Source organism: Spermophilus citellus (assembly GCF_964194105.1).
Source record: "Spermophilus citellus genome assembly, chromosome: 6".
In the NCBI taxonomy this organism is placed as follows: domain Eukaryota; kingdom Metazoa; phylum Chordata; class Mammalia; order Rodentia; family Sciuridae; genus Spermophilus; species Spermophilus citellus.
The window spans coordinates 106716581-107870013 of NC_138187.1; the positions used below are offsets into that span (position 1 = coordinate 106716581).

At 36.7% G+C, this 1153433-nt stretch overlaps 4 protein-coding genes and 1 pseudogene across 35 annotated transcripts; 2 read left to right on the forward strand and 3 right to left on the reverse strand.

The window, feature by feature from the left end:
- Positions 1-23493: 23493 nt before the first annotated feature.
- Positions 23494-151256, reverse strand: CEP170 (centrosomal protein 170). Of its 13 annotated transcripts, none has more exons than XM_081300505.1 (20): positions 150790-151256; positions 115062-115207; positions 109493-109582; positions 96370-96451; positions 86400-86455; positions 86144-86309; positions 85127-85261; positions 79266-79742; positions 74431-75074; positions 66820-66969; positions 63597-63723; positions 58456-60273; positions 52041-52275; positions 39448-39625; positions 36730-36900; positions 31000-31088; positions 27243-27336; positions 26431-26482; positions 24659-24784; positions 23494-24189 (listed from the first exon to the last, which is right to left on the reverse strand). In XM_081300505.1, the coding sequence occupies exons 2-20, from the start codon at positions 115164-115166 to the stop codon at positions 24179-24181; spliced, it is 4806 nt and encodes a 1601-aa protein (XP_081156631.1). In that variant the 5' UTR covers positions 115167-115207; positions 150790-151256; the 3' UTR covers positions 23494-24178. The 13 variants fall into 13 exon arrangements, with proteins under 13 accessions (XP_081156631.1, XP_081156633.1, XP_081156632.1 ...); XM_081300507.1 differs by having other exon boundaries at positions 23494-24784; positions 39478-39625; positions 74431-74724; positions 74911-75074; positions 150790-151254; XM_081300506.1 differs by having other exon boundaries at positions 23494-24784; positions 74431-74724; positions 74911-75074; positions 150790-151254.
- LOC308652062 (poly(A) polymerase alpha-like) lies at positions 123977-124836 on the reverse strand (annotated as a pseudogene). The gene has a single exon. The product of its transcript is annotated as a poly(A) polymerase alpha-like (transcript).
- A 536-nt stretch (positions 151257-151792) lies between the features above and the next one.
- SDCCAG8 (SHH signaling and ciliogenesis regulator SDCCAG8) lies at positions 151793-396520 on the forward strand. 8 transcript variants are annotated; one of them, XR_014022822.1, is made up of 21 exons: positions 151793-151980; positions 161835-161987; positions 163787-163872; positions 171316-171429; positions 178475-178609; positions 184306-184446; positions 194028-194092; positions 195516-195629; positions 197361-197549; positions 215366-215504; positions 227300-227452; positions 235701-235835; positions 238785-238901; positions 269904-270046; positions 283575-283646; positions 302829-302956; positions 305101-305209; positions 313469-313600; positions 381979-382105; positions 383709-383869; positions 392145-396520. XR_014022822.1 is itself a non-coding variant. In XM_081300510.1 (20 exons), the coding sequence occupies exons 1-20, from the start codon at positions 151914-151916 to the stop codon at positions 392172-392174; spliced, it is 2349 nt and encodes a 782-aa protein (XP_081156636.1). In that variant the 5' UTR covers positions 151793-151913; the 3' UTR covers positions 392175-396520. The 8 variants fall into 8 exon arrangements, 4 of the variants coding, with proteins under 4 accessions (XP_081156636.1, XP_081156638.1, XP_081156637.1 ...); XR_014022823.1 differs by lacking the exon at positions 283575-283646; XR_014022824.1 differs by lacking the exon at positions 195516-195629.
- Positions 395645-671682, reverse strand: AKT3 (AKT serine/threonine kinase 3). Of its 8 annotated transcripts, XM_081300517.1 has the most exons (15): positions 660090-660243; positions 623886-623947; positions 582217-582357; positions 556836-556961; positions 528466-528577; positions 514522-514666; positions 507034-507165; positions 493540-493605; positions 492321-492389; positions 463321-463443; positions 453368-453496; positions 441880-442094; positions 435830-435917; positions 404429-404531; positions 395645-397733 (listed from the first exon to the last, which is right to left on the reverse strand). In XM_081300517.1, the coding sequence occupies exons 5-15, from the start codon at positions 528564-528566 to the stop codon at positions 397648-397650; spliced, it is 1257 nt and encodes a 418-aa protein (XP_081156643.1). In that variant the 5' UTR covers positions 528567-528577; positions 556836-556961; positions 582217-582357; positions 623886-623947; positions 660090-660243; the 3' UTR covers positions 395645-397647. The 8 variants fall into 8 exon arrangements, with proteins under 8 accessions (XP_081156643.1, XP_081156640.1, XP_081156644.1 ...); XM_081300514.1 differs by lacking the exons at positions 582217-582357; positions 623886-623947 and adding an exon at positions 670801-671677 and having other exon boundaries at positions 660090-660247; XM_081300518.1 differs by lacking the exon at positions 582217-582357.
- A 233957-nt stretch (positions 671683-905639) lies between these two features.
- On the forward strand, positions 905640-914073 carry ZBTB18 (zinc finger and BTB domain containing 18). 5 transcript variants are annotated; one of them, XM_081298647.1, is made up of 4 exons: positions 905640-906079; positions 908472-908555; positions 910901-911588; positions 911701-911843. In XM_081298647.1, the coding sequence occupies exons 2-4, from the start codon at positions 908543-908545 to the stop codon at positions 911708-911710; spliced, it is 711 nt and encodes a 236-aa protein (XP_081154773.1). In that variant the 5' UTR covers positions 905640-906079; positions 908472-908542; the 3' UTR covers positions 911711-911843. The 5 variants fall into 5 exon arrangements, with proteins under 5 accessions (XP_081154773.1, XP_081154769.1, XP_081154771.1 ...); XM_081298643.1 differs by having other exon boundaries at positions 905657-906079; positions 910901-914073; XM_081298644.1 differs by lacking the exon at positions 905640-906079 and adding an exon at positions 906310-907011 and having other exon boundaries at positions 910901-914073.
- The last annotated feature ends 239360 nt before the right edge of the window (positions 914074-1153433 follow it).

The following is a 1153433-nucleotide window of genomic DNA, read 5'->3' on the forward strand; positions in this document are numbered from 1 at the left end:
ATGCTTGGGAAATTTTCTGATATTATCTCATTGAAGAGATTGTGCATTCCTTTGGTTTGAAACTCTGTGCCTTCTTCTATCCCAATAACTCTTATATTTGGTCTTTTGATGCTGTTCCATAATTTTTGGTTGTTATGTTCATGATTTCTAACTTTCTTCACTGTGTAATCAACTTTATTTTCCAGATTGTATACTTTGTCTTCCTTATTTGACATTATTTCTTCCAAGTGATCTAGTCTATTGGTTATCCTTTCTATTGAGTTTTTTATTTGATTTATTGTATCATTCATTTCAAGGATTTCCAACTGTTTTTTTCAGGGTCTCTATCTCTCTCTTGAAGCAATTTTGCTACCTGTATATATACATATATATTTTTTTCACGTGAAATATATATATTGTTGGAGTGATAAATTTTTGCCTGTATTTGCTCATTTAGGTCATTCTTTAATTCATAGATCATTTTAATTATGAACCTTCTGAACTCCTCTCTGATATTTCATCAACTTCACTGTCCATGGGTTCTGTTATTATAGTATCCTGGTTTGTTTGGGGAACTTTCCTCCCTTGTTTTTTCATGTTGTCTATGTGTCTTCCTTTTTTTGCCATGTGGATCTGAGATATTACAGTTTCTTCCCTATATTCTTGTAGTAACCATGCAGATTGTCTGTACCTCACCTTGATGTTGGGCTTCCAGATACTGCTGGTGTCCTTCAGTGTATGCAACTACATCTAGGGTTGGTGACAGCAATAGCAGAGGTAACTCAAGATAATAGTTAAGGTGTCCCAAGATAGAAGCAATGTCTTACAGAGAAGGGGCTGCAAGAATGGGCCTCACACTCCCTTTAGAATGCCTGCTCTGAGATGCCACTGCTTCTAGGCCCTGTCAATTGTCAAAAAGTTAGGGGCTACTATTTGGAGAAGGCTATGGCAATGATTGCAGTGTCCCAAGATGGAAGTGGGTTAGGCTTAGGCTCCCAGGTGGGTGGGGAGGTGGCAAACTTGGACCTACCCTGGACCTGAGTCCTGCACAAGTCAGTGTGGGCAGATCTGGGTCAGGCCTGACTCCCACGATAGTCTGCTGATCTGAAGGTGTGGTCCTGTGCCAGATGCTAGGCTCTGGCAGGTGTCTGCCCCACCAGTGGAGGGATGGACCATTGCTTACTGTGAGCCTAGGTCATGCAGGGGCTGGTGTGGGTGGTCAATAAATATTTTTTAATGCAGGAAAAAATGTAAAAATTTCTTTCTCTGGACTTGGTGATGTTGTGGATTTTTTCCTCCAACTTTTTGAAAATTATAATTTGTGATTTTTTTGTCTCACTCTAAATAAAAATTCACTTCAGTACCAAACTTTGTATTCTTTGTCTTTAACCATTAAATCCCAAAGTTTTCAATTCAATATTTCAATGAAATTGACACGGGTTCATTAAAATAGGTTGGTAATCATTATCTTGAGCTTGTATGTCATATATATGTGTGTGCATATATATAATTTATTTCACATGAAATACATATATGTGAAATATATATTTATATATATGTGAAATATGTATTTCATGTGAAATACACACACACACACATACACACACACACACAGAGAGAGAGAGAGAGAGAGAGAGAGAGAGAGAGAGAGAGAGAGAACACTCCAGTCCTTCACCTATTGCCTTTTTGGAATAGAACTCTAAAAACATAGTGTATATTTCAAACTTTACCCTAAGTGATATTTTTGTTGCTTAATTTAAGTTTTTTTTAAAGTGTCCCACATCTGGAACCAGACAATTTAATGGGTTAAAATGGCTCCGTAAATTGTATATACTTCAGGCCCACGAAACGTGTTCCACCCCTGGCAGAGCCATTTAGACTGTGGAGGTCCAAATAGAACCCAAAGTACCTTCACAGCACTTTCGCTTCCCAGGCCCCTTTGGGCAGCCTGGGTCTGAAGCCCTTCTGTGCATGCCCCGGAAAGCAGGTGGGAGGCCAGGTTCCATTACTGTGAGATGACAGGCTTCTTGAGGCACTTCCATATGCTTGATTTTGAAGGAAGCACCCACCAAAGGATCCCTACCTGGAGGGTCTCCTGCTACTCCCTGGCTTTTGAGAATGAACAGCAGAAGCTGGGATTGCGGCTCAGCTTGCACATATGGGGCACTGGGTTTGATCCTCAGTACCACATAAAAATAAATAAAAAAGGTATTGTGTCAACCTACATCTTAAGGGAAATATATATATAAGAAAATGAATAGCAGGACGTGATGCAGGCATCAAACCTAAATAAACTTAAATTTTATTATCCAAATGGAGACATTTGGGGAAGTGAAAGTGGCAGATAACTGACATGCCCCTGACTCTGCTTGTGCTAGCTCTGGGGCCAGGGGTGAATCATTGAAAATAATTGAAAATCTGCCCAGGCTTCAGTTTCTTCTCCTGGATGTCGGCAATAAGAATTACCTCCCCACATTATTTAAGAGTTAGGATTAGATAGCTAGCTCTCAGTCTCTCCCTCCCTCCCTGCCCCATTCATATTTATATAGGTATTTATAACATATATTAAAATATATTTTTTGCATATCCAAGTTGATGGATTGTGGTCTATATATCAAAGATTTACTTTTCTCTAAACCAGCCTAATTTTCATTTCAAGTACACCATCACAGCAGGCTAGGAGGATATTTGATGTTAGTCCCTGAGGTATTCCACTGCCCCCACGGATTTGTTACACAATCCAACACTGGGTCAGGTACCTCACCCCAGGACTTCCCACTGCTATGGTGAAGGTGTAGTCAAGAAAAATTCTTCCCAGGCTACCCACAGCCCTGGCTGCCCAAAGCCACATTGCACTGAAGTTTTTCCTCAAGGATGTCGTTCTCTTCAGGCGCATTGCTATGAAACTATAGCAGGTTCTACCTCTCTCTGGGGATCAGGAATCCTCATTTTCTAACAGGGAAAATATTGTTTCTTTAAATTCCTGCTAAGGCATTCTGCCAAAGTCTGAGAGTCTACTTACTTTTAGATTTCCCTAATAGCTTTAAAGGTCTTGAAAATGTTGAAACCAATCAAATTGCTGTTGTTTTGATTTCTAGCCTGCCACATTCCTCCTCCTAGGATATGAGTGTTTGAGTTGGCTAAAGGGAGAAATATGGGGAAAATCAACTTTTGAAATACTTTTCTGGTTATATCACATGGGACACATGGAAGGGGTTCAGTAATTGCTCTACCCCTTTTCCTAGAAAGTGCCATAGCCCCGGTATAATGGTCCAGCCCATGTGACCAGCAGCCAATGACATATTTCTCAGAATATATATCTTCTTTATTAAGTAATGGATGACTATACATATCTATACCGGTTAGATATGGATAGATTTCTATATGTAGATATCTAGATATTGATATCCTAACCCCAGCCATAGAAAACCCCTGTATACTTTTTATCTCTGTACATTTAGCTATTCTAAACTTTCATGTAAATGGAATAATTTGATAGACATTTGTGACCAGCTTCTTTCACTTGGTGTTTTCATGGTGCATACATATTGGAGAATGCATTGGTGGTTCAGTTCTTTTTATGTTCAAACAATATTCCATTATATAGCCCATTTTCTTTTATATTGATTGATTTTAGCAAACTACTTTCTCATGAGAAGCAAAAAATGAAAAACTCTGAGTTTAATGTGTTAGAATTTCAGAATACCTTATATTGATGTTTCTGCATCTAACCTATGAACTCCAATACTTTTGGCCTCTGGATTCTTGTCTGAAATTTATATTTACTCCAAGACAGGTTAGTACAACCTGATTAGAAATAAATCTCACTGAGGTCATTGGCCAATTTTCCATTGTGGCAGGCACAACAGATTCTTCATGAATCTCACATGTGGAAAAACAGCATAAAACAAAAGTCCATAGAGATCACCAGTCAAATATTATGATATAGTTGCATAAACTCTGGTATGGGAGAAATGTCAAAAGAAAAGAAGGCAGTTTCATCTCCTCCCATCCTCTGGGCTATTATAAGGAAGCTGTGTGCCCTATATTTCATGTATTAGAAACTCAATCCCCAAATTCAGGTTTGATAGTATTGGAGGTGGGGTCTTAGGGAGGCAATTAGTATTAGATAAGGTCATGGCATAGAGCCTTCATGATAGGTATGGTACCTTTATAAGAAGAGGAAGAGACACCTGTGTTGATACATGCTTGCCCATGGCTGTTGGTAGTATGGATGAGAAAGTCACACTGGAAACCAAAAATCTCTCCAACACAGAAAATCAGTTTGGCATAGTTTATTAGAGAACATTTATTAGAGAACACCTATCAAGAGCCAAAGTAAAGCAATTTGGTTCAATGATGGTTTTTTGCAACCGTGGTTACTTGTTTTTTGCCCTATGGAAGTCAATTTCTCAAAGTCAGATTCAGAAGTCTGCTTAATTTCTGTCTTGACCCTAGAGCAGAAGGCAGCAGGTTTGGAGAGGTTACAACACTTCCCAGTGTAGAAAGCAGGAGGAGAAGAGAGGTAAGAGCTATCACATAACTGAAAACAAACAAACAACAACAACAACAACAACAACAAAACAATAGGAATTATTTGCATCAAAGTTATAGGGGAATGAATATTCCCTTTTGAGAAATTTATATATTTTTTAAAAGCACCATTCTATGTGTATACCTTATTGAGTTTTATCAAATGCATTCACTCCTATAATTACCACCATCCCCAAACAGCCTCTTATACCCATAGTCAATTTCCTTTCCCCATCTCCCATGAGCACTGATCTGTTATCAATCACTATAAAAGTTTTTCTTTTTCTAGAATTTCACATGAATTTAGGCATACAGTATGTACTCTTCAATGTCAGCCTCTTTTGTTAACACATTTTTGAAAGTGATCCATGTTATTGCATGTCAGGGGCTTATTACTCTCGATTGCTGAATATAATCTCATTTTATTAATGCATCAATAATTTTTATCTATCCACTTATTGGCAAATATGGGTATGTGTTTCCAGATTTTGTCTGTTACAAATACAGCTTCTTATAAGCATTGTATACATGTTTTGGTGGACAGATGATTTTTTTTTCTTGGATAAATATCTAGAATTGCTGGTTTGCATGGTAGAAGTACACTTAACTTCATAAGAAATTTCTACACATTTTCCCAAAGTGATTATGCCATTTTTCTCTGTCCCTTTTTAAAAAATACTATCCAGGTCTTAAGAAGATGGCCGCTGCGTACGGGGGTTGCTGAAGTGCTGAGCGTGGTGCTCAGAACAGCGGCTTTAATCGAGATTTCGCGCAGCTTGTTAGAGCTCCTTTCACCATTAATCTGTAGCAGACCACTTTGCCAAGCAGCAGAAAGAACAAAGAGATTGAAAAAGAGACGCTTGGCTCCCGGACGCTTTGCTGCTCAGAGTCGCAGGCGCTTTGCACCCATCTGCTTCCTCTTTCACTTCGCTCCCGGCAGAGAAGCTGAATGTGTAATCAGCTGTGGATTGTAAGTACCTGAGGCAAAGAAAGCTCAGTGCGCCCGCCTTTTTTTTTTTTTTTTTTGAATATTTTCTATACAGGGAGAGTTAGTGGATTGGGATTGTTGGCTGGGCTGTGGTTTCGGGGCCGAAAATCCACTCCACGGGAGCCGCCATTTGCTTTCTGCTTGCTGTCTTGATGGCTCTGTCTACATTGTACAGCAGCCGCATCTAGAGGCTAGAACTGGGCTGCGTGCTGAGCCCTGTCCTCCGAAGGCTGGACCATGGCCTTGAGCACCTTGGTCGCCTGTTCACTGCTGCACCTTCAGGCAGAGCCTGCCCTGGGATCGTTCGGCATTCCCTGTGAGGGTACCCGTGCTCCGGAGCAGGGGGCCGGAGAGCTGCAGCGGTAGCTGCTTGGGCCCCTGGAGCCGGGCACCGGGCCGAGGAGCAGCGGAGGGCGTGGCGGTGCTGCTAAGGTCGCGGACAAGCGCGGCGCCCAAGAGCGCGGCCCAGAGGTGGAGGTGACGGCAGTAGGGTTTCATTTCTAGAAAACTGGACTGGAAACAGAAGCAGCAGTTTGTATAATCCCAAGATCTTGCTTATGCCAGGAAACTGTAAGGGTAACATGAATATCATTGAGGAGGTCTAACATGGTGGCAGACGCGGAGAGATCAAGTCTCTGAACTCTTCAACTGCACAGGCATAGGGAGCTGTAATTATCTAAAGGCTGTTTGCTCAGAATCACTAGGCAATGCTGAGCTGACGTGGATCTGGGGCATACGGTCTAGGCCTCTCAGAAAACACACACTGAGCACGGATCAGCTACATTCAAGCTCCGGTTCGCCTGCTTCTCGTGACTCAGCACTAACGATCCCACTGAAATAACTGGTCGGCCCTTCTGAACTTAGAGGTAAAAGCCAACCGAGCCTTCATAGGCAGTGGCCACAGGACTGAAACGGGGATTGGGAGAGATAGTCAGGACCCACCTGTTGCATTGGTCACCCGGCATAGGGAACAAACGGTCACCATTTGCATGGGATACCACTTTGGAAGAGAACTGACGTCACGGGTGGAGGAGATAACTGCATTGAAACCAGTGAGACAGGTGTGTAATCCCCTAGTCATCTCTCTCCACACAGCGGGGGAAACCTTAAGTGCCCCTCCCAGCTCTCCTGTGAGCGCGATAGCCAGACCGAGGGAATCAGGAGTGGTGCGGGACTCGCGGCGCGAAACTCCCAGCTACCGCTCCCACCAGTGCTGACAGATGAGGTCTCTTGCACCAGCTACCGGGGGCGTGGCTACCGGAGGGCAAGCAAATTCGCTGGGGGTTCTCAGCCGCAAGCTCTACAAACTTAGGGTCTCAGGGAGGCAAATAGGGAGAGGGAGCCCAGGTATTCATGAAAACAGGGCTCCCAGGAACAGCAGACCTGGCATGTAGCCAGAATTGTGGTGAGCATCACAGGTGAGCATGGCCTGGATTGAGGAACCACAAAAGAAGGCCCTAGGTACTCAGGATTGGAGACCCGCCCAGTCTGGGAGGAAGAGCTGCTACACAGTGATTGGTTTCCACCCATTGAGAGGAGAAGCTTGACCCAGTGGGCACAGCTCCACCTACTGGAAGAGAAGTTAATCGAACTCTTGGACTACATTTATTATTATTATTATTATTATTATTATTATCATTTTTTTCTCCTTTTTTTCCTTTTTCTTTCATTTTCAATTTTTGTTGTTGTTCTTTAATTTTTTTTAATGTTTTTAATTTTTTTGTTTTAAATTTTTTATTTTATTATTATTTTTTTAATTTTAATTTTCATTTTTTTATTATCATTATTATTTTTGTAAAATTTTTTTTCTTTTCTTTATTTATTTTCTAATTTTTGTTTGTTTGTTTGTTTTTGTCTCTTTTGTCTTTTCATTTCTTTTCAATTTTCTTATTCCACCTTCCTTGAATTCTACCTGCCTACTCTCATTCTCTTTAGTGACTTCTTCTCTGCCCTTCTAATATCCTTCCTCCCAAGCATCAAATAAATTTATAAGAGTAAACAGTAACTCAGCACTCAAACAGAACAAGAAGTAACATGAGCAGCATAAAAAAGCAAGGAAGAAAAGGAGTACAAACAATGCAGGACAGCCTAAATATTCAGGAGGACCTAGAGTCAGCAGAAAAATGGTAACATAAAGAACTCAAGGAATACCTTAGACAGATGGAATAGAACCTTAAAGAGGATATGAGACAGCAAATCCAAACAGTGAAAGAACAGATTGAAAATGAATTACATAAACAGATAAAAGAAGAAGTTAAGCATCTTTATCGGGAGATAGAGATTATGAAAAAATCAAACAATAATTCTAGAAATGAAGGAAACTATAAACCAAATTAAAAACTCAAATGAGAGTATCACTAAGAGAGTGGAGCAAGTAGAAGCCAGAACGTCAGATAATGAAGACAAAATACATCATCTTGAAAAGAGTCTAGCCAACTCAGAAAGGCTGGAAAATATCACAAGAAAAACATCCAGAAACCAGAAAAAGACACCTCAAAGAAAGAAAACTACAGACCAATATCTCTGATGAACCTAGATGCAAAAATCCTCAATAAAATTCTGGTGAATCGGATACAAAGGCACATCAAAAAATTGTACACCATGATCAAGTAGGATTCATCCCTGGGATGCAAGGATGGTTCAATATATGGAAATCAATAAATATTATTCACCACATCAATAGACTTAAAGATAAGAACCATATGATCATCTCAATAGACGCAGAAAAAGCATTCGACAAAGTATAGCATCTCTTTATGTTCAAAACACTAGAAAAACTAGGGATAACAGGAGCTTACCTCGACATTGTAAAAGCTATCTATGCCAAGCCTCAGGCTAGCATCATTCTGAATGGAGAAAAATTGAAGGCATTCCCCCTAAAATCTGGAACAAGACAGGGATGCCCTCTATCACCACTTCTATTCAATATAGTTCTCGAAACACTGGCCAGAGCAATTAGACGAAAGAAATTAAAGGCATAAAAATAGAAAAAGAAGAGCTTAAATTATCACTATTTGAGGATGACATGATTCTATACCTAGAATACCCAAAAGGTTCTACAAAAAAACTACTAGAACTAATAAATGAATTCAGCAAAGTGGCAGGATATAAAATCAACACGCATAAATCAAAGGCATTTCTGTATATCAGCAACAAAACTTCTGAAATGGAAATGAGGAAAAACACTCCATTCACAATATCCCCCCAAAAAATAAAATACTTGGGAATCAACCTAACAAAAGAGGTGAAAGATTTATACAACGAAAACTACAAAACCCTAAAAAGAGAAGTAGAAGAAGATCTTAGAAAATGGAAAAATATAAACTGTTCATGGATAGGCAGAACTAACATCATCAAAATGGCGATATTACCAAAAGTTCTCTATAGGTTTAATGCAATGCCAATCAAAATCCCAATGGCATTTCTTGTAGAAATAGATAAAGCAATCATGAAATTCATATGGAAAAATAAAAGACCCAGAATAGCAAAAGCAATTCTAAGCAGGAAGCGTGAATCAGGTGGTATAGCGATACCAGATTTCAAACTATATTACACAGCAATAGTAACAAAAACAGCATGGTATTGGTACCAAAACAGGTGAGTGGACCAATGGTACAGAATAGAGGACACAGAGACTAATCCACAAAGCTACAAGTTTCTTATATTTGATAAAGGAGCTAAAAGCATGCAATGGAGGAAGGCTAGCATCTTCAACAAATGGTGCTGGGAAAACTGGAAATCCATATGCAACAAAATGAAACTGAATCCCCTCCTCTCGCCATGCACAAAAGTTAACTCAAAATGGATCAAGGAGCTAGATATCAAATCAGAGACTCTGCGTCTGATAAAAGAAAAAGTTGGCTCCGATCTACATATTGTGGGGTCGGGCTCCAAATTCCTTAATAGGACACCCATAGCACAAGAGTTAATAATAAGAATCAACAAATGGGACTTACTTAAACTGAAAAGTTTTTTCTCAGCAAGAGAAACAATAAGAGAGGTAAACAGGGAGCCTACATCATGGGAACAAATTTTTACTCCTCACACTTCAGATAGAGCCCTAATATCCAGAGTATACAAAGAACTCAAAAAGTTAAACAATAAGAAAACAAATAACCCAATCAACAAATGGGCCAAAGACCTGAACAGATACTTCTCAGAGGAGGACATACAATCAGTCAACAAGTACATGAAAAAATGCTCACCATCTCTAGCAGTCAGAGAAATGCAAATCAAAACCACCCTAAGATACCATCTCACTCCAGTAAGATTGGCAGCCATTATGAAGTCAAACAACAACAAGTGCTGGCAAGGATGTGGGGAAAAGCAATGTACTCTTGCACATTGCTGGTGGGGTTGCAAACTGGTGCGGCCAATTTGGAAAGCAGTATGGAGATTCCTGGGAAAGCTGGGAATGGAACCACCATTCGACCCAGCTATTGCCCTTCTCGGACTATTCCCTGAAGACCTTAAAAGAGCGTACTACAGGGATACTGCCACATCGATGTTCATAGCAGCACAATTCACAATTGCTAGACTGTGGAACCAATGTAGATGCCCTTCAATAGATGAATGGATAAAAAAATGTGGCATTTATACACCATGGAATATTACTCTGCACTAAAAAATGACAAAATCATGGAATTTGCAGGGAAATGGATGGCACCAGAGCAGATTATGCTTAGTGAAGCTAGCCAATCCCTAAAAAACAAATACCAAATGTCTTCTTTGAGATAATGAGAACAACTAAGAACGGAGCAGGGAGGAAGAGCAGGAAGAAAAGATCAACATTAAACAGATACATTAGGTGGGAGGGAAAGGGAGAGAAAAGGGAAATTGCATGGTAATGGAGGGAGACCCTCATTGTTATACAAAATTTCACATAAGAGGTTGTGAGGGGAACGGGAAAATAAACAAGGAGAGAAATGAATTACAGTAGATGGGGTAGAGAGGGAAGATGGGAGGGGAGGGGAGGGGGGATAGTAGAGGATAGGAAAGGTAGCAGAATACAACAGTCACTAATATGGCATTATGTAAAAATGTGGATGTGTAAGCGATGTGATTCTGCAATCTGTATATGGGGTAAAATTGGGAGTTTATAACCAACTTGAATCTAATGTATGAAACATGATATGTCAAGAGCTTTGTAATGTTTTGAACAACCAATAAAAAAAATAAAAAAATAAAAAATACTATCCACACTATAAAGTGTTATGGGATAAATAAAAGTTCATGGTCAATTGATTTGTTTTTCTCTTGAAGGAAAGACTCTGGGATTCAACCATGGAACTAGGCTGGCAATGAAAAACAGATATGGCAAAGTTCACATATCCTCAACTGGACATGGAAGTCAACTGGAACAGTCTTGGTCATAAAAGACTTCCCATCACTGAAGAAAGTTATCTTCCTGTCACTGTGAAAAAATATCTGAAAAAAATCATCTTAAAGTAGGAAAGATTTAATTCGGTTCATGGTTTCAGTGGTTTAAGTTCATGGTAACTTGGACTTGTCACTTTAGGCCTTTGGTAAAGCAGAACATCATGACAGGAAGCACATGGTGGACCACAGCTGTTCAAATCTTGGAAACCAGGAAGCAAAGAGAGAAAGGGACAAAGTGGCTTGGATCCAAATGTATTTTCTAAGGGCATGGCACCAGTGACCTACATTCCTTAACTAGGACACATCTCCTAAAATTTCTGCCATTTTCCAATAGCTCTAAATGCTGGGGACCAAGCCTTCAATACATGAGCCTTTAGTGGACATTCCAGCCATAACAATTATCAAGTGGGAAGTAGGCAGTGTAATTTTTTTTAAAGAGAGAGAGAGAATTTTTTAATATTTATTTTATTTTAGTTTTTGGTGGACACAACATCTTTATTTTATTTTTATGTGGTACTGAGGATCAAAACCAGCGTCCCACACATGCCAGGTGAGTGCATTACCGCTTTAGCCACATCCCTAGCCCGGCAGTGTAATTTTTGAACACAAAAATTACAAAGGAAATAGCACATAGAGAAGCGAATTTTTGGCAGACAGGGTGGGGACTGGCCGGGGAAGGAGTCGTGCGCGGCTTGCCTGCGGCGGGGCCCTGTGGCGGGGCTTTGAACTGGGAGCGACGGTGAACGGAACTTTTGGAAGGAGTGCCGGCGGCTCTCCACCCCCAGGGGTATAAGGAAGGACTAAAAGAAGAAGAAACTGGGAGGAGTCCGCGGCGCCTGCGCTGAGGAGTCCGCGGCGCTCGCGCCGAGTGGCCCCCGCCGCTCGAGCGGCCCCGAGGTCCCTGGGCGGCTGAGTGTGGTTTCACCGCCGCCGCCAGGCCCGCACCGCCGGAGCCCCGCGGAGCCACTGCCTGGGACGGAGCCCAGGCCTGTGATTGAAAACATCAATCATGAGCCAAGGTGGAGGGAATCCATCACGACTTCAGCGGGAGCAGTAAGGCTGCAGCCCCAGGTGCACGGCTCTATCGGCCCCATCTCCTTCTCCTCTCCGCCTCTCCGCCTTGCTTCTCCCCTGCTGTCTCTCCTCCCAAGCTCAGTCTCTAAATCTAGATTTCAATTTCTTTCCCCCACCCCGCCCGCTCTCCCACGTGTCCGGTATCCGGGCCCCGAGGCGCCGCCTCCCCTCCCCCAACCCGCACCCCTCTCCGGGGTCCCGAAGGCCGCTGCCGCCGCCGCTGCTGCCGCCGCCTCCCACAGAGCACCATAGAGCAGACTCTTCACCGCGCGAATGAGCTGCCGAATTAAATGAAACAGCTGATAAGATGAGAGACAATTTAAAATCCAAGTGAACCGAGAACACGCACTGAGCCCTGATCCGCTGAATTCAAACTCCCGGTCACCTGCTACCCGCAGACAAACAGCGATGACTCGGCATTAATCCATCCGGCTGAAACAACTGGTCAGCCCTTCTCATCATACGAAGGTAAATGCCTACCGAGTCTTCATAAGTAGTGGCCACAGGTTTGAAACGGGGCTTGAGAGAGAAGGACCCACCCGTTGCATTGGTAGCCCAGCAAAGGGAAACAACGTCATCAGACTGCTGTGGAGGAGATAACTTCGTTGAAACCAACAGCTACAGGTGTGTGATCCCACAGCCTTCCCTCTCCACACATCGGGAAAACCTTAAGGGCCACTCCCAGCTCTCCCGTAAGGGCCCCTCCCAGCTCTCCCACGAGTGCTACAGCCAGCCCGAGGGAATCAGAGGTGGTGCGGGTCCCGCGGCGCGGATCTACTGCTCCCACCAGGGCTGACTGCTGAGGTCTCTTGCACCAGCTACGGGGAAGTGGATACCGGAGGGCAAGTAAAATCCGCTGAGGATTCTCAGCCCCAAGCTCTACAAACTTAGGGTCTGAGGGAATGGCAAACTGGAAGAGTGTGCCCAGTCGTTCATGAAAACAGGGCTCCCGGGAACAGCAGACCTGGCTTGTAGCCAGTATTGTGGTGAGAGGGGCCTGGCTAGAGAAAAAGTGGGAAGTGACTAGACACAAGAGGAGGCCCTAGACACTCAGGATTGGAGACTCGCCCAGTCTGGGAGGAGCTGCTGCACAGTGATTGGTTCCTGCGTATTGACAGGAGAAACTTGGCCTGGTGGACAAAGTGCCACCTACTGGAAGAGAAGTTAATCAAACTCTAAGATGGCATTTATTAGGTTATTTTTTTTTTTCCTTTTTCTTTTCTCTCTCTTTTTTTTTTTTGATTTGGGTTTTTCTTTCAGTTGCATTTTTTTCTTTCCTGTTGTTTAATTAATTTTTTTTTTACAAAATATTTTTTGAAAAAATTTTTTTCTACTAATTTTAATTTAAATTTCTTTTAATTATTATTAGTATTTTTTTCATTATTATTATTTTTTTTAATTATTATTATTTTTTTTAAATTTTTTTTTCTTTTTTAGTCCCTATTTTTTTCTTCTTTAGTCTTTTCATTTCTCTTATCCCCCCTTTCCTTGTATTCTACCTGCCTACTCTCATTCTCTTTAGTGACTTCACCCCTTCCCTTCAAATACCTTTCCTCCCAAACATCAAATTAATTTATAGGAGTAAACAGTAACCCAGCAGTCAAACAGAACAAGAAGTAACATGAGCAGCTTCAAAAAACAAGGAAGAAAAGGACTACAAACAATGCAGGACAGCCTAAATATTCAGGAGGACCTAGAGTCATCAGAAAAATGGTCATATAAAGAACTCAAGGAACACCTTAGACAGATGGAATGGAACCTTAAGGGGGATGCAAGACAGCAAATTCAAGCAGCGAAAGAACACATTGAGAATGAATTTCATAAACAGATAAACGAAGAAGTTAAGCATCTCTATCAGGAGATAGAGATTATAAAAATAATCAAACAATAATTCTAGAAATGAAGGAAACGATAAACCAAATTAAAAACTCAATTGAGAGTATCACTAACAGAGTGGAGCAAGTAGAAACCAGAACGTCAGATAATGAAGACAAAATATACCATCTTGAAAAGAGTCTAGCCAACTCAGAAAGGCTGGTAAAAAATCACGAGACAAACATCCAAGAGTTATGGGATAACATGAAGAAACCAAACTTACGAGTCATCGGGATAGAAGAAGGTACAGAGATTCAAACCAAGGGAATGAGTAACCCGCTGGATGAAATAATTACAGAAAACTTTCCAGAAATAAAAAAGGAAACAGATATACAAATTGAAGATGCATACAGGACACCAAGCACACAAAATCACAGTAGACCAACGCCAAGACACATTGTTATGAAGATATCCAATATACAGAACAAAGAGAAAATATTAAAAGCTACAAGAGAAAGGAGACAGATTACATTTAGGGGTAAACCAATACGGTTAACCACGGATTTTTCATCACAGACACTGAAAGCAAGAAGGTCATGGAACAATGTATTTCAAACACTGAAAGACAATGGATGCCAACCAAGAATTCTGTATCCAGCAAAATTAAGCTTCAGGTATGACAACGAAATAAAAATCTTTCATGATAAACAAAAGTTAAAAGAATTTGCAGCCAGAAAACCAGCATTGCAAAGCATTTTGAGCAAAACACTACAAGAAGAAGAAATGAAAAACAATAACCAAAACCATCAGTGGGAAGTGCCTCAGTAAAGACAGAGGGCGAGGGGAAAGATAATCATGGTGAAACAAACTAAAATTTTTTTTAAAAAAAAAAAGGATAAACAATCAATCATGGATGGAAGTTCAAACCATATATCAATAGTAACTCTGAATGTTAATGGCTTAAACTCTCCAATAAAGCGACATAGGCTGGTATCATGGATTAAAAAAACAAATCCAACAATATGCTGCCTCCAGGAGACACATTTGATTGGAAAAGACATACACAGGCTAAAGGTGAAAGGATGGGAAAAAATATACCACGCACACGGTCCTCACAAGCAAGCAGGGGTGGCCATCCTCATATCAAATAAAATCGACTTCAAGACTAAGTTAATCAAAAGGGATAAAGAAGGTCATTATATACTGTTAAAAGGAACCATTCACCAACAAGACATAACAATTATCAATATTTACGCACCAAATAATGGTGCTGTGACATTCATAAAACAAATTCTTCTCAAATTCAAGAATCAAATAGACCACAACACAATAATTATGGGAGACTTCAACACACCTCTCTCACCATTGGACAGATCCTCCAAACAAAAGTTGAATAAAGAAACTATAGATCTCAATAACACAATCAATAACCTAGACTTAACTGACTTATATAGAATATATCAACCATCATCAAATGGCTATACTTTTTCTCTCAGCAGCACATGGATCCTTCTCAAAAATAGACCATATATTATGCCATAGGGCAACCCTCAGTAAATATAAAGGGGTGGAGATAATACCATGCATTTTATCTGATCATAATGGAATGAAACTGGAAATCAATGATAAAAGAAGGAAGGAAAAATCCTACATCACATGGAAAATGAACAATATATTACTGAATGATCAATGGGTTACAGAAGACATAAAGGAGGAAATCAAAAAATTCTTAGAGATAAACGAAAATACAGACACAACATATCGGAATCTATGGGACACAATGAAAGCAGTTTTAAGAGGAAAATTCATCGCCTGGTGGTCATTCCTCAAAAAAAGAAGAAACCAACAAATAAATGAGCTCACACTCCAACTCAAAGCCCTAGAAAAGGAAGAGCAAAACAACAGCAAATGTAGCAGAAGGCAAGAAATAATTAAAATCAGAGCAGAAATCAATGAAATTGAAACAAAAGAAACTATTGAAAAAATTAACAAAACTAAAAGTTGGTTCTTCGAAAAAATAAATAAGATCGACAGACCTTTACCCATGCTAACGAAGAGAAGAAGAGAGAGAACTCAAATTACTAACATACGGAATGAAAAAGGCAATATCACAACAGATGCTACAGAAATACAGAAGACAATTAGAAATTATTTTGAAAACCTATATTCCAATAAAATAGAGGATAGTGAAGACATCGATAAATTTCTTAAGTCATATGATTTGCCCAGACTGAGTCAGGAGGATACACACAATCTGAACAGACCAATATCAATGGATGAAATTGAAGAAACCATCAAAAGACTACCAACCAAGAAAAGTCCAGGACCGGATGGGTATACAGCGGAGTTTTACAAAACCTTCAAAGAAGAATTAAAACCAATACTTTTCAAGTTATTTCAGGAAATAGAAAAAGAGGGAGCTCTTCCAAATTCATTCTATGAGGCCAACATCACCCTGAATCCGAAACCAGACAAAGACACCTCAAAGAAAGAAAACTACAGACCAATATCTCTAATGAACCTAGATGCAAAAATCCTCAATAAAATTCTGGCGAATCGAATACAAAAACACATCAAAAAAATAGTGCACCATGATCAAGTTGGATTCATCCCTGGTATGCAAGGATGTTTCAACATACGCAAATCAATAAATGTTATTCACCACATCAATAGACTTAAAGATAAGAACCATCTGATCATCTCAATAGATGCAGAGAGAGCATTCGACAAAGTACAGCATCCCTTTATGTTCAAAACATTAGAAAAACTAGGGATAACAGGAACTTACCTTAACATTGTAAAAGCTATCTATGCTAAGCCTCAGGCTAGCATCATTCTGAATGGACAAAAGTTGAAGGCATTCCCTCTAAAATCCGGAACAAGACAGGGATGCCCTTTATCTCCACTTCTATTCAATATAGTTCTCGAAACACTAGCCAGAGCAATTAGACAGACGAAAGAAATTAAAGGCATAAAAATTGGAAAAGAAGAACTTAAATTATCACTATTTGCAGATGACATGATTCTATACCTAGAAGACCCAAAAGGGTCTACAAAGAAACTACTAGAACTAATAAATGAATTCAGCAAAGTGGCAGGATATAAAATCAACACGCATAAATCAAAGGCATTTCTGTATATCAGCGACAAAACTTCTGAAATGGAAATGAGGAGAAACACTCCATTCACAATATCCTCAAAAAAAATAAAATACTTGGGAATCAACCTAACAAAAGAGGTGAAAGATTTATACAATGAAAACTACAGAACCCTAAAGAGAGAAGTAGAAGAAGATCTTAGAAGATGGAAAAGTATACCCTGTTCATGGATAGGCAGAACTAACCTCATCAAAATGGCGATATTACCAAAAGTTCTCTATAGATTTAATGCAATGCCAATCAAAATCCCAACGGCATTTCTTGTAGAAATAGATAAAGGAATCATGAAATTCATATGGAAAAATAAAAGACCCAGAATAGCAAAAGCAATTCTAAGCAGAAAGTGTGAATCAGGCGGTATAGCAATACCAGATTTCAAACTATATTACAGAGCAATAGTGACAAAAACAGCATGGTACTGGTACCAAAACAGACGGGTGGACCAATGGTATAAAATAGAGGACACAGAGACTAATCCACAAAGCTACAACTATCTTGTATTTGATAAAGGGGCTATAAGCATGCAATGGAGGAAGGATAGCATCTTCAACAAATGGTGTTGGGAAAACTGGAAATCCATATGCAACAAAATGAAACTGAATCCCTTTCTCTCGCCATGCACAAAAGTTAACTCAAAATGGATCAAGGAGCTTGATATCAAATCAGAAACTCTGCGTCTGATAGAAGAAAAAGTTGGCTCCGATCTACAGATTGTGGGGTCGGGCGCCAAATTCCTTAATAGGACACCCATAGCACAAGAGTTAACAACTAGAATCAACAAATGGGACTTAATTAAACTTAAAAGTTTTTTCTCAGCAAAAGAAACAATAAGAGAGGTAAATAGGGAGCCTACATCCTGGGAACAAATTTTTACTCCTCACACCTCAGATAGAGCCCTAATATCCAGAGTATACAAAGAACTCAAAAAATTAGACAATAAGATAACAAATAACCCAATCAACAAATGGGCCAAGGACCTGAACAGACACTTCTCAGAGGAGGATATACAATCAATCAACAAGTACATGAAAAAATGCTCTCCATCTCTAGCAGTCAGAGAAATGCAAATCAAAACCACACTAAGATACCATCTCACCCCAGTAAGATTGGCAGCCACTATGAAGTCAAACAGAAAACAAGTGCTGGCGAGGATGTGGAGAAAATGGTACACTTGTACATTGCTGGTGGGACTGCAAATTGGTGCGGCCAATTTGGAAAGCAGTTTGGAGATTCCTGGGAAAGCTGGGAATGGAACCACCATTTGACCCAGCTATTGCCCTTCTCGGACTATTCCCTGAAGACCTTAAAAAAGCATGCTACAGGGATACTGCCACATCGATGTTCATAGCAGCACAATTCACAATAGCTAGACTGTGGAACCAACCCAGATGCCCTTCAATAGATGAATGGATAAAAAAAATGTGGCATCTATACCCAATGGAGTACTATGCAGCAATAAAAAATGACAAAATCATAGAATTTTCAGGGAAATGGATGGCACTAGAGCAGATTATGCTTATTGAAGCTAGCCAATCCCTAAAAAACAAATACCAAATGTCTTCTTTGATATAATGAGAGCAACTATGAACAGAGTAGCGAGGAAGAGCAGGAAGAAAAGAATAACTTTAAACAGAGACATGAGGTGGGAGGGGAAGGGAGAGAAAAGGGAATTTGCATGGAAATGGAGGGAGACCCTCATTGCTATACAAAATTACATATAAGAGGTTGTGAGGGGAATGGGATAATAAACAAGGAGAGAAATGAACTACAGTAGATGGGGTAGAGAGAGAAGTTGGGAGGGGAGGGGAGGGGGGATAGTAGGGGATAGGAAAGGTAGCAGAATACAACAATTACTAATAGGGCATTTTGTAAAAGTGTGGATGTGTAACCGACGTGATTCTGCAATATGCATTGGGGGTAAAATTGGGGGTTCATAACCCACTTCAATCTAATATATGAAATATGATATGTCAAGAGCTTTGTAATGTTGTGAACAACCAATAAAAAATTTAAAAAAAAAAAGAGAAGCGAATTTTTTGAGTTTCTCAATTTTGGTAGAAATTTCTTTTTCTCAACCACCACTACCCTAACTCATTGCAAACTTCCATCAGAGCCCCCCTATATTTGTTATTTTATCTACAAGTGTCAGATTCCATGCTGTTTTCCCCAAGAAGGAAATAGTTCTTGCTTCACTCTATCCAGTTTGTCCTGATAAATATGTGGGCTCATGCTACTGATTCAATGAGGTGTTTCCTTTTCTCCATTTTAATTTGCCTTGCTCACAAACAAGTATTGAAACACAAAGCTTGGGAAACAAAGCATTGGTAACAGCTCTGATGTGGGCTCACTTTTTTTTTTTTATACCAGGGATTGAACCCAGGAGCACTTAACCCCTGAACATCTTCGGCCCTTTTTTTATATTTTATTTAGAAACAGGGTCTCACTGAGTTGCTTAGGGCCTTGTTAAATTGCTGAGGCTGGCTTTGAATTCGTGATCCTCCTACCTTAGCCTCCCAAACCATTGCGATTACATGATCACCCTGGCTGTACTCACCATTTTCATATTTGCAGATCTGGGGTGAACCTCTTTAAAATCTATTGTATAGCTGGTTCACAAACTGACATGGTTCTTGGCAGCATCCTCCCTGAAGCACTCAATCCAGATGTCTAGGAATTAGTTCATTCTCTCAAGGGATCTGTGTTCCACATAAGGAAGACTATTCCTAACATCTGGTTATTACTTGTCACCACTAGAGAAGTTATTAAGAGAAATGGCAGGATTTCAGATCCAGTTCTATTCAAAAGCAGAAGAAAGACATAAAAACCTCTTTAGGTTTGTGGTCACTGTTGCAGGTCAGCACAGTGAAGAGTGGGTTCAGGTTGCTAGCATGTCCAGGTTCTAGCAGCTGTTGCCAGGTGAGAACTAGTGAAGGGTGGATACAAAGAATTCAGATTTCCAAATCAATTAGACATGATTAAATCCCACCTGGAGAGTTGAATAAGTTCCTTAGCCTCAGGAAGCCTTAGCTCCTTCATCTCTAACATATGAATAATAACAGGTCATTTTCTACAAGTGAGTTGTGAGAATTAACAGACACACATTAAATAGTTTATATATTGCCTAACAATAAATAACCCTCCACCCCTTGTTCTATTTATGTCTCAATTACCTAAAATAGGGAAAAGGTGACTTAACTATATGAGGGCTAACATTTCTAGGGTCTAATACACCATGCCTCAAAATTACAAGAATTTTTTACCTTCAGTTCAAGGTGAGACCTTGTAATCGTAGTAGTACTAATAGTTACAGTGGTAATAATAACTCTGAAAGATTCAATTAACAAATGCTTGCAATATTGTAATACATGCAAGGGCACTAAAAAGAGTATTAGACATACAACAAACATCAGGTTCAGGTGGTGAAGTGTTGTGTTAGACAGAAGGGCAGCAAGGAGCTTTGACCTCATGGTAATGATGTAGAAAAGAAGGAAAAAGGGGCAATACCAGGCTAATGAACGATATACATGGAGGAAAGAAGAGAGTTGGGAACTCATTTAGATCTCAAGGAGGTTAAACAAAGCTTCAACTTAAGAGTTACAGCCCAGATATTCCTGTTAGACTCCCATTGTACTGTTCATCCTAACATTTAAATAATGCGAACACAGATTTCCTTAAAGATGTAAAGTTCCCTGGAGATGATTATTTCTTGGAGAATTTGCATGTAACTCCAGGTAGAATTCAACTGCTCAGTGAGTCCCTCAGGGATCAAGGCAGCAGCAGCACAGAACAAGAGAAGCCTCCTCAACTTCAATTAAAATCTAGTGTTAAACTTTGTAGTTAAGTGAAAGTGACTTTTGGGTCTAACTAGAGCAGAGAGGGGTGCTCAGAGGAAAAGGAGGGTTGAAAGCCAGACCACAGAAAGTTCTTGGAAACTTTAATTAAAATATACATAAGAGAATCAACATTATTGAGCAGCAATGCACTTACTTTCAAAGCACTCAATCTACTGAGAGATAGCTACATAAACAATTCACTATAACATAAGGTACAATATGGTCTTTCCATCTAATATTACCCATTTAATTAACCTTTCCTGCCTCCCTACTCTAGAATCTTAAGGTCTAAGAGCACAATGGTTTGTTTCTGTTCACTGCTAGGACTCTCTGTGATGAGAATACTGCCTGATATGTGTCAGGCATTTAGTACTAGATTTATTTGTTCAGGTCTGAGATTTATAAGATCATATTTGAGTTACAGCTGAGTCCAAGGGGGCTATGAAAACACAATGAGAATATATAAGAATCAGAGATTTTTTTGAAGGAGAAGCACTTCATAAAGTCACTTGAACTAGACCTGGATAATAAGACTTATTATTTTGCAGATCCAAACATGAAGGAAGGCTCTTACAGCTAACAGGAAATGGGCCTGGATCTAAAATATCCAAATCTAGTTTCTTTTCCTAATGTTAGAATTCTGTCATGCACAGATATGGCAAGTAAATCCAAGGGCACAAAGGAAGCAAGTTTGAAAATGTATGATCTTCTCAAGGAAATGAGGAGTATTTTAGTGACCAGAAGGGAAGACTATGTATATGTTTCATGGGAGAGGGGAAGAAAAATAAAAGTTAGTGGTGCAGTCAACTGAGGGTCAATTTCTTTTTTGCTGTACTGGAGATTGAACCCAAGAGTGTTCTGCAACTGAGCTACATCTTCATTCCTTTTTATTTTTTGAGACAGGGTCTCTCTAAATTGCCCAGGCTGGTCTTGAAGTTGCAAGCCTCCTGCCTCAGCCTCATGGGATTACAGGCATGTACCACCAAGCCCAACCTGAGGGAAGATTTGTGAAGAGAGCAGTGGGGCCTGGAAGAACAGAGGGTTATAGATAAACAGAAAAGAAGGGGAGGAAGTGGCATGTGTACAGAGGAATGAAAAGCTAGTTAAGAGCTTTACAAATCGTGGTAGAGATTGTATTAGGTATAGAGATACATAAGACCAGGGCTTCTTTATGGAAAGTCTCAAAAGGTCAAGCTATAAAACTTAGAAAAATTTTGATTAGTAATGGGGAGAGACATTCAAGATTTTTTTTTTTTAAAGAGAGAGTGAGAGAGGAGAGAGGAGAGAGAGAGAATTTTTTTTTTAATATTTATTTTTTAGTTCTCGGCGGACACAACATCTTTGTTGGTATGTGGTGATGAGGATCGAACCCGGGCCGCACGCATACCAGGCGAGCGCGCTACTGCTTGAGCCACATCCCCAGCCCCATTCAAGATTCTTGAGCTTAAATGATATGATGAAAGAAACGAATTCCCAATTGACATTTCTCAAATTTATGATGTCCAAGATATTTTAAATTTTTACTTTGCTTCCAACATATATATCATAAAGACCTTTGTATGCATATATTACATTAATGTATTAAGCTAAGTGAATTATATTTACTATAATTTGCTAAGAAAATGTTTTCTTTAGTGAAAATAATATGAGGTTTGAAAATGGTCACATATTAATTAGAACTGGAAGATTCTTTTACTAATTGATGATTATTAGTAAGTCAAATGGTAGAAGAAATAAAATATATAATCATTGCATAAAGTTCCAGAAACACTTTATTTAAAAATGGAATTGTAAATGCTTAACAAAATAACATAAGTAATAAATGTAACAAAAATAAATAAGGAGAATAATGTATTCATACAAAATAAAAATAACATAGTAAAAGGCCAAATGTTTGTAATTGAACAAAACTGTATAAACAAACAATAACGTAAGTAGAGTAAATGCTAAATTTTCTAACTCCTTACCTTCTACTTCCATGTGGATATGATCAGTACCCAAACATTAAACAAAAGAGGGAGCAATGATGATTATTTTTTCAACTTTTTCTTCAAATGGACTGACCCTGTTTGAACGTTTTATTTATTCCTTTAGTGCATTTTTATCTTTCCTTTTATGTACTTTAAAACCTTTTTTAGTCTTCCTTTATTAGATACAATGGGAAATTAGCTTTACAAGGAGTTCTTTATCTTTTGTTTGTTTAAATAAAAACATGAAATCCAGTATACAACAGAATTGTTTTTACAACTCTACAAAAAGACTCTGCCTTTTTATTAATTGATCCAATAGTGCAGGATTTTTAAAATCCTATAAAGTTCTGAAGTACACAATTACTTTGTTTCTTTAAATAAGGTAGAACCGGTTATTGCTGAAATTAAAATTAAAGACTATTTCACAAAAGTTACAGTTTAACCTTTAGGGGCTGTTGGAATCAAGGGGGAAATCCCGGTCTAAAAATATTTAACTAAGATTCACCCAAATTATAGTGTTCTGGAAACACAAAGATAATTACTTTATTTTTAAAGTCACCCAAATGTGAACTTACTGGAAGGAAAAAAAAAATAAAAAGTTTATCAAAGATATTTTTCATAGGCTTTCTGTTTAGTAGCATAAGCCAAAAGCCTTTGTCATCGTTGTCTTTCAGGGTCTTCATAAATGTGTTTTAAAACTGAGACAGGATTTACTATTGGGTCCTACAGGGAAACACACAGAAGCAATTCATTGCTTGGGAGTGAAACTATCAACTAATCTTACAACTACTGATTCTCCAAGTTTCCTAATGAAGAAAATTTTAACCTCATGATTATTTCAGGGGGAATTTTTTTCAACTGTCACATATAAACTTGGTAGCACAGGACCAATATACATGTTCTTAGTTTTAAAAATATACTCCACCTAATCTATCTGTCTAGTTTAATCTTTCTAGTTATCATTTAATCTAAAATGAGAGGACAAAATCTTATTTCCATTTAAAAAAATTGAAAAAAAGTGCCAAATTGATCTTTTTGAAAGTGGAGTAAAACACTGTGGGGTTAAAACAAATACAGTATTATCAATTTCCTATATACATAAAAGATGGTTAGTCCTTATTGATATAGATATGTCCACCTACCACTCCCAGTAAATCTTAGTGCAAACATAATGGTTAATCTCCATAAACCCCAAGACAAGTTATGTAGCAACAAAGTTATATAAATCACATCTATGCTGGAAAATTTTAGGACACAGAATGACTGTTGTAAAAGGTCTGCTTTACTGTGGAGAACAATGTCATTGTGTCCAATGGTAATGAGTACTAATATAAACCTAACATTAAGAAGCAAATAGAATGTTTAACAAATCTGTACAGATGAAGAGGAAGTCCATTTCAGGGAGCAGCTTGGCACAGGAGTCAGGGGGATATTTAGTTTGCTTGTAGGTCACAGCATGGCTTAAAAAAAAAACAAAGATCTATGAAGGGAAAGGATACAATAATTCAATTTAAAAATCATAAAACCACAAAAGGTAAATTTGCCACAATCTGCTTTTCCCTATATGTGCATCAAGTGGTTATCTAAATGGTTTGAAAGCACTACTATGACGCTTCATTTTAGGTAAAAAAATAAATAAAATTAAGAAGACAGGGATGACAAGATTGTAGTTGACCAAATTGTCTTGTTTTGTATGTCAATACTATGCTGCTTCCAATAATTCCTAGACATTCCACAGGTAATTGTTTTAACAATCAAGAGAAAGTCATTCATGTACTGTAATATCTTCCTCTTCCCCATCAGGGTTGAACCTATTGAAATGTATACTGAAATCAGCCTCAGATTCGGCATTCTCAAATTCAGCTGAGACTGAGGCAGCAGCAGGAAGAAGAACCCTAGCTTCTGGCTGGCAAAGTGTTGGTGTCTGACCCGGGCTGCTGTGGTTATTCACAGGACTGGATTTCTGTTTCGGTGGAGATGGCAAGATAGCACTAGGAAATCCCAAGTTGTTGAGAGCTTCCAAAGTTCCATCTGGGTCAATCATAGTATTGATTGCTGAGGAAAAAAAAAAGAAAAAAGAAAGTAAAAAAAGTAGAGGGAAGAAGATATAATTGTAGATGCAGTTAAATTTGATCTGGGTAATACTTCAATTATTGGTGTGTATACGATCTTAATTGTCACTAATCTTTCCAATACCATTACTATATTTAAAAGAGTATTTTAATTCTGTGGCTAATCTATATTGTAGATTATACAGACATGAGTGTTTTTTGTGGAAAATCACTTGGGCATTTCAGAAACTGTTACATAACTGCTATTTGTAGATGCAGAATTCAAGAAGACCTTTCTGAAATTTGCTTTTATTATTGTGAGAAGATAGTGAAAGTATTGGTTATGGGTTTTAATAAACACCTGAGCCCCATTTAGCACTCAGAAAATTGAGTTTGTTGCTAAGATGGGATTCAGAGTCACTTCAAGGCTGTCAAGGCCAGAAGAATATCAGCATTTTTGAGTGCTACCAGAACATGTTGTTATTTACACAGTCTCCTGCCAGGATTATCAGCTGTGCATAAGTTTTCTCTCAAAGAAGGCAAAGCATTTTCTTAGGGCCTAGATACTAATACCCAGCAGGGCAAACAGACCTTGGTACTGCTACAGAAGGGACCAAAGATCTTTGGGTAGTCAAGGGCAGTTCCCAAACAGTGATTTTCAACCTGATGTCAAGCTGAGTAAGGATTTGGGAGAAGCAAGCATCATATAAGAATCTCTTAGAAGCCTATTCAAAAATGTATTAATCTACTTTGTGAAACTGTACAATTTAGGGAGTTTTATATCATAATACTTAGATGTGATGGACCTGAATAAAGGTTAAGAACCTCTTAGGTAGGTCTAACATATTATGCCCATCATAGTCAATAAAGACTGAGTAGAAATAGCAGAGGGCCCTAGAACTTTCTTGTTGTACCACTGGGGACTTCTAGGTCAAGACAAGTATTAATGAATGATCTAGATCTGATATGAGTAAGAATATCTCTGTCAAAGTTCAAAAGGCAAACAGAGTCTCTTTCATTTTTTTTTCCCTCCTCTTCTAGTTCCTGTAGCCAATATGCATTCATATCTCATGGTTGATCTATGCAAATTTTATCTGCATTAAAACGTAAGTTCATTTGAAGTTATGCCAACAATTGTCAAATAATTCTAATTATCAATAAGCATTTTCAGCTGTATTTACACACTTTAAATATGTACCTAGAATATAACATCTAGCCTATTTTCACATCTAAGCACTAATATATGCTTAAGATTTAACTTTACTAAATTTTTAACCTTTTTTTTTTTTTAATACCAAGGATTGAACCCAGGAATGCTATACTGAGCTATACCTCCAACCCTTTTTATTTTTAAATTTTAAGACAGGGTCCTGCTAAGTTGCTAAGGTTTACCTTGAAATTGTGACCCTATTGCCTCAGCCTACTGAGTCACTGGGATTACAATGCACCCAGTTATTTTTAACTTTTTCATCAAGTTTTAAAGTTTCCCTTTTATGGGTAATTTGAATATGTAGAATGCTATATTTTTACATGTGTCATAAAACTTAATCAAACATTGTTATAATGATAAAAATATTTTAAGAAATATCTCTTAGAATGCACTTATTCTTAGCTATTAGCGCTTTATACCTAATTCAGTAGTAAATTTACCTTGTAACTGCTTTTCAACTCTTTTCAGCTCCTGTAAAATAGAAGAAATCTCCTGCAAGGAAAGCAATAACAAGAATCAGCTTATTATAAATAAAACATTTTCAAATGACAAGCAATGAATTTCACTCATTTTATTTGAAACTCTCAATATCATTTACATGATACAACTTAGTAACAACATGATATGAAATAATTATGACACTCGGTAAACAAAATTCAAATTTAGAATCTTTCAAAACAAAATTGAGTAATATTTTTCAATACAATAATGATAGAAGATAAAAAGTTCAAGGTAATTTACCATTATAGAAACAAAGATTTTGACAAAATTTGTATTGATTGACTTTATAATAACTCTATAATAAGTGTCTTAGAGTTTTCTTTGGGAAAAAATATATATAAAAACTTCAGCTTTAATATTAGAATTCTACTCTGTAGTAGAAATCTATACAAATTGTTTTAAAAGGAGGCAAGCAATGAATTAAGTAAATGAAAATAACTCACATCAACTTAATGTTTGTACTTATTTTAAAATTGCTATTTTTAATGTATAATTATTAAAAAGAACAAGATTCGTTAATAGTGAAAAAATATTCCTCCCTCTGGCCCTCTGTACTTTTGAAATTATCAACCTATTATTTTAAATTCCTTTGTGATAGTCCGATAAAGGAAAAAGATTTTTTCAAATTTGTACATTTATATCTTCTTTTTCAAATATAAACTAACAAATAACTCAAAAATAGGTATATTATCTTTCCTTAAAATAAAACTCTATTACTGAAATATCTTAATCTTAAGAAAAATTGCCATACCATGCTTGAGGTTTTCACAATAGGGACCTCACTTTCAGCTCTTAATTTGCTTTCTATTTCATCCCAGTTCCGATCTTTGTCTTTAAATAATATTCTAAAAATAAAAAAGGAATAAGCATTTTACTTTCATATTTTAAAAACCTAACATGTTTTCATTATAATGATAATTCCAAAAACAATATATCTTCTCCAAGCTACACAGGGGGGTAAAAACCTGCCTGAACTGAGAATTAAATACTAAGCCAATAGGACCAATTAATTAACACATATGAAAAACTTGTATTAAAAATGAAACTAGATAGTATCAATACATGAATAAACTCTTCAATATTCTTCTCATTCTTTTTTTGAAAAACAAATATAGAACAAATGTAGATTTGACATAACCTCCAAAATTTAACTAATATTTATAATTAACAACATAACTGTTACTAGCTGGATGGGGTGGCATGTGCCTAAAATCCCAACTACTAGGGAGGCCAAGCCAGAAGGATCAGGAGTTTGGACACGGTCTGGGTAACAGTGGGAACCTGTCTCAAAACAAAATGAAATAAAATAATGCAAAACAAAAAGGATGGATGCTTACAATGAACACACAAGTTTGTTTTGACAGAATATATACAGTATTAAGTAAAGTAAGAGTAAGGTGAAAATAGGCTGAATGAGGTATGAACAATTGTGTTAAAACCTCTATATATGAGTAGACAACTTTATTAGTGGAGCAAAGTGTAAACATTATTTTACACACTGAAAACTGAAGAACTTACTATTGTTTATTTTTGTACATCTTAATTCATGTTACTTTTTTTTATTTTTTGGCGCCAGGGATTGAACCCTGGGGTGCTTAACAACTGAGTCACATCCCCAGCCCATTTTATATTTTATTTTGAGACAAGGTCTTACTAAGTTGCTTACAGCCTCAGTAAGTTGTTCAGGCTGGCTTTGAACTTGCAATCTTCCTGCCTTGGACTCCTGAACCCCTAGGATTACAGGCATGTACCACTGCACTCAGCTAATGTTACTGTATTTATATATAATCTATTAGATTTAAGAAACTTTTTTTTTAAGAGAAAGAGAGAGAGAATTTTTTTTTTTTTTTTTGTAGATGGACACAACACAATGCCTTTATTTATTTTTTTTAATGTGGTGCTGAGAATCGAACCCAGGTCCTGCCCGTGGCTAGGCGAGCACTCTACCGCTGAGCCACATTCCCAGCCCAAGATTTAAAAAAACTTTTAAACTTTTATCTTTTTAATAAAAAAATACTATTTTAGAGATAAATATCCTATACTGGAAACTAAATTTAATATAATTTATAAAGTACCACCAAATTTTGATTTGTCTTTCAAACCTGGCATTTACCTTTATTCAATACTTTATCATCTATGAGACATGATTCAGCAGCTTTAGAAAAATGTAAATACTAACCACCATTTTTAATTTTTTAAAAAATTTCTTCAATGAGTCACTCTGGAAATGTAGCTTAACTGCCTTATGTAAAAATCAACACTGTACAACATTAAGAAAGTAAGTTTTTACTATTGATAGCTAATTAATATTTAAATAGTAAATTAATGTCCTTAATGGTATTTCTTCAAAGGTCAATATGCCATGCAATTCATGAATATACATTCAAATCTGGAACATTTACGATTACGCATAACCATACTTAATAATATAATGATGGGTCTGGAATCTGGTATAAGTATACTCTTCTGATCTATTATCAAATTTTCTAAACTCAAAAGACTAAACATCCTTGCCAGTCATATTTTTAAGAACTGTTGTGCTACTGACTGTGATATTAAGGAATAAGCAAAGTATTGTATTCTTTTGAGAGTCCTTGCAGCACTAGTACTGGGAATTAGGAAAATAACTTGTACAACTGGAAAAGTCTATATTTAGCCAGACAGTGCTAAGAATTCATAGAAGTTCTAAAATTATTAAACCACAGACATTTTACTTTGATGAAAATGGCTTAGAGGGCTGGGGATGTGGCTCAAGCGGTAGCGCGCTCGCCTGGCATGCGTGCGGCCCGGGTTCGATCCTCAGCACCACATACCAACAAAGATGTTGTGTCCACCGAGAACTAAAAAATAAATATTAAAAATTCTCTCTCTCTCTCTCTCTCTCTCTCTCTCTCCTCTCTCTCTCTCTCTCTAAAAAAAAAAAAAAAAAAAAAAAAAAAAAAAAGAAAATGGCTTAGAATACTTAAATAAGTTTCCTGATTCACCAAGAAACAAAACAAAATAAAACAAAGCCAAAACTCTTAAAGGGATAAAAAGCTTATTTTAAAGGATAATTTGTAAATATGGTATGGACTTAAGAAGCCAAACCTATCATTCAGGCTTTAAGAAATGAATTCTAGCCCTTTCTACCAGCAGACTACCGTGGGAGGTCAAGCCCAGCGACCCAGATCCACCAACATCGGCCTCTGCAGGGCCCAGGTGTACCTGGTCCACCCCTTTCCCGGCAGGGCAGACACTTGCCAGAGCCCAGCCTCTGGTGCAGGACCACCCATTCTGACCAGTGGACTACCACGGGAGCCGAGATCATCCCAGACTGCCCACACCAGCCACACGGGTTCTAGGCTCTCAGTAGGCCCAGCTCACCCCTTCTCGGGCAGGGCAGACACCTGCAAGAGCCTAGTCTTTGGTGCAGGATGGTCCCTTCCAACCAGCAGACTGCTGCAGAGGTCAAGCTCAGGGCCTCAGTTTAAAAAATAAATATACTATGTATGTATGTTCATGTATGAGACTTGTATCTTCTTCTCCTTACAACAACTCTATGAGCAGTCAATAAAAGTATACATATTCCTCTGTTCATCCCATGCTCTCCCTCCCTACCCTACTAAGAGTCAGCCTCCTTATATCAGAAAAAGCATTCGGTATTTGTTTTTTGGGGATTGGCTAACTTCACTTAGCATTGTCTTCTCCAATGGCCATTCATTTACCTGCAAATGTCATGATTTTATTCTCTTCTATTGCTGAGTAAAATAGATGAATTCTAGATAGGGCAGGGGGTGGGAGGGAAGAGGAGGGGGCAGGGAATTAGCAAGGAGGGTGGAATGTGATAGACATCATCATCTAAAGTACATGTATGAAGACATAAATTGGTGTCAACATACTTTATGTACAACCAGAGATATGAAAAATTGTGCTGTACACATGTAATAAGAAATATAATGCATTTTGCTGTCATTATTAAAAAAAATCAATTAAAAAAAGGTATACATATTCCTCTACAAGATGGTAAAACTGGGGCCAGATTAAACAAAGGGAGTATTCAAGTTCTTAGTAAGTGGCAAAGCTGAAATATCCTCAAGTGTTGTGCCTGTTAGACTAGTCTTGTCTTGTGCCTTTATTATATACATTTCCTAAGTCAAATAATGTCCCTTTTACCAATGAGGAAAATGAAACTAAAGTCTGAGGCCTTTAAAAGAACCCTCAAAAGTCTGTTAATTTAAATTATTTACTATTATTTTTGTAGAAAAGGAAAATGTTTCTGGTTATTAATACAAGTTATTAATTACAAGTCAGTGATTACAGGTGTTAATTCTCAATTATAAAGGGGCTGAATATCAAAGGCATTTGTTAGCTATGGTTATTACTTATATTTTCAAACTAAAGAAGATAGTAAAGGCAGCAGGGAGATTCAGTTCCAATGACTTTATTAATTCTTCATAGCTGTGATATCAGGCTCAAAAAAATGGAAGAGGTAACTGTTATGGAAAGGAGGTTCCAGTAACCACAAGTACCTGATTTTTCCAGCTGTTTTATCTATAGATTGTCTTATCTTTTTAGAGAACTGAAAGACAGATGACAGCAGCAGATTATCTCCCATGACCTGAAACAGACAAAGAAAAAAAGTAGATATTAAAATACTACCACTGAATTGTACAACTACTAAGAACACTATTCACAACTTAGTATACAGGTATGTAGTATTTATGCTAATTTCAATGAAAAAATAAGGAAGAACGCAATTAGAGTAATATATAAGGAAATAAAGAAAATCAAACATTATTAATAAAGGAGTTTCTGTTGTCAAGTTTCCATATTGTTTTGGTCATACTATTTTGAAGAAAAAAATTCTAATTTAGCCCATCTTTAATTACTGTCATGACTCTCATACTCCATTCAAACTATCATAAAAGGGAAGATATGAATAACGTAGAGCACACTAACTGTATTATTCATTCTTTCACCAAGTAATATGAAAACAAAGATCAAGAAGAGCACAAACCCTCCTCTCTAAACAGAATATAATGGGAAAGACAAACTTTTCAAAATTTACTCAAAATATTAAGTTTTTGTGATGGGGTTAGTACTACCCCAGTTGAGATACAGAGGTTTGACAAACCTCTGTAAGTGCACAGGAAAGATTTTAAGGGCAATATGGTTTCTACCAAAACTCAGCTTTCTTCTTGCAAAGTGAAAGAGCATTCACAAAAGATTTAAAAACATATGAATAATGCTGTGTTGTAATAAAACATTATTAAAGGTGACAGGCCAAATTTGGTCTAAGAGCTGTAGTTTGTCAAGCAATGGGATAACTCATGAAAGCAAAGCTAGTACAGTTCACGAAAAGGACTGAATTTGAGTCCAGATGTTCCAAAATCAGCCTCTTTATATTGCCAGACCTATATCAATACTTCGTAAGAAAACCCAGAAAATTCGATATGGTCTTGGATGTCAATATGCTTTGAAGACCTGTGAGAGGTGGGGATAATAGTCATATATAGGAAATATTATTAAATATTTTACAAAAAGCATGTAAATATATGCTAAATTTTGTGATGTAGTGCTGTAAGAATTCCAATGAAAATGAGTTTAGTAAGAGTGACATAAGTAGGATGTGGTCATGGAAAAACTAGAACTTACAAATGACAAGAATGTGAAGCCAGTGAAGGATAAAGTTTCTTGGGATGTGAAAAGCAACATAAAGGCAAGGAGGATAAATAGGAATAAGATGTGTGGGTAATGAGGAAGTAAGCCAAATTAAAGTGGAAGACATACACAAATAAGGAAGGAGTGACAAAAGGCAGGGTAGTCTAAGGAAAGATTATACACAGAAGAGGATCTCTCTCTCTTTTCTACCCCATAAATTGCAGTTCAGTATATTAAACAAAGTTCTGATAATAACCTTGAGATATTTTCTAGATATCTCCATCCTCTTTTACAAATAAAGATTTCTTGCACATTATTTTATTACACTTAGAGGAATTTAAATGATTTTCCTGCCTCAGTCCCCTGGGTAGCTGGGACTACAGGCATGTGTCATTGAACTAATAACATGTTCATTTTATAATAATTTAAAAATTTCTATAAACACTGGTCTGTAGGTTCACAGAATTAACCATGAATCAATATTCATGACATACATCACTGGTCCACTTGGGCAACTTTTTTTATCCTTTTAGTAATCTAATGACTCTACCACTTCTCCAAATAACTAGGATCTACCAATAATCAGTCAAGAGTAGATAGTATTCAAAATAAATGTTCACTTCTCCACTGTCTCCACCACCACTGGAGGAAGATATTTCTGTACCCTCAGACTTTGACCTTAACCATGTGACATGCTTTGGCCAATGAGATGTTCAGAGATACGACATAAGCAAAGGTTTGAAATATGCTTGCATGTTAGGGCTTCCTCTCTAATGGTACCATAACAAGAAAAAGCCCCAGTAAGCCTACTGGCCCAAGTACTACAAAAGATATATGGAATGCTAAAAGTTAGCCAATCCCAAAAAAACAAATGCTGAATGTTTTCTCTGATATAAGGAGGCTGATTCATAGTGGGATAGGGAGAGGGAACATGGGAGGAATAGACAAACTCTAGATAGGGCAGAGGGGTTGGAGGGGAAGGGAGGGGGCATGGGGTTAGAAATGATGGTGGAATGTGATGGACATTATTATCCAAAGTACATGTATGAAGACACAGATTGGTGTGAATATACTTTGAATACAGCTAGAGATATGAAAAACTGTGCTCTATACGTGTAGTAAGAATTATAATCCATTCTGCTGTCATATGTATAAAAAAATACATGAAGCAAATCTAGATGCAACTTGCAACTTTTAATTGTACAGCTAAGCCCACTATTAACTCTGGGTTAACCTCTCTGCCACAAAAACTTTTTCAGTTGTCTATTATGCAGTAAGGCTGACTGATATATCTACTTCAGTTTAGATGGTATACTCCGTCCCATCTCTCTGTCTTCCTGTTAAGGTAAACAATATCACGAATTCCATTTATCATTCTCTATCTTTCCTTTTTATGATATTTGTTAGATCAAGGCATATATTTTTAATTTTATAAATATATGACAAAGATAGCAACAACTAATAAATGACAAAGAAATGTTTAATTAGTAGAACTAAGTTATTTTCACCTATACCAGGACAGAGTTTATCTTCTTCATCTATTCCTAATTCAGTATGTTAATTCTGGGTGAAGAGAATAAACAAGGAAATGCATTTTTTAAAAACAGTTTAAAACTATGTAACAAAGAAAGAGTTAAAAATAAAATATGAAAAAGATATGATCATAACACCTTAACATTTATTTATTGTTAACAGAATGATCACGTATTATACAGACTAGAGATGTATCTTGTCATCATGCATTGAAACTGTTGTCATTTTAACTTAAGTTTATTTATGTAGAATTTTGGCAGTATGTCCTAAGTCATAGGTAGGACTGTAGATAGTAAGATCACAGATGTATGATTATCTAGATTTAGTGTTCTGTTTGTTATATTTACCATTTACTCAATTAGTTGCTCTTCTGTGTATCAGTTCCTTCATGTGTGAGTGTAATGGAGCATTTTCATGAAGTGTTTATTCTAAATGATATTAAACAAATGTCGTAAGCATTAGAAAAGGCAGCATGTGGGCTGGGGTTGTGGCTCAGTGGTAGAGTGCTTGCCTAGCATGTGCAAGGCACTGGGTTTGATCCTCAGCACCATATAAAAAAAAAAATTTTAAAAATGTCTACCAACAACTAAAAAAAATTTTTAAAAAGAAAAGGCAGCATGTGATTTATATTAAATACTGAAGTTCCAACATTATTTACAGTGTTTATTAGTGTGTAATACTGTGTAATTAGTAAACTTTTCAGAGGCAGAGTTTGGTTTCTTTTCAGATGAATAGTTGTGGCCTGTTACCACTGGGAAGTACATTCTTTTTACAGTTTGAAATTAATACTGGAGTACTAACTGTACAAATAGATTTTTAAAAAAACAATAAAAATTGCATGCTAACAAAAATATATGACAAAGAATCACATTATATATAATCTTTGGAGACTTAGTTTTTTCACTTATATTGCTAAAATTCAAACATATCATTGCACATTTCTGTAGTTTGTTTTTATTACAACTGTTCAATTTGTAAACATATCAGTTTACATATTTTTTTGCCAAGATAAACACTGATTCCAAGTTTTTGTTATTAGCAACATGATAATAACAATAGTAGTAGCAAAAGTAGTCCCCCATTATCTGTGATTTTGCATTCATGGTTCTAGGTACCTGTGGTCAACCATAGTCTGAAAATGTTACACTGAAAAATCCAGAAATAAACCATTCATAAGAATTAAAGTGTGCACTGTCCTGATTAGCATAATGAAATTTCCTGTTATTCTGTTCTAGTCCACTTGGAACATGAATCATCACTTTATCCAGTTTATTCATGCTACATACACCCCTGCCCCCAAGTCACTTAGTAGCCATGGATTATCAGATCATCTGCTGATGTTCCAATGTATGTATAAACTTACACAGTAACCTAACACTAGGTCAAAATGTTTATGTTGTTAACCTTACTTTTTCTTATCACATTGACATTGTATCATCTGAGATCACAAGAAGGATGAGGAAAGTACAATAAAGTATTTTGAGAGGCATCATGTTAAATAAACTTTAGTACAGAATATTATTATAATAGCTCTATTTTATTATTATTATATTAATCTCTTACTATACCTAATTTATAAATCAAACTTAATCATAAGTTGGGCTGGGGCCGTAGCTCAATGGCAAACACTTGCCTAGCATGTGTGAGGCGTAGGGTTCAATCCTTAGCACCACATAAAAAAATAAATAAAATAAAGGCATGCTGTCCATCTACAACTATTAAAAAAAAAAACTTTACCATACACACACACACACACACACACACACACACACACACACAGGAAAAACTAGTATTTATAATAGGGTTCAGCACCATCGAGTTTCAGATTTCCACTGGGGGTCTTAGAACTTATCAAATCATGGATAAGAGAAGGATCTACTGAATAAATATGTTTGTGTGTGCCTTGTTTGGTCAATGGAAAAAGGTTTTCCTTACATACATAGTAACAGGAAAACTGCAAGATCCTGCTACATCTCTATGTTCAAATGTAGGAAATAAGTTAACTATTTTCCAGAATGACTGCATTGATTTAACCTCCACCAGCAACATGTAAGACAGTCCAATTTAACCTCCACCAGCAACATGTAAGGCAGTCCATGTAGCCACATTCTCTTTCAATACTTAACACTTTAAGATTTTTTAATTTGTAACTGATGATTTATACTCTCACTATTGTCTTAAAATACCATTTCTCTGAATACTCATGAAGTTAAACATATCCTTCCTATTTTCTATGTCTTTGTATTTTCTCTTTTGTACAATGTTTGTTCATATCTTTTGTTTTTGTTTTTTCATTTTGTTTTGTTTTCATTTTTGTTACCAAAAATTGAACCCAGGAGCACTTAACCACTGAGCCACAGCCCAGTTCTTTTTTTTTTTTTTTTTCGAGACAGGGTCTTGCTGAGTTGCTTAGGGCCTCACTAAGTTGCCGAATGCTGGCTTTGAACTCACAATCCTCTTGCCTCAGCCTTCTGAGCTGCTGAGGAAATAGAGATGTGCCACCATGCCCGGCTGTTCAAATCTTTTGAAAATATTCATTCTATTGAGTTGATTTTGTGTTTTCTATTGATCCATAGGAATTCTTTATATATTCTGTATATTCATCTTTTGTACTATATGTGCTACACAAGTTTGTAACTTGTCTTCTTACGTTCCTTGAAGTATCTTTAAATAAAAGTCCTTAATTTTTCTGGGGCGGGGGGGGGGGGCTGGGGATTGAACCCAGGGTCTCATGCTTCCCAGCCGCAAAGTCCTTAGTTTCAGTATACTAAAATTTATCAATCTTTTAAAGTCAAACTTTTTGTGTCTTTTAAGAAATCAACCCTTATATAATGTTCAAAGATAGTTTTACCCATATTTTTACTAAGAGGTGTTATAGTTTTGCTTTTGCCATTCAAGAACTTATTTCACTTAGAGTTAATTATTTGGATATAAAGTGATGTTGGGATGAAATTTCATTCTATCAGAATAACCATTTTTTCCTCAGCCCTATGAATTAGTTTCCCCTTTTCCCACTTACAGGGCTTGCCTCCTCTGCCATATGTCAATGTCTACAGTTCACTTACTTCATCCCTGCTCCAGGTTCTCCGTCTTGTAATTGTTAGATGATCAGGAGGCTCTGTTGTTTGAGGTCTCGGATCACTAGATCGACCATTGTTTCCTTCTGGTGTTTTAGAATGAACTAATGGAGGGATCTTTCGGAAGTTGAGACTTTCATCAAAAACACGATCAACCAACTAACAGAACAAAAGCAAACCCTTATGAGAACAGAATAAATTAGAAAAGCATAGAGACTGCATAAATTTTATGATTAGAAGTTATTCCATTCTCAAGTAGTAACAGAAGCATGTCATCTTCAATAAACCAATTACGTTTTAAGTAAGCACTTCAAAAGTATTTTTTATGAAATAGATGTTCATCTACATAGATTTTATTTTCAGAATCTAAAATATATAACTATGCTAAAATCAATTAGTCTCTGAATAAAATTTTTTCAAATGAAAAATAGATGCTAAATAGAAAAAAACTCAGCTATGTAGATGGACAATAAGTTCATTTTACTCATATTGCCTTACCAGTATACAATAATGTTTCTTTTTCTTTTAGTTTTCTGTTTTTTTTTCCTTCCCAAATCCAAGTGACAAATTTCTTCATAAAATACATAAATTGCAAATTTCAATTAAATTTACAAGAGGAAAAAAATTTAAATCCACATAAATATTTTATTCTTAGATAAACTTTTAACAATGCTATAGAAATTATACCTTCTAGTAAGAATAATATACTGCCAATGATATACTACAGTGCAAATTACAGACATTCAATACTACCAAATTTGGGTTTACTGAAGAGGAAATAAACTCTAGTACAATATTCTGAAATAAAACAAAAAGGAAAAATGAAAGTCTATTTAATGAAATGTTTGAGTAATTCTACAGAGTTTGAGTGAATGTATAATCATGTTAGGTAAAATTTAGTTATAAAGCTGAAAAAATAATATTATCATTATAAATGTACCAGCGAAATGTGTATGTCTTGCCACCAAGAAGATCTTTATGTTTTACACCAATAAGGATGATTTCATATATAGTTACAATTTAAAATTGATCAATGTGGTAACAAAACTCTACACAGATTGATGAAATATCACTTATTAAATCAGACAACATATAAAGGAAAAACAAATGAAAAGTGACTATTAAAGAACTAAAAAGAAATATAACAAAAAGCAACTGAGGAAAATATCAGCTCAGATTATCAGAATTAAATTTGTCAAAAAGGTTAGCCATTTTTGGCTACTATTCAGAACATTATATTATAAAATTTAAAAAGTGGAGTCACTAGTATTGGGGGTTGGCAAAATTTTTCTGTAAGGAGACAGATAATAAATATTTCAGGTTTTGCAGTCTACTGTAGCACAGAAATAGCCATACACAATAGTTAAACAAATGAGTGTGTCTACACTGTGAAAAAATTTTGCAGAAACTGAAAGGTGAATTTCATATAATTTTAAAGTTATTAGTTATTATATTCCTTTAATATTTCTCAACAACTTAAAAACATAAAAAAGTTCAGTTTTAAATCATATAAAAACAGGAATTTCCTGTCAATAGTTTACCAACCCCTGAACTACACAAATCATTCTTTTAAATGCTGATCCTTTGCTTGCATTTCTGCTCTCTATTAAAATAGCCAACATGGCCAGAAAATATAGTCAACCTTACATATCCAGGAATCTCATCAGTTAAGTACTGAAAGTATTCTTTAAAAAGCAAAACAAACAACAACAACAAAAACCCTGTATTTGTAGACTTTCCCTTGTCATTACTCTGAAAACAATCCAGTTTAACAATGACTTATGTAACATTCACATTGTATTAGGTATTATAACTAATTAAGAAGTGAATCAAAGTACACAAAAGAATGTGCATAGGTTATATGAAAACACTATACCATTTTACATAAGGGACAGATTTTGATATGTACAGTGGGAAAGAAGGGAAGATCCTGGTATCAATTCCCCACTGATACTGAGGGACAAGAGACAATAGTACTATTAATTTTATAAATTAAAGTCGCCTTCTGGAAAACGTTTTGTAAAATGATGTCCTCTGGTTTGTGTTGCCAGAGGTCCTGATTTTTTTTGTACAGGCAATAGTCTACATACGTTAACTTAAATTTCAGAGTTTATAAGAATACTTTGAAAATCTATACATACACACACACACACACACACACACACACACACACACCCCACATACATATATAGTGTGTATATGTATACATAATATACATCTTTGTTTTTAAAAATATCCCTGTGTATATAACTGTGTATGAATTCATTAACATAATTATCACTTAAAGCAGTAAAAACTGTAGTGTTTTTATCTTTTTTTTTTTTTTTTTTTTTTGCTATTAGAGATAGTAACTCATTAACTAGCAGTCAAAACAAGCATTTATCATATCAAATTTTGGTTTGCTTTTCAGACACCATTTAGATTCACATTTCATGTAAAGCCACGGAGCAGAAATTTGCAGGCAAAGTTCTTATTCTAAATTATTTTCCACCTCCATCTTAATAGTAGACCAAATGTTAACCTTTACTGTTTTGTTACAAACACATAAAAGAAATTTGTTAAAGCAAAGTTGGAAAATGCAGAGCTTCATGCAAACAGGAAGGGTGGACATATCACCACCCCCCCAAAAAAAAAAACTGAAAAAAAAAAAAAACAAAAAAACTAAGCAAAAAGCTAAAAGCAAAAGAAATAAAGAAAAGAAAGAACCTTATGCATTTCTCCATGAAGATCTCCTACCTCTTCTCTAGTGTCTATGGCAGAGCCAGGGGTGGTGGCAGCAGTGCTTACTGTGGTACTAGGGGCAGTGCCTGATGAAGTCACTGAATCTATCTCTCCTGCTACATCGTTGATCTCCCGAGCAATGAGAGCAAGATCTTGGCTGATCCTGGTAGTAAGTTGAGAAAAGAAATTTAATTCCTTTTAAAGAGAAGCTCTAGAAACAATAATTCATGATATAAATCAGTTATATAAGTTGCATATTTAATTAAAGATTTGTATCCCAACTTAAGATTCTTTGTAAAGGCAACAAAATATTTTGATATCAAAAATCTTAGACTTTAAAATCTGGCATTTACAAAACTTAATTCCAAGTAATTTATAAGATATCATCTTGAAAAATATATTTTAAGCACCCTGAATGGAAATATGTCTTTAAGTATACACTGTTCACGAAAATAACTAGCATTAGTATATCATGGGGTTCTTAAACTTGGAGATGATAGAGTTCAAGGAGTCTAAACTTTTACGAGAAGAAACAATTACAACATAACTTTCTCTAACACCTAACTGATGCTTGGCATTTCTTTCAAATATATTAGAGTTGCTATAGGTATTTCAAAACATCATTTATGTTCATAATTTCTTCAAAAATTACTAATCATTAAGTTCACAACAACACTCTTTATTAAAAAGAACCATATGCTACCATATTACTTCAAAATAATTTGATAACTGTATTTCAATATAATTGAAATTCTTTTTATAAATATTGTATATTTATACATTCAGAACACTCTGACACAGCTCCATAAACTTTAACAGCTGTCATCTGAAGATCACAAAGTTCTTACAAGGTAAAACTTATCTGCTTTTATTAATGAGGACACATTCTCAAGAGAAGCTGAATGACTTGCTCATGACCATACAACTTAGAAGTACCTAAGGCAGGATCAGATCTCAGGTTTAGTACTCATATCCATAAAGCCACTTGTGTTTTTGACCATATGGACTGATGAATTAAGTAATTGTTACTAGTGATAATCAAAAGAGAAAATAGACATTTTTTCACTTAGCCTTTGTTTTTCAACAGAGAGGAACACAACAACCTATCATTTATAGTCCCACGTGTCTCAAGAAAGATGTATTTTCATTTCATTGAGACATGCAATTTTCCCATGTTGTGCATCTGTTGCACACAAAACTCAACTTGGTTACTTCCACAGGGAAGGTTTCAGAATGACAGAATATTCTTAAAAGTCGATGTGAAAGTTTCAACAACTTCAGAATCCAAAATAAGTATAAAATAACATTTTTAAAATTTGAATAATTTGAGTTTGAGAGACTTTTAAGGGATGCAGTAAGAGCATAAAAAAGTTTTTAAAAAGAGATGCTTAGTTGAAGCTTATGGACCAATTGAAACAATTTATGGTGAACTAATATATAAGCTTTATAAGAAATGAAAGATGGTTAATTTTTCTCTTATTTACCAATGTAAAAAGGTAGGAAAAACAAATGTTTATCAACCCCTTATTATTTGCCAGGCATTGTGTTAGTTCCTAAGGGCTACAATGGTGAAGATGCAGACAGGGGTTCCTCATGGAGCTTAGAATAGATAGTGAGCACCATTATTATCAGCACATTATAAATAAGCTTTACATTTATTAACTCATTTAATTTTCACAATCCACCTATAAAAGAAGTCCTAATCATTTGCTTTAGAGATAAGAAAACAAAGCTTAGAAGTCATGTGATCATTTTTAGGTTAAAGTCACAAAAAGAGGCATAACTAGATCTTTCCATTTTGTGATACTACATCTCAAATTACTGTTCTGAGTATATTTTTTTCAAAAGATTATGTTGATTGCTTATTTTGAAAACAAGTTTAAAGTGTTCTGTTAGATAATAAGGTTATCTGCATCTCAATTGGGAAAATAAGAATGTGAAAGACTTCAAACCCAAAACTTTGAGCACCAACATGGAAAATGCTATACTTGACCTAATATGACAGGTCATAGTAAAAAGATAGGCATATTAAAAATACTGTATAAAATTACCTTTAGGATACAAGGTATAGACATAAACGAATCTTGAGTTTATATTTGGGTCCCATGCCCAAGATATCCACCATGTATACACAAATATTCTAAGATCCTAAAAAGCTAAAAATGTGAAATACTTCTAGTCCCAAGCATACTGTGTAGGGGATAGTCAACCTGCATAGTCAATTCTTTCCTGAAATAAATGAACTAAGATGAGAAACAGAATAACCAAACTTAATGACAATTTTTAAAAGACAAGCAACAGTTTATCTGAAATTTCATTTTTTCTTTGAACTTTCTTTCTGTGGCATTTGTACAACAAAGCTTCTGATATTTGTGGAAAGCAATATAAATTAATTAGAAAAATATCAACAATAGCCATGTCCACATTTTTTTTACTTTTTTATTAAAATTCTATTTTTTTATTGGTTGTTCACAACGTTACAAAGCTCTTGACATATCATATTTCATACATTAGATTGAAGTGGGTTATGAACTCCCAATTTTACCCCAAATGCAGATTGCAGAATCACGTCGGTTACACATCCACAATTTTACATAATGCCCTATTAGTAATTGTTGTATTCTGCTACCTTTCCTATCCCCTACTATCCCCCCTCACCTCCCCTCCCATCTTCTCTCTCTACCCCATCTATTGTAATTCATTTCTCTCCTTGTTTATTTTCCCATTCCCCTCACAACCTCTTATATGTAATTTTGTATAGCAATGAGGGTCTCCCTTCATTTCCATGCAATTTCCCTTTTCTCTCCCTTTTCCTCCCATCTCATGTCTCTGTTTAATGTTAATCTTTTCTTCCTGCTCTTCCTCCCTGCTCTGTTCATACTTGCTCTCATTATATCAAAGAAGACATTTGGTATTTGTTTTTTAGGGATTGGCTAGCTTCACTAAGCATAATCTGCTCTAGTGCCATCCATTTCCCTGCAAATTCCATGATTTTGTCATTTTTTATTGCTGCATAGTACTCCATTGTGTATAGATGCCACATTTTTTTTATCCATTCATCTATTGAAGGGCATCTGGGTTGGTTCCACAGTCTAGCTATTGTGAATTGTGCTGCTATGAACATCAATGTGGCAGTATCCCTGTAGCATGCTCTTTTAAGGTCTTCAGGGAATAGTCCGAGAAGGGCAATAGCAGGGTCAAATGGTGGTTCCATTCCCAGCTTTCCCAGGAATCTCCAAACTGCTTTCCGAATTGGCCACACCAATTTGCAGTCCCACCAGCAATGTACAAGTGTACCATTTTCTCCACATCCTCGCCAGCACTTGTTGTTGTTTGACTTCATAGTGGCTGCCAATCTTACTGGAGTGAGATGGTATCTTAGGGTGGTTTTGATTTGCATTTCTCTGACTGCTAGAGATGGTGAGCAATTTTTAATGTACTTGTTGATTGATTGTATATCCTCCTCTGAGAAGTGTCTGTTCAGGTCCTTGGCCCGTTTGTTGATTGGGTTATTTGTTATCTTATTGTCTAATTTTTTGAGTTCTTTGTATACTCTGGATATTAGGGCTCTATCTGAAGTGTAAGGAGTAAAGATTTGTTCCCAGGATGTAGGCTCCCTATTTACCTCTCTTATTGTTTCTCTTGCTGAGAAAAAACTTTTTAGTTTAAGTAAGTCCCATTTGTTGATTCTTGTTATTAACTCTTGTGCTATGGGCATCCTATTAAGGAATTTGGAGCCCGACCCCACAATATGTAGATCGGAGCCAACTTTTTCTTTTATCAGACGCAGAGTCTCTGATTTGATATCAAGCTCCTTGATCCATTTTGAGTTAACTTTTGTGCATGGTGAGAGATGTCCACATTATGTAGTAAAACATGTATTAAAATGGGCAGTTCTTCATGTAAAAATAACATACATTGTTCAGGCAATAAGCATTCAAAGTATTCATTTGCTGGTATATTATATATGTGTGTGTGTGTATGTGTGTGTGTTTGTGTATATATATACATACATATATTCTTTGCATGAAAATTACTTACAGTTGACTCAGTAATACATACCATAAAATTTAAATTAACCTCAAATTAATTGCTTAAAAATTTCAGGTATGCTAAAACCAGTATAGGGAATTTTAAAAGGCAAATAAAATTATTAGGAGAAAACAAAATTTATGGCCATCCTCCAAACAGAAACAGAAGATTTATCATTCAGTCTAGGGTATGGATACATCTATCCCCATGTGGTTGCTAAGTCTAAGCTTTCAAATTAATTTTATAATGCTCCTTAGGTCACACTTATTGAAATATCTTATCATATATTTCTTTACATCTCTTGTATCTGTGCCCTGATTTAAAAACTAAGCCTACAAAGCCCTTCTTCTACACTTATTCTCCCTCCCTTTCAAATCTGCTAAAGGAAGAAATTCTAAAAATATAAAACAAACATTTTATTTGAGGTTTTATAATCTATTTGCTTCCTTTATGATATAATAGCTATTTAAGCCTACCAATTATAAAAATACGATTCAAATTTAAATCCATTTTCCTTATTACAAATTTTGAACCAGCACAAGTCTCAAACAAAATGTAAATTAAGTGATAAAGATCTTTAATTCAAACCTAATACTTCTTGAGAGCCAGAACTACTGAACCAATTTTTTAAATTCTGTAAAAATAAGTATGCATTATTTGTAAAAGAAGAAAAGAGAAAAAAAAGTTTGAGATAAGACAGATGTATTTGAAGTCATGAAGTTTATTATTTTCTTATCTCAGTAATAACACTTTTCTTACTTAAACCAGGTAAAGGCTAATTTCCACTGAAGGTTTATATGCTGGAAAAAAATATTAATTATAGACACTAGGTGTGTTGGAAATGCAAATGAAATATTAAAAATTTCAAATTTCAAACATGTGAAAACTATTTTTAAATTTTTTTAAATTGAATTAGAATTTTTAAAAACTCCTAATGCAATGTATCCCTAAATAAATATACAATTTTTGCTAAGTGTGAACTAACAAATACCATAAAAACAAACTGTCAGGGGCTGGGGTTGTGCTTCAGTGATAGAGAGCTTGCTTCGCACGTGTGAGGCACTAGATTCGATCCTCAACACCACATAAAAATAAATAAACAAAATAAAGGTACTGTGTCCATCTACAACTAAGAAAAAAATTTTAAAAAACTGTCAGATTTTGATTTGAGATGCCAATATAAAATTTTAGGTTTTAAATTAACTATAAACATTTTCTTTATCGCTTTAATGGCATATTAAGTTCCAAACTTTCTGGCTATAACCAGTGTTCCAGTGTTTGGCCTGTTTTAAAATTAAAACTGGGTCCTGGAGATTGAACCCAGGCTCTTATACATGCTAGTCAAGTGCTGTACCAATGAGCTATACCCCTATCTCTTGGCCTATTTTATTATCAATAATATTGTTCAACTTTACAACTTTCAATAAAATAAAACTTTTATAAAGACTCCAAAAAAATACAAAGAAAAAAAGACTAAGGTCAGGATATATATCAATTTGAAATAAACCATGTACTATATAACAGGCCACATCATGAGTCTCTTGAAATTTAAAAAGAAGATTTTAAGAAAATATTCTCTTCCTTTCTTTCTTTCTTTTTCTTTTTTCTTTTTTTTTGGCACCGGGGATTGAACCCAGGGTCGATTAACCAATAGTCACCCAGCCCTTTTTATATTTTATTATTTTATTTTTATATTTTTTTTATTTTGAGACAGGGTCTCGCTAAATTGATTTGGGCCTTGCTAAGTTGCTGAGGCTGACTTTGAACCTGTGATCCTCCTGCCTCAGCCTCCTGAGCTGTCGGGATTTTATAGGCATTTGACACCAAGCCTGGCAAAAGTATTCTGAAAAAATCAGATTTGATAATACAAATATAATTAAAAGATCTTCAAGAAAATTAATGCACATCTCTTTAATTCACCTATAGGTATCCAATGCTTTTTAATTTCCCAGATAACAAGTTCTATTAATTTTTTCTTCACTGTGTTTCCTTATCTATTTTTCCAAAAAGTGCTTGCCATCTTTCCCCATGTTGTCAATTGCCTGTGAATCTATGAGTGCAATACTCTTTTGTAAAAAGCAAAGCCTAGTTGAATATTTTATAAATTGTAAGAACTTAAAATTGATTCTGAAACTCCAGGTATATGTGGATTCTCATAAATTTATGAGATGACCAGAAAACTTAAAGCTCAAAATAAAGATCTAAATATGATCATATATTACTGTTTTCTCTATATTCCCCCTTTACATATAACTAACATTTATTCATAGTTTACTATATGTCAAACACCAGGTCAAGTACATGTATCTATTTGTCACCTCTCTCACATTGATACTATAATCATGAACATTTTTTGTAGATTACTGGAGCACAGTTAATTAACTTGTCTAGAGTTCACACAGACCTTGTAGTAAGAAATGGGCTTGAATCCAAATGGTCTGATTCCAAAGTCCATGCTCTTGACTATGTGGCTATAACATAGTTATGGTATCTCCCTGTAATTTGGTTTCTCTCTGTTTAGCAACATTCAGAGTTTACTCACCATTCCCTTACTTCATGATAAAATCTACTACCACTTAATTTTCTCTTTGTGAATGACTTCTATAACTACTATTCTAGCTTTCATTGACATCTTATATTTTAAAGCCATAGTTTGTCTACTAGACTTTTTCACATGATTGTCATTTAAGCATCTTAGGTCAGTATATCCAAAATATAGCTAGTTCCTTTTCCTTGCCCTTTGTGTTCCCAAATCTTACCAATCTCCCATTTGAACAACTATAGAATTATTTAAAATTCTGCCTTACCATCATGGCAATCATCAAATGTTGTAAATTGTTGTGTTTGCATCTCTCTCCTTCATTCATTCATGTATGCCAACACTATCATATTTTAGATCTTCAACACCTTGCACATTAACCTGTTTTCTTGGTTCCAACAGTGAGATGTATTTGCTCTTCTCAGATCCCTCAAATGAAAGCCTTATCAAACTTTTCTCCAAACTTGTTTTGAGAGAATCTCAATTTAAGGAGGTCCGAGTTAACTTTTTCCAGAAATTATAGTCAAGAAGCTGATCTTAACATGCAGGTCCTTCTAAGTAACAACACCTTAAGGAAAAAAATTACACTGCCCCAAATGGACCCTGTCTTTGCTAGTTACTAGGCAACTGCAGCTAGCTCTTTCATGATGGGCAGTAAGAGACCCACAGCAACGTGTACAGGCCCAGAGTCATTTCAACCTCAACCACTGACCAGAAAAAAACTACCACAAACTAGAGATGTGTGACATGAATGAATGAACCTAACAGATTCTACTCCTATACATTAGATTGACAGCTCTTAGCCTTATAATTAATATTCATGAAATATGTTCAACTTCAAGTTTCTTGAGCTGCTACTAAAACAAATTCTGAGTACATAATTTTTATTAACTGCTCATCAGAGAATATGCTATGCCCTGCAATCTTTCTTCCAACAAGAAACAACGGGATCAGAACAGCTTTTCTCTGAATTAAAAGGCAGAGTTTTAAAACACCAATTTATATGCTAAAACGTGTCATAAGAAAACTATTTGTGACAGTAAAATAATGCTCAGATTAATCTAAGTTACCAAGTTAAGGATAAAAGTTACCAAGTTAAGGATAAAAGTAACAACCAAAACCCTCATGCCTTTTCCTTTTTTAATCATCAGAGGACTGCTTTTCACACATCAGGACAAGAACGTATGCAGGCTCCCAAAGAGAAAGGTAAATGTGACCCAGTCATCTGAAAACATGTTTGTTAGACTGAAATACAAACCAAAAAGCTATGGTCCTCCTACCTCTCTTAATTGACCCTCCTCCCCACTTATGGAAAAATGCAGTTTAACTTTCCTAACCTAAATACCTAGAAATACCTCCACTAAAAATATGATTATACCTTTTCCTAAAAAGGTACCCTGCAGGCATTTAAGACTGAACCAGTTAATTCTAAGCATTTGCAGGAAGTGCGGCAAAATATCAATAATAAAACTTCCAACATCAGATCATGCAAAATCCAGAACTTTTACCCTACAGGGGTTCCTGAAATATTTTCAGGAATACAAATTGCAGCTTCCAGTAGCCACTGCCCATACCCTCTGACAAGTAGCTCCACAGCACAGATGAGTTTCAGTCCTGGTCAGCTGTACTCTTGCCAGAGTTCACATACCTCCCGGGCAAGGAAAGAAAACATGTGTTTTATTGTGCTATTTGTGACCCAGAAAAGGTCCCAGGTGGCTCACAGGATCTGAGAGATAAACACTGGATGGAAGGAATAAGTGTGAAATAAGAATATGTGGAAATGAAAAAGCTGGATTTTCTTCCAGAAGAGGAAGTAGAAGCTCTAGGAAGTAATTGAGGATCAATGACACTAGACCAAATGACAAACAAGGTTAATAATAGGGAAAATAACTTTGGCAAGAGCCCAAAAGAAAAGAGAACTCTGACCTGGAGACCCATTTCCCCTGTCAGAAGTGACCCTGTCCCAGTGCCACGGCTCATTTCCAGGTCTGTTGTACAGTCAAGCCACAGGAGTCAAAGGTTTCACACTTAACATGTCATGGAAGCTGATGGAATATGGTAGCACCAGGTTCATCATGTCCTCTTCATCAGTACCATAAGCCATGGAAATTGGCACTGGCACTGGCACTGGATGTGTTTTTTTATGAAGCTGGTGCTGCATAGTCTCCCCAGGGCATTGAGGCACATATTGAACAAACCACAGGTCTGGTATCTGTTGCTGTGAGATAATATGCAGTACTCCACAAGCCCTTCCTTCCACAAAATTTTTCTCAAGACAGTAAGGACAAGGAAAGGTATAAAGATTTGGGACATTCTGTGTCTGAAATGATGCATACTTAGTTGTGGCCTTCACACCTTCCATGATATCATCTGGTATTTGGAACTGAGGTAGTCATATGGGTTTGAATCTTAAGATAGGAAGAAATCATCTTGGCAGCCATGGCAAGATGTCTCTGGTCTCAAACTGTTGCTCTGGCTTTACAACTTGGAACTTAGGTGTCAGAGTGCTGTGATACAATCCACAGAAAGGTTTCTTCAGCTTTAGACATTCCTACAGTTATGCAGACCAAAAGATGTGCCCATAAGGCATCCTGCACAGCTTCTCAGATACCTACCTTTAAGCACCCAGGACACTTGAAGTGGCCCAGGGGGTCTGCCTGTGTCATGGGCCATAGGTAATGCCCGCACAGGGCTGCTGTTGCACTGCCATCTGGCAACTGCTGCACATTAACTTTTGACACAAATAAGTGCTCTTCTCTCAGGTTCTATACAGTGCCTTTAGTGTTACCTAGATTAGCAGATAAAATGACATGTATATTCCTTAGCTGGCATCCAAAGTCTCCCATTAGTTTAGCAAGCTTTGCCCTATCTTCAGTTTGGTCATTCCCTAACTATATACTTCTATATCTTAGTACAGATATGTGTATGTGTGTGTGTGTGTATATATATATATATATATATGTACTTTTTTAAGCTTTTATCATAGCACTTCATTTTATATTAGATATACATACCTTTGCTTTCTTTCTTTGATTCTAACTAAAGTCATCTTCATAGTCCCCTTAGACTAAGCACTCCTATTACGTTCAAAATTCTATGTTGATTTGGTGGGAACTATATGTATATATAATATTTTTAAAAAACCTAACTTTAGGCAAATTTGATCCAAAACAGAACTGGAGAGGCAAATACAAAAACAGGACACCATCTTTGCAAATAATACTCTCAGCCAACATGAGGATAAAATATTACATTGTTTTTGTCTTTTACTCTTTCTGTGTAATATATCTAATAGTGAATTATTGTCATTTCTTAAAATGAAATACTGTTGACCAGAATTCTCTCCAAAAAATATAATTTAATGATACAGTTGTATGTGTAATAATGAATCCGAAACAATGAAATATTGTTAAGCACCTTGTGATTCAAATGGAAATGATATAGTCTTCTAATATAATATTTAGGTCATCTATAAAGGCACTAATGGAACTGTTTACCCTAATATTCATAAACTACTATAATCTATCCAATTCTTACTAGCTGAACTATATATCTCTATCATCATAGAGAAACCGAGGCAAGAGCTACCAAAGCACATGCATAAGGGGTACCTGGAAGAACAGCTCCCTATTCTAAAAGACTAATTAACACTATACTTCTTTATACATTTTATATTATAGATTAATATTGCTTTGTACTTTAAATTTAAATGCAAGTAAAGAATTACTATATACACATTTACAAAGTGCTGGTTAAAGTGAAATAGCCCTGCATTCTAAACAAAAAGAATATGCCAAAACGAAAAACACTTTTGTAAACAATTAAAATTATCAATTTTGCTTTTCAATTAAAGTATCTTTACCTATTACTTATCAATAATCAGCAGATGAATTTTCTTCAAGTGAAAGTAATAGTCCATTTTTAAAAACTTATTTCTTATATCCTGTTTAGTTTGTGATTCAGTCTTTTGAAAATAATTTTTCTCACATTAACTAACTTATCACTGCCCTATGAGAAGATTAAATATCAACATTAGCTTTCTTCCTCATATCTTCTATCTTCCCTTCCTCTCCTTTTAAAAATTTCCATGAAAAAAACAAAAAGTATTCTCTGAGGTATGTGACTGGAAAACACACCTTGAAAAATTAAAATTCCAAAGGTGAGTTTTATAACATAGTGCCACTAACAAAATTTCAGAGGAAAAAGGCATGAGAAATTACTAGAAGCTGAACACCTTGGTTTGTTATAGATGACAAAATACACAGAATAGTAGTAATACAATGCACATGACAAAATGGAACCAATTAAAAATGCACATTCCAGTCAATATTCCCACTTCCCTTTTATCAAAACTCTATTTGGGAAAAAGAAAATGGATTTGGCCCACAAAAAGAGGATTGTCAGTCTTTCTAGTTTAGAGAGAGCTGAGGGAGGCCTCTTGAGAGGAGATAGACATATTTTAGTTTCTCTCGGCACCATCTGATCTTCTGCAGCTGGGTATTTCCTTGTGGGAAATGAGGAAAATGATGAAACAAGAATAAGACTGTCCAGGAGAGGTGGTGGCACATGCCTGTAATCCCAGAGGCTCAGGAAGCTGAGGCAGGAGGATCACAAGTTCAAAGCCAGTCTCAGCAAAAGGGAGTCACTATGCATCTCAGTGAGTACCTGTCTCTAAATAAAATACAAAATAGGCCTGGGGATGTGATCGAGTACCCCTTACTTCAAACCCTGGCACAAAAAAGAAAAAAAAAAAAAAGAATAAGACCTGCTATTACCAGCTATACAGAGAAGAATAGAAAATATGTCAAGATTTTCTCACTACAAGCATTTTGTGGCCCATAATTATTCATGGATCCCAAGCATATAAATTGCCTTTCTTTTAATGAGAATAACTGGCTTAAAATGCTTCAATAATTAGTTTCATGAAAAACAATTTGTATAATAAAACCAAAATGTTTCAAACCGCACAACAAGATTAGGTCATGTTCTCCAAATATAAAAGTAATTACTAGTGAATAGTCATTAAAAACAAAAACCTAAACAGTATATTAAACTAACGAGCCAGAAAACACACAATTCATAGAAGTCAACAAGGAAAAAAAAGATAATCACCAATAAATTATGGTAAAAGTATCTTGTTATTGTAAAGGCAGTTCAAAGCCAGTCTCAGCAAAAGGGAGTCACTATGCATCTATTAAATAGGTATATGTTCTTTAATAATGTTGCCAAATATAAAACTTGAAAATTAGCTACTGATAAAGGTAGAAATGATTTTAGCAAGTAAACTATGAAAATTTGGGGGTAACACATGGTATGCTGCATTAAAATTTAACCTTACAATCTTTAAACAAAAAAACTTATATTTTTAATTGCTATCATATCCATTTGAATAGAACTTCTCTTCAGCACTTATCCAGAGTAAATAATCAATCACATACACAGCATGAGATTTACTTTTTGTACATAATCTAAATGTTATAGCAATAAGTCTTAATATTTACTTATTTTATATTCAAAATAATCATATCTTTGTATATTCAAGGGTTAAATTAATAACACTTAATGAATTCATTATGGAAAAATCTGCCTACTTTAATTCTCCCCAGAGAACATTAACAATTAATCTCTAAAAGGTAGACTATTACCTCTTTGGAGGTTTAAAGGACGGTGATTAATAAGCTAACTGAACAATTTGTAATTGTGAAGAGCTACTACTACTTTTTAAAATTTATACTATTTATTCTGCATTGATACTGAAAATTAAAGACAGGAGACCAAAATAATTCCACAGTATCTTCTACAGTATGTTAGTACCACTGGCATTAAAAAAGGTAAAGATAAAAGGAAAAAAGCTGATGGACAGCAATTCTGCTGACCACACAGTTCCTCACAATGGATTTCATTTCTTCAGACTACCAGTACAAATCAAGCAAAAGCTAAATTTTGTTAGCAAGCTGAAATGTTGATAAAAATCTTGAAATCTTAAAGATAAATCTTTAAAACTAACCTAGCTATTTCTTCTCGATGAGCAGTCCAATCTCGGATGTAGTCTTCCTGTTCTTTAATCCGGTGCTTGAATGAAGAACTAGTAGGCATTGCTGATCCAGTGCTCTGCAAGCGAGTGGTTTTCAGGGCTGGAGAAGTACGTAGACGGGTATGTTTAGGGGAATTACGGTTTGATCCAAATTCATCTTCTGAGGTGGAAGCATAATCAGTAGGAAAGCGCCTCCATCTTGAATTTACTAAATTAGTTTAATTATTAAAAAAAGAATTATTATGTTATCATTTGAAGGAGATAAAATAAAAATCATGATTTCAAAGACACCATGAGAGTGTACACACAGCACAATTTTCAATAACTGACACACATACCTCACAAAAACCATAAGTCTACTACTCCTTAAATATAGAAACATTACAGTTTGGTGAATTTAAAACAATGAATAATTAAAAACAATTGAAAGAACGTGTTTTCTGCAAGTGTAGTGAATAAACATTCAGATGAAAATTTTTACTAATGATAAAAAACTAAGCAAGCTCTATTCATAAATGTTTATTTTTCAGATCCAAATATTTCTCATTAAAGATATGGATTTTTTTTTAAATGACAGCAACAACACCAACAACAAATAAATAAATAAAAACAAGGGAAAAGATATCCTCATGCCACATGGACTTTCAACACAGAGATGATAAAAATCCCTCTTTTCCCAACATACAAATGTGCATAATTCCTGCTGTGGAAATTATGCCTTTATGGCAGAAAAAAAAAAAAAACATTACCTCTGTCATTCAACATCCTGTTATGCTATGGTTGGAAAAAATCTTTTTACATGGTAAAAAACACAACAAAGCATCTTCAGTACAACTCTGCTGCTTTGACACTGAAAGCATATGGTGAAAATAGACAATGGCATAAAATCTACAAAGAGCAAAACTACAAGCTGTTCTCACAACCATCCACATTTAAGGCACAGGAGATACTGTGAATAGTCACATTAAAGAAAGTGGCAATCACTTTCTTATTCAAGGTTAGTAAAGACATTTAAAAATGGTATTGCTGACACATTTAAAAAACCAGGAGACAAATTAATGCACACACTTCACTACTACTGTTAATATGAAAATCCAACATATGAGTAATCTGTGAAGCATAAATAGAAGCTAAAATTTAAGAAAAGTATGTAATGGATTACTTAGGGTAAATGTCACAAAGGCAGAAACCTTGTCAGTTCAAGCAACTAACCTATACCTAGCACTTAGCAATGTGTCTGGCTAGTAAATATTTAATACATATTTTTGAATGAATAAATTCCTATATGTAAACCATTTGCTTTACTCAAAACTAGTAAAAAGCATAAGATATCTTTGGTATTTAAAATGATAAAACCTTAGAACCTGCCATAAGTTTCAGTTGCCACTAATATTGTAAGAGTTTTCTTTTTTTCTTCTCCATCTTTTTGTCCGTGTTTCTAATAAAAACTGATACTAAGCTGTGTAGATTGGTAAGGTCCAGAATTCTCTCATCCTTCTGCACTGGAATTTTGTAACTTTTCTATATTTTCCTCCAAAACTCTGTTTTTGCCCAAGGCTCTCTAAGGCTGAGCTGGCTCTTAGATAAAACTAACATACACTGTCTTCAGTGCTGGCTTTCCTATAGTAAGGAATATGGCATAAATTAGAGCCTACTCATTTGTCCTGATTCACACCCATATTTTGAACTTCTAGGGTTTAGATGTAGATTCATGAGTACAAAAGAATGATCATTTGCAGAAAGTTCATGGTTCTCTGTAAAAGTATACACAAATACATATGCAGAACTTTGGGTAATTGATCACAGATTCTTTGAAGGGGGGCTTGAACACAATTTCTATATGGTAATTTATTAACATAGAAAATACTTTTACCATGGTGGAAATTGACTCGTTTCTAGGCATATGCAAACTCCTGTAAATTGAAGTTACTCTGAGACTCATTGAAAACAATTTTATAAAAAGTTTGGAAATAAGAGCAAATAAATTTTAGAAAAAAGTTAAAGACATAGCAAAAAAAATCAGAAATATATGGGAAACAAATTTGTACTTTTCAATAAAGGCATTTCATTAAATGGTAAATATGAGTTTATATTGATATCTCATTATAGTATTCATAAATAAGAAAACATAATATGTTAGTTCAAATTTCCTGCCGTATGTTTGGGAAACTTCTGTCACCATGCCTATAATTGAAAAATGTGTTTAAAAGAAAACCAGTAACAAAGAGTTTTAATAAACTGCAGAATAAATGAAAGCATAAATAAGTATCATGAAACTGAATTATTAAGAATAGCATTAAAAGCTGATATAGTTCATGAGTGGCAGAGTGCATGAAAGTAGAATGAGAATTGAGTACCAAGTGTTATTAATATATGCGAAATATCAAGTTAAAATATATAAGTACAGGGGCTGGGGATGTGGCTCAAGCAGTAGCGCGCTCGCCTGGCATGCGTGCGGCCTGGGTTTGATCCTCAGCACCACATACAAACAAAGATGTTGTGTCCGCCGAAAACTGAAAAATAAATATTAAAAATTCTCTCCCCCCCCCCCTTAAAAGAGTCATTTTAAAATTAACTTTGCTGGGCACAGTGGTGCATGCCTGTAATCCAGCTACTCAGGAGGCTAAGACAGTAGGATCACAAGTTCCAGGCCATCATTGCAAACTTTGCAAGACTCTGTCTCAAAATAAAAAATGAAAAGAGCTGAGGGTGTAGGTAAGTGGTAGAGCACCCCTAGGTTCAATCCCCAGCACAGCAAATAATCATCATTAACAACATCATCATCAATAAAATACACTTTAAATTTTTTGAGTCTCAAGATTATAAAACTATTACATTTTAAGGAAAAACAGAAAAAGAGAAAAATCCATTTCATATACTTTCTACCTATTTTTAAAGGTTTATGTAGAAGTCAGGTAAGAATATTAAAGAATCTAACATTATCTTTAAAAGCAACCAAAAGAATAAGATGTATTTTAAAAATTGAGAGAGAATATCAAATTATTTTTATAAATGGAAAATGTATCCTACAGGGTGTACTACAAAGAAAAATGCAAGTTACCTCTGCACACCACTTTGCCTGTGTAACAACAGATTGAGATGGTAACTATTGGTAAAGGGCCTGGGAAAGGGAGTTCAAAGCCAGGACCTCTAACCTGTTATTTTTCAAATAATTTTGAAAACTTTTTGCTTTCCTTAATCTTTGCCTGCAAACTATTAGTAGCTATACACTTTATGTGAAGAAAATTCCTCACAACCTGCTAATGAATACAGAAGAAACTTCCAATAAGAATATCTGTTTTTTTTAAAGGGGGGTATAGGGGTACTGGGGATTGAACTCAGGGGCACTCAACCACTGAGCCACATCCCCAGCCCTATTTTGTATTTTATTTAGAGACAAGGTCTCACTGAGTTGCTTAGTGCCTCGCTTTTGCTGGCTGAGGGCGGCTCTGAACTTGCAATCCTCCTGCCTCCGGAGCCACTGGGATTACAGGCATGTGCCATAGCACCCTGCTAGGATGTTTTGAATTTTCCTCTAAACCTACTTATTTCATAAAATTTTAGAACCAAATGATCTCAGATATTAGACAATCTAAATTCAATTTACAGATTTAAGAAAATGGGTCCAGAGAGGTCTTGTGTTGCTTATGTTAAAGTGCAGGGCAGTCTACTAACTCCTAGAGTTCAAAACTCATTCCCTGCTATTCCAAGTATCTTCCAATTAGGTGTTGGAAGAGTCTCTTTTTTTCATTTCTAATAAAACTAATTTTTAAACAGTACACCAGCAACTTCTCATGGAATGACAGCTTTTCTGATATCTACTCATGTTGAAGAAAAATTTTACATCTTAACTTTATTCAGCTTAAGCTACCAATTTATGGAAATAAACTTAATTTTATATGATTAAGCTTATTTACTAAAGATTTAATGATAGATCACTAAACTGAATATTTGTACTGAAGGTGTTTGAAATGTCAATGTCTAAGAGGGTTATTGGTTGGCAAACTGCTAGATAAGTCATACATTAAAGTGAGAGAAAGTTCAAGATAGTTTAATTAATCTTGTAACTCACTTTAAACTTATTTTAGTTATGATATTTATTATGAAATTTATTTTATGTATAAAATGTGCAAAAATTCTTCTTGTGGAAATTATAAACTACTATAGTCACTATAAAAACAAACTACCAACTATGATGTTTAGAGAATTAAAAAGGGAAAAAATAGTTATTAGTATCATATATCTGTGAATGTTCTGATTTCTTTTAATATAACTAAACTTTGTTGAAACTAAAATACATGACAACTACAAATTTAGCAAATACAGCCAGAAAATACAGTAATACTTCAGAAAATACAGCCAGATATGATGAGGCATACCTATAATCCTAGCAACCTGAGAGGCTGAGACAGGAGGATAATAAGTCGGAGCTTAGCAACTTAGAAAGTTAGCAAATTAGCAAGACCCTGTATCAAAATAAAAAATTAAAAGGGGTAGAAATGTAATTCAGTGGTAGAATTCCCCACTGGGTTCAATCCCCAGTATCAAAAAAAGAGGAGGGAGACAGAAACCACACATTACTTCTTCATACTATACTGAAATATTTTAAAGAGATACTAAATCACAAACATGTTTTGCATGTATATTTATAAGCATATAGCAAAGTTTGTGGGGTAAAATCTGACAATGCTCTATTTTAGCTTTTAATTTGGAGAAAGAATTAACTTAAGCCATGCTTGCTCTATGTTTAGTTTTTACTATTTATAAATTTTGAGAATCTTTTTGACAATATAGAACTTATGATAGCTTATATTAGGATGGAAGTATACTTAAATATTTTAATGTACTTAAGTGGAGATGAGGTGATAAAGCAAGCAGTGTGGCAGAAGAAATTTTATCAGCTACATATCATAAAATGCAGCACAAAGGAAATATGAATTAAAGAAGTAGAGCCATAAGAAACAATAGAATAACAATACTGGATAAACACAAACAAAACATAGCAGTTAGTTTTCAAATACTTGGCAATAAATTCATAAACAACCAACCTATGCTTGAAGTGTAGAAACAAGGGCTGGAGTAAGAAGGAAAATGGCATCTATTCTTTTTGAAACAATGAATTTATGTTCTCTAGCTTCAGCCTATATCAATTCCTGCCACAAACTATGAATATTATTATCAAATCCCCTAACCAGCAGAGATGGAATGGTGAATAGATGGAGGAAAGCAGCAGTAAAGAAAGGATTAGGAAGTGAAAAATATATAAATATGTATATTTAAATTTATATATATATTTATTTATATAAAATATATAAATAGATATATATTTATTTATATATATATATAAAGTACCGTTAATTTGGGGTCTTGTAGGAGATATTGTGGCAGATGTAAATCAAACAAAATTAAAAAGATAAAATTGCACACCAACTTTTCTTCCACTCTCAACTCAAAACTTAGGGCTCACTTAGATGCTTGTTGACTGACAATAATCATAAATCTTCTAGTCTTTTGACAGTTGGTCTCTCCAGCCACACCCATATATGAGGCTGATTATGAAGTAATAAGACCATGCTTACACAGGATATACACATAACACTAGTCACCATGTATTCTCAATGGCTTCAGCTCTGAATATGATACGCATAAAGACAAAAATTCCCAAAGCAGTTAAATTCTGGTGAGGAATAAGACATTCTGTAGATATTACACTCAATTATAGATAATTACTACAGCTAATGCTATAATAGTATTTTATGAAATAATTCTCACAATTAACTAAATTTCTACAGCCTACTTTGACCAACATGTACTTAGTGATTGCCCCATGAATCCATCCTCTTCTACTGAAATGAACTGAGTTAAGTTTCCACTGGTTTCAACCACAAATAAATGTTACTTTAAAATGTACAAGTACATAAGACATCTCAAAATAAGTAGACAAAAAGAGAAGAAATACTGATCATTTCATTTAGCTTAAAAGAACTAATAACTGGCATACTGTTTTTCTTCAGATTCGTAAGGACTTTGGAGTATATGAGGATATTTAAAGGTTAAACACATGCTTTTAAAAGTACAATGCTAATTCCTATTATTTAAACCAGATAATAATTCCCTATGTAATCCTGACATACAAATCCACCTATGTCACTAACTGAAAAATTAAAATGTCTAAATCATTCCAATGAATTTAGAATCTTAAAATCACTATTTTTCCCCAGGACTTTAATTGGAAGTATATTAACTTTTGAATTTTCCATTTATTAATAAGAAAACAAACCCTGTCTCTTGAATATTTTGGAAAGGCAACAACTAGAAATCTAATTCTTAAAAGATGAGCCCCCAAACAGAACATGCTCATGTTATTAAAGATCTGGACTCAATTTACCTGAAGGAGAGCCATGAGTTGAGGTCATACTTTTGACCTTGGAGTCTGATAGTCGAGAGATACTGTTAGCTCTAATTCTAGGAGAAAATTTATCTGATGGTACTAATCTGGCTCCACTTCTAATGATGGCTTCTGCAGTACGTGAAGAGGCACTACTTCTAGATATTGTAGCTTCAGAGTCACTACGAGCTGATAACGAACCAAGCCTTGTTCTACGAGGCTGAGCCAATAAATCAATCCTAGAAATATTCCTCCTTCCTGTGGGTGGCTTGGATGTAGAACTTGTTGTGGATACTTCAGAAGCAACAGATGCTTTGTCGGCATCAGCAAGTTCACTGTCTGAAGCTTCACCAAGTCGTGCTCTGCGCAAGAGGGAAGTCCTGGTAGGTCGTGGCCTTGGAAGAGTAGTTGACTTACTGGATAACCCAGATGCTACAGGAGAAGTCTTAGATTTTGTTCCTTTACCTCCTTCCAGTTTGGAATGTATATGCTCATCAGTTGAGGTAAGTGGAGTCCTTCCATGAGATTTACAGGAATAAGTTTCCTGATCAGATGACATAATATCAGAGATAGCAGAATGAGGTACACTCGAGGTTTGGTCATCATCTGTTAAATCTACTGAAGGCTGTCTTATTCTTCCACTGGATTGTACAAATTTACGACCGTCTGACCTTGAACCTACATCTGAGGAACGACTTTTTGTTTTTTTTTCTATTTTCTCCCTAGCACCCGAAGATGATGATTTTGTTACATCTTTGGAAGGAGAACTTGTGGAACACCTATCTTTATAGAGGCTAGTGAAACTCTTTCGTTTTTGGGTTGACTTTCTTTCAGTCTCTCCAGTGACCAGACTGATAGTACTAGCTGTATCCACATCAGATTCTGGTGAAATAGAATTGTCTCTATTATAACTGGGAGTATCTGGGCCTTCATCAGTTTTATTATCTTCACGCAATTTAGCTTCTAGAAAAGCCATTACTGCTTCTGTGTCTTTTAAAATAAGGGTTGTGTCCATACTAGAATCAGTATCCAAAGAGTCACTTCTTTCTCGTAGTCTACTTACAGATGTTAATGCTAAAGAAGGAGGAGTAGATGAAGTCTGTTTATTTATATGAGGAATAAGTTCTATAGGTATGTTTGGGCTAGGTTTTTCTATAGTGAAGCTCCCTTGTCGCACTAATGACTTGGAGGATTCTTTCTTGTCTCCTCCCTTTGAAGTCTGAGTTTTCAGAATTTCCTCAGCTTTTCTTCTCTTGCTCTCATTTTGTATTACTCTTTCTCCTTTGCTTGTAGAATGTCCTGGAATTCTGTCTGGAGGTTGGGACTCTTGTTTAGAAGTTTCCTCCCTGCATTTATCTATCTGACCTGAAATATTTTTTGAAGATAATTTAGCAGGTGTCCACTGGAACTGCTCCTTTTGTTCTTGTTGCTGCTGAATTTTTGCTAATGTCTGCTTTACTAAAGAAGCTTCCTTATCAGGTTCACTCTTTTCCTTCCCAGAAGTAGAGTTGCCTATGTGAGGCAGGATTTTATTATCTCCACCATTTACTGTTCTATTCACTTTATTCAGGGCTCTGTCAGCATCTTGTTTATCTTTCTGGTGTAGCCCTGTTGGTGTTTCTTTCTCCTGCAGTTCTGTGTCTTGCTTTTCACCTATTTCTGACCTTTGTGCTATAATCTTTGCTCTAGAGCTCTCAAGAGACTTGTCTTCATTTGGAAGCTGGGGAAGAGTTCGTCTCCTTCTCTCTCCCTGCCCAGCCAAGGAAGCTACAGATCCAGTTCTTCTCAGGGAAATGCTAGATTCACCAATATCTGCCTCTGTAAAATAAAAACCACAATGAAGGAATTAATTAGATTAAAAAATAAAAATCAAAGTGGTATCATATTACATTAGATTTTGAAGTGTAAGTTAAAAAATGGCAAGTATAAATAGATGAACCATCATTGTTACTAAACAGTTTAAAAAGCAAGTATAATTCTAAGCAAATATAATTCTTTATTTATTAATCTAAAATATTTAGATTAATAAGCTGCCTATTTACAGAGATTCAGTAAAGCAATGTATGAGATGAAAATCAGAACCATCAGTTCCTTATCTCCTTCAACATATTTTTTAATTATCACAAACTGTACTTATACTTACAGTATACAACATAATATTCTGAATATATGCATATATTATAATGTATGCCATCTAAATGGCTAAATTAAGCTAATTTACATATCCATCATCTCACATTAAACTAATTTTTTCTTGTGTAGTAAAAATATTTAGAATCTACTCTCTTAGCAATTTTCCAGTATACATTTTTATTAACCAGACACCATGGTGTGTGTAAGAGTCATCCCTACATCTGTAGGGCAATTCACTATGGTCATTCTTTCTTTTGTGACTTTCTGTCCTTAAGGTATACTCAAAAAAAGCAGAATCTGGTATGTTACATAGAATGCCTAATAAATATTGTTTATTTGCTATACATTCAATTACATAGCAGAAAATAACAAGATACTTAGCTTATAATGTACATTATCTACTTGAAAGAATGAAAGCTTAGATTTTCTAAGTACATGGAAAATACTAGCCATATAAGGTTTTATTTTTTAAATCTAAAGCTGATTAAAATAATTTTTTAAATAGTAAGTACAAGAAAAGGACAGGATGTGTCATAAATTTAGAAATGGAGGGATTTTTAAATCATAGTTTTCTGGTATATCAAGACTACTCATGAAAATACACAACTGCTTTCTCTTTTTTCAAATAAGTAGAGATCAATGATAAAATACATACTTTGATGTTTGGGAGAATTTGAGAATACTTAAGGAAAATGTTCATATTAAAAATGGAATGGGGCTGGGGATGTGGCTCAAGCGGTAGCGCGCTCGCCTGGCATGCGTGCAGCCCGGGTTCGATCCTCAGCACCACATACCAACAAAGATGTTGTGTCCGCCGAGAACTAAAAAATAAATATTAAAAATTCTCTCTCTCTCTCTCTCTCTCTCTCTCTCTCTCTCCTCACTCTCTCTTTTAAAAAAAAAAATGGAATGTAGGGCTGGGGATGTGGCTCAAGCAGTAGCGCGCTTGCCTGGCATGCGTGCGGCCCGGGTTCGATCCTCAGCACCACATACAAACAAAGATGTTGTGTCCACCGATAACTAAAAAATAAATATTAAAAAATTCTCTCTCTCTCTCTCTCTCTCTCTCTCTCTCTCTCTCTCTCTCTCTCCTCTCTCACTCTATCTTTAAAAAAAATAAAAATGGAATGTATTTCTGAGTAAAGGGGTAAGTTTCTCAGAGAAATATAAATCAACATATAAAGCATTCTAATATTTTATGGATATATGGAGTGAAAATAATAGATAAAGCTTCTGGGGTTTTTTTTTCCTCTTTATAACCCTAAAAGACTAGCATTTAAATTTCACAAAAATATAGTGGTTATGATGGAGACAAATACTTACCAAACTGACCAATTTAAATTTAATCATGCTATAATTAATCATGCTGTATCTTACTTTGTTTATTCTTTCATGTTTACATGTCTTACCTTATTCATGCTAATTAAAGAGCCTAAAATAGAATGACTATTTTCTATTTTTGTATTTTTTCTAATGTTTACCACACTATCCTGCTCTTAATACACATTCAGTATAGGCTTAATAGGAATATTTTAGGACTTAAGTGAATTTATCACCTTATCTAAATAAATCCACTTAAAACATGATAAAATAGAAATGAGATCATGAAACCTAAATAACTGGTCTATTATTTTTTAAGAGAAGGATAGAATTTTGCTTTTCACAACTAATACTTAATAATTTTACTGTAGGTTCCTTGGTAAATTTATCTAGTCCTTCTGTCTTTTTTTTCCCCCTAAACAATGACCAGGTTATGTGAACCAATTTGCAAATGACTCTGCTCCCATCAAAGTTTTTTTGGTAATACTACCAATTACTTCTAGTTTCTATGATAAACGTTAGTTTTTCTGGTACACTATTATGTAGCTTTCTCAAAATACTTAGCTAAATAATGTTTAAAAAATTCTTAAAATAGATTTTTTAGGATGCCACAAGCCAGAGAAAAAACAAATTTGCACTTCCAAGAAAAACAAAATTACAAATACAGACTAAAAAATACCACATACAGGGGCTGGGATTGTGGCTCAGCAGTAGAGCGCTCGCCTACCATGCGCGAGGCCCTGAGTTTGATCCTTAGCACCACATAAAAATAAATAAAGGTATTATGTCCAACTACAACTAAAAAAAAAAAAAAAAAGCCACATTCTTCCTTAAGCATAATTTCTTAAAAGATTTTTTTCAACTCTGTGTCTTCATGTTGAATAAATTTTTCATTTTAATTTTTTATATTGTAAATTGGCAAGTTATAATTGTGTATACTTATGATATTTAATGACATTATGACATATAAAATGTGAAATAATGAAATCATCATTTAAAAATATCTATATATGTAATATAGATAAGTTCATACATGTACATGCTTCATCTACAAATTATTATCTTCATTTAGGATTATACTTTAATGATATCTGCATGGTTAATCAAAATAAAATTATATTATTCTAAAATAATATAATTGGCACATCAAGGAGGGTAGCAAGAATTTTTACTTAAAAGTAAAAATACAAACTTTTAAAACCATAATTTAATACCAGAAATTTATAACTAAAAAGAAAATTTCCTTAGAATACAGTTTTAAATTCTAACAGGTATCCATTCATCTATCTTTAGAAGTTTTAACTTATAAAGGATACAAAATATTAATACACATTCAATATAAATACTTTAAATAAATACTTTTGCGGCTGGGGTTGTAACTCAGTGGTTGAGTTCTTGTCTAACCTTGCATGTATAAGGCCCTGGGCTATATCCCCATCATTATTATTATTTGGAAATTTTCCACTGCTTAAAATACAAGATGCCTAATAAAAATCAGCTTTTTACTTATTAGAGAAATCATATATGCAATACAATCATAGACTATGTGAAATAATTTTAGATTTAATTTACTTCTCACTATATAAATGTTTTTCTTTTTTAAAAAACTGATATGTGACTCACAAAAATAGAAAGAGGCAAGGAAAAAGAAAACAAAGAGGAGAAAGAGAAGGAAGGAAGGAAAATACCATTTTCTGAAGGAACAGGTGCAGACAATTCTATTATTCTTTCTTCTTGATCATGTCTTGTATGATTAGCAGCCAAACTAGCCCATTGTGAAACCCAACGTTTGCTTCCAGATGAAGATGTGCCTTCCTGAAAAGAGAAAAACAAGACATTGAGATAATGCAGTCTGGTCAAATTTGATTCTTTGAAAAGAAAGAGTTTTATTTAGTCATAGGAACATGCCATACAAAACCATAAACCTTACCTTATTACATTTTCATTTATTAAGTTTTTTCATATATAGAATGAAAGTTCTCTAGGTATTCTCTTTATGATTTTATTATTTACTGAAAATGCAGTATAATTTTATGTACTTCTTAAATACTAGCAACAGCTTCAAGTGTTGGAGCTTGAAATTTACTGGTTGCTAAGATCAGTTGATACATATCATAGGTTCATGGATAGATACATGATTAGTCCTGACTCCATTAATGAGAACAGGGAGACCTATTCCCAATTTATTATCTAGGCCTCTAAATGTCTCTAGAATTCAGATTGGTTCTAGGTCTTAGGAAGTATTAAACCTACCAGGTTATGTCCTCAGTGATTTCAAAACCCAAACTTTTGACTTCTCTCTACAAAAATTTATGATTTCCAAAAGAAGCTATAAATTTTAGTCTTTATGAATTAAACTCTGAACCTAGACCTGGCTGTGTGTAGACCTTTCCTTAGGGGAAGTCATTTTTTAAAACTTAAGAGTGAAACAGAACTTAATTTATTATATGGTTCTACAGACTAATGGTCATATGTTGCTAATTCTTAGGAACAGGGCAATTTGAACAATGTGGAAGATCTAAGTGGTATATGAAAAAATATATAAATCAAGACAATACAATGATCTTGACATACATTTGATTCAAATGGGGTATGAATTCTTATTTTTCCACGTGTACAGATTGCAGGATCACATTGGTTATACAGCCACATTTATACATACAGCAATACTAGTGTCTGTTGTATTCTGCTGCCCTTCCTAACCCCCCTCCCCTCTCCTCCTCTCCCATCACCTCTCTCTATTGTCTTGAGCAACCAATAAAAATAAATAAATAAAAATAAATAAAAATTTTGTATTTGTCAACTATTTTTCTCTTATTGATCTCATTTAATTTTTATTGTAGTTTAATTTCATGATTTCTAGTTATTTAAACTTGTTGAAGATTGTTTTGTATCTCTGAATGTAGCCTATCTTTGTAAATGTTCCAATGATTATATGAAGCATGTAAATTCTACTGTTGTCACATGAAATGTTCTATAATTCTCTGGTCTATAAAGTTCAATCACATACAGTTGACTAGCGATGCTACCTAGTTCAAGTATGTCCTCATTGATTTTTCTGTCCTCTACATCTACAATTATGATTTGAGATGCACTGACTCTCCAACTTTGTCAAATTCTCTAATACTTTTTTTGCTCATATTTTTGACACTTGTTGTACACACATATATGTTAAGATTTGTCATGTTTGATTTAATAACTAAACACTTTACCATTTTGAAAAGCCTATATATATATATATATATATATATATATATATATATATATATATATATAATGCTTTTTACTAAAAAAAAAAAAAAAAAATCCAAGCCAAGGCTTCATGTTGAAACTACATAGCCACTAGGGAATGGAAAACTATGACAGAAGTTTATTTTGAACTATTTGAAACATGTTTTATTTAAAGTATCAGATTTACTATATATTTAATGATTAACAAGCTACATACTGATGAAGTTAAAGATTTCATATACTGTATGACTGATTTTAAGAATAGTAGGTTAAAATAGTAGTAGAGAGAATGACATAGATGTAGTGCAACCTACGGATACCAAAGCCTGCTGAACCCTTGAATTTCCTAAGTTTTTGTGGTACATGCCCACATATCTGAGTACCTAAGGCTAATTGCACTCACTTATGTAGAACCATTCTGGGAAGAGTTCTAATGGCCAAATAGGTGACTCCTACAAAGGCAGAAACATACTGGGACTATATAAATTTTATCTGGCAATGAATAGAGCGGACAGAGAAGAAAGCAGGGAGTCTATTTAAGTTTATGTTCATGAAAATCCTTCCTGGATTAATCAAAATATCAGCATATTGCCTTAAATAATGATAACCTGCTTTTAATAAATAAATCTTATAAATAAAAAACCAGAATAAAAATTATCCTAAGAAAAACAAAAACAAAAAAATACTAAAATACAGTTATTGTTTTGACAGTTTTCAGGAAATAGCACACCATAAATAAGTAATTTTAACATTGACAAGCAAACATACAAGTTTATTTACCTGACTATAAAATATTCTACTTCCATTTCATGCAAACATAAATAAAATGTATGCCTTACAATTTTCTTTTATTTATATTTCATATTTCTTTACTATTCATAGATTATAAATTAGTTCCTTTCCTAAGAAATAATATAGCATAATGCATAAAAGAATAAATTAAGAAATCAAAGTTGCTAAAAGTTTAAACTCTGGCTCCACAAAAAAAAAAAAAAAAGTAAGACCCAGGCGAAATAAATTTCTTTGTTACTTTAATTTCCTTATTTGTAAAATGGCACATTAAAGGCTCTGTTGAATGTTAGCTCTTATTATCTGAACAAATAATAACTTTAGTACTTTTGATTTATATAGATGTTTTACATTTCTTTTTGAAATACCAAAGTGTAATGAAATTTTGACACCATGGCTTTCTCCACCAAGCCATTCTTAATTAATCTCACATTCTAATTACAACTCAGGCTATACTATACTTACTGAAGTATATAAGATATATCCATCAGATAGTACCTTTCATATGTTTTCTGACATGGTGAATCTTTCAATTACAAACACAAACTTCCTATAAAGTATAAAATGTACATTTCTTATTTTGTCTCAGAACACCAATTAGGGCAATGAACATATAGATTATTAACTGCTTACTGAAATATTTTTTTCCTTTAAAAATATTAATTTAAAATAACAATAATAAAAACTAAGCCAGGCTTAAGGTTTTCATTAGACATGGAAAATGTGTAAAATTTTAGTTTTTGTAAGTTTCACAAGGGGGGTAAATCAATTACTTAAAACTTACAAATGATACAAAGTTTTATATATATATATATATATATATATATATATATATATATATATATATATATTATGTATATAAAGAATTAAGTACACAAGAGAGATGTGTACCTCTGAGTTGTGAAATACAGATGTACTCAGTGGTTTTCTTTCTTCCATTACTACTGCAGCAGAACTGAGAGCCCACTCTTTTATCAGATCTTTATGCTTTTCATTGATAATAGGTCTATTATAATCCTGATTGTCATCTACTCCAAATACCTAGAAGAAAAAAAATAATTTTGCAAGTGAAAATCAAAGTCTGAGTACTAGATTAACAAGTGAATTTCATATTAACTGCAGAAGCAAATAAAAATATTCTAAATGAATTTTTACTTCAATTTTTTTTTTTTGTGGTGGGGGTACCAGGGATTGAGTTTAGGGGTACTTGGCCACAGAGCCACATCCCCAGCCCTATTTTGTATTTTTTTTAGAGACAGGGTTTCACTGAGTTGCTTAGCACCTTGCTTTTGTTGAGGTTAGCTTTGAATTTGTGATCCTCCTGCCTCGGCCTCCCAAACTACTGGGATTACAGGTGTCAACCACCCTACCCAGGTGTATTTCAATTTTAATAACAAGAAGAACTTTTTAAAAGACAGAATAATACAACTGGAGTATAGCTGAAGAAGAAAACAGGCCATTGTGGTTTATGTCAGTGTGACTATTCTTTCTTAATATTTAGCAAGTATTCATATAAAAATCAGAAATATTTAGGATCTTTTTTGGGCGGGGTTACCAGGGATTGAACTCAGGGGCATTTAAACACTGAGTCACATCCCTAGCCCTTTATTGTATTTTATTTAGAGACAGGGTCTCACTGAGTTTCTTAGGGCCTTTCTGAATTGCTGAGGCTGGCTTTCAACTTGTAATCCTCCTGCCTCAGCCCCTCAAGATGCTGGGATTACAAGTGTACACCACCTCACCCGGCACATTTATTTGTTGTTACAACACCTGAATAATTTTGTTAAACATTATAATAATGCAAAGAGTTAGGAAAGATTATCTTTTCAACTTGTTTTCAGCTTGTTTCTGTGCTCTATTATTTTCAAGAAGCATGCTGAAACACGTTTATAAACACGATTCTTTTTGTCTTTTCCTTCCCTATTAAGTGCTTAACATTTACATGAGTTAAATTTATACATATTATTTTCTCTGATGCCAATCACAGATTTTATTGTATGATCTTGGCATAAAGTTTAACATTATTCTCAAACTTTATTTGCCTAACAGTTACTTAAGACCTTTCTGTGAAATGCAGATTCCTAGGCCTATACACACAGATCAGTCTTTTCAATAAGCAGATTGTCAATGGTCAACACTTTTGAAAACTTATAAATGCAGAAACAAATATTCGTGTGCTTTTTTTTTTTTTTTTTGTAGGAACTGAGTCTTACTCATTTTTGGGCACATGAAAGGCCATGGATATTGCCAAACACATTGAAAAAGTTTTGGTCAGATAAACAATCATTTTATTATTAAGTATCCAGTTTATTCCCAATGCTTATTCTTTGTAGGGCTGGAGGTATACTTCAGTTTTAGAATGTTTGTCTAGCATGTGTGAAGCCCCAGGTTCTAACCCCAGCACCTCCAAAGTTATGCATCTGAATCAGCAATTTGTATAAAGGATCTTAGAATATAACCAAAGAGAGCCTTTGTTATCTATACAAATGTGAAAATAACTAAAACTAAAATACTTTCTAGAAAAAAATTAAAAGTCATATAGTACAGCTATCTGATAAATTCTAAAGTTCATATTTAGTAAATAGGTACCAGATTTTCAAATTCACTAAAACTTAGTTTTTACCACTAGATGGCCTTATTACTTAATATTTACTTCAAACACAACCATTTTGTTCTGTTCAAGAATTGTGATTTAATATTCTATTGAACTACTCAATATTTAAATTATCTTTGAGCAAATTGTATATTATTAACTTTAAATCAATATGAATTTCAATAATATATGGAAGCACAGTGAAAAAATTTCTTCATTTTGCTAAACATTAGAATTAAATAAGTTTAAAAACAGCAGTACAAAAAACCTGAGTATCCGTATGTGCTCTGCTTTTAACATATTTGTAAAGAAAGCAAACTCGAGCCATTCAAATGAATGATATGTTTTTAAACATTAAAAATCACTTATCACAAGAATCTTTGAACTTCAAATTTATTGAAGGTTTTTTTTTAATTTTTATAATTACTAGAAGAAAGCTAACAAGTTTGGAAGTCGAAAGTAAAATTAATCATGTAAGAGTACTTACATTTTTGTATCTCTTTGGCATGTTAATTTAGAAATTACCTTCAGTTATTTTCTGATTTGGTGATATTTTGTTCTAAATCCATACTGAAACTTGATTTCTTTTAACTCATAACCACCAGAATTTTCAAATAAAATGTAATCACTTTTGACACTATTTTGAAATGACAACAAAAGGCACACAAAGAACTAATGCTTTGAAAAAGGGGAGTTCTCCAAGTACTCAGATGATTTTGTATAGATTCCTTTTAAAGTTTAAGAGACAGCTATACATGTGTAAGAAAGTAACAGTTATTTCTTTTCAAAAGAAATGATAGGTCAGGAACTCCTACTGTGCAGGGAAAGAAGTCTTCAGAGTTCACACATACTTTGCCGCAGTTTGAAAAACTTATGATAGTAATAACTGACTAGTCCATCTTGAAATATGTATCTATTCACTTCTGTACACTTGTGTACTTCAGGTACACAAACATCCACTTGTGAAAAGTTTCATGTGAAAACAAAGAGGAAATAGTTTATATTGTCTATATACTTTAAAGCTAACATACTTTTCACATTTAAAATAGCACACACAATAGCCCATACCATTTAACCCATATCTAATAATTGGATACAACTGAGAGCTACTCAAAGCAAGGCCAAGTTTGTCAGGTTTCCTTATCTTTCATCCTAGATTCTGTCCCTAGGTGAGTTCATCTACATGTAATGCTTCACTCCATTTACCAACTATATGGACGGCTGCTTACCTGTCATCTTTCCTCCTGAGTGACTCACGGTATTTCAAATGCAATATATTAGCCCCAGGCTCATGATTCTCTTCCCTTTCCTACTCTGACCTAGTTCTCAATAAAAATTCCAAACTTATTAAATATAAAATCTGGGTCTCTTATTCAGCCAAGGGCTTCTCAGGCTAGAAGTATATAGTAGGGAAAAGGATGAGTCTAGATATCTAATATTTATGCTTCCTCTCTATTGGAACTTTGCATCCCATGTTACCAGTCAGTTTCTAATTCTTTTAGGATAGGAACAAAAGGAATGAGGAGTGGGGTACAAAAATAAAAAACTTTTTGGTGGACTAGCTCAAGGCAGAACACATGCCTGGCACATACAAGGCCCTGAGTTTGATCCCCAGCACTGTAAAACAGAAATTAAAAATAACTCATTTAGGGCTGGGGATGTGGCTCAAGCAGTAGCATGCTCACCTGGCATGTGCGTGGCACTGGGTTCGATCCTCAGCACCACCTACAAATAAAGATGTTGTGTCCGCAGAAAACTAAAAAATAAATATTAAAAAATTCTCTCTTTCTCTATCTCTCAAAAAAGAAAAAAAAATAACTCATTTATTTTGGAGGTGAGGAATGGCTTTCATGTCCTCCATAGTACCTCCCTCTCCATCCTATCCCAGATCACAGACCATGTTCTCAATCTTTACCTCTGAATATATACAATTATATATAGTATCTCAGTTTGGGATTTCATGTTTGTATATTAGTGGCTATCCTAAACAAATGGGATATTTTAAAGCATTAGAGACAGCTATACACATATTAAGCAACTGTGGTATATGGTACTTACTAACTATAGGCTACAGGCTAGCTATTACTACAGGGGATTTAGATATCTTTATGTCTTAGTCCTTATTCTTTTTGTTTGTTTGTGCAATTCTAGCTTCTGGTGTCAAAGAACTCCATCAAGACGATTTAAGAGAGGAGTTTTAAAAAATTGTAAATACTATTAAATCTATTTCACTTATAAAGAAAAAAAATCCCTTAAATTCAATAGAATAAAACATTTTGAATGTTAAACACTGATTTTATATTTGTAATCAAAATTAAATTTAAAATTCAGAAAAAAGTGTTAGAAGAGCCCAGAAAGGGGTTAGGAAAGATGTTTATCATGGTTCCCCTGGTTCTGACTTGGGTCTAATTTAATTTGTTACCCCAGGATCCAGATTCTCAGCACTGACTTCCTTAATTCACTGCCACAGATATTCTTTATGTTGTGTTTCTGATCTTGTAATAGTTCTTCTCGTTCTGGATTCTTTCCTACCACCTGTTATCTCAGAACCAGCAGTGTCCAGATTCCATGAGGAAAGAGAAAGCATGCTATCAATAGGCTTTTAGGGGGAGATATGCTGATACAATAAACAGTTAATAAGTCAGGCCAGGAAAAGTATGGGACAAAGTTGATTGTGGTATAAAATTTAAGGAGAAACACTTTAAACGCACAAAGCCTCACTATCTATAATGACTAATATTTTTTCTTGATCAATGTTTAGCTTTCTGTTCTCACTTTTAAGTTTTTCCTTATTTAGCTTAAAAGTAGTAGCCCTGGCCAGCATGGTGGTGCATGCCTGTGATCCCAGAGGCTTGGGAGGGTGAGTAGGAAGATCAAAAGTTCAAGGCTAGCCTCAGCAACATAGTGAGGCCCTAAGCAACTTAGTGAGACCCTGTCTCAAATTAAAATGTAAAAACAAAACAAAACAAACAAACAAAAAAGGTAGGTCTGGGGATGTGGATCAGTGGTTAAGCACCTCTGGGCTCAATCCCCAGTACCAAAAATAAAAAATCAAAAAGTAGCCTGACAAGATTTTCCTCTTCCCTTAGTATTATCTGTTTTGAATGGAAGAGAAAGAAGAAACTGGTACTGTGATGGGTTCTTTTGAAGGTAGAGAAGAGGCAGGAGTAAATGGGAAAGAATATCATTACTGTGAGAGATGAGTTTTTTTTTTAATTCAGGTGGGCAACAGCATTTATAGTGCATTTTCATGTAAACATAGATGCAAAATTTAAGAGGTCTTTATAAATATGAGGCATGTGTCACCCTCATAAACAGTGAACTTTGGGATGTGCAAAAATATAAGGACATCATTAACAGACACAACCCAAAAATACAAACCAAACTGTTGTACTCCCTTAACTTGGGGGTTGGGGAAAAGGAGAGAACAAACACCAAAACAGAATAACAAGAATAGGGCATTTTGGCCTGGTCATTTCTTTTAAAGAGATACTATTTTAATTATATATAATTTCTTCTTCTAAGGTAAGATGCAAATGACTTTTCTGATCATCTTTAATCCCAGGTAAACAATGTATTTGTGGAAGAACTGAAAAGGTGTTTCACTGCTTACTATACTTAACATCAGTACAGTACTGCTTACTTCTTTTCCACTCTGCTTTGATTCCCAGATGACATTTCCTTTTGGTTTTCTCTTACCCCTGTCTGATCCTCTTCAGTTTTCTTTTGTTCACTCTAATACTATGTCCACCAATGTTGGTACTGCGAAGAATTTCACACTTTGTCCCATTACTCTATATAGCTTCACTGGTAGTTTCATCTCTTAGTTCTGCATAACTCCCCTCTATTCTCTAATATTCACAAATATGTATTTTTAGCTCAGTCTTCTTATGTAAGATTATGACAGTCATAACTGACTGACTGCTGGACAGGACAACAGCTTTTAAATTGCCTTTTCAATTTTGAAGCCCATTTTATTTTTTATTGAGACAAGGTCTGGCTACCCTTGAACTTGCCATCCTCCTGCCTCAATCTCTCAAGTACCTGGGATGACAGGCATAGGCCACCATGTCTGGCTTTAATTCACTTTTCTATCCCACTATGCATTCATTCTTGAAAGAAAGAACTCAGTTTTTTTTCTATTTGAATCACCATCCCTAACGCAAAACCTCGCACATTATCAATGAAATAAACCATTTCACAAATGATGGAATGAAATAGGAAAAAGACCATATGAAAGTTTTCAGGACCATTCAGATTTAGATGAACACCAGCAGATGGCCCCAACTCCTGTTCCACACACCAAAATTTCAAACAGGAGAAAACAGATGACAGTTCATCCAAGCAATTTGATATGTTGCTCATATCTACTCCAGTCATCCCAAAGCACTTCTTATGCTGTCAAGTTTGCTATTCTTGGCCTTTGTTTTCTCCACACCCACAGATTATTTCTCCAGACATTTGATTCCTGGTTCTGGGCTTTTTTGTTTCCCCCAGAGCCTTACTTTAATTAGCCTAGATTTGGTTTTCAGCTTTGATCATAAATAATGAAATCTCAGTTCTTTTATTACTTTGGTAGTCACAAGATAATGCAGTTATCCTTGTTTTCCTTTCAGTATAGTCCCAGCTTTTTTTCAAGAATAAGTAAATTATTTATCCAGTCACATAATATCATTACTTCATTAAATGAATCCTATTTTATAATTGTAGATTTCTCTATCAGTAGTGTGACCATTTCTCTTGTTAACAACCACAATAATATTGCTTACAATAACAACTATTCCACAGGCAAATGGGTCTCCAAATGTTTGGAGTTGTGCATTCCCACAGTAAAATATTTTGACCATGATACTCTTTGATAAATATTATGTTTAGAAACTATATATGTCTGTCAATATATTAATAGATTGTATACACTGGAGAAAACAGTTCAAAGTAGAAAAATTATACAAAACAGTGAGCATAAGTCTTAATATTTTTCCTGCATTCCATAGGGCTAGGTATCTTGCCCACTCCCTCAGATACCATTCTGGAAATTCGTTATCTAAACTAGTGCATCTCAACTGTTAATGTGCATATGAATTATTGGGCAGTCTTGTTTTTAGTACAGATTCTAATTTAGTATGTCTGGGGGGTTGGTTTCCTAAGTGATATTAATGTTGCTCATTTAAGAAGCACTCAACTTTTGAGTAACAATAATTTTTAAAAGAAATAAATGTTTAGACAAACTTATGCTGTTACTTTCCAGGCAGTAAAATAAACAGCTAATTTGAAAGCTGACTTTCTATTACCATGGGCATAATTAAGAAAAACTATTTTTTAAGCCAAATAATAATCATTATACACATTAATCCGTATCATCAAGAAAATTTATATAATCATCATGACTAGGCATAATCTAGCTAAAATGAACATAATACAAAAAAACTTGATTTTGTTTTCATACACTGCTTTTCTATCATCAAAGATAGCAGTGAACAGAAAAAAAATAAGGACATATTAATTAAAACATGTATTTTCATGTGCTTCCAACATGAAGTTAGTAGAAAGGAAACCTGTAGTTAACACATTTATGTTAACAATTCTAAAACTCTGTTTAGTTGTGACATAAATAAATGCAAAGTGAGTATGTCTAAAGTGTACTATTTTTAAAGCCTACTTTAAATTTACATAGCCTTAAAAGGTCCAAACAGTTTAAATGTTCAGGACCATACATATGAAACTCAGGCAAATTCAGAATAATTAAGAAAGCAATTTGGTCTTATTATTAGTCTTGCAGCTCCCTAACAAAACCCTGAAGTTCCAATAACACTGACTGCATGAGAACATTTCAGTGTTGACTCTCCAATAATTTCCAACAGTTAAATACACCACACAACTAACATTATACTCAAATTTCAGTTATTTACCTTGTCAATCATTTTTCTTGCTTCCACTTCCTCACTGTTGGGATTCTCTAACTCAATGGTATATGTACCCTTGTCACTTTGGTCATCATCATTATCCTTTTCAGAAGTAGCAGAAGTAGCTTGATTTTTTAACATTTTATCCATCTCCTGGCTTGGTCTGTGCCCAAGACTCCCTGAACTTCTTAATAATGCAGTTTGTAGGAAGGGTATTGACACCGATGGCTCCTCTGATTTCTGTTTTAACAATTTCCCATGTGGAACACCATGCCCCCCTCTGTGATGCGCAGAGCTAGTCTGTAAAGACAAAGAAACCACTTTGGCATCTGCTATTGGAGATTTTGTTTTTTCAAGTTTTGTATGTAGTGTAGAGTAAGTAGTTTCCTGACACAAGACTCCTGTACTTTGAGTAAAAGAATATGACCCTCTTTTTCTGGGATGGTCTTCATTAAAGAATGCAATTATAAAAGAAGTTTCACTTACAACAGCCTGGTCTTGATGCTTTTCAGGAGCCTGCACCTTCTGTAGCTTTTTCTGTTCTGAATGGTGGCGCCTTAAGTGTTCCTCAAGAGTTGCACGTTTGCTACAGCGCCTATGAGCCCCAGCATTCTCTGAGTCACTTTGTGTACCATCATCATGTTTATTTCCTACACAGAAAAAGAGAAATCACATAATAGAGAAGAAAATAATCCCATGTAGAAAGTTAGAAGTGTATACAAAAGTGCTATTTGTTTTGACCCCTCCCCTCCCCTTTCATCCAAAGTCATATGTTCTTTTCAGTAACCGGCTCTGCAAACTTCCCTCAATTGCAATGGTTATATTCACATTTTATCAACCAACAATGGGGGCCTTTATAAACAACTGAATAGGACTGCTTTTCTTTCTCTAAATCTCAACTTTATAATGATTAATTGATGCCTTAGTAGATAAACAATACTATCATCTGTCATAGTTTGTATTCGTAATGTCAATAAATATTAATTTTGCCTTCAAATATTAACAATTTTAACAATAAAAATGACTTTTGCATTTGAGAGGTAGAAACATAAGAAAAACAATGACACCACTAAAATGATTATGCAGAAAAGAAAATACAAATACCATAAAAATGTGATGTGATGATCAATATTTTCCAAAGTTCAGTATGACTTTCCTTTTTAATAAAGATTCACATCTGTAATTCCCCCTAATTTTTCCTATAAATTTTTCCTGTGTTGTTCTAATTATGAGAATATTTGAAAATTGCATTTGTGCTCTAAACTCTGGTACCTTAACAAGTTAAATAAAGTATTCTACCAAAGAAAAGAATAGTCTATCAAATCCTTAAATAAATCTAAGCTCCTATTGGACAAATACTCAAGGGATAATAACTATATTACAATAGTATGAAATTATTAGGAAGTCTAGAGCTATTCTATACATATTTCAGAAACATGTATAGAATATTATACATATGTAAATGAACTTAAATGAAAATGTATTTGGAAGCTATAAATCAATCTAGTACACTGTAATGCACTTTGATATATTCCAATGCTTCCAGGACAAAATCTGATTTTTAAGTTTGTCTGGGTAACAAACTTTAATTTGAACACAAGCTGAATAATGTGTTACTGAACAAAATAATGATGAAAAATGAAAGACTGGAGGGGTGGGAAGCAGAAGACATGGCTAATGAAATAGTTAAGTTTTAATGCCCATGAATAAATTTAGATGTCACCAATTAGTGGTAATAATTTAACTTAAGAGGACAAGTTATAAAAATGGAATACATAAAAGGAATGAGAAAACTGAAAAGAAAGAATGGCAGTACATGCAGAAAAGGGCGATGTTTTGGAAAAGTGATAGGCAAGGGAAAGAAAGGAAATGAATAGAATTTAAAAATGGGGCTTTGGGGAGTATTTCCACTAAAGAGATAGTAATTAATATTATAAAATAAGATTTGACAAACAAATCTTAAATTCTTTCTTCAAATTATTAACTATTCAAAATGAAACCTAAAAAGAAAAAAAATAACTGAATTAATGGAATCTCTGCCTCAGATAATGAATCCAGAGGTCATGGATAGCAGGTGGAACAGAAAACCCAAATAAAACCACTAGTTCAAATACAAAATTCATTAAAAACATTACATACATTTCAAACCTATTTCAATATTATATTGGATACACTGAAAAGGAACATAGTTTGTAAGAGCTGAAAATAATAAAACTTCAATATTTCTTGTATAAAAACGAATAACCTTTAACAAATGCGTATAAAAGTATTTTAATGAAAATATCATTTTATAGACTTTAATTCTTATTTCAATATATAAAATTTGGAACCCAGTAGTATAAGGCCCTTTCAAATATCTTTCTCGTATAGCTTAAGAATAGCCATTTTCTTTTGTTGGAAAATTATTATTCATTCTTTTATTTCTCAGTGTTATACAAGACATCTGATCAGAGATCCAATCTTCTGTTTTTTACTTAAAAAGATCCCTAGCAAACTCTCCTCACCAGTTTTTTTTTTCCCTCCCTCTGCTTGTCATTAATGATGCCTAAAGACACTGAAATTTTAAAATACTTCTTAGGATAGGTCATCTGTACCTCACCACTATAGCCAAAGAAGGTGCAACTCTCCTAAAGGGTGAAAGTGTATGGGCTTTGTGAACATTATTTTCCTCACTGTCCCAAAGCGCGTGCACTTTACTCTTGTAGGAGCAAGATATTTTTGTTTTGTTTTGCCTACTTAGAATTTTTGGACTAATATGAGTAGTTGCTGAAAGTCTAATTTTTGAAAAATTGTTACAGACTGTTATATATTTGCATTTATTTAGAGTCTTAATGTATCATCTTGATATCCTAAACTGTATAAAACTATTGTCCAATGAAGCAGTTCAGACTTCTGTATAGAGTCAAATGCCATTTATAAGTTAAGTTTGAAGAAATAAAATGGGTCTATCTTGGATCAAAAATGAGTTAGACTTGAAAAAAAAAAAAAAACATGTTTTTTGATGACTTGCAAAATGGCATAAAGTCAAATCCAAAAGGTTTCCCAGCGGCGGCACCTTATTGGAATATATGTCTACCTATTTGATTGTCTAATTCCTTAATTAATTCCTTAGATATTTTAGTTTAAAAATATCTAATGATTAATGTAGTGATACAGATAATGCAGTCCTTAATAACTCTATTTGGAATTAGGCTCACAAAAGTCTTATTCAAAATCACAGAATGTTTTCAAATAATGGCTTTAAAACTTGGGAGTACAATAGAGTAGAGGAAGAAGAAGAGAGAAATGGAAGTGAGAGGGAAAAGAGAGATACTAAGGAGTGAAATTGACCAAATTTTGTTATGTGCATGTTCAAATATGTAACAAATCCCACGATTATATACAACTGTAACGTACTAATCAAAAAACATCTAACAGAAAAGTTATAATGACTTTACAAAGTTACAAAAGGATTTAACAAAGATAGTTTTAAATGGTACCCTTTTATTAATTTAGATCATACTGTATATTTGATAAGAATGATTTTTTAAAAACAATAAATTTTCAAGTCTCGTACTACCTCTTATAGTAGAGTATCAGTATTACTTATCCAATTAATATAAATCATCAGCTTACAAATGTATGGCTTTTATTTATAAGATTTAACCTATACATGCATACACAGGTCTCGATTATGTATAATAAAGTCTATATGAATTAAAGATTATAATCACATCTCAAAAGTACATATGCCAGGTAGCCACTGATGACTACAGTGCTATAATAGGCACAAAGAATTAATCACATTATCTCACTGTCCTGAAATGTCTTAGAAGCAAACCCAAAATAAGAGTGAGAGTACAATTTCTTCATTACTAGACCTCTTATAGTAGGGTATCAGGACACAAAGTAGGCATTAAGCCAGGGTCAGTCTTGCCATGGAGAATGAATTCATTCATTGTTTATTTGAATTACTCTGTACCTATCATATGCTTAAGTCCCATATAAAGTGTTAACGATACAAGTAAAGTAATATATGGTCTCTGACCTCAAAGAGCCATTTTTAAAAACTCATTGACTCCTAATATACAAAAGAATGGCCATTAATAAACAATCATAATTAATTCAAAATCATTCCTTTATATATACCTTATTTAAATAAATATGTGAAAGTAATACAAATCTGTATTCAATTAGTTCTTTTAAAAAAGGAACTGGCAAAGTCAATAGGGAAAAATGATCAGCTGATACCATTAGTGTTTAATTATAAAGTTTTGAATATGAACATTCGACTACAATTCTCAAAGTTTAAATACTGAAAAAAATTTTAAATTAGATTAATAAGTATCCAGTAAATATTTGTAAACTCAAGTGTTTCTTAAGTAACCACTAACAACAATTTGAAGTACTCCATCAACAATGTGATTATATTATCCAAGTAGAACTCTTAGCCCATACCTAATGGCTTAAAATTTCTTTCAAAATCTAGATATTGATATTTAGAAGCATCATAAGAGAATAAAACTGGATATATCTTTTCCTTAAACAAAAGAAGTGATGGGAATTGTCTTTTAGGAAACTCCACCGATGCACTAAATTAATTTGATATTTCCATGGGGGGGCATTTAATGGCATATATAAAAATTTACAATATGGTTTTGGGAAGAAAATGAAGAAAGACTATTGTGAATAAAAGTTGGACATGAGCAGTGTGGTTTGCTTTTGAGCTTTAAAGTTAAACATAAAGTTTGAAAAAGCAGATGTCTTCTACTATATATTTACTTACTAGTAGTTTGCTAACTATGAAAACTGAATTTTCTTAATTATACAATAGGAAGTTCTGAAATGATCATTCACTTTACCTTTCAACCTTTTCAAGTATACTGGAACATCGCTTTTTATACTTTTGGAATCCTCTTCTGTTCTTTCCCATACCATTTGAGGAGGGTTGTTTTGTGCTAGCCAGTCAGCTACTTTGTTTTCTGGAGCCATCATTCCTGTTTGAATTCCTGGCAAGTCTTGAGTTCCAGGAGATGACTTCTTTGACTTGTGGCGCTGATCAGAAGTAAATTTTGTCACATGGTCTCTAATAGTTACCTTCCCTGGGGTACTGTCATCAAATTCAATGGTAAATGAAGCATGCCCTGCACCTGTTGTATGGGAACTTGTTGTGTCTTTTGTTGGGATTTCATGAATAGTACTCTCTGTTATTTGTGAAGGTTGCTGGAATTCTTTTGTAGGGATTTCAAAATAACTTGGTTCCCTACAGAAAGGAAAAAGTACATCTTCATTTGCAGCTGCAGACTGTTCCTCAACTTGCTTGGCATCTATGCTGCACCCTAATGAGAAAAATAAGAGAGAATTCAAAATATTTGGGGGTTTCTAGCATTTGAAGGAGACTGATAATGACCAGTGCATTATTTTGTAAGGATCAGAACGCAGATCATGGTCTGGATGAAAAACAATGGCATTCTATCATCAGCAAAAAATGTAATAGAGAAGAAAGAACTTGATTATAAACATGCCATTTAACTAATAGGAGATGCAATATAAGTAGTAGTAATAGCAAAGGATAGTGAAGTAGTGAAGAAGTGAACCTTTCATGGCTAGGTCCATAATTTTTCCAACTTGGATCTAGAAATTATCAAGATACAAAAGAAGTGAAATCAAATGGGGCTGGAGATTCAAGTTCTAAAGAAGAATAAATAAATAAATAAATAAATAAATAAATGTATATATATATATATACACATATATATATGAAGAGCATGGATTTCCTTATCAAGTCAGCAGGATGAGATGTCTTAAACATCTTTAAATAAATGTAGAGCTCCAATGGAAAACAGATACTCAAATGAGGATATAAAGTAAATATGTAAGTCATGTTTTAGAAGTAATGATTCCACTTACCATCATTTACCATTACATTTAGAGATATGAATTTTAGAATGACAGAAATATTACTGATGTGTGATTCCTGGAAGAAGATAGACAATCTTATAAAGACAAAAAGAGTAAAGATAAAACATGTGGTTTGCACAACAGCATAGCAATCCAAGCAGCAATATGAAAGAAAAAAGAAAAAATAGAAAATTCAGTTGCCTGCCAGTAATCCAGAAGAAAATTAGTTTTACATTTCTATATAGTTGAGTATGTAAAAGTGTTAAAAATATTTGAAGGAAAGCTGAATTATAAGCCTCAGATTATTAACAAGATGGCAAGCAGAAGGAACAACCAACCCTGGAACACTTTCACTTTTCTTTTGTTGCCTCAGAAACTAATATAAAGGTATGAAAAGAGATGCTTTATAATAAAATACATAAAGGTATATAAATGAAAATGACATTTAAAATGCTTATTTTAAGTACATATTTTAAGTATTTATTAGAGAAAGCAAATGCAAAAGAAAAAGCTTGATTAAACTGCCCTGTTGTTGAGATGGTCTATTACCAAGCAAGTTCAAATGAAATATGTTTCTCTGCTCAAAAATCCATTCTGGTTTTAAACAGACTGATAGAAAAATTGTGTACAGAAAATTTATTAGAAAGAAAAGGCAATACAAGGAAATTATGTTGTTTCTAACCCTTAAATTAAGTGAATTTTAAAATACATGTTAAATTTTAATTCATCAGGTGTTAAATAATTGACTTCTTAACAGTACTCTGAATAAGAAATAATCATAAAAACATATGCTTTTAGGTTGCAAAAGAATGGGACATTAACATCTCCATGTGCTAATGTGTGGGAAAGAAAACATAAAGCTCCAATTCCAAAATGGTAGTAGTAGTAAGCTGCTCACACACACACACACACACACACGGCTAAAAAGAAGGCAAAAGAATTATCTAAGAATAATAATTTTCAGTGTAAAATTATCTTTTACTAAAACTACTCAATTTTGTTCACTACTGAAAATGAAAGGATGATACTGGGGAAAACCCTACATTATCAGAGCAAGGGACAATCAAGAGCAGATAAATGGCCTCAAAAACATTGTATTCCAGTACCACTCAGTATATACTGGGAAGCTTTACATATTTCAAAGGCTTCTGAGGACATCATTGTAAGATATCATAATTCAACAACTGATACAAATAACGATGATTCTGAGTTAAGAGAAAAAATTTACACTATACTCAGACTTCTTTGCTCAAGTAGTGATAGGGGTAATGCATTTAACAGTAACTTAGGAAATGGTTAAACATTTTAAAAACTGTCTGTTGTAAAAGTGAAGTTTGATCACCTGAAAAATTCATTATATGTAGTCAGATTCCTTTTCCTGAAGATGATAAAAACAAATGAAATGTGTGGTCCTATTAAAAATGCCTAATAGCAAAATTAATAGGGCTTACGAATTAAGATAGAAAAAAAAAGCCAGCTTTCTTCTTTTAGAATACTGACAACATAGTTTGGAATTTATGAATTTAACATTCATTTATCTTTTAAAAGTCATTTTTGTTATATCAAATTAAACTATATACTAATTATTTGTTTATATCAATATTTTAGTAATCTCAACTACTAGGTTTTAAAAAATTATTTAACAACTGACTATGTTAGAATTAATTCTGTATATCTAAATCAGAAAAGCAACTGGTGATAACTTGCTTATGCTCTGAGGGTATTTTATGACTGTGTGATCTATCAGGGATACTTATAATGCATTCTTCTGTACTAAACTAATACTCAACTAATTTAAAATCACAGACTATAATTATCATGGCTCATTCTGCTTTAGACATCTACCCAACCTAGCCTAGTGAAGTATTTCAAATTATGAATTCTGTGAAACTCCTTTTGCTAAAAAGAAGTTACAACTTAAAAGCCTCCAAATTTAGTTTGACTGGATTTTTAAAAATCACTGTAAAAAGAATCAAGAAGCTACTACATATAGTATACATGCCTTTTCAAAATGTATACAATATTTAAAGAGCCTTTAAATTAATGTTGAGACCAAAGATTGGAGAACGCACTATAACTACATTGAAGAAAAATTTTCCTTAGTAGGACTGAAAATATTCACAGAATTTCAATAAAACTGGCTTGCTCTAATGTATACATTTGCTTCTAAGTTTTTTAGACTATGTGTCAAGTTTTTAGGAGATTCTAGACATGTGGACACACAGAGGGGGATATAAAAAATGATTAGTAACAGACAGGTTTTAATCCTTTCTGAAATATTCACCTTCCATAGTAAGTACCAAGTTTTTCAATTCTAAAAATAGGTATCCAAAAAGGAAGTCACATTTTGTTTTTACTGAATGAGTATACTTGGAGTATAAGTTATTAAATTGATCATTTATATTCCATAATTTGAAACATTTTTTAAAATTTTCTTAAAAACACTTGAATTTCAAAATAATCAAATTTAATAACAATTGATACACATTTCAAACCTGATTTTATAATTTCTGATGAATTCATAGATTATTCCAGTAAGTAAACCTCATCTTATCTTTTAATAAACTGCAAATGACAAATATTAAATGGTATTATCCTTATACTAAAATGACAAAGTAAGCAATAATCTCACTGAACTATTAACCAACAGAATCTGATAGAGCACAAGACATTAAAAAAAAAAAAAATTCCCTCTCTACCAGGTGGCTCTAGTGCACAATGACAGCATGATATGTGATACTTGAAGAAAGGAATTTAGAGATAAGTTGTGGAGAGAAGGCTTACTCAAAAATAGTGAATTAAACAGTATCACATATTAGCAATACATATATACAAATACATCATTTAGAATTTTATATTATTCAATGTCTGTGTGTATTGAAACCTGAGGGAGAACAGAACAGGCAGGAATTATCATATTTTCTCCCAAATTGGAAGAGAACACTATAACAACTGATACTGGAATAGAAGGCCCTCTAGAAAAAGTAGAGCAAAATTAGAAAGCTCTGATACATAAAACTTAAAAACATTAAAATCTATTTGGCAAGCAAATGGGAGTCAGTGTAGTTTCTTGAAAAAAATGAAATAAAGATCAGTTTAGCTTTTTAGGGCCCAAACTTAAGTTAGAAAGTTCAATTATGACTTGGTGGGGACAAAAAGGCAACAGAAGTAGGTCATATATTAGATTGATAAGTGAAGAAAAGGGAAGACAAAAACTTTCAAATAAAGTAGACATTCTTGATTGTCTTCCAGTATCTTTTTCCTGTTCCTTCTTAAAGAATGCCAACATTCTCTGGTATCCACTCTTCCCTGACACAGCTCATGTGCCTTAGGGGAAAAAAAACTCCACACTCAGCTTCAAGGCCAACAAGAGTGGTGTACAGATAATCTCCTATGTCTCACCAGGGACAGGTTCATTAATAAGCAGGTGACACACTTCTGAACCTGTGCGAGGCCAACGAGAAGACAGATGTATTGAAAACTTTTAGGAATGTTCTTCTTCCACATTCTGTGAGGTCTTCTGGAAGCAACCTTTGTTCTTTTCTGCTGGATATGATAGCATTTACCCTTGACTGGTAGGCAACCTGAGTATGAGGGGAAACTCCCTCAGTATGCAACTATTGTGAACAGTTAAGACTGAAAGATGGAGAAACTAGCTAGATGATAACAGTGTTGAGATGATGGTGGTATTCAATCATGTGAGCTAGTAAGTCCTTCTTGTTTAGTATCAGGAAACAGTTCTGTTATTTACATTTGAAGATATGTTAAATACTAAATAATAATACTTCATGGTTGGGTGTGAAGTAAACTGTGTTGGTGAAAGAAACAAGGAAACTGTGATAGAAATTTATTTTACAAAGTTGACAAATTCAGTTTGGGACACAGTAAGATTGAGTTGATAATGCCAGCTTTCTTAAGATTTTTGTGTCCTGGCCTAATAAAAGTATATCTAAAGAAACAGCATTCTTAATTCTCCAACTAAGAAAACTGTCTCACTTATTTTGTAGAACTATGATCAAAGGTAGAACACTGAAAAACTTCGGATGAAATTTATCCTTTTCTCTGTCAGACTAAGTCTTCCATACTGATCCCAGGTGCCAGTTCTGGATCTTAATCTCCTGTTGTTACAGAAATTGGCTGTTCAATCCTTCTGTTCTGATGTCTTTTCAATGTCCGTATGTGACAAACAATTGACACCTCCATTTATTTCCTGGAAATCTTGATCTGGTTTATGAACACTTAGTTCACCACCGAACTACTTCATCAACAAAAGACATATTCCTTGATTACTATTCTGAGACTCTGACCCAGAACTATTTCTTCACTCTTGAAGCTGAACACGGTAATCTTATTGCTACTATAATCCCAACAAATTGAGAATAGTGACATTTTAAAGAAGCTATAATTTCATATCACATTTCTGAACATCGTAGAAATTGTTATGTTTGTGAATCTAATGAAAAGATAAAATCCATTTGTATCTACTCCCTTGGTTAAAATTCATTTTAATAATTACTTTAAAATATGTAAAATATCCAGTTTATTAATCTGTCACCAGTTTGAACAATCTCATAAACTAGGAAAAAATACTTTAAATAAATTACTTTTTAAAAGATTGAAATTAATAATTTGAGAGTCACTCATAAATAAGAAATTTATATTAAAATAATAAGGACATTAAAATAGCCACCAACCTTTTTTTTTTTTAAATCAAGCTTTAGAGTAGCAGACCATCTCTTTTCAGAGTAGACAGATTTCTGCTTAGATTACAAATGATTCCCAAAATATCCATGTAATGTCATAGTCATTGAGATATTTTTACCTGATGTTCCAGTTTCATGATTTTTTTCTTCAGCTTTGCCATTTGACTTGAAGTCTATTTTTTCATCCACTTCATCATCCCCCCACCATGACGGCTGTCCATATAATGGAGTACCACGGGGCATAGCAGAAATGTCTGGAAAGAGGTAGGAAAAAATCTGCCTAAAGTAGATGAAATAACAACAAATGCTTTGACAGAAGGCTAGAATTGTCTACTTGATTAATCAAGTGAAAAAAAAATCCAAAGTGTAATCTAGATAGTTGAAAAACACCCGACAAGTAATAACACTATTGGTGTAATACCTTACAGAATGTTGGACACAACTAAATAAGTGCACATTTATACTGGATGATATATATCTAAGCTTTTTGTTAAAGTGTTGAGTTCTTTGGTATATAAATGAACCACTTAAAACAAATAACCTTTGACTTGCATATTTAGACAAGAAATGGTCCCAGTACAAGATGTTTTGTTGAAAGTAGGCAAAAACCAACAAGGGTACAGTAAAACCAGTCTCATCAGAAATGTCATTGATGCCAAATACAAAAGATTAAACTAGAGTAAATTGTCATGAGTAGCCATTTTCTAATTTTTTTAAAACCTAATGGGAATAGCATAGTAACTATATTTAGTTTTTAGCAGAATATATTTCTTATTTGGACAAATATAATGTCCATCGATTTCAAATTGTTTGTTTAAATGAAATTATTTATACAAAGCATTTTCATAGTTTTTTGACTTGTAAATTATACAATGATATTATTATAAAGATGGAGCATTGGATTAACATTTTTTCTTCTTTCAGTTGTTATAATTCAGAAAAATGCAAACAAACATGAAATAAAAAATATTATTGTAAACTACAATTAAATGCAGCATTGGCTGCATTATGAGGCACTCTGAAAGTATCATGATTATAAATTATTTTGATAAGCAAGTGGCCAATCTTTTGAGAACAAAGGATATAATTTCTTCAAAATCAAGTATAAATATGGGACTTTCAAGAGGTTAGCTTACCTGAGGCTTTTTCCTCAGTTCTCAGTGCTTCTGTAGGCTTGTGCTGCACTTCTGTAGGTGCATCTGCCACCTTTGAATCTATGTTTTTAGCACTTGCAGATTTTGACAATTCTGATGATTCTGAAGATTTCTGGGACAACTGAAGCTGAATGGTAAACTTCTCATGCTACAAAATACATTTAGAAAAGGAACTGAAACATCCATGAATAAAATCAACACTAGTGAATGGAAGATTGAAAAAAGGAAAAACTTTTACCTTTAGGGCTTCTTCAGGGACCCTCATTTCTCCTCTTACTACAGTAAAAAGATTTGTATGTAAACAGGGCTAAGGAAGAAAAGGACTTCAAAATTCTGGTAATCAAGCTTAAAATGGCCATCAAATATAATTGGAAACTGTCCTATGTCAAGACTTATTACAGAAGAATTACAGAATTTTCCTTAATATTAAATGTTAAAATACATTTACAATTATAAAGTTTTCATTAAAAAATTTTTATTGTTGTTGTTACTTAAAAACAGCATACTACAGGGACACAGCCACATCAATGTTTAAAGCAGCACAATTCACAACAGCTAAACTGGAGCCAACCTAGATACCCTTCAGTGGATAAATGGATAAAAAAAAAAATGTGGCATATATAATAAAAGAGAATAAAATCATGGCATTAATACTAAGTGAAATTAGCCAATCCCAAAAAAACAAATGCCAAATGTTTTCTCTGATATAAGGTGACTAGTTCATAGTGGGATAGGGAGAGGGAGCATGGGAGGAAAACTCTAGATAGTGCAGAGGGGTGGGAGGAAAAGGGAGAGGGCAGGGGGTGAGCAATGATAGTGGAATGTGATGGACATCATTATCCAAAGTACATGTATGAAGACATGAATTGGGGTGAACGTACTTTATCTACAAACAGAGATATTTAAAAAATTGTGTTCTACGTGTGTAGTAATAATTGTGATGCATTCCACCGTCATGTATTTAAAAAATAAAAGCAATTAAAAAATTTTGTTGTTGTTGTTGTAGATGGACAGAATACTTTTTATTTTCTTTATTTATTTTTATGTGGTGCTGCTGAGGATCCAACCAGTGCTAGGCAAGTGCTCTGCCACTGAGCTGCAGCCCCAGAACAAATTTTTCATTTTTAAATACTAAAAATCTTAAAATTCAGCAAGTACTTCTTACATTAGGCAATACTAGACTTCAAGAAGAAAATAACTGGGTATTATTAATCAGAGCACAAAGACATTTTTAATTTTCACAAACAATATGACATGATTACAATGAAGAAAAAAGCACCTGGATCAAATTATATTGACAGCAAGACCCAAAAATGTAAAAATGTCTCACAATGATTACCCAACAGCAAATCCTAAAGTAATTTGATTACTCTTTGATAAGCATAATAAAAATGAAGTTCACTTTGCAAACGCAAAATAAGTGCTATAATGAGGGATCATAGAGCAACCACAACCACCTCTTTGCTCCAGTATTGCATCAGGATCATATTACATTATCAAACAACTGATTGTATACAAATTAGACCCAAGTGCTAGGGATAATGAATGCTTTCATTATGGTGCCAAAAGAACAATGCTTCTGTATATTAAAAAGATCTATTCACTAAAGAGTAGAGGTCACATTTCTCAACATTACTTAACCCTGTAATGAAAGAACCTTTATATCATATACTAAATTCTATTCTATTTTTTCAATTCAATGCACTCAACAATCACTCCAAGGAAGGAATTACCATTGACTACTTGGGGGGAAAAGACTTCCCAAGCATAATGGAAGCTGTAGACATTTTAACATATAAAGTGAAAATTCTGAAATTTTTAGAATTTTGTGGAGCTTTGGAAAATATCCTGCTTAATTTTGTTAATCTTTCTTAAACAGAATCTAGTCCAGGATTTCCTTTCATTTTATATTTCTTCTTAGAGCTTTGAAATAATTTTTTTTTTCCTTTCTGTCAGGTACCTAAGCTGATGCATATGGAAATATATATCTTTTAACTAAGTATTTTTATTTAAAAAAAAAGTTTAGTAACTGTGTTTAACCTCAAAAAATTCATGAGCAGCCAAAGAATATTCATAGCATTCCTATTTTTTCAATGGAAAAATAATATTTTTTAAAAATTGACAGTCATTTCTATTTATTCAATGGATTTAGCTTATTATTGGGACTTTCTGGTAATTTAGGTTTACTTCCTATAAGTGCTTGATAGTTTTCCCCCAGGGAATCCCTTAGGCTTAGAGATTAGAAACATTTTTCAGGCATGGAAAAATTAAAGGGCTATCCTTAAGTGCAAATACTTTCCTTCCAAAAAAGGTTCCTTTGTGAAAATGAAGATGACCTCAAAGAATCCTCTAGTTTACATCATGAATTCACCTGAGAACTGTGGTAAACTACTTTTGAGACTCTAGCCCCAGTTTTTATCTCCAAAACTACCATCTTCTTACTGATGCAAACCTAAGAAAGTTGTTTTTGTGTTTGTTTTATTTGTTTGTTTGTTTGGGTACCAGGGACTGAACTCAAGAGCACTCAACCACTGAGCCACATCCCAAGCCCTATTTTGTATTTTATTTAGAGACAGAGTCTCACTGAGTTGCTTAGCACCTCACTTTTGCACAGGCTAACTTTGAACTTGCGATCCTCCTGCCTCAGCCTCCCCAACTACTGGAAGAAAGTTGTTTTTTAACTTGTTAATTGGGGAAAATGACATACTGAGGAAAAATTACTTGTGATATCAAAAAATTTAAAGGCTTATAAAAAATTTATTCCAAATCATAATTTTTTAGTCATTCCTAGGGATATGTTCTTAAAACACGGAATGTCAGATATCATTGTGAACACATCTTTCAAAACCATTTCAGTCATTAGGCTGTTCCATTAGGTAGGTATAAACCACTTAGAATAAACAGGGAACAAATATTAATTTAATTTTCCTAATATTACATAATGAACCCTTATTGATGGGGAGCAGATTTTCAGTAAATTTCAAAATGTAATTATGTGAATTTCATAATTTACATGAATATAAATATAATCTTTTCTGGAAAACTCTCACTAAAAATGTGATTCTCATAAGTTGAAGACACTGTTGTCAGATAAATGAGAATACTCGAATAAAATTATATCAGAATGGAAATATGTATTTTTACAAAAAAATATATTATGTATATGTAAATTTAAAATATTAAAAATATAAAAAGGAAAACTTTAAAATGTCTCATTAAAAGTTGTCCAAAAACCTTTTCTTTTTGGATCTTCTCATTAGTAATGTTGGAAATTTCTATTATTTACCTGTAACTGATAAGGAAATATACAATTAAGTCAAATTAGATGCTACACTCAACAAGGCAGATCCCAGGAGATGCTAAAGGTTTATAAAGCATTAATGGCAGAAAACTTCTGAAGGGAAATATTTACCTTTTTGTTTAATTTTGTCATACTTTCAGAAAAAAAAATTTATTTTTGCACATAAACATCTTTCCAACTTGTAGAAGACCCTGTTCTACAGGAACATAGTTTTCAAAGGCCTATTTTTAACTTTTCTTCTATCACTTTATTCTTTTATCCAATAGCTCTTTAAATTTCTTAAATTTTGTTTTTTTAAGCTTTGAGAAATGTTATCTATTTTTGAAATTTATAAAGTGTGTTCCTAATCTATTGTGGTTATCAATCATAAATCAGGAAAAATCTTAACATCTTTGAATGAAAAATTCTAATATTTAATTATGATCATTTTAGCATCTATTATCTGAATTGCTCAAATAGTGCTACATGTAATGCTTTAACAATGTTTTCATTTTATTATTTCCATGTTTCTAGCATGATTAACCTAATCATTTTGTGGGCTGTTATACAGCAATGAACAACTTCGTTGGAAAAATATGTGATTCCCAATTTAAAAGAAAATTTAATGACTTATATGATGGGGATAATGCTAGGGAAGGATCTTGCAATTTAACATTTGAAACCAATGTTTAAATAATTTCAACCAAATGTGTAAACCATACCGTACTCTGATTTTCCTCCTCATTTAGAAGTAATTCCTTTTTACCTTTTTCATATGTTTTGTTTTATTTTTAGTTACTCATCTCACCTACCTCTTAACATTGGATGTATCAGGCTCAAGTCCTTGGACCTCTTACCAATTTATATTCATTCTCCATGACTGCATTCAGTCTCAAGGTTTTAAGTGTTATTCATAAAATAAAATTTCCAAATTTTTGTTAGCCTGCACTTCTCCCCTGGATTCAACTGGTATGTACAACATGTCCAGAATCAACCTCTCAGACTTCTACTTTTGGAGAAAATGAAGTAAAAGGAACCAAACTTACTCTCCTACCTGAAACTAACAAAAATTGACAAAATATATGGTTTAATAAACAACTGACATCAGATTACAGGACAATGATCCATGAGAGAAAGGTAAACAAATCAAAGTGAGCCCATTAACTGCACTAACAAAACGTCCAGAGAGTTTCAAGGTCACACTGCAAGAAGTAGTAAGCCAGGCTGAGGAGCAGACCCCCTGAGTAGTAGAGGAAATGAAGCTGACGGGTTAACTACTTAAGAGAAGCTGCATACAGAAAGAATTCCACAGACCTTCAGAGAGTTTCACTCAAGTACTCAATTTAATACTGATCAGTTTATGAGGAATCTACCTAGGGCTATGGTAAGAAAATATCTTTGTTATAACTATTCAATTGTGCTGTGGTAAAGCAGCTATACAAATATGTAAATTAGGGGACATGGCTGTGTTCCCATAAAACAGGCTGAGGGCCAGATTTTGGTCAACAGTTGACTTCTGCGGTATATGAAGTATACAGAAAGGTCTTGACACAATAATAGGGAATAAGTAGCCCAGACTAATCTTAGAAGCCCAGCAAATCTTTAAAAAAGACCCAAAGTGATAAATCTACTTCTAAGTAACTTTTGTCGAAGAACAGAGCTTAAAACTATCTATAGGAATACAAAAATAGGCATATAGCACTCAACAAGGTGAAATTAACAAGTCAGCCACCTAATAAAAATTATCATGCATTCAAAAACATCAATTGCAACTAACTTAAAACTGATACAAATATTAACAAAAATGTTAAAAACAATTATTATAATCACAATCCATGTTAAAAAAGTAAGTAGAAACCCACTGGAAGATAAAAAAAAAAATACTCACTTCTCAAAAGAGGATATACAATCAATCAACAAATATATGAAAAAAATGTTCATCATCTCTATAATTAGAAAAATGCAAACCAAAACTACTCTAAAATATCATCTCACTCCAGTCAGAATGGCAGCTATTATGAAGACAATAATAAGTGTTGACAAGGATGTGGGGGAGGGCTGGAGATGTTGCTCAAGCAGTAGAGCTTGGCATGCGTGCGGCCCCGGTTCGATCCTCAGCACCACATACAAACAATAATGTTGTGTCTGTCAAAAACTGAAAAATAAATATTAAATTCTCTCTTCTCTCTCTCTTAAAAAAAAAAGGATGTGGGGGAAAAGGTGTACTCATACACTGCTGGTGAGACTGCAAATTGGTGAAGCCAATATGGAAAGCAGTACGGAGAGTCCTTGGAATCTGGGAATGGAACCACCATTTGACTCAGCTATCCCTCTCCTTGGTCTATACCCCAAAGACTTTAAAACAGCATACTTCAGGGAAATAGCCACATCAATGTATATAGTAGCCCAATTCACAATAGCTAAATTGTGGAGCCAACCTAGATGCCCTTCAGTGGATGAATGAATTTTAAAAATGTGGCATATATACACAATGGAATATTACTCAAAATAAAAGAGAACAAAATCATGGTATTTGCAGGTAAATGGATTGCATTGGAGAAGATAATGCTAAGTGAAGTTAGCCAATCCCCAAAAAACAAATGCTGAATGTTTTCTCTGATATAAGGAGGCTGACTCATAGTAGGGTAAGGAGGGGGAGCAAGGGAGAAATAGATGAATTCTAGATAGGGCAGAGGTGTGGGAGGGAAAGGAGGGTGCAGGGGATTAGCAAGGATGGTAGAATGTGATAGATAGACATCATTATCCAAAGTACATGTATGAAGACACGAATTGGTGTCAACATACTTTATATACAACCAGAGATACAAAAATTGTGCTATATACCTGTAATAAGAATTATAATGCATTCTGCTGTCATTTATGTGTTAAAAAAATTGAAAAATTATAAGGTATTTAGGAATTTATAAAACAAATGCTATTCAAAATTTTATTAAAAGCTATTTAAGTTCAAAATAAACATAATTATAGATTATATTAACAGATTTTCAGATTTCAAATTTTTCAAATTTCAACAACAACAACAAAATTTCCTAATTGAACTTTTAGAGATAAAACTATATCGTTTGAGATGAAATATATGGGTTGATGGTAAATTAGATGTTACCAAAGTAAAGAATAGTGAACTTAAAGACCCAGAATAATAACAATCCAAATCAAAACACAGAGGAGAAATATAGCTTTAAAAAATAAACAGAGTATTAGTGAGTAGGGGAAGATGGCAAGTATATATTTAATATATAATTTAAATATACATTTAACTGGGGTCCTTGAAAGTATGGAAGACAGAAAAAACAATAAACTGAAGAAATAATGGAGAAAAATTTTCTAAATTTTACTAAAACTATAATCTCAAAGATCCAAGGATCTCAACAAACCCCACACACAAAACACATGAAGAAAACTACACAAGGGTACATCAAAATCAAATAGCTCAAAACCAGGAATGAAGGAAAACAATGAAAGTAAGAATTCAGTGAAGCAAAATCTTAAATGTACTAAAAGAAATGTCAACCTAGAATTCTTTTTTAAAAAATATTTTTTTAGTTGTAGATAGACACAATACCTTTATTTTATTTGTTTATTTTTATGTGGTGCCGGGGATTAAACCCAATGCCTCATATGTGCTAAGCAAGCACTCTACCACTGAGCTACAACCCTGGCTGTCAATGTAGAATTCTATACCCAGCAATAATAACTTTCAATAATAAGATAAAATACTTATCTAAATATATAAAGGTAAAAGAACACATCACTAGCAGAGAAATGATGAAGGAAGAAAAGCTGAAAGAGATGATTCCAAATGAAAACATAAAGCTATACAAAGAAATAAAGAACACAAAAAATGGCAGCTTCACAGGTGTAAGATATGAGGTACAGTGAGTTTAACAACAAATAATTTTCAAATTATTTAAATCTCTTTAAAAGACAATTGACTTTTACTAACAACAATGTAACATTTTTGTGACATATATAAGATACATAATCACAGCAAAAAAATCAGGACAAAAGACATGAAAATGTATAATACTGTAATTTTCATGTACATTATGTGAAATGGTATTCAACTGAAGATGTAACTCCAAATTAAAGATATAAATCTAAAGCTACCACTAAAATAACTTTAATGGGGGATGATAAAGGCCAATAAGTTATTAAAGGAGTAAAATTGAATCATAAAAATAAATAATCTAAAAGAAATTAAAAATAGAGAAAGAGTACATAAATCTAACAGAACAAACAGAACATGAATGTCAATATGATAGATTTAAATCTAACCATATCAATTATCACATTAAATGTGAATGATCTAGATTGCCAAGAAAAAAAAGAAGTTATATTTGCTAAAAAATAACAACTATATGCTGTCTGCTGTAATGTAAAAACAGATTAGTAGTAAAGGAATAGAAAAACACACATTACACTAATCAAAAGAAAGCAGGAACAACTATATCAAAATTAAGGCAAGCCATATTTCAGATCAAAGAATATTATCATGAATAGGGCAGGTCATTTCACAATGATAAAAGGAGATGAATTTTTATCAAGAGGAAACAATAATCCTAAATGTTTATACATCTGAAAACAGAGCTTCAAATTATACAAAGCAAAACTTCTGCAAGGAGGAAAAGAAATCTTTTTGGTATCAAGGGTTGAATTCAGGGGTGCTTAAACACAGAGCCACATCCTCAGCAGTAACCCTCACTTTTTAAAATATTTTATTTTGAGTCTCACTAAAGTGCCAAGGCTGACTTTGAATTTGCCCTCTTCCTACCTCAGCCTCCTGAGCCACTGGAATTACAGGCATGTGCCACCACACCCAGCCAAACCTGAGATTTCAACACCTTTTCCTTTATAATTTATAGAAAACAAAACAAATAATTAAAATATAAAAAACTTTAACACTACTAAGTCAACTTGGCTAATGAACATTTATAGAGCTTCCAACTCAAAAAGAGCAGAATGCATATTCTTTTCAAGTACATACGGAACATTTACCAATACAGACCAAATCTAGGCTACAGAACAAGTCTGAATAAACTCAAAAGGATTTGAGGCATATCAAGTATGTTCACTAACTACAACAAAATTAAATTATGAATCAATAATAAAAAGAACTTTGAGAAACTCCTTAAATATTTGAAAATGAAATAACATACATATCTATAGCCAGTTTCAAAGAAGAAATGAAAAAGGAAATTAGAGAGTATTCAGAATATTAAAGCAGTATTTAGTGGAAAATTTATAGCACTAAACAACAGTACCAGAAAAAAAGTTCTCAGCTTCCACCCAGAATTACAAATAGAAAACAGAAAAATAATGACCTCAATTAAATCTAAAACTGATTTTTGAGACGATTTTTCTCATTTTTTTCCCATAAAACTGTTCTACACAGAATTCCGCAGTTAATAATAAATTCATTTTTTTCTACTGCTTAGACCAAAATCTTGACCCCCGCCCCTTGACTCTTTTTCTCACTCGCCCATCCAACCTAATCAGGATATGTTACTGGCTCCATCTTTAAAATACACACAAAATACTACCATTTTCTCACTACCTTCACATCTACTACCATGGTTCAATTCTCCTTTAAGAAAAAAAAAAGTTAGTTTGCTATTAAGAAAATACTGTACAATTTGTAAAGTCGGGGTTATTCATTAATAGTTAATACTACAAGGCATGTGACACCATGTCTAGCTTAATAGTTTATTCTTGATTTAAAATTCAAAGTTAACTTCACAGTATTTATTAAAAGCCCTTTAGTATTTTCTCATGTTTTAAAACAACTGATATTAACAGAATCAGAGATCCGTAAATATAAACTATACTTGCATATATTTTTTGAAAACATGCTGGTGGAAAATGACTCACTCGCCAAGGTTTTAATGCTAATACTTAATCATTTTATGTGTGATAATTTAAAGATTTAAAATATACAACAAATAAGCATTCATATTTAATGGTTTGACTTTTCATATAGTCCTTTAGCTCTTCAAGTGGAAACATTAAGACAAGCTATAAAACATTTTCTTATTTTAAGAATTTTATATAAGAATTTAAAATTTTATATAAGAATTTATAAATTTAAAGCTTTTAAATTTTATTTTTCATAAATTTTAAATGGTACTACAGATTTTTATAGTGTTAGTAGTACATTAACTTTCAGCATCAATTCTAGTTGAGATTACAATTTCTCTGCTAAAGTGATAAAAGTCCATCCAGATTGCCACTGTTTAATATATTCTTTAGTATCAAAGTCCAGATAAAAGTCAAAATTAAAAAAACACTAAAACTTAAAAATAATTCAGCATAATGTGGAGTATCTGTATTTTAATTAAATATAAGAAAGTCCTTTATATAAAATTTTGTGCCTTGATGAACAGAAATGTTTTCTTCTTCAATCATGTTTCTTCTTCAGGGATTCTTTAAGCTATCCTATGTAGTGTAATGTAGTAGTGTCCCTGTTCAGTTATTAGACTCTAATTTTTTAAACAAAAGAATTTTAAATTCTTATTCTTATTCCTCCCAGGAAGTTCATTTGTGCCATTGTCATCCACCTGAAAGGAACCCCTGGGCTGTACAAAAAGTAAACATTCCCCTTACACCTGTTCTCTCCAGTTAAATTCTTTGATATACAAATGACATGTGCAATAGCACTGCAGAGAGACTGCTAGTAAAACTATATAAACTGGGAAGATGAGTTCATCAACTTTTCCAGGATTATTTTAGAAACAAAAATAATAACTAAAAAAATATATTTTTAAAACATCTAGTATTTTAGTATAGGAAGTCATTGAATAAAGATTTCTAGCATATCTATATTGTGAATTTCTATGTCTCGGAAATGTTAATTTACACCAGAGTAAATATTTTTTAATAAATTGGATAAATGCACAAAATCATATAAGGATATCATATCCAAATCTCAGCTTATCTTCAAGTTTCAGGGTAATATAACTCTGTTCTGGAATCCTTATATCATTCACAAATGTCTGCAAGAAAAAGAGAAAGAAGATGTTAGGTTACATATCAAGTATTATTTCTCATATTCCAGAAAACCTGATACTGAAAAAGTACATACTATTTGGTGGCTGACAACTTCTGTATCATTAAGATATGCCATGCATTCCACAGCATGATAAAAGTATTTCATACTAAGCCCTTTTTCATTATTTCTGATAACAAAGAACCTGGTGCTGCCAAGATGAATTTAGGCACTTAGAATAATTTCTAATGATAATGCCAAGAAAAATTCATAATATTTAGCTGGCAAAATGAAAAGGGTAAAATATATCATCAGGGCTTATGTCCCTAATTTTGGTTGTTTTGAAAAAGAATTTGTGAGGACTGACCTTTCGGTACTTTTACTCTTAAAATTATTCCAAAAAGCAAAAAGAAAATTTACTCATTTAAAAATAACTGAATAAATTCCTATTTTACAATTGTTACATGGGTTCTTTAGATTCTTTTATGAATCTAAGATGTATTCTGGGATCCTAATGAATGATCTTTCCCATATGTTGAAATATTGATATTTCATGACCATGGTAATTATTTTATGTTTTCTCAATTCTTTCTAACAAAAATAACCAAAATAATGGACACAAGAGTAACAGAAAATAATGTTTCCAAGGACAAAAAGAAAATAAGGCATTTCTTACACAGTCATTCAATAAGAAGAATCATACAGTATTTTCCAGCAATAACCTGAACCAATTTGAATTTTAAAATAAATTTTAACCATATTCTTCCTGTTATTCTTTTTCCTCCACTTTGGTTCCAATGCTAATTTAATAGCGTTTGTAAATGGACATATGCTCAATACAAGTATCTACACAAAGATGACTAGAAGGAAAAAGATGATACAGAAATAAAACTGGTGGATTGATCTACTAATCAATGTTTTAGTATTATAGAAGAAAATGGCCATCCTGTCAAAATTATAAGGTGTTAAAGTTTAAAATATACCGTTTGACCATGCAAGAGTAAAAACAATTGAAATAATAAGCTAGAACCAAGCAGAAATGTACTTGACACCGGATTCAACATTTTTAAAATAGAAACATTTCAGGTGAATATATGACAAGCTGATGAGCAGTCACCTGCATTCAAAGAACATTAAACATTTTGTCTATTATGTACGTTTAAAACCCTGGAGGTATGGAATACAAATTTGAGTTTGTTGTGCCAAATTATTTATTGAAATTTCAAGTTGTTGGAGATTCCAACATGGCGGTGGGCGTGGAAAGATCAAGTCTCTGACCTCTTCAGCTGTTCGAGCATAGGGAGTCATAAACAATCTAGATTCTGTTTGCTCAGGATCACTAGGCAATGTTGAACTGATGTGGATCTGGGGCGAACAGTCTGGGCCTCTCAGAACACACACTGAGCCCGGATCAGCTGAATTCAAGCTCCCGTTCACCTGCTTCCTGCAGACAAACAGCTGTGACTCAGCACTAACCCATCCGGCTGAAAGAACTGGTCGGCCCTTCTGTTCCTATGGAGGTAAATGCCAACCGAGCCTTCATAGGTAGTGGCCACAGGTTTGAAACGGGGCTTGGGAGAGACAGTAAGGACCCACCCATTGCGTTGGTCACCCGGCAAAGGGAAATGAACTGTCGCCATTTGCAAGAGATAACACCATGGCAGAGAACTGACGTCACCAGACTGCGGCGGAGGAGATAAGTTCATTGAAACCTGCGGCTACAGGTGTGTAATTCCCTAGCCTTCCCTCTCCACACATCGGGGAAACCTTAAGGGCCCCTCCCAGCTCTCCCGTGAGCGTGATAGCCAGACCGAGGGAATCAGACGTGGCGCGGGACCCGCTGCGCGGAACTCCCGGCTACCGCTCCCACCAGTGCTGATAACTGAGGTCTCTTGCACCAGCTACCAGGGGCGTGGCTACCAGAGGGCAAGTAAAATTCGCTGAGGATTCTCAGCCCCAAGCTCTACAAACTTAGGGTCTGAGGGAATGGCAAACTGGGAGAGTGTGCGCAGTCGTTCATGAAAACAGGGCTCCCGGGAGCAGCAGACCTGGCGTGTAGCCAGTATTCTGGTGAGTGGCACCCGTGAGAGGGGCCTGGCTAGAGGAAAAGTGGGGAAGTGACTAGACACAAGAGGAGGCCCTAGGCACCTTAGACAGATGGAATGGTTCCCGCGTATTGAAAGGAGAAACTTGGCCTGGTGGGAACAGCACCACCTACTGGAAGAGAAGTTAATCAACACTAAGACTGAATTTATTAGTTTTATTTTTTCTCTATTTTTGATTTGGGTTTTTTATTTCATTTTCAATTTTCTTTCTTCTTGTTTTTTAATTTTTTTTACAATTTTTTTAAAATTTTTTTCTTCTAATTTTAATTTTTTTATTATTATTTTTCTTTAATTTTTTTCATTTTTTATTTCCTATTTTTTTCTTCATTTGTCTTTTCATTTCTTTTCAATTTCCTTATTCCCCCTTCCTTGAATTCTACCTGCATACTCTCATTCTCTTTAGTGACTTCTTCCCTTCCCTTCTAATACCTTTCCTCCCAAGCATCAAATAAATTTATAGGAGTAAACAGTAACTCAGCAGTCAAACAGAACAAGAAGTAACATGAGCAAATTGAAAAAGCAAGGAAGAAAAAGAGTACAAACAATGCAGGACAGCCTAAATATTCAGGAGAACCTAGAGTCATCAGAAAAATGGTCATATAAAGAACTCAAGGAACACCTTAGACAGATGGAATGGAACCTTAAAGAGGATACGAGACAGCAAATTCAAGCAGCGAAAGAACACATTGAGAATGAATTACATAAACAGAAAAAAGAAGAAGTTAAGCACCTTTATCAGGAGATAGAGATTATAAAAAATAATCAAACAATAATTCTAGAAATCAAGGAAATGATAAACCAAATTAAAAACTCAATTGAGAGTATCACTAACAGAGTGGAGCAAGTAGAAGCCAGAACGTCAGATAATGAAGACAAAATATATCATCTTGAAAACAGTCTAGCCAACTCAGAAAGGCTGGTAAAAAATCACGAGAAAAACATCCAAGAGTTATGGGATAACATAAAAAAACCAAACTTACGAGTCATCGGGATAGAAGAAGGTACAGAGATTCAAACCAAGGGAATGAGTAACCTGCTGAATGAAATGATTACAGAAAACTCTCCAGAAATAAAAAAGGAAACAGATATACAAATTGAAGATGCATACAGGACACCAAGCACACAAAATGACAATAGACCAACGCCAAGACACATCCTTATGAAGATATCCAATATACAAAACAAAGAGAAAATATTAAAAGCTACAAGAGAAAGGAGACAGATTACATTCAGGGGTAAACCAATAAGGTTAACAACGGATTTTTCTTCACAGACGCTGAAAGCAAGAAGGTCATGGAACAATGTATTTCAAACACTGAAAGACAATGGATGCCAACCAAATATTCTGTATCCAGCAAAATTAACCTTCAGGTATGACAATGAAATAAAAATCTTTCATGATAAACAAAAGTTAAAAGAATTTGCAGCCAGAAAACCAGCATTGCAAAGCATTTTGTGCAAAACACTACACGAGGAAGAAATAAAAAACAATAACCAAAACCATCAGTGGGAAGTGCCTCGGTAAAGACAGAGGGCGAGGGGAAAGATAATCATGGAAAAACAAACTAAATTTTTTTTTTAAAAAAAGGATAAATAATCAAACATGGCTGGAAGTACAAACCATATATAAATAGTAACTCTGAATGTTAATGGCTTAAACTCTCCAATAAAGCGACATAGGCTGGTATCATGGATTAAAAAAACAAATCCAACAATATGCTGCCTCCAGGAGACACATCTGATTGGAAAACACGTACACAGGCTGAAGGTGAAAGGATGGGAAAAATATACCACGCACACGGTCCTCATAAGCAAGCAGGGGTGGCCATCCTCATATCAAATAAAATCGATTTCAAGACTAAGTTAATCAAAAAGGATAAGGAAGGACATTATATACTGTTAAAAGGAACCATTCATCAACAAGACATAACAATTATCAATATTTATGCACCAAATAATGGTGCTGCGACATTCATAAAACAAATTCTCCTCAAATTCAAGAATCAAATAGACCACAACACAATAATTATGGGTGACTTCAACACACCTCTCTCACCATTGGACAGATCCTCCAAACAAAAGCTGAATAAAGAAACTATAGAACTCAATACCACAATCAATAACCTAGATTTAACTGACATATAAAGAATATATAAACCATCATCAAATGGATATACTTTTTTCTCAGCAGCACATGGATCCTTCTCAAAAATAGACCATATATTATGCCATAGGGCAACCCTCAGTAAATATAAAGGGGTGGAGATAATACCATGCATTTTATCTGATCATAATGGAATGAAACTGGAAATCAATGATAAAAGAAAGAAGGAAAAATCCTACATCACATGGAAAATGAATAATATGTTACTGAATGATCAATGGGTTACAGAAGACATAAAGGAGGAAATCAAAAAATTCTTAGAGATAAATGAAAATACAGACACAACATATCGGAATCTATGGGACACAATGAAAGCAGTTTTAAGAGGGAAATTCATCACCTGGAGGTCATTCCTCAAAAAAAGAAAAAACCAACAAATAAATGAGCTTGCACTTCATCTCAAAGCCCTAGAAAAGGAAGAGCAAAACAACAGCAAATGTAGCAGAAGGCAAGATAAAATTAAAATCAGTGCGGAAATCAATGAAATTGAAACAAAAGAAACTACTGAAAAAATTAACAAAACTAAAAGTTGGTTCTTCGACAAAATAAATAAGATCGATAAACCTTTAGCCATGCTAACGAAGAGAAGAAGAGAGAGAACTCAAATTACTAACATACGGGATGAAAAAGGCAATATCACAACAGATGCTACAGAAATACAGAAGACAATTAGAAATTATTTTGAAAACCTATATTACAATAAAATAGAAGATAGTGAAGACATCGATAAATTTCTTAAATCATATGATTTGCCCAGACTGAGTCAGGAGGATACACACAATTTGAACAGACCAATATCAATGGATGAAATTGAAGAAGCAATCAAAAGACTACCAACCAAGAAAAGCCCAGGACAGGATGGCTATACAGCAGAGTTTTACAAAACCTTTAAAGAAGAATTAATACCAATACTTTTTAAGTTATTTCAGGAAACAGAAAAAGAGGGAGCTCTTCCAAATTCATTCTATGAGGCCAACATCACCCTGATTCCGAATCCAGACAAAGACACCTCAAAGAAAGAAAACTACAGACCAATATCTCTAATAAACTTAGATGCAAAAATCCTCAATAAAATTCTGGCAAATCGAATACAAAAACACATCAAAAAAATTGTGCACCATCATCAAGTAGGATTCATCCCTGGGATGCAAGAATGGTTCAATATATGGAAATCAATAAATGTTATTTACCACATCAATAGACTTAAAGATAAGAACCATATGATCATCTCGATAGACGCAGAGAAAGCATTCGACAAAGTACAGCATCCCTTTATGTTCAAAACATTAGAAAAACTAGGGATAACAGGAACTTACCTTGACATTGTAAAAGCTATCTATGCTAATCCTCAGGCTAGCATCATTCTGAATGGACAAAAGTTGAAGGCATTCCCTCTAAAATCTGGAACAAGACAGGGAAGCCCTCTCTCACCACTTCTATTTAATTTAGTCCTTGAAATACTAGCCAGAGCAATTAGAGAGACAAAAGAAATTAAAGGCATAAAAATAGGAAAAGAAGAACATAAATTATCACTATTTGCGGACGACATGATTCTATACCTAGAAGACCCAAAAGGATCTGCAAAGAAACTACAAGAAGTAATAAATGAATTCAGCAAAGTGGCAGGATATAAAATCAACACACATAAATCAAAGGCATTTCTGTATATCAGCGACAAAACTTCTGAAACGGAAATGAGGAAAAACACTCCATTCACAATATCCTCAAAAAAATAAAATACTTGGGAATCAACCTAACAAAAGAGGTGAAAGATTTATACAATGAAAACTACATAACCCTAAAGAGAGAAGTAGAAGAAGATCTTAGAAGATAGAAAAATATACCCTGTTCATGGATAGGCAGAACTAACATTATCAAAATGGCGATATTACCAAAAGTTCTCTATAGGTTTAATGCAATGCCAATCAAAATCCCAATGGCATTTCTTGTAAAATAGATAAAGCAATCATGAAATTCATATGGAAAAATAATAGACCCAGAATAGCAAAAGCAATTCTAAGCAGGAAGTGTGAATCCGGCGGTATAGCAATACCAGATTTCAAAATGTATTACAGAGCAATAGTGACAAAAACAGCATGGTACTGGTACCAAAATAGGTGGGTGGACCAATGGTATAGAATAGAGGACACAGAGACTAATCCACAAAGTTACAACTATCTTATATTTGATAAAGGAGCTAAACGCATGCAATGGAGGAAGGATAGCATCTTCAACAAATGGTGTTGGGAAAACTGGAAATCCACATGCAACAAAATGAAACTGAATCCCTTTCTCTCGCCATGCACAAAAGTTAACTCAAAATGGATCCAGGAACTTGATATCAAATCAGAGACACAGCGTCTGATAGAAGAAAAAGTTGGCTCCGATCTACATATTGTGGGGTCGGGCTCCAAATTCCTTAATAAGACACCCATAGCACAAGAGTTAATAACAAGAATGAACAAATGGGACTTACTTAAACTAAAAAGTTTTTTATCAGCAAGAGAAACAATAAGAGAGGTAAATAGGGAGCCTACATCCTGGGAACAAATTTTTACTCCTCACACTTCAGATAGAGCCCTAATATCCAGAGTATACAAAGAACTAAAAAAAATTAGACAATAAGATAACAAATAACCCAATCAACAAATGTGCCAAGGACCTGAACAGACACTTCTCAGAGGAGAATATACAATCAATCAACAAGTACATGAAAAAATGCTCACCATCTCAAGCAGTCAGAGAAATGCAAATCAAAACCACCCTAAGATACCATCTCACTCCAGTAAGATTGGCAGCCACTATGAAGTCAAACAACAACAAGTGCTGGCGAGGATGTGGAGAAAAGGGTACACTTGTACATTTCTGGTGGGACTGCAAATTGGTGCGGCCAATTCGGAAAGCAGTTTGGAGATTCCTGGGAAAGCTGGGAATGGAACCACCATTTGACCCTGCTATTGCCCTTCTCGGACTATTCCCTGAAGACCTTAAAAGAGCATGCTACAGGGATACTGCCACATTGATGTTCATAGCAGCACAATTCACAATAGCTAGACTGTGGGACCAACCCAGATGCCCTTCAATAGATGAATGAGTAAAAAAAAATGTGGCATTTATACACCATGGAATATTATGCAGCACTAAAAAATGACAAAATCATGGAATTTGCAGGGAAATGGATGGCACTAGAGCAGATTATGCTTAGTGAAGCTAGCCAATCCCTAAAAAACAAATACCAAATGTCTTCTTTGATATAATGAGAGCAACTATGAACAGAGTAGGGAGGAAGAGCAGGAAGAAAAGATTAACATTAAACAGAGACATGAGATGGGAGGGAAAGAGAGAGAAAAGGGAAATTGCATGGAAATGAAGGGAGACCCTCATTGCTATACAAAATTACATATAAGAGGTTGTGAGGGGAATGGCAAAATAAACAAGGAGAGAAATGAATCACAGTAGATGGGGTAGAGAGAGAAGATGTGAGGGAAGGGGAGGGGGGATAGTAGGGGATAGGAAAGGTAGCAGAATACAACAATTACTAATAGGGCATTATGTAAAATTGTGGATGTGTAACCGACATGATTCTGCAATCTGCATTTGGGGTAAAATTGGGAGTTCATAACCCACTTCAATCTAATGTATGAAATATGATATGTCAAGAGCTTTGTAATGTTGTGAACAACCAATAAAAAAAATTTCAAGTTGTTCTTACTATCCTTTTCTTATATTTGTAAATTATTTGTAAAAAGACTTGAAAATATATATGTGTGTGTGTGTGTGTGTGTGTGTGTGTGTGTGTATGATAAAAATAATCCTTTGGACATTGATAATAAAAAGTGATGATTACTTTTCCTGGCATCACTGGAGTTGAAGACCTAGAAGTTACTAGAATTATATAGAGCACAGAACAAATGTTATACTTCATTGCCCAGAATGAAGATATTATATAAATACTTAACAAAGTTCTTTAGTAAATTGAAACTTAAAGTTACTATGCTCTTTCCTTTTTGATTCTATTTTTTTTTCCCATTCCACTTTATTTGAGATGGCCAACATAGCTTTTTTGAAAGGTTCCCTCCATAGTTAATAAGCTTAGAAGGGCCTTGAATCATGCATAGGAAAATACATAAGAGTATTATGTAATGTTACTATGGTCATATTGTCAAATTTCTGTGTATAATTAGTTCTTTGTAACATGTTATAAAATAGCAATTTTATATCTATCAAGAAATTAGAAAAGATAGCAATTTTAATTCCAATCAGATATATGTTAACAAGTGAATACCACTAATACTCAATCACACATTAGCATGATTTCTAAATAATTTCAAATCAGAAGCTTCCAATATTATACGTAGAAAAGTTAAAATGGTAACACAAAGAAAATTCAAAGGCTTCTTGGATTTATAAACTGTAATTTTAGGCTCATTACAAAATAAACTTTTCAGAGTGTTTTAAAACTCACATTTGGAGTTTACTAAAATAAGGTACAATTATAAACTAGAAAAGCTGTGAGAGATGAAGAAAACAAATAAAATATTAATGAAAATATTAATTTACTGATATTTGGTATGCAGGAAATAAACAACTAGCTACACTGTGTAAAAGATTGTAACAGTTTTGAGCCAATTTTATTAATCACGGCATATAATAACATAAAACACCATGTTTACTCAAAAGGCATAAGATGACCCTTCTAAAGTTTAAGACTGCTCAACTCTCTTAAATATAAAGCACCTACAAGGTGTTTAACATATGTAGTAGGTGATTTTCAGGGATCATGAAACACAATTTTAACATGCTGTCACTTATGCTAGAAATACTCCTTAAGGTCTAAAAAGACTTAGGAAACAAGCCAGACACAAAGGTTCAGCTCACAAAAATGCAAGTGAAAACATCTGGGAGAAAATTATCTCCTAAAAGTCTAACATTACAAAAGAGAAATTTTCAAAGACAAGAGGGGAAAACTCATTTTAGTATATCAAATATGAAGCATATTAATAAATTTCACATGGAAAAAATAAGTTTTGTTTCTGTGCCAACATCACTTAATCACACCATCATATACTATATTAATATTATGGGAAACTGAATATAGTGGCCAGAAGCACAATCTACACCTCAATCACTAGGACAGCTTTATCTTCTTCCCTAACCTTTTACACCTTCTAGTGTGACCATTCTCCACTTTGTATCACATTGGCCTAAGGTGACATTTAGGGGAGAGGGATAAAAGAGTAACAAAAGCCAAGACTGGAATGAATAGGATAGATCTGGCAGAAACCATGACATTTAACAAAGGGGTGAATGGTCCAGTACAAGGAGAAGGTAGGAAGAACTGAACACAAACAAGGGTTCCTACAGAAAGAGAGGCCACATTGGATTTGCAGAAAAATGATCTACTAAAACATTAGCAACAGAACCAGTTTCAGCTTCCTCTCACTTATTATAACTACGTTTTTAGTGAAATGTGGCAATAATATAAATATAAATTTAGGTCCCTTGGAAGTAGCATGGAGAATAGAGTAAAAGGGAGTAGAAGTAGTAGTGAACATTTTTGAGTTTGGTTGGTAAGTGCTTCATTTTAAAATACAACAGTGTGTTCATTGAAAAATACATAGGTTACATGGTGCCAAACTTGTCTTAGTTGCTTTCTGAAACAATAACAGCAATAACTTTATATACTAAATATTTTCTATTTATGTTCTAACGGAGTTTTGAAATTAACTTATATATCTCTTTACAACAAACTATGAGGTACCATTTCATTGCTTCTATTTTTTTTAATAACTAAGGAAAAGAGAAATTAAATAGTTTGTCCAAGATTACATCACTAATAAAAGTTAAAACTGGGCTAAAACCACTTAGCATGCCCCCCAACTCCTGAAATTACTATTTCTAACTTGGTGCTCAAAATTCTAGAATTACACAAATATTAAGAGTTAACAATATGTAGATTACATAGTCTATATGTTTTCTGAATAAAATAAATGATAGCTAGTAGTTCATAGAACTCTGACATTATTTGTCTACCATGTCCTTTGTGGCATGTTTTCAGCTGTTAATTAGGTAAGAGTAAATTTATCATTTGTACAATGCTTTAAGGTTCTATAATAAGCACACACTCACATTGCACTATCACATTTAATTCTTGTAACAATACTGCATAGCAGGAATTATCATTTCACTATTTTAGAGCTAAAACAAGTTTTGTATTACACCTTCACTTTTCATAAACTTCAACTCTATGCTTTCACACACTTTAGGAGACAATACCAATGTACATGAAGAAGCTGAATATTGAAGAGATTACATGCTTTGTTCCAAGTGATACAACTAATAAATTACACATGAGATTAAATCTAAGTCCTAATTCCAAGTTTAAAACACAAAACTTGCTCTCTATAGGTGATTATCTTTCACAAAATTATTGAATATAATCAAATTACAGAAATGTCAGCCTAGAAGTTCATATTTCATCTGATTTTTAAACAAACCCAACACTAAATAATTTTCACATTTGATCACAATATTTTTAAAGACTAAAAACCACCAATATAATTCTACTACATTATTTCACAAAATAATAATGTAAAGACACATAAGAACAGCCTTGTAGTCAAGATGAAACTTTCTAGGCTTAAATACAGAATTTATAACACTGAGGGCTGGGGTTGTTGCTCAGTGGTAGAGTACTTGCCTAGCATTTGTGAGGCACTGGGTTCAATCCTTAGCACCACATAAAAATAAATAAATAATATAAAAGTATTATGTCCACATACAACTAAAATATATTTACAAAAGAATTTATAACACTTATAAAATATTAAAATATTTCATATATAAATGTAGATTACAATTTTGTGCCACTTTTTTGGGAGGTGGGAGTGCATGCTAGGTACCAAACCCGGGCCTCACACATGCAAGGCAAGCTAAATTCCCATCCCAAAGTCCTTTAGATACAAAATTAATTCAATTCCATTTATAAAACATTGACTAAGTTCACATGCCATGCCTGTGCTAGGCACTGTGGTTGTAATTACATAAGCAAAGGCACATTAACTATTTAGGAGCTCATAATTAAACATAGAAACAGAGATATAAAAGCAGATTTAATATCAGGCTGATGAAACACTCAAAATAACAGATTAAAACAAAACTTTATGGGTACATAGAAGGAAAAAAGATGTTTTAACAAATAGCTGGGAATTAAACTTGATAACTTACATGCCTCATAGTTTAACAGTGTCTACCTTCTTTGCCCATCTCTACTTTAAACTTTAAGCATGTCAACAACATCAGAAGTTAATATTCATAAATACAAGAGATTTCTCTTTGATCCTTTCTGGAAGAGTAGAATTTGATTTTCTTCTAAAAATAAGTGAAACTTTTATAAATGGCAACACAGGCGAACTACTTAGTTGAAGAAAATCTAACAATATATTTGGAAAATTATTTGAAGAATGAAAGAATTATAGGAAGAAAAGAGGCATGGCAAGGGAAAGTGTGGGACCACATATATGGAAAAGTGGCTAATGCCAAAAGTGAACAACTTCAGTCCAAACTTGAAGAATCCTGATTTAATTCTATGTGCTATGATGAAATACCAAAGGCTTGAATAAACCAACAGAACATGCTTATAAAAAAATTTGTCTCAAAAACAAACAGAAAAATCCATTAATAGCAGACCAATTTAAGACCAGGAAAAAATATTTTACCTAATTTGCCAAATGTTTGCATGTTTATTCATATGAAGTTCAATACATATTTTGAAAAGCAGTAACAGCTTGAAGTAGTTGAGATTTAATTTCTGTTAAATTTATTTTAAGAATTTCAAGGGGCTAGGGATGCAGTTCAGTGGTGGAGTACTTGTCCAGCATGCCCCAAACCCTGCGTTCAATCTCCAGCATCACAAATACAAAAAGGAATTTCAAAAACACAGATATGAACAATATTATATTTGCTTATGTTAGCAAATGCATAAAAAATTAAAATAATTCAATACTTCAACATCCTCTTATATTCTATGGCTATTTATATACTGCTAAATGAAGAAAGATCAAATGAAGAAATGAGAAAAAATTAATTGCAGTAACACAAAAGTATCTTAAAGTATAAAGCCAAAAAAGCAAGAAGAAAACAACGGTGTTTAGTTAATATTCTACATTTGTTAAGGGAAATGTTATGTTTTACTTTGTTTTTGACCTTAGTATAAAAGGTCTTACACTATCTGGCCCCAAACCACTTTCCATCTTTATTTTCTAAAAGGGGAGCAGACGGGACTGGGGCTCAGTGATAAAGTGCCTGGCATGTGTGGGGCATTGAGTTTGATCCTCAGCATGACATAAAAATAAATAAATAAAATAAAGATAGTATGTCCATCTACAACTTTAAAAAAAAATTAAAAATAAAAATAAAGTGAGCCCACATTTCTCTGACCCTTAGACTATTTTCTGCATTCTTACTGCCATGACTTTATAATGTTTTCCCACCATTTTTTGCAGCCATATATATAGTAAGATAAAGCTTAGTCCTCATCTTCCTAATGAAGTCTTTAACTGTCTTAATTCCTGTATCTATTAGTTTCTTGTGAACATGTGCTAATTTCATACTCTGTTACATGGCTCCCAAAATGTGATGTGACTAGCAAGCATTTACAAGTTAAATTCAAACTAAAGAAAAAGAAAATTTAATACAAATAGGAAATGCAATCCAATTTGTCTTCATATAATATTAAATGAATATTCAAACAAGACCAAATATAAACCTGTGAACTTACCCCATTTAGGCTGCCTAAATCTTTCACCAAATGCTCATCTGTAGAGGCATCATAATTGATTACAGCATGTTGCTTATCCACACTGCGAGACTGAAAGGAATTTTTCTTAAGTTAATAAATACAACCAAATACTAGAATAAATACCAAACAAAAGATGTTTGGCTAGTATCTAACGTTAATAATATAATAGGTAAAATAGGAAAACACTGAAGTAAAGTGGTTTAAGTGTTATTATACAACACAAATTTACCATCACTCCCTGAAGACAAAAATAGCCAATTTTTAAAAATATTCTTTCTACAATTATGTTATACTTTTCAAAAAAAAATAAATCAGCTGACTTTGTTGGATATATCAAATTACAATCCTTTTATAATTTAAAACTGCTATAAGGAAATCATGTGAATTAGTGTTTTTTATGTATCTTACTGCTAAAAAGTTTACTCTTTAAAAAAATTGTACTCTCTATATGTAATAAGAATTGTAATGCATTCCGCTGTCATATATAAATTAAAAAATAAAAAAATAATTTTTACTCTTAATACTAAAATTTATAAATTACATAAGGAATTTAAAGAAAAGGGAACATAAAGGGATAATTTTCTGAATAAAATTATTCTCACTTAAAATGAGATTCTAAAACTGGTTCATGGGTGAGCTCTAAGAGTAAAAAAAAAAACTAAAAATGAGAGAAATTGCAATGACAAACTGTTTTTTGAAAGTGGCTTTGAAGCGTCCTTTAAGGTATACACACATACACACACCACAGCTTAGTGAGTAGTCTACAGATGGAAGTATCTGAACAATGTACTAAGAGCCTGTGAAAACTGTTACTGAAAGAAAGAGTTTATCAGTAAAGGCACAGGAAGAGTCAGAGAACTGATGAATCTGAACTCAATAACCATTACAGAGCAACTGCACAAAACTTTGCATATAAAAGCAAAAGTGCTATCAAAACTTGGGAAGAGATATGACTTTCAGTTTCTAGTCTAATATGTGAAGAACTTGGAAGCCATCCTTTCAAACCTCACAGAAAGAAAAATGTTGAACAAAGTAAAAATCAAAATTAATCCTAAATCAGGCACAATGTCACACACTTGTAATACCAATGACCTAGGAGGCTGAGGCAAGAGGACCCCAAGTTCAAAGCCAGCCTTAGCAACTTAGGTCCTAGGCCACTTAGTGAGAACCTGCAACAAAGATAGATAGATAGATAGATAGATAGATAGATAGATAGATAGATAAAATAAAAATTTTTAAAAAGGGCTGTGGCTGTGGTTAAGTAGTTAAGCACCTTGGGTTAAATTCCTGGGATAGGGGGGAAAAAATCTTAAAAGCTGAAGTAGTGGCACATGTCTCTAGTTCCAGCTAGTGAGGAGGCTGAGGTGGAAGGATAACTTGAGCTCATGAGTTCAGGACCTGCTTGTACAATAGAGCAAGATCGCCATCTCAAACAAAAATAAACAAAAAATCACCTTAGTTTCATCAGAGGGCAAACTACCATTAGAAAGACAAGCAAATACAGAGAAAAAATAGCTTTCCAGGAGCAGAACTCACAGCTGGAACTAACACTAGTAAGAAAACTTAAAGGTTAAGGAATTAATAGTTTAAAAACTGGAATTCTACACTCTTTTCTACCATTTCTTATGATGGTAATAAATAAACGAACCCCTACAATAATAGAAAAGACATAAAACATAAGAGAACAGAGACCACTGAATTGAGCCATCTTTCCAACTCTGGGTGTTCAGAAGAAAGGGAGATATTACATAGGACCAAGAGGGGGGAATCTTGTTTATTTATTTAATAAATAAAGTGGCAATTTTTTCAAGAGTAGTCTTATGAATTCACCTGTGTAACTCTTAAAATAGCCAATTTAAAGAAAGGCAAAATTTTTATATTTCAGTTATCAAATATATTCAAGGTATCAATTGTGGTTCAGTATCCACCATAAGAATTAGGGCAGAATAGCAAGATTATATAATATACTAGTCTAGTGAGTAATCAAGAAAAAGAGAGTATAAAGGATATGTTATTGCATCTAACCATATGAACAATAAAACCATTTTCATTTCCAGATGATCATATTCACATCTCCTCTAAATTAAACTAAACAGAGAGAAGGTATACTATAATTTTCACAACCCATTTAGATATTTCAATAAATATTTAATAATAATCATTCAGAAACAATTTAAATTTTAATAAAGACTGCTTACTTCATCAAGTCTCTGATACTAATGGAAAAACCTTAGCTGATCCAGTTGTAAATCACAAAGATAATTTTTAAAAATTTGTTCTAATTTGTTATGACAGTGGAATGTGATTCAATTCATACGACACATATAGAGCACAATTTTTCATATCTCTGGTTGTACACAAAGTGTAGTCACACCATTCATGTCTTCATACATATACTTAGGGTAACAATGTCCATCTCATTCCACCATCTTTTCTATTCCTATGCCCACTCCTTTCCTCTCCTTCCCCTTTGCCCTATCTAAAGTTCATCTATTCATCCCCATTATGAATCAGCATTCTTATATCAGAGAAAACATTTGGCATTTGGTTTTGGGGGATTGGCTTACTTCACTTAGCATTACATTCTCAAACTCCATCCATTTATCTACAAATGCCATGATTTTATTCACAAAGACAATCAATTTTGACAGGGCCTTTATTCCTGTCATAATATGCTTCTAGAAAGAATGAAAGGACTGGGGTTCTAGCTCAGTGGTAGAGTGCTTGCCTTGCAAGAGTGACGCAGTGAGTTTGATCCTCAGCACAACATAAAAAAATAAATAAAGATATTGTGTCCATCTACAACTAAAAAAAAAAAAATTTAATGTAAAACTATCCACTTACTGTCCACTTGCCATACTGTCCCTTACAAAAGTCTATGCCTCCTTCCTCTTGACTTTTACTTCTTATAAAGACCTTCTTCCCAAGGCTACGCAGTGTACTCTTTAAAGTGTGCCTTACTTTAAATTCCTCTTTGTTCTAAAGTTCTTCATAGATGGGTTATCTCCCATTATCTTCCTTTAACTCAAATTTGGCTTTTCCTCTTAGAAAACTAATTCCACTGCATTCCTTTAATATGAATGCTACCCTTCTCCCAAATCCCACATCCTGGTTTTTTTGGTTTTGATTTGTTTTGTTTTTAAATGGGAGTCAAAAGTCTTCCAATTTACTATTGTGGCTTCGATATCATGACTTATCCCCTTCAATGAAAAACCCTTTACTTTTTTGTAATGTAAAGGTCCAATTATATTACAGAGTTAGTGAGTGGTCAAGAAAAACTAAGGAAATAGTATGTTACTAACATAAAAATGGATACATTGACCAGTGAAACAGAATGGGGAGCCCAGGAATAAATCTGAACATGTACAGTCAACTAGTTTTTGAGAATGGTACCAAGAGGACAAAAGGAAAAGATCATGACTTCAACAAATGGTGCTGGAAAAGTGGATTTCTACACACAGAAGAATGAAACTACACCCTATTGTACATCATATGCAAAAATTGAACATATATAAATGTAAGTTAAGAAACTATAAAATTCTTAGAAGGGAATATAGGGGAGAAGGTCCTGGACATTCGCTTTGGCAATGATTTTTGAATATCATAACAATAGCTCAGGTCACAAAATCAAAAATAAATAAATGGGACCACAACACACTAAAAGTCTTCTCACAGCAAAGTAATCAATCAACAAAATTAAATGGCAGTTTATGATTAGGAAAACATATTTGCAAACTATGTATTTGTTAAGAGGTTAATATTCAAACTTTAAAAAGAATTCATACAACTCAAAGTGGAAACAGAACTCAATTAAAAAATGGGCTAAAGACTTGAATATGCATTTTTCCAAAAAAGACACAAAAATGGCCAACAGATATATGAAAAGGTGTTCAACATCATTAATCATTATGAAAATATAAATCAAAACCACTGAGACCACCACCTCATATCCTTTAAGATATTGTCAAGGATGTGCAAAAAGAATCTGTATGTTGTTGGTAGGAATATATTTTGCTATAGCCATATGGAAAACAGTGTGGAGGTTTCAAAAGAAATTAAAAATAGAACTAACATATGACCCAACAATTCTTCTGGGCTTATACCCAAAAGAAATGAAATCACTTATCAGAACATTTGGCCGATTTTTGGGGATTGGCTTATTTTGCTCAGCATGATATTCTCCAACTCCATTCATTTACCTGCAAAAGCCATAATTTTATTCTCTTTTAATGATGAGTATATTGTGTATATATACCACAGTTTCTTTTATCCATTTATCTATTGAAGGGCATCTAGGTTGATGCTGATCCATAATGGGGGGGGGGCATGGGAAAAATGAAGGAACTTTGATTGGGCAAAGGGGAGGGAAGAGAGGGAAGGGGTATGGGGGCAGGAAAGATGGTGGAATGAGATGGACATCATTACCCTAGGTACATGTACACATAGGGTGTGACGCTACATCATGTACAACCAGAGAAAATGAAAAGTTGTGCTGCAATTGTGTACAATGAATCAAAATGCATTCTGCTGTCATATATACATAATTTAAATAAATAAATAATTTTTAAATAAAAAATATGAAGTCACACACTATGTGACTATATACTAATAAAAATTCCAGCAGGAAAAAAAAAAAGAAATGAAATCACCACTTTGTAAAGATATCTGCATGTTCATGTATATATATATATAAAAGAATGAGCTCTTGACATTTGCCCCAACATGGATAATGAGCCTGACAGATATTATGCTAAATGAAATAAGTCAGACACAGAAAAATATTACATGACTTTTACTCATATGTGGACTCTTAAACATGTACACACACACACACCAAAAAAAAAAAAAAAAAAAAGTGGTTACCAAGGGCTGAAGACAGGGGCTAGAAGATGGGAAGATACCAGTCAGAGAATACAAAATAGTAGATATGTAAAATTAAATTAACATGTTTAGACACCTAATGCACAACATGAGGACTATGGGTAATTAAATTGTACCATTTATGAAATTCATTTTTAAATGAGTAGATTTTAGCTGCTCTTATCACAAAAACAGAAATATGGCTAACTATATTAGAGGATAAATACATTAATTACTATCTGCATATAACCTACACCACGTGGTAAAACTTAAATATACATAATAGAACTTATTTTTTAAAAAATATCAACAATTGCTATTCTCAAACTACTAGTAGGTATCATAATAAGCATATTTAAAAGAAGCAGTAAAACTAACATCCCTGAAGTACCAATGATTTACTACATGCTAGGCTAATTATACAAATTATTTACAAGTCTTATTTTTAAAATGTCTAATATGAAACCTCCTACTTAGAAATAAACTTTTCTATTTTGAGCTCTCAGTTATCAAAATGCAATCCTCAAGATGTAGAACTTATTTTTAGATAATGCAGGGATTGAAAATAATTGCACTCATAACTAGAGTTAAAAGAGAGAGTCAGAAAGTTCAAATCTAAATACTATTGTTCTCTAAAAGAGTAGGAAAATATTTTATGCTAATTTCAAGTCCTGAGTAGACACAATACCTGCAACATGAGCTCACAGTCATCTCTTCCAACAAAAATCATTTCTCGTGGCAGCCTGTGGCGAGTGCCTCCACTGCTCACCAAAAACCAGGATGTTAAGCTCATTTTCTGCTTAGCTTCTAAGTCTTTGGCAAAGCTACGTCATCCTGCAGAGACAAGAAAAACATATATTTTGACATTTTTAGTTTTAGAATCTATTCACCAAAGCCTATACATAAGAATAGAACTGCATTCATAAACAATATATAACAAATTTTCACCAGTGAAGTAAGTCCACAAACTCCACTAAGAACTGAATTAAAAACAAAGAGATTGAGCCAGGCCTGGAGGGACGCATCTATAGACTCAGATGGTCAGGAGACTAAGACAAGAAGATTACTTAAGCTCAAGAGTTCAAAACCAGCCTGGCAAACACAGTCAGACCACTGTCTTTTAAAGAGGGCAGGGGTTGAGGTGTGTGGGGAGGAGATAAAAGAGGGTCATTAAGTAGGTGGTCAACTAGTAAATACTTACACTTCTTGTTTTAGTCAACCAAAAGACCTGATAAGAACAATTTTAAGGAGGAAAAGCTTATTTTGGTGCTCATAGCTTCAGAGGTCTCATTGGAGGACTCATTCAGAGGACTCCATTCCTCAGGGCCCCATAGCAAGGCAGAACCTCATGGTAGAAGAGTGGCAGAGGAAAGTAGTAGGGGATATGGTTCCAGGAAGCAAAGAGAGAAACTTCATTTGTCAGATACAAAATATATATACCCCAAAGTCATGCCCCCAGTGAACTACCTCCTCTAGCCACTCTTCACCTGCCTTCAGTTACCACTGCTTGGTGTAAGGCTTTCATAACCCAATCATTTCACCTCTAAATCTTCTTTTATTATCTCAGACATAAGCTTTTGGGGGACCTCATCCAAATCATAACTCTCCTAAAAGGCTTTAGAATAGCTTATAAAGGTCTATAATCCTCATATAAATACTAACATTAGTACAATGTTAATATCAGAAATCAGCAATACTGTACAAATAAATGTCTTATCTATGAATGGTTTCACAAAATGAATGCACCTTATATCTGACTAAGAACTAATTATGGATGCCAAAGAAATTGCTTCTTTGACTATCAAGTATAGGACACTGAATTCAATTTCAAAAATATGCAATTTCGGTTGCTCTTTCCTCACACATATTTTACTTTCTTAATATATTTCCTTTTTGTTCTTGGAACCCTTTTATACTTAAAAAAAAAAAAGATGGACCCCTAAGAGTATTGAGTGTAATACATATCCTCTTCCTGGAGACAACTACCATACTTAAGTATACAGTGTAAGTCTATGTGTATTTCTATTTAGTCATTAGAATATTAAAAAGATGTGACTCAAGAGTCAAGAGTTAATAAAATTAACGTTTTTTCTGTTTTGATAAGGACATTCTTAAGGAAAACAGCCTTTAAAAAAACATGTAAATATGTGTATTATCTCTATATTAAACATACATATATATTTACAATATTAGAAAATAAATTAACTGATATTTATTTTCACTTTAAAGTAATAATAATGGGCCAATTTCATTTAAAAATGCTAATATTTCTATGAAAACATAAACTATATACCAAAGCAAAAGAAATTACAGTGAGAAGGATAGCAATATTTTCCACTTCGCAAATCTCTTTAATGTCTGGCTTAAAAAGATTCCCATATATGCTTTGCCTACATAGCACTGCAATCTATTGTTTATCCAGATATACATAAAGAAAACCTGGCTTCACAGCGATAAACAATTGGAATGGGGACATGTATTTTAAGTCTTCTCAAATAATTATTGATTGTTTTTTAAAATACTGCATTGAAACTTTATAAGTGGTGGTTTTCTTGAAAGTTATTTGCAATATGGAATATGAATTTGCATCAAGGAACCTTATATGCTGTTACATAAAAATCTACCTTTTACTTTGATGGGATTTTGCAACCCCATACATTGGTCCTTTGGAAAATTCCTTGTTTCCAGAAGAATGCAGGTTTTACAAATGTTGGCAAGTTTTATTATACTATTTTATAACACAATCATTAATATCATCACCCATCTCAACAGAAAATTCTTTAAATATTAGACAGCTGTTAAGCTCATAGTAGCAGAATTCTTAAATTCTAATTTTCTCTTGATAGCTTCAATTTTATTATTGCAAAAAAAAAGGATCTTTATCACTTCATTTCCTTGAGACCCACTTTGTCTGACAAATACCCAAGTCTACAAAATTATAATTTGTCAGTCAGTGTGTAAAGTAAAAGTGTTCTATGAAACCAAGTACCTAGTTCAGCTCATACAATAATACTACGATGATACTTAAGTGTACAATGTAAGTCTTTATGTGTATTTCTATTTAGTCGTTCAGAATATTAAAAAGATGTGATTCAAGGATCAAGAGTTAATAAAATTAAAATTAACATTTTTTTCTGTTTTGACAAGGACATTCTTAAGTGCAAATAGCCTTAAAAAAAAGAATTACAAATATACAGCAATGATGACTACAACAACTACTAGTACACTCCAGTGTCATTACCTTGATATATGTATGCTAAGGAACCATCAAACTTTATCGCCATTCTTTTTGTAAATCTCAGTACAACAAAAAAGGCAAATAATGCTTTGAGATCATTATGAAAAATGTTTTGACTCCAAAGACCCTTAAAAGGATTTGAGGAATTCCCAGAAGCTTGTGGATTGAGCTTTAAGAACGACTGTTCTGGAGGATGTGGCTTTAACAGTTAAGGATATAAACCTTGGAGTTAGATTGGCAGATAAATCTGAATCTTGGCTCTACTACTTTCTATTTTGCATGAACTTGGACAAGTTATATCATCTTATTTTCCTGAGTTTCCTCATCTATAAATGAGAATAGTGATGGGATCTACTCAAGCTTTTACTTAGGAATAAAAAGAACAATACTTATAAATATTTTACCATAAAATGGATTTTGTACTACACTTGAATTAAAAGTAAGCTATGCTAGCCTTTTCAACAAATGGTGTGAGAAAACTGGTAATCCAAAGAATGAAACTTGATTCCTATCTCTCACCCAGCACAAAAGTCAACTCAAAGCAGATCAAAACCCTAGGAATTAAATCAGAAATTCTACATCTGCTAGAAGAAAATGTACGCCCAACACTCCAATGTCTTGGCACAGGAACCAACCTCCTTAAGACTCCTAAAAGTACAGGAAATAAAACCAAAAATCAATAAGTGGGATACCATCAAATTTAAAAGTTTACGCACAGCAAAGGAAACATGATTGTGAAGAAAGAATGTACAGAATGGGAGAAGATATTTGCCACCTGCTCCTTAGATAGGGCATTAATACCCAGAATGTACAAAGAACTCAAATTAACTTTAACACCAAACCTCCCCAAATAACCCAATTCTTCATCATTCAGCTTAGCAACAAAATTCCTTAACAAGACACCTAAAGCACAAGAAGTAAACTCAGGAATCAACAAATGATATAGTATCAAACTAAAAAACTTCTTCATAGTAAAGGGAACAATCAAGAACATGAAGAGAGAATGTACAGAACGGGAGAAAATCTTTGCCCTCTGCACTTCATGTAGAGCATTAATCTCCAGGTTATATAAATAACTCAAAAAAGCACCACATAAAAATATATAAATAAAACAAAGGAATTGTGTCCAACCACAACTAAAAAATAAATATTAAAAAAAAACTACACGGCAATTTCATCTCAGAATGGCAATTATCAAGTAACAATAAACGTTGGTGAGGATATGGGGAAAAAGGTACACTCATACATACATTGTTGGTGGGACTCCAAATTAGTGCAACCATTGTGGAAAGCAGAATGGAGATTCTTCTGAAAACTTGGAATGGAATCACCATTTGAACCAGTAATCCCACTCCTCAGAATATACCCAAAGGATTTAAAATCAGCACACTATAGTATTGCCCCAATCAATATTGATAGCAGCTTCATTCACATAAGCATAAGGCTCTACATTTAATCCCCAGTACAGGGGGGAAAAAGAGAAATATGACAAGTGTTGGTAAAAATATAGAAAAAGAATCCTTGTTGATTAATGGTGAAGATGTAAAATAGTGCAGTCACTGTGGTTTGTCAAAAAACAGAATTTATATGTGATCCTACAATTTCACTCCTAGGTCTATACTAAAAGCACAGATGCAAACAAATGTTGTTACACCAATGTTTATAAAAACATCATTCATAATAGGCAAAGGTACAAACAACCCAAGCATCCTTCAAAAGATAAACTATAAACAAAACATGGCATATTTACATAATGGCTATTATTTGATCATAAAAAGAAATGAAACTCTGATATAGGCTACAACATGATGAACAATGAAAACATTATGGTAAGTGAAAAAAAGCCAAGCACAAAAAGACAAATATTACATGGTTCTGCAGCATCAAAAATAGGCAAATTCACTAAGATAGCCAGTAGAATAAAGGTTACAAGCAAATATACTAGGAGGGGGATGGACATTTACTATTCAAAGAGGAGAGTTTCTGTTTTGGAACATGAAAATTTCTACAAGTAGCAATGTTGGTTTCACATTGTGAATGTTAAAATCACTGAATTGTATAGTTTTGATAAATTTCATGGTAACATATCCAGTAGTTCCCTCTTTCTAAGGTTTCACTTTCCACAGTTTTGTTTACACACAGTTTGAGTGCAGAAAATTTCAGTACTTGATAAGTTTTAATTGCAAACAGTTCTTTGTAATATAATGAAATCTTGTATCCTCCTCTCCATTCTTACCCAATGCCTTACTTGCCCCATGTATACATCACACACCTTGTTCTACATCATCAAAAATGTATGGTGTCAAGGTGCCAAAAACATACACTAGAGAAAAAACAGCCTTTTTAACAAATGGTGCTGGGAATATTGGAAATCCATATGTAGAAGAATGAAACCAGACCCTTATATCTCAGTATGTATAAAAACCAACTCAAAATGAAACAAAGACCTAGGAATTAGACTAGAAACTATACAACTCCTAGAAAAAAACATGGGTCAGTACTCCAACATATAGTCACAGGCAACAACTTTCTCACTAGGACCCACAAAGCTCAGGAAATACACAAGAATTAAGTAGGAGAAAATCTATGCTAGCTATTCTTCTGACAAAGGATTAATATGGAGAATATAAAAAGAACTCAAAAAACCTAACACCAAAAATAAAAAAAAACCTTAACAACCAAAAATCAAATAATCCAATTAATAAAAGGGCAAGTGAATTAAACAGACACTTCTCAAAGAATACAAATGGCCAAACAATACACGGAAAAATGTTTAACATCGTGAGCAGCTAGGGAAATGCAAATCAAAACTACACTTAGATTTCATCTCACACTATTCAGAATGGCCGTGATCAAGAATACAAATAATAATATATCCTGGAGAGTACAAGTGGAAAAAAGGGATCACTTTTACACTGTTGGTGGCATTATAAATTTGTGTAATCACTATGGAAATCAGCTATACTACTCTCTGGTATTTATTCTAAAGAATTTAAGTCATCCCACTATAGTGATATATGCATACCCATGTTTACAGCAGCGTAATTTGCAAGAGCCAAACTGTGAAACCAGCGTAGGTGTTCATCAATGGATGATGTATAAAGAAAATTTGGCATATATACCAAGGGAGTTTTCACACTTAAAGAAAAATGATTATGTCTTTGAAGGAAAATGGACAGAACTAGAGACCATTATGTTAAGTGAAATAAGTTAAACTCAGAAACTCAAGGGTCATATGTTTTCTTTCACAGAGGAAGGTAGAGAGGAAAAATAAATGTAGGGGTGATTCTCATGGAAATCAAAGAGGAAAGGACTAAGGTGATAAAGGTATGAGAGGTGGAGAGGGAAAGGAAAATGCTAAGGAGTGACACTGACCAATATTATTTTGTGTGCAAGTACACAACAAATCCCACCATATGCACAATTATAATACACCAATAAAAAGTGGGGAAGAAATTTTAAAAAGGTCAGGCTGGGGTTATGGCTCAGCAGTAGAGCACTTGACTGTCACATGTAAAGCACTGGGTTCAATCCTCAGGATCACATAAAAACAAATAAAGGTATTGTGTCGATCTACAACTAAAAAAAAATTTTAAAACATAGATATTAAAAAAATAAAAATTCAATTCTAGGCCACAGCGCATTCTGCCACTGTTGCCCCATCTTAGGATGTGACCCACCTCCATCTTAGGAACATTGCCACTGCTAGCATAATCATCTCAAGACACAGCAGACTTGATCTTGGTACACCAGCAGGGGCCTGGAGGCCCAGTGCTCAGTTGCCTGAAGTTTTGCCATCACCTCTGGCATCTTAGGACACAGCCACCTCATCTGGGGACACCAACCAGGTCCTAGAGCTACATTATCAACATGACTGACTGCAAGTTTTATCACACCAGAGACTCCTGCTGGGTGTTCCAGTAGCCAACATCTTGCTACAGAGGCAGGAGAAAGCCAGCTCTCTAGCTTTGCAGACTCGCAGGGATGAATGGGGCTGGCTATAGCAGGGTTAGAAGGCAGGAAGTAGATCTGAGGGCATCTTGCTCTTGGTTAACTGACCCAGTCATCTCGTGCCCACAGGGTTCCTGGGGCCCAATAGAACTGACACTTGCTGGGCCTTGGCACCATCCCAGTCACCGGCTGCATCCCAGTCCAGCATCTACAGATCCCCTAGTCCTGCCAGGTCCGGAATCAGTCTGGCATCCAACAGGGCCCTCTGGCACCTCAGTCCCCAATCTCTAAATCTCTCCCTACCTCACCACCCCCAGCACCTGATCCTGATACTACCAATGCAGAGCAGCTCTTTGCAACCACTGCACAGGTCTCAGTGCTCAGCCCTCAGGACCACCTGGGAGAGAAGTGCCTGATGTCTTAATAGGAGATATTTGGTTTAAGGCTGTATATTGTTTGCACTGAGTGCTGTTAATGTGATCTCCCCCTTAAAAGAGAGATACTAGAAACCTTTAGGGACACTAAGTCTGAAGGGTAGAAACTGTGGTACCTCAGATCTACATTGCTAGATGAGAAGACACACAAACAACATGAATAAAACAAGGGAACAAAGTGACCCAAACAAACCAAGATGCTCCAATGATAAGAGTCCATTGACAACATAGCAGAAGAAATGTCAGATAAGGAGTTCAGAATGTACCTAGTTAAACTGATTAGTGACATAAGGATGATGTAAGGAGTGAAATCAGAGATAAATTTCAGGAGTTGAAAGATCACTTCAATAAAGAGGTAGAGTTTATGAAAAGAAATCAAGTAGATATCCTTGAAATGAAGAAAACAATAAACAAAATTAACAATTCAATAAAATGTACCACCAACAGACTAGACCAGTTGGAATGACATATCTTCAGGCAATGAAGACACAATATGTAATCTTGAAAATAAAGTTGACCACACAGAAAAGATAGATGGTAAGAAACCATGAACAGAACTTGCCAGAATTATGGGATAACATGAAAAGACCAAATTTAAGGTTTATTGGATAGAGGAAGGCGGGGACATACAAACCAAAGAAATGCACAATCTTTCCAATGAAATTGTATCAGAAAATTTCCCAAACCTGAAGAATAAAATGAAAAATCAAATACAAGAGGCTTACAGGACCCCAAATGTACAAAATTACAAGAGACCCATACCAAGACACATTATAATGAAAATCCCTAGCATAGTGAATAAGGATAGAATATCAAAGGCCACAAGAGAAAAATATCAGATTACATATAGGGGGAAACCAATTAGAATCTCAGTTGATTTCTCTGCCCAGATCCTCAAAGCTAGGAGATCTTGGAACAACATATACCACCCTCTGAAAGAAAATGAATGACAACCAAGAATTTTATATCCAGCAAAATTAAGCTTCAGATTTGAAGATGAAATAAAAACCTTCCATGATAAACAAAAGTTAAAAGAATTTACAACTTGGGCTGGGGATGTGGCTCAAGCGGTAACATGCTCGCCTGGCATGTGCAGGGCGCTGGGTTCGATCCTCAGCACCACATAAAAATAAAAAAGATGTTGTATCCACCGAAAACTGAATTCTCTCTCTCCCTCTCTCCTCTCCTCTCTTAAAAAAAAAAAAAAAAAAAGAATTTACAACTAGAAAGCCTGTACTACAGAACATTCTCAGCAAAATATTCCATGAGGAGGAAATGAAAAACAAAAAAGTGAAACCAGCAAAGGGAGAAACTACACTAAAGAAAGACAATCAAAGGAGAAACTAAGTCAAATTAAAAAACAGAAATAAACCAAAATGAATGAGAATACAAATCATATCTCAATAACAACCCCGAATGTTAATGGGTTAAACTCATCAATCAAAAGACATAGACTGGCAGAGCGAATTAAAAAACAAGACCCAACAATATGCTGTCAACAAGAGACTCGCCTCACAGGCAAAGGCATTCACAGACTGAAGGTAAAAGGATAAGAAAAAATGTATCACTCATGTGGACTATGTAAATAAGCAGGAGTTTCCATGTTATGTCAGATAAAGTGGACTTCAATCCAAAGGTAATCAGAAGGGACCAAAAAGGACATTTCACACTGTTTAAGGGAATTATACATCAACAAGACATAACAATTGGAAATATGTATGCCCCAAACAATGGATCATCTACATACAAACAACCCTTCTCAATTTCAAGAATCAAATAGACCACAATACAATAATACTGGGTGACTTGAACATACCTCTCTCACTACTGGATAGATCTTCCAAACAAAAATTAAACAAAGAAACTATAGAACTAAATAATACAATCAATAATTTGGACTCAACAGAATATGTATAGATATTTCATCCATCAACGAGCAAAATACACTGTATTTTTTCAGTGTCTACAATCAATTTTATTTTAATATAATCTAAACACATACCATTTAGATAATACCAAGAAAAATTTATGTACAAGAGTTGATGCTATTGCATTTGGATAAAGCTGGCAAATTTTTGCTACTAGCATAGCCCAGGAAACACCACTGAGCAAACCTAGTATATTGGAATAGATGTTGTGGCATTTGGCCCACAGTTCAACACCTCTCAGAGTGAACGGGAAGATCTCAATGTTTGGTACTAGGTTTAAAATTTCATTGGTTACCCTGCAATCATTAAGAGTTCTTACGCATCTTATATCTAAATTTTTAAGCAGACTGTCATCGCATAGGTCCAATTCTTCTAGAATAGTCTGCAGTGCTAATCTTCCAAACAAAATATCAATCTATATCCCATCAAAACAGAGTTTGATAACTGATACAAATGCCTCTTCAACAGCTCTTAATCTTTAACTTCTTGTAATTTTAATATACCATAGAACGAGGTGAAAAAAATCACTTCCATCATCATGTCTTGGTGTAAAACACAATGCATCAATATCAGCACCTTTTGAATGTACTCCTAACCTGTAAGATCCAAATGTAAAAAATGTTCCTCCAACATTTTCAATTACAGAATGTGGAATATTCTTCCTTTCACTGATTTCTCAGATCCACTCTTTCACCAAGTTATTTAATTTTCCCAAATTTAAAATCATGTGCTATAGCTCCTCTTCTGCTTCGAAAAAACACAAAGGGCTTCAGAGTCTCAATTAGAATCTAAGTCAATTAGAATGTAGTCAGTCTCCTTGCCGGCTGCTCAGCTAATAGGAGAAGTAATGCCATAGTGCTTCTGTGGAGGCTATGTTTGTTGTGATCCCTGCATTGTAATTGGAAATGACATCATCTCCTGTGCCAGCACCACCCAGTCACTTATCCTCCCCCCAAACCACCACTGCTGTCACCCTTGGCATGATCCACTGAGGCAGGAAAGAAGGGAGGACCTGCATCAGCCCTGGGTCCAACCTTGTGAATACTCTTTCATCTCAGCAGCAGATCCGTTTCTAAAATAGAACATTTTATGCCACAAATTCTTAGCAAATACAAAACAAAACAAACAAAACAAAAAACAGGGATACCACCCTGCATTCTATCAGATCATAATGTAATGAAATTAGAATCAATGATAAAATAAAAAATAGAAACTACTCCAACACCTGCAGACTCAATAATATACTATTAAATGACAAACGGATAGCAGAAGAAATCAGGGATGGAATAAAAAAAATACTTAGAGGTAAATGAGAACATCAATATAACATACTGAAATCTCTGGGATACTATGAAGGCAGTGCTAAGAGGAAAGTTCTCTGTACTGAGTTCACTCATTGAAAGAACAGAAAGTCAATGAATAAATGACCTAACATTACATCTCAAAGCCCTAAAAAAATCAATACCAAAAGCAGAAGAGAGAAAATAATTAAAATCAGAGTTGAAGTCAATGAAATTGAAACAAAAGGAACAATTCAAAAAATTGACAAAACAAAAAGTTGGTTCTTTGAAAAAATAAATAAAATTTGATAAACCCTTAGCCATGCTAATGAAGAGAAAGAGAAAGAAAACTCAAATTAGTAAAATTTGTGATGAAAAAGGAAATATCATGGTGGACACTACTGAAAAACAGAAGATAATCAGAAACTATTTTGAAAGTTTCTTCAATAAAATATCTTTTTGAATATCTTTTTGAAAATCTTGAAGACATCAACAAATTTCTACAAATGTACCTACCCAAAATGAATCAGGAAGACATACACAATTTAATCAGATCAATTTCAAGCAATGAAACAGAAGACTCCATCAAAAGCCTACCAATCAAAAAAAGCCCAGGACCAGGCAGATTCTTAGCTAAGTTCTAGAAGACATTCAAAGAAGAATCAACACCAATACTCTTCAAATTATACCATGAAATATAAAAGGAGGGAACCCTTCCAAACTCATTCTAAGAGGCTAGTATCACCCTGATATCCAAACCAGACAAAAACACATCAAGGAAAGAAAACTTCAGATCAATAACCCCAATGAACATAGGTGTAAAAATTCTCAATAAAATTCTGGCAAATCACATACAAGAACATAATAAAAGATAGTGTACCACAATCAATGGGGTTCATCCCAGGAATGCAAGGTTGGTTCAACATACGGAAATCAATAAACGTAGTTCATCACATCAATAGACTTACAGACAAGAATCATATGATCATCTCAATAGATGCAGAAAAAGCATTTGACAAAATACAGCACCACCTTATGTTCAAAACACTAGCAAAACAGGGGTAACAGGAACATACCTCAACATTGTAAAAGCTATCTATGCTAAACCCAAGGCCAACATCATCTCAATGGACAAAAATTGAAAGCATTTCCTCCGGAAATTGGAACAAGACAAGGATGCCCTCTATCTCCTTCTCCTTCTTCTTCTTTTTTTTTTTCTTTTGTACCACAGATTGAACTCAGGGCATTCAACCACTAAGTCACATCCCAATCCCTATTTTGTTTTTTATTTAGGGATAGGATCTCACTGAGCTGCTTCGTTCAGCAAGAAATTAACGGGATACAAGTAGGAAAAGAACTCAAACTATCAATATTTGCCAACAACATGATTCTATATCTAAAAGATCCCCCCCAAAAAAATTCTACCAGAAAACTTCTAAAATAAATGAATTCAGCAAAATAGCAGGATATAAAATCAATACCCATAAATCAAATGCATTCCTATACATCAGTGATGAATCCACTGAAAGAGAAAGTAGGAAAACTACCTCATTCACTACAGCCTCAAAAACAAACAAACAAAAAAACACCTTGGAAATCAATCTAAAAAAAAAAAAAAAAAGAGGTAAAAGACCTGTACAATGAAAACTACAGAACACTAAAGAAAGAAATTGAAGAAGACCTTAGAAGAAGGAAAGATCTCCCAGGCTCTTGGATAGGCAGAATTAATGTTGTCAAAATGGCTATACTACCAAAAGTGTTCACAGATTTAATGCAATTCCTATTAAATTCCCAATGACAATCTTCACAGAAATAGAAAAGGCAATCATGAAATTCATTTGGAAAAATAAGAGATCCAGAATAATTAGAGCAATCATTAGCAAGAAAAGGAAAACAGAAGGCATCACAATTCCAGGCCTTAAATTATATTACAGAGCCCCAGGAACAAAAATAGCATCATATTCGCACCAAAACAGATGCATAGACCAATGGTACTGCATAGAAGACTCAAAGACAAACCACATAAATACAGTTATCTCATACTAGACAAAAGCTCCAAAAACATTTGTTGGAGAAAAGATAGCCTCTTCAACAAATGGTGCTGGGAAAACTGAAAATCCACATGTAACAAAATGAAATTAAACCCTTATCTCTTACCTTGCACAAAACTCAACTCAAAGTGGATCAAAGACTTGCACAATATAACAAAGATCCTGCACCTAATAGAAGAAAAAGTAAGCCCAAATCTTTACCATGTTGGCTTAGGAACTGACTTCCATAACAAAACTCCTAAAGTGCAAGAAGTAAAATCCAGAATCAATAAATGGGATGGCTTCAAACTAAAAAGCTTCTTCTCAGCAAAGGAAACAAAAATGTGCAGAGAGACCTATAGAATGGGAGAAAATCTTTACCACACATACCTCAGACAGCCACCCCAGATCTCTTTACATATTGTCTATGGCTGCTTTCAACTCTATGATGGAAAAGCTGAGCAACTGGGACAGAGACTATAAGGTCCACAAAGTCTATATATTTGATTTTCTGGCTCTTTAAAAGAGAAGATTTTCTGAGGAATCTCCATATTGCTTTCCATAGTGGTTGCACCAATTTGCAGTCCCACCAGCAATATATGAGTGGGACTGAAACTGGTGCAACCACTCTGGAAAGCAGTATAGAGATTCCTCAGAAAACTGGGAGATGAACCACCATTTGACCCCACTCCCACTCCCTGGTTTATGCCCAAACGACTTAAAATCACAACAATTCATAACAACCAAACTATGGAACCAACCTAGATGCCCTTCAACAGATGAATGGATAAAGAAAATGTGGTATATATACACAATGGAATATTACTCAGCCTTAAAGAAGAATGAAATTATGGCATTTGCAAGTAAATGGATGGAGTTGGAGAATATCATGGTAAACAAAATAAGCCAATCCCACAAAACCAAAGGCAGAATGTTTTCTCTAGTACGTGGATGCTAATTCACAGTAAGTGTTGTAGGGGGGCATGCTAGGGAAAAACAGAGGTAGTTTGGATTAGGCAGAGGAGAGTGAAGGAAGGGGAAGCGATATGGGGGTAGAAAGAATAGTAGAATGAATCAAACATTATTACCATATGTACATATATGATTACACGATCATTGTGATTGTATAACATTACAACCAGCAGATTGAGAAGTTATACTCCATTTATTTATGATATGTCAAAATGCATTCTACTGTCATGTATAACTAATTAGAACAAATAAAAAATTCAATTCTAAATGTTCCATGTCATGAACTTAAAACATAACATTTTTCTGCTTAATTATTAACTCTGTTAAACTCAAAATGATTAATTCAAACAGTCTTGGTATTTAAATGAATAAAAAATAAGATGATGTTTAAAAATAAAAGGTATTATATCATCTCACAGCATTGCAAGAAGGATAAGAACATTACAAGAAATTTTGAGAAGGCTGGGGATGTACCTCAATGGTAAAGCACTTGGCCTAGTATGTGTGAGACCCTGGGTTTAATCCCCACTGCTGCAAAAAATAAAAATAAAAAATGAATGAGAGAGACTATGATCTCATGAATTTTATAATAACATATTATTATAACTGTACAATTGTTCTATTTTATATTAGTTATTGTTAATATTTTATAATATGTAGCTTAAACTTTATCCCAGGTGTGACAATACAAAATACATATAGGGTTTGGTACTGTTCATGGTTTTAGCTATCCAGTGGCGGTTTTGGAAGATATCCCCTGGGAATAAGGAGAGAATTCTGTATTTTATGATAATTTTTAATGTGATTTTTTTTTTAAAGTCATTTGGCCCTATCTCTGTTTTTAAACTGGAGACACAATAAAAAATCTTATTTCACTTAGTTTTGTATAATTTCTACTTGAGATGTTTAAAAATAAAAGGTATTATATCATCTCACAGCATTGCAAGAAGGATAAGAACATTACAAGAAATTTTAAGAGGGCTGGGGATGTACTTCAATGGTAATTACAGCACTTGGCCTAGTATGTGTGAGACCCTGGGTTTAATCCCCACTTGGCCCTATCTCTGTTTTTAAACTGGAGACATAATAAAAAATCTTATTTCACTTAGTTTTGTATAATTTCTACTTGAGATAGTTTGACTTACAATTTTTCCACCTTATAATGATGCAAAAGTGATATATTCATATAAACCATACTTCAAATGTTCATCTTTTTGTCCAGCTAACAATGTGTAATGTGACAACATTCTTATGATGCTGGACAATGGCAGCAAGCTCCAAGTCAGCCCCATGATCATGAGAATAAACAACCAATATACAGTATACTATTTCTAAGCTATGAGGTTTGGTAAGCTAGGTAAATTTAATGCATTTTGAAATGCTTATGGTGTTTTCAATTTATAATGAGTTTTAAAATATAGCCCCATTGTAATTTGAGGAGAATCTCTATAGTCATGAATCACTTAACAGGGACATGTTCTAAGAAATGAATCATTAGATGAGCACAATAGAATGTATTTATATGAACTAAGACAGCTACTATATCACAGGAAGCAACATAATCTCATGGGTCCACCACTGTGTATGTGAACTACTGTTGATCAAACCATCATTATGTGACACTGTTTGTTTCTGTCCACCTTAGGAAAAAACAACAACAACAACAACAACAACAACAACATTTTGACCACTCAAGTTTCCCAGAGAACTTGGAGTTTTTTTCTCTTAAAGAACAGATTGCCCAGAAAGGCAATTTGTAAATCAATGGAAATGTAACTGATGTGACACAGCAATCTGTATACGGGGTAAAAATGGGAGTTCATAACCCACTTGAATCAATCTGTGAAATATGGTATATTAAGAACTATGTAATGTTTTGAACAACCAACAATAAAATAATTAAAAAAAAAGAACATATTGCCTTAATATGGCTTTCTATTTTTGTAAATAAAGTTTTACTGGAACAAACCCATGTCTTTCACAATAGCTGTGACAGAGACCATATGGCTTACAAAGCCTAAAAAGCTACATATAGTATCAATACCGGTTTTTAGTTTTACTATTTTCAATGAAGTAATTTAAAGCACACTTCACATTTACCTATTTTCTACAACTAAAAATACTAAATATTCTATTTAACTTTATTAGTGGCTCATGTTTAGATTACCAACAATTCATAAACTATGTTGTAAAATAGTTACTTCCTCAGAACTTAACATAGAATATGGATGCATCTTTCCTAATACTAGGTTCCTGTAGTTATATTCTTTATGGCTTTTTGGTTTTCTACTTTCTTACCAATAGCTGTTTTTCATCTTTACAATCATATTCCCTCCTGCAATCACTTAAAAAATAATGTAAACATTCTGGAACTAGGTTTAAATTGAACAAATAAAATCTGAAAAACAGCTCTGGTGAATAATTTACAGTTTGAGCATCACTAATCTAAAATCTGAAATCTTACATGATAATCACCAAGTTATGGATTTTGGAGCACATTTCCAGATTCCAAAGGCTCAACCAGTGAAGCCTATACAAATATTTCAAAACTTCAAGAAACTCAGAAACCTGAAACACTTCTGGTCACCAGCATTTTTCACAAGAATACTCAACCTATACTTATGTTCTCATTACAGGTTTTAAAACACAAATTTTGTTTCTCTGAAGGCTTCAGTTATGCAATTTGGGGATGTTTAATTGGTAGACAGTAGAATTCTAGAAGTAAGATACTATTGTTTAAAAGAAATATCACTCTACCAAATTAAATAAGAAGACTGAAGTTCTCTAATTCAATAAAAGCAATTGGAGAGTCTGGGGATGTGGTTCAGTGATAGAGGATTTGCCTGTTTGCCTGGCATGTGTAAGGCCTTGGGTTTGGTCTCTAGCACCGCAAAAACAAAAAGAAAAAAAGAAATCTGATATATGCTGGGTATTCCTATTTAGTGTCTAATATAATAAAAGAATTTTATCTAATGAGGAATTTAAGAGACAAAAAAAAAATTTAGTATCAGGGATTGGACCACATGGCATATATTCATTCATTACTCACTAATTAATCTGTGTATGATTTAGATTATTTTTAAATAGTTATTTTTTAGTTGCAGTTGGACACAATACCTTTATTTATTTATTTATTTATTTATTTATTTATTTTTATGTGGTGCTGAGGATCAAATCCAGCGTCTCACATGTGCTAGAGGAGCACTTTATTGCTGAGCTACAACCCCAGCTCCTGCCAATGGATTTTTAACTTTTGTTTATTCATATGTGGTGCTGAGGATCAAACCCAGGGCCTCATACAGGCTAGGCAAGCACTCTACCACTGAGCCACAACCCAAGCCCCTAGATTTTTTTTTTTAATGGACACAAGCTGAGGATTGAGCCCAGAGCCTCACATATGCTAGGTAAGCACACTACCACTGAGTCACAACCCCAGCCCTAGATTTTTTAACTTTAAGTAGATTCAGGGTCCTAATAGTTTAATACATAATTTGTGAATAAGAAAACTCTAAATATTTGTTCATGTTCTGTGTATAAGAAAACAGGTAAGAGCTTTAATTACAAATAGAAAATATTCTAGGAAACCTCACTTAATAGTTATATATAAAGTAAGTCCTATTAATTATTTAGAAATAAATTTAATTTTCTTTGCTTCATTTGAAGTGATTAACAATATAACTAAAGCAAAACTTACAACTCTTGCATGTCCCACACCAGCAATTCTCATTGTTTTTTCCAATACTATAGCAACTTGATCTCAAAAGCAGAATAGAAGCTGGACACAGTGGAAAACTGTAGCCCAGCAACTTAGAGGTTCAGGCAGGAGGACTGCACTTTTAAGGCTAGCCTGGGCAATTTAGTGAGACCGTATCTCAAAAAAATAAATAAATAAAAAGGATGGGGGAGATAGCTCAGTGGTAAAGAGTCCCTTGGGTCCATTCCCAATACCAAACAAACAAAAGTAGACTAGATTATAATACAAAATGATACCAGTCTATCTTCTGTGCTTATTAAAAATTTCAATGTTTAGAAATGAATCTCAGAGTATGACAAAATACAAAAATAGCAGATTTGCATTTCTATAAGTCTGTTCCCATTTCCCCAAGGCAAAGCTAACTAGTTATTCTTGTTTTCTGTGGTACTTGTTGGGGTAAACACTACTCAGTGCCTAGGAAAGCTCATTATTCCAGGCAGAGAGATAAGGATAACAAAGGAAATGGAGAGGGGAAAGTGGCCATTTCCCTTGTCTCCAATCTTTAGGTAAGCATCAAAGGAGAGTGAACTTAGTTGTAAAGTAAAAAAATGTACTCATAAAACATCTGAAGAAATCCACCTGCACAATAGGTATGCAACCTACCTTATATAAATTCTGCCCAATAAGTGGGGTGCAGGCCTCCACTGAATCCAGGCTAGCCACCACTGAGGAGTACATGAGTAATAAAATGCCTAAAACCTCTCTGTTGAATCTTCTAAGTTTTCTCTTTGGGATTGGAAAACAGTAAAAGGGCCTTGGCAGCTCTGGGGTTGAAGAGTTCCATTAATACTTGTTCAATCATTTATTATGTTACAATTTAAACAATAATTTTTATCATTAACTACATGTTTATGCTTCTAGTTGTTAATCTCTTTGAAGTCAGGAAAACTATCTTCCTCCACCTTATCCTTCTTCTTTTTACAAACATATGGAGAAGTCTACCAAATCCAAGTACCCTGAGCATATCAGGCCCAGAAGGTCAAACAAAAGACTTTCTTGCCTCAAGGAACTCAGTCTGTAGAAAATGTTCCTCAAAGATGCCATGACAATGATAAGCCAAAAATGGTACTATTACAAACAAGAGGTTATCATTTTTCCAGATCAAATGGGGACACTGGAGATGATATTATTACAAGTTAATACAGAGCTGAAATACAGAGACATTTCTCAAGTCTAGCCCAATGTTTTCACCTATAATAAGTGCTTTGATCTTCTATTTTTAATGAAACAATGAGTAGTTCTGGAGCTGCTATAAGTCTTGAGGTGAATAAGAATAAACCAGAAATCTTCAGGGGCAGAAAGTGAGAAATTAATCATCTAAATTTTGTTAGCAATTAAATGTAGCGATTAAATCCTAGTCATGACCTTCTTCAGCCAATCTCTTTCTTATACTTTATCCCTTGTTACATATGATTCCCTTTTCAGCAGCTCTCTGATAAAAGTTTACAGTTCAAACATTTGGAAGCCAGACAGATAGACGGGAACACTAACCCAGCATCATAGTTCTATTTCCATGTTCCTAGAATTATACTGGTTTTAAAAATTGACTCTCCTGCTAGGATAGAGTTCATTTTAGGATATAATAGACTAAAATTTTAATATTTAAGCTTTAAATTCTAAACAAAAATTATACAACCAAAACAAACAAAAACCTTAGTTAAGCAGAGCTCATAGCTTTACTAAGGTCTGCTTCTTGACACTATGTATGTTTTACTCCTTTTGCTTATGTTTAAAAACATTACTTTTACTCATGTATAATTTAAACACTAATGATGGTAAGAGGGGTCTGAGTGGTTTTAATTACTTTAATACTAGGGTTGAGTGAGCTTGATATATAGTAACATTACAACAGAACTACAAAACAGTGTATGGCACAACTCATGGCAAAAAAAAAAAAAAAACTGTTCGGATTATTAGGTTTGTGGGGGGGGGGAACCTATTATATTATCAGTATATGTAGTTACTTGAGCGAAAACATATGTTAAGGACAGTGGACCCAAATGCTCTGGAAATCAGCTGATTCATCACCAGATAGCTTTACAGAGAATAAATCTCCTTTTACACCACAACTCCTATACTGCAGAAAAATAGCTGGTCTCACATTAGGACTACCAGTCCACAAAGAAAGGAAAATGCCTTCCTCTAACTTGTGCATTTCTTATTTTAAATAAAACATTATCTACTTCTGCATCCATGTGACAATTATTCTTCTGTTACTATGAGGTATAAAAGAATGATAATGATCTCTATGGGCTTGGCCTACTACTGTACAGCTGTTTTCTGACTGATGTGATTTTTCTAATTAAAATTTTTTAAAAAAAGGTAAATGTGTTAGTCAGCTTTTGGTTGCCATAACCAAAACACCTGATAAGAACAATTTAGAGAGATGGTTGTGGTGGCACACACCTACAATCCAAGTGACTCGAAAGACTGAAGTAGTTGGAAGCTAACTTTAGCAGCTTAAAATAAAAAATAAGAGGGGTTGTGGGAAGCCATTCTGACACGTGATTGGGTGACTCCCGTTAAGGGCCTGAGGCACTTTGGCTCAGTCGAAGCTTTCCCGACCCTTTCCTGATGAGAGAGCCCATCCATGTGGGGGTGTGCCTGACCACTGACCCCGGGGACCCAATCACTGACCCTGACCTTGGAGTGCAGCCCCCCCTCAACCTTCATTGGATGGAATTCTCCCCTGAATCTCTTGTTCCCCAATAAAGGGCTACTCCCAGGCGTGTTCGCTCTCTCTCTCTCCTGCTAGCCCTGAGTAATCCTCGCTGCCCTGCTGGGCAGCTAGAGGTGGGAACCAGAGAGGGGAGCCGTCTCGGACCTAGCAATATAAATAAGGTAACTGGTCTGTGTGTTTTATTTCGATCTCTTCTAACTAACTTTATGCCTAGAACCTCATTAATGAAACCACTGCGCAGGCCACGTGGTGGAAGGGGTCAAAATAAAATATAAGAAGGGTTAGAGATATAGCTCAGTGGTAAAGTATCCAGGGGTACAACCCCTAGTACCAAAGAATAAAAGAAAAATAACTAAAAGAAAAAGTTTATTTAAAGCTCATGGTTTCAGAAGTTTAGTCCATAGTTGAACAACTTCATCACTCTGGGTCCAAGACAAGGAAAGCATCATGGCAGAAAAAGAAAGCTGCTCACCTTATGGTAGTCAGGAAGCAGAGGGGGTAGGAAGATATAATCCCCAAGGGCACACCTCCAGTGACCTCATTTCTCCAACTATGCCCTACCTGCCTACAGTTACCATCCAGTATAGTAGTCCTTTTGAATTATTAATCCATAAAATTCATTAATACACTGATTAAGTTATAGCTCTCATAATCTCACCTCTGAATATTCCTGCATTATCTATCCCATGAGTTTACTGGAGAATACTTCATATCCAAACCACAACAGCAAATGAGGTGATAAGCTTCACCTTTTGAAATTGTCATCTGAACCAGCAGTAAAGTTTATAAACCATTTAAAATGAACTCATTTAGCCACAGTGTGGAAGGGCACATAGGTTTCTATAATTTGTAACAAGTCTTTTTACATCACACCAAGAACCTAAAAGGATAAGAGAAAATTTTAAAACAAATGTATAAATTCAAGATTCCTATTTCACATTTTTTCCCTTAGTCCCTAATAAAAAAAATTCCTAAAAACCTGTCATTATGGGACAGAATGGAAGGGCCCAATACTCCTGAGCATATATTTTCTTTTCTTTTTTCTCTCATCTTTGACACCCACGTATGGCCCCCAAACCCTGTGGCTCCTGAAAGATTTCTGCTGTGGCAGCATCAGCTCAGTAGCAGGTCCATCCCACAAGATTCCACCAACACAGCCTCTGTGGATGAGTCTACCTTTCTGCAGCCCATCAGCTATTCTCAATCTGTTCTGTAAGAAGCCCCTCCCCAACCTATGACTAAGTAGAAAGTCTGTAGTTAGCAGCCAAAACACTGTGCATATATTGGGTCTGAGTGAGTCTACGTATGTAGGCTTCTCATACACTCCCTAGAACAATTCAAGTACTGTTTCCCCTTATGCTGCAACATAAGTCCTAATGAAGCCTCTTTGGAATGGTTATATTTTGCCTATTCAAGATTTTTATGCCAAATACAGATGTCTAAACTGGTTCTACTAAGAGCAGGTAACACTATGCTTGGACTGAAAGTGGCCTGGGCTAGTAACACCAAGAGTGGCTATCATCCAGAGAATAACAGAGAGCAACAAAGAGCAATGGAAAGGTGCTAGCTCTGGCTCCTGGAAAACTAAGAGCTGTGAGCATTCAAGCCTAGAGTTGTTAACACTTAAGGGAGCTGTAGTTCACCTATTGTGATTTCTATCTGAAATAGAACTCTCAGTCAGTTGGTAACATTTTGACACTACTGAAAATTAAAAAATAAAATAAATAAAGTTGCATTCCAGCTAAGAACTGTATCTTTCTACTGTAGTCTTCTATTTATAACAGGAAGCATTTATTGACCACTTACTATGTATCAGACATTATTCTAAGAACTTCATGTATATGAATAGAATTCACAAACACACACACAAATTGTTTTTAACTACAAATATTTTGTAAGTTCTAGGAAATGGACATAAACATTATCACCCAATTATAGAAGATTCCAATTTTATAGATTATAAAATGAATTAGTCTTTTTTTTAATTCCTTCACACATACTATGCATTGAAGATATATGAGGGGAAAAATAGGAATAAAGACAAAAAGTTCTTAATCTCATAGAAGCAAAAACAAATACCTATATAAATAAAAAAAGACAACTTACTGACAGTGGGATGGGAAAAAAAACAGAGAAAAGCTTTATGGAACAGTTTTAGGGCGGGCTCTTTAGGATGGGTGATCAGGAGAAATATCTCTGAAGGGGACATATGCTCAAAACATATTCAAAAATTCAACTTTGCTGTATAATTAACTTGATATGGAACAGATAATGAAATATATTCAAAAAGAAAAATTTTATTTATTTTAAATCCCCACACTTATTTGTACTACAAATAAATAAATAAATAAATAAAACCACAGCTGTGCTTTTCTTGGATTCCTACCAAGATACTTACTCCATGCTCATGTGAACTCAATACTGGGAAAATTTTGCTCTCATATACTCATGGTTATTTTTGAATGAGAGCTCCAAGTTTCACCTTTACCATCTGCCATATACATTATGAATTTTTAAGTAATTAAATATGTATCAATAACAAATATAATTTGTTATTCTAACCTGAAATAGCATTAAAACTAAAACAATATACTTTTCTTTATTTTTTTTATTTTTTTAATTGGTTGTTCAAAACATTACAAAGCTCATGATATATCATCTTTAATACATTTGACTCAATTGGGTTATGAACTCCCATTTTTACCCCAAATACAAATTGCAGAATCACATCGGTTACACACTCACATTTTTACATAATGGCATATTAGTGACTGTTGTATTCTGCTACCTTTCCTATCCCCTACTATCCCCCCTCCCCTCCCCTCCCATCTTTCCTCTCTACCTCATCTGCTGTTGTTCAATTCTCTCCCTTGTTTCCCCCCCTTTCCCCTCACAACCTCTTATATGTAATTTTGTGTAACAACAATATACTTTTCATAAAAACAAGTGAAGATGACATTCCAAATACTGAACCACATATTCTGTATCCAATTTTACTATACATTTTCACAAAAGATCTAGATTTGATGAGAAAATCTAGCAATTTAATAAAACATTCCTTCATAAAAAACATTTTATAACATGTTTAAAAAATAAGAGAAAACAAGTTATGCTTTTATGTAGATTATTTAGGCATTAAAAGTTCTTGCCACATTTTCTCTGCAAGTTTATAAAAAATGTAAAGTCTGACTTGCTTTCTTTTATAAAACTGTACAACTCTTGCCGGGCATAGTGGCACATGCTGTAGTCTCAGAGACTTAGGAGGCTAAGGCAGGAGGATCACAAATTTGAGGCCAGCCTCAGCAATTTATCAAGGCCTTAATAAGCAATTTAGTGAGACTCTGTCTCAAACTAAAAAAATAAAAATAAAAAGGGCTGGGGATGTGGCACAGTGGTAAAGCGCCTCTGGATTCAATCCCTAGTTCTGGGGACAGGTTGGGGGGACTGGACAACTCTTATTAAAACATAATTTTGTTGTTTTACACAACAAACCAATTAAGACTTAGATTCAAACATCAGGTACCTCTCCTTTGTGTACTTTACTAGTTTCTTACCTTTGCATTCTTTTAACTATTAAAACAAGCATGTAAGAAAATTTTTCCTTATGAAAACCAAATTGAAAAACTTTACCCTGGTCATGAATCTAATAGTAGTAAATAAGAACAATCTATATTCAAACCTGGGACTCTAGCTATTGAGAATTAGGCTTTTCCCACAACCATTATATCCTTTATCTCTTTCTTAAATACACTTTAAAATGATGTGGGTGATAATAATTCCTAAGTCTCATATTTGCCTGATGAGTTTGAGAATGACTGATAAGCAATATATTTTTACCTAACAACATTTTCCGATGCTCTTTTTTGAGCAATAAATGCTGACAGTTTCATACAAAATTCACTCATTTCAATGTACTCTCAGCCTCCTCCTTGGCCACCAGCAAGCCCCAAGATTTTCTGACAAAGCCAAAGAATTTTAATCAGTAATTAAAACCACAGACCAAAAAATCAGCTAATTTAGAAGAATGATGCAAATTTGCTGAGTTAGGGTACAGCATGAATTAGAAACATCAGATCTGAAAGAACTATAAACTATTTCTAGATTCACTGAACAATGATGAACCTGAAAATCTCTGTCAGGTCACAAAGCACTGGTAGCAGGAAAAAGTACACAAAGCTGTCTCAAAGAATTGAAAACAAACTATACAGAGTGACAATGGGAAGAAAGCTGTACGAGTTAAGGGTCTGTAAGACCTTTTTCTGAAAGTCAGATGTTTTGATTTATCCTTCTTAGCTGACAACAATTTCTATTTCTGCCAGATGTCTTCATTGATTTTAGATATCCGATCTCACCTGCCCTATAAAAATGGTTTCTGTTTACCTTCAATACATTTTCTCATCCACTAAACATCAACTGTTTGGGAGGTCAGTATAAATAATTTTCATCAGAGTATTGATAAAACACAAGAAAGCTGAAATGCAATTTCAAAGTATAGAAAAACTAAAAAGTCTCAAGAATATGTTTTAAGCAAGAATGTTTTTAATGAACGTCACAATGCATTTTATAATAATACCATAATAATCACTAGCCTAAATAATGCAATTTTTTCTTTTTACCCTTACATTAAATTATCATGCTTATAAATATAAGCAGCACTGTGTAACAAAACTGTGATAATGGACATGTTCAACATCTAAAATATCTAATTCACTAGCCACATTCAGCACTTGAAATATAACTAATGCAAACTGAAATTAATTTTTATTTTATTTAATTAATTTTCATTCAAATATTCACATATGCCTAGTAGCTACTCTAGCTACATCAGCTCTACAAATAAATAACATGAGTATCTATACTAAGGAAGACATATATAAGCCTGGAAAATAGCTGATAAAATAATTCATGTTGGAAAGAAAAAATGCAATCTAATCAAATAAGCACAAAGAGTGTTGTTATTTTCATTTACAAAGGCGTATCATTATAATTTTTACATCAATTATTAAAGTCTTTTGGTTAAAAGTGTTCAATAAACATTTCAACTGTCACTGAATCTTTTAAGTCCATTCTTTCATAAAATTCTTTAGGTCATTCGTGCTTAAAGTGATTATGCTCATCATTATCAGGACACCATGAGGTATCTAAATGGTTCACTAGAGATATGTTGTAATGTGATAATATCTGAGAAAATTAAAATACGAGAATTTTGTTAAGGGAGGAAATCTCCAGGCCTAGCTAGCCTAAAGAATTTTGACATATTATTTCATTTGAAGAATAGCATCTGCAATTTTGAAATTTAAAAAAAAAAGCAACTAAAATAGATAAAAGATTATTGGTGTTAACAACTAACACAAAGAAGCATCCTAAGCATCCATGGAAAGATGAATAGATAAGCACAATATGATATGAACATAAAATCATACATTATTCATTCCTTAAAAGAAAAGAAATTCTGACCCATGCTATAACATGGATCAATCTCAAGAACAATATGCTAAGTAAAATAAGCCAGTCCCAAAAGACAAGTATTATAAGATTTCACTTCTATGAGGTACAAAAAGATTATTTTAACTTTACCATGAAAATGTATATGTATTTTCTAACCCCTCAACTGGATGCCTTCAGCTTGGATTGAATAGGTTAACAACATGACAGTATTAGGGACAAGGGTAGTAAGCTACAACTGTGAAAACTAAAGATTCAAACTAGAACAGATTCCAGACTACAAGAAACACAATGTGCTGATTTAGAATGTAGAGACTTGACTGGACTACAAATTGGGCTCAACAAGACAGGAAAGGAAAGGACATGTCAGATATTAGAAATTCTAGTTACAAAAGGAACCAGAGAGAGGCAGGAGGGGCAGGGAGGAAAGAAATACTTGGGAATGCTATTGGCCAAATTCTAGTGTTATGTTGTGTGTATGTACAAATATGTAACAACAAAACTTACCGTTATGTACAACTATAGTGATACAATTTAAAATATGTGCAAAAAAGTTCTAGTTATAAAACCTGATACCTGAGAGGTAGAAGAAAGAAATGGTTGTCAAGATAGCATTCTTTGATGAAGCATTCCTACATTTCACATTATAAAAAAGAGAATGAAACAACAAATAATCTAAGAATTCTAAAAATACTAAAATCTAAGTGATGTGCTTATGCTTTTTATAGCTATATTGAGAAAAAAAAATTTATAGCCTATAGACATTTTCAACTAAATTGAAAAAATAAATACTAGTACACTAGTCATCAAATAGTGTATTAAGAGATTTTTTAAACAAATTAATGAATTAAAAACATAAACTCAAAAATGATAAATCAAAAAAGCTCACTGAAAAAAAATTATTATCAACTCTTGGCAGGTTCTATTGTTCTTTCCACATTCATATTTAACTTAAAATGAAATAAGCACATACATGATATTTTTAATTCATAAAGTAATTATATAATTAATATATATATAGTTTTGTGCTTCGAAATTTGAAAATCTCAATTAAGTGAATAATCTTCTAGGAAAATTAAAATGATGAGACCAAAGAGGTAGAAACTTGAATATACCCTTAAATATACTGAAAAACACTAACAAATACTAGTAAGACACTTCAAATAGGAAGAGATAATGGAGCAATAACTGATGTGAGACCTCATGCTAAATATGCCTAAATATATTTTAGATGAATTAACACATTTGTATATACAATTTCAAATCACAAATAAGAAAAATATAGACATATTTAATAAAATTATGTGCAATGTGATGACTTTATAGGGAAATGAGAAATTTGGATACATACATGACAAATTTTTATCAGGTAAAAAATTTAAAAGACAAATAACAATCTGTAAAAAAAAAATTTACAACACCTATGACAAAGTTGTTGCTACAAGTAAAAATAATTAGCACTCCTATAGGAAAAAAAAATGAGGAATTCAAATTAGACACATGAGCAGTTCAAACTAGAAATACAATGGCCAATAAACATTTTAAAGATATTCCTAAGTATTAGTGATAAGAGAAATTTAAACAAAATTTTTCATTCATCGAGTTGGCAGAATTTAAAAGTTCTTTAAAATCCAGCAATTGGTAAAGGATTAAAGAAATCAGTGGTATAAGCATATACTGGTATAGATTTGCAGGAGAATTGCATCAATTTCATTTAAAAATTAGTAAATGGGATTCTCCATTTCTATCTGTGATGCACCTGATATAATTAATTTCTTGAAATCAAAGGAAATGAGGGTGTAGCTCAGTGACGCTTGCCAAGCATGCCCAGGCCCTGTACTGAAATAGGAAAAAAAAAAAAAAAAAAAAAGGAAACCATTGATTTGAACACAAATTCAATTAGAAATATCCACTGCAATGTTGTTTATAATTTTTAAAACACTTTTAATTTCCATAAATTCTAAGTAAATTACAAGTTTGGTAAATATAAATTCCTATGCTGCCATTAAAAATGATAGTCAGAAAAATCTAATCCTGTGATAAAATGTTATCAGATTAAACCATAACTAAGAATAAATAACAATGGTATTATTAGCTAATGAAATTATAAATGTATTCTTCTTGACTTAATGCTGTTTTTTTTTTTTTTGATTTTGTAGTTGTAGATATTATGCCTTCATCTATTTTTATGCAATGCTAAAGATCAAACCCAGTGCCTCACACATGCTAGGCAAGTGCTCTGCCACAGAGCTACAGCCCCAGCATGACTTAATGATATTTTCTATAATTTTTTGCAATGTACAAGGATAGCTTTGTAATGAGTAAAAGAGCATTAGAAAAATAAAATGGCCTTCAATTTAAAATTATTGTCCAGTGAAGTATCTCTTAAGCCATCATGGCAAATAATGATATTCTATAGCATCCTCAAGATATACACAGTTGCATAAGGTCCCCCATTTTGGAATCCAGGCAACTCGTACCAAAAATATTTGGGAGGTAAAATTGTGCCTATACTGAACATGTGCAGACTGTCTGACATCATTCCTTGCACAATAGAATACTACACCTATGTAGAAGGTTTTTGCATTGTATTAGACATTATCAGTATTCTAGAGATGACAAAGTATACAAGATTTGGAAAGGATATATGCAAATATACAATTTTATTTAAGAGATTTTGGTATCCTTGGAAGTCCTAGAACCAATTCCCCATGAATACTGAGTAGACTATGGGTTTTTGTTTGTTTGTTTATTTTTAGTTCTTATTTTTCCAGTGGTAGGGATTGATTGAACCAGGGCCTCATGCATGCTAAGCATATGATCTACCACTAATCTACACCTCCAACCCTTGTATTTTTAAGTTAGAGTCCTACTGCCTCAAAAAAGCTTACCACTGATGTCCTCTATTTGCAATGTATCTTTTTCACCAAAATAAATACAGGACATCCACACATCTTCAAGTAGGCTCTACTTCCCTTATCCTCTGGTTTCCTCAAATCAGTTTTTGTTTTGTTTTGTTTAAGCTGACTGCCTGGAGTTCAAGATTCCTAACTAATGTCTCAGCTTTGAATTTGTACTTTTTTTTTTCTATTCCATGTAACATGTGACTAGCCTTATTCTGTAGACTGCCTCCCAGGAAAAAAAAAAAAAAAAAAAAAAAAAAAACGTGTTCAAAGAGGAAAGTCCTCATTGGGGCCTAAGAGGATAGAATTCACAAAGTTTAAAAAAAAAAAAATGAAGCTATTTTTACAGAGTTAAAAATGAAAAGTATTTTTGTCACCTCTCACCCCAGGTAATATATTTCCTTTCTTACCACATTTGAGACAATTCGGAAAGGAGATCCCTATCTTGCTTTTTACATCTGATTTATTTGGTTATCACAATAAACCTCTAAGGTTTGAGTTGGTCTATAACTAGCTTTATTTTAGAGATGAAGAAACTGAGTTTCTGATAGTGAGCAACAAACAGTATCACACAAATAGTGACACTGAGGCAATTCCTGAAAAGTTCTTGCTGAACATCACTGCATCTCCTGTTAAAACCTCAATTACAGCAGCAGCCACACCCATCTACCTAGGAAACAGCAATGACCTACTTATGAATAAAACTTTGTTTAGGGCTTCAGATTTGGTAGTTTCCAAGGGAGAATAATTATGAATATTTCTGAATTCCTGTTGACAAACCAAAAAGAAGAGAGGTCTACTGAAACTACTTTCTCAGATACTGTTGTCACGAGGACATTATTTGATTTCTTAAGAAGTATTCAGGTTACCAATGGTGATATAGGTAATGGATCACTTCTTATCTCTAAAAATACTGTCTTTCCTTGGCTTCTGGGCAATATACTTCACGAGTTTACTCATATCTCCCTAGCCACATCTTTTAATCTTTCCTGATGGCTCCTTCTCTTTTGCTAAGTTTTTAATGTCCAGAGTATCAGGACTCAATTTTGGGCCTCTTCTCAAATCTATTTAACTCCTCAAGTAATCTCTTGCAGTCTACTGGTGACAGTTAAAATTTAAATATTTAGGTATTTGTAATCCAAACCTCTCCTCTGAATTCCTGACCTATATATCCCCTTTCCTACCTATTATTCCTAACTTTACATGTCCAAAATTCTTGACTTTTTAAACCAGAAGCTGATTTACTTTCACTAACACCAACACTTGTCACTTTAAACAATGACATCTTGGTCTAGATCATCTCAATTATATTTCTTAGCTCATCTTGCTATTCCCATACTTGCTCTCCTCTAGCCTATTATTTAAAAAAATAACCAAAGCCATTATTTAAATTAAAATACAATTTTTTTTGGTCATTTTCCTGCTCAACACCTTCCAATGCACTCCCTTAAAACCTAAATAAAACCAACCAATAAAATCTCTACCCAATCTCAGTTCCTCCTACTTTTCCCTTTGCTCACTCAACTCCAGTCTCAGTTGCCTCTTTGTTCTTTGAATTTATTCATCCCAGCACCACTGCACTGTGGAGTAGACCGTCCTCTTCCCAAATACCTACATGGCTTGCTTCTTTAATGAATGCAAATCTACTAAATATTACCTTCTCAGAGGGGTGGGGTGTGGGGTGGAGAGAATATTCCCATCTACTCAACAACAGCAGCCCTCATGATGTATAGCAGTGTGTAAAAAAGCTATCTTTGTGTCAGAAAGGGAAGAAAGGCTAAGAACATATTTATATTTGCTAGAGTTGAAGGATAAGGAAGAACTTATTTACTAGATGAGGGAAAGTGGTAAGTCAGCACATGAAGAACATGGGTAAAAAGAATTTTCATACTTTCTTTTTAAAATACTGGAAGAGGCCAAGTTGTTGTCCTAATTCCATTTTTGTCCTTCTAACTTGTTCTCTCTCTCCCTACCCACCCAACACATCCTCTTAAATTCAATAAACCCTGTGATAGCAAGTGAGGCTGCCCCTGCCCCACCCTCAAGCAAGAGCAATCATTTCATGACAGCTAGTAGAATAGTGATCATTTCAAGACAGGAAAATAACTGCCCCCTCAGGCAATAATGATTTCCTGGGCAAAGTCAGAAACTCCCAGAGACAATGATCAACCAGACCACACTTAGACCAAGACTGCTTGCCTAGGCATACTTCTTGCCCCTGGGCTTTTGACCTTCCCCTGTATAAACCCAAAGCTCTTGTCAGTACCCCAAGATAGGGCTTAGGATGCTGGTAGGCACCCCACCCCCATTCTCCCCAGCAGAGCCATACTGAAAAATAAATTCCATTCTGACTTCACCACCGTTTGGCTCTCTTGATTGAACTCATGAAGCAGCAGGTGGCCAAATTTGATCTGTTGGTACCCTGAGAGTTAGGCCTCCGGCTTAGGACTCCAGTAACAATGTTATTTGATTTTTGAATGATGTGAATGTACTGATGCCTTGAAAAAATTTTTTAAAGTACCAGTCTTTCATGATTCACTCTCTTTACAGATTATTTTCATAGCTCTATCTTAACTTTATATCATTTTATTATAAAATAATCCCTATCACCCAAACTCCTAGATTCACCCAATACTATACTACTGGGTGGATATAACCATTTACACACACACACACACACACACACACAATCCAGGTAGATTTCTTTGCCTTTGTCACCCTTTTCCCATAAGCATATTTTGTTTATGTAACATTTATTCTATTTAGAAGTCTGCATGGCTTTGTCCTTGGCTATATCCAGTACATAACCAGGATGAAGATATTAGAGGTCTGGCTTGTTAGGTTTATAAATGTCAAAAAGCCAGGAAGGGAAACTAATCCCTTAGATGACATGATTCAAGAAGATCTCAACAAGTTTTAACTATGGATACACTTGAGCAGATGAAATTTAATATGCAGTAAAGTAAAACAGTGCTTCAAAAACATCATCTATGTGTATATACAAAAATACAGAGATCTAGCTAAATATAAAGATGTTGGTTTATGTTGACTGCATCAGTGATTTCCAAATTTTTTTTCTAAAAAATAAATAAACAAAGAGAACCAACATACGGCTGCTAATATTTTATTGGTTAATTAAAAAGATTCAAACAAAACAAAAATCTACAACAAATAGCAAAAGCATCTATTGTACCTACTAAACATATTTAATTTTAGAAAGCCTATTTTATTTATCATTTCATTTTAGAAAAGCAGAAGAACAGCATCTCCAAAAATAACCCATTGAGTTACATAAATATAACTTTAAAAGCTATAACATATTTCTCTCAGTGTGTTTTGCTTAGAACTGGGAGATAAACACAAATAGTTTTGTTAAAGAGTTGACAAAAACTGTAAACACAAGTGTATGGTTTGAAATAAGGAAAAGAATAGTTTTACTACACTCTGAATTCAGACCATAATTACAGAATTAAATATGAAAACTAGATCAGAAAAAAAGAATAGCACTGATAAAACTAACAGAATTCAGTTGACAGAGATGAAAAAGGCAAATGAAGCCATAACATGTGAACTAGAAGTAGTGAAACATTTAATTTAGAATAAAAGAAAATCCAGCAGAGAGCTAATAAATTTGAGAAAAACTTTACAGTGTTTTACTCCAAAAGATAGAGTGCAACAAGAAGTTAGATAACAAAGAAGATATTGGCTCAATTTTTGTAAAAATCTTTCCATTATACTTTCTGAAGGGTAAATGGTCATTCTTCTATGTTCAGGGAAGTATTCATGTCTCCATGAAGGTTCATTAGGTTCATTAGTATCTAAGGAATATTAGTAGTGGGTGGCATATTTTATGGATGACTGGTTAAGCTCCAATTCAAAAAGATGAACAGAAACAATTTTGGCTTTAGTCAAAAAGCCAAAGGTTCATTTATGGGCTCTAACCTTTATATGTGACATTAAAAACAGCCTCAAATTTCTTCCACTTTAAATGTGGAATTAAATGTATTTTTATAATATGTTTATTAAGACTGCTGCATAAATTAAATGCAATCTCTCTCTCTCTCTCTCTCTCTCTCTCTCTCTCTCTCTCTCTCACACACACACACACACACACACACACACACACACACAGCCTGACATTTAGCAGGTGTTCCATACATGATAGGTATAGTTCACTTAATAAACTTTATGTCCCAAAGTACAATATTTTCTATGTAATTTGTTGATTATCAATACACTTAAATAATAATCTGTTCTTTGCTATGTATCATATGCTATTCAAATCTAAGCAATGCATGCTTGGGATTCTTTTCCACTGTATGCAATCTCTATTTGCGTGTAATTTTTATGAGGTTTTCTTTAACCTTTTGTTGGTTTCTTTTCTACCTTTGCTTATATAAAAGTAGGCTTTATAAATACAGCTATGTTATTCACTCTGAGTAAAAAAAAAAAAAAATTATACTGTTACACAATCATTTCAACTAAACTGGAAAATATACCCAGCTTAATCAACCACAGATGTTTTCTTATTCTCTTTACATATCAAAATGGCTAACTCATCGTTAAAACTCATTCCTCATGAAATAATTGAGTTAATAAATCAAAGCCCATTTCATCATGGGTAGTTATTAAAAAATCTTCATTATTAATAGTAAGATTAATAAAAAAGATGATCAGAGATTTCTCCCCATTAAAAGTAAACCTATTTCTTATAATTCTCAGGTTGATACATATTATCTACTCATGAAACATTTTCAGATAGTATGTAACTGACCTTTTGTTATATTTCTAGAATAATTTGCAACTATACAGACACTTGAGTCTGCAATTAAGTATCATCCTGTTAGATACTTATTAGCAATGTTTAACAACCCAGTGTTTAAAAGGAAGAGTTGGGTGTGATAGCACAAGCCTGTAATCCCATATACTCAGAAGTCTAAAGCAGGGAAATTGCAAGTTCCAGGCCAATCTTGGGAATTTAGCAAGACCCTTTCTAAAAAACAAAAAGAACTGAAGTACCAACAAAAAATAAAGAAAGAAAAAGAAAAAGAATTACACATTAATTATAAAGGGAAAAAAATATTTTCCTGGAAAAGAATTTTCTGAATTAAAAAAAACATATAGACAAGAAGTTTAAACAAATACAGCACTTAGTACTATATGGGAACTCATCTGATTGCTATCAGATGCAAAATAAAAACTTTTTTTCTGGTAGATAAAAAAGAATAAGAAACACACAAGGAACAAACAAATCACTAAGCATAGAATTTCAGAAAGCACCTTGATTTGATGCAGAATAATGCCTATATATACAATGTAAATTTCATTATTCTAGTGCTAAGACAGGAAACATGCAGATTAGTTATTCCCATGTAAAATAATTTTAGAACACCATGAAAGTTACCAATAAAATACATTTAAAGTTTGAGGGAATATAATTTCACACACTGAATTTAATTATGGATTATTTTCTTAAAGTTTGATTAAATTATGGGAAATAAATTTCAAAAAAATGCCTACTAAGTACAGTGTACAATTAAAGAATTAAAATTCTAAAGCAACCAAAAAGCAATGTGTAAAACTGTGAAATATGATATATTAAGAACTATGTAATGTTTTGAACGACCAACAATAAAAAAATAATAATAAAAAAAATTTTAAAAAAGCAATGTGTAATAAAAATTAACCCAATAAAAAACAAAGTTAATGTTTCTTAAAAGGTAAATTCTAGTTTAAATTGAAAATCATTAGAATTCACTAATCAAAAAAAAATAAACTTCATATATTTTTGTTATGTGAAATTTTATTTTTGCACAGTTTATAGACTTGATCATGCTATTAGAAAATCTCACTGAATTTCAAGAAATAATATTAAAATATTTTATAGTAAAGAACCGGAAAACCCTTCCAAAACTTTCTTTTTATGAAAAGCACATGTTGCGGCATCTTTCTTTATACAGGAAGTTACTTTCTGAAACTAAAGTTCTATTTCAGAAAAATTACTATTTTTACATCACAAAGATGACTAAATTAACCCAACTATGAAAATCAAAGTCACTGACACAGACAGCTTAAAGAGCATGCAGAGAAGCTTTTCATAAGTTTGTACAGGGTGGGAGGCCTAGGGTGGCACAGGAGAAACCACACTGCAGAATAGATCTTGGTTTTATTTGGCTCTGTCTTCCAGTTGAATTTGTGTCTTCCCCTGTCTGTCAAGTGTACTCAGACTCTTCTATTTTATACCACCAAAAATCTACAGTATCTACAAAGTGAGAAAAAACTGAAAGCAGTTCTGGTTTTCTTTAAAATAATGGCAAAAAAAAAAATTGTAACTTGCTATTCATCAATGCACTATTTCCAGAATTCTAAGTATTCGAAGCATAAAGTAGGGTAATTTCAGTGAAAATCTAAAAACTGTAATTCATAAGGTAACTATTACTTCATATGCTCCTCTCTGTTCTGTCTTCTGCTGGTGTAAGCTTAAGATTCAAATCATTTTAAAACAATGCATTTTCTTTTTTTATTTTTATTTTTGTAGTTACAGATGAAAAGTGTGCCTTTATTTTATTTATTTTTATGTGATGCTGAGGATTCCAGTGCCTCACAAGTGCTAGGCAAGAGCTCTACCACCAAGCTACAGCTCCCAGCCCCAAAATATGCATTTTTCAACCAAATGTATCATCTGCTTCAACAAATTCCTTCCAAATAGGTGAATTTTCATTTAATAGAATAAAAGATAAACAATTTCAGAAACAATATACCAAAGTTTTGTTTTGATTGTTAAAAAAATAAAATAAAACGGAAAGATTATCCTAATCTAGTCCCTTAGGAACAAGAATACCCACCCAATGGGGGGGGGGGGAATTCTGCTGGTTCACTTCTTGGCTACACATCAGCTTCCTTGTCAGGCCATTCCTAGCCTAGTCTTCATAGTTACCTAGTAATCTTATATCGATCGCCTTGACAGACTTGAACTCCAGCGGGTATAGTCTCTATCTTTATATTCTTAGATGGGGAAAATAAGTAAAACCCTAATGAACACCAGGAAAATAGATTATGAGATAAATCTGTATGTGATATATAAATCCCACATCTTCCCGCCCTGTGTTTGGCAGCTGCTAATATTCCCAGCTCCCTTGTAGAAGATGTAAGGGAACCACACCAAAATCCTACATTTGAATCTGAGGACAATGAAGCCCACAGGAAGCTACCCTCTCCTTCCCCGGGTTTACTACAGAGCCTCAGCCTACGCCGGGTGCAAGTCGCCTGGCTGGGTGCGTGACACCACGTCTTCCACGCCCTCCCGACACGTCCAAAAGGCGCCCCGTGTGACCTCCCCTAGCCACCTCACACCCTGAAACCAACCATACAAAAGGGATGGGCATACAGGAAAAAAATCCCTTCTCCAGCAGCAACGCAGCCATTGCCTACAAAGCCCCCCCCCCCCATCCTTCGCAAACTGCTACGGCGGAGGGGAGGGCTGCACAAAGAAGGGAGGGACCTGAAAATGATTCAATACACTCAGGGGAAGTGGACACGGTGGCGATGGGCCAGAGAAGACCAGGGGCCTCAGAACTGGAGGCCGGGGGCAGCGACAGGATGGGGGATGGGAGCCCCAGGTCAGGGGCGGTGGTGCTGTATGGAGCATCCGGAAAGCACCCCCTTGGCAGGCGGCCCCGCATTAGGCTCAGCCTCGGGCCGCGCCCAGAGTCCCTGTCAAGTATCCGTGGAGGAGGAGGAGGAAAAGCCGCTGTAGTGGCTTTGGCGGCGCCGACACCCAGTAGCCCGACGCATCACTTACCCCTCACCGTTGAGAGAGGGACCGGACGGGGGAGGCGGGGCGCGTTGCGTCCCGTGAGTCGCTAGCACGCCGTCCTCCCCCCACCCCGTCGTCGTCGTCGCCGCTGTCGTCGTCGTCGTCGCTGCTGCCCCAGCCGAGCTCCAGACCCCTCAGCTCCGCTGGGCAATAACGTTATTCTACACACGCCCCACACATAGCGGTAACGGCAAGAGCGGGCGCTTAATGCGCAGGCGCCTCGGGAAAGGGCGAGGAGCCAGGCCCTATCCTCTCAAGCCCGGTCCCAACGATTTCTTACTGCGCAGGCGCTAAGCCCAGACAATGAAAGAGGGTTGTGCAGAGGGTCTCACCCACACGCTTCCCTGGCTGCACAGTGCGCAGGCGTGCCCCTAAGACCAGCTGGAACAATGAAGAGGACCCTGGCAATAGCCCGAGCTGCAACCTACAAGGACTACAATTCCCAGCCGGCGGTGCGCCAACTCCAAGTGGAGGTCGCATTGCTAGGCATGCTAGTAGGTGTAGTGTTGGCAGCCAGAAAGGAATAGGCAGGAAGTTTTTTGAGGTTCTCCTTCTTGAGGGTGTATTTGACTTTTGGACAATGTGGCAAATGAACAGTTCCCAGAGCTTGTTATTTGCGTACTTAAGAAGGCTGAGGGATCAGCTGCAAGGCGGCACACGTTGAAGTGTCAAGGCCTCAGGGGGCTTTTTCAGTCCCTCGGACAGTCCCGACCTCAGAAGGATAGGGAGGAGGAGGGACTAAACAAGGCTGGGCTAGAGGAAAAGGGCGGAACCTCCGAGTCGGTCTCTTGGCAACCAACGCCGGCAGCCAAATGGTCGAGGTCGGCGCCCAGTGCGTAGTGCCCTCTGGTAGTTGTAGTGTAGTTGGAAGGCTCCTAGGGTTCTCGAAGCAGCGGGCCCTTAGCTGCGAACTACAATTCCCGACGTTCGCTATGAAGGACAGTGGGTAGGAAGAGCCCCCGGGAGCTCCGTCCGGGGTTCCAAGACTCCCCAGTGACAGCAGCGGCAGGAAGCAGGCGGGCGTTCAGCCGGCGCTAGGCCTATTCTCTGAAGGGAGTGCGCTGGACATTTCCCTGCGTAACTCCCATCTCTGGGGCCAGAGTCTGTGCATGGCGGACTCCCCAGGGAACTCTACCCTGGAGGAAATTCTGGGGCAATATCAACGGAGTCTCAGGGGTGAGTTGCTCCGAACCTCTGTGCCTAGCCCCTAGGTGCCCAGGTCATTAGTGGGCGGGAGCCGACCTGGTGCCTTTCATAACACCTGGTTTGGGCTCCAGCCAGGATGCGGAGGAAGAAGACGAATGTTGCTGTGATATTGAGGAGGATGAAATAGTGTGACATTGTTTTTACGGCTAAGCAACCTTGTTTCCTTTGATTTCCATAGTTACCAGAACCAACAAGGTGGACTGATCTTGACTTGGCGTCTTTCTCAGTCATTGCCAGCAAAAAGTCTTGGACAGCTCTGTCCCTTTTTTGCCCGGTTCCCATGTTTTGATGTTTAATCCAACATATTCCTGATTCACACTTTTTACACATTCAAATAATGGTGTAGTGGGTTGACTGTTACTTATAGGACCAGAGAGAATAAACGTTATTTTAATCACAGTAGCTTCTACTTATTGGTCTAGCCCACTTACATACAGTATCATTTAAAACTTAAAATAATCTTATCTGTGTATTCTTATTTTACCCAAGAGGAAATTGAAGCTCAAAAAGTTTAAATTATAGGCCAAAGCCCACACAGCAGATTAGTGGTAGAGCCAGGTATTAAATTTAGACCTGTCTGCTTTCAAAGCCTATATTTTTCTTTATTAATTAAGTCGTAATTGCTGTTATTGAAATCACATTTAACTAATGCATATTTTCTTGGTGCAGTACCTTATGAACAATTACCCGTAGAAGTGTTGTCCATATGTGCAGTCTGTAATCTTGCACAATGTCTACAACCTCTGGAAATCTCCGTTCTGTGTTTTGGAAGTTATAGTATTATCTGCAAGTTTATTATGAGAAGCAAATGAAATAATCCACATAAAGCAATGATTTTCAAACTTTAAAAAAAATTGTTACCCCATAGAAAGAAACATATTTTCAGGGTTGGGATGTGGGTCAGTTGTGGAGGGCTTGCCTGGTATTTATGAGCCCTTTGGTTTCATCCCCAGCACCACATACACGCACAATTATGTGGACATATACATGTAAACAAAAAGAACAATTTCACTAAAGATGTTTTATTCTAGTAGATATAATATACTTTATTTCCTATTCTGTTGAATTTCCAAACCACCTAGGTCATAACTAACATTTACAAAGATACTTAAGGCATTTAGAACCCAATTTAACTCAGAAAATATTAATTCAGTGCCCCTCTATGGGTTAGGCATTCTAGGTGCTGATTTGCAGTATGGAACAAGATCAAGTCCCTATCTCTATGGGTCTCTGGATTAGTGGAAAAGAAAGTAAAATAATTATAGATTATTATAATTGAAATTATAAATATTATATATGTTTTAGTTACTACAATTGAAAATGCAGTAAGGATCAGTGCTTGGCACATTATCTGCTATTTATGTTTGGTACATGGCAGTGAAATGAAGATTTTTCAAGAAGATTAGAAAGTTAATCTTCTCATGACTCTAAGCTTTGTAGGGTTATTATTTATTGTCTACATCTGTCAGTAATGCAACAAACTGTCAACATTCTCAATCAAACTGCAGGAGTAAAGGAATTGGTCTTAATAAATATTTTCATCAGACTACTGGTAGTTTGAAGCGCTATTAGATATAGAAACAGCATTTCATTTGCAAGCAAGAAAAATGTTGTGCACAATGATATGGGTGATTTTATTCGATTTTTTAGATTAGTAAACATTTTCTGTTTTCCATTATGTTTCTTTTAACCTTATTTAAAGGTTTATTATGTTTCTTTTAACCTCTCCTTTGACCTTATTTTAAACCTTTTTATAATCCCTGGAGGAATTTAATGTAAGACATTTTGATGAAGCAAAGTGGTTAATTTCAAGTTAACATCTATAATAGCTTTGTATTTTTTTCCATAATTATACAAGGAAGAGTTTTCATTCAAAGATAATACGTGTGTGTGTGTGTGTGTGTGTGTGTGTGTGTGTAGAGATTTAACCCAGGTGCACTTGGCTACTTTTCTACCCCCATTTTATCTTATTTTTTTGTTTGGCCTTGCTTTTGTTTTTGTTAATTTTTTTATTTGTTATCTTTAGATGTAAATGAAAGTAGAGTATAAGTTGCTTAGGGCCCTGCTAAGTTGCTAAGGATGGGCTTCTCCTCTCTCAGCCTCCCCAGTGATTGAGATTACAGGTGTGTGCTACTGGCCCAGCTGTCAAAGATAATACATTTTTAAATAAATTTTAATTTTAATAACAACATAAGGATAGTCCAAGCATTTCACTACTACTAAAAAGGGATAGAAAAAAAGGTAAACAATTAAAAGTTTTTAGCCATAATTTTAACAATGAATTAAAAATGGAACCTGAATTTTTAAATGGGTTTGGGATATATTATTTATGTAGCATTTTTCTTTTTATAAGTTTCTAATATGTAACAGCTTCTAGAAGAAAACAAAACCCTGAATTTAAGCACAATCAAAAATTCTTCACAAGTGTAAACTACCACTTTTAAACAGAATAATTCTCTTTAAAGTAAAAGTTTGTGTTTCTATTATCAAAGTATGGTGCATTCAGTATATGGAACTTCATTATGTTGAGTGTTCCCAATAATTTAAAAATTCTGTTACCAATATGTCTTGTCTAATTCATGCTTAATGGAAGACTAATAATAAAGTGTTGGGAATTTCTTACTGCTTATTCCTGTGATTTTGAAATAACTATATATAATCATTAATAGTATCTTTTCATTTTTATTCACCAGAAAGTTACATAAAAATGCAAAATGCTTTTATAATTTCCCATGATAGTAATTCAATTTTCTTATGCTTTGTTCTAATTCTTTACTTTAAATATAATTTGGGCATTATTATGGTATATTAAGTGTTTGGAATACTGATGTGAAAAAGCAGAGACAAAGTTGACTTTCTGGCTTTTAAAATGTTAGTGGAATTCTTACCTCTCTTTGACTCCAGTGAGGCTGAAGCATCCATGGAAATAGGAAGCCCATGTGCAGACTCCACATTTATCTCTCATCCTTTTCTTTACACTTTTCAGATGTTTTCCCTTTTGAACCTTCCAAAAATCTCTGTTGTTGTTGTTTGTCTGTTTAAAGATCTTAATTGACTTTGCATTTCTAAAATTGGGCAACACTCCGTTCCATAAAATAGATTGTGTCCCCAGATCGCTCTTGCTTTGGTTTGACTGTGACCTTTCTGCAAGAAATTAGAGAAAATAAACTGACTCTCCTTCAAAATGAGAGTCCTGGTAGAAAAACTGGAAACCTTCATTGCCTGACAGATTCATTTTGGTCATGATCCAGTGTGATAAGAAGTGTACATATTCCTGATATCTTAGCAACCACAAAGTTCAATATAGAATTAGAAGTAATTTGGGAGGTCTTCTGACAGTATGATTATGTGTTCATTTACTCTCTAGATAGCCATAATTCAAGATCCACAGAACAATTTAAGAAATACATTTGTAATTGGGGAGGATTGCAAATGCCCTTCTTCTAATTTAAATTCAAAGAATCATTGTATCAGGTCATAAAGTATAAAATATACTAGTTTATAGTCAAGAAAAATCTGAATAAAAGACAACCCATGCTCTGTTTTAAGTTCTGCACACGTTAGCATAGGAACCTGATACTAGAAAGAATAGAAATTGCTAGAACACAGTGTTCTAACCTTAATAATAGAATCATGTCTTGCCTATTGCTTCTGTGTTAGGTAATGGGTATAGCTTTATCAACAACACCTACGTTCATGACTCACCCATTCAAGTAGTAAGTACCTAGCCACTTGTGGTTGATTGGATAGGCATAAATGGAAATGAAACAAACTTTTAATGTGACAGGAACACATAGTTTTTGTATATATTCTGTATACTAGTTCTTTCTTTCCTTTCAACACTTTGATGTTTCAGCCTCTAGATGGAATTTGTGGCAAAAAGTATGATGGATTCAGAGAAGAGAATGTGTAACAAGAAAGCAGGTCACTTACATTACTGTTACTTTGCTGATAACCACCTGTGTGACCTTGATGTATTTGATTCCATTATCCCAAATGTAGAATTCCTTATAAAAACTTACATCAAGCAACAAATATACCACATATGGTAATTTTGAAGTAATTCTGTTCACAAAATCAAAAACTTGGGACTTAACAGGTTAAACAAGTTCTTAGATTCCTATTTCCTCATCTGTAAAATGAAAAGTTTGGACTAGATGTGAGAACTATTGCCTTTTAGGAGCCAAGCAGATGACAAAGCATTGGAGTGAAGGAGTCAGTGGAAGACACTTGGGAAAGGTGAGGCTTATGGCCAAACTGGACAGTTTATGCTTTTTCTAAAAACATTCCAATTTCTTTTTTGCTTACTTCTTTATTCTTCTCCCTTCCTCCCCATCTTTTTCCAAAAAGAGATCCAAGCAAAACACACTGAAGAGCCTGTTTTGCCCCTGTAGGGATTACTCTCTGACCCCTGGATCACTAATGTCCTTTCCATTAACACTTGGTTGGACTATTTCTCTTTTACAAAATGAGAGTAAGAAGTCGAACTAAGTATATTGAATGGTGATGAATATGAGAAGAAAATACATAATCTTGGGGAGTTTCCTTTTCTTTGTAATTTACTTTAGTTCAAGAAAACTGGAGATAATGTTGTTATTCTGTGTTTTCCCTGTATCTGATTGGCATATATCTCCAGATCCTGCAAAGTGTTTTCCTCCTGCCAGAGAAGGGGTTATATTTTGTACAAGGACTATGTTAATCTTACTAGCCAAGAATTTAGCTAGTGTATTAGCCAGCAGTGATGTCATCTGGACCTTTAGCAGACTTAAGAAAATGGGTATAACTTAAGTGAAAGTTCTTTTTCTGATATGTACTCATAGAACTTATTTTTCTCTTTTCTCAATATTTTTCTTTTCTTAGATATCTTGCATATGCTTTGCCACGTAATGTGTATGCATATACACATATAAGGATTGGTATTTGTTTATAAAGCTTAAATTTTATATCCTTTTTATTCATATATTCATTGCCTTTTTTAGTAGTTTTATGATCTTTTATTTTACTAAAACAAAATTACAACAGAAAAATCCCATATTTCTTTTTCCACCACTAATGAGATAAAATAGGCAAAAGACAGGATTTGTCAGGCAGAAAAGAATGTTTTACAAATAAGTATTCCTTCCTGGAATATCTAGAACCAAAATTTTGGTAAAGTGTTATAAAATTGTAAGGGCACTTTCATGTGTTTTTGGGTAGAAATATGTACAAGCTATTGAGATACTGAGAATAATTATATTCTCCCTTGGATGTGTAAAGACTTACACTTCAAATACATCCCCATTTTGTGCTAAGGTTTTCACCTTTTCATCTAGTGATAACTTTTTGGTGTCCATTGGTAAAGAAGGTAGCTCAAAATGCACATAGACATGTGCCAAAGCAACCTTAATTATGATGGAACGTCAGTAAGGCCCACTGGAATATTTAAAGCAATGGTCTTAAAGTAAATATTGCATTGTTTTAGGCCTTGAAACAAAATTAAGTTAATATGAATTCTGAGCTCCTGATTACAGTGTATATAATACCTATCCCTGCCACCTATATAAGAAGTATCCCATCATGACAACTGTGGTGTGCTCTGCCCTTTCTTCATGAAGAGGAAGCTACAGTTACAATATAATAATGTAGTGACTGTAATGGAATTATTTTCTCAAGACTGAATACTAGCTATCTTGTTTTATTGATGTCAACCAATAATTCTCAGTCAGGGTCAATTTTTCTACCAAGCAAACATTTAGTATTGTCCAGAAACCTTTTTTTTTTTTCAATTTTATTGTTACTATTCGAGGTAGAGGTGAGTGCTACTGATAGTCAGTGCATATAGGCCAGGGATACTGCTAAACATGCATAACCTAGCTCCTTACAAAAAGGTTTGTCATGGTCAAAATGTCAATAGAACTGAGGTTGAGAAACCATGATCTAGAAGTAGTAAGACTTTTCTCGTAGCCATCGTTCTACAAGAGTTATAGTTTGGTGTAATTATAATTAAAGTTACAGATTGTATTGGCTGGCGATGTTATTCACATTCTTCTGCCAGTCTAGAATTCTTTATCAGTGGAAGTGACAGGTGCATAAGTCTTCTCAGTTGGTGCCAAAGAAATGTCAGGTGTATCCTTGAGAATGGATATCGCCAATCTCATGGGATTTGCCAACTTCCCTACATCATTAATGATCTTCTAGACACTATTTTTTTAAAGATTCTACATTCTTGTTCAGATTTTCTCTTACTACTGGTGCCGACCACTTTAAGCACATTTTCGACTATTACAGTCTTATGATAGTATTTTCTTTGAGATTTTTTTTCATTTATCTGTAGTACTTAATTATTGTCTTTCGCTATTGCTGTTTACAGAGCTGACTTTGTCTGACTTTCGATTATGCTGTTTTTACCTTGGTTTTGCTATCTGTCAGTCCCTTAGAAAACCGTTACGGCAATCTTCCGAACTAGGATGTGGCCCCATTATGTGTAGACAGACACATGTTTCTCTTATCTAGCTATGGTTTCATTTTTCTGCCATCTGCCCTTGTCTAAGCTTGTGCCAGGAACTGCTGTGTATCTTATATGTCAGCCTAGGGAATGGTTCATTGCTTGTTTTCTCAGAGACAGCTGGGTACTTCATAGGGTTGGTTCCCTCTCCCCGTCACTAGGGTAATTCTCTTACACATCTCCCAAGGCAGATGGAGAATGTAGACATTAATAATTCACCATATGAATATAGTTGGTGATCCTTCTCAGACTGAGAAATTTTTACATTTGTTCAAAAACATTTTGATGAAGAAAAGCTCAATGGTGAGCTGGGAATTAGAACATAGGAATAGGGAACTTGGACTAAGAAAGTAACTAAGAGATTAAATTTACAGTCATTAGCTCAAGAAACATTTTAAGTGTTCATTGTTTTGATTGATGTTTGGATAATGGAGTAATAGAAATATTATTTACTTGCACTTATGTTCATGTGATCTGTAAGACTCAGAGGGTTTGTTTGTATTTCTGTTTATAATTAAGTTTATATTTAGCCTATTGGTGCTGGGGAGAAGAAATCAGATCATTTGGAAATACCCTACTGTCCTCTCAGGAGAGAAGAGGAAGTCAATGTCCTTTCTATCTCGGTTAGATAAAGCTGTGCCCCATTAGCAGTGGGATAGGAAATGATAACTGGAACCTCCTGTCTAATCTGGTTTTCTTAAGTCTAAGCAGCAGATAACTGCATCTATGGAATAGTGTTCATAATAAGGCTTATGGAGGCTTCAGATTAAATGTCTCCAGTAGACAAGCAATGGAATTTCATCCATCTTGAATCATCTTAGAGTTACAATTCTTCAGGACTAACTATTATTCATATTTTATAATTATGGGATGTTGCTGTGTATATGTTTGAAAAATGTATTTATATATATGTGTGTGTGTGTGTGTGTGTGTTTTAAAATGTTGTATTTATGATTTGTCAAGAGCTTTGTAATGTTGTGAACATCCAATAAATTAAAAAAAATTTAAATAAAAAAAATAATAATAATAATTTAAAAGTATCATTTACATCTTAGTTTTGGGACAGGGTCCTTTGCAAATTCCTCTTCTTCTCTAACCCTCACAACTGAGTCAATAGTTGCAAAAAAAAAAAAAAAACCCAAAGCTATGTGTATCACTCTCCTTTGGGATAGTTGTTGAATTCTATATCTCATTATTTTCACAGTATAGTCTAGGATGTCATCTTTTAATATTATGAATTTCAAAATACCAAACAAGAATATTAGAAAAAATATTTAAAGGGCCCTTAAAATACTGCCATCATTGTAATCTGAAAGAGCTCTACCTGTAGGGATTTTCAATTCTGTGATTTTTATTTCAGATTTTCTTTCTTTTTCCTAATATAGTTTATTAGCTTTTAGTTAGACCAAATATAAATAAACAATTATCCTTTGTTTTAGAAGTGAAGTCATTTTGATGGCTCCATGGAGCATACTTTTAATGTTAATAAAATCCTCTGTTTCCTTTCTAATGGATACAATAACAACAGTGCTTTATTCATAGATTTAAGTCTCTTTAGAACATTCTGAGCTGCTGGAAAGCTGTTGCTGTTCCTTATATTGAGAAAACTAGGAATACTTCTTATCTGTGCTTCTTTAAATTCAGGATAAGTAAGAAGAGACCAGACTTGGTTAGTAATCAGCACCAAGTTTGTGTTAGAAAAAGTTCTATATATAAATAGGATTACTGTAGAGAAAATGTAATGATAAATTCACTGAGTCTCTTGTGTAATTAATAAAGAGAATTTCATTGTTTAACCTAGACTGAAAGACCTGTTTTCTTTAGATTAATCAAGGTAGAAAATTACTTGCTGTAAGTCAAGAAACTCTACTACTTCTCCATTAAGTAATATCATTATGGGTTTCTATTTTAAACCTGAAAATGAATGAACTTGGAGAAAAAGAAATTTGTTTTTCAAGGTTTTATAAAATATATGTTAATAAATGTGCTTTCATACATGAATCAGGTCTTTTTTCCTGACATTGTACTTAAATGGTTGCTGACAGTGGAGTCCTCTAACAGTTACACTGGACTATTGGGGTGTAGAGTGATGGAGGTGATGAGCATCTCTCCTTCTCCATGTAGTCTCAGAGCCTTTCCTCTCTATGTGGCCTCTTCTCAGGTCTCTTCAACAAGATGAACAGCTCCTAAAATCAAACATTCCAAGATCAAGGAGACAGCAGCTGCTAGTCCTTTGTAAAAAAGATGGGGCCTGGGACTTTCATGGTGTAACTTGTGCTGGTTAATACAAATTATAGGCCTACTCATTTTCAAAATATAAGGCCACAAGGAAGGGAGCCTGGGTTCTTGAGGGAGATGAATTATCAAAGAAACAAATGTTATGTGCTACCATGTTTAACCTTCATTTCGAGGGGTTACACTAACCAAGAATGTGAGTACGATACATAAGAAACACTATACAGTATGAACTGCCACCATAATCACTTCAACTGTACAAATCTTGATTTAAACTGAGAAACTGGAATAAGCAGTTCATTCTTTTTCTCCCCCCCCCCCAGTGGTGATACTAGGGATTAAACCCAGGGGCACTCTATCACTGAGCTACATCCCCAGTCCTTTTAAAATTTTATTCTGAGACAGGATCTCACTAAGTTACCCAGGTTGGCCTTGAAACTTTTGATCTTCCTTCCTTGACCTCCCAAATAGCTTGGAATATATCTGTGTGCCACCATGCCCGGCTAGTTTATGTCTCTTGGTGAAGCAAGGGCATCAGGTCCTCAGGGATAATGGGGCTTCCCTAGGTCAGAACTTGGTGTTACTGAGTTCTGCTGGCTGGTTCTTCCCAACTCACCCTTCTATTTCCAGGTAGGATAGGGCAGTATTAAGCACTGAGAGGAAGGAGAACACATCTCCAGATCCCCAGGTTGGTTATTGCTTGAGAGTGGGGAAACTGCCATTTGACCCTCCAAAACTATGCTGGAGGTGCTATATATAGTGAATATCAGAGGGGGCTGGGAATGAAGCTCACTCATAGAGGACTTGGTGAATATGCTTGAGACCTTGGGTTCAATCCCCAGAACTAAAAATGTTAAACATAAAACAAAAAAAGAAATCAACAATTGCAGTTACAGCGACCATTAAGACTAACCTCTAATCCATGAACTTAATTTTCTCTCACTTTCTTTGGCACAATCTTCAGCAAACTAGAAACAAAACTCTCCTCTTTCCATTGAGTACCAGAAATAACTGATACTTCTTTCAAGACTGCTATCTTGAACAAGTGTCCATGTGACTGCTCACAATTTACCAGCCTTGATTTTCATCAGATGTCTGTTTGCAGAACGGGCCAGCAGAAGCATTCACCAACTGAAATGTGCCCTGAGAGAAGGTGATGTCACCATTGAAGAAGAAGCACTGGATCCTTCCTTTAGCACCAATGTAGGAAATGAGGACCCTGAGATAGCCTGGCATGAACTGCAACATAGCCATGCCGGTAAGTAATAATGTCAGTCCTAGCCTAAATGACACATAGTAAGTACTTTAAACTCTACAGAATACTGACTCCATCCCATCCTCCACTCTGCTGCTAGGATGTTATTCCTGAAACACAAATCAGGTAATACAATTTCTTCACTAAATTCTTTTTCTTTTTGACTTCCTAATGCCTATAGGCTAAAGTCCAAATATCTTAAGACGAGATAACAATATTTTGCTTAGAGAGCTGCAACCTACATTTCCAGTCTTATTTTTTTTTACACTCTCATCCTAACCATCCCTCTCATAAACCATATTTTAGGCATACAAACCTCCTAACTATGCCTCTGTACTTTTACACATGTAATGCATCCTAACTAGAACTTTTCTCCCCCTTTCTTGCTTGGTGAACTCCTGTTCACCAGGACAACATTAGCTTCTCTGTGAAAACAGGCACAATTACGTGTGTCCTCTTGTAACACTATGCATAGTTCTAAGTCTATATCCAAACTTGTTTTATTGTTCTACATCTATTAGTCTATCTTTTTTACTCACTGAATTTTAGCTCTTAAGGGGTATCTTTGTCTTTGTATTCCAAGTCAGTAGCACAATTTTTTTTTTCATTTTCATTTTTTTAATTTTTTAATTGATTATTTAAAGCATTGCATAGCTCATGATATATCATCTTTCATACATTTGACTCAAATTGTGTTTTGAACTCCCATTTTCACCCCAAATACAGATTGCAGAATCACATCTGTTACATATTCACATTTTTACATAATGTCATATTAGTGACTGTTGTATTCTGCTACCTTTCCTATCCCCTACTATCCCCCCTCCCCTCCCCTCCCCTCCCATCTTCCCTCTCTACCTCCCCTGCTGCTGTTCAATTCTCTCCCCCCTTTTTTTCCCTCCCCCTTGCCCCTCATGACCTCTTATAATTTTATGTATCATTGAAGGTCTCCTACCATTTCCATATGCTTTCCCTTCTCTCTCCGTTTCTCTCCCCCCATTCGTCTTTGTTTACTGTAGTCTTTTCCTCATGCTCTTCCTTCGTGTTCTGTTCTTAGTTGTTCTCTTTATATCAAAGCAGACATTTGGCATTTGTTTTTTAGGGCTTGGCTAGCTTCGCTTAGCATAATCTGCTCTAATGCCATCCATTTCCCTGCAAATTCTATGATTTTGTCATTTCTTAGTGCTGCATAATACTCCATTGTGTATAGATGCCACATTTTTTTTATCCATTCATCCATTGAGGGGCATCTAGGTTGGTTCCACAGTCTAGCTATTGTGAATTGAATAGCACAATTTTTGATGCATAATAGAAATTTAAGCAATATTTGTTGGATGAATCAAAGAATGGGTGGATGATGATAAGTTTTTAGTCAACTTTCTATTACTATAACAAATATCTAAGCTAAATAAACTTATCAAGTAAAAAGATTTATTGTGGCTCACAGGTTTGGAAGTTTCAGTCCATGACTACTTGGCTCCATAGTTTTGTTCCTGTGATGAGGCAATAAATACATCAAGGTGGAAGTACCTGGAGGAGCAAAACTTGCTTGCCTCATAGCAGGGAAGTAAAAAAGAGAGAGAAAGGAGTTTGAGTCCCACTATCCTCTTCAATGGTAACCCTCCAATGACAGAAAGACTTACTAGTACACCCCACCTCATAAAGGTTCCACTACCTCCCAGTAGCACTGAGCTCAGGACTATGTTTTAAACACATGGCACTTTGGGGGACATATAAAATCAAAACTATAGCGTAAACCATGGATCTCAAAGTCAATGAATTCATTTGCTTTTGCTCTGTAGTAAAACAGCTGAAAGCTATGTTGCATCAGCAAGCAAGTAAGGAAAATGAGATATCTCCATCAAGAAAACAAAAAATGCCCCCTTTGGTGAGTATCATCTTTTGTAACCTGACAAAAGTTTTCTAACTCTGTTTTGTTTTTATGTCATTTTAGTAGCATATGCTATAAGCAATTCTGATCATGTGTATAGTATAAAGCATTTGAATAAATTATTTCCCATCTGACTATTTTGACTAAAGAAAAGATACTTACATACCAGAGGGAAACCTAATTTTCTTAATTTATTATTTGCTTAAAAATGTGAAAAACCAAGGTGCACTGGTGCACCCCTGTAATCCCAGCAATTTAGGCTGAGGCAGGAGGATCTCAAGTTTAAGGCTATCCTGGGCAAATTAGCAAGACCCAGTCTCAAAATTTAAAAGCACTGAGGATATAGATCAGTGAAAGTGCATCTGGGTTCAATCCCCAATACTGAAAACTTAATAACAGTAGTAATAAGAATAAAAATAAAAGAAAGGAAGGAGGAAGGACGGAAGGACGGAAGGACGGAAGGACGGAAGGACGGAAGGAAGGAAGGAAGGAAGGAAGGAAGGAAGGAAGGAGATGTGAGAAAGAAACAATCTGGAAAATGTATTTTGGAACTGTTAGTGTGCACTCATGAGTGTGTGTGTGTATGTTTGTATGAATATGTTATTTCTTCTTTAGAGAATCATGTCTGTATTTGATCATTTAAGATGTTACTTAATTATGATCTTAACACTCTTTTATGATACTTTCAATTTGAATGTCAAAAGTAAAGTGTGTTACATTATCCTACATGTTAAAATATATAGTTATAAAAGAGTGTGATATGGGGGATGCGGCTGTACTTCAGTGGTAAAGTGCTTACCTTGCATTTGTGAGGCACTTAGTTCAATCCTCAGCACCACACAAAAATAAATAAAACTATTGTGTGTCCATCTACAACTAAAAAAAGTTTTTTTTTTAAAGAGAGAGTGGAAGAGGAGAGAGAGAGAGAGAGAGAGAGAGAGAGAGAGAGAGAGAGAGAATTTTTAATATTTATTTTTTAGTTCTCGGCGGACACAACATCTTTGTTGGTATATGGTGCTGAGGATCGAACCCGGGCCGCACGCATGCCAGGTAAGCGCGCTACCGCTTGAGCCACATCCCCATCGCCCCCCAAAATTTTTTTTTTAAAAAAGTGTGATATGAGAAGTCATGCTCTCTTCTGAGGTTGATTTTTATTTTTGAATACAGTGTATTATTCCTGATTGAAATATTTTATATGGTAAAGGGTGAGATAGGTGTAAGGGAAGGATGAAGACCAGGTCAAAATAATGTCTAGGCCTTAGATCTAAATAGGGCCTATCACATTCTCTCTCTAAGGATATTGTGCCTATTTCACAGACTTTTTGAAATAATAAAATAAGATTATATAGTTAGAATTCTTTAAAAATATTGAATTATGAAGTATGACATAAATGCAGTAATGACCACCTTTCTTATTTTCCTCCCAATGGTACTGGGACATTCCACCACTGAGCAACAATACCAGCTCAGTAAGTTGCCACAGCTGGCCTTGAATTTGCAATGCTTCTGCCTCATCCTCCCAAGTGGCTAGGGTTACAGATGTGCACCACCACTCCTGGCCCAACTTGAATTTTCAAATTGTGTAATAGTTGAATAAAAAGCCTATTGCTGTAAACTGTACAGATGTGTCACTTTCCTTCACTCACTGCTGAAAATGTCATAATAGTACCCCCATATTTGTACTTCATTCCACCTGATACATACTTATATGCTTAATTCTTACTTTAGAGGAATGTATTTTATATACATTGTTAATATTTATAGATGTTTTAATTTTAATAAAACATTTTTTTATTATTCATTGAATTTATTACTGTTGACATATGGTTTCGAGAATGCTCTTAAGCAATAGTGGGTGGGATGTTTTTAAATTTATTAGATGAATTTGCTGTATCTGTTTAATGTTCACACATGCTTATTTCACTTTTTAAAGATAAAATTGAACAGTGATATTATGGAGTTTATTGAATCAGGATAGGCAAAAAACTTTAATCAAGAGAATTTGCTTAGTATACAAATTGTTTACAAATATACTGGTCTATATGTATGAAGATATATAAAAGATTGGTACTTAGACTCTAACTGTATTCAGTCTACATGTAATGATTATAAGCCATAATAATAATAATATACTTTTTAATATTGTAGATTTAGAATGCAATTTCATAGCCAGTATAATATATCAGAAATATCTGGGTATTGAGAGTGAAACTGAGGTATTGTTGAGATGGAAAGTATATCTAGATATTATTACATTTTATTGTAATATGTGGATATCCAAACTACAATAAGCCTGTCAAAGGATGTACAGATTGTTTGTGAACATTTTCCATGTAGTATTAACTTGAATTTAAAAGATTCTTTACATTGACTTTTTCCTATGTATGCATAGGAACAAACACAGATGTCTCTCAATATCCTTGGGGATTAGATCCAGGACCCCTCGTTCGATATCAAAATCCATGAAAATTCCAATCCTTACATAAAATAGCATAGTATTTTCATATAACATATTACATTTGCCCATATACTTTATTTTTTTTCTTTTTTTTTATTGGATGTTCACAACATTACAAAGCTCTTGACAAATCATATTTCATACATTAGAATCAAGTGGGTTATGAACTCCCATTTTTACCCCAAATACAGATTGCAGAATCACATCGGTTACACATCACATTTTTACATACTGCCATATTAGTGACTGTTGTATTCTGCTACCTTTCCTATCCTCTACTATCCCCCCTCCCCTCCCCTCCCATCTTCTCTCTCTACCCCATCTACTGTAATTCATTTCCCTCCATGTTTGTTATCCCATTCCCCTCATAACCTCTTATATGTAATTTTGTATAACAATGAGGGTCTCCCTTCATTTCCATGTGATTTCCCTTTTTTTCTCCCTTTCCCTCCCGCCTCATGTCTCTGTTTAATGTTAATCTTTTCTTCCTGCTCTTCCTCCCTGTTCTGTTCTTAGTTGCTCTCATTATATCAAAGAAGACATTTGGTATTTGTTTTTCAGGGATTGGCTAGCTTCACTAAGCATAATCTGCTCTAGTGCCATCCATTTCCCTGCAAATTCCGTGATTTTGTCATTTTTTAGTGCTGCGTAATACTCCATGGTGTATAAATGCCACATTTTTTTATCCATTCATCTATTGAAGGGCATCTGGGTTGATTCCACAGTCTAGCAATTGTGAATTGTGCTGCTATGAACATCGATGTGGCAGTATCCCTGTAGTGTGCTCTTTTAAGGTCTTCAGGAAATAGTCCGAGTAAGGCAATAGCTGGGTCAAATGGTGGTTCCATTCCCAGCTTTCCAAGAAATCTCCAAACTGCTTTCCAAATTGGCCGCACCCGTTTGCAGTCCCACCAGCAGTGTACAAGAGTACCCTTTCCCCACATCCTCGCCAGCACTCGTTGTTATTTAACTTCATCATGGCTGCCAATCTTACTGGGGTGAGGTGGTATCTTAGGGTGGTTTTGATTTGCATTTCCTTGACTGCTAGAGATGGTGAGCATTTTTTCATGTACTTGTTGATTGATTGTATGTCCTCCTCTGTGCAGTGTTTGTTCATGTCCTTGGCCCATTTGTTGATTGGGTTGTTTGTTTTCTTATTGTCTAGTTTTTTGAGTTCTTTGTATACTCTGAATATTAGGGCTCTATCTGAAGTGTGAGGAGTAAAAATTTGTTCCCATGATGTTGGCTCCCTATTTACCTCTCTTATTGTTTCTCTTGCTGAGAAAAAACTTTTCAGTTTAAGAAAGTCCCATTTGTTGATTGTTGTTATTAACTCTTGTGCTATGGGTGTCCTATTAAGGAATTTTGAGCCCGTCCCCACAATCTGTAGATCGGAGCCAACTTTTTCTTCTATCAGACGCAGAGTCTCTGATTTGATATCTAGCTCCTTTATCCACTTTGAGTTGACTTTTGTGCATGGCGAGAGGAGGGGATTCAGTTTCATTTTGTTGCATATGGATTTCCAGTTTTCCCAACACCATTTGTTGAAGATGCTATCCTTTCTCCATTGCATGTTTTTAGCTCCTTTATCAAATATAAGATAGTTGTAGCTTTGTGGATTAGTCTCTGTGTCCTCTATTCTGTACCATTGGTCCACCCGCCTGTTCTGGTACCAGTACCATGCTGTTTTTATTACTATTGCTCTGTAATATAGTTTGAAATCTAGTATCGCTATACCACCTGATTCACACTTCCTGCTTAGAATTATTTTTGCTATTTTGGGTCTTTTATTTTTCCATATGAATTTCATGATTGCTTTATCTATTTCTACAAGGAATGCCATTGGGATTTTGATTGGCATTGCATTAAACCTATAGAGAACTTTTGGTAATATCGCCATTTTGATGATGTTAGTTCTGCCTATCCATGAACAAGGTATATTTTTCCATCTTCTAAGATCCTCTTCTATTTCTTTCTTTAGGGTTCTGTAATTTTCATTGTATAGGTCTTTCACCTCTTTTGTTAGGTTGATTCCCAAGTAACTCCCCTGGTGGCTGGTGCAAGGGACCTCTGTTGTCAGCCCTGGTGGGAGCGATAGCCGGGGGTTCTGCGCCGCTAGTCCCACGTCACTCCTGATTCCCTGGGTCTGGTATGGTGCTCAGTTGGCTTTTACCTCTGTGATATCAGGTGGGCCGACTAGTTATTTCAGCGGGATCGTTAGTGCTGAGTCACGAGAAGCAGGCGATCCGGGGCTTAAATGCAGCAGATTCGTGCTCAGTGTGTGTTTTCTGAGGGGCCCAAAGTGTACGCCCTAGCTCCACATCAGCTCAGCATTGCCTAGTGATCCTGAGCAAATAGGCTTTAGATAATTTACAGCTCCCTATGCCCGCGCAGTTGAAGAGGTCAGAGACTTGATCTCTCCGCGCCTGCCGCCATGTTAGACCTCCTCAATGATATTCATGTTACCCTTACAGTTTCCTGGCATAAGCAAGATCTTGGGGTTATACAAACTGTTGCTTCTGTTTCCAGTCCAGTTTTCTAGAGCTGAAACCCTGCTGCCGTCGCCTCCACCACTGGGCTGCGCTCTTTGGCGCCGCGCTTGTCCGCGACCTTAGCAGTGCCACCGCGGCCTCCGCTGCTCCTTGGCCCGGTGCCTAGCACCCAGGCCCCAAGCGGCTGCCGCCGCGCCTCTCCAGCCCCCTCCTCCGGAGCACGGGTCCCCTCGCAGGGGGATGCTGAACGACCCCAGAGCAGGCTCTGCCCCAAGGTGCAGCAGGGAACAGGCGACCGAGGCACTTGAGGCCGTGGTCCAGCCTTCGGAGGACAGGGCTCGGCACGCAGCCCATTTCCAGTCTCTAGATGCGGCAGCTGGACCGTGTAGACAGGGCCATCAAGACAGCATGCAGAAAGCAAATGGTGGCTCCCGCGGAGTGGATTTTCGGCCCCGAAACCACAGCCCAGCCAACAATTCCAATCCACTAACTCTCCCTGTATAGACAATATTCAAAAAAAAAAAAAAAAAGGGCGGGGTGTACTGAGCTTTCTTTGCCTCAGGTTCTTACAATCCACTGCTGATTACCCATTCAGATTCTCTGCTGGGAGCGAAGTGAAAGAGGAAGCAGATGGGCGCAAAGCGCCCGTGGCTCTCTGCCCATATACTTTAAATCACGGATGGATTACCTAAAACAATGTGATGCTATGTAAATACCTAAAACAATGTGATGCTATGTAAATAGTTTTTATGCTATACTATTAGGAAAAAATGACCAGAAAAAAACTCTGCACATCATTAGTACAGATTAAGTATGTTTTTCAAATATTTTTGATATGCAATTGTTTGAATCCTCCTTGGATATGGAACTCACAGACATGGAGGACTAACTGTACTTAATTCATATTTGCCTACATTCTGAACCTGTTTCTATTAATATAAAATGATTATAGGTCTGGGGTTGTGGCTCAGTGGTAGAGCACTCGCCTAGTACGGGCGAAGCCCTGGGTTCAATCCTCAGTACCACATAAAAATAAATAAATAAATAAATAAATAAATAAACAATAAATAAATAAATAAATAAATAGAGATTATTGTATGAACGTATATATGTGAGAAATGTAAAAGTGTAATGTCTTAGTTATTTAGCTTTCTACCCACCACAGGTAGTTCGTTTAATTAATGTTATTTTAGCTGGGCATGAAGGCACACACCAATTCCAGTGACTCAGGAGACTGAGACAGGAGGATCTCAAGTTCAAGGCCAATCTGAGCTACTTAGTGAGATCCTGTCTCATAGTAAAAAGGACTGGGGATGTAGCTCAGTGGTAGAACATCCCTAGGTGCAATTCCCAATACTGCCAATAAGTAAATAATTAAGTAAATAAATAAAGCTACTTTTGAGGCAGAAGATGCAGCTTAATGGCAGAGCTTTGACTTAGCATTCATGAGGCCCAGTGTTCAATTCCTAGAATCACAATACATATATATGTACATACATACATACATAAAGTTTCTTTGTTTTTTAAATTTAATATACCCAAACATAAAGGTATTTTTAACTATCTGCCTTGAAAGCTGATATTTGATTGTTCATAATTTTTGTTGAACTGAAAACCAGAATGATTGAGAAATAGAGATTGTCCATTTCAAACTTTCCTCTGTTTAACTGGTTGAACTTCATTTTTCCTTTCCCATATTTCTTCTTTTAAAAAATTTATTTTATAATAGTCATTTAAAATAAGCTAAGATATACATTAAAAGTCAAATACTTTAGGGCTGGGGATGTGGCTCAAGCTGTAGCGCACTCGTCTGGCATGTGTGTGGCCCAGGTTCGATCCTCAGCACCACATACAAACAAAGATGTTGTGTCCACCAAAAATTAAAAAATAAATATTAAAAAAATTCTCTCTCTCTCTACTTTAGGGCTCAAGTCTTGGAGGTTCTATACTCCCCCCCCCAAAAAAAAGCACAGTTTAGAATTGCCTAAGTACTAGAATCAAAAATTTAAAACAAAAAAAAATGTTTTGCTGAAGTATCTTTTTTGAAATGGAATTTTACATTATTGACATACATTTGACCTCAAACATTTATCTAAAGAATCTCTTTCTTCAGTGAGCTAATCTACAGTTTCAGCTAGCAGTTCTCTTCCATGGCAGTTTCTTAGAGAGAGCTGTCCCTCATATCACAGCATTATTGAATAGGATTTTGTATTCAGTTCAAATAGGCAAGTCATTCTAAGACAATTATCCTACCCCAGTATCTTTACACTTTCCATTGCTTTTAATAACAATCTTTACTTTCTGTCTGTAAAAAATGATATTCATATCCCCTTGTCTTGTATATTTAATTTATAGAATAGAGAAATAAATACTATTAGTTACACTTTGATCTTTGTTTACATCAAATATGTGCTGAATTAAATCTGGAGACGGTATCAGCTGATTTTTTGCAAAATCCAAACATGCATAATTTACCTTTTTTTGTTTTAGAGATCATCAGAATATGAGGAAACTAATATGCCTATTGTACACAACCTTGTTCCTATCATTAATGACCAATCTCAATACATTCATCATTTAGAGGCTGAAGTCAAGTTTTGCAAGGTAAGTTCCCTTTAGAAATTTAATCTTACAAATTAAAATTTATGTCAATTATGTCTTAAATAAGAATTTGCTATCATTAGTTTTCATGTTTGTAGCAGTCCATAGCCAATAGCTATTCTTACATTATTGAAAGACTAATGTAGTACAGGAACTTGTCTTCAGGATGATATTCTTGAACATGCCATTTCTGATTGCTTAATTTCCCAGTAGTCCATTACTATGTCTAATGATTTCACAATATGCTCTCATGTTTCAGAATTCCTCCTTTCCACTCCATTTACTTTAGCCTACCAGATGGCAAATATTTTGGAATACTAAGACCAATTATTCTCCCACAATTGTCAACTTATTGAAGCTGTGGTACAATAATTGAGGATTCTAAGCTGGTAGACCAAATCTGTTCCATTGTCACTCTTAACACTCTTACCTTGAACTTGATTAATAGTGATTCATACTGAGTAATGATTAAGAAATTGAATATTACCCCATAGTTTGTGATTCTGAAAAGTTATATTGTTTGACTATTTGCAATTTGGTGATGTCATTAATTCCATTAGAACCTTTCTACTTTTTCAAGGTAATGTTAGTGTTTCAGTTTTTGTTTTGTTTTAGTTTTTTGTTCTCATTATTTTTTCCCTTTTAGATTTTTGTATTATTTGTGAATCAGATGATGATTTTTATATGAAAAATATCTGTTACATATATAAAATAATTTTTGGATATTGTCATTTTGGTGCTAAGGATTGAATTATGTGATATTTTATGGAAATTGCTGATATTTTTTGTATCATGTATTATATTTTTAACATTTTGATGCAAGACCAGTTTGTAACTTTTTTATTATTTATTTTACTTTTTTTTTTGATACTAGAGAGTGAACCCAGGGGCGCTTTACCACTGAGCTACATCCCAAGACCTTTTATTTTTTGTTTTAAGACACGTCTTACTAAGTTGCTGAGGTTGGCCTTGAATTTGGCAGTCCTCCTGCCTCAGCCTCCCAATGGCTGGGATTACAGGTGTGTACTTTCATACCCCGTAAGACCAGTATGTAACTTAAGGAGGCTTTATATGTCTCATGATCTTGATCTTACAAAGGAGTCCCTGATCTCAACATTTAGTTTTCTCTTTGTTTTTGAAGTACATGATCATTAATATTTAGGTACTCTTGGATTATCAGTAAAACCAAAATAATATCATAATAATTATTCCATTAGCAAGAATCTCTTGATCACTAAAGATACTATAGATAAAATTTAAAATATATAAAGAATAATAAATTTACCATCTAGTTGAAAAGACAAAAAACTATTACCTATGAGCACCATAGCAACATAATAGAGAATATATGTTGTCCTTTACTTCATGGCATAAACTTTAGCTATAATATGAGAAGAAGGATGCAAAAAGCTCATGTCTTTGGGGATATTTTTTATGGGAGACATGGATCTTGAATCATTCATTAAAGGAAACCATCTAGCTCAGCAGAAGGGAAGAGAAAATGTTTTGTAAAGAACAGTAACAATTATATATTTAGGATTAGTATTGTTTGTTTGTAGGTCCCATGAGACATCTCTTCTATCTTCCTACCATGGAGTGTGTCTCATAGAAATAATGAAAATAATGCTGAACTGGTAAAATGGAAGATTATAGAAGACTTGAAAGTCAGATAAAGCATGGTTTTTAGACATTTTAACAAAGAAGGAATAGAAAGAAAATAACATTTTAAAAATTTAGAAACAAGTTGTTTAATTAATTAAAGAAGTTGTTTAATTCACCTCTGGGTCTTTTTTTTTTTAAGATCAGTTTATGTTTACCGAAAAATTGAAAAAAAATACGTAGAGTTCCCATATACTTCTCTCAATCAAAACTCTACCCCACAGTTTTCCTGGTTATCTTGTCTCAGTGTGGTACATTTGTTACAACTGATGAACCAAAATTTTCTAGTTTACATTAAATTTTCCAGTTTTCATTAAATTCAAGCATTATATATTCTATGAGTTTTGAGAAATGTATAATGACACAGATCCACCATTATAGTACCATACATAGTAGTTCAACATTTCTTGTGCTTCACCTATTCATTCCTCCTTCCCTCCCTCTCTTAAAGTCTACACATCCTGAAGTGAGGAGTGTGAGGGACACAAATGCCTAAGCCAGAGGTATCCCCTAATGCCTCCTGGGGGAAGGAGGGGGAAATTGGACCACTGAGTTTTTTGCTGAAGGAGGTTTTGCAGGAAACCAGTGGTCTACTACTCTGAATCATGACACCTTCAAATCTGGTCCCTACATGACTACATGCCATTGGTGTCACTCTAGGTCACAAGAGAGTGGGCTCCCTGAACCATTGATTCCTGAGAGCAGTGCTCTCTACTCCTCTCCTCTTTACATCCCATGCTCCCTGAAGCATAAAACTTTTATCATGGGGTTTGTGTGAGGAGATGCTCCCCCAAGCCAAGATTATCTCAGGTGCCTGTTGCCTGTCCAATCAAGGGGGCCAACTGTCCACAAGGACCTGAGATGTGATTATGCCCTCTGGCTCCTAGCTATAGCATTCTGATAGTTTGCTGCAAGATATAGTACATTTCTTCTTTAAAGCTACCTTGCTATGCAGACTGTAGGTCTTGTGTATATTTAATCTGTCTGCAGAGTGCAGCCTTCTGCACCACCCTGTGATTATAACTCTTTCTCTTTCATCTGAACCCCCTTGAAGAGTTCCCTGCCCTTGACTGAGGTACTAGACACCAAGTCCTGGATATTCTACTTGTTTTGTTGTTTTCTCCAGTCTCTGGATTTCAGCAGGTTTCATTTTTTCTGCTGTCAATTTCCAATGCTTACCCATGGACACCCACCTCCACAGGCAGTTACAAACCTGTTGCTATGGTTCTATCCTATGGTACAGCAGAGATACCTCTGCTGGGTATTTATATTTAGCCCTCTACCAATCCATTTCTTTATATTTACATTGGGCTTCTTGAAGGTATACTTGAGGACTTTTTTAAAACCTCTTATGATATGTCTGTCTTTAAATTTTTATATTTAGAAATTTAAAATAATTATTGATATAGTAAGGTTAATATCCAACACTTGTTACTGCTCCCTTTTTAGCTGATTTTTAAAAAAATAAATGACAGTGGAATGAATTACAAATCTTATTACACATATACAGCACAATTTTTCATATTTTTGGTTGTATATAAAGTATGTTCACACCAATTCCTGTCTTCGTAATGATGTCTATCACATTCCACCATCCTTGCTAACCCCTTGCTCCCTCCCTTTCTCTCCCTCCCCCTTGTCCTATCAAGAATTCATCTATTCCTCCCATGCTCCCCATCCCTACCCCACTATGAGCCAGCCTCCTTATATCAGAGAAAACATTCAGCATTTCTTTTTGGGGATTGGCTAACTTCACTTAGCATTTTCTTCTCCAATGCCATCCATTTACCTGAAAATGCCATGATTTTACTCTCTTTTATTGTTGCATAATATTCCATTGTGTATATATGCCACATTTTTTATCCATTCATCTACTGAAGGGCATCCACAGTTTAGCTATTGTGAATTGTGCTGCTATATACATTGATGTGGCTATGTCCCTGTAATATGCTGTTTTTAAGTCTTTTGGGTATAGACTGGGGAGAGGTATAGCTAGGTCAAATGGTGGTTCCATTCCTAGTTTTCCAAGGAATCTCCATACTGCTTTCCATATTGGCTGCACCAATTTGCAGTCTCACCAGCAATGTATGAGTGTACCATTTCCCCCACATCCTCGCCAACACTTATTGTTGTTTGTCTTCATAATAGCTGTCATTCTGACTGAAGTGAGATGATATCTTAGAGTAGTTTTGAATTGCATTTCTCTAATTGCTAGAGATGATGAACATTTTTTCATATATTTGTTGATTGATTGTATATCCTCTTCTGAGAAGTATCTGTTCAGGTCCTGGGAAAACTGGAAATCCATATGCAACAAAATGAAATTAAACCCCTATCTTTCACTATGCACAAAACTCAACTCAAAGTGGATCAAGGACCTAGGAATTAAACCAGAAGAGACTCTGTGTCTAACAGAAGAAAAAGTAGGCCCTCATCTTCATCATGTGGGATTTGGCCCCAACTTCCTTAATAAGACTCCTATAGCCCAAGAATTAAAACCAAGAATCAATAAATGGGATGGAATCAAACTAAAAAATTTCTTCTCAGCAAAAGAAACAATATGTGAGGTGAATAGAGAGCCTACACCCTTGGAGCAATTTTTTACCCCTCACACATCAGAAAGATCACTAATCTCTAGGGTATATAAGGGACTCAAAAAGCTAAGCACCAAAAAAAAGAAATAACCCAATCAATTGCTCTCTTAATTGCCCTCCTTTGTTTCTTTTTTTCAACTCTCTTCATGTCTTCATTGGTTGTAATTGCTTATTAAATATGATTGCGTTTTTAAATCCTGTCTTTGCAAATCTATCAATTATACATTTTTTTCCTTTTTATTTTTTTTAGAGTTTGCAATATGCACTTGCAAATAATCCATGTCTACCTCATAAGAAGTGTAAGTCATTAAATAGCTGCTATTTCTCTCTCCTGTCCTTTAAAAACATTGCTATCATTCATTTCAGTTATACATAAACTATAATTACCACTTTCACTGTTGCTATCCTGATGTTGAACAACTATTATCTGAAAAATTAATGAGAAAACTAAAATATTTGTTATCTCCATTTATTACTTCTCTAATACTCTTTCTTACTCTATATAGATGATAGGTTTCTGACCGAAATCATTTTTCTTCTTTGTGAAGAATGTCTTTTAACATTTCTTGCAAGGCAGGTGTATTATTAACAAACTCCCTCACAATTGTTGTCTACGAAAGTCTTTATTTTTTTCCTTCCCTTTCAAAGGTTAATTTTGTTCAATACAAAATTCTAAGTTATCTAGGTTTTTATTTTTTTTCCTTTAAACACTTTAAAAATTTCATTCTGCACTCTCTTTGTGTTTACATAGTTTTGGAAAAGAAATAAGAAGTCTTATATAATTCTTATTCTTGCTTCTCTATAGGTAAAGACTTGTTGTTATTATTGTTAGTGGTGGTAGTTGTATTTGTTTTACATTTTTACTTTAGTTTCTTTTAAGATCTCTCTTTGCCTTTGATTTTCTACAGTTTGAATATAATATTCCTAGGTTTAGATATTTTTGGTGTTTATCCTACTTGATGTTCTCTGAGCTTCCTGGATCTATTATTTAGTGCCTATTAATTATTTAGGAAAAATTTCAGTCACTATTGATACAAATATTTCTTCCATTCATTTTCTCATTCTTCTTTTTTGTATTCCCATTACACATATATTACATTTTTTATAATTGTACTGCAGTTTTTGGATATTCTTTTCTGTCTTTGGTGGGGTTTTTTTGTTTTTAATTTTTCTTTTTCTCTCTTCAATTTTGTTTTGGAATTTTCTATTGCCAGATCTTCCCAGTTAGTAATTGTCTTCCTTGGCCTTGTTCAGTCTATTGATTGGCAATTAAAGACATTCTTCATGTCTGTTATTGTTTTTGATTTCTAATATTTACTTATAATTCTTAAAGTTTCCATCTCCACACTGACATCACCCACCTATTCTTACATGTAGTCAACTTTTCTCATTAAAGATTTTAGCAGCCAGGTGTAGTGGCACATGCCTGTAATCCCAGTGACTTGGGAGGCTGAGGCAGGAGGATCACATGTTTGAGGCCAGCCTCAGTAACATAGCAAGACAATCAGCAACTTAAGGAGACCCCATCTCAAAATAAAAAGAAAAAGTATTGGGGATGTATCTCAGTGCCCCAAGGTTTAATCTCCAGTATCAGAAAGGAAGGAAGGAAGGAAGGGAGAAAGAGAGGGAGGGGATCTTAGCATAGTAATCTTATTTGTTTTAAAATCTGTCCTGATAATTTCAGCATCTCTGCCATGTCTGAGATTGGATGCTTATTCATTCTCTTTAAACTGTGTTTTAAGTCCCTTAGTACGCCTTGAAATTTTTAACTGAATGTCGGACATGATGTACTAGGTAATAGGAACTGTATTAACTAGAACTTTAATGTTAATTTTCATATTTATATGTCCAGAAGTTAGGCTGTTTTGACTGTTTGCTTTTGCCATACATTTCAGAGGTTAAGATTTCTTCCAGTATCCTGGTTTTTGTCTCCTTTGTGGTTTTTGGGTTTCCTTAGAAAATTCCTCTTAAATACAGTTCTTTCAGCTGAATCCCTCTGCTATAGTCTTATAAGATTAGAATGTTTAAAGATGGGATTGATGTCTTGTAAATTCATTGCATGTGAGAATGAAAATTAGAACTCTAAAAATGTTTTTTAATTACATCTTTGCTTTTTCTAAATAAAATAATTGGAAGGAATATGCATATGTTATATACTAGTTTTTTATTATATTAGTAATGAATATTATTAGGATAAGTATTACCTCATTGATATACTAATAATTTGGCATATTTTTTTCAGGTACCACTCAAGAGCTATTCTATTGTCATTTATTTATAATGCCTTATATTACACCTTGCAGGGTCAGAGGAACCCACCATACTGCTTTACTCATAATTCACTGCTATATGGCTACCAATTCATAGATAATCATTGCCTCTTTCTATCCCTTTATCTCCAAGTTTTCTCCTTTTTAGTCCACACAAGTTATTGACATTTTATTATTAATAATATCATACCTTATTTTCAGCAGTGTATATCATTCTTTAAAAACTCTTTGATAACTATTTTAATTAAAGCCTTTCTATAAGCCTTGAATCCTTGTGATGAAAAAAAAAATATCAGAAACTACAGGTTTGTGATATGGCCATCAACATGCCTTCAACTATACATTCCTAACATTCTCTCTGTTAGCTAATGTTTGGGTTACCTTTATTGTCTAAATATAATTGTAGTGTTTCAGGAAATTAACAGAACACAAACCTTCTATATTTTATATCATTCTGGATCCTTTAGTGATCAGTAAATAAAAGGATTGTTTAAAAAGCGCATTTTTTTTGGTTTCTGTTTATAGGAGGAACTCTCTGGAATGAAAAATAAGGTACAAGTAGTTGAGCTTGAAAATGAAAGACTCCAGCAAGAAAGACTCCAGCTGAAATCTCAAAGACAAGAGGAGACAATGAGGGAACAAACACTTCTGGATGCATCTGTGAGAATTTTTTAAAAATCATAAATTCTAGTTTAATTTGAATGTTCCTTTCTACCTTCTACCTTAGCCTTCTGAACTGCTTAGAATCTTTCCTTGAAGTTTGGCCAAAACACTATACTGGTATTTGCCTGATGTCTCAAAAATTAGAATTTACTAAGATGAAAGGTAACCTCAAATGAAGTAATGTAGCAATGCCTAATATTTACTCCAGTTCTTCTATGAGCATACTAATTATTATTTTTCCATATGGAAAGACTGGATCTGAAAGTAGGAAGTATGTTATGTTATGTTAAGTAGGAAACTATTCAGCATCTAACCTTAGATCTTTGATGGATTATTGTGAATTTTTCTTGAGCTCTAAAATCTAAGAAGTCTAATTAACAATATGATATTATTAATTAAGGGCCCATGAATCAAAATTAGTCTTTCAGTCATCCCTTAGGAACAATGTATTTAGCAAATAATTTTACAGGGCTTTGCCTGACTTAACTTCATGTGTAATTCCTGTATTGATAATTTGAGAAGATTCACCTTTATCAAGTTGAGAATGCAGATTCCTGGGCTCTATCCTCTGAGATTCTGATAGTTGGTCCTGTTGGGTTCTAGGAATATGAATTTTTATCAAGACCTAAGTGATTCTAATATCAGTGGCCCACAGTTTAACGAACAATAGATCACATGATTTCTTATAGTTCTGTGACAAAACTCTTGTGATGATACTTAAATAGTGTTTAAAAATAATATCTTCTTATAACTTGGAGGTACTGTTGCACTAAAAATGTTTTTCACTGTTGTTTTAGGACATAATCAATTATTGTTCTGTTTTTTGAGGCAATTTCAACTGTCCATGGGGAAGTTTTAATACTTGCCTGTTTCAGCTTTGATGGTTTTAACTTAGTCATCATTTGTAAATCAGTTCTGTTAAGAGAAAAAAATGGGAGAGTCTTAATGTTTTACCTATGTATTCTTTTGTTTTTGAAATTTTACTTTGTTTTTTGGTATTTCATCTTTTAAATGATATGTTATAATTTGCTATGGCAAAATATCTGATTATTAATTCTGAAAAGTGTAGTAAGCTGATTAGTATTTCACTTAGTATTATTACTAATACTAAAGAGTCAGTTAGTATTAGTAAGTTTGTGCAATTACATTTAAGTTTGTGATCAGTTATTTTTCCCTCACTACTTAACTTTTCTGAAGATTTACATAATTACTAATATTAGTGTTCAAAAACTCCATCTTATATTTTAATGTCAATTTGAAGAAGTTATCACCACACAAAAAGAACTTAGAAGTAGCTCATCTAAAAAATGAATGTATTCTTTTGCTTTCTTTCTAAATATATAGTCACTTAGCATGCAAGGAGTCAATTATTCATAGTCTTCAATATTTCTATAATGACAAATAAAGGGAAGTGTACTGAAAAAGGAAACTAGGCAGACCAGTGAATCAGAAGGCAAGAGAAGTGAGTAATGCAAAAGGGGAAGGAAGTGATTGTGAAAGAACACATGCCTTGCAGTGCAAGCAAAACTGGAGTCATAATCATAGAACTGACAAGGTTATAGAGATTCTCACAAGCTAATACGTAATGCAAATATTGAAATGATTGTTATAGAGATATGTAGTGATTTCGACATCTATTTTAATACTATACTTGTTTTGTTTTGTTTTTTGAGTGCTGGAGATGAACTCAGAAGCATTCAACCACTGAGCCACATCCCCAGCCCTATTTTGTATTTTATTTAGAAACAGGGGAGTTGCTCAGCACCTTGTTTTTGCTGAGGCTGGCTTTGAACTCTGGATCTTCTCCTCAGCCTCCCAAGCCGCTAGGATTATAGGCATGCACCACCATGCCTGGCTGTGTTATTTATTGTTATAAAATTATTGCTCTGCTTTTCACTTGTGTGGATGAATTGAGGCATTTCAGTAATGCATGCATGGTATTGCCCTGGGAGTTTTAATATGAATAACACTTTTTAGAATTGCTTAAATGTAAACAGATCAAGAAATATTATCTTCTTTGGCAGTAGGGAAACTTCATTAATGAGTCAATTAAAATGTTGATGCTAGGTTTTGCCAACACAATTGGCTGATTTGAGTATTGATTTTCAGTGTTTAATAATGTCCTCTTTTGAAAATTAATTGAAACAGTTACATAGTAATAACTAACATCTAATGATCACTACCTTGTTATAATGTGCTAGGCATTGTATCAAACACTATATATATGATTTTAGTTTCACAATAGTCACACAAGGCAGGTGTTATTTCATTTTCAGAGCATAAGATTAAAGTATGCAGTAGTAAAGGAACTGGTCTAATATCACAGAGTTATGAAATAGCAAAGCAAGAACTTAAACCCATGACTTTCTGACTTCTAAAATTCATTTACTTAATCCCAAATTATGCTGCTTTTCTGCATAATTTAGAAAGAGCTTGTCAATTTTGAACTGAACCATTTTTGTTTGTAAAGAATAAAGTTTCTCCTTTTTAGAGTCTTTCACTTTTTATCTCTAGAATTGAGTGACAGCCAACAAAACTTTTAGCTTTTGGCCTAGTTTATGACCTAGATATTGAAGAAGCAAGCAGATGATTTTTAAAATAATACTAAGCTATTTAAAGTATACTTTATTTCTACTTTCATTTTCCATCATTTTTTACTCTCATAAAATTTCTTTTCCTGGAAAGCTTTGTCTAGAATTCAAAAATTATAATATTAAAATGTTATTTATTAGAAATTTTGGCATGTATACTCAAAGATCTAGCAGTTTTTTTGATGGAAAATTTCTGAGACATTTCTTCCAAGGTTTGTTCTCATCCCCTCCCATACCAACACTCCCCTCTATTAAGGAATAAAGGGTTTTTAATGATGTTTAGGGATTTAATATATGGAGATGTTTTTTAATCTTGATTAAATACCATTTAAGTTTTTAAAAGCTATCTCTGGAAGAACAAAGTGTCCATTAGACCTGCACTTATTTCCAAAGAATGATGGTATTTTATACAATGAGCCAGCAATCTATGGTCCACATGCTTCCTCCGATTTCTCCGGGAATTCTCCGTAGGAAATAAGTACCTCCCTCCTTCCTTCCTTCCTTCATTGATCTCAAAGCCAACACTGAATGCAGTCAAATCTTCAGAGAGTTGAGCCTACCTACAGAATTGAGTATAAGCTTATTAGCATAGCATGCTATACTATGCAAAAGACCCTCGTTTGATTTTCTAGCTTCATCCTCTGTCACATCACCTTTTATTTTTACCATTAGTAATTGTGAATTTCCTATGAACTCCTCTGCAGGCACAAAACCTTTAAATTAATGTTGTCCTTTAATATCCTCCCTCGGTTCTGGCATAGTCCCCCAGCCACACCTCTAGCTTAGTAGTCACCTTATTAAATTGAAATTATCTGATTGGTGTTTGTCTCCCTCATTAGACTATAAATTCCTTGGAGCTAAAATTTAATCATGTTCATTTTTGTCTTCCAAGCCCTTTGTACAATGTCTGAATATAGTAGGTGCTATGCAAATGTTTGCACTAAAATGATCTTCCAGAGGATATGGAATAGAATCTTAGAATGCTACTCTGTAAGAATTCAGTTTACCACATTCTAGGATAATATGGCATTACAATATACGAGGACTAGCCCTTAGCAAGAATTCAATAATTATTTGTTGAATTAAACTAACATAAGTATTTTAGTCCTTGTTGCACACATACATTTCTCAGATCTTTGTGTTGCTTATTTCATTAAATGTTAGGGGCAGAGGTTACACACTGATGATGGTATGCTGAATACAACCCACAAATATGTTTCATTGGTTTGGTAAACATTGAGTTAATATTTAAAAATGTTTCAAATGAAGAACCAGAATCTGGATAATCTTTTAAAAGAAAATCTGATGATTTTCTGGTAATATGAATTTTTGTTCCCATATGGCAAAGATTGACTGGGACTTAGGAGTGGCTGTGTCCTTTGCATAGGACACATTTCTATGATTTGTCATCATTCCTACCACTCCTTTTTGAATCCCTGACATGCAAGCTGCGTATCACTTCTGTTTATAACAACATGTGCATTCTTTTTCTTTTGAGGATTTTATTTATTTATTTATTTATTTATTTTGTAAATGGATAAGAACATAATGGCTTGGGGTACTAAATGAAAAGAAAAACTATTCCTGTTTTTCTCCTTGTAACATTTCTGACACCAAATATTTGGGATTTTTTCCCTCTATACCAGGTCATTCTCCATTTTCTGTGGCTACCAACTGGGTGTCCGATGCCTCAATTAAATTCTGACACTAGCTACCCACAGTTGGTATCAGACCCAATCACAAGTGGTGGATCTCCAGATTATCCATAATTTTCTTTGACTTGGTTACAAACGGAGGGTTCCCACAATCTCTTCCTTATGTTTTATATTTGTTATAACAGCTTAAAAATCTTAATGAAACACTTTATTTGTTATTACTAGTTTATTATATAGGACATTACAAAAGATTCAAATGAATAACCAAATGAAGAGGTATGCAAGGCAAGGTCCAGAATGACTCCAAGTGCAGAAACTTCTGTTCCTATGGAGCTGGATGTGCCACCTCTTGGCACATGTATATATTAATCAACCTAGAAATTCTCTGAACCCCATCATGTAGGATTTTATGGAGGCTTCAGTACATAGGCATGATTGATCATATCACTGGCCATTGTTGATTAAATCAATCTCAAGCCTCTCTGTCCTCAGAGATCTGGGGTGGGGCTAAAAGTTCCAGTTCTCTAATCCTGCCTTGGTCTTTCAGGAGATCAGCTCCATCTTAAAGCTATCTAGGGACCCTGGCCACCAATCATTTAATTAGCATAAAAATACTTTTATCATTCTGGGGATACTAAAGGTCTTACATGTTCTTATGGCAGGAACCAGAATCTGAAACCAAATATTATATCAAAAGATGCTCCTGGCATTCTATCACTCAGAAAATTATGAGAATTTTCAGAATTCTGTGTCAAGAAACAAAGTCAGAAACCAAATAATATATTTCTTACTATGCCACAGGCAAGGACTGTGGACCTAGACCACCAAGGTTTAGATCCTGGTTTTGCCACGTATTAGCTGTTTTCTAACTCTGTGATCATTAACAAGTCATATTAAACCCATAAAATTGTGTCTGACACATAGTTAACACCACATATGTTTGCAATGATTACTGTTATTAGCCATGCATCTGTGAAATATGGAAAATTAACAAACCCAGGTAGGTTTATGTGTTTCAAGAATATATGTCTTCAGATGAGTGAGAGATAATTCCATTTGCTAAATATACTGACATTTAGGCCTCTTTGCTCACATTTGGATTATTGCCCATACTTATAGGATTTTAACTTTGTAACACCTTTTGTGGAATATGACTCTAATAACTTGAAAAGGTAAGACAATTCTTGACTTTAAAAGTACATGTTTTTCCTCCTTTCATTGTGAATATGAATCAATATTTATAAAGTATTCATGCTGGGTCTGGAGATGTGGCTCAAGCGGTAGCGTGCTTGTCTGGCTTAAGTACGGTCCGGGTTCGATCCTCAGCACCACATACAAAAACAAAGATGTTGTGTCCACCAAGAACTAAAAAATAAATTTAAAAAAAAGTATTCATGCTTATTTAAAATTGAATGCCAATTGCAATTATTGACCCATTTTATTTCAGGTAAACATGCAGAATTCTTGGGTTGCAACAGGTGATGATTCCAGGGTAAATGAAGCTGCCAAGAAACCATTTTTCCATGATGATGCAGATATTGGCAAAGCTACAACTATTGGAGAGGCTGAAAAATGGAAGCTAGAACTAGTGAGTATTTGGGTACTTTTCTCTTACATATCTGCTTTTGTTTTTCCCTTTTATACTTTTGAAAATTCTAGTATAATATATATAATATAAAATTTGTCATTTAATACATTCACAATATTGTACAACCATCAATACCATCCATTTCCAGAACTTTTTCATTATCCTAAACAAAACTCTATACCCATAAAGTCTCATTTTCACTTCCTCCCTGTAATCTACTTTCTGTCTTTATGAATTTGCCTATTCTATGTATCTCACATTTATGAAATCAAACAACATTTATTTTTGTGTCTGGCTTATTTCATTTAGCATAATTTTTTCAAGGTTTGTTCATATTGTAACATGTATCACAATTTCACTTCTTTTTAGGTTTGCCTATTTCATTATATGGGTATATCATACTTTGTTTTGCTTTCACCTTTTGGCTATTGTGAATAATTTTGTTATAAACAGTGGTGTATAAACATCTTTTTGAGTCCCTATTTTTAATTATTTTAAGTATATACCTAGAGTGGACTTGTTGGATCATTTGAATAATTCTTTTTTTAAAATTCTGTATTTTATACTTAATAATTTGATATTGTCCTGTCTTTGAATTAAATAATTTTTTGTTTTTCCTGCTCACATCTGCTCTTGAACCCCTCAAATGAATTTTTCAAGTCAGTTATTAACTTTTTCAGCTCAAGAATTTCTGTGTGATTCTTTATTATAATTTGTTTTCCTGATTGCCTTTAGTTCTTTGTCCAAGTTTTTCTCTTATGTCTTTGAGTGTATTTAAGACATTTTAGCCTTCACCCGGCAAGTCTGGAATCTGTGGTTTCTTAAGAATAATTATGTCAGTTTATCTTGTTCATAACCTTGCATTCCCTTCCAACTATCTATCACCCTACATCTTTGCTCTCCTTCGCAACCAAATTTTTCCTAACAGTCGTCGGTATTCATGTCTCCATTTCTTATTTTCTGTTCTTGTTTTGGCATGCTTCAATTGAACTTCAGTTCCTGATTGTCCATTCAGTCTGGTCTTTTGTTTTGTTTTTTTCCATTTCTGGGGATTGAACCCAAAGGTACTTACCACTGAGCTGCATCCCCAGTCCTTTGTATTTTTTGAGACTGGATCTAACTAAGGCTAGCCTTGAACTTGAGACCTTCTTCCTCAGCCTCCTGAATTGCTGGGATTCGAGGTGTGCCCCACCATGCCTAGCTCAGCCTGCTCCACCATGTAACAGTTTTCTATAATATGTGCATTAGTTGATAAGGCCCTCCTATTCATATTGACAGAATTCAATAAAGTACACAAAACAAAGATTAGATTTATTTCTAAAAGAACATCCATGTGTTTTTTTTCTCTAGACCAAGATGTATAACATTATCATGTTCCATGGTCTTTGTATCCCTTCTCAATCACTATTCATTCATTTCCTTAAAGCTAATAAAACTATCCTGATTTTTATGAAAATTTTGCAAGTATGTACACTAAATATTCTTTTTCAGAACTATAAGTGGAATCATGTAATAGTATGTATTTTTTTATGTCTAGGTTCTTTTATTCACTATTTGTTAGATTCATCTATGTTGTTGCATATGGCAGAAGTTTATGCATTTTCATTGATGGGTCTACTGTATGAATATACCATAGCTTATTTATTTATCCACTGTTAATGAATTTATGTTGTGTCAAGTTTGGAGCCAACATAAATAGGTAGACAACTTTCCAAGGTAGTTTTTATCAGTTTACACTCCTACCAGAGCATATAATTGGTACTATTGCCCTATGTCCTTACCAACATATGGTATTCTCAATTTTTGTAATGGACTTGTAATACTATCTTACGATTTAATTTGCATTTCCCTGATTCCAGAATATCTTTTCATATGTTTGTTGGGCATTTGATGTCCTCTTTTGTGAGTGCCTGTTCAAATACTCTGCTCATTTTTATTTAGGTATCTGAACTGTTGATTTGGGGGAGTTTTTTATATATTGTCCAATAAATACACACACATATATTTATATTTATATTGTAAATATATATTCCCACTCCGTGGCTGGTCTTATAATTCTCTTGATAGTTTATTTTCTTCCTTGTTTTAATGACTAGAATTTTAGTTTTAATTCCTTAACTGTGTAGCATTTTTGTGTCCTGATTAAACTCTTTTCCTACCTCAAAGTCATGACAATGTTCTCCTAAATTATCTTCCAGAAACCGTAGTTTTTTTTTTATATTTAAATTTATACTCTACCTAGAATCAATTTTTGTAGATGATGTGAAGTATAAGGGTCATCTTTTGTTCTTTGTCCTACATATATATATACACATGTATATTTATGTATATGTATATGTATATGTATATATCTCCAAGTGCCATTTGTTGGAAAGATAACCTCTGCCTTTGTCATAAATTAGTTGTGGGTCTGTTTCTGAATCTGTTTTCTTTAATTGCACTTATACATTACCTCTTGATTATTCTAGTAGACCATGACTTTCAGAACATCATACTTTCCTTCAGAATGTCTTGACTATTTTTGGTCTTCTGCATTTCCAAATACATTTTGAAATTACTAAATTGCAAAATGTCATTATGAGATTTTGATTTTAAATTCCATTTAAATTATAGATTATTCAAGAATTAAGATCTTTATGGTATTATATCATTTTAATCCATGTAAACTGAATATCATACTTTATGTAGATCATCCTTTTATCAATAATTTTTTGTAGTTTTCTAAGTAAAAATAATAAAGTATTGCATACTTGTTTGTCTTGTCTTTTGTTTGGGAGGTGGGAACTGGGGATTAAACCCAGGATTGCTTTACCACCAAGCTACATCCCCAGTCATTTTTATTTTTAAATTTTTTTTAGTTGTAGATAGATACAATATATTTTATTTATTTTTTATTTATTTATCTTTGTGTGGTACAGAAGATTGAACTTAGTGCTTCACACATATTAGATAAGCACTCTACCACTGAGCTACAACACCAGCTCTCATTTTTATTTATTTATTTATTTTTTTATTGGTTGTTCACAACATTACAAAGCTCTTGACATATCATATTTCATACATTAGATTCAAGTGGGTTATGAACTCCCAATTTTTACCCCAAATGCAGATTGTAGAATCACGTCAGTTACACATCCACAATTTTACATAATGCCCTATTAGTAACTGTTGTATTCTGATACCTTTCCTATCCTCTACTATCGCCCCTCCCCTTCCCTCACATCTTCTCTCTCTACCCCATCTACTGTAATTCATTTCTCTCCTTGTTTATTTTCCCATTCCCCTCACAACCTCTTATATGTAATTTTGTATAGCAATGAGGGTCTCCCTTCATTTCCATGCAATTTCCCTTTTCTCTCCCTTTCCCTCCCATCTCATGTCTCTGTTTAATGTTAATCTTTTCTTCCTGCTCTTCCTCCCTGCTCTGTTCATAGTTGCTCTCATTATATCAAAGAAGACATTTGGTATTTGTTTTTTAGGGATTGGCTAGCTTCACTAAGCATAATCTGCTCTAGTGCCATCCATTTCCCTGCAAATTCCATGATTTTCTCATTTTTTAGTGCTGCGTAATACTCCATGGTGTGTAAATGCCACATTTTTTTTATCCATTCATCTATTGAAGGGCATCTGGGTTGGTACCAGCTCTCATTTTTAAGTCAGGGTTTACTACATTGCTAAGAGTCTTGCTATGTTACTGAGTCTGGCCTTCAACTTTCAGTCCTCTTTCCAAAGCCTCCTGAGTCACTGGGACTACAGGCATGCACCACCATGCCCAATTTTTTGTATATCCTCATTAGAATTATTCCTAGCTTGTTATTTTTAATAGTATCATGAATAACATGCTTTTGAATTTTCATTTTCCTACTCATTACTGGTATAGAGAACAGCATATGATTTCTGTGTTTTGAGTAAGCCCCACTTCTTTTAGAATACACATAGTTGAGTTTTGCTTTTTTATTTATCCTGAAATATTTTCATTTTAAGTTGGGTGACCACATGATTGACAATTAATGTGATTACTTATACAGTTTAAATAAATTTAATCAGCTTTTTATTTGACTTCTTTTTATTCTTCTATTATTTTCCCTTCTTTTGAGTTAATTCTTTATAGGAGTTCCCTTTATCTTTTTTAATTGATCTGATAATCTTTAGTATCAGCATTCACTTGGTTGCTGAATTCAAAAAACCTGAGATTATTTTAAGTGTCTCTTTCCCTCTCATGTCTATTCTATTTAAATCTTAAATAACTCATAAAAATCCTTTATTTTTTTCTATTTTTTTGTTATTCTAATTAGGTATATATGGCAGTAGAATGCATTTTGACATATCGTACATAAATGGAGTTAATTTCTCATTTTCTGATTGTACATGTTGTAGAATCACACCTGTCATATAATCATATATGCACATAAGGTAATAATGTCTGATTCATTCTACTATCCTTCTTACTTCATATGGCTCCCTTCCCTTCATTCCCCTCTGCCTAATCCAAACTATCTCTATTTTTCCCTAGCCCCCTACCTAATATGAATTAACAACCACATATCAGGGAAAATATTCACCCTTTGGTTTGTGGGATTGGCTTATTTTGCTTAGCACGATATTTTCCAACTCCACTTACCTACAAATGCCATAATTTCATTCTTCTTTAAGATTCCATTTCATTCATATATATATATCATATTTTCTTTATCCATTCATATGTTAAGGGTATCTTGGTTGGTTCCACAGCATAGCTATTGTGAATTGAGCTGCTATAAACATTGATGTGGCTGTATCACTGTAGTATGCTGATTTTAAGTCCTTTGAGTATAAACCGAGGAGTGGGATAGCTGGGTTAAATGGTGGTTCATTTCCAAGTTCCTGAGGAATCTCCATACTGCTTTTCATAATGGTTGCACCAATTTGCAGTCCCACCAACAATGTACAAGTGTACCTTACTTTTGCTGCACCTGGCTAATTTTTTTTCTTTTTGATCTTTACAACTTAATTGCTTTTTTTCACATGCTTATCACCTACCTGCATATTTGCAATGACTTCTTTACTGCCTTCTCTTTCTCCATACTTCTGACTTAAGATTCAATGTAATAAAAAGTTTTCAATGACTATCCAGTGGCTTGATTATAAAAGTTGTGTAAAGAAAGGTCTTCTGGTATCGCTATATCTCCAGATTCACACTTCCTGCTTAGAATTGATTTTGCTATCCTGGGTCTTTTGTTTTTCCATATGAATTTCATGATTGCTTTGTCTATTTCTACAAGAAATGCCGTTGGGATTTTGATTGGCATCGCATTAAACCTGTAGAGAACTTTGGGTAATATCGCCATTTTGATGATGTTAGTTCTGCCTATCCATGAACAGGGTACATTTTTCCATCTTCTGAGATCTTCTTCTATCTCTCTCTTTAGGGTTCTGTAGTTTTCATTGTATAAATCTTTCACCTCTTTTGTTAGGTTGATTCCCAAGTATCTTATTTTCTTTGAGGATATTGTGAATAGAGTGGTTTTCCTTATTTCCATTTCAGAGGTTTTGTTGCTGATATACAGGAATGCCTTTGATTTATGCGTGTTGATTTTATAACCTGCCACTTTGCTGAATTCATTTATTAACTCTAGCAGCTTCTTTGTAGACTCTTTTGGGTCTGTTAAGTATATTATCATGTCATCCGCAAATAGCGATAGTTTAATTTCTTCTTTTCCTATACCAGAGGTCAAACTGTACTACAAAGCAATAGTAACAAAAACAGCATGGTACTGGTACCAAAACAGGCAGGTGGACCAATGGTACAGAATAGAAGACACAGAGACTAATCCACAAAGTTACAACTATCTTATATTTGATAAAGGGGCTAAAAGCATGCAATGGAGGAAGGATAGCATCTTCAACAAATGGTGCTGGGAAAATTGGAAATCCATATGCAACAAAATGAAATTGAATCCCTTTCTCTTGCCATCCACAAAAATTAACTCAAAATGGATCAGGGAGCTAGATATCAAATCAGAGACACTGCGTCTGATAGAAGAAAAAGTTGGCTACGATCTACATATTGTGGGGTCGGGCTCCAAATTCCTTAATAGGACACCCATAGCCCAAGAATTAACAACAAGAATAAACAAATGGGACTTACTTAAACTAAAAAGTTTTTTCTCAGCAAGAGAAACAATAAAAGAGGTAAATAGAGAGCCTACATCCTGGGAACAAATTTTTACCCCCCACACCTCCGATAGAGCCCTAATATCCAGAATGTACAAAGAACTCAAAAAATTAAACAATAAGATAACAAATAACCCAATTAACAAATGGGCCAAGGACCTGAACAAACACTTCTCAGAGGAGGACATACAATCAATCAACAAGTACATGAAAAAATGCTCACCATCTCTAGCAATCAGAGAAATGCAAATCAAAACCACCCTAAGATACCATCTCACTCCAGTAAGATTGGCAGCCACTAGGAAGTCAAACAACAATAAGTGTTGGCGGGGATGTGGGGAAAAGGGTACACTTGTACACTGCTGGTGGGGCTGCAAAATGGTGAGGCCAATTTGGAAAGCAGTATGGAGATTCCTGGGAAAGCTGGAAATGGATCCACCATTTGACCCAGCTATCACACTTCTTGGACTATTCCCTGAGGATCTTAAAAGAGCGCTCTATAGGGATACGGCTGCATCAATGATTATAGCGGCACAATTCACAATAGCTAGACTGTGGAACCAATCTAGATGCCCCTCAATAGATGAATGGATAAAAAAAATGTGGCATCTATACACAATGGAGTATTATGCAGCACTAAGAAATGACAAAATCATAGAATTTGCAGGGAAATGGATGGCATTAAAGCAGATTATGCTAAGCGAAGCTAGCCAAGCCCTAAAAAACAAATGCCAAATGTCTGCTTGGATATAAAGAGAACAACAAAGAACAGAACAGAAAGGAAGAGCATGAGGAAAAGACTACAGTAAACAAAGACGAATGGGGGGAGAGAAATGGAGAGAGAAGGGAAAGCATATGGAAATGGTAGGAGACCTTCAATGACACATAAAATTATAAGAGGTTATGAGGGGCAAGGGGGAGGGAAAAAAAGGGAGAGAATTGAACAATAGCAGGGGAGGTAGAGAGGGAAGATGGGAGGGGAGAAGAGGGGAGGGGGGATAGTAGGGGATAGGAAAGGTAGCAGAATACAACAGTCACTAATATGACATTATGTAAAAATGTGAATATGTAACAGATGTGATTCTGCAATCTGTATTTGGGGTGAAAATGGGAGTTCAAAACACAATTTGAGTCAAATGTATGAAAGATGATATATCATGAGCTATGTAATGCTTTAAATAATCAATAAAAAAATTAAAAAAAATGAAATAAAAAGTGCTGAGGATGTAAAAAAAAAAAAAAAAAGAAAGGTCTTAATACTTTTTTTCTTTTCATGGTCTAACTTTACCTATTTAGTTCATCTTTACCCACTCCTCCACCTGGTATTTTACATTCTGGTGATAAATGATCTGTATACCATCTAAAGTTGGAGTGTGATTTCTTTAGCCTTTAGGCTTTTGCTTTACTGGAAATTATATTTCTAGTCTTAGCACTTCCTCTGTGTAAACTTCTTTATTTTTTGGCTCAGTTAGGAGGTCTTGCCTCTTTTCCATTTTATCTTCTGCATACCTCACTAAAATAATTATGTATAATTGAAATTGATGATCTTTCTATTACTTCCTAGAGAATAAGTTCCTTGAGTTTTGAGGCACCTTCATCCTAGACATCCAATAAATACTTGTTAGATAAAAGAACATTTGGATACCAACTGAATGAAGTTTGTTAGATGATGTACCATTTTGGCCTATCATGTGATTTATTTACTTTTTTAAATTTTTTAATTGATTTTTAAAAAAGTAAATGACAGCAGAATGCATTACAATTCTTATTACACATATACAGCACAATTTGTATATAAAATATACAAATTGTATATAAAATATGTTCATGGTTGTATATAAAATATGCTCATACCAATTCGTGTCTTCATACATATACTTTGGATAATAATGTCCATCACATTCCACCATCCTTGCCAACCCCCTACCCCATCTCTTCCCCTCCCACCCTCTGCCCTATCTAGAGTTTGTCTATTCCTCCCATGCTCCCCCTCCCTACTCCACTATGAGTCAGCCTCCTTATATCAGAGAAAACATTCAGCATTTGTTTTTTGGGGATTGGATAACTTCAGTTAGCATTATCTTCTCCAGCACCATCCATTTACCTGCAACTTCCATGGTTTTATTCTCTTTTATTGTAGTGTAATATTCCATTGTGTGTATATATGCCACATTTTTTTTTTTAAAGAGAGAGAGAGGGGAGAGAGAGAGAGAGAGAGAGAGAGAGAGAGAATTTTTAATATTTATTTTTTAGTTCTCGGCAGACACAACATCTTTGTTGGTATGTGGTGCTGAGGATCGAACCCAGGCCGCACGCATGCGAGGCGAGCACGCTACCGCTTGAGCCACATCCCCAGCCCCTATGCCACATTTTTTTAATCCATTCATCTACTGAAGGGCATCTAGATTGGTTCCACAGTTTTGCTATTGTGAATTGTGCTGCTGTAAACATTGATGTGGCTGTGTCCCTGTAATATGCTGTTTTTAAGTCCTTTGAGTATAGACCGAGGAGAGGATAGCTTGGTCAAATGGGGCTCCATTCCCAGTTTTCCAAGGAATCTCCATACTGCTTTCCATATTGGCTGCACCAATTTGCAGTCCCACCACAATGTATGAGTGTGCCTTTTCCCCCCACATCCTCGCCAACACTTATTGTTGTTTGTCTTCATAATAGCTGCCATTCTGACTGGAGTGATATGAAATCTTAGAGTAGTTTTGATTTGCATTTCTCTCATTGCTAGAAATGATAAACTTTTTTTCATATATTTGTTGATTGATTGTATATCCTCTTCTGAGAAGTGTCTGTTCAGGTCTTTGGCCCATTTATTGATTGGGTTATTTGGTTTTTGGTGCTTAGTTTTTTGAGTTCTTTGTATACCCTAGAGATTAGTGCTCTATCTGATGTGTGAGAGGTAAAAATTTGCTCCCAAGATGTAGGCTCTCAATTTACCTCACAGATTGTTTCTTTTGCTGAGAAGGAATTTTTAGTTTGAATCCATCCCATTTATTGATTCTTCATGTGATTTATATCATTACTTTTTATCCTCTATCCAGCACACATTTATTCTGTCAAATATGCTTGAGTCAGAATAGTGATTTTACAATAGATTTAAACTTGTCCTCATGGATCTACTAATTTAACAATATATTTTTCTCTGAGTCACACTTAGAAGGGTAAGATCTGATATGTGCAATTTTGAAAGAAAAAAAGTGTCAATAATAGCCATTTTATGACTCAGTAGTTCTTTGGAGGCATTTATCCACCAAAAATTTTTAAAAATTGTGTGAGCTAAAGAAAATGTTTTCTAAGAGTAAACCGTTATTTGTGTTTGTAAAGGAAAGAAAATATTAAGTTTAATATTAATATTTTAAATGTACTTATAAAACGCAAACATGAAAAAAATGTTTTTTTCTTTTCTTGTTCTTTAGGAGGGGTTAAAACTTACATATGAGGCAAAGAGTGAAATCCTGGAATCTCAATTGACATTTTTGAGGTAAAGTGAATTATCTATTTATAGTCACAGAAAAGAATAATGATCTTAAGATATGTTTGAGTGTTTATGAACTACTGGTTTTACTCAAATTTAGAATTACTTGGTAATATTTTATATGCAATATGATTTATATGCAGTTTTTCTCACATTAGTAAAGGATGAAAAGGCATAAAATTGTGAATCCTTTTTCAAACAACATTTCTGTGTGCTAAATTATACATTTTCCGTCTTCATCAGTTGTAACATATTTGTGTTTTCTTATAGAAATAAGGATTACTAGTTGTTCTTATAAATTGTGCTTTTATAGTTAAATAGTGAAAATAAAACACTCAAGCATTAAAATTATAAGCAAGTAATTTTTTCTCTGTAGATCAACTTTATGTAATTTAAAGTTGTAACAATAATATAATAATTTGAATATTTATATGCATGATGAATTTAAGTATATTTGATGCATGTTCATCTACTTTTTATAATTCTTTATGTTATAGATCCCATTAAAACTTTGACTAATAGTTTAACCATTACTGATTTATGAATAAGTAGAAAAAGATATCATCAGCAATTAATTTTTGATAAAAGATCACTTGAAATTGTGGTAATACATGTTTTCAAATCAAGTGAATTTTAAAATATTTTTATAATTTTATTTTACTAAGTACAACTTGAAATAAGTTGGAAAATCTTCTAGTTCATGTACCAACTAGACTTACCTAGAGCAATGCAAAGAACCAGAACTAATGGCTTTCACTGTACATGCTATTACTTATTTTTAATGTACTCTTAAGTTTTAGGATTTCTATAGAGATTTTTACTTTTTCACAAAGAGCCCTAACATTTAAAAAATAGTCTAATACTTCCTGCTTTTTATCTTACTTTGTTGTCTTTTGATTTCCATCATGATTTAATTCTTCAATTTTTGAAGTGATATGTTACTAGATATTAAACTAATGAGAAGGTGACTTATTTAGTCTCACTCAGAATTCAACTATGTCATCTTTAATTACATTAGCATACCAACTTGCACTGAGTTAGACTTTATTCTCTGCATTCTTCTGTTTCTTAACTTTTTTGTAACCTAATTTAAGATTATTCAAAGAGGCATTTTTCTGAAACAAAGAAATAAAATCACTATTCAGAAATTCCTTTTAAATATTATCTTTTGCCATTCCCAGTAACCAAATCTACTTGAGTGTTTTTAGTCTTAACCCAGACAGAAGTTAGTAATAGGGCCCCTTGACTTTGGAATGTGCTTCCAAAATTCTTTTTATAAAGCCTTTGAAATTCAAACTTTCTTTATGCAATACTTAAAACGAAACATTATGTTAGAAATGCTATATTGGAGAGAGGGCATACACAGCTCCTTTATTTCCCCCTGCAAATTTTAAACCACCATTAGATTAACTTTTTGTTTAATCCTTAGACATTCTAAAAATTACTCCACCTCCTTTGGGCTGCTTGAGAGTCCCCAAATCTCAAGAGTTGAAGACGTATATTTCAGCCGGGAGGAATGGTTATTGGCGTTTCCTCTGCAACAGTGAGTGTACTAGTCAGCTTTTGATTGCGATGATTAAACCACCCAATATGAAACTTAAAAGCCAGAAAGATATATTTTGGCTCACAGTTTTAGAGGTTTCAGTTGAAGGTCTGCTGGCTCCATTGCTTTAGGCCTAAGGCCAGGCAGAATATCATGGTGGAAGGGTATGGCAGAGCCGCACATTATGGCAGTAGGGACTCAGAGAGAAAGAGAGAGAGATACAGAAAGAGGAAAAGGTTAGAACCGTGATATACCCTTCCAGGGCATGACCTCAGTGACCTGCTTCCTTCAACTGGACCTCACCTCCTACAGTTTCCACCACCTCCCCAAAATGCCATTAGCTATGAACTGATCGATGGATTAATCCATTGATAAAATCAATCCCTCATAACCCAGTTGCTTCCCAAAAGCCCCACAGTTGCTATACTGGGGACCAAACCTTCAACATATTAACCTTTGGGAAACATTCCAGGTCCAAACCATAACATTGAGCAAGTTAAAATAGTTATAGTCCCCGAGCATAGAAACGCCAACAACAGGGAGTAGACTGAGCATGAGATTGAGTGTATACCTTTGGTAGTCCAGGACTGAGCAGGACACAGTAGTAGACTGAGTGTATACCTTCAGAAGTCCAAGAATTTATAACATTGTCTCCTTTGTAAGCTTGGTAGTTGGCTTTTAAAAAATATATGGTAGGATGACACAATCCTGTAATTTGGGAGTCTAAGGCAGGAGGATTGCAAATTTGGGGCTAGCCTAGGCAATATAATGAGACCCATATGTGTGTGTGTGTGTACATCTTTTCCATATATACATGAAAAAGGACTTCTGGACAATGAGGCTCAGTTGCTCAGTTGACTTTACCAAGGCTTTACTAGAGATGAAGAAGAAATTGGGGAAATGCAACCCATGTACTAGTCACTTAATTCTTAAAATATCAATTTAGAGAAAAACTTCTTTTAGGGGTGAGTCCATAAAGTAAAAGCAAACAAATCTCTCTCTCTCTCTCTCTCTCTCTCTCTCTCTCTCTCTCTCTCTCACACACACACACACACACACACACACACACACACATACACACACACACACACACACACACAATTCTCTAGCTCTTTCTTTAGCAAGCTGCATATTTCTAGCTAATAGCTACTACTTTTGAATTCTTGACTGGCAAGTTCTCTGTAATTTCTTTCTGTGGCCCACTTTCTTTTGAAACAACTCTTTGAAGAACTTTGTGATTAGATAATCTTTTATTTTTTCCTCCTAAAGAGGAAATAATAAATAATAAGTTAGTCATGGATAAAATCCATATTCTTTGTTGAACTTTTGAGGTATTCTCTATAAATTTTATGAACCTAACTCCCAAAATAGGGTATTTCCCTTACTTCAAGGATATTGTATCATGTCATCCCACCTTTTATTAAGAGAGACTATTTAGGGTTTATATTTGGAGTTTTATTTTTGTTTTGTAGGTAATATGTTAATGGAGGTAAAATTCTATTACAGGGTATACTCTAATCTGTATTAAAATCTTACAAGAACTTGAGCTACTTAATATATTCAAGTCTAATAATCACTGCATCAGGATAATCAGACCTACGTTTCAGGGTTGTGAAGCAAAGTTGTAAGGTAAACACCCATAATGATGGTAGTAATTCATAATGATGACTGACTTGAAAGTAGAATACTTCTTCCAGGATATTTCCTAGAATTTTTTCCCCTTGTTTTTAGGAAAGACTTAGCTGAATATCAGAAAAACTGTGAAGATCTTAGAGAGCGATTAAAACATAAAGAGTCTCTTCTTGCTGCTAATATTTCCAGCCATGTTGGTGGCCTTTGTTTGAAGTGTGCTCAGCATGAAGCTGTTCTTTCCCAAACTCATAATAACGTACACATCCAAACCATCGAAAGACTTTCTAAGTAAGTATGCTTATATGTCCAAAGTCTTTGGCAACATAGAAAATTATGTGTTCTTTTATCCCCATGCTAAATAAATCACACATGGTTAGTATTAAGCCTCAAATACAGCAGATTTTAAAAGATTCCTTCAATGTAGCTTCCTTAAAGAAAGAATGGGAAGTTCTGCCAACTGTGAGTAACCATGTCATTTTGAAAAAACTATTTAATCTTTTGATTTCGGTATCATCTTGAATGGAACTAGTTAATCTTTACAATTCTGTCCAGTTATGTGACTCTATAATAAACAAACCCATCACTATTCTTAGCAAAACCAAGTATTATAGGAATTCCTTTATTTTATTTTAAACTATACTTGGATTCCCCCAGTATAGTTTAGGTACAATGAGTTACTACTACATGTTCCTCATGTGCCTGTTATGAAGAATATTATGAGCATAGTGGGAGAAGGACCCAATATATTGTAGTATTAGTATTTGAGTATTGACTAAGGACAAATTACAAATGAGTTTAATGTTGTAAAAGTTTGCAGTGAGGCTGAAATCTCATTCTCTGTGTGCATCTCCTTTATTCCATGTTCACTTTTACAAAGGAAGCCATTTCCTGTGAAGATTTTATTCATTAGAAGTTGAAAATTATTATTTATCATAGAATTCAATATTGGTTTTGAAGTGTGGGTTTTCCCATGCTCCTTGCTTTTTCTATTTTCAAAGATGCCTCTCTCTGTCTGCTATGCTCAATCTTCACTTCCTTTTAGAAGTATTCTTTCACTAGCCCTGTTCCATTTTTGTCTTCAGCCATCTTAGATTACTTTATTCTGTGATTTTATTGCATATACTTGGAGGCAGCAATCAGCAGGTTAGACATCAGCTACCAGATATATTGAATGTTCTTAGAGTCTGGAAGGTACAGAGGGGCTTCAGTATTTTTTGAGTACTTGCTATAGGTCAATAAAGTTTCCTGGTACTTGGGCCTATGGTAGACACTTAGTGTTTGCTGTTCATGTGGCAAGGCATTTATTGTTTAGCTGTCAGAGTTACTCCAGTTGCAATTGGAGTGGAAGAGTGGAATGACTATGATCATTAAAGTGAGACTGATCTTGCTGTATGTCTTGACCTTTAGACAACTAGTTCTCTGAATTTGGAATCTTCTGCTGCTTGGAGATATAATACTTACTCTTGGTATTTTACTGAGTCACCTTAGCCTTCTGACCAAGTACAGGCTTTTGAAACAGACTGCCTGGGTTCATATGCTAGTTCTATCACTGAATTACTATGCACATTCACTAAAATTACTCAACCTCTTTGTGCCTCAATTCCTTCATTTTAAAAATGGTGGTAAAATTACCTAACACATAGGGCATTTTGAAGGGTAATTGAGAATTGGTTAACTGTATGGTGCTTAAAACACTTCCCGACTTATAGTAAATATTCAGTAAATACTGAAATCACTTTGTACCTTCCAGACTCCAAGGACATTCAATATACCTGGTAGCTGTGGTTTCTACACATGACTAACCTACTAATTATTATATAAAAACTGAACCTCCAATATGGACTGAATGATAGCTTTTGTGATCTACTCAATGGTTCTGGGTTTTTGTTGTTGTTTTTAAATATTATATAGTTAAACATGTTATTAATTATTTATATATTTAATATAAGTATTCATATACGCTATATGAATATATATGAGTTCATATATATTCAATATAAATATCAAATTACATATATTAAATTTACTTTCATATCCAACTAACAAGTGGTGAACATTTATTATTTGCAAGGTTGTACCAGGCAATTTAGAAAAATAATTTTTTCTAATCTTTTTAAAAAATTATTTCAGTTGTAGATGGACACATATTTTTATTTTTTTTCTTTCCTTTGTGTGTGGTGCTGAGAAACAAGCCCAGTGCCTCACATGTGCTAATCAAGCATTCTATCACTGAACCACAGCCCAAGACTTCTAATCTTAATAAGAAATTTTGTGAGATAGTTAGGATTACCACTATTTTATACCTATGTAAAGTGAAACTCAAAGAAAGTAAAATTTTGTCTGTTTATATTTGGGGGAAAAAAAAGAGAGAATAGAACATGACCTTACAAAATTTGGGATAGTTTAAAAAGACAAATATAACTCAGAGTTTTAAAGTATTAAAAGTAAATATGGAAAAGTATCTTAATGGCCTTGGGCTTGTTACAGTGCTAAGTATAACATGAAAAGTGGAAGTCATTAAAAAAATGACACATTTGATTTCATTAAAGAATAATTTCCCTTATGATAAAGTATTTAAAATTAGTTAAAACACTCAAAAAACGTTTGCCATTTTTAATCAAAAGAGTAGTACAGTAAAGAATTTGCTTCAAAACAAACAAAAACAAAAAACTGCCCAGTTGAATGGTGAGTAAAGTAACTGGTGAGCAACAGAAGAGAAAGATGTCAATACATGAGAAGATGTTCATTCTGTTTGTATTCAAGGAAATCAAATCTAAGGAAAAAACTAACCCATCAGGAAAAAATTAAAGAAGATTGATAATCCCAAGAGGTGGTAATGCTCATAAATAATTTTCTTTCTTGCTGATGGAACTATAGGTTGGTATAACTACTTTAGAGGGCAATTTAGCACTACCATTAATATTTAAATTATGCATGACACTTTTTAAAATCTACCTTAGAGAAAAAGCTCATACATATATATAATGTGGCACTTACAGGAAATATGTTTTACAGCACTGTTTATAATAGAGTGAACAATCTAAGTATCTTCAAAGGAGACTAAATACGAGACAGAAAGAGAGAGAGACACTAATTAAACTATGATTTGGATGAACAGTATAAAAATAAATTAATGTAGATCTATGTATACTAATGTGGAACTAATTCCAACATATATTATTAAAGCAAAACAAAATAACTAAAGATAAACCAGTATGAAACCATTTGTATTTTCTAGATTTCATACACAACCATTATTCTATTTTTTCTAGGCTCTTATATATTAATAATAAAAGATTTGAAAGATTAAACACCAAATATTCAACAGTGATTGCTTCTGGAGATGTGGAAAAAGGAAATGGTATTGAAAACTTGTGTCACATAGATTTTTACCATATGGATAACTAATTTTGAAAGGAGACTATACTGATTAAAAACTTTTTAAAAGGAACAAACCATCAGACACGGTGGCACACACACCTATAATCCCAGTGGCTTGGGAGGCTGAGGCAGGAGGATCTTAAGTTCAAAGCCATCCTCAGCAATGTTGAGGTCCTAAGCAAGTCAATAAGACTTTGTCTCTAATAAAATACAAAATAGGACTGGGGATATGGCTTAGTGGTTGAGTACCCCTGAGTTCAATCCCCAGTACCCCCTGCCAAAAAAGGAAAAAGAATGTTCTATATTTTGCAGATAAAAAGAGGCAAAGGTTAAAACTAATTTAGCAAAACCAACAAATAAAATATAGGAATTTCCCCCCTTATTATACTTCCTTTCATATTATCCTTCTGGGTCATGAGAAGAATATTTCAAAAGGAAGCTGCAATATTACATTGATTCTAAGTCTGGCAGTCATTTAGAAATTAGATTCTTGCTAAGTTATGTATTCCTTTTTCTCTATCCTAAATTTGATCTCAGCCTCTTAAAGTAAACATTAACCTACTTAGTTCAATTTTCTGCTTTGTCAGCATATTATTGACTTATGTTGTGCTTTAGTAACAGAATAGAGTGAAAAAGTTTCTGCTTTTATTGTCAATGAAAATTTTTATCTATATGATTCCCTAAATATGAGCTGGCTTTCAGCTTCTTCTAACTTATTAATGCAGAATGTTTACCACATGCTGGTTTTGTAGCATGACCAAGACTTAAAGTTTGGATTTCTAGTTTTAAATGGTTAAAAGCCTGAACTCTTAATAATCTGATGTAGTAGTATTTCCTGTATGGTTTTCACATGGAATTTTTAAAAATTATTACTTAAATATGTTAAACTGGAAAAGTTTGTTGACCCCGTCTGGAAATGTGCTATTGTGACACTATTTTTAAACAACCATGTTTCATTGTTTAGCATGTTTTGAATATATGACAGAAGAATTACTTGCGAGCTGGAGTTGTTGCTCACTGGTAAAGCATACACTTAGCATGCACCAGGCACTGGGTTCAATTCCCAGCACTGACCCCCCCCCAAAAAAAAAAAAAAGAATGAATGAATACTTATGCAGTTATCAAGGAGAGTATGAGGCACAATTTGGAGATCAGACCATCTATATATTTGTGGTATTTTGTTAGGACCTCAGGGACTTTTTGGAGAGTACGCTTAACAACTGTTAACATTGGAAACATTTTTAAAGTTGATTTGAAGTCTTTGTAATGTTTCTGAACTGCCTTGCCATCAGGCCTCTTTATGATATAAGGCAGGTAAAAGTAACAGTAAACAAAACTCTTTTTCTTTATTTTTTATTTTTATTTTTTGGTATTAGGGATTGAACCCAGGGGAGCTTTACAACTAAGCTACATCCCCAGCCCTTTTTATTTTTTAATTTTAAGACAGGGTCTCACTGAGTTGCTGAGGGCCTCACTACATTGCTGAAGCTGGCCTTGCACTTGCAATTCTCCTGTCTCAGCCTCCCAAGTCACAGGGATTGTAGGCATGAACTACTGTACCTACTCCCCTCCCACCCCCAGAAAAGAATCAAAATTACCTTAAATGGTAATCAAAATGAAGCTGCTTTATATTAAAGTCCTTTCTTTAGGTCACTTCTCCAAGTTTCAGTGTACTTTTTTTTTTTTTTTTAAGAAAAGGAGGAATGATTACCATAGTAGTATCCTAGGACTTTAGTTCAGCTTGTGATTTTGGAGAGGATCACTGGCAGTATTCTGAACAGTTGGCTTTGAGAAGCTACAACAGGAACTTCCCAGAAATGAGGAACAAAAATGTCATAGTCAGCCTTCTAGACTTTCTTTTTTTAAAATACAAGTAATAATGTTAAAATTGATAACTGTGAAATAGTTTAACAATTATAAGACATTTCTTAGGATATATACACAAGATGAAACATGTATATATATCAGATCAACTATCTTCTTTGCTTATTTTAAAAACTTGGCTGAGATTACTAAGAGATTTTTCTCAGTTTTACTCTGCTCTGATTTTTGCACTAAGTTCCTTAAATATTACATGCTTGTTAGTATGAACAACTACATGCTTTTTCAATCCCAGAACTGACATTCATGCTCTTTACATCATTTTTCTGCCTCAGCTGCCTTTCATCAGGGTCATGGAATGTTGAAAAGTTAACACTGTGTTGCTTGCTTTGAGATACTCCTTAATCATATAAATCAAAACAGTCACCTGATGTTTTTAAGCACTCACTGAACTTTTGCCTGGGAGGATGGTAATTTGGAGATTCTTCCCTCTCACACTCATGTGAATATAGCATATGTATCTATACTACTTCCCATTGTGAAAGCTTCTCTCATGCCTGGCCCCAGGCTGGCCCTGTGGACTTGGGGTTTTGGAGAGGACTGAAACTGATGGATAGTTACTCTGGCTAGCTGCAGTTGCCTGTTTTCAAAGAGTAAGATAACTAATAGCACTGTTAGATCCAAGGAATGAGTGTGGGGCTGAAAAATGGTAGATCAATCAGAAGGGCTACAGTCAGATAAACATAGGAATGGAGCAGGAATCAAGGCCTAGTATTGATGAGAGGGAAAGCCAGCCCAGAGCTTTGCTTTTATTGGTATATGGAGGCTGGCCTAATTAAAGCCAAAGCAAAAAATGTAGTGATTAAGTGGATAATCTTAAAATTGCCAAAACAACTCCCTGCAAGCTTCCCAGATGATCTTAGGACTACCTTAAAGCAGATGGTGCATTTGTTTTTACAGAAAATTGAAGTGGTCAGTCCAGTGGTTGCACAAATGTTTAGTATGATTATTTTGAAGTCTGTTGCATGATGAGTTCAACAAGACAACTGTATTTTGTGGTCTATCTAATGATTTTCAGTGGTTCAGTTGTCTAAAGTTAGTGAATTTATATTCTGAAATATTTGTAAATCAGAATGTTTTGAATTAGTTTAGTAAACTAAACTGTTTACTTTCTGATTGTAAATAGTCAGATAACTTTTTCAATTTACATCAAGAATAATAGAACAGGGAAGTAGGGGGAAGGGAAGATGGCGGCGAAGGGAGTGCATCACCCCCGTGTGCCGCGTCACTGTGCGGGAGAATGACGAGTTAAAATAGCTGAAGGCTGTCTTGTTGGGAATTTCCAGCGAAATTGAGGTGCTCCAGAATCTAGTGGAGGGATTTTCATCACGTGAGGATCAGCGGCGGGCGATTTCTCCGCACGGAGGGTCGCACGGCTTGTTCGGTGGATTGCCCTGCAGCCAGAGTCTGCGGCGCGCGCTGGGAAGCGGAGAGGTGGCGGCGAGGAGGTGCAGCGCTGCGGATTCTGTGGGCTTCTGCCAGCGGTGGAATGGCTGTGCTCAGTGCTTAGTTCTGGGTTTGAGATGGAGGAGGGAAGCGGTCCAGTTCGGTTCTCCACACGGGTCAGTCCACGGAGGAGGCCAGCGGCCGCCATCTTGGAGAGCTGACGTAATCATCCCTGTTTTCTACTGATCTCAGCTCATTCAGCTACGGAACAGGTGATTTCAGGCTGTTATTTGCCTGCGTCTCGCAGACAGATAGCTCAGGCTCAGGGCTAGAGAATCCGCGGAGACGGCTTCTTGGAGCTCGCCCCTAGCAGAGCGTGCTCCGAGCTCTGAGCAGCCGGGTTCTGGCTCCCGGAACTGTTTTGGCCCAGGGCTGGGGGAACCCGCGGAGTCTGCTTCTTGGAGCCTGCTTCCAGCAGAGCGTGCACCGAGCTCGGGGCGGCCGGGTTCTGGCTCCCGGAGCTGCTTTTGCCCTGGGCTGGGGATCCCGCGGAAACTGCTTCTCGGTCTGGGTCCTGCTGGGTGCTGTGGGGGCCGGAGGGGAAGAGTGGAACTGCCACCTGCGCCCAGAACAGGCCAAGCGACCCGCCGGCGTGGTATCATGTCACCCCAACTGCAGCTGGGGCCGAAGAGAGCAGTCGCCCATGCCTGGATCAGGTCCAGTGACCCGATGGCATGGTAGTCAAGTCACCCCATTTGGAGTAGGGGCCGAGCAGAGCCGCCGCCCAAGCCTGCAAGGTAGGCAGACCTGTGACCCACCGGCAGGACAGGCCCGGTGGCATGCCAGCGTGGTGGACACGTCGCACCGATTGGAGTGGGGGCTGAGCGGGGCCACTGCTTGTGCCCGGAAAAGGCCCACCGACCCACCGGCGTGGCAGTCAAGTCACCCCATTTGGAGTGGGGGCCGAGCAGAGCCGCCGCCCGAGCTCACAAGGTAGGCAGACCGGCGGCCCACAGGCGGAACGGGCCCAGCGGCAGGCCGGCGAGACAGACACGTCACACTGGTCGGAGTGGAAGCAGAGCAGAGCCGCCGCCCGTGTCCGGAAAAGGCCCAGCGACCCGCCGGAGTGGCAGTCAGGTAGCCCCATTTGGAGCGGGGGCTGAGCAGAGCTGCCGCCCGAGCCCGCAAGGTAGGCAGACCTGCGACCCACCGGTGGAACAGGCCCAGAGGCCTGCCAGCGTGGTAGACACGTCACACCAATTGGAGTAGGGGCCGAGCAGAGCCGCCACCCGCATCCGGATCAGGCCCAACAACCCGTGGGTGTGGTAGTCACGTCACCACAATTGGTGCGGGGCCAGAGCAGAGCCTCCACCCGCGCCGGCAGGGTGGGCAGACCTGCGACTGACCGGCAGAGCAGGCCTAGCGGCCCACCAGTGTAGTAGACAGATCACCCCAATTGGAGGAGGAGCACAGCCACTACCCGCTCTGCAAGGGAGATTTTTCAACTATACAAGACCAATATAAATAAATAGGGGGAAAATTTCAAAAACACAACAGTTTTACCAAGCAGAAAGAAACGCAAGCAGTATGAAAAGACAAGGCAAGAAAGGACCACAAGCAATGCAGGTCAACTCAACTTTAGAAGAGGTAATAGCTGCAACAGATGGAATGTCAGATAAATAATTCAGGATATACATGCTTCAGATGATCTGGAGTCTCAAGGAAGACATGAGACAGCAAAATCAGACAATGAAAGATCACTTTGACAAGGAATTACATAAACAAATCCAAGAAGCAAAGGATCAATTATACAGGGAGATAGAGGTAATAAAAAACAAACAAATAGAAATCCTAGAAATGCAGGAAGCAATAAACCAACTTAAAAACTCAATTGAGAATACTACCAGCAGAGTAGAACACTTAGAAGATAGAACATCAGACAATGAAGACAAAGTATTTCAACTTGAAAAGAACATAGACAGCTCAGCAAGACAGTTAAGAAACCATGAGCAGAACATCCAAGAGATATGGGATAACATTAAAAGACCAAACTTAAGAGTCATTGGGATACAGGAAGGCATGGAGGTCCATACCAAAGGAATAAACAATCTATTCAATGAAATAATACGAGAAAACTTCCCAGACTTGAAGAATGAGAAGGAATCCCAAATCCTAGAAGCATACAGGACGCCGAATGTGCAAAATCATAAGAGATCCACACCTAGACACATTATAATGAAGATGCCCAACATACAGAATAAGGAGAGAATTTTAAAAGCTACAAGAGAAAGGAAGCAGATTACATTTAGGGGTAAACCAATCAGGATAACAGCTGATCTTTCAACACAGACTCTGAAAGCTAGAAGATCCTAGAATAACATATTTCAAACACTGAAAGAAAATGGGTTCCAGCCAAGAATCGTGTATCCGGCGAAATTAAGCTTCAGGATAGAAGATGAAATTAAAACCTTCCACGATAAACAAAAGTTAAAAGAATTTGCAGCTAGAAAACCATCTCTTCAAAAAATCCTTGGCAAAACATTACAGGAAGAGGAAATGGAAAATAACAATGATAACCAACAGTGGGAGGTAGGACAATAAAGGGGGGAAAATAATCAAAGAAGAAAACAAATCAGGTTTAGTAACATTAATAAACAAATATGGCTGGAAGAACAAACCATATTTCAATAATAACCCTAAATGTTAATGGCTTAAACTCACCAATTAAGAGACACAGGCTAGTTGAATGGATCACAAAACAAGACCCAACAATATGCTGCCTACAGGAGACGCATTTGATAGGAAAAGATATACATAGACTGAAGGTGAAAGGTTGGGAAAAATCATATCACTCATATGGACTGCGGAAACAAGCAGGAGTGTCCATACTCATATCAAATAAAATAGATTTCAAGCCAAAGTTAATCAAAAGGGATAAAGAGGGACACTACATACTGCTCAAGGGAACCATACACCAACAAGACATAACAATCATAAATATATATGCCCCAAACAATGGTGCAGCTATGTTCATCAAGCAAACTCTTCTCAAGTTCAAGAGTCTAATAGACCACCATACAATAATCATGGGAGACTTCAACACACCTCTCTCACCACTGGACAGATCTTCCAAACAAAAGTTGAATAAGGAAACCATAGAACTCAATAACACAATTAACAACCTAGACTTAATCGACATATATAGAATATACCACCCAACATCAAGCAGTTACACTTTTTTCTCAGCAGCACATGGATCCTTCTCAAAAATAGATCATATATTATGTCACAGGGCAACTCTTAGACAATATAAAGGAGTAGAGATAATACCACGCATCTTATCTGATCATAAAGGAATGAAACTGAAAATCAACGATAAAAGAAGGAAGGAAAAATCATGCATCACTTGGAGAATGAACAATAGGTTACTGAATGATCAATGGGTTTTAGAAGACATCAAAGAGGGAATTAAAAAATTCTTAGAGTTAAATGAAAACTGAGACACAGCATATCGGAATCTATGGGACACATTGAAAGCAGTTCTAAGAGGAAAATTCATTGCTTGGAGTTCATTCCTTAAACAAAGAAAAAACCAACAAATAAATGATCTCATACTTGCTCTCAAAATCCTAGAAAAAGAAGAGCAAAACAACAGCAAAAGAAGTAGAAGGCAAGAAATAATTAAAATCAGAGCTGAAATTAATGAAATTGAAACAAAAGAAACAATTGAAAAAATTGACAAAACTAAAAGTTGGTTCTTTGAAAAAATAAATAAAATAGGCAGACCCTTAGCCATGCTAACAAAGAGAAGAAGAGACAGAACTCAAATTACTAGCATATGGGATGAAAAAGGCAATATCACAACAGACACTTCAGAAATACAGAAGATAATCAGAAATTATTTTGAATCCTTATACTCCAATAAAATAGAAGATAGTGAAGGCATCGATAAATTTCTTAAGTCATATGATCTGCCCAGATTGGGTCAGGAGGATATAGACAACCTAAACAGACCAATAACAATTGAGGAACTAGAAGAAACCATCAATAGACTACCAACTAAGAAAAGCCCAGGACTGGATGGGTATACAGCAGAGTTTTACAAAACCTTTAAAGAGGAACTAATACCAATACTTTTCAAGCTATTTCAGGAAATAGAAAAAGAGGGAGAACTTCCAAATTCATTCTATGAGGCCAACATCACCCTGATGCCTAAACCAGACAAAGACACTTCAAAGAAAGAAAACTACAGACCAATATCTCTAATGAACATAGATGCAAAAATCCTCAATAAAATTCTGGCGAATCGGATTCAAAAACATATCAAAAAAATTGTACACCATGATCAAGTAGGATTCATCCCTGGGATGCAAGGCTGGTTCAATATATGGAAATCAATAAATGTTATTCACCACATCAATAGACTTAAAAATAAGAACCATATGATCATCTCGATAGATGCAGAAAAAGCATTCGACAAAGTACAGCATCCCTTTATGTTCAAAACTCTAGAAAAATTAGGGATAACAGGATCATACCTTAACATAGTAAAAGCAATCTATGCTAAGCCACAGGCCAGCATCATTCTGAATGGAGAAAAATTGAAGGCATTCCCTCTAAAATCTGGAACAAGACAGGAATGCCCTCTCTCACCACTTCTGTTCAACATAGTCCTCAAAACACTGGCCAGAGCAATTAGACGAAAGAAATTAAAGGCATAAAAATAGGAAAAGAAGAACTTAAATTATCACTATTTGCAGATGAGATGATTCTATACCTAACAGACCCAAAAGGGTCTACAAAGAAACTATTAGAGCTAATAAATGAATTCAGCAAAGTGGCAGGATATAAAATCAACATGCATAAATCAAAGGCATTCCTGTATATCAGTGACAAATCCTCTGAAATGGAAATGAGGAGAACTACTCCATTCACAATATCCTCAAAAAAAAATAAAATACTTGGGAATCAACCTAACAAAAGAGGTGAAAGACTTATACAATGAAAACTACAGAACCCTAAAAAGAGATATAGAAGAAGATCTTAGAAGATGGAAAAATATACCCTGTTCATGGATAGGCAGAACTAACATCATCAAAATGGCGATATTACCAAAAGTTCTCTATAAGTTCAGTGCAATGCCAATCAAAATCCCAACGGCATTTCTTGTAGAAATAGATAAAGCAATCATGAAATTCATATGGAAAAATAAAAGACCCAGAATAGCAAAAACAATGCTAAGCAGGAAGTGTGAATCAGGCGGTATAGCGATACCAGACTTCAAACTATACTACAGAGCAATAGTAACAAAAACAGCATGGTACTGGTACCAAAACAGGCGGGTGCACCAATGGTACAGAATAGAGGACACAGTAACCAATCCACAAAACTATAACTATCTTATATTTGATAAAGGGGCTAAAAGCATGCAATGGAGGAAGGATAGCATCTTCAACAAATGGTGCTGGGAAAACTGGAAATCCATTTGCATCAAAATGAAACTGAATCCCTTTCTCTCGCCATGCACAAAAGTTAACTCAAAATGGATTAAGGAGCTCGATATTAAATCAGAGACAAGGCGTCTGATAGAAGAAAAAGTTGGCTATGATCTACATACTGTGGGGTCGGGCTCCAAATTCCTCAATAGGACACCCATAGTGCAAGAGTTAACAACTAGAATCAACAAATGGGACTTACTCAAACTAAAAAGTTTTTTCTCAGCAAAAGAAACAATAAGAGAGGTAAATAGGGAGCCTACATCCTGGGAACAAATCTTTACTCCTCACACTTCAGATAGAGCCCTAATATCCAGAATATACAAAGATCTCAAAAAATTAGACAGTAAGATAACAAATAACCCAATCAACAAATGGGCCAAGGACCTGAACAGACACTTCTCAGAGGAGGACATACAATCAATCAACAAGTACATGAAAAAATGCTCACCATCACTAGCAGTCAGAGAAATGCAAATCAAAACCACCCTAAGATACCATCTCACTCCAGTAACATTGGCAGCCATTATGAAGTCAAACAACAACAAGTGCTGGCAAGGATGTGGGGAAAAAGGTACACTTGTACATTGTTGGTGGGACTGCAAATTGTTGCAGCCAATTTGGAAAGCAGTATGGAGATTTCTTGGAAAGCTGGGAATGGAACCACCATTTGACCCAGCTATTCCCCTTCTCAGTCTATTCCCTAAAGACCTAATAAGAGCATGCCACAGGGACACTGCTACATCGATGTTCATAGCAGCACAATTCACGATAGCAAGATTGTGGAACCAACCTAGATGCCCTTCAATAGATGAATGGATAAAAAAAATGTGGCATTTATACACAATGGAGTATTACTCTGCATTAAAAAATGACAAAATCATAGAATTTGGAGGGAAATGGATGGCATTAGAGTAGATTATGCTAAGTGAAGCTAGCCAATCCCTAAAAAACAAATGCCAAATGTCTGCTTTGATATAAGGGGAGTAACTAAGGACAGAGTAGGGACGAAGAGCATGAGAAGAAGATTAACATTAAACAGTGATGAGAGGTGGGAGGGAAAGGGAGAGAGAAGGGAAATTGTATGGAAATAGAAGGTGATCCTCAGGGTTATACAAAATTACATACAAGAGGAAGTGAGGGGTAAGGGAAGAATAATACAAGTGGAAGAAATGATTTACAGTAGAGGGGGTAGAGAGAGAAGAGGGGAGGGGAGGGGAGGGGAGCGGGGATAGTAGAGGATAGGAAAGGCAGCAGAATACAACAGACACTAGAATGGCAATGTGTAGATCAATGGAAGTGTAAATGATGTGATTCAGCAATCTGTATACGAGGTAAAAATGGGAGTTCATAACCCACTTGAATCATAATGTGAAATATGATATATCAAGAACTATGTAATGTTTTGAACGACCAACAAAAAAAAACATAATGATAAGTTATTGATTTAAGAGGATGAAAGTTACCTCTGTAATCTAGATTTTTCTTAATATAGATTGAATTCTAGCATTCTATCAAAAAAAGGGAAAAGCAGCTTTACATGTATGAAGACATGAATTGGTGTGAGCATATTTTATATACAAACAGAGATATGAAAATTGTGTTCTATATGTGTAATAAGAATTGTGATGCATTCTGCTGTCCTGTATTTAAAAAATAAAAGCAATTTAAAAAAAAAAGAACAGGGAAGTAACTTTAATTCACCTGTTTTGATGCCATCCTATAGCATTTATTCATTCATTTATTCTTTTGTCATTTATTTTGTTGAGCATCTATTGTGTAATAAACACTATTCATAACAAAAGGTTATCCTAAAAAGAAATTAAGTAGATTAAATATGTCTCCCATAAGAAGCAAGTCTGTTAGATTTTGACCTGTTGTGATCTGTTAGCACACTTATAACACTGAGAGGTTTTTTAATCCATTCTTATGATTTGGAACTTTTCCTTTGACGATGACATGTTATAAGGAACAGATAAGATCACTGAAGAATAACTTTTCTTTTCAGTAGATTTTAAAATTTGAGACAGGTGACTGATGTTTATAATGACTTCCTATCCTTAAAGAATAAATCTTTATATTCTTCTAGAATCATAAGTCCTACTAGATTACATATCCACAAAGAACCTAATTCCATTTTGTTATATGAATTTTTTAAATAGAAATAACAAAATCAATTTTGTTTGATTTGTATTGATTTTTTTACTTATAATGGAAAAGTTTAATCTTGTTTTGATTCTTGCACTTTTTCATGTAATTATTGTACTTTATTATATTTAATCAAAATTTAAATTTTAAATTTCCTTTAGGATAAAAAATTAAAATCACTTTTATCACTGTAAAGCAAATAAATCAAGAAATTCTAAAGTGAAGGTCATCTTGTTCCCATGAATGTTATATTTATAGAAATTTATTATTTTTAACAAAAAGATCTTTTATGAAACAGCTAATAATTCTTTGTTCAATAAAATGTTTTTAAAATGTCTGCTTGGAAGTGTGAATCAGGTGGTATAGCGATACCAGATTTCAAACTATATTACAGAGCAATAGTAATAAAAACAGCATGGTACTGGTACCAGAACAGGCGGGTGGACCAATGGTACAGAATAGAGGACACAGAGACTAATCCACAAAGCTACAACTATCTTATATTTGATAAAGGAGCTAAAAACATGCAATGGAGAAAGGATAGCATCTTCAACAAATGGTGTTGGGAAAACTGGAAATCCATATGCAACAAAATGAAACTGAATCCCCTCCTCTCGCCATGCACAAAAGTTAACTCAAAATGGATCAAGGAGCTTGATATCAAATCAGAGACTCTGCGTCTGATAGAAGAAAAAGTTGGCTCCGATCTACATATTGTGGGGTCAGGCTCCAAATTCCTTAATAGAACACCCATAGCACAAGAGTTAATAACAAGAATCAACAAATGGGACTTACTTAAACTAAAAAGTTTTTTCTCAGCAAGAGAAACAATAAGAGAGGTAAATAGGGAGCCTACATCCTGGGAACAAATTTTTACTCCTCACACTTCAGATAGAGCCCTAATATCCAGAGTATACAAAGAACTCAAAAAATTAGACAATAAGAAAACAAACAACCCAATCAACAAATGGGCCAAGGACATGAACAAACACTTCACAGAGGAGGACATACAATCAATCAACAAGTACATGAAAAAATGCTCACCATCTCTAGCAGTCAAGGAAATGCAAATCAAAACCACCCTAAGATACCACCTCACCCCAGTAAGATTGGCAGCCATGATGAAGTTAAACAACAACGAGTGCTGGCGAGGATGTGGGGAAAGGGTACTCTTGTACACTGCTGGTGGGACTGCAAACGGGTGCGGCCAATTTGGAAAGCAGTTTGGAGATTTCTTGGAAAGCTGGGAATGGAACCACCATTTGACCCAGCTATTGCCTTACTCGGACTATTTCCTGAAGACCTTAAAAGAGCATACTACAGGGATACTGCCACATCGATATTCATAGCAGCACAATTCACAATTGCTAGACTGTGGAATCAACCCAGAGGCCCTTCAATAGATGAATGGATTAAAAAAATGTGGCATTTATACACCATGGAGTATTACACAGCACTAAAAAATGACAAAATCACGGAATTTGCAGGGAAATGGATGGCACTAGAGCAGATTATGCTTAGTGAAGCTAGCCAATCCCTAAAAAACAAATACCAAATGTCTTCTTTGATATAATGAGAGCAACTAAGAACAAAACAGGGAGGATGAGCAGGAAGAAAAGATTAGCATTAAACAGAGACATGAGGCGGGAGGGAAAGGGAGAAAAAAAAGGGAAATCACATGGAAATGGAGGGAGACCCTCATAGTTATACAAAATAACATATAAGAGTTTACGAGGGGAAGGGGATAACAAACATGGAGGGAAATGAATTACAGTAGATGGGGTAGAGAGAAGATGGGAGGGGAGGGGAGGGGGGATAGTAGAGGATAGGAAAGGTAGCAGAATACAACAGTCACTAATATGGCAGTATGTAAAAATGTGATGTGTAACCGATGTGATTCTGCAATCTGTATTTGGGGTAAAAATGGGAGTTCATAACCCAATTGATTCTAACCTATGAAATATGATTTGTCATGAGCTTTGTAATGTTGTGAACATCCAATTAAAAAAAATGTCTGCTTTCTAAATAACACAAATAGTTAAAATTATTTTATCTTAAAAAGATTTTTTTAAATGGAGATATTGGTTAATTCAGAAGCAATTCAAACTCAGCATTTATAATCTTCTATGACTCTTAATGTTTGCTTAATAAAAAAAAATCACAGTTCCTTTCTCAGAACTTGGCAATAAAAAGGAAACTGCAATTGACCCAGTTTCCTCTTTCCTTGGTCTATACCCAAAGGACTTAAAAACAGCATACTATAGGGTCACAGCTACCTCAATGTTTATAGCAGCACAATTCACAAAAGCTAAACTATGGAACCAACCTAGATGCCCTTCAGTAGATGAATGGATTAAAAACATGTGGCATATATACACAATGTAATATTACTCAGCAATAAAATAGAAGAAAATCATGGCATTTGCAGGTAAATGGATGGCATTGGATAAGATAATGCTAAGTGAAGTTAGCCAATCCCCCAAAAAAACCAAATGTCAAATGTTTTCTCTGATATAAGGAGGCTGATTCATATTGGGGTAGGGACGGGGAACATGGGAGGAATAGATGAACTCTAGATAGGGCAGAAGGTTTGGAGGGGAAGGGAGGGGGCATGAGGTAATTAATGATGGTGGAATGTGATGATCATTACTATCCAAAGTACATGTATGAGGACACAAATTGGTGTAATATACTATGCATACAACCAGGAAAAAAAAGGAAACTGTAAGCATTTCAACTGAATTTGAAAACACAGTTTAAAATTTGAATTCTTTAATAAAGCATAAAACTGCATGTATATGACAGTCCAACATCCTTTTCTTTCTTTCCTTCTTTCTTTCTTTCTTTTTTTTTTTTTTTTTTTTTGTGTGTGTGTATATAGAAAGTTTCCAACCTCACTTTGTCTCTGTCTTTGGTCTTATGGGCATTTTTATTCATTCCATAAGTTCCAAATATCCTTATATTTGATATGGGATTTATTTAACCAATGAGATCTCATCCTTATTATATTCTATGCCAAAGCATTTTCACATTCTGTTCACTTCTATCCCCAAGAAACAGCTTTGCCCAGGAGACTTCTGAGAATTGCTGAGGAAGAGGTAGGTGTGGCCATTATCAACTCCAGTGAGATGATTTTGTTAAATTGTGTTATGTATATGACCAGGGGGGTTGAGAGTTTCCACTGTACTACCACTGAAATAATGTGTTAATAGGTCAGTGAATTTTATTGAAAGAAAAGGTAAACAGGAAGATTGGGGAGGAAGATGAAAAGGAAAGGACATTATTTTTTTGTTGTTGTTCCAGTGAATGAGAAGAATTAGTGACAAAACAGGCTTAGTTGGTTTTTTTTTTTTACATTTATTTATTTATTTATTTAGAGAAACCTTATGACATAAAACTTTTACACTTAGTCCCTTCTTAAAAACATTTATTCCTATTTTGAGATACAATATCTAAAATATCCCACTGTGTGTGGGTTTGGTTTTTTTGTTTGTTTTTCTAGCTCTACTACATTTTCCTTACTAATTTGCTCTTTTGGGGGCAGTCCTCAGTGTTCCAGCCTTTCCACAATAGATTATTGTATTACACAGATGTAGCCTTGCCATAAATACTCTCTGCCCCTCTGGTTGCTCTGCCAGCCACTCGCCAAGTGAGGACACAGGGCGAACAGTTCTCTGGGGTGTGCTTCAGTGTGTTGAGCTGGCCCTCCCTGGCTCTTTGTCTAATACATACTAATGCTTTTTTCCCTCCTGACTTAGGAGTACATGCTAGTTTGATCATTTCTTGTTTTGCTTGTTCTTTCTGTGTTAACAGAGAAAGAGATGACTTAATGTCTGCACTAGTTTCTGTAAGGAACAGCTTGGGAGATATGCAGCAAAGAGAAACAAGTGCCTATGAACAGGTTAAACAAGCTGTGCATATGACTGAGGAAGCCAATTTTGAAAAGACCAAGGCAAGTCTAATAAGATGAAAATAAAGACAATGCAGAATTACTCCTTTTTTTTTTCTATTTCTTTGGTTATTCTTTTGTAACTAAACTTTTTCCAAACACAAAGTGAAACTGTTTTAATGTTGACTTTTCTAAATTAAACAGGTTTGGTATTTGAAGGATTCTTTTTTCCTCTGCAAATGATTTTGTTATATCACTATTCAGAGATTGTAATGTAATATGGTGACATATTTTGAGAGACTTGTATGCTTAGCTTTTTATTTGCTGATAGTTTTCAATGCCGTGGAAATCTTAACACCTATAATCACTCATTTGTATATGTTCACATATGGCTAAAGACATGTTTTTCCTCTAGACGTGGAAAAATTTATAACATAAACAGGGCATAGATAATAATATATGTAGATAATAATATTTTGTTCCATCATTAGCTATGAGTTAGAATCCATTGTCAGCTAAATTAAACATATTTAAAAATAATGATAGTGACGGTACTAAACACTTAGTGATCAGACAGTATTCATATCTATGGACTTTAAATAATAGGAACTTACCATTGTTTCATTGTTGTATTTGGGGGCCACACCTTACTCCATTAAAGTTACTGTGTATTTTCTCTATACACACAAGCCATCCTTCAAGTGCTTAATAGCCACATATATCCATTGATTACCGGTAGTGGACAGTGCAGATACAGAACATTTTCATTATCACCAAAACTTGTTCTAGGAGTCTAGAGTGACAGAGTGCTTGCCTAGTATGTGTGAGGCCCTGGATTCTATCCCCAGCACCAGGGGCATGGAGGTGGCAGGGTTGGTGGCGGGGGTTGCATTGGATAGCATTGGTCTAAACCATGGACAGATTGAGCATCCCTAATCTGAAATGCTTTGAAATCTGATTCTTTTTTTTTTAAAGTACTTAGCAATGTTGCTCAAAAAAGTCTTTAATTTTGAAGATTTTGAATTTGAGGTTTTTGGATTCATATGTTCACCCAGAATCTGAAACTCTTCTGGCCAGGCATTTTGGGTAAGGGATTCTCAACATGTGGTAACGTTAATGTTTTATTAAAATGTCAGAGCTAACACCTGTAATCCTAGCTACTTGGGAGATTGAAGCATAATGAGCACAACTTTGAGACTAGTTGGGCAACTTAGTGAGACCCTGTCTTAACAAAAAATAAAAAGGGCTGGGAGTGAAGTTCAATGGTAGAGTATTTGCCTTGTATGTGTGAGGCCCTGAGTTCAATTCCTAGTACCCCGCTAGACAAAAATACACACACACACACACACACACACACACACACACACATTCAATTGACCCACATTCATTGCTAATTTCTGCACTAATGCTTCTCCTCTGCCTTTGAAACTCAGATTCAAATCTCTCACATATTTTGTTTCCTCTAGCACTCATTTCTTCATTTCCTCAGAGCTCAGTCATAATCCTTAAAATCTCCACTGAAGGTCTTTTTGTCTTTCATTTTATCTCCTGTGACTCTGATGGATGTGTTAGCCCTTATTTTCCTCATTTCTTACTGCCATGTGCAGGCCTTTGTTTTGAAATCTGCTTGGATGATCTTTTTTTTTTTGAAACTAGGTTACTATTCTTCTTTGAAATCAGCATTTTTGCTGGACCCAGTGATGCAGGCCTGTAATTCCTGCAACTTGTGAGGCTGAGGCAGGAGGATTGGAAGCTTGAGGCCAGCCTGTGCAACATAGCAAGGCCTTTATTTCAAAAAACAAAAAGGAAATCAGTGTTGTCATGTTGTCTCTCTTCTCCCTTATCATAATCAATAGAAACTAGAAGACACTCTAGGCACTTTTTAAAATCTTTAGCATCTGACCCTTTCCTCCTCCATCCTTTTTTCATCATACTTATAGCTTTCAACATTTATGCTGTTAACATGTACAACAGGAACAACACCAACCCCCTTTGTCCTTTATTGAGGTTAAGGACAATAGTCAAGAGCCACTGTTTGTTTTCTGATCCCTCAATTGTCTCTTCTACTCTTTTTAATTTTTTTTTTCTTTACCAGCCCTCTATTTCCTAAGATGAATCTCTTTTTCTAAGTTTTTGATGTCTCTTATTTCTGGGGTTTCTAATGGGCCTTTGACCTACTGGTCATCAGTTATATCTTACTTGCATCCCCCTTCTCTCTCTCACCACTGTTCCCCCACCCCATTCTATATACAGCTGTCATTCTCCAAACAAAATTCAGGCTTCACATGATCAGTATATACTTAATTTCTTACCCCCAGTTCATCATTTTACTGGCAGAGTTTTCCAAAAAGTTGTCTTTCCTAGTATCTTTCCTTTTATTTCTCATCACATTGTAGTCAGGCTTTCAACAAACTGTAGTGTAATTTTATTCTACTGAACTACTCACTCAATGATCACTAGTGACTTCCTGATTATCAAATCCAGTGACTTCATCTCAATCCTCATGCTGCTTAGACCTTGAAGTTTTGGAAGCCATTAATTGTCCTATCATGACATAATCTCTTTCCTTTGATTTATCTAATATTTCACTCTGATGAATTCTCCTTGTATGGCTCTTACCTACTCTTTTTGAATCTAGTTTAAATTGTGTTCTATAACCCCTAAATGTAGACTTTTTTTTTAAGTGTCTCTTAAAAGAGTCTTTGGGGTTAAAGACTCTTACATGGCATGTTCACTTGGCACTGGCACATTTGGTGACAGCCTTAGTGCCCTCCAACACAGTGTGCTTGGCCAGCAACCCATGTAGCTCGAGGCCCAGGACCTTTTGGATCTTCTTTCCTCAACGTGATGGTGGAGCACTTGTAGCATTTCAGGTACATTGGCTCTCCCACAATGCGCTCAAAGATGTCATTGACTAAAGAGTTCATGATGCCCATGGCTTTCAGAAGAGATGCCTGTGTCGGTTTGCACCTGCTTCTGCACCTTGTACACGTATGTGGAGTAGCTCTTCTGGTTACTGGGCTTGTGCTTCTTACAGTCGTTCTGTGGATTATACCTTCTTCTTGGAGTCCTTCCTCAGGGCAGAGTGGATTTCTATGGGTTAGGCATGGTCAGTGAGCAAAAACTGCAAAACAGCTAAATGTAGACATTATTCAGAACTAATTTCTATCCCTCCTTCCATGTTTTCCTGATTTCCTGGGATTTGTATCTCCTCTCATGGTCAAAATTTATCTTGATTTGAACCACCCCCACATTGTGTTTTTAGCACTACCTGCTCTCTTGAGCCCCAGACCTATACTTCTTGCTTCTACTAGACCTCTTTATATGGATGATATTCCATTGGCATCTACTATACAACCAAGTTATTAATTCTTTCCATCTTCCCATCTACTAATTCCTTTCCTTCTACTATTCTCTGTATTTTTTTTTTTCCAAAATCACATCATTGTCTTACCAACAGCTCTATGTTAGATTCTTTAAAATGTTTTGGCTCTTCCTCATCATGAACTTTTTTGTTTGTTTGTTTCTTTATGTTAAATGGCAGTTGAATCCAGCAATATTCTACTACTGAGCTACATTCCCAACCCCTTTTTATTTTTCAAGACAGGATCTGGCAATTGTTGAGGCTGGCCTCAAACTTGCAATGGCCTGCCTCAGTCTCCTGAGTTTCTGGAATTACAGTCATGCATCACTATGCCAGCCCAGTCACTTATTCTTTACATCCAATCATTTGCCAAGCTTTATCTCTCTTGAGTCCCCTATTTACAGGCTGTCGCAATAGTTGCTTTCTCTTCTTCCAGGTTCAGTGTGTCTTTCAGATGGCTCTATTAAGCTTCCTGAATTGTTGATCTCTCTGTTCAGCCTTTTCCCCTGTTACAGTAGAATTAAAGATAATTCTTTAGCATGACCTTCTAGATTTTTCATGGTCTGGGCCTGCTCCAACTTTTCTGGGCTTATCTTTCACTACAGTCTTTCATATAAGCTACGCTTTTTCCAGAACATGAACTATGAATGAACATTTTCACGAATTTGCTTATGTTAATGCTCTTCTACCCTGTGTTCATCTGTGAAATATCTGTTCAACAGATGAAGTTCAACTCAGGTGGCAGCTTTCCCAGAAGTTTTCCCCCAGCTTCTTCTTAATTTGGATTAATCTCTTCCTCGTCTATTTTCCCACTGACGTTTTATAAAGTGTTGGTGGATGTTTACATATCTTGCTCCACCAAGACCATGAAAATCAGGTCTGTAATGTTTATCATTGTATACTTTTTATTTGATATTTGTTTTTTTTTCTTTTTTTATTATCAGTTGTTCAAAACATTACAAAGCTCTTGACATATCATATTTCATACATTTTATCATTGTATCCTTACTTGTATTCCTCATATTAGTTGCACAATTAACATTTGTTGAAGTCAGTAATTAGTCCTAAATATTAATGTAAAGTTTTATCATTAGTGTTTCTTACAAAATTTAACAATTAAGAAGGCATTATGTGTTATGAATCTAACATTTTCACTGAATTAGTAATAATAAATACAGATTGATTACTAAGCAATTTCTAAAATGTAATGCAGGTCTAGAAGTTTCTACCTAGAAGGTGTATTAGAACATATGAATTTTGCCTTCTGAGAGTATTAAAACGGAAGAGGACATAGATACTTTAATTTTAAAGCCAACTACTTTTATTAAGTGGGAAAGACGTTTGTTCTTTAGTTCCTTGCCTTCTGTTGCCATCTAGTGTGCTATTTGTGTGTTGCATGCTAAGTAAGTATAAGGAGTTATTTTATTATTATACTGTTTATTTACACTTAGAATGGCAGTGAAAATCCCTGAGACGTTTATAAGAAAATAAATGTATAACATGAAGAGATTACAATCCCAATAACCTTTAATCAAATCCCTTCTCTTTTGCTTTTTAAATCTGTGATTTGGGTAAGTTATTCAATGTCTGAAATCCCCAGTTTCTTCAACTGAGTGGTAAAATTTCTTGAGGGAATTAAATAAATGAATCCATATAAGCCATTTAGTAAAGTATCTGGAAAATATTAAGTGCTCTATGAATACTTTTGTTTGAAAATTGCAAATTATTACAAGTAGGAATAATTTTAAAACTGAAAAACAATTGCCTGGGAATAAACAAGGGTGCAAGAATAGAGGCTTACACATTATAAAGCTTGTTAGTAAAGCTACAAGAATCAGATGCAAAGGCTAACAAGTCTTAGACCTGCCTGCTTGTCTTGGAAGGGGAATTATTGAGGGGGTGTGTATTGGAGGGTCTGGAGGCTTTGAAATAAAGTTGCCTCAAGCATATCTGAAATGAGATTCTACCTCACCTTTTTTCCCCAGCCCTGTTTATTTTATGTTATTTTTTTAAATTTTGAGACAGGCTTACAAAGTTGCTTAGGACCTCACTAAGTTGCTGAGTTTGGCCTCGAACTTAAGATCCTCCTGCCTCAGACTCCTGAGTCCCTGGGATTACAGGCATATACTTCCTTGCTGGGCCAAGATAACCCTAATAAAGAAAAAAATTAAATACCAACCATGTTGGTTGAATAAATATGTCCACAAACTTTGTTTGTGTCCAAATGATGTCCAAATCATTCTGTGTCTTGGATTATAGTAAAATCAGAAAGGAATTAGAAACCTGGAGTAAAACAACAACAACAAAAAAAAAATAGAAAAGCATTGCGCATTTGATTGAAGTCACAAGCATAGAAAATAGCACTTCTTGATATTCACATTTTCTGCTGCATAACAAAACCAAATTATAGTCATATGCTGCATAAGGACATTTCAGTCAGGGATGGATCAGATGTATGACATTGACCTTACACGATTATAATGTAACTAAAAAATTCCCTGTGGCCAATGTCATCGTCATCGTAAGGACATAGTATAACACATTACTCATGTGTTTGTGGTGATACAGGTATAAACTTACTATGCTGCTAGTCATAATTATGTTGCATACATAATGTTTGATAATGATAATAAGGGAATGTTCACTTATGTATTAACTGTATCATACTATTTATCATTATTTTAGAGTATACTCCTTCTATTTATAAAAAACATTTACTGTAAAACAGTATGTCCTGTTATGCTAGCAGCAGCCTTATACGTCTCATGTTTTGTGTTTTTTGATTGCACCAAGAGGCGATGTCACATGATTGACCTATAACATCTAGGTTTATGTAAGTGTACTTTACAATGTTTTCATGATGAAATTGCCTAATGATGCATTTCTCAGAATACGACCTTGTCATTAAATTATGCTGACTTTATCTTGAAAACTGAAGATAGGGATAGATTGATTAATGAGTTTCTATTAAGTAAGTGTTTATAACTTAAATTTGGTAGTTTGCATTATTAATGAGTTATATGCTTGAAATGTGTTGATAATCATTTTTATTTTATGGGCTTGCTTTCTTGTTTTCTTTAGTTTTGTTTTGTTGGTACTGGGGATTGAACTCAAGGGCAAATAACCACTGAAATTAACCACTGAGTCACATCCCCAGCCCTTTTTATTTTTTATTTTGAGGTAGGGTCTTGCTAAGTTGCTTAGGGCTTTGCTAAATTTCTGAAACTGGTCTCAAACTTGCAATCCTCTTGCCTCAGCCTTCACTGGGATTACAGGATTGCACCACCATTCCCAGCTATGGGCTTTATTTTGTAAAAATAAAAGCACATTGATAAATTCTAAAATTTGTTCCTATAACTATACGTTTCTTATAACAGGTTAATTCTTTAGTCATGAATTATTCTATCACTAGAATTTCTAGGAAACCAACCCTTGCGGTTAGAAAGGGCTTATTATATCCTAAAATAGCTTTCTTATTTTAAAAATTAGTTGAGCAGATACAAATTTCATTGTGAAAAAAATCTTCTGACTCCCAGACAGTATTGTATATCATTTGGTTTAATAAAATTGGACTAGAAATATTAATCCTAATACATCATATTTTGAAACAGTGTTGCCAGGATTATCATAGAACAAAGAATAAGGAAATTTCCCAGAAAAGAAAAGGGCCCTTGAGGATTGAATCTTCTGGGTAGGAGGAAAGTATAATTCCCCAGCTCCTCAAGACCTGAGCCATTTCTACAAAGGCCTTGAAAGCGGGGGGGGGGGGGGGACCACTCCCTTCAAGATTGCTGGGAGAATCAACAAATGGGCCAAGGACCTAGATAGACACTTCACAGAGGAGGACATACAATCAATCAACAAGTACATGAAAAAATGCTCACCATCTCTAGCAGTCAGAGAAATGCAAATCAAAACTACCCTAAGATACCATCTCATTCCAGTAAGATTGGCTGCCATTATGAAGTCAAACAACAATAAGTGTTGGCGAGGATGTGGGGAAAAGGGTACTGTTGTACACTGCTGGTGGGACTGCAAATTGGTGAGGCCAATTTGGAAAGCAGTATGGAGATTCCTGGGAAAGCTGGGAATGGATCCACCATTTGACCCAGCTATCGCCCTTCTTGGACTATTCCCTGAGGATATTAAAAGAGCGTACTATAGGGATACTGCCACATCAATGATCATAGGGGCACAATTCACAATAGCTAGACTGTGGAACCAACCCAGATGCCCTTCAATAGATGAATGGATAAAAAAATTGTGGCATTTATACACAATGGAGTATTACGCAGCACTAAAAAATGACAAAATCATAGAATTTGCAGGGAAATGGATGGCATTAGAGCAGATTATGCCAAGTGAAGCTAGCCAATCCTTAAAAAACAAATGCCAAATGTCTTCTTAGATATAAAGAGAGCAACTAAGAACAGAACAGGGAGGAAGAGCATGAGGAAAAGATTAACATTAAACAAAGACGAGTGGGGGGAGAGAAAGGGAGAGAGAAGGGAAAGCATATGGAAATGGTAGGAGACTCTCAATGTTACACAAAATTACATATAAGAGGTTGTGAGAGGAAACGGGGAGGGAAACAAGGGAGAGAATTGAACAACAGCAGAGGAGGTAGAGAAGGAAGATGGGAGGGGAGGGGAGGGGGGATAGTAGGGGATAGGAAAGGTAGCAGAATACAACAGTCACTAATATGCCATTATGTAAAAATGTGAGTGTGTAACCGATGTGATTCTGCAATTTGTATTTGGGGTAAAAATGGGAGTTCATAACCCAACTGAGTCAAATGTATGAAAGATGATGTATCATGAGCTTTGTAGTGTTTTGAACAACCAATAAAAAAATAGAAAGAACACAAATAACAGCAAAAATAAATAAATAAAAAGAATAAAGGTATTCTGTCCATCTAAAAATAAATACATAAATAAATAAAAATAAATACATAAGTAAAATAAAGGTATTGTGTCCAACTACAACTAAAAAATAGATACTAAAAAAATATGCTTCAGGAAAAAAAAAAGATTGCTGGGAGAAATGGCAGCACAAGCTGCACATTAACTTAATCATCTGTGAAGATCTGTCATTTAATTTTAATTGCAAGCTTACTGACACAGCCTTTGAGAAATCACTTATGTCTTTAGTGAACAAGTTATATGAGTGTAATCAGGAGATACCCAATAAGCTAGGGTTCTGGAAGATAAGTGAGGGAGCCCCAGAATTAAAAGAGAGAACTGCAGTGAAAATATCAATGAATATTTGTTTAGAAGACACAGTGTTAGAAAGGACATTTTAAAGAAAGATTAAATCAATTTTCTACTTCCAAGTGTTACTAGCACTTAATATTTTCTTCATTGTGACCAAGCATAAATTTTAAAATCAAAGCAAATAAAATTAAAAGCTATTTTATAACATGGATCATTGGTTAGACACCAATAAACACCAATAACCAGTTTTCAACCTAACAGTTTTATTCTGTATTTCATTGTTCTTTTCATACTCATCATGACCCATTATTACTGTTGGCTTATCCTTGAAATAAAGAGACCATTCACAAAACAAGACTTTGGCAATGTTTTTATTTATGTGATTTATAACATTGTACTTTGTACTTTTTGCTAAATCACCTTATCTAGGCATTTGGTCTCTCTATAATGATCATTTGTTCTTCCTTGTTCCTGAACTGATTGAATTCTTTGAATTCTTTCTTTAGTTGTTCTTCAGGTTAGCTTGGGTTTTAGGTTTTCAGCAATCTGCTCTAGTGTTCTTGTATTTCATTAATTTTTATTCAATTGAAAACCTTCTGATTGTGTCACGAGAGGGGGTCCTAACAGGCCCCTTCCAAAGAGGAAAAGGGGACCTCAACTTGGTCCATGTAGATTCTTAATATTTTCCACAGAAAAGAATTTCTGGATGTATCAGATAGGATGTCACTGACAGGTTTATTTAGTGAAAGAAAGCAATAGAGTAAGGAAGAAAGGGTGTGGATGTTCCAAAGTGAGATGCACTTTGGGGATCTAGGGTTCTTCTTTTAAAGGAAACTTTGTGAGGAGTGGGCATAAGATGAAATGGAAGAATGACACCAGCCTAGTGAACTCAGTTCTTTGATCATAGATCACAAGAAATTTATGGTGGTCTGGTCCTCTCCAGGATCTTCAGGTTGACATTGTCTCCTCTATCTGGCTAATAAATAACATTTGGAATGTGCCTATTTTATAGTTTCTTAAAATATATCTCCCTTTGTTTTATCTAATCTTAAAACATGTTGTATAGGCTTTACAGGCATATAAGCTTAAATCAAAATAAGGCAATTTGCATAGATGAGTGAATTCATATTAACACTAAGATTTGTAGATTTCTTAGGAATTTGAGAAATTTGTAGATTTCTTAGGAATTTGACCAGCTTAGAGGAAAAATAGGTCCGGGGAGTAACTCTAAAATCATGTTGCTTTTAGCTTTGTAGCTATGGTCTCTTTTTCCTTCTTTTGTGTATGTGTGTGTGTGTTTCATCCTACCTAAATTGGATATATTTATTTATATTCAATAATTATTTTATTAATTTATACCAGTGATATTCATTATGTCAGCAAAAAGTTATAGTCATTTGCATTAATTCATATAAAATGTTTTTATAAACACAATTATATTTTGAAGCACAAAAGTCACTAATATTTCAAAGCTCCAAGTGCTTTAATTATGGAAAAATTATGCTTTTTCATTTCTTTTAAAATTTCCATTCCCAGGCATTCTGAACTAGAATTTAGCTTGGGACTAACTCCCTACAGTAATCATTTTATAGTTATTCCCACCCCCGGCCCGTTAATCTTACACAGTTAAACTTACCCTCATACTTTATAACTACAAGTCAGAAATGTTCAAGAAAAGATCCCCCTGGTCCCGCCCCCCCAAAAAAAGCTTATTGCTTTTTAGATGAAGAAAGGAAAATGCATGTATCCTAGATTGATTGATTGATTGATTGATTGATTTTCCTTTTTTGCAGTTATGGGACTAGAACCCAGGGGCACTCTACCAGTGAACAATTGCCCCAACCTTTTAATTTTTTTTTTTCTTTGAGACAGGGTCTTGCTAAATTGCCAAGACTAGTTTGGGAACTTGAAATCCTCCTGCCCCTCTTCCTGAGTAGCTGGGATTAACAGCGTGAGCCACTGCCCCCAGCCCCTAGATATTTATTGTCTGTATTTATTATAGCTTTCACCAGAGGGAAGTATAATAATGCATAAAACTTACAGCATATGCTGTGACTATATCTATTTCCACTACAAACAAATGGGACTAGTAAATTTATAATCAATCAGTAACCATAAAAGACTTGGGTTTCTTTTTGTTGTTGTTGTTACTGCTGTTGTTTTTGTGGTGCTGGGGACTGAACCCAGGGCTTTGTGCATATGAGGCCCCTTGGGTTTCTTTTAACAAATTCAGGGGAAAATAAAGATTGGATGAGGGGCTGGGGATGTGGCTCAAGTGGTAGCGCGCTCGCCTGGCATGCGTGCGGCCCGGGTTCGATCCTCAGCACCACATACCAACAAAGATGTTGTGTCCGCTGAGAACTAAAAAAAAATAAATAAATATTAAAAATTCTCTTTCTCTCTCTCTCTCCTCTCTCACTCTCTCTTTAAAAAAAAAAAAGATTGGATGAAGTAGATTTTATAGATAAGAGCAACTGGGATAAGACCAAGATAAATTAGAACCTTAATTTTATTGGGGTTTTAAAAAATTGTGATTTTAAAGTCATATTTTATTATTGGGTGTTATCCATACAGGTGTTATAAATGTAGCCAAAAGGAAATTAGGACCTTTTTATTTCTGGAAATATAATGAGAAATTTAGACTAAAGGACACTTATGGTGACAATTATCATTAAGTTAAGTAGTGAATTCAGTTTTGACTCTTTCCCTAGTTTAACTTTTGATTATTAACTAATATTTACATTAGTTGTATGTTTAAGAGTAATGAACTAAATTTTAGTTATAGTTAAGAAAACTATTAATATAGTGTTAAACAATAGATGTCTGTGTGTCATGAAATACAGTATTTAACATCTCATTTTAAATTGTATATCCATTTGTCATTTAAAATATTCAAATTTTAATAAGGAAATCAGAAGTTAGTAAAATTTATATAATTATATAATATTAACATGATATATAATTTAAAATTCTAAAACACTTGGTTTTTCTGATCCATGTTTTCATTTTCAAATTCTGACTCATCTGTGGCCCTCATCAAGGTCTGTTACCTGAATTTTCTAGTTGATCAGCCATAATTGTGAATATTGAAATATCTGAGTAAATGTAACATTTGCATACTATTTTAGATCAGTAAGTGGTGTCAATAAACACAAAGTTATTCTAATGAACTTTATAGTGAATTTTAACTACTTTAAGTAAAATTAAACCTTAAATGACTCTTTTCTTTCTGTATTTTTTTTCTAAATGCTACCTCCCATGTTACTCTCTTATTCTGACAGGCTCTAATCCAGTGTGAGCAGTTGAAGAATGAACTGGAAAGGCAGACAGAAAGGCTTGAAAAAGAACTTGCATCTCAGCAGGAGAAAAGGGCCTTTGAGAAAGAGATGATGAAAAAAGAAATAACGAAAGAAAGGGAGGACATGGAATCAAAGGTACTTGAGTTGTTATGCCCACTGCTGAAAAAATGTTAGTGTTGATGTGCCTTTAGGCTGCCATTCTTGAATGGGCTTTAAATATTAAAAACCTTTATAGGTAAATTTCTTATATTTTAAGAGCTCATTAAAATGTTTTATTTTTTCTTCATATTTCTCAATGAAATTAATCTCTGACCTTTTCAAATAAAATAATCAATTTACTTCCATATTCTGCCATTCAGCTTGCCCCTCATGTTTTTTAAAGGAGATCAAGTGCTCCAAAAATACCAGCTTTTATTTCAACCTTGCCTAAATTAAGGAGAAATGACTCCCTTTTTATCCCCTATACCAAATTAAACATAAGATAAAATTTGTAAGAAACAATGTAATCAATAAAAAGTGATTATACAAATTGTATGAAATCAGTTCTGAAAAACTACATAACCAATAATGACCATAACCAGATGAATAACTAACTGGAAGGGAGAAATTGTAGGCAAAAGGAACAAATAACATGAAATGTGCAGTATTCGAAAAACAGTAACAAATTGGAATGCAGAGTTGAGTGGAACCTAATTTTAAAGTTGCTATAGTAATAAAATTGAGCAAGAAGTAACCAAAACAACTGTGTTACATTTTTTTAAGTAGACTCAAAGCTTGTGCCCTAAATACTGTAATACTCCAGTGTGTAATAATTAACTCATATAGCAAATACCTACTATGTATCTGCTGTGTACAAGGCAATGTACAGTCCTATGTAAAAAAAGAGAAAAGTCACAACTTCTGCCCAACCAGTTTTAAGTCTTCTGGATAAATTGAAGCATTTACTATAACTCCATTCTCTTCTTACCCTTTTTTGAAAGAAAACAAAAATGTGTCTGTTAAAACCTTACTGTAGGGCTGGGGTTATGGCTCAGTAGTAGAGCACTTGCCTAGCATGTGTGAGCCACTAAGTTTGATTCTCAGCACCATAATTAAATAAATAAATAAAGTAAAGGTCCATCAGCAACTAAAAAATGTATTAAAAATAAACAAGAAAAAGAAAACCCTTACTGTAGGTCAGTCTGACTGACTACCTCTCTACCTTGGATTGGTCATCTCAGCGGATGAAAATCCTACAATAGATGGAAACTTTGCACACTTGGGGGTCTATTAGTCCTCCTATGCATTCCTTTCTTTCCCATTCTTTCAGCAATCAATAGATATTAATTTTAGAAAGCCTGGGGATTTGGTAGTTTCAGAACCAGTGAAATTGCCTCATGAAGCTTTTAGACTTTTTTTAAACATTAAACAAATATTTTCATAAATTACTTTCTAATCATGATTCTTATAAAGCATTAATGGCTCAATATAGAATACTGTGGGAATGTGCAGCAGGAGAATCTGACCTAATCTAGGGCAGTCATGAGAATTTTCATAAGGAAAAGATTTTTAAATGATACTGGAAAGGTTAAGAAGGAATGGTCAGGTGAAGAGTTGATGGGAAGAGTCTCAGGTCCAGGAAAATAATAAACCAAAGACTCTGAAGCTAAAAAAACACTGGACTTTCTAGGAATTTAAGAAATGCCCAGATGACAGGAACCTAAGGAATGAGGGACAGAATCATGGAGTTTGGAGAAGTGTTCAGAGGCCAAATCTTGAATGACCTTAAATTCCTTGTGAAAGATTTTAAATTTTATCCAAAAAGTAATGAAAAACCATTTAATAGCTTTAAATTGGAAAGTGTTCTGATGTCATTTATATTTGAAAAAAATCATTTTGTCAGTAGATTAGAAAGAGAACCAGAATAGATGTAAAGATCAGGTTATAGTAGTCCAGGTGGAAAATGATAACTTGTACTCATTTTCCCATGATCATTCTATATCACTTTTGTTATCCTCAAATTCTCTGCCATACGACTTTCTCCTTCATTCTCAGCAGAGAGCTTTAATAAAGAATAATAAAGTAAATAATAAATAAAATTGAAACCATCAAGTAATATCCATCCCAAGTATTTATTTCCTCACCTCTGCCATTAAACAAATTTTCACCTATAGCCCAAACATGTCAGGATGGACAAGGCTTAATCCTATCATCATCCATTATAGATCACAGCCCCTTTCCCACCTGAAAGAGTTTATTCCATTTGTTATCCCCTATCTTCTGAGTCTTAAAACTTTTCTTTCTTTCTTAACATTAGGAAAATACTCTCAAATTCTCTCACCTGTTGAAAAAAATCTTTATTCTAATCGATCTTTACTACTCTAAAAGATCTAAAAATCTCATTGCCCAAAATATACCAAACCAGTTAATTTTTTTTTTTTTTGGCGGGGGGGAGAAAGGGTGGTTGGTTGGTTGGTTGGTTTTGGTACTGGGAATTGAACCCAGGAGTGCTTCTCATTTAGCTACATCCCTATCCCTTTATATTTTTTGAGAAAGGGTATTCCTCAGTTCATAGGGCCTCACTAAGTTACTGATGCTGGCGTCAAACTTGCAATCCTCATGCCTCAGTCTCCTGAGTTGCTGGGATTATAGGTGTGCACCACCATCTGCCAGGGTTAGTAATTTTTTTTAAGTTTCCTAGTTTATTCCAATATGCAGCCAAGAGTGAAAGCTACCTTAGTAATTCTATATCTCTCCTCACTCATTCCCTTAATTGTTAAGTTCCTTGAAAGATTATCCAAACACATCTTTATTTTCTTACTTTCCATTTATTCTTCAGTGCACTCCAAATCAGCTTTTGTACCCATAGTCCTTGAGAATACTGTTGCTAAGCTTATTGACCACCTGCCTCCCTGTACTATATTTACTGAATTTTTAGTTCATATTAAAAGATACTTGTTCCTGGATTTCTTTGAACTCATGTTTTATTTGGGAGAATGATTATCTTCACTTTGAGATAGTGAAGAGACACATTCAGAAAGCTGCTTAATAGAAAGTTCTAGAGTTTAGTAGAGAGTTATCAATTGAGTTGTCTTCATCACTACTGTAGCTTTAATTCCATGTATAGTATAGATTTCTAAATCTTTCATTTTCTACCGAGCTCCCAAATCAGGCTTACTTTCCATCTTCCTTGCCCCAGTGGAACTGCTATTCCTATAGTTGTGCGCAACAGAAATCTTGTTTTCATCCTTGTCTCTGCTCTCTACCTCAACCTTTATACCTCATCAACAAGTTCTAGAGATTCAGGTCCCTAAGTATTTTAAATTGCCATGTCACCCTTGGATTGTTCCTCCAGTCTCTTGTATCTGTGCCTTCAGTGTCACCTCCTTCCCATCTGTTCTCTTTATCACAGCTAGAATGATCTTTCTAAAATGAATTTCTCAATGTGCCAGTCTTTTGCTTTAAAATTCTTTATGTCTCCCTACAACCCTGGATAAAATTTAGGCTCCCTTAGCATAACATAAAAACTTTAATTCTTTCTCTCCAGTCTCATCTCCCTTCATTTTTCTTCCTTGCATCCCCACCATCCTGACCTCCTTGCACTTCCCCAATGAGAAAACAAGCAGTCATAATGTTTGTTTGTTCATTTCAGGATTTTGCATGTATTTTTGTCCCTTGCCTTCAGGAATCTTCCTTTACCTTCTTTGATCCTTCAGAGTTCTTGATACTACCTACTTTCAGGGCCACCCAAAGCTTTATTGCCATCTTCTGCATGGGTTCCCATAACTCAATTTATGCAAATTCTTCTTGAATTTTTTGCCTTCCTTAATTTATTGAGCCCCTTTCATGTATGATACTCATTGTTTGATTTATTCTTGTCACATTAAAATGTGCTTAAAATATCTATATTTATTGAATGAATAAATAAATGAATGTCATGTAAGGGTGGGGTTCCCATGCAATTGGAAAGACAGGTCTAAAATGCTAGAGTCATCATAAGGCATGGAGGGAGGTTAAGTTATGAATCGACTGTTGTGTATGAGTGAGAATGGTATCAATAGCAAAGATCAGCTATTGTTCATACCTAGGCAATTTTTTTGGAGGATTATTTAGTGGAAACCATTTGCCTTCCTAGGTACTTCTACTATACAAAAAGTATGTTGATTTGATAATAATTCCTGATAAGAAAGGAAGAAGGAAGGCTGAAATGGGTCTGGCAATATGCCATGTGTGTTCATATGTAAGATAACTTTATACTAACAATTATTTCATGAATAAAAATGGTAACAGAAATACAGTGTATTTTGGAACCTGAGCCATTTAAGTTTATTTTCCCCAAGAAAACTTTGGCCAGCATTTGATATCAAGATCCTATCCTAAATAAGGTTGTATGACTAAAGAGCCAACATTGATCCTAGCACTGAGTTAAATGCTTTCAGCAGGGAAAGTAGCTTTGGAGAAAAAAGGATTTATTCAACCCTAATTTGAGCTTTCTCTGATCTTGGCAATTTTTAAACCTCTCTACATTTCAGGAATAAAGAAAAAGGTTGATGGGCTGAGGATGTGGCTCAAGTGGTAGCGCACTTGCCTGGCATGCGTGAGGCACTGGGTTTGATCCTCAGCACCACAAAATAATAAATAAGTGAAATAAAGGTATTGTATTCAACTACAACTAAAAAATAAATATAAAAAAAGAAAAGGGTTGATAATGCTTATCTCAAGGCTTGATGGAATTAAATGAGATAAGATTTTGAAAATATCATAATGCTGTTTTATGGTAGGAATTGAATAAAGTTTAGTTTGTGGCTATTATACTTAATTTAGAGAAAGAAGTAGATTTATTGAATGGCTTTCTTCTTTCTTGGACCTTCATGTTAGTAAAAGTAGATAGACTTGAATTTAAGGCCTATCTTTACCAGCCAGGCATGGAGGTACATACTGGTAATCCCAGTGACTCAGGAGGCTGAGATAGGAGAATCCCAGGTTCAGGGTGAGCATTAGCAATTTAGTGAGGCAACTTAGCAATACCCTGTCCCAAAATAAAAAATAAAAAGGGCTGGGATATAGATCCCAGTAAAGTACTCTTGGGTTCAATCTCCAGTACAAAAAAAGAAAAAGAAAAATTTTAATTAAAAAACAAATGAAGTCCAGGTTTTTGTTTTTTTCTTGAATGAGCTTTGGTAAGTTACTTAGTTTTTTTGTTTTGTTTTAAATCTCATTTCAGCTAAACTGAAAATCCAATTAAATTTCTTCTCCAAAAATAAAAAAGTAAGAAAATAATGATTTCTTCTCTAAAGGAATTTAAAGGAAAGAGAATATGTATGACACTGCTTAGCAGAGGAACATAATATAGTAGGACAACTAAACATAATATTGTAAGTGCTGAGTAATTAAAGTTAGTGCCATAGCAGCCCTCCCTGCTTTCCTAAAAGTACAAATACTTGAGATCTACAAGGACTTGTAGAGGCTTTCTTTCTTTCTTTTCACTCTCTTTTCACTCTCTTAAAATTCCATTGTGTTGGAAGCTCTAACAGGACAGGTGTCTTCTATATAGACAGGTTTAAATCATTCTCCCATGAACATTGCTTTCTGTGAGTGTCCTTGGTTGGACTGACTCTCAGATTTGTTTGTTCATTCAGTCATTCATCATGTATTTACTTGAGCAAACCCCATGGTCCACACAGTTTCTCAATTGCTTCCCTTGATAATATTCCATTGCTAGAATCTTTAATTCTTGTATCTCAGGTATGTGAATTTCTATTTTGTAACTTATTCAATACACAAGGGACTGCTTTGCAAAAATTTTTTGTTAAGCTCTCCCAAATTGGGGTGTCCTTGTCTCTTCCTTGCCCCTGTCAAAGTTTAAAGGACTTACCTGATGTCAATGCCTTGGACATCCAGCAGTGTTGCAGCTGTGTCTGTGTTACTTCTGGCTCTGCAACAGATGTGGGTGGAGAAGCTCCTGCAGTGTAATGCTGACTTCCAGATGGTGGGTATGGGGAAAAAGAAGGTGTGACAACAGGAGGGGAAACCTCAGGAAGTGGGTGACAGGATGCAGAAGACAGTGAGCAGAAGAAAGAAGTGATGGGTGGCAGAGAGAGATAAGTCCTAAGGAAGGGGAGATTTGTTAACATGCTTTGTAATAGAAACTGACTCAGAATTTACAGTTGGCAAAAATAAATGTCTACATATTTGCTTCAAAACTATACAATGTTAATGTTTACCATCAGATTTATCTCCACATAACTATATAATATGTGGTTTTAAATAGTGGGTCATTGAAATTTGTTGCTATTACATGATTCCAAAAAACATGTCATTACACATTTCATGATATAAATAGTCATGAACTTGAATTCTTAAATTAAGGAAATTAAATTGATACATTTGTTCTGTTTATCTGCTTTTGACTTTTAATTTTAGGTTCAGATTGTAACATGCTCAAGGATACTTCATAGATTGTTATCAGTGAAGCCAATTTTATGTGTAAATTTGATTTGTAGACTATCTTTTGATAAGGACATGTAAACAACCAGAAGTCAAATATATAATGCTCTACAATCTTCAGAAAAGTTAATTAATTCATCTACATAAATTGGAAAATAACTACCAGGGTTCATTATTTTCCTAAGGGTCAACTTTAGCTATTTAAATAATGCAAAGGCAGACACCTATCTTAGTTTTATTGCAGTAATGCTCTTTATCAAAACTCTGGTTCAGTGCTGATTTTCTTAAAAATATTTTTTTAGTTGTAGATGGACACAATACCTTTATTTTATTTATTTATTTTTATGTGCTATTAAGGATATAACCCAGTGCCTTACACATGCTAGGCAAGTACTCTACCACTGAGCTACAACTCTAGCCCCTCAATGTTGAATTTTAATCATAGAATTTTACTTATTGATTTCATTTATAGAACTGAATTCACACATATGTCAGGGTACAATGTTAAGTTTCAAGTATCATTATTTCCAACTCATTACCAGTTTTTGTTTTAACATATAAAAACTCATAAGTACCCCATCTATTTTGCTGGAGTTAAGGTAGCATTTCTTCATTTTAAAATTGCTAATTCATCAAAGAACTAGAGAAGTTTGACTCACTGGAGCAGAACAAAACATAATTATATACAAAAATCTATAATTAAGTCTAAAATCTAGAAAGCATTTTTAATCCTGAGAATAAAATCTAAGACCAATATTCAGATAATCCCTTGGAAAAGATATTTATTCTCATTAATTTCTTATCCATTCATCAAATATGGTTCCTTTTAATGAATGTGCCCTTGAGGAACTTCTAGTCTAATGAGGAAACAAGGAGTCAACTAAAAACAGTATATAAATACTGTGATGAAGGTGCATATACTAAGGTTGTTGTAGGAGTACATACCAGAGTGACATTCAAAATATTACACAACAAGTGTAGCAAGGGAAGTAGTCTGCGAATCGATGCAAGTCAAAAAACAAGAGGCATGAGCATCTCAGTGCACATTGACTGGACAGCAATCCTAAGCATGTGTAGGATTGCCTATTTTGTGCTGAGAACTGGAGGTCAAGGAAGGCTTCCGGAAGGCAAGGAGATAATGGATGAACTGAATCCTTTGGGAAGGTTGGGGGAGTGCTAGAAAATGGGAGGGCAGGTGGAGTTTTACCAACAAAAGAAACTGCAAAAAGCCTCCTCTTTGTTGGTTTTGGGAGAGGAAAGTGAAAGTCATAGTTCTCTCTAAAGTTATATTCCTCTTTAACTCTCCTTTTATGCCCTCCATGTGGGAGAAGGACCTAAGAATTGCTTGATACCACCATACCACCTCTGAATCTGTTTATGGAAATCTGTTCCATAACTTACTGGTGTGTCTGATATCTGTCATCTTGGGATTTTAACCAAAAAAAATTTTTATCATCTTTCACATTTTACAAAGTAAGAGGTAAGGGGAAATGAATAGAAAGGAAATGCATATTTAAACTCCAGGATACATTGAAGAAGTAGAGAAGTGGATGTACCCAATCTACAGAGAAATAATAGAGCTCTGAGGCTATGCCAAGACTCTATTAATAAAATATTATTTATCAAATTATTTTATTATTAGAATTTTTGTTTCTAGGCTGGGGATGTGGCTCAAGCAGTAGCGCGCTCGCGTGGCATGCGTACCGCCCGGATTCGATCCTCAGCACCACATACAAAGATGTTGTGTCCACCGAAAACTAAAAAAAAATATTAAAATTCTCTCTCTCTCTCTCTCTCTCTCTCTCTCTCTCTCCCTCTCTCCCTCTCTCCCTCTCTCCCTCTCCCTCTCCCTCTCCCTCTCCCTCTCCCTCTCCCTCTCTCTCCTCTCTCTCTTCTCTCTCCTCTCTCTCCTCTCTCTTAAAAAAAAAAAAAAAAGAATTTTTGTTTCTTCTTTCAGATGTTGATCCTGTCTCAGAATATTGCCCAACTTGAGGCCCAGGTGGAAAAAATTACAAGAGAGAAGATTTCAGCTATTAATCAACTAGAAGAAATTCAAACCCAGTTTGCTTCTCAGGAAATGGATGCCACCAAGGTACAAAAAGATATTTTAGTTTTTACAGAAGTAAATATTTTCTTTGAAATATTTTTTATTAATGTGCAAATCTCTTTTTGTTATTAGAAAGAAGTCTTGAAATTTTTTTATTTTGAGAATATTAAAAGTCTACTTAATGGTCATTTGGCAAACATTTATTTACTATATTCAGCCCTTTTTCTGGTACTGCAAATTCCAAGATGAATTAGATATAACTAATGTCCTCAAAAATCTTAAGAGTTAAGACTTATAAATAAGAGTTATATTACTTTAATTATTAAATATTTGATAAAACTTGTATTAATTAGTGTTTTTGTTTGTTTTTTGTCTAGAGAGCATAAGGTTTGTTTTCACAATAATTTTCAAAGATATCCATTTACAACTTGAAAAGTATACTTAACATAAAAATTTCTCCTATTCTCTGGCTTCCAAAATGAAGATTCTGAATCACAAGTTCTTATTTATTGATGTTTAAGTTCATACATTCAGATTTCACAGCATCTGTGTTATGGGCATCATTAACTTCTGAACCCAGAATTAAGTTGTTTTGGGGTCTTAACTGGATAAGGTTAGCAAGATCTCTATTTTAAGAACTGATAGAAGTTCATCAAAATTTCAAGTCAGTTTCTTTCAAACTAAGAAACTAAATATGGGCATGAATAATATAATAAATCAACTTATTTTTCACCACAAAATACACAGATAACTTGTTTAAAATGCATAACCTTTCTATATTTTCCTTAATTGTTAACACACTGTTATGCCATTGTTGTTTTATAATTCAGTATTTAGAATTTATTTTAATTTATATATTTAAAAAGAGCCATTTCCCCTTTTTTCTTTAATTTCTGTAATTCTCCATTTGCTTTCTAGAATTCAAACTAGCTTATGTAGAAATTTAAGGAGCTTATATTTGCCAGTATACCTCCATTTGTTTGTATGGAGATAGGAGTGGAGGTAAAGCAATTGATGAGAGGCACAGAAATAATTAAAATTTTTAATTGTAAAAATAATGAAAACATTTAATTTGTAAATTAGATTTATGGGTGAAATCTATGGTGAATATTTTCAGTTTCTTATAGGGAAAGAACTTTCTGTTGAAAATGGTAATGTAAAGAATGAGTTTTGGGCTCTAGAGCTATCCAAAAGAACATAAACCTAAGAAGTGATTAGAATAAATAGGCTTGAGATTGCTTTCAACCCTGAGATAATATAACTCTGGTTCAGTTTAATTTGTTGACTTATTTTAAATGAAATTTAAGTGTTATGTATAAACATAGCAAATGTTAATCTGAAAGTATTAAGGAAACTTTAAAAGAAACATTAAGGAATAAAATAATGGGACCTTATGCTTAAACATTTATTATATATTAAGCTTATGCCAAGGGTGGATTTTAAACATCATGGTTGTATAATTATTATTTTTTTATATTATCAGTTTAAGATTTTTCCCACTTCATTCATAGACATAAACCAAATTGATTACAATAGTAAAGAATTGAAATAGAAAATAAATTAACACCCTGTATTTTTTTGTCATTCACTCTTAATTTTTAATTTTATTTAGTTTTATGATTAAAAGCTTTTTATAAATTTATAATTTTTTGAAGAATCAGCTCTCACATATTGATGGCAACTGAATCTCTAGTAAAATTTTTTATTTGTAATTTCCTTTCTATTTTATCTTTCTGAGTGCCACTGAGGAAAAGCTTATTGACTTTTTTTTTTGTCTTATCTGTATAAATTTGAACTTATATTAGTTTAAATTTGAATATAGGATACCCATATATTTTAAACTTTAGTATATTCTAATAACTCAATAATGATGAAACTAATTTCTAAAGTTTTCAAAATCATTATTTTTGGAGAAATACCAAATGGAAGTTTCAGGCAAGTATTACCATTTTATATATATATATATATATATATACACACACACACACACACACACACACACACACACACACACACATATATGTATGTGTGTATATATATATATACACATACACACATACACACACGTACACACACATATATGTATTCATATATAATTATATATATGTTATAATATATAAAAACCTCTATATATTAGACAGACTTATGATTTAATCACTTTCTCTACAGATTCTCAATTATCTCAAAACGCCTATAATTTATTTATATTTATCTACTAGCTTCATTTTCTATCTTTCTATGTCTGTAGAGACCCTGAATTGGGGGAAAAAAAAACAATTTTATAAAGAATGATATACAACACTTTTAAGATACTCTATGTATGCTTATTGTTTATCCATGTATTAAAGTTATTGCATTTAAATGTACATTTTTTCTTTTATGTATGTTTTGACAGAAAATATTTCTTGAGTAGTATTGTGCAATTATTATAGTAAGATTGATATTATCTAAAAAGTTAAATACTGTGTATTTTACACCTAAATATCAATAATAGACTATAGTCTATCAGCAGAGAGAAAAAAAAAAACCTTTATAAGTTTCCTTAAATAAAAGCTTGACAAAATTTTTATAATATAAAGGAATATTTAACCAGAAATTTTTCAGTAAACAATATAGCTCAATGTTTTAATTACTTATTTTACCTAACTAAAAGTTATATGCTGCTATTTTACCTAAAATAATCTTGAGCACATTATTTAAATTTATTATTTATGCACTTCTATTTCTTTAATTTAAAACTGTTAAACTGAATATACCTGAATTGTCTATGAATATTCTAATAAGAAATATTATAAAGTTAAGAGATGGTCTTTTGTTATGCTGAATTATATGAAACTTAGCAGGCTGTACTGAATAGTCTACTAAAAATGTCAGTTTTAGAAAAGTCCTATTGCATTTTATGTCTATGCCCTCTAGGGGGCAGCAAAAGATCTAATTGCAAGCATTGCCTGGAAAATTCCAACAGCTATTGATTTAGGTTTTATAATCTAACAGGTGTGTGGAGAAATGCGTTTTCAGTTGAATAAAACCAAAATGGAGAAAGATGAGGCAGAAAAGGAGCACAGAGAGTACAGAGCAAAAACTAAAAGGGATCTTGAAATTAAAGATCAGGTAAGAGATGACACAAGAATAAGCAGCAATTAAAGTTATAACTAACATTCTTTCTGAAGTTGATGGTGTTATCCCTAAATTATTTATTTCTGTTACATTGTTTCTAACTAATGCAGTGATCCAGTTTATACTATTAAAAGAAGTTCATTTATAGTTGCCTAAAATTATCACCTTTCACATGAAATGGTGAGAATACAACTGCATGCATATAAAATTCCAATATGACAGGTCATAAATATACATTTGGATATGTGTATCTATTACTTACAAAAGTTTAAGAAATGTTCTAATGCAGAGTTTGAACCTAAAATATACGTAAAGTTCTTGAAAGATGCCAACTTGCATCCAATTTTAAATGAAAAAGTTTAAAATTTGTAAGATGAGATGAGTTGATATGTAAATATGTCAATCAAATTGATTGTTGGCAGAGAAAATCCAGTTTTAACTAAGATAACCATGAATACGTTTGCTCAGGAAGCCTAAATACTGTGAAATTAGAAATGTTGGGCGGGAGTGCCACTTCAATTTCAGTTGAACAGATGTTTTATGTTGTAACTTTGTTGAGATCATACAGAGACTCCAATTTTAATTGACGATATGGATAAGTTTTTAGAGAGGCAGTTCTAATAAGCTGGCTTTTGATTTTCTATTTTTATGTTATAGTAAAGGACATTGAAGACTTGTATTCTTAATATCCAATGAAATCAGGCTTTATTTATTCTATTAAAAAATAAGTTTGAGTTCTTACTGTCAGTATCTTAAAGGAATCACTATAAATCAGAAGTATATAGATCCAAGTAAGTTTTTTTCAAATACATTTCTAACTCAAGGCTTTTATCATATTTTCCCTTTCAGCCCAATTAACTATTTATTACAGATGACCTAAAGACCATTGAATATTAAAAATGGAAGTGATAATACAAAAATTGTTCAAGATGTGACTGAAATTCTTATTAATATATTAAAATGTAGACAACCAAAATAAAATTCTTCTTTTTTTTTACCACTATAATCAAAGTGTTAGAACAAGTTTTACATGTCTAGAGGATTTTTTATTGTTAACATATACAAATAAAGCAACTGTTTCATTTCATCCAGTTGAGGGCGTGCCTGATAGTGGAATGGAAAATGCTTTCTATTAGGGACTGAAGGCCTTGGATTACTGAGTCAGAAAGAGAGAACTTTCTTTCCTAATGTATTATAATTTTCAAGTTATATTAACATACTTACTAACATTATGAAATACCTTTTATATTATAGGGCATTCTGCCAGCATAATATTTTGGACTAACTGGGAAAATACAGAAGCAAAGAGCCTCTGAGCTATTTTAAATTGCAGTATAATGTTTTAGAGGGACAAAAAAGGAGTAATACAAGCAAAATATTACCTATACATGAATAACTTGTTTAAAAGTATTTGTAATATTTGTCTTTAGCACTACATTTCATTCTAATCAACCAGTAATAATATAAAGGCTGAAGTTGCAGGATTTCATAGAAGTTTTCATTTGCAAACATTTTCTGATAATAGTGAACTATTAACAATTTTCATAATTATTTTTAGTGATACATTTTTAGATGGAGATATGCCTAAGGTCACTAGCTAGGAATAAAATCTGTGAACAGTTGCAAGATATTTGTGATGTGATGTACTTGTTACCATTTTTTCTGGGACAGAATGTGAGGAAATCTTATAGGTACTCTTTGTAACTATTTTGTATTGAATAGACAGTTTTAGAAAACAGAGTAGTGGTGTCTCATTCCATGGATGATTTGGAGTAGCAAAGCAGCAATTGTTCTTTGGTCTTTCAGCCATGACCTGACCTTCTGTCTGTAAGACCAAAGAGCTATTTTGCTTGGCCACCATCTGCACTCAAGAGAGAAATTTACATTTAACTTTTAAAAGCTGGACATGTTGAGCATTTATCTGAAATACCTAGAATAATATAAAGTATATCTAATTTTAAATTATATATCATATAATTCAGCATAACAAGAAGACCATCTCTTAACTTGCAAACAGGTGTCTTTATAATTTAGTCATTTTATTCATATAGTTAATGTGACCACTTGATAGGTTTTTAAAGTAGGTAGGAAACTGTGAGATTGAAATGTAGTGAGAACAAGAGCTTTTTTAATGTCTACAAAATAGGACAAATGGTTGACCACCAAAATAATTTTCCTTGTGACCTGAGTCTTTACTCTGGCATAATTAGAAGGAAAGGTTTGGAGAGTAACAATGACAGTTTCTTCCACCCGCTTTCTTCTTTTCTGTTTTTATATTGTGTCACAACCCATGGGCAGATTATCCTTCTTATCTCCTTTGTATTTTTGAGCTTAGAGAATGGTCAGACTCAAAAGCTGTTTCTTACACCAAAAAAGCAAGCACACACACACACACAACAACAACAACAATAACAACAATAACAATAAAACCTTTGGTATAGAGGAAAATGAAAAATCTGTGACTTGGTTTTTAGATTTTTATCAGAACTTTTCGTAGGCAACAGGTATACATACACACACTTTCATGGGAATTTTAAAACAAATGAGGGCAAAAGGAATATTAGAATGAATCCCTGCATTTTCATCACCTGTGTTTATCATTTACCAACCCCATTCCATCTATTTCAGATTTTTTTCTCTCAATTCCTTTGTGTTTATAGTTGCTACCTTCAACTTTTGTCACCAACATTTTCTTTTCCAACTTCCTCTTTCCCTGTCTTCTTTCTCCACCTGTTCTTTTTGCAGAAATATTTAAATTTAATCTCAGACACTGTATTTATTATTTTGCCCACAAATACTTTAGTGTTCATTAATTAATGATGTTTTTTTAATATAATCACTCTGGCATTATTTCAGCAAATAAACCAAATGCTTTAATATGTTGAGCTGGGGTTGTGGCTCAGTGGTAGAGTCCTTGCCTAGCATAGGTGAGGCCCTGGGTTCAATCCTCAGCACCACATAAAAATAAATAAATAATAAAATAAAGGTTAAGTTATTTTAAAAAAGAAGATCCCTTAATATCAAATAATGTCCAGTTAATGTTTAAAATTTTTTGCCTCAAAAAGTTTTTTTTAAAATCAGGAAAATAGGCATGTTTTTGTATATGTAAATACTACAGTACTGTCTTCTTTAAAGGGATTTAAAGGCAGCTGTGAGTAAAATTTTAACTTTTCTTGTTGTTTATTATATTTCATATATAACATTTGACTTTGCTTTATATTTATAAAATTACTTATTATTCTTAAGGAATATGAATTAATCTACTCGCAAACTATTTGAGGAAATGGCTACCATGCAGAATTCATGATCATGTCCAAAAAGGAGCTCCTTGGAGTCTAAAACCCTAAATACATAATTTCAAAGCCTTAATAGTTAATATTTAGAAGTATTGCAGGAAGCCATGGCATTGTAGGGGTTGACTGATCTGAAATGAGAAATGTGGATGTGGAGTCTTCTGTGTCTGTTTCCATTTCAGTAAATGAATTTCAAAGCTAATCTTTTATAGCTGCAAATCTTTCATCAGGGCCTGATGCACAGTGAAAATACAAAGCTCTTTGTTTAGAAAGCAGGAAAAACTGATGTTAAAGTGACTAAAATATAAAACTTCTTTTCTTTCTTCTTAGCTTTGCCAACCCTTTGGTTTTTTATGTGCTATTTAATTTCAAGTTTTCTCCAGTACAGGGATACACGTAAGGGAGTGTAGACTTCTTGCAGGTACCCTGTGACTAGGAGGCACATATGCGGCCCATACATTTCTGGGTTCTGGTTTCCTGCAGCCACAGGACCTAAACATCATACTCTAGTGAGGAATTGGGAGAAGTCAGCCTCCCTATTACAGGGAGATCAGACAGGTGATCCCCCACAGATTACAACCTCTACACTGGAACACATGTAGTTCCTGGATCAGAGATAGGCAAGAGGTTCTGCACTGAGTCCACTAATTGTGTGTGGTGCTGCCACGCTGGGACAGGAATAGTGTGCCAGTGTGTACACACTCAAGCCATCACCCTGCCCCAAGGGGAGGCTCAAATCCAGACTGCTGTGAGGGGCAATAACAGAACATAACGCCTCATCCACTGACATCACCTGGTCCCACCCTGGATGGAGGGCAGCATCAGTAGCAAGGGAACGGCAGGAAAGAAAGAAAGAACTGGAGAGAGCACATTTGTAAGGTCTGCCCTAGGTTTGAAGTGAGACAGGGGAAAGAGACCACACATATGAGCTGAGATTCCATTGTCCCATCAGACTTTGCTGACAAAACACATCCAAGATAATATCACAAGAATTTCAAGACATTGACCACCGAGATCTAAGCTGCAATTGTAGAACCGTTCTAAATAGTACCAGTGTGATGGCATTGATCATGTACCCAGGAAGCTGTCATGACTACAGAGAGAGGCAGATTTGGTAAAGTAATGTACTTAGATATACTCCCATTTACTTATTCAGACATCTATATCTATTTAACATGCCCATGCATACTTAAAGGAGTGTGAGTTAACTACAGCCAACAGGCCAAATCTGGCTTGCTGACTCTTTTTACAAACAGGGTTTTATTAGAACAGCTACATTGTTTATATAGTGCCTATTGCCGCTTTCCTGATAGAATAGTAGAATTGAGGAGATGTGGCAGAGACCATACAGCCCACAAAGCTGGAAACATTTATTATCTAACCTTTTACCAAAAAAAAAAAAAAAAAAAAAAAAAAAGTTTGCTAACCCTTTCTCTGAGTATGGAAATAGAACTATTTTTAAAGTTTTCTCTGCCTTACTAGAATGCCAAACTTTGTGTTTGAAGACCTATCAGTCTTAAATTATGACTTGATGGTTTTAGAATGTTTTATAGTACAATAAATGTACCACATCCCTGGTCTCTTAATCATCTAATGGCATTACCAACTCAATGTATCACTATCTGTTATATCATTATCTTATTATGATATGGCTTAATGTATACATGGTTTTGAAGAAGTTATAAAGTACATTATTATTTTTAACTTATAATTTCATTTTAAAGTTATCAACTTTATTTTTCAAAGATAAGACTGATGATATAGCTTTTCTTACTAGTGTCATATAATAACCTGGAGATGCAGCAGTCATTGAGTAAGGAAGCACTTAAGTTCAAAATTATCTTCATAGAGTAATCAAAGAAATATTTAAGAGTAGAGCACCTATACAAATGAAATAGTTCAGAATTTTTTTCCTGGAAAAATTAGGGCCTGAAAGGATTTGAGAATTGCTCATATCTATATCAGTATGATGCAGCATTCTAATACTGACTTCAAGTATGTGATGTATCAACACAGGAATTATTGCCTAAATTCAATGGACTTAATTGAACTTTTGGAAAAAGTACCTCTACTTTCTATGGCTCTATGTAAAGATGAGAGGAAACCCTGAAAGTTCTAAAAGTTAGTCTGATTTAAGGCCAGAGAAATAAAAGGAATAAAAATAAAGAATTATACCCCTTTACTTAGAAAAGATTGAAACATTGCTTCACTGTCTTCAAGGATTTGACAGATTCTTTCAAGATCACCTGATCTTGATCTTCAATACGGAAAGAACAAGAAGAAAGCAATTTAATCACAGCAACTGGAAACCACAATAGTCAGTCTGAAATAAGCCTTTTCTGACAGTGAGAAGATTGACATAGATTTCTGCCACAGTCCATGGGACTTTCTTCCGTGAAGTTTTTTATTTTAAATATTAGCAACAGTATGACTTACTTAAAGACCCAGCTATGGACTGCTGATGTCCATTGTCTTCTATTTGATTCTAGAAATATTCTAGCAATAGATCATCCTGTTAAACATGAATAATAGCAGTGTTAGTCTTTTCTACTTGTAACTAGCACCTACAGATTAAAGTAAAATCTTATTCGTTTTTATTCTCTGCTTTGTGTCTGTAAAGCTATATCCTCTCTTCAAAAGGCTGAAATAATGGATGGATTCTCAAGAGCTAGACTTCAGAGACTTATCAGCTACCACCTACAGTCTCACTTCTCTCTCTACAAAATGACTGGGAGGGGGCCACTTGGGCATGCCTTTGGCACATGTAATCACTTGGTCCTGGTGATGACAGAGCTGCTCTCCAGTGTTCTTCACACCCTCTTTCAGTGCTGTAGGCTTAGCACATTCCTGTCCCTGATCTTCATTCAAATGACAGCAGTTCCCAAGGGGTGTGGCTTTCCCAGACCAATATTCTAGACACTGGGAGAGGGTGAAGAGTAATAACTAGAAGACCAGGTCCTGCCCTTAGGGAGTTTATATTCTAGTTGAGGAGTCAGAATACACATTTGAACATGTCTTGAGAATACTTGCAAAACAGCATATCGACAAGTGCAAATTAATGTAGTGTGAACTTCATGCTGGATACAGCCCATGATAGGGAGAATCTGGTTCCATGTGTGATGCAATAAAGCTCTTTTTTTTAATAGCATTTTCTCTAAGTATGCCCTGAAGCATTGTTAAACATACTTATATAAATTTGTGTTCTTATCACAGCCTAACCAAGAAATCTAAGAAATTTCTTCAGCTTGGTGTATGTCTAATAAATCAGTTTCTTTTGTTCCTGTCCTAGGCAATATTTGAGTGACAAAACAGAATTTATTAAATTATGAAAATAGTTTTAAATAACTCTACTTAACAAAAGTCTTAAATTATTGAACTTGTTATTTTTCTTAAACATCATGCCAAGTCAGTTTCTTCCATTTTAAGTCATCATTGTGTTGGTAAAATCACAAAATTTAACAGTTAAAAAGTGAGTTTGATATATTATTTTTAATGCAAGGGAATAGTTCCAAATCAATCCAATGAATGATTCAAAATTGGAGATTCTTGGGGCATCTAGCATTTAATACTTGTTAGTGATTTGAGCAGTTGTTTTTGGTGGTAGTATACATATATATTCATAGAAACATTATGTATAAGTTCATATGCTCAAAAAAGAGACTGCTAATTTTTACTTGTAATTGGATTTTCTAGGAAAGATGACAATTCTATTCCCCATAATAATTTATTTTTTAAAAATGAAATAGATAAGCAGAAACAATATATCTTAAAATATCAACTTATGTCTATTTAGAGGATACAGGCACAAATAGGAAACAAAATATACCCTTTTAGAAATAATATGCTTATGGAATAAATACTTGGAAATGTTTGCTTTGCATAGGAATATAAAACTGTGACCTCTCAGAATACTTTTGTATTTTAGGAACATAGGTTCTATTGCTGTTCCTAAATAAATGTAATTTTTACTGTGCTTTCAATTTCAATGGATGATAAATTTTTCAGTCTTTTAAAAAAATTCACATGCTTATTTTGACTTATCAGGCTATCCTTCCAATCTTATAGGTACCAACTCTTCAATTCTGATAGCTATCAGGTGGCAAAAGTTCTTTGAAGGTGTCCATGCAGCTCAGAACTAAGAGGCACTAGAAATAGGACAGCTACATCTGCTTTTCGTATAGCCCAGAAATATTAGTACCAATATCCAGTGTTAATATTACTAATTATTACATGTGTACATAGTTTAAAACAATGTTTATTGTATAAACATAAACACATTAACAGAAGGCAATAATTTTATCATGCAATAAAGCAAATTGTTTTCATCTTTCTATTTTACCTTCCACTTTTTGTACATAGGCATATGTAATATTTGCAATAGTAAATACAGCCTAGGTATAATTTTGGCTTTTCCTTTTTTAGCTTATAATATTATTTTAAGCATTTTTCTATGTTGCTTCTTACTCTTCATAGTGATCATTTTAATATGGTCATTTATGTGTACTTTTAAAGGAAAGTTATAATAGGTGAAATTTTGAAGAAAACAATATTATAAATTTTGAAACAATATTATAAATTTTGCACTAAACTTCACTTGTTGCTTTAATTCAACAACAATATATTATGTGCATTGTGAGGTTTATAATGAATTTCTGTCAGAAGGGAGTACACAACACAGATGTGCAATTAAATACATGTCAAAGGGAAAATAGTAACTATCAGCAAATACAAAAGGGTCTGGGGATTTAGAAGAGGGAAAGATGATGTCCTGTGGGATGGTTATGATGTAGTCCAGGTCATGACATAGCCCATCATAGCCGGGAGAGGAAGACATTTGTTTAGAAAGCCCAACATGGGAGCTTAAGCAAAGGAATAGGGAACAATGATGAAGGAGAATGCTTTCAAAGAACATTTGTATCTTTCCATTCTTTAATAACTGACTTCAATATCTCAAGTGTCACCTCTCTGTTATTTCCTATAGAAAGTGGGTTTCTACAATTCTCAGAATCTCAGTATAATTTGCCTGTTTATAACATACTCCAGGCCTACAGTCAGGCACAAAAGTCATATTACATTTTGAGAATGTTTGCATCTGTTTTTCATTTCCTTTGTATTATTCTCTGTGTAATGGAGAAAAGGGTTGTTTTGGTTTTGTTCTTTGTTTCTTTTTGTTCCTCAAGGCCTCTTAGGTGCTGAGCAAGCACTGTACCACTAAGCTACACTCCTAGGATCCACTTCCCTTTTCTTGAGAAGGAGTCTTACCTGTGTTGCCTGAGCTAATCCCTAACTCTTGGGCTCAAGTGAGTTCCTGCCTCAGCTTCCCAAATAGCTAGGACTATAGGTGCACACCACCACATCTGGTGGGAAATTTTAAAATTTTAAAATTTCAGATAACATTCAGTAAAATATCATTTTATTATGACTGTTAGAGTCAAGTAGGATTAGTTTCCTATACATACAGAATTGACAATTAGATGAAACACAGATTATATTAGATACTTCTTCACCTATGAACCATGGGTCCAAAGACTTAAATTTTCTTTTCTTTTCTTTTCTTTTCTTTCTTTCTTTCTTTTTTTTTTTAAGGAAGGTGAGGGGTGCTGGTGATCAAATGCAGGACCAGCACATGTCGAACATATATTCTACTACTGAGCTACACCCCCAACCCAAAGACTTGATTTCTTGCTTTGGCTTCACAACTAACTTTGTAGGCATAATTCACAGAGCCTCAGTTTCTTTCCTAGTGATCTGAGAAGCTTAAACAAATGATGGTTAAGGCTTTCCCTAGTTCTGAATTTTTATATTTCTAGAAATAGGAAATATTTTTCAGCCCCTCTTAATTATGAATTAAGTATTAATAAAATCAAAAAATTACATGGAGTCTCAAGTGTCATTTCATGTTTTCCAGTTCTTTGCTCTCATTTTATAAAAATGAGTCTTCTGAAAGATTGTAAGAATGTATTTTTACTGTTGTCAGCAACTGTAGATTGTATTTTTATTATCATTAATAATGAAACAATAAAATATCTAACTTTTTAAACAATTGAATTTAATTACAGTACAGACAACATTTAATTTTCAATAGGAATTGAAGCCTCATTCTAAATTAAGAATTCAATTCTACTGGAAATATTATAAGTACCAGCAAACTGTCAATGGAATTTGAGGGGTAGGCAGCTTTTGTAAAACTTATGGAATTAATTATTCTTGGCTAGAGTTTCTCATATGTGTGAACTCATGGTTATAGGGAATATATCAGTGGACTTTTATTTTTAAAATGCATCATTAATAGGTATTGCTTTTACTTTCTGTTCTCATCTCTACCCTCATAAATACAGCCATGGAATGAAATTCTGTGACAGTTCTGGACACAAATGAATCAGAATGTAATCATATTACATTTTTTTAATAATCAAAAGAAAAAAAGCAGATTTTAATTTCCTTAGAGATTTGTCATATCTCAGCACATTTCTCTGACCCTCACTGAAATCCAGACACACTGCCGTAGACAGAGATTCTAGGTACAGCTCTAGGATGCTCTTGATTATTAATAAATTCCAATGTGTTTAGATTTTCATAGTACTCTTATTAACAGATGGTCAATTTTGTGTTATCCTTTTAGGTATTGGCATCTCTACTTAATTAGATAAGTTAGGGAAAAGATAAGAAAGCTGCAAGGTCTTTATTTCTGGCCTGCCTTCTTCCATCCCTGAGAATTTCTGGAGCTCCCTATGAAGAATGGAAAGCTCTTCTTTGTGTGGTATCTGTCCACTTACAACTGAATTTCTATCATCTCTCTCTCCATGATAAGTCATGCAAGTAGTAGCATTAGCCATCTTCATAAGTCAAGCTGTGATTGGAAGTTCCTGTTAACATACCAGGGAATGCTCATATCTTTTTAAAGAGAGTAGCAGTCAAGGGGAAGAGGGAGGTAAAAATAAACTTTTAGGGAGACTGTAAGAAGATGGAGGAGAAAGAATTGTTCCACTTGAAAAGATTGTCCCCTCATTGCAAATGCTGTCTTTTCTGTTAGACTCTTCTTTAGCTTGTCAGAATTTTCTGCATAGAAATTCGAATTTACTCAAATCAAGAGGCAATTGTCATTTCTTTGTTTGTATTAGAAGAAACTTTAGAGTGTTTTTTTCAACTTATCTTTCCACCTAAATTTTTATAGAATAAGAGCTGTCAGATGTGTATAGTGATTTAAGCCATATAAGTGTTTATAACAAGAACCAGATATGTTTTAGCCTAAAAAATGAGTCAAGTGTTTCATCAGCTATCCTTTACTATAGTATGTACCTGAAATAATGAGCTTATACAGAGAAAGGGTTAATTGTGACTCAATAGTTTTAGAGGCTTCCATCCATGATTGGTTGTTCCCACTGGTTTAGGCCTATAACAAAGCAGCACATCATGGTGGAAGCACATGGCAGGAAAAAAAAAATCACACACCTCATGTCAGGAAGAGAAAAAGAAGGAGACAATAGGGTCCCAATATCCCCTTCAAGGACACACCCCCTAGTGACCAGAAGACCTCTCACCAAGCCCTACATCTTAAAAGTTCCACTACCTCTCAATAACACCACATTGGAGACTAAGCCTTTAACATATGGGCTTTGGGGGAATACTTAAGATCCAAATTATAGCATTAAAACAAACTAATGGATAGATAAAATATCTAAATCTATACTTTAAAATCTACATGTGAATACATACCTTTTTATATCTTACTAATCTGTAACCAAAAAGTATGATTGTTCTTGGGCAGAGACTAAAGTTTGAAGTGTTTAAATGCTGAATTTGAACTACCTTAGTCTTACTTCAACAGCCAAGAAGAGCAAGAAGGAACCCATAATTGCCTAGCTATATGGAAAAGGAAAATAGTAGAGAGAAGAAAATGGGAAAGATTTTAGAAGAAGGCATTATAAAGATATTTACACTAAGAATTGGACTTATTCTTCTACATATGCTTCTTCAAAATCGACTGTAACTCAGAAGAGGCAACCATGACCATGGATCCATCAGCATAATCCATCAGTATTTTCAGAAGGGTAACTCAAAAATAGACTTCTTTTTTAAAATTTATTTTTATTATTTCTTAGTTGTAGATGAATACAATACCTTTATTTTATTTAATTTTTTATATGGTGTTAAGGATCAAACCCAGTACCTTATACATACAAGCAAGTGCTCTACCACTGAGCTACTAGCCCAGCCCAACAATAGGCTTCTTAAAACTATGATTGATATAACCCCTTCTCTCCTACAACGATTGTTGGTAGCTTGGAGTTTTTTAGGAGATGTTTTTTAGCTACAGCAATAAAATCTATGAGGTTGGTTGTAGATGTATCTCAGTGGCAGACCATTTGTCTAAAATGTGAGAGGCCCTGAGGTTTGATCCCCAGAACTGCAAAAATAATTTTTTTAAAGAAGGCAACTTATATTTTTAGTCTTTCCTATTTCGACGGCCATGTGTAAAGGATTGAAGAGACAGTGTCAGAAAATAAAGAATGATGCCTTGATGTACAAGAGCCAAAAAGACTAATCACTTAGTTCATTTCCTCATTTTATAGATGATTCAACTGTGGGTAAGCTGAGGATAATTATCTTATTTCTATGCATTCATCTATTTAAATAGTAGACATTGATGATATTTTATGTCACATATAAATAAGCACAAGAACTGCAATGAGAAATAAAATACATTTATTGGCCAGGTGCAGTGACACATGCCTGTAATCCTTGCAGCTCGGGAGGCTGAGGCAGGAGGATTGTGAGTTCAAAGCCAGCCTCAGCAACAGCATGGTGAGACCCTGTCTCTAAATAGATTACAACACAAGGCTGGGGATGTGGCTTAGTGGTTGAGTGCCCCTGAGTTTAATCCCTGGTGCCCCATCCCCAAGTTTGTTTATTTATTATTATTTTTTTTTCTCACAACTCTTATAAACTGGTGAGGAGGTTAAATGCAATGACAGCTAAGTGGAGAGGGTGGCCTCCTCTAGTAGGAGAGGGGTCAAAAAGATTCTACATATTTGTAGTCAATTGATTTTTCAACAAGGATAATAAGAAAACTCAATAAGGAATGTATAGTCTTTTCAATAAATGGCACTGGGAAAACTGAATACCCACTAAAAATGAAGTTAGGAGAGCTCAATGACAGAGTGTGTGCTTAACCCTTGATTCAATCATCAGCACCAAATAAAAAAAGCAAAAGAAAAAAAAGAATGAAGTTGGATTCCCCACCTCATTTTATATATAAAAATTAATTCAAAACTAATGGAAAGATAAGTATAAGTGTTAAACTTAAAAGACTCATAGCAAATACATAGCTATTACTCTTTGTCACCTTGGGTTAGCAATGGTTTCTTAGATATAACATGGAAAGCTCAATACCCAAAAGAGAAAATAAACTGAACATTACCCCTACACTTCTAAGGTTCAAAGGACACTATCAAGACAATGAAAAGACAATCCACAGGATGGGAGAAAGTTTTTGTAAATCATGTATCTGATAAGGAACTTTTATCAGGATATATAAAATAAATTTACAATTTAGTAATAAAAGACAACCCAATTTTAGGGCTGGGGTTGTGGCTCACTAGTAGAGCACTTGCCTAGTTTATGTGAGGCACTGGGTTCATCCTCATCACCATATAAAAAAATAAAATAAAGGCATTGTGTCCATCTGCAACTAAAAAAAATTTTTTTAAATACAACCCAATTTTAAAACAAGCAAATAATCAACATTTCTTCAGAGAAGATATATAGATAGTGAATAAACACACAAAAACATGCTCAATATCATAAGCTATCAGAGAAATATATACCAAAACCAAAATGAGATGCCACTTCATACCTCCTAGGATGGCTGTAATCCAAAAGAGACTAATAATTGTTGAAAAGGATGTAGAGAAGTTAGAACTCTCAAGTGCTGCTGGTAGGATTGTAAAGTAGGGAAGGTGCTTTGGAAAACAGTCTGGCAATAAATGTTCAACATAGAGTAATCCTATGACCCAGTAATTCCACTCCTAAGTATATACCCAAGAAAAATGAAAGCTGAGGGGATTAATGTCAAATTAGAATGACTGCTAATGGAGCAATGTTTCTTTTGGGGTGATAAAATGTTCCAGAATTGGTTGTTGTAATGTTTGCCCAACTTTGTGAATAAAAAAAAAATGCATTCGATTGTCTACTTTTGATGGATAAATTCTATGGTATTGAATTATATCATAAGGCTGCTATTTTATAAAAATATTTTATTAGAAAAAATATTGTATAATAAAAGTCACATATTAACCTAGTATGGAGGAGCAGAGAAGGTGGGAAGGGAAGGCCACTTGGGCAAAAGAGTGACTAGGAAAAGGCACTGTCGTCTCTCCAACAGTGAGGGGGGAAAAGAAGGTAACAGCAGATGAATATGGAAAGATGGAGGCCCAGAAAATTGAAATTACTTGCCAGAAGTGGCTGTAAAGTATTTAAAATCAGGGTCTGTATCTTATGCAGAAGGCCAGTATTATACCTCATGAAATCTTCATGGATTATTAGACTAGTGCCTTCAAGTAATGACTGAAACATAATTTCTATGAGCTTAGTACTCTTTTCCCTAGTACTCTCCTCTTCATGTTTCATATTTCTCCCTAACTCATTAACTTGGATAATCATCTGTCTTACCCCAACACAATATTAGCTTCATGAAGGTTTTTTCCTCTTCAGTCAATTCTTGACATGTTAATAAAAGCAAAATGTGAATTTAATCATATTGTTAGTCCACTAAACAACTTGCAGTGGCTTCTCATTTGCATTTAGAAACATAAATTCAAACTTTTTTTCATAGTTTATAAGGTCAGACATAATCTGACCATTGCTGTCTTTCTATCCTCGTCTCACCCATCTTCCTCTGTCTCTATTCACTGGCACCTGAATGTTTTTTTTCCTTTAGCTTCTAGACCTGCCAAAGCCTTTGGACAAACATCTACTTTGTATGTTCTCCCACTCTTCCTTTATCTAACAAGCTCTTGCTCTTTGAGTTCCATTTAAAAGTCTCTACTTCTGTACTACCGATACATATTTTACCTGTTATTCTCTCATAGTACTTTGTTTCCTTCCTTTATTGAACTAATTATTAATTTTTATTTAATTATTTGTTTGCTAAAAAAAATCTCTTCTATTGGAATATAAATTGATGGCAAAGAATCTTACTTATTATTCACTTGTATATTCCTTACTTCAGTGCCTAGCATGCAATTAGGGTCAAAGTAATTGAATGGATGGATAGGCGGTAAGTGGCCAAGAGTTCAGGACCCCAAAGTGGATTGTCTAAAGTAAAATTCTCATTTTACTACCTACTCTCTGGTGAGCTTGTATAAGCTACTTAATATGTCTATTTTCTTCTCTATAAAATGAAGATAAATGTAATTCCTATTTATAGGATTTTGTAAAATTTATAGTAATATATGTTAACCTCATAGAACTATGCATGGTATATAATAATTGCTCAACAAGTATTAAGAATTGCCATTTTACTAATGTTGTTAGGATTCTTAATCATAATCTCTTTCTTCATCCCTCTAGCTATGTTTCATTTTATCTAGTTCCTTTCTCAAATCACAATGATAACTAAATATGATACTTTGGGTATGGCTTGACCAGTATATGAAAGTGCAGCTATCAGTGAAGCTCACATTAATCTCATTTCAGAGCCAGATATTGCCTGGATTTCGTGTTCATTAGACACATAATCATTGTTATGTGCTAACACATCAGAGTTCTCACTGTGAACTTTACTGTACATAAATTCAGTTAAAACCCTTAATTCACATATCTGGTGCCCTACAATTGGGTAGTAAGTACAGTCATTTGTATTTACCTCTCTAAAACTTTCTCATTTTAGTTAGGTCTGTTATATCAGCTTAACCAAACCCTTTTGGATCCTGTTTTAGATATGTCACCATAGTAAAATTACTCCTCACAGGTTTATATCATAGGCAAATTTGTTTAGCATATCCATGATGTCCTGTTTAGACAGGACAAGTTTAAAGCAGTTTAAACAATATATAACATGAAGAACAGGGCAGAGTCCTGTGATCTATAGCTAAAGATGTCATATAGCTTAATATGTTCTAATCTCTCCTATATATGATTTGTTTTAACTGATATTTAAGAACCAATATATTTGCTCTCCTGTTTAAAAGCCAGGCTTTTTGCCTTCTTCAAAATAATATTAGTCAAATCAAAAAACTTTTTTTAAACCTAGTATGTATAATTAGTGTGCTTAGGTACTATTAAGCCACATGACAGATTACATTGATGGCAGACAATACATAAATTAAGTATTATGGTTGAATATGTGGTCAATAAATTGAATGAATGAATTTATTCCTTTATGGAGGCAATTAATTTAAAAGAACTGTGCTCAAAATATTAACTAAAGCATCTACTTCACATTTGGGAGCCACTTGCTAAAATTAGCTAGAAAATATAGGTTATTTTTGAGTTAAGACCAAGTACAATAAATTCTTAAGTTCCTCAAATAGAATTTTACAGAAATATTTATATAACCCACAGCTAAAGTGAATTTTCTAAAAACTCCCCATAAGGTGAGATCACGTACACCATGTTTCAGTACAGAAGGATTTTTTTTTCAATCAGTTATGTCTCTATAAATAAACCCAGTTTTGTTGTTAAAAGTTGCTAGTCCCTCTTCACATAAGAACATCTCATTAATTTTGGTGAAAACCTTCTAACAAAATAAGGTTAAATTGTCTAGTTTTCCAGTGGAAGAAGATTCATTTGTGTCACCAGCAAGCAGAGCAACAGCTAAAAGGTAAGTTGAACACAGACATGCTGTTTAGATGGTCAGAACAGTCTGCTTCCAAGAAATAGCGTTCAGGTTAAAGCCTGTGGATTTGAGTGTTTTAGATATGCATTCAGTAATACTCTGCCTCTACTACTCTTTTTAAGTTTTTAGAGACAGAGCATTGACATTGATGCTATCTGTAATCAAGTACACCAAGGAGTAACAGAAACTTGGTAGATGGAAAGGGAGGTGAACTCAGGTCCAGTATATCTGTATAGGGAAGAGGAGGTGTTGCATTCCATTGTCTGTACTGTTAAGTGACCCCAGTACATAAAAGGGGTTTCCATTACTCAGCTGTATGAAGTTGATTTAGTAAAAAATCAAAATGTGGCTTTCTATAAAATAAATCATTCAGTTTAAAGTGAACGACTGAGAAATCGTCAAGGAGGTTTCTTGTTTGGGGAGAAGAGAAGCATTTTATTTTGCCCCAGCACTAGCACCAAACAGTAATGTTAATAAAAATAAAACCCAAGAAAAATTTTGATTAAGAAATCACGTGCCTTATGAAACTTTTTTAAAAAATAAAAGGAGGCTGAATCTTAAATTTGACTCTTAAATCAGATTGGAAGTGATTGACAGAATTTAACCAAAAGAATACACAGAGCAAAAAGAAAAAAGTTGTTGTTGAATAACACTTGTCAAAAGAGAAACAGATGATGTGTTTTCTTTATTGCATTTAAAAATTAATTATTGCCAATAGAAATTTGTTTATGCTTGCAATTGAGCATTGTGATATGACTTTAATTCACATATGAAGAAAAATGAGTACAAACAAAGAGTTAGAGCTTGGGTTTTAGTTCAATTGAGTGGACTTGACTTTAGTAAGTAGTTTGATCTCCCTGAATCCCAGAGTTCTCATCAGTAAATAAGAGGATATATTAAGCAGATGACTGAGTGTGATCTGTCCCTAAGTGTGATTTATTCCTTTCCTTTTTTTTCCACCTTTTCCCTTCCCTTCCTTCTCTTTTCCTTTCTTTCTTTTAGTGGTGTTAGGGATCAAACTCAAGGCCATGTGCATACTAGGCAATGTACGATTTATTGCTAAAGGCCTGCATTTTTATTTAACAAACAAACTTTTGATGTAAATAGGGGAGTTCATTCCCAAATGTTTTAGAACCTTTTTAGTAGAAGCACACTTTATTAAAAAATATAACCACACAATATTTCAGGAAGAGGTATTTTGTCACATTAATATATATTAAAGTCTTGAAAGTTAGGTAAGTTAGGTACAATACAACCCCAATGTTTCGATGTTTCAAGACTATTTAACTAATTATTTTTCAGACAATTCCTACAAAAGTGACACTGGGTTACTGATGAATAAAACTCTTAGGAGTTTGAATCTGTAGTAACAGAAAAGCTATAAAAATTTATGCATTACCTAGGAGATAATATAGTTTTGCCAGAAAAGCCTGTTTTTCTGATTAAGAGTAAATTGGCTGATTTTTTAATAACTTTTAATAGCTGATACCATAACTGAAAACTATGGTTACTATTGAAATGGTGGATTTTTTTTAAGCTTTGTTTACAAATTGTGATTTTTATAGTTGTCAGTACTTTTATAACTACACTTAATTTTTTTTGATTTTGAAAGCATTCCTAAATATTACATTGATATAAATATAATCATAGTATCTGAGAGAATATTGCATTTGAAGCATAAATGAAAAATATAGGAAAGTGTTGAAATTCCACATTACAGTAATCTTTAGGCTGTTATTCGTTTGAGGTAATAGTGTATCAATTTTGAACAATTTTTTTCAAAGACTATTTGATTTAGAGTTATGAAAAGTATTCTTGTTATCCTTTAAACTTTTTCATCTCTTAATGAGAAACAATTAATAAAATTTATAATCAAAAAAGATTTTTCAGAGCTGGAAATAAATAATAAACTTTATATGTTTACATTTTCTTATAAAGTTTTCCTATGGAAAAATCTGATATGACATCAGAAGAGCAATATTTTTAACTTATTTATTTTATTTTGTGGATAGTTAAAGTATCTTATTTGAGATGCCTATTTTTCTCTTGTTTATTAAATTGTTTTAGTGTGGTTTTTATATTTACTCTTATTTTTCACATTTAGTTTTATTTCTACACATGGGGATGCTGCAGTAGCAACACCGTAATTAATAGTAATCAATGTGAACAAAGTTAATTTTTATTTTAATGTAGTAGCAGTTGAAATATTCTATTGGAAAACATTAATATTTTCAATTGAATTATTCTACTGAAAATACTGATAGCTTTAATATAAAGATATAAAATAAATAAATCCCAAAATATAGTAATATCATGTGAAACTGATGGTTTGGTTTAATTTAACATGAATCCTAGAGGCTTAATATTGATTGTCTTAGAAGATAATTTCCACTCTAAATTTTTACAAGAACTAAACTGGTGGCAATGATTTCTGTTATTTATTGTAGTCTAGATGATTAAAAGTTTGAGGGGGGAATGATATGATATATTGCATCTATATTGTATTTGCTTTATATCAAAATAATAGGGAATCAGTTTATATTTTAATAACAATGTAACACAGTGAGAAGGGTGAAACAAATTGATTATTGTACATATATTTGTATATAAATGTGTGTATGCATGTAAATTGATATGTATGTGTATGTGTGCATATGTATATATTGACTATTTGGAATGTGTGTATATATGTGTGTGTCTATAAAATGCACATAGTAGGCATATAGCGTGTATGCAAAAACATTTATTGTGTTTAACTGAGGGCTTGGGAAGGAAATTTTTTCCTTAAGAGAAGGAATTTTTAAGGAAAAAAATTAATAGTTTGCTTTCCTAAATTGGAATCATTATATATTTGCATTGGATGATTTTCTCAATTGACGATAAAACTTGTTTCATATGGTGACAAAAGTCAACAACTGAAATGGAACTCCCTTTATGACTCTGTGATATGTTTCCTGATTTGGAGGTAACTATGCATTGCTTTTCTTTAGTAACTTTTATCAACCACCTTTTGTACTTATTAGATTGTTCCTCTTATGAGAGAAAAAAAGAATATAAAACAATGTTTTAACCTTTGAAAACACAGTTCTTTTTAGATGGGGATGCCCCACCAGAAAACAGAATTTCCTATTTCTATTATAGTTCATTTTAAGAGAAACCACTCCAGATTTACTTTTCTTTTTAGTGTAGTTACTGTAGCAAAGTTATGTAACCTTTTGTTTTGTTTTGTTTTTAAACAGGACATAAATTTAAAGTTGCTATTAAAAAAAAAGAATTGTGTTAATGTGTTAGCAAACACAAAGATACCTTTGCATCAGTGACTTTCACATTGCAAACAGTGGGGTTGTCTTTACTAGCCACACCCTGCTGCCTCTCTGCCAAAGGATTATGGCTGGCCCATTCTCAGGGAAGAGTGGGAGGAGTCACAGTTTCTTCTTGGCTCATTTTTTTAAACTAATGTTCCAAAGGTTACAATTATATAGCATAAGTTAATTTAAATATATTGCATATGGTTCATTTATGCACATATGATAGATTAAGTATAGTATATATTTTAACATCTGTATATTTAGATGTTATATATAAGTATATGTATATAAAATTAATTTTATATATTAGCATTTTAAGTAGAAAAGGGTTTCTCCTTTTATTAATTTGGAATGTTGAATACATTTCCAACATAAATTTCCTACTAGAAAGTGGGAACCCAGATTGTTATTTGTTTTTAGCCTTGCTTTGTTTTAAGTTGTAACATGGAGAGTTCCTTTATATGTACACCAAGCAAAGGAATTGTATTAATATCTTTTTAGTTGTATCTTCTACACAAACATAAAAACTACCATATTTAAATATTTCAATATAGTATTAAAAACATAAAATACTATATTTTATGGCATGCAAAGAAGATTAGATTCCACAGGATTAACAGCTTTGTCAAATAAGGACCTGCCAGATATCCAGAGTACTTTGAGTTTATTGATTCCGTTAACATGGTTCTTGTGACACAGTTATGAACAAAATGTAGAAATGTTCTCTTGGACGGTAGTTCAATAGGTGGATTTGTAAGTGATTGAGCAACATGCCCAGGACATATTTACTTGTAGAATGTTAATATTTACTTATAGTAGTCCTCCAGTAATCAGGTGTCAGCAAAGCACTCAACTTGCAGCTGGGGGTTAGGGGTATTGGGAAGCTGTTATCTTTGCCATTTAGCAGACTCTTGACGTTTATAGAGACAAATACCAAGATTTTCACAAGCATTAAAAAAGCAATTCATTCTTCCCATTAAATGTAGTGAAGAAAAACTGATCCCTTTCACCTCTAGGATGTTTATAAATGTAGAACAAAAATTATTGGTGAGGCTGTTGAGATAATTCCTACTACTAAAATAAACAGTATATTTCATTATAGTAGAGTTTCATCTCAGGAGCTTCTAAATTCAGCTTGAAAAGTAAATATTCTATACGATCAAAATAACTATAAAAATCTCATAAATTGCTCATAATTTAATAGTCTCAATGGATTTGCATGGGTTGATCTTTTCCTGTATTTGGTGCCATGAATTCCTCCCACATTAGAGTATTCATACAGTCTCAAATTTTTAATTCACATAGCTTTACTTCTATGGTTGGGATATATTGCTTTTTTTAAGAGAGAGGAGAGGGAGAGAGAGAGAGAGAGAGAGAGAGAGAGAGAGAGAGAGAGAGAGAGAATGAATTTTTTTAATATTTATTTTCTAGCTATTGGCAGACATAACACAACATCTTTGTTTATATGTGGTGCTGAGGATCGAACCCTGGCCGCACGCATGCCAGGCGAGCGCTCTACCGCTTGAGCCTCATCCCCAGTCCCTATATTGCTTTTTATTTAGACTGTAATCATATAAACAAGTTGGCTTATATTTGGGGATCCTTTGGTATAAAAAATTATACCTGCTTCTTAGATGAAGTTACGTATGGTTTTGTAGAATGCTCCTCCCAAGAGAGGTATGCATGTATTGTGGAATCTACCAAGGGCTTAGTAGATTCACATCCCAGTTAAAACCCACTAACTAAGTTGAATAATGAACAAAGTCACCTAATCTTTCATTTCCCTTTTACTATTACTCACTATTACTCCAATATTCCTATAGTAGTAACATTAATGAGGAACCATCTGAATCTAGAATAAGAGTGAATGAAGGTTGAAATGTATAACATAGCAGGGTGATATGAGGTTGTATCCACTGAGGACCATTGGCATCAAACTCTAGAGCAAAACAGGGAGCTTTAAAGTAGAGAACAAAGGACTCAATCTGGGCAAGAGGTTAAGTGTGTTTCTGAAGTGATGGGTGGCTGTCTTTTTATAATTCTGCTCTTGATGAATTTTCTGGTATTGAACCAAGGCAATATCTATTCTCAGATAATTCTAAAACTCCACATTGTTGATAGTTGATAAATGGTATGATCAACAATTAGGAGATTTATAAATTAGACTCCTTTATTATTTTAAGAATTTTCCATTCATTTCAACATTGTCTTCTTTAATGTCAATTTTTAATCCACAATTTTGGGTCATCCTTATCCATTTTAATCCAGTTATCCCCATCACTTTTAGCCATGTTCATAGTACCTTATCAATTCTTTTGCAGTGCATCATTTGAAAACTTTATCACTTTTTTTCTTTTATAGTTTTTCAACAATCACATCTCATTTAAGCTTTTAGCTCACCTAGGGTTATGTTAATGTTCCTTTACATTGCCAACAATACTAAAACATCAACAGACAAAAAAGGTCAAGATTGCTGTATCTGTGGTGTTAACAGTGTAAGTGTCTAAGCATCCAATGCCTCGAATATGGTTCATATTTTCCCATTTTGGTCATAATAGAATTAAGGTCACCTCAGGGCACCTCTTTTTTAAAGAAAAAAAACCATGAAATTTATGAATGGCCTGATATTTTATCTGTGATAAAAACTTACATTCACAATACCAAGCAAGCACTTTATCTGCCTGTAGCATGCATAAAGCATGCATTGAACCAGTCCAAATGAGTAGAACTATCATCTGAACATGTAAACTGACCACAGAGCTGCACTCATTCTTATTTTTTGCCACTGAATCCCCCAGTATGACAGAACAGTGCTGTATACTTGGCTGAATCAAAAAGTCTGCCATATTGTAACAATATAAAATCAACTTTATATCAAATGTCTTCAATTCTTCTCTAGACACAGTTTTAGAAAGGCATTGCTTTCCTACAATAGTCCCATCTCATCTGTTTTGAACATGTGTTTTGACTGAGAGCTACTTTAACTATGAGTAAGTGCTTTTGATTTTAAGTGATCAGTTAATGCTACTTCTTTTAACATTATGCAAAGAAAACTATTTTTTTAAATTCTTCAAAATGTATTTCCTCAGAGTATAGGTTGATTCAGTAGTTCTATTGGAAGCAATTAAAAAACTGCAAATTTTCACAAAAATGTTACATATTTGGGAAGACTAAAAGGTCAAGTTCCATGTTGACTCATGCTGGTATGGAGTCATGATATAAAAGATGTTGACTGTGAGACCTGAGGCTGACCTCGGGGATTTCTTCAAGTCACTAACCCTAAAGTATCATGGAGAAATGCCTCTTCAAAGTGAACCATGACCAGTGCTTTGCAATTGAAATCCTTGTGTTAAGTAGCACAATATTTGATCCAGACCATCTGAGTTGTATTATTTCCCTATATCTCTATGTTATTTTGTGTCTTCTATCTATGGCAAATTGTAGACCACAACGTTTTAGAAAGCAGATGTCATGTCATTTCCTCTTTATTTTCTATTATATCAGTTTTGTTTAGGGAGAGAATATGGTATTGTGGAAGGATTATGGGACTTAAAATCAGCCTAACCCAGTTTTGAATCCCAGCTCTGACACTGTATAATCTTATATAAGTTACTTAACATCTGTGAGCTTCAGTTTTCTCATCTGTAAAACAGAAATAGGATCCTTATTTTTACAAGATTGTCATGAACACAAAATGAGACTTTAAAATACAAAATTCAAGACAGTGCCTGGAATGTAGTTAAGTACTCAAAAATGATAGCCGATATCATTGTGTCTACTAGGCCCACAATAAAAACATATTAAATCAGTGTTGTATGCCATCAACAATGATAGCTGTGAACAAGATTTCTAGAATGGTTATCTGCATCCTTCTCCATCTGCTACAGTTAGAGAGGATAATCGCTTTTGGTGATTTCTAAAATGACTACGACTTACAGTATTCTCCCCTGCTTCTACTTTGGTCAAGAGTCCAGTTTGAAAAGTCTTAGAAATAATTTTTTATATGCTATACCAGTGATATCCAATAAAATTTTCTGTGATGATTAAAATATTTTTATACCTCTAATATCCAATATAGTTGCCATGATCATCATATGGCTACTTAAACTATGATTAATGCAACTGAAGAAACATATTCTTTTTTTAGTAAGCTGAAATGTAAATAGTCACAGGTAGCTAATACATCTCTAGACAAAAAAAATGATTTGATAAAAATTGATCTTAACTTCTACAAATTAATTAAAGTGGATTTACAACTGGTGGGTTGTAAATTTTCAATGCTTACATTCTTTTTATTCACAGAGGACATGATAGAAACTGTTGTTTCTTTCCCAAATGATAGATTATTATGAATCATTTTTCAGTATCATATACTACCTTACTTTTTAAAATATATTCTATTAAAATATATTCTATTAAATTCTATTAAAATTGGTTTCTGAGTGATAAATTTACATTATCAGAATTTTTCAGCTTCAAAATCACAAGATCTTTCCTCTAATCGTGCAAGGACTTTTGGGTTCCAGTCTTTTTAAACTGCCTTAATTTTTTCTTCTATCCTCATTCCCTTCTTCTCTCATATAAATAAATCACCCTCTATTAAAATTGGTAAACAATTTTTAAATCACATAATATTTAGTAGTAGGGATGAATAACTACTCTTGGAGTCTTGTAATTCTTGCTATGCTTCTTTTGCTTTCCAGGCAAAGTTATCCTTTAGGTTTAAGGTAATATATAATTTTTCAAATGACTTTTGCAGTTATTTCTTTGGATATTTATTCCTAGGAAGTAAAGAGAAATGTATAATAGACATTCTCTTAATGAAACTCTTTCTTTCAATTTAGCTTATGTAAAAATACATATATTTTAAATCATACATAGTGCAGAATGCTTTTAAAATTGCAGGATTGTGGAATCAATTTTATAGATTGAAGCCAGAAACTTTTAAAGAAGAAGACTAGAATAAGAACAAATAGAAATTATGAGTTCATCTCACATAGTAAGGATCGGTATTGTTTCGTGAATGAAATGCTTGTTGCATTTATACGTGTGTGTGTGTGTGTCTATGAATAGTGATGCAAAATTGATTTCTTACAACTGAGCTTGGTAAAAAAAAAATTGAAAGCCATTGCATAATTCATGTTATGGTCTGGTAGAGGCAATAAAGTTAAAAGATTTGGTTTAAAGCTTGTGTATATTTCTTTGGACAATCATTCAGTGTCTTTGACCTTCAATTTCTTATGTATATAAACAGGGAAACTTATATATTTCATGTAGTTGTTTCAAAGATCAAATAAAATTCCAAGGCGATATGTAAGTTGTAACACTTCTATTGCTTTAAGATCAAAATTTTATATTGACAAAACCTAGTGACTTACATTAGCAATCATTTATACTCACGTTTATGAGCCTACAAGACAACTGAGATTTGGCGGCTGTGTTTGCCTGGTCTTGGGTCATGGGTTATCTGGGCTATGGTTGAGTTTGGTTCCTTTCCATGTGTATTCTCTCTGTGGTCCAAGCTGAAGAGGCAGCAGCTACAAGGCATGTTCCTCTTATAGAGAATTACCAGAATAGGAAAACAAAGCCAAACCATATACACATCTCTGACATCTGCTTATATTTTAGCCATGAAAATTCTATTGGCCAATTGAAATCATAGGACTAAGCCCAAAGTCATTGTGGGAAAGATACAGAAAGATACTGTATTTTGCCATCAGTGGAAGGGAAATACGAATGAATCCTTAGTGAACAGTAATCCAAACTACCCAAACTGAGTACATCCACACTTTTGTTCACTGCTTATTTTTCAAATATGAAAGGACAGTCAAGAATCATTATGTATTTGAGGAATCATCATGTATTTGAGGAAAGTATACAACATAATAGAGTGCCAAAAATAGACAAACAGGGAAGGAATAAAAGGTATCTTGCTTTGTTTTGACTGTGTCCCCCAAAAGTTTATGTTTTAGACCTTCCTTGATGCAGCAGTACTGGAATGTGGAGCTTAGTGGGAGGTGTTTGAGTGGGGGCTCTTCCCCCATGAAAAGATAAATGCTTTTCTCACATGAATTCTTGCTTTCATGGGACTGGACTAATTATTATAAGAGTGCTTTGATAAAAAAGCAAGTTGCCCCCTGTGTTCTCTCTCTCTTCTTGCACGCCCATTTGTCTTTCCACTTCTCACCATGAGCCCTAACCAGATGCTACTGTCCAATCTTGGATTTCCATCCAGAACCAAGAGCCATAATAATCCCCTTATCTTTATAAATTATTTAGTCTTTTGTATTCTATTTTAGCAACAGAAAATGAACTAAGACAAACCTGGAGGAAACAGAGTCAACATATGATAAGTAGAAATTTAAAATGCTGTAGATTCTAATAGGGAAGTAAGATATTCTATCCATAAAATAAAAATAGTATGCTATGTAAAAGGATCCGTAAAAACAAGAAATAGTAAATGGTAATGAAAAATATCGTATAATTTTCTTCTTAAATTTAATAGACAGTTGGGAAGATGAAGTAAGTGAAGTCTTAGATTCTAAAAGTTAGAATCCAAAGACAAAGAATTGAAAAATGTAAGTTAGATAATCCATCCAATAAGGCCAACAACTAATATCTAGAGTTATAGAAGAGGAAATTTTAATGTTTATGGTATCAAAATTTAACTTTAGAATTGTAATACAAGATACTGTCTTCAAATTAAGGAAAATAAGCCTCTAGATTGACAAGGACTCATTGAAAACAACACATAAAGAATGAAAAAGAGCCTATTCCAGGGTCTAACAGAGTAAAATTTTTAAAATCATGGGAAAAAAAGATAACTATGAAAGTTTCTAGGAACAAAAAAAAGTATTAGGGATCAGAAAATATAGTGCTTTTCAATTATAATATTAGAATCTTGAAGACAATGGAGTAGTTTCTTAAAAATCCTGAGTGAACATTAATTCAAATAGAACTTTATACTCAAGCCAGATTATTGAGTTTATCATATAATAACAGCATTTTGAAGCATACAAATATACCCCAAAATGTATTTTTTGCACCCTTTCTTATGAAAGCTATCTTGAGAATGTAGCTCAATCTCTCTCTGCCATACTTACAAACACACGTAACACTTGACACAAGCCAGAGATCAAAAAAGTAGACATAAAGCACCAAGGATACATGAGGGATGGTTATAAAGGAACTTACAGTTTATCCTTATTTGATCATTTGAAAAAATATTATTGATACATATTTGGCAATACTGTTTGAATACTTTGGGGTCAAATATCAGTTACCTAGAAAAATAAACTATCAAAAACTTAGACAGTCAGGTATGATGACACATGCTTATAGTCCCAGCTACCTGGGAGACTGAGGGAAGAGAACAGTTGAGGCCAGGATTTTAAGGGCAGCCTAGGCAGCATAGCAAGACCCCTTCTCAAGATAAAACAAAAGACTAGGTAATTAATTTCAGAAATAATATAGGAAAATTAAAGTAATGCTCATCTTAGTAGTGAGCAAATTTTCCATAATCATAATGTAAATGAACTACTGACTAATGATTAACCAAAAATTTTATATGGGAGCATAAGTTAGATATGTAGGGTAGCTGGTATAAGAGACCTTAATTGTTCCTTTTTTAAAAATTTTTTTAATTTATTTTTTTGAGACAGGGTTTTATTATGTTGTTGCCCAGGCTGGCCTCAAATTCCTAGACTTAAGGGGTCTTCCTGCCTCAGCCTTGTAGCTGGGACTACAAGCACATACTAAAATTAATTGTGTCACCTTTAATATAGGAAATTGATGTATAATATGTAATATTGCAAAATCAAAAAATAGCAATAGAAGCATGTCATTTAAAAATATAAATAAAAATAACAGAACAGTTAATAATGTGCCATTGGAGATTAGGTTTGGAGATAGGCCAAAAGACATTGCTCTTCTTTGCTATGAAAAATTGAGTACTATTTAGCTCATGTTAGGTGTATTACTTTAGTAAGAAAAATTAATCAATAATAAAAATAAAGTCACATATGTCCATTATTAACAAAAAACTTTCCACAGTGTGGAAAAATATTAACAGTAATCAATCTCCATTTCTTCATGTCCCATTCCTGGTACTCTTCTCCTAACCAATTTTAACAGTTCCTACTTTAAGCTGTTCTGATGGCTATAGTAATTTTTTTTTTTAGGTACTGGGGCTTGAACCCATATCCTGTACATGCTAGGTAAGGGCTTTACCAATAAGCTATGTCTTCAGCCAATCTATTCATGATTTGAAGAATAACTTTTGGTAAGATACAGAGCTATCTGGACCTCCCTTGCCCAGTTGGCAAAAGGATAATGACGTAAAACTGCATTGTAGACATGCAGGTTAATAGTGTACTTTGAGAGTAACATACAGTTGGCCTATGACTGTTGTTGGTCTTTCATTCCTGAGCCACCATACATAGCCAAGGAAACAGCCCTGACCTAGTTGGGTGAGGCAAGGGGTTATCCTGCCAGTGGGAGCATGGCATTTCTGGCAAGAGATTTCTCTTCTAACTGTTGGAGTTGGTGCCATGGCAGATTTTCCTGACACAGGGAGTAAGTGTTGAGCCCTGGTCCAGCTGGTTAGATTATTTGTTGGTTTTTGATTATCTTCACCAATAAGCTGTTTTGCTGGCATGGATAATCAGAAGCAGGTAGTAATTTTCCATCTTCCTAACAAAAAGGCCTTTTTGCATTTTAAAATTATAATAGATAAAGTTTTCTTCATTTTTTACCAAAATAATGCTCTGTAGAGGAAACAAAGGAGAATTTTTATTGAATTAAATCAATGACTTATTAAGGATAGTCAGATACTGTTAGGCAGATCATTTTTTCTACTTATCCTTTTGCCGGTCTTGAAAGATATTTTAAATAGGGAGAGAAATCAGTGGTAATAATGATACTAGCTGTCTCATATCTCTTATGTGTTCAGCACTCTGCTAAGTACTCGTCATCCTATTCAGTCTTCACAGCATCTTTGGAGCTTGCTGCAGTTATCACTTTCATTTTCTGCTGAAGAATGTATGATATTTGAGCAACTTGTCTGAGGTCACAGAGCTAAAAAGTGTCAGAACTATGTCTGAGACCTGATTGTGTTGGCTCTTGGACCTATGCTCTTTATCTCTGACTGGATTTCAGTGTAGCCTCTGACTTTTTATTACATGAAAATAAGAAAGCAGCTGATTTATACTTAAAACCTAGTTACCACTCTAAGATATATATGTTACTTTTATTGCACAGTGGTTTCAAAACTTATTGTATTTATTCTTTTTAAGAAAGCTCGGATTTTATGTTTTCTATTTCTATCATTCTTTTTGTATCCTCTCCATTCAAAATTCTGAAGTCATCTTTGGTCTTTTTCTACATTCTGCCTTTCCATTTTTTCCCCCCATAAAATCACCATGTTCTCTTCAAATTTGTGTTTAAAGTCTACTTTTCCTGTCTGGAATATTAGAACTATCTCTTCATGGCCTCCCTTCTACCCTTACTTGCCACCTTAAACTGATCATAGATATTGATCCAATTTGTAAGTGCAGCTTTTTTCATATTGCATACCTTTTCTTTTTTTGTGTACTGGGGATTGAAGCCAGGGTCACCTTACCACTGAGCTATACCCCTATGTCCTTTTTATTTATTTTTTTTTATTTTGATACAAGGCTTCCTAAGTTGCTGAGTCTGTCCTTGTACTTGTGATCTTCCTGCCTCAGCCTCCCTAGTCACCGGGATTATGGGTATGTGCCACTATACCCAGCAGTATTTCCTATTATTTATAAGAAAACTATAGCTCTACTAATCTCTTCTTCAACACCTTTCATAATATGATGTAAGCTTTCATTCCATGAGTTTTTGTACCCTTACTTTTTCACTTTTCTTGTCCATGCAAATTTATCCCTCATTTGGCATGAATTTTCTTTATAATTCATTTGTCATTGTCTCTATGACTTGTATTTTGATAGTCTTTTTGTGTATACATGTCTCATTTATCCATGTTAAATCATGTGTATAGAGATTGATACTGAGTTCATCATAGTATTTAGCACAGTTTCTTGTAAATAGAACTGTGTAAAAAAATTAATGATGGACTCCTGAAGTTTTAAAGTCAACATGTGATTCAGATTTTATACTTTGCTTTTGTTAATTTCATTTAGGCAAGTAAAACTTAATAGACTTTTCCATTAAGTTTTCATATCTTTAATTATATTTAATTATGAGATTAGAAATGTATTAGTATTAACTTAAATAATTTAAAATATTTTAAAGAAATAAATCAATTTTATTTAGTATTCTGGTCTGAAAGATATAGGAAATCTACCCTGGATGAAAGTGACACATTCATTATTACATAGGTTTTTTAAAAAAAATATTTGAGAACTTGTAATAAGTGATTGTTGGTAATGTGTAGTTTTGATGGGGATAAACTGAATACAGTATTACAAATGTAAGAAAAAATATAATGAATTGTTTAGTTTATCTTATATTATAGTGGGAGATCATTCAGAATAATGAGTAATGACATAAATTTTTTTTTAAATATATTTAAACAGTAAGTTTAAAATACTCTGCTTAAGCATAATTTTGTTTTCCAAAAGGACATTTTTTGTATGCATCAGAATTACTCCTTGCTCTCTGTTGAACTTGAAACTGTTTCTGCTCTTTTTTTTTAACTTTGTTTTGTTGTAATATAGACTAAATATTTTTAAATGTTCAGCTCTATTTTCTTTTCCTTAATTTTATAGCTGCTCTGTGATAAATATTTCTACTTAAATTTGTAAATTACTTTAAACTGTGTTCTATTTAAGATATTTCTGCTTGGAAATATTTGAGTTTTAAGGATAATTTATTCATGAAACCAAACAATAAGCTATATAAATTGTCATATGTTTATATGTTCATTTATTAGTCTTAAGAATGTTTTGTTGTGTTTTTAAATGCAAATTTTATTGTAATATTATTTTAGCTCTGAAATCTCATATTCTTGTAAGCCAAAGGTTCTCATGCTGAATTATTTTTTCCAAATAATATTCAGTATCATAATGATGCCTTCTTCTATACCTCATGTTTTCCTAAAAGATACCTAAAATATTTTTATATTTAATTTGTTTTTTATAACATCTAAATGAAACCATCAATCTATCTTTCACAGTAAAAAGTCACTTATCTGATATAAATTACTACATGTATCTGATCAAATCGCTTAGACAAAAAATGTTACATTTTAAAGATTGTGAATTTTTAAGTTTCAATGACTTTTTAAAGGGAACAAGCTTTAGAATGAAAATGCTGATTATTCATCTTGACTACTCTTATTTAATCATTTCATTTTAAGAATCAATCTTAATGTTACAATCCAAAAAAACCTCACTAATGTGCCTTTTTGGATGTGCAAATTTCCTTTGTCATAAAACAGAAGCTAGCCTAAATTTTCTAATAATTTTTCATCACATTAAAATTCATGGTAAAAATAAAAATGATCTAATTTTGAAGTCAAGTGCATATATTTGATATAGATGCTTCCCCCCACCCTTTCTCTCTACCTAAGGAAATAGAGAAATTGAGACTAGAACTGAGTGAAAGCAAGCAGCACATGGAACAGGAGCAGCAGAAGGCAGCCCGGGCCAGAGAGGAGTGCCTGAAACTAACAGAACTGCTGGGCGAATCCGAGCACCAACTGCACCTCACCAGGTACTCCCTAATCCCATTACGCACCCCAGCACTGATTTCATTCCACTGATTTTTGCCACAGGCTTCCAAACAGTTGTTAGAGTTAGTCTTAGTCATTCAATTCACACACAGCTTTCAAGCATATTAAGAAAAGTGGAGATGTGGTAAGTAAAACACCCAGACATGTGAATGATAAGTGTGGCAGGGATTTACTGATAGATTACAAAACCTTTCATTTACCATGCTCAAATATTTAAGTGATTCTCTATCAATACAAGCAAAATGACATTTTTTTCTACCACCACCACTCCTCTCCTGTTAATCCTGTGTCTAATAAAAATGTTGAAATGAAGTATCTGAGGAATATGTTTAGGAAAATGAGATACTGTCAGTAGTGAAAGGCACCGAGCCTAAGAAATCCTAAGATGCAATTTGAAATTGATACAAAATAAGGATCTGCATCTTAAAGAGGTGTAAATTTAGAGATGCTATCTATTGGCACTATTCATGGTCAAATCATTATTTCGATCATATTTACACCATTGAAGTTTCAAATTGCATTGTTTCCACCATGAAATTTGCAATGTGATCATCATTGTTGTAAACTTTAGTAAACATATAGCTCAGCCCTAGATTAAAATAAAACTCTCTAGGTTGCAAGCATTGGGAATTTGCTGTATTGGAAGCACACAAACACATGCACATACATAAATACACAAAGGGAAAAATTCAAATATAGTCGATATATCACTTTACCATGTAAGTGGTTTCTTCTCACTTTGAGTTTTAGTACAGTTTTTCAGTTTTCAGATCAAGCCTTTGGGTTTATTCATTCTTAGAGTTTTTCAGTTTGCAGAGAGAATTTTGTCTAAATACACATGTAAGTTTATGATATTTGATTTAGTTTATAAAATAGAAAAACACTGGTCTTCCAATTATAGTACTGTGTTGAATTTAAACTATGAAAGGGGACTGATCCCTTTTACATTAAATATGACAATGTAATTCTGAGCACGGTATGATAACAGATGGAGAAAAGCACCACTTGAACAGCCTGCATTTGGAGAAAAAATATTCTAGAGGTTGGTGAACCTCCCAAAGTTTTGGGTTAGTGTTAAGATGCCTCCAGTTCTGTTAAAATCAAACTTTGTTAAAAACATTTTGTTATGATAATAATCCAAATGTTTGACACTTCCCTATTTAAACAGTGAAAAGAAAAAGAGATGAAAGAAAGAGATAAAAAATCATTTATACATGTAAAAAAAATCAATAGATATAACACTTTTCAGAGTAAACATTGCTTAATACTACAGAATAGTTTCTTTTAATGCCTATTATCACTGTGAAACTGAGAACATAATATTAACATAGTACCTATAGCTATTTAATCTTAGTAGTTTCAGAATTTACTTCATCATGATAATGTAGATGTCTATTCTTTTCTGTCAGACTTCAACTGAGAACCAACCATTTTTGTGCTAAGCACTACTGACCCACAGAAATAGGACAGCTTTTAATGTCTCAGTGTAGCTCAGCTTCAGTAAATAAATATTAATGCTAGTTTTGCCCCTTTTGCCATTCTCTCTTATTCAGAGAGTTAATTTCTGAAGTCAAAGTCTGTAGAGAGTTTTTCTGAGCAGTATCAATTTGTGCTGTTTGACAAGATCAATTTCTTCCAAGTAGAGCACATTAAGATGCAGCAACTGCTGAAAATGGACGAGTGGTAACTAATTCCTTTGTTCTTAAGAAAAACTGTTTTGCTTTGGTTCTGTAGAAAGCTTTTTTTTTCCTATTGTGCTGTATTTACACTATTTCTACAAAAATTTAAACCTAGTTTTATAGGAAATAAAACACAATTACTGATTTTCTAAGTGCAATACTCTTTTTTGTAAGCATTTCATATTTAATGTTCATGGTTTGTAAAATCCATATTTATAAATTTAAAGATGACAGTTAAAATGTAAGGTATTGTACATATCTCTCCTTAGAACTGAAAATATAACTTTGTTGTTGGGTTTAATATTTTTGAAATGCTTTTTTTGTTTTCTTAAAGAGTTTGCTAGACCTCAACATTCTTTATTGATTCAGCATACCCAGGTGTGTAAATGAGAATCATTGCATCTTTTTTCTCCAGTGTGGACCAGCTGAAATATATAACTCCCACACAAATAGTCAGTTTCAAACATTTTAAATGGCATATTCTAAACAAAGTTTAAAATTGAATATGAAAACTACATTAGAAAGTAATGGTGAAATAAAAATCCAAATTTTTAGGGGAAAAAAAAATTTTTAAACTGAAGTAGAAATCTCTACATCACTCTGAAAGAAAAACAGTCTTCTACTCTTTCAGTGTTTCTCCTTATGTAAGCTTAAATTGGATTTTAAAGGGGAAAATGGAAATTTAGCATTTATTGCAGGACCCAATAGGTGAGTATAATTTTCACTTAATTTATAATATTTATTAAGCATCTATGATCTTATAAGTACTCTGACTCTGGCCTAAAGAGAATAAGAAGACTCAGTTTCTACCCTTACATTGCTCACATTCAACAAAAGGAGGCAGTTCATAATGCATTTATAACAGAGTGTGACAATAGTGAAATTCTAGAAGTAAAGATTACCACGTGAACATGTAGAAAGGAGAATTGACTTTTTCTGCATTGGAAGTAGGTGATAATCAGGGAAAGCTGATAATGAAAGGTGATAGGAAGGGGAAGATATTTGGTAACAATCTTGATAAATAAGTTCATGGGTAGAAATTCTCAAGGTGAAAAATGGTGAGGTGAATGTCACAGATAGAGGAATCTATATACGAAAAGATATGAAGATGGGAGAGAACATAAATTCTATAATCAGGGTAGGTGTTTGATAAGAGATAAGACTGAAAAGGAAATCAGTGACAAGAGGACTTGTAGGCTATGCTCTGAAGATTTGGCTATTCTAAGAGTAATTGATTGATTGTTCTTGATGCATTTTAAGCAGGTTGTTAATATGATCGACTTTTTGTGTTGTGATCCTGACTCAGACAACAATGTGGAGAGTGACTTTGGAGAGTTGATAAAAGGAAACAAGATCAGTTAGGCTATGGTCAGCAGCTATACCCTTTGGGCCAAATCTGGACCATTATCTGTTTTTGTATGACCCATGCACTAAGGATTGTTTTTATATTTTTTAATAGTTGGGGGAAAAATTAAAATAATGTGTTGTTCTGGGTGTAGTAGCATGTACCTGTAGTCCCAGCAGCTTCTTGGGAAGTTGAGGCAAGAGAATCACTCGAGCCTAGGAGTTTGAGGCCAGCCGGGACAACTTAGTGAGACTCCATCTTAAACAAACAACAAAAACAACAACATTAAGAAAAAAAAAACAGCATTTTCTAACACATTAAAAATAATACATCCATATATAAAGTTTTATTGGGACACAGGATTATTCATGATGTTTGATGTATGACACTACCACAGCAGAGTTGAGCCTGGTCCCCAAAGCCTAATAATTTACTGTTTGGTAATTTATAGAGAAAGTTAACCAGCCCCTCAGTTAGGAAGCTGTTTAGTTCAAGTAAGAAATCAAGAGAGCCGGACAGGTCCAAATATGTATTTTTAGAAGGTAACTGAAAGGCACTGTGAAACTACACTGGTTGAGGAAAAGATGTTTAACAGGTACTCAAATAGAATATAACCGCAATGGTCCAGGTAAAAGGAAAGGAAGCCATATTCAGGAGACATCTAGAGTAGCAGGTAGGAGAGGACAGAACTAAAGGTAACTATTGTTTCTGGCCTAGGTTGACCAGATGATTTTTTAATCCAACTAGGGAATTTGAAAGAGGTAGCAGAGGAAAATAATACATTTTATTTGGAAACTTGGGTGGAAATATCCAATGTAGGTGTTTACACAAAACCTATAAGACTAGAGCCTTAGTTTATATACTTCTACTTAGAGGTATTAGTTGTAGCCAAGGAAGCAGGTTGAAAGCATATAAAGAGAACCCTTTTGTTGTTGTTGTTGTTGTTTGCTTTTCTTTCTTTCTTTTTTTTTAATGTGATAATGGGGATGGAACTCAAGGCTTCAAATGTGCTAGACAAACACTGTACTATTGAACTACATCTCCTGCTGGAGAACCATGTTTTTAAAGTTATTGAAAAAGAGCCTGCAGATGAGGAGACTGAAATGGGGCCTTTCAGATATATAAGAAAAGAATAAAGAAGAATGATTCAAAGGATGCTTTGGTGAAATAACCAAATACTGTTAAAATCATATGCTAATTTTAGGGATGGTCCCCAGGCAGCCTAAGATTTAGGAAACCTTCATTACAGTGTCCTACCTAGGCATTCATTATCTTTGCATCTTTTTGATAGATTACTTTTCTCTTTAGACCTGCTACTTACCTATAAAATGAAGCGAGAATAGATGATTTCTAAATTTCTTTTTAACCCTAATAGTCAATGATTCTAACAATGATTTAAAACAACCCATTCTTAAGTTCCTATTTCTGAATATGAGGTATTTAGATTGCTTGGGGTATCTTTTGTACAACGTATTTCCTTAGTTTGAACTTCAGCAAGATTTCAAGAAATGTCACTCATATCTACCACTCATGTGTGTCACTTAGCCTCTGCTGATTTCTCACAAGAGCTCTGGGAGTAGGCTCCTTATACCCTTTCAGCCTCTTTCACTAACCACTGCCCAGTGAATATTCCTAGGCTACTGCCTTGACTATAGGCCCTACTCTCCAAACCTTTCATGGTGTCACACTATACCAGAAGGTCCAAATCACTGAGCATGGCATTTTAGGTCAGCCCATAGACACCAACCTTCCTGCCTATTTCCTTCTTGCCAATCTTCTCATGTGCTGAATTTTGCCAAATGTAAGCATATGCAGCTCCTCTTGTACTTGTGGACTTTTCTTTTGCTGTTCTCTATACCTGGAATCCCCTGTTGTCCTTCTCTGGACCTATTCTTACTTTTGTTTTTCCAAGAGCTTTCTGAAATTCTAATCTTTCTACCAAAGCCCTCCCTTATAACTCTTGCTGGAAGGGAACACTGCTCCCTCTGAATCCTTCAGCCCACTTTGATGTTAATAATATATTCATCTTAGTATCTCCCTGGTACAGTGCTACACATAGTAGCTTTTGAAAAATAATTAAAGTAGTAGCTAATAGCAGTGACTGACATTTATAGGGCCCCAGTGTTGGGTTCCAGGAACTGAGCTATGTGCTTTTCATTTAGTCTTTCTAATAATTCTATTAGATGTAGACTTTTTTTTCTATTTTACAGTTGAGGCAACTAAGGCACAGTTAAGTAAAATGAGTCATCTAAGTTCACACAGCTGATATGTTATAGAAGCAGGTTTCAAACCCCAGTAATTTGCCTGCAAAGCATATCCCTTGTCCATTTGGCTGTAATTCTATGTAAATTACCAGGGAAATGGATTAATGTGATTGTTTCCAAAAAGACAACTGAAAAAATCAATAATATAAATTTGTAATAGAAATGTGTTAGCTGGGTTGGGGTTGTGGCTCAGTGGTAGAGTGCTCGCCTAGCTTGCACAAGGCACCGGGTTCGATCCTCAGCACCACATAAAAATGTAAAATAAAGATATTATATCCACCTAAAGCTTAATAATAAATATTTAAAAAATAAATGTGTTAGCTGTTCCTTTATGCAGTGGTATAAATACATGTCAGTGAATTTTTGTGTTGGCTTAGGCTTTTTCTAAGAAACAGATTGCTTTGGCCCATTATTTGCCTTAGTCATTTAATGTATTATAATACAATTGTCATTCTCATTTACTTCTTAATTTTTGCCAAAAGGAAAAATTAATTGTTTTTCTTTTTAACATGTCCCAACATCTTTGGAGCTGCAGGATTTGAATTTCTCTCACAAAACTTCAGTTTGCATACATGTGGTCAGGTTAATATATGATATAACCTGCTAAAGCAACCATTTCTGAAAGTCTATGTGATTGATATTAACTGCTTATGGAGGCAGATACTCTTTCAGATACCTATAATATCTGTATTGAAAAACATTTTTTCAAATCTTGCATACTTTTATTGTATCTGATCTGGAAGGAACTTCTGCAGGAAGCTGTGTTTTGTTTAATTATCAGAGGATTAAAACTCTAATTGTCCTACTTGCATAAGGGATATCAGAACTGCCATTAACCTGCAGGCTTCCTCTTCTTTCAGAATGACTACCTTTAACATTCTTATTTCTCCTTTACATGTTTTGGATGAGAATATACTTAAAAACTTCTCAAGGCAGGAATCTAAGTGGGGGGGGGACATAAAATGAGTATTATGCTCTGACCTACTTTTGTGATCCTAATAGGAAGATCTGTCCTCTGACCTAGAGCTATAGGAAATAAGTATTTACATCTTTTTGAAATGGAGAAAAGAGTACAGCAGAGTAGTCACAACGCTATCCTGTTATGAGCAGATTAACTGGGGAGAGGTCATTAAGGCTTCCTTTCTAAAACATTCAGCACATTTAGCTTCCACATAGCAATTATAGTAAATTCTATCATTCTCTCTCTCCCTCCCTCCCCTATTCCTCCCCCACCCCTCTTTCTTTCTTTTGTGGTTCAGAGGATAGAATCAAGGACCTTATGCATGCTAGGCAAGAGTTCTACCACAGAGCTATGCTCCTAGCCCTGTAAATGCCCTCTTTAATTTAATTGTTTGCTGTCTCTGACTACCAGTATGAGTCAGGACTTTTTGGCTGAAGTATCAGAAACTCCCTGCAAAACTGGGAATTTATTTTTTTTTTAAATAATCAGACTCTGGAGAGTCCAGGTGTACCAGGCCTTAGGATTTCTTATACCAAAGACTCAAGTATGCTGTCAAATTATAATTTTCCATAGCAGAACTCCACTTCTGTCTGAATGTTGGCCCATTCTGTCAGATTCTTCTATACCATCCAGTCTGAAGCTGAACATAGAGGAGATGCCTTTGATTTCAAACTATGAATGTGACTTCCTAGGTTCTCCACTTCCAATTTCATGACCATCAGTTCCAGGATCACCCATTTCAAGCAATTGGAGCCACATACACACATGGCCTTTTGGATGCTGTGGCCAGCAGCCTCAGTGTACCATAGGGAACAAGAGGACAATCACACTAAGGCAGGGAAGGTACTCTTACTAGGGAAATGGTGTCAGGGTATCAGGTGTCTGTTCTTTTGCCTCTGTTGTTTTTAAAAATACAAATTCATGGCTGGCTGTGGTGGTAAATGCCTATAATCCCAGCTATTCAGGAGACTGAGGCAGGAGATATGCCAAGTTAAAGACCAGCCTGGGCAACTTAGCAAGACACTGTTGTCTCAAAGTAAAAACTAAAAAGTCTGGAATTGTAGCTCAGTGGCCGAGTGCCCCTGGTTCAATCCCTATTACCACCAAAAAAGAGTCTTTCTGTTCATGTTAACAGCCTGATATTCCCCATTACTAACATGTTTTAAGTTCACAGAGGCATAGTTAGTCCTTCAAAGGTATACTTTGTTATTTTATCTAAAGAACTCTCTGAATATAAAAAGTGAGAGGTAAAGAATGCATAGATGGGGGCTGAGGTTGTGGCTCAGCGGTAGAGGGCTCACCTAGCATGTGTGAGGTGCTGGGTTCAATTCTCAGAACCACATAAAAGTAAGTAAAATAAAGACATTGTGTCCAAATACAACTAAAAAATATTTTTAAAAAAGAATGCATAGATGAATATTGAACTCTGTACCTAGTTCCCTACAGCAGTGCTATATGAAATATGGTTCATGAAAGTTTAATCCGTGACAAGATAAGTGCAAAAGTTGAAACTAAGTGTTTGGAAAGTTTCATATCAATTTTATTTTTAAATTTTTTTTAAATTTTATTTTTGGTGCTAGAGATTGAACCCAGGGCCATGATCATAGTAATCACACATTTTACCACTGAACAACACCTCTCAATCATATATCTATTTTAAATCACAGCAATTTCCAAGCTTTATCAGTGAACCTTTCTTGAGGAGTACCTTTTTAGATTTTTCTAGTATATAATTAATTTGTATTGCATTTTACGAAACTGATGGTTTGCAAAGGATTAGAAGAAACAAATGAACAAACTGACCTTTGACTACAAGAAGTTTGAGAAGCTCTGCTTCTCAGTTCTAACATGGAGCCTTTATGGCTAAGGAAACTGAGTGATACAAGGTGAAGCTTGAAACCACACAGCAGGGAGGGAGGAGAGTAGGCTGGGCTTTAACTGGGTTCATCAGATGCCACAGTCACAAAGAAGTGTAAAAACATATTTCAAAGCTAGATGGAAAGACTTCTGGGGTTGTAAAATCTCAGTTTATGGGCCACGAAGCAGGTCTTTTTAATCTCTGTGTCACCAGGACCAAGTATGGCATCAGGCATTTAGCAGGTTCTCTATAAATGTGGAATAAATTTGCCTCTGCTCTTCATTGTTGGGGAAAATTAAGAAGGATCTGCACTCATCAATTAGTTTAGGTCAAAAAGCAAACTTTAGTTCTGTTCATTTGAAGAGGATAGTATAACATTGACATGTATTCTTGCTCTTCCACAGTGAACTTTCTTTTTTTCCCCCTGAGTTTTATTCAAGAATTTTTAGCCTAAAGTTTCCATTTAAAAGTTAAGCTTATTTTTTCTTGTACTCCTTTCATGAATAAATTAAGCAGAGAACGTGTCAAAAATAATTTTAAATGGATATATGTGCAACCAACATCTTCAAGGCTCAAAATAGATGGCCTTGGTGCTGTTATAAATTGCATCTTCTTTTCCTTCCCCCACTCAGTATCAGAGAAAACAGACTGTCAGACAGCCAGGAAAGAAAAAGCATTTCATTTTTCTCTGGTGGACACCACACTGCCTGAGCCGGCTCTTCTCCACCTGTTTGACAGGCTAGGCGCCCTAGTCTCCGTGAGGCCTGGGGCAGGAGAGGTTAGAATCAGAGGCTGCCAGGAAATGTGTGTCTGCAGGTTCTGCTTAACGTTCCCTGGCTCATTCCTCTTAGTTCTGCAAAGCCCAAATGTGTATGCAATGAAAATCTACGCTGGGGATGCACTCTTCTCCCCTGCCACACAGGCCCACAGCCTGGAGCATGGTGACAACGGCAGCCAACTCATTTTCTGAAGAAGCCCAGAGGAAAACTGAGAAAGTATTGCCCACACCACTTCCTGACTCAACAACAATGAGCATAAAGTTCAATGAAACTAGAAGGAAAAAAAAAGGCAAAAATCTAGAATTGTTACATAGTAATCCTAAATCCTGGTATTTTCCTAAAACAAAGTCCTGGTCTCCAATCTTACTTTAAGGTAAAAGGATTATAGGAAAAAAAAAACCTCATCAATTTTAATGATGGTTAATTTCTTCTTAACCACAGCCTCATAATTGGATGGGATCACCAGGTCAGTTATTAGGCATTCCTTGTTTGTTATTCAGTGTTTCCGTGTACCCCTGAGTATGTCATACAGTGAATCACTGTTTGATAAACCAAAGTTCATTAAGGATCCTGAGAAAGTAAGGGACTTGGAGAATATTCCATCTCCTCAGTGACCCATCTGATGGTAGGTCTCATGGGAACCAGGCCCATTTCAAGTAAATGTGATTTTCTTATTACTACTACTCTGTAGGTCAAATAAGCAGGGATATAGTCAATCTAGTAAATCAGAGTGGGCACTAAATAGGTTAGTAAATGTTTGTTAACAGCCCGGAAAGCCGACATCTAACTGAGAGGACATCTCTGCTCTACCTTGGTTTTATGTGGCCTCTTCCCAGCAGGCACAAGGTCACCTGGGAGAGAGTTGATCAGCTCCTACTTTGACCAAGCCTAGGGATGGAGAGAAGTGCCACACAAGTCTGCTCAGGTCTCAGAAGGATTTCTTCTTCAGAGAAGGTTGTTGTGAATAAGCAGTGTGTCCTTCTGACCCCTTTATTATGTGTACCTTCAAGAAGCCTGTTTCTGACCAGAATATTTAGCAAAAGAATATACTCAGAGTTAGAAGAAGAATTATTACATATATAGCTTTACTAACAAAAAAAAAGTATGCAAAATAAAGTAACAAGTTACCATTAGAATATGCATAGGGGTATAGGGGAGGGTATCCAAGATGAGCCGTTAAAAGTGGGTTTAGTCACCTTCCCATTTTCTAGTAACTGATCTGAAGTGTGTTTCATCAAGCAGGGCATTGCTTGATCTTGACACTTGTCCTAGTTCTGTTTCTGATTATCTTCTGTCACCTTGGGGAAAATTTCCTACCATACTTTATTTCCTACAAATTTTACTGTGTTTTTGAGGATATATAATAAGTATGTAAAATAATTTTAACACATTAAGGGTTCTATAAATCTGAGGTGTTGCTTATCTAGTCAAGGACTCCAGTGTTTATAATATGAATTCATGTAAATAATATGAATATAGTATGTATTCATATAAAATAAATTAATTAGGGTCACAGTGCATTAATCAATCTACAAAACTTCAGGTCACATGAAGGTATGATCAAATTATTCCAGCCTTTTTGGAAAGGTTATGATTTTGACAAATTAGGGACAGAGTATATTGTTAACTATATTTTTTCCTATTTTCTAAATCTTAAGTGGTCGTCTTTGTCTTGAGAGGGAAAACCATCTTGGTATTCTTTATATTAACTCTGTCAAAACAATATCTAATGGAAGCAGCTCTTGAAACCTAGGGGCCCTTTAAGTTCTGCTTTGTTGCACTGATAGCAATTCTCTATTCTTAACCTATTTCTGAAACCAGGCATTTATTCAGAATCATTCACTATTGAATTAGTCAACAATGTTTGGGCTGAGGAAAGATGATAATTATATTATGGAATAATAAAATTCATCTACAGTGAAAAGAGAGCCCATGTCAGAATTGTAGAGGAGTCCAAATTCAGATACTGCACCCAGACCAATTTGCACAAAGAATTATCTGTTAAAAGTAGAAGGAAGAATGACAGCATGAGACAACTCGTGTAACTAATAAACTTTTTAGATGCTGTTTCATATGTTTGCTTTTCATTAAATTCAGAAATCGTTGCAACTATGTTGTTGTGATTCAGTCAACATTTATTCCTATCTGTTTTTCATATACAAAGGCTTAGGGATGCCAGAAAATAAACTGTTAACGGAGAATTAACTTCTTTGGCATGCTTTCATACTTATCTTCCAAATTAAAGAAAATGAAATGGGCAGAAACAGAGTGTAGATTACCTCCTTTTTGTCAAAAATGGTGGGAATTTGAAAATTAATAATAAAAAAGGGAACAGATGCAGTAACATGCCAGAGGGAGATTAATGTGGAGAGTAAAATCTGTGAGCAACAAAACTGAAGCAAACTGAATCAGTGGGAGGTGGTTGTACAATCAAAATCAGGATAAAAGAGAAATTACAAACAACCCTGCACTTGTCAAAGTAGTAGTAATGAAATCCTGACTCTGCCAGCAGTGAGAACCTGTGTTAGCACTTTGGGGTAAGGATGGTAGCCGGGTGCCAGGTAGGAGGGCAGTGTGAGGTTGCTGGGCAGCAGCCATCTTGTGTAGAACAGATGGCATCGAAAGCTGGCAGGGGAGGGGCTCCTTAGCAGAACTAATCAGACAGTAACAGATAGGGCAGCTGGGAAGACTGACCACAGAGAGGGAGTCTGCGGGGTAGCCGAGTGCCATGATGTTTGCAGTGGTGTGCCCATTGGTCTGAGATAAGACCTTGCAATGCCTTTCCCATCTACAGAAGAACTGAAACTTTTGTTCAAAAAGGAAAATTGAGTTGAATTGTGTCAAACTTGGGTTAGGGGGTGTTGGGTGTTAGCGGAGAGATCCGAAAAGGAACAATTGTCCATCTCTGAATTTGTTGTGTGAGTTCAATCCCAGCTTCGAACTCTGATTTTTACTATTTGTATGGCTTTGCCGTTCTCATATGTGGTGTGGCACATGGAATGATCACTTTATATATTTTATGCATCAAGGAGTTTGCAGATGAAGACTATAGTTAAAATTAGAAAAGGCTTTTTGATATGATTTCTACCACATATGTCCTCCACAAACGAAAGCTAAAAACAACCATATGATACATGCATTTCTACTTAATAATCTTCATGACCTAATTTCAGCTATGTTTGATTCAGAGCTACTTGTCCTTTATATCCCCATGTTAACTGTGGATGGAACATCAAAATACAAGCACAATTTAGAGCCAAAAAAAAAAAAAAACTTAAAACAAAGATTAAATTAAATCATTTCGTAAGAAATGAAAAAAATGACATGTTAAATTTAACTACTTATTAAGAAGTCATGGCTTTTTACGTATAGAGTAGGACATTCTAGCTAAAACTGTGACTTTAACAAAGAAATCCAGATCTCCTACATCTGTTTTCGAACTTGTGTATTTCTCTTTTTCTGCAGAAGGTTTATAGCTTGGCTCAATTTATTCATTTTGGAGGGGGAGGGGGAAACATTACCAGGATTTGAAATAGGTGGTATAACAGCCATATGCTATTTATGCAGCAGTTTCTGCAATAAATCTAATTTGGTGCTGTCAAAAAATTAGACTTATTTGATATAGCAGCACATTAGTAAATGATTGTGGCAGATTTAAAGTTGTCATTTAGTCTCTTCTTACTCTTAACAGAATCTCGCAAATCCATTTCCCCCTTGATCAACCCTGTGAAATATCTCAGTTCTTTGTCCTGAAGTCCTGAAAATATTTCCACATCTGAAAGAAGGTCTTGTCTTAAGGTAACTGAGGAAGGGGGTGGAAAAATGAATATCCTCTTTTATTAAAAGACATCATGAATTTATCTGCAAACCAAAAACAATAAACCAGAGAAAAATAATAGTACTTTCATCATTTGTGGCTCATAGAAAAGCGAACCTGCTAGTCTCATTCAGAATGTAGAAAAATTAAGGTCAGTTCTTTATTAAGGAGTTTAAATGTTTTACCTTCCATCCTACATCCATATGCTGTTTTAGGAAAACTGGTATTAAAGAATGTGAACGACATCAGTTCTTGTCTTCACCTAGCAGTGCCCTTAGAAACGGCTTTCCCTTTTGTGGGGTAACCTGGCAACATTACTTCAATGCCTCTCCCCCCCCCACTGTAAAATTTGTGTTTCAGGTGTTTTTGTCAAACTATACTTTTTTTTTCTATTTAAAAGATAAAATAAGCATGTTATGCATTAAGTAAATATTTGTATTCTATAAATTCCTGAATTACTCCATCTGTAAAAGTAATCATGATGCTATTTCCCTTTTCTTTTTCTTACGTATTTATGGAAGGGAACGAGTGTGTGTGTGTGTCTGTGTGTGTGTGTGTGTGTGTGTGTGTGTGTGTAAAATGTGTGTGTGTGTATGAGCATTCATGCATCCGTGTGTGACTGTAAATGATGTTAAAATTGAGTGTTTTTTCATTTGTTTATATTCTTATCATACCAATTTTCCAAAATAAGGCTACCAGTGTGTTTTGGAAACGTAGTTTACTAAGAAAGAAAAATTCCTTCGTGGTGATTTGAGCAACCTCTATTAAACTAGCATTTTGCTAATGTTTCTTTCTTTTCATAATAGCAAATCAGACCACGGAAGTGATCAAATTACCAGCACACTCTCAATGAATGACATTGTGAAGCAGGGATCCAGGTAACCAAACTACTATCAAGCACAGATTACATTACAGGAAAAAAAAAATCAGAAAAGTAGTAGCAAACTTGCTGGGTAAATTAACTGACATTTTTTGGAATTTTCTCCACATGAAGACAAATTACTTAGAAATTATGTTTAGAAAGATGAAAAGAATATGCATATTTTAAGTTAAAAATCCATAGATTAAATTACAGTATACATTACATAAGAAGGATTTTTATGACATACAGTATTTTGAAGGTTAGTTTTTTAAAAAAAGAAATTATAGCTAAAAAGGGTGTCTCTGCACTTTAAATTTTAAGCTGTCATTTTTCCTTTTGTTTTTATATTTAGCTCACAATAATTTTCTTTAACATGTCTAAAAAATTGCCTTTATAGAATTTTTAAACAAATTATAACTATCAATCAATTTGAACTTTAAGTTCAAATTTTAAATTCTATGTTTTCTAGACTGATTTTATTAATAAAATCTGATTCAATTTTATGTCAACATAAAAGCTTTAATTTTTGTTTTTTGTAAAAAAAAATTTAATTTAAAGACCATTAATTTTATATAATATAAGCATATATAATAAGATTAAATCTTAGGATAATTCTACAAAATATAAAAGCAGCCTTATGAATGAAATCCCATTTATGTTCACATTTATGATGGTACATTTGGTTAAATTTTTAACACATATTTTCTCCTACAAAATAATCTTCCCCTTTTTTATAAGAAATTTTAATTAAATCATTGATTTTTCCTTCTAATGATTATAATTTTCTAAAATAATGGTAAATAATTCAACATAAGTGATTTCATCTGATTTATGAAAGGAAAAGTGAGTACTCAATAGCTATACATGACAGAAAATACAATCAATTGAGAATAAAATTTTCACCTAATTTCTATATGTTGATTTTTTTCATAGAACTTATCTATTAGTACAACTTATATTTCTTTAGATGGATTGTATGTTTGCTTGGCAGCATATATTTGGCCATTATTTAAGCAAAACTTTATTTTTTAGATGTTGGAATTTAAAATACACATGAATTAATTTGTATATTATGGTTTGAGTCTTTCAAAGCAGTAATAGAGCTATGTGTTAATCTATAGCTTATAATTGAAATGGTACATATTTGTACATTTTAAGCCTTTCAGTGTAAAATTTCTTAATTGGAATACTCTCTCCCTTGGCTAATTCATTAGTGAAAATATTTATTCCTCAACTTAATGCTGTATAGTATGAAGCAATTTTTATATAGTGTAAACTTGTTTGTGATATTTTGATTTCACTTTAAAACTTTTATTTTGCTGCTTATGCATATAGTTCATGCTCAATATAATAAGAAGTGCAGACACACATGAAGAAAATACATATCAGCTGTCTGGTTTTACAAATGATCATTAAAACACCATGTCTTACTACTTTGACTCCAAATTATTGTCTTCCCGAACCCAAAAGTAATTTTCACAAGTACATTACACAACAGAATTTCATCTTCTGCTGGTTAGCAGTAGAGGATTTAAATCCATGCCGACAGTTCATTTGACAATGACCTTGAGGGGCTTTACTTCTTGAAGAAGAAAGCAGAAGCTTGCGGTAAACAAAGTTCACTTCTGACAGATGGATTGAATGACAGAAAGGTTGCGAGTGCCAGAATAGCCCTGGCAGAGGAGGAAATGTTCAGTGGAATCCAACAGGAGAGGAGGTGTGAACAGGTGCAGGGTTGCTGACGGAAGGGGAACCAGATGGAAGGAGCCAGAGCCAGTTTATTTAAAGGAAAAGGCAGAAAACATTGAAAGGCTGTGCGATCAGTGGCTAAAAGTGTTCATAGAGGAAGGTAAAAATTCACAAAGCAAAACTGCACAGTGGGGTAGCTAACACTTAGCATAATGGTAGTAATTTGTGAGTTTAGTTTGGAAGTTGCAATTGAAATACATTCATCTTGGCTCTTGACACCATCAAGTATAGATATTTGAAAGTTGTTTATTTTTTTTAAGTTTCTATGCTTTTTTTTTTTATCCATCCATTAATTTAATTTTTTTCCAGCCAGAAGCTCCGTTGTGATAATACTAAAATTGTGTCGTCAGCTAGGAAAAGAAAAAAATTTAAAGTGAAGGTTAACATTCCATTCAAATTTATCTTGTGATGCCTCAGTTTTGTTCACATATGGGAAGCAAATGCATGCACTGTTGGGTGACATCTGTAATATCTAAGAAATTTGCAGTGTTAGAATAGATGCTGTTGGTTGCTTTTGTTGTTTTGAATCTCTGTTCATTTTGTGAAGTCCGGTGTGGTTATTTCAGTGGGAAGAATGCTCTTTAAAATATATGTCTGCCTGCCATGATCTTGCAGATTAATTTCTGCTGCTGAGGTTGGACTGATTTTCACTGACTTTCAGTGACCTGCCTTCAGGCAGACACCTGCAAACTGAAGTCCAATTTGCAATAGGAACAGTGTATAATAGGACGATAAAAGAGGACTTTCTCATTTTCTTAGACCCATTAAAATGAAACTTTCTGCTCTTCAAACAGAAGACATCCTTGCTAATACTCTGTCTGGGAACATCATGCATGCCCCTTATATAGACCACTGTCTTCTACACTATCCTTGAAAAGTTTCCTGCATTATCAACAAGGAGATGTCATTGAAGGAGGAGCTATTAGGAGGCAATCATCAAGAAAACAATGAAAACGAATAATTATTTGAGATTTTAAATACCTATTAAATTATCCACAAAAGTTTCTGCACATTTTCACAAGTATTAAATACACAGAGTAAATTAAATTAGTACTATACTCACATTCTCTGTCTCAGAGCAGCCTGAATGAAATAGATTGCATTCAATCAACCTGGATGTTTTGGTACATTTCAAGTTTAAAGAGAAAAGTCTATGACCCCTGGCATGCTTTTGTCAGTGAATATTAAGAATTGGAATTTGGTTAACAGAATAGAAGATATTTGTTTATTCCTGCCTATTATTGATGGAGATAAACACTTTCTGTCATTTTTGTTTCTTTTTTATAAAATATCTTTTTAGTTGTAGATGGACACAATACCTTTATTTTGTTTATTTATTTTTATATGGTGCTGAGGATCGAACCCAGAGCCTTGCATGTGTGAGGCAAGCACTCCACTGCTGAGCCACAACTCTGGCCCCTTGTTTGTTTCTTTATTGTTTGTTTGGGTAGGGTTATATGCAACTATATTTTGGAGGAAAAATAATAAGTTATTTCTTCTAATGAAAGGAAATTAGTAAACCATATTTTAAAATGACCTTCAAAATGTCCCTCTTTCTCATTTGTTTAGAAGTTTTCATCCACTAACTATTCTTATACATCTAAAATTTTACTTCAAATTGATTGGAATATTTGTATTTTAATTGTAATGAACTTATTTTATAATTTATTCTGTCATAGTTACTGAATAGCTCTATATAATAATACAACTAGCATGATGCTGCTATGTAAAATAACAACAAAACTCACCTGAACTATGGAATTCCAGTAATAGTTTTTTTTAAAAAAAAAAGCTCAATAATTAGTATCATCATTTGATATTCATACCACAGATTAAATTTCAGGCTCTTTATAGGTAGAACTAATAACCTCCCTGAAATATGTAAAGTATATTCATCCAGCATAGTACTTTATATTTTTGCAGTCTTGAGATTTTTTGAATGAAGGGATGAACATTTGATTGCTATTGAACAGGTATTAATTTAACATTTATTGAGCACATGTTCTGTTCCAGCTGTACTAGGCACTATTTACATTTTTTTAAGTGAAGAGGACATGATTCTTAGTTACAGGTATCTTACAACCTAACAGGTAAAGTTTATATTTTACACACATATATACACAAGTTTCTATAATATCTAGAAAACAGCATATAGATTTTTAAATTTACCCTAACTCAAAGATTCCATGAAAGAATTAATGAAATTGTTCATCCAGTCCACCACTGATTGTAATATGTCAGAGATGAGAGGCAGAGAAGTTAAGTGATTTGTCCAATACCAGCAGTTGTTTAGTGGCAGCAAGAGGTAGAATCTCAATCTCCTTGCTCTAAGTCTAGTGCTTTTCCTGTATTTTACATAATACTCTTTTGGTCTCATTGGTAACATGGCTTGTCTGAATAAACCCATTAAAATCCTCAGTGTAAGTCTTTTATAACCTGTTGCAGCAACAAAAAGTATTTTCTTTTTCAACTTTGGCACTAGTTCTTGAAACAAACCAAAAACAAACAAACAAAAACAAAACAGGAGCTTTAGCTCACAAATAGCAAAATGCATTCCTTGGAACACTCCTTCTGAAAATTGTAATACATACAGCTCCCCCAGGCACACTGTTTTCTCATTGACAGACATATTACCCTAATTAACTCAAATCCTACCAAATAGGTTCTACTGTAAGCCCCATTTTACAGATAAGGAAATTGAGGTATACAGAGATTAATACCTTGACCTCACAGCACTAAGTTGTGGAGTTGGGATTCAAGCCTAGGCTGTCAGGCTTCAAACTACACTTTTATCCATCATGCTCTATTTCCTCTTAAGGTGGACGTTGTGAAAAATAGGTTCTGTGGTCAATTTCTTTTGGAAAGATTTATAACAAGCTGGTCATTTCTTCATCACAGTGCTTCACAGAGGCTTTATCATATTCTCTCAGAAAGGAATTTAGTTTGCAGTGTTTCTCATATTTATATTATGTATGGGAACTTTTCCATTAAATTTCTGTATATCTCTGAGGAATCAAGTTTTTGGGAATGTACTCTCAGAAAAACTGATCTAAGTTAACTGATATTAGTTAATATACTTGTCTAAGTGGTAGGACCAGAAAATTATTGTGTCTCTCATTAGTGCATCAGACCCCCTGCTTCCCTCTCCCCTCTTCACACCACACATGTGGTTCACAGGAAGAACAGGGAGGTAGGTAACATTCCATTTAGAGTTACTCTGTACTCTAAAATGAGGCTGTAGGGTGGTGAAGCATTTTTGACCATTGCTTAAAGAGCAGCTGATAGTTCCCAGAGTCACCTTACAATAAATTCTTCCATATTTGTCCCGACTAAGCTTTTATGTGGTAATAGTGCTTGAAAATAAATTTGACATTTAAATAATTAGAGGCCAGTCTGTTAACTGAATTTAGACACTTTAAAAAATATGATTATTTGAATAAGATTTAATGGAATAAGATTTTAGTATGGATACTTGTATATATAAACCCTTTTAGACAATCTTCTGCCAGGAATTACTGGCACCAATTTAAAGTATGGGCCCCTAAATCAGACTTTGTAATAGATTTTACTTTCCTTCAACCCTCAGCATGCCAATCTTCCTCCCTTCTGTGGATCCTTTCCCATACTTTGAAGAAATGGAGCAACTCATGGGCAGTGAGCTCTACAAGTTGAGAAGTTTAGCGCTCTAATGTGTTAATTTTTCTGCAAATACACTTAGAGGTGCCTGTAATTTATAATCATTTCAAGCAGTTTCCACCAATGAATTCTATAAATAACCGTCTTATAATGATAAGGATGACTGGAATTGGGATTCTTACTTACCGTCTGTGGTCCTGGCTTTCCCACTCCCCTCCTTTTTGGATTCTCTAATTATATTTCTTCTGACAAGTGAACTTCAGCAATTTTTATAGGAGTTTGAAACCATCCACTGGCTTATTTGTATTCCTCCAGGTGCAGATAATGTTTAGCAATAAGTGAAAACTACATTAACTCACCAGGTGTTTGGGATAGTTTACTAAACTGGCTGCAGGTTGATTGACCAATATTGACTACTTGGTCCTATAGATGAAGTTTGAAAGGGTTAGTTTCCTACTAAAAACAAATAATGAATTATAGGAGGATGATTACTAGAGGAGAAGGAAAGAAATTCCTGGGGAATCTGTTATTTTCCAGTTAAAAATTATAGACTATCAAATGGTAAAAGGTTTTCTAACTATGTTTATATTCACTTATTAGTAATCTATAATCCACGTACACAACTGAATATTTTTTCTATAATTTACCAGCTTGGCTCTATGGAACAACTTTTTCCATGGTTTATAATTTCATTTTAAATATGAATATGTATATTGAGAGTTGTTCCAAACCAGATCTGATGGGGGGGACTAGCATTTACTTTGGGTGTATGTGTGCGCGCGCGCGCACGTGTGTGTGTGTGTGTGTGTGTGTGTGTTTGTGTGTTTGTGTGTTATGTGTGTGTGTGAGAGAGAGAGAGAGAGAAAGAGAAAGAGAGAGAGAGAGAGATAACCCAGGGCCTCACACATCCTAGGTAAACACTTTGCCACTGAAGCTACATCCCCAGCCTTATCATTTACTTTTGTATAATATGTAACTACTTCAGCTTTATCTATTCTCAGTGTTTTATCAGAATTATTTTCCTTTGTTTCTCCTTTCAAATAATGATGATTGGCTGGCTTAAATGAGAAACTTATCAAGGTTTAAAAATGTCATTTTACTAGTTTTTGCTTTTCATAAAAATTATGCGCTTTGATTTCTTTGTGAAGCATTAAATTTAGCAGTTTTTGGCAATATGGCTATTTGTATTTGTGGAACATCAGGATTAAAAATGATGCTTTACTATATAGAGATAGGCAAAGGAGTTCTGCTTAAATTAGAGCTATGGGAAATATAATGGAACCCACAAAATACAATCCACATATGGAATTTAAATTTTCAAATAGCCATATTTTCAAAAGTAAAAGGAAGCAGATATAATTAACTTTAATAAGGTATTTAACCCAATATGTAGAAAATAGTACTATTTCATCATGTAATCAATGTACCAGCTAATTAGAGATATTTTTTTTACTCTTTTTTTTCCCATAAGTCTTCACACTTGAGAATGCATTTCACATTTATAGCACATATCAATTCAATTCAATCTATAGCACATATCAATTCAATTCAATCTAGCCAATTTCAAATGCTCAATAACCACATGTAGCCAGTGGCTGCTGTACTAGCTAGCCATCACAACCACAGACTTGTTACTCAGTTTTCCCACCATGCCCAATGTAGATGTGGTCAAATTCTCATGAACCTAAACCCTGGTTTTACAACAATGGGAGTAATTTAATAAAACAAGAGAAGCATGTCAGCTCTTTCTTTAATGTTGGAGGCAATAGCCAGAACTCACTTTGGTTAGTCCTTTTCAGATAAACCCACCACTTTGAGGGGGAAAAAGTGGAGGTTAGAGGAAGGTGTCACTTACCAGCCATTACTTGAAGAGCAGAAGAACAAGAAACTGTAATGGCATTATATTATAACAAGTCTGATATCTTACCATCATATCCTTGACATGTTAAGAATTGTTGAAAATAAAATTGACAAGTAAATAGTTAGATGTCAGTCCATCAGTTGAATTTAGACACCTTTCAAATGGTGATCTAGGCTAGACAATACTGGTTACTTTATGTGGAACATTTCAAATAATTCTGATAATATTTAGTGAATGAGAAAACTGAGGCTGAGATTGAGATAAAGTTCTGCTTTGACATCACATAGTTGCTACATAGTGGAGTCAGAGCTGAAGCCTGGGCTTGTGTGTGTACAAAGCCCAAACTCACATCCACTGTGCAATACCATCTACCCCCTGTAACTTTTACCAGTAAACAAGGAAAATTTTTATTTTTTTCCTCAAGGCTGTTCATCTTTGTGATTATGATATTGTTTCTCTTTGAATAGCATCTTCTGGGAAATATTAATGATAAATTTAATAAGGTACTAACTACTATTTTTGAGCTTACTATGTGCCATTGTTATACTAAGAATATTTGTATTCAGTATCCTCATAATCATATAAGGAAAGGTATCATATTGACCCCATTTTTCTTTCAAGAACACTGGGTCATGGGGTATTTGACTCATTTAAGGCACACAGCTAGTGCTTGGAGGAATTGGGGCTTCCATCCCAAGCTGGTGCCCCAATTCCAGTGCCTGTTCTCAAAATTTCTTCCTCTTTGTGTCAAAATAAGTGACCCAGTCCTACTGACAGTGGTGGGATAAAGGGAAAATGGTTGAAAGTATGCTCATTTTTGGAGGTATTTTAGGATTCCAGTTTATATTCCTTTTTAAGGGCATGATTTCCTCAGGTACCTTGAGAATGAGTTTGAAGATAGATTTAGAAGAAGGAAGAAGCAGGCCATAAGGAAATGAAAGGGCATCTCTGCAGCTGTAGGAATGATAAGGACAAAGACTGAGAAATGGCTAGACAAAGAGGAAAATCCAGCAAATTCATGTCACTGAAGCAAAGGAAACAGGTAGAATTTATTAAGAATATAAATAAGAATTATTACAAGCAAGTATTCCAAAGCCAAATAGAAATAATGTTAAATCATAAAAAACTAAAGGGCAAAATGTTTTGATAAAGACCAACCAACTACCATGGCAGAATAATAGCTTTCTTACTTAAAGAGTAAGAATACTGAATGAGGAATCTGAAAACTTGGGCTCAGCTCAGTTTTCTGATCTGTAAACATAGTACTTTCCAGTTCCAGAGTTGGAGAGGTTACAGAGATGTCAACCAAGCTTTAAAAATGAGCTACTGTTATAATAGATAAACTGTGGAACCAACCTAGATGCCCTTCAATAGATGAATGGATAAAGAAACTGTGGTATATATACACAATGGAATATTACTCAGCATTAAAAGAGAATAAAATTATGGCATTTGCAGGTAAATGGGTGGAGTTGGAGAATATCAGGCTAAGCGAAGTAAGCCAATACCAAAAAACCAAAGACCAAATGTTCTCTCTGATAAATGGATGCTGATCCATAATGGGGGAGTGGGGGATGGGAAAAATGGAGGAACTATGATTGGGCAAAGGGGAGGGAAGCGGAGGAAGGAGGCTTGGGGCCAGGAAAGATGGTGGAATGAGATGGACATCATTACCCTGGGTGCATGTGTGACTGCACATATGGTGCAACGCTACATCGTATACAACCAAAGATATGAAAAATTGTGCTGCATTTGTGTACGATGAATCAAAATGGATTCTGCTGTCATATATACCTAATAATTAGAATGAATAAAGAAAGAATGAAAAAATGAGCTACTGTTATTGTTACCAATCAATAGAAAACCCACCCCTAATTCCTGTATGCAAAGAAGTTGAAAGTTTCATTTCAGAAATAAAGAAAATTCTACTGCTTTATTACAACAGTCTTCACAGAAACTTAGACGGTTATTTTATTTATTTATTTATTTATTTATTTATTTTTAATTTTTTTTTTTAAGAGAGAGAAAGGAAGGGAGGGAGGGGGAGGGAGGGAGAGAATTTTTTTAATTTTTTTTTTTTTAAGTTTTCAGCGGACACAACATCTTTCTTTGTATGTGGTGCTGAGGATCGAACCTGGACCACACGCATGCCAGGCGACTGCGTTACCACTTGAGCCACATCCCCAGCCCCTAGATGGGTATTTTAGCCATTTGAGACATAGCTATAAATTGAGATACAAATTTTAAAAAACCCTTTTAAGAAACAAATGACTATCACTAAGCCCATCAGATTTTTGATGTTAAAAAAACAAAACATGGTCTGGGGATGTGGCTCAAGCGGTAGTGCGCTCGCCTGGCATGTGCTGGGCGCTGGGTTTGATCCTCAGCACCGCATAAAAATAAAAAAATAAAGATGTTGTGTCCACCGAAAACTAAAAAATAAATATTAAAAAAATTCTCTCTCTCTCTCTAAAAAAATTACTTTTTGATGTTAAAAAAAACTGATGATAAATTATAGCAAAACAACCAACAGAAATTATAAGCAGATCATTATTCAGCTGTGTGTTTTGGTTCCTTAGAAAAGCAGCTGAGACCTTTCTTGTAACAAATGTTTTCAGGTGCTTTCTAGTTCTAGTTACTGTGTTAGGCACTTAAAGACACAATGAACTAAGAACTAAGAACACTAAGAACTTGCTAGCAGAGGAAATATCAGCAGGAAGAGTGCCTACCTTATTTTAAATTACAAGCCTTCAGTATCAACAAGAGTTTGGTATGTTTGGTGTAGTTTTCTTAAGAAAACAAAGACACAGTTAATATATTTTAGATATATTTCTACTGCAAATGGTCAGCATTCTATGGGTCCATACTTGAAAAATTCTCTCATTTAGAACACCTTACTCACAACATTCTAAATAAATAAAGCATTACTCTATCATACTTGAAAAATAAGATTATAAAAATATACATGATAATCATAATTCCCATAGTATATTTCTCAACAAATTTGATATCCACAAAGGAGCCAACCTGTTCAGAGCCTATAAATCAGATCCTATAGTAAAAGGTCCTATAAATTAATTTCTAAATCTTTTAAATAATAGAATGGAAGCTCTTCAATTATCTGTACAATTATAATGTATTGACAGGTAATATAAATGCCACTATAATGTATAATGAATCTACTGATATCTGATTTGACTGATAGCAGAAGATCTAATTTGATATTGTCATTATTATGACTAGGAATATGTAGATAAACTGATATTTTTCAGAAAAGAAAGGCAAGAATGGATCAAAGTCATTCATTTACACAAATCAGAAATGGAAAATTTCAATTTTTGGCAGTATGAGGATGCAAAGGCAAAGTCATGATCTAATTTATTTTGTGAAATAGCATATTTGTTCTTATTGTTTAGTCTGTAGAATTGGGCACATGATACTGTAAAATATAGGAGTGCTTTACTAGCTCACAGGAATTTTGCCTCCTATAATCATTTAATGATTGCCTCAGGCACCTCTGAGCTATTGAAAAGAATTTAAGGCTGAAAATTAGTGAAATGTGTGTTTTATGGCTGTTCAGTCTCAGTGTCTACCTATGGTATCTACCATATCTAAAGAAACCATTATAGAAATTGCTCTTACTATTGCTGTAGTAATAAGTGCTTTCCCTGCTTCTAATGTTGTCCCTTTCCCATCTGTTCCCCACACTGCCGCCAGAGTGATCTTTCTCAAGCACGGGTGTGATCACAACATTCCCCTGCTTAAAACCTTACATTGGCTCCCTATTTCCCTCAGGATAAGGGCCTTAAAAATAGATTCAAGTTCTGGCTCCTGCCTCCATCTCCAGTCTCATTTTTCTTCAATAATCTCCCCTCCACCAACTGCTCACTGCTGCCCTACAACATATATACTCCAGCCTCCAATCATGGCAGAACTGTTGCAGTTTTCCAAAGGCACCTAGCTGTCTCCTTTCTCTGGGTCTTTGCACATGCTGTCCACTTCACTTGTCACAATTTTTTTTTTTGCATTTTTTTTGCATCATTGTTTGGCAGATTACTTCTCATATTTTAAGCCTTGAAGTTTTTAAGCTCCCCAACGGCCTCTCTCACTGTTCCCAGCTACTTCTTTAATCCTTTGCTACTTACCTGTATGACAGCGGGAATTTGGCCCTATTTTAATATTTATCATACTATTGTAGCTGTCCTCTTTTGGAAAACTCATTCATTGTATTCACTAGGTCATAAACCTTTTGGGGGTATGCCCTGTATCTTGCATTCATATACACCCCCTTACTTTTGTGTTTGGCACAAAGTAGTTGCTTAAGTATTTGTTGAATGAATGAGCATCACACTGTTTGATTAAACAGACCCCTCATGTGATGCTGTGCCATGGAATGGAAAGAACACTGGACTGGGAGTGAGAAGACAGGTTCTGGTTCCAACTCTGACACTTGCTAGCTATGTGGCTTTGAGCAAATCTCTTAATTCCTTGAGCTTAAAGTGTTTTCTCTGTCAAACAAGGATATCTGCTCCATCTTCCTGCCTCCAAGAACTGTTAGGAAGAAAAGAGGTCAATGCATTTTAATGTGCCTTATAAAGCAGAAACCACAGACATGTGAGGAAGAGGAAATAGTAAGAGTCCATGGTTTTGTTTTAAGACCAGGATGTAACACAGTGGTACAGTACTTGCCTAGCAAAGGGTTCAATTTCTAGTATCAGAATAAAATAAATAAATAAATAAATAAATAAATAAATAAATAAATAAATGTGTAAGTAAATGTGAGTTGAGCAAGAATAATAGAAGTGGGCAAAACCCAGTCAAGTATCTCTTCCTTTGCCTTGAAGGTAAGTTTTCCAGTTATTTTAGACATACATAAGAACTTTTGGAGGGAAAATTATTTTTAGGGATGTTTCTGTGAAATATTTTTCCTTTTTATATATTCCTTTGAAAGCAGTTGACCTCTTTTCAGTTTCTGCTTTCTTTCTTAGAAGTGACTCATGTTCTGATCTGATAACTCATATTTCCACATTGCATTTAAAGTTCTGACATAGTTTGCATTGAAGGAAATAGAAGCAGTTTATTCTAGAAAATATGAACAATGCCATTACATTTTGCCAACTTAAGGAGGTAGGGATTACAGAACCTAAGTGCCCTGTAGTTTTATTCATTATATATATTTTCTGACCATACAACTATATAACAGGCTCTTGGTATACATTAGTAAGCAGAAGAAAGGTCCCAATTCTCCATGTGTTTACATTCCATGTAGATGCTCATATTTTTCCTAGGAGTCTATGACCACCTTGAGGCAGATGTGTTTTTGGTAGTTTTCAATGTTTTTTACAAAGGTCAATATCTTTCTTTGAGAAGGATGCAACTAGTTGATGGTGTCTTTGTAGAAAGAAGTGATCTAATTGCACATGGGGCAAATGGGAAGGAAAAAACAGGAAATTAGCTTGGGATTTGCCGTTCACCATGGATAATATATGTATTAAATGACACACATATGGATAATTGAAATAAGAGTCTTGTTATTTTTTTTTACTTTGTCTCATTTCTCTGCTTTTTTGATAAATAAGAGATTGAAGCACAATAATTTACTCTGTGTTTTAGGGTCATATACACCCTGTAGTAACTTGGGAACTGAAGACAAATTTTATTATTTCTCTAGGCCTTCATTTTCTCAAATGTAAAGTGAAAATAATAAGGGAACCTACCTTGTAGGGTTGGTAAAGGGTTTAAAAAAAAGAATACATGAAAAGAACTTATAGTAAATATTAATAGTAGTTTACTAAAATAATTAATTCTTTAAGAGGATTTTGTTTTTCTTTGCTTGAATGAAGAAGCCGAGTATTAAGGGAATAAAGTTACTTGTCTGTGGTCACATAGATAATAAGGAGGTAGATTCCTTTCTCTGACCCTCTAGCTCTGTGAGCTTTCTCCAATTCTCCATTGTCTCTCAAGACATAATTTTTCTAGAATACAAAAAGAACCAACTGTAAATGTTACATATATTCTTTTAAAAAGAATGAAGAAAAACAAAACAAAACTGTAAGCAAATATTTAATTCTAGTTACTAGTAGAATGGCCTTTCATAGATTAGCAATTTTGAAAATACTTTCTGGGTATTCTGAATTTGAATAAATGAATAAATATGTTGAAAATAATAGGAGTCAAATTTCTCACTATTGAGGAGGAGGAAAATTACAATTATGAAAATAAAAGAAACTAGGTTCTATCTATGATGTATCATAGTTGGACATTTCAGGAGGAATGTATATATATACATATATATGTATATATATACATATATTCAAACTTGTATAGTTATATTTATACACTTATATGTATATTCTTAGCCTAATATTATCTAGTATAAGGTAACCTAGAAGCATCATGGTGGCAATGAGCACCACCTAGTGATGGATCTTGGTTTCTAAATACCATTCTCTACAAAAATGTGCAAAAAGCGATTCTTGAACAAATGCTGCATCTTGGAATCAAGAACAGTACAACATCTTGTTGGGATGAAAATCCACAAAGTGCACAAGAATAATTGAGATATATCACATCAGAACCAGCTTGAAGTGTACTCCACTGCCCAAATCCAGGATAAGTTGAATTTACAAATAAATAATGACTATAGTGAATTATAACACACTAAATGAAGGAAAAACCCATAACTCTATGCCAATATCAGTAAATTAATAAATTAAAGGAAAGCTTTTCCTTACAGGATGATATTAACTAATATAAATAGAAAAAAAGAGTAGAAAGTCATTGGATGTAAAACTAGTAGGTAAGAGTTTGATGAGGAATGATATTTGCATAGTCTCAGCATCCTCCAACAAAGTACTTATTAATTACAAAAGAGAAAGCAGTAACTTTACAGCGGAGAAGTCTGCTAATATTTGGGACTAGCTCATGAAAGCTGATTGTGAGGATGTATTCCCAATTTGTGGTTCACTTTGGTACTTTAAAACAGGCTATGGTGGGAAATCTCTATGCTGAAACCAGATGAATCAACTAATGAGGGATTTCTCTGCCCACTCCTGAAACTAGTTGTTATATCCTTTTCAGCATCCTGATGTGATAAAACTAACCATTGTTGGGATAAGCAGACAGCTGGGAGATCCTTCCTGTTGTTTCTCTTTTCCTTCAAGAATGATTTTTAGCTCATAAGCATGTTATAAATCTTCTCCAGATTTCTTTGGTATTTTGTTTTGTTTTGTTTTGTTTTTTAATGTGTGTGGTGCTGGGGATCAAACATAGGGCCTCACACGTATTAGGCAAACACTATGTCACTGAGCTACACCCTTAGCCTCCTCTCACAAGTTTTGTCATGCAGATAGGCTACTGTCACAAAGTACTCTGTATTATAATTTAAAAAGGAAACATCTTGTAACCCAAAGGGTTGTATGTCTTATACTAGTACTTCAGACTTAAGTAAAATGGTTAATAGAGAGACATAGCATAAAGGAGGGGTGTCTTTCTCACTGCCACTATAAGGTCTTGGTTCTCAGACTTGATGCAGTCATTGTTCCTGACCTTGGCTTATTATTGAATTTTAAAATCATTAGAAACTCTTGGTCCCTCAATCTAATTGTAAAATTTAAACTGCATTTAAAAAAAAAACTCTAACAAGTCATTTTTGCTCTTTGACGTGTGTATTTTTAAATGGCAAGTTTTAAAATAATAAATTATATGGAAAGTGGGATGATAAATATCATTGCAGCCATTTTTAGAAAATACAGTCACTCAAGACTATAAATAGAAAAAAAGACTAAGTAATTGTGTATTTAGTATATGTTTGAGGCCTACCCAGTGCTGATTCACTCCTTCTGTGCTTCTACCAAGACAACATTGTCATGCCAGTACATGCATGGACTACAGGTAATATGAATAACTTGAAGAATAAAGATAGATGTTTCTATGCTAGAACATTTGCTCCTTTTAAAAATCAGCTTTATGGAGGTAAATTTAAATACATTAGAAGTCACAAATTTTAAGTGTGCAGTTATATGTGTTTTGACAAGTGATACAGTCATGGAGCCATCATAATGATACAGAGCGTATCTATTAATTCAAAAAGTGTCCTTGTGTTCCTCCCCTTCCTCCAGGACCTGGCAACACTGATCTTCTTTCTGTCACGCCAGTACAAATTAAATCATAAAATATGATTTGGGTCCTTAGGGCCTGGCTCCTTTAAGCATACTGCTTTTGAGGCTCATTTCAGTATTGTATGTAAGAGCAGTTGTTCCTTTTATTGCTGGTATTCCTAGCATGCTCTTGTAAGTCTGTACTACAGTCTGCTTATCCATTTAGCAAGTGATAGACATTTAGATTGTTTCTACTTTTCAGACATTATGAAAAAATCCTTCAGCCCATTGTAATAAATACCAAGAAAGTCTTCTTTACTGCCATCACTTTTGTTTTGATTGGCAAATATGGATAACCACAAGTTTGGTTAAAAGAGGTTATCAGCAATACATGGTGGTGCACACCTGTAATCCCAGCTACCGAGGAGGCTGAGGCAGAACAATCCCAATTTTGAGGCCAGCCTAGGCAATTTAGCAAGGCTCTGGCTCAAAATCAAAAATAAAAAGGGTTGAGGATGTCCCTCAGTAGTAGAGTAACCCTGGGTTCTTTCCCCAGTACCACAAAAATAAATCGTCAATGTTTTGAGTCAGAACTGACAGAAAACCAGTTGGGGGTAACTGGCTTAGCTATCCTTCCCAAGGCTCCCATGCCCAGTTAGAATTGATCTCTCATTTTTCTATCATTTGATAGTTTTTTTCCTCTTGCACTACTTTTCTTGGTAAACATTTTACCATCTGCTGTTTAATCTCTCTCTCTCTCTCTCTCTCTCTCTCTCTGTGTGTGTGTGTGTGTGTGTGTGTGTGTGTGTGTAAAAATCTCCATTTTGAACTCCCTACTAGGAACAAGAACTAGGTCTTATTTATCTTTATTTGACCCAATGTCCTGCAGAGTGTGTTTCACATAATAGTCATGATAAGTATTTAATGGATTGATTTGAATTCTTCTGTAGTCCTTTCCTTGGATACCTAAGTGATTTATATTAATTCTTTTAATCCATTATTGCATTATCTCTAGAGTATTATAAAATAAGTTTCCCTGAATAAAAATATTTTTAATTCTACCTTTGCATTCACTGTGTAAACTCTGAGTGCGTTTTAAATTCTTTGTGGTCCTCACAGTGGTAGTTGTTTTGAGCTATAAAGTGAGAGGATTTGATGAAACAAATTTGAAATTCCTTTTATTTCTAATGTTCAGAGGTTTCATTTAAAGCTTACCAAGCCAGAAAGAACCTGCAAGGAGAGGGAGCAATATAAGAGGGAAGGGGTAGGTGGATGGAGGTAGGATATTAGAAATATATCACGGTTGTATCTCATGATAAATAACATGTGTAGTATATCAAGTAGTGTGAAAATTGGGGAAGGATTCAAGAAACACAAGGTGTAACAACATTTGTTGGTAGAGGGCTCTTTTACATTGTTTTATTTTATAAAGAGAACTACAGTTGTGACAGTTCTTTGTTCTAGTGATTAGGCAGCTTCTCATTCTAAAACTTCATGGTTAGATTTCGCAATCCCTGTATGTTGAGGAACTGTAAGTCCCAGTTTGCAATGGGTATTCTCAGATATGACTATTAAGTTGATATGCTAATTAATAATACTCCTTTTCACTCTTAAATGCATATTGGTTTTGGACAGTACATTTTATGGTCACCCAGTTATTAGGGAACTAAGATCCTCAGGTCTGACTTGAACATGATCCAAGAGACCATAGTACCTTTTAAACCGATTCCTTTAGCAGGACCATCTCTACTTGGCAAAGCCATTCTCATCTAATCATTCTTTTCTAACATCTCTGAAAAATGTTCGCCTCCTCATCTGAGACTTAGATTCTCCAGTTTCATTTAAAGACTGCATTCTTCTTTTATCCCCATGTCAAGGGTGTAAAAACATTCAATTTTTAAACATTCACTGCCCACTTCCTATGTGCCAAACACTGAGCTGGGACTCAGGGTAGAGCATGACAAAAGGAGACAGACATGTAAACCAGTAATTAAAATGTGAAAGGCGCCAGGTGTATACAACATATATTGAGGTCATAAGGGAAGAAAAGTTTACTTAGGAGAGAGAGAGGGGGAAGAGGAGGGAAGAATTTTGAACTAGGCCCTAAAGGAATAGTATGAATGATACAGGGGAATTGGATGGGTGGGCCGGGGGCAATCCAGGAAGAGAAAGAAACATTTGTAATGATCCATAGCCAGAAAATGCGTAGTGTGATGGGAAAGGCAAAAAGTAGCCTCGTCTGACTATCCATTTGTTGCAATGTACTACTTTGGAACTGAGTGTGAGACAAGACCTTGGACCACATCCAGGGGGGTGTTGTTGTTAGAAGTACCAGACGGGACCTTATTTCACATTTAGCATGGACCCCTGATGATTCCATTTGAGTGAGGTGTGGGTGTATTTTCATTCTGGAATTTTACACTACAACATTACCACATGCATTGACCAATTTCAATACAGGCTTTCCTTATGTTGCTTTATAATTAGAAGCCAGTGAATTGAAGTTCCACAGCGGTACATAGACTGGTAGTGATAGCTTTATGGAATTGTTTATTTTTAGTTTGGCAAAGGCTAGTCAGTAAATATCTCAATTAGTAAACTAAAGCAGCATGGATGAGAAATGCCCACAAGGAGATCAGAAGATAGAAATAACTAAGTCACTTAATTGAAGGAAACCCTCATAACACTCATATTTAGAGTTTGAAGAACCAATGTAGTGTGTGTGTGTGTGTGTGTGTGTGTGTGTGTGTGTGTGTACACACGTGCATGGTACATATGCACAGTGTCTTCATCTGCAATGTTGCAGTAATAAGGTTCTTTGCATTGCTTAGGTTCTAATTGTTCAAGAAGTTTCTTTATTTAAGAGCCAGTGTGATTGGATGTTGACCTAGTAGGATAGGTCAATATCCTATCACAGTGGGATTGGATATTATCTTTGACTATAGAAGCTTTTCATCCTGCAGTTTCTTTCAGTGTGACCCAAAATAAATTTTATTATGAAGTGCTGAGGAAAGTTATTCATTTTCATATTCATATTTATATTCACATTATACGGCCTGATGTGTGAAAATATTTAACGAAAACATGCATGCAGTGCTATAGAATCATTTACTGGCCTCTAGATAGTCTCCTGTATTATATTTGAGATTCCATTTTAAGTTTTGGAGGAAAACCAGAAGTGGCCTACAAAGCTTAATTTTAAGAATTAAGATTTTGATTGTCAAGCATGGTGGCATTCGCCTGTAATCCCAGCAATTTGGGAGGCTAAGACAGGAGGATTACAAGTCCAAGGCCAGCCTGGGCAACTTGGTGAGAGACTCTGTCTCAAAATAAATAAAAAATACTGGAATGTACATCATTGGTAAAGCACCCCTGGATTCAATCCACAGTGATACAATAAAAAAAGAAAAAAAGAAAAACAAATTTTTAAGTTTTTCTCAAACTAAAAATTAAGTCATTACTGTTGCTAGAATTCTAAGATCTTCAGGAAATACTGACCATTCAGAGGATGAAAGATTAATTGACAGTGCAAGTGAGAATGTTACAAAAGGGGGGGGGGGTATGTGTACTTTAAAGTTACAGTTATACAATATCTTTATTCATTTATCATTTTATTTTAATTTTTAGAACTGTGTCCTTTTGTGCAAATGGAGTTATGGTGTGTATTCATATTGTATGATAGGTCCTTTTGAATTGCCCCCCTTCTGGGGTGGGGGTTCTGTGGAAAGATTGTTGTCCTCTTATGCTTCACAATTTACTTACTACCTATGGGCTCTCTATGGTCCATAGGGGAGTGATGGAGGTCTGTTGATCTGCAAATTACATTTCTGTATGTCTCCTTTCTGTTTTGCAGACTGGAAAAAGATAGCATTCAGCAGAGCTTCAGCAACGAAGCAAAGGCCCAAGCCCTTCAGGCCCAGCAAAGAGAGCAGGAGCTGACACAGAAGATACAGCAAATGGAGGCCCAGCATGACAAAACTGGTAGGTGGTAAGGAAAGATTAGAGCCTGGGCACTCGCTCACAAGCCAGGCCCACGCCTTACTGTGAAATGACATCAGGAACACCTGTAACCTTTGGCTGGCCGAAGGGAGCAGATGCTAACTACACCGGAGATTCCGAATTACATATTAGTTAGCGTTTAAAAGAGAAAATGGAAAGTATTGCCCACTGTCTGTTGATTTCAGAGTGCTGCTCTCACATCTGTTGCACCATCTGGATTATGAGTTTATTTACCTGTGTTCAAGAAACGTAAAGCTGAGAGAGACCACAACAAAGTAGAAAAACAAAGGGCTTGTTTTTGGCTGGGTTTTCAGGCACACATGTTATATAAAGAAAATAGCATCAGAAGCTCTGCGGGAAATGCTCTGAGCTTACAGTTAGAGTCTCCTGAATAGCATTGAACAGTTCCCACAGTACACACATTATAGCTACTCTAAAAGCCTAATGAGTTTGCTTCAGCATCCAAACTGGAGAAAAGCTTTAGCCATTAATCGGTTCTTAATTCACTGTCGCAGCTGGATGTAATTCAGTGGCTCCAAATTGATATGTTCCTTTATTTAATCTTTGCAGCTTCGAACATTTTTAGCATTTGTATGATTTCCCCACCTCCCCCAATCCAATCTAGAGTGATGTTTAATCCTTTGCATTCTTCAAGTTCTCACAACTGCTGTTAAAATTCACTAATACAAGGCATTGACCACAGCTGGCAGCTTGGCTAAAAATTGCCATCTTTCATCACATTGGCACTATTCTGCAAACTGAGTTGGCCAGTAACTCTTTACCTTTAATTTGAAAGTAAAATGCACTTTGAAAATAGGCAGTTTGATTTGTTCAGTTGGAGCATTATGTAGTTCCTTTCACTTTTGAGTTGTGTGTTCACAGACAGTGTTAGTCAAAACAAGACAGTGTCAGTCATTATAATTCCACACCACATACTCCACGCTGATTGTACTATTAAAACAAAAGTTTAATTGATCCTGTCTCTTCCAGAAAAATGTTGCTTAATTTTAGTGCCTTGATTTATTTTGCTTTGTGTGCTATATGCTTTTTGCCAATCATTAGCTAAAATTAAAAAGGAATAAAGGATCTATCACAACTTACACTTAGAGGTAATATTCACAGGATTTAATGTATATTGTATTTGATGACACGGTACAAAATTATTTCCTGTCTCATAGGTGGAAAACCACTATCATGAAATTTATTAACTTCATTAACTTTATTAAACTTATTAACTTATTAAATTTATTTACTTACAAAGAGGTAAATGTCATATTGACTCACAAAATTCCCTTCAGCACTTTCAGTAGAGATTTTCTTTTCATCGCATTTGGCGGGAAGAAATGAAAATTCACCAGATTCATGTAAATCATGTCACTAAAAACACAGAGGAAATTATAGGATAAATTATTGTTGGCCCCTACTGCTAGCAGGCTCCTAGTGATTAAAGAGTCTTGGGCAGAAAATGAGCATTAGATAAGAGTTTTTAAGCTGTTAAAACCACCTTTAAAACACTTCCATTTATTTTGCACACTCAATTTCTTTGACCAAATCTTCATGGAAGCACATACTGTTGACAATAAGATCAACATTCTAAGGAAAATCACATAGTTTATCTTCATAATTAGGAGAAGTATATCCAAGATTCAAGGGGGAGGGTGTGAGTAGTAAACTATGTGCATAAATGTGAAACATAAAGCACGAATTTCAGTGTAAAAGAGAATGCCTCGATTTTAGTTTTGAATTATCTGGTTGTGAGAATTTTGACACTGTTTATGGTAGCATTGTCAAAATAAAAATATAATATCTTGCATATTACAAAGATATAAGCATCTATGACTCCACTTGAGGTATTTGACAATTTATGAACATGCTGAAATGTTACTCTAAGCTGATATGATCAAAAATGTTACTGGTGTATAATTTTATTATGAAAATAAATGTCTCACAAGATTTAGTGTCTTACCAGTTGACAGGTCCTTTAATTTAGGACATTGAAAGTATTCTAGTGACTTCTAGGAAATATGTAGTGAGCTAACGCACTTTACCACTCTACATATGGAAAGCCCTGCAGAGCTACAACTATAAACATCTTATGTTTTTGGGGATTTATTGTTATTTTCTAGAAAATGAACAGTATTCATTGCTGACCTCCCAGAATACATTTTTGACAAAGTTAAAGGAAGAATGCTGTACATTAGCCAAGAAACTGGAACAAATCTCTCAAAAAAGCAGGTAGGTAATGTTGTATAATATTTTCAGAGCACTGTTTGTTTAATTACTGTAATTTTTCTTTAAAAAACAGCATTTCTACTATTATAATCTAATATTAAAATTAGTTATCTGTTGATATAAGTTTTCTGTGAAAATATTTTTGTATGTTTTTTCTTAATTGTTCATATAAACACTTTAATGTTTTCCATTATTTTGTATACATATTATTATCTGACTTTTTTAAAGTTTAGTATGAAATTTCAGAAAACAAAGCTTAAGATAGTAATTATTCTAATAAAGAATGCAGATAAACCAAGCAGTTTAAAAATCTTATGTTGATACAGCTAACAAATTTTAATCTATTATTATAATTTTGCACAAACACACAAAAAAACCTATCTTTAGGTCAAATAATTAGGGAAATTGAAAAGACAAAGGTGCTTCATGTACATTATTTAATTCTCACAACAGCTTGAGATAGGAATTATTATCTTTTTTATAGATAAGGAGACCAAAACTGTGTAACTGGTAAATGGGAGAGATAAAATTCTAACCTAGATCTTTCTGGTTCTAAAGTCTATATTAAAATAATTATAATATTTTATATGTAGTACTTAAGAAACCTCAGATTCAGTGGATGTGGTGGTTCTCCACTATAGTTCTACCTACTCCAGAGGCTAAGACAAGAGAGTTACTTGAGCCCAGGAATTTGAGACCAGCCTGGGCAACATAGCAAGGCCCTATCTCTTAGGGGGGAAAAAAAAAGAAAAGAAAGGGGCTAGAGCTGGGGCTCAGTGATAGAGTGCTCGCCTGGTCCTCAGCACTACATAAAAATAAAACAAATGTATTGTGTCCACCTAAAACTAAAAAAGTATATATATTTAAAAAAAAAAAAGAAAAAGAAAGAAAATTCAGACCACAATGGTGATGGGGAAGATTAGAAGGAAAAGATGACCTTTAAATTTTTATGGAGAATTGCTACCCTTCCAGCCAAGGTTAACCTGTACTCTGTGCCTGTGGACCCTATTTTTCCTCCTCTAGATTAATTTACCCTCTACAAGTCTAGTGAATTTAAACCTTGGCACCTCTCCACTCCTCTTTCTTCTTTCAGCTCCTGACCTAAAGTGTTTTCCTCTGTATCTGACACATAGGTGGCACCCAAAACATATGAATGAATGAATGAAACAAACAAACAGGTGTGTTTTTACCCCCTATACCCTGATATGATTTCTGATATCTACCTATTCTTTTGTGGATGGCAAGCAGAGTGCAAAAAAGAACAATTTGGAATTCAGAAAGAACTAGATTTGAGTCTTAGTTTGTCACTTAGCTGTGCAACCTTGAATATGTTGCCAAATCTCCCCAAAGCTCAGTTTCTCCGTCTGTAAAAACATTTCCAAAATCATGTTGCAGGATTGTTGTGGGAATTCAGACAATATATATAGGAAAGCAAACATACTTGCATATATTCTCATCCCTCAGTATCCAAGGGGGATTGGTTCCAGGACCCCTTTAGATACCAATATCTGCAGATGCTCAAGTCCCTTATATAAAAAGGCATAGTATTTGTATACAACCCACATAGCATTCTCCCATATACATACACACACACACACACACACACACACACACACACATGCAAATCACACTGTTAACATGCAAATCACACACACAAACACACACACACACACACACACACACACACACACACGTGTTTTTTCATTGCTGGGGATCAAACCCAGAGCCTCACACATGGAAGGCAAATACCCGTCTCTGAGGTATTGCAAGTATTATAGAGCTGATTCAAAATATAAAAGAGAGAGTTGTGGCCCTCTTCAGTATGCTTTGATTCATCTGTATGATACTTGCAATACCTAATACATAATATATAAATGTAATGCTATGTAAATAATTATTACACTGTATTGTCTAGAAAATAATGACAAGGAAATTGTGTCTTTAGGACAGACCCAACATTCTGGTCTGTGGTTGGTTGAATTTGTGGATGCAGAACCCGCAGATAAGGAAGGCTTGGCATGTGGCAATACATACTAGCTGCTATTGTGTCACTGGTGGCATTGTTTTAAGGGTCTTGACTGGTAAATTGGGTAACATTTCACTAGCTCTTACCCTTGCCAGGGAAGTTCTGAGTACATTTTCTGACAGATATAATGCCAGAATCACAGTGAAACCCTTTTTAAGAGTCAAGCAGCATTAGTAAAAAGTGGATCTGGTTGTGTTAGAGGTCAAGCTTTCGCACCTGGTTTGGTAAAATTGTTGGATTAAAATAGTCACCTGTTTGTAACTTTACAAGTTAATTCAAAAATAAGGCCTGAAAGTTAGTAAACAGTTGGTGAATTGCTATGTAGTATTTTTAAAATTTTAAGTGCTCACAAAATTTACAAAAAGTGCATTTTGTGTGTTTCACAAGAAAGTAGTAAGTAGGATAAATTGTGATTTTTGGTTTGTCTGTTTGTTTGTTTGCTCTTAAGTTTGTGTCAATCCAGTCTCATTTCTCCCTGGATTCCTACTATGACATTTTCAAGAATTCATTCTTGCCAAATTTAACATTCCATTTTGATGTTACCTTCTGCTTTAAAACCATCTACAGATATTGAAGGCTCAGAGTATTTCTTTTTAAATAAAAATTATAAATGTAATAAGAACTGAAGAAGCCCTTGATGAGTATGCTTTGCATACTCTGTTCCAAACTTTGATAAATAATTTCCCTGTACTTTGAGATAAGAAAAAGCCTGGAGTTTCTAAAGTTTGGTCATTGTGGAGTCTGAGTCTCCACAAGAAATATCTAATCCATATGGTAATTTTGATCCCAATTTTCCTCAGAGTACCACAGTAAACTTTTTCCTGAAAGTAAGTTTATTTATTTTTTATTGATCAGTAATTTAAAACACATATTTTAACTCTCCTTTCCTTACAGCAATATTTTTGAGTTTTATGTTATTCAAAATGCCATAAACAAATGGATTCCTACCATTTAAATAAGCTTTTTTACTCACAAATTTCATCTTTTAACAAGAGCTCATGCAAAATCACTAGAAAAGCTGAAAGCCTGGGCTCCTTGTGCCCATAAACTCTTACTCTCTGCTTAGCCTCATGCTGGGCTGCTCTGTGAAAATGTTTTGAAATGGTATCTTCGTGTGTGTGTGTTGTCTGTGGTTTCTCCCCCAAGTAGACAGTAAGTCGCATTATAACAGTGAGGATTACTTCTGTTCTCTGGAAGCCTCCATAGCGATTTGCACACACGGTACTTTCTGCACTGTGTGTATTCTACACTGTGCACGTAGTGGTGTCTGCAAGCCCAGGGTTTGTGAATGGCACATCCATTTTAAAACTAAAAATGAAATGCTGATTCTGTAAATTTTTTATAGCTTGTTTTTGACCATCAGGCAAGAGGATTAATTCCATTTTGCTTTTAATTGGCACCAGGCAGACATTCTCGCTGATTTTAGTTGAAGCTCACATAAACTTTAGCTACCCCTTCCGCCTGTATTCCCCAGTACTCCGAGAGCTTCTTACAGTTATGGGGTTGTTTTTGAAGGAGGTAAAGGGAGATATTTAAATATCTTGGTAAAACTGTGATCTTTCTTTTATCAAGGGAAGGAAGTGTTCCTTCTCCCCAGGCGCTTAGATGAATAAGCAGTAAAATGTTAACAGTGCGATTTGCATTGCGGATTAAAACCTGGCCAGGGAAGAGCTCAGAAAGGTGGACCCTGGCTGGGAGTGAGTCTCTGCCAGCCTTGAAGTGCATATGATATATGCTGGAGGTCAGCTGTGTGCTAGAGCTCAGCCTTTCTCCCCTTGCATGCTGAAAAGGACTGAAGAGGGCACAGAACCAGCATCTACGCGGTTTTGCCTCTCTTCTTTCTTTTCCGTCATTGTCACTTTCTGGGTTGCTAAGCTTGTGGATTGATGTCTAACACTGCCCATTGTGTATTTGTGATTTGCGTTTTGTAATTAAGAGGAACAATGGGAGTCCATGGGGTCTCGTTATATATAATGGTTGGTTTAATTTGTTTCACTTCTATCTTGTTAATTGTAAATTGATCATTAAGATTTGAATCCTAATCTGTCACCAGGGTTGTGAGTATTGAGGCTAGAGCAATGATCCTGGTTTTAATCACTGATGATGAGAAACAAATTTTATAATTTTGATACATATTGCAGTTCATATATTTTAACACTATATTTTATGATGTTATAAATATTGTTAAATGACTTTTAGTGTAGTTTTACTGTGTGGACTATAATGTATAAATTATATTACTGTTTTGGCAACAGTAGGTATCCAACTGTGTGAGTTTAATTGAAGTAAAGAACACACACCCGGTTGAACTGTTTTTTTCCTCTTGCGTGTTTAGATGATGTTAGGTTGGGATACCACAAAAATTATGTTCTGCAGGAGGAGAGATAGTGGCCTTCTGCTGATTATTACCAAAAGTCAAACCAGAATCTGAAAATAAAAAATGAAGATGTCATATTTTCCTTTTAAAAGCAATTATCCTTGTATTCTAAATTATAGTAGTAAAATATCTTATATTTCATGCAAATGCACTTACATAATATAAATGGTATGTAAAAATGCAAGGGAAAGTTTATGCTTCCATAAAGCCAAAAATTACCTAAATTTTCTATGAAAATGAACTGGAGTCAATTATCCTTTTATATGAGACTAGGATAATCACACCACAAATGTATCTCTAAATTAAAATAGAAACTTGTATGTTTACTCTTTGAACTCTGCAACTTAGTAGTTATATGGCAATATCATGAGCTCTACATAGGTAAAGGATATGCACATACACATATACCAAATTTTTATTGAACAATGGAAATTGCTATGAAATTACCATTGTAAGTAAAGAAAAAATACAAGAAATATTCAAAGCAGAAAAAAAATTGTCATAACAAAGCATGTTATGGAAATATGTGCTTTACAAATAATATTTTTATTTTTGTGATTATGTAACACACCTTCAGCGTAGGAAATTTGGAAAATACAAAGAAGAATTAAGGAAAAAAAATTCCTGAGCCATTAGCAGCCAGAAATAACTATTATATGCTTTATATCCTTTTGACATATTTCCATTTAATCATTTTCCATGTGTATGTAAATGTGTTATGTGCATACACATTTATATTGTGATTGAGATTATGCTACATGTACATTTTGCATCTGCTTTTCACTTAATATCTCATTAATGAACATTTTTCTATATCAGTAAATACTCTGGAAACAAAACTTTAATTGAATCATTTGTATGCATAATAATTCATTAGACATTTAAGATGTTTCCAATTTTTAGCTATTCTGAATAATAATGTGACAATAACTTTGTACATAAATCTGAATTTTTGATGATTCCCTCAGTAGAGATGCTTAAAAGGGATTGCTAGTCTAAAGACTATGAATCCTTTCAGTGTGTGTTACTTTGCTTAAATATTACACTAAATTCTCCTCAGCATATATATATAACCCATCTGAGTATGTGACATTAAAAAATGAGAGATGAAAAAAAAAAGAGTGAGAGGCAATATAGCACAGTGGGTAGAACTATCTACCCCTTTAGAGTTGGATAGACTATTAATTGTATGTGAGTCTGGCTATTTGCCATTTGGGTAACCTTAGGCAAATCATTAAATTTTGTATATACCACATGGAGAAAAGGAAATGAACAATTACCTTATAGATTAATTGAGATCACTAAAGTAAAGAATGAATTTCACTATCTGGTATAGTCATATAATAAATTTTTTATAGTAGTATCTGGTTTTATTATGAATTTCTTTGAATAAAAATAAAAGTGAATATTTTATAAATATTTGTTGACTATTTATGTTTTTTCTTCTGTAAATATTTTTCATATTCCTTGTACTTTCCTGAATTGTAATTTTGTTGGAGTGAGGTTAGCACCTTATTTAAGTACTATAATCAATCTATTGATAGATTTCCAAATATTATTGATAAGTTTCCAGATATTGGGTTGTAGAGCAAGACTTTTTTCTAGGAATAATGCTACAATAAATATTCTCACACCAACATACATTTTTCAAATATATGATTTTTATTTGTAAAAACTTTATATTTTATATTGTAAAATATTTTGTTGTTGTTGCTTTAAAGTTCCAATTCTAACTGATAAGGTGCCACCTAGCAGGTGTGAGAAGATGGTGGCAGTGGGTAGTGACTTAAAATTTAATAAAATGAGGACAGGGATATAATTTTCCTTGAATATATGTCTTTTTGATCTTCAAAGTTTGAGACTTGAGATCATCATCTAAGATGCTAAAAACAGCATATTTCCAGAAGTACATCAGTTATCAACGGATGATATATCTGTGATCCCAATGAAATTCTTTAAAGCAGAAAGGAAATTGGGATTATTGTACCTGATTTAGTGCAGCGGAGAAAGGTGAATCTTAAGTCTTTACAGAGGTGGATCCCTGTGTACAAAATAAAGTGATCTGCTCTCAACTTCAGGAAAACTTGGAAGATAGGGGCTGAAACCAAAATTGACAATTCCACCTCCACCCTGTGCAGCCAGGTGACTGCCCCTCCTCCACACAGAAAACTAGGGTTTTCCTCTTTGAAGAGATTAAGCCCAAGAGCTCTGATTATAATAGGGCGCTGAAGTTAGAATAGAGGGATTCAGAAAAGGTATGCATTCTGAAAGAGAAAATCTTCACCCCAATTTTCACCCAGTTCCCAAACCACAGAAGTCAAGGTTTCACACAAGAGCAAGAAACTCGAAGTTCCTTCTGTTGAGAATTAAAATGTCAATAGTGAAAAGAATGACATATTAATTAATGTTTGGGAGTCTCCTATGTGGAAAGATAGCTTGACACTCAATCAGCCTTTTCTAAAAGTACACTGGTTTGGAGAAAACAACTGTACACAAGTGTACATGTAATCATACTATATTGGAACGCAAAGACCAATATTTAAGTAGTTTTTATAATGTTAATACTGATATTATTACTGAAATACTGGTAATTGCATTAGAAGCTGGGAAGGAGGCATATAAAGAGTCTCATCTTCATTTGTCATAGGTCACTAGAATTTTTTCTTTACTGATAAAACAAGAGTTATGGAATGAACACACCTACAAATATAGAGATAAACACCAGGAAAAAAAAAAAAGAGCTTTACAAAAACTAATAGTATTCATCACTGCTTAGTTTGATTGAGGGGTCTCCGGGCAGGAGACTGCTGTTTCTCATTATTAGGCCACTTAGAACTTGTATTAATTAGGGTTCTTTAGAAAAACGGAACCCACATGATATCTGTTAATCTACCAATCAACAGAACAATCTAACTCTAAGTCGATCTAAATGATAGGGAAAAAAAGGTTGATTGATTTAAGAAATTTGTTGCTACCATAGTAAATGGAGGCTAGGTAAGATTGTAATCTTCAGGATAGACAGGCAGGATGGGGAGCCCAGGAAGAGATGTGGTTCACGTCTAGATGCCATCTGCTGGCAGAATTCTCTTGCTCCTGACAAGTCAGTCTTTGGAGGAGTCCTTTCCACATTATGGAGAATAATCTGCTTTATTCAAAGCCCACTGATTTAAATGAATCTCATCCACAAAATACCTTCACAAAAAATATCCAGAATAATGTTTGACCATATATCTCAATACTATGGTACAGTCTAGTTCATACATAAAATTAGCCATTGCAGAACTAGTTGATTTTTAACTGTATACCATTAAATTGGCTATGTTAACTAAAATAAACTTTTATAGAAATGAGGTATGGGATTACTTCTGGAACAGTTTGATAGCGGGGCTACAGGAAGCACTCAAGAAATATTTGTTTGATGAATTCTAGTCTTTTTTAAAAATATATTTTTATTTGTAGATGGACACAATACTTTTATTTTATTTATTTTTATGTGGTTACTGAGGATAGAACCAGTGCCTCACAGGCAAGTGGTCTACCTCTGAGTCTGAGTTACAACCCTAACCCCAAATTCTAGTCTTTTTATAAAGAGAGTTGATTATTATCACTTTTTCTTATTTCTTAGAGAAGCCATTTTATTGGAGTAAGTTATATTATTTCTGTAGAGACTTGAGTCTTTACAACACATATATCCCCCACTAGCATTTTGAAATTTCTGAAGTATTTTATTTTATATCAAATAATTTTAATTACAAAGTTATGCTAAAGTATGAATTTTAAGATAATGTTAAGATTATACAATAAAAATATGCTTTATTTTTTAAGAACATTTATTATTTCTGTGATTTTACCTCTTTAGATCTGAAATAGCTCAACTCAGTCAAGAAAAAAAATATACATACGACAAACTAGAAAAGTTACAGAGAAGAAATAATGAATTGGAGGAACAGTGTGTCCAGCATGGGATAGTACATGAGACAATGAAACAGAGGTAATAAAAGTTTAATAGTATCTGATGTGCCATATTTTGGATGTGTTTGATTCACACAGAGGAGAATTTTGAAATATGACTCAAAATCTAATACTTCTGTGTATTTATGCTCCCTCGATTTAAGTTGCTCTGATAGAGAAGAAGAAACATTTCCTTCTGACTATTCTCTATATACCTAGAATTAGATTTAATATAGAATAGTGGAGAAAATAGCCTTTAAAGCCTGAGTCGGTAATATTGTATTATGGAGAAAATTCAAAACACTTCTTCTAAAAATTAGTTTTATATGCTTTTTATAAGATAAAGCATGTGGTAGTCCTAAAGACATTAAATATTTTATGAGAGGTTGTGTTCATACTACTATAGAATCAGGATTTGACTCTAAACCCTTTGCTTCTTTCTAGTAGTGTTACTTTAGGCAAGTCACTCAATCTATCAGAGGGTCTGTGTTTTCAACTCTGTATTGATGCTAAGAATGCCCACTTTGGTAAAAAATTTGAGTAAAGCATCTGACTCATAATAACCACCAGTAAATGTCATCAGCAATTATTTTCTTCTTTTTCTGGGTGAAAAAAAAAACAGCTCAAACAGATTAATGGATATACTTAAAGTCACAGACTTCAAACTTGGATCTTGATCTTTTGACCCCAAACTTCTTTTTTTTTTTTTTTTTTTTTGGACAGTATTGGAGTTTTATGTTTACTTTCTTTTGTTTTTGATAGCAAACACAGATCTTTATTGTGTTTTATGATACCATTTCTAATTTCTGTGTGATACATGATTTCTCAAGAATAAAAATCTGAATATTGCACAGCCAATAATAAGTTGGTTTCTGCAGATTTGGACTTTTATACAACAATCAAATAACAACACTAGTCAGCCTTCCAATAAAGATCATTTTCTTGGTATCCAGCTCTCCATCCCTACCCCCATCCCCACAGCCATACCATGTCTTCTGTCTTTCAAAAATAGTTGATATAATTTAGAGAAAATTATCCTACCCCCTCCATAAACCCCTTTTATTTTTTAATTTAAAGTAAACATAGCATGGAGGGGTAGGATAATTTTATAGCTTTAATTGCTATATTGAATATATGAAAAGCAGTCAGAAAATAGTACCACTTTTAATCACTGAAATATTAAAGTACAGGTATATCTGCAAATAATCATTCATTCTTTCACTTGTTAAAATAGTCACTTAAGCCTAGCTAGCCCCTGTTCTAGGCCAGGAGTCAGCAAACTTCCTATAAAGGTAGAAAGAGTAATTATTTTAGGCTTTGCAGGTCACACAAGGTTTCTGTAATATTGTTTTTTGTTTTGTTTTGTTTTTTAGACCCTTTAAAAGGTAAAGATCATTCTTAGCTAGAGAACAAGTCAGAACAAGCCAGACATTTGGGCCCATGGACCTTAGTTTTGCTCCTTTATGAGGCAACTAAAGCATATTTCTAATATTTCTTTTAAAATTGCTATATTTCTTTACAGTTCACAAAATGTACTCATGCATATTATCTTATGTATCTTGAGGCAAACCTGTTATTATCATCTCAATTTCCAGATGGAGAACTAAGGTTCAGAAAGATAAATTTGCCAAGTAAAGGTCAGAGAGCAAATTAATGACTCATTCCTTCAACAAATATTTATTGATTGCTACTATGTGTTATGTTCTCTACCACGTGCTGATACTAAAATAGCAAAGTAGATATGAATTCCATTCTGGTGGAGCTTACATCTTTACAGGGAAGATGAATATTGACAGAAGAATTTCATGAATATCAAATTAATTACAACAATGATTTCATAAAAAAGCAATATGCTGTGTGGTACAAGAACACTTAATAAATGGTCATATTCTGATTAGGAAAAATTTCAGCGAGAAAATAACACTTAAATGTGTAAAGGATGGGGTAGGGATTATTAGTCTTCTAAAAGAGGAATTGACAAACTTTGCCCCAGCCCATAACCTATTTTTATGGCCCAGAAACATACTCTTATTCATTGACCTGTTGCCTGTGGCTGCTTTTGTGCCGCAATGCCAGGATGTCAGGGTTATAGTGAAAGACCCCCGGACCCTCAAATCACCCGTCCAAAAGAACTAGCGTCACACTGGCTGCAAAAGCAAGAGGCAAGTTTATTAATACACAGGCGCCTGCGGGTGCACAGCAAAACCTCAGCCGAAGCTTTGGTGAACTGGCACACCGGGCTTTGGGGTACAGATCTTTTATAGGGAAAAAGGAGTTGTTTTCCACCTAGCACAATAACAGATGTTTTTGAATCCAGCATACACGTCACTTAAAGGGTAAACTTGTTTTTCACTATGATAAACTTGTTTTTCACTATGATAAACTTATTTTTCACTATAGTTTCCCGAAAAACTCATTAATCTCATAGGTTTACATTGTGTTTCCTCCCTGTTCCCGCTTATGATCCCAGTTTGCTCAAGCATGTCCTGTGATGTGGTCAGGGTGCCCTTTCTAACAAGTCATGTGGTGAGCTCACCTGTTTACTGCATACTTTCTACTTTTCATAATCGGGCCTTAGGTTATGGGGCTGGGGTCTTTCATTCCCCCCCTTTTCTGTTTCATGGATATAATCCTATATCCATTGTTCTGCCTGTTCAGATTCTTGGACTAAGTTTGTGGGTGACCCTGTCTGCTGTTGGTGTAGATGATATTGTTGAGTGAGAACCATAGTTTGAATTATAGAAAGCCTTTCTTTCATGAACTGCACTAGTCGGTTAAGTATGCAGGGTCCAAGTATCAAGATTAACAGTAGAATAACTAAAGGACCCACCAGGGTGGATAGCAAAGTAGTCAGCCATGGGGACTTATTAAACCATCGTTCAAACCCTCCTTGTTGTGCTTCAAATTTTTTTCTGCCTTTTTGCCAACCTTTCAATAACCTTTTCCATGGTTTCGAGGACCACCCCTGTATGGTCTGCATAGAAGCAACATTGTTCTTTTAAAACCACACAAAGACCTCCTTCCCTACTTATTAATATTAGTGTCACCAAAGTTGGTATACAACCCCCCTAATTTGGGAACTCCTTACTGCTGTGAGGAAGGGGGACGAAGAGAATCTTTCTGGCTTCTTCAGGCTGAAAAGGGACGGCGTGGGGCAAGCAGTTTGGAGTCCCCCTTAAAAATATCGGGTCTATCGAGTGGTCCATGATAAAAGTCCAATTGAGAAGCAATAGGCTGGAGGGCCATTGGAATGATAGGTGGTCTATAAGAGAAACAAGAACTCATTAGTACTGGAACCATATTGATGCAGTAATAAATGCCACAGCACAGGAATATGCCAATGAGTATAATGACCAAGACAAAGATTAACAATGTTTTCCATCAGGCAGTACCAAGAACTAGGAGCTAAGATATTGTTTTCACCACAAAGTTGTTGAGGACATGGCTTCCATCTGAACATGTAAATCTTTAAGGATATTTGTCACATTGTCAGAAATGTCAGGGATGTAAACACAACAACTAACATTTAGGGTTACAGATGTCCTTTTTTTCTTAAGCTATAGTCTAATAATCTAATGCCATCTGATCCTGCAAAATCCTTTTACTAGTATGACCTGTGTCTAATAGAAATCTTTAATTCTGTTACCTAGGGCTGGATACTCATGCTAGCAAACACCAAGCCTACCTGTGTAGGTTAGGAATATCTGTGGGCCTTAAACTAGAAACTACTCTGGCAGTTTCTTTTGATAGTTATCAGGCATTCCTGTCTGAGAATTTTTTTTGTAGCCTCCAGTTTACTTATTTACGGAAGTTTCATTTAAGTATCATTATTATTAAAATGTCCAGGAATAGCTCTATTTTGGCTTAGACTGTCTTTGCTAAGTGTTTAAGATGAAGCAAGTCAAACTGACTTTTGTTTCAATTTATTGTTAACAGTCAGTTGAATTACCCTGGGAGTCCTCGGGAACTTCACAGCAGCTTCTCAGTTCTGCTAGTGCCATTTGCGCTAGGATGGGTCCAGGCCTTGCTTGACCATGTGGCTTCCTTCGGAAGCATCAGGGATGTCTCCCTTTTCTGATGACCCTCCTCTTCACAGCAAATGCACTGACTGGCTTCCTGTCCTCCACTGGTCTCATTAATCTCCCTGATCGGGAGGTTATGTGGCCTAGAGTTGCAGAGCCCTTTGAAGAAGTCCCCTATTCCCTGATTCAGACTGACTCAGAGGGCAAGAGCCAAATTTTTAACTTTAAAACTTAATCTTAAACATCTAGCAAATAAGTTAACAGCCTTATATTAAGAGTACTTATCTCTCTATCCTGTAAGTGATAACTCCTTGCAACACATTATCTTAAATTAACCCAGGTTGTGAGTTCTTAAAGCAGTACCTCTTTAAAATATTAACATGCAATCTTAAATCATTTATAAGAAAACTACAAGATAAAATTATCAAGAGTAAAAACATTTAGTTCATATAATAACTACCTTGAATCTTGGTGGAGTACATCCCCTGTTTGAGATCCTGGCAATCGTGACAAAAACCAACTTTTGGACACAATTTTAAATGTACTGAAATCTGGCCTACTTTTTTTATAGTCACTTTCACATGAGATGGGACATGGAGCCTTATCTCAAGTAAGGTGGGGCTCTTCATAAATCTTAAATACTATAGTTCTGAAGCTGATCTTTGCTGCTTTTTTGTTTTTTTTTTTTAAACATCATTTTATAAAGTTTACATGAATTATTGCTCAAGTTCACATGAATATTAGCTAACACAACATAATATCACATCTAAAACACGAATTAAAGAAAGGCTGAAAGTTTTTAACCTTTTGTAGAAAAGTAGCAAAGTACTTTTGTGTTTTGCAATAAAACCTTTACATAGATTAGGCTCTCATTAACTTAAAAATACATTTAAATTGTATCTCAGTGTAAAAAGTAACATGGAACTTTGCATAACTTATTGATAATAAGTACAGTTATAGAACACAAATGATATAAATGAATTTCCAACATGTTTTTCTTTTAAGCCTAAAATTACCATACACTTTTAGAATACCAGCTTGATATAATGTTCTTTTTAAAGCTTCTACCTTACAGACTTGTATACCTGGAAGATATGAACACATTAATGGCACCAATTACATTGATGTTTTTATATTAACCAAGTTTAGCTTTTAAAGAAATAACATAGCACAATTTTCTAAAACGACAGCACTTGTTTAACCAGCTGCTTAATGTCTTTAAGATTACTTGCTCAAAAACTTACACAGACCTTTTTATCATTTACTTAAACTTTTTAAATTATTTAATCATATAGACTTTTATCCAGAAATCTAGAACCTTTTAGTTTCTCTTTTTACCTGTTAATCTCCTTCTGTTCACATTTTGAAACAATGCTTGTAAATTTTTGAATTTAAGCAGATTTAACATTTTATTAAGGCCTTTTTGAACACCTAGAAAAACTTATAAGCTTAATTTTAAAGACATCTTTACTTTTATCTGTTTACCCAATTTAAATTGAACCATTTGAATCACGTGAATCAAAGATATTTGGATCCATTTTTAAATTTTTATGAGCGCTCCTCATCTGTCAATTGTCATATCACTGCAGGATACATGGACATACACACAGACATACAGATATACAACACGCAACACAAGTGTAACACATAACACAAAAGGCAAAAGAACTCCAGTTGATCAAAAATAGAACTTATCAGAAAAACATTAGCTTGTCTGTAGAATAAAAATCATGAGCTCAAAAAAACATAGAATCTAAGAAAAGGCAAAAGTCCTAGAGAAAATTGACCGGCCAGTAATTAGTAAATGTCATACAATTTACTCTTTGTTTTAATCTGGTTTGAGTTCCCATAAAAAGACATTTTTACCTTTTTTTTCCTTGGGCTTCAGATCTGTCTCTTACTGAGTGTTCTGGCTGAGGTCTGGAAGGAACTGGGAAAACTGGAATTTTGAGCAGAAACTTCATGTCTAAGGCATTTTAACCATAAGTCACAATTTTCAGGTTTGGAAGTTGAAAATATGGTAAAAGTTTAAGATATAATTTACAAAATTTTATATCTTTATATCTTTCTACACTAGAAAAACTTGCTCACACAAAACTGAAGATAGGATCTTAATAATATAAAAGCTACCACACAAGAATTTTTTTTTTTTTCAGGATCATTAAGCCACTTTCTTTGTTCTGAAGTTCTTAAAGTAGTATTAAGTTACATTAAATCGCCTGAAAAATTTTAAAAGAGAACCACACACTACCATGTATATCCAAAATTAAGCTTTTAAAAATTTCCCAAGACTGTTGCTAATTAATGTCATTTTAATAAGCCAGACCAACATTTTAATTCAGCATTTTTTTCTAAATCTTACACACTGAGAGAAACATACCAAATCATAATTTACTAATTTTCTCATGTCTTTTTCAGTCCTACAACTTGAATTGCTAACATTTCTAATCTGAGAAAGAAGGGGAGCATCCAGGAGGAATAGATACCGGGTTGGGAGTGTTGCATAGCCCATAGGGAGGCAAATGTGATTGGGGCTTTCCCTCAGTGCCATTCATCTACCGATCACCCTAGATACCCCTGGGGGCTGTCGGGAGGGGGCTCAAGAGAAAGGACTTTAGGAATACGTCTGAGAGTAGCCCAGACCGGAATTCCGCAGTTGTTCCAAACTCTTTCCTCCACCTCCACGCATCCGAGGCAGACCGGGATTCAGGACACTGTGTACTCACGCCAATTGCTCTCCGGGCCCAGACAGAAAAGTTGGAAGCGGCTTTGGCAGAACCGGTCTGGGACAGAATTTATGACTGAAAGCTTGGCTCCTATCCCCAAAGCCAATTAATGCCAATTTAATAATGAGGACAGGGTTTTGAGAAAAGTTAAAGCGAGGTCTCAAAGTTCTTAGATCCCTAGCAGGCATTTCTATTTGCATTCAAGCCGATTACGGGAGGGAAAGAAAACATTCCTTTTCCACCGATGGTCAAGGGTGAGGCTCAAGGGAGTTGTTATAGATTGCCCCATATTAGTTTCAGTCAGAGGGAGGAAATAAAGGGATAAGACAAACACAGTTAAGAAGACTGAACAGAGTTTCAGTCAGAAGGAGGAAGTAAAGGGTTAAGACAGACACAACAGTTAAAAAGACTGAACAGAGAGAGAGAGAGAGAGAGAGAGAGAGAGAGAGAGAGCTGCGCGTTGCCGGCAGAAACCGAACCGAAACCGAAACCTGACAGTTCAAGGGGGAGCCGGCATTCCCCCCCTTTACTTACGGAAACAGTGTTTCCCTTGGAAACACTGGGGTCCCAGAAAAGGAAAAAAAAAGAAAGAAAAAAATGGACCCTACAGACCCCTGGGACGTCTCCCAGGGCGGCAGGCAGGGGAGAAGTCCGAGTTCGTCAACTCCTTCTCAAGCTGCCTCAGAATACAGAGCGATTACGCGTAATCGTACAGTCGCTGCGCCACACCAAAGACATAGACACACGACACAACACACCACAGACATAGACAGACACGACACAACACAATAGCTCGAGCTGGCCAGCTTACCTCCCAGTGATGCCGAGAGTTCCTCAGGACAGGGATCTGGAGGGGGGGAAAGCTGATCCCGGACGAGCCCCCAAATGAAAGACCCCCGGACCCTCAAATCACCCGTCCAAAAGAACTAGCGTCACACTGGCTGCAAAAGCAAGAGGCAAGTTTATTAATACACAGGCGCCTGCGGGTGCACAGCAAAACCTCAGCCGAAGCTTTGGTGAACTGGCACACCGGGCTTTGGGGTACAGATCTTTTATAGGGAAAAAGGAGTTGTTTTCCACCTAGCACAATAACAGATGTTTTTGAATCCAGCATACACGTCACTTAAAGGGTAAACTTGTTTTTCACTATGATAAACTTGTTTTTCACTATGATAAACTTATTTTTCACTATAGTTTCCCGAAAAACTCATTAATCTCATAGGTTTACATTGTGTTTCCTCCCTGTTCCCGCTTATGATCCCAGTTTGCTCAAGCATGTCCTGTGATGTGGTCAGGGTGCCCTTTCTAACAAGTCATGTGGTGAGCTCACCTGTTTACTGCATACTTTCTACTTTTCATAATCGGGCCTTAGGTTATGGGGCTGGGGTCTTTCAATAGTAGTTCAGTCAGTGAGTCTTCTTGGCCCACAAAACCTAATATATTTAATTATCTGGTCCTCTCCTAAGAGAATTTGCCAATTAAAGACAACTATAAAACTGAAGATTCTGACATAGGAAAACATGGTACTTTTGGGAATCAGAAAGAACTGTGTATTTATCATAAAGAGTGACATGTGATGAGGTTGGAGAGATAGGCAAAGGCCAGACCTACAGGCATGGCCTTTAAGTTTTTTTGTAGACTTTTTATTTTATCCTGTTACTAATGGGAAGAAATTTAAAAAAATGTTTTTTAAAAATAGGGGTGAATGATGGGATCAGATTTGCATTTTAATAATAACCCAGAACAGATAATGGATTAGAGTAGAACCATAGTGATTATCTAATGCTAGGAGCCACAAGCAAATATACGATGTATGGCACCTTTGGTTGTAAAGTGACGCCAGCTAGCCACTGAGATATGATTATGTTAAGATTTACATTCATATGGAAATTGGACTCCCGCTGTTCACCCTGGCCTGCTACCGGACTCATGTTACGGGACTCATGGAGAGTTCCCATTGGTTGGGGAAGGATAGTAGGAGGAAATTCCGGGGGAGGTCCGGGGGACCCCCGGTTCCGGGGGACAGGAGGTTCCGGTAGACGCCCGCGTGGGAGGACCGGGTTTGGCTTGCCGGCGCCTACAGAGTCTTGGCGGCTTTTTCAAAATAAAGTTTTGTTCCTGCTTGAGTGGCTCGTGATTCTGTGCCCAGCCAAGACTGCGGCAATCTAAGATCAATTAGGGAGCTATTAGAGTTGTCAAGTGATGATGGTGGTGGTGGTGGCTTGGGCTTGATAATAATGGGGATGAAGAGAAGCAAACAGATTGGGAAATTACATAGGAGATAGAATCCACAGGACTTAATTAATTGGCTCTTGGTTGTGGATAGAGAAGGAGAGCATGTCAAGAACCTTGCATGAGCAAGGAGTGTCTAGTGATGTTACTTATTGAGAACTAAAGAACACTTCAAAGAAGTAGGTTTGTGGTTGAGATTGCCTGGGGCAAGGCTGGAGATGTGGCTCAAGCGGTAGCAAGCTTGCCTGGCATGCGTGCAGCCCGGGTTCGATCCTCAGCACCACATACAAACAAAGATGTTGTGTCCGCTGAATACTAAAAATAAATATTTAAAAATAAAAAAAAAATTTTAAATAATTAAAAAAAAAAGAGATTGCCTGGGTTTGGAATAAGACCAAGTGTTAAGTTTTCGCCATGTTGAATTTAATGTTCAAATGCATTGTTCAAATGGATATGTTGAATAAGCAGGTGGACTTAAAGGGGAAAACTAAGGATGTAGGTCTGGGTTGGTGATAGAAATCTCCTTTGGTCTCTGAAGGATATTCCAAACTTTGGGAATAAATAAGGTCACCATAAATAAGCATAATAGGAAGAAAGAAGGATTTATGGATCCCAAGAAACACCAACACTTTTAAAGGTAAGGTAAACATTGAAAGAAGAGATTGAGACAAAGCAACCTGAAGAAAATTAAAAACTTAAAGTGCTTGTTGTCACACATATGAAAGGATGGAAATGCCTAGGGAAAAGGAAGTGATGAATCAGATGCTCCTGAGTTAAGTTAAATAAGACTGGAAAGTATCTACTAGCCTTTGATTTACAAGCACATCACTGGTTACATTAACAAAAACAATTTTAGTTAAAGAGTAGGTGGATTCGAAACCAGATTACAGGAGTTGAAAAATTAGAGTGAGTTGAATATCTGAAATAGCAAATTTAAACCACTTTTTTATGAGGTTTGGCTGCAAAAGAAGACAGAAAGCAAGAGAAACAGAGGGACCAACTGTTGGTGGAGGCATATTTTGGAAGGACCATTTTAAGGCAGGGAATTTTTTTGATTTTAAGTTGGAATAAATGTAAACACATTAAATTCTGACTGTAAAGATCACTAAAGATGTAAAGATCAAGATTAATGATAAGGAACCTCTTGTGTCCACATAGGCAACCTAGGGAAGTCATGGCTTCCTCTCCCATTCTATTTTAAAATAATTATTGATTCACATATTTCTCCCTGGAAAATAGAACCCTGTGAGATCCCCTCAGTCTATTAGAGTAAACAAGGCCTCCAAGTTCAACATTCCATTGAACACTAGTGTGATCTCATCTGCTCTGTACTGTGTTACCAACCCCCAGCAATCCTATGTGTTGTGTCAGTTATATAGTTCCGCATAGTTCTTTTCCTTTTATGTAGTAATGTATTCTTTAAATGATATGTGTATATAAATCATTGTCTAGAGTCTAAAAGCTTCTGATTGCAATGTAACAAACTCATAATGAATTTAAATTTGAATATTCTCCTATAAACAAGCCTCAGGATGATCTTTACCAAATCCACACATTTTATTTTTTAAAGAATAATTTATCTTTTTAAATTTTTTTTTATTACCAGTGGACCTTTTATTTATTTATATGTGGTGCTGAGAATCAAACCAAGTGCCTCACACATGCTAGGCAAACGCTCTACCACTGAACTACAATCCCAGCCCCAATAATTTATTCTGCAAGAGCCAGTATTAAAATACAAAATACATATTGACTTTTTTATAATTTGACATTTTAATTTTGAAATTAAGACTTTAAGATTAATATTTTCAGTTTCAAAAATAATGCTTGAAAATAGAAGGCTGACACCTTAACCTATATTTTATAATTTAATAACAAAAAGAGAAAGCCACAATTAAACATTCAAAAACCAAAAAAATTATAAAAGCATAACAGAGCTATTTTTGTTTTAATTCTATAATATGGGTTTAATTTAAAATCTACTTTGAATGATAAAATATTTATGCTATTTGTCAGTTATACGTTTTTCTTAACACTATTAACACAGAAAGGACTTAATTTATGAAATGAAATTGTGGCATTATTTACTAAATAGGAAAGTTACTTTCAAAATAAATATCAAATTACAATCTTTATATTTATCCTTATTTTAAGTAAAATTATTTTACTAAATTTTACTCTTTATCATATATAATAATGAAGTGATTTAATAATTTTCTAAGGGAGTTCATAGAATTGTTTCTATGAAAGGGGTTCCAGAATTAATAAGAATTTGGAGATGCTGGTAGAGAAAGGCAATGATACAAGATTACTGAAAACAGAGATGGGTTGGGACACTAAGCATTGAGCCAGGGATTAATCTTGGAATAGGAGAGGAGCATCTCTTACACTGCAGCAGGCAAAAAAGAGAATATGAGCTTATACTATAAGTAGAGACCAGAGGTAGCATATTCTGTGTTTACTAGGCATCTGTTTGGTGCCTGTTTGGCCAGGGGATTCAAAGATGAAAAGACTCTACTCTGCCTCACTACCATGGTTACAGATGTCCTCTCTATCTGGGCTGGTGTGTTAACTTTCTAACAGAAGTATGTGTTTCACTATAACACATACTTCTGTTAATTGGCTCACAAAGAGAAAAGGTTTATTTTGGCTCATAGTTTTAAGAGGCTTCTGTCCATGATAGATTGACCCTGTTGTTTTGGACCTGTGGTGGCTCATTAGGGAGAAAATGCATGGCAGAGCAAAACTGTTCATCTCATGGCTGGAAAATGAAAAACAGAGAGGAAGAGAAAGAGACTGGGGATATGCTTTCCCCTTCATGGACACAGTCCAGTGACCTAAAGACCTCTCACCAGGCCCCACCTTTTAAAGTTCCACCACCTCCTAGTGGTGCCAAGCTGAGGACCAAGTCTTTAACACATGTACCCCTGGGGGGCAGCTGGTCAAGGCATCATGAGTTTGTAGTGCAGAGTAGCTGTAACACTACCTGCCATCTCCTGGGAGGTCACTCTGGGCTGTTCCCATGCCTCCAGAAACCCCAGAGGCAAAGAGAAAGAATGTCCTTGAGGACTAGCCTCACTTAGCAGCTTGGGCAGGAGTTGATTGTCCTGGGTTTTTTTTTCTCTCTGATTTATATAAACCAAAATCATTGCTAATATTAGATTTGGATATGGTTTCAAAACTTCCCCCATCCTTGAGGAATTTTCTTGAGTTGGATATTTCTCATTTAGAAGAGCTATCAAGCTCCCTGAGTAGTGACAGTTGGATGACATATCCAAAATTATAGGTCTTGTCATCAATTCTTATGGACAATTTAAAAGCGTATTAATTGATTATTAAATGATGAAATATAGTTTTTATGAATCAAAACAACTTACTAAGAATGATAATATATTATTCTGCTGGCTGCTTCTTTGCCTTGTAGAGCCCCCTGGGATGTAGTATAAACTCTCATAGTGTGACTTCCAGTGATCTGGGGGGGGAGGACATTTACTTGTTACTGTGTTATCAGTGTTGTACTGAGGTCAAATTTTGGTTTTCAAATGCTATTATTCTTGCTTTTAATTATAAATTGCTATTGATTTAGCTTCATCATCATAATAATTGAGTTTGTTTGGGGTTGTTTTGTTAACCCCCTCCAGTGCAGCATTGTAATGGTTTCCCACAAACTCCATTTCAAGTACTCTATGAATTGTAATTCAGAAGTAAATAATCTGTATCTCTTTTGCTAAAGCAGATGGATATATAATTCTCACCTCCTATCTTCCACGTCACCACTGATTTTCTGTAGAAAAGGACTCCTTTGGTGATGTGCTGTTTGCAAATCTGTGTGTTTCGTTGTTGTTTAATAAATGATGACATACTATTAAAAGTAAATCAACAAAATTCGGGTGTTATTTTAGATTTATGTGCCATTATTTACAATATAAAATTATGTTATTTTTATTAACAAAATGGCAAGTGATTCATAGATAGCTAGAAAAGGAGCTTCTTACAATTTGTTTATTTTGGACATATTCTTTGTCATTAGAGTTTGTTTCACTGACCTTGGAAATGTGTGGATTATGTAGGCTGCATCACCTGTGGGATCTAACACCAAACCACCTGAGAATATTATGTAGAAGAAAGGAAGAAGATATGATAACCATGAACAGTTTAGCAAACTTTTACCTATTCACCCAAATTATACCAATGTAAAAGCCAGTTGGGGTTAATAAGCAATCCCTTTAAAGTTCATTGTTTTATGCATTACTGATAAATCCCTAAGAGTACTTAAAGCCACATTTTATTTTATTGGGAAGACCTGAAGTCAGATTGCTGCCCTCCAAATAACACAGAAGGTTTCTACCCTTTGGGAGCTAGAATTTTGGTCTGGGAGTAAAGAATAAGTTATTCAAAACAGCCTGTGCAGTTACTGTAGATGGAACAGGCAGATGCTATAATAACTGATCACCTGAGAAAATATTAAGTGAAAAACTGACCCAATAAGAGAAACTTAGGAAAATGTCAAAGCCATATTTTTGTAATTTATACTTTTGCCCATGATAGGCCAGTCCTCAGGGGGGGAAAAAAAAGACTGCCTTTTACTTTTTATCAAATATTTACTGAGCGCTTTTTTGTGTTATTTGCTCTCTGCCACTATAATGAAATACCTGAAATAATTAACTTATAAAGAGAAAACGTTTATTTTGGCTCACATTTTTGGAGGTACCAGTCCATAATTAATCGGACCCATATGCTCAGGATTTCACAGTGCCTTTCACAGGTAAACCCCCAATAACCTCCCAATAGGCTGTACTTCCTAAAGGTTCCACCACCTCCCAGCAGTGTTATCCTGGGGTCCGAGCCTTTAACACATGGGCCTTTGGGGGACTTTCAAGATCCAGACTATGGCATTATTACATGCCACTGGTGTGCCTGTGATATATCCATGATCAAGCAAACATCCCTTTCCTATAGAACTTACGTTCTTCAAGCTATCTTCAGGTTTGAGTCCTCTACTTTTTTTTAATATCTTTATTTTTGCTTATTTATTTATTTTTTAATGTGGAGCTGAGGATCAAACCCAGGGCCTCACTCATATGGGGTAAACACTCTACCACTGAGCTACAACTCCAGCCCCTTGAGTCCTCTACTTTTAAGACCTCAGATGCAAAGTAGAGAGACAGTATGTATCATAATTAAGAGCATGCACCCTAGAACTAGAGTCTCTGGATTTTCCTCTGTTTACTACTTTATAGCCATGTGATCATGAGCAAATTTCTTCATCTTAAACTTAATTTCCTCACTTTTTATTCCTGTGAAATGTTACCTTGTAGGGTTCTGATAATTACCTAAAATAACCCATAAAAGTCTTTAGAACAGTGATTGGCACAGAGGTAGTGCTCATCCAGTGTTTTGTACTATTCATTCACTATCCTTCATTCAACATAGTGATCAGGCCTTTAATACACATTGGGCTCTGTTTTCCATTCTAGGGTGTAGCAGGAACTTCAGAGGCTTGCATTCTAGAGAGTTGTTCATTTACAATATGGATTAAATTGCCTCTTATGAATTTGTGAACCACAATGCCATGTTTACACAACATTATTTCTAAGGGAAAATGCCTTATGGATTTTTAACAACTGATTTATGGAACAACATTTTGGACCATAACTTGATACATGCCTGTGATGTTCTAAGAGAGATTGTATGTGTGCATCTATGTGTATTCTATTTGTATTCAGTGTTTGTAAGTTGTCTGTGTAAGCCCCAAATAAGATTTAAAGGGGGATGCATATACCTAGTTGTTTTTAAAAATCAAATTTTTAGCATAGTTAGGAATTAAGAGCACTTTTTAAAAGATGTTTATTTTATTTTTTTAGAGCAGTTTTAGGTTCACAGCAAAATTGTTGGAAAAATACAAAGATTTCCCATATGCCTCCAGTCCTCACACATGCATAACCTCTCCCATGGTCAGTGTCCCCCAATTATACAGTTATTGCAATTGATAAAACTACATTGGCACATCATAATCACCCCAAATCCATGATTTACTCTCGTCCTCGTCCCACACAGGTGGTAGAACTGGGGTTCCCCTTGGTGGAATGGGCTGGTTGAGAAATAAAAGCTGGGAAAAAATAGAACGACCAAAAAAAAAAAAAAAAAAAACCAGGGCACAGAAAAGAATTTTAAAAAGTAGGGGTGGGACTGGCAAGCCAGTCATACTGATCAAGCTTCTATACTCTGGCAAAATGGAGTCTGCACCTGCTTTATTTATACTGGGAGACATCATAGGCCTTCCATAAAATATTCTTCTCCAAAAAATATTAAAGGCAGGCATCCCAGTTCCCAACAGGTTATGCCCATCTCTGGAGTGGTCATGAGAGATCTTCCTAGCAGAGTGAAGATAAAGGTTATGTGCCTTGGGCAATCTATTGCATGGGAGAGCCAGGGATAGTTCCCAAGGTTAAACTTAAATTCTCCCTGGCTACTTGCCAAGAGAAGATCCTCATGTGTTTTTCACGGTGGTTCCCCGCAATTTACATTAGGTTTCACCTTGGTTTTGTATATTCTCTGGGTTTAGATGAATATACAATGATATAATCTACCATTGTAGTATCATCCAAAGTATTTTCACTGTCCTGTAAATTTTCTAGGCACAGCCTATTTATCCCTCATCCATACCATCTCCTGTCAAACACTTTTCTACTGCCTCCATAGTTTTGCCTTTTTCAGAATGTCTTATGGTTGGAATTATACTGTCTGTAGCCTTTTTAGATTGGTTTCTTTCTCTTAGTAATATGCACTTTAGTTTCCTTTTCATGGCTTGATAGCTTGTTTCTTTTTAATTCACTTGGTCCTATGGCAATCTCAGTTTTCTGTGTAAGCACAAAATGATGGATGCAGACCTCAACAGATTCAGTGAATCTGTTTATTCATTTGCAGACTTGGGCACCTAGGGGCGCATTTTCTGGATGCAAAAATGGCCTGCAGTTACAGAGGGGATTTTAGTTTTATAGGGTACAATGGGGGTGGTTTAATCATAGGAAACTCTGGACATGCAGTCAAAGGGCTGGTTGTGCAGGTTAAAACTTTAACCCAGGGAGGCAGTTGTAAAAAGGTTGAAACTCATTGTTACCTGGAGAGATAGGAACCCAGATCCTGAGAGATGAATACTCAAATCTCATGTATTGCTTTTCTTTCTCTGGGATTCATTGTTTCCCAAAATTTTGATACTTACTGTGCCTCTTTTAGGACTAATTTGCAATGGAGGAAGGTCAAAGTCCAGAGCCCAGTATTCACTAAAGGCCCCTTCCTTCAGAGCCCATTGTTACCAAGGATATACTACTGGGAGAGGTTTAAGGTTTGGCTAATTTCCCTCCCTCCTCTGATCCACACTGTTCCTCTGTTTTTCCTAGTAGCTGTCTTGTGGGAATATTATTTTTCATAACCCTTCATTCTAGCTCATGAAAAAATTATAATGTTGGAGATAGTGTGTGTGTGCGCGCGTGCCTTTCCACATTCCTAAGAGGAGAAATCCTCATTTGTTAGATGTGGAGGATTCTTTCTCTTGAATTGTAAAAATATCTATTTTGAATACTGGGGGAAGGCCACCTTTGAAGGGATTTCCCTAATAGCTTTATGCTTATCATGACCCATCCTTAACTTTTTAATTTGTTTAAGATACCTAACTTAATGACCTTTTCACCAGTCATTTTGCTTACATTAGCAGACTACTTCCATCCCTATCACTTATTTCTCTAGTTTGTATCTTCCTCTTTTAAGATTTAAGTGGTTGATTTCAACGAAGATTTCCCCAATTTCTTCATTCCTATTGTCTTAGAACTTAAGCAAGTACTAAGTGCCAAAGTTTATTTTGGAGGGAGTGAATCAAAGGTGGGACCTGGAAAAATGGAAAATAATGCAAGACAATGTGTTACCACATAGTGATTACTTATCATAGACCACAGAACTAAGGCCTTACAGTTTCTGGAAAGGCTGTATCAGAAACTGTGCTCCAAACTAGAGGGGAAAAAAGAAGAGGATTTTTATTTGCTTAGTTTTTTTCCATCTAATGGGTCCCAAGTTTCCCCATGAGAGATAATTCCCAGCACTGTGACAGCCAAATCCTGGAATGTAGGATTTGGTATACCACTGGACTCCAAGTGACAGGAGGAGCCCAAGACTTGAACTGTGCATACTTATCCCCAGGTAGCAGAAGCAAGAAAGCCACCATGGAGTCAGTGAGCTTAACATCAGCAGCAAAGAATTGAAGGCCCAGGAGAGGTCAGCACTAAGCAAATCTGATACACCTGTCTTGACTTCTCAGCGCAAGCAAGCCTACATACTACATAGTCCATGCCTAGACTTGTACTTGGTACAAACTACCTGACAAATTCCAGTCAGATTATTCTCTACAAGATTTCTGAGCAATCAGTATTTATTTCTATTTTTTATTATGAGTTTACTTCTACCATTTATATTACAAGCTTATTGCAAGTATGTCTTCTGTGGAACCGTAGCAAGTTATAAAAATGAAAAAACCTTGGATAGGGAGCAAACACTCTGAGTTTGTGGACCTGTTAACCACATTGATTTTGAACAAGTCAGATTCACATTCAGTCTCAACTTCTGTATCTATAAAATAGGGATTAAAAACTGTGCAGAATAGTTATAAGGTCAAATCAGATGATGTGTGTGAAAAGTATTGAAAAACCATGTTTTAAAAATTATTATATTTATATAACAATAGTATTATATAAATGTATATAATAATAATATTATTATGTTCAACTGAGAGCACCATAGAATCACATTATCTCTTGGGTAGATGCAATCTTGTGATCTTTAGTAAAACTTTTATTAGCAAAGAATATGGAGCAGAGAAAACACTTGAATTTTAATCACTGTAGTAATTATTTTGGGACGGTATTATTGTCTTTTGTTTTCAGAGGGGGAAACTGAGGCTCCAGGAGGTTTCATAACTTACCCACAGTCGCATAGCTAATATTGGTCTAGGAATGGAGGTTCAAATGAAGTCAGAACTCACACTTTTAAACCTAGTACTGCAATACCTGTTCTAGTTTCCCCAGCAAGCCAGCATCTGATCTGGACTTAGACTGCAAGTCCCCATAGTCTCAGTCCACAAAGCTTTCTGGCAGATTTTCCCATTCCAACTTGCTAGTGACAGTGTTACCTCTAAGAGTCAGAGTCTCTGCGAGGGGCTTTTCAGGCTAATGTGTCTTAGAGATCTCCCCAGGTTCCAGTAAAACTAAATGAGTTTTTAAAAAGACTTTTAATTACTAATTAGCATATGGTGCCTAGTGGTTGATAATAGCAATTTCTGGAGACTTTCTGCCTGGGTTTTAAACCAGCCCTGCCACTGAACCTATTGTTGACCTTGGGCAAGTTACTTCACCTCACAATGAGTCACCTCACCAGGTGTGTGAAAAGTGTTGAAAAATCATAAGTGTCTATGAAACATGGTTTTTCGTCACCTGGTCTGTAAAAGGGGGAAAGAGCAGTCCCCACCTTGTAGGGTTGTTATAAGGCTGAAGTGAACTCAGAGTCCATCTGGCACATAGAGTGTGATTTTGTTAAATAAAATAATAAATTCCTAGGTATGTATGTGTATATATATATATATATATATATATATATATATATATATATATATATTTTAGTTGTAGATGGAATAATAAATTCCTAGGTATGTATATTTTAGTTGTAGATGGACACAATACCTTTATTTAATTTACTTATTTTTATGTGGTGCTGAGGATTGAATCCAGTGCCTCACACATGTGAGGCAGGCACTTTTCCACTGAGCCACAACCTCAACCCCAAATCCTTAGGTTCTATTTTGCAATTCCAACTTTGTAGTATATCATTATTAAATTTAAGAAAAGACAAAGGAAAATACAACATGTCTTCCTTTAAAACCAAGCTTCACTGGTAGAATTGAAAACCCTCACTTTTGGGGGGAAATACTCAATTTTAAGCCATTTTTTGTGGCATTTTGTTGCAAGGACAGTTCTTTTCACCTGACCTAGAAAGGGCAGTACTGTGTGCCTATCAGAGAGCCTGTGGGTTAGTTCAAGGAAGAATTGTTGGGATCCCATGGGTGGCTAGAAGACCATTGTCTTGGACTTTACCTTCTGAGTGCTGCCCTTTAGACAGCAGTGCCCACCGTGCTCTTTTAGCTCTTTGATTTGCACAAAAGATTGAAATCTAGACTCTCCTTAACAAAATGAATTAAATGCTTTGTGGAATATCAAGTTTTGTTTTTCTTTTTTTTTTTTTACATTTCTTTGATAATTTTGAACAAAATAACTTTGGAGAGGATTACACAAGAACAATACCTTGGGGCTGGGGATGTGGCTCAAGCGGTAGCGCGCTCGCCTGGCATGCGTGCGGCCCGGGTTCGATCCTCAGCACCACATACCAACAAAGATGTTGTGTCCACCGAGAACTAAAAAATAAATATTAAAAATTCTCTCTCTCTCTCTCTCTCTCTCCCCCTCCCTCCCTCCCTCCTCTCTCACTCTCTCTTTAAAAAAAAAAAAAAAAACGAACAATACCTTTAGTGCTTATTAAAAAATGTTTTCCTTTAATGGACAAAATGTATTAATGAAGATAGGTAGGGTGTGACTGGAGGAGGTGGGTTCCTGGTGGCATGCCCTTCTCTCTCATTCCTGATCATCATGTTAGCTGCTTCCCTCTGCCACACTCTTCCACCTTGATTTCAGTCTCACCTCAAGCCCCAAGGAATGGAGCCTGCTGTCTATGGACTGTTACCTCTGACACCGTGAGCCCCCAAATAAACTTTTCCTTCTCCAAAGAAAAGAAAATGTTTTCCTTTGTTTAGTTGAATAAATATATTTGGGGGAAAGCACTTTTATGCATTATTTTGGCCAAGTATAACATGTGGTCTGCAGGTAATGGAAGTATAACAAATTAAAGAGAATGTTTGGTTGTGTGATAATATCTAAATGATATACAGTGATATTTTCTGGTTTCTTGTTTTCTATAATTAAGTGGCTTTAAATAGCTATTATCCATAAAATAATTCTTTTTATATATGAACATGTGTAGAGCCATTTTCTCCTTATCACCCACAGAAAATATACAGCATTTAAAAAGCAGGTATTTTAAAGACATTCTCTATAAATATCCTAAGCATCATTAAAGTAGCTTTGACTCACTATTTTCCACTAAATGTAAATTTTAATGTTTATATGCTAGGCATATATGCTAGGCAAATGTGTCATTAAAAGAAAGTAGGCATCCATCTAGCTGATGTGTTGCTGACTTGCTGCTAAGTGAAGCTCTCATCCAGTCTGCTGTAAATAGGGGAATGGGGGTGGATAAGTATTAAGATGCCAAACATGCTGCTCATGCTGAATTATTTCCTGACCAACCAGAGCTACTTATCTGCTATTTCTTCCCCTTCCTTTCTTTGTCTGATAGTTCCCTCATATGATTTTTCTTCCTTCTTTTCATGGTTCAGTTTCTTTGGCTCTTGATTTCTAGAATGCCACTTCATTTTTAGAATGAAATCTGTGGTCAGATTTTGTACACTCATGCAGTGAAATGGTGTGCATTGGATGTGGCATTTTATTAAAAATTCATAGTTAGGATTTTATCCAAAATCTGATTCTTAGTAATTATGAAACATGGAATTCTAATCAATTAATTAGCAGAAAATTCTGGGTTCTTTTGAAAGTATATAGGTATAGATATGTCAAATAGACTTTGGACTATCTTAACATTGATATTGTTTTATAGAAGCCAGATCAGCAGTTAGGAAGGAATCAATCACAATTGTCATTGATAATAACTTATGGCCCTCTCTAGACTTCATAAATTTGATATAGAAGAAATTACTAATATTCAGTTTATTCTTTAAAAATTCATTCAAGAAAGTTTAACAATCAGAAAATAAATCTTATTCAGTGGCCCAAATCTTAAGATATACTCTACATAACATCTATATGCATGTTTAGATTAATACTGCAAGTTTTCCATGATAAAAAATAGTTTCTTGCAAGACAGAAATCATTAAAACCTTCTCTTTTCAATTCTTAAAATATCCCAGATTTATAGCAATTAAATCCTTTATGGTTAATAGCTGAGGTATAAATGTGGCTGTATAGTAAATGGTTCATCACATTATACTCAAGAGGTGATTTTTACACCCTTATCAGCAGTGTTTCTTGATAGTGAAGGTTTGTGAATAAAATCTTAGAAGGCTGGCAATCTGGGGCAGATGTGCATCTATACCTCTGGCTGTAATTTAACTATAAAAATGTTGCAACCATCTGGGTAGCAAAACAACTAAGGTCTGCCTGTGCATGTGATTATAAGTATGGAAGGGATCTTTTGACTTCATAGACACTGGATTTATACAAAGAAGATATGTCAAGCAGTAACTCTGTAGCATGTGGCTGGGATGTGTCTGCAGCCAACTTCCTGGAGTGGCCTTCCTTTAGATATCAAGTGTAGCATTCAAGTGTGTCACAGTGCCACTAGATTTTGTTTGTTCTATCTTCAGGGTAAAGCCCAGATTTCTATAGACAATCTAATTTGTAGAAAGAAAGAATATTTCTTAAAAAGTAGAGCTACAAAATTCCTTTCTAACAATGTGTGGAACTTGCCCTTTTTTTTTTTTTTCTTCTTAAAAAAAAAAAAGTAGAGTCTCACAGTCAAATAATCTTTTAATATGGAAAGCTAAAGCTGATTTCCTCTATTTGAAAAAAATCTTGCTAACCTTTTCAGACCATTCTGGGATCAATTCTTGAGACTACAGCATCTTCCTGACTTATATAAATGTTTGGCTGTTACCTCCAGTTAGAGCTATTAGAGATTTTGCTGATTTGCTTGGCTTTTCTCCAGCAAAATAGCCCATTAGAATTCAAATCCTTTCCCAATAATTGAGACAATCAATTTACATTCAACAAGGCACGATCATAATTTTATGTACAATTTAAATTCTATAGAAAATAATCTGTGTTAGTAAAGAGGGACACTTATTTTGATGCAAAGGGATGTTTTTATAGTCGGCATTAAACAGATCTTTCATATTTTCTTTTTTTTTTTAAAGAGAGAGGGAGAGAGAGAGAGAATTTTTTAATATTTATTTTTTTAGTTCTTGGTGGACACAACATCTTTGTTTGTATGTGGTGCTGAGGATCGAACCCGGGGCGCACGCGTGCCAGGCGCTACCGCTTGAGCCACATCCCCAGCCCCGAGATCTTTCATATTTTCAAAATAATTTCCTCATTATCTTTGGTATAGAGAATCTTCAGTATAGATTCTATTTTGATGTAGGATCAAGGGTGTATCCCTGCTGCTTATTTGATAAGTAATGTGGCTTTCTCTTAGAAGCATTTAAATTGAATGGGTTGAGGTAGAATAAGGTAGAACTTGTTTCCTACCTAACGTGGAATACTTCTTATAAGAAGGTCAGCAAAGTGGATGTATGTTGTCAAGTTTATTGTTTTTGTGCCAGTGTTGGTGAAACAGACATCATTCTTTCAACTTCACCTTTCTAGGTACTAGAAACCCTAACCCTAACCCTAACCCTAACTATACTCTAGGTACCTATTGTTCTGCCAGGGATTGCATACTGGATCCTAAGAAAACCATTCAGAGGGGTTTGGGAAGGATACATGGCATTGGGGTAAAAGTGCCATGATGTGTGCCTTTGTGATGAAAAGTTGCTGGGAAAGCTTCGCACCCCTAGTGAGAAGCCTTGGGAGGCTCTATGAATGTGCCTGAGTCCTCCCCATTTCTCCTTTGAAGACTCTTAATGAGACTAGCATTGTCGGTCAGGAAATCTAGAACACTGGGGAAATATTATTAGGAAGAATACAGTAAAAATAAGGACAAGAGAGACAACAAATCCTGTCAGAGCCCAAGAATATATTTGGCTTCTGCTTGCTGTGTCTGTTTCCATAAATGGTCTAGAATAGAAACCGGATGTTTAAAATCGCTCTCCCTTTCACATGCTCTCCTCCCCTCCTGTCTTCCTTCCTCTTCAGTATTAGAAGACTTACTATTTTTATTATTTTATATTTATATTCCTAGTTTTCAATATTTGCCATTTGTGTGGATAACACATTAATTTTTAATGAAATATTTTCAGACTCTTGGAACTCTTGGAATAGCTGAATCATAAAAGAAAATTTGAAATTGATATAGACTCCAAAGCAGTGTATAAACTGAATTTTACACTTGTGTTACTTTTCCCACTCACAAATGGCAAATGATTATTTTAAAAGTTGATGTGTACTGAGATTTAGATTTCTTGTCTTTGTATATGAATCTAGTTTGTATAATTTTTGTGGCACCGAAGGTAATTCAGACACTACTTCAATTAATAATTAAAAGGAAAAAATATCAAAGCAATGTATTAGTCAGTGTGCTCTAATAATTTTCTTTTTATCTAATTTTCTTTTTATCTATTTTTGACAGACCACATTGCTGGTAAAGCAATTCAGATGTGACTTAAATCAAATCTTAGATTTAACTTTATTTTAGTTCTATTGCAGGACTAAAGATTTTAAAGAAGGAGGCACTTAGTTCTTTGGGTAGTTTATTTTCTCCAATAAATAACTGTTTTTGTTTTTTTTTAATAAAATTAAAATTGACTCTGGGAATTATTTAGACAATTTTGTGTTGCATGCTATTCCTAGAACTGCAGCTTTTTTTGTAATCTACTTTGGAACTATAATTTTTTTTTTTTAGGTTTTCGGTGGACACAACATCTTTTATTTTATTTTTATGTGGTGCTGAGAATTGAACCCAGCGCCCCACATATGCCAGGCAAGCGTGTTACCACTTGAACCACATCCCCAGCCCTGGAACTATAATTAAGAAGAATGTTTTTTACCAAAAGTTTTTTAATTATTATAAAAAGGATGAGCATTTAAGATTAATATGGATCTTTTTTCATTGCCAAATTATAAGGATATCAATATCAACTTTATGTTGATAACTTAAATCTTATTTAATCATTTATATAAATGTGGTTCATTTTGTATTCTTTTTTTAATTAAAGTTTCCAAGAGATTTAAATTTTTTCAAGTAAATGTACTTATTCTTGACATTAAGAGTGAATTCATATATTTTTTTCAAAATAGTTTTATCTATTATATCCCTAATAAATGTTTTAAGGCATCTCGCTTATCATATATGAACCAAATTTTACAGAATGGCATTTTTGAGAATCAGAAAAGACCAGAAAGATTATCTAATCCAACATTTCTAGTCATCTACACCTACTGTCTATCCTCATTCCCAAAACATGCAACTTATAGATGAGAAAACAGAGGGTCAAAGAGACAAGGTGACCTCCAAGACTATAATCCAAGTAAGGACTAAAATCTTTGTTTTCTGAATACTGGTCTAGTGTTCTCTACTGTACCCACTCAATAACTTATATGTTCCCAGGAGTAAGAAGGTGGGCTAATACTAATAATCAAAAAGAAAATAGTGAATGGCCACAAAGCAGCTTTAACAGAAGTTATCTTATGCAGTAAACTTGAGAACAGAAGTTGGATGTTTAATTAGAAGATCAGAAAGTGATGACTAATGTCAGAATAATACATTTTCTTTGATTATGGATCACCTGATTTGGAGTGCCATGTTGTTTTCTTGTATAAAGCACATCCACATTACATCCTTTGTTATACCCAATTTTGGTTTTCTTAAACCAACCAAAGACTTGGAATAAAGTATCCACACAGAATTTGATATTTTAATGACCCTTTCCCATCATGTCTTTCACATTTATTTCATGCACACCTACTTAGACAGATTTATTTTGGTGGACAAAAATTCAGCTTTGTTGAATTTTTCTAAATCATTCTATTTTGTTTTTAGAAAATCGGCATACCTTCCCTCTCTTTTTAACAATCATACTTCTGAGTTCACTAAACATTTAATAATTACATTTATTATTTAAGCAGCATAAACAAGGCTTGGGAAAAAACACAGCTGACTTTGGGAAGTATGATATAACTAGTGGGGATTAATATAACTATTACTCATTTTCTAAAGTTTAAATTAGTCTTAACTAAATAATAATATAAGTAAAATATGTGTAATCATTATAAATATTGCAAATAAGAGACTATGCACAAAAGACTCCCCAAAGCCCTGTGGAGCTATTGTTGGGAAACATGTCACCAACCTATGTATCCCCCCGACACATAGTACATGGGCCTGATTAGTTTGGGCCTGGCTGATCCTCAGTCACTCTTCCTATCCAAACCCTGGTTTTTACTTTCACTTTATTTCCCTCATACTCTAGGTTGTGATATGATTACCCTTGATAAGCTATGGGCTGGAAAAGCTGCTTATGTTATAGCTGTTGCATGTACTCTCACTGCCAAACCATGAGAGCCTCTTGTCCACAGGCAAAGCTTGGAGTGTGATTCATCTAGGACACTGGAATAGATTTAGTCAGAAATAGGTTCTGGAGGACTTTGTTGTCTCTATTACCACCCATCTGGCTATAATGAACAAGGATGGTAAACACTTTTTCCCCCCAAAGTTCATGGACTTTCAAAAGGCGTTTCTTTGTTGTTGTTTTAGTTGTTAACGTTTTATATTCTTCTGTCTCAGGAATCTAGAATCATTTCTGAATACAAATTGAGAGAATACTACTGTTGTTCATTCATTTTTAACTTTCTTTATTTTCTGTTTATACATATACTATGTTTATTAAGTTCCAACTATAACAGGAATGTGTAGTAGTTGTAAGGATCAGAAATATGCTCTTGCCCTTGTCTCAGAATTCACTGTCCATGTCTCTTGTCTATGCTTCCCCCAGCCTAGAATGCCTTTCCTTTCACTACCTGGAGACCTCTTAATTCTCAAGACCCAGATCAGATGTTCTCTCTTCATCATAGCCTTAACTCCACTCTTTGCATTACTCAAAATTTGTTCAAACAAAAGTTTGTTCAAACATACAGGATATCATAATTATTCTTTGAAATAACTTGTTAGAATGTGAACTTCTTAAGAACAGAAATCATATCTCAGACATCTTTGTATCTCTTGCATATAGCACAGTGTGTGGCACTTAGGCAGTCTTTTTGTCTTCTTTTTTTAAGATCATTTTTCTAGACAAGCCATATTGAAGAAAAGGTAAAATGAGACAAAAGCAGGACCTGGTGTGTATGTGTAACATTTATGTATATTTGAAAAATCTTACTACATATGTCTAATTACTATCTTTAAGTAATGTAAAGTTTTATTGTATAATGATGTACACCCAGTAGGTTCGATAAATATTAATCACAACTATTAAATATGCATTGATCTCATTAAAACAAGAATGGCTCTGTCTATTTAGGTCATATAACAAATCATTGTGTTATTGCTAAGTCCTGATTTTTGAAGATTTGTAGGTCATGTTTAATGGAGCTACTTACTAAGGTTGCAAGCAACTACATAAATGTCTTTGACTTTACAAATTTTATGATAGTCATTTGGAATGAGTTATATATTTTCCAAACTTTTACTTTTCCCAGTGGCCTGATATATTAAAACATGATTGTTAAGTTGCAAATTGTGACAGTTTTTTTTTTCAAATCAGCTAATTTAAATTTGGCTTTTTATATAATGCTAGTGATTTCTGTATCATAGATGGAGTTAATATAGAATTGAAGCTTGGAAACACTTCTTCTTTCACATGACCAAGCAGAACAGCTCTTGGAAGATAATCCTTGGAAAGAGATTATCATTTCCTATTCAAACCAAATATACTTATATTCTATATCTCTTCTATTTTAAAATAATTATTTTTGTGACCTATGTGTGGAAGTACCCCAGTTTTTCCTCATGGCCCTTAACACATAGTATTAGTTTTGCATTTCATAGTTTTCATTTGAATTGTGCCACTGTGTTGTTGGGCAGAGATGTCTCCTGCTAGGTCATGGAGTCCTGAAGTCTTTTTAGCTTTTTGCCTACAACAGGGGTAAACCTAAGTGACTACAAGTGGGACTTCCTAGGCAGTTCCCTTTGGCCCTTTTCCATGTACCCATCTTGGAAGTCTAGATCTGTCCACTGTAATTAATTCAGGGCTAAATGACTGTAAGGAAAGGCTTGCAAATGTGTTTGGACCAGATCTCCAGATATCTCACAAGAGAACTACTTTATCAGGATGAAGTTTTTGAGGTTTGATGGGGATAGGGTTAATAAACGTGAGCTCTCACTAGAAGCCAGCACACTCTAGGCAGATTGCCACTCCCTCTTGCTTCTATAAGTAAATGTCTCTATTATGCAACACCATAGAGCACTACAGTCATGGCTTCTTATGTCATTTCCTCAGCTGGTTGTGAGGTCTTTTGGGGTGGGAGGGAGTACTAGGGACTGAATCCAGGGGTATTCTACCACTAAGTTACATCCCCAGACCTTTTTATATTATTTTTGAGACAGGGTCTCACTAAGTTGCTGAGGTTGGCCTTGAGCTTGTGATCCTCCCACCTCAGCCTCTCCCCAGCAGCTGAGGTTATAGACCTGCACCACTGCACTCAGCAGATTGTGAGGTCTTTAATATGAACCATGTATTATCACTCTCTGAAGTCCCAATATATAAAATATATAAAACTATTTTGAATTAATGAAAAATTCTCTATAAACTGGAATTGTTTTAATTAAAAAAATTGTTAGTTAATGGTTAGGAGTAATACAGTCTGATCCACATTTATCCTCCATTCAATCAAAGCTTAGGATTTGAATTCACCTTAATTAGTTGTTTTCCAACCCTTTTAAGCTACAATATAGTTTGTTTTTTTCAAAACAAAAAAAAAAAATGAGCCAAAACAAACCCAAATGTGAAATACCTATTACATGTTAGGGACTTCAAAGACCTTGGAGATGAAGGAGAAAAATTAAATAATCCCTGACTTCCAGAGATTCTTGTTCTAATAGGAGAAAAAGGTGTAAAGTCTTTGCTCTAGCCCTGCTAACCCCTACCTCAGTAGAGATGTACATATTAGCACAGATACAAACCCAGCCTGGGAGAAGTTGGGGAATCTTCTTGAAGGAGGGGCTGCCAGAATTTGAACCTAGAGGATATGAATGAGACATGCCAGACAGGAAAACTGGAGAAAAGCCTGAAGGCTAGAACTGACATCATGTAGGGGAAGAAAACAAACAGGTCAGAGTTCCTGCAGGGGAAAGCAGGAAGCAGGGAGGCACTGGCATTCAGTAGTGAGGATCTGGCTTTTTCTTCTTCAGATTCTGGGGAGCCAATAAAGGATTTTAAGTGAGACATAATAACAGATTTATATTTTGAATAGCGTACTCTGGCATCAGCATGAGAATTAAGGGAGCCAGATTTTAGGGAGCCAGACAGAGAAACTAGATAGGACATGATGACTGCCTGATAAAAAGATGAAGAGGAGGGAACTAGAGAAATTTTAGGAAGTAAAATTGTCTCTCGAAAATTGATGGGATAGGAGAGGTGAGAAAAACAGAGGAATCGAGTGGCATTTTCTATTACTATTAGTCCCTATACCTTTGGTCTAATTTCCAATGATATTTTTTATAATCCTGGCAACAAAGCTGCAGAATACCTTAAAAGTCAATGACCTAAAAATGATATTTGTTGATTACGGATTAATTTTTCTGAAGCAAGACTACATTTTTACTTTCAAACTTACATGCCTCTTATTTCTGTACCCAAACTCAATTTATGCTTTTTACAAAAAGTATTTTAAATCTCAAGAAGTGAGTGTCAAGAATTGTATCAGAAGAGAGATGGCATCTGACTTATTGGCAATTCTATCTCTTGACTCTGAACATTGCCCAAATTTAGCCTTCCCTCACTACCCAGGCAGGCTGATCTCTCCTCCCTGCACTGTGAAGGTATTTTTATCTGTGCATTTCATTATACAGTACAATTACAATACACCTAGCACAGTCCTTGGTGCTATATAAAAGAGTCCTACTTTGTAGGACAGACACCTAAATAGATAACAACATTTAATAAACAGTATAATATTTTTTTAACCAGTTCTGTTAATTATAACCCCAAGCCAAAGTATTATTTTTAAGATTATAACATTGAAAATGTTCACATCAATATATTAAATAAATAATCAAAATGTCTAACATTAAGAGATGAGTTACATAAACATGTTATTTGAATTCCCTACAATGGAATTCTAAAATGCCAAGAAAATCACTTGTTGAACAAAAAGTGTTTACTGATATGTCAAAGTATTCAAAATATATCTTGAAGGGGAAGTAGGATTAAAGTAATATATATGTTTATGTATAATTCCATTTTTGCACACACAAATGTAGATAGATGAATATGATATATATCTAGAATGTCATATCTTCTTCATACTCTAGCTTTCATACCTCATATATGTAGACTTAAATTTTGCCCTCTGCCAGTTTATACATAAAACTCAGCATCTCTTTGAGTTCTCCAAAGACTTCATAATGCATAAAATTATTGCTGATCAACATGGATTTTCTTGAGGATACCTGAAGAAGATGGAGAACATTTGCACTATAAATTTCTTAGAAACAATGTAACAACCTGTATTAATACTTAGTTCTGTCTTCCCTAGTGATTTCCAGGCTGAATTCCCAACCTGGAACCTTTTTTTTTCCTTTCTCCTGCTCACCCTTCCCCCACTTTAACTTATTAATTCTTTGCCTTCTCATTTTCCTGGGACCCACAAATGCTTACCCCTCTATGACGCAGAAAAATTCAACTATTTGGGGCTGGGGTTATGGCTCAGCAGTAGAGCACTTGCCTCTCATGTGCAAGGCCCTGGGTTCGATCTTCAGCGCCACATATAAATAAATAAAACAAAGTTATAAAAAAAAGAAAAAGAATAATTCAACTATCCCAGCTCTTGTCTCAAAAATATATTTATTCAAACATATATATTCAAACTATCCTGGGCTCAAATAAAAAGTAAATTTAATTAGAATCTTATATACATGTATACATATACATACACATACACATGCACAAACACATATATACTAAAAGAAAGTTTCATAAAGTAGTACTTACCTTTACCATGGACTCTACAATGCACATTTTCTAGCTTTTCTCTTATATTTTAAAAAAAGGTTGATTGTGGCTTGCTAAATTAATTTTGTGGATCATGACCCAGAGTTTGAGAAACTACAATCTGATGACATTTTAGTATGCCCTTTTAGAATCTCACTTCTCAGATTATCAGATTATTTCTTCCAAACAGCTGGTGAATAAAATGTTCTCCATTTCATTATACCTGAGTGTGCATGCATGTGCATGCACCCCCACACAAAATATGACACATATTAGAATGTCCTAGGCAGTAGAATTATTGGTATATTTCCTTCCATTGCACTTTTCGATAATTTCTGTTTTCTACACTGAGCATGTGTTACTTTTATGAAAGGAATTGCAAAAGGTAAAAACAGTCTCAGTTCATGTTTTGTCTTCTAGGAATCCTTCCCTGACTAACCCCCCAAACTGAAGAGAGTGGTGGTTTTTCATTTTTGATTTCTCTCTAGCCCTGAATTTATATTGTTGCCTTATGATGATCTGTTTTTATTATGTCTTCCTACTCGTTCTTTGTTGGGGTGAAGAGGCAGGGGGTAATGGGAATTGAACCCAAGGCAGCATCCTTGCTGGGCAAGCACTCTACCACTAATCTACATTCTGAGCCCTTTTTCAAAATTCTATTTTGAGACAGAGCCTCTCTAAATTGCCCAGGCTATGATATTCTTGCCTTGGCCTCCAAAGTGGCTGGGATTATAGGTATGCACTTCTGTATTAGGCTCTGCAATGGGATTCTTAAACTGAAATCTGTATATGGACTTTGAATCTTTAGAAAATGTATGCAGGGTTTCATGTTATTCATTTCTTTCCTTGGAAGTGAATCCAATTATTGTTTGAGTAGTTCCATTGTGGTAGGCAAGGTTTGAGGTCTGACCCTTCACAGACTCTCAAAACGTTTAAGAACTGCTGAACCACTGTTTTCTAAATTCACCCCATTTATTTGTTTCCATTCTCTAGAAGTGTTAGTGCCATGCGGCAAGGACCTTGTCTATCTTGCTCATCGCTGATTTCCAACTGCTTAAAACAGAACCTGAAATATAGTAGACACACAAAAATTGTAGTGTTTTGAATATTTAGACACAATGAGACAGAAAAGATATTTATTCTATTTATTTATTTATCTCTCAACCCCCCTCCCCCCTTACTCGTGAGTGAAGGCAGGGCCAACGCTGAGCAATATTACCTGCCCTTTTTTATTTTTTAATTTGAGACAGGGTCTTGCTAAGTTGCCTAGATTGGCCTCAAACTTGTGATCCTCCTGCTTCAGGCTCCCAAGTCATTGGTATTTTAGGTATGCACCATAGTGCCTGGCTATTATTCTCATTTTTCAGTGTTGATTAAATACCATTATGTTCCTTGAGAAAGCAGGCAGTAATCAAAAGCATTCTAAGACTCTGGGGGTAGGGGGTCACAAAATTGGTCTTGGAGCAGGGTTTGATTTGACACCTGAGTGGCCTCTATCTTCTTGTTCCATAGGCTGTACTGTGTGGTCACCTAGGCCCTTTCAGACTCCAAATTATATTGTTTTTAGCTGGTTCAAGGTTCTAGCTCAAGTGTGCAGGGTCAGTACAGCATAAAACCTCAGGTTTAATGATTCTTGGATTAGAGAATATGGCAGCACTCCTGAGTGTGATTTTTTTTTCCTTCAGCTTCATTTAATATGGTTCATTTTGGTTTTGAAGGTAGTTTGTTCCATAGAAACCAGACAGGGTGTTGTTTAAATAGTAGGCTGATGTCTCAATGTAACATATTGGCCCACTGAGATCTACAAGAGTGTGAATCACAAACCCGCCTCTGTACATTTCTGATATAGTGTGAATGTTCTGGATGTAAGAAAATCCTGTTAGGAATGATCAGGTTATCTCATTTGCCATCAATGTATTTTGAAATGTTAAGTTGGTAGAATAACTGCCATTCCTGGCTAAATAGCTTCTCTCAACTACAGCAGTGTATTTTTTAAACCAGGTATTTCAGTCTCTAATCCAAATTGTACTTGTTTTTATTTTTTTCAGACGTGTGTGTGTGTGTGTGTGTGTGTGTGTGTGTGTGTGTATATATAAATAACTGGGACTTTGTGTTTAAAGTTCAGCTTTGTGTGGAGTATTCCTGTGATAATTTCAGTACATAAAGAAAGATGTTTATAAAAGCGAACCTGAGATGGATACTATGCAGCAGTTTAGCAGCACATTTCTACTCTGGATATTTAACAATAATTGGGATCTTTCTATTGACTTTACATAAACTCAGATTAGTAGTAAAATCTAAGTACCATCCCATTTGGCAAACTCTTACACTTCAAGCAGTCACAAATTTGCTTCTGATTGTGCTTTTCATTCGCACCTAGCTCAGATTTTTGCCTGATCCTTTTTTAAATCCTCCAATTTACATACTGTGGTAAATTTAAAATGAGGACAGATGAATGCTGCTAAACTTTGCTATTTCACTGATGAATATGGTATTTTGCTTCAACTATCTAGCTGTTATATATTCAATGACCTTTAAAACATGAAATACATACTTCTTTTCATATATTCTATGTGAGATGGATTATTAGTATTGTCTTGCTTTTGAAATTGTGATTCTGAGACACAGAGACCAAGCAGAGCATCTGGGAATTAATTCCCACAGTCCTGAATTTCAGTTTCCTGTTCATGAGACTCATACCCAGTCAACTGGGCAGAGAGGCCTTTTTTGTGTTTGGTAATCCTGGAGCTGTGGGAGGTGATGTGTCCACCATAAATGCATTTCTCCATACCTCAAGGCCCCAGTACACCACAGTCTGCGTTGCTGTACTCCTTGAAGGGTGAGGGAGCTTAATTTGCATAATTGTCCCCCAAATGCCATGTATTAAAGGATTAGTCCCCAAACTGTATAGCTATTGGAAGGTAGTGGAATCTTTAGTGGGTGAGGCCTATAGGAGGAAGCTAGGTCATTTAGAGGCATAACCTTAAAGGGGACTATGGGATCATAGCTCCTCCCCTTCCTTATTTTGTTTCCCAGACACTATGAGGTGAAGGGTTTTGCTTCACCATATGTTTTCTGTCATGGTATACTGATTCATCACAGGTCCAAAACAAACAGAATCAACTGATCATGAACTACAACCTTTAAAACTGTGAGCCAAAACAAACCTTTCCTACTTGATTATCTCAGGTATTTTGTCATAGTGACTAGAAGCTGATTAACCTTTATTGTGTAGGATCAAGTATGAACAAGAAAAGAGGTGGCATTTTTTGAGTGGTTAATATGAATTTAGCTCCAGCTAAGTGCCATATATTATCTCATTTATTATTATTAATAGTAATGATCTTGTATTCCAAAAGAGCAAATTAAGATTTGGAGAAATTAAATTATTTCAACAACCAAGATACCTGAAACCCATGCTCTATTGGTAACTCCTACCCACTTTCTGATTGCACACTTATGTTCCCCACTTGATTCTAGAGAGAATTCTTTTATTTGTCCCTGCATCTTCCACTTAACAATGGATGGGCCATCACCTAGTCAAGATTTCAGTACATATAATAAATGTGCCATCCATAGTGCTGGGTGTCTGGGTGACTGGAGAAAACTTCTTAGTTGAGGTAGAAATGAAATGCTTAATGAAGTAAATAGAATCCACCATCACATAGTATCATAGCAGTGTTCATTTTCATTTCAATAACCAAAATAAATATTAATTTTAAAGTTATCTACTTAGGACAAAAGCCATAATTCATAAGACAAAAATCTAGGACACATTCTTAAAGAGAAGTATAACAATTTTAAAAGAAGGAAAATTTTCTATTTTGGAATGGAGTAATGAAAACTTTTAAAAGCTTTAGCGAAAATTCCTAGGGAATTTTGAGATTTTATTTTTCTCTACCATGAAAAAAATGGGCCAGTTGCTAAACACTTAATTGCTTTGCTTCTGTCATCTTGATCACACTCGATTGCCCTAAGAGACCAGAGGCTCTGAAATTTAATAAATGACCCTAATTCAAAGTGTCTGACTCCAAATTCAACTTGATAGAAAGCTAAGCTGTTGCTACTATATCACACTTTAAGCACACCCAATATATTAAATCCATTTTACCAAATGAATAAGTTAAGTGGTCATTTTTCACCTCACACCATAATTTGTTGTAGTAAGTTTCCCTTTTAATGCTTATAAATGTAAGTCAGTTTATTACAACCCTCTGTATTTGTCACATTTCAAGTGCATAGTACATTTAATAATGTTACCCAACAAGCCAGCAGTTTCTCATTTGTCCCATATTTCCTGGGAAACAATTAGAGGGGTCAAAATTGTCTCTCCACTCAAGGCACCCAGATTATCTTTGAGCCAGGGGTCTAGGTGAGCTCAGAGCTCAGGCACCCTTTTTTCATATTTATCATCCTATTTTTTTTCATGTCTTCCAAATGCTTATCCATTGTGCCAAGGTCATCATATTAGAAAGCCCTGTTCCTCAGCCTTCTCTCTTTGGTTTGTTTCACTGACAAGGAGAGCCTGACATGATTAGGTCTGAAAAGAGTCATCAGGTTCTTTTTTCATCCTTAATCCTGCTCTGGACAGTTGGGAAATCAGCATAATTAGCTCCGTGTCTGTTCTGGATCATGTAGGTGATCCCAGGTCACTGGGCTGGTTAGGTTATTGGAAGCTAGAAGATGTGGGACACTTCAGCAGATTAGTTTAAAGAACCTGCTACAGTAAAGTCAGTTGACAAATTGGGGAATATGGTGTCAAGAGTGAATAGTATTCTTAAATACTGGATGCCTCCAATCATATTGATATAAACAATTTGATAAACTAATATGGGAAACGTGGTAGGAGAAATTAGAGTGAATTGTTTGCTCTGCCCATAATTATTATCATGTAAATACATAAAGAAAACTAGTCTTTAGTTTTTATTTTTATATGCCTAGGTATGTCACTCCTAGATGTTGATGAGGGGAGGCAATAGTGTGCTCTTTGGTTTTAGTGATGGGAATAGGTTATTTTATTCTTTTTACTTGAGGCAATCTTGATTTCTTCTTTTTTTTTTTTAAGTCTCAAATGTGTCAGTTCTTTTTTTTAGAGAGAGAGAGAGAATTTTTTAAATATTTATTTATTTTTTTTAGTTTTTGGCGGACACAACATCTTTGTTTGTATATAGTGCTGAGGATCGAACCCGGGCCGCATGCATGCCAGGCAAGCGTGCTACCGCTTGAGCCACATCCCCAGCCCTTGATTTCTTCTTTCTTGTGCTTTTCCTGGACCTTGTATTATGATCATGATTAACTTTCTATTGGAGAATTGGGCTGGAAGAGCTAGAGTTCTGCCTGAAGGTCTTAAGGTAGATGCTATTTTTTAAGTAAATGTTAAACATCTTAATCACACTGTCTTGTTAAAGTACATTTGTTTTTGAGGCTCTTTGTGCATTCATCTAGGGAGAAAAAAGCAACCAAATCTGTTCTATTCAAATTCCAAATTCTCTGGGAGCAGATTGTCACAAAATATACAGTGGTGATCTTCCAAAAGAGAAAATGGGTGAGAAAAGCTTAGGTACTTATCACACATGTTAGGAAAGTTAATACTTTGTAATAAGTGGAACTTCTTTTTTTTCTTTTTGTGAAATATAGCCTACTTTGTAACAATTAGTTTATTGATTATCTTATAATTTTTCTCTATGGAAAATATTATAAATATTCAGATTCAACATGTCTGTTCTCTTGACCATGAAGACGTTTCATTGGCAATGTCATCTCAACAGTGAAAATTATCATAAAACCCAAAATAACTCCTTTAAGTGTCTCCATTCTTTAATAATTGGATTTAGATCCAAAGCACAGTTGGTTCTTTCTTTTTCTTTTTTATATTTTGGGTGGGGGGTACCAGGGATTGAACTCAGGGGCACATGGCCACTGAGTCACACCCCCACCCCTATTTTGTATTTTATTTAAAGACATGGTCTCACTGAGTTACTTAGCACCTTGTTTTTGCTGAGGCTGGCTTTGAACTCATGATCCTCCTGCCTCAACCTCCAAAGCTGCTGGGATTACAGGTGTGCACCCACACCTGGCACAATTGATTCTCAAATGAGAATAATTTTTGTATTTCCATAATTCAACCTCAAGTATGTTTTATAAATTTTAGTTGGCACCCTCTGACCCCTCTGCTAAGTAGTTACCAAGGGTGGCTATTACTGTTTACATTACAAGGAAACCAAGAATCAGAGATTTTATTGACTCACACTGTAAGGCAGCATTGCTTATAGTCTGTTGTTCTCTTTTCTAAGTAGATACCAAATTTAGTAGCATCGCACTAGGTGTATCTGTCAGAACTACAATCATCAAGTATCCTTGTATGGATAGAGATCTCCCTCTAGGAATCTTTGGAAGCAATCCTGAAATGAAGGCCCATGAAATGCAAGACAAAGTTCTAGCTGAGCTCGATTTTGTGGGGGTCAGAGGAAGTTACTAATTGTTGGAACAATCTTATAAAGATGTCTGGCTCTTTAGTACACATCATTAGAAATGATGGTGGACTATGATGGACTTTATTATCCAATGTATATGTATGAAGACACAAATTGGTGTGAATATACTTTGTATACAACCAGAGATATGAAAAATTGTGCTCTATATGTGTAATAAGAATTGTAATGCATTCCACTGTCACATAAAAATTTGAAAAATTAATTAAAAAATAAAAAATAACAAAAAAGATATGTGCTATAAGAGAAGATCTGCCATACCTTTAACTTCCCTGGCCCAGAACCCTGGGCCCACCATCATTTTGTCATTCAAGGCTTCTCGGTTCCTGAACCACTTCTTAATTCCCCAATTTCCGTAGTTTGGTGGCATTGGACATTGTTTAAACCTCTTGCTATACCTTAAAAGTTTCCTGAGACTCTTAAAATAACAAGTATAATTATATAGCATATAATTATATAAAATAATAAATCTACAATTATCATTATAATTATTATAACAAAAAGCAACTTCAGATCGTGCTTACAGCCACTATTATAAGCACTTACTTCTATAAACCCATTAAATTCTTATAACAACCTTATGAGGCAAGTGCTACCATTATCCCCATTTTATGAATGAGGAAACTGAGGCACAAAGAGATAAAGTACTGACTCAAAATCACACAGCTATTACATGACAGAAACCAAATTAGTACCCAAATAGTATTGCTTCTAACTCTATGAAGAAGAGATGCTGATGTGAAGAATCTCCAGAATATTTTAGTTCCCATAATAGCAAAATTTTCATAGTTCTTCCTGTTGTTCCAGTCAGCTGTCACATTGTTTTAAGTTCCCATCCTCTGTCCCCTTTGAACTCTTTTCTGCCATTAAATGACTACCATTGTCCTACAAAACAGCATCTGATCAGTTTTGGAATTGCTTCCTGACATACATGCCTTAGGCTGCCACAGTACATATCTTAAGCATGAATATCCTCTATCTGTGAATGTTTTTTTCTCTCTCCTTTTCTTTCCTTCTCCTTCTCCCTCTCTCTCTTCCTCTCCTCCTCCTCCTCCTTTTTTTTCCTTCTTTTCAGTGCTAGAATGGAACCTAGGGCCTCATGCATGGTAGGCAAGTCCTCTACCACTGATCGATGTCCCCAGCCCTATGTGTGAAATTTTTATGTTCTGATAGATGGAATAAAATGTGATAAAAATATTAACATTTCAAACATGTTTTATATTACTTTAAATTTAAGGCAGATTGTTGAAGAGCAAGATGAAAAACAAGGGAAACCATCATTTGACATAAAATAATGACAGAAATAATAAAAGAAGTAATTCTTAGTTATTGACCATTTGCTTTGACATTTGCATTACTGTGTTCTACAATAGTTGTTCAAGGTTATGTTACGTCAATTTATAAGTGAGGAACCTGAGGCCCAAAAGAAGGAAAGATGACCACAGTTGTACAACCCATAGGTCGAAATCTATGCAGGCTTGCCTGACTGTAAAACTTGTGCTTCACTCCGAAAGCTTACTAACTTTCTGCTTCTAAAAAGATGGTCCAGGGCTGGGGATGTGGCTCAAGCGGTAGCATGCTCGCCTGGCATGCGTGCGGCCCGGGTTCGATCCTCAGCACCACAGAACTAAAATAAATAAATAAATAAATTCTCTCTCTCTCTCTCTCTCTCCCTCTCTCCCTCCCTCCCTCCCTCCCTCCCTCCCTCTCTCCCTCTCTCCCCCTTTCCTCTCTCTTTAAAAAAAAAATAAAAAATAAAAAGATGGTCCAATTGGACCCATAAAATCAGTGGCTGTGTTGTGGTCTATACATGTGCATTCAGATGGAGATCTGAGGCCCAGCAGGTGTTGCCAGTAACAAAAGTCACTAAAAAAATTAAAGGAGAATTACAGAAAAGATAAGAGAAGATAAAAATTACACATAAAAGGAAATAAATTATACTATCTTTTGAGAAAGTGGAGATGGAAGGTGATAGTAAAATATTTAAGAAACTAATAATTTTCTATTCAGTTTGCATGTGCTTTTGAATATGCTGTTGTTTCTCATTTATTATATGGTCTATGGTGATGTGGTGATTCAAAAGTTTTTAGGAAAACTTTGTACTACCATACATCACTACCTCACTAGAGTCTATTGCATGTATATCTTATTTTGTTTGTTCTTTTTTATGGCTTTCTCCTTCTGCCACCTTGGCAATATTAATGATATAGATCTGGGTTAAACATGATGTTATTCACCAGTGGGCAAAAATTAGATTTATAAAGAATCTTTTTAGGAGAGCAATTTATCAGGTGTTAGTGATATGCATATTTTTTGTTATTGTTATTGTTGATCACACAATATTTAGGACTCTAATTAAATTAGATAATAAAGAAGCACATTTTTTCCTCCACAAAATGGATGGTGTTTTCAACATAAAGTATGTGAGTGAGTACTGCTTCATCTAGGAGGATGTGTGGGAGGATGTGCAGCAGCCTGCTTGTCGGCTTTTTCTGAGATGACCTGTGAAAATGGAATCAGAGCCTGCCAGGAATTGTTACTCAGAATTTGCTCCACTCACAAAGCAATTGATCACCTCAGCACTGTAGGAACTGGACATTTCCAATTCTCAGAAAGTTGAAACAAAGGTCTTGAAGAATATGAACAATCATGGATGATGACGACTCAGGCCAGCATGTTCCATTTCCAATTTTTGTAACTAAGGTATTACTTTGAGGAAAAGTGTGAATGATGCCTGTTCATTATGAAGAAAGAAGTGAAAATACTGCAGGTGGGAGCATGCTTAACTCTTTTTCAGTAATGTCAAGGTCACATAGATAAATTTCTAACTTCCCCATAGATATTTCCTGTTTATTATGCATGTAGTTGTATTTTGTTACTGTTATTACCAGTGGCACTGGTAGCAGTGCCACTCCCACCAGCAGTGCATGGGGCTTGTACCATTTCTCAGGTGGTTGAAGCCTGTGGCCCCTTAGCCTGTGCCTCCCAGAATATCTGAAAGGCAACCACCATTCTCAGCAAGGCATGCCTGTTGTGTCTTATTGCTTAATTATTATACCTATTTAATGCTACTTAGAACATTGTCAGCTGTTGAGAAAAGGTAATTATCACTAGTCAAATGAAAAACACTTTTTTGGCTGCCTTACGGATACACATTTTACTGGTACCTTGATACATAATGAAGCCTGATAGCAAAACTTTTGCTTGTCTCTTCTTCAAGCCACAGCTGTTTCCCTGCTAAATTCATCCCATCTGTCTTCCCTTCCGTAAAGCTGTAGGCAGTATAGCATAAGTACAGAAGCAGTTCAGTGCTATTTTGGATAAACATAGCTGAAATTTGAATCTTTGCCATTTGCGATGCACACATTTTGTTTTACTGCTGTAAAGAGAGCTGTCAAAATACAACTACATGGATAATTTACTAAAATACAGTCAAATATAAGGTTGATCAAAGGAAAAGTACATCGGGTCAGTCTGATTATTCCAGTGTGTGCTCTGAAAAGTACTCCTGACCTTGAGGTCCCCATGAAATCTGGCCAGGGCATGCAGCATCTGAAGTCTCTTTTAATCCTGTAGAATAGTTTTTAGGAGTTACCATTTCCTTGTATCTGTAGCATGATTTGCAGAGTCTTTAAGAGGCTCTGGAAGTCCACTTTCATAATCTCAAAAATCATTTGCATTAGAGAGGAACATTTTCTTTTTCTTGGCATAGCTCAGCAGAGTTGAGTTCCATTACCATTCTCTTTTGAAATTTATTGCGTTGACATGTTTGTTATCAATGAGACAATGGTTTTCATACTACTGCTTATTTCTGGGTTATTGGTGCATCTAAGTATAGTATTGTGTGTATTTTTTAAAAAGTCTCTAATAAACAATGCTTTGGAGTCATTGTAAACATTTTTTTAGGTGAATTCCTCTTGTGAATTCTAAGACCCTTCAGTACCACCAAGACTGCTCCCCTTACACACAGAATTTCCTTTTGGGAAAAATCTTTTCTAGGCCCAAATAGGTTGTGACCTCTTTTGAGGGGAAAGACCAATATCTAATATATTTTGGTAGACACTATGGCCAAAGCTCATAAAATGTATTTGGACTTCTGTTTAAATAAATGTGATACCTACAACATCTTCTGGTTGAGGTCTCCTCCTATTAAGTGATTCTTAGATTAGCTTGCCTTTGCTCCACCACTTCTCAAACTACAACACTGTAACAGGAGGAGCTGGAAATAATCTAGAAGAGGACAAATCTGCATTGGTGTGAGCTCTAGCATTCTCTGCCCCACCATCCCTGCCTCCAGAAATAACCCTCAATATACAAATGATAGCAAAAGGCAACTCAGACATATAGAGATGTGATAGAGAGCAATATCATTTTAGGAAAGGGGCTGTGTAGCTCTGAATTGAGGACTTTCATAGATGCATCTTTGCTGACTTCCCACAAATGTTAATCGTGTTAACAAATGTACAAACTCCTTGGAGTAAAATCTTGTCTTGTTCTCCACTATATTCCTACATCCAGTGGAGAAGACATTGTAGGTATTCAGAAACATTTGTTAAACAAATCAATAAGTGAAGTATAGAACACATTAATATCGTATTTTCTTTAAATTTGCCTTAAAGTTCATGCCTTTTGGTCAGTTTGAAAACACCAGCATCTGCATTGTATATTGCATTTGTACAGTATTAGCAAAATCATAGTGCTGCTGGGCCCCCAGCTGCTGCCAATGAAATTGTTTTCCTGGAAAGTAGTCCCCAACATCTTTTTTTGCACTAAGACATTACCTTCTTTTTTTTCAATACCTTTATTTTGTTTACGTATTATTATTTTTTTTAATGTGGTGCTGAGGATCGAACCCAGGGCCTCACACGTGGTAGGTGAGTGCTCTACTACTGAGCCACAACCCCAGCCTCAAGACATTACCCTCTTTCATCTAGTTTTCTTTTTTTTTTGGGGGGGGGGGAGGGGAGAAGAAATCTCCAGTTCTTTGAAAGGCTAAAGTAACATGACTACCACAAATGCAAGCAACTCTACTTCAGTGGAAGGTAGAAATTGTAGTTTTTGCCAGTGGTTTTTTGAAAGCCATCTACATAAAAAACATTTACTGCATGGTACCCTCTGATCCAGGGCCAGTAGGTGCTTTAGAAGCATAGTTAAGTCTACTATGATGGTGTCATTCAAATTCATCCTTTCATTCGACACTCATATGTGTCAGGCACTGTGTTGGGCACTGCAAGTACCAAACTTAGTGCTGTCTCCTGCCCTAAAAGATAAGATTCAGGGAGATAACACCTTACTGCAGGAGATAAGCATTCATGGTTCACTGTGATAAGAGCTATGATAAGAACACTGAGGAAAGAATGAGAGTAGTGACACTTGGCTACTAAGGAGATGCAGAGATGTAAAGTTGGGTACTTTCTTTGGACTTTATATTTTAGATTTAAAACTAAGATAAGAAGAAACATGACTTCTGGCTGGTTGTCCAATATCATGACATTCATCTGTGCTGACTGCCTAGCCAGCCAATCTGGTGTGTACCTGTGGCTGTCGAGCTCCAAATATATCCTGACTCATCCACTTCTTATAATGCTCATATAGCACAATCCAATCACAGTGTGGGTCCATAAGCAGGTTTTTATTTTCAGAGGGATCAAATAATATACATGACAAGCAATGGTATCTGTGGTAATGTTCACTCCTTGAACTCACCATTTGATGAAGGTTTAAGTTTTCCAGTAATCAATTGTCATCTTCTCCCCATCTTTATAAGAGTAGAGCTCATGCCCTTAACTTGATTTGCATAGGAAGTATTCTCTGCCATTTCTGATAGGAAGGATAATGAGAACATTCCATCATATGTGCACATGCCTGCCTACACAGGCCATTTAAGTAATGGTTTTCCTGGAAATACTTGTCCAAGTAATTGATGTGAATTCTATGTTCTTATGAGAGTCAGCATGTATAGGTGTCTACTGGCTGGACAGAGGATGAAAACACTCCTTTATTCATAGTCTTGTGTAGAAAGTTGAGTTGTACAGTCAGTCCTCTTGAACCAAAATTGTTAACATGATTGGACAAGATTGTTTACCTGTAGGGGAACAAAAGTGGCTTTTGAACAACCATGATCCTCAGAGTAATATTTATTTTCATAAATCTCAATTTAAAGTGTGTAGTGGTATTGGTAATAATTTTTGATGTTTTTTTAATGTTGTTCACTTAGGCTTTTCAGTTATCTTAATTGCTTATGGAAGGTTACACATTCCATCCCATTCTCTGGGATGGGCCAGTTGCTATATCATGAATTTAACTCTTCTATCTGCCTCTGTTCCTATCCATGGGAGGTCACAATTTAGTGATTTTGTCTACTATTCAAGCAAATTATCTCAAATACTTAGTGGACTTACCTAGCAAGAGTTTGATTTGAAAAGGACAAAGACCGGTTAATAGTTATCTGCGCCTATACTTAACATTTCATTGTGCAAATAAGGCTGTCTTTAGTCAACTGGAATTCCAATGAGTTACTAAAAAAAATCAAATGAATACACATTATTAAACATATTTACACACACCAAAACTATTTCAAACCAGTAATGCTGGAATAAAGACAAACTAATACTGTGTATTTACATCACACCATAACACCTTTCATTAGAAAAATCTCAAGCCTTCACTAACTAACTAAACTGTGCAGCACCCTGTGAGGTGTGTAGGAAGTAAGGTAGAACAATAAACAAGAAGTTGAAAGGGAGAATGGCAAACACACTTGCAGAGGGTGAACAAGACTCCTGCTGGGTAGCCTTGTGGCATTCAAGTTCAGGTCACCTTATAGCAAGGAAACAGAATGAGAGAACCTGTAAATGTTCAAGTGATTATAGACTTTAATATGCTCCTGGATGTTGTTTTTCCAATCTAAAGTCTATATTTTACTTTTTCATTGAATGGACTAAACAAAGTCCAGAGTTAAATCTTCACCAGGCTGTAACAGTTACTCTTAATCTGATCATTTTAATTCATTGTTTAACTTTCCCTAGGACCAACTAAATGCAGTTTCTGGCTTGCTTTCTTTTCTTTTTTTTTCAGCCAGAATTTTTTTTTTTTTTTTTTTTTTTTTTTTTTTTTTTTTTTTTTACAAAAGTGTGACTGTTTATTTTCTGGAAATGCTTAGACATGGTCAGACACATGCCAGTCAATGGGAAAGGTATGCCCTGGTCTCTTCTGGGAGGGTCAAGGCTGATGGGAACAAATTCAAGCCCAGGCCTGCTTTACTGCCTGCCATGTCTTGCACCTTGCATGATGTGCCTGTCAACCATAGTGAGCATACAGATCTTACCAGAACTTCTGGGGAGCACCCAGAGAGGCCTGGAGCTTGATGCAGTAGAAAGCCAAAAGAGCTAGTGTGAACACAAAGATGTCAGCAGACCAATGGGAATAGTGGTTTTTGCATTTAGAATTTTTAAGTACCATATATTAACATCTTTGAATAGATTTTGAATTTATTATTCTAATTGATTTCCAAAAAGTTTGGTTTTGGAAATCATTCAGTTATCCTACCCATCAGATTTATTCACCTGATTCTTTGAAGGGAAAAAAAGGACTTTATCTCTGTAAGTCTTGCTCACAGTAAAGTCTATTTTGGCTTAACCTCTCAGATTTTCAGATAATTTAGGTGTCACAGATATCTAAGATAAGATAGTTTTCAGACACTATAATTTAAACGTCTCTGAAGTGTAATAAATAGAGCTTCGTCTGGGTTTTGGAAATAATGTTTTCTTCTCAAACAGCTGTTCATTTGTATTAACAATTTTCTCTGTCTCTAGAAGACAGGCAGCATTTCTTTTTTATATATAATTCCATCCCACTTTTTATTCTGTTAGCTGTATTCAGTCTGTTGTTATGGTATTTATGTTTAATATCCCTGTGCACCATGCATAGACACCTAGCCTGACTTCAGGCACTTCTAAGAAGAATTGTTTGGCCCTGGCCCATGAGGCCAGACCAATTATTGCTATCTCCCTGGGGTTGGCAAATTTCACAGCCTTTTCAGTTCATCAGAGACCACTTTGGTAAAGAAATGTAAATTACAAATGCAGTATGAACAAGTCTTTACCATGTCTTTAACTGACCAAGCTGAGGATCCTTGGTTTTTTATTTAGGGGGCTCCAATTAGCACCCAAATGATGGCAATTCATGAGGCTATGATGAAGTTGGTGACGACTGACATTTGGTACATATCAAAATTAGGTATTTATGATTTCTTATAAACCTTGTAAGAGATAGGAGAAGTATTTATCAAAATTCTATTTTACTTTGAAGACAGTCAGGCTCAGAGAGGCTAAATGTCACAATTTTCCATGACTAATAGGCCCAGCCTCATACCTTTTACTATTTAATGCCTCCAAGATTTATTATAAGGAAGAGCAGTTAACAGTGTAGGGTCTGAGACCAGACAGCTTGAACTCAAATCCTGTATTCACCACTTTTGTGCTGTGCCACTTGGGGCAACTACTCAATGAAGGCCTGAACTTTCTCATCTGTAAAATTATAACAATTGTGTTCCTCCCAAGAATGAGTCATTACACAGAAGAGTGTTCACAACAATATCTGGTGTTTGGTAAATTCTCAACAAATATTAACTCTCTGAGTTACTCAACTGCTCAGCACAGGAAACAGTGTATAACAGGAAATCAGGGTTTGTATTATGTTCTAGGAGTTAAATGTGAAATGTTATTTCAGGTCCTCTTCAGAGTGGACAAGCTAGATAAGGAAAGTCTGATGGAGAAATCCATTCTACCCATACCATTAGCAAAATTAGAATGAAACAGTTCTTTAGAACTCCTGAAAAATCCCAGCCTATGAAATTAATGAAAGACAAATAATTTAAACTGCCTGCCTCTGGGAAACAGAGTGTGAGTCTCAGTGCGACAGACAATAAATATGTAGGCTTCCAATCTTGATAACATGTTCCATAATACTCTCTAGAAAACTTAAGGATTTATATCCTTACAGTTCAAAAACTATGTGGTACCTTGTACTTAAACAGCAGTAAAGTTCAAGTAACATATCTCCATTCACAATCTTTTGTGCTCAGATGCTCATGGAAGCTTCTGTTGGTGGTCTCATAATGGGATTAAAGAATTATGAATTTGGAAGCATTGGAAAGATAGCAAAGGTTTTCATTTGTTTGTTTGTTTGAAATCCTATTTCATTTTGACTGAATTGAAGGCAGCAGTGAAATCAGGAGCTTGGAAGCTGTGGTCCAAAGGAGAGAATCAGTGAGAGGGACTCAGTTGACAGAAATCAGTCTAGCCCAAATCAGCTAAAAGAGATGCAGGGAGGGAGAGGACAGAGTGATAGAGAAAAACCTACCAGAGATTTCAGTATCCTTGTTTCTCTCCAACAGAAACAAAAGAAGACTTCAAGACAGAAACTCAGTAGTTTTATTTGGAGAGAGCTGTCTGGTTAAGCACATATGTGCACCATAAATCCAGATTTCAGTTACACCCGCTCACATTTCTTCATGTCAGCATCTGATCAGCAACTTCCAAATGTTCTAGCATCCCTTGCAAATAATTTTGATTTGGAAGCCTTCTATTGATAGTTAACTTTTACTGAAAGATTATTCTCTCGATAAGAAATTTCTGACAATTTAAGCAATATTAAATCAGATTCCAAACATATAATGACAGCTTTGTTGGTGTGTGTTTATGTGTGTGATGCATTTAAATGTATATGTCATGTCCTTCTATCTTAAAAAGAACACCACATTAATTTTTTAACTAGCACCCAGCATTCGGCCTATAGATGAATACGTACAAACATACATATGATGCTTGATCCAGAAACTTACTAGAATTTGGTAGCATGTACGGAAATTGTTAGGGACAAGGATTTTTGTACTAGGAAACTTCCTTGTCAAATACACAGTAGCTTTAGGTAAGTTCAATCCAAGGACAACGTGGTATAGCCAAAATGGCACAGGATTTTTAAAGAGAAGTTCTGTTCTTTCTGTATTCACTAATTTATACCTACTGTTAAGAGTCATGGCTTTAGGAGACAGACCTAGGATTGTGTTTCAGTTTTGCCACTGGCCATGTTTGTGAACTTATGCAAGGTATTAGTAACATATCTCAACCTCAGTTTCCTCATCCATAATATGAGGAGCGTAATAATATCAATACCTTCTTCAAAGTGTTGATGTAAAGATTTAAAATGGCTGGGTTAGAAAGGGCTCAATACTATTATTTATTGCTTTGGTTATTTTTGTTTTTAATCTAAATTACCTCATTCATTAGATAGAACAAACACATCCTACATTGCAGAGTTGTTTTCAGAATTGAAATAGATGATATACGTGAGAGTAACATCATATGGAAGCACTATTTAAAAAGTAATAATGATGATTATCTGTTGAATATCTACTAAGTGCAAGTCATTGAATATGCTATTGCTAATTCTTATAACAATCCTGTACGGTAGGCAGTGTTATTTTATATTGCAGATGAAGGAACAGACTTGTAAGAATTTTTCTAGGATCATGCTCAGATTTCAAACAGATCTGTTTTATTTTAAATTCAAACTTGTCATTCTGCATAGCCATATCTCAATGATAATAATCTTGGGAATTGTTAATAGTTTGTTGTTCTTATTGATGATAGAATTTGGTGCTTAATATATATTCTGTGCTGATGCTTGAGAAGTATGGCATCCACTGCATGTATTTATGTTAAAATATATAATTTTGATGAAATCTACTTAATACATACTATTCACAAACTTGAATATATATCTACCCACAAAAGGCAGATATTTGCAGTGCTAAGCCCTAGGCTGTTAAGGCAGCTCCAAAAAAAAGAACATGTCAGCAACGTTCTAGGCAGTGGCAGTGCATTTGAAATACATATGCTATCCTCAAGGTGAATAGTTTGAAGGGCATATTTTTTGTATGAATAAATTCCAATTTTGGTTATAATGTTTGATGCTTTTTAAGTCATTTCTCATGTTTTTACATTTCAGTTACATGAATTTTTATTCATATCATAGATTATAAGTAAACGGAATTTACAATTTGATTCCCCTGCCTGCATACTTATAGCTAGCTTATTACTCACCAGCTAATGAGTGATCTTCTCAGATTGGCATACTGGCTCCTGGGCATAGCTGTAAGGTGAAATATCTGTGTGCAAGTGTCCCTGCTACCTAGAAGTTAGCATACTATAAACACGGGCTTTTGAGTCTACCTTCTAAGCCTCAGTCTACTCATCTGTTAAATTGGAATAATAATACCTATCTCAGAGTTTCTGGGCATAAGAGAAATTGCAGATAACGTGCACAACACTCACAAATATGCAACTTCCCTATTCACCTTTTCTTAAAAAAAAAAAAAGGTCTACATATGCAACAGTGAACTATTTGCATTTTGACTATATCATATTTCCATAGGCTTGAAAAACCATATCTGGTTAACCAAGATCCAAACAGATCTACAAGGAGATTAGACACTTCGCTTTTCACCTGTGACAGAGATGGTAGCATCGGTGGGCCTTACTACACAGTGACATCCACCCAGAGGCAGATGCAGTGTTCCAGGCACCCTGATGTGGCTGAGGCAATAATAAGCCCTTTACTCCCACTTCAGGTTTTGGACCCTGAAGCCTGGCCTTCAGTACTCACATGTGTCTACCAGGCTTAACTTTTAGTTCAGAAGAAACCCATAATTTTCACCTGTGTCTTTTTGACCCCAGGCCTGATAGAATATTTTACTAAGCCTCTCCCACCCCCAACTGTTCAAAGTTACAAACGGCCAGATTTCAGTCATCAGAAGAATAGAGTGTATTTTTTTTTTTTTTTTTTTTTTTTGCAGCCTGTCTCACGGGGGCCAGATTCCAAGGAGACAGCCCATGCACTCACAGGCCAGGAGAGCCAGGATTTCAACAGTGTCAACAATCTTTGCTCATCATACCAAAAAAGCCCTGTGTCGGTGCCGACTCATTAGCATACAGCCGTGCTGTGCTTGCTAACAAAGCAGGCTCAGTATCTGCTAGTTTCTCAGCTTGTCTGTCTTCCTTGACCGAAAAAGAAGAGAAAAGCTGAGGCTAGGATGCTGTCCCCCTCCAGTAGAAGAAACTATCACAAGGATTTCCAGAGAGAGTGCTTTGAAATGGTTTTAGGTTAGCATTCTTTCAGAAAAATGTGACCATCTATCGTTTGTTTTTTTAATCTTGTTTTAAATCAACAGGCAAAACAAAAAATCGACATGTTGTCTATTTAAAAATGATTGAGCCTTGAATAATTCCTGGTCATTCCATTAATAGTTTTGTTTTTTAGAGTGCTTAAAAAGAACTGTCCGTCTAGGCAGGGGTAGACTAGCATGCCCTCTCTCAGGCTGTCTCTCTAACCCTCTTTTGTTGGGGGATGGAGGGAAGAAGAAACGTACAAGCAGATGTGCTGCTAGATCTACAGGCTTCTGCCAACCATATGGCATCTTAAAGAAAGATGGTTGGAGCGTCTGGATTAGCAAAGAGTCGGGATGGGAAGCCATGTGTCGTGTTGGTACAGGCAGTTGTTTGAGCTCTCTCTAAATGGCTTCAGGAGATTGTGTAATGGAACAAATGGTCCTGCGAGCCCAGGAACAGCCTTGCTGCTGCTGGAGAGGCAATTGGCCCTCAGGCGGGTACTGCTTCCCTTTTTTCCCCAGTATTATGTATTCTTCTTTTAACATTCTTCAAACTCTTAAGAATTGACTAGAACTTTTCAACTTATAATTACACACATTCTCCCAGCCTCTAGGTCCGCCTGAATTCTCCTCTCTCACCGTAATTTGGTAATTAATAATGCTGCCATCATCCTGGTGTTCTCTCCCCTTGGTCCGCCACAGTGGGGTACATAGATTTGGTGCATCAATTTTCAGTCCCTCTTGACAATTACCTTCTTCAGGAGTTTATCTGGCTATCAGGGTGTGGAAAGATGTATCTTCTTCCCACCACAATTCTCAGAAACCCTAGGAAATGGAAAATCTGAGAGTTTTATGTGGTCTCAGGTGCTGAGCATATGAAAGATGTGTTCCCTTACAGTTTTGGTCCTCATGTGGCATTTAAAATACATGAAATTAATTCCATATTAGTGAACTCATTGAACTATTAGATCCCACTTCTCATTTATTCAGCAGTTTGAAACCTTGGGGATCTACTCTCTAATCCAAAACTTAAATAGAGCTTTAAGAAGTGAGACACTTTGATACTGGCAACACATAGCAGTATTTCAACTATGTTCAAGTTCTCAGGTCATTGTTTCCTCTGGGAACTCAGAGGCAGGAGAAGCCCAAGACCCTCTAGCTAGAGAAAATCTGGTGCATGTGTTCTGATGGGTTCTTAGCCAAGATCTTTGGACATTTCAGGGCATACAGAATTATTTGTTGTAGTTTCAGGGTTACTGCACTTGCAGTGCCCTGGCTTGAGCTACTAGAAAAGTTAAGTCCACTTCCTCACTGGGAATGGATAACTAAACTCTGAGGCTGCAGGTGTATCATGAATCATGGTTGATGGAAGGTAAAATGGGTAGTTTATTAATCAAAGAAACAATATATCTGGCCAAATCATCAAACAAGTTTGCATTAAGTGAACTACATGGGTCATTCCCTGGTTTATGCTGCACACTAGGGAGCAGAATGCACTGAATCTTGACACCTCCTGTTATTTCTGAGTCACCACCTCCTTTTTCACACATAGTGATCCTAACTGAACAGGTGCCTCAAAATGAAATCAAGTAGGAAGTAAAGTATTCAGGTTAAAAACGAATAACCTGTGATCCACTGTAGGAAATAGGAAGAAATGGTGTCTATTACAACTTCTCTCAATGCAACTTGGAGCAATGAAAATAATTCTTACATATTTGCTATGTAACAATGCTGCAAAGCCCTCCTCTAAATAAATAAACAAACAAACAAATAAATAAATAAAATAAAACAAAAGAAAGAAAGAAAAAAAGGAAAAGAAACCTAAGGAATGTGTGACTGGGCTCCAGTAGGAGAAAAGGGCACAGTCTAGAAATCTGAAGGTGTCTTCAGAGTGTCATGATTTTTATGTACTTGTGGCTCAGCCAAACAAATTCTACTCTCTTACATAAGGTCACCTGAAAATCATTTGCAGACTCTTACCAACTTCTCAGGTCATTGTTATTTGTGAAGGATAAAATGTCATTTAGAAATTTCAGATAGTATACTATTTCATTTTTATGAGTACTTTGTATTTAAAATTGTATTCTTACATACACAGGTTTAAAACACTTTTTTTGTTCAGAGCTCATTGCATGCTGAACACATCAGGTGTTAAGGATATTCTTACTTTGTCTTCTGAGTTTAGGATCTGTGAGGGGGTCCATGAAAGCATAATTTTTATTGTTACCTACCAACATGAAGAGATTTGCCACTTTAATCCCTTTACCTTCCAAATGTACATGGTCCCAAATTTGTCAGCCTTGGAGTTTCTTGAAACAATGCAATTAAACTGCAACATATTTCCTAACATTCTTAATTAAGACAGTGACTGAAAAATGTAGATTAACAGAAGTTACTGTTTTTATCAACATATTTTCTCTCTTTCCCACCACCCTCACATCTCCCTCCCCCCCACTCCTTTTTGCTTTAAATGTCTGATGTCAGTTTGGTCCACATGTACATTATGCACATGGCACTGAAGAAACAAAGTAAAAAATTCTCTTTTAATTCTGAGCTGCATGCCCAGCGCCACATGCACTGTCTGTTACATGTCGCTTCTTATGAGGTTCATGCTGGGAGTTTCTTTTTAAAGGCAAAGTGTTTCTGAAGGAAAGAGTTCAGGTTGGGCAGATTGTGTTAGAGAAATCTCACTGTCTCTGAGTGGAATTAATATACTGATTATTCTGTGCAGGCTCGAACTGGCAGCGTGTACAAAAGTTCAAGTGTCTGGGAATTGAAATATGGAGGAGAATTCGGGAGAATGAGCAGAGACAAAGAATTGGAAGTAGGGCTCAGAAGTGAAAATAATGGTAACTTTGTAAAGAGGGGGAGCAAAATCAAGAATGAACAACTGTGTCATAAAGCAGTACTCACTGAAATATTTTTATGGTATCAGAAGTCCTGTTTTCCATGGCACATAAGACTGATCTTAAAAATCAGTGTAGTTATTGGATGGGGAGTGGGAAAGGGGGCATACACAGCACCTTTTCATTTTCACTTCTTTGAGTTCTTATGATACTTGCCAATTTCAATTAAGTCACTTGAGAAGCTTAATCACCACATAGAAATTAAAACGGGTTGTAATATTTCTTTGGCCTATTAGCCAAGATTTTTTTCCCTGTTTAATTAAAATGTGGGTCTTGTATGATTATCAACAAACAATGATTCATTTATTTGTTTACAAGTAAGGAATTAAAAAGTAAGAAAAACAAATAAAATCATGCAGCACCTCTCTTGTCACAGAGAAATCAACCTTTTTTTCTCATCGCTTCTCAGGGGAAAGAAACTGGGGCGTGAGTTCGGAGTTAATGAAGCTTTCACCCATCTCCTTTCCTCAAACTGCCATCTCGCTTTAATCCTCTCCTTCTGCCAGAGTCCAGGGTCTCGGGAGCCAGAAGCTCAGCACCCAGCCTGCCCGCGCCCCAGCCGGCTACTCGCTACTCTCCAGGTGCAGAGCTCGGCTTCGGCCTCTCCCGTGGGCCAGGAATGCTTGGCTGAGCAGCACGCTGAGATCCAGAGGCGGAGCTGGCTGGGGTCGATGGGCTGGAGACCTGGAGGATGCTCGGCCCAGAGATGGAGCCTTAGGCCACCCTGCAGCCCAGGCAGAGGGGCGCCTCCTGCTCCCCTGCTGGAGAGCGCTCTGCCGCAGCCCAAGAGCAGGTGCTGGCGTGCGTGAGGCACTCCTGGAGCCCAGTGGACTGTTCCATCTGCAGAAGCACAACTGCCCAGCATGGGGTGGTGTTCCCCTTGCTTGATGTTCCCTGGAGGCATGTGCTTTCTGCCTACTAGCAGAGTAGGGGAGGCTGGTTCATCACCCGCTCCCAACTCCACCAAATTCTAAGACTGAAGCTTTTTATTGGCAGCATTTAGATGGTAGTGGTGGTGGTGGTGGTGGGGGGGGGGATCTACCTTCTGTTTGGCAGTTGCTCTTTTGTGAAGCAGAAAATTATCTCTGGGGATGACTTAGTGCATAGGGTACTCCCTTGCCTTGTGGATCAGGAATTGGGACACCATGAGAGTCCTGCCCATGTACCTCTGAAAATAGTGTCACCCAGTCTGAGGAGATGAGCTTTCCTCAACCATGAGTCCTAATGCCTATGTCCTGTAGCCCTCTGCTGTTGTAATTTGCTTTCAGTCAGGGCCTTGCCCAACACAACCATCAAGTCACTGGCAGATAGGGATTATCTACTGTATGGATTATTTAGCTAGTCTGGAGCTTTTACTTTTAAACTCCAGGCACTGTTGTCTTTAGGGGTTTCCTGGTCTACACAGCAGGAGTAGGGGCCATGACTTGGCGCAGTGAGCTGATCTGTGAGGGGCTGGGGTAAGGGGTGGCTGCTGTGTGCTGCAGTTACCCAGTGTAGCCCCCAAGGAAGGCACTTATTTCCCTTTATTTTCTGCCCCCTAAATTAAGATTTCAGGAAATCTTAATTTAGGAAAGAAGCATATTTGCTTTTAAGGAACACTGTAAGGCCTATTGCAGGAAAAAATCCCTGTTCTTCCTCTCTCAGGCCATCCAGCAGGATATTCCTGGCACCCTGCCAGTTGAATTCCAGGTCTCCCTACCACCTCAAGGACCGCACAGTCTGTGCACACACATGGCATCTGGTTGAGACATGTAAAAGTTGATTGATGACAAAGAGATGGTGCTAACGTGGCATATTCCACAGCATTCTTAATATTTTTCTTTGCCGCCTTTCTCAAGTCTTCTGTAGCTTCCTGGGCTACCTGGGCATTGTTAACTTGTGCCATGTTAAAAAAACAAAGAAAGAAAGATAGAGTAAGGAGTGTTGGAAGCCTAGGTGGACTCTCTTGCCACTCCTTAAAAATTTCAAAAATTTACAGCCTGATTATTAAAAAATTAGACTTAGCTAGTTCCTTCTTCCCCACTGTGGCACTTAAATTGGGCAGGATCTGACTCTTCGGCTGCTGGAGCCCACTAGAAACCAAATGAGCCCTCCAGCAGGCCTAATCACTCTGATCTGTCATGGATCTTCTAGCTGGAAGAGTTATGCCATCATATTATCCCAACACTCATCACTGTGTAGAGGACCCCCTTTTACTAAATGATTTATTACTCTTCGCAGAATTCCTTTGGCTGCAGATTTTATTTCTGAGTCACTCTGTTCAGCTCAATTGGTCGTCTTCAGTTACCGTGGCAACCAGCAGATGGGGTTCTTTGACAAGGGTCAGCAGGGAAGCTGCCTCAGTATAGAGGGAAGAGAAACTAAATAAAAAGCTTTCAGCATTGACAGTTCTGTAGTGGATGGCCAGGAGTTGTTATCAAATTACTTGCATTAAAACTTAATTAAGATGTATGCCAGTAAGTGCACCATAGTGACTGAATCTGGTTACTTAGCTGTTGAGGGCTCACTCTTACTCACTCACACCTCTGTGACCAATTTGGGTACCCTGAGGATGGTCAAATATGAAGGAAATTGAGGAGGACTCACTTGATATACTCCAGGAGGGCTATAGACTCTGGAAGCAACAGAACAACTTCATTAGAGTCAAATCTTCCTGAAAACACAGTATTGAGCCCCTAAAATCTGAGATGGCAACTGAGCAGGACCTCCGGATGTCAGATAGTTCCATGTCTTCCTTTGAGCCTGTCCTTGCTTTAATTGCAAAAAGCATTCATCAAAATAAAGCTAGTTTTTTGTGGGTTTTTTTTTTTTTTTTTTAGTATTTTAGATTAAAGTGCAACTAAGTGCAAAAGATGTTTTCTGGAGGGGGCAAGAGACAGTGTTAGGTCAGTTGACAAAATTGGAATTTAGTAGATTAAGTAAAGGTTTTATATCAATGTTAAATTTACGGCAGTTGATTATATACTTTGGTTCTCAAAGAGAATACCTTTGTTTTTAGGAAATAAACACTGCAACATCTAGGAATAAAGGGTAATGATGTGTGTAACTTACTGTAAGAACGTTGGAAAAAGTACTATATATACTGGGAAACAGGGAAATTCTGGGTGTGGTCCCAGCACTTGGGAGGCTGAGTGAGGAAGATCACTTGAGGCCAGGAGTTCAAGATCAGCCTGGGCAACGTAGTAAAACTGTCTTAAAAAAATTTAAAAAAAGGAGAGAGTAATGAATCAAATGGGGCAAGATTATTACAATAGAAGAATTTAGATAAAAGGCATATGGGTATTCTTGATACTATTCTTACACCTTTTATAAGTTTTGCATTATTTATAAATACTCATTTTTTTAAAGTAGAGGTGCTTAGGTCCAGGGTGAGGTAAGGCATGAAGTGAGAGGCAGGGTGGATTTTTCTGCTGGTGCTTTTGTATGATCTTGAGCCTTATGCAGGCTGGATTCTACTCTGCAAAAATTCTAATTTTTATTTTTCTGCCCTGTTTTCTTTCTCCAGTGGGGCTATGCTCATTGTCATTCTGCTTTTGCTTTAAAAAAAAAGTAATGCTTGAAACAAATGGTCTTCTGTTTTCTTCAAATTGAATAATAATAATTATTATTATAATTATTATATTTATTGTATATTATATTATAAATATTATAATTATAATAAAATTAGTAGTAGTAGTAGTAGTAGTAGTAGTAGTAGTAGTAGTATTTTGGCAGTACTGGGAATCAAACCCAGGACTTCATGCTTGCTATGCAAGCACTGTCCCACTGAGCCATATCCTCAGCTCCAAAGTCCAAAATTCTTGACATGTTATCTCCTGTCCCTGTTGTTTCATGGTGTCAGGATCATGTATTCTCACCCAGTCCTCCCTAGGCATTATAAGCTCAGCCTGGGTCAGATGTCACTTAGACTTTAAGAAAGTGACAAGGGAGAAATGTAGCACATGTTCCTAACTGCCCTGATATCACCATCTATCCTAGCTGGCGACCTATGCTGGGTTCACAGATCTCACTATTCTAATAACTTAAGAAAATGGCGAAGAAAGAAAGCAAAGAAGTACCTTTTCAAAATCCAGGACGGCTCTCCGACCTTAGAGGTCCATGGAAAGAGAGAGTGCCATTGGAATTCTTTATTCTTTATATAGGGGACACACAAGAGGAGGTTCCATGGAACATCCTCTCCCAAAAAGGGCAAAGCAGTAGGATTACAAAGGAACGGGTGAGTGTAACTCAACCCCTCGAGGTCATGCCTACTCCTAGAGCGATGCCTCATTATCCGCGGGAAGGTAAAGTGAAAGTTATTGTGGGGCGCAAAGCTCCCCACACCCTGAGGTCAAACTGTTCCTTGTTTCTGGTACAAACACAGTTTTAAGCAGCTGGTCTCTAAGAAAGCCCCAGTGATGACTGTCAGAGGCTTCAGGGACCTGCTGGAGACAGCAGTGATACAGCCAGAATTGCTGAGCATCTCACCTTTCTCCACCTGTCCACTCACTGCATGGTCAGTGTGGCTTCTGAGCCTCTGGCCTCCCATATTTGTATCTTTCATGTTAATGTGGACTCCATCAGTACTACACAAAATATGCTCTCCAGGCCAAGACCTGTCCTCAAACTGTTATCACTCTGTGAAAAAATAAGAACCTAGATTTAGAAAGTTTAGCAACTTTTATAGCAATTAGAAAATGCTACCTTATTTTTATTATAGTTCACAAAGCCATCAAGCTACAACAGATTCAAAATTAAAAAGAATACAATACAAAACCCAAACTGGTTCTCTTCGGTGAACCTGTTGGAGAAAGTCTAGGGATTTCTTTGTCTTTTCTCATGCCCCCAAGCCTCAGAAAATGAGCCCAGATGAGCCAATTCCCAGAAAGTTATCCAGTGTGTTTGTTACCTTCCTCAGGGTCCTTCCCTCAAATCCTTATGTCTTGTTATGGAATAGAAGACTTGGTGAGTTCTTTTACACTTTTGTTGGGGGCGGGGGGCAGGCAGTGGTTGTGCTGGGAATGGAACCTAGGTCCTCATGTGTTCTAGGCAAGAGCTCTACTACTGAGTCACATCTCTAGCCCTAAAAATCCATTTCTGAAAGGCCTGGACTGATGATTGGAATTGGAGTTCCAGCCCTAGATTTCCTACAGATAGGCTGTTGTGCTAGTCACTTGTACTTTCTGGGCCTCAGTGTCATCATAGTGGGCTGAACTGAATGATCTCTAAGGTGCCTCTCAGCTCTAACATGACATGATTCATTTGGAGAGAAAAGCAGGGGTCTATCCCTGCTTCATTGCTCCCAAGCAGCCCCTGTAGGCAGCAAGGCTAATTGGGAATTTAAGAGAATGAAAAATTAAAAGGGCAGTACAGGAACATAAATTCTCTTTACTGAAGGTGTAAACTCTCCTCAGAACTGCATGATTCTCAGAATGAATTACTCTATTGAAATCATTGTTGAACAGGGTAGATTTGGGCAAAGGCCATTTAAACAGCAAAGTAGCCACTGAAAGCACCTTACTTTTCTAAGTGAGGATAAAGGCTGAGAATGAGTTCCAGCTTCTTAAGAACACTGCTTAGCATACTGCTTCTGTATGATCACATTAATGAGGTGAAATTATGTAAAATGCAGCAGCAAATTTAAGTATTGAAACAAAGTATATGACTTTAAATTAGCATGTTTGAGTCGCCAAAATTAATTACTTAAAGTGGTAATTAGGATAATTGGGTTTTCAGAACTCCAACTTGGTATATTGTTATGACTGTGTAGCTAGTGATAGTTGAATATAGGAATGTAGCAAAATTCTGTAAAGTCGTAGTTTTGTAGAAATGTGGAGCTGGAAGAGAACTTGGTTATCTTCTAGCCCTAAGGTTGGCAAACTTTTTCTCTAAAAGATCAGGTAATAAATATTTTAGGCTCTGTGGCCATATGGTCTCTGTCGCATATGGTTTTGGAGCAAAAGCAGACCTAGATAATAAATGAATGAATGAGCACTGCAGCATTTTAATAAAAGTTTATGTAGGGGCACTGACATTGGAATTTCATACAATGTTCACATATTAGTCTCTTTTTGACTTTTTTCCCCAAACATTTGTAAATATAAAATATTCTCAAAAGGCAGATGGTACAAAAATAGACAGTGGGCCAGGTTGGATTTAGTCTGTGGTCTGATGTTTGCTGAATCTCAGTTAAGAGTTTAGGAGAGGGACCTGAGATTTAAACAGGAGTTGCTTATGTTCTCATGTCTGATGCCAAAACATTTTAGGAACAGACTAGGATAGTTTTCATTTGGATGGTTGTTTTCATCAAAAATTGAAGCCACACAAAGATTATTCTCCAGATCACTCATTTTGTATGTGTGATTAATACTGTGAATTATGATGTACCAGTGGTTCTCACACTTGAGAATTCACTTGTCACCCAGGGAGGCTTACAGAAATGTATGCTGCTGGACCCACCCCAGTGTTTCTGATTGAGGAGGCCAGGAGATATTATTACCTCAGTTTTACAAATGGAGAACCTGGAATTGAGAGAGTTCAAGTCTCTGGAATAAGGCAAAAAATAGCTAGTTTATGATAGGATTTTGAATTCATGTCCCTTGCTTCCAAGCCCAACACTCATTTACCTAATTTAGGATTCTTTTGATTAATTGACAAAGTCCATACTGTATGCACATACGAATATGTAGCAACAAATCCCATCATTATATGCAACTATAATGCAACAATGAGAAATGTAGAAAGAAAAAAATTGCCAATTCCACTGTTGTCCTAAAATCATTAATTTATTTGTTAGACTTTTCCTGGAACAAAGTTATTACATATTGTAATAAATGAAACTATAGATGAAAATTGTACTACAGATGAAATCACATGTCTTATATTTGGTATAAACAGAATATATTAGAAAGTCTCTTGCTTATTCCAGCAGCTTAAATGTCAGGTACCTTTTCTAAGTACTGGAGAGGGAAAGCTGAACACGATTCTGTTCCTGTCCTTAGAAAATTCATAGTTCAGTGCGAGAGATAGAGAAGCAATAACTGTGTCAAGGGTAGAAGTGTTCTCTATGAAAAGATGTATAAAGTCACATGGAAGTGCAGAGGAAGGGCCCGGGGAAAACTTTGCAAGAATGTTTTAAAGGACTAGGAGCAGGGGTTGGCCACAAGAACTAGGGACAGAAGGCATTCTAAGCAGAGAGCACAGCATTATTGTGATGGCAGGAAGCAAATGGACATTTCTGCAAAGTGGATAAGAGTGACTGGGATACCTATGTAGGAGAGGGGATTGTAGCAGGGGTCAGATGGCAAAGAGTACCATTGCAAAGGATTCAGTGTTTACACTTCGAGCTATAAATAGCCATTGAAAATGTGACATAATGAAAGTTTTGTTCCAGAAAGATCCTTCTAGTCTAGCCATCATGGGTACTATGGATTTGAGAGGCCAAGTAGAAGAAGGTATCGCAGGGATTTGGATAAAGAAGGCTGCCAACCCATCCAATTTCAGGGAGTGAAGGTAGGAGGGATGAGTTGGTACAGGCCGGGGAGATATATAGAAGGTTTAGAGAGCTCATCTACCAAACTGGGAGACTGAGTTATGTGGGCAATGAGGGAGAAGGAGGCTGCTGTGGGACTGCCCCACCTATATGAGAGGGACACTGGGAGAAGCACAGATGAGTACAGTGTCCCATGATGAGTTTGTGGTGGGCTGAATTTCAGGTTAGGGAGCCACCTCAGGTACGCATCAGATACTAAGGACACTCAGCCTATCCACCTGGAGCCATAAGTGTAGATATTTAAAAAATGTGTGTGTGTGTGTGTGTGTGTGTGTGTGTGTGTGTGTGTGTATCAGGCAGGGAGAATGTTTCAAGTGAGAGAGAGCTGGGCCCAGCCCCCCAGCATTTGCAAGTGTGATGAAGGCGGAGGAAATGCCAAAGGATTAGGGCAGTGAGAACTGGAGAGACTCTAAGGAGGAGAGGGAAAGTAGCTCCCCTACTGCAGGGTGTCCTTAATGGCTTTAGCAATCCGGCATCTACCCTTTTAGTTCTGTGAGCTTGAGCAGATGACTTCTTTCTTTGTGCCTAGCTCTTCACCTGTACAAAATGCAGATGATAACACCCACTGTGCAGTGTTGTCATGAGAATTAAATTAGGTAATGAATGCAAACTTCTTACAATCCTGGGCTTTTAGGAAATGCTCAGTAAAGACTAGAGTATGGTACTGGGAACAGTAGAACACTGAGTGCATATTTACAGGCAAAATATTTGTACCTTTTAAATTTATATGTTGTTTAGAAAATGCCCTTCATTTCCATGAGGAGGTCCCCTCTCCCAGGCAAACTGCTGTTCTGAGCATTTTGAGAACTTATCTAAGAAGAGGAAGGAAAATCTTTGCCATTGTCAGAGTGACCACAGGGAAGGGGCTCTGGTTTTTAGAACAAAAGACATTTTACTACCACAAGCAAATACAATCCCCAAACAAAAACCCTAAAGTAAGTAGTCTGTAGGAAGCTCCCAGGTGGAATTGGTGCAAGCAACTGACACCTCTTTTAAAAAAACATTCATATTTGCCACCCCTGGGGTAGGAATTGGGGACTGGCCTGGAGAAGAAAGCCTGGGTAGCAGCCCTGTGGCACTGTACTAGGTTCCCAAGTGTTCATTTGGTTATTATATCTCATAACTTACTTATACACTGCATATATTTTGTATGTATAACATACAACATAAAAAATTTAAATATATGTATTCACTTGCTTTCACAGTATTCATAGCAAATGAATGTCTGAAGCCTAGGACCAGAGCTGGCAGCTTGCACTGCTTCTGTTTTGCATAAGATATTTTCCCCAGCCCACTCAGCTCTATAAAGTTGTTTTGTATTTCACCACTTGCTCCATCTTATCTTGAAGTCTTGCATATATTTTTTTAAATGCTGGTTCTGATAATGCTTGTGGGGTGTGGCTGACAGAATCACTGTTGGACCAATAGATATCTGCCCCAGCTCAGCACACGTGTTTCCTGTGATTTTATCTGCATTTGTACCTTTACAAACCTGGGGCTTTTTGCTTCCATAGTAAGAGCCTACTTCCCCTTAGTGCCTTAAATTCCTAGAGCTGGTTTGGCACAGAAGGGGAGGCTGTACTGGCAACTCAACCCCAACCTGGGCAGCTGCTCTTCTCTCCCAAGAGTCCTCCATCTTGCCCAGAGTTCACAGTTGTGTACTTACAGGTACTGAAGGCATGAACCCTATGCCATAGGTTAGGATAGCAACCCAGTCTGGGTGCATAGCTGCCTGAAGTGTCCTTTCTTTCTCATGGACCAGCTGACCCCACCATGCCCTGTGAGAATGGAGGAGCACAGGTGCTTCAGGGGTGAGGGGATGAGGCCTGGGTCAGGGGCAGAAGGCCTGGCCACAGCTGCTCTGGATGCCTTGACAGCACAGTGAAGATTCACACATATCCTGGGGGGCCCTAGGACAGGATGGACTCCCTGTCCAATGTAGAGATGAGATACAAGACTGGGAGAATGGGGTGGGGGAGGTCTAATTAGGAGTTGAGCTCTGAAATCTCTTGATTCTATCTTTCCTTCCTACCACATGGAGGCTAGGTGTGGTTTGCAGGATGTCAGGGGCTCCTTACCCAAATTCCTGCAGGCCCCACGATGGCAGCCCCCGCTTGCTCTGTCCACTATCTAATGCCTTGTAGAGGAAATAGCTGAAAACAAGAGACCCAAACAGAACAAAAGAAAGTGCAGTCTCTCAAAATGACAACCACACCAAGACCCAACCACTGAAAAGAAGTTTGTAGTCTTGTGAAGACCAAGAGGAGTGATACTTGGGAGGATCAGGAGGGTGGGGGTGGTATAGAACAGGTGCCCTATGAGGAGGTTAGGTAGAAGAAGGGCTGATGACATTCAATGGCTGAGTCAGGACGTCTGTGTCTTCCCAAGAGGGCAAGCTCTCAGCCTAACAGATATCACTAGCTCTGGCCAGTGCCCTTGTCCTCTGCAGCAGCCCCCTAGCTGCCTAACCCTGACTTTCCTTTCTCAGCAAACAGCCCTACCCTGACCTGAGGGAATACAGAAGCTGCTGAACATGAGCTCTGGCCACAGCTCTCCCCTTAGCTTGCCTTCCCTCTTGTCTCAGGGAGGAGGGTGCAGGTCCCCAGGCCTGGGCACCTTCTTCCCCTGGGAAGCCTGCCATCTTCTGCTTTGAGGATTTACCTTCTCTCCTCCAGAGTCCCCTCCCCACCAGTTCAGGCTGCTCCCATTCTTACTACCTTCCCCTCAGCCCAGCTCACTAGAATAATCTCCCCTTTTCTCCCCAGCCAGACAACTCTGCATGGTGCTCTGCCATCAGGTAGCATTTTACACAAACCACTCCTCCTTCTCTCCTCCCTGGACCTCCAGGATCTGCTTCTCTATTGGCTTTCTCTTACTTTCTGGGTCATCTGTCTCTGCATCTGGCCAGCTTCCTGTGTTTTGCCAGCCCTAGACTGTCCCGTGTTCTTAGCCATCAGATCATGGGAGCTTTGATACTTGCATTTTTAAAAATTTTTTTAGTTTTAGGTGGACACAATATCTTTATTTTTTATTTTTATGTGGTGTTGAGGATCGAACCCAGCGCCCAACGCATGCCAGGAGAGCACGCTACTGCTTGAGCCACATCCCCAGCCCTGATACTTGCATTTTTAACAAACTGCTCCAGTTGAAAATCTCTACCAGTCTTTCCCAGGCAAATCTTGCCCCACATCCGTGGCCTCACCTCCCAAGAAGTTTGGTTTGCATAGCTAGAGCTTTAGCTGGGCCATTCCTGGGCCTTATGCTTCATAACTATGTCCCACAAGTATCTCAGACTTGTTCTGACCCCAGATCTTCTCTTCTACCCCAGGCTTATCCCTCCTTTCACCCTTTTTTGGTAAATGGCACTACCACTGCCTGCAGGACAGAGTTCATATTTGCTACCAACCTCCACTAAGCCCAGTATTACCTTCCTCTGAGCAGCTCACAATGTCTGGACCAGCCAGAACAGTTTGAAGTTTTCAGATACTCCATAGCCTTTACAGTGCCTCCCCCATGTGGGAAGGCCCTGTGCCTGGCTCCTGGAAGAACAGTATCTACTATTTTCTCACATCCCACTTGCCAGCCTAGTAATATTAAACTAGTCATGTATCCTTTCTGTACCTTAGTTTCCTTATCCTTAAAGTGGGGATAATAATTAGCTCCTCCCTCATTAGAATTCTTGTCAATGTTAAAGATTAAAAAAAATTGTAAGCATTTAACCCATCACCCTATATATTGTGAGTGCTCAATGTAGAATGAAGAGTTCTCTCCTAAGCAAGCAGAAGCCTTCCCGTACCTTGCCTTTGCTGTATCAATCATTCCTCCTTATGCCTTCACATTGTTCTGTTTGAAGTCAACACTTATTTCATCACCTGTCATTTTCTCCTCAAATGTCTGAGAATCCCTTGAGGGCAAGAACCATTTGTAATTCTTTGTGTACTCCCAGTGTCTACATTGGTACTTGTTATGGTTGGATCCCAAATGTCTCCCAACTTGGTCTTCAGCCTATAGCACCTTTGGAATATGATAAATCCTTTAAGAGGTGGGTCCTAGTTTCAGGAAGTTAGATAATTGGGAGTGTGCCCTTGAAGAGGATATTGGGACCCTCAGTCCCTTCCTATGTCTCTTTCTTTGCATCTCAGCTGCCATGAGATGAGCAATCTCCTCTGCCATGCTCTCCCACCATGATTGTTGCTTTGCTATAAGCCCAAAGGCAACAGGACTAGGCAATCATGGATTGAAGCCTCTGAAACTATTAGACAAAATAAAACTTTCCTTTTTTAAGTTGTTTTTCTCAGGTATTTCTTGGCCAACATTGTACTTAACCCACAAGGGGTGTTTACTAAAGGCTGGTTGGTGTAGTGTATAACCTCAGTGAGTTAACCAACTGGGCACTGCCTAGATTTGACTCCAGGCTCTCTACCATAACTCTGTGTGACTCTGTGCAAGTTAACCTGTCATCTTCAGTTTCCTCATCCATAAAATGGGGATGGTCATGCTAACATGTAACTCAGATGACTGTAATAAACTTGGAATTTAATAATCAAGGTGGAGCAGTAAGCTCAAAAGCTCAGCAAATATTGATTGTGCCAAGAGTGAGAGTTGTAGCTATGACTAGCTGACACTATGGACTTATGGCATGAAAACTGAGAATAATAACACTGTGGAAAATAAAGGACAGTTTATTTATCTACAATATAGTCTTCAGAAATCTCTTCTGATGGTAGTGAAAGATCCATTACCAGAACATAGGCTGAGTTGGGCAGTATTTGGGATTTTTCCAAAAATAATTTTTTAAAAATTTCCCCAGTGTTTTTAGGAGGCCTTCAAAGAACTGTCACTGAAGTGTTTCCTTAACAAACTCCCTTTTATTAAAAAGAAAATTAACAAATGTGGGTTTAGTGTTGTTTTTACGTTTTCTGAGTTTGTAACTGACTTTACTACTGTATGTGGAATGAGGGGGTAGAACCTGCCCCAAAAAGGAAGGCATATAAATAAAGAGTGGGGGACACTCCTGTGATGAACTTTTTGGAGTTGTTCAAGTTGGTTTTAAAAATAAGTCAAGCTGGGTGGTTGGCCTGGGCCACAGTCTCAGCTACTCCCTAGACTGAAGCAGGTGGATCACTTGAGCCAGGAGTTCCAGGAGAGTTTGGGCAACATAATGAAACACCATCTCAATAAAGTGGGTGGGTGGGAAAGCAGACAAACAGAGTTTGCTTCTGCTCTTAGCTCTTCAGTGTTAGTGAGGATGCACCTCCTAGAGGAGGGGGGGTTTCTCAGAATCTGACTTCTCACAGCAGCTGGTTTTCTGCTGTACTGAGGCTCACACCCAGCCACGAGATTCAGGTGGTCTGGGTGGGGTTCCTCAACCCCCACCCTGTAACTGATGAGCTGTCCCATTGCCCGCAGTTTGCAAACTAAGCCCGAGTGAGCCTTGTCTAAGTTCTGAGGGCTCCCTAGGAGAAAGGTCTAGGTAGGAACTGGCCCCTTCTCTGGTGGCAGAGCCAGTGTGGCTTGTCCATGGCCAGCTTTTTGTGCCGCGAGAGCTGACTTTGGCTTGGCTCATAGCACTGGATGGGGCAGCCGTCCCTTTTCAGGAGCCCAAAAACACATACTGAACCCATTGGTCCGCGGGACCATTTTCCCATTTGATCCAAGCACAGGGCAAGAACATGGAGAATAGCCACTCTGGCGCTCTCTTGCAATTGAACCATAATGGTGTCATTTGTTTATCGCAAGCTTCTGTTCCAATCCTTTTCGAGCAAGCAGGAAGCCAAAGGACTTCTGCCTCAGTAGCTCTAGCCTGGGGCTCTCTCCACATCCAGGATGTGACTGGAGGGGGAAAGCCACCTTACGGGTTAGGGAGCTCAACTGCTAACGCTGTTTTTCGCCTGATTTTAATGTGAAAGTAGTACATTGTCTGCTTGAATCCCCTCCTCTCGCCATGCACAGAAGTTAACTCAAAGTGGATCAAGGAGCTACATATCAAATCAGAGACTCTGCGTCTGATAGAAGAAAAAGTTGGCTACGATATACATATTGTGGGGTCTGGCTCCAAATTCCTTAATAGGACACCCATAGCACAAGAGTTAATAACAAGAATCAACAAATGGGACTTACTTAAACTGAAAAGTTTTTTCTCAGCAAGAGAAACAATAAGAGAGGTAAATAGGGAGCCTACATCATGGGAACAAATCTTTACTCCTCACACTTCAGATAGAGCCCTAATATCCAGAGTATACAAAGAACTCAAAAAATTAGACAATAAGACAACAAATAACCCAATCAACAAATGGGCCAAGGACCTGAATAGACACTTCTCAGAGGAGGACATACAATCAATCAACAAGTACATGAAAAAATGCTCACCATCTCTAGCAGTCAGAGAAATGCAAATCAAAACCACCCTAAGATACCACCATCTCACTCCAGTAAGATTGGCAGCCATTATGAAGTCAAACAACAACAAGTGCTGGCGAGGATGTGGGGAAAAGGATACTCTTGTACATTGCTGGTGGGACTGCAAACTGGTGCGGCCAATTTGGAAAGCAGTATGGAGATTCCTGGGAAAGCTGGGAATGGAACCACCATTTGACCCAGCTATTGCCCTTCTCGGACTATTCCCTGAAGACCTTAAAAGAGCGTACTACAGGGATACTGCCACATCAATGTTCATAGCAGCACAATTCACAATTGCTAGACTGTGGAACCAACCCAGATGCCCTTCAATAGATGAATGGATAAAAAAAAATGTGGAATTTATACACCATGGAGTATTACGCAGCACTAAAAAACGACAAAATCATGGAATTTGCAGGGAAATGGATGGCACTAGAGCAGATTATGCTTAGTGAAGCTAGCCAATCCCTAAAAAACAAATACCAAATGTCTTCTTTGATATAATGAGAGCAACTAAGAACAGAGCAGGGAGGAAGAGCAGGAAGAAAAGATTAACATTAAACAGAGACATGAGGTGGGAGGGAAAGGGAGAAAAAAGGGAAATTGCATGGAAATGGAGGGAGACCCTCATTGTTATACAAAATTACATATAAGAGGTTGTGAGGGGAATGGGAAAATAAACAAGGAGAGAAAAAATTACAGTAGATGGGGTAGAGAGAGAAGATGGGAGGGGAGGGGAGGGAGGATAGTAGAGGATAGGAAAGGTAGCAGAATACAACAGTTACTAATAGGGCATTATGTAAAAATGTGGATGTGTAACCGATGTGATTCTGCAATCTGTATTTGGGGTGAAAATGGGAGTTCATAACCCACTGGAATCTAATGTATGAAATATGATATGTCAAGAGCTTTGTAATGTTTTGAACAACCAATTAAAAAAAAAAGAAAAAAGGCAGTTAACCTCTCTGCTACAGCAATCAGAGCCAATCCAGGGCTCCTTGGCAAGCAGGGGCTCTAGCAAAAGGTGGCCTGCGCAGTTTCTCCCTGCCAGGACCCCGGGCAGTGCAGGAAAGCTTCTGTCTGCTCTGCCCCAGTGGGGTGGCTTTGGAGACCCTCTCACAAGAGATCTACCCCAGCCCCCATAACTGCGTGATGGGGTGGGGTCGGATGAGCTACCCCTAGCGGAGATGCCATGGCTTCATCAGCCAGAAACTTAAGTTTTCCTTCTCCCAGATAAGACGGAGGATAGGGCGCAGTTGCAGGCTCATCTTTGCCCAGGGCTGACGGGGCACCTGGAATGTAGAGCTAAGGAGAGGCCACAGTCTGCCAGACTCAGCAAGCACAGGAGCCGCAGAACTGCGGGACTGCCTCCTGCTGCGCCGCTAGGAGGGCCTGTGAGGATGCGCAGTGTGGTGACCGCCCCACCCCTCACTCCTGCACCTGTAGGACATGCCAGGTGAGTAGTTTCCGGAAAGTGGTGTAATTGAAAACCAGGACCCCGCTGAGTGTTGGCAGTTGGGGAGTGGGGGCAGGGCGGACCCTTTCACAAAGACTGGTGAGTCCATTGGAGACTAAGAATAGCTCCTGGGAGTTGGCAGGGGACGTGGAGAGGGTTGTACTGTGCTTTGCAGAAGAGTCCTGGGAGAGTGTGAGTAAAGCTGTAGACCTTTGCCACCTTTCCCAGAATGCATTTTACCCTCCATCGCCAGATGCGAACTCACCCCAACCCAAAGGCCCGAATCTTTGGCTTTGAAAATGTTTAGTTGTACTCAGAGCCTACCAGGAACACTGACCCAGGAGATCTTGAACTGAGGGCTGCCCCAGGCTAGTCTTTGATTTGGTAACCTGGAGTTTGAAATGTACCACAAGCTATTCTTTGCTTGTGAAAATACAATTTAATTTCCCTGTGGGTGCTTTTGATTAGTGAGAGCTGTGGAATGGCACGCTGCTTTCCAGAACAGTTCTGGGTAGTTGTTCAACTCTAAATTTAATCCGAAGCCTACATTGTCATGGCTGTAGGAAGCTGTCTGTGGACAGATGAGGATAATGGTTTAAATGAATTAGCAAGTTGGGAGAGGAGAGCCCATCAGCAGAATGACAAATTTAGGGTTTTTAAAGACATCTGGTCAGCAATGCTGGAACTTGTGATTGACTGAGTGATTAATAATGGAAAACCCTTAGTTCAGTGTTTCCATCATTCCTCACCCTCTTCCCCAGCGAGGGCCAGCAGTCTGCTTAGCTTGCCAGAGAGGGTTCCAGCTGAACAATGGAGCATTTGGGCTCCTCATCTTTGGCCTTTGCTTGTGAGTTTAAGGCTTTTAGTTTTTCTTTTACTTACCCATCTTGTATCTGATTGTAACTGACAACATACTGACAAGGTTCCCAGTTCCCTTGCACATCTGCTGCTAGCCAAAGCCTCAACTCAGGGTCACTCTTGACTTCTAGTTCATAGTTCACTATCAGGAGCTTCCCTGAGATACACACTATTATTGCTTCAATGTCCTCCAGAGCCCCATGTGTTAAAGGCATGGTCCCTAGTCCATAATTCTCTTAGGAAGTGGGGTCTAGTTGGAATAAGTTAGAAAATTGGGAATGTGCCCATAAAGGGAATATCGGGACCCCAGCTTCTTTTCTCTTTCTTTTAATTTCTGGCCTCCATGATGAGGGCTTTTTCTGCCACACATTTCCACCATATTGTGCTACAATCAAAAACTGAAACCTCTGAAAGTGAGCAAATTAAAACATTTTCTTCTTCTAAGTTGATTATTTCAAGTATTTTGTTACAGCAACAAAAAGCTGACTAAAACACAGAGTAAGAGAGCCCTAAAGTGTACCATTGTCCCTTCTGATCTCCCAAGCACCCTCTTTTCAGAACCCATCTCTAATTCTGTGGTGGCTTTTTTTCCAGGCTCCGGCAGCTGGATAAGCATAGCCAGGCCACAGCGCAGCAGCTGGTGCAGCTGCTCAACAAGCAGAACCAGCTTCTCCTGGAGAGACAGAGCTTGTCAGAAGAGGTGGACTGGCTGAGATCCCAGGTACTCGGCAGACCCCAGCACAGGATGGGAGCCCTAGGGCAGCCTGCCCACTACAGAACATACAGGGGTATGATAGGGAGAACATGCACATGGGTCTCTTACTTGTTTCTTTTTCCAGGGCTGTACCTTAATAGGCTTAAATTCCCACTAGTCACCTTGGTCAGCTCATAAGCTAAGAGGGAGCTCCTGAAGATTGTGCTGAGCACAGCAGGGCACAGAGGAGTGTAAGCTGAGGCCTGTCCTCAAGCAGATCCAGGTCCATGAATCTCCCAGCCACACTGATTGCTGAGTCCTGCAAAACAGGCAGTACTACCAGGGTGCCAGAGGAGGGAGAAAGGAAGACTGCACTGGTAGAGCAGGCCTCTTGGACGAGGGTGGCTTTGATCTGCCCCTAAAGGATTAAAAAGCTTGAACTGGTTGAGAAAAGACATGTTCCCAATGCAGAAGGTATGTTGTCCTAAATTAGCTGAGGATAATTGGGCTAGGATTTTGAGTGCCTGAAAAGCACCTGGTAGTCTTACACATTGAATATGCTCTCCCTCTTTACCCTTTAACAAACCAGGAAGATTGACATTATTGGTCTCCATTTTGTAAATATGGGAAATGAGACTCAAGCAAATGTATACAGCTGGCAAGTAGGGATACATCAAATGGAACCTAAGGTCTGACTCCACACCCAGGCTTTCCCTATCAGGTTAGATAATGGAGGCAAGAGAATTCAGGTGAATTTGGAGTAGAATGAAACCTCTAAATTGCTTCTTTTCCTGCCAGAGAGGTTCTGCTTTTTGCCCCATCAAGCAATTTGTTAGGATAGGAGTTGGTCTATGGGCTGTCAGTGGCCTCTGCCTTTAATTAGGATTGCACCCAGGTGCTCCATAAATGCCCAGGGACTTTGTGAAGCAAGTGGTTAGAGGGCTGCTGAGGTCACTCACAGGGAAGGAAGAATTGACGTCTGAGCCACACGCTACACCACCACAGTTGTCTGGGATGCGTGCAACAAATGAAAGAAACCCACATTCATTCCAGGGCTGCAACTGACACATACCTAGGCAGCGTGTCTAGGATTGGGACCTAGGAACCTGCATTAAAGCTGCTGGAGTAATTCTGAGGGCCACTAAAGTCTGAGAATCTCCAGGATGTTTGGAGCTAGAACAGACAGATGATTCTAGATTGTGGCACTGTTTAAGGCCCTGGCCAAGTTACTTTTCTCATGGGCCTCACTTTCCCCATCTGCACTGTGGGAATTGGGAAAAAGATACTGGAGTATTAAGTGAGTGTCACTCAGTGGGACCTTAGGTACTTAGTAGGCTGAAGAAATGTCAGGGTTTTCCTTTCTTTTTTCTTTGAGATAGATAGGGTCTCACTAAGTTTCCCAGACTGGCCTCAAGCTTGCTCTACTCCTGCCTCAGCCTCCCTAGTAGCTGAGTTTACAGATATGCATTACCCCAACTAGCAGGATTTTTCTGTCTCATCTCCCTGCATCTTGAGAAGGTCCTGGGAGATGACTAAGGGGACATAAGCACAAGGAAGGCAGAAACCCTGTGGAGCCAGGACTGACAGGACCAACTTCACTCCTCTCTGCTCTGTTTCTCATTTGTGCTAGTGCCAAGTCCCTCATCCTTCATCCAGGCCAGAACCCAACTTGGTGGACAGGTCCTGAGGGAGGACCTGGCAATGCCAGCTTTGTGCCTGGCATCAAGGACACTGGGGCTGCTGGATTTCTAGGCTCCTGTCATACATGATGGAAGGACCATGACTTATGGCGTGAGTGAATCAAGAACTATTTCAGAACTCAGATTGTGGGGAGTCTTCTATGGAGGCTCAAAGTACCAGTACTTTCCTTTTCAGCTCATCATTACAATATGGGCTTCACCTTTTAACTCCCCATTGCCTACTTTATAGCACACTTACATCTTAGCATGCTTTTAAAAGCTGGTAAATAGTAAATGAATTGCAAAAATTGCACAAAATGCATTAAAAAACAAAACAACGACAAAAAAAAAAAAAAAAAAAAAAAACCCAAACTGCAATATATCCCCAGAAAAACTAGCAGGTCTTTCTTCCCTTGCTTGGAGAAGCAGCAGTGGTTTGCCTGTACTATCTGATGCTGGCTCATTTGGCTCATCTCCAAAAGGGCCTTTCAGGTGAAAGTATTACACGTGGAGTTATTTTAAGATGAATGTGACAAAAGAAATTTGATAGCAGAAATGTTGATTTTCAGTAGCAGATGCCTAGTAGTGATCAAAGAGGAGGGCTAGGTCGAGTTTTGCAAGCTTTCTGCCGAGTTTCTAAACTTGGAACCTGCTCTTTACATCCAGGTGTTGCAGTGGCCTCTACACGGGGGCTGTCAGTGCCCTGGACACTGTGTTTTGTTTTTTCCATAGAAAAAACTTGAATTTTGAGTTAAGTTCCAAATGAGCCCTTTGAGATAATAGGGCTGCTCTTTGACCCAGTACAGATATTTCAGAGGAAGGTGCCTTCTTGGGGTCTGGAGCAATCAGTACACTGTTTTCCTGGAGAGAGTTCTCTAGACCCAATGCTTGGGCATCTGATGTCCACAGCTGCCTTCATCTCCGGTTTGGGGATGGTTTAGCTAAAGACTTCCATTTTCTCAACACTGGATGAATTAAGCATAATAGCTTAATTTTGTGTGTCAAACTCTCAAAATCTCTGTTCAGTTAATACCCAAAAGAGAATGGATATTTTCTGGCCTGGGCAGCTGCTCTGAAGCCGAGTCATGTCCCCCCATTAGCTCTCACGTCCTGAGCCTGTTGCCCTGAGCAGAGGATCTGATGGTGGGGCTCAGGCTTGGCCTGTGGCCTCCGACAGGAAATGTCTAGCTTGTTTAGAAGGCTTGATTATTCTGAATGGCTTCTGCTTAAATTCTGAAACATGCAAAATGACATGTCTGAGGCTGGGGCTATAGCTCTGTTGGTAGAGTGCTTGCCTTGCATGCATAAGGCCGTGGGTTCAATCCCCAGCACCACATGTACACACACACACACACCAGCACCACCACCACCAACAACAACAAACAACAACAAAAACCCCATATGTCTGGTGGAAGGAGCTAGTCACAGTTGTAACTGTCAACAATGACACTTTGGCCACATTATCCCATGGTGCAGTATGCAGTGAGGCAGTGTGCACTGTGCAGAGCCCAGGGCTTGGACCTCCCAGCCTAGGCTGGTTTTTAGCTTTCTGTTCTTAGTTCAGGACTAAGACCAATGGCTTTATTAATCTTCTGCCTCACAATGAGGAAAAGAACTTCTAGAAAATGGCTTTTAAAAGATCATGAAATGGCCAGGTGTGGTGGCATGCACCTGTAATCTCAGCAACAAGAGGCTGAGGCAGGAGGATTAGAAGTTTCAGGGCCAGCCTGGGCAACTTTAGTGAGACCCTGTCTCAACATGAAAAGATAAAAAGGGCTAAGGATATAACTAAGTGGCAGAGCACTCCTGAGCTCAATCCCCAGTATCAAAAAAAAAAAAAAAAAAAAAAAACACAAAATGGCTATATTCGTGGAGAAAGACACATTAAAGCACTAACCTAACTTCACCCAATGGTGATTCCTCTTTTTCTCAGTTATAGCACAGTCTCGTCTCTGGGCAGATACTCTGCTTGTCTTGTGTTGGAGGGCTAGGCTGGACGTTAACACTTCCTGTCTTGGGAGGCAGGCCCTGGCTGGGGGAGGCTGAAACCTCTGGAGTGGTGGCAGGGGATGACATCTGGGGTAAGGGACATGGGGCCCCAGGGGGCGTTGGGCATGACCTGACCCTGACAGCTTGGAGCTGGGACAGGGGTCTGCAGCCCAGAGCCTAGGGGTTTTAACATCTGTCCAGGAAGGGTGAAGCCAGCTGGTGAGAATGTAAGTCTGTCTGGGGGAGAATGGCATCTGTGAGAGGAAGATGAACAGAAATTATCTGTCCACTGAGAGGATTATCTTAAACATGGAGATGAGTTTATGTGTTTATGTATTTATTTGGTAATGACTCTTTCAGCTGACTGGTGTGTTCGGGTAGCTGTTGCCCTGGACAGGCTGTTTGGTTTGGTGCTCAGTGTTCAATCTGGGGAGGGGATTTCCTTTTAGTCCCTTAGTATGAATCACTTACAGTTTAGAAAACAGAATAGGAAACTGACTTGTCAGTGGTTCATCAGTTGGCCCTATGACTTTTAAAGCATTCTTGGCAGTGAATTTACTTTCTAATTTGACTTAAACTTGTGCATGGATCCAGAAGCCATATGTGATTATATTCAAGATCATTGACATCCTCTCATTGCACCAAAGGACTCATTGGATAGAGCTGAAACACAAGCAGGAGAAGCAGACAGATTCTGAGAAGGGGAGGAGAGGTCTATTTGTGACCGGAAGCAAGAGGAGGAAGGACTCTGAAGATGGGGCAGCCTGGGTGAGGGTGAGCCAGGTTTGGGTCTGGCTGAGGAAGGACACATGCAAGACCCTGGCAGTGTAGGCATCCCAAGTGGAACCTGGATGTGGCCACCTAGTTGGTACTTCCTAGAGTCCAAGGGCTTTGCCCAGCTGACTTAAGGCTCCCATATAGTTAGCTACCTGCAGGACAGATGGTGCTTGAATAGAACAGCAAATACACTGAATAAAATAAATTACAAAGCCTTCTCCTGAACCAAGATTTTTTGGAAAGAATTCTAAATAGATGAAAACAAACAATTTGATTTCAACCAAATTGTTGTTTTTTTGTTTTTATCCTGATTTTCACCCGAATTGTCAGTCTCAAAAATAAACACTGATACATTCCCAGAAAATATTTTTCAAATAAAAACTGACTCTGTTAAAGTTTGCCCTGATTCTTTCAAAACTGTGTACAAGACACTGTCAACCAAAGTGACTTGCATATTTTTTTAAATAAACTTGAACATATGCAGCTAAAATGTCATTAACTCCCTGCTGCCTGAGTGTTTTTAAAGAGTGACATAAGACCCCGGTTGCTACATTTCTAACCTGAGGGTCTTGTGACCCTTGCAGAAACTTCCCCAAGAGTGACAGTTTAACTTTGTCTTCTCCACTGAGCATAAATCACACTGAAAGGCACACAGGGTTTCATTTAAGTCAGGCTTGCTCTTCTGTTAACAGTTCACTTTGTCCAAGAGTGAATCCTTTCAGAATAATAATCATGGAAGAAAAATAAGTTAAATTTTATGTTGCTTCAGATGCATTTGTTCCACTTATTGCTTCCTGAGTCAGACATTACATTTTGCAATATAAATTCACAATCAAGATTTTAAAGGGAGCTAAATATTTTAATCCAATTAGACAAGTGAACAAAACACTGAATATTACATGTAGTGTAGATAAGTGGTTCTTGCCTTTAAAAGACTGTAATTCCGTCACATTACAACCCCAAATGTCAATGTTGTCTTCGTTTTTAACGCTTTCAAACATGAGGCAGCCAGAGGCTCCACTCTCTGCTGTTGGTGACACTGTCTGTCCTCTGGGAATTCTTAAAATCTATTTACCATGGAAACATGGTTCACATAAAACACAAACACCTGCCTGTGCTCAGAGAAAGTGCTCCTGACTTACAGGACTCAAGAGAGCTGGAAGATGACAAACTCAGATCCCACACACTGTGGAAGTGTGCTCTGGAAGGGGACGACACAGTGGATGCCAGGCCCCAACGCTGACCCCTTCTGTGTATGTACAGGCATCCCTGGCCTGTGTGGGGTTGCCTGCCTGTCATACCACAAGTCCCAAGTCCATCCCAAGATGCTATTTTATAGAAAGTGCTGCCCTGTCTGCAAGACAGTCTTTCCTGCATCTGCCTTTTGATTGCTCTGGAACGTACAGTTTGGTGCCTTTCTTGGAGACCCACCATCAAGGGAAACAGGCCTTGAGCTCTGACTGCTGCCACATGGCTGTGAGGGAAGGGTGGATGCAGGTACCTGCTAACCTTGTTGTGAACCCCTGCCCTGTTTTGCAGCCAGCAATAGTAGATTCCCAGAAAGGCTCTGCAGAGCCCAGCTAGGAGGCGTGGACCTCTCAGCAAGTGCTAGGATTATTTGTGCTATGGAGGCTGAACTGCAGGGACCTGAGAGCCCAGTGCCACTGGGTTGGTAAAGCAGTGAGCCATCCTGCTATAAAGCATTGCATTTCCTCTAAATTCTGCAGAGCACGGGTAAGGACACTTTTCTCTCCGACAAATGGATGGCACCCAGTGCTCACATGTCTGGCTGATGCCAGGTGGCCCTCCAAATTGGCCCTTCTGAATTCCATAAACAGCAGAGTGGTTGTTCTGCTGTTCCTCCACTAATCTGCATGGGATAGGCGGGAGAGCCCAGTAGTAGAGTCTGGACTTGGAGGTCATAGTCCTGGATTCAAAGGAGTATATTCTGCACCACTTCAGGAAAACAAATTGTTTAGCTTCCATGTCACTTGATTCTGGCAAAAAACAAAACAAAACAAAAAACAACTCGGCTTCCCTTTTAGAGGGAGGTTTGATGTTACTCAGTTTAGAGCAGATGACCATGACAACAACAGGATTAGTAGGCTTAAAGGGGCCTTTTGAGACAAATCATTTTAATATCCTTTTTGTACAAACAGAAGAGTAAAGGCCACAGAGATGGAGTGAATGGGACTGGGAAATGAAAGGACAGGGAAAGGAATCTCTGAACTTCTTCTTGAGTGACCTGGGCCACAGGATGAATGGCCCAAGTTGGGTGTCCCAAAGGGTAAGGAGGGGAGGGCTAGAGCCCAGAGCAGCAGCAGGACCCAAGCCCCAGCCCTTGGCCACGTATAGGCAGGAGCTGGAGCTGCCCTGGGGCTGTCAGTTCAGGGCAAGCTTAGAAATGCCCAGAAGGAGCTCTAGTTAAAAACAGATGGCTAGGGGCTGGGGTTGTAGCTCATGTGAGATACTAGGTTCAATCTTTGGTACCACATAAAAATAAATAAGATAAAGGTATTTGTCCATCTTCAACTAGAAATCCTAAAAAATAAAAATAAAAATCAATGCTTAATTTCCAGAGGCATAGGGAACAGGCCCATTTTGACCTGGTCACACAGAGAGTGTACAAACAATAGAGTGCAAAGCAGGGAGCAAGAAGTTGTGGGGTGCAGGGATGTTGCCTTTGGAGGGGCTGCTGAAAGGCTGTGGCAGAGAAACCCAGAGAAGAGATTCAAGTGGCAGCCTAGGGAAGGCTGAGCGTGGTGTGCTTCCTTAAGCACCTCCCTGGCTGCCACCACTGCCCTTTCAGGCCAGCTTGGAAATAAAGCAACAGAAAAGGCTGGGGTGGGGGGTACCCTGTAGCATGGTTGCCTGGGGATCAATTCAAATCGCTCAGAGCAACCCACTTTTGAAACTCTAAAGTCAAACTTAAGAAATAAATTAGGCAAGAAGTCAGGCTGTTGTGTGGAGAGGAAGCTCTGAGGATTTAAAATGAGAAGAGATGCGAATGAATGGGTTAGCAGTGGTAGGCCTGCAGACAGGCGCTTCTATTGCCTGCAGGCAGTATTTCAGAGAGCAGCTGGCAAGGCCCCGGTGCTCACCTCTGATACAGAGGCAGCCACAGACCCCTGCAGATGTGGCCTCACACCCTGGAGGGGCACAGCAAGAGCCTTGATGGCAAGCTGAAAAGCAGGACGACAGGAAGACAGTGGCTGGGGGCTTACGCCACAGTTCTGACTGGCTCAAGTCCTACAGGCACACACACCTGTCTCCGGGACAGTGAGACCCTAATCACATGGTGTGGACAGTAGAACCAGCTCTGGAAACATGCATTACTAGCACCCTCAGAAAGGGTGGCAGAGAAGCTGGTTGTGGGAGGAACTCCTGCCTCAGCCGGCACCAGACAAGTGCAGGATGAGGAGGAACACTGAAAAGTGTCACAGAGGACTCAGCAAACAGGATGATACAGAGTGCTGCCTTCAGCGGATAAAACAGTGACATGACAAGGTGAATTATTCACTCAGCAAATACAAACTAGAGGGCTTATTAGGGGTCCAGCCCGCTGTAGGCACTTCCTGTGAACAGGAAGTGCTATAATGTGAAAGTGAGTCTGAATATGGGGCTTCCCACCAAACCAGATGAAATGTAAAACATGATGACAGGGACAGCCGGTTTGCTCCAGGGGGAGAAGTTCAGGTCGATGTCCGCGTGCTCCTGTTGAGGACCTCACATCTGTTGCCTTTTGCAGCCATGGCAGGCAGCAGGCAGCCACCGGTTTCAGCAGAGCAGTCTGAGTGGCTTCAGGGGACAGATCAGCTGATGATGAATTACTAGGTGCGCCTGGAGCCCACGGGCATTACGAAGGCTTGTTATGAGAAGTGATGCCAGTTTCCTGGGGCTTAGTTGAAAAAAAAAATAAAAATTCTACAACAATTTTACTTCTACTTCAGGTTTTTACCATGTTCTGTATTGGGTGTATGGGGTGAAGTGTCCTTTGTACCCAGTTAATTCATATTTTTCTTTTCAAATATGCCGGTGGGTTACGCTTATCCTAGTTTTAAAGTCATTGTAGAATTTGTAAAGTTAGGAAATAAGCCACTGTGTGGAGGTATCCAAGCCACCAGGCACTGCCTTTCTTGGCTAAGCCACAAAGTAGGGAGGGTCATTCAAGCCCCACTGGAAGGAAATCAGCTCTAGGTAGAGGCACTGGCTGGCTATGGTCAGATGGAGTCTGTGGCAGGCTGTGTGCTACCAAGAAAAGAAGGGAGCCCCTCTGCAATAGTAGGGTTTGGGGCACGGTATACTCCTGGTGGCCCCCTCAGCGGAAGGGCTCAGGAAGCCTAAGAGGACCCGCCCACCACCCATCCCCCTAACTTGGCATGTGCATCAATCATAACACCAGCTCACTTTGGTGGGCAGAGGGAGGCCTCCTTCTGTGCCATACCTGCAAATCCTGTGCAGCCTGTCTGCACATGGGCCTCTGCCTTGTGTGGAGATCCTCCTTCTTATTAAAAGTCACCATCAGCATCTCATACATTGCGAAATCTATGTGAAATGTAAACACAACCTTTCTTGCTTTTTAAAAAAAGGCAAGACATGAGTTTCTTATATTTCCCTTGGGTAAATTCTGATTTTGATCTCACTGTCCCAACTTGGAGATCCCCAACACTTAATCATGATTGACAGAGATATCCCTTGAATTCTGGACATGCTGGTCCACTTCTGTTTCTTTGAGATGTTCCCCGTTACAGAGACCAGGCTGGGCCCATGGCCCTGCACTGCATTACCATGCACCTTTTGAAGTGTAAACTGGGATTTGGAAAACACCTGGACTTCACACTCCTGGAGGCAGGACTGTGTTGTTACCTCACCACTTAGGGCACAGTGGAGATTCAAGGTTGTTTTGTTCAATAAAGCACCATTTAGTGCTTTCTGACGCTATTTCTTGGTATGGTTTAAACTAATGTGAACAGCCATATCAGCAGAGGCAGGTGACAGTACTAACTTTGTGGTTCTCCTTCTAACCCAATTTACATGAAGTGGTTTTGAAATGTTTAATGCCCTTGTTTAAAACCAAGAGACCACAATACCCCAGATTCCCTTTTCCAGCATGTGGGAGGTTTCCATGCAAAAATGCTTCTATACATTGCAATAAACTGTCTGCATCTAAAAATGGAAGGATTCAGCTTGTACTGCTTCAAGAATTGCTTAGGGGCTCTTGGTTCACACTGTTTTTCATCCTTTGTCCACTGTAATGTGGGATCAATTTTAGCACAAATATAACCAGAGAGGGAGAGAGATGGCTTTCTGGACATGTCCTAACATCAGATATCCTTATTCGGAGGCATAATGTTCTGTAGTAAAGGTGGCTTTTAGATTGAAAACATTAAAATAAAATTGTTAAACTTATATTCATATGCAACAAGGGATTTGATCTGTGGTCAGGATAAGATGGAAAGGTTTCATCAACTGGTAGTATGTAACTTTCTCATTTTTACCAATAGAAATTTTTTTCTCTAGAAATTTAGTAATAAACAGTGACTAAACCAGCAAATGAGAAGACAAATCACATTGAGGAACATGATCTATTTAAACTTACTTTTTATTATCATTTTTTCCAGTTACCCAGCATGCCACAATCTGATTGCTGACCTGGATGAAACAGAGTGAAATAAATGGTTTACAAAGAGATATTTACATTCATCTGATTTGTACTTAATATGCCACAACACACCGCACCTTCCCAGGGTAATACCACCTCGGACTGCACTGGGGCTGGTCCTCATGCTACGTTTTTTGTCCCTGCATTAGGAACTGGCTAGAATTGAAGTCTGAACCTGGATGAGGAGACTCCTGGTATATGTTCTCAGAAATGGCTTGAAGTTACTGTTTTTAAATATGCTAATTTTAAATACACTAGGTTATACATAGGAATTTCAATAAATGACCCTTTTTAAAGACTTAAATTGTAATGTTTCCTTTTTACCTTGTAGAAATGAACACAAAACACCAAAAAGGCACATATTTTAACTAGGCCAGATGTGTTAAGGACCAGACTTTTCCTGCCATTTTTCTTTCCCTTTTCCTGATATGTATCATCCTTCATCTTTCTTTGCTTTTAATCAGCATCCATTATTTGTCATCTTATTAATATGTGCACATTCAGGAGACACCAGGAAGCACTGTGCCTTACTCTTTCCATTCTGTAAACAACAAAAACTGACAAAAAGAAAAGCATCTTTGGCTCGGTGGTGTCAGATTTTTTTCCTTCAATAGCAGTATTTGAGCCTATAAATGTACCTAGAGAAATTAGAAAATGTCTTAGAGTATATCAAATATCTGTACACAAATTCATTATTTTTGGCCTAAAATAGTATTTCTACTATACACAGTCAAGCCCTCAAATGTTTGAAAGGAATAAAAATGGACACTGAGTCTACAGTTGGGACAATCCCCTGACCTGCTGTTCTCCCTGGCCAGCAACCCATCATTAGCATCATCACAGATCTGATAGTACTAGATGCCACTCAGAATTTGTGTGGATTAGGCTTTGGAGGTGGTGGCATGGTCCATACAGAGCAACCACTCTCGTCTCTGGAGTGTGTCAAAGGCTCAAACTTGAAACAGCAGTATTTCTATTCAGAGTGTTTGATTTCATCAAATGTGCTAGACATAAAGGCTGTCACATAAGATATTTTAACTGTCCTTAATTCTGTTTTAGGTATACCACGAATAAATTATACAATATTCTAAAAATAGCACCTTTAAAGAATGTTAGAGGTCACTTTATCTCAGCCTCCTGGATCCATCAATCTCAGTGACTCTGAGAGAAGAGCACATGTAAGAATGCCCCCAAATTTGGCTGTGTGACATACACCTACATGCCTGACTCTGGACCCTAAGCTTTTCCTCTCTCTGGCTGAGTCACAGGAGCAAAGCCAAGTTCTACAATAGTAGTTTTATGAGGTAAAATCAGAAAAAGGCCCCATCTGCAATGATTCAACATAAATCAGATTGTAGTCCAGCCATCCTACCCATCTAGGACCCACATCTAAGTTCATTAATTGCCATGAAGTACTAAGATTACACTCCTAAGAAAGTAGTATGCAGAGCAGTACATTATCAGGAAGACATTACTGATGAACTACACTCCCTAAAAATTCAAATTCAGACCATTTATTGTGAAGATTATCAGGGTCTGAATAAATCCCCATGGCCTGGCCCTCTTCCACCCCTGGCTTCACAGGTCTGTCGTAAACCCAGTGCTGAAAGGCCAGCATCTCCTCTTTGGAAGCCTTCATCAAAGTTTATACAACCGCACTATTGCCATCTTACTGAAGGAAAGATAATTCCCTGTGTTGTGTTTAGAGATAAGAGGAATTTACATAGTTTCCTGTCACATCTTATAAAGAGTAGGTTAATACCAGGTGGGGGGCTATTATATTTTTCTTTCAGAAAAGAATATTAATTTTCTGAGATTACAGAACCACATCCAACAACAACAAACAGAGAAGTAGCAGATTGACATAGTGCTTTATTTAAGCTGTCTGTACGAAGGAAAATAATGTGCATCCCTATCATATACGTGTAAAAATACTAAGGATGTACAGTGTACAAAAACAGTTTCTTGTAGTTATTTCACATCCTTGTGGGTCATATACTTAAGGAAATAAACAGTTTTAGTATGACCAACAGTAATAGTAATACAGTTTCTTGGGTTCATAGTTGCGTCTGCTTAAAATCCTTAACCAGATGACTAGATCTTGCGCGGATCTAATGAAAGAACTAGCAAGGTCAAGAAATGTCACAAACTATAAAGCTACAGGGAGGTAATTCAATTACCAATTTAGAGGTTTTCTTTTTATTTAAATAAATACTTTACATTTCATGCTTGCCTGTAATGCACTACCAGGAGCAAGATAAGGAAATTCTACTGTAGACAGTACAAACGGTAGCAGCAAAGTGTGTACATTGAGGTGTAGTATATAGACCCTGCAGTTAGTAAGGAAGGCCCTTACTTTTGTACCCTAGGAGAAGCAAGTGGCCCCTGCAAGAACAGTCAGCTTTAAGAAGCCGGAAATCAGGTACAGGGAATGGAAAACAATACTGGAATAATGCTATGTAATTAGTATAGAAAGCAAAGCTGTGAGCAATCCTGCCATCAATCCAAGCAGAAGTAGCCAATTTCCTCCAAGATGGCTGCATTATGACACGGGGTCAACTTCATGACAGTATGAGCTGGAGTTCACAAAGTTGGAATTGTATTCCAACAGGATGATTTTAGGTGTCAGGCTGTCCTGCCTGCCAGAATCCCAAACTACAACTATGGGCAACACAGGGAAGTTTCATCATCTCCCTCTGTACACCTTTCTGTGTTTCATCATGCCTCCATGCCAGCTGACTTGAGATCTGGGAGTAAAAGGAAGGGATCCTAGAAATCAAAGCCAAGAACACACCTCGTTTGACACTGATGGAGCCAAGGAGGGGATGACTGAGTCCTGCACATGGCTGAAGACTGAGGGCCAGCTGTGAGAGCAGTGGCCAGCCTGGAACATTATCAGAGCCGTCATTAATCTTTAGGAAGTATCCTTGGCCAATGTCATGGAAATCATCTTAAGATTTGGGGGAGAAAAAAACAAAACAAAAGCTATGTGCTTAGTGTACAGTGTCATACTTTCTCTCTGAAGCAGCAAATGCTCTGAACATCAGCTAGTTTCAGCTTCCTTCTTTTCCTCTCACCTGTTTCTTTCTTATATATTGGATGCAAGACAACTTAAAGGACAAACCTTCTGGTCTACTTTCTTTTCAATGTGGAACATTCAATATAATTCCCAGTAGAAAAAAAATAATTAAGCTATAGATGTAAATAAGAATGAACTACTACTTACTGTAACTTCCTACTTAATATTAAGTATGAACTTGACTCAAGTAGAAATATGAAAAATTAGGATAAAATCTATGTCTGAATATGTCTTAGCTGCCTTAGTAGAATGCCCTTTAACCCCATCAGTCCCAGTGGCCCACCCACTGCCAGCAGTGGCTTAAGAGCTATAAATCCACACTTCCAGCGTCGAGAGGCTAAGACATCTGCATATGAACATGATTCATCCTACTTAGAAAGTCACTTGCTCTTTCATACAATGCAATCATAATACTACGTCATGCTGTAGTCTTCCATTTGGGAGCTGTCAGTTTATCTAGAACACATTTCCATAATCACTCCATGGGGTGGGATGCCCTCCCACTTGCTGTAAGAAGGGACCCTGCCCTTGGACTTCATAGGCTGCTTTGGAAAATGTCAGCTCCTAGCACCAAAGGGTTTAATCTGAAGATCATCATTAATGAAGGAGAAAGATGAGGTTTGCATACATGTCTCCTCTCAGTGAAAAATGTTGGGATTTGGAGACATGAGTTTTTACAGAAAAAGAAAAGCTAGAGGTGTTCTTTTTTGTTTCATTTTGTTTTCCCTGATGGCTTAATTCAGTGATAAATGTACCTTGATCAGAATAAACACACCAGGTTCTTATCCTTTACTGCCTACTTCATAAATACTTGCAATATGTTCATTTTTCAAAGTAAAGTTCATTTCTTATCATCATTCAGGTCTCAATTTTCTTCATTATGTTATGCTGCCAGGCCATCCTAACATTTCAGTTCTCAAGTGAGAAAACATCAATGATATCTATTTGTTTCATTAACCCCTTGGGCACAGACATTTGGGGATTTTTTAAAATTTTCAGCACCACGGGGTTAAATGATAGCATCTCTTCTCCCAAAGCCAAATTCTAATCAATCTGTACAATTTCAGAACCTTATCAATTTTTTTTTTTACATAGGAGGAAAAGTGCATGATTCTCATCGATGTGTATATTTCTTGCACATGGGTCAAAAGAAACTGCAGTAAGTCTATTTCATGTAAGTTGGAGCTGCATTTGCTAACATGACATACAATTCTCATCACTAAAAAATAAATACTACTGCAATATAAAAAAAAAAACCATAAAAGGACATTCAAAGTTGTAACATCTGAGAAAAAGCTAATTCACCTAGAACTGAAAGTAAAAAATTAAAACTAATAAGGCAAACACTTGTTTACCTTTGTATACAAATTTTGGTGAAAGCAGGATCATTATACCTGTCTACATTCTTCAGCCATCAGAGGTGATAAATATCAAGAAGGAAAAAGGGTTGCCGAGCACAGGAAAAAATGCCCTCTGGCACAAAGTGTATCATGAGACCATTTAAGTGACTTTGATTTTGTGCATATGCTTCATTTCTTGGTAGAACAATGTCCATTTGCCTATGATTGCCCATGAAGTCTGGATGTCCATGTGTGATACCAGGCTTCCTCTGTAGTATCCAACAAGAATTAAAAAAAAATATATATACATATATATATATACACACACACACACACACACACACACATATACACATACATATATGTATATATGTGTATATATACATATGTGTGTATACATACATACATATATATATATATGTATATAAAATAGTTACTCAATCCTCTTTCAAGTGCTTCCTAATAAATTCCAGCCAAACCTTAGTGAATACAGACTTACTTTATGCACTGATTGGACATCCTTGACTAAATTTGTGCATATGCACATCACCATCCTTCCACAATTGCTTGTTTTTAAATATAAACTAGATTCTTCTTAGTCTAATTAGTTTTTGACTTATCTTCTAGAAAGTTAAAAAATGTACCTAGAATCAGTGTATCTCATTTAGCCTTCAATGCTGGGGAAAAACAAAAACTAATAGATTAAAAGATGACAACTGGTGCACAAATGAACAATGGTGGGCTCATGACTTCCAAAGATTGTAAAATTACTTCTTAAAGTTGCTATAATAGTAAGACAGTAGCAGCAACAGCATGAGACCTTAGACTGAGATACAATTTCATGCAAAAACAAAAACTGGAGTGTGTTTGTGTATATATGTGTTTTCATGTGAGTGAAAGATGGCGAGGGGTGAAGACCCTTGGCTGGTCTGGGATGTCGGAGAAGCCCCTGCTATCTGTAAGAGCTAGGACTGGTGATGATGCCCAGGAATCATTTTCAGTAATAAAATCTACGATGACAGTGAAGTTGCAGAATGAAAGACTTATTCTCGTCCACTTGCAGAGTAGGAGAACTGAGGGAAATGTGGCCGCCTCTCATTGTCCATGCAGTCCATGCCATCCTCGTCATCTGCAGGCAGGAAACAGCTGTCTTAATTTCACATTTATTTTTTGCAACATTATTTCTGGTCTATGTTTTTTAACTTCTAACATAAGAAGGATTAACAGGGACAAGAGCTCCCATAAACTTGTGTTTATCACTAAAACATACAGTAATTATATTTTAAAAATTACCCAATTTTTATAAACTCATGGTCTGTGCAGAAATAATACTATAAAATCATCTCCAAGGCATCAAAATCTCATGACTCAATGAAACTGAAAAAAAAAAAAAAGAAAAAAGAAAAAACTACCACTGAAGAAAACAGAATTTGTAAAGGAATAATCTTTAATAACCTTTTATTTCATAAAATCATGTATGTCTAAATTACAGAAGCCAATGAATTATACAGCACCCAAAATATCTATAAAGGATCCATTATCATGTCTTCAAGTGTTCACATTTTTTCTTTCTGGTACTTAAGTGTGATTGCAAAATAAAGCTTCATATGCAGTTTTATTCAACATCTAACATCTGCCTTAACTCACTGTTCTCAATTTTCCTATGCTAAAGTTTTAAACTAGAATAAAAGACTGAAACAAAGAAAAAGAGGAAAAGATGGCAGTATCTAAGGCCTAATTCACCAGAAAATGGATCAGGAGAAAAGGTTTAAAAGTCATCAAAGAAGGGTGCTTACGTTAGTTAAGCTGCTCCTCCTGTTCTCTTGTATTTACAAGATCACAAATGATCTCACCTCCTCTTCCCATAACTGCTGTTTGATTACAGTCCTACACTAGCAGGAAGCTCTTCCTTGGATGTGGCCATACACTTTGTTACTCAGCCAACACACATTCCCTGTGCAACTGTTTGGGGCTGAGCGCCATGCAGACCCCATCGAGGGAGTTCAGAACAAAGTTCCTGTGGTCCCTGAGCTCACCGTCTGTCCACTGGGGAAAGTGCTCCATTTAAAGTCTCCCCTGCTCCATTCTAAGCTCATTTAATTGTATGCTGTCTTACAACCAATCAAAATCAAAAGCTTTTTTCTTCAAGCAAAATAACTCTATTTCTTCAAATCCATATCAGAGGTACATTACCAATTCTTTTTACTTTCCAGCCTCTCCAGGGAATACCAACTTCATATAAGGAGAGCAAGAAGAGAGGCCAGACTTAATGTAGTGCACACTGATCCTGTCACCCCACCAAAAACGGCACTTTGCCTTCATCTGACAACAAACATCTCTGCTCTGTTTTTTCTTTTCTCCCTGGTCTTGTTTTCTGTAGCCTGTTACTAATGCAGAAGATTCTCAGAAATGAAACCAAGTTGGTAGTAACGAAAATTTGTAACTTCTAATGTACCACAAAAATATTAACTGTATAATCAACTGGCAGAATCAAAATTCAAGGCAGTATGTGTGGCTCCTTCTGTGTGGGACATGAACTCTGAGGGCCTTGCTCTGCAAACGGATGGCCAGCATTTCCAGATAGTGCTCAGGCTTAGGGAAACCTCTATCTCTATAAAATTTTGGTTCAGTACCAATCAAATCATGTGCATCTTTCTGATCAAACACCTTCAGCAATATTTTCTGCTGCATGAAATCTAGGAGGATCTGGGGAACGATGACATATCTACTACTGAGTTGCACAATATAAAAACTCTCAAGAAAAAGCAGCTGAAATCTTAATTAAGTGTTCAGACACTGACATGTGACAATCACATTTCAAAGAAACAGTTTTTCCCACTAACAGCTTTGTTTTGCTGGGTGTTTCTGCACTCAGCAAATGTGCAGTGAGCCCTGGACACCATGTGTGGGTAAGTTTGGAGCTTATCCCCCTCAGCCAGTGAAGGGCAAAGGCTTCCCTGGCTCCCTGTGCTATGACCAGGCCTCACCTTAGGCTGGCAAGGTTCAGCATTGGATTATGCAGGTACTCCTCATGGGCAGGTACTGCATTTCCTTTTGGAGGATGAATTTTTGCTGGATGTAAGCTGAGAATTAAAACAGCTTTCTTTCTGTCACTTCAGCAACAAAATTGAAAATTTCACAGATTATCTTTGGGGGTTCTATATCTTGATATTCTTTAAATCCACTGATCACTTGATCACTCCTGCTCCCTTCTGTTTTCTCAGAATTGGTAACAGTGAAGGTTGACTATCTGATCATGGCCCAACTGGGCATCAGCTTGGAAAGGAAGGCAGGAGCATCTCTTGGGCCCTCAGTGCTACTGGGGCAGGTGGGACTGTAGTATGAGTGAGGTGGGGGAAGGGACAATAAATCGTCTGAGTTTATTGCTACAAAAGGACCTCCACAGGTACAACAATAATGATGAACATGAACTACATAAACAAACACACATCTGGAAAAAGAAAACAGGATGATCAACAACTATTTCTGGATCCTTGGATCTAAGGAGCACCAGGTCCCCAATTTTCTTAGAGCATTTAACAAATTATATAGCAGTAAAAGTGACCAAATCTCAAAGAATTTCTTTTTTTGTAAGAGGAAGGCAGAGGACCATTAATGGATGTAACAAAAGACAACACATTCCAAAATCTGTTCAATTAATTAACACCAGTGAGGACAATCTGGCATGTTACTGCAGCTGTTTGCAGAAAGTGGAACATTTTGCCTTTCTTAACTGCTGATTTGTTCTGGAAAATAACTTCATTCTTTTTTATAGAAGCAAGATGGCAAGTGGGAAGACAGTTGCTGACCAACAGTACTGCTGTGGACTTTCATGAACAAAACCTCAGTGTGTGCCAGCTGTTAGAGCTGCTAGAATTTCTTACCTGTGCCACTATTCAGAGCTGCCCAAAGAACAGATTATGTTCAAATGTGATCCCAGTTTGGGTTTCACTGACTCTCCTTTTATCTGTCCCTTAAGGGAATGCAGGGTAGATCCAGGGATTATCAAACTAAAAACATTGCTCTAGTTCTAGTAGAACCTGAGACTATAGCTATCAGTCATTAAGGCCACCCTTTCCTATAGGGAGCCAGGGGAGGCATGACTAGTCAGTCCTGGGTAACAGGAGAGGGCCTGCAAACACATGTGTGCCTGTTGTGCAGAAGTGCACTCTATAGAGCACTTTCATCTGCCATCATCCCTACAGGTTCTTAATAGAAGAGTGAACCCACAAATCTACTGTGCTCTACCTGCCTGGACTATGGGGGATACTGCTGGGCTCCTGTTTCTGTATTGTCCAGAACCTCACCCTACTTCTGATATCCACAAAAGACAGGCTTCCATAGGCCTTGCAGGGGGCTGATATCCACCATGGAGATTAGTATAATGTATGGGCTTCCTGTCTCTGTCTCAATGTAGAAACAAATCTAAAATCCCTCAAAGACACTGAAGCTTATTTAGCATGACCCACATCTGAGATGACATATATTCCTTTCAGAAAAGAGGTGCTTAGTGATAAAACATGACAAATCAGGAAAAACACTCTTGTTGGCTTTCGTATTGTATCATCATTTAATCAAGCTGAGGAACTAGGTTCAAATTATGTTCTAGAAAACACTGCTGAGGGCCTTAAGGTACCTTCTAATATTTTAATCTCATTTCAGAAGTTCTAGAAACAACAATAAAATGCACACAAGTGACAAATTCTCATCAGGACAACTGCCACAAGTGCTTGGATTTCAGGATAAAGCAGATAAGATGAATTATTCAGATTTTCTGTTCTTTGACAGCGAGGGCTTTAAAATTCAAGGCAAAAATGAAATAACAACTGACTAGCTATGAAGGTCTTGATAACCATTTTTATTTAACTTATTTGTAACTTGGTAGATTTTTCAACTTTTGTTGTGGTCTTTGTAGCCTTATATTCCCTAGCATCCTACTTTAGTCAGTCTCTTCCCCACAGCCCTTCACTCACCATTATCCCCTTTAGCTACCTGTTTATTGTATTGGCCTATTGTCACTCTTCAGGTAGAAGAAAACAGAAAAAGTAACACTATAGACTGGTTAATCTAGTGACTGAGTAAATAAAAATTAGGGGTTATTCACACTTAGAGAAGTTTCTCAGGCACATAGCAAACACAGGACTCCTAGAGACCATTTATTCCTCTACTTATTTTTTCCAGAAGACAAAATGACCTGTCACATCCTAGAGCTAGTAAAGATAGAACACAGATGGTTCCTCAGGTCTGAGCCCAGGGTTTTTTCATCTTCACTTGTCTCCCAAACTTTCACTTTTAAATTTCAGAAATAAAATATCTATTCATGATTTTGCATTTACAGAGCCCACCTATTTCTATGACATCCAAAATAATATATTTAACTGTCCTGAAAAAGTGTCCACAAATGCCAAAAGCCCTGTTTAAGAAAGGAACCAGTCTCAAAGAGGCTGAAGCCATGGACATGTCAAGACCTTCCTATCCCAATGCCCACTGTGGATATGGAGTGGGGAAGCAAGCCAAGCACCCATGGGCAACAGCTCCGGGCCCAAGGCCCCCCAGCCCGTTGCCACAGTCTGTGAATTCACACCTCTCGTAAGTATTCATTGAGTACTTACACTAGGGCCAGGCTTCTAGCCAGGAGCTGGGGCAAGCAATGATTAAGAGACACTAGATCCTTCCTCTCAGAGCTACTGTGTCCCAGTGGCATAAATAGAAAACAACAACAACAAAATTAATCAGAAAAATAACAGCAAGTGAAGGTGTCAAAGTAGAGAATAAGAGTGTCAGGGGGTAGGGTCAGGAAGCCTGTTCCTTGTACTGAAAGGTTAAAGGTAGATTTCTGATGAAGTAATGTAAGTTTTCTTACAAGAAGTAGCCATTCATGCAAATATCTGGGACACAGAGCATCCTAGGCAGAAAGAACCATAAAAGACCAAAGTCCCAGGGCATAGTGAACTGTGGCATATTCCAGGTATGGCTGGATCATGGGGACTGAGCGGGAAGATAAAATAAAAAGAGGCCTGAGAGGTAGAAGGCCCAGATTTGACAGGGCTGTGTGAGCCAGGGTGAGTAATTTGGATATATAGTGCAATGGGAACCACTGGAAGGATTAGGTTGAGGAATGATGATCTAATTCAATTAGGGTTATATCCAAATGACGGGACTTAGCAAATGCTCTATATTGGTAATTGTCCATGGGTTGCTCCAACAACTCAGTGATGTTGCCCAGCATTTTGAACAATTATATTGCCACATTCCATGCTGGGGCCAGAGACCAAAGATGTCCCATTATTTCTATTCAGATGGCCTGTAAGCTACTTGCCCATGATTCCACAGACTTCTTTCTAACATTGTCTTTGGCTCTTAGTGATACTAAAATTCTAATGGCACACAGAGCCCACTTCTGCATGCTAATATTTTATAACTTAACCTTGGCATCAGCCAAGTTGGTAAGCTCTGCTCTGGCTGTGACTGACACTAACTAGAGGCCTTAAGCAGCTCAATTTCTCTCTGCATTCCAACTTCTTCACTTTTAAAAATAAAGTTTAGAGGTTCTTAACTTCTTAAAAATCTAAAGAAAGAAAAAAGAAGTGCACATGCACACATAATTATATCTTTCATCTTAGGGTGCTCACAATCTCCTTGTTGCCAGGTTATGAACTCCAGATTAGAAGGTTGGGCCCAAACGACTCCTACTTTGTCTTTCAAGACTAACATCAGTTGATTATGACCATTGCTGGAACAGTATTTCACTTTAATCTTTGCCTCTAATGGGCATTCAGTGTACATGAGCACTACCAACTAACAGAAGAGGAGAACGTGGGGAAGAGAGGATAAGGAAAAAAACACGAACATGATGTCACTGTGTGAGCCTTAGTTGTGTTCCTTGAAGAATTTTTTTAGCTATTCAAATATCACCCTGACAATCAATCCTACCCTCATTCCTAAATAAATAACAGACAGACCTTTGTCAACATGAAAAGGTTTTCAAGTTATATCTGGTAAGCTTTCCTTTAATTAAAGTCCAGTTATTTATGGTGTTTCTCAAAGTGTGGAGCATACTCTAATGTATGTGGAATAATTTGTGGTGGTACATGAACATACCGTTTAAGAAATATAAAATATAATTTATGTGTATAAAAATTAATAGCAAACTAAATTATGTCTTCACAGATATTATTGCTTAAGAGAATGATAATTTAGAAGGAGTGTCTCACCATTAAATAATGGCCAGATTAGAATTGGCACAATTTTGAATGTGGCATGTGAATGAGAAAGGTCTTAGAAATGGAGGCTATAGAATCCTTCCAGGTGATGTCAAAAGAATCTACTGGAGAATAGTGAGGAAGGGCTAATCAGTCTATAATTTCATTTACAATAATTATACATTCATTTTTTCCTTCTCAGAAAAGCTTTTCTTGCAGCCACCTTTGGTATTTACACAAAGGGAACTCCACAATCTTAAATGAAAAAGAATACAAGTCACTATGGAATCTGGTCTTGAAATAATCAAATGAACCAGGGCATGGTGGTGCAAGACTGCAATACCAGTTAATTTGGGAAGTTGAGGCAGGAGGTTTCCAAGTTTGAGGCTAGCCTGAGCAATTTAGCAAAACCCTGTCTCAAAATTAAAAAAAAAAATAAAAAAATAAAAAAGACTAGGAGACTAGGAGTATCTAGGGGTATAGCTTAATGGTAAAGTACCCCTGGATTCAATTCCCAGGCAAAACAACAATGACAACAAAAACAAACCAAATGATCTTTTAAAAAGATCTATTTTCTTCAATAATTTTAGACTATTATCAGTTACCTTCTAAATTTACTTACATTTTTCAGGTGGTGTTATTGTAATAGTCTGAGCTGTGAATTCTTCATCAAAATATCTGGTATCTGTCTCAGATGTTACTTGAGGTTTAAAAGGAGGTACAAGCTACAAGAAGAAAAGGAAGAAAGAGTGAGTATTGTTAACTAAGTTCAATTTAGGAAAATTGATTTCAAGGATAAAATTAGAGAGCAAATACAAAAGGAACAATACAAAAGACTGAGTCACAGGGTGTGTGGCTTCCCCATTAACACTCTGAAGACAGAACGGTGAGTTCTTGGCTGTTCTGTATAAAAATTTGAGAGATTATGTGAAACAGAACAACAAGGACCTATAAAATAGGGTGGGAGGAAGATACTGAAAAAGATTTCCTATTTTTGTTGTTGTTAACAAATGTATGTGCAAAGTCTTATTCATTTGACTACTCTAAGAAAATGTGGCTCTTCCTAGTGCTCCAAAAGCATAACATTGTGGCTTTTCTTTCCTCTCCTCCATGTGCTTGGCTGAAGAGGTCAGTATTAAAAATATGACAATACAGTTTTTCACTATGTCACGGGTAGTGTGCTGAACTTCATAAAGAACTCTGCATATTTGAGAGAGGCATTTATCCCTGCCCTTGGCCTGGAATAAGGACTCATGTAGCCCTAGAAGTTAGATGTAAAATTCTGCTCATAGCTTTTACTGGATACTCAAAGGGAACAGTGCCACAAAAGATATTCAGAGTAACTTCTTTAGGACTGACAGAGCTGGGCTCAGTGGGTCCCACAGCAGGCATAGGAGTGGGAAAAAAAAAAAAAAAAAAAAAACACAGGCTGTTGGAGGTTATAAAAGCCAGATCCACTTGAACCTCCACAGGCCAGGAGGTAGCTGGGCTGTCACAGGGTTCCTACTTCTCAGGGCTCTGACTCTTGGGAACAGTTCTCGAAACACTGGCCAGAGCAATTAGACAGACGAAAGAAATTAAAGGCATAAAAATAGGAAAAGAAGAACTTAAATTATCACTATTTGCAGATGACATGATTCTATACCTAGCAGACCCAAAAGGGTCTACAAAGAAACTATTAGAGCTAATAAATGAATTCAGCAAAGTGGCAGGATATAAAATCAACACACATAAATCAAAGGCATTCCTGTATATCAGCAACAAATCCTCTGAAATGGAAATGAGGACAACCACTCCATTCACAATATCCTCAAAAAAAAAAAAAAAATAAAATACTTGGCAGTCAACCTAACAAAAGAGGTAAAAGACTTATACAATGAAAACTACAGAACCCTAAAGAGAGAAATATTAGAAGATCTTAGAAGATGGAAAAATATACCCTGTTCATGGATAGGCAGAACTAACATCATCAAAATGGCAATATTACCAAAAGTTCTCTATAGGTTTAATGCAATGCCAATCAAAATCCCAATGGCATTTCTTGTAGAAATAGAGAAAGCAATCATGAAATTCATATGGAAAAATAAAAGACCCAGAATAGCAAAAACAATGCTAAGCAGGAAGTGTGAAACAGGTGGTATAGCGATACTAGACTTCAAACTACACTACAGAGCAATAGTAACAAAAACAGCATGGTACTGGTACCAAAACAGGCGGGTGGACCAATGGTACAGAACAGAGGACACAGAAACCAATCCACAAAACTACAACTATCTTATATTTGATAAAGGGGCTAAAAGCATGCAATGGAGGAAGGATAGCATCTTCAACAAATGGTGCTGGGAAAACTGGAAATCCATTCGCATCAAAATGAAACTGAATCCCTTTCTCTCGCCATGCACAAAAGTTAACTCAAAATGGATCAAGGAGCTTGATATCAAATCAGAGACTCTGCATCTGATAGAAGAAAAAGTTGGCTACAATCTACATACTGTGGGGTTGGGCTCCAAATTCCTCAATAGGACACCCATAGCACAAGAGTTAATAACTAGAATCAACAAATGGGACTTACTCAAACTAAAAAGTTTTTTCTCAGCAAAAGAAACAACAAGAGAGGTAAATAGGGAGCCTACATCCTGGGAACAAATCTTTACTCTTCACACTTCAGATAGAGCCCTAATATCCAGAGTATACAAAGAACTCAAAAAATTAGACAATAAGATAACAAATAACCCAATCAACAAATGGGCCAAGGACCTGAACAGACACTTCTCAGAGGAGGACATACAATCAATCAACAAGTACATGAAAAAATGATCACCATCTCTAGCAGTTAGAGAAATGCAAATCAAAACCACCCTAAGATACCATCTCACTCCAGTAAGATTGGCAGCCATTATGAAGTCAAACAACAACAAGTGCTGGCGAGGATGTGGGGAAAAGGGTACACTTGTTCATTGTTGGTGGGACTGCAAATTGATGCAGCCAATTTGGAAAGCAGTATGGAGATTTCTTGGAAAGCTGGGAATGGAACCACCATTTGACCCAGCTATTCCCCTTCTCGGTCTATTCCCTAAAGACCTAAAAACAGCATGCTACTGGGACACTGCTACATCGATGTTCATAGCAGCACAATTCACAATAGCAAGACTGTGGAAGCAACCTAGATGCCCTTCAATAGATGAATGGATAAAAAAATGTGGCATTTATACACAATGGAGTATTACTCTGCATTAAAAAATGACAAAATCATAGAATTTGGAGGGAAATGGATGGCATTAGAGCAGATCATGCTAAGTGAAGCTCGCCAATCCCTAAAAAACAAATGCCAAATGTCTTCTTTGATATAAGGAGAGTAAGTAAGAACAGAGTAGGGATGAAGAGCATGAGAAGAAGATTAACATTAAACAGGGATGAGAGGTGGGAGGGACAGGGAGAGAGAAGGGAAATTGCATGGAAATGGAAGGAGACCCTCAGGGTTATACAAAATTACATACAAGAGGAAGTGAGGGGAAAGGGAAAAATAATACAAGGGGGAGAAATGAATTACAGTAGAGGGGGTAGAGAGAGAAGAGGGGAGGGGAGGGGGGATAGTAGAGGTTAGGAAAGGCAGCAGAATACAACAGACAGGAGTATGGCAATATGTAAATCAATGGAAGTGTAACTGATGTGACTCTGCAATCTGTATACGGGGTAAAAATGGGAGTTCATAACCCACTTGAATTAAAGTGTGAAATATGATATATCAAGAACTATGTAATGTTTTGAACAACCAACAATAAAAAAAAAAGAACAGTAGGAATATAGCCTATTAAGAAAGCATCGGGCTGGGGTTGTAGCTCAGGGGTAGAGCGCTTGCCTAGCACATGTGAACCACTGGGTTTGATCCTCAGCACCACATAAAAATAAATAAATAAAATAAAGGCATTATGTTCATCTACAACTAAAAAAATATTTTTTAAAAAAGAAAGCACAGAGGGGGCTTGTGTTGTGGCTCAGTGGTATAGTGCTTCCTTAGCATGCATGAAGCACTGGGTTTGATTCTCAGAACCACTTAAATGTAAAAATAAAGATATTAAAAAAAGATTATTTTAGTTTTGAAACACAGGATGCCTAATTCCATAGCCTGGAGTCACACTGTATGCTCTGATAAACACAGAATACAATTCAGGACAGAATACAATTCTCATAGCAATAGGAAAATGGCAAACAAGAATGACAGAAATTAGGATGTTTTATAAAAAAAAAATTACAGAAACAAATACACAAATTGGCTTTAGATCATTGTTTTCCCACTCTCACTGTCACCAAATTTATATTAAATAAAAAAGGCAAAAGCTTTTAAATTATTCTCTAGACAGATTACTTTTTTTAAAAATTGGGAGATGAGCAGAGTTAAAAAGCATGTTTTCAAAATAGAGAACCACATTTCAGTTTATGGCACATGTTACAAAGCATTTTGAATCTTTTTAACACTTTTTCTCTGTTTGCCCACAGTACAAAAGTATTCTAAGGTCTCATTTTTAGCAAGCACTCTTTTGGGGATGGAACCAAATTCAGGTTCTATTCATTAGCTACAATGACTACTAAGAACAATATGGCTCTTCTTTCAGCATCCTTCAACCCCTCAGAACACATTTCCTTCTAGCTATTCTGTTAAGATGACTGGACATTAGCAATCGGGCCACTCCACTGATAGAAACCTTACTTTTTCCATTCATAAATCGGTGTATTCTCTTCACCAGCATAACATATATGCACACAAGAACACAGGCAATACACACTTGAGAAGTTCTGGTTTTCTTTTTAGAAACCTGAGGGCTAATTTCCTCTACCTGGCAGGAAACTGGGAGACCAAGATTCTGATTGGGAGAATGAGTCCTTCTAACTCACCATTCTAAGAATGTGCACCAAAGAGCTCTTCATTATTGCATTCTAAAGATAACAACAGTACATTCTTTTGGCTGAAATGGGCAGTGGAACTAGGCTTTACACAACTCTGACCACCATTAACATCTCCATCCTTCTGAGGTTAAAAAACCTAAATCTGCCTTCAAATTAGGGGAAAACTACTGCCCTTTTAGATGACCACCTCTAACTTTAAAAAGCTGAATCATAGTTTCAAAAAGAGTACAAAGGAGCGTAATGGTCTGTACAAATGTGAAGTTACTAGCAAGGACTTTCCTAATTATACATATCCAATACTCTCTCCATTACCTTCTATCTCACACTGCTCTAATTTCCTTCAAAAACCATTTCAACAGCTGATACACATGTATGTGCGTGCGAGCGTGTGCGCGCGCGCGCACACACACACACACAATACACACATACATACATTTGTCTACCTTCATCATCACACCACACTCCCAATAAAACACAAGTTCTATGATGGCTGGGACTTCAAAAAAAAAAAAAACAAACAGTTCTTAGGCATAATTAACACACACTATAATTAGCACATACAAAGAACACACAATTTATATTGACATACCTAAATACCCATGAAACTGTCATCACAATCATGATAGTGAACATGTCCAACACTTGCAAATGTCTTTTTGTCCCCTGTGCAGTTGTGTCCTCTATTCAATCCCTCTTCAGGCAATGACTGATCTGTCATGATACATTTGTATTTTCTAGAATTTTTATAAACAGAATCATATAAGATGTACTCCTTGTATTCTTATCATTTAATATGATACTATGCCATTCATCCATATTACCACATGTATCAAGGATTTACCGATCTTATTTCTGGGTAATATCCCACTGTATATATATAACACAATTTATCCATTCACCTGTTGATGGACATCTGGGTTGCTTCCAGTTTGGGGTTATTACAAATAAAACTGCTATGAAGCTTTATGTCCAAGTCTTTGTATAGGCATTTAAATTAATTTTGGACAAATATCAAGGGGTAAAATGGCTGGGTCTTACAGCAGGTGTACATTTGACTTTTTAAGAAACTGTCCAACTGTTTCTCCAAGTGGCTGTACCATTTTACATTAATGACAACAGTATGTTAGTGTTATAGTTGCTCTGTGTTCTTACCAAAAATGGTTTGGTAAAACCTTTTCAATATTAAACATTCTAATATGTGGCGGTACTTCACTGTGTGTGTGTCTGGCACCAGGGATTGAATGCAGGGGCACTTAGACACTGAGCCACATCCCCATCTCTTTTTAAATTTTTTAAATTTTGAGACAAGGTCTCACTAAGTTGCTGAGGCTGGCCTTGAGGATTGTAGAATCCTCCTGCCTTAGCCTCCCAAGTTGTTGAGATTACAGGCTTCACTGTGATTTTAAATTTACATTTCCTTATTGGAAAATGATGCTTAGCATTTTTCATAATTTTATTTCTTCTTTGGGTTAAGTATTCTACTATTTAGCTATTTTTCTTGTCATCAGATCTCCAGAGTTCTTTATATACCCACATGCATGTCCTTTTACCACATTTTTGATTTACAACTATTCTTCTAGTTTGTGTTTTTTCCTTTCATTTTCTTTATAATGCTTTTGAGGAAAATTAAGTTCTTCATTTTGAAGAAGCCTGATTTACAATTTTTCCTTATGAATCATGTTTTTGTTTTTTATCTAAGAAATCTCTGTACATCGCAATTATTCAGTTTCTAGTATGTTTTCCTGTAGAGGTTTTACATTAGGGCTATGATCCATTTTCAATTAATTTTATACTTGGTGCAAATTTTTAAAAATATGAATGTTCAATAAATTGAACTGTCTTTGTACTTTCATGGATAGGCAACTGACCATACAGGTGTAGGTCTATTTCCAGATTCTCAATTCTGTTGTCTTGATCTCTTTGCCCGCCTTTATGCCAATAACAAACTGCTTTGATTACTATGACTAAATGTGGAGTTTGAAGTCAGGAAGTATAGGTGCTCAAACTTTATTATAGATGTCAAAGTCATTTTGTCTACTTCCAGATCTTTGTATTTCCATATTCATTTTAGAATCAATCTGTTAATTTTTGCAAAATAGATCTTGATTAGGATTCATGAATTTATGTATCAATTTAGAGATAACTCACAAATATATCGATGCTTCTAATCCATGAACATTGACAATAAAGCTCTCCATTTATTTAAGTCATTTTTAAGTTCTCTCAACAGTATTTGTCAGTTTTCACTATGAAAGTTTTTTATATCTTTTGCAACAGCTATTAATTACCTTATATTTCTTTTGCCACTGAAAGTGATATTTATATGAATTTTCCTCTTGATTGTCTATTGCTACTGTATGAAATCACATTTATTTTTTATATTCTGCAAACTTGTATATACTTACTTTGTATCAAGAAACCCTGGATTAAACCATAGTAGCTTTTGGTAGATTCCAACAGATTTCCCACATAATCATATTGTCTACAAATAAAGACAGATTTACTGCTTTCTTTCTGATGTGTACATATTTTCTTCCTTTCTCTTGACTTATTGTATTGACTTAAATTTCCAGCATGGCGAAAAACTTTTCCTTAAAAAAGCATTCAGTCTTTCTCCATCAGCTGTGAATTTTTCTTAGATGCAACTAATCAGGTTGAAGAACATTCTTGTTCCTAAATTACTGGGAATATTTAATTTTATTTTGTTTTAAAATCAGAAGTGAAAGTTGGACTTTCTCGAGTGTTTTTTTCATCTAGTGAGAAAATAATTTCTTAGTTTGTGAATATGTATTATACAATGACTTTAAAAATTTTATTATTATTATTATTATTAATATTATTATTGGTTGTTCAAAACATTACATAGTTCTTGATATATCATATTTCACACTTTGATTCAAGTGGGTTATGAACTCCCATTTTTACCCTGTATACAGATTGCAGAGTCACATCAGTTACACTTCCACTGATTTACATATTGACATACTCATGTCTGTTGTATTCTGCTGCCTTTCCTATCGTCTACTATCCCCCCTCCCCTCCCCTCCCTTCCCCTCTTCTCTCTCTACCCCCTCTACTGTAATTCATTTCTCCCCCTTGTATTATTTTTCCCTTTCCCCTCACTTCCTCTTGTATGTAATTTTGTATAACCCTAAGGATCTCCTTCCATTTCCAAGCAATTTCTCTTCTCTCTCCCTGTCCCTCCCACATCTCATCCCTGTTTAATGTTAGTCATTTTCTCATGCTCTTCCCTACTCTGTTCTTAGTTACTCTCCTTATATCAAAGAAGACATTTGGCATTTGTTTTTTAGGGATTGGCTAGCTTCACTTAGCATAATCTGCTTTAATGCCATCCATTTCCCTCCAAATTCTATGATCTTGTCATTTTTTAATGCAGAGTAATACTCCATTGTGTATAAATGCCACATTTTTTTCTATCCATTCATCTATTGAAGGGCATCTAGGTTGCTTCCACAGTCTTGCTATTGTGAATTGTACTGCTATGAACATCGATGTAGCAGTGTCCCAGTAGCATGCTGTTTTTAGGTCTTTAGGGAATAGACCCAGAAGGGGAATAGCTGGATCAAATGGTGGTTCCATTCCCAGCTTTCCAAGAAATCTCCATACTGCTTTCCAAATTGGTTGCACCAATTTGCAGTCCCACCAACAATGTACAAGTGTACCCTTTTCCCCACATCCTCGCCAGCACTTGTTGTTGTTTGACTTCATAATGGCTGCCAATCTTACTGGAGTGAGATGATATCTTAGGGTGGTTTTGATTTGCATTTCTCTGACTGCTAGAGATGGTGAGCATTTTTTCATGTACTTGTTGATTGATTGTATGTCCTCCTCTGAGAAGTGTCTGTTTAGGTCCTTGGCCCATTTGTTGATTGGGTTATTTGTTATCTTATTGTCTGATTTTTTGAGTTCTTTGTATACTCTGGATATTAGGGCTCTATCTGAAGTGTGAGGAGTAAGATTTGTTCCCATGATGTAGGCTCCCTATTTACCTCTCTTATTGTTTCTCTTGCTGAGAAAAAACTTTTTAGTTTGAGCAAGTCCCATTTGTTGATTCTAGATATTAATTCTTGTGCTATGGGTGTCCTATTGAGGAATTTGGAGCCCGACCCCACAGTATGTAGGTCGTAGCCAACTTTTTCTTCTATCAGATGTCTTGTCTCTGGTTTGATATCAAGCTCCTTGATCCATTTTGAGTTAACTTTTGTGCATGGCGAGAGAAAGGGATTCAGTTTCATTTTGTTGCATATGGATTTCCAGTTTTCCCAGCACCATTTGTTGAAGATGCTATCCTTCCTCCATTGCATGCTTTTAGCCCCTTTATCAAATATAAGAAAGTTGTAGTTTTGTGGGTTGGTTTCTGTGTCCTCTATTCTGTACCATTGGTCCACCCGCCTGTTTTGGTACCAATACCATGCTGTTTTTGTTACTATTGCTCTGTAGTATAGTTTGAAGTCTGGTATCGCTATACCACCTGATTCACACTTCCTGCTTAGCATTGTTTTTGCTATTTTGGGTCTTTTATTTTTCCATATGAATTTCATGATTGCTTTCTCTATTTCTACAAGAAATGCCATTGGGATTTTGATTGGCATTTTTTTTTGCATTAAACCTATAGAGAACTTTTGGTAATATTGCCATTTTGATGATGTTAGTTCTGCCTATCCATGAACAGGGTATATTTTTCCATCTTCTAAGATCTTCTTCAATTTCTCTCTTTAGGGTTCTGTAGTTTTCATTGTATAAGTCTTTTACCTCTTTTTTTAGGTTGATTCCCAAGTATTTTATTATTTTTGAGGATATTGTGAATGGAGTGGTTGTCCTCATTTTCATTTCAGAGGGTTTGTCGCTGATATACAGGAATGCCTTTGATTTATGCGTGTTGATTGACTTTATATCCTGCCACTTTGCTGAATTCATTTATTAGCTCTAATAGTTTCTTTGTAGACCCTTTTGGGTCTGCTAGGTATAGAATCATGTCATCTGCAAATAGTGATAATTTAAGTTCTTCTTTTCCTATTTTTATGCCTTTAATTTCTTTCATCTGTCTAATTGCTCTGGCCAGTGTTTCGAGAACTATGTTGAACAGAAGTGGTGAGAGAGGGCATCCCTGTCTTGTTCCAGATTTTAAAGGGAATGCCTTCAATTTTTCTCCATTCAGAATGATGCTAGCCTGGGGCTTAGCGTAAATTGCTTTTACAATGTTGAGGTATGTTCCTGTTATCCCTATTTTTTCGAGAGTTTTGAACAAAAAGGGATGCTGTACTTTGTCGAATGCTTTTTCCGCATCTATCGAGATGATCATATGGTTCTTATTTTTAAGTCTATTAATGTGGTGAATAACTGATTTCCGTATATTGAACGAGCCTTGCATCCCAGGGATGAATCCTACTTGATCATGGTGTACAATTTTTTTGATATGATTTTGTATCCGATTCGCCAGAATTTTATTGAGGATTTTTGCGTCTAGGTTCATTAGAGATATAGGTCTGTAGTTTTCTTTCTTTGAAGTGTCTTTGGTTTAGGAATCAGGGTGATGTTGGCCTCGCAGAATGAATTTGGAAGTTCTCCCTCTTTTTCTATTTCCTGAAATAGCTTGAAAAGTATTGGTATTAATTCCTCTTTAAAGGTTTTGTAAAACTCTGCTGTATACCCATCCGGTCCTGGGCTTTTCTTAGTTGGTAATCTTTTGATAGTTTCTTCTATTTCCTCAATTGATATTGGTCTGTTTAGGTTGTCTATATCCTCCTGTCTCAATCTGGGCAGATCATATGACTTAAGTAATTTATCGATGCCTTCACTATCTTCTATTTTATTGGAGTATAAGGATTCAAAATAATTTCTGATTATCTTCTGTATTTCTGAAGTGTCTGTTGTGATATTGCCTTTTTCATCCCATATGCTAGTAATTTGAGTTCTGTCTCTTCTTCTCTTTGTTAGCATGGCTAAGGGTCTGCCTATTTTATTTATTTTTTCAAAGAACCAACTTTTAGTTTTGTCAATTTTTTCAATTGTTTCTTTTGTTTCGATTTCATTAATTTCAGCTCTGATTTTAATTATTTCTTGCCTTCTACTTCTTTTGCTGTTGTTTTGCTCTTCTTTTTCTAGGATTTTGAGATGAAGTATGAGATCATTTATTTGTTGGTTTTTTGTTTAAGGAATGAACTCCAAGCAATGAATTTTCCTCTTAGAACTGCTTTCAATGTGTCCCATAGATTCCGATATGCTGTGTCTCAGTTTTCATTTAACTCTAAGAATTTTTTAATTTCCTCTTTGATGTCTTCTAAAACCCATTGATCATTCAGTAACCTATTTTTCATTCTCCAAGTGATGCATGATTTTTCCTTCCTTCTTTTATCGTTGATTTTCAGTTTCATTCCTTTATGATCAGATAAGATGCGTGGTATTATCTCTACTCCTTTATATTGTCTAAGAGTTGCCCTGTGACATAATATATGATCTATTTTTGAGAAGGATCCATGTGCTGCTGAGAAAAAAGTGTAACTGCTTGATGTTGGGTGGTATATTCTATATATGTCAATTAAGTCTAGGTTGTTAATTGTGTTATTGAGTTCTATAGTTCCCTTATTCAACTTTTGTTTGGAAGATCTGTCCAGTGGTGAGAGAGGTGTGTTGAAGTCTCCCATGATTATTGTATGGTGGTCTATTAGACTCTTGAACTTGAGAAGAGTTTGTTTGATGAACATAGCTGCACCATTGTTTGGGGCATATATATTTATGATTGTTATGTCTTGTTGGTGTATGGTTCCCTTGAGCAGTATGTAGTGTCCCTCTTTATCCCTTTTGATTAACTTTGGCTTGAAATCTATTTTATTTGATATGAGTATGGACACTCCTGCTTGTTTCTGAAGTCCATATGAGTGATATGATTTTTCCCAACCTTTCACCTTCAGTCTATGTATGTCTTTTCCTATCAAATGTGTCTCCTGTAGGCAGCATATTGTTGGGTCATGTTTTGTGATCCATTCTACTAGCCTGTGTCTCTTAATTGGTGAGTTTAAGCCATTAACACTTAGGGTTATTATTGAGATATGGGTTATCCTTCCAGCCATATTTGTTTATTTATGTTACTGAATATGGTTTGTTTTCCTCTTTGATTATTTTCCCCCCTTTACTGTCCTACCTCCCACTGTTAGTTTTCATTGTTATTTTCCATTTCCTCTTCCTGTAATGTTTTGCTGAGGATTTTTTTGGAGAGATGGTTTTCTAGCTGCTAATTCTTTTAACTTTTGTTTATCGTGGAAGGTTTTAATTTCATCTTCCATCTTGAAGCTTAATTTTGCTGGATACACAATTCTTGGTTGGAACCCATTTTCTTTCAGTGTTTGAAATATGTTATTCCAGGATCTTCTAGCTTTCAAAGTCTGTGTTGAGAGATCAGCTGTTATCCTGATTGGTTTACCCCTAAATGTAATCTGCTTCCTTTCTCTTGTAGCTTTTAAAATTCTCTCCTTATTCTGTATGTTGGGCATCTTCATTATAATGTGTCTAGGTGTGGATCTCTTATGATTATGCACATTCGGCGTCCTGTAGGCTTCTAGGATTTGGGATTCTGTCTTGTTCTTCAAGTCTGGGAAGTTTTCTCGAATTATTTCATTGAATAGATTGCTCATTCCTTTGGTTTGGAGCTCTGTGCCTTCCTGTATCCCAATGACTCTTAAGTTTGGTCTTTTAATGTTATCCCATATTTCTTGGATGTTCTGCTCCTGGTTTCTTAACAGTATTGCTGAGCTGTCTATGTTCTTTTCAAGTTGAAATACTTTGTCTTCATTGTCTGATGTTCTATCTTCTAAGTGTTCTACTCTGCTGGTAGTATTCTCAATTGAGTTTTTAAGTTAGTTTATTGCTTCCTGCCTTTCTAGGATTTCTGTTTGTTTGTTTTTTATAACCTCTATCTCCCTGTATAGTTGATCTTTTGCTTCCTGGATTTGTTAATGTATTTCATTGTTAAAGAGATCTTTCATTGTCTGATTTTGCTCTCTAATGTCTTCCTTGAGACTCCAGATCATCTGAAGCATGTATCTCCTGAATTCTTTATCTGACATTCCATCTGCTGCAGATATTACCTCTTCTAACGTTGAGTTGACCTGCATTGCTTGTGGTCCATTCTTTCCTTGTCTCTTCATACTGTTCGCGTTTCTTTCTGCTTACCAAGACTGTTGTGTTGTTGAATTTTCCCCCTATATATTTGTATTACTCTTGTATAGTTGCAAAGTCTCCCGCGCAGGCGCGGGCAGGGGCTCTGCTCCTCCTCCAATTGGGGCACTGTGCCTACCACATCGGCAGGCCGCTGGGCCTGTTCTGCTGGTTGGTAGCAGGTGCGCCTACATTGCAGGCGCGTGGGGCGGCTCTGCCACTCCCAGATTGCTGGGCCTGACCTGTTGGTGGGTTGCAGGTCTGGCTACCTTGCAGGCGCGGGGGGGAGGGCGCACACCTATTTGTATTTAGACAGTTATGCGAAATGGAGGACGTAATGCTTGGGATGAAAGTTGGGGGGAAGGGGAAGGAAGGTGCTCTTGAAAAGAAAGAAGGAGAGGGAGATAGATAGCATAGAGGAGAATGGAAAGAGCAGTAAAACTTGGAAGGGGAGAGAGAGAGGGAAAAGTGAGAGAAAAAATTAAAATGAAATAGAAAATAAAATTAGGTCTTAGAGATCAATTTTCTTCTCTTCCTGTAGGCAAAGCTGTGCCCTCCAGGCTGAGTTTTGCCCTCAATGTGTCAACAGCAATCCCTGTAAGGCGGTTCCTGGGAGTCTCTCAATCCTGTTGGTCCAGAGCCGTTTCACTTCTACGGCCCCTCCTCCCCTTCCTCCTGCCAGCCAGCCAGGTCCTGCTCACCGGAGGCAGTTCCCCAAGGATTTGGTTACACTTTCAGCCCCACCTAGTGCTCTATTTCCCTAACTACTGAGCACTCTCGCTGTCATTCATCTAAGCCCCAGTGCTGTGGAGCTGTGGTCTGGGAGTCAATTGTTTAATTTTTCCGGACCCCTTTGGTGGGCACACCTTCGGAATCTGGCAGCTAAGACCATTGGTGTCGCTGCTGGTGGTAATAGGAGTTGGGGGTCGAGGATCCCCTCTACTTCCCTCAGCCCCTACAGTCACAACCACACTGCTGGCGGTAGGAGGAGTTGGGGGTCTAGAGTGTCCTCTGTTTCCCTCCGCCCCTACTGTCACACCCTCTCAGTTCGCGGTTGGGGGATTTGGGGGTGGGGAGTCTTCTCTGTTTCCCTCTGCCCCTACAGTCACGCCCTCATCACTGGCAGTTGGGGGAGTTGGGGGTCGAGAGTCCTTTGGCCTTTACGGTCACGCCCATGGAGATATTTTGAAGTTTCCCGGTTGTTTGTATCTGGTGTGGGTGGGAGTCACACACCTGCTAAAGTAGATTCCGCAGGGAAGGAATCTCTTTGGCTGAACTTTGGTGACTTCCCCTCTCTGCTATGGCAGGCCCCTGGCTCCTTGCCGGAGTGTCCGAAGGGAGGGGTGGAACTGGCTTGTCTCTGGTCTGACACAATCTCTAGTTTTAGTTCCCAGTTCGCTATTTCGTAAAGGGTTGGTTAGATTCCCTTCATGCTGTCTCAGGGCGGGAGCCGTTCGCCGGGTGGGCGGGGCTGTTAGTAGAGCCGGGAGGGCACGGGCTGTCTGCTGGGCCAGGCGGGGACACTTCTCGCTGCGCCGGGCCGCCGGGGGCTGCCTGTAGAGCCAGGCAGCTGCGGCCGCGTGGCTACAAGCCTGGCAGGCGTGGTGGCCGTTCGCAGAGCGAGAGCAGGGCCTCCCCGGGACGGCGGGATGGCGGGTGCCGTCTGCGGGTTCGGGCGGGCCGCGCTGCTCTGGGCCGCCGGCCGCTTGCAGAAGCGGCTGGTGGCTGCGGGACTGGACCTCCGCGCCCGCGTGGCCGGCCAAGATCCACTTGTCTGGGACAAACTGACACTTCTAATAAACCTACCAATTCCCAGAAGGTCCCCTCTTAACGGCATTTTGCTAGAAGTTCCTCAGTAGGTAGACTGCCGCTGTTCCAATGGGTCTTTCTGATCCCGTTAATGTGGAGACATTGGAATCGCTGCTTCCTCACCGGCGGCCATGTTGGATCCCTCCATTTTTTTCTTTTTTTTAGTTGTTGATGGATCTTTATTTTATTTATATGTGGTGCTGAGAATAAAATCCAGTGCTTCACACCTGCTAGGCAAGAGCTGTACCACTGAGCTACAGCCCAAGCCACAGTGACTGACTTCTGAATGTGAAATCGACACATATTCCTAAACCTAATCTAACTTTCCTATGTACATATATGAATACACTACAGTAAATCTGAACATCGTGTTCGTCCACAAGACTGGGATCCTGATTAGGATAAGACATACTCTGTTTGTATAAACATGTCAAAAGACACTGTACTGTCATGTATAACTAAAAAAGAAAACTTTTTTTTTTTTTAAAAAAAGCTAGTAAAAAAAAACCCATTTAGTGGGCTGGGGTTGTAGTTCAGTGGTAAAGCACTTGTTAGCACTACATATAAATAAGTAAAAAACAAAGGTCAATTGACAACTAAAAAACATTTTTTAAAAAACCCACTTAGTGATGATGCTGAATTGAATTTGATTTGCTACAATTATGTTAAGAATTTTTGCATGTAAAAAATGACTGCATATATTTTCATTAAGAAAAGTAGGCACATTAAAAATGCTGGGGAAAAAAAGAAATTGTTCTATTGTTTTTTTTTGTAATACCTTTGACTACTTTTGGAATCAGGCTGGCCTCATAGAATGAAGTAGAAAATATACCTTCATCTTCGATTTTCTGTAATAATTTACACATGATTAATACTGTTCCTTAACTGTTTGGTAGAATTCATTGGTGAAGTCAAATAGATCTGGAGTCTTCTATGTGAGCAGGAGTTCAAATACAAATATAATTGATTTATGACTTCTATGTTATCCATTTCTTCTTGGTTACTGGCGTCTTTCAAGGAATTCACCCATTTCAGGTATTGTTGAATTTAATGCCATAAAATGATACATAATATTTCCATTTATACACTGGAGCAAAGTTGCCTCTCTAATATATTAAAAATTTGTTTTCTCACCATTCTAATGGGTTAGAAAAGTATTAATTATAATGATCTTATCAAAGAACTAGTTTTACTTTTCATTAACTTTTTTTCTATTATTTTCAGTTTGTATTTCATTGATGGCTGTCCAAATCTTTATTATTTTTTCTCTTTCTGGACTTAATTTGTGCTTCCTTTTCTAGTTTAATTTGGAAGCTAAGATTATTGAACTTTGACCTTTCTTTTCTAATATAGTCATTCAGTACTATAAATTTCCCTGGAAGTATTGGTTTAGTTGTATCACAAAGGTGAACAAGTTTTGTTTTCAGTTTTAGTCAGTTAAAAATGTTTTTAAATCTCCATTCTGATTTCTTCTTTGACTCATGCATTATTTAAAATTATATTTCACTTCCAAATATTTGGGAATTTTACATGAATCTTTCTGTTTTAATTTCATTTAATTCAAAGAGAATAGGCTTTAAATTATTTGAATCCTTTATACTTCATAGAGTTGTTCTCTTCAAAACGTGTGACTTTGAAATATTTTTTGTGACTTTGAAAAGCATTAGTGTTCCCTTATTATTAGGCAGAGTATTCTATAAATATCAGTCAGATCAAGTTGGTTGACAGTACTGTTCAAATTCCCTTTACTACTTCTAGCAATTATTTGAAAGTGAGTATTTGAAGTGAGTATCTCACTTTAATTGTGGGTTTGTCTATTTTTCCTTATAGTTCTATTAGGTATTCTAAATTTTGTATTGTTATTAAGTGTGTAACTCATTAAAATTATGGTTTTTTTTTTTTTTTTTTTTGGTGCTGGGGATCAAACCCAGGGTCTTGCGCATGCAAGGCAAGCATTCTACCAATTGAGCTATATCCCCCCCCCCCTTTTTTTTTATACTGGAGATTGAACCCAGGGACACTTTACTTATATCCCTAGACCATTTTATTTTATGACAGGATCTCACTATGTTCCTGATAGTCTCACTAAATTGCTGAGGCTGATCTCAAACTTTTGATCCTCCTGTTTCAGTCTTCTGGATTGCTGGTATTATAGGCAAATGCCACTATGCCCAGATATGATATGTGATAAAATAGTCCCTTTATTATTATTATTATTATTAAATTATCTTCTTTTTCTCAGTAATATGACTTTCTTTGAAATTCACTTTGTAATATTAATATAGCCACTCCACTTTTCTTTGGATTAATGTAAGCATGGCATGTAATTTTTCCTTTCATTTGCTTGTATCTTACATTTAATATAGATGGTTCTTGCTTTTTACGTAGTCTGATAATTTCTTGTCTTTTAATTAATTATGTTATTTAGCTTATTTACATTTAATGTGATGACTAACATGACTATCATCGGGTTATGTTAAACTATCATCTTGCTATGTGTATTCCATTTGACTCATCATCTGTTTTGCACTAATGCTGATCTCCAAATTCTTAAAACACTGGTAGCATTAGCAGTATTTGTTGAGTAAATGAATCAATAACTCAATCTTAGAGCTGAGTGGAATGTCAAAGAGCATATAGTCTGCCAGTTTAGAGATAAGGAAATTAATGTAGACATTGGCAAATAACAACTAGAAGAAGAAAAACTTAGATCTTCTGATCTCAGGGGCTTTCTTATATAGCTCTTGTAATATAAAAAACTTTAGATGAAAACTGCTTTTGCTTTTGAATCCTTCTTTAGACATTAAAGTCAAGATACACATGTTGGGAACTAGGCCTTCTCACCCCTCACCATGCACAGAAGCATATTAGACCAGTCAGTGAAATATGAACAACTATAGGGGGAATCAAAGACCCTACATTATATACATGGGGAAAGTTGTGGAGTAAGGCTTGAAAAACAAATAAAATAAAAACATATCAGTATAGTACTTGAACAGAGGCATCCCCAAAAAATCATCAAGGATATCCAGACTTTGGATTTCATGATAAATTACCTGAACATATATTTTCAAGTAAACAAGTTGAACAAATTTCAAATATCTTATTATTATGAGCGAAGCAGTCTCCCCCTCAAATTCATGTGTCCAAGATATAACTCCCAGAACCTCAGAGTGAAACTGACTTTGGAGACAAGGTCTTTAAAGAGGTGACTGCATTAAAATAAGGTGTCAGAGTGGTACCAAATCCAATTTGACTGATGATCTTATAAGAAGAGGGAATTTGGATACACAAGGGGATATCAGGTGTACATATTAACTGAGGAAAGATCATATGAAGCTATAAGGAGAAGATGGCCATCCTTAAACCAAGGAGACAGGTCTCAGAAGAAATCACACCTCCTGGTAGTTCAATCTTCCAGCCACCAGAAATGTGAGAAAATGAATTCCCTTGTTTAAACTATACATGCTCTGATATTTTGTTATGGCAGTCCTAGCACATCAATATGTTAATTTTCTATTTTGGCTTTAAACCAATATTTTAATTTCTTCTTCCTTTTCCTTTGGATATCATTCCCAAAATACTCATATCAAATGATACAATGTAAATTCTCACTTAGAAGTAATAAATTCAGAAGTATTTAACTGAAAATCTCAGCTTTTATATGCTTACTCAATAAGTAGCTACAACATAATTAACTGCAAATTGACCTATTTTCCTGACAAATGCATTAACTTGGAACAGATCTTTCTTTAAGAGATAATTAGTTTTCAGAAAATGTAGTTCTTAATGATTTAAACAATAAGATCAAGGTTCTGGGTTCAAGACATCACTTTTCATTTACTGAAAAGGCACATTTAAAGTTGGTTTATTTGTGCAATCCCAGGTCCTTTTAGATGTGGTTTCTTAAATCCTTTTCACACTGATCTTCTAATAAATTTTAAATGCTACCAAATTACTTTACCACTTACCATCTTTCTAAAAGTAAATATTTGTGTGTTTCTTTGCAGTGTAAGTGAAAGAATATAAAGATTCTTCTTTTTTTTAATATTTATTTTTTAGTTTTCGGCGGACACAACATCTTTGTTTTTGTATGTGGTGCTGAGGATCGAACCAGGGCCGCACACATGCCAGGCGAGTGCGCTACCGCTTGAGCCACATCCCCCCAGCCCAAAGATTCTTCTTAAACTTGTCACAAAAATTCACTTTCGTTATTTCTGGTAAGATTGGAATGCCAACGTGGGTGTATAACACCAAAGTCTTGAATGTATCTTCCTAGACCTTTTCTAGCAAGAAATCACTTGCTATTATCTAGTATGTATATTCTTTCTTGTACTTTCAGTTTTAGGTGCTTAAGAAATAGGAAGTAGAACTTAAAATTTTCTGGGAAAACTGACATAGACAGTAATCATGGTACCTTAATTGCCTTAGAAACTGTGGTTATACTCACAATTCAGTGTTGGCATACATGAATCAAAATACTTGGAATATAGATATTTGCAGTAAAGATTGCCAACACTATTGAAAGCTTAGAATGTTCCATAGATAGTAACCTGGTGCTGATTTTTGAAAGCATAGCTAAGCTTTAAGGGGGGATTCTGCTTTGTTTAATTTCTATTGCTCCTGAAAAACTGGCTTTCTGCTGTGCATGTGTTTGTATGCATGCATACAAGAATACGAAAGAAGATTTATGTAAAAAATTTAATATATCTACAGCATATATTATTTAATTATGTTTTATGCTAAGTTTTGCCACACCAATAAATCCTTGATATAAAAATATGAACTCAAATACCAATATTCTATTCTTGCAAAACCACATAATTCTAATTGAAGTTCAGAGTGCTGACCTTAATTCTACAAAAAATTGTACCAAAGGGTTCAACATATACAAATTTATATACAAGTATAGTGTCATAAATTGGACCATCAAAAGGAATATTATGGCTATGTTAAATACTAAATGTCAATATTAAATATTAATAATTTGCTTTTCCTATTGAAATTTTGATGGACTTGTTAATATACAATATGGGCAATTTGCACTGCTTTAAAAGTAATTCCCAGAAAATTGAACTCATATTTTCATTTTTTGATACATTTTCTCATTTAAAAAGAACTTCACAAACACTCATTTCATTGACCATAGGTCTAGGGATAGGTAGTGCTGATCATAAACACCAAAGGTAAATTAAATTATTTGAAGACTTCAGTTATGATAGGAGAGGATTCACTTATTAAAAAGGGCTCTCATGGGCTGGAGATGCGGCTCAAGCGGTAGCGCGCTCACCTGGCATGCGTGTGGCCCGGGTTCAATCCTCAGCACCACATACAAACAAAGATGTTGTGTCCGCCGAAAACTAAAAAATAAATGTTAAAAAAAAGTTCTCTCTCTCTCTCTCTCTCTTTAAAAATATAAAAGGGTTACAATGAGTGAAACAAAGGGAGCTTTGAAAGGCAAGTATTAGAAACTCTACTACTACTTTGATGGTAGTGTTATGAACAAGGTACATGTAATTTAACGTCAGAACTTACTAACAACTAGTGAAATAATCTCTCTTTCCTTCATTGTCCAGCATCAGCAATGTAGAAGCTGCTAATCATTATTTCTGATTAGAAATGTGCCAATGTCTTGGCTGGGCACAAGATCACGAGCCACTCACAGCTTTGTATATTCAAACAGCAATTCTTTATTCCCGAACTCACACCAGCCTTCAACAAACACGTTCTGGGGAAATCCCAGTTCTGCTGCCGCCCAATTCACCTACTCCATGAGGCTTTCTTCCTAATACTTTCTGAATCTCACGAGAACTCAACGGGAACTCAAGCAGCAGGAATGCCCTATTCCTAGCAGCAATAATCTTCAACATCCAACTTCCCTAAAACCCATATTGTCTTAAACCGGGAAGCCTTAAACTTGTCTTAAACCGGGAACGCCCTAAACCCAAGGACCGGGATACTTCCTCAAACCTGATCAGCTCTAAACCCGGATCCGCCCTGGTCCTTGAGCAAGGTCACCTTACACACAATGTCAACAGCGAAATTCCAAGGCAAGTCCATTTAACATGGGGTACGCTGGCAAGGAAATTTCGATGCGTCATTCCTACTTGGCAATGGCCCTCAGCAGAAATGTTCAAGAACATGAGTAAAAGTTGAATTAGTATATAAACTAAGGGAAAATCACAGGTGTGCGCGCACACACACACATACACACATTATAGCCCAGTACTCAGGAGGGCTAAAAAGAGGGTCCAGGTGAAGGTGGAGCAGCTATAGGGCTGACCACTGCTACAATGCCATTTTGCTGCAATGATGGATAAAAACATGAAGGAGCTACAAAGCAGCTGCTGCTTTTACCCTCCAAATCTCCTAGGAGAATCTCACAGAGCAAATTTCCAGTTTTAGGAAATGCGGCTCAGTCTAGTCAAATTACATATTACAAAAGCCATCACACAAACAAAAATATCCTGAAAACAGCTAGTGAAATGTAACATAAAACTTCCAAGGGAATAAATATTTAAATACACACTCACTAAACTATCAACTCACAATTTTATATTCAGTGAAAATATCCTTCAAGAATGAAAGCAAAATAAAGACATAATCTGATAAAAGCAAACTTTTTTTTTTTTTTTTTTTTTTTTTTTTGCCAGCTGCAGTGTAAGGAATGATTAAGGAAATTCTTTAGGCTGAAAGGGAATGATACCAGAAAAATACTTGAATCCTCAAGAAAAAATTAAGAAACAAAAGTGTTCTGAAATTAATGGTGATGGTTGCAGAAGCCTGTGAATAACCTAAAACTACTGTATGATATGTATATGTTTTAAAGTGAATTATATCTCAATAAAGTTAATTTAAAAAAAAACAAATCAAGAGCATTGAAAATGGTAAATAAGGAGAAGAATGAATCATAAAAGTTCTAACTTAGCATCTGGAACAGAGATGAAGATTAATGTTCAAATAGGATCACAGATAATAAAAAATCAAATACAAAATTAATATAGTGAAGAATGGAAGGTTCACTTACAGAGGGGAGGAAATGTTGGCAAACTATTCATCTGACACAGGATTCATATCCAGAATATAGAAGAAACTAAGAAAACTCAATAGCAGCGCAATAAAACAAGTAACTTAAAAAGAGACAATTAATTTGAACAGACATTTCTCAAAAGAAAATATACAAATGGTCAAAAAGTGTATTAAAAACTGTTCAACATCACTAGGCATTAGGGAAATCAAATAAAAACCACAAGAAGCTATCTTCAATATTGGCTGATATCAAAAAAGAAAAATATTACAAAGGATGGTAAAGATGCAGAGAAAAAGGAACTTTCATATACTTTGCTGGCAATATAAATTAGCACAGACATTAAGAAAACATTATTGAAAGGCATCTAGGTTGGTTCAAGTTTAGCTCTTGTGAATTGTGCTGCCATAAACATTGATGTGGCTATGTCCCTGTGGTATGCTGTTTTTAAGTCCTTTGGGTATAGACGGAGAAGTGGGATAGCTGGGTCAAACAGCGGTTCCATTCCCAGTTTTCCAAGGAATCTCCATAGTGCTTTCCATATTGGCTGCACCATTTTGCAGTCCCACCAACAATGTATGAGTATGCCTTTTCCTCCACATTCTTAGCAACACTTATTGTTATCTGTATTTTTAATAGCTGCCATTCTAACTGGAGTAAGATGTTAGAGTATTTTTTTTCTTTTTTTATTAGTTGCACATGACAATACAATGATCTTAACATATCATACATTTGAATCAAATGAGTATAATTTCTCATTTTTCTGAGTGTACAGGTTGCAGAATCACATTGGTTATACAGACATGTATATACATACAGCACTACTAGTGTCTATTTTATTCTGCTGCCCTCCCTATCCCCCCCTCCCCCTTGTTGGAGTACTTTTGATTTGCGTTTCTCTAATCACTAGAGATGTTGAACATTTTTTCTTATATTTATTGACTGATTGTATAACCTAAATGCCCTTTGGTAGATGAATGGATGGTATATAAATGTGGTATATATACACAATGGAATACTATTCAGCATTAAAAGAGAATAAAATCATGACATTTGCAGGTAAATGGATGGAGTTGGAGAATATAATGTTAATAGAAGTAAGCCAATCTCAAAAAATCAAATGCCAAATGTTTTCTCTGATATAAGGATGCTGATTTATGAATGCTGATTTATGAATTATGGGGTTGAGGGCAGGGAGCATGGGAGGATTAAATGAACTCTAGATAGAGCAAAGGGGAGAGAAAGGATGGGAGGGGGAATGGGGGTAGGAAAGACAGTGGAATGAGATGGACATCATTACCCCAAGTACATGTATGAAGACACGAATGGTGTGACTCTACTTTGTGTGCAACCAGAGATATGAAAAATTGTGCTCTATATGTGTAATATGAATTGTAATGCATTCTGCTGTCATACATAACAAATTAGAATAAAAAATTAAAAAGAAAACAGTATTGAAGTCCCTCAAAAAATTAAAAACAGAATTACCAAATGATCCAGCTATATCCCACTTCTGAATATATATCCAAAGGAAATGAATCAAGTTGTCCAAGCAACAGCTGCATGCTCATGTTTATTGAAGCACTATTCACAATTGCCATGACATGGAATCAATCAAAGTGTCTATCAGCAGATGAATGAATGGATAAAGAAATGTGGTATATGTACATAGTGAAATACTATTCAACCACAAAGAATGAAATCCTGTCATTTACAACAAAACAGATGGAAATTATATTGAGTGAAATAAGGCAGGCACAGAAAAACAAATACTACATGTTCTTAATTATATATAGGAGCTAAAGCTGACCTCAAAGAAGAGAGAAGAATAGTGATGACTAGAGTTTAGGAATAAGAAAGGAAAAGTAGAGAGGAAAGAGAGAAGAAGGAGGTTGGAGAATGGGTATCAAAACATAGTTAGCTAGGAGGAATAAGTTCTAGTGTTCTATGGTACAATAGGGTGACTGTCATTTACAAAAATAAGCAGTAGATCAAAGACTTCAAACACAAATAATAAATGTATAGGGATGGAAATGCTGATTACTCTAATTTGTCATCACCATTGTATATATCTATTGAATTATCACACTGTATCCCATAAATATGAACAATTGTTAGGTTTCAATGAAAAAGAAAAAGATATGAATACTTCCATCAATCCTTAAAAAGAATGAAGTAAAATAATGCTATTTTTCATACTCTTAATCAATCTAACAGATATGTTTGTTCATAATAATAGCAGCAATAATGTATTCAATGACCACAGCTTATGGATAAGTAAAACTAATGACAGTAATATTAAAAGAGATAGGAGAAAGGAACTTGAATATTGTTATATTGAATATTGTTGTACTACCTGTAAAGTGGTACAGTGCTATCTGTAAATGGATTTAGAATAGTTATAAATGTATACTTTAAACTCAAGGGCAAGATGCAAAAATAAAGTTAAAAAAGAAGTACAAGTGATTCAGTTGATATGCTACGAAGGGGGAAATGCTGTCTTATAAAACTGTTTAATTCAAACTTGAGAAGGTAGAAAAAGAGTACAAGATACACATAAAGAAACAGAACAGGGCTGGGGATATAGCTCAGTTGGAGAGTGCTTGCCTCACATGCACAAGGTCCTGGGTTCAATCCCCAGCACCACTAAAAATAAATAGAATAAAGACAATGAAAAGAGAAGATATTAATCCAACTGTATGGATATTCACTTTAAATGTCAACAGGCTATATATATACCAGCTTGTAAGACAGAGATATTTAGGGTGAATAAAAAAAAATAAGACCAACTAACTCTATGTATAGAAAACCCATTTTAAACGTAAAGACCAAGACTAAAAGTTAAAGAGTGGAAAATATATGACACGCTCACAGTAATTAAAAAAAGTTTAGGACTGGGGATATACCTCAGTTTCGAGCACTTGCTTGGCATGTATGTGCATGATGGGGATCTGGGCTCAATCATCAGCACTGCCAATAAAAAAAAAAAAAAAGAAAGAAAGAAAAGGAAAGAAAGGGAAACAAAAAAACAAAAACAAAAACCTGGGATGGCTACATTAATCATTAATTTAAGACTAAGCAGACTTGAGAGCAAGGAAACATTATCAAAAACAAAGAGGAATATTATGATAAATGATTCAGTTCTCCAAGAAGGCATAACAATCCCTAATGTGATGTGTCTAACTGCAGAGTCAAAATATCTGAGGCAAAAATAATATAATTGAAGGGAGAAACTATTATATTTGAATATCAGTAATAGAATGAGCAGGGTGAAAAATCAGTTAAGAACAAACTCAACTGAATGGAAGCATCAATCAGATATTATCAAGTTATATAGAAGAATTCGTCCAACAACAGAAAAGTACACAATCCTCAAGCCCACAGAGAACACTCACCAATGGAGACTATGTTGTGGACCATTAAACATACCTTAACACATAAAAGAATAGAATCATATAAATGTATGTTTTCATGCCACAGCTGAATTGAACTATAAATTGGTCAGAGAAAGCTGGAAAATTCCAAATATTTGGAGTTTAAACAACAATTTTATAAATGACATATGAGTTAAAGAAGTCTCAAGAAAATTTAAAAAATGTTTTTAAGTGAACATGAAAATACAACTTGTTAAAATTCACGTGATACAGTGAAAGCAGTGCTTATAGGAAAATGTATAGCACTGTATTCACACATTCAAAAGAAAAAAGACTTAAAACAAAACTCAAAAGCTTAATCTTTGCAAAGATCAATAAAATTGATACATATCTAGATGTAAACTATTTCTATCAACTCTCTTTGAATTTCAATTTTTTTCATGTAGATACTGTTATATGGAACAAAGATTAAGTTTTTCATTGAAATTATATTATTCTCATTTATACCAAAAAATACTTACCACATTCAATATTTATGTACTGAACTCTACTTAGACCCAAATTATTATTGTCTGCTTTTTCTAAAAAATGAAATTTGACCATTAAACTTATGTTTAATATTATTTTCTCCTATTTTCAGTGTTAATTTTTTTTAGGTGAGATTCTTATAGGGAACAGTGTAGGTATATTTTGTTCTTAACCTAATTTGAAGGCTTTTAAAGCTTAAGTATTTATATCTTATGCTATAACTAATATTGGTTTTGACAGCCACCTATTTTATATCTTCAGTACAATGCCTCATGACCCTAAGAAAACAGTAGTTATAATGTGAACACCAAACTATCTAGATATTTGAAACATCTTTCTTTGACTCAAGTTTAAAAATGAGCCACCACAGAAGTGTGACAAGAAAAATCAATGTGAAGCTACCTAGAAACAAATTTTAGCCTCTAATTTCTTTCTCTGTTAGTATTCCTGTTATATACAACAATAATAATCACTACCATCTGCATAACTGCCATTACCACATTCTTCAGGTCAAAATATGTAACTAGAAAAAATAGTGAGAGTCACAATAAAGTTCTACTGTGACATTTCATAATTGATTGATACATTTTGCAAAAATGTGTCCTCATGAAGGAGAAAAGTCATGTGATTGTTGCAATGCATAAAGAAGAACATTTAATAAAATTCAACACCCATTCATGGTAAAAGAGTTCAGTAAACTAGAAATAAAAGAGAATTTCTTAAGCTGGGGTTGTAGCTCAGTGGTAGAGTGCTTGTCTTGCAAGTATGAGGCACTGGGTTCACTCCTCAGCACCACATAAAAATAAATAAATAAAAAATAAAGATATTGTGTTCATCTACAACAGAGAGAGAGAGAGAGAGAGAGAGAGAGAGAGAGAGAGAGAGAGAGAGAGAGAGAGGGGAGGGAGGGAGGGAGGGAGGGAGGGAGGGGAAAGAAACTTCTTTAACTTAATCCAGGAGGAATGAAGAAAATTACACTAACATCATACTTTAAAATATTATGCTGAAATAATTTTAAGCTTTAGAGAATACTTCTAAAAATAGTGCAGTTACCATATATTATCTGCCTTCCTCTAATGTTAACATCTTATATAGCCATATCAAAACTAGCATCAATACAATATCATTAGCTATATTACTCACTTTACTTAGATTTTCCCCCTCAAAATACTCCAGGCTTTTTTTTTTTTTTCATTTTCCCCTTACCAGCCCTAGAATCAACGACTACTTCTCCAAGGAAACTTGGTTTCTTTCATTGGCAAATGATATTTAGAAATCTATATCTGGAGCTGGGGAGATAGCTCAGTTGGTTGAGTGCTTGCCTCACAATGTAAAAGGCCCTGGGTTCTATTCCCAGTACCACACACACACACACACACACACACAAAAAAAAAAAAAAAAAAAAAGAAAGAAAGAAAAAGAAAAAAAGAAAGAAAGAAAGAAAGAAAAGAAATCGACCTCTGGCTATCTGGCTGCTAGATGTGCTCATAAACATTATATTTAACCATAAAAGATGTTCTCCCTAAGATCTGAAACAAAATCAGGACTTTGTTTGACACATGATTTCTATTCAATACTATAGAGGAAGTTCTAATCAATACAATAAGGCAAAAGAAGATAAAATGCATCCAGATTAGAAATGAAATAAAAACTGTAATTATTTACAAATGATCTGATTATGTATGTAGAGAATCATAAATGATCTTCAACAAAAGCTACTATAACCAAGAAGTGATTATTTTAAGTAAGCTCCATTTGAATTACTTATTTATAATTTGTACCAACTCTTCTTCAAGAAAAAAAAATTTCCACTTCAAAAACAGTAATATTTAAATTCAACTTTTTAAAAGTTAACTCAGTGTTTTACTGGTGTGGAGAGGGAGGGAGACAAATTTTAATTCATCTTTTCTTTTAAGGACTTAAGACATATAATGTAGGAGTATACAACCTTTAACAATTAAAAAAAAAAAGGTCACTTCTTTAAAAAATAAATAAATAAAACTGACAGACCCTTAGCCAGGCTAATGAAGAAAAAGAGAAAGAATCTCAAATTACTATAATTCATAATGAAAAAGGAAATATCATCATGGACACCATTGAAATACAGATGATAATCAGAAACTACTTTGAAAATTTATACTCCAATAAAATAGAAAATCATGAAGACATCAACAAATTTTTGGAGACATATAACGTGTCAAAATTCAATCAGGAGGACATACAAAATTTAAACAGATCAATTTCAAGCAATGAAATTAAATATGCCATCAAAAGCCTACCAACAAAGAAAAGCTCAGGAATAGATGGATTCTCAACCTAGTTCTACAAGACTTTCAAAGAACTTACACCAATATTCCTCAAGTTATTCCAAAAAAATAGAAAAGGAGGAAACTTTTACAATCTTTTTTTAATTCAAAATCTAACACATACACCCCAGTTCTCTTTACACATGCATATACCCCCACTTTTCTAAAATTAAAGAAGTGACCAAATAATAAATGAAAGCTTCCATTTGTACCATTGCATTACCCAATTTTAGGTAATGGTATGGCAACTCCTGGAATTTGGCAACATGTTGGTTGGCTTTGGCCCCTATTAAATCAGGACAAATCACTGGGTAATGAAAAATAAATAAGAATAATGATGCCTCCATTAGATTAAGACTCTTTGAAAAACTAATTAAACATATTTAATTCTTGAAAAAAGGCTTTTTCAAAGTTCAACAACAAAGACCATTTAAAATTGATTCTCTGCAAGTTTTGATACTATTTTTTCATGAATAAAGAGCTCAATTATAACTTATTTATTTAATACTTCTATTCAAGAAGGACTGTATCTTCTGGTTTTGTCAGAATGTTTTTGAGATGATTTTTTTTTTAATGCAGTGCTGGAGGTTGAACCCAGAGCTAACAAATTTGATATGAATTTTAAATAAATATTAAGAAATAACATAAAATGTTAAAGTCAGTAATAAAATTAGTAAACAGACATATTACAATAATATTATAATTTATACTATAATAATTTATAATATGATGATGATGTAAGTAAGAGCCATTATTCCAAGATAAACACATCTTAGCTCTCAAAAGCAACTTTTACAAGCTTACAGAATACAAAGTCAACATAAAAAAAATCAATTCTATTTTCTATATATTGGTAGCAAACAAAGTGAAATGAAATTTTAAAATTCTGCTTCCACCAGAAGACATTAAATACTTAAGAATATATATCTTACCAAAAATGTATAAAATCTAAGCATAAAATTATAAAATATTACTGAAAGAAATTAATGATCATGTAATAAATGGAATGATACACTGGGTTCCTGGATCCGAAAATCACTGTTAAAATGACATTTCTCCCCAATATGTGAAATTCAACACCATCTCACATAAAATCCTAGCAGATCAACAAACTGAACACTAAATTTAACTAGAAGTTAATTTAGAAATTTATCTAGACATATTCATAGTAGAAAATACACCACCAGAGAATCTTATAAAGCTTTTAAGGTACTAAAGTAATCTGCATCTTATGTGTTACTCTATACGATCAACTTGTCTATTTCCACAAAGGAAATGAGAAGCAAACCTAGGATTGGGACCAGCTCTTCTGACTTCAGTACTGTACTCTTTCAAATTATAGACCATCAATTATAATTAAGGTTAATTGACTTCCTTCTTTGCTCAGAGATTTAGTTTTCCCTTAAAGATACCAGGAACTGTAGGTTTCTTCATCTCTAGATTTGCTGTAATATTTCAAAAAATAGCCAGTAAATCATGTAATAATAGAGCTATGTAAAAAATAATAAATCTCTCAAAGCTTATTAATAAAAATTAGTAAACATACCTCTCGGAGATGAATTGACCACTTATAAATAAGTTATACATTTCAAAGATACAAGGGCCCCATCAAAATATTCAAATTTATAAATAATTTCATAATTTATAATGCCCCCCAAGCACTAAAGTTTTAAGTGAATTAATGAAATAGCTAATAGTGTTAGATTGGTTCCTTTAATTAAATATGAGAGTGATGGTATAATTTTGCAGTTCTAGAGTATTTGAGTAAACTTAAATTGCCTCATTGAACAAGCACATGAGTAAGCCTGTTAGAAGGTAACTAATCTGTTCATGGAAACTCTGCTCTTTTTGCGGTTGTGTTTTTTTGGGCAAGATACTTTAATTTTGCTCAAATTAAATGTCATGTATCTTTAACAATTAAAACAATTTAATTTCTCTCTATATATCGTATAAACTTGTTTTGAAATCTCCTTTTCCCTGACCATCTTGTTGGCGCCTCTAATTCTATTCCCAAAGCCTGGTTATCCTAATCTTAATATCACTTTCACTCTGGGCATAGCCTATCCCAGTGGGGCACAGATAAGGCAAGCCTTGCTTCTTGCCCTATCTGGTTCTCAAAGCATTCTCCAGTTAAGGCTAAATTGCATTTAACATGAAGAGCTGAACACTGATAAGGAAATCATTGCAGCATAATTTAGTGTCCTCAATAGGTTCACATTTTGTCCCTTCTTTAATTTAGCAATGCCACACTGGTGCTATAATCACTGTCTCTTAAAAAAAATTGTTTTCTTTCTTTTTTTAATGAGACCTCCTTGGACAGGGTATACTGAATGAATGATATTTAATTGTATCTTATAGTCATTTTGTGTGCCAAAGAAAACTTCTGACTATGTATTATTTCTGGGAGACACAGTAAGATCTTGATCTTTCCAGGTTCTTTTGTAGTGTGCTGATAAAAACAGTATATAGCTCATAAAAGTCTTCCTACATATGCATGAAATTCACAGGCTCATCATCAGTGATCTAAAGTAGACATAAATTATCCATATGAGAGTCATAAACATTTAGGACATTTAGGAATGGTGTGAAGGAAACAATATTTGACACAGTGCTTTATACATGACAAACTCAAAATACGTGAGTTTGGTTGAGTTGAAGTTTTGAGCAGAAGGAGTTTAACATGGTGCAATTGTTTAAATTTATAGTTACAAAAAAACAGGTAGAAAAATCACCACACTCCCTCTTACCAACAACATGAATTCCAGATTTGAAATATTGTATTATTTCCTCATAGTTAATTTCTCATTCCATCTTTATTTCAGAGTTTAACAGAGAAGAATGCTCTGCATAAATCAAACCTACATAAATGTTGATTGGTAAATGTTTCAGAGGAAAATAAGGAAAACTGGAATAAACTGAAATGGGTAGATTGACTAACAAAATAGATAAAAATTCAACATAAATTAATGAATTACATAAAAATTCCATATAAAAATTTTATAAAAGCATTTAGAAACAAATATCAAAATCAATGTCTATAGTAACAGTTGATGAAGTAGTAAAAAATAAAAAAATAGAACAGATACAATGATTTTTCTATTCCTGAAATACAGTAAAAGTTGCAACATTAAAAAAATGCAATAAGCAGATTACAATAATAATAAAGATACATAATTGTGGGCAATATAATTGTTTCAAAACAATAGAAATAGTTCCAAATAAGACAATAATTATTATTTGTAAATTTTATTGGCAGGGGAGAGTACTTGGGGATTTAACCAGGGATGGTCAACTACTGAGCCACATCCCCAGCCCTTTTATTTTTATTTATTATTTTGAGACAGGTTCTAACTAAATTGTTTAGGGTCTTCCTAAGTTTCTGAGGCTGATCTTGAACTTGAGAACCTCCTATATCAGCCTCCGAAATTGCTGGGATTACAGGCATGCACCACCATGCCTGGCCTACTTTGTTAAACATTAAATATTATAACTATATTTCTTTTGAAGAAAAGATTTTATATAAATGAATTGGAAGTATTTGCTTTAAAATTAAAAGTATGACAGTAAATTTTAAAGTTATAATTTGCCCTTCATTTTCTTACAGAAAAACATAACATTGGGTATGTTTTTTTCTTAGAGAAAAAAACTAACAAATTATTATAGGGTCAAAAAGAGAAAAATAACTTTTTGACAATGTTGAATAAAATTTTGAGAGACATTTGGGGAGTCCAAATTATAAATAAAACATACTAAGAAGTTCAATAATCACTTAAATGTTAGAGTAAAAGGGAAAATACCATTACATCATTGGATTTTATTTGCTTAAGTTTTTATGCTATAAAATTCATTTTAGTAGAGTAGTCAAAGTATAAATACACTATGCCAGGAAGATATCCTACCTTTTTATCATACACATCTTGCCAGTTTACTCCAGAAAAGAAGCTGTGTCTCATAATTTCTTTTGCATCATCTGGTCCTCCACCCAGGCTATAGAACAGAAATTTTAATTAAATGAATATAAAACATTTACATAAGCCAGTTGTATCAAAAATTTTTTGTGAAAATGCAATTTTTTTGTGATAAACAGTTCTTGGAATAAACAGCCATAAAATTAAAAAGCTTTCACTATAAGATCTAATTTTTCTAACATGCTATTAAAAACCAGCTTTAGAACATTATGGTAATGGAAAAGAGCAGAGGCTCTGGGGACCGACCTGAAAGAGGTAACCACTTCTGGGAGTTCTGTGATGTGCAGCAATGAAAAAATGCTGAACCTCGTTTTCCCACCTGTAAAGTGGGGATAAAAAACCTTCCTGGGGGTTTTTTATATTAGAAATAACATAGGTAGCACCTGGCACAATAAATCATCACTGTCAATTCTCTAACCAAGTTCCTTTTGAATGACTTAAGTAAAAATGTATCCTTGCTAATAAAAATTCTGAAATTATTAACTGGTTTGAAAATTATTGGTGTAACAATGCTATAGACAGAAATTCATGGGCTATTTTCATGTCTCAAAGGAATTCCACAGAAACTTTATTATTAATCCATAAAATAACATTACAATGTAATCTGCTATGAAACTTGCAATATGAACTAAAAATTATAAAACATACCCCCTTTACTGAAGGCATTCTTATTTAAATAATATCTGATACAATATGAAATTCAGGTGTTTTTTGGCTTACTCAACATGAGTCACTAAGAAAAAAAGAGAAAAGTGAGAGAGAGAAAGGGAAAGGAGGGAGAAAATAAGACAGAACAGGTACTGGTAAATTTTAATCAAGTCTTTGGGGAAATTACACATACAAAAATAAGTGTATTATAAACATGATCCAAAGGAAAAGAAGCACAAAATTTATAAAGAATAATAAAATACATAATGTTTCTATTGTAAATTTGTCCCAAGATTCTCATTAACTGGACATGGTGGTCTACACCAGTAATCCCAGCATCTTGGGAGGCTAAGGCAGGACGATCACTAGTTCAAAGCCAGTCTCAGCAACTTAGCAAGGCCCTAAGCAACTGAGTGAGACCCTGTCTCAAAATAAAAACAAAAACAAAAACAAAAAGGGCTGAGGATGTGGCTCAGTGGTTAAGTGTCCCTGTGTTCAATCTCTGGTATCCACCCCCACCAAAAAAAAAAAAAAAGATTCTCATAAATTTTTTTTTTTTAAATTTTTGCTGAACTCCCAAACTCCAAAAGCCAACTATGGATGATTTTTGATTAGTGGTAATACAAATATTGGTTGATATTACTATTTATATGTTAAAGTCAAAGATGAAGGTGATACTACAAAGACATTGAACTTCAGTTGTCAAACTTTACTTGTCGGTTATATGAGCGACTTTTTGCTGAATTAATTGTTAATAGTTTTGAAACAGTAGAAAAATATTTATTTATATGCTCTCTGAAATGTAACAGATACAGACACTACATGCTTTTAAATTTAATCTGCACTGTTAACATTTTTTCCATCATTTTTAAGGTCTAAATAATCAAAACAAATCAAACCCTGACTTAAAAGTATTGGCCAGTTTTGGTGGTATTAATATTCCCATCATGGCCAATTTTAAGCTACTGTAGTAGCAAATCATTATACATTATTTCCATATGTTACCCAACCTCAAAAACAAAGAAGAGTAAAATGTAACAAAATTATTAAGGGGTGATAATTTGAGTACTTATTACTTTTTGCTTTTGCTATTCTTGATTAAATTTTGCAAATTTATGTTAATTTTAAAGAATGGTTGCATTAAACATTCAGCTCACACAATTTCTGATAATTTTAACAATTGGTTCTTGTGAGCTGGTACTTAGCAATCCCACACATAACTATGTAGGAAAAAACCCAAACAGGTTATAGAAGTCAAATAATAATATAAATCTAACAAATTCTGGTTATGAGGTATAAGACTCAGACAACTGAATCCTCTCTGACACACTATCAAAATAGAAAATAAAACAATTAGCTGATATCTGAGTATCTTTGGTGATAAGTTCCCACCAGCTGCACCTCCTACTCCCAGATCTATACAGGTATACTAATAAGTCATACCCCATCGACAGGACTTTAAGATTGGATCATCTCAGAATAATGATGTTCACATTATTATGAACCTTCAGCCTGGCCATTCTGTATTTAGTTAATGCTTAGCATTTTGGTTCCTGCCCTAATTCTATTTCATTCTACTTCAAGTTGTGTCTGACAGTACCCTCCGGAGACACAAAGCTCCTTGGAAGGCAGAGATCAGTACTGGATGATCCAAAAGGCCTTCTAACTTTCTGGATAGGAAACCAGAAAAGCAGATACATGTTTCTGAAAAGAACTGAGTGTATCACAGTAGTCTGCATGAAAAAAAAAAAAAATCAGAATTCCATTGTATTCTTTTATATTGGTTGTAGCTTATTTACTTCTTTATAGTTTATAATACTGTTTGCATCAGAAGTGAACCTGAGATGGCAGATGAGATGGGAGTTGGACTGGAGAATCATAATAATTTTGTTAGGTTTTAATCCAACTTCTGTAATTCATGTTCAGGTTAAAACCTCAGTTCTTCAGCAACAATTTGGCTTTGGACACAGCCAGCAGAGTTATCAAATATATATAAATTATATATGGCCATGAATACTAAGGAAAGTTTAAGATTACAATCATAAGACTGTCATTTTAGAAGCTGAGATTCTTTAACATAAATTTCCTCAAAGTGTAAAACTGTAAAATGGCAATATCAATTGCTTTCTGATACAAAATTTAACACTTCAAAATATGTTTTGATATGAGTTATCTTATGCCCAAGTATACTGAACTCCAATATTAGAACGTTAAATCCTTAGGTCCTATGAATTCTTCATTATTAGGAACAAAGAATTCCTATTTTCTTAGTATAATGAATTCAACATGACATCATGCTTCTTCTATAAACTCTCCATAGGATGACAAAGGAAGACCAAAAGAATGATCCTAAGGTAATGGAAAATAAGAAACAAAAGCAAAATGATATTGACTTTTTGACTGAACTGATGGCAGGTTAGTAAAGAATACCAGAAAAAAAAAAAAATCAGGCAGTATTTAAAGTAGCTAAATAGGAAAAATAAAGAGGTATGTTATGATAATATCTTTGAATATGTTTCCAAAGACTTTTCAGGGTTCTTTGTTGGCTTTTTCTTTTTTCTACTTGTAAAGTTTAGCATTTCCCAGGATTCTGTCCAGGCCCTCTCCACTATTTTCTTGCCTTCAGCTACTTCCTAGATGTCCATGGCTCTATAACCCATATACTCAGTTACTGTGTTTCTTTTAAGCTGTTTGTATTATTTTCAGTTCCTTGCTTGACATTTCCATCTATATTTTCTAAAAATAAAATACATATAAAAACCCCAGGCTTGGTGTACCCCAAATTAATACCAATATCCACCCCCAACAAACCTCTTCCTTTGCTTGGGCTCCCTGTCTGCTGGAACACACACGCTCTAAACTAGTCACCCTAGGTAGAAACTACCAGGGCATCCCTGGGATCTACCCAATGTCTACCTCTTCACCATTTCAATTGCCCTTTTTTTGGAAGGGGGTGTACTGGATATCAAATCCAGGGTCTCCAGCCTGCAGTTTCTATTAATCATCCACAAAACTCTTAGCACTACTTCAGAAAGGATTCCATCTTCTACCTAGACAATTTCAGAAGCATTCTTAGCTGCTCTACCTTCCTGTCCCTCACTTTTCTAATCCATCCATCCCAAAGCTGCCAGAATTACCTTTTTATAACCCAAATCCAATTATGCTATCTCTTGCTTGAAATACCCTTATGGGTTCTCATTCCTTTCTGAAGATGAAATATTTTCATTCTTATAATCTTATAATCTCCCAATGTTACCCAAGTTCTTTACTCAAGTCACTGAACTTCTCAAATGCCATGTTCATTTGCAATTCTAGCTGAGTTACTTTACGTGTAAATTTCTCTGCTTCAATTCCTCTGCAAACTCCAATTCCTCCATAAGCCAGCACAAGTTCACTAATCCCCGCAACAGAGCTAACAATTACAATAGCAATTTGTACATGGTTTGGCCTGAATAAATTTTGTTATTATGTTTTGTGGCCCTTATCTTTCTACAGATTCCAGAGTAGAGACTCGTTTATCTTTTTCTCCTTTGTGTTTCCAATACTTTTATGCAATAGTAGAGGGCATTGAAGAAAATACCAGGTAATTCATAATATTATATCTTCTCTTGAGAACACTACCAACCTCTGAGTAGTGAAACTACATATTAGACCGCTAACACTCTAGAAATGTACCTCACATTTATTCAGCAGTTCTTAAGTACCTACTATATACTACTCATGGAGTAGGGGTGGGCTGACATAGTCAAATAAGTGAGATATAGACACGAAAACCACAAGTACAATTTTGTTCTAGCAGGCAATTATAGAAAGGGCAACAAGGGAAAGGGTAGCCAAAGAGCCTATAGGACTCAGAAAAGCAAGGGATAAATTGTTAGTTTTCTTAAGACCAAACCAAATATTATTTAGATTCCCAAACCAAAGATATAAAATGGGAGTCATAGCTCTGCTTAAAGATTACTTATTCATTATTTACTCATATTCTGCATGAATTTCCCATGAGACCCTGGGTAAATCACTTAACCCTCTCCTGTACCTTTGTTTTCTACTCAAATAGAAATGTGAGTAGTATCTCCCTTAAGGATACTATAAAAACAAGGTAGAGCAAAGATGTGAAAATACCCTGAAAAAGAAAACAAAATGACTATAAATACAAGTTACCTCAATTCTTAAGATTATCAAACAAAGCTTTTGAGTGATCCTCACAAAAGAAAACAACAACAACAAAAATGTTTGCTTATTTCTGCTGAAGTTAAAACCACATTCCTAGGCTGGGGTTGTGGCTCAGTGGTAGAGTGCTTGCCTAGGGTCATGTGTGAGGCACTGGGTTGGATCCTCAGCACCATATATAAATAAATAAAATAAAGGTCCACTGACAACTAAGAAAAAAAAAAAAACTCTCTCTCTCCTTATAAATTTAAAAGCTGAAGCATGTAATGGAAACCATTTCTAAAGTAGACAAAGCCCAAATCTTAGGATTCATTTATTTTTTCACTCATTAACCCAGTCTGACAATAAATATATGTTCACCATTGATCTTAAACAAAATGCTGGAACAAAATATTATGTGAGTTGTTTATGGATCAATCCAACAACATATGAAATCATCTATCCTCTAGATACTTAAGTTTAATAGACTTTCAGAGAGCTACTGATATGTATACATATATAAACACACATATTAAGAGACATTAAACAATTAGTAGTCATTTCACAAGATTTACAAAATGCGTTAATGAACATATATATGTGAATAAGCAATATTGTGACCCATTGAGCAAAGCAGCAAGTGCTATAGAACTCTTGATGTCATAGCTATAGCTACAAAAACAGAAATATAGTAAGTTTTTCTTTTTTTTAAGTGTCATCAATCCTTTCACCCATACATGGAAAAAATATTTTGAAATAACAATAAGATATGTTTATGTAGGTTGGGGGTGGGAGAAAAGAATAAAAACAGGTCTCTCTCTTTTTTTTTTTTCCTATAATGTAAATAATCAGAAATATAAAGGCCTGGAAGAAGAAAAGGGATCATCCTATTCCCACAAGATCAAGCAACAGGGAAATTAAAAGATTGTTCACTCATAATATGGATAATGAAAATCTCAAAATCCATATTTGAGAAACCTGCATAAAATTCCAAGTCAGAAAAGAATTGATGAAAATGTTTGAGTTTTCTATATTATGCAGTTAAAAATAAGTCAGTATATCAGTGGGAAAATGTCTATAGCAAATACATTGCTTCTTGGAGTCAGTTTTATTTGAATTAATTTCCATATCATAATCTCTAACCATATTCATCAGTAACTCACAGAGCATTATTTGAGGCTTACCGTTTATTTGGATCCTTTATCAAGAGCCCTGAAAGCAATGATTTTGCATCTGAAGAGAGAGTTCGAGGAAACTTAATGTCTTCCATTAGTATTAGTTCAAAGAGTTTCTCATGATCCTGGTTGTAGAAAGGTAACCTCCCACACATCATTTCATACATGACAACCCCCAGGCCCCACCAATCTACTGCTCGGCCGTAGTCATTATCTTCTAATACCTAAAAGTGAAATCAGTGAAATTATTAATTACTACACATTAACTTTCAAAGCATTATTCATTAAAACATAAGAGTCTTACATAAAAATGCATTTCAACTTTCCAAGCCTAGGTAGGTGTATTCTGAATTCTTGACCTCAAAATGATGAAGCATAAATCAAAAGTATAAATTATACCAAGTATGTGAAATATTTCATATGTATACATATATATATGTATACATATATACACACACATACACATGCACACACATACATAAAATGGTCAGTATTTTAAAAAGGGGACAGGTCATAAAAAATATCAGTAAGTAAATATATTTTAAGGATCAAATAAAAACACAAGCTAGCATTTTTGCGTATTTTCTTTTAGGTCTACTTAATTTTTCATTCTGAATTCACTAACATGGACTTTAAGTAACAACTTGAAGTTAGGCTATGCTGATTCTAGACAACAAAATGTTCCATTCTTGCTTTAAGAACTAAGTTAAAAAGAAAAAGAATTTAGTAATAGAAATCAAGCAGTGAAAATTAGGAGTAAACAAGCACAATATAACATGGGGAACACAGACCATGGCAACCATTAAAATAAATGTGAAAATTCTTTGGGTTCCCTCTGTGTCTCAGAAAATATTTAATTAATTAATTGAATGTAAAAGCAAAAATTATGAACTCAATACCTGGGTGGTATATATATCCTTATACTGGATTCCCAAAATGCATTAGATGTAAGAAATAATATGAAAATATCCCTGTGATTTTGTTAGAATGAACTATTCAAATCAGACACAAAAGCCTACCATCTGCTTCAGGTAAAATTTGCTTTCACCTTTTTTATCAGATTTTCTTTTCATTCAACAGAATATTCCTCATCCATATACAACTTCCAATATTTTATTGTAAATAACTATATTTGAATAATCTTCAAGCTTATTTTAATTTGATCCTCTCAAACTTTGGAAAAAACAGATTAAGAAAGCAACAGACATGAATTTCATTAATTAAAAAAAAACCACCTTAACAACTGATAAGAGAAAAAAAATATAAAAACAAAGTAGTACTTGTATTTCAAATTCTCTTGACTTGATTTAATACATTACGGAAAATGACTTACTTTTGTTTAAAATTTAGCAGTAATTTTATAGCACTGAGGATATTTTTGACAGTTATAGTCACTTATAAAAACTATGAAAGGCACCTTGGTAGAGTACTTAAAGATGAAGGATAAAATTTTAAGAAAAAATTGTGTAAACATTTTTGGAATAGCATGAAAAGATTTTTAATTCATTTTTATCAATGTTGTTTCATGGCTTAGGAAGCCTAATTGGAATTGCTTTGTAAGTTTTAAACACAATCCCACTTTTTTTTTAAAGAAATCTTTTGTAAATCACAAACTAAGGAAAATATTTTCTGAAAGAACAAATTATAGTTTTCATAATTAGTCAAAAAATATTTCTACTTGTTTAAAATGAGTAATTTGAGAACAAACTGAAAATAAGAAATAACCTAAGGAATTCTATTTATGTTCTTAAAGGAAAAGCTATATATATTACTTAAATATACCAGTGACTTTTGATGATTCAAGGATCTATCTCATGGGCAACTAGTAGACTGTACTGTTTGTGGGCCTTTATCTAATTGATACAGGATTTTAAAATGAAAAAAAAAATCTAAGTAATCTTTAACTGCATTCAGACAACACCAACAAAACAGTGGCATACAAGAAAAGGAGCCAAATGTGGTTTTTAACCTCTTTTTTCATAAAACCATAAAAAGCATAAAAGCTGGATTAACTGCCTCCCGAACCCACATTTCACCAGCCGGGTTCTCATCCCCAGCTGGCAAAACTGGCAATCCTTTATTTTTGTTTAAATACCTGGTTTGCAGCCAGAAGGGAAAGTGAGTGCATAAAAAAAGAGGGTTTTTATTTTTGAAGAGAAATAAGCAACTGAAAATTTAAAACTGCATTGTAAAAATATCTGATAAAATCAATTTTATTCAGCTTTGTAAAATGAAAACCAATTCTCAAATGAATTACAGTAGATGGGGTAGAGAGAGAAGATGGGAGGGGAGGGGAGGGGGGATAGTAGAGGATAGGAAAGGTAGCAGAATACAACAGTCACTAATATGGCAGTATGTAAAAATGTGGATGTGTAACCGATGTGATTCTGCAATCTGTATTTGGGGTAAAAATGGGAGTTCATAACCCACTTGATTCTAATGTTTGAAATATGATATGTCAAGAGCTTTGTAATGTTGTGAACAACCAATAAAAAAAAAAAAAAGAAAACCAATTCTCAAAAGTAGTGGTTTTACTTTTGAACTTTAACTGATGCTTTAACTGATATGCAGATATGATGCTGTAATTAGAACTGTTTGCCGTTATCACTTTGTACTGAACAATATTGATGTAATACATTGTCTTATTGACATACAAACTTTAAGCAGTGCTGAGAAAAAACCCTGACAACTCAATCATCCACCTCTACTTGAAAAACTTTGCTATCAATTAAATAGAAGATTTTTGTTCAACTTCTATTGCCAAACAGCTAAGATAAACACAAGAAATGAGTGATTATAATATTCTGCATGTGAATATATAATATAAAACAAGTTTTCATTATTTATATTATATCCTTTTTCTCTCCTTCAATCTAAATGGTTAAAAACATAATATACTATAAAATACTCTGGAAACCTCAAAGTCAAATTAATTATTCTAAATTCAAATAGCCTCTTTTATATTATTTTTGGATGATTTTTTCTCCCTTAACTCAAAACACTTCTCTTTTTAAAATTACAATAAAATTTGATTTCCTGTAAACATAGTTTATCATATAATTTGGAAATAGATACTGATCAAAACCTAGTTCTAGAGAAATAATCCAGTAAAAACTTGACTAATTAATCTAAAATATTTCTTTTTTCCATAAAATCAATATTACTGATGTGTGTGTGTGTGTGTGTGTGTGTGTGTGTGTGTGTGTGTTTTGCTGGGGATGGAGCCTTGCATAGGGTAGGCAAGCACTCTTAACACTGAGTTACATCCCCAGCCCTTATTACTAACTTTTAAATGGAACTCAAAGTTTAAGTATGAAAGTATGAATGTGGACATTTGATGTATCCTTCTATCCCTACTGTCCTTTGTAGTTAGATACAGCTCTGCTCTATACCTACATTTAACACAAATGTCCAGATAAGGGATGAAAATTTAAACATAAAAGTTAAAGGGTGATGAGAAGTCATTTCAAACCAAAATTCAAACAGAGCATACACTATAGGGAATAAGGCTTAGTTTTCATCTTTTTTTTTTTTTTTCCTAGCAGGAGCCAGAAACTCTTTACTTTCAGACATAATAAACCTAAAAATCAAACAGGTCACAAAAAGTATCAGTTAATCTTAGATATTCTGGTAATATTTGATGAGGACACTTCTATTTATAAAACAACCAGGTAAAGGGGAAAAATACTCCATGAGTAAGTTCTTGAATAATCAATAATTTCAAAGAAAGATTTTTAAATAACTTTGTATTTTAAAATGAGAGCATCAATTAAAGTTCACAATGTAAATACTTATTTGGCTAACAGGCATTTTCAAAAAACATGCTCATTATAATATTATTCTACCAATTGTGATTTACTGGGAGTTGAAGGGATATTTCTTTCACTTACTTGCCAAGCCACACAATGCACCCAAGGCAAGCAATTATAAGGAGCCCATATATGCCCTGGAGTGGCATACTGCTCTATCAATAATCCCAACAGAACAGATGGGGGAAAAATTAAACATCTAAACAAACTGTCTGTACACCTATGTTGTGAAAGTAAACTGCGAACTCGGATGAACCAATTTACCACTAATTCAAAAAAATTTTTATTTTTTTCTGGTAACCTTAGAATCTCAGGTAGTTGATAGGTGTATGTCTTATATATAAATAGATCTATATACATTATCATTTATAAAAGCCCTTTATATATTCTTACCATCACAGGTATTTTCTAAAAAATAGTGACTAATAAACATATATCCATATACATTATCATTTTTGAAAACCTTTATATAGTCTTAACATCAGTATTTGCTAAAAACCATGACTAATTCAGATTTTAAAATTGATTGGAATTTCAAGGAAAGTATACATTTCAATTCATAAGAACAATGGATTCCATGGTTTATCCATCTTTTCTTCATAAACATACATTTAATAACTATCTCTTAAATGCTCTAATAATTCTTAAGAGACATCACCTGATGCCATTTGCTATGAATTAGAATGTTTTAAGTATTACAGCCAATTCCTAGCATGTGCACACAAATGCTTTAACATAGCACTTTCAAAAGCAAACTCAGAATAAAACAGTAAAAATCCCTGAATAAGAGAAAAGCTAAGTGGATACAATAATGGTGAGTAAATCACAATAACATTTATCTTCACATAGAATTCTATACTTCCTTTTTATCCTGAGATAATAGACATTATGGGATTCCAAGAAACTGGGCTACTGTAACTCAAGTAGAAACAGACATAATAAAATAATATAGGTCATTATTAATGTTCCCAGTTCACATTAGTTTTGTATATGTTCTCATGCTTCAGAGAATTTAAACTTTATGCTTTAACCAAATAATCTGTTAAAGCCAAAGATCATAAAACATTGTAAAGTGTATGTGAAAAATTTGCTACAACAAGAAGTGACCTCTAAATAAGTAACAACCACTATATATAAACACCAAGAGGCATTAATTGCACATTAGTTCATATTTAAACAATATTCAATTATAGGATGAAATGGGAAGACTTTGTTAATGTTACCCGGAAACAGTACAAAATAGCACCAAAGAAGAAAATTAAATATATTCAAATATTAAGCCGACACATATAACTGAGTTCTTAAATATGAATTCTAACTATAAAGCAAACAACTCTTATTTGAACTAATCGCTTTACTCTTACAGAAAATTAAGTAAATTTAATTGTCTACTTAATATTGATTATGAGACCTTTTCAGAACTAATGGAAGAAGGTTTTCGAAAGTACTTTAGGAGGACCGATATTAAATAAATCATTAATAATTAAATAAAATGTAAGGTGTATTAGAAAAAGCTAGTAAAATAACTCTTTTCACAAAAAGCATACAAATTCTAATGCTAATTTTAAAATCTGTAGGAATACAGATTGCCTAAGAACAATCAAAATGCAACTGCGTATTACTACTTTTATCTGCAGATGAAACATGAAAATTATGATAACTTTAGCTTCATTCATTTCTGTAAAGATTTCCTAAAGATCTTACTGAAAGAGTCCATAAAATGACACCTTTCCTATTTATTCTGTGTTGGATTTAAAATAAATAAATAAAATTCCACTTAACATACTTCAATCAAATTAGCTTGTAACTACCTGCCTCTACCTGCATTACTCCATGTTAGCCTTTACTACTGCTTTTACTAACTTCTCAAGAAATTAATGTGTATTCCAATTTTTTATACAAAATTTAATTTGTATTTTGCTTTGATTTATCACAATAAAGTAAATCTTTGTATCCAAATAGTTTGACATATTTCAGATATTTTCAATGTTATGTATGAGACATTAAACAGGTTTTAAAAGAAAAAGGAATAAAATAAAGGCATGTGAATGTTTTCTAAAAATGGAGCTCTGAAAACTAAAAAGAATGTATCAAAAATTGTATTTTCAGTAACTGGAAAAAATAATTGTGCACTTAGATAAATTATACATCTTTCCTTTCAATAGTTACTACAGCTAGATATTATGTATTTCCCAACAATCTAATCATTTTTGCAATCTTTTGTTAGTTCTAACTTGATTATCAAATAATTTTTATTTTTACCCGATTACAGAAGTGCATTTCTCTAGGTTTCCAAAACCACCTTATTCAACCTTCCCCATCTGTCACCATCTGCTTCTTTTTAGCATGTACTTTTTGTGTGATCACATAAGCATGTGAAAAATAACTAACATTCAGATGATTATCTGCTGGTACATTTGAGGACTGGGCATAATAAAAGTGAACTGCCAAAACGTACTTAACACTTTTAATTTTGTTGGGTCTTGCATGTAAGCTACATTTGATTTTCAAACTGTTTTACAGTTGGAAAGTTGATCAGGTACTGCTAACTCAAGAGCAAAACTGAGACTTTAAATAATTAGCACTGCATAAAATGGTTTGAATTCAATAGAAGCCAAATCAAATAATAAAATTTAACAGACTTTATATATAATTTCTAATTTCTTTTATAATTTCTAGGTGTGAAAACATAGTATAGATTATAAAACCAAAAATCCCTGAAGATATTTTATGATCCATAATTTGTTATGGGATGAGTTTTATTTCCTTCTAACATAAGATATAATAAAAACATTCTCATTTACAATTGTAGATATAAATGCATTTTTAGAAATATTTCACACTAAATGTACAGTTTATATGCCTTTGAGGACTAAATCTCTATAACCTCTTTAAAAAACCAATAACCAAAACAATTCCTAATCCTTTTCTTTAACAAAAAATAATGCTTCTCAAGTTGGATAATTGCATAATAGGGCCCCACTCTTCATTGAAAGAGATTAAGAGAACAAATACATTTTTTTAAAAAATACTCTTTTCTCCAACAAAGAGCATATTTATACCATAAGATTTATTTTTTCTAGTGGTCTTTGACACAAGAAGCAAGTTGAGTTCATTTAAAACTTAAGTTTATTTACAAACCTACTGTGAGTCTGACATATGAAACACTTAACAAACTGTCTTGGAACTGATTTCTAACACCTTTTTGAAGTATCTTTCAAATAGCCATCATCTAACTGTATACATCAAATCATTTCTACCAGATTAAGACAATTTAAAAGGTAAATAAAGGAATAGTAATGCTAGGTGAAATAGAGGTTGCAGTAAAATCTCTACATAGTGTGTACACAATTCTATAAGAACAGAAGAGAAAATATTGACCATGCGTCATTCACAAGAGAAATAGTCAAGAATGTGTTCCAAATCTGAAACATGGATACAACTTATATTATTATCAAGAAAAGACTAGGATTAATAATGGTATATACTAGAAATTTCAAGGTTCAAAAAAGTAAGAGACATCATCTGAAAACAAGGGGAAAAAGACTCATTTCAGCTCTTGCCAATCCCTTCCTAACACTGACCACATGAATTCCACCACATTATCTCCTCTACAATTCACAAGTGACTTTCCCTTAGCCACATTATCTAAACTCCTCTGCATTCCAATTCCTACCTACTGTTCATCCTCCTCCTCTCTTTTCTTCCTGTTTCTCCTTTAAAACTGTCAGACCTCCAAGCAGGCTTAAGCATTTTCTCTCCTCCTTTTCACTCCACTGTAAAACCAGTAGAGCAGTTACTTTCTTGCACAGCAAGATATTGTCTATATCTTATCACCTTGGCAGGTAGGAAGCTACTTGAGAATAAAACCTTTTCTTACAGTATTTGCATTCCTGGCACCTAACATAATGTGCAACACTAATATATATTCAATAAATATTCTTTAATGAGTGAATGAGTGTTTTTTAGTGAAATAAATGGTTCATACTAAAAAACAGAATAAATATTTTATATTTCAAATGAATGTAAACACATTCCAAATTATTCAAATTTAACAAAAATGTAGTATATGATGCAAATATTTAAAATATAAGAATTAAAATTACATGAGAAATTAGTTATGAAATTTGTCCTCCACAAACACTAACTATAATGATCACTCTTCTACAAAGTAAGGTGTCAAGATTTTAAGTGTAAACCAACATTTATCAACCACTGATGATCACATAAGCCACTTTTAAAAACCAGACCTTTGTTGTATTTTGAAAAACATATACAGAAATGTTTTCTTAGATAATTTCTTGTGAATTGTAAACTTTCTATTTAGAACAATTGGACTCTTCTTGAATTAAATTCTTGGTTTTGTTCTTCAGTTGATGACATTTGCATAGAAAACAATATCTTTGTTTCTTACTAGATCATCTGCTTCTGAAATGAGATGCATTTATCTTCTTCAGAAATAATTTCCCCTAATTGTGACACAACTAATTTTGGTATTCTAAATATGGGATATCATCATTCATGGCAATGTATAGGAAGGGTAATTGAGTGCCATAGACACAAAGAATTTGTTTTTCATGACATTCACAAAAACAATCCTATTCTAGAAAATATGATCTTGTATTTGAATAAACAAGAACAGTGTTTCTAAAATTTTACCTAATTCAACCACAAAAATAGAGAATTTTAAACTCCAGACTTTGTAACAAAGAAAATAGTACTTTTAGCAAGAAAATAATAGTTAAAAATTGACTATATAAATGTTAGCACTATTTACAATAACTCAACATTTTTTTAAGATGTTGATGGACCTTTATTTTATTCATTTATATGCGTGCAGTGCTGAGAATTGAACCCAGTGCCTCACACATGTGAGGCAAACACTCTACCACTGAGCCACAACCCCAGCCCATAACTCAACATTTCTTAATTCCTCAATATTTTTGATATGTAAATTTAATAAATCAGCATGAGTTGTCATATCCATCTATCTTCTTTATATGATATTTAAATATCATATATCATGCCAGCATCACTGTAAACTTAATTCTACTACATAATTTCTTTTAGCCTTTCTTGTTGAAATCTTACAAAGCATCTATTTTAAAAATTATATCTGTAAGTAGCTCGAAATTGTGGTTTTTCTTGGTCTATTATGTATGTAGTTAAGAAAGTAAAAGTGGTCTTTCTGGTCAAACCCAGTTAGAATCTGATTATATCTATACCACCTCCCAGCTGTATACAGGTTACATTTAAAACAGCGGGGTGGGGGGGTGGAGGTTGGGGTAGGGATTCTCTTGTTCCTCACCTTAAAAAAAAAAAACAGTTTTGCTATGTATCACAAAAGTTAGTCCAAATATCAAATGAAGTGATAGTTGTAATGCAAATATATAGAATGTGGCTCATAGTAGATGTTCAATAAATAGAAATTCCAACCCATCAAAGATTAACACCTCCCTAGTTGGCCCTAGCCATACTAACCTTGGTGTTTGAGGGGAAAATTGAATTGTTGTTGCCTCAGGGTTTCCACACTAGCTGTTCTCTCTGCAAGCTATTCCTTTGTATCTCTGCAAAGGCTGCCTCCTCCTTATCATTTAGATCTCTGAACCAACATTATTTTCCCTGATCCTCCAATCTGAGGAAGATTTTATTTTCCAAAGATGGCTTAGAACAATATTTTCCATCTCATATGTTCTTCTACAATGCAAGGTGGTGTCTATGTCTCTAGTCTTGAAATCTATGCAGGCTTACAACTGCTTCAAGGAATAAACATGACAGAAATGATGTTGTGTGACTTCTAAAACAAGGCCACAAAAGGAGAATATTCATAGCCTCCTTACCATAGTAAAAAAATAGACAAAACTCAAAAATCCATCAACGGCTAAGTTAATAACTCACAATGTGTGTTACAGTCATGCAATAGTAGTCATAAGAAGGAAGGAAGCATCAATAACACAGTACAATGTGGATGAACCTTGAAAACCATTTGCTAAGTGAAAGAAGCCAGACACACAATACTATACAACCTCATTTATATAGAATGTTCATAATAATTAACTCTATAGGGACAGAAAGTAGATTAGTGAATGCCTGAGGGAGAGGAAGAATGGGGTGCTGATAAGTATGAGGTTTCTTGTTGGAGTAATAAAAAATATTCTGGAATTGGACAGTGGTAAATGTTGGATAATTGTGTAAACAGTTTTTTTAAAGGTCACTGAATCATATACTTTACTTTAAAAAATTTTTTTTAGTTGTAGTTGGACACAATACCTTTATTTATTTATTTTTATGTAGTGCTCCGGATCAAACCTAGCGCCTCATAGGTGCGAGGCGAGTACTCTACTGCTGAGCCACAACTCCAGCCCTGAATCATATACTTTAAATAGCGAATATTACAATATGTGAATTGCATTTCAATTATCAAAAATATACTTCAAAAATGCATTTTTGAAAAGTTAAACTTTTGATAGTTTATTAGGAATAAACAAAATAAATAAAGAACAAGGCAGCTTCTAACTTGTTCCTAGGATATTCTCTGTTAGAACTTGGAGCCAAAACACTCTGACCCTACATGAAGGGGCTATGTATCAACAGCCCTAAAAAGGTGACAGTGGACATAGAAGCAACTGTCAGATATATGGGTGAATATACTTCCAGGTGATTCTAGCTTCTAGCCAGAGTCAATTCCCTACTATAGATGAGACCACAAATATAGTGGAGAAGAAATTACTGCTGTCTCCATTTGCATTCCTGACTCAGAAAAATCCATGATCACATAAATTGCATTTTTCACCACACAGTACCGGGGTAGTGTGTTACATAGCGATAGCAACTGGAACATCTTCAATAGCTACCATATCACACCACATCCTTTCCCTTATCTTGCCTTTTTTCTTTTATGGAACTTATTTATTTTTATTCTGTCTCCTTCCATTAGTAGTAAGAGAGTATGATCCTCCTCTGTCTTGCTCCTATAATCATATTACCCAGAAAATACCTAATAAATATTTGAATAAAGTAACATATTATTGTGGAAACCTTAGCACAAGGAGGGCACCCATTTGGAACTCCTATTGACATGAACTCCAATGTAGGTAGTAATTTTCCAAATAATTTCTAGTAGTTAAGTATGACAAAATACTAGAAATCCAATAATCACTATAATCTTTGTTGTTTTATTTATTTTTATTTTTTTAGTTGTAGATAGACACAATATCTTTATTTTATTTATTTATTTTCATGTGGTGCTGAGGATTGAACCCAGTGCTTCATGAGTGCAAGGCAAGCGTTCTACCACTGAGCCACAACCCTAGCTCATAATCTTTGTTTTTAACTAAAACCTAAGATGGATTATGAAACTGTGAACATTCTTGCTGAAGTCCTTCAATTTTAATATTTTGGTAAATGAATCAAAATGGGTATAACCAAGTAATAAAATGCATAGCCTAGAAATAAAATTGATTTAATCTAATTTAGTTAGGGAATTTGTACTGATAAACTTAACTTTTATATAATCCTCGCCCTAAAATATCTCATTTTAAAAAAGTCAAAACAAAATACATTTTATTCAGCTTGACATCCAGGTAAAAGAAGTACTGCCATTATTAAGAATTAAAAAATGCTACATGGTTTACTTTATGAAACTTTCTATCAATGCTATTTTCCCTATGAATGGAACTGAAGCCTACCTCTGGTGCCAGATATTCTGGAGTACCACAGAATGTCTTCATTGTGGCTGCATCTGTGATCCCTTCTTTGCAAAGTCCGAAATCTGTAATTTTTATGTGTCCATCTTTGTCCAACATCAAATTCTCCAACTGTATATTAAAAAATAAACATAAATGGTTTTATAGACTTCAACAATAGGAAAATACAATCTTGAAAAATTATTGAATGCTGAATAGAGTATTTTGGAAAGAGAAAATAGAGGCAGTTAACAAAACTTTCAGTACTTACATTGTTGCTTCATGTGTAAAAAGAAACATTTTTTCAAACATTCATGATGACAAAAGTATTGATTTTTAAACCAAAGGAAAGAGTGGTACAGCTTTAAAGCCTAATCAACTTTTCAAGCAAATATTAATCCTCTTTTTAAAATTTCAAATAAAAGGTGATATAAACAATCCCAAAGAGATGAGTATCTTCTAGATACAGACAGATGGATTTCAACAATTTCTCTTGGGAATCTATCGCTATTACAAAATATTCACATACAGAAATGTTTTTTGGTGATGGTTGTAAACCAAACTTAAATCTCATTTTGTAAATTAAGGTGATATCCTTTTTTGCATTTTTTTTGTAATAAAGAAATACCAATTCTTTTAAACATAAAAAAGAATATTGAAGTCAAACATTCAACAATTAAAAAAAAAATATGTAGCACTAATGTAAAGTCTGAATCTCTTTGAACCTATTAACTCAAAAACACCAAAGGGAGTCTTAGATTTAACCAAGTAGCAAGACTATCTGCCTCAAGTGAAAATGATAAAATGCAAGGGGGCAGGAATGCAAAGCCAATACAACTAAAAACAAGCTTTAACCCAGACTATGATTATCATCACTATTATGGTTTAGATTTGAGTTATCCCCAAAAGCACATATGTGAGACAATGCAAGAAAGTTCAGAGGTGAAATGATTGGGTCATGAGAGCCTTTACCTAATCAGTGCATTAATCAGCTGATAGGAATTAACTGATAGGAATCAACTATAGGCAGGTAGGGTGTGGCTGAATAAACACTAAATATACTGTTGAACATTTCTTAAAAATAATTTTTAGGCAAATTCAAATATTTTACATCTTTTTTATTCTTCTCTACCAATTAGAACCTAGAAATCATGCCTAACTTGCTAAATCTACTCAAAAAGTATCAAGAGTTCCTCTACTTTTATTTTCTTCTGTTAAATCTTTTTTCTCTTCCTCCTGTCTCTGATTTCTCTCCTTTTACCATCTCTTTCAAACAACACCCCTTCATCTTACCTCCCCTAACTTTCCATAAGATAGATGTATATACTGAAGCTTCTTTTGCTTTGTGGAATACAAATCTGACTTATTCTTAAAAATATGCTGATTGTTTAAATATATGAATGTTATACAATTTTAAAATGCTGGAAAGGAGCTTTAAAAACATGACTTCCTTTATTAACATAATACATAAAATTCTTATAAAAAAACTTCAAATAATACATGATAATATTAGACAAGATGTGAATGAATTTTCTAACCCATTCCATTCACACCCACATCTTCATATGCTTTATATGCATGAAAACATTCACAGAAACATGATAGCATGCATTATTTCTCTACATTCTGACAAAGCTATTTTGAATCATTGCAACAGAACAATCATTGTATATAAACATTGTTTTTCTTTAAGAGATTATAATTATTCACAGTAGCTCAGTTCATCTTGAAAAAATCATACATGCATAGAACATGACCCATTCCATTTCAGTGCAGGTTCCTCCCCCGTCTACCCACTCCACTAATCCTCCCCTTGCTCATTCATTTATTCATCCTAGATTGGTGCTTTCCACGAACACTGATAGGTTAAATTCCTTTTGGTATATAACCTATGCACATATGTGATTTTGTTAAATTTACTCCATCTTTCTTCTCTTTTTCCCATTCCTCTTCTGTCCTCTCTATCTCCTTCTTCTACTCCACTGATTTTCTCTATATATCCATGGTTATGACCTCCCGCCTTCTTTTCCTTGTTTTACTCTAGCTTCCACATAAAAGAGAAAACATTCAACCTCTAAATTTCTCAGTATGACATTATTCACTTAGTATGGTATTCTCCATTTCCATCCATTTATTGGCAAATGCCATAATTTCATTCTTCTTATGGCTGAGTAAAACTCCACTGGGTATATATGCCACATTTTCTTAATTCATTCATCTTTTGATGGACATCTGGGTTGATTCTGTAATTTGACTATTGTAAATTATGCTGCTATAAACATTGAGGTGGCTGTATCACTACAGAATGATGCTTTAAATTATTTTGAATAAATACCAAGGAGTGAGATACCTGGATCATATAGTGGTTCCATTCCTAGTTTTTTGAGGGGTTTCCATAATGCTTTCCATAGTATTTATACTTATTTTCAATTCCACCAGCAATGTGTAAATTTATCTTTTCCCTCAAATCCTCACCAGCATTTATTATTATTTGTATTCTTTTTTTAATTGATTATTTAAAGCATTACATAGCTCATGATATATCATCTTTCATACATTTGACTCAAATTGTGTTTTGAACTCCCATTTTCACCCCAAATACAGATTGCAGAATCACATCTGTTACATATTCACATTTTTACATAATGCCACATTAGTGACTGTTGTATTCTGCTACCTTTCCTATTCTGACTGGAGTGAGATGAAATCTTAGTGTTAGATTTGTATTTTCCTGATTGCTAGAGATTTAGCGTTTTATAATGTGTTTGTTAGCCATTTGTGGTTGTCTTTTAACAAATGTCTATTTAATGCTTTTGTCCATTTATTGATTGGTTTGATTTTTGGTGTTAAGATTTTGAATTCTTTATGTATTTTGAATATAAATCCCCTATCAGAGGAGCCTTTGGCACAGATTTTCTCCCATTCTGTAGGTTCTTTATGCTTTTAATAATTTCCTTTGGTGTGTAAATGCTCTTTAATTTGATCACATCCCATTTGTTGATAACTTGGTTTTATTTCTTGAGCTTTAAGGAATGCAGTACCTGCACCAATATGCTGGAATGTAGACCCTATGTTTTCTTCTAGCAGCATCAAAATTTCTGGTCTAATTCTCAAGTTTTGGATCCATTTTGATTTGACTTTCATGTAGGATAAGATATAGGGATCTAGCTTCATTCTTCTACATATGGATATCTAGTTGTCCCAGTACCATTTAAGGCTATCTTTTCTCCAACACCTATCTTTGGCATCTTTGTCAAGTATCAGATGACTATGTGGACTTATCTCTTTCTCTTCTATTCCTTTGGTCTTCATGTCTATTTGATGCCAAAACTATGCTGTTTTTGTTATCGTTTCTCTATAGTTTAATTTGAGTTCAGGCATTGTGATGCTGCCTCTATCACTTTTCTTGCTCTGACTTGGTTAAACTATTCAGGGTCACTCATTCTTCCAAATGAATTTTAGATCTATTTTTTCTTGTTCTGTGAAGAATGTTATTGGTATTTTGATGGGAACTGCATTGAATTTGTATATTAATTTAGGTAATATGGACAATATTAACTCTTCCTATCCAAGAGTAGGGGAGGTCTTTCCATCTTCTAATGCCTTCTTTAATTTCTTTCTTCAGTGTTCTATAATTATCATTGGTGAAAGATCAAAAGACCTTTCATCTACTTAGATTAATTTTCAATTAATTTTTTGAGGTTATTGTGAATGGGCTGGTTTTCCTGATTTCTTTCTCTGCAAAATTACTACTGAATATAGGAAAGCTATGCATTTATGAATGCTGGTCTTATATCCTGCTATTTTGTTGAATTCGTTTATCAGCTCTAGAAGTCTTCTAGCAGAGTTTTCTGGGTCTTCTTGATATAGGATGTCATCAGCAACAAGTATAGTTGATGTCTTCTTTTCCTACTTGTATCCATTTAATTCCTTCTCTTGCCTGATTGCTCTGGCTAAAGTTGTTCCTGTTTTTAGAGGAAATACTTTCAATTTTTCTCCATTTAGTATGATGTTTGCTTTGGATTTATCATATACAGTCTTTATAATGTTGAGGTAAGTTCCTTCTAATCTTAGTTTCTCCAGTGCTGGATTTTATCACAGGTCTTTTCTGCTTCTATTAAGATTAACATAGGATTCTTGTCCTTAATTCTAATTATGTGGTGAATTACATTTGTTTATGTTGACCAACCTTGCATTCCTAGGATGAAACCAACTTGATTATGGTGAATTATCTTGAGGTGTTTTTTTAATGCTGTTTACTACTACTTTATTAAGAATTTTTGCATCTATGGTCATCAGGGATATTGATCTGTAGTTTTCTTTCTTTGATGTGTCTTTATTTGATCTTGGTATCAGGGTTAAACAGGCTTCATAGAATGTTTTAGGTAGTGTTCCCTCCCTTTCAATTCCATGAAATAATTTGAGAAAGACTGGTGTTTTTTCTCCTTTAAAAGTCTGATAGAACTCAGCAGAGAATTCATCTGGTCCTGGGCTTTTCTTTGTTGGAAGGCTTTTAATTCTATTTCAATTTCATTAGTTGATTGTGATCTATTTAGGTTTTCTCTATCTTCCTGGTTCAATATGGGCAGGTTATACATCTTCAGAAATTTATTAATGTCTTCTAGACTTTTCAGTTTATTGGAATATACATTTTCAAAATAGTTTCTAAAGATTCTCTGCATTTCAGAAATAAACACCATTTTAAAATATTAAGCAATATTAAAAAAGACTTGCACCTAATTTTCTATCTTGATATATATCAACTCTGAATCTCACACCAAGGGTTAAAGGATCAGAAATAAAATGTGATGTAAGGATAGAGTTGTGTAAAGAATAGGATGATGGTTATCGACTACCCCTATCAGCCAAGAACTGAGAGGTTTCTTAGAACACTAAACTTGAAAGTGTAGTCCTGGACAAACCAAGACACTTGGTCACCCTGCTTGCTTTGTAAATCAGATTTTTTTAAATTAGATGATGTAATAAGACCTAAGGTAAGCCAAAGGATGATTGTGAGATGGAATGAGGGTTATGGCAATGGGGCAAAGTCTTATAGTACATGAGAGGCCATAGGAACAAAATGGATAAGAATACTGGTTCAAGTTCAAGAGTTTTATATTAAAATCAAGCTTTACTCTTTCTTCCTATGTGATCTTGGACATGTTAATTTCTATGTGTCTCAACTTCATCTATAAAACAGAGGCAAACAATAAAAGTAATCCAATGTAAGATTCTGAGAATTCAAAGAGACTTTGACAGGAAAACTTAAATTATAAGCATTCAATAAACAATAAGTGTTTAAACATGGAGAATTCAATGGTTATTCAATGGTCATGATAAGTTATCAAAGTGTGTGCACTTCTAAACAACAAACTGTATTTTAAAAGACCAAAGTTCAGGAATACAACTCCATAAAATACTTTTGTCAGCTCAATGACTTCATTAAAAATACTTTTCAACATGCAATTTCTTTTGAATAAAATAATACACATAACTATCCCATAATTTAAGTCATTGGTCTACTTTCTTCCGTATATCACTATACTGAAATGTCATTTTGCTGAATGAAAAAACAACTTGTTATTAAAAGTACAAACCAATACAGATGCATCACCTTAAAAAACATCTCCAAAAAAAAAAAAAAAAAACCACCAGATGCAATCTTGTATAAAAATAAGCCAGGAAAGCAACTAAATGTCCACTCTTGTTACAAAGTAAATGATTATTTCATGGCAAGATGCATTAACAAAGTTTCAGGAAAATACAGGTACAAGTGTGTGAGTTATCAATCTGCAGAATGCACAGAATCACCTAAAAATCTTTTCAAAGAATATCAATGACTGAAATATTACCTAAACATCTGCAAATTACTTCCTCTGCATTTAACATTAACATAATTTGAGTGTTAGACATTTTTAGGACCCCCCTACTATTTATAAATGGTTCTTTCTTCTAAATTTCATGGCTTTCCTTCTTCCCTTCAATAGCCATAAAATGCAAAATGCACTGTTGAAGCACTCTTTATTTCTAAAACTTTAAATGCATATGTTTAAGTTATATAGTTAGTACTGGTTTTGAAGACTGAATAGAATAGTAGGCTATGATTAATGGGTGCATCCAATGATAAAAGCAGGGATGAAGTAAAATAGAAGGTTATGAGGAAAAGACTGTATATTAAAAATGTGAATAAAACTTACTATCTGTATTTGTTATCTAAAAGTTCACTTTGGGGGCTGGGGATACAGCTAAATGGTAGAGCCCTTGCCTTATGTGCACAATGTTGGGTTTGATTCCCAGCATTGGACAAACAAAACAAACCCCAAATCAAAAAACTAAAAATACAAAACAAGTTCATGCTTCTGAGGAGAGACAAGACAATACCCATTGAATTTCAACAAAAAAGGGACATCTTTAGCTTAATTAAAATGGGCAGGCATAAAGTTTTAAAAGTTTTTTGTTTTTACTGATGCATTATATTTGTACATAATAGGTGGATTCATTTGGATACAATCATACATGCATGGAACTTAATTTACTCCATTTCAGTCCCTGGTGGCCTTTCTTTCCCTCCTTTCCTTCCTTTCTCTATTCCCCTTCTCCTACTCTACTGGTCCACATTCCACTCATTATATATTTTAATATGTGCTCTATAGTATACATAAAGATAGAATTCAATGTGGTATATTTTTACTTGCACACAGTATTATTTTGTCAAATTTATTGTGGGCAGGAATTATTTGACAGAGGTCTTGATTTAGTATGTATATGAAGAAATGACAGACTTTTGAGATCTTTTTTAACCTTTTTTCTTTGTAAACAAAAAAATTTACAACAAAGTAATAAATTTCTTCCTGCTTTTCTTGGTTCCTAGAATCAAATTAAATTCTAAAAATCTTAGCTATCTTTAATCAGTGCTTTTCAATCTTTTACATTTCACAGTACAATAAAAAATAAAATTTGTGGGGCACACTCAGATTAGCTGACAGGCTGTCGGACACTGGAACTGATGGCCTAGAGGTGTCTCTGCCAAGGTTCCTAGCTGAGGAAACCTTGGACACACCTATAATGTGGCACACAGACTGGGAAGCTGTGTTCTTGCACAGGCCAGGCTATTAGAAAGTTTAAAATATGCATGGTATCATTTTATTTAAATGACTGTCACTGTGAATAAACAAAAGAACAAAAATAGTTCCTACAGGTACCACGTGTTGCAGAATTACCAGTAAACAATTCTCCTCACTTAAATTTATATCAGACTTTAGCAGAGATATATCAAACAGTTTTAGGCACCAAGACAGCCTCAGGCCCATGAAGGTAGTAAGGAATTCCTATTTTGCACATTGCATCCAAGTGCCAAAATGTCACAAGTTGATCTGTACGAACTAAATGACCATGGAATTGAGTATGCTGAAATAATGAAAGAACATTTCTTCACTTTTGACTCTCCTAATCTAGAAAAAGATTAATAATGTATAATAGTGGAGATGGTCTCCTGACTCCATAAAAGGAATGCTAAGTTATTTAAGAAATTACTACAAATAAGCGATATACCATAATAGCACAATTTGACTTCAAAGGTAAAAACTGTTCTCAACAGCAGGGGATTAAAATTTTTAGAAAAAAAGGTTGGGGATATAGCTCAGTTGGTAGAGTGCTTGCTTCACATGCACAAGGCCCTGGGTTTAATCCCCAGCACCACAAAAAATTCTAGAAAAGAAGAAATACAGTGTACAGTGTGACATGTCTGTTTAGAAGTGGGAATTGAGAAATGTGACTTAAGACTTTGCATATAAAGAAGTACGGTTTTTCTGACTGTGTGTTATTTGAGATAAAGATTAGGAGGGCCATGGTAAAAGATTCTGAAACCAACCCTTGTGTTGTCAATAAGTCTTAGAAATGATCTCAATCTTCTTTGGTGGTTTCTCATATTAATGACATAAATAGTTAAATATTCTTTGATTAGGCAGAAAATAAGATTAGATGTTCCACACATAAAACATACGAGTCATTCATGAATTATCCACCACCACCCTTATAAACTGTTGGAGAAATTAATTCTTAATGAATTCCAAGATCATTTCCCTGTTTAGTCTCATCTGTACTTGGATAGCAGTGATTACTACAAATAAAGTTTGTACTTGCAAAATAAATATAGGAAGAAAAGAAGATTTAATATATAATTTGGACTACTGAAGAGATATTGGAAGAGATTTCTTCAAAATTTTATGCTATAATGAAATAGCATCAGTTTTTGCCAACTAATCATCAGGAACTACATTTATTAATAAGCTCTTTGATAAAACACAATTTCATATCATGACATGTATTAATAAATTAAGCAAACTTACCTTCTAAAGAATGGCAAAGGTTTCAATAATATACCTGTTGCTATCAACACCAGGTTATTAGGAAATAGAAACCAATAAAATATCTTAAGCTAACCTGCAACATGAAATAAAATTTTGCTTCCAATGCTAAACTGGGAAGTAGCAAACAGGCATTGATTAGAAAAGTTATTAGATAACTTAACAATCACAGGTATTTTTTTTTTAAAGTGAGGTGGGAGTAAGGCTATAACTGTGATTTCTTAAACACATACTTCGTTTTATACAATATAGAATTCCATAAAAAAATCTCACCTAACTTCCATTTCTATAAATCAAATCATATCTTAAATAAATTAGACTTTGCTCAACAAAGCAATTCAGTCCCACATTACATGATCTACTTTTTAAAAAAGATAGTAAGGGCTAGGGTTGTAGCTCAGTGGTAGAGGGGTAGAGTTTGCACTGAGTTCGATCCTTAACACCACATAAAAATAAATAAATAAAACAAGGTATTGTGTCTATCTACAACTAAAAATATTTTTTAAAAAGATAGTAACATTTAGAATTTTTTCAAAATATGTCATGGTACAAATTTTCTTAATATAGCCAACCTTACTTATAACAGTATTTTGAATTATTATTACCTTATAAAATCTACACTGGGGATCAGTCAACTATAATGTGGACCAAATCTAACCACTACCACTTTCAGCAAATAAAGTCTTATTGGAACACAGCTCAACATACTCATTTTCATAATGTCTGGTGCTGCTTTTATACTACAATGGCAAAGTTGGATAGCTGAACAAAGATTTTTTTTTTTTTTTTAGAGAGAGAGTGATAGAGGGAGAGAGAGAGAGAGAATTTTTTTAATATTTATTTTTTAGTTCTCGGCGGACACAACATCTTTGTTGGTATGTGGTGCTGAGGATCGAACCCGGGCCGCATGCATGCCAGGCGAGCGCGCTACCGCTTGAGCCACATCCCCAGCCCTGAACAAAGATTTTATGAGCAGAAAGGAGAAAAAATTTACTGTCTGGCCTTTATAGAATGTTTACCCATCTTGAGCTATTCTTAGGGTCTTATCATAAAAGAACATTGAAAAAACAAAGCTCTATTACCAACAAAACAACACCACTGAGCTTTTATAAATAAAAATACTAAGCAAATTAATAAAAGGTTAGTTTAAAACATTTAGGTACTTAAACTCACCAAAAAGTTAACACTAAAACCATAATGAATGTTTTCTTTTTAATATTCTTATTATAAAAGTTTCTTCATCAATAAATAATGAAACATTACAATGTTACTTCTAAAGTTATTTGAATTTGACTCAGGTTTTTAACACTTCTCTAATTATAACATTAAGAGGAAAATTATTAATAGATCATAGTTGATTAGAGTAGTCACACAGAAATTTTTCTGCACACCAAAAACTCAGACATAAAGCAATATCATACACATTTGTGACTAAAATTTCCTGTCAAATGTAGTAAACTACATTTCTAAATATTGCTTTTTTTCAAACTAAATCTGTTTTTCTAAAATGATGTAACTTTGTAATTACTTTTTTGTCCCTACAGTCTTCGCAAAAACAAATTTTGATTACTTTTTTTTTTTAATTTTTACCTTGAGATCACGGTACACAATCTTTCCAGAATGTAGATAGTCCAAGGCAGAGACAATTTCTGCACCATAGAAACGTGTGCGGTCCTCAGAGAACACCCGCTCTCTCGACAAATGGAAAAACAGCTGCAGGGTAAACAGCAGGGACAGGATTGTAATAATTACTGATTTAGTGGGGGAAATTAACACAAACATAAAACACCTCTCATCACCATATTGTGATGATAGATAGTGTACTCTCAGTGGACATTGAGCACTCTTAGACAGCAGCTGGCTTATCTTTTCCAGGTTTCCAAGGGGGAAACTGCGAGCTGTTAAATCAGCGCTTTAATCAATATACCAGTCTTGTTTAAGGCATTCTGTTTGCCACCCATTTAACCTTCCGTTACCAGAGGAAAAAGTATGTATCACTAGATTGCATTTTCCCATCACTATATTGTTGCTTCACTCTTCTAAGGACTAAGTATTGGGACATTATTGAAATAAATGAACACAAGTATAAAAATGTGGTATTTTTGTTTATTTACATTTGATTTAAAAGAAAGAACTGCTGATTTGCTAAAACTGATTTATATGAACTTGATATGTTATACAACTGGTGATTCATTTTTATCTCTAGAAATAACTTTCAAAGTTTGAATCAATATTTTCTGTGGTGGGAAACTTTACGGTACTAAGTTTTAATATATTTTAATAATAGCCAAAATGGATTGAGAAGCTTTCATTATTCTTATTCTCAATGTACATTCTTTTTGTTTTCAATAGTTTTTAAGTACCATCCAACCTTTTCTCACATGATTACTTTAAACTATAAGCCCATTCATTTCCTAGTCAACCATTTAAAAGACAAACCATTCAATAGTCAACGCATATGCTAGGCAAATACTCTAACACTAGAGCTATACCCCTGAACCTTTAAACTTATTTTAAATTTCTATTTTGAGACAGTTTACTGGGTGCTGTGAATGAGCACTCAGTGCTCTCTGGCTAGGACAGCTCTTCATTTAAGAAACTACAAATCTCATCTTTCAGTTCAAAAATATGTATGAAGAAGGAGAAGGCTTTAGGAACTATGACTATCAATCTTTTGCTGTATTAAGAAACATGCCAAAAAGAATGAAAGATTATTTACAGTGCTGAGTATATTGCCAGGTATTCTGTCAAAATAGTGTCAATACATGTATCCTGTCAACACACGTCTGTGATTAAGGAAAAAATAAAGAAGAAGTCATTGTACTCCAGCCTTCAAGATCAAAAATTATGCCTTCTTATGATCACTGACGCCTAACTCACCTAGGATATTGGTAAGAATTGTAATCAACCAAGATTTGTTCCATAGACAGCAAATCATAAGCTCTAGTAACAAAAAACAGGTTGCCTACAGAGTCCTTCTTCTCTTTTCACACCCAAACCTGACCAGTCTATTATGGTTTTTTGTTTGTTTGTTTTGGGTGGTACAGGGAATTGAACTGAGGTTTCTGCATATTCTAGACAAATACTTCTTTAAACTTTACATTTTAAAAAAATATTTATTTTTTAATTTTAGGTGAACAAAATATCTTTATTTTGTTTCTATGTGGTGCTGAGAATCAAACCCAGTGCCTCACGCATGCCAGGTGAGCACACTACCACTTGAGCCACATCCCCAGCCCCAGAGCCACATCCCCCAGCCCCTACATTTTCATTTTGAGACAGGGTTTAGCTAAGTTGCCCAGGTTGTCCTAGAACCTGAGATCCTTCTGTATCAGCCTCCTGAGTAGCTGGGATTACAGATATGTACTATCAAAGCTGGTTCTATAACACTTTTAAGATAAACTTTGTGCCTGACCCATGGCCCATGGGAGCAAGAGAAAGAGGGAAAAAGAGAGAGAAGAGGAGAAAGAATATATCATCAATTGCCAAAAATGTTTTTTATAAGTCTGGAACAATATTAATTATATTAAAACTAAAGTATCTGGCAGGTAGTCTCAACTTGAATGCTCCTCACTACATTGTCATATTTTATTTATGATGTTTATATTGATTGAGATTGTATCATCATTTTGTATGATACCAAAGTAGAAAATATGATATCAATTAAAACTATGACATACCACTTTCTGATTACAAAAATGTTAAATGTGCCTTAAAAATGATCAAATGATTGCTAAAACGCAAACCAATTTATATAATTACTTAGTTATTTTAAAAAATTCATTTACATATTATTAATGCATCACTACTATCCAAACAAGAATAGGGAGTACAAAAAAGCAAAAATCCTCAATAAAATCATTCTGAAAATTTTCCAAGTTTAAATAATTCCTGCCATACATCAGTAACTTAGACAAAGGAAGCCCTATGATCTATAAATAGAGTTATAGGGTTTTTTTAAATGGGATGAAGATACTGATTAGATTTATAAATTTTCTAAAAAGAGTATCAAGCCTACCATTTGTCTACTAAAGAGCTACATATCCTCTTTAAATTAATGTAATATATTCAGGATTCTAGATCTTTATTTGGATCATATATCTTCAATTTGTCTGCCAGCCAATTTCTATAAAAATATCAGCTAAAAACTTATATGTAAGGGGAAAAATTCTATTTATTTCTCAATCCACTGCCATCTAATGTCTACACTTGCTACTTTATGGAATTTGTTCTTGCTAAGATAACCAAAACTCTTAATTGTTAAATCCAATGACCTACTCACAGTTTATACCCCTTCTTACACTTCAGGTGTACAGGATATCACTTATTGTCCTCTCTCATTCTTGAAACATGTTTCTTGGCTTTGGTTAATGCAATTGTCCTAATTTCTCTTCTATTGTCTGGATTATCCTTCTCATTTCTTTATTATTATTATTAGTTGTTCAAAACATTACAAAGCTCTTGACATATCATATTTCATACATTTGATTCAAGTGGATTATGAACTCCCATTTTTATCCTGTATACAGATTGCAGAATCACATGGGTTACACATCCACGTTTTTACATACTGCCATACTAGTGTATGTTGTATTCTGCTGCCCTTCCTATCCTCTACTATCCCCCCTCCCCACCCCTCCCCTCCCATCTTCTCTCTCTACTCCATCTACTGTAATTCATTTCTCTCTTGTTGTTTTTTCCCTTTCCCCTCACTTCCTCTTATATGTAATTTTATATAACAATGAGGGTCTCCTTCTATTTCCATGCAATTTCCCTTCTCTCTCCCTTTCCCTCCCACCTCTCCTCCCTGTTTAATGGTAATCTTCTTCTCATGCTCTTCCTCCCTGCTCTGTTCTTAGTTGCCCTCCTTATATCAAAGAAGACATTTGGCATTTGTTTTTTAGGGATTGGCTAGCTTCACTTAGCATAATCTGCTCTAATGCCATCCATTTGCCTACAAATGCCATGAATTTGTCATTTTTTAGTGCTGAGTAATACTCCATTGTGTATAAATGCCACATTTTTTTATCCATTCATCTATTGAAGGGCATCTAGGTTGGTTCCACAGTCTAGCTATTGTGAATTGTGCTGCTATGAACATAGATGTAGCTGTATCCCTATAATACGCTCTTTTAAGGTCTTTGGGGAATAGTCAAAACAGAGACTCTGCATCTGATAGAAGAAAAAGTTGGCTCTGATCTACATATTGTGGGGTCAGGATCCAAATTCCTTAATAGGACACCCATAGCACAAGAGTTAAAAACAAGAATCAACAAATGGGACTTACTCAAACTAAAAAGTTTTTTCTCAGCAAGAGAAACAATAAGAGAGGTAAATAGGGAGCCTACATCCTGGGAACAAATTTTTACTCCTCACACTTCAGATAGAGCCCTAATATCCAGAGTATACAAAGAACTCAAAAAATTAAACAATAAGGAAACAAATAGCCCAATCAACAAATGGGCCAAGGACCTGAACAGACACTTCTCAGAGGAGGACACACAATCAATCAACAAGTACATGAAAAAATGCTCACCATCTCTAGCAGTCAGAGAAATGCAAATTAAAACCAGCCTAAGATACCATCTCACTCCAGTAAGAATGGTAGCCATTATGAAGTCAAACAACAACAAGTGCTGGCGAGGATGTGGGGGAAAGGGTACACTTGTACATTGCTGGTGGGAATGCAAATTGGTGCGGCCAATTTGGAAAGCAGTATGGAGATTCCTTGGAAAGCTGGGAATGGAACTACCATTTGATCCTTCTCAATTTCCATTATGGCTTTAAAACACCTTTTAAATTCAGTATTCATTTAGTGAGCATCAATTATTTTAAAATCACTGTGCCGGCTAGGGGAAGGGAATAAAAAGGGATACAAAGATGATTAAGACATTTTCTTATGTTTTTAGCTGATTGTGATGACAGTCTTACAAGGGCATACTAATCTCCAAATTTAAGTTGTAGAAATTAAGTATGTACTGATTTTTTTGTATATGACTCATACCTTAATGAAGTTTAAAAAGCACACAAAATCCCTGCCATTAAAGAATCTGACCCAATGAGGAGCTGCATACATAAATACAAACTAGAGGGTTGTGACATATTTTCAGGTATTAACAAAGCTTTGGAGGCAAGGCATTTAGTCTATACTGGGAAATTCTAGGGAGATGTCACAGATAAAAGCAAATGAAATGTAAAGAAAAGACTTTAAAATGCTAATACTCAAGATTTATCTATCTTTGTATTTTTTAATATTTATTTTTTAGTTATGCATGGTAGGAGAGTGCTCTACCTCTGAGCCACAACCCTAGCCCCGATCTTTGTACTTTTAACATAGCCTAGCATGTTATTTATACACAATAGGTAAATAATATTTACAGAAAGAGAAAATTTTAAAGAGAAAAAAAATCCAGCAATATCAGGTATACATGCAGGAGACAATATATATGCAAGGAACAAAATACATGCAGAGAACAAATATAGCTGAAGAATAATATGTATTCAGGGCAATGATATGACTTCAACAACAACAAAAATGAAGACAGACTATTTAAAGTCTTGAGTGCTATGAAATAACCTTAAATTTTATTCTGTAAATTAGGACTATCAAAAGGTTTTGAATTTAAATCATTTTCATTTGAAAGACATCTGTGACAGAAATTGAAGAATAAAAGAACTGGAGACCACAGTCTCAGTTTTATAATTCATAAAATACAATGAATGTTATTGATCACCTATTCAATATTAGCTGTTGTGTAAATCTGTAGATACAAAGAGAGGAAATGGTACCAATCCACAAAGACATCACAATCCGCTGAAAACAGGCGCATATATAAACTATTCTACTAAAAATATGATAATTATTACAAAACAGAACATATTAAAAAATGTGGGAACATCAGGAGTTATATTTGAGCTGGATGAGAGCTTCTGAGGGATATTAGCCAAGGTGACAATAATATAGATTTCAGAAGAATCAATATTCCAGAGGGAACTAGCTTGTATTATTTGGGCTAAGGGACAGATCAAAAATTTAAAAATCAATAAATAAAATAAAATAAAATAAAAAAACTGCGGTCAACAATATTGAGGAAACGAATGGAAACAGAAACAAGTGTAGCAAAAATTTTACTTTGACCTGATGAAATTTAAAGAAGCATTTCATACAAGTTTTGTATCTATGGGTCCAAGGTTACAGAGTAGGTATGGAAGTAATTTTCATACAGGAAATTGGTTGAACCAAAGAAGTATAGCCCAGGAATTCAGTAAAACTTGAAAAAAGGAGTTTAGGGCAGGATTTTAGTGTACTGCTATATATAAGGATAGAAAAAGAAAACAAAATAGGATATTGAGATGGAATACTTTAAAAAGTACAAAGGTAACAAGAGCATAATATCTGAAGAAGGGAAAAGAAGGTTTCAGGAAGAAAAGAGTTATTTACTAGCTTTAGGTATTAGGCCATTAGTTACCCTTCAGAGAAGACATGTCATATTTAAGTGGGTTGAGCAGAGAATGTGCATTAAAGGTAAAAAAAAAAAGGTACATGATTCCTTCAGGGAAAAAAAAAAGCCAAGATATTACTGAAACTGAATTTATGGTGCAATATATTAATGCTCTCAGGAATATTGTGCCTTACTATTGTCCTCCTTCTATCTGAGGGAACATTCTGGAACATTAATGAGGAAGAAAAATCCCAAGCATAACTCTGAGGTTTCAACATTGAAGAGAAAAAAATCACATTTTGAGGAAGATGAAGTGAATGGCTTTTGCAGGACAGAACATCAGTGAGCAGGAAGCTGTATGGAATCTACATAATCAAGTGTGTCACTGAATACTAAGTAATGCAAAGTAGGGTTAAACCCTCTAAGGACAAGCAGAGTAGAACTGGGGAACTATATATCTAAGTTGCACATAGCTAAGAGACATTCAGTTTCTAAGCAATGTGCGGGGCAAGGGAAGACTATCAAACACTCAGGTATCTGGAAAGAGAATAAAAAAGTTAAACATATAATAACAAACAAACCAGACTGGAAAATATCAATCATTTTCAAATAAGAAATTAGACTAATGTCTAACACTCTTTTACGGAAGACATGAAATTGAGAAACTCACATAAAATTCAAATTACCTATTGAATGGAACAGAATAAAAAACTCAGAAAAACCCATGCATGTGTCATGAAAAAGCAATTTATAAAGGATAATATTTGCCAACCATATGCCTTATAATTTATCTAAAATATGTAGTATTTAAAATATTTAAGTAACTCCCACAACTCAATAGCAAGAAAAGAGGATCCTAAATAAACTGACTTAAAAATGAATAGAGGGGTTGGTGTTGTGGCTCAGTGGTAGAGTGTTCGCCTAGCACATGCGAGGCCCTGGGTTGGATCTTCAACACCACATAAAAATAAATAAATAAAATAAAGGTATTGTGTCCAACTACATCTAAAAACATCAATATAACATCAATGAACAAAGAATCTGAATAGACACTTCCATTAAAGAAAAAAAAAGGCGAATAGTTATAATGGAAAGTATTTAAGATCACAAATCAAAAAGAGAATAAATTCAAAACCACAATGAGATATTAATTCACATTGTTTAACAACAGGACAAGAAATAGTAAAGATGTGAAGAAAAGAGAATCCTTGATCACTGTCAGTGAGTATGTACATTGTGTGTGTATGTACATTTTGTTTTGGGTACTGGGGATTCAACTAAGGGGTATTTTGCCACTGAATTACATTCCTAGTCCTTAGAGGATCTCATTTAGTTGCTTACGCTGGCTTGAACTTGTGATCCTCTTGCCTCAGCCTCACAAGTCCCTGGGATTACAAGTACACACCACTGTGCCTGGCTGTCAAGGATACTGTCCCAGTTGTACAGTAATAGTACTGGTAGAGCAAAGGCTATCCAGACCAGTCTAACTAAACTTAAAAGCAAATCTTGAAAAGATCACATTGTGTACACATAACAAGGTAAAACACACATATAACACACACACACACACACACACATTTTCAAATTCCAAAAATTCCAGCATCCAATAATGTACAATTCAAAAGCTGGCATCCAATAAAGAAAACTATCAGGCTTAAAAAGACCTAGGAAAATATATCCTACAACAAGAAGGATGACTAATGAATAGAAGCAGACTCAGAATATAACACAGGAGACAGAAGAATGTCATAATAGAATAGTTATAGAAAACAGACTCTAAAAGTTCAAAAGGTAGAAGAAAACACAATAAGGAAATAAATGGAAATATAAAAGCAAAATGAAATCAAACTTTAAGGCATGAAAAATGCCTGAGATGAAGATATACTAGATAGAATTAATATTAACATACTGAAGAAGAAAATGTTAGAAAATTTAAAGACACTGGGAAGAAATCCAAAATTAAACACAGAGGTGGTGGTAGGAGGAGCTGAAAAAAATTAAGCACTTGTATAAGTGGATTCTCAGGACAGGGCAAGAGAAATAAAACAGGAAAAAAAAAAAAAAGAATATCCAAATTTGCCTCCTGATTTAATTAGAACCATTTGCCAATATACTCACAAAAGTTAATAAACCAATAAGGAATAGATAGAAAACAATACCAAGGCACATCATAATCAAACAGACAAGAGAAAAGTTAAAAATAGTAAGAGTAATAAGACACAAGCAGAAAGGAGAAAAGATACCTGCAGACTTCATGTGAGAAACTATATAAAAGTCATAGAAAGTAAACTGACATTTTTATAGTAATAAAACATGGAATCAGAAAATTAGAAAAAATATATATATAAAATTTTGAAGGAAATGCTTCAGGCTGAAAGAAAATGGTACCCAGTTGGAAAACTGCATGTATACAATGTAAAGAAGAGACTTAAAATGGTAATTGTGAGTAGGAATAGGTTTTTCTTAAGTGTTAAAACTTTTTTTTTTAAAAAGATAATTGACCATTTAAAACAAACAAAAACCCATTATAGCATTTATAACATTCAAAATTTAAAATGAAAGATTGTAACAGCATAAAGGGCAAAGGGGGGAAATGAAACTGTGTTGGTGAAAGGATTTGAGAATATATGTGAAATGGTAACATGTAATTTGAAAATAAAATTGGGGAAAGTTAAATGTGTTTAAAGTCAACAACCAATCCACAATAGAAATTACAGTTTCCAAAACACACACTGGTGAATCCTACCAAGGCTTCAAGGAAAAAAAAAGGAGGTGGGATCTAGCTTACATTGTGTACACATGTTTAGGAGGTGGCTAGAATTCTGGCCTACCATGTGTAAAGTCCTGGATTTGATTCCTAGTACCACAAAAAGGTGGTAATGGGTGGGGTAGTGGTGAGGCCATGAGGCCATGTATTACATTACTACAAAACATAGGAAAGTTTGGTCAGGTTCATTCCATTGTTCTTCCATTTTCCTGTACTTCCTTCTTTCCCTTCAATCCCCTTTTATTTTCATGTAATTCACCTCCCCCACCCCACTTCTGCCCTTTCCCTCAGGTTAGTTTGATCTTGTTTCCACATATTAAAGAGAAATTCAACCTTTGATTTTCTGGCTCTGGTTTATTTCATTTAGCATCATGGTGTCCATTTCAATCCATTTACCAGCATATGCCATAATTTCATTTTTCTTTATGGCTGAGCAATAACTCCACTGTGTATACATACCATGTCGTCTTTATCCATTTATTTATTGATAGGTACCTAGGTTAGTTCCATAGATCAGCTATTGTGAATTGTGCTGCTATAAACATTGATGTGGCTGCATCACTGGGAGAAAGTAGGATTGCTGGGTCATATGGAAATTCCATTCCTACTTTTTTGAGGAATCTCCACACTAATTTTCAGAGTTATTGAAATAATTTGCATTTCTATCAACAATGTATGAATGTACCTTTTTGTCACATCATTTCAACATTTATTGCTCAGTCAGCAGCTTCTCTTCTCCCTCACCTCTCTTCACCACTGTGGGCCAGGATTTTCCACCTGGCTGAGGAGACCCAAAATGGCCAATCAGAAGTTGGCATGGCAACTGACCCCAGCCACCACAGGTTCCCCATGGTTGAAGCAATCTCCCTGTCATCTCACATCAGCCCTGACCACCGGCAACAGACACAGAGGCCCCTAAACTCGGCTCTGCCAATCTACTCTAAGTAGCTGTAATTTAGATGGCCTAGGCCTTCTTACCTCCATTTCCCTTATTAGCATTATTCTTGCCTTTCTGGCCTGTGACTTCCCTGCACCTTACCCTTTCACAGACCAGGGAACCTCCCCCAGGAGCACCCCCCACCATAAACCTTTTTTTTTTGGTGCCTCATTCTTGTTTCATGGTTCGTGATCTCATGCGCTCTTTTTGGCTTTACATTTATTATTGTTTGTATTCTTGTTCATTGCCATTCTGACTGATGTGAAAGAAACTCTCAATGTAGATTCTTTTTATTTAATTTTTATTTATTTATTTATTTATTTTGGTTGTATATGGACTCAATGCCTTTGTTTTGTTTTTATGTGGTGCTAGGATCAAACGTAGTGTCTCACCCTTGGGAGGCAAGTGCTCTACCACTGAGCTACAACTCCAGCGCTCAATGTAGTTTTGATTTGCATTTCCATTATTGCTAGAGATGTTGAACATTTTTACATATATTTATTGGCCATTTGTATTTTCTCTTTTAAGAAGTGACTGTTTAGCTCTTTTCCCACTTTTAATTGAGTTATTTGGTTTTTTGGTGTTAAGTTTTTCTTTTTTTAGTTCTTTACATATTCTAAATATTAATCTACTATCCGAGGAGGAGCAGATGGCAAAGATAATTTCCCATTCTATAGGCTCTCTTTTCATGTTCTTGTTTCCTTTGCTGTATAAAAGCTTTTTAACTTGATGCCATTCTACTCATTGATTCTTGGTTTTATTTCTTGCATTTTAGGAGTCTTGTTAAGGAAGCTGATGCCTGTGTCAATATGTTGGGAGTGTTGAGCCTACATTTTCCTCTAGCAGGATGAACTTTTTCTGTAAAGGTGCCAGGTCATTCAATGGGACAAAGGACAGTCTTTTAAACAAAAGATACTGGAATAACCAAAAACATACATAAGGAGTTAAAAAAAAACCAAAAACCAAAAACCAGGAACCTTAACTCTTAGTTTACAGCATACATAAAAATTAAGTTAAAATGGATCACAGACCCAAATGTAGTAGAAACTACTTGAAACTCAAGAATAAAATATAGAAGAAAATATTTGTGATCTAGGATACATAGCTATGTCTTAAAGAACACAAAAAAGTAAAAACTATGTGAGATTAAAAACTGATAAAAGGATCTTCAAAATTAAAAATTCTCCCTTTTCAAGAGATAAAATGAAAAGGCAAATTAGAGTATAGGAGAAGCTATTTGTAATACAAATATTTGGCAAACTACATATAACTAGAATATAAAGAATATTATAATTAAATATGAAGAATATCCAATTAATAAAAAGGAAAACTACATGAATACATATGTCACAAAAATATATGCAAATGGCTGTATTTGAAAAGATATTTATTATCATTAGTCATTAGAGAAATGCAACTTAAAACCAAAATAATATAATTTTAGATACTCTCTAGATTGTCTATAATTAAAAAGACTTCCCACATTAAGTATTGGTGAGGATACAGAACAATTATAATTCAAAGCATTTACGTGGTGTTGGGGTTGTAGCTCACTTGCCTAGCATGTCTGAGGCACTGAGTTTGATCCTCAGCATCATATTAAAAAAAATAATAATTCAAAACATTGATGATTGGGAATGTCAAATGATAGTTACTTTGGAAAATAGTTTTGTAGGAGTTTCTTAAAATACAGCATATACTAGCTATGCACAACAATCATATTCCTCAGTATTTATTCAAAAGAAAACTGTACATAAATATGCATCTAACTCTTATTCATATTATGCAGTGATTGGAAACAATCCAAGTACACATCCCCAGTGAAAAAAAAACTAACAAATGAAGGCATAGCTACATAATGGATAATGATTTTCAGCAATAAAAACAACTACTAAGAAATGCAACAAGGGCTGGGGATGTGGCTCAAGCGGTAGCGCGCTCGCCTGGCATGCGTGCGGCCCGGGTTCGATCCTCAGCACCACATACCAACAAAGATGTTGTGTCCGCCGAAAACTAAAAAATAAATATTAAAAATTCTCTCTCTCTCTTTCTCCTCTCTCACTCTCTCTTTAAAAAAAAAAGAAATGCAACAAAAGGGATATCTCAAAAAATACATTATGCAAAAGTAAAGGTAAATCAAAACATTAGTATCAGAAAGCAGTTCAATTGTTGCCTATAGCCTTTATTGATACAGATAGAGAACAGGGAAGACTGACCATAGAGAGGGATGGCAAAATTTTTGAGGCAGGAGGAGAGTTCAATATCATTACTGTTGATAGAGGCTACATGCTTATGATTATCAAGACATCTAACTCTATCATGTTAATTGAGTTCTTTTTACTATATGAAAATTATACCTTAGTACAGCTGATTTAAAAAACAGAAACAATCTAAATATTCACCCTACACACACTCTAGCAAAAGGTCTCAGCCCCTGGAACCCCCGGATCCCTGACCCTGGCCCTCCTGGCCCACCCTTCTGCCTGCCACCTCCACCCCTAATTCAGAGGGTCTTCAATTGACTCCAGGAGGCCAGAAAGGTAAGTACCCAAGAGCAACAGAACTGGAAAAAGATAAGCTCTCTCACCCATGGGAGTAAAATGGACAGCTCTTCCTATCCCACCCCACACCTCTCACAAGAAGGGAAGGTAAGAAGTCTTAAACCACAACTAGCAACTCAGTGAGCAACACAATAAAATAAAAGGACTCAGTAGCCCAAGGTGCATACTCCTTGTTCAGTTCAAACCTCAAGAAGAAAGGAAAAGATCAATTTGGCACAGAGAGTGAACACATATGCTCACTGACTATTTTGTCCACCAAATGGAAATGACACCTTAATTTTTCACCTTTTTGTATCTGTGTTTTGTTTTCATGTGTACTGATTGATTCGAGGACATCTATACATTTCTTTCTTCTCATTTTTTGCCTTTTTTTGACGGTTGTTATTTTTTTCATGCTCTGTGTTTTGAGGTTGAGGGTTTTGATTAGCATATTTTGGTTTTGTTTCAATTGTCTTTGCCACTACTCTATTTCCCTTGTCTCCCCTTCTTTTTTCTATTGCTAGCAGCCAAATTCTGTTCTCTTTCATTATTCCCTTCAATTCTTTCTTCTATTTTTCCTCCCCCCTCCTCATTACTAACACATCCTACATTACCACTGCATTTGCCTTAATGACCCTTTAAAATTGCAAAACCTTTTCTATCCTCCTATCTCTTCTTTATTACACTTACTGAACCCTATCCTTAACACTTTTTAACACTAATTGAATTAAATAACATCTTCCCCTACCACCAAAGCTACAGCAATAATTAACATGGCAGAAGTCACAGACAATATCTATTGCTTGATTTTATGTCAGACATAATTTATGATTATTTACTGGTGTTACTGATGGAAACTTCTGATCCTACTATTTCTGCTTATTGTACCAATTAACACTGTCAAAATAGGAACCAAGTACGTAGTCTTCTGCTACATATTGTTTGCATAAATTGTTGCTATTATTGGGCTCCCCGGTAATCTGTGAGGTCCAGTAACACACAGAGAGATTATATGGCTGGCCTCTCTTATTCCCGTCCCCTCCCCAAATATTCCTAGTCTCTAGTGGTTACTTCCATGAGATCAACTTTTTTAGCTTCCACACATTAATGAGAACATGGCAAATTGTACTTCTTTGCTTGAATTATTTCACATAACACATCATCCTCTAGATCCATCCATGTTGTTGCACATAACAGGATCTCATTCTTTCTTATGTCTGAATAATATTCAATTGTGTGCATTTACACTACATTTTATTTTTTGAAGTGATATCTCACTATGTTGCCCGGGTTGGTCTCAAACTTGCAGCCCCAAGCAATCCTTCACCTCAGTCTCCTAAGCAGCTGGGATTAAAGGTGCAAACCACCAAGTCTGGTTCTTCTGCCACATTTCTTTAGCTGTCAGTCCATTGATGGGCACCCTAGTTGATTCCACAGCTTGGCTACTATGAATAGTGCTGCAATAAATATGGGAGTATAGCTATCTCTTTGGCATGTATTTCCTTTCCTTTGGATGTATATCTATACATCCAATAGTGGAATTGTTGGATCACATGGTAGTTCAATCTAGATTTTTTTTGTGTGTGTGAGGGGGAGGCAAGGGGTCTTATAGTGCTAGGGAAGAGATGTAGGGTCTCACCCATGAGCTGCATCCTCAGCCTGCATCTTTAGTTTTTTTTAATATACTCCATAGGGTTTTCCCTAATAGTTGTTACTTATATTTCTCAAAATCCTCACCAGTATTTGTTATTTCTGGTCTTTTTTTTTCTTCTTCTTCTTCTTCTTCTTCTTCTTCTTCTTCTTCTTCTTCTACCAGGGATTGAACTCAGGGGCACTTGACCACTGAGTCACATCCCCAGCCCTATTTTGTATTGTATTTATAGAGGCATGGTCTCACTGAGTTGCTTGGCACCTTGCCATTGCTGAGGCCGGCTTTGAACTTGTGATCCTCCTGCCTCAGCCTCCTAGGTTGCTGAAATTAGAGGCATGCACCACTATGCCCAGGTCATTTTTTTTCATACTCTTGACAGTCATCTGTACACCTTCTTTTGAGAAATGTCTATGAATAGATATTTGCTCATTTAACTGGATTATTTTTGTTGTTGTTGTTTTGAGTTCTTTACATATTTGGGATATTCTGAAGGTTGTCTTTTCACTCTGTTGATTATTTCCTTTGCTGTGCAGGAGATTTTTGGTTTGTTAAAAATCCCATTTGTGTATGTTTGCTTCTACTGCCTGTATATTTGGGGTTTTAACTAAAAAATTCTTTGCCTATTCCAATTTTCTGAAACGTGTCCCCTATGTTTTGTTCCAGCACTGTCAAATTTGCATGTCTAACATTTTAATCTTTGATCTATTTAAAGTTAATTTTTATATATGGTGAGAGGGTTCCAGTTGATTCTTCTTCATATGGATGGATATCCAGTTTCTCCAACACCATTTATTGAACAGACTGTTCCTTCTCCAATGTATTATCTTGTTTTATACCTCAAAAATTATTTATAATGATTTAATACCCATACCCCAGAAGACTATGCTCTCATTACATGCAGAAACCATCAGTCTTGTTCACGTAGCAGTTACTGGCTTTTAGCAAGCCTCAATAAATATTTTCAACTAAACTGAAATAACTTTCGATTTTTCAAAATTCTCTGCATTGAACATGGTTTGGTAATTTTACAATCTGAAAAAAGTAACTTCAAATACATGCATTTGATATGTTCTAGTTTTGTTTTATGACAAATTTAGTGCTATATTATTTTTTCCCTTGGCAGAAGCACAGGGAAGAGAGAGACTATACAATATTCTATATCATGCCTCCCTAATGCAACGCCTAGTAGATAACATATCATCTGCTTAATAAATATGTATAGCAAAATATAAGTTAAATTAAAATGCATTCTAAAGTGTTGTTTATAAGGAAAGTTAGGCTTAAAGTTTTGAAGGGAATATTTTTAAGAAGCACAAAATTTTATAAATATATATATATATATTTAAATCACAATGCTTTTGTTAAAAAGAAAAATGAGTTCTTCAGTGCTCACAAAGCATAATTTAAAATATTTAAGTGGTTTAGACAAAGACTACATTTTTTTTCTGTGTTGTCCTTAGCTAACTATAGGAAAAAGTAATGTAAGTAGGTAAATGCAAACTACTAAATATATATATATATATATATATATATATATATATATATATATATATGTATTTCATCACAAATCCAGAATATTTATTTTGGAAGTTATATCTTGAATGCAACAAGCTTTCCAACAACAACAACAACAACAACAACACACACACACACACACACACAAAGAAAACATTAGGAATTTAAAATATCCTGAGAATTATCACTACAACCTAAGTTTTAAATTCAACTATCTTTTTTTCTAGTAAACACTGCTTTTATCATTTCTAGTCATCCTTTGTAATAACAAAAGATTAGTTACATAGAATCACAAAATATTCTTCATACAAGTCTATTAATTTCAATGATTAGATACATTATTAGTACTGATTGAGCTTGGAACATAAGACTTCTAAAGAAAACTAATTAATTAAGCAATGATAGCAGTCTCTGCAGTAATGCTGATTAACACATCCTTTGGTGTCTTGAAAAGACCCTGCAGGAAAAGAATGGCTCTAGTTCACCTACAAGAAAATGAATTAAAAACACTACACTATACAATACTAATAGTATTAGTTATACTATAAGACGAACATTAAAATGCTTAAAAGTAATTCCTATTAATCATCTTCCAGATAATGCTTACCTTTTTTCACAATTTGCACTCATTGTTTACAAGCATTTTACACACACACACACAAATGCAAAATTAATGCAAAGCTAATTACATTTAGTTTTTGAGGTAAGTTTGTTTTAGAAAGGACAGCAATGTACATGAGATATAAGTTCAGCATAAAATTTCTTTAAAATATAAATAAAACCTCTTGAGATGATACAGCAAAACTGAAAAGAACCCAAGGTTAGTTTTATGGTAATACCTGTTTTAGCTATCAATTATAACATATATGCCTCCAATCTTATCCCTGCTACTTTTCTTCGTATAAGTCTGAAAATGTAACCAGAATTATAGCTCACCAACTAGGTACTTAATACCTAAAAACTAGTGTATAAGAGGGCAGTTTTAAATAACTAATGCAAAGCAAGAAAAGTGAGGTATATTTTCTGGGATTACAAAGTCAAAAGACTGTTACAATCTTAATTAGAATAAGATGTATTCCATGCTTGTATAAATATACCAAAATAGATTCTACCATCATGTATAACTAGAAGTAACAAGATTTTAAAAAGTCATCTAATGAAAGACAAAATTTTAAAAATGAAAAATGTCACCCAATGACAATATTTAATAATGTGATAAGCATAAAAATAGTTGCTTTGAAGAAAATGATCTTAAATTTCCAATCTAGGGGCTGGGGATGTGATCCTCAGCACCACATACAAACAAAGATGTTGTGTCTGCCGATAACTAAAAAATAAATATTAAAAAAAATTCTCTATCTCTCTCTCTTTCTGTCTCTCTCTCTCTTTAAAAAAAATTTCCAATCTAGTTCTATAATTAAAATATTTCATTACAACTTAACCTTGTTAAAGATTAAAACATTGCTCAGTTATACCACATGAAACAATAAGCACTGTTTTTAAATGCTGCTATTTCCTTAGCACTATAATAAGTAATTATATTATTTAATCCTCAAAGCAACCTTATAGGACAGGAATTATTTGAACTCCACAGTACAGGTGAGCAAACTAGGGCTTGGAGATGTGAAAATCTGCCAAGCCTTCCCCAGAAAGGAAGTGGCAGAATTGGGATTTCAAGTGAGATTCAGTTGGCTGTATCATCTTTTTATTATCCTTGTATAATTTCTAACAACTTGAGACTATAAATGTATAAATCATCCTATGAAGAAATTTCCTCAAGTCTGTTTCATAATGACTTGATAGAAATTGCATGACAAGCAAGTCCTTTTTCTCTAATGGAATTTTTCCCAAGTTATTCAATCCAGCCTTGGGAACAGTTGCACAGTTTCATTCAGCTGGGTGCTCCTGGCTCATTCTCAGTGGGTTTGTCTCAGAAGCATCTCTACACAAACAGTTCCTTTCCCTCTTCCCCATATTCCTTGCCATGAAGTCTCAAATTAAATGCTACTTCCTCAAAGAGATAATTTTTATAACAGGTTCTCCACTACTCTCTCTTATACCAAGGCACTATGTTCATTGTCACTATAATAACATATTTATTTGTTTCATTTTTGCTTTATTATAAAAATCAAAAACCATTTAGAAGTTAAACTACACACTTTTGGTCAAATAAAATATGACAAGAGAATCAGTACATCTACGATTAAAATAAGATTTAAGAGACATAAAATAGTATGTGAAAATAAATAACATTTAAAGTGTTACAAATGCTAACATATTTAAAATAATATAAAAATTGGTGTCAAAAAAGAAGTTTATAACATTAAATACATTAGGAAAGGGAAAAAAGGTTTAAATAAATGCTATAAGTTTCTACTTTTTTTTTTTTTTGGTACTGGAGATTGAACTGACCACTGAGCCACATCCCCAGTCCTATTTTGTATTTTATGTAGAGACAGGGTCTCACTGAATTGCTTGGCACCTTGCTTTTGCTGAGGCTGGCTTTTGCTGAGGATCCTCTCCTGTCTGGCTTTGAATTCTCGATCCTCCTGCCACAGCCTTCCCTGCCTCTGGAATTACAGGCATGCACTACTATGCCCAGCTTGTAAATTTCTACTTTACGAAACCAGGAAAAGAAGACCAAATTAAGTTCAAAGTAGTCAGAAGGAAGGAAATAAATGAAGAGCAAATATCAATGAAACAGACAATTCAAAATTGATATAGGGAAAAAAAAATCAGTGAAACCTAAAGCTGGTTCTTCGAAAATGCCAATAAATATGATTAATATTTAAATAGAGTAACCACAAATTGCCAATATCAGTAATTAAAGAGAAAATATAGATCATGCAGACATTAATAGGATAGAAAATAACATTATTTATAAAAATTGCAAATAAACTGGTAAGCAGATGAAATATATAAATTCCTGGACATAAACAAACTACTAATATTAGAAGAAGAACATGACTTAATATTATTTTTAAAATTCCAATAAATTGTTAAAAACCTTTCCATAAAGAAAATTCTTGATACCAAACTTTGAATGGTAGGCTAGGGTGAAACTGAGTGAAAGACTGCTTGCCTAGCATGCATGAGGTCCTGGGTTCAATCCCCAGAAACCCTACCCAAATGGCAAAAATTCTCATAAAATAGAAGTAGTAATGCCTTTACAACTATTTTAAGAAGTTAGCATTACTCTCAATCCAAACCCAGAGATATTACTCAAGTAGAGGGATAGGGGAACGATATCTACAGAATGATATTTCTAATGACCACAAGACTTAAAATTCTTAATAAAATTTTTAAATGAGTCCAATAATACATCAAAAGGATAATAAATTATAATCCAGTGAATTTTATCCAAGAAATGAAAAATTGGTTTATCATTCAAAAATCAATCAGTGAAATTCCAGATATTAGCAGACTAAAGATGAAAAACCACATGACCAACAAAATGGGTATAGAAAAAGCCTTTGACAAAATTAATATTTATCATGACTCTTTTAATATTTATTTTTTACTTATAGGTGGACACAATATCTTATTTTTATGTGGTGCGGAGGATCAAACCCAGTGCCTCACACATGCTAGGTGAGCACTCTACCTCTGAGCCACAACCCCAGCACCATGACTTATTTTGTTTTAGAAGCATCAAGACTTTTTAAAAAATCCCAACAAACTAGGAATACAAAGGAACTTCTTCAACTTCATAAAGGGTATCTATGAAAAACCTATAATTAATATACTTAATGGTGAAAGTATGGATGCTTTCACTGTAAAATCAGGTACAAGCAAAGATATCTTACTTCTTACTTCACCATATTATTTTAACACTGTTTTAAAAGTTGAGGTAACAGAAATGTTCTACACCATGACTGTGGTGATGTAAAGTACACTATGACTGGTGAAATTCACTAATTGCATATTACAAATGGATGAATTTTACAAAATATAAATTGTGCATGAAAATGCTGATTAAAAATATATTTATTTTATTTTTAAAAAATACATATTTTTTTGTTGTAGTTGGACACAATATCTTTATTTATTTTTTTATGTGGTGCTGAGGATCAAACCCAGCACCCCACACATGCCAGGAGAGCGCTATACTGGTGAGCCACAAACCCAGCCCCTTAAAAATATATTTAAGGAAAAATATACACGGGAAAAAAAATTCTCCATTACAAAATAAAAATACAATAGACAGACCTATTATGATACAGCATTAATATCTGAAATTTATAAACTCTTGACTATTCAGTATGAAAAAAGCCCAGTTTTTTTTTAAAAAGACCAGATTTTAACAGCTATTTCAAAAAAGATACACACATTGCAAATTACCACAGAAAAAATGTTTAGTATTATTAGTTATTTGGGAAATTAAAATTAAAACTACAGGATAACACTACATATTTACTGGATTTAATAAAATTTAAAAAGATAATACACAAAGTGTGGTGATGATGTTAAAGTAGAATCCTGGGACAGCAAAAGAATACAACCAATTTGGAAAATAGTGTAGCAGTTTCTTAAACTGAACATAGCACTGACACAGAAGATGCATTTATAGGTAGGGATTTGCCCAAGGTAACTAATGCATGTTCACATAAAGATTTGTATAAAAATATTCATAAGATCACTTTACCTAAGGGACGAAAACTACAAAGAACTAGTGGTGAATGGGTACTATATGATAGTACATACATACGGTGGAGTAAAGCCATAAAAAGAAATAAATTACTGATAGATGCAAAAATTTGGGTGAATTTTTAAAATATTATGATAAGTGAAAAATACAGAATGCAAGACTACATACTATGGTTGGGGACTACAATTTTTAATATTTAAAAATTATTTTGTGTCACAGTCCTGTTTGTCTTCCTTGGGGTCCCCAATTACACATATGTTGCTTTTCCAGTGTTTTCCCTCTTGAAATGTTCATTCTGGCATAGCCAACCTTTCTTTAAGAAGTCTGAATACCATGAAACTTCCATTCTATGCCATAACCACATGGAAAGAAATCATGAAAATAGACATGTATGGTCAATTCCTGAGTTACAGCCAACTCAGCTGAGATTCTCAATTTGAAAGTAAGCATATTTGACGCTGGCTAGTCAAGTCTTCTGATGTTTACATTGAATGCAGTCAGATCTTGGTTTAATGATTCATTTTATGAAACTGGCCTTGAAATATGAAATTATATATTAAAAATAGTATAAAAACAAAGTTTCAGCTTTATTTGCCTTGAACTTCAAATGCTAATGTGGAAATTGCAATGTATCTCTCTTGGCTTGGGAATTTTTAAAAAAGATTTGGGTGAAAGCAATAGATGTAACCTACATAAAATTTAGTATCTCAGACTCCCAACAATGACAATATTTATGTATCTATAAGCTTAGTAAAAATTTTAAAAATCATCACAATGAATATGAAATGATACTTTTAATTTAAAAATCACCACAAATCACAACTCCATAAATTAGTAAGTGGAACTGAAATGCTGACTGCCGGCATTTCTCTTATGTGAATTTAAAATGAGATGATTTTGGTTCACTGAAGACAAAATGCCAGCCAAATAATGAAAAATTTGAATGTGTATGAGAGGATTTAAAGAATGACATGAAAATGAAAGTCATGTGTAAAAATATGAATTTTATTTTATCAAATAAATTAGTACCGAGTTTGCAATGAGCTTAGATATGGACAAGAATAGTAAATAACTGAAAATGTAGGTTCCTTAGTACCTACATAAAGAAGGTAAAGAAATGTGAAGAATTTATCAGATAAATAACATGTGACTATTTTCCTTTACCCCACCTCCCAAGAAATTCCAGCCTTGTGAGAATTATCATAAAAGTCCAATTTACAGGCCTGAAAGAGATGAAGATTGGAAAAAGACGTTTGGGAAGAGTCCTAAGTGGAAACTTCCTAAACCAAATTCAACACCACTACAATAGTTTTCAGTTTACTTTTTTCTGCCCAGGATACTTTTCAGCTTCTCATGTAAATTTAGTAGTACCTAAGCTATTGAAAGAGTGGCTTCAATTTGCATCAAAATGAAACTGAATCCCTTTCTCTCGCCATGCACAAAAGTTAACTCAAAATGGATTAAGGAGCTCGATATTAAATCAGAGACACGGTGTCTGATAGAAGAAAAAGTTGGCTATGATCTACATACTGTGGGGTCGGGCTCCAAATTCCTCAATAGGACACCCATAGCGCAAGAGTTAACAACTAGAATCAACAAATGGGACTTACTCAAACTAAAAAGTTTTTTCTCAGCAAAAGAAACAATAAGAGAGATAAACAGGGAGCCTACATCCTGGGAACAAATCTTTACTCTTCACACTTCAGACAGAGCCCTAATATCCAGAGTATACAAGGACCTCAAAAAATTAGATAATAAGATAACAAACAACCCAATCAACAAATGGGCCAAGGACCTGAACAGACACTTCTCAGAGGAGGACATACAATCAATTAACAAGTACATGAAAAAATGCTCACCATCTCTAGCAGTCAGAGAAATGCAAATCAAAACCACCCTAAGATACCATCTCACTCCAGTAAGATTGGCAGCCATTAGGAAGTCCAACAACAACAAGTGCTGGCGAGGATGGGGGGGGGGGGGGGACGACACTTGTTCATTGTTGGTGGGACTGCAAATTGGTGCAGCCAATTTGGAAAGCAGTATGGAGATTTCTTGGAAAGCTGGGAATGGAACTACCATTTGACCCAGCTATTCCCCTTCTCAGTCTATTCCCTAAAGACCTAATAAGAGCATGCTACAGGGACACTGCTACATTGATGTTCATAGCAGCACAATTCATGATAGCAAGATTGTGGAACCAACCTAGATGCCCTTCAATAGATGAATGGATAAAAAAAAACGTGGCATTTATACACAATGGAATATTACTCTGCATTAAGAAATGACAAAATCATAGAATTTGGAGGGAAATGGATGGCATTAGAGCAGATCATGCTAAGCGAAGCTAGCCAATCCTTAAAAAACAAATGTCAAATGACTTCTTTGATATAAGGGGAGTAACCAAGGACAGGGTAGGGACGAAGAGCTTGAGAAGAAGATTAACATTAAACAGGGATGATAGGTGGGAGGGAAAGGGAGAGAGAAGGGAAATCGCATGGAATTGGAAGGTGAGCCTCAAGGTCATACACAATTACATATAAGAGGAAAGGAGGGGTAAGAGAAAAATAATACAAGTGAAGAAATGATTTACAGTAGAGGGGGTAGAGAGAGAAAAGGGGAGGGGAGGGGAGGGGAGGGGAAGGGGGATAGTAGAGAATAGGATAAACAGCAGAATACATCAGTCACTAGAATGGCAATATGTAAATCAATGGAAGTGTAACTGATGTGATACAGCAATCGGTATACGGGGTAAAAATGGGAGTTCATAACCCACTTGAATCAAATTGTGAAAAATGATATATTAAGAACTTTGTAATGTTTTGAATGACCAACAATAAATTAAAAAAGAAAGAGTGGCTTGAACACATTAGCAGTAATTGGTCCCATTATTCTGAATTCTGTAAATTCTATTTGTTAGTCAAGGAGCATAAAAGGCATACCTTGTACCAACTCAAAAATAAAAGAGTCTATGATATTCTGCTTAAGAACAACTAGATGTCTGATCCAATGGAAATTTGACAGTTGTTATCTTACAGGATTTAATATACTGTTAATAGACTCCTTTTAATTTCTAAGGTTCCTCTTATCTGGTTCCTCCAGCTCAGCGTCTTCCTTAGGCTTTTCTCATCACCAAAATGTCTTAATATGATACCTCCAGGCACCATTCTTGACCACTGATACTCAAATTCTACAAACTTTTCCCATAACAAACATTTCTTTACTTCCTTTGTTTTAGCACTACTGCTGACACCTATTTGTATCTCTGACCTAACTCATTCACCTCCTTGATGTCTCTATTAGATACCTCAAAGCAGGATGATTCCCAACAGAATTCACCTCTTTTTCCATGTTTTGTGTCTTATAATCAATCCAGTAGACACAAAATTCCTCAAGCAGCAAATAGGAAATTGTATTATATTTCTTTCTATATTTAGTCCTTACATCCAGGCAATTCTTTTAACTAGATAACACTATAATATGATTCCTTCTCACACTGCCTCAACTAGTGACCTTATTAATTTTATAATCAGATTGCAGAAAACCTAATTGCATCAGCTTCTGAAATATCTCCCTGCTTATGTCTGTCCTCTCTAATTTAAGCTTTGTACTTCTATGAAATATTATTTTTAAAATATTTCCTCTTAGACATTCTTCTGTGATGCACCACTACCTTCAGGACAAAATTTAATTGAAATGGGAGAGAAAAAAAAAAAAGAAATGGGAGAGAAAAACTATCCCAAAGTGACCCTATCTTCCTGTTCAGGCTCTCCTGGCTTTCCTCTGAAAGAATTCATGTATTGTTACATACTGTGCTGTATCGGGGGCAAAGAGGAGTGGGAGGCATCTACATGCTCCTGCACATACTATACGTTCTATTTGTGTACTAATGTCATTCTTCTCATTCCTATTGATAAAATTCAAAGTTATTCTTAAGGCTTAGCAGAGCCACCACTTTAAGAAGTGTTTCCTGGCATCCTCTACTTTGTTTTTCTCTCTTCCTTCTATATTAATTCAAGTGTACATTCTCTGAAATCCCATAGCAACTACTACTATTAAGGTAATAATGACACTACGAAGTCTACATATATTCTTTTGTCTATATCCCTAGCCAGACACCCATCTTTGTAAAGAAATATACTACATTTTCCTTATTTGTGAATCCTCTTAAGTCCTGCTCATAGAAGTTTCTCATTAAAGATTTAATAGGCAGGAGCCGAGATATAGTTCTGTGGTATAGCATATGCTTAGTATGTATGAGGAACTGGGTTCAATCCAGCACTGGGGGAAAAAAAGATTTATTAGATGCATGAACAATAATGAAGTAGGTTCTAAAATTAGCATGTGAATTATCAAAACCATTGTTGAAAATTCCTGGAAATAATGACCCTGGGGTTATGGTTTAGATGTGAGGTGTCCCCCAAAAGCTCATGTGTGATACAATACAAGAGGGTTTAGGATAAAAATAATTGCCTTATGAGAGCCTTAACCTAATCAGTACATTAATCTGCTGACAGGGATTAACTGGGTGGTAACTAAAGGCAGGTAGGACGTGGAGGAAGTGGATCACTACTGCTGTGCTTTGGGGTTTATATTGGATTCTTGTTGAAAGAAGAGTCTTTCTCTGCTTCCCAGTGCAATGCCCTAACCTTCCCACCATGACATGCTGCTTCACCTACAGCTCTAAGTGATGGAATCAGCCACCTACAGACTGAGAACTCTGAAACCACAAGTCTCCAAATAAACTTTTCTTCCTCTAATTGTTCTTGTCAGGTCTTTTGGTCACAGTGGCCAAAAGAAAAAAAAAAAAAAAGAGAGTGACTAAAACACCTGAAGACCAACATCCTATTATCTTTCAATATAATTAAGCCCAGAAATTTTCTATTATTGGAACATGAATATAGTTTCTTTAAATCAATACCTGTGGTTACAAATGTCCTTAATGACAATGCTTTACAAAACTATATAATTTTAAGCACCAAAATTTATATCTCATGAAAATTTTCAGAATGCTAAGTAGGAACTCACATGCAATAAAAGAAAAGCAAATGTGTATCTTGCAACTTAAGGTCACTCTGAAAATATACTTATCAAGGGGAATGACAATTACCACATTATTCAAATATGCCCACCTATCCAACCTATCTCATTGAGTGGATTTTTTTGAATATAAAATATATGATATTATGATGTATTTCTTTTGTACTGATATGCCTATAAAAAGCCAGGGTTGATTTTTCATAACCAGAATTTCTCTCATAATCTACATGCACCAAGTCTTTTTAGAGGATGAAATAAAATTTGCCAACATTATACCAATGTTCATCATGGCCATGAACATGCTAATCTCCTATGCAGTCTATTAGGCTGAAGGAAGTGCAGATACTCACAAACTTGGAAAGATCATATAAGGCAAAGGAATGTTTCAATGGTTCTATTTATAATTCAAGATAAAAATTCTAGAACGTGGCTAAAAGAATGCTATTGCTAAATAAAAATTTGCAGACAGTATAAATTAAGATTAGTTACTTTAATGAACATATTAAAGAAGCTTATTGCAGGACAAAAATTGGATATAAAGGGAGGTGAGGATGCTGCCATTTCCACAAGTACCATTAATTAGTCAGACCTTACTTTTCAATAGACCAATATTCTCCAGATCATGTCTCCTAGATAATACCCATATAATCCTCATTGGGTTAGTCATGGTGTATCCTCAACTGCTGGTGTAGATGTTTATAGTTTCCATTACTTTAATCATATTTCAGAAGTGTAATGATAATAATGACATAATTATTACCTGCATACATTTAAAATTTTAGGTCATGTATAAAATCACCTCCTTCAAATACTAAATAATTTAGTCATTATCTATAGTCTAAAACCCAAACAGGCTAAGGCAGAGGCATAGTAAGTTCATGGTCAAGCCTGTGTGTCTGTAACCCTGTCTCAAAATGTTAAATAAAAGTCCTGAGGATGTAGCTCAGTGGTAGAACACAACTGGGTTTAATACCTAGCAATGAGAAGGAAAAAAAGAAGAAGAAAAGACATACCAAACAAGAAAAATAAGATATAAATGGCTAGTCTGAAAATCTGCTTTTGTGTGTAAATTTTTTTCAACAATCATTAGTTCATCTCATAAGTACTCTAGGTTTAGAATAAAAATACAAGTATGGGTTGGGGTTGTGGCTCATGGTAGAACACTTGCCTCACATAAGTGGGGCAATGGGTTCGATCCTCGGCACCACATAAATAAATAAAATAAAGGTATTGTGTCCATCTACAACTAAACATTTTTTTTAAAAAAAGTGTAAGTACAATGTAGCTCCCTCTAGGAAACTTTTTTTTCCACTACACAGAATTATCCACTTACTGGGAAGTTCCACAACCCTTTAATTGTGTTCTGACACAGTGGCACATTCTACACTTAGTTAATTTTTGTACCATACCTTTGCCACTAGACTATAAACCCTTTGAGTTTTTAATGCCCACAATACCTACCAGAGTGTGTCTTGCACAACAATTCAATAAATATGGACTTTATATACCCAGATATTTTTACCTGCATTTATACTTTTCATTTTTCCAAAATAAATTATATAATACAATCCTTTCTATTTTCTTCCTAGTTCTTAGCAAGTCTTATTTCGTTCTCTCTCTCTCTATCTCTCTCTTTGGGGCGGGGGGGGGGGCAGCTCAGAGGAGCATTCTACCTCTGAGCAACATACCAGTCCTTTTTATTTTGAGATGGGATCTCCCCAAATTGTCCATGCCAGCCTTGAACCTGTGATTCTCCTGCCTTAGTCTCCTGAGCTGCTGGGATTATAGGCATATGCCATAGCACTAACTTGCTAACTTCTTTTCTCCCTATTCCCTAAGGTAATCTGCTCATCTATTATTTCACTCAAATAATCCAGTAAATATTTTTCAAGTACATATTATGTGCTAGGTAGTATGTAAGGTGCTGAGGGCATATCAGCAAACAAACCCCTTAAGAACCCAAAGGAACAGTGGGAATAGATAAGTAAATAGGTACTTACAAAACAATGTGGTAAGTATTACAGAAGATGTGAATAGAGACTATATAAAAAAGTAAGAGAAACATTTAAGAGTACTTTTCTCCAAGTTTTTGTCTGCGGTTTATCATTTTCTCTATATTTCTGCCCTGGTCATCCATTCATCCATCCATTTTCTCATTATTAACATATGTATGTGATACAAAATACAAATACTGCAGAAGAATACATAATTGAAATATATCTTCCTTCTACAGTGTCCCAGATGGAAGTTTATCTCCCAAAGGCAAGCTCTAATATCCAATGCATAATTACAAGATATTTAAAGCATACACAAACATATGTACCATGTGTATAGTCTTATTTTCCTTTAGTACAATAGTAGCATGCTTTATAGTCTGTATTTTGCTTTTTCACTTCTGTATCAGTCCAGATTAAGCTGCTTCATTCTTTTTAGTAGTACAGCAATTCCACTATATAACATGGATGCAACACTATATATTTAAGCAGTCTTCATACTGAACACTCATTTAAGATACTGCAATGCTCCAGGGAATATATTTATTAATATATCATTCTATGGTATATATATCTATGTCTGTAGAATAAATTCCTGGAAGTGAAACTGCTGAGTCCAAGAAAATGTACACTTTTAATTCTGACAAATACTGATATGAGGTTTCTCTAATTTCACTTCCACCTCTAAAAGTTAAATTATAACCTTTATGGTTCCCAAAATCTATATCCATAGTTCTGAACCCTTACTCTTTATGACATTTCCATATGCATTTTTCTTCAGAACCTTAGGAAAAACCTTTTCAAAATCGCATTTATAATCTTAGCCTCAAAATGTTATTTATAAAATCACTTTGATTCTTCCTTCTTTGTTTCCACCCACATTCAACAAATTGGTTAAGATGGGCCAATCCTACAATTCCATAACATTATCTTATTTTCTCAGATACTAATTGCAAACACTCAGTTCTGCATGCCTCTATTACCCAACTACCCAAGTTCTTGCCCTATGCTCACCTACCTATGCTCACCCACTCCCACCAGTAACTCTGCTCACACCATCTTCTCTGCCTGAAACACTTTCTTAAATCAGTTCCCATGTTGAAATCTCATTAAGTCTACTAAATGGCAAATCATCTATAATGCATTTTCTTTTATGAGCTTATTGACACTAGGTCTTAGCTTGATTTATAATGTACTTATAAAAGAAATTATAAACTCCATCATAGCAAGGATAATGTCTTAACACATTTAGATAAACCCACATTGCCTTATGTACTAAAAATGTGTTCACCAAATGAATGAATGAAGTTTTATAATGAACTAATTTCTACATATAAAATAATTCTATAGGAAATAATTCTATTTATTTATTTAGGAAATAGGGATCTTTTAAAGTCTGTGACAAATAAACTCCTATTTAATAATTGAATCTATTTCAGAAAGCCCACATTGTAAATACTTCCAGTTAATTATTCCTGGAAATTACATTTTTCCTCACATTGATTTCGTTCAAAAACAGGAAGGAGAAAAAATAAGGAATAAAATAACAGGTGAAATATACTACTTAAAGTGACTGTATTTCTCTTCGAAACTGTATAAGATCTCTTAACTCTATTAAATATCAACATGGTTACTCTATTACACAGGAGAAGAAAAAAGCTAAGCCACAGTACCTGTAGATTATTGTTCTATTTAGTTCAAAATACTAACATTTTAAACATGTTTCATACAAAGATTAGTTGAAAAAACTCTGTATAACACAATAAATCCAGCATTTCCAAAATTTAATAACATGGTTTCAAAAATCATACTGTGTTAAAACTTTCCACTTTAAAAAAAAAGGAAAAAAGAATATGCTTTCCGGTATATAAACATAGTTATATAAAAACAAACAATCATTAATATTTCATTAGAAATTATTCAGCTCTCTACTTGATTTTAGAAAGAGCTATACAATCTCCATCAGGTAGAGAACTACATAACTTGTATTTCAAGTAATGTTTCTAAAATCATGAAAATACTACCATACAAATGCTAGATTAACTTCTTGACTCACCTCTCCCCCATTAACATATTCCATCACAAAACACAAACGGTCTTTTGTCTGGAAGGAATATTTCAAGGACTTGAAATAAAAAAGAAAAAATGGTATATTATAATCCTATATTCTTATTATAATGGTACCCAAAATAGAACACTTAAAATTAGTAAGCATGATTAATAAAATGAACTGTTACTGTTCCTAAAAACTCTATTTCTTAAGAGTGCTCAAGTAAGAGTCTATAAGAAACATCAAACAAATTTTATTCAGCTTAGCAATAGGTATTGTTATGGGGAAAATAAAAAATATCAGTAAAATTAAACATTTCGATAAGTATTTATCACTCTATCATGTCATCTATTTAAAATTATGTTTGGTATGGCCTACAAATTACTCTAGTGGATGTTTCTCAAGAATTACAGTTACAATTGTTATAGTCAAGTAAGTCACTCATACTGCAAGTTATAATGACCAATCCCAACAAAGTTGGTTCATGCAACTTTACATGTTATAAAAAGATATTAAAGCTCTGTTTTGTTATACTTGACAATAAAACGCACAAACATGTAACAAATTAAATTTGGCTATCTAATGATATCCTTGAAAATACTTGTTTTAGCTAAACCTAAAATTTTAATAAAAGGTTTTGAAAATCTAGCTGTTACTTTTAATCTTAATATATCAGAACTGAATATATCAGAACTTATCCTAGGTTTATTGCAGTCAGTATTCCTGTATTTCTTAAAAACACTCTCTCCCTAAAACAAGTCTCATTTCTAAGAAATATATTAAGATTTCTGTCTTTTATATTTGAAAAACATGCTGATTATTTAAATATTTATCTGAAGCCATAAGCAAAAAAAACATAAACTCTACATTTAATATTAAAAAACATTTTAAAAGTCTGCTATTCTCTCAGTTAACTCCTTAAAATGCCATAGGTGATCTATAGGCTCTGTGGTTCAAGTTTTTTAATGATAAGGAGATTCTTGGGAGAAAAAAGAGGTTTTAGAAAATAATAAGTAGATAATGGGAAGGATCATAAATGCATACAAACTATATACTTAACTATGAATTCCAACAATTTTGAAAAAATGTGATTTATAAACTTTCAACAAAGAAAATGCCACACTTAAGTTATTGTTATTTAAAATGCTATTTTTCATAGTTTGGTTTCTATAACAAAATTCCCTTAAATTTAAAATGTTATAACATCCATCTTCTAGTTACTTACTGTTAAAAATGGATGTCTAGTGTTCTTTAATACTCTGCTTTCAGTAAGAGTGTGTGCTACTTCATCCTACAAAAGGAAAAAAAAAAAAAGCAAACTGTGAATATATATTCTAGGAACCCATTATATAAATTTTAATTATTTATTTAAAATCCAAAGAGTTATAAAAGGATTTAAAAACATGTTCCCATGCTTCCTTTATTGCTCAGCTTCCCCTCCACTCAAAGAAAAAAAAAATTAATGATTTATTTCAGATGGCCGGAAGGTATAAAGTCATTCATACTTGAGCAAAATAATCAATAATGATATAAAAATCAACAAAAAATTATCAGAGAGAAAAAAACATTATATTCTTCCCTCAAAAGAATGTCTTATCAGCTAATATTTTAGCATGGGTTAATATTTCTATTTGGGGAGACATAAAAGTTACATTTTAGTAGGATCATGAAATCTTCAAGTCTCCTAGTTTTAATTTTTAAAAATTTTTTTGGTTCTGGTTTGAACTCAAAGATGCTTTCCCACTAAGTCACATTTCCTTCTATTCTCATAATCTCACTAAATTGCTGAGGCTGGCTTTGAACTTGCAATCCTCCTGCCTCAGCTTCCCAAGCCAGTAGGATTACAGGCATGTGCCACTGCATCTGGCTCAAGTCTTCTATTCAAAAAAAAATTAATCATTGAAAAAGGGAACATATAATAATATAAACTTTAATTCTAAATTATACAATTTAGAAATATAAAGAAATAGCAAAAAAGTATATCTTTTTGTCTGTAATTTTTAAATGTGCTTCTTTTAAAAATAGGTCATAACCCTTGTACTGTAGGTGACAAATTCAAAATGAGAGTATATTTAAAACCAAAAATATGGAAAAATATATTGCCCCTATTTTGTTCATAAATCTCATCTTGACATCAAAAGTGAAACTGGATTTTCTTCAACATATGGAGAACTGGAAAAATGTTTCATGTTTCAAAAATAACAATATATTAAAGAAGAAAGAACGAACTAATGGAGTATCTCTGTTTTTTTGCTTCTGGCAAAAAAGTCCTTGCTAGATCAATATAACACTGTCAGTAAATCAAAATTGGATTATGAGGAAAACCGTGGAGAGAACAATATCAGGACACTGAATTACATTTATTATCTTTACAAAAGCATTTGACCTTAGTTTGACTTAGAAGATAAATGAGAAATAGATTGATCAAAGAAGGTAAGATTCTAAAGCCATTCCAGGAAGGAGAGATCAATTAAGTCTGAACAGAAAGTATAATTAACAATAAAGTATTTAAAAACCAGTGAAGCCACATATAAGCATGAAATAGGAGCCAGGCTTAAGTGCTCAATTTGAAAGTCACTGTCATGTCATACTATAATTCCTAAATTAATTATACTATTTTAATATAAACCAGAAACAGAAATGACACCAGAACTTATATTTTTTTAAGCCATAGTACTAGTATAATGATTAACATAGCATATACTTAATGTTTGTTGAACTAAACTGCTTACCAAAGGAATAAATTAAAAAATGTCACATATATGAAGCTTTTTCAGTCATTCATTCTTCCACTTATTACTTCACAAATGTGCAAAACTATGTTCTAAGCACTGTTAAAGAGGGAGAATTAAACAAGAGACAAAGTCCCTACTTTTATGAAGTTAGTCAGATGGTAATCAGGAATCAAAAAACACATACACATAACACACACACACAAAGCGGAAGAAGGGACACTACAGCTAATGAGCATCATATACTGTCTATGAAATATATAATGCAAGTGGCTATTTTGGGATATTCAGAACCAATCCTTCATTAAAAACAAAAACAAAATCCTGCTGGGCACAGTGATGTAGTCCTGTAATCCCAGAAATTCAGGAGGTTGAGGAGGACTGCCAAGTTCCAGGTCAGTCTGAGTAATTTGGCAAAAGCCTGTCTCAAAGAAGGGAAAAAAAAAAAAGGGTTAGGGATGTAAAGTACTTCTGGGTTCAGTCTTCAGTATACCACCCCACCAAAATCCCTGAGTTGTACTTAGTAAGTGCTAACAAGGACTGTGCAGGTATAAAGCGATTAAATAAAAAAGATAAAATAAGGGCTGGGGTTATAGCTCAATGGTAGAGCACTTGACTAGCATGTGTGAGGCACTGGGTTTGATCCTCAGAACCACACAAAAATAAATAAATAAAGGTATTGTGTCCATCTACAACTAAAAATTTTTTTTAAAAAAGATAAGATCCTAGAAGAGATGTAAGTAACCAATTTAATAAATAGTAAACTGATTCTGACAAATGGTATTAAGAAAAAATTAGGATTATATACTATTGTAAATGGGGTAGAGAAGGGAAACCAACACCATTGGAAGACTGGAAGCTAGGTAAGATGATGGAGTGGGAGAGATAATGGCAAAATTTATGTCTGACAATATTTACTAATGCTTCTTTGATAAAGACAGCAAAAACAGGAGGGATCAATTAAGAAATTATTATAGTACTTCAAGAGGGAAACAAGACGCCTTGAACTACTGTGGTGGAAACAGGAACAGGAAAAATGGGGATTATAAGATATCTGCCATTAACATGAGGGTGAACCAAAAGAAATATGTCTTTATAAGTAATGAGAAACAGATTCACAGGAGAGAGAAAATTTACCTATTATGGTTTAGGATGTTAAGTAGTTTTAATAACTGATTTGGGGAAAAACTAAAAATTAGTGAGTATGAAGCCCATTTGAAACCAATGAAGACGTAGTAGTGCTTTAGAAAATATTTCTAATATTTCATTTTACTTTGGGAAAACATAAGAGTTAATTTTCTATGTCACCTGGTTTCATGGACAAAAATATTTTTTTCCTGAATTCTGAATCTCTCTAAATTACATGAAAGGAATCAAGTAAAGATGCATGGAGGAAAAAAACTAAAACAATATTTGTTATTATACAAATGAAATTGGAACTAATAAAACATACATATATTTCATAAAGTAAAATGCATCTTCTATCACATTTTACATCTGATTAGTTTAGAATTTTCCCCATTAATGCAAATTTAATGGTACTGTATTTCACATACTAATTAGTTTTTGCTATGAAGGTATGTACAAGCTAAAAAGTAAACACAGATGCCAATAATTTTTAATTACAGCTAAAAGCAACATGTCAAAAACAAGATGTTAAAAATAACAGAGATAAAAAAATTAGTGGCTAAAACAATGTGAGGCTCTTCAAAAAATCAATTTGTTGATCATAATTATAAATGAAGAGTTCTAGAAATGCTTGGATATACAATATAAGTATAATAATGCTTTCATGAAAAGACTCCTGAAATACAGATTCCTACATATTCAACCATGGTAAAAGACTAATAACTTTTAAACCTAATTTCTTTCACAGAAAGGTTCAGGGGAATAGAATTTTATTTATTGAGGATATAAACAGAACAGTCCACTCTCTCCTATTTATTTTCCCAAATCCTTTCCAGTTTATCACTCACCTTCTACTGGACTTGGTCTAACTCACCCTTCATTTGCCCCACTTACTGTTTTACAACAAGTTTTTTTGAAGGAGACCAGGAATAGGAGATGACAAAGAGGAGGAGAAAGAACAACTTCTTTCTATTATCAGGGATACCAATAATGTATTTTGCCTTTGTATCAAGTTATGTTTTATTATTCTCATTTGTATAAGTAAATTGAGGTCCACAGCAGTTAAATAGCTCAAGCTGCAGGTGAAAAAGTCAATATTAATCTTGTATCTTAGTTGAAAATGAAGGGTCATTTCTATTTCACAACTGCTTTCAAATAGCTTACTCAGTATCAAATTAACTAGAATCTTTTACACTGTTCATATTATCTTCTCCATCTTGAACATGAGTCTGTAATGAATAGCTGTCAGAAGATGACTAAAATCAGGATATATTACATCTAAAGCATTTATTTCCTTCATCCTTCCAAAGCAATAAATGAGATCTAGAGGAGATGATCAAGCAGGTTGGGGAGACAGAAGAGGGTAGAGAAACATTACCATGGAATACTTATTTCTAAATTAAACTACAATGACTGCCAGTGATCATTATTCACTTGCTCACTGTCTTCATAAGCCACAAGTTACTTTTTAAGAGGAGAAATGTCACACTTACCAAGCTCTAAATTTCGGGTTCTTATTCTCCTCTATTGAAAACATGAGCACTGGCCCAACTGTGCTAAGACATCTCCCACTCTCCAATTCTCAGAATTTATTTTCACCATTAACAAATTTATATTCTAAATTTTTTTTTACCTCCAAAGAAAATGTAAGTACAATCATCTTGTTATCTATAAATACTAATATATGTATGTATTATAAAGTATTTTATATTATTTATATATATATATATATATATATATATATATATATATATATATAAAGTATTTTATTTGATAAATTGTTCTTGATGGTCCTGTTCCAAACATTACTTGGATAGAGGGTAACATACTTGCTTTAACTTTGATCCTGATACAATCACTTAAACCTGAGTCTTTCTTTAACTGGAGTGTGTGTCTGTTCTGCTCTTTCCTTCTGCCCCTTCAATTCCCAGTATTGAGACAGGTAAATCTCTATCTTCTCACCTCTTTATCTGAAAACAAAACCTCACATAAACATAAAACTAGCACCATAGAGCCCCCCTCTAATCTCAGCTAAAGTCTTCTGAGATTTCTTTCATCACCATTAATTAGGCCACTATTCCATTTCTCAAATGGTTGTTTTGAATATTTCCTAGGTCTCCTTCCAGAGCTGGTATGTATGCTGAAATATATACACTAATCTTGCCAAGCAAGTTACCTTATCTAGTTAAGCTACCGAGCTGATATTGGAACCCCATTTGATCTGGCCTTTCAAGTCTAGAATGTTTTCATTAAGTTGTTTCTCATTATCTCAACCTCCCTCCCTGACATTTTCAAAAATGTGATCTTAATTCCTACTCTGAAGAAAAGCCATGAGAAACTAACATTTAACACATTTGATCACTCCCTCTTCCTGAAAACATGTTCTTTTTGTTTCCAGGATATCATGACCTCTCAATTTTCCTCTGTTTTAGTGGTTTCCTTTTCTTTGTCTCTCATGCTGGTCTCTTTTTTCTGAACCTTTGTATAAGAAGTGCCCCCTGGCACTGAGACCACGTCTTTTAACCAGGTATACCTATTCCTTAATGAATTCTTTCAGACTTTGGCTCTAGATACTTCAAATCTAGACCTCATTCCTAAACTCAAGAAGTGCTTATTGGACATGAAAGTCTAATATTTGATTTAAACTTGGGCATCTAATAGTAATATCAAATCTGTCATGTCCAAAACCTATTTTCCCATTTGCCTTCAAATGAGTTTGTTTCTCCTACAATTATCTCTATCATAGTGAATGATAACATCATCCTTTCACAGTTGCTCAGGACAAAAACCATCCCATGTCTTCAAGTCCTTTATTTCTTTCATACTCTCCATTCAATCTCTCAAGAAATCTGGTTGGCTCTTCAACAAAATATACCCAAGGTCTGACTATTCTCCACCTCCAATATTACTACCATAGTGCAAATCACTATCATCAATTATTATTGCAGTTAACACCTAATAAGCTCCTTCTTTCTAATCCATAGTCTATTCTCAACACTGCTTCCATAGAAACACTACTGAAATGAAAACCAGATCTGATCTCCCCCTTTAAATGCCAAGTGGCACTCCCTAGATGAAGTGGCTGATATGTTACATATGCAGGCCATGCTGGATTGGATTTATGATTATCAGCATAATCATATGCCCCTTACTCAAGTTAATCAAACTGGTCTAAAATCAAACAATTCAAGAAGTTATGTAAGATTTGCTGTCAGCTTCTTCCTATGCATCTTACAGATCCTAAGAAAATTAGAGCGATTAACTCAGAGAACAGCAAAAGACCAAAAGCTAAGGAAGTTATTTAAGAAAGGTAAAGTTTTAAATGGTCACTAAGGAATGAGATAAATAAAGTGGACATTGATGAGGCTGGCAGAAATATCTTAATGCAACACTAACAAAAGTTGTGTGGACCAACGAGAGCCCTTGTTGATCCTCCAATACTGAAGAAGTTCTAAACAAACACATTATAGCCTAATTTGAAGGAACACAAAAAACTGGGAGGCAAAGCTGACACTTTTTAGTAAAATTAATCAAAATTAGGGTTGACAGAAGAACCAGGATTTCTTGGACCAATGAAAGCCATATGTACATATATGGAGAAAATAGGGGGTAAAGAAGAAAACTTCCAGGAGTTCCCTGACAGAAGTCCAATGCACCGTGATTTGAAAACCTGTTGATGAGGTTCTAACCCCGGCTACAATTAAAATGGGAGAATATGAGGATGATCTATGAGATTAAAGTTTAAAAATCTGGATGATAGCAAGAATTAGACCCAGAGGTGCTTTACCACTTGAGCTACATTCCCTGTTCTTTTTATTTTGAGACAGGGTCTTACTAAATTACTGAGGGTTCTCACTAAATTGTTGAGATTGGTCTCAAACTTGTATTCCTTCTACTTCGGCCTCCCCAGTCACTGGGATTATAGGGTTGTGCCAACATGCCTAGCAAAACCAGCAATGTCTGAATGGACTACATTAAGTGATTGCATCCTCTTTATCTGAACATGATGCTAGTAGGATGTTATATCTACCAAAGGAACATTTCAGCTACTGTACTGCAGAAGGCATACTGGTTTGCCCTTGTATTCACTAGATATGTTGAATGAGAACCTCCAGAATTTCCTGAGCCACACAGATTGTTAACTCAAAACAGTATCATGATGGATAAAAAGAGATTACCATATGAATCAATAACACTTTAGAAGCTAGAATGCTGTTACCAACAAATTTTCTGTACTGTAACTCTCTATATTCCACAAAAAATGGTGATGGCTAAGGAAGACTAACAGATCATCAAAACCAAAATAGCGTAGTGTCATCTACAACATCAGCAGTACCTGGTATGTTCTCAGCACTAAAAATACAAAGAGCTAAAGAAAGTCTGATAATGTCTGATTATCAGAAGTGTCTGATCTTGGTAATGCTTTTTTCTTAGTCCTAAAACAATAAACAAAAAAACCCCTGTAATCTCCTCAAGTGGGAATGATCCCAATTTACATTTACTTCAGGGTTGTATGAATTCATCATCTTGCTGTCATAATTGCTAAGAATAAATTTTAATTAGATGCAAGTTCATAAAAGTATGACAACATCAGAAATTTACAAACAAGCTTAGGACTGACATATAGTGGTGACACAGAAGAAAACCTTAAGCTACATGATAAATCCAGCAGATATCCAAAGGCCCACCTAAACTTTCAATTCTTATGAATAACCTAGGCATAGGCCATCCATGACATCCCATAGGAAATAAAAAATAAACAGTTCTTATTGCTTACATATGCAAGAAGCATCATACCTGCTCAGGCTGTTTGGGTTTTGGAGGACATAAATTCCACATCTGGGATTAGCACTAACTTTGATCTACAAAACTACTTGAAAGATGAACATATTTAAATGGAAGCTGAAATACTAGCAGGCTATATCTGAACTGCAGCAGCTCAGTCAGTGTATTTGGGTCCTTATGCTCCACCCTAACATATGATTTTCAGAAGTATCTCAACTCACACAGACTGGAGGAGCTTATGGCAATAAGCTCATAAATGCGGCCTAAGGTCTTACACAAGAAACATTCCATACATAGAAATACAGTGCACATCATTAAAGAGACAATTACTGGGTATTAACTGAAAATAACTCTTGACTAACAGGTACCTTTTTTTTTTTTTTTTTTTTTGGTACTGGGGATTGAACCCCAAATCATTTTACCATTGAGCCATGTCACCAGGCCTTTTTATTTTTCTAGACAGGGTCTCACCGAGTTGCCTAGGGGCTTACTAAGTTATGGAGGTTGGCTTTGAACTAGTGATCCTCCTGCCTCAGCCTCTCAATACAGGCACATGCCACTGTGCCCAGCTCAGATATCATATAATCTTGAAACCCCAAATAACCAGATTTCTTGGATAAAACCTCCCTACCCCCCCCCAAAAAAAAAAAAAAAAACCCAAAAGCAAACACTAAGAAGGCAGTGTACTTCCTCTGGAAGGCAGTTCCAAAATGGAAATGGTTTAACAGGAAAGTGCTATTGGAGGAATGTAAGGAAGTCCTCCCCATATTCAGGAGCAGGTAGTCTCTCTTGTAGTTCCTTCCAACTTTGGAGCCATCTTAGAAGCTGCCAGATGCCACTGCCACATTCTGTTGTTCACAGGGCAGGGACCTATAAAGAGCTCTCAAGTGACCAGCCAAAAAGTGACTTGCATTTAAGTATGTGGCAGTTCTATGGTGGACAGCACATCTGGAAGGTCACAACACTATAATTCAATGATGTAAAACTGGCTGAAAAAGGTAAGACCAAACTAGCTCAGGGGGCTCATTTGCATGTTGTTCTCTTTTCAGTGATGGGGGAACTGAACAACAACAACAACAACAACAACAAAAAACGTGCTGTTTGAGTATTACACTGACAAATAGTGTGACCATTTTCCTGCCTATACTGTAAGGCTGATGCAAAATGGGAAAGTAGATTATTAAAGGGATAGACTATTAATGAGGCATGCCCCCATGGAAATCACTGTGGGAAGTTAAGGGGCATACTGAAGCAGGACACATCAATGCTCATCTGAAGGATCTCCTTCAGGACCACAAGATAACTGGAGCCAAAAGATGGTGGCCACCTGCATACCTGAAGTAAGTACATATGGAGAGCTGCAGCAACATACAGATGAAATAACCATTGACATATTCCTTTCACTATAATGCATAAAATGCCCATAAGAACTGTCTTGTCATCATAAAGGCTATCTATGCTAAGCCCAGGACAACATCATTCTAAATGGAGAAAAATTGAAGGCATTCCCTCTAAAATCTGAAACAAGACAGGATGCCCTATTTCATCACTTCTATTTAAAATAGTTCTTGAAACACCTGAGATATTAGACAAAAGAAATTAAAGGGATGAACATAGTAAAAAGAAGAACTCAAATTGGCACTATATGATTCTATATCTAGAAGACTCTAAAAGTTCCACCAGAAAACTTCTAGAACTAATAAATGAATTCCACAAAGTAGCAGGATATAAAATCAACACCCATAAATCAAAGGCATTTCTGTATATCACTGACAAATCCTCAGAAAGGGAAATGAGGAAAACTAGCCCATTTTCAATAGCCTCAAAAATAAAATAAAATACTTGGGAATCAACTTAACAAAAGAGGTAAAAAGATCTATATAATGAAAATTACAGAACCCTAAAGAAAGAAGTCAAAGAAGACCTTAGAAGATAGAAAGATCTATCTTACTCTTGGGGAGGCAGAATTAATATTATCAATGACCATATGCCCAAAAGCACTATACAGATTGAATGCAATTCCAATCAAAATCCCAATGATATTCCTCATAGAAAGAGAAAAAAGAATCATGAAATTCATCTGGAAAAATAAGAGACCAAGAATAGCTAAAGAAATCCTTAGCAGAAAGAATGAAGCAGGTGGCATTGCTATACCAGATCTTAAACTATACTACAGAGCAATAGTAACAAAACCAGCATGGTATTGGCACCAAAACAGACTGGTAGACCAATGGTACAGAATAGAGGACACAGAGCCTAACCCACAAAATTACAATTATCTTATATTAGACAAAGGTGCCAAAAACATGCATTGGAGAAAAGATAGACTCTTCAACAAATGGTGCTGGGAAAACTGGAAATTCATATGCAACAAAATGAAATAAACCCCTATCTCTCACCATGCACAAAACTCAACTCAAAATGGATCAAGGACTTAGAAATAAAATAGAGACACTGCATCTAATAGAAGAAGAAGTAGGGATTAGGATCCAACTTCCTTCCTAAGACTCCTTTGGTGCAAGAATTTAAATCAAGAATCAATAAATGGGATGAACGCAAACCAAAAAGTTTCTTTTCAGCAAAAGAAATGCTCTGTGAGGTGAACAGAGAGCCCACATCATGGGAGCAAATTTTTACCCCTCACACATCAGAGTACTAATCTCTAGGGTATATAAAGAACTCAAAAAGATAAGCACAGAAAAAACAAATAACCCAATCAACATATGAGCCAAGGACCTGAACAGACACTTCTCAGAAAAGGATATACAATCAATCAACAAATATATAAAAAAAATGCTCATCATCTCTAACAATCAGAGAAAAGCAAATCAAAACTACTCTAAGATATCATCTCACTCCAATCAGAATGGCAGCTATTATGAAGACAAACAACAATAAATGGCAGCTATTGTGAAGACAAACAACAATAAGTTTTAGCGAGGATGTGGGGAAAATGGTATACTTATCCATTGCTGGTGGGAGTGTAAATTGGTACAGCCAATATGGAAAGCAGCATGGAGATTCCTTGGAAATCTGGGAATGGAGCCACCATTTGACCCAGCTATCCCTCTCCTCGGACTATACCCAAAGGACTTAAAAACAATATACTACAGGGACACAGCCACATCAATGTTCACAGCAGCACAATTCACAATAACTAAACTGTGGAGACAACCTAGATGCCCTTCAGTGGATGAATGGATTAAAAAAAAGTGACATATATACACAATGGAATTTTACTCAGCAATAATAGAGAATAAAATTGTAGCATTTGCAGGTAAATGGATGACGCTGGAGAAGGTAATGCTAAGTGAAATTAGCCAATCCCCAAAAAACAAATGCTGAATGTTTTCTCTGACTCATAGTGGGGTAGGGAGTGGGAACATGGGAGGAATAGATGAATTCTAGATAGGGAAGAAGGGAGGGAGGGAAAGGGAGGAGGCAGGGGATTAGCAAGGATGGTGGAATGTGACGGACATCATTATCCAAAGTACGTGTATGAAGACATGAACTGGATGTCAACCTACTTTACATACAAACAGAGATATGAAAAATCGTGGTATGTATGTGTAATTAGAATTGTACTGCAAAAAAAAAGTAAATGTATAAAGACATGAATTGGCGTGAACATACTTTATATACAAAGATATGAAAAACTGGGGCTGGGATTGTGGCTCAGCAGTATAGTGCTCGCCTAGCATGGGCGGAACCTGGGTTCGAACCTCAGAACCACATAAAAAAAAAAAATAAAGGCATTGTGTTGTATCCATCTACACCTAAAAAATAAAAAAATATATTAAAACAACAACAAAAAAAAAGATATGAAAAACTGTGCCCTATATGTGTAATAAGAATTGTAATGCATTCCGCTATTGTGTATTTAAAACAAAATAAAATCAATTAAATAAAAAAAACATTGAAAGATAACCTTGAAAGCCGCAAGAGAGAAACAACTTATCACGTGTTCAATGGATTGTCAATAACAGACTTCTCACCAGAAACTTGGGAATCTGAAGGCATTAGGTTGATATGCTAAAGAAAAAAATCAGAGTCAACCAAGAATCCCTTATCTTGAAAAACTGTCCTTCAGAAATGAGATAGAAATTAAGACACTCAGAAAAAAAGAAGCTGAAAGAGTTCATTTACCACTAGATCTGCTTGGAAGAAATGATAGAGGTCCTTCTAATTGAAATAAAATGGCATTAGATAGTAACCTGAAGCTGTATAAAGAAATATCTTTAGCAAAGGTAAATACATGGTCAATTATAAAAGTTATTATTGTAACCTGGTAATGAATGCTTTTTGTTTTACTTCACAATTTAAGAGACTAATGCACTTAAAAAATCAGTAGTCTCTGATTTTGAACATATATTTTCTTTCAAAAAATTGATAAACAGATTTGGTGGGGAAAGCAAGAAGAAACTATATGGATCAGAGTATCCTAACCATATTTTGTCAAATATATCCAAATCTGTACAAATACTCAGAAAAATACAAGTAGTTAACGATAACATACAATGTCTTATAGGATATTTTCAAGTCTGATGAATAGAAATTAAACAATAGAGTACAAGAATGACTAGTACATAAAAGGAGGATCAAAATAGAACTGATAGTGACTCAACTGTTTGATATACAACAGGTAGTGATAATGATAACAAATACTTATAACAATATGTTTATCTTAATTTAATACTATTTTAATTTTAATTCAATACAGTTTAATTGATAAAATTTATTCATAATGGCAAATATATTATGTTTATTTATTAAATTATTCCTGACAGCAACTCTAAGATGTGGGTACTATTATTTTTGTCATTTTGCAGATGAGGAATTTAAGGCATAAAACGTTGAGTACTTAGGGGATCATTTAGTAATTGGCAGAGCTTACTACTACATTGCAGTACCTTCCGGAAAATACTGGTTTCAGGTACTGTGCTAAACACTTTACACGTCCTAATCCTCATAATAGTCCTAAACAGTAGGATTTATCCTATCAATTTTACAAATAAAAGAAACTAAGACTCTAATGGGCTGTCCAACACACTGAAGGATATTTAGCCTTTTACTTGGTGACTGTCAGAAATATCCCTCTTCCCAACTGAGATAAGTAAATATGATCCTTCCCCCACAAAAAAACCCAAATATTTCCAACTGTTACTTACTCAGGAGTATTCTCCCTAAAATTGGTGTTAAAGGTCATTAAATGGGATGTGAACCTAGGTCTGTGCATCTCCAAAGTAAATGTTCTTCATAATAGGAGACACTGACTTATGAAGAATTTGAAGCAAATATTCAACAATGGGTGGGGTCAGAGTTTCATGAAGGACAGGGAACAATTCATTCCAGATGAGGTTTATAGTTGCAAATACTTGGAAGTGGTCTATAAAGTATAATACAGTATAGCACATCATATTACATGTATCATTTGTTGAATTAAGACATAAAGCATGGGCCAATTTATAAAATGCTTCAAAATTTGTCTTTTGAGAGAACTGTGATTCAATGTAGAATTCTGAGTGAGAAATGAGTCATTAACATGTTAATTATTTGTAAAGGTCTAAAATGAATAAAGCTGAGGGGGGATTAAGCCATTCTAAAGGAATGTAAAAGAGTCATTTCTTTTAGTTTCATCATTCTAGTGTTTTCACATCTACTTAGAATGCTTTTCCATTCAATGTTATATAATCTCTGAGTTATGAGTACAAAACCATTAATACTACCCTAGTCAATTTTTTATTTAGTAAGAAATTCAGAATACTGGGAAAAAATATTAAACAACAACACTATTAATATTAGTGATACAGATCACAAATATATAGTAAAAATACTCCCAAACATATCATTAATATCTCCATTTCCTTACAGAAATAAAATACCTTCAGTATAATTTAGGCTAACATTATTAATTTCTGAAAATATTTGATTAACTAATACTACTGCAGCAGTAGCCAACAATCAATATTTTGCTTGTTCAATGGAATTTCTACACTTTAGCATGTCTAAAAATGAACATAAGCTTGTATGTTCATGGCAAAAAAGATTTAGTATAAACTCTTCTAATCAATTACCTTTGCAATAATGACTTCTTTCTTCAGAATCTTCATGGCATAATATTTCCCACTTGCCTTCTCTCGAACCAAAATAACTTTCCCAAAAGTGCCTTTTCCTAGTAGTTTCAAATAGTCAAAATCATTCATTGTCTGAAAAACACAAATTTAAAAATCTAATATTAAATACTTGAGATAATTTGTTAGTATGAAATGTATATATCTTCAATATGCACTCAAAAACAAATTTTGCCAATTTCTAAGCACCCCTAAATGAAAAAGAATTAGATTGGCATTGGCTGTCTTATCTACAACCATGAATGTTGAAAGTGATGTAAGTAGTCTTCAGCTACTGGAGAAAATTATTTTGAACCTAGACTTCCATAGTCAATCAAATTATCAGTTAAGTGAAAGAGCATAGGGAGAAAAATGATTTCATTAATTTTCAAGGTCTCGGGCTGTGGTTGTGGCTCAGAGGTAGCACGCTCGCCTAGCATGTGGGAGGCACTGGGTTCGATCCTCAGCAACAGATAAAAATAAAATGAAGATATTGTGTCTACCTAAAACTAAAAGTAAATAAATAAATATTAAAAATTTTTTTTCAAGATCTCAAGGATTTAGTATTGCTGCTACCCTAGGATAATGGGATAAACAAAATGTCCTACATGAATACTTCCAATATGCCTAAGGAAGCAGCACTTTTGAATAAGTTATTTGAGAATGTATTTCATTAAAATAAGGATGGAATCTAGAAAATTTTTAGAAGAAATGGTGAGACCAACCCTCATTAGTGAAAAGAAATCTAAGATAGCCGTTTTAACTTCTGAAAAAGTGACTGGTACAATTAAGACCATGAAGGCAGGCAGACAGAAGAAGAGCTATTAACCTTCTAGCTTGCAATGTCATGTCTCATTCCTATTTCTAAATCAGGTGATCTCCAAGATTTCACTGGGCAGACCGACCACTTACTCTCTACAGTCTCCTCTGTGTGTACTTCTGTGTTCAACATTCTTCCATAAACTTTCAAGTTTTTTTAAATTGTTTGTCTTCCCCACTCAGCTTTTCCTTTTTTTGGACTTGTCTTCATTTGAAATTACTATTATTTTCAAGGGCTTATGGATGGAAAAGAAGGTTACTAGGTATGCTAAATTTACTTTCTTAAAATTAAACTCAGTTTAGAGCATTATGAATAACATGTTAAGCACTTGGGTTTTATCCTACAAACAGAAGTCATTGAATATTTTAGTGCCTTTTATAACTTTTTTTTTCCTATTTACCATCCATCTGAAGAAAATGTGAGAAATGTCTCAAATCAACGTCTTCAGCTTCCATCTTAGGAAACAAGGGAAAAAAGCAAATTAAATCCAAAATAATAATAAGAAAAGAAATGATCAGAGAGTAGTAATGAATTAAAATTTTAAAATAACAACAATCGAGAAAATTCAATGAAACCAAAAGGATTTTGAGAAGATCAATAACAACTGATACCCTTTAGTCAGACTGGTTAGGAAAATAAGGAGAATATACAAATTACCAATATCAGGAATGAGAGAAGTAATATCACTACAGATACTACAGATATTAAAGGGAACACAAGAGAACATAATGTCTTTATGACAATAAAATTGACACTGAGGGAAAATGAACAAATTCCCTAAAAGTCTCAAATTACTAAAATTGGAGAAAAAACAGATAACTTGAATAGCTCTATATTTATGAAGGAGATTGAATTTGTGCTCAGAAAATGTTTCAATAAAGAAACTCCAGGTCTAGAAGGTTTAATTGGTGACTCTCACAAACATTTAATGAAAACAAAATGATACCAATTCTATACAAATTCTTCCTGAAAACTGAAATGAAGAAATACTTCTCAGTTCATTCTAAGAAGTATCAGACTGATACCAAAACTAGACAAAGATATTTTAGGAAAACCATGAAGCAATATCTTTCATGTACATACACATAAACATTCTAAAACATTAAAAAATGAACACCTACATCCATTTGCAAACTAATTTGTTGTCTATAATTTTGATAGTTTCCCCAAATGTTAGTAACTATTCAATATCTCTAGTACAAAGGAAAAGATAAGCAGCAAAGAGACAGCGGGGGGGAAAATGACAAAATAGACTTATTAGTTCAACTACAAAAACATGGGACTCTACAAATTTAGAATATAGTAACAAAGCTAGTGGCACTTGGACAATAACAGGCAATCTGAGGAATATTTATCTTTAATAATAATTTTTTTTTAAAGAGAGAGTGAGGGGGGGAGAGGGAGAGAGAGAGAGAGAAAGAGAGAGAGAGAGAGAGAGAGAGAGAGAGAGAGAGAGAGAGAGAGAATTTTATTATTTATTTTTTAGTATTTGGCAGACACAACATCTTTGTTTGTATGTGGTGCTGAGGATCGAACCCGGGCCGCACGCATGCCAGGCGAGCGCGCTATACTGCTGAGCCACATCCCCAGCCCTTTAATAATAAATTTTTTAAAATCAGGGAATAGCCACCAAACAATTTGTGCTAAGTAATCCCCAATGATGGCTTCCTTCTTCCATGAAAACATGAGATCAGTTCTCTCCCTGTGCTATCCTTGTATCCTGTGTTGAATATGGACTGTGATGAAAGGTATACTTTGTCAGTTCCAAACCCAGCCTCTAAGTCTAGCAGCTTATGCTGCCTCCTCTTGGAAAAATTTACAAAGCTAGCTCTACTACTACAAGGAAGCTTAAGCTATTCTACTGAAGAGAGAGAGGGTACATAAAAAATCCCTGGAAGATAAGATACAACAGAGAGAAACCATGTGGAAAAACACCAAAGTGCCTCAATCAAGTCACCATCAAGCCCCCTGACATGTAAGAAAGTTTTCTTGGATTTTCTAGCTTAGCCCATGTGCCAATTGAAGGCAGCCACTTTAGAGCCTATACAAGATTAGCAGAATTGCCCAAACAAGAAAATCATAACACACTGCTGTCTTTTAAGACATTAAAGTTGGGGTAATTTGTTCCATGGCAATAAACATCTAAAAGATAGTATTCTCATTAACCATAATGTACAGCTCAAGGTTTCATCTGAGCAAAACCAAGTAAGTAAAAGGGGAGAAGGACTCTCATGAAGTTTGCCCTTCTGTCCACTACCCCTCCTTCTGGTGCTCTTTCAACTTCTGTAACACTGAATTAGATTTTTTTTTTCCCTTAGTGCTCAAAGCCTACCACAAAATAAGCATATAAGAAATGCTAATATATGAAATTTAGTAAAGAGGATGAATTATAAGAATATCCACATTGATAATTGTGAAAAGGAAAAATATTGTGCCTTTATTGTCATTTATAGCCAGATTTTTAACAAAAAATATAATAAACCGGGCATGGTGGCACATGCCTATAATCCCAGCAGCTTGGGAGGCTGAGGCAGGTGGATTGCAAATTCAAGCCAGCCTCAATTTAGCAAGGCCCTAAACAACTTAGTGAGACTCTGTCTCAAAAAATAAAAAAGACTAAAGATATAGCTCAGTGATTAAGTGCCCCTGGGTTCAATACCTGGTACCAAATCATCATCATCATCACCACCACCACCACAATAAAATCCTCATATATTTTTCCACCTTTATCTCTTTCAAATTTTTTTCTCTATTTAAAGTTTTTCTTTTAAATTTACATTTTCATATAAAATCCTTCCATCCACTAGACATAGAACTTCAAGTTACGGTGTTACAAATTTCCCATTTTCAAACTGTGTTAACAATATTTTATTAATATGTTAACCAGATTTTCAAGAATTTCAGAAAATTAAACTGGTTATAGCTGTTGTATCTTATTTTAAATTTTTTATCTCATCTATAATTTAAAAGATGAAATTAACTGGGACCTGACTTTAAATTCATCATCATAGTCAAATTTCAAGCTGTATACATGTGTTTACTCACATGAAAAGAAGCTTTTTTTTAAAAAAAAAAAATCTCTGAATAAGTGGATAAACCTAGAGTTTTACTTTTTGACTGAAGAAAAAGTGAGCTAAAATAACTTAAGAGATATTCAGTTCAACCAAAAAATAGAAAGTAAGTCAACAGAAAAGATTCACAGACATTTGGCTTAGATCAAGTTCAGGGTATTATCTAATTAAATCAAAATTTCAAATAAGGATAAAGTTGTGCTGTATAAGTTTACCAGGTTCATACATTTAGCACATGGAAGAGACAGAATTGTTGTTGTTGTTACTTGTTTGTTTTATTGTGGTACTAGGGATTGGGCCTAGAGGCTTGTGAATGCTAGGCAAACTATCACTGAGTTACATCCCTTTTTTACAATTTCTGGAGACAGGATCTCATTAATATTGCCTAGGCTGGTCTTCAACTCAGTTATCCTCCCAACTCAGCCTACTGAGTACCTGGGTTTATAAGTGTAGGCCAGCTCTCCTAGCTCAAGAGTGAGGATTCAAACTCACACACTTCAACCCAAAGAGTTCTTATTCACTTTTTTTTTTTGTAATGTGAGAATATTTTTATTGGTTGTTCAAAACATTACATAACTCGTGACATATCATCTTTCATACATTTGATTCAAGTGGGTTATGAACTCCCATTTTTACCCCAAATACAAGTTGCAGAATCACATCGGTTACACACTCACATTTTTACATAATGGCATATTAGTGACTGTTGTATTCTGCTACCTTTCCTATCCCCTACTATCCCCCCTCTCTTTCCCTCCCATTTTCCCTCTCTACCCCATCAGCTGTTGTTCAATTCTCTCCCTTGTTTTTTTTTCCCCTCACCATCTCTTATATGTAATTCTGTTTAACAATGAGGGTCTCTTTCCATTTCCATACAGTTTCCCTTCTCTCTCCCTTTCCCTCCCACCACTCATCTCTGTTTAATGTTAGTCTTTTCCTCATGCTCTTCGTCCCTGCTCTGTTCTTAGTTGCTCTCCTTATATCAAAGAAGACATTTGGCATTTGTTTTTTAAGGATTGGCTAGCTTCACTTAGCATAATCTGCTCTAATGCCATCCATTTCCCTGCAAATTCCATGATTTTGTCGTTTTTTAGTGCTGCGTAATACTCCATTGTGTATAAATGCCACATTTTTTTTATCCATTCATCTATTGAAGGGCATCTAGGTTGACTCCAGAGTCTAGCTATTGTGAATTGTGCTGCTGTGATCATTGATGTGGCAGTATGCCTATAATATGCTCTTTTAAGGTCCTCAGGGAATAGTCCGAGAAGGGCGATAGCTGGGTCAAATGGTGGTTCCATTCCCAGCTTTCCCATGAATCTCCATACTGCTTTCCACAAAATTACAACTTTCTTATATTTGATAAAGGGGCTAAAAGCATGCAATGGAGGAAGGATAGCATCTTCAACAAATGGTGCTGGGAAAACTGGAAATCCATATGCAACAAAATGAAGCTGAACCCCTTTCTCTCGCCATGCACAAAAGTTAACTCAAAATGGATCAAAGAGCTTGATATTCACTGTTCTAATACCAAATTTTGGGTTAGGGCAACACTTCCCTAGCATACATGAGGGCCTAGTTCAAGCCGAAAAACTGTCAAAATAATAACAAACAAAACAAAAAACATACCCACATACAAGCCAAATCTCAAGGAAAATACCTTTAATATTTGTGTTTTCCTACTTGAAGAAGATTAACATATCAAACATATTCTAAAAGGTATTTAGAGAAATGACATGTTAGACTGTTTTCAACACCCAGATATTCAGATTCATCTTAACCTACAGTTTTGTTCTTGTTTTAGTACCAGGGATTGAACCCAGGGGCATTTAACCACTGAGTCACATCCCCAGCCCTTCTCTTATTTGAGACAGAGTCTTGCTAAATTGCTTAGGGCCTTGCTAAATTGCTGAGGTTGGCTTTGAACTTGAAATCCTCCTGCCTCAGCCTCACAAGCTGCTGAGATTACAGAAGTGTGCCTCCACATCTGGCTTTAACCTACCGTTTTTTAATTAAGAAAGTTGTATTTCAATTGTATATAGCAGTAAAAAACATTATTTACAATTCCTAAAAATATAAACTGGTATTTATTCTAGAGTACCTAGGAAAAGAAGACACTGTTTTCCTCATTGGCTCAGTAGCTGCTATTAAAAAAAAAAAAAAAAGCTAACATTTTCAAGATAGCTCTTCCCAGCTGACTTTAGTGAAGTTGAAGGCACCATGCAGGAAGTATACCCAGAGCCATTCTGCTTTGGCTTTTAAGACAACATAAAATGCCAAATGAAAAAGGACTAAATCCTAAGAGAAAACTTTTCATTTTGAAGGTTCTAAAATATTAGAGAAAATACAATTCATAAAATCATATAAGGGGGTATCTTTCACATCTCCGTTATGATCCCTGTCAGTATTCAGTGCTAAAGTGCTGGTCACTTATTTGGTTTTAAGTAACAAACATTGCAGGTTTGTATGGTTAAAAAACACTCATATGCATACATAAGAAAACAGGATGACATCTCTCTGCAAATGATAGTTTCAGTATTCTTCCTTTTTTTTTAATCTTTCGGTTAAAACTGTATTTTAGGATAATCATTGACTAGAAACTTAACAGAATAATGCATCATTATTTTATAAACCTTAAAAAATTATTGATTCAGGCAAAGACTGTTAATTAGTTTAAAATCATCAGGAAAATGAGCAGGTGGAGAATTGGACATTTATGTAATGCCAAAATAACTACACATTAATTACTTTCTAGTTACAGAGGGAAATACTATTTGCAATGGAAGGATTAGGCCATCCTCAAAACTGAACCAGTGGCCAATGTTTTATTTTATTTATTTTATTGTATTTTTTGTGGTACTGGGGACTGGATCCAGGAGCACTTTACCACTGAGATACATCCGTAGGCCTTTTAGGTTTTTGAGACAAGGTCTCACCAATTGCTGAGGATCTCACAAAATTTCTGATGCTTGAACTTGCAATTGTCTTGCCCTGCCCTCTCAAGTCACTGGCATTACAAGCATGCACCACCATGCCAAGATAAATAATGATAAATAAATATGTGAGCTCCACTATTAAATATACATCATCATCTACCAAATATGCCATGGTCCTCCAACCCAAATTCATATATTAAAACCTAACCCCCAAGGTGATGGTCTTAGGTGGTGGGGACTTTGGGGGAGTGATTACATAATGAGGGCTCTGTCCTCAGGAATAGGATTGTTGAAGGCCAGGCGTGGTGGCATGTGGTTGTATTCCCAGGGCTTGGGAGGCTGAGGCAGAAGGATTTCAAGTTCAAGGCCAGTGTCAGCTACTTAGCAAGACCTTAAGCAACTTAGAGAGACCCCCATCCCAAAATGAAAAAAGGACTAGGGATGTGGCTCAGAGGTTAAGCACCCCTGGGTTCAACCCCTAGTACCAAACCAAACCAAACAAAAAACAACTAATCAGGTTCTTTCAGCGAATTGATATCATGAAAAAGGAGATAATATCAACATTATTTCTTTCAAAGAAATAGATATTGTGCTAATAGGAAAGTAAGCTAATACTATTTTCTACCTTTCTTTTATGATGGGTTGTAGAAGCATCCATTTCTTCTTCTCCTATATTATCAATTTGTGAAGTTGGACTACAATTCATTCTCTCTTCTTCTTGCCTCTGCAGTCTGTCTGCAACAGCCTGGATAGCCTCTGTCCATTCTTCCCTATAAAAATGAGTAAAAGTTCTCATTAAAGATGATGATGATACTTTAAATATTTCATAAAAAATGAAATCAACACAATTATAGTATATTCCTGGATAGCCCTCCACTGCTTTTTACCATCACCCCAAGGTGAAAATAATTCTAAAAGTATTTTAATAATATGCCTAATGTCAGAAGTAGCATTTACTTAGAGATAATAAAGTAAAAGAGGTTAAAAAAGGATTTAAAATACACTTAAAATGATTTAAAACTACAGTTAAATTTTAATTGTTTTTACACATCCTATTAAGTAAACTAACCCTCAAAAGTTTGCTGCATTTTCTGTTAATGTTTTGTTTAGCTACTGCAAGTCCACTGCAAGCAGACTCAAGATCTTTAAGTGATCCAACAGTTTTAATAAGATTTTTCAAAACCAAAACTTTTAAATTATTCACAGATTATAGGTGAGTTGTAGGAAGAAAGAAAGGAAGGAAGAAAGGAAGGAAGGGAGGGAGGAGGGCACGTGGGCAGAGTTTGTTGCTAAAAAAAAAAAAATAAGTCTCAGGGGCTAGGATATAGTTCAGTGGCAGAGGGCTTGCCTAGTATGCATGAGGCCCTGGGTTTCGTTCCCAGTACTGCAAAAAAAAAAAAAAAAAAAAAAAAAAAAAAAAAAAAAAAAAAAGTCTCGGGCTCTATCAAGCTTTATTTTTTTCAATTTTTTGTGCTATGGTAATATCAGGGTTTTTTCCCTGCAAAAAATTTTAAAATCAGCTTCTTTGTTCAAGTCCAGTAGAATGGAATTATATTAAATTTGTAGCTGAATTTTGGTGGAAGAATTGCATTAATTAATTAATTAAGGCTTTGAATCCATGAATGCTGTATAACTCTCCATATATTTAGAGCTTTAATTTCCCAATGCAATGCTTCTAATTCTCTGTGTAAAGATCTTGGCCATTTTTAATTGAATTTATTCCTAGGTATGCTTTTATACTATTATAGAAGTTTAAAAAATATATTTAATTTCTAATTCTTTGAGATACAGTTTGTGTGTGTACTATTTATTTACTTACTTACTTACTGGTGCTAGGGAATGAACCTATGGCTTTGCACCTGCTGAATAAGCACTCTACCAATTGAGATACATCCTCAGCCCAATTCCTAATATTTTTTACTTGTACTTAGAAATGTAATTGACTTTTACATTTTGACTTTGTACACTCGAGCTTTACTTCATATAATGTTTCGAATAAGTTTTATTTTTCTGGATTTTCCACACAAGCAAACTATACTATCTGCAACTAAGGGCAGTTTTACTTCTTTCTTTCCAATCTGTATCCCTTTTACACATTAGCTCCACCATTACCTCAGATTAGACCTTCGGTACAGTGTTAAATAAAAAACAAAGAGACCAGACACTCTCACTTTGTTTAAGAAGTTAGGGACAGGGCTGGGGTTGTGGCTTAGCGGCAGAGCACTCGTCTAGCATGTGCGAGGCCCTGGGTTCAATCCTCAGCACCACATAAAAATAAATAAAATAAAGTATTGTGTCCAAGTACACCTAAAAAATAAATATTAAAAAAAGAAGAAGTTAGGGAAACAGCCTTGGGCCTTTTACCCTTGAACACTATGGGAACTAAAGTTTTGTTTTGTTTTTCTCTATCCCTATCCATTAAGTTTCCCTCTATTTCTAGTCAGTCACATCTTTTTGTTAGGAAATGCTGATTTTTACCAAATGCTTTAACTGTATCTGATGAAATGACCAATGCTGTCATCTTTATTATTGGTTCTTCTATTTTATTTTATTTATTTATTTATTATTTTTTTTATTGGTTGTTCAAAACATTACATAGTTCTTGATATATCATATTTCACACTTTGATTCAAGTGGGTTATGAACTCCCATTTTTACCCCGTATACAGATTGCAGAATCACATCAGTTACATAGGAAAGGCAGCAGAATACAACAGACATGAGTATGTCAATATGGTTCTTCTATTTTAGAAACTGGTATATTCGGTTTAATCTAGCTGCTAGTTCACTGAGATGCCTACCATCATTTTCCCACCCTCTTCCTACCTCAGTTTGCCACCACAGAAGTGTTGTTTCAATTGTTCTTGGGCAGCTGCTATAATAGCATAGATTCCTCTGATCTGCCATCTTTTATGGGCATTCTTATTTTTATGCAGTTCACTTATGTAATGTACTCCAGATTGAGTTTTTTAATTCCATTTTTCTTCTCATTAGCTTGGTAGTCATCTTCATCACACTATCAACATCCTCTTAGCAGTTATTCTTCAAACTATAACACGCACCTTTGACTTAGTAAATACAGCAATCTAAGAAGAAATTAAATCCTTTTTTTTGTCTCAACCTGAATTTATATATTATTATTTCAAGTGTTCATTCTGGACATTCTGTTCTGACCTATCTTCAGAGAAGTTCACTAATTTCCTCTAATGTGAGGTTTAATTTATTATTTTTACGTAATTTTTTTATTTATATATGACAGCAAAATGCATTAAATTCTTATTACATATATAGAACATAATTTTTCATATCTCTGGTTGTATACATAGTATATTCATACCAATTCGTGTCCTCATACATGTAACTCTGGATAATAATGATCATCACATTCTATCATCATTAATTACCCCATGCCCCCTCCCTTCCATCTACTAGACTTGTAATTATAAAATATTTTATTTCAATTTTAGAGTTTCCATTTGGGTCCTTCCTGTAGTTTTTCTATTAAATCTCCTCCCATCCCAACATTCTGAACACACTGGTACACAATTTTTTAAATCACTGCTACATAGTTCCATTATCTGGAGCTATGGAAGCTTCTTGGAATCTAATTCCATTACCTGTTTTTTTTTTTTCCCATCTTTGGTTTTAACATATTTTAAAAAATCTAAGTATATCGATTTTTGGACGAGTCACAGACATTGTACATAAAAAATTTTATAATATGAGTCCTGCTTATATATAATCTTCAGTTAAAGAGTATTTACATTTGCTTTTAACGGGCTCTTAAAAGACTACTTAAACTGGACAAATTTAATACAATTTCAGAACTATAGTAATTTAAAACTAGTTTCAATTCTCCAAAGATAAGTCTAATTTCATTTACCCTTACTTAAAAGGTATAGTTCTTCTTAAATTTATTTATTCTAATTGTTAAACATGATGGCAGAATACAATTCATTCCATATTACGCATATTGAGCACAATTTTTCAAGAAAGGCTACAGTTCTTTAAGGTACCATGTTTTCTCTTTGGCAGGCCCTAGAATTCTGAAACACAGCTCCCAGGTATAGGAGCTACTCAAATCTCAAAATAACCTTTTTTGGAACTAGTAGCTCCCACTAAGGAAGAGTGAACTCATTGTGAGATTTTTCTTCCATGAGTATTGGCCCCATAAATCTTTAATCTTACTAGCTCTATGATGTCCTTTAAAAAAAATTGTTTCTTTTGGTCTAGCTTTTGTAGCAATTTTCAATTAACTACTGGCCCTAATTACTGATTAACCATAACTAAAGCAGTAACCAAACCAAAGCCTTAAAGCATACTGGGTGTAGCGTCTACAAAAGCATAGTGGACCAAAGTACCTCATTAACTGAAATAGAATATCCAATCTTTGAAGTAATGCTGGAAAATGCAATCAATTTAAAATACAGAATGTGACTCTTATGAAGCAAGCATATTCTTTTTAAAGTACTATTTACAAAAATTACCAAAGAGATTTCACAAGCTATTCATTTACTTACTAATGAATGTTCAATAAAACATCTAATATATGTGTATTAATGCTCAAATAAGCAATGATTTATGAAGTACTTAAAATTCTGTTATGGGAAATATTGGCATTATGAAATAAGTATAATATTTACAGACAAAATAATATAAAATACACATAAATACACTGGTGCTCTAATAAAGACAATGTAATATGTGATGAAAACACCCAGGAGAGAGGTGATTCTTGAATGTAGATGTATAAGGGAAGTTGGTACAGAGAAAAAGACAAGCAAAGGAGATTAGGTATTATTGGTGGTAGGGACAAAAGGGCAAGGATAACTACAGAAATGTAAAAGCATGGTATACAATCAATACTTGTAGATCAATACAGCTAGAACATGGGGTGAGCATACACGTGCACATACAGATGTTTCTCTGTATGGGGTATAAGTATAGCAATCATCATTGCAACACTGATAGTGATTAGCTGTAAGAAGGAAAATTAACCTCAGCTCACAATGTTGGTAGTCATATATTACACAAAAAAATACATGATTTAAAAAACATACTTATCAGAAAATAATTTATAGTGCATTCATTGAAGGCAGAGAAAAAAACGAGTGTATTTGCTAAGATGGAAATTGTTCAATCTTCTTTTAAACAGAAATATAACAGATAAGACTTTCGGGAATAAACAAAATTTGTTATTATCACAATGTTAGATCTGCAAAAGAATAATTGTTTAGGCTACATAATAACAAAGGTGATGGTACTGGGGTACTGTAAATAGGATGGTAAGGTACTCATGAAAGGGGTTGATGACCCTATAAAAGAGACCACAGAGAGCTCCTTTGCCCCTTCCACTATGCAAGAACACAGAGAAAAAAATATCTTCAATGAACCATGAAGAAGGCCTTCAATAACATCAGACAATGACTCTGGAAGCACGTTAACTTTGGCCTTCCCAGCCTCCAGAACTGTGACAATTGTTTCTATTATTTATAAGCTACCTACTTTAGGATATTTGTGATAACAATCTGAATGAAGTAAAACAAATCCCATTCACAAGAACATTGAAAAGAACAAAACACTTAGGTAAGCTTACCAAAGGAGGCAAAGGACATACACACTGAAAACCAAAAAACATTGCTGAAAGAAATTAAAAGCAGAAATAAATAGAACACTTCACGTTTGTGAAGTGGAAGACTTATTATTGTTAAATGTCAATACTACCTAAAGTGATCAACATATTCAATGCAATCTCTATAAAAATCAAAGTGCCATTATCGCAGAAGCAGTAAAAAGCAAGGCTAAGACTGATATGGAACCATAACGGATCCCAAAGAGCCAAAAGAATATTGGAAAGAACAAAGCTGAAAACCTCACACTTCCTGATGTTACAACACATTGGAAAAGTACAACAATTGAAACACAGCATGGTGCTGGCATCAAGGCAGAACAAAAGACAGTCCAGAAATAAAATCATGCATATATAGTCAAATGATTTTCCACAAGGATACCATGAATGAATAAAGCTGAAAGGATAGTCTCTTTAAGAAATGATGCTACGGGCTGTGGATGTGGCTCAAGCGATAGCGCGCCCGCCTGGCATGCGTGCGGCCCGGGTTCGATCCTCAGCACCACATACAAACAAAGATGTTGTGTCCGCCGAAAACTAAAAAATAAATATTAAAAAATTCTCTCTCTCTCTCTCCTCTCTCACTCTCTCTTTAAAAAAAAAGAAAAAGAAATGATGCTATGCAATTCACAATAAACTGTGGAACCAACCTAGATGGCCTTCAGTAGATAAATGGACAAAGAAAATGTGGTATATATACACAATGGAATATTACTCAGCAGTAAAAGAGAATAAAATCATGGCATTTGAAGGTAAAATGGATGCAGTTGGAGACTACAATGCTAATGAAGTTAGCCAATCCCTAAAAATCAAATGTTGAATATTTTCTCTGATATAAAGAGGCTGATTCATAGTGGGGCTGGGAGAAGGAGCATGGGAAGATTAGACAAACTCTAGATAGGTAAAAAGGGTGGGAGGAGAAGGGAGGAGAATGGGTTTAGAAAAGATGGTGGAATGAGATGGACATCATTACCCTAAGTACATGTACGAAGACAAGAATGGTGTGAATATGCCAGAGATCGGGAGGAGAGGCCCACTCACCATACCACTGCTGGAGATAAGGAGGAGAGGCCTGTCCTAGGCCCAGAGATACGTAGTGAGCCACCCTGTGCTGGGGTTCCTTATTCACTGAAGCATGGCTCCACAGCCCAACATCAGGGTACATATAGGCTTGAGGCTGCCACCACCACAAAATTGGGATATCACCGCTTATATCAAGGGACAAAAATGAGGACCTGGTAAGAAGTCACCAAGGTCCCTGTGGGTCTGGCTGCACCAAAGGTATCTCTACTAGGGGTGCTAACAGTTATCCTATTGCTGAGGTAACAGGGAGTCTTGCATGGGTTGCCTGTCTCTTTGTTTCTCCTACTGACAGTCAACTTCTTATGATTACCCTCTTACTTGTCATATAATCTAATATCTCCATATTCTAATATCCTACTTCATAAACATCTCAGCCAACCTCCCAGACCCCCTTCTACATTAGAAACTGTAAACCATTACACAAACCTATTGAATATAAGGTAGAAGACAACTGAACTCATCATTTCTGATTATAGCGACAAAACTGTAAATGTAAAAATAGAAGCTAACTGATCTATGGCTGCACATTGGGTACACTGAGTGCTGTAATATTGATCTCTCCCTTAAAAGTGAGGTATTGGTGACATAGAGGGACACTATAATACAATAGGGCAGAAGTTGTCATAACTCAGATGTACACTGCAAAAGAGGAAGACTCATAGTCATCATGAAAAAGCAAGGGAAGAACGTGCCCCAAACAAACCAAGATCACCTGGAAGTCAGGACCTCAGGAATAAAGACAAAATATACAATCTTGAAAATAAAGTTGACCTCACAGTGAAGATAGTAAGAAAACATGAACAGAATATTCAAGAATTATGGGATAACATGAAAAGACCAAATTTAAGACTTACTGGGAGAGAGAAAGGTTCAGAGATTCAAACCCTCTTCAATGAAATAATAGCAGACAATTTCCTAAGCACGAAGAATGAACTGGGAAATCAAATACAAGAGGCCTACAGGATACCAAATGTACAAAATTACAACAGATCTACATCAAGACACATTATAATGAAAATGCCTAGCATACAGAGTAGCATAGAATTTTAAAGGCTGCAAGAGAGAAAAATCAGATTACCTATAAAGAAAGACTAATTCAGATCTCAGGATATTTTCAACCCAGAATCTCGAAGCTAGAAGAACCTAGAACAACATATACCAAGCTCTAAAAGATAATGGATGCCAACCAAGAATCTTATATCCAGCAAAACTGAGCTCCAAATTTGACAATGAAATAAAAACCTTCCATGATAAACAAAAGCTAAAAGAATTTACAGAAAGAAAGCCTGCACTACATAACATTCTTGGCAAAATATTCCACAAGTAGAAATTAAAAAACAACGATGAAAACCTTAAAAGGGAAGAACTACAATAAAGGAGAAGCCAACCAAAGAAGAAACCAAGTCAAGCTAAATATCAAAAATAAACAAAAATGGCTTGTAATACAATCCATGTCTCTTTCAACTCTTTTGGATAAATTTTTACTCATAAAAATTTTAACTACAATATCATATAATTTTTCAGGTTTTTTAGAATTCATATTTTTTGTTTTCCATTTCACTTCACAAAGTTATACAAATATGTTCTTTAAAAGTTTTAGAATTTTATATTAAAATATTAAATTTTAAGATATTTAATATTTTAATATATAATTAATCTGGTATCACATTGCCTGTGATTTGAGATGAGGTATATTTTACTCTCTTATAATTTAAAATCCATTATTCAAGATTCAAGGATGAAAAAGATCAATCAGAGTAAAAATTGTTTAATAAGGTATATATAAAGGTAAGGGCCAGGTTGAGGGTAATTAACAAATTTTGTGATGCACCTTTCCTTCTATAAACTTGAAGAGGTAGGAGGTGAAATAAGAGAGATCCATTATGAAAATCTTGTAGGAGAAAGTGACCTAACTGAAGTTATTCCCACCAAAAGCATGTATAAAGCAACTTACAATCTAATAGAGTCATATAGGGAGGAATAAAACACCTCTCTCTACTCTTATATATTCTAAATTCATCTCTTTGGTGTCCCTTTCTGATGGAACTCAACAAGAAACCACATAACAAGGGGACTTATCATGCAGCCTACAGCATATGTCTCATCAAAAGGTGAAAGACGGAGAAAGGAGCCAATATGGCAGCAGTTGGTTACATGAAGCCACTCAGTATTTGAAATGTGTCCAGTATGAAATGAGGTGGCAATTGAGGTATGCTAATTATTAAATAGACATTACAGTCCAAAGAATTACTAAGACAAAGAAAATGAACATAAAATATCTTAATAACAATTATTTTCTTTGCAAATTATATTGGCAATCCATTGGGTTAAATGAAAACATATTAAAATTAATTTCTCTATTTGTTTAAAAAAAAGAAGTAAAGGAGAACAAGGTAACATATTCTGTATCTTGATAGTAGTACTATATATCCATATATATATGTTGTCATTTTTTATATTTTGTATTTGTGTTATCAAAATTCATATAACTATAAAACTAAATGGGGTAAATTGTACCATATATAAATTAAATTTAAAAAAAATGACTTTAAAAAATTTAGTTCATGAAGTGTTTTAACAGTTTTGGGCACATACTAACCACCTGATAAATAATGGCTATTATTATGATTCATTAAAACAACCAGCATCAAGTTGTTTCATAGTGGGGAAGGGAGGGAGAACATGGGAGGAACAGACAAATCCTAGACAGGGTGAAGGGATGGGAGGGGAAAGAAGGGGGTATGGGGTTAAAAATGTTGGTGGAATGTGACTGGACACAATTATCCAAAGTACATGTATGAAGACACGAATGGTGTGAGTATACTTTGAATATAACCACAGATATGAAAAAAATGTGTTCTATATACGTAATATGAACTGTAATGCATTCCATTGTGATATACAACAAATCAGAATAAAAAATAAGATAAAATTCAAAAAAGAATGGTGTGAATATACTTTGTATACAACCAGAAATACGAGAAATAGTGCTCTATATGTGTAATATGAATTGTAATGCATTCTGCTGTCATATATAACAAATTAGAATAAAAATAAAAATAAAAAAAATAGAAATGGTACTAGGGAAATTCACATTAGCCAAATTATGGAATCAGTCCAGATGCCTCTTGATAGATATGGTATATATACACAATGAAGTTTTACTCAGTCATCAAGAAGAATGAAATTATGGATTGAAATGGAGAACATAATATTAAGTGAAATAAGACAGACTCAGAAAATCAAGGATAGAATGTTCTCTCTTATATAGAAGCTAGAGGAAAAAAGGTGAGAATTAAATATCAATAAAATTGTAGGGAAGATCAGTGGAGTAGAAGATGATCAGGAGCGATGACAAAGGGGAGGAAATGTGGAATTAATTTAACAAAATCATATTAGGTGCTTATACAGATACACCTTATGTAGAAAGCACAAGTCAAAAATAAATAAATGAGTGAAAGGAAGATCAGTAGAAAAAGGAGAAGGAGACAAGGGAGTAGGGGAAGGGAAAAGTGGGGAAAATGGGGACTGAAATGGAGTAAATCAAATTCCATGCATATATGATTTTGACAAAATGAACCCAACTACTATGATAACTATAATCTCTAATAAAAAATCATGCTAGGAAAACTGGATATCAATGTGCAAATTAATGAAATTTGAGCCTTATTTATACAAAACCCAACCAAGTCACATGGATTAAACATTAAATTTGCATTAGACTGAGACAATAGAACTCCTAGAAGAAAATACAGAGGTCACTTATATGACTTTGGTGTTGGCAATAATCTCAACTGTAATACCAAAAGTGTGGGCAACATATATAAATATAGACAGGTAGAACTACATCAATCAGAAAGCTTCTGTGGAGCAAAGGAAACAAACTAAGTAATGTGAGTAAACTATATGAAAAAACATACATCTGAAAAGGGGATATGTATATACATGTGTGTATATATGTTCTACAATTCAATAGCCAAACAGACAAAAATAACCTACCCAAATAACCCAACTTAAAAATGGGCATTTCTCCAAAGCAGACACACAAGTAACCCACAGGTATATGACAAGATACACAACATTACTATCATCAGGGAAATGCAAGTCAAAAATTACAGTGAGATAACACCTCACACTGCTAAGATAGTCATTATAAAAACAATAATAATAATAGGTGTTAGCAGAGATGTGGAAAAACTGAAACCCTATGGGAATGTATAACATAGCAGTCACATATAGAACACAATATGGAGATTCCTTTAAAAATTGAAAATAGAACTACCATAAGATCTAGCAATCCAAATCCTGGGTGTTTATCCAAAGAACTGAAATGAGAAACTCAAAAGAGATATATGCCCTCCCATGTTAAATGTAGCATTATTAACAATAACAAAGAGGTGGAAACAACCTAAGTGTCTATCAACATGAATGGATAAAGAAAATATGATATACACATATAATGGAATATTCTTTAGTCTTAAAAAGAAAAGAAATCCTATTATTTAAGACAATCCAAGGTATTTGGAACTGGGGATCATTATGTTAAGTGAATTAATCCAGGCACAGAAAGTATCACATGATCTCATGCATATGGGATCTAAAGAAATTAACCTCATAGAAATTGAGAGTAGAATGGTGATCATCAGAGTTCAGGGATAATAGTGGGCAGGAAGGGACAGGGAAAGGTTTATCAATGAGTACTAGGTTACCACTAGGTATAAGCAAGAAGCTCTAGTATGCTATTAATACAGTAGGGTGACTAAATGTACAATAACCTATTGTACATTTGAAAAAGGTAGAAGAAAGAATTTTGATAGTTTTTACCTTAAGAAAATGATAAATGTTTGAGGTTAAAGATGATTTAAATTTCACACAATTTATACATATATCAAAACATTACAGAGTATCCCATTAATATGTACAATTTTCATGTTTTGATGCATCAGTTAAAAAAGAAACTTTAAAAAATAAATGCAGTAGTTCAATTCCCAATAGCTAAGCTATGGAACCAACCTAGGTGCCCTTCAACAGATGAATGGATAAAGAAAATGTGATATATATAATGTGATATATATAATGTGATATAAATGTGAGATATATATATATATATATATATATATATATATATATATCAGCCATAAAGAAGACTTCATGACCTTTGTCTGCAAATGGATGGATTGGGAAACTATCATGCTAAGTGAAATAAGCCAGTCCCAAAAAACCAAAGTCTGAATGTTCTCTCTGATATGTAGATGCTAACACACAAAAAGCAGGAAAGGAAGAATAGAGGTTCAGTGGATTAGACAAAGGGGAACGAAGGGAAGGGAGGGGTAATGGGAATAGGAAAGACAGTAGAATGAACTGGACATAACTTTCCTATGTTCATATATGAATACACCACCAGTGAAATTCCACATCATGTACAAGCACAAGAATGGGATCCTAATTAGAATAAGTTACACTCCATGTATGTAAAATATGTCAAAATATACTCCACTGTCATGTATATCTAAAAATAACAAATTTTTAAAAAATGAATGCAGTAGAACAGCTAAGAGCATTTGGTTTAAAAATAATATGGGAAATGTTGTTTAATTACAAATTGAAAGTTTTATAAAGCTTCTCTAATTAAAACCATGCAGTGCTAGTACTAGAACAACAGAAAGATCAAGAAAATATTACAAAATAAAAATCTAAAAGCCCAAGTATTTGTCTATGTGCTATCATCCATCTGAGAGAAAAGAATTTCTTATTTACTAAGACATAATAAGCTCACTATTTAGAATAGACCAATCTTATATCATTGACAATCTTATATCATGCATAAAAAAGATTAGATACATACATTTAGTTTACATTTAGACTGGTGACAGAATACTGAAAATAGTTTTTCTAACTTTTTGAGCTTCCCTAAATCTTCACTGACATTAAAGTTATATAAAACTCCAAACATCAGATTCTAGATGAATACAGACTAGCATGTCCTAACAGTAAAAATAAACATGTCGTTTTTCATTTCCACTAAAACTGTTTTTTCTTCTAATCACAAATGCAAATGAAAATTGATTGTTCAGTGGAATAGTATTATATTACAGGAATAGCAAAGAATTTTAGAGTCTTAATATTTGGCTTAAATCCAGCTTTGTGGGGTATTTAACGATGGTGGAATGTGATGAACATTATTATCCAAAGTACAGGTATGAAGACACGAATTGGTGTGAATATTCTATGTATACAACCAGAGATATGAAAATTGGGTTCTATATGTGTAATAAGAATTATAATGCATTCTGTTGTCATATATAAATTTATATATATATATATATATATATATATATATATATATATATATATATATAAAATAAAATGGTATAGTTGAAAAAAATAAATCCAGCTTAGTAAACACAAATGGAAAAATAAGTCATGCTTCAATGAGATGTTCCACTAAAAGAATATTTTCAAAGAACAAACACTGACAAAGGAGAGTTTCACTCATTCAGCCAGTCAATAAATATTATGTCAGACCCTGAACCATGTGCTGAAGATTAAAAAAATAGAAAAGAAAGTAAGGAAGACATGCTTTTTACTGTCAAGAAGCTTACAGTCTAGTGAGGAAAGCAAATAAAGATTACAGTCATGATGTAGTTGGTATAAAAGGTTCCAAGAGATATGTAAGTGTATAGCTAGGGGACCTACCTAAGTCCACAAGAGACAAAGAACTATGTGTACATTAAAGACTTCAACACATCAGCAAAGAATAATATTGGAAGTGTAGAAAAGAAAATATTAATATTAAATACAGAAGTATTACTAATTTCTATTCCCCTATTTTTCTTTATTTTCTATATTTCCTAAAGAAATCATATATCACAATTTACTCTATTGATCAAAAAGCATTATTAAAATAACACTAAAGGACTAGATTTGTAGCTTAGTAGTAGAGTACTTGTCTGGCATATGTAAGGACCTGAGTTCAATCCTCAGCACTCACTGCACAAAACAAAACAACTACAACAAAAAAAATCCCTTTTACCATTTATTAGAATTTTTTTAAAAGGTTGTTTTTGTTTTTATTAAAATCTTAGAGAAACCTGTTATAACAAAATTTACTGTATTCATTTGGAAAATAAGGCTAACAATAGCTAACTTCGCAAAATTGTTGCCTAGGATCAAATATGTTAACATATGTGCAGAAAATTTTATCATTGTTTGCTAGACCTAACTCATTTATCAGGCCACCCAATAAAAGAGTAACAAGACAAAACAAGGAGGTGGGAAGGTGGGTGCAAAACTTGACTACAGATGAAGACAATGGAAATATGGTCCTGATGGAGTTGATGAGCTAGTTCCTGATGTGTTGCTGCTACTTGATTTGGCAAAGATGATAGCAATGCTATTAATCCAAGTATAACTCCCATCCCATACCTGTACCACTGAGCTTATAACAAATCTTAAAAACCTTCTTAATGAATTCTCCAGGCAGTTACTTGGAATTAATCTATAAGCACAAGCTACTTAAAACCTTTTACTATCACTTGTATGTCAGATTTCCAATACTAACACAATTATAATTTGTTTTAAAAAGACAGTATGATCATAAAAATACTTTAGTTTTTATTTTAATCATTAAATATCTTGTATTCTCTGAAGAAATATATCTGCCAGCATTCCTAGAGGTTCAGTTTACAATTTTGTGAACCACAGTTATACATGTATTATTCCAGAACCTAAATAATAGACTATAGCATTTTGCAAATATATTTAATAAATATATTTACAAATGATGAAGTCAACTACAAATACACTTTTAGATTGAGTGTTGCTTTTTCATAAAATGAAGAAAACAAATTTTTTTACCTTTCCTCTGGAGTATCTACATGAAATGTTCTCTCTATAACAGTGGTCCACTGGAGACATCTGATAATAAATGTGTTTGGCTTTGGTCGTTCTGTTTTCATTAACTGACATTCTAGAAAGAAAATAAAATATTTCTTTAATATATACACACATATTTACACCATGAAGTAAGCAGAACTACAGAGTTCTGTTTTAAACAAAACCTAGTGCAACCTCACAGCTTTCCATGGATCTCTGCTCAAAGTTATTCACAACCTTACATTGGTATTCCTTTTTAACCCACTGCCATTCTGCCAAATCAGCTAAACTGGATTATTTAATTTTCACAAAACACAATTTGTTCTTTCCTATATTTATACCTTTGCTCCAGCTGTTACTATTATCGGTAGTATATCACAACTTTTTATCCCACCCATGTTATCTCCAGTAGTCAAAGTAATACCCATTCTTTAAGGTCCAGATCAAATTCTGCTCCTTCCATTTTACAACACCACTTCCTCATCTATAGTCTCATTATTTATTACTGTACCCCTCATTTTTCACTTAGCATAGTCTTATAACATTTTTTTATCTATTTAAGAGGATTTCATTTTATCCTACCTTCTGATAAGATATACTGCCTACAATTCTTAGGTATCCAGTGGGTAAAGCCAATCAAAGAAGCTAAGCAGACTTCAGAGAAAAGAATAGTGTTGTAGATAAAAGTATAGATTCTAAAACCAGTGTGCCTAATTCAATTTCTTTTGCTGCCAGTAACTATACAACCTTGGACAAGTTAATTATTTCTCTGGTCTTCAATAACAAGTGGGAAAAAATAAAAGTACCTATATCACAGAATTAACACTGGGACTTATAATAAATTCATGTAATACTTAGCATAATACATGACAAAAATAAACTTTCAATAAACACCAGCTATTATTAATGGATGTACATTTGAAATGAACTTCAGAAAATAAATTATCATAGATACCCAGAGATGCTAAGGTAGGATTGTCTATGCTTTTGAAAGAAATTAGCCTATTCCTAGTTGACAAATTCATCAGTGCTTATCTGTTTTGTCCTTTTTCCATCATTAACAACTATCTACTCCAGCATTAACAACCATTAACTACCACAACATTTTTGGTTTTAACGTCCAAGTAATTACTCACAATAGACTAATTCTTTATTGACTCTTTAAATTGAAAAAAAAAATAATTCAACCAAGTTTCTCTACTTAGTTTTATTCTCTTTTCCAATAACCTTTCATGGTTTCAGCCATCCCCTTTTAGTTTGTCAATTTCAAAATTCAAACTTTATTCCAACTGGAACACCATCTTAAAATACACATCAGAAAATAGGGGCATAGCTCAGTGACAGATCATGTTCTTAGCTTGACTGAGCCCCTGGGTTTCATCCTGCCCCAACCCCCAAAAGACAAACATGTTTACTTATATAGAGAACATTTCTATCTTGTTGAATTACTAGTACCATATCTGAAACCACTGATTATCTTTCCCCCAAATCCATTTTTCCTGGCTTTCTTCATTTTCCCATCACCTAGACTGAAACATGGAAAGAGATCTTCTTTTTTGATGTTGGTTAATACTTTCCTTTACCTGGGGTTTCCACTGGTGAAATTCTATTTCAGATTCGCACTGCCCAATGCCTAAACCTCTCTCACTGCCATAAAACTAGAATCTTCCTGCTCAGATATTGAGAGTCCACATATGTTATTTAAAAATAGCAACTGTGTGAGATATCTGACATGTCCTAAAAAGGAACTCCTGATCATTCCTACCCTGCATTCTCTGCCAACCTCCATGATGACTTACTCCATTTCAGATGATAAAATCTCCATCTTTTCAATAACTAAAGCCAAAAACTTGGAACCCTTTGGAGTCCTCTCTTCTCACATCATGTTCATTCCTTCCAGCTATCCTTCTGGTTCTACTTAGAAAAACATAATCCAGTTTCTGATCACTTGTCACCACTTGCACTACCTCAGACTAAGCCACCATTCTCTATCAAAACTTCAGAAAAGCTCTCCCTTGCTCCTCATTTCAATTTACCCTCAACAATGAGAAATCGTAAAATGAACATCCTCAACAATATTCTATATGTTTCAATTCACTAAGAATAGAAGGCATGGGCTGGGGTGGTGGCTCAGTGGTAGAGCACTTGCCTAGCATGTGTGAGGCACTGGGTTTGATTCTCAGCATCACATACAAATAAATGAATAAAATAAAGGTCTATCAACAACTAAAAATACATACAAAAATTATTTAAAGAGAATAGAAGACAAAGGCCTTGAAAAAGTTCACCTAGGATCCTTCATGATCTGGTCCTCCCACTTACCCCACTAAATTTCTAACCTCCTCCCCCTTACTCTTTCAAAACACTCTGCCAGTTACCATGGCTTCAATCATGCATTTTTTTTTCCCCAACAATGGGATGTACTCTCAGCTGAGGGCTTTTTGGTAAGCTATGCCCTCTGCCTGGCATTCTTTTCCCTCACATATCCCCACAGAAGACTCCCTGACTTCCCTCAAGTCTTAGATCAATTCTAATCTTCATATTTATGCCTACCTTGGGCATTCTTTTTAATACAATCTGGACCCCATGTACATGACCCCCCAACTTTTTATCGGCTCTACTTTTATGAGATGACAAACAGTATATTTCTTGTTTATCGTCTGTCTCCTCAACTAAAATGTAAGCTCCACTGACATATTCTTAGTGCCTGACACACAGTGAACATTCACTATTTTCCAAATGAATGAATTCTGGGAGTAAAAAAATCCAACAATTTTGATGATACATGAAAAAAGAGAATTTCTGGGGCAATTTTCTTATATAACAGGGAGAAATAGAATTTACTGGACAAGTAGAAAGGATGCTCTTGTCAGAAGTACAGATAGATTAGTGATGGAGCAGGAGAGCAGATAGAATAAAAGGACTCAAATGAAGTTAAGGGTATAGATGCAAGTGGGAGCTGGTAAAAATTATTTTCTCCTTGCTTCAATTTTTTCAGTGAATTAGGATACAAAGTCATCTACTAAGAACAGAACTGAAAGAGGACACTTTGGGGCTTTGAGAAAAAAGAAAATATGAAATAGCATTCTAGGAAAATGGAAGAGCAAACAGATGAGGAACATTAAGGGGCAACTTGGACTTAATGTTCAAGAATTTAAAGTACTACCAGAGATCATAGTTGTTTATTATTCCCTAGATATACTTAACTACATGGGTGCGGGTGGGGAACACTGAGAACAGAATTTAAGCAGACTGTTTTAACCAGTAAAGTTTGACAAAACAACAACCAAAATAATGGAAAAGAGTAGGAGCAGCAAGGCAAGGGAGTGATTAAGATAATCAACCAAGGAATTTAAAACGAGTTTGGAAGGAAAGGAGAACTTTGATGTGTATAAGGAAAAGGTAATGCAATTAATAGATTATAAAAATCCATTCTATCATAATTAAACCTTGTACAACAAAGTTATACATTTTTTGAATTATGAAAGTTTAAAAATACCAAATACAGTAGGTCAGTTTGTGGTGTTTGAAATATCAAATTTTTAAAATACTGGACACTATACCCATTTATACCAATAAGGAGCCACCAAAATTCCTACGACCCACTCTGCCCAGCAGACTTTCTCTCTTTGAAATCCATTATTACTTCTCATTTCCCTCTTTTTAAAGAAATCCTATTAAATTTCCAGCTGGTAGTTCACTATATTGTCCTGTATATATGTTATTTTGATCTTTTAATCAAATTACTTAAAAGTTAGGACTTAGTTGTATAGTTTTTCCTACAGTACCTAAGACTGGGACACTACATAAAGGTACATAGTTAATAACTATTGATAGACTGACTTTGTTTTTGTTTTTGTACTGGGATTAAACCCGGGGGTCCTTTACCCCTGAGCTAACATTCCTACTCCTTTATTATTATTTTAATTTCAAGACAGGGTCTTACTAAATTGATGAAGCTGGACTCAAATTTGTGATTCTCCTGCTTCAGTTTCCCAAATGGCTGGAATTACAGGTGTGCGCCACAGTGCCTAGCTGACTGACCAGCTTTCAATGCAAACAAAAGACAAAACTTTTATAAGAGGGGCAGATGTGAAAGAAATACTAGAGAGAGCACTGTGGAACAGAGCAGAAAAGGAAAGAACATCCAAGCTCAGGTTCATCCATTTTATTTAACATTCCCATTGTCATGATTTAGAAGTAATTAAGAAAACAGACTTTGAAATTAAAATACTACTTATTGATGCGTTTGGCTATTTATTTATTTATTTTTGGTGTTAAGTTTTTTGAGTGCTTTACATATCCTGAAGATTGTGTTCTATATGATGTGCATGTGGTAAAGATTTTCTCCCATTCTGTAAGCTCTCTCTTCGCATTATTTTTTCTTTTGCTGAGAAGAAGCTTTTTAGTTTGAATCTATCCCATGTATTGATTCTTCATTTTATTTCTTATGCTTTAAGTAGTTTTGTTAAGTTAGGTCCTAATCTGACATTATGAAGATATGGACCTACTTTTTCTTCTATTAGGCACAGGTCCTTGATCCACTTTGAGTTTTGTGCAAGGTGAGAGATTTAACACATTTTGCTGCATATGGATTTCCAGTTTTCCCAGCACCATTTGTTAAAAAGGCTATCTTTTCTCCAGTGTATGTTTATGGTGCCTTTGTCTAGTATAAAATAACTGTATTTATGTGAGTCTACCTCTGTATCTTCTATTTTGTACCACTGGTCTTATCATACACTATCAACTGTGCTTTCCTAGTCAAAGTACTTTACGTCTATAAATTCTCATCTTTAAAAGCACTATCAGGAATTACAGAAAAAGTCTATTTTCAGCACCACACCTAAATGAGGTTTAAGTGCTATAATTTAAAAAACTTCTCAATATTAGAATTTAAAAAGCTGTTTAAAATACTATCAGGTTTCAGGTGAGTCTCAATTATTATTATTTTAAAGCTGCTACAAACAATGGTAATTTATTTTAATTATCATTCTCAACAGACCACAGAAATACACTGTCTAGAAAAGAATAAAATATTTGTATGTATTTATGTATGGGGTGGTTTGGAAAAAATATTAAAATAAATAACATGATGACCAAGGCATTAATGCACAATTCAAATGTTTTAACTAAATTTGCTAAGTATTTGTAGACTCAACAAGATATGAAATAGTATTCCTGGACCAAACATTATATAAGAATTTGGGAATATAAAACTAAGGAAGAAACTACCAACTAACACATCATATTCTATTATTAATCATTCTACTCATGTCATTACAAAGTGGTATTTTATTAATACCATGAAGGTTTTAATCAGGTCCTTATAACGTCTCCAGACTAACAAAAATATTATGTGTAATTACAAATAGCATAATAGAAATAAATCTATATTTTATAGGTCTTAGTATAAAATACTCTGCAAGAAAATTGAATTTCTAAATAATGCTCATTAGGTTGAGACTACAGAAAAGAGAAGTGGCTACCAAGATATTCCCACTGGTAGCTGGGTCCTACCAATAGAAGAGAATATTCTATCACAGTATCCTAGGGTGTGTTGCTGTACATAAACAAGAGTAATCTGTGAAGCTGAATACAACATAGTTGAAATTTTAAATTACCATGCTAAAACAAATGACCCAGTATATAGAAAAAGGTTGGGATTTTGTTTATAAGCCATAATAAGAATTATGAAAACATTTTCTAGCTCTGTAAAAATGAAAAACAAAGGATACTAAAAAAAGTTCCAAGTTTTTAGATCATGTTGGTTGCTGATCTGAATATTTCTATTCTTTTTGTTTTGTTTGTTTTGGGGGAGTACCAGGGATTGAACTCAGGGACAGTTGAGCACTGAGCCACATCCCTAGCCCTATTTATTGTATTTTATTAGAGACAGGGTCTCACTGAATTGCTTAGCACCTGGCTAAATTGCTGAGGCTGGCTTTGAACTTGCGATCCTCCTGCCTCCGTCCGCCTCCTGAGCCGCTGGGAAATATTTCTATTCTTAAAGGGTATTAAAGAGATTCTTAAACAGCATTAGACAATACTCATTAGAAGAACATTTTTCTTTTGGTTATGTAAAGAATCCAAATCAATCCAGACCACTTTAAAACTTAGAAGTTGGAAGCTTTGGATAGAGATTCTTAATGTTATTAAACAAATGCTTGTGAATTCTGGACTCATTTAATACACATCAGTAAAGTATTCTTACATAAAATGCAAAATAACTAATTTTTATTCTATCAATGCGATATTTTTGGTTATTTGTTACAGTGGTACTTTAACAGTTATACTAGTTATACAAGTTGCTCTCCTGGGAAACTTGAAAATCAAGCTGAATTTCAAATGCTCTGCTTACTTTATACCATTCTGAATCACAGATGACAAAAGTTTATTCAAAGCTAAAATTACTCTGCAAACTTGAAAGTCAATTAGCAGGACTGCAATATACCAGATCAAAAAACAGACACACCCAAAACAAAGTTCTGGAGATTATCTGTTTAGATTTCAACCTTTAATCTTTATAATACTAATTTTATTCTTCAAAAATAAATTCTCCCAATATTCAATGTAAAAAAAAAAGGTATAGTAGTCCATTAAATCCATTATAAAATAATCCTCACAGTCAGTTATAATGACCATAAATCAAAATAACACTGGATATTCATTAATGGAGACAAAAACATTTTCTCCTTTTTCTGTTTTCTGTTTTCACTATCTAGAGACAAAAAGAGATGGTGGCTGCACAAGGTGCCTTAGGTAAGGTGAATGCCCTGGTAGAAAGTAATTCCAGCAGGAGATCAGGTGAGTAATTACTACGTTCAAGGCACTGCACCCACTAAGTAGTTCCTACACATTGATCATTCATCCCAAAGGACAAACCTAAAAAGTGTTGTTATCCTCATTCTATAAATAAGCAAATTTAAAAGACTAAAATCTGCTAAATAACTTGTTTGAAACAAGCAACTTATTAGAAACTATATAGGATTTATCCTAAGTCTATCTAAATCCAAATATGAAAAGACTATAATGCTAGGAAAAGTGCTTTTAAAAATCAATAATCCAAATGAATTTCATGATTGCTTTTTCTATTCTATAAGAATGATGTTAGGATTTTAATTGGAATTACATTAAATCTGTATAGTGGTTTGGGTGGTATGGCCATTTTGACAATATTAATTTTGCCTATCCAAAAGCATGGGAAATCTTTCCATTTTCTAAGGTCTTCTTCAACTTTTTCTTCAGAGTTCTGTAGTTTTCATTGTAGAGGTCTTTTACTTCTATAGTAACGCAGCCACATCAATTTTCATAGCAGCTCAATTCACAATAGCTAAATTGTGGAAGTAACCTAGATGCCCTTTAATAGATAAATGGATAAAGAAACTGTGGTATACACAATGAAATATTACTCAGCATTAAAAAAGAATAAAATTATGGCATTTGCAGGTAAATGGATGGAGCTGGAGAATATCATGCTAAGCGAAGTAAGCCAATCCCAAAAAACCAAAGGCAGAATGTCCTCTTTGATAAGTGGATGCTGATCCATAAGGGGGAGGGGGAGGCATGGGAAAAATGGAGGAACTTTGGGCAAAGAGGAGGGAGGGTAGAGAGGGTGCATGGGGGCAGGAAAGATGTGGAATGAGTTAGACATCATTACCCTAGGTACACGTATGACTGCACATGTGTGACACTATATTGGGTACAATCATACAAATGTAAAGTTGTGCTGTAATTGTGTCCAATGAATCAAAATGAATTCTGCTGTCATATATACCTAACTGAAATAAATAAATTAATTTTAAAAAATCAATAATACTTGGGCTAAAGATGTAGCTCAGAGGTAGAGTGCTTGTCTAACATGCACAAAGTGTCAGGTTTGATCCCCATTATGGCTAAATAAATAAATAAAATCAGTAATCTTTTGTGAAATAGGACAGTTTGGTCCCTATTCTACTTCTTCCCTATACCATTTCTTTTTTTTTTTTTAAAGAATTTTAATTTTTTTTATTTTTCTTTTTTTTCTTTTTTTATTGATTATTTAAAGCATTACATAGCTCATGATATATCATCTTTCATACATTTGACTCAAATTGTGTTTTGAACTCCCATTTTCACCCCAAATACAGATTGCAGAATCACATCTGTTACATATTCACATTTTTACATAATGCCATATTAGTGACTGTTGTATTCTGCTACCTTTCCTATCCCCTACTATCCCCCCTCCCCTCCCCTCCCCTCCCCTCCCATCTTCCCTCTCTACCTCCCTTGCTGTTGTTCAATTCTCTCCCTTTTTTTCCCTCCCCCTTGCCCCTCATAACCTCTTATAATTTTATGTATCATTGAAGGTCTCCTACTATTTCCATGTGCTTTCCCTTCTCTCTCCGTTTCTCTCCCCCCATTCGTCTTTGTTTACTGTAGTCTTTTCCTCATGCTCTTCCTTCCTGTTCTGTTCTTAGTTGTTCTCTTTATATCAAAGCAGACATTTGGCATTTGTTTTTTAGGGCTTGGCTAGCTTCACTTAGCATAATCTGCTCTAATGCCATCCATTTCCCTGCAAATTCTATGATTTTGTCATTTCTTAGTGCTGCATAATACTCCATTGTGTATAGATGCCACATTTTTTTTATCCATTCATCTATTGAAGGGCATCTAGATTGGTTCCACAGTCTAGCTATTGTGAATTGTGCCGCTATAATCATTGATGCAGCCGTATCCCTATAGAGCGCTTTTTTAAGGTCCTCAGGGAATAGTCCGAGAAGTGCGATAGCTGGGTCAAATGGTGGATCCATTCCCAGCTTTCCCAGGAATCTCCATACTGCTTTCCAAATTGGCCTCACCATTTTGCAGCCCCACCAGCAGTGTACAAGTGTACCCTTTTCCCCACATCCCCGCCAACACTTATTGTTGTTTGACTTCATAAAGGCTGCCAATCTTACTGGAGTGAGATGGTATCTTAGGGTGGTTTTGATTTGCATTTCTCTGATTGCTAGAGATGGTGAGCATTTTTTCATGTACTTGTTGACTGATTGTATGTCCTCCTCTGAGAAGTATCTGTTCAGGTCCTTGGCCCATTTGTTAATTGGGTTATTTGTTACCCAAAAGAGTCTACAAAGAAGCTGCTAGAGTTAATAAATGAATTCAGCAAAGTGGCAGGTTATAAAATCAACACGCATAAATCAAAGGCATTCCTGTATATCAGCAACAAAACCTCTGAAGTGGAAATAAGGAAAACCACTCCATTCACAATATCCTCAAAGAAAATAAGATACTTGGGAATCAACCTAACAAAAGAGGTGAAAGATTTATACAATGAAAACTACAGAACCCTAAAGAGAGAGATAGAAGATCTCAGAAGATGGAAAAATGTACCCTGTTCATGGATAGGCAGAACTAACATCATCAAAATGGTGATATTACCCAAAGTTCTCTACAGGTTTAATGCGATGCCAATCAAAATCCCAACGGCATTTCTTGTAGAAATAGACAAAGCAATCACGAAATTCATATGGAAAAACAAAAGACCCAGAATAGCAAAAGCAATTCTAAGCAGGAAGTGTGAATCTGGAGGTATAGCGATACCAGAGGTCAAACTGTACTACAAAGCAATAGTAACAAAAACAGCATGGTACTGGTACCAAAACAGGCAGGTGGACCAATGGTACAGAATAGAAGACACAGAGACTAATCCACAAAGTTACAACTATCTTATATTTGGTAAAGGGGCTAAAAGCATGCAATGGAGGAAGGATAGCATCTTCAACAAATGGTGCTGGGAAAATTGGAAATCCATATGCAACAAAATGAAATTGAATCCCTTTCTCTCGCCATCCACAAAAATTAACTCAAAATGGATCAGGGAGCTAGATATCAAATCAGAGACACTGCGTCTGATAGAAGAAAAAGTTGGCTCCGATCTACATATTGTGGGGTCGGGCTCCAAATTCCTTAATAGGACACCCATAGCCCAAGAGTTAACAACAAGAATAAACAAATGGGACTTACTTAAACTAAAAAGTTTTTTCTCAGCAAGAGAAACAATAAAAGAGGTAAATAGAGAGCCTACATCCTGGGAACAAATTTTTACCCCCCACACCTCCGATAGAGCCCTAATATCCAGAATGTACAAAGAACTCAAAAAATTAAACAATAAGATAACAAATAACCCAATTAACAAATGGGCCAAGGACCTGAACAAACACCTCCATTTCTTAACATGGCCATTCTCCTATCTCTGACGCCTTTTTCCCCACAGTGAGAAAACCCAGAATAATTGTCACCTGGTAACAAAGTTTAAGAGAAATGAGAGCACCTAGTATGCTTGTTTTTGGATCTGACCACTGAAGGTTACAGGGATATGGATTATCCCCTACCAGGATTCTGTTCCATGGCATTCCTACTTCTCCAGTTAGGACCTAGTTAGGGATATAGAAAGAGTTGGTTCAGAACAAGTTGTTGAAGGGAAGTAAGATAGTCAGGACAGCAAAATAAAAGGCAGCAGAGCCTCTGGGGTCTTTCACTGCTGGGTCATACACTCTGCAATACTAATTACGTTAATACCAATAAAACTGATCAATTACTACTGATGGAAAACTGATTCCTAAAACTGACTGTATGAATCCAGCTCAACATTTTTAGTTATTTTTGTCTGAATCTATTAGAAGGTGGAATCAGGTTTCTAATACTATATTTTATATGATAAGATGTTTTTCACTTATGATCCATATTCCAAATTCTAAAACCTTACTACTTTTGTATATACATGGGATAATATTTGTGGATTTAAACTGAATTTGAAAAAAAAAGAAATTATGACACATTAATAAAACAACACATTTTTCTTTGATGAATATGGTCACCACCGATACCACTATTTGCCAAAAGCACATTTTTAGAGCCAGCACTTTACTCATTCATATTTGTTATGGTTTAGATGTGAGGTATCCCCCAAAAGCTCCTGATAATGCAGGAATATTCATAGGTAAAATGATTATGAGAGCTATGACCTAATTGGACCATCCTAGCTTAAATGGACTGAATGGGCGGTAACTGTAGGCAGCAGGGATAAGGCTGGAGAGGTGGGTCACTGAGGTGCATCTTTCCTGGGGCCTTTCCCTCTCCCTCCCTCATCATGACAGGAGCAACTTCCCTTAGCCAAGTCCTTCCCAAGATATGCTGCCTCACCTGTCTGAACTGAAACCTTTGATCTGTAAATAAACCAGTGAGCTGTAAATAAACTTTTCCTCCTTTAAGTTGTACTTGTCAAGTATTTTGGTCACAGCAATGTGAAAGCTAACTAAAGCACTATTTTCCTATATGCCTGCCCACCAAATTCTGCCTCTCATGAAACAAACACAATCTTAAGAGTAAAATAATTTCTCTAGGAATATCCTCGGTGAGGTGAAATTTCAAGTAAAATCACATTGTAGTCATTTTGGAATAAAAATTAAAATGCAAAACTGACATGAAGCATTAGCTGAGAGAATTTTAAAAGGCAGACAACATTTAATGGACTTAAAATATGGAATTAAACATATTGGTTTCATTTTTAATTTTTTTTTGCAATATTATTGTCATGGGCCTTTTATAAAGTATGGTAAACTACATATAACAAATATATATAACATATATACACAATTTAACACTTCAACCATTTTAAGTACATGTTGTAACACTAATAAATTCACATTGTTTTATAGACAAATTATTTTTTGAACTTATTTCCTTACTTACTCCATTATACAAATCATCCATGCTTAATATAAAAAAATTCATAAATAAGGCCCAAACTATTAACCATAATCCTACCAAATATAACCACTGTTAATGTTTTAATGCATATTCTTCAGATCTTTTCAAAGTACTTTTTAAAAATGACCATAATTGACTATATTACATGTTGTGGATATTTTGCATTTCAATAAATATAGATTTTCATCATCATATTTAATGGTGGTATAAAACTTCACTGGACAGCAAATGGTAAATCTGAATTTGATTCATATTAGATAATGCTGAAGCTAAGTTCTGACTATGTTATGATTTAGATTGAAGGTATTCCCCGCCAAAAGCTTACATGTTAAACAATGCAAGAATTTTCAGACGTGAAATGATTATGAGACTCTTAACCTAATCAGTAGATTAATACACTGATATGGATTAACTGATCTGTAACAGGTAGAAAAATCCTCAGTGAGGAAATACTTATTTTATGGAATGAACTGCTGCCCAATTCTAGCAAATAAAACCAAGATTTTCTTCTACTTTTTTTTTGGGGGGGGTAGATCTAATCCAGAGTTTTGAATATAACTGAGATATACCTCCAGCCCCAACTAAGATCTGTAAACCAAGGGGGGTAAAGAGGAGACGTAAAAAAGAAAGATCTTCAATAAGTTGTTAAGGACTTTGGATTTGATATTGGAAGGGTCTCTTATGGCTTTTGCAGCCCTTCTGATTAAGCTCCATCCCCATGTGGCAAAACTGGTGTCTCTCCTTGGAGGTCCTATTATTATCTTATTCTCAACCTAGCAGAAAGTGTGTGTGTGTGTGTGTGTGTGTGTGTGTGTGTGTGTGTGTATGTATGTGTTTGTGTGTATGTTTCTTTTTAAATCTTCCAAGCTGAAATTACTTAGACACTATAGCTTTTCTATTCATTTAATTTCTGTATCATTTTCCTTATCATTCAAAAAAATCTCCTGTTTGATTCATCTCTTTCAACCCACATGGCCAAGCCATCAACATTCATGTTAACAGTTCCTTCATTTCTCTTACAACCATCCCTTCATTTCAGTGCTGACACCCAACCAGGGAACTTATAACCAAAATTTGGATCACTGAAATGGCCTCCCAGATGGTCCCCTTCTCCAGCCTTCTGCCTCCCCAAGTTGTCCTATGTACTACCAGCCAGATTAGTCTTACTCAGATTCTTATTCCATATATCATTCTCCTCCTCAAAAACATTCTACTATTTTCAGGACAAAATTCAAATTCCTTAGCCTGACTTTCAAAACTATTCATAATTACATTCTGCTAACTTCAGGACAGAATTCAAATTCCTTAGCTGGACTTTGAAACTATTCATAATTAAGTACCTTTCTTAAAAAAAAAGTTTGAAATTTTATTCCTTATCACTAAAAACTATGAGTACTTTCTATGGCTAAATATCTCTTTACTAAACCCTAACCATTTCCTATTTTTCTTAAATTTTGGATTTAGAAACACTACCCATTCTTTTTACTTAGATACTAATCATCCAAGATCTTCTCTAATTATTCCAGACCAGATACCCTACCTGTGAAAATTGACTGTACTTAAAATTTATATCCCATATGTTTGCATTTTATCATGTTTTGATTTGTTTCATGTGAAGCTTCCTTACCTGTTTTGTAAACTTCAGGGAATGTGGAATGCTTCTTTTATTCATCACAATGTAAGTATACAGATAGACTGAATCTAAAAATAAAATTTTCAAACTAGGAAATACTTCAAACACAATATAATTTATCACATCTGTCTTTTTTTCTCATAAAATAACTTTAATATTTTAATGTTTGCTCTCTTTTAGAAAAAAAAATTTACCTCATCATCTTTTCACCCCAAATCTTATATATTTCTTCAATACCTAAATGTTCCATTTTGACTACCTTGGAAAACATTAGTAATAAATATTCTAGAAGAAAAATACATGCATTAAGCTTATGTGTGTATATATGTTTAAATAAGTTCTAATAACATAATTTGATAAAAAATATTGAAGCCCTAATCACATTCTTGGTTTCAAAACAACAGCTCTAAAATTAAGAATACCTTTACTTCCCAGGGAAAGTAGTAGAATATTATATTCACAAATTTAAAAAAAATCATCCCTTTGGAGAAAACTATAAAGTCAAAAGCCCACTTATAAAGAACTGTCAAAATAAATAATGAGTTTTGGAAGATTACATACAAACAAATACTTTCACTAAAGTCATAAATAAAGAGGACCTGTCATAACTTGATTCTGATCTTTCTGGAAAATACTCTCTTACTGTTTGAAACATTAAGGAAACGGTATAAATATTTTTCTTTTCATTCCAGGAATTCTAATTCCAAATAAAGTAGCCTGATTTTAAAAGGTTTCAGTCACAGCTATAAAGAAATATCTAAGTCTTTATTAGAAAAAGGAGAAGAAGAAGAAAAAGGAGGAGAAGGAGGGAAAAGAAGAGAGGAGGAGGGGGAGGGAGGAGGAGGGGGAGGGGAAGAGGAGAAGAAGAAGAAGGAGAAGAAGAAGAAACACTTTATTTTAAAATTGGATTAACTGAGACACAGCATGCTAAATGAAGAGACCCATTAGAATCAGCTCACTCAGTCACCTTTAGAAGAACAGGAAAAGAAACCTTAAATCTTTGGCAGTTTAGGTCAATAAGGAAAGTTTACATTACACACTTCACAAAAATTATTTTTAAAATAGTCAACCAATAAGCAATTATTTTAGCATATATGAGCTGTTTTACTACATTAAGGTTTTATATACATTATTTCTCACTTAATCGTCTCAATAAAATTCTAAAGTTTTTTTATTTCTAGTTCATAAATCAAAAAGAAATAAAGCTATTTGATTTTTAAGTCACTTATTCAAAGTCATCAAGCAATTAAAGAGGTACAACCTGTATTTAAAATCCAGGTTTTCTAGGTCTACACTTTTGGCTCTTCTTTTCATAACACGTACTATATTGGGCATGCTGGCTGCTTTTAACAGGGGAAGTAGATTTTTATTTCTATAAGAAGCTTTATATATTTTACTTGCTGGTTTTAGACAAATAAATTGTTAGAAACAGGTGACTATAGAGTACTTGATGTATGTTTTTCCCAGAGAAAATTGACCAAACTTGTTACTTAGTATTCATGCACTAAAAATAATTGCCACCAACCTTGAGAATATGACATTTTAAACCACCAATGATTATAAGATAGAAAAAGTTTAAGTGATAGATAAACTGTAAATAAACAATACTGTTCCAGGATTTCTTTTTAGAAATTACATTTGGAAAATGTCTTCTGTCATGAGATTAGCTGAACAAGGCTCAGAGAATATTTATTGGTCAAAATACTAAAAACCTTGCATGAATTAATATGGTCCAGAATTGCCTGGAATCTAACATCAGAACTTATTAAGCCCTGTCACTCTAAGTCAACTTTTTTATTCCTTAGTCATATCTTAAGAATAAAGAGCCATTAATAGGAAAAAATAGATAACTTTCTAAAATAACAGAAATTTCAAAGAATTATGAGAGGTAAACAGTAAATCTATAAATAGTACAGCTTAACAAATATTTTAATATTCTATTTCCATAGAACTACTGCTAAGTTAAAAGGAAACAATTCTTATGAAAGTAATGCTATAAAGAAAATAGTATGTTTATTTTAAATTATCTTATAAGAATGCCCTGTAGAAATAGAAACTTTTTCAGTATGCTTTTGGAAGCAATAACTGTTGCTGGTTGGATGATTCAATTAACATGAACTATTCTGGCATGTTTCAAAAGCATTACCATTTTAAAACGTAAAAAAATGTCTAAAACTGCAACCATAGTAATAAATTCCGAGTGGATGGGTTGGGGGGTGAGGGAGAAAAACAATGACAAATTGGTCCAAAAGGACACTGAGACTTCATAGTTGGAAGACTATTGTGCTGACAATTAGTAACAGAGGAAGCAGAACACAAAACAAGTGAATGAAAAAGGCTGAACTTGCAATGAAAGACCTTATTATAGCGCAGAAACATTATTGTAATAAAGGGGCAATGTACTCTCCTCTATAAAACTTCCAAACAGGCATCCTAGTATCTGTTATCTTCTCCTGCATTTCATTTTTTCATTAGCATCTGCTTGATTATGTATTATTTCAAATCCAAAAGAATTCCTCTATATCTTTTCTAAATTCCAAGGTTAAAGATCCTTCTTCCTCTCTGGCCTTACGCCTAATTTAACTTTACTCAAGATATAATAAATGCTCTAAAATTAACATAAAGAAAGGAAGACCAGAAAAGGAAGTGATTTATAATTAACAACTCAGAGAAAGAAAGAAAGAAAGAAAGAAAGAAAGAAAGAAAGAAAGAGAGAGAGAGAAAGAGAGAAAGAAAAAAAGAAAGAAAAGAAAGAAAGAAAGAAAGATAGATAGATATGTGTCCCTAAAGTCTAATTTGTTTAAAATGAATGTAGTGATACACACCTATAATCCCAGCAACTCAGGAGGCTAAGGCAAGAGTATCTTAAATTCAAGGCCAGCCTAGGCAACTTATGGAGACAAGAAAAAAAAAAAAGCTGGGGAAATAGCTCAGTGGTGGAATAGCATCTCTGGAATCAAACTCTAATTACCCCGCCCCCACACAACCACACACACACACACACAAAGCAATGATTATATAATTCATCACAAATATTCAAATCATCCTGTCTTTGAAGACTGTTGTTTGCCCTATGACTCCTCTTACATAATTAGAAGAGCAATGCTATAAACTTCACATCTAGTGATTCCTCTGCATTAAGACTTAGTTTGCTCAAATGAAAGTAGACAAAAGTTCTGAAATACATCTTCATATACTAATTGAGAATGACAAGATTTGATTCATGATACTAACATACAAACTAGTCTAGAGGCATGGAATGTCCATACCTTCTGCATTGCCCACAGTAGAAAACATCTTGCCCCAAGGCCCTAAGGTGGTCAGAGATGCTATTGATAGGTGGTAAAATGGAAAAAGCATTAGCCTTGAAACGTGAAATCTGTGGTCTAGCCCCTAGTTCCACCACTGAAGACATGCATTACTCCTGGGAAATTCCATGAGCCAAGTTTCTCTAGGTATAAAATAGAATAAAGATTATTTTGAAAAAATGTTAAAAAGAATTAATGTATGTGTATAATATGGCACATAGATGCTCAACAAATGGTAATTTATTATAATTACTGCTCAATGGACTAGCCAATTTAAGAAATTATTATCTGCTTCTGACAGACAAATCACTGGATTTTAGAAGGACCTCTGAGATCCTTCAGTGAAATTCCTTTACTTTACATATGAGAAAATTCTGAGTCTCAGAATGACTGAATGTTCAGATTAAAATTATATAATGAATTTCTACCAAATAATCATCCATCATATGGACCTATATTTGTCTTTCTGTTCTAGCACGAATCTCATTACAAACAAAATAAAGGCAATTAGTAACAGAGGCAAGAGTCCACTATTAACCCACTGTGTATAATACTTGGCATACCACTAAGCTTCAATGGATGATGAAAAGAGAGTTGTTATCTCTGAACCCCAGAGATGATCAAATGCATTCAATGCCAGGCCATAGTTCAAATCATCATTCTGCCATTTGCTTGCTTTTAGACTCTGGGAAAGAATTTTAATATTTCTAGGTTTGTTTTATTATTCATTTTCAAAATAAAATTATAAATATTTATTTCAGGTTGTTCTTATGATGTCAAATGTGATTAGAGAAGAAAAGTACCTGGTACATAATAGGCTTCAAAAATATATTATTTCTCTTCCCTTACTTCCACAAATACCTCTGAATTCCCTATGTATTTAGATGGGATTAAAACACTGAATTTAATGGGTATATATAATCATGATTCTAATTACAATTTCAAAAACTACACACAATCCTCTATAGAAACTAAAAATCTTATGTTACAAAAACAATACATTGAAAATAAACATTTAACAAATAAGTCAAGTAGGTATCTACACTTAACCAAAAATTACAAATTTAACCAGTCATAAGTACTGTCAGAAAGGCAAGAAAAAAAGAATTATTTTTACCCTTCATATACGAAAGGGTATCATGGAGGAAAATGCTGGGATTAGTGATAAAATAAAAACAATACAAGGATACTTAACTCAGTATCAAAATGCTGCCTGGTGTTGAGTAGTATTATGCCTGAAAATTTTTAGCTGGAAATCAGATATACAATTTGCATTAAATAAATAATTTAATTCAGATATATTATTTGCATTAAATAAGTAATATAATGCAAGAAAAATTCTACAGTAAATCCACCACAACCACCTTGTCACACAGGTTGCAGTTCGTGATCATCAAACCATTCCCCACCCACACCACCCTGCCACTCCTACAGAAAAGGAATTAGTATTAGCAGAGAGAAATAGTGAAGACTTTTCCAATTTAAAAGCTACCATTTAAAACTTTAAGCTAAAAAGAAGAAAATTGCCATTAAGGTAGGATTTTAAAATAAAGTATTTACTTGTGTCAATAAATATATTTTATATTCTACTAGAAAATGAACAGTAATAGCACTTAGAAACTGCACATAAAACACCAGGTAAACTATAAAGTCTTCTAGAGCCTAACTCTGACCTTGGGAAAACAAAGTGTCTGTTATGACTGATGCATTCCATTAAATATTTCTTGTGTCATATTTATTTCTATCGTTTATCCTTCTTTCTCCTTTGTTATTTTTCATTCTGTAAATGGACAGGAAAATAATATCATCTGGAGCTTTTATTCACTCCTGAGGATTTCATACCCATTTAATTCAACAAGAAGACATTCAGCCAAAGTTTCTCAGAAACAATTTTTCAAATTAATTCTGTTCTTATAGTTACCTAGAATCTATCTTACCTTTGGAAATTTTAGTATTTCTCCAGAGAATTTCAATTTCCAAAGAAGTTTTCTTGATGAGCCAATCTTTAATAATACTTCCTTTACTAAACTCTAACTGCATATTTTAATAGTAAAATTTACTTCAAAACTTAACTTTAAAATTTGTCTAAGTATCAATTTTAATTGTTTGTGGCAGATTTTGCTACTATAAATTCTTCAAAGCCAAGGGCTATACTATTTATCAGTGAAATAATGAACACAGGATTTGAAGTCAGCATTATCTTAATCGTGGGTTTAAATTCTGGCTCTGCCAGTTGTCAGATAAGTGACCTTTAAAAGCATGTCACACAGCCTCTCTGAATGTCTTTAAAATGGGGAACAAAATACTTACCTCACAGTGTTGTTGTGAAGATTAAAAGAGATAACATATGTAAAAGGACTTGGTACATAGTAACTCTCAAAGAAAGGTTGGCTTCCTTCCTTATTTCCTTCTTTTTCCCTCAGTACCTGGTACAATGTTGAGAACATAATAACCCTCAATAAAATCTTTCTAAATATTCATCAGAACTTACACTTCCTAAATATATAGATAACGTTTTCAAATTGTTGTTAACTTGAAATCATACACAGACACACACACACACACAACATACACACACACACACACACACACACACACACACACACGATAGGAAATGTCAAACCAGAGTAAGTACGTAAGATTGTTACCTGGAAGAACTAGGTAAGGAAATTAAGGAAGGAGTCTGAAGTAAATGTACTTAAAAATAACTCAGTGATAATAATTATGAATAGGGTGTTCCCTTACATAAACAGCTATGGACAACTGACAGTTGAATGCTGACCTTAGGAAAAATTAAGTGACAGAGAGGGAGAGGGGCAAGCAGAGAGGAAAGGCATGGAGTGGGTTATTCGAAGAAAGGGGAAGAAAGGAACTTAGAAGGAAAAGACGGAACATTGGTTATACTGCATCTCTTTTATGTCCCGATACCACTTGATGTAAGCTATTGAAAACTGATCATTCCTTGCCTACCTTCCCCTAAAAACAATCCCCACAATCCCTCTACCTTTCAAAAAAAGTAGCAACTTAAGAGCCATATTAACTTTAATTATCCCTCCAATGAAGGATAACCAAGAGATCATCTTAGAATAGCCAGAAAGATGTTATTGCCTTTATTAAAAAACAAAACAACTTTTGACTAAAAGCTACAACGATAACCACATGGGCCCTCCTCAGCCTGCAAAAGCTTTGTCTTCCAAAGGCTAGAGAGTTTGAAGAATTTGGTTCTCACTCAGTTCCTCTAGACCTCATCCAAAGCCCTAAGGCAGAGCCAATGGTAACTCCCTTTTGGCCACAGTGGTTTTTGTTTTGTTTTGTTTTTGCCAAAAGGAGGTATAAGCAGACTTGGTGAATGTATCTCACATTGTTTAGTTATAACAAGAATTAGCCCCTAGGATCCAAGTCCATGGCATTAAATAAAACTGGAGTCTCCCCCTTTCCTCCCCAACTGGCCCAATCAAGCAATAGCAACTGGCCTTAACCGCAAGGGATTGCTGTAAAGGTTTTCCTTAAAATCTATAATGGTATTTAAAGAAAACTCAACAAAGCAGTTTCCTTTCCACTCCAATGAAATTTAGCTACAGAGAGAAGAATGACTGACAATTCAACAAATATTACTGAGCATCTTCTCATATTAATACTTCAATTTGGATAGCACCTTTCAAATTTACAGTATTTTCACATATATCATCTCATTTAATCTTGACTGTACCTGTGAGAAATACATTATTGTTATCCCTGCTGTTCAAAGATGAGAAGAATGAAGATCAAAAAACTTACGTGATTTGTCCAATGTCACAAAGCTACCGAAGAAGTTAAAAAAGAATCAAGTTAAAGTCTTCAAACTCCCAAATCCAATGATCTTCCACTATACCAGAGACTGAAACAAATGCTATAGAAAAAGTTTTAAATGTGTATATACAAGTCATCACCTTCTAGAAGTGGACTGATCTCTTTGATTCTACATAAGCCTCCATATTCCTTTATATTTTAACAAATGAGATACAGAAGATAAAGCCTACTGATGATTTTGGAGTAGATTAGGAAACAAAGATGAGAGATTCAAGATACTGGCTGTCAAACAGAAATCTGAGCAGGTCACCTAGGGTGTTAATAATTAGTGAAACTATATAGTGGGAAACTCAAATAGTACACACATAAGTTTATATTTATAAACTTTCAGAGACGCACTGGGTTGCTTTCTTACCCCTGAAAGCTAGATTTGAAAACATGACTGCCAGAGTATTTTCCAATAATATAGGGTTACACTTTTTCTTGTCAAACTGGAGTGCAATTTGAACAAAAGGGAGGAAGTGACAGTAAGGCATTGTTACCTTGTTGTCTGGGCGGGGCGGGGGGGGGGGACTTCCTTTTAAAGTGATTTTTAGAAAGGTTTTCTTCATTTTCAATTCTAAATTTGGTTAATGGGTTAAGTTTTGCAAACAATATATTAACATAACATCATTTATGATAATGAAGCCTGGGAACAAATTTAACTAAATTTACAATAAGACACTTTATGATGAATATTTAAATATTTAGTACTTACACTAAGATATACCTATTGCTAGATTTAACTTTCCATTTACCTCAAAGTTTGATCACAAGTAAGGATAAGAAAGCATCAAATCATCAAATGATCAAGTACATAAAAATGGCCTAAGAAATCAAGGAAAATAAAAACAAGATTAGAAATTCCATATGTTATTGAACCTAAAAGAATATAGCAATTACCTTCAAAAATAATGTGTAAAACATTAAGGAGTAACAGAAGAAAAAAGGAAAAGATATAGAGTATATAAATATAGTTATGATTTTGGGCAAGTGTGTTGGATATATATCATGTGGATATACAATATATAAAATAATTACAATTCAGCCTTCCCTTGTGAAAAATGGAGAATATCTGATTTTTTTTTTTCTGAGCAAGGAGATGGTATTTACAAATAACTTTTTAATTCAGAGAGGAGAATATTTGAAAGCAAGAAAACAGTTCATAGAGAACTGCTGAACTGAGCTCAGTAGGTAATAGTATGGAAAGGAAGCAGGAGTGGACAATACTTTGATGAGTGACTCATGGCCTATTTTTCTACGAATATATCCTTTCCATTGCAAACTATAACTATATAGGTCCTCCCCTACTTTTTAAAATCAAATACTGATTTGGGCACCCAAATTTTATGGTTCCTAATGGTTTTCATTAAAAGTATTAATATGTTTTTCAAGAACTTTCACTATCTGATTACATACTATCTAACCTTAATTTTTATTCCTCTCCAACATAAATTCTCTATCCATCTAGGATATTGCCTACACTATTCACAAAATAAGCAAGTTAAAATCTCTCTTCTTATGTGTGCTTAAGTTGTTAAATTTACTGACAATGCCCTCTTCTAAAAACCTACCCTTCAGGACTCATGTTAACCTTATCTCATGAATAAATTCTCACTTAGTCACTCTCTGTTACCCTTACATATTGCTTCTCTCAACTTCTACTGCATTTGTTTTAAATAAAATTCACTTACACAATTACTCCCATTTCCCTTCCCATTGCTATTTGTTCCGTACTAATATCATCCGTCCCTGCATATAAAAGCTATATAAGATTATATAAGGATCGATAAACATTTAACATTAAATTATTATGTCATCTCATAGTCCACATATTTATATAGTTTTTGGTTTTTCTAGATGTACAAGATTATTATTCTAGGTGGCACTGTATTGAGTAAGACTAAGAATCAACTCATAAGCTTTTTCCCTCTTCCCATGTATTTCCATGAAAGCATTAATGAAAATGAACTGATTTTTCTGTATACTTCAACATTTATTCAGAGATAAAGACACTTTTTGTTAGGTTTAAGCCCCATAAATTCCTTACATTTTTTTCAAGGACAGAGAGAGAAATAGGTAAAGCATAAACATTTCACTTAATTTCTAAAATTGGCCTAAAAAACGCAGACTAACCTATTTTTTTATAGAAGGGACTGAGGAAAGTTTACAGAGAAGTAAAGATATTTTCAAGGTAGGCCAGTATATGCTGTACAGAGTAAGAGAGAATTCTAGAGGTGCTTATTGAGACAAGGGCTGGCATTCTTCTCTTACACCAGAGAGTAAAAAGAAACCTTTCAGAAATAGGATAAGGCCCAAAGATAAGGCCCAAAAGTATTATGACAATATGTATATCTTACAGTATTTTTTTATTCAATGATGAGAGTTAACCTGTGCACACATGATCTTAATCATCCATCATCAGAAATCCATCACACCATAAGTCTATTTAGAGATGTACTTTGCTTAGAAAAATGCCTTTTTAAAACTTACATCTCTATAGCACTATATTTAGAAGGCATCTTTAAATCTAGTTCATATTTGATTCATTCAAAGAAGGATAAAGATCAAATATTATTACCCACATTCTACAGGACTTGACGATTTCTCATTCTGCATGCCAAAAGATACCTCATTACTTTAAATCTATAGAAAACGTGTTATACTTCGGATCTCAAATGTCCTCCAAAGTCCCATGTGTTAAGGTAAAGGCTCGATCCTGAGTTTGGCACTCTTGAGAGGTGATGGGTGGGCCTAGTAGGAAGCCTTTAGGTCACAGAAGGTGTTCTGTTGAAGGGAATTGTAGGACTCTGGTTCTTTCTCTTTTTTGCCACCTGGCCATGAGATAAGCAATTTTGCTCAGCCACATGCTCCCACATGCAAAACAGAGTAAACCAATCATGGATTGGTACAACCAAAAACTATGCGTCAAGATAAATCTTTTCTCTTTTTAAGTTATCTCTATTTGTTACAGTACCTGAAAGTTGACTTAACACAATGTCATGGTATGGGGATGGGGGAGGGAAATAAGATTTAAATGATAGTGAAGTAATATCAGTTTTAATCTTGATGCTTAACTACCATTACGTAGTAAGGCAACCTTAAAAAGATCACTGACTTTTCAAAGGCTTCATTTTTCTCATATAAAAAAAGAAAAAAAATTGGATGAAATGTTTTCAGATATTCACTCAAAAGCAGTAAGTCATTATATGTAGGCACTGGAAGCTGTATATAAGATACATAAGACTACGTTGTTTCCCCTAAAATAACTCTGAGGTATATACATGAACTACATGAACTAAACAACCAAGAAAGAAAGTAGTACAAGAAAAGATAACAGCTTGATGAAGGACCAAGAGGAATACTTTAGAAGGAACATGAAGAGGAATATAAATCTGAATTAAATCTTAAATGAAAGCAAATTATACAGGCAAATAGAGGACAGAAAAAAATTTCAACCAGAGGGAAGACATAAACAAAGGCTAACAGTAGAAAAGCAGCAAAAGTTAAATAGGTAATTATAAACAATTCAGTATTACTAAAACACAATTGTAGAACAGAAGAGACATGCAAGCAAGAATTGAAAGGAGAGGCCAGAGAGATCCTTGTATGATATATTAAGGTAACTGGATATTATCCAGTGGACAATGAAGATCCAAGGTAAGGCTTTCACAGGGGAATGGCATAGTTAGGGTGTAATATCAGAAAGATAATTTTGGTATGGGGATGGGGGGAGGGAAATAGATTTAAATGATAGTGAAGTAATGTCTGAAGGAATATGAGTGGTACAGAGGCAGAGAATCTAGTTAAGAATCCATAGCAGAGATAATGATGGTTCATTCCAGGGGAATTACAGGGAAAGACATAACAGGTTCAAGAAATAAGCAAATCAGCAGAACTACAAAGGGAATCAGGAGTTGGGTAAAGATGTGAAGGGAAAGATAACAATGAAATGGATCCAAATTTGTGTTCAGGCAGAGACAGAACTCACATATTGGATACAAGGGAAGAAACAGACAAAATCATCTTGAGTTTAGCTTAGGACATGTAAAGTCCAAAAAGCATCTAATATAGAGATGTCCTGAAAGTCAAGTGACTTTAGAAACCTAATGCTCAGGAAAGTAGCCTGGTCTAAAGAGATATAAGGGTAGGAGTAAGCTGCATATAGGTTTTAACAGAAATGCTAAACACCTCATTCAAGTGAATGTACCTCACTCAAGGAAGAGGTACAAAATACAAAGTGTCCTCAACCAGAATTCTGTTAAATACCAAAATAATGCATTATACAAAAAGAAAAATCAGGAGATATCTCAGAATATTATATAATGTAAGAGATCATCATAGAAGGAGAATGTGATCAAAAGAATAAATGAAGGCCAGATGGAAATCCAGAAAAAAATAAGAACTAAAAAATGTCTACTAGACTTAATGATGGGGTTCAGCACACACTTCCCCAAAATAACACTGAGGCATTTGAGAAAACAGTAGAAGTAGGAAGGACAGCCTTACCCTTCTCCCCTGAAGCAGGTCATAAAAACCTAGGAAGAATTCTCTGATTTTTCCTTGAAGGAGGTCTTAAGATGCTCAGTGTAGAGAGTTCCTCCCTATACCTGGAGCAAAGAAACATCCTCATCTCTAAAGACACTGTGGCCCTGTGTCTAAACAAACAGGCCTTCATAAAATACCCTCATTTATTACTACTAGATTATCCCCTTTTTCCATTCATACTTCCTTCATTTTAGCCATATCTTCATCAAACCTAAGCATAGACATATACAAGTTTATGTGTTTGTTTCCAAAGGGTCCCATGCCATGTAAAACTTACATTAATTAAGTTCATATGTTTTTATTTTCCTCTACCTTAAAAATTAAGTGGTCACTAGAGAATTCATGAAAAGGAGTTTCAATCAAGTAAATAAAGAAGGAAACTAGACTGCAGGGATTAAAAAATAGAAATCATGAGTGTAGACTACCGTTGTGCAAAATTTTAATCAGATGGGAAGGAATTAAAAATTTAATTTAAAAAGAACAATTCTAAAATGCCTTCCAGTTCTCATGCTTCACTTTATTCATATGGATAAAATTCCTAGTTTAGTAAGATTTTATTAAAACCCACATAAATGTGAAGTAGGCTTTTAATTATAAGAAAAATAGGGGACTCAGATTATAACTATCAAGGGGACATAACACTTTCCAAAACACCTTACAAATACTTTGTAAAAGTATCCTTTTTTAACTTGTTCTTTCTAGATATACATGAAAGGAGAGTGTATTTTGACATATCAAACAAGTATAATTTGTTCCAATTAGGATCCCATCATCGTAGGTATATATGATGTGGAGTTATACTGGTCATGTATTCATTCATATGGATAGGAAAGATAGGTCTGATTAATTCTACTATCTTTTCTATTCCTATTCCTCCCCCTTCTCTTCATTACCCTGTTGTGGGTTAACATCCACATATCAGAGAGAACATTCTGCCTTTGTTTTTTTGGGGACTAGCTTAGCATATCACTTAGCATGATATTCTCCAGTTCTATCCATTTACCAGCAAATGCCATAATTTCATTCTTCTTTATGGCTGAGTAACATTCCATTTTGCATATATACTACGTTTTCTTTATCCATTCATCTGTTTTAGAGCAACTAGGATGGTTTCATAGCTTAGCTATTGTGAACTGAGTTGCTATAAACATTGAAGTGGTTGCTTCACTACAGTATGCCAATATTAAGTCCTTTGGTTATAAACCGAGGAGTGGGATAACTGGGTCAAATGGCGGTTCCATTCCAAGTTTTCTAAGGAATCTCCATACTGCTTTCCAGGGTGTCTTTTTTAAAAATATATACATATTAAAGGGTGCAAGAGTGAAAGGGAAATAGAGAGAAAAGGAGACTACTGGTGAAAGAAACTTTTCATGTTCCAACTATGCCTTCTTTTAATGCTTCATAAAAACATTGTTTGTCACCTCTGCCTGGAATATTCTTCTTATAAATAATCTGCATAACTTCTATAAAATCTTCAGGGACCTGTTCAAAGCCTCCCTATAGAATCATGAACTGTGAAGGATCAAAAGGCCCTTATAAATCCATTGAACTCAGATTGTTTCCACTAGCCAAAGATGAGAGTTTCAGAGAATGACCTAAGGTCTAAGGTCATACCCATATGTATCAGAAGAAATAATGCAATTAAAAGATAAGGCAAAGTTGTTGTACAAATTTAAAATAATTCATTTATTGTAAGGTCCAAGTTAATAATATTCCTGAAACCTAAGGAACTATTCTAAATACAAATTCATTAGTTTGAGTCAAGTATCAACAACTACTTTATATAAAGATTACAGATGTCAACTAATATTTATCTCATAGATAAGTTGACTGTCAGTCACTAAATAGAATTTTTCCCCAAGAGTGCAGCATTTATTTCAGCCTCTGCCAGTGGAAGTGTTGGAGCAGATGTTGGCAGACTGTGACATACAGTATGTCTTTAAAACTTGTTGGGGTGTGAAATTTCATAAGGTCAAAAAATGCTGCATTTTGATCAGCAGATAAAGGAATTCTGCGCTTTTCCAAATTATTTCAGACAAACCAATAGAATTACTAGCAAAACGGACAAACTAAGAAACTACACTACTTTAGGTGAGACATGACAACATACATTGCTAATGGTTTAAAAGATAAATTCTATGTCTTTAAAGCAAATGTTCACCCAAAAGATTTTCAGAATAAAAGTATGTTCTTAAGTCAATACAAAATATAATTGACAAAAGAACTTAAAACATAATTTCCTACTGAAACAAACCCATTAATATCTAATGAGCATTCTGGTTGGGAAAAAAAGATGGTTTTTTAAAAATACACACTATTCTTATTTTTGTAAAAATAAAACCTCTATGTAAAAATCTACTGACATAAATGTAGAGGGCCTTTATTATAAGCTGGTATCCTTATCATTCAAATGATTCCACAAGCCCTTTGGTTTATCTTTTCCTTTAAAAATGAAATAAATAAGGATAAAGAAGACTAAGTCTCTTATAATGATAAATTGAATGTTAATAACATTCAGAAACTATCGATTTCTTGGATTTTTAAAATTGTTATTTAACTGAAATTTTTTAGCTTTAATTTTTCCTCATGTTTTTCAAGTATGGCTGAGATAACGTATGACCAAAATAAAGGCTGTCCAGTTAAAAATTTATTTTCATGATCCAGAGTCTAGCAAGCTCTCATACAAGTTGATTTTTAGTTTAACTTTAAAATGTTTTATTTCTGAATTAACACAGAAAGATCCTTTCACTGATGAATCAGCAAGTCTGAACAGCCTGAAGAGCCTGGTCATGACATATCAGTGATAACTGTCATTTTTCAGTTTATTTTGTGCCATGTTCAAATACAAAATTTCTAAACAAGTTAAAACAACTATGAACATAAAATCTCCTCGGAAAATTATTTCTAATGTAAATAATTTGTTTCTCACAATATAATCAAATGACCTAAGTTTGTAATAGAAAACTTTGAACACCTGACAAACTAAGTTCAATCTAACAACCAAGTTCAAAAGTATTCTTTTACATCTTCTAAAGAGAAACTTGTGGCACATATCTCGAAATTGTATTTATCACATGCAAATTCTAAAATGAAAAACATTAAACTATATGACACTGTATAAGATTATATGCTTAATCACGATAAATTGAAATTTCTATCAAAGCTAAAAATTTGTTATTTAAAATGGATCCAAACTTTCCCATAGGCTTCTTATATATTGTAAAATGTTAAAAATCCTATAAATAAATAAAAACAAGGTGAATCAACAATTATAATCAACTTACTTGCCACTGAAAAGTTGTTGAGGGGATAAGGTAAATCCACATCTTGAGGTTTCTCTTTATATCCTATGAATGAGCCATCTGTCTTCAAAAGGAAATATCTTGGCCTCCAGTTTTTTATATATTCTCCTACGTGAGGAAAGCATGCAATGTTAATGCTGCAAAAAAAAAAAATGAACAGCAGCCTTTACACGAAAAATAAATTATGATGCAATATATGTCCTACAACACTGGCCTTCAAAAATTTAGTTAGGCAATTTTCTTTTAACTTAGCTTACAAAAGAAAATACATAAGCCTACAATTAACATTCAATAAAAACCCAAACATGTTTTGTTTTTCATGATTTCACACTTTGATAATTCATTTGCACCATTATTCCTTCAGAGAATCATTCATCTGAGTACACATTTTGTTCAGTTTTTCATTTTATCAGATGGTTGTGAGAGCATATTTATTACCAGCCGGTTTAAAAAGCCTTGGTAAATCGGGCACACAGTATCTATGAATTTCGATGAAAACCACTTATAAGAGGAATACAAAATAGATGTTTCTCTTCCATGTGCCATTAACTAATAACATAATTTGTAAAAAAAAAATAGTTAAGTTTTCATTGTTAAATCTTGACTGTAACTTTATTTTTGGAGGAAAATAACCTTTCACACAGCGCTGTAAATAAATCAAGCACACACACAAAAAAGCATGAGTTAGTAGCACTTAAACCATATACCAACTCACACATACACACACAAACATAATTGTTAAGAACACATGGCACGGTGCCATTACATAATCCAATAAACATATACATACATAGATTTATACATAAGCTCTACTTAGCCACAAAACAGATTCTTCCTAATTCTAAGCAATACAGGTGCTCCATGATACCGCAAGAACTGGATGGCTAGCTGGTCTCATTTTCCAGCTCTCTACTGGATATTTCTAACTTGTTATTTAATCTCAAATGCTGAATCACAGAACTACAAAAAAAAAAAAAAAAAGTAAGTAGTTCAGTTTTTGATACAAATCAGCTTCTTCTCTTGACCCAAGGTCAAATCTAGCATCTGACTTCTCTGACTCTTTATCCTATCAGTAACTAGGTCAATATAGACTTCATGTATCATGAAATATAATCTTTTGCCAACATATATTTCAGCTGTGGAATCATTTCTCTGAATCAGCAATTCTCAGACTTACTTCAGAACATATTTACATCCTTAAATATTACTGAGAACTCAAAGAGTTTTAAGTTTATGTAGGTTATATTTGTGTTTACCATGTTACAAATTAAAAACAAGAAAACTTAAAACTTGTTATTACTTTCTTTAAAGGTAACAATAAACCCAGTATGTGCAATATTACATAAAATTAACTATTTTCAAAAACAATATAAGAGCAGTACTGCTTTGCATTTATGCAAATCTCTTTAATGTCTGGTTTAATAGAAATAGATTTTCTCCTCTGCTACTGCATTCACTTTGCTCCACTATGTTGTTTTAATTGAAATACAGCAGAAAAATCTGGCTCAAACAGATATACAGTTGGAAAGGAGAAGACTGACTATTCAAATAGTTATGGATATATTCTTTGATACTATACCAGATTTCAACAAGGAGTAGATTCTAAAAGGTTAGTTGCATTATGGAATTTGAAACCTTATCAATAAACTTTCTGTGCATTTTGTGAAAAAATGTTCATCTACATTAGACTTTGAATGAACCTTTTACACTGTGCATGTTATTTGGAACATTATACACTGGTCCTACAGAAAACACTTGTTTACTGACTTATGAATACCCAAATGTCGACAAATTTCACATTTACATTTTTTATCAAGACCACCATGTCTTCCTACTAGTCTCAGAGTGGTAGAAACATTTTCCAAAATTTTATTATTTCTTTAAAAGCTCAATCTTCATTATTGTAGCAAATAATGTCAGTTTTTTTCCCCTTGTATAATATACTCTGAAGTGTTCAGTCTCATATCACTCTTCACTGAGGTGCAATAACAATTCATTAAATAAACGGAGGAAATATAGGGGCATCTTTCCCACAAATATTTAAGTGCATAAAAGAAAAAAGACAAAAGAAAACTAATGCCCTTCCATCATTTTACTGAAAAAATATGGTACTAATGTCGACAGTCTCTTAAGCTAAATTCACAAAAGCAAAAAGAATTAAATTCACAGTTCCCATTTTAACAATGAAATAGTTCTTCTTATTTATCCTTGTTATTTTACTTTTCTGTTTTTACTTATGTATTCCTACATAAAATTTAAAATCCCTAGACCTTAATTCTCCAATGAATGATACAAGAGCAGACTTCAAATATTGTAAAATAGTAATATAGATTTATACTAGTACAATATATAAGTCTGTTGAGCTAAATAACAATAGTTTAATAATTATATCAAAGATAAAATGAAACTATCATTTGAAAAAATTGAAAAAACATGATAACATAATTTCTTTTTATTTTGAACAGAACAAAATACACCTATTCAGGAAATGTGAGATTAAAAAGAAATAAAAATCAGATTTTTATTTCTAAGCCTACTTTCCTTTTAGCCATAAAGTATTTACAACTTCAGATGTCAGAAACAAAAACATCACCATATAAATGAATCTTTTAAATCAAATTTTATAAATTTAAAATACTTTATGTGGTCTATAACAGGACTTCTGGTTGCCAAAAAGTTCTTCTAAAATAAATTATGCATCCCTTAAACACAGTACATTATATACAGTGAGATATTCATTCACACAGAAGAAAAATTGAAAATTTCCCTTCTTGCTAAGAGGAAAAAAAGCATTATTTCTAAGTTTTTAAAATGATTTTGAGTTGACTCAATTAACAGTTATCATACTAAGCTAAAAGTAGATCTCAAACTTTCAATAGAGATTCCTTTTTTGTTTTGTTTTCTTATCATTGTTCATCTACAATATGAATTGATTTAGAAGGTGCTTAAAGAGTATATTCATTTATTTGGTAATTTGTCGAGGTGCTTGAGATGTGACCCCCTCCCAACCTCTGCCAAAAAAAGGATGAGGTCTCTAACTTCATGGGACTTATTCCAGTATTTCACCAGATTTCAGGTGTCCCCTAAATGTTAGAGAAGGGTGCTAAGTAGTTCCTAAGAATCTCTCTTATATGTTCCCAATAAAATGCTGCAAAAAAGTTCACATAATACTATGGTATGTTGCCCTAATTAAATATTCAGTATCTAGTTCCAAAAATGGAATGAAGAGGTTGTTTAATTTATAAAGGAATGGGCCTGACAGAGGGACACAGACTCAACAGATGGGAATTAAAAATAATAACAAAATAAGCAAGCTTTCTTGTCACTTTATGGAGGACAAGATCACTAGCCTGAAAGAGTATAAAAAATTATTGCTTTTCACAATATCCAGGCAAGACACTGTGTATACTAAGGATTAAGTAAAGGGGAAAAATTGTTCTGGCAGGCTAGGGATCCTAACTGGGTTTTGACAAGTTGATCAAGGAAAAGGAACTAAACACTTTTCATCACTAGCTCAGTAGTTGAAGTAGTCAATGTTGAGCTAAGAAACATGTTCTCAGACTATTCTAAAAATATGGACAAAAAGTTCTGGCTTTTATGAAGCTAAGTACCCAAAACAAAGGTACCTCCCTTGCAACCAATCCTCTTTAGATGAACTGTTAAAAGTCAGCCACAATTTTACTTTCAAACAGAATTTTCACCTAAATTCATATTGGATGGAGTAATTAATTTTTACTATACTTTCATATTTATGACTTATAGGTTTCAATTTAAGATAGCTTGATTATAATAGAAAGTCATTTAAAAAAGGATTCATGTGATACCAACTATTCTCAAGGGATTATTCTATGGACACTCACCAGTATACAGCTAAAATTTGCATGCATTGTCATGATTAACCTTCAGTAAGCACTGCAGTCACAACTGGACAAAGTGTCCAATACAACCTCTTCTCAGCTTTTTCTATCTACTTTAATGGGTACCTCTTTTTCATCCTCTTTGCCTGGCGGTTATATCTATTTTGAAATACATGTAATACCAAAATACTTACATAGTTGTGCTTTGCTTAATGACAGAGATACATTCTGAGATACATTCTGAGAAACACATCCTTACGTGATTTTCTCATTGTGCAAACTTCATAGAGTTCACTTATATAATCTTAGATATTTAGCTTACTATACTACCTAGGCTACACCGTGTGTATGTATAACCTATCACTCCTAGAGCCATGATGAACAAAGCAACACAAGACTGAATCAAGCCTAAGAAGAAATAATGCAATTAAGAGATAAGGCAAAAAACAAGAGATTCATGAGGCTGCTGCTGGCCATACACAGTATATGATATTTTACAGTAGATACTTTATTTCAATTAAGTAGGAGGAGGTAATTCTAAAGTAGTGATTAAAAATTATAGTACAGTAAATAAACTAATACATCATTTATTGTTAAGTATCATACTGTAAATAGTTGTATGTGCTATACTTTTTGTATGGCTGACAGCACAGATTTATTCCAGCATCATCATAGACACATGACCAATATGCTGGCCTGTGGCAAGGACTTAGTTAGGTAACAGGAATTTTTAACTCCATTGTAATCTTCTGGAACCAACATGGTATATGTGGTCCATCACTAACCAAATCCAGTTGACTGTATTTCCCAAAAAAAGATCCTGATATTTTGGCTTTTATAGTAAACTGAATGATGGACCCTCAAAATATACATACATGCTAATCCCTGGAACCTGCAAATATGACCTTATATGTTCGAATATATATATATACATATATATACACACACATACATACACACACACACACATACCTTATTTAACAAAAAATTTGAAATACACACACACACACCTTATTTAACAAAAAAATTTGACTCAGTTAAGGATTTTGAGAAATGCTCCTGGGTTATCTGGGTGATCCCTAAATCCATCTACAAATATTCTTTTAAGTATGGTTTTAACACATAAGAAATAAAGGAGACAATGTAACACTATAGAAGCAGTTGGAGTGACATACCTATCACAAGCTAAGGAATTCCAAGAAGAAACAAAGAACTGACTCTCCCCTACAGCCTTCAAAGGTAATGTGGCCCTACTCAGACTTGATTTTCTAACTTCTGGCCTCCCAAATAGCAGAGAATACATTTGTGCTGTTTTAAGCCATTTACTTTGGTGTGATTTCTTACAACAGCCCTAAGCAACTAATACAGTAACTAATGCAGCTTCCAAAGACTTGTTTAAACAAACAAACAAAAAAACTACTGATTCTTTAAATTTGGGGCATAAGAGGTAATACCTCCAAAATTCAAATGAAAAAATCGATATTCTCTGAATGGTGAAGAATCCTATTTGTGAATTGTGGAATTGGAAAAAGTTCCTTTTTAGAGTTCAGTTTTACCTAGTTATGACTCCAGATTTTTCCTGTTAATATTAAAACAAATTAACAATCTCATTTTGAGTGGGTGTTAGTTATAGAAAACAAGTTACAAGTAAGTTTAAATTTGGCTCCCAGGCTTTGTCTTTAACAAAATGAGATGGGACATGATATAAGTTTAGATTCATACTTACCATCTAAAAATTTTAATATGATACTCAAATGGATCATCTTTACTGGGGTTTATATGCATTTGATACAGGCCCTCCCCTCCCCAAAATTGACAGGGCTCATTTCTTACTGCTCACCTAATGTCATTTTTTATTTAATAATCTTCAACCTAAATTAGTCCATACATGTAGATGTTATTTCATTATTTATTCTAATTAGTTATATATGACAGCAGAACGCAATTAAATTCATATTACACAAATACAGCACAATTTTTTATGTCTCTGGTTGAACACAAAGTAGAGTCACATCATTCGTGTTCATATTTATTAATACTCCACTGAGATCAAATCGATTTTTTAAAAGCTAAAGACATCAGAAAGTGCTAAAGCAGAAGTTAGGGATATGACTCTCGACTAAAAATGCATTAATTAAAATATGCAAATAGTCTTTCATATAGGACAACTAGAGAATTTCTACATTTGTTCAGACATGCAAATGGATGACCCTTAAACATAATTCAGATTTATATTCTCACAAATAGATTGAGTTAATGAATATGCTTCCATTTTGAGGCTAGGTTGTATTCTGGAACCTAGTCCTGACTAACTTCACGAATGGTTGAATGTTAGACATGTGTTGAAGTACGTACCAGTTGAGAACACTGAAGAAATATTAAAACTAATGAACACCTACCCTCTATATTAAAATAAATTATACTAAAAACATAATTAAGGTGTACTGGAATCTTATTAAAAGAAATACAGATATTATTCAATTGAAATCTATTTAACTGTAGCACCATTTTCCTTAAATCCATGATCATTTAGAATTCAATTAAACAAAACACTCAAATTGTTATTTTTTAACAGATACTGCCTTCCTAAAATATAGAAAATAAAAGACCCTAATTACTATTAGTTTGTATAGCAAACTGAAATTCTGATTTTTCTAACTCATAAAGGCAATACAGCTTTTAAAATGACCAATGGCCACTTATATTTATTATAAGAGCTTTCAAAAACCAGCCATTACTTAATATGGTGGAAGCATTTTCAAACATATGTCAGGAAAAGGAATTAATGTCATAAAGCTCGAACAATTTAAAGCTTAACTTTCCTGAGAATATTGGTTTTTAAAAATTTCATTTCCATGCTTAATCACAATCTAGGTTTTAAAATACATGACTATTTTATTTCTTCATACACCTGACAAAAAAATGAATAGATAACATCTACTCTTGATCTATGCATTAATGAAAATAATTACTTTATAATGCTCATTATTAATAGATGGAAAGAGCCACTAGTGTTTATACAAAAAAAATGGCTTAAAAAATGTAATAACATTGTACTAATTCAGGAGTATTTATATAAATAATGCAACAATGTAACAGATTCATCCCATCAGTCAAAACAATTTCTTTAAATAGTGTTAGATATGTAAAACATATATCTTACCTAAAGAAATGCAAAAAGCTATGCAATATTTAAATATAGCATTAGTTTGATTAATACTAGTAACTCTAAAAAAGTCAGACACAGGACATCAGAGGAGTGAGTAAACACTTATTGTGTGTTTGTTTTTTGAGATGGAGTCTTGTTGTGTTGCCCAGGTTGATCTCCACCTCGTGGAATCAAGCAATCCTCCCACCTCATGCTCAAATAGCTGGACTACATGTGTGCACTATTGCACCAGCTTTTCTAAAAATTATTTTTTTAAATGATATACACAAACATATATTATCATGAAAATACAAGTACTTTAAGAATTTCCAAACAGCAGCTTTCAGTAAAAAATAAGTTTAAATGCTTTAAGAAACTATCTTTGGCAATATTCTTAAATAAAAGTCCTCTTTGGTCAATTTTACTTAAGACAAAAAGAGATGTAATGTTAATTTCAATATAAAATCTATTTCATTTCATGGTTCATAATGTAGTAAATATTTAGCTCTTGACAAATGCCAAACAAATTTATACATATGCATTACCTTTAAGAAAATATGGCAAAACCTTTTCTCTATTCTAGATTTCATAAATAAATAGTACCACAAATAAAGAATATATAATTCATGATTGTGTGATACACCATACCTATTTTAAACCAAATATAGCTACAGGATAAATGCATGATGATAAATATAATCTGTAGTGTTTACAACTGCCAGTTACATTTTAATGTAGAAGAGTCCAGTTAGTTCTAAGTGGAGTCCTGTTCATGTCTCTTAGGGAATAGGAAAAAAAAGTTTCTCACTGAACTTACCTTCACCAAGATGTCTTGAAAATAATCTTGGAGATTTTATGTTATTTATATTATAATGAATTAGCATAATAATTTTCAATTGCACAATTAATATGAAATATAACTTTAAAAATGAAAATAATTTCACACACTGTAGGTCCTTTTAAAATATATATTTATGTTTTTTTTTTAAATTCTCTTTTACTGAATCTTTCAAATGTTCTTTTCTTGCTCTTGGGCAAATTAAACATGTGAAATTCTATTGTGACATCTATGCAATGTCATTGAACAACTGGTAACAACCAGTACTAGATGTGTGTTAGTTTGAATAACCTCTGAAATTTGGGAGATGTGTATGAAACATACCCAAAGCATTTCAGTTCCTTCCCAGCATTCTCATTCTAAGATGCTGTTCAATGAACATGATAGATTATGGAACACACCTTATTTAAATTGGGGGGAAATGGGCTTTAGCTGTGTCAAAATACATACAAGCACTAAGAATGCAGCAATTGATGACATAGGAAGTCAAACCCTCATAAAGTTTTAGGGAGAATGGAACACAGGAAAAATGGCTGGGGTGAATAATTTTTAACTCAACATGGAACTGATAACTTATGCCTACAGTGTCAGCTATCAAGGAAGCCGAATCAGGATTACTTAAGTTCAGGAGTTCAGGGCCAGCCTAGACAACATAGAGAAAACCTAATTTTAAAAAACAAAACAAAACTCTATATGAAAATTTCTCCCATTTCTTTATTCATTTTTGATGATCCAGAATGTCACCATAAGTGATGGCAATCTCCCTTATTCCTTGGCATTTCCAAATAGCATCATATGTGCCTTAAGAAAAAGGTGCTGGTATTTGTTGATTTGATGCATTGCTGTAGCAGAAGGCATTGGGAGGATATCAGCACAAGATTCTTCAATATTTCATAAAAGATCTCTGGTTTGCTGTGATGATGATTCCAAGATGAGGCACTGCACCCACTCCTCTTTAAGAGGTTTGTCTGCTCTCCAACTGATCAATGTCACTACTGCAACTGGCCACATAAGGTTGTTTATATTTTGGTAATTTTGTGTTGTATTTTCAAAATGCCTTAAAAGCTTTCCAGATGTACCCACATTCCTCTGCTTCATCACATATGTTCCTTCATGATTATTTTGAAAAGTATATTACAGTCAAGAATTTTTGCTTCCACTGCAATATGCATGAACTTGTCATTTTTTTAATGTTAAGTATAGTTTTCATACCTACTTCCTAAAGAAGGCTGGTGTCCATGCTTTGCTTTGAAGCTAAAGCAATGATGAGAAAAATACCTATGCAATAAATAACACAAGATGTTAGAAAGCCAACTTCTCTAAGATCTCAGTAAGGCTGATCTGTCATTCTTTATCTGCATTATTTTCTTTTGTTTTCTAGCACCTGCCTAATTTCCATCTACCTTTAAGCATTCTGGTATTTGTTTCATAACATTCTATCAATTAGTTACTCAAATCCTGGTTCCCCCTTTTAGAAAACATTATTTACACTTTAAGCCTAAAAATGATACTTTTAAATTATTTTTTAAACACAAGAACATCCTAATAGAACTAAAGTATTAAACTTTATTGAGAGTAAATAAAGCAAGATGAATGGTGGCAGGGTTGAGGGGGGAAAAGAAATACAAAGCATTTCCACAAACTAGCCAACAGAAAATAACATCTTAGCAATTTAATGAAGAATAAACTATGAGATTAGTTTACATAGCAGTAGATATGTTGTAGAGAATTACTCAATCTGTACTCTGCTTCCTGCTGGGTTAAATGTGAACTAAATTATTATTTTGCTTACATTTACACCCTTGTAAATTGTGAAAGCAGACAGAGCTTTCTTTTTAATCTGCTTTCTGCACTATAAAATCTCCAATTGTACACACCTCACTGTATACAAGTTATTACCAAACTATTTTAACAAAGTATAGTCATGGAATTTTAAACTACTGCAAAGAAAGGGAGCCATTTAAGAAGATAATTTCATTATAAATTTTATAACTTCCTTACTATAAATATTTTTCATTTTATTATACCATACTCTCTAAATATTTAAATCAATATAATATCCCACATTACATATACACTGTGGTAAGTAACCTTAATGAGTATCAAATATGGAAGTAATATGTCCATAAGATAAACCTACTCACCATGTAGGTCTAGCACCTACCACAGAGCAGGCTAACAATAACCATTAATGAATGAATAAATAAAAATTATCTCTAATCAAAATCAGGGTTAAATTTACAGAGTAAAGTTCTCTCAAACAGAGAAATCTCACTACAATATAATTATATATGGTTCTAATAATTTTTCAGTTAGAACATACTTGATGGATATGGTATACAACAATAATGGTGTCTCACTATGGCAGTAATTGGGAATTGGCCAAGAAGGCAGTAGTACTTGCCTACCAGGAGGAGGCCTGTGCCACCTGAAAAATCTCAACTGATCAAATGATTCAACCTACCAGTTTCATCCCTTTATTAAAATCACTGCCTTATGGAATAAAAATTAATAAAACAGAATAGAGTCTCACAAGTGAGTCTCTCCTATAATAAATTTCTAGTAGTATGGGATCCTAAAATAATACTGCATCAAACCCAAGAATTCTATTATTGTGAGGGTGAATCCAGGCTCTTCATAACTCTTCTCTTCTCTCCTTTGTTTTCCTTAGACAATATACTGATTTGAGCCTTGTACTGGAGCAAGTTAAACGGTGAAAAGAGGAAGTGTTGAGAAAGAGGATGAGAAGGAACTTGGAAGTGCTTTAGCCAACCACTGTCCCCAGGCTTCACCCATAAGAGACCTCTTCTCAGTAACACTGAGAGAACAGTTTAGTAGTATTCTCACCTCACAGAGCCACACTGAGGTGCTGAGACGCAGAGAACAGCTAGTATATGGCACAATTGAGATTTGAGTGGAGAGCTATTTAAACCAATAAAATCCTCCTCTACTACTCTGTTCGAATTTTCAAAATTAAGTGATATTGTACAGTGGTAAAGAGGACAAACTCTGAAGCCAAACCTCTGAGGTTCAAATGTCAATTCTGTACTCACTACTTACTGAGTGACAGACAAGGCATGTCCCGTAATATCTCTGCACCTCAGATTCCTCTTCTGAAAAATGGGAATACTAATTAAATTAGTTTTATAAAGCACATACAATAACGTCTGGCTCACAGTAAGCAATTACATAAACATTCATTAACTGAATAAAACATCTTATAGTAAAGTGAAGGAAAACGATCAAAAGACAGTGAGTCAGGCACAATGGTGAATGCCTGTGATCCCAGCAGCTCAGGAGGCAGGGGATCACCAGTTCCAAGCCAGCCTCAGCAACTTAGCAAGGCCCTAAGCAACTCAGAGAGACAATGACTTTACATAAAATATAAAAAAAGGGCTGGGGATAGGGCTCAGTGGTTAAGTGCCTCTGGGTTTAATCCTTGGTACTAAAAAAAAAAAAAAAATAGTGAGAACCTAAGATGAACAATTCATAAGACTAAAAGTAAATTAAGTTTTTAAAATAAAATGGAAGTTCCCTAATTATCCGTGTCCTACTTTAGTTGAGCAAAGTAGGGGCTGGTTTGGGGTGGATAAATTTTCAATTTTTGTATTCACCTTCCTTAAGTCCTGTCATCCCCATTACTGATAATAATGAATTGCATATCATTTATGCTTATCTCACTGAAATCTCTAGTTAAAAACTGACAATACTATCATAGAAATCCTCTTTCTTAATTTAATATCAAGTATCTCTGGGGTGAGGGAGTTAAAAAACACTTCATTGAATTTACTACTAAATATTTCAATGTTTCTTTCAACTTATCTCATAAGTTTACTACATAAAAAAAGAAAAGAACATGTTTCATTGTTTTGACATGAGGCCTTTCCCACTCTTCCTTTTTACTGCACAAGTTAATCATTTCATCTCAAATACTCTGAATTATAAGTCACATATTAAAAGTGGTTTAGGAACAATAATATATTTCATTCAACTTCCAATACCCAGTAAATTATTCTTGATTTATATTTTATTATTTCTATTTATACTGTTGCTGTTTGCCTCTGACTGAACCCAGAGGCACTTTATCCCTGAACCACAACCCATCCCTTTTTGTTTTTTGAGACAGGGCCTTGCTAAGTTGCCCAGGCAGACTTGTGATCCTCCTGCCTCAACCTCCCATGTTGCTGAGATTACAGACATGCTCCACCACATCCAGCTTTATTTATATTTTAAAGATGTGCTCATGCTTAAGTATACAAAAACTGAAGGATATGTATGCTTTCAGTGACTGTTGCTATATATTGCTAAAGTGTTGCTGTAAATAATTCTGAATATTAAAGAGTTTTATAAGTGTTGATTACCCAAATAAAATATCTTAACTTTCTCAGGTTATTTTCCTATTTTCTTTGTAATGTTGCAATTTATAACCTGTCATCTGTTATCACTTCCTAAGAACTATGCTTAAAACTTCTCACCAATTGAAGTATACAGATACATTAAATATTTTAAAAACAACAGATCAAATCAAAGAAATGAAGCCACAAATCAAACACTATTCAGTTACTCAAACAAGCCCATTCTTCTCCCCTAAACAAGCTTACAAATCAGATAAATACCAGAGAAGCTGCTGTTCAATGTTAAAAATGAATTTACTTACCTTGGCCCTCTGAGGGCAGTATTACCTAAGACACAGCCAGAATTTTCAGAAAAATAATCTTTACCTACCATTCTAATACAAACATTTTTTTAAATTAAATGGTTATAATTTGCTCATTTTACTTAAATTTTACGTCTTCATCATTATCTGTATCTCTGTGACTTTAAAAGGAAATTTTCTTAAAAGCATGACATCATGAAAGAAAATACCTTGAAGTCTCATATCATGGAAGTCATTCAAAATGCAATAATATAAAAAGTTATACAAATGATTCTGCATTATGTAAATTAAATTCCTTCAAGTAACATTCTCTGTAGACAATTTGTTTGTTTCTTTTTATTGTGGGACATAAGAATATGCAATCATTCAGTAAAGATATAGTAATTTCAAAGAGATTATATCTAGTTGCAAAATTTCTTTTCAAAAGTAGCCCAGAGCCAATCAGCTCATTTGTTACAAAATCATTCATTTATAAATAAAAGATAACACAAAGGTCAAACTAACCACGTAGAGGAAAAGAACCCACTTTTGTTCATAACTGATTCTGAAAAGTGTAAAAAATATTTACATGGCGTAAGAATTATCAATTTACTTTACGGAATCTATGTCAATGCACATTGGGTATTTTTTTTATTAAGATATTACCTATTTTCAAAAAGTAGGAAAAAAGTTTTCTACAATTCACTTTCACTTATTAAAGACTTTTGCAAAACACTACATAACCCTTGAATAATTCATTGTGTGACAGACTTTTAAGAACATAAAGAGTCCTAATTTTCATGTCAAAGTTTTATAAGTGTTGATTATCCAAGCCTAAACTTCCCACCACTAACCCTACAAACAAAACAAAAATGAACAAAAAGCTAGCCTAAAGAAACTGACCCACTGAAGAGAGAAAAATTGCAAATAGGTAAACAAAAAATTTACTTTCACAGGGCAGATCACCTGATACATGGCCTCCATTTAGTGGAAATGTACTTTCATTTGGATACTTTTTAGAAAAGTCTTTGCTTCTGTAACTTAAGGTATAAATTTCCACTCAGGATCTATGTCATTATTTAGCATAACTTGAGTAAATGAGATTTTAAATTTTATAGTATTAGTTAAGCAATTTTATACTTCTTAAAGTCTAAAATACTGTGAATATTTAAAGATCAAAGGAAAAAATTAAAATTAAATTCCAAATCTTTTTTTATTGAAATAAAAAGTAGATGAACTATCTTAACAAAGTCAGATGAACATAGAGCAAATGCAAGAAGGGAAAGAAGGTCATTTTATATTGTTTTCTATAATAAATAAATGTATACTTAAGTCTAAATATCTCTTCAGAAAGATGCCAGGAAACAACAGCTGCTGTTCCACCAGCTTTCACTTAAAAGTATAAAATTATGAACTTTGATACTGTGTTCCAGTCTCAAACAAATAAGTGACATGCTTGGCCAAAAAAATACATGAACTTCATGGTTTATGCCTTTCCCGCCTTTATATCTTGATCATGGTCTGTTCTAAAGCGTGCTACCAAGTTTACTAACAACTTTAATCAGATTTCTTGAAACTAAAACACATTAAAAATTTAAGCCAAAACATTTCACAAGATGCCTTAAAGAATATGTCAGACAGCAAAATACTCCTCTGTTTTCAACATACTGGCCAATATTTTTAAAATTACTATTCATGCAGGATTTTTCTAAGCAAAATTCAAATACATGTATATACCATTAAATAAAAAAGTTCTTAGAGGTTTCTTTTGTTGTTGTTGTTCTGAAAATATATTAAGAACAGTTTCATTGATTTTTGAAAATGCCCTCAGTATTTTTAAATAGTTTCATCCTCATCTGTGACAGAAGTCTACAAGCTTCAGAATATTCCCACTTTGTTACCTAAGTTATTTATGGTAAACACATCATCATTCTTTTTTTTTAATATTAGACCATAACTATTATCTCTGTGTGAATATTGGCATCAATCACATGTGCTGTCAAACATTAAAAATATCCTTAAATGAAACTATCACTGCACTCAAAGTGAGGTGTATTTTTCCAGTATAAGTAATTAATTCTTTAAAGATAGAACTTTTTAGGCACCACACCAGCCTGTGAACCATTCTTAGATACTGAATTAGGCAGTTTTCCCAGGTACAACATCCCTTGAATTTGCCATTCAAAATTATGGAGTAATATTTAGTAAAGGGAATGCTTGACAGAAACAATGTGAAAAGAAAGACCTTAAAGAATCACCACCTACATCTGGGTGAGAATTAATCATACTCTACCGAATTTACAGTCTCAGGCCAACCAAAGCCATTTCCCCTTTATTCCTCAAAAAAAACCAAACAAACAAACAAAAAAAAAAAAAACACAACACTCTCCTATTCCAGCACTTTCATCCCTACAGAAGAAGCCTGATCTGTTTCTCCATCTGCAAAATAAAGAGTCCTGACAATCAAATAATGCTTTAAAATGCCACAAGAACATGAGACATTATTTTTGTTATGTGTTCACTATAATCATTACATTTTAAAACCACAATGTGTTCTAAAGGCTTACTTTTAAAAAAATAATTACACCCCAAACAGTTTAAATATTGGCACAACAGAGAAAATGCAGCTCCAAAACAATTTGAGATGAATATTGATTTAAAAGGACTAACACAATTCTTTAGAAACCTTGTATACTGTCTTTAAGTAAAATAATGATTTTATAGGACAAAATATTAAATTATCAACAGTGAATAACCACTCACACCTCCAAAATACTTTTGTATTCAACAGTTTTCTCCATATACTGTTAAGTAATTGCCTGTCCTACAGATTTATGGAATAACCATTGTTAAGTCCCTAAATATAAGATTGAAAAATAAAAACAAACAAACAAACAAAAAACCCCAAAACCTTGTAGCTGTGATCATTCTTTTAAATGGCCTCTAGAACTTTGTTTGCTCACATTGCAACAGTCAGAGCATCATATAAATACTCCAAATACAATAGTTACAGACCTCTAGATTTGCACTAACACCTAACAAAAATGAAATATTAACAGCTACACCAAATTTGCTTCAGATATTCCAAATATATTATCTCATTTAGTACCTCAAGATCAATAGCAGTTATTGCTCCTTCTTTTCATAGAAGAAATCCATGCACAAATAATTTTAAGGGACTTTCATAAGTTTGCTCATTTAAGTTAAATCATGCTTAAATCTGGTCTACGTAACTTCAAAGACAATGTCTTTAATATTTCAATTACCTTACTATATATACTTGCCTGCACTACTGAAATTTGGCAAATGGCTCTGAAGAAATGAGAAATATGACTAATTAAAGCAGAGACAGACAAGTTTGCATTACAGAATCTTGCCTTTGTCAGATACTCATTAACATCCTTACCACAAACTAACCTATAAGATGCATGTTGCTTATCCCAAGCTTAGCAGGGATATCAGTACTGACTCTGAAACTACTAAATACATGGATGTAATTCTACATTCAAAGATATGGGTATATCCATAGCCTTTCAAAAGCAAGGACAAAAATAAATACATAAGGCAAAGGAGAGGTCCAGTGTAGTGGATGATTCTGTATGCCTTTTCAGCAAAGGAAGATTAGAGTCATGGAGGAAAAACTGACAGTGAGAGAAAACAGTTTTTCTAGATAGATCAGAATATTTCTTTATGAAAAGTAAAAACTACTGTGCTCAGGAAAACATTACTCTGGATGCAATGCTTTGGGCATTTTTGCTTATTAATCATGAAAAAATTATGAAAGTATGAGTTTACCAAAAATCAAAGTAAATAATCTTTAATTATTTACATATCTTTTTGGTAATATCAATTCAAATGGGGGGAAAGGAATTGAGAAAAAGAACAGTGACATGTGACATAAAAATCAGGGCTTTCCTTTTTGTTTTCTAGTTGTTTCATTTATATTGTGACTGGTTTTGAAATTTTACAAAATTTGAGTGTTCTAGAATGTATCTTTGAAAAATTCAACCTAACAGCACTGTTTCTTCTCAATTTTTTAAGGCCAAAGTGATAAAACAGATATTTAAGTAAATATATTTGCTTCTACCTACATATAAATGTTATTACAGCATTTAAAAGAATTTCAAATAAATAAAATTTCTAACACCTAATGATAAATATGGATCAGGGGGAAAGATATAACCAACTTATCAAAGCCTAATGAAAACACAGGTCTGTCATTTATAGAATCAAGGACAACCAAGAAAAAAATATTAACCAAACAGGCCAGGTTATTATATAACTCTTTCACAAGTAGAAATATCTAAATTCAAAGCATTGTGGAATTACTCAATAAAATAAATTTGGTACTAACTCACCCCTAGTGGCAGGCTATAAAATAAATCCATTCTTAATAGTTAAAATACTGAATAGTGTTAAACTGTTAATGTATGCATTGAGAGCATAGCAATTCAACTGACTGATTACTTAATCAAAAGCTCCTGTTATCTGTTAGCAGTTCACTCCTAAAGTTAACCGAATGGGCTAGCTACCATCTATATGGAGAAATAAGAAAGTTTGTATTGACATTTAAAGAAGTTGCTTTCTAAAACTAGACATGAATAAGAGAGGGAAGAGGAAGTACTAAACCCCTAAACTAATTAACGAAATAAGGGGAGGGGGGATCCAGGAAAACAATGATAATTAGTATGTACCCTTGGTTAACCAAATCCACACATACATTCATTCTGTATATGCACAAACATCAGCAGCATCATAAACCGTCTCAAGTTCTAGCCATTATTCAGTTCGACATCTGCACATGTTTATGCGTCTCTCCAAACAACCTCTTGAACACCCTGCTGGAGCTGTCATTTTTTTCTTCTCCCTATCTGGCAGATGGCAAGTCAACAATCGGCATCAACAGCAGCCGAATATCTCCCCCTCCATCCGACCCCCCTAAACAGACACAATAATAACTTCTTTGTGCTTCCCTACAATGCAGCTGCTTAAACCATTTCGCTACAAGGCTGCTTTGCCTTAATAAAAAAAAAAAAAAAATCCCTTCTGTCAAGTCTAAAAAGCAGCATAATGTTAAGCAAGCTAAAGCCACAGCACAGCTGCAAACGGGCAGACACATTGACAGCTCCTCCCTTAACAAAGCCCTGTGAATTGAAGGGGGTTCATCTGAGGCTCACACAGTAATTAGTATAAAAAAGTCCGACAGCCTCTATTATGCTAAGGGAAAAAAAAAAAACTGGACAGAACTGGGCTGCTGTTTTGCGTCAAGAGTTCTGCTGCAGAGTAGATAAATCATGTTGGGTTTTTTCCTCTCTTTTTAAAGACAGTAATAAGGAGGATGAGAGAAGCTAATTTGAAAACTTGGACACAGTAATTGTACCATATGGTGAGCATTTATCCTTTCTGAAATGCACGCTAACAGTCACTTACATGCACACTGCTTTGTTTTACAGTTGTTATTCTCTCTACCATATTCATAAAATGGATTTGAATATCTGATACTCAAGAGAAGTTGTGTGTAATTAGCAACAGAACTGCCTAGGTTTAATTTATGGGCCTTACACTGCAATCTAGTAAAACGCAAAACAAAATTAAACAATGTGTCCACTTCATAAAATGTTTTTTCCTTAACTCAATTTAAAAAAAACCTTATAAATATGGGTTCACTGGAGGGTTTCTAAGTATATTTTGAAAATTCAACCCAATAAAGTATGGTTCTTGGTAAGATTTCTATAGACCAATTTCTAAGATACGATATCACCATAAGAATGAGAATGACCTTTCATTAAGATCATCTGTTTAATTAAGCACATGTAACTCTGATTCAGACAGATAGATTAGACAAATAATAAATAAACTCAGAGGTAACATAATTTTTGTGTAAGTATAATAAAAATTTTTTCAAGGAATTGTGTCACTTATTAAAAAGCTATTAAGTAGTAGGTGCCAAACATTTGTGCTAGGCACAGAAAGTAAAATACAATATAGAAAAGTTTTCATATTTATTAAAAAATTTAAACATAAACTGACAATATTGTTTGTCTACTTCAAAAATCCTATAAAAATCTGCCTACTCTTGGGAAAAAGACTTAAATAGTATTAATGCATTATTTATCAAGGCCCAATATATATTCAAAATATTACTTTTTCTTACATAAAGATATAGAAAAAATAAGATTAATCTAAACAGAAGTAAATTCATTTTAATACTAGTTGTATGTTCCTTGAGATAAAAATAATGTTGTATTTACCTAACATAAACCATGTTCTAAACTCTCTGACACTCAACTAGAACTCATAGCAACCCCTTCATACTAAGTAGAATAAAAGCAGTGGTCTGAATTACTACAATTCACTTGTGAAGGTACCATTCTGATTAATATTTTTTGGATATTAAAAGTAAAATATTGTAAGAAATTTTTATGTTAGTCCAGAACTCAGGGTTCCCTGATGTAATCTGTGCCTTTAAAATACACATATTGATGGATAGTAATTTCCCAATACTCCTTTGTAAGATTGTGGGCCCCACAGAGGAAATTAAACATAATCACACTCACAAGAAACAAGGAATCCTCTACAAGAGCCACTGGTCATGTTTTATAATAAATATCTATTTTGGCTTAAAAAATATATAACTTGTCATTACCCCTTATGGGTACAGTAGCTTTCCTTAATGATACTAGTACTGTGTCACAAAACCAATTTACCTTAGAGAAAAATATTTCAATTATGTGACAGTTTACTAAACATTTTCAAATATTAATGGGCCTTAAAAGCTCTTAACATTGGATCAGGATTGGTTTGACATATGCAGATGTTTTGTTTGGGAAATATTTGACCAGCAACACATGCTAGTTCTGTATACTTCAAACTAGGTGAACACTACTGTATTGACAAGGTCATGACACTGGTGTTAAAAAAGGGATAAATCTACACAGAGGGTAAAATATATCCTTTTCTAAAAATGTGCAAACATCATATAATAACTATTCTGGATAATTAAATGAGGAAATATAACATTTTTATAAAAATAGGTTAAAAATATGACCAGTGACACTCCTAATATATTTGTAAGCTGAAACCTCCATTTAGTTATAATACTTAAGATGAATATAAGATCTGAAACTATACTTGAATAATAATAGGCTTGACTTCTGAAAAGCAGTTGTTACAGCATCTGGTCAATAGTTTTTCTTAGTTAAACCTATCAATTTCTAAACTATTTGAAACCATTTTGCATTGTGTTAATAACATAAGTACAAAATTATTTGTTCATAGTGATAAATTAAGAATATTTTAAAAGCTGCTTCTACTAAGAAGTATTTGCCAAGAGGATAAATATTTTTAAAAATGCCTTCTTCATGTACTCATAACTCTCACATCCTTTCCCTGGGGGGAGAACTAAATGAAGTTAAGAAAATGCTCAAAACTTAGCATTATAAAACCCAGTGATACTAGGTGTGGTAAACATTCTCTTTGATTTTCCTATAATGTATCTTTTAAGAGCTCATATATGTCACAAAGTAACGAGTTGATGATTTCTTGTTAAATATCAGTAACTGAAGACCTCAAAAGAAATTTAAGGAGTACCAAACACAATCTTCAAAGATTGTAACATACCATCAAGAAAATAATGTGGTAGTCTACTGACATACTAACAATGATGGCAAACCCTGATCCAGAAATGAGATGCAAAAAAAACTAGCGTATTCATATGGGATTACTCAGTGAAATTCAAATAATATCAGTGTATAACAAACTTTCCATTTCTATAATAAAAGCAAATCAAGCAGTAAGAATACCTGTTACAGAATTTCAAATTGAGAGGATTAAGAATTTAGAAAAGGAATGACTACTTAATATAAGAATGACTGTATAAACAATGAGGAGAGATCAAATCTAGAATGGTATTCAGATGCAGGACTATCTATGATATAACCCTGAAACCTGTCTTTAACCTTAGTGCTCTATTGGAGTTCTTTCAGTTACGAGAGGGAAAAAATCCATTGAAACTAATAATAATGATGGGTTATAATAAAGTGGGTTACTTATTGTAAGAATACAAACATTTCATCCAAGGAAAGGAGCTGTACAGGTATACCTTGTGCAAGTCAGATCTGGAAAGTGATGGAACCACACTGCTTTGTCTTGCTCAGACATTCTAGGAGGTCTATTGTTTTGCCTCTGTCTTGTCTCTCCCATCTTCACCCCTCTCATCCTAGATTCATCCATCACCCTCAGCCAGTGTGCTGCATTTTCCACACTCATCAGTGCCTCAGGTTACTCAAAGGTGTTGTTCCCTCAGCTTGCCTAGCAATTACTGAAGTTCTACCCCTGACAGTGTTATGGCTTCAATTCATCTCTTAGCTGCTTCTATATTTTTACCTCCCCAATTCCTTCCTAGAGTTCTTGGGTCAAATATACACCAATTGGCTTGACAAGGGGCAGAAATGTCTACTCCAAACAATAGGAGGAGTGGGTAGACTGGCTTCACTTAAAGAGGGAATCACTGGCATCACTAGTATACTCAGTGAGTGGGTGGGGGAGGGCAGGTAGGAAAGAAGAGAGATGTTTAAGTTTCTAGTTTACTGAATTACTCTTAACAGTTGGAAAAATTACTTGAAGATTTTAAAGAATCAATCACTAAATGTGTTAAGAAAATGAAAAACTTACCTAAAACCTGATTTTTTTTTTTTTTTGTTTGTTTGACCACTCAACAAAGACAATAAGGAAACCAGGCAGGAGTCATTTGAGTATGCTGTTTATTTTTAGTACATGTTTTTATACTATTGAATAGTTTTCATATATTCAAGAAATTAACAAATTATGTGGCAAAGGATACAAGTTACCTCCATATAATTTCAATTTGTTTTACAAACCTTTAGTCACTAATTTATACATTTGTCAGAATCCTGTCTAGTTGTTTTGAAATTGTGTGTCAGGTTTTTAATTTTCAAGGACCAGGTAATATTGAAAAACAACAAGTGCTGGCAACTGCATGTGAAAGTTAAGATAGTTAAGGTCCAAATGTTTATTTACTTGGTATACTTTGGTTTACCATTTACTTTGCCAGAGATTGAAAATTTAGCTGACTCCAGAAAAGTATTAATACAAAAGGTAGTTAATTCCTTCATAAGATATTAGTTGTAAAAGCACTACATAATAGGTTAAAATAATGGCTTCTCTTCAGCAGAGAATAAGGAGAAAATGTTTAGCTCAAAAGTTTCAAAGCTAGAAGTATCTGATGAAAGAAGAGAAATAATATTCCTATTATTTATTGAATGCCCATATTTTAAAGATATTGTAAATAAATTTCAGTTTTGGGTGACAGATTGTACAAAATTGCTACTTAGACCACTAAGATTCTAGGCTATTATGGGTGCCACAGTCTGGCTGGTCACAATTCAGGAGCCACTAGTCAAAAGAAACGAACTTTATTTTTAGAACCACACACGCCAAACAAAACAGCTCCTCAGGAAAAACCTTCAGAACCCAACTGCCACCACCGGCTTCCCACAAGCCTCTCAACCTCCCCCACTCCTCCTGCTCTTGAGGCCGATTGGCTGGGTCTTGTGGGCGGAGCCAAAAATGTCCTCCAATGAGAAGCTCTGTGGTCTGAAAGGGCAGAGAAACAGCCCAATGAGCATCACCGTAGAGGAGCCAATCAGTTGGCAGCTAGAAGTTGCTGGGGCTGCTGTGAGCCAATTATCAGCTGGCAGCTGGAAGTTTGCTGGCAGCTGGAAGTTTGCTGGCAGCTGGAAGTTTGCTGGGGCCCCTTCGGCTGTGGCTCTCAACATATGGGTTTACAATATTTTTAGGAAACATTTAGATTTAGAGCTAAATTTAGAGCTGTCAAGAGACATACCACCTATGAACCAGTTCCTTTTACTTGAAGTCCAGTGCTGCTCCAACTAATTTATATAATAAAGCATGCACTCTCAAATTTGGAATCTGAAATCTTTAGTAGTATTTCTATTTTTTAAAAAATTATAAATTGGAATTCATTTGTTCTGAACATACAATAGATATGTGAGCCTCTATACTATTCAAACTTGAGTCAACATAGAATAAAGCTCCAGTATCATTTTTTACACTGGGATTCCATGTACAAGAAGAAAGAGGAACTTTCCCCTTCAATTACAGGTTGCATTTTCATCACTAATGATACCCCAGGCTCAACTGAGATGATCTCTTACTACTTGGTTTTAAGAGAATTTCATCGGTAGCTAAAGCAGCTATGAACAATAGATACAAAAATCCACGTGTCTCTTAGTCACTGCCACAGTGCATACAACTTGGGATGCCAGTACTACTAAGTCAATGAATGCACATATTCCTTTTGATCATTTACATGGAAAATGAAAATTTAAAACATTATATCAAATAATATACTTTAAATTTCTAGCTAATATTCTTCATTTTAAAGCTTTTTTTAAAAAAACTGTTTAACCACATTTTACTTATGTATTACATCCAATTTGAGACTCAAAAAGTTAAATTTTATCTAATACAAATATAAAAAGTGTTAGTAATGTTAATTGATAAGGTTTTCCTTTTTAAATATTCTATCCAATATTTCTTCTTTAAATATTTTTAGTTGTAGATGGACACGGATATATTTATTTTATTTATTTGTATGTGGTGCTGAAAATCGAACTCAGTGCTCACACATGCTAGGCAAATGCTCTACCACTGAGCTACAATATCCAATATTTCATATATCCAAAACAAGGCAATTTTCACCTATATTTAGGTATTGTAAAAATACTACACACTAAATTTTTATATACATAAACAGTAATAATACAGCTATTTTCATGTACATGAGAGAATGACTCAACCAGGCATGGTGTCACATTTCTATAATCCCAGCAGTTTAGGAGGCTGAGGCAGGAGGATCAAAAGTTCAAAGCCAGCCTCAGCAACTTAGTGACCCTAAGCAACTCAGTGAGACCCTATCTCTAAATAAAATATAAAAAGGGGGCTGGGGATGTGATTCAGTGATTAGGCACCCCTGAGTTCAATCCCCAGTACCAAAAAATGAAAGAGACAGAGAGAGAGAGAGATAATGGCTCATTAGAGAAATTTTTCAAGTAAGAAATCTAAATTCCAGCACATGGGATATATAGGTTTGCAACATTGTTCATTCAAATACTATTACCTTTCTCTGAATACCATGTATGTCAAGATAATCACTGCAATAAACAAAAAATACACTAGCAAAATGATAAGGAATGTGGCAAAATTCCTTCTTAAAAAGATTAATAGTGTTTGCAGGGTGCAGTGGCACACACCTGTAATCCCAGTGGCTAGGGAAGCTGGCACAGAAAGATCACAAGTTTAAGGCAAGCCTCAGCAATTTAGCGAGACCCCAAAATAAAAAGGGCTGGGGATGTGGTTCAATGGTAAGTGCCCCTGGGTTCAATCCCTTGTATCAAAAAAATAAAAAGCCAAAAACAGAAAAACAAACAAAAACAAATAGCGTTTAAAATCCTATTCAATTCCCAGAGACTGGATTTTCTAACTCTATAATGTCCCCTAACTCCTCCAACTCCAAAGGATTGCTCTCATTTGTTAACACTGTAACTATCCAATATCTCTAAGGGCTTTTGTATCATTTCCCTACCACAATATTTCGAGTTATTTTCATTATCCTTTATTCATCTTTCATTGAATTCAACATGGACTCCTCCTCCAAATGGAGTCACACCCAATTTCTTATTCCCCAGATAACTGTTTTCCTGACTCCCAATTTCTAAAAAATGAGAATAAATTTTGAATGAATTATACACTCTAACCAACACTGAATTTGATGAAGGTAATGTTGACCATTGAAAGAGATAAATCATGAGATTTTAATGGATTAACCCATAGTTCATGTAAATGTTCCATTTCAGTGGGTGTTTCTCCTCCAGGTAGTGATTCGGGGACCCAAATTTTGTCCTTCTAGAGGCTCTACCATCTTCTTGGTTTCATGATTGCCATCAGAAGACAAAAGACTAACAGGATTGAACATAGGAGATGTTTATAAGTCAAGCCTGTAAGTGTCATTTATGGAGAGGCACATAAGTTAAAAAAAAAAAAAAAGAAAGAAAGAAAGAAAGAAAGAAAGAAAGAAAGAAACCATACATCTAAAAGTGTTTAAAATGGTAAATTTAATATGTATATTTAGCAAAACAGGAAGGAAGGGAAAGGGAGGGAAGAAAAGCAATCACTGCTTCTCAATTTTTTAGTAAAACTACATATAATCGTAAAAAGCATTTCACTATATAAAGTACTAAACCAAAGATAAGCTAGTGCCAAAATACACAAAAGACAAGTATAATCTTCATATGCTTTTCCATATATGTGATTTTTATCCTAAATAGGGTCTCGATCTGACTTGGCCTGGTCTAAAGATGTAAAGAAAAAAAAAAGACTTGATAATATCACAAAATTGCCTTATTTAAGAGTGAAACTAATTAAAGAGTTATTCTCAAATGAATATCTTTTAAAATTATAAAGTAGAACATTTTAAATAACTAAGGCTTAGTACAATCTGGAGCCAATCAAAATGTTAAGCATCCTTCTTTTACTTTTTAATATCTTCCTAATTATTCCAACAATTTCCAAAGGTTCACAGTATATCTCTCACAAAATAAACATACAACAACCATTCTTTTTAAAGTATATGATACAATACATTCCACTGGTAAATAATGCTTCCAAATATTATAAATAATAGTGCTCTTACAATTCTTAAATTTTTACCTCATGTGGAGAGAAGAAAATTAATAACCCTGGGAAATGTATTATACCATAGTACTAGAAGAAACAGATATTAATATAGCATTAGATAACCATTTTTGTTGCACCTAGACCAGGTAAATTGGAGGTAAGATTACCCTTCAGATAAATTTTTATAAAAGTAAAGTACGCGGGGCTGGGGATGTGGCTCAAGCGGTAGCGCGCTCGCCTGGCATGCGTGTGGCCCGGGTTCAATCCTCAGCACCACATACAAACAAAGATGTTGTGCCCGCCGAAAACTAAAAAATAAATATAAAAAAAAAGTAAAGTACGCATTATAATTTTTAATTTTATATCAGACTTAAATGTCTATATATTGTATAATAAAAATCCCTAAAAGAGCTAAGCTTAAAATATTCCAAATAATTTGTAAACATATTTTGTATGTGAATACATTTTAATTATATAGTCGCTAAAATTTACATAGCATAAAAGGTCGTGGCAGGTGTTATGTTACTTTCATGAACCAAATATTTAAAATTAAGAACAATTTATATATTTTGACACATCTTCTATATTAATGTTGCAAGATTAGACAGCAGGCTTAAACTTTTATATTATGCTTATATTTAAACTGGTTACTATTAAGAAAAAAATTCAGAGAAAAAATTAAACACATTACAATAGCAACAACTTAAATTTTGTTTGTAATATACAATCAAATTCCATTAAAGCAGATCATTCTAAATTTTATATCCAAAATATACTCTATACATGTTTGTGAGTAAAAACATACAAATAAGATACTAAGGAGAAAACAATTACCCAAATTTGCTTTACAAAAGGTAGTCTCTCTCATCACATAATTTCACCATTTTCAGTGACCACCACACCTGCAGAACAAAGCCCAAATAAAGAAGGCCCTGACACTAAGCATAGGAAATCAAGAAATTCTTTCAAACCAACAAGAATAAATTTGAAGCAGAACTACCCTGGATATTCCAATGACCTGACCAACTCCCACTAGAAAAGATGGGAATTTTCTTTCTAAGAGGCAAAGAAATAATGTAAAGACTCAGGTTTTCAATAAAATATCAACTCAGAAAAAGAAATGTGAAAAATTATATCTCAAATACTGTATTTTATTATAAATGAGCAATATTAAAACAAATACCATGATAGATACCTTGTCTAGGAAGTAGTAATCTTTCTCAAGTAATGGAAGAAATAAGTCTGGGCACCCACTTCCAAGATTATCAAATTCACTTTTCATTCAGTGTTTGTTATTTTCAGTTAAAATGTTCATGGTGAAACTGTTGATATATATGTGTTCTCTCCTTTTTAAACACATCAGTTTACAAGTTAAAAAAAATCTGAAAAAAATTTATAAAAATGACTACATGTTATTATGCTCAAAATAAAACATAAATATTTGCCCAGTACTTACTAGTTCCTTTATCAAGAAGTATTATTAAAAGAAGCTAAAAATTCAATTCCAATATAATGAAAATAATGTTGGCTGGCAGTGGAGAGTGTTTTGAAGTGCTTTCTGAATACCTCAGTCTCACACTCAAATCAGGAGCATCTGTCCACCAACTGTCAAGATAATGTCTAGCCTAGGAGTTTTCCTGAATTCATCACTATTCATAGATGCCTGTCACTACTTAAAAAAAAAAGAAAGAAAGATAGATAGAAAAAGAAAAGAAAACCATACTTTCAAAGCTATTTTCTTTTTTTGTATGTCCTAAAGATATGAATACAGAATTTACTACTGACAGCAGTCTGCTCCAAATCAACTGCCCCTCCACCTCCATACCAGAAAATGTCAATTTTTTTTCTAGAAATTACATAGATCATTAACTAGCTGTAATACTTTTTACCTTATATAAGTACTGATTCAACAATGAGATCCCTATACTCAAAAGTACTATCCAGCCATCAACCTCTATGGAAAATGGCACAAAAAAGAGTGAAATTATTTTCACTAGCTGCTTTTTATGAAACATTACAAAATTCATGTAAAGTAGTGTCTCTTGAGAAACTTCATTTAAAATTGAATCCTACAAAATGTAGTATTTTTTTTTACCTTATTTTCCAAGTCAAATATAACAATTCCATTTTATAACATAAAAATAATATCAAATTACTATACTTAGAAATCCTCTTCTGAGCCAATGTAACAATGCTGTGCAAGATAGGAACAGAAATTAGGGCCCTAGTTTCTGAAGTCCTCAAAGGCAAGTAAAGAAGTGAGAAAGCTGAGGATGTAGTTCAGTGGTAAAGTTCTTGCCTAGCATGCACAAGGCCCTGGGTTTGTACTGAAGAAAAGGAAAGAGCAGAGCTAAAACAGTATTAGGAAAAACAAAAATTAAAAAAAAAAAATTAAGGTGAGGTTTCAGGAACAATTAAGACAATAGTAAGACTACCACTTTACTAAATGTGCAAATGTACTATTTTCTGCTTTACAAAGTAACAAATTCAGTTGGTTGGATCTTTCTTTTTAGTTTTTATAAACCTACATAAAGTAGAGAACTATTATGTAAGCAAATCAGTAATCAAGATAAAGAAAATCAGTAAGTTAGTTTCCAAAGATTTTTTTTTCCAATACAAGAGGGATATTTTTCTTTTTTCTTTTTTTCTTTTTTCTTTTTTTTTTTAAAGAGAGAGTGAGAGAGGGGAGAGAGAGAGAGAGAGGGAGAGAGAGAATTTTTAATATTTATTTTTTAGTTTTCGGCGGACACAACATCTTTGTTGGTATGTGGTGCTGAGGATCGAACCCGGGCCGCACGCATGCCAGGCGAGCGCGCTACCGCTTGAGCCACATCCCCAGCCCAATATTTTTCTATACTGTAAAAATTATGGTACCTTAGTACTAATTACATTTTTGACAAAATTATATGTAACACCCTAAGAAACACATTAATTTCAAACACAAGAGAACAGGTCTTAAATTTTAGTGAAAATATGACTTTACTAAAAGTACTTAATGCAAATGTACCCATCTTCCAGATGCCAACTCTAAACATTCTAATTGCACTTTCAACAAGCATTCCAGAGCATTCAAGTTAGATGGATTATAGTCTATACTTACTTAGGAACTGAATTTCCCCTGTGAGAAGAAACTGGAATTTTAAATTAAAATACATATTTTAAATTCCACAAAGATATGGTCAATAAACACTTAAGAGGTGCCAGAAGCAGGTGAATAAAAGTCAACTAATTGGCAAGGATGTGGGAAAAGGTGTACACTCATATAGTGCTGGTAGGACTGCAAATTGGTACAACCAATTTGGAAAGCAGTATGAAAATTGCTCAAGAAATGAGGAATGGAACCACCATTTGACCCAGTTATACCACTCCTAAGTATACATCCAAAGGAGTTAAAAATCAGCATACTATAGTGCTGTAGCTACATCAAGGTTTATAGCAGCTCAATTCACAATCATTAAGCTATGGAACCAGCCTAGATGCCCTTCAAAAGATCAATGAATACAGAAAATGTGATATGTGTGTGTTTATATATATATTTATATTTATCAATATATATATTTATCAATATATTACATATTACTATAATATATAAATATACATATATATTATATATTTTAATACATTATATATTAATATATAATATATATTTATAGTATGTTATAAATAAATATATAAATAAATATATATTTATTCACACACAAACAATGGACTATTACTAAGCCATAAAAAAGAATGACTTTATGACTCTCGCCAGTAAATGAATGGATCTGGAGACTATGATGCTAAATGAAATAATCTAATCCCCCAAAACCAAAGGTCAAATGTTTTCTGACATGTGGATGCTAACACACAAGAAGTGGCAGGGAGGTAGTGGATAGAAGTTCAGTGGATTAGACAAAGGGGTATGAAGGGAAGGTGGGGGATAGGAACAGGAAAGACAGTAGAATGAATCTGACATAACTTTCCTATATATACATATATGAATATATCATATAACTGTGTCATATAATTCATATCTCAACACTATACATCTAGAAGATGGGATCCTAATTAGAATAAGATATGCTCCATGTTTGTATAAATATGTCAATATGCAGTGTACTGTCATATATAACTAAAAAGAACAAAAAAGTCAACTAGTATCCTAAGATATTTTAAAATAGAGAAGAAATCATGTACGTAAGTAACAAAGCTAGCATAAGTACAATAACAAAAGTTCTGACAAGGTGATAGCAAAATTCCAGAAGAAGAGTTCAGAGACAACACTAATAAACTCCAGCAGAAATGTGGCTTATTGCACATCGAGATTTGTAAGAGTTCAGGGTGGAGACTTGACAATGGATATCAGCTCTTCAATGGCAACTAAAGAAATTAAACGACCAGCCTGTAATCCCAGCAGCTCAGGAGGCTGAGGCAAGAGGATCACCAGTTCAAAGCCAGCCTCAGCAATGGCGAGGTGCTATGCTACTCAGTGAGACACTGTTTCTAAATTAAATACAAAATAATTGGGGATGTGGCTCAGTGGTCAAGTGCCCCCAGTTCAATCCTTGCTACCTCCCCCACAAAAAAAGAAAGAAATTAAATGTTTAAGAGATCAGATATCTTTACCTTTCTTTTGAAATATACTATTTAAATATATTTAATGCTTCCAAAACACTATGCCATAAAAAATAAGTAAAAGTGGTAACTGGCATATATGATTTAGTTACATTAATGAAAAAGATATATGCCACATATATGTGGCTAAAATCACAATTGATTTAAAGAAAATAATCAATACATACATGTGTGTGTATAAAAGAATCAATATTACAGTTTTCAAATAGTTAAAATACACACAGAAAGATGGTTATAAGTATTCATTCATCAGACACTTAGTGGAAGATCTGAAAAGCTACTGTCCCTTTTAAAAACCTTACTGCTCCTCAAGACCAACCAGTATAGGGCAGGTTTGGTGTAGGACACATCCAACATTAATGTGTCTATTATGATGTAGGTACTAATGGTCTTTTCAAGTCTATTTTGATTGTTCTGTTGCTTGGACTCTATAACAGATCTTCAGTTTGATGAATCTGGAGTTCCAATGTGAGGCTAATCCACTCTCCAATATAAAAGCCAAATGCATTTCAATTCTTTACAAAAGGTAAATAATAACAGATCAGGACTGATTATATATGTGTTAAAGGATACTCAAGTAAATTTAAGTGGCAGAAAATCTTCAGTCTGAAAAGTAAAGTGAGGTTAGTATCATTTGATCTACCTACTAAAAGTTAAATGATAAAATGAACTCAGCTTATTACATAGGTAAAAACCTAAAAATATAGCAAATATGATCTTTAGTAAATATCTAACTTCAGTTTCCATATAATAAAAACTTACAATAGTAATTTCTTAAAATAGCAGACATCAATTTTCCTGAAAAACTAGATTGTGGTTGCTCACTTTATTAATAAACATTCTCATTCTCAAGAGAAAGTTCTTAGCCAGGCATAGTGGCACACACCTAATCCCAGCAATTTGGGAGGCTGAAGCTTGAGGATTGCAAGTTCAAAGCTAGCCTCAGCAACTGAGCAAGGCCCTAAACAACTTAGTGAGATCCTGTCTCAAAATAAAAAATAAAATGAAAGGGCTTGAATGTGGTCCAGTGGTTGAGTGCCACTGGGATTTAATCCCTGGTACAAAAAAAAAGAAAGAAAGAAGGTAAGTAAGTTATTTCTCTATGAATAAGCATTCAGTCCCATCGTCACAAAAATGTTGTCAAAATAATATAGAAAGGAATATGAACCAAGAGTATGGGATCGAAAATGGGCCAGAATGCCCAAATTAAGATTCAAATTTGTCTTCTTTTTTTTTCCTCAGAGCTCTTGAGAGGCAGGGACATTCTCATAGAAAGCCAGGTAAGGACTTGGTAGAGACCAGGACAAAAAACAAAAAAGAACTCAGACGCATGTCATCCTTCAACAATATCTAACAATATAAAGTCAAAGGAAAGCAGACGTGATTCTATCAATCATGTCTGTTTAAGCAGCTGCATAAGTGGCCTAGTCAAGGCTCTCTTTCTGAGCAGAGCATAGAGATGTCAGCATGGTGATAAAACATGCCTCCTCAATTTTCAACAGATTCCTTCCACATCCCGAGGTTATCACAGAAAATGATCAATTCACAGCAATATAAATTTGAACATATTAACATTTAAAAGGAGCCCAAATCTACAGAATACTGAAGTCAAAGTCAAGACAAGGCAGCTAAACCTAACATCTGTTAAGGGAGGAAATACAAAGGGCAGATAAAGAACATTTAACCCTAGGTCGGACAGCATAAATCAGCCTACAATACCAAAAGTTTATTAGAATAAGGATAAGGATTCTTAATTGAAGCTTATAAGCTGAAATGTGCAAACTTGGAAGACCTATTTTTTGAAACAACAGTTTATGGGTACTTGGAACTCATACAAACAAATTTCATGTCCTCTGAGCCTACAAACAAAAAGAACATCCACCTTTACAATTCAGAGTATTTCTATAAAACAATCAAAAAGAGAACCAAGATAATGAAACATAACTATTTTATAAGCATCAAACTCAAAAAATTAATGGATTTGAGCTGATCTGAGTAAATAAGAAAGATAAGAAAGTTACATTACTGATTTGATGGTAAGCCACAGGGGAATATTGACATTTTATAAAGACTGGAAACTCAGCTATGTCTCTAAAATAAGTGGAAAACTGCCATTCCAACAGCTTGAAATAAAATGTTGTAATGCTGTGACATTAATAGCTTAAAAGAAACCACACACAACTTGAACACTGAATAATGATAATAAAATAACTTACTGTCTACATTAACATGACTTTTACTATTTCAGGAGATCCTGCCTTGGCAAATGGTTTGATTGTTCATTAGGGCAACTTCTGGAAATATCCATCAATCTTCAATGGTTTAAAATTCTCTGAATCTCTTACTCCCTAAGGAACTTGTATTGTGATCCTTACGCACGCACACACAAACACATACATACACACACACTCCTATGTTGATCTACCTTAAACCAAACTTGAGTTCTCAGTATATACTGTTGGATTTCAAACATATAAAAATATATGCATACACAAATTATGAAGGAAATATCACATTAATAACTTTTCTTAATTACTCCAGTGAAAATCATCATTTTTAATACCAGAATAACAATTTACTTTCATCTACTGACCTCTTCCTAAGAGCATTAAATATTTATGTTTCAAAAATACCTTTGGACTATTTCTTTTTATAAACATATAAATTTATATGTAAGTATCTTAACATTAAAGGCTATCCACCACAAAACGAAAGCAAAAGAATGGAATGCTCCGCTGTAGCTTAATATTGTGATATCTACCACCCATGACAATATCAGTCATAACAAGGCAACAGAAAATAGTCTGTAAGAATTTAGAGAACACTTACTTTCATATAACAACAAGAAAAACTGAGGGCTTAAAAAGAGATACTGGGAAAGACTCCAGTCACTGCTTTTGGAAGATCTCAAAAGAGCAATAATAACAAGGGTGAGGTAATGTTTCCTCTGCAGATAGTAAGGCCAACTTCAAACAAGGAAGTACATAGCCACAGACTTGCAATTATCAGCCACAGATATGTAAAGGTCAATGAAGAGATAGTGAGCCCTTTTTATTCAAAAACAGACAAGAAAAAGAAAAAAAGAAGGCACCAGTAATGGAACACTGAAAAATAATTTTTACAGAGCCAAATATCTCAGTTGTGGAATTATCACATTTTTTAACAAAGAGTTCTTTCCTCTTAATAGAGGACCATCTTTTTGTCAGACAGTGCAGGGTTAGAATTCAAGTACCGTAGTTTACTAAACTATACGAGCATGAACCAATTACTTTCCTATTCCTCAGGATCTTCATTTTTAATTTTAGGATTATAATAGCCTTCTTGTAGAGCTGTTAAGAGGATAAAATAAAATTGGAAGACAATAAAATGTCTGATAAGCAATTATAACTTAATAATTTTTAGTTTCGTGCCCTAAACTTCATTCACCTATCACCTTCACATGTTTGTTATATCTATATGTCACCTTTATTATTTATTTACTATTCTTCTTTTATTTAGATATACAAAATTTTCCTGAATAAATTCAGCTTCATCTTAACAATTTCTCAATGATAGGCTGAAAATAAAAACAGAACTCTGATCCACAACTAGGCCAGAACCAGTCTAAGAAGTGAAACCATTAACTCTATAGCAAAATCCCAGAAGAGTTTGGTCTGAGGCAGTGACTACCAGTTTTCCTAATTTTTGCTCCAGCTTCTATCTCAGGACCAACCAGAGACAAAGATGATGCTCCCTAAACTAATCACATAAAATGCCAAACTCCAGCTTCACCATGACAAAAGCCAGAACATACCTGAAACCTTCTCTTTTTCATTCCTCCACCTGCCTTTTGAGTCTAAAAAAGAAGTGATGGTGGCTAACTCCCTTGCTATGTAAGCTCTGAAAAAACTTTAGTCTTTGTTCTCATGTGAGTGGTCTGTGTTGATTTCCACACCAGAAGAGGACAGATCTGACAGGCTAGTCATATTCTTCCAATATATAAAAATAAATATCTGATAAAAATTTTAAGATGTCCCCTTCCATGTGCCATCTAAAATAATCCCAAATGTCACACTTTGGGAAATGCTGCATTTCACCTGGGTTATACACAGAGTGTTGGCTAGTCACTTGTAAGATTCTCAATTAAATCAGTCAACAAAACAACCTCCTGGGGAGATAAAGGTCTTCTCTATTAATACTTCCAAATCAGAATTTCTGAGGTCAGGCAGTGCTATCAGATTTTTTTTAAGAGGGAAGAAAACCACATATAGACCTCAGAATGCAATGTTAGTGAGTGACTGTCTGTCCACAAATTTATTAGGATCACATGGAAGCATGAATGATTTGAGAGTTGTGGGAGTGGGAAAGGAAAACAACTATCATAGCCTAATACCTTTTTTGGAAGGCCTATGACCCTTGTTTGCACCCATATTTCAAAACACAAAGTTTAAAGGTCCAAGTTTATTCCTAGAAAGGGGCCATTTAGCAACCTGATAAAGCTAGAACATTAGGAAATAAAGATAATACATTTCATCTCTCTCCTTACAAAATAGGTCCATGTCTTAAACCTACAGGTTTTTGTTATTGTTGCTATTGTTTTTAATTAGTCGAAAATCCTCCAGTGTGGATTGAGTTGAAGTCGAAAATCCTCCAGTGTGGATTGAGATGAGCTATCCAACACGCTTCAATGTTTCTCAATCTTTGCAATTGCTAAATATGTCAACTGTGTTTTAAAATAATAACCTCAGACCCTAGTCTACAAATTTGAGAGATTACTTGTTAGTGGTAACTTTAAAGAGTTGCTAGATGACTGACACTGGTTCACTAAAAAGAGTAAGAATAGAGTTTGTATACTGATAATAAAAACAAGTTCAGAAAATTAAAGAATAAATACCAATGAAAAAATAAGAAGCACTAACAACTATATGGTGACACATATATTGTTATGTGCATTTGCCAATCAGTATTGTTATGGTTCTACAAAGACTCCAGTGCACCAGACTGTAGCTAATTATGTATATTCAAGTGATTAGCAAGCACTTGTTGCCTCTTTCACACCACCCTCCAAACAGCAGCCTTTGAGAGGAGAATAGACTGCAAATTTATTGAGAGAACACTGTTAATCCTTTGGGGAGAATGTAAATGTAAACAGGACTACTCTACATCAAGGTGCTTTGACAACAACAATCATCTGCATAAACACATGCTCAACAACAAACAGGTGTTCTATTTCACAACTAGCACCCATTTGATGCTTTCAAGTAAGCATTATGCACAAACTGTTAGAACTACTTTGAAACCAGCTGTAATTACTATAATTAGCTGCTTTCCTACTTTGTTTCCTTTTACCTGTTCAGTACTATGCTATTCCAATTCATACACTCCAAGTAAAATGACCAGTTCAGGACTTTTCCTTTCAAGCTATGGGAAGAGGACAAACTAGATTCAATTTAAAGTACTTCAACCAGAACCTTTTGCAAAACAGCCTATCCAATAATGCTAAAATCAAATCTTGTGACTTCTGTTTTAAATCATACATCAACAAAACAAAAGTTATTTTTCAAAAGATGTTTAAAGTTCTGACTGAGAAGAAGCTCAAATAATTTTAAGAATAAGTAAAATGAAATGTTATTTAAATGGAATACTATACAGCAGTTAAAAGGCATGGCCTATTAATAATTATAGCTGTTACTAAAATGCATGAACAGAGCACAGAAACATAATGCTGAGTGAAATAAATTTCAGGATGTCCAGATATAAAAGCTAACCATCACAGAAAATATGTAATAGCATAATCACAAAAATAAATTCTAAAGTCAGGATTTTCAAATCCATTAATACAAAGCTCAGAAGATACGAAAGACAAATATGGCAGGACCTCTCAACATGAAAAATATGGCAGGGTTGATCCTCTAAATCCAATCCAGTGATACATACATGTCAAATCCATGAGGTTCAAGAATGTGTCAGCCCTGTGTGCCACTGTATCTCCCGAACCTATCAGCACCTGCAGTAAATAGTGTATCTGATCAATAAAAGGAATTCATGAATGAGTGAATGGGTCCACAAATGAAAAGCTTACAAATGAACTAAAACTCTAGAATATTAACTTATAAAAACAGTGTGAACTATGAAAAGGAAAAAAATTCCAGGCTTCTGTTATTGAATATATATATAAAGCAATTAGCATAGTATCTAACACTTACTGTAATGGGCATTCATTACACTTGAAAATAAGAATTACCCATCATTATTGGCTTATTTAATAATCAGTCTTCGGATTCCAAAAAACTCAGGTCAAAGGAAAAACAAGAGGCATCAATTGGCTATACTTGATGCCCATTGTTAATGGAACTTAGTAGGAAAAAAAAAGTAATAAAAAAAGTTAAAGCAAGTCATCCTGGAAAAAACATGAAAAGCAAGAATTAGGAAGAAAATGACACTATAAAGATTGAAGTCAAGAAAACAACAGCTATAGAGCTATTTTGGGGTTACATATATTTCAAAGGAAAAACAAAATAAGAATGGGGAATACAGTATTATAAGACAAACTCCTTTTTATTTGGTACCAGGCACTGAACCCAGGGTGTTTAACCACTGAGTCACATCCTTCTCTATCCCTTTTAGTTTTCTATTTTGAGACAGGGTCTTGCCACTCTAAGTTGCTGAGACTGGCCTTGAACTTGGGATCCGTCTGTCTCAGCCTTCCAAGCTGCTAGGATTACTGGTGTGTGACACCATGCCTGGCTTTAGGACAATCTTAAATAATTCAGGAACTTTGGAAAGCACTAAGTGCTAAGATAAAGAAATGGCAAACTAATTGCAAAAAGACAGTGTGTATGTCAATTTAAAACAAACAAACAAAAACAAGACAGGTACCAAGACCACTCAAAATACATCTTTAAAATTTTTTTCAGATAACAGTCCATCTAATTCCATCCTGATGGATGCCACCCACATTTTGCTATTTCTTCCCATCTTTTAAACATATAACAATCATGTAACTGGCACTTCATAGACACAAGTATTTGCCAAATAAATGAACTATGAGACACTTAAATAGTACATGTAAAATATTATCTAGGTATGATTATTTTCATGAGATCATTTCTTTCCTGTCCCTTCCTTACACACTACTTCCAACCTTACAAATCTACTTTCATTTCCACTAAGATTTGTGATTTCTTCCTGTCGCATTTTTGTTGGTTCCTCATCCCATAACCTGCTTCTGTTCACACTGTACTACTCTGCTTCAGGTCTCAGTTTAAACTTCACAAGCTCTTCAAAGCCTCCTTTGGCTCATATCATATACAAAATGTGCGAGCTTGGAGAAGTCACTTCATTTTTCTTTGCCTTAGTAAACCAATGTGCAAAATGGGAATATTTTTTATACCTCATAATGTTGTAGTGAGAATTAAATGAGAGAATGTAGCACCTTCAGGTTTGTGTCACAAAAGATTACCTACTCAACAAACCACAGACATTATTGCTATTTCCTGACCCCTAAGTCCAGACTAAGAAGCATTCCTTTTGCTACTACTATTTTTATGTTTTTCCTTTCCATACCATAGCATGTACCCACCAAGTGTAGACTCCATTGTATTTTGCTAAGGAAGATTAAAAAAAAAAAAGTAGAAACTAAGAAGTAAAAAAGCAAAATTGGATATTCAAGATAGGGACAAAGAGGGAAAAAGAGAAAAATGGGTAAATTTCCTTGATGTTAGTACCATAAAATTTAGCTCGCCATAAAGATTTTACTAGCTTTCCTCTTGAGCCTATAAAAATTCTTCACTAAATGTAAGACAACTATGAGAGGCCACAGGGAGAACTTATTGGATGGCAGTAATGAAAACAATATTTACTTATGAATCAGATGAAAAAAAAAATCAAGAGCAAAAAAGAATCCCCATCCTAACTTGGGGATAAAAAACACATTAAACTGATCTAGGTTGTAAAGTAGGACACACTGGTAAATTATGAAGATTCCAAAACACTGAACTACTGTAGTATCTTCCCACAAATTAACTGTTCATTTTAAAGTAATGTAAGAGTAGCATTATGATAAGAGATTGAGATAACCTAATATACTCAAATTGCACCAACTACATCTAGCCCATAGAAATTAAACATAAGAAAGCAACAATAAATAGACTCTTCACCAAAAAAGAAATGTTTGTTTTTGCAGGTTAGCTCCACCATTTTTTTCACATTTGCATCCTAATGGTTCTACTTGGTCTCCCTATTATGCAACAGTTCTTTACAATACAGCCAGCTACCCTGACAACTGGGTTCCTTTGCCAGAGTAGCTTTGTCTAAATCCTAAAGCTGTGCTTGGCTTTGCGCTTAGCCCAGTGGCTGCCTGTGATCTGAATGCCAATGAAGAGTACAGACCCTGTTGTCTAACAAGCCAGAGACTAAAAGGTCTCCTTGGGGTCAACAAACTGTCTCGACTACTTTCATAAGCTTAAGAGACTGGAAAATAAAGCTAGAAATGCATCTTATTTCTTAGGAGGACAAAAGAGGAAAAGTATTAAATGTTTAATAGGCACCTGATACTTCAGAGCTTTAACTTTAAACTAAAGAGGAGTCTAGTAAACTTTCACAGATAAACAAAGTACTTTTTCTTTAAAGAGGAATAAACTTAACAAAACAAATCAATGTAAATAAATTTTGTAGTATCAAATTTGATTAGAGAATTTATATGCTCAAAGGAATATAAACACCTTGGGTCCCACTTACCACTTAGTAGCTAGTTGAAGAAATGAGTAAATAATGACAAATGGTAAACAATTACATTGTAAAATTGGGTGTTTGGCTACTATTGAAGAAATATAAAATTGTAGTATCAATTAGTGAGTTGTTATCTACTAAACAATATTTAAAACACTTTAAAAAAATCCAAGGGTAAAAGCAGAATAACACTGTTAACAACATAATTTTAGTTAAACTGTTAATGAAAAATAACATGCTCCATTTTTGTTTGTTTACTCATATGAATTTGCTATATAGCAATTCTACATTTCCTTATATTTTTGTATTTGGAGGTTCTCTTAAGAGAGAGAGAGAGAGAGAGAAGGAGAGAGAATTTTAATATTTATTTTTTAGTTTTCAGCGGACACAACATCTTTGTTTGTATGTGGTGCTGAGGATCGAACCTGTGCCGCACACATGCTAGGCGAGCACACTACTGCTTAAGCCACATCCCCAGCCTGGAGGTTCTCTTTTTCTTTTAACTAATTCTCCATCTCTTATTTGATCAAATGCCGAAACCTGTATGTTTTATCTTCTAGGTGGCTATCAAATTTATCCACTTTACCCTGCTGCCACCACCTAGCTCAGATCATATTGATCTTCTTACCTCAGTTCTTGGCTGAGACTCCTAACTGATTTCTGACCAGAGTAGTTCACAAATACAGAATGAGACATTCGGGTGTAATTAGTCAATGCTTAAAACAGTAAAAAGAATCAGTTAAATTAAATTTCACCATATATACAAAATATAATCATTTCAACACGTAATCAATAGAAAAATTTTACACATTTTGCTGTTTTTTCTTACAAAGAATTCAGTGTGCATTTTATATGAACAATTCAGATCAAAATTACCAACAGCTTAACTGAAATGTAGTCCTACCAAAATAATACACATAAATAATTTTAGAATGTAACAATCATTCTTCAGTCATACTAGAGGTATATGTGGCTTATGGCTATCTTTTCAGACAATCAGCTCTAGATCTTCAATATTTGTGTCTTCTAACTCAAACTGAACATACTCAAAAATGCAAGTCACTGACATCATCTTAAGGCTTAAAAGTCCTTCCACCACTTCTCAGTAATTTCCTAAAACCCACCTCTTAAAAAGGGTAACAAATCCTAAGACTAGGTTCCTCTTTCTTTTCCAGCCTTATCTAGCTCCACATTCCTTTTTTCATACAATATTTATTCCAGATCCTGAAACATGCTAGGCTATGTTCCCTTTGGACCTTGTAGCATGTGCTGTTAGTTGCATTACAAATCTCTTCTTCCACATCCCTCTCAATATGCCTGCTCCAGCTCATCTATCAGTTTTCAATTTAGGATAGTTTTACCAAAGACATTTCTGCTGTACCACACTAGATCTTTAGGCAGCAGGAACTATGTTATTTTTGCTCATTAGTGTATCTCCTGCTTTTACCAAAGGCTTGGTACTTTGTAGGCACTCAATAAATATGAATCAACCCATAGAGTTAGTCTAAGCTACCTTAAGTGTATTGAAAGCATGTCCCCATGTGTTCACAGGTATCAAGAAGGACCACCTAGGAATTCATTACATGGCTTTACTGTCACTAACCAAAACCACACAGGCCATAAGGGCAACTGCCAAAACTAACACTGAAACACCAAGACTTTCAAAGTTGGAGCATGCAGTATTCCAACTTAATGCTTAATATAATGGTTTCTGTTAATATTCTTGTGAGTCCACTAGAAGGGCAGTTCACCTAAAGATCAGAATAAATTCTAGAGTTAAGGGGCTAGTAAGAAAAGCTTTCTTCTCACTTGTAATACAAAGTTCATTAGTATACTTCCAGGTTTCTTTCTCTGCCTTTAATTCTGCTAAGATGGACTATTTGATCTGATGAATAAATTTTGGGGAAATAAAGAATTCAGATCAGATCCTCTTCTTCCTTTTGAAGCCAGTGGACTACAAAAAAATGCAAATTTGTCTTTGTTGCACTATGCAAGGGATCAGCAAACTACATAGGGCTAGAAGCCTATATTTCTAATAAAGTTATATTGGAACACAGCCAGACCCACTAGTGTATTGTCTATGGCTCTTTTTGCACTAAACTCACAGAAGTGACTAGCTACAATTGTAACAAAAAAACATGTAATCTTCAAAGATATATACTATCTGGCTGGCCCTTTACAGAAAGAGACCCCTGCTCTTTAGCATTACCTTACTAACACAGCCTGAAATGTGTTAGGGAGAGTGCCTAATTCTGCAACTCAATGACACTCAGACCTCTAATTTAACCTTTGTCAACTATACAATAGATCTCCCTACGCTGGTTTAAATTTCCTTGGTGCCTTCAGTTGCCCATGGTCAATAGCAGTCAGACAATATTAAAAGGAAAATTTCTAAAAATACACAATTTAATATAAGTTTTAAAGTTTGCACTATTCTGAGCAGTATGATGAAATCTGGCATCTGCTTCATTCATCCAGGACTTGAATCATCCCTTTGACCAATGTATCCATATTATATACACTATCCACCCACTAGTCAATTAGTAGCCATCTTAATTATCAGGCCTACTGTCATGTTATCACAATGCTTATGTTCAAGTAAACCTTACAAGTAACCTAATGCTATGTCACAATTTCTAGGTCATTTACCTGCTTTCATCTCACCACTGAAACATTATATAATTTCACATCATCACAAAATATTTTCAGAAAGATACCACATTCACATAACTATTAACTATATTGTTAGAATTGTTCCTTTTATTACTAGTTAGTGTTATTAATACCTTATTATGCCTAATTTCTAAATTAGACTAACATAGGTAGGTATGCACAGAAAAAAAGCATAGTGTATATTTAGGGTTAAGGACACTAAGGTTGGTTAAGGTTGGTTTCAGGTATGCTCTGAGGGATCTTGGAACATATCCACCACAAATAAGGGAGTAGCTAATGTAGACACATTTTTACTTTATATTTTATTTTTTAACCTAATATTATACAGAACAAGTAGGAAAGAGAAAGTATTTATACCATATGTTCTTGAAACCCTAAATTCCATCTAAATAACCTTCCAGGCATATTTAAGTTCTAAGGTATAAAATCTGAAGGGAAATGTCTCAATCAAATACTTGTTCAAGCTATGAAGTGCCTGGAGATCAATTTTTTTAAGGAAGTATTAGTCCTTCATCTGAGCAATTTATATCACAAATGCTAATCTGTATGTTCCTTACACTGTCAATAAAGAAAACTAAGAGCATACACTCCAGCCTAGTTCTTCAGAGACTTCTGTGTTTTCATATTAGGTCCTTTGTTTCATGAAAACATGTAACCCTATTTTCTGCAGAAATTTTTTTAGTCTTTGGACATTAGTGATTTGTTTCTTAGAATGCTTCTCTGTCTTTCCATCAAAACACATAAATCAATATTATGCAAAAAGTAGCACTAGGTCACCTATTTTTCAGCAACACTAATAAATTACTTCAAAAATTTATTAATGAGCACTTTTTTATACTAATGTTCTTTAAACTAAGACCTTTTGTACCAGTGAAAATACTATCATATGCTTATAAAAAATTACACAGAAAAATACAAATCTTAATAATAATTACAAGGAAGTTAAACAGAGGAGATCAGGATTTTCCATTAGTAAGTTTATAGAACATTGTCCAACAATGATCCTATACATTTAACTAGGTAAATGAGAGTGTTCCATTTTCATCAGATAGACTGGGGGCTGGGTCAGAACCTAGGGCCTTGCACCTGCCACTGAACTATACCCCCAGCCCTCATTACATACTTTTTATTCATTTAAATTTCTTAACCAATTTGGTACTATTAAGAGCATTTCCTTGTACACATCTCACATTTCCATATTTTATACTGAAGTTGGTTAAGTAATTTAATACAAGAACAGTAGTAGACAGCGATAGAATAGAAGCTACTTCCTACCTAATTACTAATTCAGGTGTATTTCTAGTTTCTGGGAATATTTCCTAGAATAAAACCACATATAAGAAACAAACAAATCAGAACTTTTTAAAAAAGAAAAAAAAACATTACTTTTGTGCAAAGAATTAAAAAGCAAGAAACTTGAAGATGAAAAGGACTCCACTTTGCAAAATATTTTCTATTCCAATTAGACTGTACTTTGTGATCACAGTATTCAAAAAACATTCTTGCAGGACACAACACTTTTTAGTAAGCTTCAGAAGTCCATGTCATATACTGCCCCCTGTGAAACTTTCTAAACTGAAAACAAATTCAATAGTTAGAATCGTTTCTAATGTTTTAAAATCTATGGGATTTCATGTAGATAACAAATATGACTTTGGTAATCATAAATTTTAAACATTTGCTTTTATTATTTCTCCTCATTTGGTAGTACAGCCAACAAACTTCTATCCTTTTTTATTTTCCTATCATAAACCTATTTCTCCTCATAAGTATATTCTCCTAATCTTAGTCTCTAAGGAAACTGCAAGTGCTCTGCTCACAAAAATCAAAGCCACAAAATATTTCAAGGGCTCCAGGGGAACCTCAAAAAAATAAAAAATATATAGACTATTTACTGAAATGAAACTAAGTCATCTAACAATGAATGCTACAACAGACAAATATTAACTAAAATATAAACTCTAGAGCATATACATGTTTGCCACAACAAGAGATGTAGTTTTGAAGGAGCAATGCTCCAAAATATTGTTCAAGAAAATCCAAAACTGTGTTAAAAGGTAAGTTTATAAAAGACTATTAAAATGAAAATTTGTTAAGGCTACCTATCAAATTTAGATTATGCTTTACAATGTCTGGGAATTTTCTCCTACTAGGGCAAAACTTCTATTTGTTTAAATGATTTGATTTGGGTAGTTTTGTTTTTCAAAAACAGTAAATAGCTAGTCTTAATCATACTTAGATAAGCATTTGAAATCAATTTTTTTTCAAATATTGAGTAATTTTAAGTCAGAAAAGATTTTCAAAGAATTCCACAATTTTATCAGATACAGAGATAAACCAAGTGACTATGCCAAATGTTTTCAATAATGTTTAATTTACAATGTTCCTTCTTAACATAATAATTTAATTTTTTCAAATGCAAGTGTCATAAAATTATTAGTAATTCACATAAATAGCATATATGAAAAAGTGATCAATTTCACCAGTTAGCAAGGCAATGCAAATTAAAACCACAATGACATAACACTAAATACCCAACAAATGACTAAAATGAAATAGAAATCTTAAATGTTGATAAAGAACAAATGAAACATCAAAAACTGCTGGTGGGAATGCAAATAAACAACAGGAAATTATCCAGCAGTAACTAAAAAGCTGAACAAATGTACATATGCACAACAAAAGACATATAGCCCCAAAGTAAAATCAACCCAAATATACAACATATAAATAAATCATGGTCTAATCCTACAGTGGAACTATTTAGCAATGGGCATGAACTAAGTACACTAAACAACATGGAAAAATCTCACAAATATAATGTTGAAAAAAAGGACGCCATGATTCCATATTCAAATGCAGGCAAAATTACTTATATATATGGTAGAAGTCATTCTGTTAGCATGGTGGGGCACAGCAAATAGAGGAATAGGAAATTCTGGCTTATTATTATTTTAAGAACCCAGGGAGCTACACACATCACACATGCACAGGGTGTGGGTGTGGGTGTGGGTGTGGGGACAGAGCCCAAGGGAGTGGTGACTGAAAGCAGAAGAACCTGCTCCTGGGCTCCCCCCAGTTTTTTTGTACTGTGGGTTGAACTCAGAGGTACTTTACCACTCAGCCACATCCCTGGTCCTTTTTGTTTTTTTTATTTTGAGACAGGGTCTCTCACTAAATTGCTGAGGCTGGCCTTGAATTTAGGATCTTCCTGTCTCTGCTTTAGGATTCCCAGAGGGCGCCACAATGATGGCTAATGGCTTTAAATGTGTATTAGTTAAAATGTGTATTAGTTACATGGTGAGCTCACTTTGTAAAAATTCACAAGGCTGTATTCTTATGATTCTTTTACTTTTTTTGTATGTATCTCATACTTTTAAAAAAAGTTTACCTTAAAAAAGTATTACTGGTTAAAAAAAATTTTTTTTCATTTTATTTTATTTTTGCACCACCATTTTATTAGTTCTAATATTCCTTACTGTGTTCACTAATCATTTTTAAATGGTTATTCTCATCACCATGTAGGAATCTCATTTATAATCAGTATTCAGGAGTTCTCATTAAAAATATAATTTTAATAATTTCTCAAAGATGTGTTTACAAGTAATGGAAGTTTAAAAATTTATTGCAGTGATCTTATTGATGGTCTCAGTTCTAAAATAGAAATATGGGCACCATTAACTTTTAAGAAAATATAACACCAAAAAAATTGACTTTAAAATAATGTAGCATATACTAAAACATGTAGGAATTTTAAGAGACAAATTAGATCTCTTTTATTTTACAAAAAAAAAAAAAAAAAGTGATGGGCCCAAGATCTGGTACTCAGCTCTGCAGAATGAGAATTTATCACTCTTTCTTCTAGACCACCATACTGCCATTTAATCATTGGCACTAGGAATGGAAGTTTTACCATGCATGAATTTCCTATAGCCTGTCTTTGAAGTTGGATTTAATCAATTCAATCACATAATTATTATATAAAGTAACACCTACAGTACCAGTGGTATTCACTTTGAAAATAATTTTACCAAAATCAGTGCATCAGGCAGACCCTCAATTTAGCAAAATGTGCATTAACTCTAGAACACAACTTTAAAGCAAGCATCAACAAAGTGCAAAAACACAAAATCCCCCATGCAAAATCAAAATGAAAAAAAACTTTTAAATTGGATGTTTTTAACTTCACTTTGTTTCTATTCCCACTTAGCCCTATTTGAGTCTTGTTTTACTTACTTCAAATTCAGGCAATAGTTTATATTCTAATATATACTTTAATGTGTGTGTGTGTGTGTGTATGTGTGTGTGTGTGTATGTGTGTGTGTGTGTGTATATATATACTGTGTGTATGTATATACATATATACATATATATATACACACATGAAATATATACATAAAACTTAATTTTTATATATAATTATATCATCCATCTAACTTGACCTATCAGTCCCATGTCTGTTTATATCTTTCTTAATTATGGTTGTTATATATTTTATAATATCTAAATCATATCCTATTTAATATATAAATTCAAATATATTTAATATTTACATTTCCATAAGCTATGGGTGCTTTATTTTAAGTGATATTTTGTCCTCTAAATACCAATGTAGGCCTATATTTGATAAAGCTGGTTAAATTTTCAGAGAAAAGTTCTTTGAAAACAAATGTGTCACTAAATAAATAAATCATAAATTGCCACTTGCTAGAGTTTATTCGTACCCTCAAATTAGTCACAAGAGAACATGGTAAGAGTTTAAGAAACTTCCAAGTTTGAGGAATTGGGTCATAGACAAATTGAACTTCTGTTTTCTGGTATATTTCAAACTAACGTACTCTATAGAAAATATGAAAAGTTCATAACCTCTATATACTTAATGATTTGATATTCAATAGCTAATTTTAAGAAATAAGAAGCTTATTATATCACAGAAGGAAAGTGATCTTTTCTTTGATAATCTCCAGTAAACTTGATGAATATGCTTAATGCTTAGAATGTAAATGAATTAGGAGAAACCGAAAAAAAAGAAGGCATCAGAAATTTTCAACCCTGTGTTTTACCTCTGGAGAATTATTGTCAAAGAACATGAACATGAGGGTGGGGTGGGCCAGTACAGGAAAGGAACAACTGCAAGCTGCCATGCTGAGTTTAACAACAATCATCAAAAGGAGCTTTGGGAGCTCACCAGCTGCAAAGTTTTTGTATTAGGCTGTGATCCCATTGGGAGGATGGGAGCCCCTAAATAATGATGTCAAAGGGGTTTTTACATGCCCAGGAAGCTATTTCAAGCAAACAAAAATCTACATTTGTTCCTAATGGAGGTTAAGGCCTTTGGGGATTAGAGAGATAGAGGGTATGGATGGCTATTATCTAAAAAAAACTTATTGTTCCTGGCACAACAAAGGAATACAATCCTAAAAAGGAATATATAATATTTTCAATGTAAAATTCCAAAGAAATAAAATGAATGGTTTTCCCTTATACAAACAAAAAATTTCAGAAATATGCTTCATTTTTAAAGTTATATGGCAAAATTAATGAGAATAAAAAGGAAATTGTAGAATAATTCCAAGAAGAATTTCATCAATGGAGCATTTTTGCATCATTAATGATTTTTCATAGAGTCTGCAATTAATAGTGACTGCTTCAACAATTTTAGAAAGTAGAATTAAGATGCCACTGCTGGAAGTTTTTACTAACTTCCTCTCTTGCTTCAGCATTCTTCCCAGTACAGATCAGAAAATGAAGCATGTTAACAAAATTTATCCAAACAAGAAAAATTTCTTCTTTTCCAAGAGAGAATGAATGAAGAGATTAAAGGAAGATATAGCCCCTACATTATATAATACAGACCAAAATATTGCCTAATATTTAATCATAAAAAACAATGAAAACCTAAGTTCCAAGGCAAAGGAGAGTCATATGTACAATCCCAAAGCAAGGTGCAACAGCATCTTCGGCCTATTTTCAGTTATTATCAGTCTATGCCACAGGATCTGTACTTGATGCAAAAGGCTCTCCTGATTAATATTTTTTTTTTACATAGATTTTGCAAATGGATACCTTTCCAAATGAAAGTATCAGTATTACATTGGCAGGTACCACAGAAAACTGCATTAAATAAAACTGACTTTGTTCATAACAAAATAAAGAGATAAACTTTAAATAATTTACTTAGGAGACGTAGTGTAGGTGTTTTGCCAACATGATAAAAAAGATTTAAGATCATAAAGGATCCCAGCTTAAGTTAAGAGCAATGAAAAAAATTCTATAGAAAATACTGCAATAAACTGGATGTCGTGACACATGCCTGTAAATTCCAACGGCTCAGGTTGCCAGCCTGGGCAACTTAGTGAGACTATCTCAAAATAAAAATTAAAAAGGTTGGGGATGTAGTTCAATTGAAAAGCAGCCCTGGTTCAATATCCAGTACCACTCAGAAATAAGTACTTTCCTTAGTGCTCATAAAAACTAGAACTAATTTAGCAGATGAAAACAATATTAAGATAATAAAGTAACTTTACAAGCTTTGATGTACTAATCAGAACATTTTAAAGTTTACTGAAGGAATACTACTATTTAAAAGGTGATTAGCATAATAAAAGAAAATCAACTATGCAAAGACAGTATTAATCACATCAACTTTTCAAACTTGACATTTTTTTTTCTAGAGGAGGAATTCTCTCAAACATAGTTGTTTGAATAAGACACGTGGATAATAAGAAATTGATCTATCATAGGCCCGTAAAGATTACCTAGATATGCTGTATATATCTAACTTCAAAAACCCTGAACCTTAAGGAGTATGCCTTACCATATGAGTCAGAGTGACATCTAGTGGCAAGTCTTTAAACACTATGTATTTGATGCTTCATTCTTTGCAATTACAAATGAACAATATCTAATACATGGTAGGCACTCAAATATTGTTGCATGAATACTTTACCATTGACATTTTAAGCTAATATTCCAATTTCCTAACTTCTGCTAAACTTCCTCTTTCCTCTTCATTTACTACTTCTAGTCTTCTATTCTCTCCCTAGATTCCCAGTTGCTAAGTTTCCTTCCATTTGTCTCATTCTCTATGGAATCCATGATCAATCTATACTTTTTTTTTTACATTTTTCTTTCACTGTAAATATTTTTTTGATCTCCACTCTCGGTATATTGCATAATATATGAAAATATATTATGTTTACCCCCCAGGAAACATGGAAGTAACTAAATGTGAATAATCTCAATGCTCCAACTACCCATTTCAAACAGTCTATTTAGAATACACTTTCTTTCTCTATGTCAAAGGAAAATATATATCACCATTTCAAGAACTAACTCCTTTTCTTGTGTTCCATTTTTAGAGTTATCTTTCTCTAAACTTTAGTTGTGCCTTCTATTATAGCTCTCTTGAAACTTAAATCTTAGTCAATGTTTTAAGACTAATTCTTAACTGGTCAATTAATTAAAAAGAAGCAATAAAATATTGTTTTAAAACAAATTGACTTCCTTTTGTTTTAGCTGTTGGTACTGACACTATTAGGGTATACACATATAAAAAGTGACATAATACTTTGAAAAATATATAAATTTTCTAATTCTGAACTATTTGGCTCAGTTTTATTTCTGAAAACTGATCTGTGACAATTTACACCAAAACAAGATATAAAATTTTTTAATGCTTCTTTTAAAAAAGACTCCAAAGGGAAGAACTTCTAGAAAATTATCATCACAGAATATCATGAAGAATAACATATTTTAAATTATCTATAAACATTTTAAATGCCCACACAATTTTAAAACATGAAGACTTTTTCCACAAGGCAAGTTGTAGTGTTTGCAAAAATCCAGTCACATAACTATGTAAGATATATTTAAAGAATACCCAAGGAAATGATAAATGAAGGGGACATTCTTGCCAAATACTTAGATTTGAATTTCAGTACCCAGAAAGTTTAAATGAATAGTAACATGGTAAGAAATGCAATTGTATCTAATAGTCTTCCACATCTTTTCCTTTTATATGACAAGGTCTTTTTGTTGTGTAGTTTTCTTTATCCCATTAATGTAGTGAAGACCGTCAGGATATTTCCTTCGCTATTTAGTCCTGGCAAACACAGTCCACTGTAATGGGGAGAAGCACTCTGATAGGGCAGATACTCCAGAAATGCAAAATGGGGAAGGCAGAAACACTTATTGCTGAATGGACCTTTATATACTGGAATAGGTCTGAGACATTCATGAAGGAGCTGAAATAGGACAGAGTTATTGGGTGGGGGCAAAAAAAAAAAAAAAAGCAGCATGTGGCTATTGAGGTTGAATTCTTAGGTATCAAGGTGTGTTCTGGAGGTTGGCTAGCCTCCAGGAACCTCAGCTTGGGGCCTATAACTGTCTAAAACCACTTAGATTAGTCAATCTGCTACTCACATTGATATCTCACCCATCCCAAACTCTCCTGACTCCAGGGAAAGTCTGGCTAGCCAGATGCTGTGCTACATAATGCTGTCTGTGTACATGGTCTGAAATAGTTAGTTGGAAAACCTCTTTTTTTTTTTATTGGTTGCTCAAAACATTACAATGATCTTGACATATAATATTTCATACATTTGATTCAAATGGGTTATGAATTCTTATTTTTACCATGTGTACAGATTGCAGGATCACATTGGTTATACATCCATGTTTATACATACTTCCATACTAGTGTCTGTTGTATTCTGCTGCCTTTCCTATCCCTTTCCTATCCTCCCTACTCCCCCTCCCCTCCCATCTTCTCTCTCTACCCCATCTACTGTAATTCATTTCTCTTTTTTTCCCCTTTCCCCTCATATCCTCTTATATGTAATTTCTTTAATGTAACTGAAAGTTTGTTTACTTTTGGTTCAAACCAAAAATATTATGTTTGAGAGAACATTTTTTAAGTAAGGAAAAAAATCTCCATCTGAAAAGTACAAAAAACATGTACATGTTCAAAATAAGCATATATTCCCCAGAAAGGTATATGTATTAAACTAATATGGCATAGAAATTTTCAATTATGCTAGAAAAACTGAATCAATTATGGTAACCATGAGCAGAGCTTTCTGAACAGCTTTGATTCTGAAATGAACATTCTTTGTATTTGATGACACTAATTCAGTCTTTTTGTGGTCAAGGCTATAAATGTTACGGAAATTATGTACTGACCATGTTCATTACCTAAATTTCACATAATAATAGGTTTGTTAAATTAATTTTTCCTAAAAATAGATAAAACAATTACTCCTTATTAAGGATTAATCACTTGCCAAATTTAATTTTCTAAAACAACCTCATTTCAATTACACACATGTCTCGTCTCAGATTTGGTATTTTCAACTTTTAGTTTTATTTCTTCAAAATCAAATGGACTTTAAAATTTTAAATAATAGAACTACTTTGCAGGTAGTCCCTAGGTTTATAAATGGTCTATACTCTTAAAATTCACTATTATTCCAAAGCATTCAGACTTTTGGGGTACTCTGAATGTTTTGTTCTAGAAAATAATGCTATAAGTAGTTGTTAAATATGAGGATGTTATTACAAAGATCTATTTAACAGTACTAATCAGTATCAGCTACTTCAACCCTAGTTAGTCCTGGCAAACACAGTCCTTTGAAGAAAAGATGGGGAGGAATGAAATTAAAGCTTCTATCCCTCTTCCTAGGCACAGAATTGATCCTAAGCAGTATCTTAAATAGGCAAATAGACCTTTCCGAACACATACTCTTCTTCCATATTCTTTTTTATTTCCATTGGTTTTAAGATCTTTATACTTCTTTCACTGTTATACCCTTTGATCAGCCCAAATGTTCCTTATTTCAAAATTTACAATCATCCCTCCACCACCATTTGATCTTAGTTGCCCATAGAATACAAACTGCTTCAAAGAAGTAAAAGGACATGCCTAAACAATTAAGAGGGTTAATGAAAATTCTTAAATTTCTATTTTATGGGGTCTTAAGTAGTATAAGAAATTAAAATGAAAACAACATTTAAAAAAGAAAAACAAAGAATAAAAAGATAGGACCTTTCTAAATATAAATACCTACATAAAAAGACTAACCCTATATGAAAGCACTGTTTTTCATTTTCCTACAGTTTCTTCTCTTCCTTTTTCCTAAATATACTGAATCCCAGTATCCCCTAGCATCTTTATAATTATCCTAAAACTTGAAGAGAACAAGGGCAACAATTTTCACTTATGCATATAAAAAGCCCTTGGAAGTCTATGTTTGATAAGAGACATAGATAGTTGGTTTTATTTTAAAAGTAATTTTTTGTTAATTATGTATATACAATTCATAATTGGAGGTTGGAATAGAAATGGTTTCTTTCAGGACATGAAGGCATTTTATCACATTATATACCTAATCAAGATTTCCAGTGATCCCCATTGTCTGCAACCTGAAGTTTAAAGTTTTCAACATGTTACGGGTTTAAGCAGTTAAGTGTGGTAACTGAATTGGAATGTTGGAACCTCCAGAACTAAGCGGAAGAGCTGACTGCAGGGAACCCTCTATAAAGTCAAGATGGAAAAGTCCCCTCTTATACTAATAATATAACCAGTTTAGCACTTAATTTACATATTGTCTTGAATTATTCTCTCAGTTTTATATATTGGTCTTACTCGTTGATTATACAGTGGAAGCCAGCAGAACATTACTGAAGTCTTTATGTAGGATTTTGCCTCACTTCTACCTGTTGTCCCAGATTAATTATTAATAATGTATTCTGTCTCTCTCTCTCTCTCTTTTTTTTTTTTTTTTTGTGGTGTTGGGGATTAGAACCCAGGGCCTTGTGCATGCAAGACAAGAACTCTACCAACTGAGCTATATCCCCAGCCTCAATAATGTATTCTTTTACCCTCAAAAAGGACCGGTTTGTACAGTATATTACATTCAGTCTATGCTTAAAGTAAAAGACAATGTCAAGTTCCTGTTTTCACGTCAAATACCTACTCCTCAATAAAAACTTTATTTTTTTAGTCTGAACTCTAAATTCACTATAGTCATTATTTCCTGGGTTATAGTCTCATGGCTCTTATACTTTTCTTTTTTTTTTTATTTTATTGTTGGTTGTTCAAAACATTACATAGTTCTTAATACTTTTCTTAATTAGCATTTGTCACAGTTGATAATTTATATATATATGAATGATTAGTTACTGAATGTCTATATCTGCACCTGATTTTACTGTGAGCAATATAACTCAATCAGGAGTGGTGATTTTGCTCCCCACCTTCAGTGGACATTTGGCAATATTTGTGGAGATATTTTGATTTCTGCACGTGGGCAGCAGGATGATACTGCTAAACACTTTACAATGATGCATAGAACAGTCTCCTAAAATAAAGAAGAATTATCTGGGTCAAAAGTCTGAAAGTAAGAAACTCCATTCCATAAGGGAAAGAACCCGCTCTATTTAGACTCGCAATCTTCCCAGCAGAACAGCTTGGTATGTATCAAACTGTCAATAAATATTTGCCAAATTAATGAATAAATAAATCATTCAAGATCCTTCATTAATTTTTCTCATACTGGCTTCTTCTTGCTCCTTGACTGCCTTTAGTCACATATACAAATCCACCTGAAAGACTGGAAATTAAGGGTTAAAAACATAACTATATCTTTGAAACTCTAATTATTAGTATACTGACAGATAAGCTGTTAAGAGGGCAAAACTATTTGCTAAATAAGCTTCATAATAATCATGTTCTCTGTTAACATAATTATAAATTAAATCAAAGGAAATTCTCAGGATTCTCCAAGCTATTTTACATGTAGAATAAATTTTATTATAAGCATTGTTTTAAATTTATCATTAGATTAAGTTCAGAAAACAGCAAATTATTTTCATACAGACCAGTGTAAGACTATAACCTATCCACATTACCAAAGATAGATTCTTACTAAAACACTAATTTAGAATCCCAGTGTGAAGGTGCTTCTCTTCTTCCTTAAGTTATTAGGCATTGCCAAAGGACTTAGGAAGCAGCAGCCACTGAAGAGGAAGAGGTTAAGCCAAATCAAGAAAGTGGTCACAAAGATTTGCCCAGCATGACTGACAGCTTGGTTACATACAGGAGTCTGATGAGATAATATCACATAAACTGAGATAACTGATCCCAGGATCTCACTGGAAGTTACAAATATGGAATGGGTAAAGATAAAATAAGCTTTTTGGTGCTAATCAGGAATTGAGATATTGATGCTAACCCACTTTCCAATATACAGATTCAGAAATTAAAGTGTAAATATGCACATACATACATTAATTCCTAATTCCATTTACTAAAAGAGTCTGAGAACAGTGACACTCAGTACAATCAACACAACTAGTACTCAGATTTGGGGTTATAAATATTCTCTACAAAAAGATATGAGGGTTCCCTAGAAAACAACTGATTGCAGGGCACAGGCAGGGATTTTGCAAGATGAGTCTGGAACATCTTTTTGTACCAGAGAGTAGAAGGTGCTCAAAGTAAGAAGCATGTTAAAGTACACAGAAGTTTGAAGGACCTCCCAATAGTCAAATGTAAGGCAATTTGCATATCAAAATATGTAACAATGAATAATTAGAATTCATTAAGAATTCATGAGCCCATAGTGATGTAAATAAATGAATGAATTAGTGGGAAAATTCCCTATAGCAGAGTGTTGACGAATGAATATAGAAGAATAAGAAAACAACAAAAAGTAATAAAAAATATTAAGAAATTAAAAAATCACAACTTGATAGCTTAATCACAATTATATCAGGCAAGAAACATCAATAAATGCTAAAATTAATGGGCAAAAGTTTGATGGGAACATGATATTTACAAAGTTTCATATTATCTTCTTAGAAAGTAGTAACAGGAGGAAAGACAACCATTACAGTGGAAAAAACTATCAGTCACTACCTTCACTAAGTAATCAAAGTTAACATCATAGTAATGGGATTAAAAAAAAAAAAACTTTGACTCACAGAATATAAGAAGAAATTATACTTCAGTGATATCACTGCCAAAGATGTACAACTTACATCTAATCATGAAAAAATACCAGACAAATTCAAATTGTAGGACATTCTACAAAATAATTGGCATGTAATCTTGAAAAGCAATCAAGGTCATAAAAGTAGATTGTGGGGGGGAAAAAAATAGAGAGCTCTGACAACCAAATTCAATCTGGATTAGAATTTTGCAATGAAAGACATTATTCAAAGAACTGGCAAAATCTGAATGGGCTCTAATAAGTAGGCAGTAGTGACTGACATATTAATATTAATTTAGTGACTTAGTAACTATACTCTTATATGAGTATTATTTGTCAGGAAAATGTGCTGAAGTGTTCAGAGGAATTGGGATGTCTCTCAAATCATGGAAAATTATTCTTACAACTTTTCTTAAATTTGAAATTAATTCAAAATATAGAATGTAAATAAATATGCAAAAGTTTTATACTTCCATTATTATATAAATTTAGCTAACAAATTAAAGCCCCTGATTAAATAGGTTCTGGTAATAAATTTCATTCACTTGTTATCAATCCAACAAATACTGAGTACCTTATTCTTTAACAGACACTAGGAATACTGTAGAAAAAAGCAGACAAAATCACTGCTTCCAGAAATTTATATTTTGATGGGGGAGAAATAAATAAATAGAGTGTATAGTATGATAAGTGCTAAGGAGAAAAACATAAAATAGGAAAGAAGTTGAATATAAAGCTTTGGAAAAGAACTAAAGTTGAAAATTACAAGGTAATTGAGGACAGCGTCATTGGGAAGGTAAAATGATTAATTTCAGTCATTAATCATCATGATGATTAACAGAAGAAAAAGCTTTCTTAGCAAAGAGCAGCAAGACCTTGAAATTGGAAAATGTCTGATGTGTTCCAGGAATATAAAACAGCTGGAAGGAATGAGCCATGAACAAAGGAGAAGGAAATCAGGTGAGAGGTGATGAGGGGTCAGATTACCTACAGTCACTCTATAGATGCCAGGCTTTTACTCTGCCTGAGAGAGGAAGATTCTGAGCACAGAGCCACATGATGTGACTTAAGCTTTAATAGGATCACTAGGGCTGCTAACTGGAAAAAAGAATAAAGGGGTCAATAATCAAATTTAACTTCTCATGATAGCCAGTCCAAAATACAATAAAAACTTGGGCTACAGGTGTAGCTTAGGTAGAGCACTTACCTAATATGTGCAAGGCCCTGGGTTTCATCCCCTGCATCACAAATAAACAAAAACAAAAACTTAAATGAAACCTAAATTAAGAAATCATGTTTTAATGGGGATGCATTGTCACTCAGTGGGACAGTGCATGCCTAGCATGTGAGGCATTGGGTTTGAGTCTCAGAACCACATACAAATAAATGAATAAAAAAAAATAAAGGTCTGTCAATATCTAAAAAAAAAAAAAAAAAAACATGAAAAAAGAAGAAATCATGTTTTATATTATGCCTTTCTAAAATAATATGATGCTTTAAAGATCAACTTTACGAATTAAAAAGGATTAAAATAGAAAAGAAAAAAAACAGAGTAAAAATTCAGGGTCTTGTTTCAACTTCCAGGTTTAATTTTGAAAAATAACCAGTGAATTTATTTCTCACATTATTAATCTGAAGGCCACATCTCAGTGTAAATCTAAGAAATGTATCTAAATGAGAACAGTCAGTCATTCACTCTTAAAACAATTACTTCAAAAACCAAAGGAAAACAATAAGAGAAGGGATGGTAATATGAAAATCATGAGAAGGCAGGAAAAAATCAAATTAAAAAGAAGAGGGGAAGAAAAGGAGATTCTACCACTGTAAATATCAGATAAAGCAATTCAGATAAATACTCCACTGAGAACAATTTAAAATGTTAGGCAAATGGAAACTCTGAAAAAAAAATTCACACATTAAGCTTGAATAACAAATGGTTATTTTCTAATGGTAATGGGGAACAAAAAATAAACTAGATCTTGCATGTATATTCATGTCATCTGAGGGGACCAGGAAACCCTATAAACAATGTCCTTTGTGCAGTATATTTAGTGCCATGTTTTTCACATTTTTGTACTTTCTGTTGATGACTTTGTTGTTTAAAATAGCCCCCACATGTAATGCTGAAGTCCTGTCCTCAGCACAATAAAGTTATGCTGTGCCTTACAGATAAAATATGTACTGTTTAAACAAGCTTAATTCAGTCATGAGTGACAGTGCTTATGGCCATAAATTCACTATTAATGAATCAATATTATTTATTTGGTAGAGTATCCTTAAGTAGAAACAAAAATGAAACAATGTATGGATTACTATATGAAAATGAGACCAGAGACTTGTGGAAATCTAAACCTGTACTTGTCCTAAAAGCAATGGTCCCATATTCATGCCAGCTTCATACAACAGAAAAAATAAAATAATAAAAAATAAAATAAAATAATAAAAATCATCAATACTTATAATCAATGCCTGGTAAGCCAGGACACCAGAAACAAGAACCAATAGTACAACTTAAAGAAACAGGCCTACGGGACTTAAATATTTGAAAGAATCAGACACACAGTGTAAATAAAACAACTACACTCGTTCTATGTTCAAGGAGATAAACGCCAAACTTGAAATTTTCATCAGTGTAATATAAAGCTGTATAGCTAATATAAAAAGGGAAGAAATAAAGAAATCTGAAAACACGAAAAAATACAAATTCTGAAAAACAAGAACCCAATAGAAAAATGTAACATCATATTAAACACAAAGAAAAAAAGAAATAGCAAACTACAAGGTTATCATAAGAAACTCCCCAAAATGAAGCATAGAACAATGGAAAACAGCATGGGAGAAGATATATAAAGTACACATACAGAAGATTTTACAAGTCTTTAATTGGTATCCTAGACAATCAGAAAGCACACAGGTTAGAATTATTATTTTGAAAGTAAATGTCTAAGAATTTTCCTGAACTGATGAAAGACATTAATCTATATATTCAAGATAGTTAATGAATACTGAGCAAGGATTAAAAAAAGACAATTTCAGAGAAAAAAATAAAAACTAAAGAAAAGTTATTAAAAGTAACTAGAGAAAGATTGCCTCACAAATTTCAAGAGTTACATTAACAGCTAACATCTCAGTAATTATAGTGGAAATTCAAAGACAGAGGAATGTTATCTTCAATGAATACAATAACATAAATTTCAATCTAGAACCCACTAATCAGTAAAAATATCATTCAAAAATACAGGCAAAATAAACACATTTTCACACAAATGAAAACTAAAATATATCAATGGATAAATAGGGGAAATGTGGCATATTATATACAAACAATATTATTTAGTCTTTAAAAGGAAATTCTAACACATCCTCCAATATAGGTGAATTTTAAAGACAAGCTAAGTGACATAGGCCAGTCACAAAAGGACCAATACTATATGATCACACTTAACCATTTGAACACAATTACATGCAAAGCAATAGCACTATGCTTGATGCATGGTAAGGACTAAATGTTAGCTAAGAAAATCAGCAATAAACCTAAAGACATTAATTTTTCTTAAGAAAAATAACATGAATGTACTTTATGGAATACAATATATTCACATTATAAGAAATACAGGGCTAGGGAAATAGCTGGATAATAGAGAACTTGCCTAGAATGCAGGAGGCTGTAGGTTTGATCCCCAGCACTGTCCACCCCACAAAAGGAAAGAAATAAAAGAAACTTTTTGTTGTTGAAGCAAAAATGCACAGAATTTTGGTACCCTTATCCTGGAATCTTCTTGTCTCAACTACTGACACTAATCTAAATCCCAAGTCTTACAAGAAACAATGATTCTTGGACAATTTGTAAAAGTCGAAGAAACACATTTTTCAGGATACCTGGCAACTGTAAATGAATAAAACCCATCTTAAGTTACGTCCAAATTTTGAGTGGTAAGTTTAATATCTTCATAGTAATTCTGAGTTTTTAAGAAATTTTGTCAAGTACTTAGTAACTATATCATGTGAAATGGATAGATTTTAAATATGTTTATTAATCTTTCTTTGCTAGAGGGGAAAAATAATCATTTATTCTCAGGCTAAACTGTTGATCATCTGTTCTTAAATTTTTTTTTCATATCAGCAACAAACACTAAAATAAAAATCAAAGACAATAAATATGGTTTTTAACTGCCCCTTTGGAACTCCTTTGTAATGATTTGGTCAGGCTAATATACCATTTCACAGAAGCAAGGTATTTAAGGAAGGAAAAATAATTTCAAAATTATCTTTTTATCTGAATGATGTATAATCAATGATCCACCCTCTACAGATGGCTATGAAAGCATCCAAAAACTGCTTCTATGTGACAGAGTGCATCATGCTCTGAACAAAATGGACTGTTTTCCATGCTATTAATAAGGGTATTAATATACTTTTGCTCAAATGCTTCTTTTCAATTGTAAGCCTCTTCAATACTTACTAGGTTTCAGAAAATAATTAGATAATGAACAATTAATACATTAACTCTAGCAATTTGGCAATATAATTATGCATGGCAAGGTAAAGATTGTTGACACTGTACTTAAAATGTAAATCTCCTAATCTTCCAAAATCATTTACTTACTGTTCCAGAAACATTTCTAGAATGAACCATAGCTATCAGGAATGGGGCCAAGTATTTTAAAGTTATTTTTCAATGTTGGCTTATCGGTCTAATATCTGTCATTTACTTACTTTATAACATAAAGACAGACTTATCAGAACAGAAAATATTTTAACAACTTATGAAAGCAAAGATATCTCTTAATTACTCAACTATGAAATCAAATCAAATATTCAATTTTCCTACCAAGTGAAAAATTATCATCTTTCTATTCTTCATTAAATATTGCCTACTAGCCACACAAAATTATATTCTTCATTATTCTAATAAAGAAAAATGATACAATTTAAAGTTTACATTATTACTTTTGATAACTGAACTAAAATCAATTCAAATCATTTTATTCCACTGAAACTCCTAAAATGTTCTTTGAAATAAATAAGGCTATTCAGGATTTTTGTTTCTTAAGATTCTAATCATTATAATAATCTTATCAAGTAAAAGTCACTTAAAATTTATAGCCTGAGAATAAATCCTGAAAAGCATTTCTCAAACCAACAATCTAAATTTCAGAGAATTCTGCTACCTTTAAAACTGAGAGTTTATAGATAATTTAGGCAATAATCTACTTCTACAGATTTTATTATTAAATGAATAAAAAGCTAATGCTTTACTATGAGTCATTTAAAAATTCATCATGTTATTTACCTTAAGACTTGAGTTACAGCCCTCTCAGGCCAAAAAGATTCCACCAGCCCCTCATGAACATTTGTATTTATCTCCACTGGCTAAAAGTATACTGATTGATATGTGAAATTTTGTAACAGGTTTTTAAAAAGGAGGATTTACAGAACAGATGTTCACACAAAAATTCTTCATAGGATACTCAAATTTAAATGAAAACAATGTAAATATCAAGATGTTTAGTAAATCAATATGGGACATTTCTAGACTTGTTAGAACATCATAACTGTGCAGACATTTTTAAAGTAAATATATTTAAAAATACAGTAATGTTCTGTCCAGTGTTTTAGGGAAGAAGCCAGAATAATGTTATCAATAATTCCAGAATCTATCTATCATCTTTATTTAAGGTTTAAAATTATTACAATTTAAAATTATTTTAAAATAAAATCAATTTGAAATTATTAAGATTTAAATTTGTTTCCATATATTTCACTTAAGACATATACTACTTTTGCTTTGATTCAATTTTAAAAACTTATAAATGCACAGTCTTCAAATATTTTTTGTTTCATCAATACAATTAGCAGAACATTGAGACAGGGAAGCTAAGAGTAACACCCTCCAGTGGCTGCCTCTGCAGCACAACAAAAACATTTTCACCCTGAACTCTTATTTCACTATGTCTTTTCTTTGAAAGAAAACCTAATGCTTATATACTACATTATAATCACAAAAACTGTGGTAAAATCCCAATCTTTTAAAAGTGAAAATACAAACTATAAGTCACTATTTTAAATTGTCTTTATTTGCAAAAATTCTTACCTCAAAATTTCCTCTAACAAGGTGTCAGATATTACTTTAATAACAGAATAGTACAAAACCAATTTCAATTCTTTTTAAAAAATCTGTCATCCTTATAAAGCAATATTTGAAAACCAAGATTGTGATTATAAAACAAAAGGAATTGGAAGAAAATTACTGCAGTCAAAATGCAAACAGTGAATCCGTAAGAAAGAAAAAATACAACTATGCTGCAAATCAAAGGTAATATTTTTAGTCCTCATTCAAGGATAATCAGGGAAATGATATGAATTGACAGTATAATTCCCCAGTTATTTATTTGTGTAATACACAATTACTGTATTGTGGGGGACATGACTGCATTTTTAAGAAAACTTTCACCAGAATTGATGCCAATTTAGAAGAAAATTACATATTCACATTAATATTTTAAATATAAATTGTTAAATCTTGAGTACTGACCTCTAGAAAACATGAATTTTAGTTTAAAAATACACAGTAACAAAGAATGGTAATGAAAAACTAAAAAGTCTATATTTAACTGGCTGCTCAGTCATTAGAAAGGTGCCCCATAACTACCATATGTTACTCAAATATGTTATCACACCTACAATTTCATCATATGTCTCCCAAGAAATTAATTAGCTCTAACTTTTTCAACTTTGACAAAAACGTCTGCATCAGTCAGATTACTAGCTGTTGCAAACATTTCAAAATTCAAAGATTTCTTCAGCTTGTATTTAACCTTTTAATTACTATTAATCATTTAGCAACATTTTAGAACAGCATTCATTAGACAGATGTCTAATTCTAGAATTCTGAATAATGTAAATTCACTTATACATATATTTACTTATTAATTTTAAAATACAAAACTAATCTAAGGTTTAAAACGACTCACTGATACATCATTTCACAGCTGTATTTATGTTAAAGAGAAAAATACTTAAAATTTTTTAACTTCCTCTAAAAATCTAAAAAATCATTCATTTAGATCATATGACTTAGGTCAAATTAATTCAATGACTATAAGTTATTTAAATTTAAAATAAGAAATCTAAGGACATGTCAATTTAAAAACTTTATAAGATATAACAGTAGAGGGGGAAAAAAAACAGAGAGACTTAAAAAAATCTTTCATAAATATCCTGTTGAGGGGATATAGCTCAGCTGGTAGAGTGCTCGCTTCATAAGCACAAGGCCTGTGTTTAATCCCAGCACCACAAAAGATAGATAGATAGATAGATAGATAGATAGATAGATAGATAGATAGATAGATAGATAGGAGGTAGATAGATAGATCCTGCTGGTGACCAAACTTAAAAAAAAAAAAAACTGATTCTGTTTGATTCTTATTCAAACACCTATGCTACCCTCACTCATGTAAACCAGGTTCTACCTGATAATTCATTCCAGATATTTACTGAATAATGAACAAATCAGATAAAACTCCTGTTCTTATAAAGCTTACAGTCTACTGAAAATGAAAAAGAAAAAAAAATAACAAGTAAGTAAATTACACAGAGTATTAGTAGTACTAATACTTTCTGATTCCCTTGTTAACCAAAGACCATAAACAACAAACCTTAACTCTGGTTTCAATTAGTTCACATATAACACTGCTGAATTCTCCTTTCAATTACCTCAAATAACAAAATAATATTTAGCAAGAAACTGGATGTAAATTTCAAAGTTAATACTATGGCTGAAGTAAATGTTCAAGTCAATCGGAATGAGGGCAGCCTGAGGAATAGCCAAAATTTTCCTGATTGTAGCTATTATTTGTCTTTAGGCAGCTATCCAGGTTTTGGCTACTGCCATGAAAACCGCACCTGTGACATATACAATCCACGATTTTAAAAATATGCACAAAACTGTGCAACTATCACCATTAATTTCAGAACTTTTCATTACTCCGAAAAGAAACCCTGAACCAATTAGTAGTCACATCCAATTACCTCCTCCCTTTACTTCCTGGCAACCACTAAACCATTTTCTCTATGAATTTGCTTATTTTGGATAATTCACATAAGTAAATCATAGAATATGAGGGCTTTTGTGTGTAATTTTTCCCACTTAGCATAAGGTTTTAAGGATACATGTTAGATCATGTGTCTACCTACCTCATTCCTTTTCTGGCTGAATAATAATTCATTTTATGCAATATACCATACTTTGCTTCTTCACAGAATAGTTGATTATACATCTGAGTTGTTTTGGACTATTATGAATAATGCTACTGTGAACATTCAGACTTGTTTTATACAAACATATAATTTCAATTATCTTGGGTATATTCCTAGGTATGCAATTGCTAAGTCATGAAATTCCATATTTCAGTTTTCCAGGAACTGCCAGAATATTTTCCAAAATGCCATACCATTTTACAACTTCACCAGCATTGTATGAAGAGTCCAATTTCTTCACATCCTCACCAGCACTTTACCTGACTCTTTGATTACAGGCATCCTAATGGATTGTAATACCTCATGCAATTTTTATTTGTATTTCACTTATTACTTAGCATTTATGTATCTTCTCTGGAGAAATGTGTATTCAGACCCTTAGTGTTACTTAAATTGTCTTTTTATTGTTGAATTCTTGACCTTTTAACAGACATGTTCTGTATTTTCTGCCATTGTGTGGGCATTCTTTTCACTTTGTTGATAGTGTCTTTTGACAAGCAAATTTTTATTTTTGATGAAATCCATTTTATTTATTATTATTATTATTTGGTACTGGGGATTGAACTCAGGGACACTCAACCACTGAGCCACATCCCCAGTCTTATTTTCCCAGTCTTATTTTGTATTTTATTTAGAGACTCACTGATTTGCTTAACACCTTGCTGTTGCTGAGGCTGGCTTTGAACTTGAAATCTTCCTGCCTCAGTTTCCCAAGCCTCTGGAACTACAGCGTGCCCATCTCATTGCTTATGTTTTTTTTTTAATATTTTAGTTGTAGGTGGACACAAAGTATCTTTATTTTTTTTTAATGTGGTGCTGAGGATCAAACCCAGTGCCTCACGCATGCTAGGTGAGCACTCTACACTGAGCCACAACCCCAGCCCATTGCTTATGTTTTTAATGACAAATCTAATAAAGCATTTTCCCAATCCAAGCTTACAAAGATCTACCCTAACTGTTTACTTCTGAGTTTTATAGTTTTAGCCAACGTAGTTAAGGTCCATAATTCATTTTAAGTCAATTTTGTATACAGTGTACAATGGGGTCCCAATTCATTCTTTTGCATCTGAAAACCCTGTTATCCCATTATCATTTGTTGCAAAGACTATTCTTCTCCACTGAATAGTCTTGCCACTCTTTTTGAAAATCTATTGATTATAGATATACAGGTTTATTTCTAGACTTTCAATTCTATTCCATTGATCCATGTCTATCTTCCATTTTTCTTTTTTGACCACAGATACCAGGACATGAAAAGTGGTAAGCATTCAACAAATATTTGGTAGCTTAATAACTATTCCTGTCAATAATAAAATGATAGAATTTTTTAACTCACAAAGGCCTTAGGGAACATTCTTCTATTTAGTAACTTATTTTCCCAATATTTAATAAAGGAGAAAACTGAGGCCTAAGAGAGATTAATTGATCAGCTCAGTGCAAAGAACAAATTAATACAGACCAAAGCAGGGTCAGAATTCATGTTTCCTCATTCCAATGCAGGCTCTTGCCTTATATAACATGCTGTTTTTCAAGTGAAACTAACTGCTTTAACATTCATTACATGAGCAGATAGAGATACGTATACATGTATAGGTGCTTACTCAAAGTGGAACCCCTTTCTAAGTACATAATTCACAAAAAAAGCCATTAACAACCAAAATGGGCCAAAAAAAAAAATAAACCACAGTCAACAGTTTCCTCCAGACAACTCTTCTCTAACTTCATTTTCAGTTCAAGAACCTAGCTAGTTTCTCTTTCAATCTTCAGATTATTCTACATGAGAAAAAAAATCTGTGATGGTAAAAAATGAAAATTATCAGGTGTCTAGTTCCATTACCCTGTGCTCTTCTACGTTTCGCACCACAATTATCTATCATTCACCACTACATGCTTTAAAGAATGAAGAATCTCCATACTTCCAAAAACCAGAAAAAAAAAAAAACCTTCTACAATGTACTTGCAGAGAAGGAGATATACATGATTATGTATGATTTTGAGAAAAAGAAGAGAGGCTAAATGTTCAACCCTAACACTGCATTTGTATATACATGTGAGGGAAAACATAGTTTATATACAAAAGTTATATATGTATTACGTATGAGTAGATCATAAATTCTCTTGTGGTCAAGAAAACACTTAAGCTTTAAACTCTAATCTCTTCACCCAATCAAGTCCTTTGAGCTCAATTAAGTTTTTCTTTCTACATACCTCTAATGTGATAATTATTATAATGCATTCTAATAGTTATCTCATGTTTGTGTCGTCTCATTGAGAACAGAGACCATATGTTTTTTCATGTTGCATTTAGTCCACAATCTAAAATAGCCCTGGCACATGATAAGTACTTTAAAATTCTTTGTTGAATGAATATTTTCAAACTGTTTGTAATACTGAATACACCTGTTTAAGAATGTCAACAACAAGAAATTTGTTAATTTTTTCTATAATTCCCAAATACTCAAGTTCACATATAACTCACCAAACATTGCTTATACTCAGTATAAACTTCAGAGTTGGCTAATCTGCTTAGAAAAGCAAACAATTAAAACCCAATATATGATGATCTGAATGTTATAATTCTTCATCATATATGCTATATTCTTAGCCAAAAACACAAAGAAAAATTCAAGTAATACTAATCAAGTTATAAGCAGCATGGTCTAGTAGAGTGATTCACAAAGGAACTGGGAAAGCATTTCTCTAGAGTCATGCAAAGGAACTCTTCAGAATATGTAAAGAGACTGTCATGTGGGCTGGGGATGTGGCTCAAGCGGTAGCGCGCTCGCCTGGCATGCATGCGGCCCGGGTTCGATCCTCAGCACCGCATACCAACAGAGATGTTGTGTCCGCCGAGAACTAAAAAAATAAAATAAATATTGAAAATTCTCTCTCTCTCTCTCTCTCTCTCTCTCTCTCTCTCTCTCTCTCTCTCTCTCTCTCTCCCCCCCCTCTCTCACTCTCTCTTTAAAAAAAAAAAAAAAGAGACTGTCATGTTTGCAAAGCATGGGTAAAACAAAAGAATAAAATGACTATAAAATAATGATTTAGTGGAAAAGGCAAAGACTTTGTAATTTTAAAGTCCTGATTTTAATATGAGCCTTCATTGTGACCACTTCTAGGAAGACCACTGCATCTTTCTGTACCTCTTTTAGTTCATCTTTTAAATAATGTGAATAAGAATGTTTATTCCAGAATCTCACTTTGAGAATCACATGATAATGTGTAAAGGCCAGATAGCCAGACACCAGCATATAAAAAAATTAATTCTCTTCCTACCTGGCAAGAGGTTGTAATATGTGGGGCAGATTCAAAAAACTCTTCTCTAAACATGTTTCCCCCAACAGATGTCAGTGTTTGAGGTTTTAGCATCAGGAAATTCTATTTGGAGCTTCAAGTCCCCCAATTAAATGTAAAATAATCTATTAATGGATAATTTTAATATCCATTTAATGTCTACTCACCATGTTAAAGATTACTTATCAAGCCATAGCAATCTCTTCTGATAGTAACAAAACAGGGAAAGGCCTATGATTCATTGAGGAGATTGAAGAAACAAGAAAAAGAAAAGGCTGGAAAAGAATCTTGAGACCACCTTTTTCTACCTACTTTATAGTATTACTTAAAAACCAGTCCCACTAATAGAATAATCACAACATAAATTATTCAAAAGTTCATAAAGTCACTAGTAAACCCAGCATATTAATTTAAGATTATTTTTATGGCACGAAATATAACTACCTGCCAGACGTCATAAACTTTTCTCCTTTTGTATATGGTTCCACTTTTACAGGCTCATCTCCTTTCAAGATTATGACTTACTCCCTTTTTTACTTTATTAAAAAAAAAAATACTGGGGCTAAGGTTGTGGCTCAGTGGTAGAGCGCTCGCCTAGCATGCATAAGGCACTAGGTTTGATCCTCAACATCACATAAATGTAAAATAAAGATATTGTGCCCACCTAAAAAAACTAAAGAATAAATATTAAAAAATACTGATTTGTTGTTTTAAAAAATCATAACTTTGAGTTTATATAATGTATACTATAATAAAGTTGATCTTGGGCATGGGTCATTTTTCTTCTGAATGAAAATGTTATTTAATGATTATCTAATGTTCATATTAACTAGATACTGTCTCTGTAATTCTTCCTTATTTTTTCTAAAGTTTCATTTCTGTTGTTCTGGAAGCATATTTGCTTAAAATAGTATTTATGGATAAGAATTGAAAATGTTATTATTTAAAAAAAGAAAATCCCCAAACTATAATTTAATAAAACATCTTTCACAATTATCACCAAAGAAAAGATCTACTTTGGTATATACCATTTGCTCTACATTTCCCCAAAGTGTCAACTGTGTGCTAAGTCTCTGTGAAAGTTGATAAAATCATAGTATAGACAACATGACAGGTATGCCATATAAATCATTTTGAAATTTATATTACATCAAAACCACTATATTGTCTTTATAGACCTCACCAAGACAATGTCATATCCAAACTTAAACTTCACATTTTATTTCTGTTAAGGAGCAACCACTATGACTTTTTTTTTTCGGAACTTCTACCCCAAATTCTCAGTCACTCACCCGCCCGCCATCTTATGAATCCCGTGCTTCCTCTCCGCCTGTGGGCTCCACCAAAGAGGACTCTATAAAGTAAATGTGGAGACAATTATTGCCAAAAATGAAAGAATGGAAATTCTTAATAGTTCCAGAAAGGCTAATACATATCAGTTCCAAATTTCAACTTAGAGAGGAGAGAGTCTAAATCCTAAAGAATAAGAATAGATTATATGGACTCTAATTTTAAAATATCAAAATATGTTTGGGATTCAAAATGTTTAAAAATAACTTTTCAAATTCCAGCAAAACAAATTAAGCATTATTTGTAGGTAAAGATCTAAATGGCACTTCTGGTTTCCAAGGCTTACAAAAAAAAAAATACAATCTATCAGTGAATTTTTAAAAAAAGATTCAAATAAAAACAAATTTTAAAACTGCATTTTAAAGGTCATTTATGTATGAAGAACATCAAAGCTTTTCTTTTCTTCTACTCTTTGCATAATGAGAATACATCTACAAACCTGAAATTCATACCTAACTCCTTTGTTACTGATACAAAGAAGGAAACACTGTTCCCCACCAGCCTGCCTGCAACCTTGCTCTTCTTCCTACATTACCTTTCTTAATTCATGTTATATTTCCATGAAGGAAAAGCAGGTTTTCTTCAGTACCCCAAACAGAAAATTTATTCTAAGACGAGGACGATGATGATGATGATGATGATAGAGTAAATAAATATCACTTCTTATGTTAGAGACAAAATGCTGAATGTTTTCCATAAGTTTATGATAACTGCAATATGAGATATTGTTGTAAACTGAATGTTTGTTTTCCAAAAGTTCTTATGTCGAAGTCCTAACCCCAGTGTAATGTATCTGGAAATGGGGCCTTTGGGAGCAGATTAGGATTAGATGAGGCCAAAGAGCTTCACCATGCTGGCACCCTCAAACATCCAGCCTCCAGAATTGTGAGAGAATAAATTTCTGTTGTTTAAGCCACTCAGTCTATCTTATGTTTTCATGACAGCGTGAACAGAGTAATATGGATAGGTACTATTATTTCTCCATCTTTAGATGAGAAAATTATAGCTCAGACAAGCTGAATAACATCCCTATAATGGATTCAGGAGACAGTGGTGGAGCCAGGATTTAAACCCAACTTTTAACCAATACTGTCCCACTGATGTCTTACATGATTGAGTGCCTAAGATGTATTACCAATTTTGCTAAGTATAAGAAATAAAAATAAGTTTGACCATAAGGAACTCCTATCTAATCATAGTAAAGACAAATACATGAACTACTAAAGAATGAGTTCTTTGGGGCCTGGACCCCAATAAATTTTTATTGAAATAAACAACAAAAAAATACTACCAAGCAATAATACAAGGTGATAAGTACCTTATAAGTATCTAAAATAAAGCAAAACAAGGGTTACCAGGAGAGAGCAACTGTGAGGATGGTTAAGGTAACCAGCATGAAAGAAGTAGAGAAGGAAAAAATATGGTAAATGCAATTCAGTCAGAACAGGTAAGTCAATTACATTTGGAAGGGAATTTATCAAAGCCTGCTAGTGGAAGTAACATATAAAATGTATTTTCAAAGATGAGCAGACTCTCACTGTTGGAATGAGAGAATTCTAGGTTGAAGGGACTACATGCACAAAAACATGCAATTTGAAAATGTGGCTGGCTGTTGCAAACACTGTAGTTTATATGTTAATAGATCTCGATCTCATCTCCTTCTTTTTCAAAGGCCCCTACACAAAACATGAAAGTAATGATCTTGCTCAGATCTGACCTTATTAATTCCTCATTCAAACAAGGAATTCTTGCATTGTCTCTCACATGAGCTTTGAGGGACACCAAATATCTAAACTATAACACAAGATTCATGACTCTAGGTGAATCAAGGAAAAAAGAAAAAACAGGGACAAACTGTAAGTAGTCTAAGGAATTTAGATATTGTGGATAGAGTGGGACTGTTGAATAATATGATATAAATAATATGATAGGCAAATACACACAGAGTACGTTGAGAGAATCAATTAAGACTTGCAGAGGTTCAGACAAAGAAGATACAAAATGGTTCTTAAAAGGTGAATATGAAGAAGATAGGTAAAACATACACAAGTATGAAACTATGCTGAGGTGTAGAAAAACTAAGAAATTCACAATCACTAGAATATGAAGTATGAAGCTGGGCTGGCAAAGTATGATCCAATGAGACAGACACTGGCTATACATACTATGCTGCGAACATAATGACAGCCAGGCATGGTGGTACATGCCTATCATCCCAGCTCCTCAGTAAACTGAAGCAGAAGGATCCCAAGTTTGAGGACGGTCTGGGCAATTTAATTTAATAAGATGCAGCTCAGGCAAAATATCAAACAAAATAGATTAAAGCAAACCTTTGAATATTTTTATGTAGATACAACACTAGGTTCGATCCCCAGAACTGGATGGAAAACAAACAAATGAACAAACATGATCTGGAACTATAAAATGTAAACATGTACTGTGTCAAAACTAGGTGTAAGTCATACTACAAGTCATTTCAAAAATTTAAACAGATAATACACTCACATGTCAAAATCAAACATTAAAAAGGTATACATAAAAAGGCTCAGCACAACCAGACTGGCAGCTGTCCAGTTCATATCCTTACTTTGTTGTTCTTCCTTCCCCAGTTCCTTCATGACAAGGTAAGAAAATACAGCTAAATATTTTATTACCTCTCCTTTACAGACAAAAAGATTTTTACAATATCAAATCATGAAGGATTCCTAATGCTGATAATAGTAATGTTTGGGTAGTGGTACTATGGATACTTTTTAAAATTATATCTGTATTTCACAAATCTTTGGTGAGCATCTATTACTTTTATTTAATGAAAAATGGTCATATTTTTATTTTCCTTAAAACAAGCAAGATTCCAACACAAATTTTAACAGTGTCTGGTAAGAGCCTATTCCTCAGAAGGTAGAAGGAGCTAGCTAGCTCCCTGGGGTCTCCTTTATAATAACATTGATTTCATTCATGAGGGTTCTGCCCTTAAGACTTATCTTCTCAAAGCCCTAACTCTTCAGTACTATGACACTATTAAACCATATGTGGTTCCAACATATGGATGTGGCATAAGGGGACACAAACATTCAGACCATAGCAGAGAAGTGCAGACTCCAAAAGCAAACCCACACATAAATGGAATGATGATGATATTTTATTCAATGAAGAATTAGGACAATTGTTATACCTTAGGAAGAATATTTAAATTCCCTTCTTAATATCACAGACATATAAACACATACATACATGCTGCATTCCAAGTGAATTAAAAGCCTAAATAAGAAAGAATTTTATAAGAAAATATGAGACTTTAGAAGCTAATTTACAGGATGGCCTCCAATGATCTTTATACTCTGGTATTGAATGAAGCCCGTGATAAAATAAGAGGCTTTAGGAGCTTTGTGCCAAGACTCCAGAAGCTAGGAACAAAGACCAAATATAAAGCCTCTATAATTTCCTGAGTAAAGGGAGTATCTTTTGTTAGGATAGGATATTTAGTCTTAGTCCCAGGTCCCTAACAAAAGAAAGAAAGAAGCGGTAAATTGAGTTAATCATCAACAACCAGTTATTTGATCATGCCTACATATGAATATCTAAACTGCAGTGTTTGAAGAGCTTCCAGGATAATGAAGGCATCCAGCAGCATATCCTAATCCCACACAGAAGTTTCTGTGTTCAGGAAACCTTTCAGACCTTACCGTACATCTTCATCTGGCTATTCATCTGTATTCAGTAAAATATCCTTGATAATAAATTGACAACTGTAAATGAGGTTCTTTCCTGGGTACTGCAAGCCATTCTAGCAAATTATTGAAGCCAAGGAAGAAGTGGTGGGAACCCTCAATTTATAACTAATAGACCAAAGTACAGGTGGACCAGATTTGCAATAGACAAAAAGTGGGGAAGGGGCACTTTTGTGGAATTAAGCCCTTAATTTGTAGAGTATGCACAAATTGTGCAAAACTGAATTCAACTACAAGTCACCAGCTGCTGTCCAGAGAACTGGAGAACAGGTTGGTGTGGAAAAAATATAAACAATTATTTGGTATCAGAAGTGTTCCATGTGGAAAAACAATAAAAAGACACAGTAGTCTCCTCCAATTATGAACAGGGCGGAGGGGCAATGTGTAACTTCAAAAGATAGTTCGGAAAAGATAAGTTTCTGCCTGTTTTCCTGGATTATTTATTATGCCAGCCTTAACATTAGGACAATCGAGCAGCCCTAGTAAAGAACCATAAGAACTGACGCCTTCTACCAAAAGATAGCAAATCCTCCAACAACACTTATACTAAAATGTCTTGACTTCAGCCCTCTGATATCTTGACTACAACCTCAGAAAATACCAAAACCAGAACCACTAAGCCTTATTGCTTTCATGTCTCTGACCCACAAAAACTAAGAATTAATAAGAAATGATTTTTGCTTGTTTTCATCAAATGCATTTTGGTGGTAATTTGTTATACAGTAATATTTCTGATGTGCCAGTCATTATAACCTCAACGAAGAGAATGATGTTCTTAAGTATGATGCCAGAAGCAAAACCTGAAAGACAAGTAAACGTATTAAAGTGAAAATTTCAGTACAATGTAAGTACATTTGTAATGAATAAGAAAAGCCACAAACTGAAAGAAGATATTTCCCATTCAGATAACAAATGATTAATATCCAAAATACCTGAAGGATGCCTACAAATCAATAAAAGAATGACAAATCACATAATATAAAAAGGGGATGAGATTAGAGGACAAATCAGAGAAAAGGCAACTTACAAGGGAAATTAAATAGCAATAATCATAAGAATAGAAGAAACACAACCAGAAACAAAAGTAATGCAAATTTAAGTCACTAAACATTTTCTCACATATCCGATTTTTTAAAACTATATATGAAAAATAAAATTAAGGCAAAGGACAGTGAAATGACAAGTCTTATAAAAGTATTGGTAGAAGTGGACATTTAACAATCACTTTAGAAAACAAGATACAAAATCCGATCAAGGTAAAAGATGAGCCTGTCCTAGCACTTGAAAATTTTCCAGTCACAATAACAGGTCTTAGAAAAACTTTCACAATATTGATACTAGAAAACATTCCACATAAGGGCCATGTACAGAAACATTCATTGTACTACTGTTTGTAACAGGAAAGAATGGCAACCACCCAAAGGCCTTTTGATAGAATAAGAGTTAAGTAAAGTTTACTCAGTCAATACCACACAGCAGTGAAAACGAAGAGATTAGAATTCCATGTATCAACATTAGTGCATCTTGAAAACATGACATTTTTTTTAAGAGGACTACAGAGGATATGTGTGGTGTATCATTAAGTTTGAAAACATTTCAGTTCTATTGTTCCATTTTTATATATGCATCTATACACAAAAAAATTTAAATATAAATGTGTGGGAATGATAAACACTGAACTAGGTATACCTCCGGATAAGGAAAAAAAAGGAAAGGGACTACAATTAGAGTGACACATAAATTTCAAGTATATCTTAATTTAGAAAAAAAAAAGGATGATGATAAAAAAACAACCAAGCTAGGAAATGGGTTATTGGGCACTTATATGTTTCTATGTTCTTATCATTCTGATTATTTGAATATTCTACAACAAAAAAAATTTACAACAAAATATTCCTAACCAAAATAAGTGATAGATTATAGATAATCAATATTTGCAACAGAAAATGGTGAAAAGCATTTACACAGGGCTGGGGGTTATATATATAGCTCAGTGGTAGACACTTTCATAGCATATAAGACGCCTTGGATTTGATCCGCTCAGCACTGCAAAAATAAAAAAGCATTTACACAAAAAGAAAAAACAAACTATCATCACAGAAAATTAACAAAATTAGAAACTTCACTAGTAAATAAATACATGGCAAAAGGCACAAGCACAAGTTCATTAATAACTCACTAGTAATTTTCATTCAACAAGTCTGTTGAGTGCCTAGTATGGTCCAGGCACTATTCTTAGATCTGGGAATACAGCAGTAAACAATATTGCTCTCATACATTGAGCTTATATTCCAAATGGTAGAGGCAGTCAATAAAAATGCAAACAAAAGTATGCTGGTGAATGCTACCAAAACAAAATGGGTGATGTACAAATCAGAAAAGAATAATCTAGATTGAGTATTCAAAGATGGTCTGAAAAGAAATCTGCCCTCAAAAGTAAAAACTGAAAAGTCCCTCAAAAAGCTAAAGAAAGTGCAAAAGACCTGACACAAGAACAAACAAAATCCATTTGAGTAAGTGAATGAGGTAAGTATGTGAAACAAATTAATGAGACAGACAAAATGAAGTTCAGAGGTGAATTCAGGTCACCTCTGTAGAGCTGTAATATAATGCAAAAGAAAAGGAATACAAAATTATGAAAACAGAATTAGGTCCTAAATTCAATATTAATTTAAAATGAAAAAGGAAACTACATCAAATAACCAATTTTTTTGCAATCACATAAAAAAACCCTAAATATCATAGTACTTTCAATAATTAATTCCTTGGTACACTTTTACAGTAACTTTTTCCTACCTGTACTGGCTTTATAGTAGTTGACTACCTTTTCATATAACAATGACTTTGTAATATTTTATAGAGACAGAGTTAAAAAAATTGCATTTTCATTTGGGATGAGACTGAAAATTTGTTTTTTTTCTGATAGTATCTAAATTTTTCTAAAGTTTCTTTCAATCCCACAACTATTGGTGATGCACTATAAATGTTTCAATTACTGAATTTTAAAAGGGCTGGGGATGTAACTCAGTGGTTAAGTGTCCCTGGGTTCAATCCCTGGTATTTACCCCCCCCCAAAAAAAAAAGAAAAGAAAAGAAAGAAAAAATTTAAAAACTAGTCTGTAGCTCCACCTGCAACATTTACTTTCCCCAAAAGCTTTCTTTAGTTTATCCAGAAATTACCTGTTGAGGGAGTTTAAGATTTAGCTCTGTTTCCTAGTCCTGATACTCTCCACACTTCCCAACTCCATCATTTCAATATGGTTTTAACCTAACTTTGATTAGATCAATATTTAAGGGTTATATATCATTACCATCAGAGCTGAGCCAAGCAGTAAATAATAATCATCTTTTACTGCATAACATTTTGTTTTCCTTGGAATAACTGGTTTCTCATATACCTAGTTTTCTACATACTTTCTTTCATATACTTATCTACTATGTATTTACCCCTAGTTCACTTAGACTCTCCAATCTGAGAAATCTCTTTGAATATACTCACTCCCATCAGATTTCTATTAATTTCATCTTCTGGAAGAAGTCTTTCCCTGTCATCTGATGTATTCCTGTCTGGACTGGGGATTGTGGGCCAGGTACACAGATATCATCCTGGGTACTCTTCTTACCCCATCCTGGGTCTATATTGCTCTTGTCTCTTTTTCAGGCCTGCTTCTCCTTGATTTATTCCCGTGTTTTTTTTTTTTTTTTTTTTTTTTTTGTGGTGGTGTTTTGTTTTGTTTTTTGGTTTTTTTAGGTAACGGGGATTGAACTTAGGGGCACTCGACCAATGAGCCACATCCCCAGACTTATTTTGTATTTTATTAGGGGCACAGTTTCACTGAGTTGCTTAGGGCCTCGCTAAATTGCTGAGGCTAGCTTTGAACTGGAAATCCTCCTGCTTCAGCCTCCCAGTCACTGGGATTATAGGCATGTAACACCGCATCCAGCTTCCCTTGTTTTATTGGGCTACATTAACCAAGTTCCTGAGGAAGGATTTGTGGGTGATGAATTTGAGACCTTTTCTCTCTGAAAATATCTTTATTCTATTCTCGAATATAATTAATAGTTATATTAGTACAACTCATGTTTCTTCAGAATTTTGAAGATCTTCCTGCTCCACTGTTTCTTGCTTCCACTGTTGCTCAGTCATTAGACTGATTCCTGATCCTTTCTGATTCCTGATCCATTCTGATTCCTGATCCTTTACATGTGGGTCTATTTCTTAAATTCACAATGATATGCCTTTGTGTGGGTTTTATCAACAACCATTGTGCAGGGGGTTTAATGGATACTTTCGAACTGAAAAAAATATTTTTTTCTTCAAATTTGAATATTGATTCACTTCATTAAAATTTTCCAATTTTTTCTCATTTGTTTCTAAAAGTCTATAATTTTGATGCTGGAAATTTTCTTACTTGTATTTTAGTATTGTTTAGTCTTTTTATTCCTATTTTCCATCTTCTTCTTTTTACCTCTTCCAAGATTTTCCTACTTTATCTCTTAACCTGTCCAAAAGTATTGTTCATTCTTCTTTCTAAAGTATATTTATGACATGTGCTCAATTTGGTTAATAGAAGTATAGCATAACTTATAAGTTATAATATAGACAGAACTCTTGATAGTTTTTGCCATAATTTTTTGGTGAGGGTTATTGAGAATTAAACCCAGGAGTTCTTTACCACTGAGTCACACCCTGAGTCCTTTTTATTTTTTATTTTGCTAAGTTACAGAGGCTGGCTTTGACTTTGCAATGTTCTTATCTCAACCTCTACAGTCACTGGGATAGAGGCATGTGCCAATGTATAATATTCACTGTAATATTATTCACTATAATATTATTAACTAAAGTGAAGAATTAAGACACAAGAAACTCCTTAAACCAGCCATATTGTAATACATTTAATAGGTATGTAATAGGCATCTAAGCAAAAAAGGTATGATATGTGGCCACAGATAGTGACAATTAAAACTTAATGAGGAATCACTAAGTATCATAATGCTTTGCTTTCATTATTACTTAAATGTCACAGATGAGATAATTAGTAACCTATCCCGGATCATATCTCTGGTAAGTAATATATCTAGAATTAGAATGCAGGTTTGTCTGACTATTAGAGCACAACCTATTAAACACTTTGACAAACTGTCATAAGCTCACAAAAAAACTATTCCTAAGCATATTTTGCCTAGTCTCATTTACAGTCAAATACAGCCATCTGACTGAGTTCTAACTGATGAAATGTGGTAACCCAGAAGTACCACTTTAAGGTTTGGCTCACTAAAATATCTCCTCCGGATGATCTGCTCTTTCCTTTTCTGGCTTTGTACAGATGAACGCATGCTGACAGGAACCATTTACTGAAGATGGTGGAGTCACAAGGCAGAATGCCACTACCAATCAGGAATACTACTTTTTTATTTTGCTGAGCAAGAAATAAAATTCAAATTATACTAATCCACTGACATTGGGAGATTAGAGTATCAATACCCTATTGCCTCAAGAAACAAAAAGCTTATATAAGTGGGAGGCAACTTAATAACCATCATAACATATGTACATAGGACCAAAAGAGTAATACAGAGTTATATTTACAGAGAGAAGTTATATGTTCAGAGAAAAATAATAACCACTCTCAGCCAGAGAGATTATAGAGGTATTAAATTTAAAGTAAACTCATTTGATGGGATAGTAATTTGGAGGTCCCAAAAGGCATTAAAGTAGAAGGAATGACATATATTACCATACAGAATATAGAAAAGTAAAAATCAGGAAGTATATGGTATAAATCAAAAAGTAGTGAGGTCTAAGGCAGATGACAGATGACAGTGACTTTTGGACCACTTTCCCCAAGCAACAAGAACTACCAAAAACTTAAGAGCAGAAATCATACATAAATCATACAGTACAACACAAATTAAGTGCTAAAGGACTAGAGAGTAGGGGAAGCCTAGAAGCAAATATCACATAGTCTAGATTTAAGCATATAATAAATACTTACTGATCACCTACTTCATTGTGAATCTAAACTAAATGACCAGCACAGGGAATGGGAGAAAACTGAGAAATTATTAAGGAAAAATTAGTAGTTGGTATAGGAATTGAAGATAACATTGCATAAGAGAAAGGAAAAGGTCAGTAATGGCTGTGTTTCCAAGCTAAAGTGCCTAGAGAAGAGGTAAGACAACATTATTTAAGGGGAAAAAAAAAGCCTAGAAGGCAAAACTACTTTGGAAGAAACTACTAATCTGCTTTGAGGCAGGCTGAATAAGAGATGATAGGTTCCACTTCTCCCCTACCAATCTATTTTCAATTTACTAATTTAATCAAATGATCTGAGGCCCTCATTTTATCTAGAAAGGATTAAAAAGCCCAGAGATTCTGTAGCAAATAGCTAGACTTTTGAGACAGCATTCAAAGTTACAAGTTAGATAAGAATATTACAATAGTCCCATGTTTCAAAATTGTATTCCATGACACATTAATCATCCTCTTTCTAAACATGCTATTGCCACTCTTTCTCCCAACCTCCTTTCCCCTCCGATCCCACCCAGAAAAAAATTAAAAACAAAAAAACTGTGTCAATGAAGTTTGGAAAATCTTGCAAAGTATAAACATTTTTTGGAATTAAACAATGTACATTTTTAAGAAACCTATACTAAAGAAACTTTCAATTTTCTTTAGTCCAAGTATTTCCTAAATTTAGTCAAAGATAATAATCTACTTTTGAGGAAGCCTTCCTATTAATGATATACAATTTGGAAATGTTACACAGATAGTAAGATACTTGAGAGCAGGGAAAATTTCTTATCACTCTTTGCAAATTTATGGTAGAGTTATGTTAACAGTAGATGGCACATATCTTTATCATATCTAAAAAGCTATACCAAGGATTATATAGGTTTACAACAATTCTATATATCATAAAATATCTACCCACAAATTCATTGTAGGCAAGTATTTCTATCATCCTAATTCCACTGGATAAAGCAAACTTCTCCTTGCTTACAAAATTAAGTCCACCCTCAAAATGCAATACAACTGCGGACACCTCAACCTTGTAAAATCTAAAAAACGGATTGCTCAAAACAGAGCATTAAATAATTTTTTTTTGTTAAAAACTATGAAATATGTGTCAACAAGTTATTTTTCAACATGGATATTAGAGTATGAGCACAGGATGAGAGGCAAATCTTTGCTAATGACAAAAATTAAAATTTAAAAAAAAAGGCTTAAGTAAATGCTAAAAAAAAAAAAAAATATTTCCCCTTTCCTCTTCAACAATTCAGGTGAACCTAAATAAGCAGAGTCACTTATTCCAGTCCCCTTCCCCCAATAGGATCAAGAGGAAGAAAAACATTCTGCCACTGGGTGGGGTACAGAACAAACTGTGCCCCTCCAGGCTTCATTCACTAGCTGTGGGCTGAATGAATCAACATGTTTATCTGCTAATATAGCTGAGCTCATTTTAAAGTGCTATGCACTTGAAAGGCAACTTTTTAAAAATAGAACTAGTAAAAGAAAGTTTTTATTTTTTTTTTAGCAATTTTTGTTAGGTCCTTTGTTTTAGAAGACCAAGAGCTGATAAAATAATTCTTCCATTGTGTTAAAATACGGATTCTCAACATAAGATTTAATGAAACTTGGCTCTAAAACATTTGTTCTAAGGGTCAAGGACAGTCTGACTTCTTAGTTCTGCCAGCAGTTTTTTAAAAGTTGCTTCCTGTACTAGGGAATGTTCACTGTTCTTACACAAACAATAATAAAAGTCATTTATACAACCATCTTGATTAGTCTTTTCCTTTTCAACTCAATTTGGTAATAGCAAAAGTTACAAATTTAATCCTAATAAGCAGTTTAAGGTTTTTACTTACCATTGTATTTCTACTCAATCGTTATTTGTGGGGAAACAACGTTAATCTGTTCATTTATTTTTAAAAATATGTTGTGAATACCAATTATGTGCCAGACAAAATAATTTTTTTTTAAAAGTCAATAAAAGGTGTGGTCACTGTCCTCACTGAGCTTTCAGTCTGGCTGAAATTATGAAGTTATACACATATGTAATCCAGACTATGAAAAGGTAAAGATATCATAAAATCAAATATTGTGATGGTAGCCTGAGGGTCAGAGGACTCCTCTGGCAGTGACAAATTAACTGTGATTAGCTTTACAAACATTAACCATAAAAATAAAGTGCACACATACCCACACTCCCTATCATCTTAGAAATAAAAATGTTCACAACTATGAGGGGAGAGAAGGATTAACAAGATCAAGAGTAATATTTAGATGACTCTTAAAGGTGACAGCTTCAGGTGAACATCAAGAAATCACTTACCTATGGGGGAAGAAAAGCAATGGCCATTCCTAGTATATTTCTACTCAAAAATAGGTTTCATAGCTAGAACTGATTTCCAATGATAAAGTCAACATTAGCTATCAGTCTAATAATCTCCAATCATCTCAAATCCTCCAAACATAATAAATTGAGCTTGTAATAGTAAATGTATCACAAGCCTTAACACAAATATTTCAGGTCTCAAAAAAATGTCTTCAGCTTCACATATTACAGGATTAGAGAATGTAAGAGGAGAAACAAACTTTTAAAAAAATCACCTTATAATAAAATGCTTTCACTCTGCAAATCAGGAGTAAGACCCAAAGTGGGGAAGTAGCACACACAACATTATGCATTTAATTTGGAACAGAACAGCAGGTTAGCTAGAGCCTTGGAGGCCTGAGTTCACTCTCTATGTGCTTCCTATCAGTAATGCAATGGCAAATACACTGAATGACAAGGGACATAGCTGTTGCAAATAAGACAGAATTTAATATAATAGGAATTAAATTTCAAAAGTTTTATACATTTTTCACTGACCTACACTTGTCTTAGGCTCTACAAAAATAATGTTTCATCTTACCACATGCCACAGAAAGGTAAAAGTGAAAAAACTAACATTTATTTACCCCACAAGGTCCAGGAGGTAGGTTGAGTGCTTTAACTACTTCAATTTCACTTAATCGTCACAACTACCTTCTGATTAGATATAATGCTCTTTTTACTGAAACTCAGAAACAAATTATTTGAGGTTATGTAACAGAAAAAAGGCAGAGAAAATATTTGAATTCAAGCTGTCTGACTCTTCAGAACCCATGAAGCCATTTTACCATAATACACACACACACACACACACACACACACACACACACACACACACACTTTTCCACAAGAAAATATACAAAGTGATTAGAGCTCCCTGAGAACTCACCAATGAAGATTTAACTGCTGCTGACATATCTTTTCAAGTTTGATCAGAATATAACCACTATTTATTACAGTATTTTAAGAGGAAATATCAAGTTTAAACAACTACTTTACAAACAAAATTCAGAACATATTCTTAAATTGAAAACTGTTTGTAATTTCCAGCATTCTTTTCAATACCACTGTCAGAGCCACCAAGAAAAGCATTAGTATCTATTCACTCCTGTGAAATATTGACTCAATCACAAAAAGCAGTCTGCAATGCCTAAGACAACCATGAGAAAATAAGAACTACATTTTAATAATTCTGACTTCTCCACTAGTGAAAAGTCTATTAATAATTTCAACTGAAAATATACTGCTCAAAAAATAAAAGCTAGTAACATAAACAGAGCAACCAAATCATTAATTAAAAGAAGACCCATTTTTTAATTGCACAATTACCCCACAATAAATTGGAATAAGCTGTTGCTTTCTAATCTCTGCTAAATTAGTTAACACTCATGCATCAGTTCCTGGTTTCAAATATTTAGTTAACACTGTTCATCTGCTGTCATCTCTCACCAAGTTCTCTCAACCCTCATGGACTTATGCTTTTGTGTTCTCCTGTTTTATAGTGGAGAGAGAAACGTGTGTCTTCTCTGATATTAGAAGGATTTTTTGTTGTGTTTTCTTTTGATCTCTATGGGGTCTGTTTTCTCTCAAAGCTGCAAATAGCACTCCTTTCTCCATGTCTTTGTTTTGACCATTCTTTTTAACACTGGTAGTTTCCCCCAAAAGTCCAATGGTCTTGGATTATTAGTTCATCTTTTAAGAATAAGATTCTGAAAAGAACTGACTGCAAGACCTGTGGTAGAGGAACAGTGTTTGACAACTTGTAGAGTTCACAAGGGGCTCTCAATGCTAAACTATCAGTATCTTTAGATGCTGATAATCTCAATCTTCTGCAGGGGGTGGTCAGGACAGGCTTAACTGAAGTTCTAGGATAGCAGAGAAAGAGAGCCAAGAACTCCATAGTTCAGATGTATATTTCCCTAGATCTCCCTGTTTTAAACCTATCAGTCACCCATGCCCCTGGTTTTCAGAATCCAGGTATCTCATCTTTAACTATACAAAAAAAAAAAAAAAAAAAAAAAAAAAAAAACTTTGGTCCCAAAGCCCAGGGTTAGGGTAGAAATGACTATCCACTTGTGAGGGTACACAGGAGACAACCTGAGGATTCTATCTGCCAATGTACCCAGATTTTCCAATTAAACCCCCAGGGAAAAGTTTCCACTTTTGACCTTGACCTTCCTTAGTAACTACTGCCTTCAAATGCTGTGCCTCTTGGGAACTTAACACATAGTATTACACTTCATATGAGTATTATTGTACCTTTACAGGTACTGTGTGACATTACCTTTGTTGAGTCCGTCACTACCTGTCCATCTGCTTTGCTATTTCAAAAAAGTATCAGAATTTCTGTCTTCTGTTGTACTCTCTCCCCATTCATTTTATTTCTTCCATTTTGGCAGGGACTGGAGATGAAGAAGAGATAAAAGTGTAACCAGTCTCCCATTTTTAGTCAGAAGTCCTGATAGAGCTATTTTGAGATCAGCCAACTTAGGATACAGACTAAAGGGCTCATCACAAGGACTAAATTAATACTTCTCAAAGTCTGATCACAGACCTGCATCAAAATCCACTGGGATGCCTGAAACTACCAGTAGCCAGTGTGATTTCTTACTTTTGTTGTTAAATGAAAATCAGAGTGATTCACATTCCTGCTCAAAACTTTCAATAAACAGCTTCCAACTATACTTAGAATAAGCCAATTTCTTTCAAAGTCTGAAATGATATGGCCTATATATATGCCTACCTCTGATTCCAATTAATACCCTTTTCTCCTGCTCTTTAACCCTAACTTAGCTATATTGACCTTCCATTTATTCCTTGACAATCACAAAGTTTACTGCTCAGGGCCTCTGCACTTGCTCTTTCCTCAACTTGTAATATCCTTATTCTAGTTATATGCATGGCCCATTTCATTCTTCAGATCTCAGCTCAAAAGTGAATACACAAAATGTGGTCAATCCATACAATGGAATATTATTCCACGGAAGGAAATCCTGACACATGCTGCAGTGTGATTAACCTTGAAGACATTATATTAAGTAAAATAAGCCAGAAACAAAGACACTGTATGATTCTACCTGTAAGAGGTACCAAGAATAGTCAGCTTCACAGAAACAGAAAGAATGTTGGTTGCTGGGGCTGGGAGGTGAGAGAGATTTATTGTTTAATGAATAGCGAGCATTTCAGTATTGCAAGGGAAAGAAAGTTCTGAAGATGATAGGGATGGTATGATTTACCAAAATGCATAATGGTATGATTTACCAAATGACAGGGAATCATACACTTCAAAATTATTTAGATGGAAAATTATATATAATATATCTTACCACACATTAAAAAAATTATTATTTTAAAAAGGCAATGTTAAAAAAGAATGACCTCTTCAAAGACTCCTTCCAAGATCACCCCACTTCCTTCCTCTGCCAGGATAACTCTCTAGCACATACCATAGTTTACCTTTGTCGCAGCACTTATCAATATATGAAATTATTATTTTTATTTATTGACTTGCTTATTATCTCTGTCCTCGAAATAAACAGTAGGTAGCTGGGACATCTTTTAATACTACCTACATAAATCAAAATCACAGTATGATAGAAGGTACTCAGTAAGTATTTGGCAGATAAATTATTTCATTGGCTCTAGATTCCAACCCAGATCTACTGAATGAGAATCCTGGAATTTTCAGAAACCATTTTATAAAAACCAAAAATTTCCTATTTATGATGCAAATAGCACCTCATTCATCCCCATAGCTAACCTAAGCCATATGATACAACTAAAACTAACCCTTAAAATGGATATTTTCTGCTCTTATCAATGAAGGCTATTTGCTTTTGATTGGAGGAACAGTGGAAATGATATGAATAAAAGAGGAGTTTCTAATATTTTCATAAAGAAATACCCCATGACAGGGCAATAGAGTTGCTTTAATTTAACATATAACTATCTTTAAATGATCTAGCATATATGAGCTTCCACATCATAAATATGCTTAATGATCTATTTTATTAAGCAATTCAACAGTTAAGGTAGTTTTTTAAAAAACATACTGTCATTTATGTACTTGATATTATATAATTTCCTAAAGGGTTTTGTTCTATTATCTTCTGTCTTTCAATCTTACCTAGACAGTTCTCCAGCTCATTTCTAACAGGAAACAAACATATTTTCTCCCTATTCTAGAAAAAAAAAAAAAAAAGCTACTTGATTTTACTTCACTCAATCTTTAATCCTCTCTACTTCCCTTCACCACATCAAATTTCTTGGATGTCTACTTTCTCATTTCTCATTCACTCAATCTTCAACTCCATGATAACTAACACAGCTGTCAATCCTTTACCCCGGCAATCATTCTCTCAGTATCACCGATGAGCTCTTTCCTCCTGTTACTTATATTTCCCCATCTGCTTTAACTTCTGCTCCTCCTTCCAGATGACTTAAATTCTGTTCATCCTTAAAGGATGAGAGGAGAGGGTAGCACTGATCTAGACAGGGCTCCGTGTAAAGCTGGCTTCAACATTTATTATATTTTTCTGAACTGTCTGACTCAGGAACTGGTCTGTCTTCCAAAGGTGTAAGTAAACTAGGGCAGGCTCTATTCTCATTCATCTTTATCTCCCCAAACAGGAATACTCTGGCACACAATAGAGAACCTATAAAGGTTTGCTGCAGAAAGCAAAGAGGTGAGGGGAGAAGAGAGGAAGAAAATAGTTCTACTCAGTTTTTATACCAAAGTACACAGCAGAAATGCTAACCACAATGGAATTTGTTTACTCTAACTTAATGTATGCCTATTTTCATGAGGTTTAGTTTTGATAAATTTCACTAAATATTTACATTTAAATTCTAAGAACTGTACATTTACATTAAAGTTTTGACTGTAAAAGGCATACTATAAACTACGATTACAACTGCTGAATTATTAATAGGCAAAGTCACAGTTTTAGAAAATACTAGTCAATGAAGAATAATATACTTTAGCATTCTTCGCCTTTCTGATTGGAAAAGGGGTGAAAAGAAAACATGGTAAATCGGAGTCCATCTAAAATGAAATGAAAATAAAAAGAAAAATACTCAAGACTGAAGAAAGGGCAGTAAAACAGTTCCAACACTGTCCTAAAACTAACTTGAGCTCTATGAAGAAATTGTCATAAATGAGTTAGTTAAGTTTTAAAAGATTTTTAAGTTCGATTTCTGTTACTTAAGAAAAAAAAAGAAGATATCCCTAAATTTTAAAACAAAGTATGCAAAACAAACTGCTTTAAGTCAGTGCTCACTTATAATATGTTAGTAAAATCTATCTAGCACTTTGGGGCACTTATTCAACAGAAAAAAAGGAAAATATTTCTTTTTAATTTGAAAAGGATAAGGACAATTCCTGGAGGAAAAAAAAAATCAAAATCACCAAACTCTATCCTCATCTTTTCTTAAGCAGTTCACTAAGCAATCTCATCAACGCCAGAACAATACAATGATAAAGAACATATCCTCCAAGATCAGCTATGCATGTTTTATCCTGACTTATGAGGTGTGTAACCTTAAGCAAGTTACTAAACCTCTCTGTACCCAGTTTCTTCATCAAGAAAGCAATAACAGTACAGTACCAACCTTACAGGGCTGTTACAAGGCCTTAGTTAAATATATAGTAGTCCCCCTTTATAGGAAAGGAATATTTTTCAAAACCTACAGTGGATATCTGAAACCAAAAAGCACAGAATCATTTATTTATATATATATATATATATATATATATATATATATATATATATGTATATATACATACACACACATATATACATATTTCCTATACTTATGTATGTGTGTGTGTGTGTATATATATATATATATACACACATACATAAGTATAGGAAACAAGAATATATATATATATATATATATATATATATATATATGTGATCTTTTAAAACTTACCTAACTCATATATACATGTTTCACATGTCTATGACAAAGTTTGATTTATAATTAGGCACAATAAAGACTAGTAACAAAAACTAATAATAAAATAATTATAATAACATACTATAATAAAATTGCTAGCATCACTACCCTTGGGTTTGGGGCCATTAGTAGTAAAATAAGGGTTATCTGAATATAAGCACTACAATACTGCAACAGTTGGTCTAATAACCAAGAGAGCTTACTAAGTGACTAAAATGTAGGTTACATGAAAAGAAAAGCCAATTAGAAAAGATAATCAAAGCATATAAGCAAAGTAAAAACACAACAGCAGAACCAAAACATCTACAGAAACAGTTTGTTTCAAAAGGTCATAAAATAATCAGTGAAGAAGACAATAAATTACAAAAATTCAGTGGGAATGTAGGAAAAAGGAAAAAGATACAACTTGTAAGGGGATAATAAAACAATGGATATGGAAAAGAGGCAAAAAATATTTAAAAAATACAGCATTATTCCACCGTGATGATTAAAGAATGCTGCCAAATTTAGTCACTGTTCTTATCAAAAGATGGGTTCTATTTTTCCTTCTCTTGCATCTAGTGACTTCTTTGCCCATCTTGTGACTTCTTTGCCCAGTAAAATATACTAGGCTGGGCACGTAATCCCAGTTACTCAAGAAGTTGAAGCGGGAAGATCACAAGTTTGAAGTCAGCCTGGGCAACTTAGTGAGACCATGTCTCAAAATTTAAAAATAAAAGGGCTAGGGCTTTAATTCAGTGGTAGAGTACCCCTGGGTGCAATCCCCAATAGTGCTAAAAAGAGAGAGATATACTGAAATACTTCTGTGCCAATGAAACAGTCTGAAACAAATTTTTAGGAGAGCTAGTAGTTTCTTCTCTTAGACACAAATCACATGTGCTAAATCCAGTCTGTCCTACTGGAGAAAAGCAACCTAGAGAACTGAGGTAATCTCAGAGACAGGCAACAGAGCACCAAGGACCCAAATATGGGAGCAAGTATTTTAGGATCTCTCAGATCATTATAGTAACCATCTGGGCCACATGAGTGATCCCAGCTGAGATCACCAAAAGAGAAGGAAAATGCTAGTAGATAAATCATATACTCTATGTATTTACTTTTTATAAAGGGAATTCAAATATTATTTATAAAATGATTCAAACAACATTGGTTAAAAGTTTCTAAGACCTCAACTGGGTGGGAAAAGTTTGATATATTCAATTACACAACAGAAAGTTTTACATGACAAAAATATATCATAAAATTAAAAGGTATATCCAAAGTAGGAAAAATACTTGCAACAAAAAAATTAATATTCCATCTGGGCTCCTAACATGATTGTTAACTTCTTTGAAGCCAGCAAGGGAATATTATGTGACATAATGCCAGACAGATACATTTTATCACCTTCACCTTATTCTACTGATTAGAAAAAAAGTCACAGGACCTACTTATTCTCAAATAAGGGCTATGAAACGTAATACAAAAAACTAAGAATTTATAACATTTTGCTTAAAAAGATTTGAGGGAAGATGTGATAGCAATCTTTTTTTTTCTTTTTTAAAATTTATTTATTTTGCATTACAATTCTTAATACACCATTATACAACAATTTATCATATCTCTGATTATATATAAGGTATGTTGACACCAAATTCACATCTTCACACATGTATTTTGTATAATGATGAGGGTCTAAACTCACATTCTCTAAAATGTTTTACTCTACTTAAATTTCAAATTTAAACAAAGATTTCAACCAAAGCATCTGTTTACCTTACTCCCCAAGTTTTAAATATAGTTGACCTTAAGTCAGTAGTAAATAATCAGATAAGAAAAGAAAGGGATGTACTATTAGGAAATCCACAGTGATGCAACCCTTAATTACTCAAATAAATGAACAGAAAAGTCTCATTTTTTTTTCTCAAAGGGATGGATATTCAAAAAACATTCTGCCAACAAGTAAGTTTACAATTAGTCATTTGTTTAAGAAACCCGAATATGCCCTAATATGTAAGTTGATCATCTGATAACTTAATTGAAATCTACATCTAGAAATTTAGCTCTAAGCTTTCAGGCAAGTAGGTTTTGGTGAGAATCCTCTAGAGATCATTCAAGTGAAATGTCTTCCTCTGAATATAAATCCAGCTGTTGTCCTATCAAACAGTGAGAAGATCAAGTTGATAAAACAATTTTACAGGATACTAATGTGTTCTCCTATACCTGTATCAATATTTCAACATACCACAGTGTTGTTGTTGTTGTTGGAGGTTTTTGTAGCAGAAATTGAACTCATAGGCACTGAGCCACATCCCTTGCCCCTTTTATTTTTTGAGGCAGGGTTTAGTAAGTTGCTTAGGTCTTGCTAAATTGCTGAGGCTGGCTCTAAACTTTTGATCCTCCTCCCTCAGCCTCCCCAGCAGCATATAGTATGTGCCACTGTGCCAAGCCCTATACATACCATTTCCTTCAAGCATTCTTTTGTTTATCTACCTTATTAGCAATCTTGAAATATCCAGAAGCCTATTATATGGAAACAGAACACGGTTTTTATTGTTCAGAGGGACCAAAGAAAGGCCATCAGTAGCTGCTGAATTATATAACAGATAAGCTTTATATAGTGAGATTTCAGTTACTTACAATATCTGAGATGAATGATCTATAAGAAACAGCAGGAAACAGATTCTTATTGGCTTGCAATGTTAGGTTTTATGAACTCAAAAGAGCTTTTTACAGTTCTAAGAGTAAAGTAAATATTACCCATGAAATATGCATCACTCTTCTAGAACAATGAACAATACCATATTCCCATTCTAATGGCCCTCTTGATTTATTATGTTTATTTATATCGAATAAAACTATTTGCAAAGAAAAACAGTCAGAAAGATTCAATCCATAAACCATAGTTTTCTGCCCCTGTGGTCACAGGAACCTTTAAGAATATATTTTAGCAGAGATCTCACTGAGAAGAAGTACTCCTACTGCCTGAATCCCAAAGCACAGAACAACTGGAAAGTTCACCCTTCCTCTACTACAATCTCATTCTTGATTTAGACTGCTTACATACTAGCCCATTTTTAGGACCACCTTGTTCAGCTACCTATTCCAGGAATAATCTTCCAATTAATTCTACTAATTCTTATTACGTTAGTTTCATTTTGCTACCCACAAGACTTGAGAGACTTGAGAGCACAGTTCTAGAATCCCAATATCACTCTTACCAAAACCCTATCCTGGATACAGGCTGCTTTCATAATCAAAACTGTGATTTATTTCCTGCCTTGTTTTGTCTTAATTCTAATTCCTTGCCCTGATGATCTGTGACATACTATTTGAACTTCTAGAACAGTTATTTTCTTCCTTATTCATTTATCAAGTACTGATAAAAGAAAGGGCTGTATGTTCAAGGTCCTGGTGAACCCTATATGGAAATTAAAAGTCTGTACAGACATACTACTCCTGTCCTCAGGGAGTTAGAATGTGGCCTTAAAGGACATATGAGATTTTCACTGATAACCACAGAGGAAAAAAATATATGCCAAGCAGAAAGCCTATCATAAGGTTTAAAAAAAAAATAACAGTGTTAAGTGCAAGGTTAACACATCAGAAGATAAAAACTCTAGAATGCTATTGAGGAAAGTTTCTCTATGCCAAAGAACATTATCTATGTTCTCAGAGAAACTATGCAGAGTGACTAACTATCACAAGTTCAAAAAGTAGTTTCTCCATATGCCTCACTGGGATGTAGAGCAGTGAATGACACTCCTCAAGTAGCATGAGGAGTCCACCAGATGGAAGATACTCCCCTTTTCCATTCTCAAAGGGTTTAAAACTTTTCTACCCACTAGGTACTAAAAAATATTTTTTAAAGAAGTCCAATAAATTTCTGAGTGTCAATAAACAAACAAAACATGAAGTATCAAAGAAATCTTAGGTATTGGTCCAGCCTCTATCACTATCTTGAAAAATTACCTCAACTTTTTAAATCTCTAAAATAGATATAATATTAGGTAACTTTCAAAGTCTCTTCTAGCTAGAAATTCTAAAAGTACTTGGAAAAAAAAAACTCCAGCTATTTTTCCAGATAAGTGATTAGAACTCAGCTGATTTAAATCACTAGAGTTTTAGACAGTAGAATGAATGAATGAATTGGATACAACATTCCTATGTTCATATATGAATATGAGACCAGTATAATTCCACAGCATGTACAACCACAAGAATGGGAAGTTATACTCCATGTGTTTCAAAATACACTCTGTTGTCATGTACATCTAAAAAGAACAAATAAAAAGTTAGTTTCAAATTCTCATAATTTGTACTCCTCACTTCTCATAAATTTCATAAATTATATTCTTATTCCGAAAGTATTATATTAGATTAAGAAATAGCACTACTGAATTATAGAGCTTACTAAATTTTATATTTATACAATACAATAAAACCTTTACTTAGCAGAGTCCCATTTTCAGATGTGGTAACTCATATCAGACTAACCCTCCTATGTATGAAATTTTAAAATCTTCACAGAATCTGAAAAACAACTACTTGAAAGCAATAGAAAGCAGCAAAAGCTGATGGGGGGGGGGCGGGGGAGTAGGGGGGGCTTCCTAAGTTTGACGAAAAAACATGAAATTGATCAAAAGAGCTCAGTAAATTCCAAACAAGATAAACACAAAGAAAATAATGCCTAGGTATATCATAGGAAAACTGATAAAAATGAAAGAAAAATATTTAAATCATCCAGAGAAAAATGATATAGGGAAACATTACTAAAATAACAGCTGACTTCTCATCAGAAACAATGGCATCCCAAAGAAAATGAAATGACATATTTAAAGTGATGAAAGAAATAACATTATCAAATTAAAATTATACATACAGTGAAAAAGAAAACCTTCAAAAACAAAGATGAAATAAAAACATTTCAAAATGAGTTCACTGGTCACCAATAATTATGCTCTAAGAGAAATTCTAAGAAGTTCTAAGGCAGAAGGAAAATAATCCCAGATAAAAACTGAAATCCAAAGGAAGAAATTTTTAAAACTATAAATAAGTATATAAATATGAAAGGTAATATTTCCCATAATATCCCTGATAAGACATACAAATAAGCAAAAATTATAACATCATATCATGGGGATATAATATGTAAGAGAACAAGAGCACAAAGTGGGAATAAATGTAACTACAATATTGCAAGGGTCTTATATTTTACCTGAAATAAAATATTAATCCAGTATAGAATGTGATAGATAAAGGATGTGTATCATTGTAATCTCAAGAGAAGGGTTTCTGAACTTCTCAACTTCGGCACAGTGACATTTTTCAACTGGAAATTTTTTTGTTGTGGAAGATCATGCTGTGCATTATAGAACATTTAGCAGCAAGTTTTAGACTCTACCCACTAGATGCCAGTAGCAACCTCATATCATGTCAATTAAAAATGTCGCCTGGGAATGAAAATCACCTTGGTTGAAAATCATTACACTAGAAGAGCCACTAAAAAATAAATACAAGTTAAAAGAACAGAACATCATTTCTCAGTTTTTTCCTTGGTTCACACCCAACGACCTCTTTAGACATTTTCTCCCTAATTACTGTACCTCCTCTTTGATCTATTTATATAATGTGACCCATTGGAGAGCCACAAACAATTATACCATCTAAGTTTTCTTTTTACTCTACTCTAAGAACAATTATTGCTCTTTGAGGGAATTATTACCCTTACTGAAAATGCATACTGACAGAGGAACATAAATGCATACTAAAAAAAACAAAACCTTCAACTAACCCAAAAGAAGGCACAAAGTTATAAACAAAGGCATTTTTTCCTAAAGAGACTAACAAAAAATATATTATACAACCGTACACTAGTTATGGTTTGGATCTTAAATGACCCTAAAGGCTATGCACTAAAGGCTTGGTTGTCAGCGTTGGCACTATTGGAAAATGGTGAAACTTTTAGGAAGTTAGAAGTTAGATCAATGGGGATGTGCCCTTGAATGGAATACTGGGACCCCAACACTCCCAACCCCCACACCCCACCTCACCTCCACTCATTCTCTTCTGTCCTTCATGTGTAGTTTCCTCTGCCATGCACCACTCCCATGATGGACTATCCCACACTGAACCAAAGGCAACACAGCCAAGCAATCATGGACTGAAACATCTGACACCATGAGCCAAAAAATCTCTCCTCCTTTTAAGTTATTTTCTCAGGTATTTTGTTGCAGCAATGAGAAGCTGACTAACAGAAGATCTACTTTCAACTATATCAAGAACAACATTTTAAAATTTTTTTTTAATTTAATTTTTTTTAAATTTTAAAACATTTTTAGGAAGAAGCATAATTAAGACAATTGTAGACAGATAAATAGAATATTTAAATCTAAATATTTACTAAATATTTTTGAGGCAAGAAAACAAGAAACAAAGAATAAATGACATGAAAACTAATCCTATCAATAATTTTATTAAATATGAATAGTCTCAACAATGCCCAATTAAAAGGTAGACTGTCAAATTAAATTTAAAAAAAAAAGCAAGACCCAAACATATGCCATCTACAAAAGAAGCAATTTAATACAAAATGCTGACAGGCTGAATATAAAAAGACATTTGAAAAAGACTTGTTACCAAGTCTGGAGTAGTTATATTAATATCAGACATATGAATTTCAAAACAAAAGAGTATTACCAGAAACCAAGATAGACATAAGGAGAAAAAAAAAAACAGTAGTACATCAGTAATAAATTAAGATGTATCTATTAACAGAGCTTCAAATTATATAAAGCAAAAAGGCAGAAATAGTAAGAGAAACAGATAAACTCATAATCATAGCTGGAGATTTTTAACACCCTCTCAATAAGTGATTAAACCAAAGGGGGAAAAAATAAACCTGTCAGAAATTATATAGAATGTATGACCCACTAACAACCACTTTGACGAGGCTTTAAAAAAAAACAAAAACACACCCAAAATAGAAAATTTAGGCAGATCTCATGGTGAACCATTGGACAAAAAGTAGAGTGTCCAAATAACTGAAATCCTACAAAGAAATTTCTGTAAGTATAACCAAATATAGAAATCAATAATACTGAGATATCCAGAAAACCCCTACATATCTGAAATTTAAAAACATTATTTTAAATAATCCATAAGTCAAAGAAGAAATCACAAAGGTAAGTCAGGAAACTTTTGCACTCAACAATAATAAAAATACAATATATCAGCCAGCCATGGTAGCACACTCCTATAATCCCAGTTACCCAAGAGGCTGAAGCAGTAGGATTTCAAGTTTTAGGGAAGCCTGCACAATTCTATGAAACCTTGTCTTAAAATAAAACAGGATGGAGACATAGCTCAGTGCCCCTGGGTTTAATCTCCAGAACAGGGGCGGGGGGGGGGGGGGGGAGAAAATTATTAAAATGTGTAAAACAGTTAAAAGCAATATAGTAAAATTAATCTGTAGCTTTAAGTTTATATTTTTTGAAAAGTTAAAATGAATCACTTATTTCTACCTTAAGAAGCCATAAATATACAAATTGAAATAACAAAGAGCAAAAGCAATGACATAGGGGGAAAAAGGATAAAGAAAGTTAACAAAGAAGGGCTGGGGTTGTGGCTTAGTGGTAACCCACTTGCCAGGCATGTGTGAAGCACTGGATTAGATTCTCAGCACCACATATAAATAAATAAAATAAAATAAAAAATAAAACAACTAAAAGAAAATATTCAAAAAAAGAAAGTTAACAAAGCAAAAAGTTAGCACTTTGAAAAGATTAATAAAATGGATAAGCTCCTACTAAGATGATCAAAAGAATATAATTTGCCAATATTAGACTTCATTAAGCTGATATATTATTATAGAGCCTGTAAAACTTTAAGAGAATAAGGGAATATTAAGAAAATCTTTTTTAAAAAATCTTTATGTTCAATAAAGATAAACAACTTGGAAGAAATGACAATCCTTGAAAAATATAGATTTACCAAACATAAAATGAAACAATTTGTGAATAATCCCATGCCTATTAAAGAAAACAAATTCATTATTAAAACTCTTCCCACAAAGAAAGCGCTAATGGAGATGGATTCACCAATAAATTCTATCAAACATTTAAGGAAGAAATACAATCTATCTTATGTAAATTCCTTCAAAAATAAAAGAGGCAAGAATATTTCCCAAGCTATTTGTAAACTACAGATCAATACTCATAAATGGATGGAGGTGATGAAAAACATAATTCTTAGCAAGATATCAGTAAATCCAAACTAGCAATATGTTTTTGAAAATACATGACAGGGACTACGAATGTTGCTCAGTGGTAGAGTGCTCGCCCTAACTTGTGCAAAGACCTTGGGTTCAATCCCTAGCACCACAAAAAACAAAATTTAACAAACAAGCAAAAAGTATATGACAGCCAAGGTGGCACATGCCTATAATCCTAGCTACTTAGGATACTGAAGCAAGAGGATCACAAGTTCCAGGCCAGTCTCAGTAATTTAGCTAGAATCTGTGTCAAAATAAAAAGTTAAGCATTTGCCTAGCATGTACAAAGCCCTGGGCTCAACCTTGCACAAAAAACACAATCAGATGGTTATTCCAGCAAACATAGGCAGGAGATCTTCTGGAAGAAAAAAAAACTAAACGGCCATTAATGATAAAACAAACAAACAAAACCCCACCCAAAACATCAACTCTCAGCAAACCAGGAATAGAAGAGACTTTCTCAACCTAATAAATGTCAGCAAGAGAAAAGTAGCAACATAACAGCTAATTTTATGGTACCAAGGGGGTAAGATAAATGTTTTCCCAATACAAAAAAAGGCAAATAAATCACTCTCACCACTTTCACTGAATATTACACACACAGATCCTACCCCAGGGAAATACAATTAAAAAAGAAATTAAAGGTATAAAGATTAGAAAGGAAGAAACATTAACTGTGGATATTCACAGATGACTTGACCATCTATGTAAAAAATTGTGAAAGTAACTAACATTAAGGGCTGGGGTATAGCTCAGTGGTAAACTGTTGGCCTAACATGCACAAAGCCCTGGGTACCAACCCCAGCACAGCGGGGGGGGGGGGGGGGGGGGGGGATGTAAATAACATTAATAAGTGAGTTAAATGAAGCTGCAAGTTATGTAGTCAATACAAGTTATGTAGTGACTGGGAAGAGCTAAGTGTGTGTAACAGCAACTTTACAATTCTATAACTAACTCTCAACTACATATAAAAGCTTTTCACTTGACGGTTCTCCATTTGGTTCTCCAGGTTAAAATTTTCAAAATGAATATATGGAAACTTTAAGAAAAGTAAATTTCATATTACTGTAAATACATTACTTAAATCACAGAATTTCAATGCCATTAGAAAATAAATTTAATTTTCCTATGTTTATCCTTCTTTTATAACCTCAACAAAGTGAGCTTCTCTAATTTACTATGTGGTTTATACAGTCACTAGCACAGCTCTTTACACTTAATGGAAAAAGCTTGCTGATGAGTAGTAAACAGGAAACCACACTGTCATTTTCTTTTGCCTTAATCACTTTATAATTTGTTTCTAGTCATTTTGAGAATAAATATGAACAAAAAGAACACAAGTATGTACACAGAAAAGGAGAAGGAAAGGCCCTGAGACTAAGATAAGCACCCCCAAAATGTGTTTGTTTTCCGCAACAACTTAACTAAATTTTACTAGACCACAACAATTACACACTACAATAATTCGGCTCACAATCTATATGTTGCCAACATATATTTTGCACAACAGAATTAAGTTGTCTTGTGAGACAATTTATAAACATAAAAAATTTCTAGCTTAGAACTGCCAGGTACTAACACTCTGCTTCATCTAAATAAACCATTTCATAGAATATAAGGCAAATAGCATTCAAAGGACAAACTTTATGGATATCCCTGAACTGGAAAGCATAAGTAATAAGATAAACCAAGAAAAAAGTTGTTTAAAAGCTCAAACTGGTTACATACAAAAAACACAATAGTTCAATTTGTTTGATATTATTACAACAAAAAGTGTTAAGTGATTAACACATACATGCAGCATTTTCAACAATCAACATGTTTTTCCCATAGTTCCAGCAACTAGGGAGGCTGAGACAAGATCACTTAAGCCCACAACTAGCTCCTGAAACACAGCTAAACCCAATCTCAAAAAACAAATCTGGTTTTTGTTTTGGGCTTTTAATAAATAAATAAATAAATAAATAGGCCACCTTTTAGATTTTTAGAGCTGCAGTTTTAAAAAAGTCACATCTTTAAATGATTAACAAATAATACATGAGATTTTAATTTGTTATCAAGGAATTGACTTTCAACATTTATAACAGACTACATAACACTATGGTTTGGATGTGATTTGAATGTCCCCCAAGCACGTACTGTGACTGAAGATTTGGCAAGGTAGTAGAAATTTTGGAACTGGGTCCTTAGGGGCAAGCCCTTGGCAGGTAGTGCCCATAGAATCTCTTTAGTTCTTGCAAGAGGATTATTACAGAGGGAACAAGCCCATCACCTCCCATCCTTCCTCTGATCCTGGTTTCAGATGTGATGGCCTACACTGGCCACCATTACCATCTGCCATCCACCATGAGACCTTCAACAAAAATGAGCTCATGCAGATGCTATGCCACTGAACCTCCAAAATATGTGAGCTAAATAAATAAACACTTTTCTTTGTAAAATAGTTCAGGTATTTCATTATAGTATTAAAACACTGTATTTCTTTGGTTTTTAAAGAAACAGTATTATTAAGCAAATAAAATTTTAGAGATTATAATAAGCCTGTGATTAATATTACTGCAATCTGCTTAATTTTATGATTTAGACCGTTAGAGTTTAAAAGGTTAACTTTCCTATTTTACTAATGAACTTTCTTCCTAACAAATACTACCACTGGCCATAATACAACTAAGCAAGAACAGATCTATTGAGTTATAGACTAATTTTTGAACAAGATACTTTAATAAGAAGGTTATATATATGCAGATGCCACCTATGATAATGGGCAGCAAAGTTGTAAAATAAGAATCTCCTAGGTCAACCAAGGAGAAAAATACAGACAATACTTTTTTTTTTTTTTTTTTTTTTTTTTTTTTTGGTACCAGGGATTGAACTCGGGGGGCAGTTCACCACTGAGCTAAATCCCCAGCCCTTTTTATTTTTTTATTTCCAGACAGCCTCACTAAGTTGCTGAGGCTAGCTTTGAACTTGCAATCTTCCTGCCCCTGGGATTACAGGTGTGTGCCACCACACCCAGTGCAATAATACTTTATTCCATGTCTGCTACATGAATTTTTTATTGTTATTTCTAATACCAACAATACTGTGTTTGTAATAGTATCTCAATAAATACAATTTTTTTCAACTGCTACAGAAAAAAATAGTTTAATTATTGACATATTACTAATAACCAAGATTAGGTAAGCATTTACCCATATAATATCAATAATTAAAACTTTTATTTTCCTTTTCCAAGAAGGCATTTACTGAAAAGCAAATTATTCACTTAAAATACAAATAAAATCAGACTGTATCTAGACAGGAGCTAATTGAAAATAATTGATCCAAAAACCCTTTCCACCTGCTCCTCACAACCTTAAGATCCAGGAAATACAAAGAGTTCAAAAAACTTAACACACACACAAAAAAAAACACCCAATTAATAAATGGGCAAAAGAACTAAACAGGTACTTCTGAAAAGAAGTACAGTCAACAAATGTATGAAAAAATGTTCAACATCTCTAGCAATTGGAGAAATGCAAATTAAAACTACATTCCAGTCAGAATGGCAATTATCAAAAATTCAAGCAATAATAAATATTGGTGAGGATGTTGGGAAAGGGTATACTCATACATAGTTAGTTAGTGGGACTGCAAATTAGTACAACCACTCTCGAAAACAGTGTGGAAAAACCTAAGAAAACTAGGAATAGAATCACCATATGACTCAGCTATCCCACTCCTCAGTATACATCCAAAGGATTTAAAATCAGCATACTACAGTGACGTAGGCACATCAACATTTATAGCTGCACAATTCACAATAACTAAGCCATGGAATCAACCTAAGTGCCCCTCAACACATGAATTGATAAAGAAAATGCGGTATATATACACAATGGAGTATTACTCAGCTATAAAAGAATAACTTTACGGCATTTGTGGGTGAATGGATGGCACTGGAGACTATCATATAAGTCACCCCCCCACAAAAAAAATCAAAGGTCAAATGTTTTCTGATATGCAGAAGCTAATCCAAAATGGGAAGGGGGGTATAATAAAAAGAGGAATAGAAGTTTGTAAGATCAGAGGAGTAAATAAGAGGGAGGGATGGGATAAGGAAAAATCGGTGGAATGAATCTGACCTACATATATGAATACATCACAGTGAATTTCACCATCATGTATATCCACAAGACACTAATTTAAATATATATGTGTGTGTGTGTGTGTGTGTGTGTGTGTGTGTGTGTGTAAACAGTAGAAAAATCAATAGAAGCCAGGCGCAGTGGTGCAAACCTGTAATGCCAGCAGCTTGGGAGGCTAAGACAGTAGATCACAAGTTCAAGGTCAGCCTCAGCAACCTAGGAAGGCCCTAGGCAACCTAATGAGACCCTGTCTTAAAAATAAAAAAAGAAAAAGGATTGGGGTGTAACTCAATGATTAAGTACCATGGGTTAAACCAAAAAAAAAAAAAAAGAAAGAAAGAAAAAGAAAAATCAATAAAGTAGAGAAAAGGGAATTAGAAGGGGAAATACTAGGGACTGAATCAGAACAAATGATATTCCATGCTTTTATAATTATGTCATACTATATCCTATTGTCATATATAACTAATTAGAACCAATAAAAATATATATTTACCAAAAAATGGGCTTCAGAAAAAGTACTAATATTCAAAGAAAGGACTACAATTATAACTTTTCCCCCCCTTTGGGTTCTGGAAATTAAACCCAAGGCTTCAAGCATACTAAGCATATGCTCTATCAATGAGCTATACACTAAGTCACAAATTTTTTTATAGCTTTTCCACATCAATCTCCTTTATTAATAAAATAAATAATTTAAAAACACTTCTGTACACAAATTATCTTGTAGTGCTTACAACCATACCTTGAGGCAGATATATCTATTTTCAAAGAAGTTCACAAAAATGCAGGTGATAATAATCTGCCTAGGGAACATAGACAGTAAATATTATTAAGCTATTTTGGAAGAAATTTTTCAAACCAAAAATAGAACCAAACAACAAGAGGCTATACCATGAAATTTATTTAACTAAAACACAAAATAATACTGAAAAATATCTAAAGGAATAAATTAAGAATAGTAGACAGAGAAAAAAATGTTAAATTTCATTTCCCCTAGCAGTCCACCTAATGTTTTCAAGAGTATTGATAATACCATCACAAATCCTAATTTAGTCAATCTAACTTGTCCTAAATAAAGAAGAAAACTATAAAAATAGAGGACACTACCAGTAAACCCTCTCCTTCTCTCATAATTATACAGGCAAACAGCTATCATCAGACACCTGAAGAAAACTAGCATCTCCAAAAAAAGCACCACAACAAACAAATTGAAAGTCACTGAAAGTGGAGAAAAATCTCCAAAATTTTGGAGCTGGGCTTGATGGCCCACACCTATAATCCCAGGGTCTCAGGAGCCTGAGGCAGGAGAATCATGAGTTCAAAATCAGCCTCAGCAACTTAGTGAAGCTCTAAGCAATTCAGTGAAATTCTGTCTCTAAATAAAATATGAAAAAAGGACTGGGGATGTGGCTCAGTGGTTAAGCATCCCTGGGTTCAATCCCCAGTATGTACTAACAAACGAATGAATAAATGAATGAATAAATAAATAAATAAAAACCTAATGAGTATCCTAAGATTAAAGATGATAGCTATTAAGTGCAGGTGACTATTAAGTACAAGCAGTTCCCAAATATATAAATAGCTGAAATCAATAATTTAATAGGGATAGAAGAATCAAGAAAATTGTCCAGAACAAAAGTTTTTCTTTCTTAAAAAAAAAAGTTTGGGCTGGGGATGTGGCTCAAGCGGTAGCACGCTTGCCTGGCATGCGTGCGGCCCAGGTTCGATCCTCAGCACCACATACAAACAAAGATGTTATGCCCGCCGAAAACTAAAAAATATTTTTAAAAAAATTATCTCTCTCTCTCTCTTACTCTCTTTAAAAAAAAAAAAGTTTAAATGGTAAATCAAAATTTCAAAACAACAGACTGATTCAAAGCACAGAAAAGAGTAAATAAATACAGAAACTATACAAAAGAAGAAATTTAAAAAAAAAAAAAGGCTGGGGTTGGGGCTCAGCAATAGCGCACTTGCCTAGCATGTGTGAGGCTTTGGGTTCAATTCTCAACACCACGTATAAATACCTAAAACAAAGGTCTATCAACAACTAAAAAAAGTATTTAAAAAAGAAAAAGAGATATAAGAGATTTCCTAGAACAAAGAAACTTCATGTTCAAAGGTTCCACCAAATTTTTTACAGGACGAATAAATAAAAGACATTTTACTTTAAATTTCCCAATTCCAATGATGAAAAGGCACAAAAAGTCTTGAGAAAACAAAAACAGGTTACCTACATAGAAATAATTCATTTGAGCATCAAACTTCTTATCAGTAAAACTGGCCACTAAAAGGCAATGAAATACACCCTTCAAAATTCTGAAGGAAAACATATTTAAACTTGAATTCCACACCCAGTCAAGTTCCATATGGGGGGCGGGGGGAGGGTATGAAAGCAAAAAGGATGTTTTCAAGCATTATGCTAACAAGCACTCACACACAGTCTTCCTGAAAAATTAATTCAAGAGGTGCTCTAGAAAACTAAATAAACACCCTCCTACAAAAAAAAAAAAAAAAAAACATGAGGTTCAAAAAAGCCAAGAACTTATTTGAGAAATAAATTAAATAATGTGACAGCTGAGCATGATCTCCAGAAAAGTCAATTCATATTAGAACTTCAATGAACAGTATGATTAAAAAGCTAATTAACTGAATGATTAGGATGAAGTCATGCTCTCTTCTACAAAAAGGGGGGAAATATGGCAATTAGAAAGTCAAGGAAAAACAGTCATGGTTCAAACTAGAAGCCAAACTAAATTAAGACTGGCACAATTTTGAGTACCAATAGAATATAAGAAATTCCTTCTTTCCCTAAGAATCCCATCATACAACATTTTTAGCAATATGTATTACTTACATAATTGTAACATTGTTTACTCCTTTGCACAGTCAACAAATATATACAGTAAATCTTGACAAAATATGTGTCATAGTTGACATAAATTAAGAAGGAAATATGAGGAATTCAAGGGAAAGATGGCAAGGGTTCCTAATTTTTCACAACCTGTAAAGTGCAAGTTTATAGATAACATTCGAATATTTTCTAAAATGGTCCAACAGTTTGACATTTAACCATAAAGTCAACCAAAATTTAAAAGGGCGGGGACAGGTGTAATAGGTATTGAAAGTTCTTCATTTTTCAGAATGAAAACACACAAGATTAGGTAACAAGAGTTATCCACAAATAAAGTTGAATGTATAATATACCAATTAGGATAATGATCAGGAGAAGAATTTTAAAATCTAAAATTACTACCTCTGAGAAGAAAAAATCAAGAGGTAAAAGGATCTTCCCTTTTCAATCTGTACCATTCAGTACTATTCAAATTCTCACATTTATACAACTATTCTCAAACACACACACACACACACACACACACACACAAATTCCCCTTCTCTGACCAATGCAGAAAAAAAAAACTAAAAGAGTTCCTTTTTTTCTATATTCCAAGCACTAGATACTAACCTTCTACATCCTATTTCAGACAAGATAAAATTAATTAGACTAAAGAACCACCTTAAAAACCCTGAAAAACATAAGGACATAGTAACAGATCTACATTTATGTTAGGATTGTCAAATATAGCATATTCTGGGACTGGAGTTGTAGCTCAGCAGTAGAGTGCTTGCCTTGTACACGTGAGGCACTGCATTCAATTTTCAGCACCACATATAAATAAGCAAATAAAATAAAGGACCATCAAGAACTAAAAATATATATATATATTAAAAAAATATGTAGCATATTCATTATCTCATTTAGTCCTCACAACATAAATTTTAGAGATAAGTAAAATTTTAAAAGGTTTATGTTATTTGCCAACCCCCAAAAACCAAGGTATGAAAATTAATATAATACACAAGTTTTAAAATTTTTTTAAAACCTTCATAAGGCACTAAAACCTGGAAATATGAAAATGCTTTCCAAATTTATGAAAATAACATTGTAGAAAAACTTAACAACAAATGGTCAGCCACTCTGGAAGACAGTTTGGCAGTTTTTATAAAGTTAAACATATACTTCTTATAAATACACACTTACCATATGATTCAGCAATCTCCTTTCTAGTTTATTGCCCAAGACAAATAAGAATAACATATGAAGTCAGGCACTCATGTATTCATAAGCAGCTTTATTCATAATAACCAAAAACTAGAAAAAGTCCAAATGTCATTAACTGTTAAACATGTTACAGATAAAGAGTGATATTTCCAAACCTTGGAATACTACTCAACAATAAGAAAGAACAAACCAATGATATTCACAATATGGGTGAATCTTAAAAGTATTATGTCATGTATACATATATGATGTGGTGATGAGAAAAAGAAAAAAGTGTGTCACATTAGATTGGATACAGAGAAAGGATGGGAGAGGAGGGGTGGAGTAGGGAGGATAGGAAGGGCAGCAGAATAGAATAGACAATATGATTGAAGTATGTACATTCCATGTATGTATTATATATCAAAATGCATTCTACTGTCATGTATGACTAAAAAATAAATAAATAAAATTTTTTTTAAAAAGTATTGTGTCATGTGAAAGAAAACGTGAAAGACTATGGATCCCATGATTCCATTTAAATGAAATTCTAGAAAAGTAAAATCATCATAAGAAAGCAGATTAGTGGTTGCTAGGGTTGAGGGAATGAATGAGGACTATGACTACAAAGGGACTTGAAGGAACTTTTTGGGGTGATAGATATGTTCTGTATCTTCAATGTCTGTTACACTACATTTGCTGAACTTACCAAAGTGTAACTTAAAATTGTTTTATTTTATTGTAAGAAAATTACAACTCAATAAGGCTGATTTAAAAGTTCAATAATATACAATCACATTTAATTACTGACAACAGCTTTTCAGCATAGGTATCAGCTATAAATCTTCAAAGAATATGAAAATCAGTATTTAAGAGGTACCTTTAACCAGAAAACAGGAACTAAAAAGTCCTAAAAATGGCAGAGTCTTCATCCTACTCAACTTAGCCATGTGAGTAAACAGTAGTTGCCTAGCAACTAGTCTAAACTCTAGATTTCTAATAAATACATTGACTACATAAGCAGGTAATTTCACAGATAACAAACTAAGCTTTACATTAAAGAGTTCTTTCCTTAATAATAATAATAATGAACATTTTACTTTGAGCAGTAAATACAAAAAATAGATAATGAAAAATAAAAATATAAAACTAAAAATACAAAAAAACACAACTTCTCATTTGGCCTTTTACCTCAAGACTTTACATATCTAATTTATGGAACTGTTGATTCCATGAGTTTGTTGGTGACTCCTCACCCCTTAATTATTTTAAGTCCTTCCTGTGCCACCATCCAAATTTAACTGAATACTTTTATTTATATATTTACATATCATTAAATACATATAAGACCTCGCCTACATATTAAATGATTCTAAAGCTATCTGTGGACACCACAGAAAAATATAGCACTAATATGCATGCACATAATGTACCAGAAAGTCAAATCTCATTTCATAACTAAACCATAAATATTAAAGTCAAGAATTATAAAGAAATCCCTAATAAACAAAATCCTTACATACATGTTATATATCATTTCTCTCTTACTAGACAGCATGTTTAAAAATTTCAGGAAAAAAAGATCAACTTCTAAGACACCACTCACTGTTTAACACGATTACCAACCATATCATTTCGATTTTGTTGAGCACTTACCCCTCTTCTGAACCCAACCTTCTTTCACAATGGTAACATCGCTCATGATGGCTCCCCTATGAGCCCCAAACTTGGAGAAATGGTACTTCGTGGTATCAGCTTTAGGGTTTGGATTCTCTGCTGCTGCTGCCCTTCCCACTCTCTAGTGATGACTCAGCCTGGAAGGAAGTATTGAAGAAAGAATTTCTTTTTTTTCCATTCTTGCAACTCACATAGCAATAACAAACAACTAATTCTTTGTAAATGTCTTCAACTTGCCTGACCTCACATAAAAGTCTAGCTCTTCAAACTGCAGAGCTTATTTATTAAATATTTCTATAATGAATGCACTTCCCTGGTCTTATGACAGATTTAAAATGATAGTGAAACTTTTAAATCTAAGAGATTACAATAAAATATGTCTTAAGAAAACCACTGTCACACCTACACAAAAACATAATATAGGAAATTTGTGACATGTATCTGAAGTGAAGAAAAGATAAAATGAAAGTTAAGTGGCTTACATCTGTTAATTCCAGAAAGTTAAGGCAAACCATTATGAATATTTTTAATTGCTGTACTTTAAGAAAATATGATGTCCTAAGAAACTAATGTTTATGTATTCTTACTCAGCCTTATTCCAGGAAATATTTTAGGTAGATTTACAGTAAGCACATAATGAGAAATCATTTATTTTTTTAAAGGACATGAAGAAAGTGAAACAAAGAGGATATGAAAGTAGAAAAAAATGAGTATTCAAGATGTACTAAGCACTGTTATTGGTGCTTACATTTATCATTCTCAGATAATCTTCAAAACCCTCTTATTGGTACTGTTAGGTCGGTGGCGGCCAGGTACTATTAACTATATTTCATAGATGGGGAAAGTGAGGCTGGCAGAGATTAAACAGCTTACTGGAGTTCTACAGATCTAGTAAGTGATGGGAGTCCAGATATGAACCCAAGCTGACTGACTTCAGAGTCTACGTTTTTAATTGAAAACTACATAGTCTTAAGATAAAAGAAAATCAGAGTAAAAGTCTTTGTTTATGAAAGATGAGCCACAAATTTCAGGAAACACAACAGGTTTAAATATTTATAATAAAAAATGGAAAAAGTTGCCCAGAAACAATTCAATGCCTCCTAGGACAAAAACCAGAAATTAATTTCATGGGTCTTCTTAAGATATCATAAAGTGCAATAATTAAAAGTCCTTAAAAACATCCTTATATATAGTGGTGAGTTTATAGGACTATTTCTTATTATCCCTCTCAACCTAAAAAGGAGTTAAAGGACAAAACTGCGTTACAGCATTTCCACATTTCCAAAGAAGTGGTTCCAGCACACTGATGTTATAGTAGTCCAGGAACAAAAGTATAAATTTTAGATAACCAGAAAAATGGATGTACAGACTATATAACCATACTATCTGTCAACTTGGGTTTTTTTATTGTTATTATTTTGTTGTTGTTGTTGACTGACCTTTATTTTGTTTATTTGTATGTGGTGCTGAGAATCGAACCCAGTGCCCCACACATGCTAGGCAAGGGCTCTACCACGAAGCTACAACCCCAGCCCACTCAACTTGGGTTTTGATTAATAAAACATAGCAGTTAAGTTTAAGATCAGACTCCCTAAATAGTATTGAACTAGATTACAGGTTTTTCTCCAATGCAAATTAAGTGCAGACAGAGCCTAATCATTTAGCAATCAAGAGTCAAGACTAAACATCCTCTGAACTGCCTGACTAGCCTGACAAAGGCTCTGCAGCTTAAAAGAAAACAACCTCTTGTGCCATGATACTGAAGGCAATACCCATAGGTTGGACCAGGACTACTCAAAATCATCATAGGTATCTGCTCTTGTAGAGTCAAAAAGGGTATTAAAATCTAGGCTTGTTTTCCCAAAATATGTTTAAGAGAATACTAAATTAGAGAAATTCTGGAAAATAAAAAAGAAGTTGGGCAAATAAGTTTAGGAAATTTCTACAAACCACATCCTTCTCAAAACATCACTAGCAATGTATTAAATGTTCTAACATGTATAACTTCTTTATTCCAGCAAAGCCTAAACTAATACCACCATACAAAATGTTCACCTAATTCAAGATCAGACCCATTTCACCACTAAAAATGGCACCTCCCACCCCCCCAAAAAAGCATGCAGGAAAGAATCTAATCATCATTTTAATTTGACTGTTTTAACACCCTAAAGAACCCAGCTACATAACACAGATCTAGGTAACTGAAAGGGTTAACTCATTATACTACATAAATAATAAGCTAACACTGGGAAACACTCAGGCAAAATGATGTCTTCAAAAGATCTGTGTGGTAGCTCTTCTCTTTGACAGTACTTGTAGCAAAGAGTCCCACATCTAGTAAAGCCATCTTTTTGTGTGTTTATGTGGTGCTGGGGTTTGAACCCAGGGCCTTGTGCATGTGAGGCAAATACTCTACTGAGTTATATCCCCAGGTCCGTAGTAAAGCCATTCTTTGTGACTATAAAATTACATAATCTGAGTTCAAGAGAATTTTACATCTTATTATTCTTGACAGTGAAAGTGGACAAAGATCAGGGAAATAATTAGTAACAAAAAATAAATATCTAATAAACATATACTTCCTATTAAAATAATTTGCATTATGATATCCTTATAAAGAACACCAAGAAGTATTTTCAAAATTGAAAATAAGTGGACATTTTATAATCGAAATCTTAAAGCTGGAAGGATTTGTATTTTAGAGTTGAAGAAAAAGAAGTCAGACATATAACATGACTTGCCCAAGCTCACACAGCCACTATATGGGAGAACCAAGAGTAGACAACCAGGCATATATGTATGCTTTTTCCACTGGCACTGCCTCTTCAGTACAAAACAATAAAATGAAATACCCAGATCAATCTAAATCAAGAAATTTTGTTTTTCAATGAAGTAGTTTCTAAAAACTAATTTTTTGGATAAGTTTTTTATCAGTGTTTGTGTAAAATTTAAGCTGCTAAAAATGTACATTAAATACACAATCTTCCGGTCAATAATCACAATATTCAGCTTTTAAAACTGCTTCTGGATATTTATTGGCTAAAATAATACCTTCTTCAAAGAACTTAAAAGATGTCATAGGTCAAAAATAAGCAACAAACTATGGTCTTACCCCAAGTCATCTTTCATGTTACTAAAAACACTAGTCTATAAGATGAACTGGAACTTTTGCCACCTGTTCCCTAGAGTACAGCAAACCTCCTTCCTACACTCCTAATTTCTATAGAAATGTGTTCTATCCAGTGAGTCAAGACAAAATTTGGCTTATTTTTCTTTTAAGCCTATTGCATTAAACATTTCACTGTGGACAATCTAATTTTTCCTATTCTTATAAAATGTTTCACACAAAATTCATGGCAGATTCAATACAGAATTAATACAGAGCAGTTACATCAAAGATATCTTCATTCAAGACTATCTGAAGAATTTAACAATAATTATTATATTTGAATGCCATTTTACAATGTACAAAATATTTCACATTTTTTATTTCACTTAATTACAATATAAATTAGTAAAGCAATTTGATAGTGCCAGGGACTTAGATTTTCAACAAATATGGAATAAATGAATGAGTGAATGAATGAACAAAAATGCAGCTTTAGATAACTAATTTTAAAAAGAGGCTACCTAGGTGTAGTGTTGCACACCTATATTTCCAGAAACTCAGGAGGCTAAGACAAGATCACAAGTTTGAGGCTAGCCTCAGCAACTTAGTGAGGCCCTAACCAACTTACTGAGACCATGTCTCAAAATAAAAAATAAAAAGAGCTGGGGATGTGGCTCAGTGGTTAAGCATCCTTGGGTTCAATCCCCAGTACCAAAAAAGAAATAAAGAAAGAAAAGCAGCAAACCACAGCTTAAGCAAACAAATACTGTAAATCAATAAAGACAATGGTTTTATGCTATATTAAAAACAAAACTGAATTTAAACATCCTGGAATTTAATATGAATTTACTATTTACATCTATGTAAATAATTCAAATTATAATATTCTTTCCTATCCTTTAAAGTATGTTTCCTGCAAGATGAGTGTCAGAATGAACCCAACTACTATGTGTAACTCTAGAGCTCTTAATAAAATAAAAAAGATTAGCTGGAACCTTGCCATCCATTTCCTAGAGAACAAACTTCACCTCTCTCCTACAATCCTAACTTTTAAAGATGTGTTCTATCCAGTGAGTTATAAATGACAAATTTTGAATTTTTCTTTTAAGCCTACTGCATTTAAGCATATACCTATTCCATTAATCGCAAGGACTAGAACATGTTAAAACTATTCTTATTTGACATTTTTTTTTGGACAATTTTTGTTTTGATCATCAAGCTCCAACTCCAAACAAAATAAACATCAATACTACCCAAAAATTATCATGGGGAAAAAAAGAGGAAAGAACAGCCTATTTGCTCAATGATATTTTTTAATTTTTTTAAAAGAATATGTTTACATATAGCAATCAACCATGCAATGTTAAGCAATAATTAAACTTCAACTATATGTTAGAATATCATTCACTCAAAAAGTATGTAATATACACAGAATTACTCAGTCAACTATATATTGATTTTCTACTCTGTGGCAAAAATGATATTGAATTAAGGTAAGTATTTTTTAAAATATTTTCCAAACCTATATCAAAATCTGTCAAAGATCTTTCATTTATAAGACCTCATCTGATTCTACAAAAACTCTGTGCAGTAGTTAATGAATCCACAGTATTGAATCTAAGAAAACTATGACCAGTAATGCTGACATTTCCCCACAGTTATCATAGCAAGCTAGTAACAAGTAACAAGAGCAACCACCTACAAATGAGGTCATCTATCAATTTGATATGCTTTCTATCCATTAGTAAAATATGAACTCTCAAATATACATAATTAACATTTGCAAGTAGTTCCGAACAATTTTTATACCATATTATCTTCCAAAAGTACAAGAGCAAAACGTTTTAAACTACATAAAAAATTTAATAACTAAAGTATCACAAATGAAATTATAACAGAAGACTAAAAGTAAGTTGACATACAGTCAAAAGGTGCCTCCAGCAATTCTCTTTCATACAAATAAGAACAAAACTTCATAGGATAATAATTTCCTATATGTTAATTTCTAAGCTAAATGTCAGAATACAATTTAATAACTTTTTCTAAACTATAATAATTCTTAAACTTTGGCTATAATGCTGTCTGAAATGTACTTTTTCTATCACAGTTTTTATATACTGTATATATGCTAACCAAACTGAATAAGAACAACTAATGTTCAAATACAATGAAATATTGCTATTTAAAATACAAATTATGGTCAAAAGTATCCACAATATAATTCTATGGTTTTTTTCTGATTTCAAGAAATAGGTGAAACTAATACATGCCATAATAAGTACATGAGAGGATATAAAACTTCTAATTCTAAAATAGTCTTTCCCTTTTGAGTTGCTACGTATTAAAAAAATTTATATATCATATTCAGTCAGAGGCCCGGTGGCACATGCCTATAATCCAGCAACATAAGATCACAAAAGTTTGAGGCCAGATTCAGCAATTTAGTGAGGTTCTAATTACTTTGGTAAGTCCCTGTCTCAAAATAAAAAATAAAAAAAATTAAAAGGGCTGGGTTGTAAGTATAGCTCAGTGGTAAAGTACCCTGGGTTCAATACCTAAAACAAAACAAAACAAAACACCATATCACATTCAGAAGTAAATTACATAAACCATGTACTATTATTTTGGATTTTTTTCCTCTCATCAGAGCACAATAATACACTTAGTGGAACATTCTTAAAGCCCTCTATCAGAGATTCAGATTGTGATGGTAAAATACTTGAATAGCTATAACTTTCAGACATAATTATCAGTTCTTTAAAACTGTCACTTCTATAAAATACATCTACAAAAACTTAAAGCATTTTTCCTTTTTAGGGCATTTTGAGTGCCATTTAACCAATATGTCCATTATTAAAATCATCAGTTTGTGACTAGGTGATATATTTAATATTCTAATTTAAAACAATTAGGAAAATACTCATCGGATTCCTTTGCTTCATGAACTAAACCACTAAACAAGAGCCAGGCTTAGGGATGCATTCCTGTAACCTCCACTTACTCAGGAGGCTGAGACAGTAGAATCCCAAATTCGAAGCCAGTTTGGGCAACTTAGATATGCCCTGTCTAAAAATAAAAAAGGGCTGGTGATACAGCTCAATGACAGAATGCCCCTGAGTTCAATCCCCAGTTCCACAAAAAACAAATAAATAAAAATAAACAAGCTTCTGATAAATTATTCCATTTTTTTTCTTATAAAAAGTGTCCATTTCTCATATAAAAAGTGTTACTTGTCTCTATGTGAAGGCACCTTGATAACCTAGGTTGAGGACTACCAAAATGTCTTCAGTTATAGCTGGCCACATATTTCTAACATACATCTAAAATCTGATTTGGAGACCATTTTAATCATAAAATAAAATCTATACATACACATTAATACAATTAATATATGGTTCAGTAAATGCCAAAATCATCTTAACAATTTTACCCCAGGCTTAACTGAGAGTTAACCAGTCAAGTCTGAATCCTATAACAAAGTTCATCACAATTGTACATTAGAAAGAGCACTGGACTAACCAAAAAACTTGGTTCCCTGTTCCAGACTCTGCCCTACCCAGAGTAATGCTGTGTAAGATCCCTTTAATTCTTTAATTTCCTTAGTAATAAAGTGTTGCATTAGATGAGCTATTTGAATAGCTCATAATTCTTCCAGAACTAACATCTGATTTCTCAAAATTTATTAAAAATCTGTTTCACATATAGATGGCATCATAAGTGACAGTATCATGATTTTACATAATTCTTGTCCTCAAGAACTGAATAAATAGTTGGGAAGATAAAGCATCAAACAGCAATTCAGACAAAATTTGGTCTAAACTACAATACTGGCAAAACATCTCCCAGCCACTCAAATATGGTCAGAGGCTTTCCTCTAGAGAGGAAAAAAAAAATCTCATTTTAACATTCTCTGTGTCTTCCTTCAGTAAATCTTTCTATTTTCTCTGCAGATTAGCAAAATATACTCACTTAGAAATGTAAAATATCTAGTTGGTAATAAATATAAGCAGAGGACTGATAAAAAGCAGAACTAAAAAAAAACACACCTATAGTTCAAGAACATATTAATGTAATTACCAAATACTATTTGTAGATTACCTGGCAGGAGAAATGAGTTTATATTTAATCTGATGAAAGACTACAATGTTAAAATAAGATGTGTAAGCAGTAGAGGCATTCAATTTGGCATTTAAAACAAATGAAATGAAAAAGAATGTTAATGGGTCAGTCAACACACTTCTGTTTTTTACTATATTGATTCTGTGAAGCTTATTGTACATTATGCAAATTTAAACTCTAAGAATTAACTCTAAAAATAGGCACAAATAAGTTAGAGAAGATGCTAAAGAAAAAGTGTTCCAGAATCAGGAAAAATCAGATTTTTTTATGCCACAGTAAGTATTTTTCTCACATGAAAATCACTTTCAAAAGTGTAGCAAGAATTGCTGTGAAGACAAAGTGAATTAATACATGAAAAGTACACATAGCAGTGCCTGGCACATGACAAATACTCACCAAGCACTAACTAGCATTAACTGGAAATTGGAATCTAGACCATGACAAAACATCTGTTAACACCAAGAAAATTCAGGCTACCCTTCCAGAAAAGTGTACATTGTGTGAAACCAGGATTTTTATAATACTAATACACAAACTGAAATCTGGAGTTGAGGAATAATTTTAAATGATTTAAGTTTTATAACACAAATTTTCTACAGAAATTATCTTAAAAATGCAAGCCAAATTTCAAGAATAATTTGGTCAAAGCAAAATGAAAATGGTTTTTCTGTCCTTGCACATTGTTATTCCAATCTAAATAGTTTTAAATTATTTTTAATGATTCAGACTCATACTTTAAAAACCAGATCCTATCAAATCAAGGTAAAGATCCATTAACATATTAATAGTAAGTGTATCTTAATCATCTCAAGGACAAATTCCTGAACTAACAGGTATTAAAAACCAAGCAAACTGTAACTACCTATCTTCATAAAAATACGAAAAGTTTAAATAAAAGGTAAACTTCCACAAAACCAATTTATAGTTCCTCTTTTAAAAGAAGCCCCAATGGTTGGAAATTTTCATGTTTAAATCAAAAGCTAGAGTTTAAAAAATCTTAAATTTTTACTTTGCAGATTCCATTTTCTCTAAGTTTAACCAAACTTTTTTTTTTTTTTTTTGGGGGGGGGGTTGCAATGATTCTGAAAACAAGTTCTTTCTCACTATAGCAATCTTCTGAATAAAATATAAATATTTAAAATTTTTACTCAAACCAACCCCCAGAACAACATTCCACTCTAATAATTTGTTAAATGAATAAAACCTTAAAACTATCTTACAACTATTTTATATATAAAATTACATAACCAAAAAAGTCCAAAGCAGACCTTTAAGTGTTCTGACATACATAACAACTAAGGATCAATGTCAAGATTATTAAGCTAAATATTAATTTTAAGTTGGAAGACAATTCACTAATCATTACAGAAAGGCTAAGCATGGGAGAGAAAATGAATATGAGTAATGGTGCCACAAATTTTTTGGCATAATTAGTATGTACTTTTTAACTTTAAAATATTGTAGGAAAACATACCATAGAAAATACACAATACAACTGAAAATTAACCACTACCTGCAGTTCATCTAAATTCCAATGTTGTTTCATTCATGTAATGTATGCTTTCCCTGACTTTAAAATTTAAAACTCAAACCAGATACTGGGGTCATCCCAAGTATGAAAACAAAAAGATCTTCAAAGACAATCAAGATTATATATTGACAAAGAAAAAAGTTACATTATGTCTTGCACATAATTGTGTATTCACTCAGATATTATGGAAAAACTAGAAATTTATGAAGTAGCCATTTTCTAATAAAAAAATTTCATACTTTAGACAACCACCTCTTAGAATATTCATATTTACACATATTTTTCAAATGATACTCATTCTAAATCTCATTTCTTAAATCATTTTTATTGAACTAGTCCACCTTTGATTTTTCCAACTTTTCCCTAAGTGAATATATCATCCAATGAGCGTCTACAGAAAACAAAATGCAGTGGTTGTCTAGAGATTTATGGTTCTTCTAAAACTTATGACTTTAGAAAATATGAAACACGTCTAAAGAAATGAGTTGAGGTAATGGTCAATGTACTAACTATGAATGAAAAGTCATTTATATCCTTTAGCTTCAAGAAGCATTTTCTAAAAACAAAGTGTAAATATTTTATTAGTACTAGAAATTATTATAAATGTATAGGTTTAGTTGTCGTTTCTATTTGGAAACTATCAATTACAACCCATTGGGCTTTCAACCAAAATACCTCACTGGCAAAATGAGCTTTATTTTCATAACATTTTTTGATAAGATAAATGTGAGCATCCTAGCTTTTGACGTATGGGTGAGCATTTCCTCTGCTTTCTGAGGACAAACAACCAGTAAATAATAGCACTGGGAAAAACCTAGCCCCAAAGAGTTTCAGTATCTCTAGCCTAAAGGTAGATTCCCGGGAAATCCCAAACAAGGGGTGACCCCGCCTCAGCATCAGGGTATATCACAGCAACCACCGAGACTTCAAGTTTGGGCTCTGAAGGGCCCCACCAACATCATGGCTGATGCAGACTGATGCGCAGGAGGAGGAGGAGGTGGACGAGGAAGAGGCTGGTTTGTTTACTTGCAGCCGGAGCCGCCGCCGCCGCCGCCGCCGCCGCCGCCGCCACCACCGCCGCCGCCGCCGCCGCCGCCAGCAGCCTCCAGCAGCCGCCAGCAGCGACGGCATCAGTGTATCAGCCAAACCCAGCATCTTCCGCACATTTCTATTCTTAGCACACAACTCCCAAGCGGATCAAAACCCCACTACTATTAAAAACACAGACAAGTACGTTACCCACCTCCCACATACACACACACACACACACACACACACACACACACACACACACAGCACCCCACCCCGCGCCGTCTTTTCCTGTGCGCAGGCAGCAGGGTAGGGTGGGACAGGAAGGGGACCCCGGGGGACGCCGGTGCATCCTCGCCTTCACCCCACCCTACGCGCACAGACAGCCCCAGCGCCAGGGCAAGCGACAGACAGCCCCCTCCCCCCCAGCAACCCAAACACACTGACACCGGGCACTACCCGTTATATAACCTCACCGCCGCCCCGGGCCAAGTGGGCGCCCCCTCCCCACGCCCCGCGGCCCGGACTGGGAGGGCCGAGGGGAAGCAGCCAGAGTTGCGCAGACAGAAGGCGCCGGGCCCGGACAGCCCAGACACAGACGGTACCGCTAGGCCGGGAACACCCCTCCCCCGGCCCCCAGTGCACCACCGCCCCCCGGTTTCCCCCGGAAAGTAAGGGGGTGTCGGTGTCATCCGCGCCGGGCATCCCCTGGCCTCGCCACCCACACCCAAAGCTTCGGGTGACCCAGCCTCCGCCCACGCCCCCGGCGCAGTGACAACCCAGACGCCCCCGCCTCACCCTACCCCGCCGCCACCCCCCGCCCGAGGCCCGCTGTGAGAGGGAACCCGGCTTGGGGGGCCCGAGGAAGTGGAGGGGGGCGAGTGGGGGGCGGTGGCTGTTACCTGCAAAGGCGGCGGCGGCGGCCCCGCAGCTGCTCGGGCGGTGGCGGAGGATGGAGCTGGGGGGGCGGGGGGAGGAGAGGGGGCGACTCGGGGGTCCCCCCTCCCTCCTCCACCCCTCCTATCCTCCCCCCACCCCGCAGAGCCTCTAGCCCCCTGGAGCCCGGGGCGACCGGCGGGAGGGCAGGCGAAGGGCTGCAGGGGAGGGAGGGAGGGAGCCGGCCGGGCCGGGCCGCGGAGCTGGAGCGGGCGGCGGCGGCGGCGGGAGGAGGCGGGAGGAGGGCGGGCGGCGGCGGGGGGGGGCGAGGAGGCGGAGACTCTACATGGGAATCGGATACCGGCTACAAATTCAATTCATCACCAGAAAACACCGCTTGGGCGGGGGCCGGGTCAGGCCGGCGGGGAGGCCACAGGCGGAGGCTCTGGGTCCCTAGGCGCGACTCGCGCGGGGCGGGGGTCTGCGGCCTCGTCTGCAGGGCCCAACCGCGCCTAAGGGACCCTGCCGCCGTCTCCCCGCCCCCTCCTTCCTCCCTCGCGGGGCTGTAGCTGATCGGTTCTCGCCGCCGCCGCGGGGCTTGTTGTTGACTTTGAGGAAAACTCCTGACGTCAGGGGCTGGCTCTCGGCGACTGGCGGGAGAGGCTTCCCCGCGTCCCTGGGCCTGCCCGCCGCTTCCCTACCCGGCCCTAGTCCTCAGGCTTCCCCGTGCCCCCCAAACCCGCGGCGCCCGACGCCCCCTCTCCTCTCGCGAGAACATCCTCCCCCCCCCACCCCCAGCCAGCCAGCGCCGGGAGCCGGGGCAGTCATTCCTGAGCGGGAAGTTCTGGGTTTCCCCCGCGTGGCTCTCGGTGGACACCCGAGGCCTCGCTGTAGAAGGTCCCCTCGCGGAGGCGTCCTCTGCATGCCCACCCGCCTTGGCTAGGGCTCCCGCATCCATGCCTAAGCATCTCTGCGGCTCCCCAGGGCGAGTGGGCCCAGCGCCAGGCCACACCTGGAAGCCCCCTGGTGGGCGGGGCCGATGGGGGTAAACGGCTCCACCCCCAGTAGTGTGGGTAGCGGGGTCTCCCGGTCTGTCCCAGACGCCAAACTCGTATTATTGTCCTATCAAACATTATCAAGAACACCTTTCTGAAAGAAAGAAAACAATTTACCACACATGGTATAGGGTTGTAGTGGGATCTTAATTCACTCTTAAAATCTCCAAGAAGAGTTTCTTAGGGATATTAATTTTTGTTGACTTTGAGCCAGCCCCTACGTTTACTATTACTAGGAAGATACCGGTTTCTTTTAAAGTTCATTGCCTGAGGATATGTGCAATGGAGACACTGTTTCTGAAAATGGCCATACTTCATCATACATCACACCCCAGAAAGTTCTTTAAAAAGTTGACTTTCTCTGAGACTATGTTTCATCCTTTCTGGAAATACCTGTGTTGTAGGGACAAACAAGGCAAGGCACCAAAGATAGCAGGAAACAGTTTTATTTGGCTGCAGCCAGGTTCAGACAGTACAGCCTTTTCTGTAATCAATCAATCCCCAGCTTGTAAGGGGAGGGGCTCAGAAGTTTACACAAAAGCAGCTTTTTCCTTCACTGTTCTGGGCATGTTAACTCTTCAAGGACAACACCTGAGAAGGGGGAGCTTCATCTCCCCTTTTTTTCCTCCCCCTGCCAGCTGTTACCATGGGCCCATTTGTAACTTATCTTAAAAATGTAGACATCTCTGTGAAGCCCAGCTCAAGGCCAGAGGCCTTGTTTGCACATTTCTTCAATGTGCTATAGTTTTGTGAAAAACTAGTAAGGGGGTGTCCAGCACCTAAAGTGCTGGTATCTTCTCGGCCAGTAGCCAAGTAAACAGGGTGACATGAAAATAGGAAGTTTAACTACAATGGACTCTTTTGCTGACAATCTTAAAATCAGCCATGGTGAACAGGGCTTTTCTGTGGAGAAAGGGGGTGCCACTTCAATTCCCCCCTTTAATGATGCTCCCCATAATTTAATCCTTCAAATTTAAGAGCATCATTACCATTATCTTGGCTTAAGGCCTTATATAATGCCAAAATCTTAGTTGTTGTCATCCTTTCAACAGCAGCTTCTATAGTGGACCCAATATTTTTAATGCGCAGTGAAGCCAAACATGGGAGCAATGAACAGGTTAACAGCAGAATACCCATTACACCAGTTAAGTTTTAAATCTACCAAGAGTTGAAAACCATCTCCCAAAAGCATGTTTGGGACCCAAACTTTAATGCCCTTCTAGGTATGAACTAGGATATGTGCTAGTTCTCTTGTGTTGTTGGCTATATTTTTAACTGTTTGTCTGTTGTCATCCATTTGGATGCAACAATCTGAGCTGTTGAACTCTCCACATATGTTCTTTCCTCAGCCAGTAAGTAATCTAATGCCAAGTGGTTTTGATAGTTAGCCACTCGCATCTGGTCTGTTGTGTGGCTAGGAGGTCAAAGGCTGTGGCAGTCTGATTAATAAAAATTTCTAGTACAGCTTGTAAATGAATAATTCTGTTTAACATGTCAATAGGAGTTCTGTAGCTCCAACTGCCATTTTGTGCCCAGGTATCTTGTGCATAAGAGGCAATAATCCTCTGGGGTGGCCAGTTACTTTCACCCCAAGATTGGTTACTTCCTAAATCAAGTTACTTTCCAATGGACCTCTTTTTTTTTTCTCCAATCACCCAACTATAGCATTCCTCTAGAGGGACAGGTCCTAAATATATGTTTTACCACCTCTTAGTTATAGTGGATTGTCTTGACACATGGTTCACATGATTTCCATAGTTGGAGTAGGGCAGAATCCCTTATGGTTATCAAAGGAAACCAAACCAATGTTTTGGTTAGCATAGGTTAAACAGCATAAATTAACAAAGCCAAACTAATAACACCAAACAAATCCTAGAAAACTTATATAAACAAGATAAAAAGAAACTATAAGTGAAATTTTGTTACCCAGAGTCCAGTCAGTAAGAGTTACTGTTATCAAAGTAGTTGCAAAAACCAAACAGAGAACTGTGTATATATCTAGAAGCAAGGAGTGGCAATGCATTACAGTATAGGAACTATCTCAGAGGTTAAAAGAGTTCATTAGTTCTGGTGGGAAGTTTATCTTTCATTGATCAGCCAGTCTCTCCTGTGTGGCTGAAACATGGTCGTAGTCTCCTCAAGCTTCGGCCGTGCATAGATCAGCAGGGCTGTTGTCCTTCTGATCCTCAAGCTTCTCTGGTGCTCCTTTTTCTTCGGGATGGTCAGCTTCAAGGGTGTAGCAGCATCTGGAGAGCACTCCCAGGCAACAGCTGCAGGCGTGAGTCTGGTGTAGTGAATCCAGGGACCTATCTCCGCAAACTTTACTGCAGATGAGGTGGATAAAATAACAGTGAAAGGGCCCTTCCAAAGAGGTTTTAAAGGTTGAATATTCCATTCTTTGACCCAGACTGAATCTCCTTGCTTGAAGGAGTGTGCATCTGTGTTAAACTTACTGGCGACCTCTCTCTAACCCAATGGTTGAGAACCTGTAAAGTTTTCCCTAAGACCTGAAGCTGTGGACTCAGGATTAATTTTCCTATCTCTCTTAAGTCTCCCTGTAGTCCCCTAATAAGAGGGGGGGCCTCCTATATATTATCTCAAAAGAAAAGAATCCAGTCCTCCTAGTGGGAGTGGATCTAATCCTCAACAGTGTAATAGGAAGAAATTCATCACAATGTAATTGAGTCTCCTGACACAGCTCACCCAATTGAGCCTTAAATTCCTATTCATCCTTTGAACTTTACCAGAACTCTGCAGTCTATAGACAGTATGTAATTCCATCTGACGTTTACACTCTTGGTCAGTAATCATATCACCTCTGCCCAAAGGCTGGCCCATTTTCTGAGCCAATAGTTATTGGGACACAAAATCTGAGAATAATTTCCCAGAGAAGCATCCTAGTATTTCCCTAGCCTTTTCAGTGTGGGTGAGAAAGGCTTCCACCCGTCGGAGTATGAACACACAAAAACCAAAAGTTATTTATAGCCCCGTGAGCTTGGTAGTTCAGTGAAGTTTACTTCCAAGTCTTCAAAAGGTGCTCCTTCTATAGTTTGGATTCCTGGTGGGAGCTTTGGCTCCTGACAAGAATTGTTGTGAGCACAAACTTCACATTGTTTGCAGATCATCCAGGTGTTGCTTGTGAGCTGGGGGACATAGAAATGTTGACTCAGAACTGTCTCAAGTGCTGTATGTCCAACATATTTTCCTGTAGAACTGTCTGATAAAGACTGGGGTTAGAATCTCCAGGATGGCTTTACCAGCCATCAGAAAATCTCCACCATCCACCTGGGAGAAAATTTTCTTTTTCAGTCTTAAATCACTTACTTTCATGATGGGAGTATGTTGGCTCCCATTCTGTTAGCTAGTTGGCCAGGCAGAAGGGCATCATTTAAACCTGGGACTGGATTTTCTTCCCATTTCTTGCAGACAGCTAACCTGACCTCTCTGTAAGCTCTCCGGTTGCCCTGAGAAACCACAGTGTTTCCCTTTCCATGACCTTGGCAATATATAATCACAACCTTCCTGGGAGCCCATAGTGCATCCAAAAGTTTAAGAATTTCTTGCCCATACATCATGTTCTCCCCCTCTTTTTTTCCCTGAGTTAATTAGCCTACATAAGGCCCTATGAACATGAAGGGTAGCAAACGCATATTTTGAGCCTGTAAATATCCATATAGACTCCTGCTGTCAACTGAGGTGCTTGAGTCAAAGCAATGAATTTTATTTTTTGTGCTGAAGTTCCCTGAGGCAGAGGTTCTGCCTTGACAGCAGAGTCCAGAGTGACCATTGCATATCCAGCAAAACATACCTAATCTTTTATAAAACTGCTTCCATCTGTGAAGTACTGTGCATCAGCGTCCTTGAGAGGCTGGTCTGTTAGGTCTGGTCTGCTGGAGAACACTTCACCTATGACCTCAACACACTTGTGATCAGGTTTTCCAGGTCCAATGGACAGCAAAGTTGCTGGGTTTAAAGTTCTGACGACCTCTACACGGATACATGGGTTTTCGCATAATATGCCCTGATATATGACCATTCTTTCATTAGTCAACCAATAGTGTCCTTTATATTTTAACAATGTCAAAATTGAATGAGGAACTCTGACAACCAGTTCTTGTCCCATGGCCAGTTTATCAGCTTCTAACACCAGAAGAGCTGTGGCTGCAAGGGCCCATAAACAAGGTGGCCAGCCCTGGGCTATAGAGTCCAGCTGTTTGGACAATAAGCCACTGGACAGTGCCATGTCCCCAGCATCTGAGTCAAAACTCCTATAGGCACTCCAGACTGATCATGGGCATACAGAAAGAAAGGCTTTGTGAGGTCAGGGAGCCATAATTCAGGTGCACTGGTGAGTGCTTGTTTAATGTCCTCAAAGGCTTTTTGCTAAGTTGACCCCCATATAAGAGTATCCCATTCTCCCCCCTTTGTGGCTTCATAGAGGGCTTTTGTCATAACTGAAAGTTGGGGATCCATACATGTCTGAACCCAGTAGCCCCCAAGAATTCTCTAGTCTGATGGCAGGTTGAAGGGACTGGAATTGAGCAGATCTCCTGTTTCTTTTGAGGCCCAGTTGCTATTGTCTGTTCTGTTGCTGAGTCAGATGGTAACCAAAGTATTCGACTTTTTTTTTTTTTTTTGATAGATATGGGCTTTTAAGTCAGAGTCCAGTGCTGTCCCAATGATGGTGTACTCAAGCCCCTGGGAAGAACTGTCATTTAGGGAAGGGAGGCATACATAGAGCGTCTGGTGCTTTAAGATGCAGGAATTTTTTTTGTTATCTCCCAGTGCAGGATCGTGGCTGCTAGGATTCTCCAACTCTTAAATCTAATGTAAATCTTAGCAGAGACTGATGACCTGGGGCATCATTTGTGTAAAAGGCACCTATGTAAATCTCACGTGGGCCATCCAAGGTTGGAGGGCAGCAGTGTTGTCCCGTGTGTGGCAGCCACATTGTGCCCACCTAGGTGTTGCTCTTTGTGTGGCTTTCTCCTCTTGTCAGGTGGGAGCCTGCTCTAATTGTATGTAGCGGCTGCCCCACTTGTGTTTTGTTCAGTATGCCTGGGTGCAGGGGGCTCTGTGGACCTTTCTGCTGGTGGCTCACAGCGTGTGGCTTGGAGCCAGGGTGGCATGTCCTTTTGGAGTGAGCAGCCTATAGCCCACTATTGGCTGTTAACATGAACATATTCCTGGTTCATTTGGGGGCTTGCAGCAGCTGAGCCCTCCTGAGGCGCTGGGTCCTGTGCATCAGATACAGTTGTGTGTGTCTATGGGACCCACTTCCGAGCAACTGAGAAGAAACTGAAAGGAGGGTCTGGGGCCAAAATATTCATTTCTTCTCTGTTCTAGGCTTAGCTTTTGAGCATGGCAGTGGGTACTTGTCTTCTGGGGCCACTGGAGGCTTCCCATTTTGTCTGGCCACACTTTTTTTCCTTATAAACATTTGGACCATTGGATTTGTATTAGTGAGACCCCCCCTTTGAGTGACCTCTGGGTTTGTGGTGAGGGCAGCTGTAAGGAGATTCATCCTCTTCTTTATGTTTTTGGTCTGCCTGTCTTTGAGTCTCTGGATCTCGATTGATGAAAACTGTGGTGGCCACCTTAATCAGCTCACTGGCACACTTCTCAGTAAAGTCCTCTAGGATTGTAATTTTTGGCAAATGGCTCTCTGAGCTTATCCCACAAAGGTTGCATTGATCACCTGTTGCTTGTGCCTGTGCATTTCTTCACTGACAAACTTGCATTGCGGCTGCAATGTTTGTATGGTGCCCCTCCTCTTGCCAGGGTGCCTCTGGGCAGGGAGAGGGGTGACAGTGGGGGTGGCCTGGACATTCAGCTCTGAGTCAGTTGGGCACATCTCTTTCGATTATTGCTGCCAGTTTCACAGGGCAGAGGGGCCTTAGGCAGATGTGGGGCTGAGAGAAATGTTCAGGGCTATGGAGGGTGTGAGAGGGAGATGCTGGAGCAGCGAGAGGCTTATCTCGGCTCTGTTTGCCGATGTGCTCTGCTTAGGCTAGGGCTCAGGGCTGGCTCCAATTCCTTCTAACTCTTGGGAACAAACAGTGTGTTTTATTCTCTCTCTCTCTCTCTCTCTCTCTCTCTCTCTCTCTCTCTCTCTTTTTTCTCCTTTCTTTTAGGAGGGCTTCTTGACATCTCTTTATCTTTAGACCTTCTTCTTTGTTAAGGTCCCATCCTAGGTCTGGATAATGGGCTGCATCAGATCAGTCATGGTCCAGAGTTTCTCCATGTAGGAGGGAGTATGATTTTTCCAGCTTATGAGCTCAATGGTGGAGAAAGGCTGGCACACAAAACTGCCTTGTCTCCCTCATGTGTTTCCCTCTGGTCAATATGGGCAGGTCCTTTAGTCCCTTGCAGGGGCATCTGGAGTGCTCTCATCTGGGTTGTGGCTCTAATCTTGGGACAAATCTCCCACCTTAATCTTGGTCCTGAGGACATCACAGAGGATGGAATAGCCAGTACTGGGGGACCATCATTTGTTGCCTCTGAGGACAAGGGGGCTGAGGGGACAGTCTGCTGTCCCAGTGGTCTTGGCAAATTGATCATGGGTCCTCTTCGGGCTCACAGGGAAAACTGTTTCCTTTCCTGACTTTCCTAGTCAGGTTTTCTATTTAGCTGCTTTCCGCTGGGTCTTAGAGACCATTGTGCTCCTGGCTAACATCAGCTTGGACTGTCCATCTAGACAGGCTCTCAACCAAGGGGACTGCTTCTGTACTATCTCTTGACAGCAATCAATATAAGAGAATTGGTTCAGGGGTTCCAACAACAATCAAAAGGACCTCAGCAATGACTCTCTCATCTAAAGATCCTACTGGTGGCCAGCCCACATCTTGGGTGAGCCACTCTAATTCACAGAGTATGCCACCTTTGTGGAGTGAGTCTCACCCCACAGTTACCAGGAAAACCTTCCTAAAGGTGTCTAACACACATTTCAGAAGGCTCAGTTTCCTTAGTGTGCCTCCCATGTTCCACCCTGCATCGGTGTCGCACACTTAGAACAAAATACATTTAGGACAAGACTCTCTTCATCCATCTCTGGCCGCTCCCCTCTCGGGGACTTAGGGCCCTCCTAGCCTTGCGGGTGGTATCAACCCCCCCGACCTGGAGCTTTCACCTAGACATTGGTTGGTGAAATTCCGCCATAGACTGTATGAGGTGCCACAGAACCACGGATCAGGACTCTGCACTTGCTTCGGCCCTCGGGTTGGGTTGGAACCCTTCCCTTTGTCAGCCTCATTCACACACTTTCACACAGACATGGCCAGGACAGAATTTCTATACCGCCCAAATTCCAACAATTCCAAACCAAACAGAAAAGGGAATCACTGTTTCGCCTCTGCTCGCTGACCCTACTCGGGTGACTCCCAGGGTCTGTTTCAGCTCCAACCACTTTAGAGGGTTCTCTGGACCCAACAGAGGTTGATCAAGCCTCTCTTCCACCCACTTAGGCCTCGAAGGGGAAGTCAGGTGGGCTGCAAAACCAAATGGACCCGGGTCCTACCTGCTCAGATGGGCGGTGCTCCAAAACCCTAATTCTGGCTCCTGCTGCCTGTGGGTTCTGTTGTGCTCCAGGGAGGCAGCCCCAGGGCGCTGGGTGAGTGGATCCTCCTTCAGGCCAAAAGTAGCCTGGGGCGCCAAGGGGACCTCTGTCCTTCACAGCCCCAGGGAAACCGGTCCAGGGAAGCAGAATAGCCTTCCCTACCTCCCCTGTCCCATCTGGGTCACCAAAAATGTTGTAGGGACAAATGAGACAAGGCATTGAAGAAGGCAGGAAACAGTTTTATTTGGCTGCAGCCAGGTTCAGAGGGCACAGCTTTTGCTGTAATCAATCAATCCCCCTGAACCCCGAGTTCAGGGAGTTTCAGAGTTTTATACCCAGCTTGTAAGGGGAGGGGCTCAGAAGTTCACAGTCTGCAGAAGTTTACACAAAAGCAGCTTTTTCCTTCACTGTTCTGGGCATGTTAACTCTTCAAGGACAACACCTGAGAAGGGGGAGCTTCATCTCCCCTTTTTTTCCTCCCCCTGCCAGCTGTTACCATGGGCCCATTTGTAACTTATCTTAAAAATGTAGACATCTCTGTGAAGCCCAGCTCAAGGCCAGAGGCCTTGTTTGCACATTTCTTCAAAGTACTATACTAGATACATTTGTGAAAAACTAGTAAGGGGTGTCCAGCACCTGGAGTGCCAGTGGCCAAGTAAACAGGGTGACATGAAAATAGGAAGTTTATCTACAATGGACTCTTTTGCTGACAATCTTAAAATCAGCCATGGTGAAGAGGGCTTTTCTGTGGAGAAAGGGGGTGCCACTTCACCTGCACATTAATTCGCCACGTGGTTCTATCCTTGTTAAGGTACCCATTATTTTTTACCATTGCAAAATTCTTGTTAATGGCTTTGGGTTTTTTCCTGTAGAAGAGTTTCTCCCTATCTGAACTTCCTTCTACTTTATGTCCCCTTTTTTATACTAAATCCCCGGGTATTTGTATGGTGAGTTGCATTCGTGCATCTAGGACACATCTTTTCTCTTAGGAAATGCATGTCTTTTGGGATCGTGAACTGAAGTAGGAAACCTAATAAGAAAAAAAGGTGTTTTCTCCATTAATAAGTGAGACCTATTTTGCTTGAACATTTTAGAACAAAATTTGCCATTTTAAGATAAAAAGTTTGGGACTGGGGATGTAGCTCCGGTAGAGGATTTGCCTGGTATGCGCGATGCCAATTGTCATCTCTGCCCCCCAAAAAAGGAAAGAAAGAAAATCCATATAAGAGTAAAGTCCTCTATTGTTACCTTTCTCTTTTCCCATATTTCCCAACAGGCTATGAACTGATTAATAAACTGAGTCCTCATTCTATTCAATTTATGTATAAAATAGACATAATTTATTCCCACAATTGCCAGACTAATTCTAATAGTCGCTACTGGCAAAGTGATATGGTTGCACTTTGCTTATGTAAAACCAGCAAATGGGTCAGGTTTTTATTATGTAGTAGCCCAACCCACTTTTTATTTTTAAGAAAATGGTCTCTTATGACATAAGCACTAGAAAGAGTGTCAAGCTCTTATAAATATTTAATTAAAAATTGTTATAGTATTCTGAATTATTAGATACCTCATCAATGAGATTTTCATTTGTTTCCAATTTTAACATCAACGTTGAAAAGAACTAAATGTTTTATGAGCCAGAGTTCCTCAAAATATTTCTCCTGGTCTCATCAGATTGTATTCTCATCAGATTGTAAATATTGGGTGGATTGAATCAGCTTTAAAATTAAGTATTGCACAAACTAGACTGGATTGTATACTCTGAGCTTCAGGTATTTGAAAAATACATTTAAGCTTCTATTTCTGCTGTATTTTTGTTTTAGTACTATAGTAGTTTCCTAAATTTCTATAATAAAAACTTTTGTTATAAAATTATTAATTAGAACTATAGCACTATTCTTTCTCTTACACTTTGGCATTATGAATTTGGCAGAATCTGCCAATTTTGGTATGATGATGCTGTGGTACAAAGCATAGATTTCTCCTCCTCTTCCTTGCCATCACATCCCAATAATGTGGAGTGCAGCAGCATGTTCATTCATAGGAATGTCTCTCCTAATTTTAGAGAGAAAATCCTCATTTGTTATTAGGCTATATTTTCTTAAAGCTAGTATTTCTCAGTAGTAGTTATTTATTTGTTGTAATGAATAAATTAGATACCAAGAGCTATTTCTTTAGTACTTATACCTTTTCTTGGGAATAATTTAAATTAGAAGCACATTTAGAATTTCAGGATATCATTCATGCTATAATGGAATACCTTAGACTCTGGATCACTTATAAAATAACAGAAATTTATTGCTCACAGTTCTGGAGGCTGGAAAGTCCAAAATCAAGACACTGGCAGATTTGGTGGAGGCCCAGTTTCCTGATTCATAGATGGTGCTTTCTCACTGTGTCCTCATATGTTGGAAAGAGTAAGAGAATTCTCTTGGGTCTCTTTTATAAAGTCGCTAATCTTATTCCTTGAGGGCCCAACCATCATGATTTAATTACTTCCCAAAGGTCTCACCTCCTAAAACCATTGTCTTGGGGTTAGGATTTCAAAATATAAATGGGGAGGGGGGGAGTATAACTACTTCGGTCAGAACATCAGAGAACAAAAATTACTACTTCTCTGTCTTAATAAAAGGACATCTTAGCCCAGTATAGTTGTGCATGCCTCAGGAGGCTGAGGCAGGAGAATCACGAATTCACAGCTCAGCAACTTAGCAAGGCCATAAGCAACTCAGCAAGACTCTGTCTTCAAATAAAATATAAAAAGGCTGGGAATGTGTGGGAATGTGTTTCAGTGGCTAAGCACCCCTAGGTTCAATCCCCAATACCAAAAAAAAAAAAAAAAAAAAGGATACCTTGTCTAGGATAGAATGTGGCAAACAGCACAGAATAAGTATTGAATATGTTAATGAATGGACAAATATGTGCACTATATGTAGTTTATGTAATAGTTTCCTCTTGAGATGCAAAATGGTTTATTGAAAAGAACATAATGTGCTCTGGAGACTTGCAGATTTGAGTTTGAATCCTCTCTGTGTTTTGTGTCCTCTCCAGCAAGTTGCTTGATTTTTCTAAGATTTTAATTTCCTCGTTTGAGAAATGGCAATCACAACTGCTTCAACAACTTATGTAAAATAAATTTTGTGAAATATTAGTGCCCAAAACATAGTAAGTGGTCAGCAAGCTAAAATTCCCTTACCACAAATGTGAATATATTTATATTGATGTAATACTGACTGCTACAACACAAAAATCTGTTATTAGAAGTACATTCACATCATACTTATAAAGTCCTGAATGACAGGCAAATATTCACTGAGCATTTATTTATGGACACAGGTTTTTTGCACATTAGAGATCTGATGTGTTCAACATATAATTACAACATAAGTTGGCAGAAAAGTCAAGCATGGAAGATGGCTCAATGAAAGTTTTATGTACATCACTTCCATACACATTCCACTAGTAAGAACCCTCCATCATAACTACAAGGCAGGCCACAAAATGGAGTCTTGCTCAGAAAGAAAAAGAAACAATTCAAGGAAGAGTCGTCCAGTTTCTGCCACGGTTGGTTTCTGAAATAACCATGTTGAGTCTACAGCTGTAATTAGTGAATATTGTAGAGGATTAATAGAGAAATTTCCAAAAGAGCATAACTTAAAGAAAGGTATGAATAATATACTATGGACTGAATATTTGTGTCCTCCCAACATTTACATATTGAAATTTTAATGAGCAATATGATGGCATTAGGAGATGGAGCATTTGAGAGGTAGTTAGCTCATCAGGGTAGAGCCCTTGTGAATGGGATTAGCGCCCTTTAAGGAAAAACATGAGAACTTGCAGCTTCTCACTCTACTCTCCACCATGAGAGGACACAGTAAAAAAAATGTCTGCAGACCAGGAAGCAACCCCTCACCAGACATTGAGTGAGCTGGGGACTTGATCTTAGAATTCTCATCCTCCAAAACTGTAAGAAATATTTTTCTGTTGATTAAACTAACATTTTGTTATAGCAAAATGAACTAACCCATAATAGAAGAATCCATTGCAGTAGTTATCTGTACTAATTGTCATCTTCTCTTTTGCATAAATGTTTTTCTTAAGGCATAGGTCAAATACTTCTGTAGGAACATGAACATTCCTGAGGACAGAATATATCACTAACCTGGTATCATGTGAAACTGGAATATATAAAGCCCTGTGAAAACCTCCCTTTTACTTTATAGTCAGATTGTTTTCCTTCTATGTTACTAGAATATGAATGAATGTTTTTCACTTATATTTTCACTCTCTAACTTAGACAGCTGAGTCTGTTTGCAATTTAAGCAGTCCCTAGGTATTATAATTTATATTTCAGGATGTTTGGGTCACCAAAAGTTACTTACCAAATTAAACAACTGCTTGCGGAGTTTAGAGCTAGAGTCCATGTTCTAACTCCAAAGTAACAAGCATAATAATTATTATTCCTGGCTGTGTAGAAGACTCAATGGTTTTCAATAAAACTAATACATACACATTGTAATTCCAGAGCCTCATGTTGGTATATAATTTTATCTTTCTGAGGTTGAACATTTCTAGCTGTTTCAGAGTCTGCTCTGTGGGGACTGAACTTTCCAGTACAAGAGCTAGCAGTGAAATAGTAACAGTAAATTTCTAAACTTCACCTCAGTAACTCAATTCTTTGTTTGGTTATCTCATGTAAATACATTCCTGACCCACCTGTTCCAGAAAGTTTCCCTATCCATTAAAAAGCACAATTTCTTCTACCAATAATCAACTGGGACATTTCAAATCCATTTTTTTAAATCCACAGTGAAGTGTTTTAATTTTTAATTCTTTACTTTTTCATTAAATAATACTGGTTTACTTCTTTTTGTAGAAAGAAATGCAGCCTCAGAATTTTTCTGTTGACCTTTAGTTACTAGACAGAACTATGGCTGTTTCAAATTGCAAACACTGTCTCAATTCAATAATGATATTTTAACCAAAACTCTGAATTTGATTTGGATTGCAATTTTTCTTTAGTCTAAAGGGCTAAGAGGGTAAGGCAGGCAGGCTCAACTTCTCTATTTCTCCATCTTGTTCTCTTCTACTCCACAAGTCAGTCTGTGGGTAAAGGACAAAACAATTCTCACCCAGCTGGTACCATTGCTAGCCAGGTTTGCACTCTCTCAAACTGGCATGCAAAACTGACTACATGATTTGCAGGGCCTGGTACAAAATTAAAATGTCAAGGTTCTTTTTGGAGAAGAATTAAAAGTTTCAAAATGGTAACAACAAAACATTAAACCAAGTTTAGGACCCTGTACATTGCATGTCCATGAAACCACTGGTGTGTGCTTTCAGACTTGTTATTCAGAGGTTCTTTGAAGTGTTACTCCTGGCCCTTCTACCTATAATCCCTGTGACATGGGTGATCAACTTTTGCTTTCAGCTGTCTGTTCCTGATCTCCCCTCAGTTTCTGTTTCCTGAGCCTATTGGAGTCCTCTTGAACCCTGGCAGAAGGTCCTATGCATGATTCAAGATAATTTCAGGTCAGCTCTCTTTTCCAGGGAACTATATCAGAGCCACAAGAAACAATCAATGCTCCAGCATCCATTCTCTCCCTCTTGGTTCTACATGGAAGCAGTTGGGCACCCTATTTCCAGTATCCTGGATGGAAGTCATATCCCAATCTGCAGAATCCGCTTATTCCAGGGGACACATTTCAAGCTTTCTACATGATGCCATGGAAGCCATGAAAGTCTATGAAGACTCTCAAGCATTTGCTGAAGAAGCATCTCCTACCTCCTTTCCACAGGAAATAGAAGAGATGGTGAACGCAACTCTCCTCAGTATAATCCTATCATAAGTCTCCTCTCTCTTGAATTGTCTCCACTATTTTATATTCTTAAAATAGATGACAGCAGTTGAGTCATAGACTAGGTTTTTGCACTATTTTCTCATAATAGTGACCTCGCTTGAAATTTCACTTCTGGTATCTTGAGATCTCAGTTGAAACTTGTTTTAAATCCCTATAAAAAGCATATTCTCTCTGGAGCATATTTATTTTCTCTGTTTCTTATTTGAATATGTGCTCACATGTAGAAAAAAATTATCAGCTACTACTGAATAAAATATATTTAGGTTAACAGGTGTTCAAGACACAAAATTAATTAAAATAGTATCTTCTCTGTGTTTATTTGTATTTCTGTTTGACAAAGATGTGCCAACAAATTGCCTTTTTCATACATTATTACCTACATTAATGTTATTAAATATTTTTGAAGATTCTTGCCCTTGGTTAATTTCTCAAATTTTTTTTTTAAATTTAAAGTAGAACATGATGAAATTTTATTTCTGAAGATCCTATGATATGGATGCCACAAAATCAGGAATAAAATATAGAAGTACAGTTTATTAGGTGTTTTAGTCAGCCTTTTCATCACTATGACCAAAAGACCTGGCAAGAACAAAGTAAGAAATTTTATTTTGGCTCAGTGATTCAGAGATTCAGTCCATGGTATGCAAACTGTACAAGGTGAGGCAGAATGCCAAGGTGGAAGGGCATGACTTAGGAAAGCAGCTCAGAGAATGGTAACCAGGAAGCAGAGAGCACCTACTCACCAGTTACAAAATATAAACCCGAAAGGCATGCCCCTAGTGACCTACTTCCTCCAGCCTATCCTACTTGCCTATAGTTACCACTCAGTTAATCCATTTCAGAGAATTAATCTACTAAGTAGGTTAAAGCGCTCATAATCTAATAGTTTCACCTCTGAACCATGTATTTTTTTCATACCTGAGCTTTTGGGGGGCATCTCATATCTTAACCATAAAAGTAGGAGAGTTGGTCACTTGGACAAAGGTTATATTGAGTCATTAAAATTCTAGATTTAGGCATGAATCATTAATCAGATTGGTTTATAAAAAAGAAAACAATGTAAGCTTACTTTGATTTCCTTTTAATGTTTGTGATTACCAAAGAGAAGTTACTTTCCTTTGTTGTGTATTTGGGTATTTTTTAAAAATCAGAAAAATCTTTGAACTTCAGTGTCTAGTTTAAAGTCTTTAACTTTTTCTTGCTCCATCCAAAGTGCTACTGTGAATCTTGATATATGGTATACAAGGCTCAGAGAACTACAATTAACTAAACATATGTCATGCTTGCTATATCAGGTCTCTTTCCACCTTTTCATCTTCTGAAAAGTTACTTTCCTATAGTAAATAGCTGTTTACTTCTTGCAAATATCTGAGAAAGTCCTTGAATTAATGACATCCAGAAATCTTTTTTGTGATCAGAAGCTTCTTTCAATAATCCATGAGAGACAATTTAGAAAGGGCAAAGAAAAGGGCAAAGTCTCCCACTTTTGTTATTCATCATGCACTTTCCCCTAATGATGGGTTGTCATAACACTTTTTCTCAAATCCCTTGTCAGGGTTTCATAAAACTTACTTGTTCTGTTAGTCAGCTTTTCATTGCTGTGATCAAAATACCCAGAAGGAACGACTTAGAGGGAGAAAAGTTTATTTGGAGCTCATGGTTTCAAAGGCCTCAGTCCATTGAGGGTCCTTTGGCTCTCGGCACAAAGGGAGGCAGCACATCTTGGCTGAAGGATGTGGTGTGCTCTATTTTCCTGTGCTCCATTCATGGGTGGTAACTGTAGGCATATGGGTGGCAGCATGGCTGGAAACGATGGGTCACTGGGGGGGGTGAACCTGGTCAGTTACCACCCAGTTAGTCCAAACTAGGATGGATTGATTAGGTTTCAGCCCTCACAATCCAATCATTTTACCTCTGAACATTCCTGCCGAGGAACAACTTGTATCCAAACCATAGCACTTGCATGTTTACCTCATTCTGTTATCTTCTCTAATAAAATGTTTTAAATCTCAGACCAAATGATTCACATTTTAGCATTCACTCCAACTTAATTCCATAAATACACATTCACTCACTATACAAAGGTCTAGAGAGATAGGAGTACAATATGGAGCATATTCAAGATTCTCCATCTATGTGGAACAGCAACATAAATAAGTAACTATAATACAAATAAGTGCTACAATAGGAATATGTTACAATAGGAATATGTTACAATAGGAATAGGTGACAAGAACACACTATGGGAAACAATTAACAGTGCACTGACACAGAATGAAGAGGTCAACTTAAAGAGAGATTAATGACATTTTAGTTGAGCATTAAAATGAGGACAGAAGTTGATTGAGCACTAAAAAGTCAAGAGAAAGTAACATTAGAGATTCCCAAGAAAAAAAATAGGTTCAGGGAAGGTTTCATTGACTTGAAGTCATTTAAATTGCAGAATAAGAACAATAAGAGAAAAGAAGATACTATGTGAACATAGAATCAGTAGAAAGGGGAAAGTGTTTCCAGAATAACTCATGTCTTAAGACCCAGATGATAAGTCAAGGGGTAGGGAAAAAAGGAATGAAGGATAATTCCCAGAATTCTCCCTTGTCATCAATGTGAGAGGCATATAGTGTGTGTGTGTGTGGGGGGGTGGTAGGAGTATGCATATACTATTGTTATTATTGTTGTTATTGTTAACAGACAAGATTATGACTACAACAGAAAAAATGAGCCATTCTGTTAAAATGTAAGTATAACTGTGAGACTTCCAGGTAGATATAATAATTACTATAGTTTGGATCTTAAGTATATCCCAAATAACCATGTTCATGGGAGATGGTGGAACACTCAGGAGGTGGGGCCTATTGAGAGGTGCTTGGGTCTTTAGGAGAATGCCCTAGAAGGGGACTGTGGAACCTCCAGTCCCATCCTTCCTGTTTCCCTTCCTGGTCACAAAGTAAGTGGTTTTGCTCAACTATGGTTTCCTGCCAGGATATCCCTCCTCACCCTAAGCAACAGGACCACCCAATCAATCATGGACTAAAACCTCCAAAGCTGTGAGTCAAGATAAGTCTTTTTATATGTTTATGGTCTCAGGCATTTGCACTATTAACAAAAAGTCAGCTAACAGTAATAAACACAATAGTTGACATGACAGAGCGCTCACCCTGTACCAAGCACTTTAAACCCTCTACCAGAATTGCCCAGTTTAACAACAGAAGCATTTAGGGATTGGCAATAATGGAGTTGGTCTGGATTAGAGTGGAGTAAGTGGCACCAACCAATAAACAAAGCCTTGAGAAGCGCTAACATTAGAGAATAAAAGGAAAGAAGAGAAACAGGAGTCATGAAAGTCAAGTTTCAAAGAGAGGGCAGTGTCAATTCTACACAGAGGTCAAATAAAAGATCAATCCTTATAAGTGCCTAATGAATTATACGAATGTTAAATTATCGGTTTCCTAGATTGAAGTAATTTCATGGTGTGATGCACTGAAACCTTCATTGAACTGAGAGAGAAAATAGCAAATGAAGAAGAGCAGATAGTGGAGAGATGTGGGAGGAACTGATATTTATTGAAACATACATGGAGACAAGTTCTGTGCCAGCACTTTGCTTATGTATATAAGGACAATACAGACGGTCCCTGACTTGTGATTTTTCTCGACTTTATGATGGTGTGAAAACAATACACATTTAGTAGAAACCATACTTGGAATTTTGAATTTTGATCTTTTCCCAGCCAAAGTGCAGTACAACATTCTTGTGCAATACTGGGCAGGGACAGGGGCAGTGCCCACAACTTCCCGCCAGCTGACACAAGCGTCCACAACCGACACTCTATAGTGTTCTGTGTTGCTAGGATGTTCAGTCAGGTTTTTTTTCAATGCACTTTTGACTTACAATATTTTTCAACTTGTGATGAGTTTATTTGGATGTAATCCCATCCTGGGGCCCAGCACAACCTGGACAGCAACATAAGACTCCTGTGCGACCAGGATTTATAAGTTTGCACACACCTCTAGGCAGACTTTTGAGATTCCCATGCTCTACTAGAGAATCAGCATCATGATGCCAGTAAACCACCACATGGGGATGAAGGGACTGAGGGACAGCTCAGATGTAATTTTCAAGGATTAAAAACCAAAGGGCAATTGACATGACTTACATCTCAGAGAGTGCCTGAGAATCAAGACCAATAGCCTCTGTTTTCCAGATGAATTGCTACCAGCAGGGTCATTTTTCCAACTGTTTCCTCTCCAAAACATCATTACAACCCCAGGTGGAAAGGAAGTTTCCCACCACCTAACAAAATGAAGGCTCAAAATAAAAATGAAATTGCAATCTAGAAATAATGTGACATTTCCTACGTGCCTGAATTTGGGAAATTAATTCATATCCATTGTATATTTTCTATTTAATTCTCATTACAACTTCCTAAAATAAGAATTACTATCCCACATTACAGATAAAGAATAGAGTTCAGAGAGGTTAAAGAACTTTCCCAGGCTAGCAAAACCAGAAGCCCCCACCAAGTTTGCCTTACATCACAGCTCAGGCGTGTCCTTTCTTTTGCTCTTTGAAAAACTTTAGCAGAGAACAGGAGTGATAGCCAAAGGGGATCCAAGGTAACGAAACTTTTTTATTATTATTAACAATGAGAGAAATTAGACAATATAAATGAGGAAAGGGAAAGAGCTGATCATTTAGCAGGAAATGAAGAAAAAAGCAAATCATTTATCAAGGAATGATAAGAAGGTGGGGGAAGAATAAACAAAGGGATAAACCTTGAAGGGAAGGTGGGTACTCCTCCAAAAGTAAGAGTAAATGTAAGAGTTGAGGATGTTACACAGTGACAGAGCACTTGCAAAGCATACACCAGACTTTGGTTCCATCCCCAGCACTCCCCGCCCCCCCTCACAAGCTAATGTGAAGAGGATTTACATAGCTAAACAGCAGGATGAAGACTGACCCATAATGTCTTACATAATACTTCCTTGAACACAAGTGATACATGTTTTGCATATGAGTTCTTTCAACATATTAGTGGATGCTGCAGTCACTACACAGACCTGCAACCCACTCCTTTCAGGACAAAAGCAGACATTTCTCCAGCTGCTGGGAATGTTGTCATTGATAACCTCTTAATTAAGTCTCCTTTCCAGGAATCACCCTCTACCAAGAAAGCCACTTTATAGCAACAGATTGCACCCCCATCCCAATGATAGTACAGTCTGAGGATTAAGGTCCAACCCCTGCCTCAGTTTAGGATGAGTCTATAGGTCTATATCTACCCCCACACTGCTGACCCACCTCCAGTGAGTCAGCTAAGGTCTTTGTTGTGATGTACATTATTTTTCCATCCATCCAATCCTGCTTGCTTTACTCCTCTGCAGCTATTTATCTTGAAAACTCTCCCCACAAACTTCCCGTAGGCTACGCTCCATCTCAGAATGTCTCCCTGGGAATCCAACAGGAGCAAACACATAACCCCTTAGGAGAGCACCAGTCCCTTGGAAATGTCGTGAACACTAGGAAAGAAACCCAAGTTCAATGAATGGACAACTCTGGTGGGACAATCTTTAGTCTTCCTGCCCTTTTTCTCCCATGTGGATTAACTCCTGAACTCTCCCCTCCTTCCAGAGGATCTGATGCTTATCTGGGAAGTACCTGGGCACTTCACCTATTCACTTGTCCATTTGAAGGACAAGTTGACCCAAATTCTCTGCCTATACCCAGAGAGGTCTATCCCTTGAGAATGGCCTATTCTAGCATGTAGTTAGCCAGACAAACTCACTCATCTGCAGGTACACATGCACATTCTTCATTCTAGTTTTTATTAATGTAATGCTGATATTTTCTTCTTTAAAACCCCTTTTTGTATTATATTTCTCAACTAGGATCCACATTCACACAGGGGAAAGAGGGGGTTATTCTCTGCAATCTTTGCCCTAATGTTCTTGGAAGGGAAGGAAAACATTATTTAGGGTTTGGGTAGCTTTTTAAGGTAAGAAATGGCAAGTAAAGAGTATCAAGGAATGTAAAAAATAAACATGATGTGGAGCATAAAGAAAAATATAATAGTTCTAACACTTAGAAAATGTCCATTAATTCTGGTCCTATATGCAAAGCAGTTCCTGCCTGAGAAGGAATGAATGAATCACAGACAGAAACTACCCAGTCCCCCAATCATTAGATTTAAATTATTGTTCCTTTATTCTCCAAATTTTTGGCTTAATTCAAAAGATTCATAAAGAATCAAAAGCATTGGCTGTTACAAGAAGAACTGCATCAGCATTTTACTAAAATCAGTTTTACCATTAACTTAATTACATTTTATTACTAAAAGATAAGAATGCTAAATGAATCCTATATCAAAACATCTATTATAGGTTTGCAGAAATGTTGCTAAGGATGACATTATTTTTATTAATGCTATTTTAAAATAACTTTAATTTGACCTCATTTTACACCCAAATTACTCTTTGTTGAAATGTTTCAGGCTTAGTCCCAATTTAAGGATGGCTCTGAAATTTTTCTGTATTAATAAACTAGGTAAAACTTAGTTTGCCTTGAAAACAAACAGGAGGAAAAAAAAATTTATCTTAGACCAGTCAAATATTTTAGGTGTTACCTTTCACAGATTTTACACTTATTTATTTATTTATATTTTATTTTTTTTAAAGAGAAAGAGAGAGAGAGAGAGAATTTTAATATTTATTTTTTAGTTTTCGACGGACACAACATCTTTGTTTGTATGTGGTGCTGAGGTTCGAACCCGGGCCGCACACATGCCAGGCGAGCGCACTACTGCTTGAGCCACATCCCCAGCCCCAGATTTTACATTTATAATTCTACTTTTGATATTCATTTTTATTAACTGGAACTAATAAGGTTTCAGAAGCTAGAAAGCTTGTATTTGGCTTTTCTCATCTGTTTGGGTCAATGTTAGAATTTTTAAGGTGTCATTAAGTATCAATGAAATTAATCCATCCATCATTTGTTGCTTGCCCGTCATATTGCTTATCAATAATTTTATCATCAGTTTCCTCTAATGTGTGCAGATTTCATACAAAAGGGACTATTTTATATGCAACTGTAACTTTTCACCTTTTAAAATAACATGGTGGAGTGCAGGAAGTGGGAAGAGAGAGGGGCCTTTGATTTCCCCATCCCAATGTAATGTCCTCTGGCATGTCTGAGGTAAAGGATGTTTGAGATAACAGGATGGCCCAGCTCACAGAGGTGATGATGGGTTTTCGCTGAGCTATCGACACTCATAGCTGGGCCTCTTGTGATCAATGACACTCAATTTGGAGACGGCTGACTGGGGTTAATGGTGCAATCTGTGGCTTTGGAACAGAATTCTTCTCTATGTGAAACTAATTGGCCCATATGGGGATTAAACTGTAACAGTGTCCTCATTTGTCAACCCATCTACTGAGCATTTGACTCTGGTTGTGTTTGAGGACTGTCTCAAATTCAATCAATGTCTTTTCAAATCATACTAGCATAACTTCAGAAAGAGGAAGAAACAATTTTTTAAATATACAAGTGATTTATCAACCCAAATCACTGAAAGAAAGTCATTATAAATTAAATAATAATTATTCTATTGCCAATTATTCTTAAGTGAATAACCCTGTGATGTGATGTGATGTGGGAAACAACAGCAGGCTAGTCTGTTTCCCATTAAGCACCTTATTCCACTGGAAATTCTGGAATTGCTTCCAAAATTGTAAGACATGCCTTCATACCTCCAGTCCTGACTGCCCAGATACTACTTGGAGGATTGCCACCCCAACTTCCCAGTTCTTTCTCAAAATACCAGATTAAAACTGGGACTGGATCTTCTTTACCTCACTTCATCTTTCTCTGTTTCTGTGTTCACCAGAAGTTTTTCTTTAATCTTCACCCCAGAGTGTATTTTTTTCAAATTCATTTACCAAGTACATGAGTAATGCCCTGATTTGGAGAAGAAGAAAAAAAAGCCAAAATACTATGTTTGCCACAAAATAGAAGCCTATTCTTTAGTTTAGACTTATAGGACAGATCCCAGCAGTATAACACAATTAGCCAGGCCTGGTGGTGCACACCTATAATCCCAGCAACTTGGGAAAGTATGTCAGGAAGATCTCAAGTTTGAGGCCAGCCACTGAAATTTTGTAAGACCCTATCTCAAAGTTAAAAAAAAAAATAGAAGGAGGGGCTCGGGATTTAGTTCAGTGGTTAAGTGACCCTCAGTACTGAAAACAAAACAAAACAAAAAACTGAAACAAACAAGCAAACAAACAAAAAAGCCCAAATGTAATATAATTGAAATTCAAAACTTCTTTTTAGATTAACTTGTATTTTCTCTTTTAATTTTTCATAATTAACACAATACCTTTCTCTAGTTCAATTGATACTTAATATCTGACTTAATGCATTTAAAAGTCACTCCAATATTGTCAATAAAGTGTTCTGGGGTGCAGCCTACAGCATAGTGGAAATGAAAAGATTAAATAGGAGATGGATGATAAGGGTGACATGGTGACCACATTTGTACTCAATAGAAAAACATTTTCTTCTCCTAAATCTCCAGTTAGAAGCAACCCCCCCCCCTTGTTCCTGCAAGAAAGAATTTTAAACTAAGTGATCTTTGAGCAGTTATAGCTATGGGGAGTGTGTCCCACAAATAGTAATAAAAACTCAAATGTATGAAAGTGAGAAGCCTAGTGATATATAGTTCAGAGGTAGAACATAAGCTTAGCAAGGTAGAGGAAACTGCTGACTTAAATGAGCCAGGAAACAAACAAACAAACAAAACAAAACCAAAAAAGTATACAGGAAGTACAGAAAGTGGTTAGGACCTCACAATATCCACCTTCATGTCCCTCAGGACATGAAGAACTCCCAGTAGGTCCCACCTCCTAAAGGTTCCACCACCTCCCATAGTAGTACTCTGTGGACCTAGACTTTAACACATGACCTTGGGGGACATTGAATATACAAACTATAGCAATTGTCTTCATGAATTTTTAACTTAAAAGACTGTCTTCCTTAGATAAATATATGTATAAGATACATGTTTCCTTATTATGGCAAAATTCTAATTCTGCATGAAGACAAAATCAGCTCAATTGCTATGGTAGTTAATTTTAGGTGTCATCTTGACTGGATTACAAGATGCCCAGATATCTAGCTAAACAGTATGTGTCTATAAAGGTACTTCTAGACGCGATTAGCATTGTAGTCAGTAGAGTGATGTAAAGGATTGGTCCTCCACAATATGAGTGGGCATCAAGTAACCTGTTGAAGACCCGAATAAAACAAAAAGGTAAAGGAAGGGAGGATTCTGTTACTCTCTCCCTGACTAGTGAGCTGACACTGCCCTCTCATTCCTGATTCTCAGACATTTGTGCCAGGACTGGAATCGACACCATTGGCTCTCTGCTCTCAGTCCTTCAAACTGTACTGCTGGCATTCCTTAGTCTCCAGCTTGCAAAGTGTACATTATAGGACATTTCAGTCCCCATAACTGCATGATCGAATGCCTTAGAAAAGAATGATTTGTTTAATAATAACATGTAATGTATTATAGTTGCCTGTGAGAGAGAGCTAACATGTGTAAAATGAAAACTGCATACATGACCTTTTTTTTTGCCCTGTATTTGTTTTCCATCTTCACTTTTTAAAAAATTTATAAAATATTTATGCAGAAAGTGCATAAAACACGTAGATTGGCCAATAATTTTAAAATGAACGCCTATTTAACTGTCATATTTTGGGAAACTGAGACAGAATTCTAAGAATCATAACATAAACATTATTTTGAACTGAAAGACAATGAAAACATGACTTCTCAAAAATATGAAATGTCACAAGTGAAGCATCAGCTTCATCCCAGGAACAAAAAAAAAAACAAAGCATCAGCTTTACCCCAGAATGCACTGTGCTCTTTCCCAGAGGCAGCCCCTCTTCCCTCAAGAATAACCACTGCCCTGTCTTCAGGGATAATCACTTCCTTGATTTTCATTATGGTGTTTCCTCCACTATATTAACATACAAGTAAGTTTACTTTTGTTTGACTTTCTCCCTGTTCTCAATGTTATGTATTTAAGAATCACCCATGGTAGTTTTGTTGTTGTTGTTGTTGTTGTTATTGTTTTTGTGGTGCTGGGGATCAAACCCAGGGCTTTATACATGGGAGACAAGCACTTTACCAACTGAGCTATATCCCCAGCCCTAGTAGTTTTAGTTTTTATTTTACTATTGTATGATATTCCACTGTATGAATATATCATGATTATCATAGGAATTCGTCCATTTTGTCTAAACTCAAATTTATTGACATAAAGTTGTTGTTGTGTTTTCTTTTCTTTTCTTTTTTTGGTATAATATGTCTTCCCTTTCTTTTTAATGTCTAAGAATCTGTAATGTGTTTTCATTTTAATCCCTGATATTAGTTATTTATTCCTACTATCTCTACTGACTAAAATTCTAATATAGTCTAGAAGTACCTTTACAGACACATACTGTTAGCTAGATATCTGGGCATCCTGTAATCCAGTCAAGATGACACCTAAAATTAACTATCATAGCAGTTAAGTTGATTTTGTCTCCACGCAGAATTAGAATTTTGCCATAATAAGAAAACATGTATCTTATACATATATTTATCTAAGGAATACAGTCCTTTAAGTTAAAAATTCATGAAGACAATTGCTATAGTTTGTATGTTCAGTGTTCCCCAAGGTCATGTGTTAAAGTCTAGGTCCACAGGGTACTACTATGGGAGGTGGTGGAACCTTTAGGAGGTGGGACCTACTGGGAGTTCTTCATGTCATGAGGGACATAATGGGGGTTATTGTGAGATCCTAGCCACTTTCTATACTATTTTGTTTGTTTGTTACCTGGCTCATTAAGTAAGCACTTTCCTCTACCATGCTAAGCTCATGTTCTACCTCTGAGCTATATATCACTGGGCTTCTCACTTTCTTTCCTTCTCTCTCCTGGTTCATTTACACCAGAGGTTTGTTAATTTTGCCAGTGTTTTAAAAAATACAACTTTGGAGTTAGTTGGTTTTATTTAAGAGTTGTTTTCTAATGTGTTCATTGCTTCACTCCTTATTATTTTTCTGTTCATTTTGTAACTTCTTAAGATGAATGACTAGTACATTCATTTCTAGCCTTTCTTTTTTTTCAATGTACATAGGTAAGGCTATACATTTTTCTCTAATGATTTCTATCATGACATATCATATATTTTGAGAGATCATGTTTTCATTATCTTTTAGTTCAAAATAATGTTTGTGTTATGGTTCTCTCTTAGAATGGTATGTCTCAATTTTCCAAAGTATGGGAATATTCCTCACATGATAGTATATTAAAAATTTATTGAGGCTTACATCCATGTTTATAGCAGCTCAGTTCACAATAGCTAAGCCATGGAAATAACCTAGGTACCCTTCAACAGATGAATGGATAAAGAAAATTTGATATATACACATAATGGAATATTACTCAGCCATAAAAAAGCTTCATGATTTTTGCAGGTAAATGGATGGATCTGGAAACTATAATGCTAAAGATGAAATAAACCAGTTCCAAAAAACCAAAGGCTGAATATCCTGATATGTGAATGCTAACACACAATAAGGAGGTGTGGGGGAGAATAAAAGTTCATTGGATTAGACAAAGAAATGAAGGGAAGGGAAGGAGGATGGGAATAGGAAAGACAGTAGAATGGATTCTACATAATTTTCCTATATTTGTATATAAGTACACGACCAGTTAAACTCCACATCATGTACAACCACAAGAATAGGATCCTAATTAGAATAAGTTATACTCCATTTATGTATAAGATGTCAGAACACACTATACAGTCACGCATATCTAAAAAATAAAAATAAAAATAAAAAATAAGTTAAAAAATTACTGAGGCTTCCTTTATGTCCCAGCTTTTGGTCAATTTTTATAAATGTTCCATCTGTGCTTGAAAATAATATGTATTCTGCAGTTGGGTGTTATTTCTGTATAAATCCATTGCATTGGGGCATTTTTTTAAAAATTTACATTGTTTAAATTTTTATCTTTAATGACATTTTGCTCACCATAGTCTGTCAGTTACTCAGAGACAGAGGTTAACATCTCTCAGTATGATGTGAATTTATCTATTTTTCTTAAAGTTTTGACAGTTTTTCATTAATATATATTTAAGGCCTTTTTATTGGAAACATACAAATTTAGAACTCATGATTCCTAATGAATTCAGCATTTTTTTTTGGTACCAGAGATTGAATCCAGGGGCACTCAAACACTGAGCCACATCCCTGGCCCTTTTTTGTATTTTATTTAGAGACACGGTCTCTAATAAGTTGTTTAGGGCCTTGCTAAGTTGCTAAGGCTGGCTTTGAATTTGTGATCCTCCTGGTCTCAGCCTCCCGAGCCGCTGGGATTATAGGGGTGTGCCACCATGTCTGGCTGAATTCAGCCTTTTATCACTATGAAGACACACTCTATTTTAAAAATTTATTTATTTATTTTAGTTGTTGATAGACCTTTATTTATTTACTTATTTTTATGTGGTGCTGAGGATGGAACCCAGTGCCTCACACGTGCTAGGCAAGTACTCTACCATTGAGCCACGACCCCAGCCCACTCTACCTTTAATAATGCTTTTGACAATAATGTCACTTTTTTATATTAAAGATATAGTCATGCCTCATTTAATGATGGGGATAGTTCTGAGAAACGCCTTGTCAGACAATTTTGTCATTATGTGAAGATCATAAGATGTGTTTGCACAAACCCAGATGGTATAGCCCACTACACTCCCAAGCTACATGGTATGTGTTGGTGTGTGTGTGTGTGTGTGTGTGTGTGTGTGTGTGTGTGTGTATGACATATATGGTACAATAGAGCTGCTAAGAGTGTACTTAGTGGTAGAGCACTTGCTTAGGCTATTTGAGGTCTTACATTGATTCCCAGCATCACAAAACAAAAACAAAAACATTTGGTATAACATATTGCCCTCAGGGCCACGATGAACAAAACAACATGAGTTGAAATCAAACATGAGGGAAAATGATACAATCAAGAAAAGAGGTAAACATGAAATGTATGAGGTTGTTGCCCCTGCTGTCAAAAACACTATTTTGCAGTAGCCTTCTTGTTTATCAGTAGGATTACACTCTAAAATAAAAATCCAGTATAGTAAATAATACATAAACCAGTAATATTTATAATAATCATCAAATATCATATATGATACATAAGTGTATATGCTCAGCTTTTATATGACTGGCAGCGCAGCAGGTTTGTTTTATACCAGCATCATCACAAATGTGAGTAAATGTGATATATATAGAGAGAGAGAAAAGAGAAGATACTGAGAGTGTTATAGAACCATATATAATACATATGCATATATGGATGTATATATGTATTTCTATATATATGTACATATACATATATGAATATTACACATATCTACATATGTGGGTATGTGCCTTTGTCAACTTCTTTTGGTTACTATTTATATAGAGTATTCTTTTTTGTCCTTTTACTTTAAACTTTTCTGTACACATGTGCTTTGTGTGAATTGTTTGGAGTCTGGCAATTTTATCTTTTAACCAAAGAATATAGTTCATTCACATTTAATATAACAATTCACAAATCTGGATTTACAAAAAACAAACAGCACAACCCAAAGTCCTCCTATCCTATTTGATATTTCAGTTTGTTCTTTCTGCTCTAGGCTTCCTTGTCTCTCTCTCTCTCTTTAAACAAAAAAAAAAAAACCATGACTCTGATTTCTACCTTCACCTTCTATAGCTTAGCAAGAAGATGATTTGGAAGATCAGAGCTCAATAGAAGAACATAAAGCACTTGGTAAATATTATCAGTTGAGGCCCTTATCCTTTTAATAAGGCCATTTTCTTGATCAGTAAGTTCCTACTGTGACAGAGCTTAATTGGTATGTCCTGCTTCCTTCCAACTCCCTTATAAATACAGAGGACAGGGTTCTTTTACAGGAGCTTTGCTCCTCAATCATGTCTTTCTATGGGACAATGAGAATGGGGTCTGGGTAATATTTTCAGCTACTCTCTGCCTTCAAATATTTCTAATGAACCTGATTTTAACCCTTATATTGTCATGTTATTGGTAAATATTCATGCCCCTTATCCTAACTACTTTTTCACCTTTTTTTTAAAAAAATCTAATGACTACTTCTTATTATTTTTGTCATCTATTGATTTGGCAGTTACTCTTTTTGCTATTACAGTAATTACTTTAGAAATTGTAACAGATAAAATTGAACTTTTAACATCTAGAGATAACCAATACTTTTATTGTCCTGGAGTAATGGGAAAGACAAAAATAAACAAATTATATTTGAATCACACTCCTCTCATACTTAACAACTTCATATATTGTTTTCAGTTGTGTTTCTTAATTAAATATTATTTAAGCTGAGAGCGGTAGCACGGGCCTATAATCCAAGTGTTTGGGGAGGCAGAGGCAGGAGGATTGTCTCAAAATGAAAAATTAAAAAACAGGCTGGGTATGTGACTCAGTGGTTAAGCACCACTGGGTTCAATCCCTTGTACCATAAAAAGAAATCATTTTAAAAATCCCCACAATACATTATCATTAATATTTATAAGTCAGTAATCATTTTATTTACTCAAATATTTACCATTTTCATTCCCTTCTATTCTTTCTGCATCTTCGGTTTTCCTTCCAGAAGTACTAGTGTAGCAGAGAACTTCCTTAACTGTCTGGAGTAAGGGACCTGATTTTTTCTTTTTAATCATCACAGACTAATATTAAAAAAGAAAACAACAACATGAATTATTAGGAAAATTAAATGAAAAAATCAAATATGTACAAAATACAAACCCCACATGTTCATTATTGGACTCAATAGACATAAAAGCACCCTGCCAAATGGCTATGAAATATACTGAAAGCTTACACTCTGTCCCTAGGCTGCTCTCATCTGGACTGGTAGCAAAAACTCACAGACTGGCATTAGACAGTGAACCTCACTTTGAGTAGCACTGTTAAACTTTTTCTTTAGTGAATATCCACTGCTAGTAATGTACTCTCGATTTTTTATTTTTTTTAAATTAATTTTCATTTGTTTTAATTAGTTATACATGACAGTAGAATGCACTTATATACTTTGATATATCATACATAGATGGGATATAATTTCTCATTTTTCTGAATATACATATTATAGAATCATATTGGTCATACAGTCACATATATACATAAAGTAATAATGTCTGTTTCATTCTACTATCTTTCCTATCCCCACATCCCCTGCTTTCCCCTCAGAAGCTCATCCTTTTTTAAAAAAATTTTATTGTTGGTTGTTCAAAACATTACATAGTTCTTGATATATCATATTTCACATTTTGATTCAGGTGGGTTATGAACTCCCATTTTTACCCCATATACAGATTGCAGAATCACATCGGTTACACATCCACTGATTTACATATTGCCATACTAGTGTCTGCTATATTCTGCTGCCTTTCCTATCCTCTACTATCACCCCTCCCCTCCCCTCCCCTCCCCTCTTCTCTCTCTACCCCAGCTACTGTAATTCATTTCTCCCCCTTGTTTTTTTCCCCTTTCCCCTCACTTCCTCTTGTATGTAATTTTGTATAACCCTGAGGGTCTCCTTCCATTTCCATGCAATTTCCCTTCTCTCTCCCTTTCCCTCCCACCTCTCATCCCTGTTTAATGTTAATCTTCTTCTCATGCTCTTCCTCCCTACTCTGTTCTTATTTGCTCTCCTTATATCAAAGAAGACATTTGGCATTTGTTTTTTAGGGATTGGCTAGCTTCATTTAGCATAATCTGCTCTAATGCCATCCATTTCCCTGCAAATTCCATGATTTTGTCATTTTTTAATGCAGAGTAATACTCCATTGTGTATAAATGCCACATTTTTTTTTTTATCCATTCGTCTATTGAAGGGCATCAAGGTTGGTTCCACAGTCTAGCTATTGTGAATTGTGCTGCTATGAACATCGATGTAGCAGTGTCCCTGTAGTATGCTCTTTTTAGGTCTTTAGGGAATAGACCGAGAAGGGGAATAGCTGGGTCAAATGGTGGTTCCATTCCCAGCTTTCCAAGAAATCTCCAAACTGCTTTCGAAATTGGCCACACCAATTTGCAGTTCCACCAGCAATGTACAAGTGTACCCTTTTCCCCACATCCTCGCCAGCACCTGTTGTTGTTTGACTTCATAATGGCAATCTTACTGGAGTGAGATGGTATCTTAGGGTAATACCCACCAGATGCTGGCCTTCTGCTTCTCACACCGCCCTTAAAGTTCTCGGTTTTGTCATTGATTAAGAGTCTTGACGATCAGTCTGCCTTATGGGAAACATCATGGGAGACATGTGGCTGGTTACACTTCACCCTCCTGTAGTTTCTCCTCTGCTTCCCCTGGACCCCATCACATAGCCCCTCTCTCTTTTTCCTGGAGTCCTCTCTAGTCACTTAGTTTCAGAATTCTTTTAAAATTAGAGTTTTAACAGCACATTTGATTTAATTGGTGTTGAAATAGCCCTGAAATCTACCCATAAACCCTGAGCACTTTAAAACATGGTATAAAAATACTAACTGTTCTGTCGAATTCCAGAGAGCAGCCCTCTGACTTGTTTAACTAGACTATTGTTCTTTGCAGTTTCTTATATTATCCCTGGGTGTTGCTGTGTACAGGGATTTTTTTCAGGTTTTAAGCATTTTTTTATAACAATGAGAAGTGCCTTTTCAGAGATGAATAACTTTCAATGTTTTTTTAACTTGGTATCTCTGCCATTGTAGTTACTGGGCAGATTTCTTGGAATCTTAAATTGTAATTCAGCCTTATTAGATATGTAATTGGGAAGCTTTAAATGTTTAGAGGTTATGCAAATTGGTACTTACTTGGAGTCTGTCTGGGGATTAGAACCCAGAACCTTGTTCCTGGCCAAGCCCATATTCCACTGAACTACATCCCCAGCCTGTTGTTTGGAAAATTTGGGTTGTTAAAAAAGATTTTGTCTTTTTTTTTCCTTTCACATAAATCATTATATGGTAGAAGTGGAATTTTAAGTGTTTGTGTGTCCAGTGTGTTGCATGTATAGCCTGTTGCTGTACCCTTTCAGAGTTTGATGCTTAATTGGACTTTGAATTAATAAGTGTAAATATAGCTTTTGATCTGTAATACTTTTATATAAAAGTTTTTATTTTAATAGTAAAACATTTTGTCATAAAAAAAATAATGTACTCTCGATTTTTTTAAAAAATATATTTTATTTTTTAGGTGTAGATGGAAACAAAACAATGCCTTTATTTTTATGTGGTGCTGAGGATCAAACCCGGGTCCCGCCAGTGCTAGGTGAGTGCTCTACCTCTGAGCCACAATCCCGGCCCCCTATACTCTCCATTTTTATGCCATTTTCAGACCTCATTTTTAAAAATAAACATTTCTTATTTCATGGTAATAGTAGTAGTAGTAGCAGTAGTAGTAGTAATAGTGAGAGGAGGAGGAGGAGTAATAGTAAGAGATGCACGTATCATGAGTGCACTGCTGTTAGAATGTGGATCTGTATTGTCCCCCAAAGGCCTATGTGTTAAAGGCTTGACCTCTAACCTAAGGCACTATAATGAGGTGGTGGAAACTTTAGGAGGTGGGGCCTAGTTAGGTCACTGGGAGCATGCCCTTAAAATATTGAGACCCAGACTCTTCTTTCTATCTCTGCTTCCTGATTGCCACGAGGTGAACAGCTCCTCTGCCAAGTGCTCTGCATCATGATGTACTACTTCTGTAGGCCTGAAGCAAAAGGGCCCACTGACCATGCACGGAAACCTCTGAAACTGATCTAAAATCAACCTTTCCCCCTTCAACTTGATGTTCTCAGGTATTTTGCCACAGTGAGAGAAAGCTGACTAATATAACTGCTCAATAAATTTGACCAAGCAGAGCAGACATACTCATGTAATTATCACCTAGGTAATATAAAAACTAGCAGCACTCCTGGATTCCCCTCAAACCTCTCTAAGCCATCACCTTTCTCCCTAAAGGTAAACTGTTCTCCTGATTACTAATATAAAAAATTAGTTTTGTCTGTTTTTAAAGTTTATGTGACTGGAATCATAGTGTCTGTATTTTTAAAATTTGGTCTTATTTCTCTCATTATTATGAGAAATTCATGTGTTTTTGCCTATAGCAGTATTTTGTTTGTTGTTATTGCCATATAGTATTACATTGTATAAATCTGGCACATTTAAAGTTTAAAATCCATTCTACTGTAAATAGCCACTTGGATTGTTTTCACTTTGGGACTTTTATAAATAATTCTCCTTTTTGTATGCCATTTGACATACATAGGTATGCATTTGTTTAGAGCAAATGCATAAATGTGAAAATATGGGTATGCTCAACTTTGCTGCCAAAGAGTTTCCTTGTGTGGAAATCCACCTTTACTGGAAACTGAATTTCTGTTATTACTTTGTATTTTGTAGCAGGAGAATCTTGATTTTTTTTCTAGTTTGATTAATAATTCTTACTTAGAAATATAATCAGAACTTCAATATAAATTTTGTTAAATTCCAAATTTGTTTTGAGTATAGTAACACTGCAGCACATATGTGTATGCATGTTTATAAGCTTAACAGTTTACAGATAAATTGTTATATTTGTCTTATTAATGAATATTATTTTGCCATTTGATAAGTAAATTATTTTTAAGTAACTTATTCTCATTGGTATATTATGAAGAAACAGAGTTTCATTCTAAAGCTAAAATATTAATTAATATATGATATTTTATGTTTCTTATTCTTTAGATAGATCATGGAAGTTAGAACTTTGGATGCCAAGTTTCTCTTGTTAACAATATGTGATATAGAAGAGTAAGAGATTCACTATTCACAGTAGCCAAGAAATAAGTAGCTTTCGTATCCATTTACTAGTGAATGGGTAAAGAAAATATATATATATATATATATATATATATATATATATATATATATATATATATATATATATACACAGACCATGGAATACGATTCAGCCATGAAATCCTGACAACAGGAATGGAACTGGAGATCATTATATTAAACAAAATGAGTAGGTACAAATTTGCTCCCAGGATATAGGCTCTGTGTTCACCTCACAGATTGTTTCTTTTGCTGAGAAGAAATTTTTAGTTTGATTTCATCCCATTTGTTGATTCTTGGTTTTAATTCTTGCACTCTAGGAGTCTTATTAAGGAAGTTGGGGCCTAATCCCACATGATGAAGATTAGGGCCTACTTTTTCTTCTATTAGACACAGAGTCTCTGGTTTAATTCCTAGGTCCTTGTTCCACTTTGAGTTGAGTTTTTTTGCATGTGAAGTTAGTCAATCCCCCAAAAAACAAATGCCGAATGTTTTCTCTGCTATAAGGAGGCTGACTCATAGTGGGGTAGGGAAGGGGAGCATGGGAGGAATAGATGAATTCTAGATAGGGCAGAAGGATGGGAGGGAAAGGGAGGGGCCGGGGATTAGCAAAGATGGTGGAACGTGATAGACATCATTATCCAAAGTACATGTACAAAGACATGAACTGGTGTCAACATGCTTTATATACAATGAGAGATATGAAAAATTGTGCTGTATACATGTAATAAGAATTGTAATGCATTGCACTGTCATTTATTTTTTTAAAAAATCAATAATTTTTTTTAAATGTAGGTACAGAAAGATTAATTTCATGTGATCTCACTCATCTGGAATCTTAAAAAAAAAAAGTTTATCTTATAGAAGTTGAGAGCAGAATGGTGATTACCAGAGGCTTGGGAGAGTAGAAGTAAGGGATGGGAGAAGGAGGGTGAAAGGTTGATCAATAGGTGGTAAGTTATAGTTAGCAGTAAGAAATTTTGGTGTGCTATTGCACAGTAAGGTGACTACTGATATCAGTAATGAGCTCAATATCTCAGACTGCTAGAGGAAAGAATTTTTTAAAGTTTTTAACATAAAGAATGATAAATGTTTGAGGAGACATATTTAACATGATTTAAACATTACAAAAGGCATACATGTATAAAATCATCACATATTACCCATTAATATGTACAATATTTATGCTTTTATGTACCAGTTAAGTACTAAATTTAGTCTAAAAAATAAAAATGAAAAAATTTTAAAATGAGTAAGATATGAATGAATCCTATGATATGAGAGAAATCATAGGAGATTCTTAACATGAGAACAATATATACTGAATACAAATGTTGAATATATGAATTCTAATAGTTTCTTCCAGTTAGCCTAATAAGCTGTCTCTTCTTTCCTTTCCTTTCCTTTCCCTCCCTCCCTCCCTCCCTCCATATCTCTCTCTCTCTCTCTCTCTCTTTCTTTCTTTCTTTTTTCTTTCTTCTTAAGTACTAGAGATTGAAGCCAGGGAGAGTCTATGACTAAGCTAAATCCCCAGCCCTTTTTATTTTCATATTTTTTGGAACTGGGGATTGAACCCAGGGGTGCTTAACCACTGAGCCACATCCCAGTCCTTTTTATTTTAAGACAGAGTCTTACAAAGTTGCTGAGGGCCTCTCTAAGTTGCTGAAACTGGCTTAGAATTTTCAATCCTCCTGCCTCAGCCTTCCCAACCACTGAAATTATAGGTGGGAGCCATCACACCCAAATTTATTTTGAGACAGGATCTTACCCAGTTGCCCAAGCTGGCTTCAAACTTGCCACTCACCTGCCTCAGCTCCCAATTTGCTGGGATTACAGGCATGTGCTACTGCATCAAATTTTGTTTGTTTGTTTGTTTTGTTTTGGTGCTGGGGATTGAACCCATGGCCTTGTGCATGCAAGGCTTGCACTCTAACAACTGAGCTATATTTCCAGCCCTAAGAGTTTTCTGAAGGAGATTTTTGGGTCTTCTAAATATAGAATCATGTCATTGGCAAATAGGGATAGTTTGAAATTCTCTTTTCCTATTCATATCCCTCTATATCTTTTGCCTAATTGCTCTGGCTAGAGTTTCAAGGAGTATGTTGAATAGAAGTGGTGAAAGAGGGCACCCCTGTCTTGTCCCAGTTTTTAAAGGGAATGCTTTCAATTTTTCTCTGTTTAGTATGATGTTGGCCTTGTGTTTAACATATAGCTTTTACAATGTTTGAGTTTCTACTACGTTAATTTTTATAGTATTTTGAACATGAATGAATGCTGGATATTGTCAGATGCTCTTTTCTGAATCTATTGAGATAATCATGTGATTTTTGTCTTTCAGTCTATTTATGTATTGATTTACATTTATTGGTTCCATATGTTGAAACAAGCTGCATTTCTGGGATGAAACCCACTTGATCATGGTGCAGTATCTTTTTAATGTATTTTTGTATGTAACTTACTAGTATTTTATTATCAAGGATATTGGTCTGAAGTTTTCTTTCCCTGATGTGTTTCTGTATGGTTTTGTATCAGGGCAATACTAGCTTTGTAGAATGAGTTTGGAAGGGTTCCCTCCTTTTCCATTTCATGGAATAATTTGAAAAGGATTGGTATTAGTTCTTCTTTGAAGGTCTAGCAGAATTCAGCTGAGAATTCACCTGGTCCTGGGCTTTTCTCTGTTGATAGGCTTTTGATGGCATCTTCAATTTCATTGCTTGAAATTGATCTGTTTGAATTTTCTATGTCCTCCTGGTTCAATTTGGGTAGGTTATGTGTCTTTAGAATTTGTCAATGTCTTCAAATTTTTCTACCTTATGAAAGTATAAATTTTCAAAATAGTTTCTGATTATTACCTGTATTTTGGTAATATCCATGGTAATGTTTGCTTTTCTAATCACAAATTTTAGTAATTTGAGGTTTTTTTAATCTTTCTCTTGGCTAGCTTTCCGAAGAGGTTATCAATTTTATTTATTTTTTTCAAACAACCAACTTTTTGTTTCTTTGATTTTTCAATTTTTTTCAATTTCATTGATTTTGGCTCTGATTTTAATTGTTTTCTGTCTTCTACTGCTTTTGGTGTTGATTTGTGCTTCTTTTTCTAGGGCTTTGAGATGAAATGTTAGGTTATTTATTTGGTGGCTCTCTATTCTTTTAATGAATGAGCTCAATGCAATGAAGTACTCTTAGAACTGCCTTCTAGTGTCCCAGAGATTTTGATGTTTTTTCTCTATTCTCATTTACCTGTAAGTATTTTTTATTTCACCCCTGATTTCTTTTGTATCTATTATTCATTCAGTAGCTATTATTTAGTTTCTATGTGTTAGAATAGCTTCTATTTTCTTGTTGATTTCTGATTTCATTGCATTATGATCTGATAGAATTCAGGGTATTATCCCTATTCTTTATATTTGCTAAGAGTTCCTTTGTGGCCTACAATATGTTCTATTTTAGAGAAGGATCCATGTGCTGCTGAGAAGAAAGAGTATTTAATCATTGATATATGTCTTTTAAATCTAAACTGTTAATTCTATTTTTTTAGTTATAAAGCTTTTAATTTCTTTTTTTGGGGAAGATCTATCCAGTGATAAGAAAGGCATGTTAGTCACCCAGGATCATTGTGTTGTGATCTATTTGATACTTGAAGTTGAGAAGGATTTCTTTAATGTGTGTAGAAGCTCCATTGTTTTGGGAATAAATATTTACAATTGTTATATTTTGTTGATGTATAATTCCCTTAAGCAGTAGGAAATGACCTTCTTTGTTTCTTCTGATTAACTTTCGATTGAGGTCCACTTTATTAATATGAAGATAGAAAACCTTGCTTGTTTACAAGATCCATGTGAATGATATGTTTTTTCCAATCCTTTCATCGTCAGTCTGTGGATATCTTTGCCTATGAGACAAGTCTCTTGGAGACAGCACATTGTTGGGTCTTGTTTTTAAATCCACTCTGGAAGTCTGTATCTTTTGATTGATGAGTTTAGGACATTTACATTCAATGTTATTTTTGGGAAATGATTTATTTTATTCCCTGTCATTTTTATTTATTTCTGGTTTTTAATTTGGATTAGTTTCTCCTTGATTGACTATTTTTCCGGTGTAGTTCCTCCTTTTGCTGGTTTTACCATTTATTTTTCATTTTTTCTACATGAAATGTTTTATTGAGTATATTTTTTAGTGCAGCCTCTATTTGTGAATTTTTTTAACCTTTGTTTATCATTATTATTTCATCATCAATTCTGAAGCTTAATTTTGCTGGGTAAAGTATTCTTTGGTAGCATCCATTTTCTTTCAGAGCTTGGTTTGTATTATTTCAAGATCTCCTCACTTTGAGGGTCTGGGTTGAGAAATCATCTGAAATCTGGATTGGGTTTTTTCTTAATGTGACACACTGTCTTTCTATGGCAGCCTTTATAATTCTATCCTTATTCTGTATGTTAGACATTTTGATAATAATGTGTCTTGGTGTAGGTCTGTTGTAATTTTGTATGTTGGGGTTCTTTAAGCTTCTGGTATTTGATTTTCCATTTCATTCTTTAGGTTGGTAAATTTTCTGGTATTATTTCATTGAAAAGATTGTGCATTCCTTTGGTTTGTACCTCTGAGTCTTCATCTATTCTGATAAGTCTTATATTTGGTCTTTTCAGTTTATCCCATATTTCTCAAATTCTATTCATGGTCTCTTAACATCTTTTCTCCATGGGCAACTTTACATTCATGATTATATATTTTGTCTTTATGTTCTGAAACTCTATTTTCTAAGTGTTCTTGTCTACTGATGATACTTTGCAATAAATTTTTAATATTGTTTATCAATTCCTTCATTTCCAGGATTTCTTCCTGATTTTTTTCAGAACCCTGTATTACCTCTGATGTCATTTCTTTCATCATTCTTTACCTCACAGACCAGTTTAACTATGAACATTTTAAACTCCTCTCTGACATTTCTTCCACTGTGTTGTCAATGGATTCTGTTATTGAAGTATTTTGGTGTGTTTGGTATGATTTGTTCCCTTGATTTTTCATGTTGTTTGTGTGTCTACTCATCTAACAGTATAGATCTGAGGCAATAGAATTTCTACCCTGTGGACTTATTATGTCCCTGAAGGTTTTCAGTGACTCAGAGTTTAGGGGGAGACAAATAATAACAATAACCAATGCAAACAATATACAGCATTGAACCAAATAGTTCCTGCTGTGATGTCTACAATGTTAATTGTCACAATAAAGAGAAATTATATGATCAGTTATTTATTTATTTTGGTACCAGGGGAACTCAACCACTGAGCCTCTTCCCAAGCTCTATTTTGTATTTTATTTAGAGACAGGGTCTCACTGAGTTGCTTATTGCCTCACTTTTGCTGAGGCTGGCTTTGAACTTGTGACTCTCCTGTCTCAGCCTCCCAAGCCACTGGGATTACAGGCATGTGATACTGGACCCAGCTGTGATCAGTTATTATCCACAGTAAAAACAGTAAGTTTGCAAAAGGGTTTACAATTTCAAATGATAAACAGGGAGAAAACAGAAGTGATGTAGGATGATGTGATGATTATGAGGGAGGAGGAGAGAAAATAAAAGTAAAAATTAAAGGAAGAGTGATGGGGAGAACAATAGAGTTTGTTTGTTAGCAGAAGAAAAGCAAGAAAGAGAATCAAGGGAAACATATAAGAAAAATATATAAAACAGGGAGAAAAACATATAAAAAATTTTAAAAAATAAAAAATACAAATCAAAACTGAAATATACTAATCAAACTTCCTACTCCTCAAAATTCTGATCTATGAAAAGTAACTGCCTTCAAAACATGCTAGAAATGAGAAAAAAGAAACAGGTTTGTATAAGTTCCATGAACCATTCAAGTCACAATTTATCAGAGAAAAGAACAATGACAAAAAGAAAATTAAAAGAAATCTCAATGAAAAGTTAAAAAATTGTTTCCTTTGGAGTGCAAAAAATTCTTGGTTTCCCTTTTTAGCTGAGGTAAGTGGGACGGTTTGGATTGTGATGTTGGTTCCACTCTCAGGGTGTGGTTGCTGGAGCATGAGAGGAGTTCTGTGGTTCCTGAAGGTGGGGTTTAGGCTTAGGTAGGCTAAGATTCTTCCCTGAATGGCGATTGGTCTGAAACTAGTGCACCTCCCGAGCCCAGCAGTTGCTGATCCACACTGGGAGACTGTACCCCTGGGTTCCTCTCATGAGGCAGAGGAGTCAATCCTTAGTTCCATCCATCATCTGCAGACTGCACATTTTTTAGTCTCTCAGGTTCATTCTCCAAACTCATTCACTCCTGCCCCTGCTTTTTCAAATTCCTGGAGCATCTCTCCGGCTGTCCTGCAAGCCACTGGACTCATTACACAGGGGCACTTGTATCCCCCTATGTAAACCCCTCTCCACATTTGATTTTCTCCTAGTCACTTAGGCACTCTCTATGCCGTGCAGTATGTGTCTGCCAGGCCTGTACTTCAGGACTAGCTCAGGTTTGCCAGGAATCACTCTCTCTGCTGCAGGTCCCCCTGCTGCAGCTACAAAATGGCTTTGTCCTCTGTCTTTGGCAGGTAACCGGGAGAAATATGGTTTCTTTCCTGCACAGGGATATTGTGCAGCATGCCTTGCAGGTTAGACCAGCAGTGTCTTTGATCTCTGATCTCTCTGTGCCCAGACACACCACAGACCTCCTAAAAAATGCAGGTTCCTTTAATTCCCTTATCCCTCCACTTTGCTCATGGGGGACTGCTCCAGCTGGGGCCACTGGCGGCACCAGCAGCAGTGGTGGCAGTGGTGCTGGAGATTTCTTCCTTATTTTATTATATCCAATCTCCTCTGTCCCTGATCTGCTTTGAATGTCCAGTATTAATTCCCAGTAAAGTTCCCCCCCCTACATTTTTTTAACCCATCTTGTTGATAAGCTGCCTAACTGTTTTCTTGGTTTCCTGCCATGGAGCAGCCAGGAAAGTGACCTCCTCTATTTCTCCATCTTGAAAGACTCTTAACTTTTTTTTTTTTAAAGAGAATTCTTAATTTTAATGTAATCCCATTTATTGGTATTTTCTTATGCTTTTTGAGTCATATCTAAGAAATCTTAATATGAAGATTTTTTCTAATGTTTTCTTCTACATATTTTGTGGGGTTTGCCTAGTGCACTTAGATCTATGAATCACTTGAGATAGATTTTTTTCTGTATAGTGTGAGGCAAGGGTTAAAGTTCATTTATTTCCATGTGGATAGGAAGTTTTCCCAGTATATTACATTGAAACTACTATTGTCCTTACACTTTTGTCAAGATATCTGTGTCTATATGGGTCCATTTCTGAATTCTCTATTCTTTTCCATTAATTTATATATCTTTTATTAAGTCAGTGCCATACTCTGTTAATTATGGTAGTTTTATAGTAAGTCTCAAAATTGGGTAGTTGTAAGTCTTCCCACATTATTCTTTTTCTTCAAATTTATTTTGTCTATTTTAGGTTATTTTTTCATCCATAAAGATTTAACAGCTTGTCTACTTGTACAAAAAAAAAATCTTGCTAACCTATTGATTGGAATTGCACTGAAACACTAAATCAATGTGGAGCATTAACATCTTTAAAATATTGAGTTTCCCAATATGTGACCGTGGCAATATGGTATAGATTAAGTGTGCAAAGTTTATGTGTTGAAAACTTAGTCTCCAGTATAAAAGTGATGAGAGATGGAACCTCTAAGAGGTGATCAGGTCATGAATGCTCACCATTATGAATGCATTAATGCCATTTTCTTTTTCTTTTTCTTTTTTTTTTAAACAGTCATTTATTTATTTCAGTTCTGAAGGTAGGAAGTCCAAGATTAAGGTGTCAGCAGATGCAGGTCCTTGTGAGGGCCCCTTTCTAGGTGCCCTCTTGGTTGTTCTCCTGTGGCAGAGGGTGTGGGGAGGAAGTTCTCTGCTCCCTCTTCCTCTTCTTATAAGAACACAAATCTCATCATGCCCCCCACCATGACCACATCCTAACTCCAACATTAATGCCATTTTCATGGGAGTGGATTAGTTATTACAGAATTGAGTTTCTGATAAAAGGACAGCCCTTTTTTCTCTGATAAGAGTTTCTGATAAAAGTTCAGCCCTTTTTTCTCTCTCTCTTTTTCTCTCTTTCTTCCTATCCTCTCTTACCCTTCAGCCTTCTACCATGAGATGATGTAGCAAGAAGGCCCTTAATGTTGGCCTCTTGACTTTGGACTTCCAAGCTTCCAAAACTTTAAGAAATAAATTTTTGTACTGGTATTCTGTTATAGTAGCACAAAAATGAACAGAAATAACTTATCTCCCTTTTTCTCAACAATATTTTTTAGTCTTTGCTTTTTCTATCTGTGATTGAACTGAATGCCTTTTACATGTACTCTACCACTGAGCTACATTCCCAGTTCTGCATTTTAGTTTTTAATGTACAGTTCTTACATTTATTTGTCAATTTTATTATCATGCCTCAGGGTCTTTGAAGCTTTATACTTTTTATTTTTATTTTTTTTTAATTTTTTTTCACATTTTTTTTATTGGTTGTTCACAACATTACAAAGCTCTTGACATATCATATTTCATACATTAGATTGAAGTGGGTTATGAACCCCCAATTTTACCCCAAATGCAGATTGCAGAATCACATCGGTTACACATCCACAATTTTATATAATGCCATGTTAGTAACTGTTGTATTCTGCTACCTTTCCTATCCCCTACTATCCCCCCTCCCCTCCCCTCCCATCTTCTCTCTCTACCCCATCTACTGTAATTCATTTATCTCCTTGTTTATTTTCCCATTCCCCTCACAACCTCTTATATGTAATTTTGTATAACAATGAGGGTCTCCCATCATTTCCATGCAATTTCCCTTTTCTCTCCCTTTCCCTCCCATCTCATGTCTCTGTTTAATGTTAATCTTTTCTTCCTGCTCTTCCTCCCTGCTCTGTTCATAGTTGCTCTCATTATATCAAAGAAGACATTTGGTATTTGTTTTTTTAGGGATTGGCTAGCTTCATTAAGCATAATCTGCTCTAGTGCCATCAATTTCCCTGCAAATTCTATGATTTTGTCATTTTTTACTGCTGCATAGTACTCCATTGTGTATAGATGCCACATTTTTTTATCCATTCATCTATTGAAGGGCATCTGGGTTGGTTCCACAGTCTAGCTATTGTGAATTGTGCTGCTATGAACATCGATGTGGCAGTATCCCTGTAGCATGCTCTTTTAAGGTCTTCAGGGAATAGTCCGAGAAGGGCAATAGCAGGGTCAAATGGTGGTTCCATTCCCATCTTTCCCAGGAATCTCCAAACTGCTTTCCAAATTGGCCGCACCAATTTGCAGTCCCACCAGCAATGTACAAGTGTACCCTTTTCTCCACATCCTTGCCAGCACTTGTTTTTGTTTGACTTCATAGTGGCTGCCAATCTTACTGGAGTGAGATGGTATCTTAGGGTGGTTTTGATTTGCATTTCTCTGACTGCTAGAGATGGTGAGCATTTTTTCATGTACTTGTTGATTGATTGTATATCCTCCTCTGAGAAGTGTCTATTCAGGTCCTTGGCCCATTTGTTGATTGGGTTATTTGTTATCTTATTGTTTAATTTTTTGAGTTCTTTGTATACTCTGGATATTAGGGCTCTATCTGAAGTGTGAAGAGTAAAAATTTGTTCCCAGGATGTAGGCTCCCTATTTACCTCTCTTATTGTTTCTCTTGCTGAGAAAATCTTTTAAGTTTAATTAAGTCCCATTTGTTGATTATTGTTATTAACTCTTGTGCTATGGGTGTCCTATTAAGGAATTTGGAGCCCAACCCCACAATATGTAGATCAGAGCCAACTTTTTCTTCTATCAGACACAGAGTCTCTGATTTGATATCAAGCTCCTTGATCCATTTTGAGTTAACTTTTGTGCATGGTGAGAGAAAGGGATTCAGTTTCATTTTGTTGCATATGGATTTCTAGTTTTCCCAACACCATTTGTTGAAGATGCTATCCTTCCTCCATTGCATGCTTTTAGCCCCTTTATCAAATATAAGATAGTTGTAACTTTGTGGATTAGTCTCTGTATCCTCTATTCTATACCATTGGTCCACCCGCCTGTTTTGGTACCAGTACCATGCTTTTTTTGTCACTATTGCTCTGTAATATAGTTTGAAATCTGGTATCGCTATACCGCCTGATTCACACTTCCTGTTTAGAATTGCTTTTGCTATTCTGGGTCTTTTATTTTTCCATATGAATTTAATGATTGCTTTATCTATTTCTACAAGAAATGCCGTTGGGATTTTGATTGGCGTTGCATTAAACCTATAGAGAACTTTTGGTAATGTAGCCATTTTGATGATGTTAGTTCTGCCTATCCATGAACAGGGTATATTTTTCCATCTTCTAAGATCTTCTTCTACTTCTCTCTTTAGGGTTCTGTAGTTTTCATTGTATAAATCTTTCACCTCTTTTGTTAGGTTGATTCCCAAGTATTTTATTTTTTTTGAGGATATTGTGAATGGAGTGTTTTTCCTCATTTCCGTTTCAGAAGTTTTGTCGCTGATATACAGAAATGCCTTTGATTTATGTGTGTTGATTTTATATCCTGCCACTTTGCTGAATTCATTTATTAGTTCTAGTAGTTTCTTTGTAGACCCTTTTGGGTCTTCTAGGTATAGAATCATGTCATCTGCAAATAGTGATAATTTAAGTTCTTCTTTTCCTATTTTTATGCCTTTAATTTCTTTCGTCTGTCTAATTGCTCTGGCCAGTGTTTCGAGAACTATATTGAATAGAAATGGTGAGAGAGGGCATCCCTGTCTTGTTCCAGATTTTAGAGGGAATGCCTTTAACTTTTGTCCATTCAGAATGATGCTAGCCTGAGGCTTAGCATAGATAGCTTTTACAATGTCAAGGTAAGTTCCTGTTATCCCTAGTTTTTCTAATGTTTTGAACATAAAGGGATGCTGTACTTTGTCGAATACTTTCTCTGCGTCTATTGAGATGATCATATGGTTCTTATCTTTAAGTCTATTGATGTGGTGAATAACATTTATTGATTTCCGTATATTGAAACATCCTTGCATCCCAGGGATGAATCCTACTTGATCATGGTGCACAATTTTTTTGATGTGTTTTTGTGTTCGATTCGCCAGGATTTTATTGAGGATTTTTGCATCTAGGTTCATTAGAGATATTGGTCTGTAGTTTTCTTTCTTTGAGGTGTCTTTGTCTGGTTTTGGAATCAGGGTGATGTTGGCCTCATAGAATGAATTTGGAAGAGCTCCCTCTTTTTCTATTTCCTGAAATAACTTGAAAAGTATTGGTATTAATTCTTCTTTAGAGGTTTTGTAAAACTCCGCTGTATACCCATCCGGTCCTGGGCTTTTCTTGGTTGGTAGTCTTTTGATGGCTTCTTCAATTTCATCCATTGATATTGGTCTGTTCAAATTGTGTGTATCCTCCTGACTCAGTCTGGGCAAATCATATGACTTAAGAAATTTATCGATGTCTTCACTATCTTCTATTTTATTGGAATATAGGTTTTCAAAATAATTTCTAATTGTCTTCTGTATTTCTGTAGCATCTGTTGTGATATTGCCTTTTTCATCCCGTATGTTAGTAATTTGAGTTCTCTCTCTTCTTCTCTTCGTTAGCATGGCTAAATGTCTGTCGATCTTATTTATTTTTTCGAAGAACCAACTTTTAGTTTTGTTAATTTTTTCAATAGTTTCTTTTGTTTCAATTTCATTGATTTCCACTCTGATTTTAATTATTTCTTGCCTTCTGCTACATTTGCTGTTGTTTTGCTCTTCCTTTTCTAGGGCTTTGAGATGAAGTGTGAGCTCATTTATTTGTTGGTTTTTTCTTTTTTTGAGGAATGACCACCAGGCGATGAATTTTCCTCTTAAAACTGCTTTCATTGTGTCCCATAGGTTCCGATATGTTGTGTCTATATTTTCATTTATCTCTAAGAATTTTTTGATTTCCTCCTTTATGTCTTCTGTAACCCATTGATCATTCAGTAACATATTGTTCATTTTCCATGTGATGTAGGATTTTTCCTTCCTTCTTTTATCATTGATTTCCAGTTTCATTCCATTATGATCAGATAAAATGCAAGGTATTATCTCCACCCCTTTATATTTACTGAGGGTTGCCCTATGGCATAATATATGGTCTATTTTTGAGAAGGATCCATGTGCTGCTGAGAAAAAAGTATATCCATTTGATGATGGTTGATATATTCTATATATGTCAGTTAAGTCTAGGTTATTGATTGTGATATTGAGTTCTATAGTTTCTTTATTTAACTTTTGTTTGGAAGATCTGTCCAATGGTGAGAGAGGTGTGTTGAAGTCACCCATAATTATTGTGTTGTGGTCTATTTGATTCTTGAACTTGAGGAGAATTTGTTTTATGAATGTCGCAGCACCATTATTTGGTGCATAAATATTGATAATTGTTATGTCTTGTTGGTGAATGGTTCCTTTTAACAGTATATAATGACCTTCTTTATCCCTTTTGATTAACTTAGTCTTGAAGTCGATTTTATTCGATATGAGGATGGCCACCCCTGCTTGCTTACGAGGACCATGTGCATGGTATATTTTTTCCCATCCTTTCACCTTCAGCCTGTGTATGTCTTTTCCAATCAGATGTGTCTCCTGGAGGCAGCATATTGTTGGATTTGTTTTTTTAATCCATGATACCAGCCTATGTCGCTTTATTGGAGAGTTTAAGCCATTAACATTCAGAGTTACTATTGATATATGGTTTGTACTTCCATCCATGTTTGATTGTTTATCCTTTTTTTTAAAAAATTTAGTTTGTTTCTCCATGATTATCTTTCCCCTTGCCCTCTGTCTTTACCGAGGCACTTCCTACTGATGGTTTTGGTTATTGTTTTTCATTTCTTCCTCGTGTAGTGTTTTGCTCAAAATGCTTTGCAATGCTGGTTTTCTGGCTGCAAATTCTTTTAACTTTTGTTTATCATGAAAGATTTTTATTTCGTTGTCATACCTGAAGCTTAATTTTGCTGGATACAGAATTCTTGGTTGGCATCCATTGTCTTTCAGTGTTTGAAATACATTGTTCCATGACCTTCTTGCTTTCAGTGTCTGTGATGAAAAATCCGTTGTTAACCTTATTGGTTTACCCCTGAATGTAATCCGTCTCCTTTCTCTTGTAGCTTTTAATATTTTCTCTTTGTTCTGTATATTGGATATCTTCATAACAATGTGTCTTGGCGTTGGTCTACTGTGATTTTGTGTGCTCAGTGTCCTGTATGCATCTTCAATTTGTATATCTGTTTCCTTTTTTATTTGTGGAAAGTTTTCTGTAATTATTTAATTCAGCAGGTTACTCATTCCCTTGGTTTGAATCTCTGTACCTTTTTCTATCCCGATGACTCGTAAGTTTGGTTTTTTTATGTTATCCCATAACTCTTGGATGTTTTTCTCGTGATTTTTTACCAGCCTTTCTGAGTTGGCTAGACTCTTTTCAAGATAATATATTTTGTCTTCATTATCTGACGTTCTGGCTTCTACTTGCTCCACTCTGTTAGTGATACTCTTGATTGAGTTTTTAATTTGGTTTATCGTTTCCTTCATTTCTAGAATTATTGTTTGATTATTTTTTATAATCTCTATCTCCTGATAAAGATGCTTAACTTCTTCTTTTAGCTGTTTATGTAATTCATTATCAATGTGTTCTTTCGCTGCTTGAATTTGCTGTCTTGTATCCTCTTTAAGGTTCCATTCCATCTGTCTAAGGTGTTCCTTGAGTTCTTTATATGACCATTTTTCTGATGACTCTAGGTCCTCCTAAATATTTAGGCTGTCCTGCATTGTTTGTACTCCTTTTCTTCCTTGCTTTTTGAAGCTTCTCATGTTACTTCATGTTCTGTTTGACTGATGAGTTACTGTTTACTCCTATAAATTTATTAGATGCTTGGGAGGAAAGGTATTAGAAGGGAAGGGAAGAAGTCACTAAAGAGCATGAGAGTAAGCAGGTAGAATTCAAGGAAGGGGGGATAAGATAATTGAAAAGAAATGAAAAGACAAAAGAAGAAAAAAATAGGAAATAAAAAAAGAAAAAAATTAAAAATAATAATAAAAAAATTAAAATTAAAATTAGAAGAAAAAAATGTAAAAAAAAATGTAAAAAAAAATTTAAAAAAACAACAAGAAAGAAAAATGAAAATGAAAGAAAAACCCAAATCAAAAAAAAAAGAGAAAAGAAAAAAAGAAAAAAAAAGTAATAAATGCAGTCTTAGAGTTTGATTAACTTCTCTTCCAGTAGGTGGCGCTGTGCCCACCAGGCCAAGTTTCTCCTGTCAATACGCGGGAACCAATCACTGTGCAGCAGCTCTTCCCAGACTGGGCGAGTCTCCAATCCTGAGTGCCTAGGGCCTCCTCTTGTGTCTAGTCACTTCCCACTTTTCCTCTAGCCAGGCCCCTCTCACGGGTGCCGCTCACCACAATACTGGCTACACGCCAGGTCTGCTGCTCCTGGGAGCCCTGTTTTCATGAACGACTGGGCACACTCTTCCAGTTTGCCATTCCCTCAGACCCTAAGTTTGTAGAGCTTGGGGCTGAGAATCCTCAGCGAATTTTACTTGCCCTCCGGTAGCCACGCCTCCAATAGCTGTTGCAAGAGACCTCAGCTGTCAGCACTGGTGGCAGCGGTAGTTCCGCGTCGCGGTCCCTCGCCACCTCTGATTCCCTCGGTCTGGCTATCGTGCTCACGGGAGAGCTGGGAGGGGCCCTTACGGGAGAGCTGGGAGGGGCCCTTAAGGTTTCCCCGATGTGTGGAGAGGGAAGGCTAGGGAATTACACACCTGTAGCCGCAGGTTTCAATGAAGTTATCTCCTCCGCTGCAGTCTGATGACGTCAGCTCTCTGCCATGGTGGTATCTCTTGCAAATGGCGACAGTTCATTTCCCTTTGCCGGGCGACCAATGCAACGGGTGGGTCCTTACTGTCTCTCCCAAGCCCCGTTTCAAACCTGTGGCCACTACCTATGAAGGCTCGGTAGACATTTACCTCCATGGGATGAGAAGGGCTGACCAGTTATTTCAGCAGGATGGATTAGTGCTGAGTCACAGCTGTTTGTCTGCGGGAAGCAGGTGAACAGGAGCTTGAATTCAGCCGATCCGGGCTCAGTGTGTGTTCTGAGAGGCCCAGACTGTTCGTCCCAGATCCACGTCAGCTTAGCATTGCCTAGTGATCCTGAGCAAACAGATTTAGGTTGTTTACGACTCCCTATGCCTGCACAGCTGAAGAGGTCAGAGACTTGATCTCTCTGCGCCCGCCGCCATGTTGGACTCCGCTTTATACTTTTTATAAATGTGATTTTCTAATCAATTGTTGCCAGGATTTTAAATTTGTTAATTTAGAAATAAAACTAATATTTGTACATTGATTTTGACATAAGACTTTGCTATATTAATTTATTAATTTTTTGTAGTTTTATGTAAACTCCCTATGTGTATGATCATCTCATCTTCAATAAAGATATTTTGACTATTCTTTCAAATCTATGTGCTTTTCATTTGTATCCTTTACCTTATTACTTGGATTAAAACTTCCAGTAGATGGGGTGCAGTGGCACTTGTCTATAATCCCAGCAGCTTGGAAGGCTGATGCAGCAGGATCAAGACACAAGTTCAAAGCCAGTTTCAGCAACTTGACAAGGAACTAAGCAACTTAGTAAGACCCTGTCTTTAAATAAAATATAAAAAGGGTTTGGATGTGGCTCAGTGGTTGAGTGCCCCTGGGTTCAATCCCTAGTACAAACAAAACAAAACAAACATTCTAATACAACAATGAGACAGAAGTGGTGAGACAGAGTAGTTCACCAGTAAATAAAATTTTAGCTGTATTATTTCCATTGGTGCATTTTACAAGGTTGAAAAAATTTACTTCTATTCCCAGTTTGACAAGAATTTTTATCATACGGGCTGGGGTGTAACTCAGGGATAGAGAGTTTGCCTAATATGCACAAAGCCCTAGATTTGCTCCTCAATACTGCAAATAAAGTAATACATATTTTTGTCCTAAATTTATTTTCAGTTTTGTTAAAATATTTGTACTGTGTCTATTGGGATAATTATTTGACTTTATTCGTTTGTTCTGTTAACATGGTAAGTTAAATTAGTGGATTTTTGAATGGTAAACTGACCTTGCATTCCTTGGATAAATCCCACTTGAGCATGTTTTTTTTTATCTTTTTAAAATATTACTGAATTTGATTTTTACTTATTTATTTGTTTATTTGTTTTTGGTACTGGGTAATCCAGAGGTGCTTTTCCAGCAGCTCAACTGGATCGCCAATTCAAAGCTAGCCTTAGCAACTGCAAGTCTCTCAGCAACTCAGTGAGATCTTGTCTCTAAATAAAATACAAAACAGGGCTGGGGATGTGGCTCAGTGGTTGAGTTCCCCAGAATTCAATCCTCTGTACACCCGAACCCCTGAAAAAAAAGATTTTCCATGTTTATTGATAAAAGATATTGGTCTGTGCTATCAATTTCTTGTAAGGTCTTGCTTTCAGGGTCATGTTGCCCTCGTAAAATAAATTGAAAGCATTCCCTTTACTTTTATTTTCTGATAGAGCTCATATAGAATTAGTACTATTTCTACCTTAGGTGTTTGATAGAATTTATTTGTAAAGTTCTCTGAGTCTGAAGTTTTTTCTGTGAGAAGTGTTTTAAACACTCAATTTCTTTAATGATATGCGGATATTCAGATTTTTATATTTCACCTTGCATGGAAGACATGCATTTCATGTCTTTTAATGAATTTTTCTATTTGATATAAATTGTTGGATTTATTGGCACTAAGTTAATCATAATATTCTTTTGCTCCCCTTTTAAATTCTGTATGTTTATCATGATGATAGTACTTCTTTCATTCCTGAGAGTGGTAATTTGAGTCTTATTTATTTTTGATCAATCAAATTAGATGTTTATTAATTTTAATAAACTATTTTATCTTCTTAAAGATAAAAGAAAAAATCTATCTTTTTATAGAATAAGCTTTTGATTTCATTAATTTTCTCCATTGTTTCTCTTTTCTATTTTATTGATTTCTGTTCTTTGTGTTTCCTACTTTTTATTGCCCTGAGTTTAATTTGTTTCAGTTTCTTAAGATGGAAATTAAGTCATTAGTTTAGACCATACCTCCACCCCTGGTACTGGGAATTGAAGCCAGGGGGGCTTTACCTGCCCAGTCCCTTATAAACTTTAACTTCAGACAGGTTTCATTAAGTTTCCCAGGGTGGCCTTGAACTTGCAATGTTCCTGCCTTAGCTTCCAAAGTCTCAGAGATTACAAGTGTGCACCATATGCTTAGCTAGACACACTCTTTTTCCCTGAATTAAGTATTTAAATTTCCATCTAAGCATTGCATCACACACAGTTTGGTGTTATGTTTTCATTATCAATTAAAATATTTTCTAATTTCTGTTGTGTTTTCTTTTTGAGCATGGTTTATTTAAATGTATTGGTTAATTTGCACGTATTTTGGGTATTTAAATATCTTGCTATTGATTTGTAATTTCAATCTTTTTTCAGTATATAAACTGTATGATTTCAATCATTTTAAATGAAGTGATAATTGTTTTGTGATTCAGCCTATGATCTATTTTGTTGAAGATTCCATACTGTCTTAAAAAGAATGTATATTTTGCTGCAGTTGAAAATATTTTGTAAATGTCCATTAGGTCTACTTTGTTGTTATTTTCATTCAATATAATTACCAATTTTATGTCAACTTATTTTATTGTTGAAAGTGAAATGTTAAAATTTCCATGTGCAACTGTGGATTCAACCATTTCCCCCTTTAGATCTTCAGTTTTTTCCCTGAATTCTTCTGTAGCTTTGTAATTGAGCGCATACACATTCAGGATTATAATGACTTCTTAACAAATTGATCCTCTGCCATTATGTCTCTATATCAATGTCTTTTATCTATGAAATTTTATTATGAGTCTACTTCATCTGATATTAATATAGGCACCCCAGCTGCTTCAGGATCAGCATGTATATTTTTATTGTTCATCCATTTTAACCATTTTATATTTTTATATTTAGTATGTTTCTTGTAGACAGCATATAGCTTTGTCTTTCTTTTGTACCTAGTTTGATATTCTCTGCCTTTTAATTGGAGAGCTGAGACCAGTTTCCATTTATATGTAACCCATGAATCCCAGAACTATCCAAAGTCTCTTTATAGGTTGTTTGTATATCAACACTATTTTCATAACAATACTAGGGCTCCCCTCCACCTTTTTCACTGTGGGGATAATTGCACTGATAGTACAAAAGCCAGCATGAATCAAGGCAGTGACAAGAAACTGTACTGTAGTCATCGGCATTCAGTATGCAGTTGAAACACACAAAAAAATGTTTAAAATATCAAGTTTCACTTAAGAACCTCTTTTATCAAAGAGTAGAATGTATTAACTTTATTAATCTCATATCATTTAAATGTTCTATTTATTGAACTGGAAATACACATAAAGAACTTCTGCTATATATGGAAATATAATATACTGATTAAAAACACCTGAGATTACTTTAGTTGCAAGCTGAACTAGCTACTTTTCACTTGAAAGAACAACTCACAAAATATGGTATTTTAAACTTGGATATTTGGCAATGATTTTCTTAAAAAAGTAATGATCCTGTCAAAGGAAAACTACGGCTATATTTTTGCCAATTTAGTGTAGTATCAAACATGAGTATTCATAATTATATGAAAAAACTATTAACATACTCCTTCCTTTTCCATCTACATAACTCTGGAGAGCCAGATTCCCTTCATACATTTCATCTAAAATGACATGTTGCAACAGATTGAATGCAGAAATAGACAGGAGTAGCCAGCTATCTCCTATTAAGTCAGACATTAAAGAAATTTGCAAAAATGTAAAATAATGGTACTCTTCTCACTAAATGGTTTTGTTTTGAAAATGTAGTTCTTTTTCTAAAAAGTATGGTATTTATATTGTTTCAATTGAATGAATATATTCAGAATTTATTGCATTTTAATAACTAATATATATTAACTTATATATTTATATATGTACATATATGTGCATGTACATATTTGATTTTACACATGAATTAAAAATTCTTTTAAAATCCTCAATACAAAGGATTCTAACAGCATAATTTTGATAATTGCTAGTTTTGACTTTATATTTAATGTAATTATCTATATGGCTGGATTTAAGATTAACTTTTTTTCTTTTTTTGTGGGGGATGCTGGAACCTTTTCTTTGGTATTTCAAACTTGAAAATGATTTTCTAAAAAAAAAAAGTAATGATACTGTCAAAGGAAAACTACTGCTATATTTTTGCCAACTTAGTGTAGTATCAAACATGAGTATTCATAATTATATGAAAAAACTATTAACATACTCCCTCCTTTTCCATTTACATAACTCTGTAGACCCAGATCCCTTTTAAAGAAATTTGCAAAAATGTAAAACAATGGCACTCTTTTCACTAAATGTTTTTGTTTTGAAAATATAGTTCTTTTTCTTAAAAATATTTTATTTATATTAGTTCAATTGGGATCTTTTCTTTAGATAACAAAATTTTAATATTTTATTTTTCTCTACTGTTGTCTCATTACTTATATTTTATTGTTTTCCCAATGGCATCCACTCCTTGAAAATGAATAACCGTCCTCTTCAAAAGGGTCACGGTTCCTCCATTTTGTCACAGTCTCTATACACACGTATATTTCCTGTCATCTCCTATAGGTAATTGAATTCGGAACTCTTGTGACAGAGTCTTATACTAACGTTAGTTTAAGAACCAGAGTAGGGCTGGGGATGTGGCTCAAGCGGTAGCGCGCTCGCCTGGTGTGCGTGCAGCCCAGGTTCGATCCTCAGCACCACATACCAACAAAGATGTTGTGTCCACCAAGAACTAAAAAATAAATATTAAAAAAAAATTCTCTCTCCCTCTCTCCTCTCTCACTCTCTCTTTAAAAAAAAAAAAAAAAGAACCAGAGTAAGCCAGGCACAGTGGGTGGCACACTGCTGTAATCCCAGTGGCTCAGGAGGCTGAGGCAGGAGGATCTGGAGTTCAAATCCAGCATTAGCAAAAGTGAGGCACTAAGCAACTCAGTGAGATCTTATCTCTAAATAAAATACAAAAAAGAGCTGGAAACATGGCTCAGTGGTTGAGTGCCCCTGAATTCAAGCCCTGGTACGTACTCACACACACACACAAATACCAGAGCAATAATGGTAATAATTAGATAACCAATGTTTTTCCTCCTTCACTAAATCGCTGTTATGGCCTGAGTTCTGAGTTTTCCTTTTTAAAAAGTTTTAATATGTAGCAGAGTTATGGATAACTCCACCCTCCCCCTGCCCCGGCATTTTTTTTTTTTTTTTTTTTGGTAATAGGGTTTAACTCAGAAGGCACTTAACCACTGAGCCACATGCCCAACCCTTTTTATTTTTTATTTTGAGATAGAGTCTTGCTAAATTGCTTAGGGTCTCAAATTTGTAATCCTCCTGGTTCAGCCTCTTGAGTTGCTGGGATTACAGGCCTGTGCCACTGCATTGGGTATATTAAGCAGATTTTATACATCTTCATTGGATCCATCGTAACTAATTCAGGAAAGAAAAGCAAAACTGGCATGGGCAGCCATCTTATGAAAATATAGTTATAGCTGATTTATTCAACAAACCTTTATTAGCTTCTTACTTTATAATAGACACTTGGGTGTGCCCTGGAACTACAAATAATAAACAAATCCTGCCTTCAAAGGTCCTGTGGTCTAGAAATGGAGGAAAAATATGTACAACAGATTTTAATCTGATATGCTGAAAGCATAGTGATGGAATGATCAAACAATAGAGAAAATGTTTCCCCTCAGGGAGAAGTAAGGAATGGCTTCCTGGGCTCTGAGTAAAGATCTGACTAAGAATTTTCCAAATTGAAAACTGGCATGTTTGGGGTACTATAAGCAGTCGTGTACAGCCATTGCAGTATGTCAGTGGGAGGCAAATTTTAGTGTATAAATAAGAGGTATGGCTGAGTGATAGTGGGGGACAAAAAACACTGAAGGCATTTCATACTAAGAAATTTGGAGGGTTACAAGTACCAGGATCAAAGAGTCTTTTGTTTGGGAGCGATGAGATTGAGATCTAGATCTAGAAGCAGTGCCGAAGATGGAATGAAGAGCTACAGGAATTAGAAGCAGGTACCTTAGTTAGGATACTGTTTTTGTTTTCCTAAGAACGCATAAAGGAGATGGAGACTGAGTTTTTTAAGCTTTTTTGGTGATCCCATTGCAAAATTAGGGTGACAGCCATTTGCAGATTCTTACACCTGTTAATTTCTCTTTCATATCCACTTTGATCCTATGCTGCTTCTTCAACTACTCCTCATTCACTCATTTAACAAATAAGTATTTTATGTCTACTATGTGATAGGCAATTATGCAAGCTGTAGAGTTACACATAATCTTTGCCCTCATTTATATGAGTTTATAATCAGAAGATTAAGAACTATTAGAAATGTAAGGATGGCTTTGAATGTTTTCTTCTGGTCAAATGCCTGTTTTTCTCCTCTCCCTCTCAAAACTCCACTAAGATGACAGTAGATAAATAAAAGAGATCCAACCCAACAAGGGGAAATAAAGAGGAGAGGAAATTGGCCTATGAGAGACAATTTATTCAATGTTTGGAGGATGGAAAGATAGATACCTGCGTTAGTGAAGCAGTCGATTACAACATAAGGGCCAAAGGAAGGTGTTATGGTTTGGAATGTGAGGTGTCCCCCAAAAGCTCACCTGTGAGACAATTGAAGAAATTTCAGAGGAGAAATGATTGGCTTATAAGAGTCTTAACCCAACAGTGAATTAATCCCCTGTTGCCCCTAGACTAAGCTTGCCCCCTTCTCCCGCACCCCCATCCTTGAGCTGTGGGGGTACCAGTCTGGCACCCACTGGAAAGCTGTACAGGGCAAGTGACAACTGAGCCTGCTTCAAGCCCTATCTGGGCGTTACCTAATGGGGATGGGCAACCCCTGAAACCTGGTTCCCTTGCCTTATTTGGTGAAGAACATCCCACCAAACTTCCTTTTGTGTGTCCCCCCTATAAAAATAAAGGGAATCCTGGTGCATGCTCTCTTTCCAGCTGATCCCAGAGGTCTCAGAGCTGTCCCTGATTGCTGCAAAAGGTATTTCTGTGTGTTGTATGTGTCCTTTGCTGTTTTCTTAGTTACGGATGCAGCCAGCTCCTTTGAACCCAGCTCATGTCACCAGCCCAGCCAGCAGGTGATACCCCTTATCGTGATTAACTGAGTAGTAACTGAAGTGGTAGGGCAAGGCTGGAGGAGTTGGGAATTGGGGGCATGGCTTGGGGACATATATCTGGGGAATGGAGTCAGTCTCTCTCTCTCTCTTTCTCTCTCTCCCTCCCTCCCTCCCCCTCTCCTTCTTCCTCCATCCCTCCCCCCTCCTTTCTGATCCCCATATGAGCTGCTTCCCTCTGCTATGATGTTCAGCCTCAATTCCAGCCCCAAGGAATGGAGCCTGCTGTCTGTGGATTGAGACCTCTGCAACTGTGAGCGCCTAAATAAATCTTCCCTCCTCTACAATTGTGCTGGTTGGGTCTTTCAGTCAGAGCAGTGAAAAAGCTGACTAAAACAGAAGGGAAAACCAAGGCACTGGGAAGCAGATACTCTCCCAAGCCTTGAGATGACTCTCCTCAGGCAACCACTATAGCCATACCTGGATTCCAGACCCACAGGCTGTGAGACAATATATGTTGGTTGTCTTAAACTTCTAATTTTTTTGGGAAATCTGTTACATAGCCGTTGATAACTAACATATAGGTTGTGAATCTTTTTTTGTTTGTTTGATCATAGAACCGTTTTTTGGCTTCATTTTTCTACTTTCTTTTTTTTTCTTTACATTTCCATTTCTATTTTTATTAATTCCTTCTTTCTGCTTAGACTTTTCATTTACATTTTTAAAATTTTTTTATTGGTATAGATATTTATTTTTATATATTAATTTTTAGTTGTAGTTGGAGACAATTATTTTATTTTCATGGTATGCAAAAATTAGACTTTTTTATTAGAATCTTTTTTATTTTTTATTTTTTTAATTAGTTATACATGACAGTAGAATGCACTTATATACTTTGATATATCATACATAGATGGGATATATTTTATTTATTTTTATGTGGTGCTGAGGATTGAACCCAGGGCCTTGCACGTGAGCCATAGCCCCACCCCCGGTATAGATATTTAATTCTATAAAATTTCTACTGAGGACTCTATTAACTGTATCCTAGATTTTAATATCTTTGGATTATCATCACTATTTTGAAATATTTATGCAATTTCTTTCTGTAATTCCCTTTGAACCTAAGTGTTATTTATTGCCATTTTTTTTCAAGAGGAAAGAACTTTCTGGTTTTTAGTTTCATTATTTTTACTTGAATTGCATTATTGTCAGATAATTCTTTGGGATTTTTTGAGATTTTCCTTATGGTATAGGATGTGACTTTTCACAAGTTGTGATGAGAACTTGAGAAGTAGCGATATTCTCTAGTATTGGGCTTGAAGTTTCAAAATATACTGATGAATCTGCCTCATTGATTTTGTTCTGTGTCCTTAAAATTGTATCCCTTTGATCTTCTTGAATTGATTAGTGTGTTAAATTCTAGTATTTGCATGTATTTTGTCTTTGTTGTCCTTTTATATCCTGTGATTTCAGCTCTATGCAAATTCTTTGTTTTATTTGATATTTAAATATTTATAAATGTTATATACCCATTGACATTATAGTGTTTTCCTATATTTTTATACTTTTGTTCTGAATCTGATTGTGTCAGATATCACAATTGTGAATCCTGTTGTGTTAGTCAGCTTTTTGTCACTGTGACAAAAAAAAAAAAACAAAAACAAAAACAAAAAAACCTGACAAGAATAATTTAGAGATGGAAAAGTTTATTTTAGATTCAGGGTTTCAGTCCAAGGTCAGCTGACTCCATCGCTCTGGGTCAGAGGTGAGGTGAGGCAGAGCATCATAGTGGGAGAACATGGCAGAGGAAAGCAGCCCAGGACATGACAATCAGGAAATAAAGAGAGAGGGACAAGCCAGGAGGACAAGATATAATCCCCAAAGGCACACCCTTGGTGAGGCACCTCCTCCAGCCATGCCCCACCTGCTTACAATTACCACCCAGAGCAGAAGTCCTTTTAGATTATTAATCCATTAGGTGGATTAATCCATTGACTAGGTAACAACACACATGATCTAATCTTTTATCTCTAAACATTCCTGAATTAACACAGGAATTTGGGGGGACACCTTATATCTAAATCATAACATCTATCACTTAGTTCTTGTTCTTTGTGTAAGTGTTTATTTATGTAGTGCCCAACACTAGTCCTTGTTTTGATGTCTCTAGTTTTTTTTTGATTCTATGAAGCTCTGGTAGATTTTTCTAGAAGCCTTTATGGTCACAGTATTATGTGAATATTTGCATGTTTGTAACAGTTTATCTGTGAACTTCCTATTTGAAATGGATTTTATCTAGACTATGTTTTAGTGTGTCATTAGGGGTTGGTTTTTCTTAGCATATGATGTGCCCTTTCAATATAGTTTCAAGATATCATTTATTTCAAGTTTTCTTGAGTTATAGTGTTTAATATTTGTCCTATTCTGTTGCTTTGGATTTTCTCCTTTGGGTTCCTATTATATTTATATTGGCTTTTTTTTCTGTTCCATCTATCTAATCTTTCTTTCAAGTCTTATTGTCCCTCCCTTAATGCCTTTTAAAAACATAGTTTTAAACTTTCCCTTTTCTGTCTTCTACTTCTCTTAAAGCAGCATCCATTCTGTGATCCTTTTAGTTTTGTTTTTATTTCTAAAAATAATTTTCTTTGTTCTAATATTTTCTTTAGTTTTCTTGTCTGTTTTTGAAAAATATTTGTTTTCAACCATCACCTTATTTCTGAATTTTTTTTTTGCCTTTTGTTCTTTTTTATTTTCTGGTTTCTGAAATTTTCTAATTTTGATACATGTTGTTTTCTCAACATCTATCAGGTTTAAAAATTTTTAATTTTTTAAAATATTAAAATATAGTTTTCATACGGTCTTGTTTTTTTGGCTTTGTTTTATTGTCCATCAGTATTTTTTTTTTACTCTTTTCCCCCTTATAACATTGTGAGAGATTCAATTATAATCTTTTTTCTTGTGTTCATTGTTTAATGAAATAAATTTTTCTGCAGCAGAAGAGATTTTCTTTCTTTATAGATCTAGAAAATCTATATGGGTTTTTAAAGTTTTTTCCTCCAAAGTGACCAAAATTAATTCCTGAAAATTGTCTTATTTTCTTTCTTCCCTTTCAAACTTTTAACTAGACCTTCTCTTTATTTGCCCTTACTGTTCATTGTTTGTATCCTGTTTAATTTGGATTCTCTTTGCAGAATTTTATCCTTAGTATGGAACTTGGACTTATAGGGACATTTGGTTTGTTAATTTTGAGAGTTTACAAAATCCAGACTGCTCCATTGACCTTATTATAACATGAGTTCCTGGAATATACCCATGAATTTTGTCCTCTAAAACCTCCTATTTTGGTCATTATTCTCAGATTGGTTCATGCTTTGCACTGAGTACCACACAGTGATTTGGTGTGTGTATGGGCATGGGTGTGTGTGTGTGTGTGAGTGTGTGTGTGTGAGTGTGTGTGTGTGTGTGTGTGTGTGTATGTGCCCGAGCGCTTGCGTGCATGCATGTGTACGTACTTAATCTCAAGACTACTAGAAACTTATTTGTCATGGGTCTCTCCTCCAGTACAAATGCTGCACTGCTCAGATCCCATTGCTGAGGCTGTTGTGTACTTGGGGCATCCTGGGAATACCTTATCATTTGATTCACTGTAGGAATCACCTGTGGGTCTTTTGTTTTGCTATCCTAGTTGCTCTTTATGTTTGTAAGTTTTAATTTAGGGAAATTAAAACTATACTGCTTCTGCTACTACCTTCTCAAACATTCTTTCTGATATTCAATTCATGTATCTTAGACCTGTGGAAGTATATTCAATTAGGCTTGTTTCCTTTAGAAATCATCCTATTAATTCTTGATAGTTTTCTTACTTCATGGCACAAATGACATCTAAGGTATATAGACATTTCCTGACTCAGAGTTCGAATGGGTGTTTCTACAAAGAGCTTTTAGTTCCTTTTATTTATACAATTTTTACATCATCTACCTAGGCTGTGAAGTATCTTCTTGAAAATCCAAGCAAGGGCTCTACAAAAAGGTTCACAATGATATAAATGGTCTCCATTGAGGCTGTTTTGACCAAAGAAATATATCAGAGCTAACAGGGGAAATATGATATCACAGAGCCATAATTGCACTTGAAATCCAATTGGAACTAAGGATTCATCAAGGAGTGCAATACAGGAGGATCCAACATGGCGGCTGGCGAGGAACCAGCGATTTCAATATCTCCACATTAATGAGATCAGAAAGACCCATTAAAACAGCTACATTCTACCTACGGAGGAACTTCTAGCAAAATCCCGTTAAAAGGAGACCTGCCAGGAATTAGTAAGTTTATTAGAAGTGACAGTTTGTCCCAGACAAGTGAATCTTGGCTGGCCACGCGGGCACAGAGGTCTAATCCCGCGGCCAGCGGCCGGGAGCAACGCGGTAAGAAGTGTCCCCGCCCGACCCGGCAGATGGCCCCCGCCATCCCGGCTCTCCTGGGGTCCCCTGCTCTCGCTCTGTGAACGGCCACCCCACCAACCCGGCTCTCAACCACGCGGCCACAGCTGCCCGGCTCTGCAGGCAGCCCCCGGCGGCCAGGCTCGGCGAGAAGGGTCCTCGCCCGGCCGGCAGACGGCCCCGCCTTCCCGGCTCTTCTGGCGGCCCGCCCACTCTGCGAACGGCCACCCCGCCCACCCGGCAAACGGCTCCCACCCCCCCCCAGACGACGTGAAGGGAATCTAACCAAGCCTTTATGAAATAGCGAACTGGGAACAAAAACCAGAGATTGTGTCAGACCAGAGACAAGCCAGTTCCACCCCTCCCTTCGGACACTCCAGCAAGGAGCCAGGGGCCCGCCATAGCAGAGAGGGGAAGTCACCAAAGTTCGGCCAAGAGATTCCTTCCCAGCGGAATCTACTTTAGCAGGTGTGTGACTCCCACCCACACCAGATACAAACAACTGGGAAACTTCAAAATCTCTCCGTGGGCGTGACCATAAGGGCCAAAGGACTCTCGACCCCCAACTCCCCCTACTGCCAGAGACGTGGGCGTGACTGTAGGGGCAGAGGGAAGCAGAGAAGACTCCCCACCCCCAACTCCCCCAACCGCCAACTGAGAGGGCGTGACGGTAGGGGCGGAGGGAAACAGAGGAGACTCCAGACCCCCAACTCCTCCTACCGCCAGTGGAGTGGTCGTGATTGTAGGGGCTGAGGGAAGTAGAGGGGACCTTGTCCCCCAACTCCCATTACCACCAGCGGCGACACCAATGGTCTTAGCCACCAGATTCTGAAGGTGTGCCCACCAAAGGGGTCCGGAAAAATTAAACAATTGACTCCCAGACCACAGCTCCACAGCACTGGGGCTTAGATGAATGACAGAGAGAGTGCTCAGTCGTTAGGGAAATAGAGCACTCAGTGGGGCTGAAAGTGTAACCAAATCCTTGGGGAACTGCCTCCGGTGAGCAGGACCTGGCTGGCTGGCAGGAGGGAGGGGAGGAGGGGCCGTAGAAGTGAAACGGCTCTGGACCAAAAGGATTGAGAGACTCCCAGGAGCCGCCTTACATGGATTGCTGTTGAAACACTGAGGGCAAAACTCAGCCCGGAGGGCACAGCTTTGCCTACTGGAAGAGAAGAAAATGGATCTCTAAGACCTAATTTTATTTTTTATTTCATTTTATTTTTTTCTCTCCCTTTTTCCTCTCTCTCTCCCCTTCCAAGTTTTATTGTTCTTTCCATTCTCCTCTATGCTATCTATCTCCCTATCCTTCTTTCTTTTCAAGAGCACCTTCCTTCCCCTTCCCCCCAACTTTCATCCCAAGCATTATGTCCTACATTTCGTGTAACTGTATAAATGCAAATAGGTGAATGTTTCGAGGCCATTTATAGTGCTCCTAAATACCTAGCTTCTACCAACACCCTGATCCAATCAACAGTTAGTATCCCCCTTCAGTAGAGCAATCTTCTAAAGTAGCCAGGACATACTAACCCTTATACCTGCATAGCACCTAACCTAAAGTCCTAAGAACAAAAAACAAACCACTATATGCATACAAAATCCAGAAGCCCTTTATAAATTGAATGAATCAGCTCTAAAGTACAATAAAGCCCAACATCTATAGGCATAATCTCCCACCACAAAGGAGAGACAACAGAGATAAACAAAGCCAAAACAAATGTATAGGAGAAAGCAGTTACAAAGCAGTCAAACAGAGCTGGAAAATAACGTGAACAACATGAAAAAACAAGGGAAAAAAGGATTACAGATAACGCAGGACAACTTAAATTTACAGGAGGACCTAGAAGCATCAGAAACATGGACAGGGAAAGAAATCAAGGCATACCTAACTCAGATGGAACAGAATTTTAGAGAAGACATGAGCAGCAAATCCAAGAATTGAAAGTATATTTTGAAAACAAGCTAAACAAACAAATTCAAACTGCAAAGAACGAGCTTTACCAGGAGATAGAGATCTTAAAAAAAAACCAAACAGTAATTTTAGAAATGCAAGAAACCATAAACCAGATTAAAAACACTAACGAGAATATTACAAATAGACTTGATCAAGTAGAAGTCAGAACATCAGATAATGAAGAAAAGGTTTATCAACTTGAAAAGAGTATAGTCAACACTGAAAAGATGCTTAAATCTCATGAGAAATCTATCCAAGAGTTATGGGATCTCGTCAAAAAACCAAATTTGAGAGTCATTGGGATAGAAGAAGGCACAGAGGTTCAAACCAAAGGAATACACAACCTATTAAATGAAATAATCCTAGAAAACTTCCCAGAGATGAAAGATGGAATGGATTGCCAAATCCTGGAAGCCTACAGGACCCCAAACATCCAAAACTGTAATAGACCAACTCCAAGACATATAATTATGAAGATATCCAACATACAGAACAAGGAGAGAATATTAAAAGCTATGAGGGAAAAGAGGCAGATTACATTCAGGGGTAAACCAATTAGTTTAACAGCTGATTTTTCATCACAGACTTTGAAAGCGAGAAGATCCTGGAACAATGTATTTCAAACGCTGAAAAATAATGGTCTCCAACCAAGAATACTGTATCCAGCAAAATTAAGCTTCAGATTTGACAATGAAATTAAAATCTTTCACGATAAACAAAAGCTAAAAGAATTCGCAGCCAGAAAACCAGCACTACAAAGCATTTTGGGCAAAATTCTACAAGAAGAGGAATGGAAAAATAGTGCCCAAAACCAACAGCGAGAGGTATCTCAGTAAAGGGGAGGAAAAAAACCTAAAAGTAAAAACTAGCCAAACTAAAATAAATAAATAAATAAACATGACTGGAAGTACAAATCATATTTCAATTGTAACCTTAAATGTTAATGGACTAAACTCACCAATCAAGAGACACAGGCTAGTAACCAGGATCAAAAAAACAAACCCAACAATATGCTGCCTTCAGGAGACTCATATGATAGGAAAAGACATACACAGGCTGAAGGTGAAAGGTTGGGAAAAATCATACCACTCACATGGCCCTCGGAAGCAAGCAGGAGTGGCCATACTCATATCGAATAAAATCAACTTCAAACCTAAGTTAATCAAAAGGGACAAATAAGGACACTATATCCTGTTAAAAGGAACCATCCACCAACAAGACATAACAATTATCAATTTATATGCACCAAATAATGGTGCTGCGACATTCATAAAACAAATTCTCCTCAAGTTCAAGAATCAAATAGACCACAACACAATAATTATGGGTGACTTCAACACACCACTCTCACCATTAGATAGATCCTCCAGATAAAAGCTGAATAAAGAAACTATAGAACTCAATGACACAATCAATAACCTAGACTTAACCGACATATATAGAATATATCAACCATCATCAAGTGGATACACGTTCTTCTCAGCAGCACATGGATCTTACTCAAAGATAGATCACATATTATGCCATAGGGCAACTCTTAGTAAATATAAAGGTGTGGAGATAATACCATGCACCATATCTGATCATAATGGAATGAAATTGGAAATCAATGATAAAAGAAGGAAGGATAAATCCAGCATCACGTGGAAAATAAACAATATGGTACTGAATGATCAATGGGTTACAGAAGACATAAAGGAGGAAATCAAAAAATTCTTAGAGATAAATGACAATTCAGACACAACATACCGGAATCTATGTGACACAATGAAAGCAGTTCTAAGAGGGAAAATCATTTCCTGGAGTTCATTCCTCAAAAAAAGAAAAAACCAACAAATAAACGAACTCACACTACATCTCAAAACCCTAGAAAAGGAAGAGCAAAACAACAGCAAATATAGCAGAAGACAAGAAATAATTAAAATCAGAGCGGAAATCAATGAAATCGAAACAAAAAAAACCATTGAAAAAATTGATAAAACTGGGCTGGGGATGTGGCTCAAGTGGTAGCGCGCTCGCCTGGCATGCGTGCGGCCCGGGTTCGATCCTCAGCACCACATACCAACAAAGATGTTGTGTCCGCCGAGAACTAAAAAATAAATATTAAAAATTCTCTCTCTCTCTCTCTCCTCTCTCACTCTCTCTCTCTAAAAAAAAAAATTGATAAAACTAAAAGTTGGTTCTTTGAAAGAATAAATAAGATCGACAGACCCTTAGCCATGCTAACAGAGAAGAAGAGAGAAAACTCAAATTACTAACATATGGGATGAAAAAGGCAATATCACAACAGACACTACAGAAATACAGAAGATAATTAGAAAGTATTTTGAAACCCTATATTCTAATAAAATAGAAGACAGTGAAGACATCGATAAATTTCTTAAGTCATATGAGCTGCCCAGATTGAGTCAGGAAGACACACCCAATTTAAACAGACCAATAACAAAGGAAGAAATAGAAGAAGCCATTAAAAGACTACCAACCAAGAAAAGCCCTGGACCGGATGGGTATACAGCGGAGTTTTACAAAACCTTCAAAGAAGAATTAATACCAATACTTTTCAAGCTATTCCAAGAAATAGAAAAAGAAGGAGCTCTTCCAAATTCATTCTATGAGGCCAACATCACCCAGATCCCAAAACCAGACAAAGACACTTCAAAGAAAGAAAACTACAGACCAATATCTCTAATGAACATAGATGCAAAAATCCTCAATAAAATCCTGGCGAATTGAATACAAAAGCATATCAAAAAAATTGTGCACCATGATCAAGTAGGATTCATCCCTGGGATGCAAGGTTGGTTCAATATAAGGAAATCAATAAATGTTATTAACCACATCAATAGACTTAAAGATAAGAACAATATGATAGTCTCGATAGATGCAGAAAAAGCATTCGACAAAGTACAGCATCCCTTTATGTTCAAAACACTAGAAAAACTGGGGATAACAGGAACTTACCTCAACATTGTAAAAGCTATATATGCTAAGCCTCAGGCTAGCATCATTCTAAATGGAGAAAAACTGAAGGCATTCCCGCTAAAATCTGGAACAAGACAGGGATGCCCTCTCTCACCACTTCTATTTAATTTAGTCCTTGAAATACTAGCCAGAGCAATTAGACAGACAAAAGAAATTAAAGGCATAAATATAGGAAAAGAAGAACTTAAAATATCACTATTTGCGGATGATATGATCCTATACCTAGAAGACCCAAAAGGGTCTACAAAGAAACTACTAGAACTAATAAATGAATTCAGCAAAGTGGCAGGATATAAAATCAACATGCATAAATCAAAGGCATTCCTGTATATCAGCAACAAAACTTCTGAAATGGAAATGAGGAAAACCACCCCATTCACAATATCCTCAAAAAAAAAAAAATACTTGGGAATCAACCTAACAAAAGAGGTGAAAGATTTATACAATGAAAACTACAGAACCCTAAAGAGAGAGATAGAAGAAGATCTTAGAAGATGGAAAAATGTACCCTGTTCATGGATAGGCAGAACCAACATCATCAAAATGGCAATATTACCCAAAGTTCTCTACAGGTTCAACGCAATGCCAATCAAAATCCCAATGGCATTTCTTGTAGAAATAGATAAAGCTATCATGAAATTTATATGGAAAAATAAATGACCCAGAATAGCAAAAGCAATTCTAAGCAGGAAGTGTGAATCAGGCGGTATAGCGATACCAGATTTCAAACTATATTACAGAGCAACAGTAACAAAAACAGCATGGTACTGGTACCAAAACAGGCAGGTGGACCAATGGTACAGAATAGAGGACACAGAGACCAATCCACAAAATTATAACTTTCTTATATTTGATAAAGGCGCTAAAAGCATGCAATGGAGAAAGGATAGCATCTTCAACAAATGGTGCTGGGAAAACTGGAAATCCATATGCAACAAAATGAAGCTGAACCCCTTTCTCTCGCCATGCACAAAAGTCAATTCAAAATGGATCAAGGAGCTAGATATCAAATCAGAGACTCTGTGTCTGATAGAAGAAAAAGTTGGCTCCGATCTACATATTGTGGGGTCGGGCTCCAAATTCCTTAATAGGACGCCCATAGCCCAAGAGTTATATACAAGAATAAACAAATGGGACTTACTTAAACTAAAAAGTTTTTTCTCAGCAAGAGAAACAATAAGAGAGGTAAACAGGGAACCTACATCCTGGGAACAAATTTTTACTCCTCACACTTCAGATAGAGCCCTAATATCCAGAATATACAAAGAACTCAAAAAATTAAACAATAAGATAACAAACAACCCTATCAACAAATGGGCCAAGGACCTGAACAGACACTTCTCAGAGGAGGACATACAATCAATCAATAAGTATATGAAAAAATGCTCACCATCTCTAGCAGTCAGAAAAATGCAAATCAAAACCACCCTAAGATACCATCTCACTCCAGTAAGATTAGCAGCCATTATGAAGTCAAACAACAATAAGTGCTGGAGAGGATGTGGGGAAAAGGGTACACTTGTACATTGCTGGTGGGACTGCAAATTGGTGTGGCCAATATGGAAAGCAGTATGGAGATTCTTAGGAAAGCTGGGAATGGAACCACCATTTGACCCAGCTATCGCCCTTCTCGGTCTATTCCCGGAGGACCTTAAAAGAGCATACTATAGGGACACTGCCACATCAATGATCATAGCAGCACAATTCACAATAGCTAGACTTTGGAATCAACCTAGATGCCCTTCAATAGATGAATGGATTAAAAAACTGTGGCATTTATACACAATGGAGTATTATGCAGCACTAAAAAATGACAAAATCATGGATTTTTCAGGGAAATGGATGGCATTAGAGCAGATAATGCTAAGTGAAGCTAGCCAATCCTTAAAAAACAAATGCCAAATGTCTTCTTTGATATAAAGAGAGCAACTAAGATCAGAACAGGGAAGAAGAGCACTAGGAAAAGTTTAACATTAAACAGAGACGAGTGGGGTAGGAGAAAGGGAGAGAGAAGGGAAAATGTATGGAAATGGAAGGAGACCCTCATTGTTACACAAAATTACATATAAGAGTTTGTGAGGGGAAAGGGGAAAAAAACAAGGGAGAGAATTAAACAACAGCAGATGGGATAGAGAGGGAAAATGAGAGGGAAGGGGAGGGGGGATAGTAGGGGATAGGAAAGGTAGCAGAATACAACAGTCATTAATATGGTATTATGTAAAAATGTGGATGTGTAACCGATGTGATTCTGCAACTTGTATTTGGGGTAAAAAAGGGGAGTTCATAACCCACTTGAATCAAATGTATGGAAGATGATATATCATGAGCTTTGTAATGTTTTGAACAACCAATAAAAAAAATAAAATAAAATAAAAAAAGGAGTGTAATACAAAGGGAAATAAAATAAAAAATAATGAATGTTTATTGAGTGTCTATCATTTGTTAAGTAATACTTTTGCATGGTACTTTATTTGACTGACACTCAGAAAAACCTAGTGGGCATGCAGAGTAAGTATAATTATTCCAATATTACAACTATGGAAATAAGAGTTTCATAGAACTTGCTCAAGGTCATTCCAGACATATACAGACTGGGTAATATAATAGATATATGGAAATATTTTTGTCCTAAATTTGTAGCTTTAACAGACACACACACACACACACACACACACACACACATTCTGAAGTTATAAAGATTTTACCAGGAAATACATACATACATACATACATACATATACATATACATATACATATACATATACATATATAGTTATTTTGTTTGGAGTTTGCTCAGCTGCTTGAGTCTTTTGCCAAGTTTAGGAAGCCTTCAGGTATTATTTCTTTGTAAAAATGTTCTCCTCTTCTTAAAACTCGAAAGGCATGAATATTATACCTCTTATTATAATCTTAATCTCTCTAGGGCAGTGCTCATTTTAAAATTTTTCACTATATTTTATCTTCATTACCAGATGGGTTAATTTCAGTAGTTTCATGTTCAAGTTCATTAATTCTTATTCTGTCCCTCCATTTTGTTGTTAAACTCATCCGTTGCCTCTTTTATTTCAGTTGTTATATTTTTCTGTTTGAAAAAAATCTCTTATTTTTAATTTCTTTTTTAAAAATATATTTTTTAGTTGTAGGTGGACACAACACTTTTATTTTATATTGTTTTTTTATTTTTATGTGGTTCAGGAGATGGAACCCAGAGCCTCATGCATTCTAGGCAAGCTCTCTACCATTGAGCCACAACCCCAGCCCTCTATGTTTTTATTTTAGTTGAGATTTTTAATGTCTTTGCCAAGACTTTCTACTTGGTTCATTGTCTGAAGGAAGAGTTCTTCATTACTTATGAGTGAGGGTGAGAGTTCTGGCTCTCTATTGGACCCCTCTGGTCTATATGGGTATGTGGGAAAGGGGTATCTCATTACGTTCCCCAAAGGGTCTCCACTGACAGCACAGGGTGGGGGCAGCTGCCCTTGTTACTGGTATCTTAGTTTTTGGATGCCATAACAAAATACCATAGGCTGAGCAGCTTAAACAACAAAAGTTAATTTTCTCATAGTTCCAGAGGCTAGAAATCCAAAATGGAAATTTTTGTGGGTTCAGTCGGTTTCTAGTGAGGACTCTTTTTGGCTTGTAGTTGGCTACTTCATCATTTTGACATCAAATGCTGGGGGTGAGGAGAGACAGAGAGAGGGTGGGAGGGGGGACTCTCTGGTGTCCAGTCTTATAAGGACCCTGATCCTCTCCTACTAGAGGCCCACCTTTATGATATTCTTAAACTTTGATGACCTACTTTTAGTTCCTGTCTCCAAATATAGTCACATTGGGGATTTTGGCTTCAACACATGAATTGGGGTGGAGAAAGACAATACAGTCCATAACATAGTGGCTGCTCATAGAAGTCCTGAGTCTCTTCTAGGGAGAAGTATCTAATTACAACTAAGAAATCTGGTCTCCTTTGATTCCCAGTGTCATGGAGGTGATGGGGACAGTTACTTTTGTGATTATGTTAGAATGTGGAGAACTTGTCTTTTCAGAATGAATAAGACTCTTCTTGATGAGAGGCAAGCTATCATGTTGTGAGTGGGACCACCTGGTGAGGAATTGTAAGTGGCTGCTAGGTGGCCAAAGCATCCCTACTGACAGCCAGCAAGAAAATGGAGACCTCAATCCTACAGCTCCAAGGAGCTGAATTCTTCTAGCTACTGCATGAGATTGGGAATGGAACTCTAAAAAGGAAGCCATCCCTGCTGAAACCTTGGTTGTAGCCCTGTGAGATTCTGAGTCAAGGACTCAGCTAAGCTACACCTGGACTCCTGACCTATAGAAATGGTGAGATAATAAATGTATGTTATTTTAAGTCACTGTTATTGATAATTTGTTGTGGCGCAATAGAAAACAAATACAACATTCCAATTTCCTTCATATATACGACCTACCTCTCCCCTGCCCTACACACTGTACCAATGACATAAATAAGGAGCAAATATAAACATTTTGGGGCATGTTTAATGATTTGTCTACAGAAAAGTCTAACAAAAACTTTATGCATTTCTTGCCATATGAAGTAAGTGGGTTTATTGGAGAATAGTCTCCTCTGCCAAAAGTTGGAGGAAACAACAAAGGGTAATAAAATTTAATATCAGAGGAGATGGTAACAGATGGACTGTAGGCTTTTTAAAAAAAATACTGAAATCTCTAAGGTGAATGAATCTTTTATGACTAAATATGGAAGACAGGTTTTACAAGTATACAGAAAAAAAGCTATGTTGAACTATCATGAAAAAGATTGAAAATAAAGTTAAAAGGCACAAATCTATGATTAGCATCAAAAGTACATTTGTGCCAAGAAGTTAATCAAAGAATAAAATAAAACAATTTTAATAAGGAAGATAGTAGTAATGAAATGTCTCATATTAAGAAACATGAAAGGCAAAGATAAGTCATTGTGGAGCAAATCATGATAATGCTGGCATGGGTGCTAAAATATCATCAAAGAAACAAGTTTTCAATCCAGAAGCACAAACTTATCAGTCACTTCTTGCCCATTTCAAAATTCCAAAGAAATTGCATCCAAGATACAGCATGAGTCTCATGATAGCCAAACATCATATTATTTTCTCCTCAATTAAATCTTCTTGGTGAGCTACAAATGTTTTTTTGTCACTAACCACTCCAGGTGGGCCTTGTTAGCTCCCAGTTTATTGCCAGATTGTTAAGCCCACTGCTCAACTGAGTGCTGTCATTTCCTCCTCTTCCCACATTTGCTACCTCCACTCTCTTAAATCACAACTGCTTAGCACTCCCACTCTTGCCTTATAACTTCCGCCTCCTCATGTGCTTCCACATGGCCCTACATGGTGGAAACAAAATTCTCTTACCCAACTGACATCACCTTTTTCCTACATATTTCTCCCCAGAAGCTCTGCTCTTCTGGGAACGTGATTCTGAAACTATTTTAATGCAAAATTGAAGGAGCACAGAATCTACTAATCTAAAGAATCTCTCTTTGATGTCAAAGATATCCATAGTTCCCTCCTTAAGCATAACTTCCTCCTTTCTATAGGTTGCTGGGTCTTGACTGCTAAACAGATACAAATTATGTACCTGAGAGGCAAAGACTATGTCCCTGAGCCCAAGTCTATCCATTTGACACTGGAAAGCTAAACTGGCAGATGAGAATCGACAAACTGAAAGAAATCACGTTTATTCAAAGGCTAGCACCAAGGAAAGATTATCTTGGGGAACTCAGGTACATGAAAGGTTTTTTATAGGGAGGGAAATGAAGAGTAGTGGGATAATGGTCCTGGCACTGTGTGGGGTCTTTGTCATTCTGGATACCTGCCTCTTTTTTGGTCTGGAACATCATAGTTGTTCTTGACCTCCCTGAGGCTAGTTCCTGTTAATCTTTTAGACAGAACACATTGCTTTTCTGCAAGTTAGGCATAATTTCATAATTCTGATGTAAAATCAGGAGGTCATCAGATAGTCTGGGTCCTGTAAATCTAAAGAAAGCTTATTTAGCAAATAGTATCTTAATCATTTAGATGAGACGTTTCTTTTGAATTTAGAATGCTGAGCAAAGAGAGGGGAAGTAATCTTGTAAAGCATTGGCCACAGTTATAACTAAGCCCATGAGAATATGTTATAGGTGGTATCTCCTGTTTTCAATTATGGAGAAACAATTCTTGATTGGTTAAAAATGTTACTGGGAACTTGGCCCCCAGTTCTAAAAACTATCTTATTTAATTAACTGATTTAATAATCACATCTTGCTTGCTGAGTATATACTGGCATTGCTTAGTGCTATATAGGTACTTTGCAGGAGGACAGACTTTCTGAAAGACTATTAGGATAAAAAATAAAAGAGGGGGTCTGGGATTGTAACTCAGCAGTAGAACGCTTGCCTAGCACATAGGAGGCACTGAGTTTGATCCTCAGCACCACATAAAAATAAATAGATAAATAAATAAGTAAATAAAATAAAGGCATTGTGTCCATCTACAACTAAAAAAAAATTAAAAAATAAAAATAAAGGAAGGCTGGGAGTGTAACTCAGTGGTAGAGCACTTGACTAACATGTGCAAGGCTCTGGGTTCCATTCCCAGTACCATCAAAACAAAACAAAAAGAAAAAAAATCTTAAAAGAATAAAAATAAAGGAAAAATACAGACTTTGGTTAGGTGTTTTAAAGGAAATGAAGAGAATTTAGGCATGGGGAATGAGATGAGGGGAGCTAGGTGCTCAGAGAATGTAATGGCTAATTTTATATGTCCGCTTGCCTGGGCTCAAGAATGCTCAGATACTGGTCACATTATTTCTGCGGTGTGACTTGAAGCTATTTTCTGGAAGAGATTAGTACACGAGTTGGTGGACCGAGTAAAGATTGCCCTCACCAACGTGGATGGGCATCATCCAATTCATTGAGGACTCTGATAGAATGAAAAGGTAGAGGAAGGGTAAATTTGTATTTTCTTCTTAAGTGGAGACATCCATCTTCTCCGGTCCTTGGATATTGATTCTCCTGATTCTCTGCCCTTATGACTTGGACTGAAATTTATAGACGTTGGCTCTTCAAGTTCTCAGGTCATTGGGCTTGGACTGGCACTATACCACTATCTCCAGTTTGTAGATGGCAGATTGTGAGACTTGTAGGCCTCCATAATCACATGACCTGATCCCTCACAATAAAGACCTACTAATAGATTAAAAAGATAAACAGAAAAAATTTGTAATGTATGATACCTGACAGAGTGAACCCTGGAGTTAGATCTCTTCTGGCTGGGAATTCTGTTCTGCTACTAATCAACTATGTAAACTTGTATAAATTTCTTATTGGTTTCATGTGCCTTGCATGCTGAAGGCCCAAGATTCATCCCCAGTGTGTATACATGCACACACACAAAGAATGATTATGGTTCCTAGATTCTAAGATAGTTGAGAGAATTAATTAAAATACAACATGCAAAATAACTTATACAGTGCCTGATGTGTAGGAAAAAATCAATGGATGATAGCTGTTGCTGTTATTTCATCTTGTGGTGCTGCATTTAAGATAAGCTGCCTTCCTAGGTATATAGTATGGAGGAATTACTGATTCATGTTTCTTCAGCCTCCACGAAGTCAAGTATCCCATAAACATAATTAATTGAGTTAAAAGATTATTAGTTTCTACCAGGTGTGGTGGTGTGCACCCAAAGTTCCAGCTACTTTGGAAGCTGAGGAAGTAGGATTGCTTGAGCCCAGCAGTTTGAGGCTTGAGTCCAGCAATTTGAGGTCCATCGGGCAGCATATGGAAACCTGGTGTCTTAAGAATTTTTTTAGTTTCAATCATATATATATTCTTGTACAAATATATTTCTTTATTTCAATGTCTTTGCACTTTTTTATGATAATTATAGTCAGACCATACTATGGTAAAATTTAAAGAAATATAAGTACCTACTCAAATATACTATCTTTACAATCTATTTGTAATCCCTATTTTCCCAGCTCCAAGTTTCCTTTAGAATTCAGCAACAATCCATAGGAAGAAGAAAATAATACTCATTCTAATCTCTTTTGGAGTCAGACTATTTCTATGAGAGTTCTAAGACTTCTGGCCAGATTAGCATTAAAAGGTTTCTGAACTACAAGACCTAGCATCCCTCGTTAAAATATGACTTCTTTATTCTCTCTGATTCCACAGTGCCCATTGACTTCAGTTTGTGTTAAATAGACTTGGGCTTCTTCTTTGGTATTTGAGTCCCATAGACTCCTGCATAGCACTCAAACTCAAAGAAATAAAAACAAACAAACAAACAAAAAAACCACACATTATTACTGCCTCTCAGTCTCTACATAACTGCTACTAATGTGATTTCCTGAAGAATTTTAGCATTTTCCCCTTCAAATCTCAACTTTTTTCTTCAAGAAAAGACTGTGGACACACCATTACTTCCATATGTTGGTTCTAAGAATTTTAGTTAGTTTTTTTTTTTTTCTTTTTCAAATCGTCTCCCTATGTTGCTGAAGCTGGCTTTGAATTTGGGATCCTCCTGCCTTGACCTCCTGAGTAGCTGGGATTACAGGTGTGTGGTCCAACTATTTTTCTTGATCTGAGTCTTTTGCCCTTTAAAACTAGAGCCTTATAAATTCTGTTTGTGCCTAATTCACTCAGCGGCTACTCTTTCATACTTTTAGAAAACCTTTAACACAAAGCTCCCATATCACATGTATTGGTTGACAAAGCCACCTCTATACTGGATATATTTCCTTGAAGGCAAAGACTGTGGTTTTTTTCTTCAGTCACTACAGCATGTAGTATTGGACATGTTGTAAGTGCTCAATAAGTTTAACTAAATCAATAAACAGTATTTAAGTCTATATATCTACTTGCTGTCATCCATAAAATTACTTCTAAACATTGAATAAGACCTGTTACACAATTACATGTGAAATTTGAAAAGGTCTGAAAAATAGCCATATAGATGATCTCAACATTATTTATAGTTTAGCAGATGACAGAACTCTTTTCTGGCCTCAGAGGTCTTGTTAAATATTGAAATGGTTCCCAAGTAGGGCAACAGACAGTGGTGGCCTGTCTGTGGTTCTGAGTGAATTAGGATACTATTTGTATATCTATGTTATCTGTCAAAATCCATTCCATGTCTATTATGCAATATTAGACTGTGCATGTATAAACATTATAGCATACTGAAAAGTTGAAACACATATGGAGAAGATCTATTAACAAAATTTAGGCACAAAACTAATAAGCTTTAATAAATATTTCAAAAATAAAATACAGTCCATCTGGGAGATGCATAAATTTTATTTTCATTCATTAGGGTGATCCACTCACTGACTCATAGTTCTAACTTCCTTTACTAATTTGGAAAAATTAGTCACTCTATGTGGTGATGCAAACATTGCAACTAAAGGTCTCATAATTTGATTTGCATAATTTGTGGATACTGTCTATAAATACTAGTATTTTCCTCAAAGTTGGAAATTACATAATGATAAAGAAAACTCAAAAAAACTACTTGTGTAATGTGTAGACATTACTTTCCAAGATCTTAAACAGAGAGCTTTATTTGAAACAAATTCAAGAAAATTTTAGACTAAGCAATGTTTTCCTTAACAACATTTGGAATAAAAATCCACTCATTTAGTAACCCTTTACCTGTACCCTTCTTACATATCCTTCTGAAAATAGACTTCATAGGGAAAAGGATGTTCAAAAAAAAAAAAAAAAACTCTGCTGTTTTTAAACTTCCCAGAGGTTTATATCTTCGCTTCCAGCTATAAACTTATTTAAATACCCAAGACAGAAGTGACTGTTCCCATATATTTATTTTGATAATGAACAGTTATTTCCCTTAAGTAATCTAACTTGAAAGTGAGGTATGGTAGGCTGGGGTGGAGTCTTATTAAATTCTTCATATATAATTTTTTTAATGGGGTCATGTTATTTTTCCCAGGCTGCCCTCAAACTGCTGGGCTTAAGCAATTCTACTACCTCAGACTTCTGAGTAGCTGGGAAATGCAGGCAGGTGCTAATGTACCTGGCTCATACAGAAAGTTTTAATTGTCAAAATATTTTTTCCTAACTAGCAATCACAAAAGTTTCAGAATAATCTTCTTGAAAAATATGCTAGAGCTATCCAATGCCATTGTCCCTCAGAAGCAGTTACTATCCAGAATATCACTACGGAAGGGAATACAGAGAAAAAGGACAGAAGGGCAGGTTTCACTGAGCAATCTGGGACCTGGAGATTGGATTTCTGGCAGAAAAAGGAACAAATGAAAATCCTACACATGACATTGCGTTGTGTCTGAGGATTCAGTTCAACACACTGTCTGGGGCATGAGGCCGGAAAGAATAATGCTATTTTGACCCTGAATGTAAAATGGTAGCATTGTGGAGTCTGCAGCAAAGGACTTGTTTACAAATCTTCTTTTGAAGATACTCTGGATTTGCAGTGAGCTTCATTGTAATTTTCCTTCAAGGAACTTGAAGAAGGGGGAGCTGAACTCCTGAGTGAATTCTTCAGTGATAACTGCCTTTCTCTGTGAGCAGAGGAAATATATTGCACAGCCATGGTATGAGTTACAGTAGCTGAAAAGTCAATTGCCAAGAGGCATCCTGCTCCAAATTTCCTGGCTTTAGATTTTAGGACAGAGAGGAATGCTTTAGAAGGAATGAGTCATGATGTGTTCTTAGTAATTTTGCTAGAACATCAGGGAAGAGGTGCTTGGTATTGCACACTGCTTGCATCTGGATGGAATTACAGCTTTTAGTTTCTCCCCCAAAAGGATTTATTAATAGCAAAGAACTAGAGTAATAAGGGTGTGCCATGTATAGCATTTGAGGAAGTGAGCAATGCCAGAGAAGGGTTATCAGGACTTGCTGTTTGTTCTTTCTCTACCCCTGGGGAAACAGATGTATTGATCAGATTTTTTGAGAACAGCCTGTAATGAGTTTACTGTGCCCAGATATCACAGACCAGGAATGTCTTTTATGTAGCCCAGGAAATATTCAGCCATAAGATTTGAAGGGTGCTGACCTCTGTGGCAAAGTTGGAAGGCTGTGACACACAGGGGAAGTAAAAGATGTCCGGGTTTGTTTCTAATTTAAATCCTTGTAACCTCTTCAGGTAACATTGCTGACTTTGGATACATCTTATCCAAAATCACATTCCAAATTTAAGGGGTCACTGATGAAAATAGTCTTCAAGATTAATCAACTTTTCCTTCCCAGTCCTACAACTAAATCTCCAGCACTATAAAAAGACACCAAAAACTAAAAAAAAACCACTTTGTGCAGGTATGAAATTAAAAACTGAAATGTACAAATGATTAAAAACAGCAAAGTAAAACTTAATGACAAGACAAATGGGCATAACATAAACTGCATTATATTTGTATGTAGATAAGTTATAACAACATTTCCTGCTATTTTTTCTTGTTGATTGACTCTATACATATGGAAACATATATATAGATTTCCACATATTGAGTAGAATTAAGTCCAAAATATGAATTTATTGGTGAATATATAGCTGAAAAGTTCAGGTAGCTGACTTCAGGCTGAGCTGAATCTAGCTACTCAAATAATGTCATCAGAATTTTCTTTCTCCATCTTTCAGCTTTGTCTTACTCCAGATTGCATTCCCCATCTGATGTTTCCTAGCAATTACAGGTTTATATTCCTAACTTGCTAATCCTCAAAGAAAGCAAATTTCTCTCTCCTACTAGCTTAAGTCAGAGTTCTGGGATTAAATCCTGTTAATCTGCCTTGGTTCTGGCGTCTATCCCTGAACCAATTACTGTAGCCATGATAATGGGCTGGTGCCTCACTGATCAAGTTCAAGTTGTACTTGTACCCTCCACAGGGCTCATGGACTAAGAGTGGATAAAAGGCTGTTGCCCACAGGAAATCTATGGACTGTTATCAGAAGAGAAAAGGATCGGTGCTGAGTAAAAAAAAAAAACCAATAGATTCACACTTTGATTGGTAAACATGTTGGATTAATTTTTGCTTTGTGGTGCTCAGGATTGAACCCAGGGCCTTGTGCATGCTAAGTGCATGCTCTACAACTGAGTCACATCCTCAGTCCTATGTTGGGTTTGTTTAAGGGCAGGAGACTTTTTTTTTTTTAAAGCAGTCCTTTATACTCAAGCATGAGCAACCCCCTCAGAAAGCTATATGATTATTCAAATCATGTTGTCTTTGACTCAATGTGTTTTTGGAACTCCCTTTTTTGAATTGCCTCCTGAGTCAGTTTAAAAACCATAAAACAAAATTTGTCTCATTAGTTTACAGTTACATAACATTTTTTTGCATGAAACATCCAACCCTATTAAATAGACTAAGATTCTATTCCCCTGTTTGAGAATGAATATGCAAAACAATGCAGGAGAAGATTCCAAAAAAGTAACTTTAAAAATGATCTGAATAGAAGAATTACTGGATTAAGAATAGAACCTCCACAGCACCCATTTTGAAAGGGATTCGTTTGTGTAAATAAGCCATTTTAACGTGGTCCTTGCCCTTAGAGAAAGCTTGGCTTTACCATGTTTCTGATGATATGTGCAGCAGGAGCCAGAACTTTTATGAGCTTGTTGCTGAGACTGAGTTTCTTCCTGCGTATTTGGAAGATGTAATAGTGAAATATCAAGGAGCAACTTGTCTACCAGCACAAGCATCAAAAGTACTGAGCTCCCCCATCCTCAATAATGCCAAGATTTGAGAAGGGTGCTCCTGAGCAGATGGTTTGACAGACTAAAGCATTAGTTTGCTGAGCCTCCGTGCTTGCTAATTAATTCTTCAGTTTACTAGGGTTTAAAATGATTGTTCAAAACAAGACATCCCTTAAAATAAATGCTAGGTGGAAGTCTCAACACGGTATTGATTATTGAGATGGTTATTTCAAACAGCTAAAGGTCATCATTAAATAACAGAATTGCCTTACCTGCTCTGTTGGTTTAATTAATAGCTGTTTTCAGTTTGTAAAAAGATTATCTACAGTTTTAATATTCATGTGCTCTGGATTGTGTTTTCCAATTTTCTAGCTAAAACAGTAAACAGAATTCTCTAGTAGATTTCATCTTACAATTCAGGTGTATAATGTAGTTGAAATTTATTAATGGGAGAGCAGACTTTGACTTAAATGCCTTGGGTATTGAGAGTTAAAAATTTGTAAATTCTAGTTTTGACACAGTTGCTTATTATGTTACCACAGATCACCTAACTTCTGTGTATTCCTTCCTCCCTGGAAAATAGAAGAACTAACTGCTGACCTATCTCATGTAGAACAGTGAGAGTTAACAATCTATTACAAAGGATGTTGAGATCATATAATAGTTTCACCCTATAAAAGATTCTGAAACCTAAGGCTTCAGATTTTTATTGTATTGAATACTTAAAATTTATTAAAGGGGTTTTGTGGTGGGCTCTTTTTATATTAGAATCCTGATATTGAAACTGGATATGTGCCAGTGTGAGTCACACATCTGTTTATTTAGAATAATCAAGGGAATCTCAAGAGTATCTTTGTAATAAGACAGGCGCTCCAAGTGTATGTTATTTCCTTAGAATAATGAGTACATTTTGAAAAATGCAATATTTTGGACAGGTTGCTAGGCTGTTGTCATTTGGAAAAGGAGCACTATAATCCAAAGCCTTGAGATCTAAAATAATTCAGGGCACAATCAACTAAAAAAAATGGCATCAGATATACATGAAAACAGGTGAGTGGGGTGGGAGAATAAGGAGATGTTGGTCAAGGGCACAATGTACCAGTTAGGAAAATAAGTTCTGGAGATTTATTGTCCAGAATGGTGACTCTAGTTAACAATTATGTATTGTATACTTGAAAATTGCTACAAAAGTAAATTTTAAATGTCATCACTACAAAAATATGATGTGTGTGAAATGATGAATATTAGCTTGATTTAATCATTCCACAGTATATACATATATCAAAACATCATATTGTGCACCATAAATATTTACAGTTTTTGTCAACTTAAAAAATCAAATTATAATAGGGTAAATATAGTGGGTATAAATGAAGTCAAGATGCACACTCCTCATCCTATGCCTGTTATTCATTGTCATGAGTGAGTGACTCTGTTTGCTATTTTTTAAAAGCAAAGAACAGAGCTGACCACTGTCTGCCTCTCCCACCTCATTACCTTTGGATACTCTAAGCTCCATAGCAATTATTTCTTCTATGAACCTATCAAGCTTTTTTTTTTTTTTAACCTTCACGGTTTTATATATACTGCTTCCTTTTCTACTAATATTTTCTTTCATCTTTCCCATTTTCTTCCTTCCATTCAATCTTTCTCCTTCTGACTTAGGTATCAAGTGACTATCACAAAGTTGCAAAGGCCTTTCCCCCTTCTGTGGGGTCCTGTTCTGCCCTCAACATAATATGCAGCACATAGTCTTACTGAGCAGTGATCCTCTATGTCAAGCCATATGGTCTAAGAAGCCAGTGATTGCGCCACTCCAGTTTACAGCTATGTCTTCAAAGGCTCATGCATGTAGGGATACAACAAATTTTTGCTTAATAAGGGAATGAATACTGCTAGGAATTACCAAGTAAAGCCCTGCCTTCCCATCCAATGTGGAAATAGACCACATACAGCCTTGTGAAAATTTATACTTGCTTTCATGGAAGTTTGTAGGAGAAACTATCTGGGAGACAGGAAGGCATGACTGAGGGAAAAGTATGTGAGTGTAGACTTGACAAAATAGGAAGTTTATTATGGGTACAGAAGGGTGGGATTGAGGGTCGGGTTCATATACACCCAGGAATGTGAGAGAGTCCAGAGTAGGCTACAGTTACCTAGGCTGAGTATGCATTGACTGAGGCCCCAGGGAGAGAGGGTATGGATGGATGTCATGTCATGCTCAGAACTTGAGATTCTTTTTGTCCTATATGGAAAGGAAAGCCTTTAAGAATTACGAGACAGGAATACACACCGGATTTACATTTTGGAGAATCATTTGTACCATGTAGGAAGCAGATTGGAAAGGGTGATCAACATTAGGCTCTTTAGAGTTTTTAGTAATATACTAAAAACTTGCTTAGTTCATGGTGGATGATTGGAAGCATTCCTAGGAGAACAGGGAAGACATGGAACCATGTTAAGCACTGCACAGTCAGACTTCATGAAAATGAGAACAATTGTTGCTCCTGGGTCTATATAGCGCTGGCCCCTGCATTATCTCATTTCCCATTCAGCTTTAGATAATCCCTGAGGCCTCCCTATATAGAGATAGCAGCTGCCTTGTACAGCCTGTCTTTGTATCTCAGTTCCCCCAAAGGGAGGATTTGATTGACAGCAATTTTTAATCCAATGCAGAACACCTCCATCCTTACCACCATTTGGGTAGACGATACCACTGGAGCTTCTCCTAGGTCTGCAATGAGCAGCCATTGGGTCAGATTCTTTCATCAGCTATGGCCAGGTGTGGAGCTTATGGTAACCATAAACAATTTGGCCTGAGAATCCCCAAGAAGGGGGCTGTAGATGTGCAGACACAAAAAGTAGGCTTCTCAAAAAGTAGGACTCAAAGGCCCTGCTATGATTTGAGTGTGTCCCTCCAAATTCACTATTAGAACCTTAATTCCTTAAAGCAGCTATGGTGGGAGGTGGGGTCGAGTAGGAGAGTTTTGGGCCATTGAGGTGGAGCTTTCATGAATAGATTAATGCCATCTGCTAGGAGACAGCAAGTTCTCCCTATCCTAGGACTAGATTAGTTACCCGAGAGCAGGTTATGATAAAGCAAGTATACCCTTTGTATTTTCCTGTTCCACACACACCTGCTTGCCCTTCTGTTTATTTCTATCATATTATGAAGCATTACAAGGCTCTTACCAGATTAGCTACCCTCCCCCTCCCATCTTGAATTTCCCAGCCTCCAAGACAATGAGCTAAATAAGCCTCTTAATAATTTTACAGTCTCTGGCATTCTGCTATAGCAACAGAAAATGGACTAAAACAGTCTCCTGAGCCTGAGCGATCAGAGACTTAGGCCAGAGGCAGGAGACTAGCTAAAAGGTACAGTGTAAAGTGGTGAGATTCAGAACAGAGACAGCAGTGATGTATATGAAGAAAGGAAGGGCTGGGGTTGTGACTCAGTAGCAGAGTGCTTGACTACCATGTGTGAGGCACCGGGTTTGATTCTCAGCATCATATATCAATACATAAAATAAAGGTCCATCGACAACTAAAAAAATATTTTAAAAAAATAAAGGAAGAATTGAAACATATGTTAAGAAAGTAAAATCTGAAGAATTTGGTGATGTGTTTGATTGGGTTTGGTACATGAGAAAGCACAGCTCCTGAGAAGAAACAGGCTGGTAGTATTTAGTAAATTAGGAAGCTTCAGGAAAAAAAGCAGCTGATTTATCATGGAAGAGGGAAGTTTGGCTCTGGATATATTTGTTTTTCCATAAATATAGGACCTCCAGCCTTGATCCAATAGGTAGTTGATTAGCAGTTCTGGTGGAGATCTGGATGGATGCCACAGTCCTCTGCATTCAACAGAAAGTTCAAAGCCAGAGAATGCATGGAAAGACCTAAAGAGAATACAGAATGAAAAGAGAAGCAACCTGGGGTGCAAGTCCAGGTAGACAAGCCAATGAGACTGAGATGAAGTAACCAGGAAGTTATAAAACATCAAAGCACTAATATTGTAGACATTTGTGAGATACTTTGTCAATTATTCTCTGAATATATTTTATGAATAGTACATCTAAGATTTTTCTCTGCTGCTTCTTGGAAGATTTGGAGAACTATATCAAATACTTGTGTCTACTTTCTCTTTAGACTGTAAAAAGATGGAGTGTGCAAGTGAGGTAGGTAGAAGTAGAACAGATTAAATATAAGCAATTTTTATCTATTCATTTCCCCCCATATTTAACACCACTTGACATACAATCAAGGACTTCAATTTACTTAGTGCCATTTATTTAGTACTCTGGATAAATTGCTACTTCATTAATTCTAAGCTTACCATTTCCAAGTAAAAGCATGCCCCATATTTTCTGATGGGCAATATTTTTTTTTTAGATAAATCAGTCTAAGTCATTTAACATACCCATGGCATTAATAACATATTTTATTTTTGTATTCAGGATATTTCTTGACAACTTTCTTGATATTTTTAACTGCATACTGAGCTATAACAGAAGATTACCAAGCCACTGTTTGTCAAATTGCAAATTGTGGCCCATTAGTGAATTATGAAATCAGTTTAGGTGGTCACATCAATCTTTTAAAAACTTAAATAAAATAGAATATAAAATATTCAATGCATCACATATTGAGTTAGTTTGCTTTGTAAAAATTTTTTTAGATTATCGGATGCATGACTGTATACATATATGTGCATGAATGTGTGTATATGAGTATAGGGTTGGGATATAAAGTTTATTTCTTACTGTAGATTGTAATAAAAATCTTTTGATTTTGAGAAACACTGGCTCAATCACTTCTGGGTCAGTATGTGCTGAGGTCCCTGAAAATCTTTTTTTCATCTGGGAATCCCAGAATTTAGCACAGTGCCTTGCACGGTATAGACACTGAACAAAGGCTTGTAGAATAAACAAGTGGACAGTTGGATGTATGTTAGTGCAGCATGAGTTAATTTATTATCCTACATTTACTGATGCTCAGGATAGTCTGTGATACAGTGAGAAAATAAGGCCAAAAAAAATCAACTCAGTCCCTCCAGGAGCTTTAAAAAAGGAAACCTGATTCAGACAGAAACAATTATTATGCATTTCAGCCACTCTACTGGGCAGAGGAAGCCTGAAATGCTAAATGGAAATGCTATGTATAGCACATTTATAAAGTTTTAAAATATTATTATACAGCCACAATCTTGTTCATTCCATTTATAAGAAATACTTCACTTGTTTTTTAAATATTTTGTTTTGTTAATAAACCATTTATCCTAATTCTTGAGATTCCATATAAAATGGAAATGAATATCTGATGTTAGCTAGAAAAACAAAGATAATATATTTTTTTTCTCCTTCATGATGAGCAAAACTGCAGAGCTATATTTCTCAGATACTTGGGTCATGAGACTTTATCCAGTGACACCTTCCCAGTGGGAGCTGTTCTCTCTGGAATGAGCTAAGTTTAGTCAGGTTCTCAGATGGAACTTGAGTACAGAGAAACTCACAGCTAATAGAAATAGAAAACAGCAGATGAATCCCACACCTTGGCAAAGAGCAACTGAAATCACTGGTGCAACATCCTGAGAAATGGAGCCTGCCACCTCCTTACACCTGGGCGAAAATGTCAAACATCTTCTGTTCCAATATCTGAGCAACTTGTGCAATTTTATCAATAGGAAAAATCTGTAATCACATTTTTTCCTAGTTCATTTTCTCTGACCACCCCCTTCCTAGTTCATTTTATTTTCCTATTTTTTTTGTTAACTGTTTAAGTGAAATCAATGTATGATAGTGGGGGACCAGAATTAAGCAATGAAAGGTATTAAGCCATTTTTTGTTTCACTGAAACTCTAAATGATGGCAGAAGCTCTCAAAATGTGAAATTATTCATATACTCCAACTGAAGGGTATTATTTTATTTTAGACCAGAAGGATAATAAATAATTTTGTTTAAAAACATTTATGTAATGATAGTATCTCCAGGTTGGAAGGATTTTAAGATTACCATGATGCATTGGCCCAATAACTGGTGCTGGCCTCAGAGGAAGTTTATGTGGTTTGCAATAAAATGAGAACTCTAAGGACAACATCATTTTTAAATAAGCTAAATGGTTATGACTGTTCTTTGTTCTAAGGGATTACAGCTATTCCACTTTGTGTGTGTGTGTGTGTGTGTGTGTGTGTGTGTGTGTGTGTTGCCCAGTGTGCTAGGCAGGTGCTCTGCCACTGAGTTACCTCCCGAGCCAGTCTCAATTTGTTGATGTTAGAACTCTTTGTGTTTTTAAAAATGAAATTATGATGATAATTCATGATTTTTTTAACTTGGGAAAATAATTGACAGTCCTCAAATGGGGACTAATGATCTATTCCAAGTGTCCAGCATTTGAATGTCCTCCCTAGTTCTTAGGTTAAGTTCATTTAGCCTTTGGCAAAAGTGGGGAATGTGCCATCCCTAGAGAGCATGCATCTGGAGGGAACAATTGCAGAATGCTCTTTAATATCTCTTAGGAGACTTATTTTCTCTACTTTGAGAATGTACCTCTCTACAATTCACCCTAATGGTCCTGTTGTGAGTTTGGTACCTGGGAGGAAATAATTAGAAAATATTCAGAATTGCTTCAATTTTTTTTGTGAGGTTTTCTCAGATATATTCTAAATTATTTTTTATGATTCTCTTTATAGTATATGCATCATAAAATATTGTTAAAATGAAAAGATCTTTTGAACCAAATTACTTCCTGCCCCTAATAATGATTTTATTTCAGTTTTAAATAATTCATCCAATAAATCCCACAGGAGAAAACTGAAGCATATTTTGAATTTACTATAATAGTATTAACTTGTACTTAGGAAAATAGGTTGACAATAATTTCAAGTGGCCATCCTCTGTACTTTGATCCCTAATCCTGACAGCTTGTATCATTTTATAGCTGTGGTATTAAATTATTATAGTTATTAATCTTTCACATGGTAGAGTCTTTTACAGTTTACAAAGCTGTTTCACATCATGGTCTCATTTAATCCTCATGATAATTCTGTGATATAGTTAGGGCAGGGTTGTTTTCTTTTGTTTAGAGAGGGTAAACTGGAGCCAAAAAATACTAAATAAAATTCTTATCCTCTGGTAACTTGTAAGTAGTAGAGCTAGGGTTCCTTCCTTGGTCTCCTGACTCCAAATGCAGAGCTTTCCCACCAAATCAGAGAAACCTTCATCCAGATATGAGGATTCATACTTTTTCTCTTATCTTCAACTTTGCTAAAGTTTGATATCAAGTCTGCTAAAAGGAAGGTACATCAAAGAAAGCATGATCAATAGTGAATCTCTGGTAAACAGACTGCTGGGTCAATTTGTTCTATCTAAATACAGTCAAACAAACAGATCAGGCTTCTACTCTTGAGTGTACAAATGAGCACTCAGTAAATATTGTGGACAGACTGCTGTGATAAAGTTAGCACACAAAACTTAAATAACTAGAAAGTCAGATACTCCTGACTTGGTGCAAACCCAAAAGCATCTCAGAGAAAATTCTATGTGTGTATGTTTGTGTGTGTGTGCATGCTTCCACGTACATACACATTTATGTGTTTGTGTCTGTGTATATATACACATGGTGCATAGAATTTCCCCTAACCCAGCTTATGATTTTGAGTGACCAACCCCAAATAAGCTTTTCTCTTTTTTTTTTTTCACAAGAAAGATCAGTTCAGAATAGTAATAGCAATTAGTATTCTGTAAGCAGCAAACCATCTTCAGCTGCAATGGCAGGACCCAAATAGCCGAAGCCAGAATCCATATGACAGGAGCTTCGTTCTTTTTATTTATTTATTCTAAACGCATGTGGTCTGTGCAACTCGGTGGCTTGGAACTGTGGTTGTAAGGGCAGGATGACAATTTCTGCCAGGGATAATGGTTATTTGCTTAGCCGTAGTTTAAGGCTGCTAAACAGACTATGATGGAATACAGAATTAGCTTATACTTTTACCTGCTGGTTCTAGCAAGTCAGCTATGTTCAACAGTTTCTCAAGGACAAGAGAGAATTTGTGCTGGCTTTATATCAAGAAGCTAACTCCAAATAGACAAGAGAAACAAAAGCAAGAGCAGGACCAATAGATAAAAGAGCCCTTGTTAGTGGACTAAAGCGGTTGCTACAAATAGGACAGCGGAAGGAGAGTTGGGAGGGGGAAGAGTGAAGCAAGGTCAAAGAAGGATGATATCAATAGAATATCTCCAAATAGCACAGAATGCAGCAAGAAGTAGCAGCAGATGTCAGTCCAGCCCAATGTCAACCCCCGTGGAGCTATGTAGAAAGACTTGGAAAGAAACAGCTTCGCTGCAGTTGGTATTAAGAGTAAAGAGGCAGCAAATGATACCTTTCTCCCCATGAATTGAAAGCCATGACTTGCCAGTGGCCACAGCCTCATCTCCTTTCTCTCTGGCCCCATTCAAGCTTTTCGGTTTTTCTCTTTATTTTAGATCTTTACTCCCCTCCTTTCCTTTTGATTTCTTTTCTTCTTCCAGACTCTCTGCCAATTCTAACTCCGATCTTCACCCCACTAGCTGTTTCTTTCCTATGCCACCAGGTACCTGCTTCCAGATGCTTACCCTGGCCTCAGCCACAGTTCCAGGACTGACGACGTGTATCTAGGAGAATATATTTACTGCAGCACTCAAAAAAATTCCCATCGTGATTTTAGACATTACTGGCATGGATTGACTTTCATAACTGTGGAGGAAAGCCAAAAATGTATAAAGGAAGTCTGTTTTCAGAGTTCATATCCCTTAATTTTAGTGAATGGATGTGGGTGTGTTGAAAACTTCGTTTCTTAAGAACTGCCTAAATTTCGTAATTATTTCATTTTCATCCGCTCACAGATGGCTTTGCCCTGGGTGTAAAAATTGAAGAGCCAATATAAAATGATGCTACCTTTACTCTGGCAGTTAAATTTTAAATTTCAAATATTGGTTTTCAGAACCTTGGAGAGCATCAAGCCCTCCATTTTCCTTACTGTAGCCAGCTCTGGTGTAGTCTGGTTTCTTCTGTAAAAATTGTGAAATAAGAAATAATGAGGTAAGTTGACAGTGAAGCTCGTATATTCTGCCTTTCACAATGACCTATTTTTATGATTTAAGTTTATAAATTATGTTGTGTAAGGCTTAAGATGGTGGAGGTAGAATCAGTAAGATAAGGATTCAAAGCCAGATTGAGGCAATTCCTAGCTATCTAACCATGGGCAAGCCAATCTCCCTAAGTCTTAGTTCTTTTTGTCTGTAAAATGGAGCTATAAATAGTAGCTATTTCTCCTTTCCTTCCTTCTACATTTTTTTTCCTCCCACCCCCCCCTTCCATTAAATCATATGTCCATTTATTCTTTCAATTACCCATCATCTATCCATCCACCCAGCCCGTGCTCCAGTGGTTTTCCGGTTCCCTCCACACAGGACCTGCAGTAGGAGAGAAGTTAAAGAGAAACAAGACGTAGTTGCTGCCTACAAAAGAGTCTACCTCTCACAAGGGACTGAGGTGTGAAATTAGAATATGATTTCAAAACTTAAGATGTTGAGTTCCTTCTGCATTTGGGGACACAGAGAAATTTCACTGTTGTTCTGTTCCTTAATCTGAAAGATACTCCAAGTTCAGGGCCATTATCTTCCTATGGCAGTAAGGAGACTAAGGTCCCCAGGGGAAGAAATGGAGGCTCAGAGAGGAAAATGACTGATCTAAGACCACACAGCTAATGAGATGGGAGAATCGGGATATGAAATCAGGTTTGTCTGACCTTTAGTACTTAATTTCCAATAAATATGCTGTCCTTCAAAAAACAGTAGCTACTTTACAGGGTTCTGATGTCTGTAAAAGCTCAACATCCAGCAGGCTTTCACTGCTTTCTCCATATTTTCAAATGAATTGTTTCTGATCTAATTGGCAACAGGTATAGTCACCAATACAAAAGGTTTGGGGTCTTCAGATTTGCTCTTTCTGGGGGAGGTATATCTGGAACCCCAGGATAGAAGACATTGACTGGAGGTAAGGAAGCAACTCAATATCAGCCTCCTCATTTTCAGTTTTATGTTCTAGAATAGATGCTTCTTTCGAATTCACATGCTAGCTAGAACTTGAGTGTGGTTTATTTGTTTGCCCAAGTCCATGGTATTCTCAACTATCCATAGTGTTTCCTCCTTTTCCTGTACCCTTCCCAGAGACAGCTAGATGATACATTCATTTATTCATTCTGTATTTATTTATTGGACATCTATTTAGTGCTAGGTACTGTGCTAAATGCTTGAGATAGCATGATGAACAAAAGAACGCCTCTAGGGTGAAATTTCTCACCATAGAAAACTACATTGGTTACACTACTCAGTCCTTGCTGCTGGGAACCAGCCACATGACCTAGGCTCACTCAATTAGACTCACCTGCCCCAGACTTCTTATGAGGATCTAGTGATCTGAAGAAGCAGGTAGAATTCAAGTCTTTCTGGTGGCAGCAATAGTAGCTACAAAACTCCAATTTCTGAGAGAAGAGGTGCTGATAATCAATGTCCTCTGCCCAGTACTGGTGCCACTGGGCTGCAAGACTCATGTCTGATTTGACTTCACAATGGCACCAACCAGGCTGGTTTAGTAGCAGGATTTTGTCTGGGATTCTGTTTGCATAACCTTCCTTTGCACCTGCTCATTTTTCTCATGGCTATTTCTGTAGCCCTCTTGGAACTTCCAAAAGAAACTTATTATCTTTCTAATACTATTTTCCTTTTTGATAAAACCAGTTAGTCAGTTTCTATTTTGCAGTTAGCAATTTTGACTGTCTCACTAGATATTCAAATCCCAGATTTGTATTTGGAAACTAAGCGAACTTGGGCAAGTAACTTATTCTCTATAAGCTTCTGGTTTCTTGTTTGTTACCAGGCAGGTGAAAGTATAAAGTACTTCTTATATTTGGAATATAATAAGAACACAATTTATGTTAACTCCTACTAACATGTTTTAAAAAAATTATGAGAAAGTTATAATTGAGAAAAGTGGTAAAACTTGTGAGTAGATCTCTTGACTGTACCTGCTTATGGTTAAAATCATCTTGGACTAATAAATGTTTGTCTTTTGGAATATTTATTTGTTAGAAATATAACACAGAGAAAGAATTAATGCAATAATATTTCACCTGAAACTAGTGAATTCCAGACTATAGTGGAAATGCTTACTTTAGTTTAACATGACTTTTCCCCCATATTATTTAATTCTACAATTGTATAGCAGTAGTAAATTGTATATAGTCATCTAAGGAATTCTGCTAAAACACTTAGAAATTCTGTAAGAACCATGACTTTGGGCAAAATAACTGGAGTGTTAATTAGTCTAGAAACATCTCGAGGGATATCTTTCCTATTGGGTGATTTTCATTCAGATTAATCTCTTTCCCATAAGTAGCCTCCAGACTTAAAGAACTTGACTAATAAAAGCCAAAGGATAGGCAAGCAAAAATGGAGCATGAATATTTGAACATCTGCAGGAACACGGGTGTTTGAATTGAAAACCCTAGCTTTATTGCATGTGTAAGGGTGTTTCTACTATGAAAGATAATTTATTCTGTAGGTTGGGGAAATGGAATGTGAAACAGAATTTGCAATAGAACCAAACATTGAGGAGTGGAATGGCAAGTGATTGTAAAACAAAACAAAATAAAACAAAAAAGAGAGAGAGCTCAGGATAGAGTCACAAAAACTATTGAAGTGTTGCTAAGAAAAAGTTCATGGGGAAAGTGGTTTCTAATTAATCAAGAAACTGGACTCAAAGGCTTTGGTCAATGAGGAACTTCCTTCTAAAGTGAACAGCTAGCTGTTGTGGTTTTTTTTTTTGTCATTTATTTTTTAACAAAATCCTATTATCAAGGAAGCTGCAGGTCAAACTTGTGTGGGAATAATTGTGGTGGGGCTTACATTTTTTTTCTTTTCCAGACAAGTTCATACTATATTGCTCAGATTGGCCTCAAATACCTGGGCTCTAGCAGTTCTCCTGCCTCAGCCTCCCCCGTAGTTAGGAATACAGGAATGTTATGAGGGGCACGTGGGATTTCATTTTTAACTTTGAGCACCAACAAATTATCTGGTACTTCACTGAATAGAATGCCTTAATTGATTCACATTTTGGTAGAGTTAGGATTAGACTATAACTTGACTTCTTATTTCAATTTGTTTAGAGTTGAAATAATTTTTATTAAAATTACTAATGAAAATCACCTATAATGAAGGAACTGTGTCTATTAACTCTAGCCATTGGTTCTCAAGATTTTGAAATTCTAAAAAAAAAAAAAAAAGTTTTTCAAAGGGTGAAACTACTGGTTTGAAATATCACTTTTCCTGTTTCATTAGCATTCATGTCACTTAATGCTCTCACAACTGGGTAAGAATGCAGTTACACTTTTATTTTCTATTTTCTAAGAAAGGTTTAGACTACTGTTTTCCCTTTTGTGTTATTGGCTCTTGATCTTTTTCTTCTTTTTACTTTGAGATTTCTTCGGTTCAGATGCTATCTCTTTTACTCAAAAGCTCATTTTTTTTTTTCTTATTCCTGTTATTTGACTTTTTTTTTAAGGGTTGTTTGAACATACCCTCTTCCTTAGATAAACTAGTTTTCTCAAACACAAAAACTTCTTTGAGGTGGTGATTTGTCAAAATAGTGTGCAGGAGGCTGTTATTTATTAATGGAAATTGTGTGTTGACTTGTGTAGAAAGATTTGAAAATTACCCCTAAATAACAGTTGGAGTCTAAGATGAATAAAGATATGAATCGATGTCAGCATGATCACTGAGGAAAGGATTCATTCAAATGCAATGCTAGCAAAAAAATAAAAAGAAAAAAAATTATGGCATGAAAAAAAATACTTGGTAAATTCTCCTTGTTTGCAATAGTCTATTCTGTGAAGGATGTGGATTAAAACAAAACAACAGCAACAAAAAACTTAACTATGTCTGACATTAAATACCATAAGACATAATAGGAGCTCTGTAAGAAACCTTAAAACTCTCAGTGCTTGTTTTTTTTGGGGGGGTGGGTGGGGAGGCGAAGGGAGAGGGGTTGCTATAGGTGGAAAATAAAAATGATATTATAAAGAGTTCTACAATGTGTCTTGTACTGTCACCCAGCTTTCATAACCTATAAAGCAGATATTATTAGCTTTTCGTATAGTCCAGCAACATTGAATAAGTTGCCAACATACAACATTAGGAAGGAAAAGAATAGGGACTTGAACCAAACTGGTCTAACTCCTACAAAATCTACAACCTTCTGGCCTGTGTTTATTGGAATAAAAGGACTTTGCATTTTTCATTTCCCCCAAACACATGTCTATTTGTGCATGTAGTGTTCTCTTCTGTGATTTATTTAAATTGAGTTACGACTTTATGCTTGATTTCTCAGGAGAATATATTGGATCATTGTCAGGTAGTAGTGGTATGAGGAAATGAGGACCTGGTTAAGGGGAAACTCAGTACTCCCCACATGGTAGAATAAATATGATGTATGAATTTGTGTTATTTTAATTAATCTTTATAAGAGCTACATATGAAATAGTTGATTAAGCATTTATTCATTCATTGCATTGCCATTCATCTATTATGTGATAATTGAATGAGACAGACAAGATCCCTGTCCTCAATTAGCTCATGTTGTGGTGGGGGAGACAGAAAAGAAACAAACAAGAAATATAGATGAATGAGTTAGGTCATCAAGTTTGAAAATATACTATTGATGACATTGGAGCTAAGGCTGCAAGGATAAATAAATGGGAGCTACATGAGGATATGGAGAGGCAAATGCAAGCCACAATGAGCGCAAAAGAGGAGAGCAAGTCTAGAGTGCTCCAGATGGAAGGAAGTTCTGAAAGATTGAGTGTAGGGATAGGGGCACAGCAGGCTCCCTGGGGGTGGGAACAGGGGTGGAAGATGGGGAGGTGGATCAAGAGGTCAGCAGGTGTAACTTAAAGAACTGGCCATTGGGGGTTCAGAGACACGGACAAAGGAATGAAGACCTACACCTAGGTTTGGGTGTAAATACCTTGTTGTTAACAGAGCCATCTACTGAGAAGTGGATGATGAAGGCAGAAAACAGGTTTGAGGAGGAAGATCAATAGGAAAAATTGTAAAAGAGAGAGAAAAGTTCATTATATAGTCATATGTGTGGGCCTAATAACTACTGTAATTTTGAGGTTGAAGCATAAATGCTATTTGAAGACATCAGTAAAACTAATGAAATATCAAAACATTGATGATTTCTGTTGTTGATAAAAATATTGCTACTATGGTTTGTTCTATTAGTGAAAAATAAGGTGTAATATTTTTACTAAGTTTATAAAATTCTTGAATTCTCTCCATGAATGTTTTGTGAGTCTATGGATCCCAGGTTAAAAACCTAGGTTTTAATAAGAGCCAGAAAAAAATACTTCGTTCAGTATATCCAGACAATAGAAAAGATAAGTACCAACAAATTCAGGTTTATGTTTGGTGGCTTCTTGTTTCTCTAGGAAGGGAAGGTCACCAGCTGAGAGTATGGAGATAGGAAAAGGGTAAGGAGATGTGGGGAATTAAATACTCAGGTTTGATAGAGGGAAGCTTTCAGGGAAGTATAATAAGATTGCTGGAACTGTTCAGAACTGCCCCTAGACATATGGGCTCACAAGATAGTCATTTGTGGTTTGATTTCAGGCTCTGTATTCCTTCACTGCATGACCCTGAGAATGTTACATAAAGTCCATATCCCTCTGTCTTATCTTGAGAATCAGCATAATAATTGTGCCTACTATATTAACTCTATTAATATTAACTTTTAATTCTGACTACAAAAGTTTGAATTATGCCTGAAATAAATAAGTGCTCACAAAATGCAAATCTTTAATTTTAATTTTCAATTGTGAGGGCAGGGGGTGCTTCTGGGGATCAAATCTAGGGCCTCATGCATGATAAGCAAGTGCTCTACTACTGAACTACACCCCTAGCCCAAAAATCTGTATTTTTAAACTAGGCTTATAGGAATGGTTATGTAAATAAGCACATGGATTCAAAAGATGCTTAATAGGTAGAATTGATAAATCTTGGAGATTAATTTGATAAGAGAGGAATCAAGATTGATTTGTCTGTCTGAGAAATCTAGTAGATGGTAGAGCTATTTTTTTAAATCAAGGAGAATAGTGGAATTGCAGGTTTCTGGTAACAGATGGAGAAGATACGGAAAAAAAAAATCTTTGCCCAGTGAACTCTACACAGACAGACAGACCATGAGCTGCACAGGTGATGAAGATCCAAAATGATGAGCTCACAATCCTTGGATTGCTCCATCTCTGTATTCCTAGTTATGGCTTTGGAGTTTGTTTTAATAAACTACTACTACTATTACTACTACTTCTTGTTGTTCTCCTCCTCCTTCTCCTCTTCCTCCTCCTCCTCTTCCTCCTCCTCCTCCTCCTCCTTCTCCTCCTCCTCCTCCTCCTTCTCCTCCTCCTCCTCCTCCTCCTCCTTCTCCTCCTCCTCCTCCTCCTTCTCCTCCTCCTCCTCCACCTCCTCCTCCTCCACCTCCTCCTCCTTCTCCTCCTCTTCATTCTTCTTCTTCTTCTTCCCCCTCTCCCTCCTTTCTTTATTCCTTTCTTTGAATCCAAAGATCGATTCAATTAGAAAATAAAGAGGGGAATCTTTCCTATTTGAATCCATTTTTGTTTGAGTTAAACATGAGGAAACCAAACATTGATTTCTAAGGATTAACAATTTGAGGATGTCAATTATTGTTTACCAGTAATTCCTTATTAACTTGTCCCTTCCTTTCATTGCTCCTTGTGTATTATTTACTCTGCTTCTAAACTGAATTAAATTTTCAATAAAATTACAGGAGATTCCACAAGTATAGGAAACCTGTTTATTCACTACTATTTCTCCTTGCACAATGTTTCTGTGCACATAGTAGGCACCCAATAAATTAGGTTCCTTGAAAAGATTGAAAAGTAAAAGTCAGGTAGGATGAGAAGAAACTATATACTAAGATACAAAACCAAGAATCTAGAATTATTCTCACACTTAAAAAAATGTCTGAGGGCTGGGGTTGTGGCTCAGAGGTAGAATGCTCACCTAGCATGTGTAAGGCACTGGATTCGATCCTCAGCACCACATAAAGAAAATAAAGACATCGTGTCCACTTATAACTAAAAAATAAATATTAAAAAGTCTGAATTCTTTTTCAAGTGGAATTATCACCTAGAAACTCAATGTGTATTATAATAAAGGGTTCTTGAGCATATAAAATAGAATATTAATATGAATAAGTGCTTTTCAACTCTTATTAAGAAATCATGTTATTCAAACTCTTTAAATGAGTTTTTAATATCAGTATTTCTATATCTTTGTTTTGGAATGTCTCCCAAAGGCTTGTGTTTTAAAGGCTTAGATGATAGGATGGCCCTATTAGGAGGCAGTAGAAACTTTAAGAAAGTGGGGTCTAGTGAGAGGTCTTCCAGTGAACAGGGGCTTGCTCTTAAAGGGAGATACTGGGACCCTTGTGCCTTCCTCATCTTCTCTTTACTTCCTGGCCACCGTGAGGTTAGCAGTTTACTCTTCTACATGATGCACTATGTTACTACAGCCCCCCAAACAACAGATTAACTGACCATGGACTGGAAGCTCTGAAACTGTGAGCCAAATTGATTTATTTCAGGTATTTGTTTGCCTAACAGAAAGCTGAACTAACATAAGTCTCATCATTAAATGGAACTGCTTTTTGAATCATCTACAACATTTTTAAAAAGATAATTTTGTCTTCCCATCTAATGTATTTGAGATATAGCAGAGTTTTTTTTCACTCTATTTATGATGCAGGCATTGGAATTTTATCTCAGCACACAAATAACATTTACACAAGACCAGACAGCTTTAAAAAATTAGTTCTGTAGCTATATGTTATGGTTGAATTGTGCCCCACCCTCAGATATACCAAAGTCCTGTGGGTTATTTGTTACAAATATTCTAGGAAACTAATATAGAAAAGAAGCACAAAGCTTAACACATGGAAGAAATAGTACCCAGGGAAGTACAAGAGGCATTCTCTAACACCTCCCTTCTAAAAAAGACTTTGGAAGAAAGAAACATAAATATTTTCAGGGGGGTGAGGAAAGATATCCATGAAATAAGAACAGGCTCCTAAGAAATAAGAACAATATAACTGATAGTTCATAATTATAGTACATCAGAATTTAACCTCATTTAGAAATAGGGTTACTGCAGATGTAATTAAGATGAATCATGCTGGAGTAGGATGGGCTCTTAACCCAATATGACTGAAGTCCTTATAAGAAAAGCAGAGAGACACATGGGGAAAAGATGACCATGTGGTGACAGAGGAAGAGATAAGAATGATGCATCTTTGAGCCAAGGAGTGCCAATAAACAGCAGAAGCTAGAAGAAGCAAAGAACAAAATAAGGGAAAGAAGGTAGTTGGGGATGGGATTGGATATCATTTAAGACATAGTAAAGATCAATGGAGCAGATAAATGAGAGAGAGAGAGGAAGGAAGGGGAAGGGAAAGAAATATGGAATGAATTTAGCAAAATCATGGTATATTCATGTGTAAAGGTACAAAAAGGAATTTCACCTTTATGTATACGTAGAAGAAAGGAAATTCAGTAGAATAGAAGAGGGAGAATAGGGGGATGGAGGAGGGAATAAAAGCAGGGTTAGGGAATGGAGATTGAAATAAATTCCTTGCAAGTATGATTTCATATAAAACCTTAAAGGTTTATAGGGAGCATGGCCCTGCAGATACCTCATTAGATTTCTAGTTTCCAGAATCATGAGGCAATAAATTTCTGTTGTTTTAAGCCAGTACCTGTTGTAGTACTTTGTAACGACAGTCCTAAGAAACAAATATAGTATTTATCTGTGGTCTTTACAACATAATCACTGATTTTATTACTTAAAAAAATGACCTTTAAAAGACTAGTTTCAGTGGCATACAGAACTTCCTAATTGTGAGGTACACCTCTAGAAAGAGCAACTTAAAACTGTGTTGAATTTCTTTGCCTTCTTTTAAAGCATTCAAAACCAGGATGAGGGTAGTATCAAAGTATTTCTTTCTTAAACAATGCTTTCTGGATAAGAATAATTGGTTCTTATAATATGAGAGGTAAGGGTTCAAATATTGGTGGATTTTTTTCTTTTCCAAAGGTTCATTTTGGAGGGGGATGAAATCACAATATATTTGACTTCTGCACTACAAATAAAAGTAGAGTCTTCTATTGGAAGAGGGTCTTGGTTCCTCATCCCTCACAGCAGCTCCTGCAAGCCAGTTTAAACACAACTGCTCTGCAGGGATTTTATCAAGGGAGTCAATACACAGATAAAATATATGACATAAAAACCATAAGCAGCAAAGGACTTATAAAGAAGATATTCCTCAAATGACCATTTTATTTTAAGCTCAGATAGAAGTCAAGGGTAAAACATGAAAATATAACTCAGCAAAGACATTTCTGTGGAATGCTAATCTAATGAGGTCTGTGTGCAGAGGTGATCTAACTGCTGTGCCAAGTCCCAAGTCTCACTATAGGAATTGCAGGCCTCTCAGACTGTCTTTTTTGAATATCACTTCTCTTGGATGGGCATTTGCTAAACATTGGATGGCAACACTTTCCAGTAAAATTCTTTTGTGAGAACCTAAATCCACATACTCTATGCTATTCATTGGAGGATATACTAATGCTTGAGTACCATACATTTATGTGGCAAGATCCACATTCCGTTGAAAGTCCTAAAACTCAATGAGTACTCTTATGTACTTTGAGGACTGTCCCATCTTTGATTTTATGATTATGAAAGAAACAAATATATTTTTTTCTTTAAGTATTTTAGCTGGGTGAGGTGGCATGTATGTATAGTCCCAGTTACTCTGGAGGTTGAGGTGAGAGGATCACTTAAGCTCAGGAGTTCAAGGCCAACCTGGACAAAGTAATGGGACCTCATCTCAAAGAAAGGAAAAAAAAAATTGTTTTCCTATATTACTCATATAATATGTATTCACTGAAGATACATTAGAAGACACAGAAAAACATGGAGGAGAAAATTTAAAAAAACTCACAATCTTTAGGCATTAAGCACAGTTAACATTTTGTATATTCTTCCAGACCTATTTCCATATACATTCTTTTAAAAAAATGTTCTATGATTCACATTCAGATTTGCTTTTTTTCTGGTACCAATATATTGTACACAGTTTTTCTTTGGCATCTCATAGATCAATTAAGATGTCCATTATTGATGGACATCTAGATCTGTTTCATTCTTTTGGTATTATGAACATGTCATTAACTCTCTATCCAAAATACTTGGTACATTTTAATTATTGCTTTAAGAAAAAACTCTGTAGCCAGACTGATGGGTTAAATATACACATTTTGTGATTTTTGAAAAGTATTTCCAAATTATCTTTGAAGTATATTTATATGTGTGTTTCCAACAGCAGTATATGAAATGGCACACTCTATCATTAGTATTACCCCCTGACTATCAGTTCAAAAGGTAAAATTTGGTGTCTTCTTGCTGTTTAATTTTGTGTGTGCTTGGGAACAACCCAGGGCCTCCTGCATGCTAAGCACAAGCTTTACCATTGAAGCTAAGCCCCTGGCCCCAAATTTCATTTCTTCAATCATTAATGAAGATGAACCTCTCCTCTCCACCACCCCCAACACATCCAGCACAGTTTTCTTACTAGCATGCCTCAAAAACCTTAACTGCCTGGACTTTCTGGATTTTGTTTACTGTCTTGCTGTTTTCTGAATTATCAAAGTATTCCCAGATATGTAGTATTCTCCTTCAGGTATTTTCCAGGACATCAAGGAGATCTCTTGTTACCAATTAAAAAAACCTCTGTGGAACACCATTTTTTTTTTCTTTGTAGTGTGCATGTGCACCAGTGTGCATCTGTGAGAGAGAGAGAGAGAGAGAGAGTGTGTGTGTGTGTGTGTGTGTGTGTGTGTGTGTGTTGAGGTGGTTCTGCAGGCCAGGACAGAGGCCTCAGGTGTGGCTGTGGGGTGATAAAACAGTTATCACCTGCCTCCATGTGCTCATTGATGCCCCACATGGTAGCTCAGATTCCAGAACTGGCTTCTTGAAAGATCAAGCCCAGCGAGGGAGTAAGCTGTTTGCATGTAGGTAGTAGAAAATAAGAAGTCCTGGGGTGTATTTTCCTTTTTTTATTGAAATATTATAATTATACATAGTATTTGGGTTCATTTTGATGAGATTATACATGCAAGCAATTTATTTCAATCCCCAATCCCTACCCCCGCTTTCCTTCCCTCCTCCTCCCCCATCTCCCTCTTCTATTCTACTAAATTTCTTTCTTCTACATATATAAAGGTGAAATTGCTTTTTGTACCTTTACATATGAATATACCGTGATTTTGCTAAATTCATTCCATATTTCTTTCCCTTTGTCTTCCTTCCTCTCTTTCTTATTTATCTGCTCCATTGATCTATCCTGTGTCTTTATAATATCCAATCCCATCCCCAACTACCTTCTTTCCCCTTTTTGCTCTAGCTTCCACATATGACAGAAAACATTCAATCCTTGGTTTTCTGTGTCTAGTTTATTTCACTTAGCATGATTTTCTTTATTTCCATCCATTTACAGGCAAATGCCATCATTTCATTCTTCCTTATGGCTTGAGTAACACTCCATATGTACCACATTTTCTTAATTTGGTCACCTATTGATGGGCATCTGGGTTGTATCTGTAATTTGGCTATTATGGATTGTGCTCCTATAAACATTGAAGTAGCTATATCACTGTAGTATGCTGATTTTAGATCTTTTGGAAAAGTACTAAGGAGTGAGATAGCTGGGTCATATGTGATTCCATTCCTAGTTTTTTTTTTTTTTTTCTTTTCAGGAATCTCCACATTGCTTTCCAGAGCAGTTGTACTAACTGGCAGTCCCACCAACAGTGTAAGAGTGTGTGCCTTTCCCCTCACATCCTTGCCAGCCTTTATTATTATTCATGCTCTTAATAATTACCATTCTGACTGAAGTGACTTAGTTTTGATTTGCATTTCCCTAATTGCTAGAGATGTTGAATAATTTTTCATATATTTCTTGGCCATTTGGAACACCCTCCTTTCATCCAATTAAAGAATGTCCAAGGCCAATGGTTCATGCTTTCTGCAACTTGACTATTTTGTTTTATTTGAGATGGAGTCTCCCTATGTTGACTAGGCTAGTTTCAAACTCTTGAATTCAAGCAGTTCCTCTGCCTCAGCTTTTGCAGAAGCTAGGACTACAGGGGAGGCCACCATTGACTACAGTGTGGCTTTTAAACCTCCTCATTGAGGGAAAGAGCTGGTGAAGCTGGAGACTCTATTGAGCCAGCAACCCTTATAGAAGCAAGAGAATGTTCATCCCAGCCAGGCTTTGCTGATGAAAATGTTTTTCTTTTTTTCTTTTTTATGCATTTTGGTGAAAATGTTTTCATGAACTGTGAACTGTTTCTGTCTATTCTCCATTTGGCTGGCTTGTGACCTTGCATTCTCTCTAAAAGAGGCAGTTGAGATGGAAACAGATGTGTTTGTGTTAGGACTCCCAGAGCAGATTACAGAGGGGTTTTGTGCTAGTGACAGCAAGAGTAACTTCTGTAAATTAGCAGTGAAGAATGAGCTCTGGAGGCCTGATTCCATCTCCAGAGCCCACTCGACTAATTTGTGCCTCAGTTTCCTCATCTATAATATGTACAACTTTACAGAACAGGCATGACGATTCAGTCACTCGATGAAAAGTTCTTAGAGAATGGCTTGGGGGATGTGACTTGATGGTAGAGTGTCTAGCAATCAAGGGGCCACAGGTTCAATCCCCAGCACCTCATTGAAAGAAAGAAAAAAAGAAGGTAAGTGCTAAATGAGCCAATGGAGTAGAAAAGTAAAAGAGCCAAGGGAGGATGATTAGTGCATATTAGTGCATATTAGTGCAATTGTGCATAATTGTCCAGACACATCTAATTTAGAAGTTGAGGGGAATCCCGGGTAGAATAGAGAAGTGAGCAAAAACTGGTTGGAGAGAAAGGACCAAACTGATCTATCTTGTTTTTCCTCCCTGCAGCCAGCACTTTTTTTTTCTTTCTAATTTTCCCACACAGCCCTCCCACCCTCTTCTGCACTGAGTTCCTCGAGGCGGCGCCCGCACGTGGAGGTGAAGCAAGGGGCCCAGCGAGGACCGGCGGAGGAGCCACGGTCTGGAGCTCAGCGAGCGCATTGTGCGGACAAACTGAATGGAGCTGGGATGTGTGCGCGCTGGCTTGCACGGATTAGCCGTGCTTTCCCATGAACTACAAAAGAATGCCCGAATCTGGGACGTTTGTCATCAAGGGGCAGGCTGCTCAGGATGCAAGGTAACCAGAGCTTTTCCCGGACTGCTTCAGTCTTTTGGGACGTGGGTCACTCTAATCCTTCCTGTTTATATTGTGAATGCGTAGGCAGCAAGGCTTAAGCTCTGCAATGGTAAATAAGAATCGCGATGCAGGCATTCCTAAACAGCTACTGGTTGCTCTTTCTTTTTCTTTCTTTCTTTCCTTTTTTTTTTTTTTTTTTTTTTTTTGAAGGGGCACTGTTGCCTCCCATTTATTCAGTCCTTCACAGCAGAGGGATTGAGGGGTTGCTGCGGAAGCGCGCGCCCAAAGCTGCCTTTCTGCCCACCAAAACTCGATTTAGCCCTTGGATCGTGCTCTTGTTTACACATTTATTTCCCCGTTTTATTTCTTCATTCTTCATGCAACCACTTTGCCCTCCTGTTATTGCGAGGATCTCAAGATTGAATGTGCATAATTGTCCAGACCCATCTAATGAAACAGTTAATTCTCAGAAAAAACAAGTTTCTTATGGTGTTTGTGGAAGCTAGGAGACAAATTGATTGGTAGCGCCTTGTTAATGTGTGATTGGAATTCTCCCCCAAACTACACATTTCTCTTTCATTCGAATTTGAAATCTTTCAGAACCTGGAATTTCAAGTCTATGATTTTGTGCAATTAAATGTTTGTGGGTGGTGAAGTCTAATTTCACAACCCCACTTTTAATTAAAGGAAAAAACATCCTAGAGCTAAGCATGAAATCTGAGCTCATAGAAAGGCCATTCCTGTGGGGCTGTGAAGAAATGACCTGCTCCTGGAGATGAATGCCCACCTGAAAGGAGGAGCACAGGAGGTTCTCCAAGACCTACCAGGACCAAAGGGCCAGGCCCTATGTTAACCTTTATATCTTTAAAAAAAAAATTACTGAACATTTTCCCCCTGATTCAGTTCATTTCTTGATTCATTCCATGACTATGTACAAATGATTAAAAGAATCTGAGTGTTGCACTAGGAGTAAAATATAGTGGACATTCGGCTTTGCAGAGGTTCTGAAGGGGGAAGGGAGAGGAAGAAGCTGGAAAGCACTTGGTTACTGTGTGCTAAGTGCTAAGGTGCAGGTTAGGAGAACAGAGTGGAGCTGAAAGGATAAGGCAAGACTTTCAGAGAAAGTGGCATCTGGAAAGGGTGTTAGTAAGAGTTCCCAATTAGTCCATGCTTTGGGATGACTTAGAGAGGGCCCTGACCAAAACTCAGATTCCCTCCCTCTGCATTCTCACCTACTGAGTTAGAATCTCTGAGGGCAGAGAAACTTTATTTATTTATTTTTATTACTACCCCCACACCTCCCCTTTGCTGGAGATGGAACTCAGAGCTTCATGCATGCTACTACTGAACTACTCTACCCAGGGCAGATCCTGCATTTAAAAGCACTTAGAAGATTCCATGAAACTCATCTGAGTCTTTGGTCTCATTCAAAGCATGAATAAAGGTGGTGGTTGGAGGGAAATGACTTGAGGCTAACGGAACAGACATCTGCAAATAAAACAGAGGTGACTCAGACTTTATTTAGCTAATGGTGAGTAGCTAAATCATTTGTCCCAAACGCATATAGTTGGTATTTCTGTAACACCTATGTAGAAAATCTTTACTTCTAGAGTTTCTTTGTTCCTTAGCTTAACAATTTTCATTACTATATTAGAAATCAATGAAAAAAAATCATGGCACATGATTTAGGGACTCTCTCCAATAATACATACTCAATTGAGCATGTGCACACATACAAACATACACACACACTCTGCTGGAATATATCTAGTTAATACAATGAGAGTTATCTGGTTTTTTTTAGGAATTGTGAAATATCTCCTACAATGTCTTGGATAAAAGACATTGTATCCAATTAATTCTTACTTTAAGAATCTAGAATAATATGTGAATATTTATTTTATAAGCAAATGATTACTTTGTAGGTATATTATAAAATATGTAGCCCTGAGACTTTTTGTGTGATCATCAATAACAGCAAAAGTTTCTAATTTGTGGGAAAAAGTTAATGTGCAGGTCTGAATTATAAGCAGTGCCTCTTTCTATTTTAAGCCTAGACAATGGTACAGAGTGTTAAAGCATTAGAATAGAGATATTTCTTAATTTTCTAACTAACTTAATTTTTGTTGTTGTTTCATAAGTAAGACTTCAAGTCCTCTGACAAATACTACTTCAATACATGTTATCTGTGGTTATTATTCTCTTCTTTATCTTTAACTTATTGCTGAATGTTTTAAAGAAGTCACTTTATTTTTTTCTGTCTGCATTTACCTTTGACTCCACACCTATATGTGAAGATTTCCTTAAATCTGCTGCACTCGGGTGTACCTCAGTGGAAGATCATGTGCTTAGTGTGCAAAAGGCCTTGAGTTTGATCCCCAGCACTTAAAAAAAAAAAAAGATTTCCTTAAATCTAACCTTCCTGTTAAATTTTTTTCTAATTAAGTTAAAGGAACTTCAACTCCTGTTCAGCTCTTGGGTTATATACCCTTCTTCAGTAAAGTTTTTTCTTATCCCTGAGCCAGCTAGGCTGTCTCAGATTCTGACCCCTATTAATACTTGCAATTCATCTCTTGAATTATCCACCAAAATAATATTTATTTGTTTAATGCCTGTTTTGTTCCACTCCCTTAAACTTCTGAGGACAGAATTTTATCAAGTTCAACAATCCCCAGCAGCTAGCACATAGTAATTGTTCAATGGTATTTGTCAAATTAATGAACAAAATGGATATTCATAAATCAAAAATACATTTTTTCACAGACCAATATCTTTTGTCATTAAAAATTCTGGCCAGGCATGGTGGTGTACACATGTAATCCCAGTAGCTTGGGAGGCTAAGGCAGGATCGTGAGTTCAAAGCCAACCTCAGCAAAAAGCGAGGTACTAAGCAACTCAGTGAGACCCTGTCTCTAAATAAAATACAAAATAGGGCTGGAGATGTGACTCAATATTCAAGTGCCCCTGAGTTCAATCCCCAGTACCGCGCCCCCACCAAAAATAAAGAAATAAGAAAAAAAATTTTCTGAATTTCTTAGGACTGGGGGTATAGCTCAAAGGCAGAGTATGAGTGAGGCCCTGGGTTCAATTCCATATATATATATATATATATATATATATATATATATATATATATATGATATATATACACACACACATACATATATATATACACACACACATTACATATGTGTATTCACACACACATAAATATACATTGTATATGTTTGTGTGTGTGTGTATACATATACAATTTCTTCACGTGGTTTCACAGAAAATGATTCAGTTATCTTCTTGTTTTTAGATCATCTCCTTCCATGAAGTCTGGAGACATGCTTTTATACCAGAGGGTTGAGTAGGGAGAACTTAGCAGCCATTTGTTCTCAGTGATTAATAAGCAGGGGTATATCTATGCTTTTAAACTCCTTTATGTCAGAGGATGTTGTTCTAGTATATCTCTGTACAGTGTTATTTCAACTCTTGTCTATTGAGTGTATATTAAGTGCTCAGCCCTGTGCCAGGCAAAAATGTACCATTAGATTTAATCTCTGCTGTCAAGAAACTTATGATCTATTCAAGGAACTAATACATAGACTCTGAACTTAACATCAACACAGATATACCCTCCTGGTGGCACTTAGCATTATATTGTGGCCATAACTCTTCTTTCACAGTGTGAAATATGCAACAAACAGTGGAGGGTTAAGTAGTAAAGATAATGGTACAGACAATACATTTAGGAAGACTTCAAAGAAAAGGTAAGAATTCGGATGTGAAAAGTAGACAGAAAAGACATTTTTAAGGTTGTGGGACTTAGCCTTTGGAGAATAGATAAGACCAGGTTATGCTGTAAGATAGAAACAGCTTAAGAAGTGCAGAATAAGAAATGACAGCATGTGGCTAGACATTCTTGAAGTCACCCATTTGCCCAGTTGGAGAATCCAGGGAGAGCAAAGTGAAGTTATTGTTTTCAGGAACTTTGCTTCCAAAAGACTCAAAGGAAGAAAGCAAACAAGGCCTGTTCAAAACACCTGGCCTCAGAATTATGGTTATAGAGCAGATAATGCAAATGTCAAAAATGTGACAAAACAAAATAATACCACCAGCAAGAATTTGAGAATAGGAATAGGAGAAAGCTAATTACTTCATTTATCAATCTTTACTAAAATTAAACTTGTATTTAAAAAATAAAAACTATCTAATTTCTTACACATTTAAACTTTCTCTTTTTTTAAAAAAAAAATCTATCTGTGGCCAAGAAATATTGGTTTAAAATTTGGCAATACTTTCACTTCAAATTATGTTTCCTGATTAAATCAAATAAAATTAAATTTAAGACTTTTAATAATTCAGAGCAAAAGTATCACATCATTCTTATTAACTAATTTCTCTAGTGCTCCATTTCTGTACCTTTCATATGCATGTGTTGTCTTCAATGGTGCTGATCAAGTGTTAGCATCAGTTAATACTGGGCAGGGGGATTTGTAGTGATTTGTTGCTGTTTTCCTTCTTACCTTTTGAAATTACTCATTTAAAAAATATGATAAATCATTTTGATAAAAACACTGAAGTAATTACTTAAATTAATATCTGACCAAAACAAAACAGAAACATGGGGAGAAGAGCTATCCAAAAGAAACCAAAGCAACTCACTTTTTTATGGTCAGTTTGCTAGTAGAAACTCCAAGCCTACTTCTTCTTGCCTCATAGCTATTTATAGCTCTACACTACATATTTTATTTACCCATAAAATTTATGGAGCTCTGACAGTGTTTTAGCCTGGAGATAATATTTTTGGTGGTGTAGTGACACAATTGTTTATTATTTGCTGGTATTATTATACTTATGGAAAACATCCTCCTGGGGTGAATCTGGATTGGTCCAAGACATTTCTGCTTATCTCATTTTCTTTGCCAGTGATTGGTTCAGCATGGACATATGATACAATTCTGGCCAATTGGATGTGAATGGAAGATTGCCAAGTAGTGACCTTCTGTGAAAGGATTATTTTTGCTTTTCAGAACAAGCTAGTGAGTGGGGGGAAAAATACATGGCAGAAACTCTTTATTTTTCTAACTCTATGAAGTTATTGTGTAAGGGTGAAATAAATGCTTGGAGCTACTGCAGCCATCTTGTGACTGTGAGACTACAAACATTAAGACAAAAGTCACTGTACTGAAAATGAGAGAGCAGAAAGAAGGAAAGATTTGGATCTTTGATTACATAAATCTGGGTCCACTCACTGATTAACCCTAAAACTGTTCTGTCTATAGTTCTGTTATGTGAATTGATAAATGCTGTAAGGTTTAAGGTACATTTAGCTGCATTTTCTGTTCTTGTAACTGAAAGCATCCTAATAGATATATGTAGTCCTGGGAAGCACTGTGACTTGTATTTTGGGCTGGCTACAGGAAAAGAAAGAGTCTCACAATTGTTTTCCATAATAAGAGCCTAGATGGAATTAGAAAAAAAAAAGTCCTGTTTGTTACAATTCTATAGGTTCCATTTTAGGCCACAGCTACATGCACAGAAGGCTGCCATTTATGGAAAACCTGTTCCGTGCTAAGTGCTTTATCTCACAAATCCCCATAACAACTGTAGGCCTACTTGACATATGAAAAATCTGAAGCACAAAGATTTCAAGGGCAAGGCCCTGCTAGTAAATGGTAGAACCAGGATTTGAAACCAGGTCAAAGTTCTTTTTACTAACTGGCATTTGTTCTCAATTGTCAAATTGTTGATACCTGTTATATCGCAGTTTAGTGCTGATAATGAAGCAGCAGAAATTTTTAAAAATGCATAAAGGCAGATTCAAGGCTATGTTTACATAGAGTCACTCTAATAAACTGTCACTCCAGGGTGCTCACTTTCTGTTGTATGAAGGAAATGGTGGAGCTCTCGCCCACTCCACCCACAGCCTTCCTTATCTGTGCTCCAGCCTTCAGTGTGGGAACAAAGAGTAATAATTACAAGAAGTGCTCTAGTTTTGGTATTTAATGTCCCTCAAAGGCCCAGTATGTTGCTACTGGGAAGTGGTAGAATCTTTGAGAGGTGGAGGCCCGTGTGGAAGGTTTAAGTTATTGGGGAGTGTGGAGAGTGTGCTTTTCAAAGGGATATTAGGACCCTGGTTTTTTTTTCCCCCTCTGTTCTGTCTTTTCTTATTTTCCAGCCATGAGGTGCGTGGTTCTGCCACTTACTCACATGCTACCATCATGGTGTCACCACAGACCCAGAGCAACAGCCCATTGATCACAGACTAAAACCTCCAAAATTGTGAGCCCAAATAAACCTTTTCTCTTTATTAGTTGTTTATTTCAGGCATTTGTCATAGTAATGTGAAGCTGACTGACACAGCAGGCAATGAGTTTTGAGTTTGAATGTCTTGGAGGAAAAGTGTTGGAAACTGACACAGTAGGAAAGATTTGCAGGCTTTTGTTTCTCTATATGAGTTGGGTATTCTTCTTGTTTCCTGACCCTCACAACTATAGGAGCTTCTGGTGTTATTGTGACTTCCAAAGTAAAATTGTTGCATGTGTTAAAAATCATAGGTCAGAACACCCCCCAAAAAAATCAATGTTATTTTTTTGTTAATTTAAGGAAAAAACTGGGTCATCACAATGGTGTCTGTACCACTGTGTAATCAATCATTTTACTAAGCTTTGGAAAACACCAGCTGAGTCCAGAGAGCAAGCCTTCAGCCCTGGGAAAAGAATTTTTTTTCCCCCTTAATTGGATACTACCAGTGGCAAGGGTCCAGGAATGCAAGTTGGAGGCTGGCAACAAAGGGACACTTAGAGTCTGGGATGTTGTTAAATGCCAGGAGTTTAAAGAAGAGTAGCTGGCTTTTTAGATAGTTGGAACCTCTTAAGATACAGGTAGAAATTGACTTCATTTTTTCTCCTGTTGACCCCAGTTAAACTTACTCTGGCCTCACTCTTCCTTTCCCTTTGGAAGGAATCTTGGTCAGATCAAATAAACTTGATAGGTATTTTGTTGTTGTTGTTCATTTCCAGTGTTTGAAGCATGGTTAAAAAAAAGAGTAACATAGAAGTTACCATTTTAACCACTTTTAAGTGTAGAGTTCAGAAGTACTAAATACATTCATTTGTTGTCCAATCATCACCATTGTTCATCTCCAAAACCCTTCCATCATCCCAAAGTGTAACTCAGTTCCATTAAACAATAACTTTCCATTCCCCCAGCACCTGGCAACCACCATTCTTTCTGTCTCTACAAATTTAACTACTTTGTGTACTTTATGTGAAGAGAATCATACAGTATTGGTCCTTTTGTGTTTGGCTTATTTCACTTAGCATTATGTCCTCAAGGTTCACCTATGTTTTCGCCTATGCCCGAATTTCCTTTTCAAGACTGAATAACATTCCATTGTATATGCATTTTGTTTTTCCTTTGATCTGTCAATAGACTCTTGGGTTACTTCAACCTTTTGGCTAGTATGAATAATGCTGCTAAGAACATAGGTGTACAAATACTTGTTTGAGTCCCTGCTTTCAAGTATTTTGAGTATACCCATAAGTTAAAGTTCTAGATGACATGGTAATTCTATTTTAAAATTTCTGAGAAACTGCCCTACTGTTTTCTATGGTGGCTGTACCATTTACCTTCCTTGATAATTATTCTTAGATAACCATAGTCCCAGTGGTTACAATCACGTCTCTAGTTTAGCTTGGTGCCAATTTAAAATGTTAAGTTTTTATCCTACAATAGCCTTTGTCCTAGGCAGCTTGGGTCTCTCTCCTTCTTAGAAGGTCACTGGGGAAGGGCATGGCTAGCTAGTTCCCCTTTTCCTTGCTCACCCTCTTCTCACTCTCATTGGCTTCTGCTGTGGTTCCTGGGGGTTGGACATGGAGTGGGATGCAGAGAGCTTGTAGACACCACTGATATCTGCACTGGTCCTGTCTAGGTAGGACTTATGCTTTCTCACAGAGTTCTTTGTGGGCTTCTCAGAAATCCCCTCTCAGAATCTATCTCTGGCAATGCCTTTCCTCTGGGTGCTTGTTTGTAGGCCATGCTCAGCCCCTGGATCATCAGCAAGCTGTCCCTGTGTAGGGACAAGTCTGTTCCACCAAAGGATCCTTGTAGGTGGGTGGTTTATTTTTTTGTTGTTCATTTGTTTTTTATTTATTTATTTATTTATTTATTTTTGACAACCCAGGCTGGCCTTTTTGTGCTGTTGGTAGAACTGTAGCTTCCTTCCTATGCAGCCCCTCTGCCGGAGATCTAGTCAACCTCCTGTGTTTAGATTTGCATCCCTGAAGAGCCAAACACCAGCTCATATTTCTTCTAAACTCTAGAAGACTTGTACCAAGTTGATGGGATGGGTTTCTTGAAGTCTTCTCTTACTCAGTCTTAAAGTAGAGGGGAACACAGCCTCCTTCTCCCATGAACTGCAGAGATCAACAAGGATTTTCCAGTACATAGTTCTTTAGGTCTCTCTTCCCCTCCCTTCTAAGCCTTCAGGTTGGTAATGGGCAAATGCTGGCAGAAAAAGGTCCACAGTCCCTGTTCTTCCTTCAAAGGTAGGGTAGTGTATTCCTCTAGGGTAGGGTTTCTTATCCACAGCACCATGGACACTTTGGGTCTGTTAATTCCTTGCTGTAAAATCTATGTTATACATTGCCACATATTTAACAACATCTCTGGCCTCTACCTGCTAGATTCCATCAGCACCTTCCTTCCTAGTTGTGACACCAAAGATGTCTTTAGACATTGCCACATGTCCCCTGGTGGGCAAAATCACCCCTGAAAAAGATGGACTGCTTTCAACGCTTGAGTTGCTCTCAGCCCTTGGCAGTCCAGAGAGCCCTTTGATCATTCTGTTGTAGGTGTTTTCTGATATAAGAAGTTGAGCTTGAGCCAGGCTGAAGTAGATTTATGATAAGCTGAATAGCGATCATTTTGGTTTATTTCCTCCTTATTATTTCTTAGAAAAATCTTATTTGTCTGTTGTAACCTGGCTTCAGCTGTAGCCCAGAAGGTCAAGGGGAAGGTAGAGATGGCCACACCCAAGCCTGGGAGAGGGAGTGCAGCCCCCCTCCCCTGACCTGTCCCAACAAGATCATCCTTGGTTGTGAGAAGGTCGATCATCAGTGAGCATTCACAGAGAACAATAATTCTGGCTTTAAGATCCTGTTGCCTCTTCCCTACAGAGAGAAGCTCCCCTCTCTGTCAAGCCAGGTACATCTGGATTTCTTTCTTTCTTTCTTTCTTTCTTTCTTTCTTTCTTTCTTTCTTTCTTTCTTTCTTTCTTTTTTCTTTTTAGGAAATCAGCAGTTTCTTTATAAATGTTCTGTTAGGATTGTACAAGCAATTTGAGCTCGAGTGTGGGAGTAGAGCTGGTTGAGCATGTCCTGCCTTAGGTTAAGTTTGTCCCTGAGACATGACACAGAGCTGGACTCCACCTGGGGGAGAAGGGGTAGAAATAGCTGTCGATGACTGAATGCTTCAATAAGAAATCTTTTTTTCAAAGAAGATTGCTCACCCCCACCAACTGAATGCATCTGATAATCGCTCATGGAAGATAAATGGAAGAAAGCATACTGGTGACCAGGGGCTTACAGACTGCACAGCTCAATCACGAGCCCTCAGAGACTCCTGATCTCTGCCTTCTGCCTAACCCTCTGTTGTTTTTGAGGAAAATTGCCTAGGAAGCTTGCCTTGCTGTTGACAGCTCTGATCCCAGAGACTGAAGTCAGACCCTCCAATACTATTACCCTGAATGTAGGAACTATAAGCAGACTCACTTGAGTTTTTAGATTTTTAGTGAAATAAAATTGGATGAGTAGATGTACAATTGCTAAGTTATTCAAACATGGGAGGTGATAGAAGAGAAGGCTCAGAGACAAACATAAGAGTAACAGACAGATGCTGTCAGAAGAAAGAAAAAATTACATACATAGAACACTAGAAGAATGAAAAATAATAGGGAAATGCTTGGAAAGACATAAAGGAAACAGATTTTGAATATAATATCCCATCTGGTGTGCAGCTATTTTACATAGGCCATTTGTTATAAAGTCCACGGAAATTCCATGGGGTGGTGGAGGTTTGGGAGAACAAGGAGGAGGATGACCCTGAGCCTGTTGGGTCATATATTAGGATACTGTTCCTCACCTATCCGTTAGCCATTTGCCCATATCCACCCATCTGGCCACATCAGAACTGCTGGGCAGAGATTTTGTTCCAGGAGTAAATCGTGATTGGCCAAAACTTGTTTTAATTTCACTAAGCAATTAGTCTTGGGATGGATTTGAAACAGCACTGCCAATAAGGATGTCTAAGAGAGCTTTTCTTCCTGAATAAAAAGGAAGTGTAGTAAGGACAAAACTTTTTATCTCTGTCTCTTTCTTGCTTACTAGGATGCTAGTGGGAGAATATGATACCTGAAGCTTTGTTAGCCAACTTTGGACCTTGAGCTGACAAATATTAGCAGGAAAAATCCAATATACAGAGCATGGTGGAATGGAGGAAAGGGGAGAGTTTGGGCCCATGAGGACACCCTTCAGCTGCCGACCTACCCTGAAGCCATTTCTCCCTCCAGATTATTGAGAGGTCCATAATGAATGATTTTTTCTTTTCTTTCTTTTTGTTTTTCTTTTCCTTTTCTTTTTTGGTACTGGAGTTGGAACCCAGGGCTTTGCACATGCTAGATCAGTGCACTATCACTGAGTCATGCCCCAGCTCAATAATTTTATGGCTTAAGCCATGATGACTTATTTTTTTCATAATGATATAGCACATGCTAAGGGTGTACACCAACCAACTTCTTAAAATATGTACATCAAATATTTTAATTGATATATAGTAATTATATATATTTATGGGGTGCAGCATGACATTTCAATTGATATGTACCATAGGTAGTGATCAGATCAGGTTAATTGGCATATCCATCACCTCAGATATACATCATTCTTTGTACTGGGAACATTAAAAATCCTCTCTACTAGCTGGTTTTGAAATATTTCATTAATTGTTGTCAACCATAGTTATCCTACTGTGCTATAGAATGTTTCCTATTTCTTTAAATGGCCTATTAAACCAAGTTCTTAGGAAGTAACTTACGTTAAAAGACATAAAAAATCCAGAGAGCTAAGTATAAGGTTGTGAAAAAATAGAATTCTTTACAAAAATAACATACGGCATACATGTTTGCTTGACATTGTGAGAACCACTTAGGCTTAGAGAAACATTTTATAATGTCTGGTGGTGTTGATCTTGGACATGGTTATCTTACTCTCTGTCCAATGAAGGATTCCCACTGAGAATCAGGCGCTTACTTTTCTCCCCCTTTTTGTTCTGATGATGCTAACGATCCCTTGTATGACAGACACAGAAAAGAATGCAGGAGACAAATGGGGAAATGCATTCAATTCACATAAGGATTTAATGAGTCAATCTATATTACAAACCCCTCACTGGCAAGGTTATATCTTTGTAGCAATTTGTTCTCACCTACTTCTATTATTGTGTACTTTCTCTTTGCCAACAAAAGTAGTCACCAAGTTTAGAGTGACTATTGCAGTTTGTCAATAGAGGTTTAGTGGTCTGAGGTTTTGATCTGTGCTTTTGTTCCAGCTAGATATTTTCATGTAGCTTAAATTAATAAAACATGAAGGAATTTCTAATATAATGCATGTGCTCTGCTTTGCTCTTTGAGTGCATATTAATTATATGCATACATCTTCCTTCTAAGAAAATAGAATCAGGCAGCAGTAAGCTTTAACTTGCTCTCTGGGTTCCTGTTGATTCTTCCTCTATTTTTCTTTAGGAGAAAATATGCAATAAAAACATGGATGAGCACTTTGGTTTTTGTTGTTGCTAATAACAGAAAATTATTTGAGCTGCTCTTTCTTTCTCTCATCCTTCATCATGGGAAAGGGCGATGCTGGCAACGCCTGGGACTGAAGGTCATGCTGCCTGGCTTTGTGGGGACAGATGGCCATTGCTCATCATGTTAGCAAGAAGCTTGATGCTCACTTCTCGACATCAGCTGCTCACTATGTATATTAAGTGATAATTTAGCTTCAGGTGGCATCAGCCCTGGTGCTGTCTGATCTCCTGCCACCTTAATGGAGAATATTTGGACAGCAGTACTTACTTTCCTGTCCTCCACTATGAAACAAAAGCAGACTCTTCAAAATAGTGAATAAGAATGATTATAATTATTAACACATCTGATTATTGGGCTTTTGCTTCACCAGCTAGGTATTTTGAATTTAAAACCCCAAGGGACAATTTTGTACATTATATGAAAAAAAAAATCAAACAAAACTGAAACAACCTTGTAAATTAAGAAATAAGAGCCCCAGGGCTCAGGTGGGTGGGAAGGAGCAGATCAGGGCAGGGTTCAGGGGAGATAATATTCATCAAGAGCCAGACCATTACTCAGTTTCAGAAGAGTGTTAACATCCTTGGTTGTTGTGGCTATTATTGATAAATTCTGTGCTTCTGAAGTAGTTTAAAGTTCTCTGGAGCAGCTACATCATTAATTCTTATTGAATTCCTATAAGTCAGTGTCTTCACAAGAAAATAGAAGAGCCCAACTCACAGTACCCTCTAACTGGGACCCAAGCCCTAACAAATTTCAAGGAAATTTGTTAGGGCTTGGGTCCCAGTTAGAGGGTTTTAGAAACATTTATTTATGTTATTTTTTTATATTCCTGTAATGTTCCACAGTGGACTGGGTACATTATCTGGAGTATATACTGTATAATAACAATAACTATTGAATCAGTACTACAGAAGATATGGATAGGATTGAAAGATCAAATCCACTTGGTATGGAGATGCATGGGTCAGTCAATCTTACACTTCTGCTAAAACTGATAAAATTGGACGTTAAGTTTCCTGGTTATCAGAGCAAAATTGGAAAGGTAAACTGTAAAATTGAAGGAAATAGTCTTAATTTCAGAATTTACCTTGGTTTTTTTCAGTGCTGTGGTTTGAATCCAGCACTTCACACTTGTTAGGCAAGCACTCTACTACTAAGCTACACCTCTAACTCCTTTTATTTTATTTTGCCCAGTTTATCCTCAAATTTGTAATCCTCCTGCTTCAGCCTTGCAAAGTAGCTGAGATTATAGACATGTACCATCTTACCTAGCAAGAATTCACATTTTCATAGGGAAAAAAATACCACTTTTCCTGATTCTTGGACCTTAATCCAAGCCAAATATAGCATCTTCATAGGCTGAGGGTACTCATGTCATAGGCAATAGACATGTATTAGTCAGTACTATTGTTTGGATATGAAATGTACCCCAAAGACTCATGTGCTAAGGCTTGGTCCCCAATGCAGCAATATCCAGAGATGCAGCTTGGGCAAGTGATTGGACCATGAAGGCACTGAGCTCATCAGTGGATTAATATATTGATAGTTGAACAGACTACTGGGAGGTGATGGAAACTGTAGGAGGTGGGACCTAATTGGAGGAAGTAGGTCACTGTGCCATGAGCTGAGCAGCTTTCTGCTGCTACATACTTCTGCCATGATGCTACATCTCACCTCAGGTCCAAAGCAGTGAACCTGGCCAACCATGGGTCTCACAGAGATTAAAACACCTGTCTAAGAGGTGGAGCTAGAATTTACCTAAAACCAGGTAAACCAGTTGTTCATGCAAGATATTTTGGTCATAGCAACAAAAAAAGTGACTGAGACAGTCAACTTTCTGTCACTGTAACAAAATACTTGACATAGCAATTTGTAAAGAAGAAAGGTTTATTTTCGCTCATTGTTTCAGAAGTTGCAGTCCATGGTTGATTGACCCTATTTGCATTGGTCCTGTGGCAGCATAATACATAATGGCAGGAACATGTAGTGGAAGAAGCCTGCTTACTACATGGAAACATGGAAGCAAAGAGAGAGGAATGGGGCCAGGGTCCTAAAATCCCCTTCAAGGGCATGTCCCCTTAATTTCCTTTCAGAAGGCCCCACCTCATAAAGGTTCAACAACCTTCCAATAGTACAACAGTCTGGTGACTAAGCCTTTAATATATGAGCCTTTTGGGGACATTTCAGATCCAAATTACAGCAAGGCAACAACCTTAACTAATACAAAAACAGGCTTCCTACTGTGCAAAGAGCAATGTCTACAAGTGACTGAGGTTGACCTCTGAGTCTATTCCACAGTGTACCTTGCAGAAAGCATTTCTTCCGAAAGTTCTATTGTATGGGATCAGGTCTTTGTATGCAAGTTCCAGAGTTTTAGGGAAACATTTACTTTTAACTGTGTTGCAGAGAACACACTGCATTTCCAGGCCTGCTCTTTGCAGAATTTGGTGTGCTCCCTTTTCCTTTGCACAGTTTCTCCACCAGGCTTTCCTGATTTTTTCCAAATACTCTTTCATACAGGGTTTCAAAAGCAGGGGTCAACCTGAGAAAATCCCACCACAGTAATTGTATAGCCATGACTTGGGCAGTGAATGAAGAGATGGTGGCTTCCCTAGCTATGTTCATGTTTAAAAAGGGAATAACCTTTCTCCCCACCCTCCTAGACCAGGATATTAACCATAAAACCAACATGATGCTTAGTAATTTGTTCCTAAGTTACAAGGTAATACCTGTGGGAAGCAACCTGAATTCAGTAGTATATCCAATATACTGAGAAAAGAATTTTTTAAAGGACAAGGAATCCTCCTTGGAATAGGGGATTTCCAATGTCTGAATAACAAATAGTAGATGCAGAAGTTTCTCTGAGGAGTGGTGCCCTTCTCAGGACATAGGTTTAAGGTCTCCATTCCAAGAAGGACAATGGGAAACTATTTTGTGTGGACTCATCTGATATCCACAGCATTCCTGAAAAGTCAACAATGATCGTCCTCATTCCTGATAAAGAAACTGGGTCTCAGATTAAAACGCTTGTCTAAGGGGTGGAGCTAGAATTTACCTAAAACCAGGTAAATTCCCAAGGGCCAGCTAACTAGCCTGGTTTTATAGAACAGAAAAGGAGCAGTACTCAGGGGAGTTTCTTCATCCAATTGAAAGTTTGTTTAATACCTCTGTGCCCTTGGTGTCCTCGTCTGCAAAATGGGAATAATAAACATGTATTTTATGCTCAGAGAAATGTGTGAGATTAAATGCTACATTACATTTGAGCAGTTTAGAACCAGACCTGACACCTAGATTTTCTCAGGGAAGGTTTGTTAGTTATTATTTTTTCCTGATGGGTTGAGAACCTCCACCCTTCTCTTTCTTTTTCCTTCTCTTTTTCAGACTTTACTTACTGTAAATGGAACATAGTCTTGGGGCTGGGGTGGGAGGTTGTTGTGGGGGGAGTAGAAAATTCAATTCCAGCTTGGCTATTCTACTCTTATCCTGGGAATTTTGGACCAATTCCTGGCATTCTGAGCAATAAGTAAATCTGAGAGAGCTAATTCCTTCCCCTGGAACCTCTTAGCATGGATTCAGGGTTTTTGTGGTTATTGTTTGTGTGAGCAGAGCCACTTTCACTTTTAATGGTCCCCAAAGTGTTTTCCTTTAAGGACTCCAGTGGGAGGTGTTAGTCTCCCTCTCTGGCCCCAGGAACTGGCTGGGCCACTTCCTCCCCTCATCAGAATGCATCGCCAGCCCCAGGCTACTGAGTGTGGGAAGAGCTGCCCAGGGCAATGTGGGCCCAGGAACTGGCTGGAAGCTGTTGCCTCTGACCCAGAGCTACCCCTTGCACGACGGAGAGGAACGTAATGATCAAGGCTGGTCTCCTGGGCCTCTTTGGACCTGGAAAAGGGAGAGGAATTACAAATGGTTCGGTGCTTGCTGAGAACACAAAGAGGGGATTATGGCCATGATGGTGAAAGGGGGTGAGCCTGCTGATACTGGCTTGCTGTAACCCTGGCTCATTCCTCTCAATGCTTTTGAAGATTTTCGCGCAGCCAGAGGTGCAGGGAAACCACTGGGACAGACACGAAGCAGCCCCAAGCAGGCTCCACCTGTGGCTGCTGCCCGAGCTCTGAGCCACATGCCCCGGCCTCCTGCTGCAGCCCACAGGGCCCTCAACGCCCCGCAGCTGTCCATTTCAGCCGCCTCCAGGCTTTTGATGATTGGGGAGAGTGCTGTGTTTCTTCCCCGTGGTTTTTGAAAGCCTAAGCACCGGCTAGCTATGGCTACACTGCTGGTATTTAGCCTGTATCTGAAAAAGGTCCATCAAGACGTGCCAGTATCAAGTCCAGTGTATGTTTGATTTTCTTAAAAGGCAAATTCAGATCAGGTGGGATGGTGGCTACACACTCCTGCAGACCTTTAATGAGAATGCAAGCAACATTTGGTGCTAGGCCTTGTATGCACATTATTTGTCATTTTACAGATAAAAGGATTGGTTTGGAAAAAAAATAATTAAATAAGCATGACTAGGATTATGATCTTGGTCTCTTGCTAGCTGTCACACAACGAAAATGGACAGGAAAAAGACTGCTTCATTCTCTCTCTTTCTGTTCTCTGTGTTGCTCAGGCTGGCCCGGAACTCTTGAGTTCAAGGGATCCTTCTGCCTCAGCCTCCTGAGAAGCTGAAACTGCAGGCCCATCTGTCATCAGATCCTTTTCCCCCTCAGTCACTGTAGCCTTTGACCATTCAGAAAGTTGGTGTGGGATAGTGCCCCTGGTGGGAGATGGTGGGAGAGAGACAAGGGGTGTCTGAGGAATGAGGTTCTTAGTTTAACATTTCATTGTTATTTCAATAGTATCCAATGGTATTATTTCCTTCAATATAAGCAGATGGACCAAACAAAAGCCAAAAAGTCATCCATTAGGGTTTTTTTTTTAAAGAGAGAGAGAGAGAATTTTTTTAATATTTATTTTTTAGTTTTCGGCAGACACAACATCTTTGTTTGTATGTGGTGCTGAGGATTGAACCCGGGCCTCACGCATGGCAGGTGAGCGCGCTACCGCTTGAGCCACATCCCCAGCCCATTCATTAGGTTTTGCGGATATGAATATAAAATACTATTTTGTGGAAGCTTCTAATTAACTTTCTCTTATTGATGACTAGTGTAGAAGACTCAGCAAAAGGCCAACTTTCAAACTTTAGTCCTGCTTTTTCCTTTTCATTTGAATAAATACCAACCCCTCTAATCTTGACTTCTTTATATGGAAAATTAGTTGATCAACCAAAAATAATTGGGTACCTACAATGTGGTAGTTACCAAGATAGTCACTGGAAATATAGAACTCATATGGAACTTACGTTCAAAGTGGGGTGGGAGCAGATTTAAAGGAGAAACAAAAAGACATGGTATATAATGGTAAGAAGTGATCATGTCCATGAGACAGCTGCAAGCAAAGGAAACCCCTCTTGAAATGTGGTTTGCACATCCTTCGTAGGGAGTGGGGATAGAGGCTGAAACACTCTCAGGGAGTCCACAAGTCAAGATAGTTTTCATAATAACACTAAGATGTTAGTTTCCACTTTTCATTGTGTAGTAGTTCCCCCTTTATTCACAGTTTCACTTTCTGTGGCTTCAGTTACCCAAAGCCAACTGTGGTCCAAAAATATTAGATGGAAATTCCAGAAATAACTATTTCTCAAGTTTTAAGTTGCCACCATTCTAAGTAACATGATGAAATCTCATGCTATCTTGTTCAATCCTGCTGAGGATTTGAATCATTCCTTTGTTCAGCATATCCATGCTATATGTGCTACTCTCCCATTAGTCACTCAGTAGCCATCTTGGTTATTAGATCAACTGTCACAGTACTGCAGTGCTTCCATTCTATACCCTTAAAGGGTAGCCTAATGCTATGTCACAGTGCTTATGTAATTTACTTCATTTCATCTCATCACGGAGGAATTGTTTCATCTCATTATCCCAAGAAGGGTGAGCACAATAAGACATTTTGAGACACACACACATACACACACACACTCCTCATTCACAAAATTTTATTAAAGCATATTATTATAATTGTTCTATTTATTATTCCTTACTATTAAGCTCTTATTGTGCCTCATTTATAAATCAAACTTTATTGTAGGTGTGTATGTATAGAAAAAATTATATAGAGATAGGTTTTGGTCCTATTTGCAACTTTGGGTATCCACTAGGGATCTTGAAATATATTCTCTTTGGATAAGAAGGGACTACTGTCTTGACTTTAGCATTGATAAGGTAAAAGCCATGGTGGATAAAACTGCTTGCATCTCAGCAAGTATGGAGTAATGGCATCAGATTACACTAGTAGCAATTGTATTCTTCATCACCACACACTTATTGTAAAAATAAACAAATAAGTTGCCAGTTTCACTTGAGTGTTCTTGATGAAGCAGTAAAAAAGTTATTAATTTTATCATATCTCAACCACTGAATACATATTTTAAAATATATTTTCTATGAAAACAGGAAGTGTGTTGTCAGATTTCTATTCCTATAATGAATACCTCATACAATCAACATAAAGATATAAGCTTTGTTTTGGTTCACAGTTTCATAGATTTAAGTCTAGGCTTAATTAGCCTATTGCTTTTGGACTTATGGTGAGACAGCACATCAAGTTGGGGAATGCATGGCGGAGCAAGTTTCTTCACCTCATGGCTAGGATGTAAAACAATGAGGAAGAGGAAGAGGCTGGGGTCCTACTATCCCCTTTAAGGGCACACCACCTCACCAGTGACTTAAGACCTCCCAGTATTCCTTGCCTCTTAAAGGTTCAACCACTTACCAACAATGCCATAGGATGGGGACCAAGCCTCTAACATACAAGCCTTTGGGGACATTCCAGGTCTAAACTCTAGAGGAACCATGCAAAAGGTATTTCTATGAGATATCAAAATAGAATAGCTATTTTGAGGTAAAGCACTTATTCAGTTGTTCGAGTTGCTAGCTAAACTAGCTGCTGTTTTCATGGAATACCACTTTTATGTAAATATGATTGACAGGAAAATTATTGTTATACACACTTGAATAATTGGAAGACATTTTCTCAGAAAAAAAATTAAGTGAGCTTGTCATTTAAAGGAAAATAACTGACATATTTGTTACTCATAATAAAGTTCAAGCTTTCAAGTAAAATTTAAAATTTTGGAAATTTTTTATCTTCCACCTTGATCTTGACAGATTCCCAGTACTTAAACCCTTTTAGTGATGACATCAATGTTGATATTAATGAAAGTGATTTTTTGACTTTGTATAGTGAAATGTGCCAACATTTGAGAGAGCTGCATAACTCAGTTAACTACTATTTTCTAAATGATCAATGTACAGTGTTACAGAATCATGAATGGGGAAAAGATCCATTTTAAGTACATGTGTGCCAATGAATTTTAATGTGATAGGGTAGAAAAATTGATATAATTTCAGATTCCATTTTGCCACTAAGCTTTCAGAAACTACTACATAGCAAATATTGGTGTAATGGCAAATAAGAATATATATACTATCTGAAAAGATTATTACCATATTACTCCTTTTTCCAACTTCATAACTGCACAAGGCCAAATTTTTTTATATACTTCAACCAAAACAACATATCCCAACAGATTGAATAATGAAAGAGATATGGGAACCTAGCTATTTTCTCTTAGGCCAGACATTAAAGAGAATTGCAAAACTATAAACTAATGTCACTCTTCTCATAAATTGTTTTAGATGAATGTAGTCATTGTCCATAAAAATATATCATTTAAGTTAGCATGTAAGGAATTTGTTATCATTATTTTAAATGAATTAACAGTTTTTTAAATTTTTGTTTTAGTTCCCAATGCAGAGAAATATAACCCACGTAAACAAATTCTCTCTCTCTCTCTTTTTTTTTTCTCTCTCTCCCTCCCTAAATGTAAAGGTCCTAAAGAATATTCAAAATATTTGAGAAACCTGAAACATGGTGTTCAGGGATGGCCTTTCTGAGGAGGTAATATCTCTGCTGAGACCCAGAGGAAGAGTAGTCTGTGAAAGGGAACATGAGAACAAAGGTGCAAAAGGTGTAAAAGGGCTTGACAGATGCAAGTAAAAGTAGGGAAAGGCGCACAGGTTTACAGGGATTATTAACTTAAATGAAAAATTGCACATGAAACTCCTTGGCCTTATGCCTGGCACATTGTATGTGGTGAACTACTAATTAGAATCAGATTCTGCAAGGGCTGCTTGGCTAATGGCTGGATGCCTGCAGTAGGTACACAGACATTTTTGGGGCTCACTGGAAGCTCCTCTGGGCCACTGAATAGCTGGACCACAAAAGAACATTTCTATGTTCTTTGATTTTTCTTCCAATCAATGGATTATGTGTTAAAGATTCACCTTTCAATCCTGACTCTACATAGAGTTAATTTCTGGACAAAATTGTTAACCTTGCTGGACTTCAGTTCTCTCTGGTAAAAATAATGGCATTAACCCATGCTTCCTTCACAGAGTTTTATGATGATCACATGAAAAGCCACAGGTGAAAGCAGTACAGAAAATGCAGATGCAGAATGATCAGCAATGTGCTTGCACTGCCTAAAGATTTGATAAGTATTTGCTGTCGGAGTTTTTAGCCCCCTGTTCCCTCCTGACCTGCGGGAGAGATTGGGGGAGCAAGCCCCGACCAGGAGGTCGACTGGCCGCCCGCACCCAGCCCTCCCTTACAGGAGGACAATCAGATGTGCCAGGGAGATCAGTCAAAGCAGGATCCCGTTTAATGAGAAAACATACACGACTAATATAATGTACAGGAGCCAATCAGGATAAAGGTCAGCAGAGTGGGGAGAATTTACATCTACACCCATCCTACAGGAAGTAATGGGAGATTCGAGCTGTCCTTGAGGGCAGAAGGGATCTGAGCCTATCCTAGAGGTGGTCCCATTCTTCATCACAACCCATGGCAATGCCTTCTGGCTAACCGCTAGGTGCTCTCTTAGCCACATGTGGCCCCAGGACTGGGAAGCGGGTAGCAGCCAGCAAGTTAAGTTTCCTCTTTTCTGATACAACATGCCCCGCGTTACATCATGCCCTACAATTTGCCAAAAGAATTGTGTTTCAACAAAATACATTCTACTTTGTTCTGTTTAGGAAATGTATTCAAAAACACAATCTCATGAAGTAAAAGCCAACCATACTCAGCACAGTATAGGATTGGGGGAAAGTTCTTTTTGGGCTTGTTGAGTGTCCTCAGGATTTCTAGAACCCATAAACACACAGTCATAAGTAACTATTGCCCTCAAATATGACTTCTAACAAATCCAATGAATAAGATATGTTTAACTATTACTTACTGTGGTTTTATGTTACATACCTAAGAATACATTTGTGTTTTTATGTCACACACATTCTTATAAAATGCCTAAATTGTTTCTATTTCATTAAAAAAAAAAACATGTATGAATTGCCTACTGCGTGTCAGGCAGTTTCTCCTTTGGCTTTCTTATGAAAGACATTTTGGAAGAATTGACCTTTGCTCTGTGCTTTGGGACTAGGAGGGCAAAACTCCAAGAAGCTGTCCATTTTCATATTTATACCCTTATTATAACCTCTTGCTTTATTTATTGAATGTCTTTTTAGGATTATTCACATGTAGTGCCAAATATAGGAGTGAGTTCAGAACATCTCAAGCTTTAGTGATGCTTGAGGGAAGAGGCATTTTACTAGAAGCTAACATCAGTATGTTAAAAAAAAAATGTCTACCAGGCAGAAGACTCTCGGGCTATTCAGATACATAGTCACTCTTGCCACATAGCAGAACAATAGAGAAGAAATGGATGTCACAGAATAGAGTAGAGAGAGTAGTGCCATTTTCTTAGAATATGCTATCTTAAGAAATCTTTCCTTCCTTCCTTCCTTCCTTCCTTCCTTCCTTCCTTCCTTCCTTCCTTCCTTCCTTCCTTCCTTTTGCAGGGCTGGGGATGGAACTCATGGTCTTGTATATGCTAGGCATGAGCTCTACCATCGAACTATACCCCCATTCCTTGTTTTATATTTTACAATAACAGTATTGTACCCTATTCAAGCTCTAAAATTTACTTAATGAATTGTTCATCATATTTCTTACAGTTTGCGTTCCTCTTTCTAGATATTTATTCCAATTTAATTTTTGTTTTGCTCTGCTTTTTTTAGTGTTTTTCAAAGAATAAAGTAGAATAATTTATTTTTACAAGAATCCTCATGTAATAAAATGTTTTTCATTTTCCCTTATATAAAAATAATTTAATGTCAGGTGTAGAAATGTTGGATCAGATCATTTTTTTTTCCTCTAGAAAGCTTGAAAACATTACTTACTGATTTTAGGTTGAGTATTAAATGGTACCAGAATAATATTTTTTTTTGGTTTAAAATAGCTGACTAGGAATATAGATCCATGGAAGAGCACTTGCTTAGCATGCTCAAGGTCCTATGTTTGATTCCCAGTGCTGCTATAAATAAATAAATAAAAATAAATATTCTCTCTTGTCTGAGAATTTTAAAATTCTGTGACATCCATTTCTTCTCTATTGTTCTGCTATGTGGCAAGAGTGACTATATATCTGAACAGCCCAGGAGTTTAAAATTTAAAGGATAAATTCCCAAACCTGGTCTGGAGAACTTTTTCATGATGTATTTCTCATCTTCCTTCTAGGAAGAAGTTAATATTGCTAATAAAATGTTTAAACAATTTAAAAATAAACTTTAATGAACTTAAAGAGAGTCCGTGTCTGGGAAATTAGCTTCCCATCTGCTCAGCTGACCATCAGTAAATAATCTAATGATTTTTGAACAAATCTTTTTTAGTTCCTTCTCTTTTTGCTACCTGTGTCCACCAAGAGAAAAAAATTTTAAACTGATCTGTTTCTGTTTTTAGATACTCTCTTTGATTTTGACAAATGTTTATAAGTCAAATTGTTTTTGTCTGGTTGTTTTTTGTTGTTGTTATTGTTTTTTGATACAGGGGTTTGAACCCAGGGCAGTTTAATCATTGAGTCACGTCATCAGCCCTTTTTATTCTTTATTTTGAAACAGGGTCTTGCTAAATTGCTTAGGGCCTCACTAAATTGCTGAGGCTGGCCTTGAACTTGCAATCCTCTTACCTCAGCCTCTGTAGTCACTGGGATTATGGGTGTGCATTGCCAAGCCTGGTTTATAAATCAGTTTTCTAAAAAGTTTTATTTTTTCTTTTTAATCTTTACTTTTGAAAGTCAGAAATTTCCTTGGTACATGTCTTAAGTGTGAAAGATGACACTGCTGTTGATGAATCAGAAGAAGGAAGGCATGAGAAAACTTTTAATTTGCTCCAGGAGAAACCATTAAGATTGCTGAAGAGAGGGCTTTGGGCTGATGGTTCTGGTAGTGCTAGTCGATAGAAAAGCAGAGACATACTTGTATCATTGTGTTAGTCAACTTTTTATTACTGGAACAAAATATATGAATAATCATATAGAGAAAAAAATTATTTTGGCTTAGAGTTTTGGAGGTTTCATCCCATAATTGATTGTTCCCATTGCTTTTGAGACTGTGATGAGGCAGCCCATCATGCGGCAGTGTGTGACAAAATGATTTGCCTCATGGCCAGGATGCAAAAAAGGAAGGAAGAGGTGGGGCTTGCATCCCACAATCCCTTCAAGTGAAGCCCCCAATGACAGGAAGACCTCCCAGTAGGCCTCCTCTCTTAAGGTACTACCACCTGGTAGTATCAAACTGTGGTTCTTTCAGGGACACTTATCCAAACCACATCAATTGTAAAAAGCACCTTATCAATTGTTAAAACTGCACTTGAAGAATCAGTAGGAAGGGCTGCTTTTAACCATTCTTTACCCTACTTCAGTGGTTCCAAACTTGAGCCTCACTCCGGATCAACTGAATAAAAGTTCCTCTGGACAGAGTCAAGCATGATAGCTATTAGTTTTTAACCTCTCCAGGTGATTCCAAGGGCAAAGTGGGCGGAGAATCAGTATAAATATTTTACTGTTATATTGGACCCATCTCTATTATTATTTAAAGGCACATCCCCCAATTTTCTAACTGTTGTTCAATTTCCCCTATATCTTGTTACCATAAAGTATAGTCACTAGATGTATTTCCCCCTACTTCCGTCCCAGTTTAGTCATCAATGCAGCAATTGTATGTAGAACTTGTTTTTATGCCAGGACTATGCTATAGGATAGAGGGCCTCCATAGGGGATCCCATACTGTGTTAATAGGCACCTCTTTCTCTTCCTGATTTGGATACCAATGGTATACAGTTCCCAAGCTCTCACTGTCATCACTACCTGGGACATAGAATGACTTGCTTGTCTCTGAGTTCTCAGGGGTAATGCTCCCCTATTCTCATCCCCAAATTGACAGCCACTCAATTACTTATGCTCAATGTTCCTTCTCTACAACCAGGCCAGGTTGTTATATGCTTGTAGTTCTAATATCTCAGGAGGCTGAGGCAGAAAGATCACTTGAGCCCATGGGTTTGCCAGAAAATTAAAATAAAAAAAAATAAATGATTTATTTACTGTATCCCTGTCTTGTTGGAGGCAGTAGTTATGTAGGAACAGCAATTGGACAATTCTTTACTGGGGCACTACTACTGGGAACTTAGGTCATTGCCAGCACATAATAACAAGAGACTCAAAATGAGTAAAACAGCCACATGGAGGTGGAAAGGTGTGTGTGTGTGTGTGGGGGGGGTCCTCTAAGATTGACTCTCAGAGCCTCTTGACCCATATGACATTCCTTCTTTCTCTGATCATTCCAGTGCTTTCAACTGTCCTTTTCTCATGACTCAGGCATTAGGACCCTACCTCCCTATCTTCTTTGGCTATATACAGTCAGGAGGCACAATGGAGTGATTGAGAATTTAGTGTATATTTGGCTGACTATGAAAGGGAATATATGATTTTTGCGGTCAATTTATTTTCACCTTATTCGTTCTCAGGGGTACATGGTTTTCACCTCATTGATTTTTCTGTGTTCATTGACTTGAAGCCTGCTGTTTATGGGAGGTTGCTTCATGTCTTCTCAAGCCATCCTTTTTACTGCCTTGGCAGCTCTCTGCTTTCAGCTTGAAATAGTTTGAACTCATCTCAGCACCTTATCTTACTTAATATGACATTTGTCTTTTTAGTAAAAAGCATACAATCTTTTTACAATACATATTAAAATTTGAAAGCATCTTACAGATCATTCTAGTTTATCTCTTTTATTAAATATGAAAACACCAAACACCAGGGAAAAATGGAAGAATTTTCCTAAGGTCGAAAGACTGGAAGAGCAGCAGAGGAAGACTGCCTCCACGTAAAGAAAGAAATAAAAAGGGGAAGAGAGACTGACTGAATATATATCACATATCATCTAGGATGCTTTGGGCTGCAAGGAATAACATTTAAATAAAACTAGCTTAAATAATAGGGGCGTTTATCATCTCACCTATCAAGAAGTCTTGAGGTAGGGCAGACCTCCAGGTGGAGAATGATTAAGGCTTTGGCTCCATTTCTGCATGATGACTTATCTGACCTTTCTCTCTGTGTTAGCTTTACTCTCCTAATGATTTCCTTCATGGTACTAAGATGAGTACCACCAGGAACCGGGGTATTATGCTTTGTTTGCATCCAAATGGAGAGAGAAGAAAGAGAAGTATGAACTGGAAGTCCTCCTCTTCAGGCTGAGCATACTGACTTAGGTCACAGTCATGCCCCTGTCTAGGAAATTGCTAGAGGAAAGCGATAAGCTTGTGTTTGTGCTTCTAAGTACATTCCCAGCAAGCTCTGTGATTCATTTAGATCCATCAGCACCTACCTCTGGAGATGGGAATGGGGTCAATTTCCTATGTGTCACTTGAGTTTCCTGAGGGAGAGATGGGTCAGAGTTCCCTTAGGAAAAATGAAAGGAGGAGGGCATGGGTTGAGTAAGCAACCAAATGCATCCTCCATACCAGAAACCATTAGCAGTCACTCTGTGCATGTGGCACTGAGCTCCCATGAGGCAGATACTAAATGCCAGTTCTTTATGATGTTTATATTATTATTAAAGCCTGATGACTTATGGGATAAACTACCTTTAGTTTATCTGTGTTGTAGAAGGAGGAGATGACATGGAAAGGGGACCAGCCATGCCTTCTTTTGCCTCTAGGAACTCCATTTTACGATGAGTGTGGCCAGAACAGAAGAAAAATAAGGAAGCTCCTCATTTGATTTGTAGAAGGTGTGTCTATGTCAGGGTTGGGGTGGAATATGATGCCTACCTTAGGGCACAAACTGGGTGGAAAATCCAACCTGAACAGGCATCATTATTGCCTGAAAGGGATTTTTAAGTTAGCACAAAACTGAAGGGAGGTAAAATGCTTCACCTGAAAATTCTCTCTTGGATTAACTATAATCCTTTCTTGTTAAAAGATGACCCTTTCAGGAGAGGTTGGCAGTGTGTGTCACCTGTCAGAGTCATGATGAGACTCCCACACAGCTCTGTGCTTGCTCTTTTCCTGGGTGGTGTGTTTTCTTTTTTCTGAACATTTATTTATTGCCCTCCATGGAGGCTGTTCTCAGGGTAGGATTCCCTCCTCACTATGATGCATTGTTTTGACGTTAGGCCATTCCCAGAACTTTTTGCTATTCTGAGCACTACTCATTTCAGTGTATTGTCCTGGCCTTCCATGCTGCTCCATTGGGTGTGTTTGATAGGGAGTACTTTGAGGTTTGTTAAAAAAAAAAAAAAAAAAAAAAAAGCATTTTTCAGAAACTGGCAGTTAGATAATATCCCTGGGTCTCAGTGATCCTTTTTTAAGCATCACCACCATCATCCTGTTTTTGATGCATAGACAAAAGATGTGGAGCTGTTTCTGTAGGACTTGGGGAGGGGGTTGTTTCTAGGAGCTGTTTCTTCCAGTCTGGAGAGGCGGCTTCAGTCTGAGTTGTGGGGGTGGTGTGGAAAAGCTTTTGGCTCCTGAATTACAATAAGGATTTGAATCAAGAGATCCCACAGAGATTCTGCCCATAAAGCTGTTTCACTCTCATTTTCTTTTTTTGGAAGTGAAGCCCCAAGTATTAATGTTTTCCCCTACTGAATGCAACTTTACATGTGGAGTGCAAAAAGAGGGGAGGCTCAGAAGTGTTCCATGGACACCCTCCTCTTTCTGAATAACTTACTTGAGTAAGTCTTAGGGAGTGTGTGCTGATGTGTTTGGAGTTTGGGTGATATTGTTTTAAGAACTGGGTGTTCTGCCATTTTCTTGGGCTTATCCATAGCACTAGGTTGCCTCTGATGCTTCTGTCTTCATCTCCTTAGCTGAATATTCTGATGTCTCCATTGGCTGGCTCAGTCTGGCCCCAGATCCTAAAATCAATCCAGATGTCTGTAATCCCAGCCTTATCCACCATGAGAATTAAATCAAAAGCCCCTGCAGATTCAGGATGTCATGTTGTGCCATGTTTGCTAACTTTCTTTGCTCACTAATGTCCTTTGCTGCTAACCAGCTCCAAGGGTAAGCCATGTTCTCCTGTATGCCCCATGAATTGCTGCACCCCATTATGCCCTTGGATTCTTTCTCCATTCCCCAGTGGCCACTTATCATGTTCTAGCACCCTAACTCCAACAGCCTCCAATAAATGGAGTCTGTCCCTGAGCCCCAGCCTGCTGGACAAATTTCTTTACACCATATGTAATTCTTGCTAGCCTTCCTCCCTGGAGCTGATCCATATCCTGGGCCTCTTCCCACTTGATCAGTGGTTTCTGATTCCTGAGGGTATGACTACTAGTGGGGTTTGTCACCACATTGAACAAATCAAACTGTCAGCATCCAGTCTGAAAGGCCAGGACCTTTGCAACAGTATCTAACTAATGGTTAGAATATGAAGGATGTAGATGCCTGGACAGTTCTGGAGTGTTGCAAGGAATCCAGGCATCCATATGTCCACCAAGCCTTGTCTGGAGACTGAATGTAGAATGTCTTATATAAATATACTCATTATGTTTTGGAAATGTGTGTAGATGCTTCTGTATCTAATTAGACATAGATCTATTTAAAAGCATGACTGAATTCATAACATCTTTTTGTCATTGTGTATCTTCTCAATCAATCAACGGATACCAAAAATACAAGCGCAACACAGTATGATACTGAAGTCCGGGAAAGGCTGCTTTTGCAGTCATTTTCTTCATTAGCCTGCTTTCGCTGATCTGCTAACTCCCTTGGTTTTCAGTACTCTGCCTGCAGTGGCAAAACTCCTAAGAAACAGTTCATTCTGCATTAAATGGGAATCTTGACTGGGAGTTTTTCCTTCCAGCTAGAAAAGGTAGGAGTGTCAGAATTAATCACTTCTGAATTCTCTTCATAGATACCTGCAGGCAAACTGACTGACATATTGTACTGGCCTCAGAACCACTAATTGTCATGACTGACTCATGGTAAATGTTAAAGAGAGAAACAGTCCCTATTTCAGAACTGCTAAGGTTGGAGGTGTCCCCCAAAGGACCATGTGTTAAAAAATTAGTTGTGAGCCTTTGGCACTATTGGGAAGTGGGAGACCTTTAGGAGGTGGAGCCTAGTGGGAGAAAGTTAGGTTATTAGGGGGCATTCCCTTAAAGAGGATAGTGGAACCCTAGCTTTTCCTCTTGCTCTGTTTGCTTCCTGTCCAGCATAAGGTGAATAGACTTCCTTAGCGAAGCACTCCTGCCATGATGTGCTTTGCTGCCACAGGCCCAAAATGATAGGGTTGAGCAACTATGGACCAAAACCTTTGAAACTGTGAGCCAAAAAAAATCTTTTATTCCATTTAAGTTGATTTTCTTAGGTATTTCATCATGGTGTCTAAAATCTAACTAACACACAACCAGTTTTGACTTCAGGATAAAGATGTCCGTATTCTTAAAGGATAATGGAGGACTGGGATCCTAGAGATTTTTAAAATGTATGAGCACACTGCTTTGTTCACATTAATTGTAGAAGCAAACTCTGGTTTCTAAGATATCCTGAGCTAGCGTCCATACAAACAACTCATTCTGTAGGAACAAACAGGAAAAAGCAGCCAGAACAAATAACTTACAAGTTAATATTTTGCCAAGACTAACCCAGATTGGACCAGACCACAAATTCTTGATGGAAGCTGGAATTCTGCTGCTCCATCCCCATCCTCTTTATTCCCCATTTCTATCCCACATTTCTGATGTGTCCTGTTATAAATCTGAGATACTGACTACCAAGGGAGGACCCTGAATTCTGGGGCTAAGTGAACTCAATATAAATTTCTAATCGCTCTTTGAACCTCTGAGGTTACTGTGTGGCTCCCAGCTGTATCAGAGGAGGGAACAGAACAGAAGAACAGAACAGAACAGGGGTCTCCCCACTTCCCAATAGTGTCAAAGGCTCACAACTAACTGAACACCAAACCCAGAAACCTTACTTAGCACCAGAGTAGAAGAAGTCTCCTTGCCTCCTCCAGGCCCAGAGGAGCTATCCCTTGTATTGAAGCAGACCACTCACTTTCTGTCTCCTCTTTGGGGGAGAGTTATAGAAATAGAGTCGGTATCTGAAAACACCCTTATCCTAAATGAAAGGGAGTTGCAGAAGCAATTTGGTAAGACTGTTCAGTCTGATGTGGTGTGCATTACCCTTAATCCACCCTTTCAGTAAGCAAGCACTGGAGAGCCAGCCTGTTTGGGGAAGTTGTAGGTAGAAAAGAAAGTAGAGATGCCATACATCACCTGTATCTCCACAAAGGAAAACTTCTGAACTCTGAAAGAGGTGGTAATGATAACCAAGTTCCCTTGTTCCTGCCTGTTTAGGAAGAGCCCTACCACAAGCTTAGGGCAAACATCTATGCCTCTCTTATCTGGACTATGAGATCTGGTCCACTGTAATGGCAATGACAACAATCTGTCAGGTTTCAATGGGGAGTCATTACACAGGGCTTTGGATGGTACTTGTGCTGCAGATACAAATAGAAAAGGTGGCCATGGTTCTTACATTCATGGACCTTGGTTTGAAAGGTACAGGAAAAAAGAAGTAAATAAGCAAATACATATATAATTACTTATTCTGAGAAGGAAACAAAATGTGCTTGGAGAATGACAGTGGATTTCCTTTAGATAGCCAGGGAAGACTGTTTATAATACTGAGTTATGATGGATAAGAGTACTTTGAGTTGAGAGGGTGTGTTCAAATGCCCTGGAGCAGAAAAGAGCTCAGTCCTTTGATGAACTTTCATAGCTTTCTATCAGAAGAGTTACCTCCCTAACATCACCCAATGGCAGAGGAAATGCCCATTTAAAGATGAACTAATTGAGTAACTAAAGCTAAACAGTAGTCTGGATTTTACTCCAAAATTATCATTTGCAAGGGAGATAAAAATGCTCAGGAATCTGTCTCAACAGACTGACCTTGAATTCTGCTGCTTAGTTTTCATTAAGATTTTCAGTAGTGCTGTGATTTTTTTTTTTACTACCAAATGGAATTCTATTTTGTATCATGACATGTGCCTTTAAAAACAGGAGAGAGCTGTATTCTCAGTGGGGAAAAATGACTAGAAAGAGGATGTCTTAGAAAAAAACAAAGATACAAGCCAAGGCAGAGACCAGGCTCTTATCTGCACAACCCCAGATTGTGGTCAAGAAAAGCTCAGAGAGATCAGAGACGAGTCTTAATCTGTGATAAACAGATGGGGGAACATAGAAGGCTATTGTCTGTGATGGGGCTGGGAAGAGCCTAAGGGATTGGATTTGGGGAATGGAATTTTCTAGGCCAGGTCAGGCTGCCTGACAGTGTAGTTAGTCTGAGATGGGTTGTGACTGCGTAGAACCTTTTATTCAAGACCAGAGATAGATACTGGTATGGGGGCCCAAGTTTATGGAATGTATTTTTATATGTATATGTCTGTATGTGCAAACATGTGAAGAATATTACACACAACAAATTTAAAATTGCCGATGACCCTTTCCATAGCCTCAGAAGAGTTCAAGGCAAGTGACCTCATTTACTTCACAATCCCTCTGCTTGTGCGCAAGACCCCTCAAACAAGGCCACGTGATCTAGCATTGCTTAACAAAGAAAAAAGACATCAAACCAGAATCAAATGGGGATGGGGTAGAGAGACAGGAGAAAAAAAGAATCAAATAGGTCAGAATTCATTGCCAGAGAGGCCATCAGGGCAAAAACTGGAATATGGCTGTGGCAGGGAAAGGAAGAAGACAGTGAATCAAGTCAGAGAGGTTCGAACCTCTGAGGTTACTGTGTAGCTCCCAGCTGTATCAGAGGAGGGAACAGAACAGAAGGCTGAACACCAGAACCAGAAACCTTACTTAGCACCAGAGTAGAAGAAGTCTCCTTGCCTCCTCCAGGCCCAGAGGAGCTATCCCTTGTGTTGAAGCAGACCATTCACTTTCTGTCTCCTCTTTGGGGGAGAGTTATAGAAATAGAGCCTGTGTCTACAAACACCCTTATCCTAAATGAAAGGGAGTTGCAGAGGCAATTTGGTAAGACGGCTCAGTCTGATGTGATGTCCATTACCCTTAATCCACCCTTTCTGAATCAGTAAGCAAAAGGTCTTTTGCCTCAACAAGGATGGGTCTTTTGCAAAACTCAGCAAGGATGCTTGCATGACGTTGGTTAGCTTCATCCATGAAAAGGGACTGTTATCATTGTTGGTAATTAGCATGGGATAGGAATACCTCAGCCTACATAAAGCCCAATGCATTTTAAAACCCCTTTAGCCTAAAATAAAAAAGAAATCCCTTCACCCTGACTTAGGCTGATCTGATAAGAAGCCCAGTGGTGGGAAGAGCCTTATGTCACTTACGGAAGTGGAGAGCTGCTAATTTCCAGTGCAGGTTCCCAGTTCCCTCACCTGTCCCTGCCAGTGACCCATCCCCACTGTAATCCTTCATTCTGCACAGCTGATGACTGGGGTTTGCTTTAAAACCTATACTTTTCCTAAATAGAAAATTCCTAAACTTTAATTCCATCCTTCCTTCTATCCCTCTGGAAGAACAAGCACACAAATTTCCCATTCCTTTAGTGACTTGTGAAGTAACTTCTTCAATAAACTTCGACACAATACATTTATACCCAGATGGGAAAGGCAGGCTTCATGTACTGTCCTTTTTAGGAATACTTTTTCATTGAGCAAAAGCTTACTGAGCATTTACCATTCATTGGACGCTGCATTAGGCCCTGGGAACACAAGGGACAACTAAGAGAAGGTCTCTTCTAGATCTGTTCATCATCCAGTGGTGACAGGGCGGGGGGAAGCACTTGGTGATTTATACCGTGTGATTAGTGCTGTGCAGAGCACCATGAGGGCGTTTGGAAAGAGGATCCTGGACAAGGAAAGTAAGGAATGACTTAAATATAGAAAATCTCAAATGCTGTTCCAGCTGACAAGAGATACACTCAAGGACATTCTGAGTCTTAGCACATCTTTCATATGGCATCCTGTGAGAAGTCTCCTAGTGCAGCTTAACCAATCAAGGTGACAGTCGCTGACTTGGGAAGTTTGTTTTAAAAGGCTTGAGTGTCTTCTTATCTGGATCAGATAATCTCTGAACCCTTGTTACATTTTGGTTTATTTTCAATTTTACTTTATTTCTTTTATTTTCCTTCTTTCTCTCGCTTTTTTTTTTGTTTTGAGAATAATGTGAGAACTTAGATCTATTACCTTGCACAAAAGAACATGACATTTTAGCCATAACATAGGAAGTGGGTACTTTATATATGTCAAGTACTCCCTGGGAGTAACTTAAACACACAGTAAAAGTTCATCAACTCTTTCAGATCACTTGAAATAACATTTATAACACAAGTGAGGAGTGTCAAATCATTAGTTTAATTGCCTTCTTCTAGGAGTATATACAAAAATTTCAGTTAATTTTCACTTGTCAGAGGCATATCTTATTATATGTGATTTATCATGATACCATTCTATAAGTGGTATCTTCATGGACCTAGGTTGGAACTATTTTGCAGGATCACAAATGAATGTTAGAAAAAGTGACTGACAATTATGTATGTGTGTGTGTGTGTGTGTGTGTGTGTGTGTGTGTGTGTGTTACTGGGTACTGGAACACAAGTGAACAATTGATTAATTGAACGACCTTGCACATGCTAGGCAAATGCTCTACCACTGAATTACATCCCCAGACCTCCAATTTATTCTTGAGTGTTACTTTGATGGAGCACAATGCATAGTGAGGATGACTTTGAGAAAGCCAGAGGTAGACTGGCTTAGTATTGTCAGTTTTGCTTTTGGACAGTCCAGTTGCCCTCTATATTTACAATGATTTGTAAGTATTAAGCTGGAGTATTAGAGCATACCTGCAATTTTAGAGTGTCTATAAATCCATTTGTGTGAGATTCTATATAGTTCCACAACAAAAGGAAGATTGTAAATGGGGCTTTTTAGGCAGGGTATGGTTTAAAATGAAATTCTACAGATTACTTTGAAAGTATTTTACTGTGGGGATATAAATTAAAGGGTAATTGAGAAATTTGTTTTTGCTGAAAGAGATGATTGTATAAAAGTATAATTCTTTTCAAATGACTGGAGTGCTATCTCTACTAATTAATTAATTAATTAATTAATTAATTAATTTTGTGGTACTAGGTATTGAATCCAGGGCCACTAAGCTACATTCTCAGCCCTTTTCAAATTTTATTTTGAGGCAGAGTGTCCTAGTTGTCTAGGCTGTTCTGAAACTTGTAGTCCTCCTGCTTCTGCCTCCTGTGTGCCAATTTAAATCATACATCTGGTCTGGGGCATCAATCCCCAGTGCTTTAGTCAGCTTTCTATTACTGGAACAAAATACCTGACATAATAAACTTATACAGAAGGAAGGTTTATTTTGCTTATGGTTTCAGTCCATGGTTTATTGCCTGCCCTTGAAACTTATGGTTTCAGTCCATGGTTGGTTGCCTGCTTCTCTTTGCTTCTGGGTCTGTGGTGATGCTGGACATCATAATGGGGATATAAAAGAAAGGGGTCCCACAGTCCCCTCCAATAGACCCCACCTTTTGAAGTTTTTACCACCTCCTAATAGTGCTGCACTGGGGAACAAACATTTAACACAGAAGTGACACTCAAGATCCAAACCATAGGACTGCGTATTGGATTATGTAGGCAACTGTTGCACTTTTAGTGCTTAACACTAGGACAGTTTTTATGTTGCAAATATCTATATAATCTTAGTGTTTCGACTCTATGTGCCATGCTTCTACAAAGGAAAAAATGACTGATAGTCTATGGAGGTGCTAAAAGCAGTGCTGTCAATAGCTAATCTTTAGGGACTCAAAGAATTGCTTTTACTTCCACTTTCATGTCTGCACAGTTATCTGCTCAACTGCTACCATATGGCGTTTCTGTCTTCATCAATCCTATTAGCATGTTTGATTCACATGTTAAAAGTTCAAAAATAGGACTGAGGGTTTAGCTCAGTGATGCAGCACTTGCTTAGCATGTGTGCAACCCTGGGTTTGATCCCCAGCACTGCAAAAACACAAAATAAAACAAAACTTCAAAATAAAATTAAATAATGCTGATAACATTTTCAAGTTTTTAGATCTTTTAATTTTTTTAGGACACATCTTAAAATTATAATAAAATGCCTTTCATGTAACTTTAAAACATTTTTTCTTAAGAAAATTTGTAGCATCTTGGATTTATTACACACACACACACACACACACACACACACATTTTTATGTCTCCTTCTATTAAAAAGAACAAAACTGAAAAGGCTGCAGTTTCCTTTATTGTAGATTGAAAAGTCCCCCCAAAAGAGATGTTCCTAACCCCTGCTACCTGTGAATATGACCTTATTTAGAACTAGAGGGGTTGGAGGTAGACTGTGGTAGATTGTAACTTGGTGGTTGATTGTGTGCTTAGCATATGTGAGGCCCTGCATTGCATCCCACTCCATCCTCTAGAAGAAGGAGGAGGAGGAGGAGGAGGAGGAGGAGGAGGAGGAGGAGGAGGAGGAGGAGGAGGAGGAGGAGGAAGAAATAATCTTTGTAAATGCAATAAAATGAAGATGATGTTATATTGAATTAATAATTAGTGTCCTTATAAGAAGAAAAAAAATTGGACACAGACACACAATGCTACAAACCAAGAAATAATAGGGATCACTAAAAGTCACTAGAAGCTAGGAAGGTCAGGGATGATCCTCTCTTAGAGCCTAAGAAGGAACAAGGCCCTGCAGACACCTTGAACTGGGACTTCTAACTTACAGAATTATGAAAAAACAAGCCATCTAGTCTGTGGTAGTTTTTTGCAACCCTAGGAGACTAACACATCTTCCTTCTCTTAACTTGCATATTAGATATTAAGTCCCTGTGAAAATTGTCAGAATCAAATGGAGCTGTTTGTATGAAGTCCTAGGAAATCAAACAATCAATCAGTCAAGTGGGAGAATATGAAGAAAGGGATCTCACACAAGTATGTTTGATTGAAAGAACTATCACAAAAGACTGTGCTAGAACCACAACCTTAGACAAAGGCCACCACAATCTTACACAGAAAGTATTTCTGCAAGGGCATCTGCCCAGCAACTGCCTATCCAACCTTGGACTGATGCCACCCTTGTTATCGATCCTTGTACCCAAGGACAATTGATTTGAAACAACTTATCTAATCTTCCTCATTTCACCTTCAAAAGCTTCCCCTTGCCTCAACCTCTATGTATGCACTCTTATTTTACTATCATATATATTCTCATTGAGTTGCTCTGCTATTCCTGAAAAACTCTAATGTTTGGAAAATCTCTTTCCATTTGTTGTTTAAATTCATAGTTCCTAACACAGTATTTGCCTTTTTTAATGTTTTTCCCCCCACTGGGGATTGAGCCCAGGGGCACTCAACCAGTGAGCCACAATCCCCATCCCTTTTTATATTTTATTTTGAGACAAGGTCTCACTAAGTTGCCGAGGCTGGCTTTGAACTTATGGTACTCCTGCCTCAGCCTCCCAAGCTGCTGGGATTACAGAAGTGCACCACCACACCCAGCTAATGCTTGCCTTTTAAAGGATTTATGTATGAACACCTATGCTTATTTCTGAGCTAGGCAAGTTGGATCATACAAATGACTTCTTATGGGACACACAGAATCCCAGAGGAATATCAACAGCAAAAACTGAAGTCTGACTTATCTGCACTTTAGTGAAATAGCCTAAGGGACAAGTCAGGGAGAATTACAATGTTATTACCAGAGCTGGGGGAATCGGACTCACAAAGCTGTGCTACTGTGTTGTGACTAACGTAGGGATTTCCATTACAAAACATCTGGTCCTCCTGGGATACCAGTGAAAGATTTGAGTTCGATTAAGTCATAATATTGCCTGGTTTATCTTCAACAAATGTAGTACCTTGGTTTGACCATTGGTTGGATGAGTTCTCCAAAGAATATGGTAGGTTTTGATATAATTTTATCATTTTGTACTTTGTGTTTTGCAAGTTTCACCAGTAGGGAGACTTCTTAGGTGACTCCCTCCATGCCCAGTTGGGAACCTTCCCTGAAGTTAGGATAGGATACACATGATGGCTAGTGGTGTCTGGTCCCATGACTGAAATGACAGATAACTCATGTTTGGACTGTTGGTATAGCCTAGTGGTAGTGGTGAAGAATGTGTTCAGCATAGACAAGGCCTTGGGTTCAATTCCCAGAATTGAAAAAAGAAAAATAAATAGGAAGAAATGATAATCCATGTGTTTTGTCAAAGATCTAATTGACAACCAGATTTTATTCTATTTTATTTTATTCTGCAAAATTAGCCATTATTAAAACAGATAAATATATTGGCCATAAAATAGCAGAGTGAATACTCCTATAGTGGGTGATAAGAAAATAAGCAGCTATGTATAGTTCAATTTTTTAATATAACAGATTCCTAAACTTTATACTGTACATTTAAATCTCAATATTGTGCTAATACTTTTATTTTTTAAATTTTTCTCAACCTGTAATGAATCTGGGGACTATAAGCTGGGATGCTACAATACCTCTAAAACCCAGAATATCAACTATAATAATAGAATGCAGCTTTCCCAGACTAGCACAGTTCCCAGCATAAAGCATGTGGTAAAGAAATATTTTTGAAAGAGATGAATAAGCAGTTCAGGTGCTTCTCTCACAAACCCAATTGCTCAGAATTTTCTTTATTGACTAATACAATAGCACTAACCATCTAAAAACCTATGCCATCTAATGCCATCTAAATGCCATCTAATGCCATCTAAATGCCATCTAAAAACCTATGAGGCAATTGATTCTTTTTTTCTGATACTGCCCATACCTCATTGGTCACCATCTCAAACTAGTTATCTACTTACTATTCCCTGAAAAAAACATGCACTGTCTTCTCTTTCTCAAAAATGAAGGCAGGGTAGTTTCTAACTGGGTAGCCTAACCAGGTGCCCCCTCCCGGAAGCTCGAATGTCTCCCTTTATTAAGACACAACCCTCTACCTTATTTATTTATGTTTTCCCTCAACCACACTGTATCTTACACATCTCTGAATACTCAGTTCCTAGTCTCCATCCTGTTGAGAGTCAGTGGATGATGAAGACATGGGATGAGATGAATGGAAGGACACTGTGCTGGGGCAAAAGGGAGGACAATAGACACATGAAGGGTGATCTCTGCCATCTCTGGCTGAACCTGGTCTGAAAAGCAACCACAGAGGCCATGAAAAAGCAAGCACCAAGTTTAGTGGTGGTATCAACCAAATGCAGGAGCAGCTGTCTGGAAGTGGAGTAACTGAGGTGAGCAGTGTCTGTTGTAATCCACAAGTCCTTTTTTAGAAGCATGAGTGTCCAATGAGGGCTGGGGTTGTGGCTCAGTGGTGAAATGCTCATCTAGCATGTGTGAGGCACTGGGTTTGATCCTCAGCACCACATAAAAAATAAATAAATAAAGCTATTGCGTCCATCCACAACTAAAAAAAAGAAAAAGAAATTTAAAAGAAAAAGATGAGTGTCCATTGAAAAGAAACTGGGTTGGGCTGTGGCTTAGTGGTTTAGGGCCTAGTGCCTAGTGCTTAGTATATAGGAAGCCCTGGGTTCCATCCCCAGTACTGCAGAAAAAAAGAAGGAAACAAAGAAAGAAATTGATGTGTGAATATGATACTTGGTGTGCACTGCCCTTGTCATGCTGGTTGTCCCCTACACTCAACACCAGTGTGGAGGTGCCAACTCAGGAGGGGAATGCAGTGACCAGCCATTATAAGAGAGGGGACTGCAGATCTTCTTTCTTCCTTGATTACTAAATGCACCTTGTAGGGTGAAGGAAATGCTCCAGGGAGAATGGAGATAGCACCCCCTGCCCCCAGAAAGACAGCTGGCACACTGAAAAGTCTGGTAGCTGTCCTGGAGTCTGTCCTTGTCCTGGGTTCTGTGGTCATGCACTTTCATCTTAATTGATGTAACTAAAGGAGTTTTTTGACGCAATTCTACCATGATAGAGCGTAGATCATGTTTGAATGTGTGTCTATTCTATTCATGACCAAGAAGCTCTGAACAAATAGAGCATGTGATGACTGGGACACTCCTGGCATTGAGCAAGCTTATGAGGCAGCAGGAGGGCAGGGCACAGGGTGAAGCTCTGCACCCTGCTTCATCTGCAAACCACACTCATTAAAGCACAGGACTATTCAACAAGTCAGTGGGGGCTCTGACAGTCTCTCTCTGTAAATGTTTTAGTAGACCTGGAGCCCCACCACAGTTTACTTTGATCACAGACAACATGCAAGGTCAGAGAAGATCATTTCAGCCTAACAATTTTATTTATTTATTTATTTATTTATTTATTTATTTATTTATTTATTAAGGAGCCACTGCTCTAGGCCCTGTATAAACGAACCCTGGCAGAATCTTAGACCACTTCATTAAGACTTGGGTTTTTTTCCAGTGACATCATTGATTAGTAGTTAGATATGATGGACTTATTTTTATTCTCTAGGATGCTGATTCCCTGATGCTGGCCTGTAGAAAGTGTCATCCTGTACTAAGCTATTTACACTCCATAGGAAGGAAAATGGAGACTATGGAGGGAATCTCTCCACCTAATTCAATGTATTCACTTAATCTGAGATTATATCTTTCCTTTATATTCTAGAGTTTAAAAAATAGCCCTTCTTGCTAAAAGCACGAGTAAACAAACAAATCTGAAATGTAGATTTCAAAAGAAGAATCTTTCTTCTAAAGAATCAATATCATGAAAAACATTTATTTTTTTTGGGGGGGGGTACTAGAGATTTAACCCAGAGGTGCCTTACCATGAGCTATATCCCTATCCTCTTTTGTTTTTCTGTTTTGAGTCAAGGACTTACTAAGTTTGGGGGCTTAGGGTCTCCCTAAGTTGCTGAAGCTGGTCTTGAACTTGCCATCCTCCTGCCTCAACTTCCTCCTGCCTCAGCCTCTGGAGCCATTGGGATTACAAATGTGTGCCACCATGCCTGTCAACAATATATAATATATATATAAAAGCTCTTAATTGACTTCATTTTCCATTATAGAATTGGGCAACACTTCATTCCATAAAATAGAATAAGTGTTCCCCTTTTTTAAAAAAAGGGTGGAGGACCACTCTAGGTTAAAAATACAAGAGACATAACTAAGTATGGGTGGGACTGGATTAAATCGTGGATGGAAAACAAATTTATAGAGGACATTTATGAAACAATGGTGGAAATTGAATATGAACTGTTTTTTAGGCTGATATAATTCATGCAAATTTTCCTTTTTGCCATGTATCTGTGTTCATGTTGTTTTTGTTTGTTTGTTTTTGTTTTAGAGTGCTGGAAATGGAACCCAGGGCTTCACAGATGCTAGGCAAGTGCTCTACCACTCTATGTCCCATTCCCAAGCTAATTTTCTTAGGTGGGACAACAATAATGTGGTTGTTCTGAAGAATATTTTATTTCTCCTTAGGGGTACACGAAAGAGTATTTAGGGATGAAGTAGTTGGAAGGATGCAACTTTCGAAAAGTCTGCCAAAGAAAAGTTAAATAAAGCCAATGTGGCCAAATGGAAACACACTGTGAATATAGATGAAGGGTATATTTATATTTATTATGATATTAATTAAACTTTTTAGTAAGAAATTTTTCAAAAAAATTGTGGAATTTTTTGTGAACTTTATTTTCCCTTAAAATAAAGATTTTTTTTCAAAACAAATTTAAAAATTTCAGGATAAAACCAAGAAGAAAAGCTTCAATTCTTCTTGATAATTATTTCATGGGTATAACATGTTTGGGTTGTACTCTCTTCCCTGACATAAACTACTTTTTATTCTTCTTCTTTGGGACAGAATCTTGCTATGCTGCATAAACTGCCTTGAACTCTTGGGCTCAAGTGATCTTCTGACTTCAACCTCCTAAGTAGCTGGAACTACAGGTGTGTGCCTCTTCTTGACCAGCTTTGAACTATTTTAAAATAAAGCATTTTAGAAATAGTGCAACAATTCCCCCATATTTCTGAAATTATAGTCATATGTAATAATTGTTTTATATTAAAATAAAATAAAAGTTTAAGAATACACATTGATTCTTCTTCTTTAACTATTATGAGTCCAGAAATTCTGGAAGTCTATTGAGTGCTGCTCCAGGGCTTGGCTTGTGCTTTGCAGTGTTCTCCAGCATTCTTTATGACATGGCACACATAGAAGATGGTGATATTTTTATGGTCAATGGGGTGAGGCTGCTAATATCTGAAGGTGACCAGCCCAGAATCTCTGGCTGCCCCGAGGATGAAGGGTCACTCTCTTGGCACCCCCAGGAACCATCTGGGCCACACAAATGTGCCATGGTCCACAGGTTGGGTAAGTCTGCTTCCATGCACAAAAGTGATGTCTGTGAATTGCTTTCAATGTAACTTGAAACATTAGCTTGAAAAAAATCTATCTAGTCCAATATGCTGTGGATTCATACTGAGTATACTATGACTAGGTTTAGATGTCACTGTATATTTGTGATTACACTAAATACTAGCACAGCGACCCACTCTCTAACATGTTCTGTCTGCATCATCACTCATCCTAACACTTTTTATGATGGATCTTATGTTGTAACAATGTTAACAAAGGGGCAGACTCCTACAGGAGAATATGGAGCAGTCTCGGGAGTTTATATTCTATCTCTGGCTTTTGTGATTCAGTCCAACTTGAATGGATTGAGATGAGGCAAGGAAATACTGTAGAAACAGAAGCCTTGACAGAGAAAGCTAACCCAGTTTAATCTAAACTTTTAAAATGAAGTATCATCTCCTATTTAAAGCTCAAAAATTTTAAGGTCTATGTGACTAATTTAAATGTAGTGAAGTTCTGTTAGAGATCTGCTGGTTTCTTTCCTTTTTTTTTTTTTTTTTTATTGTTGGGGTGGAACCTACAGCCTCATACATGCTATGCAAGTGCTCTACCACGGAGCTGCACCCCCAGCTAGGAGGCTGTTTCAATGAAGAGAAAAGGTAGTTTTTAAATCATTCCTGGTGCACATAGATACTTGGGGCAGTTGGTGTGGCTCAGTGACAGAGGGTGTGCTTAGTGTGTGCAAGGTCTTGGGTTTGATCCCCAGTACCACAAACAAAAATCTACAAAACAAAAACCAAAATAACATAGTTACCTGCTATTGATCCCTGAGAGATTCTCATTTAATTAGTTTTGTATACATTTGTGTGTGTGTGTGTGTGTGTGCTGGGATCTAATCAAGAGACACATAGGCTAAGCATGCTCTGTCACTGAGCCACACCCCAGCCCTGGACATTCTATTTTTTAAAAGCACCACACTGAGTTGATCTTAATGAGCTACCAATTACTGAGGCCTAGAATAAGAGATGTTAGTAAAATACAGAGAAGCATAAACTGTTTTGCAGGATCTGAGGGTGTAGCTCAAATGTAGAGCAGGTGCTAAGCATGCTTGAAGCCCTGGGTTCCATCTCCAACACCAACTATGAAAAAGTGTTTACAAATGTGAAATATAAGTTTTATGAAGTAACTACTACAATTTCCTTTCTGGATTCTCCTAATTTCCCAACATGGATAACTCATTCACGGGTTCCTGTGGTCTCATTTTTTTTCAGCAAGAACCCACATGCCTGTGACTGGCACAAAGAAATATCTGGATAGTATCTGTGTAAGAATGTGTGAGGCTGCTCTTGACAGACAGTGTGCTTTCTTTTTAAAGCCAAATACTACTGCTTTTTTGTCATTTATCAGTAGAGATTAATCATGTCTTTGCTGCCTTCTTGTGAACTTGGGCGTCTTGGAGTTCCCTGCATTTACTGACCGTCTGGATTGTGTGCCAGAGAATAGCCAGAAAATACAGTCATTGGACCATTGCTTAATTCCAGACTCAAATTCCAACTATTTTTTTTCATAATGTGAATTTGATGATCAAAATAAAACATGGAAACAAGATCATCCCAAAGTCCAGAGTAAAAGTACAAATTTGATCCTGAGGTCTGCAGGATTAGTTTAGTCTGATCTTGGAGAAGTTAAAATCATGAGATTCAGGTATCCTAATAATGATGACAATGACAAGAATGGTGGTCGATAAAACTATGACTGTCAGGATCTAACAGAAGCTATCTATTAGACCCATTCACTCATTTAATTTTCTCTAATACTGTATTATTATCATTCCCATTTTATAGGTGAGGAAACAGACACAAAGAGACTGGTTCTAGACTTGATTTTGCCTTTTATCAACTGTGTGAGTGTAGCTATAACACTGGACCTCAATTTTCTTCTCAATTTTCTGGTTGGATTAGTGAATCTTCACGAGTGCTTTCTACTTGATGGTTCTGTAACTTTGTGAGTCATTAATTCCTAATGCTCTCTGATTTCCTGTTTCATTTAACGGAGACAATCCATTTCTTTTTTTTTTTCTTCTTCTTCTTTTTTGGGATACCAGGGATTGAACTCAGGGGCACTTAACCACTGAGCCACATCCCCTGACATTTTTTTTTGATATTTTTTATTTACAGACGGGGTCTCACTGAGTTGCTAAGTGCCTCGCTAAATTGCTGAGGCTGGCTTTGAACTCGAGATCCTCCTGCCTCAGCCTCCGGAGCCACTGGGATTACAGGCATGTGCCACCCTGCCCAGTGACAATTCATTTCTTATTGATTTCGTGCAGCGACTCACTCCTTTTCTATCCTTGCTCTACTTTGTATTCTATCAATCTCTGTCCCCATTCCTTCAAGCTCTTCTACATTTTGACAAACTTCTCTTTTAGATGTAGATGGCTTGTCTACATATATCAACACTGGAGTTGAGGGCTCCTAAAAGGAGCCAAATTCAAGTCTTGGAACATTAGTGAGTCAAGTAATGTCATTTTCCTGAAAATAACACAGTGTCAAAATGAGAGAGAAAAGGATGAAAATGACTACAGGAACTGAAGTACCCGTTGAGTCATGACACCTCAGTGTAAGTTACTGCCTTCTTTTATACTATTTTAATGAATATTGATCGTATAACTGCTACTATAATTCTTGTGATTTAAAGAATGATAGTCATAGCATACATAAACACATGAATAAATATGCAACTAGAAAGATCCAGAGTTTCCATTCTCCTTCCAAATTTGAAAGCACGGACAATGAAATTGGGAAAGTAGGGTGACAAATACTCAAGAAACTTCAGAGGACTGAGGTTTTCTGTCTGTTCTAAAGAATTAGGGAAACAACGGACAGTGACTTATCCCAGAAAAACAACTATTTAAAGGATAATCCAAATGTACAATAGCAGATTTCTAAAACACTCAGGTCTTTTTCTCTGCCATCGAAACCTTGAAATGTGTGTTTTTCTATTCTCTGTCTGCAAATATGAGGATTCCCATGGTCATTATATTAAGAAATTACATAAAAAAGTCAAATAGGTAGGGGTAAATATTCTCAGCTATGTATGCCCACCTGGCAATTCTAACACTCAATTCTCTATTTTACATGAAACTGTAAAGTTTGTGGATCCCTCCAAGTATTCAAGTGACTCACATCAATGAAGGCGGTAATGATGTTGGGCCAAAACACCACCGGAAACATCTTTGTCAGCAGGGAGCAGAAGTTATATTAATTAAAATGTACCGAGAAGGTACAGGGTACACTCCCAACTAGTCACAAAGCTATTTTAATCCTAATTAAGGATGTTCCTTCCTGGCATTTTGCAACATAGGGAATTAGAATAAAAAAGTTTGAAGCATTTCTAGAAGTAAGGTCAACAGACTCAGATTGCATCCCTTTCGCTAAGCTAGGCATATTTTGATAGACAGCTACCATTTTAATGAATCGATATTTATTCAATCTAGATTTGGAAAAGGTTCAGAGTGAAAGGATCAGAAATAGATAAGACTCTGGTGAAAAAGTGAAGGACTTGGTTTATTGAGAAAAAATCACTAACCCTATAAAGGAAGAGTATGTGGAATGGAGGAGTTCTCCCCATACGGGAATACTGATATGCTCTGGGACCATTGCCCTGGGGTCTGCAGCTCAGCACACAGACTCTTGATAAGATATCAGTATATCCTTTCCCAGAAACATAAGATACCATCAGGAGTTTTATCCTTAGATAAGTTCATTAATCAGGGTACTTTGGTGATTCATTCATTATAGACACTTAGTGTTTTTTGTATAGGTTTTGAAAACCTGATGGAATTGTCGAGAAATTTTTTCACTGTATCTCATCACATGTATAGGCTGATGGCAAATCTTTTTGGACATGACCGTGAGCTAACATTTTATCCACTGTCAAGAATTTTATCCATGAACACTTTCAAGCCTTAGTGAGTGGATACAACTTTCATTATTGGAAAGAACAAGTTAAATGATTCAGGGCAAATAAATAAGAGGTAGCTTCCATGTCCTCTGGATTTTGCATTCCTGGTAAATCACTGATTTTCAAATGACAGGCACTGTGCTCATCTTCCAAGTCTGAAATGATTTCAGAATACAGAATTTGGGTAAAACTCAGAGATTAAGTGTCAGAGCTCCTTAAAAAGACTTTCCTAAATGAGAAAAAATAAAAGAGAAAAGCATAATTGTTTGATTCATGGTGATGGAGAATATTGAGATTGTGAGGATGAAAATGCTTTTTTTTATTTTTTCAATTTTAAAGCTGGAAGAGCATGTGAATAAGAATGGTTTGTGTTGGCACCAGCAGAATTGACATTTGGGAGAGGAGAGAGAGCTAGATTTTAGCTAGAGAACTAGATCCTGAGCTTGCTTAGTTTTACCAGGAAGCAGCAAATGCAATAGAGCTCACCCTACTACCCATGTGTACCTTTGGTTAATACTTTCTAGACCAGAACCCAGGAAATAGTAGTATGTGACATCAACATTAATTTGCATGTATAACTCTGTCCATTAAAAGACCAATAAACAGGCAGTTTAATAGGACATTATGCCACAGATTACTTTAATCGGCTCACCATATTGATTTCTGAGCATTCTCTGTTTATCAGAACAAAGTTTCATTTTTTCCTAATTACTTTGCAAATTCTTGCTATGTTCCATGGCTTTTGCAACATATAGTTTACATTATAGGAAATCCTCTACCACAATTAACATCAAACAGGTTATCACCACCAGGATTAACATGATCAAAATAACACTGACCAACTTCATGTTGGCAGAAAAAAAATTAGAGATGCAAAAAGATGGATAGATAGATGTAATATTGTTGTATGAGGGATTTTTGCCTGGATTCAATCTAAATACATCTCAAAAAATTGTAAAATAGAATCTACCAGCTAAAACTAATGAGCACAAAACTGCATTGATTTGGCCCAGGGTGGACAAATAGAACATCTGGCATATTTGGCACCAATGACACAGCTGGCATTGTTGGAAACGTTTCTGCAGAAGGTACAGATGCAGAAATGGGAGAATTGGTACAAACAGTGCAGATGGAACAGTTGGAACAGATGACAGTGGGCAGAGCTGGCGATGCTGGCACAGGTGTCATAACCTCAACAGCTGGCACAAGTTGTGACAATCCTGGGATTTCTTAGTACAAGGCACATGTTCATTTTGGCTTTGGCTGCAGAGAGATAAGAGCATTTTATAATTAGTAAATGTGCCATTTAAAAAAGAACTTTTTTCCCCTCCATCCTTAAGGACATCCACCTCCAACTGTTAAAGCTTGGAATGTAGAGCATTTTTGCAAATTAGAATTTCCCCGAGAAAGTCATAATTGATAAATACAGATTTCATAGAAGAGGCGATTAGATATTTTTGTTCTGGTATAGATAAAATTCATGAATGGGATTTCTCCATAGGAGTTTTGTGGGGAATAAAGGTCAGATTTTTGGAAGTGAAAGTACACTTTGCATTTAAACAAAATTTATTTGTTATCAAATTAGAGGGTTGTTTGTTTCTGATGTATAGTGCATATTTCTCATTTATATGAAATTTCTGTAGAATCACACTCAAAGATATGGCACAGAATTAGAAACCTGTCTACAGAACAGGTTGGGAAAAGAGAAAAAATACTGGAATATAAAATATGGAGAAATCATGATATTGCCACTTTCAAATACCAATGGGACTTGGCTCCAATTTCATCTAAAAATGCTTTAATTTGGGGAGTGAATTAAAAATACAATATAATATAATCTTCTAGGTAATGAAAGTTAATACCAGATGAAAAGTTGAAAGAACAAAGCAACTTGTTAGGTAGTGGCTAGAAATTATTATTTTCTTATTATGTTTTGATTGTAACTAAAGTATGTTTTTATCATGGAGAAACCAAAAACTATTATTTAATTATAAAATAATAAAAACAAGGGATTAAGTAATAGGATCTTAATTTTAAAAGTCTTTTGAATTTTTTCTTTCTTGATACTTTTTTTTTAAACCCAGGGTTCTTTATCACTAAGTCACCTCACCACCCCTTTTTACTTTTTATTTTGAGATAGGGTCTCACTAAGTTGCTGAGGCTGGCTTTGAACTTGTGATCCTCCTGCTTCCACCTCCCATGCCGTTGGGATTATAGAACTGTACCACTGTGCCTGGCCTAGGTTCTTAATTTTTAAGCACATTCTCTTGAACATAGTGGGTGCTCCATAATCTTGTTGAAGAAATTAACCTACACTCTAAAAAATATTAATATTTAGAATTTTAAAAAAATCAATCATCACCCTTGGTATTAATGTATAATATTCTATTGGGAGGAAGCAAAACAAAACAGGCTTCAGTCTTCCTTAAGGCCTCAAATTTTACACATATAAAAAATAATAATAATTTGCACACACATTTTAACTGTTTTCCTTCCCCCAAGGGACATCATAGATAAGGAAAAACTGGTTGGATGTTATCAATTTTATGTTCCCAAGAAAATTCAAAATTCTAAATTCTCTAGGTTTTCCAGTTTATTATGAACTAAAATGAGCATAATAAATCAGCTTCCATTCATAATCAAGGCAAAACAGTGAAAGTTTTATATGTATGCTGAGACTTTTGGGAAACCCCTACAATAAGGGTTAAGGATTTCTTATGAGATGTCAAGTCCATGATCATTGAAAACCTGCTGTCTTTGTTTCCAAATGTCTTTGTTTCCTGCATATTCTTACCTATATTTAATAAAAACAACAGTTTAAAGTCATTTAAACATATCTGATTTCAATTTCTCTGTCACTTCTATTTTGTTGTAACCTCATGTTGAACCCGACTAAACTATTCTTGTTATTCAGAACTTTAGTTCTATCACTTAACTTTTATTTTTTTAACTGAGCTCACAAAAATGTTTCTGCTTAAAACAGATAAAATACATTAATGTGTTAACTGTATTTTTGCAACATAGAGCAAGTAAGAGACGGAGGAGGAGGCAAGAAGGCTTACTGTTCCCTCTGGGCACAAAGATGATGACAGATGGGTCAGTTCACAGGAACAGGCTGGAAATGTCCATCTTCACTTGGTTGAAACACCATTTCATGGCTGAGACTCAGATGAACATTGCTTCTAATCAATAAGTACTTTATGAAAAATGATCAATTCAGGGGTCTAACAAAGAAGGGTATTTCCAGGTTTTGGCATTTGAGAGGTCGGCAAAAGTTTTTCTGAAGGGTAAGGATGAGGGTGAATCATTCCTTTGAGCCTCTGCCTTCTTTAGGAATTAAATGAAAATTAAACATGAAAGATGCAATCTGCTGCAGCAATTTGATTCCTCTATCATTGTCCCAGCCACTGTCTATTTCTAAGCACATTGAACTTTCCAATTTATTGGCATCTCATCTTATGTAAATATCCTTTTCCTTCTCTTAGCTCCAAGACATCAGGATGTGCTTTTATTCCACCCTTCAAACAGTTGCTCCACATTATGCCTCTCCGCTGTCCCTGGAGGGCTTTGAAGAGCTATGTGAGCTGGGATTTATGGGGGTAGGGTGTGAGCAGGGTTCTTTCATGTGGAGCAGCTTCTCATCTCCACATGGTAACTTGGGATACATATTTTTCCTGGGCTCAAAAAAAATATGTTATGTATATCTGTTATGTTGGAGAGGTAGCGAACAAAAATAAAGTATAACCATCTGAAATAAAACCATTTACAAATGCAAGACAAAAATCCAAGGGAAATTTATACATTAATTTCAGAACTTGAGAAAATTGGATATTCAGACATTATCTCCTTCTATCTTTCCCACATTCTCCTGATGTATTAGCCACAGTCCCTAAAATCCCAGCCCTAGCTCTTCTTTGGAGTCATGCACATTAGCTCATGCAATGGGTATAGCACCAAGGTGTGTTATCAATGAGCTCCTTTGTGTGAAGGCAATGTTTTCCATTCCTTGCTTCACCATGGGAGACTGTGTGACAATGATCAAGATGCAATGACAGGGGCTGGGGGTGTAGCCCAGTAGTAGAGCACTTGCCCAACACGCATGGCGCCCTGGGTCTAATCCCCAGCACCACACCCACAGAAACACACACAAAAGATGCAATGACTCAGCAATAAAGTGAGCCACTCTCATTGCAAAGAAGGGAAGGAGATACAGGTAAACACTAGATGGGTACATATATATATTCACTTAATGGAATCAGAGTAGTCCTATAAGGAGGTTATTTTGCTCTTGTTTCATTGTAACTTATACTCAAGTTTATTATTGGTGATCTATGATTTAGAACTTGCAATCAAATCAAGATTTTAGCTACTATCTATTCTCCAAAACTATTGTGCTGATACAAATACAGTGTGAATACATCTACTCTTTTAAAAATGTTTCAGTTTGAAAAAAAATATAAAACATAAAAGAAGTAGATAAGGTGTTGACTCAGGTACTCATTACCTCGTTTAACAATTACTTACATTTTGCTAATTTTGTTTCATCTTTTCCCCAACTTTCTCCTCCTTTCCTAGAGTATTTAAAGCAGATTCAAAATGTCATTTCACCCTGAAATACTACAATGCATAAATCATTCCTAACCAACAAGGGAAACTTTTCAAAACTACAATAACCCCAAATAGCAGTCGAGTGTTCCTTCAACATGAACTCATTCCTAATCCATCTCTGGGGTCTCCTGCTTATCTCAGAGGTGGTTTTTATAGTTGGTTTGTTCAAATCAGAACCCAAACAAAGTTCTGATTATGCTTCTTAGTTTTATTAATTGACTTTTTTCATTTTATTGATTAGATATTCCAGGTCATTTGTCCATACACTGTCTTACATTCTATTGGCCAACAGTTTGCTTATAAAGATATTTATAGCCTGGTCCTCTGTCCACTGAATCTCCTGTAAACTCTTATCTAGATCTCTAGACTTGATTAGTTTCAGGTCCAGTTTTTAGATAAGAACACTGTGTAGTTGGTGCTGTATACTTCCTATTGAATCACTTTATGGGGCACAAACTATTTGATTACTCCATTTTTATTGACATTGAAAATTTTCAGTGAGTTCAAATGGAAAATATTCTTGATCTTAAAGACTATATTCATCTATTCTCAAGCTTCTTTCCATATATGGATATTGCTAATTTTATCTCAGTATCTTTTTACTGAGATATACATAGATTACTGTTTTAGGTATCCTCTTGGCTAAATGAATTTAACTAATTTGTTTTCATTATAAACAAATATTCTTTGATATTCACTTAATTAGCAAACAGCCAATGGAAAAATTAACTTTAAGGACACACACACACACCCCTGGAGTTTCTTATAATGTGTTTTACATACACTGTTCTTATCTATATATCCTTGGAGACTAAGTCTAAATAATAACATGCTTTGTGTGTCCAAATGCACAGGCCATTTGCAGGTTAACTGATGAATAATAGATTAGAGTACTGAAGATCAGTTAGCAATTGCAGGACTCAGAGTGAATATTTGTAGTCTGGTTAATTTCAGCTATATTTGCAAAAAAAATTAGTTCAACTATTCATTGATATAATAATTTCAATATGATAGTTGTTCCATTTTTACTTCAAATCCTTGGTAAAGAAATAGAATACATAACATGCAGATGCTAATGCACAGTAAGGGGGGATAGAGTTACTTTAGATTAGATAGACGGGAGTGAAGGGAGGAGAGGGTGTGGAGATAGGAAGGATAGTAGAATGAAACAGACATTATTACCATATGTACATATGACTACATGACCAATGTGATTCTGCAACAATTACTATCAGAAAAATGAGAAATTATACTCCATTTATGTATGGTATATCAAAGTGCATAAGTGTATTCTACTATCATGTATAACTAATTAGAACAAATAAAAAAAACAGAATACATGAAAATATAGCAAAATATTTAGGAGTGGTTAAATGATAGAATAACTCCAAAATAAACATTCAAGTTTGAAATCCTATGAAAAATATATACTAAAATGATTATTTGAAATAGATAATGGCTGAATAAATAAAATGAAAAGTTTATGCAATTAAGTGTTTAATAGCTATCTAAAATATTTTAATATTTGAAATTCTTAGTGTATCTTTGAAAATGAAGGTGTAATATCACTGGACTAGGATTAAGGAACACAAAATTGAATGTTTTCCAGTGATGATTGATAATAACTATAGACAATCTCAGTAACAATAAAACATTTCAAATTTTTAAAAAATCTTAATTAGGAAAAATGTCTTATTTTTATACAAAGATTGAGGTTTCATTTTATCATTTCATTTGATCATTATTATAACCTGATGGGAAAAGACATTTGAACAGATGAGAGATCAGAGAGGGAGAAATCAAATACCTTATGCAAGGTCATATAACCAATAAAAAACAAATCCAGTTATCAGGGTCAATGCTCAATCCAATTTGGACTTTCTTCATTTTGTTCTAGAGAAAACATTTACCTTTACTTTTTCCTACAGATGCTCTGAAGCTGGGCCTGTCCAAGGCACTGTGGAAGATTCCAGTTTGAGAATATACCACCTGCTTCAGGGTTAAAGGAAGCTTTGGTGTCAGAAGATTTCCACAGTCTATTTCCCATTTATCTGAAAGAGGACATTTGTTGGCCTTTATTATTATTGTCTAAGATATCTCCATCTTTAAACGCCCCCCACCCCCTTATTTTACTGACAGGAAAGCTGGAATTTTATGTCGTCTTCTCCTTTTCTGTGTTTCATTTATGAGAACAGAAAAACAGTTGGAGAGAGGCAAGGTATACCACTCTTGTAAACTAGTCATAAGATTCTCTAATGTGATTCTCTCCCACAAAAATATGAAAGTTTTCCCTGGAAGCCATATTTTTATTGTAGTTTTTTTTCCTTCCTAATGTTTGTACAACCTATGTTGGAAAGGATTTCTACATTAAGCTCCACAAATTTTCAACATGACTTCTGACAGATTTGATTAAAAGAAAAACAAAACCTGATACTGTCTTTCATGTTCTCCTGAAATATAAAAAAAAAATACATTTAATTAGAAATCATTGTGGTTAAATATATGTAAGTAGAGACATGCATTGTTTCTCTTAAGAGATTTTCCTAATCTTGTAAAAACCATGACTGTTAAAATTGGGAAGTAATATTTTCTCATTGATTAGTATCTGATTTTGGGGCCTTTTTTCTGGCTATGGAGAAAGTATATGGTGCTTTTGAGACAATTGCGAAAGTGGATATGGGGAAAAATTAAAAACTTGGAATTACTAAGCCCTCTCAAAATAAACAGATTAGAAAACAAACAAACAAACAAACAAAACTCTTCAAAGTTCTACGGTTCATAATCATTATAAAAAAAGGTTTTCCAGTCATTTCATTCACTTTAAAAAACAAAGTGGAGCTGGAGGTGTGGCTCAATGGTAGAGCTCTCCTATCATGCCTGAGGTCCTGGTTTCCATCTCCAGCCCTGAGAAAAACAAAGCAGAACAAAACAAAAACCAAAGTGAATTATATTTTAATTATGATGACAACAACAAAATCAGAGCTATAAGGAAAAAAATCTTAAATGTTTAGCTATCAGAGTGTGAGTTGAAGAAACTCGGGAATCTAAGAATAACAAAATTTACAAAAACAATCTTTGATGAATTGAACATTGAGAAGCTAGCTTGCATTTTAACCTCCTTGAATCTAGAACTCTCTTTGCTTTTTATTACCCCCTCTTTGGGTCCACTCCCTCAATAAAGTTGATTTCCTTTTTATCATCTGACTCTAAATTTGAGCCATTTCTTCTTTCCTCTTCCTCTTCTCAATCTCCATCTTTACAATGACAGACTGCATTCAATAATTGCTGTCTTTTGTAATTGTTCTATCTCCAAATTGGCTGATTAGGGGAGAGACACAGCTGTCCATCAAAATGGTGTAAAGTGGCTGAAACAGCCATCCCCTGAGCTGGAGAAAGTTAATTGCACTTTCTGAGGCTATCCTAGTAGGACAGGCGCTGAGAAGGGCCCCGGGAATCCCTGTTAGTGTTATATTTTTCCCTGAGCATGTCCATTTGTAACCTGGAAAAAAATGTAGTAAACAGCATGTTAATTAGATTTTCAGATGAAATTAAATCAGGAAGCTCTGGAAACACACCAGTGAATAAAGAGAAGTGCTATACAGGTTTTCTGAGGTTAAAAATATGGAAAGAATCAAATGATATGAGAATTAAATCAGACAGGTATAAGTCCAGTGCTCTGGGGAGGGGTGGGGAGGGAGCTGCAAAAGTTAGCAGCAAGAAGGGAAAATTCAGAAAATAGTAATGGCAGAAAAACCAGGGGGAGAGGGGACAACAAATTAGATGTGTTTGCAATATGCCATGGAAGCTAATGTGATTTGGGGCTGTAAGTGTGGAGACATCACATCATGGGAGGGGCAGAGTAATTTAGTGAATTTGGCAAAAACACACCTGGAATATTGTGTTCAGGTCTGCGTATCTTGGGAGCAGACAGATATAGAGGAGCTAGAGGGAAATCAGCATAAAGCAACAAAACTGATTAGTGTATATGGGCTGATTTATGAGAAAAATAGACTGTGTGATTTGGCAAAAAAAAAAAAAAAAAAAGAGTAACAAGAATGGGAGCACTTAAGTTTAAGAGTATTGTCCTGATTTTTTTTTTTTTTTTTTTTTTTTGCCTATTATACTACCCAAGAATTCTTAAAGTATAATTTACAATGAAAGCATGTACTGGAGTTTAAATTGGAGGACCAAAATTTATAAGAAAGAAAACTTCTTGAGAATAAAACCAGGAGATGATTAAAGTATCTCTTGAGGGGAGTGAAAGGAAAAAGGAAGGTCATGGCTGAAAAATATGAGTTTACATTGTTACCATACTTTTCATTCCAAAGCTATTAGGTTTGCACTGACCGTGACCCTTCAACACTGAAAAATTAAATGGAACTGCCATCTATCAAAACTTCAGAAATCTTCCTGGATGCCTTTTTCTCTACAAAGTTCCTCTCAGAAGTGGCCATATTTTTTAATATTTGGTTTTAGCATATTTCCTATACAAATGCTTGTTTCAAGTATTTTGGGCTTTCCTTCCTTTTTGGTGCCTCTGATATCTGCAAAGGCAGTGACCAAATGCAACAATTGATCTGCCATAGTATCTCTGTGGGTGGCTGGTGGCTGTCATTTAATCTGACAGTTGACTTCTGGTAGCAAAGGAAAGTTAAATGTAATTTAAAAAAAAAAAATCTCAGAACCATAGCTGGAGGAGCAGCATTTTGTACTAGCTAATGAGGCTAATTTGTTCTTAAAATACAAGTTGCTGTGCTTCTTAAATTAAAATTCACTTCTGATGTAAATACAGAAGATATAAATACAGAGAAGCAATGTATGCTGTATTTTTTTTTTTAAGTTTTGCAATTTGGAGCCCATTCTGAGAGGAACTGTTAGAAAATGATTTTATTCTGGAAATTTGGGGAGATTGGTACTTCCTGGCTTCAAAGACTTGGAAGGATTAACATTAGTTTTATAAGAGGAAATGGCAAGATGATTTCTTCCTAGCTAGAGACTGTAAAGAGCATTGTTCTAGAGATTATTTTGTAAATCATGATTCTCAACTTTCTCATCTGGAAAATGAATTTGGGGGAGTGTATTACTTTCAAAGTAATTAAAAAGTGCACCGACAAATGGTTTATTAACATTTTGACATTTAATTAAATTTGCCTGAAAGAAAGTTCTTATTACTATATCAAAAGGGTTCTCTTCTTCCTCTTCACTGGGTGGGGAAGGTCATTATTCTCGTGAGATCTTCCTATAGAAGGTTTTTTGTATTCTTTTTTTTTTTTTTTTTGACTGCTATAAAAACCTCAGTGGAGTCTTTAGATAAATTAAAACAAACAATAAAAGGGAAGACCTTAAACTAAATGGCATTAATTTTCCAAATACTCTTCCATCAGCTATTTAAAATAACAGTTTGGACCACATTTTAGAAGAAATTGATACTCTCTTAAAATGAGGCAATAACATTTAATGTCTAAGCTAACAGATTATACAGAACAGTTATCTGAAGTCTCATTTAACATCTAGTTCATTTAAGGAATTTATGCTACCCCTTTCCCCAGGCTTTGCTTAATACTGGGCTCTGATTTTTTAGCACATAACAGAAAAATTAGTTTCCCTAGCTTTATTTCCACATAAGTTCAGATCATTGGACAAGGAAAAGCTATGCTATTTATATGACAGAATTGATAAGTTTTGTCTGAGTTTGAATGCATCCCCAACATATAAACTTTTTTCTGATACCAATAATTCATGTTAAAACAATTAAAATCATTACTCAGAGGAACTTAATTTGCTGTCTTTGTAAAATCTTTGTCTTTGTAACAGACCAGATGAAAGCCACCACACTTTTAAAAATAGGAGCACCGGAACTAAAGATTTATTTTTTTCCCTTTCCATTTAGCTTTGGCAGTTTTTTTAAGACTTGCTTCCTTCCTCTACTTTTTCTGCTTTACTTTAAAATGGTTGGAAAATTCTGGAGTAACAAATGGTTAAAGTTGGAGGAGGTATCTGCCATAGGAAAGTAAGAAGTCATCTTGTGCAGAGTCTAGCCGGCATTTGAAGGTACTAATGTGCTAGACATGTTTTCATAACCAAATGAAAACTCCTTACAACAGCCCCCAAGACATTGCCTGCTCTGACAGCTGTCCACATCCCCAATTGTGTGCAGTACCACTGTTCTCCTGAGTCCACTCACCCGGGAGTGCTTTCCTCTGGCTTGAATATTATGCTCCTTTTCTGCCCAAGGGACTTTGCACATACTGTTCGTTCTATAGCCTTCTCCTAACTCAAGTGCTGGTTTTCCCCAATTGAGGTGTCAAAATCACTGTTTCAAAAAGCATGTTCCCATGTGTTCAGTTTCAAATAGCCCCAAGCTGCCACCTTCCCAATATTATTCTCTAGCGTACCACCCTACTGTTGCTCTCTCCTGTCTGATCCTCCTCCTTTTTCTCTATACCCCTCAGCACAAATATCACCTGTTTATTGACTGTTCCCTCCCCTGCAAATGCATATTTTATAAGAGCAGAGGACTCATTGGCTTTGTTCTTGGCATTTTCTCCAGTGCTGAGAATAATGCTTTTCTCCTAAAGTTGGGCCAATGTTCCTTAAACAGTGGGCAAGATTTTAAAGAAATATCTCATCACACATTTTCAAAACCATTTCTATTTGTGGAAAGGGAGAGGGAAAGAGACATTAAAAACAATGGTCTTGGGACTGGGGTTGTGGCTCAGTGGTACAGCACTTGCCTAGCATGTGTGAGGCACTGGGTTTGATTCTCAGTACCACATAAGAATAAATCACAAATGTATGAATTGTCAAGATCATTGTACTGTCATGTGTAACTAATAAAAAAAATTAAAAAAGAATAAATCAATAAAATAAAGGTCCATCAACATCTAAAAAATTTTAAAAAAAAACTCAAAAACAAAACAAAAATGGTCTTAGGATGTACTCAACATGTGTTGGTTTTTTTTTTTTGTTTGTTTGTTTGGTTCTGGTTTTGATGCTGCGAATTGAACCTGGGGCCTCTTGCATGCTAAGCATGGGCTCTATTACTGAGCTATATCTCCAGCTCAAGGGGTATTTATTAACTGCAGATACACTGAGGTATCATGACATAATAAACATTGCCTACTTAAGTAAACTCATCTGACTATATACATGGATGCCAGGGTACTACCATGAAAAAGACAAGAAATCCTTAGGTTGGTTCTTGTAGATGCAAAGGAATTGGAGAACTAACAAAACAATATGAGCTTGAAGGTACTTGAGGCCAAGAGCCTTTGTTTCAGTGATTCTTGGGGATCCTCTGAAACAACTGTAGGGCCTAGAACACATTCATAGCCAGTGAGATGGGGTGTTAGGTAAACATGATAGTGACTACACTACAGAAACTGGTAAACAGAGTGAAATGGAATGAAGTACAGATGCCAGACAAATGCCAATGGGCAAGATGTGTCATAGGTTCTATTCTCAAAGAGCATAACCAGCACAAGGCTCTAGAAACCGTGCCTTTGCCTTCCCCAATCACTGAAGTCTAAAAGGAGAAATTAACCCATGGATACAAATGAAAGAACCCAGGCCTGTTTCAAGTGCATAAAGAAAACAAAAACTGCATCCCCCTAGCCCAGTAAGTCTAAATGCTCATAAGGACTCCTGGTCAGCCATGCTATGATTATAGAGAAAGTGAACAAATCTTGCCCAGGATCATTGCCACAGGGACAAGGAGAAAACCTGACTCTAAAGCAGCAGTGACTAAAAAGGTCAAGTGTCATTTAAATGCTGTACAAACATTAACTCCTGAAATCCCCATCACAACCCTCAGAAGTATGTACTGTTATATTCTCCAGTTTTGCAGATAGGGAGACCAAGACAAAGAAAGGAGGAGCAATTTCCTCAAGATTAATCAGGAAGTAGCCTATATTTGAACCTCAACATGTGGCTCTAGAGCTAGTAGAGGCTGATATCGCTCATCTCTGACATTGTTATTTGTCCTTTATTTTTGACACTGTGGATTGAATCTGAGGCCTTATGAATGCTAGGCAAGAGCTCTGTCCCTGAGTGATATGCCCAGTCCCTGAGACCTTGACTTTAAGAAGAGAGGCTTTTGCAGCCTTCTCAGGTATATCCTGTTATTTCTGAAAGTAGGAAAACTAGTCAAAGGTTACAGAGTAATTTAAGGGCCTTAAAGTGCTTGAGAATCATGATAGAATGTGTAGGAACTGGAGGTTTAGCTCAGTGGTAAATCATGCACAAGGTCCTGGGTTTTAATTCCTAGCACCGGAGGGGGAAAAAAAGAAAGAGAAGTAATGATCCAGCTATGCCTCAGCTGCCTCCAGCAGGGTTTGATGAAAAGGAGCTTTAATGTTCCATGTAGGACACAACAACATGCATTTATGATGTTCTGAGTAGGGTCCACTTGATGTCTTCTTTTGCTACCCTCCAAGTGATGCTTCTCAGCACTAGTCCCATGGGTCCTGCACATACTAGGAGATGTGGCACAGCAGAGCAGAAAGGACATGGACCTGGGAATTGACAGTCCTGCATGTGAAACCTGGCTCTGCCAGTTAGCTTCATGACTGTTGACAAATGATTTCACTTCTCAGTGTCTCTTTTTTTTCACCCATGAGATAAGGTTAGGAAGACTCACCTTCCAGAGCTATTGTGGGCATTGTTAATGAAATAAGACATGTGAAAATGTCTACCTCAGGGAAAACATTCAATACGTGTTAGCTCTCTCCCCAGCTAACCAGACTAAATCCCTACCGGTAAACAACTGAAATTGTGTTCAAGATCTTGCATGGTGGCTGGGCGTGGTGGTATATCTGTAGTCCTGGTTATTCAGGAGCCTGAGGCAAAAGGATTGTTTGAGCCCAAGAGTTTGAAATCAGCCTGAGCAACATAGTTATTATTAAGGGTCCCCATCCCTTAATAATAATAATAATAAGGAACTGGGGGTATAGCTCAGTAGTAGAGCTCTTAGCATGTGTGAGGCACGGAGTTCAATCCCCATTACCAATAGGGGAAAAATAAAAAAGATCTTGCATGGTGTCCAAGTTTTTCAGCAGGGGTCATGGCACATGCGAATTTATCAATTTGTATTTGTGTGACAGTAATGAAGAGCACAGAGCACAATTCTAAAATCCATGTCAGTATTATTATTTTCACATCAGAATTATTATTAAAGGTACAGAAGATCCAGGTCTAGGGATGCAGACATTTGATAAACGATGATGGAGAACAATGCCTACTCTGATGGCAAGAAGAGAGTTAAGGCAATTAAACTGGATTTTATCCCTCTGGAGTCCAACATTTGTTTCTCAAAGTACAGTGAGTTACACAGATAGCACATAATGTACCAATAATGAAAATAACTCTGTGAACAGCACGGAAGTAAGTTGGGGCTACTTCCACCCACACAGAGATGAATTTTATGTTCACAAGCCCAGTGGAATATAAATGAATTGCTGTATATGAGAAATCAGAAACAAGAGGCTGAGACTCTGGGGCATACCTCAAGAAGAAATCTGAGCCCTTTTTCTAATCTCCATCTCTCCAAAGTAAGAGCAAGGAGACAAGGATTCCCTCCCTGCAGGGGTCAAACTGATTGTGATAAATTCTGTGCATGGTGTGAATGAAAGCTTGCCTTTGGAGGCCCTCAGTATGGATAGCCTCTGGTTCTCATCACAAACTCTCTAGATGTCCTCCTGTGTGTCCTTATTCAGGACACGATTCAGTGGCAGCAGGTGTTTGTTCATTTTGATAAATGTCAGCTTCTTAACATTCGCTTTGGAGAGGGAAGGGTGACAGACATTGATCCTGCCCCCGCTGAACTGAAGGGCCTTCCACAGAGCATGCTGGAGGGAGAGCAGCGTATCTGCCTCAGAGCCATGTGGGCTGGAGCTGGCCCTGACTTCCTCTCCCCTTGTCAGTTAGGGACAACTCACCACCTGCAGACATGCTCCAGATGTCCTGCCATCATCTGGCTGATGTAGACTCTAGGGAGCCCCCAGTCTCCCATGATATACAAGGAGACAGGAAGCCTAAGGCTTCCAAGTGATGCCCCAGGGATTTTGGAAGTGCACTAATGGACTAATTGAGTATCACTGTTCTCCTGTCTATCATGCTGCTTCCATCCCTGCCCACTCCTCTTTTCTTGGATGCTTGCTTTCTGAGGGCTCACTTAATCAAATATCCCACTCAGTCAATTTAAAGAGTGCTGAATCACACAACAAGCCGAGGCGCTGTCCAAGGTATCAGAGTGAGTTACTGAAAATTGCTGTTTACGACAAGTGAGTGTACTCCATTTAGGAAAAAATAAAATTGTTTATATATATATTAGCTGTAGATGGACGAATACCTTTATTTTGTTTATTTATTTTATGTGGTGCTGATGATTGAACCCAGTGCCTCACATGAGGCAAGTGCTCTACCGCTGAGCCTCAACCCCAGCACTACTCCATTTTTTATTATGTGTAATCTCCTTACAGAGAAAGGATAATGATGGATAAAAAATAAAGTTATTAAGCTGGGCATGGTGATGCATGCCTGTAATCCTCGTGGCTTGGGAGGCTGAAGCAGGAGGATCGTGAGTTCAAAGCCAGCCTCAGCAAAAGCAAGGCACTAAGCAACTTAATGAAAACCTGTCTCTAAATTAAATACAAAATAGGGCTAGGGATTTGACTCAGTGGTTGAGGGCTCCAGAGTTCAATCCCTGGTACCCCCAAAATTTATTTTAAAATAAAGTGATTAAGCAGTACTAACGGAGAAGTTCTTTTGGGGGAGAGATACCAGGGGCACTTGACCACTTGAACTCAGGGGCACTGGACCACTGAGTCACATACCCAGCCCTATTTTGTATTTTATTTAGAGATAGGGTCTCACTGACCCTATCCATCCTGCTTAGTGCCTCTCCATTGCTGAGGCTGGCTTTGAACTCATGATCCTCCTGTCTCCGCCTCCTGAGCCACTAGGATTACATGTGTGTACCACTATGCCCAGCTAATGGAGAGTTTTGAGACAAAATGCAGTGAAATTTTGTGACATTCCATGAAGATGTCTTCCCCATATTTATTTAAAATTTTAAGGGAAGCATCAAATTGAGGTGCGTTCAACATGGAAATCCTTCTTAATCAATTGAAAAGTATTGGTTGATGACCTTTTGTGTTACAGTACTGTTATAAGTCTTGAGAGAGACTTAGAAGAAGTTTAGATATGGTTCAAGCTTTCAGGAAATATATTATTAAACTAGTTAAGGAAACAATGTATACATGTAAAGCAATCCAAACAATATAAGGTTTAGTGATATTTTTAAGGGAAAAATAAATAAATCCTTTACTTTTAAGTTCTTTAGACTTAAACATAGTCTTGGTTAATATAAACCCATGATTTTTCTTCTAATCTTGTTGTTGTTGTTATGGCAAACATACCTATAACATTTACCATAAAACCTTACCATTTTGAGGGTACAATTCTGTAACATAACTTCTACATTTTGTACAATTCCTGCCACAGAATAGATGAATAAATTGGAAAAGATGGAAGATCAGCGAAATCAATCTCATGCTCTCCAAGAAGTGTGACCTGAGTTCTTAGTCAAGATAATGGCTACAAATGGGATAGGTGAAAGTGTCAAGTTAAAGTACATCATTGGACATCAACAGGATTTCCCTGACTATCCACATCCAGGTTGAATACTTTTTTTCTTTTGTGGTTACTTGAATGTGAAATAATGAATTATAAACCAACAATTCTGATAAATGTGGAAATTTAGAATAAAAAATCTTAAACAGATCAAGAACTTGAGGGTCATTTTGCAATCTGGTTTATTTTAAGACAGGGAATCAAAAAAAAAATCCCCACTGATTGTCACAAAGAATAGTTCATTAAATATTGCTGTTAATCAAAATGGGTTTCAAACTTTTTACTTTTCTATTTAATAAATGATCCATTCTATGAAAACATTAACAGAAATGGCAACTTCTGATTCAGTGATGGCAAAAACAAAACTGAGCCAGGTTTTGGGAGCACACAGGCAAGGGTTTAATTGGGACTTCAGCTGAGAGGAGACAGCATTGATCACAAAACCAGGCTACTCCATGAACAAAGAGAGATGTAAGCTTTTGCTGATTTGCTGGGGTGGGCTAAAGTCTGGTAATTTTCCACTGGACAGTGGCATGACTCCTAAAGATGTGTATTCTTGCACAAGACTCAGACCCCTGGAAGGTCATGGTCAATTTGTCCCAGGAACTGCTGAATTACTCTTGCAGCTGGCACCATAATCTTATGCAAACATCCTGGCCTTGTGGCTCAATCTGAGCCTTATGATAGGGCTTCAGGACATTGAATGCTTGGACTTCTATAGAGGCTCAAAAAGCCCAAGGATGAGGTAGAAGAAAACATATACCAACTCCAATGGGCAATCAAAATATCTGCATTCTAAATGGAGTAGTGTCAGCCCCCAAAGGTAAGGCTGCAAAGTGCACAGACATAATATGAAGAGCCTTTCCTCTACTTCCAGTCACCTATCAGACATTTGCAGGACCAAGTGAAGAGCTGGTGTTTTTAGTAAATAGGCCTCAAGTGCCTGAAAAGTAATGTTGGCAACTATTATCATCGTAACCCACATGTTGTAGGTATTACCTACAAAAAAATTAGTGGGAAACTAGTATTGTATTGCCCACCTGTATGACCTCTAAAATTAGTGATCTTTAGTTGACTAAGAACAAATGAATTTAGAAGGTTTATTTAGGGTTTCCTCTGCTAATAATTTCATCTTGTACAAACATTTTGCTTCTCTGTTTTATCAGGTCTCATCACAGTTCTTGTTAAAAGAGCATTGGAGTAGTAAATAACATGCCATGCTTAGAAGGGGTAATAGCTTTTTGCACCCAAGGGTTTATTTTATGGTCCCAGCCTTTTGTTCTACCACAATGTTTTCTGACTGTCTCAAAGGTGACAGTTACTCTATCATCTATTTGCAATTGGAATAGTTACTGAAATCGTCTCTTTTTGTGCAAAACTGAAATTTTCTATAAAGGTTATCTTTCTAACCACAAATTTGACCTTCTCGAAAGGTATGTATATATCATGGTAAGGGAAATGCAAAGCAAGACAAAATGGAACAAAAATATAAACAAATTTCAAGACCACATTCTAATCATTGTATTATTGAGAGTGGCAGGGCCAAGCACAGGAACAAGGAATCAGATCTCCTGGGTTCTAATCCTGATTATGGCACTTAATCTCCTTGGCAAAGTTACCCTATTACACTATAGTCTCCTTATCTAAACCAGTCACATGAGCTACACCGTCCTCTCCATTAAATGTTGGGTGAACTTATAGAAAATGGAGACAGAGCCTGCTCTTTCAAACTTGCAGGATTTTGTTGAGTATCAAAATGAACCATGGCATAATAAGAAGATGAAAAATATTATTATTAATACAGAAGCCATTTAGAAAATTTAAGAGTTATTAATTTGGGGGAGTTGGATGTGGGATCTCTCTATGTTGCCTGGGCTGGTCTTGAACTTCTGGGCTCAAGCCATTTTGCTCCCTCAGCCTCTCAAATAGCTGAGAGTAGCTGGGACTACAGACGTGCCATATCACACCAAACTTAAGAGTTACTCTTATATATATATATATATAGTAATCTTTCACTGAATTTTTTAGAATTATTTAATATTACTTTCATTTTTAAAATTTATTTTAATTAGGTATATATGACAGCAGAATGCATTTTGATTCATTGTACACAATTGTAGCACAACTTTACATTTCTTTGATTGTATGTAATGCAGCATTGCACCATATGTGAAGTCATACATGTACCTAGGGTAATGATGTCCATCTCATTCCACCACAGAGTTGTTCTTGAGACACATTTGGATCACAGAGGAGAAGCCTGGGCTCTTAGTTTTAATTCTAGGCATGATTTTAAAACTGTCACCCATGTGACCTTGGGCTTCTTTTTCTATCACCCAGATAAACTTGTTTCCATGTGTGTTTAACCATGACTCTCCCATTATCTTTCTCCACACAGAGCCCCTCAGGTGGCATTCACATTGAGTAGAGTGATTTTTTGTTTTCAAAAAGGGAAATTTTACAAATAGTGCTTCACTTTTATTTCAGCTTGAGCTGTTTTCTCCTGGGAAAACAGCTTTTTGCTTGGCAAAAATGGATGTGAAGCATTGGCGAAAACGAAAGGCCGTTTTCATTGCAAAGAAAACTGCCTTTTGCTTTTGCCAAAAAAAGCAAAACATATGAGACAAAACCACAAATATTTCCCTGTTTGCAAACCCTGTGAAAACGTGATTTTTCATCAGTAGTGAGAGTATTTTCCCACACTACTTCTTCCCATTTCTGAAAATAATGGTTTCAAAGGTAAAAGTCATAAATTACACCTATCCCACCTCATCACTAGAATCGAATGTTGTGAACATTGTTGTTAAACTTGTTAAATATATTTCCCATCAAATGGAGGAGATAAGACCCTTACTCAACAGTATGCTTTCAACAAAGTAAAATGAAAAATGTATTGAGCCAGAGTGGATCACTGATGCTGGGCAACAAAGGAAAGGTGTTGTGGGTTCAATTGGATTTAATATGGAGGACATAGCTGAGTGAATAGAGGTTAAAAAACAAACAAACAAAAAACAGCAGTGAAGAAGAGTAAGCGTTAGAAAGAACACTGAGATGGTACTGGTCCTAAGTGCATATTTAACTGATGGTATTAACTTTGAAAATCAGCTCAATTTCCTGGGGTCTCAGATTTCACTTGAAAAAATAAGATTCAATGAAAAGACCATTCAGATCCCTAAAAATGTGCAATAAACAGATTGGAGGTCCATTTGTAAATGTAGAAAAGGTGAACATCCAGAGCTATTTATTACTGGACTCCCCTGAATCCAAAATAACCTACTAAAGTCAGAGGATTACTGTGGCATCTTTAATGATTTGTGTGAAAGTATTCACATAATAAATTTAATCCGGAGTTTCTTTGTATTTGTGACAGCCCTTAATATCAATATGCTTGTCCTCATATCTACAATAAGCTCTTCATATTGTAATGAAGCTATGTTCTTCTCATTTTCCCCAGAGAAGTAGTAAACATTCATTCACTGTTTTCATGTTATTAAAATATTTAAAATATTAATATGAATATGACTCACTCCAAGGAATAGATTTGCTTAGGAAAGTGGAGGGTAAATAAATTTGTGATATGTGAGGTAATATTTTGAAAAAGATTTAGTTTTGAAAGCATTTCTGTGATGAATGTTTTATCAAGTGAGGAAATACTTTATCAAAGACATCTGCCCTGATTTTTTAAAATAAACTTTAGTTTCATAGATATTATAGAAAACCCTCAGTAATTCTTTCCTGTTCTTGCCCCTCCTCCTTCAAACCGGGACCTTCTGTTTGTATCTTCCACTGCCTTTCAATTGAAGGAAACCGAATCAGACCCTGGACTAGGCACATCAATTTTTAACCCATTTATTAGTTGTTTATCTGTTACTGACAACATGCCAGGCACTTTAAATGTATTTCTCATTCATTCTTATAGCAAACCCAGGAGGGAGTCATTATTATCCTAGGGAAACTGAGGCCCTCTACAGAACTGGTAATATAGATAAAGTACTGCTTCTGAATTCCCTGGGGCTGTGCTTTATCTGAATCCCTTTCCCTCTGCAGGCTGATCTGTCTCCAAGGATCCCACCCACCCACTCAGTGGATTTGTTTGTTTGGTTTCATTTGGTGCTGGGGATTGAACCCAGGCCTTGTGCTTGCTAACCAGGTGCTCTACCACTGAGCTACACCCCCGGCCTATTGATAGGAATTTTGTGTGGTAGCATGGGGGTGAGGATTACCTATTTAAAAATTAATTTTATAGTGTACAATTAGTAATTTTTAGTATATTTACCGGGTTGTACAACCGTCACCGTATCTAATTCCAGAATAAAGTTATCACTCATACCCATTAAGAGTCACTGCCTCATTCTCTGACAATCACTAATCTTTTTTCTGTCTCTGTGGATTTTCCTATTTAGGACATTTCATATGAATGGAATCACATAATATGTGGCCTTCCATGTCTACCTTCTTTCACTTAGCGGAGTGTTTTCAAGGTTCATATGTATTGTGTATCAGTACTTTTTATTTCCTGACATCTTGTTGCTTCTTTCTGAATTAATTTTCCTTTCTTAAAAAATCCTTTCAAGAATTCCTTCAAACAACAATGAAACTGTGGCATAAATTTTCCATAGATCCATTGTGTTTAATAATGTCTTCCTTTCACACTTACACTTAAAAGATTGACTGAACATACATGTTTAGACTCGAAATTCAAAGTTCCTCATCTTCACTACTTTGAAGATTATTTCTCCACTGCTATCAAGAACCCTTGATAGCAATCTGATTCTTGTTCCTTTTAAATATTTATGTGCTGGATATCAAACTTAGAGCTTCATACATGTGGACAAGCTATCTACCACTAAGCAACACAGGTAGCCCATGATTCTTATTCTTATTAAGGTGACCTGCTTCTTTGAAAGTTTTTAGAATTTTCTCTGTATTTTGATGGTCTTACATTTCTTTATCACATTCCTAGTTGGTTTTTTTTTTCCATCCTTTTTGACTTTGTTTATGACCTGTCAATCTGAAGCATTCTCTTTCTCTAATTCTGGAAAACAATTTCTTCAAATATGTTTCTATTTATTTTTGTCTCTCACTTGGGGACAACTATTATATAGATAGTGATAGTTTTATTTCTGTTTTTCACACCATTTAACTTTTTTCTCATCTCTTCCTTTCTCATGCTTTCTTCAAGAACTTTTTGACTTGATCTTCCAGCTCCCTAAATATTTCTTCGTCTGTATTCATTCTAATATTTAATCTAACAGGTAAATCTTTTTTCCTTGATTTTTTTTTTGATACTGGAAATTGAACCCAGGGTCACTTTAGCATTGAGCTACATCCCCAGCCCTTTTTTATTTTGAGACAGGGTCTCACTAAGTTGCTGAGGTTGGTTTCACGCTCTTGATCCTCCTGCTCAGCCTCCTGAGCTGCTGGAGTTACAGGCATGCACCACTGTCCCCAACCCCCATTACTTTTCCTTCCTCTGGAACAGTTGTTTTGTTGTTTTGTCCTGTGAGTCCATCTTTGTTCCACCGGGACTTTCTACTGCATTGGATCCCGATGTTTGCTACAGAGGGAGGAAGAGAGAAAGCCTTGCTTGTACAGGTTTGAGGTGTGGGGCTACCTCCTAGAGAAGCAGACTCTTGAATTGCAATCTTGCTTAACCATTCCAATTTTCCTTATTTTTGGCATTATTCATCCTCTATGGAACCTCCTAGGACTTCCATCCCAGTAAAGTGGTTAGAGGATGATAAAAGGAAAAGATGCTCAGACTCCTACCAGCCTGTCCTCCTCTGCCATGCTTCCTTTCCAGTGGGTGCTAATGTTGTTCTCCTGTTTCCTTCTCAACCCCAACTTTTCTAGGCATTGTATTCCTGCATGAAATGATCTCCCCAGGCAAGATCATGAAATGATCTTTCCCAGGAGGGAAAGAGAAACATAAGGAAGGAAAGAATCCAGTGTGGCCATTTTCCACTCTGGACCACATTCCACCCTGCTAGGTGCTGAGCTCAGCTCTGTGGTTTTCCAACCTTAGCTTCCTGTTTCTTCTGCCACTCTCCAACCAGGTTAGAATTAGGAGAGGGCATTGGTGTCCCATGCCATTTTGCTATTTTTAATTTGTCTTTCAAAATATGAAAGAAATATTAATTTGACTTTAAACCAAGGCAAGTACAACATTTGATTGGTAGGGCATTCATAGTAAAATGTAAGCCCACAGGATTTTAAATATACTTTAATAGCTTTTAAATTCAAAATGAGACTGTTTCAAAATTCAATCAATGATATGACTAATATTTCTCAGTAGTACCTCAAACACTGAGCCCAATTGGTAACTCTACTTTCAGATAGGATTCGGCTGGTTGGTGTTTGACTCTCAATTTTCAAATATATAAAAAGGAAAAGAGCTAATAAGGATATCTGTCTGAAAAATTGCCAGCCCTTTCTTTAAATACAACCTATTCATATAACTAGTAGAGAAGGTAATTTTTGTTGAGGGAGAGTAAATTTGAATAATTTCTTTATCCAAAAAATGTATTCTTTGCCACAATCTATGGTAAGGTTTTCATAAAACATTCTTTTATGTGAGGGGTACTGAAACTTGTATAGTATAAACTAATCATGTGTTTCATGATAATGAACCTATAGTCAAGAAAGAGTTCTATTGTCTTTTTCTTCTATTACAACTCTGGGCCTGTGATAAAATTTGGACTATGTTATTCATGCAAGTGTAGTTCAAGAGTACTTTTATTGTTCTAGAAGTACTGTATTGTAAAGGTGGCTATTTCTTGAGGCTATCCCTTTCAGACTATGGTGTAAAAAAAGTTGTCATCCTAGCCTGCAGACATAGGGAGCTGAGAGCAACAGAGGAGCAGCACAAGTCCAAGTAAACACTCGGGTAGGTGCTGTGGCTTAAATGCAGCACAATAGAAGAACTAGTTAAAATACAGATTCTGAAATCATTACAAGAAAGGTCAAACTAATGTTTCTAGGGTTGGGGAAAGTTCAGGATTTTAGATATGTGTTGGTCTCTCCTGTGAGCCTAGGGAAAATCAGGTGGGGGCTGCCCATGTGGGAGGAGGGAAAGGAGGGCCCAAAGAGATGGGAAACATTGGAGGGGCACAGGATCCATAAAAGATGACAAAAAGGGATATAGCTCAGTTGGTAGAGTGATTGCCTCACGTGCATAAGGCCCTGGGTTCAATCCCCAGCATCACAGGAAAACAAAAAAGATGATGAAAATATTCAGAAGATAGCTGAGATCCTAAGTCCTGAGAAATAAGATTATGTATCAAGATAAATGTAATTAATTAATATTAAAATAAAATTTAAAAATCAATTATTATTAAATACATTCAGCAAGAATTTTTTTTTAAAAAAAGATACATGCATGAGGTTAGAGAATCTTGCCAATGTGGGTTATGAAAAGACAGTCAAGAGTTAGGTATGAGATGGGTAAAAATGAAGTACTTAGATCCAGGACACGGGGCCACTGTAGAGTTTGACTTTAATTAGAACCTTGTGTCTTTTGTTATGGCATGAAGTCACTTTCAAGATTCCAGTGACATCTGGAGAGATGATTTTACCAAATCCTAAGGGGGAAGTCCTAAGGCATACTCATTCATGTATTCACTCATTCGTTTATTCACAATCGACAGCTAAATGTGGGCATATTTGTTATTTACCAAGTATTGAGGGTCTCCTCTGTACCAGGCATGGTGCTGATGGTGAGACTGGAGAGGTGAGCAGAGGCCAGAACACTCTGGTTTTGATCTTGAATGTCTCCCAAAGACCCATGTATTAAGGCTTGGTCCCCAACCCATGACACTGTTTGGGAAGTTAGGTCCTCGTGGGAGAAAATTAGGATATTGGAAGGGATAGTGAGACACTTGTCCCTTCTTTTCTTCCCTCAATGTTTCCCAGCCACGATGAGTAAAAGAAAGCTAACTACACACAGATCATCCAGCACCACGTAAAGTTTTATCTTTACTTTAAAAGTGAATGGAAATCACTGAATGATTTTAAGATGAGAGGGCATATGGAAAAGCCCACTTCTGGGTTGAAATTGGAGGGGACACAGGTAAGGCAGCAGGCAGTTTCCGACGAAAGGGGATGGCTTGGACAGAGATGATGCCAAAGTAATCAGAAATGGGCAGATGTGAGAGAGATTTAAGTGGTAAAATTGAATTGATAGGACATGATGTGGGATTGAATATGGGGGAGGGGAGGGTTGAGGAAGAGATGCCAGAAACGGCTCCTAGATTACTGGCCTGAACAACTGGAAGGATAATGGTGCCATTTACTCTGAGACAGAACCTTGAGAAAGGTAGGTGATGAAGAGTGGGAGTTACAGTCAAGCCATTTCCTCTGGTTATTTCTGCCCTCCTGTTGCACTCCTCCGTGTGTCCTGAATGGGTCACTTTGGTTACCCGCACAGAGCACTGACTCACTGCTCAGTGCTCTGCTCTAGAGAAAGAATATTTTCTAAACTAGGTGGTGACCAGTATGGGTAGCACATTGGGCAAAATAACTAGGAGGAACATGGAAATACCAAGTCCTGCTCCTGCAACCATGGGCAGGGAAGAACCTGGATGGTTGAGTCCTGAAAATTCCTCAGTATGGTTACGAAATCAGCCTTTCTGGCTCACATAAACCCTTCTCCCCAAGTCCCTTCCTCACATTTATCGGAGTTGACTAACAAGCCTTGCTTGTTCAAAGTGTCCTTTCCTTTAGTTTTTTTTTTTTTTTTCTGATTCCTCTGGAGCTTATGAACAGAAAAATGTCGAAAATGCAGGCAGTGATATTTATTAAGCACGCACTGTACAAAACACAGTACTACTACCTTAAAGAGGTAAAAAATAAACGGCTCCCAAGAAAAGAAGAGTGAAGTAAAAGATATTGGTAACCCACAAACTATATATTCATCTTGTGAGAAGAGGGAAGCATGGTTGATTTTCAGGAGTCTATACATACAAAAGCTCAGATCCCAATAGAGGGAGGTAGGTGAGGCTCTTGCTTTTCTATTTTGTTTTTATTTGTGGTTCTGAGGGTCAAACCCAGGGTCTCACACATGCTGGGCAAGTGCTCTATGCTAAGCTACTTCCCCAGCCCTCTTCCCTGGTTTAGAGGAGAAGGCTGGCAGGTACTTGGGGGAGGGGGCTGTTGAGACCATGTTTTTTTTTTTAATATTTTTTTTTTTAGTTGTCGATAGACCTTTATTTTATTAATTTATATATATGGTGCTGAGAATTGAACCCAGTGCTTCATACATGCCAGACAAGTGCGCCACCCACCGCTGAGCCCCAGCCCCAGCCCTGAGGCCATGTTTTATAGACTTTGGTCACTTCTCACTTTTTCACTGGGAAGGACTATTAAAACCTCCAACTAGGCACATAAGCTGCTGATATATCAGAAAAGTTATAAAAGTACATCTTTCTGGAAAACAGCTCTCAGATTCCCTTTATGTAGACTTTCAGAGAAAATGAAGTTCATTCCCTATGTCTGATGGGTGGCTTGACTCCACAAAATTATTCAAGTAAAGTAGAAAATGGTTTCTCCACTCCCTCCCCCCACAGGATGTTAACAGTGTAAACTAAGCAAGTAAAGACTTTCCCCTGCTTTAGGATTAATAGATAATAAAAGTCAGTACATATGTGGATCTAGTGACCCCAGAGATGTTTTTTGAACAATGTTATGAAACTATGTGGGGAACATTTGGGGAAAACAGACTTGAAATACCATTTACTGGCCTGGTCCTGTACACTTGAGTCAGCTGCTGACGTAGAGATTAGTCACTTAGTTATCATAACAACCCATTAACTAGGTATTCTCTCCCCAGTTTTAAAGAAAAAGAAACAGAGGGTTAGAGGAATTGGTCACACTGCTAGTAAGGACAAAACCAGACTTAAGAGTTCTGCTGGATACCATCATCTGTGAGAAAGTGTTGTCTCCTGTTCTCAGTGCTTTTGGTTTGTTTGTTTTAACCGGGAAAGAATTACTCCTGCTAAACTCCAAGAGCAGCAGACACTTGGAGCAGTGGTCCTCATATGTACTTCCCAAATTGGCAGCTTTGATAATACCACCTGGAACTTTTTTAGATATGTAAATTCTTGGGTTCTACCAAAGAATTTCTGTTTTAGTCCATTTTTGACTGCCATAACAAAATGCCAGAGACTGGGTGGCTTATAGGCAACAGAAATTTATTTCATAGTTCTGGAGTCTGGGAAATCTAAATTCAAGGTGCTGAGGGCTTGTTTCCTGGTTCATAGATGGTGCCTTCTTGCTCATCTGGTAGAAGGAGTTAAGGTTTCTCTCAGGCCTCTTCGATAAGGGCACTAATCCATTCTTGAGGGCTCTACCCTCCTGACCCAATCACTTACCAAGGAGTCCCCACCTCCTAATATTATTAACACCCCTGAGGGGGGTTTAGGATTTCAACCACATGAACTGGACATGAATTTGGTGGTGGCAACACAAACATTCAGTCTGTGGCAGCTACTGAATATGAAACTCTGGGCTGGGGCCCAGAAATCTCTGTTACAATAAGTCCTCCAGGTGATTCTTAGGAAACCAGTGACTTAGGAGTGGTCCCTGGGATCTTTGTTAGGACAAGTCCAGGAAGTACTCTGGAGCAGCTCAAGGAAGTGACCCAGTACTCTCCAGGGTTCAACTATTCACAGATGACAGATCATTTCCTATGAGGTTGCAGAGGGACCCATGCTCCTGGAGCTTCTACATGAGAGAAGGAGCTGGCTGGTGGGGAGCAACCACCACCTGCCATGCCTGCAATCTCTGCTGGGCCACAGAGGAAAATCCCCTGCAGGTTTTCATTTCACAGGCAATCTAGCATTGGCCTCTCTGGGATTTACAAAACTGGACAACCTGGTTTTCCCTTAGCATTGCAGAGTAGTCCAACCTGGGCTTTCTTTATCACATCCCTTTTCAGGTCCAAGTCCTCTTCCTGGAAGACAGCTGGTGCTGGACACGAGAGCAATCTACTCTGGTGAGAGGTCCTGCAGGTCAAAGCTGGTGGTGAGAGGAAGGCCTCAGGTTTGAAGGGGTTTGTGGCCCCACACCTGAGAAGCATTAGGAAGTAAAGATGTAAACAGATCCTAAAGTAGAGGAGGACAGAGGCAGATATGACGTGATGACCTCTACCACAGGGAACTGAGAGCAGGGAGGCGGCCAAAACCTGGGATGAGAGCACATCATCCAGGAGCTGCACATCAGAATTATCTGGATAAAATGACAAATGTTAGAGCCATTCTGCTAATGAACTGGAACTTTCAGAACTAATGAGTCAAAATAAACCTTCTATCTTTATAAGTTGATTATCTCAGGTATTTTGTGATAGTGATGGGAAACTGACAGGGGTTCCTTCCAAAGGGTTCCAAATAAAAACCCCCAGAGCTGGGGGCTAGATAGCCCAATTTTAAAAAAGACAATCCAAGATCCATAGATCATTCTTTGGAAATCATTGCTGACTTCTACATATCCTGAAAGCACATCCTGAAGAAAGGCCAGAAACAGGATGGGTCAATTGGAATTTGTGTAAACTTTCATTATAATTATAACTTGAACTTCTTTTTTATATTATTTTGGTCATTGTAACAAATTCTGAATTGCACACACAAGTCCAGTTTAAGGTTATATTTATTAGTCAGAACACCAGCCTAGTTAAACAGTTACCTTGTTTCAAACAAAGAGAAAATAATTAATGGCTAAGTGATGGTTATATCTTGTTCCATGTGTCCATTTCTTATTAACCTTCATAACGTGCACATCTGTTGTTAAGGCTGATGGGTTTAAAGCGATTTGATCAGCTTAATGAAATGTAGAGCAAGTGTTTTGTAGAGGGGTAAAGATTCCTCCCTACACAAGGGCAGATTCCCCGAGATCTCATCATGGACCCAAGACATGTGTATTTTCATCTTTCTCTCAAGCTTACTACAATCTCCCTCTTCTGTCTGGTGATGTTCCTGAATCACATCTAAGACTCCACAGCTTTAGGCTAAGTCTTAGGCAGGACTCTCAACTGAAAATGAATGAAATTCCAACTCAGATAACTGGGAAGTAAGTATGAACTCAAAGATGGGGATTGGGGATCATTTAGGGGAGGGTTCATGTCAGGTCTGAGAAGGCATAGAGCTCAGGTGATCACTGAAGGATCCCTCTCATCTATCCTGTGGGTCAGCTGAGTTCTCTGCTCACTGTGTGGTGACTATCAGTAGTTATGGCCTCATCCAGTCTTACTTTCTCAGGCCACCCAACAGAAAGAATTCCCTTTCCCAACAGTTTCAACAAACGTCTTTGAGTTGGTCATGATTGTTCTAATTAGTCTTCCCTAGATAGCATGGCCACCCGGATGTCATTGTGGCTGTGGCACCTGGTTCTCTGCAAATGTAGCTGGGGTCTCATGTCCACCCTTGCTAGTCAGGGATGGGGCGAGTTCCACAAAACTCAGGTGGACTGAGAGTGGCAGAAGGGTACATACAGGGCAAGACAGACCACAAATGTCCACTCCAGCACTAAACACAGGCTGAGGTTAGAGCCCTTCAAAGTTTAAGAATGCTTACCTTAAATCTGCTGGATGCTATGGGTGCCCATGTATTTCACTGAGTCTTGTGCATATAAACCCTTGCAAAGTTCCTGTTTGGGCATCTGAAAATAAAAGAAAAATTGTAGCCATGTGAAGTGGTGTGCACCTATAGTCCTAGGTTCTAGGGAGACTGAGATGGGAGGATTACTTGAGCAGGGGAGTTAGGGGCTAGCCTCCACAACATAGCAAGAGCCCCATCTCAAAAAATAAATAAATAAATAAATAAATAAAAAGAAAGAAAAAATAGAGTTAAAAAAACCCCACTTTTAAAGCCACAGAAATTCAGAGTTGAACTGTCTCCCAAACTGTAATTCCTACCACCTCAAATAAAGTCCTTTTTACTTTTGCAGTTTCTAAGTTTAGATGGATAGACACATTTCAGCTGCACATTGCCCTCTCAGCCTCAGACTAAGGGCTTTGTTCCCTCGCCATGTGTGATATTATGATATAGTAAGAAACATATATTTGGTGTTCATGCCCATTTGCTAGCGCAATTCCTAACATCCTTGGAATTTCCTGAGTGGTAGGGTGAGAGGAGCATCTTTCTTCATATTAAGACTCTTAACCACACCTGAGTTTATGTTAATGAAGGCACATCCAGAAAGTTTCTAAGGGTGAGACTGTTTGCTAGAGAAACCAACCATGTGATTAAAGAGTTAGACCTTTAACACCACCCCCACTGCCCAGGGGAAAGAGACTAGAGATTGACTTAATGGGCAGTGGCCAATGACTTCATCAATCGTGCCTGAGTAACGTAGGTAATGGAACCTCCATAAAACCCCCAAACGATGGGGTTTGGAGAGTTTCTGGGTTGGTGAACACATAGAGGTGTGTAACCGCAGCTGGAATAGAAGCTCCACCTCCTTTCTCCTGTATCTTGCGCTGTGCAGCTCTCGCATCCACCATGCCTTTTTAATAAACCAGTACATATAAGTACATGTTTCCCTGAGTCTGATGAACTGTTCTGACAAGTTATCTAACCCCCAGGAGAAGGTAGAGCACCTTGATTTACAGTCTGCCAGTCACAAGTTTGGAAGACCCAGATAAGACTAGCAATAGGCGTCTGCAGTAGGGACAGTCGTGTGGGACTGGGCTCTTCCCATGGGGTGCCCATGTTAACTCCAGGACATTAGTATCAGAATGAGTTAAATTATAGGACATCCAGTTGATGCTCTTGAAGAATTGGAGAATGGGATGGTATGAGAACCCCTCCCCCACATAGGCATTAGTATCAGAAGTGGAATGTGTGAGAGTAGGAAACAAAGTAGTTTTCTTTCTGCTATGGCCCTCAAATGCCCTCCTGCTCCCCTTTCTAACTCTGGCTTCTATAGTTGTCTCCACTCACCTAACATCCCCCAAGGGTTTCCCATACTACCACTGACCCATGTGCCTCGAGTTTCAAATGTGACCTCCCCCCAAAAAAACTTGTGCTGACAGTGAAGAATTTATGATGCTGCGAGTATCCAAATTCTATTCATGCAATGATACCGAACATCTCTAGGGAGAGAAAAAGAGCAAGACCAAAAACTTGGAGCTTCAGGAAGAACCCAGTGGCCCCCACCATCCTCTCTCTAGTTCAGTGTAGGCACATCCTGCCTTTCCAGAGTCATAATAGACAGTGTTGTCTTGGTGGCCTTGACCTTCCATTATTTTTAAGTAGCTGTAGCTGAACAAAGGACAAATGAAAACTTTCTCTGCTTGACATTGAAAAAATTACTGGCATGTCATATGGTAATTCATTAAAGAATTCTCATTCATCAAAACAATTCATTTTTGTTTGAAGAGGCTGAATAAGCAGTTTCTTGCTGATTTCACTGTCAGCCTCTCTGGCCACATGTGGCTCCAGTTCATTTCCAGTAATTTTATTCTTAAATTTTAAAAGCTTTTGGGACATATGTGGAATATTTTAAATCAAATTGGATTGTTTTACTTAAATACCTCCATATAAGCACATCTTCCCCTTTACATTTTTTTTTCTTTTGTAATTCTAATACTGAGGACTTGCAATGTAACCACTTTTTTTTTTCTGATGGTGAAATAAATACCATGTGAATCCTTTCCTTTTTCAGAAATTGAAATGTACCCAGTTGATTGGAATCCGATTCTGAACTGACAAATGGTCTCAGGGTAATTTTAAAATACTTTTAGTAATTGGGGGAATTGTTGTTCCAGAGTTTCTCAGAATCCTGAGCCCTAACTAAATTTTGTCAGTGTGTGATTTACAAAATCCTTCATTATAAAGCACATCTAGTTCATTCCTTATGGTAGCTATGTTTAAACACATCACGCATATAGCTTTGGCTTTTCCCCCAATTTGTTTTTTCAAAAAATTTTCCCAGTATCTTGTTTGCATTATTCATCTAATAGATTTTATCTTTTAAAAGATTCTATTTTCCCTCCGTTAGCCTTTCAACTGTAAGTTCAGTTCCCTCGGTCAACTCTTTTGATACTTTTCTCTCATCTTTCCTCATTGGTCTCTTTCCTCTCTTCCATAGATTTAGTGTTGTCAATTCAAAATGCTAACTGAGGTCAGATAGGTATTTTTAAATAGATGAGCAAGTAGGAAACAAGAAGAGGGAAACAGAGGGGTGTATGGGAATTCTGGGAAGCTGAAGACCCCTTGATTTAGGATAAAGTTGCCTCCATTCAGCTACAAGATTTCACAACCAGAATTGCTAGATTGCACACTTGCAAGATAAGTAGAAACATAGGCATTAATCCATTACTTCAGTTTTGAAGGTGGTCAATTATTTACAATTCTTAAGACCATCCCTCCCCCAAAGCCTGTAAATATCCCATAGCCACCAGAAATTCTTGTATTCATGCTTTAACCAAATTTACTTCTATTAAAATTGGATCATTCCATTGCTTCTATCCCTTCCCCTATTTCCTTAGTACTTGGACTGCGTTTTGCAAGTTCCATTAATAACATGGTAAACATCTGGTGTGAGGAAGCCCTGCTCCTCCCATAATGGTCATTTCAGGCATTGGACCAGGGCACCCCTTAGGAAAGAGTGCTTTGGGGCAAATTTCCCTTTGCCCTATCCTTTGCCACTGGCCTCCAGAAGGTAGCTGGAGATCAGAAAAGAGGTGGTTTTGCCTGTTGATGGTGGAAAAGAAAGGAACAGCTGAATCCCAGTTCACTTCTCCTTATCACTTTTCACTCTCCCCTCTGCCTCTGTCCATTACCTCCACCAGGAGAGACTGGACATAGAGTCGTGCCCTGTTACACACATGTGCACATGTCTACAGACTCACATGCAAAAACAGACACACACATCCACATCCGTTCGTACATCCACACCCACATCCAGACTCCCATGCAGATATACACAGCCACACAAACACATGCACATGCACAGCTGTCATTTTCTGGCTCATTTTCTTCTCACCTGCTCTCAATGTTCATTTTTACTTCACTCTACCTGTACAAAAAAATATGAGGCATCTGGGACTTCCAATGCTGCAAACAGAATTAAAGAAGTCAGACTATACAACCATCACCTGTCCTCTTCCGCAGTGCTATTCCTCACACACAGACTTTGTTCTGGAAACCCCAAAGAAGGCTGGGATTAGATTCACTTCAAGAAATATTATCCTTGAACCTTGCCTGGCTTAAGCCTACATTCCTGACCTGTCTGCTCACTCCAAGGGCCCTTTTGAAGACTGCTGCCATCTCTGAGGCTCCTAAGAGGTACCATACTCTCCACTCTGGATCCTGCTCTTGCCTTGCAGTATCTCAGCTCCCAACATCCTGGAGAAGTCTGTCCAGAGTGACCTGGGACCAGGTCCAGGAAACTTCTGTAGCTAAATCAAACTCTAACTGTATAAACAATGAAGTGTTAATAAAATGTTTTAGGGTGGAAGTGTTTTCGGTGAACAGCAAAATCCCCAGAGTGTAGATAGGTGGAGGGGTGGGGGGCGGCGGAGAGGAAGGAGGAGAGAAAAGAAAAGAAAAAAGAAAAGAAAAGATTTAACACTTATTTATATTATACCCTAATCAGTTTATGGTTTGGACGATCAGGAGTTAACTGTATTGTAATAATTATACCTTGGTTTTATATAGTGCTTATGTATTTCATTTAATTTTATTTCATGGCAATAATTTATTGAACAGAGGTGTATACACATACTTACATATTTTAAAGTCTTTTTTCAGCTAACACCTCATTTTTATTTTTTATTTTTTTTTTCGTTACCAGGGATTGAACTCATGGGCACTCAACCACTGAGCCACATCCCCAGCACTATTTTGTATTTTATTTACAGACAGGGTCTCACTGAGTTGCTTAGCATCTCACTGTTGCTGAGGCTGGCTTTGAACTTGCGATTCTCCTGTCTCAGTCTCCCAAGCCGCTGGGAGTATAGGCATGTACCACTGCACCTGGCCTCATTTTTATTTTTACAAATAAACCCTGTGGCTCCAATAGTCAGATGCTGTCATCTCCTTTTAACATATTAGAACTCCTGTCAGAAAGTCTCAGAGACTTGCTTGACAGTGCTAGAGATCACACAACATTTTATCCAAAGGAATTTCAGTGTCAAACATTAAAATATGACATTGGTAGGTACATATTTTCAGTAAACTCCATGTATCTCCTTTTTCTGTGATTTTCCTCATTTTAACAAGTGATTCATTTCCAATGATAGCTACATATGTGATTGAAAAGTTACAGTGTGGTTGACTATGATATTATTAATTTGACCACTATATTTATAACATCACTCAGATAGTTAGTAAAAAAATCTATCCCTGAATAGAGATGTGGGGTTTTTCCTAATTAAACGGACCAAACAATACAGAAAGAAAGGAAATATGAGGTATTGATATTATGTGCCTGTTGATACATACCTTGCTAAATATTTTTAATAGCAACACATTGCTAACTCATTGCTAACTTTTGATCTAATAAGATCTTCTTTTCAGAAGTAATATCAACTAGAATGTTGAGACATCCAAGAAACAGGAAACCAACTGAATATAGCTTTAAAAAATGTGTTATCTTCCTCAATGGTGAATGTTGGAATAATTTTAACAGCAAAATAAATAAAATAGTATTGGATTATAGCACAGAGTATAAAATAATTATCTGTAAGTCTACATTGCTATAAATGAATGATTGAATAAATAAAGGAAAATGTCCTTAACAGAAGAATTTCCAAACAATTTATATAAATATTCTACCCTTAAGAAAGTGGAAGGTGACATCCCACTCCTTAAGAATGGGCTGCACATAGTAACTTCTTTCCAAAGAGTACAATAGAAAAGGGTAGAGTAAACTTACAGTGGGAAAACCTGACAAACAGGTCAATATCAACACTGATGAACTGTGGTGAGAGTATGTTCTATGGTTTGGATCTTGAGAATCCCTGAAGGCCTATGTGTTAGAGGCATTGATGCCACTGGGAGGTGGTGGAACCTCTAAGAGGTGCCTCATAAAAGGTCCTTAGGTACTGGGGCATGTCCACAAAGGGGATTTGTGGGGCCCTGGTCTCTTCTTTCTTTTGATTCTTGACCATGAGGTGGATCCTTTTGTTTCACCTTTCACCCTCACCAGGATTTGCTGCCTTTCCACTGACCCAAGAGCAATAGAGCCACCTGATCATGGACTGAAACCTCCAAAACTGAGAGCCAAAAATAAACCTTTTCACTTTTTACATCAATTTATCTCAGGTATTTGTTACACTTACAGAAAGCCAGTTAGCCATTGATATGATGAAAACGGTACTTAATCTGTGGTCTTCCACCCCCAAACCCTAATACCCTAAGTATAATCATAAGAAGAACATCAGACAAATTCTGGTTGAGGGGTATTTTACAAGATACTTTCCAGTGCTCTTCAAGATTGTCAAAGTCATCCAAAACAAAATAAGTCTGAGAAACTATCAGCCCAGTGGAGCCTATGGAGCCAAGAGGACTAAGTGTAATACGGTTTCTTGGATGGAATTCCAGAAGAGAAAAAAGCTTTAGGTAAAACTAAGGATATCTGAATTAACCACGGATTTTATGAAATCAGTAATAATGTATCAATATTGGCTCATTAGTTGAAACAAACATACCATACTCATGTAAGATATTAATAATAATGGAAACTAGGTAAGGGATCTATAGAAATTCTCTATTGTGTCTTCTCAATTTTTCTGTACAGCTAAAACTGTCCTTAAAAAAAAAAGAAAAGAAGAAAGAACATTTTTAAAAGTCTCAACTCCCGTAAAAGAGAGGGCAGAAAAGACAGGTCCAGAGTTAGTTGATTTAACAAATCAGTGGTATGAGTGGCTTGGGTTCTTTCCATCTGTCTTCTCTGCTCCTCTGACATGGACTGACCTCAGCTTGCTTGTGTCATGGATGTAAGAAGACTGCTTAGTGCCTGTGATGTAGGCAGACATAACAGCATCTGACAGAAGGATAGGAACTAAGCTCCTGGAGGCCTCCCCTACAGATCACTGGCCAGAATTAGTGACATCTCTGCTCCTGAGCCTACCACTGACAAGAAAATGCAATGACCATGAGAGCTCACAGGAACCAGGGCTTCCCCTGAGTCTCATTGTGAGAGCTTCTAAGTCAAGTGGGCTGTTCCATTACCTAAGAAGAAACCGAGCAACTGGCCAAGCTGCTTTACAAGTGGAAGCAAAGGTAATGACCTCCTTAACTTGGGACATGCTTATGCCTGCTTCTCCAAGGTTGAATGCACAATTCTGGTATTTATCAAACTACATCCTCTTTGTATGTGCATTTTTCCCAACTTGTGCAAGTTGTTTTGAAGGGTGCTCCTTAAAGGTTCTATATTAAGATGCGGGTATATTATTTTTCTCTTTTCTTTTCAGTGGCTGCTTAATGGCTTTACCACTCACAATAACTCTGTTCCTTTCTCAGAATGAAGAGGGAAAGCTGCTTGGCTCAGTTCCCTGCTTTGGGTTAGTTTGGAAGCACTTATTTGCAATGCTTTCATATTGATACTCCCTTTTCAGTGCTTGTATGGAGCTCTGATAAGGCAAAAACATTTTCCCCCTGCTTTTCATCAGGAGAATGTAGATGACATGTGCATATAACAGATCCTCCTCCAATTTCTCTAAACATTTTTCCAATGCTTCAATCCTATTACACTACTACATCTTGTCGATTTCAGTTTCCCCAAATGGTAGTAAATATTATTAAGATGCTAGAATTTCTTCTTATAGTAATGTGGTTTCTAATAGGTAATGGAATAGTTATTTGTAAATAATTGCAACTGATAATCTCAGTCCCATGGTATTTTTTCAGAGGCAAGGTGGGAGAAAATCCTTAAAGATAAAATGAGTAAACCTTTTGTCTACTCAAGTAGGAACAATGACAGGAACCATGTTTGTCTTCTCTCCTAAAACCAAGAAAAAATAAGAAATAAGAGTGAGTTGAAGATCAGATCATGCAATTGTACTTGTCAGAGAGTGGTTAAGTCCCATCATTAACAGGGATCTACTAGGTATTGAAGCCAGGTTACATTCCTGAGAAAGAGAATTCTATTCAGAGGAATCTTTATTCAAGAACTGGGAAAACCTATGCCAAATAGGAGAAGACATTGAAAATCATATTATTTCCTGGCAAAGAGTATAAACTGAATTTGGACTTAGGGGAACCACTGCGATAAAATTAGTTTTTTCCCCTCTGTTTCTCACCACCTCTTACTTCTCCTCTTTATCCATCAATGTAAACAATAAGCAATCAATAAAATGAAAAGCAAATAAACTAATAATTAATGATCATTTCTGAGCTGTCGATGCCTCTTTTTTCATGTTCAAATCTCCAGAGAAGCAATGATGAAAGTATTGAGTTTTATGATAGCTGAAGGGTCTTGTTCTGAGAGAGGGTGTGTATTTATGTGTGTGCCTACATGCATATGTGTGTGCCTCTGTGTGTGTTTGTGTGAGCTGAATAAGGGAGATACATACACACACACACACACACACACACACACACTATGGGACATCTGAACTGATCTGATTTTAAAAGAAAATGTTTTGAGCCAAAGTAATCTGATCATCTAGAAGTCACTTCAAAAGCCACAGGAGCCTGGATCACCTCCATAATGGTGAAGATGTTAGGACAACTTAAAAATAGGAAATGCTGTGAATTCAAAGGTAGCTGATTGCCAAGGAGCAGATGAGACTACAAGAATCCTGCTTCCCTTTCCATCCCTCCCAGATATTAGCTTATCACACACACCCTGATAAGCTTCTCAGATATAAATGTATCTCAGACTTTATTACCTGACTTGAGATAGTGTGGGATGTTGGTCCTAATGTAACTACTTTAAAATGGACTTTGGGAATTATTTCATGCGTAATTCCCTGGCATGATGTTGTGAGAAGTTATTAAAGATTTTGCCAATGGTGAATTGGGATGTTCCCAGGTGTTTTCAGGAATTTAGGATGTGAGGTAGAGTAGTAATTAAAAACAAAGTGACATTGGATGGCTTTTGCTGAATGTTACCAACGCAATGGAGAAAGACAATAAATATCTATAGGTGAATAACAACAGTTTAAGTTTAAAGCAAAGCATGAAAACTGCAGAGCCTCTTTGGCAGCATATAAAGACTTCTTATCTCCTGAAATCAGAGGTAAAGAAATAGAAAATCTAAACAAAACAAAAAAACAAAAACCTAAAGTTGAGAATCAAGCTAGAGATTTAATTATGGTGAGTATAGCTCCAAAGAAGATGGAATTCTCAATCTCAGCAAATTCACTATGGTCAAATCATTGCCTGGTTGGGAGGAAGTGGGAACCAGAGACTTGGAATGAGGACATCTGTATTGACTGACCACTTAAAAGCCCTGAAAACCTAAATTCCTCTGAATCCTGGGAGCCTACAGTGGTGGCCCATTCCTTATTGTTAGAAGTTAGCACTCCTCACTTCCATGAGGTTGATGAAAAGCTTGTTGCTTTGCAAGGCAGCATGTGACCACACCCATCCCAACTCAGGATCTACCCCAGGTCTAATACCTATTAGATCAATAACTAGAATCAAGTCAGAAGATCACTTGATTGAAGAGATGTTGGACTTAGTAAGTGAGAAAGGGAGCTATGTACTGAAGAAGCTGTGGAACTAGAAAACATGCTCCAGCAAAAGTTGGGAAAGTATATATGGGGCTGGATCCTGAGAGTATTGGATCAAGGAGGATTGAATGTTAAAATTGGGTAAGGGAGAACTAGTTGATATGGTGCCCTCTCTTATGCTACAGAAATTATACACCCAGGCAAAGACCCTGTTAGATTATATCTTGGGAATACACTGTCAGAATACACTTCTTCCCAGAAGTATGGGAAGAACAATGAGCTATATTAAGTGAAATAGAATGACTAGAACTTCTATAAAAAGTGATGGAGAAGGGGCTGGGGATGTGGCTCAAGCGGTAGCGCGCTCACCTGGCATGCGTGCAGCCCGGGTTCGATCCTCAGCACCATATACCAACAAAGATGTTGTGTCCGCTGAAAACTAAAAGAAAATAATAATAATAATAAATATTAAAAATTCTCTCATTCTCTCTCACTCTCTCTCCTCTCTCACTCTCTCTTTTAAAAAAAAAGTGATGGAGAAGAGGATCAAAAGGCTCAGGTAAGTGGACATGCTAGATTGGATATCTATTAACAGCTGGCTATGTTACATGGGAGGCCTTGGAGAGCATTCCAAAAGGTGAGAGATAAATTCCATGAGAATTCAAGTCCATATCAGTGAATATGTAGGGATCCAGTACTCTGAGGCATGCCAGGACACCCCCTCCAAAACAACATGGAATGCACTGATGAAAGGGCCTCCAGTGTTATCAAGAAACTCAGTGTTGGCTATGGGTCTTGGCAGATAGAGCACATATCTGTGCTCTCTGATAGCATTGAGAAGGATAAGATCCCAAAATAAGAGTGATCAGATGATGGCATTAGCCAATTATACTATAAATGTATAATTGTTCTTGGCACTCCTAGGAGTGGAATAGGTTATTTTCAGGCACTTGAAAAGGATATTGCTTAATCTACACATCAAAAGAAATCACAAATGGATGATCAGTGGCCCAAGGGGAGTCATCCTAATAAAATACTATAATCCCTTATCCAGTTTCTATACCTGGGCCAATTTTCAGATTTACAATCCACTAACTGAAAAAGAACCTAGGGCCTTGGGAAGAAAGATCCTGCATTATCTCAGCAACTGTATATGATAATGATCCCTCTAGTTTTTTCCCAAAAGGAAGCTATAGCCCCTTACTCAGGTAATCATAGAGTAGGAAATAGGGCATACCTAGACAGTTCCAGGATTATGGGACATGGACTATGAATTCACATTAATACCCGAGGATCTGAAATATCTTTATGTTCCTCCAGTTGGAATGGGGAACATTGGGGACCAGGTAATAAGCAGAAATCTGAATGAGGACTGATTCACAGTGGACCCATTGGGTCCATGAACTCAGCAAGTCGTCATTTTCTTAGTCTTTTTCTTAGTCTTAGTATCATTGGAATAGATACACTTGATCTTTGGCAGAACCCCACAGTAGTTCTCTGGTTTGTGAATTTGTTGAACCAAAAACCAAAATAGAGAAAATCAAATAGGAGCTCCAGAGAAGATGGAATTCTCAATAGCAGCAATTTTACTATGCCTAAATCATGGCCCCGGTTGGGATGAAGTGGGAACCCTACCTTGCCAAAAGAATAAATGACAGTGAAAACAATATTGCATCCTAAGGAAAATAGTACAGATTAATGCCACTCATAAGAACCTTAAGTATCCAGGAATAGTGGTGCTAATCATAGCTCTCATTTAATTCACCAATCAGGTTACAATACCAGACAGATTCTGGAAGATATTAAGTACTTCGACTCAAACTCTAGCAAGCATTAGTCCCAACTCCTGCTGTTATTACATGTATGGTTTGTAATGGTCATTTTTGTCAGAGCACAGGAATAAGATGTTGGGTATGAGGTATGTGTTCTTTTCCATTCCTGCCAGAAGAGAGTGCCAGAAGTTTCATTGACACAGAATGGACAATAGTATACATTTACTTCTTGACCCAGGCCTTTGTTAACTCTTCTGCTGTCTGTATAATTTAGTCCAAAGGGATCTCCGACTGTCTGGACATTTGAATAAAATCAACATTAGTCCACTAATTAATGATATCAAGTTAATAGGTTCATACGAGTAAGATGTGGTAAGAAATTAGAGACCTTGCTAACACATGTTCTCCAGAGGGTAAAAGATCAATCCCACAAGGATTCAAACGTCCATCATATCTATGATTATTTAGTAAAGGGCACGCTATTTCATTTCATATCTCCCCTTAGAAGAAAGTACATTGCCTGCAAAGCCTCTTTGAATTCTGGAGTCAGCATTTATTTCCCTACTTGGAAATGCTATTCTGATGCACTTACTAAGTGACATGGAAGGTTGTCACCATTGAATGGGGTCCAGAATAGGAAAGGACTTTGTGTCAGGTCTAGGTGATGACTTAAGCAGCCCTGCTGCTTGGACTGTCTGACTAGCAGCCCCTCCGTTATTCGAGGTATCTGTGGTGGGAGAAGATGCCATGTGGAGTTTATGGCAAGCCAATAGGAGAATCACAATGAAGACCCCTAGGGTTCTGGACCAAGGCCATGCCATCTGCAGCAGCGAATTATATACCATTTGAAAGAACAGCTCCTGGCATACAATGGGCCCTGGTTGAGATGGAGTGCCTAATCATGGGACATCAAGTGACCATGTATCCAGAATTGCCCATGATGATCTGAGTACTGTCCAACCTATTAAGTCATAAGGTCAGGTGGGCCTAGGAGCAATTCATCATAAGATAGAAGTGGTATATCCAGGATAAGGCCTCAGGAGGGCAAGTAGGCACATGAAAGATACAAGACTCGGTGGCTCAGACACTCATATTACCTAGCATTGACACACCAACTCCTTCCCCTCAGCTCATATCTATGATGATCACCTATGTGATAATGAGGGTTGCATCGTCTCTTATTGATCAACTAATAGAGAATGAAAAAGACTGACCTTAATTTATGGAAGAGTCAGATGAATTTATGTGTGCAGGCCAAATAGTGATTGCATTAGAGTTTCTCCTAGGAGTTACCTTTAAAGATCGGTAAAGGAAAAATCTTCCTCTCAATAGGAGGAGCTTTGAACTAGGCAATTGATTATCCACTTTTGAAAAAAGAGGTGGCCCACAAAGTTCAGGCTAGGGGCCTGAAAGGAGCAAAACCAGAAATCTCAAGGACAAAGACTCTAGGTAAAGGCATGTGGATAGAACTATGGGAGTATGCATGCAAAGGAGAGCTCTTTACCAACACTTTTGCTTGTTTGTTTATTTCTTTATGGTGCTGGAGACAAAACGTAGGTCTCATGCATATGCGGCAAGGGCTCTACCACTGTGCTATACCCCCAGCCCTACTGTCACTTTTTAGTGCCTTCTCTAATGCAGTAGAGAGCATCTACTTCATAAGAGGCACTGTACATCCAAACAGACAAAATGATTCACCAGTTGGTGAGCCAGCCTTTATCATTAGCCATCTATCTACATGCTGGTACAATTGGTGCATAATCATGGTAGCTACTACCTTAGGGTTGATAGCTCCGTATGGGCTCAACTGCATGGGTTCCCACTCACAAAGGCTGACTTAGTCTTATCACTGCTGAAAGTCTGACCTGAAAGCCACAGAGACAAATGCTGAGTCCCAGATGGAGCACCATTCCTTAGAGACCAAACAGCTACTTAAAAAGAAGTTGATAACATTACACTGTTTTTACCCTGAGAAGAGGAAGTGATTTCTCTTGCTTAGAACAAATACATATTTCAGGTCTGGGTTTAGTTTCCTGCCTACAGGGCCTAAACTACTGTCTGAATTCTCAGAGTGTTTGTTGCCCTATACATTGCTTTGTACTAAGCAATCCACTTTACAACAAAGGAGATACAGAAGGAAGCACTGACCATGGACTTTACTAGCCCAGTCACATATTGCACTGCCTAGAAGCAGCTGGCCTGACAGGAAGATCAGATAGGCTCATAAAGAAGCACTTTGAACACCATCTTGTGGATGGTATGCTGTAAGTATGGAGCATCATCCTCTAGGACCCTGGGTCAAGGATCATTTCACTGTACTGTGTCCCCTGTAGGTAGAATATGCAGATCTGGCAACCAAAGAGTAAAAGGAAGCATAGTCTTACCAGCATCACTGGGTATTTGTACTTCCCATCTCATCTAGCCAGGCTCCATCATGGATAGAGGGTTTGGTTTCAAGAAGGGGACTGCTTCCACCAGGGGGGGCAGAACAAGAGTCTCATAGCTGCCACCTGTTCCTTCAGGATGCTTGTACCCGGAGACTATCAGGCAAGGAAAGAAGTAATAGATTCTGATCATCAGAAGTTAGGGCTGCTATTACACAGTGGGGCAGGGGACAATAGGTATGCCATTCAAGTGATCTATGTTGGTGTCTATTGATGCTCCCTGGCAAATTTTGATGATAGACAAGGGCAACATGCATAACCTGAGAAGTGCAGATCAGGAGCTAAGGGATGAAACTCAGATTTACTCTTACCAGGTAAGTTGTTTGCATGAGCAGAGGTGCTATCTGAGTGGGAGGGTACTAGAGAATGCAGGGGTAGGACAGAGGAATGAGTAGTAGGTGTAATACCTAGACCAGATACTACACTTCATTCCCTCCGCCCACCACCCCCCACCTTACTCTTACAGTTTCTCCAGGGAAAGAGAAGATGAGAATCCTGCAGGCATTAGTCACAGATGGGGTGAAATGGACCCAAGTATGTGTTACTAAAAGCTTGGTCCTTGTCCCTGATGCCAATCCAATAACAAGGACATAGTTTTGAGAAAAGGGAAAAAGAAGGTTTATTGCTTTGCTAGCAAAGGAGAAACACAGGAGACTCCTGTCCCAGAGGCTGTGATTCTGCCTATCAGGGGAAACTGGGTTTTTTTTTTTTTTTTTTAATTTTTTTAAAGAGGTGAACCAGACCAGCCAAGCCCGCACTGACCCCCAGGCTGAGTTCGGGATTTCAGACGGGGAAGGAAGCGGTACAGCCCCATCCCCCACAAGGGACACTCCACTAAGGCAACCAGCGGCCACCATCTTGGAGAGGAGAGCTGAAGTATCCACCGCCACTCTCCGACAGATTGCAACAACAAAACAGGTGTGTGTCACTCAGTTCAGCCCCCATACATAGGGGGATTTCGCATAAAATCTCTCCTAGATTTTCAGGGGGAGGGAGTATCACAGTGAGCCTGCATAAAGACTAAAGGAGAACTAGAGGCACCTGACCTTCAACCCCCCCTTCCATCAGCAGCCAAAACAAAACCTGTCTAGCCATCGCTGGGGGAGGGGCAAGCAGAAAAAATCAAAACCATAGAGTGCCAGGGATCCCAAAAGCCAACGGTGTGACCCCGGAGATCCAGGCTGTCTGATTCGCGCGGCCTGCCCCGCGGCTACAGAAGGCGTGGCGCCGCAGAGAAGGGATTAACTGGTAAGCAGGGAGATAAGTGGCTGCGACACGGTGGTATCCCACCAGCCAAGCCCGCACTGACCCCCGGGCTGAGTTTGGGATTGCAGATGGGGAAGGAAGCGGTACAGTCCCATCCCCCACAAGGGACACTCCACTAAGGCAACCAGCGGCCACCATCTTGGATAGCTGAAGTATCCACCGCCACTCTCCGACAGATTGCAACAACAAAACAAGAGAAACCAAGACTAGCAGGAGAAACCAGGAGACTAGAGGCAAGGCCCTAGCGACTGGGCAGCTGTAAACTGCAGGCCCGCCGGCGACAGTTCATCCACTGCCCGCGTAACTGGGCGGTAGGAGAACGCCCGCCCACTGGCGACTGATCACCTGCCCGCGGCCTGTGATACTGGGTGGCTGGAGACTGCCCGCCTGCCGTGACCGGGAGCTGAAACCAAACAGAGACAGTCCAGTCACACCCCCCCATTAGGGCACCCCGGCAAGGAGACTGGGGCCCGTCATAGCAGAGTAGTGTCACTGGAGCTCGGACGTCAGAATTCCTTCCCAGCAGAATCCACGTTAGCAGGCATAGTTTAACAACACAAAGGAGAGACATCAGAGTAATACAGAAACAAAACAAATCTATAGAAGAGAGCAGAAACACGACAATCAAAAAGAGCTGGAAAGTAACGTGGACAACATGAGAAAACAAGGGAAAAAAGGATTACAAACAATGCAAGACAACTCAATTCTACAGGAGGACATAGAAACATCAGAAACAGGGATAGGGAAAGAACTCAAGGCATACCTAACTCGAATGGAAAGGAATATTAGAGAAGACATGAGACAGCAAGTCCAAGAAATAAAAGTATATTTTGAAAATGAATTAAACAAACAAATTCAAATGGCAAAGAACGAGCTCTACCAGGAGATAGAGATCTTAAAAAAAAAATCAAACAATAATCCTAGAATTGCAGGAAACTATAAACCAAATTAAAAACTCAAACGAGAATATTACAAATAGACTTGATCAAGTAGAAGTCAGAACATCAGATAATGAAGAAAAGGTTTATCAACTTGAAAAGAATATAGTCAACACAGAAAAGATGCTTAAATCCCACGAGCAATCTATTCAAGAGATATGGGATGTCATAAAAAAACCAAATCTGAGAGTCATAGGGATAGAAGAAGGCACAGAGATTCAAACCAAAGGAATGGACAGCATATTAAATGAAATAATTCTAGAAAACTTCCCAGAGATGAAAGATGGAATGGATTGCCAAATCCTGGAAGCCTACAGGACCCCAAACATTCAAAACCATAATAGACCAACTCCAAGACATATAATTATGAAGATAGCCAACGTACAGAACAAGGAGAGAATATTAAAAGCTACGAGAGAAAAGAGGCAGATTACATTCAGGGGTAAACCGATTAGGTTAACGACCGATTTCTCATCACAAACTTTGAAAGCGAGAAGATCCTGGAATAATGTATTTCAAACACTGAAAAATAATGGATTCCAACCAAGAATACTATATCCAGCAAAATTGAGTTTCAAATTTGACAATGAAATTAAAATCTTTCATGATAAACAAAAGCTAAAAGAATTTGCAGCAAGAAAACCAGCTCTGCAAAGCATTTTGAACAAAACACTACAAGAAGAGGAATTGAAAAATAGTGCCCAAAACTAACAGCAGGAGGTATCTCAGTAAAGGGGGAGGAAAATAACCAAAAAGCAAAACTAGCCAAACTAAAATAAATAAAGAAAGAAGAATGACTGGAAGTACAAATCATATCTCAATTGTAACCTTAAATGTTAATGGCCTAAACTCACCAATCAAGAGACATAGGCTAGTAACCTGGATCAAAAAAACAAATCCAACAATATGCTGCCTTCAGGAGACTCATATGATAGGAAAAGACATACACAGGCTGAAGGTAAAAGGTTGGGAAAAATCATACCACTCACATGGCCCTCGGAAGCAAGCAGGAGTGGCCATACTCATATCGAATAAAATCAACTTCAAACCTAAGTTAATCAAGAAGGATAAAGAAGGTCACTATATACTGTTAAAAGGAACCATCCACCAACAAGACATAACAATCATCAATTTGTATGCACCAAACAATGGAGCTGCAACGTTCATAAAACAAACTCTCCTCAAGTTCAAGAGTCAAATAGACCACAACACAATAATTATGGGTGACTTCAACACACCGCTCTCACCATTAGACAGATCCTCTAGACAAAAGCTGAATAAAGAAACTATAGAACTCAAAAGCACAATCAATAACCTAGACTTAACCGACATATATAGAATATATCAACCATCATCAAGTGGATACACATTCTTCTCAGCAGCACATGGATCCTACTCAAAGATAGACCATATATTATGCCATAAGGCAACTCTTAGTAAATATAAAGGCGTGGAGATAATACCATGCACCATATCTGATCATAATGGAATGAAATTGGAAATCAATGATAAAAGAAGGAAGGAAAAATCCTACATCACATGGAAAATGAACAATATGTTATTGAATGATCAATGGGTTATAGAAGACATAAAGGAGGAGATGAAAAAATTCTTAGAATCAAATGATAACACAGACACAACATACCGGAATCTATGGAACACAATGAAAGCAGTTTTAAGAGGGAAATTCATTTCTTGGAGTTCTTACCTCAAAAAAAGAAAAAACCAACAAATAAATGAACTCACGCAACACCTCAAAAACCTAGAAAAGGAAGAGCAAAACAACAGCAAATGTAGTAGAAGACAAGAAATAATTAAAATTAGAGCAGAAATCAACGAAATTGAAACAAAAGAAACCATTGAAAAAATTGATAAAACTAAAAGTTGGTTCTTTGAAAAAATAAATAAGATAGATAAGCCCTTAGCCATGCTAACAAAAAGAAGAAGAGAGAGAACTCAAATTACTGACATACGGGATGAAAAAGGCAATATCACAACAGACACTACAGAAATACAGAAGATAATTAGAAAGTATTTTGAAACCCTATATTCCAATAAAATAGAAGATAATGAAGATATCGATAAATTTCTTAAGGCATATGATTTGCCCAGATTGAGACAGGAAGACACACACAATTTAAACAGACCAATAACAAAAGAAGAAATAGAAGAAGCCATCAAAAGACTACCAACCAAGAAAAGCCCTGGACCGGATAGGTATACAGCGGAGTTCTACAAAACCTTCAAAGAAGAATTAATACCAATACTTTTCAAGCTATTTCAAGAAATAGAAAAAGAAGGAGCTCTTCCAAATTCATTCTATGAGGCCAACATCACTTTGATCCCAAAATCAGACAAAGATACTTCAAAGAAAGAAAACTACAGACCAATATCTCTAATGAACTTGGATGCAAAAATTCTCAATAAAATTCTGGCGAATCGAATACAAAAACATATCAGAAAACTTGTGCACCATGATCAAGTAGGATTCATTCCTGGGATGCAAGGCTGGTTCAATATACGGAAATCAATAAATGCTATTCACCACATCAACAGACTTAAAGACAAGAACCACATGATCATCTCGATGGATGCAGAAAAAGCATTTGACAAAGTACAGCATCCCTTTATGTTCAAAACACTAGAAAAACTAGGGATAACAGGAACTTACCTCAACATTGTAAAAGCTATATATGCTAAACCTCAGGCTAGCATCATCCTAAACGGAGAAAAACTGAAGGCATTTCCTCTAAAATCTGGAACAAGACAGGGATGCCCTCTATCACCACTTCTATTCAATTTAGTTCTCAAAGTACTAGCCAGAGCAATTAGACAGACAAAAGAAATTAAAGGCATAAAAATAGGAAAAGAAGAAATTAAACTATCGCTATTTGCGGATGACATGATAATATACTTAACAGACCCAAAAGAGTCTACAAAGAAGCTGCTAGAGTTAATAAATGAATTCAGCAAAGTGGCAGGTTATAAAATCAACACACATAAATCAAAGGCATTCCTGTATATCAGCAACAAAACCTCTGAAATGGAAATAAGGAAAACCACTCCATTCACAATATCCTCAAAGAAAATAAGATACTTGGGAATCAACCTAACAAAAGAGGTGAAAGATTTATACAATGAAAACTACAGAACCCTAAAGAGAGAGATAGAAGAAGATCTCAGAAGATGGAAAAATGTACCCTGTTCATGGATAGGCAGAACTAACATCATCAAAATGGCGATATTACCCAAAGTTCTCTACAGGTTTAATGCGATGCCAATCAAAATCCCAACGGCATTTCTTGTAGAAATAGACAAAGCAATCACGAAATTCATATGGAAAAACAAAAGACCCAGAATAGCAAAAGCAATTCTAAGCAGGAAGTATGAATCTGGAGGTATAGCGATACCAGAGGTCAAACTGTACTACAAAGCAATAGTAACAAAAACAGCATGGTACTGGTACCAAAACAGGCAGGTGGACCAATGGTACAGAATAGAAGACACAGAGACTAATCCACAAAGTTACAACTATCTTATATTTGATAAAGGGGCTAAAAGCATGCAATGGAGGAAGGATAGCATCTTCAACAAATGGTGCTGGGAAAATTGGAAATCCATATGCAACAAAATGAAATTGAATCTCTTTCTCTCGCCATCCACAAAAATTAACTCAAAATGGATCAGGGAGCTAGATATCAAATCAGAGACACTGCGTCTGATAGAAGAAAAAGTTGGCTACGATCTACATATTGTGGGGTCGGGCTCCAAATTCCTTAATAGGACACCCATAGCACAAGAGTTAACAACAAGAATAAACAAATGGGACTTACTTAAACTAAAAAGTTTTTTCTCAGCAAGAGAAACAATAAAAGAGGTAAATAGAGAGCCTACATCCTGGGAACAAATTTTTACCCCCCACACCTCCGATAGAGCCCTAATATCCAGAATGTACAAAGAACTCAAAAAATTAAACAATAAGATAACAAATAACCCAATTAACAAATGGGCCAAGGACCTGAACAGACACTTCTCAGAGGAGGACATACAATCAATCAACAAGTACATGAAAAAATGCTCACCGTCTCTAGCAATCAGAGAAATGCAAATCAAAACCACCCTAAGATACCATCTCACTCCAGTAAGATTGGCAGCCATTATGAAGTCAAACAACAATAAGTGTTGGCGGGGATGTGGGGAAAAGGGTACACTTGTACACTGCTGGTGGGGCTGCAAAATGGTGAGGCCAATTTGGAAAGCAGTATGGAGATTCCTGGGAAAGCTGGGAATGGATCCACCATTTGACCCAGCTATCGCACTTCTCGGACTATTCCCTGAGGACCTTAAAAAAGCGCTCTATAGGGATACGGCTGCATCAATGATTATAGCGGCACAATTCACAATAGCTAGACTGTGGAACCAATCTAGATGCCCCTCAATAGATGAATGGATAAAAAAAATGTGGCATCTATACACAATGGAGTATTATGCAGCACTAAGAAATGACAAAATCATAGAATTTGCAGGGAAATGGATGGCATTAGAGCAGATTATGCTAAGCGAAGCTAGCCAAGCCCTAAAAAACAAATGCCAAATGTCTGCTTTGATATAAAGAGAACAACTAAGAACAGAACAGGAAGGAAGAGCATGAGGAAAAGACTACAGTAAACAAAGACGAATAGGGGGAGAGAAACGGAGAGAGAAGGGAAAGCACATGGAAATAGTAGGAGACCTTCAATGATACATAAAATTATAAGAGGTTATGAGAGGCAAGGGGGAGGGAAAAAAAGGGAGAGAATTGAACAACAGCAGGGGAGGTAGAGAGGGAAGATGGGAGGGGAGGGGAGGGGAGGGGAGGGGAGGGGGGATAGTAGGGGATAGGAAAGGTAGCAGAATACAACAGTCACTAATATGGCATTATGTAAAAATGTGAATATGTAACAGATGTGATTCTGCAATCTGTATTTGGGGTGAAAATGGGAGTTCAAAACACAATTTGAGTCAAATGTATGAAAGATGATATATCATGAGCTATGTAATGCTTTAAATAATCAATAAAAAAAAAGAGGTGAACCAAAGGCTATGTTCCACATGTTCTCTGTCCAGAGTTATAACCACTTGTTAATTTGGGAGATAGTCATTTCTTTGATCTTCTGGTGCCAGCCCCAAGACTGAATTACTTCATTCCTGTGGTGGGTGTGTGCTCAAGGACAGATAACTCTGCCTAGGATGGGGAAGAAAGGTAATCCTGCTTCCCCTGAGATCAGGGATGGGGAGAGATTAGGGAGGAGGAGAGAGAGAAGAGAAAGAAACATGTCTGTTTTAAAAATAAATTTAAATTGCTGTGGCAAAGCAGCAAGGGCTATATTCAAAGCATAAAGTGGACACTGTTACATAAGGACTGGACTGAAGTGAGTGTGATGATTCCAGATTCTTGCTCAGGACCCAGCCACCATTTTTCCAGCCTCCAAGAGTGTCAGCTGCAGTTAGCTCATCGATGTCCCCCAGCCAAAAAGAAGTGCCCCAGTCAAGCCTACAACCCTCTCCAAGAGCAAGTCACATCCAATGCCTGGTTGATGTGGAGTGAAAAGGGCCAACTCCTTTGTCTCAATTCAGTCCCACTGAGAGGACACCCCAGCTCCAGAGCACCTGTACAGTTGGTTGAGGCCTCTGCTGCAAATGCACTGAATGTCAATTTCCCCTTCAGTCCAGTGTTGCGTCCTCACTTCCTGCCAGGTAAGGATCATCCAGCACCTCCCCATAAATGGGCTGCAGACACATCTTTGCCTTGGGGTCTGTTACCCAGGGATCCCTGACCTCAGACAGCCTTATACTGGATCTACAACTGATAACCAACAGAAACAGAACAATAACTGGTTTAATCAAACACGGACAGCAGGCTTTTTGGGTTGTTTAAGCCTAAATTGGAACATTCGAATGAATGAGGAAGACTGTTTGCAGCTTAATATTTTACAAAGTTCTGCTAACTCAGGTCCTAACATCTCCATACTGTCTATTCTGTTGCAAGCCCTGCTGCCCCACCCACCCCCATCTGTACCGCAGTGGATTAGAACAGCAAATGTTTTTGGTTTAGCAGTTCATTTGCACTGTACTAAAAAGCAGAAGCCAAAACAGGAAAAACAAAAAATAAACCCCAAACACCCTCACAACACTAGTGTTACCTTTCCAGCTAACCATGTGAACATCTATAACTATCTCACTTCTTTAAAAAAATTACTGACTTTTTGCATGTAAACACTAATCATTAAAAAAAACAAGTCAAATCTTTAAAAAGTTAAAAGACTCAAATCCCAATTGGAGTAAACTTGTGTCCAATTCAACTTTCTGTGTTTTTTTTTTTTTAACTGAAATTGAATGTTGGAGAGAACAGGACATTATTCCGGTTTACATAGTAGGTATAATTGGAACAGGTGTTTAAAATTCATCACTAGGTAAACAAGATTCAGGTTCAAAACTTTGTTGGGTGATGAATATTTCAAACTTTCCTTTTTTTTTTCTTTTCTGCTGACAAAACTTTGGTTTCCCCTCACCACTTTTTTTTTTTTCCTCCAAGCAGGAAGGCACAATCATTCTGCAATACTGCCAAATATAACAAACATCTACAGATGGGTTGGTCTGCAGCTGGAGGCTTTAACTTTGTAGTATTTATTTGAAATATCCAAGCCAGCAGAGCAAGGCTAAAGCACAGTGGGCACAATTCACAATGTTTTGGCTCTGGAGCAAATAGCAGTTGAACTTAGTTTTTTCAGCTAAAATGGAATTTATGCAGATGTGCTTTGCACTAAATTCATTAAACAATTACATCCTGGTGCAGTTTTCACATTTTTGTAAAGGATCTGCATAAGCACTAATTAGATCTAAAACAATGTTACTGGGCAAATTACAGTGCCGATTGTTCTCCTCCTCTTGCATTCCGCATCTGCTTTACAATGATGATGATAATTTAGGTGCAAGCCATACAAATGCTGGTTTTTGTTACATTTACTAGAAATATTTATTTAAAACATACTATAGATTAATTGATAATGTAACCATTTTTAAAGAGGCTGCAAATGTTTTCTCTCAGATATTTACTGGTAAAATTCAATCTGTGAAAAATACAGTAGCTGAAACTTCTCACAATTGCTAACTGGCGTTTCCTTCAGTGAGGTTTGCTATTGAAAGGCAACTTTGCATTTCATTTGGCTTCAAGCACAAACTGGGTCCGTTGAATTACAGCAGTGCCTTTCAGAGTGCAGCATTTGACGTAAAGGCATACAGACCCTCCTAAACAGCTCCCAGCCGTGGCAACCCACACTACCTCTTCTTTGGTCCATCAATTGAAAAGGGTGACTTTGTATTGGAAAATTATTCAACGCCTTAAGTAGCTCAGACATTACACTATTTTTTCTCTCTCCTATGTTCATCTTTTTTTTTTCTATTTCATATATCATTAAATGCAAGAAGGCATATTAACATTTAAACATAAAACAAATTCCAAAGTGAGGACATTCCAACAGGGTTTCTATGGCAACTTTGAATGTACCAACTTAATTCAGGGCTTGCTCCAGCCTAGGAGTCACCTCCATTATTGCTCTTGTCCTAGACATTCTTTCACTCCCCTGGCCAACCATGCAGTTGGGAGCCCTGAGAGTAACTATTCTGCTCTCACCCAGGATAACCACTGCTACAACTAGCTAACATTATTCCATCCATGGGAAGGAGGCCAATGCGGTGAATCTGTTTGGCTGCTGGTTTTCTAAAAACCACTCCTGTTGGACTTTTCAAATGGTTACTTTTATTGTTTGATAGAGCCAGCCATGAAAGGCCAAGCTCAGTGTGAGCGCCAACAAAGATTAAGAGGCAAAACGGAACTCCAAATGTAATCAATGCACAAACCCAAGTCCAAGATACTTGGAAATATCTCCTTTCTGTGTGGGGATACTAATTATTAATGCAAAACACAGTGAGTATTAATGGTGCTCTCAAAATTCAGGATCCAGGTTCATTCACTTTACTGGATGGCTTCCCAAACCTTTATGTGGGTCTTTCCATTTCGTTCTGTGGTTTTTTGCTAGGTAGGAGAGATTGTTACTAGAAAGGTGATAATAATTCCTTCCACAGACTTAATTGGTAAGCCTGAAAATGCTGTGCTGGTTGGATATGAAATTATATCCTCCTAGAAGGAAAACATAACTTAACAGCGGGCTTGGTTATTAAAGGTAAAATGTATTATGCCTGTGAAAAAGGTGAAGTATATTTGTAATAAAAACACTATTTTTGAAGGTTTGAAAAAAATAGAATAATTAGTATTTCAATTCCTGTTGATTTACCCTTAGAAGATATTTGATTCTATATTTTATTTCTATTTCATGTTTTATTGTAAGGGAGAAATAATAAGATTTCATTTTTACCAAATTAAACATAATGTGAGAGTGATTTCTCAAACTTCCAAGAGTCACCTTTAAATTTTAGAAAGTTATGAACAACTGGAAGAGGGTGATTGTGACAACTTTTCGAACATAATAGCAGTTTTAATTGCTCCTGTAGTTGATTAAAAGTCTGCAACACTGGAAGATATTTAAATGAAACAACAGAACTCTTGGTAAAGCATTTAATTTAGCTGAGATGCCTTTTTGGCCGAAGAGAGTTAGTTCCATTTGTGGTTTGTTGACATGGACAATACCACTTACAGTAACTTTTTTTTTTTTTTTTTGTGGGTACTGCAGATTGAACGGAGGGGCACTCGACCACTTACCACATCCCCAGCCCTATTTTGTATTTTACTGAAAGACAGGGTCTCACTGAGTTGCCTAGCACCTCACCACTGCTGAAGCTAGCTTTCAACTCAAGATCGGCTCGCCTCAGCCTCCCAAGTTGCTGGGATTACAGATGTGCACCATTGTGTCCGACTCTAACTTTCTTTTAAGTCCCTGGATAGTAGCCATCTATGGCCCTATAGGGCCTGAGGTGACTTCATCCCTTTCCTTTTTTCCTGGCCTTCTTCCTTCTTTTATCCAACAAGAATTTCTGGGTTCTTCTCTGGGCCAAACACCATTTGGGGCACTAGAGAACCAAACACCAAACACTAGTGAGCCAGAGGTCCTACCTTTGTGGCATTTATACTTTGATAGGGAACAGGCACATGTTCGTATCCAATAAGACACATACTTGTTCCTCATTATCTTAGGCTATTTATTGAGGAAAACCCAGAATTAGGGTGTCATGTGGCTATAGTCATTATGAGTAACCTTATCTATTCGTTGGACTAAACTCCTGAATTTTACTAGTAAAAATATATGATCCAATAAGAGTATTTTATATAAAAACTGACCCATTAGTGTCATGCGAAAGAAGTACAAATTAGCTGTAATTAAGGAGGCTGAAAAATTCCTCTGACCCCAGACTGTCTTTCCATATAGCCCTGCTAGTACTATAAAATTCTCTCTTAAATGAATCATTTTAGAGGAGCTTATCTCTTTAACCAGTTTAACTTCATATTAACCAGGTTAACTTTAAATCTTCAGTACTCTCAGGCATTTCTAGTAGAAATTTGCCAGTTGAGATGTTGCTTTTACATTGCTGCCAAGTGGTTAGTTTTCTACTTGTACTCATCTATGTGTCCAAGACAGCAAACACTCTGTTAATCAGTTTTTCATCACTGTGATGAAATGCCTGATGTAAGCAATTTAAAAAAGAAAGGTTTACCAGTGGCTCAAAGGCTGGGGTACAAGGATCACAAGTTCAAAGCCAGCCTCAAAAACTTAGTGAGGCCCTCTTTCAAAATAAAAAATAAAGCCTGACCTGGTGGTGTACATCTGTAGCCCTAGCTACTCGGGAGGCTAAGGCAGGAGGATTTCGAGTTCAAAACCAGCCTCAGTAACTCAGCGAGGCCCTAACCAACTCAGCCAGTTCCTGTCTCTAAATAAAATATTAAAAAGGGCTGGGGCTGGGGCTCAGTGGATAAGCACCCCTGGATCATCCTGGTACCAAAAAAAAAAAAAAAAAAAAGGAGGAGAAAGAGGAGGAGGAAGTGGAAGAGGAGGAAGAGGGGAAAAGGAAGAGGAGGCAGAAGGGAGGTTCCTTTTAGCTCCCAGTTTTGGAAGTTTCATTCTAGGGTCTCTTGGCCCAGTGGCAGCATAGCACATCCTGATAGTAGAGGAGGCCTGTTCATCTCATGGCAGCCAGGAAGCAAAGAGAGATACAGAAATTGGCTGAGGTCCCACTATCCCCTCCAAGGACCTAATTCCCTCCCACTAGGTTCCTTCTCTTAAAGGTTTCACCACCTCCCAATATTGGACAGGACACTAAGACTTTAGCACCTGGGCCTTTGTGGAACACTCCAGATCCAAACCATAGGGGACACCTTGCTCTATATATGGCAGAATTTCATATATGGACTTCTGGATTCAGGAAAGCTGACTGTACAGAGAAAGAACCATAAGAAAAATTTAGACTATTATAGTATTAAAGTAGGTTTTGTATAATCTAAAGGAATTAATTTAATAAAACTATTTCTATTCATTGATTTGCAATAAAGGGGAGGAAAGGTGGTGATAGGAGCCCACAGGTAGCTAAGACAATGCTGGGTAACTGAGGATTGGTGGCTCCCAAACGTACTGGAGACAACTTAAAAAGTAGATGTGTGTAACACTACATAATTTTACCTGGAATACCCCCTGCCCATTAGTTCCAATTCTTTCTCCAAAACACTCAACTAAACACATGTGTTAGGAAGAAATTCAGTAGTGGGCTAGGATATCCTTTCTCTACTGATCAGATTTGGTTGGTTTGACAACATTTTTAAGTGCCAAGCATGCCCGATGCTTTGAGAATAAAATAAGAGTCAAGAAATTTGGGCTGAGCAAAGTGGTGCGTGTCTGTAATCCCAGCAACTCAGGAGGCTGAGGCAGGAGGAACATTAGTTCAAGGCCAGCCTCAGCAACTTAGTGAGGCCCTAAGTAACTTAGTGAGAGCCTGTCTCAAGATAAAAAAAAAAAAAAATTAAAAAGATGAGAATGTAGCTCAGTGGCTAAGTGCCCCTAGGTTTTAATCCCAGTACCAAAAAACCAAATACACAACACCACAGAAAAAAGAAAAGACATTTGATCTGTTCCTGCCTTCAGACTTTGCTTAGTGGAAGCAGGAAACATAAATGGCATTCTTTCTTATGTCAATGAAGCATAACACAGCATCTGGCACATAGCAGGTGATATCTGATTATTGGTGGAGACAGACACCTAAACCAATAATTTCAATATTGATCAGTAGAAGCAATAAAAGTAGACAGGACAGGCCCCTAACCCAAACTCTTTGAGTCATAGAGTATTATGTTATTTGGGCCAAGAAAACTGGAGAGAGCTTTCAGATGGAAGGAATACTGTGAATGAAGTCATGGAGATATGAAAAGACAGGATGTTTGGAAAAATGACAAGCAGTGTGATGATATTAAAGCTGAGTTCTCAGGGTGGATGACTGAAATATACAACTTGAGCAGTAAATACAAATGGGATTCTGTAGGCAATAAGAAGTCATGGGGGGCTGGGGATGTGGCTCAAGCGGTAGCGCGCTCGCCTGGCATGCGTGCGGCCTGGGTTCGATCCTCAGCACCACATACAAACAAAGATGTTGTACTTGCCGATAACTAAATAATAAATATTAAAAAAAATTCTCTCTCTCTCTACCTCTCTCTACCTCTCTCTCTCTTTAAAAAAAAAAAAAAAAAAAAAGAAGTCATGGGAAGGGTGGTAAGCACAAAACACTCGCAATGTATGATACTCACTATGTATTGGGTATTTACTATTGGCCAGACACATGTTTGTGAGATTTACTTACCTTTTCTCATTTTACAGAAGACTAGACCCTCAACACAGAGAGACAGAGTCACTTGCCCAAGGCCACACTTGAAAGTGCCAAGTTTGGACTGGAACCTGGGTCTTACTCACTGCATCAGGAAGCAGGAAGAGTCTGCATACTTTCACAGAGAAGTAGTATAATACCACAGTTTTGGGACCTCATTAATCATGAGGGAAATGCAAATCATAAGCACTAGGATAATCACTAGGATCACTAGAATTTTAAAAATTAGATAACAACAAGGATTGGAAAAGATTTGGGGAAAAATGAGATATTATATCCCATCTGATCCAAATGTATGATATGTCAAGGTCATTGTACTGTCATGTGTAACTAATTAAAACAAAACAAAACAACAACAACAACAAAAAAAAAAATATATATATATATATATATAAAACGAGGACAAAGCAAAAAAAAAAAAGATTTGGGAAAGTTGACCCATATGTATTTCTGTAAAATGGTTCAGCTGCTTTGGAAAACAGTCCAGAAGTTCCTTGACTGCTTCAACACAGAGTTACAATATGACCCATTTATTCCACTCCTATATGCTTTAGACTAAATATTTATATGTTAAAATTCACTATTTAAATGCTCAATATGATATTTAGAGGGGAGGCTAGGGGAGGTGATTAGGTCATGAAGACTCTGCCATCATGGATGAGATTAGTGTCCTTCAAAAAGGGCCTCACAGAGCTGCCTTCCCTTCTACCATGTGAGTTTACAGTGAGAAGACAACCTATGAACCAAAAGTGGACCTGCACCCAACATCAAACCTGCTAGCACCTTGCTCTTGGACTTTCCAGCCTCTAAGAATATAAGAAATAAATTTCTGCTGTTTATAAGTCACTCAATATATGACATTTTGTCATAACAACCCAAACAACTAAGTGTATAACTAGGAGAAATAAAAACACATATCTACATAAAAATTGGTACATGAACATTCAGAGCAGCATTATTCATATTAGCTAAAAGGTGGAAACAACCGAGATAGCTATCAATAATTAATAGTTAATATGGTATATCCTGACAATGGCATAATTTATTTAACCATAAAAAATGACATGTGGTTGGCTTTCTGAGGTTCCACATCTATGGAAAATATTCTTTTAAAAAAATTCATCTGAAATATTACAGAGACTAATTTTGGTTCAGCATGAAGAACTTTTCTCTCTCCTGTCCCTCTTTTTCTCACTAAAATCACAGGCAGCCTAATTGTAATGACTACTTCAGAATGTAATAAATTCTTCATTGATAAGGGTTTTAGGAAAAACCACCATGAATGTCTCTTAAGAATACTGTAGAGAAGTGTTTACATAGGGTTGGAACTTAGAGGAGATACCCTGATTTCTAAATTCTATGACTCTGTGGATTTTAATTCTTGACCAGGATGAGATAAATATTCAGGAAAGCCTGTTTATGACTTGGAACATCCACTCATGTTTTTGGATCCCTTTCTTCTACTGCTGAAAATACAATAAAATAAGGCTAACTCTGGTTAAAATAAAGAGAATACTTAAAAAAAAATTCATCTATACTGAACATATACAAGCTTTTTTCTTGTCATCATTCCCTAAACAATGTAACAATTATTTTCATAGTATTTACATTGTATGATAAATAATTTAGAGATAACTTAAGGTATATGAAAGGATATGTGTAGCTAAGAAGCAACTACTATAACATTTTATATAAGGGACTTGGGCTTCTGCAGATTTCAGCCTCTTTGGGAGGGTCCTGATACTAATTGTCTAGAGATACTGAAAAATAACCACATTGATACATGGTACAAAGTGGATGAAACTTGCAAACATTAAGCTAAGGGCAGGAAGTCAGTCACCCAACCCCATATACTATCTGATTTCATTCATATGGAAGTCCAGAACAGGGAAACCAATAGAGATGGATGGATGGTAGATTAATTGTTGCTTATGACTAGGGAGGAACAGGGATATTAGGGGTGACAGCTAAAGAGCACAAGTGTTTCTTTTCAAGATAATGAAAATGTTCTAAAATCGATTGTGATAGTGTTTGCACATGACTGGGAACACACTAAAAGCCATTGAAGTGTATACTTCATTTTATTTTGCAGTGGTAGGGAACTGTACACTTTTAAAATTTTTTTTTTTTTTAGTTGTAGATGAACAAATACCTTTCTTTTGTTTATTTATTTTCATGTGTTCCTGAAGGTTGAACCCAGGGCCTCATACATGCAAGGCAAGAGCTCAACTGCTGAGCCACAACCCCCTGGGAACTGTACACTTTAAATGGGTGAATTTTATGGTCAGTGAACTTTATCTCAATAAAGCTATTTGTACAATGAAACCTTAAAGGTCTCTGAAAGGAATCATATCCAAAAGGTCTTATGATACAACCAATTTTTAATTCCCCACAAATGGGTCAATTTAATTCAGAGAGTCTTTTTCTTATTGAAACATAGGGCCATGTGTAGGAAACAGAGATATTTGGGTTTAAATCCAAGGTTTACAAGGTTTGAACCATTGGACAAGTGCCTTAACTTCTTTCTAACTATCTTTTTTCTCACAGAATGCAGTGGTGCCTGCCTGTAATCCCAGCAGCTCGGTCAGTTGAGGCAAGTGGATCACAAGTTCAAAGCCAGCCTCTGCAACTTAGCAAGGCCCTAAAGCAACTTAGAGAGACCTTGTCTCTAAATAAAATATAAAGAAGGGCTGGAAATGTGGCTCAGTGTTTAAGTGCCCTGGGTTCAATCCCTGGTACCAAAAAAACAAAACAAAAACAAAACCTTTTCCTTATCTGTCACATGGGAACAATATTGGGAAATACCCACTTCCTAAGGCTGTTGTGAGGACTGAATAAGAGAATGGTTTCCCAACTCTCAGCATAATGCCTGGCTCTGATAGCTGTTCAGTGCACATTGTTCATCATTATATTTATTAATTATAATACATAGAGCAAGTAACTTCATAAAATCTTCTGATTCCAACAAAACAAATAGTCAAATCCATTTAAAAATCAAACTATCATAGTATATTTCATTTTGCCATGTAGACAAAAAAAATTAGTTTCTCACATCCATTAGAAAGGTTACCATCAAAAACAAACAGAAGCAGGGCACAATGGTGTACATCTGTAATCCTAGTGTCTCGGGAGGCTGAGGCAGGAGGATCTCGAGTTCAAAGCCAGCCTTAGCCACAGTGAAATGCTAAGCAACTCAGTGAGACTCTGTCTCTAAATACAGTACAAAATAGGGCTTGGGATGTGGCTTAGTCAAGTGTTCCTGAGTTAAATTGCTGGTACTCAAAAACAAACAAACAAAACAACAACAACAACAACAACAACAACAACAAAAAAAGCACACACACAGAAAGTAGCAAGTGTTGGCAAGGATGTGTAATATTGGAACTGAGATGCACTGTTTGTGGGAATATAAAATAGTGTGGCAGCTGTGAATAACAGTATGGCAGTCCATTTCCTCTAAAAAGACCTAGAAATTAGACCAGAAACTTTGCAACTGCTGGAAGAAAACACAGTGTCAACATTCCAACATACTGGCATAGGCACCAACTTCCTTAGCAAAACCCTGAAAGCTTAAGAAATAAAATCATTAATCAGTAAGTGGGATGGCATTAAATATAAAAGCTTCTGCACAGCAAAGGAAACAAGTGTGAAGAGAGAGCCTATGGAATGGGGAAAGTCTTTGCCAACAACTCCTCTGACAAGGAATTAATATCCAGAATAGATGAAGAGCTCAAAAAACTTAACACCTACCGGGTGTGGCGGTGCATGCCTGTAATCTCAGCAATTTGGGAGGCTGAGGTAGGAGGATTGCAAGTGCAAAGCCAGCCTTAGCAATTTAGCAAGACCCTGTCTCAAAACAAAACACAAAAAGGATTGGGCATGTGGCTCAGTGGTTAAGCTCCCCCCGGGGTTCAATCCCTGGTACCAAAATAACAACAACAACAGCAAAACAAAACTTCAACACCAAAAACACAGAAACAAAAACAAAAACAAAAACAAAAAAACCCACAGAATAACCCAATGAGCAAAAATACATGTTAAACAGATATTTCTCAAAAGAAGAAATACAAATGGCCCACAAATATTTGAAAAAATGTTCAACATCCCCAGCAATTAGGGACATGCAAATAAAAACTACATTGAGATTTCATCTCATGCCAGTTAGAATGACAATCATCAAGAATACAAATAATAATAAAAATTGGCAAGCGTACGGGGAAAAAGTTCACTCATACATTGTTGGTGGGACTATAAATTAATATTATCACTTTGGAAAGCAGTATGGAGATTCCTCAAAAGACTAGGAATGGAACCACCATGTGACTCATCTATCCCACTTCTTGGTATTTATCCAAAAGAACTAAAAGTGGCATACTATAGTGACAGAGGCATATCTATGTTTATAACTGTGCAATTTACAATAGCCAAGTTATGGACCCAGCCGTGATATCCATCACCTGATGCATGGATAAAGAAAATGTGGTATGTATATACACACAATGGGGTTTAACTCAGCCATAAAGAAGAATGAAATTATGGCATTTGCTGGTAAATGGATGGAACTGGAGAACATTGTTCTAAGTGAAATAAGCCAGACTCACAAAGTCAAGGGTCAAATGTTTTCTCTCAAATGTGGAAGCTAGAGCAAAATAATGGGGGTGGGGAGGAGTGTTTGTGTGGGGTAATCCTATGAAAATAGAAGAGACATCAGTGGAGTAGAGAAGGGGATTGAGGGGGAGGTAGGAGGAATGGAAAAAAGGAGGAACTATGGAATAAAATTGTTAAAAATATGCTATGTACATGAATGAATACACCACAGTAAATTCTACCTTTGTGTTTGTCTATAAAGAACCAATTAAAGAAATAGTAAATAAATAGAAGAAAGACTAGAACAGTAGAGGAAGAAGTATAGAGGAAGGGTAAGAGGAGGTGAAGGAAAGAGGAAGTCCTGGGGACTGACATGGAGCAAATTATATTCCATGCTTGTATAATTATGTCAAAATGAACTCTGCTATTATGTATAACTATAATGCAATAATTAAAAACATCTTAAAAATTAAATATAGAATTATATGATCTACCAATTCTACTTCTGGGCATAAACCCCAAAGTTTTGAAGGCAGATCTTAAAGATATTTGTACACTCATGTTCTACTATAATACAATAGCCAAAAGTTGGAAGCAACCTAAGTGTTCATAGATGGGTAACCTGAAAAACAAAAATATGGTATATCTACACAATAGAATATTATTCAGCCTTTAAAAAGGAAGGAAACTCTGGGGGCTCAGGGATAGAGTGCTTGCTTAAGATGCATGAGGCCCTGGGTCTAATCCCTAACACTGCCCAACAAATAAAAACAAAACAACAGACAGATAGACCAAAAAGGAAGGGAAGGAAATTGATACATGCTACACAGGGATGAACCTTGAAAACATCATGCTAAGTGAAAAAAGCTCAGTCTCACACACATATGTGTACACACACACACACACACACACACATACTGTATGATTCCATTTATATGAGACACCTAGAGTAGTCAAATTTATAGACAGAAAGAATGATGATTGCCAGGGAAGAGGAATGGGGAGGGGTTTTTGGTTTGTTTGTTTTTATTTTTTAATGGATACAGAGTTTGTTTTGCAAGATCAAGAGAGCTGTGGAGACAGGTTGCACAACAGTGTGAGGGTACTTAATGACTTACACTGAAAAAGTGATTTACATGGTAAATTTAATGTTATGTGCATTTTACCACAGAGGCAAAACAAGAAAGCAATGCCTGCCTGCCTTATTAACTGGGGGTCTGGTTCAGGATAAAGATGCAGGTTCAGGATAAAGAAATGGCTTTGGACCTCTGCAGACCTGAGGCTAGATTCTGCTTTACTGCATGTTAGCTGGGTGACCCTGGTCAAATTCCTTATATACTCCATTTCTATAAGACAGAAATTGTAAGGAAGGAAAGACCTCTCTACTCAAGAATGAAACAGTAACTAAAGAGGACTGTACAGGAGCTACATTTTTTTTTTTTTAATGAACACTACTTTTAAAAAGGCATTAGCATACACAAACCCAAAGACCACGTAACTATGGCTGCCAAATAAAATACAGGGCACCCAACTAAATTTGAATTTTACCTAGACAAGTTTTTTTTTTTTTTAATCATAGATTTTCATGTAAGTATGTGCTCAGTGGTAGAATGCTTGCCCTGGGTTTGATCCCTAGCACTGCAAAAACAAACAAAAATGCAATGTTACATCATGTCTTATGCAGTATTTAGAACAACAAAAAAAAAATTGTTGTTTATATGAAATTCAAATTTAACTGGGTATTTTATTTGCATCTTTATTTGCTAAATGAAAACTTGACACATAACATTATGGTTTTCATCATTCAGATAAGTGACAAAGGTTAGCTCTACAGGGAAGGAAAAACCATTCTTCATTCTTGTCCCAGTTCTTGGGTTCGCCTATTATCAAAGGGACACAATGGGCATATGGCTTGATGACTAAAATGACAACTGATAATGGGACTGATGCATTAATCTTGCATTCTCTCTCCTAATTATAATTGGTTTGAAACAAACAAAAATATGAATGGGTTAACTGCGTTATTTCTGCTTTATTTCCTATTTCTGCCTCTTACTTCATTGAGCATTGTGAAATATCCTTTACCATGTGCTGTACTCCCCACCCCACCCCCTGCATTTTTCTCAAATGCAGCTTTTTAATCTTTGAAAAAGGTGGCTCTAGATCACTAAAAGGGAGCCCCACTTTGGTCAAATTAATAACAGTTAAGACAGCCATCTAACAAAACTTTAATGAGGGACTCTCCTTCCACCTTTGAGCATCTAAGATGTTGAATGTGATTTAAACACTCCTGGCCCTACTTGTACTCACCAGACAGTCTCCTGCTGGGGACAGTGCCATGTCATTAAAATGGAGTCCACTGAGAGAGACAATAGTCACATTCACTGAAGCACAGGAGCCAGGACTTATCTCAGACAGTCACCTCATATATGCCACACCGATTTACTTGACTCGCTAGCTAGGATCCCTCTGCTCCTCCAGGAAAGTTGGTGTTTGATTTGAGACTGTGGAGTGTGGTGGTCACAACCTGAAAACCAGTAGGCAGGAGACATGAAGCTTGGTTCAAATTCTTCTGCCTGTGCACCTGGGATTTGAGGGTGTCACTGACCCTCCTGGAGCATCATTTGTTGCGGCAGAACCATGGGGGATAATGAGTGCCCTTGAGAGCAGATGAGGAGGTCCCCACCCAGAGCTCTGAGGACAGTGCCAAGCCTAAGCTGGTGCAGAAAGGGCACTTTTAAAGCTACCTTCTCCAGCCTTGAGATTGAGAATGCCAACAAATGGGTTGCTGACCATCCTCTGTCCTCTGCTCCATCCCCCACTTCCCCTGCTTGCCTTCCCGTGCCATGCTGAGCCATGGTCTTCTCTGACAAACTCAACTGCATGGAGGCCCAACAGGACCATCATGGACTCTTGAAGTGTTTGAAAAGCCACGCCCCCTTGTTTTAGTCAGTTTTGTTTTGTTTTGAAGCTGCAACCAAAGGATCTGAGAAGAACAATTTGAGAAGAAAAAGTTTATTTTAGAGCTCATGGTTTCAGAGGTCTCTGTTCACAGAAGGCTGGCTCCATTCCTCAGAGCCTGAGATGAGTCAGAACATCATGGCAGAAGAATGTGGTGGAGGAAAGCCCCCGGAAACATGGCACCAGGAAGCAGAGAGAACTTGGCTCAACAAGAACAAAATACATATCCCAAAGACATGCCCACCAGTGACCCATCTCCTCTGGCCACTCCCTACCTGCCTATGGTTAATGGTTACCTCCCCGTTAATCACTATCAGGGGATTAATGAACTGATTAGGTTAAGACTCTCATGACCCAGGGGTTTCACCTCTCAGCTTTCTTGCATTGTCTCAAACATGAGCTTTTGGGGCTCACCTCATAGCTAAACCATAACATCCCTCCCCTTGAAGGGATGCAATAGACTTGAGAGCTTTAATTTCAGTTTATTGAAATGACAAATGTAAACACCCAGTTTTCTAAGGCTTCTTTTGTTGTTGTTTTTTCCTTTTCTATTTGGGTGCTGGGAATCAAACCCAGGACCTTATATATTCCAGGCAACAAGAATTTTACTGTTGAGGCATATCCCCAGTTTTTCTTTCTTCTTCTTTTTTTATACTGGGAATTGAACTCAGGACCTCACACATGCTAAGCAGGTGTTCTACCAATGAGATATACTCGCTTCCTAAAATTTTAAGTTAATGTTAAAAGTCTAGCTATTCTATTTATAAATCTGGTAAACTTTTTTTTTTTTTTTTTTTTTTTTTTTTTTTTTTTTTTTTTTTTTTGTGGTGGGGCAGTGTTGGGATGTTGGGAATTGGACTCGGGGGCACTCAAACACTGAGCCACATCCCCAGCCCTATTTTGTATTTTATTCAGAGACAGAGTCTCACTGAGTTGCTTAGTGCCTCACTTTTGCTGAGGCTGGCTTTGAACTTGAGATCCTCCTGCCTCAGCCTCCAGAACCACTGGGATTACAGGGATGCACAACTGTGCATAGTTATAAATCTACTTATTTTATGTAAAATAAGTAGAAACACCTTTGATTAGTTTTTCTTTTTTAAAAATTAAATTTATTTTGAACTGATACAAAAAAAAGCATTAAAATTGTACATATTAGTGTGTATGCCTTAATATATGTATACAGTGTGCAATTGATTAGTTTTTGATTGTCTCTAGTTGAAAGGACTAAATTCTCCCTTAAACTATGAACACCATTTACCTGACATATTAGTTTCCTTACAACATTGAAACTTCAGTGCTAAATCAATACACTTATTTTTTTTCTAAACAATCCAAATGTCTGCTCTGATTCTTCAGTGAATGACCTTAACAAGTGAAACCTTCCAATGGTTTTAAAAGTTTTCTAAAGCTGGTAAATTTGGAGTTATAAATAGCGTGACTCTCAAATTCTAGAGAACATTCTAATAGTGTTTACAAACCAAGTAAAATTATCTTAAAACATTCAATTCATCATCTATAAGTCTCAAAATTACACTTTCTCGATTGTAGTCAGCAGATGCTGGAGACTGTCAGATGGAGTCTGAGAGCCGTAGGCGGGACTGAAGGGGTCCCAGATTCTGGGTTGACAGAGACAAGTGTCTTGCAAGGAGCTGGTGTGTGCGTACAGCAAGGAGGATGGAGCTGGAGGGGAGAGAAGTTCTGTTTAAGACACTTATTTGGAGAAGAGTATAGAAAGAGCTGGCTTTTGTGGGACTGAATTTTGGGGGGTAAAATTCCATCATTAGAGAAAGTGTAGGGAGAGAAAAGAGCAAAAGCCCAATGGAGACTGGGAGTTTGGAGGCTGACTGAAGCTAATCATGGACCCAGAGGAGAAATCCAGGCCCCGTGATTTTAGCTTTCTGGAGCAAAAAGTCATCCTTGGAGGAGCCGCGTGCTCCTTGCACTTGGTATGGTTTTATTGTGTCTGTGATAAGTCTTCAACTTGTGGACTCAGGTTTTTCTCTCTGTCAGGTCATGATGATAATAATACTTTTCACTGTCAGAGGAGAAAAGAAATTGCCAATGAATGCCCAGCTTACTTCGAAAGAAAGTCACTCTTTTAAAATAAAAGATGGGGCCCAGATTTGTAGCTTAATGTAGAGAGCATGTCCAGCATGCATGGGGCCCTGAGTTCAATCCCCAGCATACACACACACACACAAAAAAAAAAAAAAAAAACAAGAAGTTAGCTGAGCAGAAATAGGTAGAGGGGCAGAAACTGGAGAGGCACTTGAATAATCAAGGAGAATTCAGAGTCACCAGGAAGGAAGGTGGGAATGGGGGAAGAACAGGCAGCCACAAACTACCATTGCCTACTTGAACTCCTGAAATGGGCCCAGAAAGTGTGAAATATGAAGCTCTTCAGTTTTCAAAAACAAAAGCATGAACAAAATCTCTTTGTTGTCAGAGCCTTTGGATTTCAATCTGTACTACCCAGGGAAGGACTCAGTCAGTACCCACCCATGCTGGGATTACTGGGAGGCAGGGTTTACTGCCACTAGCACTACTCCTAGGGAACCTGTTTTTACTGAAAAATCTGTAGTCCCACTTGGCACATTTGAGGGAGTAATTTTCTATTATGTAGTTAACCAGACTCTCTGAAAATTCTCCGAATTTGAATTCCTCCAACAACAAGTCTCTGTATCCATTTCTTCCTTCCTTCCTCCCTCCTCCTCCTCCTCCTCCTCCTTCTTTTTTGTGGTCGTTTTTCGGTGTATCTTATGGGGACAGCCTGGGAAACTTCTCTATTTTGGAGTATTACAGAGACTTCTTGTGTCCTACTTCATACTTAGTTTATAAATTCATTTTTTAAAAAATATTTTTAGTTGCTTATGGATCTTTATTTTATTTATTTGTTTATATGCAGTGCTGAGAATTGAACCCAGAGTCTCACAAATGCTAGGTAAGTGCTCTACCACTGAGCCACAACCCCAGCCTATGAAATTCATTTTTATTCAACAAACACTGCAATTGGGTGTGTCAGGTACTGGTTTAAAACAGGGACAATATAATCTTTCTTTTAGAGGCAAGATAAGGCCAAGAAGGGTTAAGTTAAGGTGCTTGCTCAAGGACACCCAGCTAGTTTAATAACAGCAAAAAAATTAAAACTCATGAGTCCAACTTTGGAGCTTATGCACTAAACCACTCTAGCACACTTCCCTATTAAACATTGTATTTATAGAGGATTAAAATGCACTACACACAAGAAAGAAGGCACTTTAATCTTTTTTTATTTGGGGGGAAGGGGGTACTGGGGATTGAACTCAGGGAGACTTGACTATTGAACCACATCCTCAGCCCTAGTTTGTATTTTATTTAGAGACAGGGTGTCACTGAGTTGCTTAGCCCCTCGATTTTGCTGAGGCTGGCTTTGAACTCACAATCCTCCTGTCTCAGCCTCCTGAGCCGCTGGGATTACAAGCATGTTCCACTGTGCCCAGCACTTTCATCTTTTAAAACAATAAATAAATATAATATATTCTTCTAGAGAATTAAAACATGCTCTGAAAGTATTAATTCCCCATTTGTGGTCACTTTTCTCGAACCCAAAGTGAGATTCAATATAGTTTTATTTTTAAAGAATTGACAGTTAAATAGGAAGATTGTTTCCCCAACAGTTATATTTTTTAATAGGAGAATTTGAAATTAAGTAATGTTTATAAGGATAAACTGAATTTCTAGACTTTAGAAATAATTTACATTATAAAGAACTTCCTTACTCTCTCTGTGCATGAATAGGCTTAAAATATGGTGATGACTATTATTGTTCACAATATGATAGCTCTTACTTTGAACACACAAAGTGCTCTAAAATCACAAATTAATTGTTAATGAGAATATTGCTCTTGAAGAGTTATATTGTTCATAGAGAATGTGATTGTTCCATAGAAAAGACTGGGTTTTTTGTATGTTGTCATAATTTTGGGTGGATAAAAAAAGCCAGCATCTGGCCAAGTCATGAGTTATTTTGAGTCCCCTATTTTAACTTCAGGTATGGCTTAACTGAACAGATTTAGGATGCAGGGATCAAAAAATGTCTTGCTGGGGGTGTACCTCAGTGGTGGATGCTTACCTAGCATGCACGAGGTCCTGGGTTCCATCCCCCAAAGGAGGGAAAAATTTTGCTAATATTATGGAAAAAGATCGAATATACTTTGATTAGAAATCTTTATTCAGCAAATTTTTCTGTTTTTATACATTTGTACTTTTATCTTCATTTTTAGTAATAAAGTTTCATTTGGAAAATCCTGATATTGTCTCCATTGATGAAAACACCTGAATTCCTGAAGGTATTTAGATGTTCCAAGAAGCCAGTCATGAGAAGGGTAGTATCTATCATGGTTGAGCATCTTGGGAGAAGTCCATGTGATAACTACACTGAGTGAAAGGGAAAACACAGGGGAGAGAAGTCGATCTCTTTCCATTGGAAGAATTATCTTTACTGAGTGAATCTATTATTAATCTCTAAAACTTCTTTCATCTCTACAGAGTCTATGAATTCTTGTATCTTCTAAAAGTCCTGCAAAACAGACATTTGTTAATGGTATTAGATGGCATAGGTCATGTATTAACATAGTGGAAGAGGAGGAGGAGGAGGAGGAAGAGGAGGAGGAGGAGGAGGAGGAGGAGGAGGAGGAGGAGGAAGGGTTTGGTGGCACAAACCTGTAATCTCAGCTACTCCAGAGGCTTAGGCAAGAGGATCACAAGTTTGAGGCCAGCCTGGGCAATTCAGTGAGCTCTCCATTCAAAATAAAAGTAGTCTAGAGATGTGATTCATTGGAGGAGTGTTTGCCTAGAATGTGTGAGGACCTGGGTTCAATCCCCAATACCACCAGAAAAAAAAAATCCTACATCTTTCTCACTGGGGACAGGGTCACCCTCCCAGGCTTTTGTCTTCCATGTTATAACTCCATAATCAAGGGGGATCTTGCAGCTCTGCCTCCTTGACTACCTTAGTAATGGATGAGACAACTGGAGTGTTGGGCCCTGCCTCTTCTACATTTCTACCTGTGAGACTCACAGGTCCATAGCCTGTCAAACACTATTAGTCCCCTGGCTCCTTCTAAGTGTGATGAGTCACAAAGTGAGAACCATTTATCCAAAAATGCATAGGTCTCAGTCCCTTTCTCTGAGGGTGAACTTGGGGAATTGTATCCTGAGTAGACTATTTGTTTGCATTATTATCATATACCTTATTCATGTTTACAGTATTTATAAACAACAGGACAAATGTAGTTCCTAGGACAGTGTCGTATGTGTCCTGGTATCGCTCATACCTGGCACAGTATAGAACATGTGGAAGGAGGTCAACAGAGCCTTGTTGAACAATGAGATGAACAAATGAGACATTCTGCATCCTCAACTTCATGAGGCATTTCTTATTGCTATTCTTTCCCAGCTTATCACATCAAAAAAGTTCTTCTATAACCCTGAAACTACTTCTGACTCAGCTGTAATTCATCTTAATGAGAATTGGAAACTATGGTCTTGCAGTTCTTGTAGCATTTAGGAAACAATAGGAAGTAAAGCAAGGTGCATTTCTGTCTTAGATGTAATTGCTGCTATTGTTTTTCCCTTACCTGAATCTCTTTCCTAAGAAGCAAATTAAGTCTCCAGATAAATTTTGCTTGATAGACTCATTGGTCAGATCTTTAGTCAATCAATCAATAAGCCATCCTTTGAACAGAAAAATGCTCTGACCACCATCGGCATGTATGGCTCTTCGTTATTTGTTCCTAACAGTAATGGGCCTGTGTTAACCACATTCCTTCTCTCATCTAGTTCCCTGGCTGGTCAATGGCACTCCTCTTGTGAGGTGGTTTGGCCCTGTCACCACTGCTCAGATAATGGCCTGTCTTGATATTTTGACTTTGGACTTCTTAGAACACACTCTCATAAATGAGCAAATGGTCCTTGGCTAGACTCCTAAAAATAACTTGTTTTGCCTGCTGCCTTGACATCTGACAGCAAAGTTGGTGATATGTATTATTAAGTAAATGTGAATTTAACAAAAATGTGTTGTGGTTTATGCACTGTTAATCTTATGCTGTGGTTTGAAACAATGTCAGGATTTCTACTGACTCTAGAGGTTACATATTAATTTGAATATTTGTGATAATGGGGTTCTTTCTCTTCTCTGAGTGAAATGTTTTATGCAGGTTTTGGTTTTCTCCTTTACGCCTGGTGTCATGCAACAAAAACTTTGTGCATGGTCATATTTTCATCTGTGTGCAGGCTGCCCCCTTGGGGTTTGAACATTAGTATTTGCTGATTTTTCCTGCCATATACATTTAAATGCAAAGAGTTTCATTTTAATGCAGAAGGCCTGGAAGTGTAAGGGGGTATAATTTTTCAATAATGAGCTTAGTATGTATCCAAAGGTAATGGGCAGTTTTATATGGACTATTTATAAACTACTGAAGGGGGAAAAAAGCACACTACATTCTTGTTACTAGGATAAGGCAAACTAGATAAAAAGACTCTGTTTGTTCAAGTTTAACTGATTTATACCAAAAGACTGAATAGATTGAAATTGGTATTTCAAAAATACAGCAGGCTAAATAAAAAATACTATACAACATTAATCCCAAGTAGTCATTTTTCCCTTTCTGTCTGCAGTTTATTAGAGTACTCGCAAGGATAAAGGAAACTGAAAAATGATGATCCCATGTTTGAATTATTGATAGTCTCAAAACGGCAATCTAATATTTTGGCTTTGGCCTCTTGGCTTGATAACATCTTCAGTTATAGACCAGATTGTTCTTAACTGGATATGATCTACTTTCTGGGTTTTCGAAATGAAAAACAAAACAACAACAACAAAAAGATTAATCACATTTCATCATACTCTAGCCACTTGTTTACCAAGAAATACAGTAATTCTTTTAATGGTATTAAATGAGTAACCAGACTGTTGGTTACAGTCTTTTAATTGTTAATAGTCCACCTGCACTTATCCAATCTTTCTCTTTTTCAGTGTTCATATGTTCACAGGAACTCAGTCCAAATGCTCAGGAGTTGGATAAGTTGTTTAATATGCATATTATAAAGATACTCAGACTATTCTCTGTCTCTGAGAGGTGGGGACAGACTTCAGCAAGGTTAAGCCTTTTCCTTGTGATCACTCAAGCACTGGTCAGTGAGGACATGGTTTGGGTGCTTCCATTTGTATCAGCTATCTTTCCATCACGATAACAAAATACCCAAGATGATAGCCTTTTAAGTAGAAAAGATTTATTCTGGCTCACAGTTTCATAGAATTAAGTCTATGGTCCCTTGGCCATATTGTTTTGGGCCCATGGTAGCTCAATATATCATGGCAGGGAGTGTGTGGTAGAGCAGTGACTCACTTCATGGTGGCTAGGATCAAAAAGGGGGTGGGTAAAGGGACTTGTTTTTCAAATATCCCCTTCAAGGATACTACCTAATGACCTAACTCCCTTCCACTAGGCACTCCCCACCAAATGCTCCACTACCTCCCAACAGTGCCACAGGCTGGCAACCAAGACGTCAACACACGGGCCATTGGGGGACATTAAGATCTAAGCCAGGCTGGGCACAGGGGTGCACACCTATAATCACAGCAGCTCAGGAGGTTGAGACAAGAGGATTGCAAGTTCAAAGCCAACCTCAGCAACTTATCGAGACTGTCTAAAAATAGTAAATAAAAAGGGCTAGAGATGTAGCTCAGTGGTTAAGTGCCCTTGGGTTCAATCTCTGGTACAATTAAAAAAAAGTCTAAACCATAGTACATATCAAGCTGATGACTAAAGATTGACAACCACATTCAAAGCCCCAAATAATATTGCATTTGTTCAACTGCACAGGTAAACCAGGGGCCAGGGTTTCTTGATCTTCAGTGAGTAATAGATTCAACAGAGAGGTTTTTAATGGGCCATATCCTTAGGTTCTATATCTGGACCCTTCCAAATCTCACACACGTGAAAGCTGAAGAGTTTCTGAGGGTTTTTCCACAGCTCAGAGCCATGATTTCCTTGTGGTACATGAGAATAGAATAATCACACCGTTCCCTGCTAGAAAACTTATACTCTGCATCTTCTTAGAGATGCTGGGTTTCCTTTGTCTAGGTGGGCTTCCTGCAGGCAGCCTCCCACTCCTCAGGTAATATGAAAACTGCCCCAGTCTCTGGAGCCAACCTGTTTGCCCTCCTCTTCTTCCAGTCCCCTGGGGTCCTGGGTCATCCACACTCAGCATTTAAGAATTATTTGAGTGGCTGTTGTGTGAAGACTTTTTAGACAAGTAGTCCTAGTAATCCTAAACCCAAAACTAATTTAAAAAAAAGACCCTGGGGGTTAGGGGGTGGCTTCCTTAAAACATACAGAAATCAACTGAAAGTCTTTTATTTTCTTGGCCTAAAATTCTTCATTATACAAAAGCAGTTTTTGTACAAACTTTTTTTTTACTCTATATAAATGTCAGTACTTCAGATTTTTCTAGTTAATACAAAAATTTTATATTTATTTCTAGTGAAGAAGTCAAACTGGTAAAACTTGCTTTATACTTCATTTAAGAAATAGACAAATCCCTAATCATTGATCTACCTATCATGAGCCTTAAACTTCTGGAAAAGAGCCGCACTTCAAAACAAACCAAACCATCTAAGCAAATACCAGTTAACAATAACATCTTCTAGATAGTTCTGAAAATAGAGGTTGTAAAAATTTTATGAAAATTCAGGAGTCTCATGATAAATTGTTATGAAATGTAACTTGTTTTATGATGCAGGCCACAGACTCATTATTAAGCTGCAATAGCACCTTGAATCTATTATTTTTTATCCTAATCATGCTTCCTCAAAGCAACTGTCTTGATAATTTTCCAGCATCTGAGGGAAACATTGGTTCAATAAAACCATCATGACTGATTTTTGGAGGAAAATGGAGGACAATAAATCAATCAATTGATTGATCCATTCATTTATCTATCATCTGTCTGTTTTTGGAATGTCTAACCTTGTTAAAATATCCTAAATGATCATATTTTGTATGAGCATCAGATATCTCAAGTTATTATAACCTATAAAATATACAACACTGGTATAAGAGAAAATGAAAATTTTCTATTTGCCTCAATGATTGATTATTACTCCCAAACTTCTACTTAAATGCATTTTGAACAATCGAAAAGCCAATGGAATCTTTACTAACATCCTCTGTAGATGTTAAAAAATTACCCCTCATCATGGGAAAAGCGCATGAACAGGGAGAAAGAGAAGCAGCAGGAATCCAAAAAATAGCAGTTGGCCAGAGCTTGTGACCAAAGTCACACCATTTTGAGGAGTTTGTTTGCTAATATCAGAAATGTTTGAGAAAAAATAATTTATTTTTAAAGATTAAAAAATAAAAATGTTTGGGGACTGGGTTGTGGCTTAGCAGTAGAGTGCTCACCTAGCATTTGCGAGGTGGTGGGTTCGATTCTGAGCACCACATGAAAATAAATAAATAAATAAATAAATAAATAAATAAAAATTAAAAAAGACAAAAATAAAAAATGTTTGAATCCTAGCTGTTTCAATATCAAAATGACCTAGGAAGAATACTTAGCCACACAATGAATATGACGACTTTAAGCATGTGGCCCTGGTTAAGTGGGCCTTTAGAAAATAAGATAAAAACAGAGATATTAAAAACTATATTTTTCTGTTTATTTATTGGATAGGAGAAAGCTAATGCTATTTCATCTTTTTGGAAACACAGCTAAACAAAATTTCCCAGGCTCTCTTACAATTAGTCTGGGGCCCTGTGACTGAGTTCTGGCCAATAGAATTTTAGTAGAAGCATCAAAAATCACTGGAGGACAATTTAAATCACTGGACAATTTAAAAATCTCCCATTTACAATCTTAACTCTATGCTGTGAGATCTTGAGGGGGAAATAGATGGAAAATGATCTCAGTTTCTTATGGCCAAGACAGAAAAACTCTTGATCCCTGAATAACTGTGTGGAGTAGAGACTCCCACATAGGCCATTGCATCAGAAAAATGCACTGAGGTTGGAGGTTTATTTCTCCAACAGCTAGCATTACTTACTGTTATGTCAGAGGTTAATTGTCCTCCACACACTGAAGCCTTGATGTCTAGCCTGTGGTGCTACTGAGGCCTGGTCAAAGGAAGTTACTAAGGGTCCACCCTTGATGGGGATTTTGGGACCTTGGTTCTTTCCTCCCTCTCTTTTGATTCCCAGCTGCCATGAAGTGAGCAGTCTCTTCTACCACACACTTGATTTTGCCATGATATACTATCTTGCATAGGCCCCAAAGTATGGGCCAAGTGGCCGTAGACTTAAACCTCTGAAATAACAAACCAAAAATAAATCTTTGCTCCTATTAAGTCAATTATCTCAGGTATTTTGTTTCAGTGATGGAAAGCTGACTAACTAATACTTTTTACATGTAGTAAATATGTATTTTTGTAAATATCTTAGAATCTGCTATTTAAATATAGCCTTTGTTATGTTATTATACTTACATGATATTTTATTCCATTTAAAGGTATGAACTTTGGCAATGATCAATATAGTACCTCCCTTTGTGTTTTAGAAGGTATATGTAAACCCTTGTTAGAATTACATTCAGCTATATGTGAAGAACTATCTAACAATCAGACCTTAAACAATATAGACATGATTTATTTTTTTCTTAAATCAACAACTAATATCTGTTTTTATTTTTCAAATGCAGAAAAGTAGAAAGAAAACCAAAAATCACCCATATTCCCATCACCTAGAACTAATAAGTTAACATGATAGCTTATTGATTTTTAATTTTTCACTATTTATTTATTTTTAATTTTTAAATGAAAGTAATATATATTTAAAAGGCACAAAATGATGTATATAGAAGTCAACTGATTACTTTAGATAATGAACATATCTATCTCTTCTCATAGTTATCATTTGTGTGTATACATGGTGAGAACACTTAAGATTTACTCTCTTAGCAAATGTCAAGTATGTAAAACAGCACTGTATTATTAATTATAGTCTCCATGATGTACATTGAATCTCCAGAACTTATTTATCCTACACAGTTACATTTTTGTGCCTTTGACCAAGATCTTCCCATGGGCCCCACCTCTGGTAACCCCTATTCTACTTTTGGCTTTCATGAACTAACTTTCCTTCCTTTCTTTCTGCATGAATTTGACTTTTTTATAGTTTACATAAAAGAGAGATCATGTGGTAATATTCTCTATTTGGCTTATTTCACTTAGTATATTGTCTTCCAGTTTCATTCTTGTTACAAATGACAGGATTTCCTTCTTTTTAAAGACTGATTAATAATTCCAGTATGTATTTATGTATACCATATTTTCTTTACCTATCTCTTGAAAGACACTTAGGTTGTTTCTATGGCTTGACTATTGGGAATAATGTTGCAGTGAACATGGCAGTGCATATCTCTTGGACATACTGATTTAATTTTCTTTGGATATATATCCAGAAGTGAGATTGCTCAATCATATGGTGGTTCTGTTTTTAACCTTCTGAGGAACCCCCATACTGTTTTACATAATGACTACACCAATTTACATTTCTACCAACATGATTTATTTCTTATAGAAACAAAGCTGGGAAGTAGGCAGTCCTGGGCTGGTAAGATTACTTTAGGAAGTCATTAAATTCAGAAACTTCATCCAGTTCACCTCATCAGCCTCCCTAGAGTGTGGCTCTTATCCTTATGATTCATTATGTCTGTTCAGGCTCTGGCCATCACATCCACATTGTAGACAGTAAAGAGCAACAAGAAAGTGGCCAAAAGGCATCTTAGCTGTCCTTCAGTGAGGCTTCCTACAAACTATGTAAAACACATCCACTTCCAGAATTTGTCACTGGATATATCTAGCTACAAAGGAAGCTGGGAAATGTAGTTTTAATTTTGAGGCAGTCATGTACTTGGTGTAAGTTCAGCTTTATTGAAGAAAGAAACTGCCATTGGACTAGATGACTAGAAAAATTTACTCTAGTTTAATAAGTGCAAACTTCTTAATGTAAAGGAAAAATCAGCTTATACCAAATGCAATTTTAGACATTCACCTGTATACATACATATATTTTCTTATTTATATTAAAAAGATGTGGGCTGGGGGTAGAGAGCTCAGTGGAAGAGCACTTACCTAGCATATGTGAAGCTCCGGGTTCCATTCCCAGTGCTGTCAAAAAATGAAGATGTGAAGCACATAGCTTACCATTTTCACCCTAGTCTTAGCCCATCATAACTCCTTTGTGGCCAGTAAATTAACTGTTCTCCAGTGTTTTAGGATAGATGTAACAGCCTCGGAGAGCAAAAGAAGAATAAGGACACTTTACATTTTGTTCATCAACATGCCTAGTAATAATTACATGCACATATGAGTGTAAATAACAGATTTTGCAATTGTTTCCATATAAGCAGGGCTGGTACTGTGTTCCTTATATTGATTTGTAGATAGTTATTCTCTATTTTGAGTCTGTATATGTCTGTGTGTATTGGTGTGAAGTGCAAGAATGTATTATATTTTCCATTTCTGTAATGCCTACTAATATACAGAATTATGGAGAAATTCTGTTAGAATAAATATAAAATACATAACACTCTGAATTAAATATATACTATCAAGGTTCCTCTCTATGTACTCTATTCTATACATGCATAATATACATATTTACATATATTCAGATTCCCCCCTATTTTCCACATTAGTGACATCCCCATGGAATACTGTCTTATTTGCTTTTTAAGTTATATTTATCCTTCTCCCTCATTCACCACCCACCCATTTACATTCCAACACTATATTTGCCCACTCTACCCCTAATCAAACAGAAGATATATTTCATACTAAAGATTTGAGGAGTAGAGTGCCCTTGGAGATCAGGTGTTAGGAATATCACAAAATTACCTTCTATAAAATGAGGGCTAATTAACTGCCTGCCAGGCACTATCTAAATGCTTTATAACTACTAACCCTATAATGAAGGTGCATGCTATAACTGTCATGCCTGTTTTTACAGAAGTTGAAACTAAGGCTTGGGTATGTTGGTAACTTAATTACTGTTAGGTAGCTAGGGGCAACCTGATGTCAAATGCAGTTGGTCTGTCCCCAAAGTGCATGCTTTTAACCATTAGGGCATGTTGCTTTCATGTGGTCCCTTACCATATACAGAATCCCTATAGTGCTGGGATGTAACCAGGTACATTTGTAGACTGCAGTCTTACACTGTGTGTTTTGCTCAGAGATAATCCCTTCCTGAGAAAGCCTGCTGTCTAGTTAGAAAAATAACAAAATAATATACAATAACTTAAATACAAAACCCCTTATCCACAGGAACACAGGCTGAAGCAGTCCTGGGACTGCAGAAGGATTAAGAACCCGGGTGTTCAGCTCCTGGGCTGCTAACATTCTTCTGTGAAGTTGCCTTGCCTCAACAATGACAGACGGACTCGCTTGAGGCAAAGGTGTTGGGGAGATTTTTCTTCATGCAAATCTTGTCTTGCCATGAATTAACCACCAACCATTTTCATATGCACTCACTCATTTCCTGCTCACCACCCCAAGTCATTTATTTGCAATCACGTTCGCATATTTTGGGTGCTGCAAGTTGGTTCAGTTAACTAACGAGGAAGAAGGAAACTGATAAAGATATTGTTAATGGATCTCTTTGTGCATAAAAAGAACTCCCATCTTCCCTCCCACATGCTGTCCTGAATTCCCCTTTTCCTCCTTCTCAAAGTTCTACTTTTTCTCAGAATGTCTGTGTGTGCCATATGACAGTGATTTTCTGTGATAATTGCTTTATTCTTCAATACGAACCTTTACAATAGCGAACTCCTACAATACTTATGTGTAAATTAGGGTTGATCCAAGGCAAAAATTGAAACTTGCACATCGTCATTTTTGACAATTTTTTAAAAATCCTCTTCAATGTGAGTAGAATTTTCAGCTTGTGCCCCACCTTTTTAAAAAAATTAATAATAATTCTTTTTTTTTTTGCATCTAGACCTTCATGCGTTTGGGTTTATGATATGGGATGTCAGAGAAGACAAATCATTAATTCATTTCAGCATAGTCAGCATTCCAAGATAAATTACGTTTCATTCTGTTTTATAGCAAAGTCGGGTGGAATTCTATGCTAATGCAATATTGAAATTAAAGTGCTCTCTGGCTGACTGACAGGCTGGCTATATAAAATGGGGCTGCATCCCCAAGCAACAGTGGACAGCATGAGGGGAAAAGTAACACACCTTCTCTGAGGAGCCCCCCAAAAAATGATCGTGGGAGCAGTAGCTTTATTTCGCTGCCTTGCAATAGCAACAACAAAATGATGCCACAGACGAAAACTGTCATGTCCCACCCACTCCATCTGTCCTGCGCTGTGCACCCACAGCTCCCCTCATTCTACAAATTAATCTTTCACACATTTTTTAACAAAAAAAGTGTTAATGTTATAAAAGAAAAAAAACAAGGAAAACAGAAAGGGCTGTGTAGAAAATAAATTAAATTTAAATTTGATGGCAGTTATGACTTTTTTTATTGACTATAAGAGCAAACAGTCACATCAAATTGGTGCCACTGGCATATAATTAAAACTACAGGGCACCCTTAATGATCTCTGACAATGATCGCGTGTGTGTTTTTTTAAATATAGCATGCACATTTTGTCCAATTTGGGCTCTTTTTTCCTGTTGCTTTTGTCCTCTTTCTGAGTGGATATTATTCATGAACTGAGTCTTTATTATCTATTTGGCCATCTGCATAGCATTGGCCATAGTTCCCTGTATTGTAATTTTGAGTGAAAATAAGGACTATTGGAGATTGCAACCCTAAAAATAATAATATCATGCTTTAAGAACTCAAATGTAAAAAAGCATAAAGAAAAACATTTGGAATGGAGGTGAGGCTTGGAGGCACATGGCATGAAGGTAGGGAAAAAAATGTCATTCTCTTTACTCATTTGGAAAAATAGACTCTGGGTATTCACTCGGACCAAACTAACAGCTATTCGAATTGATAAGATAACAAGCAGTTCTGAAAATGATGTTTCTTTGTGCTTGAATGTCTTCAAAAGAATAAGAAAAAAAAAATCTTTGTTTTCTTACTGAGTTCTTTCTTGCTTCAGAAGTGTACACGTCTCATAGTGGAATGGCAGACCCAAACAGTAGCATAGTATCCTTTAGCTTATAAACAAGATTTTGGATTTTGAACATCCATGTTTACCAGGTATCAGATTCCTTATTTTCAGTTTGCTAAAGGAAGATTTTTTAAAAAGTTAAAATACTGGAATACATTGTTTCTAATTTAAAACAAATATGGGGGCTAGAGGTGTAGCTCAGTGGTAAGAGAGTTTGCCCGGATACACATGGCCCTAGGTTGATTCCCAGAACAGGAAGAAAAAATTACATACTGGGGGGAAAATGAACTAACTGAAAACTTGCTCTGTTTCTAAAATTTTGCCTAATTTTATTTGGTTCTCTCCATTCTCCTTTTTCTTTTTCCTCTTCTTTTGCTCTTCTCTTTCCTTCTGGAATTCTCTTGATCAGGGTTAGCTTACCATTCTTTTTTTTTTTTTTCTTTCCACTTGTCAGATCTTCCCAGCCACTGGAAGGCCATCAAAATCAGCTTACTAAAACATGAATATGCATGAGCAAAGAAACATCTTCCTGAGAAGAGTAAATACATAAGGCTATAATATATTTATGACAGTAACTTTTTTGTCTCAAATGAAAACGTATAATATTCTATTTGTTTTTTAATGTTCCTTGATTTTTAGCTTTTAGTTGATTTTTATTAAACTAGAAGAATATCTAAATAAAGCTATGCTTACACACACACACACACACACACACACACACACACACACACACACTGCTTGGGCTTACTACCAAAGCAAGATGAATTCTGTCAATTATCTCATTATTTAGAAAATGAGTTATTTACTTGTACTTAATAGTGGCTTAAAATAACTTCCTTTTTGTATTTATCTTTCCCTCCAAATTGGTTCATGTATGTAGATAGTAATGACTTAAAATTTTCAAGTTTGTAAAGTTCAAGTATCCACATAAGAATCTAAAATCAAAAGTGATAACCTGGTTTCAAAAATAGCCACTTGTATATTTGCTTATGTTGAGTAAAATTTGGGCCATAGGTTTTTTATTTATTTTCATCATAAATATACTGGGCTAATAGTTTATTTAACTCTTTAACTTGTGTGGAGAGGGTATGTTGGTCATTCAAAAATGATTAAAAAATGATCTGTTGTTTTTATTTTTAAGACTATTTTGTTGTAAAATTATAATGACCCAGAAACATTAAAATTTTCTATCTCATTGAATGATTTGCAATTTTAATTGACATTATAAAATATTTACATAGTAATATTATATGATATTTTCAAATATTAAAAATATATTATTTTAGGGCTGTGGTTGTAGCTCAGTGGAAGAGTGCTTGCCTAGCATGTGTGAGGCATCGGGTTCAATTCTCAGCACCACCTAAAAATAAATAAAATAAATGTATAAAAAGTAAAATAACATTATTTTTAAAAAACATATTATTTTACACTCCTGTTTTAAGCCAGATAGTTTTCATTTTCACAAAATTGATATTTTAATCATTGATCTTTTTAACCTCATCCACATATGTATTTAATAATATGGTACAATGGCCAGGAGTGTAACTCAGTGTTAGAGTGCTTGACTAGCATGTGCAAGGCCCTGGGTTCTATCCCCACCACTGCAAAAAAAAAAAAAAAAAAAGAGTACAGATTTCTCTAGCAAACTCATTTTCAGTTCTGCACCTTCAAAAACAAAAAACAATTAACAACAAACCCCCCCAAATCCCCAATTCTTTCCCCTATGGCAAATCCATTGTCTTAAACATTCACAATTGAAAGTCAAATTTTCAGTCTTACAAGACGAAAGTCATTAAAAATCATGTCTTTTAACAATATGATGTAATAGAAATATTAAAAGACACTATACTTATGTGAAATGTTTGGGCCAGCATCACATTCCTCAGCCTTTCTTTCGTATTGTCCCTCAAGACACCGCTTCCCCCCCCCCCAAGTATTATCTTGGGCTAAACATCATTTGAATGCTAAACATTATATCTAAGCCATAGCTTATAACTGCTCTGAGTCTAGCTAGAAATTCCAAGGCAGAATGATGAAGAGAGTTCTCTCTACTCACTCTGATTCTGCAAGTTTTAGAGTTGTTTAAAAAAGCCAGATTGGAAGAACGAAGCATTAATGTGCTTGGGTAAAGTATGCTCCTTCTTGAATATTTCTATAGTTGTTTCTAAGTACCACAGACTGATCATCTTAGAATCTGTGTAAGAAGAAAGGATCTCAATCAAATTTCTGACCAGATCCCTCCTTCTGGCTGTATGAGTTTAATTTTCATTTAAACAACAATAAATATAGGCATAAGGGTTTGAGATGAATTATGTAAGCCCTTTAGCCATAACCATTACATTCTGCCACCAAATGAGCTGCTGTTCTCACTTTGTTTTATGGGCTCTGCGTAGCTTGTGTTATTATATCTGCCAAATAAAACCCAGCAAACCATGCAAATGAAAATATAATCTTTTATCTCTCATAGTCACAGGATGCACCCATATATAGTTTTATTGATTCCTCAGCATCAGATTTACTACTATTAAGACACTACTGTCTTAAAAGGATCTACAGAAAGGGAAAACATCTCTTGCTTGGAGGTATCTTCATTTATATCCACGATGGCATATGTCTTTAGTTGAAGCTACACTTGAAAAGTCAGGAATAATTCCTTTCATTATATTTTTAGCTCGTCTCTGTGGTTCAGTTGGGATCATGGACTTAAGGGTATTCAATCAACTGCATGTTTTTTTCAAAGCAGCAAACTCTAATTGTTTAAAAACAATGGAGTTTTCTTTTTCCTTAAAGAGTCCAGGTCTTGCTCTGTTACCCAGGCTGGTTCCAAATTCCTGCACTCAGTTGACTCTCTGGCTTCAGCACCCCCCCCCCCCCCCCAGTAGCTGAACTACAAGCGCACCACCATACCTGGCAGGTTTTTGTTTTGTTTTGTTTTAGTTTCAGAATGACCTAAATGTTTGAAGAACAGTGACTTAGTGAATTGTTGATGAACTAGAATCTTAATTTGGGACCTTTGGATGAACCACTTACCATTCCCATTTAACATTTTCTTCCAAATAATGAAAAAAACAACAACACATGACTAAGTTTTGAGGACTGACTTCTCTCTAAAAGATGAAATATTCTTTTTCTTCTTCTTTCTCTTCTTTTCTTTTTTCTTTTACTCTTCTTCTTTTTCTTTTTTCTTTTCTTTTTTTTTTTTAAGAGATGGGGTCTCACTCTGTTGCCCAGGCTGGTCCCTAACTAAAGGGCACAAGGGATCCTCTTGCCTTAGCCTCCTGGGTAGCTGAGACTACAGGCATGTGTCACAGTGCCCAACTAGATAAGATACTCTTTACAGATGATAGAGAATTGCTATGATACTACCAAGAGTAAAATCTCTACCATGTCCACAAAAGATATTTCTGTGGGGTCAGAGTATCTCCAAGAAAGTAAAATGACACTTTTCTGTAGTAAACTACATAGTGAGCTGTCTTTCCTACTTTGTCCCAAGTTTGAAGGGAATGGTCGAACATGTAAAGCACTGCTGTTCTCTCTAGCCTCTGGGAAAAAGCAATGGTATAAGTTATTTCTCTCTCTCCCTTCTTCCCTCTTTCTCTTCTTTTTTCCTTTCCTTTTCCTTCTCTCTTGTTTCCGCCCTCCCTATGAATATTTTTTGAGTGTGTATCATGTGCCAAGCAACACTCTAGGTGCTAAAGATACTGCTGTTCATATCATAGGAAAAGCCTCCATCCTGAGGGAGCTTATATCTTACTAAGGAAAACAGGAAACAAAAAATAGTCTAGGGACTGGGGTGTGAAGTTCAATGGTAAAGTACATACTTGGCAACATGCAATCTCCAGCACCACAAAAAACAAAAACAAAAACAAAAACATTAGAAAAAATATCTTAGATCATGACAATTTTCCTGGTTCATTTTATCAAAGTAGTTCAATATAGTTTCTTTCCAATGCTAATTTATGTATCTGGTAAGGGCCAGGCTAGATGTTTTGCATGGAAGCTGATGTGCCTAGTACGTATCAGGCCCTATATATGACAGAGGTTCAGAAATACATCCATTTCTAAAATGTGATTAGTTAGATTAACAAATAGTTCACATTCCTCAATGAAATGAATGTTAACACAGCCCCATGTTTTCCCTATGGACCAATCTAAAGTTACTTAATAAGTATGCTATGTTACTCTGACTCTATATTAAGAAAAACTACTTTGTATCAAGCAGGTCCTATCCAAAGGCCTAATAACTCAGGCACATGTTCATGCACACACATCTGCAGTTCCCTTGATTGTGGTACTTTATGTCTGGGGAGAGTTAAATACCAAGTGTGGCCTGACCCAAGTCTGTCTGCTCTCTGCTTGACAGCTAATACTCAGGAGATGAGAGCTGGTGGGAAGGAAATCTGCTTCATAAAAGGGCCAACCCTAAGAAGATGGAGGGGGATGCTGTTTTCACAGCACCATTTTGGGAGACTCTAGTAAATGAAAGGCCTTTTGTAAGAAAGGAAAAGATGGGTTGGGGAATTAGCTCAAATGGCAGATCTCTCACTTAGCACGTAAGAAGAGAAAAGATGCAATTGGACAATGGGCATAAAGGCAAGGTGCTCAGTTACTGAATGGGTCTCCTTCATCCAGGGCACCTGTCTCCTTTTCTCTACTGGCTATAACATCACCATGGACCTTGACCTCCTGGGGCTAGTTCCCATATTTTCTTTAGACATATTACTTTTCTGCAAGTTAAACCTCAGCAATTTATGTGCTTTGTGTTAGTGGATGCACAGGATTAAAGAATAAGGCAGGCATCATACATTCTGATGTTATCTGAAGGTCACCAGATGTTCTAGGTTTTATAAATTAAAGAAAGGTTATTTCACAGTTAACATCTTAATCATTGAGGTGAGGCCTTTCTTTAGAATTTAGAATGCTGGGCAAAGGGAGGGGAAGAAAAAGTAACTCTGCCAAGGACAACTCCCAAAGGAGCGGCCGCAGTTACACAAGTATTTTCCAGTCCTCTTTATTTTGGGGCTAGCAATTTCATAAAGCATTATTTAAAAGCAATGAGCAAGACATGGTTTGACAAACAGTGGCAGAGATGGGCAGTACGTAGGAAAGTGTATTAGCATCTCTTCTTTATTTACCTTACAACTGTTACCATTTCTATGTGTCATCTCCACTACCACAGGCGCTTCCACAAACCCAATGGGGTATTTCCTTCTCTTTACCCTTCCTCTATCATCCTATATTGTCTTCATTTTCTCCCATCTCTTTAAAGCTCTCCCTTTCCCCTATTACTCCTCTCCGCCTATCATTTGTCTCTAAAATACCCTATTGTGCATGTGTTTTTGTTACACAGTCTCTTGTTGCTGTGAGAGCCTCCTCCCTGCATCTGTCCCATATTCCAAGTGCTAAGCCATGGCTTGGCCTTGTAGACCAACTGTCAGTTTTTTTCCTTGCTCCTGATCTAACCTTTTTTTTTTTTTTTTTTTTTTTTTTGCTATAACCTTGCTGAACAGCCTCTGTTTTACAAAACAACTTCAGAGAAATGGGTTCTCAGTTAAGCCTGTGCCAACACTTTTAACATACACTGAGGGAACAAAGAAAGCTTCAAGTCCCTAAGAAGGAATTTGAAATCTTTTTTCTCTGAGTTCATATTCAAGAACCACTTTTCCTATTGTCTCCCATAAAGTCATTACTGCAGATTCAATTTAAAATGCTTATTTTTACTGAGTTTAATTTAGATACACATTTGCATTGTAAAATGGGTACTTTAAAAATAATCATTTTAGTCTTAAGCATAAATGCTAGTTCTTTGTAAGGGAAGTAACTTCCTGAGTTGCATGTGATCTCTAAGGGCAAAGTAAATTTCTGGAGTGAGATTTAACCTTCTGTCTGCTCTTATTACTGTGAGTAGTTTGAATTTGGTATGTATTAAGATTTTTGTGTTAAGTGTATAGAAAATTTTATAACTAAGAATTTTAAGTAAGATAGTTTTGTATTAATACAATTGGATTGCTATACATTTAGTGGGCACTAACAATATATTAACCACTGAAGGAAAAAACGTTAATTTTGTCCAATGGCTACACAATGATATTTATATATAATGAAGTCACAAACGTAAGAGGGTATGATATTATTCATGTATTGTTGTCACCTAGCACATGGAAGAAATTTTACAAGAACCATGATAATGCAATTCCATATTTCTCTAATGTATTGCAAGTTTTCAGTAAATAATTTCTGGACATATCATTTTGCTTTCTGCCAGCTCAAGACCATGAAATTGCTGCCTTCAGGAGTGAAGCAAGCATAAAAGGAAGGGACAGACATCTTGGAATGCAGACAGACAATGTTTCTAAGGTTTGTTCAGAAACACAGCACCTCCCAACTAGTAAGTGTGCAGGTCAAAATCTATGTGTAATCTCTATTCTCTTTATACGACTCCTCCTTCCCTTCTTCTCCTCCTTCAGTGCTGGGGATTGATCCATCCAAAGTCCTCGCACTTGATACTAGGCAAAGGCTCTACCATTGAATTATATCCCTAACCCTTCACTTCACCTTTTTAAAGTTCATTTGCACCCCAAATTTCCATAAGACCCAACTGAAGCAACTTGATATAGTTAAAAATATTAGCATTTAAATATTTGGGAGTTTTATTTTGAACGAAACAAATTACTATTATTTAATATATATTTTAGAGAATTTTAGAATAATGAATATCCCTTAAAGAAAATGATACATACAAAGGGAGGAATATGAATATCATAGGTTAATATTAAATCTTTTTTTTAACAAATCTTTTTCTAATAGAACCTACTCATCTGGAAAAGTCGAATGCTTAAAAATTTAAATCGAAACAGGAAAAACCCCAGGTGAAATTAATAAATCTTTTAATTATCCAAATTAATGTGACCTTCCACATAACAGGTAAATTCCAACATCTGATTTTTTGGAGGTAGTGTGTGATTTTCAAAGATGGTAGACTTGCCTATACCAATTTACTTTCTGTAGACCAACATTTAAATACATTTTAACTAATTGCATTTCCATGAACCGATGACAGGAAGGCATTTTCCGTGGCCAAAAAAAGAGAACCAGCTTGGGGCTGGAAAATTGTCTGGGGTGAACAGGGGATGTAGGTCAGCGGTAGAATACTTGCTTAGCATGATGAGGCCCTGGGTTCAATCTCCAGGGTGGCAAAAATAAAATAGTTTTAAAAAAAGAAGTTGCCTGTGAGTGTGAATGATGAATATACTGATAGTACATATCTAACTATAAAAAGCACCATTGTATGCATTTCTTAACTTCCATATGCCAAAAGTATAATGTATTTTATGGGGCTCAGAGGTGGGGGCGACTCTAAGAAAAAAAAAGTGTGGATTGAACAGCTACTGATATGCATCTTTGCATTTTTCTAAATTCTCTGACGTGGTCAGTCTTCAACCAAGCCTGAACTATTGGCCTCCTTTAGCCATTACACTGTCTATAAAAGCACTGATTTACAGTAAGCAACCGAAAACTGGCTACACAGGAAAAACAGTTCTGGGAAGACTATCTTTTGCTCCTCTTCGCCCTTAACCCTCAACAGGTTCGAATTACTGTTGTAGGCTCATTCTGTTTTCAGTACAGGGGTAGATCCTAATATCTGTGTTAAATTTGAGGACCTTTCCTCAAGAATTTGTGATATTATTTCTATTTTCAGGGCTAAAAATCAAGCAGAATTATCTCCAACATAAGGCTTATCATAGTTCAGGAATTTAATCAATAGCTTTGAGTACCACAGAATTTATAACCCATGGAATATAATGTGCTTTTCAATATTATGTATATACCTTACTGTAGGAAATAGGCTCTTGTTCATTTCATTATTGTAGTGTCTGTGTTCTTGTTTGTTCATTTACTCTTTCAGTGTCACAGCTGTGTTTCTGTGCCTCTTTCTTCCTTTAGACCAGGAGAGAGAAAGATATCTAAATAAGTTGACAGAATTTCACGTTATGCTATGCTGTGGTATGGAAAGCGAGTAGGCTTAAAAGAAGTTTGAACAAACTTTTTATTTTAGTGTATTTTTTTTCCCATACAGATGAAAAAGCAGAGCTAGGCATGGTGGTTATTCCCAACTACTTCCAGCTATTTGGGAGGCTGAGACAGGGTTCAAGGCTAGCCTAGGCAACAGGGCAACCTCATCTACTCACATTTTGTTACATTTATACTTGTTATAAACATTATACTTTGGAGTATCTGGTCTTACATTGTTTTCTACCTCTCTAATTTTTTAGGAAAAATTTTCAATCATACGTGAAGTTTATAAAAAGTCAATATTCACAAATTAATTTCATAAATAACTACTTTTCCAACATGATCTGATATGTAAAGTGTAATGAAAACACAGATATGTTTCAAAGGCTTGATTTGTGGTTTACATTTAAAAGTCAGGCATTTATTTTATGGAGTTGTTCATCAAATTAAATTTTATTTGGTCTCTCAAAATTTTATACTGTTAAATTGTTATTGGTCAAAATGAATGTAGTTAAATCATAAAACTTGCTCCCTGGCAAGAAATCTAAGCATTGAATGGTTAGATTCTCTTGTATCATTTTAAATTTTAGGACTCCCAAAAAAGTATGAATTAATTGGAATTATATAGGAATGAGATTCCCACAGAAAGAAAGCAATGGTACATTTTCCCAGTAACTTACTGTCAGTACTTTTATACTTTTTTGCCCCATTGTGTGAAGGGTGAAAAAAAGGTAGATTATTAACTCTAAAAACAAACATCAACCAATTCAAGTAGCTTTGGATTATGGTTAATTTGCTAAACCAATAGTGTAGAGGTCAACAGGCCCTACTTCGAGGAGCTTGCTTAAGGGGGATATTTAGATTCCGACCTTTTACTTTCCAAGGTTCCAATGGATGCTGAATAAAAGTAGTAATCATTCTGAATAAAAATAGTAATCATTCTGTATTATGACACCTCTGATACTAGTTGTATTTTGTTTATAATCTGCATGCTGATGATTTTCCAAACAGGATTAAAAGTATCACTTGCACAATAAGTTTATAAAATAGTTTAAATTACGTCAGGGAGTAAAAGAGGACAGAGAAGACTGGAGACTGAATAAGATTGTTGTAGCAGTTGAGGGGCATCATACTGGCTTCCTTAAATATCCATTTGATCTATATTTCCTGGCCACACTATTTAGCTTACAAAATGGATTCTAGTAATGACTGTTAAGAGAAGAAGGAAAAACAATGGTCACCACTTTTGATATATCACTATCTCTGCCTGCATATCTCTGGGGCTATCATTCAACTTGTAGGTTCATTCTATAAAACCTTTTGTTAGAACTGTGATGTTGCTCTGGATGCCAAAGAGCCAAGTGTCTTAAGATTTTTGTGGATAATCTGAATGTTCTAATTTTCTCATGAATTTGTTGTTTATTATTCTAACACTAATTACTTTGTGTCTATTTATCCAAGGATGTGTCCCTTTCCTTATTTTTAACTTTTAATCGTTGAGAAATAGTTTTGAGAATGCAATCATTTCTTTTTCCTCTCCCCCACTCCTTCAATGTGGTGGTGAAACATGAATTTCTCCTTACATCTGTCTCCCCCCAACAGCCCCAGTTTTTTTTTTTTAGAGAGCATTTATATATTTCTCTAATTTGAAACATGTCAAACTGAAATTAGGCCTTCTAACAAAAGACTGGAAAGCCCTAGAATTCATCAAAAGCATGGATACAACAATAGACTTCATGGAATTAAAAATCTCTAGTTATCATAGGCTAGCCTTGATCTCATGATCATTCATCAGGACACAGAAGGTTAAGGAAAAAGTAGAGAACACCACTAGTGTTTCTAATAGGATATTCCAATGTTATTTCAGTTTCAGGAATTTCATGCGCTCCCCTTTTCACTTCATTAGCAATTCAACATGTCTGATTTGCCAACACAATACTTTCAACTTACTTTACCCATTTGACCTGGAACAAAGTGAAAGCACATTTTGCCCAGTTGAAAGGTCTCCTGGCAAGTTGGTTAGCAACAGGCTTGCCAGTCCTGGTTCAGCTAGCAAAGAACAAACACATTTCATTAAGACAATATCTAGTGTATTGACTTCCTCACTATGCGTTTTCTCTTTTATTTTCTTGAACCATTTTCCCCACTTGTAAGTTTTTTTTTCTCGTAATCTGAACAAGATTTCCAATTTCTTGAGAGCAGAAATGTCTACATTTCTTCGTGTTTGTGGCAGTGATTAACACAGTTTAACTGCAAAGAACAGGTACAAGAAAAAGTTTATTTAAAGGGAGGCAAAAAGCGACACAATAATCTTATATCTTCCTTAGGTAGTTCAAAAGTTGTGGCTTGTTACATACCAATTAACGAACCAGGCTGAAGCATCTACAAGTACCAATTTTACTGTAATGCTCTAAAATTTGGTCACTTGGGAATAACTTAACTTGTAGCATTGTACAGATGGGACACGAAGGTTCTTGGACAAATGCGGGCAGGCGCTGTGCTCTGCCTGTAACTTAACGACGTCAAGAGCAGGACGCCCAGAAACTGTGCCTCTGAGAGCGGCTCGCGTCCCTAGCGCACCAGATGCACCTGGACGCGGGACACCCGAGAAAGAGCAAGAACGTTCCTTAGCACTACTCTCCAGGAGAGGACCAAGCAGGAGGAGGCAGAGGACTGACTCCAGTCTTCTGGGTCCCCGGGTGTCCTGTCTCCCGAAGATACCTGCATAACTTAGTAAAGCAGCTAAGCACTAGTACGTTTTAAAGTACATTTATGGTCATCACGGTGCACACGAAAAGCTTGCGCCTATCCCCCAGAGCGCGCAGGGCCTCGGAGCCTGGAAACAAGCCCCTCCCAGCGCAGCTGTCGCTGCCGCCTGCGGGCTCCTTTCACTTTCTCACGGCCAAGTCACCCAGAGGGGCGCCGCTGCCGCCACCGCCACTGCGCCCGAGGACTCCGCCCCGTGCCGATTTGCTACCGGCCCCCGCCCGCCAGAGCCCCGCCCACCACAATACTCTTTGCCTGTGATTGGCACGAGCGGGCGGCAGCTCTGGCTCGCCTCTCCCATTGGCTAGAATACCCTGTCAGTCCAACTCTTGCCCACCGCCCCCTCCGCCCTCCTGAAAAGCCGTCCTCCTATTGGGAGAGTCTGCGGGCTGGGGGCGGGCGGGGAGCGCCAGTCTTGCGGCTTTCGGTCAATCGCAGACGCCCATCGCAGGAGGGAGGGAGGCGGGGGAGGAGAGGGGCGGGCTAGGGGAACATCTGGCCGGCGCCGCCGCGTGCGTGCGTGGTGCGTCCTCCCGCCCCCTCCCCTCCCCCGCCCCCCCGTGCCCCCCCCCCCGGCCCGCGGCTCGCGTTCGCTCCCTCGCTCGCTCCCTCGCTGTGTCTGGCAGGCTGCGGCCGCCGCTGGGCTGCTGCCATGGGGAGCCGTTGAGAGTGGGGCCCTCTTCGCTCCGTCGCGCTCCTCCGGCTGCCAGCGGGGTGGGCGGGAGGGAGGGGCGGGGGGAGCGGGCAACGGAGCCGGGATTGGGGGGTGGGGGGGCCGGGAGGGAGGGGGGCAAGAGGAGGAGGAAGCCCACCAAGTCCGGCGGCGGCGGCGGCCGGGAGGAGGAGGAGGAGGAGGAGGAGGAGGCGGAGGACGCGGCGGCAGCGGGGACGCGGTGACTTAGGGCCGCTCCGTGTGAGTCCCGGTGCCGGCCCCTGACCCAGCGCCCCCTCCGCCCCCTGGCCCCTGGCCCCTGGCGGGTGGGGGCGCAGCTGTGCGGCCCCGGCCGGCGGGGCAGTGCGGGCGGAGGGCGGGCCGGGCCGGGGGTGCCCCCGTGAGTGGAGTTAGTTTGTGTGGTTGGAGCTGTTGGGGCGGCGGGGGGCGGCGCAGCTGCGGGAGGCCCGGGCTCGGGGACGGGGCCGCTGCAGCTGCGGGGTCGGGCGGGGTGCGGGCTTGCCGTCTCCGCGCCGCGCCCCCGGGCCGGTGCAGCTGCGGCGCGGGGCGGGCTCCGGGCCGGTGCAGCTGCGGTGGCGCCTCTCGGGTGCGGAGGGCGGCGGGCTGGGGGAGGGGGCTTGGGAGCCGCCGCAGCTGCAGTGGCGCCCGGGACGGCCGCGGCTCCGGGGACCGGTGCAGCTGCAGTGGCGCCCGGGGGGAGGGGTCCGGCGGGGGAGGGGGCCCCTCCCGGGCTGGTGCAGTTGCCGGGAGGCCCCGGGAGCTCGCGCGCGGTGGCGTCGGGGAAGCGGTAGCAACCACCCTCCTCCCCTCGGCTTCTTCTTACGACTTTTCTTTTGTTGTTGCCTTGACCCGGGTCTGTTTTCTCCGCTGTTGTTTAAGGTGTTTTCCTGCTGCACCGGCTCTACGCCTTCCACCTCCTTCCCTGTGGTTTTAACCTTCCTCTTTCCCCGTGTGCCTTGCACAGAGAACTACGTAAAGATTTGCATTTCTTCCCCACTACCTGCTCGGCACCCCCGCCTCCACCTCTTTGAAAAACAAAACACCAACCTCTGAAAACCTCTATGGATCCTCCGGTAGAGAGATGTGAAGGGGTTGATTTGTGGAGTGGGAGTCGCTGGCCCATTGCGGTGCTTGGGGCTCATTAAACTGTCACTCACCCCCCACCCCACTGGGTAAATGGGGTGATTAATGCCTGATATATTGGAATGGGGCAAGGGCATTTGTGGAGAGGAGGTTGTGTAGCTGGGAAGGAATTTATCTCCAAAGAGTAGTTCCTGAACTTAGCGTTCATAATTATGTCATTCACCACGAAGTTAGGGAAAGTTAGGTTTGTGACTTTGGGAAAGGGAGGACAAGAGAGAGTGTTGGGTTTTGCTACTCTTTGCCACGTTTTCTAAGAAGAACCATGTGGTTATCTCTGGGGGGGGGGGGCGGCTGGGACACTTGCCCCTCAGGCCCCAGTTCCTTTTCTAGTGCTCACCCTCCCAAGAGTCTGTGATGTGTTTGACATTCATAATTGTCACAGCACCTTGCACGGCACTGGTCAGCCCAGCTTTGCTGAGCCCAGCCCGGGTTACATTACAGTTTCATCAGCCACTAGAAAAGACCCACAAACTCTAACTAAAAAGTTCCCCAACTTAAGAGACTTAGGTTCCTCTCTGCCCCCCTCCCCTGAAAGGTTTTCTTGTGATCATGAACATTACAGAGTGATCCAAAATAACTAAATAAAAAGATTGTTATGGGACAGAGATCAAGGGGAAGACAAGGTTCTGCTTTTCCTGAGCAGACAGATCAGATATACAGGTGCAGCATTCATTTTAAGTAACTATAGCAGGTTGCATTAGTTTATTAATTTTTCTCATTGAACTGAAATACTTTCCAGGATTTCAGAAAGTGCAGTTTCAGCTTTGTTGATACCGAGAATTGAAATTTGCATTAACTGTGGCAGTGTGAGAAATTTTCCGAAGAAGGTAGTTGTAGATAAGTTGTTGAGTAAGAATGAAATAATAAGGTGAGCCAGGCTGAAGTAATAGTTCTTAATAAGTCTGCCAACATTTCGGAGATATATACCATTATCTCTGCAGGAAAAAAAAATGCTGTAATAATGTTGAAATGGGACTGGAGATGTCAAATGGGTTGGTTTAAAAATATCCCTAAGCTGTCTTTGAAACTAAACGTTGGAGTTGAATAAAAGTGAATCTGGATTTCCTGAATAGCACCGTGGCTTGAGTGTGCTGTCAGTATGTAAGCCAGTCCACCAACTTAAGACAGAAGTGTTGCTATTCCATAAATACAGTAGAACTCCATATGCTGAGTTTTTCAATTTCTTCTGTTAGAAAGTTTAGAAAAAAAGGAAGACTTTGAAGTATTTTGTTTATACTAACAGAAGAGAAAAGTTCTCCTAAGAAAAAGCTGGTGGCAGGAGTGTAGAGGAGTAGCATATGGCATTAAAAGGAGCACAGCTGGAGGTAGCATTTCCATCTGAACATGATGTCAGAGCAGCTGACAGCCTGCCATCCCTCAGCCTTTTATTCTAACACACAGACAGGGAGTTAGTGTGTGCGGATCTGTGGTGGAGAAGGTATCTCATTCCTCTCTAACATCATCTCCACTTTGCATCTGTCTCTCTTAGTCTGCTTTTTTTCCACCGATGTAACAGACCTGGAGCCAGCAAGACTCAGAGGAAAGGACTTAATCAGGTTTATGTGTCCTAAAGGTAGGAGTAGCAAGAGATTAGATTGAGCATATTTCTGTTTTGGTGTTTTGTTTATTTAATTGTAAAAAGATCACATTACTTTTCTAACCCATTTAGGAATAATATATGAAATTGAGTATTAAGTAACGATCTTACTGGAGTTGAAAGTCTTATGCTTGCTTAGTGTTAATTTTTATCCCTTTTACTTGAGCAAGTAAATAACTTTAATACACTGAAATATTTCAAGTTTTGAAATGTTAAGAAAGGCTTTGAAATATAGCTTTTGAGATCACTTTGGATTAAAATGCTTTTTTGTTCATCGCTCTTTTAGATTCCTTTTGCTTGGGGGGAGGGCAGAAATAGTAAACTGTCTGGAATTCAGCATTCAAACTTATATGAGAAGATTATTCTAGTTAAGAAGCTAGATTGTTGTGTAATTAATTCCACTGTGAAACTTTATTCTTCAAAACATTCAGCAGCACTACTGAAACATACAGCTGTAGTGCTTTTGAAACCGGAGGTTTTTTAAGAAGAAGGGGGAAAAAAAAACTTTTGTCCTCAGGAGAATAGTTTGGTTTCCTCATTTCTCTTTCAAATATATATTTAAGAGATCTTTTATTTCAGCATAACAATAATTATTTGCAGGAGTTTTTGTGTTAGCGACTAATTTAGAACTTGTAGATTTGAGCTGCCTGAATTGGCCAGACAGCTGTAATCGCACTCCTCTATTCTTAATCTCTTTATCTGGGCAGCAGCTGCCATATGGCCACAGTCAGCTGGATCAGATGTTTATAAGCTTCCTTCTTCGTCCCTCTCTGTCCTCTCAGCCTCCTAATTTGATCACGGCTACCTTGTGAGCTGCCCTCCAATCTTTATTTTTAGCCCTCTCAAGGATTAGGATTGATGTTAGCTGTGGGGCACTTAAAGTGATTGTATTGTAAATCTTGGTTTATTCTAGCGGTGGCATCTTGCAGAATGTATCTGGGGTTAGGATGAAAGTTTTAATCTATCTTGAGCAAACTATAGTAGGAGGAGGAGGAAAGTAATTTGTGAATATTAAATTAATCCACATCCATTCCCAAAATGCACTTGCTTAGATGGATGGTATGGAGCCTTCGTCTGGTCACAGGAAAGGGGAAGTCAGATTTTTCTTTATTTTTAAGGAGTTTGTCCATCACAGTTGAATTTTGACCCTTTGTACATTTTCCGTCTGTCTTCTCTCTCTCACCCTCCCTCACCAGAAAAAAAGGCAAAGATGCATAGGTGAAAGAAGCTAGTGGGAAAACAAAATATATCAAATTATATTGAAACAAAGTATTTTCTGTTAGCAAAGGTGAGGCAGAGCTACCAAAAAAAAATTTTTTTTTGTCAACCAATTTAAAAAATGTTTAAACCTGTAAAGCTTTGGGGTTTCATTTGAGTGATATGCCTTTATTTTTTAAAGTTTGAATTAATTTTTAATATGGAACTTGTTTTGTCTTGCAGCAGACCAAAGTTTAGATGAGAATTTTCACATTTAAATAAAACCCCTATGATTCCTAATAGCATTGAAGCACAGGTTCTACAAAGAAACAGAACTCCCCCCCCCCCAATTTGTTTAAAAAAAAAATCTTTGGATTTGTTCATAGTAAAGATGATCTTTTCCATCTGTTGGTGTAGTTCCTTCTGATCTTGTACATGTGTGCTATACCTGCAAATCTTAAGGCATTAACATCTGTTTTTATACACAGTGCTTTTGTTGTTGTAACACTTTGACTTTAAAAGTAAGTTGTTTGCTAATTTCTGGACTAATTATGCAATTTCATTTTTTTTTCTTGATTCAGCCAAATGTGTGTATTCAAACTGCCTTCTAAGTACAGTCAGGTATCGAAAGTATACAGTAAAAAGAATGGTTGAACAAGTTTTCTTAAATCTTCCTGAATATATCTGGGACTTTCCTTTGTTTATTATGTGAGTTATTCCCCTTTGAAATTAAAGTTACCATGTAGATTTTGTGGGACATACTTTGATGAGAGAGTTAGTCAAGTTTCTTTTGAAAGAGATCTAAATTCTAGTTTCCAGTTAAGAGGCTGTGGTTAAATGAAGGCTTTTAAAACTTGACCAAAGTTCAGGGAAGGTGGAGATGCATCAGAGGCCATCTGGCTAGGGTAAGGAAGTTCGGAAAGTGTACGCTTTTCTTCTGGCATTTTGGTCTTGTGTGTGTGATCTGGTAGTCTCTGGGTCATAAGCCTGATTAAAATTCAGGGACATGTACTTCGGCGGCAAGGCAGATTTTTTTTTTTTTTTTTTTTTTTTTTTGGTGGGGACTAAGAGTGCTGAAAAGTTGTTCCTGACCATGCTCTAATGAGAAATTCCTCTTTTCCCAGGTTATGAAGACAGTATGGAGTTTCCAGACCATAGTAGACATTTGCTGCAGTGTCTGAGCGAGCAGAGACACCAGGGTTTTCTTTGTGACTGCACTGTTCTGGTGGGAGATGCCCAGTTCCGAGCGCACCGAGCTGTACTGGCTTCATGCAGCATGTATTTCCACCTCTTTTACAAGGACCAGCTGGACAAAAGAGACATTGTTCATCTGAACAGCGACATTGTTACAGCCCCGGCTTTCGCTCTCCTGCTTGAATTCATGTATGAAGGGAAACTCCAGTTCAAAGACTTGCCCATTGAAGACGTGCTAGCAGCTGCCAGTTATCTCCACATGTATGACATTGTCAAAGTCTGTAAAAAGAAGCTGAAAGAGAAAGCTACCACTGAGGCAGACAGCACCAAAAAGGAAGAAGATGCTTCAAGTTGTTCAGACAAAGTTGAGAGCCTCTCTGATGGCAGCAGCCACATGGCAGGCGACTTGCCCAGTGATGAAGATGAAGGAGAAGATGAAAAATTGAACATCCTGCCCAGCAAAAGGGACTTGGCGGCTGAGCCTGGGAACATGTGGATGCGATTGCCCTCAGACTCAGCAGGCATCCCTCAGGCTGGCGGAGAGGCAGAGCCACACGCCACAGCAGCTGGAAAAACAGTAGCCAGCCCCTGCAGCTCAACAGAGTCTTTGTCCCAGAGGTCTGTCACCTCCGTGAGGGATTCGGCAGATGTTGACTGTGTGCTGGACCTGTCTGTCAAGTCCAGCCTTTCAGGAGTTGAAAATCTGAACAGCTCTTATTTCTCTTCACAGGACGTGCTGAGAAGCAACCTGGTGCAGGTGAAGGTGGAGAAAGAGGCTTCCTGTGATGAGAGTGATGTTGGCACTAATGACTATGACATGGAACATAGCACTGTGAAAGAAAGTGTGAGCACTAATAACAGGGTACAGTATGAGCCGGCCCATCTGGCTCCTCTGAGGGAGGACTCGGTCTTGAGGGAACTGGATCGGGAGGACAAAGCCAGCGATGATGAAATGATGACCCCGGAGAGTGAGCGTGTCCAGGTGGAAGGGGGCATGGAGAGCAGTCTGCTCCCTTATGTCTCCAACATCCTGAGCCCTGCGGGCCAGATCTTCATGTGCCCCCTGTGCAACAAAGTCTTCCCCAGCCCCCACATTCTGCAGATCCACCTGAGCACTCACTTTCGTGAGCAGGACGGCATCCGCAGCAAGCCCGCTGCCGATGTCAATGTGCCCACGTGCTCTCTGTGTGGGAAGACTTTCTCGTGCATGTACACCCTCAAGCGCCACGAGAGGACTCACTCGGGGGAGAAGCCCTACACGTGCACCCAGTGCGGCAAGAGCTTCCAGTACTCGCACAACCTGAGCCGCCATGCTGTGGTGCACACCCGCGAGAAGCCGCATGCCTGCAAGTGGTGTGAGCGCAGGTTCACGCAGTCTGGAGACCTGTACAGACACATTCGCAAGTTCCACTGTGAGTTGGTGAACTCCTTGTCGGTCAAAAGCGAAGCACTGAGCTTGCCTACTGTCAGAGACTGGACCTTAGAAGATAGCTCTCAAGAACTTTGGAAATAATTTTATATATATATATATATAAATAATATATATATACATATATATACATAGATCTCTATATAGTTGTGGTACGGTCTAAAAGCAGTCTTGTTTCCTGGAACTAAAAAGTTGGGATCTTAACTTGTTTTTGCACTTTAGAATAATAGCATGAGAATCTCACTAATTTAGCATTCTGATAAAAGAAACTTTTTAGAGCAAGTCTGAGAATAGAGAGGTGTCTTTCCTTTGAGGGGTAGGTAAAGTAAGCCAATAAGAAACTTCTAAACAAATCGTCCTATCACAAAAATGCTTTCATACGGCTTAATTTTGTCAATACAGTGTTGTCTTTTGAGCTCTTTTTGTGCCCCACATTTGTTTTGTTTTGTTTTGTTTTTGTTTTTTAAAGTAAAAAGAAATTCCCTCCAGTTTTATTAGCCTCTATGTCTCAAATTGCATGAATCTTTTCTGGCTGTTGGAAACCTGAATGCTTTTAGACCCAAATGGAAAATTTCTGAAATGCTGGATTATCTATTTTTAAACAAGCAGTTGACTTAAAACTTTCTGTGGCAACTTCTGGTTTTCTGACGGTTCCCAATGAGAGAAATTCTGCAAGTACACTGGGATCACTGGGATACTGTCTTTGTGAAGGTTTGCTTGGGATGAAAAAGGATATTGCAGCTTCAGCAGTGTTGAACTGTGTGTTTAAAAATGTGAATTACTGTTCTTGTATACTGTAATTGATTACATGGGCTGGGGGGGGGATGTCAAAAGAACTTGACAGGTTGTGTTGATGCTCTTAGTTGAGTCTTGAAAAGTAAATATTAACGCTACAGAAATGCATGAGTTCAATATATTTTTTGTCTTTGTTTGCATTGTATAACTTTAACGAGTGAGTTTAAAATTATTTAATTTCCTTAGAAAAATAGCACCATTTGGAAAAAAACTGGTGTTATGAAGAACGTAAATGCACTGTTTTTTTTTATTTTATATAATTTAAATTGACTTTCCCACTGTCTTTAAGTTGAACTGTTAAGCTGAATAAAAACTTAAGCTGCAAATTGATAACTTTGCTACATAACAAGGAACATATAAATGTTTACAAACGGCTTAAAGATTTGCATGTGCAGTGTGCATTTATAACAAACTTCTAATTGCACAAAACCCATACCAGCTCAAAGTTTAGGTGTACACATTTACCCAGTTGAGCATTTTTAGAATAACTACTGCACAAATTGACAATAGGTCATTTTCTCTGTTTTTTTGCTCCTCTTTTCTTTTTCTCCCCTTCTTCCTTACCCTCCCTCCCTTCTCACCCCCCCACCCCAAACTCATGAAAAGATTCTATGGACTGAAAAAGCCCCAGGCTGAAAGGACTGGACTGCCTTGATTGACATGGGGAAGGGGGTTAGTAGACTATGTGTATCTGCAGCAGAGGCTGCAGCCCAACGTGTGGTTTTAATGACCAGCACACAGGGCAAAAGCATTTTGCACAGTGTTTGTTTTCCTGTCTTGCACTTACAAATAAGGTCTATGGGAGTAGCATGGAAAACGTTTGCTGTTTTTCCCTTTTTTTTTTTTTTATTGCTTTTGTTTAAAATTTGATCGCCTTAACTACTGTAAACATAGCCTATTTTTGTGCTTAAGATACTGAATGGAAAACTCCATTGTGTGTTGCTGGACTGTTTTGGAAATATTTGGTCAAATGTGTGTTAATTTGGCTGTAATGGCATTTAAAGCAAACAGACAAACAAACAAAAAAAAAAAGCTGTGAAAATGGCCTTGGAGCATTATCTTTAGTTACTTGAAGAGTTTCTAGTTTTTTTAAATACAGTTTATGTTAAAATAATTTTTATTAATTTAGAGAAGACAATCAATGTCTGTGAGAAAACGGACTTTCTTTTGGATTTTCTTTTTGTGGTCATCGTGAGTGATTGCTTTTTCCTTTTCTTAGTTTCACATTCTTCCTTTGTTCTAAAACTTAGACTGACATCTAGCTTTGACAATCATAGTATGTTTTATTTTCCTGAGGGGGGAATAACTTATAATGCTGTTTAGTTTTGTACTATTGGTGTGTTGGTGAATTTTTAAACTGTGTGCTAACTGCAATAAATTATATGAACTGAGAATTTCCTGTGTGTGGTTTTGTATTACGATCATGTAGGTTCTAAGTATGTATAGTACATGGCATCTTTAATATCAGTTCAGAGTTTATGAAATTATTAGAATGCCTTAGGTGGCCAAATGGATGTGTGGAAGTGTTCTAGCTATTTAATATGAATGCACATTACAGAAAAAATACGACCCATTTTCTATAATCCAGATCAAGAATGTTGAGGTTATTCCCTAGAAACTACAAATCCATGAAACTTCAAGTGGCAGCATACACTTTTCATGATACACCATTACAACTACTAATCCATGCACAATGTAAGTCACTTTTCATGTGTAATTTTATCTTAAGTTGATTGATCAAATCTGTTCTGATTTAAGTGGAAAATTGAAGGAGACCGGATGTCTTAATTTGGAAGACTGCTTGGCTAATGAGTGGAATTCTTGGCAATTGAATTAGCAGGCATTCAATTGTTCAAGGTTAGCTATATACATCTTTTTTTGTTTGTTTCTGGGAGAATTTGAAAGGTCTCAGGTTTTAATTCTCAAAGTTTTAATTTTTTTAAAAAATGTATTTAAATCATGTATCCTTAAAAGAACTGGTCCTACTTCTTGGGATGTTGGGTTTTCTACTTCGTGGGTATTTGTCAGGGTGAGAAACAATGTTGGTTGACCTGGGGAATTGAGAACACAGGTGCAGATAGCACTACCTTGGAATTGTCAATAGAGAGCCCTAAATTGCATGCAAGCCCAGGCACTGACCTGACAGGTTTTGTAAATCCTGAACTCTAATTGTCCATAACTTTCAATCCTAAAGATAAACATGAAAATAGTAATTTTACATTACCATTTTCAAAATTAAATGCATTTTTATTTTGGCCTATAAAAAGGTTAAAAGTCTATAGAAATGGAATAGATTTAAAATGCATCATGTATAAATTTTGACTTTGGATGGGAATCCACAGATTTTATCATAAAGCAAAAATATAATTAAGAATCCTATATTTTTTAATTGAAGAAACAATATCTAATTTATGCAACTCACATTTTATTTTAACCAGCCAACATTTCACGTGAAAGGAAATGTACATTAGGCCTCCATGTAATAATTTCTTGAGCAGCTACAAGCTTAAAAAAAGATGATGAGGAGCCACTTTTTAGTCTCCTGTAGTAAGTAGTTAAAAATATCTTAAAGCTTCCTGAAGATGTTGAGAGTTCTTATCATCTGACCATCGAATCTTTAATGAGCAGTACCTTAAGCTTAATGGATATGCTCATAAAAACAATATTTTGTTAATCTTTTCTTCCTGCTCTTCCTCCCTGCTCTGTTCATAGTTGCAGGAAGAAAAGATTAACATTAAACAGAGACATGAGATAGGAGGGAAAGGGAGAGAAAAGGGAAATTGCATAGAAATGAAGGGAGACCCTCATTGCTATACAAAATTACATATAAGAGGTTGTGAGGGGAATGGGAAAATAAACAAGGAGAGAAATGAATTACAGTAGATGGGGTAGAGAGAGAAGATGGGAGGGGAGGGGAGGGGGGATAGTAGGGGATAGGAAAGGTAGCAGAATACAACAATTACTAATAGGGCATTATGTAAAATTGTGGATGTGTAACCGATGTGATTCTGCAATCTGCATTTGGGGTAAAATCGGGGGGTCATAACCCACTTCAATCTAATGTATGAAATATGATATGTCAAGAGCTTTGTAATGTTGTGAACAACCAATAAAAAAAAACAATATTTTGACATGCAATTTGGTAGTAACTTTCAAACAATTTGCAGAACTAGTACAGAATGTTAATTATACCAATTGCCATATTTGATAAGTGAGATGCAAAATCATTTGTTTATATGCTGCTTATAAGAAAGATAATCAATTTGTCAGATAATCATGTTGGAAACCATTAAAATTGATCCCTCCTTTGACATCTGGCTGATCCATAAGCACATTTTTAAAATATGGTTTCACTTACTTTTGGAAACATCTGTTTTTTTTGGATAATCAATTATGCCCTGGATTGCTGTGGGCCCAGCATTATGTGCTAGGCGTACCCTAGGGAATATCTAAGAAGTATAAAATGTTAAAAGATACTAGTTTTAAATTTCTAGTTAATTATGCTACCAGATCAATAGGGAATCAGGTGGAGTTTTTCTTTAACAAACTTGTCATGAATATCTACAAGCAAATATATAGAAGATAAGAATTAGGTGGACACTCTAATTATATAATAGCTCACACTAAATTGGCTGAAATACTTATTTTTGCAAGTAAATCTTTTGTTTGAACTACTATCAAAGAAAACAGGATTTTTTTTTAAGCCAAGAAGTAATTCTTGAACTTTCAAGTTTTATAGATAACACACAAACTATATAAAAACTTGACTGGAAATCTCATTGTATTAGATAAGAATTTTGTTAAAGATCTTAAAAATCTCCTGCATTGCATGATATTTTTTATCCTTACAGCTTAAAATATTCTTCGATTTCTCACATAACAGGGGAAACTTATGCATGCTTCTGGATAGAAAACTCAGGTAATTGAAAATTTTAATTTGTAGATACAAATCTAAACTTTTATTACCATTTGTTAGAATGTTTGAAACTTCTGTTAAGGTACAGTGAATCAAGCAAGTGTGAATTTTGAAGTATGGGACAGAAAAGCTCCATCTTTTTTATTGAAGTTCTTCACCACTGAAATGTTAGAGATAACATCAATAAAAATAAAGGAGTAGTTTTATTTTTTTTAAGGAAATAGCTTTTAGGAATTTTATTTTGGCTAGAATCCAAGCATATTACTGATAGGATTTTGTCCTTTATGTTAAAGCTTTTTCTACCTTTTGTCTAGAAGAATGGCAAAATATCTTCGTATGTGATGCTTTGGTCTAAGATCTAGAACTACTTACGTTTTGATTCCAAGTCAATTTAGTTCTATAAAAGGATATATTATATGTTTCTCACCTTCCTCACCCCTGTTCAGACATTCTTAATACGAAAGAATAGAAAAGTAGTCAAATTTTAATGATGGCAACTAGAAATTTTTAAAAATCTTTATTTTCAGAGACACTAGAAATTAAACAGCATTTTTGCAAACAAATTTTAAAAAGAAAAATCTTCACTAATTAACTCTGTATTTCTTGAAAGAGGCCGAATTCTAAAACGTTATAACAAGGAAGGGTGAGGACATAGAAGTGAGTCATTGGCTTGAAGAACAGTTTTTTGTTTGTTTAAGTCTGAATACCTTATAATTTATCTGGTTACATCAAATAAATTGTTGAACTAATTATCAAAATAATTCAGGCACATAGAATAGCTTTTTCCTAAAATATTCAAGCCCTTGAAAGAAATCAGCTTTTTTGGGGGGTGGGGGGTGGGGGGTGGGGGGTGGGGGGACAGCTGGGGGGAGATGAATTATCCAGTTACCTTTCCTAACTCTATTCTAATATTTACCAATTTGGTGTTCATCGTGAAGCCTTGCTTTATGTGAGAGTGATATTTTCTTTGGATGAAGGGTAGTTTAGAATAAAAAAACAATCTTTCAAATCTGGAAATTTTCTTGAATTTGTGTCCCTAAGTAAGGTGCCTCCTTTTCTAATCTTTAGGAATGGATTTGTAGTTAAGCCTGCAGTTTGCAATAGGAAACATTCTCTCTTGTTAGCTTGGCAGGAGAGGAGTGAAAACCCAATTTGGCTTTAAAATGTAGCACATTAGTCAGTAACAGTTTCAGTGAGGATATTTAGAGTGGCTTTGAGAGGCCGTGTGACACCCATAGAGAGTCCATTCACGGAAATGACTGACTTACAGTTTGTTATGATCTCTACAGTTAATCATTAAATCAAGTGGCTGTTATTAAATGTCAATATGCATGTTTAATATGACTATATAGGAATTTTTAAAAAGTCATTTGCCCCCAATATTCAAGTTTATAAAATGTATATCTGTAGTTAATATGAAGCATTGCATGAAAAAGATGTATTTGAATATTGGTAAACATACAGGATAGATTAAATCTGTTATTCTAATATATAATTCATATATAATAGTACGGAACTTGAAAGACTAGCATCTTATTTATGTGCACTATGCCAAACTAGAGCTAACTTTTTTTTTTTTAGAGCTAACTTTTGATATGTGACAAAACTTAGAAGAATGTATCCTAATCATGTATGATTTATAAATACAACTAAAAAGTATTTATTCAAAAAGGACACTCATTTCGTTTAAAAAAATCATACTTAATGCATTTCATCTTACCTTTGAGAAAATTATTAAATAACATAATATTTTTGGAAGTCTAATGTTTTGAAATAATTTTTGACCAAAGTAAGAATATTTAGACTTTTCATCTGAATCTTAAAACAGATTCAGAATATACATAAACCTTTTCTGTGGACCTTTTCTTTGGAACTGTATTACATACATGAACTCGTCGGTAATATTGAAATGCCAATTGCATGTTTACTAGACAGATAGCAATGCCTTGTAACGATGTCTATTTGGACACTTTCTGGAAAAGCACCATAGTACAAAAATAGTTAAAACATTGAATAAAAGTATTCGAAGCTTCTGAGCCATACCTACCATAGAATTAGTGCCATCTATTTATATTTAGTATTCAAAAACCTATTTTTCTAATTTGTAATAGATTCTATGTCACTTAAAAATCCTCATCAGATAGAAGAAATTTTAGCATAGACTCGACCTCAAGAAAACCTTGTAAAAAGTTATTTCTATAACTACCTGGTTCTGAGAAAGAGCTTCTTGTTGCTTACACAGGTGACAGGAGGGAAGAAACTCACAGGGTTATATTCAAAGCATAATCATTTTACATTGGCCCTTAGTGTAAAATTCCTCTTCAAAATCCCCAAGATTTTGCAACTGAATAAACTGAAGGAAACCAAAGTCTGACAGATGGAATGTTCCTTTAGTTTCTGATTTTTTTTTTTTTGTTGTTGAGACTGAAATTCATACTTTGTAGTCTGCTCTCTATTTTTCCTCAGTGTCCTTCTCTTTACTATAAGAGGGTAAATTTTATGCATCGAGTGATTTTGATGCTGTTGCACAACTGAATTTTCCAGCCAAGTTGATGTGATATCTGACTTTCTACCACTTTGAAAAAAATGGAAACAAATTTGAAATGAAAACTACATTTGAGATTGGTCCTGTTTACCACCCTGCACAAGCAAGCTACATATATCCATTGAAGGAGGCTTGAGCATACAGACGGAGGAACTGAGGCATTTTGGGGGGCTCATTACAATAAAATACTTCAAAGTGCCTAAAAACCTTAGGTTGAAAGAAAATAAAAAGAGAGAGGCTATGTTGGGGCACAAAGAAGTTTCGCTTTTCATAGTAAGTGAGAAGTCTAGGAAATGTGGTGATTTCTCACATTCTATTTATATGTTATTTTACTTGAGGGATGCCTCAAAGCAGTACTAGAATCACTTCTGTGCAAAAGCGGGGAGGAGGGAGGGAGGGTATGCCATCATTTATCCAGCTTGCTTTGTAAAGGTGTTTATCTTGCAGTAAAAATAATACTTTAGTCAAATACGACAGGAGGTTTGTAGGTTTGACCGGCATGGAAGGATTTTAAGTGATTGAAGTGTTTCTGTTTAAAAGTCAGTCAAATAACGCCCTCAGAGAGTAAGGCCATCAATCCTCTTATTGTTATTTTTATTTAGTAGCACATATATAATTTTAATGTCTTCTAAAATAGCATTTAAGCCTTTTATAAGCAAAAACAAGTCCAAGTTTACATCCTGTATTCTGATTTTTTCCCACTTTCTTTCTTTCCTTTTTTTTTTTTTTTACATTCTGGAATTGTTGTCTTTGAAATAATGAATTAGTTTTGTTATCAGATCATAAAAATCTAAGGACAGAATGACCCATCTATTCTTCATTATTTGAAGACCTGTGGTATGTGTCTTATATTCTGTCATTACAGGTCACTCTGTTTTCTGTTCTTGCACCCGAAGGCTAATCCAGAATCTCAAAACCAGAGTTGGAAGGGGAAAAAGTGACTTCCAGGTCATGCATCCTACTAGAGAAAGGGCAGGCACAGGGCAAGGCATGGGCAGGAGAAGGGGATTCAAGCTTTTCGCAAGCACTTTATACATTCTTCAAACCTTTGGTAGCTATCATTTTAGAGGCGTGGTTCTTCTCTTTTTAGAGGCACACAAAGGTTAAATTTCTTGCTTTGGTTATATCTTTGATCAAGTCTAAATCTGACATCAACATTCTAGTTATGCCTCAGTGATAAAATTTGCATTATGCAACCCTGCATTGACCATGCATGGTCTGCTGTGTGTATTTACAATTTGAATTTAAGACTGCAATGGCACACTTCTTTTCCTGTCTTTGACCCTAACAACTATTTAAAAACAAACAAACAAAAAATACATACAGCAGGATGTTCTCTGCTGGTGTCAAGAGAGGGATAAGTTTTACCCCCTCTCTCTTTCCAGCTTATCAAGAGCTGAAACCCTGGCAGGAGTCTACTGACTGACAAGCTCTCCCCCAATGCTCCCAGCTATGAAAGGGTTGTCTGGGTTTCCAAAACATATTATTTGTTCAACCACAACAAGGCACTGCTCTTTGCAGGCTGGGAACTGCAGGGCTCTCGGAGGTGCTGCTGGACATGCAGGAGGGAGAAGAAACACAGACATACAGCTGAGTGTGGCAGTCAAGCAGGAACCTCGAAACTTATTTGCTGCTGAAATGAGAGAACTGAACATGTTTCCACTTAATCTGAAAATTGGCCTTGATTTCTTGGAATGTTTCTCACCCCTCTCACCATCATCTATTGGAAAGCAGGCTCAAGAGAAAGTTGGGGAAGATCTATCAATGCAACACTGAAGGAATCCCACCCTGGCACCTTCATTTCTCCATTTGTAAGATCAGGTTAATAGTACCTGTATCACTTCTTCCTTGGAATAATGCAAAGATGAATATGCAAACACATATAACGTCTCAGAGAAAAGATGTTATGTCAATTTGAAGTGACAACACTATTACAATAATTTTTATTTTTTACACCAAGATTTTATTTTTTACAGAAAATTTTTTCTTATCATAAACCCTTCTTACCAATGTGGGTTTATTTTTTTTAATGTGTTTTTTTTGTGTGTGTGTGTGTGTGTGTGTGGTTAAAATTTATTGAGCGCTAATAGTTTCAACTTTATTTCAGCTTTAAGCAGGCCCCGAGGAAAGCAATTTCTACATGCAATGTGAAAAAGTGTCACAGTAATGAAAAAGAGTCATAGTAATGAAAAAGATTGTACATTCTCAATCCTTTTTTGTAGGTATGTACATTTTTAGGTGTGCAAACCTCATGCAACTTGTATCATACTTTTGGTTCCTTTTGGGACCAAATCCCTCTAAGCCCTTTCTGATTAATCTGATTTAGAAGTCTAAGTTGTATTTAGATTTTTCTTTTCTCTTACGGCTGAAGAAACCAAGACTGAAAGCTTTGGTTCATGTTCACCAAAAATAGTATGACGAATGTATATAAATAGAGATAACAAACAGATACAACTCCCTGGGGGAAGCACACATATTAAAATGATTTGCCCAGAGATTTAAATGATTTACTCCGATCTCACCAGGAGAAGGTGGCACATGCCAGATCGAAGCTTAAGCTTCTCAATGTCAGGTCTCATGTCATCTGTGTAGTATTTTGTCTGTTGTTAGAGCCACACTGTGGTACTATGCAAGTCTGGGGTCACATCGAATCATAACAAATAAGCCCATGTGGAGGAAGATGTACCAGGTCCACAGAGCGATGGAATGATGCTGCTGTGCAATGCTGCTTATCGGTACACTTTGAGTAAATATTGTACGGCTCAGTTATGATCCAACTTTTTCACGTAACAGGGCCAAGTATTGGATGGCTTCAGAATCCCCATTCAGTGTGTCCACTTGGCTCTTTGATGCAATGCCACTTCACAAAAGCACTCTAGCCACAGTCATCTATTTTCTTTTCCTTTTTTTTCTCTCTTTGCCACAATGACACAAATCTTCCTGTTTATTTTCTAATTTTCATCATTTTTTAAAAAAGGGCAATGACAATTATGTTTGGTAAAATAGTTCTTTTGGTTGATATATTTAATAGTTTGGTTTTTAAAAAGTTAAAAAAAAACAAAAACAAACAAGCACACCACCCCCTGCAAAAAAAAAAAAAAAAAACTTCCCTCTGCTTGAAGCCATAGACAAGAGTCCAAAGGACATTAGCTGCTCCATTGCACACATTGGAAGGGAGAGTTTGCTGTGAGCTCAGTCCTTCTAATAGACTGGCAATTTTGTAAAAGGTTTAGAGGATTTTGTTTAACCATTTCTGCATGTGTTTTTAATGAGCTCATGATGGTTTATAACAAAGGCCAGGTTGTGTGTTTTGCAGCCTTTTCCGACCTGATCCTTCCCTGCTGATCTGTGGAGTGGGCACCTGTGCTCCTTGCCTGGCTCACCTATGGGAGTCAAGGTGGTGGGGCCATCTCCGGGCCTGTCTTCATGCCAGGAATGAATCATGCAGTAGGCAGAGCGGAAGGAGTCTCTTTGTTGACAGCTTTCCATCTGGACTTTGGATACGGCTGATCGTTCACGTAGAGCGTTGGTTAGCTGGAAGGGGCTACTCCAGTCAGCTTCTCCATAAGGGACCAGGACTATGTAAAACATCAGCAAAGAACTGCCCAGGATTTCATTTGCAAAGCTCAGAGAAATATTCCCCTTTCTGAGTTCCAGGTACCCAGTTTTGTGAATGTGTATGACTGCTGCTTTGACAAGTGGATATTTAATAGTCAATAGGATCATTTATAACCTCGTTCTGATAATCCGGCTGGAGTACACCTGAATAAATACATCAAGCTCAGGTGGCTAAAAGCTAACCCCTTTTGAGTTTCATAATTAAAATAAACAGAGATATTAAGATGAATTTCAGTTTGTCATGTATAAATGTAAGAAGCTCCATAAAGGATGGTGTTTTGTGATTCATATAGGAATATGATGGATGTATGATACGTTCTCTGCAGCTATTTAAGAAAACAAGATTATCTTAGTCATGGGGTAAAGTTATGTGATGCATTGCACCATCCAGGCTGTGTCTGGGCCAGTACAGTTTTTTTTTTCTTTTTCTTTCTTTCCTATCCTTATTTATTTTTTTTTTTTTGTGAAAGATTACTTCTTGGCAAACTAGATATGCAAACGCCAGAATACAGTAAAACCACATTTAATTGGACCTACTTGCCAACTTCTTGAACACAGCTTGGATTATTCCACTGGAGGCTGCTTCTGTTAAAAGATGGGGGAGGAGGAAGTGGCATATTGACAAGGCCTCAGATAATTTTTTTTTCACTCGAAGTACAATTATGCAATGAGCCAAGTTTGGAAGTATTTTACTATGTTTAATAATTATTATTAAAGATATTGTAAAACATATGCATTTGTTAAGTGGAATGTAATGGGAGTAATATCATGTCATCAGTTTCACTTTGGATTTATTTTCCTATTTTGTGTTTTATTTGACAGCCTTCCAAATTGATTCTAGCCAAAACCATGCACTCTAATACATATCATACTTGATATTAAAGTGAGAATATGGGTAATTTATAGAACCCGAGTGAGAACAGTTTTCTCCTCTTAGCCAGCCTATATGGAATGCCACCTCTGTTCAGGTAGCAACTGATAGAATCCGAACACAGAGGAAATAATAGGGATTGAGAAATCCTCCACACATTCTTCCAGATAGAAGCTCCAAAACCTATATATCCTGGGCATGCCTATTGTTCAAAAGGAGATCAGGGGCAAAGAGAAGGATAATCATTTCTGTGTGGGAGAGAGAGAGAGAGAGAGGGAGAGAGAGAAAGAGAGAATGAATCCAGAGGAATCAGACTCATATCGAGATTCCAGGGGGATTCACTGTCAGTCAGAATGCCACTCGGGTGAATGGTGGCTACACGTGATACTAAATTACACCACGCCCTTCACCTGGAAAGGTGATGTCAGTTTGCTACACATCTTAAGTTTAAACAAATTTATATTATCTTTATGATGTCTTTTTCAATGGGGGTGGGGTGGGGTGGGGTGGGGAAGGAATGCTCCGACACTCATTTCCTGAAATTGAACAAAGGCGCCATCTCTAATGATTAGCAAGACACTCTGGGTTGTTTGTGCTGAACTCCACCTGCTCTGTGAAATCCCCATGATTTTCTCACATTCCCATTCAAGCTGCCTAGCAATTGGGCCCTCTCTTCCAAGTGTGGTTAAGTGTTACTTTGACTTCTGTGTGCCCTGCAATTTCATTGTTTCCTACTGCCTTGCCACAACACATGTCCAGGGGAGGAAATTCCCTGACACCTGACAGGAGAGCAGGTCCCTGAATCCACCTCTCTGCCCTACAGTGGGCTGCCTTCCCTTTCTGGTGGGAGTTCTCAGCAGCAGCTTTCTAAGGTGTGTTTTGAATGCATTCCCTGGGGCTGAGGGAAGCCCGAGCTGCTGCGTGGGGGGACTGTAGCAGCGTGAATCTTGCATAGACAGAGGGGACATGAGGACATCTGGACCACATCCCTGCAAGCAGGGCTCCCACTGCAGGCCTTTGAATGCCCTGCCACACCAACTTCCCAGCTCCTTGAAACCTTCTCCTTGGAGAATATACAAGAGCCAGTACCTCTGATTTCTTGAACATCCGCAATCTCAACATGTGCAGGGCTGTCTAGGGGCAGAGAGGTTCTGGGTGAGGGCCTAGGAGTTTTTCTGAAAAAGGCTTGCTTCTTCTTCTTCTTTTTTTATATATATATATTGGGGATTGAACCCAGGAGTGCTTAACCACTGAGTCACATTACCAGCCTTTTTTATATTTTATTTAGAGACAGGGTCTTACTGAGTTACTTCAGGCCCTCACTAAGTTGCTGAGGCTGACTTTGAACTCTTGATACTTCTGCCTCAGCCTCCTGAGCTACTGGGAGTACAGGCCTGCTTCACTGTGCCCGGAAGCTTATTTCTTTTCTCTTTTTTTATTTTCTTCCTCCCCCTCCCTCCTTCCCTTCCTTTCTTCCTCCCTTCTTTCCTTCCTCCCTCCCTCCCTCTCTCACTCCCTTCCTTTCTCTCTCTCTCTTTCTCTCTCTCTCTCTCTCTCTCTCTCTCTCTCTCTCTCTCTCTCTCTCTCTCTCTCTCTCTCTCTCTCTCTCTCTCTCTCTTTCTCTCTCTCTCTCCACCCCCCTACTCCTAGTGCTGGGGATGGAACCCAGGGCCTGGCACATGCTAGACAAGTGTTCTACTGCTGAACTACATCCCCAGTAAAAGGGCTTGTTTCTAAGTGTCTAGAACTAGGAGTGAGGAAGATGACATGTATTCTGCCCTGAGTCCTTGGTTAACTAGCTAGACAGTCTTGAACAAATGACTTTATCTCTTCATTTTTAAAATAAACCTTTTTGAACCAAATGACTCTAAGGTTCTTTGCAGCTCTAATTCTTAGGCATTTTTTTTAACCTGTTCAACTGAGATACTGATTGAACTTGAACAAGGACATATTTTCCAATTAGAGTAGAAATAGTAACTAATACATTTCTAGTTAGTTTTTGGAGGCACTTGTGATCAGTGGCACACTGGCTCTGATAAGGGAGGACATGGGGAGCACTGGGGAGCATTTCCTCTAGCCTGTGAGATTTTAATACCTAACTTACATTTACGTTACAAATGGCAGCATGTGCTAAACATATGCTTCCTTGTCTGTGGTCAAGTCCAATAATTTTGGGTTTTTAGTAGGAGAAACTTGAGCGATCCTAAGTAAATGCAAGGCAAGAGTTTATCTAGTTCCATACTTTTCCCCCGGCCTTTTTTTTGTTTTAAGAAAATGGATGATGTGAACAATATCTCCTATGATGTTCTTTATTTGTTGATTATTTTAACTAGCAATGAACAAGTAGAGAGGACTCCTAGCTGAGAAGTCATTCCTATCAGTTCTACAAAGGGGTTTGCTGTCTATCTCAGCTTCTTCACAGTTTTGTTTGGACAGCTCCCAGCCACCTTCTCTGATAGTTCCTCACATATGGAAAGGCTAAATCTGGTAGATAGACAGCTTCAATAAGGAAAGAGCACACCGAAGACCATTGCTTGTGAGTGTGGTAGGTAGGATCTGGAGTGTCCAGAGGGATTGCTGATAGGCCTAAACATCCGAGGTCATTTGAGTTAGATAGATCATCAAAAGACAACACATCACACTTGCAAGTGGACTTCAAAATTAAAGAAAGCCAAATTCTTAGTAACAATAATAAAAATACCAAGATACACCAGTGGCAGCCACACTACAGACCCAGTCATTCTCTATATGTCCAACATGTTTTTAATCCATTCCAGGATGGAGGAAAACTTTATTGGAATCTTTTAGGCATGAACAGTCCAGGAGATTGACTGCAGAAGAATTCATGCAGAAGTCTAACTCAAATATTTTCACTTTTTTTTTTCATTCCGAAGTCACCAAGTAAAATGATGAGGAATTCAAGAGTAACATGTAATTGAGACTGAAATAGGACTATGCTCTCATATTAGTTAAAACTTTTGGTTGCAAGGAAGAGAAATCCAACTTGAGCTAATTTAAGCCAATTTTTTTTTTTTTTATCATAAGGCTACTTGGATTCAATGGAATCCAAAAGAGGAATATGGATAGGCCTTGGGAGCAGCTAGAATGAGGAGCTCAAAGGCTGTCTGGATTTGCTCCCCTTCTCTTGCCTCTGATTTTCTTTCTGCTGATTGGCATTTTCTATTCCTCAGTCCACATGGTGGAACAGGGCTGCCAACTGCTTCTGCATTTACATGTCTTCATTTTCAGACACCCAGAGAGAAAGAGTGACTTCTTTTTGTCAGTTGCAGTTCCCAAATCCTGGGGGAGGGTTCTGATTGGCTTGTTTGGATCAGATGCCCACCTCTGGACCAATGGTCTGTGCCAAGGGCAAGGCCCATTGTATCAATAGGCAGTTCCCAGTGGTACCGTGTGCATGCTGAGGGCTATGTATTCAGGGGATGGGACCAGGAGGGGAGCAATACCCAGGAGACAGGGAGACAGTTTCCTGAAATGAAGCTGGGCTGAGTTGATACACAATAGGGGCTCATAATGTTTCTTTACTGAATTTAAAGGGAAACTCTTAAACAGATATTATTTGTTTGAAAGTGAGAATAATATATTCTCCCTTGTGGTTTAACAGTAGTTAAACCCATGACCAAAAAGATTAGGTGAAATAATGTATTTTTTAAGTACTGTAAAGTATTAGTTAGTTTATCTAAATACCTTCCCTAAAATATTATAATCTTGAAGCATGTTCATATACATTTTTCTGAAATACTCACCTGGATCATCCTGTCAAAGTTTTTGGAAGTCCACTGCTGAATTTATGTCTCAGCTACTTAATACTGATGTAGGTGCCCTGTGGGTGGGATAGTGGGTGATTGAACAATGGAACATGTGAAGAAAGAAGACAGGTTTTTTTCCCTTTCTCCTTGTTTAGGACCTAGGAAAGAGACTGTATCAATGAGGAACTTTGCATTCATAGAAGTTTCAAAATGTATGTTCTCTTCCTGGGGGACACAGTATCCACAGGACGAGAGTGTGGAGGGGCCAGGAGCACTGGTGCTGGTGTAAGAGAATGAGGCCCTTGGATCCTGATCTTCAGTCGGGGTATTAGCTCCTAACAAATCTGCGTTGCATATTAACGAACTCTCTCATGTGCTTCTAGTGCCACACTCTGGAAATGCGCCTGTCTCTTGGAAGGAGAGACCGAGCCCCAGGGAGACCTGGCTCTCTTGAGAACTACACAGATTGTTTTAAATGGCAGACACAGGCTGTTTGGATGTGTGGCTCATCACTCCTTAGGTACTCATGGTCCCATGGCTAAAGATGCAAAAATAATCAGAATAAAGATGTGTAAGAGATGGAAAGGAGCTCCTGATTAGAGTTAGATTCCCAAGGTCAAGAAGATTCAGAGTGTCACAAACTCTGTAGTAACAAAGATGGATATTTCAGACACCACGGATTTCACTGTTGCTCAAATCATTGCAATTTATATTCAGAACTTAAAGGATTAACAAAGGTTGTTGCCTCTTTTCCAGTCTTTGTTAATCTTTCCCTCTGCCTGCCCTGTGGACTGGATTTACTTCCTGGCCTCACCATTTCATGGCTGTGGGAGCTTGGGCACCTGAGTCTCCTTTCAGCCCTGCTTCCTCATCAAAATAGAGATGTTGGCAACTCCCTCTTTGAAGGACAGTGAGGAATGGTGAGTTTATACCTTTCACTCAACTTCAAGACAATGTGGACAACTGTTTGTGTTATGGTTTGGGTATGAGGTATCCCCCCCCCCCCCCCCAAAGCTCCTGTGTCAATGCAGGAATATTCAGAGGTGAAAGGCTGGTGAGAGCTGTAACCTCATCAATTCATCCTAGTTGGAATGGACTAACTGGGTAGTAACTATAGGAAGGTGGGTGTGACTGGAGGAGGTGGGTCACTGGGGGTAGGCTCTGCAAGGGAGCTTCTTTTCCCTTTTGCCCGCCTCTCTCCCCTCCATCTGCCCCCTGCTTCCTGCCTCCACCGTGAGCTGAGCAGCTTTCCTCCACTGGGCCCTTTCCCCATTATGCGCTGTCTTACTTTGAGCCCAGAGCAGTGGAGTTGGCCATCTATGGACAGAAACCTCTGAAATTGAGAGCCTCCAATAAACTTTTTCTCCTCGAAGTTGTTCTTTTTGGGGTATTTTGATTACAGCGACATAAAAGCTAACTAAAGCAGACTGCTAGGAACTTTGCAGTCACTAGTAACAAAAAATGGACTCAGACTATCTTGAAAAACAGAAGGAATTTATTAACTCACATAACTGAAAAGTCCAGGGGTGATGATAGCCTGGGGAGTGACTGGATACAGGGACTCAGATGAAGTTCAGTTCTATCATTCTCTCGTTCCCCTCCCACCCCATTTTCTTGAGTTTAATTTCATGTTGCCAGCTAAAAAAATAGACTTTTCTTGTGTGACAGGGGAACTAGGAAAAGGCAAAAGAAGTGACCCCAGAAGGGAAAAAGGATGGCATCCTCTGAACATGTGTATTCACCTCCAAGGGGAAGACCTCTCATCTGGTTCAGATAACGTGCTTATCCACAATCCAACAACCATGACCTGGGAAACATGGTTTCATGCTTGAGGAAGCTTAGAGGACCATTCGAAAGCTTTCATTTAAGCTTTCCACAGGTGAAAATAGAACTATGAGGTTATGAGGGGCTGAAACAGGAGATTTTTTACCAGGAAGTCAAGGGTAGCCATAGTGTCATTTGTGAGTTCCTGTCTAGGGAAGGCAAATCTGAGTTGAGTATGGGTGGGTAGGAAAAAGTGTTGTAATAGAAAGCAAATATTTGCTAAGTGATTACTGCATACTTGACTCTGAAGATACAGCAGTTCCTGCCCTCATGGAACTTATTTTCTGGTTAATGAAACAATTAAAAAAATATCATAAAGTGTCACAAGAGTTATAAAAGGCACCCCTCCAAACAACAACAACAACAAAGAAAGCAGGTACATAGAGAGGAGTCCAATCTGTCAATCTGTCTGATATACCAGAGGCTTGTCAGAGGAAGTGACAGGAGGGTAGCACTTAGCCTTGCAATAATAGGGTGGAAGGGTATTTTTGGGTAGAGAGACCAGTGTGTGTGAAGAACCTGAAGGAGAGCATGCAGTTTTGAGGAGATGGTTAGTTCCTTCTTGGTCCAGTCAGCCTGGCTAGATCCCCATAGGAAGATGTATTATTTTCCCAGGGCTTCCCAAACAAATAACCATAAACACCATGATTTAAATTAACAGTTTCACAGTTCTATAGGAAAAAAGTCCAAACTTAAGGTATTGGCAATGACATACTCTTTGCAGAGTCTCTGTGGGGGAACTGTCCCTTGTCTCTTAAGTTCAAATTTCTGGTCTAAGAGTTTCTTGTGGCCATATCACTTCTCTGTCTTGATCTTATGGTGACTTCTACTCCATGTCTGTCTTCTCCTTCTTTGCCTCTTATGAAGATGCTTCTCCTTGGACTTAGGGCCCACCTGGATAATCCAGAATGATCTTTTCAACATCTTTAATTACATCAGCAAAGACCCTTTTTCCAAATAAGGTCATGCTCACAGGGTCTGAGTGTTAGGATGTGGGTATATCTTTTGGGGAACCACCATCCAATCCACTAAAGAGGGGAGATTAGTGAGAGTATACTGGGCTGATTGGCTGGGCCAGGTCCTAGGACAGCTGCTCATTTTAGAGCAGGGCAGGGGCATTTCAATGTATGTTCCAAAAAGAAGACCGGTAATTTCACAGAAGTGGACATTAAGATGGAAGCAGGGTGACTCGTCTATCAGTCATCATTGATGTGGTGTACATGTGAGATGATGGAGACTGGGCTAAGGTAGTGGCTGAATGAGAAATAGAAAGAAGTGTCTGGATCTTAGATGTACTTGGAAAACAAGTCACCAGGACTTGGGAATTGATGGGCTATGGGCTGGCTGGCAGCAGGGTGGAGGCAGAAGGATCATGAAGGATGATGTGTATCCCCCACATTAGTTTTTTCCCAGGAGGCAGCAGTGGAAGATGGGAAGAATGTTGGTTTTGGAATTGGTGGAGCCCAGGTTCGAATTCTAATGTGTCCACTTTCCAGCTTCTTGAACTTGATTATGTTTCCTGTTTTCTCTGAGCCTCAATTTTCTCCTCTAAAAAAAATGAAGATAAAAATATCAACTTTATTGGACTCTAAAAAGAATTAAATGACATATGTGGGGGACTGGGCCCAGGGTCTGGCACCATGTTGGCACCTCACATGTGTTAGCTCCCTCTCCTTCCTCTTGCTTGGCCAAATTCCTTTCCTGCCGGCATTTTCCATTATTCAGCTGTGCCTACCTCCTACGTCTCTCCCATCTGCTTCCGGGGCAGCTGACTCTACCCTACCAGTAGCCTTTCTCTCCTAGAACCTACCCACAAATTGCTCTCTCTTTTGTCCTGGAAACAAAATATTCTCTCACTTGTGATTCCTAAGTAGCACAGGCTGTAAAAACATCAGGGTCTGAAATGGGTGGTCATAGCGCCTTGAAGTGAATTGCTTACTTAGTTTAGTCCCTGCTGCAATTTGTTCCTTCACTTGCTTATTCCTGCATGCATGCATCCACTCATTCAACAGACAGAATGGGCTAGGTGTTGTCTAGCATGGGGAACACCAAGCTGAATGCAACTGTGGCTTCTACCTCATATAATTTACTAAGTCTATCAGGAAACCAACATTATCTCTGCTAATGGACTTTCCATTACACTGATTTAATGGGCTTACTCTGGCTTTAAAATCTCCAGATGTGAAATGAGAAAGAACTAGGAAGAGCATGAGTTTAATTCTTCCTGGGATAAGAGGACAATAGGAAACACAGCATCCCAGGAGGTGGGATAGAAGCCTGAGCTTCCCTAAGGAAGTGGATCCTTCCTGACCTGCCTCTTAGACACCCTCCTTCATCATTTGCATATTCTTCTCCATCCCATTTCTTGCAACCTCCCTCCTACTCATACAATTGTTCTTAGCCTCAGAAGCTGAGTAGGCAGGACTAAAATTTGTTTTATGTATAAGGATGTTTTAGGAGCATAAGCATGTGATTTCCTGTGACTGGGATGTGCAGAGTGTAAAGGGTCTACCATTTTGTGCCCTATGGGGGAAGGTGTGACTTGCTCTTTTGTAGTGGGAGGTCTGCCTCCCACCTCCAGGATGCACAGAGCATCTGGGTCCTCAGTGAAGACATTTATGCAAATATAAGCATTCTCATATGAGATGCAGATGCAAGAATCCTTTTCAGAAAGGGATAATCTCTAAAACTTGCAGTGAAGGTTATGAGAGACCTATTTAAATCTACCACTTTAAAGAGATGTTTATTGTGGAAGGGAAAAATAATGAAATGTGATGTGGTATGAACTCTGCAAGGTAGAACCTTAGAGTAAAAACAAAACCAAAAACCAAGAGTCATTTCACTAATGAATGAATTCATTTATTTTATGAAGTATTGTGCAAGTCACTGTAGGGTTTGCCAAGAAAAAGTAATTGTCCCTATTCTGGAGGACCTACAAGAAACTAGAGAGAAAAAGGCAACTACACATGAGCATTGTTTTGCATCAAGAATATGAAACAGCTGATGTTTAGTGGTGGCCTCATATTTGATGCATCCTGTGTTACTCTACACAAATTCCTGCTAATTACTCCAACTGTTTTAAGTTGGTATTAACACCCATTTTACAGATGAAAAAACTGAAGTTCAGAGAATAACTTTCCCTGCAACCAGAATTATAACTTAGATTTGCAGACTAAAACCTATTAAATATGTCTGTGAAAATTCAAGTTAAGAAGAAGATGAGTGGGTATTGTAGGTATTACAAAAGTAGTCTTTCTTTTTTCAAAGAATTTAATTATTTACTTTAAAAATTTTAAATGATTCTAGAAATTTTATAATACAATTCAGCTGAATCAACTTTACAATTTCAGGAAGACCACAGTGCACTCCATAAGACTTTGCTTACTGAGGTATTTGGTTCCAATCTAGAAAAGCATGAAGCTGTAGCTTCTTTTGTCTTCATTAGCTGACCCAAAAGTTCATATGTGAAGGCCTGAAGAGGTACTATAGAGCCAGAAGCAGATTTAGATTCTCTCAGCCAAATCTCTCATTTTATAGGTATGGAAATCGAGACTCAGAGAATTAAGTGATTGGCCTGGGGTCACACAGCTGGTTAGTGGTAGGGAGATGAGACTTGCTTTTGCCCCACACTCTTTCTGCCATCTGGTGCTACAGTGTGGTAAAGGATATGGCTCTACCATAATCATCTGTGTGGCTCATGGAGGTACTAGGAATAATCATAGTCCATTCTTATTTGATGGAGCAAACTACAGTGTAATTATTTCCAATTGCTTACATGCTCTGGGGTACTCACAGCCAATCTATATGTGTCCTTTATCAGGAATCATGTTGCATGTGGACTAAACCCAACCTCACCCCCATTTCACTTCCTCTGTGCATGATGGAATCAGTTGGCATTTAATTGAAGTTTGGCATATTCTGAGCCGAGGTGATCTTGCTTTTACTTTCTGAAAAAAAAGCATGCAGCTTTGGTCTACGAATTTAGATGCATGGAGTAGGTTCTGATACCTGAGAGGAACTGGCCTAAATTACCCACTGGAGTGTTTCTGAATTGAGCATAAAGGTCTATGTCTCTTCCACCTTCTTTGTTTTTGCCTTCTCAGAAGTGTGTAGTTTCTCAGATTCCAAGGAGGTGTGTCTGGGAAGACTTGTGTCTAGGGACGTCCAAGTGGAGACAGGTGTGCCTCCATGTCAGCAGCCAGTAGCTCCACTGCAGCCCACCATCCTCAGGGAGCTTGCAGCTGGCTATTTTAGCAGAAATCCCTTCCTCCCCTTTCTCTTGGAGTTGAGGAGGAGGTGAGAAGGGCCTTGGCATGGTAGCTGGCACTCAGTGAGTCTCCATAAAAATGCCAGCTATTACTATTGTTATTGCTATTATTCTCACAACTTCTATGTTTTCTGCACCACCCAAAGGCTGATTTCCCTATGAACACCAGGACCTGGAGAAGAGGGAGTGAGACAGGGAGATGGGAGCAACCAAGTGTGAAGGTTAGTGACGGAGACTGAACAGCCCACAGCCCTGCCATGCTCAGCATCTTCTCCCTGCCTGCAAAGTCCTCCTCGCTTCTCTGATTCTGGAAATCCTGACTGTCCTTCAGAGCCTTTCCTTCCTTTCTCTGCAGAATCATTTCTGCACAACCACTGCATTTATTGGCTGTAACTTGAGTGGCTTCCTTCTTCCAGGCCTGCTCATGCACTTGGCATGGAACCTGTCTTTTAAATTCTCACATCAACCTTAGGAAGTCCCATGTACTGTGATGAATGAGGAACTAAGGCTCTAGGGTTAAAGGACTTGTCTAAAGTCATCATGGAGTGACAGGCCAGAGGCAGGCTTAGGTTGTCCAACTCTAAAACCTGTGCTGTGTCCATTTGCTATAGGCATATCTGCCACTGGCTGGCTCCACAGTAAGCCATGGTCATCGACCTTCATCAGACAATTCTGTGGAGGATATGGGTGATTTGCTTTCTTATTTATACATTTTTGTGCTTTCCAAATCTTTTCCAATGAGCCTACATTACTCATATAATTGACAATAAGATCCATAGCTGCTAACAGCACACTGGAGGTGTCTCATATAATTTGTTTTTTTTTTTTTTTTTTTTTTTTGTACAACCCTAGGGGAGGATTCTATGATAATTGTCCTTGTTTTCTGGAGGAGAAAACCAAGTGGTCAAAATGTTAAATTATTTGCCTACTGTAGTACATGGAATAGTTGCAGGGCTGGGGCTTAGACCAGGTGGGCTGAGTCCCAAAGTGTTGGGACCGAGTTTATTTATTGACCACTGAGTTTACTGCTTTCGAGTTCACAGGAAGTATTCCATTTATATAAAATATCCACCATAGGCAAGTCCATAGAGACAGAAAGCAGATTTTTGTCTGTCAAGGCATGGGCTAAAAGGTAGTTAATGGAGAATGACTGGAAATGGGTTGTAGGGTTTTCTTTGGGGGTGATAAAATATTCTGGAACTAGACCGTTATGATGGTCACACCACATTGTGAGTGTACTACATGTCACTTGTGGTAAATTTATTATTATTTCTATTTTGCCATTATATAGATAGATAGATAGATGCACATACATATATATGTAAACACTGAGGACTGAATCCAGGGGTGCTTTACCACTAAGCCACATCCCCAGTTTTAAATTTTTTTTTTTAATTTTGAGAGAGGGTCTTGCTAAGTTGCTTTTAGGGCCTGGCTGATTTGCCAAGGCTTGTTTCAAATTTTCAATCCTCCTCCCTCAGCCTCCTGAGTCACTGGGATTGCAGTAAATATATATATATATATATATATATATATATATATATATATATATATATATTTTAAGAAGGAAATAAAAGAAAAAAGCTAGTACTAATGATGTATGGGGCAGTTACATTTTGGCAGCTCTTTTCAAGGAAGTATAAAATTTTCTGAATGAAAGACAAGAATAAGAAGATGCCCAAGGGGAGAGGGGACTCTCTAAGTCTGGTGTGAGAATCAAATGGCCATAAGAATTATTTGCTGTATCAAAAAGTTCTTTTAGGTTGAATAATTACACAAAGGGTTACAATGTGCACGATAACCATGGGTTTGGTACTTTTATGATGCCCATTTAACAGATGAGAAAACTTAGGAAGAGAGAAGTTAAATGATTGTGTCCAAAATCCCAGCTCTAGTAACTGACAAATCTAGGCTTTGATTGCAAGTGTCTGACCTTCAGGCCCACACTCTGTGCTGTTACCCTGATAGGCCTGTGTGTGCATCATGGTCCAATTTAGCTCTGAGAATACATTCCCAACTTATCCTCCAGCTTTCATCAGTAATTGCTTGTCCAACAGGGATAAGTGTTTCTAAAATATTGAGCCTGGGGAAAGTGCTGAACACGAGAACCCCAGTGAGGCTATGCTAGATGATGACAAATCATGTTCAAATTAACCTCGTGCCCTCAAGTTTGCCTTTGGTGGGCAGCAGTGGAGAAGACGTGAGCTCCCTGCCAATTCAACTCTGTGGAGAGTCTGCCAGATCTCCTGACTGTGGCCCAGTCTCTGGCCAGCAGAGTGGCTGCTGCCTTCTGGCCTACTGTGGCAAGATTATCCACTCTGTAATGGCCCTGCAGCTGCCTAGGAAAGGTGAGCAGGATGAGAAGGAGCTGGAAAGACCGAGAAACAGAGTAAAACCCACCATCCTTTGCCATAGATCTTCTTTAAAGTCCTTGTGGGTTTGGGACTGTGATACTACTAGAGGCCATTGTGGATTTTATAATTCATGTTCTATTTGAAAAAAATAACCACAAAAACAACAGGAATGACCCAATGCTCTGCAAATATCTGCTTTACACAAAAGGGTTTGGGGCAAAAGCCTGAGGTCTCAGATCTTAAAACTTCAGAGTATAATGACAGTAAATCTCAGGGAAGCTCCCGGAAAGTATCTGAGTATCAATTATACAAAGGGGAAAGGGTTCTTCTGTTGTTGGTAGTAAGGGAGTGATTATCACCTAGTCATTCCAAATTTAAATTCCAGGGGCTAGGAGTGTAGTTCAGTGGCAGAGTGGGCTTAGCATGCATGAGGCTGTGGGTTTAATCCTTAGCACTAAAACAAAAACAAAAATCAGAACACCCCAAAACAAAGGCCCCCAAATCCACCAAATTTAAATTCTGGAAGTTTCTAAAACTGTGTTCTCTGCTTTGCTCATGTTTCCATTTCCCCAACTCTAATTGGTCCATGTGATCCATCAATGTGATTTTTGTATTTCTCCCCTCTCTGCCTTCTTCCCTGCCTGTGTGGTGCTTGGCTACCTACTGTGTGGACCATCCCAAAAGTCACCTAACTCGGTTTCCTGGAAACCAGAGAAAACTGTCCCAAGCATAGTCACGGTCACCTCACTCACTTGTTCTCATTCCACTTTACTTACAGAACACAGCACAACCTCCTCAGCCTGGCATGCAATGCACATGGTGATCTAGTCCATCTGATCTTTATTCATTACTTATCCGACACAAGTGTGTCATGAATTTTTCCATGTGCCAGGCCTTGAGATCCCCTTTGTGGACACCATGATGGTGCCTTCTCTCTAGGATCTTAGCTTATGGTGGAGTTCACAGCCAGGGTGCTCTGGATGTACATAGCTGGGGCCACCATGAGGTCAGAGGAGGATTCCTGGAAAAAGTAACTCGTCTAAAGTCTCCTGAAGTCACTTGAGGAAGGGATGGAGGGAGCCAGGTAAATGTGGGTGGGCATGAGGTGGACAGGGAAGTGGAGAGGGTACAGGACAGTGAAAGGGTCAGAGATAAGAGGACCCTCAACATGACCCTCATCTGTGAAGGGAGAAATGGTGACCAGAAGAAGAGGGTCCAGATTACAAAAGGCTTGAGAAAATGTCAGGGAGCTCAGCCTTCATCTTGTAGCAGTGGGAAGCTATTGAAGGCTCCAAGCAGGAGAGTAATAGGGACAGACATGCGTTTTTAGAAAGATCACTCTGTCTATGGTTTGAGGAAGTAGTTGGAGAAAGAGAAGCAGGAAAATTAGTTAGGAAGTACTTTAGGAGTCTAGGCAGGAGGTGATCATGGCATTCGAGGCCCACAGAGTAGAAAGCAGACAGATGTAAGAGATACTTGAGATGTTGAGTGGGCAGGTCTTGGCAATTATTTGATGACAAGGATGAGAGAACAAGACAACAAACCCATGGTTCAGGTTTTCTGGCTTGGGCAGCTGTGTGGGGAGTACCATTTTCTGGGATGGGACAGGTCTGGATAAGGGTGGGAGTGTTAGAGAGCTCCGGTTTGGAAGATGGAGTAGTGCTTAATGATTGTCCCAAGCTGAGAGGTTGCCAACCACCATGATGAGGGCCGAGTGGGAGGAGTCACTGTAGAGACAGAGAGGAGCCAGGTCACAGTGGATGAGAAGCCATCCAAGCTGAAACTGGAGGAAGGAAGCAGCGATGATATCTATCCAGAGCTGTGGCTGTGAATGGGGAGAGAACAAGAAAGAGCTGATTCTGGAGAGCTGTAATCAATCTTTTCTTCTTATAAGTTTATTTTTCTCAGGTATATTGTCACAGGGACAAAAAACTGGCTAATACACCTTCCCATGTATCCTCCATTTCACTGCTTGCTTAGCACTTTCCTCTTTTTCACACGACTTTCTTTCCATTTTTCAATGCAGAGGCATTTATAGGGTTTATGGAATCTGAAGTGCTTTACAAAAATACAAGAAGATAGGAACACGTTTCTGTGGTTCCTCTTAGGACTTTGAAAAGGACCCATATAAGCTAAGAGCCCTGAAGGTCAAGTTTCATTAGCTTTGCATTTAGTGTTCTGTTTAGTGTTCTTTAATTCCAAGTGTTAAAATCCTATTCAAACTTCAAACCTGATGAACAACAACACACACAATAAAACAAAGAAAGAAACCTCAACACAAACAAATAGCTTCTTCTGTGAAGTCCCTTGCACTGAAGGAAGGAAGGAAAACATTGACTTCCCCATCTGTAAAGTGGATCAAAGAACATCTACTGTCCTGTTGTGAGAGTGAAGTGAGGCAGCATGTGGGGTAGAACCAGTCCCATACTTGGTGCTTAGTAAATGGTTGCTGAAGAAGGAAAGAAATACATGAACCTACCTTCCCTTTGCTCACTGATCACTCTGACTACATGTTAGTTATTTACATGCTCATCTTTCCTGATGGACTCCAAATATCTTGAGCATGTTTTGTTACTTTCGGGTCCTTTACAAGGTCTCTGTGCATCTTGCATATGGTAGGCATTCAGTAACTTTATTGAATGAATGGAAGGATAAACTATAATGTATGCATCACTAGATTGAGAAGGAAGTCCCTCATTAGGAAACTTGTATAGAACTCCACCTAAATACGAGTTTTCCACTTGAAGCTGTCAATTCTTGGTGCCCACATTGGTGATGATCAGTTATCAAAAGAACAGGAAGGACTGCAGCTGTGTGATGGCAGATAACAGCCATTTGGCTAAGGAAGCAGAATGTGGGGAAGTCAGGGCTGGAGACTTAAGCCAGCCTTCGGGGATTAGTTGGTGATATTAGGAGCCTTTAAGACAAGGCTATGGTGGAGCAATTGCTCAGGCTAAACACAAAGAATTACAGCACCCCCAAACTAGGTGAAAGCTGTCAAATACAATCCAGGAAGACAAGTCTAATGAATATGTAATATAATATGGGATGATTTCTTACTTTATTCATTTTGAATATACTGCTGCTTAGGGAAAGCTCATTTCCCAGAGCTACCCGTATGGGGGAAGTGCTTTACTGTTTACTTCTTAAAGGGCTGTTGTAAAGATTAAAGGAAACAAATTATGTAAAAGTGCTTTGTAAACCATAAATGCCACATACATATTCTTTATTATTGTTATTATTTTTGCCACCTTGGCCTTATTTTTCTTCCTTTCTGCTTGGGGCCCCCTCTTCTTCCTCCCCTGCCCCCTCACAGACTCTATGTCCCACTACTTTCCCTGAAGTATCATTATTCCCCAAATACATATGTGTATTCCTAGGCTCCATTATTCCACATGTCCAGGATATTCTATGCCGACTGTTATCTGCCTATTCCTCAGATTCTGGGTGTGCTAGTCAGTTTTCTGTTACTATAACAAAATACTAATGATATCTAATTTTTTAAAAAAGGGAACATCAGTCACTAGAAAGGCAATTTGTAAATCAATGGAAATGTAACTGATGTGACACAGCAATCTGTATACGGGGTAAAAATGGGAGTTCATAACCCACTTGAATCAATCTGTGAAATATGGTATAATAAGAACTATGTAATGTTTTGAACAACCAACAATAAAATAATTAAAAAAAAAACAAAAAAAAAACCAGAAGTTTGAAAATGAAATTCAAGTGAAAATACATGTAAAAAAAAAAAAAAAAAAAAAGGGAAAGTTTATTTTGACTTCAGTGTTATAAGTTTCAGCCTGTGTTCAATTGACCCCAGTGCTCTTGGGCCTGTGGTAAGGACGTACATCATGGTAGGATCATGTGGCAAAGGAAGTGTGGATGTTCAGGAAGAGAAGAACAAGAGGAGGAGGAAGAGACCAGCGTCCCACAATCCCCTCTGAGGCATGCCACTAATGACAGGAAAACCTTTCAATATGCCCCACCTCTTAAACATTCCACCTCCTTCCAACAGTAAGCAACAGTAACCAACAGTAAGTAAGTTAAAACGCATGGGTCTCTCATGCCAGATATTAACTATAGTTGTACTGAAGTTCTTGACAACAGAATGCCTGAATCATTTCGATCCCTCAGTCCTAGGAACAATTCCTGACACACGTAGAAGAAGCTCAGTAAATGTTTGCTGGGTAGAAAATGCTCTCGCATGATGGGAGAAATAGTTCTTGTATCATTTAATCTACATTCTTTGGTTGTGTGGCCTTCCTAGGGGATGGAAATTTAGTTCTCATGACAAGACCTACTTTATTATTCCTAAGACAGCAAGGCCATAAACATTCCTTATCACTCTGCAAATCTTGAAACAAAATGACCTGTTGGCCTCTGTTTTTCTTTTGTAAATCAGAATATTCCTATTCTGATATAACTTCTAAACTATCCTTAATCTCACACTGAGGGAGACAGCTTTTCTGCAGTAGACAAGTCTGACAAGATAGCCAAGGATGTGGGTTTAGATCCACCTAATCTTATCTAAAATGCTTGACTCCTTGGAGTTTTAGTTTCCTCTTGTGTGAAGTGAAGATAATGATCCTGTCTTGCTTTCCTTGTGGGGATGTTGTGAAGATTAACAGGATAATGCATGTATCTACCAAAGCCTTGACCTATGCTTCCTCCTCGCAGTAAAGTCTTTTTAGGCAGGGGCTTTGGTAGATGCAAAAGACATTTATTAATCTACATTCCTGAAGGGTTACTAAAGAAAGGAAAATACCAGGAAAATGTGAAGTATCAGCTATCTCTGGTAGCAAATTGGTTGATGGATATTACCAGGTAGATTATTCTGGGAATGACAAATAGAATCACTGTTTAAGAAGAATGGGAACATAAAATATATGCCCATGGTAACTTGCTCATTGACTAGTTCCATATTGGTTTTCTTTTCTGTCTTACTTCTCCACTCTGTGACCACACACCCCAATAGAGATTGCATCCTAAAGAATCTACTTGCACTAAAATCCCTAGTTCAGGGTCTGCTTCTGGGGAAATCTAACCAACACACCTTATCTGAATTGCCAGGCTGGGGCAGATTCTTTGGCTATTCTTTCTAATACCACGATGAGACTTGGCAGCTCAAAGGATATTGCAATTTATCTACACACATTTTTCTTGTGTTAATATTTGGGTAGCGTCTCTTTCTTGTGTTAAAGTAGGGATCAGCAAATGATAGCTTTCTGGCCTAATTCAGCCATAATTACCATTCCCATATTGTTTGTGGCTCCTTTTGGGCTACAGCAGCAGAGCTGAGTAGTTTCATAAAGACCTTATGTCTTACAAAGCTGAAATTTTTGCTATCTGGTCCTTCTTACAGAAAAAGCTTATTGGTCTCTATACTGGGCTGTAAGCTTGTATCAACTTCAGCTGTGTAAGAAACTACCATCAAATTTAGTTGTTTTTTTAAAAGAGTCACCATTAAGTTAGCTCACAATTCTATAAGCTGGCTAGATAGTTTTCTGGTTGGGCCTGATCAACTGATTTTCACTGGGCTCTCTAGCTTGGATCAACAGGTAGGTCGACTGGAGTCAATGACCTTAGAATGATCTCACTCACATGGTAGAGTTTGGCACTTGTTGGTCATGAGACAGTGGCAATTGTACCACATGTCTCTTACTGTCCTGCAAGCTAGCTTGAGCTTCCTCACATGGTGGTAGTAGCAGAGACTCTATAAGCAGTCAGAGAGGACAAAGCATAAGCATTTTTCAAGTCTCTGTTTACATTATTTTGGCTAACATCTCACAGGTCAAAACCAGTCACATGGATGAGTTTGGGGTCCAAGTGGAAAGGCACTGAAAGGGATGTGGCACATAAGGGCATGGACACAGAGGGGAAGAGTCTATGGTTACTTGTACAAGTTACCATGAAGCTCTACAAGGGTGCAGAATCTGTGTGTATTTGTTGACCATTCTATGTTGAAAGGTAAAATATAGAGCCTGGTATACAAATATATGCTGAATAAGTACTTATTAATGAATAGACTTTAATTGTTTGAGTAACAACTCGTTTTTACTTATACTTTGCTGTATAGTTGATGATATTTTAAATAGCTTATATGCACTATTGGATGCTTACCTAATATTATAGTTTTAATGTAGAATGTTTTCCAAAGGCCATATAGTAAAGGCTTGGTCCCCAGTTTGGTGCAATTGGGAGGTGGTAGAAACTTTAAGAAGCGGAAGGTTTCAGGGCCTTGGGGGTATGCTCTGGAAGGGAATAATGGGACCCCAGCCTTTTCTTCTCTTTTTCACATCCCAGCCATGAAGTGAGTGGTTTTGCTTTTCCACACATTCCTGCCATGATTTGCTACCAAGCTATAGTACCAAAAGCAATGGGCCCACCAACTATGGACTGAAACCTCCAAAACTATGAGCCAAAATCAAACTTTTCCATTTATAAGGTTATTTATCTCAGGTATTTGTTACAATAATGGAAGACTGACAAATACATCATACGAGACAGACATTATCTGTACCATTTTCCAGACAAGAGCTCACGAGTGGAAACTTGCCCTGTGTGACAAGGAGAGTAAGAGGATGAGAATCAGAATTTGAAACAAGTATTTTATACCAAAGCCTGTGCTGTTAAACACTACTCTAGATGCTGTTTTTGTGTTTTACCAAAAGCTTTAACATTTTTTTAATAGTTTAAAATGTCTTGATTTTTATTATTTTAATTTTAAAATTAGAGCAGAGTGTTCCCTATTTGTCTTGGCCTCTCCTGCCCGTACCTCCTTGGAGACCCAGAAGTCCTGTTAGCACTTCATCATCAATCTCCCATTCCAGCACCAGGCGGTGCTTTTGACTTAAACAGCTTGTGTGGCAATCAACAGTCCCACACCTAAAATCACTGCTCTTGACAGATCAGCAAAGTTGAGGGCCAGAATTTCACTCAAGAGGGCAATAAATCCAGCCCCAAAGGTAGCTGCCGAGAGGTGCTGAAAACTGCTCTATTATCTTATCACTTGGACCATTCAGGCTTTCCGAGAAGGAATCCCTGGATCAAAATCAAAACAGTCTCTAGTCACCATGGCCTTCTAAATGACCATTGTTTATCCAGAGTTCAATAATTAATCAACTCCACAAACATTTATTTAGCACTTACAGTATTCCAGGCATTATGCTATTCACAATGGGAGAACGTAAGAGAACAAGAGTACCTGCTGTCAAGTTGCTCAGCTAACCAGGTAATTAATTATTTGACAGCGTATTGAGTGTGCTGATGGAGACGTGCCCAAAGAGTACACAAGAGGGGCAGTGAACTCAGTCTGAGTGGTGAGGGTTGGAGGGGGAGGATGGAGACATCTCTTGTACAACCTCTGGAATCCAATTCAGGTTCAAAACAAAATTGCGCTTCCAAAACCGTAGTCAGGTGTTGAAGTTCATGGACTGAGGGATCTGACAGATTTGTTGTTTCTGGCACTTGTTAGTGACACAGTTTTGGAAAAGCAAACCTTCCTGAGCCTTAGTTTACTTATTTATAAAATGGGTTAGGAATAGCATCTGCCTGATAATATATTTTTTTGTGCATGTCAAGATTAAATAAGAAAATACATATATCAAGTACTTAGCACAATTTTGGGCACATTGTAAATGTCCAGTAAGTGAAAGGTGGTTATTAGTGTGTGAGGTAATAGTAGGACTGGCAGCGGCATTATCAGCTCTATTCATCACTCTTTCATTCATTTAACAGATATTTGCTAAGTGTCTGCCATATGTCAGACTCTATGGGGAACACGAAAATGACAAGATCCACATCAAGTCTTTTAAAAGCCTTCAGTTTGTTGTAGAGACACACACATATAAATAGCTATCCTCCTGACCATGTCCAGGCTATACTCAGTAAGAGTGGGCCTGGAATTTTCCTGTAAGAAACATTTCCCCTCATACACTCAGCATTCTCTCCCTTGGACCATTCCAAATCTTTTTGACTTCAGATATTTCTCCCATTCTTCATTTGTAATTTCACTTTTGTCCTCCTTCTTAGTGCCTGATACTACTCTTCCTGTACTGATCTCTGGCTTTCAGTTTTGTCCAAAGTTGATAGTCTTTTGGGTTAGATGTGATTTGGGGGTCACTTGAGGCAAATGTCTTACTTGACTCAGCTTGAGTAAGAGTCTGACCCAAGATTCAGCTGAGAGGTTGAAATTGAAGGCAAATCGAAGGTAAAGACTGAAAAGAATCTTCCAAGGCAGAATGGAAAAGTACAGAGCACAAGGAAAGCAATCCTGTCTAGGCTCCTTCTCATTGGTGGTGGAGGGGAAGCAGCCAATCCCTATGATGGGATCCACTTTTGCACAGAGCTCATCCTTGTGGCCTTGTATCTGACCTCATGCATCTCTGGGTATATGCACTCTTATTACCATTCATACAGAGCTTTTTGCTAAAACTTGATGTTGTAAAAATCCATCCGTTTATTTATTAATTATAGCAAACTAGTTTCAGCCATAGGAAATTAGATGCTAATTTTTCAGTAAGCCCTGTCTCTAGGGATAGTTCACAAAATCAAAGAGGAAAATACCTGGCCAATCTAATTTATTATCACAATGAAATAATGCTAAATGGCTATTTGTGGGGTAAGCTTAAAGTAGGGAATTATATTAGCAATTCTAATCATTACTTATTATTTAATGACCAACAATCTTTAAATTGTCTCCAATTTTGAGGTTATAGATCAGATTGATATAGATTAAATTAAATAAGAAGAATCTATATCCTCATTTATCACCCCTAGAAAAGATGTACTGCCCTATTATTCATTGAACACTGGATTTACCTGGATTCACACCATAATTCCTTTATTTCATGGCAAGTTGGGGCAGATCAGCTATTCTCTCTGAGTCTTGAGGTCATCATTCATGACTGGACAAAATAAATACTGTTTTTCAAAACTGTTATAAGGATTAAATGATATAGTATTTATGAATGTACTGCCAAATAATAATAGCTAAGATTCATTAAGAATTACCATGTGCTAGAGCCATGTACTTGTTCCTAGAACATCATGTGGTAGACTATGTATATAAACTTAATTAATTTTTATCAAACCCTATGGAGTAATTATTATTACTCCCATTTTATAGATAAGAAAACCGAGGCACTAGGACCTTTAATAATTTGATCAAATTTCTCAAAATGAATAGTTTGGTCCTAGAGCTTATACATTAGCCACTAACATCCACACCTAACCATTAGGCTATTTGGCCACTTAGTACCACTTGACTCAGTGTTCTGCACATACTAGAAGCTCAATAGTCATAAATGTAGCAACCGTTGGAATCCTTACCAGAGTGTTTTGAAGATAGATAGTACCATGCTTGTTCATCTCTATTTATTTTTCACAGTTGTTAGCACTGGACTTGGAATAATAGAAATATGTGTGTGTGTGTGTGTGTGTGTGTGTGTGTGTGTGTGTGTGTGTGTTTAATTGAAAGGGTGAGATTGGAGGAAGGAGAAGCTGGCAAAAAGAATAAGATGAGATCTTACTAATTCCATAAGTACTCTGAAATCCATTGATATTATAATCCTCAATCTGTCTTTTGGAGAAAATGTCTTCTCTAATACATACCAGTACATCAGAACCAGGCTAAACTCTCTGCTTAGATGACCCAGGTCTGAGAAATCAGGCCTGGAAATACTTTTTAGGGAAATATTGGTAGGTAACAAAGAAACAAAGTTGGAACAGTTGGTGAGTTAATATCTGAAATGCAATTCAGATGAAGTCATATCTAGACTCTGCCAATTTTCAATTGCTTCCAGCATCTTAAACACCACATGCCAAAACCTTCCATCCACTTCACTCACCAAACACCTCTGCTTCCTGGTCAAAATCCTATCTTTGAATCCTCCTTCTCCCCGAGTTACCCCTACCCACAGCTACTAGTTTCCAAGACCAGAGACTCAGTCTTTTCCTTATCGTGCCCACTGGACCCAAGTTCCTCATTCTTCCCTGTTATCTACTGTGCTCAAGCCTCCTCTCTGCCCTCTCAGCCTATTCTCATCTTTCTCTAATCATCTATGAGACTCTGTTGCTTTCACTTTTTCTGTTTGTAGTTTTAAGTCTATCATTCTCCTGCTGGAAGATCATCGGTGGATCCCCATTGCCTGCTGCAATACACACTCCTTTACTTTGAATTTGTGGGGCTTTTATCACATGACTCCATTGAATGATTTAGATTCTATCCCCTCTTCCCCTCCTGAACTCAACTTCACATTTAGTTCTCTAACCTGTGTGTGTGATTTATAGTTCTACACATATTACCTGTTCTTCTCTCCTTCTAGGTCTTTATGGACTGTTGATCCCTCTACCTGGAACCTCCTTTCTCACCTGTCTATCAATTCCCATCAGGTTATAGCTGTTTACTAGGCAAACCCAGAGACAAGTCATCAAGGATCGGGAGGATCCTTTCACATCTCTTCTCAAAAGACACATTGTCTAAAACATTATTCTCATCAGCTGTCCCAGCACATCAGTAGTTCCTTCATTACTTACTGTGCTTTTGTCTGTTTCAGCAGTGGGTTGTACATCAAATCTAAACTTTGTCTTTCTCAGGATTTGGTCCATATCAGCCTTACTTATTTGCCTAATGGCCCATGCTGAGTTCTTTTGAAGAAGAACCCTTTGGACCAATGCTGTCTAGCTATGAACATGTTTCTATGGAAGGAGGGGGCAGAGCCAGCAGCCAGGGCCAAGAGAGAAGAGGTAGATGATGGGATTGGAACGGGAGAAGCCACTGCTTCCAGGTGCCAGGTGTTTACTCCTTTTCCTTTTGACCCCTTTAGATACAACTGCTATTCCTCAAATGTCTTGAATACAGTGAACTAAATCAAATTATTTTCCTCTCAAAGAGGATCATGTTAGAAGGTTTTGGACTTAGCCAACAGAGAATGGATGTATTTATATTTAGAAAAACATGTTCAGCTATAGCTCATCTATGACACAATGGGCCTTACCATTATCCTATTGATAAACAAGAAAAATATTTTCTTCCCTGTCTACATTTTGCAGACTCTAGGATGCTCCCAGTTTGGCACTCATTTGCCCATCTGCTTTACCACATAAGTAAAGTTACTTATTCTAGAAATCCATAATTCCTATCCGAAGTAGTGGGTGCCACTTCTCACCAAGCTATTCAATCTAGATAACCTCTGGTCACATTTTTGTCAACTGATATATACCCTGGTTTTAGTGTGTGTTTATCTTTAGCCACCTTATTTAATATATATTGTTGATTCATTAACATTGAGCTTATGGCCCGATAGCATTATAATTCATGTCTAAATGAAGCTTGTCTAACAAAAGTATTTTCTCTGTAAGGCAAATTGCAACCTTTTTTTTTTTTTTTCTGGTACTGGGGATTGAACTCCGGAGCACTCAACCACTGAGCTACATCCCCAGCCCTAACCCTATTCTGTATCTTTATTTAGAGACAGGGTCTCACTAAGTTGCTGAAACCCAGACTCACCATTGCTGAGGCTGGCTTTGAACTTGCGATCCTCCTGTCTCAGCAACTGGGCTTACAGGCATGTTGCAACCTTCTTGCATTTAGCAACACTATTGTGGCACTACCCTCAGGGACCATTTTAAACAGCAAATATCACCAACAAAAAGCACAAGATGTGAAAAATGTGACACTAAAATAGGCCACAAAGAGGACACTTGTTTACAGCCTGAGAGCTGAAGCAATCAAGAAGAGTGTTGCCTTGTTCCACCTCAGCTGGGAATGTGTACATCGACTGATTCAAAAAAATTTTTTTATTGCTCTGCACATGTCTGTGGATGACCACGAAAGCACAGTAAGTATAGACTTGGGGTTTTCTAAATTCAGAGTTGGCATATTCACAATGATGGAGTTCATGAATGATGAGGACCAAGCCATGTGTTCTAAAAGGCACGTTGACAACAAGTTATAAGATTTATAAAACAAAATTGAGGCAAAAACAAAATATTGGAATCTGGACCAGCTATGTAATTTTCAGGGCCCAGGACAAAGTGCAAATTTAGGGTCTCTTTTTCAAACCACAGTAGAGTATGAAACCAAGTGTGGGTCTTCTGCAAGTGCAGGCCTTTTACTACTGCATAGTTCCTCTGCTCTAAAGCTGTACCTGGCCCCAAAACTTAGATTCGTACAACCTGGAAAGCAGGTTTTGGGGTTGGATCAAGAATAGTTTTTTGAAGATGGTAGTGGTTATTGTTGGTGGCTTGGAAAAGTAACCTCAATGAGTGGCCGAACACTACCAACTCATATGATGCCTTTTGTGTTTACACATAGAGTAGCCTGGATGTGTGCTAGGGCCTCCAGAGTACAAAGGTTGTGTGACATTTATTGAATGCCAAGGACTGGGACAAATGCTTAACATGCTTTCTCTCACTTAATCATCACAGTAGTCCTTTGCAGGGTGATGTCATTATCTTCCCTATTTCATAGTTGAGGAAAAGGAGGTTTCGTGAGGTTAAGTAAGTTGCCTAGTGTCAACTTGCAAGGAACAGAGGGAAGCTTGAATCCTGTCTCTCTGACTCCAAAATCCCACATTTAATTTTAACCAGTCCATATTTCCCTATTTAATATGAAATACACATTGCTGAATTTCATCAGGGAACTAAACTTGGTAGTCTCACTCTTGACAGAGCCAAGTAAGCAGACACAGATCACAAGGGTCACAGAGGGGATGGCTTACGCCTGAATTGGTACTTCTATCCCTAATCTACTCCTCTATCCTATTGAGTCATAATGAAGAAAACAAAGTCATGCAATTTAGACACAGCCAGGAACCTTATGTTTGGACAATCACTTATAGTTTACAAGGTGCTTTCACATTTTTATTTTATACATTCCTACAATGGTCCCAGAAATTTCTTACTGAAATTTTATAGATGGGACACAGATAGGAAGGTTGAGTAACCAGCTCAAGGGCAGGTGGGCAGGTGATAAGTAAAGGCTACAACTGAAAACCAGACTCTTAAGCCTCTAACTCAGTGTTCTTCTGGCTCAGTCTTTACCCATGACCATTTGGTGGTGAGTCCATTAGTCCCCCTTTATCCACAGTTTTGCTTTCTGACGTTTCAATTACCCATAGTTAACCACAATACAAAAACATTAAGTGGGAAATTCCAGAAATAAATAATTTACAAATTTTAAATTGCATATTATTCTGAGAAGCTTGAATACAATCTGCCAATGGTCCATCCAGGGGCATGAATCTTGTCTTTGTCCAGCGTATCTACACTGTATATACTACCCACACATTAGTCACTTAGTAGCCATCTTGGTTATCAAGTCAACAGACACAGTGTTGTGTTTAAGTAACCCTGATACAGTAGCCTACTGCTATGTCACACTATGCCTCACTACATCTCTTCATGTAGGCATTGTATCATCTCATATCACAAGAAGGAGAAGAGTGAGTAAGGTACACCGAGATATTGAGAAAGAAAGAAGAGATTATATTCATTTAACTTTTATCACAGTGCATTGTTACAATTTTCCTATTCTATGATTAGTGGTTGTTAATCTCTTACTGTGACTACGTATGAAATAAACTCCATCATAGGTTTCATATATAGAAAAACCCAGTATATCCTTTCTACTGTATGTACAGGCATCCACCTGGGGTCTTGGAATGTACCTCTTGCTGACAAGGGGGAGCTTATGAGGTTTAAAACTTGAGAATCCAGAAACAGATTGGCTCTCTTTCACCTAGAGCCTCTGATACAGTCTGTGTGTTCAGGTTTGCTTAGCAAACACATTCTCCTTTGGATTCCGGTTCCTTAATAGTGGGGCAGGAACACAGTGTTCAGCACTATAATTAATACTCGGAATAGTATACATGACAGGAATCTTCTGGCAGTTTGGGCTCAATTTGTGGACTATTCAGCTGAGGGGATTTTCTAGCTTCTCAGAACAGGTTAATTAAGCAAAGTTGCTTGAGGGGTCTCCCTTGGTATGGGGAAGAGAGAGCAGAGTAGCATTTGAAGATTCAGGCACCGACTGGCATCCTTACCAAGCACTGAAGGCTCTTTGGATCCGAAAAAGGAGCCTTTCTTTGCTTCTTGTTGCCTTGGCTGTGGTCACCTCCCTCTGTCTCACAGCCAGTGTGCTGAGGTCCTCATGGGCCCTCTGTTTTACAGCAGACGTGAGGAGATGGAGGGTTCTTTCTCTTTCCAGCTGCAGCCAAAGGAGGAGGGCAAGATCCTTTCTACTGTATGCTGAGTTGGGCTGTGTGTGTGTGTGTGTATGTGCGGGGGGAGACTGAGGGGGAATAAAGTGAGATGCTGGCTCTGTTTTCCAGATTTAATGGTTAGCGTCTGCTAAGGCTATTTGCACTGTAAACGAAATTAAACAACAAAAAGCAGAGATGAAGCAAAACAACCCAAATGATCAAAAAACATTCTGGTGGTGGGTGTAAAACTCACTTTCTCTCAGTAGCAGAAGTCCAATGTGTATTTCCATTGGAAAGATAAACTGCTGAGCAGAATACCTATGTAGTCACTTTTCTCAGGGACACATGCATGTGCATACATTTAGAGTGGAACGTGCAATTTGCTGCCCTGAGAAGTGTCACACGTCCGCTTAGTAAGTAGTACATTTCACACATGCTTGAAGGGTCTGAATCTCAGTAAGTCACTGGAGACCTGAGAAAATTATCAAAAGGGGTGAGTAGAAATTCAGCAATTTTATTCTGTTAAGGAAGGAATAATTCTGTGATCGCTAACCATCCTTCTGTCTCATCAAGAAATTTTGTGATAGACTCATTCTATGGAAAGTTTTGTCTACAGTTTTCCATCTGCTGTGATAATCACTATTAATCAAGCTGTTGTCATACCATCTTGGGCTGTGATTTTTGTCAACTCCTCAATGCTAAGTAGGGTCAGTCCTGGAGTGAAGAAAGATGTACCTGGGGAGCTTGGATGGAGTATCTCCCTGTATCATGTGAAAAGTCTCTGGGCTGTTAAATACTGTTTTCCAAAAGAACAGAAAACAAAGGCTGCAAACACCTATAGTTTCTAAGATGCACCCAGCAGATTTTCCTGAGATCTTATTTGAGCCTGGAAGTCAGTTTTATATTTCAGATGTATTTACATTGAGTTTATACAAGTCTTGGAGTCCATCAGAACATCTCCTATATGAGGTCTGCCCCATGATGTCTTGGCCTTTGTGGAGATCACACATGCTCTATTCTTAGATAGCTGCATCCCAGAGGGGAGAGGGAAATCCTGGGTCCTTGTGAAGGTGACTGGTCCAGAGCTTTCTTGAGAGGTTGGTCCATGAAAGTCAGTGCTTTTATTTTATTTTATTTCTTAATGGAAAGAATGGAACTCAGGGCCTCACACATGCTAAGCAGGTGCTCTGCCACCGAACCACCACCCAACCCCTTCTTTGTAGTTTTTCTTTCTTGTTTATTTAATTTTTAAAATATTTTTAGAAAGCAATTTAAGACTAAACAATGTTTTAAAAATAATCCGAGGATTTTCATGCACCAGCTGAAGTAATTGGCTACATGTGGAGTTATTTTAAAAATTAGAACCCAGTGTGAAGGCAGGAGACAGAGGTGGTGGTGGATTTCCATTTCATGATTAGGACAACGGCAGAAAAATTAAGAATATGACTTTGAGCCCTCATCTATTATAATTCATTATACTGGCAATATTAATGAAACTGAATAAACTTTAGCCTATCTTTCTGGAATCCTTTGGGTCAAATTTCTCCTCCCCTCCTGGCTTGGCTAACCCATCTCCCAATATATTTCCTTTTCAAGTCAGAGAAGGGAACCCCTCCCCGCAAAAAAAAAAAAAAAAAAAAAAAATTAAAAATAAAAAAATAAAAACAAGATTATCATAGCAGTAAGTGATATGGCAAATATATTCAGACTCATGGATAAATCTCTTATATAGAATGGAAATTACAATAATAAAACAACTAAGATCAAGTGTTATGTGTCAGAACACTGTGCTAAGCAATTTACATCCATCGTCTCATTTCATTGTCACAACATTCCTGTAAGTCACTATCCCCCTGTACAGGTAATTTTTAAGGAAACTGCCCAAGTCCTACAACTAAATAAGAAGTAGAGCTAGCATTGGAAACCAAGGTCATGTGATTTTACAGCCCACACTCTTCAACACAGCAGTCACTGGAAAAAGTGGTTTTCTAGCAACAAATAAATACTGAAGTTCATGGCAACTTGATGTCAGAGAGAATGCCTTAGTCTTTCAGAAAAGAGTGTCACTACATTCAGTCATCTGGGCAGTTAGAATGACTTACTCAGGAGTTCGGTTAACCTGGAGATGTTGTTGTCAAATAATTTAGATTAATTAACATTTACATTCCTTTTGATGGATTTTTATCTCATCCCTTGAATTTCAATTGTATATTAAATATCTAGATTTCACCTTTCCTATGGAGTTTCCCTGTTCTTCAATTTTACTGACTTTTGTGTTCCTCAAATTTTTATCTTAGTCCCATAGTCATCGATTACATTGTGTTGTGTCTTTGCTTAGAGGACATATTTCTTTGTACTTTTTGATTTCTCTTTCTCATGGGCTTTTTTTTTTTTTCAGAGTAAGCTAGGAATACTTTCAGAAGAAGGCAATTCCTAATCTTATTGACTATTGTCTGGTCTTTTGCTCTGCATTAGCTTAACTTAAATGTTTCCGATTTTTCTTTCTGCATTCCTGCTGTCTTTATTTACCTTGGTTTCTGCCCCACTTTCTCTCCTTTTCTATTCTAAATGTTTAACACTGTGCTTCCCACTGAGGAAAATAGCTCCTCTAGGAAAGAGGAAGAGCATCTTCCCAGTTGCCGCTTTAACATGGCAGTAGGGAAGGTAACAGAGAAGCACACCTCAAAAATTGCTGAGAGTCATAGAAAAACCTTGTAGGGTGGTTGAAAAGCATGAAATCCATGAGTTTTCTGGAGCTGGAGGGCTGTGATCATTGCTCACCTTTCTAAGGGATGGGTGCTCCTGCTAACAGAATTCTTCTGCTTTCCTATGGCTGTTTTGTTATCTTTAGGCAACGAGTCAAGATGCATGTGCCAGTGAGGGTGGCAGCTGCCCCTGCTGTTACTGCCCTGGCATGGCTATGACCCTTCTCTCTGTATCAACATCAAGAAGATGCTGTCATCCTGAGACCCCAGCAAAGAACATTGCCCCACCCAATAGAACACAGGTTCTCTTTTCATTTCACCAATTGTGAAATTCCCAGTACTGGACATGAAGGGAAAAGACTGGGAAATGGATGCATTTCTGCATCTGGATGGTGAAATTTCTTCCTTCCTACATCATATTCTACCACCAAGCTACATCTTTAGCCCCAAATGAAATTTCATTTATTTGGGATTTTCTTTTGCTGGCTATAGTTTTGAATTCTAATGTAATGTTACTGTAACTAATTCCTGGCAGATGATTTGTTTTAAAGCACAATTAAATTAAAGCAGACTTTTCTTTTGGTAAACTATTTTTAGTAAAATGCATAGGATTAACAACACAACAACAACAACAACACAACAACAACAACAACAAAACACTAACGATATGCTCAATCTGGATGTGAAAGCATGTTGTTAAATACAAAACATTATACACATTGAAGAGATTTATATCATTTAAGAGATTTAACCGTAAGTAAGTATTAATAAGTGGCAAGACCTCTTTATAGATACTCGAGTGAGACATTTTAAAGTATTAAAAATACTAAAATGCCTGTAGACATACTATTTAATTTCCATTAAATACTATACAGGGAATCAATATATAAAAAGACAGAGATGACAGGATGTGGAATCTGAAGCAGTACTGGGGATTGAACCCAGACCCCAGATTGTGAACTCTACCACTGAGCTACACCTCTAGCTCCCCTATTTTTCTTATAAGAGATAGGGAGTCACTATATTGCCCATTGTTTTAGTCAGCTTTTGCATTGCTGTAATCAAAATACACGGCAAGAACAACTTAAAGGGTAAAAGTTTACTTGGGGCTCATGGTTTCAGAGGGCTCAGACTATAGATGGCTGATTCTATTGCTTTGAACCCAAGGTAAGGCAGCACATTCTGGGGGAAGGACTCAATGGAGGAAAGCTGCTTAACTAATGGCAGGGTAAGAAAGCAAAGAGAGAGGAAAGGGGAAGGGGCTTCAGGAAGAATGAATTGCCAGGGCAGCTCCCAGTGACCTACCTCTTCCAGCCACACTCCATCTGCCTATGGGTACCACCCAGTCAGCCCATTCAAACTAGGATGGACTGATCAGGTTGCAGCTGTCATAATCTAATAATTTTACCTCTGAATATTCCTGCATTATCAGGAGCACCTCATATCCAAAGCACAACACCCAGGTGGGCCTCAACTTTTGACCCTCCTGCCTCAGCCTCTAAAGTAGCTGGGACAACAGGCACATGCCACCATACCCAGCTTTTCAGCATCTCCAATTTCAAAGTCGATTTTCAGTCACTAAATGATATACACCTATTATCTAGTCTGTGTGGTGACGTCCGTAAGATGTCAAGTGCCTATCTCTCATCATGCACAAAACTCAACTCAAAGTGGATCAAGGACCTAGGAATTAAACCAGAGACTCTTCACCTAATGGAAGAAAAAGTAGGCCCAAGGCTCCATCGTGTGGGATTAGGCCCCAACTTTCTTAATAAGGCTCCTATAGCGCAAGAATTAAAACCAAGAATCAATAAATGGGATGGATTCAAACTAAAAACCTTCTTCTTGGCAAAAGAAACAATCAGTGAGGTGAACAGAGAACCTACAGAAGGGGAGCAAATCTTTACCACAAGAACACCAGATAGAGCACTAATCTCTAGGACATATAAAGCACTCAAAACCTCAACACTAAAAAAACCAAATAACCCAATCAATAAATGGGCCAAGGAACTGAACAGACACTTCTCAGAAGAGGATATATAATCAATCAACAAACATATGAAAAAATGTTCAACATCTCTAGCAATTAGAGAAATGCAAATCAAAACTACTCTAAGATTTCATCTCACTCCAATCAGAATGGCAGCTAATATGAAGACAAACAACAGTAAGTGTTGGTGAGGATGTAGGGGAAAATGGCACACTCATACATTGCTGGTGGGACTGCAAATTGGTGCAGCTAATCTGGAAAGCAGTATGGAGATTCCTTGGAAAACTTGGAATGAAACCACCATTCGACCCAATCATCCCATTCATCGGTTTATACCTAAATAACTTAAAAACAGGGACACTGCCATATCAGTGTTTATAGCAGCACAATTCACAATAGCTAAATTATGGAACCAACCTAGATGCCCTTCAGTAGATGAATAGATAGGGAAACTTTGGTAAATATACACAATGGACTCAGCATTGAAAGAGAATAAAATCATGGCATTTGCAGGTAAATGGATGAAATGGAGATATAATGCTAAGTGAAGCATACCAATCCCCCAAAACCAAAGGCCAAATGTTTTCTTTGAAATGAGGATGCTGACTTATAATGGCGTTTGCGGGGAGCATGGGTGGAATGGAGGAACTTTAGATAGGGCAAACGGGAGGGAGAGGAACAGAAGGGGCAAGGGGATAGGAATGATGGTGGAATGAGTTAGACATCATTATTGTAAGTACATGTATGAAGACACGAATGTTGTGAAAATACTTGTGTACGATTAGTGGCTTGAGAAATTGTGTTCTATGTGTGTAATATGAAATGAATTGCATTTTGCCATCAAGTATAACAAATTAGAATAAATAAATAATTTAATTAAAAAAAGGAAAAACAGAAAGTTCCTTTATTGAAGGTCAGCTTTAAAATGAGAAGTGTTTTATTGATGTGTCCCTCCCCAATATAAATGGTCCTGAAGTTTCCCTTTCTTTCTTTTCCTCTGAAGAGAATTATGAGTGAGAGAACGCAACCCACTGAGAAGCAAATCCTCACTGCAAACCCAATGGTTGGCATTCCTGACTTGATTTATTGCCCTGATGTACTCCCTTCTCCCTGGCAGGAGCATCCTCACCCCTGCCCAGGACCACAGAGCCATCTCCTCTGAGCTGCTCACCAGACCCGCCATCCATTATCCCCTCCACTCAACAGCTGTTTCTTGCTTGCTCTCCACACAACATGAGGCTTTTTAAAGTCTCTCTCTCTCTCTCTCTCTCTCTCTCTCTCTCTCTCTCTCTCTCTCTCTCTCTCTCTCCCTCTTATAATTTTTCTGATTTCCTTTTGAAATCTAGCTAAATGGTTGTTCTTCCTTCTGCCCCCATTACTATATTCGGCATCACCATACCAAGCATCTGTCTGTCCCAGGGTTAACGTATCAGTGAATTGGACAGATAGAGCCTAGTCACTGGGGGAGCCAGGGCACAGCACTATCAGCCTTTACTGTGGTACCAGGTTCATGGCCAACATCGCGACTGGAGCATCTCTGGAAGGTGGGAGTCACGAATCCTGTGTCTTTTGCTCCCAGAACCCGGAACCATGCAGACTGCATCAGGCTCCAACTGGAAACAGGCTGCTGCCTTCCTTTCCTTCCAGGCACTAGTGTAATGGGAACTGGAGGATTCTGAAAAGGAAAATGAACAGCAAAGAGGTTCATGCTTTTGCTATTTCCAGCTGACTGGACAGCCTACACAGAGAATCTTCAGGGCGGGCCAACAAACAGAGCCAAAATGTAAAGTTTTCCACCTCTCTGGTAACTTTCCTCTTATAAATGAAAGCAATACTTTTTTTTCATAGTATACCCACAGGTAAAACATATCAATGACTATTTTAACTCTCATTTTCTGCCTGGTAAATTTCAGAGACAAGAGGAGTAGTTACTTGCTGTAAAGCACACAAATCTAAGTTGGAAGTCAAATGCCTGGTGTGCTGGTGCAGTCCTGTAGTGCTAGTTAGCTACTCAGGAGTCTGAGATGGGAGGATCGTTGAAGCCTAGGAGTTAGAGACTGCCCTGCACAACACAGATAGATACCATCTCAATAAATAAGTAAACAATAAGTAAACAAATTGGAAAATGAAAGCCAAGCTCTTTTGAGTTCTCAACTTTTGTTTTGTCCATTGAGCCTAAGGAATAAGAATATTCAATAGACCAAGAAACATGTACTGACACACTGCAAATTCTACAATCTTATAAATCTTTCAAAGATTCTTGAGACAACATAAACCATAAAGTCATATTCTGGGTGGTTTTCCACCAGATCTGCCAGGTGAAATATTTTCTGTATTTCCTAGAAGCCTATTTGTCACATTTTATAAACCAAAGTTATTCTTTTGGTACTTTGGGAAATAATTTTTAATTTGTATTTGCAAAAAAAGAAAAATAACAAAACAAGAAAAAACACTCTAGAATTACAACATATGCAATGCATGTAGTTTGGGGAATGTGTACTTCTTTGTCTTTGGAAGGGGACTGTCAAAAAATCAAGTCCCAACCCTGCCTAGTTGACAAATTTTATAGCTGTCTAAAGGTTTAAAGCAATACAGATTGTCTGAGCCAATAAGTTGATTTGGTGAGAGCAAAATGCTAATGAGTCTTTGATCCGTGCAGAGGCCAGTGAGCTCGAAGCACAGCCTCAGCCTGCACCCCTCACCCTGCCAGCTGTCTTGCAAATGCCTGCCATTGGTCACAGGGGGGACCAGGCAAACTGGGAGTAGGGATGGATCAGCACAAATCCATCATCTCTCCAAACGCATCACTCAGGCACCGGTCCTCTGCGTGACAAACCAGCAGTGTTCTCTTTCTATGCAGCGATGGGCATATTGCAGTAAAGAAATGTTCTTTTAAAAACATCGGTATTGGTTTTTAAAGGAGGCTTTTCTTTTTTTCTTGCACTGAAAATAAATGTAGATTCGTTTCTACTTCCTGACTTGGGGTTTTTAAAAGTAATGTGTTTGATGAGATTGAGGGTAGGGGGAGTAAAATCAAGTCCTTAGGAAAACTTGCTGGGTCATAGGGACTGATCGCGAGAGTGAGGGATGTCAGGCACACAATGGCAGCCTGAAGCAGCTGGGCTACCGTGGGGAGGCTGAGACAACGCGAAGCAGCTGGACAAACGCAAGAGGTCAGACAGTGTTTGTAGACACTGACTTCTTTTAAGGGTCCCTGGATGGCAGGATACATCAAAGCTTTGCACCCAGGAATAACACCCAGTAGATTTTCTGGGTATAAACCCCTCCCAAGATGCTGACCCGGGAGAGACAGGTCTTCTGTTAGCTCCCAACCCTCTTCTTAGGATGGAGTCACCTTCCACTGGCATGTGCTATTTTCAGAAGTAGGTTGTATGATGGAGGAGGGAATAACCCACATTCCAATTGTAGAGAGATGACAAAATTAAGAATAATGTTTCCTTGGCTAGTTGCTTTCTTTTTCTGATGAAAATGCCTTTTTAACAGTCAACACATTTGAATTAGGCTTCTATAAGATGCCAGGCACTGAGGATGAGGGGTGACGACACAGAGCCTCATGTTGGGTCAGCAAGGATTTTCCACACAGGATTCACATTACACACCCTTTTTCTTATTGCTACTATAGTTCAGGTAGTAGAATATACAAGCTTGGGAGAAATTATTTTATTATAAGAAAAACTAACTTGAAATAAAGACAGGAAAATATAGTATAATCTAAGGCTTACGAACGTGGATCATTATTATTTTTTAATTGTTGATTATTGCAATGAATGGAAATGACAGACACTCACCCTGACATGGTAAAAGGAGGAGACACAGTCCACTGGGAAAAACCATAGCAAAAGTGAAAAGGGTCATTTTGTACAAGATAGTGTTTCTGTTTTGTGTGCAAATGGCTTAAACCTAAGGTAGGACAGTGTTGTTTCTGGCCTGTTTAATATTTGAGAGCAGTTTTCCATTTTTCAAAAAAAAATTGGGCTCCCAAATCTGGTTTGGAACTCTGTCATGTGGAATTTGGAATGCTCTGCCTCATAAAACTGGAAGGAATATTCACAAGAGCAGGACTCCAGGGTTTCATGGGAGATCCCCTGCAGCCCACCCATCACTTCCCGTAGGCAGCCTCTTGACTGCTCTCTCCTAGCTCATGCTGTTCCAGCCACACGGACTCACAGAGCATTGACCTTGCTAGTCAACCTCCCACCTCAGGACTTTGAACTTGGTCCTACTTTCTGGAATATTGGTCAATTTCTGTGGCTAGCTGCCTCTCCTTCTCCAGGTAGACCTTGCTTCAACACTCCTCCACACTTTGGCTATTCTCTTTCGTCTGTAGCTGCTTCCCTTTCTAAGTAGCACACAAGATACCGACTTATTTTGTTTATTGTTGGTCTCGAACACTGGAAGGTAGGCACTCATGGGCAGGGATAGGTGTTTATTTTATTCCTTTTTTTTCCTGCTACTGGGAATTGAACCAAGGGTGCTTTACCACTGAGCTACATCCCCAGTGCTTCTTATTTTTTATTTTGACATAAGGTCTCTCTAATTTGCCAAGGCTGACCTCCAACTTGTGATCCTCCTACCTCAGCCTCCCAAGTGGCTGGGATCACAGTCTTGCACCATTGTATCCAGCTATTTCATTTTTTGCTTATTTTTGGCACCTAGAACAGTACCTGGTACTGAGTGCCCAATAAATACTTGTTGATGAATATGATTATTAAAAATATATTTTAAACCAATTTGCTTCAGTGGACTCAGAGTTTAAAAGCCCGCCTATGTGACCATGAGCAAATGGCTTGCTCCAAGTTTATTTTCTCATCTGGGAAGCATGCTCTCTCAGCTCACCTCATAGCACCGCTGGGATGAACAAATGGAGCTCTGCTTGTAAAATGATGTGACACATTCCCTTTCTAAGCCACAGTTTTTTCATCTGTAAAATCAGAGTGTCATATTAGCTATTATTTAAGATCATTTAGGGCTCTTTACGTGCATGGTAATGATGGAGACAAAATCGAAGCCTCTTTCATGTTGCCTGGTACTTACTGAGATGATGGTAGATGTGCTAAGTGGCTCATCCATCCTGAAGTCTTTGCTGCTTATGCCTGCAGGCAGCAGAATTTTGACTTCTGCATCACTGGAGTGGGGTGGGGTGTGTCCCTGCTTCTCACAATCCCTGGTGTCCACTCAGAGCTTCCTGGGTATGCATGAGATGAATGTTATCTGTCTTCCTTCTGGTTCACTGGCATGTGATTGAGGGACTTCTCAGATTCTATCCTGAGAAGGCCTGCATGGGGTCTTTCCAGCTATAGCTATCATAGATCTTTTCAGAGGTAGAAGTGAGGATGGATTTCATGACAATGGATTTTCCAGAGACAGGGAAGAGAAGGCATTGGAGGATGATGGAGTCATCCCAATCCTCCTCCATTGTCTCAGAGCAGAATTGTCCCCATACACTTGAGCAGGAATATGCACTTTGAACTCCTCCAGTGCCATGGACTGACCCATCCTCAGAAAGAAAGCACTCTTTGCCCAGTGACCTGGCATTCATTACCTTCACACGTCACCTGTCAGCTCTCCAAATTTGGGACATCCTTCAGTTTTCATGTCTGTTTTGTAGCCTTAGCCTATTATCAAAATTTAAATTTCTGAGATTTATTTTAAAATTCCTTTGTGTGTGTCAAAGCAGACTTTCCTTTATAAATACTGAAATCACCTTTGAAATTTTAGACAAGGGCAGATGTCACTTGATGTGACTGGCAAATGTTCCACACACCATTTGCTGCGTGTGGTCGTTGTTTTCCCTTTAGCTTCTTCTTCTCCTTCTTCTTTTTTACCCTCCTCCTTTTAAAAAAAATCACCATCACACTATAAAACCAATTAAAACAAACTTTTCAAAGGCTCTGATTTCCTGGCTGCGATTTTCCAACCTCTGACTTTTTCTGAAGCACAAGATAAGACTTTCTGATTAACTGGGGGTGGGATGTTTATTCAATCTGTTCATTTTATACATTATGGATACTGCTTTTTAATTTTTATGCCATGTCAGTGGCATATACTTTCTGAAATTAATAAATACAATACATACTATCAATGTGTGAAATTTTAAAAAAACATATTTCCATAGTTTGACATACAAAAATGTACTCACACACTTTTGAAATCTACTGTCAAATCATTTCACATCTGTACCTAAAGCAAACAGACATAATGCTAACAGCTTGTTAGAATTCAGAAATGCCACCCGCTAATCAGCCCACCTGTGGCATTCTCAGTCCATCTTGCAAGCTGCATAGCCTGCTGCCAAAAAGCTTGACAAGAAAATGTATATTAAATTATTGAATAAGATTGGAAATATTGTACAGTGTGGGATAAAGAGAATGCGCACCGTGTGGCCAATGAACATACTGTACCTTTTCATTCTAATGCCTGCTTGGAGGTGACCTAGCTTCATCCCCATTTGCCATAAATTACGAAGCTACTGCTAAGTCCCTGGATGTGAAGTCGGCTGGGAGGTTTCCATTGTTTCTACCAGGTTTTGTTATGTGTAGCGTTGGCTAAAACAGAAACCAAGAAAAAGAAACCAAGAAAGCAAATGCTGAACCGAGTTTGACACAGAATTCCGTCTTGTGGTTCAGAGTGAAATTAAAGATTTCCTGACATTCCTGACATTCTTTAAAAATTAGAGTAGCGACAATGGTAACCAAATCCAATCATTAGGTATTATTTAAAATTTAAAAAAAAAAAGGAACCACAAAAACTTTTGATCTTTCTTAGCAGGAAAAACTTAACTAAAATACAAAAGTGAAATAAAGCTATTAAGATCTTTGGAGAGGAGCAGGGCAGCAGATCACAGAACAAACCACAAGTGCCCTCTGCCCATGCCTGGAAGCTCACGAAATCAGCGTGTAAGCGTGACATTGCACAACACGATTACATTTCTACAAATTATTACTTTCTATAGAATATAAACTAATGTGCTCACAGAAGTATCTTCTCTGGGGGTCTGTGAGTAAGAAGTGTTAGTTTAGCATCTGTTCTTTTAAGGCTATTTGCTCTGGGAAGACAGTGTGTTTTGCCATAAATTTAGGTCATTAATTTGTATCTGTTCTTTGTTTATTTAAGAAACAGGACAAAAGGGCAGCTGCTGAAACATTTGGCTGTGCCGAGGGGTAGTGGGCTCAACATGCTGGAATTCTGCACATGACCAGCTTGAGTTTGTATCCACAGCTACAGGACAGAACTTTATGGAAACACTTTGCCAAGCCATGTGGTGCTCGGCTTCCCTTTGCATCAATACCCTTTTAATTACCTGATCCTGAGGGGGGAAAAGTTAGAGAAAGTATCTGTATAAAAGCCTAGGAACCTGCAGAGAATCAGATTTTTTCTTCCTTCCTTTCTTTTTTTTTTTTTTTGAATCATCGTGATGAAATGTCTGGCAGTTATTCTACAGAACATCCATATAATTTCTGCAACTGGCCTGCAAAGGTAACACTATGACCTATATAATTTGATATTTATAAATGGAAGCACAATAATATCCAGTAAATTGATTGTTAACAACATTTAATGCTCTGAAATTGGCCATTAAGTGCAGAATCATTTGAAAGGCATTATTGTTATTATGAAGCATTGCAGAGGTTTTATTTATTATCATAAACCTAATGGACTCAGTAAATTAGGTGTATTTAAAAAGGTCATTTGCTGCTTGTTAATACTGAATTCTAAGCACTTTAATTCAACAGGATCACAAACATAGCAGTGTTTTCAAAGATAGTCCAGATTTAACTACTTTGAATAAACAACATTCGAACAAACATAGTGTCTTGGGTTTGAAAATAATAATAATGATGATGACAATAATAATAATTATTATATTAGTTATTAGTTAATAATTATTATAATAGTTATTATTATTATTATCATCACCATCATTAATATTATTATGTGACAAGAACTGTCAGGACTGCTTAAAAGGCTATATTTGCAAATAATACATTTCCTGTTCAAAATTACATCTTAGAAATAAACAAAGTAAAAATCAGCGCAGGTGAATTTTAGAATAACAAAGAAAATTTTTTTCCTAGAATTGTATTCCTTGTGGATGAACTATGATGTCCCCGCTGCCCTCACTTTTCCTAGAAAATCCCTCATCTTTGAGAGGGTGTGGTCATTCTCTAAATCTCAGGAGCTTGCTTGTGTTAGTCTGGGAAGTGGGATCCTTTCCCCATGAGCCACTTGCATTTTATGGAAGGTATAATGGAAATTAAATACTAAGCTGGGCAGAGATTTAATTACTTTTCCTGCTGAATATATTTTCACATGAGTAGAAATGGTTTGGTTTTGTTTCAGATGTTCTCCTATGAAGAAGTTCTAACTGAAAATTGTTGTTAGAACTTGGGACTGTTCTTTCAGGGCAAAATTAAACTCCAAGTCCCTTCTCTGGAACACTCTGGAAGTCCCAGGCACATGCAGTCACTTGTGGTTATGGAGCTGTCCTCTCTGCAGCAGGGAGCTGGCAGTTGTCTGCGGGGGGACCCCGACAGTCTGCATTAAAGATAAGGATGTAAGAATTACCCTTGAAAAAGACCTGTCTTTTATTTCCTATCACACTGTCTTTGGATTCATCATTAAGGTCTATGCAGATCCCCAAAGTCTTGCTGTCGGAATAAATATGTTCACTTGGTTCAAAGAAAGAATGTGTTCTTTTCTGTCATTGTATTGTTTTGTGCTCAGGTGGTACGGGGAAAAATTTTAAAAGTGTCAAACCGCATTATTCTAGGAAAAGCTGAACAGATCCTTTTCAGCATGGGTGAAAAAAGGGAAGAAAAGTGAAATCAATTAGATGTGAGATTTCATCAGATATCCTGTATGCTGAGACTGTGTTTAGAGAAGAAAAACACTGGAAAGATGCTTCCTGAATATGCACATACCAGTCACTTGGTATTACACGTGTACTATATTAAGTCCTTTAACAAACATTGGGATGGCATCCAAGCCGACATCTATTCAGTACCACTCTAGGTGAAGAAATAAACTAGATTCTGTAATATCTAATGCCATATGGAAAATAAAATAATCTTTAAAAGTCTTATCAGGAACTTTGGTGTACCAAGAATATCTAGATTTATCCTGTAGGCTTAGATTAATTTAAAGCTGGTTATTTTTTTGGCTAAAAAAAAAAGAAAGAAAGAAAATCAAGATTATTCTAAAACAAAGGAAGAGCCAGAGGCACTAATATGCACCAATAGTCCCAGTTACATGGGAAGCTAAGGCAGGAGAATGGTTTGTGTTCAGGAGTTTGAAGCCAATATGACCAATGCAGAGAGACCTTGTGTCAATAAATAAATAAATAAATAAATAAATAAATAAATATGAAATAGCTCGCTATTTACACTTTTTTTTTTTTTCAAAAACAAGATAAAGCAAAGGGACAAAGCCTCAGAACATATCTGTGTTAAGGAAACTCTTCACTGTTTCACCACTGAGCTGGTCACAAAACCCTTTGCACTTGTCCCACCCGGCCATTGTGTTCAATTCTATTCATCTCTGGATGCTTTTCTTTTTGTCTGACCCCATCTAGACTCCTTTATTCTCTCACACTGTCCCCGAGTCCCCAAGGGTTTAGTGAATTTAAAAAGCGTTGCACACATGCACTCACGTGCATACACACACACACACACACACACACAGAAAGATGCTGGATGCTCAGCCCCCTACCACAGCCAAAAGGCATCTATCTGGCTCTTTATTGGGCTCTCAATAGCTATAAAGAAGAGATATGTTATAGGTATGAAGATCATATTTATATGAGGTACGAGTGATCTGAGCTTCTTTCCTCCTACCTAGTTTTGCTTGCTTTTCGATTCTACCCCAACATCCTCTGATCTGTTCCTTAACTTTCTCAGTGTCTTTCTCCTTAACCCAGCTCACGTGCTCTCCATCTGATCATCTTCCCCAGGGTGGTTCTGGCCTTTGGGATGCAGTCTAGGTGTTAAAGGAATGATTATTCATTGTGATCTCCAAGCATGAAAGAGCCCTCTTTTCCTTATAGAGGCTTTGCTCCCTAGAGAACAGTTTGGCAGCATTTTCCTCAAAGTGGAATAAAAAATGCATCACAGTTTAAAAAAAAAAACCCACATGGCATCTCTCAGGAGACTTTTGAGGCAGGTTCCTTTTCTGTAAGAGAAGAGGCGATGTCGTAGTGGAAAAAGCATCGAACTGGGACTCAAGAGACCTCCCTTCTAGTCCTGGATCTGCTAATTGGTAATTGGGGATCTCCTATGAGTTGCCTACTTCTCTAGGGGTCTCAGGTTCCCAGTGTGAAACTAGAGGATGGGACATGTGAACATCAAGGTCCTTCCAGTTCCAACACCTTCCGATTCTATGAAATGGAATCCTGAGACTTGGAAAAAAGACTTTTGTTAAAACTAGGATTTGATGGTGGTGAGTAGGTGATTCAAGTTGTTCTCTTCTGCTATATTTTTCCTGTGACTCATGACAATTTTGCCCCCATGCCCAAGTTTCTCTAGAAAGAATATCTAATAATCACTTAAAGTACACTTTCCCTTAAGAAATTGATTCTTTTTGAAAATTTGAAACCACTGTCCCCTCCCTCAATGTTTGAAGAAAAAGAGTCAACCTCATAATTTTGTCTACTTGATTGGTGCATGCTACAAAGTATAAGGCTTAAATTAGAGAAATCACTTTTAAAAAGAAAAATTTTCTTTCTGATTTTATAACTATAGTTAGGTTAACCGATCATTCTTTCTACTTATGCATGCACAGATTTATACACATGTATTTTATATTATTTTAAAAATAAGGTCAAGAAACCTTTCCATCTTGTTTCAATATGTATTCCATATTAAGTGTTTTGTGTTCATAAGATTTTCATCATGGGGATGCACTTAAAACCACAGAGGATCTAGAACAAAAGAATGAGCAAAACTGCTCGATACTTTACATACGGAAAGGAGAGAAGACAGCGGGGTTGGTGGGGAGTGGAGTAAGCAAGAATGATTAGGCATCGTTGTCTGCTCTTAACTAGATCTGTGCACAAATGAATAAGATTCATGGTCTCTGCATCAAGGACAGTCCCCAGTCCCACCACCAAAGTTAGGTAATGCAGGAACTTCAACAATATGGGAAACTAAGGTGCTTTCCTAGCTCACTAAGAGTATTGTGTCCTAATTAGATTATGTAATCTAGAGAATCTATAAAAAATTTCATTTTTTAATTGTTGGTGCTTTGGAAAGTAGAAGTGTAATTTAGGCCACTGTTTTCCCCATCTCCAGCTTAGCACGCGCGAGCACAAAGCAAAGCCCTCTCTGAGATGTTGGGTGTACTTCAAGCCTTCCCCAACACAGAGGACTCCTGTCACTGAGTTCCTGAGTCTCCCTTGTTGCATCCATTAATCAGCCCACATTTCTGAGAGTCCCTCAAATCAGGACTCAACTCGAAGCCAGGCTGCTTGCATCAATTAATTTTACTTTCTTTCTAGATGCCCTCTCATTGCAACCACACTGCTGCCACATCAATCTTTTCTTTGTATAGACATGTTTTACTATGTCCTATGTAGTCTCTTAAAGTTCTCCCTTTTCCTTTTTCACCACTTGATCTCGTCAATGACATGCTCTCATCTTACCCTTTCCCAGACGAGTTAAAAAACATGTTCAAATTTATTTGCAAAGAACTGGACTTAACCTGGAAAAGTCAAATTCCCATCTGCAAGTAAACTTTATTATGAATAAAGTATCTCTTGGATCATTTTAACCTCTGTCTGCACAAACCTTTCCCAGATACTGGGGTAAAGTTGGTGATCATGATGTTATTAGGAAGCGATTCTGGTACCAAAAAGAATCAGACTTGATGTGAACAAATCTCACCCTATATATCATACTTATTTTAAAGATAAATGAAGGAGGCCAACTTTTTGTCCTATCCATGATAATTCCCTAAATTTATAACATTCCAATATCTAAATGAATCTATGGATTTCAGAATCAAGCAGATAAATTACTGAGAATATTAATTATGCTTATGGAGAGCTAACTGTATACTAGGCAATAAATTAAGCATTTTCTTTACATTATCTCACTAAATTTTCTCCAAAGCTTCTGTGAAAGGTATTATTACTTTAATAAGCAACTTGCCCCTGATTATATAGCTAATAAAATCACAGTCAGAAAAGGGACCAGGATCTGACATCCAAAACAGTACTCTTCTCACCATGCTAAACATGATGGTACTGAGTTCAGATTCTTAACATAGTCAGCCATGGAAAATAGACTTTCATTCAAGTAGCCTACAATAGGAGCATTTGTTTGGGCAGCAGGAGAAGGTTTAATCATGTGAGGAAGAGAGGGCTACAGGGCTATTTGATTCTGTTTTTCCTGGGCACAGTGGAATCATGCAGAGGAAGGTGAAATGTTATTCACGAGTGTTCCAAGAAGGGAATATTTGTTGGACTATGAAGGAATTAGGTTAACTATATAAAATATTTCCCCATATAGAGAGTTGTGAGACATGGGAATATGTCTTTAAGGAAAATGACCAAACCTGATTCACAACAGCCCTTTAAAACATAGGATAAATTTTCCTTTGAACAGAAGTGGGAAGATTCACAGGACCTTTTTTTTAAAATTGTTGATGGACCTTTACTTTATTTATGAATTTATTTATACGTAGTGCTGAGAATTGAACCCAGTGCCTCACACATGCAAGGCAAGCACTCTACCACTGAGCCACAACTCCAGCCCACCCTTTTTACTTTTTATTTAGAGACAGGGTCTCACCAAGTTGTTTAGGGCCTCACTAAGTTGCTAAGGCTGGCTTTCTAACTTGTGATCCTCCTGCCTCAGCCCCCCAAGGTGCTGGGATTACAGACATGTGCCACCACTGTCCTACAATTCTATGTAGTCTCCTGGTATTATCATTAATTTAGCAATGTTTCATTTGAGATCATGGTAGCCAAATGTTTGCAGAACCCAGAAAGAAAAGCCTGAGAGTCAAAAATTGGATGAGAATCCATGATTCTTAGCCTAAAGATTACAGTTAAGATGAGAAATGAGTCACCACTAAGGGAAGGGCATGAATCAAGTGAGAGGATTTTTATCTGGATTTAATATTTGTTAGAGACAATTAGACCAGTCTCTTTCCTATTTGGAGGTATAAGATTCTATCTTGAAAAAAATACCCTTTTCATTATATCTAGAGGGGAGGTAAATTTTTAAGTCATTCATGGGCTTTTAAATTTGTAGCTCATTTCTGTTCTGAATGCTAAAGAAATAACATAGCTTTTTGAAACTACGAGGGTTTTTAATTTTTGGATCTTAAAGTAGTTAACTATTAATCAAAGAAGAAATCTCTATGTATGCAGCAATTGAACCAGGATTCAAAATCTAATTAGTGATTCGTCTTGGGTCTGGATTCTTTGGTGAAAGATGGAGGTTTGGGGAGATCATATCAGTGATAAATCAGTCTAAATATAGGGTTTATATATAAATATTGGGTCTTTACAGAAAGGTCTGGAGGAAGTAAGAATTTGGATGAAATTTGAAACTGTAATCTATGGAACAGTTTTTCTTTCCTTTTTAATGATTTCTTAAAGCTCTGATGGCTTGCTGTTATAAGATGCATTATTATTTTGACACTAATAAACATGGAAAGGTCTGGGAAAATCTTGTGGTCTGGAAATTGCTTGTGGACAAGTAAGTTTTGCTTTTAAAAAGGTGATCATTGGGGCTGGGGTTGTGGGTCAGTGGTAGAACACTTGCCTCACACATGTAGTTTGATCCTCAACACTACATAAAAGTGAATAAATAAATTAAGGGTATTGTGTCCAACTACAACTAAATTTTTTAAAAAGGTGATCATTGTCTTTTTTTCTTTTATTTTCAATCATAGAAAATATTATTTTTATGTGCCATGAAGTTCAATAGGGCTTTTAAAAAATTATAACAATAATTTCCTAATGCCCAAAACATGCCTTAACATATTCTTTTAAGAGAATTAAGCATGAGCTATGAATTTGAGTAAAATATGTTTTTAATCTAGATTATTAATACTCAGTAGTGGGCTGAGGATGTAGCTCCATAATAGAGTACTTGCCCTGCATGCACTGGGTTGCATTCCCCAGTATTGCAAAAAAAAAAAAATTAAAAAATACATTCAATAGCAGTTTACGAGTGTTTGCTTTTATTTCATTGCTCTGCCCTTCCTTATGCTCCCGGACTCTCTTCAGAGGTTCTGCTTTGGGTATAACTTTTCCATTGTTTTCTTTACTGATTTCATCTCCCAATTTGAGGTTTGAGGCTGATTATCCAGCTTTTTATACAGCAGTACAATTTTCTTTCTCTGTTTAACACATCGCAGAGAACTGAGTGTCAGGTTTCTATCTCATATGTTCCACAATTCTGTGTTCTGCTATAATTCGAGACAAATAGTGATCTTTCCAAGTTTCATAAAATAAATGCTTATAATTTATAGAAATTAGAAATGCAAATATTGAAAAGTTTTAGACTAGCACCTGGTTACACTTTACAAAATGTCAAGGGCATGGAGAATTAAACTGACCTGACCTCTCTCAAAACAATAGCTTGCATTCTAGATTGTACAAGAATAAATGGAATGATTTATCTCAGAAGGAGGATGGAGGATGAGAAAATACCCATCATCCTGTCACATTTTTCTGGTTAAGGAAGATGAACACAAGGCACATAGGGCCACATACACTTTTTCATATGTCCATTCAAGATTGAAAAATAAAGAAACATTTAGGTGGGTATAAGCATCACTCTGTCAGTTGTTAAAAGCCTCCACGGTTGCTGCCAATTGTGTTTTCCCAAATGTCTTAAAAATCTGTTTAAATCAAAATGTCAAACACTCGTATGATTTCTAAAGTTGCGCGGGTCATTTAAGGTGATTCACGTAGTCGGAGACAACCTCTTGATCAGTTCTATCTCCCACAATGCACAGCACAGTGCTTTGCTCAAGTGTTGTGTACTGAGTCATGGAATGAATGAATCGATCTAGTTTAACTGATACCCCAATGCAGACGTCCTTGTCATTCTTGAATATCTCACTAGTCAACCTTAGTCAATTGCAACTTACCTCTGAGGGTTCCAAAGCTCCCCTCAAGGTTGAGCCAAAGTTTCTCTGACTGCAATTTTCATTCATTCATTACAGGACAATTGTTTCAAGCTTGCATTTGGGCCCTACCTTTGCTCTTTAGAAGAAATGTGACCTTGGCAGGCCACTTAATCATGCTTGTCATTTATAGATTTATAGACAAAATGGCATGTTAGCACTTGCATTCTTACCTGATAGTATTGTTTTAAGGAATCACACCCTCTAAAAATTGTCAGATATTATTGAAGTATTCTGTTATTACAACAAGACAGTTTCTAGCTAATTCAACAATCATACCCTTTCTCTGGCTGTACCTATAGTATGCCATTATAGTAGCCAGTATTAAATTCACTATCCACCCATTATTTGCCATAGGTCAAAGTACAATATAAATGAATATGAGAGAAAGGAAGGAGAGAACTCACAGTATTTAAAACTTAGCATGTGCCAGCTCACTTTCTTCTTCCCTTCATTTAATATTCATATAACCCTTTGAGACATGCATTCTGTAGGTCAGAAAAGAAAACCTTAAAATTCTAAATAATTTGCTCATGTCTTCAATATCAATTTGATGCATATTCTTTCCATTTAGCCATGTTGCCTCAATTTCTATTATTCCCATAATTGAGACACTCTGCTTCTGTGATTGGAACATTAGTGGGACAATATTTCCCTCTGGCTGGAGCATACTGCTGACTCATATTCAGCTTGTGGTAGTGCAGGGCTTTAGGATTCCATTTTTATTTGGTGTAATAATTCTAATTCTGTTCATCCTATGTTCTTCTGATAGGTTTGGAGGAACCTAAATTCAAGATGTGTGCCAAATTTGACGTGCTCTCACATTATTCACATCCAATTACTGTTTAATAATTCATTCAAGTTTTTATACGAATGCTCATCAGGGCTACCAATGTTTCGTCTCCATGTCTTGTCATCCCCCTTTTGAAAATGGAGACATTTGTCCATCTTTTCATGCCTCTTATGCTCATTTCTCTCTTCTTCCCTCCCTCTTTTCCTTCCTTCTAATTGAGTTACTAATACAAAACACTCACAAGAAGACTTGTCACATAGAAAGTGCTCAAAAAATTAGTTGTCATCATTCATTTGACAGGGTTTGGTTAAGCATTTCCCATGTACCAGGGACTATGACAGTTTCTGTATACTCATTGTTGACTAAAAGGAGAATAATCCTGGATGTGTAGTGTTCACAGGCCAGTGAGGGGACAGACAATTCCTTAGGGGGATCAGGAATTACTCTTTGAACAAGTGGCATTAATGCCAGGACTTGAAAAATGAAGAACTGCATGAAGATCAAATCTGTCACTTCTTCCCAAGCCTGACATTTCCCTTCAGATTCATACATACACATGCACAAACACATGCTGAACATACACTTAATAGTTCCTCACTCAACTTGATCTTTAACTGTCTGTTGATGGCATGTGTTTCACCATTTCAAACACAAAGGACATTCTCCCTCCTGGAGATACTAGAATCAAAATAGAAGTAGCTTCATTTTTTTTCATCCCTAAGAAATAATCCTAACCCTTCTTTTGTCATTATTTTTCTCTATAAATGTGGTCCAATAAGACTTAACTGTCATCCTCTGTGTTTTTCAAAAAGTCATCCTGTGTCTTAGCTTCCTGTAGTAGACTGAATTATGGCCCTGGTCTTAATTCCTGGAATCTGTAAATATTACTTTAAATGGAAACAATAATTTCAAATAGGACTCACTTAAGATCTTGGGATGGGGAGGTTATCCAGGTGGACCCTAAATGTAATCACAAGGGTCCTTTAAGAGGGAGGCAGAGACAGATTCCATACAGATAGCAGAGAAGGAGGCAATGTGATTCAAGAGATAGATTGAAGTGACATGCCTCAGGACAATGGAGGGTAGGGGTCAGCTAAAATGGTAAGAGGCAAGGGATGAATTCTCTAGATCCTGTGAAGGGAGTGAATAGCTGCCAATACCTGGATTTCAGCCCAGTGGTACAGATTTTGATTTTTTGGGGGGCCTTCAGAACTGTGAGAAATTAAATTTATGTTGCTTTAAGTTACCAAGTTGGTGGGACTGGGTTGTGGCTCAGTGGTAGAGTGCTTGCCTAGCATGCATGAGGCACTGGGTTTGATCCTCAGCACCACATAAAAAATAAATAAATAAAATAAAGTTAAAAAATACATATTTAAAAGAAAGTTACCAAGTTGGTAGTAATTTGTTACAGCAGCCACAGAAAACTAATACATTCTCTTACATATTTCTCAAATGTTCCTCAAATTCTTTTTTAATCTCCTTAGATTGTATGCTCCTCCTTCCTTTTTTTTCCTATATAAATGTTATTTATGTTTCTATAAAACACATCCCATATGTTTTCTTGTAACATCTGAGCTTGCCAAACTGGTATACTTGCTTCACTCTAGCTTCTTTAAATATTGTCATTCAGGGGTCAGAAAATGTAAAACACTGTGGACAGATAGATAATGAGTTTCAAATGTCTTTTTTGTGAGCTTTTCAAGTATCAGTGATCCAAGAATGCTTACCTGAGATTTTTTAAAATAGGAGATCTTTGTTCAGAAAATTAGATTGTGTTAGAAACTCTACTTATGCCATTAGACATGAGTCAATTGAGTGGGACAGAGGTCTTAGAGAGAAGGGAGAGGGGCCAAACAGAGACCCAGGGAGACCCTCCTTTGCACTCAGTCCTGCCCTCCAACATCCTATGAAGGAATACACCCAAATCTGCTACCGTTTATGCAAGAGGGATAATTTAATGCCTCTTTTGAATAACCCTGTGAGAAAAGGGCAGATGGGTGAGTCTCAATGTAATGGCAACAAAGATGTCATGATTACTTCTAACCTTTTTCCTGTTGGAAAGTATGTTAGTCAGCTTTCTGTCACTATGACAGAAATACCTGGCAAAATCAACCTAAAAGGAGGAAAGGTTTATTTTAGCTCCTGGTCATTTGGACCCTGTCTGTGGCAGAAAGACATAATGGAAGAGGCAGCTGGTAAGCTAAGAGAGAGAGGGGAAGGGGCTGGAGTCCTGATATCCACTTCAGGGTACATTTCCCCCATGACCTAACTTCCTCCCACTAGGCTCCACTTCTTAAAAGTCTCACTGCTCCCCAGTAGTGCCACAAGTCAACCACCAAGCCTTTTTTTTTTTTTTTTTTTTTTTTTTTTTTTTTTTATTGGTTGTTCAAAACATTACACAGCTCTTGACATAGCATATTTCTTACATAAGCTTTGAGTGAGTTATGAACTCCCATATTTACCCCCAACGCAGATTTCAAAATCATATCATTTAAATATCCCCATTTTTACAAAATGCCATATTAGTAACTGTTGTATTCTGCTACCTTTCCTGTCCTATACTATCCCCCCTCCCCTCCCCTCCCCTCCCATCCTCTCTATCTACCCCATCCACTGTAGTTTATTTCTCTCCTTATTAATTTTCCCATTCCCCTCACAGCCTCTTATATGTATTTTTGTATAACAATGCGGCTCTCCCTCCATTTCCATGTAATTCCCATTTTCTTTCCCTTTCCCTCCCCCTTCATGTCTCTGTTTATTGCTAGTCTTTTCTTCCTGCTCTTCCTCCCTTCTCTAATCTTAATTGCTCTCATTATATCAAGGAAGTCATTTTGTATTTGTTTTTTAAGGATTGGCTAGCTTCACTAAGCATAATCTGCTCTAGTGCCATCCATTTCCCTGAAAATTCTATGATTTTGTCATTTTTTATTGCTGCATAGTACTCCATTGTGTATAGATGCCACATTTTTTTAATCCATTCATCTATTGAAGGGCATCTGGGTTGGTTCCACAGTCTAGCTATTGTGAATTGTGCTGCTATGAACATCGATGTGGCAGTGTCCCTGTAGCATGCTCTTTTAAGGTCTTCAGGGAATAGTCCGAGAAGGGCAATAGCAGGGTCAAATGGTGGTTCCATTCCCAGCTTTCCCAGGAATCTCCATACTGCTTTCCAAAGTGGCCTAACCAATTTGCAGTCCCACCAGCAATGTACAAGAGTACCCTTTTCCCCACATCCTCTCCAGCATTTGTTGTTGTTTGACTTCATAATGGCTGCCAATCTTGCTGGAGTGAGATGGTATCTTAGTGTGGTTTTGATTTGCATTTCTCTGACTGCTAGAGATGGTGAGCATTTTTTCATGTACTTGTTGATTGATTGTATGTCCTCCTCTGAGAAGTGTCTGTTTAGGTCCTTGGCCCATTTGTTGATTGGGTGATTTGTTATCTTGCTGTCTAATTTTTTGAGTTCTTTATATACTCTGGATATTAGGGCTCTATCTGAAGTGTGAGGAGTAAAAATTTGTTCCCAGGATGTAGGCTCCCTATTTACCTCTCTTATTGTTTCTCTTGCTGAGAAAAAACTTTTTAGTTTCAGTAAGTCCCAATTGTTGATTCTTGTTATTAACTCTTGTGCTATGGGTGTCCTATTAAGGAATTTGGGGCCTGACCCTACAATATGTAGATCGGAGCCAACTTTTTCTTCTATCAGGCGCAGCAACCACCAAGCCTTTAAAACTACATGCTTTCAGGGGACATTTAAGATCCAAACTATAGCAAAAAGATATTTCTTATTGACCCATTTAATGTTTAAAATAATAAAATCTTAGAGAAATTATTGCATATTAAAAGAATCTGCCTGGAAGAGCATAAATACTTTATGCATTTGTTCTTCATTAAAATATCACATATAGAAATTATTTAGGAAAGTACACATACAGAAGAATAATTTACTGCCATCTGATTTACTTTTGCTGCCATCTTCTAGGGGTGTTATCCATACCTGGGTATGAGGAAGGGGATATGAGTGCGAAAGGAAAGGGAAGTGGTTGGAAGGGAAGTGAGGAAGAGAGAGGAAGAAGGATAGAGAAGGAGACACAGAGGAGAGAGGAGGCAGGTTTGACCTAGATTTCCAGCTGCCCACTCTCTATCAGAATTCAATTAAATGACGTCAGAGGGGGAGCAGAGAATAGAACTTCCAGAAGCCTGAAGTCCAAGTGTCCAAATGTTTGATTCTACTCATTTTCCAAAGGGTGTCCACCAGGTCAGCTCCTAAGGCCCCACCTTTGGATTCACATGTGCTTATCTTCCAGCATGGATGTCTTCTTTCTCTAGTGAGATGAAGCTAATTTATTCTGCCACATGCTTTAGAAATACTTAACCTTGTTATCTGATAGCCATGTGTTCACATGCTGAGGGAGGAGGAGCTGTCCCAACTCTTTTTCACTGACAAAGAGATGAACTGTGCGAACTGAGAGGGTCCTCAACAGTTGGAAATGGCAGTTACAAGTAACCCATGGTGGTAACTCAGCACAACCCGGGGGTGCTCAGACTCACCTCTGAGGTACCATAACCGAGTTAGGCTGTCAATGCCCATTTTACTTTTTAATTTATAGACTCCCAGATTCTTGATGAGCCAAACCTAATCTATTTGCAGATAATCTTGAAAGCAAGAGTCAGAATGGAACAATGTGAAGATTTTGTTGCTGTTGATCACTTTCTCCTGCGTTCTCTGATGTTGACCTTCTGAAATTGCTTCTGGATATTTTAACTTAAGTTTTAATCACTGTCCAGATCGTGTATTCTGGGATGCTCATGGATTCTTATTAAGCATCCACTGAGTGGAGGGCAGAGCATAGCCCTGTGAAGAGCATAACATGGGAACCTTAGTCCTAGAGAGGGACCAAATATCACAAACCTTCAGATGATGATAACTCTCCCATACCAACAGACACCCACAGCATTCTTGTAGTAGACAAGAATGAGGTCAATGCTAAAAGATCACAGGGATTCTTAGCCCTGAATCTCCATCGGAGACTCTCTGGAGGAGCAGGGTGAGAGGAGAAGAAACCCGAGGAGCTGGGATAGAGTGAGGCACTTGCCTCTGGTGCAAAACTTAAGGGGAGGCCTAGAAACTCTTGAGTTGGGGTAAAAAAAACATTTAAATGCACTTTTTAGATAAAATCATCACTGATACAAAAAATTAGTAATGATCAAAATGTCACAATGTTAAAGAAAAACAGAATTGGTGTTACTGATTTTTCCTTGGTTTCCATGTATATCCTGTAAGAGGGTGGGAGAGGACATGGAGTCAGTGCCCATGACGGTTAGAAAAGTACTGATAAAGAAATGAAAGTTCAAACAGTATTGTTAGACAAATCAGGTAGTCCTGAACAGAAGATCTAGGTGAGGGGAATATTAAAAGATGAAAAGTGAAATGGAGGAAAAAGATAGGAAAAATAGAGGAAGGCTGAAAGGTCACAATGAGAACAATTAGGCAAGATGTGTCATAGTAGATAATAAAAAAATGGTGGAGAGTGTTTCATAAATGTAATGGTAGCAGCAGTGTGGGGAATGAATCATTAAGGGAAGACTTCCTTTAGCAAAGCCATTTAGAATACATATAGGGTATTGGAGATGTCTGCTAAGGAGCAGTTGTAGCCCTTGAAGAGAAGTATCCCCAAAATATATTGCAGATAAAGAGAAATGGCAGAACTCAAATATTTGGATATGAGGGTAAAGGAGAAAGAAGAAGAAGAAGAAGAAGAAGAAGAAGAAGAAGAAGAAGAGGAGGAGGAGGAGGAGGAGGAGGAAGAAGAAGAAGAAGAAGAAGAAGAAGAAGAAGAAGAAGAAGAAGAAGAAGAAGAAGAAGAAGAAGAAGAAGAAGAAGAAGAAGAAAGTATCTGCCAATCTTCTGGGTGGATATCAGTTTTAACTGTCCATGACATCTTTGCAGGTAACTGGTATGAAGGACCCAGATAGCACTAAAGGACCAGATGAGTAGGAGAGCATGGGTCTTGTTTGTTACGGGGGTTTAAACCACAGTAGAAGTGAAGGATTTAAGAGTAGAGCTTCTGAAATAATGATTGAAAGGACAAGAATTTGCTTTATGCACTCAGTGTTTCTCAAATGTTAGTGCTATTTACATTTTTGTAAAACAAGTATACTTCATATAGAATTGTTCTGTGTATCCCATAGTTAGTTTATGGTTTTGCTCCAGTTCCTTCCCCCTCTCTTTTTCCTCCATCAAATGCCAATAGTACTTTCCAATCATTGGGTATACTAGTCACCATACCTGACAAGAACAACTTAGAGGAGGAAAAGTTTATTTTGGCTCATGGTTTTAGAGTTGCAGTCCATGGTTGGCTGACTCCATTGCTCAGGGTCTGAGGTGAGGCAGAACATCATGGTGGATGGGCATGGCAGAAGGAAAGTTGCTCAAATTCAGGGCAGCCAACAAGCAGGGAGAATGAGGAGTAAGAAACCAGGGATAAAATATAATCCCCAAGGGCACACCCCAGTGACCTACTTCCTCCAGCCACATCCCTCCTGCCTACAGTTATCACCCAGTAATCCATCCAAATCATTAATCCATTGAATGGATTAATCACTAATTAGGTTACAGCTTTCATAATCTAATAATTTCACCTCTGAGCATTGCTGCATTGCCACATGAGTTTTTCGACATCTCATATCTAAACCATAACATTGGGATAACTGGAAAAGCCTCACATATGTCCAAACTCAGAATGTGGTTTCTGGTCCTCCAGCCCAAGCCCACTGAGAATTCCTCTGGGAAGGAAAAGAATCTGGATTCTGGGAAAAAGTCGTCCAAGATATAATAGTGTAGTAGAAAATCCAAAGGCAAAAAGTTCCCAAAGTGAGATAATCAGAGGTGTCAAGTATAAGAAAATCAACGAATAGGGACACATGAAAAAACAGAAGACAATTGGAAGGGAGTTTCTCATTATACCTTTGGTAATTCCAAACTAAGTGTTGTCCTATATGGTCAGTGATTGGACAACTATATATTTTTTTCAGGCAGGGCCCAATTTTTATGCTTCATTATTATTATACTCATGTTTACACGGTTGAACAACTTGAGGATCTAGCCCTATTAAAAATGCCACACACTTAATATATGTATTATTTGTGTATATGTTTGTACATGTGCATGTATTATGGACTGACTGATAGGAAGAGTGTAGTTTTAAAATAAAGTGTTATCTTGCTGTTGCTCTATATTCATTAATGCCATCTGTGAAGCTATCTGCAACATGAAAATATGCAAATTTTCCTAGTACTTCTTTCTAAATGTAAAGAATGTTTTTGTGGGTGTACGTGGAAACAAAAGGGCAATATCATCATTTCAAAATCAATTTTCCCAGCTATAAGTGGTAAGTTTTAGGATGAACTGTAGTTAACAAGCTGGTACCAGTCAAGTACCTTCAAAGATATGTGAGCTCCTTCCTTGCATTTTTTTCACATTTTATATATAGTATATCTCTGAACTTGCACAAAGGTTTGGTTTTGGTTTCATATTTTGGAATATTCACTCTTGGAAGTGAAACAGAGAAGGTGATTTGTATGTATTATTTTTCATTCTGTTTAGTCTAGTCTTGCAGTTGGACACTTAATTTGGCATATGGTCTTTGGAGTGATGATGATTGTCCATTTCCACTGAGTTCTGTTGGTTGTACTAAATCAAATCAGATAAAATTTTGTGACTGTCTACTGCATGTTCTACCAAAGTTGTCCCTAAATTGTTGGTTTTGGAGTATTGTGTTACTTCTTTAGTTCTAGTCATCATGTTCCCTCCAGATTAGAAAATAAACTATGAGGTAATATTTCTAAACAGAAATTACTACCTTAAAGGTTCTTAATTCCTCTTTCTGAATCTCATATTGTCAACAGAGGTGTTTTTTCTCCTTTTCATAATGTTCAAAATGATCTGCCCTTTTATGAATGCCTTGAGACTATCGCACAAAGCTAACAGGGAGGGAGCAGATGCCTCATTCAATTCCAAATAGAAGGAAATCTGTTGTCTCAAATAATCCCTAAATTCAGACACTTTCAGACAGCTATTATCAAGAGACCACATTCTAAGAGCAGATGTGTTATTAAGGCTGAGAAATGTTATGAGGACTTCGTGATCTGACAAATGATTTCAATTTATCCAACATTCCAACATTTCATCTTTTAATAAATTAGAGATTAAAATATCTAGTTTTGGGAGACAAGTTGTGTAAGGTAGTTTGGAATGGAGTTGTAACTGCTGCTTTATTTCCATGTAAAATCCTTCCTAAATGGTGCTTCCAGGTCCCTGACATATATGTAAAGTCTGTTCATTTGACTAAAGCTCTAATGACCCATTTTAATCTCTGTATTCCATCCTGTGGCTCCTTCCCATAGATATGAAATACAGCTCCTGATTCTTAGTGAGGAATAAAAAAACAAGTACATCCAGTCTCACCTAGATGTGCTCAATCATTACTTTATATCATTAAGTTTACTTTTGTGTGATTACTCTATTTAGAGTTCTTTCAATGAGGCAATTACTGGAAAATTCTGTTGAGTGCTATCTTCGTTTCTTGTCTGAGTGTGGTTATCTACTAGTACTAAGACTTTTCTCTCTCTCTTTCTAAAGGTGCAATGGAGTTCTTACATTCTTGGATAATAGATTCTGGATTCAAGCAAATGTTTTCACCAGCCCTATTCAGAATCAAAAAGTATCCCATCCCATAACAAATGTACATTCCTCAGCATTTGCAACCTGCTTATTATCCAGGGGTGGTACTTTGATCTTCTGAAAATACCTGTGGTGCTGTGAGATTTTTACATAATCCTATCATTGTCGAATATAATAAAACTGAGATCCAGGTGAACATTGATTGTCATAGGTAATAAGAAAAGCAACAAAGCCACCCAAGTTCTCTTTAGTAGAGTTGTCCCCAGCTGTATATGTATTGAAATTTATATTCCACCTGACCTTACACAGAGTAGATTAAAAAAAAGTTCAAGTTTTCCTTAATCATCTAGAATTGGTATCCTAGCTCAACATTTGTAGGTGCTTCCCTAATATGAAATTTGGGAGCAGAGGGGAATCATCTAATAGTATGTATGTATGTGTGTGTGTGTTACTGGGTATCAAACATAGGGCCCTATGCATGCTATGCTAGTATTCTACCACTGAACTATATCCCCAGCTCCACTGTTAATATTTTTATTTTTGACTTTAAAATCAAAATTGGATAGCTAGATTTAAAAAACAAATGATGTTTACGTTATATTACATGTTTAAAAATATTACATTTTAAAATACTAATATTTTAAAATATATTAAATTGTCAAAATTCTAAACAAAGAAATGTAGTACAACAAAAAAGAACGAAGCCCTGCTCTACTCTTTTCTCTCTGTTCATGGTCTGCAGCAAAGAACGCCTTTGGCCTCAGTGAGCCTAGTGCTGGCAGGGATCAGACTTAACCTCTGGTGGGCTGGGGGTGTTGCTCAGTGGTAGAGCACCTGCTTAGCATATGCAAGGTCCTGTGTTTCATCTCCAGCACTGAAAAAAAATGTATTCCCTCTAACCAAAGCACTTGTGATTTACCCTTAACAAATTTAATCTTTATGGATATAAGCATCACACTCTGTTCACTTATTCATTCATTTAACATTGATTTAACTCCTACTATGTGCAATGTGAAATAAGCATGTTTGAAATGCCTTCATAAGCAGACATTCACAGAAACTTCTTACAGACCACAAGAATGGTATAACTGTGGTCTTATCAAAGCAAAAAGCTTAAAACATCGTGCTGTGTATAAGGAGTTGAGACAACACTAAAATTAGTGGCAAAGTTGCCACTTACAGCCTTGTGATTTAGGACATTCGCGCCTCAGATTCATCACTTCTCTAACATAGCCATGACTAAGTAAATACCTTCTAGATACAATCATGTGTTGGGCATGTTTGATGATATCAAAATAAATTCAACAATGACTTTGACACTATTTAACTTCAGATGTACACATAATTATGACATAGGGAAGAGGAAGAAAGATATAAGGTCAGTAGGAGAGGCACCAGTAGATATGAAAGTCCAAGAAAGCAGGTGTATTTGTATTTGGGAATATCAGGAGGAAAATACATTTGATTTGGGTCTTAAAGAGCAGGCAGGATTTGGATATGCAGAAGTAAGGCAGAATTTTACCCCAGGCAGATGGAGCAAGTAGGAAAGCACACAGAGGTGGGATAAAGTACAAGAACTGAGGTGAAACTCCAGGCACTTTGGAAGGCCCAAGTTCTGTTTATTACTGTTTTGTAATTAGATTCTTGCTAGCTTGTTTGTTTGTTTTGTTTATTGCAAGATACACTCTTGTACTCATTTCTAGGTACAAGGGAATTCATCTACGAAAAGATTTTAAAGGTATATTTGGGGAGGGGTAAGAAAACAATGGCATAGGATCCTGGGCCAGATGAAGGGCATGGAGCCAAAGGGAAGGATGGGCATTATGAAGGGGGAAGATGAGGCCAAGCCAAGGACAAGCGTGTGCAGAGGTGCAGGCATAACTCGGGGCAGCTGGGGCTGTCCTTACCTAATGGCATCTCTGTTCTCTATGACAGGTTGGCATCTGTTATTTCAAAGAAGCCAGGGGGTGGAGACTGAGAAGCCTGATGAAGATTTAGAAGTTCTGATGAAATAGATGGGGATAAGGGCCAACTATGGTTAAGGAGAGGAATTGCTGAGCAGCCCTGAGGACCTAATTGAAATCAGGAATCATACATTTGCAACGAAGCCAGGCAGGACAGTGATTTTCTTCAAAAATCAGAGTGTGCAAAGATCCAGGGGATAGAGACACTAAAGGTAGCAGGCAGAGAGAGGAAGCTTGATGAAGGGCAGAAGAACAAGGAATCATGAGAAAATTCAGTGAGTAAAAAGGATTGGGCCCAATTTTGGGGCTGAGCAAGGTTTTGGCAAATCAGATGGAAATAATTTCCTCTGAAGGAGGGGAATTTTTAGTAAATCTCTCTTTAAGGGTTAATGTATTGGGAATTTAATTATGTCTGGTCCAATTGAAGATGGCAAACAAGTAAAATTTTAAGGATTTGTAAAATAGAAACAAAGTATGTAAACAAATTTTAGTGCTCCATTATATAAATGTATCTCCAAAGCAGTCAAAAGTTGTAAAATAGTTTAACACAAGGAAGGCAAATAGATTTAAACTAGCAAACCAGATCCTTCTGCTTGATGGTGGTTGCTTGGATGGCTGTGTTGAAAATTCTGGGGATCAATGTGAAACAGCGCTGTGATCAACTGGAGTTGACTGGTAAAGTCACAGAAAAGGAGAGTGGGTATATATACCACTTACCATTCATGAAGAATTCAGAAAGAATGTAGAAGTTTTTTATTTCCTCTGATATGTTACCAAAGTAGTGTAAAATCTTGTGCAAATCACTTAATCTATAATTATCACAGGTTGAGCATCCCGAATCTGAAATCCTAAATAAAAAAATCTGAAAATGTTTCAGGTGAGTCCAAAACATTGTTCATGAAAACATGATTATAAAATTTTTCCAACTTCTGAATACTTTGTACTTTTATAGGCTGACAAAAATAAAGAAAAATGTGATTTTTTTAAAAAAAATTTGTTTATTGAGGTTTGTTTTAAGTTCTTTATATGTATTCTCATTTAGTCCTTAAGACAATCCTGTAAGGTGGGAAACTGAGTGAGGCTGATGAAAGTGGTAACACACTCAAAGGCAAATAGCCCTCAAGTGACAAAGGTGGAAAGCAAACCTAGGTCTTTCCAGCTTCTAGAGGCACATGGATGAGTGACATAGTTAAATTGAAAACTAATGTTAAAAGGTGTGTGTGTGTGTGTGTGTGTGTGTGTGTGTGTGTGTGTGTGTGTTTGGGGGTGTAGGGTGTTCTGGGGATTGAACACAGGGCATTCAACCACTGAGCCAAATCACCAGCCCTATTTTGTAATTTATTTAAAGACAAGGTCTCATGGAGTTGCTTAGAGCCTCTCCATTGCTGAGGTTGGTTTTGAACTCCAGATCCTCCTGCCGCAGCCTCCCAAGCTGCTGGGATTATAGCTGTGTGCCTCTGTGCCAGGCTAAAATGTGTTTTAGTCAGCTTTTTCACCTCTGTGATTAAAGAATGTGACCAGAACAATCATAGAGGAGGAAAAATTTATTATCACAGTTTCAGAGGTCTCAGTCTACAGACAGTCGGCTCTAATCCTTGGGGCTCAAGATGTGTCAGAACATCATGGTGAAAGAATGTGTCAGAAGGAAGCAACTCATATGATGATCAGGGAGCAGAGAAAGAGAGAGAAGGACAGAGAGGGAGAGAGACACAGAGAGAAAAACAGAGGGAGATTCCACTCTCTAGATACAAAATATATACTCCATATCCATGCCCCCAAAGAACCATTTTCTCCACCCACACCTCACCTACCTCCAGTTATCATTCTTTTAATCCCATCAGGGAATCTATACACTGATTAGATTAAGGATGTGCCCCGATCATTTATCCTCCAATTCTTCTTGCATTGTCTCACATGTGAGCTTTTGGGGGACACCACATTAAACCACAATAAAATCCTATCAATTTTTGCAAGCAACACAAGGAAGGAATTATGATCACTGTAATGCTGGGATTGTACATCTTAATAAATTATTCCTAATATTTTATCCTCAAGGAGGTTTTAAATGTTTTGTTAGTCCACTTTCCATTACTGTAACAAATACCTGTGATAAATAATCTTAGAAAGATAGAAGTTTTATTTTGGTTCACAGTTTTGGAGGTTCCAGTCCATGGTTATATGGACCAATTGCAGGTAGATCTCTGATAGGAGAGAGCAGTGCAGCGCATTATGGTTAGAGCATGTGGCAAAGCAAACTGTTGACCTCATGACTGGGAATAAGAGAGGGGAGGGGGGAAGAGAAAGAGATTGGGGTCCCTCAATCCCTTTTGAGGGTATGCCTCCACTGCCCTACCTCTTGAAGTTTTCATCCCCTCCTAATAACCTCAAGTGGGGAACTAAGCCTTTAACAGAGGGGCTTTTGGGGGACATTTAGATCCAAACTATAGCATGTCTCTATTTAGGTTTGCTTTGCAACTAAATCAGTAAGGATACCAGTGGATATCATCAACTGATACTGAAATTCTGGTGTATGGGAACGAGAGTTGCATGGCCCCATTGACAACACTTACCATATCCTATTTTGTTTCTCTTCTCTTATGCTATCAGAGCCTAAATATGGGATCTTAACTTGTTCATTAAAATGAGACATTGGCCAGGTACAGTGGTGCACATCTGTAATCCTAGCAGCTCAGGAGGCTGAGGCAGGAGGATCACAAGTTCAAAGCCAGCCTCAGCAACTTAGTGATGTCCTGAGCAACTAAGTGAGACAATATCTAAAAAATAAATAAAAAATAAAAAATTTAAGGCTGGGAAGTGGCTCAGTGGTAAAGTGCCTCTGGGTTCAATTCCTGGTACAAAAATAAAATAAAAATAAAACAAGACATCAGTCTATGAAAACTAGGGCCACTTGAGCTATAACATCGAAGTCAAGACAAAAGTAAAAAGAATATTAATCCTTTGAGAATCCAAAGGCAATGCTAGTTTGTAACCCACAAAGGGTGTTTCTGGGGTTCAAATATAGTTTTTCTTACTCAAAAAACAAACCACCCATATTAAGTGTTTCATTGAAGTCCCCAATTATGTCTAGAGCTTTGTGCTGAGTTTATTTTAAAATATATCTTGAAAAGCTGGTAGTCCAAATTTTCCCATAGACTTACACATGATGAGAATCTGTCTCTTTATATTTAGCTGCAGGCCACCTAACAAGTTCTTAGGCGAAACACATTATTTTGCTAGCACAAGAAGAATAAATACTGTATTTGGAAAGTTCCAGTGTTCTTCTTTAAAATATCGCTGTTTCCATAGCAATAACATAATGTACTGAAGAGTAGAATAGTGTTTCTTTAGAAACCACGTGTATGGATGCATGTTCCCGAGAGGGCTTTGAAGCATCTCACCTGCTCATGATCCAGAAATGGAACAACAATAGTAATTGAATCAATCATCAACTTCTGAAACGAAATTTGGCTAGTGTTTTACCGTCTAATTAGACACTGCCAGCCTTCTGCTTTCGGTCATCTATATAGCACCTTCTTAGGCTCTTAGATGGGTGGAAAATAGATTTATGTGTGTTCATTGAGTCATGAAATATTTATTAAGCACCTGTTATATGCTAGGTATATTTCTAGGTACTGGGGACTGGATGACATTAGGGAGCTTACATTCTGATGGGAAACACAAAATTATCCTTAAACAACAAGGGACATCACATCATGTGCAAATATGCACTTGTAAGTCCTTATTGAGGATGTTAGTGATGTTTTAAATAGTTTACAAGAATAAAACATGAAAGAATACCATACTGAAAGGCACAGGGGAAAGAAGACTAAGAATAATGGTAACTGGGACTCTTATGGAGTAGATCTAGAATGAACCTCATGATATTAAAGGTAATAAAGGAAGGTCTCAGCGGGGTTGGACAATTAAGGTATTACCCATGAATATGAAGACTGGGAGAATAAGTTCTGTGTAAGTGAATGCTCTTCAGAAAAGTGAGATAAGTCTCATAGGATTTTACTATGATCTTGAAAACGCTTATTAGTTTGGAAGACCCTGTTGGAAGGACTACTTCCTTCTTATTTTGCCTTGGATTTGGGTGCCTCTGCCTTCCTGTAATCCTCCAAATTTGTTTCACGCTCTGACTTTGCCTTGATGAGCCCCGCCCCCACGCCCTGTATCCCCAGCTCTAACTCCCAAAGCCTCCTTGGGGGAGTGAACGGGTGGCGGGAATGTCACTGAAAAGGTCGCTTCTCTGGTTTACTAATGGCCTTCTGGCATCTGGCAAGAGGGATGCAGGTCACAAATGTCTCCATGCTGGGTCCGTCACTATTCAGAGCAAGAACAGTCAAAGGATCAGAGTGTCCCCACCCCCTCCCTGAGGCCACACATCTTTGTCTCCTACACAAGGCTTTGCTTGTGCTTTCAGGAGCAAAACCTTGAAGCCTTTAATGCCTTAAGAAATCCATGCCTATCTGCCCACGTCCAAGGTCCTTTTGTGCAGACTCACTGGTGCCCTGGTCATAAGCACACAGCAACCTCTTGACTCTCCCAGACTTTGAAAGGTTTGGCTCACTATCCAGATCACTCCAAAGAGCTCTTGGTCGCAGACACTTCTCAAGCCTTCCTGGGAGCAGAAAGAGCTTTGTGGGCCAGACGTGGGGTCACAGAGTCAAAAAGGTTCTCAGCAGCCACCCTGTCCTCAGAATCAGACAAGTTGACCAGCTACCCCAGATGCCTGCCTGGACTCTACTAATAAATCAGAGAGCAGCAAGGTCAGGGGAGTGCTGAAATGTACGCGCATATTTTTGAGTAAAGCATTTCAAAGTCTTGCTTTTGCCTGCAGCAGGGTCAGAAGCCCCAGAGGAGGAAAATTCTAACTCTATCTATCGAGGAAGTGAGTTTTGGGTTGCCAACCACCCCATTCTTTTAACCACTGTGATTCTACCCAGATGTTCTTCCTCAGATGCAAAGGCATCATTTTCTTGCCAAAAAAACTCAATGATTGATCAAGCCTTCTTTAAATCATTTCATCTTATCCATTCCCATCTGAAGGAGCAACTATTGCATTAATATTAATATTCTTATTGTCTCCCTGGAGAGAGAGAGATGCCCCTTTAACCCCCTCCCAATTACTGCCAACAACACAGGGATATGAAGTTAGAGAAAGAAGCTACCAATGTGGGGGCTGTGGTTGTTTTATTAGCAACAGCTGGTGGTGGGCCCTGCCCTTTTTCTTTTTCTTTTTTTTTTTTTTAATGTTCTGCTTGTCAGATCCAGCTTCTTGAGACTGGATGGCAAAGGGTGAGACAGGAACACTGTATATTTCAGGTTTTGCATGCAGAAAAGGGGATTTATGCTAAAGAAGGTGCAGTCAACATTCAGAAGCTGATTAAAAAAAACTTTATAAAAGATTATTTACTCTCTATACTGGGTAGGTAACATTTGAGCATTTAGACAAACATATCAAGTAACTGAAACCACCTGTAGGATTTGAAAAATATTCTGTCTTTCCTTCTCATTTGTCCAAGAGGCCTTAATAATAAAAAAAAATGTGGGCCACACATGTCTTACATTTATTCTTATTATAACTTTAAGTATGTTTATGATCAAGGGTGGCGTTTGTGGACATCGGGGCTCCTTCTGTGTTGACCATCAAAAGGAAATCTGTGCCATTTGCCCAGCAAAGAAATAAATCTTCCTTTACTCACCCCAGGCCTGGTTCCTATCTAAGAAACCTAAATGGACACTGTTTCATCTTATTTCATGTTTGAAATTCCAGGTAGCATTTTCAGGTATACTAAATTCACATTTGGAATGTGTATTTGACAGAAACTTTTGGTTAGCTAAGCATGTGCCCTTTGTAATTGTGGCTATTTAATTTTCATCTGGTTTTCCTAAACTAATCAAAATGGGGTGAATTTCATACAGGTATTAAGTTACTACCTAGGTATTAAGAGCACATACTGTACAATCAGAGTTTGCAACCATCCTAATTTCATCAAATACCAATTATATATCATGCAACTAAGAAAACATGAATTTGAATAATAGAACACATTTTAAGTATTAGAAGGAAAAGGGTATGATTAAGGTAATGTATTGCTGACTCAAGTCCATAAATAATGACTATTGGGAAGAAAATGGTTAACATAATCCAGAATGTGGATTCATGATGTGCCTGCCTCTTGGGAAGAGAGACTAGAATAATGTCAAATGGAAAGAAATCTTGGCTGTCCTCCCTATTTCTTTCATGTGTAACAAATTTAAGACATATATTTCTTCCCTATGGTTAAACTATACTTAAAAATAAAATTTTCTAAACATAACCAACTCCTCTAGGACTAATGCTTGATACCTCCATGGAATCTTAAAAATAGCAATAACAATTGGGAAATGCATGGTCTTTCTCAGATACAGCTGTTTAACTGGCTATGCATTCTCTGTTCTTATTTTTATGGTCAGATCATCAGGAAGTTCACTGTAAAGGAAGCAGATACCCTGCTGCTTATGGCCCTGTCTATATTTTAGTGGGTACTGTTTGGGGGAATTCATGTGCTTCTGAAAATTGATAAATATTATTTTTCAGAAGAAAGAATATACTGCATCCTAAATAATTTTATTATTGTTATTATTATTATTTGTGGTGCAGGGGATCAAACCCAGGGCTTCACTCATGCTAACTGTTCTATCACTGAGCCACACCCCCAGCTCTAAAAACATTATTATTAGACAGACTAATGGTTATCATGATAGGCAGAATAATGGCCTATCCAAAGACAAATGGAGAAAGGAGGTCATGAGCCAAAAAATATAGGAAGTTTCTAGAAACTGGAAAAAGTCAGGAAATGGACTTTTCACTAAAGCCTCCACAAAGGGACAGAGCCCTGAGGACACTATGATTTCAGCCCAAGCTGCAGCAGACTTTAGCTCTTCAGCATAGTAAGATAATAATGTCACCACTACGTTTGTGGTAGTTTGTTCAAGCAGCAAGAGGAAACTTGTGATATGTTACTTTTTATTTCTGAAGATTCTGTTTGGAATTAATGGCTCTACCTCCAGAACATGTTATTATCAAGGAAATTCACCAAGACTCAAACCAAGCCAGAGAAGAAAATGGATATGGAAGGATGAGGGTGTGGCCTGAGTAAGTGTAACACATCTCAATTATATTTTCTGAGAGCCCCTTAGAGGAAGCTGTGATTTTAGTTTCAATAAATGTTATACCTTGGTGGGTCATTAATGGCATTTGTTTTTTGTAAGAACTTAAAGTTAATGACAATATTCCTTCATGTTAATGATTTTTGCAAAGAGTAATAGAAAAATCTGAATCTTAATGTCTCCATTTTTGGTTAAAGTGTTTACCTCACAACAAACTAGACAACAGCAAAATCAATACCTTTCATGTTATTCAAGGACCAGCTTTTAAATCTGTGGGAGAAGTCTTGATCAAACGGTGCCTTTTTGTTTCATTCTCTTTCATCAGAGAAGTTAGAGGTGAAAAAGACCCACAAGATCATAAATTAATGATTCTGTGTTAATGCAGATGTCCCTGTTAATTAATAAAGGAAAGTAAAACGTGAAGCTTGAATATATCCAAGTACCTTTTAGTCTAGGAGAAAGATTAAAACTCGTTTCTGTTTTACACAAAAAAAGCTGACTTACAAAATCCTGACCCTAAGTCTTAATCTTTATGATTTTTTAAAAACAGATTCTATCCCTAACTGAGGGTCAGGCAGAATTGGGCAACCCTGAAGCAAACACAGGAAATTCCCATGTTGCTGGGTCACTAGACAGAGTAGAGTCCCTAAGCAGAACCTGCAGCTTCCTCCTATTTCTCCCCAGCCTTTTTCAGATTATCCTTCTAGTCCATTCCAAGTACAATATTAGAAGCTGTCAGCTTCAGAAAAGATGCACCTCCTAAATGGGGGTCTAACCTTACAAAATAGTACACTTAGAAATGGAAGCTAATAAGACTCAGTATAAATAAATATGAAAGCTGGATGTCTTTCATGACCTATCCTCAGAGCTGCACGACATTATTTTATCCTGTGGGTCACAGTGTTCACCACTACCTGGGAACTCTACAAGGGCATGAATATTCGGGCCCTGAAGGGCCATTTTGGAGGCTGACTACTACACAAGGGATTGTTTTCCTTCAAAGACATTGTTAAGGTTTGGCCCTTTTGACTTCAATCTACAGAAAAACTTCTTTCAGAAATGAACTGTTTACATAAATGTTTGCCCTCCCTTTCTTCTGGAGTGGCAGCACCCATGATCATGATGGCAGAGAAATGGAAAGACTGATATCATTATCATTACTATGAAAAAAATTATTTGCCAACTAAGTCAAGCCTTTAATTAATCTCTTTGCTATAGTTTGGAATGTCCCCCAAAGGCTATGGTGTTAAGTGCTTGGTCTCCAGCCTTTGGCATTATTGGGCATTATTGGGCATTATTATACTGTGGTAGAGCCTTTAACTACTGAGACCTAGTAGGAGGAAGTTAGGTCATTAGGGGTGTGCCCCCGAGGGGCATTGTGGGACCCTGGTCTCTTCCTGTCTTTTTCTCTTTAGTTTCCCAGATGCATATAGGTGAGAAACCTCCTCTGCTATGTGCTCCAACCCTACTATAATGTGCTGACACCTACCGAAAGCAACAGGTCCTAAACCTCTGAAACTGTGAGCCAAAGTTTTCTTCTTTTAATTTGATTCTCTTGGGTATTTTGGTATAGCAGCAAAAGCTGACTGACATTCTATGCTCTGAAAGAGAGTATTTCTTTTTTCTCAAATCAAATAAGCAAGTGACAATAAAATACCTTCTTCCTGAGGTTCAAGGAGATACTTAAGACTTGTCATTGGGAAAGTCACTGAACTTATATGGATGAAGAAAGAACATCGTATTCTTTAATGACCTTGAAAAAAAAGTCTCTTAGATAGCAAATGGATAATTCAAGGTTCTGATGTTGGTGAAAATGACCAATGTGAAGCAGAAGTTGACATGATTTCAAAATCATTGGTTAAGTCTTCAAGATGAGCACATTCCAATGTCAAAACCAATGAGACATGATGGTATGTTGTGCTTTTTGTTTTCCAAAGAAACAAAACCTGGTACTTTGAAGCAAAGCATGGTATGTGCTTCATAATTCAACAAGTATTAAAATTTTGTTTCCAAGTCAGACTTTTGATTGACAAAGAAATGCTTTTACAATTTTGGAGATGTCAATGGACTTTGAGATTTCTGAAAGACACTAACAAAATGGGAATTCTCTAATAGTACCAGCATGAATCTAATAGATAAAACCAAGAACTAAAGGCAGTCTTTAAGGGAAATAGCTCATTAGCCAATTCTTCTATGACCTTCATCAAATGATTGAAAAAAAAATTGTGAGTTTGGAGTGGATGACTTTATTTGATAGATACTATTTTAGTATTTCTTCTCTGGTCCAAATTACAAGTGTTTTGACTATTTCCCAGGATACAGTTTCACAATTAAATGTGAATTGTGTGTGGATTCTTTCCCTTAGGAATATTATAAGCAGCTTTGAGAGATGTATAAGAACAAAGTTTTTGTGTAGAAGCAAGATTGCATTTTTATAAGGTTATAATGAAAAATGTCTATCTTGCTTGATTTGTTGAGAAGGTGGACTGTTTTGTTGGCTTTATGTTTTTATTGGGAGGATCTGGGCATACAAGAACACTGTGGCTTTTGTATCCCATGATGCTCAATAGTGAGAGTAGAAACAATGGCACAGGGAATGTATAATTTTTCCCCATGATATTTCCTCCAATTGAACATTGGCCGACGTAAAAAGGCAGAGTTGCCAGGTTTATTTCCTTTTGTTATCATCTGTGGGAAATCAATCTCAGTGCCATATCACGATGATGATTGTGTTTGGTTTACCTGACTCTGTAGAGTAGTACTGCCACCCTATACTTCTTTGAATCAAAGTGATACTATAAAACATGGTTGATACTAACACTATTTAAAAATGAAAATGGTTATCAAAATAACAGAGAGGTGAATCAAAGACAAATAATACTCTCCCAAGACTCATTTGTTAATTCATTAAAAGATCTTGCTGTCTTCATTTGATTTCTTGTCTCTTGTCCACTAGACTGAACTCCTGTGGACTTTAATCTCTCTGTCTACCAGATTAGTGATTTCTTATAACAGCCTTGTGAATTAGAAATTACTCACTAAACCTTACCTACTTCCTATCTAAATCTCAGTGCAATTAGCAGACAGTGCCAGCCTCATAATGTGTGCTTATTAAAATTTCATTAAAGAAGTAAATGAATGCAAGCATGAGAAAAATAACTTTGTTTATATATCTCTACCACTTGCTGCAGAAGAGTCCTTTGATAGAAATATTCCTATCTGGTCAGCAAGTAAAATATTATGTTATCCATAAGCCCCTCAGGCCATCAGAACTCAAGGGTGATGAACTTGGAATCAGAGGGCCTGGGTTCAGATTCTACCTTTGCTACTTACTTGCTGGGAAATAGGTTTCGATATATTAGTTTACCCATTTATTCTGGAACCACTGGATGCTTTTACCTTTATGATGCTAGGAATATCAATGAGTGTCTCTGAATTTTGATTAACTCATCTGTAACAGGAGAACATTAATATGAATTTTATAAAATTACCTTGAAGATTAAGCAAAGTTCAGTGACACGACATTGGGAAGTATCTAGACTCCAACATGTGTCTGATTATATAGTGGGTATTCAATAAAATCTAAGAACATATTCAAGACCATCCAGCTCCCTTTACTCTGACTACATTCATCAATCAACCCTCTCATGTTCATTTAATTCCTCCAGAAAACTTTTGACTAGGAATGAAAAATACTGAGGAAATAATGCAATGTTCTCATTTTAAGTCTCATTATATATATTTACGTGATTCTTGCTAAAAATTATTTGTAAGGTACTTACGTGTCTGTGTGCTTGATTATTATCAATTACTTACTAGAGGCTGTCAGCCCTGCATGAACTAATATAAAATAATCTTTTTTATCTACAAAACTAAAGACCAGGTCTGGATTTGTGATGACTACATTAAGGGCAGATATCTTCTGATGCTCATACTCATTTGATATCTGTCCTTCATTTTCTACCTTCAGATTTAAAAAAAAAAGTTAGAATTTTCCTATATATATCAAGTCCACAAAGTCAGTAGAGCAAGATCTCCATGATAAATCATCCAGGATGACCATCTTGGATTCACTCATTCATTCAGCAGAAATCAAATCCACTAATCATCAGTTGTGTGCCAACCTCTGAGTTGGGATCTAGTAATTAAATATGGAGAAAACAGGGTCCCTGCCCTTGAGTAGTAATACACACTCTAGGAAGTTCTTGACTACACTGAAGTTTACAACAGCTTGAAGAACTTGTTGGGTGTCTACCTAGTTCACATCCTGCATGGAACTCATCAACTAAAAGTAGATCCAAAGTGAGAGGTGATGGGATAGACATGCACACATGTGCAACAGCACAGCATGGGACTTCCTAAATTCTATAAATATAAATTGCATCCCAGCACTAAGTCGACTTACTATAATGTGGTTACTGAAAGGTAGATTTAGAACATGACATGTTGAAAACATTATCCGGTTGCCTGATCTGTGTTATTGGATACTCTATTTGGAAAATGTGCATATTTAACTCATTAATTTATTCACTCATTTTACAACTGTTTATGGAGAGCCTGCTATGTGCAAAGAATTGTTCTGAGCTCCAGGAATGAGTGGGCACCATTGATTTAAATCCTCTCCATGAATCTAAGCCCAGCTTCAATCTCATTCTCTTCATAAATAGTCCACACCCTGGAGTAGGACTCTTCCAAACTTCTGTACTAAGTTCTGGATCTCCTAAAACAAAATATTGTTGAATTATAATACACATATAAAAAAGTATGCTTCAAGTTCATGTTACAATGACTAAAAATACATGTGTAACCAGCACCCAGATCAGAAAAGGCAGAATGCTACTAGCACCCCAGAGGTCTCTTAGAATTGCCAACCCTCTCCCCCAAATAAGGGTGGTTTCTATCCTGACTTCCAAAAACATAAATGAGTTTTAATTATGTCATACTTTATATAAATGGAATCATATTATTCTTATCTCTAAAGGTATTTATAATGTACCGCCTGGTTTGCTGTTTTATAAATTCTGTGTTTTTAGTGATAAGCATATAAGTTCCTTCCTAATAGAAAAAGGAGGAATTTCTAAGAGTGTCTTAGATAAAATTCATTAAACTGGGTGCTTACTCAATTCATCTAAGTCTATGGAGATGTAGACTTGAGACTTTACCAGGAACCTGTCTGAAAATGGGGATCTAGTTTCTATTCTAGTCATCACTTCTAGATACCACTCTGTGTGTAAACTTTTTCTAGGTCAACTTGTCACTGCCTGATTGAATCAGCATTTCTGTGCATGAGAATAAAATGTTTTTTTCCCCATCCTAATAATATTAATGGAGGTTCTCCAGACTGGAATTAACTTACTGCTGATCTCTTGGGTCTATCTGAAAATTATTCTTAGCCTCATAGCTTCCTTCTGGTGACTTTATTGATTGGCAAGAGAAGAGTGTCACAGGATCCCATTAGTGACCATGTGGCAGGTGGTTTATCTTCCTCTCCAACATAAGAAATACTCAGCTGCCATAGCACTATTGAAAGATTCTTGTTACCTACGACCTATTCCATTTTCTTTTTTTTTTGTTTGTTTGTTTGACAGATTACCACCATTAACTCTTGCTAAAAGCCAAGCAAGTGACATGTCACTCTACTGAGAATATTTTTCTATATCACTTACTTTCATTTTCAGCCTTGTTATAAGCTTTCTCAATCCCCAGTCCTCTGGAAGGCATTGACCTCTACTGTGCACTCAGGACCATAGCAAATGGGTTATTCTGAGACATAAGGAAAGAAGACCTTAAAATGATACTTCCTAATGGAGCCATTCTGGGAAACACTGACCTAGCCATGGCCCTGGGTACTCACTGTGGATGTCCATCACCAAATAGCCACAAACAAATCCTGCTAAGTCACAGCAGTGCAAGCTGCTTAAAGGGCATTGAGGGAGTAGGAAGACAGTGGCAGAATAAGAAGGGAGACCCAGATGACAGATGCTTGCAGTACAGGAAGCAAGAAGTTCCAGGTTGTGGTGGGCAGAGCTTCAGATCTGTTGAGCCTGAGAGTCACATCCAAGATTTTCTTCTTGCTGCTTCTATTGCTATTTTAATTTTTGCCAACTCAACACTAGACCCTGAACTAGACCTGTGACTGGTGTCCCACATTCTAGATCATTATTCCATCTGCTGGCTCTCCACTGCTCATCCCTTTGGAGTTTTATCTCTTAAAAGAAAGACATTGAGACTCTGACTTCAAGATCCATGGGGTTACTTCTGACCTTCTCTTTTGCTTTTCCTATATATTGATGCTCTTTCCTATAATTCATGAGGAGACGGATTATAAGAATGCTATTCAGTAAGAGCACTAGTAAGCCAAACTGCACCTCTGTGCATCAACTCATTATTGTGTTGCTTTTGTTTGGTTCCAGGGGCACTTTCCTGTTTCATCAACTAGGTGATGAGAGAGGTGTGGAGCATGGTAGTCCCTAAGTAGGTTCGGAAACACCTTGTCTTCTCATTTGCTTTTGTTGTAAAGGTGACCATCAAGACTTTGCATACAGTGTTGAGGATTGAGCTGCAGGTCTTCCTCAGTTGCCATGGCAGTGACTAACAGGGTCTCCAGTTGGACACAAGGACTTTTGGCAGTTTAAACAAAGACAATGGGAAAGTATGTTTTTTTGACCCGTTGCAGGAAATCCTGCCCAAGACACACAAGAATGCAGCATTTCCCGGACTGCTGGTAGCTTAGGTCTCTTGTTGAGGGTGGGCTTGACTAAACTTGGAGAAAGATTCCCAAGTAAATAAGAAAACTTGAAAGTCATTACCTAGGTCTGAAGGTGTTAATGTGCTGCAAAACCCCAGAATGACCTTGTTTTTGGACCTTTGGGATACAAAAAAACGTGACACATTTGTCTCAAGATAAATTAAAAGAGAAGATAAGCACACCTGATCTTGGCTATGCCCTTTTACCCTGCTTAGTTTTGAGTTTCCTAAAAAAAAAAAAAAAAGTTGCTATTAACCAAGAACCATAGGGTAAGATGCTAACTGGAATACAGGACAATGAGCGCTGTCTCATGACATTAGAAACAAATGATGGTTCAATATCTTTATTCTAAAAGCCTTAAACGAGGGGGGGCGATGCAAGCTATGTTTTCCTTCCCTGGACTATGGTAAAAGTCACATGGATAGGCAACACACAGCTGTCTTGCTCTGCACTGGTGGCCCTCTTGGATGGTGATATATCAGAGCAGCACTGGTTTCTCTGAACAAAAATAATGAGAGAAACATCTGTCTCCCTGCTAGTCTCTTTTCCAGGCAAATGGCACTTACAATTCCTATTTTAGACTTGTAAGTGCTCCCCTGAAAAAGCAACTTTGGTGTTAACCACATCTCCCTCTGAATCTGTTGATCACTTTTCTTTTACTGGTGTTTTAAGACAGTTCAAAAACAAGGAAGACAACTCCATGAAGTGCATGCATATTGCTGCACTGGGATTAAGGAAGAATAGGTGAGGAGAACAGAGGAATATGAAGATCCTCCCTTCCTTCCTTCCTTCCTTCCATCCTTCCTTCCTTCCTTCCTTCCTTCCTACCTTCTTTCCTTCCTTTCATGTTGGATGTTGAACCCAGGGCCTGGAACATGCTTAGTGCACTCTCTTCCATGGAGTTAAACCTCCAGCTCCCATTTTTTATTTTCTTTTCAACAAAAAATAGGAGAGTCCATGTTTTGGAAATGTTTGCATTTAAAATCTTGCAGAAATTGGAAAATTACCAAGTGACTCAGTTTGTGAGTGGAATAGTGTTAAGAGTGATACAATCATGTAGTCAGGAGTTATAGTCCAAATGTTAAAGACCTACCTATCTCCCTCCCCTCCAACAGAAACACACCGTGGCCCATACTCAACTAAGCCACACTTTCATAAGGAATTCAAATAATGTCCCTGAGATTAACAAATGGCTTGTGAACTGGTATCTCTAAGGCAATAAGTTGGGAACACAGGCTTCCTGCTTTCTCACTAGGGTACTTACAAGAGCATATGCAGAAAGTGATACCATTTCTGTTTATTTTGGCTCACATAGAAGCAAGACATTTTGGAGCTGGGAGGAACTTCGAAAACAAAGCAGTTCAACACCTCATGTTTCTAATGAGGAAACTGAGGCTTAGCAAAGTACCACAGTGTGGCCAAGGAGGTGGCAGGATGCTGGGCTCTCACCTCTGACCTCTCCAGCCCTCTCCTCCTGAGGTATATCAGCTCTCTCTTGCTTTTCTCATCCACCTCCTCAGGCATTTCAGATCTATTTCCTCCTCCAAGTGGCTCACGACCTCTTCTGAAAGCATTCTGCTGCTGTTATTTGGAAAACAAAGAACACAGAAGCAATGTATTTCTGTGGATATTTTGGTGCTCACAGACTTGCAGCATCTAACATGAGCACCAGCACTGTGGCCATGTGTCTTGTGGAGCTCAGTCACATCGGGTGTGCCTGGGTCCTTAGTCACTTCACCATATCCTCTCTGTCCACCCTCCTTTGTTATTTGAAAATGAAAACACTTCTGAAAATGTTCATAACTTAAAAGTTAATTTAGGATAGCTATTTAAACAGATTCAAGAGTGCCTAAAAGGGAAATAGAAAAAGCAGACCTGCATAAATTCAAACTTATTCTGAAGAAATTTTGGTTAGTATTATGAGTTTATGTTCCATCCATCCATTCACCCACTCATCCATTCATTCATCCACTCATCCATGCATTTATCTATCCATTCATCCACCCACATACCCACCCATCAGTCCAACCACCTACCCATCCCTCTATCCATCCATCCACCAAAACATTATTCAACCAACATCTCATTCAAAAACATTTTTTTTGTATACATTCTAAGTTCCGGTTATTGAGTTTGCAAATTCACACAATCTGGCTCAAGAGATGAGAGCATATACATAAATCTTACACTAAGGTCTGATGGCTACATAATAGACAAATAGATACAATATTATGTACTGCTTATAAAGGTTTGTGTAAGGCTTGTAATTTAACACTATAAAACACATAATAATAAGTTATAAATAGTCCTTGCCCATTAGAAGCTTTAATTAATAGGAAAGATGAGACACTAAAATCTCTAATGAAAAGTAGAATGTATTGTCATTTATTCTAACTTACACTATAATTTATTGTATTTTAAAAATTGGGACAAAAGCTCCACGTATAAATACAAGAAAAGATGTAGAAGTAGTTATTGTTATTTTGAATTAGAACAGAGCAAGATTTGGGGGTCATAGTGTCCATGGGTTAAAGATAATAACCAGCAAGAAGCCCTACAGTTTAAAAAGTGTAATGCTTTTATGGCTGGACAAAGAGAATTCAGCAAGTGTAAACTGTGAGGAAATCATTACTATCTAGATTAAGGTTGGTATTCATGACTTAAGGGAAATCAGAAGAAACAGAAAGATTTCATTTCACAAATGAAAATGAAGAGTTTCTGATAGAGAAAGGTTAAAAGTAACACATCATTTCACCAAATGAAGAAAAGATGGATGTGTTCTTCTGGGTGAGGTTGCTCCTGATGCTGCTTGGGTGAGCTCCTTTAGCCTTTAAGGAGGTGGGCAAGCGTGGTGGCACATGCCTGTAATCCCAGCTGCTCAGGAGGCTGAGGCAGGAGGATTGCAAGTTCAAAGCCAGCTTCAGCAGCCTGGTAAGGCTCTAAGTAACTTAACAAGACTTTGACTCACTGTGGATGTGCCTCAGTGGTTAGGCACCCCTGGTTTCAATCCCTGGCACCAGAGGGAGAGAGAGAAAGAGAGGGAGGGAGATAGGCAGCTGAGTTTCTTGAAGACTTCCTCCTTTCATTTTCTTTCCTATTATCAAACATGGTGTTTATTTCTTCTGCAATTTTTCATTTCATTAATGCGCAAAATGGAGAGCCATTATCTCCACAATGATTCAAAAAAAATTCCTTAAGGGGCAAAACCATCAGACCCTGCACATTTAAAAGTCATCCTGTTTTATTGAATCCAAATTGTTACCAAAGGCCCTACCTTTTTGTTGTCTGAAGCATGAGGCCCATCTAAATGTGGGAAAATGGTTTTTTGAACTCTTCTCATGCATGTTTCCTTGAAGAGCATTTTCTGCCTCCCCTTGGAGCTTTACTAAATTACATCTTTCTTCTTGCTTTGGTTTTATTGACTTACCTATACATTTTTTATTCTATCTCTTGAAATCAATTAATGAAAATGAAAGCAAAAATTAGATTAGGAAAACATATATTTTTTTAAATTTATATATGACAGCAGAATGCATTACAATTCTTAATACACATATAGAGCACAATTTTTCATATCTCTGCTTGTATACAAAGTATATTCCCACCAATTTGTGTCTTCATACATACACTTTGGATAATAATGATCATCATGTTCCACCATCATTTCTAACTCCATGCCCCTTCCCTTCCCCTCCCACCCCTCTGCCCTATCTAGAGTTCATCTATTCCTCCCATGCTCCCTCTCCCTATCCCACTATGAATCAGCCTCCTTATATCAAAGAAAACATTCGGGAAAATATGGAACGCTTCACAAATTTACGTGTCATCCTTGCACAGGGGCCATGCTAATCTTCTCTGTATCGTTCCAATTTTAGTATATGTGCTGCTGAAGCGAGCACAGGAAAACATAAATTCTTGTCAGTGAAGATAATACTACAGCTAAATCCCAATGACAATTGTCCACATTCCACACAGGCTAATTTTTATATTTTAATTTATTGATTTTTAAATGTTTTTTATTTTTATTTTTGTCCCACAGTTCAGTTATTTGAGTGAATACTGTTTTCTAAATTTGTATTTATTAAGAAAATTATTGACAGAAAGACAAAAATAAAAATTTCAAATTTCACTCCAAATTTGAACTTAAAATAATTTCAAAATATTTTAAATACTTTATCATGATTTAAGGCATTAAAGATCACAATGTCAGGAGTTGTAAAATATCAAAGAAGGTACAGTTTCTTGAATATGTACATTGTCACCATGAAATAATTAAAGGTAAATGACAATAATAGCACTTGGAAAATTGAACTTGACCTCTACGTTTGGAAATACCTGAATTGAGCAAAATGTTTTTTCTTAAACTAGCTATTTAGTTATTTAAAGACCCAAGAATAGATCATGAATAAAATTCATCTGTGGTGATTTTAAAACATGGCTACAAATTCTTTGGCATTCTTCCCATTGAGAGGTAGAGTCTAATTCCCTTTCCCTTGAATATAGGCCAGCCATATTACTGACTAGCTTCTACCAAAGAGAATGTGACTGACTTCTGAGGCTCAGTTAGAAGGGAAACACCACTTCTACCTAGTGTGTCAGCTCTCTCTCTTCTCCCTAGGAACCCAGCAGCCATACTGTAAGGAAGCCCAAGTACCATGGAGATGCCACATGTCAGTGAAGCTGCCAACAGCTAAGGTCCCAGATGCTTTTAAAAGAACTTGGGATGTGCTTTAATGAGGTACAATAAGACACACAGACACAGAAAAGATTTGCAAAGGAAAATGTTTTTCTATTTAAAGATCTCGGAAAACAGAAGGCACACTATGCCACAGAGGCCACAGGACCGAAGCATGAGTTGGTCAGGAAGCAGAGAGAGAAGAATTTTGATGATGGTTTCCTCTAGAAGGAAAAGGGGAGGCAGAGAAAGCAGGTCTAAGAGTGGCTTGTTTAATTTCAGTGGGCTCTAGGACATATGGAATGTTCTAGTTGTCTGGTTCCTAACCCTGTGGTGATTAAAGCACATAGGCAGTGGTCCAGTCTTTAGAGCACTGGGAGAACATAATAAAGGAGGTGGTTGGAGTAAGGATCCTAGATTGGTTGGTTTGGGCATGGAAGTAATTTACTATGTGGAGGAATTAGCTAGTCTTGGGAGAGGTAGTCACTCTAGTATCAGGAAGGCCCAGTTGTCAAAACATTAGAATAAAAGATGAATAATACACCAGCTAGAATCAGCATCAACTGCCAGGCATGTTAGTGGGGAAGCCTTTAAGATAACTCCAGCTTTAGCTATTCTCCTCTGACTATAGACCCTGAGTGAGAGCAGGCTACTTAAGATCCATCAATATTCCAAATCCATGACAAACAATAAGAATAATGATAAATGTTGGTGTTTTATACCATAAATATGTGGGTTTGTTATGCAGCAATAGAGAACCAGAGCACCCTCTGTTTGTTAGTCAGCTTTTTGTTACTGTTACATACCAGAGACAATAACCTTAAAAAGATAAAGGTTTTATTTTGATTCACAGTTTCAGAGTTTCCAGTCCATGATTGGTTGGCCCACTGCTTTTGGGCCTGTAGCAATATATCACATTATGGTAGGTAGCATGGATAGAGCAAAACTGTTCCCTTCATGGTGGCCAGGAAGCAAAGAAAGAGAAAGGGGCTCCACACTCCCCATTGAGGCCATACTCCCAATTACTTATCTTCCACTTAAACCCCATCTCTTAAAGGTTCTATTACCTTCCAATAGCACCAACTTGAGGACCAAGCCTGTAACACATAAGTCTTTGGGGGACATTCCAGATCCAAACTCGAGTACTCTGAAAAAGGAACTGATATTACTATAAAAATCACTTTCATGCAGAAATACTCAAACTTTAAACATTTATAAGAATTGTATGTATACAGATAAGGCTACATAGTCTCAAATATAGTATAGTCTCCCATATGGCATTATGACATTAATTATGACATTTCTAGTGTGTTTTAAACACATAGATTGTCCTATAGGTCATAACTTCTATTTTGAAACAAATTACGCTCAATTACCATGTACAAATAAAGAAGCACATTTTATCTGAAAACCATTTAATTTGAGAATATAGATGCTAAAGACTAGAATTATAAAGCAAACTCTGATTGGGCTCCTTCCTAGAGGGCATTCATGGAATTATGTTTTAGGTACATAAGAAAATATGGTAGTGTCCTTGAGAGAGCATCTAAGGATGAAAATGTTATGGTTGGGTCTGCTGAGAGACTGGTGAGCTCTAACTCTACAGCTAATAACTATGTATTTACTATCACAAAGAACAGAGCCCATGTCTTTGAGTCCCACTCATCAGTCTGGTTCCACTGTGAGACAATCTGCTAGCAGTCCATATGCTGGTCCTGGTGACAAACTAGCTCAGCTCTTTACCCAAGAAGACAGCGCATTCCTGGAGTTGATGCTCATCGGTGTGAGGGTTATAACATAAGTAGCAGGTCTTCAGAGAGTCTTCATTCAAGGGGTGCTAGCAATCCTCAGAGCCTCACCAGAATCAGGAAGGGAATCCCTGCCCTAGTGGGGGAAAAAAAAAGGAGGGAGAAAACCTTCTGTACTCCTCTCTAATCATCTCTGGACAGAAGGATCCCATACTGAAGGATCAGTGGTGGGTACTGAACAGACTGGCTTAGGTGCCCCTTCTGGATCATCTGGATCCTCCCCTTTCCAATTTCCTTCTCCCCACCCCTACCCCAAGAACCCCTCTCAGTATTGTCCTACAGACCCCTCCCCACCCCCCACACTTGAAGGGTTGCTGGGGATTGAACTCAAAGCCTTGCTCATGCTGGGCAAGTGCTCGACCACTGAGCTTCATCCCCAGCTCTGTCTATAGATTCCTTATTTATAAGAGGTTTCCTGATGTCACCTCAATCTCTAAGACCCAGAATTAAGATGCTATAGTGAAGAAAAGTCAGGTAAGAGTTGGGAATTGGGGGACTAAATTAGTGGGTCCAGAACCTTTTTACAATCAGCCAACATGATTCCCAAAAGCTCAGTGTCCCCTGGGGCCAGCCTGCATTGTGGTTAGGCCCCAGTGAGAAGTTCCAAATTCTACTATCTACTTCATGAAAAGGCAATCCAGAAAAAAACAAGTCACAGCATTCTAGAAAGCATAATTTTAAATGCCATAAACCAGAGGTTGAAATGATTGCTTTTTAAATCCCAGGATTCTGACATTAACATTTTAATCAGTTGTTAGTCACACATTTTCAAAATAAAACCTGAAATTATCCATAAAGGAACTCTCTTTGGAGGTGTAGAAAGGAGGTCTCCTTCAGATCCGTCTAAGCGGTCTCAAATACCTTTTGAAATTCTGTACATCATGGATCCCCAGTTCCTTCATATAACAGGTGCTGAGTGAGGGAATAAGTGGATGGGAGGAGGAAAGGCATGGTATCTTTGGAAAGCAGAGAAGTTACTTATGCTTGCAACCAAAGAGACCTAAGATGATTGATACTTCTTTTAACACCAAATACTGGAATGAAGAACTATTTGAGACAGGATCTATACTACTAATTAAATTGACAGCAGTGGCCAATTGTGCCTGAATCTGTCTGCTCTGTGATCATCAACTACCACCCCCCACCACACACACACACACATAACACCCTGCCAAGTGAATAATTTTCTCGTTAATTCAATTAAGCTGTTCAGAAATTGGTGTTTTGTTAAATGTAGGGACTAGCTGTCTAGAAAGCTTTTTGACTTGATTAGATATACTCTTTTTTTTTTTTCTGATACAGGGTAAAGTTTTTCTTGAAGGCAAGTAAAGAGTTTTGATGCCTATCTTTGGTTGGGTCTTGTCTCTTAATTTATGATTTCAGATTTTTTACCTGTACATAAATTTGGAAATTTTTCTTTCACGCTATTGCTACTATTTATTAGGAGTCTATAACTCACCTTAGGAGAAAAATGCAGTCTTCTCTACAATGATTTGTGTCTATGTTAAAGAAAAATAAAGCATGTCTGAAAGAATTCATTTAAATACTCCATAGCACTATTGAAAAACAGAAACCACTGAATGTAAATGTGTCCAGTCAGCTAAGTCAATGCACAGTGAAACATTGGTTCTATACAGATCCTCAGAACCAAATTTTGCAAAGAAGAGAGTGAATGAATAAATACAAAGACCTGACCTGAACCATGTCTCTTAGGCTCATCCATATGAGGAGTTGAGATTGCTTTTTAATTATTTATATATCATGAGCATCTTAAAGAGGGTGAGTAGTTTCAGCAGCTTGTAATAAAAACATAGGTATAACAATGTCCCAGCCATTATCACAAGATGGAAGGGAAAATCTACAATAATAGCCAAGAACAGAGGGAAAGTCAGGTTAAGAAAGTCTGTGGAGAAAAGCTATTCCATTTTTAACTATTATTCTAGAGCTCATCTTTGACATAGCTGTGTGGGTTTAGGCAGGCTTCTTCAGCCCTCACTTCCCTTGTTTATAAAACATGGATAATAATTGTACCTATCTTATTAGAATTGTTAAGAGGACAAAATGAATGAATGTGTTTAAAGGCCTAGAATAGTGTCGACACTTAATGAACTCCACCTTGGTCTTTGTTAAGTTAAAAATAAAAAACGAAACTTTTGTTCAATGATAATGTAATACCCAGAATAAATCTGGAGGAGAAAAAAACCCCATAAACTAGGGATTAAAAAGGGGGGGATTAGTTCATTTTGATCACAACTTTGTGGATTATCATTTTCTATTTTTATTTCAGAGCAATAAATTTTGTGAAAGTCCCCTCTGTTATTATGATGTCAATATTTGGCCTTCTTTGACCTATAAAGAAGTGGAAGATTGAAGTGGTTCAGTGTAATATAAATGGGTAAAGAAGAACAACACTCATTGGAAACTAAAACAACTTCTAAGTTTCCACTTTGCTGAGAGAGCTTCTGGACGTTTCAGACACAGGCTGATGGGGAAGTTGTGAGAACTTCCCTGTGCGTTTGCCCTTCAGCCTTGAACAATGGGAAGCCATCAGTGATTCCTGGAGTCTCAGACGAAGCAGACGATTTTTTCCGTCATTCTTTACTTCCTAGGTTCAAGAATGTCAAATTACTTTAACAATATGGGAATAGACTTTCTTAGTGGTCACTGCAGATGACTTCAAGTTCAGCAAATATTTACTGAGTGTCTCCCAAAAGCCAAACACTAAGAATATATCAGCAGCAGCAGCAGCAGCATAAGCATTGTAATTAGCAGCAGAATTTGAATTGAGTAGGTACCATTTTGTGAGAACTATATACATTGCCTCTTTGAAATGCCTGGGAAGTAGGAGCCCTGCTTTTGAGGAGTTGATAACTTAGCGAGGGAAATGACAAGTGCCTACAGGCCATGTAATGAGCTACCTCCCCGCAGGCCCCACCAGGCATGTCCCTCCCTCCATCATACCTCTGAACTCATACCCAGCTGCTCCTGGAGGCCACTTTGGCTACACTCGGTGCTTCTGCTACAGAGGAAATCAGCTCCACTGGTAGAGTGAGTGGGAGTCAAGGCCTTATTATGAGTGGGGCCACTCTGAAACACAGGATGACTTCCCAAGGTGCCATAAAGAATATATGATAAATCCAGGTCTCCCTTTCCCAGCTAGATATTGTTTCAGGCCAAGAGACATACACAGAAAAAGATAGGATGGTAAATAAGAAATAAATCCCCTCTACATTTTAATAGTAGCATCGGGGTGAATACGGTACTAATCATAATAGCTCTCTCTTATGTCAACACTGTGCCCAGGGCTCTATATGAATTTCTGGGCTTCACTGTCACAGCAATGCTCTGATGTAGGTCCTGTAGTCATCTAGAGCAGTTATGTCATGGCCACCTGGCTACATGGGGTATTTGAGCTCAGGTCTGTTTGACTCCTAAGTTCCAAAGTGTCCCTAGGACATTGAGCCCCTGTAGCCTGGGCACGGCTTTATTTGCTGTCTCTCTTCTGTTGCCAAGCTTCTCATTTTCTTCCCCACTTGTGATTTCAGCTCATCCCTGGCATGCGGTGACAACTGTAGCAAGGACACTGTCCGTCAGAGCTGCCCAAGAATGGAGGTGTAGGATGAGGTTTTAGCTAGAAATGGGATGTGGAGGATATAACAAAAACACTTGATGGTTTTGTGTCTTGGAAACCTTCCCCATTCTCTAAGGAGAAGGTGACAGAGCTCTGAGGGGCTCCCATCCATCAGCTGAACAGCAACATGCCATTAATATTTACCAGCTGTGTGACCAGGCCTCCCCTTTTACAGATGTGGACACCAAAGGAGAATGAATGTTAAGGGACTCCCCTAGGGTCATACACAGCACAGCAGGGATTAACATCCACAGTCGTGGTATTTTTAGATTATGGCTTAGCCTGTCAATTTACTGCACATGCTGTGGCAAATGGATGGCTAGCTGTCTCTTTTGATTGAGTGTGAATATACTTTATATGCTTCTGGCTTCTCATGCTGAGGCCACAGTGTGGAGAGCGCTTCCAGTATGCGTTTACCTCCAGGGCTCACAGGGGGGCGCTCTCATGAGAAAGAGACAGACTCCAAAAGCTAACCAACTTTAAGATCAGTGTCACTCATCCCTTATAGACATAATAGACCTTGTGGGTGTTCTGTGCTTTGCTTACCTTTCAAAGTATCTACGGAACCTTTGATTTCCTTGGGAGAGCCAGCAGGTAGGGATTCTAGCTTAACACACTCATCTCATAAATAGGCCTGCTTCTGAAATTCTTTGCTGTACAAATGGGAACTGTGCCCACTTGCTTGAGGCCAGTGCTTTGACATTTCAAAACCCAACTCCTCTTCAGTATGACTAAACCAAGATATATATATGTGAAAATGAACTGAGTGCCATATCTTTGGAAAGCCCACACTTCTGAGAAAATGGCAAATAGGCCTTCTTTCTCCTTTAACTGAGAATGCGAGAGCCAGGGAACATCACAAATTCTGAGTTTTGTTTGCTTTTCCGCAAGGCAAGTGGGATGGCCTTGGGTTTTAGTTCACATCTTGGATTAAGTCAGTATTTCTTCTACGTACATGCAGAACTTTTGGAAACTTTCGCATTGGGTAGGTACTTCCCAGTGGTCAGGCTCCCTTCATCTTTCAAAAATGGCTTCCACTTGGACAGTTTCAAGCACCAATAAATATATATATATAGGATAAAAAGGGGTCTAGGTATCCCTCATGCATCCTGGCTCCATTTGGTGACTATCCTACTTCCTGTTATGCAAAGGAAGTTCTAAAATACCAGGAGCCTCAAAATCTCATGCAACCATTGATTTCAGATACTAATTTGAACGTAATCTTTGTATTAATGCCTGGATATGTTTTTAAGAATTAAGTCATTGACTTAGATCTACTTAATTTTTTAAAAAGCCCTTATTATTGCCTCATGTGAAGTAATAGTACCAATTTAATAAACTCTGATGGGATTGGTTACTTTTAGAAGGCCAGGGATTATTGGTAGAGCAGATGCCCAATGCATTTTTGTCTCGTGGGCCATAAAATTGTCAGAAGCACAAAAAAACTAATGTGCTATATTAACATGACAATAAATAAGCATTCAAAATGATTGTGATAAAAACAGAATGCCTTATAGTAAGTTTTTGTAGTTATAAAAAGAGCAAATCTGAGAGACGACATTCACTCTAAGACAGGATTTAGTAGTTCTGAGTGATATAAACATGTCACAATTTGTATTTTTAAAACATTACTAATAAATCAAGTATCATAAGCTTGAGAAGCCAGCTTTCATATAAGGCATAAAGTCAGAATTCTCCAGTGAAAAAATTATTTTAATGTAATTATGATTATAGATAAATTGCTTTTTCTATAATTTGTATTTTTAAATATAATACCTAATGTACCTATTATGCTGAATATATGTGATAAAGGTTTAAATAAAACATTAGAGTTAAATTACTCAAAAATGCTACATTACACTACCATTTTAAATGTTTCAATCTTAGTATTACTTTTAATTATTTGGTAAACATAATTTATGAAGTGAATTCTTTTTCTTTGTTTTCTTTTGAGAGCTGCATATAATGTTCTAAGAGTCATCTAGGATCTTAGTCTAAAGGTTGCAATTCTCTGATATACTTTTTTCTATTTGTAGATTGGTGTTTTTTGCCTATGTTCTAGAAGTTTCTTTACATATAAGGCAAAGTAAGATCAAGAATACTGAGGAGCTGGTTTTGAGACATCTAATGCTTAAAATTATTTCATGACAATTCTCTCCTATTGAAATAAAACCAAACATACACATAAACACACACGCACAGACACAAACAAAACCATAATTACTCCCATTTTACAAATGAGAAAACTAAATCCTTAAGGAGTTAACCATGCTCACATAGCAATAGACACATGCTTGAAATAAATCCAGTATATAAAGATGATACTGGATTTGTCTCTAATAGCAGGGACCTGTACTATTACTTTAATTAATTAGTAAATGCAACCAATTTTCCTATAGTATTTCATGTCTTCATCTTCTCATTCATTCAAGAACTAGCTATTGAACATCTTAAGATGCTGGACCATGCTAGATACTGGGGATGTATCAGTGAAGAAGACAGACATGATCTTAGTTCTCATAGAATTAGAGAGACAGATATTGCCAAGTAATTACACAAATAATTACTGAATTACATCTTTAGGTGCATGATGCAAGGAATAAATCTACAGAGTTGTCAGAGTGAGAGAATAGGCAAGCTCCTCCTAAAGAACTGACTTTTAAGCAAAAGGAGATGACCTTCAAGAGGAGTGTGAACACACGTCTGGTTCTTGAATGTTCATAACAAGATGACAGCTTTGTCCTCCTACCCAGCCCTAATGCAGCTGTCACTCAGAAATTGCTTTTCTTACTTCAGGAAACAATGTGGATTATCTACCTACAGATACTGGTTAAAAAACTCAGACAAAATTCAATTGTTTCGGTATCTTGCTTAAGACATTGGCTTTTTTCTTCTATACCTTTCAATCTATCATTATTGATCCCCTTCATTTGTATATAACTTTTCACTACTCGAATCTTCTCTTAGCAGAATTTTGCAGCCACAAATAAATTGTCCCCAGTGTTGTCAGGATTTAATCAAGAAGTTTCTATTCTTCCTGTGCTAGTTCCTATTCTTCAGACCGAGGTAGGTCCTCTCATCCACAGCCTCTCCACATTTGTCTTTAATGTGGCAGTTGGCACCGTTAGCATTGCTCTGGTTGTATGCACAGAATCAAGTCAGGAAAGACTTGAGAAATATTTAGAATCCAATCAAATTATATTATTCACATATCTCAAGAGTCAGAGAAATACAAATTCAATTGAGGCAGTGGAGGAAATTAGTTACATCCTGGTGGAGATTGCAGATTTCAGAAAGTAGAAAATTAAGAAGTAACAGGATTTAAGCCTTGGGACATGGACAAGAGACCAATTCCTTTATCAAACTCATGGGCTGAGGTTGTGGCTCAGTGGTACAGTGCTTACCTGGCCTGTTTTCAATTCTCAGCACCACATATAAATAAACAAAATAAAATAAAGTTTCATTGACAACTAATTTTTTTTTAATTCTAGTGTACCTGTTATACTGAAAATAAATAGATCTCATTGTATCTCATTATGGTGACAGCAAGAACTAGGTCCTAGGGGTATCTCCAGGTCCTTAAGAAAACCTCAATATACTTGCTTGAGTTGGGATGATAAAATTGTTTCATTAGTGGGAAAGTTTTAAAATTTTCTTGAACTCTTAGACCTGGGAGATAGAGCATTAAATATTTAAATATTAATACAAATCAAACCAATATACTAAGATTGTAAGTTAAATTTGGGAAGAACGTGTATATACCTGCTATATTGAATATTTAGAATATTCAGGAGGAATGGGCACATTGCAATATGTAACACAATATCATTCTAATTTCACAATTTAATTAAAATAATGTGAAGTTGAGTTCATTAATTTGACTTGTAAGTTGAAAGCGAATATTACTAAGGTTATAAGCAAGTCTTTAAAGAGCTTAAAATTTATCATATATAGAAGTTCCTTTTTTTATGTTTATATTAATGCAATATACATAATGGTGGAGTTCATTCTGACATATTCATACAGGCATGTAATATAATCAGTTCCATTTCAATACCCAGTACTTCCACTTTCCTCCCTCCTCCCTTTCTCTGTCCTCCTTCCTCTACTCTATTGGTCTCCCTTCTATTTATTTATTTTTTAAGTTGGTACATTATAGATTTCCATAAAGTGGAATTCATTGTGTTATATTCATACATACACACAGCATAATTTGGTCAATTTCTGTTGTAGTTCCTCCACTTTTTCCATCCATACTCCCTTTTTAAATTAGATTTAAGAGAGTAATATAGGTATTGGGAAAGTTTTGTTTATTTCTCAGTCAATTGAAGCATTTAAAAAAGAAATTGAGTATATTATTTTTATAAATGCAGTTTAAAATATTTAAAGAATTTAGTTAAGAAGAAAAAGGTTCTTTAAAAATTATGAGGTATATAAATAGAATAACAAGATTTGTAAGTTGAAACTAAAATCTTAAGGAAAAATTAGGTTTTTGATTTTGTAAATTTTTAATTTTGATAAATCAAGTGTTTATTTTTAAGGCCTTGGATTCCCTGCAAGAACCATAAAATTGCATACTGAGAATTGCAATTATCAGTGATTTATCAATCTTTTCCTTTATGCTGTGAGTACCTGTGGGGGGAGGTCAAAAGTCAAGTCTCACCAAAATGATAATTTTTGATTAACATGGCTTTTCCATCAGCTGTTTAACCTCTTTCATTAACGTTTGATCTTCTATTTTATTCTGCATTTATATGGAGAAGGATTGAATATGAAGTCAATATCATTTTTCTTATTGTATTCAAGTAAGTTGTAAGACACAAGTGGCCTAGAAGTTAGCTTGTTTTTTAAAAAATTGTCTCAGAACTTATGGGAAATATTTTCAATTCAATATACTGTCAATACAATTCTTGGTCCTTGAGACTGTCCTGTAGGAACAGTGCAAGTCCTAAAGTCTGTAAGACATAAAGACCATATTGACATTATTTTTATCTACTTTGTAATTTCAGCCTTGTTGGCTAGATGGAGAAAATTAAAAAAAAAAAAAAACACAGAAAACAACAACAACAAAAACCAGTTTATTTTCTAGCCCTCTTCAATGATATATACCCCCCAGAGCTTATGATATTTATACAAATCATATAAGATTCTACACTATTAATACATTTTGTTGTGCAAGTCAAGAGTCAGAACCTTTAATTGAGGCAAGATTTATTTAAAAACCAGAGCTGGGGGCAGAGTATATAGCTCAGGGGTAGAGTACTTGCTTAGCATAAGTGATGTCCTGGTTTCTATCCCTGTCACTAAGAAGAAAGACCAGAGTCAATCCTCACTAGGCCACTGGAGATCAGTAAGGAGGTGGTGAGACCACTGTGTTTTTTAAGAAATATTGGCGTTTCTACCAACCCATGATCACAGGGAATAAATTCTGAATTTTTTTTTTTAGCAAAAGTGATTCCTTTCTATGGGTTCAACCCTGCTTCCTGTCCATTCTCCCCTACAGTTGATCACATTTATAAGAAACCTCACATTTATGAGGTTTCTGGTTAGCCAAGCCTTCTGGAGTCACAGAACAAGTATGTGCAACTAACCAGCCCACGTGCACGCGGACTCATGACTTTGGCCCAGGTGATGTTAAACAGCCGGCCATGTGGGACATACTATGCAATTTACTGTAGACAGGAGGGAGTGGCAGAAGCAACCTGTTAGAACTGAAGGGCACATGGCCCAGGCCGGGCTTTGTGGGCAGGATGTGTGCAGGGGGCCCGGGCAGCTGCTCTGTGCCAGCACAAGTGGGACAGCTGCATTGAATGGGCCAAAGAGCCACCTCAAAGGCACACTGTGCCCAACTTCAAACACAAGGCCTTGCTGCGGACAGCTGAGAAACAGCAGCAGCAGCGGCAGCGGCAGTGGCAACAATCGGACCGCCTGAGTCTGGCCTTGGCTGGGAGGGGTGGAATGACTCCCCATTGTGCAGAGCAGGCCAGCAGGCAGAGTTGCACAAAGCTCGTCACAGCAGTTGCAGCCGCCAGCCAAAAGGTATTTTTACATGTGAATCGTTTGGACTGGGGGCTTCTGGTCACAAAAGCATTTTCTTAGCTCAGTCAGAGTATGGGACTGTTCTAAATTCCCATTGATCCATCGTATCTGTAACGAATTTTGCTGCCTGACTCCCTTACAATGCTTTCCAAATCTGCACCATCATGTTTTACTGTTACTGCCCACTGATAAGACTCCAGCTCTGCAATTGTCAGTCTAAGTAAAGAGCCTGCTAACATCTCCCAGAGTGCTCGAGTTGGGTAACTGCTTAATTTCATTCTTCTTCATTCTTGGATCTTTCCCCCAAGCCAGTCTCCAGGAAGGTCATGCTAGGTAGATCCATGCTTACTGCTCCTTCTGTTTTATAGTGAGTGGTGGAATTTTGTAGGAATAAGGCACACACCTGCTCCATCACTCAGAACTTAGAACTTTATTCGTTAGAAGTGGGTACCCACCCTGCATCTTGATCATTGCCATATTATGTAGATTAATCCTCAGCACCGCATTCCCCACGCTGAACTGATTGATGTTGTTGCAGGGCTCACTATGAATTCTAAAGCCAGTGGGACAACTTCTCTCACTCCTTCAATCTGTGTTCTTCCTTGATGCCATCTCTCAGGGTGCTGACAACAACTATAGTTTGGGACGTACTTTTCAGATTGAAGAATATTTTTTTCTATATTATGTTAATCTTGTTTGACGAAGCTGATGACCTTAAGCAGCTCCAGGGCAGTGACTCCCAAGTTTAGGAGGGTCATCCAGAGTGAACTTTCAGAGAAAATTGAGTCAGCTTCTTTATGTACCCAATGAGATCACCAAGAGTGAATGTTTAGGATATACTAATACATAAGTTGCTTAGTGGTATTTAAAAAACAAAACAAATTTTTTTTTGTTTTGTTTTTAAATAATGCCAGCTCTAGATGTTTGAAAGGAAAAAAAAAAGGTTTTCAACTTCTCTGTAAAGGACTGGGTAAAAAAAAAAAATGTCTGGGCAAGAGGCATTTAATGCTACATATAAACTTTCTAATATTATTCCATGAGTTTCTTTATTCATTTTTTGTCTCTGTCATTCTCATTTCTGTTCTTTTTCTCTTTTAAAACTGATTTTTTAGTCCTTAATGCTGCCTTTATTTTACCCTCCCACTTCCTCCTTTCCCCTCCCTAGGCCTCTGAGCTATACTATGTATATTATACCATGAAACATTCTGAAAGTTTCTGGAGCTTTCTCTGCTGGTGCCAAGGTCACTCTCAGGAGGCCCAGATATCATTTTGCAAACAGGAATTTGATGGTCTATTGTTAGAATTCAGAGACACAAAACACACTTGTGCTCTGGTTGCTTTCTTACTTGCTTTTTAAACACTGTAGTAAGCTATACATAATGTTTTAGCCATATTTAAGTGAAAAATTGAATGGCATTAAGTACATCCATAATGTTGTACAGCCCTACTTTCAATATCCAGAACTTTTAAATTATTATAGACAGAAATTGTGTTTTTGTGTTTTACTTTTTGGTATTATGGTGCTGGGGTGGAATCCAGTGCCTCTCTCATGCTAGGTGAGTACACTTCCACCGAGTTTACATCTCCAGCCCTAAAAAGAAATTCTGTAATCATTAAACAATTACCTCCTGCTCACAGACCTTGATAATCTCTGTTCTTTCTCTTTGAATTTGCCTATTCTAGATGTCTCATATAAGTAGTTATACAATATTTGTCCTTCTGTGCCTGGCTTATTTCTCTTAGCATAATGTTTTCAAAGTGCATCCATGTTATAGCATATGACAGAATTTTCTTCCTTTTTATGGTTATGTACCACATTTTGTTAACCCATTCAACTGTTGATGGACAAGACAGCCATCTTTTGGCTATTGTGAATAATGCTGCCATATCTGGATGATTTTTGAGGATAAATAAACAGTTTAGATGTAACTGAGAATAAGAATATCTGATTAGGACACTGAGGATTTCCTGAGAAACTCTTAACTTAAAGTATTCAGAATCATTGAGTATATACAAGTACCTATTAACTCAAGTATGTATTGCCTTAAATTTCAAAATCTAGTTAAAAATAGAGAATATCAGAGAATTTATATCAAGAATTATCATAACCTCACAATCTCATGCCTTCTAGGACCTAATATGGTAACAAGTAATATCCAGACATTAGACAGAGACCCAGAGTGTTTTACATATCAGCAGATAGGAGGGAACCTTTGTTTTCATACAAATCTCTAATTTTTTTGCATGAATTACAATTTGCCGTGCTGTACCCTCATTTTTGCATTCTGTGATAGATCTAATAGTGCATCAGAAATAAAACTATATTCATCTTTTAAATTACAGGTGTCAAAGATAATCACATTTACCAATAGAAGTGAACCCTTTTCCAGTTAGAGTCATCAGATTGTCTTCAAGCCCCATCATGTCTCCAATCTGTTTGAATTACTTTTCTCAGTTTAGGGATTTTCTTCTCTAAAGCCACATCAGTTTCTATTGGCAAGAAATTTGTAGGTAATGTTGTCCACTACCTACCTTCTTTGTCTCTCCTCTCCCTCTCCTTCCATCTCTCCTGGTCCCCCTCCCTTCTTCAGATCTGCACCCCTAGCAAATGGGAAGCCCTGCCAGATTCTCTTACTTACCCCTTGACCAAGAGATGTAGACACAGCTGAGGTGCATTCAAAGTCAGAATTGTCTTCTGGGGCACTATTTCCTGGGCTCTAGTCAAGGACAAATTTCCCTTAGGAAGAAAATGGAGAAATTTCCTAGCAGATTTTCCTATAATTTCTCAGGTCTTTGAATACAAGGCTCTATTATATGCAGCAAAATGTTCGCTATGCATAAGGTACATGGTTGCTGAGTGTGGTGATATATGGTGGTGGGCGAGGTATAGGCTTTACCTGTCAGTCTAGGAAGCTGAGAAAGAATGGTACACATCTCTGTCCCTGGTAGTACCAATGGCCTGGCGTGATGCTATGAATCCTTAGGCTGTGGCATTAGCTGAAAGCCAGATAGAGAGGGCTTAAAGATGAACAAGGCCAGAGATATCCAGAATAAATGTCTTATTCTAAATCTGCATGTTTTTGGATGTCACAACTCCAGTCAAAACTCAGGGTAAGAAGGCACCTGTTTCTTACCTTTGTCCAATTGTGGGGTTGGCTCTACCCTGTGTCATATAGTTATATGCTAATAGATCACACCTTTGAATGCTGGGGTGTTCCAGGCACTATTTTACATCACACCACAATAATTCCATGGGGAAGTTATATTCTTTTCATACCCGGTTTCGCTGATGAGGCAACTGAAGCTTGACAAGATTGGCATATCTGTGGTGACCCAGCTCACGAAGGGCAAAGGTGAAATCCAAGCTAGATTTGTCTGACTCTTCCAGCTGAGGTGCTTTACCGTGGTTGGGTCATTGTCTAAATATTACAGCTTAAAAACCACAGTGTCCTAGATACTGTGGGGTGTTCATCAGATGCAATCCTGTGCCTTTCCCTGCTGCCTGACCCCCTCATGTAGGTGTCCCCCAAGTCCTCATAAAATAATCAACTCTTGTTAGTTGGTTTTACACCAACACATGATTGGCCTCAGTTCCTGTCAGGTGGGCTCTGTCTTTGTGAGTTTTCTTGGTCCTGAGAACTTCTTGTGGCTGTGTCAGCCCTGACATAATGCCTGCTATGTTGCTGTGTGAGGATCCTCCTCCAGAACTGTGAAGAAGTACTCCCTGTGTCTACCCTTGCTCACTCCATACCTAGCACATTACATTTCTTGAACAAATGAATCCTTCATTCTAGAAGCTGCCTAAAAGGCATCAGGCAAAACCAAACCAAAACAAAACAAAAAACACACTGCCCTCCCAAAAAAGATGTCTAGCAGAACTCACTTGGGATGAGAGAAACCATATTTTTTTTCTATTTATTTATTTATTTATTTATTTATTTATTTTTTTGGTATATCTTTTTTTTAAATATTTTTTTTTCTTTTTTTTTTATTGGATGTTCACAACATTACAAAGCTCATGACAAATCATATTTCATAGATTAGAATCAATTGGGTTATGAACTCCCATTTTTACCCCAAATACAGATTGCAGAATCACATCGGCTACACATCACATTTTTACATACTGCCATATTAGTGACTGTTGTATTCTGCTACCTTTACTATCCTCTATTGTACAAATTTGTGCAGAATAGTGTCATAATTCAAAATATGTATAGTATAACAATCAAGTCAGGGTAATTAACATTGATTGCTCTCTTCAAACTTTGTTTTTGTGGTGCTAGGGATTGCACACAGGGCCCTGCACATGCTAAGCACATGTTCTACCCCTAGACTCAAACTTTAAAAATATTGTTTAATTAACACATAATAGTGCTTAGGTACAGTAGAGTAGGATATTTCAATACAATATGTACTGATCAAATCAAGGTAATCAACATTTTCAGCTCTTTAACATGACTGTTGAGAGTCTTTGAGCTCCTCTCCCTAGTGATTCATAAAATATATAGTAGGTTATTGTAACCTAGAGTCACCCTACTGTGCTGTAGAACTTATCGCTTCTGTCTAACACTGGGTGAGTACCATTATCCAACAACATAGAGTAGAAACAAATGTGTAAACTTGACCCCAAAGTTCTTTTCCTTGGCTTGCCCCTGACACTGTGCTGACTTTTGAGAGAGGCCAAAACAGACTGCTTTCCTTTTACCACTCAGTTTCTCTGCAGCACATCTCACTTGGGCTGTAGAGTTGAAAAGCTAGTAGAAGGACCTAATACCCATGAAAGCCTCCCCAAGCTCTTCAATCACTGAGTGTTCTTAACTGTACAGTTATGGAAAGATGGGCACAAACCAGTCTTGATGCTCACGTGCTGGAGCATAGGTTGTGGAAGTAGGTTGTGCATGTGTGCATGTGTGTGCCCTTATGTGCACGTGTGTATGCATTTCTAACTCGAGGACAATGAAGTTATTATTGTCTGATATTTGCATTCCACATAGGAAAGCAAGGGATTTTGTCTTTCCTTAGAGTTGAGAAAGCAACTCACTCTGGGGTTAAGTGCAGGTCTTTGACCTACAGCTTTGTGGGTGGCCTGAGTGGAGATTGTGACCCAAGGTTTGCCAGAAGAAAGGGGAATAAATAAGAAAGAAGGTAGAGAGGCTTGTGCTGAACTTAAGCTTGAGGCCCTTCAAAAAGAGGCCTCTGAAGCATATTTCTTCCTCGGTTAATTAAGCATGGACAGGGAATTTATGAGGCAATGTGTGGAAACCAAGCAGCCATTTTCCATTTTTTCTTACCTATGGCCATGGCACAAGAATGTGGTGGGAGCAGGGATGTCCATAAATAGTCTGGCTCCGATTTAACAGAGACAATTCCTTTCACAATCACAGCTTTAGCATGTGCTAAAAATGACAATGCCATCCAGTGTCAATAGTTCCAGGGAGACCCTTCATTCCTAGTTACAGCAATAAAACCGCTGGTGGGTGGTCTCTGCTACTGGTTGTCTTCATTATCATTTCATTGTGCTTATGTGAGGCCCAGTGCACTTTGGAACTCTCAGGCATTTTAAAAGCCTTTCATGCGTTGGAGTGGCTTGACATTCATATTTATATATCTTGCTTGCATGGAAGCAAAATCTCTATTCTTGGGATCCTCATCCTTTGTGTATTCAAGGTCACACCCCATTTAAGTGGGAATTGTAATATACCCTGAGAACATCAAGCCATCATAACTCAGCTCTGCAATCCAGATTCCTCTTGGGTGCTTAAAACTCTGACTCAAAGCTTTAGTTCAAAGTCAAAGTGAAACCTGGAGAAAACTAGTTCAATTAATAAGACAATCAGAATTTACCTTAAAATCTTCAAAATGTTTCTTCTGGAAACTTAGAAAGTTTTGTTGCGTTTGAAACATACCCCTTCCATGTTGCATTTAAAAGCAAAGGAGGGCACATGTAACTCAGAAATCTGGGGCAGCACACCCCACTCCTTTTCCTTCAGTCTCTTTACATAGAGTGGATCATGATTCTGCTCGATCTATTAATGAAGTATCTTTTAATCCCACACCTTTACCCCCAACCTAAACCTCTGGGCTTGCTCTTCTCCATTCTGTCCTCTATATGGCCAGAATAAATTTTCTGTAATATAAGCCTAATCATGCCAGGTACCCTGTGGCCTAGAGAGTAAATGACAGCATTCTTAGCATAGCCTACTAGAAGAATCTCCATTGCTGGGTGTCTGCCTCCCGTCACTTCCTCTAGGTGCCCACACCCACACTTCCCCATAGCATTTCCTTGGAGAGGCTCAATTAGATGCTCTCCCTTCCTGCCCCATCCCCACATGTTCTACATACCTTGCTGCCACATGGCCTACGGGACTGTTACTGTTGATCTATGAATCTGTTTCCCATTGACCACGGGCTCCTTGAGAGCAGGGATTCCTTTCTTTCTCTGGGTCCCTAGATATTCCACAAAGCTGAGCATGGGCCAGTTGTTGTTCAACAAGTACCACATAAGTACTGCTAAGTCACGCTTTAAATAATCTTTCAAGGTGATAGTGCATATCAAGAGCCTGTACCCAGTCCTTGGAATTAGATGAGGATCAACTGAAGTTCTAACCAGATGGAACTGCTAGACAGCTGTGAGGTGAGGCAGGGGGCATGTTGCTGCTTCTAATCAACGATGGCTTGTCAGACCACTGTTTGCCAGAGCACGGTCGGTTTGTTTGCTTGCTTTTATAGTTAGTTTGCCGTGTCTCTCATAAGGAGATGAGCAGTGGCATAAGAATCTTTCCCTCCTCCAAGGTCACTGATGATTCCCTTGAGAATTTTGTACCAAACAGCAGAATGAGTCACAAGGAGCCCCCCACACACACACACACACAGGCAAGGGAATATTTGGGGTTTACCCACCTTCCCCCCATAATTTGGAGAGGTCTTTTAATAAGTTTTACTTTGGGAAAAATGAAAAGGTGTTCTTTTGCAGTTGTCTGACAATAAGCTTGAGGTTCAGTTTGCTGAAAGATTCTGATAAGAGGGATCAGAATGAATGGAGCTCTCCTCAAGCCCAGGAAGGTGATTTCCTGGGAATCTTCTTCACACTTCCAGGTAAAGACACGCTGGTGCCTGGCAGCCTTTCCCCAATCTTTTGATGGCCTTTGCTTAAGCATTACATGGATGTTTGCAAGATTATTCAAGTGATTTCCCACACTTTATTTCAAGCATTTACTGTAGGTGGCTTCAAGAATTTTAAGTAGCATGTAAACTACAGACCACCTGCCTCCATGCAACATATCCAGCGTTGGTTTTATATTCTAACAAGATGGGATAAGGCACTGTTCTTGAATGGCTGCCAACTCTGGGCTCTGGGCTCTGGATACATCGGAAATGCCTCGCAGAGGCCCTCATCGTACTGTCTAGATTCTCCGATTTTTCTGAGTATGGCCCTCAGACCTGTTCCTCTCCCACAGATGGGTTCCCTGAAGGCCTTTCCTAAGACAATTTTTGTAGGATTTAATAATGGAGCATGAAAAAAATCTGAGAATTTTTTAAAGGCCAAGTGTATAGATTGCTAAATCTCTTCTAAAATCTGATTGTCCTCCTTCTCCACTGTTGTAAGCAAGCTCTGACTCACTTCCCCTCCTAGATAGGATTTCCTCCCCTGTATACTCCTAGTGCATGGGATTCTTTGAATGCCTTTGTCGTTACTGCCTTTTCTTCAGTTTGATTCTCTGAATATTCTTAGGCCTTGTTGAAGGTAGGACATCATCTTTATAGCTTCTGGCATCACCTAGAATGGCCTCTCCCCTGGAGTGGTCCTTGGGGATCAGTTGCCCAGCACTTTACATGAGGTGACCCAGGGCACTGGTCAAAGTTGTCCGGGTTGTCATGTGCTTCAGGGAGCCTCATGTTAGAGCACATGCTCCTCAGTCCTTACTCCCACATCCCAGGCAGGCAGGCGGGAGCAACCCAAAAACCGGGAGGACAATCCATAACATCTAGTGTCTCTCCAAACAAAAACTGCACTTTGGAAAGTAAGCCAAGTTTATACCCACTTTATCCCGTACGTTATGTGTTCTCACCTGATTGATGCTCAGTGAAACTTGTGACCCTACTAAAGCCTCTCAAAGAGCTTGTCTCTACTCTACAGACACCTGTTCTGAAAAATTAATGAAACACAAAAGACATCAATTATGCATATATAGATGTGTTTCTTAATAGTTTACCCTGAGAAGTGCTGCTGGTGTTTTTTTCACATCTCCATGAGTGCTGATGATAATGATTCCATTAAAGAGGTACATTCATTTTATTAAACCATTTTCCTAAGTATTTTTCTGTGGCTGATGAAACATAATCCTAGCTTTGAGTCCATAAAATAGTATAATCTTACATTTTAACAAAGGGAGTTAAGAAACTAATGTTAAAAAAAAAAAAAAAACAGACAGACAGATGTGATGGATTCAGGTTCTTCTAAGCACCCTAGAAGAGGAAATAGGAGAAAGAAGCTGTGGGGTGGGGTGGGGGCAGGGTGGTGCTCTTGAGTGAGAAAGAGAGGAGGGTGTCTCTGAGGAAGTGCTGTGTGAGCTGAGGCCTGAAGGAGAGAGAAGAGGCACCCACAGCTCCAAGGGAGGAGTGCTCTGAACTGTCTGTGAGACAGATGCAGTGGTCAAAAGATGAGCATGTGGTTGAAAGGACAGTAAGAATAGAGAATGGAGAGCAATAGGAAGATGGTCCTGGGGGAGGTTAGAGGGGAAAGCAGGATCCAGATGATGTGGCCATTTTGAATTTTAAGTATAATTAAAAGACACCAGAGAGCTTTAGACTGGGGAGTGACCTAATCTGATTTATGCTTTAGGAAAATTTCTCCATCTGCTCCCTGTAAGATGGACAATAGGAGGCATGGGGGAGGAGGGGAAAACAAATACAAGCAACAGATCATAGGAGAGATGATGGGGTTGGGGACTTAAAATGGTGGGATGTTCAGTTTGGGAATATATTTTGAAAATGTCAACAAGACTTACTTGTGGATTGGTTGTAGAGTTCAAGGGAAGGAGAAGAAGCAATAATGACTCCAAGGTTTTTAGTCTGAGTAATTGGGTGGATGGTGATGACATACACAAGGGGGAAAGAAAGCTCAGTTGTGTTAGGAAGGAAAAAAAAATCAAATGTTCAGTGTTGACACTGTTGATTGTGAGGAGCCTGTTAGTCATTTGGATGAGGATGGTGAGTAGGCAGTTAAGTATCTGAATCTAGTGCTCAAAGGAATGTCAGGGATGGATAAATGAATGTGATGTTCAATAACATAAAAATGTTTTTAGATTTATGAACTGAGTGAGATCATCTTGGGAAAATATAGAAGTTGTAGGGTTAGAGAGAAGAGTAAAAGCAATCAGAAGCGTGTAACTCAGAGTTAGGGAGTCATAGAAGTCTAGGGATGAAGGATTTCTAGAATAAGGGACAGTAACCCCACCTAGTGCTGCTGAGGGTTCTCATAGGAGAAGGGAAGAGGATTGGCACTTGGCTTTGGCATTGGTAATAGGATCAAAGCCATTTTGGTGCAATGAAGGGAACAAAGGTTTGACTGGACCTGTTTTAGGAGAAGCTAAAAGGTGGTGAAGTGGAATGAGTAATAACCATCATCTCAAAGTTTTTTTTTTTTTTTTTTTTTTTAAATGAAGGGAGGAACACAAAGGAGCTGGATTTGGATGGAGAAGATAAATCAAGAGACTCTGGGCTGGGGATGTGGCTCAAGCAGTAGCGCGCTCGCCTGGTATGCGCGGGGCGCTGAGTTCGATCCTCAGCACCACATAAAAATAAAATAAAGATGTTGTGTCCACCGAAAACTAAAAAATAAATATTAAAAAGTTTTCTCTCTCTCTCTCTCTCTCTCTCTCTCTCTCTCTCTCTCTTTAAAAAAAGAGACTTTGACATGGGTGTTATTGATGCAGACTTATTGGCTGATGGAAATGAATACAGAGAGAAATCAGGGAAGAGCGAGAAAGAAGAGAGGAGATAATTGTAGGAGTAAAGTGGTTGAGAAGAGCACAGGGAATGAGCTTTCTGATCATATGTGGAGCAGCTGGCCTAGGAAAGCAGTAGGTATGCTTCTATTCAAAGGGATTTCAGTGCAGTGACCTTCAGGTCTCCAGTCCCAACAAGAAATAAGTGGATAGGTAGTTTGAACAGGTATTGGGGTTTTTAAAAGCGTGTGTGATGGAAAGACAAAAGCATGGCGATTGAGGACATTTGCCAAAGAAGTCTATAATGCTGAACCAGGAATCTAAACTAAGAAAGGAAGACAGAATATGTAGGTGGGAGGAATAGGGTAGCAAGGGTGGTGACAATAATGAATTGTGAAGAAATGGGGGTGCCAATGGATAGTGAGCCATGTTAGAGTCACAGAACTATTGGAAGGTGGATAATAGAAAATTAACAGCAAAGATAGATGGTGGCCAGAGTGAGACGGTTAATTGAGATCCCAGTCAGTAGTACCCTTGTGAATGAACATCTTGGGTTTGGCTAGGGGAGGGTGTAAATGATCTCCACCAAAAAAAAAAAAAAAAAAAAAAAAAGATCTTTTGAGTGAAAAGATCAAGGAACTAAGAGGCCAGGAAGTGAGCTGGATCCCAGATGTGGAGGATGAAGTGAAGTGCCAAAGTCATCCCTGAGTGACTGAGGAAAATCGGGGTCAGTAGGTTCAAGAAAAGAGGAGACGCAATGTGTAGTGAAGCAGTTTGATCATAATTGCTTCAAAGGAGGGTTTTTGAAGAAGGAAGGAGAAATTGGCAAAGGGAACCAGGACACCCATCACACCTCTAGGTTGTGTGGTGTGTCAGATGTGGACTGAAAACAGAGAGAGCTATTGGGGACCAGGGTCCTTGGAACACACTGAGTACTACGTGAGAGCAGAAGTTGATGGGGCCAAAGAAGTGGTTAAACAAGTCTCTTAAAACTGTTGTGGGGGGGGGGCGGGGACCTGGGACATACGCCGACCTTTTGTTCCCGTCTCCTTAGGGTTGTTTGTTGGGGGATGCAAACCTTCATGGCATTCCATAGACTCCATCTTATTTGTGTTTCATGAGTCCTGGAACTAGAGATCAGCAACATCCATCCCCTTGACACACCAAAGAGATGGACTATCAGGAGATCGAACGTAAACTGTGTGAACTGTGCCACAAGACTGCCTACAGAATGGTATAATGTGAACTTCTCATGTCTAAATGAGGAACCTTGAGGTCACTGGGCCTGGATCCTAATGTCTGAGATAATAAGGATGTGAAACTAGCTACATTCCAATAATAAGTTGTGATGACGATTCCACAACATCTTAAACTGACATCACATTTTCTACTGACAGAAACCAAGTGGCAGGATTTTGAGGAAGTATATACACAGAAGTTTTAGTCTAAAAAGGAAAATATTTTCCCCTATGATATTAGTAAAAAAAAAAAAATGGGTTCAAGTGAAAGTGATTTCAATACCATGATTGACTACATGTTCACAATTGGTTCTGTTTTCCTAATTAAACTGATGGATGCATTCAGTAAACGTCCTGTCAATTCAGTCAAATATTTGATGTGAGAGCGAGAAAAAGTCTCATTATTTGACTGAAAGGATTTGGTCATTTGAGTCCAAATGCACACGTTGTCTTGGTGGAGGCATTTGCTTGCTCAATAGGAATTGAACGCACTAGTTTACATTTATTAGATTAGACCTGTTTAGATGAATTTGATTTTGCTTAGTTTACTAGAACAAACTTCTGCTCTCATGGAAAGTGATTGGATACCAGAACAGGGAACCAATATAAAATCAGTGGACACTTGATATTCATAACAATTTTACAAAAGAAAACCTGGCAACAGTAACTATGTAGGGGATGATCTGAGAGCTGTGCTCTTGGGCACAAGGCTGCCAAATCTATGAGCTCAACTAACAGCACCAACAATGCCTTGCCTCTTTCCCCGAGGTCAGTCACTAGCTAGTGATTCTGTATTACAGCCCTTTTATGTTTTTTAAACATATGAGTAAAAATAAACCAGAGTAACGATCCATATTTACTGACCCTTTCCTACTTTGGGGTGTATTGAAACTGAATTTTCTCAATACCTCAATAGCTCCTATAACTGGATGACTTTGGGGACCTAACGAAATGTGAAATAAATCACCTGATAAATTCAGGGGAAGAAACTCCCTTTTCTATGCCCCATGAATCTACTTCAAATATAAGGATTTCAAGAGCCATTGGAATTCTGGGGTGAAGGAGAAGCCTGTGTGAGCTCTTCTAAGAAAACTCAGCTTTTCTGGATTAGAAACAGAACTGCACTTACTATCCTTAAATTGCACAAAAAGGTATTTTAAGCCTCAATGACCTGAGATTGTTATCTGAGTTCCTTCTGTTTTCTGAGAGCAATCTGCCATGCTAGTTTTTTTTTTTTAATCCCAAATAGAACTTTGTGAAAGCACTTGGTTCATTTTATTGACATGTATGACTTTGACATCTGAATGTATCACTTTAAACTGCATCTCTTTCTTATCCAGAGGTGTACAGAAAAAAATAATGGTTTTCTTCTCGGCTTTGGTTTCGTAGCCTAAGGAGGCAGCATGCCTATCTGGATTAGACATACATAGGTTAGAACCTTGTTAAATGGGGAGATCACTCCTAATTCAGAGCTCTGTGTGTGTGTGTTTGACCCAAGATAAAGTATGCTCAGTCCCTAACACACAGTAAGTGTTCAATACATGCAAAAAAAAAATCATTAAAATTAATACCTGATAGCATCTCTTGCACTATTGTAATAACCTTTTAACTGATTCACTTGTTCTGTTCTTATTCTTCTACAGAGTGGCCAAAGTGACTTTTTTCTTGGTGGGGAGGTGTTACTGGAGATTGAATTTAGAGGTGCTCGACCACTGAGTCACATCCCCAGCCCTATTTTGTATTTTATTTAGAGACAGGGTCTCATTGAGTTGCTTAGTACCTCACTTTTGCTAAGGCTGGCTTTGAACTTGCAGTTCTCCTGCTTCAGCCTCCCAAGCTGCTGGGATTACAAGCATGTGCCACCACGCCCAGCCCAAAGTGACATTATTAACACATAAATTCATCATGTTGTTCCCCTGCTTAAAATCACCAATGTTTTCCCATTGCCCTGGGAATAACTCCAAGCCTTTTACCATGACACACAAGGACATGGCACTGTGTAAATAATCCCTTACCCACTCTAACAGGACCCTTACTCTTCTCTCTGTGCCTCCAGTGTGCCAAGATCCATCCCCCAAAGATACATTTGCCTTGTTATTTCCTCTCCCAGGAACACTGTCCTCCAGGTCATAGCTGGCTCCTTTTTATCCCTTAGATCTAATGTCACTTTGTTAAATAATTCTCCCCAAACTATCCCCCTCATTTTACTGAAGTACAATCAACAAATTAAAAATTGTATCTATTCAAGTGGTACAATGCAATGTTTTGATATACATTGTGAAATGATTGCTATAATCAAGCTAATCAACATATTCATCACCTTACATGGTTACCTTGTGTGTATATCCGTGTGTGCAAAACTTTTAAGAGCTATTCTTTTAACAAGTTTAAAGTATGCATACATTATTGTTAATTATAATCTCCATGTTGTATATTAGATCTCTAGAACTTATTCTACTTGTGTGTGTGTGTGTGTGTGTGTGTGTGTGTGTGTGTGGTGCTGGAGATTGAACCCAGAGCCTTGTGCATGCAAGGCAAGCACTCTACCAACTGAGCTCTATCCCCAGACCCAGAACTTATTCATCCTATACTGCAAGTTTATATCTCTTCATATTTCTTCTACCCATGGCTCCTGGTAACTACCCTTTTACTTCCTGTTTGTATGAGTCCAACATTTTTAGTTTCTACATATAAGTGAGATCATGCCATATTAGTTTTTCTGTGTCTGTCTTATTTCTCTTAGCCTAATGTCTTCCAGATTTACCTATGTTGCCCCAAAATGGCAGAATCTCTTTTTTAAGGTTGAATAATATTCCCTCATATATGTATGTATATGTTTGTGTATGTGTATGTGTGTGTGTGTGTTTGTGTGTCTGTGTGTGTATCACTTTCTTTATTCATTCATCTGCTGATAGGCACCTAAGCTGTTTTCATATCTGTGAATAGGCTATAATGAACATGGAAATGCAGCTGTTGTTTTAGATGGTGATTTTATTTCCTTTGGATATTTATTTACCCAGAAGTGAGACCAATCAATGTTAAATAGCTCTTCTCCTACCCCACAAATTCTCTACACAAAATTATCCTTTTATTCTCCTAATGGCACCATCACTCTCCAAAATTATTTTGTTAATTGATTTGATAATCGATTCATTTCCTACCTTCCCCTAGTAGAAAGTAAACTCTTGGAGAGCAGGATTTTGTGTGTAGTAAATAATGGTTATTCAGTAACTGGCTGACAACAAATGGGTCAATGAGAGTGAATGAACTCAAGAAATACAAAATTCTGATAATAGTCCTCAGGAAAAAAATAAAATGTATTTTAATTAAAGTACAGGTATGAATGGATAGGCAGAGCTTGGAGTTTTTTAGTGAAGCGGAGGGCTAAATAATTTCTATGGTGGTAGGATTTCATAATTCTAAGAAAATTGGAAAGCTTTTCCCTAGAGACCAGGGAACACTAATAGAAGTGATCTGGCTTTGATGTGTGTGCTTAGTTCAGATTAAATTAAGACTTAGTGTTCACCCTTCTTTCTTGCCATGGCTCATTTGGACTATAATATAGTACAGGAGAGAAGGTGGGAGGTCCTCCCTCATTCATCTCCATTCCCTCAGGGTCTGATTCCATTGAAAAGACAAAAGAAATTGGAGGTTTTCTGATCTGAGGAAGTCTGAGCTCTCCTGTGTTTCTCTCTTTCCAGGTAACCACCCAGCCTCATCCCGGGGAAGGGAGAGATGGCAACATGTAATTGGCCTCCACCCAAGCTCCTTAGAATAGTAGAAGTTCATGGGAAGAAGCATGCACATGTGTAGACCCATCTTCAGACTACCCTGTCTCCTACCCAAATACACACTGACCTCTGCCTCTTCAAAGGCAAAATTTGATCCATTAATGTTCTCCTGTGTTGGTTTCATAAAACATTTGGATGGGCCCTTCTTCACAAATGAATAAAAATGAGTAAAGTCCTCAGAATCAAAGGAAAGCCAGGACTGGCTTCCAGAAGCACGAGGCAACCCAGAGAGTCCATCTGCAGCCAAACCATGCAACAGACCCAGACACAGCTTAGAGGCTGGCAGCAAGTCTGCCTACAGGAGCTGCCAAGGAGCCAGATGCTGTTGCTTCCAAAGCTTGGCATCAGGGCCCCTGATTGCCATCCAACAAAGAGGAAAAATAGGAATGATATAATGTGGTGGGATAAAACACATCCCACCTCAACCTTTTTTATTACTCACTGAAAAAAAATATGGAAGATATTTATGGGAAAGTACCAATGTTTTTGGAAATATTGTACATACATTAGCTACAACACCATTTTTGCCAAATAGGAAATATATTTAAATTATGCAGTCTGCGTCTGTCTAAAAATAAATTGTCATCTTTTCTGATCAATGTATATGTCCAGGATATGGAAATGACTCTGCTAATTGAGGATGCTGTCAACCAGTGCACTTGTAAGTTACCAAGAAGTAAAGTTGTGAAGAAGTCTGTCTGTGTATGTGCATAAAATAGCAATTAATGTTGTTGTCATATAAAGTGAGTATAAGAAAGATTGGGCTTTGAAAAAGAAGAACTATCCAATGAAGGTGGAGTGTTGAATTTCATGGTTATATAAAGTATTAGGAGTTATGTTAGGTTGGATGAGATAAGATGTTTATGAAAAAGTAGAATATGGAATGTGATGAAGGGTGGTGTTTGCCAAGGCTCCAGGGTAGTATTAATAACCCACTATATATGACAAAGTACTGTGCAAAGTACTTTGGGTATTGAAAATTCATTGTCATGTCTCCTCATCTGGGTTTGAAATTAGCAAATGAATGTCACTTTTGATAATACTGGTGAGATTTCTATTGTTTTGAGAGTGACTCAGAATTCTACATCTAAAAATTAGAAAAATAAGACTGGATAAAAGATTGTACCTTCTTTGTTGGGGTGAGATGGGGGGCATACAGAGACCAACGTGCTTTCACTTTTCCCTGGATTTACACTCACCTGAAAGTCCGCCCTCGAAATCTCCGCAGGCTTCGGCAGCACAACAAGAGTTGATTCCAGGAGGCTTAGCTAAAATGCATATTGCTTCAGCACATTATCACAGGCAAATTTGTCATCTTAGCTCGTTGACAGGCATTTGAAAATAGGGGACAATCTGTGAGTGAGCAAGGAGACTGCGAGGGCATCAGGTAAGACGAGCCTGGAGCCCAAAATGGCAGTAAGGGGGTGAGGGGACACTGTTCTGATCAAGGTGGACCCTGGGGAAAAAAATTCAGCCTCCTCACTGCTTTGCCAGGCTGGAACATTATTGCATTTTCTGTCTCAAAACTGAGAATCTAGGACAAAAATCTAAAAAAAAAAAAAAGTTTGGTCTAAAACACAGTGGCTGCTTAAGTTACCCATTTAAATGTGAATAATTGCAACTCGAATATTATTTCTTAACCCGGGATCCTTAGGTTCCTCCCATGAATGAAAAAAGGCAATCAATTTGAATAGAACACAAAGATCATTCCAAAGAGGAATGATAGATTCTCAATTTTAAAATGTTTTAAAAATGTTTTGTTCTTCATATAGCTCCCAACACTTCACAGAAAGGAATAGGCTCCAAAAACATATAGTGTTTTCATGTAGGACCTCCCAAAGATCTTTGTAGGTCCCTGGACCCTGTTTTAGAGAAACTGATTACATGAAAGGGCAAGTTGGAAAGGTCTGGGTTTGATCCCCTGCCCTGCTTTGGGACAAGTGTGTATTCACACAGACAAAAACACTTATCCACAAAACTACACACACACACACACACACACACACACTCGCTCGTGTGCTCGCGTGTGCGCATGCACATGGGCTGAAGATGTGGCTCAGTAGTAGAGCACTTGCTTAGCATGCGCAAAGTCCTAGTTTTGATCCAAGGCACAGGAACACACACACACACACACACACACACACACACACACACAGAGTATTCAAATAAAGACCCAGAAAAATTTTCACAGAATCCTTTGTTTTCAGATCTTGAGAATAATTTGTTTTTTCCTTTTTTCTCTTAGCATCTCTGAGGATTGCTGGGATGAGACTAGTCTGTTCTGATCTCTTAGTGTATTATTTATACTAAAAGAATAACAGGTAAGAAAAAAATGAGGATTTTTTTTTATAATCAACAATTTGACCTTCTCATTTTTTGTACCACTTCACGTTGGTCCTTCCAAGAAGTGGGATTTTTCTTATCATAACACCAGCAAAACCAACCAGGTTTACAAAAAATTATATTTTCAGGACATTTCCAAATTGGAGTAAGAGGTAAGGTCTAGCTCAGGTTAAAAATGTTATGATATAAACACAAATTCATCACTGTTGCAGTCATACATTCCAAAGTGTCAAGCAAGGATCATGATTTGTGTCACTGCAGATAATGATAAATCACCATTGAAGACAGAAGGACCGGAATCACCGCCACCGTATAATAGATCATGATGCACCCGATCTTTTCCAGACATTATTTACAGTTATCAGAAGTTGAGGACGGCAAAGCACACATGGATATTAATCTTTGCTCTTCCAGGGCTCGGCAGACTCAGGGTTCCTGTCTCTCTGGGTTGTCCCATAATTTCCAGCAATGTGATAAGCTCTAGTTATGTGCAGTCTGTCCAAAAGGGATCAAATATAAATATTTCCAAAAAGAAAGAGTGTTTCAAACCCCATCAATCAAAGCCTTTGAGAACTCTCTTACTGTAGCATTCTGGAAAGGATCGCTATGTGAGAATTTGTTCCAGAAAAGAGCTACTGAGGTAAATGAATGAGGCCATGCTATGGAAAGAAGAGGGGGATAGACAGAGGTAGCTCATGGGAAGCTGGAGCAGAGTAGCTTTCCTATCCCAGACCTTTTGTCTGAAGCCTTAAAGGGAATTGCTACTTTGTGCATGCACCTTTGTCTCCCTAACTATACAGATTAAATGAGTATTTGTCCCTCTGACATCTAACATGTGACCTCAAGTCAGGATTACAGTCACACTTTCTCAGCCAGAGATTTACACCTTATTTTTGGAGACCCAAATCCCATTCCATATCACACATATTAAAATATACCCACATACCACAATAAATGTGAGTCCATTTTTTTGCTATAAAAATATATTTTGAAATTATAAATTTGCTTTTGATTTTTTTTGTTTGATACAAGTAATTTAAATTATGATTGGCAGTGGTTTCTTGGCAGTTCAAGTGCCAACTATAGAAATTTTTATAAAAGAGAAAATCTATATATTTTATTGTTTTCAAATGCAGTGTCTTGTTATTAATACAGTTGGCTCTCTGTTTCCACAGATTCTGCATACGTGCTTTGTTAATTCAACCAATCCTGGGTAGAAAATATTTGGAAAAAATTTGTGTCTGTACTGAACATGTACAAAACTTTATCTTGCTTGCTGTTATTCCCTGGGCAATATAGTGTAACAACTATTTACACAGCTCTTATACTGAATTAGGCATTATAAATAATGTAGAGATGATTTAAAGTATATGGGAGGTGGTACATAGGTTAAATGCAAATATTACACCATTTTATAAAAGAGACTTGAGCATCTGCCAATTTTGGTATGGAAGAGGGGTGGGGATCCTGGAAGCAATCCCTGATGGATACTAAAGAATGATTGTAATAAATTCAGCAATTAAGTAAGTCGCTATGATGATGTTTCTGCAAATAAAATATTTATTAATTTCAATTTTGTAGTTTTCTTTGGGGGCCAATAAAGTTTTCAATTCTCATATATTTCATAAGTTCCTAATACCCCGTGTCTACTGGCTGGAACCAGCTGTTGCAGGTCCTCAAGAGTAAAAGCATCATGTGTAGTAGGTGGGAATTCTATTCATTAAACCCTGTACCTCCATCAACTAAGTTCCATCAGCTCTCTGGTTTCTCTGTAATTCCCTCACCAAGGAAGCTGCCCTGTGGTAGAGGGAACATCAGGGTGGTACACAGTACATAGCTGAGATTTGTCACAAGGAGGCTCCAAGAAATCAAAGAACAAGGAAATCCTTTGTGCATGCTCCTGATTTTTTGATCCCCTTTGCAAAAAAACTTGAACCCTTGAAATGATGGTTTCTTCTGGCAAATGCTCCATTGTTCATCTTTCTAGACCCAAGTCAAGCTTTCCAATCTATGTCCTATCCGTTGACTCAGTAGTAAGTTTCCTTAGGATTTAAGCCCTATGTACATCTTTTCCAGCATTTCTAACTGTGGTAGAAACTGAGAGAATGTGCAAACACCTCCTTCAATTTGGGGAGGACATATGAATGAGTGTGGGGGCTGTTTCCCTGATTTATCACTCTGATTTATTCTGCTTTCAGAGAAGTGCAGAAAGATGTAACCTCTGACAAATACTTTAACTGCCTTCTTAGTTAAAATAGGCAGCACTAGGACTTCTTTCTTCTGCTTTTTTCTTGTCTTTAGTTCAACCTGTGGGGTCCTTTCTTGCTCCTGTGCTGTGTAGTTGCCATCTTGGATCAGCCCCATCTTTCTTGCCCCAACAGTTCATTTGGATTGTGATTCTGACCCTGTAGGTTTTCCCCCCTCACATTTTTCAGAATTTAACAAGCCATCTTTTGGTTTTTGCATCACTCTGCTGTCTGGGTACCACCCACACTCAGCCCAGCAGAAATCTCATTCACCACAATTCACACCGAGATAAGATCATCTATCCCAAAGTCATGGTTCTCAATGACCAAATCATACTCAGAATTTTAAAAGTACCTCTCCTTGATTTCGACTGTGAGTTCAAAAATAATCAAAGTGACAGTTTTGTATTTCACTCTCTCTTGATTTTCTTCCTATCTCCCAGTTTATACCTAGTATGTCTCTTTGTCCAACCGACATATTGTTAGGGAGGCCCACTCTGGTATTTTATAATTTCAGTCTTCATCTTCCCTCCACCTTCAGTATTCCTACCCCTAACCTGTCCTGTTTTGTTTGTCTTCTTTGAAGAGGATGACACCTTTTATTTATTTTTTTTTCATGATACAGAGAATCTAACCCAGGACCATGCCCATGCTAGGAAAGCACTCTACTATTGAGTTACACCCTCAGTCCTGGCCCCTTTTAACCTACAATGTGCTTTACTTATTTATTATAGTGTTGTAATGCACATTTTAAAAATCCCCTCAATCAGAATGTCAGCTTTACAAGAACAGGGATTTTTGTCTGTTTGTTCTCTGATGTAACACAAATATCTAGAAAATTTCATGACACATAATAGATACTCAGCAAATATTTGTTGAACAAATAAATGAATAATACTTCCTCCAGCCCCTGAGGTAAAAGCTTAAATAAAAATCTCTCCTATCTGGTATCGTAGATTCTTAATGTTGTATGTTAACCATTCATAGCCAAAGGATCTCATCTGAAAGTCTTATGCAAACTCTTAGGTCCTTTACTTACTGGCCAGACTCTTAAAATGCAGCCATCTCATTAGCTGAGTAAATATTGCAGATGAGAGAAAAATCACCATCCAGGCAGGGTTTACTGATGTGTGATACAGAAATTGGGTAACCTGTGTCTCAGAAGCCTAATGCATTGAACAAGCATATCTAATAGGTTTCCCTCTTCACTGGAACAGCTTTGTTTAATTGGAAGCTCACTAATAATAGGGCAATTGCAGCAAGAGTAATAATACATATATTTTTCTCAAAATGCTCTTCTCCAGTATACCTCAAACAACTTTACACAAATCTCTAGAAAAGAGATGTCAAGCCCAAAGGGTTGAAATGTCAGAAAGATTCTGAAATCCGTTTTGCTTTGCTTCAAAAGGCAGAACTAAAACCAAATAGGCAGATATCATAGAAAGATGTTCTAGCATAAAGAAGAATGCTTTAATAGTGAGACCTACTTAGAAATGAAGTGGGTGACTTGAATATGTAAGGCTCCAGATCCTGGATGAGTTTACTCCAAGGCTGAACTCCACCTGTCAGGGATGCTGTGGAGAACATTTCTGCAACAAATGGAGAGTCAGATTGGATCAACTTTTCCTGCCCTGGAATTCTGTAAGATCAATGGGTTACAATGAATCTGTTTTATAATGTACACTTTTTAGAGGATCAGGAATAGCATGTTAGCTGGTAGATAAGGAAACTGAGGCATGATAAAACTGAACAGATGACCCAAATTTTCAGAGTGAAAATTCATGAAAAGAACACCCATATTTCTGGATTCCATTTTTCCTTCACATCAGATATAATTAGCTTTCAAAGTGAAAAGTATCAATCAAATGTGAAGGGCAAGGCAGAAATGTTTCCACATGCTTTCTACTTGGATAAAAAGGAATCAGCTTCCTAGCAATCAAAATTTACTTCACAGAATCCAAAATTAAGCTGAGATAACCCAATGGGGATGAGCAGCCATTTTTAATTGCCTCTCAGAGTAGTAAAAAAAAAACATTCCAAAAGGGAGAAGATGGGGAACAGATAAAGTGAGTGCCAGAGATCTCCCATGAGCAGCATAGACTTGCAGGCTTAAAGCATGAGAGATCGCTGCCTCTGGGCATGAGTTGATTTAAAAACTTAAAGTCATAGCCAATACCACCAGCATGATGCTTCTCAGAGAGCTGCTTGTAATAACAGTTACCATCCGTTCCTTCTCCCCTAAGCTCTTGGAAAAGTCATGCAAAATTATGCAGTTTTGAACTCACCTATAAAATTATACTTGGGTCCCATTACACAGCACATCTAAGAAAACAGAATACTCCAAATATGCAGTGTGACAGTTACTGCCACCACTCATCTGTCTGTTCCTGGATGTAATGACAAGAGCTGGAAGAGGCAAGGGGTGTTGTGTTATCTTCCAGGCTCCAAGAATTCTTGGTAACCTCCATGGTGGGGAAACAGGAAGTTGGGAGTGGCTGAAATTATAGGTTTTAGTTTCAGGACTGGAAGGGAGTGATAAAATTTATTTCTATTACCCTCACATTCTAGATATGTCCACGTGAGCCCAACATCGTGAGAGTATGGGGCCCTTTGAAGTATTTTAATTAGGAAATCCAAGTCTTAAAAGTTTTGGAGGTTATTCCTCTTATGAAGAAGGTATGTCATCTTCTAAGAGGATATGAATTCTGAAGAGAAAAAGAGGATGTTAAAGAAAATTATTTACTGAGATTGTAAACTTGAAAACTGATGTAAATCCATTAGTGTGAGATCTTGAGCAGTTCTTTTTCTTTTACTTAATATACAATGGTGTTGGGTGAAGTGCTTCTCACTAATCCTCCCTTCCTCTGTGCCCTTGACTGTTCCTCCTTCCCCACATAGTGGCCACAGAGGTTGTATGGCCCACAGAGTCTAAAATACTTAATGTTTGGTCCTTTCCAGAAAGAATTTGTGGACCTCTAGTCTAGAGGTGCTATGCACCATAGCATAGAAATAGCTCATGATAGGAATGGAAAAATCAGCAGCCAGGACCCACCTGTCTCTAATTACTTCTGCGACTTTGGCTACTCCTCTTCCTTCAGTTCCTCCTCCACCCTCACCTCCACCTTCTCCTTCTCTTTCTCCTGTTCCTTCCTGATTCTTCATCTGCAAAACAAGAGAGGTGACCTATCTGCTCTTGAAGTTTCTCTCAAGGACAAAAACACAGTCATCTATGAGTAGAACAGACCCTGACTTTTCCTTCCCTTGAGGCAGCTCTGAGCCAAAGATGATGCTACTCAACCTGACTTAAGAATATCCCTCCCCTCCTCTCAGTAAGCCCTTCCATTGGAGTGTGCACTCTCAGGCAGGCCCTTCCTTGGGCCTCACAATTATTAACATGTCCTTTCTTCAGGTACTTTCCCTGTGTCTAACCAGGCAAATATAACAAACTAACTCCTGCTAGATCCACTCTGCTACAGCTGTGCAGGCTGGGCACAACCTCAAGTATTTCCCCCACTCAGGAATGCAGAGCAAAGCTCCGGTTCCCCATGAATAAATGAAAATCAGAAGCCCAGAAACAAAAAACTTGACATCATCTTTCATCAAGAATTCCTCCATGAAAAATCTTTGTTGAATCTTTTCCCCCTAAGTCTTGGTGGTCCAGTGGCAGGATTGCCAGTGCAACAGCTGGCCAGAGCTTCCTGACTATTTTTGGAGAATCTCTAGTATATGAGTTCAAATACTTGCTAGGTGGTTAGCCATCTGTGAGACCAGGCATGGATTATTTAACCTCTCTGGGCCTCAAGTTGCTGCATGTGCAGAATAAAAATTAAATCTTGTTCCAAGATTATAGACAATGTATATAAAATCCCTGTGATATGGTAGACACTCATAAAAGTATTCTCATAGTCTTTTTGTTGTTGTTGTTGTTGTTTTCAAGAATACTTCCTCCTAAGCAATTGTTACCACTTCCTGCCTACAGTTTTCCTTACTGGTGATACCCAGATTGTGGCTGTCTTTCCACAACTTATTTCTCTCTGAGTTCCTTAAGTGAATTGGGAAGGCTAGAAAAACTCAAGTAGAAGTATTAAGGATATCCAGGGAACCAGACTCTGATCTGCTCCAATGTCAATCCCTGTCACCTCTCTGAAGACACAGGAAAAGTATGAGGATGGTCACAGTGTGTTAGTTTGCTTTCTATCACTGTGACACACACACACACAAAAAAAAACAGACATAAACAATTTACAAGGAGGAAATTTTATTTTGGCCCAGAGTTTCAGAGTTTTCAATCTATGATCGCCTGGTCCTGTGGCTTTGGGCCTATAGGGGCACAGTATATCATGGTGGGAGCATGTGGCAGAGGAAGACTTTTCACTCCATGGCAGCCAGAAGCAAAGAGAGAAAGGAAGGAGCTGGGGTCCCAATATCTTCCAATATCTTCTTCAAGCACACACTCCCAATGATCTAACTAGGCCCTACCTCTTAAAGAGTCTACCACATTTCAATAGCGTCCTAGGCTGGTGACCAAGCCTTTAACATGTGATCCTTTGAAGACACTTCTAAACAGACACAACCAGGGACAATTTTCCTAGGAACCATTAAGTGACTAGAATTAGCCCTCTGTTCTGCTCTAATAATTATCGTAATTCACAAATCCTTGCTTAATTATTTTCTGGCTGAAACTGATTTTTGCTTTTGACCTCCCAGATGAAGTCTAGAAACTCCTCAAGGGGGGGAGGTACCATGTCTTATTCACACTTGTGCTGTGGGTATAGTGCCTGTCCCAGGGCTGGACACAGATTCAGGGGCCAGTAAACGATGCAATGATTCATCATGACTGATTAATGATGAGTTAATAAATGAATGGCTTAATTGACTGGATCTTGAGAAGAGGGAGCTCTGGAAGTTTCAGCCTCCTCCATTGTATAGGGCAAGGATGGAAACAGATAAGGGCACTGTGAGCAGAAAGGATTCTCAAAAAGGAAAACAGCATCCAGCAAAAGCCGGAACTAGAGGCAGCCCAACTGTGAGCAGTCCAATTGTCCAAGTCCGGGGCTCTCGGCGCCAATCCCCAATCTCTGAGCCGCCAGGCCTCCCCAGGCTTGGTGTCAGAGCCCATGCTGCTGCCGGGAGCAGTCATGCATGTTACCTCAGCAGCCCAGGCCTTGCGGAGCCCTGCCAATTTTTACCTTCTGCTACAAGGGCCAAGTCACTTCATCCAACAGCTCTCCAGTCCCTTGTCCCTCTCTGACATTCGGGATATGGCAGCTCCCAATCCACAGCAAGTAGTTTCAAGGAAAATTGCAAAAGTGATTCCTTTTCTGTTGGCTTAGGGAGACCCCCACTGTATCAGTGCTATTTGTTGACTCTTGATGCAGCAATTAGTTTTGTGTTTCGGTAGTCTTCCAGGATTGCCTCTTCTCTCCTAGGGACATCACACAGGCCCACACCCAGCCCCAGGACCTGCCTTTGGCAGCCTGGGAAAATCCCCTAATGCCTAGCCATAAGTATATTTATTTCTGGTGGGGCGCCTTGTTGCAGATTCTTGCCTCTTGAGAAACCCTGACTATCTGCTGGGGCTGAGCAGGGGACACACTTCCCTGGTTCATTCTCACTTATTTTGACTCTACCTTAAATGCTTCTGCTCCTCTCTCTTGCAGGGAGATTAGGGTTTAAAATCACAAAGGTTTCTGCTGCTTGAGACTATTCCCCTGTGAGTGAGGCAACCTCCCCACCCCTGCTTTTTGAGGCAACAGGGGCATGCTCTCCCACCCTCCAGATGCCACATGATGACCTCTTCTTGGAGATCTGTGGTTAGTAGCAAAGATTTCAGATCTGACCTCTGGTTCAAATCTTGCCTCTGCAACTTACAAGCTGGGTGACTGAGCAAGTTATTGTTTTCTCTGTACCTGTTTTCTCATCTGAAAAACAGACATGAAGTTAGTGCCCACTTGGTGGGGTTACTGAGAATCAGATGAATTCACGAATGATACACTGGCAATACAAGCACTTAAGCAATGTGACAATTATAAAGATTCCCCAGGAGACTGCAATTGTAGAGACCTGTCCTTAATCCTTGGTGTTGCCTGCTTTGGGAAAATGCTGGATATCTTCATCTCTGCTCTGCCTCTCACTGACTGTGTTTATGAAGAGAACACAGCAGCTCTGCATCTCAGTTTTCTTATGGGGAAACACAACAGCAATACCCATAGCTTCAAAGTTATCAGAGGAATCAGGTGAGATCACATATATTTAAATGCTTTGTGAAAAACACAAAGCTTTACAAATGCTAAGTGATTGGGTAATACTGTCTAGAGCAAATGATTGATCTCTTCTTTCTTTTTAGAAAATCTCTCCTGGGAGAGAGATTCCAGTCCCTGCTTCAGGCTAACATTCTGCTACCTGGACGGTGAATAAGTTCTTTATGATGTTTTAACATAATATCTCAAATTTTGTCCTTGCTGTGGTCTAGGGGTTTCTTTTCTGCAAAACTCATGTTGAAACGTAATCTCCAAGGCCAAATGTTAATGGTATTTGGAGGTAGGGTCTTTTAGGAGTTAGTTAGGATTAGATGGGGTCATGAAGATGGGTCTCCATGATGACAGCATTAGTGGCTTTATAAGAGGAGGAAGGAAGGCCCAAGTTAGCATGTGTCTCCCCATGTGATCAGAGGCCCCATGACTCAAGAAGGCCTACACTAAAGGCAGTCATTCAGCCTTGGACTTCCCAGCCTCCAGAATAATAAGCTGAGTAAAACTTTATTCTTTATAAATTACCCTGTCTATGGTGTAGTTATAACAACAGAAAACAAACTAGTACAGGCCTATGAAAGCATGAACAGAAATTAGTTATCACCACCTTGTAATTAGGAAAGAGGAAAGAGTCAGGCCAGAGGGTAGCAGGTCACATTCTAGTCTAGTTTCCAAGAAATACCTGGGTCCTCAGTGTAAGCCACTGAACTTTTTCTTGCTCAGTTCTCCTCATCACTAACGTGGGGCAATAAGCACATGGCTGCTCATTCGTTTGCTCAACACCTGTTTATTGCAGCCTCCTCTTCCATTCACTCTGCATGGAATGTGGAGTGTGGTGGGTGGATTCAATGAAATGTTCACCAAGATTGGTGACAGGGTCTATTCCAGGACTACTCTTTTCATCTACTTCAGAATTTTCAGCTACTTTTTTGTAAAGCACCCACAATTAAATTTCTCAGAGAGTACCCTGTAAATCCACAACTATGGGCAGACCCAAGCAGCATATAGGTACCCATGGATACCCAGAACTGTGGAAACTCTATTTCCAAGGATTATTTTTTTTCCATTTGTTTGCTTTTGCTTTTTTACTTTACCATCGTCTGTTCATTGGTGAGATCCAAATTTATCAACTCTGGAAGTGAATGGCCCCTGAGGAGTCACCATAGTAAGAGATCTCTGGTTTGGACATGGAGGTACCTGGAAGATGGAGTTCCTGGAGAGGGCACGGAAGCTCAGCACCTTCTTCCTCCACACCTTGCCTTAGCATCTCTCCATCGGTACCACTTGTTAATGTCCTTTATAATAAACCCGTTAGTGTAAAAAAAATTATCTGGTTTGAGTGTTCTCTCTCAGAGCCCCTCAACCCTCTTTCTTCTCCAAGAATAAAACCATTTACCTTGGTGCACTTATAGGTGTGTGGGGACCCTGTTTCTCTTGTTCTCAATGGGGGAAAGATAGCCATCTGCAGGGGTTATCTGTCCCTAAATCTTTTCTGAGCCAAATCCCTTTGCAAATCCCATTCTTGCTCCTCTGCCTTCCCATGCTCCAAAGGTAAAAGCAGGTAGATGGAACGGCCCGTAGCTGAACCCTCCCTTTGTACCTCCACAATCCACTATCAGAACCCTGAAGGTGCATTTGGAAGGCACCCAGTTTCAGCAGACCACAGAAGCAAGGAGGCCTTCCTGCCCGGAAATGCTGTGTCTGAGGTCAAACACCCGCTAGGCCATGCTACTGGGCGGCAGGTGTGTGGGGACCAGTCGTTTGCCAACAGCACAGTGTGCTAGATGCTTCTCTAGACCACAAGTTGTGAGGAGAGGAAACAGAACGTACGTGAGGCAGATGGAAAAACAAGTGTCAGGGAAAATAGGTGAGTAACACAAAAAAGGAGTAGAAGGGCCAACCCTGGCAAAAGTAAATACAAAACTATAAACGTCATGTATAGGTATAGATATTCAACCCAAATATCCTAGACTTCTGACTATGATGGAGGAAACACCTTCACTGGTACATGCCACCAACTCTACAAGTCAGGTTTTGGTTTCTGTTTCTTGGTCGTCTATAGCAAGGCCTTGGAGAAATTTATATTTTTTTGACCCAGTAATTGAATCTCCAAAAATATAACTTAGAGGGACTAGGGGTATTGCTCAGTGGTAGAGCACTTGTCCAGCATGTGCAAAGCCCTGAGTTCAATCCACAGAACTGCTAAAATAAAAATAAATAAGGAATACAACTCAAGAGAAGGCAAAAGAGAAACAAGAACAGACTCTATTCAAAGATGATATTTTTTTTAATAGAGGTATTTTGAGAATTTTCATCATAGGATAAATATATAAATATAAATATTCATCCCAAACGCACAGAGCAAATTTAGGGCAGTGAAAATGCTCTTTATAAAACTATAATGGTTGGTCCATGTCATTGTACATTTATCCAAACCCACAGAATGCACAACACCAAGAGTGAACCCTAATGCAAACTATGGATTCTAGATGATCATGATGTATCAGGGTAGGTTCATTGGCTGTAATAAAGGAACCACTCTAGTATGGGATGTAGACATCTTGGGATGAGATTATAGATATAGATGTATAGGTATAGATATTCAACCCCAATATCCTAGACTTGTGGAATGACCAAGCCTATTTATATGTCACTGGAGTGATCTAATCTACAGAGTCTTAAAGAGATAAGAATGGCAGAGTGAAGCTCAGCGGCAGAGAGCTTGCCTTGTATATGCAAGGCCCTGGGTGCAATCCTCAGCATTGCCAAAAAAAAAAAAAAAGCATGGGGTCTATGCTAATGTATGAAAATATGTATATACATCACATTATGTGGATAAATGGAAACACAACACAGCACACACACACACACACACACACACACACACACACTGATGTCAAATGCATACAAGTGCAATTTCCAGACTCTGGGATAAATTTGGAATTATATAAATAGTTGAAATTTTAACTTCACTTTTTTTCTTCCTGTCAAATATTTAAGGCCACAATAAAAAGTTTGAATTTAAAAAAGAGAAGTGAGGATGTGGTACAGGCAAAGGGAATTTTGGAGGGTCTAGAAAGTGATTTAAAAGAAACAAAACTAAAATTCCCATCAGAATAGAGTGAGAATGAGGACCCCTATTCTCACCCATCTCCTTCCACCTGCCCTGCTTTCCTCCACTCTACCCATCGCCAAGCCTCCAATTCAACCTCACTGTTTTTAAAAAAAGGTTTGTATTTCTCTTTTTTCCCCCTCTTAAATGAGAAAGACTGAATGCCAATGGAGCATTGACATTGCCTATGACAGGTACGTCAGAGCTTTCCAAGACAATCAACTCCACATCTTGTGGCCTGAGTTCTTTCAGAGCAACTGTGTGAAGGGAGAAGAGGCCCACACCATAGCCCCAAATCCCAGATTTGCCACTGGCATCAGGACCCAGGGCCACAGATCCAATAGTGGGCTCTCCTGGTCCTGCCACAAAACATTTATAACCTCTCCAAGCAGTCCTCTGGCAGAGAAAAGCAAACTGTGAGCTCAGGATGCTAATGACCTTGAAACTATCCATTTATCTTGGCCTTTCCCCCTCCGTGTGAGATGCCACAAAAAGTGCCAGTCTCTCTCTTTCTCTCTGAAGAAGAATGAATATCGCCCAAAAGCCAGGCCTCACCCTTGCTTTCTCTCCAGGGCCAGACCCAGAGCTGGAATACCAACGGGAACCCGAGAGGAGAGGAAATCATTCTTGATCATTCCTGAATCCTCCACCTAGGGGAGCGAGCTCACCTGAGTTCTGCTTCAAAGCCTAATGTCTGTCGGCTTCTCCATAAATCTTCATAAGTAGACAGCGCTGATTCCTAACAAACCTCCTGCTTGGAGCCAGAGACTGGTGACAACTCTCCCAATTCGAGCTGCGTTGGCAGCCAGCGGTGGAGGACACAGCTCCCAGCTACCTCCACCCTCCCGCCAAGAGGAGGAGGTGGAGGGCGGCCACCCTGGGGAATTGGAGCTTCTGAAACCAATCGTTCTTCTCAGTTGCCCAGCATCTGCTTCAGTGGCTGCCCTCACCCTGGCACAGGGACATGGGCTTCCCGCTGGGCTCAGCCAAAGCCAAGAGCTGGCACCGCAAGGCTCCCCTTTGTTTATGGTGTGGGCCACTTGGGTGCGGGGTGTTTCCTCTTTGCTGCAATCCTCAATTGGATTGGGGTTAAACAACCAATTCCTGGACTGTGGCTGAGTTGAGAAGGCAACTCGTCTCTAGCCTGGAATACAAACAAACAAACAAGCAGACCAAAACCAACAAAGAAAAAGAAAATTCCTATGAGTTTGACAAAGACCAAGTGGGTTTTAGTTTGAAGAAGCCCATTCATTTCCGCCAATACCTGCATCTTATCTTTCATGTTGGGAGACATTCATTTGCTTGATAACTTTTTTCTGTATCTTTCCCTCTCCACCAAAGCTGTATTTTTCTTCTTTGGTGGAATCACAGCAGAGCCTTGTATATTCTTCTGTATCAGAGCACATCAAGTTTCCCTTATCTTTTAAATCTTTTGTGTTTCCAATGTTATTCAGAGGGCAATTTGAAGGAAGAACATTTTGGCAAAACATCTTGAGGAGGAAGGAATAAGAACTAGGGGCTATGATGGTCTCCCATTCAAATTACTAAGTTAGGGCTGTCTCTCTAGAGTAGTATGTTTTTGTTGCTGTTCATTTGTTTGTTTTCCCTCAAGTCTGGCTTTCAGGATAAAAAATATAAATTATTTTCAAGTAAATTCAAGGCTGTTGTTAAGATTCCCAGGCTGTCTTGGATACCTGAAAAGGTAGGTTAGTTTGTTTGCAACTGTATTTATGTGTGAAATGGCTAAATTAATCCTTCCATATGATGTCTGAATAGGTTATTATAAGGTGCTTAGAGATTTGGCAGGCTAAGCCCCATCTTTCTTTCAAGATGTTAAGAAAATAAATGCAAATGCAGGAAACACTGCATGTGGGGCATCTGCTGTCCAACTTTATAATTTGAATGTCAGTGTAATATTTAGGAAAAGTTAACCACGAAAACAAGGGCACAAGATTCTCACTGGAGTTGATTTTTCTACTGACCCTCCATTTATTTACATTTGATCCTAAGACACTTGAGACTTGATTGCCTCCAGTTTCCCAACACTTTTGTCTTATTTAAGACTCTTTTGTCTTCTATCTAACAAAAACCAACTTGACCTAGTTTGAACCAAGAGGGGGATTTATTAAAAAGTTACTGGGTCATCTCACAGGATCCAAAAGCAATGGGGCCTCTCTAGGAGTACAAAATAAGAACTGGAAAGCTATCAAGAATCCAGGCCACAATCTTGCTCTGTTTGTTTTTTTTTGTGTTTCCTATTTACTCTGCTCTTCTGTGAAGTCTGACTTCCTCTGTTTCTGCTTTTACATGGGAGAAGATGGTAAACCCCAGCTTCTGAGTTTAAAAATGTCCCTTAATTTACATCCTACAAGCAGAAGATGGCCACCCTGGAATTAAGATTTTACTTTGGCAATCAAAAATATGTTTAACATATCTGAGCTCTTTCTTGTGGCCTCATTTGCACTGGTTGTCTCTTTGCATTGTTCCTTTCTCAAAACATCCTGTTCTTGTTCTATGAATGTGAAACTTTTCATCTCTCCCTTAGGATACTAATTAGATGCTTGTGTTGTTTATTTATTTGATTTTTTATTTTCTCTTGTGTTCCCTTAATTATCTTTTTTTTTCTCCAGGGTCTATTTATTGTATTTCATTCTTTCCCTTAATTATCTTTTTTTTCAGAGTCTATTTATTGTATTTCATTCTGTTCATCTTGTTTTCATATGACTCATACTCTGAGGTCTGGTTAACTTTGCTTGTCTCTTTTTAATTAAGGGTGAAAGAATGGCTTGATTTTTTTTTTTTTTTTTTTTGTAGTTAGGATGATCTCCCCCCTGTTGTTGTATGTATATGTCTGTTTTCTTGCTCTTTCATAAATCAAATGTTTGGGAGATTTGTAGTGTGATCAGGGCTAATGAATGGCAAGCTTCACTTCCAAGTAAGCAAAGGGGTAATTGGCCAAGTAGGGTACCTGATTTGGGGGTAGGGCAAATGCAAGAATAGGGCGGTTTTAACTCTGGTATACTAATAGTCACCTTAGGAGCCCTTATTCTCTTTAGGCCAACCCCCTCACCACTAGTCTTTTTGTCTATGAATAAAGAACTGGCTTCCTCTCTAGGGATCATAGAGAGGTCAGGGAGGGATACATGGAGCAGTCATTCGGTTGTAGAATATTGTCCCTACCAGCTGAGCTTGGAGGCTTTCCAGGCTTCTGTTGGATGAGCTGGACTCTCTGTTGTTGTAGCCTTATGGATTGTCTGGACTGATCCTTTCCCACTCCATTTTGTGTGTCAATAGGCTTTCAGACTTTTCATATTCTACAGATTTGTTGAAAAATCTTGCCTGCTGCTGGTTATCTTCATATTTATGGATTTATTCCTTACATTTTATGGAAGAAGGAGAGAAAAAGACTTGGATCATTCTGCCATCCTGAAAAGAAAATTACTGAATTCTAATTTCAAATTCCAAGATAGAAAATATGATTGGTCCAACACAGATGATGTGTCACCCCTGAATCAATAATGGAGATAGGAGGAGTTTGGGTCTGTCAAGGCAACCATGTGGTGAAGCAATTCTCAGAGGGGGATCATTGTGGGGTGGACAGATGACCATAGCAGTCAGGAAACTATGGGTTTAAATAGACCATGTTTATGGACACTTCCTCCATCCCCCCACCTCATTCCAGCAGAGCTGAATCTAATGTAAGCCTTTTATTTTATCTAAAGCAGGTTGAGGTCCTGTAGTGGTGGGATTCCTGTGTTTATAGCATTTGCTGATTTCTGTGGTGTGGGTAGGATTCCTGGTTTATAGCATTTGCCGATTACTGTGGTGTGAATACTTCCACCTCAGTGGATTTTAAGCTCTGTATATGACAACATACATAGTTAGGAAAAGATACACAGAATTGACTTTTCAGAGTGTGTGCAAACCACCTCCAAGACACCACCAATTAGGTCAAAATCTACTATATAGTCCTAGGCACAAAAGACTCTGATTACAGGGAACAAAACCCAAACACAGCTAGGTTAAACAAAAAGAGAAACTTATTGGTAAAAGTCTGGGATATGAAATCCAAAGAAAAGCTGAATGACCAGGACTTGGGAAGTGCCAACAACACCTTGGTGACCTCAAAGGCAACATTTTCTAGACCTTCTCTTCAGAGTTTCACCATCTTTTGTGGCTTGACTCCTATTTCTAGTCTCCAATTCTATACGAAATTCTCTCTCAGAGAATCTGATTGCTCTCAAACTAGGTGTCCTGAGCTGGAGGTATAGCCCAGTGGTAGAGCACTTGCCCAGCATGTGTGTGACCCTGGGTTCAATCCCCAGCACTGGGGAGGGAGGCATAGGTTTCCTCACTTAGTAAAATCTATCTTTAACCTGAGATAAGATTTCCTGTAGCAAAAACTGAAGGAAGATTTGTGACATAATTTGTAGAGTTCAGTGGAAAATAAAAATGTGGAGTTTCTTCTTCAAAAATTATTAAAAATTTGAGGATGATACAAAAGATCACTAAACCAAGTGTGGAGGGCCCTTACCCTGTGTGACTGCACAGGTCATATGCCCATGAAGATGGTCATGACTTGAGGCTCACTTCTGTGGTTAAATTGTGACTTCTGTTTGGGGTTCTCTCTCTCATTCTCTCTTCAATTGCCCACTATAATGTCATAAGGAAACCCCATGGAAAGACAATGTGGCAAGGAAGGAAGACTTGCTGCTATATGAGGGAGTGTGAAAAGAGGTTAACACCCTTTCCCCTAACCCTGTTCTAATCACAACAAGCCTTCTGATGATTCTGCTGTCCTGGATGACACAACCTCATGACAGACCATGATTCAGAGTCATCCAGGCAGTCCATACCTGGATTCCTGACACCCAGGAACTATGAGATAATAAATGTGGCTTTAAGTTCTTGAGGGTAATTCATTACCCTGCATTAAGTAACTAATGTAGTATTACTATTTCTGGCCTATTGAAGTGTATTATAATTTATATCTGAGCAGTTGAATCAGTTCTTGTGTTATATCTATAGTTTTAACTAAATGTACCCTTGCAAAACATGAACAAGTGGCTTCAAAAGATTTCCACAAAGAAAATGGCAACTGAAGAAAATGCTGATAATTCAAACAAACGGAACCCCAAGAAAATGACTCTTCATCAAATCTATTTTAAGAAAAAAAATGGTGACTAATCACAACATTTTGGTGTCCCAAAATGGTGGTTTTGAAATATGAATTTACATCCACTTGGAGGATAAGCTAATAATGGCAGTACATGAGTAAAAATTATAAACAAATAAATATTTATGAATCTATGCATGTTTAAAAATAGATCACTGATGGGTTACATGATCACAAAGTTTTGGTGACTGAGTCTCTGGGTGGAGTCAGGTAATGGACAACACCCTGTCTTCAGTTCTGTGGCCACCTGGTTGCAACAGTATTATAGCAAAGAATGGCAGTGGTCAAACCATACAGATACAACCTGCAGTTGTTTGGGTGAGAAAGAAATAATCAGGACACCAAAGAGCATGCATGCTGATGGGGGACTACACTCCCCCCACAGTCACATATGATGGAGATTCATTCTTCTTAGTAAAATCTATCTCTATTTTGCAAGGGGAGGGTACTGGGGATTGAACTCAGAGGTACTCAACCACTGAACCATATCCCCAGCTCTATTTTGTATTTTTTTTAAAGACAGGGTCTCACTGAGTTGCTTAGCACCTCGTTTTTGCTAAGGCTGGCTTTGAACTCGCAATCCTCCTCCTCAGCTTCCTGAGCCACTGGAATTACACACACGTGCACCACAACGCTCAGCAAAATTCATTCTTCTTATGAGAATGTTAAAAGAAAAAGCAATTCCAAAAAACGGAAAGTCTTTGGGAACATTCAAATCATACATGCAATGTGTTTTTAAAATTTTTGTTATAAAATATAACATTCACTCAGAAAAGTTAAAAAGTACTTATGTATAATGTACAGGTTAACAAATAGTAATAGAGTGAACCTGTTTTACTTGCCAAGAGTAAAAAAGCTTTCAGCAGTGGAATTGTCCCGGCTCACCTTTCCTAATCACATCCTCACTCCATCCTAGAAGAAACAATGGTTCTGAATTTTGTAATAATCCTTTTTAGTTTTACTTTATAGTTTTTGCTACTTTATTATGTATTCATAATAAATATGGTTTGGTTTTACCTGTCTTTAATTTTTTTAAAATTTTTATTTGTTTTAATTTGTTACATATGACAGTACAATGACCTTGACACATCATACATTTGAAATGGAAATCATATTGTATGTATTCTTCTGTCTTATTTCTTTTGCTCAACACCAAGAGTCATTTATGTTGCAAATAGCTGCATATATTTTTAAATTGTCTTCCTTTTTAAGAATGGTCAATTTATATAAAGAAATATATATGTGTGTGTGTGTGTATATATATATATATATATATATATATATATATATATATATATATAGAGAGAGAGAGAGAGAGAGAGGGAGAGAGAGAGAGAGATACACAATGGAATATTGTTCATACATCAAAAAATGAAATTCTATTATTTGTAGGAATGTGGATGGAACTAGAAGATATTATGTTAAATGAAACAAGTAAGACACAGAAAGATGAATGCCACACATTCTCACTTATGTGTAGAGGCTAAAAATTTGATCTCATATGAATAAGGAATAAAATAGTGGTTACCAGTGCCCAGGAAGTATTTCAGGAAGGGGAGGTATTTTAGTCAGCTTTTTCTCTGCTGTGGCTAAAAGACCCAACAAGAACAATTTTAGAGGAGGAAAAGATTATTTAGGGGCTCATGTTTTCAGAGGTCTCAGTTCATAGGTAGCCAACTCCATTCTTCTGGGGCTTAAGATGAAGCAGAACATCACATGGAGAGTATGGCAAAGGAAAGAGGCTCAGGACATGGCCAGGAAGCATCGAAAGAGCTCTGCTTAATACAGACGAAATGTGTACCCCAGGGACCCACCTTACTTGCCCACAGTTAACAACCAATTAATCCCTATCAGGGAATTAATGCATTGATTAGCTTAAGACTTTTATAACCCAATCATTTCACCTTTAAACCCTCTTGCATTGTCTTACAGATGAGCTTTTGAGGGATACCTAGTAACCAAATCCTAACAGGAAGGATAGAGAAAACATGGTGAATGGGTACAGGGGTACAATTTAATAGATGAAATAATTCTAATGTAGGATAATTATGATTGACAATAATAGTTGAATATTTCAAAATAGCTAATAGGATTTCAAATGTTCCCAATGCAAAAAAATGATAAATGTCTGATGTGATAGATATGCCAGTTACACTGATTTGATCATTATACATTGTGCACATGTATTAAAATGTCACATTGTACCCCATAAATATATAAAATTACTATATGTCAATTAAAATAAATAAATATGAAAATAAATAAATATGAAAAAACAGGATAAGAATACCCAATTTATTTATTCATTCTTTGTAGAAGGACATTTGTCTTGGTTACAGTTTTGAGTTATTACAAACAACTCTGCCTCATATATAACATTTCATGTACACATACATGAGTTTCTCAAAGACATAAATAATAGAAGCACTGAGTTATAAGCTATGTACAGCTTAAACAATAGTAGATAATGCCAAATTATTTTCCAAAACAGTTTTTTTTTTTGCCAATTTACACCTTCCCCAATCAACAGTGTATAAGACTTCCCATTATTACATCTTTGCCAACAGACTTTGGCAAATAGTATTGTAAAACTTAAATTCTTGCCAATCTGATAGGTGTAATCTCTTTGTGGTATCTTTGTGGTACTTTTGGTGTTATCTCTAATGTTATCTCTTGTGATTTTAATTTGCATTTTCTTCATTACTAATAAAGTGCTTTAATACATATTTATTGGCCTTTTAGAATTCTTCTTAGGTAATTTGCCTGGATTTGCACATTTTTTCTATTAGTTTTTTTTTGTTGTTGTTAATTTGGAGTAGTTCTTTATATATTCATAACTTGTTGTAGTATTTGTGACATTTAACACTTACAGCTTGTGGTTTGACCTTTTATTATTTTTATTGCATCTTTTGATGAACACAAGTTGTAATTATAATGTGGTCAAATTCATGCATCTTTCATGTTTGAATCTTAAGAGTAAATTGCAAATGTTTCTTATATATATGAATATATTCTATACTACTACCTAAAAGCTTAAAGTTTAGCTTTTAGTGTACCTGAGCTTCATCATTGAAAAGGCATTTATTTCCCCACTGACCTGCAATGATACTCTATTATACATCAAGTGTCCTTTTCTGTTCTCTGTGTTCTACCCCATTGATCTATTTATCTATCTCTGAGCTAATACCACACTTACCTTAAAACAAATCTTGCTATCTGATACAACAAGTTCTCCTACTTGCTTTTCTTCAAGATGGCCTGAGACAGTCTTTGCATTAACATACAATTGTACTGTCTCACCACAAGTACAAAAACTATGAGGTATCAATTATCTCAGGTATTTGTTATAGCTACAAAAAGCTGATTAGCAGGCTGAGGCTGTAGCTCAGCATGCGTGAGGCACTGGGTTCCATCCTTAGCACCACATAAAAATAAATAAAGGCATTCTGTCTATCTATAACTACAAAAAAATTAAAAATCTGATTAGCATAGTATCTGACTATCTTGATCATGTTCCTTATTAATTCTAAAATTTTACCTATAAATTATATTGGATTTCTTGGAAACACAATCTACCTTATTTCCCCTTGCCTTAGTCAATTTTCTAGGGTCTCCACTCTCATGTTCACTATTATAATTTTTTTTTACTATTATAATTTTTATGCATATACCTTATAGCTTTGCAGTACTGTAAGCTCAGTGAGGAATGGGTCTCCGCACAAAAGTGCAATTCAATACACATTTGTTGAGTGAATGAGCTATTCCATCATCAAGATGGCTCATCATAATAGAAAAGAAACCTCAAGTTTTCAAGGAGGCAGGGTACAAGTTGAAAAATAGGTTAGGAATCAAAATTAGAACCAAAAGGACAGAATATACTTCTGGGGACCAAGATGAAGGTCTCCAGATTGCATAGACTGGCCAACTAGAGGGGACTTAAGCCCAACCCTCCTCTAGGACACTCTTACCTGCCTTACTATGCTTCAGCCTGGCTTCTTTTCATTTTCTAGAAAGCTCCAAGCTTTCTCTCCTATTAGTGCTTTGCATATCTGTTCCTTCTGCCTAGAATCCTCTTTCTACCCTCCTGGATGACTACTCACATGTATCTATCCGGGTTCTTCTCACTTTCTCAGGAAGCCTAAACCTACTTTCAGCTTATTATTTCACTCCACGGGAAGTATGCTATTCAAGCACCCGTACCTTCCCTTAAGATCTCTTAACACAATTTAATTTCTGTGTTATTATTTGATTAATCATAATCTCCATATTAGATTGTGAACTCCAAAAGCACGGTGACAATGGGTAGCTTGTTCATAGCTGGATTCCCCACCACTTAGCCAGCATCTGGCACTAACAAGGCCAATAACACCAATAACTGTCCCCCAATAAAAAGCTCTGGGTTTTCACGATAGCCTTTGCTTCTGTTACCATCCCTGGATAGTCTTTCTGACTTCTCCTAGATCCTCACTCCTTACTCCACAGCCCTCTATCCTTAATTCCATCATGCCATGTAACCATGTCAAACTCCATTTACTTCCCTTTGTAATTTGTGATCTACCATCTTTATGGTTTCACCTTTATGTTTTCAGCACTTGCACAGGTACCAGGCATATTGTAGGCACTAACATATGTTAGCTGAAGTAAATGAATAAATGCAAATGAATAAGAAATAAAAATAAATTGTGTGTGTGTGTAACAAGTATTTGAGGTTTTCTTACCATAGAACAGTCTTTTAAATGAAGCTAACTACTTGCAAGTTTTTTTTAATAATAATTCAGTAATTCATCTCCCTTTGAGAGGATCTAAGAAAAAAAAACTTATACTGAATTATAGCTAGTAGGGAATAGTGTTACAGGGAGGGTCTGGTATAGTGTGTGCATGTATAGATGTGTATGCAATATATCAAATACATATATTTTTTTTCTTTCTAAAAAAACTTACAAAAATAAAGAAAATGTCAAAGCCTTTTAAAGGGCGTGATCACGCTGAGTAATACAACCCTTCCTTGATTTTTACATTATTTCAGTATGAGATGTTTTTGTGGCTCTTGCTAAAAATAAAAGACATTTCAGAGTTTCTCAGTAAATGAAGCACTGCAGACTTTTCAGTTTTGTTGTTTCCCCTAAAATTAATATAATTAATTAAAATCCAATGTAAGTCTGATTTACAATCTGTGAGTCAATGAGTCACAGAATCTTATGCTAATAGGGCAGTTCTGCTTTCTGAGCGCTCAGCAACAAACTGCAAACTGTGCCAGCAAAAGCCAAGAAGAGCAGAGGGCAACGCAGAGACCCGGAAAGAAAGACCTTTCTCACCTTGCTGTAATATTTTTATATTGTGTTTGGAATAAAAGAGCCTGGAAATAATTTGGAAACTGCTTTTTATCAACTGTAAGAAATTAGTTAAACTGAATTTAAATGTAATTACAAGAGCAGCTGGTGAAGGCTGATTTCTGTTCAGTCTAGTTTCTCAGGAACCGCACCCCCATCCTGTTCCCTGGGAAAGGATTGAGTTGCAAGCTGTACATCAACTGACACCTACTTCTATGGTCTGGTCGTGGCCTGAGGTCAATGCTGGAACCATACAGAGGATGACCCCTCCCCTGGTACTTACTTTTAGCAGCTTGTCCCTCTTGATTTGATAATAGCCCTCCAGATGTGAGTATCCTGTTGCCATTACTTTGAAGGGCTTAGTCCCTCTGTGGTCCATTCTGATGGTGATAACTGTCTAGATGGCACCAGAACTAGCATCCAGGCTTTCCTGGTTCATGATGGTAGGTTCCCATCTCAGGAGGAAACAGTTGATTTCAACAACTAGAAAGTTCATAAATGTCTTCTACCTGGGCAAAACCACTCACCTTACAGGCTAAGAATGGAAATCTAGAAAGGAAGGCACTATACTGTCAATTCAGTGTGTCTTCCACAACCTTACCCAATACAACCTTACCTCAAAAGTGTCAGACCAGAGCCTTCAGATAGGGTTACAAATCACGCCCCTCCAATCTAGTCCAATGCATATAATACTTATAAGGATTAAATGTATTAAACTATTCACACAGGTGTTCAGAATTTTTGTTTGACCCTATCACAATTTCCTGTCTTTGGGAAAAGGTTTTGCCCTTCTTAAATTATGAATCTCTGTAGACTGTGTCAGATTTGCCAATCAGTTTTACCCCAGGATAGCGGAACTTACAGAATTATTTATGGGAGAAGATATTTTAGTAGATAGAAGGGAAGAAAGAGGTCAGGATATTGGAAAACTGGGAAGGCTGAGCAAAGACAGGATGAACTGGGGGATCCTAAGGTAAACATTTGCATCAAAGTATGCCTTGGCCAGTCCTATCCCTGAGCCCATATCCCTAAAGCACTGGGGTTCCAGGAAAGTTGTCATATCCTCCTGGGAAGCATCTGGTACTGAACTAAGCCTGGAATTTTCTATCTTATGGGAAAACTTCCTGGAGCTTCAACATACCAGAAATGCTGTGGGGGCCTCTCTTCCCGTAGAAAGTCACCAGATGAGACCATCCAGTTCAGGCTAGGAAACACCCAGAGAGGTTGTTGAGTTCTTCATTGCTCAAGATGAGGCCTTCCAACCAGCAGCCTGGCATTGCCTGGCACTGGCTGAAAATGATAAATGTGTGCCCACCCCGGCCCTACCAACTTTTATGGGCTCAGTAAATGATGGAAGTAGACATTAAAGTTGGAGAGGTTAGGACTTAGCCCGTCTTTGGCCTCCAGGTAATTCAACACTGAACCATGAGGGAATCGTCACTCCCACACAACCTTTGAAAACCCAATTTTCTTCTTATGTCATCAACCTCAGGATTTGATGAACAGTGGTTAGGAGAGAAGAGAAAAGAAGAGATATAGAATAGAAAGGCATTCCTGTTTGTCAGTGCTTGCCCTCTACCTCTGGGCAGGTCAAACCACCTTTGACCTATTCTTCTTGCCTTCTTATTTTCTGCTCATCCTCTTCTTGCCCTCCAAAGCCAAGGCAGGCCAGGTAGGCTGAGATGCATGGAATTCTACTTCCAAGGATCAAGAGCTGCCTCATTCTGGATTTCAATTCAACCTTGAAATTTCAAAAGGGAAACCAATTCAACATGAGCATCCGTGGCAAATTGGTGAGGAAGACAAATCACCACAGCACCTTCACCTTCTGTTTGTGGGGAGAATGAGTTGGGGACAGACAACAGTGAAGAGAAGGAGCAGAAAGGCTAGGGGAACACAAATCTCCATATGGTTTAGCACCTTCATCTCTTTCTCTCTCCTAGGACCTCCTTGAGGATGTTCTCCTCTTCTCTCACTGCACCGAAAGTTTTGGTACTTGTCCACTGCCAGAATCCTTTAGGTCACAGCCAATATGACCCAGGAAAGGAATCTGGACTCCATTGGAGCTACCCATCAGAGAACATTCTCCAAGGCCATCACATGGCTCATTCCTTCTTCATCTTCAACTCACCTCACTGTGTGTTCATCCTTCTTTAGTTCAGGTGCAAAGTTGTTCTGACCATTCTCTTCCATGTGCCTGGTCACCTCCCTGTGGTCAGAGCCTGGTTTCCCTTCCCAGTAGCAAATAATATGAGACCACTCAGATGTGTACACACAGGGCTTGTGCCCTGCTCTTGCCATGGGATTCATGTGGGCACCCTGGTCCTCCTTGGAAGACGACTCCTGCTGTGCTCTTGCTTATAGGGTCCTCTCTCTCCTGCCTCTTATAACTCTCCTCAGCCCCAGCAGGGTGACATCCAAGGGGAACCTCAGATTGTCCCAGGGATAATGTCATTTCTGGATTGGTTAACATCCTATAAGGATTCTTCACTTTAGACCCCAAGTGAGCATTTCTTTTCTAGATGCCTAATGATGTGTTAGCAAGAAAAGAAAAGAAAACTATCATGGGATTAAGAATCAATATTCTTATCCTAAATGAAAATTTCCAATCTCACTCTTGAAGGTATGTTACCTATAACTCAGAGTTCAGTTTAGATGAAATTGAAAATTCCCTTTATAAGAACTTGCCCATTCTTTTATTCTGCCATGCTTTGTATACCACAGGGGCTTTCTCAAATTTTTGGCAGGCATGGAAATGAAGCTCCTCTCCCACTAACCATATGCAAACATTATTGAATGTTAATAAAATTTGTGGGGGGAAAATCCCATCATAAACATCTACCACTCACATTGGGCCTTAGATCCCTAATGGGAGGAAGATGGCCTAAGTAACTGAGGATTCCTCTTACATTCTATGATTCTGATGCTATGTATAGCAATTGCTGGTTACCATGAAGTCAAGGTTGGTGAGGAATAGTAAAAAGGAATAAAGGTCTTTAATCTTGAAGGGCAGCTTAGCTGTACGATCATACTTAAAACCTTCCTTTTCCTGGTTCAAACCACAGAGCTCAACACTGGGTACAAACTGGGCTCTGATTTTTGATAAGAGCAGTGCAATGCTTGTGTATTAAGCAGCATCGTTCACTATAACCTAAGACCTGACCATCTCATTCTAGGCTGTTTCTTTTATAAAATTGTTTTCCTTGGTGAAGTCATTTTGTTCAACCCCTGCTAAACTGGTTGCTAATAACACTCCTTAAGTAAGCAGCATACAAGAAAACAGATGGGTGGGAAGAGGGCAGAGAGGTAGCTGGATGTGGGGTATAAAAGGAATATGGTCTGCAGAACAACTGTGAGAGCCCTCAGGGTCACATGGAAGGCTCAGCAAGTAAGTGAACTTCTGTCCTTAAAGGCCTGAAGGTAATCAAGCTCCTGTATAGGCCTGGACTGAAGGAGCCCTTTAAGACCAGATAAGAGAGAGTTTTGTTTTCGGAGGATCAACTTGCAGCTCAGCCCATGTGAGAGCTGTTCACCGAGGTGTCTCAGCCAGGTGGTGTATTTCTCCTGTTGTCCTGTAACTTGGCTTGAAGCGGAAGATGACCCATGTCACCTGGCGCCCTGATAACAGAGAGCAAATTCCAGCAAAAAGTGCCCATGCCTCGGTTGGCCATTACCATGCCCAGCAGGCTGCTCCCTGCCATCTGGCCACCTTAGAGAGATCACAGCCGCTCTGCTCCTCGCCCACCTGGCTTCAGCTGCCTCCCAACCCCAGTGACAGGGCAGCGTGGCCAACAATGGGCACAAACTGGGCTCTGATTTACCTGCTTTCCTGCTCCAGGGATTCTGGGACCAGGTCTCCTAATGTGGCTGTGACCCAGTTTTCCATGGAATTGATGCCCCTATCCCTTGGGGTAAGCAATCTTTCAACCTTATTTACAAATACTGAAAAATTCAAAGCTCAAATGTATTTGTGACAAATGAACATTTGTCAAAAGACTTCAGTAGGAATTTCCAAAGGCATTAAGTGTAAAAAATAAGTACTAGATATAGGGAATGGTAGGGAAAGTGTACCTACCAAGCAGATACCTTTTAGTCTGATAAAATGTTACAAAGAGGAGGTGCAGATAAAAATCATTCAGAGATCCTGGGCAGCAAATAATCTGACATATGCTATATTTCTTAAAGTTTGGTTTAAAGTAATAGCTGGGTAATAGTGATGTTCCTAAGATGTGATAGTGATGTTCCTTGTGATGTTCCTAAGAATCTTAATATTCCATTTATTGGCCTGTTTGCACATTGGTTTGTTTCAAAAGTGATTACAAGAATATATGTAAAGAATAAATGATTACAAGACTAAAGAAATTATAATAATAAATGGAAAAACAATAAAATATATGATAAAATGCAAAAATATGTACAAATATGTGCAAAACCAAAGACAATACATTGAGAAAGGGAAGAAACTCTGGCATCAGATATATAGATGATAGGGTGACTCAGAGAATAGAGTTGGGCCACAAAAAAATTAGGATGCCTAAACCTGTTGGCGATGGATAATTTCTGAACATTTTCCTCCTGACTGGTGTTGGTAACATTAATCAACACCTTACGTGAGTGAGGTGCTGTCTTAACATGGGGTAAGATGTGCTCCTGACTTCAAGAAGCTCAGGGAACCAGGCATGGTGGCCTACACCTGTATTCCCAGTGACTCCTCGGAAGGCTGAAGCAGGAAGATTGCAAGTTCAAAGTCAGCCTCCGAAATTTAGCAAGGCCCTAAGCAACTTAGTGAGATCTTATTTCAAAATAAAATATAAAACATATTGGGGATGTGGCTCAGTGGTTAAGCACCCCTGGGTTCAATCCTTGGTACAAAACAAAACAAACAAACAAAAAAACAGCTCAGGGATTTGAGACCTGTAAAAGGAATTTCTCTATCCAAATGGGTTCTGACATAAATGACTTGGGGGAAAAGATACGTGGAGTCAGCAAGTGACTTGGCTGAGGTCGGAGGCTGTTTGAAGATGGGAATACTGGTGGCAAGTAGCCTCTCCCTGGAGATCTGTGCTGTGCTCACCTCCACTGCACCTGCAAGTGGCCTGTGGCCATTTGGCCCGTTGACAGTGCACTTGCCCCGGCTCAGGTTAGACTGGATAGCACCTCCCTGAGGACTTACCTTGGCCTACACAGAGCAGCCCATTAGGAAAGGTCTCCCCTCCTAATAGTTCCTTCCCTTCTTGCCCTAATTCCTGAAATGTTCAACATTAGCAGCACAACCAATGATTGAAGCAGGTCCTACTTAGAAGTTTAATAACCTGCTATGCATCTGCATGGACTTGTTTATCTGATGAGTTAACTTTAAACTGTCTCCCAGACTAAGATTCTGTTTCTGATGAGGAAGGAAAGAAACCTCAAGAAAAGGCCAAATCTTCCTACACTAAGGTTTTGGGGATGTCCAAAGCCAGTCCTAGTATCCCGAAGCTTGGGAGAGGGAATTCGAAAAACCAAAATAGGGAAGACTAATAGGAGATGCTTCTCTATTTCCTAATTTTGCTAATACCAATGACTTAAATTTGTATTTATGCACTTGATTTGTTTGTTTTTAAATATTTTTTTAGTTGTAATTGAACACAATACCTTTATTTTATTTATTTATTTTTTATGTGGTGCTGAGGATCAAACCCAGCACCTCATACACGCTAGGCAAGTGCTTTACCACTGAGCCACAACCCTAGCCCCTTGATTTGTTTTTCTTAAATTAAATAACCCTGGATTTGGTTTGGGCAATTTTGGAAAGAATCAAATTATATTTCTGTACTCCAGCTTCACCCCAAGTTTCTTTTCATGGATCTCTGTCTTTAGGCATTGAAAGGTCTTATATTGCTCACTGAATATTACAATTTCTTCCTATAAGAAAGGGTTGAGGTCCCCCCACACACACACACACATTTCAGTAGTAATCAATTAAATTAACTAACTATGGCTGCCAATTTGCACCCAAAAAAATAAATAAATAATACAGAGCGGGGGGAAAAAACAATGTAGAGAATAAAATTTTTATATTTTTCTAGCTACTATTTAATTATTTTAGACACAATTTAATGCTAGACTTTTTATTGGTATTAATTACTCAGAATTTTTCTAGGCCAAAGTAAATGATAGGGAGCAAGTAAAATTCTACCCTCAGCAAAGTTTAGAGCTTTAAGACTTCTTGGCATCAAACTGTAGTTGAGTATTGCTAGAGTTTGACTCTAATGTCCCTCAAAAGCCCCTGTTTTGAAGGCTTAGTCCTCACTTGGCACTCTTGGAAGATGGTGGATCCTTCAGGAGGTGGGCCTAGTGGAAGTAAGTTGGTCAATGGAGGTGTGCCCTGGAAGGGGATATTGGGGCCCTGGTTCTTCCACTTCCTCTCCCTTTTCTTCCTGGCTTCCATTAAGTGAGAAGTTTGATCCATCACATGCTCCCCATGCTCCCCACTATGATACCACAGGCCCAAATCAACAGGGCTTAGTGATCATGGACTTAAACTTCCGAAAGCCTGAGCCAAAAGAGACCTTTCCTCCTTATAAGTTGATCACCTCAAATATTTTGTTACTGTAGTGGAAAACGGACTTACACTTGTGTTTTTAGTCCTTCCTGAGCTGCCCTCCAGCTGACTAAGGGTGAGGGAGAAGGCTTCATCATCAAAAAGAACTGGGCTCAAATTCTGGTATAAGCACTCAGTTTCTGTCTCTGAGCCTCGGTTTCCTCATTTGCAAAAAGAAACTCATAACACCCACTTATTATAGAGATTAAATAAAATAAATGTGAAAAGTCCTGCAGGGTTTCTGGCACTCAGTGTTTGAAATAGTCATTATCAAAAGGGAATGAATTGATCTGATTATGTTATGCATATATAAGAGTGTCACAATAAATCCTGCTATTATGCATACTTACGCACTAATAAACATTTTTTAAAAAATAGTCATTACCACACCAATTTCACATTTTCCTTTTATAATTATTTTCACAATTATCTTTAATTCTTACAACTCACCCAAGAACAAGTCATGTCTTCTCTTTAAATTTTTCATAACTATTTGGAAGCCTGTCCCTGCAGAAGGCTGATTAGGTTTGGGGTTGATCCTGGATGTCAACTCTGCTTCTGGATCTTGGAGGTTTTGCTTACTGCTCCAAAACCCATCACCTCATCATAAAATGAGGATAATCTATGTTTCCTTATGGGACTGCTGGGAGGACCAATGTGATGGCATGAAATGTCTGCTTACTAAAGATTGGTTTCCCTTACCCTTCATCCTTTCTTCTTTGCCTGTAATGAAATAATAGAAGAAATCACATCAAAATGAGATGCTTCACTTCTACTTAAAAACTTTGTAATGGATAGGCAAAATATTTAGTCTCCTTTTATCAGACTCTATTCTCTTTGGGCTCTGCTAGTTCACAATAGGTATTAATCACTTAATCATACAAGCTAATTTATACTCATCTGTTAATCAATTATTGGCTCTTTTCTACACATTTACATAATGTCTTTAGCCAAGAAAAAAAATTCAGTCTCCTCAAGGCTCTTGGAATGTGCCTCTGGAATGAGCCTGCCACATCCAGTAACAGGGGCTATCTTTAGGTGTATGTTTTGGCCCAATAGCAGCCTACCTGCAAGTGCGTGGATCTGTTGACTAGACATAATTCTCTAGTTGACAGCCTTTTTTTGACTTGGTTTCTTTCTACTCCTAGATACACAATACACTCCTTGCTAGAGTTAGGCTACATGGAATGAGGAGATAGCAAAAAATCGTGAAATCTTTATCTGCCTGCAATAAATGCAGAACTTGATAACATGACACTGGACGATTGGTATAAACAAAGGTGAATGGTCACTCTAGCAAAAAGGAGTGTGCATGGTATGAAATCTATATTTCTTGAAGAATAATTCTGAGGATCAAAGTTAAACAACTTATTGCCATCACACATTATGACCAAGGCATTAGAGAAAATGCCTCTTTAGTACTTGGAGTGCTGTTGTTTCAGTGTTTTGATTGGATAGAAATATGGCACTGTGGCTCATGCCTATAATTCCAGTGACTCAGGAGGTGAGGCAGGAGGATTGCAAGTTCAAAGCCAACCTCAGCAATTTAGCAAAACCCTAAGCAATTTAATGAGACCCTGTCTCAAAAAATAAAAAGGGCTGGAGATGTGGTTCAGTGGCTAAGTGCCCCTCAGTTCAATGCCTCGTGCCAAAAAAATAAATAAATAAAAAATAAAAAAGGAAATATCACTCTTTGTTGAATGGAAACTCAACTTTGGTCGGTCGCTGTGGAACATGTTTCAGCCCTTTCAATGAGAGAGGTTAGTTCAATCCATTATGCAATCATCTCAGATTCTAGAGAATTATTCTGGAAATAAGTCACATTGTATTTTGAAGGAGTAGAGACAGCTGGAATCTAAAAGAAGATAGGTCAAAAACTGACAGAGGTCAGGGAATGATTGACAAGGAATGTGGGTGAACCTCTCCGAGGTTAAGTGATTCTGCTTATATAAAAACATAAACAGCAGATTAGTGCTGGGACTTAGACGTTTGGCTACAGCAAACATTTGGAAAAAGCATCAGTCAGAGCAGCTATTGAAGGAGCACTTAGTGCATTTCTGTGCAGAATAATGTTGATGTGAAGGGACATAGCATATAAAATGGTTTTGGACTGTGGAAGCCAAGGAGTTCTGCTGCCAGGTTAGATCTCAAAGGTTAATCAGAATCTTGCACAGTCCTCGAGTAGGGTGCTGCTGTTGTTGTTGTTGCTGCTGCTGCTGCTGCTGCTGCAACTGTGTTTTTTTTTTTTTTTTTTTTGGACCACAGAGAAGGCTACCAAGGGTCTGGTACAGTCTCCAATCATTTCTAATACACTGGCTTTGGAAGCAAGCCTTGGGTTCCAATGATGGACATCTCCATGGCTAGCCATCTGGTTAATGCTCATCATTTTAGTGTGGGATGGAGACAGAGAACATACTTAGAGACAGAATCAATAATCTGGCAAAGAGGAGGAAGTTCACAGTTTTACAAATGAGCTCCTTGGCATTAATTAATTTATTCATTAATTCAACAGTAATTTATTAAGGGCATATTCTATGATGAGCAATGCAGAATGCTTGGTTGGAAGATGGAGGAGAGGGAAGCTATTATTATAAAGAAGTGTAAAGATACAGCCCCCCCATATTTATGAAACTCATACTGGGAGAGCCTTGTAGACGTCTAATTAGAATACAATATTAATAATTATTTTCTAGGTGCATACAGAGTATTACCATACTACAGAGTAATGTGCAATTCTATGAGGGATTCCATAAACGCTTCCCTGAGGAAATGACATTCAGACTGCATCTTAAATGGTCATAAGGGAAGTCTCAAAAGAATGGGGGAAGGTGAAAATAACAGCCTTTCAAGTCAGTCAGACTTACACTACAGCCCTAAATCAAATTGTGTCACCTCACATTCATTGTTTAGCCTTGGGGAGCCTCTCTTCCTCCATCTGCGAAATGGAAATAATAATGCCTACCTTAAATAATTGTTTTAAGAATTAGGGATAATCTATGTTAAATGTTTTGCAGAGAAATGGACACAAAATAATTGGTGCGTTTATTAAATATACTAGCTGAGGCTGTGAAGAAGAGCATTTCCTATGCAAAAAAAAACACAAAAAGGTGAAAATAAATAGTATGCTTTGAACAGAAAGTAAGTTTGCTAGGTCATGAAAGTTTCCTTGAGAGGAGGGGATAATAAGAGATGAGGCCGGACAGGTCAACAGGAGTCCATTTATAATGGGACCAGTGTTGTCTTAGGTAAGAAGAAAACCAAAATCATTCAGCCTTATCTGAAATTTCTGTGCCCAAGGGCTCTTTTCCCGTCTGCTTTCACAGATGTCCTCAGTTCAGTCTTCCTCATTCTTCCTCCTCCTCACCCCTCTTTGCCCAACATACTCTGAGAATCACTACATCATCTCCACCGTTCCTATCTTCAGCTTAGCCATATGCTGGTCCCTTCTGATTTTTTAGCAGCCATGCCTATTTAGAGATCCATTGAAAGTCATTTCTATCATTTCTCCTGCAGGTGCACTCTGTTCTAAGAATACCAAACAACAAAAATCCAAACATGCCAGTAAGAAATGACAGAGAGGTCTTGACAACACCAAGGATCTCTTCAAGGGTTAATCAGAAATGGCAATAGTACCAACCTCATAGGATTTAAATGAGATAATTATATGAAGCACATACTAATTGCTCAATGTTAGCTGTTGTTTATTATTATTATTAGCTTTATAAAATAATTTACATCCAATACTCTTGAGTGCTTGCTATGTACAAATCATCAAAGAATTCCTTCACTAACACATAGTCTACCTAACAAATTTTCAGGACACACATCTTACCCACAGCATCTCAGGCAGATATATTCTGCATAAAAGAAAGCACAAGCATATGGGAGTAGTGCAATTTAATCATCACCTAATTAGCCAAACTATTTAAAATAGGTCTCACAATGATGATGAAAACATTCTCACTTCTAAATGCCGGAAGCTGCGTCTTCCCGCAATTCTCTCCCAAGGAAAACTGTTGAGTGGAGTGGCTCTTGGCTCTTTGCTGAAGCTTCCTCTGCATTACATTTAGACCTCAGTGACTCTAGTCATTTCCTTTCTTTGCCATTAGATGAAGCAAGAACTGTTTCTGCCATCTTTCCTCATTCCACCATGTTTTCCCTTGTGGAGACTGTTTGTGTGGATGGGTGTGGTAACGATAAGAGCTAATATTTATGAAGATTTAACTCCAAGGCAGAAACTGTTTTAGCATCTCACATTTAATCCTCCCAACCACCCTGGAAGGAATCAAAGTTCCAAATGGCTACATAACCAGCCCAATGTCTTTCAGCTGGTAGGTAGAGCGGCCAAGATCCACACCAAGGCAGCGCACTTCCAGCTTTTGTAAGAGTTAGCACATTCAGGAGTGGAAACTTGGAGCTATGAAGAGCCAGTTGCTCTGAGCTGAGCCAGCTTTTACCTTTTGTCCCTCATTTAACCTGAAGTTTCTCTTCCAGAGTCTAGAACAATATTTTCAGATCATCTAATAGTAAAATCACGGACGCTCAAGAAGCCAGTCTATGAATGTTCAATGAATTATTTCTTTAAACAGATGACTGATAAAAATCTGTTATGATAAAAAAGGCCAGAGAGATTTAAAACTGGAAGTAAAAGAAACTTTGAAGTCTTTGAAGGTAAATCAAAAATGGAAAATACTGTAAATACAAAGAAAGCTTGCCAACTGAGACCAAAGTGCAGGAAGGTCAGCAGGAAAGTTGCATGGAGGATCCAGGCATTCAATAAACAATTGCACTAGGTGTTTTGAAGGGCCTTTCTAAACCCTGAGAAGCCATTATTCAAAGAGTAATGCAATTTTTCAAAATTTCCAGTTATAATGCTTTCAGTTTCATGGAATAATTCACAGTAGATCAGCACAGTTTTGGGCTTCCAACTGCCTCCTAAACATTTCCACATTCAAATTCCACTGTGCCTCAATCTCCCTGCATCCAAAACCAAACACATTGGCTCCACTGCTCCTTTTTCCCTATGTGCCTTCTCTCAAATAATGGTTTCACCATTGCCAGCCACCGTGACTTGACTGGCTCAGAGTTCCCCCACACCCTCCTACCTCCTCAGATTCCACATCCAACTGGCCATACAAGTGCCATCAACAGCTAAAATGTCTTCCCTCTTTTCCAATCTCACCAGTGCCCCATTGGTATCAGTAATTCATGCTACAATATTTATTGCAGACTAAAAAATACAAAGATGTAAGTCAGTCCTTTCTCTCAGATTTCTCACAGCCTGGAAAAGGAGGAAGGCACATAAACATATAACTCAAGATGTTAGGCAAGAGGCATAATGGAAGTCAAGCAAATGTGCCATGGGTCAAGATGTAGAAAGCACCTGTGACCTCTCATCTAGACACAAAAGGCTCCTTCCATGTTGTTTCTCTATTGTACCAACCATTCTTTACATGCTACAATAACAATCTTCCTCTTTTAATGTCACTTAGTGCTGAGGAGTGTTAGGTGGCTTACACATGTCTATAGAAAGGTCAATGTTAAGGACATTTTTTCTAAGTCATGGTATATATAACTAGTGGTTGAAGTGATGAGAGCTTAGGAGCTTTTTCAGAGAAAGTATCCAGAATAAAGAGAGGAAACATGGAAATGGAACTCTGGGGTAACAGTGGCATTATAAGACAGGCAAAAGAGCTTACAATTGCCTCAAAAAAAAAAATCACAGAAAAGGAATGGAAACCAGAAAGAAGAAAGAATATAGAGACGATAGTGTGCAAGAAGTTGAAAATAGTCAATACCATTGAATGCTGCTCAAATCTTTAGCAAGAAGAGAACTGAAGATGGGATATTGATTGCCTATAGATTTGTGAGAGGTAAATATTTCAGTTGATGGGTAGAATTACAAATCGGACTTCAAATTGGTTTGAGGTTTAACTATAGGTATGAAAGATCAAAATTTCTCCTTTCAAGAAAGTTGGGGGGAAAAGAAAGCTGAGGATGGAAGTGATATATTTAAGGTAGTCTGTCTTATATTCAATTTATCTGAGTCCATAAGGTTGGTTTTAGATGCAGACAGCAGAAATCATCTTACTTATCTTTGTATCCTTATCCGCATTCCCCCACCCCATAGTAACTATCAGTGTTCAATACAGGTATGTTTAGTTAGGACAATAATAATTTTTCTGTAATTAGCTCTTTTAAAATATTTGTGGTTACTTAGAGTTTCTTTCATCAATCATCTTAAATGTTGTTCATAAATTTTCTTGTCCTATCAATTTGTATTCTCAGAGAAAAAAAAAAAAACAGCCAGGTAGACAAAGATAAACTTTCACAGACTCACATTTGAGTTATCACAAATTCTGAACACATAATGGCCTAAATTAAGATTTAGTTTTGTACTTTGGGCAGTCCATGAAGCCAATAAGAAAGCAGGATTTGGATTACTAACTAGCTTAGTTCACAGTACCACAAAACAGTTTATAAACACGTATGATGGAAACTTATATTACATCCAGCAAAGTCCCAACCCTGTGCCACATCAGGTGGATACTAGAACTAACTTTACTACTGATCTGACTTTCCAGTGCCTGGTATTTGATGTTCTCTTTAATATCAGAGTTTTTGGTTCTTTCCAACACTAGATCCCAAGGCCCCCCATTGGCTCTGCACACAAATCATTTACACATGTAGCAGTAACACAATCATCCCAGTGACTTTGCACAGAGGAAACTATTGTTTCTTGTAAAATATCAACAGCTCCCTTCCTAGACACCCTGAGAAGTCTTCTTCTGAAGGTCTCCTGGAGGTTAGCCCCAGGATATTCCATAAGTCTCTTTAGTCATAATCCCTGCACCAACTTCCTAATTCTATGAAATCTCCAACAAATCCAAGTGGGTGAAGAAGCACAGATTCTCTGCATGGGCAGAAAATGAACCTTGTCAAATTCTCCCAACATCTCTTAAGTCTTTCCAAAATTGAGGGTTTACCCTGCCCACTGAGAACCAGAGTCCTTCAAGCCTTCTCTGCTCTGTTGAGGCTTGGCATGCCATGGCTTGGATACTGCAGCCTCTGGGCCAGCCGGCAGTGCCAGCCAGTCAGCAGCCTCCCTCCAACAGCCGCCAGTCTCTGCACACAGGCCCTCTGCACACAGGCCCTCGGCACTGGCACGTCTGCATTTCTCTGGGGCACAAGGAGAAAGAAAGAAAACACTCGATGAAACACTGGATCAGCAAGTCCCATTACTCATGCACAGAGAGGAAGCAATGGAGCTGAAAGAATAGGTAAGGTCCTGACAGCTGACGTAGGGAACGAGTGGGAAGTCCAACCACAGCGCCCTCTACCTTCTGAGGGCGTCAGTGCAGGTCCTGAAGCCTCTCTGGGCATCCATGCCACAGAGTCATCTTGCATGTCTCTTTTATACTACAAATGTAGCCTTGTTGTTCTGAAACATGGATTAATCCCTTGCCAAAGAACACCTCAGCACACATGCTTGCAATCACTAAGGGTCATAATTAAGTCAAACTCCTTCCTGAATCAATAGTCTTGGGAGAGAAGTGTAAAGAGAGGTAAGATCCATGCTTAGCCTCTTTAGGGGGTACTGAATTTTTAACTGACATAAAAAAGGCAATTATTTGAACCCATTGTAAACATAAAGTGGATTTCTCTGCTTCCTTTCAGCCAAAGAGGCACTTAGTCATTTCTCCTCTTGTCCATCAAAACATGCACTGTATCCAAGACATTACCCAACTCAAATCCTGTAATTCCCTCTAAGTCTATCATAACCTTCCAAAATAAGCTTGTTAGTTTAAAATAGCCTTGTAAATAGCACTCACCAACTCATACAGAGCAAATAATGATTTATACCTGAAATAAAGAAAGCGGACGGCATTTGACTCATCAAAGAGGAAAGAATGATGTATTTATGGGTAACTGTTTTAGCAATCTTTAAAACACAAATTTTTACCTTTATAAAATACAAGAATGAAATATTACCACTAGGGAAAATTTACAAAATAAAATTGAGCATTAAAATAAAATACAAAATTAAACAAAATAGAATGAACTATAAATGCCCCAGTGGAAATTTAACTTTTTCTAACATTTTGGTTTATATTCTTGCAGATCATTCTTTTTTTTTTTTTCTCTCAAGTTCATCCTCAAAATGGGATTCTAATTCTTATGAACCTCATTCGTTAGGCCATTTTGTATGGTGAAATTTGTGTCAAAAAATAACTCTGAGCAAACTCGACAGTTTTAGCCCATGAAACCTAACCAGCCTTGTGGAATATCAGGTCATGTTCACTGGGTTCAAACCACAATAGTTTTCATTGGGTGGTTGGCCACATTTTAATTCCATGTCATAGCTTTGGGCATTGGGCGGGAACAGGGAACAAGGGAGCCAAGAGGACTTAGTGTAAGTCAACATGTTTGTTGATCCTGGACCAGTAGCCAAGCCAGAGGATGGGGGCGCCTTGCAGGGCAGACAAAGAGTGGGGAGATGGATTCCAGACATGGAAGGGCAGGCACTGTGCTGGTCTTCTCTGGGGGAGGCACCCAGGATTCTTCCACTTGCAGAGTACATGGTGGTCAGTACCCCATGCCTAACAAGGCTTTCAGGTCTGTCAGAAGAGGGCCCTCTCCCAGGGGGGAGAGTCAGTTGTTTATTTGGCATTTAACCAAAGGCCATTAGGGCTCCTTTCAGAAACATTTGATCGGGGGCCAATTATGGTAGCATATAGTGTGGAGAAAGGAGGTCAATTTAAAGAAAGTTTAGATAAAACAACGGCAACAACAACAAAGCAGCCTCTTTTAAGGGGCAAAGATGTGGGCACAGTGTTTCTAGGGAAGGGACACTGACCCCATTCCCTTGAATATGGACAAAGAAGCTCATCAAAGAAGCTCACCAAGCCCAGTCATTCATAAGCATGAAAGGGGCCCTCATCCCTCTGCATCCTGGCTGGGAACCAAAGGCCCATCAGCTTTGACACAATCAGTCCTATTAATATGGAGAGGTCTTAGAATCTGAGCAAATTCCTCTGGGCAGCCAACTTGCCTCGAATGATCTGCCAAACCCTTTCCAAGTGAAGTTTGCACTCTGGTTAGGGGAGTAAAAGAGGAAAGAAATGGAGTTCACATTTCCTAAGCTTTTGTTAACGGTGGTGTACTCCACCTTACCTCTCTTAATCTTCACAAAAGCCCCCAGGAGGCTCAATTTTATTGTCCCTATTTCACAGAAAAGAAAGCTGAGGTTCAGATTGCTGAAGGGACTTGCCTGGGATCCCTTAAGAAAACATCAGACTTGGCATTGGAAGCCCATGGCCTCAGGTTCTTAACCTCTAAACTATTCTGGTCCTAATCCCCCTTTTTTAAAATTATTTTTTTAAAAAAGCGTCACCTTAGATTCGGTAGAGAGAAGTAATGGGAGGGGAGGGGAGGGGATGGGGGGATAGGAAAGATAGTAGAATGAAACAGACTTTCTTATTACTGTGTGTATATATGTGACTGCATGACCAATATGATTCTGCAACCTGTACACTCAGAAAAATGAGAAATTATATCCCATCTGATTCAAATGTATGATATATCAAAGTGATTCTACGGTCATGTGTAACTAATTAAAACAAATTTTAAAATTTTTTTAAAAATCTTTATTTATTTATTTTTATGTGGTGCTGAGGCTGGAACCCAGTGCCTTTCACGTGCTAGGTGAGTGATCTACCCCCCAATCCCCTCTTTAGAGTTCTTTTATTGTGCTGTTGATTCTTTCTCACCATTCCTCAGAAGAATGATAAGTTTTTACAGGTAATTGTAAGGAATGTAAAATCTTAGCTTTTCGTGGACTTGCTCATCATTCGAGAAAGAACCAGAAGTTGAGATGGGAGTGACTTTCACATAGATGCAGACGTTTGTACCTCTCTCTGAATAAGCTTAATTAACAAGGAAGCACATTGCAGGATGACTAACATTTAATATTTATCTAATACTTAGCCAGTGTTCCAAAAGACAGACATGATTAGAATCAAGAATGAAAAAGCAGGAAAGAGAAAGTGAGGAGTCGATAAGACATGAAAGGATTGAGGGAGAAGAGGAAGTTTGTCATTCCATGCATTATTTATTTATTTATTTATTTTGGGGTAATTAAAAATATTTCCTACTGATGTATACTCATTATACGGAATAGTGGTTTCATTGTGGTATCTCTGTACATGCACCCAACATAATTTCATCATATTGTTGTTCTCATACCCAAAGTATTACCAAATAGTACTGTCACCCTTGGAGGAGAAGAGCAATGCTTCCCTGGGCAGGGAGCTGACCAGAGAGCACACTGGGGGACCCTGTCCTCAGGACACAGATTCCAATTGTGGTTTTCCAGGGGTGGGACCCATGGCCTTGGGCCATCTGTGCTCTCTCTGCTGGACCCCACAAGGTTTCACTGTGACAGCTGAGTAGGGCTAAGATTGCAGCCTTCAGCACTCTGGAAAAAAACAGCTGCTGTGGTTCCTTTGCTTGCTGGCCTGGTCTCCATTGGCCAGTGGGACATTAAGGTCTTTGTTATTCACGCAGCAGTTGGAATCTCTGTCCATTTAAGGAAGGAAGCCGCAGGGTAATCCAGCCCTGGCTGTGCCATTGATGAGTGACTCACTCATTTCTGCCACGTGAACTGTGGGTGAACCCAGGCCCTTCCTCAGACGTGGTCTACAGCCTGCGCTCGATTAAACCTAATGGATTCCTGAGGAATATACGCGGTCTATATATTAAGTCAAATTAAGCCCCATGCCCCATAAACCACGCGCTCTGTTTGTTTTGATAACTTTAGAGAATAAGAAGGAAAAAAAAAAAGTTCAGATCTGAGAAAAAAAGCAAGAATGTGACCACATTGGTTTACCCCAAAGGGAATCTAAGCCAGCACTTGCCTGGTGGCCTGGAGGGCTGAGGGTTTCATCCTAGGGCACATTGCACAGGGAAAGGCTAAAACATGGCACAGAATAGAGCACAGTCCTTGGAGTGAGGAGACACTGAATTCAATCCTAGCTCTGCTTCTTATTGGCTATGTAATCCTTAGCCTCAGTTTCTTCATCTGTTGAATGGCCCATCCCTAATTCATAGAGTTGGCATGAGAATCAAATAAGTAAAGTGCTTAGCACAGTCCATAGCAAAGGTGCAGAAGAAACACTAACAGAAAGTAGGAATATATATACATATTTATGTATGTATCTGTATAAACTATATACAGTCATATATATATATATATATATGCACATATATATCATACATATACCTATGCAATATGCAAATATATACACACATAATTTAGTATATCCATATTCATATATATACATATATATGCTTATGTATAGTACATACATATGTGTGTATAGGTATATATTTATATATACTCTCTATATTTGTAGAGCTCAAGGGTTCAGGAAGCCCAAACAGTATTGTCAGAAGGTAGAGTGCAGAGAGAGGAAGGAGAGTGACCCAAAGTGCCCAAGCCTACCTGAGTACAAGAGCACCCCTGTTCATCACCTTTGGTGACCTGTGGTAGAGAAGTGGATGTCTACCAGATGGGCCCCTTATCAGAGAAGACTGATCCTTTCATGTCATCTTTGCTGGTCTAAAAACAGAAACTAGAGGCTATCACTGCTGCCAAAACTTTTTAAAGGGAGAATCCATTGGGTATCAGTAGCTAAGATGCTGCATAGATCAACATTAATGTCATGCCTGTGTCCTCCCTGTCAGAGGAAAAAGGAAAGAGTCAGGCAGGGTGTAGACTCTGAGAGAGGAGGTGTACCATGCAGTCTTGGACGGTCATAAGTTGAGGAATGTCACCAGGGCAGGAGCCTGCTTTCTAGGCCTTCTTATCATTAACCAGGGGAGTCATGTTCCCAGGCCCTGAGGAGGGAAGCATCTTAAGTCCAAACAGTTGAAAAAAGGAGTGATTTTTTTCCTAGCATATGACTCTGTCCCAACTATGTCACTAGCAATCTTGTCCCACAACTCAATTTATGACATGCTGTCTGTCTGTATAGTTCTCCTTAATGCCTTCTCCATTTGTGTCCTTCACTTTTGTCTGTTCCGGCCTTGATTAAATACCTAGAGAGCAGGCCTTGGAAGTATGATGCCCAGGGAAAAAGGACTAGATGAGAGAATACAGATCCATATACCCATGACAACTGTGCTCTAACTCAGAAAGAGACTTCAGACCCCTTCGTTCCAGTGATCTTCAGCTTGCACGTTTGAAAACAAAGACCTCCCATCCCTTTTGTAAGGATACAGTGCAATTGTGCATGCAGGAGTTTGGAAATCAATGCAGCACTGCACATATGTACCTCCTTCAGGGATTTACACATCACAAGGACTCTGGGAAGTTGGCTTCTATTTTTTTGCCACCATGCAAGAGCAACATTAAAATGCAAGGAAGCCTCACATCTCAGGCCTGTAACAGTCAGGCTGAGAATGGTGGTGCACCAGGCTGGGGAGCCTCAGTGCCCTAGCATCCGGGGCTGTGGCAGAATGATCTAATTACTATGGGATGAGTATGAAAATTCTCAAAAAGTTTTCAAAATCTATCTTATTTTACTTTGAGACCTCGAGTTTCAATGTGGGCTGGACGTAGCGAGAATATCCAATAATACATGTTCTTACATAATGTAAAAATATATACCAGCAGCACTTTTCTGGAGCACGTGGGCAGGTGCAGGTGGGAGAGAAGTTTGGAAAGCAGCAGAGAATGTCACAGTGCCAGGAACACTGAAAAGGGTGGCACCTGGGCACACGGAGACGTCAGGGACTTCACACTTGCCCTCCTTTACAATAAGCAAGTGGGTATTTCACAGTGAGGATGTTAATCTCTCTCTAGTCAATAGTTCTTAGCTCAATAATAAAAATAAAGTAAAGTAAAAATCCTGTTTTCATGTTCATAGATTCTCTCTCTCTCTCTCTCTCTCTCTCTCTCTCTCTCTCTCTCTCTCTCTCTTGCTTTGCTTTTCATAGTTCAATAATAAAAATAAAATAAAGCAAAACCTGTTTGCATGTCCATAGATTTTTGTTTTCTTTGCTTTACAATCACAAAGTCTGGGGCCAGGGACCCATCTCTTCCTACTTCTTTTTATCAACACTATGACTTCAGAACTTTCTTCTTGGCCCTCCCTACCCAGGGGTGGTATTGACCCTGTCCTTGAAGGAGACACCCTTGGCAGCATGGGGTGGGGAGGCTCCAGTGTGGCTGGAATGAACCAAGGGACCGATCCCAGGAGACCGTGTGGCTATTGACTCCACCTGCCAATTGTCTGGAGAGAGAGAACCACAAAATGCTCACTGTGAGAGGTGCCTATCAGTCCATGGTGATCTGTCAGAAGACTACAGTGCATGCCTTTGTGATTTGGAGGCTGGATGTGGTAAGGACAGGGAGGAGTTGGGAGGGGAAATCTCTCCACCCTCGGGGACTGGGTGGCTGGAGAATGTGTTATCATAAATGCTGTCTCTCAGCTTGCCCCATATCAGCTAATTTGCCTGGTTGAGATTCTGTGTGAAATTAAAGAGAGAGGCCAGAGGGAGGATGTGAGAAACAGCCTCTCCATAGAAAAAGATGAAATGCTATCTCACCTGCATGGTTGTACTTGTTGGGCAGAGAGAGAAGATACCAACCAAAAGAGAAAAAAAAATTAAAGAAAGAAAGAAATGGGGGGGGGGAACAGAGAGGAGCTCTTGTTTCTTAACTTGTTCATCTCCCATTAGCAAAAGTTTCTGCCTTGCCAGTGGAGTTTCCCAGGAAAACAGAAATTCGGAAGGAACCATTTTTTCACTTAACATATAGAGTGATATATTCCCCCAAAATCCAGCTGTAAGGGTGCAGATCTAGAACTTTCCCCTTGGGTACTCTGGATGAATGGTGCCCCTATCCAGTTGTCTTGAATTAGATTATAATAACAACAACAAGAGGTTTGGGGGGACTGGGGAATTGCAGAATTAAGGACCATTCAAGTTTGAAATTGCCAGGTCTAGTGGATAAATTCTTTTAGGAGAGGGAGGCTTGGGTCCCTCCTTGAACTTATCACCAGCTCACCAAGGCCCCTTCCCAGGCTGGCTTTGGCTGTCATCCTGGGGCTGGGGCTGACCCTTTCTGTGACCACTTACCCTGGTCTGCCTTGCCAGAGAGGTATGTTTGTTTAATCAGTCCCTGTAAATGGCAAAGTCCTTTAGAACAAACACAGTGCCTTAAGCATTTTGAGGTTCCCTGAAGTTCTGAGCTCAGAGCCTTGTTAATGGTCGAGACTCAAAACAAGTTGAATTGAAAAGGAATTAGAATGTATTACAGACATAACCTCCTGCTGCTTTCCTGCCTGTCTTGCACAATACTATGGTGTGACTAAGTGAAAAATAAATAGGATACTGAAAAATAGTGAACAAAGGGATTCTGGAGTCTTTTAAGTAGTCCTCAGGGTGAAAGACTATTAAGTTCCACCCCTCCCCCCCCCCCATTAAAGTACTAATGCTGCAATTTGAAAAATGCAAAGTTCAAAGGGAAAGAAGCCAAGGCTGACGTTTAGACAAGAGCTCCCTAAGCACCCAGGAAGAATTGAGAGTGTCAAGTCTCATTACAACTTTATGCAGTTAGAGATGCAATTCTCTTCATTGAGTTCTTAAAACTAAAACTTGTGGATGAGCTTTACTTCAAAAGGGAAGGAGCAGCTGGGCGTGGTGGCGCAAGCCCAAAATCCCAGTGGCTCTGGGAGACTGAGGCAGGAGAATTGCGAGTTCAGAGCCAGCCTCAGCAAAAGCTAAGCAACTCAGTGAGACTCTAGTCTCTAAATTTAAAAAATACAAAGTAGGGCTGGGGATGTGGCTCAGTGGTTGAGTGCCTCTGAGTTCAACTTCAGTAATCAAAAAAAAAAAAAAAAAAAAAAAGGAAGGAGTCCTTACTTGAGAGGTGTCTTTCCATCTATTCTGCACTAGATGGGCAATACCTTCTGCACCCACCAACTAGATTATTTGGAAAAGCTCAAATAATATGAAAATGCTTGGAATACTAAAGCCAGTGTGTCTACATAGGCATAGGGAAAGGGATTAACATTCCCAAATCCTCAATTCTGACAAAATGGCACCCCCAAATACCCTCTTGTTGAATAGGGAGAGGGTGACTAGAGGTTCTGTCACCTGTCATGAAGTTGAATTGAAATTCAGACTAGGGAACAGAATAGTGTGGAAAATTTGGCTGTGAAAGAGAACTGTTTTTCCAGCTTCTAAACCAAGCAAGGAGAAAAGTAAGAGAAACAGAAAGGCCTGTCAAGTCTTGATTTCACCCTTCCTGTTGCCTTTGGAGTATTGTTCTCCCTGCCCTCCTCTTGCTCCCTGTGTGATCTGTCCACCAGGCACCCACAGTCTGCCTGCCCTTGGCTAGGGGGATTGATCCTAGGCACACTTCATCCTGGTCTCCAGAAAAATGAGCTCCCCAATCAGAAATGGCCTCTCCTTCGTCAGCAACAGCTCTCTGCTTGTTCCTTCTTTACATACCACCCCCATCTGGCCAGGTCACCTGCTCCATACTCATGCCACTGTGACAGCTCAGAGCAAGAGAAAAATAACAAGTGTCTGTGGATCTGGATCATAGGTCTTCTCACAGAGAGACAAGACAGGACACTGGTAACCTTAAGTGGAACCTCAGTGTAAGTGCAAAATCAGTTGCCTGAATCCAATGTGCCAAAAGCTCCATAGACTAAGCATCTAAATCTCCCAGGACAGCTTTGATCTCAAAATTCTATCCTCAGAAGTCACTGAAATGTTCCAGGTCTTCTTCTACTTAGGGCACGTGAGCACCATCTCTGATTCCTCTCACTTCTGAAAGCCACAGGAAATCAGTTTTCAGACTGTGTCTATTCTCATTTGGAACCTGTGGTATCTATCACTGAGGGCAGTGAGAGTGAACTTCTATCTGGGGTGGCCAGAAAAGCCCCCTAAGGGAGGAGAAAAGAGGGACCAGCCTTGACAGCTGAGCAGTTCCAGATGATGGAGTCTCAACAGACAATGATGTGAGCCAACTAAAGCTGAGACTTGAAAGCCAAGAATGTGTCCCCTGGGCTGAATAGAAGCAGAGGTGTGTGAAAGAGGAGAAGGAGACAGAGAAATTGAGGTTTTCCACGTGAACCAGTGCTGTGGGGACTCACACACCCAGCCTAAGGCTGTGGACTTAATGTTTCATGCCAGCGTTGCCTTCATGATGTTTTGAAAAACATAGTGTTCCACCAGATGTGAACAGATGTTCAAGGTGGGCTGGATCTTACCCTCCATCTTTCTTTTCTGTTTCCTGGGAGGCTGGTCTCTATGAACTGTACCATTTGGACCCTGAGTTTTGGTCTTTGCATTGGATTCAGTCAGTGTAACTAGAATGTGATAGGAGGAAGAGATCAGGGTATTGTTCCCTGGGCTCCTCCCTGGCTTGCTGTGTCTGCCTGAGGCATGTCCCTGGGTGGGTGGGTGGAGGGGTTTCAGCTCTTCTCAGGTAGTGCCTCTCTCAAGTCCATACCTGTCCCAGGCTCTGTTCTCTTCCTTTATAGCAAACCTCAGGTAGAAGCAGCTTTCCTCTGTTGCCAGTGCCTGGGTGCTTCATCATCCCCTTGTTGGTTTCCTTAATCTGTTCACTTTTGTTAATAGTCCCTGCAATTACTCCTTTGAATGAGCCATCTGTTTCCTGCCAGGATCCCAGTCAAGTAAACTTGGGGGACATGCTTGAAAATTTGCAATGCTTATTAGCATCTTAAGGCTCCAAAAAGTCCTGCAGTAAAGGAACTCTTTAATTTTGTTTAGTCTACAAAATCCTTTTTTTCATGGAACACCTATTAATCCCTACAGAGCATAAAGAAGGCTGCTATACACTGATGGTCAATTGAGGCAGGGAGTTACAGCCATAAAGCCTTTTTTAAGAAAAGTTCATTTGACTCCTGAGAAGGAAGGATTCGAAAGAACAGAAAAAGGCAGATCTGGAAGGATAGATCAGAGTCTCGCGTGAAGATGCAATTTAAGTGCTGGAACAGTGGGAAGAAGAGAAGGAACATGCTTTACTGGATCTCTTTCACCAGTCCCTATGAGGCTGAGCAGCTACTGCTACCTGCAACAAGAACAGAGCTTCCACCAACAGTGAGTTCCATGATTCAGTGCCCATATCTTCTTTTTTTTTTTTAATCATGCTATTATCTAATTTTATTTTATTTGAAGTCTTACCAGGGACACAGAAAATGGTATCTACTACCAGTCAATAAAAACTAGCAGTAGAATGAAATCTACTTACTAAATATGTGTAACTCTTTATCCCCAGAGGTTGTATAAGTAAAAAATAGAAACAGTTTCAACAAGAAAACTATAGCTTTTAATAACCATGACGGCTTGTTATTAAAGAGGTATTAGGATACCAAGGAGTTTGCTTTGAAAGGCAATTAGGCCAGTCCTAAGTCTCATGCTAATGCAGAAACTGCTTTGAGCTCAATAATCTCCTTGATCAGGGTCTCAATTTGTGAGGTTTTGGTGTCAATAGGAATTTTACCACATTTCTCAATAAAACCATTAACTGTTCTATTCTCCTGACTATATACAAACTCTATGGACCAAGGTTGCCCTACTATTCCTTTTTATTTTTTTTCCCTATTAGGCATAGCATTCTGACCCAAAAGAGGTCTTGTCTACTTCTGTTTTCCTGCATTCACATTTTTGCTTATTACTTTCCCCCTAATTGAACTTTTTCACAGACGTGCAGAGATAGAACTGAGAACACCAGGCCTCCAAATAGACCTGTTGCTAAGGTGGCATAATCAATTCTCAATTATTTGCAACAAGGAGAGGAAGCATTAGAGTTGGTTCCAGAGGACTGCAGGAAGTCGGCTCAGCAGGACTGAGGTCACAGAGAACCTAGGGCCAAATGACTTTCTTGACAGCAGTAAGAGTTTTTGGTTAGGATTAAAAACTGGAAGGAGCCCTTTCTAAGTGGTTTTGATATAATGGATAGTAGCCTTTTGGAGAAGAGTTCATGGATTTTGAAAACACAGTAACAATCTCCAATATTCAGGGTGAGCATGGGAAATGTGTGTGGGGGGGTGTGTGGCTAATTCCTTGCAGCTCTGAAGAGTGGGCCTTGAACCAATAATGTTCAAAATGATATTATGGACTTTGGATGATACTGATATATGGATATTGGTTCATAAACTGTAACAAATGTACCCTCTGGCAGGGAGGGGTGTCAGTGGAGGCAGAGAGTATACGGGAAATCTCTGCATCTTTCACTTAATTTTGCTGTGAACCTAAAACTCTTCTAAATAATAAAGCCTATTAAAATGATAGGCTTAGGCTTAACTTTCATGAGCTGGAGGAAAGTTCTTGTATGACAACTCTCAAAGAGTTGATAATAATAATAGTGCAGATCTATCACTGAAATTTTACTATGAACCAATTCTAGCTATATTTTAGTGGAATGTAACTCCTCTTCACTTCCCCAAACAAAAAAGAGGATAGACCTCTCCAGTGATCTCAAATGCATAATATGGCAGATGTTAGAACAGGAAACAAGATGCACAAACCCCCTTCAAGAGAAGTCTATTTTAGTACTGAATGTGCCCAATATCTTTTTTTGATATGGAGCTAGTAAAGTGGTCCACTTCATTCTTCTTAGGAAAAGGATGGGCCATTTTACAAATTCTAAATTATCATATTAAAAGGGACATGGTAAAATGAAAAATCTGATCCTTGCAGAGATGTTCTCATTGGGAGTAGAAAAGTTCCCAGATATTGGGGGCTGAATGGGTCAGTTCAAGGGTGTCACAAAATTTTTTGATGGAAATAATAAACTGCCATACTTACCAACCTAGTCAAATACATATGTATTTGTCACACACACACACACACACACACACACACACACACACACACACACTTATTAAAAGAAGGAACTGTAAATAGAGTTCTGGAGCTCTTCCTGGCTACCACAAACCACAGATTGTATCAGCCAGATGTAGACAGCAGAGGAAAATGGGATATTTAAGTCCCCCTTCCCCAAAAAGCCATTTTCCTTGAAAACTTCCTGATTATCATGAAAGCTACGTTGACACATTAGACAGCTGCTGACAACTTGGAATGGCTTGAGAACATGCAGGGGACGTGGATTGACAATCTCCCATCAACTCGTCCAATCTTAAGATTTCATGAGACAACCCCATCCTACTCCAACATCCCCATCTGCAGAGTCACCAAGAGACAAGAAAGCCCCTAGAGTGATGGAGAAATGGTTCAAGGAAAACTGAGGTCAGCAACAATATAACTGCTATGACAAATGACCAGGTGGTCTTTATGCCTTTCAATTTAGAAGTACAGCATGTCTGGAAACTCATTCATCTTCCAAGGTCCTGTGGTGTTGGAATCCTAATTCCCTGTGCAAAAGTGTTAACAGGCAGGATCTTTGACAGCTGATTAGGTCATGAGGGTTCTGTCCTTATGAATGGATTAATGCCATTATTGTAGGAAGGGGCTTTGTTACCATAATGATAGTGAATTTGTTATAAAAGTAGATTTAGCCCCTGTGTTATTGTTCCCTTGCCCTTCTGCTTTCCACCATGGAATGATGTGGCAAGAAGGCCTTTGTCAGATGCTATTGACATCAGAATTCCCAGGCTCCAGAAATATAAAAAATAAAATTAATTTTCTTTATAAATTGCCCAATCTGTGATATTCTGATATAGCAGACTAAGACAAGAGGAAAGTCTGATTTGTAATTGTGGATATTGAGGATTATCGGGTAGAAAGATTGCTAAATGCTGAAAAGTGAACACGTACCCAAACCAAAAAGAAAAGACAAGTGCTCTGACCAAGGCTGAAGACCAAAAACCTCCTGGAAGCATTAGAAAGCAAAAATAATTCAATAGTTGCTTTGCATCATGTGGACATAACCAACTTGTGAATTAGTTTAATTTTTTTTAACCAGAGAAAAGAAGCATTGTGTGGGGGAAATCTATGTCTTTTAAGATGACCACGAGGGTGTCTAGCTACTGGGAACTTATCTCTCGACTTGAGTTTCCCCCAATCCTCCCCAGGGACCAAATGATAATCCAGCTGCTTCTATAAACAAACAGGAATCCCAGATTCTTTGTGGAAAGGAGTAGCTTTTGCTTTCCCAAGTTCCTGCAATCCTACCAGAGTGTTTTGAAGAGATAAATTATTTCCCTGTGTGCACCAAGGTGGACTGCATGTCCCACAGAGTGAGGACATGACTGGAAGTCACTGCTCCTTGCTGTATTGTGTGGGAGATATCTCACGGTTTCCTTTTATGTAGCCCAGACTACACCAAATACCTCATTAGTCAGAAAGGTGAGCTTGGCATCTCCCTATGTCCCTCCAGCTGGCATGTATCTTGGAAGGAACCAACTTGAAAAGGAATCTGATGTCCAATTTGTCTAAAACAATGGTGGGGGAAGGTTCCGAATGGAGCAGTAAAGGAATCATGGTAGATTTTTCAGGGTGATGAGCAGGAGGGATGTGGGGGGGTTCTTCCCTCTGATTCACAAGAAGTTTTCAGGGAAGGACGAAGAGGGTAGAGATGGCTGGGCTCACCCTCTGCTTCTCTCTTCTCTGTGGTCCGTCTCATCACAGAGGGGCTCCGGGACTTTCCGCAGAGGCCTGCCTGGGCCCACAGGGAGACTTACCTGGACTAACACAAGAGCTCGCAGGAGCTGTTCTGTTTTGAAGATAAAGGTAAACATATGATAGAAAACACAGGATCATAAACAGGATCAGAGGAAGGAGGGTGATTCGCTGCCTAGGTTTTGCCCATGATTATATTCTCTGTTTATTTTTTCAACAAGTGATTTTCCATTCCTAGCGGAGTGGCCTGTGAGGGTCACTGAGACTGTCCCTCAGTCACTGGGAAAAATACAGACCCAAACAGAAGCAGGGTCTGCCCTAATCGCTGGCTGGCTTGGGCCAAGAGAGTGCTCATTCTGTTCTGGTTGATGTTTTCCTCCAGTGAGTATTCTTAAACAAAAATGAGCATGAGGAATTGGATCACACCTGACCGACCCATCGATGTCCCCCTCCCCGCCCACCATGTGCTGGACATTGTCTTTGCCTGAGTTACTACACTTCAAGACAATTACCTGGTTGATGGCAAAGCTGGGAGTGTGGCCTCTTCCTCAGAGAAGCCCTCTTTGATTGCCCCAGACAAACTTTTCCCAATACAGTATTCTTCTCTTTCATCACAGTTAATACAGTTATAATTAACCAATTAATTAAATTGTGTGCATGGCCATTTAAGGTTTGTCTCTCTACCTCATTAGAAGCTTCTTGGGTGTGGGGTAGGTAGGGTGGAGACAACTGTTAATCCAGTTTATCTCCAACTACCAGAACACAGCCTGATACACAGTAGGTGCCCCATGTCTATTGGTTGGATAAATAAACTAAAAATGGCATTCCCCCTGCCCCCCCAAAAGGACTCTGTTACCTGGAAAGAAAGGATACAGGTCTATAGCCCAAGGCTATTTGTTTACAGATGCTGAGCGATATGGAAAGAGGTTTTACTCAGGAATTTTATAAAAGGAGATTCAAATCTCAGTTGTGTCACTTACCACTTGTGATGCTGGGAAAGTCTTCAAATCTTTGTTCCTCAGTTGTCTTATCTGTAAAGTGGGGAGAGTAATAGCATCCACTTCAAGGACCTACTGAATACGAGGTGCTTAGCACACTATCTGCCACATAAACAGGTGCTAAATGAACATTGCTTTCTCAGAAAACTCCAGAGGGAAAGTAAATTGAATGTTGGCAATAATCTAGAGAGTAAGTTAGAGGGGTTTACCTAGAGGAGGCCTTCTCTGGAGACAACTAGCTTAGCATGTATGAGTTAAGCATGAATGAGGCCCAGCAGGGGAAGGGATTGAGGCAAGAGTATCCCCACCTGCCCAGCCTTGCTAGAGGGAAAACAAACTCCTTGGAAGAGGTGGGACTGTCGTGATTTCTTTAAAAATATGAACAAGAGAGATAGAGACCAGAGGTTGCCTATTCAACAAGGTTAGCAACCACCCAAAAGCAAACCCAGAAATACAATACAGTCTGTATGTCCAAAGCAGACAGCCTGGCACGGCCACTTCCTCTGGGGATTCCCATGGTTCTCTTCCTGCTCCTCACTCTGACCTGGGCAGTCCCATCTCCCAGTCTCAGAAGACACAAGGCATAGGGGGCAGAGGAGGGACAGAGCAGGAGGTAGGAGAAGCAGCAAGACTGAGGCACACAGCAGGGAACCAAGTGGTCAGGCAGCAGGAAATCTGGGGAAAGGTGTAAGGAGAAGGTGAAAGGGACAGGTCTGAGGGTAGGGGGCTTTCATCTGGATGCATGACCCCATGTCTATCCTTTGAACATGCACTGTCCCTGTCCTTAAAATAGAACTGTCAGCCGCGCAACCAGCACGCTGGCTTCATACAAGAGGTTCGTAACATAGAAGTTAACTAGTGAGATCAAAATAAACACACAAGACTCAATTACCTTTTTCTTTGACCAGGTCCGAGACAGCCCTCCCTCTGGCTCCTGCCTCGAACCACCCAGTGGGGCAGCAAGGCTTACTCAGGACTAGCAGGAGAGAGAGAGAGCACGCCAGAGGATGGCCTTTTATTGGGGAACAAGAAATTCAGGGGAAAATTCCATCCAATGAAGGTCGAGGGGGACAGCATTCCAAGGTCAGGGTCAGTGATTGGTCTCAGGGTCAATGGTCAGGCACACCCCCACATGGAAGGGCTCTCGCACCTAGAGAGGGTGGGTTTAGTTCAACACAGTTTAGCCAGAGGCCTCACACCCAATCAGGGAGGTGCCCAATCACGTTCGAGAATGGCTTCCCACAGAACTGAAAGAGACTGAGTTAGTAAAGACTCCCACCTGTCCACTCACCCCCTCACTCCTTTGCTCAAAAAAAGCAAAGCAGACTTTGGCAAGGCTCCCCTGCATGTGGACAAGGTGCTGAGGACAGAATGATGAGCAAAACAAATAGTTCCCAGCCTCCAAAGTGTCCAGAGGGGCAGGAAGACCTCTGTTTGACTGTCACAGCCATGCAGAATCTCAAACTGATAAGAGCTGCGAAGGGAAAGGAGAGGGAACCTCCAAAAGGGCATGACCGAGGGTCTGGAGAGTCCAAACCTATAACCCTCATCCCTCCCCACTTTTCTTCCCATGAATTTAGTGTCCTGAGTTGCCAGCCCTCTTCCTCCCTGAGGAAGGAAAGAACAGGAAACCAATCATCCCTGTCTGGATGCTGGTGATATCTGAGCCTGAGACCCAGAACTGTAGGGCCAGGCTTTTTTTTTTTTTTTTTTTTTTTTCCTTTTTCCCTGCTGTAGGGGATAGAGCCCAGGCCTTGCTCTGAGCTACCTTCTCAGCCCAGGTGAGCCAGACTTGAATGACAAGTGTTCAGGGCGCTGGCCTAGGAGCATGGTGAGTGCCTGCCTTGCTTCACCTTCCCAAGCGGTAACAAGAAGATTAATGAATGTCTTCCCTAAAAATAAATATACTGCTTCATAGAATCCATACAAAGGGCCTTCACATCAGGATTTACATACTCCACTTTATAGATGAGGAAACTGAGGCCCAGATCTGGTAAGAAACCTGGCATAAGATCCACAATTGCTGGGAGGTGAAGTTAGGACCTGACTCAAGATCCCGGAGGCCACATACCCATGGACACATGGCTTCCCTTCCAGGCTTCCAAGCCCTGGTCAGCTTGCTTTGCTCTGTGGTTTCCCAGTCACCTTTCTACCTCACCCACCCCACCCCACCGAGCCACAGCTCTGTCCTGGGTGAACCCATAAGCCAAGGTCCCAGGACCCCCAGAGGTGGGTACTAGGCACTGGTGGAGCTCCATGCACTGACTCAAATGCTGAGCCCTTGGAGTGGAGCAGGAATTTCCAGCCCCCTCCTCCCTTTTGGCAGCAACAAGTGTGAGGGTTCCCCCCCTCCTGCCTGCCCCATCCATCGAAGCAGGAAGCTGAAGAGCAGCTGGCAAACACAGAACCAAACACCTGTGTGCCAGATATTACAGCTGCATGTGTGAAACGTGATCTGTCTGCAGCGCCTGTCACATGCCACGTCCAGTTGTTGTACTCCAGCAGGTTGGAAGAGGATCCATTGAAGAGAACTTTCTATGGCAGAATTTCAAAGCACAGGCACCCACCCCTCCTCTTCCTCCCACCCCCAGCATTTTATTCGCTCCTCTTCTTTGGCACTCAGCATTTCCGGCTGAGTTTGCCTTTCACTAACTCCCGAGCAGTAACAGTGCTGGGAGTTGATGGCTCTGCATAGTGACACACACTACAAGGCAATAATAAAGCTACTTAGCGTGCTCCGAGGGCTTTTCATCTTCAAAGCAGTTGTTCAACTACTTGCTCCAAGAGCTGCACATCTGGCTGAAACATTTGTGAATTCCGAATTGGCAGGTTATCCTCAAAGTGGGGTTGCCTGGAGGACACCTAGGGGTATTCTGCAGTTTGGCTGAGCACCTCCTGCTTGATGGGGTCTTCTCATCCACCCCCATCCCCCGCCCCATTCTATTCAAAGTCCCAGGCTCTTCACCTGCTTCACAGACATGTTCTTTTTCTGCCGGAATCACTTTCAGAGCTTTGGTTGATGTTAACAATTAGCTTGCATATGGAAAAGGGAAAAGAGAGGACATTGTACAGGTACTAAAGAGGGTGGGCAGGAGTAGGAAACAAGAAGAAAAGAATCAATTATTTCTGGATATTAACTCACAAAATGTAATTCTCTAGAAGGAAGCTTTGCAGGGAGATCACAGGTTTCTCCCCAACAACCAACTATGAGGAATTTAACTTAATGGAACAGAAAAAGAAAAAAAAAATCCAAAATGGCAGAGCACACCCCTAAATGCACTTGAGCTCTGTGATACCTCAAACTTCTTGGAGGTTTTCGCCCCGGTAAAGATGAGAGAGTATCATTGCACAGGAGAGACACCTACCTTATCGAACCCGAATGTTTCAGATGGTTTGCTTTATTTATTCATTTGGTCAGTGTGTTAGTCAGCTTTGGGTCATTGTGAGCAAAACACCTGACAGAACAATTTAGAGGAAGAAAAGTTTATTTTGGGTTCACAGTTTCAGAGGTTGAGAATGCAAGGGCTCATGGAAAAAAATATAAACACTTGAATATTTCTATAGTCACAGTTTGCAGGGGACACCTCATTTTCAAACCATAACATTCTTTTTTTAATTTATTTTTTTATTAGTTACACATGACAGTACAATGATCTTGACATATCATACATTTGAATCAAATGGGGTATAATTTCTCATTTTTCTGAGTGTACAGGTTGCAGAATCACATTGGTTATACAGTCATGTATATACATACAGCAATACTAGTGTCTATTTTATTCTGCTGCCCTTCCTATCCCCCCTTCCCCACCCCTCCCCTCCCATCACTTCAAACTATAACATTCTAACATGGGCCCCAAAGGTTCTTGTGCATCTCATAATGCAAATGCATTTAGTCCATAGTTTTAACAGTTCCATCAGTGCCCATTATCTAAGTCTGAAGTCTCATCTGAGACTCAAGGCAAACTTCTGACTGTGAGAGCCTATAAAAATAAAAATAAAAAAATTACATATATCCAATATATGATTGTACAGAGTAAACATTCCCATCCCCAAAGGAAGAAATAGAGACACAGAAAGAAGGAGTGGGACCAAAACAAGACTGAAATTCAGCTGGACAAACAAGTCCTATAGCTCCATGTCTGGCATCTGAGGTATATGGCCCCAAGACCGGATCTCCAAAGGAATTGGGCAGCCTGCTCCTTTGGCCTTGCTTCTTGCAGCCTTAGTGGCCTTTCTTTTGGCCTGACTCTGTCCACATCCAGAAGCTTTCCTCACCAGACATTCCACATTACTGGCATCTATTAATCTGGGGGCCTCCATTCTAGCTTTGGTTTCATCTTCAGAGCTTCGTGTATCACCCTCTCAGGGGTTGCATGCAGGGATTCTGACCCTGGCACACTTTGCCTATCCTCTCAGGCATTCCTTTGAAATCTTGGTGGAAGCCTCTATGATCCCCTAACTCCAGCATCCTGCATTTCTGCAGAATCAGCACCATGGGACAATGTCAATGTCTACCTCCAGCTTGAGAAGTAGCTGGGCTTCTTTGGAACATGGTGGCAACAACCTCTGAGTGCCTGGGTGGCTTGAGCATAGTGAACCAGATCCTGAAGAATAAGTTCCTAGGCTCCCCTGTGTGAGCAGAGCACCACCACAGTCTCTGTGAGTTTTCACTTTTATACCCTGGAGCCTGCCATGGATGTGGTCTCACCAATTCCTCAGATGCCCTTAAGGCATCTTTTCTATTATCTCTATGAAAAATACTTACCTTCTCTTTAGTGGAGATAATTTCTTCAGCAACCATTCCTTCCTCGGTTTCAATTTTACATGTGCTTCTTCTTTGGCCAAACTGAAAAGTTTTTCAAATCTTGAATCTCAGTAAATCTGGCTAAAAGCCACCACTGATACCCACGCTACTGTCTGAATGCTGTGCTCCCTTGAAGTTTCCTCTACCAGATTAATTAGTCCATTACTTTTATATTCAGCCTCCCAAAAAGTCTCAGGACATGGGCAAAATGTAAACAATTTTTTGCCAGAATTCTTCAGTCCAATTCCCAATACAGTCCTTGTTCCCCTCCGAAATTTCAAGAGCACAGTCTTTACTGTCTGCTTCTTATCAGCAATCTGGTCTTCTAAGCTCCCACCAGAATTGCCCATTAGGCTCTACCTACAGCATTCTAGGCTCCGAATCTCCAAAACTTTTCAAACTCCTCCTGCAAATCACTTCCAAAGGCTTCTGAACCATATGATCAGGTTAGTCACAGTGAAGTCACACCCCACTTCTGGTAACCCAATTTCTGTTAGTCAACTTTGCATCTCTGACCAAAACATCTGCCAAGAACAACTTGAAGAGGAAATGTTTATTTTGAGCTCTTGGTTTCAGAGGTTCAGCCCATAGTTGGCCAACTCCATCCCTCTGGGCCCAAGGCAAGGCAGAACATCATGGCAGAAGGGCATTATGGAGGGAAGTTTTTCAGCTCATGGTTTTCAGCCAGAAAGCAGAGAAAAAGAGCCCAAGGAACCAGGTATAAAATGTAAACCCCAAAGGCACACCTGAAGTGGCCTAACTTCCTCCAGCAATACCCTACCTGCCTGTAATTAACAACCAGTTGGTCCATTCAAATTACTAATCCATCAAATGGATTAATTCACTGATTAGGTTACAGGTCTCATGAACTAGTCATTTAATTCTGAACATTCTTATATTAACAGGAGCTTTTGTGGGACACTTCATATCCAAACCAAAGCAGTCAGTTAACTAATATTTCTTCAACTACCTTATGCAATAATTTTTATTAGTATCTCCAATTTACAGATGAGAAAACTAAGGTTTAGGAAATTAAGTCATTGGCAAAAGGTCATCCAGGTAGTAAATCGGTAGGGAAAGATCTGAGTCTAGAAGGAAAATCTGGATGAATGAATGAGCCAAAACTCAAGTTTTACATGCTAACCTAAAGTACCAGGCTTGGAACTGGATATGATGACATACACCTGCAGTCACAGTCACTCTGGAGGCTGAGGTGGGAGGATTGCTTGAACCCAGAAGTTTGGGGCCTGCCTCGGCAACATAGGGAGACTCTGATTCAAAAAGGAAAGAAAGAAAGAAAGAAAGAAAGAAAGAAAGAAAGAAAGAAAGAAAGAAAGAAAGAAGGAAGGAAGGAAGGAAGGAAGGAAGGAAGGAAGGAAGGAAGGAAGGAAGGAAGGAAGGAAGGAGGAGAAGGGAGGAAGAAAGGAAGGGATGAAAGGAGGAGAGAAGGAAGGGAAGAAAAATACCAGGCATGGGTGACGGAGGGGACCATGTGCAGACTTGAGGTTCCACACTGACGTGCTTAATGGAGAAACTTCAGCTTTGCATTTCCTCAAATTCACTTCTTTCTCTTCAACTTTCCTTTCAACTGAAAACAAAACTAAACTAAATTTTAATTCCAGAAATTATTTTACATAGATCAAAAATTACTTCTTGATTTTGTCACTTTGAAAAATGACACAGAGGGGGCTGGGGTTGTGGCTCAGGGGTAGAGCGCTCGTCTAGCATGTGCGAGGCGCTGGGTTCGATCCTCAGAACCACATAAAAATAAATAAAATAAAGGCATTGTTTCCAACTACAACTAAAAAAAATATTTTGAAAGAAAAATTAAGAAAAATGACACAGAATTTACATCTCTTGGTCCCATCAGTCCCCTGGCTGCACGTCATCTCCAACGTCAGCCCTGTCACCACTCAAGGTGGCAATTTCATGGTCCCTACAGACTGTAATTTTCACTTGCCCCTGGAAAATCAATATGGAAAGGCTCTAATTCCCCAGATTTCGATTTTTCAATAAAAAAGTGAAAATGAAACTCTGCAGGATTGCAGCCAAAATGGTGCCCCAGAGCCAATATCAGCCTGGAGAGAAGCTCACCAAGGGACTCAGAAACAAACACCAACTTTTGACATTGTTCTTCTTAGATGATGTATCAAATGGAAAAGGAAGCAAATGAGGGCTGATGCATCTGTAGGAGATTTAGCAGAACCCCTTCACAGAAAAACTTCTCAGTCCAAGGAGGCTTAGTACAAAATTCAGTCTTTTGGGGGCAGCCACTGATGGATAATGTAGTAACTTCGGAATAAAGACGCAAACCTGGTCCCATCCCATCTCCATCACCTCATAGCTGCTTTCCACTTAGCAGCTCTGGTCATCTTATTTCCTCAACCCAAGGGAGGAGGTGGAGGAGAGAAGTTGAAGTTATTGATTGAGTTCTCAGAGTTGATAAGAGGAATAAATGACCGATCTATGGATAGTCTCCCAGCAGGATGCCTGGCTCACTGTAGACTCTCAATAGGGTTCGCTTCCTTCCTGCCTGCTCTTGCCCTCCCTCTCTCTACAACTTAGGCTGAACAGCTGGGTATATACCCTTTGGAACATAGCGTATCAGCGGAGGGCCACAGTGAACTATTCAGTTACCTACTCTGGGACCTCCTAATCCACCCATGATGGTGTCAGACCTAATGAAAATGTTACCATCAATCTCCCAATGCTGCAGCTAGAGACCCTCTGGTGTAAAACCACCAGGGTTCCTCTCTACCTCCTTCTAATGCTGTTTTAACATTGAATCCAGAGAAAGAAAAGCAGCCTCCAGCAGGAGACCTCATCCTGTAACCTGAGCTGCTGCATGCCCTGTGGGCAGCTCTGCCTGAGCCAAGGGCAGTAACTGCCATCAGAAGTGTATCCCGAGTCTTGGGCGCTGCCACATGATCCTGGGCGGGTCATGTAGCTTCTGGGTGCTTCAATGTCCTCAGCTGTTAAATAGGTTAATAATAGTGAAGCACACTTTGACCCAGCAGCAGGGTTTGGCAAAGAGAGAAGCCACCCTGACAAGTTCAATAACGAGATTAAATGAGAAGAAATTGAAAATAAAAATCTGAATATCATTGAAATTTATTATTTTAATCTTATATTCCTGCTATGCCCTAAAATAAAGGAAAGAAGAAATTTAAGACCACCAAGATAACACAGAACTTCTGGAGATCCTCAGAGTTCCCTGGAATTGTATCACTCTGCTGAAGACGGTTCAACCTTATGAGTGGCTTTCACGTGACCCCAGTCACTTCCCAGCCTGTAAATTGGAGGCCGTAGGGGCAGGAGGGCAGGGGAAAGGGAGGGAATGGAAACACAGACTGGCTACTTCAAGAAACTGCACATCGAATTTTAACAACTGTCTCAGGAACAATAAGCAATTTGCTGGAACAGGGCAACCAGAAAGAGTAGGAGGAAAGGAGATCAGCAAGGGTTGGAGAGGCCAGGTCCCACGGGGGCTCTCTGCGCTATTGTAAAAACTTGGGATTACATCCTGGTTTTAATAACTATTCCAAGATCCATCAGGACTATATCCTGCAGGAAAAGGTAATTCCCCATGAATTGCTGTCATCAGAAAATGAGGGGAGGGTTTCTAGAAAGACCCAAACAGTTGATGCTAAGGACACAATAAAAACACTGCAGAATTTTTCTAGAAAAAAACATACATAAGTGATCATGCCCTTTTCCCTATGTAGCAGATGAAATGAATGGAGTTGATATGAGAACTGGAAATCCCTGAGTGTTTTCTGGCTGGGCATACAGAGGGCAGACCACTGGTCATAGTGGTTTGGGATTTCCTGAGTGATGATGCCATAGATGGTGGGAAGATTCAGGCGGATCAAAGCTGCCTGGAACACACCCTTGGAGTAGCCCTTATGTGCCATCTCATCTAATAGCCTAAAGGTGGAAATAATCTCAGTATTGATCAACAGGTAACTGGCTAGGTTAAACACCAATGGAATACCATGACTCTATTCAAGAATCATTCTATTTTTAAAAAATATGTTCAAGGAAAAATAGGAGAGAAAAATGTGTCAAAGATATACGTATTCAGACATAAAGAAAGTTGTTTACATAAAATGTACAATACAATCCCTTTTGGGTGAAAGAGAATCCACACATCAATGTTGCATTATATGTACCAGGAGGTATTCTGAAATTTACCTGTGGTTTCTTCAAATCCCAAGTGATCTGTTTCCTTTGTTCATTATTATTCTCTCCTGTGTTATTTACTTTCCTCACAAAAAGCTCTTACATTAAATAAATAAATATATATGTGTGTGTTCATCATCTCTGTGAGCAGTAACATTTCATCATTTTTCTTCTTGAAAATTTAATATCTTACTGATCTTTGGAGGTGGGATATGATTAATAAAGAATATAGTCCTCTCAACTCTAACAAATCCTCATTCTCAACCCTCTTACAAAGAAAACTAGCACTTTATCTCAGAAGGGATTTTTTTTTAACAAAGTCATGTCTTCTTTAATCCTTGTCATTAAAATATGTACTGAGGATGTGAAATGTATAAAACTTCTATAAGAAAATCATCCCCTCATCTGCTGACTGTTTTCTTTCAGGGTCACTGCCCACAATACTCATGGAGGCCAAGGTCATGGTGGAGGAAGGGGGCCAGCCACCCATCCAGGGTCTTCTGGTCCATGGAGTGAGTGTGCATTTGAAACCTCTTGTAGTTCCTCCTACATGCTCACATGCACAGTATCAAGGGTCACACAGTTGTCATTCACTCCATCTTCCTTCATTCCCATATCCTAAGTGTCCACTGGGTATCAGGACAGTGCTAGGGGGCCAGGCCTGTAGCAGTGAATAAATTACAATTTCTGCCCTCAGAGAGCTTGTATTCTAGTGGGAGAAGTTGAACCATCAAACACACATATTTTGAGAGGTAATAAATGTTTGGGGAGGTAATAACTGTTATGTAGAAAGAAAAAATAGGGCAAATGAAAGGGTGAAGGGAGGCCTAATGTAATATTAGTTGGGGTTAACAGGAAAGCTCTCTCTGATAAGATGGCATCTGAGCAGAGGCCTGCTTGAGAGAAGTGAAGGACTAAGCCATCAGCACCACTGAGGGAAAGGCACTCCAGGCAAGGGAACAGTATGTGCAAAGCCCTATGGGAAAGTTCACTCTGTGAGTTCCAGGGGTGACAAGCAAGGCAGAGAGCAAGCAAAAGAGCAGGAGGAAAGGAAGTCCAGCAGGGGAGGAGAAGCCAGGTCCTGCTTGCTGTATGCATCCTGAGGGAATGGGCAACCTTACAAGGCTTTTACACAGTGCTACATGATCTACCATGGTGAATGTTTTTTGTTTGTTTGTTTGTTTGCTTTTCCAGGGGAGCGGGGTCCAGAAACAAGTTGAAAAAGAAGAGGTACCAAATAAATAAAAATTAAGAGGCAATCTTAAAAGAGGAAAAATGAATGTTAGCATTTTGAAACCGCCATGGGTTTCCTTCTTTGCATAGTAGTAATTCTACTTACCTTGTATGAATCTAATGCTCTCCCCCAAAAAAGCATCATTAACAATATTCAGCCAATGGTCTTGGAAAGCAGAACTTGCCACAAGGTGACAATAAGAACTCTGAGCAAAACTGTGTGTCCCTGTGAGTATGCAGGGGACTTGACCCTCCTTTGGTGGAGTTGAGGACATTCTTCTTCCTCTTCTCTGTACTCACCTGTATGATAAGAATGAACCTGAAGGACAACCTGGGCTTGTGCAAAGGTCAACGAGTTATAGTTCTCACTATGTAAGTTCAAAACTATCAGTCATATTTTATTTTTAGCAACAATTTTTAAAATGTATTAATAATAAAACTATTAGTGAAACTATCAATAACTAATTTTATTAGTTGTCTCCCATATTCTTTACAAATGTTTACAAATGTTCCTAATGTAATTCCTGTGAGAACCCTTGGATGCTCTTATTAGCCCCATTTTATTGTTCAGGAAACTGAAACTCCAGAAGGATAAAAGAAAACTTGCATCCATTTTCATCGTGGTTAGTAGCCAAGCTGGAATTGAAACCCAGTTCTGTCTGGATTTAAATCTTATGTTCTTAGTCACTCAACTACCTAATATAGCCCTGCCCCTAATGTAGTATTGTCCACTAAACAATGCACAGTGCTAAATTCCCACAGGAATATACAAGCATAAATTCTAGTTCCTTGAAAGTTTAAAGGCTGGTTGGAGCTGGGGATAGTGATGGGCACCTATAGTCCCAGCTACTCAGGGGGTTGAAGCAGGAAGATCACTTGAGTCCAGTAGTTTGTGACCAGCCTGAGCAACATAACAAGGTCCCTTCTCTTAAAAAACAATAAAATAAAATACAAGACTAGTGGGAAGCCAAGACCAACAAAGAGAACAAAAGGAGGAGAATGAAGGTACTAGATGCAGGAATGATCAGAACCCAGAAGCTTGGGGAGCAGGTGGATCATGAGCTGGGGTTTCAAGGGGCTATTAGTTTGGGCAGTATGCATAGTTAAGAGCGAGAGAGCCAGAGAGAGAGAGAGAGAGAGAGAGAGAGAGAGAGAGAGAGAGAAAGAGAGAAAGAGAGAGAGAGAGAGAGACTGTTTACACTCAACATAGGCCAGCTAAGAAAGAGAAGGAGACTTTCTTTCATTAGAGCAGAAAGTCTATGGACACTTGACAGTAACTGAGTTACCAAAATCCAGAAGTTATGGATTTGGTAAGGTGAGTCCTCATGTAGATTTTTCTAGCAGTTGCCACCTATTGAGCAGTTACTCTGGCACTCTGCTAGGCACTTGCTGTACTTTAGCCTATCTAAGGGTGAGGACCACCCTGTGAGGCAGTGTCTCCATTTTACAGAGGAGTTGAGTTTAGGTGGCTGAAGTCTCACAGCTATAAGCTCAGGCTCTGTACAGGTTCACTCAAAAGCCAGTGTCTTAATCTGATGTGTACTTCGTAATTTCCAGGCACACAGAGTATTTTCAGAGTAGTATAAGCTCTGTGTATGTGTGTGTGTGTGTGTGTGTGTGTGTGTGTGTGTGAGAGAGAGAGAGAGAGAGAGAGAGAGAGAGAGAGAGAGAGAGAAACTCCAGCATGCACTGAAAATTCAGACAGCGCTTCCAGCTCAGGCACACCCCCTCTATCTAGCTGGGCACACAGAGGAAGGGGGTGTGGGGTTTTGTCCCCATCTAAAGTCCTGCTAGTGTTTCTAGAATCACATTGTAAAGTCACTCTCAGAACAAAGGCTTTGCTCAAAACAGCCTCGGCCTTCAGGCTGGGCAGGTGTGCATGGGCTGGGTTTCCCAGCACAGCTGCCCAGGGCCAGAGGGCGGCAGCTGTACCCAGGGTGTCCATGCAGGGTGTCTTCTGCCTCCCTGCCCCATGTCACTCAATTGGGCTCACTGCACCATGCATGGGGCCACCTGCTGTTGGCCACTGTTGGCTCGTGTCCACCCCAGCAGGCTTATGTCACATTCAGCATTGTCAGTATCAGCAGATGGGCTCAGCTCTCTAGGTCCATCAGCAGGGGTTTCATGTCACCGCTGGAGCTCGGGGGTGATATTGGTAATGGTAAAACCACCAAGATGCTGAAAATGATGCTCTAGCGGGTCCAGACTTCAGAGCCAAGAAAACAAGCAAACAAACAAAAAAACTTAACGGTCCTTTTCTACATGATCTCCTCCTGACCTAAAGGATGGACATCTTAATTTGCAGCCTTGGAAACACACCCAGCAATTATTGAGCACCTATAAGTCCTATTTATTGTTGTTAAAAATAAGAGGAGGGGATATTTATTATATCTTTATAAATGTAAAAAGCTTTGTCCATTCACATTGGTGTTTGACCTTGTTTCCTATGAGAAGATATCTAGAAATCTTGTTTGAGTCAACTCTCCAGCTGATCTGAAAATTTAAAGTTTCCCATGCATTACAGAAGCAAATGGACAAATATGATCCCCTTTACATAAGAGAGAATCCACAAGCTGGGCGCAGTGGCACACACCTATAATCCTAGTGGCTTGGGAGGCTGAGGCAGGAGGATCGAGAGTACAAAGCCAATTACAGTAAGAGTGAGGTACTAAGCAACTCAGTGAGACTCTATCTCTAAATAAAATACAAAAAAAGGCGGGGGGCTGTGGATGTGACTCAGTGGTTAAGTACTCCTGGGTTTGATTCCAGGAACAAAAAAAAAAGGAGGTGGGGGGAATCCACACATCATCATGGGTTATGTGCATCAAGAGGTATCCTGAAAGATACTCACCAAAATGTTATTGGTGGTTTTCTCAGAAGATGAGATCTTGAGTAATATTTTCTTTTTTCCTTGTTCTTTTCTATATTGTTTGTGAAAGAACTAAAGAGAGGAAAATAAACACATGGCCCTATCTGGAGGAGACGCTATCTAAGGCTAACATCTATATAGAGCTCTGCACCTCTAGAGCACTAACCATGTCTTTACTGCTTTCAAAACTTTTCACCAGGTCATTCCTACCAGCATAGAGAACTGTGAAACTGAAAAGGCAGATTTTTTTTGAAGATGTGTGTTCATTTCTAAAACCATGCAAGTTTGTTATTATATGACAAAATATATTATTTAAGCGTAAAAGTATTCTTGGTTATTTATCATCAAACAAAATTAATGCTTCAGGAAAATATTCCAGTTGATGCGGTGACTTTCCACATCTCCAGTGTAGACTGTCAGAATTCCTAGGACTAGGTTCTTTCCAAGCAACAAGGAGGTGACAGTGGGTTCAACTCAGGGCTCCACAGACTTTTAGATTCTCTTCTAGTCTCCTCTTTCGACTGTAGAAGGTTCTCTGGCAAAGGATGAGGGCCTCTTTAAATCTGGAAATGCTAGCCAGGTCAACTTGAAATGGAATTATTTTAAATGCACCAGAAACCTTCAACTCAAATTACTGCTAAAACAAATTGTGGGCTCTAGAAAATTTGATCTTATTAATATTCCACTCTGGTCCTTGCTGAAGTTCTGTATGGAGATCTTGGACATGCCTTTGGCCCCTTGGACTGAGGATTTATGCTTCTTGGCTTTTCTTCTGTTTCCTGGCTTTTGGGGGCCTGCAATGCCTATTTGACCAGTCATGTGATCATTTTGAAAGTCCTTGGACCCAGATGAGCCACCTGCTGATTGACAGCTGCCACCACTCACAATGGCAAAGACACAGCAAAGGCTGGCACTAACCTCAGCCTTCATCAAACTATGGTCAGAGCATATAGTACCACATTATATGGTGTATGACTTCAGGGAGAGTGAACTGTATTTTCAAGTGACATTCACCCCACTTTGGGCATATTTCATAGTTAATACTGATGGAAAATTTATTAGCTACCCATAAAAATATTCTGGTCTACTTTCTAGTTCTCTTCTTATAACTGACTTGATTTAGTTGTTTGGGTTGAAGAAGACTGACTTTGGCCGATTTATACCGAGGAATGGCTCAGGCAAGTTATGATGGACTTTGACATAAATAATCATTCCATTGGAGTGGAGCTTATGAGGTTATCAGGTGCCTCAGGACAAAAGCAAACTTTCTTTGGAGTTGGTTTAGCTTCTGAGAAGACTGTTAAAACACACATGGTCAGTTTGTATTTGTTAAATAAACAAATGTTTAAAATAAATAAATAAAACATGCAGGGGACATCTGATACTCTTCCTTATGCTTTCCTCCTGACACATGGTCAAGGTCATGCTATGTAAACTAAAGTAATATGACCCCCCTTTGGGGTGTTGAACTGTTTAGTAGTCAATACAGAGAGCTAAGCCAGAAGTGGTGTCGCGTGTGCCTATAGTCCCAGCTATTCAGTTGGCTGATGCAGGAGGATCATTTGAGTCCAGGAGTTCATGACCAACCTGGGCAACATGGTGAGACCCTGTCTCAAGAAAAAAAATAATAATACAGAAGAGCTTTAGCAGCAAGGATCAGAGCAGAGACACTAAGCAAAAATATGGCCATCCATTTGCTTCTTTTATTAAGATGGTGATAATAGAAGGATGGAAGTAACATGTCACCAAAAAGCACAGAACTGAACACAATTGAAATATTATTGATGTCTAGAATCACCTGGTCCAAACAGAAATATAAGAGAAACAACAACTTATTTAAACTGGATTTTCCGGCTGAAATGTGCTATTTTCTAGAAGCTAATGAATTGCTAAGTGAGTTTGGCTTATGTTTTCTGAAAGAAACTTCCTTGGATCAGTATCAGTTAAAAATGCATTTGGCTACAAGTCACAAAAAACATTGCTATAGTGACTGAGAGAAAGTGAGCTTTATTTGTCTCCCACAACAGGAGTTGTGGAGGTTGCAATCAGGGCAATGCAGTTATTCACTGATGCTCTGGGGACCTGGGTTCTTTCCATTTTTCTATCCCTCACTCCATTCTTATCATGATTGGGATCTCACATGCATTTCCTGAATGTCACCAGAGTCTTGATATCTGCATTCCAGGGGTGTGTTAGTCATCTTTTGGCCACTGTAACACATACCTGAGATTAATATATGTATAAAGAGAAAAAGGTTATTTTGATCCACAGTTTTAGAGCTTTCAGTCCATGACCAATTGGTCTGGTTGCTTTGGGTCTGTGGGGACACATCATGGCAGGAGCACGTGGCTGAGAATGGAAAGAAAGGAAGGAAGAGACAACCCCCTTTGAGAGCATAACTCCAGTGACCCAACGTCTCCTACTAGGCCCCACCTCTTAAAAGTTCTACCACCTCCCTACACCTGCATGGGTTGGGAACCAAACCTTTAACACACAGGACTTGGCAGGACATTCTGATGCAAACCATAATAAGGCAGAAGAGCAAAGGATAAAAAGAAGAGCTTTCTCTTTGTGGAGCTTTGCCATTTGCTTAAGAGGTACATGTTCTGGAAGGACTTCTTCCCAGATCTCATGATCAGAACTATGGTAAATGGATTCCATGAGCTGTCCAAACACAGAGAAAGGGAATATGGCCATTCAGTTATATTGCTACCTCTGTAAAATTGAGGCCCTGAGGAGAGGAAACCTGAGGAAGACGGAGAGGGTCAGGTGAACAAAATTAGCAGAATCTACCACAGTATCTCGGATATAGCGAGGAATTTGGATACCTGTATAAAGTCAGGATTCATTCTACTACATACAATTTGAATGGTTTTCCAGAGGGTATGCAGCCAACGTGTTGCTACTGTAGCACAGCATCTGAACAAGAGCACTTGAGTCCCAAGGTCTATGATGCCTGTGGCCTTGAACAAGGATGGGAATGACGTGACAGCTATATCTTCATATTCCAGTCCAATGGTGCTTGATGAAATGATTAGCATGCATCACCAAGAAAGTGGTTCATTTTTTTTATTTGTGGCTTAGCAGAGAAAGAAAGCCCTTTTCTCTGCTAAGCCACAAATAAAAAAACATTCATACTTGATGGAGCTGCTTAAAGAATTATCCAGAATTGTGCGCTGGCATTGCTTGTCTTTCTTCTCTTTGGAGAGCTTTCTGCCCAGTACACCCTGAGCTTTCTTCTCAGTAGAGTTCTGAAAAATGTTAATAGGCTAGGGTTTAAGGCTCAAAATTCACCTATTTTAAAGTCAGTACTGGCATCTACAAACACTATTTTACAAGTAATTCAAAGCCCATGACTTGCTTATAGTTGGTGGTATTATTTTAAATTTATGGATGACTGCACAGTATGACATAAACTCCTGCAGTAGGATTTATAAGTGATGGGCTACTTTTTAAGTAAGAGCTTTACAAAATCAAATTGTGTTTGGCTTGTATCTCGTTATGACCTCCAGATCTTATCAAAATGCTCCTCTATATAAGCAGTCGTTTTTCTATCTTGAAATGGGGATACAGTGGTTTTTTTTTTTTTATTCTCAATACACAAAATCCACAGGCAAGAGAAAACATGTCTATAAAAAGAGGGGGAGATGAAGGTTGAGTTCCTTCTGCAAAAACCAAGTGAACCAGGTAGCTAAGAACAACTAGTGGGATACAAATGGTCATCTTAAATATTAACATTCACCCTCAATTTGTAGTTGCTATTTTTCCTTATTATATAAGGAAAGGATTCATTCATATTGAGAAGGGACAATCTTTTCCAGGATAAGTGAAAACATCTTTTCAAAAGAGTAAATATGAGAGAATGGTGCTATCACTTGAATATTTAATGTCCCTCAAAAGCTCATGTATTAAAGGCTTGGTCCCCAGCTTGACATTATTAGGAGGTGGTGGAATGTCTCAGAGGTGAGGCTACTGGAGGAAGCTAGGTCACTGGGGCCATGCCCTTGAAAGGATGTTAGAATCCTAATTCTTGAGTCTCTCTTTTTGCTTCCTGGACACCATGAGGTGACCAGCTTCTCCTGCCATGTGTTCCCACCATGATGTGCTGTCTTTCTACAATTCTGAAATCAACAGAGCCAAGTGACCATGGACTGAAGCCTCTGAAATTGTGAGCCAAATAAGCCTTTTCTCCTTTTAAGTTGATTATCTCAAGTATTTTGTCATATTAAAGGAAAAAGCTCAAGTGGCTATTTAAAAGACTCTTTCCCCTTGAGCAAAGAGAAACCAGCATTCAGTGGTGGAAGCAGGTTTTCAGTCCAGGTAATCTTGATCTAGAATCTATGTCCTTTACCACTACCCAAAACCATGGAATTCTCACTGTGCAACATGACAGATCAGCACTGAGACCAAAGGAGATTCCTGGGTATCTCACCGAGTGGCAAGAAAGGAGCCGGATAATTCTTTAAGCAGCTTCTCACTTTTGTTATTGGGAGAAGGAGGGAGGACAGTTGAACTGAGAAGCCCCAGAGCACCCACACTCGGATGGTGGGGAGTGGAACTCACCCATTCACACGTGGAATTGAAGAGAGAAACCGAAAAACAACCACAACACAATAGTTAAGTGTAAAAAGGCCAGTCAATGAAATCACTTTCTCCTGTGTAGGCAACAAAGCTATAAAAAGAACTTGAAGCAGCTTTTCAGTCAAACCTCTGCAGTATATGCACCAAGAAACAGTCTCAAAATTGAACTCTCAACTTTTCATATAAGGCCAATTTTCATTTAGGTGTGTCCTCATCTTACCCTTCTCAAGTCAGAATGATCCTTCCTGCTAGCCACAAGCCAAGTTCAGCTGGACAATCCAACATAAACTCAGAGTTCATAAAATCTATTTTAAAAAAAAAGAATCTCCATCACCAGCCTGTATTGCAGAAGTAGCAATCACATATCCAGCCAAAGTAAAATTAAGAAATTTGCATGTCATTTATTAATATCCTCCTTGTCTGTCAAGCAGTCTTCAAAAACATGTTTTCCTCCTTTCAGAAGAAGCAAATTGTAATGAGCTTATCCACACAAAGGATCTCAGGCCAGACTATATTCCTCCATGGGTAGGTGGAGGATATACTACCATAAGGGAGACCTTGACCAATCCATACATTCCCCTCTTCATCCTAATACCTGGAACATTCTTTCCTGTGTACGGTCATTGTATCTTGTCTTCAAAATGGTCTCCTCCCCAGTATAACCTGTCTTGAAATCAAAATTTCATTCAAAAATATTCCAAAATGCTGGGGTGTTTGATTAGGGAGCTATTGACAGGTTAAGAGGGATAATGATATTGTGGTTGTGGAAGAAAAGGTTCTTATGTTTTAGAGCTGCACAGTGATGCAAGAAATGAAACATAATGATATTTGTAATTTACTTTAAAATATGTTAATAAAATCTTTGCATTAAATAAAGTATGATAAAAATGTCAAGAACTGGTATGTTCAAGAAATGATTTGGTGGGCGAAGGGAGTGTATCACCCCAGTGCGCCGCATCACTGTGCGGGAGAAAGACGAGGTGAAACAGCTGAAGGCTATCTTGTTGGGAATTTCCAGTGAAATTGAGGTGCTCCAGAATCTAGTGGACGGATTTCCATCGCGCGAGGTTCGGCTGCGGGAGCTCGGACGCGGGCGATTTCTCCGCACGGAGGGTCACATTGCCTGATTGGCGGATCGCCCCGTAGCTGGAATCTGCCGCGCGCGCTGGGAAGCGGCGAGGTGCCGGAGCGGGGGTGCAGCGATACGGATTCTGGGGGCTCCTGCCAGTGGTGCAATGGCCGTGCTTAGTGCTGAGTTCCGGCTTTGAGACAGAGGAGAGAAGCAGTCCAGTTCAGTTCTCTACACCGGTCGGACCACAGAGGAGGACAGCAGCCGCCATCTTGGAGAGCTGATGTAATCATCCCTGTTTTCTACTGATCTCAGCTCATTCAGCTACGGAACAGGTGATTTCAGGCTGGTATTTGCCTGCGTCTCACAGACAGATCGCTCAGGCTTGGGGCTGGAGAACCAGTGGAGAATACTCCTAGGGGCTCGCTCCTGGCAAGGCGTGCGCCGGGCTCTGAGCGGCCGGATTCTGGTTCCCGGGGCTGCTTTGGCCCAGGGCTGGGGAACCTGCGGAGACTGCGTGTTGAGGCTAGCTCCAAGTGGAGCGTGCGCTGAGCTCGGGGCGGCTGGGTTCTGACTCCCGGAACAGTTTTGGCCCGGGGCTGGGGAGCCCGCGGGGACTGCGTCTTTGAGCCTGCTCCCAGCGGAGCGTGCACCGAGCTCGGAGAGCTTGGAGCGGCCGGGCTCTGGCTCCCAGAGCTGCTTTGGCCTGGGGCAGGGGAACCTGCGGGGGTCGCTCCTTGGAGCCTGCTCCTAGCGGAGCGTGAGCCGGGATCGGAGAGGCCGGGTTCTGGCTCCCAAAGCTGCTTTGGCCCAGGGTTGGGGAACCTGCGGTGACTGCTTCTCGGTCCGGGTCCTGCTGGGTGCTGTGGGGGCCAGGGGGGCAGAGTGGAGCTGCTGCCTGCGCCCAGAGCAGGCCAAGTGACCCGCCGGCATGGTATCACAACACCCCAACTGCAGCTGGGGCCAAAGAGAGTAGCCGCCCACGCCTAGAACAGGACCAGCGACCCGACGGTGCGGTAGCCAAGTCACCCCATTTGGAGTAGGGGCTGTGCAGAACCACCGTCTGAGCCTGCAAGGTAGGCAGACCTGCTACCCACTGGCAGGACAGGCCCGGTAGCCTGCCAGCGTGGTGGACACGTAGCACCAAGGCAGTCACGTCACACTGGTTGGAGTGGGGGTGGAGCAGAGCCGCCACCCATGTCCGGAAAAGGCCCAGCGACCCGTTGGAGAGGCAGTCAGGTACCCCCATTGGGAGTGGGGGCTGAGCAGAACTGCCGCCCAAGCCCGCAAGGTAGGCAGACCTGCGACCCACCGGCAGAACAGGCCTAGAGGCCTGCCAGCGTGGTAGACATGTCACACCAATTGGAGTAGGGGCCGAGCAGTGCCGCCGCCCACATCCGGATCAGGACCAACGACCCGAGGGCGTGGTAGTTACGTCACCACAATTGGAGTGCGGGAAGAGCAGAGCCGCCACCCGCGCCCGCAGGGTGGGCAGACCTGTGACCGACCAGCATGGTAGACAGATCACCCTAATTAGAGGAGGAGCACAGCCACTACCCGCCCTGCAAGGGAGATTTTCCAACTATACAAGAGCAATATAAATAAATAGGGGGAAAATTTCAAAAACACAACAGTTTCACCAAGCAGAAAGAAATGCGAGCAGTATGAAAAGACAAGGAAAGAAAGGACCACAAGCAATGCAGGTCAACTCAACTTTAGAAGAGGTAATAGCTGCAACAGATGGAATGTCAGAAAAAGAGTTCAGGATATACATGCTTCAGATGATCTGGAGTCTGAAGGAAGACATGAGACAGCAAAATCAGACAATGAAAGATCACTTTGACAAGGAACTACATAAACAAATCCAGGAAGTAAAAGATCAATTACACAGGGAGATAGAGGTAATAAAAAACAAACAAATAGAAATCCTAGAAATGCAGGAAGCAATAAACCAACTTAAAAACTCAATTGAGAATACTACCAGCAGAGTAGAACACTTAGAAGATAGAACATCAGACAATGAAGACAAAGTATTTCAACTTGAAAAGAACATAGACAGCTCAGCAAGACTGCTAAGAAACCATGAGCAGAACATCCAAGAAATATGGGATAACATTAAAAGACAAAACTTAAGAGTCATTGGGATACAGGAAGGCACAGAGCTCCAAACCAAAGGAATAAACAATCTATTCAATGAAATAATACGAGAAAAGTTCCCAGACTTGAAGAATGAGACAGAATCCCAAATCCTAGAAGCCTACAGGACGCCGAATGTGCAAAATCATAAGAGATCCACACCTAGACACATTATAATGAAGATGCCCAACATACAGAATAAGGAGAGAATTTTAAAAGCTACAAGAGAAAGGAAGTAGATTACATTTAGGGGTAAACCAATCAGGATAACAGCTGATCTTTCAACACAGACTCTGAAAGCTAGAAGATCCTGGAATAACATATTTCAAACACTGAAAGAAAATGGGTTCCAACCAAGAATCGTGTATCCAGCGAAATTAAGCTTCAGGATGGAAGATGAAATTAAAACCTTCCACGATAAACAAAAGTTAAAAGAATTTGCAGCTAGAAAACCATCTCTTCAAAACATCCTTGGCCAAACATTACAGGAAGAGGAAATGGAAAATAACAATGAAAACCAACAGTGGGAGGTAGGACAGTAAAGGGGGGAAAGTAATCAAAGAGGAAAACAAATCAGGTTTAGTAACATTAATAAACAAATATGGCTGGAAGAACAAACCATATCTCAATAATAACCCTAAATGTTAATGGCTTAAACTCACCAATTAAGAGACACAGGCTAGTTAATGGATCACAAAACAAGACCCAACAATATGCTGCCTACAGGAGACGCATTTGATAGGAAAAGATATACATAGACTGAAGGTGAAAGGTTGGGAAAAATCATATCACTCATATGGACTGCGGAAACAAGCAGGAGTGTCCATACTCATATCTAATAAAATAGATTTCAAGCCAAAGTTAATCAAAAGGGATAAAGAGGGACACTACATACTGCTCAAGGGAACCATACACCAACAAGACATAACCAATCATAAATATATATGCCCAAAACAATGGTGCAGCTATGTTCATCAAGCAAACTCTTCTCAAGTTCAAGAGTCTAATAGACCACCATACAATAATCATGGGAGACTTCAACATACCTCTCTCACCACTGGACATATCTTCCAAACAAAAGTTAAATAAGGAAACTATAGAACTCAATAACACAATTAACAACCTAGACTTAATTGACATATATAGAATATACCACCCAACATCAAGCAGTTACACTTTTTTCTCAGCAGCACATGGATCCTTCTCAAAAATAGATCATATATTATGTCACAGGGCAACTCTTAGACAATATAAAGGAGTAGAGATAATACCATGCATCCTATCTGATCATAATGGAATGAAACTGAAAATCAACGATAAAAGAAGGAAGGAAAAATCATGCATCACTTGGAGAATGAACAATAGGTTACTGAATGATCAATGGGTTTTAGAAGACATCAAGGAGGAAATTAAAAACTTCTTAGAGTTAAACGAAAACACAGACACAACATATCGGAATCTATGGGACACATTGAAAGCAGTTCTAAGAGGAAAATTCATTGCTTGGAGTTCATTCCTTTAAAAAAGAAAAAAACAACAAATAAATGATCTCATACTTCCTCTCAAAATCCTAGAAAAAGAAGAGCAAAACAACAGCAAAAGAAGTAGAAGGCAAGAAATAATTAAAATCAGAGCTGAAATTAATGAAATTGAAACAAAAGAAACAATTGAAAAAATTGACAAAACTAAAAGTTGGTTCTTTGAAAAAATAAATAAAATCGACAGACCCTTAGCCATGCTAACGAAGAGAAGAAGAGAGAGAACTCAAATTACTAGCATACGGTATGAAAAAGGCAATATCACAACAGACACTTCAGAAATACAGAAGATAATCAGAAATTATTTTGAATCCTTATACTTCAATAAAATAGAAGATAGTGAAGGCATCGATAAATATCTTAAGTCATATGATCTGCCCAGATTGAGACAGGAGGATATAGACAACCTAAACAGACCAATATCAATTGAGGAAATAGAAGAAACCATCAAAAGACTACCAACTAAGAAAAGCCCAGGACCAGATGGGTATACAGCAGAGTTTTACAAAACCTTTAAAGGGGAACTAACACCAATACTTTTCAAGCTGTTTCAGGAAATAGAACAAGAGGGAGAACTTCCAAATATTTTCTACGAGGCCAACATCACCCTGATGCCTAAACCAGACAAAGACACTTCAAAGAAAGAAAACTACAGACCAATATCTCTAATGAACCTAGATGCAAAAATCCTCAATAAAATTCTGGCGAATCAGATTCAAAAACATATCAAAAAAATTATACACCATGATCAAGTAGGATTCATCCCTGGGATGCAAGGCTGGTTCAATATATGGAAATCAATAAATGTTATTCACCACATCAATAGACTTAAAAATAAGAACCATATGATCATCTCGATAGATGCAGAAAAAGCATTCGACAAAGTACAGAATCCCTTTATGTTCAAAACTCTAGAAAAATTAGGGATAACAGGATCATACCTCAACATTGTAAAAGCAATCTATGATAAGCCACAGGCCAGCATCATTCTGAATGGAGAAAAATTGAAGGCATTCCCTCTAAGATCTGGTACAAGACAGGGATGCCCTCTCTCACCACTTCTGTTCAACATAGTCCTCGAAACACTGGCCAGAGCAATTAGACAGACAAAAGAAATTAAAGGCATAAAAATAGGAAAAGAAGAACTTAAATTATCACTATTTGCAGATGACATGATTCTATACCTAGCAGACCCAAAAGGGTCTACAAAGAAACTATTAGAGCTAATAAATGAATTCAGCAAAGTGGCAGGATATAAAATCAACACGCATAAATCAAAGGCATTCCTGTATATCAGCGACAAATCCTCTGAAACGGAAATGAGGACAACTACTCCATTCACAATATCCCCCCAAAAAATAAAATACTTGGGAATCAACCTAACAAAAGAGGTGAAAGACTTATACAATGAAAACTACAGAACCCTAAAGAGAGATATAGAAGAAGACCTCAGAAGATGGAAAAATATACCCTGTTCATGGATAGGCAGAACTAACATCATCAAAATGGAGATATTACCAAAAGTTCTCTATAAGTTCAATGCAATGCCAATCAAAATTCCAACAGCATTTCTTGTAGAAATAGATAAAACAATCATGAAATTCATATGGAATAATAAAAGACCCAGAATAGCAAAAACAATGCTAAGCAGGAAGTGTGAATCAGGTGGTATAGCGATACCAGACTTCAAACTATACTACAGAGCAATAGTAACAAAAACAGCATGGTACTGGTACCAAAACAGGCGGGTGGTCCAATGGTACAGAATAGAGGACACAGAAACCAATCCACACAACTACAACTATCTTATATTTGATAAAGGGGCTAAAAGCATGCAATGGAGGAAGGATAGCATCTTCAACAAATGGTGCTGGGAAAACTGGAAATCCATTTGCATCAAAATGAAACTGAATCCCTTTCTCTCGCCATGCACAAAAGTTAACTCAAAATGGATCAAGGAGCTTGATATTAAATCAGAGACACGGCGTCTGATAGAAGAAAAAGTTGGCTATGATCTACATAATGTGGGGTCGGGCTCCAAATTCCTCAATAGGACACCCATAGCACAAGAGTTAATAACTAGAATCAACAAATGAGACTTACTCAAACTAAAAAGTTTTTTCTCAGCAAAAGAAACAATAAGAGAGGTAAATAGGGAGCCTACATCCTGGGAACAAATCTTTACTCCACACACTTCAGATAGAGCCCTAATATCCAGAGTATACAAAGAACTCAAAAAATTAGACAATAAGATAACAAATAACCCAATCAACAAATGGGCCAAGGACCTGAACAGACACTTCTCAGAGGAGGACATACAATCAATCAATAAGTACATGAAAAAATGCTCACCATCACTAGCAGTCAGAGAAATGCAAATCAAAACCACCCTAAGATACCATCTCACTCCAGTAAGATTGGCAGCCATTATGAAGTCCAACAACAAGAAGTGCTGGAGAGGATGCGGGGAAAAGGGTACACTTGTTCATTGTTGGTGGGACTGCAAATTGGTGCAGCCAATTTGGAAAGCAGTATGGAGATTTCTTGGAAAGCTGGGAATGGAACCACCATTTGACCCAGCTATTCCCCTTCTCGGTCTATTCCCTAAAGACCTAATAAGAGCATGCTACAGGGACACTGCTACATCGATGTTCATAGCAGCACAATTCACGATAGCAAGATTGTGGAACCAACCTAGATGCCCTTCAATAGATGAATGGATAAAAAAAATGTGGCACTTATACACAATGGAGTATTACTCTGCATTAAAAAATGACAAAATCATAGATTTTGGAGGGAAATGGATGGCATTAGAGCAGATTATGCTAAGTGAAGCTAGCCAATCCTTAAAAAACAAATGCCAAATGACTGCTTTGATATAAGGGGAGTAACCAAGGACAGAGTAGGGATGAAGAGCTTGAGAAGAAGATTAACATTAAACAGGGATGAGAGGTGGGAGGGAAAGGGAGTGAGAAGGGAAATCGCATGGAAATGGAAGGTGATCCTCAGGGTTTTACAAAATTACATATAAGAGGAAATGAGGGGTAAGAGAAGAATAATACAAGTGGAAGAAATGATTTACAGTAGAGGGGGTAGAGAGAGAAAAGGGGAGGGGTGGGGAGGGGAGGGGAGGGGGGATAGTAGAGAATAGGATAGACAGTAGAATACATCAGACACTAGAATGGCAATATGTAAATCAGTGGAAGTGTAACTGATGTGATACAGCAATCTGTATACGGGGTAAAAATGGGAGTTCATAACCCACTTGAATCAAACTGTGAAATATGATATATTAAGAACTATGTAATGTTTTGAATGACCAACAATAAAAAAATAATAATAAAAGAAATGATTTGGTAAGTATGTATTCCACCTTTCTCTCTGTAGCTTTATGTGTTTGAACATTTTTCACAATGAAAGAACAAGAACTCCAAGATAGGAGTTTTCTTGCTTGGAAATTCAGTGGTCTCCTGCTCTCTTCTGCCAGTTGTAGCAATCCTTAACTACCCTTCTTCATATTAGCTCTGAGCCTGTGTTGCCAGGAACCCTGACATTCACAGCCAGAGAAAGGGTAATAATAACTGTAACTGGCATTCAAGAAGCTTTCTCTATGTGCCAGGCACCATTCTAAACACTTTTCATGAATTACATCACTTAGACCTCACAACAGCCCTATGCAATAGCTAACACAGCTATCATTATCCCTGGAAGTAGAAACTGAGAACCAGAGCAAAATGCAGCTAACGTGCCCAGGGTCACTCAACTAGCAAGTGGCACAGACAGAATTTCTACCAGGCAGTTACTTCTATGTTTAACTGCCTCATCCAATTGGGGATCTGAAGTCACAGTGTCTCTCCTCCAAAGGTCTTGGTCGTGCTTTCTTATCTACATGATATTGATTACATCCTAGCAGTTCTCTTTCTACATGCAGTAAAGGGAAGTTTCAGTTGTTCCTTCTTTTTTGTGTGTTACCTGCAGGCCAATCAGTGCCTACTTCTTCACAGGCACTCAGTAAGTGTTGATAGATTGATTTATTATATGGAAAGTCCCAGGAGGAAAGAGTCAAGAACAGCACCAGACTAACAGCCAAACTTAAATCCTTAACTTTTGTCTGGAATTTATTTTTTTATTTTTAAAATTTGTTCTAAAAGTAAATGACAATAGAATGCATTTTGACACATCATACCTAATTGGAGTATAATTCTCATTCTTCTGGTTGTACATGATATAGAATCACACTGGTCATGTGGTCGTATGTGTACAGAGGGTAACAATGTCCTATTCATTCTATTTTCCATCCTACCCCCTTGCCTGGGATTCTTATCCCCATTATTCAAGCATAAGCAAGGACAGTCCTCAATCATTAGGTGATAATCCTACTTGAAGGTATTCAGAATCCAGTTCTGATGTAGACCTTGGTTTCTTCCTGCCTAATTGAATCACTACTAGAAATGACAGCAAAGAAATTTGGTGCCCATTTGTATATCCACCAAAGGAATCTAGCTGAAACTCAGCTTCTTTCTCCTCTGTCCTCCTCTATCAGTATTGTATAGTTTTGATGGTTAGAAGACAGGGGAAAGCCAGAATCTTTTATTGTGAACTAGTTTATCTAGAAATATAGAACACTGAATTCCTCCATCCCCTCATATTAGGAACAACCACTTCAGTGGACTTTTTGGTTAGGCAAGGAGACAGCAGAGATCCAATTTCAGAATGGGAATATTCAAGCTCACTGAGTCAAATTTATTTGCATAATTATGTAAAAAGTTGTTCATGGTGAGCACACTCCATTATTACTTTTCTGAAGATGGTTTTAGATTCAATAGTTTCTGAAAATTATTTTCAGTTCTTGGTTGATATATTATTTTCATTTATTTTCTAAGGGCTAGTTCGTAGTAGAGTGGGAAAAAGACTGGGAGAATGTTGGAAGCCAATTGCCACTTTTAGGGAGGCCAGACTCCCTAAAAGACCAAACAAGCATTGCCAGATCCTATCCTAATCTTTCCACAAAAGTCCCAGAGCAGCAGTCACAAAACTTAACAGCCCAGTTCATTGAGTTCTCAAGGCTGTTCTAGAGAAACCCAAAGCAAGGGCCATTCTCTATATGTAGCAGTTGATTCCTTATGAAGTGATTCCCCTTCAATGAAAACGTATTTACTCTTAGTGTGGTCCTAATTCAGGAAGTAAGCGTCAAGGAGATAGGCCTTACACCAAAGGTAAGAAGCCACTCATTCCCTGGATTATGGAGTTTGATTGTGACTCTGGGCAGGAGAGACATGCTCATGGTCTCCCACCGTCTGTGTGTCTGCCTAGCCTGGTAAGTCTTGGGAATTTGTTCACACTTGCCAACATATCTGGCCATCTCAATCCTGCCTTGTGTCTCACAGATGCACTAGGTCGCATTCAAGTGGTTTAACAAGCACATTTCCATTAGTTTTTCACAAATGCTTCACATTGTTGGCAATCAGACAAATACATGAAACAACAATGGAATAGCCTTTTGGGTTAGCATATTGGGCTTGCAAAAGTTCTACAAAATAACAGCCAGTGTTGATGTAGATTGAATTACCCTTATTCTATCTCAACCCTTTACCAATAGCCCAGAGGAGAAATAGTCTATAGCTCCTATTGTCATTTATATAATAATTATGTCATCAGTATCAATAAAGTTAAACATCAACAGGGCCAGAGGCACCTAGATATAGAAATTATTCCATGGATATATTTATTAGTTAAATAATCTGTTCAGGAAATATTTACTGAACATCTGGGAAGTACAAAGAGTAAAGAAGGAAGGTAAAAATACATTGAATGCTAAGCTGGGTTGTTAGGCTGATCATCCTATGAGTTAGGTAACAAGATCTCCTTTTCATGATGAAGAGAAGATGAGTAATTTGCCCAAAGTTACCCACCTAAAGAAACCTTTGCTAGCGGCTCCCTGAGATGGAAGGTTACAAATGTCCCCCACCCTCTTGGAGTTTGCCATCTGTAGGGGGCATGAACAGGCATAGGAAATCCCCACAAGAACAAAGTGAGCCCCAAACTTTGAAGGATTCAGACAACATACATTCTGGGGAGTTAAATAAGAAGAGATTCTCATGGCAGGCAGGGCAGTGCTAAAAATATTTTTCAGACACACACTGAACAAAATCATCTAAGATCGGTCACATTAGAAGAGAGCCGAGAAACAAGAGGAATGGAATGTTCTAGGGGAAGAGATCTGCTTGAAGAAGTTAGTAAAGAAGAAAGGCCCAGGGCATGCTCAGGAAAAATTTCCCACTAAGAAACAAACAAGTAGAAAGGAAACAATAATTATGTAAAACCATAATTTTAATCTCCCCTTGAGTTCAGGTGCCCAGCTTCTGCAGATGAGGTTTCAACAACGGTGCCCAATGAAGTGAAAAATGAGCCCAAACTAAGAACCCAAATACTTGTTTGTGTGAGCATAGGCTTAGTTCTAAAACCAACAAAAGGAAATAAGGTGATCTTTCTTGAACAATCTCTAATTCAAATCCCCCTGAACCCTGCCTGGTTGAGCTCATTTGCAAAACTGAAAAAAGTGAGCAAGGAGTGACAGTCCCTTCTTATTAATATTCTCAACATCCAAAAATGCATATTGTGGACACTGAATTCTTTCAGGACTCCATATTTCTCTAAAACCTCAGGATGCATCCAATCATCTCAAGGAAGGGACACCATCAATTTCTGGACTAATTAATGTTAATTCATATTCATCATATGTGAATACAATGGATGTGCAGCAACTTCAGAAAAAGCATCCTGCAAAACTAAACAAAGGTCAGAGAATAGTAACAAATACTCTTGATTAGGTGCTTACCACATTCTGAGCATGGAATGAGTACTTTAAATGTCCGTTAAATGTTGTGCCAAGTGCTCAGAATACGATTAAGAAAAAAATTACACAATTTCTTCCTCCGTGCTTCACACACATTTTTCTCATATAGTCCTCATAATGACCCCATCACTAACCCTAGACCATATTTGAGAAAACCAAAGATAGGTAATTTGTCCAATATCATGTATGTAATAAGTGGCAAAGAGAGGATTCAAATCCAGTGGCCATTACCCCCTCTAGAATTTGGGAGTTTACTGGAAGCAAAAGCACCTCTCCAGCTCACAGGACTGTAGGACAATCCTGAAAAGACACATGTACATGAAGAACACCATGCGTGGGGCTGTGAAAGGACAGGGCAGCTGCAAGGCCCAGGGGAAATCTGCTCCCCTTGCCGCGCACCAGTGTGGTGTTTGCAAACGCCCCAGAGCCTTGAGCCAAGGAGCAGGAAGCAATTTAAATTTTTGGTCCAGATCTCTAGTCCTCGAAACCTTTCTATCTAATTAAACTTCCAGTGGCTTTATTTCTGCAGCCCTTCTTACAGGAATACTCTATTTAAATAAATAGATAAAAGAGAAGGGAACTGAGCCAACTGAGAATTTATCTCATTTCCACATCTAACTCCTATGACTAATTCACTTGGGAAAGGGCAAAGTCTGTCTAGGTAAGATTGTGTTTTGCATAAACTCTTAAGCATGAAGTAGCTCTATTTGCAACTAGATAGGATCCAAATTTCAGAATTACTCTAACCACTGGCTGTTGTGAAGTTTCATTTAAAAAGAGAGGGGGGTGGAGATATGCTTGAGTTATAATAACTCTGAAGACAGACTCTTCCTGATCTCCAGGCTTTCATCTCCATGGCGTGGAAGCCATTGACAACATCTCCTACAGACTCAGTCCACTCAGACTCCAGCACCCCATCAGGGAACTCAAGGAGTTTCTTATTTAGTAGTCGAGCAGAACCAGCATCATCACCTCAGCCTAGCCTAGCTATGGCTTTGTGCCCCAATTCTGGTCTCTGAGTTCCTGCTGGGGACAGGCATCTAGTGCACTAGCCTGCTGCCTTCCTCATGGTGTTGACCTGGGCAAGCTGGTTTCCTGCTATAACTAGCTTCCATGTGCAGAAGCTCCTTAGACTCCTCTTTGGAAAGCTGTGTCACAGCCATTGGCCATTTTTTCTTTCCATTTGAGCTCAGTTCTCCCCAAATGTCAATGTGCATAAGAATCACCTGGGGATTTTGTTAAACTCTGGGCCTTTAACTCAGAGGGGTTGGGATGCAACATAAGAATCAACATTTTTAACAAACTACCCAGGATAGGTTTTAGAAATAATTATAGTTTAATCAGCATCAAGGAGATGAGGTAGCCAGTGGCCACTACTATTTTTGTTTGTCCACAACATGTTTACCCTCATCCCCCATCCCAGTAATAAAGTTTCCTCTCCTACCCAGAGAAATGGGCACACAGCTCAGGTTGGGATAATCAAGAGTCCTGCCTAGAAATGAGATCTGGATTGGGAACAGGTGGGAGCAGGCGCTCTTTCCCCTGAGGTTACCAAACTGGGATGGCATAGTCTGGGACTCCTTGGCACATACAGGAAGCCCATCAGCAGTGATAGAGAATGAGAAGAACCTACAGAGAAAGATGAAAGGAGCAGAGACAATGATACTATTTTAACTCCTGGATACAGTCACACCAGATGCCAGATCACTACAACCTGTTATGTGAGCCAATATATTTACCTTGAGTTAATCATTATCACTTATAAATAAAAGAGACCTAACTTATATAGTGGGTAAGGCAATTTGGGATTTAAAAAAAAATGATGATCATTCACAGAAAGACTCTAAAAGCAACTCCTGAAGGCTAATTTCTAAAAAAAAAAATGCTTGAGCAATGGCAGTTTTGTTGAACTACTTTCTCAGTCTCACTCTAGGCACTACTAGGACAAGGGTAGTATTCATTTGGAACATTTATGAATGATCTTGTAATTTAATTGCAACCTCTCTTATGAACCCCAAATTTTCTGGAGGGACAAAATAAAGCCAGGTACTTAAGCCATCTCTGTGCCCTAGACAGCAGCCCATAGCAGAAGGGGATACTGTTAGTGAAGTCAAGAAAACATGATCAATTGTGGAGTCCTAAGGGCCTGACCTCCAAGCACAGGTAATGGCATAAACAAGAAACTTGAGGTGCTTTAACAAACAATGGTCGCATGACACCTTTTTGTGATGGTATTGTATCAAAACATTCTGCAGAAGCTCCACCTATCCAACTTCCTGCATTTTTAGTTAGACAAACAAAGCTTAAAGTTAACACAAGCTTTTGACTCCAAATCAGATTCATAAGTGGCCTCATTTCCACTCATAGCCCTTGATGTCATCTCCTAGAGAGTCATTATCCCACCCCTTTATGGACTTACTGAGGCCTTGGGATCTGAGCTACTTTGCAGATCTGTAAAAAAAGCAAAGGGTCCACATGCAAAATAGATTGCGACTGTTCCAATGTGAGTTGCAGGAAAAGGGGCCAGTTTGTGGTGAAGGAAGAGGAAAGAGGAGGTTCCTGCTTTTCTCTGTGACTTCCCTATTTCACTTAATGGCAGCTCTGCCCTTCTGGTTACTCAGGTTCAAAACCTCAGAGCCCTTTTGACTCTCTCCTTTTCCTATTCTTCCTTTTTGCCTTCATGAGATTGATTCCATCTGATGCCAACTCTGACATCTATCTGCTTTCCATTCTGTCTCTGCCTTTTTCAGTCCTTCACTATTTCTACCTGAAGTACTATGGCAATGGCCTTGTAGGTATTCTTCAATTTCTTTTTCACACTCCTGCCAGGTCCAATCAAATATTTTGAGGACTATTGACTCACCCCTGTGGTAGATTATCATTTCCCAAGATACCATACCAATATCTCCCATTCCACAAGTTCTTACAATGACGTTCCTCCTAGCAAAATGTGGCTTCTATGCTCCTTCCCCTTTAACTTGGCTCAAGATGCAGCAGAAGTGATGCTATATGATTTTTCCAAGATTAGGACCTAAAAGTGATATTGTCTAGTTCTCTTGGGAAACTTGCCTTCAGATCCTTGGTTGCCATACATGAAGTACAAGGCTGCCATATTGGGAGGAAGCCTAAGCCACATGGGGAGAATGTGTGGGAATGCGCCTAATGTGAGATATGATAGTTAGAAATGTGAATAAACAGAGCTGTAGATAATTTTTTTACCCAAGTTGGTGAGTCACCCCTACCCTTTGAGTTCTCCTAACTAAATCCATAAACATCATGAAGCTGTGCTCTTTTTAATTCCTCAGTTACAGAATCTGGTGGAATATAACAAAATTGTTTTAAGCTGATGTTTTGGGAAGTAATTTTTTTACACAGCTAGTATATAACTGATATTGTTTTAAAACTGCTTAATTTTTTACACATAACCGGTATTAATCTTCCGGCCACGATCTTTAAGAAGCTACTCATAGAAGGGATGAGGTTTAGGAACCAGGAATAAATATACCTTTAGCTCAGTTGTAAAGCAGATTAGCTTAGCATGTATGAGACCTGAGTTCAGATACTAGCACCACAAAAAAAAAAAAAAAAAAAAAAACAAAAAGTAGAATTTCAACAACTGTGAGTAAAGGGAGGAGATGATCTGAGCAGGAGAATCCATTTATTCCTATGCATTATTTTCAGAGCTTTCTTTCTATGCACTAGGTACATTATAGACTTTGTCATAATCCAAACCTTCACCATCATGGACATAAGGTGAGCATTAACTATCTTCTTTAATAGTTGTAGAAATTGAAACTCAGAATGGAAATGCAAATTTCCCAAGGCCTCCCTGAATACAAGTGGCAAACCAGGAATCCAAACTCAGGGTCTCATGACGCCAAAGTTCTTAGGATCCTTACAACACCTCTCTCAAAGAGCTGAACCTAAGAAAGAGAATGTGGATGAGTACTTGGCACAACTTTGCTTTACCTTTCCCAGGACATTACTGAAATAACTTCTCTCTCTGGAATAAGGAAAAACAAAGCAGTCTGGCTTGGCTAGAGAAAGCCCCCAGCAACAATGTCGAACAAGCCAGGAGTAATTTGTTTCTATTCTCTTCCATGTGACCGCCGGAGGTTATCCTGGTTTTTGTTAGCCCAAACTTCTCCTTTTCAAAAGATAATTCTTTGAAATCTTCTGGGAAATTAACATGGCTCAATCTGGCTCTGGGCTGGCCACCACATGCTCACAGAATTAAGAGAACCTGGGGTTTTAACCCCTTACAGTCACATACACATGCACACAAAACTGTATTTGCCTCTGTGGTTTTGTTGTTTAACAGGCTGTAAAGAGAAAATTCACACTGAATGAGCTGTGATGTTCAGCTGTATCCTGGAAAAAAAAAAAATTCATCTTCTCAACTTGTTCCAATTCAGATTTAGTTACAATGAAGACTCAGTGGAAATCTTTTATTTAACAAATATCAGGAACTAATGAATATTCAAGTTTATTTCATTTAAATATGCTAATTATTTCCAAATATTCCTTAAGGAACTTTTATTAAGAACAAATAATATAAAATAACCACCATGGAAATTTTGAATTCTAATTCTACTCCCTGTTATGGTCAATTACAATTAAAATGTTGGCCATTTTTCTTCATTTCAATCTTCTATCCAATTGGAATTGTTTTTATGATTGTTTCAAATGTCATGGGGAAAATGTAAAAGTAACACAACTGAGGGAATTAGTTTCTTGTTCTTTTAACATTTCCAGATCAATGTTTCTGGTTAGTAAAACTTTGTTTTCCTCTAGGAAGTGGTGGTGGTGGGTAGAGAGGGTGGAAAAGAAGCCCCCCAGTCCTCTATCCGGTCTCCTTCAGCAGCCTTACTGTGAGGGCTTATGGTCTTTGTAGCTTGTATCTCCCTAACTCTCCTCTTCCTTTCCTAGGCCAAGGTCCCTGAGATATGACTAAGAATATCCCACTAGGAGCTGAGAGTGGAAGTGGGGACCCTGTATTTTCCTCAAGACCCAGCATTTCTGTAGTCAGAAATACCCGAAATATAAGGGTGCACATTTACTGGAGGATGAAGCGTGTGAGTTCTTTAAGAAGAACATAGAATCTCTGTCAAGCCAGTGCAGTCACTTCACATTTTGTCTCACACCTCCTTGCTGCAAAGACATAGTAATGATAGGTAGGAAACAAACAAAAGCAAAACACTTGGACTCAAAGTCATTGCCTCTGTATAGAGATTAAAAGTGATGAGCAGCAACTGAAGCCACAGACCTGCACACAGTGATGGTCTAGAATTTGACTCCTGCCAAGTGACAAGATTATCAGGGCTCCAGACGAGAGGGGAGCTAGAGACCTTTTCATTGGTAAAGGCAGGGATTGGAATGAGTCTCCATGAAAGAAATCTTAAAATTAAGTTGCTGACAAGACTGTGTCTAGGGATTCTGCTTTATAGCCTAAGGAGACCAGCTAACAAGGCATAACCTTTGTGACAAAGAAAAAATCAAATTAAGTGACTATGAGTATGATATCCCTGGTATTACCACAGGAAGTGTGACAATTAATTTTATGTGTCAACTGGACTGGGCTAAGCATGCCCAGATAGCTGGTAAAACCTTATTTCTTGGGTGTGTCTGGGAGGAAGTTTCTAGAAGAGATCAGCATTTGAAAGAAGAAAGTAAAGGTTATGGCTCTCATCTACGTGGGCAGGCATCATCCAGTCCATCAAGAGCCCAAACAAGACAAAAAGGAAAGGAAAGAGAGGATGGCTTCACTCACTCTCTTTCTGAGTTGAATACCCATCTTCTTCCTTTGGACATGGGTATTTCTGGCTCTCAGGCCTTTGGACTCAAACTGAATTATATCCACAAGCTTTTCTGTTTTTTCAGTTTGCATATTGAAGATTGTAGAACTTCTTGGCCACAAGAGTCAATTCCCATAGTAAATTTATGTAAATCATATATGTACTTGTTGTTGTTTTTTTCTCTTGAGAACTCTAAAAAGGGAGAAAAGACTTGAAATAGTAAATATAGTTCCGAATGGGAAACTTGGATGATAACCACTCTGAACAACTGTAAAATAACTGATAAAGAAGAAAATATGGGAAAGGTGAAGAAAAGAAAGAAACCATGAATAAAATCAATAAGCATATAAACCAAATAAATACACAAACCAAAATTCCAAAATATAAGTAAATCCAATGAAAATGAAATCAAGAATCTGAATGTCAATTGATTTCTGATTAACTCAGTGTTATGAAACAATATGGAAAAGGCTTTTTTTTTTTAAGTGGATGTGTATAAAGTACAAAGACATAAAAACAAAATAATGAGTTTATTTTAACAGACCAAAAATACCTAGAGAGAAAAAAAAAACAAAAGAAAAGATGTATATAATAAGAGCCAACTAAAAAAAGACTCTTTTTTAAAGTCAGTATATGAAAGAAGGAAAGAAGAGAGAAAAAGAGGAAGAAAGTAAGCAAGAAAAGGAAAGAAAGACAGATCAATCAAATTCAAATCCAGTAAAATATAATAAAAATGAAATGTCAGTATGGAGTTTATTCTAAGAATACAAGATTGGTGAACATTTTTAAGTATTAATAGTAAGATATCAATGTTTAATTTCCTGACTTTTTTGAATCACCGTCATACAAGAGAATTTCCTTGTTCTTAGGAAATACACACTGAGGTTTTTAGGAGTAAAAATGCATAATACCTTCAATTTATTCTAAAATGGTTCAAAAAAGTAAGTGACATGCACATTTATGTGTATATAGAGAGCGTGTGATAAAATAAATGAATCAAAATTTAAACAACTGGTAAATCTGAGTAAATTCCTTGCACAAATCTTTCATTTTTACACAAGTTTTAAATTCTATCAAAACCAAAGTTTTAAAATAGTTTAACTATTTTAAATTAAATTTTTAAAAAATAAGCATAATTCACCTTGTAAACAAAATAGAGGATAAAAATCATATGATCATTTTAATAAGTACAGAAAATAATTTGATAAAATTCAACATCTATTCATGACAAAAAACTCTTGGGAACCTAGAAATAAGACACTATTTAAACTGATAAAGAATACCTACCAAAAACCTATAGGAAACATAATTAATGATAAACGATTTTCTCTAAAGTTAGGAATGAGATAATGTTGCTACTATAACAATTTATATTCAACAGGACTTCCAGGAGAAAACAAGCTTACCCTACAAAAGCCAGTAAAATACCTGTTCAATATAGGTTTCTTACTCCCAAAAGATGAAAGGATCAAGCTAAACTGAGGTAATCTGCATATTTAACATTGGATGAGTCATTACATCTCTCCAAGAGTGAAGCAGGTAGAGGAGTGGAAGTGTGTTTGGGGAAAATCCTTCCTGATAAAATCAAGATGGAAGAACAAGGTTCCCCATAACAATGTTCAAGATCTATGTTAGTCAGCTTTCTATTGCTATAACAAATACCTGAGATAACCAACTTATGAAGAGAAAAGGTTTATTTTGGTTCACAGATTTGGAGGTTCCAGGTCATGAACAGTTAAGTTTGTTGCTTTGAGGCCTGTGGTGAGGCAGCACATCATGACAGCGGCATGTGGCAGAGCAAAATCACTCACCTCATGGCCAAGAAGTGAAAAAGAGGAAGAGGCCAAGGTCCCATAATAACCTTCAAGGGACATGTCTTTTCTCAGACTATTCCCTGAAGACCTTAAAAGAGCATGCTATAGGGATACTGCCACATCGATGTTCATAGCAGCACAATTCATAATAGCTAGACTGTGGAACCAACCCAGATGCCCTTCAATAGATGAATGGAAAAAAAAATGTGGCATCTATACACAATGGAGTACTATGCAGCAATAAAAAATGACAAAATCATAGAATTTGCAGGGAAATGGATGGCACTAGAGCAGATTATGCTTAGTGAAGCTAGCCAGTCCCTAAAAAACAAATACCAAATGTCTTCTTTGATATAATGAGAGCAACTATGAACAGAGCAGGGAGGAAGAGCAGGAAGAAAAGATTAACATTAAACAGAGACATGAGATAGGAGGGAAAGGGAGAGAAAAGGGAAATTGCATGGAAATGAAGGGAGACCCTCATTGCTATACAAAATTACATATAAGAGGTTGTGAGGGGAATGGGAAAATAAACAAGGAGAGAAAAAATTACAGTAGATGGGGTAGAGAGAGAAGATGGGAGGGGAGGGGAGGGGGGATAGTAGGGGATAGGGAAGGTAGCAGAATACAACAATTACTAATAGGGCATTATGTAAAATTGTGGATGTGTAACCGACGTGATTCTGCAATCTGCATTTGGGGTAAAATTGGGGGTTCATAACCCACTTCAATCTAATGTATGAAATATGATATGTCAAGAGCTTTGTAATGTTGTGAACAACTAATAAAAAAAATTAAAAAAAAAGATATCCCCCTTGGCCCCACCTTCCAAAGTCTCCACCCCCTCCCAATAGTAGCAAGTGAAGATCCAAACCACAGCAAGACCTTTCAAAGAAAGTTATAGAATGCTATCAAAAGGTATAAAATTAGACCACATTCTAATTTTATAGAATTAGACCACATTCATGGATTAAAAGCCTAAATATTGTAGATGCCAATTCTCCACAATTCTCTGTATGTATTGAGTTTATACAAAACTGATACACGGGTCAAAAAACAAAAAGCCAAGAACAGCAAATGTCAGTTTTGAAGACAAAGAACAAAGAAGTGCCAACCAAATGTTTAAAATAATTATTAACCTATTGTACTAAAAAGGGTAGACAAACAGAAAAGGAACTGAATAGAGGCTGACCAACAGATCAAGGATAATATTTAAACATGACATCAATGGCATTTTGAATCAAGAATACATAAAGAACTCTCAAAACTCAGTGGTAAAAGGACCAATTATCAAATCAAATAACAGACAGGAACAGACGTGTCATAGAAGAGAATCTGACATGTAAGCACATGAAGTGACATTAGGATTTATTACCTGTTAGAGAAAAGCATGCTGGAGGTTCAGTGGAAGAACGCTGCATACCTGTGAGAGTGGCTAAAATAAAATGGTGACAACCCTGTGTGTTGGCAAGGCTCGGGAAACTGGCTTGGTCATACATGGATGGTGTATGAGTTGTTGTCACCCCTGTGTACTCAGATGGTGTCTCATTGTTGTTTTATACATTCCCCTGTTGAGTAGTGAGTTTTGACAAACTCTTGATAGATCCATCACCACTTGGGTTTCTTCTTTGGTCCATTTTCTGGTTGGGTCATCCCCTATTTCTTTTTTTCTTGGTTTTATAGGATTTTTGCTTGCTTTGGATAAATACTGGCTGAGTTCTTATCTTTTCCCACTCCATGGATTGCTTTTTGCTGCCATGTATGTATTTACAAAAACCAAAAAAAGACTGTTCCTCACAAGCTTGTGCACGCGTAGAATCTCTCTGGAAGGACATGCAAGAAACTAGTCCTGGAGGCTGCTGCTGATGAAGGAGAGTGCCAAGGGAAATGATGTGTAGGAGATATGCTTTTCTCTGTATCCTTCTGCAATTTTTTTTTTTTTTTGCATATTGCTATGATTTGCACGTGCTTTACACTTTAAGACAAAGGAAAGGCACCAGCTAGCCTATGATGATGACGTAGATTCTAGCTTGTTGTTCTAACAATACTCCAGGGAGAAGGCCCTGCCCTGACTTTTTGCAGTATAACCTACAACCCCTTGTTCTCCTGATTCAGGGAATCTGCCCTCTCGCATTCTAACTGCGGGAAAGTATAGCAGAGTAATGATAGGACCCCACTTCCAGGATGAGGTGCCAAAGGGCTGTGGCTTTCATCTTGACACAACCTCTCTTGCTCGCTGCTGTGAGGGGACTCAGTTCCTGTCTTGAGAGCCCCACATAAGTGAGGAACTGATGTCTCCTGACAATAGCCAGAGAGGAAATGAACCCCCATGATGGATCCTCCCAACAGACTGTGAGTGAGCCTGGGTGTGGATCCCCGCCTAGCCACCCTGGAGATGACTCCAAACTCAGCCCAACCCTTGCTTGTAGCCTGGCACATACATCTTGAGCCAGAGAGACCCAACTAAGCCATGCCAGAATTCCTGACCAATAGAGACTGAGAGATGGTTTTGTTGTTTGAACCTACAAAAAGAACAATAAAGGAAAATAAAGACTAATGTCTCTCCCTCAAATTTATCAATGATCTCTCTGAGGGAAGAGGCAGATGGAACAGATTTTTTTTCTAGGGCTAGGATCTCATGAAGTTCCCAAAATAATATAGCATGACCGTGATTTTAAAAGAAATGCCCAAGGAAATTAGTGATTTGGTGAACTTAACTTTCTGGCTAAATGAATGGACCTTTTTTCTGGATTTTGAAAGCTCTTTTTTCTTATTTTCTTTGTAGTGTTGTGGATTGAACTCAGAGCTTTGCACATTCTGGGCAAGCACTCTACCACTGAACCACCTCCGCAGTCCTAAATTGAAAGCTTAAGTGTATCTCAGAGATCATTATACAGATGAGGAGACTCAGGCTGAGAATAATGACCTCCTGAAGGCTGTGAGACTATTTTTATGGCAAACTCTTCTTTGTTGCTGAAAGTCCTGAAGTTCTTGGCCACGGTACAGGCAAAGTCTGGACTTAAAGTCGGGAGACATATATTTGATCCTCAGCACTACACTTAATTGTGTAACCTGGTGAACTTGACCTCTCACCTCCCACCTCTCCTGCCCCAGTGTAAAATAGGAAAAATAAAACTTTCTATGACATAGAGTCATGGTGAGACTCAAATGATGAGATTATACATAGGAAAGCACTTTCTAAATTGTAGAGTGGTGTACAAGTTTGGCAATTCTTATTTCTAAAGTGTATTGTTCACTTGTGCTGACTTTAAAATAAACATCCTCCTCCACCCCAACGCATGGGAAAAGGCTGCTGTTGGGAAATTTGGCTGTTTGAGCGAGGGAAAATCCATTTGGATCCTTATCTCACCTCACTCACTGACACAAATTTTAGATGAATTTCAAAGTCAAGCCTAAGTCACAACAGAGATGATCTTTGACTTAACAATGGTTCAACTTGTAAGTTTTAGACTTTATGATGATGCAAAAGTGATAGGCATTCAGTGAGAACTAGACTTCAAATTTTGAATTTGGATCTTTTCCTGGGCTAGTGATATGCAGTATGCCAGGGAGTGGCATCAAGCTACAGGTCCCTGTCAACTGACAGTCATTAGGATGAACGACTGATATTTTACAGTGTCCTGTGTTGCTAAGCTCGGACAGCCCATAGGTTAGGTGTACTAAATGAATTTTGACTTAATGATTTTTTTTTCAGATTATGATGGGTTTATCAGAACATAACCCTATAGTAAGAGGCACTTGTATATTATGTAATATTATGCAATTAAACAAAATAAGGTAAAGTTATGGGCATTAGCTTGGAGAGATGTCCAGGAGTAAGTGTAATATGAAAACAAGCAAGCTTTAGAATGCTATATATTGTATGTATATGTGTTTTACTTATGTAAAATTAAGCGCCATATACAGGCACATGCACATACACATATATGCTACAAGTTTGGAGAAAGTCTGAAGGATTCATACATCCATTGGTAACAGTAGTTGTCTCTAGAGAAGGTAATGGAATTAGATATAAATGTGGCATTTTAAATTTTTTCATGAAAAATCACACACACATATACACATATATGCTATTTGAATTTTTAAATGTTACAGATTAATTTCAAAGTTTTAAAGCAAAAATATTTTAAAGTTAACTGTAAAGAAGAAAACCACAAAAAAAGGTACATGGATACCTGAAAAAAATGTAAGCATAAAAACAACATCAATAACATACTTTATATACAACCAGAGATATGAAAAATTGTGCTATATATGTGTAATAAGAATTGTAATGCATTCCGCTGTCATTTATTTTTTAAAAAAATCAATAAAAAAAGAAAAAATAATAAAATAAATCATAAAAGAAGATATTTCTGGAATTAACTACACATTAAATGCTCTGTATGTCCAAAAATAGACAAAATTAAAAACTAAACAAGAATGTATAATAACATAAAATATGAATAAGGATCAAATTCTTTGTATTATAAAGAATTAAAATCTTTTAAATAAAATTGCCCCCTCCCACCCCAAAAAAGCAAACCCTGATCCTTCACTCCAGACTCTTGAAGTGGAGTATACATTCAAAATTATCATCCCTTATTCTTATTTTACAGACTAAAAAGTAAACACAAATATGACAAGTCACCTGACCAATGTAAAAATTTATTGGTGGAAAAGCGGGTTACCCCCATTATTTCCTCTGACTAAATCCTAATATCATATGTTTTCCCTGGATCTCAGCAAAAAACAAATCCCTATCCTATTTTTGTTTTGTTAACTTTTTTTAACCCACAACTAAAGCCGTAAAAATTGTTTATACTAATAGGGTGTCACACGATGTTTCCATACATAGACACATTAATTAATGTTCAAATTGAGTTAAATTTATGCATCTTCTCAAATATTCTAATTTTTTATGACAAAAATTTTGATCATACAGTATGTTTCGGTGATCCATAATCCCATGCTGTTCACACCAGAACTTCTTGCTCCTGCCTAACTATAACTTAGTACCCACCGCTCAACCTTTCCTTCTCCCTCTCTCACCCCTACTCTCCCCACCCCTGGCAACCATCATTCTGTGAGATCAACTTCTTAGATCCTACCTGAGTATTTTATTTTATTTTATTTTCTGTGCCTGGCTTGCCTCACTTAGCATAATGATCTCCATTTCTATGTTGTCACAAATGACAAGATTTCATTTTGATTATGGCTAAGTGTATTCTATTGTGCGTTCATACCACATTTTCCTTATCCATTCATCATAGATACTTAGGCAGAATTTATTTAGAATTTATTTAGCACAGAATTTATTTCTATTTCTTGACTATTATGAATTATTATTATTTCTATTTCTTGACTATTATGAATAGTGCCACATTGAATATGGGTGTGCATGTCTCTTGGGCAGACTGATTTCATTTCCTATGGACATAGACCCTCACTAGGAGGACTATTGATCATATGGTAGCTTTATTTCTATTTTTTTGAGGTGCCTCCATACTGTGTTTCGTAATGGTTGCTCTAACCTATCCCATTTGAAATCCGTTTCCTGCGCTTTCAGATTCCTCTTTGAAGACAAACTGTGGTCTGCACCCCGCCTTGACTCTACCAAAAGGAGAAGTCCAGGTACAAAGACGTCTGCAGGGTTTCCACACACAGGGTGGCCTGTGGATCCGCAAGGGGAAGCCCAGTCCTTGTCTCATTTTTATCTAAGATGATTTCATGACCCCTCAGGCCTCACAGGGAGAACCCACAGCAGGTCACTGGCTGCTCTCTCTTCCTCTAACTGGAAGGGGCATCAGGGATTGCCTTTGCCAGTCTCAAGGGGAAACTGAAACAAAGAGAAGCGACTTCTCCAAAGTCACTAGGATGCTTGGGCCTCCATTCCCAGCCATGGCCCACAGCAGAACATGGGCCTGAAGATCCCCATGTTTATCAGAGAATGGCTACTTGCACAGGAATCTGCCAAAAGAGTTATGTCCCCACAGTTCTAAGTGGTGTCTTTGTGTTTCCATCGGTGACAATTCTGCCCACTCAGAGTGGAGACACTGTGAGGATGGAGGAGCTTCCTTCAGGCCCCACCCATGGCTTAAAGGCCCCACCCACCCTTGGGCCCTGCCAACATATCAGCCCCACCCATGTGGGCATCTGAGCCTCCCTGCCCCGGGTAGGGGAAAGTTCCCATGTTGCCACCTCGGAGTCTCCTGACCTCATGCAAAATAAAGGGGGAAATTCTAATAACTCAAATCTCATCCTCAAACTGATTTGAGATGAGGGTGGACATTTGTTTGATAATTGGTTTTTCTTTTTTCCCCCAAGTGCTAGGGATAGAACCAGGGCCTACTGCCCGTTAGGCAAGCATTCTACCATTAAGCTACAGCCCCAGTTCCCTGGACAGTTATTTTTAAAGAGACATTAGATTAAAATGTGTAAATAAATGATCTTCTCATTCCTTCAAATGCTTATTTAGCATACAACAAACATTTTCTGGACACCTAATGAGTAGAGAGATTATTAATATGCCATCCTTGTTTTAAAAAGTAAAGCCATTTTGTGTATGGGGTTGGGGGTGCTGGATGTGAGTCAGAAAGCACTGGAGTTCTAGACACAGCTTTGCTGCCCACTAGAAGACTTGAGCACAGAATTTAATTTCTCTCAGTATTTACCTATAAAGTTGGCATAACAATGGAAATCTCTCCCGAATCTTGTGAGGATTAAATGAGATGATGTGAGCTGCCATAACGTGATGTCAGACATTCCTTAGACAGGAAAGGTCTGAGATTCTGGTCTTTACCCATCCCTCTTCAGATTCCTAACATTGAAATTTCCTCCTATGTTGGCTTTAACTACCCATGCTGTATGAACAAAATGTGTATCTGTCCCCCACCCCAGATTCATATGTTGAAGCCCTGATCCCCTGTGTGAGGGTATTTGCAGATGTGGCCTCCGAGAGTTATTTAGGATTACAGTAAGTCATGAAAGGGAAGCCTTTATAAATGACATTAATTATAAGAAGAGACACAGAAGGGTTTACTTTTCTCCCCCCATCCCGCCAAGCACCCCCTGCCCCTGCTCTTTCCCTTGTGAGAATACAAGGAGGAAGCAGCCACTTACAAACCAGGAAGAATGCCCTCTTCAGTCACTGGATCTGCCACACCTCGATCTTGGACTTCCCAGACTCCAGAGAATTGTGAGAAATAAAGCTCTGTCATTTAAGCCACCCCGTCTGTGGTGTTCTGTTATAGCAGTCCAAGCTGACTACGACACTATCTCACAAGCTCAAATTGTATAATATGTAAACACAAGAGCACCACACAAATAAATCTCCTTATTAGGATTGTCAAGTCTCTGACTGAAAAAAGATTTAAGAATTCCACTTAGTAAGGTGGGTGGATACCACTGACTGGGAATGTCAGTACAGTGCAGTCTAAAAGATGAATAAGATCCCTTTGCTTAGACCAGGCATATGCGGAAGAACAGTAAGTCAAAGTCCAAGTCCTTTATTTCAGAAGTCAGCAAACTTTGGCCTGAGGGCCAAATCCATTCCCCTTCCTGCCTGTTTTCCTAAGTAAAGTTATTTCCTTAGAAAAAGCACAGCCATGCTCCTTTGTCTATGTGTTCTCTACGACTGTTTTTGTGTTAGAACCTTGAAGCGGAGTACTCATGACAGAGACTCTATGGCTCTCAAAGCCCAAAATACTATCTAGCCCTTCCCTAGAAAAAGTCTGCCAATCTTTGCTCTCTCCTATGCCTCTCTCATAAATGCCCACAAATCTGAGGCTGGATGCTAGAAATGAACATTTTTAGCTCTAAAGTCAGTTAAGGTTTATAAGGCCCAGTAGTTGGAATTGAGACCCAAATGAATCTGAAGGTTGGAAAAACGAGAGGCCTCTTTTTGAACTGCCTCTGTCTTATGACTGTGTAGTCTTGAATCAAACTGCATTAAAATTTGCTTTTTTAAAGAAGATAAATGGGGCCAGGGACATAGATTAATGTTAGAGAGCCTGCCTAGCGTGCACAAGGCTCTGGGTCCAATCCTCAGTACTACAAAAAGTAAATAAACAAATAAAGCAAATAAATAAATTAAGCTGAGGGTTTTTAAGATTCAAGACAGCAAAATGGATAGAAGCAGCACTAATCGGGAGATTTAGATGGCTGTGTCTTGTCCCTGATCTGCCACCAATTAGGTATATAATTGGGGCAATCACTTCATTTCCCAGATCTGTTAACTTTATTTACAAAACAAGGGGCTGATCCATTCATTGAGAATCTCCGACTCCTCCTAGGGGGAATTTGCCATCTTAGACACAGACATTTTGGACCCGATAATCTCTAAGATGCCTTTCCAACTTTAGAGCTCAATGTAAAATTAAAATGTTCAGTGATATCCTGCATACCCTTGCAGAATGATGATGTGAGGAGCCAGGAATTAAGATTCAAAGTGCTTTTGGTTCTACTGCATTTTAATGATATTCACCATGGTAGTAATTTATCACCACCTCTCTTTCCAAATAGATAGATTACTGTAAGTCCATCCATCCAGTGCACTTCTCCCATCTGCAGAGGGAGGAGGCAGCCCCCAGACAGCTGTGGACAGGACCTCCAACTTGAATTATGTAATGGTAGCAGGAATAGGCAGATTGGCTTTCTGAATTATGCTTTCTTAGACTGGTATTAACATGAGTTTCTATACCCTGAACTCTGACCAGCAGATACAGCGAGGATGGCTTTATCCCTAGAGTAATTAATCCACATAGCAAGGGATCCTGAAGGTCCAGCCAACAATCTTGGGATAATTGAGACCTGACAGCAAATAAATCCTGCAGAATCAGGACCGCTTTCACTGTCCCAAAGCCCCAAAGTAAGGACCACCTTCCAAAAGCTCAGAATCCAAAGCCTGTTTATCCCTTTTTTGTGGTGAGTCCATCATCCTGGATTGCATGCCCCACACTCCTCCCCCATAATACCCATTCAGGGCAGTGACCCCAGTTGGCAACCTGGAGCCTCATGGACTGCAGTCAAACAACACCCAGATGAAAACTACAGCTGATGGCCTGGCCTTTCGGGTCAGTGGCTGCTGTGCACAGCGCTCTCCCTGCCTCCTGAAGTTCAAATGCCAGTCTGATTTCTCTCTGGAAGCGTCCCAGCCCAAACATGGAACAAAAGTTCCCTCTGACAAGCCCATTCGGGTTCCAAAGTATGTTTTTATGTTTGTTGGCAAATAGAACTGTCACCGGCAACAATAACAACACTGTTTTCCCTTGACTGAAGCTACTTCATTTCTTCACGTTTGTTCCAGGACTGGAGCTGGACAGATGAATAATGTAGGCTAGGCGGCTGGCCCAAGTCCTGACCTCGTGCCTCCAAAAGCAAACACAGAGGTGAAAATGGAGACTTGTTTGTTTGAACTCTCATTGCTTAAACTGAAAAAGAAAAAAACAACCTCCTACCATCCTATTTAATTGATATAGACACTGAAGGGTTTTTGTTGTTGTTATTTTGTGTTTTGTTGTGGATTTGTTACCCCCACCACCGACAACAACATCACCCCATTTCTCCCTTTTGGAAAAAAGGAACTACAGCCCTCTACTGGTGCACAGAATGAAGCCAATTTCTCAATTATCGGGGTTACTGTGCCATCTTGTGGTCATGTTGGGGACATGCAGGTCTAGATCAAATTTCCCATTTCTGAGCATTGTAAAACCTGACTATCTAAGTAATATATTTGAAAGTTTCTTCAAAAATTTTAGACAAGTATTTTATGTAAGACATCTCAGGAATTTTGTTGTGTTGGTTTGGAGAAAACATAGATGGTATTTGCAGACAGAATATTGGTTCTATATCCAAGGACCAAACAACCATTTGTGGCATCCTGCTTGAGCAAATCACCTTATTTTCATGAACCTGTTTTCTCATCTATAAAATGAAGGTGACAATAACATGTGATAATTAAAGTTTTGAAGTTTATTTAAGATAAAAATAAATTAAAAGTGGCTATCTCAGTGTTGGAATGTATATGTAGTGTGGGTTCAATCCCCAGTGCACGCACACACACACACACACACACACTCAAAATGTACTTTTAAAACTTTGTAGGCATATATACATAAACATATTTAAAATATTAGAGGAATAGATTCTCTACTCATATTTTATTAAACTTCTTCAGAAACTCAAAACCTGTTTTGATGCCTAATCCTGATATGGTATAAAGCCCTGGCCTCAGAATAAGGAAAGAGAACAACTTTGTGCTGTCATGCACTTTCCTAAATATCATGCTGCCAAATTCTCTCAGCATTCATCATTCTGATTTAAGGAAAGTCAGTTTATTCAGCCTTTCTTATTAAGACCAGCAAATGAATAATGAGGAACATAATAATGAGTTTGGGGACGTTAAAAAAAGTTTGCTTCCACGGCATCTCAAAGTGCCCATTCATTTTGGAATTTTGGAATTTGGCTACCTGGTCTTTTCCTTTTGTGTGCTAAGCATGTATTCCACCACTGAGCTACACTCCCAGCCCCTATCAATTTTTTTTTTTTTTTTTGAAAAAGCACGAGCCAGAGAAAGCATCTAGAAAAGCCCTTATAGGATGCCCCTGCCACACACCGCTGACGCAAAATGACTCATCAGACACAAGATAGGTTTGGCCACTGCTTCTATGCAGCTGTTTGGAGGAAGCCAAGAATTTCTGGTGCCAAGCTTGGGACTTGGTGAGCAAACCTCAATTTTATAGTCCTTATTTCTTACTTTCAGTTCTGCTTGGGTCAGCAGGCCAGTGCTAAGTCTATTGACAAAATGTCCAAGGCACTAGTCTGAGCTCAAAGTGACTTCCCCATTCACAGGCTGGCCTTTTTTTGGGCCCTCTAGTTACTTATCATTCATCTCCCTGATGCATGAGGAAGGCTTAGGGCACATTTGGCAGCAGGATCAATCGTTTTGCAAAGAGAAACTAGCAATGCCAGCCAAAGGGACATGAAATCCTTGGGTGAACAGTGAGGACATATGACTCAGATTTCTAATCTACCTTCCCTCCTGGGAGCATGGAGGTACCAGGCTGGGCTCTGGTACCTCCATGCTCACCTTCGGCTTCTAAGTTTGTTCTACCAAGGCCCTTCCTCGGGCAGCTGCCTGTAGGATCCAGGCTGAGTCCTTACTGGCCCTGTGTATTCCAGCTGTGAGAAATACAAAGGAAATAAATAGACTATGTCTCCAGCAAGGTCCTATAGCTGGTCTCAGGAATGGAGGTGAAAGACCATGCCCTATGCCCTACAGAAAGCTCAGTGTCTCCCTTGACCTCCTTGAAGCAACATGAGACTCCAAATCAGAGAAATCAGGATGCATTCCCCCCTTAACTCTTATTGAACTGAGCCAGAATATTCCAGAAAAAACAACCAGTAAATGAAGTCATGGAGCTTTCTCTTTCTCAGGCCATCTCTAGGAAGTTTTTCCCTTTTTTATTTTTGTTTGCTTTTGGTTTTGGTGCAAGGGATGAAATTCAGAGCTTCACGCATGCTAAGCAGGTGCTCTATCACTGAGTTACATCTACTGATCTTTCTGTTCCTGGGAGGTTTTTAGTTCCTGGTCTTCCCTCCTGAAAGTGCACAAGGGTAAAGTTTTTCTTCAGAGCTTTCCCATAGATGGTATAAACTACTTAAGTGAGCCAAATGAGAGTGGGAATTAAAAGTAGGCGATCCAATTTTCTGAATGACGCAAATAGTTAGACAAGAGCAAAGGTGATTATGGGCACAGGAAGACTGCTGAGGAAGAGTTTTGTAGGTATGTGTTAAAAGATAGGCCTTGGGAGAGTCAGACGTCTGGGTTTGTGTGCCAGCCATGAAGCCAAGAGACTGCAGCAGGCCAGGGGGTCTCAGAAGGTGCCGTGCAACTGGCTGCCTTTCGTTCCATCTAGTCGACCACAGTTGCAAATGTCCTCAAATAAGATTGGGAAATTTGACAGCAGTGGAGGAGGGGTCCTGCCAACTTTAAATACAAGCCAAAATATTCATTTATTTGGATAAATAAACTTATTTTTAGGATAATCTTGTATAGTTATTTAGCATAAACTTATTCATATAAGTCCATAGTTATAATACCTGTCCTCTTCGTCAGATCTCACAAGTATAAGGAACAGGGGTAGCAGGGTTGGGGGGTGGGTGGGAGTATGATTTCAGTAAAGACTGGACTCTTGCAACTTTAGTTTTCTAAATCATGTATAAAGGGGCTGGGGATGTGGCTCAAGCGGTAGCGCGCTCACCTGGCATGCGTGCGGCCCGGGTTCGATCCTCAGCACCACATACCAACAAAGATGTTGTGTCCGCCGAGAACTAAAAAATAAATATTAAAAATTAAAAATTCTCTCTCTCTCTCTCTCTCTCTCTCTCTCCCTCTCCCCTCTCTCACTCTCTCTTTAAAAATAAATAAATAAAATAAATAAATCATGTATAAACCATTTTCTGATGAATAATTCTTAGGCTAATAGGCGATGTAACTCCCAGCTCTAGAATCTAGAGCTAAGTTGACTGTGTACATTAAAATGGGGATTCTAGAGTCTGGTGATATTAACAAAAATAGTTATGCTGTTATTTCTATTTTTATCCCCACATCTAATTATTGGCTTTAAACACCTTCCAGTGCCTAATGTTCATATTGTTAGGCCTGGTAATTCTCCTATTATGCTACACTCTCTTCTGATCCTGAAAATCAACAACTGCTAGCCCCAGGATTTTTTGATAAGGAAAAAAAAACTGCCTTGGTTAATGATTGAGTAGAAGATGAAACCTAGTCTTAAGGGTGTGAAGTAGCCTCATAACTCCCAAGGACAAGGTCACAGTTCTGCATAACCAAATGGCAGGATCCAGAGGGAAGATTGGACAGCAAGAGCAGAAATGGAAGGGAGGGTGTTATGGTTTGGATGTGAAGTGTCCCCCAAAAGCGCATGTGAGACAATCCAAGAAAGTTCAGAGGAGAAATGATTGGGTTGTGAGGGCCTTAACCTAATCAGGGGATTAATTCGCTGATTAACTGAGTGGTAGTTGAAGTGGTAGGGTGTGGGTGGAATAGGTGGGAATTGGGGCATGGCTTTGGGGTATATATTTGGATCTGGCAAGTGGAGACCTCTCTCTCTGCTTTCTGATCATCATGTGAGCTGCTTCCCTCTGCCATATTCTTCCATCATGATGTTCTGCCTCACCTCAAGCCCCAAAGAATAGAGCTAACCTTCTGTGGACTAAGACCTCTGCAACCTCGAGCCCCTCAAATAAACTTTTCCTTCCCTACAATTGTTCTAGTTGGGTCCTTTTAGTCATAGCAGCAAAGAGAGCTGGCTAAAACAGAGGCAGAGGACCACCAAATGATGCCATCCCAGGATGTCCCCCCCCCACCAAAAAAAAATCTTCAGCAATGTCTTCCAAACACATCATTGCTTTGTGTGCATGATTTTCTACAGTGAAATCCAAAGAAGGAAAACAGCTTCATGTCAGGATAAACATGTTCATCCTGAGGTAGCCCAAGAGAAAGCTACACTGATGGGCAGAGGCGGTCTGGAGACCCAGGCCCATCAACTAACGGAAACCTTTAGAACATCCTTGGCTCCCACAGGTTCCAGAACTGGGGTCTTGAGAAAAATTCCACCTGGACAATCTTAATTGATGTCTGGAATTGGAATTGGTATACAAGGATGTTTATCATAGAATTACAAACAACATAGGAAATTTGGAAAACTCAGTGTACAACAATAGGGATTTGGTTAAATAAATTAGGGGAAAGCTAAATGAGGAAATAGCATGTAGCCATTAAAATTATGTTTTCAAGGCTGGGGGTGTATCTCAGTGATAGAGCGCTCTCTGTGTGTGCAAAGGGCCCCAGGATCCATCTCCAGCATGTATACTGTATATTTCAAAAAACATTTTTTTAAAAAGGGGCTTGATTATCTTCACCTCAAAGAAACAATAAATGTTGAGGAGAAAGATATATTTATCCTGATTTGAACATTTCACAATGTACACATATATCAAAATGTCACATGGAGCTGGGAATGGTGGCACATACCTATAATCCCAGCAACTCAGAAACCTGAGGAGGCCCTCTTAGGCAAATTAGTTAGCCATTGCCTCAAAAAAAAAAATTTTTTTTAAAGGCCTGGGCATGTAGCTCAGTGGTAGAGTGCCCCTGGGTTTCATCCCCAGCATTGCAAAAAAATAAATCACATGGTACTCCATAAATATGTATAATTTTTTATATCAATAAATCAATAAACTATTTTAAAAGAATATTTAGTGATATTAAGATAAAAGGATAAAAGTCCTTGTTATAAGGTCAAGAAAATAATCCTAAATGTATTGGTCATGATGTTATCATTGTGTATTAATTGTTAAGTTGGTGTTAATCCTATTTTCATCTTAAGTCAGTTTAAAGAAGAAAAGATTAAAATTTTAACGCAGACCGCTCCAGAGTTTGTGGGATGATAAGTGGCTTTTTTTTTTTTTTTTGTCTGTGTATTTTACTTCCACGTTGATCTCCAAATTCTCCATAACAAGCAAAGTCTTTTTAAAATCAGGGAAAACAAACATCCCTTTCAAAGTTTGGTATAGTTTGCTTGCGTTCATGGGATGACAAGACAGAGAAGCGGGAGCCATGAGAGAGAGGGACATGGTCCTCAGGTCAATGGAGACTTGGTTGTACTTGTTTAGATAGAAACAACGTTTGTTTAGCAGAGATTCATTTGCCATGTTCAGGGGATCTTCAGTCTTATCTGGGAAAAAAATAAAAGATAGAAAAACAGGAAACGGTGAAAAAAAATGTGTTTCAGTTCAATTCTGAAGTGGGCTTTGAATTGTTCAGTAAGTTCTTCCTATTTTGCTTTTGTGTATCCCTCAGATTTTTGTTCTTGTTGTTGTTTGTTTGGGTTTTTTGCTTGTTTCTTTTGTACCAAGGATTGAATCCAGGGGTGCTTCACTACTGAGCCACATCCCCACCCCAGCCCTTTTTTTTCTTTTTTTTTTTTTTTTTTTAATTTTGAGACAGGTTCTCACTAAGTTGCTTAGGGCCTCACTAAGTTGTTAAGGCTGGTTTTGAACTTTCGATCCTCCTGCCTCATCCTCCGGATCCTTTGGGATTAAAGGCCTGCACCACTATGCCTCACCCTTGTTTTCTTTACCAATTCAAGGAGGTGAAAGTTGGAGGTAAACGTGGTCCTGGAGAGAGAGAGAGAGAGAGAGAGAGAGAGAGAAAGAGAGAGAGAGAGGGGTCATAGAGTTAGGCAGTGGCCCCTTCCCATGTCTTGCATGAATTACCTGAAATAAATAAGGACAAGTAGTCTAGGTGACCTTGACCCCTGACCCTTCCCTGTGCAGCCCCCACAAAACTGAGGAAACCTTGATCATGGTACACAGCAGATTGTAATGCAATGGTTTTCAAATCTCTCCGATGCTGGGTTCAGAGTTGGAGGGGTTAGACTTAACATATATGATTCCAAAAATATTCAAGGAGGTAATTATATCAGATAGTCTGAGTCAGTCAGGTAATGCATTCAACCCAGTACCCCATTCCAGACTTCGAAGTTACAAAGATATGGCTAATCTGGATATGAACCACCAAAGAACAGGATCACACTTCCAAAGTAACCCATAACTAATTTTGGACCCATGACTTGATTTAGAATTGAGTACAAGTTATGTCACTTTGGTCTGCATGACACTGGCAAGCCACTTTAGTTCTCCAGGCCACAAGTGCCTCCCCTGTGTAGAGAGCTCAGGACAAGGGGCTTTCCAATATGCCTTTTAATACTCATATAACTGTGAGTCTTTGTAGAATATATGTAAAAAACAATGTGTGTGTGCATGCGTGTATGTGTGTAATGCTTATTTGTCAAAATGGAAGATAATTGGGCATGCATAACAATTTTAATAATATTTAACCCAAAGGGGGAAATGAAAGGAAATTGACATTGCTTAAGCAACTTTGAGACTCCAGGGCTGTTCTAGTTATTTTTACAATGTTACCTCATTTAATTATTATGCCAACCCTAATGACTCTATGACTTATTACACATCTTGCGGTTTTAGAAAACTGAGCTGAAGGTCACCCAGACATTCAGAGGTACAGTTGAGACAGAGGACTCAGACTAAATGCAAAGCTGTGGCTCCCCAATATGGTTTGGGAACCTGTTCAGGAGGGTCCTGTGGTGTTAGGAGGTGGACTCAGGCACTGCTGCCACTAGGCTGGTCTCCACAGATTCTGACAATGTCCCCAATACTGCAAAGGCTGCCGATGGGGGACTCAAGGTTGGAGGAAGAATGATTACAGCCCCTAAAAGTTGCACTGTTTTGCTTGTGAAGTATGCCCCAGAAGTGGCACTGAAAGTCACCCCTCCCTACTGTATGCATTGCAGCCCTCACCACACCTGACTGACTGGGTTCCAGGACTGACACACGTCTTCAAATTCAGGGCCAGTTATCTGTCCCTAGCTTCCCTGGGGGGAGGTGTGCCTCCCACCTCCCACCTGCAAGGGACTGGGAAAGACGAAACCAAGCTTTTAATTGTTTCACTAAATGCCATTTCTGAGAATATGCTACTGGTATAGGAGCAGAATATGGGCAAGGACCCAGAGGACCAAAGTTCCATTCCTTTGTTCTATCCCCACGCTACATTGCCTCTTTAAGCCAATTTTCTTTGAGAGAAAGTGAATTCCAAAAGTTTGACATATGCTTAGCCATTTAGGGAGGCTCAATTATACTGAAAAGAGCACTTGACGAAGGAACCACTAGTCACTCTGTTGCTATTTAGCTGTGAGATGTTGGGCAAGCCACCAACACTTTCTAAGCCTGAGATCCCACCTCCATTTAAAAAAAAAAAAAAAAAAAAAAAAAAAGGAAGGTAATCTCTCGCCCCTCTTCCATGTACAAAGTTTACACCAGACCATCAGCCTTACCCGGTTGTCGCCTCATTCTGGAGAGGACACTTTGTGGAGTAAGTCTGCCTTCACCTTGCATGACTTTTCTGACTTTACTTCCTTCTGGCATTATCCAGTGCTAGCCTCCTTCTGTCGATATGTGTGGTTCAATGACTACAGCAGAGCCTGGGAGCAGAGCCGGATGCCAGCCAGCACCTTCCAAGAGGCACGTCTTTGCCTGACGCTGGGGCTGCCTGCTGACCTCTCCCGACAGCTGCTGCCATGTTGCAGGCCTTGCTGGCAGGCCCTCAGACCAAACGACTCACAGGTGTTGCCCACCACCAGCTCTCCCCCCACCGGCCTCTCAGACACCACCTGAAGTGTCAGCTGGCCCTGGTACCTTTGCCATTGGGAATACTGGCAGCAGCTCTGCAGACTGCATTGAGCTGTTGGACCCTGGGGCCTTCTAAAGTTGCCTCACACAGACAAATTCCCATTGGGTTGATAATCTCACCCCATTTCACAGATGGGGAACTGTGGCCACAGGACCTCCCTGCCTCCCAAGAAGGAACAAAGGCCAGGTCTCCGCCAGGGCAGAAATAAAACCTTCAGCCCTCTCCTGGAGCAATGTAAGCTTTCATAATCGGTCATGCGTCTTTTTACCTTTTGAAACTTTGTCGGGTTTATATATAGCCTCCTTCTTGTCCCTCTGAACTCGGCAGGGCTTGTAATCAGTCACTGGGCTGAACACCTGGAACTCTGTGGGGATTATCATTAGAAGGATGCGAGGCCAGGTGTGGTTTTGGACCAGAGACCTATTGGAATAGGGAGGATTTCTCACTTTCCAAGTTTACTCTGCTCAAGTTAAAACAATTAACCTCCTTTCCCCTTCAAACAACTGTTCTCTGTGGCTCTCTACTAGCAATATCTAACTCATAGACACAATGTCAAAAGTGGACTCTCTACCCTTCAAAACCTGCAGATGAAAAGGCAGATTGGACCTGTCCTTAGGGGTTCTCTCTACTACTGCTACCCTCTTTCCCCTCCTAATTTCTCTCCCTTCTTCTAGATACTTAAACTTACAGAGAGCAGGAATTTTCTCTTCTGCTGAGGGTCACCAAGAGATTATAGCACAAGGGGTTTTAGCCACAGGCCTTTACCCTCACCTCTTGAGAGTTTGCCAGGCTGACCAGCAGGGAGGGAAGGACAGATGGCAAGGTTATTCCCAATCACTTGGGGTCTTAGCTCTCTGAATGATGGAGCTGTCGGCACATTCCCCTTCTCCCAGAACACACACACACACACACACACACATATACCATCAAAAAACATTGATAATATCAATATTTTCAGAAAATCACATAACTCTTCTTACATAATATTACAGGCAGTATAAATTGAGCGCTTATTCCATTCTGGGCACTATGCTAGGTGATTTTCATGCACTAATGACCTCATTTAATCCTCACAATAATCCTATGAGGAAGTGCACAGGATGAATTCGAAGCTTAAGGATGAAGCAAATAGCTCAGATCCCACAGCTAGCAATCAGCAAAGGTAGGACTTGAGACCCAGTCCTACCTGACAGGTAAGTTTGCTATCGATTGTCTAATATCTTCTTTGTGATTTAGGGGCTCACCTGTAGCTGGCATTGAGGAGTATGAGGAGGCAGTATGAGAAGCCTCTAGCCATCGCTGGGCACAAAGATGCCCCACAGGGAAGCTCAAACGCACTCATCTTATGAGACTGGTCTTTCTCCGAGATAAAGAGAGGGACTGTGATGGCCAGCTACCCTCTGAAGACACTGCCCAGTAGGAGTTTCCAGGTGACGGGAAACAAGTGGTTATAAAACACTAATTGATTATCTTGCAAAAATGATCTAACTCAGTGTTTTTCAAACTTAGCTGCATAATAGACAACTGGGAAGATTTCTTAAATCCAAAAGACCAGGCCCTTAGGGGTAGCATTTTTTACCACCCCACCCCCACCACCAAATTTATAGATTTGGAAACCATAACCCTTAGTCGGATAGTATTATCCCAGAGGTGGGGCCTCTGGGAGGTAATTAGGTCATGAGGGTGGAGTCCACATGATGACATTACTGTCCTTATAAGAAGAGACACCTGAGAGCTTGTTTGCTCTCTTTGCTTTCTACCATGTATTCTTTCCTAAGAAGGCAATCGTCTGTAAAGGCCTTCACCAGAAGTCAGCCATATTGGCACCTGATGTTGTGTTTCCAGTCTCTAGAACCTTGAGAATAAATTTCTGTTGGTTAAGCCACCCAGTCTAAAGCATTTTTGTTATAGCAGGTCAAACTGACTAACATGTAATTGAAACCCAAACATAAGAAGTTTTGAAAAAAATATTTTACATTTTCAAACAATCATAAGTTTGCAGAAAATTTGGAAATGCAATTCAAAAAGCTTTTTTCATAAGCCAGTTGAGAGTAATTTCTCAAGCTATCACATCATCTTCCTCACCCATTGTAGTGTCTATTTTCTGTAAATGAGTATATTGTCTTATGTAACCTCAATGCAAACATCAAAATTAGGAAAGTAATGTTGTTACATCTCTACTAACCCTCAGACCTCCAACTTTTACCAGCTTTCCTAATAACATCCTTTCTAGCAAAAAGGTCCAGTTCAGAATCAAGAGTTGCAATTATTGGTCAGGTGTTTTTGGTCTCTTTCAGACTGGAGCAGTTCTTCAGTCTTCCCTGGACTTCCATGACCTTGACACATTTGAAAATTATTTTGAAGAATGTTCTTCAATTTGGGGTTGTCCGATTTGTCCTTATAGGCAGATTTAGTTTATTCATCATTAGTAAGAATATCACAGAAGTGACACTGTATTTGCATTGTCTCTGGCTGGATGGCTCACAATTTTGAGTTACAACATTATTAATAATATTCATCTTGATTACTTTTTAAGATGGTGTCTTCCTGGCTTCTCCACTGTGTAATTGCTTCTTTTCCTTTTCAAATTAACTAGTATTTTGTGTTGAGAGGCAAGAGGTAGGGTAAACTGGAAGACTGACCAATCAACAGTTCCAAAGTACCAACAACTTTGAGTACCAGTACCCTAACTTTTTTATGCAAGTTAAGCATCAGCAAGAGACAGAGATGGAGGGATCTCTGTGACATGAGTTAATGATAAAAACTTAGCATTTATTAGCTAACATTATACCCTCCACTGAGCTACTTGCTGTATAGGCATCATCACCACCTTTGAAACAGCGTATAGCTCTTATGTACTAATTCAACAAATTCTTCTTGAATACCTATTATGGGTCAAAAGTTTTCTAGATGCTAGGGATACAGTATGAGCAAGAAAGACACAAAAATCCCTTTTCTCCAGTAGAATGACATATGTCCAACACTGCGCTAATCACTTTATATTCACAGTGATGATGATAATAATAGCTATTATTAACACAACTTATTTTTATTGAGCACTCACTATGAGTCATACCCTTAGCTCACCCTCACATCAACTCTATGAGACATGCACTTTTATTATGTACTTATAAATTGCTCTTTAAGGAAAGAAAGACTTAAGATTCAAAGAAATACAAGTATATAACCTAAAGAACTTATCATACAAGTTCACAAGGAGACATTCAAAGAGGCTTATGCAGAGATGCATGCATCATAGATCTGATCTGAGAGCAATTTAGAGGCCCTTACAAAGAACATGGACAAGCAAAATAAGTTATAGGTAGTCAGCAAAATGCTTTGTAAATAAACAGAAGAGATTATCTAGACTACATAAAACACACATAAATCTCAAAATCATAATGTTAAGACCAAAAGGTAAGAAACAGAATATTTATAGCACAGTAACATTTGCAAGAATTTTTAAACAATTATAAAAAATACGGCATATTATGGAAGAAATATACATATATATCTGTGTGGTGTAAGGTAAATTGAAAGAAGTTGTATTAAATATGTAAATCTGGGTAAGCTGAGGGCAAGGAAGGGGAGGAGGGCAATGGTGTTGGAGCTGGAGGACCAAGAGAGAAAATAATCATTATTTTTCAATAGGGGTGGGAATGTGCTTAGCAATAGAGTGCTTGCCTAGCATGCACAAGGCCCTGGGTTCAATCCCCAGCATGCATGCACACATGCACATGCACACGTGCACACATGCACATGCACACGTGCACACACACGATGTAGGTATAAGGATAATAGCATGCTATGAGTTAATCATTATGGTTAATTTGATTCTGTGTCTGGAAGCAAACTAATGTGGAGGGGATGTACATGAAGATCTTCAGAAAAAGTTTATATGAACACTCTAGAATGAGCATGTTTATATTTAATCCTCTTCAGACCAGTCACCATGGAGGAATGGGGACTCTGAGACAGATTTTTGCATCCAATTTACCTAATGAAAACAGGTCCATGTTGATGTTTACTCTGACTCCTATCTGAACTACCCATGTGCCCCCCACTGGATTTTTTTTACACCTATTTCCACAATGCCCTTCTTTGGTAACAGGATTGCAGAAAAAGAATAGTCACTCAGATCAGAAAACATGAGCTTGGGTCCTGGATATGCTACTTGCTGTTTGTGTGATTGTGAGCAAGATACTTAGCCTCTTTACATGTTTCCTTGGCTCTCAAAATGTGGCTCACACTAGTGAACATTTTAAAAGGGCAGTGCTATGGTGTGGATGTTGAAGGTACCCTGGAGGCCCATGTTAAAGGCTTGATTCCCGGGGTGGCACTGTTGGGAGGTGTGGAACCTTTAAGAAGTGAGAAGTGTTGAGGTCATTGGAAATGTGCCCTCAAAGGGTATTGTGGGACCCAATCCCTTTGTCTTTCTTTTTTGCTTCTTGACCATGAAGTGAGACATTTGCTGCACCACACACTCCCTCCCACTGCCATCTGACACCCAGAGACCTAAAAGCAATAGGTCTGCCCCATCATTAGAGGACTAGAACCTCTAAAACTATGAACCAAAACAAAACTCTTCTCTTTGTAAGTTATTTACCTCAGGTATTTTGTTATAGTAATGGAAAGTTGACTAACAGGCAGTTTGGAGAAATTAATGATTTGGCCTGAAAAAAAAAAACATGGCCACACAGGTCCTCCATCCTCCTTCCCTGAAGAGAACTTCTTTGTTCATAATTCTAAACATCCCCCAAATAAATGATCACATGTCCCAGGGACTGTTGGCAAATGAGGACTGCCCATAGCTCCTGGGCAGCTCTCCCTTAGCTCCTTACATCAGGCAAGGGCAGTGGGCGGGAAAATGGCCCATCCCCACTGGGAAGCAATCATGGTGCATGGCTTAGCATACCTCCACCCTGTAAGCAGGACCCAGTGGTGTAGGCAGGTAGCTCCTGCAGAAGTTGCAGAGAAGGTGGCCCATTTAGTTTCATGTGGAAGTCCAGCAGTTTCTAAGGCATTCCAAATGACTGGGAGTCTTCTTCCCTTTATTTCCCTTGCAGTGAATGGCACTGGCTTTTCACTCATCCATCAAAACCCAATTCCTAAGGCCTCCTAGGTTCTTTCACCTCTGGTCTTTATTGTTGTTGCTGTTACTGAGGCAGGCTACCTTTATCAAGAAAAAATGTTTGGTTAGTTCACTCTTGTAGAGGTTCAAAGTTCAAGATCAAGCAGCCCTATTGGTTTGGTCTCTGAAATGGACTTAATGTCAGGGATGTTTGTGGGAAGAAGAAATCACATCTTTGAAACAAAGCCCAAGAACCGTGTGGGTCTCATTGCTTACGAAGCCCCAATGACCTAAGGATGTTCCACTAGACCCCTCCTCTAAAGGGTTCTCAATGCTCCATTGTGGGGACCAAGCCTCCAACACATGAACTTTTGAAGGATTCATTCAAACATATCCAAACCACAGCAACCTCCCTCACCCCTGAGTCTAATCGCCAGCCAGATCCTGTTGCTTCTACCACCTGTGAGTCTCTCACAGCCTCGCCTGGCCCCATCCCTGGGACGCCTGCCAGCCATCACGCCTCAGCATGGTTTCTCGAGGAAGGCTGCAGTCATGTTCTGTTCGCCCTTTTCTTCCTGCTTGACGGGCAGTAACCCTCTCCAGCCTGCCCTCCAGTTCACTACTGGAAAGTACTAACTGACCACTCTAAGCAAGCTCCTTTCACGTCACTCCCTTCCTCTGACTCTCACCAAGTTCCTCTTCATGGAAATTGCCAAGTCCTTTAGCTCCTGCTCCTCCCATCATGGCCGGCTCTCCCTCCAATCTTGGCATGACTGGTCCTCCTTATGCTTTGGGTCTCAGCTCAGCTGTCCATTCTGCAGAGTAGTCTTTCCCCACCACCCTCTCTACAGCCTCCTCTGTAGAACACTAATTGTGACAGATGCCCCAGCTTGTGGCCGTTTTAGCACTTAGGACAACCACAGGTAGCCTCCTGGCTCATTGAGTTCCTTGTTGAAGGAACCTTCTCCCTCCAATACCAGCAGTGCATCGGAAACACTGAAATCCCCAGAGTGGGTTGAATAGTGTCCCTTTTACCCTCCAAAATTCATTTTCACCCAGAACTTAGAATGTGACCTTATTTGGAAATAGGATATAAATTGTCGCAGATGTAATTATGGTAAGAATCCAGATGAAATCATACCAGATTAGTGTGGGCCTCTATAAGAGACAGAAAAAGGACACGCAAAGACAAACAGAGAAGGTTATGTGAAGGCAGAGGTTGGAGCTATGCTGCCACTTGCCAAGGAATGTCTGACGCCACCAGAAGCGGAGACACAGGGAGGGATTCTTCTCCTAGTTCTCAGAAGGAACAACACTACCCTGCCGACACCTCAATTTCAAACTCTTGCCTCCAGAAAGTTAGAGAATAAATTCCTGTTGTAAACCACAAGTGCGTGTGATGATTTGTTAAGGCAGCCCCAGGAAACTAATACAGTCCTCCATAAATATTTGCAGACTGGATAAGTAAAGGCCTACCGGATAAATATGGAAAGCCCATAGCACAGTGGACAAAAATCATCTGAAATTAACTGCTGCCTCCCAGAGGGCTCATCTACCAAGCTCAACTCCCTTGTCTCCCAAGTGTGGATCTCCCTCTCATTTGTACCTTTACACATACACTTTTCTCTGTCTGGAATACTTTTGCTCTCCTTGGTCCTGGTGTGCAAGGGTGGTCCCTCCTGGATCTCCATGCACCAGGACTCAGCGGAAATACCCCGGTGTCCTAGGATACAGGAAGAAGTAGGCCTAGGGCTGGGGGTGCAGCTCAGCAGTAGAGCACTTGCCTAGAATTTGCAAGGCCCTAGATTTGATTCCCAATACTGAAAAGAAAGGGGAAGAAGAAGAAGAAGGGGGAGGAGGGAAAAGAGAAGGAGCCTGGAAGGAGGCCTTGGTACTAGAGAGCCCACAGGGGAGGGCGGTCAGCCCCTACTCTTCTGCCTTTTCTAGGGGAAGTCTGAGAAAGCAGCCCATCAGTGGAGGACTGCCCAGATCAGCTGGGTGCATGCTGTTGACAAAGGTTGTCTGGGGAAAACTGCAGACCCCCTGAAGGAGGTGGGGAATGAAGAGATTGAGGAAACCTCACTCTCCTGGAAAGTTGAGCTGGGGATACAGCATTCCCTGATGGGAGAAGGGGTGGGGTGAGTCCCCAGCTGACTCTGTCCATGTGACACAAACTTCCAGCCCCCTTCAGTACAGCTCTGCTCTTGCAATCTCAGTCTTCAGGCTAAGTTCTCTTAATCTTCAGGAATCCACCCAGCCCAGCTCCTCAGGGGTCTCTGCCTGACTCTCCCAGGTACCCTGGAGACTCCTCACGCATGCACCCTGCAGATACCTTAAGTGTAGTGTGCTGGCCTCTCTCCCCATTAAATGACAAGTCCCAAGGACTGCTGTTCATCTTGGTACCCCAGCACACTGCTGGTATTCAGCAGGCACTTGATAAACGTTGAACACATGAATATGCAGAAGGTCCCAGTTGATCCAAGCCATCTTCCACTGATGGGGCTGCCTTCCTGGCTCACCCTACCAAAAGGCAGAAGGACAGGAACCAACAGCCCTTGCTTGTGGGCCTTGAACACTCAGCCTTCTCAAGCCTCTCTGTGGGACATTCCAGAGACCCACTCTGCCTTTTCTCAAAAGAAAAAAAAAAAGTCAGAAGAAAGGAAAAGAATCCCTCCTCAGGTGTTTTTGTTTATCTGTATTTCCCCAGTGAGCCTTTGTATTCATTTCTAATACTCCTGGAACAAATTATCACAAGTTTTGCAACTTGAAACAACATAAAGTTTTCTTACAGTTCCATAGATTGGAAGTTCTTCACAGGTCTCACTGGGCTAAATTCAAGCAGAGATGTTTATTTCTGAAGGCTCAGAAAGAGTCTGTTTTCTGGCCTATCCCAGCTACCTACAGGCCATCTGTGTTTCCTTGGCTCGGGGACCTTCTTCTTCTTCAAGCCAGCTAGGACCACTTAGGTTTCTTTTCTCCGGTGGCATCACTCTGACATTGACTCTTCTGTCCCCTCTTCCTCTGTCAAGGACATTGAATCTACCCAGATCATCCGGGATAAACTCCCTATTTCAAGGTTAGTGATTAACACCTTAATCACATCTGCCACCTTAATTCTTCTTTGGGATGTGAGGTAACATGTTCATAGGTTCTGGGGATTAGGACACAGGCATCATTAGGAGGCCATTCATTATTCTGCTCACCACATCCTGGAAACCAGACTAAGTGGTAAATTTTAACTCAGGCAATATTGCTTATGGCAAAATTGTCCTTCACTGGTAAATGACATTTTGACTGGGAGGAGCTATGGACCGATTATACATACCCCATATAGACATCATACTTTGGGATAAGGAAGGATCCATTTCTTTGCCTTTTTCAGCTTTTAGAGGCCACCCATATTTGTTGGCTCCTAGTTCCCCTTCTTCCATCTTCAAAGCCTACAGCATTGCATCCGTCTGCCCCCGCTTCCAACAAATCTCTGTCCACTGCCAGGGAAGGACCATTCTTCTGTCCTATGATGTCTTCCAACATATCATTCAACCTCCAGGGTTCAGATATGGAGAAGCCAGACCATGAGTTTGCTCATACTGTTGACCTCTGAGAAGACTTTTAAGAGCAGAAACCCCACCTCCCCGCAAAAAAAAGAGTAATAAAATGAAAACATTCAACTCCCATGAAAATAAAGTCGTAATGACAAGACTAGATCTCCCCTTAGCTCTCCAGTCCCTCCCTGTTGTCTGTGGCTCTTGGGCTCCCACAGATTCTGACCATCTGGGTACACCAAATTCTCTATCTATGTAGAAGAGAGCTCCCTGGAACACCAAGTTCACATTTTGACATTCAATGTAAGGGGGGAGTTCTCTGTTACAGTTTGGATATGAGGCCCTCTAAAAGCTCCTGTGTTACTTTAGGGATATTCAGAGATGAAATGATTGGATTTTGAGAGCTATAACTGTAATACCAGATTCGTGGGACCCCAGTAGACCTCCAGGAGCCGAATCAGATGCAATCACACAAGAGTCTTTATTGCAAGCTCGAGCCTGGACTCACAACCGTTCCTGACACAGCAGTCTGAGGAGTGAGTCCCTGTCCTTTGTTCAGTGAGATTTTATAGGTTTTGGGGGGATACTCTATGCGTCACAACATCACACAGCAAATCATTCCATACCACGGGAAAGTTAAACAACAACTCTTAATATTGATTAGCACATTCACTGGCGGGAACAAGTTGGGTAGGGTGATTGGTTAGTACAAGAGGGGGATTCCTTTGAGCTGATTGGTTTAGGCCACGAGGGGTGTACGTGCTGAACTACATGGTTTCCCAACATGTTATCAACCACCAGAAACTACTGGGTGATCATCTGGCATCCCAGGTATTTTTCCTGTTTCATGCTGATTGGAGGTTGCTAGGGGGTTGCTATGGGTCCTCACCTAGCCTAACTGAGTCAGGGACACCTGGCACCACAGATCTCTCCTGTTATTTGCAGACAAACAACTCAGCAGGGTGGGTATGTGCCTAGGAGTGCTCTGTGGGTTTTTCCAAGGACAAGAGTCATGCTCCCTTCCTTAGGACAGGCCTTGAGGTAGAAGCTGCTGTTATTTATTTACTTTCTAAAATGGAGTCACATCAGTTTCTCATAACCTCATCAGTACATCCTAGTTTGAATGGACTGGTTGATAACTGTAGGCTGGCAGGGCATGACTAGAGAAGGTGAGTCCCTGGGGGTGTGCCCTGGAAGAGTGCTTCTTCCCCCACTCTGTCTCTCTGCTTCCTGGCTGCTTTGTCCTGAGCTGCTTCCCTCGGCCGTGCTCTTCAGCCATGGTACTATGCTGCCTCACTGTGGGCCCAGATCAATGGTTGACCACCATGCACTGAAACTTCTGAAACCATGAGCTCAAATAAACTTTTCCTCCTCCAAGTCATTCTTGCCAGGTATTTTGGTCACAGTGATGAAAAGCTGACTAACAGTGTCTCCCATAACTCAATGGCAATCCTACCCACGAGTCTCCCTCTGACCTCTCGTTGAGCTTCTTATATTAGAAAACTGTGTTCCACAGCTCTGGAGAAGCTGCCTTCAACTCCTCCAACCATCACCTTCTTCTATCCCTGTCTAGCAGAGGTACCATGGTTAGAAGGCCCTCACCTGTATCTTGAGTCTTTTTTCTTATGACTTGTTTGGTGTTGAACCCTGTCTTCCTGGGCCTAAACACCCACTCGATTTGCCCTGCATTTCCCTATATTCCTATATGACTAACACATCCCTGGGCCTCACTCTTCCCCTTTCCTTACAATCTTCCCATCACTCATCCAGGTGGTCATTGCCCCTGACAGGGCCATACACCCAAGCATGTTCTCCATCAAGCATTTGTGTGGGTATGTGTGATGCTGGAGATTGAACCCAAGGCCTCACACGTATGAGGCAAGTGCTCTACCCCCTGAGCCACATCAACAGCCTCCAAAGAACGTTTTCAAGTCCATGATCATAGCCAGGCTCTATGCTGAGGAGTAAAACAGCAATAAATCCAACATAGAGAATTCCAGTCTAGGGGAGGGATGGATGTTGAACCAACATAGTAAGCAGGGCTACAAACAGTGGTATGCCAAATGAGGCCATCACAGGACGCCATGAGAAAAGGTAAGAAGTGGCCCGCTTGAGACAGTGGGTGAAGGGGAAAGAGAACGTGTTTCTGAGGAAAAGATGTTAAAACCTGAGGCAGAAGGTTATGAACACATCGTTTGGGGAAACAGAAAACCAATGGCAAAGACTCGGAAGTAAGAAAAAAACAGATGTGCTTTATTAAGTGAGGGGCAATCAGTGTGGTCCGAACAGCCTGGGTAAGAACAGAGGGAGAAAGAGATGGGAGGCCATGGAAGGCCAGGCCAGATCCTGCAGGTCTCTGGATCCCGTGCCAAGTGTAGGAAAGCCATTGAAGAATGTTAGGCTGATGGAGGGAGAAGCATATCTTATTTATGTTTTACCAAGATTGGCAGGAGGCTGCTGAAGGGACAGGTATGGGTAGAGGCCATAGTGACAGCAGGCTCCCTTCTTCTCACCCCACCATGATGAGAGATCTCTATGTGACTGTATTTGTAAGTTCTGGGTCTTCTTCTGTCTTTATTTTGCTTTGTGATAATGTTTAAAATCACTCCGTTTTTTCACAAGTTTGGGAAAAACAAAACAAAACAAAACAGGGACAGAAGTATTAGCCTGCTCCCGGGTAATGGTCTGAACAGCTGCTGAACCACCCTGGGGTGCAATAAAGATTCTGAACAGGATGGGAACAGGTGTGACCATCTTTTCTTACCTAGCAGATAGCAATTTCAGTGAGTTGGCACCGGCCTGTCTAATTGGCAAGGACCTGGTTGGGGTCTTCTGCTGAATGGACAAACGGCCAAAGGGCCAAACAGAGGCAGTAGGAGGGGACCTCGGCCCAGCAGCAAGTGCACTCGGCCTGCCAATCCTTGTTAATGCCTCACAATCAAATCTGTCTTCTGTATAACAAAGGCTGCTCTTTGAGCTCCATGGAATCACGTTCAGGGCTTGGAAACACCTTCTTCACCTTTTTTGTGCTCTGGCCAAAATCAAAAACATAAACCAAAAAAATTCCCAAGACTTACTGACCTAAGGGACCTTTCACCAAGGAGACCAATCAGGTATCTCTTCAGCTTCGGGCTGTGGCCAGCTGGGGCCTCTGCTCTCTCTGACCTCCTTCTGTCACGCATCATCACGGTCTTGCACCCGACCAGCTCCTCTGAGTGCAACAGCCAATGTCTCCACAATCCAGAGCTGCAAACTAGATGTGCCATAAATCAGGACATGTATATAATATTGTCAAGGAATGACTTTACTAGACAGAGGCTCTTGTTGGCTGCATAATGTCCACCCTTGTGAATCCATCCTTAATGATTATCTAATGGTTCTTAGCCATGGTGACATGTTAGAACTTCCTGGAATTCTCTTATTTATTTATTTATTATGGGCAGTGCTAAGGATCAAACCCACGGCCTCATGCATGTTTAGCCAATACTGCACCACTCCACTGAACTATGCCCCCTGGCCCTAGAATTCTTTTAAATTATCCAGGCTTTAAATATGGTATATCCACAGAAGGGAATATTATTTGGCTGTAAAGAGGAACAAAGTACTAACACATGCTACACAGTGGATGAACCCTAACACCATTGTGCTAAGAAGCTAGTCTCAGAGAATTGAGTGTTGTCTAATTTCATTTATATAAAATGTTGAAAGTAGGCAAATCTGGAGAGATTGAAAATAGAATGGTGCTTGCCTAGGGCTGGGTGGAGGGAGTGACTGCTAATGGGTACATTGTTTTCTTTTTCAGGTAATGAAATGTTCTAAAATTATATAGAGGTGATGGTGGCAACACTCTATGAAGGGCCTAAAACCTATTGAATTGTGTGTTTTCAAAGGATGTTTTTGATACCATGTAAAGTATAGCTCAGTAAAGTTGTTAAAATTTATCCCTGCCTCTGCCCTCACTCCATTCCAATTAAATCAGAATGTCTGGGGCATGGATCTCAGACAGTGGGTTTTAAAAGCTACCTGGGTGATTGTAATCAGTAGCAATGGCTGAGAACCACAGGTCTGGTCTAACCCTCTGTGAGCCAGCTGAGGCCACCAGGGTCTGGCAAGTTGCAAAGATTCTCAATGTCACTTAGCAGAGTTGGGATCTTCAGCCTTTCCCAGTGCTCAATCTCCTGCTTGAATACAAAACTCCTTAGACAGTCATTTGCCTGACACCCCAAACTAGTGCTCTCAAACTTCCCTGAGCCCCATGTGTCTCTGGAATCATTCTTCCTCCAAACTACCCCAGTTGCTTCACTCGTCGATATTTCTTTTCTGAACCCACTGTTACCTCCTCAGCACTTCCACTGACTTCAAGCTGTTTCTCTGGCTGCTGTTCATGCTTCACATCCCCCACCTATTCCACAAGCCGGCTTGTTGCTCTCAGTTGTCCTGTTTCCTTCCAGTCAATTTCTTATTCATTACAGATTTGCATGTACAAATGCCCGCATTTCCATTTAACACACAGAATCAGTTCTGTCTTCAGCTCAAAGGTTCCATCCATTCCATCTTTACAGTCAGAGAGAAGAAGCTATTCATCACAGGAGGCGGAACCCCTTAGGGAAGGCAGTGTAATTGGCTGTTCATAATTCTCTTTTTGAGTTAGATGGCTATTTAAACTGGGAGGGATTTTTTTTTTTCTTTTCTTTTTTTCCAGCACTGGGGATGAAACCTAGGTCCTTGCACATGCAAGGCCAGGGCTCTACCACTGAGTGACCCCACAGCCCTGTGAGCAATCTTGACTACTACTTAACATCCAGGCTAAGAATATAAAAATCTTGCATCTGATGTCATTGTTAGGAATAACTTCTGTCAGGAAACCAGAAACACATGGCAGGCCAGGCTTTATCAGATAGTTTAGGAGGAGAAATTAAAAGGCAAAGTTGAGTGCTTTCAAGAAGAGGGCTTAAATATTTTTAATGGACATTTTTGTCCATAATTTGGTCAGTAAATGCATAAGGGTTTGTGTTTCCTAGGCACTAAGACACTTGTAATTTTTTTTGCCTAGAGAAAGTACAGAGACGGGTTTTGCTTATTTGCATTTACATCCTTTCTCTCCTTTTAAACTTTTAAAGGTCAAGGGTTTTCTTATTAATCTTTGTATCTGCCTTCTCCGAGCTTTCCCTGTTGGAGTCCAGCACAGAATCAGGGTTCAACAAATATACAATTTGAATGAAGCTCACAGCCACGGACCTCAGATGGAGACAAGTGGGTAGGAGATGAGGCTGCAAATAGCATCATCGATATATTTAGTAATATATAACAAGCGACATCACTCAGCAAATATGTACTGAGCTCCTCCTCTGTGCTGGGCACTGTCACAGATATTAAGGTAAGTCACTGAATACCACTTGGCCTGAGCTTCCTGAGATACTTCCAACACACACCTCCCCATGCTGTCTGTCCGTGGGGACATGAGGAATCTGTGAATCCTGGGGAAGTCAGAGAAAAACATACAGATACTTGTCCCATCTTTCTTACAGCCCCCATGGTTCCTTTCATGGTTTCATTTCTTCTACTTATTAATTAGAGAGAGACAAATTGACAGGAAAAAAAAAATCTCACCATCAGAACAGCCACATAAAGTTTGTCCCATGGTCATGCATTTTGTGCCATTTAATCTTACAACCCTGAAGAACAAGGGCATTATTCCCCCTTGAGTCCATTTTCTGATTCTATAGGGAAATAATTGAGACTGAGTAATTTATAAAGAAAATAATTTGGTTTGGTTTTATTTGGTTTGGTTTGGTTGGAGGTACTAGGGATAAATCCCAGGGCCTCATGCATGCTAGACAAGTGCTATACCATGATGGAGCTACATTTCCAGCCCCAGAAAATAAGAGGTTCTGGTCTCATGTTGTGTCATAACATGGTGGCAGAAAATCAGAGGGGCAAGTGGGTACATGCAGAGGAAAGGATACACAAGAGGCAGGCTTTCTTTATAAAAAGCTCCTCACAATAACTAGCCAAGTCCCATGAGAACTGCACCTCTTATTGACCTAATCACTTTATAAAGGTCCCACCACCTCAACACTGTTACACTGGAGACCAAATCTCAATATGAGCTTTGAGGGAGGACAAGCATCTTAAACCGTAACACTCCTCTATAGGTACAGAAGCCAAGATCATGAAGACACATGGCTTACCCACAGTCACACAGCTGGTAAGACATGGAGCTAGGAGTGAATGCCCCTGATCGCTAATGTACTTTGTCTTCACATTTTACCATTGAGTTTCCCAAAGGAAACAAGGAAGCTTTGGGGCTGGAGGAGAAGGCAAACAATCCACCTTAGCCAAAACATTGGAGCATCACTTGCAGAAACTGATGGCCAATAAGACTATAAGAGCTGCTTTGAATCAGCTGAAAAACTAAAGTTCTGTCTTTGGATTCCAAAGTGAGTCAATTCCAATACCTGAAGACTTGGGCTTTTGATGATTGGAGAAGGTATAGCCCCTGCCCAAGAGATTGTCCTGGAGTAAATAAAGAATATCTAACAAAATATATTTGAAGGCATTGGTTAAAGAAAAAAAAAAAAGAATAGAACTGAGCAGGATGACCCACACCTGTAGTCCCAGCTACTCAGGATGCTGAGGCTGGAGGATTGCTTGAATTCAGCTTGAGTTTGAGACTAGTCTAGGCATCGTAGAACCCTACTCTTTAAAAAATAATAACTGGTTCAAATAATAATATTAAAGTTACTTTCTAATGATAAGATTGCAAGTATCCAGGGAAAGCTGATTTATAATATGGAGGTTCTTGAGTTATTTCAGTAACAAAAAGATCCCAATTACAAAAGCAGTTTACAAAAAACGTATAAGGCTACTGTCTCTCCCACCTAGAACGTAGGTGGGATCCCAGCCGCCATCCCATCCCATTTCTTTGGCTCTTCCCTTGAAGCCTTTGATGGGAGACTGACTTTGCAAAATCCTCTCCAAATGTTTGTGGGGTCAGTGGGACTTTTATATATTCATAAAGAGCCTTCTCATATTCTTTGTCCCCGATCCCCTTTATTATCTTGTCTAGGAAGCCATTTGAGGTTGCTATGTGCCACCATCACAGCTGTGTGGCAGCCTGGAGTCAAGCTGTGTTTCATGTAGAGGTAGAGAAGAAAGTGCCTCTCCCTGCCTCCTTCTAGCTGCATTTTATTCCCTGTGGACTGAGTACCCAGGTTTTGTATAAAAAGCAGGCCTGCTGTTCTCAGGTGCAGTGCCGCTATTAAAACACAAGTCCATGGCACTAGTGCACAGACATGCCAGCGACGGACACCAGCAGTTTCTCCTCATCCTCATTGCTTTTGTTCAGTTCTTTTCCCCAGAACTCAAATAACCTCCTCTCTCTCTCTCTCTGTCTGCCAATCAAAAGACCCCAGGCCTCTCTTCCCACCATTCTGTTAACTCAGAAAGACTGGATCTCAGTTTGACTTCAAGCAGAGACCTTGAATAGTTTGGCTTTATCCAGCAGACATCACGAAACCTTCAAAGGTAGGCAATAGTTTCTCAAATAGGTTGGGTTGGGAGGGAAATTTGTTGATTGTATCCCAGAGCAGTTTCTGCTTGGGGAAAATGGTACATTGGTGCCACCTACAGGCAGTCAGTCTCAATTACAGAAGCAGTTCCTGGAGATCTGATGACCGCTCTGAAACCAATTCTGCAGAACAGAAAGGCATTGAGTGATGACTTAATGCTACCAAAAAGTGGCCTGTTATTTGGAGCAAGCCAAAAAAAGGGACAACCCTCAAGGAGGTGGTTATGCTTTTCCTTTTCAACTCGGAGTGGCCTGTGTCTCCAAACCCTTCTCAGGAGATGCTGATTTATAAGGAAGTTCTTGAATCACTTCAGTAATAAAACCTCCCAAGTTGGGCTAGGAAAACATCCTCTCCTCCAACCCAACCATTGAAATTTGTCCTACAATGGATTTGCAAATCAACACCTTTGCAAAATTTCATGCTTGTCATTTCTCATAGGAAGGAAGAGGACTAGTTCTTGCTTCTGGTTAACAAGTTACTCCAGAAAGGAAAAACGCCCTGCTTGTAGACCATAGCAAGGTTGTCACAGGTGAGGATGATAGTCAAAGCCTGCCCTGTTCACCTGTGCAGGTTGTGACAGCAGTTTCCCTGCCTAATGATCCATGGTTTACAGCACTACCAAGGAATTAACAAATAGAAAGCACAACGAGAATCTGAAATGAAGCAGACTTGAAATTTAGGATTAGAACTAAATCTCTGAATTCCAGATTCTTTCTGCCAGCATCCACTTAGTGACATACTTTAAGTACATCATTCTTATAATATGGTGTCATTTGTTTCTCTCTTCTTCCTAACATGAAGTAAACAGTTTTCCTTTTCAACTTTCTCTAGGTCCCTATTGTAGCTAAATTTTCTCTTGCCATTAACGCTACCTCTTTTCCAAAAACCAACCTTTTCTTAAGGAAGTTTTTAAGTGTAGACAAGTAAGGTCATTTCTAAGTCTGGCAAATCTGCACTGGATTTTTGCCAAGAGGTTTACATTATTAGGTGCAATTAAAGGTAATAAAATAGATGTTTGAAGAACAGTTTGCTAAGAACACAAACTGGAAAGCAGAAAAACTAGAATTTAAAATTCTACTGTTGCCTGATATCAGATTCACCTTGCTCCCTACAGCATCTAGTAGATTTGCTCCATTAAAGTCCAGGGAGAAGAAATTCCAAGGGTCAGAGAAGACAGGGAGAGCCTCAGAGGATAAAAGAAAACTGAATTGGGTCCTGGGCCTGCAGGGAAGTGCGAGGCTGTGGATGAGGCAGGAGATTGAAGCTAGGAAAATGAATATCTGGGCCCTGTAAGAGACTTGGCCACTTAAAAGTCAGATTGAATACAGAAAAGACCACGTGGAGATACCAGAAGCAGACAGCCCTCTACAAGCCAGGGAAAGAGGCCACCGACGAACTCAGACTTTTAACCTCCAGAATTGTGAGAAAATAAGCCAAAAAGAAGTCAGATACTTTGGTAGTGTTGGGGGAGGGGGATTAACCCAGGACCTCACACATGTTAAGCACATGCTCTACCACTGAGCCGCATCACCAGCCCCAAAGTCCATTTAAGGTGGGAGAAGAGGTTATCCTAAGATTAAATGATTAGGAGGAGACACTGGGAAAGAACCATGCCTCCAGCACTTGTGGAAAAGCCAGTCTCCAGGCCTTATCTCTGCTACTGTGACCTTTGACCTCCACAACATCCGTCTTTCTTTCTAATTGTTTTCTTCCCATAGCAGCCGACTTCTATTTGTTTTTACTTGATTGTGGATATCCTAGTGGAACTAGGGAAAGGGGAGTATTTGTGCCTTTTTCTTCTGACTGAATATCTTATAGTGCCTTTTATTTTATCTTTCCACTAAGGGCAAAGTATATGCTATAAAATCCAAGTCACATCCTGCAATCAGCTTCCTACAGACTTGGGTCACTTCACACTCTCTTTTCCATGCTTTTTTTTCTTTTAAGCTGCTTTCGAGTTTTCTCTTCTCTTCCATTGCCTTCTCAGGGGTGTCAGCGCATCTAGGGGCAGAGCTATGTGGAATTGGTGGTAGAGGTGTCCCCATGGAGACAGTGATGAGCTTGGAGATTGGTTATGAGGGTCTAATAGGTAAGTCAAGCAAGTAAGTAAACATAAAGAGGATAATAGGAGCCTGGCACGGTGGCGCATGCCTGTAATCCCAGCAGCTCAGGAAGCTGAGGCAGGAGGATGGTGAGTTCAAAGCCAGCCTCAGCAATGATGAGGCTCTAAGCAACTCAGTGGGACCCAAAAAAAGGGGGGGGGGCTGAGGATGTGACTCAGCGGTTCAGTGCCCCTGAGTTCAATCCTTGGTACCTACTTACCTATCCCAAAAAATGGGCAGGGTTGGGGGGGGGGAAGAGGACAATAGGAGTCAGGTTGGAGAAGTGACTAAAAGGGAAAATGGAAAGAATCTTGAGTTACTGAATCATATTTGGAAATATACTATGAACTTATTTTAAAATATGTACATGGACAGACAGAGATACATAGATGTGGAGGTATATGAAATATATACTCCTATAGATACATAGGAGGCCACTATGTTTTGGACTAGGTTACTGCACTGAGCTTTAACAGAACCACTAAAATTCATAATAGAGTTACTCATGCTAAAGTTCAGTGCCACCAAACTGAAAGTAAGTTGTTATCTGCTGTGAGAAACCAAGGGAGGGAGATAACTGCCAAGTCGCCTAAATAGGAGTTTTCAACCGGCGTGATGATTCTTTTAAAAGATTAACCTAATGTTAACCAATTAGTTGTTTTTTCCTATTTTTCCTGTCTCCCTGCCCCTGCCTTATAAGAAAAGTAACTTTGAAATGACCAACCCAGTTTTCGTTCTTTGTTTTTACTTTTTTCAGCCCTTCTCTGTTTATAAAACCAAATTCTTCTGTTCAGCCTATCAGAGAACTTTTTCTGTTTTATGGAATGAGGTGTTACCTGGCTGAAGAACCACAAAAGGAAGCCAATTAAGATCTTAAACTAAGTTGTGGTAATTTTGTTCTTTAACAAGACATGCAAATAAATTCCAGCTCCATCAAATGAGTAAGACTGGAAGCAATAATGTGCCAGCAGCCATGAGCACAGAGAACATCTAATCTTCGTTTTTAAATGCCATTCCCTGATGAAAGAAACCAGAAAATGGCTAGCTCCAGGAGTGGAACAAGAGCAAGGTGAGCCTGGAAAATCTTCTTGCACTAGAAAACAAGAAGATGCTTAAAGAATAATGGCGATATGTCCAAAGAACATAGAGGTCACCTTGAAGGATTTCGGTTGTCCCACTGGCTGAATCTGGCACAGTCTAAACGTCAAAATAAACATGGTTGCATCAGATTTCAACCTACTAAGTAAAATCAAAACCTATATTGCTATATTCATTAATGAATAAGTAAATAAATTAAGGAGGGAGTGAAAGGTCTTTCTTACAGTCAAATAGCAATAATAATGAAAAAAGAAAACAACCATATGACACCACTGTGGTGATGATTTTTTTCAGATAGGGATCATCGGTGAATGTTA

What these genes read in the sequence shown, in the direction of transcription:
- CEP170 (XM_081300497.1), bottom strand. Translation starts at nt 115,166, where the DNA reads ATGAGCTTAACATCCTGGTTTTTGGTGAGCAGTGGAGGCACTCGCCAC. An exon ending in ATACTTGAAAAGGTTGAAAG is followed by an intron (nt 75,075 to 79,265) that starts GTAAAGTGAATG and finishes TTTTCTGTGTAG; the next exon opens with GAAATAAACATGATGATGGT. An exon ending in GAACCTGGAGCAGGGATGAA is followed by an intron (nt 31,089 to 36,729) that starts GTAAGTGAACTG and finishes TGTCTGTTTCAG; the next exon opens with GTCATGGGAGATAATCTGCT.
- SDCCAG8 (XM_081300510.1), top strand. Translation starts at nt 151,914, where the DNA reads ATGGCGGACTCCCCAGGGAACTCTACCCTGGAGGAAATTCTGGGGCAA. An exon ending in AAACACTTCTGGATGCATCT is followed by an intron (nt 178,610 to 184,305) that starts GTGAGAATTTTT and finishes ATTTTATTTCAG; the next exon opens with GTAAACATGCAGAATTCTTG. An exon ending in CACCAACTGCACCTCACCAG is followed by an intron (nt 270,047 to 283,574) that starts GTACTCCCTAAT and finishes TTTTCATAATAG; the next exon opens with CAAATCAGACCACGGAAGTG.
- AKT3 (XM_081300514.1), bottom strand. Translation starts at nt 660,135, where the DNA reads ATGAGCGATGTTACCATTGTGAAAGAAGGTTGGGTTCAGAAGAGGG. An exon ending in AGGTTGGGTTCAGAAGAGGG is followed by an intron (nt 556,962 to 660,089) that starts GTAAGTGCTCAA and finishes TTCCTCACGTAG; the next exon opens with GAGAATATATAAAAAACTGG. An exon ending in AAGATGTGTATGATAAAAAG is followed by an intron (nt 404,532 to 435,829) that starts GTAGGATATCTT and finishes TTCTTCTTGTAG; the next exon opens with CTTGTACCTCCTTTTAAACC.